Source organism: Oncorhynchus mykiss, chromosome 25, assembly GCF_057628025.1.
Source record: "Oncorhynchus mykiss isolate SJ-2025 chromosome 25, ASM5762802v1, whole genome shotgun sequence".
In the NCBI taxonomy this organism is placed as follows: domain Eukaryota; kingdom Metazoa; phylum Chordata; class Actinopteri; order Salmoniformes; family Salmonidae; genus Oncorhynchus; species Oncorhynchus mykiss.
In genome coordinates, this window is record NC_143046.1 from 73,855,562 (window position 1) to 74,995,523 (window position 1,139,962).

The following is a 1,139,962-nucleotide window of genomic DNA, read 5'->3' on the forward strand; positions in this document are numbered from 1 at the left end:
TCATCAACATTTATTATGAGTATTTCTGTGAATTAATGTGGCTCTCTGCAATATCACTGCATGTTTTGGAACTACTGAACATAACACGCCAATGTAAAATAAGATTTTTGTTGATTTGTATTTGGCGCCCTGCAGTTTCATTGACTGTCCGCTAGCGGAACCCCAGTCCTGGACAGGTTAAGATTTCCTGGGGAAACAATGTAAGAAATAATACATAAAAAAATAAAATACTGCATAGTTTCATAAGGATTTGAAGTGAGGCGACCATCTCTGTCGGCGCCATCTTGTTATGAGTGTAAGATGGAAATAAATTCAAACCACCGTATTTCACATAACCGTCTCCTATCTCATGTCTGAAATCACTCATCCAGCCCTCCAGCCTGCCAGCCTGCCGAAAGGCCTTTCTGTCTTCATGTTCTGCATCTGCGCTCACCACTCTGCTCATAACTCATTGCTACAATTTAGGTGTGTATGTATAGCAACAAAGTGATGTTTGTGCGTGCGGGTGGTGGTGGCCCCCCCAAACCCCCTTGTTCATCCCAAATTACACGCTATTCCCTATATAGAGCACTACCTTTGACCAGAGCTCAGTGGTGCACTATATAGAGAACAGGATGCCATTTGGGACTCGTCACCTGGAGCGTTGCTCCCGTTCCCCCTTCACCCGGCGGTCCGCGCTGCACATGGCCATAATGTAGCCAAATTAGATCTGGCCGTCGCTGTCCCCCTGGTTAAACTCCTACCATGACTTCTCAGCAGCTGATTGGATTTGGAGAGGCTGGAGGAGACGCTATCCAACAGAGCGATCTGCAGATAGACACTAAACCATGTTAACCAGACACTAAAGCGTGTCAGCTCAGCCAGCGAGAGCGGCCAGCAGGCACACACACATAGTCACACTCAAACACACACACACCCTGCATATTTATTTGTTTGTTGTTTGCCCCATCTCCCCTCAGCACACCTCGTAACAGACAGTGACAGGCGTACTGAAGGTTGAAAGCTGAGAATACGTACACACCCTCTGGGTCTTATGGACCAAGGAATTATGAATGAGGGCTGCTGATGTGAAATGTTAAAGGAAAGATGGCTCAAGCAGCAGCTAGCCACTATCTGCTCGGCAATGGATGAGGATTAGATTTTGTGACTGGCTCGGAGGAAAGAATAATAGTTTCCTATTGGTTGAGAGCGGAGGATGAGAACAAGGTGCTATTTTTTTTATTTAACCTTAACTAGGCAAGTCAGATAAGTACAAATCCTTATTTACAATGGTGGCCTGCCAGAAGGAAAAAGCCCTCCTGCGGGCACTGGGGCCGGGATTAAAAAATATAGGACAAAACACACATCACGACAAGAGGGACAACACTACATAAAGAGAGACCTAAGACGACAACATAGCAAGGCAGCAACACAACATGGCAGCAGCACAACATGGTAGCAGCACAAAACATAGTACAAACATTATTGGGCGCAGAGAACAGCACAAAGGGCAAGAAGGTAGAGACAACAATACATCACACGAAGCAGCCACAACTGTCAGTAAAAGTGTTCATGATCGAGTTTTTGGGTGACGAGATGTAGATAAAACGCTCCAGTTTGAGTTTTTTTCTAGCAGCTCGTTCCAGTTGCTAGCTGCAGCGAACTGTAAAGAATAGCAGCACAACATTTCTTAAAATCAAGGGCAATGGTGACATCTTTTAGGACCTTTAAGTTTGCAGTGACACATCCATAACCTGAGCGGAAACCAGATTGCATACCCAAGAGAATACTATAGACATCAAGAAAGCCAGTCCGTTGATTATTGATAAGTTTTTTCAACACTTTTGATAAACAGGGCAAAATAGAAATGGGCCTATAACCCTTTAAATAAAATGCTGCTTTTCAAGCAATGGGAACCTCCCCAGAGAGGAGAGAGAGGTGAAAAAGGTCAGAGCTAGGCTTGGCAATATACAGTATACAGCAACCTGTTGAGTGCAGGGGGCAGTATTTATGTTTGGATGAAAAACGTACCCAAATGAAACTGCCTTTCTCAGGCCCAGAATCTAGAATATGCATATAATATTATAATATTGTCAGATTAGGATAGAAAACACTCTAAAGTTTCCAGAACTGTCAAAATATTGTCTGTGAGTATAACAGAACTGATATTGCAGGCGAAAACCTGAGAAAAATCCAACCCGGAAGTGCTGTTTTTCCTGAAAGCTCTCTGTTCCATAGCCTGCCTTCGCTCCATTTAAAGGGATATCAACCAGATTCCTTTTCCTATGGCTTCCCCATGGTGTGAACAGTCTTTAGACATAGATTCAGGCTTTTATTTTTAAAAATGAGCGAGAAAGATCATGACCAATCTACTTGGCTGCTAGCTGTTTGTAATGTTTTGTCTACTGAGAGAGATGTCCTTACATAAACGCTTGGTATGCTTTCGCCGAAATGCTTTTTTGAAATCTGACACGCCAGGTGGATTAACAACAAGCTACGCTGTGTTTTGCTATATTGCACTTGTGATTTCATGAAAATTTAATATTTTTAGTAATTTAATTTGAATTTGGCGCTCTGCAATTCTGCGGATGTTGACAAAAATTATCCCGGTAACGGGATGGGTGTATCAAGAAGTTAAAGAAGAAAGGGTCTAAACCATCTGAACCAGATGTTTTTTGGGGGGTCAAGTTTAAGGATCTCCTTTAGCACCTCAGACTCAGTGACTACCTGCAGGGAGAAACTTTGTAGCGGGACAGGCGAAAAAGAGGGAGAAGCATTGGGGATAGTTGCATTAGAAGGGGTGGGAGATGAGGAAATGTTGGACGGGGAAGGAGTCATGACTGAGTCAAGTAGGAATCCTGACTGGTGGTGATTAAAGTGGTGATTAAAGAGCTCAGCCATGTGCTCCTTGTCAGTAACAACCACATCATCAACATTAAGGGACAAGGGCAGCTGTGAGGAGGAGAGTTTATTCTCCATGTTTTTAACCGTTTTCCAGAACTTCTTGGGGTTCGACCCACAGAGAGGGAACTGCTTCTAAAGTAACTAACTTTGGCCTTCCGGATAGCCTGAGTGCACTTTTTTCTCATTTGCCTGAACGATAGCCAGTCAGCCTGAGTATGCATGCGCAGAGCGATTTACCAAATGGAATTCTCTATACAGGCAAGGGTCGTGTTCACTATGGCACACAACGGGAAAAGTAAATTAGTTTTTTTTTTTATTAGACAAGTCCAGGTAGTCCCTCCTGTTTTGAGAAAGTTTTCTTCAGTTTTGCACCTAATGAACACGACCCAGGCCAGGACAGTGTGACGTGGCCTTTGTGGGACTGCCTGTGACAGCCTGGCTCTCTGTGGCCCTCGGAGTGATTGAGTGAACATGTGAAGATGGAGAGAACATTAGAAAGATGGAGTGAGTGTGAGAAGATGGATGAGTGCTGTGGTCTGAGGCGGCGTGTTGCGGTGGTGGCTCCTCTCGCCTGTCACTCTTCAAGGTTAATGACACGGTGCTGGATGGCCCTGGATGGAGTAGTCCTAGACAGCCAACTCGTGCTACCTGCCCCACACAGGACACAGTGACAGTGTTAGATGGTTGAATGGAGAAGTCCTAGTTCTGGTATAGGATCGTTTTTCTTTTTAGATCACAATGACAAAGATTATATCAAAGATTATATCAGCACTCCTTCTCTGAGACTTTTTTTTCATACAGGCCTGAGTTTTGACGGCGAATCCAAGCTCAAGGCTCTCACTTAAAGTAACTGCCCAATGAATATCTCACTTTTTAAAAGTTCATATTCTGTTACTTATATCCAAATACATTTGTTATGGACACCCCTTAAAATGAGTGGATTCAGCTATTTCAGTCACACCCGTTGCTGACAGGTGTATAAAATCGAGCACACAACCATGCAATCTCCATAGACAAACATTGGCAGTAGAATGGCTTAACTGAAGAGCTCAGTGACTTTTAAAGTTCCACTGTCATAGGATGCCACTTTTCCAACAAGTCAGTTCATCAAATTTCTTCCCTGCTAGAGCTGCCCCGGTCAACTGTAAGTGCTGTTATTTTGAAGTGGAAACATCTAGGAGCAACAACGGCTCAGCCGAGAAGTTGGCCCGTGGACAAAGCCAGGTCCATACAGAAATGGTTTGCCGAGATCGGTGTGGAAGAACTTGACTGGCCTGCACAGAGCCCTGACCTCAACCCCATCGAACACCTTTGGGATGAATTGGAATGCCGACTGCGAGCCAGGTCTAATCGCCTAACGTCAGTGCCCGACCTCACTAATGCGCTTGTGACTGAATGGAAGCAAGTCCCTGCAGCAATGTTCTAACATCTAGTGGAATGCCTTCCCGGTAGAGTGGAGGCTGTTATAGCAGTAAAGAGGGGGACCAACTCCATATTAATGCCCATGATTTTGGAATGAGGTGTTCAACGAGCAGCTGTCCACATACTCTTGGTCATGTAGATTATTTGTGGCCAAAGCATAAATTGGAGAAGAAACACGTCAAAAACCCCACCTCAAACTTGTATCTCAAATAGACAGTTTCAGAAATGTTTGCTATTTCCTCATAGAACATGTCATGGATGTTGGATGAGGATGAGCTGGCCAATCAGCAGTGTAGAGGAGGATGAGCTGGCTTAATCACTGGTCTACTTACATACTTTTAATGACCACGCCCACACCATTCTGTTGTGGTGTACGCCAACACCATTCCAACACAGAAAATATGCTTTTTAACATGCATAATAAAAAAAATTGGAAGTTGTAGTCAATTGGAATTGCAGTCATATTGTTAGTAATTATGTCATATTTCATAGAAATATGGAAACATTTAATGTGTGACTGTTTAATCATCCTCTGCCATGTGAATGAATAACATGAACTTGAATTTTTAAACACAATAAAAAAATCTATGTTGACTACTGGACAGGGACACTCACCTTCTTGCTCTTTCCTCCTCTCCCCTCCCACCTCCTCTCCTCCCTCACCTCTGTCCCTCTAGCTAAGGCATCTTGGGAATGACGAGGTACACATTGTGTGGTCTGAGCACTCGCGGGACTACAGGAGAGGCATCATCCCTACGGAGTTTGGAGACGTCCTCATCATCATCTACCCCATGAAGAACCACATGTACAGCATCCAGATCCTCAAGAAGCCAGAGGTGGGTTCACACAAAAAAAAACAGTTTTACATCGGTTTTAATCATCAAGTTGACATTAAGGTATCCTAGATTCCATTTCCTACCATTGTTGCCTTCAGCAAGGCACTTAGTCCTAGCTCCTAAACTGCACTAGGGGCACCGCACCATGGCTGACCCTGGCTTCCAATCCCTCGGGATATTTTTGTGAGTTTATTAAAAGCTAAAAAGACACATTTCTGTGATTTGAAAAATTACAATTGACAATATCACAGCTGTCCCTGCTGCAGTGTTATATTTTAATATATAAATAAATCAAAACTAATGTCTCGTTGTACTCCTGCTTCCTGCTCAGTTATGTCCGGCCTAATCAGATCAACAGGATTCTTAGAATTAAATTGCAGTATGGATATGGCTAGAAGATGGGTCTGTCCCTTCAGAGTCTGGGGAAATGTGGAAAGATGGCCAGATAAGGACAGAAAAGAGGTCTGGCTTTTATGAAAGTCAATTATGGCACTGAAACAATAATGTTTTTGTTATTTTATAAAATTAACTAATGTTGCATTGAACATTGCATTCCCTGGGATCTGATAGATGAAAATCACTTGTCACTGTTATAGTTTTATAAAGTTTCTTATTGTTATGGCTTTATCTAATCAATAGTAAATTACAGAGTTGTTTTCGCTCTCCTCCCTCCCTCCCCCCTCTCTCTCCTCTCCTTCACTCTACACCCCTCTCTCCCTCTAGGTACCGTTTTTTGGGCCCCTGTTCGATGGAGCCATAGTGGATGAGAAGATCCTTCCCACCATGGTCCGGGCCACGGCTCTCAACGCCAGCAGGGCTCTTAAATCCCTCATCCTCCTTTACCAGAACTTGTATCCTTCTCCATCTTTCCATCTCCCTGCCAGGGCCTGGCAGCACTCTCCAAACCACAGCCCTATCCAGCCTGTAGGGGGGAGATAAAGCCACAACACACTCGCTAACTGATCTGTTATGCCTCTCCTCACCTATGGCCATGGCTGTCACGTTAATTGTTATTTTGCACTAGCAAGGGAGATTAGTAGAAGTGTATTAATGTGTGTTTGCATGTGCGTGTCACCTTGCTGTGGAGACAGTGGAAGGCATGAAGAATTCATCCGGCTATAGCTCCTGTCGTGTTGACTTGCTCCTTTTCTGTTCTGAGGAGTGCGATAGATTGCCACACAGACCAGCTCCTCACTGCACTGCAGGCTCACAAGGCATAATGGTAGAACGGCGTCCTTCTCGCTCGATAATTATCGATGTCTCATCCCCTCCGGTGCTCATTTTCTCAACATGTAGAGCATCACATTCTGCTCGGTGCAAGAGGTGACCGCATTTTTCTCCAGCAGAGAAACGGTGATCATTGCCCATCGTCTCCTCACAGTGATTCAGAGCGATTTGCTTCAGTAGCGATTAATCTCTCGCCTCATTTGGGTGACTCACACCACCGCCAATAGCATGGCTTTTGAGCTCTGTCTAGCACTAATGTTGATAATTTTGAATAGCAAAATAATTTTGGGGGGGATTTAGTAGCTTTATTTTTGCCAAATTGTTTCAATATTGTCCAATGATAATAATGCCGTTTGTAACGATGTTACAAAATGAACATAATGTTAATATGAATGTTAATGATTCAGTATTTTATGCCTGGAGTCAGTAGAAAAACCATCCATCAGTTTCTATGCCATGTAGAAATCAAATCTGTACAAAAGCACCACTTTTCCCTCTAGTCCAGTTTTCTTCTAGCTAATGATTTGTAATTTCACCTATACTTTTCTCCCCATTTCAGTCATTATTATTTGATATCTTCCTGGAAAGTGTGACACTGGCGACCACTCAAGTTCACATGCTCCAAATCCCCACCTCTAAATTCTCTATCTACCCTTTAAATACTCGATCAACCCTCTAACCCCTGTTTTTAAAAAAATATATATAATAATGCTCGAAAACAAAGCAAAATATAGGGGGGTGAAAAGCGATTCTCATCTGACATGTCCAATCTCGTGTGTGTGTGTGTGCGTGTGTGTGTGCGTGCATGCGCGTGTGTGTGTGTGCGTGCATGCGCGTGTGTGTGTGCGTGCATGCGCGTGTGCGTGCGTGTGTGTGTGTGCGTGCGTGTGTGTGTGTGCGTGCATGCGCGTGTATGTGCGTGCATGCGTGTGTGTGTGTGCGTGCGTGTGTGTGTGTGTGTGCGTGCGTGCGTGTGTGTGTGCGTGCGTGCATGCGTGTGCGTGCGTGCGTGTGTGTGCGTGCATGCGCACAGCGCGGAGCACAGCGTGGTTCGATACCGGACTGAGCTATTGATTGGCATGAGTTGCACCGGTCGATGGACCTGACAGCCAGAATTACAGTAATCTGTCAATATCGACTGATGTCTTTCCAGACTCCATCTTTCTCTATCTGCCTCTCCGTCTCCATCCCCCTCTCCTTTTGTTTGTTTGTTTCTTTTCCTTCTCTTTTCTTTTACTTCAGAAATAGAGAAGTCTTGTCTAGTCTTCCAGCTGGCAGCTAATTGAAGTCTCTTTAAGGAATGATTCATAGAAATGTTTTAAGCCATGCATGGGTCCGTGCGTGTTAAAGGAGAAGATCATTATTTTACAACTTGATGGTAGATGGTTCCTCACCCTGAATACAGTCTATGGGCTGGGATAAACTGTAATTCATGGTTCAGTGTTCTTTAAACAGCCATTACAAACTTAGATTTTTATAAACAAAAAATATTTCACCTTTTTACCTGGCCAAGATAGAGCAAAGCAGTGCGACACAAACAACACAGAGTTACACATGGATAAACAAACGTACCGTCAATAACACAATAGAAAACTCTGTATACAGTGTATGCACATGTAGTAAGATTAGGGAGGGAAGGCAATAAATAGGCCATAGTGGCAAAATAATTACAATTTAGCAATTAAACACTGGAGTGATAGATGTGATGAAGATGAATGTTCAAGTAGAGATACTGGGATGCAAAAATACTGGGGTGCAAAAAAATCAATAACTAGGGGGATGAGGTTGTTGGGTGGCTATTTACAGATGGGCTATGTACAGGTGCAATGATCGGTAAGCTGCTCTGACAGCTGATGCTTCAAGTTAGTGAGGGAGTATTTATGCTGCAGTAGTTTATGTGTCGGGGGGCTAGGGTCAGTTTGTTATATCTAGAGTACTTCTCCTGTCTTATCTGGTGTCCTTTGTGAATTTAAGTATGCTCTTTCTAATTCTCCCTCTCTTTCTCTCTCTCAGGGGACCTGAGCCCTAGGACCATGCCTCAGGACTACCTGGCATGATGACTCCTTGCTGTTCCCAATCCACCTGGCCATGCTGCTGCTCCAGTTTCAACTGTTCTGCCTGTGATTATTATTATTTGACCATGCTGGTCATTTATGAACATTTGAACATCTTGGCCATGTTCTGTTATAATCTCCACCCAGCACAGTTTGAACAGGACTGGCCACCCCTCGTAGCCTGGTTCCTCTCTTGGTTTCTTCCTAGGTTTTGGCCTTTCTAGGGAGTTTTTCCTAGCCACCGTGCTTCTACACCTGCATTGCTTGCTGTTTGGGGTTTTAGGCTGGGTTTCTGTACAGCACTTTGAGATATCAGCTGATGTACGAAGGGCTATATAAATATATTTGATTTGATATAAGTCTCCAGCTTCAGTGATTTTTGCAATTCGTTCCAGTCATTGTCAGCAGAGAACTGTAAGGAAAGGCAGCCAAAGGAGGAATTGGCTTTGGGGGTGACCAGTGAAATATACCTGCTGGAGCGCGTGCTACGGGTGGGTGCTGCTATGGTGACCAGTGAGCTGAGACAAGGCGGGGCTTTACCTAGCAAAGACTTATAGATGACCTGGAGCCAATGGGTATGGCGACGAGCATGAAGCGAGGGCCAGCCAACGAGAGCATACAGGTCGCAGTGGTGGGTAGTATATGGGGCTTTGGTGACAAAACGGATTGCACTGTGTTAGACTGCAACCAAATTGCTGAGTAGAGTGTTGGAGGCTATTTTGTAAATGGCATCGCCGAAGTCAAGGATTGGTAGGATAGTCAGTTTTACGAGGGTATGTTTGGCAGCATGAGTGAAGGATGCTTTGTTGCGAAATGGGAAGCCGATTCTCGATTTAATTTTGTATTGGAGATGCTTAATGTGAGTCTGGAAGGAGAGTTTACAGTCTAACCAGACACCTAGGTATTTGTAGTTGCCCACATATTCTAAGTCAGAACCGTCCAGAGTCGTGATGCTTGACGGGCAGGCGGGTGCAGGCAGCGATCGGTTGAAGAGCATGCATTTAGTTTTGCTTGCATTTAAGAGCAGTTGGAGGACACGGACGGAGTGTTGTATGGCATTGAAGCTCGTCTGGGGGTTTGTTTACACAGTGTCCAAAGAAGGGCCAGAAGTATACAGAATGGTATCGTCTGCGTAGAGGTGGATCAGAGAATCACCAGCAGCGAGAGCGACATCATTGATGTATATATAGAAAAGAGTCGGCCTGAGAATTGACCCTGTGGCACCCCCATAGAGACTGCCAGAGGTCCGGACAACAGGCCCTCTGATTTGACGCACTGAACTCTATCTGAGAAGTAGTTGGCGAACCAGGCGAGGCAGTCATTTGAGAAATCAAGGCTGTTGAGTCTGCCGATAAGAATGCGGTGAGTTGAAAGCCTTGGCCAAGTCGATGAATACGGCTGCACAGTATTAAATAAAATTAATAAAGGTTATTAATAAATTAATAAAGGTAAATAATTGTCTTTTATCGACACTGAGCGGTACCTAACATCAGCTAACTTTAGCCACCGCCAGCTAAAAATCTATGGAAGTGATGGGGACATGTTTAATAAAAATGAATCATCTCCATATTTAGTTTGATGTTACTTAAATGCCTCCATCAGTTCCGTAGATGTTTAGCTAGCGGTGGCTAAAGTTAGCTGAAGTTACCATGTATAAGTTTTTCCTGGCCTATAGACTATTTTCATCTAACATTAAGTTGTAAAAGGAAGCTGTTCTCTAAATGCCTTCGACTCAGGGGCTTTTAGCAAGCGCTGCAGCAGAAGGAATTGAGCTGTCCCAGAGGACCAGCAACACTAAGACACTGAGCGGTACCTAGTTACCTATTGATAACGCGGCAGAGCACAGCCATTCGTGTGTGTGTGTGTGTGTGTGTGTGTGTGTGTGTGTGTGTGTGTGTGTGTGTGTGTGTGTGTGTGTGTGTGTGTGTGTGTGTGTGTGTGTGGTTACGTGTTGATAGAGCACCTCCGACAGCTCGTAATTGTACACAGAACAATGTGAACAAACAGCATTATTGATTATTATAATTGTAATGCATTATTAGTGAAATCCACTGGATGAAACAATTTCCTGTCTTCCTCTAAGGATGATGGGTTATTTCCTATGTTCTGCTGTTTTAGTTCTTGGGAAGCTATTGTACAGTTTACCTATAAAGTATTGAATCCCTATTTATTAAATGTATTGGTCTCTGTGAGTGGACTTATTTCAGGTAGTTCTTGCCTAGAGAGAACTGTAAAATCAGGTCAAACTGCTGGAGTCAGTCAACAGTTACAGCAGCAAACTGGAGCGTGTGGAGAGGGAGTGTGACGTAGGTCAGTACCCTCACAATTCCCCTGGAGCAGCTAATTGAGCCTGATCATAAAGTAGAAGAACACTAGGATCTTTCTCTCTTCCAGAGTCTGCCTGCCTGCCCGCCTACCTGCCTAACTACCTGCCTGCCTACCTAACTACCTGCCTGCCTGCCCACCTAACTACCTGCCTGCCTACCTACCACCACCCCTGTACCTCTCTCTCTTTCCACCCCTGTATCTCTATCCCTCTATCTCCGTCCACCATCCACCATACCTCTCTCTCTCTCTCTCTCTCTCTCTCTCTCCCTCTCTCTTTGTCCACCGACCACCCTGTATCTTTCTCTCTCTCTCTCTGTCTACCATCCACCCTGTACCTCTCTCTTTCTCTCTCTTTGTCCACCATCCATGAGCCTACCAGACAAGCTAAATGCCTTTTTATGCTCACTTCGAGGTAAACAACACTAAAGCATGCTTGAGAGCAGCTGCTATTCCGGACGACTGTGATCACGCTCTCCGTAGCCAATGTGAGCAAGACCTTTAAACACAAGGCCGCGGGGCCGGACTGATTACCAGGAGGTGTACTCACAGCATGCGCGGATCAACTGGCAGGTGTCTTCACTGACATTTTCAACCTCTCCCTGACCGAGTCTGTAATACCTACATGTTTCAAGCAGACCACCATAGTCCCTGTGCCCAAGAAAGCAAAGGTAACCTGCCTAAATGACTACTGCCCCATAACACTCACGCCGGTAGCCATGAAGTGCTTTGAAAGGCTGGTCATGACCCACATCAAAACCCTAGACCCACTCCAATTCGCATACTGCCCAAACAGATGACGCAATCTCAATCACACTCCACACTGCCCTTTTCCACCTGGACAAGAGGCACACTTATGTTAGAATACTGTTCATTGACTACAGCTCAGCGTTCAACACCATAGTGCCCACGAAGCTCATCACTAAGCTAAGGACCCTGGGACTAAACACCACCTTCTGCAACTGGATCCTGGACTTCCTGAAGGGCCGCCCCAGATGGTAAGTGTAGGCAACAACACATGTGCCACGCTGATCCTCAACACTGGGGCCCCTCTGGGGTGCGTGCTTAGTCCCCTCCTGTACTCCCTCTTCCCCCATTACTGCATGGCCAAACAACTCCAACACAATCATTAAGTTTGCTGACAACACAACAGTGGTAGGCTTGATCACCGACAACGATGAGACATCCTATAGGGAGGTCAGAGACCTGGCAGTGTGGTGCCAGGACAACAACCTCTCCCTCAATGTGAGCAAGACAAAGGAGCTGATCGTGGACTACAGGAGGAGGAGGGCCAAACAGGCTCCCATTAACATCTTCGAGGCTGTAGTGGAGCGGGTCGAGAGCTTCAAGTTCATTGGTGTCCACATCACCAACAAACTATCATGGTCCAAACACACCAAGACATTCGTGAAGAGGGCACGACAATACCTTTTCCCCCTCAGGAGACTGAAAAGATTTGACATGGGTCCCCAGATCCTCAAAAAGTTCTACAGCTGCACCATCGAGAGCATCCTGACCGGTTGCATCACCGTCTAGTATGGCAACTGCTCGGCATCCGACCGTAAGGTGTACTACAGAGGGTAGTGTGGACGACCCAGTATATCACTGGGGCCAAGCTTCCTGTCATCCAGGACCTACAGGACAAGAAAAAGTAAGGGAACCCTTTGGATTTACCTGGATTTCTGCTAAATTTGTCATAAAATGTGATCTGATCTTCATCTAAGTCACAACAAAATACAAACAGTCTGCTTAAACTAATAACACACAAACAATTATACATTTTCATGTCGTTATTGAGCACACCGTGTAAATATTCACAGTGTAGGGTGGGAAAAGTATGTGCTGGTTAACCCTCCTTTGGCAGCAATAAACTCCACCAAATGTTTTCTGTAGTTGCAGATCAGACCTGCACAACGGTCAGAAGGAATTTTGGACCATTCATCTTTACAAAGTGGTATCAGTTCAGCAATATTCGTAGAATGTCTGGTGTGAACCGCTCTCGAGGTCATGCCACATCATTTTAAATTGGGTTAAGGTCAGGACTCTGACTAGGCCACTCCAGAAGGCATATTTTCTTCTGTTGAAGCCATTCTATTGTTGATTTCTGTGTTTTTGGTCGTTGTCCTGTTGCATCACCCAACTTCTGATGAGCTTCAATTGGCGGACAGATAGCCTTACATTCTCCTGCAAAATGTCTTGATCAACTTGGTAATTTCTTTTTCTGTCAATGATAGCAGGCTGTCCAGGCCCTAAGGCAGCAAATCATCCCCAAACCATAATGTTCCCTCCACCATTCTTTACAGTTATGAGGTTTTGATGTTGGTGTGTTGTGCCTTTTTTCTCTCCACACACTGTTGTGTGTTCCTTCTAAACAACTAAACTTTAGTTTTATCTGTCCACAGAATATTTTGCCAGAAGCATTGTGGAACATCCAGGTGTTCTTTTGCAAACTTCAGACGTGCAGCAATGTTTTTTTTGGACTACAGTGGCTTCTTCCGTGGTGTCCTCCCATGAACACCATTCTTGTTTAGTGTTTTACATATTGTAGACTCGTCAACAGAGATGTTAGCATGTTCCAGAGATTTCTGTAAGTCTTTAGCTGACACTCTTAACCTCATTGAACGTTCTGCGCTGTACTCTTGCAGTCATCTTTGCAGGACGGCCACTCCTAGGGAGAGTAGCAACCGTGCTGAACTTTCTCCATTTATAGACAATTTGTCTTACCATGGACTGATGAACATCAAGGCTTTTAGAGATACTTTTGTAACCGTTTCCAGCTTTATGCAAGGCAACAATTCTTAGGTCTTCTGAGATCTCTTTTGTTCGAGGCATGGTTCACATCAGGCAATGCTTCTTGTGAATAGCAAACTCACATTTTGTGAGTGTTTTTTATAGAGCAGGGCAGCTCTAACCAACATCTCCAATTTTGTCTTATTGATTGGACTCCAGGTTCTGACTCCTGACTCCAATGAGGTTTTAGAAAAGTCATTAGCCTAGGGGTTCACATACCTTTTCCAACCTACACTGTGAATGTTTAAATGGTGTATTCAATATAGACAAGAAAAATACAATAATTAGTGTGTTATTAGTCTAAGCACACTGTGTTTGTCTACTGTAGTGTCTAAGATGAAGATCAGATAAAATTTTATGACCAATTTATTCAGAAATCCAGGTAATTCCAAAGGGTTCACATAGTTTTTCTTGCCGCTGTATATACTAGGCGGTGTCAGAGGAAGGCCCAAAAAATTGTCAGACTCCACTCACCCAAGTCATAGACTGTTCTCTCTGCTTATAGCACGACAAGCGTTAAGTCTAGGTCCAAAAAGCTCCTTAAAAAAGCTTCGACACCCAAGCCATAAGACTGCTGAACAATTAATCAAATGACCACCCGGACTAGTTACATTGATGTCCCCCCCTTTGTTCTTACACTGCTGCTACTCGTTGTTTTATTACCCCTACCTACCTAAGTTACCTCAACTAACCTGTACCCCCACACATTGACTCAGTAGCCGTAGCCCCTGTATATAGCCTCATTTTATTATTTTCTTACCTCTATTTCTTGAACTGCATTGTTGGTTAAGGTCTACCTGTTGTATTCGGCGCATGTGACAAATCAAATTTGATTTCTTTCTCGCTCTCTGTCCACCATCCAGCCTGTACCTCTCTCTCTGTCCACCATCCACCCTGTACCTCTCTCTCTGTCCACCATCCAGCCTGTAACTCTCTCTCTGTCCACCATCCACCCTGCAAATCTCTCTCTGTCCACCATCCACCCTGTACCTCTCTCTCTGTCCACCGTCCACCCTGTACCTCTCTCTCTGTCCACCATCCACCCTGTACCTCTCTCTCTGTCCACCATCCACCCTGTACCTCTCTCTGTCCACCATCCACCCTGTACCTCTCTCTCTGTCCACCATCCACCCTGTACCTCTCTCTCTGTCCACCATCCACCCTGTAACTCTCTCTCTGTCCACCATTCACCCTGTACCTCTGCGTCGCTCGCTCTCTCACTCTCGCTGTCTGTCCAACATCCACCTTGTACTGACCCCTCTGTCCACGTTCCACCCCTGTACATCTCTCCTCTTCTCCTCTCCTCCTGCACGTGCCTGCCGACCCCTCTCTTCTCCACACTAAGTATATCGTCCTGGTCCAGTGGTTTGACCATCTGCCTCCTTCACTCACCGAATCCTCATTTTCCATGACTGTCAAACCTCTTTCTCTCTCTCTGCCCACCATCCACCCTGTACCTCTTTCCCTCAGTCTACCATCCTCCCTGTACCTCTCTCTCTGCCCACCATCCACCCTGTACCTCTTTCCCTCAGTCTACCATCCACCCTGTACCTCTCTCTCTGCCCACCATCCACCCTGTACCTCTTTCCCTCAGTCTACCATCCACCCTGTATTTCTCTCTCTTTCTGTGTCTCTGTCTATCTCTCTCTTTTCAATGGGCTTTATTGGCATGTGAAAAATGTTTACATTGCCAAAGCAAGTGAAATAGATAATAAACTATATAAAATTAACAGTAAACATTCCAAAGTAACGATGTGCAAATAGTTAAAGTTAAAAAACGTTAAATGAATAAACATAAATATGAGTTGTATTTACAGTGGTGTTTGTTCTTCACTGGTTGCCCTTTTCTTGTGGCAACAGGTCACAAATCTTGCTGCTGTGATGGCACACTGGTATGTCACCCAATAGATATGGGAGTTTATCAAAATTTGATTTGTTTTCGATTCTTTGTGGGTCTGTGTAATCTGAGGAAAATACAGTGTATTTGGAAAGTATTCTGACCCCTTGACTTTTTCCACATGTTACGTTACAGCCTTATTCTAAAATTGATTAAATAGCTTTTTTTCCTCATCAAGCTACACACAATACATCATAATGACAATGCAAAAACAGGTTTTTGAAGTTATATTTTTAAAAAGAACTAACATTTACATACGTTTTCAGACCCTTTACTCAGTACTTTATTGAAGCACCTTTTGGCAGTGATTACAGCCTTGAATCTTTTTAGGTATGATGCTACATGCTTGGCACACCTGTATTTGAGGAGTTTCTCCCATTCTTCTCTGCAGATCATCTCAAGCTGTCAGGTTGGATGGGGAGCGTCGCTGCCCAGCTATTTCCAGGTCTCTGATGGGAGTTTCTCCCATTCTTCTCTGCAGATCATCTCAAGCTCTGTCAGGTTGGATGGGAAGCGTTGCTGCACAGCTATTTCCAGGTCTCTCCACAGCTATTTTCAGGTCTCTCCACGGCTATTTTCAGGTCTCTCCAAAGCTGTTAGATCGGGTTCAAGTCCGGGCTCTGGCTGGCCACTCAAGGACATTCAGAGACTTGTCTCGAAGCCACTCCTGCGTTGTCTTGGCTGTGTGCTTAGGGTCGTTGTCCTGTTGGAAGGTGAACCTTTGCCCCAGTCTGAGGTCCTGAGCGCTCTGGAGTAGTTTTTCATCTTATTCAGTGAAATCTTTGTGTTCCATAAAGTGTCTATGTTTTTAGTTGTGTGGTTTGGCCTCAGACCAGTAAGTGTGAGCAGGGTCCTGGCGAAGGTGGGTACTGCTGCTTTGTATAGGTGGACCTGTATAGGCTGTTCAAGTCCAGGGTGGCGTAGTGGGCCAGGTAAACATTTGGTTTTGAGGCACAGTCACAGGAAATACTCGTGTTTACCCGCAGTATGGTAGCAGGGTTGAAATCTTTGCGTGGTAGCAGTGTGGAGATAAACACTTGTGCGTTGGCGAAAGTAGAAGAAGCTTTTTCAATCACTCCCTTGAGTGCTGTGACCACCCTTTCCTGCTGTGCTCTCAGGTTGTTTGTGCCTGTGTGTATTATTATGTGTCTGGGTGACCCTAGTTGGTCCTCAGACAGAAGGTCTAGGGGCTGGATGTTTGGACACTGTGTGTTTGGGTAAAAATAGTTTTTTCTTGCATACAGTTGAAGTCGGAAGTTTACAAACACCTTAACAAAATACATTTAAACTCAGTTTTTCACAATTCCTGATATTTAATCAGAGTATAAATTCCCTGTCTTAGGTCAGTTAGGATTACCACTTCATTTTAAGAATGTGAAATGTCAGAATAATAGTAGAGAGAATGGTTTATTTCAGCTTTTATTTCTTTCATCACATTCTCAGTGGGTCAGATGTTTACATACACTCAATTAGTATTTGGTAGCATTGCCTTTAAATTGTTTAACTTGAGTCAAACCTTTCGGGTAGCTTTCCACAAGTTGGGTGAAATTTGGCCCATTCCTCCTGACAGACCTGGTGTAACTGAGTCAGGTTTGTAGGCCTCCTTGCTTGCACACACTTTTTCAGTTCTGCCCACAAATTATCTATAGGATTGAGCTCAGGGCTTTGTGATGGCCACTCCAATCCCTTGACTTTGTTGTTCTTAAGCCATTTTGCCACAACTTTGGTAGTATGCTTGGTGCCAATGTCCATTTGGAAGACCCATTTGCGACCAAGCTTTAACTTCCTGACGGATGTCTTGAGATGTTGCTTCAATATATCCATATAATTTTCCTTCTCATGATGCCACCTTGTTTGTGAAGTGGACCAGTCCCTCCTGCAGCAAAGCACCCCCACACATGATGCTGCCACACCCGTGCTTCGCGGTTGGGATGGTGTTCTTCGGCTTGCAAGCCTCCCTTTTTCCTCCAAATATAATGATGGTCATTATGGCCAAACAGTTCTATTTTTGTTTCATCAGACCAGAGGAAATTTCTCCAAAATGTACGATCTTTGTGCAGTTGCAAACCGTAGTCTGGCTTTTTTATGGCGGTTTTGGAGCAGTGGCTTCTTCCTTGTTGAGCTGCCATTCAGGTTATGCCGATATAGGACTTGTTTAACTGTGGATATAGATACTTTTAGTTGAGTTTATTTTATTTTTACAGGGACAGTGCACATTAATCAACATTTCAGTAAAAGTGCCGGTTTTAGCCAGACAGCTAATTTACAACCACAGTCCCTGGGCAGGTTATTAAAAACAATTACAATATAGACAATCATTAAGCAGTGAGCACACGCAGAGCAACATAGGACAAGCAAGACATAGCATACAGACAGAGCAACATAGGACAAGCAAGACGTAGCATACAGACAAGAAAAAGCAGCAAAACAAAATTCATAAAAGCAACAAAGTGTTTCCACACCTCACAAACTACAGACAACAGACAACATGGAAAGCGGCAATATACAGCTAGGGACCATGTTCACAAATCTGATTGACCTTTAGCCATGTCTTCATGCATTTTGTGAAAGTGTGATATGTGGTGCTGTAATGTGTGTCTGATTGTCACGTTCGTCGTAATAATGAGTAGACCAAGGCGCAGCGTGCGTAGAGTTCCACATCATTTTAATAAACCGAAACTCACAGACCAAAAACAAAGAACATCCAAACGAAATGTGAAGCTACCGGTGTGCACACAGGCAACTAGCTGTAGACAAGATCCCACGAATAACCATGGGGAAATGGCTTCCTAAATATGATCCCCAATCAGAGACAACAATAAACAGCTGCCTCTGATTGGGAACCATATCAGGCCACCATAGAAATACAAAACACCTAGATGACCCACCCAAGTCACTATCACACCCCAACCAACACAGAGAATAAACAGCTTACTATGGTCAGGGCGTGACACTGATGGCAGTGTATTTCAGACATGGGAAGCTCTCACAGAGAAAGGGGATTTACTAAAGGTGCTTTTCCTTAAGGGAACCAAACAATCACCTCTCATTGCAGATCTTGTGGATCTGCTGCCACATGTTTGGGTTTTCTGTTTAACAAAAATACTGAGTGGAGGGGGAGCCAGGCCATTTAGGATCTTGAATACAAGACATGCGTTGGTGTATTGCACAAGATTTTCCCAACTCAGGAGCTCATGCTTTCTGAGGATGTAATAGTGATGATGGCTATTGGGCTTCCTATCAAGCACTTTGAGAGCCTGTTTGTAGACAGACTGAATAGGTTTTAATGTTGTACAGAAAGCTTGGGCCCAACTAGTCAAGCAGTATGTTAAATGGGGGAGCATCATAGATTTGAAGTACAGTTTTGCTACCTCTGTAGTCAAACAATTTCGTATAAATCGGAAATTAGCTAGGTTGAATGACCTTTTTCACATGCTTTTTAAAAGAGAGGTAGGAATCAAGTATGATGCCATGGTACTTAAAATCAGATACCACCTGGAGCTTCTCCCTTGACACATAGACATCTGGCTCAGTAGCATCTGTTGCCCTCTTTGTGAAGAACATGCAAACAGTTTTTTTCACATTGAGATGCAAACACGAGTCACTGAGCCACTTTGTAACCTGGACCATTACAGTAGTGAGTTCTTGTGCAGCTTGTTGTTTGCTCTTTGCATGCACATATATCACTGAATCATCTGCATGCATTTGAACTTCAGACCCAGTACAGACAGAAGGCAGATCATTAATGTACAGGCTCAACAGGAGGGGCCCCAGTATTTTGTACCTGTTTCCTCCAGCATCTTCACATGGTCATTTGCTGTTGTTCTGGGATTAGTTTTCACTTTTCACACCAAAGTATGTTCATCTCTAGGAGACAAAACGCGTCTCCTTCCTGAGCGGTATGACGGCTGTGTGGTCCCATGGTGTTATACTTGCGTACTATTGTTTGTACAGATGAACGTGGTACCTTCAGGCATTTGGAAATTGCTCCCAAGCATGAACCAGACTTGTGGAGGTCTACAATTTTTTTTCTGAGGTCTTACCTGATTTTCCTTTGATTTTCCCATGATCTCAAGCAAATAGGTACTGAGTTTGAAGGTAGGCCTTGAAATACATCCACACGTACACCTCCAATTGACTCAAATGATGTCAATTAGCCTTCTAAAGCCATGACATAATTTTCTGGAATTTTCCAAGCTGTTTAAAGGCACAGTCGACCTAGTGTATGTAAACTTCTGACCCACTGGAATTGTGATACAGTGAATTATAAGTGAAATAATCTGTCTGTAAACAATTGTTGGAAAAATTACTTGTCATGCACAAAAGTAGATGTCCTAACCGACTTGCCAAAATTATAGTTTGTTAACAAGAAATTTGTGGAGTGGTTGAAAAACAGGTTTTAATGTCTCCAACCTAAGTGTATGTAAACTTCCGACTTTAACTGTATATTTCCCATTTGAGTCCATAAGAAGTATAATCTGTGGCTTGTGTGTTCTCGTGGGGGGTGTGTTAGGAGGGGGTGGGGTCCTCTGGGCTTGGGTTTCTTCATTCATCTGTCCTGTTGTGGTGTCAAGACTTTGGTCAGGATCTGAGGTGGGCTGTTCTGCTGGCTTCACGGGGGGGGGGGGGGTGGCCAGATGTCTAATGGGTTGTTCTCTGTCAGACGTCACCTTTCTCACCTTCTCCTCCAGCACTCTCACCTTCTCCTTCTGCCGCTCCTGCTCTTTCTCCTATTGAAGTTGTCTCACCATAGTCCAGAATGCAGACATGTCTTTTTCCCCCTCCAGGTCTGGTTGAGGGGGTGTTGTTGTGCTGGACTGTTGTCTGGGTCTGTGCTGACTGGAGTGTGTTTACCTGCTGTTCCATGCTGTTCCAGCTTCACCTGCCTTACCTCCAGCTGTGTTAATTCATTCTTAATTTCAGTAAGGGGGTAGTGCTCTGTGCTGGGAGGTTGACTTTCCGCTTGGGGTTGCTCGTCTGTGGGGTTGTTTAAAGAAGAGTTCTGGTCTAACTCACTCGAGGTGGGGGAGTCTTCCTCAAGAGAGCACTTCTCCTGCTGCGCTCCCTCTTTGATTCTGTGGAAGTCCATCTGAAACTGTATAGGGTTGCCCTGTACTGTTCCAGACTTGTTCAGGTTGACATTAGCCAAAAATGTCTCTGGATTGTCCATGAGGAGCTTATTTTTTTATATATTTCTATGCTTTCTCATTTTTTTTACATCCAAGGGTTACTGTATTGTGATGACCTCTGCACAGAGGGAAGCTATGAAGAAGGGGGCCTCAAAGGCCTCTGCATTTGGGAAGTGGAGGCTGTGAAACTCTCATTGTTGGGCTCAAGGGCTTTGAAACCCTTACTTCACACCTCAGTGATAATTGAAGTTGCAGCCGGATCTGTTTTGTCCTAGCAAGCTTGGTAGCCTTAACTTAGCATTCAGTCCTTACGAAATAAATTACAATAATCTATTTTTGTTTTTTTACTTGGATTTAAAAGTAACTTCAGGCTAAATGTTACTCACTCAGTTCCAGGTTGGATGGCGTTTTCATGTTTCTGTTGTACTTCTTTTGCTGGTCGTTGGTTTGCCCGAGTATTTGCTGTATAGTCCTTGGGAATAAGAATCTAATTCGATCCAAATTCAGGTTGTAGGTTTGGAGTTTTGATTTAGAGTAAAGGTTATGTTGTGGAGGGTAGTATCCTGTATAAGTCCTTGTGAAAAAATCTAAATAAACTCTAAATCTATCTTTTTGTAAAAGCATGCTGAAAAATGTAGCCACTAATCTGCTCATGACATCTCTCTCTGTCTACCATCCACTCTGTCTGTCTGTCTGTCTGTCTGTCTGTCTGTCTGTCTGTCTGTCTGTCTGTCTGTCTGTCTGTCTGTCTGTCTGTCTGTCTGTCTGTCTGTCTGTCTGTCTGTCTGTCTGTCTGTCTGTCTGTCTGTCCGTCTCCGTCTGTCCGTCCGTCCGTCCACTGACACCTTGTACTTCTCTCCTGCACGTGCCCGCCGACCCCTCTCTCTCCTCCACACTAAGTTCCTCCTCTTGGCCCTGGGGCTCGTCCATCTGCCTCCTCCACTCACTGATCCCTCATTTGCCATGACTGTGAAATCAGTGCTTAAAAGGGAGAAAATGGCCCCGTTTTTCTGCTGCTGGTCTTAATGTCTGGTGGACTCAAATGGCAGAAAGCTGCTACAGTACCTGGCATCAGGCAGTGCTAAGAATCATGGCACATCATGGAGCTGCTGGGCGAACACAGCCAGAGAGGAAGAAAGAGAGCAAGAGAGCCTCGGAAGCCACTCCTCAGTAATAGGCAAGACAAGACAAAAAAAAAACAAGATTCTCTGGTCTGATGAAACCAAGATTGAACTATTTTGGCTGAATGCCAAGCGTCACATCTGGAGGAAACCTGGCACCATCCCTACAGTGAAGCATGGTGTTGGCAGCATCATGCTGTGGGGATGTTTTTCAGTGGCAGAGACTGGGAGACAAGTCCGGTTTGGGTGAAAGATGACTGGAGCAAAGTACAGAGACCTGAAAATAGCTGTGCAGCGATGCTCCCCATTCAACCTGAAAGAGCTTGAGAGGATCTGCAGAGAAGAATAGGAGAAGCTCCCCACATACAGGTGTGCCAAGCTTGTAGCGTCATACCCAAGAAGACTCGAGGCTGTAGTCGTTGCCAAAGGTGCTTCAAGAGTGAAGGGTCTGAATAAATGTCATATTTCAGTTGTTTTATATATATATATATATATATATATATATATATATATATATATATATATATATATATATATATATATATATATATATATATATATATATATATATATATATATATATATATATATATATTCACATACATTTGCAAAGATTTCTAAGAAACAGTTTTTTTTTGTTGTCATTATGGGATATTGTGTATTTGTATTTATTAGGGATCCCCATTACAGCTACTCTTCCTGGGGTCCAAACACAGATTGATGAGGGGGAAAAAACTATTTAATCAATTTTAGAATAAGGCTGTAACATAAGGACATTTGGAAAAAGTGAAGGGGTCTGAATACTTTCCGAATGCACTGTTGCTACTTCCCAAAGCCAGTGTGTGTGTCAGAGTTTCCATTAGCCTTCAATTGCCAGCTTTTGGCCGATTTTTAAAATATATATATAATAATGAAAAGCCAATAAATAAAACTGTTGCTGGCCAAAATGAATCAATGTAAATACATTTGACCGTCAAGCTACTATTTTTATTTCTCAACTGGTAATTGAAGTGCGCCGCCCATTCTCACCATTCTACTGCAGGCAACAGGCTATCAGCGGGTCACCCACCATTTTACAATGTGAGCTGGAGGCATTTTGAAAACATACTTGATTGTTTGAAACTTGTATGCTTTATTTCATATTACGATTCATGTCTTACCTTACTCTAAAGTGGCCTATAGGCAAAATCCGTCCATGGGAATTATTATATGAAGACTTAAGTTATCCTAACATTTCTACCGTTCTGCGTGCCAGTTAAGATTTTTCAGATGCGCATTTTCATAGAAAGGTTTCATTTAAATAATAACGTTTTCGTTTCTTAAAATTATTGTCACCTGGTTAATCATAAAAATGTGAATTAAAATGATAAAAATCTCAGTTAAAAGTCAACTAATACGAGATCACCAGCCTCTGCCATATGGACACATTGATGCACCGTGATCCATTGGCGGCTAAAGAAATGAGCACATTGAACTCGTTCACGACGAGGATTGGTGATTAACGAGGGGGAGATTATTGGAGAGATTTTTCACAGTTTACTGTGAGGAACTATAGTTTTTAATATATTATCATTTGCAATTGAAGTTAAAGAATTTTCTACATTTCCGAGCAGGACAGAGAAACCAGACACATGCTAATTGTTCACATGGAGCACTCCAAACAAAAGAAGATGAACAAATGTACAAATCTCGTAAATGATGGTTATGAATTCAACCGAAACTTGTTTCTTACAAGTGTTGCAGGTTGTGAACTCTGCAAACAACGTTTCCACTCAGAGATTGAGAACGGTAAATGCCTGCTCTTTCCATGACATAGACTGACCCGGTGAATCCAGGTGAAAGCTATGATTCCTTAGTGATGTCACTTGTTAAATCCACTTCAATCAGTGCAGATGAAGGGGAGGAGACAGGTTAAAGAAGGATTTTTAAGCCACGAGACAATTGAGACGTGGATTGTGTATGCGTGCCATTCGTATGGTGAATGGGAAAGACAAACGATTGAAGTGCCTTTGAACAGAGTATGGTAGTAGGTGCCAGGCGCACCGGTTTGTCAAGTACTGGAACAGTTTCATTTGGGTTTTTCACGGTCAACAGTTTCCTGTTAAGAATGGTCCACCACCCAAGGCACATCCAGCCAACTTGACAACTGTGAAGCATTGGAGTCAACATGGGCCAGCATCCCTGTGGAATGCTTTCGACGCCTTGAGTCCATTTTCACCACACACCCCTCCCCTTCTTGTCTCAACATTTAAAATTATACTCAAGACACATATTTTAGATGCTTTTCACTGACAGCCGCAACTCAGTAATGAGTTACGCCTATTGCCGCGCGCGCTGCCCAAATTGCGGGATTCCCAAATAGGTTTAGGCCTACGAGCTTGTGATTTGAAACAATACACAGCATTTTTTTTTAAAGAGGCTAATTATCCTCGATTTCATTTACTTCCCTATTGGACCCACCGCTATACCATTTCTCTCCTTTTCTATTGGTTTTCATATCAACTTTCTTTCGTTGTCCAGAAGCCAGAGGCAGATTGTAATCATATTCGCTACCCATTCTAGTTGTTGGATGGTTAGATTGCCCCTCTTTCTAAGTTTGTAGTAGAGATGTTCATCTCTGTCACATATGGAACCGCTATCAGGCGAGCGGTTTAGAATGGTGTTTTCCTGAAAATTGAATTTTGGCACAATTAATTTTTTTTAAATTATGTTTTGTTGGCTGCTTCATTGCATGAGTTGCATGTTCTGATAATATGTATAACCATAATCCAAATGTGATTTTTGTCATTCTGATCATTGTGGGTAGTAGACTCCCTCAAATGGCTGGTAAATTAAAATCTTCCCAGTCACATTGTCATAACAGAAACCTTGTTGTGCGCTTGCATTCACACCAACCAGCCAGTTTGGGGATCTGTTCTGCAGCAGTCACACACAACACACATCCTCTAGATCCTCAGCCCTCCTTCCCACTGCCTCCCAGTGCATTTGGGGGCTGTGTGATTGACATGTTTTTAGTGTAGTGAAGGTCATGGCTGGGGGAAAGATGATCAGCACAGGACAGGTTAGCTGTTACCACACTGTTTAGTTAGTGTTAGAATATTTGGGGGTGATTAAAGCTAGGTTGACCTCTCTGGCCTTGGGGCCAGGGGCTTGACCATCCAGCCCCTCTACAGGACCCCCTCTACAGCTGTTGGACCATGTGGTCCATCCGAGCTGAGGCCCCCTGATAACATTCAACAACCTCCGGTCTCACTCACCCCCCTTCTCACTCACCCCCCTTACACACACACATGTTTCCCTCTATTTTGCCCATCTGATCTGTCTGGCTTGAGGCTGGGGATGAGGGACTGCTCTCAAGCTGTTTGGAAGGCTGAAGGTAGAGTCAAATGTAACTGTGAGCCACAGCCACCTTCCATCTGTCAATGGCCGATTGTGGAGCTGGAGAAACAATGTTGGTTGAGGAGGAGGATGAAGGGGAGAGAGAGAGAGGAGAGTCACTAAGCGATTTCACCATTGGCCCTGCCAGTCCAGTGGTGTGTGAATGTGAGCCAATAAGAGACTGGCAGTAGGGGCAGCCTCTCTCACTCGCTCTCTCACACGCGCTCTGGCTTCTGATTGGCAGCGATAACTGCCCTGCTGCTGGGGTCAGCATATGGTGGAGCATGATAGTGGAGGGGGAGAGGCAGAGGGAGTGTGGGTAGGGGGAGAGAGGGAGGGTGGGTAAAGGGAGAGAGGCAGGGGGGAGGGAGGTGAGGAGAGAGGCAGGGGGAGAGGTGGAAGGGAGGCAGGGGGGGTCAGTGCTTTCATCCCTCCCTAACTGAGCTGATTAAAGGTTTGGGCATGGGCTCCTTTTGTCCCTCCACTCTCCCCCCTCTCACACACACACACACAAACACAGCCAGGCGCAGCCAAATGCCTAACGGGCAGCGCAGCCACACACTGCCAGCTCCCACAATGGGCCCCATTGTGTTCCAGTACCGCAGCAGCCTGGTGTGTGTGTGTGAGAGAGAGACAGCGAAGGGGGGGGGGGGGGGGTGCTTAGCTAATTGTTTCCTGTCAAAGAAGGTGGGAGTAAATAAAGGAAAGAGGAGGCGGGCTCACAACTAATCTTGCTCTCCCACTCTTCTTCTCTCTGTTTGTTCTGATTGGCTCTGACCCTATAGCTGCTCTGTCCTCCTGACCACTGTGATGCTGTTGACTCAGATTTATTTCTTTAGCACAGACATCATCTGTACACTAATTCAGATGTATCACTCTACATCCGTGCTCTCTCATAAAGCAGTCGATTCAATTTAGTTAAGAAATATTAGATCTAGTAATCAATCTAATTGCGTTCTAATGTAAAATGAAATCAAGATACATTGACGAGCACATTCTTTTTCTATGCATAATTATTTTCCTAATGCCGTATTTATGCCTATTTATACAGCTGATAACAGTTTGTGTATACAGTTGAAGTCGGAAGTTTACATACACTTAGGTTAGTGTCATTAACTCGTTTTTCAACCACTCTACAAATTTCTTGTTAACAAACTATAGTTTTGGCAAATCGGTTAGGACATCTACTTGGTGCATGACACAAGTCATTTTTCCAACAATTGTTGACAGACAGTGAATTATAAGGGAAATAATCTATCACAATTCCAGTGGGTCAGAAGTTTACATACACTAAGTTGACTGTGCCTTTAAACAGCTTGGAAAATTCCAGAAAATGACATCATGGCTTTAGAAGCTTCTGATAGGCTAATTGACATCAGTTGAGTCAATTGGAGGTGTATCTGTGGATGTATTTCAAGGCTGACCTTCAAGCTCAGTGCCTCTGCTTGACTTCATGGGGAAATCAACCAAGACCTCAGAAAAAAACTGTAGACCTCCGCAAGTCTGGTTCATCCTTGGGAGCAATTTCCAAATGCCCGAAGGTATCACGTTCATCTGTACAAAATAGTATGTAAGTATAAACACCATGGGACCACGCAGCCGTCATACTGCTCAAGAAGGAGACACGTTCTGTCTCCTAGATATGAACGTACTTTGGTGAGAAAAGTGCAAATCAATCCCAGAACAACAGCAAAGGACCTTATGAAGATGCTGGAGGAAATGGGTACAAAGGTATCTATATCCACAGTAAAACGATTCCTATACCGACATAACCTGAAAGGCCGAGAAGCCACTGCTCCAAAGCCGTAATCAAAAAGCCAGACTACAGTTTGCAACTGCACATGGGGACAAAGATTGCACTTTTTGGAGAAGTGTCCTCTGGTCTGATGAAACAAAAAAATAGAACTGTTTGACCATAAACATCGTTATGTTTGGAGGAAAAGGGGGGAGGCATGCAAGCCGAAGAACATTCCAACCACAAAATAGATGACATCATGAGGAACGAAAATGATGTGGATATATTGAAGCAACATCTCAAGACATCAGTCAGGAAGATAAAAAATTGGTTGCAAATGGGTCTTCCAAATGGACAATGACCCCAAGCATACTTCCAAAGTTGTGGCAAAATGTCTTAAGGAAAACAAAGTCAAGGTATTGGAGTGGCCATCACAAAACCCTGACTATAGAACATTTGTAGGCAGAACTGAAAAAGTGTGTGCGAGAGAGCCAAGCTACAAACCAGACTTAGTTACACCAGCTCTGTCAGGAGTAATGGGCCAAAATTCACCCAACTTATTGTGGGAAGCTTGTGGAAGGCTACCTGAAACTTTTGACCCAAGTTAAACTATTTAAAGGCAATGCTACCAAATACTAATTGAGTTTATGTAAACTTCTCTCTACTATTATTTTGAGGCGGGGGGGTTCGCTGCAGGTCAGCTACAGGCTCTGAGATAAGCTGTGTGTATGTGTTTGTATACCTTCAACTATTGGATGTTCTTATATGCACTTTAGTATTGCCAGTGTAACAGTATAGTTTCCGTCCCTCTCCTCGCCCCTACCTGGGCTCGAACCAGGAACACATTGGCAACAGCCACCCTCGAAGCATCGTTACCCATCGCTCCACAAAATCCGCGGCCCTTGCAGAGCAAGGGGAACAACTACTTCAAGGTCTCAGAGCGAGTGACGTTTGAAACGCTATTAGCGCGCACCCCGCTAACTAGCTATCCATTTCACATCGGTTACACCAGCCTAATCTCGGGAGTTGATAGGTTTGAAGTTATAAACAGCTCAATGCTTGAAGCACAGCGAAGAGCTGCTGGCAAGACGCAGGAAAGTGCTGTTTGAATGAATGCTTACGAGCCTGCTGCTGTCTACCACCGCTCAGTCAGACTGCTCTATCAAATCATAGACTTAATTCTAACATAATAACACACAGAAATACGAGCCTTTGGTCATTAATATGGTCGAATCCGGAAACGATAATTTTGAAAAAATAAAAAGTTTTTTCTTTCAGTGAAATACAGAACCGTTCTGTATTTTATCTAACGGATGGCATCCATAAGTCTAAATATTGCTGTTACATTGCACAACCTTCAATGTTATGTTATAATTACGTAAAATTCTGGAAAATTTGTTCGCAACGAGCCAGGCGGCCCAAACTGTTGCATATACCCCGACTCTGCGTGCAATGAACGCAAGAGAAGTGACACAATTTCACCTGGAAACCTGGATTTATTTGAGCTAAATATGCAGGTTTAAAAATATATACTTCTGTGTATTGATTTTAAGAAAGGCATTAGTGTTTATGGTTAGGTACAGTCGTGCAATGATTGTGCTTTTTTCGCAAATGTGCTTTTGTTAAAACATCCCCCGTTTGGCGAAGTTGGCTGTCTTTGTTAGGAAGAAATAGTCTTCACACAGTTCGCAACAAGCCAGGCGGCCCAAACTGCTGCATATACCCTGACTCTCTTGCAAGAGAAGTGACACAATATACCTAGTTAAAAGAAATTCATGTTAGCAGGCCATATTAACTAAATATGCAGGTTTAAAAATATATACTTGTGTATTGATTTTAAGAAAGGCATTGATGTTTATGGTTAGGTACACGTTGGAGCAACGACAGTCCTTTTTCGCGAATGCACACTGCATCGATTATATGCAACACAGGACACGCTAGATAAACTAGTAATATCATCAACCATGTGTTGACTATAACTAGTACTAACTAGGACTATAACATTGTTATAACTAGTGATTATGATTGATTGATTGATTCTTTTTTATAAGCTAAGTTTAATGCTAGCTAGCAACTTACCTTGGCTTCTTTCTGCATTTGTGTAACAGGCAGGCAGTGCAATGAGAGGCAGGTGGTTAGAGCGTTGGACTAGTTAACCGTAAGGTTGCAAGATTGAATCCCCGAGCTGACAAGGTAAAAATCTGTCGTTCTGCCCCTGAACAAGGCAGTTAACCCACTGTTCCTAGGCCGTCATTGAAAATAAGAATCAGTTCTTAACTGACTTGCCTTGTTAAATAAAGGTGTAAAAAAAAGAAAAATACCAATTTCCGATTGTTATGAAAACTTGAAATCGGCCCTAATTAATCGGCCATTCCGATTAATCGGTCGACCTCTACTGTGGATGTATGGTTAAAATGAATGTATTCTCTGAATACATGTATTGGCTAAATAAACAGATTCTTTATAACAGATTCTCCTACATACAGAGCACAGTTCAGAGAAAAACAATTGACATGCATGTAAACCTCCCTCCTCTAATTCATGAATCATTATTCCCATGTATGTGTTTCCTCCTGCCTGTGAGAACGTTAGCAATCGCTCCGGTTCGCCTTTAAACATGAAGTAAATGTTGAATTTGTGTCAGCAGGCAGTGTGAGCAGTGAGCACCATCTCCCCATCCCCTGGGGAGGGGGGAGGGCAGAATGATCGAGAGATAAATCAGGGCTTCAAGTCCTGGAGCCATTTTTCATAGGCAGCCCTCCAATTCGGTTTGGTAGGAGATTAATAGGAGTGGATCTGACTCCAGAGGGCCCCAGATCTGTGACTGTGTGGCCCCAGGCGGAGGAGCATTAGCTGGGCTATTTCTCCTCCCATCTGGGGGCTGGCGATGGAGGGAGCGAGGGGGACATTGGCTGTAATGACAAGGAGGGCTATGGCAGTCAGCCACAGCTCCCTCCGTCCTCCTAACAGTAATAAAATCACTGTTAGACCCTCTATATCGCAGCCATCAGATGGGGGAATAAACCGATTACCCTGCACTTCAGGGCACACATAGATTTCTGTAATCATAGTCTGTAAAACTCGTCAAATTCAATTATTTATGTGATGTTTTTTCTCCCCCTCTCTTTCTCTCTCTGCTCTGTTCTCTCTCCCATTGCCCTGTGGTGCAGAATAAAGCAGGTAGCTGTATGAACACTGCCAGTTAGAATCACTGATATTGGGTCCGTTTCTGCTGCCCCATATTTTCATCAAAATTCAATTTGATCATTCTTGGGCTGTGAGATGAGCAATGTGGAGCCCTGGGATTCTTGTAGTCGCTGGTCCGTTGACTGATGCTAGTCATGTGTCTGATCTGGGGTTATTTAGTAGAAATGTGTCAAAACCCCTGACCTTCACCTAAAGGCCCACTCTGTGATATGTACAGCTGTTTATGATAATTTTAAATGAACCATATACACATTGATTCTTGAAGAATGTCAGTTATACCTGCATCGGATGCTGCAGTGGATGGACATAATTGTCAGGAGATGTTGAATGTAATGTGTATTCTCCCGTTCTAACTGGGTTAATGATCGTGTCCATATTAACTCTGTCTGGCAGATTGGCTCTCTGTTTGGTAGTGGGGCCTGACTGGCAGATTGGCTCTCTGTTAGGTAGTGGGGCCTGACTGGCAGATTGGCTCTCTGTTTGGTAGTGGGAGATTTGGCAGATTGGCCCTCTGTTTGGTAGTGGGGCCTGATTGCAGAGCTGTGTTGAAGCAGTGTAGAGGGACAGTTACTGAGACTGGGAAACATGTCCCCACTTTTTCTCTCTGTAGTGATGCTCTGCTCTCGTCTCACATTAGAACAGTAGGCTCTTCCGTCCGGGCTCTCCACATTCTTACTGTGTTTTCTTTTTGAAGATGCCAGCAATGCAACACCCCAAGGAGGACTGTTAGGTTCCAATAATATAAATTGATGTGAAGGGGGGGGGGGGGGGGGGGTGACATCCTGAAGGTGTCAGTTTGATCCCCTAGCTAGGTGTACACCTTTCCCCTCTCATTTGCAGTTGTAATTACCAGGGGGCCATACTGTTTTCAATTGTGGCGCATTTAAAGAAGGAAATGCTATTTGACTCACTGGGCACAAAAGCCTGATATGTGCTCTCTGTAGAGTACATTCATATTGTCTGCTTTGTCTCACAGGTCACTTCTCCCTCCTTTCCTGTCATCCTTGTCCTCATCCATGTCATTGTGTGTGAGCTCTGAAGTGTACAGGTTGATGTTGGGCCTGTGTTCTCTGTGAGCTCTGAAGTGTACAGGTTGATGTTGGGCCTGTGTTCTCTGTGAGCTCTGAAGTGTACAGGTTGATGTTGGGCCTGTGTTCTCTGTGAGCTCTGAAGTGTACAGGTTGATGTTGGGCCTGTGTTCTCTCTGTGAGCTCTGAAGTGCACAGGTCGATGTTGGGCCTGTGTTCTCTCTGTGAGCTCTGCTCAGTGGCGAGACGCTCTTGGTCCTGAATCTCCTCCAAATAGAGGAGAGCCATGTCTTGTTTAGAGCAACACAGCGCTCTCTCCCTCCTCCTCTGGGGAGGCCTGGCAGCTCTCTCCTTCTCCTGGCACACTCACTCCTTCAGCACAGGGAAGGATGGAGGTTGGGCACAGGGAAAAGAAAGGAGAAAAGGCATACATTTGGAGGCTATCAGCAGCAGTATGTTCTGTGTGCTGAATTAACACGACGCCAGGGAACTGTTCCTGTAGCCCACCATGGTCCCCTTCACACGGACACACACTATCCAACACACACACACTATCCAACACAGACACACACTATCCAACACACACACAGACAGACACCATCCAACACACACAGACAGACACCATCCAACACACACACACACACATTGAGACACACAGCCTCCATCACACACGCAAACACACACCCTCCACCACCCATAATGTGCTAACAAGCTCGCTTCTGGTGTCTCTTCACTAGCAATTTGTCCTCTTTCCTCCGAGAGCCGGGAGTTGAGCACAGTGACAATGAAAAGCTTGGTGGGGGGGGCAGGAGCATTTTCTCTTTTTTCCTTTCATCCACAGGGAAAATTAGTTTCTGGTAATACACAAAAGACCCCTCTCCTTCCCCCTCACTCCTCTCTCCTCTCCTCTCTACTGCTCCTATCCCCACTCGAGAGGCTGTAAGGCTGGAGAGAAAAACCTAAAGACACTTTTCTTCTTTAACAAGCTGTTAAAAGAAATACACATCAAAAATTCAATTCCCGTATATTAGCAGACGGAGCTGAGGCCAGGGCCTATTTGATGGTTTTTAAAAAAAACATTTTTTTCTTCACCTCGTTTTTTTTTTACAGACGCACAAAAGAACATCTCAAGTCAACAGTGCGAAGGGATTAGTTGTCGTGCTGACAGGGTGGCATTAGCAGCGCATCACGCAGGACAGGGGGAGAACAAGATGGAAGAGAAAGAATAAGGAGGCTGAAATGATGATTACCATTAAATAACACAGCAGTGGAGCTGCTTCTCCTCATTTCTCCTCTCTGCTCCTCTCCAAGTTGATGTCAGGCACAGCTGCCCTGGTCTGACCAGACATGTGTTTGTTTACCTACCTCGAGGCCGCCAGACACAGCACCTCACACAGTGACTTACATGGTTGCCGTGAATAAGGCTGAAAGACAATACTGATACTGTACACCTATCGGTCCATAAGAAACACTGCCAGGCTCTGTTATTGGGTTGGAACCTCACACAGTAACATGGGTGTAGTGAAAGGCTGAAATACTGATATCAAGACTCAATAGACGTATGTTCTTGTGAGATGTTTGAATTAAATGGAGCAGGTAAACAGTAGAAAACCTGTTGGCTTGATGAGGCACTCATTGACTCTAACTCCATCTCCAACATCCATCAAGAGAGGTGATTGGTTTTTGATGTTGTTTTCCTCCCAGTGTTAGTGCCCTGGTGTCAGTGTGACATGTCTCTCTGTGTCAGAGGCGTGTGGGGCATCTTTTTTCTCTGCAAGTGGCATGAAATGGGAGAGGTTTTAAGGAGTCTGATTTGGTGCCTGCTGACAGACATGCATTAACTTGATCATTATTACTGTGACACACACACTCACACATATATACACACACACAGTTACTGTCTCACACAACACACACACTCCCTGCTTCTCACAGCCATCGCCCTGTCTGAGCAGCATTTCTGGTTGCTCTAACAGCGAGCAGGAAGTGGGGTGCTGGGAAACAGGAAAAGGCAGGCGGCAGATCCACTGGAGTGCTGTTCTCCCCCTGCTGTGCAGCCTCTTACACTTCCTTGTGTGTGAGAGAGTCTGTTTGGCAGTTGTTCCTCGTGTCAGCTCACGCCAAGCAGCTCCTCACCCCTAGATACACAGCGCACAGGGCTGCTCCCAAAATATCCTCTCCCCTTCCTCACCCCAGCAGGAGAGGAGTTCCTCACCCTTTCTCTCTCTCCATTGCTTTCTCTCGCTTTCTCCTATACTCTCTGTCTACTTCTCTGTTCCTCTCTCTCTCCGCTTCTCTCTCCTCTCTGCCTGCCGTATTCATGTAGAAAACCCATATGCAACATCCCAACTCTAATCCAATCCAATCCATTAACAGAATACCATCATTTTTACTTAACTGGGTAATAGAGACAGTAAAAAGGCCACTGTTGCCAAATGTCATGATATTCAAAAGCCAATGATAGGTTCCTAATACACTTTTGATATTATGGGTCGGACGGAGATGGTTGTGTCTTTCGTCTCTTTTTACCTAGGAGCGCCTAATGGCAGTGGATAGTTGTCATTATGGCCAGAGAGTCTGATTAGGGAGACTTATTTGGTTGACAGAGAAAAGAGAGAGGCGGGGGGGGTAATAGATGAGAGGCTGAGATTTGATCTAGACTAGAGTAGGTAGGTGGGTACAGTGCTGCACCAGGTAATGCCGTCCCAAAGGGCGTTGTTTTTTCCTCCCAGTCACTAATTTCTATTTGGTTTTTGTTATCTCCCTGAGAGAGGTCTTGTAATCCTTATGTGTTCTGTGTCTCATGCTGAATGACCTTTGACCCTTGACCTTTGGCCCAGCTACGAGGAGAGAGCGCGTTACCTGGAGACCATCGTACAGCACCACCTGGAGCCAACCACCTTCGAGGACTATGCAGCAAGAGTCTTCTGCCCCGCTCCCTACCTCCACCTCCCGTCAGACCCAGGTAAGATCACTGTATACTCAGTCTGTCTGAGTATACTTGCCATAATGACCTTAACCACACTACTTGCCATAATGACCTTAACCACACTACTTGCCATAATGACCTTAACCACACTACTTGCCATAATGACCTTAACCACACTACTTGCCATAATAACCTTAACTACACTACTTGCCATAATGACCTTAACCACACTACTTGCCATAATGACCTTAACCACACTACTTGCCATAATGACCTTAACCACACTACTTGCCATAATGACCTTAACCACACTACTTGCCATAATAACCTTAACTACACTACTTGCCATAATGACCTTAACCACACTACTTGCCATAATAACCTTAACTACACTACTTGCCATAATGACCTTAACCACACTACTTGCCATAATGACCTTAACCACACTACTTGCCATAATGACCTTAACCACACTACTTGTCATAATGACCTTAACCACACTACTTGCCATAATGACCTTAACCACACTACTTGCCATAATGACCTTAACCACGCTACTTGCCATAATGACCTTAACCACGCTACTTGCCATAATGACCTTAACCACGCTACTTGCCATAATGACCTTAACCACGCTACTTGCCATAATGACCTTAACCACGCTACTTGCCATAATGACCTTAACCACGCTACTTGCCATAAACCACACTAGTTGTGTCTTCTATACACCTCCATAGTCTTTTTAAATTATTATAAAATACACACTGAATACAGTGTTTCCCCTAGATAGAACAGTTAGCCACGTGTATCCCCCTCTCTCTCCTGGGGTGATAAGTGCTCTGCCAGGCCCAGGGCATTTTTGGTCTTCCCATGTTCTCATATCACATTGATTCTCTCTCCAGCCTCATTGTCTGGCACTGGGTATATTGTTTTAAGTGTATTTATTTTATTCTCTTACTGTAATTTACTGCTTTATGAGCACACATCATCTTCCATCTGTGACTAACATTAGAAATATGAGAACAGAGCGAGAACAGCTCTGTGTCACAGTATAGTATTCTTCTTGACTAGTTGACTAGTCTTCTGGCTGGGTGACCCTTTCATTTTCTACATGCGTGTACTGTAGCATGTAGCAGTAAAAAGGTCATTCCAGAGTTTTTCTTTATTTTTACTATGTTCTACATTGTATAGTAATAGTGAAGACATCAAAACTATGAAATAACACATATGGAATCATGTAGTAACCAAAAAAGTGTTAAACAAATCAAAATATATTTTAAGTTCATTTGAGGTATTTCTTTCCTTCTTAATGAGTTTGAGCCAATCCGTTGTGTTGTGACAAGGTAGGGGTGGTATACAGAAGGTAGCCCTATTTGGTAAAAGACCAAGTCCATATAATGGCAAGAACAGCTCAAATAAGCAAAGAGAAACAACAGTCCATCATTGCTTTAAGACATGAAGGTCAGTCAATCTGGACATTTTCAAAAAATGTCAAAGTTTCTTCAAGTGCAGTCGCAAAAACCATCAAGCACCTTTATGAAAGTGGCTCTCATGAGGACCGCCACAGGAAAGGAAGACCCAGAGTTACCTCTGCTGCAGAGGATAAGTTCATTAGAGTTACCAGCCTCAGAAATTGCAGCTGAAATAAATGCTTCACAGAGTTCAAGTAACAGACACATCTCAACATCCTATGTTCAGGGGAGACTGCTGGAATCAGGCCTTCATGGTCGAATTGCTGCAAAGAAACCACTACTAAAGGACACCAATGCGAAGGAGATTTGAGATTTTTGGTTCCAACTGCCATGTCTTTGTGAGACACAAAGTAGATGAACAGATGATCTCTGCATGTGTAGTTCCCACCGTGAAGCATGGAGGAGGAGGTGTGATGGTGTGGGGGTGCTTTACTGGTGACACTGTCTGTGATTTATTTATAATTCAAGGCACACTTAACCAGCATGGCTACCACAGCATTCTGCAGCGATACGCCATCCCATCTGGTTGGCGCTTAGTGTGGCTATCATTTGTTTTTCAACTGGACAATGACCCAACACACCTCCGGGCTGTGTAAGGGCTTTTTGACAAAGAAGGAGAGTGATGTAGTGCTGCATCAGATGACCTGTCCTCCAAAATGTATGTAGTTCTGTCCTTGTGCTGTTCTTGTCTATTGGTGTTCTGTATTATGTCATGTTTCCTGTTTTGTGTGGACCCCAGGAAAAGTAGCTGCTGCTTTTGCAACCTGCTAATGGGGATCCTAATCAAATACCAAATACCACAATCACCTGACCTTAACCCAATTGAGATGGTTTGGGACTGCAGAGTGAATGAAAAGCAGGAACAAGTGCCCAGTATATGTGGGAACTCCTTCAAGACTGTTGGAAAAGCATTCCTCATGAAGCTGGTTGAGAGAATGTCAAAAGTGTGCAAAGCTGTCAAGGCAAAGGTTGGTTACTTTGAAGAATCTAAAATATATTTTGATTTGTTTAACATAACTTTTTTGTTACTACATGATCCCATATGTGTTATTTCATAGTTTATTCTACAATGTAGAAAACAGTAGAAGTAAAGAAAAACCCTTGAATGAAAAGGTGTCTTCAAATTTCTGACTGATACTCTATATGTCTACAAATATTTGGAATCTGTACATTTCTTGCACTGTACCCAATGATTTTTGAAAACTTACTTGATATGTTGATGTCCTCTTTGCGGTTTTACAGATGTGTTTAATACATTTTATGTACACACTTTGTTAGAATACTTATGAAATGCGCATTGTTATATTTGGCAACACGTGTTTTATTTTCCCTCGACTCCAACCCCATTCGATGCATTGAACGGATGTGGGTGGAGCAATGTCTACATAAAAGTGCAAATTAAAAATACTCACAATGTCTCTGACGAGGCCGATATGTAAAGCTTAATAAGTGTGTGCGGGTTTCTTATTTTTTCTCATGTTTTCAACTGTTACCATGCACCTGCAACAAAGATTGCTCAGATGTGCGAATTTTGAATCTGTCCATCAGACTTTGCTTTTTGACAGTTTGAATTTGCGACCCTTTCATTTATAAAAAGATGCATGTCTGTGCATGTTCTTTTCTCCACGTAATGAGAAAAATAAACATGTTTTTTGACTGAAAAATACCTGATATAATTATGGTAATGTTGTAATGTAATTATAGTAGCACTGACCTGTGCTTTCCTGAACTTTAGTTCTCCTAGTACAGAATGAAATGATGAGTGTTTTTCAGCTCCAAAACCTTGTCTTGATGAATTATTGCCCGTGTTGATAACACCAGTCCACCACGGACTCTCTGCTCCTCCAAACCGCAAATGATCATATTTCTGTTATGCTTCTTTTTTGTGGTTATTTTCATTTTTATTTCTCTTTCTTTTTTTGGTTTGCCATTTAAATTTTGTTTTTTGTTTTATTTTCCTTTGTCTTATGTTTCCCCCTGTAGATCATAATCTATCACTTGTGTATATCTAAAGGTAAGACTCCAGGAAACCCCACAGCTAACAAACTTACGCTGTCTCTGCTGCCACTTCGTTCTGTTTGACTTGTAACAATGTTATGACCACTCTACTTCTCACGATACCTCTCTGTGTGTCTCTGTATGTCTCTCTCTCCACTGACCAAATCTGCTTCTCTCACTTTTTCCCTGTTTCTTGTATCTGCTCCATCATGTTGTCAGTTGGACGTCTATCTAACATTAACGTGAACCTCAGTCCTTGCACGCTTCCACCATAGCAGGCCAGACAGGCCCAAGCCTTTTCACTAACACTCTAAATGATTTGGTTTGTTCTAACCAGAATCTTCCTCTGTGCGTTCCTGAGCAGTAACTTATTGTAACACGGGTTCTTTGCCGCCTTGGTGTGTTCAGTACATCTGGATTGTTCAGTAGATTTTCTTTGTCTGTTAAGTCTTTTATGAGTCCAGTCAGAGCACAGTACAGTTGCACTCTGTATTCATGGGTGGCATAGACACACACAAGGTATGTAACTATAGATGATAACAATGGCCCTGAAGATCATTATTTAATGTAAGTGTAAATGTCGGTAAGTAAGTGGAATCATTGCATTAATGTGCGTGTGTGTGTGTGTGTGTGTGTGTGTGTGTGTGTCAAATCAAATTTTATTTGTCACATACACATGGTTAGCAGATGTTAATGCGAGTGTAGCGAAATGCTTTGTGTGTGTGTGTGTGTGTGTGTGTGTGTGTGTGTGTGTGTGTGTGTGACCTGACTGTATTGAGTGTGTTTAGATGGTGCTTCTGTCTGTTCTGTGCGCACCTTCTATTGATTCCCTCTTAGCCTTGTCACTGCTCACACCTCTTGTCTCTTCTCTCCTTTTCTCTCTCCTGTTGTCTTTGTCTTCTTTTTGCTTTTTTCCAATCGTTTCCTTGCTCGCTCCACCCCGCTGTACCGCTCCTTCCCTGCCTAATCCTTCATTTCTTCCTCCTCTCCTGTCTCATTTTCCTTCTTCTGTGCTACTGACCTCCTTTATCCTGTTGTATCCTCTTCTTCTTCCTCTCCTCCCCTCCCCTCCCATTTCCTCTACTCCCCTCCATTACCCTCCCCTCTCCCCTCTTCTTCTTCCTCTCCTCTCCTCCCCTCCCATTTCCTCTACTCCCCTCCATTACCCTGCCCTCTACCCTCTTCTTCTTCCTCTCCTCCCCTCCCATTTCCTCTACTCCCCTCCATTACCCTCCCCTCTCCCCTCTTCTTCTTCCTCTCCTCTCCTCCCCTCCCATTTCCTCTACTCCCCTCCATTACCCTCCCCTCTCCCCTCTTCTTCTTCCTCTCCTGCCCTCCCCCCATTTCCTCTACGCCCCTCCATTACCCTCCCCTCTCCTCTCTTCTTCTTCCTCTCCTCTCCTCCCATTTCCTCTACGCCCCTCCATTACCCTCCCCTCTCCTCTCTTCTTCTTCCTCTCCTCTCCTCCCATTTCCTCTACGCCCCTCCATTACCCTCCCCTCTCCCCTCTTCTTCTTCCTCTCCTGCCCTCCCCTCCCATTTCCTCTACGCCCCTCCATTACCCTCCCCTCTCCCCTCTTCTTCTTCCTCTCCTGCCCTCCCCTCCCATTTCCTCTACGCCCCTCCATTACCCTCCCCTCTCCCCTCTTCTTCTTCCTCTCCTCCCTTCCCATTTCCTCTACTCCCCTCTTTTTCTTCTCTCCTCCTCCCCTCTTCTCCCCTTTCCTCTCTTCCCCTCCCCTCCCCTCTTCCTCTCCTCCCCTTTCTCTCACCTGTGGCTTTGTGGCTTGTCTTCACCTTTCCAACCAAAGAGAGCTTGATATTTCAGCTCCTTCCCAAAACTCCACTAGAAAACTTTGGGCTCAGCAAAGTAAAGGGCAAAGACTTGAAACGGAAGGTCTTTCACGCTAGCTGTGAATGGTATGCTAAAACATTAACACGGCAAAGTACCTTTTTTTCTCTCTGTTCCTTCTTACCCTGTTTCCTCCTCCTTTCGTTTCCTGTTTATTATTCTCGGACTTTCTAGATTTCAGTTGTGTTTTATAGTACCACCACCATCATACCTATGGGGATTAGTTGTTTAGATTTATTTCATGAACATTGATGCCTCGATAAGTTTCAGCTAAAGAAAGCTACCCGTAACTATACTCAAATGTGTCAACATTTATTATAATACAATCAACAAATTACTTTCAGAGAGATGCAACACCTTTTCCACTGCATTACAAATCAAAGTGCATGTACTGATCCTCCCCTTCCATAAAGACTAATATGAGCTGGGGACTAACCTCAGGAAGGCAGGTTGTAGACTGGAGGAGTAGGACCCTGTAGTCTGTCTGTCTGTAGAGGGGAGGGGGGGGGGGGCCTGCCTTCTACATTACTGTTTACCATTGACTGTCACAGTAGTGGGTTACAGGCAACGGGGGGGGGTCTAACACCTGTGCTCTCCTTCCACAGGCTCATGCCTCGAGAGTCAGCAGGGAGAAAGTCCAGCAGCAGCGCTTCTAGACGGGGCCGACCAGTTAGCCTTGCCAATGTCCCCTCGTACTAGCAAGAGCCGTATGTCCATGAAGCTCCGACGCTCCTCCGGCTCGGCCAACAAGACCTGATCGGACTTTCCCTCCGCTGACCCTCCTCCACGCCACACCCAGCGAGAGTTCACAGCCTTCAGATGAAGAGACTGACTCTCTCTCTCTGTACCGTACAGCTAGGACTGCACTACACTGCAACTACCAGCCTTTACCTGCTAACAGCGATGCATGGCATGTTATGTACTCCAACTACATGGACATGGACACACCTGCCCTGCATGGTCAGACTCCGCATCTCCCCTACTGTACAACCCTTCCAAGATGCAGGATTAGGCCCTTGAACAGAGCCAGGCCCTTGGGGGCCAGCCCAGGGTCCCCAGGACTGAGCTTGTGCTAGCAAAGCTCCAACAGAATTAACATGTCTTTTGGGAAAGGTTTTCTAACTATGCTCACCACCACAAACTTTGCACTCCAGAGAAATGTGGAAAGAGAGCAAAATATAATATATTTAGATATAGATATATTTAAGAAGCAGCATGGGTCCCGTTGTGTACAGAAAGCGTAAAGGCAACATGACAGATGTGTATTTTCAATGTGATTAGGATTGTTGATGGTTGAAATCACTTGATATTTGACTGAGATGAGGAGCTAGAGTGTTCTCTCTGCTGTGGTTGTAGCTGTTGTTGTCCCTGAGCAGAGTGATCAATATCTAGTATGCCATTCCCCTGGCTCTCTGGGCCTCTGACCCACTAGGAAAGTGATTGTAAGAACTTGAGTTTGTAAGAAAGTACAAAGAAACACAAAGTAAGAAACATCTTATTTTTCATATTTGGTCACTGTGTCCACCATGAGACATTTATATATTTGTACTATACTCTGTATATACAGAAGAGTTGCCACTTTCTTTATGCTTGGACTGAAGCAATGTTGGCTAGTGTTTGATGATAAGGAGATAAACGTTTTGAGGTTGAAATATGTTTGTCTATAGAGTTGTAAAGAAGGAAATTGTTTGGTTAAAGTGAAACATTTCTTGTTACATTTTTTTTTGATTTTCACACTAAACTGTGGAACTGATTGATTTTCTGAATATAATATTCACTACTGTTTGCCTTTTTAGGGGTCACATAACATTTTTATTATGATTGTACATTTGGATTTCACCTGATAAAGAATGTTGCAGATTAGGTTGTTTTGTTCATATACAATGTGTTGTATTGAACCACCCCTTTTTTTTCCACTCATGATGAATATATAATATGTAAGGGATGAACGCAAACGTTCTGTACGTTACCTTGGAAATGATGGACCGCAGGTAAATAATGGATCCAAGGTAATGTACAGAACGTCAGCGTTTATCCCACTCATACCACAGTTGCCAAAGAAAACAATACTAAAGCACACATTTACCTGTAGAAATAAAATGGTTTTGTTTTATATTTTTACAAGTTAATTTATACTTCCTCGTCTTGTGGTTGCCAGAGACGCGACCCAGTCGTTCGTTCGATTAGTACTATATCTCGTTACGTTAGTTCGATCACTATGCAGGCTGGCAACGTTCTTCTCTCGTCATGTAGCATAGCTAGTTTATCCCGTGATTGCACATGTGGGACTATTTGACAGGCTAAGGTTTAGCTATATATTTAATGGCTTAAAAATACATATTTCATCAATATATAGGCAGTGTGCAGATATGTTTCCTTTGAAGTTATTGGATTGTTTCCAACACAAGAAAATAACTCAGATGTGCAAGTGGTTTTTTTCTTCTTCCATTTTTCAATATAATAATGGCATCAAAAAACGAATCAATATGAAACGTTTTTTTAAAGAAACACCAAGACAGCCTAAATTTAAAAAATGTAGATTCAAATAATGCAATAAGTTCTTTTGATGTCAGGGGTTAACCAGCTTGTTAGGTTCTTCGGAGCTAGTTGTCTTGCCAGCTACTTGTTAAAATTTAATTGGATGCTGCCATTAATGGTGAAATGGGACATCTTCAAGCCGCGGGGTAAGTTAAATGACTCACTCGCTTGGTACCATTTCCATCTGTTTGTATTGTTGTTGTTACTGCTGCTTGTGGTGGGGCTTTGTGGGCTCTCTACCTCAGATGAGAGGAGGTGATTCCAGCGCTTCCTCTCTGTCACAGAAGGCGCCCAGTAGCTCCTCAAACTGCTCTCTCACCTGTGCCTGGTTACATTTATAACTTGTATGTACACCAGACCGGCATTTGATAGCAGCTCCACGGCTGTGCTCCGGAGGCTGCGGGTCGTGTAGTGCATTGACAACCCGGCCTATTCGCTGAGACACGGTAACAGGTTGCCGAGGTAGTGTACCACCATCGGCTCTTAGAGTAGCCTACCAAATGTCCTTCTTTGTTCAACTTGTGGGGACCGCAGTGGGTGGCGGTAAAGGGATGTAGCGTCTTGGGGACACTTGGAGAAGTATGTTTTCAAACTTGCCAGTGGGCGGTTTGGGTTGCCTGGCAAAGTAAATATTAACCCTTTGTGGTTCTCATTCGGCTTGTTCGCCTCTTGGTGGTTTTTCGTCTCTGCATTGTGGAAGAGACGGAGGTGGCCGAATCCACTCCATCCTCGTCCGTCTTGACCTGGAAAGAGGAAGGTCTCAGTCTCGATTTCCATCTGGCCCCACGCTTAGCGAGATTCAGCTGGATAACCAGCCTTCCTCACTAGACCCGTAGCTGTGTCGGGGGAAACCGCAGGGGACTCTAGTAGCAGCTGGAGGTCAGCAGTAGATATGGGAAGGGGGTAGTGCTGACGACTTTCCCCGATCTCCTATACCTCTTCACAAGGGACTTGAAGACGTCCTTGCATGTTTTGAAGCTGTCATTGGTCATGATGCTGTGCCGCATTACACGATTTATCCCGGCTACACAAAATTAGGTACCGAATACTCCTGTCCATTTGTTGCGCGGAGGATATTGTTTAGCTCTTCTGGCCGGTAGCTGTCAAATGTCCTTATTCTCCTTGAGCCAATCCCTTTCTGTTTTAACTACGCATTCTATTGTTTTTCTTCATGTCGCTCCACTTCAATTTTGGTGAGCGTCACGTCCACAACTGTCTGCTCTCTGTGCGTTTTCTTTTTATATTGATAAAGGGACTTTATTTCCACCATTCAGGCTTAGGATAACTCTTCGACTTTATAAAAAATAAAATGTCATAATTCCTCCATCTTTTCTTTATGTTTTAGGCTTGTAGCTAGGTGTAGGCTAATCGTTGTAAAGTAGCTACTTTGTTTCACTGTCAGTTGAAAATATGTTGGCTCTTGTTACTTGTCTAGGTCACATGATGTTTTCATTCATAAATAGTTTTCATTCATAAATGTGTAGTGATTTAGAATGTAATAAGGCGCATATTGTGTCATGATTGCAAGGTGTCCGATATCTTTTCCAACTGTCCCGTTATCTGGTTTTAATGGCCATTCTAGAATGCCCTTCTAGCCAATCATATCTGAGTATTCAACAATGCTGTGGTATAGATATAGTGTGGAGGACAATACCTGAACTGTGTACATATTTGAACATAGCTTCCAAAAAATACCAAACCTATATTATCCTCAAGCCAGAGGTCTGCTGCGTTTTACCTCTTTCAAAGCTTTCCTGCTGAAGTTGGCCAATACAAATAACGCGGTAGCTTTATCCACAGCTAGAACAAACTAATGTATGTTACGGTTCAGTGTCTGTCTGTGCAACAACACCAATGAGGATGGAAAGACAAGAGCATCAAGCAGGTCTTCACTCCAGTTCCCAACTCTGTGTCCATCTATAAGACACACTAGCACAGAGCAAACGCTGCATTTACATTTTTTCTATCATTATTTGCTTTCAGCTGTAGGTTCTCTACCAGAGAGGAAAGGGACTGTAAATGCCTGTTTTGGACCTTTCGGTTGAACGGTTATATCTTTTAAAAACTGCTACCATGTCGAAGGTCAAATCCACGTTATTGTTGTGTTATGTTTGAATATATGAGTGAGGTCAGTTCCGATTTATTTTTTAAATTATTTTTTTAAATGGCAGAGGATGAGAACTAAAAACTTGCCAGAGAGAGCGAGAAAATCATGCTGCATCCTTACTTGAGGCTGAGGAGATTGGATGAGATTGGTTAGCTCTCTCCCTGCACTCAGAAGTGACTGAAACCTGTGCATACTGTAAAGTGAGTTTATACTGTATGTTACTATTGACCAAATGCTGCATGATGCCAGTACTAATTGCATGTGTTGCTATAACAGCTACACAACACGCACACACAATTAAAATAGTATTGTCAAACTTGTAGTATCTACACATTTGTAATGGTTGTTCCAGGAGGAGAGTGGCTGTGGAATGGAATTTGACAATAAAACATTCTTACCACAAGCTTGTTCTTTGAACATCTATGCGACAATATTTGGATTGGGGGGTAAACCGGGGTATTTGGAAATAGCCACGGGGGTTGTTTTTCAATACCTTCAATACCTTTGAAACTATTTATTTGAAGTTGTTCAATCAATTTTAATACTGTATTTGTAGCAAATGTTTAAGTAAATACCTGCAGTCAACTTGCGCAATATGTTAGGAGATAAAGCAGAAAGTGTTCTTAATTTCACCGGTCACATTTTACATTATGAAGCTTACAGTAGTTCCCCAGAACCGTTGCGCCAGTAACGTGTTTCTTTGTCAATAGCACAAGGGGAGAAAGCAGGAGCAGGTGAGTCCAGCTGTGTATTTGTTTTAACTTGCTAGTTAGCTAAGTAAGTGACTAAATTAATAAGGAGATGGGGCATCATATAGTGGTAGCTTTTTGCCTTGTTTGAGAAGTCAAAGCACTTTGGATGAGTTATCTGTACAGCTGCCACTGCCATCTTGATGTCCTTGCGTTATTTTCTCCTCTCAGTTAAGGCTTCATTTAGACTGCTCCTCCGCCCTCTTCTCCAAGCAGAGCAGGCAGGCCTGTTGCCCTAGCTTCTTCAGACTCCATACAGACACAGCGTGTACACATGCTGCTCCAGATCCAGTTCTGTTCTTCCTTCAGACAAGCATGCATCCAAACGTTGTTCATTTGCACAATGTCTCTCATTCACATTTTCTTGTAAATATCCAAACTCACCAAAAAGGAAATTCGGTAGCTACTACCTATATATATGTATACGTTTCTGAGCTGGATTGCCTGCCTTTGCAATTAGTTTACTTTCATTTGCGCTCGTAAGCATATTTAGCTAGCAGTCTCTATGGAAGTTTGCTATTACTTGTGCTAATTTTGTTAGCATTCTGGTAATAATGCCCAATGGGCTTTTTTTTCTACTTTTTAGCGCCTCATTGTGTATTAAACCGATAATATCGTAAATCCCGGGATTAGAGAAGAACAGTATGATGCCATGAAAATCTGGATACTGCCCAATCCTAGACAATATCGTAAAATACTGTATAGTGGCCATCACTGGTATGCACATAGACTTGTGTTTATTGACAATCAATGTAAATGTCGTTCACTACATATCAAAACACAACATCATAATTGTAACACAATCATCACCATGAAGGCGTTTTTTTTAGCAAGTACTTTTCAGAGAATAAATATATATATATTTAACTCAAACAGTTTAATACTCTAACAGGTAAACTTGATTTTCTGTATGAAAATACATCTTGATAGCCTTGCCGGTTTAGAAATCAATTCCACAACTATACTGAACAAGCACATTCAATTTCCATAGGAACTACATTAAGATAAAGGCAGTGAGGTCTGATACTCTTGTAATATTCAAAGGGCCACCCTCTTATTTTCATTAAATGCTTAAAATGACAACTCTAAAATATTTGAAACTTTTGATATGCCCAATTTTACTGTTAAATGTTTTAACAAATCATAACACTGTAAATCAATCAATAATGTACATTAGTGAATATAGGCCCAAAAGCAAGTGTTACAATGTGGCTCTATTCAGCTATTAGTGTGCTGTAATCTGTCATTGCAAAAAAACGTTTCTCTTGTCATGAAAATAGAAATGCCATTATTGTTTTTGACCTGATCAGGTAGTATAATAAGTTACAATACAATCACACATGTAGTAAAAAGAACACATTCATACTTTCATATGTATTTAATTAATCCACTTGTTTTTCAGGGGTTTCAGCATTCCAGTAAGTCTAGTTTTTCAAACTCGGTCCTGCCCCCCCCCCCCCCCCCCCCCCCCCCCCCACGCCCTGCACATTTTGTATTTAGCCATAGCACTACACAGCTGATTCAAATAACCAACTCATCATGTTTTGATTATTTGAATCAGCTGTGTAGTGCTAGGACAAAAAAACTAAACGTGACCCCAGGACTGAGTTTGGGAAACCCTGGCCTAGACTTGCCTACATCAGCCTAGACTAGGCTACTAGCAGTCGGGTCTGACTGCCATTGGTAGAAGCATCACCTGCCGGATCTCTGTGGGGTGAGACTTGTTGATATGCCTGGCAAGCCCGGGAGAACTGAAGAAGGTAGATGGGCAGTGCTTACAGGTGAATATCTGTTGGTCTCCCTGTATGAGGTCTGGTCTTATTAATTCTGGTCTTACCAAGTCTGGTCTACCCGCAATCTTCCCTGGATTCATCAGAATGTCATCTCTCATTGCATGCCAAACTCTGTGCTTGTCCCAAATTTCAGTGGATGGGAAATGGGCACCGCACAAGTGACAGGGAAACGTGATTTGCCCACTCTCTATCTGGTTATAGGTCGAGGCTTTGATTGTCTCATGCGCCGCAAGATGTTTCCTCAGATAGGGTTGTCGTCGGAACTTCTTGCTGCAATAGTGACATTCGTAAATCTCCTCTACTGTCCCGGAGGTCTTTAAGAAGGAAGAGGTGGGCAGTGCCACGTCGGTGGTCTCCGGACAATGCATTATGCCTGGGCTGTCACCCGCTCTAATGTGCAGGTCCATAGTTTTATCTGGGTCCCGGTAGCGCGGATCGAAGGGCTGCGGGCTCTCCTGTACCCTCCTGCGCAGCTGCTCTTGTCTGTGGGAGCTGTCCACGGTGACATCCCGCTGACACGCGGAGCTGTCCAGAGAAACGTGGTGCTGATTGTTAACTCTCAACTCGCTCGCGTTCTCTTTCCCTTCCACGAAAGTCCTCTCATGCAGCCGTGCCTCCGGCTGTGACTTTTTGGCGCTCTGTGCCTCTCTGTGATTTACAGGACGAGGCTTATGCCACCTGCGATGAGAGGCCAGGTTGGCAGGACAGCTGAAAACTTTGTCGCACTCCGGACAGCGGTACTCTACGCGCACAATTCTGGAGCACTTGTGTTGTGCGAGGGAGAACGGGTCAGGGTATTCCTCCTTGCAGAGCTGGCAGATGAATTCTCCCAGCGGTTTCTTATTAGCAGAAGATGCGGTAGCTGCTTTAAATTCGGGGGTCTCCTTCTTAATTCTCAGCCCAAGCACGGGTGAGGTGGAGATTTCGTCCTCGAAGCTGAGTTTCCGGATTACTTTAGGCTTCTTGGCTGCTGGCTTGATCTTGCGCTCCTGCTCCATGTACGTGCGTTTCATAGCATGATGGAAAGACTGGTAGAGGTGCACAGGTGGGTCGAATTTCATATCAGAGTGTCCAAAGGGCGCGTGATTTAGAAGAAGTCTCTCTATTGAAGACACCGGCGTGCTCATTGCGTACGGCTCTGTCACTGTTGGTGAACTCATACACCGGTCAAGGGACGATTTTTCCACTACAGCGCCAACTGGTTTTATCGGGCTATAGGAGAGGTCAGCCCGCCCCGGAGATCCGTCGTGGTCCGGCTCAGTGCGGGGATGGTGTGGTGGGTATTTCCCAAAGTCCTCTCTAATCTCCACATTGTCTGCGCTCTCTGGCAGCTGCGCCTGGTCCGCTTCAGCCGGGGCACTGGTCCATGGTTCTTCAAATGTACTGTCCTCGGATAACGGCACAATTGGGCACGCAGTTGGCACACCGGTTGTCCACTCCGGTGCATTCACAGGCAGGTCCGCTTTTGGCATTAAGTTGTCGTCGTTACGCGTTCTGTAAGAAGCCGCTGAGCCGCGTTTGCTCCTCTTCACTAAAAATCCTCTGGGCATCTTTACGCCGGAATGGAACGGTTCCCGTGTCCACTTTGAAGCGAAGGAGCGCTCGCGGTCCCTTTCAGATGAAAGGCGCACGGGCGAGGTGACTGCTGACAGGAGAGAGGGACGGAGGACTCTGTCACATCAATGAGCTTGCATTGTTTTTTATCTTTGGGGTCGCCTTCAGTTTTTTTTGTGAAGTCACAGTTTGTGGCCAAGCCCTGTCCAATCAGCACCGACAGTGGGGAGGTCGGGTGACGCGCGAGCGTTAATGAGGCTATCCAGTAATATTACTAATGTCGAGTTAATTATTATGAGTCGCTCACACACTTTACATGTTCTCCTTTATAGCTGATCGTTAGACTACATCTAGCCTAGTGCTTCAGGATTTGCAAAATCGGATCAGAAAAACACTGACCATGCAATTATGACATGGTTCGTGATTTTTCAATACGTTTTCTCTGTGATACTGAGTTGCGTAAACTCTCGTAGACTGTTTCTGCAAATGAAATGACTGTCATTTAGGAACACGATGTGTTTAATAAACTAGCCAAAAGCACATATACCTCTAGGTTAGGCTACATACCCTTATGGATAGGCTACAGAATTTGATCAAATATTGTTGAGAATGGCAAGATAAGTAATTTCCCATAACACTTTTGCTTAATCCTAATACTGTCATTTAATATGAATATGCTATAAATACAACAGTTATATGTCATTATTCTAATGCATGTTTATTAAGAACAGAGTGACTCCCAGTGCAGGCAAAGTTGCGAAGTGCAACTCGTAATTAATTAATTATTTGTATCCCCACACGCCTAACCTTTCTGAGAATCCCTTATTCGGATTTAAATTATATTTCTGTTGTTAAGCAGGATTCTTTGGGCGTTCTGTTCTGTTGGCATGTCGCGTAATTTAGCATTTATGAGAAGAAAGCTGTTGCCTTAATCTGTCCATTTGATGCACTTTACCTTCTCTCTCATTTGTTTTGTGGGGCTGCAAGCTGTGCGCGCAGTAATGAATGTTAACCACTCGATTAAGCTGTTTAATTTGAGAGGCAGCTCTTCTTCTATTCAACCACCAATTAGTCTCCATGTAACCTGTGTCGACAATGTTTCACCAATATCCAATAGAATAGGCTTACGAAGGCTCCCCTTGAGTATGACGACTCCTTATAAGAAACATTCCTTTTTTACCATTTTTGATTATTTATTTTTTTACCAACTATGTCAATTCAACTGGTTACAGTGACTCGGATGGGTAAAATAAGGACCCATCATCTACCACACATTATCTACAAGAAAACACAAATGTGGTCTCTCCGCACCTCCGATGTGTAGCCTGAATCTAATTTAACTGAATCCTATGAATTCAAAACAATTTGTTTTCATTAGTCCAGGTTTTATTTTTAAAAATATCCCCTTATCCGAATAATATGGCTAGGCAGTGGCGATTTTAGCATGCAAATATTGGTGGGGCAAACTCCCAAAAAAATGTTTTAGATGCATGCCAGCAAAGCCATTACACAACAAAACAATACATGATATGCTACTACACAAAGTCTTCCCAGAGCCACCAGTCATGTCCTACCCTAAATGACAAATTAGTCCACAACTATCTTCCTGGTGACTCTCAAAAGACTTTACCAGACCACAAACCCAAGGGCTCTTTTAAATACAACCACTGCAACCATTGCAGAAATATTGCACAGAAAAAGTATTTTGTTGACAGCGCTTCTAAAATGGAGTATTAAGTCAAGCATTTCATTAACTGCAAATTCACTCATATCATCTACAGATTGGAATGTCCAGAGTGCAAGGTGTTCTACATTGGACGGACAAAGAAACGTCTTCAAGACGCTTAGCGAAACTCAAGATCTCCATTCTAGTAGGCCATGAAGACTACCCCAAAGCAAGGCACTACAAGTCCTTACACCATGGCAACCCTGCCTCCCTACAAGCTATGGCTATTGATCATGTTCCGGCCTCAATTAGAAAATACAGTTAAACCAAAGGGAAAGTTTTTGGATTTACAAACCACAGGCCACTAAGTACCCTGGTTTAAATAAAGATATGGATTTCTCACCCTTCCTGTAGGGTCGTGATAGGTCCATTTGCTGTTGTAACAGTATAGACTTTACGTCCGTCCCTCGCCCCGACCTGGGCGCGAACCAGGGACGCTCTGCACACGTCAACAGTCACACTCGAAGCATCGTTAACCATCGCTCCACAATAGCCGCGGCCCTTGCAGAGCAAGGGGAACCACTACTTCAAGGTCTCAAAGCGAGTGACGTCACCGATTGAAACGCTATTAGTGCGCACCACCGCTAACGTTCATCTGTACAAACAATACTATGCAAGTATATCAATCCCAGAACAACAGTGAATGACCTTGTGAAGATGCTGGAGGAAACAAGTACAAAAGTATCTATATCCACAGTAAAACGAGTCCTATATCGGCATAACCTGAAAGGCCGCTCAGCAAGGAAGAAGCCACTTCTCCAAAACCACCATAAAAAAAGCCAGACTACGGTTTGCAACTGCACATGGGGACAAATATCGTACATTTTGGAGAAATGTCCTCTGGTCTGATGAAACAAAAATAGAACTGTTTGACCATAATGACCATTGTTATGTTTGGAGGAAAAAGGGGGAGGCTTGCAAGCCGAAGAACACCATCCCAACCGTGAAGCACGGGGGTGGCAGCATCATGTTGTGGGGGTGCTTTGCTGCAGGAGGGACTGGTGCACTTCACAAAATAAATGGCATCATGAGGCAGGAAAATAATGTGGATATATTGAAGCAACATCTCAAGACATCACTCAGAAGGTTAAGCTTGGTCGCAAATGGGTCTTCCAAATGGACAATGACCCCAAGCATACTTCCATAGTTGTGGCAAAATAGCTTAAGGACAACAAAGTCAAGGTATTGGAGTGGCCATCACAAAGCCCTGACCTCAATCCTATAGAAAATGTGTGGGCAGAACTGAAAAAAGCGTGTGCGAGCAAGGAGGCCTACAAACCTGACTCAGTTGCACCAGGTCTGTCAGGAGGAATGGGCCAAAATTCACCCAATTTATTGTGGGAAGCTTGTGGAATGCTACTTGAAATGATTGACCCAAATTAAACAATTTAAAGTTCATGCTACCAAATACTAATTGAGTGTGTAAATTCTGACCCACTGGGAATATGATGAACAAAATAAAAGCTGAAATAAATCATTCTCTCTACTATTATTCTGACATTTCACATTCTTAAAATAAAGTGGTGATCCTAACTGACCTAAGACAGGGGATTTTTACTAGGATTAAATGTCAGGAATTGTGAAAAACAGAGTTTAAATGTATTTGGTTAAGGTGTATGAATTCTGTAACCACTCCCTCTTTAAATCAGGGCTGATTGGAAAAGCTGTTCAAAAGAGGACATTGTATTGTAACTTCTTTGTACTCCCTGACGAAGGCCATGCTGCCGAAACGTGTCAGAGTTTTTAAACGTTGTTTCCATTGAACATGCCATACAAATAAAGGCATTTTAATGAATTAAATAAAGAGTGCCTTGGTCCTCCTTTCTTTTTGATGACCAATTTACCCCTTTTACCAAAGAGCACCTTCTATCTACCAAAATCAACTATTGTGTACCTCAGTAGAGCTTCCCTTTCTCCTCTTTTTTTATACAAGTTAGAGGAAGCAGCTCCACACTATAACGATGTCAAATGGTGCCCACAAACTGTTAGGGCCTACATAAAGCTGTCCCAACAGCAGAGCTTTCTTTTCAGCACCATAGAGTGAATCCTTACCACTGCTATACCTGGTCATCAGCGGAGCCTTGTCTGGCAGCGAACAGTTCATTCAGCTTCAGTTACTGCCTTTAAAAAAACATGCTGACATGGCTGACTTGCTTAAACAAATGTGGTTTCTACTGACAATTGAGATGTACAAACTATGGCATAAAGGGACAACAAGCGGATAAGAGGCAATCCATAACTTTGATTAAGACATTATTGAGCGAGCTAGGACAGACATAGTCAATATAACTATTTGAAAAGCACTTTTGACATGTACTGCGACAGAATTCAGGACATGGACGGTTCTTACAGTATTCTCCCTGTACACCAAGTCAGAACAGTAGGATAAATAAAGGGGATATATAACTAGACAATGAAACAATATTTGATTATTAAATTTCTCTAAAACAGGCTATAGGGGGAAAGGGACCACATTATTAGGGCGAGGCACACTAACCGCTTACTACACAACATACACTTATGTATACTGTAGCAAAGAAAGTAATAATATCTCCCTGGCATATTACATCATTTATGCAGCAGCATTCAATACATTTTTGGACTCACCTTGTTGTGCTGTGCTCACTTGAATAGGAAGGTGGCGTGGTGGTCCTTGTGAGCAAAGTGTGTCATCAAGGTCTGGCATTCTCTGGATTTATGGTGCTTTCAAGACAAATGGGAACTCATAAAAAAACAAAGTTGAATCATGACGTCAGTGATCTTCAGGTCGGAGCTCTAGAAAGAGGCCTGAGTTCCTGACTTGGAATTCCGAGTTGGATGACCGTTCAAAAGGTTTTTTTCCCAGTCTGTGCTCGTTTTTTTTCTGAGTTCCCAGTTGTCTTGAACTCACTAAAGTCTGAGATCTTCCAGTTCCCGAATTTCCAGTTGTTTTGGACCTGGCAGAAGTCATGCTTGATTGACATTATGAATGCTTATCCTATTAAGCTTGGAAAAGAGACCCTTAAACCCAGACTAGGACCACACACCCACTCCACTGAATAGCACGCTAGTGACTGCTTCTGTCACCGGTGTGAAATGGCTAGGTAGTTAGCGGGGTGCACGCTAATAGCATTTCAATCTGTGAGGTCACTCGCACTGAGACCTTGAAGTAGTTGTTTCCCTTGTGGAGCGCTAGGTAACAATGCTTAGAAGGTGTCAGTTGTTGATGTATGCAGAGGGTCCCTGGTTTGAGCCCAGGTTGGGGCAAGGAGACGGACTGAAGCAACACTGTTACATTGCTGCTGGGACCGGATCACTGGTTGCTGTGGAAAAGGAGGAGGTCAAAAGGGGGGTGAGTGTAACCGATGTGAAATGGCTAGCTAGTTAGCGGGGTGCATGCTAATAGTGTTTCAATTGGTGACGTCACTCGCTCTGAGACCTTGAAGTAGTTGTTTCCCTTGCTCTGCAATGGCCGTGGATTTTGTGGAGTGATGGGTAAACGATGCTTCGAGGGTGTCAGTTGTTGATGTATACAGAGGGTCTCTGGTTCGAGCCCAGGTTGGGGCGAGGAGAGAGACGGAAGCGACACTGTTACACTTCATAACACTTGCAGTTAACCGCCAATGATTCCTTCCAAACCACTCATTGTTGAACTTGTTTCCAAACTTGTTGTATGATGTTAATGCCCAACGGCTGATCAGCACAAATATGTTTTATCTATAATTTATCTTCACATGACAAGAATTTAAAAGAATCCGCCAATAGATTGTCGATGTGATTCACAATGAGGAATGCTTGTCTAGCTTGCTAGCTAAGATTTTGAACATATGATGTTGACGTGATCAGTCCAATCAAAGCTATGGTAGATGTAACGTGATTTGATGTCATTCTATCTGTGGCCAATGACCTTCAGCCTTCTTGGATGGGCATTTCTAATGTAACTCTATGGCAGCACCCAAGGGGCTTGAATTTCCAAGCAGATATGTGATATGTATTAATGCCAAAATAACATGCAAAACAGGCAACGGGTGGGGTTCAAAATAGTTGGGGCTCTGCCCTACTTGCCCTGAATGACGGGTCGCCACTGTGGCTAGGTGAGGTACGTGTAGGCATTTACCTTCATCAATAGGATCCCTACTGTGCAATTACAAAAGTTCATAATTTATCAACATTTAGAATCAGACCATGTAATCCTGTAGGCTATTTTATCAGTTAAGGTCATGAACTAATGAGAGGGATTCTATTGCTTTTATTTAGGGATGCAGGACACTATCTCCACTGGCGATCTGTTCCTCTCGGTCTTTGTTGCGCAAACGATGGGAATATCTCGGTGTCGGTTTTCCCTGGTGAGACCAACGCCTTATCTCCGCGGCAGAAGGGCGGTGATGCTCACAAAATTGAGAAGAGACGAGAGTTGGTGGCGGAGAACCAACCCGCCCATAGCGGGAAAGAGGGGGGGTCCTCCTGCCCTCCACGGGAAGCTGGGGACGCAGATCAGAGACGCGAATCACTTTTATCCCTGGGGAAGATTATCGCGCTGACCCCAGTGTTTTCCGTCGTGCGGAGTTGGTTCGCGGTTTGGGGAGAGTCCCTGGAAACTAATCAAAGCGTATTAGAGTGAGAACTGGCGCGTCCTTTTTGATGCGCGCTTGACAAGGCCCACCTTGGGAATTAAGAGGTGTCTGTGCAGTGTTAAAAGCCCGAGCCAAATTGAGTCACAGTTATGCTATTTATTAATCAGTAATGTATTAGTAAAACGTCTAAAATATTTTTATTTTAGACCTATGTTTGCATAATTTATTCTAGACTATATAGCCTATTGGTAGGCGCGGCCAAGGGTTTGTTTGAGTAAATTGATCTCTTATCATTACTAGGGTAACAACATTTTTATCATGGGAAAAAAAACACAAAAAAAACATTTTTTTTTATAGTTTTTGTTCATGGAACTCATAGGCATAGGCTACTTGGTTCAGAAATGTAACTTTTGAAATATGTTTTCACTGTGTCCTATTTTAAATATGTGTTCTTGCTAGACGACACTACTGATTTGACAAGATTAGCCTACTCCGAAATCAGATTACCGAGATGTTACAGTTGTGATCAATGCCCTCCTCTAATCCCACAGACTACTGACAATAAATGAATATATATTTATTTTTCATCCATTTTAAAGTATTACGTCAAGAGGCCCAAACAACTTGGACTTTGTAATTCAGACCGTGCCCTAATTGCTTAAGCCTTATAGTATCCTACTTTGCCTGTATTCTGATGCTCCATGTTCTTGCTTAATTGCCGTTGGGGACCTCTGATGATTAAGCATTATATGATAATTAAATGTATTGGATTCAAGGTTGGCTCACTTCTTAGTTTCAGCTCAGCGGACAGCTCTGACGTCTCAGCTCCAGCCATGCGCCCTTCTAGATATGGCAGCTCTGTGGCCGACTGCTTGCTCAATAATTACATTTAGATTGTTGTTACAAATTGTATTTGTCACATACACATGGTTAGCAGATGTTAATGCGAATATAGCGAAATGCTTGTGCTTCTGTTTCCGACAGTGCAGTAATATCTAACAAATAACTACATAATACACACATCTAAAGGGTGAATGAGAATATGTACATATAAATATATGGCCGAGCGGCATAGGCAAAGTGCAATAGATGATATAAAATACAGTATATACATATGATATGAGTAATGTAAGATATGTAAAGATTATTAAAGTGGCATTATTTAAAGTGGCATTGTTTAAAGTGACTAGTGATCCATTTGTTCGTGGCCAGTGATTGGGTATCCATGTAGGCAGCAGCCTCTCTGAGTTAGTGATTGCTGTTTAGCAGTCTGATGGCTTTCAGATAGAAGCTGTTCAGTCTCTCGGTCCCAACTTTGTGCACCTGTACTGACCTCGCCTTCTGGATGGTAGCGGTGTGAACAGGCAGTGGACCGGGTGGTTGCTGTCTTTGATGATCTTTTTTGCCTTCCTGTGACATCGGGTGCTATACAGTGGGGCAAAAAAGTATTTAGTCAGCCACCAATTGTGCAAGTTCTCCCACTTAAAAAAGATGAGAGAGGCCTGTAATTTTCATCATAGGTACACTTCAACTATGACAGACAAAATTAGGAAAAAAATCCAGAAAATCACATTGTAGGATTTTTAATGAATTTATTTGCAAATTATGATGGAAAATAAGTATTTGGTCAATAACAAAGTATACCCTTTGTTGGCAATGACAAGAGGTCAAATGTTTTCTGTGTCTTCCCAAGGTTTTCACACACTGTTGCTGGTATTTTGGCCCATTCCTCCATGCAGATCTCCTGTAGAGCAGTGATGTTTTGGGGCTGTTGCTGGGCAACACAGACTTTCAACTCCCTCCAAAGATTTTCTATGGGGTTGAGATCTGGATACTGGCTAGGCCACTCCAGGACCTTGAAATGCTTCTTACAAAGCCACTCATTCGTTGCTCGGGCGGTGTGTTTGGGATCATTGTCATGCTGAAAGACCCAGCCACGTTTCATCTTCAATGCCCTTGCTGATGGAAGGAGGTTTTCACTCAAATCTCACGATACATGGCCCCATTCATTCTTTCCTTTACACGGATCAGTCGTCCTGATCCCTTCGCAGAAAAACAGCCCCAAAGCATGATGTTTCCACCCCCATGCTTCACAGTAGGTATGGAGTTATTTGGATGCAACTCAGCATTCTTTGTCCTCCAAACACGACGAGTTGAGTTTTTACCAAAAAGTTATATTTTGGTTTCATCTGACCATATGACATTCTCCCAATCTTCTTCTGGATCATCCAAATGCTCTCTAGCAAACTTCAGGCGGGCCTGGACATGTACTGGCTTAAGCAGGGGAACACGTCTGGCACTGCAGGATTTGAGTCCCTGGCGGCGTAGTGTGTTACTGATGGTAGGCTTTGTTACTTTGGTCCCAGCTCTCTGCAGGTCATTCACTAGGTGTGGTTCTGGGATTTTTGCTCACCGTTCTTGTGATCATTTTGACCCCACGGGGTGAGATCTTGCATGGAGCCCCAGATCGAGGGAGATTATCAGTGGTCTTGTATGTCTTCCATTTCCTAATAATTGCTCCCACAGTTGATTTCTTCAAACCAAGCTGCTTACCTATTACAGATTCAGTCTTCCCAGCCTGGTGCAGGTCTACAATTTAGTTTCTGGTGTCCTTTGACAGCTCTTTGGTCTTGGCCATAGTGGAGTTTGGAGTGTGACTGTTTGAGGTTGTGGACAGGTGTCTTTTATACTGATAACAAGTTCAAACAGGTGCCATTAATACAGATAACGAGTGGAGGACAGAGGAGCCTCTTAAAGAACTTGTTACAGGTCTGTGAGAGCCAGAAATCTTGCTTGTTTGTAGGTGACCAAATACTTATTTTCCACCATCACTTGCAAATAAATTCATTAAAAATCCTACAATGTGATTTTCTGGAGAAAAAAATCTCATTTTGTCTGTCATAGTTGAAGTGTACCTATGATGACAATTACATGCCTCTCTCATCTTTTTAAGTGGGAGAACTTGCACAATTGGTGGCTGACTAAATACTTTTTTGCCCACTGTAGGTGTCATGGAGGACAGGTAGTTTGCCCCCGGTGATGCGTTGTGCAGACTGCACCACCCTCTGGAGAGCCTTGCGGTTGATGGGGGAGCAGTTGCCGTATCAGGTTGTGATACAGCCCGTCAGGATGCTCTCGATTATGGATCTGTAGAAGTTAGTCTGGGTTTTGGGGGACAAGACACATTTCTTCAGCCTCCTGGGGTTTAAGAGGCGCTGTTGCGCCTTCTTCACCACACTTTTTGTGTGGGTGGACCATTTCAGATTGTCAGTGATGTGTACACAGAGGAACTTAAAACGTTCCACTTTCTCCAATGCTGTCCCTTCGATGTGGATAGGGGGGTGCTCCCTCTGCTGTTTCCTGAAGTCCACGATCTTTTCCTTTTGTTTTGTTGACTTTAAGAGAGAGGTTGTTTTCCTGACAACACACTCCAAGTGCCCTCACCTCCTCCCTGTAGGCTGTCTCGTTGTTGTTGGTAATCAAGCCCACTACTGTTGTGTCGTCTGCAAACTTGATGATTGAGTTGGAGGCGTGCATGGCCACGCAGTCATGGGTGAACAGGGAGTACAGGAGGGGGCTGAGCACGCACCATTGTGGGGCCCCAGTGTTGAGTGTCAGCGAGGTGGAGACTTTGTTTCAACTTTCATCACATGGGTAGGCTCGTCAGAAAGTCCGGGACCCAATTGCATAGGGCGGGGTTGAGGCCCAGGGCCTCCAGCTTGATGATTAGCTTAGAGGGTACTATGGTGTTGAATGCTGAGCTGTAGTCAATGAACAGCATTCTTACATAGGTATTCCTCTTGTCCAGATGGGATTGTGCAGTGTGATGGTGATTGCATCGTCTGTGGACCTGTTAGGGCAGTATGCAAACTGAATTAGGTCTAGGGTAACCAGTAAGGTGGAGGTGATATGATCCTTGACTTGTCTCTCAAAGCACTTCATGATGACAGAAGTGAGTGCTACGGGGCAGTAGTCATTTAAATTCAGCAAAAAAAGAAAACACCCCTTTTTCAGGACCGTCTTTCAAAGATAATTCATAAAAATCCAAATAACTTCACAGATCTTCATTGTAAAGGGTTTAAACACTGTTTCCCATGCTTGTTCAATGAACCATAAACAATTAATGAACATGCACCTGTGGAACGGTCGTTAAGACACTAACAGCTTACAGACGGTAGGCAATTAAGGTCACAGTTATGAAAACTTAGGGCACTAAAAGAGGCCTTTCTACTGACCGAAAAACACCAAAAGAAAGATTCCCTGCTCATCTGTGTGAACATGCCTTAGGAATGCTGCAATGAGGCATGAGGTCTGCAGATGTGGCCAGGGCAATAAATTGCAATGTCCGTACTGTGAGATGCCTAAGACAGCGCTACGGGGAGACAGGACAGACAGCTGATCGTCCTCGCAGTGGCAGCCCACGTGTAACAACACCTGCACAGGATTGGTATATCCGAACATCACACCTGCGGGACAGGTACAGGATGGCAACAACAACTGCCCGAGTTACACCAGGAATGCACAATCCCTCTATCAGTGCTCAGACTGTCCACAATAGGCTGAGAGAGGCTGGACTGAGGGCTTGTAGGCCTGTAGGCTTGTAAGACATCACCAGCAACAACGTTGCCTATGGGCACAAATCCACTGTCGCTGGACCAGACGGGACTGGCAGAAAGTGCTCTTCACTGACGAGTCACGGTTTGGCACATTTTTTTTAATACAAAATAAATTAATTAACCTTTATTTAGGCAAGTCAGTTAAGAACAAAATCTTATTTTCAATGACGGCCTAGGAACAGTGGGTTAACTGCCTGTTCAGGGGCAGAACGACAGCTCGGGGGTTTGAACTTGCAACCTTCCGGTTACTAGTCCAACACACTAACCACTAGGCTACCCTGCCGCCCGTCTGGTGCAGTCCATGAGGAGGAGATGCACTGCAGATACCGACTGTTACTTTTGACCCCCCCCTCCTCCCCCCTTTTGTTCAGGGACACATTATTCCATTGCTGTTAGTCACATGTCTGTGGAACTTGTTCAGTTTATGTCTCAGTTGTTGAATCTTGTTATGTTCATACAAACATAAGTTTGCTGAAAACAAACACAGTTGACAGTGAAAGGACGTTTCTTTTTTTGCTGAGTTTAGTTCAGTTAGCTTTGCCTTCTTGAGTACAGGAACAATGGTGGCCATCTTGGAGCATGTAGGGACAGCAGACTGGGATAGGGAGCGATTGAATATGTCCGTAAACACACCAGCCAGTTGGTCTGCTCATTCTGCCCATTAGAAAGAAGACATGGACAGTCTTTATGTTTAGGTCTATACAGTTAAATGGAAACTTATCTTTATTTGACATTGTCTTTCTTTCTCCCTGTCTCCATGTATCTAGCTAGACCAGAGAATATAGGCGTACTGCTGTAGGCCGAAAATCCAAGCTGCGTCACATCCGGCCATGATTGGGATTCCCATAGGGCAGCGTACAATTGGCCCAGCGTCGTCTGGGTTTGGCCAGGGTAGGCCGTCATTGTAATAAGAATTTGTTCATAACTGACTTGCCTAGTTAAATAAAGGTCAAATAAATATATATACAGTCGAATAAAAAAGTTTGGGCACCCCTGACAATTTCCATGATTTCCATTTAGAAATAATTGGGTGTTTGGATCAGCAATTTCATTTTGATCTATCAAATAACTGATGGACACAGTAATATTTCAGTAGTGCAATGAGGTTTATTGGATTAACAGGAAATGTGCAATATGCATAAAAATAAAAAATTGACAGGTGCATAAATTTGGGCACCCCAATAGAAAAATCACATCAATATTTAGTAGAGCCTCCTTTTGCTAAAATAACAGCCTCTAGACACTTCCCATAGCCTCTAATGAGTGTCTGGATTCTGGATAAAGGTATTTTGGACCATTCCTTCTTACAAAACATCTCCAGTTCAGTTAGGTTTGATGGTTGCCGAGCATGGACAGCCCGCTTCAAATCATCCCACAGATTCTCAATGATATTCAGGTCTGGGGACTGGGATGGCCATTCCAGAACATTGTACTTGTTCTTCTGCATAAATGCCCGGGTAGATTTTGAGCAGTGTTTTGGGTCGTTGTCTTGTTGAAATATCCAGCCCCGTCGTAACTTGAACTTTGTGACTGATTCTTCAACATTATTCCCATTAATCTGCTGATATTAAGTGGAATCCATGCGACCCTCAACTTTAACAAGATTCCCAGTACCGGCACTGGCCACACAGCCCCACAGCATGATGGAACCCCCACCAAATGTACTGTGGGTAGCAAGTGTTTTTCTTGGAACGCTGTGTTCTTTTGCCGCCATGCATAACGTCCCTTGTTGTGACCAAATAACTCAATCTTTGTTTCATCAGTCCACAGCACCTTATTCCAAAATGAAGCTGGCTTGTCGAAATGTGCGTTTGCATACCTCAAGCGACTCTGTTTGTGGCGTGTGTGCAGAAAAGGCTTCTTCCACATCACTCTCCCATACAGCTTCTCCTTGTGTAAAGTGTGCTGAATTGTTGAACGATGCACAGTGACACCATCTGCAGCAAGATGATGTTGTAGGTCTTTGGAGGTGGTCTGTGGGCTGTTTTTGACCGTTCTCACCATCCTTCGCCTTTTGCCACTCCGATATTTTACTTGGCCTGCCACTTCTGGTCTTAACAAGAACTGTGCCTGTGGTCTTCCATTTCCTCACCATGTTCCTCACAGTGGACACTGACAGCTTAAATCTCTGCGATAGCTTTTCGTAGCCTTCCTCTAAACCATAATGTTGAACAATCTTTGTTTTCAGGTCATTTGAGAATTGTTTTGAGGCCCCCATGTTTCCACTCTTCAGAGGAGAGAGAACAACAACTTTCAATTGCCACCTTAAATACCTTTTCTCATAATTGGATGCACTTGTCTATGAAGTTCAAGGCTTAATGAGCTCACCAAACCAATTGTGTGTTCCAATGAATCAGTGCTAAGTAGTTACAGGTATTCAAATCAACAGAATGACAAGGGTGCCCACATTTTTGCATAGCCTATTTTTCACATCTGATTTAATTTCATACAACTTAATATTGCTACACTAAAAATCTTTGTCTGGACAATACCCCAGTACTCAGCTTTTATTAGAAAATGAATGGCATGCCACTGATCATTTTCTGTGACGACAGAGTAAATTATTATGCAGCCTCAGAGGGGTGCCCAAACTTTTTCATACAACTGTATATACTTTTTTATTTGTTGTCCTCTGTCGCCATCTTCTGGTTTCTTGTGATTAGTGTGTCCATATGCTGTCATATGGGTACTACATACACACTCGATTTTTCACTATATTTCAGAATGTCTGATTCTTACAGAGCTGCCTGCAATTTAACATCACGAGCTGAACCTCTATCATTGTGTTGTCTTACCACAGCACTGTGAACCGCGGCGCATTGAAGCATATGATTAAAGCATATGATTTGTCTAGTTTTGTCCTCTGTAAACTGGTCATCTCTGCATACCCGTTGCAACAATGGTTGATGCGTATTTATAAAACCCACTTAGGCCCCACTCCCCCCTATCTGAGATATCTACTGCAGCCCTCATCCTCCACATACAACACCCGTTCTGCCAGTCACATTCTGTTAAAGGTCCCTAAAGCACACACATCCCTGGGTCGCTTGTCTTTTCAGTTCGCTGCAGGTAGCGACTGGAACTAGCTGCAACAAACAATCAAACTGGACATTTTTATCTCAATCTCTTCATTCAAAGACAAGGCCATGGGGATACTCTTACTGACAGTTGTGGTAGCTTTGCGTGATGTATTGTTGTCTCTACCTTCTTGCCCGTTCTGCTGTTGTCTGTGACCAATAATGTTTGTACCATGTGTTGTGCTGCTACCATGTTGTGTTGCTAACATGTTGTTGTCATGTTGTGTTGCTACCCATGCTGTGTTGTCATGTGTTGCTGCCTTGCTATGTTGTTGTTTTAGGTCTCTATGTAGTGTTGTCTCTCTTGTCGTTGTAAATAAGAATTTGTTCTTAACTGAATAGCTTAGTTAAATAAAGGTTAAATAAAAATAAAATGTAAGGGATTAAGGGGATTGGATGCATATTTTAAATAAACGCCCCACAAGAGAGTGGAGCTGAATGGAGAGTGAGAAGTTCTCAGCTGAGTTTATAAAACTGTAAAAATAGTGTTTAATGTACAATATTTTCAACAAAATTAGGTTGCTTTTACGCCTGTCCCTATTGCAGAATGCAGCCTTTTGACACAGCTTGTACTAATGCCAACTTTCATCCACATTTGCATTGGTCCCCTCGTTTGGTGATTGGCATTTAGGCTGTGACAACGAAAATGCATCAGACAGACCTACAATACGTTTTAGCAGGGAAGTTTGGTTAGGTGACCTTATTGTAATTATGAAAATAATTTTGTCAAACAGATTGTGAACCCAAAATTGTAATTTAGATTCTAGAGTGGGGACAATAAAAATACAAATAATTTGGTTAAGAGTGTAGGGGCAGATTTATGTAATCTTGTCTAGGAGATTTAGTTTCTATTTACTTCGTTTGATTCTTAACAATTGGCTAAAATATAGGGTAATTACTGTGCTTGTCAGCAAGGACACTACTGTTATTCCCCAAACATATTTTATTATTCCACTTCTTCACAATTTTGCCATTGTAATCACATATTTTAAATCTCATGTGCCTACTTGTGTCTTTGAAAATGAATTACATGAGGCAATGTATTTGTGCAGCCATTCGTGGATTGAAAAAAAATAAGTTATACAAATAAAGACAGGGTATGAAATGCTCCAGGAATCAACTATAATTTTGCCATTTTAGTTTTGTGCACATGCTAGGCAGCTCAAAAACGTGTCATATGTTGTCTATGTAGAGTACGGTGATGACAAGGATCTTCAACTAGTAGGCTTAAACCACCTGAATATTGATATTCCTTCGATTTTTCTTGAAGGTTTGAGAAATGAATGGTTATAACAAGAACATTTTCAAACACCCATCACTTGGGAAACATAGATCAGGGGTGGCCAACCCTCCTGGGGAGCAAGCAAGAGTTCCTTCCAGCCCAATTTTAAAGAGATTGTTCACCCAAATTACAAAATACGAAATGTTTGTGTCCTTATCTTGAAAGCAGTCTATGGACAAGGAGACCGCAATGTATGATTTGGTTACCCACTGCCATTAACCATTAATATTTCCTGTGCAGAGCCTTGGTCTTTCTAACTGACAACAGGGATCAATCCCTGCTTCCAACCTTCGCACTGTTTCTGGTATTTGCCTGTCTTCCGATATCATTTCATTACGGTCAGAAAAAACTGTCAAACCACCTAAGAATATGCACAAAAAATATTATTATACTTTAAATTTCATCCCCCAAATATCGCAAAGTAACAAAGTCGTCCAATTTTGAGTATTCATTTAATGTTCAAAGCATACTGAATACACCTGATCTGTGTTTTTATTTTATTTTTTAAATCCACTCTGGTCATAGGCCTAATGTCAAAATGCCTAGGATTGCAGGAAATTGGCTTTGAAACAGTAGGCTACTGCTGTTGTGTAGATAGTGATATCTTCTCATCCCAAGACATGAAATGCATCCAAATCAGGCGTTCTCAGTCTGCCTTTAAATAATAAAATAAAGCATTCCCTTATATTTCCCTACATGTCTGAGTAGGGCTAATGGTGTGAAAATGTTTGGTCACAGTATTAACATGCCACAGCATATCATCAGAGAACAAAGATTGTGTTATTTTCAGCTAGCCTATATGCTAATACTTTGTGGCTTATTTCCATGCATTTACTATAATTCACTTCTCTTTTTGCCCTGCACTGTTAGAGGAATTTTACTGTACCCTGCAATTAAATCTGCAACCTTGTACATGTCACTAATAAACGCCACAATATAACAAGGACAATGTTGAGGAAGTTTAAAGAGGATACTGTAAATTATTTACTTTTTAGATAAATTAGTCATTTTAGCTGAAGGATCTATATATATGCCTGTTATCCTATCTGCCAACCCTTTATCTTCTCTGGACAAGAAACTGAAAGGAAACTGCATTCCCCACATTGTTCAAATGTTCGCTAAACCATGGGGAAGGAGCATGATCTTTCTATTTCCCTCTCTCTTTCTCTATCTCTCTCTCTCACTCACTCACACACACACACACACACACACACCTGACTCACCTGACTCACCTGACTCACCTCACCTGGTATGCTTTACTCATTAACTCACTGGGAAGTCCGGAGGAATCCAAAGAAAGGAGTCATGATTCATAGTCACCTTGCCTGGATAAGATGTCACAACGAAATGCCAACTGTAAAGACAAAGTTGCACACAAAATGCACAATGTCATCAATTCGATTAACACACACTACTGTTTTCCATTGGGTTGGACTGGTTGTTTGACAAGGCAGAACACTCATCACTTACATTTACTTACATTTACATTTTGATTCAGTGATTCACTAGTATTAATTATGAGTCACTATTACTGTAGACATGCCAGAATAAGGCTGTAACATAGACATGTCCATTCTTGTCTGCTCATGCCCATTGCTCAGTGTTTGTGTTTCCAAAACTCCTGCCCTGTGGAGTTTTAGGGATTCCCATACATGCCCTCCCTCCACCCTGTCCTCCTCCCTTCCCCCAGTAAGATACAGATTATGGGCTTTAAAGTTGAGTTTTCCCTGAAACTCCCATCCAGCCAACAGACATAATCTAACTGCAGCACTAGTGTTGTGAAAAAGGTTTATATTCCAATGTTATGAGACATTTTTTTGCAGAATATTGTTAATGGAGATTTGCTGTTCTCTTTGTTGTGAAAATTAAACTATTCTCAGGCTGAAACCTGTATGTGTGTCTTTTCTGCACGCACACTCAATATTACTGTTTATGTGCAGATAACCCAGGGTTGTGTAATAACACGGTCTCCCATCTTTCCATGCACAGACGTTGTTGTTCCTCAAAAAGTACTTCATGTGCCAGGAGTTTCCTACCACGTCCGGTCCACTCAGTCATGTGACTCCATAGAACATCTAAAGAGAACATGTCAAAAAAGGACTATCATAACATGAGATAAAAAAAAGTAATGACCTTACATACCTAGACTTGAATTAAAGTCAGATTAATCATACGGTTTTGTGCCACAGTGGAATAAACATTTATTTTATTGCACTTCAGGTAATACTTGCCATTGACCTTGTCAAATGATTAATTGTCTTGCTATACAGGTTATTGATCAGATCATGGTTCACCCATACAGACAGAGAGACTAAAAATGGCAACAAACTGGTCTTTTTTTCAAGTTCAGCTGGGTAATTTCAGACATGTCAGTCATTAGTCATGTTCTGTCAGTAAGGTCAGATAAACAGTGGTTACCACCACTAGTGTGTATGTTCCTGTCAGTGTGGTCTGGTAACACATGGAGATAGTTGATGTGTATGATTGTGTTTCTTCCCGTGTTGTGCAAATAGAAAGACCCCTGGATTTCACTGTGTTGTTCACACCACACACATTAAACAATAGTCGATTGGCATCAAGGATAAATACAGTGTATTCGGAAACTATTCAGACCCCTTCCCTTCTTCCACATTTTGTTACGTTACAGCCTTATTCTGAAATGGAAGAAAACATTTTTTCCCTCATCAATCTTCACACAATACCCCATAATGACAAAGCGAAAAACATTTGCAAATGTATTAAAAATATTTATTTACATAAGTATTCAGACCCTTTGCTATGAGACTCAAAATTGAGCTCCGGTACATCCTGTTTCCATTGATCAGCCTTGATGTTTCTACAACTTGATTGGAGTCCACATCTGTGGTAAATTAAAATGATTGGACATGATTTGAAAAGGCACACACCTGTCTATTTAAGGTCCCATAGTTGACAGTGCATGTCAGAGCAAAGACGAAGCCATGAGGTCGAAGGAATTGTCCATAGAGCGCAGAGACAGGATTGTGTCGAGGGACAGATCTGGGGAAGGGTACCAAAAAAGGTCTGCAGCAGTGAAGGTCCCCAAGAGCACAGAGGCCTCCATCATTCTTAAATGGAAGAAGTTTGGAATCACCAAGACTCTTCCTAGAGCTGGCCGCCCGGCCAAACTGAGCAATCAGGGGAGAATGGCCTTGGTCAGGGAGGTGACAAAGAACACGATGGTCACTCTGGCAGAGCGCCAGAGTTCCTCTGTGGAGATGGGAGAACCTTCCAGGAGGACAACCATCTCTGCAACACTCCACCAATCAGGCCTTTATGGTAGAGTGCCCAGACGGAAGCCAGTCTTCAGTAAAAGGCACATGACAGCCTCCTTGGAGTTTGCCTAAAGGCACCTAAAGAACTCTCAGATCATGAGAAAGAAGATTCTCTGGTCTGATGAGACCAAGATTAAACTATTTGGCCTGAATGCCAAGTGTCATGTTTGGAGGAAACCTGGCACCATCCCTATGGTGAAGCATGGTGGTGGCAGCATCATGCTGTGGGGATGTTTTTCAGCCTCAGGGACTGGGAGACTTGTCAGGATTGAGGTAAAGATGAACAGAGCCAAGTACAGAGATATCCTTAGAGAGAACCTGCACCAGATCACTCAGTACCTCAGACTGGGGGTGAAGGTTCACCTTCCGACTGGACAATGACCGTAAGCACACAGCCAAGACAAAGCAGGAGTGGCTTCGGGACAAGTCTATGGATGTCCTTGAGTGGCCCAGCCAGAGTCTGGACTGGAACCCGATCGAACATCTCTGGGGAGACCTGAAAATAGCTGTGCAGCGACGCTCCCCATCCAACCTGACGGGGCTTGAGAGGATCTGCAGAGAGGAGGTGCTTCAACAAAGTACTGAGTAAAGGGTCTGGATACTTATGTGAATGGTATTTCAGTTATTTTTTTAATACATGCAAACATTTTTAAAAACCTGTTTTTGCTTTGTCATAATGGGGTATTGTGTGTAGATTTATGAGGAGATAAAAAAAAACAGTAATCCATTTTAGAATAAGGACGTAACATAATAAAATGTGGAAAAAGTCAAGTGGTCTGAATACATTCTGGATGCACTGTAAGTAGACACAAACCTAATCTGTTTTTTTTAAGGGGGTTCGTTTCATGTTGGATAAACGGCCACAATAATGATAATGCAGAATTTAAATATGTGACAGTGCAATCCGCCTGGAAATCCCCCACCCTGTGTTGACTCCTCCCCTCGGGCACCACTATAATTTAATGCTCGTGTATGTAAAGTTCTGAATTACAACCAACACACAAGCCAGTGTCAATGGACCTTCATAGAGCGAGAATCCTCAACCACATGGATTGTAACACTGATGGTCGACATTCTAAGGATGGGAAAGTTAAATCTTTCAATGAAGAGCGGCTGGACAGTGGCCTCGACTCTCTCAAAGATGAGGAATATAAAGTTGTCGCCTGTGAGCTCGAGCGTCTTCGTGTGGATTGTCTCCCACCGCAGAGAGACGAATGCGGCAATGAACCGTGGAAGGAACACATTTCAGAGGATGGAGACACGTACGTTGAGAAACTATAATACCATCTGTGGACATGCAAGTTTTTTTCCATGTCAGAAGATAGTTACACCAAGTCTACTATAAATAATGCATTGTTATTGTTATGTTTAGGCTACATAGGTAAGCTAACGGACAGCTCGTTGGGCAATTCGACTAAGGGTCCTGGTTGAAATAACCGAGCCGACAAAGTGAAAATCAATCGTTGTGCCCTTGAGCAAGGCACTTAACTCTAATTTGCTTCAGGGGCGCCTTACTACTATGGCATACCCTGTAAAACAATACATTTCACTGCACCTATCCGGTGAATGTGACAATATAAAAACAAATGTACGCTTATTTTTTGTAGTTGAGTAATTTTTGCGCAATTGTGGGTGTCTTCCAGTGTGCAACAGTTATTATTAGCATTTGCATGCAAAGCAGCCTCTAAACAATGCACAAGGAAGGTATTGGGGGGAGTTACAGTCAGAGTGATTATTATGGTCATTGTGTACGTAAACAAAAGGCTATCAGAACGGAATGTACTATGGCCGGGGGTCAAATGGGCGGCGCTCACCCTCTGCCCCAGCCGGGAAAGTCCCAGGCCTCGTGCCAGAAACCACGCGCTGCAACGTACGCCAGTGCGTCAAGCCACCACTAGTAGAAATAGCTTGAGGGGGAAAAAGTGTGAAGTCCATGAAGTGCTGCCGTTAAAGTGCTGCTCATTAAACATTTTAAACCCCTACATGTCATATTCATGTTAATTTATTTTGTTTAGTAATCTGAGCAGTTAAATAATACATCCCTTTTTTCTTATTTATTTTTTAAATCTATGCAGGCTTCTCCACCTTGCCATTATCCATGAAGCCAAGGACTGTGCAAGGAAGATGATAGAGCTGTCATGCAATGAGCCTTTCCTCAATCAATATAACCACCAGAGACAGGTAAATACAGCTAAAACCTGCACAAATAGATGCATAGGTAGAATACCAGGTGTATGTGTATGTACGAGAGAGTGAAGTATATGCACACTTACAATAACGTTTTTTTTGTGTGAGACCCATACTTCCAGTTCCTAACCAAATCCCTCCTCCATAGACTCCTCTCCACCTGGCTGTGATCACAGAGCAGGCTGAAATAGTGGAGCGTCTCCTGAAGGCTGGCTGTGACCCCACGCTAGTGGACGACAGTGGCAACACAGCCCTTCACATCGCCTGCAGGAAGGGCTCTCTCACCTGCTTCAGTGTCCTCACCCAGACCCAGGGCTGCTCTACCCAGCTCCCAGCCATTATGGCCACACCAAACTACAGTGGTAAGAAGGGTCTAGTCTATTTTCTGTTACTTGTTTCAGCTGGTAGGGAATCTGTGGCCATACTGAAACGAAGCAATTACTAAATAATGTTTAACAACTGCAGTAATTACAGTTACAACACAGGTATAAGGGCAGCTTAATGTAAAGTGTTATCCTTTTCTCTGACCATTGGTCTTCCTCTGCTCTCTGTTACAGGTCAGAACTGTTTGCATCTGGTCTCTATCCATGGCTTCCTCTCGCTAGTGGAGAGGCTTGTTGATCTCGGAGCTGACATCGATGCACAGGTATGCATGCAACAGCTTAGTCTTTCTTCAACCCTACCCTCACAAAAGTCCACTCATTTGCCTATAATGTCATGCATATTTAATAAAAAGCATCCAGATGATGTGTATTTTCCGTTAACTTATTTGGTACTTGTTTGTCCCTTGGTGTTCCAGGAGCAGTGCAATGGCCGCAGCCCTCTCCACCTGGCTGTTGACCTACAGAACCTGGACTTGGTGCTGCTCCTGGTCAGTAAAGGGGCGAATGTCAACAGCCTGACCTATGGCGGTCACACGCCGTACCACTTGACCTACGGACGCCAGAACACCTCCATCGAAAGGGAACTGTATGAGCTGACAGCTCAGGAGCTGAGAGAACTGCCAGACAGTGAGTCTGAGGACAGTGAGGAAGAGGAGGGACAGTCTGATGATGAAGTGGTGAGTGTGACTTAACTCTGATGTGAGTTTATTTGGACTGTGAGTGTGTGACACATCACTACTGTGTGTGATTGCTTATGTAGGGTATAGGGTTTTGTCATATAGTTGTGTAGTTATACTAAACTGTGAAAATGGTTCAGCATATCTAGCTGTATGTCATGAGTGAACCCAGCAGATTAGACGTTTTAGATAGTCATGAGTGAACTTGGCTCTAATCCACCTTCTCCTTTCCTTTCGCAGGTGACATGTTGGTATGATGACGTTCAATGGAATGGGTGCCATTAGAAAATAGACCACAGAACCTCCAAAGAACAGTAGTACAGGCAGAGACAGAAGCTCATCTGTGCACAGGCTTTAGCTTTGGTACAGTCGCATGCCGAAGTGGTGCCAACCTCAGAGGTAGAGGATGGCAGAAGACTGGTACAGCAGGGGTACAACAGACTGAGAAAGTGATGATGGACAGTGTGAACCACTGAGAAGATGCCAAATAAACAAAATGGATGCCAATAAATAAGTCTTTATGGCTCTGAAAGAGACTCATTATCACAGCATACATCCTACCAACGATGTAATAACGCCTACATGTATTATATTGTAAATGGATGTGAATACAAAGATGTATATTTTTAAATGTGTAAAGTTCGACTATTGTAAATGATTTCCATTGTTTGTGGAAAGGTAAAGCAAGCCACACACTCCAGTAAATTAAAACAATACATATTTAACATTGCCTTGATTTCTGGTGTTTTTCCATCTGTTGGAGATTGATGAAAAATATGGTAATTTTTCAGAACTCAGTCATACCTCTTTGCGAGACTGAATCATGCAATTATTGTTAAATAAATTACACAGATGCTGAAAGGTGCAGATAAATGGCACATCACAAATGCCCGAACAGAATAAGGGACTCAAGTCCCAAGATGCTGGTCTATCAGGCTTGTGAATGAGTTACAGCCATATGATGAGCTGTACCATCTATCCATAGACTTGTATAGGTAATTCGTATTGTTATTATAGCTGAGCACACTGGCATTTCCTGTAAGGGTGGGGCCAAGACTGGCAGCAGCGAAAAATTTCCCTGGGGAGTCAGAGCTTCCAAGACATAAGGAAGTCTCAGATGTTTAATGTGATTAAGGTCATGTGATGAGGGATATACAGTAACTTTGATTACCTGTGTGTGTGTGTACAAACAGTCTGGTAGAACTCCGAGACTATTGTCAGTGTGGTTATTGTCATGCGTATTAGTACAAGCTTAAAAGCTCATGGGAATCTACCACTGAGCTACTGATTTTCATACTACAAAGATGAGTCATTTTGTCTTGTCGGTCTACTTTTCAGTGGTGCCGTCTCAAAGAAACCTCTGCAGGTGAAGGCAAATTATTTAGTCATAGCATGCTCCCTCAAAGCCCGAAGTGATCAGGAAACACAAGAAGGACAGGCAGGCCATTCAGAAAAGAGTCCCGAGGGGGAATAAGAGAAGCTCATATGACTCGGCCTGACAAGGAGAAATGACAAAGCCTTCAGATGGAAAATCCAGACCGTCTTCATGAAGGGGAATATACAGTGCATTTGGAAATTACTCAGACCCCTTGACTTTTTCCACATTTTGTTAGATTACAGACTTATTATAAAATTGTTTAAATAATTTTCTTCATCAACCTACACATAATACCCCATGACAAAGCAAAAACAGTTTTTTAGAATTTTTTAGAATATACAAAACCCCTGAAATATCACATTTACTTCAGTATTCAGACCCTTTACTCAGTACATTGTTAAAGCACCTTTGGCAGCAATTACAACCTTGAGTCTGCTTGGGTATGACGCTACAAGCTTGGCACACCTGTATTTGGGGAGTTTCTCCCATTCTTCTCTACAGATCCTCTTCAAGCTTTGTCAGGTTGGATGGGGAGTGTCACTGCACAGCTATTTTCAGGTCTCTCCAGAGATATTCGATCGGGTTCAAGTCTGGGCTCTGGCTGGGCCACTCAATGACATTGAGACTTTGTCCCGAAGTCACTCCTGCATTGTCTTGGCTATGTGTTTAAGGTCATTGTCCAGTTGGAAGGTGAACCTTTGCCCCAGTCTGAGGTCCTGAACGCTCTGGAGCAGGTTTTCATCAAGGATTTCTCTGTACTTTGCTCTGTTCATCTTTCCCTCAATCCTGACTAGTCTCCCAGCCCTGAAAAACATCCCCACAGCATGATTCTGCCACCATGCTTCACCGTAGGGATGGTGCCAGGTTTCCTCCAGACATGACACTTGGTATTCAGGCCAATGAGTTTAATCTTTGTTTCATCAGACCAGATAATATTGTTTCTCATGGTCTGAGGGTCCTTTAGGCAAACTCCAAGGAGGCTGTCATGTGCCTTTTACTGAAGAGTGGCTTCCGTCTGACCACTCTACCATAAAGGCCTGATTGGTGGAGTACGGCAGATAGTTCCCCTTTTGGAAGTTTCTCCCATCTCCATCAGTGACCATCGGGTTCTTGGTCACCTCCCTGACCAAGCATCGGAGCTCTACGGACAATTCCTTCGACCTCATGTCTTGGTTTTTGCTCTGACATGCACTGTCAACTGTGGGACCTTATATAGACAGGTGTGCCTCTTTCCAAATCATGCCCAATCAATTGAATTGACCACAGGTGGACTCCAATCAAGTTGTAGAAACATCAAGAACAATGAATGGAAACAGGATGCATAAATGTGAACACTTATGTAAATGTAATCATTGAAGATGAGGTAATTCCATTTTAGGTGATTGCTAAAAATCAGAGTTGTCTTTGATAAGACATTTGTGGATGTGAGTATTAAGTTTATAATGCACACATGCTTACAACCACTTCAAGAATGCTGTACATCCAGCAGTCTAGAACAGGGAATAAGGGGATCTTCAACCTCATTGCTCAACTTTCAAATATTATTGTATTGCATCACTAATGTGCTGAGCTGTGTGGACAACTTATTTCAAAAGATCTGAATCCACTTGCCTTTGTTATTTTACTTATTAAGACATTCAGGGATTTCTATAGCACACACACAATCATGGTGTCAAATAACAGTCAGCATAAGGCTTTGGATCTATGCACCATATCTGTATGGGGAAAGAAAACCTACCAGGATTTGAGTTTCTCGAAAACATTCTCTTTAATTGAACAGCGTAAATGTACAGCAAAAAAGAAGTCAGGGCTTTCGTTCTGAAGATCAGTGGTTGTGTTCTCTGTCATATTTCTAGGGTAGTCTCCCCTCTAGACTGGAACACATGGAAACACTCAATCTCGCTCTGACAGGGACACAAGGTGGACATCGATCTCGGTCTCTGTCAGGATCCTGTAAATGGAGAGAGGCAAATAGTGATTCTGACTGGGTCTTTGTACATAACCTATCTGTCCAAAAGATTGAATTTCTATTTACACTCATGACTTCCTATGTTATTTTCTGCACCAAGCTTCAAAAAGTTCCATCACTATTAAACAATTCCCATGGAGACTCACCTGAATTTAGGGTCTTCCGTTGTAATGACTCCGATCTCTAGCTCGGAGGGCTTGAAGTCAATGGACAGTACCGTAGACAAACAAGTTATCGCAGTCTGTAAACAAGAGGATTAAACTTAAACTATTTCAAATCGGGACTAGTTTGCTGATTTAAGTTTTATTATTCTACACGCCAAGGGGTAAGGTGTTTTACCTCGATTGTTTGCGCAAAGGTCCAGTCCAGTTTCTTCTTGACCTTTTTCTCCAGGAAGGTGGTGGCCTCTGTCTGTTTGACCCCAGCAGCAGTGGCCTTGAAGCCACAGTAGTATCCTGCAGGGTCACACTTATACACCTGGGGACCACACTCCTCATCCACACCAATCACTATCATGCCTGCAACAATGGATAAAAAAACAAACAATTAATTAATTGAGACCAAAACTAAAAGCATCTTAGCTAAGAATGCAACTTTCTTACTCTGCACCCCCCCCCCAATTTTTTTTTTTTTTAAAACATTTTAGTCATTTAGCAGATGCTCTTATCCAGAGTGACTTACTCTTAGTGCATTCATCTTAAGATAGCTGGGTGAGAACCACATACCGCAGTCATAGTAAGTACATTTTTCTTCAATAAATACGTTTTCAGCAATGTCAGTGCAAGTAGGAAAAGTGCAGTTTTTTAGGGGGAGGGGGGATAAGACAGATGTCTTATTTAAGATACTCTTTGAAAAGGTAGGGTTTCAGACGTTTTGATAAGATGGGCAGGGACTCTGCTTTCCTGACGTTTTTATTAGTGAGGAACAACAGTCGTACGGTTCATTTTAAACCAGCAGGTTTGGTTCACCTCCAATAATTTGAAACCACTTATAGTCCAAGATTATTACTATTTTTAAACAGAATTGTAACACTTACAGCAACCCAGAGGTCTCATCTCAGCATTCTGTGTGTACACCTGAGAGATGTCAGCCATCCTCTTACACAGCATGTCCACTGGGATCTCATAGCCATACTTGTACTTCCAGTTGGCTGCTTCGTAGCGAGCTCTCTGGACTTGAGACTTGCTGTCAGCTGAACACAAATTAATCGGATATTATTTGTCATTATTACAGAAATGAATTAATACACTCCATGAAGTTCATCTTCAGTCTGTATTGGATATTTCAACCTTAAAATATTTCCCACCCGTCATTCCGGACATGACACAGCCAATGTTTTCTGTGATTTTGAATAGGTGTGTGACTGTGGAGGCATCAAGAAGCTTGTCCTGTGGGAGAGATTGAAGAGTACATCTCATTACTGCCTGTAACATCGCATAGGCAATATGATAACAGAGCAATGAATAAGTCATGAAGGGTGTTCTTACTGGAACTTTCTTCTGTGTGACGACAACTGCACAGTCTTGTCCTCGGATAGCTAATGAGGTAAGGCCACCTTGATTGATAGCCTTGAATGCATATTCTGGGGAAATAAACAACAGGAAAACATTATGCATCACTCCAGACTGTTGTTTATGGAAGAGATAACAGATTCAAAGCGGCAACTGTCAAATAACGTTACACGAGTAGTTCTTAAATTAAAAAATGTCAAGCGCAACAGGAACTGTTGACAGATTTGAATTAGACGTTAGCTAGGATAGCTACTTAGCTGGCTAACTAGCTAATTGATTAGCTACTAGTTAGCAAGCATAATCAATGTCTTATGCGTTAGGATCTGAAAATGTTAACATACATTATCCGTTCACTGACAGAATCAAACAGCTAGCTAGAGATAATATGCCTAACTTAAGTAACATGTTCCTTAACATTACTAGCTAGCTAAATTACTAGCTTACGTTAGTTTGCTACCGGTGATGACTGCGCAAGTTAGTATTTTTTCTTGTCTTCATAACGATCCCATACTAACCGACTTGGTAGAGTCTGCCCTCTGGAGAGAATATGGTAATATGTCGGTCAAATCCTGCACTCGACCCTCGGGACATTGTGTTGGTAAACAAGCAAATATGTATAAAAGTTGAAACTGAAAATAGAACAGCTCAGGGAAAAACGATGCACGGCAATGACCCCCGGAAGTAGTTCTCGGGAACAGTAGATTCATGTTCGGGTCAAGCGAAGAAGGGGCGTGGTTTACTCACACTGGTTTGATGAATGCTTTTTATTTATTTAGGACTCAAAGTGATTGGGTCTTTCTTTTATTATTTTTTCACGTTTTATCGTTTCATTAAGGAACACTGTATTTTACAGTTTGTGAAGATCAAACAGAAGCAGGTGCCTTATTTTGCCCTGGTGAGACAAAGACACTTCTGGGGAACTAAATAAGTATATCTCTCTGCCCCATTCTCATCATAGTGGATGTGACAGGAGCCTCCATTTGTCTGGACAATGGTGTCATAACTTGACATCCTCTGAAAAAAAAGTAACAGAACACCGCAGGAATTATAATAACCTCAAACACACACATGCCATGCATTTATTTCTTTGGGGCTCCAAGTGGCACAGCAATCTAAGGCACTGCATCTCAGCGCTAGAGACATAACTACAGACACCCTGGTTCAAACCCTGGCTGTATCCCTGTGCGATAGGGCGGCTCACAACGTTCATTTTAGGTCCCCATATAGACAACATGCATTTATGCATTGATTTATAATAAATAAGCAAGCTCCATCTCCCTTTTACTTTCACCTGGAATTGTACACTCTTTCCCAGAGTGTAACTGCTCAGCACCAGCTAGTGCCCTCTCTGCCACTTGAAGAAGAGGCGTCGAGTAGCACCATCGGGCAGGCAGGCCTTGTGGTCCCGCATCAGGTCCCAGCTCAAAGTTACAGTGGTTCCCAGAGTGCAGTGTGGCATACAGCAGGAAAGGGTCATCCTCAGAACTGTCAAACAACCAGAGGTGTCAAGAACCAAACAAACCCAAAGAATACACAATGTATTGCACACAAATACACAGAGTGGACAAAACATTAAGAACACCTTTCTAATACTGCGTTGCCTAATATGATCCTCCAGAAAGCTTTGGTTTGTAAAGACATAGGACTGAGTTTGTAAGACAGAGTATACAGCTGAACTCACATGTCAGTGAAGAAGCAGTGGGCCTTCTGCTGGGCCAGGCTCATGTCATGTCTGTCCCAGCTGCGTGAGGGCCGTTGCATGTGCTTCCTCCACAGGACCAGAATGACCAGGCCCTGTCGCTCCAGCTCTGACACCACCACCAGGAGCTGCATGTAAACACAAAGACATTTAGCCATCATCACTTGTCACACTCATTTCTTTGCCAATTTTAACAAAATGTTTGTTGCATGCCAGCCTTAATAAACATTATTTTGCTTTTAGAAGATCAACAAAGGTTAGCCAATATAATGCATTGCATTTAGGGTGAACATTCTATCCGTCAATATAAGATTTTTATGAATGAAAGAACACAATGCATTCGCCCATTGGGATGAATACTCAGTCAGTCATGTGTTACCTTCATTCACTTCCTCTGTAGGGAATTTCCCTGGTTGAGTCTGAGACAAGACACATTCTTTTTTTTTTTTTTTTTTTTAACTATGCAGGTCAGTTAAGAACAAATTCTTATTTACGATGACGGCCTACATCAGCTATAGATAAATTAATTCTCAATGCTTAACCATTGTTTTGGCTTTTTTTGGTATTAACTATTGGTTTACTCAGGTAGGGTTGCAAAAATCCAGTAACTTTCCCAAATTTCCCTGGTTTTCCAGAAAACCCGATTGGAGTTCCTGGACAACCCTACTCAGCGGTGATGATGAGAGTTATTTTCTACAGGATATTGCATATTTTCCACTTTTGACAAAAAAAGGGGATATTAAAAAGCTGATTGCAATCTTTATATTACTTTGCTATCAATTTGCACCTGTTTGACTGAGATAATTACATTTTTTTGTCTCATTCATCTCATCTCCTCTGCAACTTTTTCCTAGGTTCCTTGCTGCAAATGAGAATTGCTGCAAATGAGAATATGTTCAGTCAACATACCTGGTGAAATAAGGGTTAAATAAAGAGGACCTGTGCAAACACCATGCCATTATTTGGCACTTTTTAAAAAGATCACACCTAGGGCCGTGGCAGTCATGACATTTTGTTTGCTGGTTATTGTCATGCAAAAGTAATTAACATAATCGGCATACAAGTGTAAGGTTCTGCTTTTCTTTTCTTAGTCAACCTTGTGTTCTTTGTGTTCTGGAACGTAGTTCTGTCTTTCATTTTTGTTCATTGATTTCACCTGTGTTCGTTTCTCACCTGGTCTCATCAGCTCCCTAATTAGTTCAGTTCTTTCTGTTTGAATGGTTGTGAGGTATTGTTTGTTTTTGACTGCCTACCTGTGTATGACCATTGCCTGCGACCACGTTCCTGCCTTCCGTGAAGGCTTAATAAACATCTGCTGTGCTCTGTGTGTGAATCTACACCTTTTTCTCCCTGAGTATTCATTACAACAAGCTGGTGATGCACGCCTTTGGAACATCTACATTTAAGTCGAATAAATCAATTGAATATACACCATGACAATAAATCCATTATTTATTTTAGGCAGGTCTAAAGAAACATGACATGAATAAAATGTATTTCAGAAGAACAGAATATGTTTTGGCCTACTGTATGTTGTCTGGCTATACGTCATGGCATAGGCTGAAGGCTGGTACATTTAACAATCAGTGGAGGATCCTCATAAGAGGAAAGGGAGGATTTCCTAAAAAATAAAAATAGTCAAGTATTTAAAAAGTTATAATTTTTATACTGAACTAAAATATAAACTCAACATGTAAAGTGTTGGTCCTGTTTTTCATGAGCTGAAATAAGAATTCCCTGAAATTATGCATACACACAAAAAGCTAATTTCTCTAATTTTGAGCACAAATTTCTTTACATTCCTGTTAGTGACAGGTGTGACATATCAAGAAGCTGATTAAACAACATGATCATTACACAGGTGCACTTTGTGCTGGCGATAATAAAAGGCCACTCTAAAATGTGCAGTATTTACTCTAAAATGTCTCAAGATTTGAGGGAGCGTGCAATTAGCATGCTGGCTGCACATTAGCATGCTGTTAGCATGCTGACTGTCCACCAGAACTGTTGCCAGAGAATTTAATGTTAATTCCTCTAACATAAGCCACCTCCAATGTTGTTTTCGAGAATTTGGCCATAGGTCCAACCTGCCTCACAACCGCAGACCACGTGTAACCATGCCAGCCCAGGACCTCCACATCCGGCTTCTTCACATTTGGGATCGTCTGAGACCAGCCACCCAAACAACTGATGAAACTAAGGAGTATTTCTGTCTGTAATGAAGCCTTTTTGAGGGGAAAAACAAATTCTAATTGGCAGGGTCTGGCTCCCCAGTGAGTAGGTAGGCATATGCCTTCCCAGGCAACACCCATGGCTGCGTCCCTGCCCAGTCATGTTAAATTAGGGCCTCATGAATTTATTTAAATTTACTGATTTCCTTATATCAAATCAAATCAAAGTTTATTTGTCACATGCGGCGAATACAACAGGTGTAGGTAGACCTTACAGTGAAATGCTTACTTACAGGCCCTAACCAACAGTGGAATTTTAAAGTAAAAAATAGGTATTAGGTGAACAATAGATTAGTAAAGAAATAAAAAAACAACAGTAAAAAGACAGTGAAAAATAACTGTGGCGAGGCTATAACAGTAGCGAGGCTATATACAGGCACCGGTTAGTCTGGCTAATTGATGTAGTATGTACATGTAGGTATGGTTAAAGTGACTATGCATATATGATAAACAGAGAGTAGCAGTAGCGTAAAAGAGGGGTTGGGGGGTGGTGGGTGGTGGGACACAATGCAAATAGACTGGGTAGCCAATGTGCTGGGGCACTGGTTAGTCGGGCTAATTGAGGTAGTATGTACATTAATGTATTGTTAAAGTAATATGCATATATGCTAAACAGAGTGTAGTGGCAGCGTAAAAGAGGGGTTGGGGGGGGAACAATGCAAATAGACCTGGTAGCCATTTGATGACCAGTTCAGTCTTATGGCTTCGGGGTAAAAGCTGTTGAGAAGCCTTTTGGTCCTAGACTTGGTGCTCTGGTACCGCTTGCAGTGCGGTAGTAGAGAGAACAGTCTATGACTGGGGTGGCTGGGATCTTTGACAATTTTTAGGGCCTTCCTTTGACACCACCTGGTGTAGAGGTCCTGGTTGGCAGGCAGCTTAGCCCCAGTGTAGTATTGGAACGTACGCACTATCCTCTGTAGTGCCTTGCGGTCAGAGGCCGAGCAGTTGCCGTACCAGGCAGTTATGCAACCAGTCAAGATGCTCTCGATGTTGCAGCTGTAGAACCTTTTGAGGATTTGAGGACCCATGCCAAATCTTTTTAGTTTCCTGAGGGGGAAAAGGCTTTGTGGTGCCCTATTCACGACTGTCTTGGTGTGTTTAATGGTTTATTGTCATGGTGACTAATCTAGGTTGTTGGTGATGTGGACACCAAGGAACTTGAAGCTCTCAACCTGCTCCACTACAGCCCCATCGATGAGAATGGGGGCGTACTCGGTCCTCCTTTTCATGTAGTCCTCAATCATCTCCTTAGTCTTGGTTACGTTGAGGGATAGGTTGTTATTCTGGCACCACCTAGCCAGGTCTCTGACCTCCTCCCTATAGGCTGTCTCTTCATTGTCGGTGATCAGGCCTGCCACTGTTGTGTCTTCTACAAACTTAATGATGGCGTTGGAGTCGTGCCTGGCCACGCAGTCGTGGGTGAACAGGGAGTACAGGAGGGGACTGAGCACGCACCCCTGGGGGCTCCAGTGTTGAGGATCAGCGTGGCAGATATGATGCTACCTACCCTCACCAAATGGGGGCAGCCCGTCAGGAAGTCCAGGATCCAGTTGCAGAGGGAGGTGTTTGTCCCAGGGTCCTTAACTTAGTGATGAGCTTTGAGGGTACTATGGTGTTGAACGCTGCGCTGTAGTCAATGAATAGCATTCTCACATAGGTGTTCCTTTTGTCCAGGTGGGAAAGGGCAGTGTGGAGTGCAATAGAGATTGCATCATCTGTGGATCTGTTTGGGCGGTATGCAAATTGGAGTGGGTCTATGGTTTCTGGGATAAGGGTGTTTATGTGAGCCATTACCAGCCTTCGGAAGCACTTTATGGCTACATAAGTGAGTGCTATGTGTCTGTAGTCATTCAGGTAGGCTGCCTTAGTGTTCTTGGGCACAGGGACTATGGTGGTCTGCTTTAAACATGTCGGTATTTCAGACTCAATCAGGGACATGTTGAAAATGTCAGTAAAGACACCTGCCAGTTGGTCCGCACATGACCGGAGCACACATCCTGTTAATCAGTCTATCCCTGCGGCCTTGTGAATGTTGACCTGTTTAAAGGTCTTACTCACATTGGCTACGGAGAGCGGGATCACACAGTCATCCAGAACAGCTGATGCTCTCATGCATGCCTCAGTGTTGCTTGCTTCGAAGCGAGCATATAAGTGATTTAGCTCGTCTGGTAGGCTTGTGTCACTGGGCAGCTCTCGTGGCTGTGCTTCCCTTTGTAGTCTGTAATAGTTTGCAAGCCCTGCCACATAAGACGAGTGTCAGAGCCGGTCTAGTAAGATTCAATCTTCGCCCTGTATTGGTGCTTTGCCTGTTTGATGGTTCGTCGGAGGGCATAGCAGGATTTCTTATAAGCTTCCAAGTTAGAGTCCCGCACCTTGAAAGCGGCAGCTCTACCCTTTCGCTCAGTGTGAATGTTGCCTGTAATCCATGGCTTCTGGTTGGCGTATGTACGTACAGTCACTGTGGGGATGATGTCCTCGATGCACTTATTGATAAAGCCAGTGACTGAAGTGGTGTACTCCTCAATGCAATCAGAGGAATCCCAAAACATGTTCCAGTTTGTGATAGCAAAACAGTCCTGTAGTTTAGCATCTGCTTCATCTGACCACTTTTTTTAGACCGAGTCACTGGTGCTTCCTGCTTTAATATTTGCTTGTAAGCAGAAATCAGGAGGATAGAATTGTGGTCAGATTTTTAAAAATATATTTTTTTATTTTACCCCGTTTTCTCCCCAATTTCGTGGTATCCAATAGTTTTTTTGTAGCTATTATCTTGTCTCATCGCTACAACTCCCAAACGGGCTCGGGAGAGACGAAGGTTGAAAGTCATGCGTCCTCCGATACACAACCCAACCAAGCCGCACTGCTTCTTAACACAGCGCGCACCAATGTGTCGGAGGAAACACCGTGCACCTGGCAACCTTGGTTAGCGGGCACTGTGCCCGGCCCGCCACAGGAGTTGCTGGTGTGCGATGAGACAAGGACATCCATACCGGCAAAGACCTCCCTAACCCGGACGACGCTAGGCCAATTGTGCGTCGCCCCACGGACCTCCCGGTTGCGGCCGGTTACGACAGAGCCTGGGCGCAAACCCAGAGTCTCTGGTGGCACAGCTGGCGCTGCAGTACAGCGCCCTTAACCACTGCGCCACCCGGGAGGCCTAATTGTGGTCAGATTTACCAAATGGAGGGCGAGGGAGAGCTTTGTACACGTCTCTGTGTGTGGAATACAGGTGATCTAGAATTTTTTCCCTTGGGTTGCGCATTTAACATGTTGATAGAGATAAGGTAAAACTGATTTAAGTTTCCCTGCATTAAAGTCGCCGGCCACTAGGAGCGCTGCCTCTGGGTGCTCAATTTCCTGTTTGCTTATTTCCTTATAAGTGCAGTCGAAGTGTGGTCTTAGTGCCAGCATCCATCTGTGGTGGTAAATAAACAGAATATCCATGTCTTCATTCAGTCACGATTCCGTGAAACATAAGATGTTACAGTTTTTGATATCCCATTGGTAGGATATTCGTGATCGTACCTCGTCTAATTTATTGTCCAATGATTGTACATTGACGAGTAATACTGACGGTAATGGCAGCTTTCCCACTCGCCTTCTGCGGATCCTTACGAGGCACCTTGCTCTGTGTCCTCTGTACCTGCATCTCTTTCTCTTGCCAATAACGGGGATGTTGGCCTCGTCGCATGTTAGCAGTATATCCTGTTCGTCCTGCTTGTTGAAGAAAAATCTTTGTCTAATCCGAGGTGAGTGATTGCTGTCCTGATATGCAGAAGCCCTTTTTTGCTGTAAGATACGGTGGCAGAAACATTATGTACAAAATAAGTTACAAATAACCCGAAAACCCCCCACATAATAGTACAGTTGGTTAGGCACCCGTAAAACTGCTGCCATTTCTTCCAAGGACATTTATATGAACTGTAACTCAGTAAAATCGTTTAAATTGTTGCATGTTGTGTTTATATTTTTGTTCAGTATAGATAAAACTATACTAAATATATTGAAGTCACCAAATAATTGATTTAAAAAAACTGTTTTGCAATTGTCTACAGTTGCCTCAGCCATTATTCTGTAGGGGAGCACCATGGTGTTGCCGGAGGACAGCTAGCTTTCGTTCTCCTCTGGTCACATTGACTTCAATACAAAACCTAGGAGGCTTATGGTTCTCAACCCCTTCCATAGACTTACACATAAATTATGACAACTTCCGGAGGACATCCTCCAACCTATCAGAGCTCTTGCAGCATAAACTGACATTTCGTCCACCAAATCAAAGGATCAGAGAATTAATCTAGTACTGAAATCATAAGCTTTGGTCACTGGAACTCTTCCAAGTCAAGGTAAGCATTTGGTTTTATTAATGTATTGCCACCGGGGCCGGCCAGTGTAACTGCTAATCTGATTGCTGACTGTACACTGTACTGCATGATTTTAGCGGGTTTATTAGTAGTTCTAGTTGACTATGATGTGACAACGATGTAGGCTGTGTGTAGCGGTTAGCGGTGATGATATGAAGTTTTGGCTTGGAAAGGTTTTTTCATCTGGTCACAGACAGCTGATGTGTTGTGCAAGTGAAGGGAAAAGGTGAGGAGGAGACTGAATAGATAGTTGCGAGAAGTAATTATATGTAGGTCTACAACGAGCAAAGTAATCATGCTGTTTTTATGTGGCTGCTATGAAAGTGAACTGTTAGCGTGTGATTAGGGGTGTATTCATTCCACCTACTCTGTTGAACCTTCACCTCACTAAAACCCCAGGTTTGATCCCAGGCTGTGTCACAACCGGCTGTGACTGTCCGATAGGGCGGTGCACAATTGGCCCAGCTTCACCTGGGTTAGGGAAGGGTTTGGATGGGCACCTGCAGGCTGGCTTCGGTCGTTAGTTGGACGGTGTCTCCTCCGACACATTGGTGCGGCTGACTACTGGGTTAAGTGGGCAGGTGTTAAGAAGTGCGGTTTGGCAGGTCATGTTTTGGAGGACTCGACCTTCGCTACATCCGAGCCCGTTGGGGAGTTGCAGCGATGAGACAAGATCGTAATTGGATCGCAATTGGATATCACAAAATTGGGGAGAAAAAGGGTGTAAACTAAAAATAATAAATAAAATAATAATGATGTTCAATGCTGCAAAAATGTTTTGATAGCCTTTCCCAGATCTGTGCCTCGACACAATCCTGTCTCGGAGCTCTACGGACAATTCCTTCAACCTTATGGCTTGGTTTTTGCTCTGACATGCACTGTCAACTGTGGGACCTTACATAGACAGGTGTGTGCCTATCCAAATCATGTCGATTCAATTTAATTTACCCCAGGTGGACTCCAATCAAGTTGTAGAAACATCTCAAGGATGATCAATGGAAACAGGATGCGCCTTTGATCAATTTCAAGTCTCATAGCAAATGGTCTGAATACTTATGTAAATAAGGTATTTCAGTTTTTATTTTTAATACATTTGCTAAATGTTCTAAAATCCTGTTTTTGCTTTGTCATTATGGGGTATTGTGTGTAGATTGATGAGGGGAACAAATTATGTAATACATTTTAGAATAAGGCTGTAACGTCACAAAATGTGGAGAAAGTCAAAGGGTATGAAACATTTCTGAATTTACTCAGTCCATCATTACTTTAGGCCTATGTATAAGGTCTAATATGCATATGGGTGTTTGGAAAATCATCACCTCTGAAAGTGATGTCCATTTCATTGCACTCTCTTGGCATTCTCTCAACCAGCTTCACAAGTTAGTCACCTGGAATGCATTTCAGGTGTGCCTCGTTAAAAGTTCATTTGTGGAATTTCTTTCCTTCTTAATGCATTTGAGCCAATCAGTTGTGTTGTGACAAGGTATGGCTGGTATATAGAAGATAACCCTATTTGGTAAAAGACCAAGCTCATATTATGGCAAGAACAGCTCAAATAGACAAAGAGAAATGAGTCAATCATTACTTGAAAGACATAAAGGTCAGTCAATACGGAAAATTTCCAGAATTTCAAAAACCAAGCACTATGCACTATGCACTATCAAGCACTATGATGATGAAACTGGCTCTCGTGAGGACCACCACAGGAAAGGAAGACCCAGAGTTACGTTTGCTCACTAGAGTTACCAGCCCCGGAAATTGCAGCCCAAATAAATGCTTCACAGAGTTCAATTAACAGACACATCTCAACATCAACTGTTCAGAGGAGACTGTGTGAATCAGGCCTTCATGGTCAAATTGCTGCAAAGAAACCACTACTAAAGGACACCAATAAGAAGAAGAGACTTGCTTGGGCCAAGAAACACGAGCAATGGACATTAGTTTGGTGGAAAGCTGTCCTTTGGTCTGATTAGTCCAAACTTGAGATTTTTGGTTCCAATCGCCGTGTCTTTGTGAGATGCAGAGAAGGTGAACAGATGATCTCCGCATGTTTGATTCCCACCATGAAGCTTGGAGGAGGAGGTGTGATGGTGTGATAGAGATACGCCATCCCATCTGGTTTGAGCTTAGTGCGACTATCATTTGTTTTTCAACAGGACAATGACCCAACACACCTCTAGGCTGTGTAAGGGCTATTTGACCAAGAAGGAGAGTGATGGAGTGCTGCATCAGGTGACCCGGCCTCCACAACCACCTGACCTCAACCCAATTGACATGGTTTGGGATGAGTTGGACCGCAGAGTGAAGGACAAGCAGCCAACAAGTGCTCAGAATATGTGGGAACTCCTTCAGAACTGTTGGAAAAGCATTCCAGGTGAAGCTGGTTGAGAGAATGCCAAGAGTGTGCAATGCTGTCATCAAGGCAAAAGGTGGCTACTTTGAAAAATATAAAATATATATAAAATATACTTTTTTGGTTAGTACATGATTCCATATGTGTTATTTCATAGTTTTGGTGTCTTCACTATTATTCTACAATGTAGAAAATAGTAAAAATAAAGAAAAACCCTTGAATGAGTAGGTGTGTCCAAACTTTTGACTGGAACTGGAAGTGTTTGATGTGATTATCGATTGCGTTTGCATTGATGTCAGAGTGGTTAGAGGGACAATAGAGCCCTTAGTACCAGGCCATTAGGACCTGGTGATCGTTAGCGAGTTGAGTACTACTAATGCATGTCCAGAGTGCATAAAAGGAGATTACCATGATTCAACGGTCACTTAGAATTTTTACTGGGGTCATGACTCAGGACTGCAGGTGTTGCAGTAATTTGGTCACCGCAACAGCCCTAATCACACCCTGTTCTCTTTCTGTCCACTCTAGATGAGGAAGTGTTGACCTGGGAACAGCCGGTGGGTGTGGCTGTGTTCTGCTAATTCATCATGGGGGAAGTGAGCTTGGAGTAGCAGGTGTAAGGTTTACCAAGTAAAGCTTGAGACAAGAGCCATGAACCTTTAGCTGTAACCTGAAGTAATTTATATTTCTCACCTCATTGTTGTATCCGTTTTAGTTTCTCATTCTCTCTTCTAGCAAGAAGAGGAAGATGGAAAAAATCAACACAGAATAATTATTTAATTACGCAATGATTTCTATATTAAAAGTCATTGCTTATTGCAAATATCTGTTAATAGTAGAGTCATGGTTTTACACACAAAAAAAACTCTGACGTGTCTAGCTGTCCGATGTGGTTGATGCTGCAGACGTGTGGGTTGGGGAGATGTGGCCTTTAGCTCATAACTGGGATGGAAGTTTACCCCACACACACACTTGAAATACTGATGTTAGTCATGTGAGAACCGGAGAGGAAACCCCCCCAATAAGGCATCAGGGTCTGTAGGTGTGCTGAAACAATACTCTCTGTGCTTCGATTATACAAACACAGAACTCTTATATTTTTAAATATATAAAAAAAATGCATTATTTATTTATTTATTTGAAAGCATTCAGTTATTTGAAAGCAATCAGTGCAGTCAGTGACCTGAGGCCACAGCCCCTCCTGCTCACTTCACCTGTCAGAGAAACAATAATGCCACACAGTTGTGGGGAGTTGGAGGGAGGAAAAGGAATGTCAATATTCACACTGTGTGGTCAGACTGTGGTGACTGAGGGTTCTGCTTACAGATAGAAACCCATACAGAGTATGGTTAGGCTATGAACAAATGTATACCCATCTTTCCCACAGGATCCAATCTAAACAACAGCCTCCCACATCACATTGCAGTTGTGACAATGCCATCTCCACTGTGTCTCAAGTGGGGGAAGACTGGCATTACAACTAAGTCACTTCAATGGAATTCAAGACGTTCCCTTTCAGGATATTTGTATTTGGCTCTATCCGAGGGGTCTATCCGAGGGGGGGGCAGGTAGCCTAATGGTTAGATAGATGATGATGACTGATGCTCGACCACTCAAGTAGTAGGAAATCCAGATTAAGGAAATCCACCCATTGAATTGGGAGATCGCTTTTTGAGTGACACGGACTGTGGTTTGCTTAGTTTGGAAGACAGAGGAAGAGTAACAGTGAGTCAGCATGAACCTAAACACACTAACATGAGCTGTTGCCTTGCCAACTGGAAATGGTAACACCAGCTGTGGGTGTTCATTATGTTCTAATAGCTACTGTAGAGAGGGCAGGGAAGGAGAGAGAAGGGCAGGAGAAGGCATGGAAGGAGAGGGCTGGGCAGGGCACTGCACGGCAGGAGAGGGCAGGGCTGGGACGTGGAGATTCCATCAGGTGCAGTCTAATTGCACTGCAGAAGCCACATCAATAACACATCTCAACCTTATGTGTCAGATCTTATGGTCAGATCAACAGTGCCAACCTAGGCTCGGAACATTTCGTACCATCTTGCTCAGATTGTTGCTCCATTGAGTTTGGCAGGTCGCTGCCTTAAGGCAAGACCTTGTCTATTTTCTTAACTCATGACAATTATATATTCTGGATTCACACCGCCAGATATGAGAGATCTGGCAGAGCACTCACCATCTGCGACTGGTTCCCTTTGATGCCCATGTTGGCAACTTTGAAACCATCTATGACCATGTCAAAGGCCGGCTTCCACTTGACAAAGGTCTTGAAGCTCTCCAGCTCCTAGGAGAGGGAGAAACATTTGGTTACCCAAGCTACTGGTTTAAATATTTGGTGAAATGCTTTGTGCTTCCATTTTAAATGTTTGCGCATGTCAAGTGCATATCATATGTAATATTGACATTTTTATGATGCATTTCACTGTCTCACAGCTATCAAATATCTAAGTGTTAGGTGAAATATAAAGGGGGTGGGGGGGATTCAAATGCTGGAACAATATCACTTCATGACAAAAACAGACTTGAAAGTTACAAGCACCAACTCACGTTGCATGCCTGACTGTAAACAACAAGGATGACTTTTAGTAACAGGGCAAGACTTGTTCAACATTTACTGAACTTGACAGCCAGACCTTCCCTTTTTTTTGTCATGTTTTTCTTTTCTTGTTTCCATTTCAATGGGAACCTGGACTAGCTCCAGATATGAGTCTGGCAGTACACAGTACAGTGGGGGAATTTCTGGCTGGACCACATGCCAACTCCAGGCCACACCTCTACATGTCTGTCTATCATGTACATTGTACACTGTATGTATGCATAGGTCTCTCGTGTTGCTGTCACTGCTGCATTGGAAATAGAGATCCATTTACATTTCATTGGTAGGAGGTTGGTAAATACTGGTCATACATGTCTAAATCTAAAGTATTTTGCTGAACTAAAATGTTTCTTAAAAAAGGATTTCATCACGTATATGCAAATATGTTCCTCATGTTTCCAGAGAATGCAACCAGACTGACCAACTGCAGCCTACACACAGGAGATTACAGTAGGACACTGCAGAGTCCATTCATTGTTCAACAAATCACGTTGTATAAGTGTCTATTATACAATACTGTAGCCATGGGAACAGGCCACTACTTTCACTTCTTTGTCTCCACGATGCAAATAGCCTGAGAAATCCCCCGCCACACCCCAACACAAACCTCAAAGTCCACCAGAACAACAGTACTGTATACCCTTGCAAAATACTAACCATTCTTCAAGTAGGCTCCAACTGCTTGATTGTACTGTACCTTTGAGAATAAAAAATGCAGATAATAATTCTAAAAAGAATTGTAGCTTATTTGACTAAAGCTAGTAACTTGTCCCTTGTAGTGTCAGCTGTGTGAGTTGTGTTAGTTGCTCTGTCTAGTGGTGTCAATTTTTTATTTTTTCCATTTGGTTTACACTTTTTATAGTATGCACTTCGAGATTATTCTGTATAATAAAAAGCACTTTGCAAATGTAATAAATTATTATTATTACTTTTATTATTAACAGCATTGCAGTGAGACATCTGTATAGAATGGTAAGAGGAAGAATATTTGGGGAATCCCACTTTTGTGCAGAAGGGAGAAAGTTCTGAAATAAATTACATTCAGAAGTCAAGAAATGTTCAGGCCCTGTTTCAGGCCATTTTGCACTTTGGGTTTCATCCCGCTTTTATATATGGTGCTTTAATAAATTCAGTAGTTCTAAACCTGCGACTGCCTCCTGCCAGCTCATCTCTACACTTGTGACAGAATGACCGACCCAAGAGAACAGGAAGCAGCAGGACATCCTGACCTCTCCGCTACAGGAACAAAGTTCCACTACCACGACTCGTGCCTGGAGCACCTCAAGACTGCCATGGACGAGGTGCTCCAGACTGTACGCCAGCTGCAGGCTAAACCGCCACCTTCCCAGCTCCCTGCGGTCGTTCCAGCCACCCCACCACCATCTACCCGGTCTGATTAGAAACCTCCAACTGCACCTCCCGGAGCGGTTTCACGGCACCCCAGCTCACTGTAGGGGTTTTAACCTGCAGTGTGACCTCCACAATGGTGATCTCGACAGGCCGGAATCTGGAATCGCACAAGCTGTCTGGGAGAGGGACGGTCCAGAAGTGCAGTCCTATGAGCGCTTTACCCAACTCTTCCGTGCCGTTTTCGACCACCCTACAGAGGTCCGATAGGGAGGTGAGCATCTCCTCCGTCTACTCCAGGGGTTCAGGAGAGCGTCTGAGTACGCTCTGGATTTCCGGACGGTGGTTGCGCCCACTGGCGACCAGGCCCTGTTGACGGTTTCCCGCAGTGGGCTACACGTGGATGTCCAGACCGAGCTGTCCTGTTCCGATGAGGACCTTATGCTGGACCAGCTCATCGCCATTGCCATCCTCCTGGATAATCTCCTGCGTGCCCGTTGTCGCCCATCCCGGGGGTTCCTTCTCTCTGTCCACCCAGCCCGTCCTCCTTCCTGTCACCTTCCCAGACTATCCTGGCCCCCCACTGAGTCCTGCCCTAGTGGACTCATGTTCTGCAAGCAATTTCCTAGACCAGTCAGAGGCCTTATCATTACACATTCCTCTAGTCCCTTTACAACCTCCTATCCCAGTCCTTGCCCTAGACAACTGTCCCCTAGGAACAGGACTGGTGTGCCAGACCATGACTCCCATTTCCCTCACAGTTGCCACAACCACCATGAACCCATCACTTTCCTCATCTTAGACTCTCCTGCACATCCCGTAGTTTTAGGTTTCCCCTGGATACAGTTGCATAACCCCAGGATATCGTGGACAGAGAGGAGGTTGTTGGGTTGGTCGCAGGAGTGTCAGGGGAGGTGTCTATCTGTGCCACCTCTGTGGAAAGTCCGGACCAGGCCACCCACGTCCCTATCCCGGAGGAATACTGGGACCTGCAGGTTGCTTTTTTGAAGACTTCTGCCATGTGCCCCTCTCTCCACCCTCCTGAAGGGAGGTCCTCAACAGCTGCGCTGGACTGAGGCCAACAAAGCCTTCCGTGCGCTCAATAAACGTTTTACGAATGCACCTGTTCTGGCTCATCCTGATCCGTCTGTGCCCTTCATCGTGGAAGCGGACACCTCCGAGGTTGGAGTAGGAACTGCACCCTCCCAATGCACTGGATCGCTGTCTAAATTCCATCTATGCTCCTTCTACTCACGGAAGCTGTCTCCTGCAGAGCGAAATTACGACGTGGGGGATCGTGAGTTGCTGGCCATCAATAAGTCACCGAAAACATGGTAGCACTGGCTGGAGGGTGCTCAAACACATTCCTGATTTGGATGGACCACCGGAACCTAGAGTATATTCGCGCAGTGAAGAGGCTGAACCCGTGTCAGGCCAGATGGGCCCTATTCTTCGCCAGGTTTGACTTTTATTTTTTTATTTCACCTTTATTTAACCAGGTAGGCTAGTTGAGAACAAGTTCTCATTTACAACTATGACCTGGCCAAGATAAAGCAAATCAGTGCGACACAAACAACAACACAGAGTTACACATGGAATAAACAAACATGCAGTCAATAATACAATAGAAAAGCCTATATACAGTGTGTGCAAATGAGGTCGGATAAGGGAGGTAAGGCAATAAATAGGCCATAGTGGCAAAATAATTACAATATACCAATTAAACACAGGAGTGATAGATGTGCAGAAGATGAATGTGCAAGTAGAGATACAGGGGGCAAAGGAGCAAAATAAATAAATAACAGTATGGGGATGAGATAGTTGGATGGGTTATGTACAGGTGCAGTGATCTGTGAGCTGCTCTGACAGCTGGTGCTTAAAGTTAGTGAGGGAGATATGAGTCTCCAGCTTCAGTGATTTTTTTGTTTGATTTGCCATTCGTTCCAGTCATTGGCAGCAGAGAACTGGAAGGAAAGGGGGTCAAACGAGGAATAGGCTTTGGGGGTGACTAGTGAAATATACCTGCTGGAGCGCGTGCTACAGGTGGGTGCTGCTATGGTGACCAGTGAGCTGAGATAACCCGGGGCTTTACCTAGCAAAGACTTATAGATGACCTGGAGCCAGTGGGTTTGACTTTACCCTCTCCTAGCGGCCGGGATCTAAGAACATCAAGGCCAATACGGTGTCCCGAGTGCATGGGACAGAGGATCCGAGGGAGAAAGTGACACCCATTGTTCCCCCGTCCCGCGTTGTGGCTCCTGCTGTGTGGACGCGGACATCCGTTAAGCCCTGCGACAGGAGCCCTCACCTGCCCACTGTCCCGAGAGGAGTACCTACATGCCCTCTGATGTGCGGGACTGTCTCCTCGCCTGGGCACACACTGTGTCATGGCATCTGGGGAAGTGGGCTGCGTTTCTGCCTTGGGCAGATCATGCACAAAACTCCCTCGGTCACTCCTCCACTAACCTCACACCCTTTCAGTGTGTTCTAGGCCATCAGCCGGCCCTGGCACCCTGGCACTGGAGTCAGATAGAGGCTCCTGCGGTGGACGAATTGGTTCCAGCGCGCCGAGGAGGTATGGAACACAGCGCACACCCATCTCCAGCACGTCGTCAATTACCGTATCTCACCCTCATTTCATGTATGTCCCTTGGCAAGTGCTGGACTCCACAACGCACCTCCCCCTCCCTTGGACAGCGAGGGGGCCCCGGCGTACTCTGTCCGCAGCCTGTTTGACTCACGCGTTGTGAGTGGTCTCTCCAGTACCTGGTCGACTGGGAGGGGTACGGTCCCGAAGAGCGGTGCTGGGTTTTTGCGCGGGACGTCCTAGACCGGTCTCTCATTCGGGACTTCCACAGGCGTCGGGCTGATTGATCTCCCCCTCCTGTCCAGCTCAGGGGTTCAGCATCACCGGCTTTCTAGTTGCTGCCAAACCTGCTACAGGCAAACGCCATTCACTCGTCAATCCCGGACTTGTCACGTGATCATTACACACACCTGGTTCCAATTCCCATTCCATCACTGTATATACAGTGCCCTGCGAAAGTATTCGGCCCCCTTAAACTTTGCGACCTTTTGCCACATTTCAGGCTTCAAACATAAAGATATAAAACTGTATTTTTTTGTGAAGAATCAACAACAAGTGGGACACAATCATGAAGTGGAACGACATTTATTGGATATTTCAAACTTTTTTAACAAATCAAAAACTGAAAAATTGGGCGTGCAAAATTATTCAGCCCCTTTACTTTCAGTGCAGCAAACTCTCTCCAGAAGTTCAGTGAGGATCTCTGAATGATCCAATGTTGACCTAAATGACTAATGATGATAAATACAATCCACCTGTGTGTAATCAAGTCTCCGTATAAATGCACCTGCACTGTGATAGTCTCAGAGGTCCGTCAAAAGCGCAGAGAGCATCATGAAGAACAAGGAACACACCAGGCAGGTCCGAGATACTGTTGTGAAGAAGTTTAAAGCCGGATTTGGATACAAAAAGATTTCCCAAGCTTTAAACATCCCAAGGAGCACTGTGCAAGCAATAATATTGAAATGGAAGGAGTATCAGACCACTGCAAATCTATCAAGACCTGGCCGTCCCTCTAAACTTTCAGCTCATACAAGGAGAAGACTGATCAGAGATGCAGCCAAGAGGCCCATGATCACTCTGGATGAACTGCAGAGATCTACAGCTGAGGTGGGAGACTCTGTCCATAGGACAACAATCAGTCGTATATTGCACAAATCTGGCCTTTATGGAAGAGTGGCAAGAAGAAAGCCATTTCTTAAAGATATCCATAAAAAGTGTTGTTTAAAGTTTGCCACAAGCCACCTGGGAGACACACCAAACATGTGGAAGAAGGTGCTCTGGTCAGATGAAACCAAAATTGAACTTTTTGGCAACAATGCAAAACGTTATGTTTGGCGTAAAAGCAACACAGCTCATCACCCTGAACACACCATCCCCACTGTCAAACATGGTGGTGGCAGCATCATGGTTTGGGCCTGCTTTTCTTCAGCAGGGACAGGGAAGATGGTTAAAATTGATGGGAAGCTGGATGGAGCCAAATACAGGACCATTCTGGAAGAAAACCTGATGGAGTCTGCAAAAGACCTGAGACTGGGACGGAGATTTGTCTTCCAACAAGACAATGATCCAAAACATAAAGCAAAATCTACAATGGAATGGTTCAAAAATAAACATATCCAGATGTTAGAATGGCCAAGTCAAAGTTCAGACCTGAATCCAATCGAGAATCTGTGGAAAGAACTGAAAACTGCTGTTCACAAATGTTCTCCATCCAACCTCACTGAGCTCGAGCTGTTTTGCAAGGAGGAATGGGAAAAAATGTCAGTCTCTCGATGTGCAAAACTGATAGAGACATACCCCAAGCGACTTACAGCTGTAATCGCAGCAAAAGGTGGCGCTACAGGCGCAGTGGTTAAGGGCGCTGTACTGCAGCGCCAGCTGTGCCATCAGAGTCCTGGGTTCGCGCCCAGGCTCTGTCGTAACCGGCCGCGACCGGGAGGTCCGTGGGGCGACGCACAATTGGCCTAGCGTCGCCCGGGTTAGGGAGGGCTTGGTCGGTACGGGTGTCCTTGTCTCATCGCGCACCAGCGACTCCTGTGGCGGGCTGGGCGCAGTGTACGCTAGCCAAGGTGGCCAGGTGCACGGTGTTTCCTCCGGCGCATTGGTGCGGCTGGCTTCCGGGTTGGATGTGCGCTGTGTTAAAGAAGCAGCGGCTTGGTTGGTTGTGTATCGGAGGACGCATGACTTTCAACCTTCGTCTCTCCCGAGCCCGTACGGGAGTTGTAGCGATGAGACAAGATAGTAGCTACTACAACAATTGGATACTACGAAATTGGGGAGAAAAAGGGGTAAAAATTCAAAAAAAAAAAAAAAAAAAAAAAAAAAAAAGGTGGCGCTACAAAGTATTAACTTAAGGGGGCTGAATAATTTTGCACGCCCAATTGTTCAGTTTTTGATTTGTTAAAAAAGTTTGAAATATCCAATAAATGTCGTTCCACTTCATGATTGTGTCCCACTTGTTGTTGATTCTTCACAAAAAAATACAGTTTTATATCTTTATGTTTGAAGCCTGAAATGTGGCAAAAGGTCGCAAAGTTCAAGGGGGCCGAATACTTTTGCAAGGCACTGTATATACTCCCTGTCATTTGTCTTTGTCGGTCATTGTAAATGTTGCTTGTTTTCCTGAGAGGAATCTCTTCTACTATTTCCTGAGTACTTTATTATTTTGCACTTTGGGTTATGTCCCGCTTTTATATATGTTGCTTTAATAAATTCAGTAGTTCTAAACCTGTGACTGCCTCCTGCCAGCTCCTCTCTACACTTGTGACAAGTAGGAAGAGATTCTTTCACATTTGATGGCTCTTCATTGTTCTTGCACAATTAAGTTATCAATGTGGAAAAAGGACAGAAGTCTGAGAAACAATTTTATCAACTAGATAAAATGTCTAAAAGCACTGAGGAGCCTACATATTAAATGCATTAGGCTACACAGTGACATTCCACAACTATTCTACAAAAATCCCCCAACCTCCCCAACCTCCCAAAACAAAAGGCGGGCCTGCTGGTAAATAAAGCCCGACCAATAAGCCTAAAATGAACACAGGTGAAACCAATAAACAGAAAGGGGGGAAAGGGATCAGTGGCAGCTAGTAGGCCGGTGACAACGACCGCCGAGCGCCAGGGGAGCCACCTTCGGTAGGAGTCGTGACACCACCCATGTCTGTGATCTAATTACGTCTAGTCTAAAGCAAAATAAACCGTTTGTTTAAGTTCTATGGCTGGGTCTATATTCTAAAAAACCCTGTCAACTTGTTTCAAAATGTTACCAGAAACTATTTCTTGTCAGTGTAAGATTATTTTGTGTTTATGCTATGCCTTTACCTCTAAAAGTATTGATTGGGACAGAAAGAGAAATTGGCTAATACAAAGCTGTATTGTGAATCCTAGACAAAAATTATGCAGATGCTTTTCAATTGGTTCTGAACGCATTGTTCCTCAAATCAAATCAAATCAAATGTATTTATATAGCCCTTCGTACATCAGCTGATATCTCAAAGTGCTGTACAGAAACCCAGCCTAAAACCCCAAACAGCAAGCAATGCAGGTGTTGAAGCACGTTGGCTAGGAAAAACTCCCTAGAAAGGCCAAAACCTAGGAAGAAACCTAGAGAGGAACTAGGCTATGAGGGGTGGCCAGTCCTCTTCTGGCTGTGCCGGGTGGAGATTTTAACAGACCATGGCCAAGATGTTCAAATGTTCATAAATGACCAGCATGGTCAAATAATAGGTCTGGGACAGGTAGCACGTCCGGTGTACAGGTCAGGATTCCATAGCCGCAGGTAGAACAGTTGAAACTGGAGCAGCAGCACGGCCAGGTGGATTGGGGACAGCAAGGAGTCATCAGGCCAGGTAGTCCTGAAGCATGGTCCTAGTGCTCAGGTCCTCCGAGAGAGAGAAAGAAAGAGAGAAAGAGAGAATTAGAGAGAGCATACTTAAATTCCCACAGGACACCGGATAAGACAGGAGAAGTACTCCAGATATAACAAACTGACCCTAGCCCCCCGACACATAAACTACTGCAGCATAAATACTGGAGGCTGAGACAGGAGGGGTCAGGAGACACTGTGGCCCCATCCGATGATACCCCCGGACAGGGCCAAACAGGAAAGATATAACCCCACCCACTTTGCCAAAGCATAGCCCCCACACCACTAGAGGGATATCTTCAACCACCAACTTACCATCCTAAGACAAGGCCGAGTATAGCCCACTGTTTCATGCGACAGACTTAACAAAAGTTGAACCTTGAAAAGAAAACACTGATGCTGCATAGGAGCATACAAGGAGCAACGCTCCAGCGCCAGGACTGAAGGCGTTAGTTTTCAGTGCCCCACAGTGGTTTCACTACATAAACTACTCACTCATGTAGACATGGGGGGTTAGAGTCCACCCACAAACACATGCGCACACACACACACACACACACACACACACACACACACACACACACACACACGCGCACACGCACGGACGCACACACACACACACCCACACACACACACACACACACACACACACACACACACACACACACACACACACACACACACACACACACACACACACACACACACACACACACACACACACACACACAAACAGAGCAGGCAGGGACTTTCCAGGGTCACTCATGTGAGAGCCTATTGAGGGCTGAAATGTGAAACTCTTTTGTGCAGCTTACAACTACAGTGAGCTAAAAACTGTCCAAGCTACGCCCAGAAATAAACATGTCACAAAAAGCTAGTGTTACCTAAAGCAAAAGAGAGGGATTACAGCTCAAAACAGGGATTTAACTGACATGCAGCAGCAGCGAATTGCATTTCCGAATTGCATAATAGCTTATTTATTATACAATATGCATATCTTTATCAATACTGAAGATGCCAATTGCATGCTCGCTCTAAACTTGAGACATACGTGGCATTGTGTTGTGTGACAAAACTGCACATTTTAGAGTGGTGTAGGCCTACCTGCAGGCTCTGTTGCCCCGGCTGTAGGAGGGCACAGAGGAGCTCCTCTGGGAAGCGATGGAAGTGTCTCGCCTGCTTTCCCTGCTCTTGAGGGATGTGGCCCGCGTCAACGGATGGGCCATGGCGCAGGTGGTTACCTCCCAGCACCATCTCTGGCTGGCCCAATCCGGTCTGCCAGTAGCTCTCCAGAGCACATTTGCCACTCTCCCAATCTCCCCAGGGCGGACGTTTGGCCCAGGAGTTGATGACATTCTGGAGCGGACCGATAAGGTTCATAGAGACGCGGAGACGGTTCATGCCGCCTCCTCAGGCCGGGTCCAAGGCAGACGGACCGTCGCCACCCACATGCACCCGAACGATAGTGGGATCCCTCTCCTGCCCCATCGCCTCATGCCGAGGGATGACAGCAGGGAGGGGCACAGCATGCGGTGGAGCAACAACCTGTCAACCGTCACCACCACAGGGACGTACCTGGGGAACCCAGGCGCTCGGGGCACCTGAGGAGAGGTGGGCTACGGCAGGACCTCTGACACACCCTTCCCCGGCCTCGGCCGCTTCTCCCGGTCTCAAAGGGCAAAGTGGGGGGAGGGTGTGGAGTCCCACTGGGTGTTGTCAACAATGCTCGAGGGGTACCGACTCCAATTTCGGTGCCTGCCCTCATCCTTCAGGGGCCTTTGTGTCACCGCGGTGGCTGACCTCCTGAAGAAAACCCTGCTGCTGGAGATCTCCTCACTCCTGGACAAGCGTGCCATCCGCAGGATCGAGACATCAGAACGGCTAGGTGGGTTCTACTCCACCTAATCTGTGCTCCCAAAAAGAGACAGAGGATTTCGACTGATTCTGGACCTCTGAAACCTCAATGCGTACTTCCATGTTCCTGTTCACTCAGCTCATTGGCAGTACCTCCGATTCGCTTTCGAAGGGACAGCTAACAAATTCATGGTTCTTCCCTTCGGCCTCGCCTTGGCACACGCACTTTCACAAAGTGCATGGACGCTGTCCTGGCACCTCTCACGTCCTGAGGGTTGTTTATCCTCAATTACCTGAATGATTAGCTGATTTGTGCCCTGACCAGGACCTAGGTCCTGTCAGACAGAGACATGCTCCTGACCCACATCGCGGGCTGGGTCTGGCGCCCACCCAGAGGATGGCCTTCATTGGAATGGAACTGGACTCAGTTCTCATAAGAGCACGCCTGCCCACCAGAAGGTTCAGGCGATCTTATCTTGTCTCGACCACTTTCGGCAGGAGCGGGTGGTATCCGCCCTGACCTGCCAACTCCTGTTGGGCTTGCTGACGGCGGCCTCGTTGCTGATTCCCTTGGGCCTGCTCCATCTCCGGCCTCTTCAACGGTTGTTCAACTCCCACCAGCCGCACCCGAAGCACCACCGTCACCGCCAGCTGTGGGTGACCGCACTGTGCCTCAAAGCATTGTTGAGGTGGCGCTGTCACTCCTTTCTCTCAGGTGTGTTGGAGATGCTGAGGATATGCCGCCGGGAGCTGGTCAGCACAGACGCCTCCCAGATCAGCTGGGGGGGATGTGACCAAGGGCAGGTAAGCCAGCGGCTGTTGGCTACCCCCTTGGAGCAGCAGGCACATCAATACACTAGAGCTCCGAGATGTACTGCTGGCCCTGCGGTCTTTCCTTCCACATCTGAAGGGAAGACATGTCCTGGTGAAAATGGACAACACCACAGTAGTGGTTTACATCAACCATCAGGGTGGACTGAGGTCCCACCACCTCCATCTTATGTCACGGGAGCTCCTTCTCTGGTCTCAGGGACATCTAGTGTCTCTACGCGCAGCGCACATACCTGGCATCCTGAATGTAGCTGTGGATATGTTCTCGAGGGAGGGCCCGCCACCATGGGACTGGAGTTGCACCTGTGGGACAAGTTCGGGAGGTCGCAGGTGGACCCATTTGCCTCCCTGGACAATGCACACTGCCTCCTGTGGTACTCCATGTTAGAGCTTGGATGCTCTGGCTCATGATTGGCCAGGGATGGAGCTTTACGCATTCCCCCCCTTTTCCCCTGATCCAGGCTGTGCTGGACAGGACCAGGATGGCGGAGCATCGTCTGCTGCTGGTGGCCCCATACTGTCCCAGACGACCCTGGTTCAGCCTTCTCCTTGCCCTGTTGACTGGGACACATTGGCAACTGCCCCTGAGACCCAACCTGCTGTTGCGGCTGGGGGAACTCTGTGGCATTCAAGACTACACTGCTAAACAGCACCAATGGTCTATGTTAGGACTACAGGAGGGCGAAATGAACACCATGCAGAGTACAAGGGCACCGGCTACAACTGCTGCATACCAGTTGCACTGGCGGTTATTATGCTCTTGGTGCAGTGGAATTGAGGTTGTGCCCGAGTCATGCGGGGTGCAGTATGTCCTCCAATACCTGCAGTTTCCCTTGAATGAGGGCTTGGCAACCTCTACACTGAGAGGGTATTTGGCCGCTATATCTGCCTGCCATGTGGGGTGGATGGACAGGCCAGTGGGGCAACATCCCTTGGTCTCCAGGTTTATGAAGGCTGTTCGTCGCCTGCATCCAGCTTTGACCCACTCAATGGCGAGCTGGGATCTGGATGTCTATGCAGCTTTGACAAAGCTGCCATGAACCTTTGGAGTCTGCCTCCCTGAAACATCTCTCTATGAAGGTGGCTTTCTTGGTAGCGATTACTTCCATGTAGAGGGTGGGTGAGCTCCATGCTCTTTCGGTAAGTTCTGAGTGCTACCGGAAGGACCCCGGTGGGAGGAGTATATCTCTCTGCCTCAACCCTTCATTCCTCCCGAAGGTTCTGTCAGACAAACATGTGAACATCCCTTTAATCCTGTCTGCTTACGACCCCCCCCCCCGCAGTGGCGGGGGAGCCTGGGCCTCCCTCCGGCATGCTGTGCCCTGTGCGGGCACTGGCTGCCTATGTGGAGCGGACACGGTCAGTGAGAACAACAGACCAGCTCTTTGTCTGCTATGGTGAGAGAGTCCTGGGGGCTGGGGTATCAAAGCAGAGGCTCTCTCACTGGATCATAGACATGATTATGCCAGCATACCGCCTGGCTGGAAGGCCAGTGCTGGGATCTGAGGTGGCACATTCAACACAAGGTGTGGCTGCGTCCTGGGCTCTACTGAGAGGAGTGCCCCTCGCTGATATCTGTGCTGCGTCCCTTTGCAGAAAAACAGCCCCAAAGCATGATGTTTCCACCCCCATGCTTCACAGTAGGTATGGTGTTCTTTGGATGCAACTCAGCATTCTTTGTCCTCCAAACACGACGAGTTAAGTTTTTACCAAAAAGTTATATTTTGGTTTCATCTGACCATATAACATTCTCCCAATCTTCTTCTGGATCATCCAAATGCTCTCTAGCAAACTTCAGGCCTGGACATGTACTGGCTTAAGCAGGGGGACACGACTGGCACTGCAGGATTTGAGTCCCTGGCGGCGTAGTGTGTTACTGATGGTAGGCTTTGTTACTTTGGTCCCAGCTCTCTGCAGGTCATTCATTAGGTCCCCCCGTGTGGTTCTGGGATTTTTGCTCACCGTTCTTGTGATCATTTTGACCCCACGGGGTGAGATCTTGCGTGGAGGCCCAGATCGAGGGAGATTATCAGTGGTCTTGTATGTCTTCCATTTCCTAATAATTGCTCCCACAGTTGATTTCTTCAAACCAAGCTACTTACCTATTGCAGATTCAGTCTTCCCAGCCTGGTGCAGGTCTACAATTTTGTTTCTGGTGTCCTTTGACAGCTCTTTGGTCTTGGCCATAGTGGAGTTTGGAGTGTTACAGAGGAGCCTCTTAAAGAAGAAGTTACAGGTCTGTGAGAGCCAGAAATCTTGCTTGTTTGTAGGTGACCAAATACTTATTTTCCACCATAATTTGCAAATAAATTCATAAAAAATCCTACAATGTGATTTTCTGGATTTTTTTTCTCATTTTGTTTGTCATAGTTGAAGTGTACCTATGATGAAAATTACAGGCCTCTCTCATCTTTTTAAGTGGGAGAACTTGCACAATTGGTGGCTGACTAAATACTTGTTTGCCCCACTGTAGCTCACATAACCACGGTTATATACGTATCCTTCGTTTTTCATGGTTCGAGGTTAGGCCCCTTAGTTTCAGTGAAGGGTAATCTTAATGCTACAGCATACATTTTAGATGATTCTTTGCTTCCAACCTTGTGGCAACAGTTTGGGGGAAGGCCCTTTCCTATTGCAGCATGACAATGCCCCTGTGCACAAAGCGAAGTCTATACAGAAATGCTTAGTTGAGATCGGTGTGGAAGAACTTGACTTGCCTGCACAGAGCCCTGACCTCAACCCCATCAAACACCTTTGGGATGAATTGGAATTGAAATGGAAGGCTGTTATAGCAGCCAAAGGGGGACCAACTCCATATTAATGACCATGATTTTGGAAGATGTTTGACGAGCAGCTGTCCACATACTTTTGGTAATGTAGTGTATCTGTACAAAAAGGAGTTCCCATTCTTCCATTAGGACAAAACAGAATTAACATGGTGTTTTCCCCACAGTAGTCTGTAGTTTATGTTGTGTATAAAGGCTTTCACACATCGCAATGAATGTGTATATAGCATTCGCCTGCCGATCGTTCAGTGCGCTGTGTTTTAAGTACCACCTGCCGTAGACATCTGGCTGCCAACATTTTCACAAAATTGTATATGTAAAATCGGTGGGCAAATTACGTTCAGAGGTGCTAAGTACTCTCAGACTGTCAATGCTATTGTTGTGTCTGAGCCCTAAGGAGCATTAGGTACATAAGATAAGACTCAGTCTCAAAGAATTGTATGTTTCCTCCCATGCGTCTGAAGATTTCTTATTGATGAAACATAAATGGCCACATATACGAACAGTGATAAATGGAGGTAAGCTAGATACTGTACAAATATGTTGACCTGAGAAGAGCCTACAAGCAGCTATCATCAAACACTGCATTTAGACAGGCGGAAGAATTCTGACATTTTTGACCAATCACATTAGATCTTTCCACATCAGCCCTTTTTCTGAGCTGATCTAATTGGTCAAAAGACCAGATCAGATTTGGGCTGCCTGTCTAACAAAGCCAATGAGGTGCAACAGGTCTTTGCCAGTAAAGGCTGAAATGTATTTTGTCACCTACATATTGACCAGCCTTTGCTAGTGTCTGCAATGTGTGGCTGGACTGAGCTGACTGACTATGAGCGGGCTCAGTGGGGGATGCATAGAGAGACACGGGAGCTAAATGTGCTGCAACTGGAAATCCCCATAATCTCATCTAATTGTGAAACATGCCTGATTCTTTGGAGGACATCTTGCTATTTAATCAGTAGACACCCAGCTCATACAAGAGGCCCCCATGCAGCAAATGATCTTGTCTAATTCAGGAATGAGATAAATCGTTAAACTACAGCAAACTCTAAGACTAAAGCAAGATCAGCCCTGAACAACACTGTATCATGCAATTATGCATTTCTCAGCTGATTAGTTTGACCAATACTTTTAAAATGTTTGCCCAAACATCCATCACCAAAGGAATAGTTCAATGCAAAATCAAAATTGTGCAAATCTCACTGCATGCATCTGGAGAAATGCAGGAGAAATCTGCAGTTGCTTGACAATACAACCCTTTGCCATTAAATTCACATCGTGCAGACTTGATTTAATACGACACTAGCACCATCTACTGGCCATTGTATCTATCTACTTTTACATGATGTGTTTGTTCAACCAAATGTACTCAAAAGGATCAGCTGATAAAAAAACATAAAGCTGACCTGTAGTGCAGACAGTTTGCATAATGTTTTTGGAGACTACCAGTGTGGTGATAGACAAGAGGGAGACAAATAAGAAAGAAAAAGAGGTTCCCAAACCTCTGGAGTGGTCTCATTTAAGACATCTCTGCCTTGGATCACATCCCCCATAACCCTATCCTTGAGCTGGGCGTACTCCTCCTGACTCTGTGTGATGAATTCCAGCTCTGCCTGACAGCTCAGACACAATCCCCTGGTTACAGGGGGTAAAGAGGCCAGAGGTAAAAAATTAATTCAATTTTCCAGCCATCTAGATTTATTTTAGAAGTATAGAAGTAGCCTATGAAGTGCTGATTAAAAATCTGAATTCATTAGGTCTAATGGTTTAATGAAGAGGAGAATGTTTATGTCGTTAACTGGGGTCTACGGTGGACCAGCTTCCACTCCACTTCTGGTCTAGAAGATTGGCAGGAGAGAGGAAGATATCATCATCAAACTAAAATAGGCACAACCCATGCTTTGTCCCAATAATATTGTGTGATTGTAGGCCTATTCAGTAACCTATACTCAGGACTTACCTCTCAAACCAAGCTTTGATATCTTTATCCAGAGTCTCCATGGGATAGGTTGTCTGATAGGTTGTCTGGTTGTCTCTATATGAAGCAGGATGGACTGCAGCCCGTCCCCGTGGCCCTGATGAGAGAGGCCACACTGGAATAGGGCCTGTCATGTCTCCTGGTTGGGAATGAGGCCCTTCTCCATCAGTTCGGCATACAGGGCCCCGGCAGTGGCACCGTCACCATGCAGTACTGCCCCCATGATGGCATCGCCATACTTACGCAGTGATGGCCCTCTTGATGGGTGTGATAGCGCCTCCTTCCAGCGTTCTGATCGGCTGAAGTCCTTTATGAGCAGGCTGGAGGCCCTGGTGTCTAACGTAATGATCTGGCTCCTCATGATGTCATACTTGTTAAACACCTCCAAGTGGTGGCCACTGCTGACACACAGGGTGAGGTATTGAAGAAGCAGCTCGTAAGACAGTGTCCCGGTGTCCATGGCAACATAGGGACTTGGCCACGCTAATGTCTGTCCCATCGGCCAGCATTGATGCCATCATCGTCAAAGCAATGGGGGGTTCGGTGAAGTCAATTTGAGTCTCCCCCATTCTGAGGCAGTGAGAGGGTGGTCTGGGGGTTCCACTCTCTTATTCTTTCTGGGGAAGTCTGGTTCTTCCTCCTACAGGGCCGCCTCAGCCCTCTTCTTTTGGTATTCAGCGGTTATCTTAGCTGTTCCAGCAGCAAACACTGACTTGGAAAAAGGGGGCCTATCTCTGATATTGAAGTCCCTCTGTCTGTCTTCTTTCATGTTGGTACCTTCATGTCTACTCACTCCTTTCATGCATAATAGTATGGTACAACCTGATAGCTTGCTAATTGCATTATTTAGGGCAATAAAGCCAGGAGTGCTGGGATGAAAGTGTGGGCTAATGTATTTGACGTTTTCTTGGTTTGTTTACAGAAAATATTTTGATGATACCAACTACTTTAACAATATTATTTTGTACACACTGTCAGTGTCAACTGTGCGGTCTCATGCCTCTGTTGTTCCAAAAACAGTTAAGTGAAGTTCAAACTAACATTAGCTTGCTAGCTGGAAGGGTCAAGACACATCCGTTGTCATTGTCTACAAGTAACAACCAGTTAACAGCTGATAATAACAGGTTTAATTATTTTATTCTTTATTCTTTGACTAAATAATATAGCTAAAGAAGAATTTACGGAGTATTGAGAATGAATGCCTGTGATCAGAAAGTTGAATTTCATGATGTCATAATCATGTCGATAGCCGACAAACCCATTGCAGGATTAGGCAGATGGGTATACAGAGAAGGTTTACTTGGGTCCCGTTAGAGGTTGGGATGTTGATGTTGTAGTTTCAATGAGCAATGCAGAGGCAAAAGGCCTGATATGGACAGTGATGCTGCAGAGATGGCAGGAGCAGTGGAATAGAGATACTAAGGGCAGGCATTTATTTCAAGTACAGAGGAAAGTCGGGGAGGGGAGGATGGCAGGAAGGGACAGAAGAGAGGAGGCTATTTTTACAAGATTAAGGGTGGGACACAGCCTGTTGAATAAGTCCTTAAATGTGATAGGAAAGCATCCAACAGGAAAGTGTGATTATTGCCAGGAAACAGAGATGGTGGAGCATGTATTGCTACAGTGTGGGCAGATCAAGTATGAGGGAGAATTGTAATAATTTTATTTTATTTTATTTTATTTAACCCTTATTTAACTAGGCAAGTCAGTTAAGAACACATTCTTATTTACAATGACGGCCTTCCCCTGCCAAACCCGGACGACGCTGGGCCAATTGTGCGCCACCCTATGTGACTCCCAATCACGGTTGGTTGTGATACAGCCTGGAATCAAACTAGGGTCTGTAGTGACGCTGGAGAATGGGATACAGGAAATTAGTTGAAAGAGTATATTGATTAGAACGTCATTAGTTATAGTCTCAAATATTTTATATTTTTTAAGAGCAATGGGGCAGGTAGAATTTTGTTTCTCCATCTCTGGTCTACACCCCCAGTACAGTAGGTGGCGGTAATGCACCATAACATTGGATGCCAAGCGCCGATAAACCCCACCGAATAAGAAGAAGTCGCTAGCCGACCAATCCCAAGCGAGCTAACGATTGTTTAGACATTTCAGAGAAGCTGAAAAAATAAGTTATCATAACATTGATTAGCTTGTTTTCATGTTATTAGGAATAAACATAAGTTAAAATGTCAAACGATACGGTAGTACACTGGAAGGAACTTTTGAAAAGAAGATTGGCATCCTCCAAGAAAGGTTTTCTACGTCCATAGCTAGATCTGTTGTGTTTATTTAGATAGCAAGTTAGCTAGCTAACGTTAGGCTCATTTCAGCTAGCTAGTCATATTTATGAATAGCTAGTTAGCTACTTATTTATTTTCGTGTTTAGAAAAACTAGATAACTAGCAATCTACCCACTCAATTATTGAACATTCACAAAGCCTTGTTGTGTCAACGTGTATCCATTTCTGTTCAGATGAGAGGACTGAGGAGGAGAAGAAAGCAGAGGAGACAGCACTCTTCACTAAATACTACACAGAGTGGAGGGGTGGAGGCAACAGAGAGAACTACAGGAACATTCCACGCTTCTACTACAGGGCAATTGAACATTCTGACAAACATTCTAGCTAACTAATCAGATCATTTTTGTCTGGTGTTTTGACATCTTTATAGCAATTGTGATATTCACAACGTGTCAATTTAAAATAAATGTTATGGTCATTTAGCAGACGCTCTTCTTCAGAGCGACTTACAGTATCAGTGCATACATTTCCCCCGTGGGAATGTAATCCACAACCCTGGAGTTGCAAGCACCAAGCTTTACCAACTGAGCCAAACAGGACTGAAGTGCTTTTGTGAGGGGCTGAAATGATCATGGTTTCTGAAGTCTTATATATCTGTGTGATCCCTATAGCTTCCTGCAGAGGATGAAGTTCTCCTGCAGAAGCTGCGAGAGGAGTCCAGAGCCGTCTTTCTGCAGAGGAAGAGCCGGGAGCTTCTGGACAATGAGGAGTTACAGGTGAGACTGACATCTGGTTCGATCAAACAACTATTTAGTGAAATAGAAAGATTTACAAGCACTGGAATCTGGTAAGTCCATGGCACTATTAAAGTAATCAAACATAATTATTTAACCTACACCTTCTTTCTGTTATCTAGAATCTGTGGTTTCTGCTGGACAAACATCAAGTGCCACCCATGACAGGAGAGGAGGCAATGATAAGCTATGACAGTTTTCTGAAGGTTGGAGAAAAAGCCGGAGTTAAGTGCAAGTGAGTACTCGGCATATTATGTTTTGGAGCCACAAATTTTGTGCTAATCACTTGAGCAGAATTAACACCGTTTACATTCATATTAGCCCAAAAGCATGTTTTTAGCTGGTGTGAAAAGGCAACATGAATACCATAATGAGACATACTGTATGTGTAAACTAGGGGAGGATTTATTAGTCGTAGCAAAACGTTTTGCACCGTAGCAATTTTTATTTTGTAAATCTGCTCCAAAGTATTCCCACGAATTATAGAGAGGTACAGGATATGTGATTGTATACAAATGTAAGCAAGGTTTGAAAATATTTTGCTTTAGTCTCTTGTTTCTTGTTGTAAATTTGCAGTCTACAAATGATTTGTAATTATGTTTCTGCCCACTTACCATCTGCTCAAGAAAACATTTGCCTGCAACTGAATCTAGTTGATGATCCCTGGTTTAGAGCAAATGTTTCCGTTGCAAAATGTTGTTTTTTTTGCAGTGTAAAACGTTTTGCATAGGTGAGCAACTAATGAATACACCCCAGGACTATGTGTGTCACAAGCATATGGAACACTAAGCTCATTAACCATTTTTGACGTATCTTGGAATGGAACGTAGAATTCTTCTAACAGTTTTTTTTGTCCTGCCTTTCGCTCCTAGGCAGTTCTTCACTGCCAGGGTGTATGCCAAACTTCTCCACAACGATCCATATGGCAGGATATCAATTATGCAGTTCTTTAACTATGTCATGAGAAAAGGTCAGTTTCTTATCCATGTCTCCTATTGTCTTGCATCCATAACTTTCATCCATAACTTAGGTCCAACAAATTTGTCCAGACAACTTTTTCAGTCAGAGCATCTGGATAATGGAACACCCTGCCAACCAAGAGAGTGCAGTACCTTTACTAGCATTAAAGCAAACATTAAAAAAGTGGCGAAAGACAAACCAGTCATGTGAAAATTAATACATTCCTACACTTAAGATGTCAGATACCTTTAAACAAAATATGATCATTATATTGTCTATTATTGTATATTAGTGTTATATTGCTGTTTTCTGCCTAGGGACTACAGAAGAAAATTATCACATAAAATGTGCTATCTAACTAAGTCTGGTGTAATGGCATGTTATACATCAGGGATGGGCAACTTTGATGGGGTGGGAGCCACAAAAAATCGGAACTCATCATGAGGGCCGCAGTGGCTTGCGGGTCTGCGAACCCACATCCATACTTTTTGAGGGCCCTAAATGAAAATGTGTTGAGTTTCGTGGGAAAGTGAAGTTGGTATTTTGTAACAGTGTTCGATAAGTGCCTTGTCCTGATTTTGATATTGATGTCTCTTCTTCCAGTGTGGCTTCACCAGACGAGGATAGGACTGAGTCTCTATGACGTGGCTGGACAGGGCTACCTCCGTGAGTCTGTAAGCACTCTCACTACTTTACTTTTACACCAAAATCTTATGTTGGTGGCTCCTTAGTGAAATAGGGATATTCCTTCCCTCCCTACTTTCTCATGATTCCTATTGAGGCCCATTTGTGCTTTTCAGAGATGTGAAAGATGATATTTACTATGACCATGATGCAGGAACCACCCTCCTGTGAAGCATCTCTGGTTACAGGGTGTTGTTCTTCTCTGTGACACGTTCTTCTCAGTGACCCTTTTGCCTTTGGTTAACCAACCAATGGTGTTTTTTTGTTAATTTATTTGTGTTTGTAACTGATTTTTTTAAACTTAATTTGTACATAATGTTGCCGCTACCATCTCTTATGACCAAAATGAACTTTTGAACATCAGGACTGCGATTACTCACCACGGACTGACAGAATCTTTTTTTCCTTTTAACGAGTCTGATGAGATCGACACAAACTATATAATGCTTTCTCGGGAACAGGCCCAGATCCCCGTGATTTGCATGAAGAGGAGGCGGCGAAAAAGAGGCTAGAGGCTGGGCTGCCTTCTGAGAATTTGTAGGCGATTGACTAAACCCCCACTTCCTTCCTTTCTGCTAGCAAACGTGCAATCTTTGGTGAATAAAATTGATGATCTACCCGCAGATTTAAACTACCAACAGGACATTCAAAACTGTAAAATCTTATGCTTCATGGAGTCGTGGCTGAACGACGACACTATCAACATACAGTTGTCTGGTTATACGCTTGCTCGCCTTATCTCATGATAAGCTGTAGACCACACTATCTACCTAGAGAGTTTTCATCTGTATTTTTTTGTAGCTGTTTACATACCACCACAGTCAGAAGCTGAGCTGTATTCCACCATAAGCAAACCAGAAAATGCTCACCCAGAGGCAGCGCTCCCAGTAGCCAGGGACATTAATGCAGGGAAACTTAAATCCGTTTTACCAAATTTCTATCAGCATGTTAAATCTGGACCACATTTACTCCACACACAGAGATGCATACCAAGCTCTCTCTCGCCCTCCATTTGGCAAATCTGACCATAATTCTGACCATAATTCTATCCTCCTGATTCCTGCTTACAAGCAAACATTTTAACAGGAAGCACTAGTGACTAGATCAATAAAAAAGTGGTCAGAGGAAGCAGATGCTAAGCTACAGGACTGTTTTGCTGGCACAGACTGGAATATGTTCAGGGATTCCTCCGATGGCATTGAGTAGTACACCACATCAGTCATTGGCTTCATCAATAAGTGCATTGATGACGTCGTCCCAACAGTGACCTTACATACATACCTAATCTAGAAGCCATGGATTACAGGCAACATCCTCACTGAATTAAAGGGTAGAGCTGCCGCTTTCAAGGAGCTCTCTAACCCGGAAGCTTATAAGAAATCCCGCTATGCCCTCCGACGAACCATCAAACTGGCAAAGCGTCAATAAATAATGACCAAGATCGAATCATACTACACCGAAAAACCATTACAGACTACATTACAGCCAAGAGCTGCCCAGTGACACGATCCTACCAGACGAGCTAAACTACTATGCTCACTTCGAGGCAAGCAACACTGAAGCATTTATGAGAGCACCAGCTGTTCCAGAAGACTGTGTGATCATTCTCTCCTCTCTCTTTTAAAAAATATATATTTTAAATTTTACCCCTTTTTCTCACCAATTTCGTGGTATCCAATTGTTTTTAGTAGCTACTATCTTGTTTCATCGCTACAACTCCCATACGGGCTCGGGAGAGACGAAGGTTGAAAGTCATGCGTTCTCCGATACACAACCCAACCAAGCCGCACTGCTTCTTAACACAGCGCGCATCCAACCCGGAAGCCATGCGACGCTAGGCCAATTGTGTGTCGCCCCACGGACCTCCCGGTCGCGGCCGGTTACGACAGAGCCTGGGCGCGAACCCAAGGCCTAGCGTCGTCTGGGTTAGGGAGGGTTTGGCCGGTAGGGATATGCTTGTCTCATCGTGCACCAGCGACTCCTGTGGCGGGCCGGGCGCAGTGCGCGCTAACCAAGGTTGCCAGGTGCACGGTGTTTCCTCCGACACATTGGTGCGGCTGGCTTCCGGGTTGGATGCGCTCTGTGTCAAGTACAGCGCCCTTAACCACTGCGCCACCTGGGAGGCCGTGAGTAAGACCTTTTAACAGGTCAACATTCACAAGGCCGCAGGGCCAGAATGTTTACCAGGACGTGTACTGCGAGCATGCGCTGACCAACTGGCAAGTGTCTTCACTGACATTTTCAACCTCTCCCTGTCTGAGTCTATAATAGCAACATGTTTTAAGCAGACCACCATAGTGCCTGTGCCGAAGAACACTAAGGTAACCTGCCTAAATGACTACCGACCCGTAGCTTTCACGTCTGTACCCTTGAAGTGCTTTGAAAGGCTGGTCATGACTCACATCAACAACATTATCCCAGAAACCCTAGACCCACTCCAATTTACATACCGACACCAACAGATCCACAGATGACGCAATCTCTATTGCACTCCACCCTGCCCTTTCCCACCTGGACAAAAGGAACACCTATGTGAGAATGCTATTCATTGACTACAGCTCAGCGTTCAACACCATAGTGCCCTCAAAGCTCATCAATAAGCTAAGGACCCTGGGACTAAACACCTCTCTCTGCAACTGGATCCTGGACTTCCTGACGGGCCGCCCCCAGGTGGTAAGGGTAAATAACAACACATCCACCACGCTGATCCTCAACACAGGGGCCCCTCAGGTGTGCGTGCTCAGTCCCCTCCTGTACTCATGACTGTGTGGCCAGGCACGACTTCAACACCATCATTAAGTTTGCCAATGATTACCGGCAACGACGAGACAGGCTATAGGGAGGAGGTCAGAGACCTGGCCGTGTGGTGCCAGGACAACAACCTCTCCCTCAATGTGATCAAGACAAAGGAAATGATTGTGGACTACAGGAAAAAGAGGACCAAGCATGCCCCCATTCTCACCGACGGGGTTGCAGTGGAGCAGAGCTTCAAGTTCCTTGGTGTCCACATCACCAACAAACTAACATGGTCTAAGCACACCAAGACAATCGTGAAGAGGTCACGACAAAACCTATTCCCCCTCAGGAAACTGAAAAGATTTGGCATGGGTCCTCAGATCCTCAAAAGGTTCAACAGCTGCACCATCGAGAGCATCCTGACTGCTTGCATCACTGCCTGGTATGGCAACTGCTCTGCCTCCAACCACATGTGACTAATACAATTTTATTTGATTTGTTCTTTCCAGCAAAGCAACAAATATTATGACTTTTGGGGTGTAAATTGTCCAAGTTGCCCCAGATTCACTATAGGTTGAACATCAGACTGTTTAGAATTCAGATTTGACTTATTGTTGAGATGATATGTGTGTGTTTTGTAATGTAATAGGACTTGGAGAACTACATTTTAGAGCTGATTCCCACACTCCCTCAGCTGGATGGCCTGGAGAAGTCCTTCTATTCCTTTTATGTCTGCACCGCTGTCCGCAAGTTTTTCTTCTTCCTGGATCCCCTACGGACTGGTTTGTTACTTATGATAACTAACCAAAAACATATTTGTCAAATGTGCATATTTCTGTAAGATTCCTATAACTTCTTTGTCATGCCTATAACTTGTTTGTCACTGCCTGCTCTGACAAAATAACATCTTGTTCCATTTATTCATGTTTATTCTCAGGGAAAATTAAGATTCAAGACATCTTGGCCTGCAGCTTTTTGGATGATCTACTCGAGCTGAGAGATGAGGAGCTTTCCAAGGAGAGCCAGGAATCCAACTGGTTCTCTGCACCCTCTGCTCTTAGAGTTTATGGTATGCAGCAGCTATTTGATTTAAAAAAATGCCTCATAGACTTTAGGCTAATCTGATGCCGGTAACACCTGAATGTTCAAATAAAAAAGAGATTCTAGATGATCTTTGTCCTTGCCCTCTTGGTAAGATGGTCGATCATGTGTTCCCTTTTGTAGGTCAGTACCTGAATCTTGACAAGGACCACAACGGCATGCTCAGTAAGGAGGAGCTGTCTCGCTACGGCACTGGCACTCTGACCAGCATATTTCTGGACCGCGTGTACCAGGAGTGCCTCACCTACGACGGAGAGATGGTAAGAACCTTGCCTGCTGTTCTGACCTATTTTACTATACATGTGCGCACTTAGAATAGATGATTGATGTCAGAGTGTTGCAAAGACTCTCCTTGCAGGTTTATAGCTCTTTATTTGTCTAAATTTAAAACAGTTTAACCAAATACAATGACTTTGAACTGTACGAAACCATCTAAAACACACTCTTACTCAGAATTGCTCAGATTCCACATGGCATAAGACCATTATCACATAGTCGTTCTAAGATTTTATCAAAGGACACAGTAAGTGCGAAATGTGTTATGACCTGATTTGATGCTTAATCTGGTCTTGACTCTGTGTCTCTCACAGGACTATAAGACGTACCTGGACTTTGTCCTGGCTCTGGAGAACAGGAAGGAGCCTGCAGCGCTGCAGTACATCTTCAAGCTGCTGGACATGGAGAATAAGGGCTACCTCAACGTCTTCGCACTCAACTACTTCTTCAGGGTGAGACATCAGAGGGATAAATAGAGACAGCAGAGTAGACAGTGGGACCTCTCCATCTGAAATCCTGCCCACTGAATAAAAAGTGTTGTAATGGGCCTCCCGAGTGGCGCAGCAGTCTAAGGCACTGCATGGCAGTGCTGAGGCATCACTACAGACTCGGGTTCGATCCCAGGCTGTGTCACAGTCGGCTGTGCCCAGGAGACCCATGAGGCTGCGCACAATTGGCCCAGCGTCATCCGGGTTATGGGAGGGTTTGTCGGGCCGGGATGTCCTTGTCTCATCGTGCTCTAGCAGTGTTTCGGAGGACGCGGTCCATCTCCCAAGTCTATAGAGGAGTTGAAGCGCTGACACAAGACTGTAACTACCAATTGGATACCATGAAATTGGGGAGAAAACAAAAAATATTTATCAATTATCAACTTTTTTTGTGAACAATTATTATTTATCAAAACAATCAATGAGAATAATAATAATAATTGATCTACTTCTGAAAACTGTTGGAATCATGTATTTTTGCTTCATGTATTTTCCACCAGGCCATTCAGGAGCAGATGAAAATCCATGGCCAGGAGTCGGTGTCCTTCCAGGATGTCAAGGTAAATGGACTTTGTCCCCTGTTACCGTATTCACCATGGAGGAAGTAAATCTGAAGTATACTACTGGTTACTTTAAATCAGCTTAAAGTATCCATTTCCTCCAGAAATATTGTGTGGTTACACCATGCCCAAAAGCCATTGGGCGCAAATTGATTTTGTCCCCCCACACCAAATGGGATCACAACTCGCAGGTTGAAATATCACAACAAACTCTGAAGCAATTATATTAATTTGAAGAGAGGTCAAAAAGTATGAAAAATGTATGGCAATTTAGCTAGCTAGCTTGCAGTTGCTAGCAAATTTGTCCAATTTAGCAAGCTTGCTGTTGTTAGCTCATTTGTCCTGGGATATAAACGTGAGTTGTTATTTTACCTGAAATACACAAGGTCATCTATTCCAACAATTAATCCACACATAAAACGGTCAACTGAATCATTTCTAGTCATCTCTCCTCCTTCCAGGGTTTTTCTTCTTTGGACTTTATATGGCGATTGGCATCTAGCTTTCATAATAAGGTGTATTACCACAACTGACCCACCAACCTCAGTTCATCTTTCAATTACCCACATGGGTATAACCAATGAGGAGATGGCACGTGGGTATATGCTTCTATAAACTAATGAGGAGATGGGAGAGGCAGGAATTGCACTACTTTCAGTGTCACAAATAGAACTGACTTCTATTTTAGCGCTTGGCAACGCAGACACTCGTTGGCGTGCACGAGCAGTGTGGGTGAAATGATTGAATAACATGCATGTCCATTTATTTTGGAACGCACATGTGATTGTTCTGGTCAGCATGTTAGTGTGGGCATCAAGCATTTGTAGAAGGTATTGTGCTCAGTAGGTGTTCAGTGTTTCCCCAAGCTCTATTCTAAGTTTGTTTATACAAATTTTACATTGATGCAAATTTGTCATGCCATAAAATCGAAGTTCCCTGACGCTTTTTACAGTCTCAAACTGCATTCTCATTTGTACTAGTAGGGATTTTGTTTTTAATACTGGAATCTTTAATGGTGATACGTCCGTTTGCGATATTACAAGAAGTTACTGCAAAGAACAGTTTTTTCCCTCAGACGTCATTGCATGCGTGATAGAACAGCAGCATATCTTCTGACATTTCTTTTACCATGATGCGTGATGCTCCCCAGCTCTGCTTCAACAAAACAAAAACAACGGCTGTGGGGCAGACAGTGGCGGTTTTCCCCACTGTGGATTACATCTTTAATAATGATTTCAATAATTAACTCAATGATTTTAATAAGTTGTTTTAAAAAAAGTTGCAATGTTGTGCCTTCAGGATGAGATCTTTGACATGGTGAAGCCAAAGGATCCCTACAAGATCACGCTGCAGGATCTAGTGAACAGCAGCCAAGGAGACACAGTAACCAGCATTCTCATTGATCTCAATGGATTCTGGACTTATGAAAACAGGGAAGTTCTGGTTGCTAATGACAACGACAGCAACACAGCTGACCTTGACGATACATGAATCTTCAGTCAAACTGGGGACTACTAGACTCAGCAAGAAGAAGATAAATGTTACGGTAAAGATTCTAGACACACTCACTGGAACTCAGTTGTTTAAAAAATAACTTGTCAAGACTTCGAAATACAACAGTTGTATGACCTGTTTAAATGTTTATTAATTTAGTGTACATAGTATAGAAAATGAAAATACTATGTATTTTACTCTAAAAATGACTATAAAAAGCCTTCAAATGAAACTGTTTTTCCATTAACACATTATAAAATGATTTTACATAATTATGTTGGCCTTTCAGTTTTTCTTTCCTTGGGTAAAGGTGTGTAGTGTGAATACCGTAGGATGGGAAAATATTTTCCTTATACAACCAGCCCTAATAAAGTGGCATTTCATATTATTTGGGGACTGTGAAAGGTAGTTATCTTGACAATACTGCTGTTCAAAAGAAAAGCAGCAGATATTTTTTAAACATGTTTCGCTTTACCTTGGGCTTCCTTCTCAAGCCTTATACACACACTCAGAAGGGATCATGGCAGATTAGATAAACTTCAGCAAAGCTATTTCTAAATGTATGGTTCTGGACAATAGTAATGATTGAAGTGTGAGCACAGATGCCAACAAACAACGTGTGACGTTTTGTTAAAGGAGAACTGGAGGACAGTTCTCAACATCATTTTGATGACCTTTCTGAAAAGTACTGGAGAACTAGTCATAGTAAAACAATAAGATTTTTGTGGGTATTTTAAGGGGAAAATTGTCACGGTTGACAATGAATATAAAAAACAATTTCCAACTGAAATAAATAAACTATTCCAATAACATTATGCACCTCTGGAATGGTTTTAGAAAGGTCACTTATCTCGCTGCTAACTTATTGTATAACAATGTTTTTAAGTACCTGAAAAAATGTATCAGATCTCTTAAACCTGCAAATAGTTAAAATCAGCATCATATCTATAATGTGTGTGCTCATTCACTGACGCACAGCAATGTTCATTGCACACAAAAGTTAATGCATATTGACAACGCAGCAACTAAAAAATATGTATTCTGTCTCATGTCTGACTTACAGTATTAATAGAACATGATCAATATGATACAAAAATAAGAACTACACTATAGCAAAAATGCTGAGGCTACATCGTGAAATGTGAAGATGTCCATTTAATTGAACTGTTAGGTGGGGATGGGGGCAGGGAATCTGTTGGCATCAGATGTGGTATCTTGATCCAGCTCAAAGGTGACGTTGACGAAGGAGGCTTTACCCTCCGGCTGCTCCATGGCTGGCTGCTGCATCTCCTGTTCACGCTCCTCCTCAAAACGACGCTCTGCCTCCTCAGACAGCCGGTTCTCCTCCTCCTCCTCCTCCTCCTGTCAGTCACAACATGAATGAGGAGCAGGGATACTAAACTACACCTTGGAGTAGTAACAAGTAGTGAAAATAGTGGTAACACATTAGTAGTAATTAAGCATTCCAAGGTCTGCCAGTAGATGCTTCCCCATTGACAAGACAACGTACCTCCTTTTTCATTCTGTAGTACTCGTCGATAGCATACTGGTACTTAGGTGACGTAATGCCAAACAATGAGGCCATTCTCTCCCCAAGATAGTCACAAACTGAAAGCACAAGGCAGAGGCACAGTATTACCAAGACACAGAACATTACATTTATATAGGATATATTTTGACACTCATGTGTGTATCTTTAGTCTAGTACACATAATACCACATTTACCTGAAATAGTGGAGGTTGCCACTCTCCACATGTGAAACAAAAAATATGGACCCCAAGTCAACCTGGACTATAACAAAATTATGACACAATAAGAAAAAGTTAACAAAATGCAGGAATATTTCATTCTATTCAAGCTCATGTAATGGAGTAAAGTCCAATTTGAATTTATAAGGACATAGAAACTAACAGGGTCAGCTGAGGTCTTAACAGCTATAGAAGCTTGCACTTCCTCCTCTTCTTCTTCATCTGTGCTGTATTCCTCCATGGTCTCTCCACTGGCAAAGTAAATTGTTCTTCGGGGCACCTTCTGCTTCTTCATCCCTATGTCTCCCAGCTCCACACTCTCAAACTCCTTCACCATATTGGAGCTCTGTCAATCATCATCACCAACAAAAACAGTATATTCTCAAAACATGTTTGGTTACAGCTGGTAGAAACAGGATTTTACTATCATGTTAGCGCTAGAAAACTTAGCAGCTACATTATAGGGCTGTTTACATTTGTCTCACGTTATTTTGAGGTTAGTAAATCACCATTTGAATGAAAACATTCCAACAGGTTTTTCAAGCAGTTTCTGTGAGTGATTGATTCATAGCCAGCTATGTCTGTGTTATAATTGTGAACAAATAACCTACAGAATGCACATATTTATGTTCGAGATAGCTAGATATATAGCTAGCTGCTGATGCTACAAGGAAGTATTAACGTTAGATCGCTAGCTAAAACAACCACAACACACAATGTTTTTTTATTGGCTATACTCATGAGAACAGGTCTAAAATTGTAATTATGACACAATCGCACCTTTTCAGCGTCCATAGTTTTCCCCAAAGAGATGTTGACATTAGTGAGATATAGCGACAGCTCTGCCATCTCACTTCTCTCTCAAATTTCGGAAGTGACGTAGATAGGGGTTTGGTCATAGAGATCCTATTAAATTACAAGACGGATTTTTCATAAACTCTCAAAGATCCAGAATGGAAATGGCAGCCACCTTGGTCAGGGAGAAATCCAAAACCTGTCGAATTGGAATGAATGGCAGTAAAGGCATAGGTGATGGATTTCCTGCTTTTACTTACACAGGACAATAAATGTAACGCATAAGTAAGTTACCAGGGGGCAGGGCTACCGACGTTAAAACGAATCTGAAGAGGGGTCTGGCTAAGGCTAAAACTGGCGAGTGTAGAGAGTATAGGGATATTGTTATCCACGTCGGCACCAACGATGTTCGGATGAAGCAGCCAGAGGTCACCAAGCACAACATAGCTTCAGCGTGTAAATTAGCTAGAAAGATGTCTCGGCATTGAGTAATTGTTTCTGGCCTCCTCCCAGTTAGGGGGAGTGATGAGCTCTACAACAGTCTCACAACTCAATCGCTAGTTGAAAACTGTTTTCTGTGCAACCCAAAATATACAATATGTAGATAACATGCCCTCTTTCTGGGACTCGTCCACAACATGTTGTCTAATCGGGTGTCCACAAACAGGACCAAGCTTGGCTTGCTGAGGAATGACAGGACTCTAACTCCTCTAGCTCCACAATGAGATAAGGTGCAGACCAGGCAGCAGGCTGTCAGCAGCCGCTGTTCACTTTAGCAATCTCACTGGAATAAAGACCTCCTCCATTCCTGTCATTATTGAAAAAGATTATGATATCTCAAAATAGGGCTACTTAATGTTAGATCCCTCACTTCCAAGGCAGTTAAAGTCAATGAACGAATCACTGATCATAATCGTGATGTGATTGGCTTGACTGAAACATGGCTTAAACCTGATGAATTTACTGTGTTATGAAGGAGGCCTCTCCTCCTGGTTACGCTAGTGACCATATCCCCATGCATCCCGCAATGGCGGAGGTGTTGTTAACATTTATGATAGCAAATTTCAATATACCTAAAAAAAATGGCTGTGTTTTTGTGTTTTGAGCTTCTAGTCATGAAATCTATGCAGCCTACTCATTCACTTTTTATGGCTACTGTTTACAGACCTCCAGGACCATATATAGAGTTCCTCACTGAGTTCCCTGAATTCTTATCGGACCTTGTAGTCATGGCAGATAATATTCACATTTATGGTGACTTTAATATTCATGGAAAAGTCCACAGATCCAAAAGGCTTTCGGCGCAATCACCGACTCAGTGGGTTTTGTTTCCGGACCTACTCACTGCCACAGTCATACCCTGGACCTAATTTTGTCCCGTGGAATAAATATTGTGGATCTTAATGTTTTTCCTCATAATCCTGGATCATCGGACCACCATTTTATTATGTTTACAATCGCAACAGGTAATCTGCATAGACCCCAACCAAGGATCATCAAAAGCCATGCTATGAATTCTCAGATAACCCAAAGATTCCTAGATGCCCTCCAGACTCCCTCCACCTACCCAAGGACGTAGGAGTACAAAAATTGGTTAACCACCTAACTGAGGAACTAAATTTAACCTTGCGTAATACCCGAGATGCAGTCACACCCCTAAAAACAAAAAACATTTGTCACAAGAAACTTGCTCCCTGGTATACAGAAAATACCAGAGGCCTGAAGCAAGCTTTCAGAATATTGGAATGGAAATGGAACTCTGCCAACCTGGAAGACTTCCGACTAGCTTGGAAAGACAGTACCGTGCAATATCGAAGGGCCCTCACTGCTGCTCAATCATCCTATTTTTCCAAACGAATTGAGCAGAATAAGAACAATCCAAAATAAATAAAAAATGTATACTGTCGCAAAGCTAACTAAAAAGCAGAAAGAGAGGATGGCTTTCACTCCAGCAGTGATGAATTCATGAACTTCTTCAACGAAAATATCATAATCATTAGAAAGCAAATTACGGACTCCTCTTTGAATCTGCATATTTCTCCAAAGCTCAGTTGTCCTGAGTCTGCACAACACTGCCAGGACCTGGGATCAATGGAAACACTCAAGTTTTTAAAATCCTATATCTTCTTGACACATTTGTGAAAATTATTATGGCTTCTAAACCTTCAAGCTGCATACTGGACCCTATTCAAACTAAACTACTGAAAGAGCTGCTTCTTGTGCTTGGCTCTCCTATGTTGAATATAATTAATGGCTCCCTATCCACCGGATGTGTTCCAAACTCACTAAACGTGGCAGTAATAAAGCCTCTCTTGAAAAAGCCAAACCGTGACCCAGAAAATAAATAAAAACTATATCAAATCTCTCATTCCTCTCAAAAAAATGGGAAAATCTGTTGCGCAGCAAGTCACTGCCTTCCTGAAGACAAACAATGTATACGAAAAGCTTCAGTCTGGTTTTAGACCCCAATCAAATAACTGAGACTGCACTCATGAAGGTGGTAAATTACCTTTTAATGGTGTCAGACCAAGGCTCTCCATCTGTCCTCGTGCTCCTGGACCTTAGTGCTGCTTTTGACACCATCAATCACTACATTGTTTTGGAGAGATTGGAAACCCTAACTGGTCCACACAGACAAGTTTTGGCCTGGTTTAGATCTTATCTGTCGGAAAGATATCAGTTTGTCTCTGTGGATGGTTTGTCCTCTGACAAATCATTTGTACGTTTCAGTGTTCCTCGAGGTTCCGTTTTAGGACCACTATTGTTTTCACAATATATTTTACCTCTTGGTGATGTCATTCGGAAACATAATGTTAACTTTCACTGCTATGCAGACAATACACAGCCCTACATTTCGATAAAATATGGCAAAGCCCCAAAATTGCCCTCCCTGGAAGTGGATGGGGGCACATTTTTTACTTTGAAACTCAGACAAAACAGAGATGCTAGTTCTAGGTCCCAAGAAACAAAGAGACCTTCTGTTGGATCTGACAATTAATCTTGATGGTTGTACAATCATCTCAAATAAAACTGTGAAGGACCTTGGCGTTACTCTTGATCCTGATATCTCTTTTGATGAACATATCAATACTATTTCAAGGACAGCTTTTTTCCATTTTCATAACATTGCAAAACTCTGAAACTTTTTGTCCAAAAATGATGCAGAAAATCGTTACTTCTAGATTAGACTACTGCAATGCTCTACTTCCCGGCTACCTGGATAAAGCACTAAATAAACTTCAGTTAGTGCTGAACATGGCTGCTAGAATCTTGACTAGAACCCAAAAATGTGATCATATTACTCCAGTGCTAGACTCTCTAAACTGGCTTCCTGTGAAGGCTAGGGCTGATTTCAGGGTTTTACTGCTAACCTACAAAGCATTACATGGGCTTGCTCCTACCTATCTCTCTGATTTGGTCCTGCCGTACATACCTACATGTACGCTACGGTCACAAGACGCAGGCCTCCTTATTGTCCCTAGGGCTTTCTATAGAGCTCTATTTTTATGGAATGGTCTGCCTATCCATGTGAGAGACGCAGACTCAACCTTTAAGTCTTTATTGAACACTCATCTCTTCAGTAGGTCCTATGATTGAGTGTAGTCTGGCCCAAGGGTGCGAAGGTGAACTGAAAGGCACTGGAGCGACGCACCGCCCTTGCTGTCTCTGCCTGGCCGGTTCCCCTCTCTCCACTGGGATTCTCTGCCTCTGACCCTATTACGGGTGCTGAGTCACTGGCTTATTAGTGCTCTTCCATGCCGTCCCTAGGAGGGGTGCGTCACTTGAGTGGGTTGAGTCACTGACGTGATCTTCCTGTCCGAGTTGGCGTCCCCTCGGGTTCGTGCCGTGGGTGAGATCTTTGTGGGCTATACTCAGCCTTGCCTCAGGGTAGTAAGTTGGTGGTTTGCGGATATCCCTCTAGTGGTGTGGGGGCTGTGCTTCGGGCAAAGTTGTTGGGGTTATATCCTGCCTGGTTGGCCCTGTCCGGGGGTATCATTGGACGGGGCTGCAGTGTCTCCCGACCCCTCCTGTCTCAGCCTCCAGTATCTATGCTGCAATAGTTTGTGTCAGGGGGCTAGAGTCAGTCTGTTATATCTGGTGTAATTCTCCTGTCTTATCCAGTGTCCTGCGTGAATTTAAGTTTTCTCCTTCTAATTCTCTCTCCCTTCCCTCCCCGGAGGACCTGAGGCCTAGGACCATGCCTCAGGACTACCTGGCCTGATGACTCCTTACTGTCCCCAGTCCACTTAGTCGTGCTGCTGCTCCAGTTTCAACTGCTCTGCCTGCAGCTATGGAACCCTGACCTGTTCACCGGGTGTGCTACCTTGTCCTGGACCTGCTGTTTTCGACTCTCTCTCTCTACCACACCTGCTGTCTCGAGCTCTGAATGCTCGGCTATGAAAAGCCAATTGACATTTACTCCTGAGGTGCTGACCTGTTGCACCCTCTACAACCACTGTGATTATTATTATTTGACCCTGCTCAGCTGCAATGAAAGTGCGGGGCTCAACTGCAATGAAAGTCCTCCACCTTGCGCACTTGAGAGGTATGGCAAAAATAACAGCACTTGGGTCAAACCATTTCTCCAAATGGCTTGATAAAATAATACTACATTTGAAGATGTCGTTAGTACAACGAAATGGACAACATACTATAGGGAAACTAAAAGTGTATCAAACAGATGTATTTTCATAAGGAAAACAAACTATGTCGGCCTGTTTCATAAGTGGGATTTTGCAGAGTATTGTTTTCATCCCCCACATAGTCATAGAAGTGGTATGATCCAATAGTATTGAACGCAAAGCTGCTGAATGTTGTTTGTTTTCCACACAGAGAGTAGCGGAACAGTACCGTTGTCGCACAATCTTACAACGGTTATATTTACACTTTTGTTTGCGAATAATAGTTTAGTGGCCTGCGCCATGGCTCTGTGCGGGGGTGTTGGAGCCATGGCTTTACCAAGCGAGCTTATCGTCCACATATTTTCATTCTTGTCCGACCGTGACAAGCTTCGGGCCTCGTCCGTGTGCTCTCGCTGGAGGGAGTGTCTGTTTTACCCATCGCTTTGGATGGAGCTCAAGTTGCGTGTCGGAGGTGGCTCGAATGGGGGAGGCTATGGCTCCGAACAGACCCCAAGATTAGACTTTCTCATGAGGAAGTTTGGCTCCTTCGTGCGCGAGCTACAGCTCGAGTTTGCCCCAGTTGAAGGATATCTAAGGCCATTGAATGGCGTGGAGGGCAGGATGGAATCTGTCGAAAGCGACCCTCAGTTCCCTGGCCGCTGGAAAGAGGCAATTATCACCTATTTGGACCAGGTGTTGTGTGTCCTCGGATGTATTCGAAACAACAGGTAGTTGGATACATCAACATAATGTTTAATGCGAAGTGCGTCAGCTACGCCATACTCGTCAATTTGAGTGTGTTGGGTCTGCGTAGTCAGTGAGCTAACCTTTAGCTAGCCTAACTATAAACAAACCCACCATGTCATTACGTAATCGGGCCATGTCGTTCACTACGGATTTCTGCTTATACTGCCTGATTGATGTGTCGTTTTTTGCCTATTCAAGCTATAATCTAGCTACTTGGTATATAGGACATGTCAGTCTGAAGTCTGTTTTTCTGCCTGGTATGCAAATGTTGCTAGGGCATGTTTATAATTTGAACTGCATTGCTGCAGCAGTGGTGGTCATGCTCAGGTAATCTATAAACGGAACCACTAAGGTCAGCAATGACATTGGCAGCATGCTTTCATTTGCAAGTCCGGCTTCTCGAACCTGTACTAACAATATGCCAATATCTTTTGGACACGTACTGTCCTGAAAAGTTCCAGTTGCACTGCCACATAGGGAGACTAAAGCTGTCTTGAGGCATTTCTTTGTTTGTAGTCCATTCCAGTACTCATTCAATAACAGCACACTTGTGAAAGATAGCTCTAGAGATGTTGGTTGTACAGTCAAATGAGGAATGCTGGGTTTGTGGTGTACACCAGTGATGTTGAAAGGTGCTGATTGTCACAGGCCTTCTGGAAAATTGGTGAGGACGTGCTTGTTTGCAGTCGTATTTGTTGCAGTGTACAATTAGAACATACTGTCACTGACCTCCACTATGTCTGATTGTGTCTGGTTTTGTCTAAAGCTCACTACTTTCTCGCTCTAGAAATCTCCAGAAGCTGAGTCTGTATGGGGATACCTGCATTCTTCAGGATGAGGGCATTCTGGACAGTGCCTATCTCAACCAGGTTGACCAAGGAGGAGTGAAAATCAAAGAGTGAGTGGCTTTATATCTTGCCCAAGTTGACAAAATCACAGTACAAACTGTCCTCAGTTGAAATTCTGCCTCATAGAATTACATAACTAGGTTATTTATTTATTTAACCTTTATTTGATTAGGCAATTCAGTTAAGAACTCATTCTTATTTACAATGAAGGTGCCTTATGACAGATTTTGACCTTGTCAGCTCGGGGATTTGATCTAGCAATCTAGCAACCTTTTGGTTACTGGGCCAATGCTCTAACCACTAGGCTACCTGCTGCCCCAGGTAACCTAATAGGATTTATGTTCTGCCTAGTTTTTTTTTCCTGTACTCATTTAGAGTAGGCTTTTATTTGCAGATATGAGAGTTAGACGTTATAAAGATTCTAACTTTCTCTCTCCTCTCTCTCTCTCTCTTTCTGTCTTTGTGTTTGTATTCCTCTGGCCTGAAATAGGATCCAGCAGCTGTTAGTGGAAGTTTTGTCTAACAGCAGGCAGATGAAGTGGCTGTCCTCAGCCTTCATGCTGGGTGTGGTGACCCCCTTCTCCCTGGCCTCTCTGTCCAACCCCAGCGCTGCCTCCCTGGAGCACCTCAGCCTGTTGGACAACCAGCTGCCCTGCCTGTCCTCCCCTGTGGAGCTGGAGCGCCTTGTCCACCTGCGTTCCCTGGCCCTCGACTTCTGTGACTTCACGTCTGAGATGTGCCGCCTGCTGGCTGGAGGACACCGTGCTCCACTACACCGCCTCTCCTTGATGGTGAATGGCGCCGCTCTGGAGGCCAAGCCGCTGGATTGCACCGCCAGTGAGGATGACTGGAAGGCCCTGGTCCGACGCTGCGCTAACCTGCGGGTCTACATGATGGCCCTGGATGTGTCCAGCCAGGACCTGCTGAGGGTGCTCAAGCCCAGCCTGCCCCTGGAGAGGATCCACCTGGACAGCTACTCCACCCTGGTCACAGACGGCACTCTGGAGCTCATTTCCCAGCAGTACAACAAGACCCTGAGCCACTTCGTCCTGATGAGGGATGACACCGGCTTCCCTGACCTCAGTGTCAACCGCAACGAGGACCCGCTGGTCCTACTGGCCTGGCGCTGCGTACACCTCTCTGTCCTGGTTATCCATGGTGAGTCAGCCTGGGTCAAAAGCTAGTATTATATAGCTCAACACTTTTAGTGTAGACTAACATTTTAATGGGAGTGATTTACATTTAAAATATCATGGGTTCTAGTTGCGCAGATAAAATAACCAGTTATAGATCTTTTCTATAGGAGTAATGTTATGTCTAGTGTGTGTATAGTGTAGAGGTCATATTGGCAGCATGTTGATTTGTATAGCACAGATCAAATGGAGTTGGTTTACATTCAGTATGCAGTATGTTTTTTCTAAAGTGGTGTTCAATGTGATTCTCCTCTGTCTGAACACCACAGGCTACACTGTGTGGTCCCACAACCTGGTGGCCATCTCCCGTCTACGTGGCTCCAGCCTCAAGGTCCTGGCTGTGTCCGAGGAGAGTATCGACTTCGACCCGGACCAGGGGGTCTTCATGGAGGGTGACCCCGTCCACAACCTGGTGAAGGAGGTGTCCCAGGGCCTGGGGCGCATCTGGCACCCCTCCATGGACTCCAACTTGGTCCTCAGCGAGCCCACCCAGCACTTCCACAGGGAGATGCAGAGCTTCAGCCTGGGCATGTAGACTAGAGCTACAACCGCCAGGCTGGGCCTCCATCTGGGTCGTGTTCATTAGGCACCAAACGGAAGAAAACAAGACAGGGAGGGACTACCCGGACTTGTCCAGTAAGAAACGCTCATCTTCTGTTTTCTGTTGCAAAACGTTTTGAAATGTTTTCTGTTGCGTGCCCTAAAGAACACGACCCTGGTCTGGCCTGCTGCACATGCTCAGTGCTTGTCATGATGATATAATCTAAACCTTATGGGTCCTATCTCATTTGCATACTTTATTTTTAGTTTATATTTTTTTCTTTGTAGAATGAACTAATCCTTTATATGTGCTGTGTTTAATCAGTATTAGCTCTATATTTATATCTATCTATATATATCCTGCTTATGAATAGGAGAGTATAGTTGGGTATTTGATTAGTAGCTAATTGAGCGATTGGTGTATGGAGGGGGCTTTTTTTTACACAGCTAGCTTACTTGTATTGCAAGTTTTCTTTTTTGTTTTGTCTGTTTGTTGTTTTTCTCTTAGCGAGTGCTGAGTTACCGTAAACTAACTTATCAGTTAATCCACCTTGGCTTTTTGCAATGACGGAATCCTTTGTAATTGTTTGTTCACCTTTTTAAGGGGAGATTAGTCCAGTGGTCTTCCGGCAGAGGGAGGGACAGTGCTGGTGGACTGTTAGGCCCCCCCTAACCCCTCCCTTCCTGTCTGCTCTTTACTTTTGTGTTTTGGAGATAATATGATTGCTATGTTACGGGACTAAGATCCTGCTGGTTCTTCTCAGCCTAGAGGTGGGATGTGATACAGTTCTGTTGGTGAAACCAATTGCTGAGGTTTCCACACTGACACACTCATGCTGAGGCCCTTTGAACTGCCTACGTACAGCTGCAGTACTTTAGTCAGGGGTCAGCATTGACAGTTATGTGTTGCAGTTTGCTCTCAGAAAAATCCTCTGTCTGTCTCAGGTAGGCAAAACATGATGATGAAGATGGTGTTGGGGGTGATGATGATGATGTATACTATGAAACAATCAGCTAGTCTGTCAGTTTAATCCAGTTTTTCTTGAGTCACAGTTGCCTTGGAAATCCCCTTGCGTTCTGGATTCAATCGTTTTTGCCATCAAATCTGCCCCTTTTACCACGGGGTAAACAAACTTAGTCGTACATTTGTTTTAAGATTAAGGTGTTGAAAGAGTTTAAAGAATGGCAAACTACTCCTTGCACGTATTTCTCTTGTTCACAGTTTTAGGGCAAAGTACTTGCTGTGTTGACTGACTCCAGGGCCACAGTGTTTCACCTGCTGAGCGTTGGATGGAGGGAGGCATATATTTGCTTGTTCCATATCTCAGGATTTTTGCACTTTCTGTACTTTTTTCCAATGAAGGCTTTATTTTAATGCAAAGCTTTCTGTTGTTCTAAGGACCAGTGTGCGTGGTGGTGGGACTGAATACTGGATACTAATACTGGGGAAAGAAATCTTCCAACACAACGCACACCAGAGGTTGTTGGTTTTATTTTTCTAGCCCCGCCTCGTTCCCTCGATTGAACTTTTAAGAAGGTTAAGATCTGTGATGTCCGTCTGTGAAAAGACTTTTAATGACGTTTTCTATTGTTGTGTACTTGCTGTTTTAGAGCTCAGAGTAGTAGAGGGAATCTGAAGTTGGTTGCTCAGTGGTAGAATGTAAATGTGAAGCTAACAACCTTTTTTAATGTGTAAAGTTGTCTGCTATCCAGAATTCCCCCTACGTACGAATATCTTCTTCTTTATCCTCGCTTGTAAAGCTTAGGGAACCAGTCTTGACTGATAAGGCAGTACAGTGTGTGGGGCCTGGAATAAGTGACCTCTCTGGTAGGCCTCTGCTTGTTCTGTGCTGCTGAGATGTTGTAACATTCCAGAGAGACGAGAGTAGGCTACATCTCTTGACCTTGAGTGGTTATGAAGCCGTCGGTCGGCTATTGCTTCTTGTTGCGTTCCTCCGTGCCCATGACTTTCATTGGTACTACCAAAGCCAGCCATTTCAGTTAAAGAATAGATAAAGTACTGTATATTGAGGAAAAAATGATCTTGCATAGAAACATCTGACATCAGATGGCAAGAAGTGTGTGTGATCCATGTTTCAAACAATGTCACAATCAGCCTGTGGAATCCACTACTAATCTGTTTAGCTGTTGCAGTCAGATATGAGCCTGCATGCAAGGTTCCACTCGGAGTAAACTTAGTCTATCTACGGTTTATGCATGAGAAGCATCATTATGGGGAAAAAGTAATATTGAAACTATATGCATGTTAAGAGGGATTCTAAAAGTGTTCAAGTTTTGTCTATTTTTAGTACCACACCAAAAAGGATAGATAATATTCTATATTTGGAGTTAACTTGTTTGTGCTGAACAGGGGTAGGGTAAGACCTTGTTAGAGGTAGAGGATGACGAATGCCAGTCAATTGTTACAATGTGTAAAACATCCTAATGTTGCATTCATGCTGTGCCTAAATCCAGAGGAGCTTTAATTTCAAATGTTCCATTTGTTCTGCGTTCGTTTCCAGTTCATTGTCTAGTACCGCATTTGACTACCGTTACAGAAGCATAGCTCATTTACGCATTAGTGTTTGTTTTTTTTGGTGTATGTTTTGTTTAAAGTTTCAAAAGTGCATACATCAGAGAAGGGGGTGTATGGTGTGTTTGAAGTAAAACATGGTGTACCACTTTCTCACCCGTGAGCAGGAAACAGCCTTTCTCAGGGTTACTGTCAGTTGCGGGAGAGGAGGAAATGATTTCCATCGCTCAGGCCTCAACATCATAATGAAAGTTAGGATCAATCTTTTTTCCAACAAGTCACTGGATTTTAAAAACGTTGTGTCAGCGCGTCTGCGTCAGCTGCCAAAGATCACGGTGTGAAACAACTCTTAAAGTGCCCACATGCTGGCAGAGGGCAGGGCCCATGGCTGATCAGCCGTGATGTACTACTACGACTACTCCTTTACAACTACTACTATACTTCTAGAAATATGATATACTTACTGAATAGGGGGTGAAGTTGGACCACATGTGGTGCACAGCTGAGCTGTGGTTTGGTCAACAACAGTAGAGCTCTCTCTCTTTACAAATGCACCTGTATCACTGTGAAGAGTGAATGTAATTTAAGTATAGATAAAATCAAGATTGGTTGATTCTATCAGACCAGTACGCTGCTAAGAAACGTGTAAGGAACATTCCACTGGGGAGTTAAAAACAAACAAAATGGCCAAATGTCTGCATGAGATGACTTATTTTTTTTACTGTTTTATTCTTTGTTTTGAAGGGTAACGGGATCCAGTAGGTAGGTCACAACTGGTCTTTTGATGAAAATAATTGTTTGCATAGAGGTTGTTTACCCCAGTCTTTCTGCATGTTTAAAAGGCACAGGAGAGCAGACTAGGGATATTTTGTTACTATGGACAAAAAGACCAGTTGGGTTATTTGTAGGTTACAACTGTGAGGTTGGATCCCCTTTTTTTATTTGCTATTGTTTTATTATTTCTGAACACTTTTTATATGCATTTGCAATCCAAATCTCTCTTGAGTAGGATGAAGCTGTGTAGCTACAGTGAGCTGCTTGGAGGGCAGGTCTAACTGTTGCCTATAGAAGCGTATTGCACTCAGAAAGCTACAGTACCTTACAGCTAAATGAACTCATGCCAGCCTTAAGAGTGTAAATGCTTGAAGTTAAGAGACCTGAGTGAGAAGAACTGATGCTTTCTGTCTTTGGTTTTATTCCATTATTAAAAACCTGAACCACTGTAATACCACAGGTCCACTGTTGTGAGGGTCAGGAGGGAGGCGAGCTTAAAACAAGCCACATCTCTTAATGGCTGGCTTGCATTACAGCAGTCAAACTATGCAAGTGGAATGCATATAATCCTGTGGCTTCTTTTTTTTTTGTCACTTACAAATGGAAATAACTTGCTACGATACTTGGCCTTATTACAATTATTATTGTTTTAAGATCTTGATTCTTCGGAAGCCAAACTGTTTCAAAGGCAACCGTGGGTTACAGACATGGTCTCTATGAGACTGGCCAGCAGGCCCCAGTTAAGTGGTACGAATGTCGTGCATTTGTTTAAAATCAGGACAGTTTGCAATAAAATAAGTCATACATTACAAGTGGCAACCACGGGGGCACGAGCAGTGCGAACACCTGGGCTGCGTCCTTATAAATTTTTGGGGAAGAAAATAACTCGCATTGCATATTTGTATATATCAATACATATACTCTTATGCAACATGTCTGGGTTCTATTTATGAACGCGGTTTGTTACCATCTTAAATGTTTAAATATTTGGACAGGTGTGTTCTGTTTCAAGTGAGCACATAGCATTGGATTTTATATGTACATCTGCTAATGGGAAATCCACTGGCGCATGTGTGAAAATGCCAGGTGTGGAGAGAATTTTATTGATTTAGAAAAGTGATCCAAGGTTTCAAGATAGCTAAAGAAGGAAAATCCTATGAAAAAACCCCATAACTGACAGATTGGGTAAACCAGCTGAATGTTGATTTGAATCAATGTTGAATGCTTCTTTTAATCAGTGAATAAAAGCATTATAAAGACACATGGTCTTTCGTATTATTCATTGTTTCTGATCCTTAGTTTTTATTGCAGTGTTTAATCTTGTGCAACATCTCACCCTTAATATTCATCAGGTGTAATTTGACCTTACAGGAACATGTCAGAGCTAGACGCCGTTGGACATTTGTGACTTGGCACAGCTTATATGGTTCAGATCATGAGGTTACAACTATACCTGAATAGGACCAATGTCATTTTTAATGAAACATTTGATACTATATGAACATTACAACAGCAACAATTGAATTACTTGAGCATAACATTTTACAATAAATCTCTTCATATTCCATGACCTTTAATGATCAAACTATGGACGGTCAAGACCTCAATGCTAAAAAGTTTTTTTTTAGCTCAATTTAGACAATTCCTTCACAATCTCTATATACCCATGTCAAGAATGAAAGGGACTTAAGATTGATTTAAAAGGCCTTTAACAAGACAAGCAAACGCACTCTTCAAGTTAGTCCAAGTCGCCACTCAGAACAAGGCAGATTCACATAGCTATAGAGTCATCATACCCATAACACCTAGTGGTCAGAGAAATTATTTTCCCACTTCCTGTAGGGATTTCAGAAACACTTAAGGGCTGTGTAGGCTTACCCTGGCGTGACATTTTGATAACACTCTTGGACAAAGGAGACATAGTCGGCTCTTTATTCAGATTCAAAAATGCTAATTACTAGACATCATGCAAAATGGCAAATCCCTGCAAGCCCCTGAACATCTTTAGGTGACACCTTTGCCAACAGGTAATGTCAATTTAAAACTTGCTCAAGACAGTTTACAGAAATGTAGCCAATGTATTACTGCACTGAACAAAAATATGAAACGCAGCAAGTGTTGGGCCCATGTTTCACGAGCTGCAATAAGACTCCTGAAATTCTCCAAATGTTTTGCACACATCTGTTAGTGAGCATTTCTCCTCTGCCAAGATAATCCATCCACCTGAGTGGCATATCAAGCAGTTGATTAAACAGCATTGTCATTGGACAATAGAAGGCCACTCTAAAATGTGCAGTTGTCACATGCCACAGATGTCTCCAGTTTTGAGGGAGCGTTCAATTGGAATGCCCACCAAAGCTATTCTCACCAGTAAGCTGCCTCAGCCGTCTTAGAGAATTTGGCATCCGCAGACCACGTGTATGGTGTCATGTGGGTGATCAGTTTGCTGATGTTTATGTTGTGAACTTGGTTTTGGTATGGGCAAGCATAAGCAAAATAGCATTTTATCAATTGCAATTTGAATGCACAGAAATACCATGACATGATCAGGAAGCCCTTTTCTTAAGGTAACTATGTCCAACAGTTGCATATCAATATTCCCAGTCATGTGAAATGCATAGATTAGGGCCTAATGAATTCATTTCAATTGACTGATTTCCTCATCTGAACTTTCAGTGAAATTCTTGCATGTTGTGTTAATATTTTTGTTCAGTATACATTTAGTGAAAATTTGATCTTTAATAGAGATTCTTACCTTTGCCTCGATTCATCCATTTTAAAGTGTTTCTAAAATTCCCTATGAGAAAAATGGTCGGAAAAACAGCTGGAAACAATTCCCTGTTTGACTGCTAGGTTTTATGAGTATTTATGACTCATACAGCTATGTGAAGCTACAAAAAAAAACTGTTACATAAATGATCGCTCAGTACTTCCAGTTGTGTAAAACTCCTAGTGGTACTGTATTGTTCTCTCATTAAGTCCTAAGACACAGTGATCTATGTTTGTGTGTGCAACAGACTGTGGGGGAAATAATTCCACTACCAGTCTCTAGAAAAGGGAGAAAGAGTCATATGAATGTTGAAGTTACACTTCAGGAAACAGTCCCTGAACACACGCTCAGTCGCTCACTACTATCACAACAACAGGAAATTAAGTTTCACACAGGAAGCGGGCCAAGAGAGTTTCTCCCGCACAGAGAGAGATGGCTCAGATGACATCATGTGGAGAGGGAGATTGGTCCGAAGACACTTCACTGCCAGGTGGGGAGGGCCTTGGAGGGGGTCCAGGGGGAAAACTGTCTGGGTGGGGCCTCATGGGAGGGTACCCCATATGCTGCGGTGGTGGAGGGGGGACTCGCCCGAACATTCCCGGGGGAGGTGGTCCTCTCACTACAGGGGAAATAAGGGGGAAAGGATTACATTTAGTCTGTCTACCAGTATGAAGGCAGAGACATTTAATCTGCAAGATGTAGCAAATGATGTATGGAATGACAATCTTCATCTCCCACCCAAAACTTAATTTAATAGAAACAAATGACATAAAAACATGTAATACTATTTAACCTGCAGTTATATTAATATATATATATATATATATTATATTATAAATGTTTATTTTTAATATACCCCTTTTTCTCCCCAATTGGTAGTTACAGTCTTGTCGCTGCAACTGCTGTACGGACTCGGGAGAGATGAAGGTTGAGAGCCGTGAATCATCCAACACACAACACAACCCAACCCAACCAAGCCGCACTGCTTGCATACAATGTCCACTTAACCCGGAAGCCAGCCGCACCAATGTGTCGGAGGAAACACCGTACATCTGGTGACCGTGTCAGTGTGCTCTGCGCCCAGCCCGCCACAAGAGTCGCTAGTGTGTGATGGGACAAGGCCAAACCCTCCCCTAACCCGGACGACACTGGGCCAATTGTGCGCCTCCCGGTTGCGGCCGGCAGCAACAGATCCTGGACTCGAACCCAGAATCTCTAGTGGCACAGCTAGCACTGTGATGCAGTGCCTTAGACCACTGCGCCACTCGGAAGGCCCGTAATGCCTTTATTACAGTGCCTTGCGAAAGTATTCGGCCCCCTTGAACTTTGCGACCTTTTGCCACATTTCAGGCTTCAAACATAAAGATATAAAACTGTTTTTTTTTTGTGAAGAATCAACAACAAGTGGGACACAATCATGAAGTGGAACGACATTTATTGGATATTTCAAACTTTTTTAACCAACAAAAACTGAAAACTTGGGCGTGCAAAATTATTCAGCCCCCTTAAATTAATACTTTGTAGCGCCACCTTTTGCTGCGATTACAGCTGTAAGTCGCTTGGGGTATGTCTCTATCAGTTTTGCACATCGAGAGTGACATTTTTTCCCATTCCTCCTTGCAAAACAGCTCGAGCTCAGTGAGGTTGGATGGAGAGCATTTGTGAACAGCAGTTTTCAGTTCTTTCCACAGATTCTCGATTGGATTCAGGTCTGGACTTTGACTTGGCCATTCTAACACCTGGATATGTTTATTTTTGAACCATTCCATTGTAGATTTTGCTTTATGTTTTGGATCATCGTCTTGTTGGAAGACAAATCTCCGTCCCAGTCTCAGGTCTTTTGCAGACTCCATCAGGTTTTCTTCCAGAATGGTCCTGTATTTGGCTCCATCCATCTTCCAATCAATTTTAACCATCTTCCCTGTCCCTGCTGAAGAAAAGCAGGCCCAAACCATGATGCTGCCACCACCATGTTTGACAGTGGGGATGGTGTATTCAGGGTGATGAGCTGTGTTGCTTTTACGCCAAACATAACATCTTGCATTGTTGCCAAAAAGTTCAATTTTGGTTTCATCTGACCAGAGCACCTTCTTCCACATGTTTGGTGTGTCTCCCAGGTGGCTTGTGGCAAACTTTAAACAACACTTTTTATGGATATCTTTAAGAAATGGCTTTCTTCTTGCCACTCTTCCATAAAGGCCAGATTTGTGCAATATACGACTGATTGTTGTCCTATGGACAGAGACTCCCACCTCAGCTGTAGATCTCTGCAGTTCATCCAGAGTGATCATGGGCCTCTTGGCTGCATCTCTGATCAGTCTTCTCCTTGTATGAGCTGAAAGTTTAGAGGGACGGCCAGGTCTTGGTAGATTTGCAGTGGTCTGATACTCCTTCCATTTCAATATTATCGCTTGCACAGTGCTCCTTGGGATGTTTAAAGCTTGGGAAATCTTTTTGTATCCAAATCCGGCTTTAAACTTCTTCACAACAGTATCTCGGACCTGCCTGGTGTGTTCCTTGTTCTTCATGATGTTCTCTGCGCTTTTAACGGACCTCTGAGACTATCACAGTGCAGGTGCATTTATACGGAGACTTGATTACACACAGGTGGATTGTATTTATCATCATCATCATCATTAGTCATTTAGGTCAACATTGGATCATTCAGAGATCCTCACTGAACTTCTGGAGAGAGTTTGCTGCACTGAAAGTAAAGGGGCTGAATAATTTTGCACGCCCAATTTTTACGTTTTTGATTTGTTAAAAAATTTGAAATATTCAATCAATGTCGTTCCACTTCATGATTGTGTCCCACTTGTTGTTGATTCTTCACAAAAAAATACAGTTTTATATCTTTATGTTTGAAGCCTGAAATGTGGCAAAAGGTCGCAATGTTCAAGGGGGCCGAATACTTTCGCAAGGCACTGTATGTAGGGAAAACAGCATACTTACTGCCCATGGGGGCTGGACCTCGTGGGGAGAAAAAGTCTGGAGGTCCGTAAGGGCCTTTGCGTGCAAAGTAAGGGTCCCTGTGGTCCATGGGTGGGAGGGGACCCATACCAGGGGGTACTAAGAGAGGAGGTCCCATCCTCATGTCTCGCAGATCTCCAGGTGCTGACAGATGGGACTGAGGGAACACATTTCAAATACCCAATAATGATGGAGGGCACTGTAGTGGTACAACACTATTATCCCCATGGGGAAATTAGTTATATATAAATATGAGAACGAGAGACAGTGCATGACTGGACCCCTATTGTTAGTAGAAGGGTGAGAAAACTTACGTCTCTTTCATTTTCACCAGGACCCATACTGTTTCCCATAAATGACGAGTCTGCAAGAACACAAGAGGAAAAACAGTAATAACCTAGCTAAATCCACTTCCGTCTTTGGTGGGTTTATTTGATGAAGAGGGCTCATTCATGCCTCGATAATGCTATTAGCTTAACTCTATTAAACCAAGGGAGTTTCCAGATTAGGCACAATATCCTGCCCATTCTCTAACATTGGATTGTTCTTCAGGGGTATACTAATCATCAACACTCCTACTATTCACTGCTGACGAAGGAGATCGGTCTGAATCACGTAGGCATTAAAGATCCTGTCTTCAAAATATATTTAATCACTTTAGTTACATACTCCTAGCACTAAACACCTTTTTGAAGTTAATTTGACAGAGTGGCTATAGTGCAGACATAGAAATCATCTCAGACATTTTAAAACTAAATCTATGGTGCTGTAATACATGTTAGAAAGGAAGGTTCTCACCAGGTTGGTGGCCAAAGCTGTGGGGCTCAGCAGGACCGGGGCCCCTGGGTGGAAGGGGGCCCATAGGAAGGGCTCCGGGCAGAGGTCTCCTATAGGGAAGGCCTGGGTCTAGATACATATACCCTTTATGAGAAAAAAAAAAGCACTGTTTCATCAGATTTATTTAGACCAGCTGAGCCGAAGGAGGGGATCACACAGTCAGAAGTGTACAAAGCACAGGAGGTTGGTGGCACCTTAATTGGAAAGGCTCATGGTAATGGCTGGAGCAGAATAATATCAAACACATGGTTTCTATGTGTTGAATTTATATATAATTTGTTTACCTTTATTTAACTAGGCAAGTCAGTTAAGAACAAATTATTATTTTCAATGACGGCCTAGGAACAGTGGGTTAACTGCCTGTTCAGGGGCAGAACGACAGATTTGTACCTTGTCAGCTCGGGGATTTGAACTTGCAACCTTCCAGTTGCTAGTCCAACGCTCTAACCACTAGGCTACATTTCATTCGCTTCATTCTAGCCATTATTATGAGCCATCCTCCCCTCAGCAGCCTCCACTGGTCCAAAGGGGATTGGAGCAAAAAGCAAAAGCCTCTCCATCATATCAGAAACAAAAAACAAGCACACATTTAAATCATGATGCATTGAGTTAGTACACATCAAAACAGTGACAGTAGTAGGCAGGGTGGGCATGATGGAATTGTCAATGTATAATCAAAATACAGTGATGCCACATGCTAATTGCTCCCCCATGATAACTCAACTAAATAAATAATAGTTCCTAACTCAAGTGAATATTAGACATCTCAAACCAGGCTGAGGCCAGACTTGGGTTAGAGTAGCTTAGGGGCCCAGGTGACAAAGGCCAAATTGTGGGTGGGGGAAAACTCTGGAACAAACCAGTGGAGGCTCAGGCTCCTCAATGCAGTGGTCTGCAGTCAGTGTGCCCAACCTGCTGACTCTGCCCATCTCTGTGGTCCTGTCACATGACTCAGACAGAGGTGAGGCTGGAACTACGACAACCGACCACATCAGTACTGGACAAATAGTAGTCATACACTCACTGACCTATGCCTCACAGACAGAACCAAAAGAGAGAATCTCAAACCTTTCCCAGGGCCGGCTGACCACACTACAGCACCATAATCAAATCATATAAAAATGTATTTGTCACGTGTCAAATACAACAGATGTAGACTTCACCGTGAAATTTAAATAGTAACCCGACTGAGGGGAAATATTTTGCTGTGAACAAATCTGACAGTTGGTTAACAAACATAATTAGTAATCAGGTTAGAGTGAGTTATCTAAAATCCAAAAGAAAGTCAGGGCCTCTTTACATAGAAAGATGGTAAAACATACTGAAGTAAATAAAGAACACAAACCCTTTAGGTCTGATATTAAAAAACAAATGAATGTGTCAAAGAGTAGACTAGAAGATTTGAATATCAGAAGGATAGAATAACTTCTGTCTATTGTGATTGGAGCGGCTGCTGCCTGAGATCATAGGGCGGGGGGGGCGATAGCGGGTGGTCATCACTGTACCTGGAGGGTGTATAGGTGGGCCCCTGCGATCCCTCTCCCAGGTGGGAGATATCGAGCCGCTGTCAGAGTGAGGACCACCACTACGATCAGAGTCCACCCCACCAGGGGGATCTAACAGGCCTCGGGATACTGGTTATGGGGGAGAGAGAAAGGGGGGGTGGGGAGAAAGAGGGAGGGCAAAAAGAGAGAGCATGACAAAGAGCATATGAGAAAGAGGCGAGATATGTGGGAGTGGTTGGTGAGTGAGAAAGGGAGAGCCAGCAATGTCAATGAGTTCATGAAGCATGGATGATAAGACCAAAACATGTGCAAAGACCACACTCCCCTCACCGTAGGTGATAGGAAATGCTATGCTGCTGCAGTATTTCCATCTTGCTGGTGCATGCTCACTGCCAAGGCAATTTAGACTATAAAGATAAGCATCTTTAACAGATGTTGTGCCAATCTTCCAGCCAATCAAGACTTGGTACGCATTTGTATTATGTGCTAAAGAACAGGTTTTCAGCGTTGTTTTAGTCAATAAGAAGACTATAAAATCAAAACTCTAATATCATTGAATTATTTAAATTATCCTGCAGATCATTTTTCTTAATGTCATTTTTTACAAGGCCATGGCACATAGGAGATTGGTACTAAATACAAAGGTAAAAATATTTATGCTAAATATAAACTCATAACACGCCATTCCTAGGAGTATAACATGGCACTGATGGTAAAAGGGCACACATGTCACAAGACATGTAAATTCAGCTGTGGTGTTATTGTATGACCGGAATGACCCAGGCCTGCAGTGCATTGGCGTGGACTGGAGAGGTCACCTCTGCCTCCTGGTCCCACGGGTGGGAAGTTTGGAGAGAGGCGGAGTGGGCCATCCATCAGGGTAGGCGGAGACAGGAAGGCTCTGTTCTCAGAGGCGGGGCGATGTAGGGGGGAGGGGCCATACGGTGACCTTTCACCTGCAGGACAGGGAGGGACATATGGTTCAACTTACAGAATAATGACATAAATTCTAAATCAACACCCAGAACATGATAGGCAAGCCATAAGACATCTAAATAGTTAACCTGTAGCTACAAGGACTAACTATCTGCTTTGAACCTTTTTGCACTAACTCTTTGACTGCTACTGTCCAACTATCCCGTTGCCTAGTCACTTTACCCCTACCTACATGTACAGTGGGAAAGTACGCAGACCTCTTGACCTTTTCCACATTAAAGCCTTTTTCTAGAATGGATTACATTACAATGTATCATCTACATACAATACCCCATAATGACAGAGTGAAAACAGGTTTAGAATTTTTTTAAATATGTAAATGAGGTATTTCTGTTTATACAAGTACTCAGACCCTTTGCCATGAGCCTCAAAATCGAGCTCAGGTGCATTCTGTTTCCATTGATCATCCTTGGGATGTTTCTACAACTTGATTTGAGTCCACCTGTGGTCAATTCAATTGATTGGACATGATTTGGAAAGGCACAAACCCATATATAAGCTCCCACAGTTGACAGTGCAAGTCAGAGCAAAAACCAAGCCATGAGGTCGAAGGAATTGTCCGTAGAGCTCAGAGACAGGATTGTGTCGAGGCACAGATCTGGGGAAGGGTACCAAAAACATTCTGCAGCAGTGAAGGTCACCAATGACACAGTGGCCTTCATCATTCTTAAAATGGAAGAAGTTTGGCCGCCTCCCCTAACCAATCAATTATAGAATAAGGCTGTAACGTAACAAAATGTGGAAAAAGTCTAGGGGTCTGAAAACTTTCCAGATACACTGTACATACCTACCTCAATTACCTCGTACCCCTGCACATCAACACAGTACTGGTACCCAGTGTATATAGATTTTAAAATTATAGCCAAGTTATCATTACTCATTGTGTATTTGTTATTATTTTTCTCTGCATTGTTGGGAAGGGCCTGTAAGTAAGAATTTCACAGTTAGTCTACACCTGTTTTTATGAAGCATGTGACAAATAACATTTGATTTGATGCACTCCTGTAGATCTGAGAGGATGGAATACAAATAATATTATACAAATAATAATTAGGTGGGTGCTTACATCTGTCCTATTTCACACATGTACAAGTGCATGTGTGAATTGGAAATGTGTATTTTTTGCATATTACACCCGGTCAGAGCCAAGAATCAGCCATTATTGATGGTGACCCTGAAACAATTAGGGTTAAGCGCCTTGCTCAAGGGCACATTGACAGATGTTTCACCTAGTCAGCTTGGGGATTTAGACCAGCGACCTTTCAATTACTGGTCCAACTGTCCTAACCGCTAGGCTACCTGTCGCCCATAACCAGTTTTATGCTATAAGCAGTTGTGTTAACTTCATCTTGCATTTGGATTGTCACCATATTGCTTCCCCCTATCCAACCCTCTCAATGTATGGAGCAGGGGTTACCGGGCGAGCTGAGATTTAGCAGAAGATATTATTCCAGTTAGGGAGGTTTATTAGAGACTCACCTCTGAACAGAGGTCTGTCCATGTTGTCCAGTGTATAGGGGTCTTTCTCCACAACATCCAGCTTGAACTGAGTATCAGTCAATCTGCATGGAGACAAACCACAGCTGGAGAATACTTCTCACTACAGGGAAATACTATTTTGTAGCGACAACTGACATGTCTGGTGAAACTGACAATAGAAAAGTATTCTTTAGTACTTACTTCTGCCTGAGGTGTGCATTCTCTCTTTTAACTTCAGCCAGGTCGCGGTCAGCACCTCGTGCTGCTAGCTACAATGCAGACAACAGAAATGACAGATGAGTTGCCTGAGGTGTGCTCCATAGTGTATGTATGATGCAACTATGTACTTACCCAGTTATTGTGTGCCTTCTTTTCCTGAGAAGTTATCTGAAAGATGGAAAGAGAATATTAAATGAGTTATTGGCCATACATCATCATTGCACATGGTGAATGTTTTTGCCCTCTCCCAGTCTCTTATGATACAACAGTGTCAGATCTCTCACCTGGGTTTTGTAAGCATGGTTAGTCTTCTCCAGCTCATCCTCCAGGTCTTGTGCCCTTTGCCTGTATGTGTGAAAACTGCACTCTGAGACAAGCACTCACAACAAAAACACCCCGCAAAGTAGAGTCTCATAGAACACATTGGATCTATTTGATTGACAGGAACACCCTCTGGGGTGCACGCTTTGGGTTCTTGCCCTAGCACTTCACAGCTGATTCAAATAATCAAAGTTTGATGAGTTACTGGAATCAGCGGTCTAGTGTTAAAGCAAAAACCATGCAGAAACTGACCTGTAGCTGTTGAGCTCCTCCACGGCCAGGGTGATGCTCTTGTCAGCCTTGGTCAGCTTCTCGTCCTTCTGAAGACGCTCCCTCTCCTCCACAGTCAACATCCTGGGGACACCAGGGGAGAACACCCAGTATCAGACAGACATTATCAGGCATAGTACAGTTCAAACTTCAACAGATGCACAATTGAGAGCATTCTGTCGGGCTGTATCACCACCTGCTATGGCAACTGTACTGCCCACAACAGCAAGGCTCTCCAGAGGGTGGTGCGATCTGCCCAACGCATTACCGGGGGCAAACTACCCGACCTCCAGGACACCTACAGCACCCAATGTCATATTTTTTTATATTTATTTCACCTTTATTTAACCAGGTAGGGTAGTTGAGAACCAGTTCTCATTTACAACTGCGACCTGGCCAAGATAAAGCAAAGCAGTGCGGCACAAACGACAGAGTTACACATGGAATAAACAAACATACAGTCAGTAATACAATATAAAAAGTATATATACAGTGTGTGCAAATGAGGTAGGATGAGGGAGGAAAGGCAATAAACAGGCCATAGTGGCAAAATAATTACATTATACCAATTAAACACTGGAGTGATAGATGTGCAGAAGATGAAATGTGCAAGTAGAGATACTGGGGTGCAAAGGAGCAAAATAAATAAAATAACCATATGGGAATGAGGTAGTGAGGATGGGCTATTTACAGATGGGCTGTGTACAGGTGCAGTGTTCTGTGAGCTGCTCTGACAGCTGGTGCTTAAAGTTAGTGAGGGAGATATGAGTCTCCAGCTTCAGTGATTTTTGCAGTTCGTTCTAGTCATTGACAGCAGAGAACTGGAAGGTGGCCAAAGGAGGAATTGCCTTTGGGTGTGACCAGTGAAATATACCTGCTGGAGCGTGTGCTACTGGTGGGTGCTGCTATGGTGACCAGTGAGCTGAGATAAGGCGGTGCTTTACTTAGCAAAGACTTATAGATGACCTAGAGCCAGTGAGTTTGGCGACAAACATGAAGCAAGCGCCAGCCAACGAGAGCATACAGGTCGCAGTGGTGGGTAGTATATGGGGCTTTGGTGACAAAACGGATGGCACTGTGTTAGACTGCATCCAATTTGCTGAGTAGAGTGTTGAAGGCTATTTTGTAAATGACACCGCTGAAGTCAAGAATCGGTAGGATGGTCAGTTTTACGAGGGTATGTTTGGCAGCATGAGTGAAGGATGCTTTGTTGCGAAATTGGAAGCCGAGTCTAAATAACATTTTGGATTGGAGATGCTTAATGTGAGTCTGGAAGGAGAGTTTACAGTCTAACCAGACACCTAGGTATTTGTCCACATATTCTAAGTCAAACGTCCAGACTAGTGATGCTGGACGGGAAGGCAGCGATCGGTTGAAGAGCATGCATTTAGTTTTACTTGCATTTAAGAGCAGTTGGAGGGCACGGAAGGAAAGTTGTATGGCATTGAAGCTCGTCTGGAGGTTAGTTAACACAGTGTCCAAAGAAGGGCCAGAAGTCTGCGTTAGAGATGGATCAGAGAATCACCAGCAGCAAGAGTGACATCATTGATGTATACAGAGAAGAGAGTCGGCCCGAGAATTGAACCCTGTGGCACCCCCATAGAAACTGGCAGAGGTCCAGACAACAGGCCCTCCAATTTGACACACTGAACTCTCAGAGAAGTAGTTGGTGAACCACTCGAGGCAGTCATTTGAGAAACCAAGGCTGCTTTCCATTCTTTGGGGATCTCAGACGATATACGAAAGAGAGGTTGAACAGGCTAGTAATAGGGGTTGCAACAATTTCGGCAGATTATTTTAGAAAGAGAGGGTCCAGATTGTCTAGCCGGCTGATTTGTAGGGGTCCAGATTTTGCAGCTCTTTCAGAACATCAGCTATCTGGATTTGGGTGAAGGAGAAATGTGGGAGGCTTGGGCAAGAGGCTGTGGGGGGTGCAGGGCTGTTTTGACCGGGGTAGGGTAGCCAGGTGGAAAGCATGGCCAGCTGTAGAAAAATGCTTATTGAAATTCTCAATTATTGTGGATTTATCGGTGGTGACAGTGTTTCCTAGCCTCAGTGCAGTGGGCAGCTGGAGGAGGTGCTCTTATTCTCCATGGACTTTACAGTGTCCCAGAACTTTTTATATTGTCCCAGAACTTGTATATTGCTTTCCATACTGCCTGTGTATATTGTTTCCTAACTTCCCTGAAAAGTTGCATATCATGGGGGCTATTCAATGCTAATGCAGTACGCCACAGGATGTTTTTGTGCTGGTCAAGGGCAGTCAGGTCTGGAGTGAACCAAGGGCTATATAGGTTTCTTGGTTCTACATTTTTTGAACGGTGAGTAAGGAAGACCAAAAATATCATCAAGGACATCAAACAACAGAAGCCACTGCCTGTTCACCCCGCTATCATCCAGAGGGCGAGGTCAGTACAGGTGCATCAAAGCTGGGGCCGAGAGACTGAAAAACAGCTTCTAACAGCCATCACTAGCACATTAGAGACTGCTGCCTATAGGTATAGACTAGGAATCACAGGCCACTTTAAGGAATGGAACACTAGTCCTTGAATAATGTTTTACATATCTGGCATTACACATCTCATACAGTGCCTTGTGAAAGTATTCGGCCCCCTTGAACTTTGCGACCTTTTGCCTCATTTCAGGCTTCAAACATAAAGATATAAAACTGTATTTTTTTGTGAAGAATCAACAACAAGTGGGACACAATCATGAAGTGGAACGACATTTATTGGATATTTCAAACTTTTTTAACAAATCAAAAACTGAAAAATTGGGCGTGCAAAATTATTCAGCCCCTTTACTTTCAGTGCAGCAAACTCTCTCCAGAAGTTCAGTGAGGATCTCTGAATGATCCAATGTTGACCTAAATGACTAATGATGATAAATACAATCCACCTGTGTGTAATCAAGTCTCCATATAAATGCACCTGCACTGTGATAGTCTCAGAGGTCCGTTAAAAGCGCAGAGAGCATCATGAAGAACAAGGAACACACCAGGCAGGTCCGAGATACTGTTGTGAAGAAGTTTAAAGCCGGATTTGGATACAAAAAGATTTCCCAAGCTTTAAACATCCCAAGGAGCACTGTGCAAGCGATAATATTGAAATGAAGGAGTATCAGACCACTGCAAATCTACCAAGACCTGGCCGTCCCTCTAAACTTTCAGCTCATACAAGGAGAAGACTGATCAGAGATGCAGCCAAGAGGCCCATGATCACTCTGGATGAACTGCAGAGATCTACAGCTGAGGTGGGAGACTCTGTCCATAGGACAACAATCAGTCGTATATTGCACAAATCTGGCCTTTATGGAAGAGTGGCAAGAAGAAAGCCATTTCTTAAAGATATCCATAAAAAGTGTTGTTTAAAGTTTGCCACAAGCCACCTGGGAGACACACCAAACATGTAGAAGAAGGTGCTCTGGTCAGATGAACTGAAAACTGCTGTTCACAAATGCTCTCCATCCAACCTCACTGAGCTAGAGCTGTTTTGCAAGGAGGAATGGGAAAAAATGTCAGTCTCTCGATGTGCAAAACTGATAGAGACATACGCCAAGCGACTTACAGCTCTAATCGCAGCAAAAGGTGGCGCTACAAAGTATTAACTTAAGGGGGCTGAATAATTTTGCACACCCAATTTTTCAGTTTTTGAATTGTTAAAAAAAGTTTGAAATATCCAATAAATGTCGTTCCACTTCATGATTGTGTCCCACTTGTTGTTGATTCTTCACAAAAAAAATACAGTTTTATATCTTTATGTTTGAAGCCTGAAATGTGGCAAAAGGTCGCAAAGTTCAAGGGGGCCGAATACTTTCACAAGGCACTGTATGTACAGTGGGGCAAAAAAGTATTTAGTCAGCCACCAATTGGGCAAGAACTTGCACAATTGGTGGCTGACAATACTTTTTTGCCCCACTGTATATACTGTATTCTATACTATGGTATCTTAGACACTTAATTCTTATATCTTACATTACTCATCTCATATGTATATATGTACTATTCTACTGTATCCGTTCCGCTCTGACATCGCTCGTCCATATTTATATAGTCTTAATTCCTACTTAGATGTGTGTATATGTTGTGTAATTTCTTATATATTACTTGTTAGATATTACTGCACTGTCAGAGCTAGAAGCACAAGAATTGCGCTACACCCGCAATAACATCTGCCAGTCACGTGTATGTGACCAATAAAATTGTATTTTATTTGAATGTTTCTAGATGAAGCTGTGCATTTGGGTCAGCGTTGGTGTGGCTCCCGTACAGTACCTGTGTAGTTTGAGCTCATTCTCCTGGTACATCTCTGTCATGATCTGCAGTTTCTGCTGGAGTTTCTGCACCTGGCCCGTGTACTTCTCACTGTCTGTCTGCAGAGAGGCCTTCTCATTCTCCAGTTTCTTAATCCCCTCTGCAACACAACAGTAAAGCTGTTAAGTCCAGGTCTAGGCTCAAAGGGATACTTTGGGATTTTGGTAATGAAGTCCTTTAAATCGACTTCCCCAAAGTCAGATGAACATGTGGATACCAGTTATGTAATCTCTGTCCAGTATGAAGGAAGTTAGAGGTAGTTTCACGAACCAATTGCTAACTAGCTTTAGTGCAATAACTGGAAGTCTATGGGTATCTACTAGTAATGCTAAGTATCCCTTTAATCTGTGTCTGGGAAACCGACCATTTGTCTTTACATCTTGATTATTCCCAAAACACCCTCGCTTTTCTTGAACTAACCCTAGTATTTGGCTTTTCTTACTTGCACTGACTTTGCTAATAGCTACTTTATTGAGGAAAACGTTTACTTACTATGACTGCAATATGTGGTTCTCACCTAGCTATCTTAAGATTACTGTAAGTCGCTCTGGATAAGAGCATCTGCTAAATGACCAAAATGTAAAAATGGTCTGTTATCATGAAAACAGCTATTGAAGCGTCTTTCAATAGACCTACATTTATGTACATTATAAAACAAACGTTGTTTGTTACCCACCGCGATCAGAGGAATTACTATTGAACAGCTGACTACTCTGCTTACCTTGGAGGTCCTCCTTGGCCTTGACTTCATCTGCTAGCTTAGCAAACACCCTGTCCTTGTCTTCATCCACCGACTTCAAGTCTGCATTCATCTAAAGAGAGAGAGAGAACAAAAAAAATCTCATATCTTCCATTTATCGCTGATAAGAGTTTTGTTTTTAAGCCATCATATCAGTTGATGAAGAGAAGACATACCTTGGCTGCATGAATGAGTTTCTGTATTCTTCGTCGTTGATGGTTATCTGTGGACCAAAAAATACAAACAAATAAGTTAAATCTGGGAAGACACATTCACATATGTAGAGACACATCCCTCAGTCAATATCTTGACTCATTAAAAATAAATTTTAAAAAAAAGTCCAATGATGGCTGTGCATATCAATCCAAAGAGATGGTGGGCAAAAGCCTGCTGACCATGCCTTTACTCTCCTTTCGTGGCCTCCCAACCGCTCTTAATTAAAGTAAAACTAAATGCATGCTCTTCAACCGATCGCTGCCCGCACCTGCCCAGCATCACTACTCTGGACGGTTCTGACTTAGAATATGTGGACAACTACCTAGGTGTCTGGTTAGACTAAACTCTCCTTCCAGACTCACATTAAGCATCTCCAATCCAAAATTGAATCTAGAATCGGCTTCCAATTTCACAACAAAGCCTCCTTCACTCATGCTGCCAAACATACCCTCGTAAAACATTTACAAAATAGCCTTCAACACTCTACTCAGCAAATTGGATGCAGTCTAACACAGTGCCATCCGTTTTGTCACCAAAGCCCCATATACTACCCACCACTGCGACCTGTATGCTCTCGTTGGCTGGCCCTCGCATCAGATTCGTCACCAAACCCACTGGCTCCAGGTCATCTACAAGTCTTTGCTAGGTAAAGCCCCGTCTTATCTCAGCTCACTGGTCACCATAGCAGCACCCACCTGTAGCACGCGCTCCAGCAGGTATATTTCACTGGTCACCACTGTCCTGATCAGGTCAGGTTACAGGAGTTCACAACCCTACAGATTATCTCTCAACCCCAACAGAGGAGGAGAGATCTAGGGGTCTGAAGATGTGACAAATTCCTTTTGTCCTGTTACTATGGAGAACCTTAAACATGAAATAAAGGGACTTTGGAACAATGGTTTCCGTCAGCCACAATGGTGGTCATGACAATAGATGGAATATGAAAATGTCATTTTTGTTTTGTTTTTAATAGATGACGTTATTACGAAAACATTGTAACGTCAAAAGTTTACCTGGTATATGTTTGATGTTAATACATTGTACGTTGTTTGGAAAATGTCAAAATCAAAGAGAATGTTTTGGTAAGCCTGAACGGTCCACGCAGAGAATCCACGGAGACCTTCCCCACGTAATTACATCATTATATTCTGACCCATAAGAGCGGCAGTTTGGGGCAAGGCTATGGTTAGAATAAGCATAGTTGACAAATTCACCCAAATGTGTATGTCTCTCGTGTACTTTCTTTTTCGCTCTCTTTTAAATCCCCATTTTGGGTAACACGCGCCATAGTGTGTTGGCCCGTTATACTAAGTCCTAATCAATAGCCTAGAATGTGTTTTGGTGTATGTGTATCTTTTATCATCATTTTAGCTTTCTAGTAAATAAATACTCAACTAAGATTGGTGTGGTACGAACTCATTGGTGAGACCCGGGTCCGTGCCGATTCCCGGATTATGCGACGTTCAGAACGAGACTGTAGAGGTAACTGGCTAATTAGCGGCTGTTGTGAAATCGATATTCTTTGAGTTAATTTGGGAAATAGAAACTCAACAAAACAACTTTTCCCATGGTGCCCCAGATTAATAATTGCTTGATTCAGTTAATCACACAATTAGAAACCTTTAATCATTCGATGAGCAACAGTTGTCACATTAACTAATACAATGTCACGACACCCCCAAAGCCAATTCCTCCTTTGGCCGCCTTTCCTTACAGTTCTCTGCTGACAATGACTTGAACGAATTACAAAAATCACTGAAGCTGGGGACTCATATCTCCCTCACTAACTTTAAGCATCAGCTGTCAGAGCAGCTCATTGCACCTGTACATAGCCCATCTGTAAATAGCCCATCCAACTACCTCATCCCCATACTGTCATTTCTTTTGGTCCTTTGCACCCAGTATCTCTACTTGCACATTTATCTTCTGCACATCTATCACTCCAGTGTTTAATTGCTAAATTGTAATTACTTCGTCACGACAGCCTATTTATTGCTTTACCTCATTTGCACACACTGTACATATATTTTTTTATATTGTGTTATTGACTATACGTTTGTTTATTCCATGTGTAACTCTGTTGTTTATGTCGCACTGCTTTAATTTATCTTGGCCAGGTTGCAGTTGTATATGAGAACTTGTTCTCAACTGGCCTACCTGGTTAAATAAAGGTTAAATAAAAATAAAATGGGGTCAGCCTTGTGTACATTAAGAGAATCTCACCATGTCCTTCTCCATTCTCTGTCCCTTGTGTCCCACTCCTCTCCTCTCTGTTGGCGCCGTCCTCCAGCACTGGGTCCCAGTCCTTCATCTTCAACAGGCAGTCTGTCAAGGACTGATGGAGAGAGAAGGCTTTACCATTCAAACTCAAACTTTATTTTAGTCTTGAGAACTTATTGTGTTGTATACATGCAACAGAACACACACTACATGTCCAAAAGTACTTTGACACCTGCTTGTTGAACACCTCATTCCAAAATCATGGCCGTTAACGTGGAGTTGGTCCCCCCCTTTGCTGCTCTAACACTTTGTGCATTATGCTGGACAGGAAAGGGCCTTCCCCAAACTGTTGCCACAAAGATGGAAGCATAGAATTGTCTACAATGTCATTTTATGCTGTAGTATTAAGATTTCCCATCACTGGAACTAAGGGGCCTAACCAGAACCATGAAAAACAGCCCCAAACCCAGATTCATATGTCAGATTGCCAGATGGTGAAGCGTGATTCATCACTCCAGATAACAGGTTTCCACTGTTCCAGAGTCAAATAGCGGCAAGCTTTACACCCTCCAGCCAACGCTTGGCATTGCGCATAGTGATCTTAGGCTTGTGTGTTATTGTGCTGACGTTGAGTCCAGAGGCAGTTTGGAACTCGGTTGCGAGTGTTGAAACCGAGGACAGACGATTTTTACACGCTAAGCAATTCAGTGGTCCCTTTCTGTGAGCTTGTGTGGCCTGCCACTGTTGCTCCTAGACGTTTCCACGTCACAATAACAGAGCTTACCGGGGGAGCTCTAGCAGGGCAGAAATTTGACTTACTGACTTGTTGGAAAGGTGCTATTCTATGACAGTTCCACGTTGGAAGTCACTAAGCTCTTCAGTAAGGCCATTCTACTGCCAATGTTTGTCTATGGAGATTGCATGGCTGTGCGTTCGATTTTATACACCTTTTCAGCAACAGGTGTGGCTGAAATAGCCAAATCCACTCATTCAAAAGGGGTGTCCACATACATTTGCACATATATACATACACATCAAAACACAGTACATACAATTTATAATTAAATAACAAGCAATAAAGGATTTCCATTATGAAGATTATCATAGCCTCAAATAGGTTGAGCCATTTAGGGTGTTTAACTTATGGTCAGTTGAAACCCCAAGTAATCTTCATAGTGGGTGTTGACTGGTTTTTCCAGTACAGGGCACGGTACACAAATATTTGTTTTAGACATCTTACTGCATGTGGTTTTTGCCAGTGCAGTAATATGAATGCAAACCTTGATGCGCTCATCTTTGTTGGTAGCATCCTGCAGCATTCCAGTGTAGGAGCTCTCACACATCCTCATCTCCTCCTCCAGCTCACTCATCCGCTCCCCCCAGCCCTCTGCCTCCTGGACCAGCTGTGGGAAGAGGGGAGAGGGTGAAGACCCCACCAGACTATAGGACTCTTTCTGCTTAGGACAACCCATACAGGTTATTTGTGTAACAAGAAACTTCAAATGCTTTGTTTTGCATTAATGGCAACAAAGGCTGATATGGAACTGGAGTATACACCACTATTAGTGACAGAGCCACCCACATAGATACTGTATCTATGGCTCTGATTTGTGAATAGGCCTAGATATAGATGAAAATTGACATTTTAGATGTCAGGTTACATACCTGGCCATTTTTCTCCTGGAGCAACACCTTCTCTTCTTTTGCTGCCTCCAGATTATTCTGATTCCTTTCACTGTTCATGTCAAATATTTTCAGGGTTGTCTGTGCCTGAAATGATAACAGAATGAGTTACATCTAACCTGGCTCTGACTGTGTCAGATTTAAAATGCATTATGGGAAGGAATTACAATTAACATTTTGTTCATAATATATAACATTGTAATGGGGACATCAGACTGTACCTGTTCTGTCTGGGACTTGAGGTCCCTGGTTTCTTCTTCTAAGGTTTTCAAGGTTTCCTGCATATCTGCAATCTGAAGAATTGCACACAACACCATATCTCAAAAACAAACTGAAATATGAGAGCAAAGAGGAAAATAATAACAATGGCTGAAACATGTCAAAGCATAAACATCAAAACACAGGAAGAGGGGATGAGAAAAAAGTCCTAAGTCAAACTCACTGTCTCCTCCTGCTGCAACCTCCTCGCTCTTTGGATATTCAGGTCCTCCTTTAACTTTTCTATATCATTTCCAAGCTGTGTATTTGACTGTTTCAGCCTCTGGGACATCACCTGAGGAGGACACCATTATAGTTTTACTGGGACTTGAAAGTCACACGCACACCGAGTCCTTTTATACCACTTGGCAGTGTTATTTAGCTGTGATATATGGGAATGTCTCTTCAGTATTGAGAACAATCATACCATGTAGTATCTCTGTCTTACCTCCAGATTCTCTCTCTCTGCAACATGAGCCAAAACACCACTATTCCGCAGGGCAGTTTCCAGTTCTTCATACTTAAAAAGGTACATAAATAAACAAACAGTAGCAAAGGCATTCATAACACACAGTCCATACAAAACATGTCATTTCAAATGGAATTGCATTGAATAGTTTGCAAATCTAGTCTGTCACACACAGGATTACTTGACATAGGCCTCACATTTTGTTGAACCTCACTCAAAGTCTCAAGGACTTTGCACTTTTCATCTAATAGTTCAGCCACCTTCAGGCCCATCCGCCTCTCTTTGCTTGAATACAGTCTGCTCTTTATCTGTGGAAACAATGGAACAGTTTTGTGAGCTTGGTCACTCTCCAATCAAAATAAAGAATGTGGTTGTTCATCCCTATACTTGCATGCTGATAATAATATCAGACAACTTACACATTGGTAGAACCTGCAGCTGAACAATAGGAGGGTGCCCAACCCTAGTAAGGCAGTGACGATGACCGCTTCCCATGGCAGTCCATACAGGTCAGGACCTGGCTTTATGTCATCAGGAAGGGATGACAGGACCTAGGTAGGAAAAAAATAAAATAATAATACTAATTTTGGAAAAGTATCAACTAAATCAAAGAAATGACTTATAATCATTATAGATCTGCTATAGATTTTTGTTTCAGGCCCTGGATTGTGGATACATGACAGTTCAAACGTAAAGTGATTGTCAATGCTTTTAGGAGCCTCAACACGCTAACTAGCTAGCCAGTTACTTAGATAGATAGCTAACTAACTACAACCGTTAGCTAGTTATCTAGCTAAGTATTAAGCTAGCTTACCAGGCAACAGTGCTCTCATAGCCAACAAGACACGAGACATTGGCTAGATAAGCCTTTTCTGACTAATTAAATTATGTAGTAACGTTAGTTGGCTAGCTTGCTTATTAACACCAGTTGATGTTTTTAGCAGTGATGGGTCCAAGTTAACGTAAGATATAATGACACGTGACTCACATCGTTCGCTTTCTCCAAGGCAAGAGTGTAATAGGTCCTTGCTGTCATTTTGAAATCAGTCACTTGAGTAGCGACTGTCTCGCCACTTGTTTGATCTTCCATTTGTCGAATATTTCATTTAAATATTATTTTCAGGATTATGTTAGCTAACATTGAAAACACGAATGCTCAGCTGTTACTTGGACCTGATAGTAGTATCGGGTAACGTCATGACGCTGAAACGTACGGTGGAGGTTGTTGCTATTTTATGCACACCAAATTCACTTAAACGACTCACTTTCGGATATTTTTTCCTAAAACGAATATTTATTGATTTATATAATTGTAAGCCTACACAATAATATATGTTATCTGACTTTTCAATCAAAATATTTATTTGTAATTGTTACAACACTCCCACTTCCTGCCTAACGTCACCAATCGTAGAACGCCACACTGGCAGACTGAGGCGTATTTAAAGTAACACTGAACCTAACGAAACATGCAAATTGTGGGAAAACAACACTTATTAGTCAACCTCCATTCCTATTCTCAAATAGTCAAGGAAAAATTGACCTTTTTCTCCAGCTGAGACAGATTGTCACCAAAGTCCCTCTGCTGTCAACTGCCTTGCCCTATCAGAGTAGGCCAAGTTGTTGTTGTTGGTTGGGTGTTGACCTTTCCTGTAGCTTTTCAGTGCTGTCCCCAGTGTCCAAAACACTACCCTTTACTCACCTGGTCAACATCCTGAACCTCCATTTGTATTCTCAATTTAAAGTCCTCATGTTATTATTGCACTACCATAGTGCGGGGAAAAGCCTTGTCACCGAAGCCAGAGCCAACTACAACTCCTCAAAGTGTTGGATGACTCATAGGGGCAGTGCAGATGACATGTTGCATACCAGAGACACATACCAGAGGTTTTAAAGGACCAGCTTTTCCAGCTATCTAGTCAATGATTATTGTCATGTGTGTATTGTGCTGTTATGTATTTGTCTAAGTCCAATGCCACAACCGAAGTTCCCTATCTTGGAAAAATATTACATTCTATTGAGGATGATGGAGACATCCATAGTGCAGTCCAATCATTTTAAATGCATGGGCTGTTTAGCTAATTTAATCTCAATAGATTACAAGGGGGATATAGTAGTCATATAACTTTCTTACCTGTAAAATGAGCCATTTTAGAAGAGCCTTAACTGTCAGCATATGAGCAACAGCATCACCAGTGACTTGACGTGCAGAAGAAAAAAGATATTCCATCACTGCAGGCTCAGGTTTATCTGTTAAATATATTTAAACGGTATACATAACACAATAGTGAGTGTCATAATAATTGATCATATATTTTTACCAGCCACAGATGGAACTATTTTCATCTATATAATTAGTATGTTATTTTTAAGAATGGACATAAATGCATTACATTTGTCTGTTAGTGTTGGGGTTTGGATGTCTCCCTCCCCAGAGAAATGTTCTCCTTTCAGGTTGGTTAGGTCTTCGTTTTCATTGCGAGTGAAACAATCATCATTGATGCAGTTTGTCTTGTCTGTTCCTGCTGGATAACATATAGACATTATGATACCAAATCATTTAAAAAACATGTAAGACCTTGTCAATAAATGGTTGTCAGATATAACACTTTGACAACTGCTAACCTTTTCAATATTGACATGCAAAAGACACGGAAGAGACATGCAACCAAAATCAATAAATGTTTCTCATACTACTTGAGTAGTACCTTGATTGTCTTTTATACTGACAGGTGCTTTCACTTGGGTGAATCTGTTTTTTATGTTTGACAAGAGTATTTCTAGTTTTCGTAATGACACAAATTTTCTGGATTGGTCTTCATCCTCCAGTACTCCACCAGATGGAGTTTTTGTCTCATCAATGTGATACTGCAGGAGCCTTTCAAAGTCTGATATAATAGCTAGGTCATTATCACCATCATGGCCATCAGTCAAAGTCTCTGAGCTTCCTAGGCTGTAGTCAAGCCACAGGAATTTGTGCTTCCCAAACATGTCCAACAAAGTAGTTATTTCATCTGTGCTGATTTGCTTTTGGATATTCTTGTATTCTTTCAAAAATGCTGTAGCTTTCATCGAGTCTTCTACTGAGGTTGACTGAGACTGTGGTTCTGGTTCATGGAGGTCCAGGTAAGGAAGATCAGGTGGGGGTTCTTGTTCCTCCTCTTCTTGCCCCTTTGGTTCTGGGTCTTCTAAGTCTTTGGAGTCAGTGCTTGGGATCAAAAAGTCCATTGCATTTTCAAAGAAACTCCTAGTACCCTTGTTGACTGATGTGTCTGTAATTTCCTCTTGAGGGGGCCCTACTGAATACTGGTCAGATGGCATGTCTTGATTTTCAAGGGGTTCACTGTGAGAAGTTGATTTGTTCACAATTCCTTCTTGAGTGGGGTCTAGGCCTACTATCTGATCTGATGGCATGTCTTGCTTTTCAGGGGGTTCACTGTGAGAAGTGGAAGTCCCACCCTCTCTTTCAACATTGTGAATAGATTCAATATCCCTATAACTGATTTTCTCAAAATCATCCTGCTCAATCACGTCCACGTTTTCAAAATCCTGCTGCCTATCTTCATCACTAATTGTGCTCTTTACATCTGTTGCTTCTTGATAATTAGACCAACTGTCTGAGAGGAAATTCTCACCTGAATACAATGTATCATGGTCTATTGTTCTCTCTGATTGTGTAATGACATCATAACCTTCATCAGTGGGGGAAAGCTGACTAACTGCATGTGACTGATCAAAGCTATTTCGTCCATCATTGGTTTCCCTATCCTGTAGGCCTAATTCCTGTGCTCTCTCGTTTTCTAGAGTGATCTCATTATACAATCCTTTGGTCCCTTTTGAATGTACTTCCTGGCTACTGACTGATGAGATGTGATTCCTGTCATCTAGCGGCAGATTATTGTCCTCAATTGCTGTCGTCTGGTCACTCGTCATCCCAGATCTATCATTCGGGACGTTTTTCTCATCACTGTCTTTTTGAGATTCATGGGACTCCCTGTGGACATGAATGAAATCTTCTACTGACATGTTTTCTGTGTCTGCCTCCTCAAGGATTTCAGTCTGTCGTTGTTCATTTCCAATTTCTGTCTCAGGGGGAACTAGCTCTGAGCTGTCAGGATACATTTCAATTTTAGCATCAGGTCCGGAACTGCTCTGTGTATTTTCAAAGACATGTGTAGGGAGAGTTGCTTGATCCCCATGGTCTCTCTCAACTTCAACTATTTTCCCTGGTTCTATCCCCTCTGTCTCAGTAACTTGTTTAGTTGAATCTGCTTCCTCTATCTCAGATGCTTTGTCCACAATATAACGTCCCCCATCATCATTACCTTTATCAGATAGAAGATTGTTACTTGTAGTGTCAGCATTTAGTATAGTTGAGTCTAACACTGGGCCAAGGGTAATGTTTATCATCCCTATGTTATCTACAGGATCGGCCTCAACGTGCCACTCCTTGAAATGATCAGAGGAGGAAAATTCCTCTTGATCAACAACTTCCATTACATTGGAATTACTTTCCTCATAGTTAGAAGATAACCAGTCTTTCAGCAAAACTGAATCTATGTCTCCAAAATGAACATTCTTATCTGGTACCTCTAATGTATTCTCATTCTTGTCCTTACTTTCCCCATCCCCACTTGAGGTAATCAAATGATGTCTTTCCTCTCCTGATACATTTTCAATGACTAGATCAACTCTGACAGGTTCAACTAAAGATAAGTTCAGGATAAGTTCAGCTATGTGAGGGTCCTGGGCATCATGCAGATGGGGGTCGGATGTCTGTGTGAACTCCTCCAGCACTGAAGCATCCTCTGTACCTGGCATGCTTGTCTGACTATATAGCATCCCTACTCTGTCCCCATTGTCCTCTTCTGTTGGGCTCTGAGGCACTAGAATACTGTCGTCTCCTTTCTGATTGGAGGATACCACTTCAATACCTGTAGTGTCAATGTCAATGTCCTCCACCTCAGCATGCATTACAGATGTGTCCTCTGATACATTAGGTAGCTCCTCTGTCAGTGTTTCTGCTTTTGTCTGAATAGGAATCGAATCAGAGAGATTTGGAATCCCTGATCCTTCTAAAGCATCCTGACCAACTGAATGATCAGTCTCAACATCATCCAGGCTATTTTCAGCAAGGTCAGCAGCAGGACTCTCTTGATGGTGATTAAGGGCATTCGCATCACTATCATGCAAAAGCGCTTCGGGGAGCACAGTTGATATTTTCACATTCTCTTCATTGTCTGGTTTGGGGTCCGACACTATTTGCTTTGGCTCTACATCTCCTTGGGAACTGACAGGTTCATTAGTAGTGACGTCATCTAGCTCTAATCTACCTGCAGAATCGTGCTCATCATTTTCATTGATCTCAGCTATAGATTTTTCACGATCATCTTCAAGATTCACTATTCCGGTTGTGTCCTGTAATTGAGGGTTGTGGGACAAAGACATATACTTGCTATTTCCAAGTAGCTGTTTGAATGCCTCCAGCATTTCATTACTGTCGTCTGTGTGATTTCTGTCATTTAGCGGCAGATTACTGTCCTCATTTGCTGTCGTCTGGTCATCCGTCATCCCAGATCTATCATTCAGGACGTTTTTCTCGTCACTGTCTTTTTGAGATTCATGGGACACCCAGTGGACATGAATGAAATCTTCCCCTAACATGTTTTCTGTGTCTGCCTCCTCAAGGATTTCTGTCTGTCTTTGTTCATTTCCTGTTACTGTCTCAGGGGGAACTAGATCTGAGCTGTCAGGATACATTTCAATTTTAGCATTGGGTCCGGAATTGCTCTGTGTATATTCAAAGACATGTGTAGAGAAAGTAGCTTCATCCCCGTGGTCTCTCTCAACTTCAACTATTTTCTTTGGTTCTATCCCCTCTGTCTCAGTAACTTCATTAGTTGAATCTGCTTCCTCTATCTCAGATGCTTTGTCCACAATATAACGTCCCCCATCATCATTACCTTTATCAGATAGAAGATTGTTACTTGTAGTGTCAGCATTTAGTATAGTTGAGTCTAACACTGGGTCAAGGATAATGTTTATAAACCCTATGTTATCTATGGGATCGGTCTCAACGTGCCACTTCTTGGAATGATCAGAGGAGGGAAATTCCTCTTGATCAACAACTTCCATCTCAGCTATAGCTTTTTCAGGATCAACTTCAAGATTCACTATTCCGGTTGTGTCTTGTAATTGAGGGTCGTGTGACAAAGACATATACTTGCTAGTTTCAAGTATTTTATTGGCACTCTGAACCTTATCTATATCTAATGGAGGGGGATGTGGAACCTCATTGCTGTCATTACCATCATTATCATCCTTCCTACCCACAGAAGCCTCAGTAGAATCATATGGGATAGCCGTCTGAGAAGTTAGGGAGGTCTCTGTATCTCCATCTGCTTCTGCCGGTTTTATATCTGTTACCTCATCACTTTGGGCATTTTTATAATTGTTAGTTGTATCGGCCTGAAACGGTGATACCAGAGTGTCAAACATGGATGAGAACACAGACTGTGACTCTGTTTCTGACTGAAGGCTGATATCTTTATCCTCTTCATCCTCAGCTATAAGTATATCCTCCTCCTCCTCAACATAACCCTGTTCTCCATAAAGGCCTACAATATTGTTATAGATGCTACCATACCACCCTGCATCTTCCTCTTTTCTTAACTCACCATCTTCTTCCTGACTATGACGGTCCATTTGGTTATAATCCTTAACAGGTTTTGAGGGGTGTGTCTCTGTTCTCTCTGCCTTCTTACCAGTGGTATCTTCTCTCTGGTGCTCTGTTTCTTTTATTTGCTCCACTGTGGCATCATGATGAGACTGACTTGTGCCAAGGTCCTGTGGGTCTATTGTGCCTGTCGATTCATCTCTGCCTGCTGCTTCTATTCTCTCTTCAACCTTATCCTGATTAGATTGACCAAAATGTAAGACATCTCTAATGCCAATATTCAGCCAGGAGTTAGAGGGTGGGGGTTTCTCTTCCACTTCCTTTTCAATGGGCTTCTCCTCTTCTGGAGCTTTTTGACCAAAACCAAAGGCGCTAGTCAGTCCATCTCCAAACCAGCCAGAGTTTTCAGCATTTTTCTTCTCTTCCTTCAATTGGTTCGCATCAATGTCCAAAGCAAGTTTCCTGCTCCTGAAAGACTCTTGTTCTGGGTTGTCTTCTTTGGGATTATCATCAGAGTTTTCACCACCTAAACTAAGCCATCCAGTTACTGTAGAGCCAATCCACTGAGACCCATCTTGTTCGCTAGGTTCAGGTTTGGTATCATCAAGGAAGTCTTCCATTACAACCTGAATGGCATCTTTGTTTCCTGTTTCATCACTGCTCTGTGCAAAACTTTGGGACAGAAAGGCATCTTTTGAAGTTTTAGAATCCTGAGCATCATTGGCTGCGATTTCCTGAAATTCTGAAACTAGATTTTCTTCATTGTCCCACTCACTGGAGTCATTATCAATTAATGAGCCATACTCATCTATGCAGAAGAAGTCTTGTTTCTAAAAAGGAACATAAGAGTACCTTTAATTAACAGAATGTGTTTAACAAAATAATTTAAAGCACTGCTTATTCACCCTTCAATACACATGTATAACCATAGATTAAGTAGGCCTAAAATTCCTAGAGTACTAAACTGGAAAAAATTACCTGTGTGGCCACTTCTGTCTCTGTGCTTGCATAAATTTCATCAACTTTCACAGCGTATTTTGGGAAATAACCAAATCGTCTGTCAATCTGAAATACAGCATAGGGCACAAAACATTATTGCAAAACAAACAAACAACAAAATATATGTTATTCAATGTGATTTCAGTGACAAAAAAAACACTTACACTTCCTGCCCATAAATCATCTCTTTTGCCAGAGAGTTTGTGGTAAACAAATATCACATCCCCTTTTTTGAAGTTCAGGAATCTACAATCCTTTCCTCTGTGATCTCTTGTGGCCCTGACCCGACTCAGCAAGCCTATACACACAAAAGCCAAATAAGGAAATGTATGAATAATTAATTTGTAATATGTGCTGCACATAGCCTAACCATTTATTTTCTTGTTATCTACTTACTTTCACATTCAGAGTCGCCACACATTTTGAAGTCAGACAGCAATCCCCAAGTTAGAGTTGGAAAAAGGAAAATAGTAAATGTCCAAATGTATATCTGTGAAGCAGCCATATTGACCCTGGAAAGTCCAGTCATGTAGAATGGTCCACAGTGAAACTGGGTAGTTAAAAAACTGTGGTGAAATGGTGTTCCAAGTTGAATAGTCATGTCGCGTTGAATTCCATTGTGCCAAATGAACATTGCCTTCAAGTTGTTGCAGTCACATCTCAACAAGTAAACATGTTTCAATGGCTAAATGAGGAGGGAATCAAGATACAAGGTAACTGAGGAGTAATGATTAACGTGGCAACAGTGCTTGCAACAAGAACGATTTAATTTACCAAGGCAAGGGCTGATCTATAAGCAATACAAACAATCAATGTTTATTGGAGAAGTATCTCCCTTCAGGTGATTTCAATTATTTGTACAGTAATTATGGCGTAGTATATTTAGTTGTAAAAACAATATGTTATTGGTCATTATGTTGGAAAGCAACGCGTGGAAAATTATGTTGTAGACCTTGACCTGTGGAATTTGGAATGCCAAAATACACATGTAGCGTTATCTTTAAATCACCATGGCAACGGGCACATTCTAAACGCGTCATGATTCGCACTTGAAACAAAATGGCGTTTTGATTATTTTGATGTGAGACTTGTGTCCTTATCCAACAAAACAACCTTTATAACGTGATAACAGAAGTACAGCAGTAAATACAAGTGTCATTAGTTGCCTGTTAATCTAACAGTATATCAATCCGACACTGAGCAAATAATTTGGAGTTTCAGCATGAAATCCGATGTGGAGGAACTGATGCCCAGGCTTCTGCCTGTGGAAACATGCGACACTGGCGAAGACTTCAATCTAAACGAGCCTCCAAGAAATCCCCAGGAGTATTTGAGACAGGTTCAGTAAGTCCCGCATAGCACTGTATTTTCATAGTTTACACGCATATTCCCAGGAAACACGCATTCATGTATTAAAAAAAATACGCTGCCTTTCTCTTTTTTTTTCAGATTAGAGGCGTCTCTCTGTCCTGATGTTGTGGTGGCGAAGATTGATCCAAAGAAATTGAGAAAGAAACAATCAGTGAACGTGTCGGTAAGTTTCACCATATAGGTAGGCCACTGCCACAAATAAAATGTAACTAGAGAGACAGACAGTCTATCTGACTATGTATGTATAATTTCTTGTCAACTTTTATTTGGTAGCTCACAGGTTGCCAAGCTGCTCCTCAAGGATTTTCACCGAGTTTAAAATGGCAGCGACAGCAAGTCAGCAACTTCTCAGAAATAAGACAGGTAACTATAGATTGTATTATCCCCTATACATTTCAATTTATTTGTCACGTTGGGTTGAAGTGAGTTATTCTGATCATGTTTTACTACTTGCAGAGTATCAGTAAGCATAGACAACACTGGAGTGGTCATGCATTGGATGACAATGTGTTAATGGTGATTATGATTTTTTGTTGTTGTTATTTGTAAAAGTGAATTGTAAAATACAACATACACTCTCTAACTATGTGTTTTGTCTATCTCCAGCCAAAACAGGACTCGGAGGAACAATGGAAAAAGTTCTGCCTGGGTGAAAATGTTTATTTGAACTCCCCTCCCATTGACCCTGGTGTTGAAGATCGAGGCCTTGATTATGTGAAGGTAATCTTTTAGACCAGGTTTCTTAAACTATGGGTCCAGACCCAAAGCGGGCCCTGGGCATCTGAGCAGTGGGTCACAAGTTATGAGAATACATCTATAGTCTCACACTATTTTTTCTTAATTTTGGTCATCGGAGGACGGTCGGTACATTTCTCATTTTGGGCTCGAGCTGAAAAAGTTTAAAGAGTAACTTTAATGAAAAAACATTTATTTAATTGAAAACCAGATGTTTTGGAGTATAAGTCATATGTCATTTATTGTCTTCATTTTTGACAGTTTGTTGCAAAAGTGAAATAGTTTAGCAGTAAATATATCTCTTTCCCCATAGCGGTTCAACTCTACCATTGAAATCGTGATGTAGAGGCACCTTGAGACGGTGCCTCTACGTCATGTCAAGGGAGGGTTTGGTATGAAATACACTCCCTTCAAGATGTGCTGGGTGGTCCCACCTCAAGGGAGGGGTTGGTATGAAATACACTCCCTTCAAGATGTGCTGGGTGGTCCCACCTCAAGGGAGGGGTTGGTATGAAATACACTCCCTTCAAGATGTGCTGGGGGGTTCCACCTCAAGGCTTACTATAAAAGCAGGTGAAAGTTTGCCTAATTTGGCAATGGTCTTGCTAAGTGGAGTGTGCCAATATATTTTGAATGATACTTCCATGACTAAACTACTGACCTTACACCAAATTCAAAATGCAGTAAGGCACATTTCCGCCCATGACCAAATTCTATGTTTTTGCTTACCATTTCACACACTGTGCTTTTACGAGAAAAAAACATGTAGGCTATGAGGACTATACGTTTAAATTCGTGTCTACATCCAGCGTAACAAGAAATAGATGACAGTGGTGGTCATGTCAAAAGTATTTGTTTTTTTCCTCAGTTGTGATGACTGATTGGTGGTGCTCCTATGACACAGTTCAAATCAAATTGTATTTGTCACATGAGCCGAATACAACAGTTCAATAAATAGTTAAGAAAATATTTACTAAATAAACTAAAGTAAAAAATAAAAAGTAACACAATAAAATAACAATACAGAGGCTATATTCGAACCAGGTACTATAGTGTACTATAGTGACGCCTCTTGCACTGCGATGCAGTGCCTTAGACCACTGTGCCACTCGGGAGCCTATATACAGGGGGTACCGGTACTGAGTCAATGTGCAGGAGTACAGGTTAGTCGAGCTAATTTGTACATTTAGGTAGGGGTAAAGTGACTATGCATAGATAATAAACAGTGAGTAGCAGCAGTGTAAAATAATTTGATTAATTGTTCAGCAGTCTTATGGCTTGGGGGTAGAAGCTGTTAAAGAGCCTTTTGGACCTAGACTTGGTGCTCTGGTACCGTTTGCTGTGCGGTAGCAGAGAGAACAGTCTATGGCTTGGGTGACTGGAGTCTTTGACAATTTTTCGGCCTTCCTCTGACACCGCCAAGTAAATAGGTCCTGGATAGCAGGAAGCTTGGCCCCAGTGATGTACTGGGCCGTACGCACTACCTTCTGTAGTTCCTTGCGCTCGGATGCCTAGCAGTTGCCATAGCAGGCGGTTATGCAACCGGTCAGGATGCTCTCAATGTGCAGCTGTAGAACTTTTTGAGGATCTGGAGACCCAAGCCAAAGTCTCCTGAGGGGGACAAGGTGTTGGTGTGTTTGAACCATGATAGTTTGGCTCTTAGTTCAATAGTTGTGAGTTCTAATCCCACATTGGGCAGATATATTTTTTTCTACATATGCTTTATTTACAATATTCATTCCGTGCCCACACTTCTAATTCTGTAAAGTGAACGCCTACCTGTGAGAGGCGTCGCCCTCGTAGTAGTTGTGGTCTTGGGTACTGTATAAAAACCTCATCTGTGAGTTAATTTTACAGTTGGATTAAATACTGCAATGCTGGTTGAATTGAATTGAGCCCCTAATTTTCATTTTCAAAGTGATGATGGCACTTTTCTTCCCAACACAATACTGAAATAAATGTGAGTTCACATTTCAACAAAAAAAATTATGCCCCATGGGGGATTCGAACTGACACCACAAGTGGCAATAGATGTTTGGAATTTAATGCCATAACACTGTAAGCTAACTGTCTAAAGCCATATATGCTTGCATTCACATATCGCAGTTATTATGCTTTCGTGAGAAAGTGTCTGGCTCCGGTACAATAATGTTTACCCACCCCAAAAATGAATATCTATGAGCAACCCCCCCCCCCCTCCCACCCACAACTTCTCATCTGAATGCATTTTATTTTTTATTATTTGAAGGTTTTGGGCAAATGCTGAAATTGGGATTGAGAGTTCCCCTTTAAGAACCCCTGTTATAGTGGAAATATCTGACCATAGATAATATACATCATGTAAGATTTTTGTATAAAGAGTTTGCCATTAATCATGCGTCTGATATTTAACCACTTGTTTCACCAGGTTGGTTTTCCACCTTTCCTTAGTATAGTGAGCAGATTAAATCAGGTGAGTGTTTTCACAGCATTGGCATGGCACTCACTGCAATCCTCCCTCATCAGTTGATGCTTCTAATCATGACTTCAATGACGGTACTTGTGTTTGACACTCAATTATATCTTCCCTACTAGGCCACAATCTCTGCAGTTTTGGAGTACTTGATAAACTGGTTTGAAGAGAGAGAGTTTGTCCCGCAGTTGGTAAGTTCAGTTTATTTAATGTCATCAACACAATTTGGCATTTTTAATACTTTCCATGTTTGGGGTCAATTTCATATCTATTTCAGTAAATTCAGAAAGTAAACCCAATTCCAAATTGCCCTAATTAAAAAGCATTTGAAGAGAATTTGGAATTGACTTTGGAATTTCAGTTTACTTTCTGAATTGACTGGAATTTTAAATGGAATTGACCCCAACCATGATGCTTTCATGGCTAATATGTGTTCAACTTCTCTAGGGAAGATGGCTGTATGCACTGCTGGCTTGCCTTGAGAAACCTCTTCTCCCTGAAGCACATTCCCTAATAAGACAGCTGGCCAGACGGAGTTCTGAAGTGCGGGCCAATCTGGTAGGATGATATAGTGGCTGGTATTAATGGATGTTGAGATGAGAGGTTACAAACCAACTTCCTTATGGGTAAAATTCAAATGTTCAAATACAGCAGATGCTCAAATGTTTGATAAGGATGAACAGGGTATGATAGTCATTCTCAATTTTTTCTTTCTTTACCATTACAGGAAAGCCAGGAAGATGAAAGGTTGTCTCCTCTAAACTTGATGATCTGCCTTGTTGCTAGGTAAGCTATGTTATTTGACTTCACAAAAACTCACAGCCAGGAAAACTTGTTGTTTGATAATCATATATATATATATATATATTTTTTTTTACATAGGTACTTTGATCAGAACGACTTGGCCGATAAGGAGGACTAAATGGGTTAAGGCCGATAAGGAGGACTAAATGGGTTAATGTGGTGAAATCCACGATTTGAGGCTGAAACTGATCACACCATGAACTGTAGCTCTATGAACCCATCATCATGCTCAGATTTGGGATCCATGGGAAGTTGCACTGTGGTGATTTGTGAAGAAAATGTACCCAATAATTTGTGAAATTGGACCGTTTTTAGTTTTTTTTCTATTATAGTTAGTATTCAACTTCTGCTATTGTTGGAATTAAATAAAATGTTTGCTTTCACAATTGTTGTGTTTTCATCCTTACAAGCCCACCACTGCTATGTACCTTAAAGAAAAGCTGTATGCCATACGGACATCAGACATACACATAAATCCATTGTTCTGAAGGAGTGTTTTAGTAACCAGATGTTTTAAATGCCACTTTTCTGTGGTGTAACTTTAGGATCAAAACAACCAAATTGCTAGTATTATTTGTCATCATTAGGGCCCTGTGTTTTGGTTAATAATGTGACATGACCTGAATTATAGCCTTTATTTGAAGTATTTTACAAAAATGAGAATTGGACCAAAAGTAAAAGTAAGTGTCTGAGGATGGTGCTGCTGACCAAAAAAAAAACGTGACAGTTAGATGAAAAAGCGTCAAATCAAGGTCATGTGACCTAATCAAGCAATATATAGGACCGAGTCAGAATCAATGGGCGAGTTCGTTTTGCATGGACCGGTGTCCGGGTGGAGATTTCACTTAAGGACCAATGGAATGGTCCCGGGTCACCGTGCCATGCAAACGATCTCGCCCAAAGAAAATATTTGATTATCGTCAAGAAAATACTGGACATGTGGCGATTGGAGAATGCTCACATCTATGGTCATTGCTTTCTGGAATCCTTGGGACGTCATTACCCCCATTGCAGTAAACATTGCAAATGGTTGGGGTAGGGATGTCCCGAGGATTTCGGAAAACAGTAACCCACAATTTATGGACGTGTGCGTTTAACTACTTTGAGTTGTCAATCAACGTAGTGAAACGCGTTTATCACCCCCCATGATGCATTGCGCCGAGCGACCTGTGAGAGGAAAGCTTGTTAGCTAAGATGGCGGTGGCAGTAGGGTCTTTGCAAGCCCAGCTTGAGAAAGCTAAAGAGAGTTTGAAAAATGTAGACGATAATATCCGTAAATTAACTGGCCGGGATCCTAATGAATTGAGGTAAGACATACTGCATTTTGAAACGCAACATTGTATTCTATGTGTCAGCCTTTATTCGTCTAACGTTATCTAGCAATACGCCAGTCCCAAGAAAAAAATGGCATCTCCCATTCTCGTGCACAACCAGGGTGCGTGCTGTATAATCGAATCGGCCTTGTGGTAGTTGTCTAGTTAAATGGAAGTACATATACTTAAATGGCTAACTGGAGTTTTTACTTACCGGTAGGTGACAGCTGGGTGGTTGCGGTTGCCCATTCATTATTGTTGAACTTGCGAAGTAACGTTAAGTTAGAGAGAGTAGTAATATTATCATATTATTTTCTGCTAGCAAGCTAACTTACTCAGTCCTTGCCAGTTACGTTTTATTCTCCCATTAACGTTAGCTTGCTAATTAATAACTGTACTAGCCACGAGTTGGCTAGTTTCGATTCAGTTTCATGTCCAAACTTATCGGAGTAGAAGTAACGGTAGTTAGACAAATCCGTGTGGAAAAGCTATCTCCATTCCAAATGGATTAACACCCCTATATAACGTTAGCTAGCGATAGATTTGAGAAAACCTAGCTAGCTATGACTACAGCTCTGGTCCATCTATGTATGTTACAGCTAAATGACAAGAAGTAACTAATCTCTCTACCTTCCTTTCAGACCTGGCCAAGCTAGAAGGCCAACCATCCCAGGTGTTGGAGGTAGGGGACGAGGAATCAACTTGTTGAGGTAAAACATTTTGCCTTACTTTCCATCAGTTGGTGTCAATACCTCTGTCAGAGCTTTATGTAACATTCATACTTGTCTACAGACGTGGACTCTCCGACATTGGTGGAGGACCTGGAGGACCCCCAGCTAAACAGAGGGACATTGAAGGGGCCCTTCTGAGGTTAGAATAATCTATAGATCTGGCCCTTTTCCTGCTGCAGCAAAAATGAGTGGTACTCCCTCTGCTCAAATCAAATTACTTGTCACATGGTTAGCAGATGATAATTTGAGTAACGAGATGCTTGTGCTTCTAGTTCCGACAGTGCAGTAATATGCAACAAGTAATCAAACAATCCCCCAACTACCCCATCTAAAGGGGTGAATGAGATTATGTACATGTAAGTATATGGATGAGCAATGGCTGAGAGGCATAGGCAAGGTGCAATAGAGGGTATAAAATAGTGTGATATGAGTAATGTAAGATATTTATACATTTAAGTGCATTGTATGAAGTGACTAATGATCCACTTAATAAAGTGGCCAGTGATTGGTCTCAATGTAGGCAGCAGCCTCTGTTAGTGATTGCTGTTTAGCAGTCTGATGGTCGAGATATATATATTTTTTTAGTCTCTTGGCCCCAGCTTTGATGCACCTGTACTGACTTTGCCTTCTGGGTGATAGTGGGGTGAACAGGCAGTGGCTTGGGTGGTTATTGTTCTTGATGATCTTTTCGGCCTTCCTTTGTCATTGGGCGCTGAAGGTATCATGGAGGGCAGGTAGTTTGCCCCCAGATGATGCGTTGTACAGACCGCACCACTCTCTGGGTAGCCTTGCAGTTTCCGTACCAGGCTGTGATACAGCCTGACAGGATCTGGGGATCTGTAAAAGTTAGTCAGGGTTTTAGGTGATGAGCCAAATTTCTTTAGCCTCCTTAAGTTGAGGCGCTGTTGGGTGGACCATTTCAGTTTGTCTGTGACGTGTACGCCCAGGAACTTAACTTTACACCTTCACCACTGCTGTCCCTTTGATGTGGCTAGGGGGGGGGCTCTCCCTCTGCTGTTTCCTGAAGTCCAGGATCATCTCCTTTTTGTTGACTTTGTGTGAGAGGTTGTTTTCTTGACACCACACTCCGAGTGCCCTCACCTCCTCCCTGTAGGCTGTCGCATTGTTGGTGATCAAGGCCACTACTGTTGTGTCGTCTGCGAACTTGAGGATAATGTTGGATGCGTGCATGGCCACAGTCATGGATGAACAGGGAGTACAGGAGGGGGCTGAGCACGCACCCATGTGGGGCCCCAGTGTTGCAGATCAGTGAAGTGGAGATGTTGTTTCCTACCATCACCACCTGGGGGCGGCCCGTCAGGAAGTCCAGGACTCGATTGCACAGGGAGGGGTGATGGCTCTGCCTGCAACTTCAAAATCATTGTTGCTCTATTGATATGCCTCTAAGTAAATCGGGTGATACATTTACTACTGTTTTGGTTGGTTTCCTGAGCTGAAGACTGCGCTTCAGATCTCACCCTTGACAGAGAATTGCGTCAATGTTTTTCAGGCTTGGATACACCTTCAAAGCAAAAAATCACATGCAATGTAGGGTATATAGCCAGGCCTAATTTGTTTGGTTTTCAGCATGAATCTGCTATCCATTACTGCAGGGGGCTTTCTCCCTGGCCTTAGAGCTTGGTGTTTCTGATTGTGATTTGTTTAGGGAGTGTAGTTCCGTTTCCTTTAGCCAGCCGTTGGCTCATTTTTAAATAATTACAATATGAAGAAATTGTCAGAAAATACACCGAAAATAAATATCCTCAATCACATTTGCTTTGCGTGGAAGTTGGTTCAGGTTGTCTTTCAATTTAGTCATCTTTCTACTCTGCCTGTCCACACTGTCTTGAGTGGTTTGTCAATTGGAACTTTGTATCAACTGGTTCTGGGTGCAAACTTTCCCGTGCCATCAGCTCCGTGACAGCATAAGCTGTATGTGTGCATGGGTGAAGTGTTGTGGTATTTTTGGATGTTATGCTGGGTTAATATCCCTGAAAGAGAATTCTCTCATATTTAAATGAAGTCATTTTTGCTTCTCTCCCTCTAAAGCCTGGTCAAGTAGTTGGCTTTAAAAAAATCAGTGGCAATCAGTTAGCTACTGTACCAAAGATAGATGCACAGACAAGTGAAAAAATAGACATAGAGCCCAAATAGATGGAGATGTGCAAGAAGCCAACTTTCACTTGGTAGGCTGCCATTCCTCCCTACACAATTATTGCAGTCACTTCCATGTGGTGTCAATGAATCGTCACAGTGCTCTCCTACAAAGGCATTACCTACACCTGGTGGTATTCAAACAGATTTCTATTTCATATGGCTGGTAAATCACGTATTTGTCCTCTTGCTTGTCTTTATTGTATAGGCTGGCCGGTGACCAGCGAGCGAGGAGAGATTCACACCATGACAGTGACGCTGAGGATGATGACGATGTCAAGAAGGTAAATCATTGTACACTGAATGTCTTTAATCTTTCCCTCAATGTTTTAACTCCCTGCTTGCCATTCTCCATACATAGCCAGCGTTGCAGTCATCAGTAGTAGCTACCTCCAAGGAGCGTACGCGTCGAGACCTGATTCAGGATCAGACCATGGATGAGAGGGGAAAACAAAGGTAATGCATCATTACGTATGCGTAAGGAATAAGTGGGTGGCAAGTAGTCTAGTGATTAACAGCGCCAGTAACCAAAAGGTCGCTGGTTCGAATCCCTTAGCCGACTAGGTGCTAATCTGTGCCCTTGAGTAAGTCACTTTACCCTAATTCCGCCTCTAAGTTGGTCTGGGTAAGAGCATGTGCTAAATTGAAGTTTTCTATTTCCAATAAATCATCGAACTGTTATCATGCTAGTCATTGCTTTTGCTTCTTTTTCCCTATAGGAATCGACGCATGTTTGGCCTGTTGATGGGAACGTTACAGAAATTTAAGCAGGAATCTAATGTGGCAACAGATAGGGTAGGGATAACACTTTACTCCAATATGTGCATCAATAAAACTAATCACTGCTGTTCGGATACTGTAAATGCATAAAAATTGGCCTTAGCTTTATGCTTGGTGAAAATGATTCCAGCCATTAAGCTATAGTTTGGAATATTTCCCAATGGGAAATTCATTTTTGTTTAATGTTTTATCTCGTCTTAGCAAAAGAAACGCATTGAGATTGAACAGAAATTGGAAGTTCAAGCTGAACAAGAACGCAAGAAAGTAGAGGGTGAAAGACGAGAGCTCTTTGATGAGAGGCGTGCCAAGCAGACAGAGCTAAAACTGTTGGAACAGAAAGTGGAGCTTGCTCACTTGGTAAGGACCTTTCTTGAAAGCAATATTCAATCTTATTGGTTATGGTGTAGCCTTAGAAAAACAAAGGAAATGTTAAACCAGTAGGAACATTGCAGTAAGATGAAATTAAACCCTCATGTGTTTTCCCCACATGTCAATGAGGAGATTCTGTGCTCATTAACTTTTTCATATTCTAGCAAGAGGAGTGGAATGTGCACAATACAAAAATTGTCAAGTACATCCGCACAAAGACCAAGCCACCCATATTCTATCTGCCTGGGAGGATGTGCTCAGCCACTCAGAAGCTCTTTGATGAGTCGCAGAAAAAAATGAATGGTAAGCAATTGTGCCTTTAGCCATTCCTCTGCACCCGACAAGTGGCAATAATACACGTCCTTGGTGTGCGTTGTCTGTCACTGAATCTGTTTTTGTTTTATCCCTATTTCCAGTTATGTTTGAGGAGAGATGCGAGGCGTTTGCCGAGTATCTGAATAAGATGGAGGCTCGGCCTCGACGCCAGTCTCTGAGGGACAACGCTCTGGGTAAGGACCTGAAGAAAGAAGAACAAGAGGAGGGTAAGCCCACGGGTCAGGTAGTCAAAGCGACAGGTAATCGGTTTAATGTGGAGATGGAGGACGAGGCAACACTAGAGGGGGATGTGGGTGTAAAGCGTAAGGAGGACAGAAAGAAAAAGCCAGGAGAGAGAGTCAGGGAGCAGGCACCTAAGAAGGTGGAGAATGAGGAAAATGGTCAAGACATTAGAATAATAGAGTTCAGAGAGGTGGAAGAGCAGATGGAGGTTACTGCAGTGGTGAGGGAGGCTGAATGGCAGGTCGGGGATCAGGATAAGAAGATGGAGGATAGTTTGGTGATAGGTAAGGCAGAGGTAGATAATGAGAAGGAAGCAGAACAGCAGCAACAGGTTAAGGTAGAAAAGGAAAATAAGCCGCTTCAGAATCAGGACCCCACAGCTGTGTCAGACGACCAGGAGAAAAGCTTTGAAATGCAACCAACTGAAGATGAAGAGCCACATACAGAAGTGTCCATACCCCTGCTCTCAGAGCCCAACCCTAGTCTGGAAGTCTCTGATGGAGCATCTATAGCCCCTGAGGTTCAGATCCCCCTGCTGGAGGCTGGAACAGAGCCTCTCACAACAGAGCAGAGCCAAGAGGCTGATCAAGGTGCAATGAAGCAGACTGTTGATGTCCAGCCTGCCCAGTATGATGCTGCCCCCAAGGAGCTGGAGCCTCTGATCGGGGAATCAAGCAGGGGATGTGGAAAGTCCAAGTCAAAGGACAAGAAGGGAGATGGTCGTGGCAGCAGTAGCTCCTCAAGTAGCTCTTCTGGCTCCTCGTCCAGCGGGAGCTCCGGCTCCTCTAGCGGCTCCTCCAGCAGGAGCAGCTCCTCCAGCGGCAGCTCCTCTTCCAGCTCCTCTAGTAGGAGCCGCAGCCGGGGGAGGAAGGACAGGAAGCACAGGAGGAAGTCGTCCGAGAGGAAGTCGTCCGAGAGGAAGAAGGGAGGTGGTGACAAGAGCCAGAAGTCATCCATGGCCAGTGGTCGTGAATCCAAAGGTTCCAAAGAGAAGGGCTCTAAGTCTGACAGGAAGAGGACCAGCTCTGAGGGCTGCCGGTCAGGGAAGATGTCCTCTCGCAGTGACCGGGATCGCAAGTCTGATAGGAAGGAAAAAAGACGTTAAAGTTGGTTCTTCTGTCATGCTTAGTTCTGTTTATCCTTTTGATAAATACATTTTCATAAGTGAAATGTTGTGGATTTCCATAAATGGAGTTCCACAGGGTAGGGAAACTTAACTGCCTTAGTGTATTTCTTGGAACAATGTGGGTTTTTAATCAAATATTTTTCTCTAGTCCCCATTCAGTTGACAGCCCTGCTGCGCCGGGGTCTGGACTTATTCTTCCTAGATTTATTTTATTTGTTTGGTTTTTAATTGTTCCTAAACGGGTGCAATGTGAAGAGGATGTGTTTTCTTTGACTCCAGTGTTAAGGTATAGGGTAGTAGTGTAATGTTGAAGAATTGTAACATGCAGCTTTTTTTATTCATCCAAAGCCACAGTCTGACTGTGCAATGTCTAGCTCTGCATTGTGCATGACACTTGTTTTGGGAAGTAATGTAAAAAAAAAAAAAATCAAATGAAATCTAAGCATCTTCAATTAAAAGAGGAAAAAAACAGGTCATTCTTGTCATTAATGGCTCACATCTGAATGATTTCTTATAGCCTAATGGTCATTAAACGCTACTTGTTGGTTATGATGCAGAACTACTTAAACCGCATGCATATTCAATGTATATGGTTTTAGGTTAACTGATTTAAAAGCATGTTTTTATATAATTGGTGGACACCCTCTGGCAGACCGGTACCCTTTTTAGAATGATGCTCCAGACATAGTGCCTTTGGAAAACTTTTTTCACACTTTGTTACATTACAGCCTTATTCTAAAATGGATACAATTATTTAATCAGCAATCTATACACAATACCCTATGATAAAGCAAAAACAGGTTATGCATTTTTGCAACAATTTTAACTTTATACTTCTATTTCAACAAGGAACACAGACTGAGACCAAGGTCTCTTACAGCTGGTCCCTGCGTATACGTGTTTACACATACAATTTAGGTACAATGATTAAGAAACTACATAAGACAAAAAAAACGATCACAGATAATACAGCAATAGATTACATTTACACATGGGTTATTGCCCTAACAGCACAAGAACTTGCATTATAAAAATCCATTAAATATTTAAAATGGACAAGAGTCTTAAGTTTAGTGGCATGGTCTACAGTGTCACAAGCTTTCGATAAATCTATGAACAAGGCGGCACAGTACTTTCTATCTTGGGCATTAGTAATTTACAACACGTACAGTGGCCGTAGTAGTACTGTGTTTAGGTCTGAAGCCAGATTGATTATTAGAAAGTGTTAACAGTTAAAAGATTTTAGTTGCTTTTTCACCAATGACTAGAATTTTAGCCAAACAGGAGAGCTTAGATGGGCCGATAATTATCCAATTTACTACCATCACCTCCCTTGAGTGGTAAAACAAAAGCTGATTTCCAAGATTTGTCTGTCTTTCTTACGACAAATGTTTGATTTTAAGATATGCGTCAAATTAATCAAACCCTTTGCTATGAGACTCAATTGAGCACGGGTGCATCCTGTTATCATCGATTTATCCCTGACGGTTCTACAACTTGATTGGATTCCACCTGTGGTAAATTCAATTGATTGGACATGATTTGGAAAAGCTCACACACACCTGTCTATTTAAGACGCACAGTTGACTGTGCGTGCCACGAGGTCAAAGGAGTTGTCCGTAGAGCTCCAAGACAGGATTGTGTCCAGGCACAGATATGGAAAAGGGTACCAAAAAATTCCTGCAGTTTGGCTTCAATTCTTAAATGGAAGAAGTTTGGAACCACCAAGACTTCCTTGAGCAGGCTCCCTGGCAAAACTGAGCAATTGGGGGAGAAGGCCCTTAGTCAGGGAGTTGACCAAGAAACCTGATGATCACTCTGACAGAGCTCTTCTGTGGAGATGGGAGAAACTTCCAGAAGGACAACAGTCTGCAGCACTCCACCTTTTAGAATAAGGCTTTAACCTAACAAAATGTGGAAAAAGTCCAGGGGTCTGGATACATTCCGAAGGCACTGTACATTCAACCTGTAATATGTCATTCACTGCCATACTGCCCAGCCCCTATATACTGCGTCCTGCAAAATGACTTGATAAAAGGTAGTCCGGTTTTGAACATGCTGCAGGCAAAGAGTCATGTTGTTGCAAATGGTAATGCTAATTATATTATTCTGCTCAAGTGACTTGGAACGAGTCCGATACTAAATATACAGGTGATGCACAATGAAGCTCATGATAACAGGACAGTTTGACAGTGACTAGATGAAAAAGTAATGAACCTGTACAGCTGATCACATTGGACACAAAAGGTTTCACAGTCTCTCCAATGTCAAATTCAAGAATGCGAAGACTGATGTTTTGGATGTTTTATGCCAGGGGTACTCAACTCTTACCCTGCGAGGTCCGGAGCCTGCTGGTTTTCTGTTCTACCTGATTATTAATTGCACACCTAGTGTCACGGGACAATAAAACAATGCAGTGGAACTGGCTTCGAGGTCCAGAGTTGAGTTTGAGGGTTCTATGCAGTCCTTCGGAACTAGAAGCACAAGCATTTCGCTACACTCGCATTAACATCTGCTAACCATGTGTATGTGACCAATTTGATTTGATTAATTATACCAGAGGTGCAGTAGCTGTAATGTCCACTTGGTGACAGTAGTGCCCCAGGGGTATAAAACCCAAAGACCCATCTGCGTTTGCTCACTAAGCACTCATGGACAAACAATATTATTGCTAGAATCACTAGGCTACACTGTATAACCAACTGCAACATTGTTCATTATCTTTAATAGTATAGAAAATAAATATACTTTTGATTTGGGATCAGTGCAAGGATACAGATGGTTTACTGGGGCTACTAATGGAGAGTGAGGTCTCAGGGTTGGGTAGGTTACTTTCTAAATGTAATCTGTTACTAGTTAACTGTCCAAAATTGTAATCAGTAACAACTTTTGGATTACCCAAACTCAGTAACGTAATCTGATTACATTCCGTTTACTTTTGGATTACTTTCCCTTTAAAAGGCATTCGAGAAAAGAACAATGTATGTTACCAATTGAACGACATCTATTGCAGGAGTTATCAGTGTTCAAGTTTACATGGCCATATATGGATGTTAAATTTTACTTTATGTCGGCTTCTTCTAACCCAACGCTTTCTACTATATATAATACGATTAAATTATATATTTACATTAAAAACGAAAGTCTTTCAGAATTCCAATAAATGTTATACCCCTTGAACTTCAAGAATAGGTCTTGGAAATATGGAAGTACAGTGGGGCAAAAACGTATTTAGTCAGCCACCAATTGTGCAAGTTCTCCCACTTAAAAAGATGAGAGAGGCCTGTAAAACTATGACAGACAAAATGAGAAGAAAAAAATCCAGAAAATCACATTGTAGGATTTTTAATGAATTTATTTGCAAATTATGGTGGAAAATAAGTATTTGATCAATAACAAAAGTTTAGCTCAATGCTTTGTTATTATATACCCTTTGTTGGCAATGACAGATGTCAAATGTTTTCTGTAAGTCTTCCACAAGGTTTTCACACACTGTTGCTGGTATTATGGCCCATTCCTCCATGCAGATCTCCTCTAGAGCAGTGATGTTTTGGGGCTGTTGCTGGGTAACACAGACTTTCAACTCCCTCCAAAGATTTTCTATGGGGTTGAGATCTGGAGACTGGCTAGGCCACCCCAGGACCTTGAAATTATTCTTCTCCTTTGTTGCCCGGGTGGTGTGTTTGGGATCATTGTCATGCTGAAAGACCCAGCCACGTTTCATCTTGCTGATGGAAGGAGGTTTTCACTCAAAATCTCACGATACATGGCCCCATTCATTCTTTCCTTTACACGGATCAGTCGTCCTGATCCTTTTGCAGAAAAACAGCCCCAAAGAATGTTTCCACCCCCATGCTTCACAGTAGGTATGGTGTTCTTTGGATGCAACTCAGCATTCTGTGTCCTCCAAACACGACTAGTTGAGTTTTTACCAAAAAGTTATATTGTGGTTTGATCTGACCATATGACATTCTCCCAATCTTCTTCTGGATCATCCAAATGCTCTCTAGCAAACTTCAGACGGGCCTGCACATGTACTGGCTTAAGCAGGGGGACACGTCTGGCACCGCAGGATTTGAGTCCCTGGCGGCGTAGTGTGTTACTGATGGTAGGCTTTGTTACTTTGGTCCCAGCTCTCTGCAGGTCATTCACTAGGTCCCCCCGTGTGGTTCTGGGATTTTTGCTCACCGTTCTTGTGATAATTTTGACCCCACGGGGTGAGATCTTGCGTGGAGCCCCAGATCGAGGGAGATTATCAGTGATCTTGTATGTCTTCCATTTCCTAATAATTGCTCCCACAGTTGATTTCTTCAAACAAAGCTGCTTACCTATTGCAGATTCAGTCTTCCCAGCCTGGTGCAGGTCTACAATTTTGTTTCTGGTGTCCTTTGACATCTCTCTGGTCTTGGCCATAGTGGAGTTTGGAGTGTGACTGTTTGAGGTTGTGGACAGGTGTCTTTTATACTGATAACAAGTTCAAGCAGGTGCCATTAATACAGGTAACGAGTGGAGGACAGAGGAGCCTCTTAAAGAAGAAGTTACAGGTCTGTGAGAGCCAGAAATCTTGCTTGTTTGTAGGTGACCAAATACTTATTTTCCACCATAATTTGCAAATAAATGTATTAAAAATCCTACAATGTGATTTTCTGGATTTTTTTCTTCTCATTTTGTCTGTCATAGTTGATGAAAATTACCTATGATGAAAATTACAGGCCTCTCATCTTTTTAAGTGGGAGAACTTGCACAATTGGTGGCTGACTAAATACTTTTTTCCCCCACTGTGTATACATTATATATATATATATATATATATATCAGTGGGGAGAACAAGTATTTGATACACTGCCGATTTTGCAGGTTTTCCTACTTACAAAGCATGTAGAGGTCTGTCATTTTTATCATAGGTACACTTCAACTGTGAGAGACAGAATCTAAAACAAGAATACAGAAAATCACATTGTATGATTTTTAAGTAATTAATTTGCGTTTTATTGAATGACATACAGTGCCGAAGACAATAATTTATTTATTTATTTCACCTTTATTTAACCAGGTAGGCTCGTTGAGAACAAGTTCTCATTTACAACTGCGACCTGGCCAAGATAAAGCATAGCAGTGTGAACAGACAACAACACAGAGTTACACATGGAGTAAACAATAACCATGTCAATAACACAGTAGAAAAAAAAGGCATGAGGAGGATCAGTAGATAGTTTTACGAGGGTATGTTAGGCAGCATGACTGAAGGAGGCTTTGTTTCGAAGTAGGAGGCCGATTCTAGATTTCATTTTGGATTGAAGATGCAGTCTAACCAGACACCTAGGTATTTGTAGTTGTCCACATATTCTAAGTCAGAACCATCCAGAGTAGAGATGCTACAGTGCCTTGCGAAAGTATTCGGCCCCCTTAAACTTTGCGACCTTTTGCCACATTTCAGGCTTCAAACATAAAGATATAAAACTGTATTTTTTTGTGAAGAATCAACAACAAGTGGGACACAATCATGAAGTGGAACGACATTTATTGGATATTTCAAACTTTTTTAACAAATCAAAAACTGAAAAATTGGGCGTGCAAAATTATTCAGCCCCTTTACTTTCAGTGCAGCAAACTCTCTCCAGAAGTTCAGTGAGGATCTCTGAATGATCCAATGTTGACCTAAATGACTAATGATGATAAATACAATCCACCTGTGTGTAATCAAGTCTCCGTATAAATGCACCTGCACTGTGATAGTCTCAGAGGTCCTTTAAAAGCGCAGAGAGCATCATGAAGAACAAGGAACACACCAGGCAGGTCCGAGATACTGTTGTGAAGAAGTTTAAAGCCGGATTTGGATACAAAAAGATTTCCCAAGTTTTAAACATCCCAAGGAGCACTGTGCAAGCGATAATATTGAAATGGAAGGAGTATCAGACCATCAGAGTCTGGAGACGCCGTGGAGAACGTTCTGCTGCCTGCAACATCCTCCAGCATGACCGGTTTGGCAGTGGGTCAGTCATGGTGTGGGGTGGCATTTCTTTCGGGGGCCGCACAGCCCTCCATGTGCTCGCCAGAGGTCGCCTGACTGTCATTAAGTACCGAGATGAGATCCTCAGTCCCCTTGTGAGACCATATGCTGGTGCGGTTGGCCTTGGGTTTCTCCTAATGCAAGACAATGCTAGACCTCATGTGGCTGGAGTGTGTCAGCAGTTCCTGCAAGAGGAAGGCATTGATGCTATGGACTGGCCCGCCCGTTCCCAGACCTGAATCCAATTGAGGACATCTGGGACATCATGTCTCGCTCCATCCACCAACGCCACGTTGCACCACAGACTGTCCAGGAGTTGGCGGATGCATTAGTCCAGGTCTGGGAGGAGATCCCTCAGGAGACCATCCTCCACCTCATCAGGAGCATGCCCAGGCATTGTAGGGAGGTCATACAGGCACGTGGAGGCCACACACACACCTCATTTAGACTTGTTTTAAGGACATTACATCAAAGTTGGATCAGCCTGTAGTGTGGTGTTCCACTTTAATTTTGAGTGTGACTCCAAATCCAGACCTCCGTGGGTTGATACATTTGAATTCCATTGATCATTTTTGTGTGATTTTGTTGTCAGCACATTCAACTATGTAAAGAAAAAAGTATTTAATAAGAATATTTCATTCATTCAGATCTAGGATGTGTTATTTTAGTGTTCCCTTTATTTTTTTGAGCAGTGTAGTTTGGTGAATCATGAGTGACTCCATCATTTGTAAGAAGTTTCAATACATTTTTGGGGGTAGCATTTCCATATTGAAGATTAAAAAATTATTTGGTGCATTTTTCCCCATATTCCATCCAGTTCGCTTTATTTTTACTTTAATAAGTTCCTCCATTTATTTTTGCTTTTCCTTTAACTTACTCTGAGCCTCTATGGTACAGTTTTTATTGCTATCTATCTGTACTGTTAGTCCTTCAATATCCTTTGTTAATATGGACTCTTTTGACCTAAATTGCTTTTGTTTTATAGATGAGTACTGAATTGCATGGCCTTTAAAGGCACATTTAAAAGTGTCCCATACAATAAGGGGATCTGCTGTACCTATGTTATGTTGGAAAAGTCAGTTATAAATTATTCTGTCCTAGTTAAAAACAAGTTATCATCCAGTAGGCTTTGATTACATTTCCAATATCCTCGCCCACGTGGAAATTCTGTAAGAGTATTATATATGCCAATTATGTGATGGTCCAACTGCTTTCTGTCCCCTATCAACACTTTTTAAGCTTTTGATGCCAGAGAGAATGACATAAGAAAGTAATCAAGACAACTAGCTTGATTAAGCCTCCTCCATGTATATCTCACTAGGTCAGGGTATTTAAGCCTCCATATATCCACTAATTCCAATATATCCATTACATTTATTTCCTCTACGGTCCATAGAGGTATTTAAAACCATATTATAATCTCCCACCATAATAATAGAGTCTTGTGTTGCTTGTAGAGTTGATCAATTATTATTTGGACCATATAGGTTAATAAGCCATGTCTGTTTATGGTCCAATAACATATTTAAAATCATCCGTCTACCTTGAAGATCTGTTTGGACAATTTGCACATTTGGATCAAAATTACTGTTAATTAATATCATCACCCCTTTTGAATTTCTTTACCCATGGGAGAAATATATTACCCCCCCAGTCCCTTTTCCACAAAACTTCATCTGAAATTGTTGAATGAGTTTCCTGTAAACAATAGATATTATATTCCTTCTCTTTTAGCCAGGTAAATACTTATAGTCTTTTCTTATTATCTGCTATTACAATTATAACTGGCTTTAATTATATCACCAATTACCATACTGAGACACACGTTTCAATTCTATTTATCAACAAGACTCTTACAATAACTGTCTTCTAACTTTGTGCGTGTGTGTGTAAGTCCGAGTCCCCTGTGGTCCGACCGGGGTGTATACGGGACGGAAAGTGAGTAGTCAGCTGTTCTTTCTCTCGGCTCATTAGCGTCCTGCGTCTCGGATGAGACCGGACGAGGAAGCCCTTCTATTGATCCTCATCCTCCCTCTCTCCCACCACCTAACGGCCCACCAACTGACCCACCGGAGGAAAGCTGCTGTATAAACATTACCAGACCTGGGTTCAAATACTTAATATTTTTTCTAATACTTTATCTAAGCTTGATTGAGCTTGCCTGGCACAATGGAACCAATAGAATAGTCCAATAACTGCACCCCGCCACTCCAGGCAGGCTAGAGCAAACGCTTAAAGTTTTTGAAAGATTTGAAATAGTAGTTGAACCCAGGTCTGAATGGTACAGGAGTAGAGTAGTCTAAGGAACGGGTTTGTTCTGGGAGTGCTGCCCACTGGAGGAGATGGGTGTTGCGGAAGAGGGGCAGAGAAATGCTGTGTGAGGGAGGAACAGGAGTGGGTTACGGATAGTTCTTGGAGGGCTGCCCATCTGTGCGGAGAGGTGCTAGGGCCAGGGAGGGAGGGACAGTGATCTTTTTTGTTCCAAGCAACTGCAAGTTATTGGATGTGCGTACACTGCGTTTGAAACTAGAGGCAGTGAGTGACAGGAGAAGCCTGTTACCATCAATTTATGCCAAGTATGTATACATTCCACCACATTAGATACAATATATGTTAGACATACTCTTTTGATGACTTACTTTATGTATTTGGTTCCCGGCCTTCCTACAAAATCAAGTACTTGCCAAAATGTTCAGGTGACTGTGTGAAAGATGTAATCTAATGGCTGTATGCTGCGTATTGGAAAAACTATGTCAACAGTAATTTCAGAGGTTAATAATAAGTTATGATACTTCTCTTCTTGGCCCTTTGTCATATGCAGAGGAACGTAATTATGTAATCCTCCTGACTTGCATTTAGGTGTACTTTTCGCTGCAGTACTTTCTCAGTGGTCAGCGGTTTGCTGTTCTAGGGAGAGTAGTCAGATTTTCAGATCAATAGCGAGATTCTTCCCTTCAAGCTTCAAAGCCAGGGGGGTTGAGCTGGGCTTAATGAAACAACAGGGCTCTTTAGAAGGTGCTGCGTGTCCCTTAAAGCCACCCCGAAGAAGCTGGAACACACTAGATATGCTGCTAGCTATACGGTGCCTTTGGAAAGTATTCAGACCCCTTGACTTTTCCCACATTTTGGGAAATCCTTATTCTAAAATGGATTAAATAAATACAAATCCTCAGCAATCTACACACAATACCCCACAATGACAGTGAAAACAGGTTTTTAGAATTTTTGCAAATGCATAAAAAAAACCCAGATACCTTATTTACATAAGTATTCAGACCCATTGCTATGAGACTCGAAATTGAGCTCAGGTTCATCCTGTTTCCATTGATCATCCTTGAGATGTTTTTACAACTTGAAGTTGTAAACTTGGAGTTGGAGTTCACCTGTGGTAAATTCAATTGATTACACATAATTTGGAAAGGAACATGCCTAACTATATAAGGCCCCACAGTTGACAGTGCATGTCAGAGCAATAACCAAGCCATGAGGTCGAAGGAATTGTCCGTAGATCTCAGAGACAGGATTGTGTCCAGGCACAGAAAAAAAAATCACAGTGGCCTTCATCATTCTTAAATGGAAGAAGTTTGGAACCACCAAGACTCTTCCTAGAGCTTGCCGCCCGACCAAACTGAGCAATCGGGGGAGAAGGGCCTTGGTTAGGGAGGTGACCAAGAACCTGATGGTCACTTTGACAGAGCTCTAGAGTTCTTCTGTGGAAATGGGAGAACCTTCCAGAAGGACAACCATCTCGGCAGCACTCCACAAAACAGGCTTTATGGTAGAGTGGCCAGACGGAAGCCACTCCTCAGTAAAAGGCACATGACAGCTTCCTTGGAGTTTGCCAAAATCCACCAAAAGACTCTCAGACCATGAGAAACAACATTCTCTGGTCTGATGAAAACAAGATTGAACTCTTTGGCCTGAATGTCAAACATCATGTCTGGAGGAAACCTGGCACTAACCCTATGGTGAAGCATGGTGAAGACCTCATCAAACTGTGGGGATGTTTTTCAGCGCCAGGGACTGGGAGACTAGTCAGGATCGAGGGAAAGATGAACGGAGCAAAGTACAGAGATCCTTGATGAAAACCTGCTCCAGATCACTCAGGACCTCAGACTGGGGCGACGCTTCACCTTCCAACAGGACAACAACCCTAAGCACACAGCCAAGACAACACAGGAGTCGCTTCGGTACATGTCTCAATGTCTTTGAGTGGCCCAGCCAGAGCCTGGACTTGAACCCGATCGAACATCTCTGGAGAGACCTGAAAATAGCGACGCTCCCCATCCAACCTGACAGAGCTTGAGAGGATCTGCAGAGAAGAATAGGAGAAACTCCTCAAATACAGGTGTGCCACGCTTGTAGTGTCATACCCAAGAAGACTCGAGGCTGTAATCACTGTCAAAGGTGCTTCAACAAAGTCCTGAGTAAAGGGTGTGAATACTTATGTAAATGTAATATTTCAGTTTTTTTATTTGTAATAAATTTGCCAAAATTTCAAAAGTCCTGTTTTTGTTTTGTTATTACGGGGTATTGTGTGTACAGTTGTGGCCAAAAGTTTTGAGAAAGAGTCAATATTTGCAGTGTTGATCCTTCTTTTTCAAGACCTCTGTAGTCCTCCCGGGCATGCTGTCAATTAACTTCTGGGCCACATCCTAACTGATGGCAGCCCATTCTTGCATAATCAATGCTTGGAGTTTGTCAGAATTTGTGGGGTTTTGTTTGTCCACCCGCCTCTTGAGGATTGACCACAAGTTCTCAATGGGATTAAGGTTTAGGGAGTTTCCTGGCCATGGACACAAAATATTGATGTTTTGTTCCCCGAGCCATTTAGTTATCACTTTTGGCTTATGGCAAGGTGCTCCATCATGCTGGAAAAGGCATTGTTTGTCACCAAACTGTTCCTTGATGGTTGGGAGACGTTGCTCTCGGAGGAGGAGTTGGTACCATTCTTTATTCATGGCTGTGTTCTTAGGCAAAATTGTGAGTGAGCCCACTCCCTTGGCTGAGAAGCAACCCCACACATGAATGGTCTCAGGATGCTTTAATGTTGGCATGACACAGGACTGATGGTAGCGCTCACCTTGTCTTCTCCGGACAAGTTTTTTTCCGGTTGACCCAAACAATTGGAAAGGGGATTCATCAGAGAAAGTGACTTTACCCCAGTCCTCAGCAGTCAAATCCCTGTACCTTTTGCAAAATATCAGTCTGTCCCTGATGCTTTTCCTGTAGAGAAGTGGCTTTTTTGCTGCCCTTCTTAATACCAGGCCATCCTCCAAAAGTCTTCGCCTCACTGTGCATGCAGATGTACTCACACCTGCCTTCTGCCATTCTTGAGCAAGCTCTGTACTGGTGATGCCCCGATCCCGCAGCTGAATCAACTTTAGGAGACATTCATTTTTGTTATGTTCCATATTGTGCCCTATTCCCTTTATAGCATACTCCTTTTGACCAGGGCCCATAGGGTTAGGTCACACTTCAAATTAGGGCTCAGCATGAAAGGATATATCAATATCAATGTGACTTCCCTGGTTAAAAGGATAAAAACAGATTTGCACTACACGCTCCTGGAGACCTTACAGAACGATGAAGATATCACCTGCAGACAGTGCCATGGCAACAGCAGGATTGTGACTATAAAAGGCTACCATTTCCTTGACTTGTACCACCCATTATCCTCCATCCTTACTATACCTAACCGGCTTCCCTTGCGTGCGGAGGCACTCAGATCAGCTCCACTTATAGCTGTTAGCGGGAAAGTGCTACAGCACCAACATGTTAGCAGAGAGAGTGTGGATGTAAGGTATGGAACACTATTATGGTCTTATGTTGCCTGTGAGTATCAAAATGTTTCCAGAAATAATGTTATTTGCCAAGCAAACATTCCAATGAAGTTCACCCATCATATGATGCTGTATTGAAGCTCTGCAGCTATCTGTGTTTAGTAAAATGGATTCCTGGGCCACACGTTTTGGCAGTGAATTTATATAACCCATTAATATTCCAAATGTGCATTTTCCCCATGCATAACTTACACCCAGCAACACACGCACACACACACACACACACACACACACACACACACACACACACACACACACACACACACACCTCCCAATTGTGTCTATTACCTCTCTCTTAGCATTACACATGCATACACACAGCCCTTCAATTACTCAAGAGAGGAAGAGAGACATGAATATCCTATTCCATTTGTAGTGTTGGCCAGCTGAAGTAGGTTGGCAGTACTGTCCCTTTTACACAAAGGGCAGCACCAGACAGGCAGAGTGTAGGAGTTACTCATGTTCCCATTGTCTTTCTGACAGTTCCTACTACAAAGCCTGGGCCTGACTGGTCCCCGCATGCAGCCAGCAGCCTGGATACAAACACACCTACAACCCAGTGGCTGAGCCTGTCTGGTGGGATGTGAATCAAAGCCTGTGGCTGAGCCATGTGATCCGGGGGTACTGTAGCCTATCCTCTGCTCTGACCACTTGGGCTGAGACACCAAGTCAGGAAAGTGGCAGTAGGATAGCAGAGAAAAGTGTGGATAATCTGAGCTACCATTTGATTTACAGTATCAGGGAGGGATGTTAGAATGAAAAACCCTTGTGTACTTTTGTGCTGCTACACTGCTTTTTTTCAGCTCTAGTTGGCAATATCGTTTTTGATAGCTTTTTCATAGAACAATGTCCATTTGATGTCCATCTTGCAATTAGACACAATGGTAAGCATTGGTATTACCATGTTTAAACATAACAGTTGTATGAATAAAGCACTGTGTTCAATGTGAACTGAGGAGGACAGAGAAAGCTACAAATGCTTAACACTATCTGCATGTTTGCATTCAGTGTGCTTTGAAATATTAACAAAATTATTATTATTCTATGTACAATGTGTGATGGATCTACATCATCAGCCAAATAGTAATATCCTATAGTGAGTGATGGAGACAGCTGCGTTGTGCACAGTGCTGTAGCTGGAGAGACATAAAGTGTTAAAAGATGAGCTGTCAGACCAAGTGCTCTTTTCACCTTGGAATAGAGTTTAGCAAGTCTCGTTGGGTCTGTGGGTTCTGTCACAGAGAATATCTACCAGTTGTAAATGACTGAGTTTCTTATTCCTTAACTCATTTTGGGCAAGGATTTTGTGTCGTGGCAGTGGGGGGTTGATCACTTGGGTAATCTACTGCAGGTCTAATGTGTACTGTGTCACAGCCAGTTACAGGATGAATATTAGGATAAGAACAGTAATTTTGTGCGGTTCTAATCTGAATCTTGTGACCATGTCCCTGTCTCATGTCAGGCATCCTCAGAGGGCTGCATGAAGAATCCAAATGGCAACCTATTCCGTATATAGTGCACTACTTTTGACCAGAGTCCATATGGAATAGGGTGTCAAATGGCAACCTATTCCCTATATAGTGCACTACTTTTGGCCAGAGGGAATAGGGTGCCATTTGGGACGTAACCATACTCCCCAGGTTACTCTATCTTAATTTGAGAGTTTTAAGGCTTTCAGGTGAAAAATATGATGAGTGTTTTCTTAACAACTATTGGTCTATTGGCAGTCTATCAGATACTTCCTGCTCATATCAGAACAGTGAGTGGCAAACAAATCCCTGTTATCTTATTGCTGCAAGGTGAGTGTTAGTTCTACATAACTTTTCTATTGTTTTTCGTACAGTACAGCACCTCTCATGACTTTTTCTGTCTAAATTGTGTTTTATATGATATAATACCTACACTTTGTTATTTCTGCCTTTTGGCTTTTGGTCTGAAAAGTAGCACAGCTGCTTGAATAAAGTGACCATTATTTTTTGAGTCATCACCATATTTCTCTAGCTGAGACTCTAGTGTATTGACGTTAACATCTGATAAGGTGTTCTGACTGTGGCGCCGTCAGTTTTTCTTTTCTGAGCGCCTCCCGCCCGCGCGGCAGGTTCTGCATACGGTTTCTAATGGCGTTCTATTTTTAAACATCCGAGAGCCTCAGGTGAGTTTCATTCCTGTACCAAATAGACAGAAGCCAGCCAGCCAGCTCCTATCAAAGAGACAGATAATGCTGGTTGCCTTGGAAACCAATCCACTGTTAAGTTATACATCACACTCCACTCTAGAGATTTTTTAAGTGGTTGAAAATGGATTTTCATTGTTTTTTCTTTCTCCTTGTTTGTTTCGGGCAGGTCACTGATGATCTGTTTGTACAGTTTTGGGGATTGTGTAAATTGTTCAATTGTTCTACCTGCACCCTCCTGCCCGACTAGCATCATTACTCTGGACGGTTCTGACTTAGAATATGTGGTCAACTACAAATACCTAGGTGTGTGGTTAGACTGTAAACTCTCCTTCCAGACTCACAAGCATCTCCAATCCAAAATGTAATCTAGAATCGGCTTCCTATTTCAGTTTTGTGGATTGTGTAAATTGTTCAATCTAGCCCTATAGAGATTGCTGCCTGCACTCTCCCGCCCAACTACAGTGCCTTGCGAAAGTATTCGGCCCCCTTGAACTTTGCGACCTTTTGCCACATTTCAGGCTTCAAACATAAAGATATAAAACTGTATTTTTTTGTGAAGAATCAACAACAAGTGGGACACAATCATGAAGTGGAACGATATTTATTGGATATTTAAAACTTTTTTAACAAATAAAAAAATGAAAAATTGGGCGTGCAAAATTATTCAGCCCCCTTAAGTTAATACTTTGTAGCGCCACCTTTTGCTGCGATTACAGCTGTAAGTCACTTGGGGTATGTCTCTATCAGTTTTGCACATCGAGAGACTGACATTTTTTCCCATTCCTCCTTGCAAAACAGCTCGAGCTCAGTGAGGTTGGATGGAGAGCATTTGTGAACAGCAGTTTTCAGTTCTTTCCACAGATTCTCGATTGGATTCAAGTCTGGACTTTGACTTGGCCATTCTAACACCTGGATATGTTTATTTTTTGAACCATTCCATTGTAGATTTTGCTTTATGTTTTGGATCATTGTCTTGTTGGAAGACAAATCTCCGCCCCAGTCTCAGGTCTTTTGCAGTCTCCATCAGGTTTTCTTCCAGAATGGTACTGTATTTGGCTCCATCCATCTTCCCATCAATTTTAACCATCTTCCCTGTCCCTGCTGAAGAAAAGCAGGCCCAAACCATGATGCTGCCACCACCATGTTTGACAGTGGGGATGGTGTGTTGCTTTTACGCCAAACATAACATTTTGCATTGTTGCCAAAAAGTTCCATTTTGGTTTCATCTGACCAGAGCACCTTCTTCCACATGTTTGGTGTGTCTCCCAGGTGGCTTGCGGCAAACTTTAAACAACACTTTTTATGGATATCTTTAAGAAATGGCTTTCTTCTTGCCACTCTTCCATAAAGGCCAGATTTGTGCAATATACGACTGATTGTTGTCCTATGGACAGAGTCTCCCACCTCAGCTGTAGATCTCTGCAGTTCATCCAGAGTGATCATGGGCCTCTTGGCTGCATCTCTGATCAGTCTTCTCCTTGTATGAGCTGAAAGTTAAGAGGGACGGCCAGGTCTTGGTAGATTTGCAGTGGTCTGATACTCCTTCCATTTCAATATTACCGCTTGCACAGTGCTCCTTGGGATGTTTAAAGCTTGGGAAATATTTTTGTATCCAAATCTGGCTTTAAATTTCTTCACAACAGTATCTCGGACCTGCCTGGTGTGTTCCTTGTTCTTCATGATGCTCTCTGCGCTTTTAACAGACCTCTGAGACTATCACAGTGCAGGTGCATTTATACGGAGACTTGATTACACACAGGTGGATTGTATTTATCATCATTAGTCATTTAGGTCAACATTGGATAATTCAGAGATCCTCACTGAACTTCTGGAGAGAGTTTGCTGCACTGAAAGTAAAGGGGCTGAATAATTTTGCACGCCCAATTTTTCAGTTTTTGATTTGTTAAAAAAGTTTGAAATATCCAATAAATGTCGTTCCACTTCATGATTGTGTCCCACTTGTTGTTGATTCTTCACAAAAAAATACAGTTTTATATCTTTATGTTTGAAGCCTGAAATGTGGCAAAAGGTCGCAAAGTTTAAGGGGGCCGAATACTTTCGCAAGGCACTGTAGCATCTCTACTCTGGATGGTTCTGACTTAGAATATGTGGACAACTACAAATACCTAGGTGTCTGGTTAGACTGCATCTTCAATCCAAAATGAAATCTAGAATCGGCCTCCTACTTCGAAACAAAGCCTCCTTCAGTCATGCTGCCTAACATACCCTCGTAAAACTATCTACTGATCCTCCTCATGCCTTTTTTTTCTACTGTGTTATTGACATGGTTATTGTTTACTCCATGTGTAACTCTGTGTTGTTGTCTGTTCACACTGCTATGCTTTATCTTGGCCAGGTCGCAGTTGTAAATGAGAACTTGTTCTCAACGAGCCTACCTGGTTAAATAAAGGTGAAATAAATAAATAAATCCTTGTCTTCGGCAATGTCATTTACAAAATAGCCTCCAACACTCTACTCAGCAAATTGGATGCAGTCTATCACAGTGCCATCCGTCTTGCCACCAAAGCCCCATATACTACCCACTACTGCGACTTGTATGCTCTCGTTGGCTGGCCATCGCTTCATATTCGTTGCCAAACTCACTGGCTCCAGGTCATCTATAAGTCTTTGCTAGGTAAAGCCCCGCCTTATCTCAGTTCACTGGTCACCATCGCAGCACCTACCCGTAGCACACGCTCCAGCAGGTATATCTCACTGGTCATCCCCAAAGCCAACACTTCCTTTGGCTGCCTTTCCTTCCAGTTCTCTGCTGCCAATGACTGGAACGAATTGCAAAAATCTGGAGTCTTATATCTCCCTCTCTAAAGTTAAGCATCAGCTATCAGAGCAGCTCACCGATCACTGTACCTGTACACAGCCAATCTGTAAATAGCACACCCAACAACCGCATCCCCATAGTATTACTTAATCTCTTGCTCTTTTGCACCCCAGTATCTCTACTTGCACATCATCATCTGCACATCTATCACTCCAGTGTTAATTGTAAATTGTAATTATTTCGCCTCTATGGCCTATTTATTGCCTTACCTCCCTACTCTTCTACATTTGCACACACTGTACATAGATTTTTCTATTGTGTTATTGACTGTATGTTTGTTTATGTGTAACTCTGTGTTGTTGTTTTTGTCGCACTGCTTTGCTTTATCTTGGCCAGGTTTCGCAGTTGTAAATGAAAACTTGTTCTCAACCCGTCTACCTTGTTAAAATAAAGGTGAAATAAAATAGCTTTTGAATGGATCTCCACAAGCAGATTATGTGATTTGGATAGATCTCTGTTCTCTGTACTCTGTTCCCCTATTATAAACTGCGAGGCAATGTGGAGAAATAACTGTGAGGCTGGGAAAATGTTTGTAGGCCACTCTAGTAAAATGTTTGTAGAAAGAGCCAGATAGAAGAATAGACCCAAATTACTATGTTCATGCATTTAGTTAACGTGTGAAAAATCACCACTTGAAAACACCCTGCTCCTCCAGCAACAGCGGTTATTGAATGGAAGTGCCTTTGCTTTCCAAACCTTTAACCTTCACTTTGTTTACCTTGTCCTTTCAGGCCAATTGATCACTCTTCCCCCATAGTCTATGGAGGGAGACTTTGATCTGGTGGTAAGACTCTTGTTGTGGCACTGAATCACATAACTGTTCCTCATCTTCTCTCTACCTTTGTTTGCTGCTCCCAGGCTCTCAGAGCCATTAGGGCCTCAGCCGGGGGTCAACAAGCCAGCCACCTCAAGCACTATCTGGCAGCCAGCCTTAATCGCTCCACTGTCACCTGGTGAAAAATGAACTTCCCTTCCTAATTACAGTCCTATGCTGATTCAGGGGGTTCTGTTCTAGTCTGTTCATTTACCTTAGCCGAAGTAGGGAGATTCAGACACAGTTCGTGTTATGAGTTACTTGATGGATCTGTTGTGTTGTGTGTCCCTCTGGTCTGAGCTGCCAAAATAACAAAAATATGGTCATTTTGACTGTATGAAAATGGTAGTCTAAAATAAAAAAATACGCATTTTTTTCTTTCTTCTAATAATGAAAACAGTCAATCTACAGTTATTTGTAGTGATGGGAATTATGTGCATTGTTGTCTCTACGATATTTAGATATTCACACAGAATGCCAATTGGTTTGGTGTGTTTAATAATGTTTTAATAAACCTGATGTAAAACACTACCGAGTTGAGTTGCTGTCTGGTGCGACTCATTTGTTTGAGTACTGTTGTCTCTCTCTCTCTCTCTCCGTCTCTCTCTCTCTCTCTCTCTGTCTTTTTCTCTCTGTCTCTCTCTCTCCATGTCTCTCGCTCTTTCTCTGTCTCTCTGTTGCTCTCTCTCTCTGTCTCTCAATTTAAATTTAAGGGGCTTCATTAGCATGGGAAACATTGCCAAAGCAAGTGAAATAGATAATAAACAAAAGTTGAATAAACAATAAAAAATGAACAGTAAGCATCACACTCACAAAAGTTCCAAAATAAAGACATTTTAAATGTCATATTATGTCTATATACAGTGTTGTAACAATGTGGATATAGTTGAGGTACAAAAAGGAAAATAAATAAACATAAATATGGGTTGTATTTACAATGGTGTTTGTTCTACACTGGTTGCCTTTTTCTTGTGGCAACAGGTCACAAATCTTGCTGCTGTGATTGCACACTGTATAAGGATCGACACTGGAAGACGAGAAGCAGGTACAGGGAGTGAACATTTAATTACCAACAGACATGGAACAGGACAAAACAGTGTCGACATGAACACATAACAACATTAATGCAGACACAGGGAACAAACGGGGGAGCAGACAGTTATAGACGGGGCAATCAACAAATGAGCGCTGCTGCATGTAATGATGGTGACAGGTGTGCGTAATGAAGGGTAGTCTGGCGCCCTGGAGCGCTGGCGGGAGAGAGCGGAAGCAGGCGTGGCACACTGTGATATTTCACCCAATAGATATTGGAGTTTATCAAAATCGGGTTTGTTTTCTAATTCTTTGTGGATCTGTGTAATCTGAGGGAAATATGTGTATCTAATATGGTCATACATTTGACAGGAGGTTGGGAAGTGCAGCTCAGTTTCCACCTCGTTTTGTGGGCAGTGTGCACATAGCCTGTCTTCTCTTGAGAGCCAGGTCTGCCTACGATGGCCTTTCTCAAGAGCAAGGCTATGCTCACTGAGTCTGTACATAACATAGTCCAAGCTTTCCTTAAGTTTGGGTCCGTCACAGTGGTCAGGTATTCTGCCACTGTGTACTCTCTGTTTAGGGCCAAATAGCATTCTAGTTTGCTCTGTTTTTTTGTTAATTCTTTCCAATGTGTCAAGTAATTATCTTTTTGTTTTCTCATGATTTTGTTGGGGCTAATTGTGTTGCTGTCCTGGGGCTCTGTGAGGTCTGTTTGTGTTTGTGAACAGAGCCCCAGGACCAGCTTGCTTAGGGGACTCTTCTCTACGTTCATCTCTCTGTAGGTGATGGCTTTGTTATGGAAGGTTTGGGAATCGCTTCCTTTTAGGTGGTTGTAGAATTTAACGGCTCTTTTCTGAATTTTGATAATTAGCGGGTATCGGCCTATTTCTGCTCTGCATGCATTATTTGGTGTTTTACGTTGTACACTGAGGATATTTGTACACTGAGTCTCAATTTGGTGTTTGTCCAATTTAGTGAATTCTTGGTTGGTGAGCGGACCCCAGACCTCACAACCATATAGGGCAATGGGTTCTATAACCGATTCAAGTATTTTTAGCCAGATCCTAATTGGGATGTCGAATTTTATGTTCCTTTTGATGGCATAGAATACCCTTCTTGCCTTGTCTCTGAGATCGTTCACAGCTTTGTGGAAGTTACCTGTGGCGCTGATGTTTAGGCCAAGGTATGTATAGTTTTGTGTGTGCTCTATGGCAACGGTGTCTAGATGGAATTTGTATTTGTGGTCCTGGCGTCTGGACCTTTTTTGCAACACCATTATTTTGGTCTTACTGAGATTTACTGTCAGGGCCCAGGTCTGACAGAATCTGTGCAGTAGATCTAGGTGCTGCTGTAGGCCCTCCTTGGTTGGTGACAGAAGCACCAGATCATCAGCAAACAGTAGACATTTGACTTAAGATTCTAGCAGGGTGAGGCCGGGTGCTGCAGACTGTTCTAGTGCCCTCACCAATTTGTTGATATATATGTTGAAGAGGGTGGAGCTTAAGCTGCATCCCTGTCTCACCCCACAGCCCTGTGGAAGGAAATGTGTGTTTTTGCTTATTTTAACTGCACACCGGTGGTTTGTGTATATGAATTTTATAATGTCGTATGTTTTTCCCCCAACACCACTTTCCATCAATTTGTATAGCAGACAAATGCCAAATTGAGTCAAATACTTTTTTGAAATCAACAAAGCATGAGAAGACTTTGCCTTTGTTTCGGTTTGTTTGTTTGTCAATTAGGGTGTGCAGGGTGAATACGTAGTCTGTCGTATGATAATTTGGTAAAAAGTCAATTTGGCATTTGCTCAGTACATTGTTTTCACTGAGGAAATGTACGAGTCTGCAGTTAATGATAATGCAGAGGATTTTCCCAAGGTTGCTGTTGACGCATATCCCACGGCAGTTATTGGGGTCAAATTTGTCTCCACTTTTGCAGATTGGGGTGATCAGTCCTTGGTTCCAAATATTGGGGAAGATGCCAGAGCTAAGGCTGATGCTAAAGAGTTTTAGTATAGCCAATTGGAATTTGTTGTCTGTGTATTTTATAATTTCATTGAGGATACCATCAACACCACAGGCCTTTTTGTTTTTTTATTTATTTTGTCCTGTAGTTCATTCAAGGTAATTGGAGAATCCAATGGGCTCTGGTAGTCTTTAATAGTTGATTCTAAGATTTGTATTTGATCATGTATATGTTTTTGCTGTTTGTTCTTTGTTATAGAGCCAAAAAGATTGGAGAAGTGGTTTACCCATACCTCTCTATTTTGGATAGATAATTCTTTGTGTTGTTGTTTGTTTAGTGTTTTCCAATTTTCCCAGAAGGGGTTAGAGTCTGGATTCTTCAATTACATTGAGCTGATTTCTGATGTGATGTTCTCTATCTCTGTCTTGCTCCTCCCTTTCTCTCCCCACATTCAAACAGCAGATGTTTGGATCCAGAGTGTGTTGTCTGGCCAGGGCTGTGAGTGTTTTGCTTTTAGTAGCACTGCATAAAGAAGTAGTGCCACTTCTATAGAATAAAGGTGGATACAGAGTGCTCTGTGACAGTTTGGCCTAAGCCCTGTTTGTTTAATATATTCCTACTTTAATATACATTCAGCATGAACGGAATTTAAAACAAGGGGGAATTTCATCACCAAGAATCATATGTGTTCTACTTGTACTACTGTTCTACTTGTACCGAAAGGTTGCAAGTTCGAATCCCCGAGCTGACAAGGTACAAATCTGTCATTCTGCCCCTGAACAGGCAGTTAACCCACTGTTCCTCGGCCGTCATTGAAAATAAGAATTTGTTTCCTAACTGACTTGCCTAGTTAAATAAAGGTTAAATAAATAAATAAATAAATAAACTTGTACAATCATCTTCTGCACATCTATCACTCCAGTGTTTAATTGCTAAATTGTAATTATTTCGCCACTATGGCATATTTATTGCCTTACCTCCCTAATCTTACTTCATTTTCACACACTGTATATATATTTTTCTATTGTGTTATTGACTGTACGTTTGTTTATCCTATGTGTAACTCTGTGTTGTTTGTGTCGCACTGCTTTAATTTATCTTGGCCAGGTCGCAGTTGTAAATGAGAACTTGTTCTCAACTGACCTACCTGGTTAAATAAAGGTTAAATATATATATTTTTTAAGTGTTCATATCTGGTGTTTGAAAAATGTATGAACTTTTTCACATTTTCTCATAAATGGTGAGAAAGTCACTGTTTAGTAATGAAGTAAATAACTGAGAAAGTCACTGTGACTAGTAATGGAGTAAATAACAGAGTAATAACTTGTGAGTAATAAATGAGAACATGTCTGTCCAAAATATCTGCTGGCTTCTTGAGCTGCTGTGATGTTTTAGCCACAGTACAGTACTTCATGCCCTCTTTTTAAGATAAAGGTCACCAGACAGTATGTGGTGGTCTGACTCTGACAGAGGAGGAGGGTTGTAATATAAAGTAGTGTGCTGCCTGTTGTAGCGTAGATAATGAATTGTTGCGTAGATAATGAAATGTAGCTCCCCTGTTAAAGACTGTAGGATAATTAGAGCGAATGATCCTCTTTCGTGTTTCTGCATGCACTGTGAAGTTCATGTTGCTGGTCATTTTCCCGTGGTGGTCGTTCTGTCACTTCATAGCCATCATGTTGTCTCACTCCTCCTGCACCGCCACTTGAGACTTCCTTCACCATTATTACTTAAAAAAAATCTAAATAACTCAATAACATGCTAAATAGGACTAATCACTGGGGCTTTACTGCTTAGTTTCATTTTTGTCTGAGAGATTGTCCTTGTTGACATACCAAATATTAGTCAGGCTTACCCTAGCTGTGTGTGAAATTCCGCTAAAATCTGCCTCCGAGCCGCTCTACTATAAATTGTGCTTTACTACTCAATACGGTCTGCAGATGATGCTGTAGTAATAAATATAATCTCTATTGTAACTACTATTGTTTTCGCAGGCAAGACAAAATGCATGTCCTCATTGGAGATGCAATGGAGCACAACAACATGTGGGTTTTATCAAGAGGGAGTTGCTAGTTGATTAGATTATCTAGTTTAGCTCGATCAATTGATCCAATCTCAGTCGCTGATCCTCAGTCAAATGTTTCTTCTTCAATGGCTTTGTTCTGCAGTTGACATTAAGTTGGACGTTGGACCCATTCTAAGAGCACCTCCGAAGGGCTGAAATGAACAACTGGAGCCCCGTGGACAACAGTCAGTCTGTGTGGTGCTCTGAGCTGAGCGCTCTGTTTGGTGGTTTGTGAAAAGACCTTCTCTAAATGTCACACCCTGGCCTTAGTTATCTTTGTTTTCTGTATTATATTGGTTAGGTCAGGGTGTGACATGGGGGATTTATGTGTTTTGTCTGGTCTAGGGATTTTGTATGTTTATGGGGTGTTTTATAGTCTAGGTGATTATGTAAGTCTATGGTTGCCTAGATTGGTTCTCAATTAGAGCCAGGTGTTTATTGTTGTCTCTGATTGGGAACCATATTTAGGCAGCCATGTTCTTTGGGTATTTTGTGGGTGGTTGTCTTCTGTCTTTGTGTCTATGCACCAGATAGGACTGTTTTTTTTTTTTTTTCAAGTGTTGCTTTGTATTTTGTAGTGTTTACGTTTATTGTCCTTATTAAACGTTGAACACTAACCACGCTGCATTTTGGTCCTCCTCTCCTTCAACAGAAGAAAACCGTTACACTAAAGCTACAGTCCCAGATTCGAAAAACAACAAAATGGGGTCCCTGACTTTTTTTTTGGTATACATCTGAAGGATGGGGCTAGGGAAATGTAACCTCTCTCAAATCCATATACAGCACTGTAGGTGCAATGAGGGACAGTTCATGACATCTAAGAGGCTGTTTTGATCATATTTTGAAGCTGTACATTATATACGTTGTTTGTTGACATTCTTGCTGTTTGTAAACAATGGAGTAATAATTTATATTTTGGGTTGTGATAAAGACAGACACTTGTGCTCAGCTCATGAGGAATTTCTAAGTCATGTTCTTCAAGAATCAGTGGGTAAATATCAAGAATTGAAAAGACCCTTGAACAGTTCCCCAAATCCCAGACTGTAGCTTTAAGATCCTGGCTGTCCAGTAACAAGCTGCAGGATGAATTGTGCTCTTATAGATAAACTCCTGGGGGATTGTGGGAAGGAGAGAAGTGATTCTCATTAATGAGGAGAGTACAGAGAGAGGCCTGTAGCAAGCAGAGTGGCCAGTCCTCAGTCTCTACCGCCCACGGATTGGAGGGAGGGATGGAGAGAAAGATTGTGGGCGGGGAGGAAGAGGAAGAGAAGACTAGCAAATGGAGAGGCCAGTCCTCAGTCTCTACAGCCCATGGATTGGAGGGAGGGATGGAGAGAAAGATTGTGGGAGGGGAGAGCGATGGAGAGAAGACTAGCAAATGGAGCGGCCAGTTCTCAGTCTCTACAGCCCACAGATCACAAGGAGATGGAGGGAAGAATGGAGAAAAAAACAGAAGATGGAAATGGAGGGATGGAGAGAAAGAGGGAGATGGGAGATGGACTGCTTGTCAGTTAGCTTTCTTAACACAGTAGTTTATGAGTATCACTGCTGGAGAGCTGGGACCCTGGAGGTTTTTGACTGTGTGTGTGTGTGTGTGTGTGTGTGTGTGTGTGTGTGTGTGTGTGTGTGTGTGTGTGTGTGTGTGTGTGTGTGTGTGTGTGTGTGTGTGTCTGTGTAAATATATGTACATTATGTAAATGTGTGTGTTTTGGAAGGGAAGGGTAAGGAAAGTGACACTGAGTGAGAGAATGTGCTCTCCCCGCTTCCCTCCTGTTCACAGTCATTAAGTTGTGTGTGGAATTCATTTGTCTCTGAGTTTTGATTCCTTCCACCTCAAAAAATACATAATTCATTTCCACAGCTGCAGTGCAGGCCCCCTATGTCTGTTTATGAGTGTGTGTGTGTGTGTGTGTCAGGAATTAATACCGTATCGCATCCTGTTCCAAATAAACCAGCTGAAACAGAGGGGAGGCTTGTTTGGGTTAGCGTGTCCCCGCTAGGCTAGTTGTCGGGCATTAAAACATGCAGATGAATGGATAATTCAGATTTTGGAAGATGTTGTTCACGTCAACAGGAGGGCAGGAGCCAACAAAGTTACCCCCAAGCAAGTGGGACACTGGGTTTGTTTCGATTAGGATGTAATTGGGTTTTGAGTGGAGAGGACACCTGAACCTCATTCATTATTGCACTACTATGCCACAAACTAATTACAGGTAGTCTACACACAGTTTGCACCACTGCAGCATGCTGCCACTGCAGATTTAACTCTGCTTGTTTCATTCTGCATCTGTTATATGAAAACTCAGACCTGATCTGCATCTTGTGAAACTGCTGTGACAGATTTACTGTCACTGATCCAGTTCTACCAAGCTTTTTCAATAGTTCAGGTGGAACTTACATTTTTTCAATGTACTTTACTTTCTAATATCAATATTGTATAAAGGATTGAGGAAAAAACTCCTCTCTCCTCATATCCTCTGACATAGTTTTCCTGCTTGAGATCAACCATTCTCCCATCACTTACTCTGTATGTCTCTCTCTCTCTCTCTCTCTCTCTCTCTCTCTCTCTCTCTCACTCACTCTCTCTCACTCAACTGAATTATAGAATGTTTCAAATTCAATGGACCAGATTAATGGAAGTGTCTGACATAATTGTATTTCTGAAAACGTAATCGCTCTTCTTGGTTTAGATAGGACATGCACGCACACATAGACACACCAGCACATAGCCCAACATAGACACACCAGCACATAGCCCAACATAGACACACTAGCACATAGCCCAACATAGACACACAAGATGTTTGTTACAGTAGCTATGTTTCCATCCGATTGGGGACAGATTTTCATGCCAATATTCTGAAATCCGCATAAAGTCAGTATGTGCATTTTTCCACCAGTGTTTTTTTTTTTTTTTTACAAATTAGACAAATAAAAAATAATATTCAACTCTACCTATAGTTAATAGCAAATGTTACTAAACTCTGGTCTTGACACATGCGCTTTAGCAAACACCTAGCAGATACTCTGCGGGTAGGTTGTGTGAGTACTGGGTAGGCTAGTCTACATGATGAGATTATTATGAATAAGAGCGAGAACATTTTCATTAGTCAAATGGCAGTCAAGCATCGACATTGACAGATTTAGGTATAGGCAACATGGGCAGCCGCCCAGGGAGGCATATTGCTGGGGGCACCTGCACAACAAATATCGGAATGGTGATATTTGTGCATTGGTTTTCTATGCACATTTGCACATCACGTCAATGATATCATGTCACTGTGTGGGACTGTGGGTCAATTAACCTTGTCGGAGTGGGCACCCTCATTCTAGTTTCTGCGCTAGGCAGACTACTGCCTGGGAAGGTCTCCCACTCAGAAGTACGAGATGGGGAGGGGGCAGTGGTAGATTGACCTCAGGTCTCCCCACTGGAAACCGAGGTAGGGTGAGTGGGGGAATCTATCAAATAGCGTACCTCTAACTTTGTACTGTACTCATGCAATTAGTAAAATCAGTCACACTACGCAATGCTACCTAATAACCCATAATTCAGGCGGGAGACTCCGGCAGCACAGGAGTGATGGGCGGCTCTGGCAGCTCCTGGCTGACGGGAGACTCCGGCAGCTCAGGACAGACGGGAGACTCCGGCAGCTCAGAGCAGGAGGGAGACTCTGGCAGCTCAGGGCAGGAGGGAGACTCTGGCAGCTCAGGGCAGGAGGGAGACTCTGGCAGCTCAGGGCAGGAGGGAGACTCTGGCAGCTCAGGGCAGGAGGGAGACTGGCAGCTCAGGGCAGGAGGGAGACTCTGGCAGCTCAGGGCAGGAGGGAGACTCTGGCAGCTCAGGGCAGGAGAGAGACTGGCAGCGCTGGGCAGGAGGGAGACTCTGGCAGCGCTGGGCAGGAGGGAGACTCTGGCAGCTCAGGGCAGGAGAGAGACCGGCAGCGCTGGGCAGGAGGGAGACTCTGGCAGCGCTGGGCAGGAGGGAGACTCTGGCAGCTCAGGACAGACGGGAGACTCTGGCAGCTCAGGACAGGAGGGAGACTCTGGCAGCTCAGGGCAGGAGGGAGACTCTGGCAGCTCAGGGCAGGAGGGAGACTCTGGCAGCGCTGGGCAGGAGGGAGACTCTGGCAGCGCTGGGCAGGACGGAGACTCTGTCTGACAGCGCTGGGCAGGAGGAAGACTCTGCAGCACTGGACAGGCGGGAGCACCTGTAGGGAGGAGACAGCCAGCCTGGTGGGCTGCCACCGGAGGGCTGGTGCATGGAGGTGGCACAGGATAGACCGGACCGTGAAGGCGCACTGGAGGTCTTGAGCACCGAGCCTGCCCAACCTTACCTGGCTGAATGCTCCCCGTAGCCAGGCCAGTGCGGTGAGGTGGAATAGCCCGCACTAGGCAGTGCTGGCGAACCCGGGGACACCATGCATAGGGCTGGTGCCTTGTACCCCGGCCCGAGGAGTCGCACTGGAGACCAGATGCGCTGAGCCGGCTTCATGGCACCTGGCTCGATGCCCACTCTAGCCCGGCCGATACGAGGCGCTGCTATGTACCGCACCGGGCTATGCCTGCGCACCAGGGACAATGTGCACCTCACAGCATAACATGGTGCTAGCCCGGTCCACCTCTCTCCGCGGTAAGCACGGGGAGTTGGCTCAGGTTTCCTACCTGACTTAGCCACACTCCCCGTGTGCCCTCCCCCAATACATTTTTGGGGTTGCCTCTCGTGCTTCCAGCCGCGCTGCCGTGCTGCCTCCTCATACCACCGCCTCTCCGCTTTCGCTGCTTCCAGCTCTGCCTTGGGGCGGCGATATTCCCCAGTCTGTGCCCAGGGTCCTTTGCCATCCAAAATCTCCTCCCATGTCCAGGAGTCTGGAGATCGCTGCTACTGCCCGTTACCACGCTGCTTGGTCCTTGGTTGGTGGGTGATTCTGTAACGCTCGTCTTCTTCCTCTGAGGAGGAGTAGGAGAGATCGGACCAAGGCACAGCGTGGTAAGTGTCCATAACAATCCTTTATTTACATGAACACTAAACTACAAAATAACAACGTGAAATACCGAAAACAAACAAAATAGTCCCGTGTGGCACAAACACTGACACGGAAAATAATCACCCACAACTCAAAAGTGAAACCAGGCTACCTAAGTATGGTTCTCAATCAGGGACAATGATTGACAGCTGCCTCTGATTGAGAACCATACCAGGCCAAACACAGAAATCCCAAAACATAGAAAAAGGAGCATAGACAACCCACAAAACTCACGCCCTGACCATACTAAACAAAGACATAACCAAGGAACTAAGGTCAGAACGTGACACTTTACTCGCATAAAAACTGTGGATGGAAACGTGGTTAATGACAGTAATTGAGTTTTAGAGGGGAATGCACATGCTCAGTGAAGAGCAGAAAGAGCAGTCTAACGTAATAATGCTGGATGTGCATCATGCAGCTCTCAGAGATGGTAAAACTGCCTGAGGATGGAATGAATGGTGTGACACAGTGAACCCAATGGAGGTGAAGTTTGAGCACAAAGTAGCAAATTACTATTGAATAACAGTTAGGTTAGAGCACTAAATAACAGTTAGGTTAGAGCACTAAATAACAGTTACGTTAGAGCACTAAATAACTGTTACGTTAGAGCACTAAATAACAGTTAGGTTAGAGCACTAAATAACAGTTAGGTTAGAGCACTAAATAACAGTTAGGTTAGAGCACTAAATAACAGTTAGGTTAGAGCACTAAATACCAGTTAGGTTAGAGCACTAAATAACAGTTAGGTTAGAGCACTAAATAACTGTTACGTTAGAGCACTAAATAACAGTTAGGTTAGAGCACTAAATAACTGTTACGTTAGAGCACTAAATAACAGGTTAGAGCACTAAATAACAGTTAGGTTAGAGCACTAAATAACAGTTAGGTTAGAGCACTAAATAACAGTTAGGTTAGAGCACTAAATAACAGTTAGGTTAGAGCACTAAATAACAGTTAGGTTAGAGCACTAAATAACAGTTAGGTTAGAGCACTAAATAACAGTTACGTTAGAGCACTAAATAACAGTTAGGTTAGAGCAGTAAATAACTGTTACGTTAGAGCACTAAATAACTGTTAGGTTAGAGCACTAAATAACTGTTACGTTAGAGCACTAAAGTTAGAGCAATCTGAATCACTGACACAAAACCTTGAGAGCCTTGACTTTATTGCCCCATACTAAGCATGGCTTTATGGACTCTTGATGCCTTTATGGACTCTTGATGGCTTAGAGGCTTTACATTTTCAATGTGTCCTCTCTATCTCTCTCTCTCTCTGTTGTGAGGCAGATGACTATATGAGTCATCACTGTGCAGGGCCATTGTTATGGATACAGGTATCCTGTGTGTGTGTGTGTGTCTATCCTGTGTTTTTTTTTCTCTCCTTCTCCGCTCACAGGTGAAAATCATCACTCCCCAATCAGTCACCAATCAATCATCAATCAGAAGACACACCTCCTCCTGTTTCCTACCCAATCACAGTTCCTTTCCCTTGGTTTAAAAACCCTGTCAGTTGTTTGCTCGAGAGCTCAATCTCTCTGTAGATCGCGCTGGTTGACCCTCTCCTACTATGTCTCTCTATCGCTCTTTATGTATTGAGCTGTCTTTTGTTTGAGCACCTCCATATCACTTTGTCCTCACCTGTGAGTATTGTTTTTGGTTATGGTGTTTGTTTGCTACACTACCCGTAGGTAAACTTTGTTAAAAACACTAGTTAGAACTGGGCGGACCACCCACTGTATTTTTGGTTAGTTAGTTAGCTGTTGTTGAACTAGGCTAGTCTAGATTAGGGGTGTTTTGGATGCTTATTGTTTCTTTCTTTGGGTCCAGCTTAGCCCCTTTTCCTGCCCCCCCCCCCCCCCCATTACCATGTGTTTTCTAATAAACCATGTTTGACGGTAATTTAGTTGTCTGTGGTTGTTTCGTTCTCACTTTTACTTTTTCACTATTAGAATTTGCATGAGTTATGTTACGGGTCTCGTTACCATCTCCCCTAGACTGTCGGGCCAAAAGGTATTCGTAACAGCCAAGCACAGACCTTTAATGGAGCAGGCGTTCAAAGTGGAAAAAGCTCCTCAACAAAAAGTGAGGCAACATGTTTGAAGTTTTAAAAGTTGTCTTTATGGAATACACATTGTATTCCGTGCATTTGGAAAGTATTCAAACCCCTTGACTTTTTCCATATTTTGTTATGTTACAGCCTTATTTTAAAATTGATCAAATGGATTTTATCTACACACAATACCCACAATGAGAAAGCAAAAACAGGTTTTTGATTATTTTTTTTTGCTAATTTATATTTAATAAAAAAAAATGAAATATCACATTTACATAACTTTTCAGACCCTTTACTCAGTACTTTGTTGAAACACCTTTGGCAGCGATTACAGCCTAGACTCTTCTTGGGTATGACGCTACAAGATCCTAAGCATTCTGGAGCAGGTTTTCATCAAGGATCTCTCTATACTTCTTTCTGTTCATCTTTCCCTCGATCTTGACTAGTCTCCCATTCCTTACAGCTGAAAACCATCCCCACAGCATGATGCTGCCACCACTATGCTTCACTGTAGGGATGGTGCCAGCTTTCCTCCAGACGTGATGCTTGGCATTCAGGCCAAAGAGTTCAATCTTGGTTTCAACAGACCAGAGAGTCTTGTTTCTCATGGTCTATGAGTCCTTTAAGTTTCTTTTGGCAAACTCCAAGCGGGCTGTCATGGTTATTTTACTGAGGAGGGGCTCCGTCTTGCCACTCTACCATAAAGGCCTACTTGGTGGAGTGCTGCAGAGATGGTTGTCCTTCTAGAAGTTTATCCCATCTCCACAGAGGAACTCTGTCAGAGTGACCAACGGGTTCTTGGTCACCTCCCTGACCAAGGCCCTTCTCCCCCGATCGCTCAGTTTGGCCGGGCGGCAAGCTCCAGGAAGAGTCTTGGTGTTTCCAAACTTCTTCCATTTAAGAATGATGGAGGTCAGTGTTCTTGGGGATCTTCAAGGCTGCAGAAATGTTTTGGTTCCCTTTCCCAGATCTGTGCCTCGACGCAATCCTGTCTCAGAGCTGTACAGACAATTCCTTCAACCTCATGGCTTGGTGATTGCTCTAACATGCACTGTCAACTGTGGGACCTTATATAAATAAATAGGTGTGTGCCTTTCCAAATCAATTGAATTTGCCACAGGTGGACTCCAATTAAGTTGTAGAAACGTCTCACGGATGATCAATGGAAACAGGATGCACCTGAGCTCAATTTCAATTCTCAAGCAGTTTGCTGATGTCAATGTTGTGAACAAAGTTACCCATGGTGGAGGTGGGGCAGTTATCGATGGTAATTTGATGCACAGAGAAAGCGTGACAGGATCCTGAGGTCAATTGTTGTACAATTCATCCACCGCCATCACCTCATGTTTCAGCATGATAATACATCCTAGAAGCATCCTGGAAGCTGAAAATGTCCCAGTTCTTCCATGGCCTGCATACTCACCAGATATGTCACCCATTGAGCATGTTTGGGATACTCTGGGTCGGCATGTACGACAGTGTGTTCCAGTTCCTGCAAATATCCAACTTCGCACAGCCATTGAAGAGGAGTGGGACAACATTACACAGGCCACAAACAACAACCTGATCAACTCTATGTGAAAGAGGAGTGTTGCGCTGCATTAGGCAAATCAAATCAAAGTTTATTTGTCACGTGCGCTGAATACAACAGTGAAATGCTTACTTACAGGCTCTAACCAATAGTACAAAAAAGGTATTAGGTGAACAACAGGTAAAAGACAGGCTATATACAGTAGCGAGGCTACATACAGACACCGGTTAGTCAGGCTGATTGAGGTAGTATGTACATGTAGATATGGTTAAAGTGACTATGCATATATGATGAACAGAGAGTAGCGTAGAAGAGGGGTTGGTGGGTGGTGGGTTGGACACAATGCAGATAGCCCGGTTAGCCAATGTGCGGGTGCACTGGTTGGTCGGCCCAATTGAGGTAGTATGTACATGAATGTATAGCTAAAGTGACTATGCATATGTGATAAACAGAGAGTAGCAGCAGCGTAAAAAGAGGGGTTGGGGGGGCACACAATGCAAATAGTACGGGTAGCCATTCAGGAGTCTTATTGCTTGGGGATAAAAACTGTTGAGAAGTCTTTCTGTCCTAGACTTGGCACTCCGGTACCGCTTGCCATGCGGTAGCAGAGAGAACAGTCTATGACTGGGGTGGCTGGGGTCTTTGACAATTTTTAGGGTCTTCCTCTGACACCACCTGGTGTAGAGGTCCTGGATGGCAGGCAGCTTAGCCCCAGTGATGTACTGGGCTGTACGCACTACCCTCTGTAGTGCCTTGCGGTCAGAGGCCGAGCAATTGCTGTACCAGGCAGTGATGCAACAAGTCAGGATGCTCTCGATGTTGCAGCTGTAGAACCTTTTGAGGATCTCAGGACCCATGCCAAATCTTTTTAGTTTCCTGAGGGGGAATAGGCTTTGTCGTGTCCTCTTCACGACTGTCTTGGTGTGTTTGGACCATTCTAGTTTGCTGTTGATGTGGACACCAAGGGACTTGAAGTGCTCAACCTGCTCCACTACAGCCCCGTCGATGAGAATGTGGGTGTGCTCGGTCCTCCTTTTCCTGTAGTCCACAATCATCTCCTTAGTCTTGGTTACATTGAGGGATAGGTTGTTATTCTGGCACCACCCGGCCAGGTCTCTGACTTCCTCCCTATAGGCTGTCTCGTTGTTGTCAGTGATCAGGCCTACCACTGTTGTGTCATCGTCAAACTTAATGATGGTGTTGGAGTCATGCCAGGCCATGCAGTTGTGGGTGAATAGGGAGTACAGGAGGGGACTGAGCACGCACCCCTGGGGAGCTCCAGTGTTGAGGATCAGCGTGGCAGATGTGTTGCTACCTACCCTCACCACCTGGGGGCGGCCCGTCAGGAAGTCCAATTTGCAGAGGGAGGTGTTTAGTCCTAGGATCCTTAGCTTAGTGATGACCTTTGAGGGTACTATGGTGTTGAACGTTGAACTATAGTCAATGAATAGCATTCTCACATAAGTGTTATTTTTGTCCAGGTGGGAAAGGGCAGTGTGGAGTGCAATAGAGATTGCATCATCTGTGGGTGTTATGCAAATTGGAGTGGGTCTAGGGTTTCTGGAATAATGGTGTTGATATGAGCCATTACCAACCTTTCAAAGCACTTCATGGATAAAGACGTGAGTGCTACGGGTCTGTAGTCATTTAGGCAGGTTGCCTTAGTGTTCTTAGGCACAGGGACTATGGTGGTCTGCTTGAAACGGTGGTCACACCAGATACTGACTGGTTTTCTGATCCACGCCCTACTTTGTTTTTAAAGGTATCTGTGACCAACATATCTATATTTGTATTCCCAGTCATGCGAAATCTATAGATTAGGGCCTAATTAATTTATTTCAATAACTGATTTCCTTGTATGAACTGTATCTCAGTAAAATCTTAGAAACAGTTGCATGTTGCGTTTTATATATTTGTTCAGTGTAGTTGGATGGGCAATTGGATGGACAATTTGTTGCATTTGCAAAAGAGAAACAGACTAAAAATAAAATAGAAAGTAATTAGCAACAAAAAAAAACCCGCACCAATCAGAAGGGCAATTTCTTCATAGTAGAGCAAAACTGCTCTATCTGTGCACTGCTGGTTGCACACACTGGTTGAATCAACGTTGTTTCCACATCATTTCAATGAAATTAAGTTGAACCAACGTGGAATATACGGTGAATTGACATCTGTACCCAGTGGAATGTCTATTCAAAATGAGACATTCTAAAGGAATGGTTCATAAGAATGCTTTCACACTGGGATCTCGTTTATTTCTATGACGGGTGGTTTTTCGACTGGTTTTGACTGATAAGATAAAGACTGAATCTAAAGATAAGAGTCTTTCTGATTTATTAGAATGATACAATATTTATTTGCAAGGATACTTAGGCTGAACCTACTTTCTCTCGGGTGATGTTTTGGCTTCCAGGCCTCTTTAAACACCTTTTGCAAGCTCTGGTCTCGTTCTCCATCTTGCCCAAAACCCTGAGAAATGGAAACGTGAAAGAACACAAATCTTCAAACTGATTCAAAACATCCACGGTCTGGAAACCGTACCAGAGAAATGCTTATCTGAATTTGAACACATTGTAACGCTTTTGACACCAACCCCAGAGAGCGAGTCAGACCGACACACTCACACACAACAGTCCCATGCCAGCTGCAAAGTAGAGAGTGGACGCCTGCTGATGAGTGGAGCGATAAACTCCATTCAGACTCTCACTGCAAACAGCTACGTGCTGCCAAGAGTGACTTATGGAGGGGATTTTTAAAGCAGCGTATCATAACTGAGTAAATATTATTTGTAGCAGATACGGGATAGGGCCAGGCAGCGGGGATGCAATGCATGCATTCAAACAAGCCTCCCAGTTCTCTTCAACTTTGGGAGGAAAGTAACCTGCTGTTTCTGCTCTGTTCTTTAAAAAAAAAATCGGAATTCTGGAACTGGTGCTGTGTTTATCAGTTCTCTTTCAGTGCCTGTGTGAAGGACGTCAAATCTGCCACACTAATTAAAATTAAACAGACTAAAAGCAGGTATGTGTATTTACTAGAAGATACATAATTATAAACCTCTAGTCTACATGACAAATACACCAACATTAATATTTTGAAAGTGTTGACAATGATAGAAACTATGTATCAGAACTGAGTGAAGGATTGTTTTAATGAACTCATTAAATAGTGGTTGGAACATGAGACCCAACTCCCTCAGGTACTGGTTCATAAAACCTGGCAGAGAGACATGTGTGCATCCCAAATAGCACCCTATTCCCTATATAGTGTACTACTTTTGACCAGGGCCCATATATGACTGGTCAAAAGTAGCACACTATGTAGGGAATAGGGTGCCATTTGAGACACAGATATGCTCTTTCAGAGGCCAGTTTTGAATGGAACAGTAGATTGAATCATCTTCAGACGTGATTGAAATTATGTAGAGGTGTATCATTTATCATGAATGTGTGAATAGCATCTCTACGAGTGGAAACAGGTGGATATGGGGAAAGGGGAGAGATGGGGGGGAACGACTGTACAATTAACTAGAGGAGTAGATGGACGGAGGCATTGGGGGAGTGAAGTTGGTAGTATGTGGTAGAGGGGGAGGAAAAGAGGAAGAAAGTTGAAGTACAAAATTCTGCATCTGAGATGACACATGCTTCAGTGATGATGGAGGGAAAATGGAAGAAAGGGAGGCTTCAGACAGATGGATGATGATAATTCCAACCTGTCTGTCTGTCCAACACTTGATCTTGTTCTCTTGTTCTCTCTCTAGGAGAGGAGAGAGTCCGTCACGTATATGACTTCTGATCATTGTGACACACATCAAACACACAGATCATGCTACATCATATCCTGTGTTTTTGACAGCCTTTCCTTCACATAACCTTGTAACTCCCAGTCATAAACTCCGAAGAGATTTTGCCGCTCTCCAATCTCTTTGAGGGGGAGAAACCCTTCACAGGCTCCAGGCAATCTGCGAGACTCTGGAAATACTCTTTGTAGTGCAGTTTGGCTCTAAAAACACACTCTGCTCTGTGGTGGAAAATTTTTAGGAAGAAAAGACTTGAATCCCAGTAGAGAAGGCCCTCCAGAACACTCTACCAGAGCATGGCTTTTAAAACATTCTCTTAGTTGAAACGTTTCGAAAAACTCTATGTAAAACTTTTACTTGTTTGCAAAAACACCCATTGGATTGTGAAATATGTCTTGAGAATCACTCTGTTGGAAAACATACATCTAGAATACAATCATTGCATGTGGCAGAGTTCTTATAAGAGAAACGGTTTCTCTGGGTCAATTGTGGCATTTTGTATTTCCTTTCAATACACAGCAGTGTTCTAGAATATTGGACAGTTGGATTTCATCTGTTTGAATTCTGAGTGCAGCACAAGCATTTTCTCCAACTGTCAACACATTCAAATTAACTGAGAATGCATACCGGAGATGTGTTGGTTGCGAATTTTGGGGAGGTGTGCTTTTGGCTGTTACTATTAACATAATACTCACTTATAGGAATGAGTAATTGTTTACCAGTTGATAGCTATCATTATGGTTTTAAGGAGGTAGCATTGAATTGGGTACAGTCATATCTAACTGACAGGAAACAGTCCACCTATATCAAAGGTTCATTTTCTACCCCTCATGTGTTAAACTGTGGAATACCGCAGGGCAGCTGCCTTGTGCCACTTCTTTATTTAACATATACCAACGACCTTCCCTATGCCTTAGCTGAAACTCAAGCTACAATATTTGCAGATGATACTACAATTTATGAAGCAAGACAATCGGTTCAACAGGTACAGCAAGCTTTACAAGGAGATTTGGAGAATATCAAGGAGTGGGTTTGCCAGAACAAACTTGTTTTAAACACCAAGAAAACCAAAGTTATGTTGGTCTGTTCCACTAGGAAAAGGACAAAACAGCATGGGATACAATTAAGTATGGGTGGAGTACAAATTGAAGAAGTGGGCAGAAACCAAACAATTCTAATCTAATCTATGTAAAACAATTATTAAAACGGCATGCATAATCAGAAGGATAGCTAAATATTTACCAGGAAAAATTGAGTCAGGCGAACTACTGTTCTGTGGTCTGGGGAAATGCATCATCAAGTGAAGTTCGGAGGCTGCAGATTGCACAGAACAAAGCAGCAAGGATTGTTTTAAGGTGGAGATATGGTTCTTCTGTTGCAGTCATGCGCAATGTTCTTGGTTGGTCATCAATCGACAAGATAATTGGAAAAAACATGCTTATTTTATTTCATAATATACATAATTTAAAACGGTATTCAGTTGGTAAGAGACAGACATTATGTAAATACTAGGAATAGATTGTCCACCATCTATGCGTTATCCAGACAGAAAAGAGAAATAGGCAAAGTAACATTTCGATTTAGAGCAATAAAGAAATTGAATAAATTAACTGAGCAAACCAGAAATCTTTCAATATATACATTTAAACATTATTTTAAAACCATTTAAATATAATACAAAGAAATGTTGTGGGACTACAGCAGATGAAGAATCAATATTTTTTAGATTGAGTATTTATTGGGTCATTATGTTTGTATAAGTGTGTTATATGTGAAAATGTGTTCCTATTATAAATTGTATTTGAATGTTTAAGGACTCTTGGAAGATTAGTCCAAATGGGGACTAAAAGAGATCCAAATCCCATAAAGCCATCAATGAAAACCACATATTTTCATCTTCGTCAGTGGTTTGATAACTTCCCGTTCTTCCACGGACTCCGGCTGGACTAAAGGGGATGTTGCGATTCCACTCCATTATGGACGTTCCCATTGAAATGCATGACATCCGGCACAACGTAACTAAGTTCTTATGGGTAATGTGAATGATGCTTCAGAGCTGTGTAGCTATGTCACAATGGTGTAATCCGTTAGGTACATTACTAGCAAAAAAAATATTGTAATCAGATTACTAGATTATTACTTTGAGGATTACTTTTAAATTCAGAATGGATATTTGCTATTTTTTGGGGGGAGACGTTTTTGTGATATTGATATTCAAAGTGATTATGATATGAGGGTTTGGCTTGGAAATATTTTTTTGCCTGGTCACTGACAGCTGATGTGTTGTGTATTTAAATCCACAAGCGAAGGGAAAAGGTGAGAGGAGGAGAGCATGAAGATGGGAGAAGGAATTATAGCAACAACGATCAAAGTGATCATACTGTTCGTACAGTGGCTATTCACCCCCCTTGGCAATTTTCCTATTTTGTTGCCTTACAACCTGGAATTAAAATCTATTTTTTTGGGGAGTTTGTATCATTTGATTTACACGACATGCCTACCACTTTGAAGATGGAAAATATTTTGGGGTTTGAAACTAACAAGAAATAAGACAAAAAAACTGAAAACTTGAGTATGCATAACTATCCCCCCCCCCCCAAAGTCAATACTTTGTAGAGCCACCTTTTGCAGCAATTACAGCTGCAAGTCTCTTGGGGTACGTCTCTATAAGCTTGGCACATCTAGCCACTGGGATTTTTGCCCATTCTTCAAGGCAAAACCGCTCCAGCTCCTTCAAGTTGGATGGGTTCCACTGGTGTACAGCAATCTATAAGTCATACCACAGATTCTCAATTGGATTGAGGTCTGGGCTTTGACTAGGCCATTCCAAGATGTACATTTTCCCTTAAACCACTCAAGTGTTGCTTTAGCAGTATGCTTAGGGTCATTGTCCTGCTGGAAGGTGAACCTCCATCCCAGTCTCAAATCTCTGGAAGACTGAAACAGGTTTTCCAAAATAATTTCCCTGTATTTAGCACCATACATCATTCCTTCAATTCTGACCAGTTTCCCAGTCCCTGCCGATGAAGAACATCCCCACAGCATGATGCTACCACCACCATGTTTCACTGGTGTTCTCAGGGTGATGAGAGGTGTTGGGTTTGCGCCAGACATAGCGTTTGCAGTTGATGGCCAAAAAGCTCAATTTTAGTCTCATCTATCCAGAGTACCTTCTTCCATATGTTTGGGGAGTTTCCCACATACCTTTTGGCGAACACCAAACGTGTTTGTTAGATTTTTACTTTAAGCAATGGCTTTTTTTCTGGCCACACTTCCGTAAAGCCCAACTCTGTGCAGTGTACGGCTTAAAGTGGTCCTATGGACAGATACTCCAATCTCCGCTGTGAAGCTCCTTCGGGGTTATCTTTGGTCTCTTTGTTGCCTCTCTGATTAATGCCCTCCTTGCTTGGTCCATGAGTTTTGGTGGGCGGCCCTCTCTTGGTAGGTTTGTTGTGGCCGGTGACGTAGACCTCTGGAGCTGGCAGTACCGGAGGAATACGTGACAATATAAATGCAACATGTAAAGTGTTGGTCCATGTTTCATGAGCTGAAATAAAATATTTCAGAAATGTTCCATATGCACAAAAAGCGTATTTATCTCAAATTTTGTGCACACATTTGTTTACATCCCTGTTAGTGAGCATTTCTCCCTTGCCAAGATAATCTATCCACCTGACCGGTGTGGCATGTCAAGAAGCTGATTAAACAGCACGATCATTACACAGGTGCACCTTGTGCTGGGGACAATAAAAGGCCACTCTAAACACACAACACAATGCCTCAGATGTCTAAAGTTTTGAAGGAGCGTGCAATTGGCATGCTGACTGCAGAAATGTCCACCAGAGCTGTTGCCAGATAACTGAATGTTCATATCTCTACCATAAGCTGCCTCCAACATTGTTTTAGAGAATTTGGCAGTACGTATAATCGGCCTCACAACCCGCAGACCACGTGTAGCCACGCCAGCCCAGGACCTCCACAGACCAGCCACCCGGACAGCTGATAAAACTGTGGGTTTGCACAACCAAATAATTTCTGCACAAACTGTCAGTAACTGTCAGTCTCAGGGAAGCTCATCTGCATGCTTGTCTTCCTCACCATGACTGCAGTTCGGAGTTGTAACCAACTTCAGTGGGAAAATGCTCACCTTCGATCTGTACCGGGCAGACAGCGCGTATGGCATCATGTGAGCGAGTGGGTTTGCTGATGTCAACGTTGTGAACAGAGTGACCCATGTTGGCGGTGGAGTTATGGTACGGGCAGGCATAAGCTACAGACAACGAACACAATTGCATTTTATCGATGGCAATTTGAATGCACAGAGATACCGTGACAAGATCATGAGTTCCATTGTTGGCAGGTAGCATAGTGGTTAGAGCGTTGGACTAGTAACCGAAAGGTTGCAAGATTGAATCCCCAAGCTGACAAGGAACAAATCTGTCGTTCTGAACAAGGCAGTTAACCCACTGTTCCTAGGCTGTCATTGAAAATCAGATGTTGTTCTTTAACTGACTTGCCTAGTTAAATAAAGGTCAAATAAAAATTGTTGTGCCATTCATCTGCTGCCATAACCTCGTGTTTCAGCATGAAAAAGCACAGCCCCATGTCACAAGGACATGTACACAATTCCTGGAAGCTGAAAAATGTCCCAGTTCTTACTTGGCCTGCATACTCAACAGACATGTCACCCATTGAGCATGTTTGGGATGTGCTGGATTGTCATGTATGACATTGTGTTCCAGTTCCCCTCAATATCTAGCAACTTCACACAGCGATGGAAGAATGGGACAACATTCCATAGGCCACAATCAACAGCCTAATCAACTCTATGTAAAGGAGATGTGTCGTGCTGCATGAGGCAAATGGTGGTAACACCAGATACAGACTATTTTTTTAAAGGTTTCTGTGACCAACAGATGCATTTCTGTCTTCCCAGTCATGTGAAATACATAGATTAGAGCCTAATGAATTGATTTAAATTGACTAATTACCTTATATGAATTGTAACTCAGTAAAATCTTTGAAATTGTTGCATTTATATTTTTGGTCAGTGTAGTTACAGTTGAAGTCGGAAGTTTACATACACCTAAGCCAAATACATTTAAACTCAGTTTTTCACAATTCCTGACATTTAACCCTAATAAAAATGCCCTGTCTTAGGTCAGTTAGGATCAACACTTTATTTTAAGAATGTGAAATGTCAGAATAATAGTTGAGAGAATGATTTATTTCAGCTTCTATTTCTTTCATCACATTCCCAGTGGGTCAGAAGTTTACATACACTCAATTAGTATTTGGTAGCATTGCCTGTAAATTGTTTAACTTTGGTCAAATGTTTTGGGTAGCCTTCCACAAGGTTCCCACAATAAGTTGGGTGAATTTTGGCCCATTCCTCCTGACAGAGCTGGTGGAGTCACGCTCACACACACTTTCTCCAGTTCTGCACACACATTTTCTATAGGATTGAGGTCAGGGTTTTGTGATGGCCACTCCAATACCTTGACTTTGTTGTCCTAATGCCATTTTGACACAAATTTGGAAGTATGCTTGGGGTCATTGTCCATTTGGAAGACGTATTTGCGACCAAGCTTTAACTTCCACAAATACGTACCACACGAAACATAAGATATCATACTAATTAGAGTGTCCTGAATTTCCAATCTCACGTCTACTCCAGAGTCCAAGTTGATTATTGATATCTAGGCTACAGCGCATTGATGTGAATCACACTGCTGCTCTCTCATTTAGCTATTTGTGCCTTACTGATTGTAGTTGTTGTGGATGGCTGGTCACAAATGTAGGTCTATGTGTTTTTTAAACCAGTAATGGTTGAATTGAAGAAGTTAAGGCTGCCATAAATCATTGTTTTTCTGGCCAATGGTGTATTAGTTCTGGAAACCATTTACAATTTAAGAACCAAAGGGATAACAGTAAAATGAGAGTTTATATTGTACAAATTCAGGTAGGTCCCTCACAGATTTATTCAGATTGCTTACGTTTAAAGGGAAATTTTACCCTGGCTGTGCCACGAAATATAGTCATTACTACAGTATATGGCATTAACAACATTGTTTTTGTTATAAACATCAAAATTATCCAAACCACGAGCTAGAACGAGCGCATTTTCATTTCACTGGTAGAATAGGAAAGTTTCGACTTCCTTTGTAATCAGCTGCTCATAGTGAACCACAAAGTCCGGCATTCATAGCGAAGGTAGATGGGGCGTGCCCACAAACTTGGATAATGGCGTTGTTTACTTTGAACAAACAACACAGTCATCTCAGAACTTCTGTGGGCACGATTTAAAAAAAATGTTTGTTTTTCACTAACGTCTGTTGTCATGCCCGTGTGATGTTCTGTGACTGGCTGTGCTAATTACAAATAAGCATGAACATTTGTTATTTCACCGTTCTACCTACCAGAGATTTACCCAGATCCTGCCAGTGACTTGTGGCTATCAAAAATGATGTCCAGAGGGGGCAGAGGAACCTCCCGCACCTCAGACTCCTGGAGCGGGCCAGCCTCCACTGGCCTGAGGAGAGACAAATGGAAGGAGGGGTTAATGCGCTAAGCGGGTGGAAGCTGTAATCTATAACAAACTTCGTTCACTCTCCTCAGGACTTTAAATGGCCCCACAAACCATGGACGCAGCTTCCGGCAGGGCAGGCGGAGGGGCAGGTTTCGGGTCGAGAGCCAGACCCGGTCTCACTGCGGTGGCGATCTGCATTCCTCTTTTGGCACGTCACGGCCTGCTGAAGGTGGACACGGATGACTTACCATGTCTCCTCGGTCTGACCCTGATGCCAAGGCGCCAGAACCGGCTGGTACGCCAGTACGCACTGGAAGGGAGAGAGGTTAGTGGAGGAGTGGCGGAGCGAGTTCTGTGCCATCTCAGCCCAGGGCGCGAACGTCGGCCACTCCCCCGGCTGGTCCTGGAAATAGGACCGCAGAAACCTGCCCACATCCTGGTTCACTCTCTCCACCTGCCCATTACTCTCGAGGTGAAACCCTGAAGTAAGACTGATCGAGACCCCCAGACGTTCCATGAACGCCTTCCAGGCCCTAGACCGGAACTGGGGACCCCGATCAGACACTATATCATCAGGAACGCCATAGTGTCGGAAGACGTGTGTAAACAAGGCCTCCGCAGTCTGTAGGGCTGTAGGGAGCCCGGGCAGAGGGAGGAGATGACAGGACTTAGTGAAATGATCCACAACGACCAGGATCGCGGTGTTACCCTGTGAGAGTGGAAGATAAGACAGGTGCGACCAAGGCCGCTATGGAAAGGGTAAGGGGTGTAGCTTACCTCTGGGTCGGTGACTCGGAGCCTTACACTAGGCGCACACCGAGCAGGAGGAAACATAAACCCTCCCGTCCTTAGCCAAGGTAGGCCACCAGTACCTCCCGCTCAAACAGCAGTACCTCCCGCTCAAACACTGTCCGACTGATCCCAGGATGACCAGCGGAGGGTGACGTGTGGTCCCAATAGATCAACCGGTCACGAACAGCAGACGGAACGTACAGACGCCCAGCGGGACACTGGACAAGAGCGGGCTCTGCACGTAAAGCCTGCTCAATGTCCGTGTCCAGGAGGCGGGAAGTATGGGAGTGGGATCCATGGGCTGCTCCAATGTGTCATACAGCCGGGACAATGCGTCTGCCTTAACGTTCTGGGAGCCTGGTCTGTATGAAAGTGTAAACACAAAACGAGGCCCACCTTGCCTGGCGATGGTTCAGTCTTCTCGCTGCCCAGATTTCAGTGGTCAGTCCAGATGAGAAAAGGGTGTCTAGCCCCCTCAAGCCAATGCCTTCAAGGCCTTGACGACAGCCAACAGCTCCCGGTCCCCCACATCATAGTTTCGGTGGCGTACCCGAGTGCGCACAGCTCCTATCCCAGCCTTGGACGCGTCCACCTCCACTATGAACGCCAAAGAGGGATCCGGATGGGCCAGCACGGGAGCTGAGGTAAACAGAGCCCTCAGCTGACCACTGCAAGCGTACCCAGCCCCCCTTCAGCAGTGACGTAATGGGAGCAGCTACCTGACCAAAACCCGGATAAACCTTCGGTAGTATATGGCAAAACCTAAGATCCGCTCCCAATTACACACAGCTGAAATGCGGTCACTCTCCATCCCCACCCCTGAGGTGGAAATGCAATACCCTAGGAAGGAGACGGACTGTTGGAAGAACAGTCATTTCTCAGCCTTGACGTACAGGTCATGCTCCAACAGGCGACCAAGCACCCTGCGCACCAGGGACTCATGCTCATGCTCCTTCACAAAAAAGAAACTCCAGGAGGCGGGTGAAGTGGAGTACCAAATGTACCCTTGACACAGGGATTCGGAGACATATGTTTCCATAGCCTCCGTTTCCGCCTGTGAGAAGGGATACAAGTGACTCCTGGGAAGTGCAGCGTCTACCAGGAGATTTATTGCACAATCGCCCCGTCGATGAGGTGGTAATTGAGTCGCCTTCTTTTTAGAGAAGGCGAGAGCCAAATCGGCATATTCAGGGGGAATGCGCACGGTGGAGACCTGGTCTGGACTCTCCACCGGAGTAGCACCAACGGAAACCCATAAACACCTACCTGAGCACTCTCGTGACCACCCCGTGAGAGCCCTCTGTGGGCAAGACACAGTGGGGTTATGACAAGCTAACCAGGGTAGGCCCAGCACCAAAGGAAATGCAGGAGAGTCAAAAAGGAAGAGACTAATTCTCTCGTTGTGACCCCCCTTCATCACCATACCCTGACCCTAATGGTCGACTATCTAAGGCGTGAACGGGAAAAGGCGCAGCCACGGGAACAATGGGGATCCCTAAACTATATGCTAACGCTCTATCATTAAAATTCCCAGCCACGCCTGAATCGACGAGCGCCTTACGCTGGGAATGCGGGGAAAACTCAGGGAAAGTGACATACACAAACATATGTGCAACAGAGGGCTCTGGGTGAGAATAGTGCCGGCTTACCTGGGGTGACGCCAGAGCGCCCTGCCTGCTGCCTCGATCCCCAGAGGAACCAACCCAGCACCGACCGGCAGTGTGGCCTCAGATGGCCGCACCTCCTCCGGTCTCCCTGTTCACTGCCCCTCCCAGCTCCATGGGTATCGGAGAGGGGGTGCGGGAGGATGGAACCACCAGACCCCGGTCAGAACGTCCGCGGGTAGCCAGGTTGCCCAGCTGGATGGACAAGTCCACCAGCTGGTCGAATGTGAGGGTGGTGTCTCTGCAGGCCAACTCCCGATGGACAGCCTCGCGCAGACTGCAGCTGTAATGGTCGATCAGGGACCTGTCGCTCCATCCCACGCCGGCAGCCAGGGTCCTAAACTCCAGGGCGATCTCCTGGGTGCTCCTCGTCTCCTGCCTCAGATGGAAGAGGCGCTCAGCCGTCGCTCTACCCTTGGGCGGGTGGTCGATTTCTGCCCGGAAACGGTGGGTGAACTCCTCAAACTGGTCCAACGCCGCATCTCCCTCTCTCTACACGGCGTTGGCCCACTTCAAGGCTTTCAAGGTGAGGCACGAGATGGTGTCGCTGTGTGAGGGAGTGTTTTCTTGCTTGTCCAATTAACTTTATGGGTTAGGTGGTTAACAGTCTAGTTTCTTGCTACATTGAAAGCCAATCCTAACAATAACTTGTTGAAGCTACAGTTGGCAAGTTTAGCGTTCGTTTTTGTCAAGTTGAATGGGAAAAACACGACAGAAAGACTATAGAAGATGGAATATCCAAGCCTCGAAGAAGACTGCAGGCATGCTAGCTAGCTATGACGAGAGCCAGAGCAGCATGGATAAACAAGATGCCGCAAGCTCAAGCAAGAGAAAGAACAAGATGGACCAGGACGAGATCCTTGCAACCTCTTGTGTGAAAGAGGACATTTCCATGTCTGAACTTCTCTCTGCAATCCAGATCCTGACTACTAAACAAGACGACACTTTCTCCAAAGTGTCCATCATAGAGCGGGTAATGGAAGAAACAGATTGATAATTTGTCAGAGACTGTCCGTCAGCTTCACACAGTTGTGAGTGAGAACAAGGAAAATATAATGTTCCTATAGAATGAGCTGAAGAAACTGCAATCCCAAAATAATGAGCTGTGTGAGAATGTAGCTGTACTCCAACGGTACTCTCGAAGGTGGAATCTGAAAATCCAAGGTGTAAGAGAGATAGAGGGAGAGGACATTAGGGAAGCTGACATCAATATCCTGGGAAAGGTGGCTCCGTGCGTCAAAGACAAGCTAAGAGACGTTATCGACGTGGTACATCGACTTGGGAAACGAAGATCTGATGGACCCTTCGCAATGTCATCCTGTGCTTCATTATGTGCCACAATCATCTGGAAAATGGCCAACGGGAATACATTTCTGGATGAGAAGCTCCGCATCAGAGGCTCTGATACCGCAGGATCAGACTGCCAGGGAGGAACTGTGGCCACTTACAAAGAAGGCTCGACAAGAGGTAAAGAAGGCTGGGTTTAAGGGAAGAAAGAAGGATGAAAGATTACTGGTTAACTCTGGTGACATTACATGAACCACACTTGAACTGTGAGTACTGCCAAGAGTAGGTTTACTGTACTGCCACGAGTGAATGTGTCGTTCGAACTACAATTTATGAACACTTGCCAACCAAAAAAAGAAAAGTAATGATTTGTTATACTGTTAACCACCACTACCTCAGCTGAGCGTAGTTTTCCATCGGAGTAACCCTCTCAAGATTTACAGTTTGTTTTATTGTTCACATTACTACATCTGTCTAGTTTGTGTCTTTCTTTTTTAATGCAGGAGTTTGATTACAACTCACACAATATCGTTAGCTGAATGCTAGGGGTTTGAGAGATCTTACAAAAAAGAAAGCCTTATTTGTATATTGTAAATGCAGAAACTAATTTGTGTGAAAGTGACTTGAAATTTTGGATGTCACAGTGGGGAGACATGGCCTATCTCAATCATGGATTAACTTCTCAAGATACTGTAGATTTAACGTGATTTTACATAATTTTATCTGTGGCCAATGAGAGAGCCTTCTTGGATGGGCACTTCTAATGTAACTCTATGCCAACACCCAAGGGGCTTGAGTTTTCGAGCTCTACCCTTAGATTTTGCAGTGACGTAGTGCCCCCATGAGTGACAGAACACTGAGCCAATCACGGCACAACTAGAGAACATTACCCACGCCTACGCTCCGAGCAAGGCTGAAACACCTGCATTTTGGAGCTGCCTTAAGAAAGCAAAAAATAGACCAAGTTTGGATGCAGCTTTATTAACTCCATGATTATATATATTTTTTTACATTGTTTGCAAACTAAAATGTGACACATATTAATGCCAAAATAATATGCAAAACAGGCCCTGAGTGATAGGTCGCCACTGGTTGGTAGCAATGATGAATGTGATAGCTAAAATAACTACATTTACACTAAGTATGGCATAAACATGGATTGGATAGTGTTTGTATGGGTTTGTGTTATGGGGTTACAGGTGGTTAGATTTAGCCATATCTATGACAAAAAAGAAGAGGTTTTATAATGGAGATATAATAGATCTATTATAAAACCTCTTCTATTTATAGCCATAGATATACACCTGTAGTTGTTTAGCTAATTTAGCTAGATTATCTAGCTACCTAGCTACTTAAATTAGCAAACAGAAATTATGTAAACCAGGAATTCACAATATGGGTTTCAATAGATAATCTAAAGTTAGCTAGCTAGGTGGCTTGCAGGAAATAAACTTACTTAGCTAGCCACAGCATTTGTCATCTGCCCTCTTGATGCTGGCATCGGCTGTAGCTGAGCTTCTAGCTAAATCCAACTCTTTGTTTTGAATGCGCTTCACTATATTCTGTTTGAATGTCACCATGTAGCTAATAGAACATAAAAAAATGCTCCATTGTTGAATTCATGTTGATGATATCAATCACTTTAACCCAGTGCTGCCTGGTCAGTTCTTTCAGTTTTGCCCAAAGGATTATGTTAGGGTCCAGAGCATGAATCACCAGCCCAAACAAGTTCTAGTCTTTCAGAGACTGGAAAAAATGTGTCAGCTTATATATTTAGCAATGAATGAATAAGATGTCCAGTGGCTTTATCGAACAAGGAAATTCATATCTACATACACAAAAACGTATAGTACGATTAGTATAACATAGAGCCTTCACGGAATGCCCCAAAGCAGGATTACATTTATTTTCAGATCTCACCCCCCCTATCAATACACTGGAAGCAGTGGAGGCTTCTGAGGGGAGGACGGCTCATAATAATGGCTGGAACGGAGGAAATGGAATGGCTTGTGTTTGATGTATTTGCTACCATTCCATTTATTCCGCTCCAGCCATTACTTCGAACCCGTCCTCCCCAATTAAGGTGCCACCAACCTCCTGTGACCGGAAGTCATCATAGGGTGTATCATTCAGTGTACGAAGCCCAGATCTGCCTTCCTCCTGGGCAATTACATGTGAAGCACATCTCACTGACCTAGAAATGCCTCAGACATTATGAAAACCAGCCCAGATTCCAGAGTGAAATTCCCCTCTATTTTTTTATTTTTATTTTTATTTTACCTTTATTTAACCAGGTAGGCAAGTTGAGAACAAGTTCTCATTTACAATTGCGACCTGGCCAAGATAAAGCAAAGCAGTTCGACAGATACAACGACACAGAGTTACACATGGAGTAAAACAAACATACAGTCAATAATACAGTATAAACAAGTCTATATACAATGTGAGCAAATGAGGTGAGAAGGGAGGTAAAGGCAAAAAAGGCCATGGTGGCAAGGTAAATACAATATAGCAAGTAAAACACTGGAATGGTAGTTTTGCAATGGAAGAATGTGCAAAGTAGAAATACAAATAATGGGGTGCAAAGGAGCAAAATAAATAAATAAATTAAATACAGTTGGGAAAGAGGTAGTTGTTTGGGCTAAATTATAGGTGGGCTATGTACAGGTGCAGTAATCTGTGAGCTGCTCTGACAGTTGGTGCTTAAAGCTAGTGAGGGAGATAAGTGTTTCCAGTTTCAGAGATTTTTGTAGTTCGTTCCAGCAGAGAACTGGAAAGAGAGGCGGCCAAAGAAAGAATTGGTTTTGGGGGTGACTAGAGAGATATACCTGCTGGAGCGTGTGCTACAGGTGGGAGATGCTATGGTGACCAGCGAGCTGAGATAAGGGGGGACTTTACCTAGTAGGGTCTTGTAGATGACATGGAGCCAGTGGGTTTGGCGACGAGTATGAAGCGAGGGCCAGCCAACGAGAGCGTACAGGTCACAATGGTGGGTAGTATATGGGGCTTTGGTGACAAAACGGATTGCACTGTGATAGACTGCATCCAATTTGTTGAGTAGGGTATTGGAGGCTATTTTGTAAATGACATCGCCAAAGTCGAGGATTGGTAGGATGGTCAGTTTTACAAGGGTATGTTTGGCAGCATGAGTGAAGGATGCTTTGTTGCGAAATAGGAAGCCAATTCTAGATTTAACTTTGGATTGGAGATGTTTGATATGGGTCTGGAAGGAGAGTTTACAGTCTAACCAGACACCTAAGTATTTATAGTTGTCCACGTATTCTAAGTCAGAGCCGTCCAGAGTAGTGATGTTGGACAGGCGGGTAGGTGCAGGTAGCGATCGGTTGAAGAGCATGCATTTAGTTTTACTTGTATTTAAGAGCAATTGGAGGCCACGGAAGGAGAGTTGTATGGCATTGAAGCTTGCCTGGAGGGTTGTTAACACAGTGTCCAAAGAAGGGCCGGAAGTATACAGAATGGTGTCGTCTGCGTAGAGGTGGATCAGAGACTCACCAGCAGCAAGAGCGACCTCATTGATGTATACAGAGAAGAGAGTCGGTCCAAGAATTGAACCCTGTGGCACCCCCATAGAGACTGCCAGAGGTCCGGACAACAGACCCTCCGATTTGACACACTGAACTCTATCAGAGAAGTAGTTGGTGAACCAGGCGAGGCAATCATTTGAGAAACCAAGGCTGTTGAGTCTGCCGATGAGGATGTGGTGATTGACAGAGTCGAAAGCCTTGGCCAGATCAATGAATACGGCTGCACAGTAATGTTTCTTATCGATGGCGGTTAAGATATCGTTTAGGACCTTGAGCGTGGCTGAGGTGCACCCATGACCAGCTCTGAAACCAGATTGCATAGCAGAGAAGGTATGGTGAGATTCGAAATGGTCGGTAATCTGTTTGTTGACTTGGCTTTCGAAGACCTTAGAAAGGCATAGTAGGATAGATATAGGTCTGTAGCAGTTTGGGTCAAGAGTGTCCCCCCCTTTGAAGAGGGGGATGACCGCAGCTGCTTTCCAATCTTTGGGAATCTCAGACGACACGAAAGAGAGGTTGAACAGGCTAGTAATAGGGGTGGCAACAATTTCGGCAGATAATTTTAGAAAGAAAGGGTCCAGATTGTCTAGCCCGGCTGATTTGTAGGGGTCCAGATTTTGCAGCTCTTTCAGAACATCAGCTGAATGGATTTGGGAGAAGGAGAAATGGGGAAGGCTTGGGCGAGTTGCTGTTGGGGGTGCAGTGCTGTTGACAGGGGTAGGAGTAGCCAGGTGGAAAGCATGGCCAGCCGTAGAAAAATGCTTATTGAAATTCTCAATTATGGTGGATTTATCAGTGGTGACAGTGTTTCCTATCTTCAGTGCAGTGGGCAGCTGGGAGGAGGTGTTCTTATTCTCCATGGACTTTACAGTGTCCCAGAACTTTTTTGAGTTAGTGTTGCAAGAAGCAAATTTCTGCTTGAAAAAGCTAGCCTTGGCTTTTCTAACTGCCTGTGTATAATGGTTTCTAGCTTCCCTGAACAGCTGCATATCACGGGGGCTGTTCGATGCTAATGCAGAACGCCATAGGATGTTTTTGTGTTGGTTAAGGGCAGTCAGGTCTGGGGAGAACCAAGGGCTATATCTGTTCCTGGTTCTACATTTCTTGAATGGGGCATGTTTATTTAAGATGGTTAGGAAGGCATTTAAAAAAAATATCCAGGCATCCTCTACTGACGGGATGAGGTCAACATCCTTACAGGATACCCCGGCCAGGTCGATTAGAAAGGCCTGCTCGCTGAAGTGTTTCAGGGAGCGTTTTACAGTGATGAGAGGAGGTCGTTTGACCGCTGACCCATTACGGATGCAGGCAATGAGGCAGTGATCGCTGAGATCTTGGTTGAAGACAGCAGAGGTGTATATAGAGGGGAAGTTGGTTAGGATGATATCTATGAGGGTGCCCGTGTTTAAGGCTTTGGGGAGGTACCTGGTAGGTTCATTGATAATTTGTGTGAGATTGAGGGCATCAAGTTTAGATTGTAGGATGGCTGGGGTGTTAAGCATGTTCCAGTTTAGGTCGCCTAGCAGCACGAGCTCTGAAGATAGATGGGGGGCAATCAGTTCACATATGGTGTCCAGAGCACAGCTGGGGGCAGAGGGTGGTCTATAGCAGGCGGCAACGGTGAGAGACTTGTTTTTAGAGAGGTGGATTTTTAAAAGTAGAAGTTCAAATTGTTTGGGTACAGACCTGGATAGTAGGACGGAACTCTGCAGGCTATCTTTGCAGTAGATTGCAACACCGCCCCCTTTGGCAGTTCTATCTTGTCTGAAAATGTTGTAGTTTGGAATTAAAATGTCTGAATTTTTGGTGGTCTTCCTAAGCCAGGATTCAGACACAGCTAGAACATCCGGGTTGGCAGAGTGTGCTAAAGCAGTGAATAGAACAAACTTAGGGAGGAGGCTTCTAATGTTAAACGAAACGTTTTGCAACAGAACCAACATAATGAATACACCCCAGCGGACAGCCAGTGAAAAATGCGCTCTTGCAACAGCTGCATAGTGTGGATCCCAGCCTATGGAATAAAAGTTTGACCGACTTCCTAACTTCTAAACTCCCCTGTGGTATTGTGCTCCATACGGTCAAAAACAAGTTTAATTTAAGAGTCCACAAGAGGGGATTTTATTGCTCAATCTAATTTGTGTTTATAAAACCAAAAAGCCCATAGGCCCAAGGGACACATGCTCACACTCGATCACTTTTGATACTTAAACAGCTATTATCAAGATATCAAAGTGTCACCAACCAAAATGTAAACAAAAGGCCTATAGCAAATGTAGCATAATGGCATTAATTATTAAAATGAAAATAGCACTTTTCGGTAGTGCTCAAAGCATGCCATTCCGAGAACTGCATTAATTTTTCAACTCAAAGCAATGAGCCCAATCAGTCCTCCCTGTCAACAAAATCATAAACAACAGAGTAGGCTAGTAAGTCCTTAGTTTTTAGGTTATGCTCAGGTAAAACAATTTGGCTAATCTATATTTCCAAGTTCTATTCATTAAGATCAAGGATTATTAAATCAATTGGGATGACTGGAAATCAGACATTTTTATTTTTATGTAAAGATTTATCTAATCATATTATCTGTAGTAGAACGTAATATGTTAGAAGAAGCCTACATAACCAACCCATAAATTAAAATGCAACATCCATTTATGGTCAGCTATGTGAACTCTAACATTGATTTATCCTGCAATCCTGCAAGATGTATTGTAAACATTTCTGAGGGTTAGCTGACTGCTAATAGCAGTGTGTTAGCAGGTTAGGGTTTTATGACTTTGTGGCAGTGCCAGCTTGCGACCACTGCAGAGCTGCCTCCAGAATAAGATTCATGACGAAAACGTTAACCTACACCTCTTAAAGGGAAAGTAATCGGATTACGTTACTGAGTTTGGGTAATCCAACATTTTGGACAGGTAACTGTAACAGATTAGATTTAGAAAGTAACCTACCCAACACTGCACACACATGCGCGCACACACACAAAAGTAAAGAGGCAAGCTAACAAAGCACATATTTCATCACTTTACAAGTTTAGATTTGTTGGCATGTTACCATGGATGCTGTCAGAGCTCTACAACCATTCATTGTCCTATAATCTTTCTCAAAGGTCTCCCTTTACATACTGCCATGCTCTCCACTATCCACCCACTGTCACAGGCATATGGTCCTACTGAGGATGGGAAGTTGTAGTTATTCATCTGTTACCACTGCCAGGCCTCTGTGTAGTGTGTGGCGTTCATTAGCCCCATGCATACCCATTTACATTTAACATTTTAGTCATTTAGCAGACACTCTTATCCAGAGCTGCATTCATCTTAAGATAGCGATGTGACAGATTTAGGTATAATCTGTCACATAGCTATAATATGTCACATAGCTATCTTAAGATGAATGCAGTGACTATGTCAGGCACAGGGCGCCTGCACAAAAAAAATCGGAATGGTGACATTTGCGTGATCGGTTTTCTATCGCTCATTTGCACTTCATGTCAATGATATCATGTCAATGATATCATGTCACCGTGTGGGACTCTGGTGGGACAACTGCATATATCAGTCATAGTAAGTACATTTTTCCTCAATAAAGTAGTTATCAGCAAAGTCAAAGTCCTAGCTTGAGGGGGAAGCTGGGTGGGAGGGCCAAGACATCAGAGGTGGCAGAATGGAGTACTCGGGTTGGGATGTAGCATTTGAGCTTAGCCTAACGGTAGGGAGGAACAGTTCTTCTTGCAGGCCCATGACCTGACAAAAGATAGAAAATACAAGTTGACATGGTCCTACAGACAATAAGGTCAAAATCATCATGTCATTCCACTGACCATGACAGTACATCTTCCTATATCCACCATTTACATTCTATAATTATTATATATTCCCCCCCCCCCCCCCCCTTTTTATCCTCAATTTCCATGTCTCATCACGGCAACTTCCCAATGGTCTCGGGAGGCGAATGTCAAGTCATGCGTCCTCTGAAACATGACCCGCCAAACCACACTTCTTAACACCTGCCAAAGGGTCGGAGGAAACACAGTTCAACTGACGACTGAGGTCAGCCTGCAGGCGCATGGCCCGCCACAAGGAGTCGCTAGAGCGCGATGAGCCAAGTAAAGCCCCCCGGCCAAACCCGACCCTAACACGGACAACTGTAAGCCGCACTATGGAACTCCCGATCATGGCCGGTTGTGATACAGCCTGGGATCGAAGCCGGGTCTGTAGTGATGCCTCTAGCACTGCGATACAGTGCCTTAGACCGCTGCGCAACTCGGGAGGCCCCAGCATTTACATGCTGAATACTATCTTCTAATTTCAAACCAATCTAGTCAAGGTGTCCAGTATGCATCACTCATCATAATGATGCAGAATAAAATATCTTGGCCACACTTCACTCCAATGTCCTTTCCTACCACAGCCTTGTTAGGTAAGAATAGAATAGCTGCAGCATTTTAATTTACAGTTCTCATTTCAGTGTCACTCTGGCCCAGATGTCTTTAGAGTAAAGGACACATTAATTAAGATGGGTAATTAAGCTAACAGCGTGATACAGATTCAGGATTCCTACGTCTGATGTCGTTGACGCTGTAATGAGGGAGAGGAGGAACATGTAATTTCCTGTGCCCGACTCAGGATGCATCCCTAATGGCACCCTAATCCCTATGTAATGCACTACTTTTGATCAGTGCCCATACTATACCCATGCCCTTTATAACAACTAAATTGGACTTTTTACTTTTTCATCAAAGACACATCAAATGTTTTCCTGTCAAAGTAGGAAGTTATTTATTTGTATGTGAGGAGGATTACGCATGGATGGACAGTCAGAATAGTCGCATCATATGCAGATGAAAAATGAACTGTTCTCAAAATGGACCAGAAATCCATCTTATCCTGGTAGAACATACTCTGAGCACCTGTATCATACTGGTAATCACTCTTACTGCATGGGTAGAAAATGAACAATTAAACAGACAACTCATCAACCAACATAACAGATTGGATACATGTCTCAGGTGATTAAATTACTCCAAATGGACCTAACGCACCTACTGTCCCTGTATTATCTGATCACTTTTGTGGGTAGAAAATGAACGATTGAACAAACAACTTATCAACTAACCTATAGCAGATTGAATACACGTCTCAGGTGATGCAGAGTCTTCAAAGGACTAGACGCAATGATACAGCACCTACCTGACTGTATATCAGACTAGAAATCACTCTTACAGTATACCAAAGGAGCAATCACACAGACGTCCAACTTATAAACCAACCAACTAAACAGAGTGAATGCATGTCCCAGGGGAAGTGGAGTTATACTTCGCTGTCCTCTTTCTTGAAATGTTTTTTATTGTGTGTTTTCCCCTCTCGTCTCTGGGGCAGATAGGCTAGACTAGTGGGTACATCTCAGGATAAACATTTATATTATATGTCAAAATATATAATATATAATACATTCAATGGCATAATGGTGGTTTATAGACATTCTGTTTATAATATAGACATATTAACTGTATTATCTTGGCAGGTCCTACTATTCAGCTGTATTTAATGTTTTGGTTATGAGAGAGTGGCTCAGAGGGAATAGTTACACAAAAAGGTCTCCTCGGTGCACAGCCGGATATCAATAAATTAAAGTGTCAATTGATGAAAAATCATGTTTTAAACATGTTATTTCAGAAACATATTGGGCAACGGAGAGAAATATAATGATTAAATATTTAAATGCTTGAATCCCGGTGCTATTTTGTACACTATCTCCCACTGACCGACCAAATGCTGGGCTGAAACAGAACCAAGAGCTGAATGACATTCGAGCAGTGGCTCAGACCTCACTTAAATGAGAGAATGTCAGTCCTGTTTCTGGGATGCTGGCGTGTCTCGCTGTTAGAACTCTCAAGGATGATAAGACCTATAGTGATGAGCTTTTCTTTATCCTTTAATTTGCTTTTACACACACTGCCAGAGGAAGGGATGACATCTTGCCTGTACAAAATATTCTTTGTCGCACCAACTGTTCCACTCTCAATCGTGTGGATGCAAAACTCATTACTGCATAGTGATTCTATACATAGAAAATATTGTGGTTGATCTCTGCGGGCGGGCACTATGTGTGTGTCAGTCAAAGCTATAGCTGTGATGATGATACACAGTTTATGGGGGGATATGAAGCATGGCAGGCTTCATAACAGGGTTATAAAAGGGTTATAACAGGGTACTGTCAACTGCCAAAAGTATAAGGCTGATCGCCCCTTAAGTATGCCACAATTGTCTCCTGGTATGACAGCTGCTATGTCAGGTTCTACCTCGTTGAGTCTGCCGTCAGAAATTAGCCTCAACCTCTGAGACAGTAGAACCACCCTTTCCCGATCGACCCCCCCCCCCTTAACTTTTATCCCTTCTTCCCAGATTGAGCTAACATCAACAACATGAGCTGTTCAACATCGATGGTAATCTATAATGACACCTCTTAGGCTGTTGTGAATCAATTTACCCCTGTCTGGTAGCGAGGCAGGGGGGCATCACGGTCACCAAGGGAGCAAGGTTAGAGGTTAGAGGTTAGCAGCAGCTTGAAACACATTCCATCTCCATTCTGTCATTCTCACACTAAAGCCCAGCACCATGTAAACCACCATGGTCCTGTGTGGTTAGTTGGTAAGATGGTGGTGTTAGCAATGCCAAAGGTTATGGGTTCAATTTCCACAGCGATCACATACAGTACAAATACTAAACATGCATGTTCTCACTGCAGTGTCTGTTGGCGCAAATATACCAAGAGGTAGCCCCCCCTCCACTGAGCATCTTCACGGACGTATCACATTACCTCCAGCAGTGTTGTCACAACCTCTACACCAAGCACCCATGCTGCTGACATGTTTACAGAAAGCAATGCTGTTGCTGCTTATTAGAGGAATAGGACTTTACCCTAGAGGCTTATGTTTCAGTGTGCACTTCAGGTTATGTCTATTACATATGAACAACACTGAACTGTGTCTATCTATCCAAGCTGTCACAGGTGAACTAGTAAGGGGTTGTGAGTTGAGGTGTGTCCATGGAGATCACACTTGAAGTCAAAGTGATACATTGTGTTGCTGCTGGATGCCCAATTACCAACTAGTCTTACTGTCCAGATGGTACACAGTCTAAACACAGACTCTTAGAATGTTGGAGTAGGCAAGTCCAGCTTGCTGTAGTCATATTGGGGCCAGACTAACTATCTTATCACAGACAAGGTCACAGAACAGAGACAATGCCCAGATAGGCCTGTAGTGCTTTCTCTCCCTCAGTACATATGTATTCCTCAGTGGTTATTGCATAAATAGTAAGGGTATTGCATTAATCATAAACCACCATTGAGTCATATTGACGATGCATGAAGCAGTACCGCAAAATACACCCAGGGGGCACTATTGCACTTTCTCATCTCACATCCTCAGTACAAACCCAGAGCCTCATGTTACTGACTTCTTCTTCTTCATGACAGAAGTGAATCACTCCAGGATATGATGATTCCTTTCATAATAAATGTCATTTAAATGAAGGATTTTAAGCTTACTTGTATATGCAAAATCTCCTATTGAGAAGCTTGAGGACATCCATTTCAACTGTAAGTTTTAATGGAAGTTTGGAGCTCAGACAATGGCCTTCTCTACCTACCACTGCTCTTTCTCTCTGCCTCTGGCCTCTCTTCAGCAGCCACAGATCTCAATAACAGGAGGAATTCAGATGTAACAGACAATAGCACCGGAGAAGCAGTTATTGTTCTCTAACTGTTAAAAAGACTGCTTTTACCCAATGATTTGATACAATGGCTTAACCCGAAACACGAAGAATTGACTCCCTCTTTTGGGAATTGGGTGGCAAGTGCAACATGTATCTGAGAGATTTCAGTGGTACTTTAAGAGAGAGAGATATATTTAAGTGATAAATAAAGTAAGTGATATGCAAATAGTCACAAGAGGGGATGTTTATTTTCCACTGGATATTTAGCCACATGAATAATGGCTTTCCCTGCTGCTTGGATCTTCACTTTAACTGAGAGGCATTAAGGAACGAACCACAATATAGACACAGTAGCCAGCTATTAGCATCTTCACTGGGTCCCCCATTAAATGTTTCCAACAGGCTACTAGCTAGCTACATCACTGAACATATTAAGAATGTATGCCCCTCTCGTACAGAATACATCTGAAATGAAAAGATAACTACTCTGATAAATGGGCACTCTGTTTCCATTTTGAGTTTAAGTTATATTAGTGTGAATGGTTTGAGTTACAGCACCAAGATCTTAGAATAGTGGAAATATAGGCTATAGTAGGATTCTCCATACTCTCTCTCGGTTTACTACCTTCCATTATTAGCATGTGACATAGCTGAACATTTCATGTACATAGTCTATCAAGTTTATAGTATAATAACACATTTATCGCCATCACACGCAATAACTCTCGAAAGGTATAATATTATCAAAGGCTATATCATAGATATCTTTCATCTTAGTGTATGCTTTAATGAGTACACTTTCAATTCATGACTTTCGAATGGACATTTTCTGTCATCTCCTCTTATCTGTTATGGGAGGGAATGGAACGGTTCACTCTTAGAAAAAGGTGCTATCTAGAATCCAAAAGGGTTCTTTGGCTGTCCCCATTGAAGAACCCTTTTTGGTTCCATGTACAACTTTTTGAACCCTTTTAGCAACTGATAATGTAATAACTGCTAATAATGTAATAACTTTTGCATTTATAATGTAATACATTGCCAATAATGTAGTACATAAAAAAAATTTTAAACCACATTTGTATTTCTTTTGGGGGCTACAGAAACGTATACAATCTTATACTCAGTTCGCATTTTAATGTTGGCTGCCACTCAAAAAAGGTACATAAATATAAAGTATTGATCATTATGATCGTATTTGAGAATAGAAAAGTAACAGTAAACCCAGCATGCAAAAGAAACAAAAATTGAGCCTCCACCCCAACCACCCCCCACCCGGACTGTACCCACTGCTGAATTCCGAGAGAGTCAGGTGATTGCTATCTAAGAGACATCTTTTTTTTGCAGCAGTGTTGCCTGCTAGCAGTAATCATGTGTGATTAATTGAGCGATTCAAGGTGCTATCATCATTAGGTAACATAGTACAGAAAGTATTCACATGCCACCCCTTGACTGTTTTTCTACATTTTGTTGTTACATACTGAATTGAAAATGTATTAAGTTGAGATTTTGTCACTGGCCTACACCCCATAAGGTCAAAGTAGAATTATGTTTTTAGACATTTTTACAAATTCATTTAAAATGAAAATCAATAAGTTCAAAATGTGCTTAACAAGTCACATAAGTTGCATTTAATTTATTTACATTTTTTATTTAACCTTTTAACTAGGCAAGTCAGTTAAGAACAAATCTTATTTACAATGACGGCCTACACCGGCCAAAACCGGACAACGCTGGGCCAATTGTGCGCCGTCCTATGGGACTCCCAATCATGATCGGTTGTGATACAGCCTGGATACAGCACGGACTCACTCTGTGTGCAATAATAGTATTTAACATGATTTTTAAATGACTGCCCCGTCTCTGTACCCCACACATACAATTAGCTGTAAGGTCCCTCAATCGAGCAGTGAATTTCAATTACAGATGCAACCACAAAGACCAGCCAAATGTTCGCAAATAAGGGCACCTATTGGTAGATGGATAAAAAACAAAAGCAGACATTGAATATCCCTTTGAGCATGTTGCAGATATTAATTACACTTTGGATGGTGTATCAATGCACCCAATACCTACAAAGATACAGGAGCTCTTCCAAACTAAGTTGCTGGAGAGATAGGAAACCGCTCAGGGATTTCACCATGAGGCCAGTAGTGATTTTAAAACAGTTACAGAGTTTAATGGCTGTGATAGGAGATAACTGAGGATGGCTAAACAACATTGTTGTCACGAACTTCGTCAGGGAAATGACCGGACCAAGGTGCAGCGTGGTGAGCGTACATTTTCCTTTAATGTTAAAAAATGTTGCCAATAAAACAAGAAACAACAAAAACTAACGTGAAGCTGACTAGGGCTATACAGGCCACTAACACAGACAACTACCCACAACTAAGGTGGCAAAACAGGCTGCCTAAGTATGATTCCCAATCAGAGACAACAATAGACAGCTGCCTCTGATTGGGAACCACACTCGGCCAAACATACAGAAATACAAAACATAGAATGCCCACCCCACATCACACCCTGACCTAACCAAATAGAGAAATAAAATGGCTTTTCAAGGTCAGGGCGTGACAATTGTAGTTACTCCAAAAAAGTAACCTAATTGAAAGAGTGAAAAGAAGGAAGCCTTTACAGAATAAAAATATTCAAAAACATGCGTCCTGTTTGCAATAAGGCAGTAAAGTAAAACTGCAAAAAATCTGGCAAAGAAATTAACTTCTTGTCCTGAAAACAAAGTGTTATGTTTGGGGCAAATCGAAACCATACATCACTGAGTACCACTCTTCATATTTTCAAGCATGGTGGTGGCTGCATCATGTTATAGGTTTGCTTGTCATCGGCAAGGTCCAGGGAGGATTTTTTTTTGGTAATAAAAATAAACGGAATAGAGCTAAGCAAAGGCAAAATCCTAGAGGAAAACGTAGTTCAGTCTGCTTTACACAGACACTGGGAAACCTTTCAGCAGGACAATTACCTAAAACACATTTCCAAATATACAGTGCATTTGGAAAGTATTCAGACTCCTTGACTTTTTCCACATTATGTTACGCTTCAGCCTTATTCTAAAAGGGATTAAATCACATTTTTTTCCTCATCAGTCTATACACAAAACCCCATAATGACAGGTTTTTAGAAAATGTACTAAAAATAAGAAACAGATATACCTTATTTACGTAAGTACTCAGACCCTTTTCTATGAGACTCGAAATTGGGCTCAGGTGCATCCTGTTTCCATTGATAATCCTTGAGATGTTTCTACTACTTTGGAGTCCACCTGTGGTAAATTCAACTGATTGGACATGATTTGAAAAGGTCCCACAGTTGACAATGCATTTCAGAGCAAAAACCAAGCCATGAGGTTGAAGGAATTGTCCATAGAGCTCCGAGACAGGATTGTCTCGTAGCACAGATCTGGGGAAAGGTACCAACACATTTCTGAAGCACTGAATGTCCCCAAGAACACAGTGGCATGGCATCCATAATTCTTAAATAGAAGGAGTTTGGAACCACCAAGACTCTTCCTTGAGCTGGCCGCTCGGCCAAACTGAGCAATGGACAGGCGGGAGACTCTAGCAGCTCTGGACAGGCAGGAGACTCTAGCAGCTCTGGAGAGGAGGAAGGCTCTGGCAGCGCTGAAAAGGCGGGAGCACCCATAGGGATGAGACGGAGAGACAGCCTGGTGCGGGGGGCTGCCACCAGAGGGCTGGTGCGTGGAGGTGGTACTGGATAGACTGGCCCGAGAAGTCGTACTGGAGATCTGGAGCATCGAGCCTGCCCAACCTTACCTGGTTGAATGCTCCCCGTAGCCCACCCAGTGCGGCAAGGTGGAATAGCCCGCACTGGGCTGTGCAGGCTAACCGGGGACACCATGCGTAAGGCTGGTGCCATGTATGCCGGCCCATGGAGACGCACTGGAGATCAACCTAGCCTGGCCTATACGAGGAGCAGGAATGTACCCCACCGGGCTAAGCACGCGTATTGGGGACACCGTGCCCTCTACAGCATAACACGGTGCCTGACCAGTACAATGTCCTCTCTCACTCCGGTAAGCACGGGAAGCTGGCGCAGGACTCCTACCTGCCTTGGCCACACTCCCCGTGTGCTTCCCCCCCAATAAATGTTTGGGGCTGCCTCTCGGGCTTCCTTGCCAGCCGTGTTCCCTCGTATTGCCGGCTCCTCTCTCCGGCTGCTTCTGCTCTCCTAGCTACCTCCACCTGTTCACATGGGAGGCGATCCTTTCCCGCCAGGATCTCCTCCCATGTGTAGCAACCCTTGCCGTCCAAAACGTCCTCCCATATCCATTCCTCCCTATTTCGCTGCTCCTGCTTCCGCTGCCTGTTACCACGCTGCTTGGTAAGTTGGGTGTGGGTGGTTCTGTAACGGTTTTGCTCCGTTGAAGGAGAGGAGGACCAAAATGCAGCGTTGTCAGAGTTCAACATGTTTAATAAAGACCATAAACGTGAACACTACACAATACCAAAACAACAAATGTGAAAAACCGAAACAGTCCTATCTGGTGCATAGACACAAAGACAGAAGACAGGAAACAACCACCCACAAAACCCAACACAAAACAGACTACCTTAATATGGTTCCCAATCAGAGACAGTGACTAATACAGTGCCTTGCGAAAGTATTCGGCCCCCTTGAACTTTGCGACCTTTTGCCACATTTCAGGCTTCAAACATAAAGATATAAAACTGTATTTTTTTGTGAAGAATCAACAACAAGTGGGACACAATCATGAAGTGGAACGACATTTATTGGATATTTCAAACTTTTTTAACAAATCAAAAACTGAAAAATTGGGCGTGCAAAATTATTCAGCCCCTTTACTTTCAGTGCAGCAAACTCTCTCCAGAAGTTCAGTGAGGATCTCTGAATGATCCAATGTTGACCTAAATGACTAATGATGATAAATACAATCCACCTGTGTGTAATCAAGTCTCCGTATAAATGCACCTGCACTGTGATAGTCTCAGAGGTCCGTTAAAAGCGCAGAGAGCATCATGAAGAACAAGGAACACACCAGGCAGGTCCGAGATACTGTTGTGAAGAAGTTTAAAGCCGGATTTGGATACAAAAAGATTTCCCAAGCTTTAAACATCCCAAGGAGCACTGTGCAAGCGATAATATTGAAATGGAAGGAGTATCAGACCACTGCAAATCTACCAAGACCTGGCCGTCCCTCTAAACTTTCAGCTCATACAAGGAGAAGACTGATCAGAGATGCAGCCAAGAGGCCCATGATCACTCTGGATGAACTGCAGAGATCTACAGCTGAGGTGGGAGACTCTGTCCATAGGACAACAATCAGTCGTATATTGCACAAATCTGGCCTTTATGGAAGAGTGGCAAGAAGAAAGCCATTTCTTAAAGATATCCATAAAAAGTGTCGTTTAAAGTTTGCCACAAGCCACCTGGGAGACACACCAAACGTGGAAGAAGGTGCTCTGGTCAGATGAAACCAAAATTGAACTTTTTGGCAACAATGCAAAACGTTATGTTTGGCGTAAAAGCAACACAGCTCATCACCCTGAACACCATCCCAACTGTCAAACATGGTGGTGGCAGCATCATGGTTTGGGCCTGCGTTTCTTCAGCAGGGACAGGGAAGATGGTTAAAATTGATGGGAAGATGGATGGAGCCAAATACAGGACCATTCTGGAAGAAAACCTGATGGAGTCTGCAAAAGACCTGAGACTGGGACGGAGATTTGTTTTCCAACAAGACAATGATCCAAAACATAAAGCAAAATCTACAATGGAATGGTTCAAAAATAAACATATCCAGGTGTTAGAATGGCCAAGTCAAAGTCCAGACCTGAATCCAATCGAGAATCTGTGGAAAGAACTGAAAACTGCTGTTCACAAATGCTCTCCATCCAACCTCACTGAGCTCGAGCTGTTTTGCAAGGAGGAATGGGAAAAAAATTTCAGTCTCTCGATGTGCAAAACTGATAGAGACATACCCCAAGCGACTTACAGCTGTAATCGCAGCAAAAGGTGGCGCTACAAAGTATTAACTTAACGGGACTGAATAATTTTGCACACCCAATTTTTCAGTTTTTGATTTGTTAAAAAAGTTTGAAATATCCAATAAATGTCGTTCCACTTCATGATTGTGTCCCACTTGTTGTAGATTCTTCACAAAAAAATACAGTTTTATATCTTTATGTTTGAAGCCTGAAATGTGTCAAAAGGTCGCAAAGTTCAAGGGGGCCGAATACTTTCGCAAGGCACTGTATTTGTGGAATCTTGTGATTCATAAGTCTCACCCTGATATCTAGCTACATTAACAGCATGACTTTGTGGCAATGTTTCTTGGTAGAGGCTCTGAATAGATGTGTTGTTGTTTGGTTGTTGGTCGATGTTGGTAGGTCATGGCTCATATGACTGGAGGGGAAATGTATTGGTTTTGTGAGGCTGGAGGATATAGGTGTGAGCTCCTGTAGTTTAGGTGTGCTTTGGGCCCTGTCTGTGTGGCTGCAGGTGCATACATCATACGACACACATTACCCTCTGTGGACAGTAGGTAACACACGGAAGGAAGCTATTCCAGAGTCAGGTCCTGCCCTTCGGTGATGGACAGACAGAAAGTGCTGAGAGGAGGGATGGAGGAAACAGAGCGAAGAGACTGAAATACAGCCTCCTGCCTAGGGCTGCGGTCAGAGGTTACTTTCCTCCCTCCACTGTGCTCTGCTTCCACCCCATCAGGCCCAGCATGCTACACCATCTCACTATGTATGTATTTCGGGTGCCATTTTGTTTCATTTCACCTGCGTGAATATCTTTTAAGTAGTGTTGAGGTAGTGTTGAGGATTATCACAATAGAGGTAACCGTTATGTATGTGTGTGTGTGTGCATGTGCCTGTGCATGTGGCTGAAGATCTCTTTTCCCTCCCTAGGCCCAGCAGGTGTTTCAATCTTCAGAGAGATGACAGGATCGATCACCCAGTGGTTCTTCACTGTAACCTTGCTTCCTCCTGAAACACCTACAGGCAGGTACACTCCCCAAGGACAGGACAGCTACAGTGACAGCAGAGAAACACTTTCACCATCACACACATAACTAGACATAATAAGACACCCGCACATAGCGATACAGCAGTACACAAAGCACAATAAATCAAGCTATAGAAGTCATCAAACCAATAATTCCAAGCCAATCAAAGCAATCATAAATGTGTAATGTACAGTACCAGTCAAAAGTTTGGACACCTACTCATTCAAGGGTTTTTCTTTATTTTTACTATTTTCAATATTGTAGAATAACACATATGTAATCATGTGCTAACCAAAAAAGTGTTAAACAAATCAAAATATTTTTAATATTTGAGATTCTTCAAAGCAGCCACACTTGGCCTTGATGACAGCTTTGCACACTCTTGGCATTCTCTCAACCAGCTTCACCTGGAATGCTTTTCCAACAGTCTTGAAGGAGTTCCCACATATGTTGGGCACTTGTTTGATGCTTTATCTTCACTCTGTGGTTCAACTCATCCCAAACCATCTAAATTGGGTTGAGGTCAGGTGATTGTGGAGGCCAGGTCATCTGATGCAGCACTCCATCACTCTCCTTCTTGGTCAAATAGCCCTTACACAGCCTGGAGGTGTGTTGGGTCATTGTCCTGTTGAAAAACAAATTATAGTCCCACTAAGCGCAAACCAGATGGGATGGAGTATCGCTGCAGAATGCTGTGGTAGCCATGCTGGTTAAGTGTGCTTTGAATTCTAAATAAATCACTGACAGTGTCACCAGCAAAGCACCCCTACAACATCACACCTCCTCCTTCATGCTTCATGGTGGAAACCACACATGTGGAGATCCTCCATTCACCTACTTGGCATCTCACAAAGACACGGCAGTTGGAACCAAAAATCTAACATTTGGACTCATCAGACCAAAGGACAGATTTCTATCAGTCTAATGTCCGTTGCTCGTGTTTCTTGGCCCAAGCAAGTCTCTGTTTCTTTTTGGTTTCCTTTAGTAGTGGTTTCTTTGCAGCAAATCGACCGTGAAGGCCTGATTCATACAGTCTTTTCTGAACAGTTGATGTTGAGATGTGTCTGTTACTTGGTCATTGCGAAGCATTTATTTGGTCTAGAAATTCTGTGGCTAGTAACTCTAGTGAACTTACCCTCTACCTCAATAAGCTGGTTGAGAGAATGCCAAGAGTGTGCAAAGCTGTCATAAGGCCAATGGTGGCTACTCTGAAGAATCTCAAATATAACAAATAATACTACATGTTACTACATGATTCCATATGTGTCATTTCATAGTTTTGATGTCTTCACTATTATTCTACAATGTAGAGAATAGTAGAAATAAAGAACAACCATGGAATGAGTAGGTGTGTCCAATCTTTTGACTGGTACTGTATATTGTTAGGTTCCTATTTTTCAGAGTAAATAACCCACGGACAGTAGAGAAGCTTTAACCACGTTTATTCTTCCCAAAGTTTCTGTACAGCTGAAATCAGACAGCAAAACATTTCAGACAGCACAGTTTATATGCATCCTATTTAAGACACTCCTCCTTACAGTTTATGGCCCCACAGGAAAGAAGGGGAACTGACCTCACCCCTCACCTCCTAATCCACAGATATCCATCTGTCTTCCCTATATCAACACATCACACTCCTCTCCTCCATCAAACACATTCCAAAGCCTTCTGGCTTTTTACAAACTCTTTCTTTCCAAGGCTATCATTTATTTAATATCTCAACGTTCAAAGTTTAGCCGATTCCAACAGTATGCATGCATATTTGTTAAACTCAAATGAAATTGTATTTGTCACATGCACCGAATACAGCAGGTGTAGGTAGACCTTACCGTGAAATGCTTACTTACAAGCCCTTAACCAACAATGCAGTTCAAGAAATAGAGTTAAGAAAATATTTACTAAATAAATTAAAGTAAATAAAAATAAAAAAAAACAATCAACAAAATTACATAACAAAACAAGGCTATATACAGGAGGTCCAGGGTACTGAGTCAATGTGCGAGGGTACAGGTTTGTATTACCTCGACAAAGGTAATAGTGACTATGCATAGATAATAAACAGCGAGTAGCAGCAGTTTAAAAACAAAGGGGGGGCTCAATGTAAATAGTCCGGGTGGCCATTTGATTAATTGTTCAGCAGTCTTATGGCTTGGGGGTAGAAGCTATTAAGGAACCTTTTGGAACTAGACTTGGCGCTCTGGCTCAAATTTAATTGGTCACATACACATGGTTAGCAGATGTTACTGTGAGTGTAGCGAAATGCTTATGTTTCTAGATCTGACAGTACAGCAGTATCTAACAGGTAATATCTAACAATTCCACAACAAAATCTAATATCTAACAAATTCCACGACAAAACCTAATACACACAATCTAGTCAAGGAATGGGATAAGAATATATACATATATGGATGAGCAGTGACAGAGCAGCTAAGTTGCAATAGATAGTATAGAATAGATAGTGTAGTATACAGTATACATTATATACAAATTAGATAAGTAATGCGAGATATGTAAACATTCTTGGAATGGATGGATATGGGGTTAACAGGAAGTGGCTCGGGTGGTTATTGTCCTTGATGGAGGGCAGGTAGTTTGCCAACGGTGATGCGTTATGCATGCCGCACCACCCTCTGGAGAGCCCTGCGGCTGTGTGCGGTGCAGTTGCCGTACCAGGCGGTGATACAGTCCGACAGGATGCTCTCAATTGTGCATCTGTAAAAGTTAGTGAGGGTTTTCGGTGACAAGACAGATTTTTTCAGCCACCTGAGGTTGAAGAGGCGCTGTTGTGCCTTCTTCACCACACTGTGCGTGGACCATTTCAGTTTGTCGGTGGTATGTACACAAAATAACTTAAAACTTTCCACCTTCTCCACTGCTTTCCCGTCGATGAGGATAGGGGGGTGCTCCCTTTGCTGTTTCTTGAAGTCCACGATCATCTCTTTTGTTTTGCTGACATTGAGTGAGAGGTTATTTTCCTGACACCACTCTCCGAGGGCCCTCACCTCCTCCCTGTAGGTCGTCTCGTTGTTGTTGGTATTCAAGCGTACCATTGTTGTGTCGTCTGCAAACTTGACGATTGAGTTGGAGGCACCAGCGTTGAGGATCAGCAGAGTGGAGATATTGTTTCCTACCTTCACCACCTGGGGGCGGCCCGTTAGGAAGTCCAGGGCCCAATTGCACAGGGTGGGGTCAAGACCCAGGAACTCAAGCTTAATGAAGAGTTTGGAGGGTACTATGGTGTTGAATGCTGAGCTGTAGTCAATGAACAGCATTCTTACATAGGTATTCCTCTTGTCCAGATGGCATAGGGCAGTGTGTAGTGTGATGGTGATTGCATTGTCTGTGGACCTATTGGGGTGGTAAGCAAATTGAAGTGGTTCTAGGGTGACAGGTGGGGTGGAGGTGATATGATCCTTGACTAGTATCGGAATGCCCTTCATGATGACAGAAGTGAGTGCTACGGGGCGATAGTCATTTAGTTTAGTTACCTTGGCTTTCTTGGGAACAGGAACAATGGTGGCCATCTTGAATCATGTGGGGACAGCAGACTGGGATAGGGATTGATTGAATATGTCCGTAAACACACCAGCCAGCTGGTCTGCGCATGCTCTGAGGACATGGCCAGGGATGCCGTCTGGGCCGGCAGCCTTGCGACGGTTAACATGTTTAAATATTTTACTCACGTCGGCCACGGAGAATGAGAGCCCACAGTCTTTGGTAGCGGTTCGCGTTGGTGGCACTGTATTGTCCTCAAAGTGCCCAAAGAAGTTGATTAATTTGTCTGGAAGTAAGACTTCGATGTCCGCGACGGGGCTGGTTTTCTTTTTGTAATCCGTGACTGTCTGTAGACCCTGCCACATACTTCTCGTGTTTGAGCCATTGAATTGCACCTCCATATTGTCATTAACCTGATGCTTTGATTTTTTTGATTGCCTTACGGAGGGAATAACTACACTGTTTGCATTTGACCATACTCCCAGTTGCCTTGCCACAATTAAATACGGCGGTACATGCTTTCAGTTTTTCAAGAATGCTGCTATCAATCCACGGATTCTGGTTAGGGAAGATTTTAATAGTCACAGTGGGTACAACCTCTCCTATACACTTCCTTATAAACTCGCTCACTGAGTCAGCGTATGTGTCAATGTTGTTATGTGAGGCTACCCGGAACATATCCCAGTCCACGTGATCAAAGCAATCTTGAAGTGTGGAATCCGATTGGTCAGACCAGCGTTGGATAGACCTAACCATGGGCGCTTCCTGTTTTAGTATTTGCTTATAGGAGGGGAGCAACAAGATCGAGTCATGGTCAGATTTGCCAAAAGGAGGGCAGGGGAGGGCCTTGTATGCATCGCGGAAGTTAGAGTAGCAGTGGTCGAGCGTGTTACTTGCTCGTGTACTGCATTCGAAATGCTGAATTTATGTAGCCTTCTTCTCAAATTAGCTTTGTTAAAATCCCCAAATACAATAAATGCGGCCTCAGGATATGTGGTTTCCAGTTTGCATAACCTCTAATGACTCCCCATCCCGCGTGAGGGAGCGTAATCATCGACTGACACTAATTAGCATAACGCAACGGACATAAATATTCATAGAAAATATTCCTATTCATGAAAATCACAAGTGAAATATATTGAGACACAGCTTAGCCTTTTGTTAATCACCCTGTCATCTCAGATTTTCAAAATATGCTTTACAGCCAAAGCTAGACAAGCATTTGTGTAAGTTTATCGATAGTCTAGCATAGCATTTTGTCCAGCTTGCAGCAGGTAACTTGGTCACGGAAATCAGAAAAGCAATCAAATTAAATTGTTTACCTTTGATGAGCTTTGGATGTTTTCACTCACGAGATTCCCAGTTAGATAGCCAATGTTCCTTTTTTCCACAAATAATATTTTTGTAGGCGAAATAGCTCCGTTTGTTCTGAGAAATTGGCTGAGAAATCGCCCGGAAATTGCAGTCACGAAAACGCCGAAAAATATTCCAAATTAGCTCCATAATATCGACAGAAACATGGCAAACGTTGTTTATAATCAATCCTCAAGGTGTTTTTCAAATATATATTCGATAATATATTCACCGGGACAATTGTTTTATCAGTAGGACCGATTGGAATAATGGCTACCTCTGTATTTTACGCGAAAATCACTCTGGGAGCCATCAGGTGACCAGTTGCGCAATGTAGCCGCTTACGGGTATTCTTCAACATAAATGCGTAAACTACGTCACAATGCTGTAGACACCTTGGGGAATACGGAGAAAAAGTAATCTGGTTGATAGCCCATTCACTGCTTAATAGGGACGCATTGGAACGCAGCGCTTTCGAAACATGAGGCACTTCCGGATTGGATTTTTCTTAGGCTTTCACCTGCAATATCAGTTCTGTTATACTCACAGACAATATTTTTACAGTTTTGGAAACATTAGAGTGTTTTCTATCCTAAGCTGTCAATTATATGCATATTCTAGCATCTTGTCCTGACAAAATATCCCGTTTACTACGGGAATGTTATTTTCCCAAAAATGAAAATACTGCCCCCTAGTCACAAAAGGATAAAGTCCAGTGAAGTTCCTTGATGGCCGTCTTGGTATCAGCTTGCGGGGGGATATACACGGCTGTGACAGTAACGGAGGAGAGTTCTCTTGGGAGATAATACGGTCGGCATATCAGTAATTTCCTCAGTATTCTGTGATGACGACAAAGTCCAGAGAGACTGAGGCCATTACTATGGAAATCACAGATGAAACAAAACCCTTCTTTTCAGACAACAATTAAGCAGGCATTTCAAATATTCACAACACAGCAAATACCAACAAGCTACAGTTCCATTGATTTTAAATCCACCTATAGTATTGTTCTACATGCTTAATTCCTCTTGAGTGTCAGAGAAATTGGGTTTTGAAGTAGTGAAGAGGGAAGCAGGGAAATGTGAAAAGGCAGGGAACGAGAGGAGGTACAGGTAGCCATCTTCAAACACTCTGTCACAGTAATACAGTATTTTGATCAAACTGAAATAATAAAAGGAATAAAGAGACTTCAGTTCACAAACACCAATGTACTGTACTACAGCAGTTCCATCATCACTATGACAAGAACAATAAAGTCTGAATCCAAGAGGAACCCAGTTGTTAGCCAAAGTGATCTTATAATTTTAAGGTTAAGCCAGGGCAGTTCAGGACACACAATGGTGAGTCCTCCAATCACTGTGAACTCGATGGGATACAAGCAGCGACCATGTCATCTGGCTCCCTCACGCATGCAGGTGCTGGTGGACATTCTGGAAGGATTTATCAGTTATTTCCTCAGTATTCTGTGATGACGACAACATCCAGAGGGACTGAGCCCATTACTGTGGAAATCACAGATGAAACAAAACCCTTCTTTTTCAGAGAACAATAAACCACACAATACATAATACAGCACTGCCTGCACACAATAAATAGCCCAGAGAATGGAAATGAAGTGGCTAGAGCTCACGGTTGAAAAGCTGTGTAAATCTCCAAGCAGATTGGCTCACTACTCAGTAAACAATAAGAAATCGGAATCGCTAGCCGTCATCGCTGTTTGGGCTGTTGTTCAATCTATTGTGCTGTCGTAGGTTATCTTGGTACCCACTTGCTCATGGTTGTCCTCTGACCACTACTGATTAGTTGGGACATTAAGAAACAACCCATCAGATATCCCAATAATCTCCTGGTAAATATCATGTGAGATGAACACAGTTTAAAGTCTACTTAAGGGACCTCTACATATATGGGCCTCGTTTCTCAGAGCCTTTGTAGCCTTAAGATCATCATTATAACCTTCTTATGCTGTATCTTTAGTATCTTAAGTAGCCGAGGTGTTAGGAACGTAGCTCTTAAAAACCTTTGCACATCTACAAGTTCTATTTTGCTATTAATCTGCTACTTTCTCTAATTTTTGCCTCAATGCGTTTCATGATGTGTGACAACATGTGTGCAATGATGTTCCCAATCTGTGATTCAGTGCATTATTATTGGATAAGCATAATAAGCCAACATCAATAGCCTTTTTGCAGCCATAGGTGGTAATATCTCTCTTGGAGCTGATCCATTAGTATTGTGTAATAAATATAATGTTACGGTAAGATAAGAATCGAAAAAGCTGATCCTAGAGCAGCGCTGCTTTTCTTTCCATCCTACCAGTACTGATACATGATTTAACAACTCACTTAGCAAACGTTCTCTTTACGTGCTTGTTTGGGAAACACTTGTCAAAAGTTGTCTCGTGAATAATGATGCATCTGGTACGATCATTGTAACGCTTAAGTTATATCACAACTGGGAAATGAGGCACTGAACAGTGCCTGTTAATGAAGTCAAAATGACTGAGCATTTCTTGATCTAGGACTTTGATTTAGGAAAATGACAGCACATTTTTTGAAATGTAGGGCTATTACTACAGGAATTGGTCTGTATTCTTAAACATGGAATTCTTAATAAAAAGTGTGCTGTAATAATGTATCCCTCCTTACTTTTGCACTAAACAAATTATTCTTCATAACACTTAGTCAATGAGGACAAATGCTCATTGATGCTTATAATGATGTCCTCCTCAAACCACTGTATGGTTGGAAACGCAGCAGCACAGCCAAATCAGTAGAGTTTCCTAAGGTATGGTGTCTGGAGCTGATTTCTTCCCCAATGCTGTAAAAAGAGTGAATGGCAACGCCTATTCTTATCTGGACGGGAATGCAGAGATAAGGGGTTACTTACTAATGGAACAACTCTGCAGGGAAGAAAATGGGCCTTAACTTTTTTTTGAGGGGGGGGGTTCAAGTTGATTTAATTTGAGGCCTAGGCAGTTCTGTTGTGTGCTGCCAAAAATGGCTCGCTGCTGCAGCACGTTAGTGTTTTTAGTCTTCCCATGTTATAGTGATGCTGCCGTGTTCAATAGTTGCAGAGTTTAATCTGTAATACTAGAAGGAGTATTGATCATTTCAGAAATATGCCTCGTACTTTTGAACTTTAAGTCTTAATTGAAGAACTTGGAAGTCAACATTGAATAATCAAATTTGATTGGTCGTGTACACAGAATTAGCAGATGTTATTGCAGGTGTAGTGAAATGCTTTTGTATCTAATAATTCACAACAATACACACAAATCTAAAAGTAAAAGAATGGAATTAAGAAATATATAAACATTAGGACGAGCAATGTCAGAGTGGCATTGACTAGAATAAGGTAGAATACAGTATATACATATGAAATGAGTAAAACAGTATGTAAACATGATTAAAGTTAAGAGTTTTCCATTATTAAAGTGACCAGTGATTCCATGTCTATATATATATGGCAGCAGCCTCTAAGATGCAGGGTTGAGTAACCGGGTGGTAGCCAGCTAATGATGGCTATTTAACAGTCTGATGGCCTTGAGATAGAAGCTGTTTTCAGTCTCTCAGTCTCAGCTTTGCTGCACCTGTACTGACCTTGCCTTCTGGATGACAGTGGGGTGAACAGGCCTTGGCTCGTGTGATTGATGTCCTTGATGATCTTTTTGGCCTTCCTGTGACGTCGGGTGCTGTAGGTGTCCTGTAGGGCAGGCAGTGTGCCCCCGGTGAAGCGTTGGGCAGACCGCACAACCCTCTGGAGAGCCCTGTGAATGCGGGCTGTGCAGTTGCTATACTAGGTGGTGATACAGCCCGACAGGATGCTCGACAGGATGCTCTCAATTGTACATCTGTAAAGGTTTTTGAGGGAAATTCTTCATCCTCCTGAGGTTGATGAGGCACTGTTGCGCCTTCTTCACCACACTGTCTGTGTGGGTGGACCATTTCAGATTGTCAGTGATGTGTACGCCAAGGAACTTGGAGCTTCCCGTTGATGTGGATGGTGGTGTGCGCACGATGCTGTCTCCTGAAGTCCACGATTAGCTCCTTCATTTTGTTGATGTTGAGGGAGAGGTTATTTTCCTGGCACCACTCCGCTAGGGCACTCGCCTCCTCCCTGTAAGCTGTCTCGTCATTGTTGGTAATCAAGCCTACTGTTGTGGGTTATGAAAAGCAGTTTTGCAGTCATGAAATCAAATGAATCCTTTTGTTGAGTGCAGAGAGGATGAAATCTGAATGGGTTTCTGAATTTCAAAAAGCTATTTATATCCAAATAACAACATAGCACTGATAGCACTTCTCAATCCCAGGTTGTGATTATACGATTATTTGGAAAACAATTGAAGATACATTAAACAATATATAGTCATGTTCTAAATGTTTACTAGTGTTAGAGGAAATGTAACTCTGATACTTCTGTCATTTCTAATGAATATGTATCACCATGATTCCTCCTTGGGTATTGTAGCTACTGTACTCTCATTTGTTTCAAGTACTCTCAAGTGGTATCCTGAGCCTCTGAACTTGTATATCCAAAATGAATAGCGTGAGTTACTATATTTGGACATATTTTTTTTCTTGATTGTTACCCCATTGTCTGTTGTTATGTTCAATGAAAACATCCTATCCAGCCATGTGAAGCGAAACCCTTATCTTCAGCAGCGACACTCCCTGAGGAAGGAAGCCTCCAATGTTGCTCATCATTAAACTCTGACAACATCTCATTTTGAGTGGCTATTGTTTTTATTCATAATTCAGACTACAGCAAAAATCCTCCTTGTAAAATAGTGACCATTGTTTACTAGAAGTGGGTAAATATGAAATAGCTAATGCATTCTCAAAATTATACTGAACAAAAATATAAATGCAACATGCAACAATTTCAAAGATTTTTACTGAATTACAGTTCTTGAAGGAAATCAGTCGATTTAAATAAATAAATTAGGCCCAAACCTATGGATTTCACATGACTGGAAATACAGATATGTATATGTTGGTCACAGATACCTTAAAAAAAGGTAGGGGCGTGGATCAGAAAACTAGTCCGAATCCAGTTTGACCACCATTTGCCTCCTGCAGAGCGACACATCTCATTCGCATAGAGTTGATCATGTTGTTAATTGTGGCCTGTGGAATGTTGTCCCACTCCTCTTCAATCTCTGTGTGAAGTTGCCAGATATTGGTGGAAACTGGAACACACTGTCGTACACATCAATCCAGAGCATCCCAAACATGCTCAATGGGTCTGGTGAGTATGCAGGCCATGGAAGAACTGGGACATTTTCAGCTTCCAGGAATTGTGTAAAGATCCCTGTGACATTGGGCCGTGCATTATCATGCTGAAACATGAGGTTATGGTGGTGGATGAATGGCATGACAATGGATCTCATCAAGGTATCTCTGTGCATTCAAATTGCCATCGATAAAATGCAATTGTGTTTGTAGTCAGTAGCTTATGCCTGCCCATACCATAACTCCACCACCACCATGGGGCACTCTGTTCACAACGTTGACATCAGAAAACCGCTCACCCACATAACACCATACACGTGGTCTGAGGTTGTGAGGACGGACATGCTGCCAAATTCTCTAAAACGACGTTGGAGGCGGCTTATGGTAGAGGAATTAACATTCAATTCTCTGGCAACAGCTCTTGTGGACATTCATGTAGTCAGCATGCCAATTGCTCGCTCCCTCAGAACTTGAGACATCTGTGGCATTGGTTGTGTGGCATTGGTTGTGTGACAAAACTGCACATTTAATAGTGGAATTATTGTTCCCAGTACAAGGTAATTTGTATAATAATGAATCAGCTTGTTATACCACACCTGTCAGGTGGATGGATGATCTTGGCAAAGGAGAAATGCTCACTAACTGGGATGTAAATAAATTTGTGCATATGAGCAAAAAGTATTTCGCTTTATCTGGGACGCTAAACCAGACAAAAAAAACGAGACTATCTATATAATGAATAGGGTGGGTTGAGATTATTAAATATAAAAGCACTAAACCTCTCTCTAAAAGCTTCACTCATTCAAAAGTTTTATTTGAACCCTAAATGGTTCTCAAGTAGATGAATAAGAAAAACTCATCCATTGTTTAAAAATAAATTTTTCGATTAATTGAAAATTATACCTTTTTCAAAATATCTGTATTTTTCAAACAAGCATTGCAGAGCTGGCTACAATTTCAATTTCATCCCCCTGAAAAGACAGAACAAATATTACAACAAATATTATGGCTGAACTCAAATACAGGTATTTTATCAACTATCACATTTATGGGAAAGATGTTTGAAAAGGGTATTTTGTTCTTAAATGATATTGTAATGGTAGAGTTTTGTCCTTCATGGAGTAATCAGAATTGTACGGGAAGGTCTGCTCAATCCAAGAGTACAACCAATTGATTACAGCATTGCCCCAAAAATGGAGAAGGCGGTTGGCAGCGGGAGGAGGTAGGGAAATGGTCTGTCTGCCCAACATAAAGGATCGAAACTGGTGGAGGAATAAAAATAGCATAAATAGGAACGTATACCAGTTTCATTTGAGGACCAGGATGTTGACAACTGTGCCATACACATGGTTAAATAGTCGGGAAAATATGATTTTTTATGTACCGATTCCATGGCACAGGGTGTATGAGTTGATATATAAAACAACGCAAGATTCAAGACTTTTCAGCTAAAATTATTATATAGAATTCTTGCCACCAACAAAATGTTGAATATTTGGGGCATAAAATCATCGAAGCTCTGCAGATTTCGTTGTGAGGTTACAGAATCTATAGACCCTTTGGTATTGCCCTCACATAGCCTGTTTCTGGTCTCAGGTTCAGGAATGGCTGAAAATGAATAGCATTGATCCAACATTTACCCTAGAAATAGTACTGTTAGGAGATCTGGAGAGACCGGGTCAGTCAATTACTAATATACTAATACTCTTAGTAAAACTATTTATCTTTAACACGCAATCTGTAGATTCTATTCGATAAGATAGATTGAAATTGTACGTTAAACATCATAGCATAGTTGAAAGATATGTGTTGCATAGAAACACGAAGTGGGTGACCAGCAGAGATAGATGGGATGGGCTGAGGGAAGCTGAGGTTTGGTATCGTTAGGGGTGTGTACGGGAGGCGAAGTCCGGTGCAGGAGAGCAGAGTGTAGTAAACAGGTGCACTTTAATTCCGGTCCAAAAACGACAGCACATGAAAACATAAACGTGCCAAAAACACGGAATATAACAAAAGTATGGCGCCTGACAATATCCACATAACAATAAACAATTACACAGAAAGACATGGAAGGGAACAGAGGACTAAATACATGTAGTGTGATTATGGAATGAAAACCATTGTGTGTATGGAACAAGACAAAACAAATGGACATATGAGAAATGCGATCCGGCCGGGGAAGGTGAAATTCCCGTAGCAGATCGGGGTCCAAAAAATCCGCAACCGGGACCCAGCACCTCTCCTCCGGACCGTACCCCTCCCACTCCACGAGGTACTGAAGACCCCCTACCCGACGCCTCGAATCCAGGATGGAACTAACGGAGTACGCCGGGGCCTCTTCGATGTCCAGAGGGGCCGGAGGGACCTCCCGCACCTCAGATTCCTGGAGCGGACCAACCACCACCGGCCTGAGGGGTTAATAAGGTAATCAGAGGGAAGCTGTAATCTGTAACACACCTCGTTCACCCTCCTCAGGACTGAATGGCACCACAAACCACGGACCCAGTTTCCGGCAGGGCAGGCTGAGGGGCAGATTTTGGGGCGAGAGCCAGACCCGGTTCTCCGGTGTTCTCACTGCGGTGACGGTCCGTGCTGGTCTTTTGGCGAAGCGCGGCTCCCATGTCTCCTCCGTGCAGTCGTCCACCGCAGGAGCCTCGGTCTGACCCTGATGCCACAGCGCGAGAACCGGCTGGTACCTCATTACGCACTGAAAGGGGGAGAGGTTAGTGGAGGAGTGGCGAAGCGAGTTCTGTGCCATCTCGGCCCAGGGCACGAACTCCGCCCACTCCCCTGGCTGGTCCTGGCAATATGACCGCAGAAACCTGCCCACATTCTGGTTGACTCTCTCTATCTGCCCATTACTCACGGGGTGAAAACCCGAGGTAAGGCTGATCGAGACCCCCAGACGTTCCATGAACGCCTTCCAGACTCTCGACGTGAACTGGGGACCCCGATCAGACACTGTATCCTCAGGCACCCCGTAGTGCTGAAAGACGTGAGTAAACAGGGCTTCCACAGTCTGGGTGACCAGAGGAGGGTGATGTGTGGGCCCAATAGATCAACTGGTCACGGACACGTACATACGCCCGACAGGACACTGAAGGGGAGCGGGCTCTGTATGCAACGCCTGCTCAATGTACGCGTCCAGCCCTCACATGACCGGCGCTACCAGGCAAGAGGCCGGGAGTATGGGAGTCTGATCCATGGGCCGCTCCTCTGTGTCATACAGCCGGGACAGTGCGTCTGCCTTCAAATTCTGGGAACCTGGTCTGTAGGACATGGTAAACACAAAACGGGTAAAGAATATGGCCCACCTTGCCTGACGAGGATTCAGTCTCCTCGCTGCCCGGGTGTACTCCAGGTTGCGGTGGTCAGTCCAGATGAGGAAAGGGTGTTTAGCCCCCTCAAGCCAATGTCTCCACGCCTTCAAAGCTTTAACCACAGCCAACAGCTCCCGGTCCCCCAAATAATAGTTACTGGGCTGAGCTTCTTTGAGAAGAAAGCACAAGGGCAGAGTTTTGGTGGCGTACTAGAGCGGTGTGAGATCACGGCTCCTATCCCAGCGTCGGACGCGTCCACCTCCACTATGAACGCCAAAGAGGGATCCGGATGGGCCAGCATGGGAGCCGAAGTAAACAGAGCCCTGCCCAAAAGCCCTGTCCGCCTCAGCCGACCACTGCAACCGTACGGGACCCCCCTTCAGCAGTGAGGTAATGGGAGAAGCCACCTGGCCAAAACCCCGGAAAAATCTCCGGTAGTAATTGGAAAACCCTAAGAACCACTGCACCTCCTTTTCCGTGGTCGGAGTTGGCCAATTACGCACGGCCTTGACGCGGTCACCCTCCATTACCACCCCCGAGGTGGAAATGCGATAACCCAGGAAGGAAACGGCTCGTTTGGAAAACTCATATTTCTCTGCCTTCACGTACAGGTCATGCTCCAGCAGTTGCCCAAGAACCTGGCGCACTAGAGACACATGCGCGGCGCGTGCAGCGGAGTAGATCAAGATGTCGTCAATGTACACCACTACACCCTGTCTGTGCAGGTCTCTGAGAATCTCATCAACAAAGGATTGAAAGATGCCTGGAGCATTCTTTAACCCGTACGGCATGACGAGGTACTCATAATGGCCAGATGTAGTACTAAACGCGGTTTTCCACTCATCTCCCTCCCGAATACGCACCAGATTATACGCGCTCCTGAGGTCCAGTTTCGTGAAGAATCGCACCCCGTGAAATGATTCCACCACCGTAGAGATGAGAGGTAGTGGGTAACTAAAACCCACAGTGATGGAATTTAGACCTCGATAATCAATACACGGACGCAAACCACCCTCCTTTTTCTTCACGAAAAAGAAACTCGAGGAGACGGGTGACATGGAGGGCCGAATGTACCCCTGTCCCAAGGCTTCCGTGACATATGTCTCCATAGCCAATGTCTCCTCCTTGGACAAAGGATACAAGTGACTCCTGGGTAGTGCAGCGTTTACCTGGAGGTTTATCACGCAATCCCCCTGTCGATAGGGTCGCCTTCTTCTTACTGAGCAGGAATGCGCACGGTGGAAACATGGTCTGGACTCTCCACCGTTGTCGCACCGATGGAAACTCTTAAACACCTGCCTAAACACTCATCAGACCACCCCTGGAGAGCTCCCTGTCTTTACGAAATCCTAGGATTGTGAATAGCCAGCCAGGGAATCCCCAGCACCACTGGAAACGCAGGTGAATCGATAAGGAACAGACTAATTTGCTCCTTATGATTCCCCCGCGTAATCATCTCCAGAGGAATCGTGGCCTCCCTGACCAGCCCTGACCCTAACGGTCGACTATCTAAGGAGTGCACTGGGAAGGGGGAGGTCTAGCTTAACTAACGGAATCCTCAACGTCTGGGCGAGTCCGCGATCTATAAAATTCCCCGCTGCGCCTGAATCGACTAGTGCCTTATGCTGGAGAGAGGGGAAAAACTTCAGGAAACAAATTAACAAAAACATATAAACAGGAAGCTCTGGGAGAGTGTGGTGCTGACTCACCTGGGGTGACCAAGGAGTGTTCTGCCTGCCCTCTCGACTACCAGATGGACTCCTCCAGCACGGACCGGAAGTGTGCCCTCTCCGGCCACAATGGGTACAGGAGGAGCCTCCTCCTCCGGTCTCCCTAGATGCAGCCCCTCCTAGCTCCATCGGGATGGGAGCGGGGGAGCCAGGAGGTGGAACTGACAGGACCCTTTCAGAACGTCCGCGAGCAGCCAGCAGATGGTCTAGCCGGATTGACATGTCGATCAGCTCATCCAAGCTGAGCGTAGTGTCCCGACACGCCAGCTCCCTGCGGACGTCCTCTCTTAGGTTACACCTGTAATGATCTATCAGGGCCCTGTCGTTCCACGCCGCTCCAGTGGCCAAGGTCCGGAATTCCAGCACGAAGTTCTGCGTGCTCCTCGTCCCCTGCCGGAGATGGAACAACCTCTCACCCGCCGCTCGGCCCTTCGGAGGATGATCGAACACGGCCCAGAAACGGCAGGTGAACTCTGGGTAGTGGCCCTTGGCTGAGTCGGGCCCGTTTTCAGACGGTATTGGCCCACTCCAGGGCTCTACCCGTCAAGCAAGAGACGAGGACACTCACGCTCTCCTCGTCCGAGGGAGCCGGCCGGATGGTGGCCAGGTAGAGCTCTAGTTGTAACAGGAATCCCTGGCACCCCGCCGCCGCTCCATCGTACTCCCTCGGAGGCGTGATACGCAGAGCGCTGGCACCGGATCCCGCTGGAGGAGATAATAGAATTGCTGGTGGGACGGTAACTGGGGTAGTAGGGTGACCACTCCTCTCCCAACGGTCCATCCTCTCCATAATTTGATCCATCGCTGATCCGATGCGATGGAGGATGGACGTATGTTGAAGGACTCCTCCATCGTGGGGAGAGGGGTGGTCGCTGCTCCTGCTGACTCCATATAGTGGTGCTTGCTTCTGTAACGTTGGGAGAGTGATGGGTGTGGAGTCAGACGCAGAGAGCAGAAGGTAGACGGAAAAAAACGCTTTAATATCCTCAAGCACAGTAACAGGTACAAACATGGGTGAAGCCCAAAACACAGGCGCAACAAACCCAAAACCACTGTTTCTAAAATACCGGACAGCAAAAACCCAAAAGTACACAAACACCACTAACGTAAAATAACCACAAGCCCACACAAACGCCAGCGGGCTAAACAAACTTAAATTACACCCATCCCAAAACCCAAACAAGGAACAGGTGAAAACAATTAGACAAAAACAAACGAAAAGGAAAAAGGGATCGGTGGCAGCTAGTAGACCGGCGAAGACGACCGCCGAGCGCCACATGAACAGGAAGGAGAGCCACCTTCGGTGGTATTCGTGACAACATGTTTGAGTGTCTTGATGCTGTATTGTTTGTCCTTCATGTTCTAATACTTGAATGTTACCCCTTCCTTGTGTTTTTTGTAATAAATAATAATAAAATAATAATAATAATTTGTGCACACAATTTAGAGAAATAAGCTTTTTGTGCATATGGAACATTTCTGGGATCTTTTCTTTCAGCATATTACATGTTGAGTTTATATTTTAGTTCAGTGTACATTTCGAGTTTATATTTTAGTTCAGTGTACATTTCGAGTTTATTCTCGAAACATTTCAACTTTATTCACAAAATGTTATTAGGACATTATTCCCCAAAAGGTATTTGGAGTAATATCCTCGCATCACTAAGATTTTTTTTACCCTTATTTTACCAGGTAAGTTGACTTAGAACACAATTTCCTTTACAGCAACGATCCCGGGGAATAGTTACAGAGGAGAGGAGGGGGGATGAATGAGCCAATTAAACAAAAACTGTTTAATACAGTATCTTCAGCAGCAACACTCCTTGAGTGACAACCTCTCTTATTCTTTTGAGTGGCTGTTGTTTTTATTCATGAATTGGACTATAGCACAATGCTCCTTTGAAAATAGTGAATGCTGTTTACTAGAATTTGGTCAATATTAAATAGTCAATGCATAGTAATCATTGAATAATGTATCAGGGGATTTTTATTTTGCTATAAGGTTATTCTAAATCAGTCTTATTACTCACTACACAGACTGACATATCTCAATCATTAGAGTTTGTTAATTGTTCATTTCCAGAGAACATATAAGTACCATATAAGTACCATTATTTAATATATTATATTATATTATGCTGCCAGGATATGTGTGTTAATGGGAGCAATCACTGAACAACAACATATACAGAATGGACTATTTACTTCCTAACACAATTACTTCATTCTTTATGGACATTTTATTGCCTGCTTGGAAAGTCAAGATGAAGCTAATTTCATGTGTACAACTAATTATAATGTGTAGCAATGTAGCAGTGGTGGCCGTGTATTCAGAGTAAGTAACTAAAAGGAAACATTACGTTTCCACCATACCATAGCATACAGTACTGCAAGGTCCTCAGGGCCAAATATAGCTTCCTACATTTGATCATTTTCTCAGGAGCAACTTGTATGGAAATGAAACAAAAAACAAACACACCTTCTTCATTCTACAAACAACTTTAGGAGTTGCTAGAAATGTAAAGGTAATTAAAAAAGTATAATACTTTATTTTAGGAGGCATTAAAAAGAACGAGGACAGTCAAAATCATCTGTTTATTCCTCATATGTTTTCTGTCTGCCTCAATGCATTTCTACCCCAAATTTGTACCCTTATGTCAGTAATGTATACTTTGCTGAGTGGTTGATATGACTGATATGCAGTACATGCGTATATACCCTATTCCAGGGTTTGCCTAACTCAGTCCTGGGCCTCTCAGTGGTGCATATTTTAGTTTTTGCCCTAGCACTTCACAGTTTATTCAAATAATTAAAGCTTGATTCTAAGTTTATTATTTGAATCAGCTTTGTACTGCTTGAGCAAAACCAAAATGTGCACCCATGGGAGGCCCCAGGACCGAGTATGGGAAGCCATGGACACTAATCCATACAGAACAGATAAACATGCATTGCTGTTTTCATATAATCTAATTGTCTAAAAATGCTGGATTGCTATTTGACTGTTGCCATGTAGTTGGGGTTTCTATCGTTCCTGATATACTGTATCATCAGTGAATATGAAAGTCTCGCCTTGAGATGTCTTACCCAGAATCTTGACATGGGTATTATGAGTATGACCTGATAAGGCATTAAGCCTACTTTTATCAATACATTCAATCAGAATGATAAAGCCTTTTACATGGGGAGACTAAAGTCAACAATCTCTTACACACTGCTTACGCTCGAGCACACATGATGATGCGAGTATACATGCAAATACATGGGCCCATACTGACCCACACATGGGCACTCCCACCAAACCACACATGCACGCACAAACACACTAAGCACGAAAACACACAGACTTTCTTGAAGGAGCGATATGATCTAAAGAGCTATAAAAAACTAACAGTGTATAATTATAATATCTGAAGGGAGTCTATCAGAAGAATCCTGGTCTCTAATTGAAACCCATGAAGGCCGTCCAGTGATTGGATTTGATTTGGCGTGAGATTGATGATGAAAGCACAAACAAAAGTATGTGATTGGATACGACAGTAAACTCTGTGTAAACAGGCACTGTCTGTTCTTGTAGCATTAACGCTTTGAGTGGGGCTATACTCCTTCATCAGCACTAAAGCGCAAATGCAGTAGTCTCTCTCACTTTCTCTCTCTCTCAAATCAAATCAACATTTTTTGGTCACATGCGCCAAATACAACAGGTGTACTCTTTACAGTGAAATGCTTACTTATGAGTCCATTCCCAAAAATGCAGAGTTATAAAAGTACAACAAATTTTGCTAAATAAAAAGGAAATAGTACACAATAAAAACAATAACGAAGCTATATACAAGGAGATCCAGTACCGAGTCAATGTGCAGAGGTACAAGTTAGTTCAGGTAATTGAGGTAATACAGTCGTGGCCAAACATTTTGAGAATGACACAAATATTAATTTTCACAAAGTCTGCTGCCTCAGTTTGTATGATGGCAATTTGCATATACTCCAGAATGTTATGAAGAGTGATCAGATGAATTACAAAGTCCCTCTTTGCCATGCAAATGAACTGAATCCCCCATAAAATTCCACTGCATTTCAGCCCTGCCACAAAAGGACCAGCTGACATCATGTCAGTGATTCTCTCGTTAACACAGGTGTGAGTGTTGACGAGGACAAGGCTGGAGATCATTCTGTCATGCTGATTGAGTTCGAATAATAGACTGGAAGCCTCAAAAGGAGGGTGGTGCTTGGAATCATTGTTCTTCCGTCAACCATGGTTACCTGCAAGGAAACACGTGCCGTCATCATTGCTTTGCACAAAAAGTGCTTCACAGGCAAGGATATTGCTGCCAGTAAGATTGCACCCAAATCAACCATTTATCGGATCATCAAGAACTTCAAGGAGAGCGGTTCAATTGTTGTGAAGAAGGCTTCAGGGCGCCCAAGAAAGCCCAGCAAGCGCCAGGACCATCTCCTAAAGTTGATTCAGCTGCGGGATCGGGGCACCACCAGTACAGAGCTTGCTCAGGAATGGCAGCAGGCAGGTGTGAGTGCATCTGAACGCACAGTGAGGCGAAGACTTTTGGAGGATGGCCTGGTGTCAAGAAGGGTAGCAAAGAAGCCAGTTCTCTCCAGGAAAAACATCAGGGACAGACTGATATTCTGCAAAAGGTACAGGGATTGGACTGCTGAGGACTGGGGTAAAGTCATTTTCTCTGATGAATCCCCTTTCTGATTGTTTGGGGCATCCGGAAAAAGCTTGTCCAGAGAAGACAAGGTGAGCGCTACCATCAGTCCTGTGTCATGCCAACAGTAAAGCACCCTGAGAACATTCATGTGTGGGGTTGCTTCTCAGCCAAGGGAGTGGGCTCACTCACAATTTTGCCTAAGAACACAGCAAGAATAAAGAATGGTACCAACACATCTTCAGAGAGCAACTTCTCGCAACCATCCAGGAACAGGGCTGCCATCAGTCAGGATGTGGCCCAGATGTTAATTGACAGCATGCCAGGGCGGATTGCAGAGGTCTTGAAAAAGAAGGGTCAACACTGCAAATATTGACACTTTGCATCAACTTCATGTAATTGTCAATAAAAGCATTATGAAATGCTTGTAATTATACTTCAGTATTCCATAGTAACTTCTGACAAAAATATCTAAAGACACTGAAGCAGCAAACTTTGTGGATATTATTAATATGTGTCATTCTCAAAACCTTTGGCTACGACTGTACAGTATGTACATGTGGGTAGGGGTAAAAGTGACTAACCAATCAGGATATATAATAAACAGAGTAACAGCGTATGTGATGAGTCAAAAAAAGTTATGACAAAAAGGGTCAATGCAGATCACAGGAGGCTGCTGTAGGGAGAACGGCTCATAATAATGGCCGTAACGGTGCAAATGGAATGGCATCAAACACCTGGAAACCATGTGTTTCATTTATTTGTTACCTTTCCACTTAATCTGCTACAGCAGCAGCGTATTTGAAGATTGTGAAAGTCAATAGGCATGTATGTGTGAGCGTATGTAGTGTGTGTACATGTGTGTGTTGGAGTGTCAATGGAATATGTGTGAGTTTGTTGGTAGAGTCTAATGAGTGTGCATAGAGGCAGTGCAAAACAAGTAAGATAAATAAATAATAAATGGGATCAATGTATATAGTTTGGGTAGCCATTTTATTAACTCTTCGCCAGTCTTATGGCTTGTGGGTAAAAGCTGTTCAGGTGCATTTTGGTCCCAGACTTGGTGCTCTGGTACCGCTTGCTGTGTGGTAGCAGAGAGAACAGTATATGACAATGGTGATTGGAGTCTTTTATCATTTTTAGGGCCCTCCTCTGACACCGCCTGGTACAGAGGTTCTGAATGGCAGGGAGTTCGGCTCATGGGATGTACTGGGCCGTATGCATAACCCTCTATAGCAGAGGTGGGACCAAGTCATTGTTTTACAAGTCACAAATAAGTCTGAAGCCTTAGTACTCAAGTCCCAAGTCAAGTCCCAAGTCAAGACAGGCAAGTCCGACAAGTATCAAGTCAAGTCTCAAGTCCTAAACTTTGAGTTTCGAGTCCTAAACAAGTCACAATGTGCTCTTCACCAAATCTAAAACCATTTCCTATTCTTAACAAGAGTAATAGTTAGTACATTACATTTACGCAAATCATGAATGCTTTTAAAAATATATTTGTTACTTTCCAATTAAACTTTATATTTCCATGGAAATACATGGGTAGTCATAAGAAAGACCCCCACTCTGTGTGTGTGTTTACAGTAGGCTAACATATGTCAATGGCTTTAGGAACATCAGTAACATCAGGCAGGATTTAGGCTACCAACTGCCTAGCCAGTTGTAGCTCAATCTTGGGTGCAATGATCACGTTCCCGCACTGACTGACTGTGTGGAGGCTCGTTGATTTAACGTTACGTTAGCCAACATGCAAACACTGGAAAAGTTATGAATAATATAGCTATCGTCTATATTAGCCACGACTTACCGTTGTTTGTGCAGCTTCAAATGTCGAACAAAGTTGGAAGTTGTTGTGCCTCCATCTGTCATTTTCTTCCCGCATGTTTTGCAAGTTGCAATCCGTTTTTGTTGTTGTTATATCCGAAAATAATAACTTTGTGTATCATCTTTCCAAGGGCTCCATCTGAATTCACTCGCCAACATTCCTCTGCACTGCCACGCACAACTTTTTCTCAGCTGGCACAATTTGATTGGCTGCTGTCCGATTCAATCTGTAATCCGTTAAATGAAGAGTTGATTTGCTGCACACTTTTTTTAATAGTATCATTTTAAATATTTGGGCTTGGGGAGGGTATCAAGTCAGTTCGAGTCCAAAGGCTCAAGTCCGAGTTAAGTCACAAGTCATTGGTGTTAAAGTCAAAGTCGAGTTGCACGTCATCATATTTGTGCCTCGAGTCTGACTCGAGTCCAAGTCATGTGACCCTAGTCCACACCTCTGCTCTGTAGCACCTTGCGGTCAGATGCCGAGCAGTTGCCAAACCAAGTGGTGATGAAGCCAGTCAAGATGCTCTCAATTGTGCAGCTGTAGAACCTTTTGAGGATCTGTGGGACCATGCCAAGTCTTTTCAGCCTCCTGAGTGGAAAGAGGCATTCTCGTGCCCTTCTCACAACTGTGTTGGTGTGTTTGGACAATGATAGGTCTTTGGTGATGTGGGCATCGAGGTACTTGAAGCTCTCGAGCCGCTCCACTACAGCCCCGTTGATGTGAATGGGCGCGTGTTTGGATCTCTGTTTCATTTAGTCCACGATCAGCTCCTTTGTCTTGCTGTTCGTTGAGGTAGAGGTTGTTGTCCTGGCACAACACTGTCAGGTATCTGACCTCCTCCCTATAGGCTGTCTCATCGTCATCGGTAATCAGGCCTACCACCGTTGTGTCGTCAGCGAACTTATTGATGGTGTTGGTGTCACATCTGCTCCTGCCACGCCCTCTAGTGATCATCCGTTATCTCCTTGACCTGCCGCCTCTCTCCCTCTCCCTCTCTCTCTCTCTGTGTGTGTGTGATTGTGTGGGCGGAGACAGGTTTGCTGGGGTCAGAGCAGATCCCCACTAGCTGCAACCTGTTCCATAATCAAGACCTCCACAAATACTCAGTCCTGCCACTTCCACACTGCCATATCGTAATCTCTGCCTAGTCAGTCCATGTTTCTAGCTGTTTGTTCCTGTTGTCCTGTTGTGCCTGTTTTCTTACCCCCGTGTTTCATTAAATACCTTGGTTACCTCATCCCAGTTTCCTCGTCTGAGTCTGCTCTTTGGTTCCACTAACAGAATGAGCATTTTGTTGTTTGCTTATGGCCCTATCTCTCTCTTTTGTTTCATCTTCTTTGGGTGGACTTTAATTAGCAAACAAAAGGTTACATCCCTAAGCCCCCTACTCACAGAAGTGTAGACCAGGAAACAGAATGTATTAATAATAGAACACACTAGTCTCGAGCTCTTGTATGGCACAAAATGCCATGTTGGTTGATGATAAAAGGCTTGATAAGGTGTTTAAGGCCATAGTCGCGGATCCATGCTGGTGGTTTGCCATCGTAATCCACTGTCCAAATAGTTGCAGTGTTATGATGTCATCACAAGAACACAGAGTCAGTTTTCCAGATACAGAATAAGCGTAAGTCATAGACTAAGCACTTTCAAAAGTGACTCTCCAGGAAACCTGCCTTGAAAGTTCTTCTTAGTCCAAGACTATAGGCTCAATCCGTGTCTGGTGAAACTGGACAATCCTGTCTACTGTAACTAGTAAGTTTTCTCTTTTGTTTTTTGGTATCAAATGTGCAGAAGCCTAATGACAAGAGTGAATCTGAATCATTCCACTCCATCAATTTAGCTGCTGCAAAAATTCACCCCAAAAGAAGCTTCGAAGAGCTTATCAGTACTTTATCAACCTGTATATTTTTCAATGGCAGCTTCAAATAATGTGTCTACTTTAACACATCCCATCTGCAGCACTGAGTAATGTAAGTCTAGAGTGGGACGATATCCAAAGACAGATCAAATGTATTACCCCAAACATTGCTCTTTAATGAGCGCCTAGTTGTTTCAACAAAACATCATTTACTGAGGCTTTGTCTTTCCTGGATAGAACAGCACATCGTCTCCTCACCCATTGCCCGCTCTTGTGTGGGTTTGAGATGCATGACTGTACTCTATCATGGTAGCAAGCAGAGTTGGCAGAGCTGGCACAGGAGTTGTTGTTTTATTACCCTCCAGAGCCAGGGCATGCTGACAGAAGAGGTTCCTAATGAAAACACAGTCATTTACTTCAACTGTAATCTATTTTACTCAGGCCTTGTCCACTTCCAAACACACCAGAAGGTCTTAGAACAGGAAAACATCTTAACAAGTGAAATATCCCATAAGCAAATGGTTGGTGCTGTAAACAAAAACAAGATTTTTTTTATTTTAATGTCCTACCAAAATTAATGAGCAGCCTGCCTGTCGATGTTGTGTGTTAATGTAACCATAGGCAGATTGGTGTCTGATTAGGCTATCTGTCTGTCTTTCTGTTTGACTTTGTTCCATGTACAGCTGTGTGTGGAACTCCTGGAGGTACAACCTGCCATATTTATAGAGTGAAGGGAAGATTATAAGGGATTTTCCCCTCCAAACCTCTGGCAGATAGCTTTACATCTCCAACAGGATAATGTGACATGAGATGACATATTCATTGCTATCTCTTCGCAGGTTCCCCTTATGTACCAGTCAGTGCCTTAGAAAATACATGACAATGTCTCTCCTGACATTTATATGTTCTACTGAGTGCCGAAAAGTCAGTTATCATACACTGAAGGATTTTTTTTAACGTGGTACTTTTTATCCCCTTTTCTTCCCAATTTCGTGATATCCAATTGGTAGTTACAGTCTTGCCACATCGCAATAGGGAGGAAACAGTAAAAGGAATAAAATAGATGACCAAGTAATGTTCATTGATACAATTTTATTTTCTCTTAAGGCTTCTTAAAACTCCCTAGTTTAGGGATGGATTTTATAAGGTCAAGGTCGAGAGCGATGCGGGAGAGGCGAAGGTTCAAGAGCCATGCTTTCTCCTAAACACGACCCTGCCAAGCCGCACTGCTTCTTGACACACTGCTTGCTTAACCCGGAAGCCAGCCGCACCAATGTGTTTGAATAAACACTGTGCATTTCCGCTACGTGCGTTTCCTCTCTAGGACAGGAAATTACATTGAAATAGTGGCAGCACTTCCATTTTGACCTTGAAAACATCCAGTGTCGTAAAAAGGAAATAGAAGACACACCTTGCAGTCATGCGATAAGCCAAATTCTAATGATAACAAAATTATTCAACAAGAGTTTAACTCCTCCTTATCCCAGGATTGACCAGGCGGGAAGTATGTGTGCTTGAGGTGCTTGCAGTACCCCCTGGTGGTGAGATGGTAAAACTGCAAGAATGTGTAATTTCAACAAAAAAACGATTCAACAATTTTTCTGGGCAAATACTTATTTTCCACCATATTTTGCAAATAAATTAATTAAAAATCCTACAATGTGATTTTCTGGATTTTTTTTCTCATTTTGTCTGTCATAGTTGAAGTGTACCTATGATGAAAATTACAGGCCTCTCTCATCTTTTTAAGTGGGAGAACTTGTACAATTGGTGGCTGACTAAATACTTTTTTGCCCCACTGTATATCATTCATAACTTTGCCAGTGTAGCATGTTGGCTAACGTAATGTTAAATCTTATGAGCCTCCACACAGTCAGTCAGTGCGGGAACGTGATCATTGCACCCAAGATTGAGCTACAACTGGCTAGGCAGTTGGTAGCCTAAATCCTGCCTGATGTTACTGATGTTCCTAAAGCCATTGACATATGTTAGCCTACTGTAACCACACACACAGTGTGTGTGTGTGTTAAGGTTGGGCGATTGTGTACAAGCCTACATCGCCCGATTGCGCCCCATAGCGATCCTCGATAGTCAATCGCTATGTATTTCCATGGAAATATAACGTTTATTTGGAAAGTAATAAATAAGATCACTATGCAATGCCAAGTGTTGGCTGGAGTGGTGTAAAGCTTGCCACCATTGGACTCAGTTGCCAGGAGAATACCTGCCCCAATGCATAGTGTCAACTGTAAAGTTTGGTGGAAGAGAAAAAATGGTCTGGGGCAAATCTCCATGGTTCGGGCTAGGCCCCTTAGTTCCAGTGAAGAGAAATGTTAACGCTACAGCATACAATGACATTGTAGACAATTCTGTGCTTCCAACTTTGAGACAACAGTTTGGGGAAGGCCCTTTCCTGTTTTAGCATGACAATGCTAAAAAAAAGTACACAAAGCGAGGTCCATATAGAAATGGTTTGTCGAGATCGCTGTGGAAGAACTTGACTAGCCTGCACAGAGCCCTTATCTCAACCCCATCGAACGTATTTTGGATGAATTGGAACGCTGACTGTGAGCCAGCCCTAACCATGTAACCAATAAAATGTGATTTGATTTGAATCGCCCAACATCAGTGCCCAACCTCATTAATGATTTTGTAGCTGATTGGAAGCAAGTCCCCGCAGCAATGTTCCAACATCTAGTGGAATGCATTCCCAGAAGAGTGGCAGCAAAGGGGGGACCAAGTCCATATGAATGAACGCCCATGATTTTGGACATATTTTAGATGCATTGTTTTTCACTGATAGCCGCATCTCAATAATCAGCTAGGCCTATTGCCATGTGTTGCCCAAATTGCGGGCTTCCCAACTAGGCATATAGGCCTATGTGCTTGTGAGTTGAAACAATCCACAGCTTAAAAAGAAGCTCCTGATCCTCTGTGGTTATGTCATGTTTTGGTGAAGTATTTTAAATATTTATACTTATTTCTGTATAGACAGGAGTTATTATATATTTTTGGCAAATGTATTTCAATTTACTTTAGGCTGCAGTGACTACTGTTACCGAATCGTGTCCTATGCTACTCAACACATTAGGAACTGTATTTTATTGTTAGCCTGCAAATACTTTTACAGAAATTTGTTTTTTTTCTTTGGGCATTCTACATGGTGTCGGAAACACTCCACAGGGATGTTGGTCCAGGCTGACGCGATTGCATCCTGAAGTTTCTGCAGATTGGACAGCGCTAGATTCATGCTGTGAACAGCCCGTTCAATCTCATCCCAAAGATGCTCTGTTGGGTTGAGGTTTGAGGACTGCGCAGGCCACTCAAGTAAACTAAACTCTGTATCACAGAAACAGCAGGGCGGCCGTATCTGTGATATGGATCCGGCACATCTGGCACCGACGATCATATCACGCTCAAAGTCGCTTAGGTCAATCGTTTTGCCCATTCTAACATTCAATCGAACAGTACCTAAATACCTTGATACCTGTCTGCCTGCTTTGTATAATAAGCCACGGCCTCGCGACTCACTGTCTGTTGGAGCAATCCCTTTTTGTGAACTGGGTGGTGTACCTAATAGACTGTCCAGTGAGTTCATCTACAGTTGAAGTCGGAAGTTTACGCACACTTAGTTTGGAGTCATTAAAAATGTATTGTTAACAAACTATAGTTTTGGCAAGTCGGTTAGGACATCTACTTTGTGCATGACACAAGTAATTTTTCCAACAATTCTTTACAGACAGATTATTTCACTTATAATTCACTGTATCACAATTCCAGTGGGTCAGAAGTTTACATTCACTAAGTTGACTGTGTCTTTAAACAGCTTGGAAAATTCCAGAAAATGATGTCATGGCTTTAGAAGCTTCTGATAGGCTAATTGACATAATTTGAGTCAATTGGAGGTGTACCTCTTGATGTATTTCAAGGCCTACCTTCAAACCCAGTGCCTCTTTGCTTGACATCATGGGAAAATCAAAATAAAAAAATTGTAGACCTCCCAAAGTCTGGTTCATCCTTGGGAGCAATTTCCAAATGCCTGAAGGTACCACGTTCATCTGTACAAACAATAGAAGGCAAGTATAAACACCATGGGACCACGCAGCCATCATACCGCTCAGGAAGGAGACTCATTCTGTCTCCTAGAGAAGAACATACTTTGGTGTGAAAAGTGCGAATCAATCCCAGAACAACAGCAAAGGACCTTATGAAGATGCCGGAGGAAATGGGTACAAAGGTATCTATATCGACATAACCTAAAAGGCCGCTCAGCAAGTATGAAGCCACTGCTCCAAAACCGCCATTTAAAAGCCAGACTGCACTTCACAAAATAGATGGCATCATGAGGCAGGAAAATTACGTGGATATATTGAAGCAACATCTGAAAACATCAGTTAAAGCTTGGTCGCAAATGGGTCTTCCAAATGGACAATGACCCCAAGCATACTTCCAAAGTTGTGGCAAAATGGCTTAAGAACAACAAAGTCAAGGTATTGGAGGGGCCATATCAAAGCCCTGACCTGAATCCTATAGAAAATTTCAGGGCAGAACTGAAAAAGTGTGTGAGAGCAAGGAGGCCTAGAAACCTGACTCAGTTACATCAGCTCTGTCAGGAGGAATGGGCCAAAATTCACCCAACTTTTGTGGGAAGCTTGTGGAAGGCTACCTGAATCGTAGGCAATGCTACCAAATACTAATTGAGTGTATGTAAACTTCTGACCCACTGGGAATATGAAGAAAGAAATAAAAGCTGAAATAAATAATTCTCTCTACTATTTTTCTGACATTTCACATTCTTTAAAATAAAGTGGTGATCCTAACTGACCTAAAACAGGGAATTTTTACTTGGATTAAATGTCAGGAATTGTGAAGAACTGAGTTTAAATGTATTTGGCTAAGGTGATTGTAATCTTCCGACTTCAACTGTTCATAAGATATTTTTGGGCAGATCGTGTTGGTCTGGACGACAAAAATTACTCTACCATGAAAATTATTAAGCTATACAGGGGCAGCAGGTATCTAGAGGTTAAGTTTTGGGCCAGTAACTGAAAGGTTGTTGATTTGAATCCCCAATCAGACTCGGTAAAAAATCTTAAGGATGGCACTTAACCTTAATTGAAAAATAAATGTTATAATTTACTGTTTGTGTTTTTCCATTCTAGTTAATGAAAAAGTAACACATGTAATACTTTATATTTTATTTGATACACTGCTGGGATAATAAAAGGTTGAATACCTGATTGTTAAGTGTGGAAGAATGCATACATTTTAGTTTTCCCAAGTGGATAACTTTTTAGTAATTTGAATAATTGTGGAGCACGTTTTGGTTAAGTGTTTTATAAGATTCTTATTTTTTTTCATTAATTCTTATGTATTGAGTAGCTTGGATGAACAAGGTGCCCAGAGTAAACGGCCTGCTCCTCAGTCCCAGTTGCTAATATATGCATATTATTATTAGTATTGGATATAAAACACTCAGACGTTTCTAAAACTGTGTGAATGATGTCTGTGAGTATAACAGAACTCATATGGCAGGCAAAAACCTGAGAAGAAATCCAAACAGGAAGTGAGAAATCTGAGGTTGGCAGATTTTCAACACAGTTCTTATTGAAATCCCATTGAGATATGAATAAAGTTCCTAGGGCTTCCACTAGATGTCAAACGTCTATAGAAATTTAAACGAGGCTTCTACTATGTTGTGGGACTGAATAAGAGCAGAATGAGCCAGGTATCTGGCAGTCAGCCATTTCCTGGTCATGCGCATTCCACATGATATCCACTTGCGTTCCGTTGCTCCTCAAGACACAAGGGAATTCTCCGGTTGGAACTTTATTGAAGATTTATGATAGAAACATCCTAATGATTGATTCTGTACTTAGTTTGAAATTTTTCTTCGACCTGTAATATAACTTTTTGAAGTTTTTGTCCGAAGTAACGCTCGACCAGAACGAGCGTTTGGATATGTATACCAAACGCGCTAACCAAAGGAGGTATTTGGACATAAATAACGGACATTATCGAACAAAACAAACATTTATTGTGGACCTGGGATTCCTGGGAGTGCATCCTGATGAAGATCATCAAAGGTAAGGGAATATTTATCATGTAATTTCTGGTTTCTGTTGACTCCAATGTGGCGGCAATTTTTTTTTCCTTTTCTGAGCACCGTCTCAGATTATTGCATGGTTGGCTTTTTCCTTAAAAAAATGAAATCTGACACAGTGGTTGCATTAAGGAGAGGTATATGTATAATTCCATGTGTATAACTTGTATTATCATCTACATTGATGATGAGTATTTCTGTTGAATCGATGTGGCTATGCAAAATCACCGGATGTTTTTGGAACTAGTGAACGTAATGCGCCAATGTAAACTCAGATTTTGATATGAATATGAACTTTATCAAACAAAACATACATGTATTGTGTAACATGAAGTCCTATGAGTGTCATCCGATGAAGATCATCAAAGGTTAGTGATTAATTTAATCTCTATTTGTACTTTTTGTGACTCTGGCTGGAAAAAATGTCTGTATTTATTGTGGCTTGGTGGTGACCTAACATAATCGTTGTGGTGCTTTTGCTGTAAAGCATATTTGATATTGGGCACTGTGGTGGGATTAACAACAGTATTACCTGTAAAATGGTATATAAGATACATGTATGTTTGAGGAGTTTTTATTATGAGATTTCAGTTGCTTTGAAAATGATGCCCTGCACTTTCACTGGCTGTTGTCATATCATCCCGTTAAGAGACAAGCCATTGAAACAATTCAAGACATTTCAAAAAAGAAAAACATATATATAATATTTAATCAAATATTTTCATCACCTAACAATCACAGTTAGGTCAGGGTGTGACTAGGGTGGGTAGTCTAGTTTTTTATTTTCTATGTTGGTCTGGTATGGTTCCCAATCAGAGGCAGCTGTCTATCATTGTCTCTGATTGGGGATCATATTTAGGCAGCCTTTTCCCACCTGTTGTTTGTGGGATCTTGCTTTTGTATTGTTGCTTTTTAGCCCTACAAAGTTGTGTGTTTCGTTTGTTACTCTTTCTTGTTTTGTGCCGGTTATCATAAATAAAAATCATTAACCTACCCCACGCTGCATCTTGGTCCGACCATCCTTCCAACAATGATTGTTACACTATTTTAATGAACAAAAGTCTTTAAACTTCTTAGGGCTGAAATCCCTTTAGAGTAATAGTAAACAGCAGTTTAGGAGGTGAAGCATTTGTTTGATTAAATTGGCAGAGGGGTGGTGTCGTGGGTGTGTATTGGGGGGTCAACTGTGCCAATTGAAAGTCTTGATATTACTGCTAAAGTTAGGTATAGAGCTACGAATCAGGAATGCGGTTTGGTGTCTATTTCTGAAGCATGACACTTGATATGCATGAAAATAAAGTAAAGAGTAATGTTTGCTTATTTTTTATATTATCAGCATTTATTACATTAGAAATGCAAACATTGTTACATTATTGGCAGTTTTTACATTATCAGTTGCTACAACCTTTTTTTCTAAGAGTGTATGTGCTTAAATAAATAACTTCAAAGCTATTTGTGGAATCTTGTGATTCATAAGCCTCACCCTGATATCTAGCTACATTAACAGCATGACTTTGTGGCAATGATTCTTGGTAAAGGCTTTGAACTGATGTGTTGTTGTTTGGATGTTGGTAGGTCATGGCTCATATGGCTGGAGGGGAAATGTATTGGTTTTGTGAGGCTGGAGTCTGGAGGATATATGTTTTAGCTCCTCTATAGCTGGAGGCTATGTACTGAGTATACCAAACATTAAGAACACCTTCCTAATATTGAGTTGCATGTCAGTACGTTCCACATCAAACATGAGACCCTTTTCCATGTGTTTCCTCTTCAAGTAGTTCACATGTAAACATAAGTGTTTACATGTGAAAGTACTTATTAGGTTCTGACAAACAGAGTGAAAAACTAACGGACAACTAGTTTAAGCTCAAACCAAATTTATTCACCCAATGGGTCAAAGCTGAAAACACAAAGACATGTTTCCACCATCAGGTATTTATACTCTCCTATTAGGCTGAGTCTCCTCCTTGCACATTTAGAAAGCCAATACATCTTTGTTGCTAGTGTTAGGTTCTTATTTTTCAGACTAAATAACTCACGGACACTAGATAAGCTTTAACCAAGTTAAATTCTTCCCAAATGTTCTGTAGAGCTGTAATTCAGACAGCAAAACATTTCTCACCATCACAGTTATATACACTCCTCCTTCTCTCAAATCCTTACATTTTATGGTTCTACAGGAAGAGGGTAACAAGATACTAAACCCTTATTACTCCCTTAATGGGATCTGACCTCACCTCCTGACCTCAACCCCTCCTTCACCTAATCCACAGATGTCCATTTGTCTCCCCTATATCAACACGTTGCTCTTCCCGTCCACCCAACACATTCCAAAGCCATCTGTCTTTCTTCATAGAACCATTAACATCTGACGTAAAACCCAGTCTGTTTCACACCTTTGATTCTATGCTTCTTTCCTATCATTTATTTAATATCTCAATGTACAAAGTTTAGCCGATTCCAACACTAGTCAGGAAGTTAAGTGATGTGTGTAATAAAACTGTTCCTTCTCACTTCATCTGACCTGACATCGGCCCACATTCCTCACTAATCCACAGCTATCCAACCTCATCAGTGACCGCAACTACGTGATTGCCTTTTCCCTCACTTAGTAACTTTCCAGACCCCTACTTCTTATCCAACCTTCACTGACCCCACCATATACATTCCTCATACATGTAATTGTTAACTTCTAGTATAGCAAGTACCTCAAGCTAGAATCCAACATAATGCATTTTCTAATGGACTTTGTTTTCTAAACAAAGCAAGGTGAGATGTTTGAGAGGCCCCCATGAAACATCAATCATATCAAAAGGACTTTCCAAATAATAAGTGGTAGATTTGTCATTCAGGTATAGCAACAAAGCTAGGTAGGCGGGCTTAAAGTAGACCAACTAAGTAATCACAACACAACAAACATCAACAAGCAACAATTCCATTGATTTAACATCCATTGATAGCATCAACGCCCAATAGTATTGTTCTACATGCTTAATTCCTCGAGTGTCAGAGAAATTGGGTTTTGAAGTAGTGAAGAGGGAAGTGAAAAAGCAGGGACAAAGCAGGGAAATGTGAAAAGGCAGGGAACGAGAGGAGGTACGGGTAGCCATCTTCAAACACTCTGTCACAGTAATACAGTATTTTGATCAAACTGAAATAATAAAAGGAATAAAGAGACTTCAGTTCACAAACACCAATGTACTGTAGGCCTCCTGCGGGGACTGCGTCTGGGAGTTAAAAAAATAAATATATAGGACATCCCGACAACACACATACCGACAAGAGAGACACCACAACACTACATAAATTGAGACCTTAGACGACAACATAGCATGGCAGCAACACGTGACAACACAACATGGTAGCAGCACACAACAGGGTACAAACATTATTGGGCACACACAACAGCACAAAGGGCAAGAAGGTAGAGACAACAATACATTATGCAAAGCAACCACAAATGTCAGTAAGAGTGTCCATGATTGAGTCTGAATGAAGAGATTGAGATAAAACAGTCCAATTTGAGTGTTTTTTGCAGCTCGTCCAGTTGCTAGCTGCAGCAAACTGAAAAGAGGAGCGAACCAGGGATGTGTGTGCTTTGGGGACCTTTAACATAATGTGACTGGTAGAACGGGTATTGTATGTAGAGGATGAGGGCTGCAGTAGGTATCTTAGATAGGGGGAGTGAGGCCTAAGAGTGTTTTGTAAATAAGCATCAACCAGTGGTTGTGTTTACAGAGATGATCCGTTTACAGAGGAGTATAGAGTGCAGAGATGTGTCCTATAAGGAGCATTTGTGGCAAATCTGATGGCCGAATGGTAAAGAACATCTAGCCCCTCAAGAGCACCCTTACCTGCAAATCTATAAATTACATTTCCTTAATCTAGAATGGATAGGATGGTCATCTGAATCAGGGTTAGTTTGGCAGCTGGGGTGAAAGAGGAACTATTACTATAGATGAAACCAAGTCTAGATTTAACCTTAGCTTGCAGCTTTGATATGTGTTGAGAGAAGGATAGTGTACCATCTAGCCATACTCCCAAGTACTTGTATAAGGTAACTACTTCAAGCTCTAAACCCTCAGAGGTAGTAATCACACCGGTGGGGAGAGGGACAGTCTTCTATCCAAACCACATATCCTTGTTGTGAACACCTCTGAACAAAGGTTAAGGGCAGAGAAAGTTTTTTGCACTAAGAAAGCTTTGTTGTAGAGCGTTTAACACAAAATCCGGGGAGGGCCCATTTGAGTATAAGACTATCATCTGCATATAAATGGAATGGATGAGAGAGCTTCCTACTGCCTGAGCTATGTTGTTGATGTAAATTGAGAAGAGTGTGGGGCGTAGGATCGAGCCTTGGGGTACTCCCTTGGTGACAGGCAGTGGCTGAGACAGCAGATGTTCGGACTTTATACACTGCACTCTTTGAGAAAGGTAGTTAGCAAACCAGGCCAAAGACCCCTCAGAGACACCAATACTCCTTAGCCGGCCCACAATAATGGAATGGTCTACTGTATCAAAATCATTGGCCAAGTCAATAAAAATAGCAGCACAACATTGCATAGAATCAAGGAAAATGGTGACATCATTGAGGAGCTAAGGTTGCAGTGACAAATCCATAACCTGAACGGATGTGACGTTCGTTATAAGGATTGGACCAAGGCGCAGCATGGTATGCGTACATTCTTATTTATTAAAGAATTAAATACTGAACAAACAAATAATAAAATGAAACATGAAGCTATACAAACGAGTGCTGACAGGCAACTGCACATAGACAAGATCCCACAAACACCAACGGGAAATGGCTACCTAAATATGATCCCCAATCAGAGACAACGATAAACAGCTGCCTCTGATTGGGAACCATATCAGGCCACCATAGACATACAAATCACCTAGACCCTGACCTAACCAAAATATAAAGAAAGTTTTCTTCCAGAATGGTCCTGTATTTGGCTCCATCCATCTTCCCATCTTCCCTGTCCCTGCTGAAGAAAAGCAGGCCCAAACCATGATGCTACCACCACCATGTTTGACAGTGGGCATGGTGTGTTCAGGGTGATGAGCTGTGTTGCTTTTACGCCAAACATAACGTTTTGCATTGTTGCCAAAAAGTTCAATTTTGGTTTCATCTGACCAGAGCACCTTCTTCCACATGTTTGGTGTGTCTCCCAGGTGGCTTGTGGCAAACTTTAAACAACACATTTTATGGATATCTTTAAGAAATGGCTTTCTTCTTGCCACTCTTCCATAAAGGCCAGATTTGTGCAATATACGACTGATTGTTGTCCTATGGACAGAGTCTCCCACCTCAGCAGTAGATCTCTGCAGTTCATCCAGAGTGATCATGGGCCTCTTGTCTGCATCTCTGATCAGTCTTCTCCTTGTATGAGCTGAAAGTTTAGAGGGACGGCCAGGTCTTCATAGATTTGCAGTGGTCTGATACTCCTTCCATTTCAATATTATCGCTTGCACAGTGCTCCTTGGGATGTTTAAAGCTTGGGAAATCTTTTTGTATCCAAATCCGGCTTTAAACTTCTTCACAACAGTATCTCGGACCTGCCTGGTGTGTTCCTTGTTCTTCATGATGCTCTCTGCGCTTTTGACGGACCTCTGAGACTATCACAGTGCAGGTGCATTTATACAGAGACTTGATTACACACAGGTGGATTGTATTTATCATCATTAGTCATTTAGGTCAACATTGGATCATTCAGAGATCCTCACTGAACTCCTGGAGAGAGTTTGCTGCACTGAAAGTAAAGGGGCTGGATAATTTTGCACGCACAATTTTTCAGTTTTTGATTTGTTAAAAAAGTTTGAAATATCCAATGAATGTCGTTCCACTTCATGATTGTGTCCCACTTGTTGTTGATTCTTCACAATTTTTTTTTAATAGTTTTATATCTTTATGTTTTTTATCTTTATGTTTGAAGCCTGAAATGTGGCAAAAGGTCGCAAAGTTCAAGGGGGCCGAATACTTTCGCAAGGCACTGTATAGACATCAAGAAAGCGAGTCAATTGATAATTGACAAGTTTTTCAACACTTTTGATGAACAGGGCAAAATAGAAATTGGCCTATTACAGTTAGGATCAGCTTGATCTCCCCCTTTAAATAAAGAACCCACTGTGGCTGACTCCCAAACAATGGAACCTCCACAGAGAGGAGAGACAGTTAAAAAAATATTGAGATAGGCTTGGCGATGATAGGGGCTGCAACCTTAAAGAAGGGTCTAAACCATCTGACCCAGATCGGGTCAAGTTTACGGAGCTCCTTTAGCACCTCAGACGAAGTGAACCCCTGTAGGGAGAAACTTTGTAATGGGGCAGGGGTAAAATAGGGAGGAGGAGCATCAAGACTAGTCGCATTAGAAGGGGTGGTGGATGAGGACATGTTGGATGGGCAAGGAGGCATGGCTGTGTGAAATAGGAATCCTGACTTAATGAAGTGGTGATTAAAGAGCTCAGCCCTGTGCTCCTTGTCAGTAACAACCACATCATCAACATTAAAGGACAAGGGAAGCTGTGAGGAGGAGGGTTTATTCTCCAGGTCTTTAACCATTTTCCAGAATTTCCTGGGCTTAGACCTGCAGAGAGAGAACTGCTGCTTAAAGTAACTAACTTGGGCCTTCTGGACAGCTTGAGTGCACTTATTTCTCATTTGCCTGAACGAGAGCCAGTCAGCCTGACTATGCGTGTGCCAAGCATTTCGCCAAATGGAATTCTTGAGGTGGAGTAACTCTGTCACGTCACGGTCGAACCAGGGGCTGAACCTGTTTTTCATTTTCTTTATGGGGGTATGTTTGATAACAATACCAATGAAAATATCAAAAAGAAAGGTCCACGCGTCTTTGACATAGGGGATCAAGCTGATTCTATAACCATTTACAGAGGCCAGGTCATTAAGGAAGGCTTGCTCATTAAAGTTTTTTAGCAAACGTCTATAACAAATCAGGACAGGTCCTTTCACTGAGCAGCCACCACGAACACATACTGTAAAACAGTGTTCACTAAGGTCATTACAGAAAACACCAGAGTGATACCTAGCATGATTATTTGTTAGGATAACATCAAGGAGAGTAGCCTTTTCTAGGTGTTTGGAGATAAGGGGGATAAAAGCCTCCTTTCTGAACATAACATTGGAAAAATGTATTCCGCAAAGGGACTCCGCTTCGTCCCGCTGCGTCTACCATTATATCCAAGGCAATGTACAGAACGTTGCCATTTGTCTCTTAACAAACAACCCATCAGATATCCTAATAATAATGTAAGATTAACACAGAGCTTAAAGTCTCCGCAGGGGACCTATACAGACATGAGCAGTGCCTGTCAATGGAATCAAAATTACAGAACAATTCTACAAATTTAGGGCTATTACTTCGGGAATTGGTCTTTATTCTTAAACGGGGTATTCTTAATAAACAGTGTGCTCATTGGCTGTAATAATAATCCCTCTGGCCTTTTACACCCGAAAACATTATTCTTAAATTCTTCAAAACACTTAGTCAATAAGGACATATGCTCATTGATGCTTATAATGATGTCCTCCTCAAACCACCGTATGGTTGGAAACACAGCAGCACAGCCAAATCAGCAGAGCTTCCTATGGCATGGTGTCTGGAAATGATATCTTCTCTGCAATGCTGTAAAAAGAGTGAATGGCAAAACCTATTCTTATCTGGACAGGAATGCAGAGATAAGTGCTTACTTAATAATGCAGCAAATACACAGGGAAGAAAATGGGCCTTAAATTATTATTATTATTTGGTGGAGTCCACTTCAAGTTGATTTAATTTGAGGCCTAGGCAGTTCTGTTGTGTGCTGCCAGAAATGGCTCGCTGCTGCAGCACGTTAGTGTTTTTAGTCTTCCCATGTTATAGTGATGCTGCCGTGTTCAATAGTTGCAGAGTTTAATCTGTAATACTAGAAGGAGCACTCATTAATTAAAAAATATATACACTGCTCAAAAAAAAGAAAGGGAACACTAAAATAACATCCTAGATCTGAATGAATGAAATATTCTTAAATACTTTTTTCTTTACATAGTTGAATGTGCTGACAACAAAATCACACAAAAATTATCAATGGAAATCAAATTGATCAACCCACGGAGGTCTGGATTTGGAGTCACACTCAAAATTAAAGTGGAAACCACACTACAGGCTGATCCAACTTTGATGTAATGTCCTTAAAACAAGTCAAAATGAGGCTCAGTAGTGTGTGTGGCCTCCACGTGCCTGTATGACCTCCCTACAACGCCTGGGCATGCTCCTGATGAGGTGGCGGATGGTCTCCTGAGGGATCTCCTCCCAGACCTGGACTAAAGCATCCGCCAACTCCTGGACAGTCGGTGGTGCAACGTGGCGTTGGTGGATGGAGCAAGACATGATGTCCGAGAAGTGCTCAATTGGATTCAGGTCTGGGGAACGGGCGGGCCAGTCCATAGCATCAATACCTTCCTCTTGCTGGAACTGCTGACACACTCCAGCCACATGAAATAGGAACTGAGACGTGGTCTGTGGTCACCACCTGCAGAACCACTCCTTTATTGGGGGTGTCTTGCTAATTGCCTATAATTTCCACCTGTTGTCTATTCCATTTGCACAACAGCATGTGAAATTTATTGTCAATCAGTGTTGCTTCCTAAGTGGACAGTTTGATTTCACAGAAGTGTGATTGACTTGGAGTTACATTGTGTTGTTTAAGTGTTCCCTTTATTTTTTTGAGCAGTGTATACACAGTATATACACACATCAACATTCTACAGTACAAACACCCTCTGGAGTTGCTAAAAATGTAAAGGTAATTCAAAAGGACAGTAAACATTTATTTGTCACAACTTGTATAATATTGTATTTTAGGCGGCATTAAAGAAAATGAAGACAGTCAAACAATCAGAATTGTCTGTTTGTTCGTTCTGTTTTCTGTCTGCCTCAATGCATTTGTACCCCATATGTGTACCCTTATGTCAATGATGTATACTTTGCTGAGTGGTGTATATGACTAATATACAGTATATGCGTATATACCCCAATCCAGGGTTTGCCTAACTCGGTCCTGGGCCTCTCAGGGGTGCATGTTTTAGTTTTTGCCCTAGCACTACACAGTTTATTCAAATAATTAAAGCTTGATTCTAAGTTTATTATTTGAATCAGCTTTGTATTGCTTAAGCAAAACCAAAATGTGCACCCATGGGAGGCCCCAGGACAGAGTATGGGAAGCCATGGACACTAATCCATACAGAACAGATAAACATGCATTGCTGTTTTCATATAGTCTAATAGTCTAAATATGCTGGATTGGTATTTGACTGTTGCCATGTAGTTGGGGTTTCTATTGTTCCTGATATACTGTATGAATACTGATATACTGTAGTGAATATGAAAGTCTCGCCTTGAGATGTCTTACCCAGAATCTTGACATGGGTATTATGAGTATGACCTGATAAAGCGTTAAGCCTACTTTTACCAATACATTCAATCAGAATGATAAAGCCTTTTACATGGGGAGACTAAAGTCAACAATCTCTTACACACTGCTTACGCTCGAGCACACATGATGATGCGAGTAAAAATGCAAATACATGGGCACATACTGACCCACACATGGGCACACACAAACACACTAAGCACGAAAACACACAGACTTTCTTGAAAGAGCTATAAAAAACAGTGTATAATTATAATATCTGAAGTGAGTCTATCAGAGGAATCCTGTTTCTAATTCAATCCCATGAAGGCCATCCAGTGATTGGGTTTGATTTGGCGTGAGATTGATGATGAAAGCACAAACAAAAGTTTGTGATTGGATACGACAGTAAACTCTGTGTAAACAGGCACTGTCTGTTCTTGTAGCATTAAAGCTTTGAGTGGGACTCTATACTCCCTCATCAGCACTAAAGAGCAAAGACAGTACTCTCTCTCTTTCATTCTCTCTCTCTTTCTTTTGTCTGTTTCATCTTATTTGGATGGACTTTAATTGCCAAACAAAAGGTTACATCCCTAAGCTCCCTTCTCACAGAAGAGCAGACCAGGAAACAGGATGCACTAAAGAGAGAACACCCCAGTCTAGAGTACTTGTATGTCCCCAAATGGACATGTTGGATGATGATAAAAGTCTTGATAAGGGGTTCAATGCCCTCATTGCGGACCAATGCTTGTTGTTTGTCATCGTAATCCACTGTCCAAATTATAACCTAATCATAACAACACAAACGGTCAGTTTTCCAGATACAGAATAGACCATAGACTAAGCACTTTCAACAGAGACTCTCCACTAAACCTGCCTAGAACGTGCTTCTTAGCAGCAGTGGTGTCACGTCCTGACCATAGTTATTGTGTTAATTGTTTGTTTTATTTGGTCAGGACGTGATTTGAGTGGGCATTCTATGTTTTGTGTTTCTAGGTTGTTTTTCTGTATTTGGCCTAGTATGGTTCTCAATCAGAGGCAGGTGTCGTTAGTTGTCTCTGATTGAGAATCATACTTAGGTAGCCTGGGTTTCACTGTTTGTTTGTGGGTGATTGTTTCCGTGTCTGTGTTTTACACTACATGGTGTCGCCGTCCCAAGGTGCAGCAGGAGAAGCAGCAGCAGCAGAAGAAGCAACAGAAGCAGCAGAGGAAGCGGCATGGAATGATGTTTTGGATGGCAAGGGTTGCTACACATGGCAGGAGATCCAGGCTGGTAGGGATCACCTACCATGGGAACAGGTGGAGGCATTGAGGAAAGCAGAGGCAGCCGGAGAGAGGAGCCATCGATACGAGGGAACGCAACTGGCAAGGAAGCCCGAGAGGCAGCCCCAAAAATGTATTGTGGGGGGACACTTGGAGCTGTCGGCGAAGCTGAGGGCTGAGTCTGAGAGGGTCGAGGAGTTATTGGACAGATTGGAGGAGAGTGAACGGATGGGAGATGAGGAGACACTCGAGGAGGTGTTAATAGAATTGGAGGAGAGTGAAGAGAGAGAGCTGTTGATTTGGCGTAGTATGCAAGGCATTCGCCCTGAGGTGCGTGTCCCCAGCCCGGTACCACCAGTGCCGGCACCCCGCACCAGGCTGTCTCCGTCCCATAAATACAGGTGCTCCCGCCTGTCTGGCGCTACCAGAGTTTCCGCCCCTCAGTCCAGAGGCGCCAGAGCCCCTCAGTCCAGAGGCGCCAGAGCTCCTCTGTCCAGCGCTGCCAGAGCCTTCCTCCTCTCCAGCGCTGCCGGAGTCTCCCGCCTGTCCGGCGCTGCCAGAGCTTCCGCCCCTCAGTCCAGAGGCGCCAGAGCCCCTCTGTCCAGCGCTGCTGGAGTCTTCCTCCTCTCCAGCGCTGCCAGAGTCTTCCTCCTCTCCAGCGCTGCCGGAGTCTCCCGCCTGTCCGGCGCTGCCAGAGCTTCCGCCCTTCAGTCCAGAGGCACCAGAGTTCCTCTGTCCAGCGCTGCCAGAGCCTTCCTCCTCTCCAGCGCTGCCAGAGTCTCCAGTCTGCCCAGCGCCGCCTGAACTGTCCGTCTTTCCAGAGCTACAAGAGTCTCCGGTCTGTCCAGAGCTGCTAGAGTCTCCCATCTGTCCAGCGCTGCTAGAGTTTCCCGTCTGTCCAGAGCTGCTAGAGTCTCCCGTCTGTCCAGAGCTGCTAGAGTCTCACGTCTGTCCAGAGCTGCTAGAGTCTCCCGTCTGTCCGGAGCTGCTAGAGTCTCCCGTCTGTCCGGAGCAGCTAGAGTCTCCCGTCTGTCCGGAGCTGCTAGAGTCTCCCGTCTGTCCGGCGCTGCTAGAGTGTCCCATCTGTCAGGAGCTGCTAGAGTCTCCCGTCTGTCATGATCCGCCAGAGCCACCAGTCTGTCATTAGCCGCCAGTCAGCGTGGAGCCGCCAGAGCCGCCAGTCAGCGTGGATCCGCCAGTTCCGCCAGTCAGCGTGGAGCCGCCAGTCAGCGTGAAGCCGCCAGTCAGCGTGGAGCCGCCAGTCAGCGTGGAGCCGCCAGATCCGCCAGTCAGCGTGGAGCCGCCAGAGCCGCCAGTCAGCGTGGAGCCGCCAGTCAGCCAGTCAGCGTGGAGCCGCCAGAGCCGCCAGTCAGCGTGGAGCCGCCAGTCAGCCAGGATCCGCCAGAGCCATCAGTCAGCCAGGAGCTGCCAGAACCGTCAGTCAGCCAGGAGCTGCCAGAGCCGTCAGTCAGCCAGGAGCTGCCAGAGCCGTCAGTCAGCTAGAAGCTGCCAGAGCCGTCAGTCAGCCAGAGCAGTCATTATGGAGCCGCCAGAGCCGCCAGTCAGCCAGGATCCGCCAGAGCCGCCAGTCAGCCAGGAGCTGCCAGAACCGTCAGTCAGCCAGGAGCTGCCAGAACCGTCAGTCAGCTAGAAGCTGCCAGAGCCGTCAGTCAGCCAGAGCAGTCAGCGTGGAGCCGCCAGAGCCGCCAGTCAGCGTGGAGCCGCCAGAGCCGCCAGTCAGCCAGGATCCGCCAGAGCCGCCACCCAGGATCCGCCAGAGCCATCAGTCAGCCAGGAGCTGCCAGAGCTGTCAGTCAGCTAGAAGCTGCCAGAGCCGTCAACCAGCCTGAGCTACCCCTCAGTCCTGAGCTACCCCTCAGTCCTGAGCTACCCCTTAAGTCCAGAGGTGTCCCTCAGTCCAGTGGGCCTGTTGTTTAGGGTTCCCAGGTCAGGGTCGGCGGCAAGGGTCGCCATTCCTAGGAGACCACAGAGGCGGACCAAGACTATGGTGGAGTGGGGTCCATGTCCAGCACCAGAGCCGCCACCGCGGACAGATGCCCTCCCAGACCCTCCCCTATAGGTTCAGGTTTTGCGGCCGGAGTCCGCACCTTGGGAGGGGGGTACTGTCACGTCCTGACCCTAGTTATTGTGTTAATTGTTTGTTTTATTTGGTCAGGACGTGAGTTGGGTGGGCATTCTATGTTTTGTGTTTCTAGGTTGTTTTTCTGTATTCAGCCTAGTATGGTTCTCAATCAGAGGCAGGTGTTGTTAGTTGTCTCTGATTGAGAATCATACTTAGGTAGCCTGGGTTTCACTGTTTGTTTGTGGGTGACTGTTTCCGTGTCTTTGTTTTACACCACACGGTACTGTTTTTGGTTTTCGCTATTCACGGTATGTTTATTGTTTTGTATGGAGTGTTCAGTTTATGTGTTTAAATAAATACCATGGACACTTACCACACCATGTACACTTGGTCCTCCGATCCTTCTCGCCTCTCCTCTTCAGACAAAGAGGAGGAAAACCATTACAGGTGGTACGCCCATTAGGGTGTTATGTGCGGCTCCTCACTTGTGATTGGTTATATAATTCATGGACTGTTTTAAATGCTCATAAAAGTGTGGTAAATTTCTACATTTTCCTCTTTAAAAAATATATTGTTAAAAACAAGCTGTTCAGTTACTCTCCCCCTAAGTGACTGCTGGCAGCAGCAGCTCTGCCTCCCTGAGCGCACAGACCATTTGAACATTGCTTTTGTCAGCTATTTGCTATGAGTGGGAACTGCCCCAATGAAATCGCAGGATTTCATTACATAAATGATTACATCACAAAGTAAATGGACCATCCTGAGGTGCTCAAATGTGCGTCCATTCAGTCAGAATTTCTGGGTCTGCTCTAGACTCCTTCCCAATCAGTCTCTTGTGCCAGATGGCTTACTTCCACATGTGAGACTAGATCTGCTCAGGTACAGATGGCGCTAACGCAAAAAGCCAATTGCAATTAATTTATAACATATAAATCATCATAACAGTCATGGGAGTTGATAAACCGGACAACTACACCCAGCAAGAGTCGAAGGACAGAGGGGTTAGGACCGTGAGATGGCAGAAGCAGAAGTGTCATTATAAGCTGAAAGTACGTAGAGTACACTTAGCGAGAAAGATTAGTGGACAACAGTGAAGTCCAAGAATGATACAAAAAGGGCAAACATTAGGGGCGTTCGTGCAAAACCCGATGCAATGCAAGAAGTGTAAAAAGTTTTGTAATGTGTCAAGTGTATGCGACGGAAGGAATAGGTTATTGAAGAGGCTGCGAATGTAAAATTTTGCAACTGTGGGCCCTAATTTCCTGTACACAGCCCATCTGTAAAGAGCACACCCAACTTCCTCATCCCCATATTGTTATACATTTTTTTTGCTCTTTTGCACATCATTATCTGCACATCCATCACTCCAGTGTTAATGCTAAATTGTAATTATTTCACAACTATGGCCTATTTATTGCCTTACCTCCCTACTCTTCTACATTTGCACACACGGTACATAGATTTTTCTATTGTCTTTTTGACTGTACGTTTGTGTTGTTTTTTTGTTGCACTACTTTGCCTTATATTGGCCAGGTCGCAGTTGTAGATGAGAACTTGTTCTCAACTGACCTACCTGCACAAATAAAGGTGAAATAAAAATAAATTAATAAATTAATAAAACATTTCCTGAATGCCCTGTTAGGGTGAAAAATGTTGAGGTGTCAAGGATCCGGACTGAACAGCAAATCTCCTATGTGGAGGAGCGTTGAAGGGGCAAGAGGCCACAGTTCTAAAGAAGATACCAGTTGTAAATGTTAAACTTCAAACAAGTAATCTGGATATACTTATTGTGAAAAAGGTGGATTTTGTACCATTTACAGTGCATTAGGATAGTATTCAGACCCTTGACTTTGTCCACATTACAACTACAAGCTTGGCACACCTGTATTTGAGAAGTTTCTCCCATTCTTGTCCGCAGATCCTCTCAAGCTCTGTCAGGTTGGATGGGGAGCGTTGAAGCACAGCTATTATCAGGTCTCTCCAGAGATGTTTGATTGGGTTCATGTCTGGGCTCTGGCTGGGCAACTCAGGAACATTCAGAGACTTGTCCCAAAGCCAATTCTGCGTTGTCTTGGCTGTATGCTTAGGGTCGTTGTCCTGTTGGAAGGTGAATCCTTGTCCCAGTCTGAGGTCCTTAGTACCTTGGAGCAGGTTTTCATCAAGGATCTCTCTGTACTTTGCTCCGTTCATCTTTGCCTCGAACCTAACTAGCCTCCCAGTCCCTGCCGTTGAAAAACATCCCCACAGCATGATGCTGCCACCAACATGCTTCACCGTAGGGATGGTGCCAGGTTTCCTCCAGACTTAAAACCTGTTGGGACAAGGTGTTCCCCTCAGGGAACTCCACCCCCGTTCAGCTGAAAAGGTGGCGCATGGAATTCAAAAATATTCTTTAGAAATATTTAACTTCCACACATTAACAAGTCCTATACCTCAAATTGTTTTACAGTGAAAACACAACATATATTTATGTTAGACCACCACCAAACTAAAGAAAAAACGCAGCCATTTTTTCCAGCCAAAGATAAAATCTCAAAAGCAGGATTATAAGTAAAATCAATCAATGGAGGCATTGAGGAAAGCAGAGGCAGCCGGAGAGAGGAGCCATCGATACGAGGGAACGCAACTGGCAAGGAAGCCCGAGAGGCAGCCCCAAAAATGTATTGTGGGGGGACACTTGGAGCTGTCGGCGAAGCTGAGGGCTGAGTCTGAGAGGGTCGAGGAGTTATTGGACAGATTGGAGGAGAGTGAACGGATGGGAGATGAGGAGACACTCGAGGAGGTGTTAATAGAATTGGAGGAGAGTGAAGAGAGAGAGCTGTTGATTTGGCGTAGTATGCAAGGCATTCGCCCTGAGGTGCGTGTCCCCAGCCCGGTACCACCAGTGCCGGCACCCCGCACCAGGCTGTCTCCGTCCCATAAATACAGGTGCTCCCGCCTGTCTGGCGCTACCAGAGTTTCCGCCCCTCAGTCCAGAGGCGCCAGAGCTCCTCTGTCCAGCGCTGCCAGAGCCTTCCTCCTCTCCAGCGCTGCCGGAGTCTCCCGCCTGTCCGGCGCTGCCAGAGCTTCCGCCCCTCAGTCCAGAGGCGCCAGAGCCCCTCTGTCCAGCGCTGCCGGAGTCTTCCTCCTCTCCAGCGCTGCCAGAGTCTTCCTCCTCTCCAGCGCTGCCGGAGTCTCCCGCCTGTCCGGCGCTGCCAGAGCTTCCGCCCTTCAGTCCAGAGGCACCAGAGTTCCTCTGTCCAGCGCTGCCAGAGCCTTCCTCCTCTCCAGCGCTGCCAGAGTCTCCAGTCTGCCCAGCGCCGCCTGAACTGTCCGTCTTTCCAGAGCTACAAGAGTCTCCGGTCTGTCCAGAGCTGCTAGAGTCTCCCATCTGTCCAGCGCTGCTAGAGTTTCCCGTCTGTCCAGAGCTGCTAGAGTCTCCCGTCTGTCCAGAGCTGCTAGAGTCTCACGTCTGTCCAGAGCTGCTAGAGTCTCCCGTCTGTCCAGAGCTGCTAGAGTCTCCCGTCTGTCCGGAGCAGCTAGAGTCTCCCGTCTGTCCGGAGCTGCTAGAGTCTCCCGTCTGTCCGGCGCTGCTAGAGTGTCCCATCTGTCAGGAGCTGCTAGAGTCTCCCGTCTGTCATGATCCGCCAGAGCCACCAGTCTGTCATTAGCCGCCAGTCAGCGTGGAGCCGCCAGAGCCGCCAGTCAGCGTGGATCCGCCAGTTCCGCCAGTCAGCGTGGAGCCGCCAGTCAGCGTGGAGCCGCCAGTCAGCGTGAAGCCGCCAGTCAGCGTGGAGCCGCCAGTCAGCGTGGAGCCGCCAGATCCGCCAGTCAGCGTGGAGCCGCCAGAGCCGCCAGTCAGCGTGGAGCCGCCAGTCAGCCAGGATCCGCCAGAGCCATCAGTCAGCCAGGAGCTGCCAGAACCGTCAGTCAGCCAGGAGCTGCCAGAGCCGTCAGTCAGCCAGGAGCTGCCAGAGCCGTCAGTCAGCTAGAAGCTGCCAGAGCCGTCAGTCAGCCAGAGCAGTCATTATGGAGCCGCCAGAGCCGCCAGTCAGCCAGGATCCGCCAGAGCCGCCAGTCAGCCAGGAGCTGCCAGAACCGTCAGTCAGCCAGGAGCTGCCAGAACCGTCAGTCAGCTAGAAGCTGCCAGAGCCGTCGAGCCGCCAGAGCCGCCAGTCAGCGTGGAGCCGCCAGAGCCGCCAGTCAGCCAGGATCCGCCAGAGCCGCCACCCAGGATCCGCCAGAGCCATCAGTCAACCAGGAGCTGCCAGAGCTGTCAGTCAGCTAGAAGCTGCCAGAGCCGTCAACCAGCCTGAGCTACCCCTCAGTCCTGAGCTACCCCTCAGTCCTGAGCTACCCCTTAAGTCCAGAGGTGTCCCTCAGTCCAGTGGGCCTGTTGTTTAGGGTTCCCAGGTCAGGGTCGGCGGCAAGGGTCGCCATTCCTAGGAGACCACAGAGGCGGACCAAGACTATGGTGGAGTGGGGTCCATGTCCAGCACCAGAGCCGCCACCGCGGACAGATGCCCTCCCAGACCCTCCCCTATAGGTTCAGGTTTTGCGGCCGGAGTCCGCACCTTGGGAGGGGGGTACTGTCACGTCCTGACCCTAGTTATTGTGTTAATTGTTTGTTTTATTTGGTCAGGACGTGAGTTGGGTGGGCATTCTATGTTTTGTGTTTCTAGGTTGTTTTTCTGTATTCAGCCTAGTATGGTTCTCAATCAGAGGCAGGTGTTGTTAGTTGTCTCTGATTGAGAATCATACTTAGGTAGCCTGGGTTTCACTGTTTGTTTGTGGGTGACTGTTTCCGTGTCTGTGTTTTACACCACACGGTACTGTTTTTGGTTTTCGTTATTCACGGTATGTTTATTGTTTTGTATGGAGTGTTCAGTTTATGTGTTTAAATAAATACCATGGACACTTACCACGCCATGTACACTTGGTCCTCCGATCCTTCTCGCCTCTCCTCTTCAGACAAAGAGGAGGAAAACCATTACAGGTGGTACGCCCATTAGGGTGTTATGTGCGGCTCCTCACTTGTGATTGGTTATATAATTCATGGACTGTTTTAAATGCTCATAAAAGTGTGGTAAATTTCTACATTTTCCTCTTTAAAAAATATATTGTTAAAAACAAGCTGTTCAGTTACTCTCCCCCTAAGTGACTGCTGGCAGCAGCAGCTCTGCCTCCCTGAGCGCACAGACCATTTGAACATTGCTTTTGTCAGCTATTTGCTATGAGTGGGAACTGCCCCAATGAAATCGCAGGATTTCATTACATAAATGATTACATCACAAAGTAAATGGACCATCCTGAGGTGCTCAAATGTGCGTCCATTCAGTCAGAATTTCTGGGTCTGCTCTAGACTCCTTCCCAATCAGTCTCTTGTGCCAGATGGCTTACTTCCACATGTGAGACTAGATCTGCTCAGGTACAGATGGCGCTAACGCAAAAAGCCAATTGCAATTAATTTATAACATATAAATCATCATAACAGTCATGGGAGTTGATAAACCGGACAACTACACCCAGCAAGAGTCGAAGGACAGAGGGGTTAGGACCGTGAGATGGCAGAAGCAGAAGTGTCATTATAAGCTGAAAGTACGTAGAGTACACTTAGCGAGAAAGATTAGTGGACAACAGTGAAGTCCAAGAATGATACAAAAAGGGCAAACATTAGGGGCGTTCGTGCAAAACCCGATGCAATGCAAGAAGTGTAAAAAGTTTTGTAATGTGTCAAGTGTATGCGACGGAAGGAATAGGTTATTGAAGAGGCTGCGAATGTAAAATTTTGCAACTGTGGGCCCTAATTTCCTGTACACAGCCCATCTGTAAAGAGCACACCCAACTTCCTCATCCCCATATTGTTATACATTTTTTTTGCTCTTTTGCACATCATTATCTGCACATCCATCACTCCAGTGTTAATGCTAAATTGTAATTATTTCACAACTATGGCCTATTTATTGCCTTACCTCCCTACTCTTCTACATTTGCACACACGGTACATAGATTTTTCTATTGTCTTTTTGACTGTACGTTTGTGTTGTTTTTTTGTTGCACTACTTTGCCTTATATTGGCCAGGTCGCAGTTGTAGATGAGAACTTGTTCTCAACTGACCTACCTGCACAAATAAAGGTGAAATAAAAATAAATTAATAAATTAATAAAACATTTCCTGAATGCCCTGTTAGGGTGAAAAATGTTGAGGTGTCAAGGATCCGGGCTGAACAGCAAATCTCCTATGTGGAGGAGCGTTGAAGGGGCAAGAGGCCACAGTTCTAAAGAAGATACCAGTTGTAAATGTTAAACTTCAAACAAGTAATCTGGATATACTTATTGTGAAAAAGGTGGATTTTGTACCATTTACAGTGCATTAGGATAGTATTCAGACCCTTGACTTTGTCCACATTACAACTACAAGCTTGGCACACCTGTATTTGAGAAGTTTCTCCCATTCTTGTCCGCAGATCCTCTCAAGCTCTGTCAGGTTGGATGGGGAGCGTTGAAGCACAGCTATTATCAGGTCTCTCCAGAGATGTTTGATTGGGTTCATGTCTGGGCTCTGGCTGGGCAACTCAGGAACATTCAGAGACTTGTCCCAAAGCCAATTCTGCGTTGTCTTGGCTGTATGCTTAGGGTCGTTGTCCTGTTGGAAGGTGAATCCTTGTCCCAGTCTGAGGTCCTTAGTACCTTGGAGCAGGTTTTCATCAAGGATCTCTCTGTACTTTGCTCCGTTCATCTTTGCCTCGAACCTAACTAGCCTCCCAGTCCCTGCCGTTGAAAAACATCCCCACAACATGATGCTGCCACCAACATGCTTCACCGTAGGGATGGTGCCAGGTTTCCTCCAGACTTAAAACCTGTTGGGACAAGGTGTTCCCCTCAGGGAACTCCACCCCCGTTCAGCTGAAAAGGTGGCGCATGGAATTCAAAAATATTCTTTAGAAATATTTAACTTCCACACATTAACAAGTCCTATACCTCAAATTGTTTTACAGTGAAAACACAACATATATTTATGTTAGACCACCACCAAACTAAAGAAAAAACGCAGCCATTTTTTCCAGCCAAAGATAAAATCTCAAAAGCAGGATTATAAGTAAAATCAATCACTAACCTCTTGAAAATCTTCATCAGATGACAGTCATATGACATGTTACACAGTACATTTATGTTTTGTTCGATAATATGTATTTTATATCCACAAATCTCGGTTTACATTGACGCCATGTTCAGAAATTCCTCCAAAATATCCGGAGGAATTATAGAAAGCTACGCCAGATAACAGAAATACTCATCATAAACTTTGACTAAAGATACATGTTCTACATATAATTAAAGATACACTGGTTCTTAATGCAACCGCTATGTCAGATTTTTTTTAAACGTTACGGAATAAGCCTAACATTGCAATCTGAGACGCCGCTCAGACGTAACAATTATTCTCCGCCATGTTGGAGTCAACAGAAATACAAAATTACAACATAAATATTCCCTTACCTTTGATGATCTTTCATCAGAATGTAGTGCAAGGAGTCCTAGTTCCACAATAAATCGTTGTTTTGTTCCATAATGTCTAATACTGGTGTCCAAGTAGCAGCATTTGCTATCACTTTCAGCTCACATAACCAAAAACTGACTGCTGGTCCAAGATAACTTGCATGAAAACTTCCAAAAGATATATTCCAGGTCGAATAAACTGGTCAAACTAAGTACAGAATCAATCTTCAGGATGTTATAATCATATCTATCCAATAACGTTCCAACCGGATCATTCGTTTTCATCTGGGGCTGATTGGAACAGCCGTAGCACTCACAGAGAAATGCGCCACAGCTAAATGGCATTCTCTTTCGACACCGACTATTTTCCCTCCCATTAGGTTGAAGTTCACAGCAAATGCTCCATTACACTTTCTACTGAATGAGGACATCTAGTGGAAGGCGTAGGAAGTGTTTCCAGATCCATATCTTGTTGGGAAAGGAGGGGGCGATGACGTCAAAGTTGCCCCAACTTTCAGAATTTCAAAACTTGTTTGGAAGATCGCCTGCCCTACTCACACACATAATTCAAACAGTTTTAGAAACTTCAGAGTGTTTTCTATCCAGTAGTAATAATAATATGCATATATTAGCAATTTAGGACAGAGTTTGATGCAGTTCACTATGGGCACACAATTCATCCAAAGTGAAAATACTGCCCCCTATCCCCAACAAGTTTTAACGCTTGGCATTCAAGCCAAAGAGTTCAATCTTGGTTTCATCAGACCAGAGAATATTGTTTCTCATGGTCTGAGAGTCATTAGGTGCCTTTTGGAAAACTCTAAGTGGGCTGTCATGTGCCTTTTACTGAGGAGTGTCTTCCGTCTGGCCACGTTACCATAAAGGCTTGATTTGTGGAGTACTGCAGAGATTTTTGTCCTTCTGGAAGGTTCTCCCATCTCCACAGAGCAACTCTAGAGCTATGTCAGAGTGACCATTGGGTTGTTGGTCAGCTCCCTAACGAAGGCCCTTCTCCCCCAATTGCTCAGTTTGGCCGGGTGGCCAGCTCTAGGAAGAGTCTTGGTGGTTCGAAACTTCTTCCATTTAAGAATGTTGGAAGCCACTGTGTTCTTGGGGACCTTCATTGCTTCATAAATGTTTTGGTACCCTTCCCCAGATCTGTGCCTCGGCACAATCCTGTCTCTGGACTCTACGGACAATTCCTTCGACCTCTTGGCATGTTTTTTGCTCTGACATGCACTGTCAACTGTGGGACCTTGTATAGACAGGTGTGTGCCTTTCCACATCATGTCCAATCAATTGAATTTACCACAGGTTGTCTCCAATCTTGTTGTAGGAACATCTCAAGGATGATCAATTGATACAGGATGGAGCTGAGCTCAATTTGTCCTTACCATGTGGTAGCAGAGAAAACAGTCTATGGCTTGGGTGGATGGAGTCTTTGACTATCATGGCAAATCATGGTAGCAAGCAGAGTTGGCAGAACTGGAAGAGTGAGAGAGTTTTTGTTTTATTTCCCACAGTGTCCTTCCAGAGCAAGGGCATGCTGACAGAAGAGGTTCCTAATGAAAACACACTAATTTACTTCAACTAATTTATCCCACTGGGGCCTCGTCCACTTCAACACACACCAGAAGGGCTTAGAACATGTAAATATGCCATAAGCAAATGGTTGGTGCTCTATATGAAAAAAAGATTTTGAAGAAGATGAAGTCCACTTTGTTCTTTTTTATTTTAATGTCCGTCCTAAATAAATCAGCAGCTGCCAGTCGATGGGTTGTGTGCTGACCCATAACAGTCTAAGCCCTGTCTAATGGTGGTGGTGGGGGGTTATACTATGCTATATGCAATTGTTTTAAGAAGGTCATACCAAGGATCATTTAGATATTTTGAAATTTAAGACCAATTGAAGTATCAATTTTAAATATATACACTGTGCCTTCAGAAAGTATTCAGACTGACTGACATTTTCCACATTTTGTACCTTTACAGCCTTATAAAATGGAATAAATAATACAAAATCCTCAGCAATCTACACACAATGCCCTATAATGACAAAGCGAAAACAGGTTTTGAGAAATGTATTACATTTAATATACAGAAATACCTTATTTACATAAGTATTCACCCTTTGCTATGAGACAAGAAATTGAGGTCAGGTGCATCCTGTTTCCATTGATCATCTTTGAGATGTTTCTACAACTTGGAGTCAACCTGTGGTACATTCAATTGATTGGACATGATTGGAAAGGCATGCACCTGTCTACACAGTATAAAGGTCCCACAGTTGACAGTGCATGTCAGAGCAAAAACCAAGCCATGAGGTGGAAGGTATTCTCTGTTGAGCTCCAAGACAGGATTGTGTCGAGGCACAGGCACAGATCTGGGGAAGGGTACCAAATAATTTCTGCAGCATTGAAGGTCCCTAAGAACACAGTTGCCTCCATTTTTAAATGGAAGAAGTTAGGAACAACCAAGACTCTTCCTAGAGCTGACTGCCTGGCCAAACTGAACAGATGGGGAGAAGGGCCTTGGTCAGGGATGTGACCAAAAACACTTTTGTCACTCTTTCAGAGCTCTAGAGTTCTTCTGTGGAGATGGGAGAACCTTCCCGAAGGACAACCATCTCTGCAGCACTCCACCAATCAGGCCTTTATGGTAGAGTGGCCAGACGGAAGCCACTCCTCAGTAAAAGGAAGATGACAGCCCGCTTGGAGTTTGCCAGAAGGCACCTAAAGACTATCAAACCATGAGAAACAATATTCTCTGGTCTGATGAAACCAAGATTGAACTCTATGGCCTGAATGCCAAGCGTCACGTCTGGAGAAAACATTGCACCATCCCTGTGGTGAAGCATGGTGGTGGCAGCATCATGCTGTGGGGATGTTTTCTCCCCAATTGCTCAGTTTGGTCGGGCAGCCATCTCTAGACAAAGTGTTCGTGGTTACAAACGTCTTCCATTTAAAAAGTATGGAGGCCACTGTTTTCTTGGGGACCTTCAATGCTGCATAAATGTTGTATTACCCTTCCCCAGATCTTTACCTCGACACAATCCTGTCACAATCTTGTCTCAGAGCTTATGGACAGTTCCTTCGACCTCATGGCTTGGTTTTTGCTCTGACATGCACTGTCAACTGTTGGACCTTATCTAGACAGATGTGTGCCTTTCCAAATCATGTCCAATCAATTGAATTTACCTCCGGTGGACTCCAATCAAGTAGTAGAAACGTCAAGGATGATCAATGGAAACAGGATGCACCTGAACTAAATTTAGAGTCTAATAGCAAAGTGTCTGAACGCTTATGTAAATAAGGTATCTGTTTTTTATTTGTAATTCATTTATATTTGTCTAAAACCTGTTTTCACTTTGTCATTATGGGTTATTGTGTGTAGATTGATGACATTTTAAAAATACATTTTATTATTAGACTATAACATAACAACATGTGGAAAAAGTGAAGGGGCCTGAATACTTTCCGAATGCACTGTATTTTTGGTCTTACCGCTATTAGCCCATGCAAATGCATTGGATGACAGATTCACTACATGGAACAACAGATAGTCCCCCCAAAAATCTAAAATAAGTTTCTTCTGAATCAGGAAACATTTGTTTATTCTTTTGACATGTATTTAACTTCATATATATTGTACTTCCATTATTTTTTTCCAACTGGTACCTGGGGACCTTCAGACGAGTCTTGTGGTGCTTGTGGGCAACTTAGAACACAACAACCAAATCTACGTGTTCGTCTCACCTTTACACAGATGGGTCCTATTAGGTTGTAGCCCAAATGGTTCGGACGCTACAGACAGAAGTTGGCAGATGGGTTGTATCGACTTCAGACGAGTCTTAAGACGCTGTGTGTGGAATTCCTTGAGGTACAACTGTCTGAATTGTCTATTTCTTATCTTGCCATTAAACAACATGCCAAGTTTCAGGTTTTGTTAGTCGTAAGTACAGGACACATGGTATACATTGTCCAATAAAATGCTTACCTGCAGGTTCCTTCGACAATGCAACAACACTAAGAAATAACAAAAGATAAGAATATAAGCAAAGTAGATTGCTCAGTAGAATAGAATAAACATTTTAGCATAAGTCTAATACAAGAAGGCATAATTTATAGTCCAATATTTACACATGTATCAGGGAAGGGGGATCGGGAAGCAAGTGTTTAAATTGTGCAGTATTAGCATTTGCAGTATTAGTGACATTCACATAGTGAGAGGAAGATTATAAGGGATTTTCCCTCGAAACCCATGGCAGATTTACATCTCCACTAGGATCATGTGACATGACATATTCACTGCTATCTCTTGGCAGATGCCCCTTATGTACTAGCGCCTTACAGAATACTTGACATGTCTCTTATGACATTTATATGTTCTACTAGGTCCCGAAAAGTCTGTTATCGTACACTGAAAGATTTTAAGGGATTTCTTGGTGTGAGAAATGATTTCCATAATTCCAACATAGTCAGTTTCACAGCATAGCAAAAGTATTTCACTGGTAAAATCTTTGAGGGTGTTAATTGGAAAACAATATGCTTGAATACAATGTGGCTTCAATCTCCCTATTCACAATTAAATAGAAATGCTGTTATCATTAGATTAGAGTATCTACAGTATCTTTACATAATTGTATTCACTCATAACTAAACAGAAACAACAATTAATACGAAGCATTAATTGTGCAAGGGAGAGGAAAAAGACCAGTGTCCTCGCCCTTACAGTTTGGCTGCAGAGAAAGTCGTTGGAGTGCTCCAAACATCATCACCATCTTGGTGTGTGAAGGAGAGAGAGGAGAATCACACTTGCTGCCTAATTGAGTTAGGTGTTTACTGCAAATTAATTACAAAACAACCTGGTAATTAGATTCTGAATCTTTCCCCTCAAGACCGAGACAAACACACAAGAACATGTGTGACAGTGTCAGAGCAGAGCAGAGACGACAGCTTTGAGAGGAGAGCGCCAGGCAGGCAGGCAGGGAGGGAGGGAGGGAGAAAGAGAGAGGGAGCGAAGGAAAGCTTTGGGAGGTAGGTAGGCAGGAAGGGAAGTAGGGAGGAAAGGAGATGGAGGCTATAGGAAAGACGGAGGAAGGGAGGGAAACTATGGGAGTTGGGTTTGGAAACTGGGAGATGATACTCCATGGATGAGGATCTGGATGAGGAACAAATGAACACATGGAGGGAGAGAGAGAGAGAGATGGGGAGAGAAAGAGAGTCTTGACCTTGGGCAGTGTGTTGTTGTTCACGGGACTATTCATCACTGAACAGGTGGCTCTCCCTCTCTCTCGCTCCATCTCTGTGTTTATTTACCTTGAACATGTCACTGTAGAGAGCCATTGTTTCCTGCCATTATTACCGCTCTCCTCCCACCACACATAGAAGAGGCTCACAATGCCGTGGGTGGAAATATAAAACCCGTTGAAGTATCTCATGGTAGTAAACTAACATACTAATGGCCTGGTAATCATTAACCTCAACTTCCCCATTGATAAAAACAGAAGGCCCAGAGCTCCCTAACTCATTAAAAATAATACAAATTACTTGAGGAAAACATTTGGGTGTATAAGTATAAAGCTAAATCCAGCATACTGTACCTCTTTGTAGAGTGCCAAGTAATACATTAGATAAAAACATCAATATGGTGACAAAAAGTTAGTGTGAAGCACCATGTGTATAAGATCAAAACAAACAGATAAAAAATTGAGTAAGGACTTAAAAATGAGATTTTGCTGGGTGTTTCCTGGCTGCGTACAGTACTTTTGTTATTGAGCATTTCATGGCAGGTAATCCACCTGATTGAAAACCCAAGCAAACAAACCAACCAAAGACCAGACCCAGCTCGTTACAGTCCTTTGTGACCCTCTTCTAGCTGCTAAAGCATGAGACCAATCTTTGAGCTGTCTGTAGCTAAGTGCTCTGAGGGTCAGTCAGCTAGCTAGCATTATCGCTGGCCTGGGATAGGCTCCACAGTGCTCTGTCCATACGGAGCCTGTCTTTAAGTGGACCCCAGTGAGTGCACCCAATAGATCCTTCCCTGGTGATGGCTGTCAATCCAATGATTGACCCGGTCTGTCTCTTATCATCCCTTGGTCCCTGCCAGTGGCTTGGGAAGGTACAATATTAGGGGCCATTTGTGACTTGAAAGCTGTCTTTAAGTGTGGGCTGCAACCTTGACAACACAAGGTCATTGCACATTAAGAGTTGAAAACTTTACACATACTATACATCGGGGCTCTCCAACCCTGTTCCTAGAGAACTACCGTACTGTAGGTTTTCACTCCAACCCTGATCTAGCGCACCTGATAATCATAATTAGCTGGCTGATAAACTGAATTAGGTTAGTTACAACTGGGGTTGAACCTACAGTAGGGTAGCTCTCCAGGAACAACGACTGAGAGCCCTGTTGTACATATAACGCTTCAATATGCAGAACTAGTTCTAAGAATTCACACTGGATGAAAGTGTAGTCATGAAGAAACTCGTCCTTGGGAAACTCCAGCCAACCCCAGAAGATGAGTCTTATCTATCTATCTACAGTGCCTTCAGAATGTATTCAGACCCCTTGACTTTTTCCACATTTTGTTATGTTACAGCCTTATTTTAAAATGTATCAAATAGTTTTCCCCCCTCATCAATCTACACGCAATACCACATAATTACAAAGCAAAAACAGGTTTTTAGAAATGTTTGCTAATTTATGCTAATTTATTTAAAATCTGAAATATAACATTTACATAAGTATTCAGACCCTTTACTCAGTATTTTGTTAAAGCACCATTGGCAGCAATTACAGCATCAAGTCTTCTTGGGTATGACACCACAAGCTTGCACACCTGTATTTGGGGAGTTTCTCCCATTCTTCTCTGCAGATCCTCTCAAGCACTGTCAGGTTGGATGGGGAGCGTTGCTGCACAGCTATTTTCAGGTCTCCCCAGAGATGTTCGATCGGGTTCAAGTCCGGGCTCTGGCTGGGCCACTCAAGGACATTCAGAGACTTGTCCTGAAGCCACTCCTGCGTGGTCTTGGCTGTGTGCTTAGGGTTGTTGTCCTGTTGGAAGATGCATCTTCCCCCCAGTCTGAGGTTCTGAGCGCTCTGAAGCAGGTTTTCATCAACTTTGTACTTTGCTCCGTTTGTCTTTGCCTCAATCCTGACTAGTCTCCCAGTCCCTACCGCTGAAAACATCCCCAAAGCATGATGCTGCTACCACCATGCTTCACCGTAGGGAGGGTGCCAGGATTCCTTCAGACGTGACGCTTGGCATTCAAGCCAAAGAGTTCAATCTTGGTTTCATCAGACCAGAGAATCTTGTTTCTCATGGTCTGAGACTCTTTAGGTGCCTTTTGGCAAACTCCAAGGAGGCTGTCATGCACTTTTTTCCACATAGGAACTCCAAAGCTCTGTCAGAGTAACTATCGGGTTCTTGGTCACTTCCCTGACCAAGGCCCTTCTAACCCCGATTGCTCAGTTTGGCTGGGTAGCCATCTCTAGGAAGAGTCTTGAAGAGAATGATGGAGGCCACTGTGTTCTTGGGGATCTTCAATGCTGCAGAAATGTCTTGGTACCCTTTCCCAGATCTATGCCTCGACACAATCCTGTCTCGGAGCTCCCTGGATGATTCCTTTGACCTCATGGTTTGGTTTTTGCTCTGACATGCACTATCAACTGTGGGACCTTATATAGACAGGTGTGTGCCTTTCCAAATCATGTCTAATCAATTGAATTTACCAGAGGTAAATTTACCCATTTTGCTTTGTCATATGGGGTATTGTGTGTAGATTGCTCAGGACATTTTTAGTTTTGATCCATTTTCGAATAAGACTAATGTAACAAAATGTGGAAAAAGTCATTGGGTCTGAATACTTTCCAAAGGCACTGTCTAATCTATCTACCTAATCTCGTGGTTAGTAAAGCCTAACAGCCAAACCCTGCCTGCCCCACACTTCATGATTTCAGCAGGGGATATCTTTCATGGTTGAAAGGAGCACACTAATATTTTTCAGATGCACAAAGTAGATTTCAATGTACTTCAAAATGTTAAGGCGCTAAAACCTATTTATTTCCGTCATGCTCAGGGAGAAGCAGGCTGCCACTCCGGCTTCCAGCAGAGGATTGTTAACCAAGTGAAAATATTAATTTGACATAATTACCCACTGCAGTCTCCCGCTCTCTGTCTCTCTCTCTGTCTCACCAAAGTTTCTCAACTTCTATTGTTCCTGCTCCTTTTCTCTACAAAATGTAATTTCATTCCCTTTCATCTCTCTCTCTCTCTCTGTGTGTCTCTGTCTCTCTTTCACTCAGATATCTTTGGTAAATCATGGTTAGAGGAAGAAAAACAGAAAGAAAGTATTATGTGAAGACTACTTTAATAATAGAGACCACTTTCTTTATTCCAACATTTTGTATTTGTTATACTTTGTATGCTTTCTGTATTCAGGTCTACTGAAATCATTAGAATATACTTAACTTTCTTCATTCCTCATGAAACTATTTTACCTGCAGAGACATTTTAATTATGCAGATTCTATTTATATTCATGAGGTGTGACCTACTTGGAAAGCTGTGATCACTCAGGGAGTCTTTATTTACTCACAAATGTGATGCTATACTTCCAAAGATAGACTGTACCTCCACTGTGTGTGTGTGTTTCTTATGTCACAAGTGAGACGGTGGGTGGTGCTTTTTCGTCTTCATCCCCCTCACAATCAACACCACATTGTGCCTTGTATCAAGGATGACTCAATCTGTAAAAAGCATGAGCCACAATACACAAAATACACCACATTGTCCTGAGGTAAATTCTGACTTGGCTTCCACAGCCTGTAGGCCAGGGCTGAAGGCTACAGCGATACAGACAGACACACAGTTCCTACAGTACTGCATGGCTTTTTGTCATAAGGCCCCTCTTATACTGTAATGAAGTGAAAAGCATCTCTGGCTCTTCTGACCCCACCCCGCTCCCGTCTATCATTTCAATTAACAGGTCACAAATCTTCCTGCTGTGATTGCACACTGTGGTATTTCATCCAATAGTTATGGGAGTTTATCGAAATTTGGTTTGTTTTCTAATTCTTTGTGGGTCTGTGTAATCTGAAAGAAATATGTGTCTCTAATATGGTCATACATTTGTCAGGAGGTTAGGAAGTGCAGCTCAGTTTCCACCTCATTTTCTGGGCAGTATGCACATAGTCATGTCTTCTCTTGAGAGCCAGGTCTGCCTTCGGTGGCCTTCCTCAATAGCAAGGCTATGCTCACTGAGTCTGTCACGTCTGACCTTAGTTCCTTTGTTTTAGTATGGTCAGGGCGTGAGTTGGGGTGGGCTGTCTATGTTCTTTTTTCTATGTGGTGTTTTTGTGTTTGGCCTGGTATGGTTCTCAATCAGAGGCAGGTGTCGTTAGTTGTCTCTGATTGAGAATCATACTTATGTAGCCTTTTCCCACCTGTGTGTTGTGGGTGATTATTTTCTGTTGAGTGTTTGTATTCTGCACCAGACAGAACTGTTTCGTTCACGGTGTTGTTGTTTTGTATTTCAGTTTGACTCATTAAATATTAACATCATGAACACATAGCACGCTGCGCATTGGTCCTCACCTTCTTCCACCTACGACGAACGTGACAGAGTCTGTACATAGTAAAAGCTTTCCTTAATTTTGGGTCAGTCACAGTGGTCAGGTATTTTGCCACTGTGTACTCTGTTTAGGGCCAAATAGCATTCTAGTTTGCTCTGTTTTTTTGTTAATTCTTTCCAATGTGTCAAGTAATTATATTTTTGTTTTCTCAATATTTGGTTGGGTCTAATTGTGTTGCTATCCTGGTTCTCTGTGGGGACTGTTTGTGTTGTATCTCTTTCCCTACTCGCTTTCTCCTCCCCTGAACAATGCCAACCAATCTTGCAGGGACATGAGAAGTTTTTTGTTCTCCAGTAGACTCACTAGATAGCGAGGTTGAGACATTTTTGTTCAGTGGACTCACTAGATAGCGAGGTTGAGACGTTTTTGTTCAGTGGACTCACTAGATAGCGAGGTTGAGACGTTTTTGTTCAGTGGACTCACTAGATAGCGAGGTTGAGACGTTTTTGTTCAGTAGACTCACTAGATAGCGAGGTTGAGACGTTTTTGTTCAGTGGACTCACTAGATAGCGAGGTTGAGACGTTTTTGTTCAGTGGACTCACTAGATAGCGAGGTTGAGACGTTTTTGTTCAGTGGACTCACTAGATAGCGAGGTTGAGACGTTTTTGTTCAGTGGACTCACTAGATAGCGAGGTTGAGACGTTTTTGTTCAGTGGACTCACTAGATAGCGAGGTTGAGACGTTTTTGTTCAGTGGACTCACTAGATAGCGTGGTTCTATTGAGTTGATTTCATTAATTAGTTTGCTTGTCTGATCCAATACAGTTGATCCAAGGTTCCTGAAGAAGTGTTCATAGGTCCTGTAGGGTTAATACACCTTCTAATATCACCATTCCTCCCTCTTTCTGATTCCACCCATGTCATTTGTTAGGCTCGCTAGATGGTTTTATATGCAAAATCGGTCCGGAATAAGAAAAAGAGGAAAATAGGAAACCGGAAAATAATTAATGTCAGATCCATAGTCCATCTTCAGTTATGGCAAATGTAACTGAGATAAATGACAATGAAGGGAGAGAAACAGGAGGGGAACACTGGGTGACTATTTTATACCTGCTATCAGTGCCTACCATAACATTCGAATTTAACATTTAATAAAAAAAAAATTTTTTAATTATACGGTAAATGTGCAACTAGTGTAACAAGATTTATTCAATTATGCCACATACTGTAATTACTATGTCAACCTATACAATGCAATGAATCATAGGCCTTTACATCATGCATAGCAAGGCTATAGAGATGCTACATTGAATTTGCAACCCCCTTGAGTAGAGTGCAGAATAGTTTGGAGCTTGTTTGGAGCTTGCTGTGCTATGTGGTCTACTACTCAGTTGGTGCCATGTCTTGTGTGACTGAATCAATGTGTGACTGAATCAATGTTATAATGTGAAGAGCAGCAGGATAATCTTGTCCTCTTTATGGTTTCTGTATTTCCTTGTTCTGGGACATTTATGTGATGTGATGCTAGAAGAAATATCTATTTCAGTGTGGTAGCTATATTACCAATACCTCAAGGTCAGAATACTTTTGATGCAGACTATCACTTACTCAACCAAATCACGTACTGATGAGATGTATAAAACATATCCGATGTAACATGGTAACAATTGTCCAAAAGATGATTCATCTTCTAAGAACATGTTCCTTAGGGCATCACATTGATGCCTATTGACAGAGTGGAGACACCAAGGCTCTGTGCAGCTATACTAAGATATAGCAGCGGATACAGAGACAACATGATCAAAGGACAGAAACATTCGCAGGGAATGTGTTCTTGTCTGGCCCTGTCTGCTGCAGGTGCTAATCTCCTCATTTCCATGTGAAGTCAAATATAACAATGGTTGTGTAACTAGGCTACTGTTTCAGTTGATCTGTCTCAGGCTAAGAATAGGGAACTACGTCAAGCTGAATGTGTTTTTCGTAGAGAATCAGTGGTGATTGCAGCTTCAGATTGCCAGAGGTCAAAATGTCTTCCTGGTTGTCATAGAAAGTAGTCCTATCAGCTGGCTAATTAAGGCATGCAGTTTTTCATGGACCGCTACTTTTCATGGACCACTACTCCTGCAGCTCAACAAGTCCCTGAGCAACGCACAGGCACATGCACGCATGCATGCATGCACACACATGCCTCCAACGGAGCCTCGAGCACTTTACACCACTGAGCTGTAAAAGACCGACCTCTAAAGCTAAACGGCCAGAAAAACGAACAAACTAACTTGAAAAGTGCCTGAATCTATTATGTTTCCTCACATTACGTCACATTGAGATCAACCCAGACACAGGGGCCCTTCAGGGCCAGTGGTATTTGGCATAAACCACAAACATAGCCTAGTCAAGACCCTTCAGTCAGTCTGAGACACGCCAGATAAAATGTCAGACCAGCGATCCATATGCAAACGTTCCCATGTTCCAGAAAAAAAGGAGAAAAGGCTAGTCATTAAAACACTTCACTGCAAATTTCTGTCCATCTATTATGGCAACTTCTCACTGTGTGGTATTAGTGGGGGTGTTGGCGTGTACACACGTTTGCAAGCCCGGTCCTGGCCGATATGCCACACTAGGCGAGACAATTTTTTTTTGCCGTCCTTCTCCTATCCCTGCAAAGTAGAATAGTAGCCTAGGCTATACAATGTCGGTGCGCAATGCACTTTTATGAATGCCCATCCATGTTGTAGCCTACCATTTGTAAAACAGGCAGTTTCAGTTGCATTGGCTTTACAGTCATGATATCTGACAAAGACTTAAGACTAATCATTTTGGCTATTCAGGCTATGAATATCAATTAGGCGGTACTAAGCTTCCCCTAAAGTAAATTGAAATAAATCTGCCAAAATTATATAATTACTCCTGTCTATACAGAAATAAATAAAATAATTTGAAATACTTCACCAGAGAGCATGACTCATTAGCTTACTCTAAAAAATAGTTGTGTACTGTTTCCAATCATAAGCGTGTAGGCCTATGCCTATGGGAAGCAGGCAATTTGGGCAGCAAGTGTGTCAATAGGCCTAGCTGATTATTGAGTTACGGCTGTCAGTGAAAAGCATCTAAAATATGTGTGAAGATGATGTGCCTTGAGTATAATCATTTGAAATGTTGAGACAAGAAGAAGGGGAGGGGTGTGTGGGAGAGATATAGGCATGTCTCTCTCCAGAATGCACTCAGCTCTCCAGAATGCACTCCACTGTCTCTTGCCAAATATTGCACATTCATTGTTTCATTGTGTGAATTGTTTGCTCTTAGATTGTTTATTTTGATCAACTCACCATTACATACAGTACCAGTCAAAAGTTTAGACACACCTACTTTTTGAAGGGTTTATCTTTATTTTTTACTATTTTCTACATTGTAGAATAATAGTGAAGACATCAAAACTATGAAATAACACATATGGAATCATGTACAGTCGTGGCCAAAAGTTTTGAGAATAACACAAATATTAATTTTCATAATGTCTGCTGCCTCAGTTTGTGTGATGGTAATTTGCATATACTCCAGAATGTTATGAAGAGTGATCAGATGAATTGCAAATAATTGCAAAGTCCCTCTTTGCCATGCAAATGAACTGAATCCCTCAAACTTTTTTCCACTGCATTTCAGCCCTGCCACAAAAGGACCAGCTGACATCATGTCAGTGATTATATCATTAACACAGGTGTGAGTGTTGATGAGGACAAGGCTGGAGATCACTCTGTCATGCTGATTGAGTTTGAATAAGAGACTGAAAGCTTCAAAACGAGGAGGGTGGTACATGGAATCATTGTTCTTCCTCTGTCAACCATAGTTACCTGCAAGGAAACACGTGCCGTCATCATAGTTTTGCACAAAAAGGACTTCACAGGCAAGGATTTTGCTGCCAGTAGAACTTCAAGGAGAGCGTTTCAATTGTTGTGAAGAAAGCTTCAGGTCGCCCAAGAAAGTCCAGCAAGCGCCAGGACCGTCTCCTAAAGTTGATTCGGCTGCGGGATCGGGGCACCACCAGTACAGAGCTTGCTCAGGAATGGCAGCAGGCAGGTGTGAGTGCATCTGCATGCACAGTGAGGCAAAGACTTTTGGAGGTTGGCCTGGTGTCAAGAAGGGCAGCAAAGAAGCCACTTCTCTCCAGGAAAAACACAAGGGACAGACTGATATTCTGCAAAAGGTACAGGGATTGGAATGCTGAGGACTGGGGTAAAGTTATTTTCTCTGATGAATCCCCTTTCCGATTGTTTGGGTCATCCGGAAAAAAAGCTTGTCCGGAGAAGACAAGGTGAGCACTACCGTCAGTCCTGTGTCATGCCAACAGTAAAGCATCCTGAGACCATTTATGTGTGTGGTTGCTTCTCAGCCAAGGGTGGGCTGACTCACAATTTGGCCTAAGAACACAGCCATGAATAAAGAATGGTACAAGCACATCATCTGAGAGCAACTTCTCCCAACTATCCAGGAACAGTTTGGTGACAAACAATGCCTTTTCCAGCATGATGGAGAACCTTGCCATAAGGCAAAAGTGATAACTAAGTGCCCCGGGGAACAAAACATTGATATTTTCGGTCCATGGCCAGGAAACTCCCCAGACCTTAATCCCATTGAAAACTTGTGGTCAATCCTCAAGAGGCGGATGGACAAACAAAAACCCACAAATTCTGACAAACTCCAAGCATTGATTATGCAAGAATGGGCTGCCATCAGTCAGGATGTGGCCCGGAAGTTAATTGACAGCATGCCAGGGCGGATTGCAGAGGTCCTGAAAAAGAAGGGTCAACACTGCAAATATTGACTCTTTGCATCAACTTCATGAAATTCTCAATAAAAGCCTTATGAAATGCTTGTAATTATACTTCAGTATTCCATAGTAACATCTGACAAAAATATCTAAAGACACTGATGCAGCAAACTTTGTGAAAATTTATATTTGTGTCATTCTCAAAACTTTTTGCCACTACTGTAGTAACCAAAAAAGTGTTAAATAAATCAAAATATTCTCTCAACCAGCTTCATGAGGAATGTTTTTCCAACAGTTTTGAAGGAGTTCCCACATATGCTGAGCTCTTGTTGGCTGAGCATGTGTATCACTGCAGAATGCTGTGGTAGCCATGCTGGTTAAGTGTGCCTTGAATTCTAAATAAATCACAGACAGCATCACCAGCAAAGCACCCCCACACCATTACACCTCCTTCTCCATGCTTCACGGTGGGAACCACACATGCGGAGATCATCCGTTCACCTACTCTGCGTCTCACAAAGACATGGCAGTTGTAACCAAAAATCTCAAATTTGTACTCATCAGACCAAAGGACAGATTTTCACCGGTCTAATGTCCTTTGCTCGTATTTCTTGGCCCAAGGAAGTCTCTTCTCCTTATTGGTGTCCTTTGGTAGTGATTTCTTTGCAGCAACTCAACCATGAAATCCTCATTCACGCAGTCTCCTCTGAACAGTTGATGTTGAGATGTGTCTGTTACTTAAACTCTGTGAGGTGCAGTCTGAGGTGCAGTTAAATTCCAATTTCTGCGTCTGGAACTCTAATGAACTTATCCTCTGCAGCCCCTGGGTCTTCCTGTGGCCACCCTCATGAGAGCCACTTTCATAATAGTGTTTGATGGTTTTTGCACTTGAAGAAACTTTCAAAGTTCTTAAAATTTTACGCATTGACTGATCTTGTCTTAAAGTAATGATGGACTGTCATTTCTCTTTGCTTAGTTGAGCTGTTCTTGCCATAATATGGACTTGGTATTTTACCAAAGAGGGCTATCTTCTGTACATCACCGCTACCTTGTCACAACACAACTGAGCGCATTAAGAAGGAAGTAAATTCCACAAATTAACTTTTAAGACAAACATTCTTACCACCACTTGGACAAAGTAAAATGCTGTGTGTGTGTCTCCAGTGTGTGTGTGTCTGTGTGTGTGTGTGTGTGTTCATGTGTATTCCTCAATGACTTCCTGCTCTTCTGCTTACCGCTACAGTGTGGAACATGGTGGAGAGAACACAATGAAACCTGGGCTTAGAAAATGTGAGTATTGACTGCTGTGAAGAATATGACTAAGAATAAGTCAAACCAGTTCTATTACAGCTCGTAGAAACATGTCAAACGATGTATATCAATCTTTAGGATGTTTTTATAATAAATCTTCAATAATGTTTCAACCGGACAATTCCTTTGTCTTTAGAAATGAAAAGGAACGCAGCTCGCTCTCCCGGCCACTCATGGCCTTCTGCCAGACCTCTTAGTCAAATAGCTCTTATTCGCTCCCCCTTCACAGTAGAAGCCTGAAACAAGGTTCTAAAGACTTGACATCTAGTGGAAGCCTTAGGAAGCGCAATATGACCCCATTTACACTGTATATTAGAAAGGCAATGAGTTGAAAAACTACAAACCTCAGATGTCCCACTTCCTGGTTGGATTTTTCTCAGGTTTTCGCCTGCCAAATCTGTTATACTCACAGACATCATTCAAACAGGTTTAGAAACTTCAGAGTGTTTTCTATCCAAATCTACTAATTACATGCATATCTTAGTTTCTGGGCCTGAGTAGCAGACAGTTTACTCTGGGCACGCTTTTCATCCGAACGTGAAAATACTGCCCCCTATCCCAAACAGGTTAACAAGGCACACCTGCATTCCAGGTGACTACCTCATGAAGCTGGTTGAGAGAATACCAAGAGTGTGCAAGGCAAAGGCTGGCTACTTTTAAAGAATCTCAAATATATTTTTATTTGTTTAACACTTTTTTGGTTACTACATTATTCCATGTGTTATTTCATAGTTTTGATGTCTTCACTATTATTCTACAATGTAGAAAATAGTAAAAAGAAAAACATTTAACAAGTAGGTGTGTCCAAACTTTTGACTGGTACTGTATGTCACCAGTGGTACATTTACTGTTTATCCCCTTCATTTGGTTACATACATTTCTGTTAATGCATGTATTAATTACAGTAATTTACCTTTCTCATTCTTGGAGTGGAGATGTTAGAGTTCACAACTTGCTATACTTGTGAGAAATATTTACGACTATTGTACATTGTTTTGTTTGGAGCCCTTCATCTGAGCAAAAACACGTGTCTGGTTTCTCTGCCCTGTTAATGTTGACCGAGACTGCGCGCCTGAGCATGCATACAAATGTAGGAAAGTGCCCAATTGGGGATGTCTGATTTATGATTGTCTACTCACCACCACTAATAAGATGAGATTCTCAGTCATTTTTTCTTCACCTCATACAGTAATTCTACAAAGTCAATTTTTTCATACATCCATTGCAAATGATAATAGTTCCTCACATTTGATAAACCTTTCCAACACTCTCTCCCTCGATAATCACCAGGCCTCAGTGTTATGAAACAAAATGTCATGCTCTGATGATCCCATATATCCAGTTGAAACGTCATAGTTGATGCAATGTTGCAAGTTCGCCATAGCAATAGCTTTTTCGTGGACACAGTTGATTGATTTTCATGTACATAGATTAATTAATCTTGTGCTACTCAAATAAATAGCATACATTTTTCTAAACTAATCCGATCTGTTATTTGGACCCATAACTAAAATGTTTGGTCCCAGTGTAGATGGTTTAGGTAGTCTCATATCTTAGTCTTCTTAACCCGGCAGTCATTCTGAATGCAGGTTAAAAAAAATAATAATTCTGAATGCAGGTTAAAAAAATAATAATTCTGAATGCAGGTTAAAAAAATAATAATTCTGAATGCAGGTTAAAAAAATAATAATTCTGAATGCAGGTTGCATTTGCATAAAAATTCAAAATGTTGGATATCCCCATTCTGGCTGGATTCCAATAGGAATTACGAGTCCCTTTACAAGCCATCATAATGTGACTTGCAGGCCTGAAAACCACGAGTTTCAGGCCACTTTATTGGGGGAAAACTAGGCCCTTAAAATAAAGCCTAATGAAATACTTGTTGTATTGTGTTGAAGAATTACATTTTAATGATACCATATTCACTTCAGATCTGACTTGGTGATAGCACATGACTGAAAATGGATGAATGTTGTACACAAAAAACTGTCACTAACAACCCCGTGGAGTGAAAGAGGTATGTGATTGCAGGTGCGAGTAAGGATGACAGAGGCAGAGAATATTACTGTTTACTGGGAATTTATTTCCTTACAACGGTAATGTGGGGAAAAGGGGCTGGACGGAACCAAAGCAAAGAAAGTTAAAAGTTAAAGAGTCCCCTTTCCTACCTTACTTGCCTACCCACTACTTACCTACCGTAACGCCACCTGGCACTAACCAAAATACAGGGGGTGGTCTGCCCAGGTCTTACCTAGTGTGCATAGACAGAGTCCATACTATGGGTATATGTAATCCCGCAGGCCTCTTGCCTAAACACTCCCAAGGTGCCTTCCCCCCTGGGAACAAAAACAGAATAATTACTAACGTAAAGTGAATAATTTCAATAATCACAAATGCAGTCCTTTTGACATACACATACATCTGCAGGATCAGCTACTAAATACTTTACAACAATTATATAGACCAACAACAAAACACAGGACATACCAAGAGGCTCTCTCTTTCCTAAAGAAAGGAACACTGGCTTTTATCCAGCTGTATCCCCTAACGAGAGGGCGGGATCAGACCTCCAATCGTCGATGGGGCCGACCAATCAGCTGCTTGGGGGAATTCAGGAAATTCCTGAAATACACACATACATATACACAAACCCACAACATAGAAACTGGGGAACATTATATTTCCATTCTTAGCTGATTATTTACCCTCATCATGTCCTCTGAATGCTAATTCTTGCTTCCCTAAAAACACAACCGTATGTATAAGGCGCTTTCTTCCTGTTGTGCCTGACTTCATCATTGTGAGCAAGTGTCTGATTCTGCCGCTGCTCGTTAAGAAGAAGGTCTACTCTTGTTTCCCCAAATGTTTTTAAACTCACTGTAGCTCGCAGGTGTGAAGTTGAGTTCTGGTGTCGAAGTGCTTACTTTGTCAAACAGGCTAAATCTTTGAAACCAGTTGTCCAGGTTGAGCTATTATCGGTGCTGAAGAATAGGTAATTCCAACAGTAAAGCTTTTTTTGTCAGCTCACAGCCGGTTACCATGGATAGTGCTCATAATTATTAACTTGAAAATGCCTTTCAAAACTCTTTCCTCGTTCCACCAAATCAGACCGGTGTCCCGGTCTGTACAAGATTGAACTTTTCATTAAAAGTTAGTCTTGAAAAGGGCGATGCTAACAATTTAGCCACCACATTGTCCTTGATTACTCTCTCTGCAGTTGCCACCGCCATCATTACATACACTCACTGCAAAAAGCTAGCCAGCTAGCTAGGCTCAAGCGTGAGAAAACAAGATAAGGCTCGCTATTGGCTCTGAATTAGTGACATATATTTAGGCCTCTAGAGGGCCTTGAGGAATCATACAATTGTCCCACCTATTATAAGATGATTTGTGATTGGTTGATTCTACTGTCATTCCAAAATTCTGCTCTAATTGAAGTCAATGTCAATGACGTTGGCTGTTGCCTTTATTCAAAGTCTGAGGGCCTAGCCAATGAGCGTTGAGCCCAGCTAGAATATTTCTAACAAGTCTACCAAAGAAAAATTCTGATTAGATATTTTTCTCTCTTGGATATTACCCCTTCCTCTCCCAACAAAAACTGAAGAAATTCAATAGGAAGATCATTACAATTAATGAAATCAATGAAACATTATGATATATACAGATTTGTATCTATCCTTAGACCCTCTCTGAGGGTGTAGAGGGCCCTGACGGTTCCCCACTAGTCAAGCTTTCCATACATTTGATGTGTTTGAAACCGTTCCATTTATACTACTCTAGTCTTTACAATGAGCACGTCCTCCCACAAGCATCCTATTCATTGTTCCCATACACATTCATCTCAGACAAATGTCTCCCTAGTTTATCACTAGATAGTACTATAGCCGTCAGTATCCTGTAGCCAGTTGAGCTGTATGTATGAGCGTGCTGATTGATCTCTGGAAATTTGGATCATTCGTTTTTTCATAGAAAATGTCCTTGTGGTTTTGTGCTTCTTGAGATTTGGTGTTAAAAAGTATATATATATATATATACTGTATATTTGTTATGTACTCCATATCAGATATCTCCAAAAGCTATAATTTATCCATTTGAAAATTATGGAAGAAGGTTCCATCCAAACAGGCTATATTGAGGCTTATTTTCAACAACAATTTTTTTTACATATCATATGGTGATATAATTGGGTAGACATACGTGCGAGAAGCATGAAGTCAGCGTTTGCTTTGCCTGAGGAACTGACAGTGACGGACAGATATGCCGGAGGAACTAAGGGTCCTGGATTTGATCTAATTTCAAGAAAAAGAGATGAGCCGACAGCCTTCAGCTTTAATGGTCCATTGGATCTCACTGAGAAGAAGTGGCTGAACAGCACACAGCAAATTCTCCACTGACAGTGTGAGATTTAACACTGGTCCAGTTTCCATATCGGTCAACACTTTTCAGTGTTAAATTGACACACTCCATAGTGTAAAGCCTTATTTGCATATTTCCCAGCCTTTTGAGTGAATTGTAAAGTTAACACAAATGACTGTATTTGTTAGTATCTTGGTGGCCTAGCAGCATTTTTCTGAAGATCTGTCAAATGAACAAAACTACTTTGTAAAATATGCCAGCGAAGACTATCCAAAGTGGCACCAACACGATGGAACTCACCCTTAGTTTGCGCTGTGTATGAAAAAAAAGGCAGAACTCATTAAACTCTTTGAATACCTAGTGCACCATCACGATGACTCTGAAGACACCAATCACAGCGCAGATCAATCCATGATGCACCTGACAAGCTTCGAGTTCTGCTTCCTGCTATCTGCATTCTACTCCATATTTGCATACTCCGACGTGCTGTTTGGAAAATAGCAGAAGTTTGACATGAAGTTCATTTGGGACATCATGTCTCGCTCCATCCACCAACGCCATGTTGCACCACAGACTGTCCAGGAGTTGGCGGATGCTTTAGTCCAGGTCTGGGAGGAGATCCCTCAGGAGACCTTCCGTCACCTCATCAGGAGCCTGCCCAGGCGTTGTAGGGAGGTCATACAGGCACATGGAGGCCACACACACTACTGAGCCTCATTTTGACTTGTTTTAAGGACATTATATCAAAGTTGGATCAGCCTGTAGTGTGGTTTTCCACTTTAATTTTGAGTGTGTCTCCAAATCCAGACCTCCGTGGGTTGCTAAATTTGATTTCGTTGTTAGCACATTCAACTATGTAAAGAAAAAGGTATTTAATAAGAACATTTCAGTCATTCAGATCTAGGATGTGTTATTTTAGTGTTCCCTAACAAGTACAAGTATTTGATACACTGCCGATTTTGCAGGTTTTCCTACTTACAAAGCATGTAGTGGTCTGTAATTTTTATCATAGGTACACTTCAACTGTGAGAGACGGAATCTAAAAAAATCCAGAAAATCACTTTGTATGATTTTTAAGTAATTAATTTGCATTTTATTGCATGACATAAGTATTTGATCACCTACCAACCAGTAACAATTCTGTCTCTCACAGAATTAGTGAGAAACCCCCCTGTTCTCCACTCATTACCTGTATTAACTGCACCTGTTTGAACTCGTTACCTGTATAAAAGACACCTGCCCACACACTCAAACAAAAACAGACTCCAACCTCTCCACAATGGCCAAGACCAGAGAGCTGTGTAAGGACATTAGGGATAAAATTGTAGACCTGCACAAGGCTGGGATGAGCTACAGGACAATAGGCAAGCAGCTTGGTGAGAAGGCAACAACTGTTGGCGCAATTATTAGAAAATGGAAGAATTTCAAGATGACGGTCAATCACCGTCGGTCTGGGGCTCCATGCAAGATCTCACCTCGTGGGGCATCAATGATCATGAGGAAGGTGAGGGATCAGCCCAGAACTACACGGCAGGACCTGGTCAATGACCTGAAGAGAGCTGGGACCACAGTCTCAAAGAAAACCATTAGTAACACACTACGCCGTCATGGATTAAAATCCTGCAGCGCCCGCAAGATCCCCCTGCTCAAGCCAGCGCATGTCCAGGCCCGTCTGAAGTTTGCCAATGACCATCTGGATAATCCAGAGGAGGAATGGGAGAAGGTCATGTGGTCTGATGCGACCAAAATATAGCTTTTTGGTCTAAACTCCACTCGCTGTGTTTGGAGGAAAAATAAGGATGAGTACAAGCCCAAGAACACCATCCCAACCGTGAAGCATGGAGGTGGAAACATCATTCTTTGGGGATGCTTTTCTGCAAAGTTGACAGGCCGACTGCACCGTATTGAGGGGAGGATGGATGGGGCCATGTATCGTGAGATCTTGGCCAATAACCTCCTTCCCTCAGTAAGAGCATTGAAGATAGGTCGTGGCTGGGTCTTCCAGCATGACAACGACCCGAAACACACAGCCAGGGCAACTAAGGAGTGGCTCCGTAAGAAGCATCTCAAGGTCCTAGAGTGGCCTAGCCAGTCTCCAGACCCAAACCCAGTAGAAAATATTTGGAGGGAGCTGAAAGTCTGTATTGCCCAGCGATAGCCCTGAAACCTGAAGGATCTGGAGAAGGTCTGTATGGAGGAGTGGGCCAAAATCACTGCTGCAGTGTGTGCAAACCTGGTCAAGAACGTATGATCTCTGTAATTGCAAACAAAGGTTTCTGTACCACATATTAAGTTCTGCTTTTCTGATGTATTAAATACTTATGTCATGCAATAAAATGCAAATTAATTACTTAAAAATCAAACAATGTGATTTTCTGGATTTTTGTTTTAGATTCTCTCACAGTTAAAGTGTACCTATGATAAAAATTCAGACCTCTACATGCTTTGTAAGTAGGAAAACCTGCAAAATTGTCAGTGTATCAAATACTTGTTCTCCACACTGTATATATGGAAACGCCAAACTTTCCAAATGCTGCGTTCTCAAGTCTCGAGGAAAGCTATGGCTCTAATTTTGATTTGCCACGCTTTAAAACAGAACTCACCATTATGTACTCAATGTCTGACTTCGATGGTAAGAGCCCAGCTGATCTGCTCTACTTTCTCCAGCAGAAGAGACAAATTGATGGTATTTACCAATTGCATCTGCTTACCTGTCTAGTTATGACCATTCCAGTGTCCACTGCATCAGAAATATTTTTTTTCTGCTCTAAAAAGGATCAAGACATATTCCAGGAACACCACTGGATTTGTCAGTCCTGCCTTTAATCTCACTCAAAAAATACCTTATTCCGGATTTAAAATCAAAAGACAAGCTATATAAACCTGTCATTGCCCATTTCATAATGAAGGACAGGAGAATGGACTTTGTTTTTAAATTATAATCATAATGGTGAGGGGACTTTTTGTTTTTATCTACAGCTTGCTTTTTGTTGCTATCTCGTTCATATCATTTTGAATATAATGTGTAAAATAATACTTCAACTTTAGATCACTGGTTGTGTGGTAAAAGCAAAGGTAATGACTTTGCAATTGGAAGTACTGGGTACATTACATTTTTTTTATTGTTGCATGCTGGAGATAGAACATCGAATACAGTCCAACTTTTTTTTCTCTCTGACAGCAGCCGTGGTCTTGAAACAATGTGAGTGGTTGTGTGGTGGAATTTATTCCACCTCTATTTGAGGGACTGTTTGTTTTGGCAACCGTATTGTCTTCTAACATGGTTCCTGCTATCGATATTTGCAACCGTTGTGTACGTGTGCTACTTCTGTGAGCCACATCCGAGACGTGGCTTAGGACCGTTTGACTCTGTCATCAAATAATTTATTATCCTACATGGGTATGCAAAAGAAAGGTCTCAAGTCATGCTCTGTATACACAGGCATCTCAGTTCTCAATCTATATGTATGACGTCTTGTTCCGCAACTGAAGGCCTAGTTCCAATAGTCCCGGTTCGCCACTGCATTTGACTCTGTTCCATTTTGTTCCATTCCAGCCATTACAATGAGTCCATCCTCCTATAGCTCTGTCCACCAGCTTCCTCTGGAACAATGCTAAAGAGGGATCCTCTGTCTGAGATGTTGAGGAGGGTATGACTAGCACACTCCCCCAAACAAGGTCCAACAGGGGGTAACAGGGGGTCAGCCAGCAGACAGTATCATGTAATTGACTGACGGCTAGTTTAATCCATACACTAAACTCATCTCTCTAAATCAGAACCTGGAGCCCCTGACCGAACGTCTTCCTATTTTTGCCCCGTGAAATTTCAGGATGAAGACAAGTGAATTCCAACAAGTTCCCTGGGCTCGTGGAGGGAGGAGAGGGCAAGAGGAGAGTAAAGAGCAATCTATTACTAACACCCCAACCTACTATAAATGCATATATCTTCTCTCAGTTCATATAGACTGAGCTATAACAGCCAGACCAACACATCAGGTGAAGGAGCCTACCAGTACTGAGTAATATGCTTCTTAATATGCACACAGTGGTTACCTTCTCTCTGAGGCCATCTCTTTGTGTTGTACACAAGAATGAACTCCACAATATTCCTTTAGTACTTTCAATGGCTATAGAGGCTTCATCCCTTGGAGACATGTGGACCTGAGGGAAATATTTAATATTTTTCCTCGACTCTCCCCAAAGCCCCCCACATGATCGGACTTTTGCCTTCTGCTCTCAGAGACAACACTACGGGAAGATTCGATCCCCCTCACACAGCGTGCCATGAACCATAACAGGGCTTGTCCTGTCTAGTCTGGAATCATCAGATGAAATTACAGTCACAAGCAGATATCCCACTGCTCCTGTGAACCTTCAACTGGACCGTGTAAATATCGCTTCCATTGTCTATCTGCACACTCCTGGAGTACTTCAGAGCTCCTGAGCTAGTCTCTGTCTGCCATTTGCTCTTTCTCTCATTTCAATGGGCTTTATTGGCATGGGAAAAATATATTTACATTGCCAAAGCAAGTGGAATAGACAAACAAAATTTAAAAGCAATCACCAGTAAACATTACATACAAAAGTTTAAAAATAAGAGATTTTTCAAATGTTATATCACTGGCATTGTAACAATGCAGAGTCTCAATTTGCTGTTAGTCCCATTTTGTGAATTATTGATTGGTAAGTGGACCCCAGACCTCACAACTGTAGAGGGCAATGGGTTCTATAACTGATTCTATAACTGAAGTTATTTGGCCAGACCCTAATTGGGTTGTCAAGTGTTATGATCTTTTTGATGGCGTAGAAGGCCCTTCTTGCTTTGACTCTCAGATCGCCTCCAATAGCTCCTACCACCAGCCTCCTCTGAAACAATGCCAATGAGATATGCGTCTAACTCTCACGGGGATCCTGTGTCTGAGATGTTGAGGAAGATATGACTAGCACACTCCTCCAACCAAAGTCCAATTACTGCCCTTCAAACCCTCTAAAGCAGCCAGATAACAGGGGGTCAGCCAGCACCATGCAATTGACCGACGGCTAGTTTAGTTCATACATGAATCTAATCTCTCTAAATCAGAACCTGGAGCCGCTGACTGTACGCCGTCCTTCTTTTGCACTGTGAATTTTCAGGATGAAGACAAGTGGGTTCCAGGTAGTTCCCTGGGCTCGTGGAGGGAGCAGAGGGCAAGAGGAGAGTAAATAGCATTTTATTACTAACACCATTACCTGCCATAAATGCATATCTCTTCTCCCAGTTCATATAGCCTATTGAGCTATAACAGCCAGACCAACACATTAGTTGATGGAGCCAGTAAGTCATAAGACACCAGATATGCTTCTTATTTAATATGCACACAGTGGTTACCTTCTATCTGAGACCGGGCTACCACTTTGTATTTACTTTCTAATTGGCTGTGCCTGAAATGGTACCCTTATTAGTTGTGCACTACATAGGGAATACTGTAGGGAGCCATTTTGATTGCAACCAATATCTCGCTTTTAAAAATAATTGTACAACACTGCCTGTCATTCCCTTATGGTATTCAAAGGGATGGTTTGAGAGTGTTGAATGAGGCAATAAACTGATGATAGAAATCCTGTATACTGAACTAAAATATAAACGCAACATGCAACAATTTCAAAGATGTTACTGTGTTAGAGTTCATACAGTTTGAGGAAACCAGTCGTTTGAAATAAATGCATTAGCCCTTAATCTATGGATTTCACATGACTGGGAATACAGATGTGCATCTGTTGGTCACAGATACCTTAAAAGAAATGAACCTCTCAATGGGCCTCAAGATCTCATCACGGTATTTCTGTGCATTCAAATATCCATCGATAAAATGCAATTGTGTTCATTGTCTGTAGCTTATGCCTGCCCATACCATAGCCCCACCGCCACCATGGGGCACTCTGTTCACAAGGTTGACATCAGAAAACCGCTCGCACACACAACCCCATACACGTGGTCTGCGGTTGTGAGGCTGGTTGGACATACTGCCAAATTCTCTAATACGGCAGCATTGTGGTTAGAGTGTTGGACTAGTAACCCAGTTAACCCACTGTTCCTAGGCCGTCATTGAAAATAAGAATTTGTTCTTAACTGACTTGCCTAGTTAAATAAAGGTAAAATAAGGTGCTCAGACTAATCTGCCTGCTACTCAGGCCCAAAAGCTAAGATATGCTTATTATTAGTAGATTTGGATAGAAAACACAAGTTTCTAAAACTGTTTGAATGATGTCTGTGAGTATAACATAACTCATATGGCAGGCAAAAACCTGAGAAAAAATCCAACCAGGAAGTGGGAAATCTGAGGTTTGTAGTTTTTCAACTCTTTGCCTATCCAAGATAGTGTAAATTTGGTCCGATTGCAATTCCCAAGGCTTCCACTAGATGTCAACAGTCTTTAGAACCTTGTTTGAGGCTTCTACTGGGAAGGAGGAGAGAATGAGAGCTGTTTCAACCAGAGGTATGACTGAAGGCCATGAGCTGATCACGCGCGCTCCCGTGAGAGGTAGCTGCGATCCATTGCATTTCTTAAGACAAAGGACTTCTCCGGTAGGAACATTATTGAAGATTTATGTTAAAAGCATCCTAAAGATTGATTCTATGAACTGTAACGGAACTTTTTGACTTTTCGTCTGGACCTAGTGCTCGCTCCTCATGAATTTGGATTTGTGAACTAAACGCGCAAACAAAAAGGAGGTATTTGGAAATAAATTATGGACTTTAACGAATAAAACAAACATTTATTGTGGAACTGGGATTGTGAATATTTAAAATGCTATTTCTGACTTTTGTTGTGTCTGAGCGCTGTACTCAGATTATTGCATGGTGTGCTTTTTCTTCTTCTTCTTTATATCCTTCCTGTTTGGCCCTGTCCGGCGGTGTCCTCGGATGGGGCCACAGTGTCTCCTGACCCCTCCTGTCTCAGCCTCCAGTATTTATGCTGCAGTAGTTTATGTGTCGGGGGGGCTATGGTCAGTTTGTTATATCTGGAGTACTTCTCCTGTCCTATTCGGTGTCCTGTGTGAATCTAAGTGTGCGTTCTCTAATTATCTCCTTCTCTCTTTCTTTCTCTCTCTCGGAGTACCTGAGCACTAGGACCATGCCCCAGGACTACCTGACATGATAACTCCTTGCTGTCCCCAGTCCACCTGACCGTGCTGCTGCTCCAGTTTCAACTGTTCTGCCTTACTATTATTCGACCATGCTGGTCATTTATGAACATTTGAACATCTTGGCCAGGTTCTGTTATAATCTCCACACGGCACAACCAGAAGAGGACTGGCCACCCCACATAGCCTGGTTCCTCTCTAGGTTTCTTCCTAGGTTTTGGCCTTTCTAGGAAGTTTTTCCTAGCCACCGTGCTTCTACACCTGCATTGCTTGCTGTTTGGGGTTTTAGGCTGGGTTTCTGTACAGCACTTTGAGATATCAGCTGATGTACGAAGGGCTATATAAATAAATTTGATTTGATTTGATTTAAAAAAAGATCTGACAAAGCGGTTGCATTAAGGAGAAGTATGTCTATAATTCCACGCATAACACTTGTATCTTTCATTGATGTTTATTATGAGTATTTCTGTAAATTAATGTGGCTCTCTGCAAAATCACTGGATGTTTTGGAAGCAAAACATTACTGAACATAACGCAGCAATTTGAGATTTTTGGATATAAATATGAACTTTATCGAACAAAGCATACATGTATTGTGTAACATGAAGTCCTATTAGTGTTATCTGATGAAGATCATCAAAGGTTAGTGATTCATTTTATCTCTATTTCTGCTTTTTGTGACTCCTCTCTTTGACAGGAAAAATGGCTGTGTTGTTCTGTGACTAGGTGGTGACCTAACATAATCGTTTGGTGTGCTTTCGCTGTAAAGTCTTTTTGAAATCGGACACTGTGGTGGGATTAACAACAAGTCTATCTTTAAAATGGTGTAAAATACTTGTATGTTTGAGGAATTTTAATTATGAGATTTCTGTTGTTTGAATTTGGCGCCCTGCACTTTCACTGCCTGTTGTCATTTAAGCCGTAAGAAGTTAATCAGCTTCTTGATACGCTACACCTATAAAGTGGAGGGATTATCTTGGCAAAGGAGAAATACTCACTAATAGGGATGTAAATACATTTGTGCACAACATTTTAGAGAAATAAGCTTTTTGTGCGTATGGAACATTTCTGGGATCTTTTATTTCAGCACATGAAACATGGGATCAACTAAAAAGATAGTTATTTGTACACAAATAGACAAACTCCAAAATAGTTGTCTCTAATACGGTCATATATTTGGCAGGAGTTTTGAAAGTGCAGCTCAGTTTCCACCTCATTTGCAATGGGTACATAGCCTGTCTTCTGTCGAGAGCCAGGTCTGCCTAAGGAGGGCTCAGTGTACTCTCTGTTTAGGGACAAATAGCATTCCAGTTTACTTCAGTTTTTGGTTAGTTCTTTCCAATGTGTCAAGCAATTATCTTTTTGTTTTCTCATATTTGTTCGGTCTAATTGTGTTGCTATCTTGGGACCCTGTGTTTGTGAACAGAGCCCCAGGACCAACTTGCTAAGGGGACTCTTATCTAGGTTAATCTCTTTGTAGGTGATGGCTTTGTTATGGAAGGTTTGGAAATCGATTCCTTTAAGGTGGTTGTAGAATTTAATGGCTCTTTTATGGATTTAGATTATTAGCGGATATCGTCCTAATTCTGCTCTGAGTGCATTATGTGGTGTTTTATGTTGAACAAAGAGGATGTTTTTGCAGAATTCTGCATGGAGTCACAATTTGGTGTTTGTCCCATTTTTTTGGGCCAGATTCTAATTGAGATATCGAATTTTATGTTCCTTTTGGTGGCGTAGAGGGCCCTTCTTGCTTTGTCTCTCAGATCGTTCAGAGCTTTGTGGAAATTACCTGTGTTCCTGGGCGGTAGGTCGCCTAGCAGTTAAGAGCGTTGGGCCAGTAACTGAAAGGTTGCTCGTTTTGAATCCCTGAGCCAGCAAGGTGGAAATATTAGCCGTTCTGCCCTTGAGCAATGCAGCTAACCCCCAACAACTGCTACCCTGGCACTGATGACATCGAATTAGGCTTCCCCCCCGCACCTCTTTGATTCAGAGGGGTTGAATTAAATGTGGAAAGACACATTTTGGTTGAATGCATTCAGTTGTGAAACTGACTAGGTATCCCCTATCCCTGATGTTTAAGCAGAGATAAGTATAGGGCAGGGTTCCCCAACTGGCAGCCAGTGGGTGGTTTTATTCCCCCCCCCCAAGTTTCCTGAACAAAAGCATCCAAAACCAATATATACATTTTGGACAGAAAGACTGTAAAAACACCAGGATATCAGCTCCAAGTATTCCCACACATAATAGAAAGACGCGTGATCGTAAACAAATGTAAGCAAGATTTGAAATTATTATTTTATCTGTTGGGCTTCTTGCGGTCTACAAATTATTTGTAATTATGACCCCCGACCAACTGCTCAAGGAAAAAAATCGGTCGTGGCTGAATCTAGTTGATGATCCCTGCTCTTGGGAAACGGTGTCTAAATGGAATTTGTATTTGTGCTCCTGGCAACTGGACCTTTTTTGGAACACCGTTATTTTTGTCTTACTGAGATTCACTGTCAGAGCCCAGGTCTGACCAAATCTCTGCAGAAGATCTAGGTGCTACTGTAGGCCCTCCTTGGTTGGGGACAGAAGCACCAGATCATCAGCAGAGATTTGGTCAGACCTGGGCTCTGACAGTGAATCTCAGTAAGACAAAAATAACGGTGTTCCAAAAAAGGTCCAGTTGCCAGGAGCACAAATACAAATTCCATTTAGACACCGTTTCCCAAGAGCAGGGATCATCAACTAGATTCAGCCACGGCTGATTTTGTGTCTGTGACCGACCACCTCTATTCAGTCTTGTGTTGCAATTTTTTTTTTTATTTTTTTTTTTTACATTGAATAAAAGACTCAGAGCTACAAAATTGTATATAAAATTGTATACAAAATTGTATATTGTATATATATATATACACTGCAATTGAGGAACAATGGGAAAGTAATTCTGTTTTGAGATTTGATAAACTTGTAACCACACTTTTGAGAAAATGGCCCTTGAATGTTTTGGTACACCTACGGGAGTGCTGCTCTTTGTCTACAACTATTCATCATTGTTCACACCCTCTTAAGATTTAGCCCCACCCATCTCTTTAAGAATTCACATGTGATGCCATGTGCTAAACAGAGTATTATAGTAAACGACTAAAAGTGGTGAAAGTAGCAGCCTACAATAAGGAAAAACTCCTGGTAAAAATACACTTATCTAGTCCTTGCCTATATCCTGATCTGACTTTGGGGAAGGTCATGTTGTTCTTCACATTACTGTCTCTGTTAAACACACTCTATATCAAATAAAAAAAAAGTGTATTTGTGACATACTGTCACGACTCCGACCGACGGTGGCTCCCCTTCCCGTTCGGGTGGCGCTCGGCGGTCGTCGTCGCCGGCCTACTAGCTGCCACTGATTATTTCCTCCCCATCCTTATGTGTTTATTGAGTGCACCTGTTTTGAGTTGGGTATAATTAGTGAGGCTTTATTAGTCAGCCGGCCCGCTTGGTTCCTTGTGCGGGATTAATTATTGTGACCTTCTGTTTTGTGTAAACTTGTGTGCACGTCTATGGGTTACGTGTTTTCCCATTTCGTGGGTTTTGCTGGACAGTTTAAGTCCCCCTGTTTGGGGCGTTTGTTGTATTATACGCCCTGTGTTTTCGTGGGGTTGGCTAGTGTTCGCCGTTTTTTGTGCATTAAAGTAGCACTCCCCTGAACTCTCTGCTTCCTGCGCCTGACTTCTCACCCATCACACTCAGAACGTTACACATACACAAGATGCAGAAGGTGTAATGGTTACAGTGAAGTGGGTACTTGCATATTTGCTTAATAGCAATATACAAGTGCCCAGTTAAAAATATTGTATAAATATGTAACAATTATTAGATGATGCTTACCCAGACACACTTTGCTAGATGTGGCTGGGGTGGTTATAGAATTTCTTTCACATGACCCATCATTTAGACAAGTGGATGGGTCACTATTGTCTAGACATGTACACATGCTAGCTAGCTAAACAATGACCCATAATCCCAACCCATACAGTACTAGAAATACAAACAGATTGTCATAGCTAGCCGCCATGTATGAATCTGCAGGTAGCTAAAGCTAACCAATTAGGTTCAATGTTGGCTAGCTAGGCTATAACTAGCAATGAAAATTATTTTCTGAAATACTAGTAATATTACTACACAGATCTTGCTAGTGAACAGTAGGCTTTAACTTTCAATGAAAACAATTTTCTGACAAAATTAGAAATTTATATTATCTGAAAATATAGCTCAACTCTTACCCGTATACATGGATCAGCGCTTCACAGAAGACTGGAACCCATTTAACTATCCTGTGACGTCCTGTGTCATTTCCATTTTGTTTGTACAGCTTGTTTGACTCGTGTCAAGTCACTCAGGTTCACACTGACCATGTGCAGAAAGTAGTCCATAACAACTTTTCCCCACTGATCTTTGTCGATAGCGCCTGCTATCAGCGCAGCAATGTTGTAGAGAGCAGTAGCAACACTTTAGCAGTTCCCCATGGCTAACGTTATATCTTTCAAAAAAGACGCAGTAGCAAGGATTATCTACACATACAGAGCTGCTCATGTTATAGACAGAAGCATGCTACATGGCAAACCAATCCGAACGCATCTCTCGGCATGTCCAACCCATCCATTATCTCAGACAATCATGGCCAGCGGGAAGGTTCCTGTCTTTCCCGTGGCTAAACAAACTAGGCTCGTAATTTAACAATTTTATTCATACTTACAGATGGCATGCAAGTTTTTAACTTAAGGCACATTAACATTCACATATCCCCGAAGGCATTTCTTTCAAATGCCTCTCCAGTGAAGTAGTGATGTGCGACACGCTGAAATGGGTCATATTTGACTTCAGATTCTTGCAGGGTGAGGTCGGGTGCTGCAGACGATTCTAGGGCCCTTGCCAATTTGTTGATAAACTAGACAGTGCCTTCAGAAAGTATTCATACCCGTCACACCTTGATCAGTTTCACCTGTCCTTGTGATTGTCTCCACCACCCTACAGGTGTTGTCCACCTTCCCCATTATCCCCTGTGTTCTCTGTTTGTCCGTTTGTCCTGTTTGTCAAGTCAACCAGCATTTTTGTTATCAGCTCCTGCTTTTCCCAGTCTCTTTTTTTTCTCGCCCTCCTGGTTTTGACCCTTGCCTGTCCTGACTCTGAGCCCGCCTGCCTGACCACTCTGCCTGCCCCTGACACTGAGCCTGCCTGCCGACCTGTACCTTTGCTCAACCTCTGGTTTACTGACGCCTGCCTTGACCTGTCTATTGCCTGCCTCGTTGGAATATTAAACCATTGTCAAATCGACGTGTCTGCATCTGGGTCTTACCTTGATTCCTGATACATACCCCTTAATCCACATTTTGTTGTGTTACAGCCTGAATTCAAAATGGATTAAATATAAATTTTTCCTCACCCATCAAGGCACAATACCCCATAATGACAAAGTGAAAACACGTTTTAATGAATTTTTGCTAATTTATTCAAATTTAAATATCTCATTTACAGATGTATTCATACTCCTAAGGCAATACTTTGCAGAAGCACCGTTGGTAGCGATTACAGCTGTGGGGTCTTTATGGGTAAATCTCTAAGACACCTGAATTGTACAATATTTGCACATAATAATTTGTTTTATTATTCAAGCTCTGTCAAGTTGGTTGTTGCCATAGATTTTCAAGCTGATCTAAGTCAAAACCGAAACTCGACCACTCAGGAATATTCAAAACTGTATATTTAGCCTTGTGTTTTAGGTTATTGTAGTGCTGAAAGGTGAATTTCTCTCCCAGTGTCTGGAAAGCAGACTGAACCAGGTTTTTCTATAGGAGTTTGCCTGGGCTTAGCTCTATTCCGTTTATTTTTATCCTAAAACAACTCCCAGTCCTTGCCAATGACAAGCATATCCATAACACAATGTAGCCACCACAATGCTTGAAAATATGAAGAGTAATGAGCTGGAGTTGCCCAAAAATAACGCTTTGAATTCAGGACATAAAGTTAATTTCTTTGTCACATTTTTTGCAGTTTTAATTTGGTGCCTTATTGCTTATTTTGAAATATTTGTATTCTGTAAAGGCTTCCTTCTTTTCACTCTCATTTAGGTTAGTATTGTGGAATAACTACAATATTGTTGATCCATCCTCCTGTCTCCTATTACAGCTGATCACTGTTATAAAGTCACCATTGGCCTCATGGTAAAATCCCTGAGTGGTTACCTTCCACTCTGGAAACTGAGTTAGGAAGGACGCCTGTAGCTTTGTAGTGACTGGGTGTATTGATACACCATCCACATTGCAATGAATAACTTTACCACACACAATACCCCATCAAATCATGTTCAACACTATTAATGCACACAGTGAGTCCATGCAACGTATGTGGCTTGTTAAGCACATCTTTACTTAATTAGGCTTGGCATAACAAAGGGGTTGAATACTTATTGACTCAAGACATTTCAGCTTTTCATTTTTTATTAATTGCTAAAATTCTAAAAACATGATTCTGCTTTGGTCATTATGGGATATTGTGTGTAGGCCAGTGACACAACTCAATTTAATCCATTTTAAATTCAGGCTTTAACACAACAATGTGTGGAAAAAGTCAAGGGTTATGAATACTTTCTAAAGTTACTGTGTATGTCGAAGAGGGTGGGGCTCAAGCTGCATCCCTGTCTCACCCATGGCTCTCTGAAAAGATATAGGGTGTTTTTGGACAATTTTAACCGCACACATTTTCTTTGTGTACATTAATTTGATACCAATTTCTATAGCAGACACTCATGCCAAATTGAGTCAAAATCTTTTTTGAAATCAGCAAAGCATTATAAGTGTCACGCCCTGACCTTAGTATTCTTTGTTTTCTTTATTATTTTGGTTAGGTCAGGGTGTGACATGGGTGATATGTGTGTTTTTGTCTTATTCTTGGGTGTTTGTAGATTTATGGGGTTGTTTTCATCTAGGTGTTTATGTTAGTCTATGGTTGCCTAGATTGGTTCTCAATTAGAGGCAGGTGTTTATCGTTGTCTCTGATTGGGAACCATATTTAGGCAGCCATCTTCTTTGGGTATTTCGTGGGTTATTGTCATACGTTAGCACATTGTTTATATAGCGGTCACGGTCGTGTTATTCGTTTTGTTGTTTTTGTTTAAGTGTTCTTCATTAATAAAGAATTTGGTCTACTCCATATGACGATCGTGACAATAAGACTGCTTTTGGTTTGTTTGTTTTGGGGCGGCAGGTAGCCTAGTGGTTAAAGCGTTGTAATCGAAAGGTTGCAAGATCAAATCCCCGAGCTGACAAGGTAAAAATCTGTTGTTCTGCCCATGAACAAGGCAGTTAACCCACTGCTCCTAAATCATCATTAAAAATAAGAATTTGTTCTTAACTGACTTGCCGAGTTAAATAAAGATAACAAATTAAAAAGTGCTTGAATGGGATATGGTAGTAGTGTGACAAGAACTACAACGCCACTCAACAGTTTCCCGTGTGCATCAAGAATGGTCCACCAGCCAAAGGACATCCAGCCAACTCGACAACATGGACCACCATCCCTGTGGAATGCTGTCGACACCAGCCCCCGATTCATTGAGGCTCTTCTGAGGGCAAAAGTGTTCAAGTGTGTTCATCGCTAGTTTGCTGCGTAAAAACACAGCAAGTTCTAGAATCAACATCCTCTTAGATTTTTTTCTCATGCATGCCAATATATTGCCAGAACGGAAGAATTTCATAGTTAGTCAAATCAAATGTGAGACCGCTCTTACATCTTTAAAACAGCCTTTGAGCTCATTAACTTCTTGGTTACAGGGGGCAGTATTTTCACTTCCGGATGAAATGCATGCCCAAATTCAACTGCCTGCTACTCATCCGCAGAAGATAAGATATGCATATTATTAGTATATTTGGATAGAAAACACTCTGAAGTTTCTAAAACCGCTTGAATCATGTCTGTGAATATAACATAACTTATTTAGCAGGCGAAACCCTCTCTTTTCAATGTGTTTTCATTGGAAATCCAGGGACCTTCTTCCAATTCCTATCGCTTCCACTGGATATCAACAGTCTATAGAAATTGGTTGAGGTTTTTCCTTTGCGTAATGAAGAAGTAAGGCCATCTTGAACGAGGGTCACTTGAAGTATACTGTTAGTTAGAGGCGCGTGACCAGAAAGCATGCTACAGTTTGTTTTACTTCTGTATTGAACACAGATCATCCCGTCTTCAATTTGATCAATTATTTACGTAAAAAAATACTTAAAGTTGTATTACAAAAGTAGTTTGAAATGTTTTGGCAAAGTTTACAGCTAACTTTTGAGATATTTTGTAGTCACGTTGCTCAAGTTGGAACCGGTGTTTTTCTGGATCAAATGCGCCAAATAAATGGACATTTTGGATATATATTGACGGAATTAATCAAACAAAAGGACCATTTGTGATGTTTATGGGACATATTGGAGTGCCAACAAAAGAAGCTCGTCAAATGTAAGGCATAATATATATTTTTATTTCTGCGTATTGTGTCGCGCCTGCAGGGTTGAAACATACTTTCTCTCTTTGTTTACCGAGGTGCTATCCTCAGATAATAGCATCGTTTGCTTTCGCCGAAAAGCCTTTTTGAAATCTGACATGTTGGCTGGATTCACAACAAGTGTAGCTTTAATTTGCTATCTTGCATGTGTAATTTAATGAAAGTTGGATTTTTATAGTAATTTATTTGAATTTGGCACTCTGCACTTTCCCTGGTTAATACGAAATGATTCCCATAACTGAAAAATATTGGTTGCTTGCATATTCACCATCACGTAAGCTAAGTGTTCTTTATACAGCGCATTCGGAAAGTATTCAGACCCTTTGACATTTTCCACATTTTGTTACTTTGCAACCTTAATTCTAAAATTAATTAAATAAAATATTTCCTCATCAATCTACACACATCTATGACAAAGTTATTATTTTTTTTACATTTATAAGAATTCAGACCTTTCCTATGAGACTCGAAATTGAGCTCGAAATTGATGCACATCCTATTTTCATTGATCATCCTTGAGATGTTTCTACAACTTGATTGGATTCCACCTGTGGTAAATTCAGTTGATTGGACATGATTTGTAAAGGCACACACCTGTCTATATAAGGTCCCACTGTTGACAGTGCATGTCAGAGCAAAAAACCAAGCCATAGGTGCTTCAACAATGTACCGAGTAAAGGGTCTGAATACTTTTTGAAATTTGATATTTCTGTTTTTATTTTTTTTTAAATTAGCAGAAATTATTTAAAAAAAAATCTTAATCACATTTAGAATGAGGCTGTAAGGTAACAAAATGTGGAAAAGGTCAAGGAGTCTGAATGCTTTCCTTAAGGCACTGTATATTGTTGTGGAAATATTAATTCAATAATATTTCTCAAATACCGGAGCTTGTGAGATCAAATAGACTTCATCACAAAGTAACAAAAGCCGAGCTGGTTCATGAAGCAACTCATCTTTCCAGTCTCAGAACTCTCCTATTATACAGTTTTACCCATACATAACATAGTCACTCCACTTTATGTAAATGATTAATACCCTTTAGCCTTGGCCACCCTTATCTTTTTGCCTTGCTTAGTTTCCATTCTCCTATTGGCTCAGACATTAGGGCATAGATTCTATTTGTGGTGTGACCATAGCAATGACACAAAAATAAACAAACATGCACACTCCTACTGCAGGTGTATGTCTAATAGGGCCTACAACTGATTAACTAATGCTCCCGTCCAAAGGCCTTCTTAAGACCAAGCCTGACCCAAAATGACTAGGCCTGTGTTGGTCCAGTTTTGCACAATCACATGGATTCTGCTTAAATTCTGTTTACACATGTATAATGATTAACCCTATATTGATTCTGCTTACTACTTCTAAGAAAACAGTATAGGTACTGGAAAATTCTCAAGGTACTGGTAATTCCCACAATATCAAGTGATATCTCAAAATAACTTTAACAAGGTTATTTTTATTCAATTTAGGTCTTTGTAGTAACTCTAAACTTCAGGTGTCCAATGTGTATGTAAGGCACATTCGTCAACATGGGTCAATCTCCTGAGGAGTTCAACTGTGTGTCAATCCATCTCTTTTGTCATCAATGAAACAAGCAAATGAAAGCGTAGTAAACATAAAATGGCAGTCTATGTCGAAGAGCTTCCTCATTTATTAAATGGAAGTACTTTATTCAACTGAATGGAACTCTAGTTAACTGGCGGGGTCATTAAAAAATGATCACGTCCTTGAGAGGCTTGACAGCTATTACAACCCTGATTGTATTGATTATGCAGACAGAGAGCATCCAACTGACTTCAACAATGTGTCCTCCCTTATACACCCATGACCATGTACGGGCAAGTCCCATAGGAACATAATCTGCTCCCGATGTGGGAACAATAACCACTATGTCCTCGCTGATAAGCACTTTTAATAATGAGCAGCAGGTGGTCATTGTCAGAATCACACCCTCGTCGTTGTGTTTCCATTAGTGAATGGATGCGGCATTACAGTGGAATGACTTATCATAGTGACACTGACTCACATGCACAGCACAGCTGTGGGTTGTTTTTCTTTGTCTATTTTGGCTATATTACATAATGGCAGGTACAGCTATTATTATTGAGAAGTATGACATAATGGCTTTGAGAGTGTATAGTCAGATTTGTATTACCCCAATGAAGAAATGTTGTGAAGAGGCCTAAGGTGAGTTACTTTTAACCTTGTACGTATGTTATTTAACCTCAAATCACCAACGCAATACCTCTCCATTGTTTTTATATCGGTGTGCATAAATTAACATTTGCAATATTTCAAAGAAACTCTACACCTGTCACAGAGAAGTGTTCTGATTGTTGTCACATTTTTTTTCAAGCCAATGGATTTACATTCAACTTATGTGACCGGAGAGGGGTTCTTCTGCAGTAAGGTGAATTCCATTTCCATAAATGTTCATAACCTTTCATGGCAGTAAACCCATATTACATTTTCCTTAAGAGAATTAGATACGGTCTGTCTCTCTCCTTTATGGTGCATCAGCTCTCATCAGTGTTGGGATTTAGGTCAAGGTTTCTTGGCAAGTGATAGAAGGACCAGAGTAATTGCTGTGGACATGTTTCGATTATCCGCAGCAATCTTTATTGCAAGTTTTCCTTTAATCAACAGAGAATATTACATGTTCTGTGGGTTTAGAGAGGCTACCAAAGCATCAGCTGGAACTTCTCCTCTGTGACTTCCCAAAAACTGTGCAACAAATATCTGGCAAAAGACTTTTGGGGATCTTGCCAAAAAGTACTGCAAAAATTAAATAGAGTACATACACTAGAGAAGGGCCCTTGTCCTGAAATGCCTGAGGAACACTTGCTCTTTAAACTCTTATTGCAAAATGAAAATCTTCAGGACAAAAAGTTTAATAATAACATTTCTCAAACTTTTAGCAAGAATGAGAACCTTGTTTAGGGAAATACGCTATGTTGTGAGTATTGCTGACCTAACGCTGCTGCCCTGAGGTGGAGCAAGGGAGGGGTGGCAACCTTCCTTAGACTGGGTTGCTTCCTGCCTGGGTCCTGATCTTTCACTAGTCACTTAAAGCAGTGGTTCCCAACCAGGGGTACAGGACCCCTGGGGGTACATGGCCTCAAGTACCCACTATGGATAGAAGACTGATGAGACCATAGGCCTACTGGTGAAATGCAGATGAGGGGCTACTTCAGTGGTACTCCAGGCAGAGCAAAATTCTGTTGGGAACCACTGATTTAAGGTAACAGTCTCTGTGGAGGTTGCAGCTCTAATGTATGAGACCAGGCAGGTGTGGATTTAACATGGGACTAGACAGGATGGGAAGAAGAGGATTAGGGAAAGATTTGACTCGTTATTGAACTGCTTTTGTGAAGGTGATCCACTGCACTGTGCAGACCACCCCTCTCCGCCCCTCTCCTTGTTATTTTAGTCAACTAGCAGTGTTGTACATTTTACCCTCTCTCAGGGAAACTCCCATCCAACTTGTCATTCAATCATTACAGGAAATCGTCTTCTGAGCTGCTTTCTGCTTGACAGAGATCTTTGGCAGAGACTTGTAAAGGACTTTGAAAACTTGCAACTCATCTCTTTCAATGGAGAAATGATAGTACGACCAGTGACATTATCGACAAGAGATAAGTCTTTCCCTTGACAGGTCCCTTCGGTTTTGTGAAACAGGCTGTCATGAGCTCGTTGGGATCAATTTAATCAATGTTATAATTTTTCCTCCAAAACATCCTCTCCATCTACTCTCCGATTGTTTTCCTTTCTTCTCAGGAGACAAGTGTAGATGTAAATTCTTCAATACAACTAAGTTACTCTGGGTGTGTTCCAATAATATCTCCTTTCTCCTGAAGTATACGATTGTTCACAACAACAAAAAACATTTGGATTGTTGGAGGCATGGGATAAAGGGAGTTTACACCATATTTCCATTCAAATCAGTGAAGGGAAGTGAACAAGTGCACACTTTGGGAGGAAGGAGAGATAATTGGGGTGTAGTCCGTGTTATATATGTTCCACTTTTTCCCATTTGTCTTCTTCTTCTTGCAATATTAGTGAGTTGTAAGGAGCAGCCAGTTGTGGAAGGTTTTGAAATGCAGACCCTTTCACATCCCCAAGAACAGAGGATAATGATGTCTACAGGGAGACACCCACAATATTTCTGACTGCTGTCTGTGGTAAAACATTCATTCTCATTATTTTTGTACTTTCCTTAGAATAAAGACTGAGATCAATGAGACATTAGAACACAGAACATTGAGACTGTTGTATGAGAGACATTCTTTGTACTAGGCTGAAGTTTCTGGCCTTCAATATTGGAAAAACATGACATATTAATCAGTAGTACCTGTCAAGGTGTTCAATATGATAGCTGGTATATAGAGAGCTATATGGTCGAGGCAAATATATGCATTTCCAAAAAATGATGGGCACACTCTTAGACAAAAAGGTACCATCTAGAACCTAAAAGGGTTTGTCGGCTGTTCCCATAGGGAAACACTTCGAAAAAACGCTTTTGGGTTCCATCTTGAACCTTTTCCACAGAGGGTTCTAAACTCAGCAAAAAAAGGAACGTCCCTTTTCAGGACCCTGTCTTTCAAAGATAATACATAAAAACCCAAATAACTTCACAGCTCAAACACTGTTTCCCATGCTTGTTCAATGAAACAAACAATTAATGAACATGCACCCGTGGAACCGTCGTTAAGACACTAACAGCTTACAGATAGTAGGCAATTAAGTTCACAGTTATGAAAACTTAGGACACTAAAGAGGCCATTCTACAGACTCTGAAAAACAACAAAAGAAAGATGCCCAGGGTCCCTGCTCATCTGTGTGAAGATGCCTTAGGCATGCTGCAAGGAGGCATGAGGTCTGCAGATGTGGCCAGGGCAATAAATTGCAATGTCCGTACTGTGAGACGCCTAAGATAGCGCTACGGGGAGACAGGACAGACAGCTGATCCTCCTCGCAGTGGCACACCACGTGTAACAACACCTGCACAGGATCGGTACATCTGGACATCACACCTGCGGGACAGGTACAGGATGGCAACAACAACTGCCCGAGTTACACCAGGAACCCACAATCCCTTTGTCAGGAATAGACTGAGAGAGGCTGGACTGAGGGCTTGTAGGCCTGTTGTAAGGCAGGTCCTCACCAGACATCACCGGCAACAACGTCACCTATGGGCACAAACCCACCATCGCTGGACCAGACAGGACTGGCAAAAAGTGCTCTTCACTGACGAGTCACGGTTTTGTCTCCCCAGGGGTGATGGTCGGATTCGAGTTTTTCGTAGAAGGAATGAGCGTTACACTGAGGCCTATACTCTGGAGTGGGGTCGAGGTGGAGGGTCCTTCATGGTCTGGGTCGGTGTGTCACAGCATCATCGAACTGAGCTTGTTGTCATTGCAGGCAATCTCAACACTGTGCGTTACAGGGAAGACATCCTCCTCCCTAAATGTGGTACCCTTCCTGCAGGCTCATCCTGACATGACCCTCCAGCATGACAATGCCACCAGCCATACTGCTCATTCTGTGCGTGATTTCCTACAAGACAGGAATGTCAGTGTTATGCCATGGCCAGCGAAGAGCCCGGATCTTAGCACGTCTGGGACCTGTTGGATTGGAGGGTGAGGGCTAGGGCCATTCCCCCCAGAAATGTCCGGGAACTTGCAGGGTGGAAGAGTGGGGTAACATCTCACAGCAATAACTGGAAAATCTGGTGCAGTCCATGAGGAGGAGATGCATTGCAGTACTTAATGCAGCTGGTGGCCACACCAGATACTGACTGTTACTTTTGATTGTGTCCCCCCCCCCCCCCCTTTGTTCAGGGACACATTATTCCATTTTTGTTAGTCACATGTCTGTGGAACCTGTTCAGTTCATACAAACATTTATACATGTTAAGTTTGCTGAAAATAAACTCAGTTGACAGTGAGGACATTTCTCTTTTTGCTGAATTTACATGGAACCCAAAAGTTTAAAAAACAAACAAGATACATATATAGTATCAGTCAAGTTTGTACACACACCTACTCATTCAAGGGTTTTTCTTTATTTGAACTATTTTCAACATTGTAAAATAATAGTGAAGACTTCAACTATGAAATAACATGTATGGAATCATGTAGTCACCAAAAAAGTTTTAAACAAATAAATCTATTTTATAGTCTTCAAAGTAGCCACCCTTTGCCTTGATACACAGTTGTGCACACTCTTGGCATTCTCTCAACCAGCTTCACCTGGAATGTTTTTCCAATAGTCTTGATGGAATTCCCACATATGCTGAGCACTTGTTGGTTGCTTTTGCTTCACTCGGTGGTCCAACTCATCCCAAACCATCTCAATTGTGGATTTAACATGGGACTAGACAGGATGGGAAGAAGAGCATTAAGGGAAAGATTTGACTCGTTATTGAACTGCTTTAGTGAAGGTGGTCCACTGCACTGTGCAGAGCACCCCTCTCCTTGTTCTCTTAGTCAACTAGCAGTGTTGTAAATTGTACCCTCTCTCAGGGAAGCACCCATCAAACTTGTCATTACATCATTACAGGAAGTCGTCTTCTGAGCACATTTCTGCTTGACAGACATCTTTGGCAGAGACTTGTAAAGACTTTGAAAACTCACAACTCATCTCTTTCAATGGATATATTATGTTTTTTTGGAGGCCAGATCATCTGGTGCAGCACTCCATTAATCTCATTCTTCGTCAAATAGCTCTTACACAGCCTGGAGGGGTGCTTTGGGTTATTGTCCTGTTGAAAAACAAATGATAGTCCCACTAAGCATAAACCAGATGGGATGGCGTTTCGCTGCAGAATGCTGTGGTAGCCATGCTGGTTAAGTGTGCCTTGAATTCTAAACAAATCACAGACAGTGTCACCAGCAAAGCACCCCCACACCATCACACCTTCTCCTCTGTGCTTCACAGTGGGAACCACACATGCGGAGATCATCTGTTCACCTACAATGTGTTTCACAAAGACATGGAGGTTGGAACCAAACATTTCATTTGTACTCATCAGACCAAAGGATAGATTTCCACCGGTCTAATGTTCATTGCTCTTGTTTTCTTGGCCCAAGCAAGTCTCTTTTTCCTTGTTGGTGTCCTTAAGTAGTGGTTTCTTTTCAGCAATTTGATGATAGAGGCCTCATTCACTGAGTTTCCTCTTAACAGTTGATGTTGAGATGTGTCTGTTACTTGGTAACTCTACGGAATGTATCCTCTGCAGCAGAGGTAACTCTGGGTCTTCCTTTCCCGTGGTGGTCCTCATGAGAGCCAGTTTCATCATAGCTTTTGAGGATTTTTAAGACTGCAATTGAAGAAACGTTTAAAGTTCCTGAAATCTTCTGGATTGAGTGACCTTCATGTCTCAAGGTAATGAGTTCTTTCTCGTTGCTTATTTGAGCTATTCTTGCCATAATATGGACTTGGTCTGACTGGCTCAAACACAAAGAAGGAAATAAATTCCTAAATGTAACTTTTAACAAGGCACACCTGTTGATTGAAATGCATTCCAGGTGACTACCTCATGAAGCTGGTTGAGAGAATGCCAAGAGTCTAAAAAGCTGTCATTAAGGCAACGGGGTGGCTACTTCGAAGAATCTTAAATATAAAATATATTTGGATTTGTTTATCAATCTACATAATACCCCAGAATGACAAAGCGAAAACGGGTTTGGACATTTTGCAAATGTATTACAAATAAAATACAGAAATCCCTTATTTACATAAATATTCAGACCCTTTGCTATGAGACTCTAAATTAAGCTCTGGTGCATGCTGTTTCCATTGTTCATCCTTGAGATGTTTCTTCAACTTGATTGGAGTCCACCTGTGGTAACCTGTATTGATTGGACATGATTTGGAAAGGAACACACCTGTCCCACAGTTGACAGTGCATGTCAGAGCAGAAACCAGGACATGTCTATTGCGCTCCGAGACAGGATTGCATTTAGGCACAGATCTGGGGAAGGGTAATAAAACATTTATGCAGCATTGAAGGTCCCCAAGAGCCTTTCCTAAATTGAAGAAGTGTTACATACAAACTTCACTCTTGCACCCATTTCAGCAAAAAGGTAGCCATCACCCGCTCTATATTTATTTTACCTTCATTGAACTAGGCTAGTTAAGAACAAATTCTTATTTTCAATGACAGCCTAGGAATTGCCTGTTCAGGGTCAGAACGACATATGTGTACCTTGTCAGCTCAGGGATTTGAACTTGCAACCTTCCGGTTACTAGTCCAACGCTCTAACCACTAGGCTAATTCAGTGAATTAGCCCAAGCATCCCTGTGTTGTGCTTACTTAACAGTGACAGCCCATCACATTACCCTGGAGTGCTACAGACACTGGAGTGAACCGTCAACATCAGATCCTTAAAAATAAAAACAGTGGATGGCATGAAAAATGGCAAAAATAATGATAATAATTGAGATACTGGAACGAGTTGCCGACATCTCCATGACCAGGAGGAACAATCTCAGCTGCCGAGAGATGAGATTCAATGACTTCATCATACAGGCAATATATAAAAAATACAAATACTCACAATATAAAGTGACTGGGTAGTGTCGTGTGTTGACTGCGACCTGGTCTTGTTGAAGGCCCGGATGGCAGTGGGCAAAAAGGTTTTAATTCATATTGACATTAATGAATTTGACTCTTTCTCTGCCAAAAACACAAATTGCTTTCTAGCACACACAAACACAACCTATTAAGTCATCATTCTTACCATAGCTGAGTGCTCCATGGTGAAGACCACCTTTGATCCAGCGCTGGTCACCAGATCCATGAGCCTTCACCATCTTACCCTGAAAGAAAAAAACATGTTTCAGTGCTTTATCAGGCTTGTTTACTTGGGTCCACAATAAAGTAATTTGTAATGTAGACCCAAATGTAAAAACACACAAAGATGTAAACTTAAAGATTGCCCTTGATTTATTGATAGACAAAACTATTATGCAGTCAAACAGACTTTTCATGCTGTTACGTGAAACTGAAATGCCTTATTGTTTTGCTTTTATAGGAGAGGTTATGATTTTCTGAGAAAAGTGATCGGACCAGCGAATATACTGTTGGGAGAAACTCCAGTCAATCCATTTCAACTTAAAATATGTTGAAGTGTTCTGTTTGCTGCAAGGCATTGTAAATTAGTTCAGACTATTGTATTCATCACAATACACAAGAGGACATTTTTAGTTTTCCAATCTAAAAACAAGGCTAATAGAATACGTTATTTCTTGAAATGCTTGCATTGCTGGGAAGCAAAAGATATTAAGTTTACTATGCAGTCATAACTTATGCTATGGAGTCACCAGTGGTGGAAAAAGTACCCAATTGTCACACTTGAGTAAAAGTAAAGATAACTTCAAAGAAAATGACTCAAGTAAAAGTGAAATTCACCCAGTAAAACACTTAGAGTGATGGTCTAAAAATATTTAGTTTTAAATATACAAGCATGAACTCCTCACCAACAGCCAATGAAATTGAAGGGCGCCAAAAACAAATCAACAGAAATCTCATAAATTATATTTCTCAAACATACACGTATTAGGCAGCATTTTAAAGATAAAATGCTGTACAGCGAAAGCTCCACAAATGATTATGTTAGGTCACCACCAACTCACAGAAAAACCCAGCCATTTGTCCAGCCAAAGTGAGGAGTCACAAAAAGCACAAATAGAGATAAAATTAATCATTAACCTTTGATGATCTTCATCAGATGACACTCATAGGACTTCATGTTACACAATACATGTATATTTTGTTCAGTAAAGTTAATATTTATATCCAAAAATCTTATTTTACATTGGCGTGATACGTTCAGTAGTTCCAAAACATGCAGTGATATTGCAGAGAGCCACATGAATTCACAGAAATACTCATAATAAACATTGATGAAAATACAACTATTACACTATACATGGAACTTTAGATACACTTCTCCTTAATGCAACCGCTGTGTCATATTTTTTTTAAACTTTACGGAAAAAGCATAATCTGAGAACGGCGCTCAGAGCCCAATGTTGGGTAGTCAACGTTATTCATAAATAGCAATTTAAATATTCACTTACCTTTGATCTTCATCAGAATGCACTCCCAGGAATCGCAGTTCCACAATAAATGTTTGTTTTGTTCGATAATGTCCATTATTTATGTCCATTTATGTCCAATATCTTCTTTTGTTAGGGCGTTTGGTAAACAAAACCTAAAAGCGCGATCTGGTCCATTCGGACGAAACGTTCAAAAAGTTATATTGCAGGTCGAAGAAACTTGTCAAACTAAGTATGGAATCAATCTTTAGGATGTTTTTATCATAAAAGTTCAATAATGTTCCAACCGGAGAATTCCATTGTCTGTAGAAAAGCCACGGAACGCAGGTCGCTCTCATGTGAAAGCGTGTGACAGAGAACAAGGCTGCAGGCAGACCCCTTAGTCAAACAGCTCCCATCTGGCCCCCGTTCACACAAGAAGCCTGAAACAACGTTCTAAATACGGTTGACATCTAGTGGAAGCCCCAGGAAGTGCAACATAACCCATATCCCACTGTGTATTCGATAGGGGTGACTTCAAAAACTACAAACCTCAGATTTCCCACTTCCTGTTTGGATTTTTTCTCTGATTTCTGCCGGCCATATGAGTTATGTTATACTCACAGACATCATTCAAATAGTTTTAGAAACTTCAGAGTGTTTTCTAACAAATACTAATAATAATATGCATATATTAGCATCTGGGACTGAGTAGGAGGCAGTTCACTCTGGGCACACTATTCATCCAAAAGTGAAAATGCTGCCCCCTATCCCAACTAAGAAAACCAGACAGCACCATTTTATTTGTATGTTTTTAATTTTACAGATATCCAGGGACACACTCCAATACTCAGACATAATTTATAAAAAAAAGCGTGTTTAATGTATCCGCCAGATCAGAAGCAGTAAGGATGACCTGAGATGTTCATATGATAAGTGAGAGAATTTGGCAATTTTCCTGTCCATAACCATTCATAATGTAATGTGTACTTTTGGGCGTCAGGGAAAATCTATGAAGTAAAAAGTACATTACTTTCTTTAGGAATGTAGTGAAGTAAAAGTAAATGTTGTTAAAATTATAAATATAAAACAAAGTACAGATACCCCCAAAAAACACCTTAAGAGTACTTTCAAGAATTTTGACACCACTGGGAGCCACTTGAGGAGAGTTAGGAAACACACCAGTGCGTGCATTTTAATGGTTGTAGTGAAATTAAGATTGTTACTTAGGGTTTCTCCAATTGATCAGATGCCCTAAATAAAAGATGTTTCCAATTCACACCTGTTGTACATCGTAGCATCAATGCTACAAGGAATATTTCTGTTAATCAACTGATACATAATATAAACCGTAAATGTACCTTAACCACCTCATCCAGCCATGATTCTAGATTGGAGAATCCTCCTTTACCCTCCGTTCTACTGGAAAACGTGCAAATTCACTGGAGAAAAATGGATGAGCTCCATTCGAGACTATTCTATAAACGGGACATTAAAACTTCTTAGGGCTGCAATCCTGTTAACGGGATTGATATGACAACAGCCAGTGAAAGTGCAGAGCGCCAAATTTAAACAACAGAAATCTCTTAATTAAAATTCCTCAAACATACAGTGGGGAGAACAAGTATTTGATACACTGCAGGTTTTCCTGCTTAAAGCATGTAGAGGTCTGTAATTTTTATCATAGGTACACTTCAACTGTGAGAGACCGAATCTAAAACAAAAATCCAGAAAATCACATTGTATGATTTTTAAGTAATTTATTAGCATTTTATTGCATGACATAAGTATTTGATCACCTACCAACCAGTAACAATTCCGTCTCTCACAGACCTGTTAGTTTTTCTTTAAGAATCCCTCCTGTTCTCCACTCATTACCTGTATTAACTGCACCTGTTTGAACCCGTTACCTGTATAAAAGACACCTGTCCACACACTCAATCAAACAGACTCCAACCTCTCCACAATGGCCAAGACCAGAGAGCTGTGTAAGGACATCAGGGATAAAATTGTAGTCCTGCACAAGGCTGGGATGGGCTACAGGACAATAGGCAAGCAGCTTGGTGAGAAGGCAACAACTGTTGGCGCAATTATTAGAAAATGGAAAAAGTTCAAGATGACGGTCAATCACCCTCGGTCTGGGGCTCCATGCAAGATCTCACCTCGTGGTGCATCAATGATCATGAGGAAGGTGAGGGATCAGCCCAGAACTACACAACAGGACCTGGTCAATGACCTGAAGAGAGCTGGGACCACAGTCTCAAAGAAAACCATTAGTAACACACTACGCCATCATGGATTAAAATCCTGCAGCGCACCCAAGGTCCCCTTGCTCAAGCCAGAGCATGTCCAGGCCCGTCTGAAGTTTGCCAATGACCCCCTGGATGATCCAGAGGAGGAATGGGAGAAGGTCATGTGGTCTGATGAGACAAAAAATAGAGCTTTTTGGTCTAAACTCCACTCACCGTGTTTGGAGGAAGAAGAAGGATGAGTACAACCTCAAGAACACCATCCCAACCGTGAAGCATGGAGGTGGAAACATCATTCTTTGGGGATGCTTTTCTGCAAAGGGGACAGGACGACTGCACCGTATTGAGGAGAGGATGGATGGGGCCATGTATCATGAGATCTTGGCCAACAAACTCCTTCCCTCAGTAAGAGCATTGAAGATGGGTCATGGCTGGGTCTTCCAGCATGACAACGACCTGAAACACACAGCCAGGGCAACTAAGGAATGGCTCCGTAAGAAGCATCTCAAGGTCCTGGAGTGGCCTAGCCAGTCTCCAGACCTGAACCCAGTCGAAAATCTTTGGAGGGAGCTGAAAGTCCGTATTGCCCAGCGATAGCCCCGAAACCTGAAGGATCTGGAGGTCTGTATGGAGGAGTGGCCAAAATCCCTGCTGCAGTGTGTGCAAACCTGGTCAAGAACTACAGGAAACGTATGATCTCTGATTGCAAACAAAGCTTTCTGTACCGAATGTAAAGTTCTGCTTTTCTGATGTATCAAATACTTACTGTATGTCATGCAATAAAATGCAAATTAATTACTTAAAAATCATACAATGTGATTTTCTGGATTCCGTCTCTCACAGTTTATGTGTACCTATGATAAAAATTACAGACCTCTACATGCTTTGTAAGTAGGAAACATTGCCGATTTTGCAGGTTATCAAATACTTGTCCTCCCCACTGTACCTGTTACCTGTATGTGCTTGTGATAAAATATAATCCACAGTTATTTTTTTGAAACTATTGATCCTCTATAGCTAAATTATGCTCTCTGGTATATTTTGCACATTGAGAGTGGGCTCTTGTGGTTGGATAAAAAAACCAAAAAAAACGTCATTTTATTGATTGATTTATTTTGCCTCTTGGGCCCCACATTTATTTAATTAGCTGTTTATTTTCATGTTATTTATTAATCAGTTACCCAATCAAGACAGGTCCCTCCAGTTAACCACTTGGGCCCTGTACCTACTTTCCTCATCTTATGATTAGCAGAGCAGCAGCAGACTGTCTACACTCATTGTGAGCAGGCCCCGTAATCCTCCTGTGGTTGGCAGTTGCAGTAAAAAAAAAAATATATACTGTATATATTTCCTTATAAAGAGACAAATTATTATTATTTATTTATTTTTCAAACATTTGGCCCCCCCCACAGGCCTGGGCCCAGGGACTTCAGCCCCGGTAAGCCCCTGCATTAATCCGGCCCTGAATGAGGTCCTCCAGGGATCCGTTTCAAATCTCTTGCCTACAAAGGGAATGGTGTCCAGCCTAGTCACAGTCGCCAAAGGGTTAACAGACTTCATCATTATATCTAGGCTTGGTGCTATAGGCATCTCCGAAGGGATTAATAAAATACAGTGTGAGTTTATTAGACGCTCTAAACGCATTAAAATTCATAATTAAATCTTGCAATAATCAGGGGCTCTGCATGCTTCCAGTCACTGCCAGTCTTTTTCTCCTCTCCTCTCCTCAAACCACAGAGCTTTGGTGTTGCAATGGAGTGCAGTGCTGGGCGACAGACAGCCACAATGGCTGGAGAAATTTGGTCAATCTTATGGCCGTGACTCAGTTGGGGGGGCCTGTCTTGTGTGTGTGTGTATGTGTGTGTTTGTGAGAGGGGGCATTGCATTGACATGGGCATATGGTTGCTAAGCTGAGAAGTGTTGCACGTCATCTCCACTTGCTGTTCCTGTTCTAATTATGCCTGCATTTCACACATACAACTGAGATCACCGCACAGGTGTTTCTTTCACCCTCTTCCCCAATTAAAAAAGATGAAAACATATACAGTATACCATTCATGTATTACGCACATGTTGCGGAGATCACTGACGGCAAAGTTGTCTTTGTCACTCTCTCCCTTGTTGAACATTAAATGCTCATACAATAGTTGTTTGTTCGTTGAGACGAAGTACAAACACAATTGACCTGAAATCAAACTAAATCAAAAAAGTCCTCTGTCCTCTGTGTTCTACAGTAGCTACAGTTTGTGTCAGAGCTGATGATTATTGTTGGGTGTTGCATACCTACAGACCTCTTTCCCCCTAGACCAGGCTTTATTAAACCACTTGAAATCAGTATATAAGCACTAGCTTCCTTGATTAGCGCAGGTCAGGAGTAACTTTGGTTGTCTAGTTTCTAACCTTTCTCTGCCCAACTCCCATAAATCATTTTCTAATCCCAGCCAGCTAGCACTGCAAAATGCGCAGTTATGATTAAAGGAAGAGAGGCTCATAATGGAACGCTGGCTGTCGCTCATCGGGGGAAAGGGAACGAAGGCCATTGCCGTTGCCATCTACGAACAGGTACAACCTGGCGCTGCCGATCATAAGATAATCATAATATGAGGAGAAATAATGACTTTTCCCACCTTGCCACTTGCTGGCAGGTAATTAGGGGAGATTAACTCAGACCCTGGGAACCATTATCGGGACAGAGGGACAAAGTCTACACACTGAAATGTAGTTAATGAGGGAGTGCTAGCAACATCGGTTAATATTTGTGCAACGCTGATATTGGTGGGGTAGGTTGGGGCGAGGACAGAGCATTCTGGTAAATATTAACAATATATTTTGAAAAATAGCTCCCATGGATACAATGTTTTTATATCTGTTTCTATGTAAATAAACAATTGTAATTAAATATATATATTATTAGCTCCACCCTTAATAATTTAGCAAATGCTCTATATTTTTTTTCCTGTAGATACCATATATCGTATACACAGCCAGTTTGGTATGGTTAACTAAAGAATGGATTAAATCAAAACGACATGAAGCTGCCATGAGGTTGCCACGCTATATCGCAGGTGGTCAATGGTTGTCATTTCCCATCACCTAACACAGCTAAGAAAATAACGTCTCCATGGATGTAGCTATAGTCTCCATGGATATAGCTATAGTCACAGTCGATGACGTTCAGCTCATCCAGCACTGTGAAAGTATCTACCTCACCAGTCTCACACACACAAAGTGGCCAATTTAAATGTCATTACAATCAGTTTACAACTAATTTTAAACCAGAAGTGGATGTTGTCTGGTTGTAGATAATTTTGCCCCACTAGGTATTCTCAGGCAGTCAAACCAGAGGTTCTTCTTACCATACAAAAGATCCATCATTATCATACACCAGTGAATGGAATACATTATGATGATTGATGATGCTATCTATCCCTTACCCTCCAGGAGAACCTGTGAATGTCTCAACTTTTGATGGCCTTACCTAGCTGCTGCTCTCTCACAGAAGCCTTGTGATTGCCTGCTCTCTGATTAATTGTTGTGTTCTCCCAGGCTGATTTCACCTCCCTCTCTCTCTCTCTCTCTTCATCCAGCTCTGTCCTCTCCTTTCCTCTTCCCTGCTGCTTCTCTCCAGACACATAGCATGGCACCGGCACCATCACCTTTGAGAAGGAAGACTCCTTTCCACACCCAAACTGCAGCCTCCATGCTCACCTGCTGACCCCAGAGCCTTTGAAATGGATGAGGCTGGGGCTGGCTGTCAGGCTGGACTGGAGGGAAAGATATAAAGCATCATTCAGTTTACCGAGCCTGTATGGATTACCTTTGAATACAACGTCTATGAGAGGTGTGGAAGCCACAGAGGGGATGAAAACAAACACACAGGATGAATGCTAATAACTTGATGAGTCATAGGTGGTACACCATGGATGATCATTAGATTATTTGTTATTAGCATTTTTGTCCGAGCACTAGTAGTGCAATTTGTTACACATTTGTTTTTAAATTGCATATAAAACCCCAATTATGATAATTGTTTTGTAAAAATGTTGGTCATACACTGGAAATGATTAATGTCATATCATTGTTCGGTAGAGGCCAGGGCCTAAAGGAAGAAGAAGGCCTAACTGGAAAATATTTGATAAGACATGAGACCAGACCATGACTCCCTTGTTGTGCTTGTCCTGCTGTGAGAGGTGGATGGTGGATGGCCTTAGGGTACACCACTCTAGATCTCCTGCTGCGAGGCTGTAAGAGGTGGACAGTCTCCGTCTTCAGTCTTTCTGCTGTTCATAGCTGGCTGCTTGTTTCTTCCCGGCTGTCTCTTTGCCTTTAAATACAGACAGGAGATCTAGAGTGGTTTCTCCATAGGGAGCTTCCCCCATCACCTCGCCTGCCTGCCTACAAGCTGCTTGCTGCAAGTACGTCGCCTGTCCGGCTGTGAAATATCAGAGTCGAACACAAGATCACATCATGGGTAATGAAGGAAAAATGAAAATGGTGAGGAGCGAGGCAGTGCTACAGTTAAGCAGTCGAGGAAATGTTACCCACCACAAAGCCTTAATGAGCTCTGCACCACAAAGTGCGATTTGTAATGGTGGAAATTCTCCATTAGCCTGTCTGAGATGCCTGTGACCCGATAACCCTCACTAAGTGTAAATAAAATGCAGATTCAGCTGTTGCTGGGTATTGCCTGTTCTAGCCTGCCTCATAGCAAGCTACAGTGCCTTCAAAAAGTTATTCCACATTTTGTTGTGTTACAGCCTGAATTCTCACCCATTCTCACACAATACCCATAATGACAAAGTAAAAAAAGGTTTTTAGAAATGTTTGCCAATTTCTTCAAAATTAAATATCTAATTTACAAACAGTAAGTATTCACACCCCTGAATCAAAACATTGTAGAAGCACCTTTGGCAGGGATTAGAGCTGTGCGTCTTTCTGGGTAAGTCTCTAAGAGCTTTCCACACCTGGATTGTGCAACATTTGAACATGATTCTTTTCAAGATTTTTCAAGCGCTGTCAAATGGGTTGTTGATCATTGCTCCGACCTGTACAACTATCATCTGTAGTAAATTGTCATGGCTCACATCAACACCATTATCCCAGAAGCCCACTCCAATTTGCATACTACCCCAATAGATCCACAGATGATGCAATCTCTATTGCACTCCACAATGCCCTTTCACAACTGGACAAATGGAACACCTATGTTAGAATGCTATTCATTGACTACAGCTCAACGTTCAACATCATAGTGCCCTCAAAGCTCATCACTTAGCTATGGACCTTGGGACTAAACACCTCCCTCTGCAACTGGATCCTGGACTTCTTGCTCAGTCCCCTCCTGTACTCCCTGTTCACTCACTCATGACTGCATGGCCAGGCACAACTCCAACACCATCATTAAATTTGCCGATGACACAGTGGTTGGCCTGATCACCGATAACGACGAGACAGCCTATAGGGAGGACGTCAGAGACCTGGCCATGTGGTGCCAGGACAACACCCTCTCCCTCAACATGATCAAGAAAAAAGAGATGATTGTGGACTACAGGAAAAGGAGGACAGAACACGCCCCCATTTTCATCGACGAGGCTGTAGTGGAGCAGGTTGAGAGCTTCAAGTTCCTTTGTGTCCACATCACCAAGAGAGTCGTAAAGAGGGCATGACAAAACCTGTTTCCCCTCAGGAGACTGAAAAGATTTGGCATGGGTCCTCAGATCCTCAAAAGGTTCTACAGTTGCACCATCGAGAGCATGGTTGCATCACTGCTTGGTATGGCAACTGCTCAGACTCCGACCGCAAGGCACTACAGAGGGTAGTGCGTACGGCTCAGTACATCACTACGGCCAAGCTTCCTGCCATCCAGGACCTTTATACCAGGCGGTGTCAGAGGAACGCCCTAAAAATTAGTCATAGACTGTTCTCTCTGCTACCGCAAGGCAAGCGGTACCGGAGCTCCACATCTAGGTCCAAGAGGCTTCTAAACAGCTTCTACCCCAAGGCATAAGACTCCTGAACATCTATTTATTATATATGCATAGTCACTTAAATAACTCTACCTACATGAACATATTACCTCAATTACCTTGACGAACCAGTACCCCCTGTATATAGCCTCGCTATTGTTATTTTACTGCTGCTCTTTAATTATTTGTTACTCAGATTTTTTTTTTGTGTATTTTTTCTTAAAACTGCACTACTGGTTAAGGGCTTGTATGTAAGCATTACACTAAGGTCTATATACCTGTTGTATTCGGCGATTTGATTTAGACAACAATTTTCAGTTCTTCAAATAGATTTTAAGTGTACAACTCCAGTGTACATTTGGCCTTGTGTTTAAGGTTATTGTACTGCTGAAAGGTGAATTAATATTCCAGTTTCTGGTAGAAAGTAGACTGAACCAGGTTTTTCTCTATGATTTTGCCTCTCCTTAGCTCCATTCCGTTTCTTTTTTACCCTGAAAAACTTCCCAGTCCTTAAATGATTACAAGCAGACCCATAACATGATGTAGCCACCACTATACTTGAAAATATGGAAAGTAGTACTTGTTGTATTGGATTTGCCTCAAACATAACACTTTGTATTCAGGACAAAATGTGAATTGCTTTGCCACATTTTTTGCAGTACCACTTTAGTGCCTTGTTGCAAACAGAATAAATGCTTTGGAATATTTTTATTCTGTAAAGGCTTCCTTTTTTCACTCTGTCAATTAGGGTAGTATTTTGGGGTAACGACAATGTTGTTGATCCAGCCTCAGTTTTCTCCTATTACAGCCATTACACCCTGTAACGGTTTTAAAGTCAGCATTGGCCTCATGGTGAAATCCTTGATTGGTTTCCTCTCCGGCAACTGAATTAGGAAGGACCCATGTGTCTTTGTAGTGACTGCGTGTTTTAATACACCATCCAAAGTGTAATTACTAACTTCTCCATGCTCAAAGGGATACTCAATGTCTGCTTTTATTATTTTTACCCATCTACTGTAACGAGTGCACTGAGAGTCAGGAAGCAAGTTCAGGGAGTGAGTGTTTTAAGAAATAATGAACACAAAACACAAACAATGCACCGACATGGAAACAGAGTCAATAACATCTGAGGAGAGAACCAAGGGTAGTCCAGGTATATGTCATGAGGCACAGGTGCGGAAGACAATGCTGACAGGTGTGTGGGATAATCAGCAGCCTGATGACCTAGAGGCCGGAGAGGGAGTATACGTGACATCGACCAATAGGTTCCCTAATTTGCAAGGCATTGGAAAACCTCCCTGATCATTGTGGTTGAATCTGTGTTTGAAACTCACTGCTCAACTTGGGGACCTTACAGATAATTGTATGTGTGGGGTACAGAGATTAAGTAGTCATTCAAAAATCATTTTAAACACTATTATTGCACACAGAGTGAGTCCATACAACTGATGTGCCTTGTTAAGCACAGTTTTACCCCTGAACTTATTTAGGCTTACCATAAAAAAAGGGGTTGAATATGTATTGACTCAAGACATTTAAGCTTTTCTTTAAATCTCAAGAAACATTATTCCACTTCGACATTATGGAGAATTGTGTGTAGACAAGTGACAAAAAAAATCTATATTTAATGCATTTTATTTGCAGACTGAAATAACAAAATGGGGAAAAAGTTATGGCATGTGAATGCTTTCTAAAGTGACTGTATATGGTAAATATGAGCAAATAAATGCATTTGTGTAGTGCTGTTATCTAAAAGGTATGATGTGCCTCATATTCCTTGTATTGTAATTTTTATCATTGGGAGTACAGTGCTCCTTCAATCCAATGTTTATTTTTTGGGAATACAGTATGCCGAAAGCCCAAAAAATAAATGTCTTCTCACTGTCAACTGGGTTTATCTTCAGCAAATGTGTAAATATTTGTATGAACATAACAAGATTCATCAACAGAGACATAAACTGAACAAGTTTCACAGACATGTGACTAACATAAATGGAACAAAGTGTCCCTGAACAAAGGGGGGTCACAATCAAAAGTAACAGTCAGTATCTGGTGTGGCCACCAGCTGCAGTAATTACTGCAGTGCATCTCCTCCTCATGGACTGCACCAGAATTGCCAGCTCTTGCTGTGAGATGTTACCTCACTCTTCCACCAAGGCACCTGCAAGTTCCCAGACATTTCTAGGGGGAATGGCCCTGGCCCCCACCCTCTGAACCAACAGTTTCCTGATGTGCTCAATGGGATTGAGATACGGGCTCTTCGCTGGCCATGGCAGAACACTGACATTCCTGTCTTGCAGGAAATCACACACAGAATGAGCAGTATGGCTGGTGGCATTGTCATGCTGGAGGGTCATGTCAGGATGAGCCTGCAGGAAGGGTACCACATGAGGGAGGAGGATGCCTTCCCTGTAACTCACAGCGTTAAGATGGCCTGCAATGACAACAAGCTCAGTCCGATGATGCTGTGACTCACTGGCCCAGACCATGACGGACCCTCCACCTCCAAATCGATCCCGCTACAGAGTTCAGGCCTCGGTGTAATGCTCATTCCTTCGACAATATATGCGAATCCGACCATCACCCCTGGTGAGACAAAACTGCGACTCGTCAGTGAAGAGCACTTTTTGCCAGTCCTGTCTGGTTAAGCGGACGGTGGGTTTGTGCACATAGGCATCGTTGTTGCCGGTGATGTCTGGTGAGGGCCTTCCTTACAACAGGCCTACAAGCCCTGAGTCCAGCTTCTCTCAGCCTATTGCGCTCAGGCTGAGCACTGATGGAGGGATTGTGCGTTCCTGGTGTAACTTGGGCAGTTGTTGTTGCCATCTTGTACCTGTCCCGCAGGTGTGATGTTCGGATGTACCAATAGGTGTTGTTACACGTGGTCTGCCACTGTGAGGACGATCAGCTGTTCATCCTATCTCCCTGTAGCGCTGTCTTAGGCATCTCACAGTACGGACATTGACATTTATTGCCCTGACCACACCTGCAGACCTCATGCCTCCTTGCAGCATGCCTAAGGCACGTTAACGCGGATGAGCAGGGACCCTGTGCATCTTTCTTTTGGTGTTTTTCAGAGTCTGTAGAATGGCCTCTTTAGTGTCCTAAGTTTTCATAACTGTGACCTTAATTGCCTACCATCTGTAAGCTGTTAGTTTCTTAACAACCGTTCCACAAGTGCATGTTCTATAACTGTTTATCAAATTAAATTGTATTTGTCACATGGTTAGCAGATGTTAATGCGAGTGTAGCGAAATGCTTGTGCTTCTAGTTCCGACAATGCAGGAAAAACCAACGAGTAGTCTAACCTAACAATAACACAACTACTACCTTATACACACAAGTGTAAAGGGATAAAGAATATGTACATAAAGATATATGAATGAGTGATGGTACAGAACGGCATAGGCAAGATGCAGTAGATGGTATAGAGTACAGTATATACATATGAGATGAGTAATGTAGGGTATATAACCATAAGTGGCATAGTTTAAAGTGGCTAGTGATGCATGTATTACATAAAGATGGCAAGATGCAGTAGATGATATAGAGTACAGTATATACATGTACATATGAGATGAGTAATGTAGCGTATGTAAACATTATATTAACTTCCTGAGTGTAGGGGACAGGATTTTCGTTTTTGGCTAAAAAAACATACCTATTTGAAACTAGAATATGCATATAATTGTCAGATTAGGATAGAAAACACTCCAAAGTTTCCAAAATATTGTCTGTGAGTATAACAGAACTGATATTGCACCCGAAAACCTGAGGAAAATCAAACCAGGAAGTGGCTTCTATTTTGAAAGCTCCATGTTTCATAGCCTGCCTTCGCTCCATTTAAAGGGATATCAACCAGATTCCTTTTCCTATCGCTTCCTCAAGGTGTCAACAGTCTTTAGACATAGTTTCAGGCTTTTATTTTGAAAAATGAGCGAGAAAGATAATGTCGCGTCAGTGGATAGCTGGGTGTTTGCATGAGTTTTGCTTGCGCAACAGAGTGGGGCAGGTCTCCTATTGAAAAAGTGACAGTCCCGGTTGATATATTATCAATTATATATTTTAAAAACAACCTGAGGATTGTTTATAAAAAACGTTTGACATGTTTCTGTGGACATTATGGATACTCTTATGAATTTTCGTCTGCGATATCGTGACCGCTCGCGCCTGTGGATTTCTGAATATAAAGTGCCAAACAAATGGAGGTATTTTGGATATAAAAATAATCTTTGTGGAACAAAAGGAACATTTATTGTGTAACTGGGAGTCTCGTGAGTGAAAACATCCGAAGATCATCAAAGGTAAGCAATTTAATCTAATGCTTTTCTGACTTTCGTGACCAATCTACTTGGCTGCTAGGTGTTTGTAATATTTTTTCTACTGAGAGATGTTCTTACATAAACGCCTGCTATGCTTTCACCGAAAAGCTGTATTGAAATCTGACACGCCAGGTGGATTAACAACAAGCTAAACCGTGTTTTGCTGTATTGCACTTGTGATTTCATGAAAATTAAATCTGTTTAGTAATTTAATTTGAATTTGGCGTGCTGCAATTCAGCGGGTGTTGATGAAAATGTAGGTGTCCTGGAGGGCAGGTAGTTTGCCCCCGGTGATGCATTGTGCAGACCTCACTACCCTCTGGAGAGCCTTACGGTTGTGGGCGGAGCAGTTGCCGTACCAGGTGGTGATACACCCGACAGGAAGTGATGTGTACGTCGAGGAACTTCAAACTTACTACCTTCTCCACTACTGTCCCGTCGGTGTGGATAGGGGGGTGCTCCCTCTGCTGTTTCCTGAAGTCCACAATCATCATCTCTGTTTTGTTGACGTTGAGTGTGAGGTTATTTTCCTGACACTACATTCCGAGGGCCCTCACCTCCTCCTTGTAGGCCGTCTCGTCGTTGTTGGTAATCAAGCCTACCACTGTAGTGTCATCCGCAAACTTGATGATTGAGTTGGAGGCATGCATGGCCACGCAGTTGTGGGTGAACAGGGAGTACAGGAGAGGGCTCAGAATACACCCTTGTAGGGCCCCAGTGTTGAGGATCAGCGGGGTGGAGATGTTGTTACCTACCCTCACTACCTGGGGGCGGCCCGTCAGGAAGTCCAGTACCCAGTTGCTCAGGGCGGGGTCGAGACCCAGGGTCTCGAGCTTGATGACGAGTTTGGAGGGTACTATGGTGTTAAATGCTGAGCTGTAGTCGATGAACAGCATTCTCACATAGGTATTCCTCTTGTCCAGATGGGTTAGGGCAGTGTGCAGTGTGGTTGCAATTGCGTCGTCTGTGGACCTATTGGGGCGGTAAGCAAATTGGAGTGGGTCTAGGGTGTCAGGTAGGGTGGAGGTGATATGGTCCTTGACGAGTCTCTCAAAGCACTTCATGATGACGGAAGTGAGTGCTACGGGGGCGCTAGTCATTTAGCTCAGTTACCTTAGCTTTCTTGGAAACAGGAACAATGGTGGCCCTCTTGAAACATGTTGGAACCGCAGACTGGGATAAGGATTGATTGAATATGTCTGTAAACACACCAGCCAGCTGGTCTGAGGACGCGCCTGGGGATGCCATCTGGGCCTGCAGCCTTGCGAGGGTTAACACGTTCAAATGTTTTACTCGCCTCGTCTGCAGTGAAGGAGAGCCTGCAGGTTTTGGTAGCAGGCCGTGTCCTCAAAGCGAGCAAAAAAGTTATTTAGTCTGTCTGGGAGGAAGACATCCTGGTCTGCGACGGGGCTGGTTTTCTTTTTGTAATCCGTGATTGACTATAGACCCTGCCACATACCTCTTGTGTCTGAGCCGTTGAATTGCGACTCTACTTTGTCTCTATACTGACACTTAGCTTGTTTGTTTGCCTTGCGGATGGTAAAGCTACACTGTTTGTATTCGGTCATGTTTCCTGTCACCTTGCCCTGATTAAAAGCAGTGGTTCGTGCGAATGCTGCCATCAATCCACCGTTTCTGGTTTGGGAATGATTTAATTGTTGCTGTGGGTATAACATCGCCGATGCACTTTCTATTGAACTTTCTCACCGAATCAGCGTATTCGTCAATGTTGTTGTTGGACGCAATGTGTAACATATCCTAATCCACATGATCGAAGCAGTCTTGAAGCGTGGAATCAGATTGGTCGGACCAGCGTTGAACAGACCTGAGCGCGGGAGCTTCCTGTTTTAGTCTCTGTCTCTAGGCTGGAAGCACTTTAGTGTCCTAAGTTTTCATAACTGTGACCTTAATTGCCTACCGTCTGTAAGCTGTTAGTGTCTTAACAACCGTTCCACAGGTGCATGTTCACTAACTGTTTATGGTTCATTGAACAAGCATGGGAAACAGTGTTTAAACACTTTACAATGTAGATCTGTGAAGTTATTTTAATTTTACGAATGAGCTTTGACAGACAGGGTCCTGAAAAAGAGACATGTATATGTAAACCCTTCTAATACAAATTGTTAGTATAATCCTAGGTTCAATTTGGATGTATCTTTTAATTTGCGCTAGTGCCTTAATCTTGATCATCCTAATTGGACATTGTGTGCAATAATTTGTTTTCAAATAGAGCGTTCTAAAAGGCAATGGGATAGCTTAATTAATAAGTCACATCGGGAGCTTCCATAGACTGTATAAAAACACTGTTTCTTTAAAAATTCTTGCTCGGGACCATCTGTTTGTACAGTGCTAAATGGTATGGACATTCCCTGATTTAATTAACATCTCGAAAACATGTTACAACCGTCATTTGAATTCCTATTCTACACAGGTCATAATGTTGTTAAGGCGTCTGCATGCTTCCCAGCCGAAACAGTTCGGAAGAGTTTGTGCATATATTATGACCACATTCTAATTTCAAGACAATCTAATCCATTCTTGTTTTCAGATCTGTCTCTCTCGTCTAACTGACTCACTGTTTTAGAATGCCACTCAGTGTCCTGTAGCCTGGCACTTAAAGGGCAACTCCACTGCTTTTCAACCTTATTTTAATTATCTCCAGCACAATACCAGTGTCAACGGCGCATTTCTAAGTTTTGTCGAAAGTAAATAACAAGTTAAAAAGTTCTACCTGATGACATCATCAAAAGTTCAAACATTTTAAAAACAGTGAGATTCGCGGTGATGTGGGGAGCAAGGTTTTTTATTGTACCCTGTGATCTCACAGAGTAGCATTTTTTTAGGACCTTTCTTCTTATCTTTTTAACCCCAGTGTCACGACTTCCACAGAAGTCGGCTCCTCTCCTTGTTCGGGCGGCGTTCGGCGGTCGACGTCACCAGCCTTCTAGCCATCGCTGCTCCAATTTTCATTGTTCCATTTGTTTTGTTTTGTTCCCCGCACACCTGGTTTACATTCCCTAATCACATTGTATATATATATATTCCTCTGTTCCCCCCCCCCCCCCATGTCCTTGTGTGGAATTGTTTTGTTTCATGTTCAGTGCGACGCGCCAGGCTGGTTATTTCCCCCCATGGGGATTCTTGTTTAACCCATAGGAGGTTTGATTATTAACGGTAGTTTTGTGACTGCAGTTTGCACATTTCACAGGTTTGATGCAGTAGCGACCGTTTGTTGTGCTTCTGCCCAAATAAAGAGTGCGCCTGATCACAACTCTCTGCTCTCCTGCACCTGACTTTAACACCAGCAGCGCATACGCTGACACCCAGATCATAGAAACATGCTGTTTTCACATAGGGGAGAATGAGGTAAATTGAGCCAAAGGGGTAAGTTGAGTCACTCTTGTTTCTTGAAAACCAAACACAATTATTAATTTGATCAAATATTGAGAAAGAAACCACACAGAAAAAGTGGGAAGCAAGTTAAGTCAAATTAATGTGAATGTTTTAAAAGCAAAATAGAGAATTGTAAGATAGTTCTATTGTCGTGGAAATTTCCTCTATTTACCAAATCAAGGGAGCAAACCACACACACAAGTCAGAGTTAGTTATAAAAGTCCATCTTTAATTATATGAGCTCTATCACAACCCTGTGACTCTCAGATAAATTCAGTGTCTCTCAGTGAATTCTCTGAGAGCCCCCTTACAATGCAACTGAGTTCCTTTAATAGCAAAGACACACATAGTCAGACAGCATAGACATAACTCATCGTTCAGCTTTGTCTCCTTTCCCAAACCCAGAACCATAAACCAATCCTCCATTACAACAGGCATATATCAAATTGTCATTTAGATACAACCCACTCTAAATACAAACTCCTGGACAAACTCACGGAGAGGAGGGTGAGGCTATAGGTTAAGATAGAAACAACATAAGAGGGAGCATAGAATGATTCCAGACACTGCAACCTTCCTTTCCCCACTATGGGAAAGGTAGAGAGTGAAAGATATGTTTACACATGATGACACTTTGACCTCTCCCCTCTCAGCGGCCCAGGCAACTTAGTTTTGACATAGAACAGATAACTGCAACCTCACCACAGAATTACACAAAAATACCATTCTGATGAGAATTAACTTACACACATTTGATGAATATAAAACATCTTACATATGTTACCAACAAATTCTGAATCTTCCCTAACACTATACATGAGTTGGGGTCTCTATAAGCTTAAATAGGAGGTCATAAATCTAGTATTAAGCGCATGCTTGTAGCTGTGTGGGCTAATATAGTCAAAATGTTTGCCTTGGGGTAAGTTGACCCAATGGCCAAGGAGTAAGATATGGCAAGGTGAGCAAATTGAAGTGTTTTCTTTCCAGGTGTAATGCAAGACATTGGGATAACAATAGGGCCCGGCCTATGATACAAGTGTAAAAGAAAAAGTAAAAAGTTTTTGTCAGGTGTTAAGCCTGTGTTAAAAGATGCTTAAAATTATTAAAAGACAAAAAGTGATTGTGTTTGAGAAATAAAGATAGACATGGTTTTAAAAATGTAGTGGTAATATAATTCAGTACATAATTGTGTAGGCGTCAAAACGTAGAGACAACTTTTTTGGATAAGCTATGTTTACAAAACTGTAATGTTAACATGTATTCTGATTATTTACAGGAATAAACAACATAATATATTAAGATATATTTATTAGAAAGAATAATATATTTCCCTTGACAGAGTGATGTTGATTGTACAAATTTGGCTCAATTTACCCCAGTCTCCCCTATGTAGACACTGGGTTGGTGCTGGAGATTATGAAAATGAGGTTGAAAAGTGGCAGAATTGCCCTTTACGTCTCTGGTCAATAAGGAGGAGTGTCAGCCCCAGCAGCTGCATCAGAGGGTGGGAGTGTGTTGGGGTAACAGAGACATGCCTGACTAGGCATGGATCTGTCATTAGGGACAATGCCAGCAGGCAGTCTCTCATATCCAGCTGTTATGTCCCTCTCCCATTACACTGATTGACTAATGGCACCACATCCTCATTCCTGACAAGCATCACTAATCCCAGAGATGTTGGTGTCTCTCTGTGTGGACGATGGACACTGTGGAGATATCCCCCTCCCGGAGTGCAAAGAACCTTAGCTTGACCCTGGAAAACACCCTGTCCTTTTTCTGCATACATCAAAGCAGTGACTCACTCCTGCAGGTTCATGCTCTACAACATCGGTAGAGTATGACCCTACCTCACACAGGAAGCGGCACAGGTCCTAATCCAGACTCTTGTCTGGACAACTGCAACTCGCTGTTGGCGCGGCTACCTGCTTGTGCCATCAAACCCCTGCAAATTATCCAGAACGCTGCAGCCCGCCTGGTTTTCAACCATTCCAAGTTACCCCATGTCACCCCAGTTCTCTGCACACTCCACTGGCTTCCAGTTTAAGTTCACATCCACTACAAGACCATGGTACTTGCCTACTGGGCAGCAAGAGGAACTGCCCCTCCTACTTTCAGGCTATGCTAGAACCCTACACCCCAACACGAGTACTCCGCCACCTCTGGTCTCCTGGCCCAACCACCCCTTTGGGAGGACAGCTCCCACTCCCAGTGAAAGCTCTTCTCTGTTCTGGCACCACAATGATGGAACCATCTTCTCCCTGAAGCTAGGACAGCAGAGTCCCTGCCCATCTTCCAAAAACATCTGAAACCCTACGTCTTCAAATAGTATCTTAAATAATCCCACACCACTCAGTTCAATCATAACATCAGCTGTGGTCGATTTGACTGGACTAGGCAATGGCCCATCACATAGCTGGTCAAATCCAGGGAGTGTGGAGTATCCAACAGAATCCTAACCCATTACTGCACATGCTTGCCATACGTCAGTTTTGAGTGTGACATTCTGTTTACACCAAGGGACAGGTTTGTTACAAAACCAACGCAAGGACTGTTCACACTGTGCACTAGTGGTGGCTTATACGGGGGTACAAAACACTGCCTTGGTTATATTTGTCATATTCAGATGTACAAAGGGAGACAATACCCAATTTAAAATGACATGTGAATTAGAGAAAGTGGCATTACCTTCTCCAATCCTGCTGAGTTCAAACTCAAACTATTTGTCTTTCACTTCATCGTGTACAATGTAGATTCTAAAAAACATCCAACAGTACATTTTAGTAGCAACTTAATACTCAGTGTCTTGATTGGCTATTCATGAGAATTAACAAGTGTGGGTGTGTGTTCCTTTAATAAATCAAACAAAAAACATTTACTGTTTGGCCACCTCTTTTAACAACGCCCTGCAGGTCATATCTTTCATCTGTTCATAGAAATGACATACAAATTCAAAGTCAAACAACCAAGCAAGATCTTCCCTTGTCTTAAGAATCTGAACAACTTGGTGATAAAAAATCTGTAGTCGAATGTTGCTGCCTGATTGATGTAAAATTAAACAATACATTTTCAGTGAACAGTAGGGAATGGTTTCAATCAAATACATTTCAACAAGAGCAGCTTAACGAGCTCGTCTGGCAAAGATGGCCGCCTGAGGAGAAGCGAGTCAAATTTACCTGAGGAGAAAACCAGGCTAGAGTAATCATGTCCATATTAGGACAGTCACACTTTCTAGCGACACCAACTCCAAACTCTAAGTGACTGACAACTTCCATGGATGTGTGACTCTGTCCTAATATGGATACCGTACTTGTCCATGCAGCAGACAACCTAGCATGCTGTCTTATAGTATGCAGAGAGGGATAATTATGCATTTCTTATTTCTTTTGAATCAAACCTAAAATGAAAGCCAATTCAACACTCTCGGGTCTCTAGATGAAAACTGTGTTAATTTGGCTTTATCGACTACTATGCCCATACATTTCCCCTATTTATCCTACTACCCTCAGGAAATAGTCTCGATTAGTCATATCTACAAGGACAAGCTGTCCTGACAGCTGTAGTATAACTACATGCCAACTCAGCATTTATGAACGACATTATCCTTAAACTGACATAAATGCCTGTTTTCTATAGTCCCGTCAGCGTCATGTGAATTGATGCCAGATCGTTCCTCAACTGGTTAGTGAATAATCCTGGAGCTGAAGCCCCATCCAGGTGGTCTTCAGGGTCCCTCCAACAGGCCTGTTTATAGATCTAACTCAGAATTTCTACAGAGCCTGTAGTAATAGTCAAATAACCAATAATCAAGTCTTAAATTCCACTTGTTTTGGCACTGGAGTGCTAATGATTTTTTGGGGGGAACAAATACATTATTGAAAAGCAGCTTCTGGGTAAAATCCCCTGGAGTGTTGCTTGCATGAGTGACACGCTTTAGTTTCCAGTGTGATGAAAATTGACGAGACCTCTCATGGTTGATGCATCCATTTCCTTATAGGACAGCTTGTAAGGAATGCTTTCCTATAGCTGACATGTTAACGATAATGTATCCCAGTGAATACATCACTGATGATTGGGAGATGGCCTTGTGTTGCTCTGGAACAAAAGTCTTCATCTTTGGTTTTGGGGGCAGTTACCACAGAATTAAAATAAATCATTAGCAGTTAGTGCTTACACCTAGCATTGTATAACCATCCTGACACATTGTAAGCTTGTGAGATAAGGATGGTTATTTGAGGTTAGCTAACACCCACACCTTAGTTTAAAAACTGAGAACAAATGTCCATTGCTGGTCATTATGGATAATTGAAACAGAGATTGAGTGTGATTTTAAGAACAAGCTAACCATAATGACTTAATGTCTGGTATGCATTTATTTGATTGTGAATACCTCAGGATGAATACATTCATGGTACTGTATAGTGAGAGATTTGGAAACAGGTTAAAGAAAAAAAACTATTTGCATTATTATTACACATCTATAAAGCCGTTGACTTTGGGGCGCACATGTTAAACTCTCCTGCTGTTATCTCTCTTATGGAGAGATTTCCTTTACTACCTTGTGTAGGGATGAATAGAAGTTCTCACTCCCATGGAGCTCCTGTATGGTCCTCCCACTTTCTCAGTAAATGGAAATGTACCGTCTGAAAGCCTAATGGCACTCTATTCCCTACAGGGCCTTCAGAAAGTATTCACACTCCTGGATTGTTTCCACATTTTGTTACAGCCTGAATTTAAAATGGATTAAATTGAGATTTTTTTTGTCACTGGCCTACACACAATACCCCATAACCCCCTACAGTCGACCAATGCACCGGTTTGTCAATCTAAGTTACATAACAAGTCAATGTGCCAACTTCTGTTTGGTAGTGTCCGAACCGTTTGGGCTACAATCTAATTGGACCCCACAGTGGAAAGGGGAGATTCTCGACCCCCGTCTGAAGGTAAACAGTACCATTTGAACTCGAGAGAGACAGAGACATTTTTTATATTCATTAGATTTTGAATTCAGGCTGTAACACAACAACATTTTGAAAAAGTCAAGGGGAATAAATACGTTCTTATGGCACTGTATATATTGCCCTGGTGAAAAGTAGTGCACTGTATAGGAAATAGGGGAAATAGGGTGTTATTTATTTATCACTGTACGTTATATGTAAATGAGTGTATTTCACCTTGAGGCAGTGATTCCAGTAGTAAAATTGTAATGATGGGACATTTATTGAATAACATCCTTTTTCTTGCCAGGCCTTTTATGTCAGAGCACGATGTAGTTGCAATGAAGGAGCACGTGCCTGGAATTTCTCCAGTGTATTATAGGTAGTTATAACTAGAGTGAGCCGAGCGGAAACCTCATTATGGAGAAGTTTATATTATGGAGAAGTTTATACCCGACAACGGATTGCTACGGATTATAAAACATTTAGTTCCGGCTGTGCAATTTCATTGGTCAACTTGCATTCAAGCTGTGCTAATAATTGCAGAATACCTAGCCTAATCACTGTGCACTAGACTACATGTATCAATACGCCTTTGTTCATAATGAGACCGTACACCTGCTTTTGAGGCAAAATGGATAGACTCAGGCAACATTAATGGATTTATTTACTAATCCAATGGTGAAAGTGCTATATCATACAATATATTCACTGGCACTAGCCCAAAACAAATATCCTCTGTATCAGGTTTAAAACTTCTTATGGCTTAGATCCCGCTAACAGGAAAATTCTAAAAACATAATTCGACTGTGACATTATGAGGTATTGTGTGTAAGCCAGTTTCACAAAATATCAATTTAATCCATTTTAAATTCAGGCTGTAACACAACCAAATCGATAAAAAGTCAAGGGGTGTGAATACTTTCTGAAGGCAATGTAGCTACAAAGAGAGTGAGCTATTTTGACACAGTGTTTCGGAAATATTTCTATGTGATTTAATCTGTTAGCCTACCTATCTTAAAGGTCACTGCACTAGCTACAAAAATATCTTAAGACTTAACCTCTCAACAGCCAGTGAAAGTGCAGGGCGCCAAATTCAAAACAACATAAATCTCATAATTAAAATTCCTCAAACATACAAGTATTTTACACCATTTTAAAGATAAACTTGTTGTTAATCGGACCACAGTGTCCGATTTCAAAAAGGCTTTACGATGAAAGCACACCAAACGACTATGTTAAGTCAGTACCTAGTCACAGATAAGCACAGCCATTTTTCCAGCCAGAGAGAGGAGTCACAAAAAGCAGAAATAGAGATAAAATGAATCACTAACCTTTGATGATCTTCATCAGATGACACTCATAGGACTTCATGTTACACAATACATATATTTTTTGTTCAATAAAGTTCATATTTATTTCCAAAAATCTCAGTTTACATTGGCGCGTTATGTTCAGTAATGCTTTGCTTCCAAAACATTGGTGATTTTGCAGACAGCCACATCAATTTACAGAAATACTAATCATAAATGTTGATGAAAATACAAGTGTTATGCATGGAACTTTAGATAAACTTCCCCTTAATGCAACCGCTGTGTCAGATTTAAAAAAAGCTTTACCGAAAAAGCACACCATGCAATAATGAGTATGGCGCTCAGATACAAAAACAAGCCTGCCATGTTGTGGAGTCAACAGAAGTCAGAAATAGCATTATAAATATTCACTTACCTTTGATGATCTTCATTAGAATGCACTCCCAGGAATCCCAGTTCCACAATAAATGTTTGATTTGTTCGATAAAGTCCATAATTTATGTCCAAATACCTCCTTTTTGTTCAAGCCTTGAGTTCACAAATCCAAATTCACGACGCGCAGGCCAGACGAAAAGTACAGAAATTCCATTACAGTTCGTAGAAACATGTCAAACGATGTATAGAATAAATCATTAGGATGTTTTTAACATAAATCTTCAATGATGTTTCAACAGGAGAATTCCTTTGTCTTTAGAAATGCGATGGAACTCAGCGACCTCTCACGGGAGCACACCTGAATGAGCTCATGGCACTCTGCCAGACACCTGACTCATTCCCCTCTCCCTCACAGTAGAAGCTTCAAACAAGGTTCTAAAGCCTGTTGACATCTAGTGGAAGGCCGTAGGAAGTGCAATCGGACCAAATTTACACTATCTTGGATAGGCATTGAGTTGAAAAAATAACACAGTAGAAAAAAAGAAGAAAAAGTCTATATACATTGTGTGCAAAAGGCATGAGGAGGTAGGCGAATAATTACAATTTAGCAGATTAACACTGGAGTGATAAATGATCAGATGGTCATGTGCAGGTAGAGATACTGGTGTGCAAAAGAGCAGAAAAGTAAATAAATAAAAACAGTATGGGGATAGGGTAGGTAAATTGGGTGGGCTATTTACCGATGGACTATGTACAACTTCAGCGATCAGTTAGCTGCTCAGACAGCAGATGTTTAAAGTTGGCGAGGGAGATAAACATCATCAGAACATCTGGATTTGGGCAAAGGAGAAGGTGGGGAGACTTGGGCGAGCTGTTGGCCGAGGGGGGGGGGGGGGGGGGAGGGGGGCGGAGCTGTGTGCCGAGGTTGGAGTAGCCAGGTGGAAGGCATGGCCAGCCGTTGAGAAATGCTTGTTGAAGTTTTCGATTATAATGGATTTATCAGTGGTGACCGTGTTACCTAGCCTCAGTGCAGTTTGGCAGCTGGGAGGAGGTGCTCTTGTTCTCCATGGACTTTACAGTGTCCCAGAACTTTTTGGAGGAAGAGCTACAGGATGCAAATTTCTGCTTGAAAAAGCTGGCCTTTGCTTTCCTGACTGACTGGGTGTATTGGTTCCTGACTTCCCTGAACAGTTGCATATCGCTGGGACTATTCGATGCTATTGCAGTCCGCCACAGGATGGTTTTGTGCTGCTCGAGGGCAGTCAGGTCTGGAGTGAACCAAGGGCTATATCTGTTCTTAGTTCTGCATTTTTTGAACGGAGCATGCTTATCTAAGATGGTGAGGAAGTTACTTTTAAAGAATGACCAGGCATCCTCAACTGACGGGATGAGGTCAATATCCTTCCAGGATACCTGGGCCAGGTCGATTAGAAAGGCCTGCTCGCAGAAGTGTTTTAGGGAGCGTTTAACAGTGATGAGGGGTGGTCGTTTGACTGCGGACCCGTAGCGGATACAGGCAATGAGGCAGTGATCGCTGAGATCCTGATTGAAGACAGCGGAGGTGTATTTGGAGGGCCAGTTGGTCAGGATAACGTCTATGAGGGTGCCCTTGTTTACAGATGTAGGGTTGTACCTGGTGGGTTCCTTGATGATTTGTGTGAGATTGAGGGCATCTAGTTTAGATTGTAGGACTGTTGAGCATATCCCAGTTTAGGTCACCTAACAGAAAAAACTCTGAAGCTAGATGGGGGGCGATCAATTCACAAATGGTGTCCAGGGCACAGCTGGGAGCTGAGAGGGGTCGGTAGCAGGCGGCAACAGTGAGAGACTTATTTCTGGGGAGAGTAATTTTAAAAATTAGTAGTTCGAACTGTTTGGGTATGGACCTGGAAAGTATGACATTACTTTGCAGGTTATCTCTGCAGTAGACTGCAACTCCGCCCACTTTGGCAGTTCTATCTTGACGGAAAATGTTATAGTTGGGTATGGAAATCTCAGAATTTTTGGTGGCCTTCCTAAGCCAGGATTCAGACACGGCAAGGACATCAGGGTTGGCAGAGTGTGCTAAAGCAGTGAGTAAAACAAACTTAGGGAGGAGGCTTTGATGTTGACATGCATGAAACCAAGGCTTTTTCGATCACAGAAGTCAACAAATGAGGGTGCTTGGGGACATGCAGGGCCTGGGTTTACCTCCACATCACCCGCGGAACAAAGGAGGAGTAGTATGAGGTTGCGGCTAAAGGCTATCAAAACTGTTTGCCTAGAGCGTTGGGGAGATTTCTGGGCATGGTAGAATATATTTAGGGCATAATGCGCAGACAAGGGTATGGTGGGGTGCGGGTACAGCGGAGGTAAGCCCAGGCACTGGGTGTTGATAAGAGAGGTTGTATCTCTGGACATGCTGGCTGTAATGGGTGAGGTCACCGCATGTGTGGGAGGTGGTACAAAGGAGGTATCAGAGGTATGAAGAGCGAACCTAGGGGCTCCATTGTAAACTAAAACAATGATAACTAACCTCAACAACAGTATACAAGGCATATTGACATTTGAGAGAGACATACAGCGAGGCATAAAGTAATATTAGGTGTTGATTGGGAGAGCTAGCTAAAACAACAGGTGAGACAACAACAGCTAACCAGCTAACACAACAACAGCAGGTAAAATGGTGATGACTAGGCAGAGAGGGTCGGATTAACTACACACAGAGCCTGAGTTCGCGGCTGGGGCCGACAGATAAAAAATAAATTAACATGATTAATGGACAGTCCAGCAGGCATCAGCTATGTAGGCAAGTCATCATAGTGTCCAGAGGGCAGCAGTAGATGGAACAGGGGAGCCGCCACTACGCTAGCACTCGGGCGACACGGCGTTTAAAGTTAGTAGTCCTCCATTGGAGGCCGGTTGAAGGCACAGCGGATGGAGTATTCGTTGGCAGACCAGTCATGGTGGTGTGGCGGGGGGGCGTGTCGACAGAGAATCCAAGCCAGATGGCGAAAGAGGTATTGTAGAATTTAGTTTGCTAGCCAGGAGATGCGCCTGGCTCACGGCTAACTGGTGCTAGCTTAGTGGCAGTGGCATTAGCCACTATAGCCAATCGGTAGCAGCGGTGAACCGGTGCCAAGGTCCAGAGTTTACAGCAAGGATCCGGTGGAGTATTGGGCTCTAGCCATGTATGAGTGGGGTTCGGGTGAACAGCTGAGTAGGCCGGGAGGTGGGCCTCAGGGATAGCTTCGGTACTGGATGCCACAGTGAGTGAGCTAGCTAGCTGCAAGCTAGCTGTGAAGATCAGAAGTAGTGGTCCAGGGATTACGGCAGGAATCTGGCGTTGTTGTGGAGAGACAGTCCGATACTGGTAGACTGGCGAGTATTATCCAGGCTAAGAACAGGGCTGGTATCTGTACAGAAGGTAAAAGCCGCTAGCTAACAATGACTAAATAGCTTGTAGCTAATTAGCTGGTTAGCTTCTGGAGGTTCTTGAATGTGTTCTAAAGTTTAAAAAAATAGCGATACCGTATGAGGCAGGTTACCGGAAGGTGTAATCGAATTAAAAATCGAAAAGAGTTGAAAATAAAAGAGTTGAAAATAAAGTTGAAAAATACAAAAGTACACGAGACACGAACAAAACACATCTTCACTGCTACGCCATCTTATGGAGTGGTGTAAAGTACTACTTTAGTACTTTTTGTGGGTATCTGTACTTTACTACTTACAGTGCCTTGCGAAAGTATTCGGCCCCCTTGAACTTTGCGACCTTTTGCCTCATTTCAGGCTTCAAACATAGAGATATAAAACTGTATTTTTTTGTGAAGAATCAACAACAAGTGGGACACAATCATGAAGTGGAACGACATTTATTGGATATTTCAAACTTTTTTAACAAATCAAAAACTGAAAAATTGGGCGTGCAAAATTATTCAGCCCCTTTACTTTCAGTGCAGCAAACTCTCTCCAGAAGTTCAGTGAGGATCTCTGAATGATCCAATGTTGACCTAAATGACTAATGATGATAAATACAATCCACCTGTGTGTAATCAAGTCTCCGTATAAATGCACCTGCACTGTGATAGTCTCAGAGGTCCGTTAAAAGCGCAGAGAGCATCATGAAGAACAAGGAACACACCAGGCAGGTCCGAGATACTGTTGTGAAGAAGTTTAAAGCCGGATTTGGATACAAAAAGATTTCCCAAGCTTTAAACATCCCAAGGAGCACTGTGCAAGCGATAATATTGAAATGGAAGGAGTATCAGACCACTGCAAATCTACCAAGACCTGGCTGTCCCTCTAAACTTTCAGCTCATACAAGGAGAAGACTGATCAGAGATGCAGCCAAGAGGCCCATGATCACTCTGGATGAACTGCAGAGATCTACAGCTGAGGTGGGAGACTCTGTCCATTGGACAACAATCAGTCGTATATTGCACAAATCTGGCCTTTATGGAAGAGTGGCAAGAAGAAAGCCATTTCTTAAAGATATCCATAAAAAGTGTTGTTTAAAGTTTGCCACAAGCCACCTGGGAGACACACCAAACATGTGGAAGAAGGTGCTCTGGTCAGATGAAACCAAAATTGAACTTTTTGGCAACAATGCAAAACGTTATGTTTGGCGTAAAAGCAACACAGCTGAACACACCATCCCCACTGTCAAACATGGTGGTGGCAGCATCATGGTTTGGGCCTGCGTTTCTTCAGCAGGGACAGGGAAGATGGTTAAAATTGATGGGAAGATGGATGGAGCCAAATACAGGACCATTCTGGAAGAATGATGCAGTCTGCAAAAGACCTGAGACTGGGATGGAGATTTGTCTTCCAACAAGACAATGATCCAAAACATAAAGCAAAATCTACAATGGAATGGTTCAAAAATAAACATATCCAGATGTTAGAATGGCCAAGTCAAAGTCCAGACCTGAATCCAATCGAGAATCTGTGGAAAGAACTGAAAACTGCTGTTCACAAATGCTCTCCATCCAACCTCATTAAGCTCGAGCTGTTTTGCAAGGAGGATTGGGAAAAAATGCAGTCTCTCGATGTGCAAAACTGATAGAGACATACCCCAAGCGACTTACAGCTGTAATTGCAGCAAAAGCCAAAGATGTGTTTGGGATGGACTCTACCTTTCTTAAAAACTACAAAGAGTCACTCATTGGCCCCATTACTAAGGTCACCAACACATATATTGGTCTCGATGTGTTTCCAAGGGTATGGAAGTCGGCCATAATAACGTCCATCTTTAAATCAGGTGACCCTGCTGACGTGAGTAACTACAGGCCCATTAGTATACTACCTGTGGTGTCAAAGGTTGTTGAAAAGTGTGTAGCAGAACAACTGATTGCCCACCTCAACATCAGCCCCTTCACATTACACTCCATGCAGTTTGGCTTCAGAGCGAAACACTCCACAGAAACGGCCAACTGCTTTCTTCTGGAAAATGTGAAGTCCAAGATGGACAAAGGGGGTGCTGTTGGGGCTGTGTTTCTGGACCTAAGGAAGGCTTTTGATACTGTTAACCATGAGATTCTCATCACAAAATTGTCCAAGTTCAACTTTTCCCCTGATGCCTTGAGATGGATGAAATCATACCTTGAAGGCAGAACTCAGTGTGTCAGAGCGAGCAATGAGCTGTCGCCCACTCGTAGCTATGATGTGGGCGTGCCCCAAGGGTCAATACTGGGGCCCCTCCTGTTCAGCCTGTACATTAATGATCTGCCTTCTGTCTGTACTGGGTCTGAAGTTCAAATGTATGCAGATGATACAGTGATATATGTGCATGCAAAGAGCAAACAACAAGCTGCACAAGAACTCACTACTGTAATGGTCCAGGTTACAAAGTGGCTCAGTGACTCGTGTTTGCATCTCAATGAGAAAAAAACTGTTTGCATGTTCTTCACAAAGAGGGCAACAGATGCTACTGAGCCAGATGTCTATGTGTCAGGGGAGAAGCTCCAGGTGGTATCCGATTTGAAGTACCTTGGCATCATACTTGATTCCAACCTCTCTTTTAAAAAGCATGTGAAAAAGGTAATTCAAATAACCAAATTCAACCTAGCTAATTTCCGATTCATACGAAATTGTTTGACTACAGAGGTAGCAAAACTGTACTTCAAATCTATGATACTCCCCCACTTAACATACTGCTTGACTAGTTGGGCCCAAGCTTGCTGTACAACATTAAAACCTATTCAGTCTGTCTACAAACAGGCTCTCAAAGTGCTTGATAGGAAGCCCAATAGCCATCCTCATTGTCACATTCTTAGAAAGCATGAGCTTTAAATAAATCTGCATTCTCTGTGAGAGCTTCCCATGTCTGGAATACACTGCCATCAGACACACATATCACACTTTCACAAAATGTTTGAAGACATGGCTAAAGGTCAATCAGATTTGTGAACATGGTCCCTAGCTGTGTGTTGCCGCTTTCCATGTTGTCTGTTGTCTGTAGCTTGTGAGGTGTGGAAACACTTTGTTGCTTTTATGAATTTTGTCTTGCTGCTTTTTGTTTTATGTTGCTCTGTCTGTATACTACGTCTTGCTTGTCCTATGTTGCTCTGTCTGTATGTTATGTCTTGCTTGTCCTATGTTGCTATGTCTTGCTTGTTCTATGCTGCTATTGTCTATATTGTAATTGTTTTTAATAACCTGCCCAGGGACTGCGGTTGAAAATTAGCCGGCTGGCTAAAACCGGCACTTTTACTGAAACGTTGATTCATGTGCACTGTCCCTGTAAAAATAAAAAATAAACTCAAACTCAAACTCAAAAGGTGGCGCTACAAAGTATTAACTTAAGGGGTCTGAATAATTTTGCACGCCCAATTTTTCAGTGTTTGATTTGTTAAAAAAGTTTGAAATATCCAATAAATGTCGTTCCACTTCATGATTGTGTCCCACTTGTTGTTGATTCTTCACAAAAAAATACAGTTTTATATCTTTATGTTTAAAGCCTGAAATGTGGCAAAAGGTCGCAAAGTTCAAGGGGGCCGAATACTTTCGCAGGCACTGTATATTTGACTACTTTTACTTTTACTACATTCCTAAAGAAAATAATGTATTTTTTACTCCATACATTTTCCCTGACACCCCAAAGTAATCGTGACATTATGAATGGTTAGCAGGACAGGAAAATGGTCCAATTCATGCACTTATCAAGAGAACATCCCTGGTCATCCCTACTGACACTGATCTGGCGGACTCACTAAACACACATGCTTCGTTTTTTAATTATGTCTGAGTATTGGATTGTGCCCCTGGCTTTCCGTAAATTAAAAGAACGAGAAAATTGTGCCGTCTGATTTGCTCGATATAAGGAATCTGAAATTATCTATACTTTTACATTTGATACTTAAGTAAATGTAATGCTAAAATATACTTAAGTATATTTAAAACCAAATACTTTTAGACTTTTACTCAAGTAGTATTTTACTGGGTGACTTTTACTCTTTCTCAAGTATGAAAACTGGGTACTTTTTCCACCACTGCACTTATGCATTTAAACGTGTGAAAGCAACAGCAAACATGTCAACAAGAGAACAAAGCAATATCCACTGGCAGGAGTTGAGAGAGCAAGTGGAGAGTGCGCCAATGGTTCGTCTTCACCAAAGTAATAATTCATTTGAAAAACAAATTCCAAATACAAGCTTTATAGGTAAATTATGAATTTCAAGCTAATTTTGACATATCAAAAGACAAGTATGGCTATGCTTGTAATTGTTGCTTGATGCCCTATTGCTTTGTGAGCTTGCAAAGTAAACAATTCATATTCTTGATAACCAAACAATTTTTGGAGCAGCATATTTATTTATTATGGCAATCCTATCTCCCTGTTATGTTTGCGCTGCAAAGCACATTTAAGATCAGAATTTGAACAACCAAACTGTTAAATTGGGCACTTTCTTAGAAATAATATCTGAGGTTGTAATGGCCGTTGTTGGTGGAAGAAGAGGAGGACCAATGCGCAGCGTGGGAAGTGTCCATATTGATCATTTATTATCATGAAAACAAAATAACGAGAACAAAATGAAAACAGGCTGTCCAAGTATGGTTCTCAATCAGGGACAACGATTGACAGGTGCCTCTGATTGAGAACCATACCAGGCCAAACACAGAAATACCAAATCATAGAAAAAGGTACATAGACAACCCACCCAACTCACGCCCTGACCATAATAAAACAAAGACATAACAAAAGAACTAAGGTCAGAACGTGACAGAGGGATCATTTAGCTATTTCATTTAGGTATAAATAAATATTTACTTAAAAAAAAAATATTGAATTTGGCTTTTACTATTATAGCCCAAGAAAATACAGTCAAAAAATAAATCATAATGAACAAGGTTCTGAATTGTCTGTCCTATAACTAGGATATATAAAAAAGCTCAGGAACTATATATATACTTCCATTCATTTTTAAAAACCGGTACCGGTTTCCTTCAGACAAGTCCTGTGACACTTGTGGGGCCGTAGAGCAAAACTGAGATTTCCACAGTGGGGTCACATTAGTTTGTAGCCCAAATGGTTTGGATGCTACAAACAGAAGTTGGCACATCGATTGTACCGATTTCAGACGAGTCACCTGACACTTGTAGACCACCATCGTCTTCGTGAGAGTCTCATAATAGTTTGTAGGTCAGACGTTTTTGTGAGAAGAGCGATTGTTGGGATGTCTCATGGTCTGACAAACACGATCTAACTCTGCAGAAGTGCAACTATAGGCGGATGCGGTGAATTGAGACGCATCCAATGCAAAAAACAAATATCTCTAGCTTTGACATATTTCTATGGGGATTTTTGCATTATGTTACTCAGATTGACGCACCGGTGCATCAATCGACTCTAGGGAGTTATGAGGTATTGTGTTTAGGTCAGTGACAAAAAATCTCCATTTAAACCATTTTAAATTCAGGATAAAACACAACAAAATGTGGAAAACAAGTGACATCAATAAGGGATCATAGCCTTCACCTGGACTCACCTATGTCATGGAAATAGCAGGTGTTCTTATGTTTTGTACACTCAGTGCATATTATACATTTAAAAAGCCCTTTAGTTATGGCCTAGTTATCCTCAACATTGTGGTCTGAAACTATTGGCTCAAGGATCACATCAAACCTGCAAGTCACAATAAGATATTTTGTGAAGAAATGAGTAATCCTCGGAGACTCTGTGGCACAAAATGAGTGACAAAATGTAAAACAACCTGGCCAGATAATTTCAAGTAATCAGTCTCAAGTCAAAGTTGAGTCCCGAGTCTTGATACTCGAAGTCCAAGTCAAGTCTCAAGTCATCAGATTTGACTCGAGTCCACAACCCTGTTATTTAGTTTGATTTCTTTGGAGGAGTGGGTGAGTACTACAGGCTGATGCTGCCACTGAAACAGATTGAAGAGAGATCAAAAGTAAGAAAATTGGCAAACTTTCCATTCATGCCTCCTTGGAAAATTCAATCAATACAGACAATGAAATACTGCTTACAGACACCACGAAACACATGTTCCAGTCAATACTTTTATCTCATTTTACCCAGCCTATTGTCATCTAATAATACTAATACTGCATCTACTGCCTCATCCACCTATTACTGCCATCCATCACAACCTGCAGCACAATAATCTATTCATCACTCTATTCACTCTGCTATTTTGATCTACTATTTTGATCCATGCTTTTCCATTTCTACCATCTTTATGATGCAGAATCACCCTGGACTCTGGACCTGTATTATTCCTCGACAAACCATCTTTTGTAAATCCTATTTCGTAATGCTCCTATTGTAACAATCAGACTGTTTGTAGCCCACCACTTATCCTCTGTTGTGCTTTTATGTTTTAGGTTATGTAACACATGTACCATTGCTATGGCTGTGCTGCGGTCAAACGCGTATCATGTGTATTATTGACTTAATTAAACAGACCATTTGCTTTAAACAATAATTTCATGTAATCTTCCCAGTGTAACCTTTTATTTAACCTTTATTTTATTAAGGAATCAAACTGAGACAAAGGTAACTTTTACAGATGAGCCCTGAATTACAGAAATACAGTCTCCTACAGTATCACAAGCCTGGAACCTGAGGCTCTCTTCAGCCTCCTCTCATTGATCTTTAAATCATTCTGCCAGAGAGTAATCACACATTTTATTTCTAGCCTAACTCTGATTTGGGCTGCTTGTATCAAGCATCTGTGACATATTACCATAGCCAGATTGCATCTTCGGTCCGAAGTCTGGAAAGATAGCACTTGGCTATTAGCACTAATTAGCCAGCCAGTGCTAGCTCGCTAAACTGCCTACTTCATCAGTGCGGAGGAAAATTCAGAAGCAATGACAGAACCAAGCCACAGACAAAGATATTCTAGGTCATGAAACTGTTAAAGGGCAAGTATTTAGTGTTGTCCTACTCCTACATAGTTTTATTGTAATTTTATGATTTAACGTCTATTGACTTTAGTGATGAGCAAAACCCGGAAATTGCTTCTCCGTGACATTTTCAAGTACGAACCCTGAGATGACTAATACAAAAATTAAGGACAGTCATTTTCAGCTATCTACAGTATATGACTGTAGTTTTCTGATCACATTGGAACTCCCTGCTACATGTTAGACTGGTTGCATTGAAATTAAATGTTATTTGTCAACAGGTGTAGACCTTACCGTGAAATGCTTACTTACAAGCCTTTAAACAACAATACAATTTTAAGAAAATAGAGTTAAGAAAATATTTACCAAATAAACTAAAGTAAAATAAAAAAAGGTTATTTGTACAGTTGAAGTCGGAAGTTTACATATACTTAGGTTGGAGTCATTTAAAGCTCATTTTTCAACCACTCCACAAATTTCTTGTTAACAAACTATACTTTTGTCAAGTTGGTTAGGACATCTACTTTGTGCATGACACAAGTAATTTTTCAACAATTGTTTACAGACAAGTTATTTCACTTATAATTCACTGTATCACAATTCCAGTGGGTCAGAGGTTAACATACACTAAGTTGATTGTGCATTTAAACAGCTTGGAAAATTCCAGAAAATTATGTCATTGCTTTAGAAGCTTCCGATAGGCTAAATGACATCACTTGAGTCATTTGGAGGTGTACCTGTGGATGAAGTTCAAGGCCTATCTTCAAACTCAGTGCCTCTTTGCTTGACATCTTGGGAAAATCAAAATAAATCAGCCAAGACCTCAGAAAATAAATTGTAGACCTCCACAAGTCTGGTTCATCCTTTGGAGCAATGTCCAAACACCTGAAGTTACCACGTTCATCTGTACAAACAATAGTATGCCAGTATAAACACCATGGGACCACGCAGCTGTCATTCCACTCAGGAAGGAGACGCGTTCTGTCTCCTAGAGATGAACGTACTTTGGTGCGAAAAGTGTAAATCAATCCCAGAAAAACAGCAATGGACCTTGTGAAGATTCTGGAGGAAACAGGTACAAAAGTATCTATATCCACAGTAAAACGAGTCCTATATCAACATAACCTGAAAGGCCGCTCAGCAAGGAAGAAGCCACTCCTCCAAAACCTTTTTGGAAAAATGTTCTCTGGTCTGAGGAAACAAAAATAGAACTGTTTGGCCATAATGACCGTCGTTATGTTTGGAGGAAAAAGGGGGAGGCTTGCAAGCCGAAGAACGCTGTCCCAACCGTGAAGCACAGGGGTGACAGCATCATGTTGTGGGGGTGCTTTACTGCAGGAGGGACTGATGCACTTCACAAAATAGATGACATCATGAGGCAGGAAAATTATGTGGATATATTGAAGCAACATCTCAAGACATCCGTCAGGAAGTTAAAGCTTGGACGCAAATGGGTCTTACAAATGAACAATGACCCCAAGCATATTTCCAAAGTTTTGGCAAAATGGCTTAAGGACAGAAAAGTCAAGGTATTGGAGTGGCCATCACAAAGCCCTTACCTCAATCCTATAGAACATTTGTGTGCAGAACTGAAAAAGCGTGTGCGAGCAAGGAGGCCTACAAACCTGACTCAGTTACACCAGCTCTGTCAAGAGGATTTGGCCAAAATTCACCCAACTTATTGTGGGAAGCTTGTGGAAGGCTACCAGAAACGTTTGACCCAAGTTAAACAATTTGTAGGCAATGCTACAAAATACTAATTGAGTGCATGTAAACTTCTGACTGGGAATGTGTTGAAAGAAATAAAAGGCAAAATAAATAATTCTCTCAACTATTATTGTGACGATCCTAACTGACCTAAAACAGAACATTTTTACTGGGATTAAATGTCAGGAATTGTGTATTTGGCTAAGGTGTATGTAAACTCCCGACTTCAACTGTATGAGCCTTTTGGACCGAGACTTGGCGCTCCGGTACCGTGCGGTTAAAGAGAGAACAGTCTACGACTTGGGTGACTGGAGTCTTTGACAGTATTTTCTTTGACCTCGCCTAGTATATAAGTTCTGGATGGCAGGAAGCTTGGCCCCAGTGATGTACTTGGGCAGTACGCACTACCCTCTGTAGCGCCTTATGGTCAGATGCCGAGTAGTTGACATACCAGGCGGTGATGCAACCGGTCAGGATGCTCTTGATGGTGCAGCTGTATAACTTTTTGAGGATCTGGGGACCCATGCCAAATCTTTTCAGTCTCCTGAGGGGAAAAAGGCATTGTCGTGCCCTCTTCACAACTTTCTTGGTGTGTCTGAACCATAATAGTTTGCTCTCATGCAAACTTCAGCATCACTTGCCTCAAAGCAAGCATAAAACCCTTGGCGAATAACATTTGTAAATATTTTAAATAGATATAGAATTATATTTAGTCAGTTAAGGGAGATTTGGTTTTGTAGTAATTTGCCTGTATAGTTCAAAATAAATGCTCTAACAGGCCTAAATGTTGTTTGGACAATTTTCTTAAACATTCACTAAGATTAAACTCTGCTGTTATTGTTGCAAACACTATTATTTTGGATGTAGTAGTCAGGCTATCAAGCATGCTAGCTAACTATCAGATACAGTAACTTATGGTTAGCATTCGTTAGTATCTAAATACTTTTTTTGGTGTAATGCAGTTGATTGGTGACACTAGCTAGGTTTCCATCCAATTTGCGACAGATTTTCATGCTAATATTCAAAAATCTGCATAAAACAATATGCACATTTTCCCACCAGAGCTGTGCTTCCATCAAACATACTTTTTGAGCAGAAAAGGCTGATGTTGTAGTGCACATAAAAATAACTTTCAATTCAAATGTACCAAATGAAAAATACAATTTACCACCTAGAGTCGATGTCCGCACCCCACGAGGAGATCTAATTAGCATAATACAAAAATGTCCATACAAATCTGTAATTTTTTGCTAGACATATCTGTAAATTTGCATTTGATATGTGTCAATCCACCTCATCCACTGTTGTCGCACTTCTGCATCTAGAGTGAAAGGTGATAGAGCTAGAGCAGTGTTTGCCAGACCATTAGACATCCCGAAAATCACTTCTCACATAATCATCTGTAGCGTCTGAACGGTTTGGCATACAAACTATTATACTACCCTTAAAGGAAAGATGAAACTCTCGCGAACACAATGGGTTTCTCCGTTTTGCTCTACAACCCCCACAAGTGTCTTGGGACTAATCTGAAGTCGGTAAAGCCGATCGACCAACTTCTGTAGTGTCCGAACAGTTTGGGCTACACACTAATTTGACCCCTCTGTGGAAAGGTGAGATTTTCACGAATGTGTGCGAAATAAAATAAACCATAATTTACACAACCCAAATGTAAAACATAAAACTTAATACAACAAACACATCTAGCACTTCAATAAGAACACACAGGACATCAATTTGGATGAAAGGGGGTAAGACAGCAGAGTTAAGTACCCTACATGGTATGTCGGTTGTTTTGCTCTAGGACGCCCACTGTCTTCACAAGACTAGTCTGATGGTCCCCCGGTACCATTTACATTTTTATGGAAGTATATACGTATCTGGTTAAATACATGTAAAAGACAACAGCAAATGTTTCCTGATCATTCTTACTGTATATGGGCTAATATCAGTAAGGCCTCCCAAAAATGTTCATCAAATAATTGTTTTATATATTTTCTTTATACTTCAAGGGGTCTTAAACTGTCAAATCAAATAGCAAAATGATCCTTGGTATGACCTTCTTAAAACAATTCCATATAGCTTATTGGAAAGGAGCATCAAGCTGATCACCTTATACATTCACCACCCTGTGAAGTTCATCGTAACTTATTTAATCTATAGCATAATAAATTGCATGCTTTTCCCAGTCGTAGTCGGAGGACCACACAACATAACTCCAAGTTTACTTTGATATGATGGTTATTAAATCAATATTTGCACATAAAGGCGTTTCCACCGTCATTTCTTGGATATTTAGTTTTACAGACTCAAAAAGATTCCACCTTGTCGAACAAACAAATTGTCTGTCGGCAGAATTTATGAAATTCCACTGCCGTTTCTGTCAGCCTGGTCGTGACTGTTTTAATGGGTTAGGTAATTCATCCACATCTAATGGTTTGATGGAAACGTGGTTACGGACATGAGCATATATTCAGCATGATATTCATGCAAGCATTACAAAACGATTAAACCCAAAAGTAAGGTGAAATGCACTCATAATTTATGACACAAGCTTTATCTGGGCTTGCAAGAATGCTAAGCTAACTGCAGACTGGGATGATCATTGCATCCGGGAGGTGAAATGGAACCTGTGGTTTGTAGTCAATCAATCAAATGTATTTATAAAGAAACCCAGCCTAAAACCCCAAACAGCAAGCAATGCAGGTATAGAAGCACGGTGGCTAGGAAAATCTCCCTAGAAAGGCCAGAACCTAGGAAGAAACCATGCTATTTTTTTTACCTTTATTTAACTAGGCAAGTCAGTTAAGAACAAATTCTTATTTTCAATGATGGCCTAGGAACAATGGGTTAACTGCCTGTTCAGGGGCAGAACGACAGATTTGTACCTTGTCAGCTCGGGGGTTTGAACTTGCAACCTTCCGGTTACTAGTCCAACGCTCTAACCACCCTGCCACCCCTATGAGGGATGGCCAGTCCTCTTCTGGCTGTGCTGGGTGGAGATTATAACAGAACATGGCCAAGATGTTCAAATGTTCATAAATGACCAGCAGGGTCAAATAATAATAATCACAGTGGTTGTCGAAGGTGCAACAGGTCAGCACCTCAGGAGTAAATGTCAGTTGGCTTTTCATAGCCGATCATTCAGAATATCTCTACGGTTCCTGCTCTCTCTAGAGAGTTGAAAACAGCAGGTCTGGGACAGGGAGCACGTCCTGTGAATAGGCCAGGGTTCCATAGCCGCAGGCAGAACAGTTGAAACTGGAGCAGCAGCACGGCCAGGTGGACTGGGGACAGCTATGATTCATCACACCAGTTAGTCCTGAGGCATGGTCCTAGAGCTCAGATCCTCCGAGAGAGAGAAAGAAAGAAAGAGAGAAAAACAGAGAAATTAGAGAGAGCATACTTAAATTAACACAGGACACCGGATAAGACAGGAGAAATACTCCAGATATAACAGACTGACCCTAGCCCCCCGACACAAACTACTGCAGCATAAATACTGGAGGCTGAGACAGGAGGGGTCGGGACAATATCCCCGGGCAGGTCCAAACAGGCAGGCTATAACCCCACCCACTTTGCCAAAGCACAGCCACCACACCACTAGAGGGATATCTTCAACCACCAACTTACCATCCTGAGACAAGGCCGAGTATAGCCCACAAAGATCTCCGCCACAGCACAACCCAAGACGTCAAAATGTGTATCAAATCTTACACTAGTGCATATATGCTAACAGCATAATAACTGGTTATAAAATGGTGGAATTGTCCTTTAAATGTATTTTAGAAGAGTGAGTTGATCTCCCATTGATTAACCTATTATATGATTGACATGCTAAGGCAATAAAATGAAAACAGAGTCATGAACAGTAAATGTAAAGCATATGCACATGTTTACATAAATGGTAAGTTCCACTGACATGCATTTCACTGAACATGATTGTAAATAAAGCTTCTCTCTTTGGTGATTGCTGGTGATCATTGAACGCAAGTATTTGAGCCTACTCTTCTATCAAAGGTTTGGTCATTCCTCACAATGGACGTCTTGACAAATAGGAATTCATACTTCCTTCAGTTGAATAAGATGTAAATGAGCAGAATTTATTTGACTACTTACAATAGTCCAGATTGAGCTATTTATCTTGTGTACTTCTTTCTCCACTTTCCATTCTGAATGAAACCTTTCATCACAAAGGGTTGTGGAGGGGAGTCCTTTGTTGGATGTATTCTTTAGGAAGTATTTTCAAGTGTCGATCACGATGAAGACAGGAAGAGCCCTTTACAGCATGTTTCCTTTCAGAGAATAACATTTTCATACATTAAGCATTTAGCAAAAAATCAACTTAATAATTACATGAGGTAATGACGGTAAACAACAGTCCTGTCAAGAAGGAAGCTCTCAGTATCACCCCCCGCTCCTTATTTTATCCTATGAGCAATTAATTCAGATCACTTGCCAAGTGAAAGGACATTATGCAAAAATCTTGCAACTGCTGGTTTCAGGTAAGCAAGACCTCTCCTTGATTGTAACAATTATTCCGCCACATGCTTTGCATGACCTCCGCTGATATACTCATTAATCAGTGAACGGCAGCCAACAGAGGGAGGAGGGAGGGCTATCACGGGCTGGGCACCGACCCCTGGGTGGCAAAATGTGAGTCATACAGCCACAGCATCTCACAGCACAAACAGCCATAGCACAGCACAACCCACACAGCCATAGCACATTTCCATAGATGGATCCTTTCCAAGTTCCGAGTACGCACACACACACACGTACACACATGCTCAAGTACAGCTCCTTTGCAATGAAAGGAGTGTTATAGCATAGCAGCTGTGTCCATAATGACGGAGGGCAGAACAGATGAACTGTGACACACAAATAATATGTAAATGATAATGATCTACTTCTTTATTCAATTACCCACGTCCTACTTCTGAATAGTTGGCTAGTTAGCAAGCAACATTTTCTGTGACAAAAACTAAAGCTAAAACTTGCCTTTTGTGAACTAACACTCGCAGTTGCCCCCTCCCTATTAGCACTGGCTATTGATCACTACACTGAACAAAAATATAAACACAACATGCAACAGTTTCAAAGATATTACTGAGTTACAGTTCATATAAGGAAATCAGTCAATTTAAATACATTCATTAGGCCCTAATCTATGAGATTCACATGACTGGGAATACAGATATGAATCTGTTTCTCAAAAATACCTTTAAAAAAAGGTAGGGGCGTAGCTCAGGAAAGCAGTCAGTATCTGGTGCGACCACCATATGCATCATGCAGCATGACACATATCCTTCGCATAGAGGGGCTAATGCTGTTGATTGTGGCCTGTGAAATAGTGTCCCACTCTTCTTCAATAGCTGTGCGAAAACTCGGTACCAGAGGGACCTAGAGGAACCTCCCCAGCAAGGACCGGCAGTGTGCCTTCTGCGGCCACAGATGGTATATGGATCGGCCCCTCCTCCGGTCGCCCTAATTGCAGCATCTCGCAGCTCCATGGGTGTCGGAGCGGTGGTGTTGGCGGATGGAATCGGCAGACCCCGATCTGCACGTCCGCGGGTAGCCAGCAGGTTATACAACCTTATGGATATGTCCACCAGCTGGTCGAAGGTCAGAGTTGTGTACCTACAGGCCAACTCCTTACGGACGTCCTCATGCAAGCTACAACGGTAGTGATTGATCAGGGCCCTGTCATTCCTGGCCTGCGGCCAGGTTCCGGAAGTCCAATGCGAACTCCTGTGCGCTCCTTGTCCCCTGCCTCAGGTGCACGAGACTTTCCTTGAGTTGGTCCTGCACCTCTCTTCCTTCCTCCCATATGGTGTTGGCCCAATCCAGGGCTTTCCCTGAGAGACAGGAGACGAGGGCGGACACGCTCTCGCGGCCCGAAGGAGCCGGGTGCACGGTCGCCAGGTAGAGCTCCAGTTGGAGTAGCAAACCCTGACATCCCGTTGCCTTCCCATCGTACTCCCTCGGAAGGGTCAGGCTGTGGGTAACTGGTGCATGGAATCAGGCGCAGGAGAGCAGAGATGAGTGTACAAGGTAATTTATTCCACAAACAGCACCAGTATAAAACAAATACTAAAAGGTGCGTGAAATTATCATTCATTTGTAAATAACGGCCGTAATAACGAACCCAGCAAACAATACCAGCCATCAAGTAACGACCTGAACATTATATACAAACACGCACACAAACATGGGGGAAACAGAGGGTTAAATAATGAACATGTAATTGGGGAATAGAAACCAGGTGTGTAGAAAACAAAGACAAAATAAATGGAAAATTAAAAGTGGATCGCGATGGCTAGAAAGCCGGTGAAGTCGACCACCGAACGCCGCCCGAACATGCAGAGGGACCGACTTGACACTATTTCTAGTACTAAGTACACAAAACTTGAAAACCATATTTGGAGCCATGAATGTTATGTGCTAAAACAGAGTTCTGTCATTTTCTCAGTGGAAAATAAAGTTGCTTTGAAATAAGATCAGTAGAGCACGGGAACTCAGACTACCTTTGAGCCATGCTGAGTCATACACTGAGCATATAAAACATTATGAACACCGGCTCTTTCAATTACATAGACTGACAAGGTAAATGATGATAATTTTTCTGTCATTGTTTTTGATGGTGGGCCACTCTGGTAGGCCTATATTATGATCAAATAGCCACAGTAGCCAACTTGGCCACTGTTAAAACTGTAATTTAAAGCGGGTACAGCCTCAGTGTTCACAGTAAATGTATGCCGGAAGTTGCACCGAATTTTCACAATGAATAACATAACATTTGAGGGAACATTGGGTGGAACTCAATATTAGGAAGGTGTTCTGTGAAAGGTTACCAGCGATGGGGGTAAACATTTTGATCAAGAGAGACCTTTAACAGTAAATCTACAAATATGTATGTTACACTTATAAAGAAGGTTGTATTCATACATTGTTGAATAGAAAATATATCATATAAAATATTTAAATATATTGTTCAATATTGTTACTCGCGATTTTGATCAATGTATGCTGACATGTAAGACATGGCAATGGTGGTCTGTTAGATGAATTGATTCAATATCCATTACCTTAAGGTTTACTTATTTAAATGTAACTCAATGTAATTTAAAATGCAATCTATGTAATCCCCATAATACATATTTACAGTAGAAGAAGTCTACCACAGAAGGCTGCTGAGGGGAGAACGGCTCATAATAATGTCCGGAACAGAGCACATGGAAGGGCATCAAACACATGGAAACCATGTATTTGATATATTTGATACCATTCCACTAATTCCACTCCAGCCATTAACACTAGCGTTTGCCACCAACGTCCTGTGAGGTCTACACTATATATACAAAAGTATTTGGACACACCTTCAAATAAGTGGAATTGGCAATATCAGTCGGTTAACATAAAATATACGCTTGTTTTACTCCAATCCTTGTAAACAAAGAAATTGTAAACAAACAGGATATCGCCTCAAAACATGGTTAAAACTATAATTTTATATCATGGATGGTCAATCCTTGCAACCACAGCTCTATGAATTGGATAGTGATTACATTTCTCCTGCTCCATCCCTCAGATTTTTACCGAAACAGGGTTGGGGAGTGTACTCTGTTTTTGTTTCTACTGCTGATTGCTTTAAATACCATTGCTATCGGGAAACCGGGCCCTGGATATTACTTCACAGACATGGGTATTTGCATTCAAGCAAAACATATGGATTCTCCCTTAAAGAGGGGAGAGGGGTGAATATCAACAGCTGCTTTACATTAAGCACATTCCAGTTCCTTTAAGTGACTCTCAAAGCACGTAAATTGGCTAAGTGAGCATTTGGAAATAAATAAAAGTATGGGGAAGTCCCACCAGAACATCTTCCAATTTTTCACTTGGTGATGGCTACTTCCCACTAAGGGGACCTACGCCTACGTCTTTTGGACGTCTTTTTTTGGTCGTGTCTGGACCGGGCGTGTTTTTTTGTGCGGTCTGGACCGGCCTTGATTTCAATGTCCACAGATGGGACTCCTTAAAAACATGCTACTTCAATACAAGTGACTTTTCGTAGCAGACTAGGAGAGCATTTTTGTTAACCCTAAACCTTTTCCTAACCATAACCTAATTATCCTAACCTGCTACGTTAATCCTCCTCACCTGCTGCGTTAGTTATCCTAACCTGCTGAATAAGCTCTCCTAACCTAACCTGCTGAATAACCTAACCTCCTAACCTGCTAACGTCTCATCGGATGTAGGTTTTTGGTCTGGTCCAGACCAAATCTAAACCAATCATAGAAGTCTATGTTTGGTTTAGATTTGGCCCAAACATAGACATCTAAGTTTCACAAGTTTCGATAGCACAATAGAGTAGAGTAGTGGTTCTCAAACCTCTCCCTGGGGACCCAAGGCCGTTCCATGTAATTCCAGAACTAGCACACCTGATTCAAGTTGTCAACTAATCTTTAAGATCTTGAATAACTAGTTCAGAGCTGCATTCAAATTGTGAAACATCTGGGGGTCCCTGAGGAGAGGTTTGAGAACCAGTGGTAGAGCACAGCAGAATCCATTACATTCCAATACAGTAAAAAAAAGTAGACAATATATTTTCAATCTTCTTTCAGAAGCAAAAATTTACCTGATTTCAATGTCTAGAAAATACATATTTTAAACTACCTGAAAGTACGTATTTTCACCTTTCATTCAGAACCTAAAATGAACCTAACTTCAATGTTTGGATTATACATGTTTTAAATGTCATTTTTCTTACTGGGTAAGGGTTCCGATTTTGGAGAGACACTGAAACACACTGAAAAGTAACTTGACACTGTTGATCAGTCAGTGCACATTTGGATTAAAATGTCATGAAGAAAATTGCATTGAGAGAAGAGGGTGTACTGAATTAATGCATCATAAAGCAAGGGCTGGAATTTGTTCTCGGTGCTCGAACAGCGACTTGTCTGTCTCGTGTGTTGATCTAGCATGTGTAACATTACACTCACGACAATGCGCTACTTAGCTAACTGTTTCTTTGCAAGACAGTTCATTTTATCAGCTACAGTTTGTGTTGTGAGAGGCTAGTCTTGGTTATGGAAATGTAGGCTCGCTAGCAGTGTTTGTGCTGAAACTTGACATCTAGCTGCACACGTCCCTAATCTAGCCACGTTCCTAATCTAGCCGTACTAGCTAGATTAGGTAGATTAGCTACCTGTGAACTTTACTTAGTTTTATGGATGAATATAGTTAGCTAGGCTATGTTGTCAACATTGAGTTGTGGTTGGTGGACAATCTATACAACTATGGCACAGTTATTTTGGCTGGTAGCTAAGGGCTAGTTGGCTAGCTAACTGGCTATAATGAAAGCCAAGTACATTAGCTAGCTCATTTGTTTGTGCTCTGATTTAGTTTACTCAGATGACTTCAGCAATATAAAAAACTTACATAGCAAAATATACCTAACTTCCTAGCTTCCTTTGCTTGTAGCTTGCTTCTCATTTGACTGGTGTAAGCTAGCTAGCTACAGATGCTAGCCTACTATTAAGAAGCAGCTAACGGTGCTGTACCTCGAGAAGTCCTATATCTGCTGTTCCTGCTCTTATTCCATGTGGGAGGTAATTAAACAGGAGGACATGGTGGCGAGGAAGTGTCACCCATAGGGCCAGAGGCTGTTTAACCAGCCCAAAAGTCAGCTAGATACCTAAAACCTTATTGACCTCCCTGCTGTGATTCATGCAAGCTGAGTTATTAGCTAGAGAAGCTAAATCATAAAACCAATTGTGTCACTTAATTCAAAGTTGATAGGTATTATACATTATGATGCAGTGATAATGTATTATCATCTCATATTGAACCTAACTACATAACAACCATAGTCAGGATTCTTCAGGTTAACCGAAACCCTTCTGGATTCCAATGGTCTGCCCAAATCTATCATAATCTTAAACAGTGGCTGTGTTTGATTAAATCTGGATTATTCTAGACAAGAGAAAACCTTTGTCCTGATCATGTTCCCTGTGTTTCTCTGAGATCAGTTTGTCAGTGTGCGAGACAGGTTATGTAAGAACAGGACTTCGAATCCTAACTTGCACACATAACTTGAATTATAGCACAAATCTCCAATCTTACAAATCCTACACACGTTATCTCAAGGAAATTGTTCCGTGTCTGTGCGTCAGGTGAATAATATACAGCATATGCATATAGTCAAATAGACCTCCTGTTTCAATTACTGTGGGACCTTTGTTCTGAGAGATCATTGTCTCTCAGCACTCAGGGCTTCATCAGCATGCAGCTCCTCCATGGATCCACAGGGTTAGCTGCTTCTCCGAACATCATTAAAAATAGTTCAGACTGTTGCTTCGCCGACTACATAGACTGATTCAATTAGCTCCGTGGATCTGAGAGACAGAGGCCAACCAGCTGTATGAGAGAGAGAAAAGGGGAAGGTGGTGGTTCTCCACTTTAGTATGGCTCTCTGGCTGGTTCTGGTTCTTTCTGGTCTGGGTTATGCCTGCAGGCTCTGGAAGGTTTCCTCTTCAGCTACCTCTCTGTGGCTCCCAGACAGACAAGACAAGGACCTGACCTGGGGAATTGCAAATAACTGTGTGTGTGTGTGTGTGTGTGTGTGTATGAATAGAAAGATCTGTATGGTTCAAGCCAGGCCTCTGAAGTAAAATATAGTGAAAAATAATAGAAAGTTGTCCAGAGAGAGAGAGAAGGGAAAGACAGAATCACTAAAGAGCTAATTTCAGCCGGCCCAAGTTCACGTGGCCCAGTTTGTTTGGATCATAAGCCTGCTTCCCTAATTAATCACATTTTAATTAATGAGTGTGTAACAGACGAAACAGCAGCAGCACTCCACACTGCAGAGTCATCCAGCTATGAATAATCGCCTGAGCATTTACACACACACTGACACACACACCCACGCACGCACGCACACACAAACATGCAAAGGTGCATACACACCCATACACCCATTGATACTCAGAGATGCACTACATAGCAAAGGTGACAGGTAATTTTACTGTCCCCTGAGAATCTAATTGATTATCTCCCAGTTCGTTGATGAGCACTACATGCATTGAACAAGACTAGTGAAGAGCTGCAATATGCTGTACTTCAGAGGGCTGCTGCACATTCTGATGGAGCTAAGCTACTCTGTCGGTTAATTAATCACACAGACACATTAAGTGTGAAGACAACACTGATACTTAGGAATCAACCAAGAGAAAAAAGAGTGGGGAGTGGCATCCTTTTAAACACAACCCTGAATAATAGATGAATAGGCTCTCCATCTTCTCTTTCCCTCTGTCTATAGTTCAATCACTATCTGTTCAAAGATACAAATAAAATTGTATTCGTCACATGCGCCGAATACAACAGGTATAGATAGATCTTACAGTGAAATGCTTACTTACAAGCCCTTAATCAACAATGCAGTTTTTTTTAAGTGTTAAGAAAGTATTTACTAAAATATTGAAAAATACCAAAACAAAGCAATGTACAATAAGTAGAGGGAATTTTCTTTGGGAGAGGACAAGGTACAGTTTGCTACCACACCAGGGAATAAAGGGAATACTGCAGGACTTAACTTTGTGGTCTGAAATGCATTTAAGTGAAGATACCACTGGAGAGTCCACTGTCCTGCAGTCCTGCGGTGCCCTTACAAACCTTGCTCTTTTCTCTCTTCTCCCTACTGTGACTCTTGAATTAAACATGTGTGGGAAATCACCTGGCAATTTGCTTCTGGTGCTGGAATGTGAGCCGCCACCAACCAAACACTAAATTTCACCCCAAAATGACTCTGGGAGGCAGGTGGCTGCGTTGGTTGCATCGGACACAGCCAGTGAGACACATTATTCAATTATTCATTGGGCCCAGATGAGTTTAGTCTCTTGTTAGGCAGATTGGTGGCGGTGGTATTTGTCCTCATGCTGTACATCCCGCTGATTTGGGATAAGCCACTTTCCCCTCAGTAAAAAACGCTGCTTCAACATCTTTCAACGGTTTTTATTAGTTTCCCCCTGACAGGTACATGGCTCTCTCTCGCTATCTCTTGCTCCAACTTCTGCAGATGACAATCTATCTTGCAAATAAAAATGAGACTACTGTACTGCTAAATGATCTTCCTTCAGTTCAAAGGAAAATTCAAGAATTTTTTTTAAACATTAACGCCTAATGCCACCTGGTGAGATCCATGGCACAATAAATTAGGGAAGTTCTCTTTTCCAGGCACATTGTCGTCATCAGGCAGGAGCCTTTCTACTTCTTTATTGTAGCCTGTGGACACCATGCACAGTCTGAGCAGGGAAAAACGTTGACACTTAACCAGCCTCCAATGTCCTCTCAAGGTGAAATCTCATGTGGTGCTGCAGGAATGCTCTCTGTCTCTCTCTCACATGCACACACACACACACACAATGTGAACTTGGACGGAAGTTCTTATCGTCAGGGAGATTCTATTATCTTTTTGCCTGACAAAATACCAGTTATGAGAATGTCAGGTAGGCTAGTGTTTAAGAGCTTTGGGCCAGTAACCAAAAGGTTGCTGGTTCGCATCCCATAGCCAACTAGGTGAAAAAAAATCTGTCGGTGCCCTTAAGCAAGGTACTTAAACCCTTAACCCTCCAGTGAGTCGCTCTGGATAAGAGTGTCTGCTCAATGACTAAAATGTCAAATCTAATGAAGAAATAAGTGTCTCCTTTGAACTGTTTGGACCAAGAAACGAGGCCTTTTTCAGGGCCGACATGTCAGTCCATTTAACTATATAACAGTAGCTCTGAACTTCAACTACAATGTGATGATTCAAAAGTGATGTGACAGCTTGTTCAAATGAAAATTAATTATTCAGTGAGACGGCAACGCACAATGCAATTCAAATGGAGAAGGTCAACACAGACTAAAATACAACTCCGGGAAAAATGCCAGCTCCATGAAAAATTAAAAAGGCTGCAGATGACGACATTGGAGAAAAAAACAAATTGACGTATTTATGAACCAGTCTGTGTCCAAACCACATTTTTATACATAGAGGTAATTTTGCTGAAGGTTAAACAAAGACGTGGAGCAATATTCACTCAAAATATTAACGTCTGTTTGTGCTTCTCTTGCTAACTGAGCTATAGTATAGATTTTCTATATGATAACCATATCACCGTTAGACTTTAGGCCATCTCAATCAGTGCAATCCCAGCAGAAGCATGCACGCTAAGAGCAAAGCATATGAGAGAAATCTATTTGAAAATGGTTGTTTTCTTTTCTTAGTTGTAAAACTTAGCTAAACGTTTGAGGTTGGATTGAAAAGTCAAAAGAAATGGGAAAATGGTATAATGGCCAACTACTCACTTTTCTCATTGAGCATTACTCCACTTTCCCATGCACATCCAAACATATTTTAAAGCAATGTTTAATGTGCAGTTCCTTTAATCTTATGATAAATTCAAACTAAAAACAGGTGCCGGAAAAACTTGTGTCAGGTAACCTCTTGTCCTACCCCTCTGTCCTATTGTCCTGTCTTCTATCCTCTTACACATGCACACAGACATGTGACAGGCATAACTGTCTCTCACTGACTACATCGTAGTGTGAGTTCAAACGACACGTTTCATTTTGATAATTAAACAAATTAAACTCTAGCCACTGTACCCTACAAACAACAAAGAGACTGATATGTGAACATAAAAAGAAAGTAATGAATTCCAAATAATTGATCAAAGAATGCTTTGAGTGCTCCCTACGCTCCCGAGACACTTGCATGCAGTAGAAGTGGTGGAGCATCACGCACACTCTCAATATTTGATAGCACACAGGCTGTAATGGAAACCCCTGGGTGTGAACAAGTCCCCTTGCAGCGTAATGAAGGAGCCTGAAGAAGATGCTATGTGAAGTTTACCCTCAGAAGTGCTCTAAAGCCAATGGTATGGCACGGAGAGGAGAGGAGCTGCTGCAGTGAAAATACACAGTCATATAGTATTGCATCAGAGGGGGAAAATAAGGGTTTTGTCGTAGAAAACAAGGTATGGCGTTCTTTGAGTGCCTCCTTCCTTTGACAGTAAATCAGTGATATAGGGAGATACTGTATTTCCAAGCCTGTCTATGATGAGATAGAAATTAAAGAGGAAGAGCACGTAACAGGAAAGAAGTTGGCCCCTCAAGTCAAAACAGACACGTTTTGGTAGCATGGTGTCGGTTTGACATGCACACTTGCATCATACAGATGGTGATATCAGATCTGTTTCCCCACTGCAGGTGCTATAACCGATACGCACACTGGATATAACTGTTCATCTGGCCAAGTGGGCTTGATAAATGCGAAGTTAATCAAGAACATCACATTAAGTGCAATCGAAGGCTGACTTAATGGAGATAAATTACATACAGTACCAGTCAAAAGTTTGGACACACCTACTCATTCAAGGGTTTTTCTTTCTTTGACTATTTTCTACATGTAGAATAATAGTGAAGACATCAACACTATGAAATAACACATGGAATCATGTAGTAACCAAAAAAGTGTTAAACAAATCTAAATATATTTTACAGTTGAGATTCTTCAAAGTAGCCAACCCTTGCCTTAATGACAGATTTGCACACTCTTGGCATTCTATCAACCAGCTTCACCTGGAATTGCTTTTCCAAAAGTCTGGAAGGAGTTCCCACACATGCAGACCACTTGTTGGCTGCTTTTCCTTCACTCTGCGGTCCAACTCATCTCAAACCATCTCAATTGGGTTGAGGTCGGGTGATTGTGGAGGCCAGGTCATCTGATGCAGCACTCCATCACTCTCCTTCTTGGTCAAAAAGTCCTTACACAGCCTGGAGGTGTGTTAGGTCATTGTCCTGTTGAAAAACAAATGGTAGTCCTACAAAGCATAAATCAGATGGGATGGCAAATCGCTGCAGAATGCTGGTTAAGTGTGACATGAATTCTAAATAAATCACTGACAGTGTAACAAGCACCCCCACACCATCACACCTCCTCTTCCATGCGTCACTGTGGTAAATACACATGCAGAGATCACCCGTTCACCTACTCTGCGTCTCACAAAGACACGGCGGTAGGAACCAAAAATCTCCCATTTGGACTCATCAGGACAGATTTCCACCAGTCTAATGTCCCTTGCTCGTCTCTTATTATTATTGGTGTCCTTTAGTAGTGGTTTCTTTGCAGCAATTCGACCATGAAGGCCTGATTCACTCTGTCTCCGCTGAACAGTTGACGTTGTGATGTGTCTGTTACTTGAACTATGTGAAGCATTTATTTGGGCTGCAATTTCTGAGGCTGGTAACTCTGGGTCTTCCGTTCCTGTGGCGCTCCTCATGAGATACAGTTTTATCAGGGACCTTGATGGTTTTTCCGACTGCACTTGAAGAAACTTTCAAAGTTCTTGAAGAACTGACCTTCATGTCTTAAATTAATGATGGACTGTTGTTTCTCTTTGCTTATTTGAACGGTTCTTGCCAACATGGACTTGGTCTTTTATCAAATAGGGCTATCTTCTGTATACCAATCCTACCTTGTCACAACACAACTGATTGGCTCAAACGCATTAAGAAGGAAAGAAATTCCACAAATTAACATTGAACAATATGTTAATTGAAATGCATTCCAGGTGACTACATCAAATCAAATTTTATTGGTCACATACACGTGTTTAGCAGATGTTAATGCGAGTGTAGCGAAATGCCTGTGCTTCCAGTTCCGACAATGTAATATCTATCAAGAAATCCAACAAATTCACAACAACTACCTTACACATGCAAATGTAAAGGGATGAATAAGAATTTGTACATATAAATATATGGATGAGCGATGGCTGTGCGGCATAGGCAAGATGCAGTAGATGGTATAGAATACAGCATATACATATGAGAGTAATGTAGGATATGTAAATATTATTAAAGTGGTGTTATTTAAAATGACTAGTGATACCATTATAAAGTCCATTAATTAAAGTGGCCAGAGATTTGAGTCTATATGTTGGCAGCAGCCTCTATGTTAGTGATGGCTTTTTTACAATCTGATGGCCTTGAGATAGAAGCTGTTCTCCAGTCTCGGTCCCAGCTTTGATGCACCTGTACTGACCTTGCCTTCTGGATGATAGCGGGGTGAACAGACAGTGGCTCAGGTGGTTGTTGTCCTTGAGGATCTTTATGGCCTTCCTGTGACATCGGGTGCTCTAGATGTCCTGGAGGGAAGGTAGTTTTCCCCGGTGATGCATTGTGCAGACCGCGCTACCCTCTGGAGAGCCTTGCGGTTGAGGGCAGTGCAGTTGCTGTGCTCGATTGGGCATCTGTAAAGGTTTGTGAGTGTTTTAGGTGACAAGCCAAATGTCTTCAGCCTCCTGAGGTTGAAGAGGCACTATTGCACCTTCTTCACCACACTGTCTGTGTGAGTGGACCATTTCAGTTTAAATGTGATGTGTACACCGAGGAACTTTCCACCTTCTCCGCTGCTGTCCCGTCGATGTGGATAGGGGGCTGCTCCCTCTGCTGTTTCCTGAAGTCCACGATAATGTCCTTTGTTTTGTTGACATTTAGTGAGAGGTTATTTTCCTGACACCACACTCCAAGGGCCCTCACCTCCTCCCTGTAGGCCTTCTTGTCGTTTTTGGTAATCAAGCCTAACACTGTAGTGTCGTCTGCAAACGTGATGATTGAGCTGGAAGCGTGCATGGCCACACAGTCATGGGTGAACAGGGAATACAGGAGAGGGCTGAGAACGCACCCTTGTGGGGCTCCAGTGTTGAGGATCAGCGGGGTGGAGATGTTGTTTCCTACTTTCACGACCTGGGGCCGGCCTGTCAGAAAGTCCAGGACCCAGTTGCACAGGGCGGGGTCGAGAGGGTACTATTTTGTTAAATGCTGAGCTGTAGTCAATGAACAGCATTCTTACATAGCTATTCCTCTTGTCAGATGGGATAGGGCAATGTACAGTGTGATGGCGATTGCATTGTCAGTGGACCTATTGGGGTGGTAAGCATATTGGAGTGGGTCTAGGGTATCAGGTAGGGTGGAGGTAATATGATCCTTGACTAGTCTCTCAAAGCACTTCATGATGTCAGAAGTGAGTGCAATGGAGTGGTAGTCATTTAATTCAGTTCTCTTAGCTTTCTTGGGAACAGAAACAATGGAGGCCATCTTGAAGCATGTGGGGACAGCAGACTGGGATAGGGATTGATTGAATATGTCCGTAAACACACCAGCCAGCTGGTCTGCGCATGCTCTGAGGACACGGCTAGGGATTCCGTCTAAGCCGGCAGCCTTGCAAGGGTTAACAGGTTTAAATGTTTTACTTACGTTGGCCACAGAGAAGGAGAGCCTATAGGCTTTGGTAGTGGGCCGTGTCAGTATTGTCCTCAACGCGAGCAAAGAAGTTGTTTAATTTGTCTGGGTGCAAGACGTCGATGTCCACGACGGGGCTGGTTTTATTTTTGTAATACGTGATTGACTGTAGATCCTGCCACATATCTCTCGTGTTTGAGCCGTTGAATTGCGACTCTACTTTGTATTGACACTTGGATTTTTGATGGCCTTGTGGAGGGAACAGCTGCACTGTTTGTATTCGGTCATGTTTCCAGTCGCCTTGCAATGATTAAAAGTGGTGGTTCACGCTTCAGTTTTGCGCAAATGCTGCCATCAATCCACGGTTTCTGGATAGGAAGGTTTTTATAGTCACAGTGGGTACGACATCTCGGATGCACTTGCAAAGTAACTCGCTCACAGAGTCAGCGTATATGTCAATATTATTGTCTGAGGCTATCCGGGAACATATCCCAGTCCTCATGATCAAAGCAATCTTGAAGCGTGGAATCCGATTGGTCAGACCAGCGTTGGATAGACCTAAGCACAGGAGTTTCCTGTTTTAGTTTCTGTCTATAGGCTGGGAGCAAAAAAATCATGATCAAATAGTCATGGTCAGATTTTCCAAACCTTAGGGCGGGGGGATAGGGCTTTGAATGCATCGCGGAAGTTATAGTAGCAACGATCCAGAAAGCTACCAGTTCCTGTCGCACATTTGATAGTCTGATATAATTTAGGAAGTCTTGTTCTGAGGTTAGCTATGTTTAAATCCCCAGCTACAATAAATGCAGCCACAAGATGTATGGTTTCCAGTTTACATAGAGTCCAGTGAAGTTCTTTCAGGGCCGACAAGGTACCTGCTTGGGGGAGGTAACGGGTGCGGTCAGCATTTGATTGTAAGGAATTCTAGGTCAGGTGAACCAAAGGACTTGAGTTCCTGTATGTTGTTGTGATTACACCATGAGTCGTTAATCATAAGTCATATAACCCCGCCCTTCTTCTTACTAGAGAGATGTTTGTTTCTGTCGGCGCTAATGCATGAAGAAACCGGGTGGCTGTACCAACTCTGACAACATATCTCAAGTGAGCCATGTTTCCGTGAAACAGAGAATGTTACAATCTCTGATGTCTCTCTGGATGGCAACTCGTGCCCTAATTTTGTCCACCTTGTTAACTAGGGATTGGACATTGGCGAGTAATATGCTCGGAAGCGTTGGATGGTGTGCTCACCTTCTGAGTCTGACCAGTAGGCTACTCTATCTACCTCTCCTGCCGCGACCGCTTTGTTTTGGGTCGGCCTCTGGGATAAGATCCCATGTCCAGGGTGGAGGTCCGAACAATGGATCCGCTTCGGGAAAGACGTATTCCTGGTCATAATGTTGGTAAGTTGATAACGCTTTTATATCCAATAGTTTTTCCCGGCTGTATGTAATAACACTTGATATTTTCTGGGCTAACAATGTATGAAATAATATATAAAAAAACAAATAACTGCATAGTTTCCTAAGGACCTGAAGCGAGGCGACCATCTCTGTCGGCGCCATCATGCTGAAGCTGATTGAGAGAATGCAACCAGTGACTACTTTGAATAATCTTTTTTGGTTACTACATGATTCCTTAAGTGTTATTTCATAGTTTTGATGTCTTCACTATTATTCTACAATGTAGAAAATAATATAAATAAAGAAAAACCCTGGAATGAGAAGGTGTCCAAACTTGACTGGTACTGTATGTGTAGAATAAGTTCAACCCATGGAGACAGGGAGTAAAGCAAGCTTTCTGTTTATGACTGAAATTAATGACAAAGGAATCAGGGCCTGGTGATCTCGAAACAAACAACCCAAACGTGTCTCCTTCTCATGGCAAAGCACAGACATCTTTCATGGGGAAAGACAAGAGCAAAGACCGTGATCTAATCATCGTAACTTAAGATCAAAATACATGGCCAATAACCGGAGGGCACTCAGTAACCAATGGAATAATGTAATGTTCATGTACCTTGATGGGTAATGATGGGTAACTCCAAGACCTGAGCGAATGGGAACTCTTAGGAACAACATGGTAACCAATCATAGCTGAGGAAATACAATGAAAAGCTTTAGGCCTGGTGCACATGCAACTGACCCGGTGCACATGACCAAGGTAAGCACTCATTGGTGGATCTCCTCCCCTGTATGTTAAATTAGAAATGGCCCATGAAGGTTTGGGAATAGAAATAGAGGAGGGGTGCGGGCTGTGTTTGGGGATGATGGTGGCAAATTTGGGATGATTATTTGATCTTACTGGATCGTAAACATGCTTTGAAGTCAGCGATCAAGACATTTTGGTATTGTTAAAAAAAGTATATTCCTGCCAGGAATTCATGCAAGTAACTGACAACAACCATACTAAATTTCAACATCTAGGAGAGTAATAATTACTAATGTATAACTACAACGTTGTTACTGAAGTAATTCAAGTTTTATAACAGAAGTATAAGAATAATTAACATATTTGCAGAAAGGTGAATCAAGAGCCAAATTGTTTTTGTACTCTGACCTGGATGGAAGAGAGAACCTAAGCTCAGCTATGTACTATACCACTCTATTGGGCAGCATGTTTCTTCATTCTAACAAAGACACCGGTTGACCTTTCTGTGATGAATTAAGATGTACCTTTCAAGGAGCTCCCTTGTCTCTGATTTGAAGGTAATTGTATTTCACTGGATATTAGGTATGCATGGCTGGAAGATTTCAAAACCGCTGTATTAAATTGCTATGAGTCATTCTGACGAAGATGGCTGTCAGTAGGAATAGTCTCTCTGGGAATGTAAGTGAGAAAACAGCTTCTCAAAACTAAGTATTATCACTGCCAGCTCTACATTGATTACCGGGGCCTTAGTGAACACAGAGGTTGACCTCTACGTCAATCATGGGGTTATTTGTCTATCCAAAGTCACCCTTCATTTAGCCAGTCTTATAGGCGAGAGGAGTACTGTTCATTACAGACATCCTGAGTGAAAGTGGTTCGACATGTCAGATCATTCATGGTTAGAAAGAGAGCCAACCCGTGTTACTAACCCTTCCTCCTATATAGTGTCAAATTGAGATTCCGAATGGGATTATAGGCTGGTATGACGCAGCTGCCATTTAGCTGAATCCCAGATTGTAGCTTTCAATGAGAAAGAAAGGTTCTCAATTGACTTACCTGGTTAAGGAACTGTTTAAATACGTTTTTCTAGAGTCCAACAGCATAATTTCTGAAACATTTTTAGAAACACGGAGCATACAAAACATGGATCTTTCCATGACATAGACTGACAAGGTGAATCCAGGTGAAAGCTATGATCCCTTAGTGATGTCACTTGTTAAATCCACTTCAGTCAGTGTAGATGAAAGGGGAGGAGACAGGTTAAAGAAGTGTTTTTAAGTCTTGAGCCAATTGAGACATGGATTGTGTATGTGTGCCATTCAGGGGATGATTGGGCAAGACATAAAATGTAAGTGCCTTTGAACGGGGTATGGTAGTAGTTGCTAGGCACACCGGTTTGTGTCAAGAACTGCAATGCTGCTGGGTTTTTCACTCTCAACTGATTACCATTTGTATCAAGAATAGTCCACCACCCAAAGGACAACTTGACACAATTGTGAGAAGCATTGGAGTCAACATGGGCCAGCATCCCTGCGGAACGCTTCCAACACCTTGTAGAGGCATATATACTGTAAGTTATATTCTTCAAGAATCAATTGGCATTTATTATTCATCTAAATGTACCAAAAAAAATATTTAGCAATTGCAGATTGCGCCTTTAAATTTAAACTGAAAAATTACTTCAAATTTTTCCCAACATGTTGAGACTGGATAAGTCTGTACAGTCCAGCAGCACAGCTGTGTCTCTTGAAGATGAACAGTGAGGAATGGATGTGAGATGACAGCAGCAGTGAAGGGACTTCAGATATTTGATTGCTGGATGATCATCTTTAAGCGGCTCATCTATTGGAAGGAATCAGTGCTGTCACTTGAGATCTAAAGCCATCGCAGGAAGCAGTGAGGATCTGATAGAAGGGTCTCAGTTAGGAGCAGAATGTGCTCTGAGCAAAAGTAGTGCAAATTATGGAGTATATTTTTCTGAACAATAAGTCTTCAAATGAACAAAATCAAAAAGGGTTGTTTTGAGATATTCATATTAATAGTTTTAGTGTTGAATAAATGGAATGTGAAAATGTGTATTTCAGAATTTAGACATACTCCATATGTTAGAGCACACTGTAAGTGTCAGAGTCGTGTGTGTATAGGTGGCAGGGAAGTCAGGCGCAGGAGAATCAAACTTAGTGGAATGGAGTTGTTTAATAACTTGAAAACAAACATAACTCCAAAACCATGAATACAATAAAACAAAGTGGGTACGAGGACCCCGTCGCGCACCAATACAAACAACATGAATACTGAACAACGACATGAGGGGAAACAGAGGGTTAAATACACAACAGGTAATGAATGGGATTGAAACCAGGTGTGTAGGAAGACAAGACAAAACCAATGGAACATGAAAAATGGATCAACGATGGCTAGAAGACCGGTGGCATCGACCGCCGAGCTCCGCCTGAACAAGGAGAGGCATCGACCTCAGCAGAAGTCGTGACAATAAGGACACCAGGATGTCGTCTGTATCATGTTCGGTTCACAGATCATTGGGTCCTACAGGAGGCATGTATAGGTCTAAAAACACGTGTCATTCAGCAAATGCTCTTATCCAGGGACTTAGGGTTAAGTGCCCAGCTCAAGGGCACATTGGCAGATTTTTCACTTAGTCAGCCCATGGATTTGAACCTGCCGCACCTAAATTTACCTAAAATGGCCACTTTTATCATGATTTTCATGTTTTTTTAATAAAACAGGGGTGGAAACGGGTGGTATACCCTCCAAATTGCATTGTGTTTTGACTAGTAGACAAAGATTTGTGTAGTCGGCGTAATGACAATCACCGAATGTCATTACACTTTTAGTGTTTTTGTAACAGATGTCTCTTTCCACTCATCAAATTGCAGGTACACGTTGGTGTGGAATCACCCCTTTAGTGAATACTGGACATGAAATCAGACATTATGACCACCCAACACACCTTTCCCATACACAATAACAATATTCTGGTTGTGTTTATGTACCAATGCCTTTCACCACTACATACTGGCGTTAAGGAAAATGGACAGTGGATGAGGACAGGTTACTAATGAAGTCATATTATATATTGAAATGCTTCAGATCAATGAGCTATCTGCTAATTAGAGCTCTTCAAATCCTTTGCTACAAAAGCACCGCCAACGCCGTAACCATGGAAATAGAGAGACAGCCATGCTGATACTGGCTAATTAACAGTGAAAGATAACGCTTAATTAAAACCTCATAAAGTCAAACCTTTAAGTGAGACATAATTTCAAGGGCCGTCTCCCCCTTCTCTCCTCTCTCCCTCTCTCCCCCTCTCCTCCTTTCTCTCTCTCTCACACACACACACACACCCACGCTTCCCCCACCACCCCTCTCTATGTTCTCATTCTCCCTCTGTCTCCTTCTCTCTATCTTTGTTCTCTCTGTTACGCAGCTGCTCCAGGAGAATCCCTGGTAATTGTTATGTGATCAGTGTAAGCTGTGTGAGTCTCAGATAAGACATGGCTGGGAATAGGCAGCACAATATTAATAATAACGATGATGGCACTGATGGAACCTGGCTCGAAGAGAGAGACAGAGGGAATGTGAACAATATGTCCTCAGGTAGGAGGGGTGTGTGTGCGCACATTCATGCGTGTACTGACTTTTATCTGGGGTGTCAGGAAGGATAGAGGAGGAGAGACAGGCCACCTGTATCAGTTTAACTTATAACATTATGTGCGTGTGAGAGAGAGAGAGAGAGAGAGAGAGAGGGAGGGAGAGAGGGAGAATCCCCCATTATCCCAGGGGAGGGTTAGTTGATGCCGGAGCAGTGACAGTTTTTTCCTCACAGGATGCAGTCCACCAAGCTGCCATATCACTTCCCTTGCACAGAAAACCACACACAACACGTTATCTTCACAACGCTAAGACCAACAGAGTAGACCTCCACAGGGGCCAAATCTTTTTGATGAAATATGTCTACAACAAATGTCACTTACTTTGCTCATACAGGGACTCAGGTGAAAAGCATGTCACCCACACCTGTGGTGGGTGTAAATATAAAAAGTCAGCATAGATGACTGGAGTGATAATCAACATGCTCCAGTGGGGGTTGAAAGAGACAGGACAAGAGGAGGAGAAGAGAGGGGGTGGAGGGAGATGGAGTAGTGTTGTCGGGCTGACAGGCATGGGACATTCCTGCTGACAAAGCTCTCTCTCTCTCGAATTCAATTCAAAGGGCTTTACTGGCATGGGAAACATGTTTACATTGCAAGTGAAACAGATAATAAACTAAAGTTTATCTTTCTCTACTTGTCCAAGTGAGTTCTGGTCGGTGCAATCGTCCCCCTGCTAGCAATTAAACACAGTAACAAACTGGAATAAGAAAATCGAGCTTGTCAGCTGCCCCACTTCTCTCTCTCTCTCTCTCTCTCTCTCCAGTCTTTGTCATAGCCCACCTCTCCCTCCCCCTATCATCCCTTGCTCCAGAGTGCCACTGAGTGGGACCGGGACTTTCAGGAGCATGAAGGGTGTCCTTAGACACCAGGGGCCTCATTTATAAACTGTGTGTACGTACAAAATAGACCCCAAAACATGCGGCCACCAGGGATAATTTATTTAATTCCTCAACTTTTCTGGCCATGATTGGTTCATATTCCGGAATTAACCATAGCCTACAACAAATTACCATGCACATTTTTCATTTAATTGGTCCTATTAAATATGTAATTTTGTAAAATATTTTGCTCTATGCATCAGAAAGGAATTGTGGTTTATAACATATGACATCTATGACATCCGATACGGAACGCAGTTTATTAGATGAAACAGACGGAATTTTACTTCTGTAGCTTATGTCTGTGTAACGGTTTTCTTCCGCTGAAGGAGAGGAGGACCAAAACGCAGCGTGGTTAGTGTTAAACATCTTTAATAAAGACGATAACCGAGAACACTACAAAAATACAAAACAATAAATGTGAAAACCGAAACAGTCCTGTGTGGTGAAACAAACACAGACACGGAAACAATCACCCACAAAACAACAGTGAAACCCAGGCTACCTAAATATGATTCCCAATCAGAGACAACTAACGACACCTGCCTCTGATTGAGAACCATACTAGGCCGAACACAGAAAAACAACCTAGACACACAAAACATAGAATGCCCACCCAACTCACGTCCTGACCAACTAAAACAAATAATTAACACAATAACTAGGGTCAGAACGTGACAGTCTGAATACTGTAATTTCACATTTCTTGAGTAGACAATATTGCATTTTTACACATAATCCATCTTTTCATAATCATTGCAAAATAAATTCTTCACCTTTTCTGGCCATGATGGATTATGGCCATGAGTTGGGTGGGCATTCTATGTTTTGTGTGTCTAGGTTGTTTTTCACCTCCACCCTACCCGACACCCTAGACCCACTCCAATTTGCTTACCGCCCAAATAGGTCCACAGACGATGCAATCTCAACCGCACTGCACACTGCCCTAACCCATCTGGACAAGAGGAATACCTATGTGAGAATGCTGTTCATCGACTACAGCTCGGCATTCAACACCATAGTACCCTCCAAGCTCGTCATCAAGCTCGAGACCCTGGGTCTCGACCCCGCCCTGTGCAACTGGGTACTGGACTTCCTGACGGGCCGCCCCCAGGTGGTGAGGGTAGGCAACAACATCTCCACCCCGCTGATCCTCAACACTGGGGCACCACAAGGGTGCGTTCTGAGCCCTCTCCTGTACTCCCTGTTCACCCACGACTGCGTGGCCACGCACGCCTCCAACTCAATCATCAAGTTTGCGGACGACACAACAGTGGTAGGCTTGATTACCAACAACGATGAGACGGCCTACAGGGAGGAGGTGAGGGCCCTCGGAGTGTGGTGTCAGGAAAATAACCTCACACTCAACGTCAACAAAACTAAGGAGATGATTGTGGACTTCAGGAAACAGCAGAGGGAACACCCCCCTATCCACATCGATGGAACAGTAGTAAAGCGATCCTATGGACAGCTTTGCAGCTCCTTCAGGGTTATCTTCGGTCTCTTTGTTGCCTCTCTGATTAATGCCCTCCTGGCTTGGTCCATGAGTTTTGGTGGCAGGTTTGTTGTTGTGCCATATTCTTTCCATTTTTTAGTAATGGGTTTAATGGTGCCCTGTGGGATGTTGAAAGTCTCTGATATTTTTTTATAACCCAACCCTGATCTGTACTTCTCCACAACTTTTTCCCTGACCTGTTTGGAGAGCTCCTTGGTCTTCATGATGCCGCTTGTTTGGTGGTGCCTCTTGCATAGTGGTGTTGCAGACTCTAGGACCTTTCAGAACAGGTGTATATCTACTAAGATCATGTGACACTTAGGTTGCACACAGGTGGACTTTATTTAACTAATTATGTGACTTCTGAAGGTAATTGGTTGCACCAGATCTTATTTAGGGGCTTCTTAGCAAAGGGGGTGAATACATATGCACAAGCCACTTTTCCGTTTATACATTTTTAAATGTAATTTTTTCACTTCACCAATTTGGACTATTTTGTGCATGTCCATTACATGAAATCCAAATAAAAATACATTTAAATTACAGGTTGTAATGCATCAAAATATGAAAAATGCCAAGGGGGGTAAATACTTTTGCAAGGCACTGTAGGTTCAAGGAAAATGTAAATGAAAAACATTAGGCCCTATTCAATTCAAACGGTCTGTTTACAGGTCCACAACAATTTACAATTGTTGTTGTCTTTCATAGACTAATTGCCTGTCAGATAGAATTGGCCTACAGGAAATGTCACTACAAAAGTTTAATATTCTGCAATCGCCTACAAAGCCATTTGATCAAGTTTGTTATTGCTATTTCCTTTAGAAAACTGCCCCGGCCTAATACGAATAATTCCAAAATATACAGACAACAAGGGCGTTATCGTAACCATGAAAGGTTAATGATGGGTGTTTTTCAGGCGGAGTTTTAATGCTTGTTTAGTGGGAAATGTACACAACAGTCATAAATGAGGCCTCAGCACCACACAGCCAACACTCAAATTATCTTGCTGGGCTGCAAAACCTGACTTGACCCTGTACCAAATTCAATAAACATTTTTATCCTCCTTTTCCATAGCCCACAACGTTTCGTTTTCAAATCAGCTACCAAATGTCAATGGCATTGCTTGTCAAGAGCAGAAAGGAAGGAGCTATAATATTTTTAATTGGAAAATATAATGACTTTAGTGAAGTTAGAGATACTTAATAGCCAAACTGATCACTGTCCCAACAAATCCAGCAGCAATTAAAAACACATTGTGAGTCCTCAGGGAACGGCTTTGACAAAACAACAACATCAGAAGGCAGTTTATATCATTCTTGTTAGCACACTATTTATGCCATTTACTGTAAAAAAAAAACTGTCATTCAATGACAACAATGCTGAGAATTGTTTAGTAGTGAATCAGCTACTCAATGCCCAAGGAAGATAGGGCAGCCAAACAAACACTGTGTGTCTGGTTTTCACCCTAGAGTAGATTATATAGTTAGATGTGGGAGAGTTGTTGTGATATAACAACATACAATGTTTACTATTACAGAGCCCCCAAAATAGTGTGTTGCAGTACATAATTCTCCTAATGACTTATTCTGGTGTGTAGGCTGTTTAAGAGCCGTGTTTATCATGATTGTAGTGTACAGTACTGTATTGCAGTGGTTCCCAAACCTTTTATAGTCCCGAACCCCTTCAAACATCCAACTGCATGCCCACTCTAGTACCAGGGTCAGCGCACTCTCAAATGTTGTTTTTTTGACATCATTGCCATCATAAGCATGCCACACACACTATACAATACATTTATTAAACTCCTCAATAAAAATGACAGCCCGCTTGGAGTTTGCCAAAACGCACCTAAAGAATCTCAGACCATGAGAAACAAGATTCTCTGGTCTGATGAAACCAAGATGAACTCTTAGACCTGGATGCCGAGCATCACGCCTGGAGGAAATCTGGCACCATTCCTATGGTGACGCATGGTGGTCACGCATGCTCTTTAATTACTTAGTTAGTTTTATTTCTTATTCTTTATCAGTATTTCTAAGTTAAACGTTATTGTTGTTTAGGGGCTCGTAAGTAAGCATGTGACTAATACAATTTGATTTGATTTGCTATAGGTTTTGCAAGGGAGAGGGGAGAGTTGGCCACAAGTTGAATGAATAATACATAATACTCGCTTTTGTGATAACAAAATAAAATTGGCCGGTATAGACCCAGAAATGACTCGACGTTGGCATTGGAAATAAAGAAGAAAAAAATAGAAAGGTAAAAAATATCCCTCTCTTGACAACATCTTGTAATTACGGGCTCTGAAATGAGAACTTTAATATGATCACATTTAGCTCTATTTGCTTTGACAAATGTATGCAGTGTTTCAGTTTTTTTTACTGTCATAACACATTTACCGTATCAGCACATTGAACACTTCCTGTCACAGTTCATTGTATGAATATTAATACCTGTGCACTACAATATACTAAGATGGGATGGTTAAGCATGTGAGAAAACATGATAGTGAGGCTGTTATGTGATACCAAGGCTGCATCTGTTTAGAGGATTCCCAGGATTTCTGGAAAAACCTGGGATTTTTTTCAAAGTTTCCAGAATTGTTCAACCCTATGTCCTACAAGTACATCACATTTCCAGAGTGGGCTCTCTGCTAATTCTGAACTTCTGATGCATTTTTTAAGAGCACCACCAACAAAGTGAATGGTAAATGGATTCATAGGGAATTGCTGCTGGTTATTTGCTGAAAATGCAACCCTAAAGGATGGCTGTGATTGGTTAACGACCAATAATGACAATTTATATCTATAAAATGGGTTATATGATTCTAAGTACCAGTGAGCCCACGCATAGTATAACATTCTGTATACAGTCGAGGACAAAGGTTTTGAGAATCACACAATTATTAATTTTCACAAAGTTTGCTGCTTCAGTGTCTTTAGATATTTTTGTCAGATGTTACTATGGAATGCTGGAGTATAATTACAAGCATTTCATAAGAGTCAAAAGCTTTAATTGACAATTACATGAAGTTGATTCAAAGAGTCAATATTTGCAGTCTTGACCCTTTTTTTTCAAGACCTCTGCAATCCGCCATGGCATGCTGTCAAGTAACTTCTGGGCCACATCCTGACTGATGGCAGCCCATTCTTGCATAATCAATGCCTGGAGTTTGTCAGAATTTGTGGGTTTTTGTTTGTTCACCCTCCTCTTGAGGATTGACCACAAGTTCTCAATGTGATTAAGATCTGGGGAGTTTCCTGGCCATGGACCCAAAATATCAATGTTTTGTTCCCCGAGCTACTTAGTTATCACTTTTGCCTTATGGCAAGGTGCTCCATCATGCTGGAAAAGGCATTGTTCATCACCAAACTGTTCCTGGATGGTTGGGAGAAGTTGCTCTCATAGGATGTGTTGGTACCATGCTGTGTTCTTAGGCAAAATTGTGAGTGAGCCCACTCCCTTGGCTGAGAAGCAACCCCACACATGAATGGTCTCAGGATGCTTTACTGTTGGCATGACACAGGATGGTAGCGCTCACCTTGTCTTCTCCGGACAAGCTTTTTTCCGGATGCCCCAAACAATCGGAAAGGGGATTCATCAGAGAAAATGACTTTACCCCAGTCCTCAGCAGTTCAATCCCTGTACCTTTTTCAGAATATCAGTCTGTCCCTGATGTTTTTCCTGGAGAGAAGTGGCTTCTTTGCTGCCCTTCTTGACACCAGGCCATCCTCAAAGTCTTCGCCTCACTGTGCGTGCAGATGCGCTCACACCTGCCTGCTGCCATTCCTGAGCAAGCTCTGTACTGGTGGTGCCCCGATCCCGCAGCTTAATCAACTTTAGGAGACGATCCTGTTGCTTTCTGGACTTTCTTGGGTGCCCTGAAGCCTTCTTCACAACAATTGAACCGCTCTCCTTGAAGTTCTTGATGATCTAATAAATGGTTGATTTGGGTGCAATCTTACTGGCAGCAATATCCTTGCCTGTGAAGCCCTTTTGTGCAAAGCAATGACGACTGCACGTGTTTCCTTGCAGAGAACCATGGTTGACAGAGGAAGAACAATGATTCCAAGCACCACCCTCCATTTGAAGCTTCCAGTCTGTTATTCAAACTCAATCAGCATGACAGAGTGATCTACAGCCTTGTCCTCGTCAACACTCATACCTGTGTTAACGATAGAATCACTGACATGATGTCAGCTGGTTCTTTTGTGGTAGGGTTGAAATGCAGTGGAAAATCAGGATGTTAATGTTAAGTTAATGTTCCTTGGACTTTGAGTTCCAGGCAGGCAACAACAATGTTGCTTTCCCAGCAGGGTACGGACAATATTTAATTATATTTCTTCACATTTCAATTACACTCAGTACACCTAGAGAGATTTATGGAATCTCTAAAAGATCCATAATGCCAAACAGCACCTCACTACCAATCAGAACATCAACTGATTTGGTCCTGCCATACATACCTACACGTACGCTACGGTCTCAAGATGCAGACCTAGTTATTGTCCCTAGAATTTCAAAGCAAACAGCTCGAGGGCTGCAGGGCTTTCTCCTATAGAGCTACATTTTTATGGAATGGTCTGCCTACACATGTGAGAGACGCAGACTTGGTCTCAAACTTTAAGTCTTTACTGAAGACTCATCTCTTCAGTAGGTCGTATGATTGAGTGTAATCTGGCCCAGGAGTGTGAAGGTGAACGGAAAGGCACGGGAGCAACAAACCGCCCTTGCTGTCTCTGCCTTGCCGGTTCCCCTCTCTCCACTGGGATTCTCTGCCTCTAACCCTGTTACAGGGGCTGAGTCACTGGCTTACTGGTGCTCTTCCATGTCGTCCCTAGGAGGGGTGCGTAACTTGAGTGGGTGGAGTCACTGACGTGATCTTCCTGTCTGTGTTGGCACCCCCCCCCTTTGGGTTGTGCCGTGGCAGAGATCTTTGTGGGCTATACTCGGCCTTGTCTCAGGATGGTAAGTTGGTGGTTGAAGATATCCCTCTAGTGGTGTGGGGGCTGTGCTTGGCAAAGTGGGCGGGGTTATGTCCTGCCTGTTTGGCCCTGTCCCGGGGTATCGTTCGATGAGGCCACAGTGTCTCCCGACCCCTCCTCTCTCAGCCTCCAGTATTTATGCTGCAGTAGTTTGTGTCGGGGGGCTAGGGTCAGTCTGTTATATCTGGAGCATTTCTTCTGTCTTATCCGGTGTCCTGTGTGAATTTAAGTATGCTCTCTCTAATTCTCTTTCCCTCTTTCCCTCTTTCTCTCTTTCTTTCGTTCTTTCTCTCTCGCGGAGGACCTGAGCTCTAGGCCTCAGCACTAACTGGCCTGATGACTCCTTGCCGTCCCCAGTCCACCTGCTGCTGCTCCAGTTTCAACTGTTCTGCCTGCAGCTATGGAACCCTGACCTGTTCACCGGACTTGCTCCCTGTCAAAAACCTGCTGTTTTCAACTCTCTAGAGAGAGCAGGAGCGGTAGAGATATTCTGAATGATCGGCTTGAAAAGCCAACTGATATTTACTCCTGAGGTGCTGACCTGTTGCACCTTCGACAACCACTGTGATTATTATTATTTGACCCTGCTGGTCATTTATGAACATTTTAACATCTTGGCCATGTTCTGTTATAATCTCCAGCCGGCACAGCCAGAAGAGGACTGGCCACCCCTCATAGCCTGGTTCTTTTCTAGGTTTCTTCCTAGGTTCTGGCCTTTCTAGGGAGTTTTTCCTAGCCACTGTGCTTCTACACCTGCATTGCTTGCTGTTTGGGGTTTTAGGCTTGGTTTCTGTACAGTACTTTGTGACATCAGCTGATGTAAGAAGGGCTTTACAAATACATTTGATTGATTGATTGAACTGCCTTTCTCTCCGGAGACAGAAAAAAGAAAACCATTGAGTGGTGAGAGGGCCGGCGCGAACTTCATACTTTTAACAAAATCAGACTTGGCAGACATTGAGTTCTCTGAGGAAATGCTTGCATCTGAGTGGAGGGATATACATGCCTGTTTCTGAGACGAAACAGAAGTGATGAACTTCATAGCAGAGTAGTTTGCTCTGTCTTCTCCGGTCTGTCACTGTGTGTGGTCGGTCAGTCCACTGAGCCTGGAGCCATTCTGTATCACCAACGTGAACATAATCCATCTCTCTCTTTGAGGGCATGACAGCTCGTTCCTCCAAGGGGGGCAGACTGACTGGCTCTGTTCATGAATCGATGAACTGTCAATACCCCAGTCTCAGAGGCTCAGACAATCAGCCCATCTCTAGGAACTCTTTGGCTTAATTGTTTGTAATGTTGACTCTGCTTTTCCGACCTTGCTGACTGACAGAGAGAGAGAGAGAATAGTTGTCAGGCACTGTTTTATCAATCACCAATATCTCAGTCTCCCAGGAGCACAAATGACTAGCCATGCAGACAGATTGAAATGTCTGTCACATAGTTGGGAAGGACGGCTAAACTTTAATTCCTTTTGATGGATGAAGGCCAGTGACAAGTGAGAGTGAACCCCTCCTCTATTGATAAAGTTTGCTTTGCTCAAGCGATTGCATAGCAGAGATGAATGAGGAGACTTCCTATTCTTTAGTCGTCCCTAATGTTACAATGCATTAAAATTAGAAACATCTTTTAAATCAGAACTGATTACTACCACTAAGTCATTTTTGACAAGCATCATCATGATAGATGCTTGGTTTGTTCACTAAAAGTAAGTGTAAAGGACAGCTCCTTGAGTGTGTGGGAGGAGAGGGTGATAAGGGGAAGGGATATGTGTGTGTGTGTCTGAAGGGAGTGTGTGTGTGTGTGTGTGGGGGGGGGGGTGTATTGAAGCAAGTGACATCTGTGGAAGACGCTGAAAACATAAAGGTCAGGGGATGACAGCTCTGGCACCAGGAACAAAGAGAACAACTAGATAGCACTACCATGTTTTGAAATATAGAAATATATGGCCTACTCTTGCTCTGCCATTTTCTTCAAATGCGTGTTCAAGAACTCATATTCTGCTTTCCAGTTACGTACATTAGCTACATTTTTGGTCCCCTGTGTTAGCTTCACTAAAGCAGAGGCCAGTTGTCCAGACAAAGTATTTCAACCATAAGATAACAAAATGTCTCTGAGTTTCTGAAGTAGGTGTTGGGACTCAAACACCGATATACATCCACCCTCAAATACTAGTTCAGCTTGTTACAGAGCGATTTCATGGCTCTGTGGTGAGAGTACAGAGGCGAGTGTCGAGTCCTTTGACCTGCTCATTGAGGATTCTGATGGTGGACCCAGGCAAAAGGCACCGAGATAGGGCTGTCTGAGAGATATATACAGCCAATAAAAATTCATGATTGTGGGTAATATGATGGAGGAACCTGCATGCAGAGCAGCTTCCACAGTCAACACTATGGGAGGAATGACAAAACACACCTGTCTCTTTTCTTTATTTTTGTTATTGTACGTATGCTCAAGGGAATATGCAGTATAAGTCTACATTCACAACTTTAGAGTTATAACATATTCAGAGGCGTTGTTGACATCAAAACATGTACTATTTCAACAGGTGGTCCCGTTTGTACAGCTGAATGTGTTGGCTTATATGTTGGAATGTCACTTACAGTATGTGGAGTGACTGGACTATAGGGCTTCTTTTCTTCCATGAACATCTAGTTCCGATTCAGTAGTTATTCATATAAGAGTGAGCAACATTTTAGCTCAAATTAAGAAACTGTAACACTTTGTGGCTTATTAAAAATGCACACCAGTATTTACCGATACTTTAGACAGGAAGTGTATGAAAAACCCTTATTGTACACTGGAATTGCATGATCCCACATGACAACACTATACTAATTTAGCTCTGCATTATACACAGTATAATGAGAATCAGGACACCAGAATAGGTATTCCAGATTGGATAATGTTGTCTAATTCACTTTAATTTATTCCCCCCCCACCCCTATAACATATCTGGTTGGCTCCATCTACTGTAGGCGATGGGAATTATTTATTCCTGAGTGCTCATACATTTCTGTTAAGATTTTTTATTTTTAGAATAAGGATTCTCCTCAAAATATATTTTTGTTTTAAATATATAAACATCTCAAAGGCTTATTTGCATATGGGTCAAAGTTAGTTAATTCTCATTAATCTTAATAAAGGGAAACCTAGTCAGTTGTACAACTGAATCCATTCAACTGAAATGTGTCTTCCAAAATCTTGGTATTCTATGAATTAATGTGCTTGTTGCTTACACACCATCTTGAAGGTGGTCTTAGCCGTTCTGAATTTTCTGTATATTGTGAGCCGTAGCCAGAAAAATACCTTTCTAAATAAGCAACAAAAAATATATATATTCCAAACTGATCTTTTAGTAAAGTCAAAGAAATGTTTGCCTAAATGTTCTTTCATTTTAGTTTTAGTTTTCTTTAAATGGCTACACAACCTTGATTTTACCTTGACTGAAACATTTTAAAACCTTGTCAGTTTATAAAGGTCTCCGTCCTGTAAATTTTCTGACCTTACTCCTCAAGTCCTTTGTAAAGTGCCAGAGCTAACTCTTTTCCTGCCTACAGTACCTGGGCTTTCTGTGAAGTCAGTGTTGCGTTCAGAGAATGAGAAAGAGGAGTGTTAGTGACCTTAAACTCCCTCTACTGAGGATGAAACGCTTGTTCTTTGGGGTAAGTGTAAGGACCTACACTTTTCTCCCTGGGAATTATAAGCAATGTTTCACCTTTCTCTGGATTATTTCTGCACAGTTTCTTAATTCACACAGCTGTGAAAGTTCTCCAGGTATCGCAGAGGGCTTTCCGTAACGCTATCTTAACATCTATCTTTTCAATAAGACTTGATATATAATTTGTTATTGTAAAGGTATACTGCGCATTCATTTATCAACACTGAGCATTGTCAACTATGGATTCAATAAAACCTAATTAGATTTCATATGTAGAGGAAACGTGCATATTAGAGCACACATAGTGCTCATTCTTGTACTTGTGTGAGTCTCTCAAGTCACAATTACTGTTCAAGTTCTCTCATGAATCCTGTTATAATCACATGCATTCTTGTGTAGGTGGGCCAAACCCGGCCCTGATTCATGGTTGAATGAACACATGGTATCCTATAGTAGCATTCAAAGACCTATCTTCATCCACAGATTTTCCAGTATATGATGTGTGTGGAAAAATACCCTTTGTTGAGCTGTGATGAATGTAGATAAATATGTTTATGTTCAGTAAAGACCCCACAGCAGAGTGGGCAGTCAAGAAAAAGGGTCACATACAAGGACAAACATGGGCTAACCTTTGCCAGCCAGTCACCATCATTAGGATTCTACCATAGTTTCCATGCTAGTATTTCTCCTGCAAGGCAAACAATGTGGTCCAGGAGGACCAGAGGATGTTGCTCTAAGACAGTGATGGATATGGGAGAGGTCAGCAGCCATGCCTCAGTGGTGAGCGCTGTGGAAGCCATGTGGTGTCTAGGACCATAAACCCACGGGGAATGAATTAAGGTAATGATAGAAGTAAGGGTCAAATATTTCTGGGAGGCTTCGGTGCTCGGCCTGGATCCCGTTACAGTCAATTCATAGAACATGTGTACAGTTACCACATTAAAGTACATATTACTAGGCAGCGGGAAGTGTAGGAGTATTCATTGGTTGCACCTCCGTCACTCGGCCGGTCATGCCATTGTTATGAACGCTCCATAGACGTCTTAGCCATAGTTAAATCCAGTCATGCTCAGTCATTCTGAATGGGGGCTAGTGACAGTTGTGTGTAAATTGCAATAAAGTGGCCTGTAAATACAATAAGATTGTTAAAGAAGGCAAGTAGTAAGTAGGAAACAACTTGTCATCCAATTTACTTTAGATGGAAATGTTGCCGGTAGCTAGCAACGTTAGTCAACGTTAGTCAAAAATAGCCTAGTAATCTTGCACTGATTTGTCATCCTGAGGGTCCCAGAGATAAAATGTAGCATAGTTTTGTTTGATAAAATCTATTTTTATATTCAAATGTAGGAACTGAGTTCTACAGTTTGAACCCCTGCTGTCTCTGGCTCCACACCCACCCTGTCCGGCCATCTAGATGTGTGAAAGTTAGTGTGTAAGCTAATGATCCATCATGTAGGTTCCTGGGAGTGTGTAAACTTACATTCTGTATTACCATATAATTTTTGTATGTTATCTATAGTTTTGTACTTGAACATGTATCAATTGACCAATTCGGCACATTTGGGCAGACTTGATACAAAATACTGTGCAGTATTGCAATGTTCCGCTAGATCAATCTGAAACTTTGCACACACACACTGACAAAATACAAATTGCGCCTAAACGGCAATATTATATTATGGCCTTTCCCTTGCAGTTATTTGTTCGTATTATCTTTTACCAGATCTAATGTTTTATATTCTCCTACATTAATTTCACATTTCCACAAACTTCCAGAAACTGAGCTACATGCAGTTAGATTTGGGTATGTAATTTTAAGCGAAAATTGAAAATGAGGGTCAGGATTTATACTGCATCTAGTCAATCTGGCGACATCACAATGATGACAAAAGTTTTCCTACTAATTACTTGTTTCCTTTTGCAATGTCATTATGCTTCCAAGCCACCCATGAACACCTCATGTTCCATATTCCAAGTATCATACTCCATATTTCTTTCAATGAGCTTGACTATGAAGTCGTTTGTAGTAATTCATTTCAAAACAAGGTCATTACTAAAGAAACATTAATGATGTGAAACGCTTGATAACAAGTTGAATACGAATGTCTGCTCTTCCCATATGAAAAAATACTACTGTTTACTAAAGAAAACTGCAGTAAATACTATAGAATTCTGTAGTATACTGTAGAATACCATCGATCACATTTAGTACTTACAATGCAATGTTGTAGAATACTATAATAAATACTACAGTATTATAAAGAAACACTAGTAAATACTACAGTAATGTCTGCAAAAACACTGCAGTTAACTATAGTACTACAGTATTTAATTTGCATATACCCTGCCCATTCCCTTCCCCCATATCCCAATTTGTACCACCCATAAGTGAGACTCCTACATGCCAAATATAGAAGAGAGAAGAAACTCTGATCTATCTGTTAGGACCCTGGTCCTACATACCTATAGGCTGTGTAAACTTTGCTCTTCCAGTATTTGTCTAGTAAATTTCCTCAAGGAGAATGACCCCACTTCTATGTGAAAGATAACAAAGCAAGGATCTTGATTCTTGACCCACCCTAAGATTCTAAGATTTAATTACAGTACCTTCAGAAAGTATTTCACAACCCTTCACTTTTTCCACATTTTGTTGTATTACAGCCTTTGTGTCGCTTACCAACACACAATACCCCATAATGCCAGAGTGGAATTATGTTTTTAGAAATGTTTACAAATGAATTCAAAATTAAAAGCTGAAATGTCTTGAGTCAATAAGTACTCAACTCTTTAAGAAATAACAAGCCTAAAAAAGTTAATGAGTAAAAATTTGCTTAACAAGTCACATAAGTTGCACAGACACACTCTGTGTGCAATAATAGTGTCTAACATGATTTTTGAATGACTACCTCATCTCTGTACCCCACACATACAGTGCATTCGGAAAGTATTCAGACCCCTTGACCTTTCCACATTTTGTTACGTTACAGCCTTATAATTATCTGTAAGGTTCTTCAGTCGAGCAGTGAATTTCAAACACAGATTCAACGACAAAGAGGGAGGTTTTCCAGGACCTAGCAAAGAAGGGCATCTATTGGTAGATGTGTGAAAATAAAAAAAAGCAGACTGAGTATCCCTTTGAATTTGGGGAAGTTATTAATAACACTTTGTATGGGGTATCAATACACACAGTCACAACAAAGATACAGGCGTCCTTCCTAGTTCAGAGGAAGGAAACCGCTCAAGGATTTCAACATGAGGCCAATGGTGACTTTAAATAGGAGAAAACGTACGACGATAGGAAAAAACGGAGGATGGATCAACAACATTGTAGTTACTCCACAATACTAACCTAAATGACAGAGTGAAAAAAGGAAGCCTGTACAGAATACAAATATTCCAAAACATGCATCCTGTTTGCAACAAGGCACTAAAGTAATACTGCAAAAAATGTGGCAAAGCAATTAACTTTTTGTCTTGAATAAAAAATATAATGTTTGGAGCAAATCCAATGCAACACATTACTGAATTCTCTGCATATTTTCAAGCACAGTGGTGGCTGCATCATGTTATGGGTTTGCTTGTAATCGTTAAGGACTAGAGAGTTTTTCAAGATAAAAATAAACTGAATGGAGCTAAGCACAGGAAAAATCGTAGAGGAAAAAAGTCTGCTTTCCACCAGACACTGGGAGGTGAATTCACCTTTCCAGGACAATAACAAGGCCAAACCTACACTGGAGTTGAATACCAAGAAGACAGTGAATGTTCCTGAGTGGGCTAATTACAGTTTTGACTTTAATCTGCTTGAAAATGTATGGCAAGACTTGAAAATTGTTATTTAGCAATGATCAATGACAGAGCTTGACATTATTTTTTGAAATGTTCCTTGAAATGCCTCCTTGCTCGCATACGCTTTTTCAGTTCTGCCAACACATTTTCTATAGGATTGAGGTCAGGGCTTTGTGATGGCCACTCCAATACCTTGACTTTGCTGTCCTTAAGCCATTTTGCCACAACTTTGGAAGTATGCTTGGGGTCATTGTCCATTTAGAAGACCCATTTGCGACCAGGCTTTAACTTCCTGGGTGATGTCTTGAGATGATGCTTCAATATAGCCACATAATTTTTCTCAGTCTTGATATCATCTATTTTGTGAAGTGCACCAGTCCCTCCAGCAGCAAAGCAACCCCACAACATGATGCTGCCACCCACGTGCATCACGGTTGGGATGGTGTTCTTCGGCTTGCAAGCCTCCCCCTTTTCCTTCAAACATAACGATGGTCATTATGTCTAAAAAGTGAGACGAGATGACATTTCTCCAAAAAGTACGATCTGTCACCTTCACTGTCTTCAAACTCCCTGTCATAAATGAGCCAAGGCGCAGCGTGCATGTAATTCCACATCTTTAATGAAGTGAAACCTTCACAAAAAAACAGGTAAACCAAAACCGAACGTGACGCAACCGTGGCGCACACAAACACTCACAGAAAATAAATAATTACCCACAAACACAGGTGGGAAAAAGGCTACCTAGGTATGGTTCCCAATCAGAGACAATGATAGACAGCTGCCTCTGATTGGGAACCATACCCAGCCAAAAACAAAGAAATAGAAAACATAGAATGCCCACCCAAATCCACCATGACATGACACAATCGTTGTTCCCATGTGCAGTTGCAAACCGTAGTCTGGCTTTTTTATGGCGGTTTGGAGCAGTGGCTTCTTCCTTGCTGAGCAGCCTTTCAGGTTATGTCGATAATATAATGCTGAGTGGCATTGTTATGTCAATATTCGACTTGTTTTACTGTGGATATAGATACTTTTGTATCTGTTTCCTCCAGCATCTTCACAAGGTCCTTTGCTGTTGTTCTGGGATTGATTTTCACTTTTCGCACCAAGTACACTCATCTCTAGGAGATAGAACGCGTCTCCTTCCTGAACGGTATGATGGCTGCATGGTCCCATCATGTTTATACTTGCGTACTATTCATTGTACAGATGAACGTGGTACCTTCAGGCATTTGGTAATTGCTCCCAAGGATGAACCAGGTGTTGGTCTTGGCTGAGTTCTTTTGATTTTTTTCCATGATGTCAAGCAAAGTGGCACTGAGTTTGAATGTAGGCCTTGAAATACATCCCTTTTCCAAGATGTTTAAAGACACAGTCAACTTAGTGTATGTACCCTTCTGATCCACTGGAATTGTGATACAGTGAATTATAAGTGAATCAATTTGTCTGTAAACAATTGTTGGAAAATGACTTGTGTCATGCACAAAGTAGATGTCCTAACTGACTTGCCAACTTCTTCGGGATAGCGGACAGCATTTTCACTTTTGGATGAATAGTGTGCCCAAATTCAACTGCCTGCTACTCATCCCCAGAATATAAGATATGCATAGTATTAGTAGATTTGGATAGAAAACACTCTGAAGTTTCTAAAACTTTTTGAATCTTGTCTGAGTATAACATAACTTATTTAGCAGGTGAAATCCCGAGGACAAACCATTCAGTTATTGTTTTTAGAGCTCACTGTCTTTTAATGAGTTTTCATTGGGAATCCAGATTTCTAAGGGACTTGCTTACAGTTACTACCGCTTCCACTGGATGTCACCAGTCTTTAGAAATTGGCTGAGATTATTCCTTTGCGTAATGAAGAAGTACGGCCATCTTGAAAAAGTGTCACTTCATGTGTCCTGTTTGATCGAGGCGCAAGACCAGAAAGAATGCTTGAGTTAGGTTTCTTCCTGTATTGAACACAGATCATCCCGTCTTGAACTTGATCAATTATTTACCTTAATAAATACCTAAAGTTGTATTACAAAAGTCGTTTTAAATGTTTTGGCAAAGTTTACAGGTAACTTTTGAGATATTTTATCGTCACGTTGCTCAAGTTGGAACCGGTGTTTTTCTGGATCAAACGCGCCAAATAAATGGACATTTTGGATATATATGGACGGAATTGAACGAAGAAAAGGACCATTTGTGATGTTTATGGGACATATTGGAGTGCCAACAGAAGAAGCTCGTCAAAGGTAAGGCATGATTTATATTTTTATTTCTGCGTTTTGTGTCGTGCCTGCAGGGTTGAAATGTTTTCCCTCTTTTGTTTACTATGGTGCTATGCTCAGATAACAGCATCGTTTGCTTTCGCCGAAAAGCCTTTTTGAAATCTGACACGTTGGCTGGATTCACAACACGTGTAGCTTTAATTTGGTATCTTACAAGTGTGTTTTCAAGAAATATTGATTTTTACAGGAATTTATTTGAATTCGGCGCTCTGCATTTTCTCTGGCTTTTGGCCAAGTGGGACGCTACCGTTCCACATATCTCAGAGAGGTTTAACAAGACATTTGTGGAGTGGTTGAAAAACACATTTTAAGGACTCTAACCTAAGTATATGTTAACTTCCGACTTCGAATGTATCTAATCAAAATACTGTATATTTGTTTTATTTTTTATTTGACGAAATATTGCATTTTTCTTCCACTTTGACATTAGAGTATTTTTTTATTAGATTGTTCACAGAAAATCACAATGAAATCCATTTGAATCTCAACAAAATGTGGAAAAGGTCAAGGGATGTGAATTCTGAAGGCACTGTATTAATGTAGCTCAGGCAAAACACAAGCTTATTGTTTGGTTTGTGATGGAGTAAGACAGTTGAACTAAGCCCAGAGGTATTTATAAATTAGACTATATTCTTCAAGAATCAATGACTATATTGTTAATTTAAACTACAAAAATAGATGTACACTATCAATCCCAGATTGCCCCTTTAATGTGCCTCAAGCATCCTGGGGGCTATGAATGGATTCTAATCTATTAATGTGGTCTTGCGCTAACCAAAACTGTCCATTCACTACAGGATTTTCCTTCAAACAGTTCCTTGTAAAGATGTTTATAGAGATCATATTTGATCAACATAAGTGGAAAAACATATATTAATTTTTCACTGGCCAAATTTACCAAAGTACACCCAAGTATCTGACAACAATGTCCCCACGTTACAGTAAGCCAAAATTAGAATGTGCCGATGAGATATTGATTAGCTTATCGTAATTTGTTGTGGTCACGCGTATTCCCTTTCACACCCATGAGGTTTTTCTGACATCTAAATGTGCAATGTTATTAATGAATCTTGACAGGAAAATACAAGCATCACGATAGTCAGTCATTGGTGTGGAGAGAAAGTTCTATCCGGTTATTTGAAAGGCATGGACATCAACACATTGTCCTTGTTATAAGCATTACTATAGAGTTAGCAAAAATCACTCATCGATTTAGGACATTTTCTCTAAGCATTTATTGAGAGACCTATTCTCTTAGGATTCACTCCACTGCACAACGAAAAGCCAGCTCTAAATGTTCTATATATTGTTGTCCTTTATAATTCAGGGAGTGACTCATACATAGCCATTAACCTTTCACTTTGTGAATGGACATTAATATCAAATGTGATGAACAACAGAAAAGGAGCACTTCTTGTTGTTTGCAGGTGTTTATTAGTTCAAGCAATCATCACATTTTATACATAAAAAATTGGAACGTAAATTGATATAAACCTGAAATATAAGATACAGTGCCTTCAGAAAGTATTCGCACCGCTTGACTTATTCCACATTTTGTTGTGTTACAAACTGGGATTAAAATTGATTTAATAGTCATTTTATGTCAATGATCTACACAAAATACCCTGTAATGTCAAAGTGGAAGAAACATTCTAACATTTGTAAAAAATGTAACTAATATCTTGATTAGGTAGTTATTCAACCCCCTGAATCAATACATCTTAGAATCACCTTAGGCTGCGATTTTAGCTGTGTCTTTCTGGGTAAATCTTTTAACAGGTTTGCACACCTGGATTGTGCAGCTTGGGGTCATTACTCTTCTCAAAATTCTTTAAGCTCTGTCAAATTTGTTGATGATCATTGCTATACAACCATTTTCAGATATTGATCGAGATTTTCAAGCAGTTTTAAGTCAAAACTGTACCTCGGCTGCTCTGGAACATTAATGTTATAGTTCTGCTGAAAGGTAAATTCATCTCACGTTGTCTGGTGGAAAGAAGACAATCAGGTTTTCCTCTAGTATATTGCCTGTGCATAGTTCCATTCCATTTATTTTTTTGCCTTTGAACTCCCCAGTTCTTAACGATTACAAGAATGCCCATAATATGATGCAGCTACCACTATGTTTGAAAATATGTAGAGTGGTACTCAGTAATGTGTTGTATTGAATTTGCCCCAAACATAATACTTTGTATTCAGGACAAAAAGTTGATTGCTTTGTCACATTTTTTGCAATATTACTTTAGTGCCTTGTTGCAAACAGGATGCATGTTTTGGAATATTTTTTATTCGGTACAGGATTCCTTCTTTTCACTCTTTTCAGCCATTAAACGCTGTAACTGTTTTTAAGTCACCATTGGCCTCATGGTGAAATCCCTGAGTGGTTTATTTTCTCTCCGACAACTGAGTTAGGAAGGATGCCTGTATCTTTGTAGAGACTGGGTGTATTGATACAACATCCAAAGTATATTTAATAATTTCACCATGCTCAAAGGGATATTCAGTATCTGCTTTTAATAATCTACCAATCGGTGCCCTTCTTTGCGAGGCATTGGAAAACCTCCCTGGTCTTTGTAGTTGAATCTGTGTTTGAAATGCACTGCTTGACTGGGTGACCTTACAGATAATGAATGATACAGTGCATTTGGAAAATATTCAGACCCCTTGACTGTTTCCACATTGTTACGTTACAGCCTTATTCTAAAATGGATTTTTCCTCATCAATCTACACACAGTACCCCATAATGATAAAGCAAATACAGGTTTTTAAAAAACAGAAATACCTTTTTTACTTAAGTATTTTTCTGCTATGAGACACAAAATTGAGTTCAGGTGTATTATGTTTCCATTGATCATTCTTAACATGTTTCTACAACTTGATTGGAGTCAACCTATGATACATTCAAATGAATGAACATGATTTGGAAATGTACACATCTGTATATATAAGGTCTCACAGTTTACAGTGCATGTCAGAGCAAACACTAACCCATGAGTTCGAAGGAATTGTCCGTAGAGCTCCGTGACAAGATTGTGTCAAGGTACACCAAGACTCTTCCTAGAGCTGGCCGCCCGGCCAAACTGAGCAATTGGGGGAGAAGGGCCCAGGTCAGGAAGGTGACCAAGAACCCAATGGTCATTCTGACAGAGCTCCAGAATTCCTCTGTGGAGATGGGAGATCCTTCCAGAATGACAATCATCTCTGCAGCACCCCACCAATCAGGCCTTTATGGTAGAGTGGCCACTCCTCAGTAAAAGGCACATGACAGCCTGCTTGGAGTTTGCCAAAAAGCACTTAAAGGACTCTCAGACCCTGATAAACAAGATTCTCTGGTCTGATGAAGCCAAGATTGAACCTGAATGCCAAGTGTCACATCTGGAGGAAACCTGGCACCATCCCAACGGTGAAGCATGGTGGTGGCAGCATCATGCTGTTAGGAAATTATTCAGCACAAGGGACCGAGAGGGCGAAGGTTCACCTTCCAACAGGACAACGACCCTAAGCACACAGCCAAGATAATGCAGGAGTGGCTTCGGGACAAATCTCTGAATGTCCTGGAGTGGCCCAGCTAGAGCCAGGACTTGAACCCGATCGAACATCGCTGGAGAGTCCTGAAAATAGATGCTCCCCACCCATGAGAAGATCTGCCGAGAAGAATGGGAGACACTCCCAAATACAGGTGTGCCAAGCTTGTAGCGTCATACCCAAGAAGACTCAAATCAAATCAAAGTTTATTTGTCACGTGTGCCGAATACAACAGGTGTAGTAGACCTTACAGTGAAATGCTTCCTTACAGGCTCTAACCAATAGTGCAAAAAAAGGTGTTAGGTGAACAATAGCTAAGTAAAGAAATAAAACAACAGTAAAAAGACAGGCTATATACAGTAGCGAGGCTATAAAAGTAGCGAGGGTACATACAGACACCGGTTAGTCAGGCTGATTGAGGTAGTATGTACATGTAGATATGGTTAAAGTGACTATGCATATATGATGAACAGAGAGTAGCAGTAGCGTAAAAGAGAGGTTGGCGGGTGGTGGGTGGCGAGACACAATGCAGATAGCCCGGTTAGCCAATGTGCGGGAGCACTGGTTGGTTGGCCCAATTGAGGTAGTATGTACAAGAATGTATAGTTAAAGTGACTATGCATAGAGAGTAGCAGCAGCGTAAAAAGAGGGTTTGGGGGGGTTGGGGGGGTTGGGGGCGGGGGCACACAATGCAAATAGTCCGGGTAGCTATTTGATTACCTGTTCAGGAGTATTATGACTTGGGGGTAAAAGAAGCCTTTTTGTCCTAGACTTGGCACTCCGGTACCGCTTACCATGCGGTAGTAGAGAGAACAGTCTATGACTGGGGTGGCTGGGGTCTTTGACAATTTTTAGGGCCTTCCTCTGACACCGCCTGGTGTTTAGGTCCTGGATGGCAGGCAGCTTAGTCCCAGTGATGCACTGGGCCATACGCACTACCCTCTGTATTGCCTTGCGGTCAGAGGCAGAGCAATTGCCGTACCAGGCAGTGATGCAACCAGTCACGATGCTCTCGATGTTGCAGCTGTAAAACCATTTGAGCATCTGAGGACCCATGCCAAATCTTTTTAGTTTCCTGAAGGGGAATAGGCTTTGTCGTGCCCTCTTCACGAGTCTCTTGGTGTGTTAGGACCATTCTAGTTTGTTGTTGTGGACTCCAAGGAACTTGAAGCTTTCAACGTGCTCCACTACAGCCCTGTCGATAAGAATGGGGGCGTGCTCGGTCCTCCTTTTCCTGTAGTCCACAATTATCTCCTTAGTCTTGTTTATGTTGAGGGATAGGTTGTTATCCTGGCACCACACGGCCAGGTCTCTGACCTCCTCCTTATAGTCTCATCGTTGTCTGTGATCAGACCTACTACTGTTGTGTCGTCTGCAAACTTAATGATGGTGTTGGAGTCGTGACTGGCCATGCAGTCGTGGGTGAACAGGGAGTACAGGAAGGGACTGAGCACGCACCCCTATGGAGCTCCAGTGTTGAGGATCAGGGTGGCAGGTGTGTTGCTACCTACCCTCACCACCTGGGGGTGGTCCGTCAGGATCCAGTTGCAGAGGGGGTGTTTAGTCCCAGGATCCTTAGCTTAGTGATGAGCTTTGAGGGTACTATGGTGTTGAACGCTGAGCTGTAGTCAATGAATAGCATTCTTACTTGAGGCTGTAATAGCTGCCAAAGGTGCTTCAACAAAGTACTGAGTTAAGGGTCTGCATACTTGTAAAACTGATCTGTTTATTTGTTTTATATAAATTTGCAAACATTTTAAAAACCTGTTTTTGCTTTGTCATTATGTAGATTGATGAGAGGGAAAAACAACTTTATAAATTTGAGAATGAGGCTGTAACGTAACAAAATGTGGAAAACTTGAAGGGGTCTGAATTCTATCCGAATGCACTGGTTGTGTGTGTACAGAGTTGTGGTAGTCATTCAAAAATCATGTTAAAACCTGTTAAGGATATGGCAGACATACGCCCCCTTTGGAGAGATTGGGTACCCCTAGTAAACTGGAAAAAAAATCTGTCAAAAATTGCTAATATATGCAAATAAAAATTATTATTGGATAGAAAACACTCTAAAGATTCTAAAACCGTTGGAATTATGTCTGTAAGTATAGCAGAACTCACAGGGCAGGCATTCTTCCAAACTAGTTTTTGTGGCCATGAAAGTTGGAGCAACTTTGACGTCATGGCCCCCACCCTTCCCAACCAGGACACTTTCTATCTCTTCCGCTAGATGTCCTCTTTCATTAGAGCTTCCAATCGTTCAAATCCCGCGAGAATTGACCCTATGGGAGTGAAATTAGTGCGTGCCACGAGAGAATAGGCTGTGCGTATGGGCGCGAATTGGTCCCAGCCATTCCTTTGTTTCCAGCACTCAAGAGAAGGGCAGACGATGGCCGATTGAATTGAAGTTTGTTTTGCACGTCTAAAACATCATAAAGCTTGCTTCTGCACTTAGTTTGACCTGTTTAGTCGACATATAATGTGTAATTTTGAAGTTTTGATGCGCAACTTATCCGGACCAGAGGACGTTTTGGGTGCATTTCAGCTGATGTTATTAGCAGTAGCTAATACAAAGACGCAAGACTTGAAACCAAACGATGTATTGGGTAAGTATGAAGCCTTCCAGAACATTCTGAACGAAGACCATCGAAGGTAAGGGAATATTTATGCTTAAATCTGTGTTTCTGTTGACTCCAACATTACGTGGAAATGTAGCTTGGAACTGAGCGCTGTCTCAGCATATGGAATAGTGTGCGATTTCTGTAACGTTAAAAATAAATCTAACACAGCGGTTGCATAAAGAAGCAGTGTATCTTTCTAACTATATGTAGAACATGTATATTTAGTCAAAGTTTATGATGTCTATTTACGTTATCTTGCCGCGCTACATAGATTTCCTGCGGGCATTTTTGAGTAATTTCTGAAGGTGAACTCACTGTAAATGGACATTTATGGATATAAATGGCATATTATTGAAAAAAAAAAATATGTACTGTGTAATATGTCATATTACTGTCATCTGATGAAGATTTTCAAAAGGTTAGTGAGCGATTTATTTTTTAATCCTGCGTTTGTTGATTGCATGTTTTGGCTATTGAAATGAGCTGTGTCTGGTGGTGGTTTTACATATATATGTGCTATGTTTTCGCCGTAAAACATTTTAGAAATCTGACTTGCTGGCTAGATGAACAAGATGTTTGTCTTTCATTTGAGCTATTGGACTTGTTAATGTGTGGAGGTTAAATATTTTTAAGAATATTTTTGCGTTCCATGCGCCACCGTTTCAGCTGAACGTGGGAGGGTTGATTCCCAATTGGGAACCAGTATCGTAGACAGGTTAAACACTATTATTGCATACAGAGTGAATCCATGCAACTCGTTATGTGACTTGTTAGGCACATTTTTAACCCTGAACTTATTGAGGCATGCAATAACAAATGGGTTGAATACTTATTGACTCAAGACATTGAAGCTTTTCATTTTTAATTTTTAAAAAAATTAAAAAACATAATTCCACTTTGACATTAGGGGATATTGTGCAGGCCAGTGAAAACAACATCTAAATGTAAGACATTCTTATTTCAGGCTGGAACACAACAACGTGTGGGGAAAAGTCCAGATGTTTGAATACTTTCTGAAGACACTGTATATGATAATGCCAAGAATTCCATTTTCATAATTTAATAATCAAATTATCATAACCCATCACCTTGTTTCTGAGGACAAACCCCTACATTGTATATTAAATGTTTTCCTGAGGATTCCCGATCACATTGCATATTACTTACTTTTATCTGACATCTCCTGCTTTATCCCCCGAGGCTTTTACACCACCATTACCAAGAGCATTTGAGTCTACTTGTCTCATTCGTATGACACATTCCATTATCAAATGGTGTAGGAGTTGATAGTCCTGGATGGAGCCACCTGCCAGTCTGATCAGACAGGTAGCCTCAGTAAACAGGCCAGCATCCAGTTTAACTGCAGGACTATCAATTCTGAGATAGTGCTACATCCGCCCTTCACTCCGGAGCTGCCGGAGTCTCCCGCCTGTCCGGCGCTGCCAGAGTCTCCCGTCCATTCGGACCCGTGGCGTGGGTCCCCAGTCCAAGAACGGCGGCGGGCTAAGAGGCGCACCAAAACTATGGTGAAGTGGGGTTCAAGTCCCGCGCCAGAGTCGCCACCGTGGACAGACGCCCACTGTCACATTCTGACCTTTATTTCCTTGGTTTGTATGGTCAGGGCGTTAGTTGGGGTGGGCAGTCTGTTTGTTTTTTCTATGTTTGGTTTCTGTTTCGGCCTAGTATGGTTCTCAATCAGAGGCAGGTGTCGTTAGTTGTCTCTGAGAATCATACTTAGGTAGCCTGGGTTTGACTGATGGTTTGTGGGTGTTTGTTTTCCGAGTCAGTGTTTGTCACCACACGGAACTGTTTTGTTGATGCACGTTATTTTTGTTTTGTTCGAGTGTTCAGTTGTTTTCGTAATAAATGATTATGGACACTTACCACGCTGCATCTTGGTCCGATCCTTACTCCTCTTCAGACGAAGAGGAAATTTGCCGTTACACCCTGTATCTTTGAGATCCTGCTTGCTTGTGTGTGTGTGTGTGTGTGTGTGTGTGTGTGTGTGTGTGTGTGTATGTAAGAACACAGGCTTAATTACAATGTAAAAAACAAATACTCCATTGTGTTTATTCGTAGGTAGCTCTCAGACCAAGCAGTTACAGTGCATGTGTGGTCAATTATTTCCCTAATTATCCTCAGTGATCTCACAGCGTCATAGTGGACATGTTTACAGTCTGTCTGACTCTGTGTAATACACCTCATGATTTCCTACTTTTGGCTAATGTGCTGCACTCATCATCAGAGGTGAATACAGAAAACAGGGCACCTTTGTCTGACATGGCCGGCTGAACAAGTTAGTTTAAAGAACGTTTTTTACTGCATGTAGTAAGCATGTGCTTGCAATAGGTGTTATTGCTGAATACTTTTGAATAGCATGAGATTATTTAGACATGCAAGCAATGTCAATATATGAAACAAATGACATTACCGTCACATTCTATTCTCATTAAGGGTGAGGTTAAAATGCCATGAATTAAAATGAATCCCTGCAAGTAAGATTATCATGAAACATCCAGAATTAATGTTTTAATACAGAGAAATACTAAGGAAGTCGATACCATTTGACTTGAAGGACACATGCATGGTAGGTAGGTAAATCCTATTTCGAATTCGGGATGGACTGCTGAATAATGTGATGGTGATGCATTTGCCCCAAAGGATTAATTACCCTTGGCTGCGTTGTCTTCGTTTTTTCCCCAAATTGTAATTGAAAGCAATTCAAGCAGTCAGCAACCATTATGATCCCCCTGACATAAACCAATGACAGATGAACCACTCTCTTTTCTGTTGTTTTTGCTTTGCTTTGACGCAGTGAGGAGAATAGGATAAGTGTTTGGTTTTGAGCTTGAAATGAGCTCATCTGGTTTGCAATGTGCTCCAACAAGCACTTATCAGAAACCAGTTGTGTTTAACCCACAGATACAGTTCAAGTCTGAAGTTTGCATACACCTTCGCCAAATACATTTAAACTCAGTTTTTTCCACTATTCCTGACATTTAATCCTTGTAACAATTCCCTGTCTTTGGTCAGTTAGGATCACCACTTTATTTTAAGAATGTGAACTGTCAGAAAAATAGTAGAGAGAATGATTTATTGCAGCTTTTATTTCTTTCATCACATTCCCAGTGGGTCAGAAGTTTACATACACTCAATTAGTATTTGGTAGCATTGTCATTAAATTGTTTAACTTGGGTCAAACGTTTTGGTTAGCCTTCCACAAGCTTCCTACAATAAGATGGGTGAATTTTGGCCAATTCCTCCTGACAGATCTGGTGTATTGGAGTCAGGTCTGTAGGCCTCCTTGCTCGCACACGCTTTTTCAGTTCTGCCAACACATTTTCTATAAGATTGAGGTCAGGGCTTTGTGATGGCCACTCCAATACCTTGACTTTGATGTCCTTAAGCCATTTTGCCACAACTTTGGAAGCATGCTTGGGATCATTGTCCATTTGGAAGACCCATTTGCGACCAAGCTTTAACTTCCTGACTGATGTCTTGAGATGTTGCTTCAATATATCCACCTAATTTTCCTACCTCATAATGCCATCTATTTTGTGAAGTGCACCAGTCCCTCCTGCAGCAAGGAGGGACTGGTGCACCCCCACAACATGATGCTGCCACCCACGTGCTTCACAGTTGGGATGGTGTTCTTCCGCTTGCAAGCCTCCCCTTTTTCCTCCAAACACAAAGATGGTCATTATGGCCAAACAGTTCTATTTTTGTTTCATCAGACCAGAGGACATTTCTCCAAAAAGTACGATCTTTGCCCCCATGTGCAAACCGTAGTCTGGCTTTTATGGCGGTTTTGGAGCAGTGACTTCTTCCTTGCTGAGTGGCATTGTTATGTCGATATTCGACTTGTTTTACTGTGGATATAGATACTTTTGTACCCGTTTCCTCTAGCATCTTCACAAGGTCCTTTGCTGTTGTTCTGGGATTGATTTGCACTTTTCGCACCAAAGTACGCTCATCTCTAGGAGACAGAATACATCTCCTTCCTGAGCAGTATGACAGCTACATGGTCCCATGGTGTTTATATTTTCCTACTATTGTTTCTACAGATGAACGTGGTACCTTCAGGAGTTTGGAAATTGCTCCAAAGGATGAACCAGGTGTTGGTCTTGGCTGATTTCTTTTGATTTTCCCATGATGTCAAGCAAAGAGGCACTGAGTTTCAAGGTAGGCCTTGAAATACATCCACAGGTACACCTCCAATTGACTCAAATTATGTTAATTAGCATATCAGAAGCTTCTAAAGCCATGACATAATTTTCTGGAATTTTACAAGCTGTCTAAAGGCACAGTCAATTTTGTGTATGTAAACTTCTGACCCACTGGAATTGTGAAACAGTGAATTATAAGTGAAATAATCTGTCTGTAAACAATTGTTGGAAAAAATGACTTGTGTCATGCACAAAATAGATGCCCTAACTGACTTGCCAAAACTATACTTTGTTAACAAGAAATTTGTGGAGTGGTTTTAAAACAAGTTTTAATGACTCCAACCTAAGTGTATGTAAACTTACAACTTCAACTGTATCTTGCTGGAGATTGTAATGGCTAATGGTAACATGTTGGCTTATCTAAAGTGTCAGGGAACAGGAGGGAATGCTGGTTGGTTCCTCTTTAGGAACCAAGTCAAACGATTTCTTCTATTTCCAACCTTGGCAGAAAAACACAGACACAGAAAGACAAGGTTTTGAACACCACTAACTCCAATGACTGCTGGATGTTCAAACAGTTTGGGCTTGCATGACACATACTGTATATTTTTTAACATTATATTTTAAGTAATTGCCTAGTGCAGGGGTAGACAACCTTGGAGTGCCATAGTTACTTCATGTTTTCATTTAACTGAACTGGAACACCAGGTGTGTTGAATGTAGACAATCACTGAACTGATAAACTAATATAGTAGCTCAGTGTGGTGCATAGCAGGGACAAAATCCTACAGTACCTGCAACACTCCAGGAACAGGGTTGCCTACCCCTAGCCTAGGGGATAAAGATTAAAATAAGTGAGTTTCTATTTTATTCTCTTCCAGGCCTCCATGTCCCCACAAACTACCAACTATTCCTTTAGAGAAAGCAGTGGCACTGAATCACCCCAGCTTTATTGACCTGCTTAAATATTTTATGGATATCTATGTGGAGTAAATATAGATAGAAGCAGAGATGAGCTCACTGCACATCTATAGATATGGAAACTGACACCAGGAACTGCATGATTCATATTAAAATATTGGCATGGTTTCTCTCTCAACGTCAAAAGGCTTGAATCATACTATTATATTTTGCTCCAGTGCTATATCAGAGTATCGCAATCTGCTTTGAAAAAGGTTACCAATTATCAGAGAAAAATATAATTCAAAATAGTCCTCCTACTCCGCCTCCTCTTTAAGGCACATTGTTGGTAATGATTTATAACTTCATTATGTTAAATTCAGTTTTCCTAAAATGTTATGAAAGCATAAGTTCTATGCAATTCAACATTTCGAAGTAATCCAATTAATAATGCAGCTTTTTGATTATAAGAGCCTGTCTCTATATTTCTCTAATTTCAGTATTTTTTTGTCCCAACTGAATATCTACAATGTGCTATGATATAATTATTTCCAAAGCCAGTTGGTTCCCTATTCATCAAATCCATATTTTAACGTTGTGAGCATAGGCAGATCAGGAATGGGAAATCAATGACACTCTGACTAATCTTGGTTGGTGGCTTTTTGCATCTCTGAATGGAATAAACTGTAAAAATGACACCATGAACATATATATTGAAGAGATGGCAATAAGCAATTAATTATATAATTTGTCAGTATATCTGGGACTCAATTCCCTTGATGAATTGCAAACAGGTAAGCAATGTTTTATTTGAACAGGCCGAGGACTAATGAAGGATCAACTGTGGTTATTCCAAGAGGCAATGGACATTTCTTAAACCTCAATGAAAGGGCATTGAGAGGCATTGACCAATTTTAGTGATATATTATATACTGTATTAGTGATGAAATACTGTAAATGTTTGTGAAAGGGAAACGGTATGAAATTCTGTTACCATAAAGAAATATTCCTGAGAACAAAGCCAGATGCCACAAATAGTTTATACAGAGAAAAATACATGGAATACACATTTTTATCCCCTAGCCTAGACTATAAGATGATCGTAAAATACATCGATTTTTAGACAATAAAATATACTGTATATTTATTCTAAGACCTTCAATTTTAACACTTCCAATCCAATCCTACTTAACCTTTTTGAGTTATTTTTCACAAAAACTGTGAACATTAAATAAACAAGGCCTGCTGAGAGTCAATTACTTAGTGTCCCTGCAAATTGAGCTTCCCCACAACCACCGTCTTCAAGGTTGTTAATTTGCAAAAGAAGTTGAGGGAGCTCAGAGACTGTTAGCCTCAGCAGTTACCAGAGTAGATGAGCTCCCTTCTAATTACCACCAAGCCCACCAATTTGACTTTGCGAAGCACTTCAAAGTACACACCCTACATTCAATACCACTAACTAAATATGGCACTTCAGGACGGTTGAGCTAACGTAGGCTAATGCGATTAGCATGAGGTTGTAAGTAACAAGAACATTTCCCAGGACAAAGACATAACAGATATTGGCAGAAAGCTTAAATTCTTGTTAATCTAACTGCACTGTGCAGTTTACAGTAGCTATTGCAGTGAAAAAAATGCCATTCTATTGTTTGAGGAGAGTGCACAATTTTGAACATGAAAAGTATTAATAAGTGAATTCGGCACATTTTAGGCACTTTTGAACAGAAATGCAATGGGTCATTGGATCAGTCTAAACCTTTGCACATACACTAATTCCATCTAGTGGCCAAAATGTAAATTGCACATTGGCTGGAATAATACATTATGGCCTTTCTCTTGCATTTCAAAGATATTGGTACAAAAAAATGTTTTTTTTTAATTTGTATTATCTTCTATCAGATTTGTGTTATTTTCCTATATTTCTTTCACATTTCCACAAATTGTTTCCTTTCAAATGGAACCAAGAATATGCATATCCTTGCTCCCAGCTCCTGAGCTACAGGCAGTTATGGGCATGTTATGTAGCTATTTTGTGTAGGTATCTTTATTGCTGAATGGATCATATGTAATCAATATTTGTGGCCCGTAGTGATATGTGTCATTCAGGGTAACAAAATATTGTCATACAGTATAACACCAGAATTTTATATTAAAATACAATAACTTTGTTTTGTTGACTCAGAGATACCAAAACAAATCTCAAAGGAAGTGAAAGATATTTTTTAATAGATTTTAGCATTTTTTTCAGTGTAAGGCAAGAAGTTTTTGTAAAAAACATTCAACAAATTTTGAGTTGTACCTGTGACCAATCAAATATGTGCTATTCAAAATGAAAGAATGTCATTTTTTTCCAGGTAGTTGAATTTCTGCCAGTCTAAGCATGAATATATAACCTTGTGATTATGAAAAATGGGCATAACACTTTGTGTTATACTGAATGACATTTTACTAGGGTACATTCATATGAATCACAAAAATTAATTATTGTCTTTATTCTTCAATATAACTAATATAAGGGCATAGGTGACACTCCAATGAACATAAAAAGCCTTTTAGGAAATTGTAATTGCTGTTTTATTTTGCTACTTTGAAAACCTTATACGTCTTTGACCCACGTACTATATACATTTTACGGACACAATCTATTTTAAAAGAATTGTATTTTGTTTTTAGTCCTGTTCTTCCACTACCCTCAACCTCCCCCATCTATTTCTGATGTCCATCCAGTTTGATATCTATTTGCCATATATTTTAACTGTGCTTTTCACAAAAGTTCTGAACCTACATACATTTTACAGACACAGTATATTTTACATTTGTTATCTTGTTATTATTATTCCCACCCTTCAGTTCCATTTAACCTCTCCCATCTATCTCTTAACACCATCCATATTGGATTTCTATTTGCTATATATTTTTCGACTTTGCTGTGATGCTTCACAAACGTTCTGAACCTTTCTATTCTCAGTTTCTACAGATTTTAAATTAAAGATAACATTTTTGCTAAAATAATTATTATATTATTGATAAATTGACTGTCTTTCCAAATCACCAAGTATTGCTATCAGCAGCGTTAGCTCAAGGTAAATGTCGCAATTCTTCAGCCATTCCTGGACATGTGACCAAAAACAAGCTACATATGGACAGTACCAAAATAAATGATCTAATGACTCTCTTCGCAGCAAAACCTGCAGAGCTGGGAAGGTTGTATCCCCCATATGTACTGTATATAACGTTCTATTGGTTACAATAATTTTGGGTCATTTTGCATATCAGTTCATAAACCATGTGCCATGGAATCGAAAATCTCTTCCCAACTATTTGGCAATCTATTTGGCATAGCTGTCATTTTTTGGTCCAAAATGAAACTGGTATATTTTTTTATTTATCACAATTTTGGCCTTTTAAGCAAGGCCGAGAGACAAGTTCCTTACTTTTTCCCCGTTCCACTTGCCTCTTCAAAAGGTTATTTGTATAAACTTTGAGATTGAGAAAGATTCTTTATAGAACCATTCTATATAAAAGGTTATATAGAGAACAATAACAAATTGTTCTATATAGAACCAAAAAGGGTTGTAACAATAGTGGGACCCTTTTCAGTGCTATATAGAACCTTTTGTAACGCTTGTCGTCTGGGGAAGGAGAGGAGGGCCAAGGTGCAGCGTGGTAAGTGTTCATATTTTAAATATTTTAATGAACAATGAAAACAACCAACGAACAGTCCTATAAGGTGCAACACTAAACAGAAAATAACCACCCACAAAACACAATGGAAAACAGGCTACCTAAATATGGTTCTCAATCAGGGACAACGATTGACAGCTGCCTCTGACTGAGAAACATACCAGGCCAAAGACAGAAATAGAAAATCGTAGACAAACTAACAGACAACCCACCCAACTCACCCCCTGACCATACTAAAGCAAAAGACAAAACAAAGGAACTAAGGTCAGAACGTGACAGTATCCCCCCCCCCCACCCCCCCAAAGGTGCGGACTCCGGCCGCAAAACCTGAACCTATAGGGGAGGGTCTGGGTGGGTGTCTGTCGGCAGTGGCGGCTCTGGCGCGGGACGTGGACCACACTCCACCATAGTCTTTCTCCGCCTCCTTAACCACCTCTGTGGCCTCTTAAGAGCGCCGACCTCGGACTGGGGACCCAAGCCACGGGTCCCGAATGGACGGGAGACTCCGGCAGCGCCGGATGGACGGGAGACTCCAGCAGCGCTGGACGGACGGGAGACTCCGGCAGCGCCGGACAGGCGGAAGCACCAGTAGGGAGAAGACGGAGAGACAGCCTGGTGCGGGGGGCTGCCACCGGAGGGCTGGTGCATGGAGGTGGCACTGGATAGAACGGACCGTGAATGCGCACAGGAGGTCTTGAGCACCGAGCCTGCCCAACCCTACCTGGCTGAAAGCTCCCCGTAGCCAGGCCAGTGCGGCGAGGTGGAATAGCCCGCACTGGGCTGTGCTGGCGAACCGGGGACACCATGTGTAGGGCTGGTGCCATGTACACTGGCCCGAGGAGACGCATTGGAGACCAGATGTGCTGAGCCGGCTTCATGGCACCTGGCTCGATGCCCACTCTAGCCCGGCCGATACGAGGCGCTGCAATGTACCGCACCGGGCTCTGCACAGGCACCGGGGACACCGTGCGCCTCACGGCATAACACGGTGCCTGCCCGGTCCCTCTCGCTCTCCGGTAAGCACAGGGAGTTGGTTCAGGTCTCCTACCTGACTTAGCCGTGTGCCCCCCCAAGAAATGTTTGGGGCTGCCTCTCGGGCTTCCAACCACGCCGCCGTGCTGCCTCCTCATACCACCGCCTCCAGCCCAGCCTTGGGGCGGTGATATTCTCCAGCCTGTGCCCATGGTCCCTTGCCATCCAGAATCTCCTCCCATGTCCAGGAGTCCTGCGATTCCGGACGCTGCTGCTGCTGCCCGTTACCACGCTGCTTGGTCCTTTCTTGATGGGTGGTTCTGTAACGCATGTCGTCTGGGGAAGGAGAGGAGGACCAAGGTGCAGCGTGGTAAGTGTGCATATTTTAATGAACACTGAAAACAAAACAACCAACCATCGAACAGTCCTGTAAGGTGCACCACAACACTAAACGGAAAATAACCACCCACAAAACACAATGGAAACAGGCTACCTAAATATGGTTCTCAATAAGGGACAACGATTGACAGCTGCCTCTGATTGAGAACCATACCAGGCCAAACACAGAAATAGAAAATCATAGACAAACTGACAGAGAACCCACCCAACTCACGCCCTGACCATACTAAAACAAAAGACAAAACAAAGGAACGTGACACCTTTTTAAATAATCCTTCATAGAACCACAGGAAATAGGTTTTTACAGCACCATAAAGGTCCATTAAGAAGTGTATGTGTCATGTTGTGTCTTGTCTCTGTCCTTTCCCTTCACCCTGTCTCCCTCTGCTGGTCGTTGTTAGGTTACCTTTTCTCCCCCGCTTTCTCCCAGCTGTTCCTTGTCTCCTCTAACTACCCATTCACCCCGTTTCCCACCTGTTCCCTTTTTCCCTCTGATTAGGTCCCTATATCTCTCTCTGTTTCTGTTCCTGTCCTTGTCGGATTCTTGTTTGTGTTTCATGCCTGAGCCAGACTATCGTCATGTTTGCTGTAACCTTGTCCTGTCCTGTCGGAATCTGCCGGTCTATCTGAGCCTACCTATGTTTGGTTATTAAAGAAGCTCTGTTTAAGTTAGTTCGCTTTTGGGTCCTCATTCACTCACCATAACAGAAGAATCCGACCAAGAATGGACCCAGCGACTTCGGATCCTCTCCACTCAGCCGTCGGGATCCAGGGAGCGATGCTAGGCAGACACGAGCAGGAAGTGTCTGCTGCTCGACATGCCGTTGAGACCCTGGCCACCCAAGTCTCCAACCTCACAGAACAGGTTCACCATCTCCGCCTCGATCCACCGGCCACTTCCAGGGCTTTCGAATCTCCGGAGCCCAGAATCAATAACCCGCCGTGTTACTCTGGGGAGCCCACTGAATGCCGCTCGTTCCTCACCCAGTGTGATATTGTGTTTTCTCTCCAGCCCAACACTTACTCCAGGAGCACTGCTCGTGTCGCCTACGTCATATCTCTCCTTATTGGACGGGCTCGTGAGTGGGGCACGGCAATCTGGGAGGCAAGGGCTGAGTGTACTAACCAGTATCAGGACTTTAAGGAGGAGATGATACGGGTTTTTGATCGATCTGTTTTTGGGGAGGAGGCTTCCAGGGCCCTGTCTTCCCTATGTCAAGGTAATCGATCCATAACAGACTACTCTATTGAGTTTTGCACTCTTGCTGCCTCCAGTGGCTGGAACGAGCCGGCTTTGCTCGCTCGTTTTCTGGAGGGTCTCCGCGCAGAGGTAAAGGATGAGATTCTCTCCCGGGAGGTCCCTTCCAGCGTGGATTCCCTGATTGAACTCGCTATTCGCATTGAGCGACGGGTTGATCTGCGTCACCGAGCTCGTGGAAAGGAGCTCGCGTTCTCCGTTGCCCCCCTCTCCGCATCACTACCATCTTCCTCTGCCGGCTCGGGAGCTGAGCCTATGCAGCTGGGAGGTATCCGCATCTCGACTAAGGAGAGGGAACGGAGAATCACCAACCGCCTCTGTCTCTATTGCGGTTCTGCTGGTCATTTTGTCACTTCATGTCCAGTAAAAGCCAGAGCTCATCAGTAAGCGGAGGGCTACTGGTGAGCGCTACTACTCCTGTCTCTCCTTCAAGATCCTGCACTACCTTGTCGGTCCATCTACGCTGGACCGGTTCGTCAGCTTCCTGCAGTGCCTTAATAGACTCTGGGGCGGAGGGCTGTTTTATGGACGAGACCTGGGCTCGGGAACATGACATTCCTCTCAGACAGTTAAGGGAGTCCACGGCCTTGTTCGCCCTGGATGGTAGTCCTCTCCCCAGGATTCAGCGTGAGACGCTACCTTTAACCCTCACTGTTTCTGGTAATCATAGCGAAACCATTTCTTTTTTGATTTTTCGTTCACCTTTTACACCTGTTGTTTTGGGCCATCCCTGGCTAGTTTGTCATAATCCTTCCATTAATTGGTCTAGTAATTCTATCCTCTCCTGGAACGTCTCTTGTCATGTGAAATGTTTAATGTCTGCTATCCCTCCTGTTTCCTCTGTCTCTTCTTCACAGGAGGAGCCTGGTGATTTGACAGGGGTGCCGGAGGAATATCACGATCTGCGCACGGTGTTCAGTCGGTCCAGGGCCACCTCTCTTCCTCCACACCGGTCGTATGATTGTAGTATTGATCTCCTTCCGGGAACCACTCCCCCCCGGGGTAGACTATACTCTCTGTCGGCTCCCGAACGTAAGGCTCTCGAGGATTATTTGTCTGTAGCTCTTGACGCCGGTACCATAGTCCCCTCCTCCTCTCCCGCCGGAGCGGGGTTTTTTTTTGTCAAGAAGAAGGACGGGTCTCTGCGCCCCTGCATAGATTATCGAGGGCTGAATGACATAACAGTTAAGAATCGTTATCCGCTTCCTCTTATGTCTTCAGCCTTCGAGATCCTGCAGGGAGCCAGGTTTTTCACTAAGTTGGACCTTCGTAACGCTTACCATCTCGTGCGCATCAGGGAGGGGGACGAGTGGAAGACGGCGTTTAACACTCCGTTAGGGCACTTTGAATACCGGTTTCTTCCTTTCGGCCTCGCTAACGCTCCAGCTGTCTTTCAGGCATTAGTCAATGATGTCCTGAGAGACATGCTGAACATCTTTGTTTTCGTTTACCTTGACGATATCCTGATTTTTTCACCGTCACTCCAGATTCATCTTCAGCACGTTCGACGTGTCCTCCAGCGCCTTTTAGAGAATTGTCTTTTTGTGAAGGCTGAGAAGTGCACTTTTCATGCCTCCTCCGTCACATTTCTCGGTTCTGTTATTTCCGCTGAAGGCATTAAGATGGATCCCGCTAAGGTCCAAGCTGTCATTGATTGGCCCGCCCCTAAGTCACGCGTCGAGCTGCAGCGCTTTCTCGGCTTCGCGAACTTCTATCGTCGTTTCATCCGTAATTTCGGTCAGGTGGCAGCTCCTCTCACAGCCCTTACTTCTGTCAAGACGTGCTTTAAGTGGTCCGTTTCCGCCCAGGGAGCTTTTGATCTCCTCAAGAATCGTTTTACATCCGCTCCTATCCTTGTTACACCTGACGTCTCTAGACAGTTCGTTGTCGAGGTTGACGCGTCAGAGGTGGGCGTGGGAGCCATTCTTTCTCAGCGCTCCCTCTCTGACGACAAGGTCCACCCATGCGCGTATTTTTCTCATCGCCTGTCGCCGTCGGAACGTAACTATGATGTGGGAAACCGCGAACTGCTCGCCATCCGGTTAGCCCTAGGCGAATGGCGACAGTGGTTGGAGGGGGCGACCGTTCCTTTTGTCGTTTGGACTGACCATAGGAACCTTGAGTACATCCGTTCTGCCAAACGACTTAATGCGCGTCAGGCGCGTTGGGCGCTGTTTTTCGCTCGTTTCGAGTTCGTGATTTCTTATCGTCCGGGCTCTAAGAACACCAAGCCTGATGCTTTATCTCGTCTCTTCAGTTCTTCAGTAGCCTCCACTGACCCCGAGGGGATTCTCCCTGAGGGGCGTGTTGTCGGGTTGACTGTCTGGGGAATTGAGAGGCAGGTAAAGCAAGCGCTCACTCACACTCCGTCGCCGCGCGCTTGTCCTAGGAACCTTCTTTTCGTTCCCGTTCCTACTCGTCTGGCCGTTCTTCAGTGGGCTCACTCTGCCAAGTTAGCCGGCCACCCTGGCGTTCGGGGTACGCTTGCTTCCATTCGCCAGCGTTTTTGGTGGCCCACCCGGGAGCATGACACGCGTCGTTTCGTGGCTGCTTGTTCGGTCTGCGCGCAGACTAAGTCCGGTAACTCCCCTCCTGCCGGCCGTCTCAGGCCGCTTCCCATTCCCTCTCGACCGTGGTCTCACATCGCCTTAGATTTTGTCACCGGACTGCCTTCGTCAGCGGGGAAGACTGTTATTCTTACGGTTGTCGATAGGTTCTCTAAGGCGGCTCATTTCATTCCCCTTGCTAAGCTTCCTTCTGCTAAAGAGACGGCACAAATCATCATCGAGAATGTTTTCAGAATTCATGGCCTTCCGTCAGACGTCGTTTCGGACAGAGGTCCGCAATTCACGTCTCAATTTTGGAGGGAGTTTTGCCGTTTGATTGGGGCTTCCGTCAGTCTCTCTTCCGGCTTTCACCCCCAGTCTAACGGTCAAGCAGAACGGGCCAATCAGACTTTTGTTCGCATCTTACGCAGTCTTTCTTTTCGCAACCCTGCGTCTTGGTCAGAACAGCTCCCCTGGGCAGAATACGCCCACAACTCGCTTCCTTCGTCTGCGACCGGGCTATCTCCTTTTCAGAGTAGCCTCGGGTACCAGCCTCCGCTGTTCTCATCTCAGTTCGCCGAGTCCAGCGTCCCCTCCGCTCAGGCTTTTGTCCAACGTTGCGAGCGCACCTGGAAGAGGGTCAGGTCTGCACTTTGCCGTTATAGGACGCAGACTGTGAGGGCTGCCAATAAGCGTAGAACTAAGAGTCCTAGATATTGTCGCGGTCAGAGAGTTTGGCTCTCCACTCAGAACCTTCCCCTTAAGACGGCTTCTCGCAAGTTGACCCCGCGGTTCATTGGTCCGTTCCGTATTTCTCGGGTCATTAATCCTGTCGCAGTTCGACTTCTTCTTCCGCGATACCTTCGTCGCGTCCACCCGGTCTTCCATGTCTCCTGTATTAAGCCCGTTCTTCGCGCCCCCGCTCGTCTTCCCCCCCCCCCCCCCCTCCTTGTCGAGGGCGCACCCATCTACAGGGTCCGCAGGATTTTGGACATGCGTCCTCGGGGCCGTGGTCACCAGTACCTTGTCGATTGGGAGGGGTACGGTCCTGAGGAGAGGAGTTGGGTTCCCTCTCGGGACGTGCTGGACCGTGCGCTGATCGAGGATTTCCTCCGTTGCCGCCAGGTTTCCTCCTCGAGTGCGCCAGGAGGCGCTCGGTGAGTGGGGGGGTACTGTCATGTTGTGTCTTGTCTCTGTCCTTTCCCTTCACCCTGTCTCCCTCTGCTGGTCGTTGTTAGGTTACCTTTTCTCCCCCGCTTTCTCCCAGCTGTTCCTTGTCTCCTCTAACTACCCATTCACCCCGTTTCCCACCTGTTCCCTTTTTCCCTCTGATTAGGTCCCTATATCTCTCTCTGTTTCTGTTCCTGTCCTTGTCGGATTCTTGTTTGTGTTTCATGCCTGAGCCAGACTATCGTCATGTTTGCTGTAACCTTGTCCTGTCCTGTCGGAATCTGCCGGTCTATCTGAGCCTACCTATGTTTGGTTATTAAAGAAGCTCTGTTTAAGTTAGTTCGCTTTTGGGTCCTCATTCACTCACCATAACAGTATGATCACGGTTCTATAAAGCCTCAAAAAGGCGTGTACCAAGTAAACCGGGAACATTCTCAGAACATTAGCTAAGATTGCCATTAAGTTCTAGTGAGGGATTTATCTAAAATAAGGATGATAAAACCCAAAAAAATGTTAAAGAATGTTTTTGATAACAAAACGTACATTTTTTCTTCAGAAAAGTTTTTAAATGAAATATCCTTGGAATGTTCCCTAACGTTCACTAAAATGTGGTCCACACCATCTGTAACAACCACCACAGAACATTCCCCAAACTTTCTCATTAGGTTTCCAGGAAATGTAATAAGACAATGCAACGTTATGTTCTGAGAACATACTGCCACAACGAAATGTTAGAGCAATAGAATTGGTTCTGAGGAAACATTACAGGAATGTTCTGCTAATGTTGATGGATATGTTATTCAAAAGACCCATACCAACAAGCAAGGAATATCCCTACTATGCTTTCATAAAGTTATAGTGTGACATCATGACATGATGGTTTAATAACGTTCCCTGAAATACTTTAGCAATAAATTGTTGGAGCAATAGGGTTAGAGTTAGTAGTTCTAAAAAAACATCCCCGGAATATTCAGTTAATGTTAATGGAGCTATTACTTCTAACACCTGTAACAACAAACATAAACATTCCTGTGAGACTCGAATATAAGGTATTCTTTAAAGTGGCATGATGTTGCAGAATTGTTCATAAAACATACTTCAATGATAATGGAGGTGATTATAAAAACATTGCTGCAATGTTCTGCTAATAATATAACATTATTATATGAAGTTGCCAAACTTTTCAATAAATGTTATTTCAATCATCTTACATTAGATTGTATTATGGTATTGTCCAAACACAGCTATAGCTTTTTTTAAAGGATGGTAATCAAGTAGATTTTAACCTGCGATCTGCAATCTTCAAGGCCTGTGGGCTACTTAGTCTGCTTAGCCACCAGGATCTTAATGATTGTAGTGAATTTCCTTTTGTACAGAAATCCTTAAATTATGATCCAAACTATGGCTATATGTCTTAGTACATATTCACATCTATGTATACATCCCTGCAATCTGCCAGGCCATATTTGAACATGTTTTATGAAATCAAGTTTGTAGGGAAATTAAAAGTCAAAGCATCCCAACTTTACAGTATGTAAAGTAGATTGGTAGAGTAAGAACTAATGGAGGATTGAATGTTGAACGTTATAACTACTAGACAGATTGTGTTTTGTGCCTACAAAAAGTATTCATATCCCTTGATCTATTCCAAATTTTGTTGTGTTACAGCCTGAATCATGAATGGATTATTTTTCTCCTCACCCATCTACACAGAATACTCCATAATGACAAAGTGAAAACAGGTTTGAAAATTGAAAATGAATATAATAGAAATATCTGATTTACATAAGTATTCACACCCTTGAGTCCTTTGGCAGCAATTACAGATGTGAGTCTTTTGGGGTAAGTCTCTAAGAGCTTTGCACACCTGGATTGTACAATATTTGCATATTATTCTCATTTAAAATTCTTCAAGTTCTGTCAAGTAGATTGTTGAAAATGATTCAAGCTCTGTCAAGTTGATTGTTGATAAATTCTCGACAGCCAGTTTCAAGACTTGCCATAGATTTTCAAGTTGATTTCAGTCAAAACTGTAACTAGGCCACACAGGAACATTCATTGTCATCCTGGTAAGCAACTCCAGTGTAGTTTGGCCTTGTGTTGTAGGATATTGTCCTGCTGAAAGGTGATTTTTTTTCTCAGTGTTGCAGACTGCAGAGCGTGCTCCCATGAGAAATACAATGTAAGCTACAGTGATGATGTGAGAAAAAAAACATTGAATTAGTAGTTTACCTGCAGAGGGCAAGCGACTCAATGAAATTTCACACATTGATTATTTCTAAATGCTATTTCCTTCTACAGATTCAAAACTAATTAGTATGATTACATATATTTGTTGCATGTTAAAAGCAACAATTTAGCCATTTACTTTAACTAGGGGCTTATTCAAGAGCTAGGTTGCAGGCATTGTCTTTCTGTGTTAGCAAGCTTGATAATTAAACACAGGTCACAGACATGATATGAGTTGAATCCAATTAAAGAAGCAGTCCTCACAAATACATTCATAACAGTCAATGCAGCTACATGCTGTAGTTTCATCAACTCTAACTACAGTATGTAGCCTCACTGGCCTGTAACTTGATAGTTACAATCAATAGGATCTGGCTGCACACTCTCATTCCACAGGACTATCTCAAAATTCAAAAAAAGTTAATGATGTAACCATGATCACTCTGAAAGCATGTAGTCAACAATTCTCAAATGTCCTTTGCAATAAATATAAACACAAAAAAATGCATTCTGCACCATTCTGCATCAGAGAAGGAAATCATTGCTCTCAGATGTTCCATGTGTCATTTCACAAATCCATCAAAATTAGATGTTCCCACATGCATTCCTCCTATAAGGACTTTACATCTCTCTTATTAAATACATCTCTATGGCTGGTACAATACAATAGACAGAGAGAGAAATCAATACACTACCTCTTGCTTCAAACTGTCACTAATTAGTGCCACAACTCAAACAGATAAGAAAAAATAACATCTGACAACAAAAATAAAAAATAACTTCCTGGAAATGATTCATATCACCAAATTTGATGATCTAAATGTGTATTTGCTATGCATGAAAGATGGGAGCAGGCAGGAGAGCAGAAGGGCTGCATGTGGTGTAACCTTTTTAATCTATTGTGATTGCGTTCACGCTTGGCTGAGGAGTCGCAGGAGGCCGCCAGCGTGTTTACAGTAGAGAGGCTGGGCAAGCCTAACTGTGAGGAAGTCATGTGCCTTTTACCGCAAAAAAAGTAAGAAGACTGCCTCTGTGTCCTAAATGGCACCCTATTCCCTAAATAGTGCAGAAGTTTTGACCAGAGCCCTATTGCTCCTGGTCAAAAGTAGGGCCCTATATAGCCATTAGGGTGCCATTTGGGACACATACCTGTCTTCTTCAGGATGCTTCCGCTCATCTCAGCCTATAAGCTGGAGGAGGAAAGCTGCTTGGGGGGCATTAAGCTGGGATATGTTCTGAGGTCAGGAGTCAGATAAGAGGAGGAATCACTCGAGGGGTTTTTAACAAAGCAGATTTGTTTGGCTTACACAAGAAGAAATTCCTGCAATCTGGTAGGGCCCTAATGCAATGAAAATGAGGGAGGGAGAGAATGAATAGGGAGGGAGGGAGAGAAGGAGGGAGAGGAGGCACATGACTAAGTTATCTCCAAGCAGTGTTTACAACAAATCCCTTAATAGATCTTGGCAGTGTCTAACACTCAGCGATAGGGCTGCTTTAGGGGTTTCATTGGCCGTGCACATGTCTTTGGTGTTCAGGCTGAATTTACCTGTTGGGCCTCAGAAGTGAGAAGGAAGATGGTGTCTTTCTTGTATTTTTCGGGGTGTCCTTGTATTATACGCTATGCGTTTTTTTTTAAACATGAGAGGACAAACACTTCGTCAAGCAAGCAGTTCATATCCTTAAAGTTCATTGGTTCCTGACTTCCATGAAAAGTTGCATATCGCGGGACTGTTCGATGCTAGTGCCGTCCGCCACAGGATATTTTTGTGCCTGCCGGTCGAGGGCAGTCAGGTCTGAAGTGAACCAAGGGCCATATCTGTTAGTTCTACATTTTTTTGTAAGGGGCATGCTTATTTAAGATAGTGAGGAAATTACTTAGGCATCCTCTACTGACGGGATGAGGTTGATTAGAAAGGCCTGCTCGCAGAAGTGTTTTAGGGAGCGTTTGACAGTGATGAGGGGTGGTTGTTTGACCACGGACCCAGGCAATGAGGCTGTGATGGCTGAGATCCTGATTGAAAACAGCAGAGGTGTATTTGGAGGGCAAGTTGGTCAGGATAATATCTATGAGGGTGCCGATGTTTACAGATGCAGGGTTGTACCTGGTGGGTTCCTTGATCATTTGTGTGAGATTGAGGGCATCTAGCTTAGATTGTAGGACTGGCGGGGTGAACAAACTCTGAAGATATAAGGGGGGCAATCAATTATCATATGGTGTCCAGGGCACAGCTGGGAGCTCAAGGGGGTCTATAAAAGGTGGCAACAATGAGAGACTTATTTCTGGAGAGATTAATAAAAAAAAAAATTGAAGCTCGAACTGTTTGGGCATAGACCTGGAAAGTATGACAGAACTTTGCAGGCTATCTCTGCAGTAGATTGCAACTCCTCTCCCTTTGGTAGTTCTATCTTGATGGAAAATGTTGTAGTTGGGGGTGGAAATCTCAGAATTTTTGGTGGCCTTCCTAAGCCAGGAATCAGATACAGCAAGGACATCAGGGTTGGCGGAGTGTGCTAAAGCATTGAGTAAAACAAACTTAGGAAGGAGGCTTCTGATGTTGACATGCATGAAACCAAGGCTTTTACAGTTACAGAAGGCAACAAATGAGAGTGCCTAGGGACACGCAGGGCCTGGGTTAACCTCCACATCACCCGAGGAACAGAGGAGGAGTAGGATGACGGTACGGCTAAAGGCTATCAAAACTGGTCGTTTAGTGAGTTGGGGACACAGAATAAAAGGAGCAGATTTATGGGCGTGGTAGGATAGATTCAGGGCATAATGTACAGGCAGGGGTATGGTAGGGTGCGGGTACAGTGGAGGTAAACCTAGGCATTGAGAGTTCGCATCTCTGGATGTACTAGTTATGCTGGGTGAGGTCACCGCATGTGTGGGAGGTGGGACAAAAGAGGTATCTAAGGCATGTTGAGTGGGACTAGGGGCTCCACAGTGAACTAAAACAATGATAACTATCCTAAGCAACGGTATACAAGGCATATTGACATTGGAGAGAGACATAAAGCGAGGCATAAAGCAATCACAGGTGTTGATTGGGAGAGCTAGCGAAGACAACAACGGGGAAGACAACAACAGCTAATCAGCTAACACAACAACAAAAGTTAAAATGGTGATGAAGGGGCAGAGAAGGTCAGGTAACAACAGGGGCCAACAGATAAACAAAATGGAGTACCGTGATTAATGAACAGTCCAGCAGGCATCAGCTATGCAGTCAAGTGATCACAGGGTCCAGTGAACAGCAATAGATGAAACAGGGAAGCCGCTAGGTAGTCGTTACTATGCTAGCAAGCGGGAGACATGAGACGTTAAAAAATAAACAAGTTTGCAGGCCGGGGCTAGAAGAAGCATCTGCTCCGACATCCGGCAAAGGCTGGTTGAGGGCACAACGGATGGAACTACGTTGTCAGACCAGTCGTGATGGAACGGCGCGGCTCTGTGTCGACAAAGAGTCCAGACCAGTTGGCAAAAGTGGTAGTGTAGCTGGATTAATTTTGTTTGCTAGCCGGGAGATGTGCCTGACTCGCGGCTAACTGGTCCTAGCTTCAGGACAAGGGCGTTAGCCACTCGGTAGCAGCTAGCTAGCAGTGATTATCTGATGCAAAGGTCCAGCGCTTTCGGCAAGAATCAGGTGGTGTAGTGGATTCTAGTCGTGTTAGTGAAGAGACTGGGAGGCATCAGCTGTGTACCGGAGTGATCATAGGGTCCACTGAGCAGGCCGGGAGATGGGCGTGGCTCAAGGCTAGCTTCGGGGCTGGGCCACTCGGTGGAAGCTAGCTAGCTGCGATGATCAGGAGTAATGGTCCAGGGCTTACGGCAGGAATCCGGTGTTGTAGTGGAGAAAAACAGTCCGATATGCACAGGGTTGATAACGCGCGGTTGAAAAAATGACTAAATAGCTGGTTAGCTTGTGATGGAGGTTCTGGCTATAAGTTCGAAAAATAGCAGATCCGTATCACATTGGGTGAGGAGGGTTGCAGGAAGGTATATTTAATTTCTGAAATATATACAACAAAGACGAAAAATACCAAATTTACACGGGAGAAGGACAAACAACGTCTGCACTGCTACGCCATCTTGAAATCTCAGAAAGGGAGGGAGAGGTTCTTGAGACCTTGTGGTCCATTAGTCACATCATCCACATGCATAATAAAAACATGGCTAAGAACGCATACAAACTTATAAATATAGTAGACATAAGTGCAGACTATATATCATAGGTTCTTAAACTTTTTGGGTCCAGGACTTCCTTTTCAGATAGCAAATAAATCAGGGACCCCCTCATAATCAGTAGACAACTCGAGTGAGATAAAAATACAAGGAGTTTTAATATGACATCGGCAGTGAATGGCCGGACAAACCAAGTCTGGGCACTGGGGGAAAAAAAACATTTTAAAGGCCTGCCTCTTTGCAGTTGTCATGGGGCAGAGAGATGTTTTGTTGTTGAAGCTATCCTGCAATTTTACATATTTTGCCATTAGGCAGATACTTTTTTTACAAGAAGTATTGAGTTTTATAATTTGTGGAGTACTGTGGATACCAATATCCCTCTGAGACTCCGAGCCCAGGGTTAAGAACATAAATTGGAGGTTTATAATGTACTATTGTATTGTATTATATACCCTCTAAACTTTTTCTATGGATCCCTTGGTCAGAATTAATTTAATCTGTTGTTGTTAGTCATTATCAAAATATTATTTTCATATATATATATATATATATATATATATATATATATATATATATATATATATATATATATATATATATATATATACATACACACTGCTCAAAAAAAGGAAGGGAACACTAAAATAACACATCCTAGATCTGAATGATTATATTCTTATTAAATACTTTTTCTTTACATAGTTGAATGTGCTGACAACAAAATCACAAAAATTATCAATGGAAATCAAATTTATCAACCCATCGAGGTCTGGATTTGGAGTGACACTCAAAATTAAAGTGGAAAACCACACTACAGTCTGTTCCAACTTTGATGTAATGTCCTTAAAACAAGTCAAAATGAGGCTCAGTAGTGTGTGTGGCCTCCACGTGCCTGTATGACCTCCCTACAACGCCTGGGCATGCTCCTGATGAGGTGGCAGATGGTCTCCTGAGGGATCTCCTCCCAGACCTGGACTAAAGCATCCGCCAACTCCTGGACAGTCTGTGGTGGATGGAGCGAGACATGATGTCCCAGATGTGCTCAATTGGATTCAGGTCTGGGGAATGGGCGGGCCAGTCCATAGCATCAAGGTCCTCTTGCAGGAACTGCTGACACACTCCAGCCACATGAGGTCTAGCATTGACTTGCATTAGGAGGAACCCAGGGCCAACCGCACCAGAATATGGTCTCAGAAGGGGTCTGAGGATCTCATCTCGGTACCTAATGGCAGTCAGGCTACCTCTGGTGAGCACCATGACTGACCCACCGCCAAACCGGTCATGCTGGAGGATGTTGCAGGCAGCAGAATGTTCTCCACGGCGTCTCCAGACTGTCACGTCAGTAAAACCTGCTTTCATCTGTGAAGAGCGTGGCGAATTTGCCAATCTTGGTGTTCTCTGGCAAATGCCAAGCGTCCTGCACGGTGTTGGGCTGTAAGCACAACCCCCACCTGTGGACGTCGGGCCCTCATAACACCCTCATGGAGTCTATTTCTGACCGTTTGAGCAGACACATGCACATTTGTGGCCTGGTGGAGGTCATTTTGCAGGGCTCTAGCAGTGCTCCTCCTGTTCCTCCTTGCACAAAGGCGGAGGTAGCGGTCCTGTAGACTCCGTCTCATGCTACCACTAGAGTGAAAGCACCACCAGCATTCAAAAGTGACCAAAACATCAGCCAGGAAGCATAGGAACTGAGAAGTGGTCTGTGGTCACCACCTGCAGAACCACTCCTTTATTGGGGGTGTCTTGCTAATTGCCTATAATTTCCACCTGTTGTCTATTCCATTTGCACAACAGCATGTGACATTTATTGTCAATCAGTGTTGCTTCCTAAGTGGACAGTTTGATTTCACAGAAGTGTGAATGACTTGGAGTTACATTGTGTTGTTTAAGTGTTCCCTTTATTTTTTGGAGCAGTGTATAATACTAACCAAATTGAAGTCTACTAGCTAACCTATAAACCATTTGCAAAGGCATGGTGTATGTTAATACTAGAACCACTGGACCACGAGGGAACCCCCTTCAAGCTAATGAGCAGTCAGAATGACTGCAACATTCTAACAGTGTAAAAAATTAAGACATTTCCTATGCTAGCACAAAAATAATAATTTGGTGGTGTTTTGAAGGCCTTGGATAGCATTAGAATACAATTTGTTGTATTTATGTTACTGAATGTAAAAACTAAATACCACTAACAACACAAAAATGAAAAGTGTTCAATCACAGCTTGCACACTCTTGGCATTCGCACAACCAACTTCACCTGGAATGCTTTTTCAACAGCCTTGAAGAAGTTCCCACATATGCTTAGCACTTGGCTGCTTTTCCATTACTCTGCGGTCCAACTCATCTCAATTGGTTTGAGGTCAGGTGATTGTGGAGGCCAGGTCATCTGATGCAGCACTCTCCTCCTTGGTCAAATAGCCCATACATAGCCTGGAGGTTTGTTGGGTCATTGTCCTGTTGAAAAACAAATGATAGTCCCACGAAGCACAAAACAGATGGGATGGCGTATCGCTGCAGAATGCTGTGGTAGCCATGTGGTTAAGTGTGCCTTGATTCTAAATAAATCACAGACAGCGTCACCAGCAAAGCACCCCCACACTTCTTCCTCCATCCTTCACTGTGGGAACCACACATACGGGTATAATCCGTTCATCTGCTCTGCATCTCACAAAGACAAGGCGGTTGAAACCAAAAATCTAAAATTTGAACTCATCAGACCAAAGGACAAATGTCCACCGGTCAAATGTCCATTGCTCATGTTTCTTTGCCCAAGCAAGTCTCCTCTACTTATTGGTGACCTTTAGTAGTGGTTTCTTTGCAGCAATTCAACCATGAAGGACTGATTCACAGTGTCTCCTCTGAACAGTTGATGTTGAGATGTGTCTGAACTCTGTGAGCCATTTATTTGGGCTGCAATTTCTGAGGCTGAAAACTCTAATGAACGCATCCTCTGCAGTGGAGTTATCTCCGGGTCTTCCTTTCCTGTGGCAGTCCTCATGAGAGCCAGTTTTCTCATAGTGCTTGACGGTTTTTGCGACTGCACTTGAAGAAACTTTCAGGATTGACTGGCCTTCATGCTTTAAAGTAAATGATGGACTGTCGTATCCCTTTGCTTATTTGAGCTGTTCTTGCCATAATATAGACTTGGTCTTTTACGAAATAGGGCTATCTTCTGTATACCACCCCTACCTTGTCACAACATAACTGATTGGCTCAAACGCATTAAGAAGGAAAGAAATTCCACAAATTAACTTTTAACAAGGCACACCTGTTAATTGAAATGCATTCCAGGTGACTACCTCACGAAGCTGGTTGAGACAATGCTAATAGTGTGGAAAGCTGTCATCAAAGCAAAGGGAGGCTACTTTGAAGAATCTCAAATGTAAAATATATTTAGATTTTTTTTAGCACTTTTATGGTTGCTAAATGTGTTATTTCATAGTTTGATGTTTTCACTAACATTAAAAATAGTAAAAAATAAAGAAAAACCTTGGAACGAGTCGTTGTGTCCAAACCTTTGACTGGTACTGTATGTGTGAAATTATTTTTGGTAGTTTAGGTTGTTTCGAGGCAATTGTAGGGGTGATTTTAAGCAGGGCAATAAACTTTCAATTATCGGCAGAAGGAGCAGAGCTGGCCTTACTAACTCCAGTTCTGTTTGTGATATTAAGATTCTAACATTGACAATGTGTTATATATACTTATTTAGGAAAAGTCAAGGACGAAGGGGGTCATTACATACATAATGGCAGAGTATTAAAATAATGATTAGTCAAAAACGACTGCTTTAGTGTGTTTTAGTGTTATACTCATAGCTGAGCATCCTGTTGTGCAGATTGCAGAGATGTTTTTGTCATCTTCTCTGGTCTGGAAGGGTATACCAGGGTTCCCCAACTGGTGGTTGCAAGCCAAATTTGGACTGTGGGTAGTTTTATTCCCCCACCCAAAAAAAGAAATGTATGAGCAATAAAAAATACAAATTATAATACAGTTGAAGTCAGAAGTTTACATACACTTAGGTTGGAGTCATTAAAACTCGTTTTTCAACCACTCCACAAATTTCTTGTTAACAAACTATAGTTTTGGCAAGTCAGTTAGGACATCTACTTTGTGCATGACACGTGATTTTTTTCAACAATTGTTTACAGACAGATTATTTAACTTATAATTCACTGTTTCACAATTCCAGTGGATCAGAAGTTTACATACACTAAGTTGACTGTGCCTTTAAACAGCTTGGGAAATTCCAGAAAATTATGTCATGGCTTTAGAAGCTTCTGATAGGCTAAATTACATCATTTGAGTCAATTGGAGGTGTACCTGTGGATGTATTTCAAAGCCTATCTTCAAACTCGTGCCTCTTTGCTTGACATCACAGAAAAATCTAAAGAAATCAGCCAATATCTCATTTTTAAAAAATTGGACCTCCACAAGTCTGGTTCATCCTTGGGAGTAATTTCCAAACGGCTGTAGGTACCACGTTTATCTGTGCAAACAATAGTGCGCAAGTTTTAAGAACATGGGACCATGCAGCTGTCATACCGCTCAGGAAGGAGACTGGTTCTGTCTCCTAGAGAGGAATGTACTTTGGTGTGAAAAGTGCAAATCAATCCGAGAACAACAGCAAAGGACCTTGTGAAGATGCTGGAGGAAACTGCAGCATCTCTCCCTCTATCATCCAGCTCTCTCTCGCTCGCTGCAGCTGAAGGAGTGGCTTTGAGATTCCTGGCACTCCAGGCCCTTTGCATGCTATGCTGTCTCTGATGTGGATGATTTGTCTGCTAACACTGAGGGATGGCAGGGACTGGGGATGCTTAGCGACCTGGGGTTGAGTGCCAGCCTATGTTCCCCAAGACCACTTCTCTGAATGGAAGTGCATGTGGATGCCATTAATGCTAGTTTGAACTGGTGTGTGTGAACTTTAAATATGCCATTCACTTCTGAGTGTCCCTGATGGCCTATTTATTGCACAACATGAGTCGACAGGATTAATACAATATGCAGATGGATACAGTATGCTGAAGACTATCGAAGAGCGAGATATTTTCTGCCACTTTTTTCTATAAACAAATGAGCATACACAGTGTCTTAGCCTATGTCTAATTCCTGTGCATATTGTCTCTTTTCCATTTTTCCTCTAATCGTTAACTAGAATGATTTTTTTTCTGCGAAATAATGTTCAATGAGGCATGTTCTTTCATTCTCTCAAACCCCTCCGAGATAGACGCACTCCTGGACAGAACAATTATTAAATGAGTGCATGGGTGCATGAATGGCTCCAGGGGTAAGCTCCCTCCCACCAGCCAGCTTCACTGTGTATCACCTCAGGTCTGATGGTAATCTTCACCTTTGGCTTTGAGAAAGCGATAAGATGAGGGGGTGAGAGGGAGGTTCAGAGTTCACATAAGATAAAGAGGCTATGTAATTAGATAAGGCACAACTAGCGCTGTGGTGGTCATGAAATGTTGTCAGCCTGTGATTGTCAAGCAAATTAACATAATAACCTTTAGCATTTCCGGACTTCTATACATAGCCTACAAGCCACTGGTGCAGACATTTGGAACATCAACTGTAATGAATATGAGGGGAGACAGAGAGATGGTTTCTAGCGCAGGGCACAGCAGGTGTTTATTGCAAAGGACCACAGGAAGAGGCAGGTAGCTGGGTCCAGGGGCAGGCAAAAGGGCAACAGTACAGGCAGGGAAAATGCTAGTAACGTAGTCCGGGAGATCAGGCAATGGGTAGATAACAGGAAATCCAATAGGTACAGGCAGGGAATATGCAAAAGGTGTCGTTAGTGAGGCAGAAAAAAACTATCATACACTGGAGGAGTAACTCAAGGGGAACCCAGCGCTCTGACAGACGTGTAGCACAAAACAAACAATACCTCACAGTGATGGGGTGCAAAGAACTGAACTAAATAGCCGTGTGATAATGACATACAGGTGTGTGAACAGGTGATTAGAATTCAGGTGATTGGGATCTGGAGAGTGAGCTGCGTTCAGGGGATATAGGTGTTTGAGAGTGTGAGCTGGAAAGTGGTCTGGAAAGTGAGCTGTGTTTGAGGGTGTGAGTTGGAAGCAGACGTTACATTTACATTGTAAAAACTCTAATAAATCCATATAATTTGCCTACACCAGGGGTACTCAACTCTTACCCAATGAGGTCCGAAGCCTGCTGGTTCTCTTCTACTTGATAATTAATTGCACACACCTGGTGTCCCAGGTCTAAATCAGTCCCTGACTAGAGGGAAAAAATGCAATGGAACTAGCTTTGAGGTCCAGAGAATCATCACAATAAATCCATGATTTATTTATTTGAGACAGGTCTAAAGAAACTGTAGTAGTAATGTAGTCTATTTTTAGAAGAACAGAATAGCATAATCTGAGTTGTCCTTCTGTTATGCACTGATATGGCTATGGCTGTGGGCTACACTAGTTCATTTGGCAGACAAGATTTGCTTAGGCATACATTTTTATTGTTTTATACTATGAAGAACATAGAGTAAAATAGAAAGGACATTTTCTCCAAAAGATTTCCAAGGAAGTGCGCAAAAGCGGCTATTCTGTGTTGAGCGGTTAACAACTTTAGTTGTGATACAAACATTGGCCTATATGTTTAGATTTTTAATACATTCTAAGGCTGCGTGATGCGACTCTAGTGATGATTTGAAAAAAGTCACATGAAAGTAATAAGCTCTGATTTCTTTCTTGTGCAGCTGCACACACTTCATCAGTCTCTAATTCACAATATAACAGAAACTTGATAATATTCTCACCAGGCCTCGAATTTCCCGGCTGCATCCCCCTTGTGTGACCGTAATGCCTCCAAAAAATCCACACCATTTGTGGCCAAAGTGTCCTTTTTGCCCTTGGGCTGAAAATAATAATTATAATTCCTTTCTCCCGGCTGCTGTGCTCCGAAGCACCTCTCACTCAAATGGCTTTCTCAGATATCTCAATTCTTATTAGCCAATGCCTGCCTGTGATCGGGTCCTTCTCACAGGCATCTCAGCTGAGAAGTAGAAGGCTACAAGTGAAGACAGACACATCAGAGACGCAACTGTGCATGTCCCTCTTATCGAAATCCGATATTGAAGATGTTAGAAGAATTGTCCACACAGCCTACTTTTTCGGCAGCCAACAAGATATGTAGGCCTAATGAACAGCTAAAGCAATTGCCTATCTCAATGTACTATCCCTCACAGTACAAAAGCTGACCTATTCTATTAGTCAACTTGTCCTTCTGTGCAAAAAATAAATATTCCAAACATACTCTGGGACAGTTGAGGGATGCGTAGATCCCAAATGAATACATCCACTCGCATTAAACATTTTTTAAAAGCAATGAGGCTGATGCAACTGATCAGAACTTAGCTTAAAATATTGATAAACGATAAACGATTAAACTATTTCTTCACATTATAAGCAAAGCATGGCATGGCATAGGCATGGCATAGTGAACGTGTCAAAATGCAATCAATTAGCAGGAAAACACTGTTCTCAAAAGTGACCGCAAATGCGATTATGCACTTTATTATAAAGGTACATTTTTTTTAGATATATTTTTTTTGTGGTATCCAATTGTTAGTAGTTACTATCTTGTCTCATCGCTAAAACTCCCGTACGGGCTCGGGAGAGACGAAGGTCGAAAGTCCTCTGAAACACAACCCAACTGCTTCTTAACACAGCACGCAAACCGCAACAATGTGTCAGAGGAAACACCATGCACCTGGCGACCTGGTTAGCGTGCACTGCGCCCGGCCCGCCACAGGAGTCGCTGTGAGAGATGAGACAAGGATATCCCTACTGGCCAAACTCTCCCTATGACGCTAGGCCAATTGTCCGTTGCCACATGGACCTCCCAGTTGCGACAGAGCCTGGGTGCGAACCCAGAGTCTCTGGTGGCACAGCTAGCACTGCGATGCAGTGCCCTAGACCACTACCCCACCCGGGAGGCCATTAAGGTATATTTTTATGGTGAAAATGATCTTCTCCAAACTTGAAACTCATGAGCCGCTTATGCATGCCAGTTAGGCTCTACACCGGTTGTAAATTGTATTCATGCGATTTATGGCCACTTTAGTTGTGATATAAACTTTATCAAAACATATATTTACACTGTTTCTTGTCTTACTGCATACAGCTGGGCATCATTCGGCTAATATTATCACCCATCAGACAATTCTTAATTTGATGTTGTCTTTTGATTTAGAATGGACCATTATCATGCACCTGTCTCGGCATGGTTAAACAAAATACATGTCATCTATGCACTTAAATAGCGAATGGAGGACGCTTTCCCCGAGATTCATTTTCATGCCAGCCAGGTAGGCTATACGCCTGTTGTAAAGCGAAGCAATGTGCTTGATATGAGGAAAGTATATAAATAAGTATAGTAGGGCTAGCCTATAGAAAGCTGATGGGATCATCCTCTTTTTAATAGAGGCCATTAAAACTGTTTTTAAAACTGCAATTGCATAGCCTAGAGAAATGTTGCGCAACATGAGCACATGGGCTCTCATGAAGTGTTTGATTTGATTTTCGAAAACATTTGCATTGATGTCAGAGTGATTAGAGGGACAATAGAGTGCTGAGTACCAGGCAGTTAGCAAGTTTGGTAGGCTATTAATTAGCATCAGCAGCATCATAGCTTGGAGAAGCCTAGTTACCATGACTAAACGGTCTTGTGGAATTTAACTGAGTTCCTGACTCGTGACCGCCGGTGTGGCGGTATTATGGTCACCATAACAGCCCTAGGCACAGCTCAACTATACTATCCAGGGCCTTCAGATGAAGAAAAGCATGTTAATGTCGCTTTCCTCCAGAGAGGCTCTGACAGTACTTTAAACAGAGACTGTGAATAGAATAGAATAGACTGACAGAACCCTGGAATCCGAGCACTCATTCTTTGTCTGCTGACTCTTGATAGCACTCCTGGGGGACTCTGGAGCCTGTATAAAGCCAACCCTTTTTACTGCTATGCTCTGCACACAAATACACAAATACTATATAAACATGAAGGAAGCAGAGATGGTCACATGCTCAAAGAAGCTCCACAGAGACATTTCTCCATCTTTCTCTGTGATTTAATTTATCTCTGACAACACCTTACACTTATGGGTGACTAGCTTTATGCCACATCCCCCTCTACTCCCTATAAAGTGCACCTTTAAGGCCAGGCACCAAACCACAATAGGGACATTTTTTTCTTAATCCTATCACAAATGTCACATAGACAAAATTATAATACTTTTTAGCATTACACATTTTCTTAAATAATTTATAAAGTATGCAAATTATACGATATCTCATTAAATATGCACGTGCATTTGGGAAAGTATTCAGACCCATTGACATGTTCCATGTTTTGTTACGTTACAGCTTTATTCTACAATTGATTAAATAGTAGTTTTTTCCTCATCACAGTACCCAATAATGACAAAGCGAAAACAGGTTTTTAGACATTTTTGCAAATGTATTAAAGATAAAAACATAATACCTTATTTACATTAGTATTCCTGACCCTTTGGTCAGTACTTTGTTGAAGTACCTTAACCAGCAATTACAGCCTCAAGTCTTCTTCGGTGTGACTCTACAAGCTTGGTCTGGAGTAGGTTTTCATTAAGGATCTGTACATTTCTCTGTTCATCTTTTCCTCGATCCTGATTAGTCTCCCAGTCCCTGCCACTGAAAAACATCCCCACAACATGATGCTGCCACCACCATGCTTCACAGTAGGGAGGGTGCCATGTTTTCTCCAGACGTGACTCTTGGCATTCAGGCCAAAGAATCTTGTTTCTCATGGTCTGAGAGTCTTTTGGGGAACTCCAAACGGGCTGTCATGTGCTTTTCACTGAGGAGTGGCTTCTGTCTGGCCATGCTACTGTTAAATTGGTTACTGCCTAATTGGTGGAGTGCTGCAGAGATGGTTGTCCTTCTGGAAGGTTCTCCCATCTCCACAGAGGAACTCTCAAGCTTTGTCAGAGTGACCATTGGGTTCTTGGTCAACTCCCTGACAAAGGCCCTTCCCCGATCAGTTTGGCTGGGCGGCAAGCTCTAGGAAGAGTCTTGGTGGTTCCAAACATCTTCCATTTAAGAATAATGGAGGCAACTGTGTTCTTGGGGACCTTCAATGCTGCAGAAATATTTTGGTACCATTCCCCGGATCTGTGCCTTGAGACAATCCTGTCTCAAAGCACTACGGACAATTACTTTGACCGCACGGCTTGGTTTTTCCTCTGACATGCACTGTCAACCAAGGGACGTTATAAAGACAGGTTTGTACCTATCCAAATCATGTCCAATCAATGGAATTCACCATAGGTGGACTCCAATCAAGTTGTAGAAACATCAAGGATGAAAAATGAAAACAGGATGCACCTAAGCTTAATTTTGAGCAAAAGGTCTGAATACTTATGTAAATAAGGTATTTCTGGTTTTCGTTTTCATCATTACAGGGTATTGTGTGCAGATTGATTAAATAAAAACAATGTTTTCCTCATCAATTTTAGAATTAGGCTGTAATGTAACAAAATGTGGAAAAAGTCAAGGGGTCTGAATGCTAATCAGCTTATCCTCTGCAGCAGACTCTGGGTCTTCCTTTCCTGTGGTGGACCTCATGAGATCCAGTTTCATCAACATTTTGTTGTGTTACTGCCTGAATTGGATTAAATTCAGGCTGGGTTTAGGGGCTTCAGCCAATGTAAGTCCCTGCATTACAGTTGTTTTCTTCAATTGCTAACAATCGGTCAATACTGAAGCCACTTTTTCAAAACTCTTCACACAGTCTGCATTACCAACATGCATCTTGGCCAAACATTTAATCTCACCTCCAAAACAAGCTCGTTTCGACCATAACATTGGCAACAATTCTCATTCAGAAAGCATACATTGTCACTCATAACACACTGATCTAAAAAACACTAACAGGGAGCATTACATAAATTATGAACTTTTCTCTTTGAAGTTGAATGATTTTTCACATAAATCAGTATTTCATTACAGACCTTTACATTACAAACACCTTTTCATTTTATTGACTGTACTAAAGTACATGTAACAAGAATGAATCAGAAATGCAGCAATTTCCTTCAATAGCCTTTATTTTTTTCTAGATCTTTGCATATAGTAATTTACTTGTGAAAAATAAAAAGTTGAAATAAAAAACAAATTCCTGAAATTCCAGGGATGCAATAATAATTACAAAAAACAACATGTATAGTCACTCATACTGTACAGTACTGTAAGGGTTCTAGTTCTCCCTCTCTCCTGCATTTGGCCACAAGTTCTCATCAAGATCTCATCTTGGAAAGTATCTTCTGCAATGTCTAATCCAACCCTGACAGTCTTCAGGAGAAGTGTATCCTCACCCCGCATTCATAGCATCCAGTAACGATATCTGGTCATGTGATTGGTGGTCATAAACCTTCCACCTGTCAGGACCCGGTTACGAACTCGGGTCTCTGGTGTGAGAAACAGTCACTTAGCAAACTGAGCCACTAATAGTCGGCAGAACCCAAAAGATGAGGCAGACACAGCAGTACTTGAGACTGTGTTTTAATAAAGTAAAAAGGAAGGTTCTTCAGGCAAAAATATAAATCCACAACATCAAAAGTAATTCCAAGAGAAAAAGGTAATCCTCTAAGTCAAAAGGTAAATCCACAAGGTGGTAGGTACAGCAGGGAAAATGACTCAAAAGATAATCATAAATAAACGAGAACAAAAACAGAGTACCACAAGCGAGTCCAACTGGAGGAACAAATGTTCACAGCATTGCTGGGGCTGGGTGCTAACATTCAAACACAGAGCAAAGAACTGAGGAAAACTAAGGGTTTAAATACATTCAAGGGAAACGAGGCACAGGTGCAAATAATAACTGGAAACAAGGGAAAACAAAAGGGTCAAAAAAGCACAATGGTGGCATATAGTGGCCAAAACCGGAACAATCCTGGCCAAATCCTGACACCACCTCCATGCAGAGAAAAACTCCACTATGGGGTTTAGGAAGGGGGAGTATGGAGGCAGGAATATTAGTGACATCAAATCAAATGTATTTAATTTTTTCAAATCAAATCAAATTTATTTATATAACCCTTCGTACATCAGCTGATATCTCAAAGTGCTGTACAGAAACCCAGCCTAAAACCCCAAACAGCAAGCAATGCAGGTGTAGAAGCACAGTGGCTAGGAAAAACTCCCTAGAAAGGCCAAAACCTAGGAAGAAACCTAGAGAGGAACCAGGCTATGTGGGGTGGCCAGTCCTCTTCTGGCTGTGCCGGGTGGAGATTATAACAGAACATGGCCAAGATGTTTAAATGTTCATAAATGACCAGCATGGTCGAATAATAATAAGGCAGAACAGTTGAAACTGGAGCAGCAGCACAGTCAGGTGGACTGGGGACAGCAAGGAGTCATCATGTCAGGTATTCCTGGGGCATGGTCCTAGAGCTCAGGTCCTCCGAGAGAGAGAAGGAAAGAGAGAATTAGAGAGAGCATATGTGGGATGGCCAGTCCTCTTCTGGCTGTGCCGGGTGGAGATTATAACAGAACATGGCCAAGATGTTCAAATGTTCATAAATGACCAGCATGGTCGAATAATAATAAAGCAGAACAGTTGAAACTGGAGCAGCAGCACGGCCAGGTGGACTGGGGACAGCAAGGAGTCATCATGTCAGGTAGTCCTGGGCTCAGGTCCTCCGAAAGAGAGAAGGAGAGAATTGGAGAACGCACACTTAGATTCACACAGGACACCGAATAGGACAGGAGAAGTACTCCAGATATACAGTGCCTTGCGAAAGTATTCGGCCCCCTTGAACTTTGCGACCTTTTGCCACATTTCAGGCTTCAAACATAAAGATATAAAACTGTATTTTTTTGTGAAGAATCAACAACAAGTGGGACACAATCATGAAGTGAAACGACATTTATTGGATATTTCAAACTTTTTTAACAAATCAAAAACTGAAAAATTGGGCTTGCAAAATGATTCAGCCCCCTTAAGTTAATACTTTGTAGCGCCACCTTTTGCTGCGATTACAGCTGTAAGTCGCTTGGGGTATGTCTCTATCAGTTTTGCACATCGAGAGACTGACATTTTTTCCCATTCCTCCTTGCAAAACAGCTCGAGCTCAGTGAGGTTGGATGGAGAGCATTTGTGAACAGCCGTTTTCAGTTCTTTCCATAGATTCTCGATTGGATTCAGGTCTGGACTTTGACTTGGCCATTCTAACACCTGGATATGTTTATTTTTGAACCATTCCATTGTAGATTTTGCTTTATGTTTTGGATCATTGTCTTGTTGGAAGACAAATCTCCGTCCCAGTCTCAGGTCTTTTGCAGACTCCATCAGGTTTTCTTCCAGAATGGTCCTGTATTTGGCTCCATCCATTTTCCCATCAATTTTAACCATCTTCCCTGTCCCTGCTGAAGAAAAGCAGGCCCAAACCATGATGCTGCCACCACCATGTTTGACAGTGGGGATGGTGTGTTCAGCTGTGTTGCTTTTACGCCAAACATAACGTTTTGCATTGTTGCCAAAAAGTTCAATTTTGGTTTCATCTGACCAGAGCACCTTCTTCCACATGTTTGGTGTGTCTCCCAGGTGAGTTGTGGCAAACTTTAAACGACACTTTTTATGGATATCTTTAAGAAATGGCTTTCTTCTTGCCACTCTTCCATAAAGGCCAGATTTGTGCAATATACGACTGATTGTTGTCCTATGGACAGAGTCTCCCACCTCAGCTGTAGATCTCTGCAGTTCATCCAGAGTGATCATGGGCCTCTTGGCTGCATCTCTGATCAGTCTTCTCCTTGTATGAGCTGAAAGTTTAGAGGGACGGCCAGGTCTTGGTAGATTTGCAGTGGTCTGATACTCCTTCCATTTCAATATTATCACTTGCACAGTGCTCCTTGGGATGTTTAAAGCTTGGGAAATCTTTTTGTATCCAAATCCGGCTTTAAACTTCTTCACAACAGTATCTCGAACCTGCCTGGTGTGTTCCTTGTTCTTCATGATGCTCTCTGCGCTTTTAACGGACCTCTGAGACTATCACAGTGCAGGTGCATTTATACGGAGACTTGATTACACACAGGTGGATTGTATTTATCATCATTAGTCATTTAGGTCAACATTGGATCATTCAGAAATCCTCGCTGAACTTCTGGAGAGAGTTTGCTGCACTGAAAGTAAAGTGGCTGAATAATTTTGCACGCCCAATTTTTCAGTTTTTGATTTGTTAAAAATTTTTGAAATATCCAATAAATGTCGTTCCACTTCATGATTGTGTCCCACTTGTTGTTGATTCTTCACAAAAAATAGTTTTATATCTTTATGTTTGAAGCCTGAAATGTGGCAAAAGGTCGCAAAGTTCAAGGGGGCCGAATACTTTCGCAAGGCACTGTAACAAACTGACCCTAGCCCCCCGACACATAAACTACTGCAGCATAAATACTGGAGGCTGCGACAGGAGGGGTCAGGAGACACTGTGGCCCCATCCGAGGACACCCCCGGACAGGGCCAAACAGGAAGGATTTAACCCCACCCACTTTGCCAAAGCACAGCCCCCACACCACTAGAGGGATATCTTCAACCACCAACTTACCATCCTGAGACAAGGCTGAGTATAGCCCACAAAGATCTCCGCCATGGCACAACCCAAGGGGGGGGCAACAACCCAGACAGGATGACCACATCAGTGAATCAACCCACTCAGGTGACGCACCCCCTCCAGGGACGGCATGAGAGAGCCCCAGTAAGCCAGTGACTCAGCCCCTGTAATAGGGTTAGAGGCAGAGAATCCCAGTGGAAAGAGGGGAACCGGCCAGGCAGAGACAGCAAGGGCGGTTCGTTGCTCCAGAGCCTTTCCGTTCACCCTCCCACTCCTGGGCCAGACTACACTCAATCATATGACACACTGAAGAGATGAGTCTTCAGTAGAGACTTAAAGGTTGAGACCGAGTTTGCGTCTCTGACATGGGTAGGCAGACCGTTCCATAAAAATGGAGCTCTATAGGAGAAAGCCCTGCCTCCAGCTGTTTGCTTAGAAATTCTAGGGACAATTAGGAGGCCTGCGTCTTGTGACCGTAGTGTACGTGTAGGTATGTACGGCAGGACCAAATCAGAGAGATAGGTAGGAGCAAGCCCATGTAATGCTTTGTAGGTTAGCAGTAAAACCTTGAAATCAGCCTTTTCTTTGACAGGAAGCCAGTGTACAGAGGCTAGCACTGGAGTAATATGATAAATTTGTTTGGTTCTAGTCAGGATTCTAGCAGCCGTATTTAGCACTAACTGAAGTTTATTTAGTGCTTTATCCGGGTAGCCGGAAAGTATAGCATTGCAGTAGTCTAACCTAGAAGTGACAAAAGCATGGATACATTTTTCTGCATCATTTTTGGACAGAAAGTTTCTGATTTTTGCAATGTTACGTAGATGGACAAAAGCTGTCCTTGAAATGGTCTTGAGATGTTCTTCAAAAGAGAGATCAGGGTCCAGAGTAACGCCGATGTCCTTCACAGTTTTATTTGAGACGACTGTACAACCATTAAGATTAATTGTCAGATTCAACAGAAGATCTCTTTGTTTCTTGGGACCTAGAACAAGCATCTCTGTTTTGTCCGAGTTTAAAAGTAGAAAGTTTGCAGCCATCCACTTCCTTATGTCTGAAACACATTCTTCTAGCAAGGGCAATTTTGGGGCTTCACCATGTTTAATTGAAATGTACAGCTGTGTGTCATCCGCATAGCAGTGAAAGTTAATATTATGTTTTCGAATAACATCCCCAAGAGGTAAAATATATAGTGAAAACAATAGTGGTCCTAAAACGGAACCTTGAGGAACACCGAAATTTACAGTTGATTTGTCAGAGGACAAACCATTCACAGAGACAGATAAGATCTAAACCAGGCCAGAACTTGTCCGTGTAGACCAATTTGGGTTTCCAATCTCTCCAAAAGAATGTGGTGATCGATGGTATCAAAAGCAGCACTAAGGTCTAGGAGCACGAAGACAGATGCAGAGCCTCTTGTCCGATGCCATTAAAATGTCATTTACCACCTTCACAAGTGCCGTCTCAGTGCTATGATGGGGTCTAAAACCAGACTGAAGCATTTCGTATACATTGTTTGTCTTCAGGAAGGCAGTGAGTTGTTGCGCAACAGCCTTTTCTAAAATTTTTGAGAGGAATGGAAGATTCGATATAGGCCGATAGTTTTTTATATTTTCTGGGTCAAGGTTTGGGTTTTTCAAGAGAGGCTTTATTACTGCCACTTTTAGTGAGTTTGGTACACATCCGGTGGATAGAGAGCCGTTTATTATGTTCAACATAGGAGGGCCAAGCACAGGAAGCAGCTCTTTCAGTAGTTTAGTTGGAATAGGGTCCAGTATGCAGCTTGAAGGTTTAGAGGCCATGATTATTTTCATCATTGTGTCAAGAGATATAGTACTAAAACACTTGAGCGTCTCTCTTGATCCTAGGTCCTGGCAGAGTTGTGCAGACTCAGGACAACTGAGCTTTGAAGGAATACGCAGATTTAAGGAGGAGTCCGTAATTTGCTTTCTAATAATCATAATCTTTTCCTCAAAGAAGTTCATGAATTTATCGCTGCTAAAGTGAAAGTCATCCTCTCTTGGGGAATGCTGCTTTTTAGTTAGCTTTGCGACAGTATCAAAAAGGAATTTCGGATTGTTCTTATTTTCCTCAATTAAGTTAGAAAAATAGGATGATCGAGCAGCAGTAAGGGCTCTTCGGTACTGCACAGTACTGTCTTTCCAAGCTAGTCGGAAGACTTCCAGTTTGGTGTGGCGCCATTTCCGTTCCAATTTTCTGGAAGCTTGCTTCAGAGCTCGGGTATTTTCTGTGTACCAGGGAGCTAGTTTCTTATGAGAAATGTTTTTAGTTTTTAGGGGTGCAACTGCATCTAGGGTATTGCGCAAGGTTAAATTGAGTTCCTCAGTTAGGCGGTTAACTGATTTTTGTCCTCTGGCGTCCTTAGGTAGACAGAGGGAATCTGGAAGGACATCAAGGAATCTTTGTGTTGTCTGTGAATTTATAGCACGACTTTTGATTATTTGTTGCAATTGCAAACGTAATAAAATTGTGGTCCGATAGTCCAGGATTATGAGGAAAAACATTAAGATCCACAACATTTATTCCATGGGACAAAACTAGGTCCAGCGTATGACTGTGACAGTGAGTGGGTCCAGAGACATGTTGGACAAAACCCACTGAGTCGATGATGGCTCCGAAAGCCTTTTGGAGTGGGTCTGTGGACTTTTCCATGTGAATATTAAAGTCACCAAAGATTAGAATATTATCCGCTATGACTACAAGGTCTGATAGGAATTCAGGGAACACAGTGAGGAACGCTGTATATGGCCCAGGAGGCCTGTAAACAGTAGCTGTAAAAAGTGATTGAGTAGGCTGCATAGATTTCATGACTAGAAGCTCAAAAGACGAAAACGTCTTTTTTTTTTTTTGTAAATTGAAATTTGCTATCGTAAATGTTAGCAACACCTCCGCCTTTGCGGGATGCACGGTGGATATGGTCACTAGTGTAGCCAGGAGGTGAGGCCTCATTTAACACAGTAAATTCATCAGGCTTAAGCCATGTTTCAGTCAGGCCAAACACATCAAGATTATGATCAGTGATTAGTTCATTGACTATAATTGCCTTTGAAGTAAGGGATCTAACATTAAGTAGCCCTATTTTGAGATGTGAGGTATCATGATCTCTTTCAATAATGACAGGAATGGAGGTGGTCTTTATCCTAGTGAGATTGCTAAGGCGAACACCGCCATGTTTAGTTTTGCCCAACCTAGGTCGAGGCACAGACAAGGTCTCAATGGTGATAGCTGAGCTGACTACACTGACTGTGCTAGTGGCAGACTCCACTATGCTGGCAGGCTGGCTAACAGCCTGCTGCCTGGCCTGCACCCTATTTCATTGTGGAGCTAGAGGAGTTAGAGCCCTGTCTATGTTGGTAGATAAAATGAGAGCACCCCTCCAGCTAGGATGGAGTCCGTCACTCCTCAGCAGGTCAGGCTTGGTCCTGTTTGTGGGTGAGTCCCAGAAAGAGGGCCAATTATCTACAAATTCTATCTTTTGGGAGAGGCAGAAAACAGTTTTCAACCAGCGATTGAGTTGAGACTCTGCTGTAGAGCTCATCACTCCCCCTAACTGGGAGGGGGCCAGAGACAATTACTCAATGCCGACACATCTTTCTAGCTGATTTACACGCAGAAGCTATGTTGCGCTTGGTGATCTCTGACTGTTTCATCCTAACATCGTTGGTGCCGAAGTGGATAACAATCCTGGGATGTGCAGCAAACAAGTCTGTGACTACAGCAGAGTGGTGAAATGCCACATTATCCCACAGAACAATGAAGGTAGGGGAGTTTCTTGCCCCTCTCTCCTAAGCTGGCACAAGTTGATTAAGCAGGTCATCAAGAAAATAAATTAGCCTCTCTGTATTGTAGGGGCCAATGAGTGGTTTGTGTAACAGCAAACCATCATTTGACACTGCTGCACACATTGTGATGTTAGCTCCTCACTGGCCTGGGACATCCAGGGTTGCTCTCTGTCCAATCACGTCTACCACTGCAGCGATTTTTTGCCAAGTTGAATCCAGCTTCATCCACAAAGATGAATGTCAACTCCCTTTTTCAGGACCCTTTCATTCAAAGATAATTCATAAAAATCCAAATAACATCAGAGATCTTCTTTGTAAAGGGTTTAAACACTGTTTCCCATGCTTGTTCAATGAACCAATAAATGAACATGCACCTGTGGAACTGTCGTTAAGACACTAACAGCTTACAGACGGTAGGCAATTTAAGTCACAGTCATGAAAACGTAGGACACAAGAGGTCTTTCTCCTGACTCTGAAAAACTCCAAAAGAAAGAAGCCCAGTGTCCCTGCTCATTTGCATGAACGTGCCTTAGGCATGCTGCAAGGAGGCATGAGGACTGCAGATGAGGCCAGGGAAATAAATTGCAATGTCCGTATGTGAGACGCCTAAGACAGCAATACAGGGAGACAGGACGGACAGCTGATCGTCCTCGCAGTGGCAGACCATGTGTAACAACACCTACACAGGATCGGTACATCCAGACATCACACCTGCGGGACATGTACAGTTTGGCAACAACAGCCTGAGTTACACCAGGAACGCACAATTCCGGATCTCAATCCCATTGAGCACTTCTGGGACCTGTTGGATTGGATGGTGAGGGCTAGGGCCATTCCCCCCAGAAATGTCTGGGAACTTGCAGGTGCCTTGGTGAAAGAGTGGGGTAACATCTCACAGCAAGAACTGGCAAATCTGGTGCAGTCCATGAGGAGGAGATGCACTGCAGTACTTAATGCAGCTGGTGGCCACACCAGATACTGACTGTTACTTTTGATCCCTTTGTTCTGTTCAGGGACACATTATTCAATTTCTGTTAGTCTGTGGAACTTGTTCAGTTTATGTCTCAGTTGTTGAATCTTGTTGTGTTCATACACATATTTACACATGTTAAGTTTACACATTTCTTTTTTTGTTGAGTTTATATACCGGACAGATGGAGAAGCTTGCATTTTGGAAAATAAACTGCCCAATACCATCAACATGAAGTAGCAGGTCATAATATGGATTTAAAATCTAATAATAAAGTATATTTTAAATGCTATTTAGGTATGACCAATGGCCTGTAACACCTGCATAAATGCAACATGAAATTCAGTAAGCAATTTTTTAAACCATTCTGAATTAATAGAGAAGAAGTAAACATAATTTTAAATGAGCAAAGCTTTAGGATATAATTCTTCCAAATCCTTTATAATTGTACCATTCACTGAACATAGTTGTCCTTTGATGGTAATTTAACCCATATAGTTCTCATTTAGCCTCATTGGCTTTCTCAATTGCCTCTTAAAATAATAAGTGAAGAGTGTAAATATATTTGTTGATTACCATTGAGGACACATTTGCCTTTAACACAGAGTTTATTAACATTTAACATAGATACCTGGATAAATTCTGAAAGTAGTCCAATCAAAGATAATTGCAAAAGGTAAGGGGACGAGAAACCAGTGATGCGAGAGCAAGACAAATGCAACGAAGTGGAAAGTGATGGGAAAAAAGTGATACGTTTCATGAATGTGTCAAAACGAATATGTCAATCTGTGTTGAAAATGTTTTCTATTCCATGGGGTAGTTTAGACTCTTAAAGTATCTGATCTTATCATGATTTTTTGATGTCCCGAGTTAAGTAAATGGGGGTAACATCTTATTGGTTCATGGTCTGTGAAAGGTTCATGAATTCTTATTAAAAATGAACTGTGGTAAATGTCATGTACTTCAACAAAAAGGAAAATGCATCAATCTCTATGTGTGAAGTGTTCAATTGGCCGCATCTTTTATAGCAAGATTAGCTTTTATAGTTGACTGTGATTATTCCTCATGCATTTAAGCATCTTATATATTAACTGGACAAAAAAAGGGCTGCCTGGCCACTGTAAGAATATTGATAAATATATAAGATAAATACACAACACAGTTGAAGTCGGAAGTTTACATACACCTTAGCCAAGTGCATTTAAACTCAGTTTTTCACAATTCCTGACATTTAATCCTAGTAATAAGTCTTAGGTCAGTTAGTATCACCACTTTATTTTAAGAATGTGAAATGTCAGAATAATAGTAGAGAGAATTATTTATTTCAGCTTTTATTTCTTTCATCACATTCCAGTGGGTCAAAAGTTTACATACGCTCAATTAGTATTTGGTAGCACTGTCTTTAATTAAATTGTTTAACTTGGGTCTGTAACGAATGTCCTCCTCGAGATCGCTGCTGCTGCCTGTTACCACGCTGCTTGGTCCTTCTAACGAAGAGGAGTAGTAGGAAGGATCGGAGGACCAATGCGCAGCGTGGTAAGTGTCCATATTGTTTAATAAGACTAATGAACACTGACCAAAACGATAAACGACAACGTGAAATATCAAAACCGAAACAGTTCCGTGTGGAACAAACACTGACACAGAAAATAATCACCCACAACCCAAAAGTGAAACCAGGCTACCTAAGTATGGTTCTCAATCAGGAACAACGGTCGGCAGCTGCTTCTGATTGAGAACCATACCAGGCCAAACACAGAAATCCCAAATCATAGAAAAAGGAACATTGACAACCCACCCAACTCACGCCCTGACCATACTAAAACAAAGACATAACAAAATAACTAAGGTTAGAACGTGACAGTATCCCCCCCCCCCAAAGGTGCGGACTCCGGCCGCAAAACCTGAACCTATAGGTGAGGGTCTGGGTGGGTGTCTGTCTGCGGTGGCGGCTCTGGCGCGGGACGTGGACCCCACTCCACCATAGTCTTTCTCCGCCTCTTTAACCGCCTCCGTGGCCTCTTTGGAGAGGTGACCCTCGCCGCCAACCTCGGACTGGGGACCCAAGCCACGGGTCCCGAATGGACGGGAGATTCCGGCAGCACCAGATGAACGGGAGATTCCGGCAGCACCGGACAGGCAGGAGACTCCGGCTGCTCTGGAGTTAAGGGCGATTCCGGCAGCTCCTGGCTGACTGACGGCTCTGGAAGCTCCTGGCTGACGGGCGGCTCCGGCTCCTGCCACTCCAATAATTTTATTTTGTTGTCCTTAAGCCATTTTTCCACAACTTTGGAAGTATGCTTGGGGTCATTGTCCATTTGGAAGACCCATTTGCGACCAAGCTTTAACTTCCTGACTGATGTCTTGAGATGTTGCTTCAATATAGACATGTAATTTTCTTGCCTCATGATGCCATCTATTTTATGAGGTAGACCAGTCCCTCCAGCAGCAAAGCACCCCCCACAACATGATGCTGCCACCCCCTTGCTTCACAGTTGGGATGGTGTTCTTCGGCTTGCAAGCATCCCCCTTTTTCCTCCAAACATAACGATGGTCATTATGGCCAAACAGTTCTATTTTTGTTTTTTCAGACCAGAGGACAGTTCTCCAAAAAGTACAATGTCCCCATGTGCAGTTGCAAACTGTAGTCTGGCTTTTTTATGGTGGTTTTGGAGCAGTGGCTTCTTCCTTGCTGAGCTGCCTTTCAGGTTATGTCGATATAGGACTAATTTTACTGTGGATATAGATACTTTTGTAGTTGTTTCCTCCAGCATCTTCACAAGGTCCTTGGCTGTTGTTCTGGGATTGATTCACACTTTTCGTACCAAAGTACGTTCATCTCTAGGAGACAGAATGCGTCTCCTTCTGAGCAGTATGATGGCTGCGTGGTCCCATGGTGTTCATACTTGCATACTGTTGTTTGTACAAATTAAAGTGGTACCTTCAGGCATTTGGAAATTGCTCCCAAGGATGAACCAGACTTGTGGTGTTCTACAATTTTTTTTCTGAAGTCTTGGCAGATTTATTTTGATTTTCCCAAGATGTCAAGCAAAGAGGCACTGAGTTTGAAGGTAGTCCTTGACATACATCCACAGGTACACCTCCAATTGATTCAATGATGTCAATTAGCCTATAAGAAGCTTCTAAAGCCATGACATCATTTTCTGGAATTTTCCAAGCTGTTTAAAGGCACAGTCAACTTAGTGTATGTAAACATCTGACCCACTGGAATTGTGATACAGTCAATTATAAGTGAAATAATCTGTCTGTAAACAATTGTTGGAAAAATGACTTGTGTTATGCACAAAGTACATGTCTTAACCGACTTGCCAAAGTTATAGTTTGTTATCAAGAAATTTGTGGAGTGGTTGAAAAACGAGTTAATTACCCCAACATAAGTGTATGTAAACTTTCGACTTCAACTTTATATGTCCTCAGTACACGGGCAAGGAGATGAGAGCAACAGGAGGGAGGGGGTCGGGGGGGGGGGGGGGGGGGGGGCAGATATGAAACAGACCAAACCATTATCAATTTCTATTGGTCCAGGGTGTGGATAGGCTCATTTGAACAATCTATCTTAAGCCTTGATGTTATTATGCAACTTGACTATACATTGAACATCTGAAGGAAAGGTGACGTGGCAAATTAGACAACTGCAGGAATCTACAGATTAGAACCATGCTATTTAGACAACGAAGAAAGATGAGTGTGGAACTTTAGATATGAAACCAGTGTGCTTGACAGGTGTTTCCCCACCTTGCACAAAGCAATATCCCATCAGCAAGGAAGCTATGGACGCTACTTAGTGATAAAGATCTATGGGACATGACTATAGTTGAAAAGACACATTCTGCCGACATGCTGTTCATACGCATTTGACAATGAATCGAGCTGCACAGGGCCACAGCTGCTCGCTGGAACAAATAGTCAATGGTGTTGGAGGCTCCTAACATCATCATACAACATGGCACATCATGTAATTCAGCTACTCTGATGCTTCCTCCAGATACCACATAACTTGAACATTACTGTTGTGAGTTGGTTTTGGATCAGATCTCTGATGGGTCTATTAAGAGTCATCCATTGGAAAACCCTGAGTTTATCATATACACAGACGGTTCAAGCATTGTGGAAGGGGGAGGCAGGCTTGACAGTTACTACAATGGACAATGTGATAGTGACAGGCACATTAGATTTGAGAAAAGCAGACATTCACTTTGATTGACACATTGCTTAACTATTGCATACAACTCTAATGCAGTAGGGGAAGCAGAAAGACAAGTAAACGAGGTGTGGGGAATAACTCCTGAGGGGGGACATGACGTAGTACCAGGACAGTGGGTGATGGTAAAAAAACGTGACCCGATTCAGGAAACTAGGCGTATGTTGCAAATCCCGACTTCACAGGAGAGCTATTTGAACTTTCATGTGCCTTAATATCAAATTTGAATGCCATCTGTAAATACGAATACAATTGTTAGATTACGAGCCTAGTTGGTTTAGCCACAGAAAATGGCAGCAACCGTCCAGCTAGCCATGATTGGCTGAGATAATGAGTGGGCTGGACATGCCGAGAGATGAATTTCGATTGGTCTGCCAAATAGCACTCGTCTGTCTATTGGAGCTGGTCAGTATGTTTAGGTAATCGTTTCGAATGTGACTTTTTAAAAACATGTATCGCGTAGTAAAACTGCGTGGACCTAATGTCAAGTTAAAGTGTACTGTTAGCTAACTAATGTTATGCGTATGCGCTCCAATTTCTGGAGGACCGAGATTTGAAATCAGTGGATTTTGAGTATAATAGCTAAGGAGATGGAAAAAGCACTGGATTACATCGTCAAACTAAGGCAACCATGACGTATACTGGTAAGATAGTTTAGCTAACTACATTGTCAGATATTACACATTTCTAATTTTGATAGAAAGAGGTTTCATTTCAAGTCTACTGTTAGCTAACTAACATTAGCTGGCTGGGTCGCTAGCTAACGGTATGCGCATGATCTTATTCTTCATATCTCAGACACATTTGCTTGACTAGTTATAGCCATAGAACTTGGTTGGTTAGCTACCTGCAGATTTGTGCAGGGTAGTAACGTTATGAGTTGTGATTGTGGTCCATTGTTTAGCTAGCTAGTTACATGCCTTGACAAAAGACTCCACTAATTTAGATAAAGTATTTTCATTTCTAGTTAAAGTGTACTGCTAGATGGCTGGCTCGCAAACTTATGTTACGCCATGCGTTGGGATTCATTGTTTACCTAGCTAGCTATCTAGATACATTTCTTAACAAAAGACTCTCGTCTAAGTGTGCCAGGGCGCAGAATAACTGATATTTTTTTTAAAAGTTCAACACCCTTTGAATATGTCCGGTGTCAGTAAATCGGCAACAAAGCGTAATTCAGTTGTTGCCAGCAGCACAGTTAGTCACCAACACTCTTGATAAACAGAAAAACTGCCTAACCAGCTCTGCTAGGGTGAGTAAAATGGTCAGAGTAGGGTGTTCTCTCATTATGTGTCTGGAAGTAGCTAGCCAATTTTAGTCAGTTAGCTTGGGTGCTTGACTGTTATTGTGAGGTCAGAGCTTTCGGAACAACCCTACTTATTGGCCAGAGTTTCCAGTGTGTATTCTGAACACGAAATGCTCTGAATTTCCGAACAGACAATCTGACAGCACATTTGCAGTCACCAACGCGAGTCATGTTCAGTGAGTTGTTCGCTCTCTCTTAGATGTCTGGAAGTAGCTGACAAGTTAGTACAGAACGGTCAGATCAACCCTTAATGAGATTGGTGGGGCTTAATGAGATGTGAACAATGTTGAATGGGTGTGGACAAGGAAGGGCTCTCCAATAGTAGTACCAAAACATTAGGGGTTCACGGACAGCAGACGGAATGTACAGACGCCCAGCGGGACACTGGAGGGGAGCAGGCTCTGCACTTAACGCCTGCTCAATGTCCGTGTCCAGCTCCTATACTACCGGTGCCACCAGGCAGGAGGCCGGGAGTATGGAGGTAGGATCCATGGGCCACTCCTCTGTGTCATACAGCCGGGACAGTGCGTCTGCCTTCACATTCTGGGAACCTGATCTGTAAGAAAGGGTGAGAACAAAACGGGTGAAAAACATGGCCCACCTTGCTTGATGAGGAATCAGGCTCCGTGCTTCCCGGATGTACTCCAGTCCAGATGAAAAAAGGGTGTTTAACCCCTCAAGCCAATGTCTCCACGTCTTCAACGCCTTGATGACAGCCAACAGCTCCCGGTCCCCCACATTATAGTTTCACTCCACCGGGCTGAGCGCTGAGAGAGCACGGCTCCTATCCCAGCCTAGGACTCGTCCACCTCCACCCTGAACCCCAAAGAGGCATCCGGATGGGCCAGCACAGGCGCCAAGGTAATAGAATCCGCTGCACCTCCTTTACCGTGGTGGGAGTCGGCCAATTACGCGGTCACTCTCCATCTCCACCCCTGAGGTGGAAATGCGGTATCCTAGGAAGGAGACGGACTGCTGGAAGAACAGGCATTTCTCAGCCTTGACATACAGGTCATGCTCCAACAGTTGACCAAGCACCTTGCGCACCAAGGACACATGCTCGGCGCGTGTAGCAGAGTATATCAGAATGTCATTGATATACACCACTACACCCTGCCCGTGCAGGTCCCTGAAAATCTCATCCACAAAGGCTTGGAAGACGGATGGAGCATTCATCAACCCGAATGGCATGACGAGGTACTCATAATGCCCTGAGGTGGTACTGAACGCTGTCTTTCACTCGTCTCCCTCCAGGATACGCACCAGGTTGTGAGCGCTCCAGAGATCTAGTTTCGTGAAGAAGCGCGCCCTATGCATTGACTCAATCGCTGTGGCTATGAGAGGTAGGGGGTAGCTGTACTTCACCCTGGTTTAGGGCTCGATAGTCAATACACGGGCGCAGACCTCACTCCTTCTTCTTCACAAAAAAGAAACTCGAGGAGGTGGGTGAAGTGGAGGACCGAATGTACCCCTGACGCAGAGATTCGGAGACATATGTCTCCATAGCCGCCGTCTCCGCTTGTGACAGGGGATACACGTGACTCCTAGGAAGTGCGGCGTCTACCTGGAGCTTTATCGCACAATCCCCCCGACGATGGGGTGGTAATTGAGTCGCCCCATCGTCGGGTGAGAGCCATCGAAGGTGAGAGCCAAGTCGGAATATTCTGGGGGAATGCACACGGTGGAGACCTGGTTCTGGTCATTCCACCGTAGTAGCACCAACGGAAACCCCTAAACACCTCCCCGAGCACTCTCACGACCACCCCGTGAGAGCCCTCCGGTACCATGAAACAGTCGGGTCATGACAGGCTAAACAGGAAAGGCCTAGCACCACGGGAAATGCAGGAGAGCCAATGAAGAAGAGACTGATTCTCTCCTTGTGACCCCCCTGCGTCACCATGCCCAGGAGAGCGGTGGCCTCCCTAATTAACCTTGACCCTATTGGTCGACTGTCTAAGGCGTGAACGGGGAAGGGCATAGCCACTGGAACATAGCCACTAAACTATTGGTGAACGATCTGTCTATGAAATTCCCAGCCACGCCAAACCAGCCTGGAGTACACAAACACTTACACATAACAATTCCACACACAGACATAGGGGGAAACAGAGGGTTATATGCAAGACGACTAATGAGGGAATGCAAACCAGGTGTGCAGGAAAACAAGACAAAACAAATGGAAAATGAAAGGTGGATTGGCGATGGCTAGACCGCCGAACGCCGCCTGAACAAGGAGAGGGACCGACCTCGGCAGAAGTCGTGACATTTGGGGTGTGTGTTATTGAAGATCATAATAAAATAGCAACTTCAAACCTTGTAAAACATTTATATCCATTTTTTCATTACTACGAGTATTACTACTATATTTCATGACTATTTTAAACTAAATTGCGTTTTGACCTGTATAGTAAAACAGTAATTACACAGTCTTCCCTGAAATATTCTCCATTTTGCTGCAATCAAGATTGAACCTGCATCTAGGGCGTAGTAGGAAAAAAAGTCATAACACTATGGTTATTTCAGCCTATTGAAATTGTTGTAACAGGTGTTCCCCCCAAGACAATATTACCAGCTCAATAACTTTACAAATAAATCATCTGCATTACTGTAGGGTAGAAAAAACTAAAGAAAAAATGTCTGCATGCCTGTGTCAGGCAACAAAGCTGTCCCATTAAATCTACCTGACTTTATGAGCATGCATGTTCTCTGAATCAATGGGAAGCCACCACAGTTCAGTTTTCTTAAAAAAACACTCAAGCTACTAAACTTCAACAATGAAATGTTGAACTTCAGCAAGCAGCTCTTTAGTGTAGAGACCTAAACTGGACTGGCAGCTAACCACTTCCCCGCTTGGAGAAATGTCTGCTAATGCCGCTGTAATGCTGATGAATGATGCTGCTTTGGCTGAGGATGGCATCATCAGCAGTATCCCCAGCTTGCCTTGCTCCCAGTTTATCAAACGCTTTACGCCTTTCCACTGATGCCAACACATTCTGGTGTGTTGGCATAAATTTACGCATGCAGCAGTGACAAGTAAAATTATGCAATTAGACTCATTAAGATGTTAAAATTCACAACAACAACTTTTTACAAAAATAAACCACAAAGTTTGTGATGCACCACTGACCATAGATCATTAATATTTATTTGTGTTCACTATGCGTTATGGTTCTAGGTTTTCTTAATCTAATGAATATCTATCCTCTCTATGTTCCCGATAATGCACAATTTAAGTTATCTTAATTACGCAATATATAGTGCCTTCGGGAAAGTATTCAGACCCTTTGACATTTTCCAAATTTTGTTAGATTGTAGCCTTATTCTAAAATTGAATGAATCGTTTCTTCCCCCTCATCAATGTACACAATACATAATGACAAAGAAAAAACAGGTTTTTAGAAATGTTTGCTAATTTATTAAAAATAAAAAACTGAAATATCAGACTCTTTACTCAGTACTTTGTTGAAGCACCTTTGGCAGTGATTACAGCCTCAAGTCTTCTTGGGAATGACGGTACAAGCTTGGCACACCTGTATTTGGGGAGTTTCTTCCAATCTTCTCTGCAGATCCTCTCAAGCGATGTCAGTTTGGATGTGGTGCGTTGCTGCACAGCTATTTTCTCCACAGATGTTAGATCAGGTTCAAGTCCGGGCTGTAGGAAGTGTTTTGGTAGTTCCAAATTTCTTCCATTTAATAATGATGGAGGCCACTGTGTTCTTGGGGACCTTCAATGCTGCAGAAATGTTTTGGTACCCTTCCCCAGATCTGTGCCTGGACACAATCCTGTCTCGGAGCTCCATGGACAGTTCCTTTGACCTCATGGCTTGGTTTTTGCTCTGACATTCTGTCAACTGTGGGACCTTATATATACACAAGTGTGTGCCTTTCCAAATCATGTCCGATCAATTGAATTTACCACAGGTGGACTCCAATCAAGTTGTAGAAACATCTCAAGGATGTTCAATGGAAACAGGATGCACCTGAGCTCAATTTCGAGTCTCATAGCAAAGGGTCTGAATACTTATGTAAAAAAGGAATATTTTAAACATAAATTAGTAAACATTTCTAAAAACCTGTTTTCACTTCATCATTATGAGGTATTGTGAGTAGATTGCTGAGGATTTATTTTTATTTAATCAGTTTCAGTGTATCGTAACAAAATGTGGAAAAAGTCAATGGGTCTGAATACTTTCCAAAGGCACTGTACTTGTGGCTGTAAGTTGTTTTGTACTTTATCTATATGGTTATGGGTCCAGAAAAATGCATGTTTTGCACTAACAAATAGCTACTAGTAACACAGCTTCTGACACGGCAGATTTCCTCCTCTTCCTCTGAAGAGGTGAAACAAGGATCGGACCAATATGCAGTGTGGTAAGAGTCCATGGTATTTAATAAGAAAACTCAACATAAACACAAATACAAAACAACAAAGTGAACTGGCAATGAAACGTTCCCGTGTTGCACTAACACTGACACAGGAAACAATCACCCACAAAATACCCAAAGAACATGGCTGCCTAAATATGGTTCCCAATCAGAGACAACGATAAGCACCTGCCTCTAATTGAGAACCAATCTAGGCAACCAAAGGCTTACATAAACACCTAGAAAGGAAACAGCCCCATAAACATACAAAACCCCAGGGCCTCCCGGGTGGCGCAGTGGTTAAGGGCGCTGTACTGCAGCGCCAGCTGTGCCATCAGAGTCAGAGTCCTCTGTCGTAACCGTCCGCGACCGGGAGGTCCGTGGGGCGAAGCACAATTGGCCTAGCGTTGTCCGGGTTACGGGGGGATTGGTCGGTAGGGATCTCCTTGTCTCATCGAGCACCAGCGACTCCTGGTTGCCAGGTGCACGGTGTAGCCTCCGACACATTGGTGCGGCTGGCTTCCGGGTTGAATGCGCGCTGTGTTAAGAAGCAGTACGGCTGGTTGGGTTGTGTATCGGAGGACGCATGACATTCAGCCTTTGTCTCTCCCGAGCCCGTACGGGAGTTGTAGCAATGAGACAAGATAGTAGCTACTACAACAATTGGATACCACGAAATTGGGGAGAAAAAGGGGTAAAATTCAAACAAAAAAAACAACATACAAAACAAGTCAAAACACATACGTCACCCATGTCACTCCCTGACCTGACCAAAATAACAAGGAAAACAAAGAACACTAAGGTCAGTGTGTGACAGTACCCCCCCCAAAGGTGCGGACTCCCGGCCGCACACCTAAACCTATAGGGGAGGGTCTGTGTGGGCATCTGTCCATGGTGGCAGCTCTGGCTCGGGACGTGGACCCCACTCCACCATAGTCTTAGTCCGTTTTTGTGGCCTCCTAGGAACGGCGAACCTCGCCGCCAACCTAGGACTGGCAACCCTACTAAAGGGCCCCACTGGACTAAACAAACTCCTCCGGACTGAGGGGTAGCTCAGGACTGAGGGGTAGCTCAGGACTGAGAGGTAGCTCAGGCTGGTTGACGGCTCTGGCAGATCCTGGCTGACTGGCGGCTCTGGCAGATCCTGGCTGACTGGCGGCTTTGGCAGATCCTGGCTGACTGGCGGCTCTGGAGGATCCTGGCTGACTGGCGGCTCTGGAGGATCCTGGCTGACTGGCGGCTCTGGAGGATCCTGGCTGACTGGCGGCTCTGGAGGATCCTGGCTGACTGGCGGCTCTGGCGGATCCTGGCTGACTGGCGGCTCTGGCGGATCCTGGCGGCTCTGGCGGATCCTGGCGGCTCCTGGCAGACTGGCAGCTCCTGGCAGACTGGCGGCTCTGGCGGCTCCTTGCAGACTGGCGGCTCCTTGCAGACTGGCAGCTCTGGCGGTTCCTTGCAGACTGGCAGCTCTGGAGGCTCAGGACAGGAGGAAGGCTCTGGCAGCACTGGACAGACGAGGCGCACTGTAGGCCTGGTGCGTGGTGCCAGCACTGGTGGTCCTGGGCCGAGGACACGCACCTCGGGGCGAGTGCGGGGAGGAGGAATAGGGAGTACTGGCTCTGGACACGCACAGGAGGCCTGGTGCTGGGGGCTGCAACCGGAGGGCTGGTGCATGTAGGTGGCACTGGATAGACCGGATCGTGCATGCGCACTGGCGCTCTTGAGCACGGAGCCTGCCCAACCTTACCTGGTTGAATGCTCCTGGTCGCCCTGCCAGTGCGGCGAGGTGGAATAGCCCGCACTGGGCTGTGCTGGCGAACCGGGGACACCATGCGTAAGGCTGGTACCATGTATGCCAGCCCAGGAGACACACTGGAGACCAGATGCGTAGAGCCGGCTTCATGGCACCTGGCTCGATGCCCACTCTAGCCCGGCCGATACGAGGAGCTGGTATGTACCGCACCGGGCTATGCACCCGCACTGGGGACACCATGCGCTCCACAGCATAACACGGTGCCTACCCGGTCCCTCTCGCTCTCCGGCAAGCACAGGAAGTTGCCCCAGGTCTCCTACCTGGCTTCGCCATACTCCGTGTGCCACCCCCCATTACATTTTTGGAGCTGACTCTCGGGCTTCCATCCGCGCCGCCGTGCTGCCTCTTCATACCAGCGCCTCGCCGCCTTCGCTGCCTCCAGCTCTGCCTTGGGGCGGCGCTGTGCCCAGGGTCCTCTCCCGTCTAGGATTTCCTCCCAAGTACATTTCTCTTCCTCTGAAGAGGTGAAACAAGGATCGAACCAATATGCGGCGTGGTTAGTATCCAATGTATTTAATTTAATAAGAAAACTCAACACACACAAATGCAAAAAAACAAAGTGAACTGGCAAACCAACAGTCCCGTGTGGCGAACAAACACAGACACAGGAAACAATCACCCACAAAATACCCAAAGAACATGGCTGCTTAAATATGGTTCCCAATCAGAGACAACGATAAGCACCTGCCTCTAATTGAGAACCAATCTAGGCAACCATAGACTTACATAAACACCTAGAAAGGAAACAGCCCCATAAACATAGAAAACCCCTAGACAAATTAAAAACACATACATCACCCATGTCATTCCCTGACCTAACCAAAATAACAAGGAAAACAAAGAAGACTAAGGTCAGGGTGTGACAGCTACTTCATGTTGTAGTTGATCAACATGAGATTCTAATAGCCCTACCATTTATGAACTTCACAATAATGTTTTTCCATTCAACTAGGACTGCTGCCTCCCAATTGAAAGTTATTCAGGTGTAAAATGGAAAGATATCACAGCGTTCCACTACACAACGGCACTGGTGCTTAATCTCATCAGATAATCTGAGAGAGAAATCTGATCAGATATGAGGGTACCTAGGTAATGAACTGTCCGCACAACCGACTCCCAGACTCACCATTTGTTTAAACGGTGTTTGAGATGGGTTTCTTTTATAAGGGGAAACATCATTCAATGGTAATATTTTTTTTCATGAATTACAATTGTATAGTTGTCATTAAGACAACTGAAATAATATTTATAGTGCAGAAATAAGACCAGTCTTGACAAAGGCTTTGTGCTGGAATGTTGACAAACAATCTCCTTTACACTACATTGCCCTGTTATTTATTTTCTTCTCCTATTGCCTGGATGTAAACAATCAGGGCAGATGTTTTGAAAATGACTTAAAACTTAAGGTTGACCAAGGTTGAAACACAGAGATAAATACCACTTAATCTCTCTCTCTGGGTTGAAAGATCCAACACAATTACGTATGATCTTATGGAAACTTTAACCTTGAAATTGTTAAACTTCTCTGGGATGACTAGCCCTTAAGTGAAATGGTCTACTGTGAATACAAGGCCTTCAGAAACCCAGCATAAAGATATAACATGGGACATGTCAAAACACATGGAGCTAGAGTAGGTTGAAGAACTGCAGTGGTTCATGGTTCAGCTGCCACCGCTGGTGGGAGGAGCCATAGGAGGATGGGCTCATTGTAATAGCTGGAATATAATTAATGGAACTGTATCAAACACACTAAACATATGGAAACCACAAGTTTAAGTCCGTACCATTAATTCCATTCCAGCAATTACATTGAGCCCGTCCTCCTATAACTCCTCCCATCAGCCTCCAATGGTACAGATGATGGAGACTTGAAGTTGGTGCAGCGTTTAATTGTTAGCCAACCAGCTGCAATAGGATTCTGAGTTTGGGAATATAGCTGAACCAACAAACATTATCAAGTTGAATTGTTCCTGTCACTTAACTTTGAATTTCAGATTGAGCGAACATGCAATTCAACTTGAGAATTAATTATACCTTATTTTCATATTTCCCAGTGTGCCTTGCCTTTTGAGTGAATTTCTTAATGTATTTCTTAGCGACAAACACATGGTTGTTGTATTCAAAGGCTTTCAGCCTTCACCAAGTGAGTGTCTAATGAATGTTATCTTTCATTTTAAACTCTTTATGACAATACATTGCGTATATTATAAGGCCTTTCTTTGAAGACCTAGTTACACCCTAATGCAGTGGTCAAACTCCTGGTTCATAGGCCACATTATGCTGCCTTGCAAAGTGATGTGTAATTCCTATTGGAATCCAGCCATATTGAGTATATCCAACAATTGGACATTTTAATCATCCGCAACCTGCATTGGGAATGACTGTTAGGGTAGGGAAGACTAATCATTGAGACTATCTAAATAATGTAAACTGGAATAGCCATCTCAGTAATAGGTGCAATAAATCCAACTACTAACAGATTGGATTAGTTTAGAAAATGTATGTTATTCATGTTTCTGTAGCATAAGATTTATCAACCAATCATTGTACATGCAAAAACACAGATATTGAAACAAACAATTCTGAAAATCAACATGCAATAGAGCATGCTGGGAAATGATAGTGATGGGTGTGGTTTTGAGCAAACATTAATTTGTAACAAGCTTGCCCAAATTCAGCTCACTTCGAGCAGTTTGTTGCATAAACAAACGTTAACACTTTTTTTTAGTGTTACATCTTTAGAACTAGATTTAGAAGAACATTGTCTCCAGAAAGACATGTCCATAAAATCCACAAACATTTAATATACTGTACATACTGTATTAAAAGTAGTGGCACAATACTTTGATGACTGATTCAGTATGGCCATAAATCTCAATACACTGATAATCATATACAGTACCTCTTTTTCCCCTTTCAAATATCAAATTCTTATGCACTCCGAGTAGCTATAACGTCTTGTTTCACCAGAGAACATCTTACCGGCGCCGACAGAGATGGCCGCCTCGCTTCTCGTTCCTAAGAAACAATGCAGTATTTAGTTTTTTTTAACGTGTTATTTCTTACATTGGTACACCAGGTAATCTTAGGTTTCATTACATACAGTCGGGAGGAACTACTGAATATAAGAGCAACGTCAAATCACCATCATTACGACTAGGAATATGACTTTCCCGAAGCGGATCCTGTGTTTTGCCTTCCACCCAGGACAATGGATCGGATCCAAGCCGGCGACCCAAAACAACGACGCCGTAAAAGGGGCAAACGAAGCGGTCTTCGGGTCAGGCTCCGGAGACGGGCACATCCGGACCACTCCCTAGCATACTACTCGCCAATGTCCAGTCTCTTGACAACAAGGTTAATGAATTCCGAGCAAGGGTAGCATTCCAGAGAGATATCAGAGACTGTAATGTTCTTTGCTTCACGGAAACATGGCTCACTCGAGAGACGCTATCGGAGTCGGTGCAGCCGACTCCGATAGGGGTATGCCTTATGATCAACGAGACGTGGTGTGATCATAACAACATACGGGAACTCAAGTCCTTCTGTTCACCTGACTTAGAATTCCTCACAATCAAATGTCGACCGCATTATCTACCAAGGGAATTCTCTTTGATTATAATCACAGCCGTATATATTCCCCCCCAACCAGACACAGATGGCCCTGAAAAACTTTATTTGACTCTATGTAAACTGGAAACGCCATATCCTGAGGCTGCATTCATTGTAGCTGGGGATTTAAACAAGGCTAATCTGAAAACAAGACTCCCTAAATTCTATCAGCATATCGATTGCGCAACCAGGGCTGGTAAAGCCCTGGGTCATTGTAATACTAACTTCCACAATGCACATAAGACCCTCCCCCGCCCTCCTTTCGGAAAAGCTGACCACGACTCCATTTTGTTGCTTCCAGCCTACAGACAGAGACTAAAACAGGAAGCTCCCGCACTCAGTTCTGTTCAACGCTGGTCCGACCAATCTGATTCCACGCTTCAAGACTGCTTCGATCACGTGGATTGGAATATGTTCCGCATTGCGTCCAACAACAACATTGACGAATACGCTGATTCGGTGAGCAAGTTCATTAGAAAGTGCATCGGTGATGTTATACCCACAGCAACAATTAAAGCATTCCAAAACCAGAAACCGTGGATTGATGGCAGCATTTGCGCGAAACTGCAAGCGCTAACCATTGCTTTTAACCAGGTCAAGGTGACCAGAAACATGACCGAATACAAACAGTGTAGCTATTCTCTCCGCAAGGTAATCAAACAAGCTAAGCGTCAGTGTAGAGACAAAGTAGAGTCGCAATTCAACGGCTCAGACACATTAGGTATGTGGCAGGGTCTACAGTCAATCACGGACTACAAAAAGAAAACCAGCCCCGTCGCAGACCACGATGTCTTGCTCCCAGACAGACAAAATCACTTTTTTGCTTGCTTTGAGGACAATACAGTGCCACTGACATGGCCTGCTACCAAAACCTGCGGACTCTCCTTCACTGCAGAGTAAAACATTTAAACATGTTAACCCTCGCAGGGCTGCAGGCCCAGACGGCATCCCTAGCCGCGTCCTCAGAGCATGCGCAGACCGGCTGGTGTGTTTACGGACATATTCAATCAATCCCTATCCCAGTCTGCTGTTCCCAAGAGGGCCACCATTGTTCCTGTTCCCAAGAAAGCTAAGATAACTGAGCTAAACGACTACCGCCCTGTAGCACTCACTTCCGTCATCATGAAGTGCTTTGAGAGAAGAGTCAAGGACCATATCACCTCCACCCTACCCGACACCCTAGACCCACTCCAATTTGCTTACCGCCCCAATAGGTCCACAGACGAAGCAATCGCAACCACACTGCCCTAACCCATCTGGACAAGAGGAATACCTATGTGAGAATGCTGTTCATTGACTACAGCTCAGCATTTAACACCATAGTACCCTCTAAACTCATCATCAAGCTCAAGACCCTGGGTCTCGACCCCGCCCTGTGCAACTGGGTACTGGACTTCCTGATGGACCGCCCCAGGTAGTGAGGGTAGGTAACAACATCTCCACTCCGCTGATCCTCAACACTGGGGCCCCACAAGGGTACGTTCTAAGCCCTCTCCTGTACTCCCTGTTCACCCACAACTGCGTGGCCATGCACGCCTCCAACTCAATCATCAAGTTTGCGGACGACACTACAGTGGTAGGCTTGATTACCAACAACGATGAGACGGCCTACAGGGAGGAGGTGAGGGCCCTCGGAGTGTGGCATCAGGAAAATAACCTCGCACTCAATGTCAACAAAACAAAGGAGATGATTGTGGACTTCAGGAAACAGCAGAGGGAGCACCCCCCTATCCACTTCGATGGGACAGTAGTGGAGAGGGTAGTAAGTTAAGTTCCTCTGCGTACACATCACGGACAAACTGAATTGGTCCACCCACACAGATAGCGTAGCAGCACCTCTTCAACCTCAGGAGGCTGAAGAAATTCGGCATGTCACCAAAAGCACTCATAAACTTCTACAGATGCACAATCAAAAGCCTCCTGTCGGGCTGTATCACCGCCTGGTACGGCAACTGCTCCGCCCACAACCGTAAGGCTCTCCAGAGAGTAGTGAGGTCTGCACAATGCATCACCGGGGGCAAACTACCTGCCCTCCAGGACACCTACACCACCCGATGTCACAGGAAGGCCATAAAAGATAATCAAGGACAACAACCACACGAGCCACTGTTCACCCCGCTATCATCCAGAAGGCGAGGTCAGTACAGGTGCATCAAAGCAGGGACCAAGAGACTGAAAAACAGCTTCTATCTCAAGGCCATCAGCCTGTTAAACAGCCAACATTAACATTGAGTTGCTGCTGCCAACATACCGACTCAACTCCTGCCACTTTAATAATGGAAATTGATGTAAAAAATGTATCACTAGCCACTTTAAACAATGCCACTTAATATAATGTTTACAAACCCTACATTACTCATCTCATATACTATACTATACTGTACTCTATATCATCTACTGCATCTTTATGTAATACATGTATCACTAGCCACTTTAAACTATGCCACTTTGTTTACATACCCTACATTACTCATCTCATATGTATATACTGTACTCGATACCATCTACTGCATCTTGCCTATGTCGTTCTGTACCATCAATCATTCATATATCTTTATGTACATATTCTTTATCCCTTTACACTTGTGTGTATAAGGTAGTAGTTGTGGAATTGTTAGGTTAGATTACTCGTTGGTTATTACTTAATTGTCGGAACTAGAAGCACAAGCATTTCACTACACTCACATTAACATCTGCTAACCATGTGTATGTGACAAATACAATTTGATTTGATTTGACAGGAGCACAAGATATGGAAACAGTTAACACTTGCCTATATGTTTTGATTAATAATAGAACAGTATGAATCTACTGTAACCTATGGTTTGAATGATAAGGTAGAAACCACCTTAACTTTCAAGTCTTTCATATTTAATGACATGATGTTGCCATAGAGTGAGCATAACATAATTAATTCAACCAACCTAGTATTTCATTCAAAAAACCATGTGATGAAACGGATGCAATTCTGTGGTTAAAATATTTAATACTGTAGATAGATTCCTGAGCTGCCATGCAGGCAGATACCTTTTACAACATGGTACTAAAGAGCCATGGCATGGGCAATTGTAAAGTATGTGGCCATGCAGGCCTCCCTTAAAAACAAGTATGTTATCCTCAATTTGCCTGGCTACCCAAACTCCTTTCTCCGGCCAAACGCTATGCCATGGATGTTAGTTTCTTCTCTGCAATGAGTATGGATCGGAGTACCTCCCCGACAATTTCTAGGATGCAAACACTTTCTAACCGTTGTGATTGGTCCCAGAAACCGATGCGTTGGTCCAGAACCAGAACACACATGGGTAGAGTATCAATGGCTTTGATTGGTTAGAGATGGTTCAATCGCTAATGACTTTGTTTTGTACACGTCACCACATTTAACGATGGCAGTCTCAGACTGAAGTATGTAGCGAACATAGAGCAGCAGAAGAATTCAGTTTGAGTCATCAGGCAGGTTCTCAATGGGACAACCCGGTAAAATAAGGTTTAATAAAAGTAATTCCACATACTCCACAATGAACACTCATCAGGAGATCATTACTGGGTTTCAAGCCAAAGTACCACACAGTCATGTACAGTTATTTGACCTGTTTGCATCAAGTAGCATCCTCACTTCTTCTCCACCCTCTTCTCAGACTGTAAATGAGTCCCTGATACTATTTATGGGTTGAAATAGCTGCCTCTAAGAGCCTGACTCCCTCCCTCGCTCCCTCCCACTTCACCCCACTCCTCCTCTCCCCTTGGGAGAAAGGCTGTATGAACTCTCCACCTGGTCAGAGGTGACTGGAGAGATATGAGTAGTGTCCTGCTGTGCCTGTTCATCTTGCTCATCCTCTGATGTCCTCACCACATCATTGGTGACCCTGACATGATTAATAGGCACTGAGACATCCATAATGGAAAATGACAGTACAGGCAAACCAGTTGGAGCACCTCTCAAACACATCTATTTAACACTACGTGCCCAGAGCAGGTGGTTAAAAGTGCATATGCCTAAATATCTCTATTGTCAAACCAAACCATTCTGCAGTTTTATTCACACATATTAAAGTGGAACTGACAGCCTTTTATCAACATGAAGTCTTATTAAAATCCTGTCATATGCACCCACATGAAGAATGACACGCAATCACTTAGATATGGTCATTTTCACGTTTTCATAGAATGTTTGGCAATGACATAGAGTAAGGGAAAGCAGCCATGTGTTTGGAAAATGAATAGACACTGCAGTAAATAAAACCTAAAGAACATCTGCCTCGTCCAGGACCGTCTACGTAGACCAGTGCGCCATAACCAACGAGAGCTACAGTAGGCCTTTATGCAAATAAACCATTTGCCATAGGGGCCTGCCATCATTCACTTTGAACTGGAATGTGTGTTTACAGGCAGCAGCAACAACGTGACTTTAGATCATTAGAACGAACTCATTCACATATGAAAGAACACCTCACTCTAAACATTTTACTCGTCCTAGCAGAGCTGGTAAGGCTGTTTACATAGAGTGTTGGTGACTAGCTTCTGGCTAACGTTAGGCTCCGTGTTTTTAACTTTCTAAATAAATAGATACATAAACACTGGCCATGTTATGACTGTCTTGTGATCATTGCCCTTGCTAGTTTGATTGTATTGACATTCCCAGCCATTCCATCCAAAATATTAAGTCACTGAAACTGAAACAATGCATCCTGAATGGGTGGAAGCAGAAAATAATGTACCAGGCCAGCTGTGATTTACAATCTGACAACAATATTTTTGGGACTATCAAGAAATGTATTTGTTAATTATTAATCATGCATTGAATCTGCCAACAACACCTTACTGTAGGACATGCAATTTTGAGTCAAATACAACGCTTTTTATCTCTTATGAAGTTGGCTTTGTAGTTTAAACTGGGAATTAGATATTTTTGACTAATATTATGATTCTCTTTTTCATATCTGCAGTGTAATCAAAACGCTGTCAGTTCTACTTTAACAATACAATGGTATTACATTGGATGATAGAAAGTTATAGTTTTAACATCATCCTTTGACAGGCATAGAGTAACTGCTACAGTAGTATCAAACAGTAGAAAACCCTCTTGGTATCGTAACAAAAGCAGGCTGTCCCTGGAAAGTGTTTATGACTGTATACAAGCCTCCGTGTTAAGTGCCACAACATTCATCCATTTGGGGGAATTGCATAGGGCCATTCATGGAGGTATTATTCTGGCTGTTAAACTTAACTCAGAGTACCTAAGGGTAAATCTGAAGGATGCACATTTACAGCCAAAACCACTGAATCAGATAAAATGACAGCCATAAAAAACACAAATAAAACAAAGATGAAGAAAGCAGCTGTTCTCACGTTTATTTTTTTATTACCAACCACATTCAGGCCCCCTCATGTTCCTATTACGAGTCCATTTCACAACCCTGAACAAGAGCGATTGATCAGGTTCCCAGGATTTATCAACCTATTCCTAATTTATGTGGCAACCAATTCCCTTAGGGCTGGTGGTAAGCATGCTCCATTTAAATGTTGCAATCATAATATAAATCTATAAATTTAGCCTGAATATGTCCCCGATATTATTAATGTGATACCTGAGGAGGGGTAGAAACGGAGGAGGGCTGGTAGTCTTACTATTTCTTCTTCAGAGAATAGTAGGCTGTTCAGAATGAAGAAAAACCTCATATGACTGAGTCTCAAAACTGTGTTTTAAATCTTATCATGAGAAAAATAGGAAAAGTTTAAATAGAATCCTTGGGATGTTCCAACTCTTACGTCACCCCATTGAAGTTGAAATTTAACACGGTTAAGGTAAGGGTTAAGGTTAGGGTAAGGGTAGGGGTTAAGATAAGGGTTAGGGATGTCCCAAGGATCCCAAATTGCACAAACTAAGGAAAATATGAGGTCAAATTAAGTCATAATAAAGATAAGTAGCTCTTCATTGTCATTCATAGTTAGACTTCTACACTGTTCTCTGTTGTAGTCTACTGTATTTCACATGAAATACACAGGGTGTTTTTGTGTGAGCCATAAAGTAATGCTATGAAACTCAGAAACTAACTTTGGTGGAAGACACAAGTAAGGAAGATCTGTGCAACAGAGCTCAAACAAAGTCATAACAGATAACTACGTCTTCATTGTCATTAATAGTTAGACACACCATATTGGAGTACAGTGGCCTACTGTATTTCTCAGGAAATACTGTATTGTAAAGGATGCTTACGTGAGCCATAGAGTAATCTTGCGAAACTCAGCCAGCCAGTTTGGCTCCTCTTCCTGGGAAAGACTAGTGACAGCTTGAGAGCCTTCAAAGCCTATTAGATGGTTGAAAATCAATTTGCGATAAGCATAAACAGATGTTCTGTTTGAGAAGGAGGAGAGTCTTTTCCAAATCCACAGGAAACAGTCTGCGGAGTGCTAAAATTATAAATAAGCATGCTTGTCAATTCACAGCTCACCAATGGAAATAATGCTTCTCTCTATCCTTCTAGAGAGAGAGCAGAATGCTTTCCATGGCAACAGCTACTGTCGTAGATACACTAACCTGTGTGAATATTACGATGACAAAAAAATGGGTGCAGAAAAAAAGGCTAAAGAAGAAATGTAGTAATTCAATAACCTATTGAAATACGAACTTCGTTGTTTTGTTGTGGTGAAAAACACTGAAACCATACATGTCTTCTTTGGAATAAGGAGAAAAATGTGTACCATATACCAGACCTCAGCCTGAGTTTGCAACGCACCTTGGAGTTGATATAAAATGTTGCTTACCTCAGCAATTTCTGGGTTTATTTTCCGCTGCAGCAAAACCTTTGTTATGTCTTTTGAACCTGGAGAATAGTACGATAGTTTATTTTAAAGTTCAGGGCCACATTTGCAGGCCCTTGTTGTGACATATAACTTATTAGAAGACTGTTATGTTTACCACTTTGCTGGGGTTAGAACTGGTTGGAGATGGGTTACGCCACTACTTAACCACCCACAGCCACAGCTGTGGATAAGGGCAGTGTTTTTACTGCATGTGTTATCTACGTTAAACGTTTCCCTAGACGAAGATGTGTGAGTGGCTCAGAAGAGCTGAAGCTTATCACACCACCCGCAGGTCCCTCCTGCACTGTACAATGCAGTGTGTGTCTCCTAGTCCCAAAGAGTTTGCTGTTCACTTTAAGAAGTTATGTTAATGATGTTCAACCAAGTTGAAGATTACACAAGCCATGTAAGCTCTTTTGCTAAGGATTATCTTTAGCTACAGTATGCGTTTTTGTTCAACAAGATTCCTCCTGTATATTTCCTAGACCTGGAGGCACCTCCTGTAGATCCAAAATAATTGGATAGGTACAGTGCATTCAGAAAGTTTTCAGACCCCTTGACTTTTGCACATTTTGTTATGTTACAGCCTTATTCAAAAATGTATTAAATATATTTTTTCTCATCAATTTCCACACAATACTGCATAACTACAAAGCGAAAACAGTTTTTAATTACATAAAAAAAATAAAAATAAACTTATTTACATAAGTATTCATACCCTTTGCTAGGAGACAAAACATTTAGCCCAGGTGCATCCTGTTTCCATTGATCAACCTTGATTTGTTTTTACAACTTTTACAACAATAAATTGATTGGACATGATTTGGAAAGGCACACACCCGTCTATATAAGGTCCCACAGTTGACAGTGCATGTCAGAGCATAAACCAAGCCATGAGTTTGAAGGAATTGTCTGTAGAGCTACGAGGCAGGATTGTGTTGGGTCACATATTTGGGGAAGGGTACCAAACTGAGCAGTCGTGTGAGAAGGGCCTAGGTCAGGAAGGTGACCAAAAACCCGATGGTCACTCTGGCAGAGCTCCAGAGTTCCTCTGTGGAGATGGGAGAACCTTCCAGAAGGACAACCATCTCTGCAGCACTCCACCAATCAGGCCTTTGTGGAAGAGTGGACAGACAAGCTATTCCTCAGTAAAAGGCACATGGCAGCCAGCTTGGAAAAGGCACCTAAAGGACTCTCAGACCATGAGAAACAAGATTATCTGGTCTGGTGAAACCAAGACTGAACTCTTTGGCCTGAATGCCAAGCATCACGTCTTGAGGAAACCTGGCACAATGGCGGTGGCAACATCATGCAGTAGGGATGTTTTTCAGCAGCAGGGACTGGGAGACTAGTAAGGATCAAGGGAAAGATGAACGGAGCAAAGCACAGATAGATCCTTGATGAAAACCTGCTCCAGAGCACCCAGGACCTCAGACTAGGCAAAGGTTCACCTTCTAACAGGTCAACAACCATAAATACACAGCAAAGACACCACAGGACTGGCTTCGGGACAAGTCTCTGAATGTCCTTGAGTGGCCCAGCCAGAGCCCGAACTTGAACCTGATCTAACATCTCTGGAGAGACCTGGAAATAGCTGTGCAGCAACGCTCCCCATCCAACCTGCCAGAGCTTTAGAGGATCTGCAGAGAAGTTTGGGAGAAACTCCCAAATTCTGGTGTGCCAAGCTTGCAACATCATTCCCAAGAAGACTCAAGGCTGTAATCGCTGCCAAAGATGTTTCAACAAAGTACTGAGTAAAGTGTCTGAATATTTCTGTAAATGTGATATATATTTTTTTGAATACATTTTCAAAAAAATTCTAAAGTCTTGTTCTTGCTTTGTCATGGGGCATTGTGTATAGATTTATGAGAGGAAAAAACATTTTAATCAATTTTAGAATAAGATAACAAAATGTCAAAAAAGTCAAGGAGTCTGAATACTTTCCGAATGCACTGTATATGCAATATGTTAGTTTTTCCACCTTTCCCTCTGAAGGGCTAGGTGGAATTTATAACATTGTATTGCTTGCACAAATCCCCTCCTTTGTTTCTGGATAGTGCTCTATAGTGCTTAATGGGTAGGTGTTAGTGATGTTTCTGGATAGCGCCCTATGGACTAGTGGTTAGTTGTTTCTGTACAGGGCCCTCGTGTTTAGAGACTAGGGGTTATTTCTGGACAGGGTCCTAGTGTTTAGGGACTAGGATTTGTTTCTGGACAGGTCCCTAGTGTTTAGAGACTAGGGGTTGTTTCTGGACAGGGCCCTAATTTTTATGGATTAAAATGTGTTTCTGGACAGGGCCCTAGTGTATAGAGACTAGGGGTTATTTCTGGACAGGGCCCTAATGCCCTAGTCTCCAGTGTCCCTGCTAGGTGAAGCCATGGGCCAAACATAAGCAGTGTGCCACAGAGAATTTATGTTAATCCCTGGGTTTTTACCCTACTGGTACCCAGTGTTAATGACTCACAGGATATTAAAGAGGAAGGGAGGGAGGGATTGTTGCTCGGAGAGCTCAGGGGAAATCAAATGAGTCATTATCATTTTAATGCAGGCTTACTGTTGGAGCTGTGAAATTCAGAAGACATGCACCTTTTATATCCATTTCTCCCCACTATCAGTCTCCACCACCCGCCTCTCATATTCCCAACACTCATTGCCCCTCATTTAGTAGAAATGTATACAACTTTTAGTAACCTAATAGGCTACAGAGAGCTGACAGTGTGCAATTGCGTCTGAGTGTTTACCCTTATTGCACCTTATTAAGTACATCTGATGATTATGCAGCCCTTACCAAAGCATATTTAAGTCAAGTGTGGACCAATGCTTCCGATCAGCACACTAACACATTAGTTGTTACATCGTATTCAAATGTTTAAGTAAATATAAAAAAAGAACTTGAGAAAATTAAACACAGCTTGATCTCTAGAGGGATGGTCCCAGAGCCAGAACCAACCGTTCATAAATCCCGTCTTTATTTACTACACGTTATCTCATTGGGTTGCCATCCACTCTGCCTTTGCACTGCACCAGCTGAGTGATTGCATTATTTCATAATTTTTCCACATCATTATTTTCCTGCAAGTTTAATTATGCCTTCCTAGATGAGTTTAGCATGAAAACTATCCACAATTATTTTCACATAAATTAGAATATACTTTCTTGATCCAAACTAGCTTTATTTTAGCTTATTTTATGGGTATTACCTGGCGTATTTCATTGTTCAGGGTGAGAGTGGAGGGGCGATGTGGTGTAACGTGTGAAACTCCCATACGTTAAAGGGAACAATGCATAGCCGCATTGATTAACAGTAACTTCTGGCTGTATGGTGTCCATATTAGGACAACCTCAAACTCTTAGGAATTCTTTCGAAGTTGAAGATAATTTTCTGCATTTCTACACAAAAATGGTATTTGGATAACTGCAAAAACAAATGAAAGTGACCCCATCCATTAATTACAACTGCAATATTAGGTTTAAAGGTCTGTAGAACCGCATATACAATGTCAACCACTACTCAACCTAATCCTAAATGGAATCATTTCATTGTGGAATGGTGCATGCAGTGCAACGTGAAATAGATGCATAATACACGCCATCAAGTCTCAACAAGGCCGACATCCATAGGCGGTGAGTTCCAGGGAAGCTATTTTTCGCCATTAAATTACACCTTTATAATAAAGGATTGCATGCTTTGGTCATCGCATTTGCAGACTAATGTAAAATAGGCTAGTATTCCTAATGTGATTAGTAGATTGCATAGTAATAATTTAGGCTAATAATATAACTCAATCACTGTTAGCCAAACAGACCGTTCTGAACAATGCATGCCTGAGCACGTAGCAACAGAGTCCGAGACATTTCTTCATTTGTTTTCTTAACTATTTTTTTTTCTACGATTTGTATTTTGAAATATTGTCAAAGGCCTAGGCCTTATTTAACTGCTTTTCACTGATTGCTGGGTCTCAACAATCAGTTTATTTGGTAGGTTATAAAAACAATCCACATCTCATTTTTAAAAGAAGCTAATCGGGGGCGATCATGTGACCCTTGAACGAGATGGCCACATGAACAGAGTCATTTCCAATTCTTAATCTTACTTGCACTTCAAGTTAAACCCCATTAGCTTTAGTCAAAAAAAGCCATGGCAGCTACAAAAGGCGACATTACATGTGATATTTTTACCTGGCCTCAAACAATAGCCGCGGAAAAAGCCTCCAAGAAACAGCAAGCTTCAGAAAAAGTGCCATTAGCCAAGAGTAAGAGGACCCGTCCCTTCCCGAGGACCAACAACTGCCAACCTCGCCCTCTGTTGAAGACATCCTTTCTGATTTGAGATCCTAACATACAGAACTCAACATCAAAATAAATGGCATTAACTCTCAGCAAAAGGGAGCAAAGTGACAACCCTGGAAAATCCCTTGCCTGACTTCAACAACAAGATAACCATCAATTATCTTGCCTGGATGTGGCAGAGGGGCGAATCCTATCCATGGAAAACTCACTGCCAGACATCATAGAAACAATAGCATCTTCTAAATGGAGCATCTGGAAGAGAAAATAGAGGACCTGGAAAATAGGGGGTGAAGGAATAACTGTGTTCTATTAAACCTGGCCGAAAAGAAGAGGGAAACATGCCACTGATCCGGTACCTGCAAGACAAACTCCCAGAGTGGCTCCACCTGTCCATCGACAGGCACATAGAACTGGAGAGGCCCCCACCAGCAGCCAGACAACCGCCACACTCAATCTCCATACAGCACGTTTCCTGAGATTCAGTGACAAGGAACGAGTCCAACAGGTGGTGAAAATCAACACCATTACAGTGGGAAACACCAAACTCACTTTACACCAGGTCCTGTCAAATGAAATACGTCGAAAGCGGAAAGAGTTTAACAAGGTGAAGAAACACTTCATTGACTGAGGCATCTTTAGGGGATTCAAATACCAAAACAAGCTCAGGATTCTTCACCAAGGAGCCCTGCGACACTTCTAAAATCCCAAAGAGGCAAAACGTTTTTCTAAGGACAATCCTGGTCACTGAGAAATGGACCAATGACTCCAAGTGATTACTGTTATTACTAATGGAGGTAAGACAACATATAGAAGTCATCCAATGACCCACCCGCCCCACTAAATGTCTTTACAGCCATCTATGTTTTATTTATTTTATTTTAGCTGAGAGAGGGACCGGCCCTATTGCCTAACCCTATAGCCTAGCCTACTAACTGTCACTCCCTGATCTGTTTCACCCATCTTTGTGATTGTTCCCCCTACCTCCAGGTGTCACCCGTTTTCCCCATTTGTCCCTGGATATTTATTCCAGTGTTTCCTGTTTGTCTGTTGACAAGACAAGAAGAACTGGCAAGTCAACCAGCGTGTTTTTAATGTACTCCTGCTTTTTCTTATCTCTCTTTTGCCAGTCCTCCCAGTTTTGACCCTTGGCTGCCTTGAGTCTGAACCCGCCTGCCTGACCATATTGCCTGCCCTGACCTCGAGCCTGGCTGCCAGTCTGTACCTCCTGGACTCTGACCTTGTTTATGATCTTTTTGCCTGTCCATGACCATTCTCTTGCCTGCCCTTTGGATTATAATAAATAGAGAGACTAGAACCATCTGCCTCCCATGTATGCATCTATGCCCTTATACTAATGTTTTAGCTTACTTTTATTTCCCCTTTCATGTCAAGTGAGAAAATTAACCATTTTACAGCCTGTTATCTCTGTAGAACATATAGGCTAATTGACAGACAAAGTGATCAGATACTGTAATTTTATATTAGGCCTAGACTACTTTTTTATTTGTATTTATCATTTTCACATAGGCCTTCATACGACACATCTACAGACCTAACGAGAGGCTCAGTGTGTCAATTTTATGCCTCTGGTTATGACCGCCTTATGTTGATATTACATTGTAATAATAACAAACAACTTATCCTACAGATCCCTCTTAGGGATTTGCTCCCTTATTTATGTTTTATTTAGTCATAACAATTAGGCCTATGTCCTTTGGGGGACGTATTTGTCGGCTACACTATTGATTTTATTTACTTAATTTCTCCCTCTTTTTTTACTGTGGTCTGGATGGAGGCTTTGTTGTCACTTACCTAATGCGGGCCGGAGAGGAAAGCTGCGCTGCGAATTGATCCTGTTTTTTGGAACAGAATTGTGATTGTGAGGTTAGCAGATCTGAAAGGATATGTTGAGTATTTTGGGAACTCGGCTGGGGTGTTCGGAGATTGCTATTTTATATACACTGTTTCTTTTTATTTTATGTGATTGCAGCTGTAACTTTTATCCAGAGATGACTTGCACTAGAGTTTGATTATTGTTTGATGACTTTGACTAGTACCTTAAATCTACTGACATGGAACGGCCATGGGCTAGTTCATGCAATAAAACTGAAAAAGATAATATGTGCTATCAAAAAGGAAAAAGCAGACATTGCGCTATTACAAGAGAGATACCTCTGTGATGTTGGACATGCTAACCTCCGCAAACCTTGGGTGGGACAGGTGTATTTCTCATATTTCAAATCAAACAGTGTCCATAAGCATGTTTCATTCATAACCGACAAAAACATATCTGATCTGGAGGGGAGATTTATTCTGATTACTGTGTCACTGTATGGGCAATCAATTACTATCTTAAATATATGTGCCCCTAACACAGACACTCCTGCTTTCATGTCGAAAATGATAACCCTGTTCAATATGAGCATTGTGTTTTCATTCGAGTGCTGCCTGGAGATTTTAATTGTACCCGAGGACAAGAAGCTGGAAATTCAACACTTCCATGCTCCGTATTGTCCTACAGCCAGCCAACAATACGATAAACAGCTGTTGCATTTTAACCGGAATTGGAATGATTTTAGTATTTTTTTTAGCCTACTTTAAAAATGTTGGTCTTGACCCTGGGCAAGTCAATGCCACATTTTCATTTTTGCCTAAATCAGCATAGAAGAAAAGTTATCTTGCAAATTCAGCAGGCTATGCTGTGAAATAGGCTATTAGAAGTGCTGTTTTTCTTGTATTACTTATCGTTAATGCCGTTAAGGCACTTTTTTCCCAACCTATCGCTAAAATGATTATTATAAAGTCTTACAAAAGGTTTTACTGTGCGTGAACTTTCAAATGCATCCTGTCTTTATCAGTAGTCTTCCTCAAATTAAGGGGATGAGGATGCAACTTTTGCTAGAGGATCTGATTTCATTGGTCCTCAACTCGCAGCTCAGTCATTTCATTCAGGGTGAGTGGAGTTAGCTGTGAGTTAGCCTGCCCGGGAACAGGTTAGTTCTGAAGGATTCGTTGCCATAGAAATTTGCTGTGCTAAATGGTGAGCCACTTTCATACGACCAGTTATCCCGAGTCGAACTCAGAGTTGACCAAAGTTACCTCGCTAACTCCTCAAACCTGCTTTGTAGAATAGGGCTCTGCATTAGCCTACATGTACATTGCAGTTTCTGTCTATACAAACCTAAACATCCATGATATTAAAAAGTCCATCTCTGCTTGAGTTCTCCAGTGTATTTCAGTGTAAACGTCCAGTGTTGCAGACATCAGAGATGAAAAGCCCTGTGCTTTCCTGTGTGTGTACCTGCCTCTAGGCCTCTTCCCAGCCCACTCTAGAAAGGCCCAAGGGTATTCATTAAAATATGACAGGCCCGTTGTGTTGTTGGGAAAGGTCAGCATGTGATCTTACTCAGAATCTAAATGAGCCTAGCTATCTTTAACTCATTTATTCCCATAAAAACAAAATGAGAGAGAGGATCTGAACTTGCTGTTTAAAGGAGACTTGTTTGAGAGTGTCTCTCTCTCTGTCTGCCCATTTGTCTCTCTCTCCCTCTGCTGAAAGTGTTTGCTCTGTCTGGCCTAGTTGTCACATTGCGTTAATGCCGCTGAAAGACAGAAGCACTCGTCTCTGCTGACAGAGACCTGGACAGGGAGAAGTGCTGTGTGACTGAGTGTTGGACCCCAGTGGATAGGCATCAAGCCTCCCTAGGATGGAATGGATGGTATTCCTTCTATTTCGCCACATTGCAGATGCCACGTTCTTACCAATTGAAACACTGCAGTACAGTACACACTTCTGGGAAAGCCATACAGACTGGGATTTGATGAGTAAAATTAGTATGGAAACACTTGCTTGCAAAAAGCTTTGGAGAAAATGGAGGGCAAAATAAAAAAATTAAGTAGCCAGAATACACAATCAGAAAGAAAAGTTTCACCCCTCAGTTCACTCCCATGGCATCTGAAGATGCTGACTTCAGCAGCGATAAGTGGAGAGGAGGCAGAGAAAAGGCCGAGCTGGTAATTAGACTGCTAGTGGAGCTAGTGTTTTATTGGATTTGCCATTCTTTCTGACATTTGCAGTCTGTGCTTTTGGTTACAACTTGTTGACAACTGTTACAGGAGGCTTCAGGAGGTGCGTAGCTTCAGGTGATGCTCGTTAGGCGTGGACTAACAAACACGGTTCATTCCTACACTGCGGCAAGCAGGCGTACGTATAATATTTTTCCATATATTTTTGAGGCATCAGAGTGCTAGTCATTATTGTAAACGCTCTTTAGAGAGGATCTCTGCAAATCTAACGAAAATATCAACAATCCAAAGCCAGGAGAACAACAATAAAGAAATTACTGACTTTAAGCCATTTAGGAGAACGTGATAAAAGCCTTGAAGTATTTTCCAGATATTTCTCTGTTTTGATATCCACTCCTCTGGCATTTAGCTTGTCGAAATAGCAAACCTGTTTTTATTTTTCAGAAAAACATTAAACATCTTGATGTTGCCAAGTCTATACACTACATCACCAAAAGTATGTAGACTCCTACTTGTCGAGCATCTCATTCCAAAATCATGGGCATTATTATGGAGTTTGTCCCGCTATAACAGCCTCCACTCTTCTGGGAAGGGTTTCCTCTAGATGGAACATTGCTGCAGGGAATTGCTTCCATTCAGCCACAAGAGCATTAGTGAGGTCGGCACTTATGTTAGGCAATTAGGCCTGGCTCGCAGTCAACATTCCAATTAATTCCAAAGGTGTTCGATGGGGTTAAGGTCAGGGCTCTATGCAGGCCAGTCAAGTTTTATCCTCACTGATCTCGACAAACCATTTCTCTATGGATCTCACTTTGTAGCCGGGGGCATTGTCATGCTGAAGCAGGAAAGGGCCTTCCCCAAACTGTTGCCTCAGTTTGTTGGAAGCACAGAATTGTCTAGAATGTCATTGTATGCTGTAGCTTTAAGATATCCCTTCACTGGAACTAAGGAACTAGCCCCAACCATGAAAAACAGCCCAAGACCATTGTTTCTCCTCTACCAAACTTTACAGTTGGCACTATGCATTGGGACAAGTAGCATTCTCATGGCATCTGCCAAACCCAGATTCATCAATTCGACTGCCAGATGCTGAAGCGTGATTCATCTCTCCAGAGAACACGTTTCCACTGCTCCAGAGTCCAAAGGCGGCGAGCTTTACACCACTCCAGCCGACGCTTGGCATTGGGCATGATGATCTTAGGCTTGTATGTGGCTGCTCAGCCATGGAAACCCATTTCATGAAGATCCTGACGAACAGTTCTTGTGCTGACGTTGATTCCAGAGGCAGTTTGGAACTCAGTAGGGAGTGTTGCGTCCGAGGACAGACAATCAATCCCGTTCTGATTTACAGTAATCCTTGTCTCCATTGGACGAGGAAGATGTTCAAAAGGCAGCATTTTAGCCTGACAATGGCTCTTAATTCCACTCTGCTCTCACACGAGAGAGAGAGAGAGAGAGAGAGAGAGAGAGAGAGAGAGAGAGAGAGAGAGAGAGAGAGAGAGAGAGAGAGAGAGAGAGAGAGAGAGTGAAGACATCAAAACTACAAAATAACACACATGGAATCATGTTGCAACCAAAAAAGTGTTAAACAAATGACATCTTTGCACACTCTTGGCATTCTCTCAACCAGCTTCATGAAGTAGTCACCTGGAGTGCATTTCAATTAATAGGTGTGCCTTGTTAAAAGTTTGGCTCAAACTTTGTGTTTGAGCCAATCAGTTGTGTTGTGACATGGTAGGGATGGTATACAGAAGGTAGCCCTATTTGGTAATAGCTCAAGTCCATATTATGGGAAGAACAGCTCAAATTAGCAAACAGAAACGACAGTCCATCATTACTTTAAGACATGAATGTCAGTCAATATGGAATATGTCAAGAACTTTGAAAGTTTATTAAAGTGAAGTCGCAAAAAACTATCATGAAACTGGCTCTCATGAGGACAGCCACAGGAAAGGAAGACCCAGAGTTACCTCTGCTGCAGAGGATACGTTCTTTAGAGTTTTCAGCCTCAGAAATTGCAGCCCAAATAAATGCTTCACAGAGTTCAAGTAACAGACACATCTCAACATGAACTGTTCAGAGGAGACTCCGTAAATCAGGCCTTCATGGCCGAGTTGCTGCAAAGAAACCACTACTGAAGGACACCAATAAAGAGAAGAGACTTGCTTGGGCCAAGAAATACAGGCAATGGACATTAGACTGGTGGAAACCTGTTCTTTGGTGTGATGAGTCCAAATTTAAGATATTTGGTTCCAACCGCCGTGTCTTTGAGAGACCCAGAGTAGGTGAACGGATGATCTCCACATGTGTGGTTTCCACTGTAAAGCATGGAGGAGGAAGTGTGATGGTGTGGGGATGCTTTGCTGGTGACACTGCCAGTTATTTATTTAGAATTCAAGGCACACTTAATCAGCATGGCTGCCACAGCATTCTGCAGCAATACACTATCCTATCTGGTTTGCGCTTAGTGAGACTATCAATTGTTTTTCAACAGGATAATGACCCAATGCACCCGCGGGCTGTGTAAGGGCTATTTGACCAAGAAGGAGTGTGATGGAGTACTGCATCAGATGACCTAGCCTCCACAATCACCCGACATCAACCCAATTGAGATGGTTTGGGTTGAGTTGGACCTTAGAGTGGAGGAAAAGTAACTAACAAGTGCTCAGCATGTGGGAACTCTTGTGAAAGCATTCCAGGTGAAGCTGGTTGAGAGAATGCCAAGAGGGTGCAATGCTGTCATCAAGGCAAAGGGTGGCTACTTTGAAGAATCTCAAAAATATCAAATATATTTTGATTTAACAGTTATTTGGGTACTGATTCCATGGTTGTAATGTCCTCACTAATATTGTACAATGTAGAAAATAGCGAAAATAAAGAAAAACAATGGAAAGAGTATGTGTCCAAACTATCGGTAGTATCGGTACATCCGAACATCACACCTGCGGGACAGGTACAGGATGGCAACAACAACTGCCCGAGTTAAATCAGCAATGCACAATCACTCCATCAGTGCTCAGACTGTCAGCAATAGGCTGAGAGAGGCTGTGGGCTTGGACTGAGGGCTTGTAGGCCTGTTGTAAGGCAGGTCCTCACCCAACATTACTGGCAACAACGTCTCCTATGGGCTCCTATGGGCACAAACCCACTGTCGCTGGACCAGACAGGCCTGGCGAAAAGTGCTCTTCACTGTCTTGTCTTACAAGGGGTGATGGTCGTATTCACGTTAATCGTCAAAGGAATGAGAGTTACACAGAGGCTGGTACTCTGGAGCGGGATAGATTTGGAGGTGGAGGGTCCGTCATGGTCTGGGGCGGTGTGTCACAGCATTATTGGACTGAGCTTGTTGTCTTTGCAGGCAATCTCAACTCTGTGCGTTACAGGGAGGACATCCTCCTCCCTCATGTGGCACCCTTCCTGCTGGCTCATCCTGGCATGACCCTCCAGCATGACAATGCCACCACCATACTGCTCATTCTGTGCATGATTACCTGCAAGACAGGAATGTCCTGGCCAGCGAAGCCCGAATCTCAATCCCATTGAGCACGTCTGGGACCTGTTGGATCGGATGGTGAGGGCTAGGGCCATTCCCCCCAGAAATGTCCGTCAACTTGCAGGTGCCTTGGTGGATGATTGGGGTAACATCTCACAGCAAGATATGGAAAATCTGGTGCAGTCCATGAGGAGGAGATGCACTGCAGTACTTAACGCAGCTGTTGGCCAGATACTGACTGTTACTTTTGATCCCCCCCTTGTTCAGGGACACATTATTCAATTTATTTTAGTCACATATCGATGGAACTTGTTCAGTTCATGTCTCAATTGTTGAATCATGTTATGTTCATTCAAATATTTACACATGATAAGATTGCTGAAAATAAAAGCAGTGGACGGTGAGATAACGTTTTTTTTCTGAATCTACATACATACATACATACATTTGAAGTCGGAAGTTTACATACACTTATGTTGGCGTCATTAAAATTAGTCTTTCAACCACTCCACACATTTCTTGTTAAACTATACTTTTGGCAAGTTGGTTTGAACATCTACTTTGTGCATGACACAGGTAAATATTTCCAACAATTGTTTACAGACAGATTATTCCACTTCTAATTCACTATATCACAATTCCAGTGGGTCAGAAGTTTACATACACTAAGTTGACTGTGCCATTAAACAGCTTGGAAAATTCCAGAAAATGATTTCATGGTTTTAGATGCTTCTGACAGAACAATTGACATCATTTGAGGTATTTCAAGGCCTACCTTCAAACTCAGTGCCTCTTTGCTTGACATAATTGGAAAATCAAAAGAAATCAGCCAAGACCTCAGACAAAAATTTGTAGACTTCCACAAGTCTGGTTCATCCTTGGGAGCAATTTACAAACGCCTGAAGGTTCCACATTCATCTGTACAAACAATAGCACGCAAGTATAAACACCATGGGACCTCGCAGCCATCATATGGCTCAGAAAGGAAACCCATTCTGTGTCCTAGAAATGAACGTACTTTGGTGTGAAAAGTGCAAATCAATCCCAGAACAACAGCAAAAGGACCATGTGAAGATGCTGGAGGAAACAGGTACAAAAGTATCTATATTCACAGTAAAATTAGTCCTATATCGATATAACCTGAAAGGCCGCTCAGCAAGGAAGAAGACAGTGCTCCAAAACCACCATAAAAAAGCAGGTCTATGGTTTGCAACTGCACATGGGGACGATGATCGTACTTTTTGGAGAAATGTCCTCGGGTCTGATGAAACAAAAATGGAACTGTTTGGCCATAATGACCATCGTTATGTTTGGAGGAAAAAGGGGGAGGTTTTCAATCCAAAGAACCCCATCCCAACTGTGAAGCACGGGGGTGGCAGCATCATGTTGTGGGGGTGCTTTGCTGCAGGAGGGACTGGTGCACTTTACAAAAGAGATGGCATCATGAGGCAGGAAAATTATGTGGACATATTGATGCAACATCTCAAGACATTAGTCGGGAAGTTAAAGCTTGGTCGCAAATGGACAATGACCCCAAGCATACTTCCAAAATTGTGGCAAAATGGCTTAAGGACAACAAAGTCAAGGTAATAGGATTGGCCATCACAAAGCCCTGACCTCAGTCCTATAGAAAGTGTGTGGGCAGAACTGAAAAAGCGTGTGCAAGCAAGGAGGCCTACAAACCTGACTCAGTTACACCAGCTCTGTCAGGATGAATGGGCCAAAATTCACCAAACCTATTGTGGGAAGCTTATGGATGTCTACCCGAAATGTTTGGCCCAAGTTAAACAATTTAAAGGCAATGCTACCAAATACTTATTGAGTGTGTGTAATCTTCTGACCCACTGGGAATGTGATGAAAGAAATAAAAGCTGAAATAAATCATTTCTCTCAAATATTATTCTATTATTTCACGTTCTTAAAATAAAGTGGTGATCCTAACTGACCTTAGACAGGGAAATTTTACTAGGATTAAATGTCAGGAATTGTGAAAAACTGAGTTTAAATGTATTTAGCTAAGGTGTATGTCAACTTCCAACGTAAACTGTGTATGTAATATATATATATATATATATATATATATATATATATATATTATTTTATTTTTTTTGTGGGAAAGAAGGGGGTCGAGTGATAAATGGCAGATATGTGAGAGCAGTGTGGCCATCACTAAAATGGCCACACCGATCAGAACTACAGATCACAAAATGGCCGACTACAATTCCCAGAAGCAAGGTGAACCCTCAGAAGGTGGGGCCAACCCACAGATAAAGGCTGGAAGGATCTGTGAACCATAGAGAAAGAGACAATATATATTGGCTGGATTTACCGTGTATGAGCAAGACTGTTTTGGCGTTTGCACCTGGACCTACCGAGAATCCGATTTGTGTACCGAACCCTGCTATCCTTGACCTTGCCTGCAGCCTGGGTGGACCCGGATGGAGAAACAAACACACAGGTACTGTCCTGTTTGAAAGAACTCTCTTTCTGGGGTGGTTTTGGTGACCGTTCCCACTTAATTTGTGACAAACGCTCCTAACCTTGAAGAGGTTTGTCATATATATATATATATATAAATACAGTGGGGCAAAAAAGTATTTAGTCAGCCACCATTTGTGCAAGTTCTCCCACTTAAAAAGATGAGGCCTTGTCCGTGTTGCCCAGCAACAGCCCCAAAACATCACTGCTCTAGAGGAGATCTGCATGGAGGAATGGGCCAAAATACCAGCAACAGTGTGTGAAAACTTTGAAGACTTACAGAAAATGTTTGACCTCTGTCATTGCCAACAAAGGGTATTTAACAAAGTATTGAAACTTTTGTTATTGACCAAATACCACCATAACTTGCAAATAAATTCATAAAAAATCCTACAATGTGATTTTCTGGATTTTTTTCTCATTTTGTCTGTCATAGTTGAAGTGTACCTATGATGAAAATTATAGGCGTCTCATCTTTTTAAGTGGGAGAACTTGCACAATTGGTGGCTGACTAAATACTTTTTTGCCCCACTGTGTGTGTATATATATATATATATATATATATATATATATATATATATATATATATATATATATATAAATAAAGAGAGAGAGCGATTGAGTCATATAGGTCACAGTATATAAGGTTGTATCCAAGCAATTAAGTCATTCATTAATAATGACTTGATGTTGTGTGTCCATACGCTCCTGGCAATTCAGTTGGCTGAGCTGAGCGGAGCAGAGCCTGCACTGAGGCAACTGCAGTCACTGTGCATTAAAACCCTCTCCACGTTTCTCCCTCAGCAACATTCAGATTCCAGCTGTCGCTGAGATCAAAGAATCCATTCTAACTTGTCGGACTGAAAAATAGAGGCGAGAGCCATTGTAATCAATATTTCTTTTTAATCTGAGAGAGATGGCATGGCACAACACTCATCCATAAAGACACTGCTTCTGCTTCTGAGTTTCACTGTATGGCATTGGTGGGATCAGAGACTGAAACCTGACAAAATTCCTGCCAGTTGAGATTGGGAACCCATCTCATTCCTCTCTGGATCTTTTTACGTGTCAATCATAGCATATTTCACAGACAGTCGTAACCCCAAGACCTCAAATCCTGAGAATTGCTGATTGGATAGCTTGTTTCAAAAACATTGGTTAGCCTCATGCCTGAAACAGTTAAAAGCCAGACACTTTAGTCACAGGTGTTCTTTTAATAAGCCGATATACAGTATTTCAATATATTCATTATCTTCAGGTCTGTGAATTTTTTTGTTAAACAGAGCAGAACTCAGAACTGTTAAACAGTTCAATTAAAATAATATCACCTTATTATTACCAACTCTCATGAATAAATTGCCATTCAAATACACATTGTTACAATGTCATTACTTAATTATTTCCAGGTGGTTATTGCACATTTCCTTACTTGAAAGGTGAAATCTTGGATTGGTAGATGTAAAAAAAATGCGTTTAATATACAGTATATGTAGAGTATCCGGTGTTCAGATCTGTTTGTAGTGTAGTAGACTATTATTTTCTGTCTGTGTTACCTTTACACTGACTCACAACAGGTCAAATTGAATGTCTGAATGGGTATAATTAATGGAAAATGTATTCTCTTGGCAGCCCATACCACAGTGAACTATGTAGCCAACAGCCTAGATATCAAAAAGCTGTTTAAAGCCCCTGATACTGTATGTCTCGCTCGCATGACTCCCTCTTGCTGGCTTCCTCCCCTCCTGGTTCTTTGACAGTGAGATGGTTCCTGATTACTCAAGCATCACTCAGCACTTTCGGTGTTGTAACCTTTTAATGCACGCACTGCATTATGGGAACAGGCATGCTGTACTGTACATCCACTGCTCTGTAATACATGGGTGTTTTCTTTGCAAATGTCCTGTGGTATTGGAGTGGGAAACAGCAGTCCATTCTACTGACTCCTACTGATTTTTTTTCAAAGAAACTACTGGACATTGACAACACACTATACTTAGTGCTAGTACTAGTAGTAGGATGACCAGAGTAGTAGTTGTAGAGTGGTGGAAATGGTATGTGCAGTGATGTCAGTACCTGTGTTTTTTAAGGACATACCCATTTAACCAATTTATGACATCTGGAATGAAGTTAGAGTGACATTTCTGGAGGAAAAACAGATGGCTCAGAATATGTGTTAAATCATGCGCTGTAATTGGTAACTGATTCCTCAGGGGAACATATACTGGATATCTGCTCTACATGTTCTCCTGATGACAATGCAAAAATGCAATGTGTGTATGGTACCTTTTACTTCTTCCATCTCAGTTTCAGTGTAGAAATATGAAAATTGTGTTTTAACAAGCAATCACTCAAGGTAATGTGACATAGTTATGGCTTATTGTAGGAATTGCTGTGGCATTTTAAGTCCTAAGCTAGACTCAATGGACAGTCACCTTGTGGCAGACCACTGATATCTTAGTGGGTTTACTTTGGTGTGTGTGCACAAGAGTGAGCGTGAGTGTGTTTCCATGGGATATGTGAGAGGGGGGTGTCGTGTCTTTGGCTATGCCGGATTTAGTGATATGACCTGCTATTCTATAAAATAAAATAATATAAAATAATTTCACCTGATTGAGCTAATCATGTAAATGTAATTAACTAGAGAGTTGGGGCAACACAAAATAATATTTATAGAGCTTCTTCCGAATAAACTCTTAAAGACCTAGTAATATTTTTCATCAATAGCAGTCAATATTAATCGTCATCTGAAAGTTTCAAATTCTTGGTTACCTGCACGAACCCTGGTTAACAAGTTGAACCAGCAATACAAAATTGGGTTTAATTATTTATTTACTAAATACCTAACTAATCCCACAGGATTACACATACACATAATTAAATCATAACTTGATTACAAATTACATCATAAAGGAAAACGTTCCTGGCGGGCGGAACAGATATTACAGCTTTTTACACAAAATAAAAGGGGCTGGGTTTGAGTGAAAGAGCAGGAAGACTGAGGAACAAAGGGTGAAGCTGTGCTATCGTAAATACAGCATCCTATGCATTCTAAATTACCGCCCATTTGGAAAAGGAAAATGCAATAAATATTTATGGTAGATGGAAGGCCGTGTTGCCCAACCAAGTCCTTCGTCCTTTGAAGAATGTCTCTGCTGGTAAATTGAATACTTTGTAGTATCGTTGTTGTGTGGTAGACGGGATACTCTGTCTGTTCCTTCCTAACCCTCGTTTGCAGGGCTGTTGCTAACTCAACGGCTAGGAGGTATCACTTCTGTAGTGAATAAGAGTTCAAAGTTCATACCATTCGCAACCAAAGCTCACGCTGATGTTGGCTTTGTTCTGTAGTTATTATCTGAACAATTCTGCAATCGGACCGTCGTCCTCACATCTTCGGAACAGGAGGTTATATTGTCGTCAAGGCTTTATATAGGAAGGGAGAGGAGGGCATGTTTGAAAAGTTGTATAGCCCATGTCCCTTCACAGGGGCGGGCCACTGATTGAGCAGAGCCCTATCTTATGAAAACCCAAATCTCACATTTTAGAAGCTAAAATCACATTTCATCCCATCACAAATAATTTCATATTCTAACATTTAAATTGAAAATCAATTCCATGTGAATCTGATAACTCTGATGCGTAGACTTTCCACTGTAGAGTTTGTCATCTTATCATTGATGAGAATGGCTCAGACAACCGAACTGACATCATATTCATTAAGTACCACCGCATATGTTCAATTGGTCGGATTACCAGAATATAGTTCATTTCCCCCCACCTTCTGATGTTCCCAGAATCTCTATGTTAACCAAGGGTTTTACAAATGTAACATCAATAGGGTAGAGAGAGGAAAAAGGGGGAAAGAGGTATTTATGACTGTCATAAACCTACCCCCAGGCCAACGTCATGACAGGGGTGTAGGGATGTGTGTGAGGCAGTGGCAGTTGGTGATGTTTAAGATTAGGGAGGACACATTCTTTTTTTTTGGAGCATGGCCTTATGTCTATAACAGAATATTGGATGACTGGCATTCATATTCTATTCACCTAGTTCAATGTAACAGCGATAGGTTTAAGCTACTACATGGTACTCAAATTTGCCCTATACCCATGATGAGGTTGCTACAACCTAGCCTACAAATGGAAGTTTATAATATGGAGTACCAGTCAAAAGTTTGGACAAACCTACTCATTCAAGGGTTTTAGTATGTTTTTGCTATTTTCTAAATTGTAGAATAATGGTGAAGACATCAGAATTATGAAAAAACATGTATGGAATCAAGTAGTAACAAATCAACAAATTAAAAAACAAATCAAAACGTTATATTTTTATTCTTCAAAGTAGCCACCCTTTGCCTTGACAGCTTTGCACACTCTTGGAATTCTCTTAACCATCTTTACCTAGAATGCTTTTCAGGTAAAGATGGTCTTGAAGTTCTTGAAGGAGTTCCCACATATGCTGAGCACTTGTTGGCTGCTATTCCTTCACTCTGTGGTCCAACTCATCCCAAACCATCTCAATTGGGTTGAGATCAGGTGATTTTGGCCAGTTCATCTTATGCAGCACTCCATCACTCTCCTCCTAGGTCAAAGTGCCCTTACACAGCCTGGAGGTGTGTTGGGTCATTGTCTTGTTGAAAAACAAGTTAAAGTCCCAGTAAGTGCAAACCAGATGAGATGGCGTATCACTGCAGAATACTGGTTAAGTGTGCCTTGAAATCGATGATTTCACAGTGTCACCAACAAAGCACCATCACACCTCCTCCTCCATGCTTTGCAGTGGGAACCACACATACAGAGAACATCCGTTCTCTCAAAGACACAGTGATTGGAACAAAAAATCTCACATTTGGACCCACAAAAGGACAGATTTCCATCAGTCTAATATCCATTGCTCGTGTTTCTTGGCACAAGCAAGTCTCTTTTTCGTATTGGTGTCCTTCAGTAGTTGTTTCTTTGCAGAAATATGACCATGAAGGCCTGATTCAAGCAGTCTCCTCTGAAAAGTTGATGTTGAGATGTGTGTTTTATATGAACTTCGAAATGTTTATTTGTGCTGCAATTTCTAAGATTGGTAACTCTAATGAACTTATCTTCTGCAGCAGCGGTTATGCACGTGCTTTTGCAATATGTTTCAATGGGCATTTACCATCACGAATTTGTCATGCTCAAAAATCATGCAGAATTGCAAAATTGACTGACCTGATGAACACAGGATGGCCGGGCAGTGATAGTTGCTCCTTTCCATCTCTCGTTGTGTTGACTTCATCATGTCCATTTGGTGATGTTTTTTCACTGTTGAATCATATTGCAAGTGCACGTGCATTTGCAATATGTTTCAATGGGCATGTACCATCACGAATTTGGCATGCTCAAAAGTCAAACTATACTTTGCTCAAACTATACTTTTGTCAACTTTTATTATCATATTTTTTTTCCACTTGTGCATAAGGCAGATGTTTTGTCCATTTGCAATATGATTTCATAGGAAGTCAAAAGTCAAAGTCAAAAGTCACTCTTTTTGGGGCCAAATGCCATAAGAAATTTGACATGCTCAAAAATCCTGCAGGAATGCAACGTTGACTGGCCTGATGAACACAGGATGGCCGGGCAGTGATAGTTGTTCCTTTCCATCACTCGTTGTGTTGTTTTCTACTTGTCCATTTGGTGATGTTTTTTCACTATAGAATCATATTGCAAGTGCACATGCATTTGTAATATGTTTCAATGGGCATTTACCATCACGAATTTGGCATGCTCAAAAATCCTGCAGAAATGCAACATTGACTGGCCTGATGAACACAGGATGGCCGGGCATTGATAGTGGGTCTTCTCCATCGCTCGTTGTGTTGATTTCATTATGTCCATTTGTTTATGTTCTCACTTTTTCAAAGTCACTGTGCATTTGCAATATGTTTCAATGGGCATTTACCATCACGAATTTGGCATGCTCAAAAATCCTGCAGAAATGCAACATTGACTGGCCTGATGAACACAGGATGGCCGGGCATTGATAGTGGGTCTTCTCCATCGCTCTTTGTGTTGATTTCATTATGTCACTTTGGTGATGGTACCTCACTGTTTAAACATATTGCAAATGGACAAGAGTCACCAGCAAGTCACCATCCATCAGTCAATTGGATATCATTCTGACACCAAACTGATACAAACTGACACCAAACTGATACAAACTGACACCAAACCCACTTTTTCCAACTCGTTTAGTAGCCAACTATCACATACTTCAGAGCTGGCCCACGTAGTTACGTTCTAGCTGCGGGTCCATTTCTGATGTTCTGTGTAGGACTAGCTGAGGCGACCCCGAATCCCAAGTTTCGGCTCGATAGGTCATTTGGTGCCCGAGCAAGACCCTAATTGGTGCTGAAAATCCACTTTTTTTCCACGACTTGCTACGGGGTCCTTGAATGAGCTATCGGACAGAAACGTTGGGGTCCGTCTATATGGGCCGAGATGGTCGCAATGCACCTAGTCTTGCGACTCTGGGACATTTCTAAATGTCGTCATTTCCGTAATGGTCAAAATGAATTGAAGTCATTGCAAATGTACGAGGCTGTTTCTTGGTCCGAGAACCTTCTAGAGCCTAGTAACTCACCACGCACTATCGACCTGAGGTCTAGAACAGGTTTCTAACGTTTCGGAACTCTAGGTCTGACGGTTCTTTTTTAGCTCGAACAAAGCTAACTATTGCAGGCACTGTCTGTCTCTACGCACCCCAATACCTCCCTCCTTCCAAGCTGTGTGTTTGTGTGATTTGGTTTTTCTTTGAAATTTTATGGGAAAAATGACTGATTTACAGTTCATGAGGGTTGCCTAATCACACATATGAAGTTTTGGAAAGATCTGACTTTTTTAACCTTTCGAAACAGCCAGTGTGACACCAATTATGGCACTTCCGGTTTGCACAGTTTGCATAAGTCAACACATATCGTCATTGGGGTATGCTTTTACAGAATCCTGAGTTTTAAGTCCTTACGTTAAGAACTGACTGATTTACACAGGGTTGAATGCACTATATGTCTATAGTCTGGGAGCAACAAAATGGAGTCGTCGTCAGATTTGTCGAAAGGAGGGCGAGTGAGGGCTTTGGATGCATCGCGGAAGTTGGAGTAACAACGATCCAGGATTTTGCCGGCCTGGGTTGCACATTAGATACGCTGATAAAATGTAGGAAGCCATTCACCAGCTTTTCAAAGATAATAATGTCAAAATAAAAGTTAGTTTCTCAAGAAATATGGAGTTTCGATGAGCAACTATTGTCATGTACTGCTGTCAAGCCCGGTATGTAATTCCAAAAAAGTCTAAATAAAAATATACAAGCAACCGAAAAAAAATATCCTTTCAGAACTATCAACCAGTCATTGCTTATTTTTGCTTTACCTGGCAATCAATACAAATATAACTAATGACTAGACAACACCTAAAATTGCATTTGACTACCAGTAATAGTGAATGTAGCATCACGTTTAGTTGAAAAATGTATAGTTTGGGAAATAATCTTGCATTTCTGTTATGGCTGTGTTGGTCTACACCATTTGGTTTCGCCTCATGGCAATGACCACATCACAGCCATGATAAAAATGTCATAACATATGGATATGAGTATTATTGATTATGTACAGTGTGCAGCAAACAGTTACACCGGTGGGCCCCGGTGGCAATAAATTTATAAAACAGAATGCTCACCTTGACTTGGAAGAGTTGGAGTTTTGGATAGCCTTTGCGAAGTAACTAACATAAATAGCATTCCTTCTCTGTTTGAGTCAGGTTGTTGAGTAAGCTAAGTTAGCTGCATTAGCTATCTAGGTGAATTTTTCTCTCTCTCTCTCTCTCAAAACTGTTCAACTATTGTATTTTCCTCTTTGAGTCAACTACTCACCGCAGTACTAGCTAGCTGTAGATTATGCTTTCAGTACTATATTCATTCTCTGATCCTTTGATTGGATAGACATGTCAGCTCTGATAGGTTGGGGGATGTCCTCTGGAGGCGACTGTAGACCTTCTTAGCAAAACAGTGTGTTTTAATCAGTTATTTGATGACATGAATATATTTAGTATAATTTCATCTAAAAATGATAAACATGCAATAGTGAAACATTTAAAAAAGTTACAAAATTCACTGAGTAGGATGGTCCTCCCTTTCATCCTCTGAGGAGCCTCCACTAGTGCGATGGGAGTGTAGGGGTGTGTGTTAGGTCCGTAAACTAGCAACGCCAATGTAGGATGGTGCTAGAAAGAGAGAAACAGATTTTTGATTTGTCACATGCTTCGTAAAAACACTAGTAGACTAACAGTGAAATGCGTACTTACAGACCCTTCCCAACAATGCAAAAAAAGGAGAAATGGTAGAGAAAAATAATAACACAAGGAAGAAACATAAAAGTAATAACACAATGAAAAAAAGACACATTCCATAGTCCTATATTGTGTATATTACTTTTCCTACATACATTTCTCAATCACATACCTGTAGGTGATACACTGAGTGTTCAAAACATTAAGGACATCATCCTAATATTGAGATGCACCCCTTTTTGCCCTCAGAACAGCCTCAATTTGTTGAGGCATGGACTCTACAAGGTGTCAAAAGCTTTCCACAGTTATGCTGGCCCATGTTGACTCCAATGCTTCCCACAGTTGTGTCAAGTTGGCTGGATATCCTTCTTGATGTACAAGGTAATTCTTGAGCGTGAAAAACCCAGCATTTCAGTTCTTGACACATTTCCCATTCACCCTCTGAATGGCACACGTACCAAATCCATGTCTCAGTAGTCTCAAGGCTTAACATCCTTCTTTAACCTGTCTTCTACCCTTCATCTATACTTATTGAAGTGGATTTACCAACTGACGTCAATAAGGGATCATACTGTAGCTTTCACCTTGATTCACCTGGTCAGTCTGTCATGGAAAGAGCAGGTGTTCCTAATGCTTTGTACACTTAGTGTATATCAAAAGTGGAACATCAGAGTTATTAATGTGGCTATTCTACGGACACTGCACTTACCTGTGATAGGGACACTCTTACATATTGAAAATTGAAAAAAATACATTGAAAATTGTTTTAATACGTCTGTCGTATTCTATTCACACTTTGATTCCACACTAATACCAAAATCAGCCATTCCTTACAGAAAATCACATGAATTTTGTGTGATCACAAGTGATGTGTTCCAAAAACATGTTCATGTCATTACATGTGATCTTATGTGATGACATGTAAAGTAACATCAAACTACATGGTTTTTCTGTAGGGGATGTATATAATTAGTGAACGCATAATCTCCACTGTGGCAGTGGAGCAAAAGGTTAATAAAAGGACTCTCTTGATTCTACATTTTAAATGAACAACTCCTCATAAAATTGTCTGACACACTTCTTATAAATAATTCAAAGTTCTTGTCGTACCTCCAGGGCAGGTTTATAGAAAACTGCAATTAGGAGAGTGTTAGAGTAGCAAATAAGCTTACTAGGATGGGCCGGACAAACACTCAGGAAGGAAGGGGAAGACTCTGAAATTTAGACACCCTTAATCATACTTAATCATACTCCAATGGGGCATTAGTATTATCCAGCATGACCCCTGCGTTATGGTCAACATTATAAACAAACATTACAGACTAATGCTTTACACATTTGCAAAAGGCTACACAGTCAGAATAGTATAGTTGATTTGTGTCTTAACTGACTGTACTGCCGAAGGCCAAAATTCTCTAGACTTGGCCGGCTGGGTATTTTTAAAGTGCATTTAAATAGATTCCTTCGCCAAAACTCTCTTAGCTACACAACATAATGACTTTGATAATAAGCCAAATTGTGTGCTGCTCTTACAATAAGACCACACTAGTTTTACGGTTTAATGAGCTTACAAAATAAACTCTGACCCCACAACCTCATATCATATTAGTTAATGAGGATACAGAAATACATTTTCTCTCCCAAAAAACAATTTATTCTCTAATTTGTTAACAGCACATGATTAGTGACAGCTAGCTAACTAAGCTATGTTTTCCTAACCCTAGTTGTTGTTGTTGATCATGCAGTAGGTCTGCCACACAGATGTTAGTAAGATCTCTTTCTCTAACGTTACCTGGAAACCAATTCGGGACTCTGTTGGAACTTTTCTGGGAAAATGCGGGTTGTTTGATTTCCACGGAGCTCTTGTGTTTTACTCTAAAAGTCATAATGCTGTGATCCTTATCATCTGGAAGCTACAGACGTGCCTTTATTTCCCTTGCTTGAAGGATATATTTTTTGTTATTATATCAGAACGATTTAATTATTTAAAAGAGAGACCAGGTTTAGTTCTACCTGCTGCACTGGGAGAAGAATACACTGAGGTCTAGTAATGTATATATTATTGTGTGGCCTGCAAGGCTTGTGTACAGGCCATTGTGAGAAGAATTATCAAAAGATCCATGAAAGGGCTAGTTGTTCAGTCACCAAACAGAGAGAATTCAAGAGTCAGGGTAACTAGACACAATCTCTTTTGTAGATTCTCTACATTTGGGAACACTTGACACATCTAATAGACTTGTATCAAGACACATGTAATAACAAGGATGGACAAGGTGGGTTAACCCACGGTATAGGAGCGGACCACACAGAAGACAAAGAGTGTTTCAAAAATCATCAGACTATTTTAACCTAAAGCATTTAATAAAGACATGTATAGTGCAATATTATGGGGAAGGGGAATAAAAGGGCTACTTACAGTGTTGAGAAGGGATGGCAGCAGTGATTGAATGAGGGTATGAGACAGGAATTGAGGTGTTTAGAGGCTTGACTTCAGTGCAGGACAGGGGTTTAGGTGCTTATGTGCTTCAGTACAGCACAGTCTCATTATGGATGGATGTCAACGTCAACAAAACTAAGGAGATGATTGTGGACTTCAGGAAACAGCAGAGGGAACACCCCCCTATCCACATCGATGGAACAGTAGTGGAGAGGGTAGCAAGTTTTAAGTTCCTCGGCATACACATCACAGACAAACTGAATTGGTCCACTCACACAGACAGCATTGTGAAGAAGGCGCAGCAGCGCCTCTTCAACCTCAGGAGGCTGAAGAAATTTGGTTTGTCACCAAAAGCACTCACAAACTTCTACAGATGCACAATCGAGAGCATCCTGGCGGGCTGTATCACCGCCTGGTACGGCAACTGCTCCGCCCACAACCGTAAGGCTCTCCAGAGGGTAGTGAGGTATGCACAACGCATCACCGGGGGCAAACTACCTGCCCTCCAGGACACCTACACCACCCGATGTTACAGGAAGGCCATAAAAATCATCAAGGACATCAACCACCCGAGCCACTGCCTGTTCACCCCGCTATCATCCAGAAGGCGAGGTCAGTACAGGTGCATCAAAGCTGGGACCGAGAGACTGAAAAACAGCTTCTATCTCAAGGCCATCAGACTGTTAAACAGCCACCACTAACATTGAGTGGCTGCTGCCAACACACTGACACTGACACTGACTCAACTCCAGCCACTTTAATAATGGGAATTGATGGGAAATGATGTAAATATATCACTAGCCACTTTAAACAATGCTACCTTATATAATGTTACTTACCCTACATTATTCATCTCATATGCATACGTATATACTGTACTCATCGACTGTATCCTTATGTAATACATGTATCACTAGCCACTTTAACTATGCCACTTTGTTTACATACTCACCTCATGTATATACTGTACTCGATACCATCTACTGTATCCTGCCTATGCTGCTCTGTACCATCACTCATTCATATATCCTTATGTACATATTCTTTATCCCCTTACACTGTGTATAAGACAGTAGTTTTGGAATTGTTAGTTAGATTACTTGTTGGTTATTACTGCATTGTCGGAACTAGAAGCACAAGCATTTCGCTACACTCGCATTAACATCTGCTAACCATGTGTATGTGACAAATAAAATTTGATTTGATTTGGTGCTTGAGAACAGCTTGACTGGGAAGACCAAAAACAATAACGCACTACAAAGTTAGACAAAAGAGCTAAGAATGCGTTTGTCCAAGCAAGGAGGAACGTCATTGTGTAATAATATGTATGTGATTGACTCTTCATACAGTAATGAGTGAAAATTGACAGGGCTACTCACTGTGCCTGGAGAGGAAACATTCAATGTGCCAGTGGATGAGTGGGCACATGAGACGTGGCTTCAGTTCATGTCAGGAGAGAGTTGACAATGGTACTAGAGTCATTCCCTCTTAATTGGGGAACAAGAGGGGACTTAGCTGGAAATACAAATAGCATATACATTACAGCAGCGCCATCACAGGTTTGCGGAACAAGTTTCTCCATGAAGTTAAACTCAGACACCTCAGAATTTACTAAGTCAAACACAGACTGCGCATCTCGCCCACTTGACACATCAACTTAGTCCAAGAAATGTTCCTGAATAAATCCCCGATCATCCACATACCTGATGAAAACGGACAACTACGAGCAGACTAGGGGCACCATAGGTCCCAGAGTGGTGGGTCAATTCTTTCCCCCTGGGGCCCAGAGTTGTCCCTTATTTGTCCCAGGAAAACTCTGATTAATCAGATATAAAAAGGTTTCATATGGGCTATTATGGGGCAAATTGTTATAAATCAGGTCACATGGTTCAAAAATCTCCTGAAAAACTCTGGGCCTGGGGAAGTTGAAAACCCTGTCAAACTGAAGCAACCTTATACTTGTTCATATTAATTATATTTAGGCTAAACAGAGGGATTTCCTCTACCCAGACACAGAGACAACAACTGATAGACAATAGAACTCACAGGGCTGAGCTTGCTTTATGCATGTTTGCTTCATGCAGGTCTACAGTATGCAACAAATGTACTCAGTCTGTCATCACTATTATGTTGATTGATTAATTCCAGTTAATAATTTTGGATTGAAATGGTATAGGCAGCAAGCCAGCCCAAGTTTGAATATAAAGCAAATTTGATCGCATTCACATTTTCTTCTATAAATACATAATGTTACCAATTTGTTTACCCTGACCAGATGGACCAGGCGCATAGGCTGTATGCAGCTGCTATTATTAGTAGCCCACAGTTGATCAGACCTCAAAAATCACCTCGTTTTCATCCCATACAGCATGTCAGATCTCTAATGTTTAGGTGTAGCCAAGGCTGCTTCAACATTGATGTAAAGAGTTTTTCATGTGAAATAATTGGCAACATCGAATGGTTTTGTGATGAATAAGCCATCTGATTTGAGGAAAGATGGAGTTGAATAAGTCTTTCTGTCCATAATTTCATTTAAAAGCACTTTTGTTCCATCATTCTTTATATCATATTATAGCTGGATTTGCCTTTGTAGTCTTTGGTAGTCTGTAGTCCTTGCCACATGCAACAAGAGACTGTTTTCGAACAACAATTCAAGTTTGAGTCTGTATTGTCTTTTTGCCTACCTGATATTTAATTGATTTAATTCAACTTTTGTTTATACAGGGTCACCATTGAAACCAAGGTCTCATTTGCAAGGGAGCCCTGTGAACATACAATAAATACAACAAGATTGATCATAACAAAAATTGTTTTTGCTTGTGTCTGTCTGGAGTGATGATGTGTTATCACCTTTGCTAAATACATACCGGAGGAAAGTGGAAAGCCTACTGGAGCGTAGTGGATGATGGGATGGAAGCGATCAAATCATTCTGAATTCATTTTGACATCCCAGAGGAAGACAGTAGAAGAAACTTCCATATGCTCAGCAAGATAAGCATTGTAACGTACAATTGCCTCTGCAGGCTCCTTGTAGTTGCCCTTATTAGCTGAACTTTCCCTCTCATCATGCCCCTAAGATCATCAACCACCCGAGCCACTGCCTGTTCACCCCGCTATCATCCAGAAGGCAAGGTCAGTACAGGTGCATCAAAGCTGGGACCGAGAGACTGAAAAACAGCTTCTATCTCAAGGCCATCAGACTGCTAAACAGCCATCACTAGCACATCAGAGGCGACTGCCTATAGACAGATTATTTAATCACTGGCCACTTTTAGAAATGGATCACTAGCCATTAATAATGTTTCCATGTCTAGCATTACTCGTCATATGTGTAAACTGTACTCTATACTATTCTACGGTATCTTAGTCACTTTGTGTAAATATTGCATCACCCATCTCATATGTATATACTGTATTCTATACTATGCCACTATCTTAGTACAATGCCGCTCTGACATATATTTCTATATTCTTAATCCATTCCTTACTTAAATTTATGTTTATTTTGGGTATATGTTGTGAAACCTAGATATTATTTGTTAGATATTGCTGCACTGTCAGAGCTAGAAACACAAGAATTTCGCTACACCCGCAATAACATCTGCACGTGACCAATAAATTAGATTTTGATTGAAGTAAAAGCCAACTCTTGCCGATAAGCTGCTTGTGACCCTGTTTCTTCTTACCGTCTCGTTGTGTTGCACAGTTTGAATAAGTAGATGTTTGTCCATTTCATGATAGATGCTTTTTCCAAGAAGCTTGAATCTGATGTGGGCAATAAAAAGTTGTTCTTCAACAAAAATCCACTACATTGTTGTTAGCATTAGCTAGCCATTCTGGAGGAGAAAACAAACACTAGCAGGGCAAATTGAAATAAATTGAAATAAACTCCACACAAAAGTAAAGAATACATAATCTAACTCCTTCTGTAGTTTAAAGAAACTCATTTGAATTGAATAATATCACTCTCACTAGCACTGTTCCCTCTTCACAATCTCTATCCAATATGTCACCAAATCACCAAGCTTCTCAACACATACTGTAGAACTCCTATAATGCTCTGTGGTACAACCCAATACACCACACTACGTTCGTTCTCTAATGATTGGATGGACAACATGTCAGTTCATACTGCAAAATCTTTGATTGGTTGGAGGATGTCCTCCGGAAGTTGTCATAATTACCATGTGCGTAGGTCTATGGAAGGGGGTAAGGCCTGCGAGCCTCCTAGGTTTTGTATTGAAGTCAATGTAGCCAGAGGAGGATGGGGAATTTCAGTCCTCCAGCTACACCATGGTGCTAGTCTAGTGTGTTGTTGAGGCTACTGTAGACCTTCATTGTAAAATAGTGTATTTTAATCCATTATTTAGTGACGTGAATATGTTAAGTATAGTTTTATCTAAAATGGATAACTTTTATAATGTTTCATTTTTTATTTTCCTGAAATTCACTGAGTAGGATGGTCCTCCCCTTCCTCATCTGAGGAGCGTCCACTAAAGTATTTGTGTGTCAGGGTACAAGTTCTGCATTTTGCAATTATTACATATTAGTCAAGAGAATGACCAAAACATATAATCCCTAGTATTCCCTATTTTCAGCAGTCTTTCCTTTTGAAGTTCTGCATGGCTGTTGTCTGGTTTAGGAACACTGACTGTCATTGTGCTAAATAAGAAAAGTAAACAACAGTAGGAGTCATGCATTTTTAACACCTGCTATGCCTAATTCACACCCTCCAGGAAGTTTTCTGTAGTTGCAGGTAGATTCTGGAGCTTGGTGGTGGGATTTCAGCTGAGCGTTGTGATGGAGATGCACCTCAGTGGGGGTACTGACTATGTCTTCAGCTGACCTAATTGTTTATAGTGTGCCAAAAGAGGATGACGGTCTGTGTGGATGAAGACACATTAACAATATCTCCATTGAGTATTGTTGTTCAGGGGCCATATGTATGAAGCGTCTAAGAGTAGGAGCGCTGATCTAGAATGATGTCCCCCCTGTTCAATTAATCAAACTCCTTGTGATCTAAAAATGCTTTCCTCAGCACTTGATAGATATGACCCATATTCTCCTCCTCCTCCCTCTCAAAGTCCCTTACATGTCCTTCTTTGTATGACTAAAGGTTGCCTATCTGTAGGGAAAGCTTATTTTAAAGACAAATCATGTCACATGGAATACATAATAGACTGACATTTTCCTGTTATCAGTGAGACACAAGCTAACTGAAGCGTTAGTCTTCAATTGCTCAGTCAGTCAATCTGGGGGTTGGTGCTTTAATGCCATTGTGTATTTAAAAAAAAAACTGTGGCGTACACCCCACACTGCGTCCCTGCCAGTGCAGTGACTCAATCTTCATTAGCACCTTGCAGTGCCTGCCTGTATGCCTCTTCCTTTGTCCCCGGCAGAGGAAGAGGCATACTACTGAAATACCTACAAAAGAAAAGGCCTTGATAAGTGATTGGAGAACTGACACCCTGTTGGCAATCAGAGTTGTCCATTTTCTCCCCAGTCAAATCAGTGCTCAGCATTGTTCTCACTTGTGACTACTACCGTCACTACCGTCCGTCGCTGGGTGATTGCACTCTGATTCAGTCTTCGCATGTATGTATGTATGTATGTATGTATGTATGTATGTATGTATGTATGTATGTATGTATGTATGTATCTATCTCTCTTTCTTGCTCCCTCTCTTTCTTGCTCCCTCTTTCTTGCTCCCTCTCTTTCTTGCTCCCTCTCTTTCTTGCTCCCTCTCTTTCTTGCTCCCTCTCTTTCTTGCTCCCTCTCTTCCTTGCTCCCTCTCTTTCTTGCTCCCTCTCTTTCGTTTAGATTTTCTTCACATTTTTGGGTCCAATGTGTGGCCAAGCTCAGTGTTGGTGTGACATTTGTTTAATGCAAGCTGAAATAACAAGTCAGAAGTGAAGAATAAAGGCTCAAGAGCTTCTTCAAAGTTACTCAGTGGGAGTACAGAAAACAACTTTGCAGCCTGATTAGTATGTACAATAGTCATACCAGTGATAAATCCGGATGTCTGACTGGTAGATAACAGATACTATTGGACAGAGTCACTGCTGGGAATGGTGATGAGTAATATCCTGGCTTTGACAGGGCCTTAGTCTTATTACTCATCCATCCAACAACACTTGAGTTGTCATTAACCTCAAGTAATTTCTTAAAACTAAAAAAGCAGAGTGAATCATTTTGACTCAATATGAATAAAAAAGTATAATATCGTTGCCATTTTTAAACGTGCTCTATTTTTAAAGCTTCCCTTCAAATATACCAGTTACCAATTTGGAGATGTTAAAGAAACTTATTTTGGCTAGGGTCCTTTTTTCTCAATTTCCGCCTGACTGACGTGCCCAAAGTAAACTGCCTGTTGCTCAGGCCCTGCATATAATAAAGGCCCTGCATATCCAGGCCCTGCATTGGTTAAATTGGTACCATTGGAAAGAAAATACTGTGAAGTTTGTAGAAATGTTAAAATAATGTAGGAGAATCTAACAAAATGGATATGGTAGGAGAAAATACAAAGAAAAAACAACCGGAAATATTTTGTTTTTGAGAGCCCATGCTCTTACAATTGAAAGTATGGGGAAATAATTAAATCTAGCTCCCAGTATGCAATTCCTATGTCTTCCACAGGGTGTCAGCACTCTGTTCAAGGTTTCAGTCTTGTTTCTTCCAAAACGAGTAAGAAATATTAGGTTTAGTACTGGGACACACTATTGGAAATTTGTGTTTGGGCGCGCGAGGAAGACAAGACGCACCTGCTAATATCGATTTCCTATTGAACATTCTTCTTTCCGTATGGCATGTTATAGTTTGATTACATTTTAGGGTATCTGAGGAGTCAATAGAAATGTATTTTGACTTGTTTAACCTGTAGTGACACCCCATCCCGTGAACGGGAGCGTTGTCATCATCTGACACTAATTAGCATAACGCAACGGACATAAATCTTCCTAGAAAATGTTCCTATTCATGAAAATCACAAGTGAAATATATTGGAACACAGCTTAGCCTTTTGTTAATCACCCTGTCATCTCAGATTTTCAAAATATGCTTTACAGCCAACGCTAGACAAGCATTTGTGTAAGTTTATCATGGCATAATGCTATGCTAGGCTCTGCTGGCAGCAGGCAACATTTTCACGAAAATAAGAAAAGCAACCAAATTAAATAATTTACCTTTGAAGAACTTCGGATGCTTTCACTCAGGAGACTCCCAGTTAGATAGCAAATGTTCCTTTTTTCCAAAAATATTATTTTTGTAGGCGAAATAGCTCCCGTTTGTTCATCATGCTTGGCTGAGAAATCGACCGGAAAATGCTACCACTACAACACCAAACTTTTTTCAAAATTAACTCCATAATATCAACAGAAACACGGCCAACGTTGTTTAGGATCCATCCTCAAGGTGTTTTTAACATATATATTCGATAATATATCCGTCGAGGTAATTCGTTTCTCATAAGAAGCGGTTGGAAAAATGGCTACCTCAGTATTTTACGCAAGATTTTCTGCGGGAGACACCATGTGACCACTTGCTATATATGGCTATTCTTCAATGGAAATGCGTAAAAAGACGTCACAATGCTGTAGACACCTTGGGGAATACGTGGAAAACGTAAGCTCATTCATAGCTCATTCACAGCCATATAAGGAGTCATTGGCATGAGGCGGTTTAAAAAAATGAGGCACTTCCTGGTTGGATTTTTATCTGGGTTTCGCCTGTAACATCAGTTCTGTGGCACTCACAGACAATATCTTTGCAGTTTTGAAAACGTCAGTGTTTTCTTTCCAAAGCTGTCAATTATATGCATAGTCGAGCATCTTGTCATGACAAAATATCTTTGTTTTTCATCCCAAAATTTTAATAGCGCCCCCTAATGCATAACTGGTTAAAACATAGTGTCCAAAGAAGGGCCAGATGTATATAGAATGGTGTCGTCTGCGTAGAGTTGGATCAAGGAATCACCCGCAGCAAGAGCGACAACGGTTGATATATACAGAGAAAAGAGACTGCCGAGAATTGAACCCTGTGGTACCCCCATAGAGACTGCCAGAGGTCCGGACAAGAGGCCCCCGATTTGATACACTGAACTCTATCTGAGAAGTAGTTGGTGTACCAGGCCAGGCAGTCTTTTAAGAAACCAAGACTATTGAGTCTGCCAATAAGAATGCGGTGATTGACAAAGTTGAAAGCCTTGGCCAGGTTGATGATGGCTGCACAGTACTATCTTTTATCGATGGCGGTTATGATATCGTGTAGTACCTTGACCATGGCTGAGGTGCACCCGTGACCAGCTCGGAAACCGGATTGCACAGCGGAGAAGGTACAGTGGGATTCGAAATGGTCAGTGATCTGTTTGTTAACTTGGCTTTCGAAGACTTTTGAAAGGCAGGGCAGGATAGATATAGGTCTGTAACAGTTTGGGTCTAGAGTGTCACCCCCTTCGAAGAGGGGGATGACCGTGGTAGCTTTCCAATCTTTATGAATCTCGGACGATACGAAAGAGAGGTTGAACAGACTAGTAATAGGGGTTGCAACAATGGCTGTGGATAACTTTAGAAAGAGGGTCCAAATTGTCTAGCCCAGCTGATTTGCACAGGTCCAGGTTTTGCAGTTCTTTCAGAACATCTGCGATCTGGATTTGGATGAAGGAGAAGCTGGGGAGGCTTGGGCAAGTAACTGTGGGGGTGCGGAGCTGTTTGCCGGGTTTGGGGTAGCCAGGAGGAAAGCATGGCCAGCAGTAGAGAAACGCTTTTTGAAATTCTCGATTATCGTGGATTTGTCGGTAGTGACAGTGTTTCCTATCCTCAGTGCAGTGGGCAGCTGGGAGGAAGTGCTCTTATTCTCCATGGACTTGACAGTGTCCCAGAGCTTTTTGGAGCTAGAGTTACTGGATGCAAAGTTCTGTTAGGAAAGCTAAGGCAAGCCTTTTCAAACTGACTCTGTGTATTGGTTCCTGACTTCCCTGAAAAGTTGCATATTGTGGGGACTATTCAATGCTAGTGTAGTACACCACAGGATGTTTTTGTGCCAGTCGAGGGCAGTCAGGTCTGGAGTGAACCAAAGGCTATATCTGTTCTTAGTTCTACATTTCTTTTTAAAGGGGCATGCTTATTTAAAATGGTGAGGAAATTACTTTTAAAAGAACAACCAGGTATCATCAACTGACGGGATACCCAGACTAGGTCGATTAGAAAGGCCTGCTCGCAGAAGTGTTTTAGGGAGCGTTTGACAGTGATGAGGGGTGGTCGTTTGACCGCGGTCCCATAACGGATGCAGGCAATGAGGCAGTGATCGCTGTGATCCTGATTGAAAACAGCAGAGGTATATTTGGAGGGCAAGTTTGTCCGGGATAATATCTATGAGGGTGCCCATGTTAATTGATTTAGGGTTGTACCTGGTGGGTTCCTTGATAATTTGTGTGAGATTGAGGGCATCTAGCTTAGCTTGTAGGACGGCCGGGGTGTTAAAACCTCTCTGGGATATGTGGGACACTGGCTTTCGGCGAAAGCAAACCATGCTATTATTTGAGGATAGCACCATAGAAACCAAGAGAGAGAAGCGTATTTCAACCTTGCAGATGCGACACAAAACGTAGAAATAAAAATAGAATTCATGCCTTTGACGAGCTTCTTTGTTGGCACTCCAATATGTCCCATAAACATCACAAATGGTCCTTTTGTTCGATTAATTCCGTCGATATATATCCAAAATGTCAATTTATTTGGCGCGTTTGATCCAGAAAAACACCGGTTCCAACTCGCGCAACGTGACTCCAAAACATTTCAAACTACTTTTGTAATACAACTTTAGGTATTTTTAAACGGAAATAACATAAAATTGAAGACAGGATGATCTGTGTTCAATACAGGAGGAAAACAAACTGTAGCTAGCTTTCTGGTCACGCGCCTCAATCTAACAGTACTTCTTCATTACACAAAAGGACAAACCTCAACCAATTTCTAAAGACTCTTGACATCCAGTGGAAGCGATAGGAACTTCAAGAAGGTCCCTCAGAAATCTGGATTCCCAATGAAAACATTGAAAAAAGTGACCTCAAAACAAAAAAAATCTGAATGGTTTTTCCTCAGGGTTTCACCTGTTAAATAAGTTATGTTATACTCACAGACATGATTCAAACAGTTTTAGAAACTTCATAGTGTTTTCTATCCAAATCCACAAATAATATGCATATCTTATCTTCTGGGGATGAGTAGCAGCAGGCAGTTGAATTTGGGCATGTATTTCATCCGGACGTGAATATACTGCCCCGTCACCAAGAAGTTAATCATATCCCAGTTTAGGTCACCTAGCCCTTCTTACATCAGCTGATATATCAAAGTGCTGTACAGAAACCCAGCCTAAAACCCCGAACAGCAAGCAGTGCAGGTGTAGAACCACCGTGGTTAGGAAAAACTCCATAGAAAAGCCAAAACCTAGGAAGAAACCTAGAGAGGAACCAGGCTGAGTGGGGTGGCCAGTCCTCTTCTGGCTGTGCCGGGTGAAGATTATAACAGAACATGGCCAAGATGTTCAAATGTTCATAAATGACCAGCAGGGTCAAATAATAATAATCACAGTAGTTGTCGATTAGCTTTTGATGGCTAGCTTCTGATGTAGGTTCTAGCTATAAGGCCTAAAATAGCAGATCCGTATCACATTGGGTGAGGCTGGTTGCCGGTAGGTATATTTAATTTAAAAATGGAAAAAGAGATTGAAAAATATACAACAGAAAATTTCCGCACTGCTACGCCAACTTGGAATGGTGTTGCTGTGCAGTCTGTATGGATTCTGGAGGACATTGTCTCTGACCGCGGGCCCCAGTTTGTCTCCCGGGACTGGGCGTCGCACTCAGCCTCTCCTCCAGTACCATCCCAGACGGAATGCCTGAACCAAGAAATTGGGAAGTACCTCCGCCAACAATGTTCTGCCTCTCAACATGACTGGAGTAGGTATATTTCCAGGGCCGAATACGCTGAGAACTAACTCATGCATTCATCCCTCCTCCTTACTCAGTTTGTGTGTTCTTGGTTACCAACCCCCCCATGTTTCCCTGGGAGGCGGAGCCTGGTACTGTCCCAGCTGTTGACGACTGGAGGTCACAACCACTATTGAGTGGACTGGGAAGGTTATGGGCCTGAAGACCGGTCCTGGGTCTCTGACCAGGACATCCTCGACCCAGAGATTCAGGCATTCCACATTAACCGTCCCGCTCCCCGACCTCGGGGTCGACCCCGGACAGACCCACTGGACCTTGTCGAACCAGCCTGCCAGACCTCGCCCCCAAGGTAGGCGGCCACCTCTGCTCCACCGCCCGCTCCAGCCTCCGGTGCCGTTGGGTCGACAGTATTTATGTTCTTAGTCAGCCTTGTGTTCTTGAATGTAGCCCTGTTTCTTTGTGTTCTTGAACATAGCCCTGTATTTCATTTTTGTTCATTGATTTCACCTGTTAGTTACTCACCTGGTCTCATCAGCTCCTTATTTAGTTTATTTCATTCTGTTTGTGCCATTGAGGTATTGTTTGTTTTGACCCTAAGCCTTTTCCTAGCTCGTTTGTGAGAACCAGTTAAAGCCTTCAGTCCTAATTTTGACCTATGACCACGAATCCTGCCTTCTGTGAAGGCGAAATAAACACCTGCCGCGCCATGCGCGTGAATCTACACCTTTTTATCCCTGAGTATTCATAACACCAGGGGATATCCATAAAATTGGTCTTCTCACAAACATATTCAGCATCCATTCTGTGTAAAAACAAGACTCACAAACACGATGGTGTTTTGCTCTGACCCCACAAGTGTCACGGGACTCGTCTGGAGGTAACCCATACAAATGAATGGAGGTAGTTTTGTGTAAAAATATGGGGTTAAATATGTGTCCAAAAATGTCTTACCCCCAACGGCTTAGACTTTGAGGTTAATGGTAAAATCACACTTGATCCTGTCAAAGATATTTGATAGCCAGGCTCCTGCACATCAGAAGTAAAAGGATAAGTGGCTCTAAGGAGATGGTCAATCAGTTACTTTGAGTATGTTTGTCTGGCTGACAGGCAGGGAGAGGGGGATAGGCAGAGAGAGGGGGAGAATGAGATGCACTCTGCCGTGTGATGTTGTCGGATAAGGCCTGGAAGAGGGTTAAAGAGGTGAACACCATTTACCAGAGAGCTTCACAGGTAATCTGTGCTTAAGCAACATCTGCAGAGTACACACACTGCCTTGGGGATGAGAACAGAGTGTAACTCCTCTCACATACGGTTGTGCGGTGAGTATATAGCAGTTTGCTTGATCGGTGTGTGGTGTCTCAATCTGTTTTATTTGTCAGTTAGGAGCTTTGATTAGGATTAATGATGTAATTCAGAACAGATGTCACCTCTGTTAAAAAGTGTCTTCGGGTCAGGAGTTTTTTTTTTTAAACATAACTCATTCAAGTTTGAAACCATCTTGATTAACAAAGAAAATAACAAACTTACCTTTCTTGAACTAAACACTCTCACTTGTATTTCCTTACTAGCACTGACTTTGTTAGCTACTTTATTGAGCATATTTGATGTTACTGTGGTAGGGAGGAAGCCACATCATCATAAATGCTATTAACAAGTGTAGCCGGTGTGAGTTTTTTATTGTTAGCATCTGTGATCTTAAAGTGGGAGGGTAAATATTCAAAGTCAATCCCCTTTAATTCAGTATAACAATCACAAGGGAAATCAGAAAGAGAGATTCATTGTGTAACATTGACTATAAAATCAAAGGGAATCAACAATCACATGACCAATAAACACACTAATCCTCTTATAAATTCTATAAGTAATTTGAAGCATATGATTTGTCAGATGCTATATTTAGCATGGTTTATAGGGTTTCCTGTCACTGAGACTTCAAGTGTTGTAACTTTGATAGATTAAGGGGAAAACATTGTTTTGCCTAGAAATATGCACTGAAAATGGCATATTAAATATAAGCTACTAACTGTATTTTTAAACAGGATTATGTCATCAAGTTTTTTAGCCAAGAGGGACTGGAGCTTCATTTACTGTTAGCATAACTAGCTGTGTCCTAAGCCAAACACACACACAGGTATTCTAACACACACACATGTGCATATGACTGATCGCTGCAGTGAAACTAGGTTATATTTGAATGTGTGGGTTTTGAGCATGGATGTTCAAAGCTTCTCTAAGCACACTGAAAGCTTTCTAATATTTCAATAATTCATCTAGTTTGCCAGCGTCTTGGCACCCACATCACACAGAAACCTACAATCGGGAAACATACAGTACTGTAGCAGTAATGTTTTGAAGCTAGCTGCTCCTGTTTATTCATCACATTTATTGCAGAGTCATAGCTATATTTGGCTGCACATTGCACAGGAACCTGATCCTTCCTTTCTTGAGAAATGGCTCACATCCTAAGAGAACATTTTACAGATGCTCCTGACCTGCAAACTGACATGTAATTACAGAATTGGTTAAGGTCAGGTTAAAATCAGGGTTACGGATTGGATTAAGGTTAGGGTTAAGGTTAGGGTTAAGGTAAGGGTCAGTTTTAGATTGCGGTTAGTTGTTTTGCATGTCAGCAGTGTCCTTATAGCCTCTCCCATAACACATCATGAGAAATAGCCTCATCTTACATCAGGGAAATCCAAACTTGTTGGTGTTTATGTATGTCTATGGTTGCCTAGATTGGTTCTCGATTAGAGGCAGCTATTTATCATTAGCTCTGATTGGGAACCATATTTAGGCAGCCATCTTCTTTGGGTATTTCGTGGGTTATTGTCTATGTCTATGTCTATTTGCCTGTGTCTGCACTAGTATTATTATAGCTACACGTTTGTTTTGTAGTTTGTTTAGTGTCCGTCTTTATTAAAATATATAACATGTATTCTAATCACGCTGCGCTTTGGTTTCCTTTTTACGACGAACGTGACAGATAAACCCACCATAAAAGGACCAAGCAGCGTGATAAGGAGGAAAAGCGCTTTGTGGAATCGAGGACTTGGGACGAAATACTGGACGGCAAAACATCCTGGTCCTGGGAGGAGGTAATGGCAGGGGACAAGATCCTGCCATGGAAGCAGGTGGAGAGAGCACAGGAGGAACGGCAACGGTATATGGGTACAAGGCTAGCACGGAAGCCCGAGAGGCAGCCCCAATAATTATTTTTTGGGGGGTAACACGAGGAGTTTGGCTAGGTCAGGTAGGAGACCTGAGCCAACTCCTCGTGCTTACCGTGGTGGGCGTAGTACTGGTCAGGCACTGTGTTATGCGGTGGAGCGCACGGTGTCCCCAGTACGCGTGCTTAGCCCGGTGCGCTACATCCCAGCTCCTGGCATCTGCCGGGCTAGGGTGAGGATCCACCCAGGGCAGATGGTGCCAGCCCTGCTCTCCAGACAGCCAGTGTGTCTCCTCGGGCCAGGATATCCTGCGGCGGCGTTGCGCACTGTCTCTCCCGTATGTCTGCACAGCCCAGTGCGTCCTGTGCCTGCGCCCCGCACGTGCCGGGCTAGAGTCACCATCCAGCCAGGACGGTTTGTGCAGGCCATTAGCTCAAGACCTCCAGTGCGTCTAACAGTATAACTTTAGACCGTGCCCTCGCCCATACCCGGGCACGAACCAGGGACCCTCTGCACACATCAACAACACGTCTGCACACTCTGCACACGTCACCCACGAAGCATTGTTACCCATCGCTCCACAAAAGCCGCGGCCCTTGCAGAGCAAGGGGAACCACTACTTCAAGGTCTCAGAGCAAGTGACATCACCGATTGAAACGCTATTTAGCACGCACCACCGCTAACTAGCTAGCCGTTTCACATCCGTTACACTCACCCCCCTTTTGACCCTTTTCCACAGCAACGTAACAGTATAGACTTTACGTCCGTCCCCTCGACCCGGGCGCGAACCAGGGACGCTCTACACACGTCAACAGTTACCCTCGAAGCATTGTTACCCATTTCTCCACAATAGCCACGGCCCTTGCAGAGCAAGGGGAACCACTACTTCAAGGTCTCAGAGCAAGTGACGTCACCGATTGAAACGCTATTTAGCGCGCACCACCGCTAACTTGCTAGCCGTTTTACATCGTTACACATCTTCACGGTCCGGTCTATCCAGTACCACCAGTGCCAAGACCATGCACCAGACCTCCAGTACGCCTCCACAGCCCAGTGCATCCTGTTCCTCCTCTCCGCACTCGCCCTGAGGTGCGTGTCCCCAGCCTGGTCCCATCAGTGCCGGCACCACGCACCAGGCCTATAGTGCGCCTCGCAGTCCAGTACGCCCTGTTCCTCCTCCCCGCACTCGCCCTGAGTTGCGTGTCCTCGGCCCAGTACCGGCACCAGGCCTACAGTGTGCCTCACCAGTCCAAAAAGTCCGACAACAGTACCCAGTCCAGAGCGTCCGGCAACAGTCTACAGACCGGAACCTCTTACGACAGGTCACAGTCCAGAACCTACCACGACGGATCCGCCAGAGTCTCCCTCCAGTCCAGAGGCGCCACCCACTCCAGACTCGACCATCAGTTCAGTGGCGTCCTCTTGTTCGTGGTTGGCGGTGAGGGTTCCCGCTCCAGAGACATTAAGTAAGGGTGAAGGGGAGCGGGGTCCACATCCTGAGCCAGGACCACCACCTCGGAGTCACGCCCACCCACACCCTCCCATATAGGTTTAGGTGTGCGGCCGGGAGTCCACATCCTTTTTTTTTTTTGGGGGGGGGGGGGGGGGGGGGGGGTTAATAGGGTTGTTTACATTCTACGTGTTTATGTATGTCTATGGTCACCTAGATTGGTTCTCAATTAGAGGCAGCTGTTTATCGTTGTCTCTGATTGGGAACCATATTTAGGCAGCCATTTCTTTGGATTTTTCGTGGGTTATTGTCTGTCTATGTGTAGTTGCCTGTGTCTGCACTAGTATTATTATAGCTTCACGTTCGGTTTGTTGTTTTGTAGTTTGTTTAGTGTCCGTCTTTATTAAAATATATAACATGTATTCTAATCACGCTGCGCTTTGGTCTCCTCTTTACGACGAACATGACATCGATACCATCTACTGCATCTAGCCTATGCCGTTCTGTACCATCACTCATTCATATATTTGTATGTACATATTCTTTATCCCTTTACACTTGTAGTAGTTGTGTAATTGTTAAGTTAGATTACTCGTTGGTTATTACTGCATTGTAGGAACTAGAAGCACAAGAATTTCGCTACACTCGCATTAACATTTGCTAACCATGTGTATGTGACAAATACAATGTGATTTGATTCCTGCATGTCAGGGCCACACAATCTCCATAACAGTCTATTTATCCAAAGTACAAGGTCCCTTTTTAGAGATGAGCTTTGGTCTCCTGAGTGACAGGTGGCTGCCATGTTCCTCTCCTTCCCTAGCCTAGCACTCTCCCTCTCTTTCTTTTCTCTTCACACCAGGGCGGCCATGGCTAGCACGGTGTTACTGCACATAACCAGGCTGATAACTGTCTTCTGCCACTGTCCAAGTCCAGGCCCCAATGCAGGCAGAAAAATGGGCAGGCAGCTTTGGTTCAAATACTACTTGATATTTACTTGATTGAGTTTGCCTGGTTTGATGGACCAAAATAATATTCACAAAACTGCAAACCCAGCCCATCTGGCACTCCAGGCAGACTTAAGACAAAGCAATTTTTTGTTGTTGAAAGATTTCAAAAATAGTATTTTAATCCAGGCAGGCAGAAATGCCAGCGGTTGTCCCTATGTGTGATCTGGGGCACAGAAAAATTGCTTATCGTTGCTCAGCATCCAGCAGCTCTTGCTTTTGTCCCCCGATCTAACACTCATTAATGAAATTATGTCTGATTAGATATATAGAGCATTATGATTGGACATGAATGTGATTAATTCCGTCTGTTACAGGCCCTCTAGTCAGTTGTTCCAAGATCCCAGAATTTCTATGCTAAAGAATAGCAGAGGCGATGAATGGGAGATAAAAGCTTCAAAGGATGTCTAAGGCAGTAGTAAAACCTAAGACGGTAGTAGGAGTATAGCTGCATGGCATTCAATGACTGATATGTCTGACTGTTGCTCCAGTCTCCTGTGTTCTATAATGCCCCAGGATACTCTACTCCTCAGTCGCCTGTGTTCTATAATGTCCCAGGATCCTCGACTCCTCAGTCGCCTGTGTTCTATAATGCCCCAGGATCCTCTACTCCTCAGTCGCCTGTGTTCTATAATGCCCCAGGATACTCTACTCCTCATTTTACTTCCTTTGTCTCTTTCCTCTCTCTTTGTCTTTGTCTCTCTCCAATTTTCTTTCACTCTTTCCCTCCCTCTCTTGCTCTCTCTTCTACCAACAAGAGAGAACATTGTTACTAATAGTTAATCTGCATTATATCATCATGACTGTGGACAGGAGGTCGGGAGCATGTTGCATGATCGAGAATGACACATCTGACACTTAGCCAATAGTTGAATGAAGCGGTAGACCTGTGATGAGGTCATAGCCTTTTGATGGCATGTTTACACAATGTCATCTGGCAACTATAGTCTCTATGGAGTCTAGCCAGGGCACGCAGTCTCACTCTCACCAGTCTTTTTAATGACAAAGTATTACCCTCTTTTAGCCTGAGCCCCACTGAAAAAACATCTCCCTTAGAGCCAGATGTGAGCCGGAAGGATGAATAAAACTAATTTCCAAAGCCAAATGCAGGAGAAAGGACCCTGGAGCTCCAGAATAACTGCACTGGAGCCCAGGAGGGAAGGCTCAAACAGATTAAAATATTTCTTCAGAATATCTGTAGCCCCTCCTCTATCCACTTCTCGGCTGAACTCAACAGAAGGTAAGCTTCCTTCCACAGATAGAGGGCTCTCCATATGAAACAGCCACTTGTTTTATTTTACCCCCCCTCCTAGGTAATACCATCCTCCTTTCAGAATTAAACAAATATATCATATTGATAGAGGTAGAAGTGACTCTTATTTGATGCAAGTTTTCATATTTGGATTTGTAAACTCAGCAAAAAAAGAAACGTCCCTTTTTTAGGACCCTGTCTTTACCAAGATAATTACTTCACAGATCTTCATTGTAAAGGGTTTAAACACTGTTTCCCATACTTGATTAATGAACATGCACCCGTGGAACGGTCTTTAAGACACTAACAGCTTACAGACGGTAGGCAATTTAGGTCACAGTCATGAAAACTTAGGACACTAAAGAGGCCATTCTACAGACTCTGAAAAACACCAAAAGAAAGATGACCAGGGTATCTGCTCATCTGAGTGAACGTGCCATAGACATGCTGCAAGGAAGAATGAGGACTGCAGATGTGGCCAGGGCAATAAATTGCAATGTCCGTACAGTGAGACGCCTAAGACGGCACTACAGGGAGACAGGACGGACAGCTGATCGTCCTCGCAGTGACAGACCACGTGTAACAACACCTGCACAGGATCGGCACATCTGGACATCACACCTGCGGGACAGGTACAGGATGGCAACAACAACTGCCCGAGTCACACCAGGAACGTGCAACCCTTCCATCAGTGCTCAGACTGTCTTCAATAGGCTGAGAGAGGCTGGACTGAGGGCTTGTAGACCTGTCCTCACCAGACATCACCGTCAACAACATCGCCTACGGGCACAAACCCACCATCGCTGGACCAGACAGGACTGGCAAAAAGTGCTCTTCACTGACGAGTCACGTTTTTGTCTCACCAGGGGTGAGTGTCCGATTCACGTTTATCGTCGAAGGAATGAGCGTTACACCAAGGCCTGTACTCTGGCTGGAGCGGGATCGATTTGGAGGTGGAGGGTCCGTCATGGCCTGGGGCGGTGTGTCCCTGCATCATCGGACTGCGCTTGTTGTCATTGCAGGCAATCTCAACGCTGTGCGTTACAGGGAAGACATCCTCCTCATATGTACCCTTCCTGCAGACTCATCCTAACATGACCTTCCAGTATGACAATGCCACCAGCCATACTGCTCGTTCTGTGCGTGATTTCCTGCAATACAGGAACGAGAGCCTGGATCTCAATCCCATTGAGCACGTCTGGGACCTGTTGGATCGGAGGGTGAGGGTTAGGGCCATTCCCCCCAGAAATGTCCGTGAACTTGCAGGTGCCTTGGTGGAGGAGTGAGGTAACCTCTCACAGCAAGAACTGGCAAATCTGATGAGGTCCATGAGGAGATGCACTGCAGCTCTTAATGCAGCTGGTGGCCACACCAGATACTGACTGTTACCTTTGATTTTGACCCCCTCCCCCCTTTGTTCAGGGTCACATTAATAAATTTCTGTTAGTCACATATCTGTGGACTTGTTCAGTTTATATCTCAGTGGAGCAACCTGCTCTCTTAAATAGCTTACTTCTTTATGTAAATGATGCCAACCCTGCAAAACATTTTTTACCCCGAAATATCTGCTAAGAGGTACTTTTGAAACCTCGCTTAGGGGAATATTGAAGTTGCTTTTGCCTCTCTGGGTGATATATTTTGTCCAGGCATGCCATGTTGCATTGTAATGCTATTAATAGTGCTAGTGCAGTTAATCTGCAGTGAGAAATGGGTCACACTTAGAGATAAAGAGGCTGCAGAGAGGGACCAAGTCCTGTTCCATCATCGCAGGGCTGGAGGTTCTCTGGTTAGGGTTAATTAGGCCATACCATACAGACGCTAGCTACCGCTATGACCCTCACAGAGCCGCTAGCTAACTGGAGCACTGGGATGACATGTACTGTATTTGACTGCGTCTAAAATGGCTCCCTATTCCTTCTATATAATGCACTACTTTTGACCAGGGCAGATAGGACTGTTCAAAAGTATAGTGCACTATGTAGGGAATAGGGTGTCTAACAGCACATATACTGGAACCAGCACAGTGTATTTGTGACAATGGCCTAGATTCAGACAGATGAAGTGTTACTGGCGCTAGCCAGTAATTTTTTGTGTTGTGTCGGAGTTCTGACTGTGTTGGAGCCATCAAATCGGTGAGCAGCTGCTCTTGATCATTGTCACGAAGCCACACCCATCCCACTCACTTCGCTGGAAAGTACAGGCTATATACAGTGGGGAGAACAAGTATTTGATACACTGCTGATTTTGCAGGTTTTCCTACTTACAAAGCATGTAGAGGTCTGTAATTGTATCATCATAGGTACACTTCAATTGTGAGAGACGGAATCTAAAACAAAAAAATCACATTGTATGATTTTTAACCAATTAATTTGCATTTTATTGAATGACATAAGTATTGTATATTAATATAAAAAAAACTAATACACACATCTAATCAAAGGAATGGAATAAGAATGGAAATACATGGATGAGCCATGTCAGAGTGGCATAGGCTCAGATGCAATAGATAGAATAGAGTATATACATATGAGATGAGGAATGCAAGTTATGCAAACATTATTAAAGTGGCCAATGATTTCAAGTCTGTATATAGGCAGCAGCCTCTGTGCTTGTGATGGCTGTTTAACAGTCTGATGGCCTTGAGATGGAAGCTGTTTTTCAGTCTCTCAGTCCCAGCTTTGATGCACCTGTACTGACCTCGCCTTCTGGATGATAGCGGGGTGAACAGGCAGTGGCTCGGGTGGTTGTTGTCCTTGATGATCTTTTTGGCCTTCCTGTGATATTGGGTACTGTAGGTGTCCTGGAGGGCAAGTAGTTTGCCCCTGATGACGTGTTTTGCAGACTGCACCACCCTCTGCAGTTGTGGGAGGTGCAGTTGCCATACTGTACCGGGCGGTAAAGGTTTGTGAGGGTTTTAGTTGACAAGCAACATTTCTTCAGCCTCCTGAGGTTGAAGAGGCACTGTTGTGCCTTCTTCACCACACTGCCTGTGTGGATGGACTATTTCAATTTGTCAGCAATGTGTACACAGAGGAGCTTAACTTTCCACCTACTCCACTGCTCTCCCGTCGATGTGGATAGGGGTGTTCTGCTGTTTCCTGAAGTCTTCTCCTTTGCTTTGTTGACATTGAGTGAGAGGTTATTTTCCTGACACCACCCTCACCTCCCTGTAGGCTGTCTCGTCATTGTTGGTAATAAAGTCTACTACTGATTTTGTCTGCAAACTTGATCATCGAGTTGGAGGTGTGCATGGCCACGCAGTCATGGGTGAACAGGGAGTACAAGAGGGTCCTGAGCGTGCACCCTTGTGGGGGCCCAGTGTCGAGGATCAGCGAAGTGGAGATGTTACCTACCTTTACCACCTGGGGCTGGCCCGTCAGGAAGTCCAGGACCCAATTGCACAGGGTCGAGACCCAGGGTCTCAAGCTTAATGATGAGCTTGGAGGGTACTATGGTGTTGAATGTTGAACTGTAGTCATTGAACAGCATTCTTACATGGGTATTCCTCTTGTCCAGGTGGGATAGCGCAGTGTGATGATGATTGCATCGTTTTTGGACCTATTGGGGCGGTAAGCAAATTGAAGTTGGTCTTGGGTGATAGGTAAGGTGGAGGTGACATGATCCTTCACTAGTCTCTCAAAGCACTTCGTGATGACAGAAGTGAGTGCTACAGGGTGATAGTCATTTAGTTCAGTTACCATTGCATTCTTGGGTACAAGAACAATGGTGGCCATCTTGAAGCATGTGGGAACAGCAGACTTGGATAGGGAGATATTTTATATATCTGTAAACACACCAGCCAGCTGGTCTGTGCATGCTCTGAGGACGCTGCTAGGGCTGCCGTCTGGCCTGGTAGCTGGCCGCGTCGGTGGCACTGTGTTTATCCTCAAAGCTGGCAAAGAACGTGTTTAGCTAGTCTAGCAACAAGACTGTGTCCGCAACGTGGCTGGTTTTCCTTTTGTAGTCCGTGCTTTACCCTGCCACATACGTCTCATGTCTGAGCTGTTGAATTGAGACTCCACTTTGTCTTGATATTTACGTTTGCCTGTTTGATTGCCTTGCGGAGGGAATGACTACTCTGTTTGTATTCTGACATATTCCCCGTCACCTTGCCTTGCTTAAATGCAGTGGTTCGTGCTTTCAGTTTTGCGCGAATACTGCCATTTATCCCCGGTTTCTGGTTAGGGTTGGTTTTAATAGTCAGAGTGGGTACAACATCTCATATAAACTCTGACTGTTTCAGTGTACAGGTCCATATTATTCTCAGAGGCTACCCAGAATATATCCGATTCCGCATGATCAAAACAACCTTGAAGCATGGATTCCGATTGGTCAGACCAGCGTTGAAGAGTCCTGAGCACAGGTGCTTCCTGTTTGAGTTTCTGCTTATAGGAAGGGAGGAGCAAAATGTAGCCATGGTCAGATTTGTCAAAAGGAGGGTGGGGGAGGGCCTTGTATGCATCCAGGAAGTTGGAGTTACAATGGTCCAGTGTTTTTCCAGAGCGAGTGCTACAGTCAATATGCTGATAGAATTTAGATAACCTTTTCTTCAATTTTGGGTTTGTTAAAATCCCCAGCTACAATAATTGCAGCCTCAGGATATATGGTTTCCAGTTTGCATTAAGTCCAGTGAAGTTCCTTGAGGTGGGATATACATGATATACATAGCAAAAGGCAAAAGGACTCCTGCAGGATGGGGGGCTGGGATTAAAAATAAATTAAATAAAAATGAATGACAGAACACACATCACGACAAGAAAGACAACACAACACTACATAAAGAGACCTAAGACAACAACTTGGTAGGGAAGCAACACATGACAATACAACATGGTAGCAGCAACATGGCAGCAGCACAACATGGTAGTAGCACAAAACAGGGTACAAACATTAAACAGACAACAGCACAAAGGGCAAGAAGGAGAGACAACAATACATCGCACAAAGCAGCCACAACTGTCAGTAAGAGAGTGTCCACGATTGTCTTTGAATGAAGAGATTAAGATAAAACTGTCCAGTTTGAGTGTTTGTTGCAGCTCGTTCCAGTCGCTGGCTGCAGCGAACTGAAACGAGTGACCCAGGGATGTTTGTGCTTTGGGGACCTTTAACAGAATGTGACTGGCAGAACGGGTGTTGAATGTGGATGGCTGCAGTAGATATCTCAGATAGGGTGGAGTGAGGCCTAAGAGGGTTTTATAAATAATCATCTACCAGTGGGTCTTGCGACGGGTATACAAGGATGACCAGTTTACAGAAGATTATAGAGTACAGTGATGTGATGTGTGGCAAATCTGATGGCCGAATGGTGAACATGGTAAATTGAAGTCGCTCTGATATCCAATAGTTTTTCCCGGCTGTATGTAACAACACTTAAGAATATTTTGGCTAACAATGTACTAAATACAGGACAAAAAACTGCAAAGTTTCCTAAGGACTAGAAGTGAGGCAGCCCTCTCTAATCAAGATGTAGATTATAAGTTCGAAAGACTGGAATGTGTGATGTCAACATAACACGGCTGCATGGGATATCTCAATGTAATTCTGTGCAGTTTAGGTATAATGCCAGGAGCCACTTGTAGATTTGCCAATTCTAACGCAGTTCCCACCTCCGACAACGCTAAAAACAACCGCTATGCAGATTTTGGCTACAGCAGACCTGATTGAATAGAGTCCATTTTTGTTGTCACTTATTGACAGATCGCTATGTAACTGCCCTCCGAGCTAAAGAACCTGGTAAGGTCACGACCTCAATCCATCACCAACTCCCTGACCCAGAGCTCTTCCCAGCCTTTGACAACACCCCAAATGGCACCCTATATAGGAGCCCTGAGCTCTGGTCAAAGGTAGTGCACTATATAGGTAATAGGGTGCCATTTGTGATGCAGGCTATGCCAAGGACAAACACAAATACCAACAGAACTCATTGGCAGCTCTTAGTCTGAGAAAAGTATGTGCTAGGCAACTTCTATTATGCTCTCAAAATAATTATAGCACTCATGAACAAAACAAGGGGCTACTTTAAAAAGAAATATTTTGATTAAAGCCTCTGATTGGGGTCAGTGTGTGTTTGGTGTAAAACAACAAGAACCTGGTCTGATACCAAGTCACAAGGACAAGCGACTCTGCTAGCTTGCTGACGTCAGATGATTTAGACCTAGCTGTTTGAAGTGAGTTGAGTGTGGAAAGGATATTGAGAAGAATGCCCAGCCATTGACGACTGTTCAGTCACCTCAAAAAGCTGTTTTTTTAAGGTGGCAAATGGGTAGCTGCTGAATGACAAACTGTACAACCCATACAGTACAGAACATGATGTCTGAAATCTGATGTGATTCCTGTCCAGTAGCTGTAACTCAATGAACACGATGGGAACAGAAAGTTGTATTTCATCTGGAGTTAAAGAACACACAGCACAGGTTAAAACACATCGACAGTACATGATGTTTGAAATCTGCGAGACAAGATGTCTGGGCGATTCACCTCCAGGATAGACTAAACATATTTTTGGTATCTCTGATTGTTTTGTCAATTCTCACATAGAACATTGGGAGCAAGGATGTTTGACATGCTTTTTACATTTGTATCAAAAACTGTGAGAAAATCATGATGAAAGTGGCCATTTTAGACCATTTTTAGACCTACTGTATACATGTCTCCTGTAAGACCCTGTGATCTGTACATGATACAGACATCATCTTGGTGTCATTATAATGCTTGTAGTGTGCTCTAACATATGGAGTATGTCTAGATACAGATTTGTTTTACATACGTTTATTCAACCTTAACAATATTAATATCTCAAAAGTACCCTTTTGGATTTAGTTTATTTTGGAACAATATACCTCAACAAGTTGGCCTCTCTGCTAATTTTGAAGTTATTATACATTCTATGAGCACCACCAACACAGTGAATGGGAAAATGATTTCAAATGGAAATCTCTCTGCTGGTGATTTGCTGAATGTGAATGAATTTGCTGAATTGGTTAATGACCAATGAAGTCATTTTCTATCCATAAAATGGGTTGCATCTTCAAAAATACCAGGGAGACCACTCTGGAAATGTAATGTGTTTGAGGAGTACAATGTTCCAAACAATATGTCTAAAAATGAGCCAAATCTAAAAAGGGAACTTTTGAAATACAGTGGGGCAAAAAAGTATTTAGTCAGCCACCAAATTGTGCAAGATCTCCCACTTAAAAAGAAGGGAGGCCTGTAATTTTCATCATAGGTACACTTCAACTATGACAGACAAAATGGAGAAAAGAAATCCAGAAAATCACATTGTAGGATTTTTAATGAATTTATTTGCAAATTATGGTGGAAAATAAGTATTTGTTCACCAACAAACAAGCAAGATTTCTGGTTCTCACAGACCTGTAACTTCTTTAAGAGATTCCTCTGTCCTCCACTCGTTACCTGTATTAATGGCACCTGTTTGAACTTGCTATCAGTATAAAAAAGACACCTGTCCACAACCTCAAACAGTCACACTCCAAACTCCATTATGGCCAAGACCAAAGAGCTGTCAAAGGACACCAGAACCAAATTGTAGACCTGCACCAGGTTGGGAAGAGTGAATCTGCAATAGGTAAGCAGCTTGGTTTGAAGAAATCAACTGTGGGAGCAATTATTAGGAAATGGAAGACATACAAGACCACTGATATCTCCCTCGATCTGGGGCTCCACGCAACATCTCACACCGTGGGGTCAAAATGATCACAAGAACGGTGAGCAAAAATCCCAGAACCACACGGGGGGACCTAGTGAATGACCTGCAGAGAGCTGGGACCAAAGTAACAAAGCCTACCATCAGTAACACACTACGGCACCAGGGACTCAAATCCTGCAGTGCCAGATGTGTCCCCCTGCTTAAGCCAGTACATGTCCAGGCCCGTCTGAAGTTTGCTATAGAGCATTTTAATGATCCAGAAGAAGATTGGGAGAATGTCATATGGTCAGATGAAACCAAAATATAACTTTTTGGTACAATCTCAACTCGTCGTGTTTGGAGGACAAAGAATGCTGAGTTGCATCCAAAGAACACCATACCTACTGTGAAGCATGGGGGTGGAAACATCATGCTTTGGGGCTGTTTTTCTGCAAAGGGACCAGGATGACTGATCCGTGTAAAGGAAAGAATGAATGGGGCTATGTATCGTGAGATTGAGTGAAAACCTATCAGCAAGGGCATTGAAGACGAAACCTGGCTGGGTCTTTCAGCATGACAATGATCCCAAAAACACCGCTCGGGCAACGAAGGAGTGGCTTCGTAAGAAGCATTTCAAGGGCCTGGAGGGAGTTGAAAGTCTGTGTTGCCCAGCTACAGCCCCAAAACATCACTGCTCTAGAGGAGATCTGCATGGAGGAAAAGGCCAAAATACCAGCGACAGTATGTGAAAACCTTGTGAAGACTTACAGAAAACGTTTGATCTCTGTCATTGCTAACAAAGGGTATATAACAAAGCTGAAACAGGCCAATTCGCTTCTCCAATTAAGTTTCACATAAAACAAATTATATATATATATATATATATATATATATATATATATATATATATATATATATATATATATATATAGCTAGCAAAACTGGCTAGGATTTGCTGACACAATTTGTTTAATTTACTAACTGGACCTTAATGACTCATGCCTGTAGCAGAATGCCAATACTGCACAGTTTAATTTTAGTGTTGCTGCACCAGTAGGCGATCGGCTCTTATGAAGTGTTATTACAGGAAATGCAGAGTGTAGAGAGTCTCAATTACAGGAAGGATTGAGATATTGACCAGCCAGACGGTGTTCCTCTGTCTATATGATATTGAGTCTAGATAGATATATTCATGTGTGTGCTGATTTCTGGTTGCATGTTATGTGAGGAGGTGGGTGTTGTGTAGAGCAGAGGAGTTCATTGCTGTGCTGGCTGGGTACAGTCTATTGAGGCTACCGGTGGTGACTGACTGTGCTGCTGTTTCAGTGGGAGTTTCGAGAGATGCAATATGTGAGCCTGCGTTTACCATGCGGATCACGTCTCCAACGCTCGCTGTTTGGCCAGGGTGGGATAATGAATGCAGAAGTCTGTTAGTAACGGCAGAGCAATAAGTGCCTGTGGATTGATTGTTGCTCAGAATCAGAGAGGACTTTGCTTACTTATCCCACCAGTATAAAATAAGGTGTTTCTCATCAAAGAATAATCTTCCAGTCATCCCCTTTGTGCCTCACAGATTGTCAGTGTTGTCGAGGTGCAATCTCTCTCTGAGCAAAGCAAGGGGAAAAGATAGGGAGGAAGTAGAGATGGAGGGTGGTGGGATGGGAGGTGTTTATCGAAGGAGAATATGGAATATATGGAAGGGGAGAGAAGTGGGCATTACCTGCACATTAAACCAATGATGAGAGGGAGTTTCTTCACTTTCTGTTTGGAACTACTTGTCAAAATATATTTTGAGAGTGGAAGAGCTGAAGGCCTCTGCACTTGTCTGGGAAAAATATTGCAGTAGCCCTATACATTTTTTCCTGAAAGACCTGGTTTGGCCTTGATATATTTGAGCTCTCTATCTCTCTCTGCTGTATTGGTTGAACAGACAGAGATGTGAAATGTGACTTTGATTTGGTTATGCTGTTCTGACAAGCATGGAGAGTCACATCTTATTTATTATATAATCTAAATAAAAACTGTCAGTTTGCAGTGATGCTACACCTTGAATGGTCCTGTTCGAGATGTATTTTCCCTTCCTGAATCAAAGGACCGAGAGACTTCACTCAGCCAGTCTGTTCGCTGGTTACAATCCCATAATCCTATTCATTGCCTGTGTTTAAAATGGAATGGCTTCCAGGGTCATTGTGAAAAGTAACAACTACATAAAGTAAAGTGTAAAAGGGAAATGCAAGTGATTTTATTAATTTCTGTATTAAATTCAGGCGAAGGAGTGGACATGACAAGAGGAAAGAAAAAGTTTGCTTGTTGTTGGCTCCATTCCGCTTGAGGGCAAGCTAAAGAGTGTACTATATAGCTGACTTTATGCCACAAAAAAAAAATTGGCATCTTTCAATTATCTGCCCACCATGCCTAGTACAATTTAAGGCCCTGATTCCAACCCACATTAGGAGCGCGTAAATGAAACGCTAATCCCTTTTTATGCACTCTCTTTGCGTACTCTGATCATGAGAATAGCATGCTATTCACCTGCTATTCATTTTGGATGGAGATCGAATAAATGAAGGTGTGACAGAGGCATTTCTTCAGATTTGCTGTATTCCAACCTTGACTTAATTCCCAAATAATTTCACTACCTTTACGTGTGAGGAAACCATGAATAAAGTCGAGTGAACCTGCTGGTTCCAAGTAGAAAAAGCTTCTACTTGTTCGATTTCACTTAACAGCATGTCAAACAGATTGGGAAGTAGGTCCCGAAGTGCTCTTCCAAGCGTTGGAGGTGAGCAGTCATCACTCCTGTGGGACAAATAAAATAAAATGTTATTTATCACATGCGCCGAATACAAGACCTTATCATGAAATGCAATTATAAGCCCTCAACCAACAATACAGTTCAAGACATCGTACCCAGTCAATGTGTGGGGCTAAAGTGACTATGCATAGATGATTAACAGCGAGTAGCAGCAGTGTAAAAACAAAGGGAGTGGGGGGGAGAGAGTCAATGTAAATAGTCTGGGTGGCCATTTGATTAATTGTTCAGCAGTCTTATTGGGTAGAAGCTGTTAAGGAGCCTTTTGGACCTAGACTTGGCGCTCCAGTACCACTTGCCGTGCGGTAGCAGAGGGGGGAGTCTGATTTGGGTGACACTTACTGATGCCGTTTTCTGTTATAAATATGCACAGCCGAGGGGAGGGGTTATGGTTCGCTTTTGATAGACTCTCTCTCCAATAAGAATTCTTTCCTCTGAATTCACAGATTCGGTCACTCATCTGTAGAATGTTTGTTTTTTTCCCCCTCTATGCTTGCGTTCAGTTGTTCAATATGTCTGTTACATAGGCACGGAGACACATTTTATTTTTATTACAACACAGAAAGTCAACCAAGTCAGTTTTTTAACATACATTGTGAATGACAACAGTTCCTCTCTCAATGTGAAAAATATTTCCAATTCTCCCCCTCGATAACCTCCAAGCCTCGGTGGGAAATTGAACATTGTCATGCACTGATCCCATATCTCCACATGGTTTTGCGAAGAGGCGCGTAAGAAGGGGACATGGTTTGATGTAGTTTACAATCAAAGTTACCTTCTGCAGTATATCTCAGAGTTCTGTGCTCAGCTCTTTTGCCGCCAGTTGCTCTTGGTGTATCATACAATGCATCCATGTGGAGGAGGGAGACACATTCATAACTAGAGTGCAGCGACCTGCCTGCCTTCCCGCCATAGTGTGCAAAAGCCCACCTTTCGATGCTGTAGAATTTGTTTTTCCGTCAAGATGGCCATGCAGCACACTGAACATCCTCTGTGCCGTTTCATGCTCGGGAATCGTGAGACATAACAATATGTCCTCGTGAATAACATCTCCCGACATGTAGCCTACAGTGAACAAAAGTTAATGCATGGGCGTCTCGTCACAGCTAACGTCCATTTGGTGAGCATTGTCAGTTTCCTCTTGATTGCTAGCAATAGCATACATTCTTAGTTGAACAGTGTTATCTGACAAAGGTATTGATGTGAGTTTCTGTGCCTCTGCCTTCCCAGATCCAACACATTGTTTTCACCAAATCAACTGCTCTGGACACTACGCTGACAGACACAGCAAACCTTCTTGCCACAGCTCGCATTGATGTTCCATCCTGGATGAGCTGCACTACCTGAGCCACTTGTGTGGGTTGTAGACTCCGTCTCATGCTACCACTAGAGTGAAAACACCGCCAGCATTCAAAAGTGACCAAAACATCAGCCAGGAAGCATAGGAACTGAGAAGTGGTCTGTGGTTATCACCTGCAGAACCACTCCTTTATTGGGGGTGTCTTGCTAATTGCCTATAATTTCCACATGTTGTCTATTCCATTTGCACAACAGCATGTGAAATTTATTGTCAATCAGTGTTGCTTCCTAAGTGGACAGTTTGATTTCACAGAAGTGTGATTGACTTGGAGTTACATTGTGTTGTTTAAGTGTTCCCTTTATTTTTTTGAGCAGTGTATATATTTTTTGCAATTATATTTTTTCTGCACGATTTTGGAAATTCTCCTCCGACCCCATTTTCATATCAGGCGACCCCATTTTGAACACAACAGGATTATGTTTGAGCCAGGCATCTATTTCCTTAATGCACTCAGCTTTTGTTCATTTGCATAGTTAATTCCAGCATTCACTTCCAGTATTTTAATAAATATATTAATTTCCTGCACTAATGTGTACTGCATCTACTGTACACACTTTGCCACGTTTCTTTTGTCTTAGTTTGTCTGTATTTTTTGTTGTTGTATGGATTAAAAATAATTATCCTCAGTGTAGGTTAGTAGGCCTAGAGGTCATTTGCACACGTTCTTTCTTGTTTCAGTCTATTCATTCATAAAAAGGCAACTTTTTGGTGTCTGGTTACATTTTTACCTCTAAAATTTGATTGAAATAAACCTTTATTCTATTGACAGGATTTTATGAATAAGTTACGAAACAGTAATTTGATGCGAAATTAAAGCATAACAGGCATTGATTACATATAAAAACGAGAAAAAGTAGCTACCATCAGAGAACTTGGGACTATGATTGTAATTTTCCATTTGAACACTAAGGTAGTTTTATTTTTCTGAACTCACTCCTTAATGAGACTTGTTCTCTATCAAGAGTGTTTGTTATTTTACAAATTATTCATTTTCTCCCAATAGGAGTTTAAAAAAATTACAGTTTAGTTTCTTCCCCAATGAGGTTGTGTAGGGGAAAGTAAGGCAGGCACATTATCATTTTGTAAAAGAAACATCCTATGTTGTTCCCTTAAAACACTTTCAAACCTTAATAACCTCAATCAGCAGAGGAATTATTTCCTATAACTCGGAGCAAATCCTAATTTAGTGTATGGCTTGAATTCTAATACAGAAAAGTTACTCTATTGTGTTGGCCTAAAATAGGCCTCCTCACTCTAGCATTACAGCAATGCATCTGTAGGATCTCCTGCAGAGAGAATAGCTGTAGTTTTAACTCAATCCACGTTAAATGCCTCCCACTGTCGCTTCAACACAGTTCTTTAAACTTCGATTTCCTTCTTAAATACACCCAAGCTCTAATGTTCCTTTCCCACAGAAAGTTCTCCTTTGTTGCGGTCTTATGCAATTCCTTTCTCAGCCCTCACAGTTGTCTAACCCTTGAATTATCCACATTTTGGGAGTCGTCTTAGCGTGTTCCTTGCTGGATTTCCTATTGGCTTTGCTGCCTCAGCTCTTTGCTGTACATTTTCTTTTGTGCCCCTTGTCCTTTTTTCCATGTTTGTCTAGTATTGTTTAAAGTTATCTTCAAACAGAATTTACATCGGTTCATTCATTGCTCTTTATTTCCCCAAACTCTGATTTGAAAGAGTGTCAGCTGATCACTTGAGATACCTGGAGACAAAAAGGAGTTAAAGGAGATTGAGTTATTATCCACAGTAGAACCCCCTAAACATATCAGACTGACATGATATTGATCATGCACATATTACTGTACGTACTTTACATAAAATACACTACCAATGTACCTTAATATTTACTTAGTTTCAATATAACCCCACAAATTGCTGCTCCCGAGTGGTGCAGTGGTGTAAGGCACTGCATCTCAGTGCTAGAGGTGTCACTACAGACACCCTGGTTCGAATCCAGGCTGTATCACAACTGGCCTTGATTGGGACAATCAATCATTGGCCCAGCGTCGTCTGGGTTTGGCCGGTGTAGGCTGTCATTGTAAATAAGAATTTGTTCTTAACTGACTTTAACTATTAAAGGTTGAATAAATAAAAATCCACACTTTACCTCACTGTTACAATTCCATTTGAACCATGTTTATTTTTCACCAATAAGGAGATATGAGCTAAAACAACCATATTGTTAATTTGACTTTGAAATTAAGCAACAGAATGTTCAAAATCTCTATGGTTTCCATAAAGTTATTTGGGCCCAAGTAAAGCACCTCAACCTTCAGGTCAAGTTGGCCATGGAATAGGTGTTCAAATCAAAGCCAGAGAAAAATCCTACATGAGCAATCTGTGGAGGAGAATGTTCTGGTCTGAATGTGAATCTTAGGGTCAGAGCACCAATTACCACAAAGCCATTTCAACACATGGCTACAGCATCTCCTACTCCAGTCTCACCCTTTCAGAGTGAGCTGACCTGACCTGACAGCTAACATTTTAGCTCTGTGTTATGGGGTGAGGTGAGACGGACTGTTATATAATTTGTCACAAGGGGAGGAAAACACAAGAGAGTAAGGTCTTAGAGGTTGATGAGAGAGTTACGTAGAGTTGAGTCTGTTCGTATCAGAACAAGATAGTTGTTAACTCAGGGAGTCATTGGACAGAACAGCCTGGTCTCCTAGACGTAACATAATAAATGTAAATCTGGGACACTGAAATTAGTACGATACGTTTTGTTTGGTAAGGTAACTTAATGCAAAAATTAAAGCAAAGTATTTGGTCGGGGTGGATGGGTGGGTGTATAAAGCAAACGTCTAGCAACCCAAATGTTGTGTTTTTGAATCTCATCCTAGACAACTAGTATTTAAGCTCATTAGCAACTACTACAAGCTACTTTGCAACTATTTAGCATGTTAGCTAACCCTTCCCATAACACTAACCCTTTAACCCTAACCCCTAATTGTAACCCCTAATCCTAAACTATGTTACGTCTACCCCGAGCCCAAGTTGGACAGAAATACAAGAATAATAACTCACTGTAGATTGCTAGAGTTACATAGCTTAGTTTGGTTTAGTAGCAAATTCTCTGGCACTTTTCTATAGTTTTTAGCTAGTAGTTCTGAAAGTAGTGATCACGAGCAGATAGTAGTGGTACACAAGCAGATACTTGGTCATGTAGTGTACCACTACTATGTGGACTCCATTAAGGGGCCTAGCCCGAACCATGAAAAACATCCCCAGACCATTATTCCTCCTCCACCAAACTTTACAGCTGGCAAAATGCATTCGGGCAGGTACTGTAGCATCCGTCGGACTGCCAGAGGGTGAAGCGTGATTGATCAAGCCAGAAAACGCATTTCTACTGATCCAGAGTCCAAAGGCTGCAAGCTTTACACCACTCCAGACAACGCTTGGGCATTGCGCATGGTGATCTTGCGCATGGTGGTCTGCTCAGCCATGGAAACCCATTTCATGAAACTCCCGACAAACAGTTCTTGTGCTGACATTGCTTCCATAGGCAGTTTGGAACTCAATAGTGAGAGTGTTGTAACCGAGGACAGAACATTTTTACGCACTGTGCTTTAGTACTTGGCGGTCCCGTTCTGTGAGCTTGTGTGGCCTACCAATTCGCGGTTGAGTCGTTGTTGCTACTAGACGTTTCCACTTCACAATAACCGCACTTAGTTGACCGGGGTAGCTCTAGCAGGGCAAACATTTGATGAACTGACTTGTTGGAAAGTTGGCATCCTATGACGGTGCCAAGTTGAAAGTCAATGAGATCTTCAGTAAGGCCATTCTACTGCCAATGTTTGTCTATGGAGATGTGCTCAATTTTATACACGTGTCAGCAAAGGGTTTGACAAAAATAGCCGAATCCACTAATTTAAAGGGGTTTCCACATACACTATATATACAAAAGTATGTGCATATACTGCATGTGCACCACCTCATTGCTCGCTCTGCTGTGTGAGCATCTTGCTAGCTGCCACTCAAATTGCGAGGGGCTGAAGCTAATTGGCTAGAGCTCGAATTGCTATGGAACTGGCCCTCATGGGGGGAAAAATGTCACCGCACAGCTTCCACTAAACAGTTGCTTTCAAACTAGGTAAAGAGGAACTGAAAACCAGATGAAAGGTTTTTAATGTTAGTAATACTTTGTAGTTTGACATGGCCATATTTGCACTTTACAAATACAAGGGTTAAGCAATGATAGTTCAATTCTTTCTGATCTGGATTCTTGATTTCAAACCCCTCACTTTCCCCTCTCACTTTCCCTCTGTTGTATTAACCTAGGTAAGGTATGTCCATGTGGTATTACTTTGTTATTACATTGCTATGACTTTGTATGTACCTTGAAAAACTGGAACCCCACCCAACCCCCTTTGCAGGCCCTAGGATCAATTTCCCCACTCCTTCCAAACATTTCTCTTCACCGTATGGCAAAATGTGTTGAATTGCAGAAAATTAATTTAGCTTTTCTTTCAAGACTTTGCTTCATGAATTGGATATTGTAGATATTGATATTATCAGTGGTTTCTGTAAAGAGATTAGGTTCTCAGGCAAAATATCTAGTTGTGCATAACGGGAACTTGGTTTTCGAATTAAAATATTCATTAGATGTGGTGGCAGGCTCTATAGAACACCTTGCAGATCATAGTGTCACCTCTTGACTGCCAAGCTGGTTAAATTAAATGGATTTTGAAGAAGAGGTTTAATCTGGAAGTGACTCATATCGTACAGCTGAACGTCTTGAGTTATTAAAAGTAGAACGAAAGCGTGGATTTTTCATCACGGCCTTCAATTAGGATAAACAATAAGTCTAGTTATGGCATATTATTGCTGCATAACCTTTGTCGCTATGCAATAGTTTAACTTGAAACCTTTGAATGTGAAACTTCAATGTAACAGTGTCTTCCCAGAGTGTTTGTATTACTTTTTGCTGAAGAGAAAGTAATCCATGTTGAAATATACTGTCACTCTTAGTTTTTCCTCTCAGTATTGTTTAATGTGGTCTATGATTTTGTGCCATTCAGGGAGCCCAGATAAAACAACATTTACTCAATCGAAATAAAAATGTTGCTATGGCAACCAACGAGCAGGGAGGTGTGAGAGGTGAGCTAGGTTGCATGAGCTGAACCATCCTAGATGTGTGCGCATACATGCTGATAATGATCCCAGAATGTTTTTATTTATTTATTTATATTGAAAACACCTTTGAAACAGCATCATTACTGTTAAAGAGAGCATACATAAAAACACATTGACAGTTTGGGAATGCATTTTTGTCAAAATGTAGTTATTGACCTAGACTTGCTCTGTTCAATGTTCTCTACCTATATAGTACTCTAAATATCACAATTCATGTTAATTTTAAGTTCAAAATAATTGCTGACACCATTAAAACCAATGAGGGTTTGAAACTTTAAAGCCAACTATCTCAAAATCATGTTTTTGCAGATAGAACCTTGGAGTCCCAAGCTCTCGATATCTTGGTTTGAATGTAGGGGAGCCTATAACCTCTTGAAGCTAGGGGGCACTTTTTATGTTTGGAAAAATAACGTTCCCAAAGTAAACAGACTATTTCTCAGGACCAGATGCTAGAATATGCATATATAATTGACAGATTAGGATAGAAACACTAAAGTTTCCAAAACTGTCAAAATATTGTCTGAGTATAACAGAACTGATATTGCAGGCGAAACCCTGAGGAAAATCCAATCAGGAAGTGCCTCTTATGTTGTATTCCTTCTGTTCCTATGCATGCCTATCCTCCATTTTAAAGGGATATAACCCAGATTCCTTTTTCTATGGCTTCCCTAAGGTGTTAGTGTTTAGACAAGGTTTCAGGTGTTTATTTTGAAAAATGAGCGTGAAAGATCACATTGCGTAAGTGGATAGGTGGGGGCTCTGAGTGAGTTTTTGTGCTACAGAGTAAAGCGGCTATTTTTCCTCCCGCTGTTAATGAAATACCTACACACTCGGTTGATATATTATCTAATATATATTTTAAAACTACCTGCGGAATGATTATAAAAAACGTTTGACATGTTTCTGTGGACTGTCGTGGAAATTTCCTCTATTTACCAAATCATGAGAGCAAACCACACACAAGTCAGAGTTAGTTATCACAAAGTCCATTTTTAATTATATGAGCTCTAGCACAACCCTGTGACTCTCAGATCAATTCAGTGTCTATCAATGAATTCTGTGAGAGTCCCTTCCACATTTCAACTGAGATCCTTTATAGCAAAGACACACACAGGATAAGACAGCATCGGCATAATTCATCGTTCAGCTTTGTCTCCTAAACTATGTTATTTTCTCAAACTCAGAACCATAAACAAATCCTCCATATCAACAGCCATATATCAAATCCATCCTATCTTGACAAGATCACAGAGACACACTGACTGGCACACAGACTTTGTGGAGCCAAGAGATACACGCTTGACCTCTCCCCGGCCCAAGCAACTTAGTCTTGACATAGAACAGATACTGCAACCCCGCCACAGTATTATACAAACATAACATTCTGATGAGAAGTAACTTACAAAAATATGATGAATATAAAACATCTTTCCTATGTTACCAACTAATTCTGATTATTCCCCAACAGGACATTATGGAGACTATTTGGATTTTCCGTCTGCGTTGTCATGACCGCTCTTTCCTGTGGATTTCTGAACATAACGCGACAAACAAATGGAGGTATTTTGGGTATAAAAATAATCTTTATGGAACAAAAGGAACATTTATTGTATAACTGGGAGTCTCGTGAGTGAAAACATCCAAAGATCAAAAGGTAAACGGTTAATTTGATTGCTTTGATTTTCGTGCTCCAAGCTTCGTGATGCTAAGTGTACATAATGCTATGCTAGGCTATCGATAAACTTACAACCGCTTGGATTGCTTTCGCTGCAAAGCATAATTTCAAAATCTGAGAAAGGTGGATTAACAAAAGGCTAAGATGTGTTGTGATTTCATGAATATGAATATTTCTTTGTAATATTATTTGACTGTTGCGTTATGCTATTTAGCGGTTGCTAACGAAAATGATCCCGCGACAGGGATGGGTAGCTTCAAGAAGTTTTAATCTGTTTTAAGACAATGACTCAATAGACTGACCATATAATGTAGTAGTCTATGAACAGGACATATTGTCATGGACATGATGCACCACATTGTAGCCATTTCCTGCAGTTAAATTACCAAATCAACTTTAGTGGAATGTTATTTCCTGATGGGCTGCCCCCAGGTGGTAAAGAGTAGGTAACACATTTGCCATGCTGATCCACAACACGGGGGCCCCTCAGGGGTGAGTGCTCAGTCCCCTCCGGTACTCCCTGTTCACCAATAACTGCATGGCCAAGCACGACTCCAACACCATCATTAAGTTTGCAGACAAAACAACAGTGGTAGCTCAGTATTCAACAACTTAGTACCCTCCAAGCTCATTAAGCTCGAGGCCCTGGGTCTCAACCCCGGCCTGTGCAACTGGGCCCTGGACTTCCTGACGGGCCGCACCCAGGTGGAGAAGGTAGGAAACAACACCTCCACTTCGTTGAACCTCAACACTGGGCCCCCACAAGGGTGCGTGCTCAGCCCCCACCCATGACTGCGTGTCCAAGCACACCTCCAACTCAATCATGAAGTTTGCAGACAACAGTAGTAGGCATGATAACCAACAATGACGAGACAGCCTACAGGGAGGAGGTGAGGGCTCTGGGAGTGTGGTGCCAGGAAAATAACCCTAACTCAACTCAACGTCAACAAAAAAAAGATGTTCGACAACTTCAGGAAACAGCAGAGAGAGCACCCACTATCCACATTGATGGGACCATAGGGGAGAAAGTGGATAGCTTCAAGTTCCTCGGCGTACACATCACTGACAAAGTGAAATGGTCCACCCACACAGACAGTGTGGTGAATAAGGCGCAACAGCGCCTCTTCAACCTCAGGATGCTAAAGAAATTTAGCTTGGCACCTAAAACCCACAAACTTTTACATATGCACAATTGAGAGCATCCTGTCGGGCTGTATCACCGCCTGGTACAGCAACTGCACCGCCCGCAACAGCAGGGCTCTCGAGGGTGGTGCGGTCTGCCTAACGCATCCCTGGGGCAAACTACCTGCCCTCCAGGACACCTACAGCCCCCAACGTCACAGGAAGGCCAAAAAGGTCATCAAGGACAATACCACATGAGCCACTGCCTGTTTACCCCGCTGTCATCCAGAAGGAAAGGTCAGTACAGGTGCGTCAAAGCTGGGGCCAAGAGACTAAAAAACAGCTTCTATCTCAAGGCCATCAGACTGTTAAACAGCCATCTCAGGCACTGCTCTGACATTACTCGGCCATATATTTATTTATTTATTCTTAAATCCATTCCATTACTTCGATTTGTGTGTATTGGGTATACAGTTGAAGTCGGACGTTTACATACATCTTAGCCAAATACCTTTAAATTCAGTTTTTCACAATTCCTGACATTTAATTTCAGTAAATATTCCCTGTTTTAGGTCAGATAGGATCACCACTTTTATTTTAAGAATGTGAAATGTCAGAATAATAGAAGAGAGAACTATTTATTTCATTTCCTTCATCACATTCCCAGTGAGTCAGAAGTTTACATTTACCAAATACAGATATAGGACTCGTTTTACTGTGGATCTTCACAAGGTCCTTTGCTGTTCTGGGATTAATTTTCACTTTTCGCACCAAATGTTCATCTCTAGGAGAACGCGTCTCCTTCCTGAGCGGTATGACGGCTGCATTGTCCCATGGTGTTTATACTTGCGTACTATTGTTTGTACAGATGAACGTGGCACCTTTTAGGCGTTTGGAAGTTGCTCCCATGAAGTCAAGCAAAGAGGCACTGAATTTGAAGGTAGGCCTTGACAAACATCCACTGAATTTGAAGGTAGGCCTTGACAAACATCCACAGGTACACCTCCAATTGACTCAATTGTGTCAATTAGCCTATCAGAAGCTACTAAAGCCATGACATAATTTTCTGGAATTTTCCAATCTGTTTAAAGGCACAGTCAACTTAGTGTATGTAAACGTCTGACACACTGGAATTGTGATAGTGAATTAATCTGTCTGTAAACAATTGTTGGAAACATGACTTGTGTCATGTACAAAGTAGATTTCCTAACCGACTTGCAGAAACTATATCATTTGTTAACAAGTGGTATGACAACTGCTCGGCCTCCGACTGCAAGGCACTATAGTGTAATGTGTACGGCCCAGTACATCACTGGGGCCAAGCTTCCTGCCATCCAGGACCTCTATACCAGGCGGTGTCAGAGGAAGGCCCTAAGAATTGCCAAAGGCTCCAACCACCCTAGTCATAGACTGTTCTCTCTGCTACTGCACGGCAAGCAGTACCGAAGCGCCAAGTCTAGGTCCAAAAGGCTTCTTAACAGCTTCTACCCCCAAGCCAGAAGACTCCTGAACAGCTAATCAAATGGCTTCCCGGACTATTTGCATTGACCACCCCAGTAGCTGCTGCTACCCTCGGTTTATGATCTACGCATAGTCACTTTACCTCTACCTACATGCATATATTACCTCAATTACCTCGACTAAACTATGGCCCCGCACATTGACTCTGTATCGGTACTGTCACGACTTCCCCCGAAGGTGGCTCCTCTCCTTGTTCGGGCGGTCGTCGTCGCCGGCCTACTAGCTGCCACCAATCCATTTTTCGTTTGTGTCTGTGTTGTTTACACCTGTGTCCTATTAGTTGATTTCGGTGGGTTTATTTACCTTCGCTGCCCGCTAGTATTTGTGCGGGATTGTTTGCTGTGGTTCCTTTGTTAAGGGTGCGTGTCTGCACCACAGGGTTTTCTTTCACATGGCAGTTGTACCATTTTGGTTTGTGTTTAGGAGTAGAGGTTTCTCCTCTGTGTGTAGCTTTTTTCCCCCTGTGTGTGGCGACCTCGTTTTGGCGTATCCCCCCCCCCCATGTCGTTGTTGAGTTGGGACTTCTGAATAAACTATTGTGCCACTGGGACTTCCTTGCTTTCCTGCTCCTGATTCCTGCACCTCCCTCCTTCTAGGAGACACTTAACAGGTACCCACTGTATATATCATCGCTACTGTTATTTTACTGTTGCTCTTTAAAAAATGCAGTTTTAAGAAGTGTTAAAGTGAAATGCTTACAAGCCCTTAAGGTCTACACCCGTTGTATTCGGCGCATGTGACAATTTGATTTAAATTGATTTCTTAATATTTTTCATAATCAACATTATTACTCAGAAAATACAGTATTTCTATGTCAAACAGTTTAGTTATGTTTCAGTCTTCTGTGAATATTGGGATCCAATCTCAAAATGTATTACATTTCAACTCTATATCTGAAATGTTACAGGTGTATTCTTTTTTAAAAGCCCTTAAGCATGTGTGTGAGGTGTATACTCTTTTTCAAAGTAGATTTGTTTGACTACCAAGAAACACTGATTTCGCCCACTGCATTAAAAATGAACTACTACCATCATGGGAAATCTGACTTTTCCAGTCCTAACAGTATGAAAACACTGGAGATTGGTAAAGAATGATATATAATATATATATATATAATATATATATATATATATATACATACACACTCCCTATAGATGAAGAGATGTCCTATACAGATTAAATGTGTTGTTTTAAAGTGTCATATTTATAGTAAAATGTGTAATAAAGCAGTTAACTAGCAATGAAAACAATGTACCTGAAGTATACATTGTCTTTCGGGCCAGTACTCCATCTTGCAGAATAGAGCTCCTGAGATGTATTGACATTTGTTCCACATGATCTTGTTCAATCACCTTCCAGTAAAGAATCCATACAACCAATGGAGGGTCACTACAGCAGCTGTTAACGGGTCATATACATTAGAAGAGGGAGAGAAACTCCCAAGGCCTTTCCAGCCTCTCACATTAGTTTCTGCTGAACAAGCAAGCAGCATTCTCTGAATATCCATACTGATAAGCCGCTTCAAGCTATGGCCAAAAAAATCAGGGGACACATTTGATATTGAGAGGTTCTGGCTGGCTAGGTCTGTGCTCCTCTGGTCCAGAGGAGTAGTTCTCTGCTGTCAGGAACAATTAGCCATGCTTAAGTGAAAGGGCCACACTTAGGGGAAGCCATCAATGGGTTAGAGGTTAATGGGTCCTAACTGGAGGACTGAAATGCCAAATAAAAAAGGGCAAATAAGACATTCAGTCATTACCTCACAAATGCTAACACAGAAATGGTTTTAGATTAATAATGGGTGTCAAATAATTGTAATTGAGCAGAATTAGAAATGTTTCAACTAGATGGTCTTAATTTTTTAGGAACTATAAAATGTGGGAACTGTTTTATATGATCTGTTAAATTTAACATACTTCCATAACGCCTCCATACCATGAAGTTGGAGCAGGTAAGCAGTACATTAAACAAGCGTCACTATAGTGTACTCCTGCCTCGCTAAGTTTGTTCTAAGACCAAGGACAGGACAGCTTAAGATGACTTGAACACAACCTTCTTTGACCCCTGCTTGATAGATCAAACTGTCAGTCACATGTCTTTCCTGGGAACCAGCTTAGTCTCCTAAGAAACTGTAGATAAAACCCCAGACAATGTACTGTAGAGTTGTCTGTCTACTAAGACACACCGCTACAGAGTTAATGTTCTCCATTGTTACGTTCCTGAGCAATAAAATCAAAAATGGCTGTCAAACAGAAGAGGAAACTAACCAAGTGTCACTGACAACAACCAAAATGAAACAGGTATAGGGATTTTAGGAGGAGTTCTGAAAGACACTCAGGTGTCCACTGAAAGAAGACTAGCAATAGCTGGCACCTAAAACCCACCCACGAGCACCCAAAACCAAATAAAAACCCACACCAAACTCAAGGACAGGAAGCAAACCAAATAGGTGGAGCAACACAAAAATCAGGGAACTCAAATAGGGCACGCCAGCCAACTAAAGGTGTGGACACTCCACATTGCTCAAAAGAATTGGAGTGCTGGGCCAGCCACTCTTAAATAGCACCTGGGCCAGCACAGGTGAAACACCTTCCCACTAACGAGATGGCAACCAGCACAGGTGCAACACATACTGACTAACAAGGTAACACCTATCATTGCACACTACGTGCTAATGAGCTATACATGCAAAAGTCCAACCTCTAAACATAAATGGAAAAACCAAAGCCTGTAACACTATCATGGAGCTATATTCAAAACCATGAGCATATATTGCAAAAACTACACTGCCTCATCTCTGAGAACTTAATTGAAACGTAGATGTGTTGTCTTTTATAGTATTTCCACAATGTTTAAGCCAGGGGTAGGCAAGTAAATTCAGCAGCTGGATATTCTTTATTGGAGCGGATGGTCGGTGGGCCACGTGTCTTTTTTTTATTTGTGGGAATATTTGGGAACAGATTTTATAAAAAAAATAAAAAAATTGTGCTGAATTCCTGGTGACTTTACAGTCTTCTTTTTATACAAAAAAAGAAAAAGTAACTAAAGCAATTCCTTTAAGCAATATAAGGCATTCTCCTCAACACTCCCTACTGGCCATAGCCTAGACTCTCTTTTTAATGTAAGCCTCTTGCTTCATTAAGCCTCTTTAGCTTTTCCAGAACAAGCCGTCCACCCTCTCCTTACTAAACCATCTCACCTTGCCGATAGCCCTCTCACCCTAGGTTTAAATGACCGCCTTTATCTTTGCGTTTCATCCATGCCCATCTATCCATTCATCTGCTATAGGGGTTTGGGATTAGGTCCACAGACTATCTTTAAGGATAAGTAGTGTATGGCTTACTATAGTTGGATGTAGATATGATCATTGATTTAGTGTAGGACCAAGGGTTTTTCTTAGAACCATAGCGCAACTGTCTGCAAGACAAGAATGAAAAGGGGTTTTATGATTTAAAAGTTCACAGAATAACTTTGAATAGAAGTAGTATGGTTTGCTATAGTTGAATGTACTTAAGTTCTTGATCTTTGTGAATGCAGCCGCAGTCAATGCTGAGTGTTCAACTGTACACTCTTATCTAGAACCTAAAAATGTTCTTCAACTGTGGTTCTAGGTAGAATCACTTTGAGTTCTATGTAGAACACTTTACAAAGAAGTTCTACCTGGAAACAAAAATGGTTCTACCCTGAACCAAAAAGAGTTATCTTATGGGGACAGACGAAGAACTGGGGACCCTTTTTACCCACAGTGAAATGCATGGAGAGAGAGAGAGCTCTTGGAGTCTTCCTAGAATAACTCTGTGCTCAGCTCTCTTTTCAAGATCCTTCCAAAGAAAGTGTCATCAATAACCTTAGTTGTAAAGTTTTAAAATCATAATCTCCTAAAATGTTACAACCTTGGTTGTAAGGTCTTGACAATAATCGATTTTCCTAGAATCAATAGTAGACTACACTTGAGGGACATGACCATGAATTTCATATTGTTACTAATGATGACCCTCAGCAACGAAGGAGCTCAATCAGCTTAGATTAGTGACCTTCAGAGTTAAATTAATGGGTCTCCAGAGACTCCAGAGACCTCAGAATATATCCCATAATGCACTCAACGTAGACCAGTGGTTTCCAACCAGGGGTACTTGGCCTATCCACAGGGGGTACTTGAGAAGAATCATGAGACCATAGGCCTACTGGTAAAATGCTCATGAGGGGGTACTTCAGAGGTATTTCGGGCAGAGCAAATTTCAGTCGGTGGTACAGTAACCGAAAAAGGTTGGGAACCACTGACTTAGACTGATGAAAATCTTTCCAGGCAACATTTGAAAATACCATTATGTATGTTGAAAGAAATTGTAGAACCCCCAATACTTCTAACTACACATTATGGGTGTTTGTTGGTATGAGTACGGACATAGCCATAATGTTTTTTTTTTATGTCTTATGTCTCATGTTTATTTTTTATGTCTAACATTGAATCAATGGCTGTTTCCATTAAAATGCCTAAAATATTGATGTATCCCTTGAATATATCCCTTGTGTGGGGGGTTGTCCTGGACCTCCCTCCCTCCCTTCCACCTGCAGTGGGGGTTATCCTGGGTTTCCTTCCCTCCCTTCCTCTGACCTGTTTGTTTTTAAGGAAGAGTCCCTGAAGAATATGGTCAGATCTACAACCTTGAACAACTGATATATGCAGATATGAGGAGCGCCATGGTTAAAATTATTCCTTTATAAGTATTTTTTTAATTCTCAGATACAAAAAAAATCCATAATATATTGTTGACGGCCAGAATTGTTATGCTGAGGTCTTTGCAATACCCATTAACATTATCATTATAGTGGTAGCTCAAATGTCGAACACATCCAGTGATGAGTTGTCTTATGAGTTCCTCTACCTATGCAAGACCTGGGGTAGTCTCGGAAGTTGAGTAGTGTCCAGTCTTATGAGGAAAAACATAAATCATGCAGATGCACTGGTGGAAAAACAAGCCGTAAAACAAGTAACCACTCAATCAATGAGTTGGAATGTAAGACTGCAAGAAGAAAAAACAATGTTTTTTCTGGGTTATTTTGCATAGTTCTTCCTTGAAGGAATGTTATTTATTCTTTTTAGGATGGAATCATTTATACATACTGACTGAGTTACTGTCACGTTCTGACCTTAGTTATTTTATTATGTCTTTGTTTCAGTATGGTCAGGGCGTGAGTTGGGTGCGTTGTCTATGTTCCTTTTCTATGATTGGGATTTCTGTGTTTGGCCTGGTATGGTTCTCAATCAGAGGCAGCTGTTTATCCTTGTCCCTGATTGAGAACCATATTTAGGTAGCCTGGTTTCACTTTTGAGTTGTGGGTGATTATTTTCCGTGTTAGTTACCACACGGGACCGTTTCGTTTGTTTCACTTTGTTATTTTGTATTTTTGGAGTGTTCAGTTTGTCTCATTAAAATGGACACTAAACACGCTGCAAATTGGTCCGACCTCTCTTACTCCTCATCAGAGGAGGCAGCACGGCAGCGCGGCTGGAAGCCCGAGAGGCAGCCCCAAAAATGTATTGGGGGGATGCACACGGGGAGTGTGGCGAAGTCAGGTAGGAGACCTGCGCCAACTCACCCGTGCTTACCGTGGAGAAAGAGGGACTGGGTTATGCCGTGAGGAGCGCGGTGTCCCCGGTGCGTAGGCATAGCCCGGTGCGATACATAGCAGCGCCTCGTATCGGTCGGGCTAGAGTGGGCATGGCACCAGCCTTACGCATGGTGTCCCCGGTTTGCCAGCACAGCCCAGTGCGGGCTATTCCACCTCGCCGCACTGGCCTGGCTACGGGGAGCATTCAACCAGGTAAGGTTGGGCAGGCTCGGTGCTCGAAAGCTCAAGTGCGCCTTCACGGTCCAGTCTATCCGGTGCCACCTCCACGCACCAGCCTTCCGGTGGCAGCCCCCCGCACCAGGCTGTCTCTCCGTCTCCTTCCTACAGGTGCTCCCGTCTGTCCGGAGCTGCCGGAGTCTCCCGTCTGTCCGGAGCTGCCGGAGTCTCCCGTCTGTCCGGAGCTGCCGGAGTCTGCCGCCAGTCAGCCAGGAGCTGCCGGAGTCTGCCGCCAGTCAGCCAGGAGCTGCCGGAGTCTGCCGCCAGTCAGCCAGGGGCTGCCGGAGTCTGCCGCCAGTCAGCCAGGGGCTGCCGGAGTCTGCCGCCAGTCTGCCAGGAGCTGCCGGAATCTCCCGTCCATCCGGTGCTACCGGAATCTCCCGTCCATTCGGAACCCGTGGCTTGGGTCCCCAGTCCTAGGTCGGCGGCGAGGGTTGCCACGTTAAAGAGGCCACGGAGGCGGGTAAAGAGGGGGGAAAGGACTATGGTGCAGTGGGGTCCACGTCCCTCACCAGAGCCGCCACCGTGGACAGACACCCACCCAGACCCTCCCCTATAGGTTTAGGTTTTGCGGCCGGAGTCTGCACCTTTGGGGGGGGGGGGGGGGGGGTACTGTCACGTTCTGACCTTAATTCTTTTATTATGTCTTTGTGTTAGTTGGGTGGGTTGTCTATGTTCTTTTTTATGTTTTGGGATTTCTATGTTTGGCCTGGTATGGTTCTCAATCAGAGGCAGCTGTTTATCTATGTCCCTGATTGAGAACCATATTTAGGTAGCCTGGTTTCACTTTTGAAATGTGGGTGATTATTTTCTGTGTTTGTTACCACACGGGATCATTTTGTTTTTTATTTTGTATTTTTGTAGTGTTCAGTTTGTCTTAAAATGGACACTTCCTACGCTGCAAATTGGTCTGACCTCTCTTACTCCTCATCAGAGGAAGACGACGAATGTCACAGTTACATGTTTTTTTCTTAATGTTCAAGGGGAAAGGGGCAACAAAAAACCTGTTATTTCATACTGTAGTGGACCTGTTTTGCTAAATAAAAACAAAATGGTGGAGGAATAAAATTGGAAAATGGTGCAACCACCATAGTGTTGAGTACTTTCTGCCTCACGGAGTGGAATTGAGAAGGAAAATGGGACAGCCAAATTGGGAAAGTAATAGTATTGTTCAGCATTTGTGGAAATATGAATATAGTCATAGTACTCTGTCCGTCCATCCAAAAATCCATATTAGTTTCTTATCTGATACAGGGCCTTCAGAAAGTATTCAGACACCTTGACTTTTTCCACATCTTGTTGCATTACAGCCTGAATACAAAATTGATTGAATTGAAATATTTTGTCACTGGCATACACCCCATAATGTCAAAGTGGAATTATGTTTTTCAAATGTTTTTAACAAATTAATTAAAAATGAAAAGCTGAAATGTATCCAAGCCCTTTGTTATTGCAAGCCGAAATAAGTTCAGGAGTAAATATTTGCTGAACAAGTCACATAAGTTGCATGGACCCACTCTGCAATAATGGTGTTTAACATGATTGTTGAATGACTACTTCATCTCTTTAACCCTCACATACAATTATCTGCAAGGTACCCCAGTTGAACAGTGAATTTCAACCACAAAGACCAGGGAGGTTTTCCAATGACTTTCAAAGAAGGGCACCTATTGGTAGATTAAATACAATTAAAAAAGCAGACTGAATATCCCTTTGAGCATGGTGAAATTAATGATTACACTTTGGATGGTGTATCAATACACCCAGTCACTACAAAGATACAGCCATCCTTCCTAACATAGTTGCCAGAGAGGAAGGAAACCACTCAGGGATTTTGAGTACATCACTACACATTTTCTAGCTTTGGACATGGCTGCATCATGTTATGGGTATGCTTGTAATTGTTAAGGACTGGTGAGTTTTTCAGGGAAAAAATAAACGGAATGGAGCAATGAACAGGCAAAATCCTCAAGGAAATCCTGGTTCAGCCTGCTTTCCACCCGACACTGGGAGATTAAGTTACCTTTCAGCAGAACAATAACCTAAAACACCAGGCCAAATCTACTGTATACTGGAGTTGCTTACCAAAAAGACAGTAAATGTTCCAAAATGGCCATGTTAGTTTTTACTTAAATCTACTGGAAAGTCTATGGCAAGACCTGAAAATTGTTGTCTAGCAATTATCAACAACAAATTTGAAAGAGCTTGAAGAATTTAGAAAATAATCATGGGAAAATGTTGCACAATCCAGACGTGGAAAGCTCTTAGAGATTTACCCAGAAATAGAAAAAAGAAAAAAGCAATTTAATATATTTTGAATTCAGGCTGTAACTCAAAACATTTTGGAATAAGTTAAGGGGTATGAATACTTTCTGAAGGCATTGCATACATCAGTTTATTAAGTACACCATCCCGTTTACAAAAAATGGATCCTACAGACAGTGAATCATGTGGCCGTGTGGCCGTGACTTGTTATATAAAGCAGACAAACAGGCATCGAGGCATCAGGCATTAGAATGGCCAAAACGAGTGACCTAAGCGACTTTGAGCCTGGTATGGTCATCGGTGCCAGGTGCGCCAGATCCAGTATCTCAGAAACGGCCACCCCCAAAGCTTTTCACGCACGACAGTGTCTAGGGTTTAGCAAAAATGGTGCGACAAACAAAAAAACGTTCACTCAGCGGCAGTCCTGTGAGCAAAAACAGCTTGTTGATGAGAGGTCGAAGGACAATAGTAAGAATAATACAAGCTAACAGACAAATAATGGCGCACTACAACAGTGGTGTGCAGAATGACATCTCAGAATGCACAACTCATCGATCCTTGTCATGGGTGGGCTATTGCAGCAGACGACCACACCGGGTTTCACTCCTATCAGCTAAAACCAAGAAGAAGTGGCTCCAGTGGGCACACGATCACCAACACTGGACAATTGAGGAATGGAAAAACATCACCTGTTCCTGTTGGATCATGCTGATGGCAGAGTAAGGATTTGGCATAAGCAGCATAAGAGCAAAGGGGGTACGAACTGGTACTAGATGGCTGTACCTAATAAATGGCTGGTGAGGTTTTTTGTTTAAAAAAAACATGTTTAATATATCATTAATCTCCAGCACCTACTAAAATCACTGGCTGTGTGTTATGCAATACTTTCCCATGTAAACATGACATAACATATAATATTGACATATGTTTGCCTATCCCCGCTGCCAGTAATCCCCTAGTGACGTTGGTCATAGATAATTTAATCAGTTCAGATGATCCCAGGACTTCTGATCCTCTGGAGAAAACATGAGTAGAGCTGTGGTGGTCATGAAATTCTGCCGGTTATTGTCGTGCAAAAGACTGCCTGTCTCACGGTAATTGAACTTTAAGTAACATAAACACATTTAGGATCTCCATGCCTCCATGCATACAAGCCGCATACGAGCAGCTGATGTGTGCCTTTGGAACATCTACATTTAAAAAAGTTTTTAAGTGTTTGTAACCGTTATGAAATGGCTAGCTAGTTAGCGGGTTGCGTGCTAATTTAAAAATAGATATATTTCACCTTTATTTAACCAGGTAAGCTAATTGAGAACAAGTTCTCATTTACAACTGCGACCTGGCCAAGATAAAGCAAAGCAGTGCGACACAATCAACACATGGAAAAAACAAGCGTACAGTCAATAACACAATAGAAAAAAAGAAAGTCTATATTCAGTGTGTGCAAATGGCGTGAGGAGGTAGGCAATAAATAGGCCATAGTAGCGAGGTAATTACAATTTAGCAGATTAACACTGGAGTGATAAATGAGCAGGTGATGATGTGCAAGTAGAGATACTGGTGTGCAAAAGAGCAGAAAAGTAAACAAAAACAATATGGGGATGAGGTAGGTTGATTGGGTGGGCAATTTACAGATGGGCTATGTAAAGCTGCAGCGATTGGTTAACTGCTCAGATAGCTGATGTTTAAAGTTAGTGAGGGAAATAGTCTCCAGATTCAGCAATTTTTGCAATTCGTTCCAGTCACTGGCAGCAGAGAACTGGAAGGAAAGGCGGCCAAAGGAGGTGTTGGCTTTGGGGCTGACCAGTGAGATATACCTGCTGGAGCGCGTGCTACCGGTGGGTGTTGTTATCGTGACCAGTGAGCTGAGATAAGGCGGAGCTTTACCTTGACTTATAGATGACCTGGAGCCAGTGGGTCTGGCAAGGAATATGTAGCAAGGGCCAACCGACGAGAGCATACAGGTCGCAGTGATGGGTTGTATAAGGGGCTTTGGTAACAAAACGGATGTCACTGTGATAGACTGCATCCAGTTTGCTGAGTAGAGTATTGGAAGCTATTTTGTAGATGACGTCGCCGAAGTTGAGGATAGTCAGTTTTACTAGGGTAAGTTTGACGGCGTTAGTGAAGGAGGCTTTGTTGCGAAATCGAAAGCCTAGACAGAATTGATTTTGGATTGGAGATGATTAACTAGTTGGATATAGGGGGCGCTCTTTTAATTTTTGGATGAAAAACGTTCCTGTTTTAAACAAGATATTTTGTCACGAAAAGATGCTCGACTATGCATATAATTGACAGCTTTGGAAAGAAAACACTCTGACGTTTCCAAAACTGCAAAGATATTGTCTGTGAGTGCCACAGAACTGATGTTACAGTCGAAACCCAGATAAAAATCCAATCAGGAAGTGCCGCATTTTTTTAAACCGCCTCATGCAAATGACTCCTTATATGGCTGTGAAGGACCTAGGTGTCAGCTTACGTTTTCCACGTTTTCCCCAAGGTGTCTACAGCATTGTGACGTATTTGTAGGCATATCATTGGAAGATTGACCATAAGAGACTACATCTACCAGGTGGTCGCTTGGTGTCCTCCGTTGCAATTATTGCGTAATCTCCAGCTGCAGTATTTTTCCGTTTGCTTCTGATGAGAAGCCAACTGCCACCACTGATAGATTATTGAATAGATATGTGAAAAACATCTTGAGGATTGATTCTAAACAACGTTTGCCATGTTTCTGTCGATATTATGGAGCTAATTTGGAAAAAAGTTAGGCGTTGTAAGTGACTGCATTTTCCGGTCTTTTTCTTAGCCAAACGTGATGAACAAAACGGAGCTATTTTGTCTACACAAATAATATTTTTGGAAAAAATGAACATTTGCTATCTAACTAAGAGTCTCGTCATTGAAAACATCCGAAGTTCTTCAAAGGTAAATTATTTTATTTTAATGCTTTTCTTGTTTTTGTGAAAATGTTGCCTGCTGAATGCTAGGCTTAATGCTATGCTAGGCTATCAATACTCTTACACAAATGCTTGCGTAGCTTTGGTTGAAAAGCATATTTTGAAAATCTGAGATGACAGTGTTGTTAACAAAAGGCTAAGCTTGTGTTTGAAAATATTTATTTCATTTCATTTGCGATTTTCATGAATAGGAAACGTTGCGTTATGGTAATGAGCTTGAGGCTATGATTACGCTCCCGGATACGGGATTGCTCGACGCTAGAGGTTAATATGAGTCTGGAAGGAGAGTTTACAGTCTAGCCAGACACCTAGGTATTTGTAGTTGTCCACATATTCTAGGTCAGACCCGTCCAGGGTAGTGATGCTAGTCGGGCGGGCAAGTGCGGGCAGCAAACGGTTGGAAAAGCATGCATTTGGTTTTACTAGAGTTTAATTAAAACTTCTTACAGGCTGAAATCTCGCAAACGGGATCGATATGACAACAGCCAGTATAAGTGCAGGGTGCCAAATTCAACAACAGAAATCTCATAATTAAAATTCCTCAAACATACAAGTATTTTAAACCATTATAAAGATAAACTTTGTTGTTAATCACACCACAGTGTCCGATTTCAAAAAGGCTTTATGACGAAAGCACACCAAACGATTATGTTAGGTCAGCACCTCGTCAAAACACAGCCATTTTTCCAGCCAAAGAGAGGAGACAAATAGCAGAAAGAGATAAAATGAATCACTAACCTTTGATGATCTTCATCAGATGACACTCATAGGACTTCATGTTACACAATACATGTATGTTTTGTTTGATAAAGTTCATATTTATATCCAAAAATCTCAGTTTACATTGGCACGTTATGTTCAGTAATGTTTTGCTTCCAAAATATCCGGTGATTTTGCAGAGAGACACATCAATTTACAGAATTACTCATAATAAACATTGATAAAAGAAACAAGTGTTATGCGTGGAATTATAGCTTCTCCTTAATGCAACCGCTGTGTCAGATAAAAAAAACACGGAAAAAGCACACCATGCAATAATCTGAGTTCAGCGCTCAGACACAAAAACAAGCCATGCAGATACCCGCCATGTTGTGGAGTCAGAAATAGCCTTATAAATATTCACTTACCTTTGATGATCTTCATCAGAATGCACTCCCAGGAATTCCAGTTCCACAATGTCCATAATTTATGTTCAAATACCTCCTTTTTGTTCGCGCTTTTAGTTCACAAATCCACATTCATGAGGCGCGAGCTCTAGGTCCAGACGAAAAGTCAAAAAGTTCCATTACAGTTCATGGAAACATGTCAAACGATGTATAGAATCAATCTTTAGGATGTTTTTAACATAAATCTTAAATAATGTTTCAACCGGAGAATGCCTTTGTCTTTAGAAATGCAATGGAACGCAGCTACCTCTCACAGGCGCACGAGTGATCAGCTCATGGCCTTCTGACAGACCTCTGGTTGAAACAGCTCTCATTCTCTCCTCCTTCACAGTAGAAACCTCAAACAAGGTTCTAAAGACTGTTGACATCTAGTGGAAGCCGTAGGAAGTGTAACCGGACCAAATTTACACTGTATCTTGGATAGGCAAGAGTTGAAAAACTACAAACCTCAGATTTCCCACTTCCTGGATGGATCTTGTCTCTGGTTTTTGCCTGCCATATGAGTTATGTTATACTCACAAACATCATTCAAACTGTTTCAGAAACTTTAGTGTGAAACTTCAGAGTTTTCTATCCAAATCTAGTAGCAGGCAGTTTAATCTGGGCACCTTATTCATCCAAGCTACTCAACACTGCCCCCCAGCCATAAGAAGTTAAGAGCAGTTGGAGGCCACAGAAGGAGTGTTGTATTGCATTGAAGCTTGTTTGGAGGTGAGTTAACACAGTGTCCAAAGAAGGGCCAGATGTATACAGGATGGTGTCGTCTGCGTCGAGGTGGATCTAGGAATCACCCGCAGCAAGAGCGACATCATTGATTTATACAGAGAAAAGAGTCGGCCCGGAATTGAACCCTGTGGTACCCCCATAGAGACTGCCAGAGGTCCGGACAAAAGGCCCTCCGATTTGACACAGTGAACTCTTGTCTGCAAAGTAGTTGGTGAATCAGGCGAGGCAGTCATTTGAGAAACCAAGGCTATTGAGTCTGCCGATAAGAATACGGTTATTGACAGAGTCGAAAGCCTTGGTCAGGTCGATGAAGATGGCTGCACAGTGCTGTTAGCCAAGGTTATGATATCGTTTAGTACCTTGAGCGTGGCTGAGGTGCACCCGTGACCAGCTCGGAAACCGGATTGCACAGCGGAGAAGGTATGGTGTGATTCGATATGGTCAGTGATCTCTTTATTAACTTGGCTAATAGCGTTTCAATCGGTGACGTTACTCGCTCTGAGACCTTGAAGTAGTTGTTTCCCTTGCTTAGCAAGGGCCACAGCTTTTGTGGAGCGACAGGTAACGAGGTTTCGTGGGAGGCAGTTGTTGATGTGTGCAGAGGGTCTCTGGTTTGAGACCAGGAAGGAGCGAGGACAGGGACGGAAGCAATACTGTTACATTGATGCTGTTGACCCGGATCACTGGTTGCTGCAGAATAGGAGGAGGTTATGTTAGTGTTACTTTTTTTTTTTTTTAACATGAGTTTATTTGGTAAATATTTTCTTAACTCTTCTTGAACTGCACAAGGGCTAGTAAGTAAACATTTCACGGTAAGGTCTACAGTTGCTGTATTCGGCACATGTGACAAATAAAGTGATTTGATGTGTATGCATAAGCTCTAATATGGTTGCGGGTGTTTTGAATGAATCATCTCCTTAGAAAGCGCTGTCCATTTCGTTGTGCTAGGCTTTGAAACAACATCCACATCAACCATGTTTTCTACTCAGTTTCAACCTGTTGAACTGCTTTCTTCGAATTGATGGATCACAGTGAGATGAGTTTTAAAAGCATGATACTCTTTTGATTATATATTTTTTTAAATGTGTTTTTTTGATTTCATTTGCATTGACGTCAGAGTGGTTAGAGTACCATGTCATTAGAACCAGATGGAGGGACAATAGAGTTGTGTACTACCAACGCATGTCCAGAGTGCATAAGAAGAGATTACCCGCCACTTAGAATTTTACTGCGGACATGACTGGTGACTGCCGGTGTGGCGTTAATACGGTCACCACAACATTCCTAATCATGAGTGTCTGTCTGTTATGTAATGTTTACTCATCCTTGGTCCCTGTTGTCTCTCTCGTCCCCCTGCAGAATGTGTATTTACCGGCCATCACTTCCTTCCCTCCTTTCTGCCAGTCAGTCATCCTTCAACCCTTAAACAGCTTCTCAGACATCATCATAGCTTCTGATTCCCTGCCGGACTGCATCCTTTCAAAGAAACACGCCCAGTGATAATGACTCCAGGGCTCGGTCACAGGAGCCCATTCCCCCCTTCTCCTCCCCTGTCTCCCAAACCATAAACACCAACCAAGGACAAGCAAGATTAAAAAAAAAAAATCTATGGCATTTACAAAAAATTAAAAACGGATGTGAATACCATCGGGAAGGGAAGGAGTGCTGACATTTCACTTCCTGCACCTGAATCGGTTTTATCTTTTTAATATAAAAATTGTTGCGGAACAGGCTTTGAAGGGGCTGGGCGGGAGGGGAAGGAGGGCACTGAAGACCACAGTAATATCACACATCCACAGACATTTTTAATATAATCACACAGACAGCCACTGCCAGGGCTGGCAGGCCTAGTCTGGATTGATAGAGTACAAAGATCTCATGGCAGCAAAACACAGACTAATAACACACATACGCACACTTTTCTCTCTCTCTCTCTCTTCCAAAATAAACATTTGTGAATACAATAACTTCAGTTGCTAGTTTCCAAAGAAGCAGAAAGCCGAAGAGAAGATAAACCCCACCTCCATTCATCTACCCAAAGGTCATATCTCATGTCCTTTAGCATTTCTGAAAACTCCTACCTCCTTCAAAAACATTAGATTTAGCATACTGGTGATGGAATAAAAACATTTGATTTAGCATGCCAGTTGGTGATGGAATAAAAACATTCGATTCAGCATGCCAGTTGGTGATGGGATAAAAACATTAGATTTAGCATGCGTTGGTGATGGGATAAAAACATTACGTTTAGCATGCCAGTTGGTGATGGGATAAACACCATAGATTTAGCATGCCAGTTGGTGATGGGATAAAAACATTAAATTTAGCCTGCCAGTTGGTGATGGGATAAACACCATAGATTTAGCATGCCAGTTGGTGATGGAATAAAAACATTAGATTTAGCATGCCAGTTGGTGATGGGATAAAAACATTAGATTCAGCATGCCAGTTGGTGATGGAATAAAAACATTAGATTTAGCATGCCAGTTGGTGATGGAATAAAAACATTCGATTTAGCATGCCAGTTGGTGATGGGATAAAAACATTACGTTTAGCATGCCAGTTGGTGATGGGATAAACACCATAGATTTAGCATGCCAGTTGGTGATGGGATAAAAACATTAAATTTAGCCTGCCAGTTGGTGATGGGATAAAAACATTAAATTTAGCCTGCCAGTTGGTGATGGAATAAAAACATTAGATTTAGCATGCCAGTTGGTGATGGAATAAAAACATTAGATTTAGCATGCCAGTTGGTGATGGGATAAAAACATTAGATTCAGCATGCCAGTTGGTGATGGAATAAAAACATTAGATTTAGCATGCCAGTTGGTGATGGGATAAAAACATTAGATTTAGCATGCCAGTTGGTGATGGGATAAAAACATTAGATTTAGCATGCCAGTTGGTGATGGGATAAAAACATTACATTTAGCATGCCAGTTGGTGATGGGATAAACACATTAGATTTAGCATGCCAGTTGGTGATGGGATAAAAACATTAAATCTAGCATGCCAGTTGGTGATGGGATAAAAACATTGTTGGTGTATGTATTACAATCCCCGTAGAGTGTGAGAAATGAAAAATAAAATATATATTTTAGGATACACTGTCTCAGAAGCACATAGGGAGAAAGTAAACATAATAACAAAATCAATCCAGTGCTCTAACAACTCCCCTCTGTCACACCCTGACCATAGTTCGCTTTGTATGTTTCTATGTTTTGGTTGGTCAGGGTGTGATCTGAGTGGGCATTCTATGTTGGATGTCTTGTTTGTCTATTTCTATGTCTGGCCTGATATGGTTCTCAATCAGAGGCAGGTGTCATTAGTTGTCTCTGATTGGGAACCATATTTAGGTAGCCTGGGTTTCACTGTGTGTTTGTGGGTGATTGTTCCTGTCTCTGTGTTTTGCACCAGATAGGGCTGTTTTTCGTTTTCCACGTTTATTGTTTTGTAGTGTTCATGTATCTGTTTTTATTAAACATGAATCAATATAACCACGCTGTAAGGGTTTTCCTGTGGTGAAGGAGAAGCGGACCAAAATGCAGTGTGGTGGTTATTCATGTTTTTAATAAAGACAACTATATATATGAACAGATTAAACAAAACAAGAAAAGTGAAAACCTAAACAGTCCTATCTGGTGCAAACACAGAGACAGGAACAATCACCCACAAACACACAGTGAAACCCAGGCTACCTAAGTATGATTCTCAATCAGAGACAACTAATGACACCTGCCTCTGATTGAGAACCATACTAGGCCGAAACATAGAAATACCCAAATCATAGAAAAACAAACAGACTGCCAACCCAACTCACGCCCTGACCATACTAAATAAATACAAAACAAAGGAAATACAGGTCAGAACGTGACAGTACCCCCCCAAAGGTGCGGACTCCGGCTGCAAAACCTTAACCTATGGGGGAGGGTCTGGGTGGGCGTCTGTCCGCGGTGGCGGCTCTGGTGCTGGACGTGGCCCCCACTTCACCATTGTCTTAGTCTGCTTTATTGTCTGCTTCCGTGGCCTCCTAACCACGGCGACCCTTCTCAATGGACAGAGGGGCGGCAGCTCGGGACAGAGGGGCGGCAGCTCGGGACAGAGGGGCGGCAGCTCGGGACAGAGGGGCGGCTGCTCGGGACAGAGGGGCGGCTGCTCGGGACAGAGGGGCGGCTGCTCGGGACAGAGGGGCTCTGGCGCCTCTGGGCTGAGGGGCTCTGGCGCCTCTGGGCTGAGGGGCTCTGGCGCCTTTGGGCTGAGGGGCTCTGGCGGCCCCTGGCTGACTGGCGGCACTGGCGGCCCCTGGCAGACTGGCGGCACTGGCGGCCCCTGGCAGACTGGCGGCACTGGCGGCCCCTGGCAGACTGGCGGCACTGGCGGCCCCTGGCAGACGGGTGGCACTGGCAGCGCTGGGCAGACAGGCGGCTCAGGCGGCGCTGGGCAGACGGGCGTCTCAGGCTGCGCTGGGCAGACGGGTGGCTCAGATGGCGCTGGGCAGACGGGAGGCTCCGGCAACGCTGGAGAGGAAGGCTCTGGCAGCGCTGGACTAAGGAGCTCTGGCGCCTCTGGAATGAGGGGCTCTTGCGCCTCTGGACTGAGGGGCGGGAGCTCTGGCAGCGCCGAAAAGGCGGGAGACTCCGGCTGCGCTGGAGAGGAGGAAGCCCCTGTAAGGATAAGCCGGAGAGACAGCCTGGTGTGGGGGGCTGCCACCGGAGGGCTGGTGCGTGGAGGTGGTGACGGATAGACCGGACCGTGCAGGCGCACTGGAGCTCTTGTTCACCGAGCCTGCCCAACCTTACTCGGTTGACTGGTCCCGGTCGCCCTGCCAGTGTGGCAAGGGTGGTATAGCCCGCACTGGGCTATGCAGGCGAACCGGGGACACCGTGCTCAAGGCTGGTGCCATGTAAGCCGGCCCAAGGAGACGCACTGGAGACCAGATGCGTAGAGCCGGCTTCATGGCAGTTGGCTCGATGCCCACTCTAGCCCGGCCGATACGCGGAGCTGGAATGTACCGCACCGGGCTATGCACCCGCACTGGGGACACCGCAAAACAGAGCTGCAGGAGTCCCTCTGCCAAGAGCTGCCGGAGTCCCTCTGCCCAGAGCTGCCAGAGCCCCTCAGCCCAGAGGCGCCGGAGCCCCTCAGCCCAGAGGCGCCGGAGCCCCTCAGCCCAGAGGCGCCGGAGCCCCTCAGCCCAGAGGCGCCAGAGACCCTCTGCCCAGAGGCGCCAGAGACCCTCTGTCCCAAGCAGCTGCCCCTCTGTCCCGAGCAGCTGCCCCTCTGTCCCGAGCAGCTGCCCCTCTGACCCGAGCAGCTGCCCCTCCTTCCCGAGCTGCCCCTCTGTCCCGAGCTGCCCCTCAGTCCAGTGTCATTAAGTAGGGTCGCCGTGGCTAGGAGGCCACGGAAGCGGACAAGGTGGGGGACTAAGACTACGTTGAAGTGGGGGCCACGTCCAGCACCAGAGCCGCCACCGCGGACAGATGCCCACCCAGACCCTCCCCAATATGTTCAGGTTTTGCGGCCGGAGTCCGCACCTTGGGGGGGGGGGGGGGGGTACTGTCACAACCTGACCATAGTTTGCTTTGTATGTTTCTATGTTTTGGTTGGTCAGGGTGTGATCTGAGTGGGCATTCTATGTTGAATGTCTTGTTTGTCTATTTCTATGTTTGGCCTGATATGGTTCTCAATCAGAGGCAGGTGTTAGTCATTGTCTCTGATTGGGAACCATATTTAGGTAGCCTGTGTTTCACTGTGTGTTTGTGGGTGATTGTTCCTGTCTCTGTGTTTTGCACCAGATAGGGCTGTTTTTGGTTTTCCACGTTTATTGTTTTGTAGTGTTCATGTTTATCTGTTTTTATTAAACATGAATCAATATAACCACGCTGCGTTTTGGTCCGCCTCTACTTCACCACAGGAAAACCCTTACACCCTCTCCCTCTAGGATTCTCTAGACCCCCAGGGTCCATCTATCAACGATGAATGCACATATGTGGGGAATTAACCAAGCTTACATTCGGGATTTAACACGACTGAATTTAACGACTTTGTCAACTCAGCCTGCAATCTGCTCTACCGTTTGATACAACCAGAAGGAAGTGTCTCTTTGTTTGGCTTCGGCCTCATCTCTTATCTTGGCCCAATCTATACCAAGGCAGGCCCACGGGCTAGATGGTTTTTGAGACTGAACTTGAAGAAACGTTCAAAGTTCTTCATTTTCTGGATTGACTGATCTTCACGTCTTAAACGAATGATGGACTGTCGTTTCTCTTTGCTTATTTGAGCTGTTTTTGCCATAATATGGACTTGGTGTTTTACCAAATAGGGCTATTTTCTCTATACCACCCCTACCTTGACACAACACAAATGATTGGATCAAACGCATTAAGAAGAAAATATATTCCACAAATTCACTTTTAACAAGGCACACCTATCAATTGAAATGCATTCCAGGTGACTACGTCATGATGCTGGTTGAAAGAAAGCCAAGCGTGTGCCAAACTGTCTTCAAGGCAAAGGGTGGCTACTTTGAAGAATCTCAAATATAAGATATGTTTTGATATGTTGAACTCTTTTTTTGTTACAACATGATTCCAAATGTGTTATTTCATAGTGTTGATGTATTCACTATTATACAATGCAGAAAACAGAAAAAAATCAAGATAAACCCTTAAATGAGTACACTACCGTTCAAAGTTTGGGGTCACTTTGAAATATCCTTGTTTTTGAAAGAAAATCTCATTTTCTGCCCATTTAAAATAACATAAAATTGATCAGAAATACCGTGCAGACATTGTAATTTTGTAAATGACTATTGTAGCTGGAAACGGCAGATATTTTTATGGAATATCTACGTAGGTGTACAGAGACCCATTATCAGCAACCATCACTCCTGTGTTCCAATTGCACACTGTGTTAGCTAATCCAAGTTTTGCATTTTAAAAGGCTGATTGATCATTAGAAAACTATTTTGAAATTATGTTAGCACAGCTGAAAACTGTTATCCTGATTAAAGAAGCAATACAACTGGCCTTCTTTAGACTAGTTGAGTATCTGGAGCATCAGCATTTGTGGGTTTGATTACAGACTCAAAATGGCCAGAAACAAATAACCTTCTTCTGAAACTCATCAGTCTATTCTTGTTCTGAGAAATGAAGGCTATTCCATGCGAGAAATTGCCAAGAAACGGAAGATCTCATACAACGTTGTGTACTACTCCCTTCACAGAACAGCGCAAACTGGCTCTAACCAGAATAGAAAGAGGAGTGGGAGGCTCAGATGCACAACTGAGCAAGAGCACAAGTACATTAGTGTCTAGTTTGAGAAGCAGTCTAAAGAAGGCCAGTTTTATTGATTCTTTAATCAGCAAAACAGTTTTCAGTTGTGCTAACATAATTGCAAAATGGTTTTCTAATGATCAATTAGCCTTTTAAAATGATAAACTTGGATTAGCTAACACAACGTGCAATTGGAACACAGGAGTGATGGTTGCTGATAATGGGTGTTATTGATGTTATTCTAATGGACAAAAACATTTGCTTTTCTTTCAGAAAACAAGGGAATTTCTAAGTGACCCAAAACTTTTGAACAGTAGTTTAGGTGTGTCCAAACCTTTGACTGGTACTGTATATAAAATATGGGTGTACCAGCAAAATGTTCTCTCAGCCTCATTGCAAAATGTGTAAAATGCATAAGATTAGCTATTAAACTGCACATCTTTCTCTCTGCCCCATGGCAAAATGTGTTGAATTGCAGGAAATGACCTTTAAAACGGCAACATTTTCTCTCAGCCTCAAGGTAAAATCTGTAAAATAGCTTGAGATTAGTTTCATGACGTTGCCCTCTTTGAGTACAGCAAGCACCATCTCCCGCTCTCTGCTTCTACAACCAGACTTCTGTGGTCAGAGATCGTAAATTCCTGAGAAGACCTCATGGACACACAGTTATAGAGAGTAGTTTTCATGGAGTAAAAGGAAATCCTTCCACCTCACAGAACTTGAGGTATGAACAAATTTCATGTTCCAGAGAAAGTGTAAAAGATCGGTGAAGAATCCAGCTACGAACTGGTCCGTTTGGCACAACTTGGGAAGCTCAAGAGAGACGGTGTAACCACATTACCATAACGTTGTTTAAATAATAGCCTCAGATATGAGGTTTACATTTAATTGTTGTATAAGATGAATGAGTGAGTATGATACTGTTTGTATAATTGTGTGATATGATTGTGGACTGTTAAATGAAGAAAAATATAATTCCCTTTTGATTTGAACTAAATCAGAGGACCGCCCCTGAGCCCAGTTAGGGTCAGACAACCTGGGACAGCCCTCTTCTGCCATTCCGAATAAAACCAAACTTTGAGAAATTATCAGCAGACCATGTTTCTCTCAATCACGGGAGTACAAAGGTTGCAGACCATTGCTGAATCTTTTACCATACCACGTGGTTAAACTATTAGACTATCAATACCGACAGAATAAGAACAAGTCTTTGATACTAATTACTAGTCTGCAGCTAGGAATTCGGTATCATTGAATGAGAAGAACGACAACCGCCGAAACATCCATTCTATAACGAATGTCACTTTGAACTATCCCCTCTAACCAATACAGAGAGAGAGAGGGAGAGAGACGGACAATTCTACAAAAGAAAGACTTTTCACCAGCGATCAAGACGACACACTGAGCGTAAATATATATATTGATTGCAATTGTTCCCGAATGAGTGAGCGTTCATGTGTAAAGGATTAGCATTTTAATTGTTATAATTAACTCTGTAGTGACTTCTTGGCAAAACCCCCACTCCCCTTTTGTCAAACAAGCCGCCATGCCGGGTCAGCCCACTAGGGCACATTCTATCATTTCATGTAACCATATTTATTGTTTGTTTATGCATTTCTGTGAATTACTGTGCCAAATACTCGTACTGTGTTGGGAAAGAACCTTTGACTTGAAAGCACTTTTAACAACATTGTGGTGGAAGCAGGTGTACATTTGAGGGGGAGGATGTGGAGGAGGAGGTGGCGGATCAGGAATGCTATCTACACTGCCCATCTCAGTTTAAAGAAAGACGTGAAAAGTTTGCCCACCTGGGGTCATGTCTGTGGAGTAATAAACATGCTAATCTTCTTTTTCATGCAATGAACACACCCATTCTTAATGTGTTTTTCAAATAGATCTGAAGGAAATTAACAGATGTTTTGATTTCCCTCTGATGAAAATGTATGCTCTTTGAAAATAGAAATTGGTTTGGAAGCCCACAGATGTGAGGGACTCTATGTGCCATACAGCTTGATGAAGAGATCTCCACCACTGTCGGGAAACAGTGTCACACATACGACTCGGCTGTCAGCAATCAAAGAGACGTCAGGAGGAGAAAGGCATTGAAGCTTTCCAGTTTGGAAAATATGTCTTAACTCCATCCCCTATCCCCAACCTTCCTCTCACTTCCACATCGGTGTGGATTTGTGGAATGTGTGGGTAATGAGGTTTAAGTAGATGTTTCACATCTTTATCATCACATTTCATGGTTTTGTAATTCAGGGGGTTTCTTTCTCTTTGCACGCTTCCGTCAGAGAAGGTAATGGTTAGGACATCTGTTATAGACATTTTACCTTCCATTCACAAAATGTAGTTCGGAAATGGTTTTTAGAACCAGAAAATGCGTTTTTTTAAATTGAAGTCTACACTTGAGTAAGGAGGAGATATTTTCTGCAATTCTCGCCTTTCAAATTATTCACAGCACATTTTACAGCATGCTCCAGCCATTTCTCATTGTCAGGAAATGCCAGAGTGTTTTGCTGTTGCTGTGTTGGATGAGGCTTTGATAGTCTGCTAGCTACTAGAATCTGTGAACTATACATAGTAAACACTTTATTGGTATGCTACATCACAATCCCTACACAGGGTTGTCTTAAACTATTAGCAAGAATAAGCACAAATTGTCAAATGCTTACATACAATGCACATACTGCACAGGATTGCCCCAATTCTGTTTTTAAACCTGGGCATTAGAAAATAAAGGCACCCACACCCTTGAACAAGCAGACATGATCTACTCCTCCCTCCCCCTCTCCCACTCTGGCTGAGCAAACACACAAGCCCTGCATAGACAAGACATTAATCCTGAAAACAAACAGTGTGTAGCTACAGCCCTGTTCCTCCTCTAGCCCTTCCCCAACACCTCCCCGTCTCCGCCTGGTTGGCTTTAAATGCTGACCAGCACCAGAGGCTTGGGAGGCAATTTCACAGGCCCAGGAGCTAACTAGCTGCACGTACAGGAACCTGAATCTAGGCAGGCCAAGGTTGTGTCATCATGCTTTAAGGGGATTAGCGGTTAGCCAGCGATTAGAGCTATGGTCCAAGTTATTAATTGCAAAACTAGGGGTGGCAGGTAGCCTAGTGGTTAGAGTGTTGGGCCGGTAACTGAAAGGTTGCTAGGTCGAATCCCTGAGCTGACAAGGTAAAAAGCTGTTTTCTACCCCTGAAGAAGGCCGTCATTGTAAATTAGATTTAGTTCCTAACTAACTTGCCTAGTTAAATTAAAAATGCTGCAGCTAAATTCCTCTCAACTCTGTGTATGACTAACAGACTGTAGTCTTGGTGACTCTCTGGATGGGGAGTAAATAAAAAAAATTTTAGGGGACGTAATTGGGACTTGTGGACAGTCACACTTACAGTGACGTAAATAAGACACTTTAACTCCAGAATATGCCAACAACACACATTATCTCACCCAGTACTAAAGGAGACTATGATGACCTTTGGCAGAAAAAAAATCCAGAAAAGCTAAACACTTCACTGTAGCTATTTCCTCTTTGCCTCAGATCAAATAAAATGTTAATTGTCAGATGCGTCGTGAACAACACGTGTAGACTAGCAGTGAAATGCTTAATTACGGACCCTTCCCAACAATGCAGAATACATGTCTTTTTTTATAATTATTATAATAATAAAGGGGGGAAAAGTAACACAAGTAATAAATACGAAATAAGCAATGATAGGTTGGCTATATACACGGGGTACAAGTACCGAGTCCATGTGCAGGGGTACAAGGTAATTGAGGTAGATATGTGCAGTTGAAGTCGGAAGTTCAAATACACCTTAGCCAAATACAGTTGAGGTCGGAAGTTTACGTACACTTAGGTTGGAGTCATTAAAACTATTTTTTCAACCACTCCACAAATTTCTTGTTAACAAACTATAGTTTTGGCAAGTCGGTTAGGACATGTACTTTGTGCATGGCACAAATACTTTTTCCAACAATTGTTACAGACAGATTATTTCACTTATAATTCATTGTATCACAATTCCAGTCGGTCAGAAGTTTACATACACTAAGTTGACTGTGCCTTTAAACAGCTTGGAAAAATTCAGAAAATGATGTCATGGCTTTAGAAGCTTCTGATAGGCTAATTGACATCATTGAATCAAGTCAGGTGTACCACAGGTGTACCTGTGGATGTATTTCAAGGCCTACCTTCAAACTCAGTGCCTCTTTGCTTGACATAATGGGAAAATGTAAAAAAAATCTGCTAAGACCTCATAAAAAAATTGTAGACCTCCACAAGTCTGGTTCATCCTTGGGAGCAATTTCCAAACACCTGAAGGTACCACGTTCATCTGTACCAACAATAGTACCCAAGTATAAACACCATGGGACCACGCAGCCGTCATACCGTTCAGGAAGGAGACGCATTCTGTCTCTTAGAGATGAACGTACTTTGGAGTGAAAAGTGTGAATCAATCCCAGAACAACAGCAAAGGACCTTGTGAAGATGCTGTAGGAAACAGGTACAAAAGTATCTATATCCACAGTAAAATGAGTCCTATATCGACATAACCTGAAAGGGCGCTCAGCAAGGGAGAACCCACTGCTCCAAAACCACCATAAAAAAAGCCAGACTACGATTTTCAACTGCACATGGGGACAAAGATCGTACTTTTTGGAGAAATGTCCTCTGGTCTGATGAAACAAAAATAGAACTGTTTGGCCATAATGACCATCGTTATGTTTCGAGGAAAAAGGGGGAGGCTTGAAACCCATAGAACACCATCCCAACTGTGAAGCACGGGAGTGGCAGCATAATGTTGTGGAGGTGCTTTGCTGCTGGAGGGACTTGTGCACTTCACAAAATAGATGGGAACATGAGGCAGGAAAATGATGTGGATATATTGAAGCAACATCTCAAGACATCAGTCAGGAAGTTAAAGCTTGGTCGCAAATGCGTCTTCCAAATAGACAACGACCCCAGGCATACTTCCAAAGTTGTGGCAAAATGGCTTAAGGACAACAAAGTCAAGGTATTGAAGTGGCCATCACAAAGCCCCGACCTCAGTCCTATAGACAAATTGTAGACAGAACTGAAAAAGCGTGTGCAAGCAAGGAGGCCTACAAACCTGACTCAGTTACAGTAATGGAAAAAAGTATTTCATCCCCTGCTGATTTTGTATTTTTGCCCACTGATAAAGAAATTATCAGTCTATAATTGTAATGCTAGGTTTATTTGAACAGTGAGAGACAGAATAACAAAATCAGAACAACGCATGTCAAAAATGTTATAAATTGATTTGCATTTTAATGAGGGAAATAAGTACTTGACTCCTCTGCAAAACATGACTTAGTACTTGGTGGCAAAACCCTTGTTGGCAATCACAGAGGTCAGACGTTTCTTATAGTTGGCCACCAGGTTTGCACACATCTCAGGAGGGATTTTGTCCCAATCCTCTTCGCAGATCTTCTCCAAGTCATTAAGGTTTCGAGGCTGACGTTTGGCAACTCGAACCTTCAGCTCCCTCCACAGATTTTCGATGGGATTAAGGTCTGGAGACTGGCCAGGACCTTAATGTGCTTCTTCTTGAGCCACTCCTTTGTTGCCTTGGCCTGTGTGTTTCGGGTCATTGTCGTGCTGGAATATCCATCCACAACCCATTTTCACATCCATGGCTGTGGGAAAGAGGTTCTCACCCAAGATTTGACGGTACATGGCCCCGTCGATCGTCCCTTTGATGCGGTGAAGTTGTCCTGACCTCTTAGCGGAAAAACACCCCCAAAGCATAATGTTTCCACCTCCATGTTTGACGGTGGGGATGGTGTTCTTGGGGTCATAGGCAGCATTCCTCCTCCTCCAAGCACGGCGAGTTGAGTTGACGCCAAAGAGCTCCATTTTGGTCTCATCTGACCACAACACTTTCACCCAGTTGTCCTCTGAATCATTCAGATGTTCATTGGCAAACTTCAGAAGGGCATGTATATGTGCTTTCTTGAGCAGGGGGACCTTGCGGGCGCTGCAGGATTTCGGTCCTTCACGGCGTAATGTGTTACCAATTGTTTTCTTGGTGACTATGGTCCCAGCTGCCTTGAGATCATTGACAAGATCCTCCTGTGTAGTTCTGGGCTGAATCCTCACCGTTCTCATGATCATTGCAACTCCACGAGGTGAGATCTTGCATGGAGCCCCAGGCTGAGGGAGATTGACTTTTCTTTTGGGTTTATTCCATTTGCTAATAATTGCACCAATTGTTCTCACCTTCTCACCAAGCTGCTTGGTGATGGTCTTGTAGCCCATTCCAGCCTTGTGTAGGTCTATGTAAGTGGTGAATGTGTCCCTGTGTGTACTTGCTATGTGTGAGTGTGTGTGTGTGTGGGTAGAATCCAGTGTGTGTGCATGGAGTGAAGAGTTCAATGCAGATAGTCCAGGTAGCTATTTGGTTAACTATTAAGCAGTCTTATGGCTTGAGGGTAGAAACTGTTCAGGAGCCTTTTGGTCCCAGACTTAGCGCTCTGGTACCATTTTCTGTGTGGCAGCAGAGAGAACAGTTTATGATTTTTTGGGGGCTTCCTCTGACACTGCCTACTATAGAGGTCCTGGATGGCAGGGAGTTTGACACCAGTGATGTACTGCCCATACGCTCTAGCCTCTGTAGCGACTTGTGGTCGAATACCGAACAGTTTCCATACCAAGCGGAGACACAGCCAGTCTAGGATGCTCTCAATGTTGCAGCTGCAGAACTTCTTGTGGATCTAAAGGTCCATGACAAATATTTTCAGCCTCCTGAGGGGGAAGAAGCATTGTCATGCCCTCTTCACGACTGTGTTGGTTTGTTTGGACCATGATAGGTCCTTAGCGATGTGGACACCGAGGAACTTGAAGCTCTCTACCTGCTCCGCTACAGCCCTGTCGATGTGACTGGGTCATGATCGGGCCTTTGTTTGCTGTAGTTTTCCTCTAGTTGCACAGGTGACATGCTGGTAGAAATTAGGTAAAACAGATTTCAGTTTTCCTGCATTAAAATCAATTGCCACTTGGAGTGCCACCTCTGGATGATAATTTTCTTGTTTACCCTATACAGCTCTTTGAGTGTATTCTTAGTGCCAGCATCAGTGTGTGGTGGTAAATAGACAGGTTTGAAAAAAATAGATGAAAACGCTCTTGGTAAATAGTATGATCTTCAGCTTATCATGTGGTATTCTAACTTAGGCGAGTAGAACCCCGAGACTTTCTTAACATTAAAGACTATGCACCAGTCTTTGTTGACATAGAGACATAGCCCACCCCACGGATCTTACCGGAAGCTGCGGATCTGTCCTACCAATGCATGGAAAACTCAGCTGACTATACATTATGCATGTCCTTGTTCAGCAAAGAGTCCGAAAAGCATAGTATATTACAGTTCTTAAGGTACAATTGATAGGATAGTCTCGAACGGGGCTCCTCCAGTTTGCTCTCCAGCGATTGCACATTCGCCAATACAACAGAGGGTAATGTCGATTTATTCACTCGTCGCCATAGTCTCATCAATGCGCCCCCACGGCGACATCTATGGTGATGTTTTTTTTCCTCTTCCGAGTGTCGATATTAGGGCCTGGTGAAAGCAGTATGTCCTGTGGCGAAGACTCACTGAAGTAGAAGTCTTCGCCCAGATCGAGGTGAGTGATCGCTGTTCTGATGTCCAGATAAAGTTATGATCAGCGCAAAAAGACACACACAAAATAGCTATGCATCCCTGCACCCTCCTCTGGTTTGAATGGTGTGTTAGAGTCACTGTGAAGAATCACATTTTTTTTCTGATTATGTCTTGTGAAAAAAAGGCACCATCACTGCATTAATGAATAAGTTGGGGAAGATAATACACAAATCCATCATGCATGGTTTCATTTATTCATTCAAATGGAAATACAGTATTTGCCGCAGATGTGATTAATTCACAATATAAGCTTATGAAATCTGAAATGTCAATTATTTGACTCATAGCAACAGCCCATGTCTACTACTGTAACGATATTCGTTGGTGGAAGAAGGTGAGGACCAAGATGCATCGTGGTAAGTGTTCATCATTATTTTCATTAACTGAACACTAAATACAACATGGAACAAAATAAACAACCGAAACAGCATCGTCAGGTGCAAAACACACTAAACAGAAAATAACTACCCGCAACCCATAGTGGGAAAACAGGCTGCCTAAGTATGGTTCTCAATCAGAGACAACGATTGACAGCTGCCTCTGATTGGGAACTATACCAGGCCAAAACCAGAAATACATAGAACAAAAACATAGAAAAAAAGAACATAGAACGCCCACCCTAGTCACACCCTGGCCTAACCAAAATAGAGAATAAAAAGCCTCTCTATGGCCAGGGCGTGACACCTACTAACTTTGTGCCAGTGTATTTCCTAAACACTACAACAGTTCAGTCATCAAACACATGCATCATTACCACATACTCAAAGCATTGATTCTGAACAAAGCTTTCTTACAGCTTAGGATACATTTTGTCTGTTTCTTTGAGGGTTTCTGGTTCTGCCAGACCCCTGAAGGACCCTGACAAACATGAATCATACTGTAATAGGAAGGACTTGGAAATAGATACTAAGTACTGTAGTAGCACTTAGAGAAGGGAGAGAAGCCGTAAACACAGAAACACACTAGGAGTGTATGTCCTAAGGGAGAACACATCCCAGTGTTAATAGTGTTGACAGGATTGCCTCCACAAATGAGAACAACATTGGCAGTTCTATGACTACGTTTTTATCAACTAAATTATAGAAAGTGGACGACAATGGGCTTAGCAATAAGCACTATAAGCATTATCTGTATTTAGCTGAAGCTGTGAGTCAAATGAATGAGAAATTGAATATAATTAATTCTGTAATCATAATAACAACCCTATGAAAGCATAATATTCAAACATCCATAATAGCAGCAGACAGCGCTCTGCTCTGCCTCCCTGTAGGATGGATTATACTGTAGGTTACATACTCCACATAGCAGATGCTTATCACATACCGCCCAAATGTGTCCCCTGTGTACCAGAACATCTATAGTTTCACCCAACCTCGAGTTTTAGAAAGTGACCTCTCTGTCCCTTGCCAGTGGGTCATGTCCTGTCCTGTTCTGTCCAGCCCGGGGCAGGAGGGGCAAGGGGGACGAGGCCAATGTGGTGAAGAGGATTATGATGTTTTGTGACCGGAGCAGATGCTGCTGTGAGACCTCCCCGGTGGCTGTGTGGCTGCAACAGGGGCAGAAACTGGGAGGTCACATATAGCATCCATCACCATGAGGCCAGGACCAAGGCACAGTATTATACTCTTCTCCAACCTCCCCTCATAAGGACAGGGCAAAATATTGAGAGATTTTGTATGTTTCTCTACTCAACTCTGACCTGTCCTTGCAGTAGTTGAGTTGGTGTACAGAAAGCGCTCCTAAATGATTGTTGTGCACACTTGACCTGAACCAGCTCCCTGTGTACTGCACCATTAACCAAAAAAGATTGGCTGACCCCTTTGCTTGCTAAATCCAATTTTAAGAGTAAATTACACTCAACTGATACTAACAGAATGTCTACTTAAAATAATGTCCATTCAGCACGGTACATTGTGAGGAGAACGTGGCTTAATAGAAACAAAATATAGCTACAGCTACACACAAATTCTGTCATAGATTGCCTCTCAAATCTACTTCCTGGAGCTCGCTTCCATACCCTTGTAGATACCCATACACTCGTTTGGGGAAAACAGATGTACAGTATTATATGCCTGATTGACAAGAATCTGTTGAGCCTGTCAGATTGGTGTTATAGTAATCTGTACATCCCCTCTCACTCCCCACTTGCTCCCCACTCGCTCTCCACTCAGTCACCACTCGCTCCCCACTCAATCTTACATCATTAACTCCACAACTGCTCATAAATTTACCAATGTTTTTTCGTTCCACTACTACTGAGGGATTTTCCATGCATCGGCAGGACAGCAAAGCTATGTCTAGTAAGACGAGGGTCGGGGGTGTGTGTCTATTTGTCAATAACAGCTGGTAAATTATGTCTAATATTAATGAAGTCTCGAGGTATTGCTCGCCTGAGGTAGAGTACCTTATGATAAGCTGTAGACCACACTATCTACAAAGATGGTTCTCATCTAATTATATCATTCATAGCCGTCTATTTACCACCACTAACCAATGCTGGCACTAAGACCGCCCTCAACCAGCTGTATAAGGCCATAAGCAAACAAGGAAATGATCATCCAGAAGTGGCGCTCCTAGTGGCCGGGGACTTTAATGCAGGGAAACTTAAATCCATGTTACCTATTTTCTACCAACATGTCACATGTGCAACCAGAGGAAAAAAACTCTAGACCAACTTTACTCCACACACAGAGATGCATACAACGTTCTCCCCTGCCCTCCATTTGGCAAATCTTACCATAATTATATCCTCCTGATTCCTGCAAAAACTAAAGCAGGAAGTTCCAGTGACTCGCTCAGTACGGAGTGGTCATGTGACACAGATGCTATGCTACAGCACAGACTGGAATATGTTCCAGGATTCATCCAATGGCATTGAGGAGTATACCACCTCAGTCATCGGCTTCATCAAAAAGTGCATCAACGATGTCATCCCCACAGTGACCGTACGTACATATCCCAACCAGAAGCCATGAATTACAGGCAACATCCGCATCCAGCTAAAGGCTAGAGCTGCCGCTTTCAAGGAGCAGGACACTAATCCAGATGCTTATAAGAGATCCCGCTATGCCCTCAGACAAACCATCAAACAGGCAAAGCTTCAATACAGGATTAAGACTGAATCCTACTACACCAGCTCTGACGCACATCGGATGTGGCAGAGCTTGAAAACTATTACGGACTGCAAAGGGAAACCCAGCTGTGAGCTGCCCAGTGACGCAAGCCTACCAGACGAGCTAAATGCCTTTTTTGCTTGCTTCGAGCAAGACCATTAAACAGGTCAACATTCACAAAGCCGCAGGGACAGACGGATTACCAGGACGTGTACTCAAAGCATGTGTAGACCAACTGGTATCTCCTCTGACATTTTCAGCCTCTCCCTGACCAAGTCTGTATATCCTACATGTTTCAAGCAGACCACCATAGTCCCTGTGCCCAAGGAAACGAAGGTTACCTGACTAAATGGTTACCGCCCCACAGCACTCATGTCGGTATCCATTAAGTACTTTGAAAGGTTGGTTATGGCTCACATCCCACCTGGACAAAAGGAACACCTATGTGAGAATGCTGTTCATTGAGTACAGCTAATCACTAAGCTAAGGACCCTGGGACTAAAGACCTCCATCTGCAACTGGATCCTGAACTTCCTGATGGACCTCACCCAGGTGGTAAAGGTAGGCAACAACACATCTGCCACACTGATCCTTAACACTGGGGCCCCTCAGGAGTGTGTGTTTAGTCCCCTCCTGTACTCAAACACGACTCCAACACCATCATTAAGTTTTCTAACAACACAACAGTGGTAGGCCTGACCACAGACAAAAATGAGACAGCCTATAGGTAGGAGGTCAGAGACCTGGCAGTGTGGTGCCAGGACAACAACCTCTCACTCAATGTGAGCAAGACAAATGACCTGATCAAGGACGGCAGGAAAAGGCTGGCCAAACAGGCACCCATTAACATTGATGGGGCTGTAGTGGAGCGTGTCGAGAGTTCCAAGTTCCTTGGTGTCGACATCACCAATAAATTATCATGGTCAAAACACACCAAGATAGTCTTGAAGAGGGCACGACAACACATTATCCCTCTCAGGAGACTGAAAAGATTTGGCAAGGGTCCCCGGATCCTCAAACCTTTACAGCTGCACCATCGAGAGCATCCTGACCGGTTGCATCACTGCCTGGTATAGCATCTGCTGAACATCGGACCATAAGGCGCTACAAAGGGTAGTGCGTACTGCCTAGTTTATCACTGGGGCCAAGCTTCCTGCCATCCAGGATCTATATACTTGGTGGTGTCAGAGGAAAGCCCAAAAAATTGTCAAAGACTCCAGTCACCCAAGTCATAGACTGTTCTCTCTGCTTCCGCACATCAAGTGGTACCGGAGCGCCAAGTCAAGGACCAAATGGCTCTTTAACAGCTTCTACCTCAAGCAACTGCCGAACAATTAATCTCATGGCCACCGGACTATTTACATTGACCCTCCTCCCCCCATTTGTTTTCTACAATGCTGCTACTCACTGTTTATTGTCTATGCATAGTCACTTCACCCTTACCTACATGTACAAATTACCTCTACTAACCTGAACCCCCACACATTGACTCGGTACCTGTATAAAGCCTCATTATTGTTATTTTACTGTGTTACTTTTTATTATTTTTTACTTTAGTTTATTTGGTAAATATTTTCTTAACACTTTCTTGAACTGCACTGTTGGTTAAGGGCTTGTAAGTAAGCATTTCACTGTAGTCTACATCAGTTCTATTTGGCGCATGTAATAAATAAAGTTTGATTTCATTTAATTAGATTTTTATCCTGTTCTTTGTCATCACAACAATTATTTGCTGAACAGCTTCAATTACATATGTCAGGCTGCCTAAGACTCAATGACACCAGTTAAAACCAATAATAAACGTTCTGCCAGAGTTTCACCATGGTTAAATGACCACTCACGTGCTAATTTAAGGTAAATGTGGTACTTTAGGCTGAACATAAAAGGCATGCAAACTTCCAGTATTCTGATCTGATGAGAAATTACAATGTTGGTTTAAAAATTAAAGAGCAAACTACTTCTCTACTCTGGTCTCTGAGAACTCCCACAACTCAAATTTGAGTGTTGTTGGTGCCCCAAGTAACAGTGACATGCTCGCATTCCCTGATCTCTGCGAACAGATTTTATGATTCTTTACAGAAAATACATTAAATATTAGATCCCAGATTGACAGTTGGCAAGACCTTGAGGCAACCACTCTGAGATTGTCTACTGCTTCCTTTTGCTCATTTGAGCAAAAATCCTTTGAGTCCCTCCTTGATACTGTAACTCACATGAAGACCTCTTCCTGCCCCTTAGACATGATCCCTACTAAACTACTAAAAGAGGTCATGCCCTCTGTTGGCCCCAATATTCTGTCTATTGTAAATAGAGCTCTGCTTCCCAACTCAAACCCAACATTGGGTTAGGGTCAGGTGGGGCCTGTTTTCTTTCTTTTCATCAATATCTAGGGTACCGACAAGGCTTGGGCATCACTAAATTGATCACTAACATTATGAAGCTGAGCTATTCAGTCATATCTTACTAAGATAATAACATGGTGTCAGAAGTGCTTCAAAATGGTCAAATATAAGACACAAGATTATTTCACAGAAAACAATAATGTCCCTTGAGTTTTGTCGGAGTTTAGATTGGCGAAAAGTAGCTAACTGCTTCTCTCATGTCTCTTCATTCAGTAGAGCAGTCCAAGTGGAGCCGTTGCTGTGGATATTCACAGACTCAGAGCCGCCATAAGCAGAGTGCATACAGAGCAAGCAGGGCGCAGGGAGCGTGTGACAGACAGAGAGAAGCAGTTAATGGATTTCCAAATTGAGAAAGTTATTTCTAATTTCAGGTTTCAGGCAGGGCCTTAAATTTGGCAGAAGCAATCGGGCCTGGGTAGGGTAGGGTCTGAACGTTGCAGGCATGGGTAGGGCTCAGGCTTAAAATTCATGCCCATGCAGGACTTTAATTGTAAATGGCTCACTGACCGGTGGCTCATTTCTTGTCTATTTTAAAACTGCTCTGGTCCAACCTATCCTTACAAAAAGCCAAATCTAGACCCCTCCTCGCTGAGTAATTATAGAACTGTCTCTAAACTTTTTTATCAAAGATTTTAGAAAAAGCCGTTTTCAAGGAATTTATGGATTATTTAAGTATTAACCATTTTAAAAAGAAATTCCAATTGGGCTTCCGTTCAGCACATGAACTGCTTTATCAAAAGTCAGTAATGACCTTTGTTGGCTGCCGATGCCGGTGAATGCTTGATTCTTGTTCGGATTTCAGTCTACTATTGATTACAACATCCTTGCTGACAAGCTGGAGAGGTGGGTGGGAATCTCCGACATTATCCTTGGCTGGTTCAGGTCATATCTATGTGGCAGACTTTTCTCAGTGAGCATGGGTGGTTCAGTATTTTCCCCAGCACCTATTCACTATGGTGTCCCTCAGGGGTAAATTTGTAATATGACACACAGCTTTATTTACCAATCAGACCCACTGTCCAATGTAGCTACCCTTCACAAGTTTATTGCTGTCATCAAATGTATGTCTGACTATTTTCTTCAACTCAATGATAAGAAATCAGATGTTTTTTTTTGTTTTGTTTTGTTTTTTACCATATCACACAATTTTAGCTTGTCTCCACCGGTCACTTTTAGAATAGATTTGAAAATGTTCTTAATCACTTTTAAGGTTTCGTTTAGCCCCATTTAATATCTTGTATCTCCTCTGGTAGGGCACTGTTGACCATTCCAAAGTCTAGGTTGAAAGTGAAAGGAGACTGGGTATTTGCCATTAAGGCTCCTAGACTTTGGAATGGTCTGCCAGAGGAGATCAGGCATGCAGATTCAGTGCCTTTTTAAATCCTTGCTGAAGACACACTTTTATAAAGATGCTTAATGGATGATTTCAAAGAATGATTTTAATTAATATTAACTAATTAATATTTTTTCATTGTCCTTCCTCCTGTCTTTGTTTATTTGTTAGTACTTTAATTTTATGATGTGAAGCACTTTGTAACGTGTATTGAAAAGTGTTATACAAATAAAGTTTATTATTATTATTACACTTTCCTGCACTTACAACTATTTAATGACATGCATCCTTCTGAATCTAAATAATCTCTGAAAGCAATGACAAGCCATGTGCAGTCCATCTTTTCTGGAATCTCTTTAAAAAGCCAATGGACATTCCACGGTTCTTTGCAGCCAATATTGAACCTGGAAAGGGTTACAACGCTATTGTGCAATTAGAGGAGCGTTCCCATCCATGGTAACTCAGTTACCATATGTAAGTCCATTACCTGAGGTGTATTTCTACTGAGAGGCTCGTGCAAATCATTTAATGGCTCTCAGATTGCCTGTAAAACACAAAAAGCTTATTACCACCCTCAATCCTTTATAATCCTGACACCGCAGTTCTAATGTTTTTTAAACTAAACACATGACTCCTCTGAAAATAAAATGTGGGGCCTCCCGGGTGGCGCAGTGGTGAAGGGCGCTGTACTGCAGCACCAGCTGTGCCATCAGAGTCCCTGGGTTCGCGCCCAGGCTCTGTCGTAACCAGCCGCGACCGGGAGGTCCGTGGGGCGACGCACAATTGGCCTAGCGTCGTCCGGGTTAGGGAGGGCTTGGTCGGTAGGGATGTCCTTGTCTCATCGCGCACCAGCGACTCCTGTGGCAGGCCGGACGCAGTGCACGCTAACCAAGGTTGCCAGGTGCACGGTGTAGCCTCCGACACATTGGCTTCCGGGTTGGATGCACGCTGTGTTAAAGAAGCAGTGCGGCTGGTTGGGTTGTGTATCGGAGAACGCATTACTTTCAACCTTCGTCTCTCCCGAGCCTGTACGGGAGTTGTAGCGATGAGACAAGATAGTAGCTACTACAACAATTGGATACCACGAAATTGGGGAGAAAAAAATAAATAAAATGGATTTATGGTTTCTCAGAGGCTCTGTAAAGCATGAAATCTTTATGCCATCTAATGTTTTAATAAATCGACTTTAGTGTTACAGCTTTTAGCCCATACTATAAGTCTGCTGAATAACCTTGCTGTCACGAATATCACCAAAGTGGCTCCCCTTCCCGTTCGTGTGGCGCTCGGCGGTCGTCGTCGCCGGTCTACTAGCTGCCACCGATCCTTTTTCCCTTTTCGTTTGGTTTTGTCTAATTGTTTTCACATGTTCCTTGTTGGGGTTTTTGGGTTGGTGTTATTTAAGTTTGATTAGCCCGCTTGTGTTTGTGCGGGCTTGTTTCTGTTATGTAAAGGTGTTCGGTATTATTGTGGGTATTCCGCTATTCAGTTTGATACCAGTGTGTATTTTAGGTGGAGTGTATTACGCCTGTGTTTCGGCGTCACCTATTTGTACATGTTTCTGGTTGGACATTAAAGCGTGTTTTTTCCCGTATCCTTGGCTCTCTACGCCTGACTCCACACCCATTCACTCTTTGGACGTTACACTTGCTCTGTTTCATTAGCATTTTCATAAAAAATACTTAACCGTTTCTCTCAGGACTTATGGCATATTTTTTTACTAATTAATGGTATGAATTCTGATTGCTTTTTCCCAATATTCCCAATAAAAAAGCAAGCTGAATTTGTACCAATAATTACTTCAAAGACAGTACATTCAGTGCATTCAAAGATACAGTGCATTCGCGAAGTATTCAGACCCTTGACCTTTCCCATATATTTCCACTTTACAGCCTCAATCTGAAATTGCTAAAAAAAAAAACTGAAATATCACATTTGCATAAGTATTCAGACCCTTTACTCAGTACTTTGTTGAAGCAACTTTGGCAGCGATTACAGCCTTGAGTGTTTTGGGGTATGATGCTACAAGCTTGGCACACCTGTATTTTGGGAGTTTCTCCCATTCTTCTCTGCAGATCCTCTCAAGCTCTGTCAGGTTGGATGAGGAGCGTAGCTTCACAGATATTTTGAGGTCGGGTTCAAGTCTGGGCTCTGGCTGGACCACTCAAGGACATTCAGAGACTTGTCCCAAAACCAATCCTGCTTTGTCTTGGCTGTGTGCTTAGAGTCATTGTCCTGTTGGAAGGTGAATCTTCGCCCCAGCCTGAGGTCCTGAGCGCTCTGGAGAAAGTTTTCATCAAGGATCTCTCTGTGCTTGGCTCCCTTTATCTTTTCCTTGATCCTGACTTGTATCCCAGTCCCTGCTGCTGAAAAACATTCCCACAGCATGATGCTGCCACCACCGTGCTTCACCGTAGGGATGGTGCCAGGTTTCTTTCAGATGTTACGCTTGCCATTCAGGCCAAAGAGTTCAATCTTATTTTCATTAGACCAAAGAATCTTGTTTCTCATGGTCTGAGAGTCCTTTAGGTGCCTTTTTGGCAAATCCAAATGGGCTATGTGCCTTTTACTGAGAAGTGGTTTCTGTCTGGCCATGCTACCATAAAGGCCTGATTAGTGGAGTGCTGGAGAGATGGTTGTCCTTCTGGAAAATTCTTCCATCTCCACAGAGGAACTCTGGAGATCTCGGTCTTGATCTCGGATCTCGGTCCTCGGTCACCTCCCTGAACAAGGCCCTTCTCCCCTGTTTGTACAGGTGGCCAGCTCTAGGAAGAGTCTTGGTGGTTCCAAAGTTCTTCCATTTAAGAATGATGGAGGCCACTGTGTTTTTGGGGACCTTCAATGCTGCAGAAATATTTTTTGTACCCTTCCCCAGATCTGTGCCTCCACACAATCATGTCTCAGAGCTCTATGGACAATTCCTTCGACCACATGGCTTGGTTTTTGCACTGTCATGCACTGTCAACTGTGGGACCTTATATAGACAGTTGTGTCCCTTTACAAATCATGTCCAATCAATTGAATTTACCACAGGTGGACTCCAACCAAGTTGTGAAAACAGCTCAAGGATGATCAATGGAAACAGGACCTGAGCTCAATTTCGAGTCTCATAGCAAAGGGTCAGAATACTTATGTAAACATGTTTCTAAAAACCTGTTTTCGCTTTGTCATTATGGGGTATTGTTTGTAGACTGATGAAGAATTTAAAAAAACAATTTTTTTAGAATAAGGCTGCTGTAACGTAACAAAATGTGGAAAAAGTCAAGGGGTCTGAATACTTTCCGGAATCACTGTAGGTCTCACTGGCGAGGAACATTTTGACACATTCTCAACATGTACAATGTAAATATTGGTTATTTCTTTAGACAGAGCATTAACACATGTGTGCATCTCCCTTTGAGTGTTCTGATGTATGTTCCATCTTGTTCATGTAGACAGTCTAGCATCCGCGCCTTTAGGCTCACATATTTCCACAACATCTGCTGTGCAACCTGAGGATCATTAAGCAGTTGTCACGACTTCCGCCGATGTTGGTGCCTCTCCTTGTTTGGGTGGCGTTCGGCGGTCGTCTCCACCGGCTTTCTAGCTGCCACCGATCCACGTTTCTGTTTCCATTTGTTATGTCTTGAGTGTACACACCTGGTTCCCATTACGTTATTATTATTTCCCTATTTAACCCTCTGGTTCTCGTTATGTTTTGTGCGTGATTGTTCCTGGTTTTGTGTTAGTCTTTTGTGTTAGGGTTTGTTTTCCCTGCTTGGATTTATTGGCTGTTTATTTTTCAGAGTAAAGTACGATATTTTACTCAGTTCTGTGTCCTGCGCCTGACTTCGTCCTCACCCCTGCACAACTGACACTTGACAGCAGTATTTATTTATGTATTTAGATGTACAAATAAGTCTGTGTTTCATTCATTCATAACCCTCCAATACTCAAGTGTAAATAATCATGTTACCTTGTTCACAGTTAAGCATCAGAAGCTCTCTGATACGGGAACTGTCTGAATTCTCTTGATTGTTCTCACCAGAAATAAATCTAGCAACACGGGAAAAAAAACTAGATGGATAACCACAGTACAACAGTTTCTCAACTAATGTTCGAGCAGTCATAGATTTTACCTAATAATCAAATGTGGTCTTTTAAAAAGGGATTCAAATTAAACTCACAATACGGTGTAAAGGAATCACAGAAATCAAAAGGTCAGCACTGCCACATCCTCCAAGCTGTCTAAGCTTTCTGACTGGCACAGAGTGGACTGGAAGCTAAAGAGATTGGTTGTGATACCCAGTCGTTGCCAATAGTTCCTTGGCAGAGAGCTTAATCGGTGGCAGGCGGCACTCTCACTTTCCTTTCCTGTTCCATCCTCCACATCTTAGTGTTATTACTCACTGTTTTCCTGAACAAGGGGGTAAGACGTGTGTGGCCTCTCTTTTGGGAGGGAATGAAATTTGTGGAGGACTGAGACTGAGGGGGAAAAATGTACCCCTTTCTTTCTACAATTTACAGTCCCTCAGGTCAGGGGATAGGTCTTAAATCTCAGAGAAATAGTTGTTGGTTTTATACTGCCGCAAAACATCTCTTTCCACTGGCCTTGGTTCTCACAGGAACACTGCTTTTCTTCTCCCATTCCCTAAGGACACCATACTAAATCTTAATAATCACACTGGCTGTGCTGGTTTGCAGTGCTTTTTCAAATAATGGGCTGTCTCAGATTTAAGAGAGATCAACCTAGTTTGGTTGAAATAATATCCATCCTTATACTTCTTATACACGCCTCCCTTTTATGCTCTCTATGCTCTCTCACTCTCTCTATGCACTCTCACTCTCTCTCTCTCTCTCCCCCTCTCTCTCTCTCTCTCTTTCTCTATGCACTCTCTATCTCTCACTCTCTCGCTCTTGTTCTCTCACCCTCTGTCTTTTTAGCTATCATATTTTCTCTCATTGTCACAACAATTTCCATACATTTCCCTATACCTCTGAGAAGAGATGATTAACTGTGAACTGTCAGCTCCAAATGACACTGATACTTTTCCATTTAAGCAATATGTATATTGTGTTGAATGTTAGGGGTCTCAAATTAACATGAGTTTCTTATTAAATTAATATTAATCTAATGTAGGTGCCTTAAATTTACATCAGTTAATTGTCAGTGAAATTGCTGTTTTAGAGTGAGATTCATGCCGGCGTTTGCCAATCACAATTACATTAATCATCTTCATAGATTTAGAAGGCTTTTTGATTTCTCTTGACATGGACTGAAGGTCGGTCATCCAATTTAAATCCGATATCTGGTTGCATGTGTAATATGTTGCACTTAAATTGCCGCCCATCTTGAGTGTCTGGCTGGAACAATGACCGTTACTTACATCTTAAAAAAGGGCTCCCACTTACAGTGCCTTGCGAAAGTATTCGGCCCCCTTGAACTTTGCGACCTTTTGACACATTTCAGGCTTCAAACATAAAGATATAAAACTGTATTTTTTTGTGAAGAATCAACAACAAGTGGGACACAATCATGAAGTGGAACGACATTTATTGGATATTTCAAACTTTTTTAACAGCCCAAAAACTGACAAATTGGGCGTGCAAAATTATTCAGCCCCCTTAAGTTAATACTTTGTAGCGCCACCTTTTGCTGCGATTACAGCTGTAAGTCTCTTGGGGTATATCTCTATCAGTTTTGCACATCGAGAGACTGACATTTTTTCCCATTCCTCCTTGCAAAACAGCTCGAGCTCAGTGAGGTTGGATGGAGAGCATTTGTGAACAGCAGTTTTCAGTTCTTTCCACAGATTCTCGATTGGATTCAGGTCTGGACTTTGACTTGGCCATTCTAACACCTGGATATGTTTATTTTTGAACCATTCCATTGTAGATTTTGCTTTATGTTTTGGATCATTGTCTTGTTGGAAGACAAATCTCCATCCCAGTCTCAGGTCTTTTGCAGACTCCATCAGGTTTTCTTCCAGAATGGTCCTGTATTTGGCTCCATCCATCTTCCCATCAATTTTAACCATCTTCCCTGTCACTGCTGAAGAAAAGCAGGCCCAAACCATGATGCTGCCACCACCATGTTTGACAGTGGGGATGGTGTGTTCAGCTGTGTTGCTTTTACGCCAAACATAACGTTTTGCATTGTTGCCAAAAAGTTCAATTTTGGTTTCATCTGACCAGAGCACCTTCTTCCACATGTTTGGTGTGTCTCCCAGGTGGCTTGTGGCAAACTTTAAACAACACTTTTTATGGATATCTTTAAGAAATGGCTTTCTTCTTGCCACTCTTCCATAAAGGCCAGATTTGTGCAATATACGACTGATTGTTGTCCTATGGACAGAGTCTCCCACTTCAGCTGTAGATCTCTGCAGTTCATCCAGAGTGATCATGGGCCTCTTGGCTGCATCTCTGATCAGTCTTCTCCTTGTATGAGCTGAAAGTTTAGAGGGACGGCCAGGTCTTGGTAGATTTGCAGTGGTCTGATACTCCTTCCATTTCAATATTATCGCTTGCACAGTGCTCCTTGGGATGTTTAAAGCTTGGGAAATCTTTTTGTATCCAAATCCGGCTTTAAACTTCTTCACAACAGTATCTCGGACCTGCCTGGTGTGTTCCTTGTTCTTCATGATGCTCTCTGCGCTTTTAACGGACCTCTGAGACTATCACAGTGCAGGTGCATTTATACGGAGACTTGATTACACACAGGTGGATTGTATTTATCATCATTAGTCATTTAGGTCAACATTGGATCATTCAGAGATCCTCACTGAACTTCTGGAGAGAGTTTGCTGCACTGAAAGTAAAGGGGCTGAATAATTTTGCACGCCCAATTTTTCAGTTTTTGATTTGTTAAAAAAGTTTGAAATATCCAATAAATGTCGTTCCACTTCATGATTGTGTCCCACTTGTTGTTGATTCTTCACAAAAAAATACAGTTTTATATCTTTATGTTTGAAGCCTGAAATGTGGCAAAAGGTCGCAAAGTTCAAGGGGGCCGAATACTTTCGCAAGGCACTGTATCTGCTCGTGATGACATTTTTCTGTCCGCCATGATTTTAGCGCTGCTTGAACAGCACACTCGTTTTCCTCTCTCTCTGCTTGGCTCTCCCCTGGCTGCCTCTTACATGCTCACATAGACAGGAGCCAGGTTTTCCAGTGCAGGTGGAGCTACATCTGCTTCATGCCTCAGGGTGCCAACATCCAGGCTCTAGTTAGAGCTGTCCAAAGTCTACAAAATAGAGAGGTGTAAAACTGGCTATAGACACCTGACATATAGCTGCCCTCCCTGCTGGAACCACTCTGGTCAACATACAGTACCAGCTGGGAAACGTAGACGGAACAAAAAAGTGGCAATGAATTAAAGAAATAAAGAATGGATAAATACCCTTTAGCTGAGGTGATGACTAACGGTACTGGTCAAAAGTAGTGCACTATATAGGGAATAGGGTGCCATTAGGGCAGTAGTCAGTCAGAGAAGAGCGTAGCTGTCCTGATTGTTGAGTGAACCTGGCTCACCGCTGGTCCAGACATCTCATCTCAATAGCAGAGCACGGTGATTAAACAGGAGAAAGGCCTCAACCCTGATTAGGAGAGAAGAACACAGGGCAGAACTGAACTCTGTAAGGGCTCGTTCAAGCAGATCTGCTGTGGACTGGTTGACATTATTTATCATCTCTCTATATGTCTATTTGTATTTATTAGGGATCCCCATTAGCTGTTGCCAAGGCAGCAGCTACTCTTCCTGGTGTCCAAATGCATTAAGGCACTTACATTACATATAAAACAAATTATAAAACAGTGCATCATATAACATTACTGCACCACTACATATCTACAATACAACATGTATTATACCACCATACAACAATATTGCAATGTACATGTGTGTGTGTATGTGTGTGTGTGTGTGTGTGTGTGCTCGTACGCGTGTGTCGGGACGATACCAGGGCCACTCGTTTGTAATGTGGCAAGGAAACAAAACACCAAGTGGATTTAAATTCTTTAGGAAAACAGCCTAACGTTGGCAGCAAATCATTATGTTGTCATCCAGAGTCACATGTATTTATTTTCCAAGCTATAGCACACAATATTTTACATACTGCAGGTTTTTAAAGGACCAAATAGTGTGGTTGCTTTGTGTTTGATTTTTGTCATGGAAAAAATATTGTGATACTGGTATCATCACAGCCGGACTATGGGCTGAAGGAGTGGAGCAATTTAACTTCAAAAACAGGTGGTCCGAGATTAGAATAGAACAGGAGGTCTCTTCCCCTTTCCCCTTTCCCCTTCTCCTCCATACATGACTAACTGATCTATTTCAAGGGTGTGTGTGTGTGTGTGTGTGTGTGTGTGTGTGTGTGTGTGTGTGTGCGTGCGTGTGTGTGTGCGTATGTGTGTGTGGAGGCTTGGAGCGGAGAGTGCAATGTTTCTGTGACACAGGTTTTCAATGAGAGGGGTTCACAGGAGGGCTGTGGCTGTCAGAATGGCTCATTCTCCCTGCTTGTCACCGAGAGGAGCTTTTCGGCCTGCCTGATGACCGACCCACCTAATGTCCATTACAACTCATACCGGGTCCGGGGTGGACTGACAGGTGACAGGGTATGCTGTTGGTGCTCTCCTCTTTTCCGTCTCTCCATCTATATCTCTCTTTCTCAGCCGTTCACTCTCTCTCCATCTACCTCTCCCCATATACCCCCTCCCTCACTCTCTCTCTCGCTCTCTCTCTCCATCCATCTCTATTTCACTCCGTCATCTGCCACCTGAACTGCTCATTAGCAGAAAGTGTATTTTGATCCTCCAAGGGTGAGTGCAATGCCACTGAACCACGGGTGTTTGTTGTGTGTGTGTGTGTGTGTGTGTGTGTGTGTGTGTGTGTGTGTGTGTGTGTGTGTGTGTGTGTGTGTGTGTGTGTGTGTGTGTGTGTGTGTGTGTGTGTGTGTGTGTGTGTGTGTGTGTGTGTGTGTGTAGTCTGGAGAGAGGCTACTGTGGAATTATCCACAGACCATAGGCCACAGGATACCATGCAGGTGACACTTACTGGCAGCTGGACTCTTTCTGATAGGTCATTTGGTGGACTGGCCACCTGTTGAACAAAACTTGATTATAGTAGGCCACTTTGAAATTCCAACACATACTCTAACGTTCCAACAAATAATTTTTGGGGTGAAATATTTCAAGTAAGGGAACTATTTTCTCAAAACGTAAATTGTTTAACATTGCTCAAAAAAGGACTACAGTAAATTGGAACAAGCTTAAAGTAGAGGAGGCTGTGGGTAAGGTTGATGACAGGCATCATTTGACTCTGTCGGGTGGATTATTGTCTAAGTGTGATGGCATGCTGACTTCCTTGTGATAGTCATTTGACTGCATGTCATTCTGACTCCCTTGTGATGGTAATTTGCCTGTCATGCTGTCTGACTGTTGAGTGAGGGTGATGGTCATTTGATTGTCCTGCAGTGTGGTCCCAGTAAGGATGAGCTGATCACTCTATTTCATTAAGATTTATTCTAGGGGTTAGAAAGGGGGAGGGGAGGGGTAGAGGGATATGTTGTGTCAACATACCAGGCGGGTAGCTGATGCAGGTTGACGTTTATTATCATGCTCTTGCCCTGGAGGCAGAACTGAGCGATTTCTGCTAGATTGTCCAGCTGTAATGTCAAATTGGCTATACCACAGCTTTTGGTCTTAATTTACAGTTGGTTTATTACTTTGTGGCTGTGCCAGCTAGTGACCACTCTGTATAGCTGCCTCCAGGGAAAGATTCTTGACAATACATGCCAACCTGCGTAGCTTACAAAGGCAATGCCTGGTCTGATTCTGACCAATGCTGTGTTGTGGTGTTCAGACCCTAGCTGCTTGACATATTGGGACGAGTGTGTGGAGCTATTCTTCAGTGTATCTATTTTTCTGCCCTCACTTTCTTTCTCTTTACACAGTCTCTCTCTCTCTTTCTCTCTCTCTTTCTCTCTATCTCTCTGTTTATCTCCCTCTCCCCTCCCTCCCTTTGTCCCCAGCCAAGCTGACCATGTGTGTCAGAGCTGCCTGGAATGCAAACACCAACTTCTCTCTCTCTCTCTCTCTCTCTCTCTCTCTCTCTCTCTCTCTCTCTCTCTCTCTCTCTCTCTCTCTCTCAATTCAATTCAATTCAATTTCCTTTATTGGCATGATGTAACAATGTACATATTGCCAAAGCTTACTTTGGATATTTACAATATGAAAATAATACGAATCAAAATTGTCAATGGGACAACAGTAACAACAATAACCGAGTGTCAAAATAACCATATGTTGAACAATAACAATAAGCATACAGTAGAGGACATGTGCAGGTTGATTGGTCAGACACTGACCCTCATCGTATGGCAGGCAGCAATGTAGTGTGCTGCCAACCCACAGCTCACTGCGTCCTCCCCCAACAGGACGGGTAGCCTACTCTCATCAGAGAGGTCTTTGAAACCTTGAATAAGGGCTTCAAATTTGGGGAAATGACACTCTCTAATTGTTTCATATTTTTGACATTTTGTCAGGAAATGCAGCTCCATCTCAGGTTCTGCTGTTGTGCAGTGGAGCCAGGTTTTCCTGTGTCTACCCTTCTCGATGGCAAGGCTGTGCTCACTGAGCCTGTACTTTGTCAAGGTTTCTCTAAGGCTTTTTTTCTCTCTCTCTCTCTCTTTCTCTCTCTCTCTCTCTCTCTCTCTCTCTCTCCCTCGCTCTTTCTCTCTCTCTCCCTCGCTCTTTCTCTCTCTCGCTCTTTTTCTCTCTCTCACTCTCTTTCTCTCTTTGTCAATTCAATTCAATTCAAGGGCTTTATTGGCATGGGAAACATGTGTTAACATTGCCAAAGCAAGTGAGGTAGATAATATATAAAGTGAATATATAAAGTGAAAAACAATCAAAATTAACAGTAAACATTACACATACAGAAGTTTCAAAACAATAAAGACATTACAAATGTCATATATATACAGTGTTTTAACAACGTACAAATGGTTAAAGGACACAAGATAAAATAAATAAGCATAAATATGGGTTGTATTTACAATGGTGTTTGTTCTTCACTGGTTGCCCTTTTCTCGTGGCAACAGGTCACAAATCTTGCTGCTGTGATGGCACACTGTCTCTCTCTCACTATCTATCTCAATCTCTGTCTCTGTCTCTCTCTCTTTTGCTCTCTTTCTCTCTTTGTGTCTCTGTCTGTCTGTCTGTCTGTCTGTCTGTCTGTCTGTCTGTCTGTCTGTCTCTCTCTCTCTATTTTACTCTCTGTCTCTCTGTCTGTCTCTCTCTCTCTTTCTCTCTCTCCCTTTCTTTGTCTCTTTCTCTCATGTTTTTTTCAGCTCTCCATGTGGCTCAGGACAGCTGCCCAAGGCGTCTGAATGGGTTTGCTCCTTTTGAATGAGTCTCATTCACTGGCCATGTATTTTTCTTGGTGCACATTTTGTTGAGTATCTGCTTCAACCAGATACATTAAGTGCATAGCAGAGCACTAGCTGAATGAAGTGGCCTTCCTACCAGTGATTACATTAGCAAACATAAACTCAATATCTGCTCCAATTCTTCATGTCTCTGTTCATCCATTCTCCCTTACCATCACCATTTCACCCATGGCTGTATAGAGACAATATCCCCAAATCAACTAACTTTCATCACCCTAGATCCCTATTTAATTAACAAGGGTCTTTGTTGCAAAAAACAATTTAGTGCACATTGTTAGTCTTCAAGGGCAAGGTCTGCAGAGTCTTCAAGGTCTGCAGAGAAGGTCATCGGCTGCCACCTCCCCTCCATTGAGGACATGCGCGACTCCAGGTCAAGGAAGCGTGCAGGAAAGATAATTGCTGACCGGGTACACCCCCTTTTCCAAAAACTCTCCTCTGGCAAACGGTTCAGGTCAATCATGACCAAAACCGTTTGAACGGCTAATAATTATGTCTGGAATGGAGTAAATGGAATGGCATCAAACCATGTATTTTATGTATTTGATTCCATTCCACCTATTCCACTCCAGCCATTACCACGAGCCTGTCCTCCCCAATTAATGTGCCACCAACCTCCTGTGATTTAGATGTATTATTTATCCTGTAGATTATACATTCTTACAGTTTCTCTTTATTGCATATCGTGTATGTAAACATTATGCAAATTCCTCTGTCTGTTTCTGTATCTCTATTTGGTGTCTATTGCTATCAGCAATAGAAAACATTTCTGGGTTTGTGAAAATGCACTTGGTGAATAAAGGTGACTCTGATTCATTCAGAGGGACAGGGCTGGTTAACAGTGCGGCACTGAGCTCCTGTGATCGACCAGGCTGCACCAATACTATTATAATAAAAACATTTCTTCACAGGGAAACAAAATTCTTATTTCCATTGCTGTTATAACTGTACTAGTTGGCCGAGACGCCCATAACAAATATATCCCTGTTTCATCAAGGGTGGATAATCTGAAATGTTTAAAAATCAGTTTCAAGAATAAACTACCAGCCATACTGGTTTAGTCCTAAGAAACAATGATAAAGCCTCATAGGGAAATAAGTGATCTGAAATGAGTGACAGGTGACTATATCTATTGACATCTTATTTAAATGTGACTTGTGATATTATGTATTTTAACACTGCTTGATGAATAGTTAGAACAAACTCTCCTTATCATTCCAATTGAGCTCAGTTCACATTCTTCCTGCCTTCGTTATCTGGCTGCATTTTGTTGAAGACATGGCTTAGGTCTTTTTGCTGCACATTCCTCTGCATTTATTATCTTGTTCAAAATGCAGCATAGGATTCATACAGTATAGTCTGTACTGTTGGCAAGTGAGACTAAAGTTAATTGGCATTGACATCAAAATGGTCTACACAGCCAGTAAACAACAATGGTCAAGCAGATCAAATCAAATCTAATCAAACTTTATTTGTCACCGAATACAACATGTGTAGACCTTACAGTGAAATACTTACTTACAGGCTCTAACCAATAGGGCAAAAAAGGTATTAGGTGAACAATAGGTAGGTAAAGAAATAAAACAACAGTTAAAAGACAGGTTATATACAGTAGCGAGGCTATAAAAGTAGCGAGGCTACATACAGACACCGGTTAGTCAGGCTGATTGAGGTAGTATGTAGATATGGTTAACGTAACTATGCATATATAATGAACAGAGAGTAGCAGCAGCGTAAAAAAGAGGGGGGGCACACAATGCAAATAGTCCGGGTAGCCATTTGATTACCTGTTCAGTAATGGCTTGGGGGTAAAAACTGTTGAGAAGCCTTTTTGTCCTAGACTTGACACTCCGGTACAGGAGATGCACAGTATGGGGCGTATTCACAGTTGTCTTTGAGGAATAAAATGGTCTGGTATATAAGCAAAATCCGGTGGATTTCAGAACAGACACGCTCTCCTGTTTCTATCAATGCATGAAACAAAATAATGGAGAGATTAACCAAATCCAACCAAGACATCAACTTTCCCCTCTAAAATGTCTTAGTCTTCCTAGCATGTCGCTCTCTGATTATCACTTTACAATATCCTTACTAGCACCCAACTCAGAATGCATGCCCAAATACTGTACCTTACATCATTCCAAGTAGTATGCTAGTGGGCTTTGTTGTGTTGGAACCTGTCACGCCCTGACCTTAGAGAGACGTTTTTCTCTATTTGGTTAGGTCAGGGTGTGATTTGGGTGGGCATTCTAGTTTTCTATTTCTTTGTTGGCCGGGTATGGTCCCCAATCAGAGGTAGCTATCTATCCTTGTCTCTGATTGGGAATCATACTTAGGCAGCCTGTTTTCCAACTGAGTTTGTGGGATCTTGTCTTCGTATAGTTGCTGTTTAGCGCTACAGAGCTTTACGTTCATTTATATTTTGGTGTTTTTGGTGTTCATTTAATAAAGTACGATGAACACTTTCCACGCTGCGCTTTGGTCTCATTCAATTGACAACGGACGTAACAGAAGATCCCACCACCAAGTGACCAAGCAGCGTGCCCAGGAGTGGAGGACATGCTGGACCTGGGAGGAGGTAATGGCAGGGGACGAGACCCTGCCATGGAAGCAGGCGGAGGCAGCAAGAGAGGAATCTAGGACACGACGCAAGCACGAGAGTCAGTCCCCAAAAACGTTTTTGGGGAGGCACACGGAGTGGTCGGCGGAGGTGTCATGTGCACCGGTTTCACGCATCTGGCCTCCGGTGCGCCTCCCCAGTGCGTCTCCTTCGTGCACTCGCCCTGGGGTGTGTGTCACAGTTCCGGCACCATGTTATGCGCCTTCACAGCCCAGTGCGTCCTGTGCCAGCGCCCAGCACTTGCCGGGCTAAAGTGAGCATCCAGCCAGAATGGGTTGTGCCAGCTCTATGCTCCAGACCTCCAGTGCACCTCCACAGTCCAGTACGTCCTATGCCTCCTCCTCGCACTCGCCCTGAGGTGCGTGTCATCAGCCCGGTGCCACCTGTACCGGTCCCACGCATCAGGCCTCCAGTGCGCCTCCACAGTCCAGTACGTCCTGTGCCTCCTCCCCGCACTCGCCTTGAGGTGCGTGTCATCAGCCCGGTGCCACCTGTACCAGTCCCACGCATCAGGCCTCCAGTGCACCTCCACAGTCCAGAGCTTCCGGCGACAGTTTCCAGTCCAGAGCTTCCAGCGACAATTCCCAGTACAGAGCTTTCTGCGACAGTTCCCAGTCCAGAGCTTCCGGCGACGTTTCACAGTCTGGAACCTCCGACGATGGTCGATAGTCCGGAACCTCCTGAGACGGTCCACAGTCCGGATCCTCCTAGGACGGTCCACAGTCCGGAACCTCCTGAGACGGTCCACAGTCCGGAACCTCCTGAGACGGTCTACAGCCAGGAACCTCCTGAGACGGTCCACGGTCCGGAACCTCCTGAGCCGTGCCACAGTCCGGAGCCTCTGGCGACGGTCGGCGGTCTGGAGCCTCTGGCGACGGTCCGGAGCCTCAGGCGACGGTCCGGAGCCTTAGGCGACGGTCGGCAGTCCGGAGCCTCCTGAAACGATCTACAGTCCGGTTCCTTTGGCGACTATCTACGGTCCGGTTCCTCCGGCAATGATCTACGGTCCGAAGCCTCCGGCGACGATCCACGGTCCGGTTCCACGGAAGCGGAGGGATCAGCAAGCGGAGCGGGGTCTACGCCCCGAACCGGAGCCCCCACCGAGGCTAGATGCCCACCCGGACCATCCCTCATTGAGTCAGGTTTTGCGGCCAAAGTCCACACCTTTGGGGGGGTACTATCACGCCCTGAACTTAGAGAGCCTTTTTTCTCTATTTGGTTATGTCAGGGTGTGATTTGGGTGGGCATTCTACTTTTCTATTTCTTTATTGGCCGGGTATGGTTCCCAAACAGAGGCAGCTGTCTGTCGTTGTCTCTGATTGGGAATCAAACTTAGGCAGCCTGTTTTCCACCCTATTTTGTGGGATCTTGTCTTTGTGTAGTTGCTGTTTTGCGCTACAGAGCGTTACGTTAATTTATATTTTGGTGTTTATTTAATAAAGTACGATGAACACTTTACACGCTGCGCTTTGGTCTCATTCAATTGACGACGGACGTAACAGAACCTTGGTACAGAGCCACACTCTGCTCAAACAAAGCAAGAGGAACAAAAGCAAGTTCCAAGGCCTTGCTTCGTCCGAAATGGCACCCTACTCCCTATATAGTGGACTACTTTTGACAAGAGCTATGGGCCCTGGTCAAAAGTAGAGCACTGTAAAAAGAATAGGGTGCGATTTCAGACGCAGATCCTGTCTTTGATGGAGGTGGAACAGCTTGCCTTTTCCTCTGAGACTCAGCTGCCTCCCCTTCCCTAAATGCATGGGCCATGTCTGAACAGCACTCATACCACTTTGAATGTGGATGTGGACATTAGGTATTATGCAGTGAAAACAATTAACCGTTTTCTGCGAGTAGCATCATGTTTTTTGTGTTACCACAGATACCTAAGAAGTCATTTAGTTTGAAGGCCTGGCCTTCTAGACTTGGTGTTGGTTTATACAGTGCTCTGTTGTGTCACATTGATCTCTTGCCTAACAGGTAAACTGGTCACATACTTTTTGAAACAACAAAAGAGTCAGAAGTCACACAGGTGAGTAGTCTTCTCTCTGCCTGCTTTCTCTTTGTTCCCTTTATTTCACACCATTACCCACCTTTAATTGGTATTAAATTGAGCACTGTTGGTCTGGTAAATTCATTTTTGTCTAGCTAATCTGAGCATAGCAAAGCCATGTCCCCTTGTGTTTCACTATAGGACTACATCATACAGATTACTGCCGATTTCAATGACCAAATCTTATCTGTCTGCTTGAAATGAACTATACTGAGGAACACAAGCTCAAGGTAAGAGGCTTGAGATTGTATAAACAAGTACAAATGGGATAGTTCCAAAATATGTAAAAATGGTCTGGGTGCTTTTCTTTTAAAGGAGAACACGGTAGTGTGGGCATGATGATCAGCTGTGTTTCTCAGCTGCAATAACAATGTTCCTGGAAAGTGTTGTGCAGTTGGTTTGATTGTAACGCACACTGTACTTGTGATGTGAGTATAGCCTCGCTGTCAGCCACTCTCCTCTCTGCTCTTTAACGGTCTGACGTGATGTTAGCCCCTCTCCAGCCTCTCTCGTGTGTCTGTGCGTGCGTGCGTACGTGCATGCACGACTGCTCATGTGCGGGCGTGCGTGCTTGTGTTAGTCCAGGCCCCGGAATCCTCATCTGCCCTGTAATGAAGACGGACATATCCAATGACTTGTCCTACTGGCAGACAAAACACATGTATCCTGTGTTGCTCAGTTGGTAGAGCATGCCACTTGCAATACCAGGGTTGTGTATTCGATTCCTTAGACTGCTAAATGACTAAAATTGAAAAATGGAGGATTTAATCCAGGACACATACCTCACCTAACAGTAGAACCTTCAAGTCTGGTGAGGAGTTCAGCCTTCTGTGTTGTATGTCTGGGGCAAAGAGTGTTAGGGAACATTGCATTAAAAAAAACACATTGCTATGATCAGTATCTCATTTGTTGCATTCAGTGGAGCTTTGGGCACTACAAGGTTTTAATGATGTACCCATCCTAACTGGCAAAACTTTTAATGAGGGTTTCCCAAAACAAATGTAGAGAGTGAAAACATCCCCAAATGTTCATGGATGGAGTGTGGTGGAACATTGTGAAATAATCAATGTGCTGGAAGTGCTGCTAATTATTGCACCTTATTACACGTTTTTGATTCCAGATATATTTGAATATGAACAAGGCAGCTTCCAGCTTTCAATATGTGTGGATAATGTTTATAACATGTTTTCATTTCCATTAACGTAGGAATTTGGCTTGGTGACAGGTGTCGATGGGGATAATGTTATGCAGAGGATTCTTGTCTTTCGAATCCACTTGGGGATTCTGTTTCCATTGTCTCCAGGAGTGAGCCTGTGTTTCTGGCAGCTGTCTGTGTCACAGATAAGCGTGTGACTATATCACTTGAAGGAGGTTTATGCCGGGCTGCTCTTGCTGCTCTCTCACTCTCTCTCTTTCTCTCTCTCTCTCTCTGCCGGATCAGAAGACTGATGGATTACCAGCAGGTGTGTGTGTGTGCGCGCGGCTGTGTGTGCTTGCATGCCTGCATGTGTGTGTGCATGCACGGAGCATAATGTACTGCAGACTAGAAAAACAGAACAAAATGGCGTCCGTATCACATTGAGCTAAACACCCCCCCCCCCCCCCCCCCCAGAAATTAGACCACACATGACCAGCTGTCTCAAACACTTCATATTCAGTTGCTCAGCGAATGTACACACGCTGAAGTATACACACATGCTTTAATGATGCTGGATTGGTACTGTATAGTCTGCTGGGCAGCTACAATTAAGGCACATCTTGAAAGACCACAGAGACTGCACAGCAGGAGGGCAAATGCAAATGAGTACAGTGTAAAGGTAATCTCATCTTCCTATTCAAATACAGTCAGACTTAAAACCCAGACAGCAGGGGCATGCACAGACCTTTGGGGGGGAAATGCTCAAAATAAAATAGTGCTGCCCCACAACCCACCACCAAAAATAAAATTGACTTTCATAATTCATTACTCGAAAATCATAACATCATAACATACCAACTGCCTCTGCAGCATATCAATATTTACTCATTCATTTACTCACTCATTCAACTCATTCATCACACATTGTAAGCCAGCTAGTGCCAGTGAGTCCTAGGCCTAGAGACAATGAGAGATGATTGACATCAGGAAAAGAGTGGCTATAAGCTGATCAGAGCGAACGATGATATAGGCTAAATATGCTAGCTAGTTAGCTATGCTGTTGAAACAAAATAGTTTTCACTTGATTTGAGTTTGTTCGACTGCTGACATATGCCTCTTACTAGCAAGCAGTTGAATTGCCCTATTCTTTTCCCCTAACAGTGAGAGAGACACATGATCGATCCAACTCAAAAGTAGCCTCCTACCGGTATTCATGTCTCCCTGCCAGGCGCACGCAGTCAGTGGCAACTGCATGCAAGTCAGACCAGTGCACCTTTGGGTCGAGAGAGCGGGGAAGGTTTTTTGAAATTCAAGAGCTCATGAAATTAGCTAGTTTGATGTGGAATTCGTTATATATTTAATAAAAAATAAAAAATAAAACTCAAAATAATTCATAATTCATAAAATAAAATAAAATCCACTGAGCTACTAGGGCACTTTTTCATAGGAGGGCAAAAGGGCAGGTGCTTGGGCACTGGTTGAGCCCTATCTGGGCACGTGCCTGCCAGACAGAGTGTTTTGATATGGGGACCTATGGACTACATGGCTATGTATTGATGGTCCGTGCTTCTTCACCTGCATTGCTTGCTGTTTGGGGTTTTAGGCTGGGTTTCTGTACAGCACTTTGAGATATCAGCTGATGTACGAAGGGCTATATAAAATAAATTTGATTGATTGATTGATTGAGATAGTTGGATACAATGGATATACCAAACTCCAGCTCCAGCTGCATCCCTGGAACATATAAAGAAGCTACTCACCTGCATATAAATTAGTCGTATGGAAGAACAGCTCATGCAGGCACGAGCTCAAGGGCAAAGTAAAAACTATTTTCAAATCAGTAGCTTCATTAACTAGGAAACACACCAAAGGGAGAAAGCATATCTCATATACCCTACCTGTCACTAATGTATTCCTGTTTGGTTGTTGCATAAAATTAAAGCTGGTTAATCTCCATCAGGGTAATTAGCCCTCTTTTCAATGTTCTCCATTAATTTAGACCACCAAATAGAGGAAAAACAACCAATGCAAAAATAACCCAATGTAACATGGAGCCTATCCAAATATGCACCATGAAATAAGTCCCTTGGGGAATATACATTCTCTATTACCATTATCTGGTATTTGGTATTTTATTAAGATTCCAATTAGCTGTTGCGATAGCAGCAGCTACTCTTCCTGGGGTCCACACAAAACATAAACATGACATGATACAGAACATTAATAGACAAGAACAGCTCAAGGACAGAACTGCAGTTGAAGTCGGATGTTTACACATACCTTAATCAAATACATTTTAACTCAGTTTTTCACAATTCCTGACATTTAATCATAGTAAAAATTCCCTGTCTTAGGTCAGATAGGATCACCACTTTATTTTAAGAATGTGAAATGTCAGAATAATAGTATAGAGGATTATTTTTTTCAGATTTTATTTATTTCATCACATTCCCAATGGGTCAGAAGTTTACATATACTCAATTAGTATTTGGTAGCATTGCCTTTAAATTGTTTAACTTGGGTCAAACGTTTTGGGTAGCCTTCCACAAGCTTCAAAAATAAGTAGGCCTCCTTGCTTGCACACGCTTTTTCAGTTCTGCCCACATATTTTCTATAGGTGATGCCACCCCGTGCTTCACGGCTGGAATGGTGTTCTTCGGCTTGCAAGCCTCCCCCTTCTTCCTCCAAACATAACAATGGTCATTATTGCCAAACAGGACTGTTTTTGTATAATCAGACCAGAGGACATTTCTCCAAAAAGTACGATCTTTGTCCCCATGTGCAATTGCAAAACTTATTCTGGCTTTTTTATGGCAGTTTTAGAGCAGTGGCCTCTTCCTTGTCGACTTGTTTTACTGTGGATATAGATACGTTTGTACCTGTTTCCTCCAGCATCTTCACAAGGTTGTTCTGGGATTGATTTGCACTTTTGGCACCAAAGTACGTTCATCTCTAGGTGACAGAACTCGTCTCCTTCCTGAGCGGTATGACGGCTGCGTGGTCCCATGGTGTTTATACTTGCGTACTATTGTTTGTACATATGAACGTGGTACCTTCAGGCATATGGAAATTGCTCCCAAGGATGAACCAGACTTGTGGAGTTCTACATTTTTTTTTCTGAGGTCTTGGCTGATTTCTTTTGATTTTCCCATGATGTCAAGCAAAGAGGCACTGGGTTTGAAGGTAGGCCTTGAAATACATCCACAGGTACACCTCCAATTGACTCAAATGATGACAATTAGTCTATCAGAAGCTTCTAAAGCAATTACATAATTTTCAGGAATTTTCCAAGCTGTTTAAAGGCACAGTCAACTTAGTGTATGTAAACTTCTGACCCACTGGAATTGTGGTACAGTGAATTATAAGTGAAATAATCTGTCTGTAAACAATTGTTGGAAAAAGTACTTGTGTCATGCACAAAGTAGATGTCCTAACTGACTTGCCAAAACTATAGTTTGTTAACAAGAAATTTGTGGAGTGGTTTTAAAATGAGTTTTAATGACTCCAACCTAAGTGTATGTTAACTTCTGACTTCAACTGTACATGCATTTAAAACGTCACGTTTAAATGCCCAGTGCAGTCAAAGATGTGATTTCCTGTGTTTTATATATATATTTCCACACTATGAGATTGGAATAATACTTTGAACTTGTGAAAATTATGATAATGTCATTTTAGTGTAAGAGCTGTTTGAGCTGTCTACCAGGTGGTAAATTAGTTAATAGACCAATAAGAAAGAGAGTTCAAAACCTCTCTGCTAATAACAGCTACGGTAGTTTTCAGTTTTCCCCTCCCTGCTCAGACCACTCTCAGACAGTCCTAGCAAAATTCTTGCTTGAGAAAATGCTCTTTGCTAAGAAGCTATTTTTGTTTGTTTTAGATTCAAATTGTTTTTAAAAATGATCACAATAAGGTACATAGTTGTTACCCAGATATTAATTTATATTGAGATAAAAATATGGCTGCATTGGACCATGAAGGAAATCAGATGAGATGAAGACCACAGGTGTGTGAGTGAAGGCACCATGCAGGTGTGTCTGATTATTAGGACAGGTAAGTGATTTACAGTGTTAGTGGATTATTATTCCAAATCTCCCACCCTCGTTGTGATATGTCTTTCCATGAGGAGCACACATACATGTTAGTGTAAATTCTTGTAATATGGCTTTTATTTCATCATGTGAAGGTATTTCCAAAGCATACACTGCATAAAACGACCTGTTTCCAAGTATGTATAGGTGTATCAAAATGTCTTTAATCATAACCAGTCAGCCTATACTTAGTGGAAGTCGTGATGCGAACAAGTTTCAAGTGTCAGCAATTAGTTATCTCGCTGAATCTCTAACCACGTGATGTAGGGATGTGGTTAGTTATCTAATTGATATAGTTTACTCTAAAATAGCCATGCACTTTGTCTCTACAGCATTGTCTATACAATTAGTCTTTGCAATGTAATTCACCATAAACTTGTGTCAATTGTTTTGAGAAAATCTAATGGGTTATTGTTTACACTGTATCTCCAATGTATAGAATGGGAGAGAATAAAACACAATGATGTACAGTCAATTAACTACTGTGAAACTACCGATAATCTGCTTCTCGCTCAGGATGTGTGACTACAATATATGTAATTTATACTGATACACAGTAGTATCACAATGCTAGTTATGTGATTTCGTTTTTTTCTCTAAAATATGATCAATTGTTCCTCTTCTGTAAATCCCCTGGTGTCAGAGAATGATTGATTGGTTTTTCGTGAACATTACAGTTCCAATGTGTAATCATAATGGGAAGACTTTCAGGTTTCACTGTATCTCTTTCATTGTACACAACATATGAAATACCATAATATTTCATATAATATTTCCTGTGCTGTAAGGAAAGCATGTGTGCTGTCAGCTTCATGAGATCATGTTGATGGCATAGAACCAAGGAACACTGAGAGTGACCATTTTTATTCATCAAACCATCAGGAAAAGGACCTGTAAAATGTGTCTGTAAAATCATAAAGAGGAGACTTTCACATTACTCTTAACAGTAGCACTTTAATTGATTTGCCAGATGTATGTGCACCTTTCCAACATAGCATAACATCATTAACCTCTACAGGATCGTTGCCCCCCCCCCCCCCCCCCCTTCACGGGACGGTTGAGCTAACGTGTGTTAATGTGATTAGCACGGCGTTGTAAATAACAATGACATTTCCCAGGACATAGTGTCACGTAGTGTCTTACTTTAGTTCCTTTGTTATGTCTTTGTTTTAGTATGGTCAGGGTGTGAGTTGGGTGGGTTTTCTATGTTCTGTTTTCTATGTTGTGTTTTGCGTTTGGCCTGGTATGGTTCTCAATCAGAGGCAGGTGTCGTTAGTTGTCTCTGATTGAGAATCATACTTAGGTAGCCTTTTCCCACTTGTGTTTCGTGGGTGTTTATTTTCTGTGTCTGTGTCCACATGGAACTGTTTCGGTTGGTTATTTCACGTGTCGTTTATTGTTTTGTTTCAGTGTTCGATTGTTTTAATAAAGAGCATGAACACGGACCACGCTGCGCATTGGTCCTCCGATCCTTACTACAGCCGTTACGCAGAAAGCTTATATGGGCAGAAAGATTAAATTCATATTAATCTAACTGCACCATCCAATTTACAGTAGCTATTACAGTGAAATAATTCAATTATATTGTTTGAGGAGAGTGCACAGCTATGTACTTGAAAATGTATCAATAAACCAATTAGGGACATTTGGGCAGACTTGATACCACATTTTGAGCAGTAATGCAATAGTTCATTGGATCAGTCTCAAACTTTGCACATACACTACTGCCATCTAGAGGCCAACATCTAAATTGCGTCTAAACTGCAATAACACATTGTGGCCTTTCTCTTGCATTTCAAAGATGATGAGAACGAGAAAAATTTACATTTATTTATTATTATCTTTTACGGCATGTAATGTGTTCTATTCTCCTACATTAATTTCACATTTCCCAAAACTTCAAATTGTTTCCTTTCAAATGGTATCAAGAATATGCATATCCTTGCTTCAGGTACTGAGCTACAGGCAGTTAGATTTGGGTATGTCATTTTAGGCAAAAAAATAAGAAAAAGGGTACGATAAAAAATAGATAAGTAAAAAATAGAAAATAAAAGTTACAAATAATTAAATAGCAGCAATAAAATAACAATAGCGAGGCTATATACAGGGGGTACCGGTACATAGTCAATGTGCGAGGGCACCGGTTAGTCAAGGTGATTGAAGTAATATGTAAATGTACTGTAGGTAGAGTTAAAGTGACTATGCATAGATCATAAACAGAGAGTATCAGCAGTGTAAAAGAGTGGTCTGGGTAGCCCTTTGATTAGCAGTTCAGGAGTCTTATGGCTTGGGGATAGAAGCTGTAAAGAAGCCTTTTGGACCTAGACTTGGCACTCCGGTACCGCTTGCCGTGCGGTAGCAGAGAGAAAAGTCCATGACTAGGGTGGCTGGAGTCTTTTACTATTTTTAGGGCCTTCCTCTGACACCGCCTGGTATAGAGGTCCTGGATGGCAGGAAGCTTCACCACAGTTTTGTACTGGGCCATACGCACTACGCTCTCTTGTACCTTGCAGTCAGAGGCAGAGCAGTTGCCATACCAGGCAGTGATGCAACCTGTCAGGATGCTCTTCGATGGTGCAGCTGTAGAACCTTTTGAGGATCTGAGGACCCATGCCAAATCTCTTCAGTTTCCTGAGGGGAATAGGCTTTGTCCTGCCCTCTTCACGACTTTTGATATTTTAAAAATCTCAAATCTCAAATCTATTTAGATTTGTTTCACACTTTTTGGTTACTACATGATTGCATATGTGTTATATCATAGTGTTGATGTCTTCACTATTATTCTATAATGTAGAAAATAGTAAAAATAAAGAAAAACCCTTGAATGAGTAGGGGTTCTAAAACTTTTGACTGGTAGTGTAGGTGATATATAGGGCATTTGGAAAGTATTCAGACCCCTTCCCTTTTTCCACATTTTGTTACATTACAGCCTTATTCTAAAATGCATTCAATAAAAAAAAATTCTCATCAATCTACACACAATACACATTAATGACAAAGCAAAAACAGGTTTATTAAAAATAAAAAACAGAAATGCCTTATTTACATAAGTATTCAGACCCTTTGCTATGAAACTCAAAAATGAGCTCAGGTGCATTCTGTTTCCATTGACGATCCTTGAGATATTTCTACAACTTGATTGGTCAATTTAATTGTTTGGACATGATTTGGAAATGTCCCTTAAAGCAAAAACTAAGCCATGAGGTCGAAGGTGTCACGCCCTGACCATAGAGAGCCCTTGTTTCTCTATGGTGTAGTAGGTCAGGGCGTGACTAGGGGGTGTTCCAGATTAAAATGTCTATGTTGGTGTTTTGGTATGGTTCCCAATTAGAGGCAGCTGGTAATCATTGCCTCTAATTGGGGATCATATTTAAATAGCTATTTTTCCCACCTGTGTTTGTGGGATATTGTTTTTGTGTTTTGTGCAATGGAACCCTGTTCCATTGTTTGTGTTAGTGTGTTTGGGCACTACGACTTCACGTTCTTTAAGTTTTCTTGTTTTGTTTCTAATTTCACTTTGTATTAAAAAGATGTGGAACTCAATGCACGCTGCGCCTTGGTCCGCTCATTTTGAAGAACGTGACAGAAGGAATTGTCTGTAGAGCTTCAAGACAGAATTGTGTTGAGGCACAGATCTGGGGAAGGGTACTGAAAAATGTCTGCAGCATTGAAGGTCCCCGAGAACACAGTGGCCTATATATTTCTTAAATGGAAGAAGTTTGGAACCACCAAGACTCTTCCTAGAGCTGGCCGCCCGCCAAAACTGAGCAATCTGGGGAGAAGGGCCTTGGCCGATGGTCAATATGACAGAGCTCCAGAGTTCCTCTGTGGAGATGGAAGAACCTTCCAGAAGGAGAACCATCTCTGCAGCTCTCCACCAATCAGGCCTTTGTGGTAGTGGCCAGATAGAAGCTACTCCTTAGTAAAAGGCACATGACATCCTGTTTGGAGTTTGCCAGAAGGCACCTAAAGAACTCTAAGACCATGAGAAATAAGATTCTCTGGTCTGATGAAACCAAGATTGAACTCTTTGGTCTTAATGCCAAGCGTCACGTCTGGAGGATACCTGGCACCATCCCTACGGTGAAGCATGGTGGTGGCAGCATCATGCTGTGGGATGTTTTTCAGCAGCAGGGACTGGGAGACTAGTCAGGATTGAGGGAAAGCTGAACGGAGCAAAGTACAGAGAGATCCTTGATGAAAACCTGCTCCAGAGTGCTCAGGACCTTCAACAAAGTACTGAATAAAGTGTCTGAATACTTATGTAAATGTTATATTTACGTTTTTTATTTGGTATACATTTGCAAGCATTTCTAAAAAACAGTTTTTATTTTGTCATTATTTGGGTATTGTGTGTAAATTGATGAGGGGGAAATAACAACTCAATCCTTTTTAAAATAAGGCTGTAAAGTAACAAAATGTGGAAAAGTCAAGGGGTCTGAATACTTTCCGAATGCACTGTAACATAGCCATGGCCATAATAACTTTACTTCAGATGTCGTTATTGGGTGCTATCATTCCATCTGTGTGGAGCGGTCTTGAGAGCATGTTGTATGGAAACTACACAACTCTGAGAGGTGGTGGTCTGTAATATATGATTATATGCTTGTGGGTAAAGCCCCCTTTCCTCTAATGATTGTCTAAGAATTATAATATAATTTCAGTGAGTCTGTATTTTCTGTAAATGATTGAGTATTTGTGACAGAAGTAATGTGCGTTCTGGTGTACTGCAGAGGGGGCTGGTGGGAGGGGCTATAGGAGAATGGGCTCGTTGTAACGGCTGGAATGGAATAAATGGAACGGTATCAAACATCAAACATATGGAAACCACATTTTATTCCATTGCTTTAATTCCATTCCAGCCATTACAATGAGCATGTCTTTAGCTCATTCCACCAGCCTCCACTGGTGTACTGTTTTCAGACAAAAAATACTAAAGTTTCACAATAGTTTGACAACAGATATAGTATGTCGGTCAAATACATTTGTTTTCTTCCTGGAAGTGTTCTTTGTGAGCCATTGTTCCATATTACAACAGCTCCCCCATCTCACCACATCTGTCAGCGGCAGGCACCGCAGACCGACACTGAGACAGTCCGCAGGGTAACTCATTAGAATAACCATCAATGGGTAATCTTTTGATGGTTTAATGACTTGAGAATCCCCAGTAGAGACCATGTAATCAATACAAATAGAGGCCCTGGAAGCTCATTGACATAGAATGTACACGTATCTGATGTAAAATGTGTTGTATAATAAGCACCAATGAGAGAACAGGGAATAGGGGTATCCACTAGTGTTTAGGGTTTCCCAAATTCGGTCCTGGGGACCACAAGGGGTGCACGTTTTTGTTTTTGCCATAGCACTACACAGCTGATTCAAATAATCAACTAATTATCAAGCTTTGATAATATGAATCAGCTGTGTAGTGTTCAGGCAAAAACCCGAACGTGCACCCCTTGGCGTCCCGAGGGCCGAGTTTGTCAAACACTGTTGCAGAGTTTCCCAAAGTTAGGAGATTACAGAATCTTAAACGTCATCGAACATTAGTTTACACTGGCGTGCTAATGAGGCATGGCAGCTGGGAACTATAGCCCTACATCATTCCAGTATAATTGTAATACAAATGCGACAAGAATTTGCTTCGAAAATGCAGAAACCTTTAAGATGTTAAACAGATATATTGAAGTTCTGTACTCGAGTCCCTTGATGCCATTGAAGAAGTTGGCGCTGTCCCTGGGGCTGAATCGCTCGTGAAACTCCAGTATTGAAAAATAAGTGTAGAGATTAGTTCTGTCCATGGTCCTGAATCGCTCGCTGGAGCAGTGTATATATGTTCGCGCTGTCCGTAGTGCTAAATCCCTCAAGGTAGTAGCTCGAGTATTACAGTAAACTTGCATTGATCAAGTCCATTACAGTAAACATGCGTTGATGAAGTCCTTGTAAACGGAGTAAATGTTAACAGGTAGGTTGTACAAGGTTAAAACAGGTTCGTAGAACATGTCCAGACTCTATTGTCATAATAACTCCACTGTAGATGTATATACCGTCTGCATGTTCCTTCTGAGTGGAGAAGCCCTGTCTTGAAGGCACTGAGTCGCATCCAATGAAATGTATTTATTGTAAGAGTTCAAATTTCTACTGAGAAGCATTGACTTGCGCTATTACAACTGCAGTAACACAACACACACACCGTTTGGAAGTAATCTGAAACCTGTTATCCCACTCAAAAATGATGTCAGACTCCCATGTTATCAGCATTGCTGTGCGAATGAATAGGATATGGCGGGGTATACGTAAACATCAGGTGCGTTGTTAGAGGAGCCAATATCCTACCCTTGCGATATTCCGTGCAGTTACCCAATAGACTTCAGTTGCCGTTGCTAAATTTAAACTACGTAAAGGCATAACGTCTGCGAAGACTATAAACTATATTATAGTCAGTATCCCTCTTAATTGTTAGTGCAAAAATACGACAGATGTATTAATAATTGTCAATTGTAAAAGTTATGCAACAAAAGAGTCGGGTGCGTGCAGTCGGTTTCCTCCAAGATTATGCACGGGATCCTATTGTTTGACATCAGAGCGGTTCTATTGCCCATGTGGCGTCGTTCTTTAGGCCTACCTCTTTTGTTCAATGCAATACTATCCCGTCTTCCCTGCAAAAGCTCTACCACCAGCACTTCTTTAGCAGGTCCCATAGAGTGAAAGGCTGAATCAAGGAGTACGAACGAACGTGCGTATGAGCCAATCCGTGATGACTTCCTCCCATGTTTTTCCAATCGAAAGGAGAAGGAAAATAGCAAACATCACATGTCCCAGTAACTGCTGCTAAAGCTCTTAGTTTGTTAAATCTTCTCGACTGGTAGAACTAAGTATTTGGGGGGAGGGAAGCACAACGATGGCAATAGGGGGATAGCCGCTCATTTGTGCAGTGTAATGTGCGTCCCTTCTTTTTGGTCGAGATTTCAAATCGAAACTCCATTGAGCAGCATATATTTGGATAATAAAGCGCTGTTGCGGGGCTGAATAGCTGAGAATACGCTGAAGAAGGACTGAAGGAGCAAGGATTTTGATAACTTGGATGGAGGGCAAGCAGCACTCAGTCACTGTGGATTAACTCGGCGTAGAGGCACAGCGGGGGAAGTGCGTTTAAGGTGCAGAGGTGCAAAGGTCTCCCTGCTGAGAGTTGATCCGAGTTCCCCATAGCAGCCACTTTATCGCACTCGGCTGCAGAGACGTGCGATCGGCTAAATAGAGCAAGCCGGTGTTACTGCGGAGGAAAGCCTCTACTGTTGTGAGGTGTGTCGACGAGCGGCAGGAGAATGGCAAGGGCTTTAGCGAGTCTGAGGGAAAACCAAACGCCCGTTTTTCAGCAAAGGATTCTGTCGAACCGCGTTGGAATTTGACTCTTTCTGTGTTGGTTTATTTGGATCTTTATTTTAAACTCGGAAGAAAAGCACAAGTGGATTGCATTCTGAGGGGTACAAACCAATGGCAAATTACTCGGGCACTCTGAATAGATGGCTTTGTGCGCTATGAAATCCAGCGCACCTTGTATCGATATAATTTAGCCAAAATCCAATGGAGCAAAACAAAAAGGAACATGGGAAAATATGAAATGTGAGAAAATTCGATTCCCCTGACCCTCTGTGCTCAGATCAGGACTGGCGTTCCTTCTTCAAGGTAAACTTTTACAGTTTAGATGTTAAGAATGTTTGTACATTTTCATCCGTGCTTTTTGTGTTTTTTGGTTCGTCGTTTGTCGACATATATAACAAACCCGTGTTAAGGTGTGGGCTACTCTTGTCAAGGCTGACCCCATTAGGTTCCAAAGCAGAATAACCTGCAGGACGTTGTTGAAAACTAGGTGTGAGCAGTATAACCAGGTATTCAGGTACATCGCAAGGTCAAAAATAAGCCTGAATGAATATGGGTCGTTAAAAGGAATTCAGTCTGTCTGACTGCAATATTATGAATTTGAGGGTATGGGTGTAGATCAAAATTACGCAGTGGTATCATTTGTTTGGCCAGGTCGCTGGTTGAAATGTTATACATAGGCTCAGTTGTGGTGCTGTGTAGGCTATCTATCTATCTATCTATCTATGCCTGTTCTATCATTATCTTGATTTGGGTGAATGTGGTATATTGGCATTTTACTAGGATCCCCATTATTTATTAGGATCACCACTATTCCCGGGGTCCAACATGTGATGGTAATGATGGTGGGTGTGGGTGTGTGTGTGGGTGTGGGTGTGTTAACGCAGGCACCCTCTTTTACTGCCTCACCCTGTCACGAGGAGCTAGATTGAAATCACCTCTATTTATATGCAAGCTGAGTTACCATGCCAATTCAGCTTGATAGATAACTCCGCTAAATGTCCCCCATGAAATGTGTGTACTAAATGTAGGCTACCCATGCATGTTACAATAGTCTTCAACCTTGGCATAGGTTCAAATGATGATAGAGGATTCAGGCGTCGTCATCTTCTTGCCCTATCCTAGGCGATACATCATGCTCACTACCATGGCACCACTGTCTGGCTGCTTGATGCAGCCCACATAACCACCCACATATGCTTGATGCACTGGGATTACATGTATAGAGATCATACGTAAATGAGCAACATTATTCTAAAATAATCCTTTGGTGAGACATGGAGTTAATATTTGCTATGTATAGGTAAAGGCAATGCATGGATGTTATTTAGAATGGCAACAATGTGTCCTAGGAAATTCACAACTTACACAGTGTTCTTGCGCGCGTATTTGTGTTTTGAGTTAGTTAGCGTTCTGTCCTTGTGGTACCATTTGTGCATCAAAACTATGGCATCTAGTGAGCACAATAGACTACGTCAATGCCCATTTGAATTCCATATCACAAGGCGTTTATTTTATTTCAGCAACGCTGGTTATCGGGTAGGCTATCTTTACGCACGTGCGCTTCTATAAATCGAATCTGATAAACACGACATATTTCAATACTTCAGACCCCACGACATGTCATCCTTAACGGGGCAGGGTAGCTGTCATGGTATTGGTGTCAACAATGTGCTTTTGTGCTTTATAGTCAAACGTGTCCTATTTTATGGCGTCATTATGAGGGGACAATGACACGTCTCTGTGTTCTGATGAGGCTTACCTGCGCATGTTTATCCATTGACATGTATCTCACATCTGTCACATGAAAGCATATGGGCAAAGCACTATTATTACCATATATGAAGTTGATTTTCACATTTACTTCTAGACGGCAGGGGAATAGAAAACAAATAGGTAGGCAGTTCAGCAGCCCCTGTCAATTCCTAAACCGCTCTTAGAAATGGTTGAAATATTAATTTGTTTTTGAACGCACATAGTGATATGCTATATAATTAATTTCACTTAATAAACAGTAGTTATGTAATGTACAGTTCCATGTACTGTATGTAAGGGTGTTCTGTACTCCATATCCTCTGACTAAGTATATAGGTAAACTGAGCTGCAGCTCCCCTGCCAGTGGCTGGTGGTGCTATAATTCAATTTATGCTACTGTACCTCCAAGTCCATACTGCTGCCTGCTGGAACTCTGAGGGGCTGGGCAGCACTGAAGACGGACAGCAGCTTTATCCTACAACCTATAGACCTACGGGTGGAGTGGAGAGTGGAATGTATTTTTGATAAACACATTGGCCTGTATTCAAAATAAAATATTGTATAGTGCAATATGCATTCACTTTTAGACCAGTGGACTTCTTCAATTGTTGTGATATCATTTGAAAGATCTGTCTTTTTTTTCAATCTGTGAGGGATTTGGGCTGTTGGAGATGTAGTGGCAGCGGTCCCTGTAGCTCTGAGACGTGTTTTAATTACACTAGCAGTGCTTAAGACCCCGTGATGTCGCGAGCCTGAGCCAAGGAAGTAAAGAGCACGGTGTGTTGATCCTGCTGTTACTGTGATAGGGTAACTGAGGGAATCAAACGCTGAAAAACAACATCCTCCCCCAGGCAGGATTAGCACCACACTCTACCTGGGTGCTCAACAAGTACATACTGTATCCTCTAGTCTACTACAGCATACTGCCTTTGATATGCCCTCTGGGTGCATGTGTGAGGAGTTACCATGACATACAGTATTTGAACACCTTTATGGCCAATATTACTTGTTCTTACAGAGAGCATACGATCAGCAAGTACTTACGGTCCTCTACCACACCATCTTTATGCCTTTGATATGCATGTTCTTTTCCCCTCTGTGTGTGTGAAGACATACCATGACAGGTTTGAACACATTTATTGATACATGAGACATGTATGTCTCAGACAGATAAGTGTTAGCAGATGTGTGACTTGACAGCTCTGGTGGGATGAAAGCTGGATAGAGTCGAACATTAAACTAGACAGCACTCAGCTAAAATTCATGTGACCCATTTATGCTGAGTTAGTGTAACCCAAGATGCCTGTTTCCTTTCTAGAGATGTTATGTTTTACCATGATGTAGTATATGCTCTATGCTGTGTTTACCAAATGTTGCATATCCATGTGTCTTTTTTGCATCATATGCTGTCAAAGAAACTGGTGATGCGGGGACTGTTATAGTTTGGTCAAGAGTTCAGCACCATGGACAGTTACAAGTGAGATTGTGTCAGAAGTTTGGGAGGCTAGAAGTGTTATTGTGTCAGAACCATGGACAGCTCCTCGCTCTTGATCTGGGTTCTGCATGGTAGAGTGCACACAACAGGGTAGGTCAGCTGGTAGAGCATGTTGTTTGTGACGTCAAAGTTATGTGTTCGATTCTTACGGGGGACCAGTACAAAAAAGTAAGAGAATGTATGCAGTAGAGGTCGACCGATTAATTAGGGCCGATTTCAAGTTTTCATAACAATCGGTAATCGGCATTTTTGGACACCTATCATGGCCGATTGCATTGCACTCCACGAGGAGACTGCGTGGCAGGCTGACTACCTGTTATGCGAGTGCAGCAAGGAGCCAAGGTAAGTTGCTAGCTAGCATTAAACATATCTTATAAAAAACAATCAATCTTAACATAATCACTAGTTAACTACACATGGTTGATGATATTACTAGTTTATCTAGCTTGTCCTGCGTTGCATATAATCGATGCGGTGCCTGTTAATTTATCATTGAATCATAGCCTACTTCGCGAAATTGGTGATTTAACAAGCACATTCGTGAAAAAAGCACTGTCGTTGCACCAATGTGTACATAACCATAAACATCAACGCCTTTCTTAAAATCAATACACAAATATAGATTTTTAAACATGCATATTTCGTTAATATTGCCTGATAACATGCATTTCTTTTAACTAGGGGAATTGTGTCACTTCTCTGGCATTCTGTGCAATAGAGTCAGGGTATATGCAGCAGTTTGGTCCACCTGGCTCGTTGCGAACTGTGTGAAGACTATTTATTCCTAACAAAGACAGCCAACTTCGCCAAAAGGGGGATGATTTAACAAAAGCACATTTGCGAAAAAAGCACAATCGTCGCACGAATGTACCTAACCATAAACATCAATGTCTTTCTTAAAATCAATACACAGAAGTATATTTTATTAAGCCTGCATATTTAGTTCAGGGTATATGCAAACCTGCATATGCAGAGTCAGGGTATATGCAACAGTTTGGGCCGCCTGGCTCGTTGCAAACTAATTTGCCAGAATTTGACGCAATTATGACATAACATTGAAGGTTGTGCAATGTAACAGGAATATTTAGACTTATGGATGCCACCGTATTTCACTGAAAGAATAAACGTTTTGTTTTCGAAATGATAGTTTCCGGATTTGACCATATTAATGACCTAAGGCTCGTATTTCTGTGTGTTATTATGTTATAATTAAGTATATGATTTGATATTTGTTAGAGCAGTCTGACTGAGCGGTATTAGGCAGCAGCAGGCTCGTAAGCATTCATTCAAACAGCACTTTCATGCGTTTGCCAGCAGCTCTTCGCTGTGCTTCAAGCATTGAGCTGTTTATGACTTCAAGCCCATCAACTCTGGAGCTAGTTAGCGGGGTGCGCGCTAATAGTGTTTCAATCGGTGACGTCACTTGCTCTGAGACCTTGAAGTAGTTATTCCCCTTGCTCTGCAAGGGCCGCGGCTTTTGTGGAGCGATGGGTAACGATGCTTCGAGGGTAGCTGTTGTTGATGTGTTCCTGGTTCGAGCCCAGGTAGGAGCGAGGAGAGACAGAAGCTACGCTGTTACACTGGCAATACTGAAGTGCCTATAAGAACATCCAATAGTCAAAGGCATATGAAATACACACGTTATAGAGAGAAACAGTCCTATAATAACTACAACCTAAAACTTCTTACCTGGGAATATTGAAGACTCATGTTAAAAGGAACCACCAGCCTTTATATGTTCTCATGTTCTGAGCAAGGAACTTAAAAATGAGCTTTTTTACATATTACATTTTTACTTTCTTCTCCAACACTTTGTTTTTGCATTATTCAAACCAAATTGAACATGTTTGATTATTTATTTGACGCTAAATTGATTTTATTGGTGTATTATATTAAGTTAAACTAAAAGTATTCATTCAGTATTGTTGTAATTGTCATTATTACTAATAAATAAATATGTTTTAAAAAATCATCCCATTAATCGGTATCGGCTTTTATTTGGTCCTCCAAAAATCGGTATCGATGTCAGCATTGAAAAATCATAATCGGTCGACCTCTAGTATGCACTCACTACTGTAGGTTGCTCTGGATATTATGCTAAAATGTAGATGTTTCAAGCTCATTCATTAACTGGGAACCATGGACAGAAACCATATTATCTGTTTGCTCAAATATACTGTACTGTAGGTTTTTCTGCTCCCAAAACAGCTTTGATATGAGGCTTATGAGAGAGATGTATTTATACATCTATCTGACCTTTATGTGATGTTCTCATTGAATTTTGTGGTAATCATTATTCTTAGCATTTAATTACCTACTGTGTTTGTAGTGTTAAACAAGGAGTTAATTGTTGAGTCAATTTTAAAAGTCACCAGGCAACATTGCCTTTAAGCACGAGGTTAATAGAGATTGGGCCAAAGTGGATTGCTGGATATGTACATTTAATTAAGAATAATTGCATGAAATGCGAATCAGAGGACCAGGTCTGCTAGACTCTGTATAAGCTGTATATCCAGATGGGATGTAAATAACATCTTATAGTTTAGATAAACCCTGCTGGTCCGTTTAACACATGACAGACTGGCTAGACACCTAGTATGGCAATGGATCCCTTTACTGATCCTAAATCCATGATCCAGGATTAACTTGAAAGATTACACAATACTTTTACCTTACTGATAGTTAAATTAACCTTTTGTTGTTTTGGATTTCAAATAAAAAAATAAATATTGTTTTGTGATATTTAATGGATGTAAGATTTTAGGAGAGTTTTTACTTATGGTATAGACAAAACCCAGGTATCCAATGTACCTTATTTAAGAGAGCATAGAATCAGACTGACATAGATCGTTGCCAAGGAATCTGTGGAGTCCTAACGCTTCTGGAGGATCCCAAACCAAATCAGGAGTTACAGTTCATTAGCATAGGCGAAAACTTCAGCTGGGAACGACTAATCAAAACCACCAGGTATTTCAATGTTTTAATTTCCTTAATTTGTTGTTCCTCTAGTTGTTTATGTAGGGTGAGCTTTGTGTCAGTGTGTCATTGTAATGTGGTGACTAGAATGGGCTCCTCTGTCTGTCTATGAGTGGGATGGACTTTGAGGGGTGTTTGTCTGTGATAATGAGCTGTCAAGGTGACAGCGGTGGGTTGTTTTGATCTTGCAACCACCCGCTGGTTTAAACAGGAGAAAAGTGGCAGTCAGGAATGGTAATAGTTTCTGTGGTGAAGGCTAGTGAGTCTGTCATGTGGTTACGCATTTGACTGATGAGGCACTGATCCCTAGTTACTAAAATATTGATAGATTGATATGCACTGGGATAAATCCCAAATGAAATGACAGCAGAACTTCATGTTCTGTTATTTTTACATCAGAGACACCAGGGATGTGCGCATACGTATTTGTATATAAATTATTTCTCAGTTTACCTTCAGATAACATGTAAAACCACAGTAAGTGAGTCTATGGGAACAAGACCCATGAAATAATTATGTATTGAGACCCAAAAGGCAATTCATCTCAGAAGACCTGCCAACCACATGAGCAGGGGGATGGGATGGTTGGATGTTCGATTAGCATGGGCTATGTAGAGGAAATGTTAAGTTAGCGAGTTCCACTGCTGATTTTTATTCTTCTGGGATAAGCATAGAAATTCAAAATAAACCCACTAAGAAACATATGTATTCTGTTGATAGGGCAGGAGAGTTCATCTGTCTTAATTAACACTGAGGGAAACAAATGGTTTAGTAATATCCCAGGACTTTGTAAATACAGTATTTACCAAGAAGGGTCCCGAACCAGGCAAGTTATTCACAGTTGATGCAATTTTCTGTTTTCATTCTATTTTTCCATTTCTAGTTTCCAACATCACATTTTGGGGGGGTTATAGCTTTAATTTGATAAAACAGAATCAGCAGAGCTGTCCTGGTGGTGCATTATTGGTCAATTTGCATTTGGGAAAATATTGCCAGAAGTAGATGTATGGATGTGAGAGTGTATTTAGTGAAGCTAGAGTAGAAGGGATAAAACAATACTTTGCTATCAAATAGGTAGATGTATACATTCATAAAAACACCTTCATGACACATACAGTACCAGTCAAAAGTTTGGACACACCTACTCATTCCAGGGTTTTTCTTTATTTGTACTATTTTCTACAATGTAGAATAATAGTGAAGACATCAACACTATGAAATAACACATATGGAATCATGTAGTAACCAAAAAAGTGTTAAACAAATCCATTTTTTAAATTAATATTTTAGATTCTTCAAAGTAGTCACCCTTTACCTTGATCACAGCTTTGCACACTCTTTGCAAGCTAATGCACTATCTTCTTTCATGATGTGTAGTCTAGCCACTTTCAGTTAAAATATAGAATATTCACAATATTCCATTAGCAATATTCTCTTAGCCTATTAGGTGTTTGTAAATACAAACATATCATAATACTATCTATCTATATAATCTTAATGCTTTGTGGGCAGCTATCAGCTTTTTGCGACTGTCAGTTAATGTGTAAGGTGTGTAAGGTTCTGGGCCGACTTCCTGTAGTGTGATGAGATTAGTGTGAATAGGTGGGTATATCCTCTCCTCTGCCTGGCCTTAATCTGCCCAGCAACACACGGACCTGCCGTGCCTTGCTGTACATATGGCTCATTTGACAAGATTACACACACTACTGATGGGAAAAGCCCTTTACGAGGCTTTGGCTGTGACAGAGGCAGAACTACAGACACGAGCTATTCTGTACAGTAACAATAAGTCATTTATTGGATTTATAGAGTGCTTTTCTACCATCTGAGGTACTCAAAGCGCTTTACATAGTAATGGGGAATCTCACCTCATCCACCACCAATGTGTAGCACCCACCTGGGTGAAGAACGGCGACCATTTTTGTGCCAGAACGCTCACCACACATCAGCTTTCAGGTGGAGAGGTGAGGAGTGATATATGCCAATTGGGAATGCCATTTTGGCTCACTACAAGCACCGCCACACAGTGTTCCCAGCAGCCCCACCTCCTCTTCTTAATCATATTACTCTAAAGGGCAGATTATTTAAAAAATAACCTTCTTGTGATTTCAGTTTAAATGCAATTAACCAAACCACACATTGATTTTAATAGCTGTTTTATGTATTGCATTTTCCAAGCAACCAACAAAGAGATCAGTCGTTTAAACCATATAGATCATTGATGATGCTTTGATTTGGTTTGACGACCTGGGGTCTGTTCCCACTACTGTCTTATTGTGATTACACAGCTGATGTATAGCTATATACAGCTGTGTGTGTATATCAGTGTGATAGCCAGACTACTGAATTAATGATACCCAAACTATCTGCACTGACTCTATCTTGCACCAACCCTACGCACTCTCACTATACTTTATATACACACCATATACACACTGACTTGACTTCATTGACACTGACTTGACACAACACAAACAAACAAACATACTTACACACACGCACACACCTTTACACTTGCTAACTTTTGTTATTGACCAAATACTTATTTTCCACCATAATTTGCAAATAAATAAATTAAAAGTCCTACAATGTGATTTTCTGGATTTGTTTTCTTCTCATTTTGTCTGTCATAGTTGAAGTGTACCTATGATGAAAATTACAGGCCTCTCTCATCTTTTTAAGTGGGAGAACTTGCACAACTGGTGGCTGACTAAATACCTTTTTGCCCCACTGTATATAATTATTTATTTATTTTACTCTGCATTGTTGTACAGGTTCGTAAGCAAACATTTCACTGTAAAGTCTACACAAATTGTATTCGGTGCATGTGATGAATACAATGTTATTTGATTTGTTATTAGGGTTTATCATTTGGCACCATACTCAGGATAATGCTAGTGATTGACCACTGTACCAGACCTTCAAATGGGTTTCTTTCTAACACTTCCGCAGGGCTTGATTGAGCTTGCCTGGTGGATATGAATACATGCATGAATAGTGATGTTCCTTTGGCACCATACTCAGGATACTGCTAATGATGCACGTTAAGGTAGCCGGTCGTGCACAGTGTACAGTGTGTATGTCATGCATCACGTTTAGTGAGATGGAGCATGGAACCCTAATCCCCAACTCTTATGAGGTGGCAGCCATCTGTCCTGGCTGGCTTGTGTTCTATTATTAACAACCCTTTAACAACCTAGTGGCCTCATGGGTGGAATGTTATTCCTATTTATCATCATTTCATAGTTGATGTATATATTTATATTTTACTGCCGAAAATCTGGTGTTTCCATGTCAAACAGTTTTGTTATATTTCAGTCTTCTGTGATGTATATAAAGTGTAATACTGGGATGCAAACTCAAAATGTAATACATTTCAACTCTATATCTGACATGGTACAACCATGTGTGTGAGGTGTATAGTTCTGTTTCAAAGTAGATTCTCTATGTGACCCTGTTTTAGCCCGCTGCAATAAAAGGTTGACGAGTGCTGTGGATTGACAGAATGGCTAATTCTGTGGCGATGTGGCCTATAACATACTTGGCCTATTATTGGGAATTGCCATAATTCAGACATGCAGTGTATTTATCAGAGATGAGATCGAATAACAACATCAAGGCAAAATAAGAGTTTTGGTCTGTATTCAATATGTATCGCCGAAGTAAAGGTCATTTCAGATTGAGCCGGCATATGCAACGTTTACATTGAATGCAGTCTGTGACTGTTGGAACATTGTCAACCGCGCTATAAAGTGTATTTTCTGTGCTACGGACTGAATGGGAATCTAAATCTAGATTCCAAGGATATTTAGATATTCCTGACACGTTGTGATAACAGAGGTTGGGTTTCAGGTTCTATGGTGCATCTGATCTGAGTGTTCTCTGAGAGCCACCTCTTATATTGCTCTACACACAGTAATGAATTGGAATAGCTTTGTGCACATCTGTATTCAGCATAGAGGCCACAGTGTGATACTATAATGGTGTCTCTTGCTTCATTGAGGATGGGCTCATACCAGTTATACGCCTGCAGACAGTTGTGCTGAATACAAATGTAGGTTCCTGCATCTCTCTCATTTAATTAAAAAAACGATTGATCAAACACCAACAATTTCTTAAAATCCTCTGAGCATCCACTCAACCAGGTTCATTTCATATCTTCTGTAACCCTAAGTTACAGTTTGATATAATACTTTGTAATGTATCATATTCTTTCCCTGGTGCACTTAAAGACAAACACACGGAAAAGAACAAAGAGTCGCTCGAATATTACAGATGAATAATTAAGGGAGCCGAATATCTCTGGAGAGATAGAGATAACGTTAATGCCTTGGTAGTGGTGGTGAGGATATTTCAAGTATTTATTGCATTAGAGATGAGGAAAGTGTCTGGAGGAGCCCAGCTAGTTAGGGCATTGAGTTGAATAAACCCATGAGGACAGATGAAAGGATGATAGGACAGTCCCCACTCCCCAGTATTTGCTCTGTCAAATAGGAGTCTGGAGACAGTTACATGCAGTGCATGACTGAAACTCTATATAATACATAACGTTAGATTGGGCTTTTGTCAAACCTAATGTCAATGTGCTATTGTGAAGCTATAAACTGGGTAAGAATACATGGAAAGGGGGAGGGAGGGAGGGAGGGAGGGAGGGAGGGAGGGAGGGAGGGAGAGGGCAAGGGAAAGGGAAAGGGAAGAGAGAGGGAAAGGGGAGAGAGAGGGAAAGGAAAAGGGGAGAGAGAGGGAAAGGGAAAGGGGAGAGAGAGGGAAAGGGGAGAGAGAGGGAAAGGGGAGAGAGAGGGAAAGGAAAAGGGGAGAGAGAGGGAAAGGGAAAGGGGAGAGAGAGGGAAAGGGAGAGAGAGAGAGTGAGGGAAAGGGAAAGGGGAGGGAAAGGGAAAGGGGAGAGAGAGGGAAAGGGGAGAGAGAGGGAAAGGGAAAGGGGAGAGAGAGGGAAAGGGAAGGGGGAGAGAGAGGGAAAGGAAAAGGGGAGAGAGAGGGAAAGGGAAAGGGGAGAGAGCGGGAAAGGAAGAGAGATTACAATTGAAATTCTTCTTTACACTTCTTTGCATCATTCCACTGCTGAATTGAGCTTCCTATACCGATCTTCTACAGAGGTGTGCTAGTGCAGGCTACTTATTTGACTCCCATTAAAAGATAAATGTTTAAACCGTAAAGATTCAATTAAACACTTCATAATTTGCACAGCGGGAGATGAAACAGGGCCAGAGTGTCACTATGAGTTTATTTCTAAGCTTATATTCATAAGCAGTGGGGTTGGGAGAGGTGGACAGATGCTGTTCACCATCACACCTTCCAAAGAGGAAGGCAAGGAAATGAGAGGGAGTAGAGGGAAGAGAGGAGAGGATGAGATGAGGTGGTTTAGAAGGAAGAGAGGAGGGAGGAGATGAGAGGGAGTAGAGGGAGGAGAGGAGGGGGAGTGGAGGGAGGGAGGGAGGAGGGAGGAGATGAGAGGGAGGAGAGGAGGGAGGAGGTGAGAGGGAGTAGAGGGAAGAGAGGAGGGAGGAGATGGGAGGAGATGAGAGGAGGGAGGAGATGAGGGGGAGTAGAGGGAAGAGAGGAGGGAGGAGATGGGAGGAGATGAGAGGAGGGAGGAGATGAAGGGGAGTAGAGGTAAGAGAGGAGAGGAGGGAGGAGATGAGGGGGAGTAGAGGGAAGAGAGGAGAGGAGGGAGGAGATGAGGGAGTAGGGGGGGAGGAGGGGGAGTAGAGGGAAGAGAGGAGAGGAGGGAGGAGATGAGGGGGAGTAGAGGAACGAGAGGAGAGAGGAGATGGGAGGAGATGAGAGGAGAGGAGAGGGAAGAGAGGAGAGGAGGGAGGAAAGGGATGAGAGGAGGGAGGAGGGAGGAGAGGAGGGGGAGTAGAGGGAAGAGAGGAGGGAGGAGAGGAGGGGGAGTAGAGGGAGGAGAGGAGGGGGAGTAGAGGGAAGAGAGGAGGGAGGGAGGGAGGAGATGAGGAAACAGAGGTATAGAAAGGGCTGGGAGGAGATCTGTTCATTAGAGGACAGGAGAGAGAGGAGCCTTATGCCACTGAAACAACCATGGACCGAGGTCAGGAGAGACAGAGAAGCATGTGGGACAATGTTAGTCAGAGCCAAGCTGAACTACAGTATATGGTAGAGTTGAGTTGAGTAGTTAGACACATCACAAAATGGTTGCCTTGCTGAGTCCTTGGTTATATTCTCGGTTAGAATGGCTTCATCTGCCATGCTGCAATACCTTTATATATATCTATATACAATGGGCTAATACGACTAAGCGCAATCCATTTTTTACTTCTGTTGGCCATTCTCTGCTCATTTGGTGTGGGATTCCCTTCTGTTCTTAGTGACTAACAGTAGTTCTATCTTTCACAACTAGTTATCCAGGCGTACTGTGAGCGAGTGGCACGGGGAGCAGGGAGGGAGAGATGAGAGACTGCAACCAACCAAGCCGACTCACCCTATACTTGACTAATAGCTGTCGTAGCTAGGTAATTTATCATCAAATATGATTACATAGTACCTGTCTTGGACTGCAGCAAACTGGGAGATGCTACTTAGCTAATGTTAGCTAGCTAGGCTAATTGAGGCTGCAGTACATGTGCTTTCTCATCCTACAGTTAAACATAACAATAACTCCATTCAGAATATTATGTAGCAGCCTACCTGTTAGCTGTTGGTCGTTGTAGCCGATCCTTCTCCTTTAACTTTTAAATACGTCATTTTAGTTCATCTCCTAATTTTTGCCACACAGGCGGATACAGGCGGATACATGAAAAACTTCAAGCCCATTCTTAGTTATTGTGAATTAGCATTGCTTTGATATTAGTTTTTTACAGTAATAATATTAATCCACTCTCTAATTACCTCCCAGAGAGATTTGAAATACGTGAAGAGATAAAATATGTCAATTAATGACAAACATGCAAACTCACACACAGAGAGCGAGCGCGACATGGAGAGGGGGGCTAGGGAGAGAGAGAGAGAAATATATGCCAATGACAAACATACAAACTTGAGAGAGAGATTAAATATACCAACGACAAACATACAAACTTGAGAGAGAGATTAAATATAACAACGACAAACATACAAACTCACAAACACACCCTTCCACAGCTGGCATGCTGATTGGGGTCTCAGACAGATAATATAACCATTCTATAGAGACAGTAGAATTATTAGCTATCTAGCTCAGCCGTTTGGCAAATCACTATCATCCCTCCCTACCTCTCTCCTCTAGCAAGTGTCTCATGAGAGAGAGAGAGAGAGAGAGAGGGAGAGAGAGAGAGTTAGTGACAGTGCCAATACTCCCATAATGACCCTTTAATGAGGCCCTGCATATATTGGATAAGCCCATAGTGCATCCATCTCTATTCTCCTCCTTCACTGTTTTCTATTGCTTTCCATCACCAGTCATTTGCAGGTTGTCTGCTTGACCTTCAGAGGAAGGTAATCATTAGCATGCACCAGTTTTATTGATTAAGAGTGGGAAAGAGAGAGAGCTTTGCTGGGATGTTGTTTCGTAGCGCAGACGGGAGTATGCATTTGAGTTTCATCGAGGCTGGGTGGGATGGGTGGGCAGATCGGCAGATTGATGAGCTAGGTTGGTTGATTGGTGGGTTGGTGTTGGTGGGGGCATGTATAATGGCTTGAGAGGAGAGTCTTTGTGACATGTTGCATGCTGGGATGGGATGGGACGTCAGCATGGCATGGTGTGCTGTAGTTATGCGCCAAGCACGCAGAGGTATATAGAGCTGTGGCTGCCTGTACACGCCAGAACAACCTTTTAGCACATTTAACACTGCTCAGGCCCAAGACTGTGATACGCAAGGACAATATTTCTTAGATTTGAGGAGTTCGAGTTTTATACTCTCCCAACTCTCAGTTAAATACAGAAATATCTCAGTAGCTTTGCCTCTAGCATGGGAATTGACAGAAAGCATATTGTAGTAGGTCTTGTAGACATTGCATGAACACCATCAAGCTAAAAAATCGTCGTGTTTGAAATTCCTAATGGATTTACCTTGCTGCATTTTAATGCATGGTGGACACAATCTAAACAGAACCTTCGTTTTTTCTCTCCTGAATTTATAATAATAGGATGTGTTCGATCTCAGCATGCACAGTATAATATGTTTTATGGGAGTTACACAACTGCAAATTGTATTTTGTCTTGCATTTTCAAAGACAGACTCCAAGGCACAGTACACTGCGGTGGAAATGGGTAATCTGTCATGACATTTTATTGCTTTTCATACATATTCAGGCTGTGTAACCCGAACAGGATGCACATCGTACATCATAAGTGACCAGAGGGCCATTAAAGACAGTCCTTATTAATTATCACGCCTCTCTACTTCACACACAGAGAACCCAACATAGCAGCCAAAAAATATGTCTCAGAAGGTAAAATATTTGTTGAGAACTTAACTCTGAGCTTGAATTAATGTGCCTCTATATTAAAATCAATACAGGTCATGAATTCTGTGTAGTTTGTGTTTATTATTCAGCCTTAGATCACAATGCTTGCCTTGCTCAGCCAGTAGCCTCCGCTGTAGTGCAAAGTGAAATAGGGTGACATCACACACAGATCCAATTAACCCCAGGAATATTGTTTTGAAACAAACCAGCTAGCTATAGCTGACACTGTATGGCTTTTGGTTGATGTTTTCTCATCTTGATAATTAAAAAGAAAACACATAGTATACAGAACCTCGCTATAACATCAAATATTTCTGATTAGAATCGTGTAATACTGTAGCTCTGCCTGTTGTTATCTATCACTATCTTATCTTTCTGTGAGAGCATGGTATCTGCCCACCTCTGTCCTTTGGAGGGCTATGTAGCATAGGCTGTTGTATGGGGGATTCTACACTTTGAATTAAGCCCATGAAGTTTTGAAGATGGCCGGCAGAGATAGCACAGACACAGACTGTAGAATCAGCGGTTGCGCTTGCTTGAGGCAGGTAGAAAGTAATGTATTTTGAGAGGCGAGTGGAATGACCTCTCAATGACTCTGTGTGGTGAGTCAATGACAGCTGCCCTATAACAGTCAGGCATTGCATGCTAGGCTAATATGGGACCTGACCTCAACACTACAACATAAAACTCTGCTGGACTGGGGAAATACTATTGTAGATAGCTAAGTGAGTTAAATATACACAGAGCTGCATGTTGTCCCCAAAATTGAATCCAGGGTTTGTTTAATCATATGATCTCCATGACTGATCTAGACCTTGGCACAAACCCCTACAGCTCTGCTCTGCTAAACAGAGCTCCAACCCTGGCTCCCCTCCTTGTTGGGACATCTCTAGCATTCTGTCTGGGTGCTAAGGTAAAATATATGATGGTCTACATCTCAGCAGAAGAATGGGATGTGTGTCAATGACGTACAAAGTTGAGGTAGCTAGCTAAGAGAAAGCTGAAAGAGCAGCCACACAGTCACTGAATGGACTTCTAGAATCAGAATTCAGAACATAAAGACCACTTCCACCAGCTAGATAGATCACAGAGACCCACCATGTTCTGTTCAATAGCCTGCATCTCTTTAGAGACTCTTTTGAGGCTCCCACCTGGCAGTCTTCCACCTGGCAGCAAAACTTTGTTATGGAGAGAGTTGAGGAGACTAGAGAGAGTAGAGAGATTGATGTCTGAGATGAGATGTCAGACATGGCCTATCGCTGAATGGCTGAAATAGTTTCCAACCAGGAGAGGAGAGTAGAACAGCAGGATTAGATAGGCCCACTTAAATGAGGGGTGTATTCTGCTTCCATCTGCACTGCCCGCGGTCCCCCCCCCCCCCCCCCCCCCCAGGGGCAGCGGCCACACTTAGGACAGTTTTTTTCCCCATTGATAGACGGTTTGCGGATGTATTTAAGGTGCTTCCAGAGCAGACATGTCTGGTCTCAAGGACAGGGCATTGGCTAGTCTGTCTGGATGGATGTATCCGTTAGGCTAGCTAGACAGTCATTGATGTCACTATGGCAAACAGTGAACTGATACATTTCCATATTCTCCTTTGCTTTGAATATACACTGATCAAGAGTATAATTACAGCTAAGCCTAGGGTGTGCCAAAGTAACAGGGGACGATTTTTGTACTGCATTTCTATACACAGGGGAGCTCATTTACTGCATTTCTACACAATTTAAAAAACTCTACATGCAATTTGGAGAACAGCAAAATGGACTCCAGCCATTACCACCTTGTTGCTATAGCTTTATTTACCTCAGTCAATAAGGGACTTAACATTCTACAAACACATGTCATACAAGGATTAGCTGCTACGCATTAGCTCAGCACCGGGATTAAACCTCTAGTTTAGTTTCATGTCAAGTTAAACAGCAGTTACCTAGCCAACGGCATGTACCACAGCCATCTTTACCTCTGCACTGTTTCGAGGAAGAGTTGCACTGTTCCCTGCAGCTAATGTCGACATGCTCGCCAAAAAGCCAGCCAACCATACTAACAGCTTTCCCTCCGGTCCCAGGTGTCCGCATGGTCCTAAAGTCAGCCTTTAATACTGCTAAACTGTATCTTCCTTTTAATCGGGATGATTTTAGCAGCCTGTTTTGAATTGTTTGGTGTTGAGCCCCTGACACTGATTATCACTGTTCACTAAAAACTGCATTCTTAGCATAATATATTCAAACCTGCTTCTATCATTATGAACAAACCATGCCATTCCGTTAGGATTTCTATAAGTAGCTGCTTCTGTTTGGAAATGACATGGTATTATTATGCCTAGCCCTAGCAGCAGTTGCTCAGACAGAAAAACATCTGAGTTGACCTGAAAGCACTGAGATTGAGATTTTAACCAAAACAATATCAGCTGGAAAGGAGAGCTATAGCCTGTAGACAAATTAGACTGATTATAGGTGTGATAGCATTCAATCAACAGGTCAAGGAACAGCCATAGACTGATTATACGTGTGATCACCTTGTATCAGCAGATCCAGGTTCAACTATAGACTGATTGTATGCCTAGGTGTGATACAGATGTTGGAACTTAATTTGAGCCAATCAGAACATGTGAATTATTATGTGGATTATAATTCATGGACATTTTTTCTAGGGGTTGATATATTTGATACAAATCAAGATAGTAGATATGACAAACTTCAGAAGCCTTTTTAAACCTCAAATAAACTACAAGTTTTAAATATCATGCATTGCAGGAAAGTTGTCCTGCAACAGGGCAATCAAATTAAGATTCTATATCTGTATATGATTGCTTTGTATGCCTCCTGCTGCTAGGCAGTGGACACACAGATGGAGGAGGAGAGAGATTTGGAGTGGTTGCCCATTAGGCCCTGCATTAATCCCTAAATGTGGAATCAATACAGGAAGTGAAATGTGAGTGGAATAAAAAGGCAGGGGCATCAGGTAAAGGCTATACAGTATGCCTGCCATTGGATCAAAGAGAAATCAATGACAAATAGAATCGTAATGGTTGCAGTTGCACATCATTATTGAATTATAAAACATGTTGAAAAGCCGTTCGATGCATTTCTGCAAGCCAAAGTCATAGATTAGTAACAACACATCTATGAATATTATGTCTTGACCTAATCTCACTAAGTCAAAAAGCAGTAGGTTTTGTCAGTCAGTGCCATGTAATTGCTTGTAGCTGCCTCATACTGTAGATGCATTCTGCATACAATGTGTGCAAAATAAATAGTGGGGGTAAGCCATACCGGTAAAACGTGAGCCTATCACAATTAATACAACATGCCCCCATGTTGTGGTTTGAGGAGAACACTTACACTTTGTCAAGGTGGAGATGAGTGGCTGAGACGCTCCTGGACAAGGTGGAGATAAGTGGCCTAGACCGAGGTGCATGTGGACAACAGTGGATGCATCAATTCAGGCTACAAGTGCAGGCCTATTGACAATCACAGAATGTCATTACAATACACCTAGGTTTCCTAACAGATGTCTCTTTCCATTCATCAAATTGCGGGATGCACATTGTACTGTTGGGGTTTGGATGCTGAAATTATTTTGCTAGTGCGTAGGTAGTCTACAGGAGCGCCTTTGTTAAGTGATTGTCTGACAATCAGATGAAAACATCACGACTGGTTGTGTTTATGCTACATTAAAAGGATGCATAGTGCGTGTCCATAAGGCTAGGGGAAGCTAAACTTTCCCTAAAGTAGATTTAATTAAATTGCCAAAACAATAATATAAAGCTTAATTAGCTTACTCCTGTCTATACATAGATAAATAAAATCATAAAAAATAGGCTACTACACCAGAAAGCATGATTTGGCCACAGATTAGCTTCCACAAAAAAAAAGCTTTGAATTGTTTTAAATCGCATAGCCTAATGTCAGAAAGGCCCAAAATTTAGACAGCGCACTCTGCAAATACCAAATAGATGATTGTTGAGTTGAGATTGTCAATGAAAAGCAGAGAGGCAGACATATCACAATATTTAAAATACATTCGCGGAAAAACTGTTTGGAAAGCAAATGGCTATTGCTGTAAAGAGATGACAATGAAAAGACGCTAATCTGTATTTTAGCTATACACATTTTTAACTTAATTGAGCAAACAGTAGCCTATCATGTTAGCACTAGCAGAGAACAACAGCCATGTCCCCGGTGAGTGTGCATAATCTTTTGTTTTTGGACAATCATTTCCTCCTCCAGGTTAGACCAAATCATATTGTATTTGTGTCTCCCCTTTTCGTAGGCCTATTATATGTATCAGACAACATAGTTTTATTGATCTGTTTGTCCGTGTCAGCAGAGTAGGCTACCATGTCATTTTTCTAGTATAAACATGTGTGTGCGCACTTTGGTGTCCCGTACCGGTAAGAAATGAAATCTACTTTCACCCCTGCTGTAATCTGTAGAGTAGATCATTCTGTCATCCATATTCATGGGTAACAGACCCTTGGAACTGGCAGTAGTTGTATTTATTCAGGATCCCCATTAGTTCCTGCCAAGGCAGCAGCTACTCTTCCTGGGGTCCAGCAACCTTAAAGCAGTTATATACTGTACAATAAAAAAATATTACATGGCATTATATTTCATAATACTTTACACAATAGATTAAGTGTCCTCCCTCAGGCCACTACTCTACCATCACATACAGTATCTACAATACAAATAAAGGTGAATGTGTGTGTAGGGTGCGTGTCTTATCATGTGTCTGTGTGTCTGTGCCTGTGTGTGTCTCTTCACAGTCCCACTGTTCCATAAGGTGTATTTTTATCAGTTTTTCAAATCTGATCAAAATCAAATCACATTTTATTGGTCACGTACACATGGTTAGCAGATGTTATTGCTAGTGTACTGAAATGCTTGCATCAGTTATCTGATGTGGAACAGAATTCCATGTAGGCATGGCGCTATGTAGTACTGTGTGCCTCCCATAGTCTGTTCTTGACTTGGGGATTGTGAAGAGACCTTTGGTGGCATGTCTTGTGGGGTATGCATGGGTTTCCGAGTTGTGTGCCTGATATACATACAGCTGTAGGCCTATCCACATGTATAGTACAGGAATCCTATACTAAGCAATAAGGCCCAAAGGGGTGTGGTATATGGCCAATATACCACAGATAAGGGCTGTTCTTATGCATGACGCAGTGCCTGGATACAGCTCTTACAAATAAATGTTTTGTCTTACCCATGGTATACAATCTGATATACCATGGCTTTCAGCCAATCAGCATTCAGTGCTCGAACCACCCAGTATAAATGATTAGGCCTAGGCCGAGGCTGCTGCCCCCAGTTGGAAATGAGGCGCCTTTGCAGCTTGGTACAGTACCGTCTTGGAATACGTCTTGGGAAAACAAACAAACAGCACATTCAACAGACATCATGGTCTACCACCTGGCTATAATAACAAATCCTATATTCATGCAACAATCAGTCTGCTTTGTCTCGTCTCATAATGAGGCTACAGGAATTAGGTCATTTTTCTCTTTCTGGATCCCATACAAGTTTCATGAGAGCAGCAGAGCCACAGCCACTATATATGTGCTGCTGCCAGTCTAACTGTAGAAATAACTCTGAACTCTGGACCCGTCCATCTGTAGCACGTTTTATGTTCATATCCCTGGCGTCATGGTAGACAGGCCAGGCTGGGAGGAAGTGGGTGTTTTTGAGAGAGAACAGGACAGGAAGCGTGTGTGTGTGTCTGTGTGCCCTCCTCTCTACACTAGCACCACAAACAGACAGATGGCCTCAGTAGATGGCCCGCTACGTTGAAAGATTTGGGGTTAAGCTCCAAAGTTATTCCCATGACTTTGCCGTGCAGCAAACGCACATCCTATTTTTCTCAGACAAGAGGATTTACAGATTTTACTAGAAAAAATAAACAAATAGAATGACGAAGGGAGAGAGGGAGGGGGGAGGGATGGTGGGAGAGGTGGTTGTAGGGAGGGATGAAGGCAGAGATGGAGGGTTGAAGGGAGGGATGGAGGGAGGGTTGAAGGGATGGCGAGTGGGATGAAGGGATGGAGAGTGGAAGGGATGGAGGGAGGGTTGAAGGGAGGGATGGAGAGTTGAAGGGATGGAGGGAGAGTGGAAGGGATGGAGAGTAGAAGGGATGGAGGGAGGGATGGAGAGTTGAAGGGATGGAGGGAGGGATGGAGAGTTGAAGGGATGGAGAGGAAGGGATGGAGGGAGGGTTGAAGGGATGGAGGGAGGGATGGAGAGTTGAAGGGATGGAGGGAGGGATGGAGAGTTGAAGGGATGGAGGGAGGGAGGGATGGAGAGTTGAAGGGATGGAGAGTGGAAGGGATGGAGGGAGGGTTGAAGGGATGGAGGGAGGGATGGAGAGTTGAAGGGATGGAGGGAGGGATGGAGAGTGGAAGGGATGGAGGGAGGGTTGAAGGGATGGAGGGAGGGATGGAGAGTTGAAGGGATGGAGAGTGGAAGGGATGGAGGGAGGGTTGAAGGGATGGAGGGAGGGATGGAGAGTTGAAGGGATGGAGAGTGGAAGGGATGGAGGGAGGGTTGAAGGGATGGAGGGAGGGTTGAAGGGATGGAGGGAGGGATGGAGAGTTGAAGGGATGGAGAGTGGAAGGGATGGAGGGAGGGTTGAAGGGATGGAGGGAGGGATGGAGTTGAAGGGATGGAGAGTGGAAGGGATGGAGGGAGGGTTGAAGGGATGGTTGGAGGGAGGGAACACAAAGACACACACAATGTGCACTACGGAACATCATTTCAGAGGTGTTCTGCATGCATGGCAGAGTGCACACACATCGTTACATAAGCATAACGTTCTGTCTGCTGCGTCTGTTAAGGGTCATCAGCCTGCCCACCTCATCTATAACAAAAACGAATCCAAAATTAATGGACACATTTAATTGCTTCACGATCCCCACCACCCTTCATGAAAGAGTTTCCATGCATTTCTAAGTGCTTATTTGTTTTTGCATTATTCATGTCTCTTTAATTGCACAGGGCTCCTGATCTTGTATAGAGTGTGCTGTCTTTTCTACACTGTTTGAATTATTCAGTGGTACGACTGGCTGGGCTGTTTTCTCTTTTTAACCAGGTGCTGCACACAGAGAGAGAGGCGATAGTCATACATGTGTAGCAGCTGTGTGTTGTATTACATGCCTATGGTTTCAGGCACATTGAGGATGTATACAGCGTTGGAAAGCACAGCTCTTCACAGTTTCACGTGTGAAGGCTCCACACATACACTACACACAGGCAGACACGCACGCACACACTTATGAAGCGTCTCAGGGGTGTTCCTGTCCGTCTCATGTACGAGGACGTTTTCCCCAATGTAGCCGGAGATGACAAGGGAAAGAATAATAGCCACAGATAGGCAGCACTTCCGTGGTGGAGAAATTATACTTCTGCTAGCATGGGCAGGTGATGAGATTAAGTTTATTGATCACAACATAGCATTTAATCTCCGCTGGGAATCCACATAGAGAAAATGTAAGGGAACATTTACCTGGCAAGGTTTACTCATAGATCATGTAACTTCAGATGTTTTTTACTCTGTAAAGGAGAGTGGCACTTGACCGGATCGGGAGTTTTTGTATTTTCTTCAAATGCCAAAGCCATTACTCATTTCAGAGCATAATGAAAAAGTACTCCCCTTTCTTGGAGCTTTGGGGAGATTAAGTTTAAGTCTGTATAGATAACATGTTGTGTTACATTATTCTCATGCCATTTTATGTTTGTGCTGCAGGACATGCACAGTGTTATAGACAACTCTATCATTGTCCTCCCTAGCACAGTGTGGACTCAAGTCACATGACTTGGACACAAGTCTGACTTGAGTCTTAAATTTGATGACTTGATATAGAGACTTGACTTGGACCACAAGACTCGGGACTCGACTTTGACGTGAGACTGAGAATTTGTCATGTTTTGTCACTCTTTTTGTGGCACAGTCTCCTGCCGATTACTCTCCATGCAGCCAGAGACAATAGCCACAGCATCGCAAAAGATTGGCTAGTGAAACACACACTAGGTCCTCTGATTGGACCAGAAAACTGTCAATCAACCCAGTTCGAGTGAGCTAGCAAACAGGTTGTTGATTTGCTGTACAGCTATAAGATCAGGTGTAGCACAAACATCAAATTGTAGGGAGAGAGAATTACCATAAAGAAATATGCAGCTCCAAAAAAATGAAATAATGCAAAGGGCTGTCTAGTAGCCCCAATAAATAGACACAGATTTGTAGTTGAACAAGTCATTGCATATATGGACTTTTTTTTTACTTGTCTTGAGACTCGTGACTCGACTAGACTTGCTCTTAGAAGGCACGACTTGGACTTTACTTGTCTTGAGACTCGTGACTCGACTAGACTTGCTCTTAGAAGGCACGACTTGGACTTAACATAACAATTATACGTAATGTTTAAGCTCAATTTTAGGGTTCAAATGTTGTAATTTTTCACTAGTGATTGTTATATAATCCAACCATGCTTAGCTAGGTTCGCGGTAGAGTTGTCTGTATGAGGTAATCAAATCAAATTATATTTGTGACATGCGTCAAATACAATAGGTGTAGACATTACAGTGAAATGCTTACTTACAAGCCCAACAATGCAGTTTTAAGAAAAATAAGTGTTAAGAAAGTATTTACTCAAATCAGCTCCAGTTGATGGGTGGTGTGCTGCCGCTGCCTTCTCCACTGTCTTATAAATATCAGAGCCATTCTGCAAAGTTGAAGCTGTTGATCCATATACACTCTAGCCTCTCAGCTGTGTCAGCTCTAAAGGGTATGCTGCTCTGTTCTCTACTGTGTATATATTCAGCAGGCCAGGTTTATTTACAGGGCACTAGAGATGTAAGTTACTGTAGCTTGTGTCAAATGTTTGGTCGGTTGTAGCAGAAAACCGCATTGACAGACTATTAGAAGATGGTGTGGCACATAATGCTGGGGGAGATACAAAGATGGTGAATGCAAATTGTGACTTTGGATCTTTTGTCTGATGGTAGGAGAGGACAGTGATGTAATATGATGTTTGAAAAGGTGTGGCATTAGTCGCATGAGTAGAAACCAAAGGCAAGCAGGCATTTTTTTTATTTTATTAAACCTTTATTTAACTAGGCAAGTCAGTTAAGAACAAATTCTTATTTACAATGAAGGCCTACCCCGGTCAAACCCGGATGTGCGCCGCTCTATGGGACTCCAAATCACAAACGGATGTGATACAGCCTGGATTTGAACCAGATGTGAGACTGTAACAAAATTGAAATTGAAATAATTTATACTTAATTATTGATTTATCATTTGGTAATGAGGCATAGCTACTGTACACATGTCTCCATTGTGGTTTAATATGTGTGATGTCATCATATAAACTGCTAATGGATTTGTTTTAGTAATGATAATGGCGAGCTAAGCTGTTTTCCATGCTAGTCATTACAAATCCAGGGCAATTGATATCACTTCTCTGAAAGCGGGATGTATAAAAAAAAGCTGCTTATACCCTGTTACAAAATGAAATGGATCGCTTTGCAGTCAGACGTACGGTGTCCGTCAGTGGGGGGAAAAAATACCTTAAACATAATCTCACAGTGAATAGCATTCATACTGCATGTGCAACCACAGTGGAATTTGCCAAAAGACCATACTACTTACTGTACTGTAGGCTTCTCACATCCTATTCAGCCAGTCAGTTCCTGGCTTAGTCCCAGGCTCTGGGCATGGATTCTGTCTTGTTTAATTGTCAGGAGATAGGGTTGTGTGATTGGCGATAAGTAGGCCTGGGGCCAGTGGGAAGCTACTCAGCACATTATCGGCCCATCTAAGCAGCCTGCCTGCCTGGAGGCTGGAGGCTGCCTTCCATCTCTATCCGCTCCTCCTCTCATCTCATCTGGGTCTTCATCCAGATCCCCACATCAGATCATCCTATCCATGGATGTTTTCTGCTGGCGACTCAGCTCAGCTTGGTGCCATTATTTCAACTTCACCCAAGAACAGTTCAGGGAGAGTATCTTACAGGCTTACAGTGCATGTAATTAAGCGTAAGGTGCAGAGGTGAAAAGAGACAGGTAGAGGGAAGACGAGGTATTTGAACCCATTACCCTCGCGGCTACCCATCTATGCACCACCTGCTTCTCAGTTGGAGTGTTCTGGACGTGGTCACGACTCAGATCAAAGCTGCCGTTGACCCTCGTTCCCCCAACACTGTTCAAAGCACAGGGGTCACAGAGGCTAGTAGTGATTTGAGGCAGCAGTTTTCTGGAACCCCCTCTCCTCGTCGTTATCACCCACTGAGAGCTCCTTCCTCCCGGGCTAGAACATTTGCAGCGTGGTGTCAGTCTGTTCTGATCAGACCCACCAGACTGAGGGTTTGTAGCAGGGGGGCTGTGCTCTCCTGGGGAGATGAAAGATGGGCTTAGGGAGGCCTGACTGCTCATTGGGCCTGGTGGAGGCCAGCTATACTGTATATACGGAATACTACGCAGCCTGTTACTCTTGCCCTCTCCACGGCTCTCCACCACGCCGGCCTCTTAGCATATGGGCCCGCTGGTGGTTTTTTCCCCAGCAAAGCCTGATGGGATGCTGGGGCCTCCGGCTCCTCCACTGACGCTCGTCTATTGCTGGAGGCCTTGGACTACACAACAGCTACACATCACCCCATGCCCACACACACAGACGCGCATGCACCAACACACTCACACATATTCTCCTTTGTGAAACACAGGCAGGGGGAAGGGGACAGGTTCAACTGTCCTGGATGGTAACCTGCGATTCAGTGACCAGTAAACAACATGTCTAAGGAACCATGGGAAATCAGGTCGGTAGCTCGATAAGCTTTGTCACAGTGTCATGAGCTGCTTCAGCCTGTTTATTAATATGCATCTCATTACATGCAGCGCTGGATTCATGTTCCTTTACAATTAAAAAGGCCTGAGTAAACAGGCAAACAGGTTCACACATGCACCCATGCATGTACACATGTACACACTCGCGCGCACACACACACTCACGCTTGCACATAAACACATGCCTGCACGCCGGCCTGCACACACACACACACACACACACACACACACACACACACACACACACACACACACACACACACACACACACACACACATGCTGTTACTCATGCTGAACAGTGTTGTTCCTCTCTTGTTATTGAAGCTCCCCAAGCATTGCTGCAGAAAAGAGGGAAGTGGTGCAAATGAAATAAGATACGGGTATACTGTCGACAATGTATTTTTTAAAAACTTTTTTACCCCCCAACTTACCATCACAAATAGCTGACAAGACAACAATTGTATGTTTAAACTAGCAAATATGGAAAGAGAGATGGCGAGAGAGAGGTAAAAGAGAGTCTGTGTGACTCAGAGCGCCTTCCTTCCAGAACACTCCATTGTCTCCTTGTGATGAAAGTCTCTGAGGGAGCAGGGCAGGGAGAGGCTGGTCCTGCTTTATACAGCACAGTGGCGGATGCTGCTGCCTGGCTCTTGGGGAGCAGCCTTTGCAGCATGCAGCGCTGGGTTTCAGCTCATGTTTCCTCTTTAAGATGGTGATTTATGTGAGATATTCTGTGGAAATGCTGCCGCCGCCATTTATCGCTGAGAAAAAAAGTATTTTCATCCCTAAAGTCCTCACCTAAGTAAAGCTGCGTCTTCAGCTGTTTGAAAATAGATAAAACATACATTGAGTGTATAAACATTAGGAACACCTTTCTTTATAGTGAGTTGCACCCCATTTTGCCCTAAGAACAGCCTCAATTCGTTGGGGCATGGACTTTACAAAGTGTTCCACAGGGATGCACACCCATGTTGAATCGAATGCTTCCCACAGCTGTGTCAAGTTGGCTGGATGTCCCTTGGATGGTGGGCCATTCTTGATTCTGGTGTACACACTCGGGAGCCATTCTTCGCTCCCGAGTGGCGCAGTGGTCTAAGGCACTGCATCTCAGTGTAAGAAGCATCACTACAGTCCCTGGTTCAAATCTAGGCTGTATCACATCCGGCTGTGATTTGGAGTCCCATAGGGTGGCGCACAATTGGCCCAGTGTTGTCAGGGTTTGGCCGGGGTAGGCCATCATTGTAAATAAGAATTTGTTCTTAACTGGCTTGCCTATTTAAACATTTTTTATATATTTTTTTAAATACAGATCTGAAGATGTTGATCATGAAAAACCCAACAATGTTGCAGTTCTTGTCACACTCAAACCGGTTCACCTGGCACCTACTACCATACCCCGTTCAAAGGCACTTACATCTTTTGTCTTTCCCATTCACCCTCTGATTGGCACACATACACAATCCATGTCTCAATTGTCTCTGTAAGCTGTCTCCTCCCCTTCATCTATACTGATTGAAGTGTAATAAACAGGTGACATCAATAAGGGATCATAGCTTCAACCTGTCCTGGAAAGAGCAGGTGTTCCTAATGTTTTGTACACTCAGTATATACTGTAGCGCTTTAGAAGCCATTAGCTGTGTAGAAGCAGCTTGAAGCTATGTTCACTTTGGAAATATTTTCTTAGCACCTCATACTATTCTACTTTGCAATGCAAGAAGATGTCAAAGCCATGCAGAGAGACAATCAAAAATAGCAAATCCAAATGTTTCTCCAAACGAAACTGAAAGAAATTACTATGTAATTTGTTCGGGGAAAAAATGAATCAGACTTTTCTAGTCTTGCTCAGCAGCTTCATTATGTCTTGCTATGACTACAACAAAAGCCAAAGCCGGGAACAGTGCATATTGGTGAGAAAACATACCACCACAGGGCATGCATACAAATCGTTTAGAATGTATTGTTTTGATAGGTATATTCATATTGGAGACATGGCTACTAGCTACTATCTCAATGTGCATGTGTGTTTTTGTGTATGTTACTATGTGTGCATCTGTATATGTGTATGCTCACATGCACATGTTCTGTTTTGAGGCCCACCACTTTTATTACGATAAAGAAAGCATCCATACACTGTCCACCCCACTCTCTCTCTCTTTCTCTCTCTCTGAGTAGAGGGAAAGAGAGAGAGCGAGAGAGAGAGGGACACAGAGAAAGACAGAGAGAGACTGACAGAGAGAGAGAGACAGACAGACAGGCAGACACATCAATATGCAAGTGGGCTGTTAGTACAGTATGAAGCCACCGTGTTGTCCTGATCCTTGTAACACCCTCCTCTATCACTCTCTCTCTGGGAAAATAACCACCTCTCTTCAGCATCCCTCCCCCCCTCTTTCTTTCTCTTTGTGTCTGTCTGTCTTGCTCTGTCTCTCTATCACTCCCTCTCTTTTTCCTCTTGCTCTCCTTTCTGGGTAGCACTCACTGAGGGTTAATAGTATGACTGCAGTTTAACAGAAGCTACCATGCCAAATGTCAGACCAGAGTAGAGTAGAGCATGTATATGTTGGCCTGCACTCAGAGACTCTAGTCTGTAAACTGCAGGGCTGCCAAGCTGAGAGACTGTAAGAACCCTTTAGCACCCCTTCACCATGTGATTCCCTTCGAGGTATCTATCCTGCTCCAAGGTTTCCAAGAGCATTTATTAGAAAGGTGACTATATTTGCATTGGCTTCTATATTTATTAACGGTTATGATAAGGTTTACGGTTAGGGATTAGTGGATAGGGGTTAGGAGTTATGATAAAGTTTACAGTTAGGGGTTAAGGGTTATGGGTTATGATAAGGTTTACAGTTAGGGGATAGAGGTTAGTGGTTATGGTTTAGGGGTTATGATAAGGTTTAGAGTTTGGGGTTAGGGGTTATGATAAGGTTTACAGTTAGCGGTTATGGGTTAGGATAAGGTTTACAGTTAGTTGTTAGGGGTTAGGGGTTATGATAAGGTTTACAGTTAGTGGTTCGGGGTTATGATAAGGTTTACAGTTAGTGGCTAGTGGATAGGGGTTATGATAAAGTTTACAGTTAGTGGTTAGGGGTTATGATAAGGTTTACAGTTAGTGGTTAGTGGTTAGGGGTTATGATAAGGTTTACAGTTAGTGGTTAGGGGTTATTATAAGGTTTACAGTTAGCGGTTAGTGGTTATGGGTTAAGGGTTATGATACGGTTTACAGTTAGTGGTTAGGGGTTATGATAAGGTTTACAGTTAGGGGTTAGGGGTTAGAGGTTAGTGGTTATGGGTTAGGGGTTAGGATACGGTTTACAGTTAGTGGTTAGGGGTTATGTTAAGGTTTACAGTTAGGGGTTAGGGGTTATGATAAGGTTTACAGTTAGGGGTTAGGGGTTAGGATAAGGTTTACAGTTAGTGGTTAGGGGTTATGATAAGGTTTACAGTTAGGGGTTAGTGGTTAGGGGTTATGATAAGTTTTACAGTTAGTGGTTAGGGGTTATGATAAGGTTTACAGTTAGAGGTTAGGGATTAGGGGTTATGATAAGGTTTACAGTTAGGGGTTAGTGGTTAGGGGTTATGATAAGTTTTACAGTTAGTGGTTAGGGGTTATGATAAGGTTTACAGTTAGAGGTTAGGGATTAGGGGTTATGATAAGGTTTACAGTTAGTGGTTAGTGGTTAGGGGTTATGATAAGGTTTACAGTTAGTGGTTAGGGGTTATGATAAGGTTTACAGTTTGTGGTTAGGGGTTATGATAAGGTTTACAGTTAGCGGTTAGTGGTTATGGGTTAAGGGTTATGATAAGGTTTACAGTTAGTGGTTAGGGGTTATGATAAGGTTTACAGTTAGGGGTTAGGGGTTAGAGGTTAGTGGTTATGGGTTAGGGGTTAGGATAAGGTTTACAGTTAGTGGTTAGGGGTTATGTTAAGGTTTACAGTTAGGGGTTAGGTGTTAGGGGTTATGATAACGTTTACAGTTAGGGGTTAGGGGTTAGGATAAGGTTTACAGTTAGGGGTTAGGGGTTAGGATAAGGTTTACAGTTAGTGGTTAGGGGTTATGATAAGGTGTACAGTTAGGGGTTAGGGGTTAGGGGTTATGATAAGGTTTACAGTTAGGGGTTAGTGGTTAGGGGTTATGATAAGGTTTACAGTTAGTGGTTAGGGGTTATGATAAGGTTTACAGTTAGGGGTTAGGGGTTAGGGGTTAGGGGTTAGGGGTTATGATAAGGTTTACAGTTAGGGGTTAGTGGTTAGGGGTTATGATAAGGTTTACAGTTAGTGGTTAGGGGTTATGATAAGGTTTACAGTTTGGGGTTAGGGGTTATGATAAGGTTTACAGTTAGCGATTAGTGGTTATGGGTTAAGGGTTATGATAAGGTTTACAGGTAGTGGTTAGGGGTTATGATAAGGATTACAGTTAGGGGTTAGGGGTTAGAGGTTAGTGGTTATGGGTTAGGGGTTAGGATAAGGTTTACAGTTAGGGGTTAGGGGTTAGGGGATATGATAAGGTTTACAGTTAGAGGTTAGGGGTTAGGGGTTAGGATAAGGTTTACAGTTAGTGGTTAGGGGTTAGGGGTTATGATAAGGTTTACAGTTAGGGGTTAGTGGTTAGGGGTTATGATAAGGTTTACAGTTAGTGGTTAGTGGTTAGGGGTTAGGGGTTATGATAAGGTTTACAGTTAGGGGTTAGTGGTTAGGGGTTATGATAAGGTTTACAGTTAGTGGTTAGTGGTTAGGAGTTATGATAAGGTTTACAGTTAGGTGTTAGGGGTTAGGGGTTATGATAAGGTTTATATTTAGCGGTTAGGGGTTAGGATAAGGTTTACAGTTAGGGGTTAGGGGTTAGGGGTTAGGGGTTAGGATAAGGTTTACAGTTAGTGGTTAGTGGTTAGGGGTTTTGATAAGGTTTACAGTTAGTGGTTAGTGGTTAGGGGTTATGATAAGGTTTACAGTTAGGGGTTAGTGGTTAGGGGTTATGATAAGGTTTACAGTTAGGGGTTAGGGGTTAGGGGTTATGATAAGGTTTACAGTTAGGGGTTAGGGGTTAGGATAAGGTTTACAGTTAGTGGTTAGGGGTTATGATAAGGTTTACAGTTAGGGGTTAGGGGTTATGATAAGGTTTACAGTTAGGGATTAGGGGTTAGGGGTTATGATAAGGTTTACAGTTAGGGGTTAGGGGTTAGTGGTTATGATAAGGTTTACAGTTAGGGGTTAGGGGTTAGGATAAGGTTTACAGTTAGTGGTTAGGGGTTATGATAAGGTTTACAGTTAGTGGTTAGTGGTTAGGGGTTATGATAAGGTTTACAGTTAGGGGTTAGTGGTTAGGGGTTATGATAAGGTTTACAGTTAGTGGTTAGGGGTTATGATAAGGTTTACAGTTAGCGGTTAGTGGTTATGGGTTAAGGGTTATGATAAGGTTTACAGTTAGGGGTTAGTGGTTATGGGTTAGTGGTTAGGATAAGGTTTACAGTTAGGGGTTAGGGGTTATGATAAGGTTTACAGTTAGGGGTTAGGGGTTAGGATAAGGTTTACAGTTAGCGGTTAGTGGTTATGGTTTAAGGGTTGTGATAAGGTTTACAGTTAGCGGTTAGTGGTTATGGGTTAAGGGTTATGATAAGGTTTACAGTTAGTGGTTAGGGGTTATGATAAGGTTTACAGTTAGCGGTTAGTGGTTATGGGTTAAGGGTTATGATAATGTTTACAGTTAGGGGTTAGAGGTTAGTGGTTATGGGTTAGGGGTTAGGATAAGGTTTACAGTTAGTGGTTAGGGGTTATGTTAAGGTTTACAGTTAGGGGTTAGGTGTTAGGGGTTATGATAACGTTTACAGTTAGGGGTTAGGGGTTAGGATAAGGTTTACAGTTAGGGGTTAGGGGTTAGGATAAGGTTTACAGTTAGTGGTTAGGGGTTATGATAAGGTGTACAGTTAGGGGTTAGGGGTTAGGGGTTATGATAAGGTTTACAGTTAGGGGTTAGTGGTTAGGGGTTATGATAAGGTTTACAGTTAGTGGTTAGGGGTTATGATAAGGTTTACAGTTAGGGGTTAGGGGTTAGGGGTTAGGGGTTAGGGGTTATGATAAGGTTTACAGTTAGGGGTTAGTGGTTAGGGGTTATGATAAGGTTTACAGTTAGTGGTTAGGGGTTATGATAAGGTTTACAGTTTGGGGTTAGGGGTTATGATAAGGTTTACAGTTAGCGATTAGTGGTTATGGGTTAAGGGTTATGATAAGGTTTACAGGTAGTGGTTAGGGGTTATGATAAGGATTACAGTTAGGGGTTAGGGGTTAGAGGTTAGTGGTTATGGGTTAGGGGTTAGGATAAGGTTTACAGTTAGGGGTTAGGGGTTAGGGGATATGATAAGGTTTACAGTTAGAGGTTAGGGGTTAGGGGTTAGGATAAGGTTTACAGTTAGTGGTTAGGGGTTAGGGGTTATGATAAGGTTTACAGTTAGGGGTTAGTGGTTAGGGGTTATGATAAGGTTTACAGTTAGTGGTTAGTGGTTAGGGGTTAGGGGTTATGATAAGGTTTACAGTTAGGGGTTAGTGGTTAGGGGTTATGATAAGGTTTACAGTTAGTGGTTAGTGGTTAGGAGTTATGATAAGGTTTACAGTTAGGTGTTAGGGGTTAGGGGTTATGATAAGGTTTATATTTAGCGGTTAGGGGTTAGGATAAGGTTTACAGTTAGGGGTTAGGGGTTAGGGGTTAGGGGTTAGGATAAGGTTTACAGTTAGTGGTTAGTGGTTAGGGGTTTTGATAAGGTTTACAGTTAGTGGTTAGTGGTTAGGGGTTATGATAAGGTTTACAGTTAGGGGTTAGTGGTTAGGGGTTATGATAAGGTTTACAGTTAGGGGTTAGGGGTTAGGGGTTATGATAAGGTTTACAGTTAGGGGTTAGGGGTTAGGATAAGGTTTACAGTTAGTGGTTAGGGGTTATGATAAGGTTTACAGTTAGGGGTTAGGGGTTATGATAAGGTTTACAGTTAGGGATTAGGGGTTAGGGGTTATGATAAGGTTTACAGTTAGGGGTTAGGGGTTAGTGGTTATGATAAGGTTTACAGTTAGGGGTTAGGGGTTAGGATAAGGTTTACAGTTAGTGGTTAGGGGTTATGATAAGGTTTACAGTTAGTGGTTAGTGGTTAGGGGTTATGATAAGGTTTACAGTTAGGGGTTAGTGGTTAGGGGTTATGATAAGGTTTACAGTTAGTGGTTAGGGGTTATGATAAGGTTTACAGTTAGCGGTTAGTGGTTATGGGTTAAGGGTTATGATAAGGTTTACAGTTAGGGGTTAGTGGTTATGGGTTAGTGGTTAGGATAAGGTTTACAGTTAGGGGTTAGGGGTTATGATAAGGTTTACAGTTAGGGGTTAGGGGTTAGGATAAGGTTTACAGTTAGCGGTTAGTGGTTATGGTTTAAGGGTTGTGATAAGGTTTACAGTTAGCGGTTAGTGGTTATGGGTTAAGGGTTATGATAAGGTTTACAGTTAGTGGTTAGGGGTTATGATAAGGTTTACAGTTAGCGGTTAGTGGTTATGGGTTAAGGGTTATGATAATGTTTACAGTTAGGGGTTAGTGGTTATGGGTTAGTGTTTAGGATAAGGTTTACAGTTAGGGATTATGATAAGGTTTACAGTTAGGGGTTAGGGGTTAGGATAAGGTTTACAGTTAGGGGTTGGGGGTTAGGATAAGGTTTACAGTTAGTGGTTAGGGGTTATGATAAGGTGTACAGTTAGGGGTTAGGGGTTATGATAAGGTTTACAGTTAGGGTTTAGTGGTTAGGGGTTATGATAAGGTTTACTGTTAGTGGTTAGGGGTTATGATAAGGTTTACAGTTAGGGGTTAGGGGTTAGGGGTTATGATCAGGTTTACAGTTAGTGGTTAGTGGTTAGGGGTTATGATAAGGTTTACAGTTAGTGGTTAGTGGTTAGGGGTTATGATAAGGTTTACAGTTAGTGGTTAGGGGTTATGATAAGGTTTATAGTTAGTGGTTATGGGTTAAGGGTTATGATAAGGTTTACAGTTAGTGGTTAGGGGTTATGATAAGGTTTACAGTTAGTGGTTAGGTGTTAGAGGTTAGTGGTTATGGGTTAGGCGTTAGGATAAGGTTTACAGTTTGTGGTTAGGGGTTATGTTAAGGTTTACAGTTAGGGGTTAGGGGTTATGATAAGGTTTACAGTTAGGGGTTAGGGGTTAGGATAAGGTTTACAGTTAGGGGTTAGGGGTTAGGGGTTAGGATAAGGTTTACAGTTAGTGGTTAGGGGTTATGATAAGGTGTACAGTTAGGGGTTAGGGGTTACGATAAGGTTTACAGTTAGGGTTTAGTGGTTAGGGGTTATAATACGGTTTACAGTTAGTGTTAGGGGTTATGATAAGGTTTACAGTTAGGGGTTAGGGGTTAAGGGTTATGATAAGGTTTACAGTTAGTGGTTAGTGGTTAGGGGTTATGATAAGGTTTACAGTTAGTGGTTAGTGGTTAGGGGTTATGATAAGGTTTACAGTTAGGGGTTATGGGTTATGATAAGGTTTACAGTTAGTGGTTAGGGGTTATGATAAGGTTTACAGTTAGTGGTTAGTGGTTAGGGGTTATGATAAGGTTTACAGTTAGTGGTTAGGGGTTATGATAAGGTTTACAGTTAGCGGTTAGTGGTTATGGGTTAAGGGTTATGATAAGGTTTACAGTTAGTGGTTAGGGGTTTTGATAAGGTTTACAGTTAGTGGTTAGGTGTTAGAGGTTAGTGGTTATGGGTTAGGCGTTATGATAAGGTTTACAGTTAGTGGTTAGGGGTTATGTTAAGGTTTACAGTTAGGGGTTAGGGGTTATGATAAGGTTTACAGTTAGGGGTTAGGGGTTAGGGGTTATGATAAGGTTTACAGTTAGGGGTTAGGGGTTAGGGGTTATGATAAGGTTTACAGTTAGGGGTTAGGGGTTAGGATAAGGTTTACAGTTAGTGGTTAGGGGTTATGATAAGGTTTACAGTTAGGGGTTAGGGGTTAGGGGTTATGATAAGGTTTACAGTTAGTTGTTAGGGGTTATGATAAGGTTTACAGTTAGTGGTTAGTGGTTAGGGGTTATGATAAGGTTTACAGTTAGGGGTTAGTGGTTAGGGGTTATGATAAGGTTTACAGTTAGTGGTTAGTGGTTCGGGGTTATGATAAGGTTTACAGTTAGGGGTTAGGGGTTAGGGGTTATGATAAGGTTTACAGTTAGTGGTTAGGGGTTATGATAAGGTTTACAGTTAGTGGTTAGGTTTTATGATAAGGTTTACAGTTAGTGGTTAGGTGTTAGAGGTTAGTGGTTATGGGTTAGGCGTTAGGATAAGGTTTACAGTTACTGGTTAGGGGTTATGTTAAGGTTTACAGTTAGGGGTTAGGGGTTATGATAAGGTTTACAGTTAGGGGTTAGGGGTTAGGATAAGGTTTACAGTTAGGGGTTAGGGGTTAGGGGTTAGGATAAGGTTTACAGTTAGTGGTTAGGGGTTAGGGGTTATGATAAGGTTTACAGTTAGGGTTTAGTGGTTAGGGGTTATAATAAGGTTTACAGTTAGTGGTTAGTGGTTAGGGGTTATGATAAGGTTTACAGTTAGTGGTTAGTGGTTAGGGGTTATGATAAGGTTTACAGTTAGGGGTTAGGGGTTATGATAAGGTTTACAGTTAGTGGTTAGGGGTTATGATAAGGTTTACAGTTAGTGGTTAGTGGTTAGGGGTTATGATAAGGTTTACAGTTAGGGGTTAGGGGTTATGATAAGGTTTACAGTTAGCGGTTAGTGGTTATGGGTTAAGGGTTATGATAAGGTTTACAGTTAGTGGTTAGGGGTTATGATAAGGTTTACAGTTAGTGGTTAGGTGTTAGAGGTTAGTGGTTATGGGTTAGGCGTTAGGATAAGGTTTACAGTTAGTGGTTAGGGGTTATGTTAAGGTTTACAGTTAGGGGTTAGGGGTTATGATAAGGTTTACAGTTAGGGGTTATTGGTTAGGGGTTATGATAAGGTTTACAGTTAGGGGTTAGGGGTTAGTGGTTATGATAAGGTTTACAGTTAGGGGTTAGGGGTTAGGATAAGGTTTACAGTTAGTGGTTAGGGGTTATGATAAGGTTTACAGTTAGGGGTTAGGGGTTAGGGGTTATGATAAGGTTTACAGTTAGTGGTTAGGGGTTATGATAAGGTTTACAGTTAGTGGTTAGTGGTTAGGGGTTATGATAAGGTTTACAGTTAGGGGTTAGTGGTTAGGGGTTATGATAAGGTTTACAGTTAGTGGTTAGTGGTTCGGGGTTATGATAAGGTTTACAGTTAGGGGTTAGGGGTTATGATAAGGTTTACAGTTAGTGGTTAGGGGTTATGATAAGGTTTACAGTTAGTGGTTAGGGGTTATGATAAGGTTTACAGTTAGGGGTTAGTGGTTAGGGGTTATGATAAGGTTTACAGTTAGTGGTTAGGGGTTATGATAAGGTTTACAGTTAGGGGTTAGTGGTTAGGGGTTATGATAAGGTTTACAGTTAGGGGTTAGGGGTTATGATAAGGTTTACAGTTAGTGGTTAAGGGGTTAGGGGTTTAAGGTTATGAGGTTATGAGGTTAGAGGTAAATATCCATAAAACTTTGAAAATAAAGGTATTGAGCAATTGGCGTGTGATGAAAACAATGTGGGTTATTCCAGGTTAAACATCAACATCTTCATGTGATTCGACTATGGTTATTTTAGGGACCGTGACACAATACCAGCCTAATTCCAGTTGACATTCATGTCAATGCTCTCACTGTCCTGAGGGCCAGCTGCCAAGCCACAGGGCTCGTTCATCCTTCTCCTCATCCCCCTTTTCTGTGTACACCAGACCACCTGCACGTGTGTTGACATATCTTAAACATTTAGGATCAGATTTTGAATGTGATGGAAACATCCCCTTTTAGAGGACTTAAAATATTCATGTTTGCGTTGTGTGTTAAATTTGATCAGTGTGAATTATAGAGGAGTGTTCATCTTTTGGCTATATGCATAATTCATCGGGTGGAGTGTCTTCCACACATCGCTTCCCCAATGCTCCCCCTGAAGTTTTGTTTGCCCTCCACTGCACAGTCAGTCAGCCATTTTTTATTGATGAACAGGATACAGAAACAGAACGGTACCTCTTGCACAACTTCACCTTGTCCTTAACATTGAGTGTGACTGTGTAGGCGAATATGATTATTAGTAACTAGCCATTGTTGCTTGTCTTTTGAGTGCTGTGCTGTGCTAGAGTTAATTTCATAAGCCATTGTTATTGTGCTCTTGCAATGTAGAATGCTCTTAATATGAACACTGTAGTTTAGTTAGAAGGCTGAAGTTAGGCATGTTGTAAAACAGAAGAGCATTTTTATTTTACACAGTTATGAAAGGTTATTGTCTGGCTGTGTAATAAATTGGGACTTTACCATTCTGAATACTACTTTTGTTCAGATGTTTCCCTAGTTTAATAGGAGATGGAAGTCATTGAAAGTAGGTAAACCATGCCTTTCAAATCTGCCTCAATCTGTGTTAAATAAAGGACCCTTTCAGACTATAAATTAGCATGAACTTTCTGAACTTTGGTTGAATGTAATAATAATGCAGTAATTGCATTGACACTCTTGTGGTTAATTGCACATTCGGGACAAACACATAATGTTCCATCATGAAAGGAAGGCGATAATGTTATGTTTTCAATTCTCTAGCATTTCCTATTCAGGATTCTGTAACACCCTATAATTTGCTTATATGTAAACAAACAACAAACATCCTGCTAGCAGAGCATTGCATTTGAGTATGTGACTTGCAAACATAAAGAATACCCATCTACGTTGAATAATCCTGCCTCCACTTGCATCAAGGACAAATCATACAATGTCATACTCCTCTCTCTCATATCTCCCTCTCTCTCCCTCTCTCTCTCATCAATACAGTGCCTTGCGAAAGTATTCACCCCCCTTGGCATTTTTCCTATTTTGTTGCCTTACAACCTATTTTGTTGCCTTATTTGATTTACACAACATTCCTACCACTTTGAAGATGCAAAATATTTTTTTTGTGAAACAAACAAGAAATAGACAAATAAACTGAAAACTTGAGCATGCATAACTATTCACCCCCTCAAAGTCAAATATCTGGAAGACAGAAACAGGTTTCCCCCATGATTATCCTTTTATTTAGCGCCATCCAGCATTCCTTCAATTCTGACCAGTGTCCCAGTCCCTGCTGATGAAAAAAATCCCCACAGCATGATGTTGCCACCACCATGCTTCACTGTGGGGATAGTGTTCTCGGGGTGATGAGAGGTGTTGGGTTTGTGCCAGACATAGCTTTTTCCTTGATGGTCAAAAAGCTCAAATTTAGTTTCATCTGACCAGAGTACCTTCTTCCATGTGTTTGGGGAGTCTCCCACATTATTTTTGGCAAACACCAAATATTTTCTTATTTTCTTCATTAAAGAAATGTTTTTTTACTGGCCAGTCTTCTGTAAAGCCCAGTTCTGTGGAGTTTACTACTTAAAGTGGACCCATGGACAGATTCTCCAATCTACGCAGTGGAGCTTTGCAGCTCCTTCAGTGTTATCTTTGGTATCTTTGTTGCCTCTCTGATTAATGTCCTCCTTGCCTGGTCCGTGAGTTTTGGTGGGCGGCCCTCTCTTGGCAGGTTTGTTGTGGTGCCATATTCTTTCCATGTTTTAATAATGGATTTAATGGTGCTTCGTGGGAGTTCAAAGTTTCTGATGTTTTTTTATAACCCAACCCTGATCTGTACTTCTCCACAACTTTGTCCCTGACCTGTTTGGAGAGCTCCTTGGTCTTCATGGTGCCTCTTGCTTGGTGGTAACCCTTGCTTAGTGGTGTTGCAGACTCAGAACAGTTGTGTATATATACTGAGATCATGTGACAGATCATGTGACGCTGTATCTAGTAGATGTCATGAACATGTACCAATACTGTTTGTGTGTCCAAGAATGATCTTGGCATACTCCTCAACGTTGATCAGGGAGTCATAGTGTGCTCAGCTCAACTACCTCATTACAACTGCTATACTAGCAATCATTCCTGGCTGTATCGCTGGCTATATGCCACACAGTCTCCTCAGTTTGAAAATAGTCCTGGTTGGTTTCCAGTGACACAGTTACGAGGCTGTGTCCTAAATGGAACTCTGTTCCTTATATTGTGCACTATTTTTGGCCGGAGCCCTACAAGCCTTGGTCAAAAGTAGTGCCTAAATAGGGAAAATTATGCTATTTGGGACTTACAGAGCAAACAGGAGTGTATGTATCTCTGCAGGGAGTCAGGCCATTAGTCTCAAAGTGCCTACTTTAACTGCTATTCTCATATCTGATTTTATGGGGAATCATCAAACAGTGCTTTTTTAAGGTTCTCTGCAGTCTCTCTGTGTATAAATGCTATCTTTAAACCACCACTCGTGGCTGTCACTGAGAGATTGCATTGAGGTTTTAGCCTCAGTAAAAACAGCTACTAATTTATATGCATGGGTATATTTGCATAGTTGTTGTGACATTCTTTGTTTTCAATCCAAAGCATGTAGAAAATGTGTTGATTGATGGGCCATTCCCCTACTGTACATATTCTCTGTCTTTCTTAGACTTGTGATTTAGCTAGAGGATTTAGATGATATTGTATTGATATTGTAGGTTCTTGTTCATGTATATGGAATTATGAAGGCAAGCTAAACCTTAACCGGCACATTCCGTTTGTCCTGGCATTCCAGCATGGCCAGAGGTGAAATAAGTATTAAATTGTCATACTTGAGTAAAAGTAAAGATACCTTAATATAAAATGACTCAAGTAAAAGTGAAAGTAACCCAGTAAAAAACGACTTGAGTAAAAGTCTAAATGTATCAGATTTGAAATGTACTTAAGTACAGTGGTGGAAAAAGTACTCAATTGTCATAATTGAGTAAAAGTACATTCTACACATCAAATTCCTTATATTTATCAAACAAGATGGCACAATTTCCTTTTTTTTGACAGCCTGGGATGACCAGGGACATTTTCTTGATAAGTATGTGAATTGGACTTTTTCCTTTGCTGCTAAGCATTCAAATGGTAACTAGTTATTTTGGGTGTCAGGGAAAATGTATGGCGCAAAAATTACATAATTTTCTTTAGGAATGTAGTAAAGTAAAAGTAGTCAAAAGTATAAATTCTAAAGTAAAGTACAGATACTACAAAAAACTACTTAAGTAGTAGTACTTTAAAGTATTTTTACTTAAGTACTTTACACCACTGACCATGGCAATTCACTTCCTTAAGCATCACGTGTTAACCATGACGCATCATGTCTTGTATATTGTTGTGAAGCCCTTATCCAGACTTGTGAATCAGATCTACCGAGCTATGAATCAAATATTTAATGTTCCACTGCAGATCTGTATATGCAATACAGACTGCAGAGGGAGAGGGAGAGAGGGAGAGAGAGAGAGCGCACTCTCTCCATTATGATCTCCTATTTCTCTCCTCCTCCTCTTCCCTCCCTCATCCTCGTTCTTTCTAGTCCCTCATGCACACACAAACAACAGTATGTATAGCCTGGAAAGGAAAATCGATGGTAAAGAATTACAGTGTGGTAATGAACATGATCCTGCTGTCTGCTCTGTGAGTGGGCAGCAGTGTTGCTTTCATTACCCTGTGGTGGTATGACCTTCCTGTGTGCTCTGGAGACAAGACTAGAAAATTAGAAAATCACACAGGCTGCCATGCAAGTTCACTGGACATGCATGTCATGTGATTCACTGTGTCCCCTATAGCACCATATTTCCTTTACAGTGCACTATGGACCCTGGTTAAAAGTATTTCACTATATAGGGAATAGGGACAGTAGAGTGCTATTTTGGATGCAGATATTGGCTCTTTACCTACATTTAGTAGCCTGTCATGTGACGAGTACCTCTTCTCCTTCATAAAAATGACATACTGTATCATGCCAGATCATCCTATAGGCTAAATGAGGCTTTTTCCAAATGTGAGGTATGTTCATACATCATACAGGCCTGTGGTTTTGGCATGTGTCAGTGTCAAGTATGGTCTGGCTGACTATGATGATAGACCGTTATGTCGACATGATCCCATTCACTCTATGGCACAAAATTAAATTCTCCTGTCAGAATTTTTCACACCTCATCACATTGACTTTATTTAATTTGCCCATCATTCTTCCTTTGTAGCTAGGAAGACAGGCGGCCAGACAAGCAGACAACCAGGCAGCCAGTCAAGCAGACAACCAGGCAGCCAGTCAGGCAGCCATGCAGTCAGGCAGCCATGCAGTCAGGCAGCCATGCAGTCAGGCAGCCATGCAGGCAGCCAGCCAGGCAGCCAGCCAGGTAGCCAGGCAGGCAGCCAGGTTGCCAGGCAGGCAGCCAGCCAGGTAGCCAGGCAGGCAGCCAGGCTGAGAGTGTAGCGAGACACTTATCTTGTCATTCCATATTTTCCTCAGTGTAATTACGGCGGTGATACCTTCCCGCATGTCAAGGTCATGTGCTAGATGTGTCCGCTGCAGTCCACAGATCAGGCTTAAGCAAGATGAAACAGCTCCTCTGTTCGGCACCCCCACACACTTCTAATGCTGAGTGAGTGACCCCAACACAGGGATAACATTACTCACTCTGGGGGTAGAGAGCAGAGTAGCAGGGGATGTGTTAAAAAGTAAACAGCTCTGTTCGAAACTATAGTGCATGGACAGGCTAGTGATTCATGTAAACACACATTTCTTCTTTCTGTTCGAATATTTAGCCAGTTTATAGTTGTACTGACGTTATTTAGCCAGTTTATAGTTGTACTGACGTTATTTAACTAGTTTATAGTTGTACTGACGTTATTTAGCCAGTTTATAGTTGTACTGACATTATTTAGCCAGTTTATAGTTGTACTGACGTTATTTAACTAGTTTATAGTTGTACTGACGTTATTTAGCCAGTTTATAGTTGTACTGACGTTATTTAGCCAGTTTATAGTTGTACTGACGTTATTTAACCAGTTTATAGTTGTACTGACATTATTTAACCAGTTTATAGTTGTACTGACGTTATTTAACCAGTTTATAGTTGTACTGATGTTATTTAGCCAGTTTATAGTTGTACTGATGTTATTTAGCCAGTTTATAGTTGTACTGACGTTATTTAGCCAGTTTATAGTTGTACTGACGTTATTTAACCAGTTTATAGTTGTACTGACGTTATTTAGCCAGTTTATAGTTGTACTGACGTTATTTAACCAGTTTATAGTTGTACTGACGTTATTTTGCCAGTTTATAGTTGTACTGACGTTATTTAACCAGTTTATAGTTGTACTGACGTTATTTAACCAGTTTATAGTTGTACTGACGTTATTTAACCAGTTTATAGTTGTACTGACGTTATTTAGCCAGTTTATAGTTGTACTGACGTTATTTAACCAGTTTATAGTTGTACTGACGTTATTTAGCCAGTTTATAGTTGTACTGACGTTATTTAACCAGTTTATAGTTGTACTGACGTTATTTAACCAGTTTATAGTTGTACTGACGTTATTTTGCCAGTTTATAGTTGTACTGACGTTATTTAGCCAGTTTATAGTTGTACTGACGTTATTTTGCCAGTTTATAGTTGTACTGACGTTATTTAACCAGTTTATAGTTGTACTGACGTTATTTTGCCAGTTTATAGTTGTACTGACGTTATTTAGCCAGTTTATAGTTGTACTGACGTTTTTTAGCCAGTTTATAGTTGTACTGACGTTATTTAACCAGTTTATAGTTGTACTGACGTTATTTAACCAGTTTATAGTTGTACTGACGTTATTTAGCCAGTTTATAGTTGTACTGACGTTATTTAGCCAGTTTATAGTTGTACTGACGTTATTTAGCCAGTTTATAGTTGTACTGACGTTATTTAGCCAGTTTATAGTTGTACTGACGTTATTTAACCAGTTTATAGTTGTACTGATGTTATTTATCTAGTTTATAGTTGTACTGACATTATTTAACTAGTTTACAGTTGTACTGACGTTATTTTGCCAGTTTATAGTTGTACTGACGTTATTTAGCCAGTTTATAGTTGTACTGACGTTATTTAGCCAGTTTATAGTTGTACTGACGTTATTTAGCCAGTTTATAGTTGTACTGACGTTATTTAGCCAGTTTATAGTTGTACTGACGTTATTTAACCAGTTTATAGTTGTACTGACGTTATTTTGCCAGTTTATAGTTGTACTGACGTTATTTAGCCAGTTTATAGTTGTACTGACGTTATTTAACCAGTTTATAGTTGTACTGATGTTATTCAACTAGTTTATAGTTCTACTGACATTATTTAACTAGTTTATAGTTGTACTGACGTTATTTTGCCAGTTTATAGTTGTACTGACGTTATTTAGCCAGTTTATAGTTGTACTGACGTTATTTAACCAGTTTATAGTTGTACTGACGTTATTTAACCAGTTTCTAGTTGTACTGACATTATTTAACCAGTTTATAGTTGTACTGACGTTATTTAACCAGTTTATAGTTGTACTGACATTATTTAACCAGTTTATAGTTGTACTGACGTTATTTAACCAGTTTATAGTTGTACTGACGTTATTTAACCAGTTTATAGTTGTACTGACGTTATTTAACCAGTTTATAGTTGTACTGACGTTATTTTACCAGTTTATAGTTGTACTGACGTTATTTAACCAGTTTATAGTTGTACTGACGTTATTTAGCCAGTTTATAGTTGTACTGACGTTATTTAGCCAGTTTATAGTTGTACTGACGTTATTTTGCCAGTTTATAGTTGTACTGACGTTATTTAACCAGTTTATAGTTGTACTGACGTTATTTAGCCAGTTTATAGTTGTACTGACGTTATTTAGCCAGTTTATAGTTGTACTGACATTATTTAACCAGTTTATAGTTGTACTGACGTTATTTAGCCAGTTTATAGTTGTACTGACGTTATTTAACCAGTTTATAGTTGTACTGACGTTATTTAGCCAGTTTATAGTTGTACTGACGTTATTTAACTAGTTTATAGTTGTACTGACGTTATTTAACCAGTTTATAGTTGTACTGACGTTATTTAGCCAGTTTATAGTTGTACTGACGTTATTTAGCCAGTTTATAGTTGTACTGACGTTATTTAACCAGTTTATAGTTGTACTGACATTATTTAACCAGTTTATAGTTGTACTGACGTTATTTAACTAGTTTATAGTTGTACTGACGTTATTTAACCAGTTTATAGTTGTACTGACGTTATTTAACCAGTTTATAGTTGTACTGACGTTATTTAACCAGTTTATAGTTGTACTGACATTATTTAACCAGTTTATAGTTGTACTGACGTTATTTAACCAGTTTATAGTAGTACTGACGTTATTTAGCCAGTTTATAGTTGTACTGACGTTATTTAACCAGTTTATAGTTGTACTGACGTTATTTAGCCAGTTTATAGTTGTACTGACGTTATTTAACCAGTTTATAGTTGTACTGACATTATTTAACCAGTTTATAGTTGTACTGACGTTATTTAACCAGTTTATAGTTGTACTGACGTTATTTAACCAATTTTTTTGTTGTACTGACATCATTTCAACCAGTTTATAGATGTACTAATGTCATTTCAACCACTTTCTAGTTGTACTGATGTCATTTCAACCCATTTTTATTTGTACTGACCTCAATCAATTTCTAGTTATACTGGTGTCATTTCAACAAGTTTTGACCCCTGGGTATTGTCCTACTAAATGGACACATTATACAAATGGATGTTCAAGACTGTGGTGAAATATAACTAAGTATCAGAGCATCTTTGACTCAGGCTGTCATGAAATGAATGAAATAATCCAGTTCAGATGATAAATTATCTATTTTTCTCTCCCTCTCTCTGTCTTATGTTGCAGGTGTTTGAACCTGACTTACAATGGAAAAACTGCTGGTCTGTCTGTTGGTTATCGGAATAGCAGTGAAGGCCCAGATCTGTCCGAAGCGCTGTGTCTGTCAAATACTATCTCCCAACCTCGCAACCCTCTGTGCCAAAAAAGGGCTCCTCTTTGCCCCCCCGAACATTGACAGGCACACTGTGGAGCTGCGGCTGGCCGACAACTTCGTCACCAGCATCAAAAGGAAAGACTTTGCCAACATGACCAGGCTGCAGGACCTTACCCTGTCCAGGAATACCATTAGCTTCATCACGCCGCATGCATTCGCTGACCTGGAGAACCTCCGCGCCTTGCACCTGAACAGCAACCGTCTAACCCGGATAGCCAATGACACCTTCAGCGGCATGTCCAAACTGCACCACCTCATCCTCAACAACAACCAGCTGACGTTGATCCACCTGGGGGCCTTCAATGACCTGCTGGCCCTGGAGGAGCTGGACCTGTCCTACAACAACCTGGAGTCCATCCCCTGGGAGGCTATCCAGAGGATGACCAGCCTTGCCACCCTCAGCCTTGACCACAACATGATCGACTACATTCCTGAGGGGACCTTCTCTCTTCTCCAAAAGCTCAACCGCTTGGACGTGACCTCTAATAAGTTACAGAAACTCCCTCCTGATCCTCTGTTCCAGCGGGCCCAGGTTTTGGCCACATCTGGGATCATGAACTCTCCCTCGTTCGCGCTGAGCTTTGGTGGGAACCCATTGCACTGCAACTGTGAGCTGCTGTGGTTGAGGCGCCTGAGCCGAGAGGATGATCTGGAGACATGCGCCTCACCGCAGCATCTCTCCGGACGCTACTTCTGGTCTATACCTGAGGAGGAGTTCCTGTGTGAACCTCCTCTCATCACCCGGCACTCCCATGAGATGCGGGTGCTGGAAGGCCAGAGGGTGGTCTTGAGGTGCAAGGCCCGGGGGGACCCTGAGCCTGCCATACACTGGATCTCCCCAGAGGGGAAGCTGGTGGCAAACTCCTCCCGAACGCTTGTGTACACCAACGGCACCCTGGATATTCTGATCAGCACAGTGAAGGACACAGGATCCTTCACCTGCATCTCGTCCAACCCGGCGGGTGAGGCACATCAGACTGTGGAGCTGCTGATTATCAAACTCCCACACATCTCCAACAGCACCAACAACATCCAGGAGCCTGACCCTGGCTCCTCGGACATCTCCACATCCACCAGGGCTGGGGCCAACGGCAGCAACCACACTGGAGACACCAAAACTAGTACAGATAAACGGGTGGTCATCGCCGAGGCCACATCCTCCACTGCGCTGATCAAGTTCAACTTCCAGAGGAATATACCTGGGATCCGGATGTTCCAGATTCAGTACAATGGCAGTTATGATGACTCTCTCGTTTACAGGTAGGTTCCGTTCAATCACCTCTTGGTGATTTTATTGACCGGATTTGTGTATGAAATTCGTGGTGATTTAATTTCAATCAAGTGCACTTATAGTATTGGTTCAGAGATGTTTTTATGGAGATTCATCTGTGCATAATATATATTTTTTCTCAATCACATTCACACACCATGCAAACCCAAAATTATTTTTTTATAGGCTTTCAACAACTTTAAAATCAACCAATATTCAATTGCTTAGCAAATACCGTAGCCACAATCTGAGATTTAAAGATGTTTAGCTAGTAGCTCATGCTAGATTTGTGGGATTGTAATCTATTACATTTCATGTTAGGCTGTTGTACAGTGAGCGATTGTATTTGCACAACAGAATTGAGTAAACATACAAATATTTTCAAAAAATACATGAGAGTGGAATTACAAAAACCAAATCCCACTGTTATTACATCTGTTTTAGATCCTTTGTAATCCTTGAAAATGAATTAGTAAAACCCCTGCAAAGCAAAACTCACATCCCCACATTGGCTCAGAGCAGGCGGGCTGTGTGGCAGAGGGATCAAAGAAAGACAGCAGTCTCTCAGTCATGATTTCATATAGATTAAGATGAGCTGAACTCTGCATCGTGAAGCAGCACATAACCGGCCTGTTTCCTCTGTGATGTGAATAGGATATTATTGAATTTCGAAGAGGTCCTCAGTAAAATGGCTATTTCAGTCTCAACAACTACAACTAACTGGAATTGCAATGGGCACATGCAGTACATGGATTTACGTAGTTGGAGAACTCCAATGGGCAGGAAGAAACCATCTGCGGTTCATTAACGAATACATCTGTCACTGTTTTATGTTGATCTAATAGGGAAGGATCAATCCCTTTGCTCTCTTTGCCTGTAGAGGCATGAATGGAAACCAGTCCTATATCTTTTGAGCATAGGGCGTGTAATGGCTGGCTGCAGCATCTATCCTCAGAGAGTTGGGAGTGGCGAACACCAGGCTTCTTTTTAAAGGGTTTCTAACATTAGCGTATCTTCAGGTTGTGCAATGAACAGTGTTACTCATTTTCCACTAACATAGTCTTAAAAATAACTTATTTAAAGCTTCACACAACTACAAAATCTAATTTCCCCTCTCACTAGTACTGAGTTTGTGTTCTTGTGTGTATATGAAGGATCACCAATTGTCTCTGGGTTACATTGACCTTTTGAATAGCATGTCTCATGTCTATATATCCCACAAGCACAGGCCATTTCAGTTTTACTATAGTTTTCTCTATAGTTATTTCCAGGGGCACAACTTTCACTGGAGACGGGGAGGACATGTCCGCCCCACATTCTGAAATTGCTTTTTTGTCCCCCCTAGTTTTATAATTGGAATGTGATACAAAATGAGGCAACGGTATGATTTAGGACCATGCGGACACCTCCGAGCGGTCCGGTAGGCTATTTGGAGTGTTTAACTTACTGGATGAAAAAAATAAAAAATAACGTCCCCCCCACTTCTAAAACCAAAGTTGCACCTCTGGTTGTTTCACCTGCACACAGTCATTTTCCTTTCAAGCATATTTATTACTCAATGGGGGGGTGATTAAAAAATGTGGGCATCAAGAAATTGTACAGCAAGCTTTTATGTGCACACAAATCAGGAGAATGAGCCTCTTTTAAAGCACTCTAACTTGGGCCATTTTAGCCAGCAAAATGTCCTGTGGGGCAGGTAATACCTGGCTCATATGTGCTTAAGGCATAAAATAAACAGCTTCATTCAAATTAAATGGCCCCAATTTCCATGTTATTGTCCAATAAACACACCCAGGCTAACATAACAACTTTGTTAAAATTATGTCTCGTCTGTGTCTCATGTGATTTTAAATATTTTCGAACTAAAAGAAGAAAAACTTTCCATTGGCTGTAGATTTCAATGACACGGCTAGATGGAGATGTGCTGTGCACATTGCCCAATGACTGTTGGTTGATTTCAAGGATGTCAACCTGCATGTGAAGTCAGCCTACATTATCTTGGTTTGACAACCTCAGGCTCAGCAAATGTTAATAGTAAATGAATCAGTGGAAGTGTTGTTTACTTTTTGGGCGCTATTGTTTTTATCTTTTTACATTTTAATAGCTGCACAGTAATTTTCTTGACAATGTACAGTACTCTACTGGTAGAGAGCCACGTTACGTGCCTGCCATAAGCTACGTTTTCTGTATGAAAGGATTCAATGAATTGAATTTCTTTGGCAATGCAGTCAGTTCCATGTGGTTTTGAGCATCGCAAAATCATGAACAACAAAGTAAGGGAAAATAAATACAGTATTTACTGGTTATTCTGTGACTGTCACAGTTTGAAAGATCGATAAAGCTAAGCATTTTTAAATGACAATGACAATCTCTGCCAAGTAATGTTGTTGTAACTCCTTTTTGTATAGTGATGAATATGTATACACTCGCTACTGTAAGTCACTCTGGATAAGAGCGTCTGCTAAATGACTCAAATGTAAATGTAAAAATGGATGTCTCTTCACTCGAAAATTACCATGACTGGCTTAGTCTTTCCATTTGTCAGCCATTTCTAGAATGTATCAATGTGATAACTGTTCAGAATTTTATGGCAGTTATTTAAGACCATTAAATTCTCCAAATATTTGTCAGAAAATGGTTAAAAAAGAGGGAAGCAATGGACAGGCCTGGGAGCGTTGTTCATTAAATGAGTCCTTGCTGGTTCTTAGAGTGAACAGTCCTAGGCAGACATAGTGAGGACAACTTTAATAAGAGAGATGATAACACAGCTAGCCACCAATAAATGCTGCTTTCTTGGCCACTTTCTTCCAAATAAAAAAACACCACAATGGCAAAGACAACATTAGAGGTCAAACGATATTCAGGAATATAAATAACATTAGCATTCACCTAGTCAATGTATGCTGTCTAATGTTATACAGGAATATTGCACACACAATGCTGTAACATCTTGAGGTTGTTTATGTTGTCTTTGAACATTTTAGGTTTCATTGCTCTCCAAAAATATATTCATTTTTATTAGCCTTGTAGTTTTGGGATAATGAGATATTATATAACAATATTTATAAAATGCAGCAACTAACATTGTTTTAAGACTATAGGAAATTGCTTGCCAGAAACAGAAGTACATTTTAACAATTGGTAAGAAAAGAGTATGCATTAATGACATGAATTGTCTTTATAGCACATTTCATTTAAATCCACATTGACATATCTTTCCTTTGTCCTTCTCTCCTCTCAGAATGATTCCCCCCACAAGCAAAAACTTCCTAGTCAACAACCTGGCTGCTGGGACGTCGTACGACCTGTGTGTTCTGGCCATCTACGACGACGGTATCACCTCCCTCACCGCCACCCGCGTGGTGGGCTGCGTCCAGTTCACCACAGAGTCTGAGTACCTGCGCTGTCACTTCATGCAGTCCCAGTTCCTGGGAGGCACCATGATCATCATCATCGGTGGCATCATCGTGGCCTCTGTCCTCGTCTTCATCATCATCCTCATGATTCGCTACAAGGTCTGCAACACCACTAACTCGGGCAAAGGCACCCTTGTCACCAACGTCCACTCACAGACCAACGGGGCGCAGTCTCAGGGGTGCACTGTCACACCCTCTGTGTCCAAGCAGGCCATGGGAGGGTCAGACGGAGGGGGTGGAGGATGTCTAAAGGCTGTTGGCCACGTGTCAGACACGCTAACGCACTCATCCGAGACCTCTCTCCCAGACTGCTCTACTGCTACGTCCCAGGTGACCCAAAGCTGGAACACACCTGGATCCTCAGGGTCTCTGAAGCCAAAGCGCAAGCCTGCACCAAAGCCCTACGCTGCTGCTGCCACCCCTGAGCCCAATATAGAGGCCCTCCCCAACGCGGAGACCCAGAATACCAACCGCAACAACTCCACGGCTCTGGAGCAGCCGTGCGCCCCAGTATTCCACTCCCCCCTACCCTTTTCGAGTGTCAAGGACACCCCCATATTGAGACGTGCACACCCCAGACCCTCCTCCAAGTACCTGACCTTACCGGTGGAAGGGGTGAGGGCCAAACGTAGGTACTCTCTAAACGAGGACTCGTCCAAGCACCACTGCTATGTTGGGACAACACAATTTGGGAATATGTGGTCTAAGCGGAGTATGTCCATGAACGGGATTGTACTTCAACAGGAAGATATAGACAGTGTAAAGGCCACCTTTTCCAGTTCAGAGTGGATTCTAGAAAGCACTGTGTGACTGTTCTGTCTGTCTGTCTGTCTGTGTGTGTGTGTGTGTGTGTGTGTGTGTGTGTGTGTGTGTGTGTGTGTGTGTGTGTGTGTGTGTGTGTGTGTGTGTGTGTGTGTGTGTGTGTGTGTGTGTGTGTGTGTGAGAGTTGGGAAATCTGTTTTTGAACCATTTTCTTTTTTTTCTCCTCGGGTTTCAGTTTACTTTTATTTTCAAAGACCAACAATAAAATGGATGCTTGCCTTGTAGGAATCAGAATTGCATCCCTGCTTTCCTCCGATGGAGAAAATCTCCAGGAGGGCTCGGAGCCCAGAGCTCAGCAGTGTTTTCATACCCATACAACAAAGAAACGAAAAAGGAAAACATTGAGAAAAAGAAAACCAACATACCTGTCCACTTATACATTACATAGTCCCACTGTTAAAGTTGTGGCAAGAGAAACGCATTGGTGCCTTACCTTTGCATAACAGTTGTCCTTTTGCCAGGAGCACCAACAGGAATTCAGCTGTCCCTGACACAGGATGTGGGATCGAGAGGAACAAGAACGATTTCACAAAAAGCCTTTCTATTACAAGGAAATAACATTTCCTGCATATAGAGACAATACAAAAAAACTATCAAAGACTTGTTACTTGGCCTCTTATTAAATTGATATTTTTTCAAGACAAATTCAAGCTTTCTTTTCAATGACATTGATATTGCCTTTGTTTAAAGGCACAAAAAAAAACTGTACATAGAAACAACATCTGCTGTGTTGTTATGTTGTGTAAAATAAAAAATATGAAATAAGTATATTTCAATGGTCTTGTGTTGGTAATCTCTTCATCACAGACAGGCATATTCTCAGGCTAGCCCTACCATACACTATATATACAAAAGTATGTGTACACCCCTTCAAATGACCTGATTTGACTATTTCAGCCACACCCGTTGCTGACAGGTGTATAAAATCGAGCACACAGCCATGCAATCTCCATAGACAAACAATGGCAGTAGAATAGCCTTACTAAAGAGCTCAGTGACTTTCAACCTGGCACCGTCATAAGATGCCACCTTTCGAACAAGTCCGTTTGTCAATTTTCTGCTCTGCTAGAGTGCCCCGGTCAACTGTAAGTGCTGTTATTGTGAAGTGGAAATGTGTAGGAGCAACAACGGCTCAACCACAAAGTGGTAGGCCACACCAGCTCACAGAACGTGACAGCAGAGTACTGAAGTGAGCAACCAAACACAAGCTTAATATCACCATGCACAATGCCAAGTGTCAGCTGGAGTGTTGTAAAGCTCGCCGCCATTGGAGTCTGGAGCAGTGGAAACGCGTTCTCTGGAGTGATGAATCACGCTTCACCATATGGTAGTCCGACTGATGAATATGGGTTTGGCAGATGCTAGGAGAATGCTACCTGCCCTAATGCATAGTGCCAACTGTAAAGTTTGGGGGATAATTAATAATGGTCTGGGGCTGTTTTTCATGGTTCTGGCTTGGCCCCTTAGTTCCAGCGAAGAGAAATCTTAATGATACACCATAGAATGACATTCTAGATGATTCTGTGCTTCCAACTTTGTGGCAACAGTTTGTTATAGAGGCTGTTATAGAAGCAAAGGGGAGGGACCAACTCCATATTAATGCCCATGGTTTTAGAATGAGATGTTCGATGAGCAGGTGTCCACAGACTTTTGCTAATGTAGTGTACCTGAGAAACCCTCTCTAAGGTTCAGTCTAACCTCATCCATTAGTCCTGAAATGTTTTTGGGTTCCCATAACTTGTCAAATGTTCCTCTGACCTACCAGTTAAACGAAGTGAGTGTTTCCAGATGCTATTGTAGGCTTTCACTGGCGGGACCTCCATGTAGGAAACACTGACAGAATCCATATGGAATTATCCATACCAAGATAAGATGATTGCAGACGTATATTAGTAACATGCTACCATAGTAGGCCTACTTATTTTACTGGCACATTAATTCAGAGGAATGTATTAAGGCGCGGCAGGTAGCCTAGTGGTTAGAGTGTTGGACCAGTAACCGAAAGGTTGCAAGATCGAATCCCCAAGCTGACAAGGTAAAATATCTGTCTTTCGGCCCCTGAACAAGGCAGTTAACCCACTATTCCTAGGCCATCATTGAAAATAAGAATTTGTTCTTAAGTGACATGCCTAGTTAAAAAACAAAAAAAAGGCTGATAGGAAATAACTACTGATGTATGGGGACTTGTCACAGTAGTAAATCCATTTTATGAGATAAAGCACACATCCGTGTAGCATGGAAACTGACTTGCAGGTTTGATGATTCTCACTCACGCTACCTAAGGACTTCACTTCAGGAGAGTTGGATCAATCTGATGCCAGATGCATGGATCTCTAAGCCTGCTATGTCATGTACCAGTAGAGCGGGATTTACATGTTTTAGTACAATTCCAAAATGGGTTTATCATTTCTTCCACACAAAACACAGATATTTTAACCTGGACAAACAATGCTGCTGAACTAATTCTGTGGGCAGTGACATAGGATAGGACAAATAGGATGAACTTCAATATCCCAGAGGGGAAAATTGTCTAAGACACACACAACTGCTGTATACAAAATAGACACTGTACATTAATAAAGTACGTTGTTGGTTACCCATGTCATACACATTGGTGGTAGATGGAATGACAACTAGTTGAAATGACATCATTACAACCTTTTATACAACGGGTGGCGCTAATCCTGAATGCTGATTGGTTAAAACTGCATTCCATCCGGTGTCTATACCACAAGTTATCAAATCAAATTTTATTTGTCACATGCACTGAATACAACAGGTTTAGACCTTACATTGAAATGCCTACATACAACCCCTTAACCAACAATGCAGTTTTAGCGAGGCTATATACAGGGGGTACCGGTACAGAGTCAATGTGCGAGTGCACCGATTAGTCGAGGTAATTGAGGTAATATGTAAATGTAGGTACAGTTATTAAAGTGACTATGCATAGATAATAACAGAGAGTAGCAGCAGCGTAAAAGAGGGGGGGCAATGCAAATAGTATGGTTAGCCATTTGATTAGATGTTCAGGAGTCTTATAGCTTGGGCGTGGAAGTTGTTTAGAAGGCTCTTGGACCTAGACTAGTCCCGCTTGCAGTGCTGGAGTCTTTGACCATTTTTAGGGCCTTCCTCTGACACCGCCTGCTATAGAAGTCCTGGATGGCAGGAAGCTTGGCCCCAGTGATGTACTTATGCCTTGCAGTCGGAGACCGAGCTTTTGCCATACCAGGCAGTGATGCAACCCGTCAGGATGCTCTCGATGGTGCAGCTGTAGAACCTTTTAAGGATCTGAGGACCCATGCCAAATCTTTTCAGTCTCCTGAGGGGGAATAGGTTTTGTCGTGCCCTCTTTACGACTGCCTTGGTGTGCTTGAACCATGTTAGTTTGTTGGTGATGTGGACACCAAGGAACTTGAAGCTCTCAGGCCTACCGCTGATGATGATGGTGTTGAAGTCGTCCTTGGCCGTGCAGTCAAGAGTGAACAAGGGGTACAGGAGGGGACTGAGCACGCACCCCTGAGGGGCCCCCGTGTTGAGGATCAGCATGGTGGATGTGTTGTTACCTACCCTTATCATCTTGGGGCAGCCCATCAGGAAGTCCAGGATCCAGTTGCAGAGGGAGGTGTTTAGTTCCAGCTTTGAGGGCACTATGGTGTTGAAAGCTGAGCTGTAGTCAATGAATAGCATTCTCACATAGGTGTTCCTTTTGTCCAGGTGGGAAAGGGCAGTGTGGAGTGCAATAGAGATTGCATCATATGTGGATCTGTTGGGGCGGTATGGAAATTGGAGTGGGCCTAGGGTTTCTTGGATAATGGTTTGATGTGAGCTATGACCAGCCTTTCAAAGCACTTCAAGGCTACAGACGTGAGTGCTATTGGTCGGTAGTTATTTAGGCAGGTTCCCTTGGTGTTCTTTGGCACAGGGACTATGGTGGTTTGCTTGAAACATGTTGGTATTACAGACTCAGACAGAGAGAGGTTGAACATATCAGTGAAGACACTTGCCAGTTTGTACACGTCCTGTACACGTTCTGGCCCTGCGGCCTTGTGAATTTTGACCTGTTTATAGGTCTTACTCACATCGGCTGCGGAGAGCGTGATCACACAGTTGTCTGGAACAGCTGATGCTCTCATGCATGTTTCAGTGTTACTTGCCTCGAAACGAGCATAGAAGTATTTTTAGCTTGCCTGGTAGGCTCGCGTCATTGGGCAGCTCTTGGCTGTGCTTCCCTTTGTAGTCTTTAATAGTTTGCAAGCCCTGCCACATTGCACGAGTGTCAGAACCCGTGTAGTACAATTTAATCTTAGTCCTGTATTGACGCTTTGCCTGTTTGATGGTTCGTTGGAGGGCATAGCAGGATTTCTTATAAGCTTCCGTGTTGGAGTCCCGCTCCTTGAAAGCTGCAGCTCTACCCTTTAGCTCACTGCGGATATTGCCTGTAATCCATGACTTCTGGTTGGGGTATGTACATACAGTCACTGTGGGGACGACGTCATCAATGCACTTATTGATGAAGCCAGTGACTGATGTGCATATTCCAGTCTGTGCTAGCAAAATAGTCCTGTAGCTTAGCATCTGCTTCATCTGACCACTTTTTTATTGACTGAGTCACTGTTGCTTCCTGCTTAAATTTTTGCTTGTAAGCAGGAATCAGGAGGATAGAACTATGGTCAGATTTGCCAAATGGAGAGCTTTGTACGCATGCCTGTGTGTGGAGTAAAGGTGGTCTAGAGCTTTTACATGCTGGTAGAAATTAGGTAAAGCAGATGTAAGTTTTCCTGCATTAAAGTCCCCGGACACTAGGAGCGCCGCCTCTGGATGAGGGTTTTTACTGTTTGTTTATGGCCGTATACAGCTCATTGAGTGCGGTCTTAGTGCCAGCATTGGTTTGTGGGGGTAAATAGACAGCTACGAAGAATATAGATGAAAACTCTCTAGGTAGATAATGTGGTCTAGAGCTTACCACCGGCTAAATTGATGACATTAAAATGTCTATTTACTCAGTTCCATCTGACTGTGCAATCCACTGACTCATCAGCCCAGCCAGGCTATCTATGAACTTGACCTCCACCATAAAAAACATGTTGACATTATCTCAGATTTATTTTATACTAACATTTAATTTTCAACAGCAGAGATTTGTATAAACCTTGCTGTCTGTCTCTCTGACATTTGCAACATTGTTTCAATACTGAAATTCGATCTCCAACTGTCGAACATGTCAAGAGTCGAGACGATACGGACAGACAGGCAGCGTTTCTCGGCAGTCAAAAATCATGAATCAACTGGCATAATTTTTATGGATATATTCAAAGACATGTAAATTGAAAAAAGGTCAAACTAAACAAAGTGCAGCTAGTTTAAAATCTTTCCAGCTTCAGTTTGAAGTGATTGTGTTAGCTGTGTTGTTGGCTAGATCAGCTGAACAACAGTGTCCTGACAAGTGAGCACATTTTCTATGCCAGGCAAAATGTCTCCAAATAAATGTCACTAGAAAATGGCTTAGAAAAAAATACAAATGCAGTTACTTTGCTGTTATTCTGGCTGCACTGTTTGCTGTGACTGTAAGCTTATTGTAGTTGACTAGCTACCAAGCAAGGGATAAGAATATTGCCATCCAGTATGGCAATGGATCATTTAAAACGAATGACTGGGTTTTGTCTCTGGCAACCAAACCAATAGAACGAACGACCAGCCGGCTTGGGTAGCAACCCTAGATTTGTGTTGGGACTATATCCTGTGGAAGGATGAAATTGTATGAATAAATTAATCAAAATAACGTTTTTAATGAAAATATTTCAATCATTATTTGAATATGTTGGTAATCTGTTGTATAAAAGTGATAATGACCTTGAAGCCAGTGTTTGAAGGATATATTGACACGGTTTGCCGGCCTTCGACTTTGTCTCGGGCCTTACAACACCGTGCCAATATATCCTCCTAACACCGGCTTCACGGGCATTCTCTCTTAAATAATAACCGACAGGTTGTAATGATGTAATTTCAAGCAGCTTTGCCAGCTGGGATGAGTATACTGTCAGGATTCATACACGCTCCCATTTGTCTCAATCAAATTCCTGGTTTTAGTCTTCGATCTCTCACATCAAAGCACTAGTGTATGACTAGTTGACACATAAAGACTTGAAAGTTGAGTCACCTTTGTTTACATTTTATGGACTATTTGTCATTCTATTGCACTATAGCTCTATAATGCATCTGCAAACCATGCCTATACATGTCAGTAGACACAAAAGTGTCGCCATAATATATTGGAAACAACAGAGTTCAGTTTTTTTGTCATATAGCAAATCCATGACGTAGCTTTGTAAGCCTCACTTGGCAACAAACTGACTTATTGTTTTCCCCCCTGACCTTTGACATTATGAATTCACAATGGATTATAGAATCTGATCAAACATATGGTATTTCTCTTTTTGTTTAGGTGCAACGTTGAAATAATTACAATATCTTAAAATAGAATATCACAATCTCCAGGATTGGGAGTAGCACAACAAACTGCTTATAATTACTACAGCGCTCTCTTTTTCGCATTCGCTATATTTTCCCTCTCTTATTCCATGAAGATTTTCTTTACTGGCATGAGTCCACTAGCCATCCATGTGGAATGATTTAACATGGGACATCTTTCTCTGCACAAGAATGCACAATATTATTTTAATTTTCCCATCAGAGCTCCTCTGAATCAGCCAATGGTGGCAATAACAGTCGTGTTTCACAGCTTTACAGATTTTTTGCCCTAAACACCTAACTGTAAGTAGCTTTGTAAGGACTTCCTCTTCTCTTCCCTCATATGGCACAGTGAGACAGGGCAGAGAATGGACATGTGCAACACCCCCCTCCCGCTTTCTCTGTCTCTTTCGCTCTCTGTTTCTCTCCCTCTCTCGCGATCTGCCTCCCTGTCTCTGTTTCTCTCTCGCTATCTGTCTCTCTGTCTCTGTTTCCCTCTCTCTCTGTATATCTCTCTGTTTCTCTCTCTCTCTCTCTCTCTCTCTCTCCCATTATCTTTTTCTCTCTCTCGCGCTCTCTCTGTCTCTGTTTCTCTCCCTGTCCCTCCCTCCCTCCCTCTCTCTCTCTCTCTCTCTCTCTCTGTATCTCTCTCTGTTTCTCTCCTTCTCTCTCTCTCTATTTCTCTCCCTCCCTCTCTGTCTCTGTCTCTCCCTCTCGATCTGTCTCTTTCTCCTTTTCTTTCTTTGAATCTCTCCACAGGCACAATGGAAGAACCGCACCTCCAGGGCTTGTAAATGTTTTCAGCATCAAAACAGAGCTGAGGGCGATGAGATTTTAACAAGCCACATCCTAATTAATCATTCCCTCCGCTGTTTTTGTCCAGGAGGCCTTCTTAATAAGAGTGTTTCAGCTTGGGAGGAGGAGGGGTCAAAGGGGTACGGAGGGTTAAGGGTGGAGAAACGGGATGATTGCCAATGTGTTCCAAAGGGAAATAAACCACAGCATTCATTCATCTGACACAAACCAGGCATTCAGCTTTTGACTTCAGAACCCAGAGACTTGGACACAGGGCCTTTGAAGTGATGACACATTGGGGGAACCATAAACAAAAATTATATTTGGAGATTTAAGATTATAAGTGGTGGTTAAAAACAAAAAAATGGAAGGGATGATTCATTAAATTATTCCTACAGATGTATACATTTTGTCATTATATTTGTTCAGGCTCAGGGGAATTTGTTCCCCTCTCAGTCACCCATCCCTTTAGGTCCAGCCTTCAGTTAGTCTTCATCTTACTCTTTTTTTTATTGAAATTTTATTTCACCATTATTTAACCAGGTAGGCTAGTTGAGAACAAGTTCTCATTTACAACTGCAACCTGGCCAAGATAAAGCAAAGCAGTGTGACACAGACAACAAAACAGAGTTACACATGGAATAAACAATAAACAAGCCAATTGTCACATTCTGACCTTAGTTCCTTTGTTTTGTCTTTGTTTTAGTATGGTCAGGGCGTGAGTTGGGGTGGGCAGTCTGTTTGTTTTTCTAGGTTGTTATATTTCTATGTGTTGGGCCTAATATGGTTCTCAATGAGAGGCAGGTGTCGTTCGTTGTCTCTGATTGAGAATCATACTTAGGTAGCCTGTTTTCCCCATTTTGTTTGTGGGTGTTTATTTTCTGTTCTGTGTTTTGTTGCACCGTTCAGGACTGTTCGTTTGTCGTGTATTGTGTTTTTGTTTCAGTATTCATTCTCCCGACAACAATCCTTTCAGAAATACCCACCACAAAAGGACCAAGCAGTGTGGTAACGGGCAGCAGCGATGTCAGGACTCCTGGACATGGGAGGACATTTTGGACGGCAAGGCTTGCTACACATGGGAGGAGATCCTGGCTGGAAGGGATCACCTCCCATGGGAACAGGTGGAGGCAGCTAGGAGAGCAGAGACAGCCGGAGAGAGGAGCCAGCGATATGAGGGAACACGGCTGGCAAGGAAGCCCGAGAGGCAGCCCCCAAAATTTATTGGGAGGGGGCACACGGGGAGTGTGGCTAAAGCAGGTAGGAGACCTGCGCCACCTCCCCGTGCTTACCGTGGAGAGAGAGGGCGTCGTACTGGTCAGGCACTGTGTTATGCGGTGGAACGCACGGTGTCCCCGGTGTGTGTGCATAGCCCGGTGCCGTACATTCCAGCTCCTCGTATCGGCCGGGCTAGAGTGGGCATCGAGCCAGGTGCCATGAAGCCGGCTCTACGCATCTGGTCTCCAGTGCGTCTCCTCGGGCCGGCGTACATGGCACCAGCCTTACGCATGGTGTCCCCGGTTCGCCAGCACAGCCCAGTGCGGGCTATTCCACCTCGCCCACTGGCCTGGCTACGGGGAGATTCAACCAGGTAAGGTTGGGCAGGCACGGTGCTCAAGAGCTCGAGTGCGCCTGCACGGTCCGGTCTATCCGGTGCCACCCCCACGCACCAGCCCTCCGGTGGCAGCCCCTCGCACCAGGCTGTCTCTCTGTCATCTCCCTATAGGTGCTCCCGTCTGTCCTGAGCCGCCAGAGTCTCCCGTCTGTCCTGAGCCGCCAGAGTCTCCAGTCTGTCCTGATCCGCCAGTCTGTCCTGAGCCGCCAGTCAGCCAGGAGCCGCCAGTCAGCCAGGAGCCGCCAGAGCCGCCAGTCAGCCAGGAGCCGCCAGAGCCGCCAGTCAGCCAGGAGCCGCCAGAGCCGCCAGTCAGCCAGTAGCCGCCAGAGCCGCCAGTCAGCCAGTAGCCGCCAGAGCCGCCAGTCAGCCAGTAGCCGCCAGAGCCGTCAGTCAGGCAGGAGCCGCCAGAGCCGTCACTCAGCCAGGCGATGCCAGAATCGCCCTTCACACCAGCGCTGCCGGAGCCTCCCGCCTGTCCGGCGCTGCCGGAATCTCCCGTCCATTCGGGACCCATTGCTAGGGTCCCCAGACTGAGGTTGGCGGTGTAGGTCGCCGCTCTTAAGAGGCCACGAGGTGGTTAGAGGCGGAGAAAGACTATGGTGGCGCCAGAGCCGCCACCGCGGACAGACGCCCACCCAGACCCTCCCCTATAGGTTCAGGTTTTGCGGCCGGAGTCCGCACCTTTGGGGGGGGGGGGGGTACTGTCACGTTCTGACCTTAGTTCCTTAGTTTTGTCTTTGTTTTAGTATGGTCAGGGCGTGAGTTGGGGTGGACAGTCTGGTTGTTTTTCTAGGTTGTTATATTTCTATGTGTTGGGCCTAGTATGAATCTCAATCAGAGGCAGGTGTCGTTCGTTGGGTGTTTATTTTCTGTTCTGTGTTTTGATGCACCGTTCAGGACTGTTAGTTTGTTATGTATTGTTTTCTGTTTCAGTATTAATTCTTTATTAAATTACAATGAATACTTACCACGCTGTACCCTGGTCCTCTCTCTCTCCCGACGACAACCCTTACACCAATAACACAATAAATAAGTCAATGACAATGAAAGTGAAAGTCATTGAAAGTCTATATACAGTATGTGCAAAAGGCATGAGGAGGTAGGCAATAAATAGGCAATAGGAACGAATAACTACAATTTAGCAGATGATGTCCAAGTCGATATACTGGTGTGCAAAAGAGCAGAAAAGTAAATAAAAACAGTATGGGGATGAGGTAGGTAGACTGGGTGGGCTATCTAGAGATGGACTATGTACAGCTGCAGTGATCGGCTAGCTGCTCAGATAGCTGATGTTTAAAGATGGTGAGGGAAATAAAAGTCCAACTTCAGCGATTTTTGCAATTCGTTCCAATCACTGGCAGCAGAGAACTGGAAGGAAACGGGGACAAATGAGATGTTGGCTTTGGGGATGATCAGTGAGATATACCTGCTGGAACATGTGCTACGGATGGGTGTTGTTATCGTGACCAGTGAACTGAGATAAGGCGGCGCTTTACCTAGCATAGACTTATAGATGACCTGGAGCCAGTCGTTCTGGTGACGAACATGTAGCGGGGGCCAGCCAACTAGAGCATACAGGTCGCAGTGGTGGGTGGTATAAGGTGATTTGGTAACAAAACGGATGGCACTGTGATAGACTGCATCCAGTTTGCTGAGTAGAGGATCGGTAGGATAGTCAGTTTTACTAGGGTAAGTTTGGCGGCGTGATTGAAGGAGGCTTTGTTTGCGAAATAGAAAGCCGATTCTAGATTTTATTTTGGATTGGAGATGTTTAATATGAGTCTAGAAGGAGAGTTTACCGTCTAACCAGACACCTAGGTATTTATAGTTGTCCACATATTCTAGGTCGGAACCGTCCAGGGTGGTGATGCTGGTTTAACTAGCGTTTAAGAGCAGTTGGAGGCCATGGAAAGAGTGTTGTATGGCATTGAAGCTTGTTAGGAAGTTAGTTAGCACAGTGTACAAGGAAGGGCCAGAAGTATTCAGAATGGTGTTGTCTGCGTAAAGGTGGATCAGGAAATCGCCCACAGCAAGAGCGACATCATTGATATATACAGAGAAAAGAGTCGGCCCGAGAATTGAACCCTGTGGTAGCCCCATAAAGACTCCCAGAGGTCCGGACAGCATGCCCTCCGATTTGACAAACTGAACTCTGTCTGCAAAGTAGTTGGTGAACCAGGCGAGGCAGTCATTAGAAAAACCAAGGCTATTGAGTCTGCCGATAAGAATACAGTGATTGACAGAGTCGAAAGCCTTGGCCAGGTCGATGAAGACGGCTGCACAGTACTGTCTTTTATCGATGGCGGTTATGATATCGTTTAGTACCTTGAGCGTGGCTGAGGTGCACCCGTGACCGGCTCGGAAACAGGATTGCACAGCGGAGAAGGTACGGTTCCGTATCATATTGGGTGAGGCAGGTTACCGGAAGGTATAATTGATTTAAAGTGGAAAAGAGATTGAAAATAAAATTGAAATAAATACAAAAAAAGACGAAAAATACAAAAGTACACGAGAGGAAAAAGAAAACACGTCTGCACTGCTACGCCTCCTTTCAATGTGTTTCATGAAAGGAGGAATCATTATTCCCGAAATATACAACAAACTGTTGCACAGTAATGCCTTTAGCCTGCAGGGTCTACACTGACTGACTGATTTGCCTCCGGAAAGCATTCAGACCACAATTTGTTATGTTACACCTTACTCTAACATAGATTTTTCCTCATCAATTTACACACATTGCCCAATAATGACAAAGCAAAAACAGCTTTTTAGATTTTTTTAAAAACAGAAATAGCTTTTTTGCATAAGACTTCAGACCCCTTGCTATGAGAATTGAAATTGAGCTCAGATTCATCCTGTTTCTATTGATCATCCTTGAGCTGTTTCTACAACTTGATGTTGTAAATTTAATTGTTTGGAGATGATTTGGAAAGGCACACACCTGTCTATATAAGGTCCAGTGTCAGAGCAAAAACCAAGCCATGAGGTCGAAGGAATTGTCTATAGAGCTCCGAGACAGGATTGTGTCCCTAAGAACACAGTGTCCTTCATAATTCTTAGATGGAAGAATTTTGGAACCACCAAGACCCTTCATAGGCCAAACTGAGCAATCCGGGGAGAAGGGCCTTGGTCTGGGAGGTGACCAAAATTTCTCTGTGGAGATGGGAAAAACTTCAGAAGGACAACCATTTCTGTAGCACTCCACCAATCAGGCTTTTATGGTAGAGTGGCCAGACGGAAACCACTCCTCAGTAAAAGGCACATGACAGCCCACTTGGAGTTTGCCAAAAGTCAACTAAAGACTCTAAGACCATGAGAAACAAGATTCTCTGGTCTGATGAAACCAAGATTGAACTCTTTGGCCTGAATGCCAATCGTCACATCTGGAGGAAACCTGGCACCATCCCTACGATGAAGCATGGTGGTGGCAGCATCATGCTGTGGGGATGTTTTTCAGCTGCAGGGACTGGGAGACTAGTCAGGATCGACAGAAAGATGAACGGAGCAAAGTACAGAGAGATCCTTGATGAAAATCTGCTCCAGAGTGCTCAGGACCTCAGACTGGGGTGAAGGTTCATCTTCCAACAGGACAATGGTCCAAAGCACACAGCCAAGACAACGCATGAGTGGCTTTGGGGCAAGTCTCTGAATGTCCTTAAGTGGCCCAGCCAGAACCCGTACTTTAACCAGATCGAACATCTCTGGAGAGACCTGAAAACAGTTGTACAGCATCGCTGCCCATCCAACCTGACAGAGCTTAAGATGAAATGCAGAGAAGAATGGGACAAACTCCCTAAATACAAGTGTGCCAAGCTTGTAGCGTCTTACCCAAGAAGACTTGAGGCTGTAGTTGCTGCCAAATATACTTCAACAAAGTACTGAGTAAAGAGTCCGAATACTTTTGTAAATGTGATATTTGTTTGATTTTATTTGATAAATTAGGACTTTAAAAAAAATATATGTTATTACGGGGTATTGTGTGTAGATTGATGAGAAATTAAAAAATATATATTTTAGAATAAGGCTGTAACTTAACAAAATGTAGAAAAAGTCAAGGGGTCTGAATACCTTCCTATGGCACTGCGTGTGTGTGTGTGTGTGTGTGTGTGTGTGTGTGTGTGTGTGTGTGTGTGTGTGTGTGTGTGTGTGTGTTAGGTGGCCGTGTAGAGTTTTAATGAGGCAACTTGACTTTTAAGCAGACACTAAACAACCAAACTTGTTCAGAAGGAAAAATACTTGTCATACTTTAGTGATACAAACCCACTGACCCTTTCTTCTGGACAGGTACAAAGGTCTCTAACTGTAGAATGTTTAGAATGTCATGTAAGGCAATCATAAGGACCTCTGATCTTTTGATCTTTGCCTTATTATGATGTTAACAGTGGAACACAGACCACTGCGAACACAAGGTGACGCTCCAAGAGGATGTGTCATCCTACTAAGTGGTGTAAAGTAAAACTATTTTCAAGTACTACTTAAGTTCCTTTTGGGGGTATCTGGACTTTACTATTCATATTTTTGCCAACTTTTACTTTCACTTCACTACATTCCTAAAGAAAATAATGTACTTTATTCTCCATACATTTTCCCTGACACCCAAAAGTAGCCGTTACTTTTTGACAGGAAAATGGTCCAATTCACAAACTTAACAAGAAAATATCCCTGGGTCATCCCTACTGCCTCTGATCTGGCGGCCTCACTAAACACAAATGCTTTGTTTGCAGATTATGTCTGATTGTTGGTGTGCCCCTGGCTATTCGCCAATGAAAACATAAAAAGATAATTGTACCGTCTGATTTGCTAAATATGAGGAATTTGAAATGGTTAATACTTTTACTTTTGATACGTAAGTACATTTTAGCAATTCCATTTTCTTTTGATACAAGAACTTTTAGACTTTTACTCAAGTAGTATTTTACTTTTACTTGAGTAATTTTCTATTTAGGTATCTTTACTTTTACTCAAGTATGACAATTGAGTACTTTTTCCACCACTGATCCTACTGACCACTATCATGGATGGAGAAGCTAGGTCCCACCTATGTGCTGTCACGTATACTCCCTCTCCGGCTTTTAGGTCACCCGGCTGCTGATTATTATGCACACCTGTCACTACTGTTCCTTGGCCGTCAATGTAAATAAGAATTTGTTCTTAACGGATTAAAGGTTCAATTTAAAAAATCACACACACCAGCGCTTCATGACACTCACCTGGACTCCATCACCTCCTTGATTACCTTCCCTATATTTGTCACTCCCCTTGGTTCTTTCCTCAGGTGTTATTGACTCTGTTCCATGTCAGTGATTTGTTCGTGTTTCTTGTTTTCTGTTCCTTTTATTATGTTAAACACTCACTCCCTCTACTTGCTTCCCGACTCTCAGCGCATGTGTTAAATGTGCCAAATATAGTAAAACACTGAACATACAAGATATGTGTTTATTTCTACAAAAACCGCTGAAGTAGCTAGCACATTAACTAAATAGCTACAGAAGTTGCCTTGGTAACCAAACAAACATGCTTGTTTAGCTAACCAAACAATCAGTCCTAGCTTGCTATTATGAAAATCTAATTAAACAATGGAAATAATGTTTTCAATTCGACTTCTGCTTTTAAAAGCAGCTAAAATATGCAACATGTAAGAAATAACTTCATAGCCATTGAATTATACTCTGCATTATAGGGAAATAATCCACACTCTATAATGCCCTTCAAGCCAATATCAAATGAGTATTCAACAATCCCATGGTATAAATTGTTTTAAAAACCCAATACTGACTATGTACTGCATGTATATGACAATGACGACAATATCTCTCAGAGAGCAAGAATACATGAAAGAAAAATGACTTTCTTTGTCCATGGTATTTGTAGCAGCACAATTACGATGGTGTTAATTGTCCTCACATAGGGCACCTGTTTTGTAGTGACATATCATTACAACAGTAATAGTATATACAGATCATGGTTGCCTTAAAGTCAATTACAGAGGTGAGTTGTGTAAGGATATATTATGTGGTTCCTGTAAATCCTCGGGGGGCCTTTAATTTCATGTTTACAACAGGCTAGCTAATATCAGTTTTGATTATGTTAACTTGCTTGTCAGTCATCACTCATTACAATTTGTGTTTATAGTGTCAATATAGCTGGCACATCCTAGTCACCTGGCCAGAAGAGAGAGAAGGGTCAGATACTGACACTGAACACCATACATCACTCCTGTAGGTGAACAGTACAGTAACCCGAGGTCTCTCAGCCAGGTCATTTCTGTGACAGCTGCAATCAACCCTGAATAATGAATCACTAAGGAGACATATTGAACGGTAAGGAGGAACAGTCAGATCATTTGTGTCAATAACCACCACTGAGTTTAGGTAAAACTTTACTTAACACCACTAAATCCACTAAAGCAGTCATTTGGACAAAAACAAAAAAAACGACTGCAACTTTTAAAATCATTCCCCCCCTCTGTCCTTGATTTTTCCAATAGAAGTCTAATTAACACACTGTCATTAGAACAGTAATATCACAAACAGAACTGCATGCCATTTTTTTAATGGTTTTCCCCCATTGCCCCTCCTCCCGACAGCAGGGCCTGCTCCCCTCCTTCTCCTGATAGTTGAAGATGCCGTGCCCAGTTGATAATCACCCCGATAATTGCCTCGAAACAGAACTTAAACTATACTGAAACATATATAACAACGGATCAAATAAATTAAGTAACGGGGAGAATGTCAGTTGATGAGCAAGGGGAAGTGGACAATGCATAGCTACAGGTATGTAATCACCAATTGTGAATGAATAATATTATTTTGTATTGATCTATTCTCTTTATAATCTCAAAATGGTATGTACTACACTATATCAATCCACCAAATCCAAGCAGTCTCTACTCTGGCCTACTTTGAGTATAGTGAGAGTGTACATAATTTACAATGGCAAGAAAACCAAGACGAATGGATGCACATGCTGCGTTAGCATTGCTACAAAATCTGAATGAAAATGACTCAGAAAGTGGGGAAAAATGAAGAAAATAATCATGACATCTCTGAGGATTATTCTTCAGATTCTGAGCCTCATCCTGAATCTAAACCTCAGAGGCCAAAACGCGAAATACCCCAGAACGGTGCGCACTGAGCAGGTGCCCATGACACCACCAAATGAAACTGTGAGACAGGGGAGAGAAAGGGATGGCAAAGTTTAGATAGAACAAGCAGGTGACAATGTCATCATTGAGAAAGCAGGGCCTATACATCTCAAGCAAAAAACATCAGCAACGTACTCACCAGCTTTCATTGTTTATGTGACATGGAGATGCTCCAACTGCCATTGCACACCATGTAAGCACTAGCTGACCATTTTTGCTGCTGTCATATCAACACCTATTCATTCACAAGAGGCGGGGAGTATGGGAGTGGGCCACTCCAATCCATGGGCCACTCCTCTGTGTCATACAGCCTGGACAATGCGTCTGCCTTAACGTCCTGGTAATGTAAGAAAGGGTAAACACAAAACGGATGAAAAACATGGCCCACCTTGCCTGGCGAGGGTTCAGTCTCCTCGCCGCCCAGATGTACTCCAGATTGCGGTGGTCAGTCCAGATGAGAAAAGGGTGTCTAGCCCTCTCAAGCCAACGTCTCCACGCCTTCAGGGCCTTGACGACAGCCAACAACTCCCGGTCCCCCAAGTCATAGTTTCGCTCCGCCGGGCTGAGCCTCTTCAAGAAGAAGGCACAAGGACGGAGCTTCAGTGGCGTACCTGAGCGCTGAGAGAGCACAGCTCCTATCCCAGCCTCGGACGCGTCCACCTCCACTATGAATGCCAAAGAGAGATCTGGATGGGCCAGCACGGGAGCTAAGGTAACAAAGCCCTCAGGGGACTGAAAGCCCTGTCTGCCTCAGCTATCCACTGCAAGCGCACCGGGCCCCCCTTCAGAGGTGAAGTAATGGGAGCCGCTACCTGACCAAAACCCCGGATAAACGTCCTGTAGTAGTTGGAAAACCCTCCATCTCCTCTCCTGACGTGGAAATGCGATACCCTAGGAAGGAGACGGACTGTTGGAAGAACTCAGCCCTGTCGTACAGGTCATGCTCCAACAGGCGACCAAGCACCCTGCGCACCAGGGACACATGCTCGGAGCGTGCAGCGGAGTGTATCAAAATGTCATCAATATACACCACTACACCCTTGAAAATCCTTGAAAATCTTGTGTACAAAAGCTTGGAAGACCAATGGAGCTTTCATCAACCCGTACGGCATGACGAGGTACTCATAGTGCCCAGCAGTGGTACTGAAAGCGTTCTTCCACTCGTCTCCCTCTCGGATACGCACAGGATTGTAAGCGCCCCTAACATATAGTTTGGTGAAGAAGCGAGCCCCGTGCATTGACTCTATCGCTGTGGCTATGAGCGGTAACGGGTAACTATACCTCCCTGTGATCTGATTTAGACCCCGGTAATCAATACACGGATGCAGACATCCCTCCTTCTTCACAAAAAAGAAACTTGAGGAGAAGTGGAGGACCGAATATACCCCTGACGCAGGGATTCGGAGACATATGTTTCCATAGCCTCCGTCTCCACCTGTGAGAGGGGATACACGTGACTCCTGGGAAGTGCAGCGTCTACCAGGAGATATATCGCACAATCACCCCGTCCATGAGATGGTAATTGAGTTGCCTACTTTTTAGAGAAGACGAGAGCCAAATCAGCATATTCAGGGGGAATGCGCACGGTGGAGACCTGGTCTGGACTCTTCACCGTAGTAGCACCAACGGAAACCCCTAAACACCTAGCTGAGCACTCTCACGACCACCATGTGAGAGCCCTCCAAGAAACAGTGGGGTTATGACAAGCTAACCAGGGTAGGCCCAGCACCACGGGAAACGCAGGAGTGTCAATAACTTAAATACAAATTTTCTCCATGTGAGCTCCCTGCGTCACCATGCCCAAAGGCGCAGTGACCTCCCTAATTAACCCTGACCCTAATGGTCGACTATCTAAGGCGTGAACGGGGAAGGGCACATCCATGGGAACAATGGGGGTCCCTAAACTATGAGCTAACGCTCTATCAATGAAATTCCCAGTCACGTCTGACTCTACGAGCAACTTATGTTGGGAATGCGGGGAAAACTCAGAAAAAGTGACAGACACAAACATACGTGCAACAGAGGACTCTGGGTGAGAATAGTACCAGCTCACCTGGGGTGACGCCAGAGCGCCCTGCCTACTGCCTCGATTCCCAGAGGAACCAACCCGGCACCAACCAGCAGTGTGACCTCTGCGGCCACAGATGGTGCACGAGCGGAAACCACCTCCGGTCTCAGTGTGCACCACCCCTCCCAGTTCCAAGGGTATCGGAGAGGGGGTGCGGGAGGATGGAACCACCAGACCCCGATCCGGACGTCAGCGAGTCCACCAGCTGGTCGAAAGTGAGTGTGGTGTCTCTGCAGGCCAGCTCCCGACGGACGTCCTTGCGCAGATTGCAGCGGTAGTGGTCGATCAGGGCCCTCTTGTTCCATCCCGTGCCGGCATCCAGGGTTCTAAACTCCAGGGCAAACTCCTGGGCGCTCCTCGTCTCCTGCCTCATATGGTAGAGGCGCTCACCCGGTGCCCTCGGGCTGGTGGTCGAAGACTGCCCGGAAACTGCGGGTGAACTCCTCAAAATGGTCCAATGCCGCATCTCCCTCTCTCCATACGGCGTTGGCCAACTCCAGGGCTTTCCTGGTGAGGCACGATAGTTGAAGGAGGATCCCCTGGCAGTTGGCAGCACTCCCGTCGTACTCCTGTGGCGAGGAGAGACGGATCCCACTGGGATCAGGCGGGAAAGGGGCGCTCAGGAGAGACCCCGGTTGTGCTGGTGGAGGCGCTGGAAGAACTCCCTGTCTCTTCCAGCTTTCCACAGTCTGGATAACGCGATCCATGGCGGCGCCCAGATGGTGAAGAATAACCCCATGCTCCTGGACGCGCTCCTCCACCTCCATGGCTGGGGTATCTTCTCCTGCAGACTCCATAGGTGGTCGGAGATTCTGTAAGGGGTGCGTGTTGTTGGCAGGGAAGTCAGGCGCAGGAGAACGAACTTGGTATAAACGGAGTTGTTCAATAAATGCTGACAAAATTCAAAAACAACCAAAATGTACAAAATAACAAAGTGGGTACAAAACCCGTCACACACCAACACTAAATAGCACCCCACATACAATCAAAACGATATCTGACAAGGACATGAGGGGAAACAGAGGGTTAAATACACAACACGTAATTGATGGGATTGGAACCAGGTGTGAAGGAAGACAAGACAAAACCAATGGAAAATTGAGAACTGAGAATCTGAGATCAATTTAAACGATTTGTCTTGATTCCATCAATGGCCCAGGCCTAGGTGTGTGGAGATACACATTATGCAACATGAGGAGGAAATTGTTATCCTATAAAAGCTTTTTAGTTTCACTGACTCACACAATGATGTGCGGCTTACTTGCCAGAGATGGCCGCAATGCTCTCCTGCCAAAAGCCTACCTCTCTCTTGTTTTACTGTGTAAAACAATGTTCTCTCAATAGGCCTATTTGGAAGTTTATAAAATCTTTTGGTAGCCGACAGCAGACAGATTAGAATCTTCACTTTTCAGCGGGTGCAATTTGCTTTCCAACCTGTGTTTTCCTGCGATTGTATTTGACATATTGCGAAAGGCCTGTTTAGTCTGCATGCTGTTCACTGACAGATTTGCAGCATGTTTCTGACTTGTTAATTGGCTACACACAATCTGCAGCTAGGCTATTTTTTAAAAAAAAGCTATTGATCCCTAGGCCTACTCATGTAGTAGGTTATTCTGAATGATTTCATGTCAACGGACAGCAGTCATTCTATAACTTTTTATTTATAAAATGTATGAGGGTTGCTGCAGCACCTCCATCACCCGCTGCTAAGCTTCTATAAGGAAATCAATTATGAAGGGCTGCTGCTTATAGGCTATCAGCCAACCTGACTGAATATTGATGATGATGTAAATCAAGTGTTATCAAGTGCTAATCAAATATTATGCTGCTGTGGTGGTACTGTTAATATTAAAACTAGGTAGTTTGCTACACACACACCTGACCAGTGACCACATTTCAAGCCATGCATGTGTGCGCAATCTGGCACGGCGTGCGCAATCTGCACATGGGGCATACTGGGGAAAAAGGAACAACTGGGCACATGTGAGCTCCGTACAGGGCGGGGTAGGGGTGGGTGGTGGCAAACTCGATATCAAGATGACTTGGGGGCAGTTGGTTCAGAACAATAACGACAAAAACTGTGTACCCCCCAAAAAAATCATAGCACCACGCAAAAGGGCACTTGTGGGCGAGTGGGAGGGTAAAGATAGAACCCTATCTCCTACTGTTTCTCAGACATGAACTAGCCTTGACTGGTGTGTCAGCACACAGCATTTCATTTTCTCAGAGCCATCTTGTCAACCAATCACTCTCAGCAGCCGTCAGAAACAGCCCTCTCCTCAGCTAATAGCTGCAATGTGTCAAAGCATAAACTCAACATCCACTCCCCCTCAGTGCCATCACTGTGTGCATCAATGTATGGCTGGGGGCGATATGTTTCAGGCATCACTATGGTCAGGCTTGGGTGGAATGCTTATAAATCAGAAAGTAGTACACACATTTGAGGGCGCTATCCATAGTGTTTGTATCAGTGGCGGTCAGTGCGGTTTAAGATGAGTGAGGACACGTTTTTTTCATTAGCATGGCCTTATTTCTATTATAGCATATTGGATGACTGTCATTCATATTCCATTCACCCAGTTCAATGTAACAGCGATAGTTTTAGGCTGCTACATTATACTCAAATTGTCCCTATACCCGACATGAGGTTGCTACAATCTAGCCTATGAATGAAAGTTTACAACGTAGGTGTGCACAGGTCGAGAGACAAATTTGAGGGTACAGATAGTGACATATGTACACACCTTGCACACTCTTGCCTACATTTAGCTGATATAGGATGTAATCATTAGTCCAATAGTTGCAAACGAGAGTTTCTATTGGACAAATTCAATAATGTTTAACCCTGTTTTGTTCCGTTTGCTTCCATTTAAGAAACATTTTTCAACGGAATCTGTGGAATGAATACACCCCTGATCACGCGTAAACACAGCCACGTTGTACTCCTTCTCGCACCCATGCACTCTCCTCCCTTCGCTTGTGGACTTCAATGCACAACACATTAGCTGTATGTGACCAGGTGATAAAACCTTTCCAAGCCAAACCATATAACTGCTACACACAGCCTATATTGTTGTCACCATATTAGCTAAAGTAACATCATAGTCAGCATAGCTAATAGAACTAACACATTAGTAAACCCCCTACAATCATGCAGTAATGTTAGTGTACAGTCAGTAAGCAGTTACACCGGTGGCAATAAATGACTAAAACCAAAAGCTTACCTTGACTTGGAAGAGTTGCAGCGTTGTATTGGAAAGTCACAGCCGACTAGCTAACATAGAATATGTAGTGTTTGAGAGATAAGCAGCATTTATTATGCACACCTGTTTAAAATGGTTATGCACGTGTTCAATGTGTAATATTGGAAATATCTATCAGATTGGATGAGCATAGTTTAATTGGCAGGTCAAGGTATTCAAGTGTGCAGATGAACCGGCTATGTTGTATCTTCTGTCATGTATGAAATAAACCTCTTTGTGATGTCAATGCTTTATACTGTCGAGTTTCTCTTTGCAATAGCTAAAAAGAACCCACTTCCTTTAACCGGGATGCAACAGAATCCTTCTGATTGAGCAGGGTGTTTCAATAGGCTAAACTAGCTCGCTGCAGTTGCTAGCTAAGTAAGTGAAACTGAAAGTGAAAAAAATTATAGTCTCTCTATATTTCTAGTTCTCTCTTTCTTCTCCTTCATTTTTGGATTTTTTTTCAAAACTGTACAACTACTGTCTTTTTCTCTCTTTGAGTCAACTACTCACCATATTTTATGCATTGAAGTGTAGCTTATGATTTCAGTACTATATTAATTATCTGATCCTTTGATTGGGTGGACAACATGTCAGTTCATGCTGCAAGAGCTCTGATAGGTTGGAGGACATCCTCTGAAAGTTGTCATAATTATTGTGTAAGTCTATGGAAGGGGGTGAGAACTATGAGCCTCCTAGGTTTTCTATTGAAGTCAATGTACTCAGAGGAGGACGGAAGATTGCTGTCCTCCGGCTGCACGATGGTGCTACCCTACAGAGTGCTGTTGAGGTTACTGTTGACCTTCTTTACAAAATAGTGTGTTTTAATCAATAATTTGGTGATGTGATTATATATAAATAGTTACATCTAAAAGCATAACTTTTTTAATGTTTTACCATTTACATTTTTATGAAATTCACTGAGGAGGATGGTGTTCCCCTTCCTACTCTGAGGAGCCTTCACTGGTTGGTATCATTGTAAGAACATGGTTATTCTTACCCACAGCGATGAGGCTTTTTAATGAGTGTAATGATTAACTGATTCATGATGTCTTCTTATTATGAATGCTTTGTTGTTTGACTCCCTAAAATAGGATAGACAACTTTGAATCATACTATACGTTATGGCTACTAATTTGCCGGCGCCTTCATATGTGGCTTAATGTGTATTTATTATGTTTGTCATTGTTTGTCTCCCTACTCTTTTATTACCTACCGCATCATGTTTTAGGTGACTAAATTACACAAGCACAAGTATATTGGGAAAGTTTTCTCTCTATCTTTCTATCGTTCTCTCTCTCTCTCTCTCTCTCTCTCTCTCTCTTTCTCTCTCTCTCTGTCACAAACACATGTAAGCACAATCACGTTATTAATAAGTCACTAAATCCCTGCAGTTCAAATCTGTGTAAAATAATTAAAGGCCGATCTAGCTGCATGACATGACACTGCAGTTAATTACGAAGTGATATGGATGCACAACCTATTAAGCAATTTTTTATTTGTGCTTTCTTCGCTCCTGATGCCTAGTCACTTTACCCCTGCCTACATGTACATATCTACCTCAATTACCTCATACCCTCTGCACATTGATATGGTACTAGATCTCCCTTTATAAGGTTTCAGTCTTGTGTATTTTACTCCTTGTGTTTTTATTTTCTTATGTTTATCTCTGCATCTTTCAGAAAGAGCTCGTAAGTAAGCATTTCATGGTAAAGTCTACACCTGTTGTATTTGGCGCATGTGACAAATAATATTTGATTTGATTTAGACTGATTTTGAGCACACAAAGGAGTATTAAAGATGAATCAGGAAAATGTGTTTTGAAGCGATACTTACCTTCACAAAAAGTTGAGACAGGAGAAAAATAATTTGTTGCTTATGTTTGTAATGAAAATGCAGTTCAAACTATATGTCTGTCAGGCCCTGAACGTAGAGAGCTTTTTATGTCTCTATTTTTGGTTTGGTCAGGGTGTGATTTGGGTGGGCATTCTATGTTCATGTTTCTATGTTTTCTATTTCTTTGTGTTTGGCCAGGTATGGTTCTCAATCAGGGACAGCTGTCTATCGTTGTCTCTGATTGGGAATCATACTTAGGTAGCTTTTTTTCCTCTCCCCTCCTTCTGTGTGGGATCTTGTTCTTCGTTTGTGACCAGGTAGTTTGCACTACGACGCTGTTCGGTCGTTGTTTTCGTTATTGTTTTGTTTTGTCTAAGAGTTTCACTTCAACAATACATATTATGTGGAACTCAAGGAACGCTGCGCCTTGGGCTCATCCTTCCGAGGACAGCCGTTACAATGTCTTCAGACCGAGAAGGCTCTAGTCCAAAATACTGCCGGTGGTCCTACATTGACTAATTTGTTTTGGTTCAAACAACAGCTCAGGCTTATGATACACGTATCTCCCACAGGATCAGAAGAATCCATCCTTTCATTTTCTTATATGAGATAAAATGGAGGGTAGCTACTGGTGCCAAGTAAAGTTTACATAACAAGGTCCCTTCAATAGCAATAAAACTAATACATTAATCAGTTATTCACTTAAATTTGTTTTTCAAAATGGTTGGTTGATGTAGTTTTTTGCAGCCTTAGAGGAGCTGTTATTCAACCACTCCTGTAATATAAGTTGGATGAGAAGACAACTATGATGCAAACAAGGTGAATGCTAGAAGTTCAGTGTTTCAGACAATTACACTGACATTGGTACACTACTTGCCCTTGTGTTAAATGTGCACTGAAACTAGACCTGTTAGCATTGTACATGTGACTTAACATATCTGGATTACTGTCAAACTTGATTGACATTGTCAATAACCCCAGGGTTTAACACCCAATAATTGGCCTCATTGTGAGGAGCAGTGGCAGCTACTGTGGGTCCTTGTCTGAGGAATCTCTTCCACTTGACACAGAAAGAGAAGGATGGATGCATGGGGCCCTTTGGCTTGCCTGCTCTTTGACAGCTCTCACACTGCTGCTCATTTATCATGGCAAAGCCTCTTTTCCCTGACAGGACAGAGCTGGCATGGCATGTTGGAAGACTGATGTGGAGTGGTGTGGCAGGGGAGTACACACTGGGAACTGGAACTACAACAAGGTCTTAGGATGAAATCCCAGGCGGGACTCAACGGCATGCAGTATCCCTATAAGCATACTTAACCTGAATTCTTAACCCACCTCAAACATCCAATTATGATGGTTTATATATGACATGTACTGATGAAAAACATTGGCTTGCAAAATAGCTCTGAGCAAGTAAGATTTAGGCTATCTATCCAACATCGATTCTGCACTGTTTCATAATGTTTCCTAATGAAATGTACATTGTGCAATGAATTATTTTCTCATTTGATCAATCAACTGACTATAATAAAGGACCATCAACTATAAACTTAGGAAAAAACTTTGCTGTGAATATCAAAAGGTTTTGTCCAAATTTTACTAAATTGTTTGATAGAAGATAATCTTCTATAAAGCCTCAAGTGTATGCCTGAGTCTAATTGAAGCTTTCTGATTACAGCACCTTACGGTGGAAGTGTAGACAGAAGCACAATGATGGAAGAACATGTTCTGGTCTTGTCCAGCACAGAGAGACTAACAGACAACGAGTCCATACCCTGAACCGTTTCCCCTCGGTGGCTGAAAGGAGGATCAGAGTCTTCATTTCAGAGGATTTTTCACTTTAGATCAGAGCTTACTCTACAGACAGCTCAGTACAGATGGGTGATGGAGAAACAGAACTGGTCATTAGAGCTGCTACAGCTTAACAGCATGAAGGACTGACTCATTCTATCACCATCACTGCTATAGGACAACACCGGTGCTTTATCCAGACACACTGTATCACAGGGCTATACTACAATATTCTTATGGGGGCCAGATTTGAAAAAGGTTATTTACAGGGGAGCCAGACATTTTCTACATGGGATTATTTTTCTTCAAACCAGTACAGACAGACACAATTATAATCTTAGAAAGCACTTGTATTATAATTTAATGTTGCTAAAAGTACATTTTAAGTGCTTTAAGATTAGCCTAATTCAGTGCATCGAATTGTATAAATAATGGAACACATTTATACTTATAACACAGTTGACCTGCATAACATTAATTCATTTGATAATGATTGAATATATATATATATATATATTTGCTCTGTGTAGGGAAATGATGCGTATTGTTTGGGCTCAAATAAGAGAAAATATTTTTTGTTTTTTATTTGTTTTGAAAAGATGTCAGTTTATCAATCATGTCAATAACTGCTTTATCCCTCCCCTGTAGTCCCAAATTAAATCTATTCAATTGATTGAAGATGTCACAAAAAATCATACAACTGATATTAACTCCTCACCAAGCATTTTTCGAAGATACATTATGTCTTGGCTTTCCTGTGACGGAAATTACAGAGAAAAACAACTTTCTCCTTTAAGCTCATATACTGTAGGCTGCTCTCTTGAGAGCATTATTACCCTTGTTTAGCCACCAAACATCATTATGTAAAAGTTGCAGGCTAGATGTTGATCGGATAAAGTTTGTCAGGCATAACTGAGTCCATGGTGTTTTTTTAATTCACGGCTGAGTTAATCTCAAAGCACGCTCTGGTGTTTCAGGCAGTGTAGTGATCTCATCTGTGGTGAAAGAGCTGATAGGTGGGCAGACTGACCCTGTACCCCTGTTGATAGCTCTGATTGGTTGTAACTGGTACCTTAGGTGATATTGATTGACAGCACTTAATGGACGAGACTACAGAAAAACAGATTCTCACATTGGAGAATGTTAAACGACGACCCATTTTTGCACTATAAACATCCGTTTTTTCTGGATTTATTTGATTAATGTTCAGAATTGATAAACGTGCTGAATCTGGACCGTGGACTTCCAGTTGAATAGCCCCTGCTGTATCATATGAGCTATGAGCTAGAGGGACTGATTACCTCAACAAGCCTGCTATTGAATGGATCAATAGTCTTCTCAAACAACCTTTTAGAGCTTATCACAGGGATGTGTAGACTATACAAGCTGTGAATGGGTTTATTGGTGAGCACCAAGATGAGAGGTTGGTTGACGAGTCATATCACAGAGACCCTAGATATGTCATTGATATGAGTCATATGGTGTGAGGTTGTGTGGGTTGCTCTAAATAACTCCAAACTCCTTAAATCAGAATGAATAAAATGACAAAGAGCCCTATTGAAGTTTGTATCCAAACAGTCAACTACTTGTTAGCCTGGTCAAGCAGAGTGACCACTGCATTCACGTTTTGTTTCAAGTGAAGCAGAATGCAAGCTATCATAAGATCAGTTTAGTTTCATGAGGCTACTTAATAACATGTATCTTCAGAATGCCTTTCTGTGCAGGGCTCCCCTGTAGCCTGTAGGTTTGCTTCTCTGAAGTGTATTGGAGTGTAGCTACTACAGGTCACTGTGTAACTGAAGTGCTGAGCGGAGTATGCTTCTCAGCCTGATTGGGTTCAGCTCAGGTCCCACTGCGTCCCTGCTAGGACTGAATGAGCTGTGCTTTCAACTCTGGAGATTAAGTTCTAGAAGGTAGACCCAGGGGTTGGATTTTGTGCTTGGCTTTATCAAATCCCTGCCAACACCAGAAACTCAGAGGAGCTACAGAGGCCCTTGTTCGTTCACTGCCCCCTTCCCTTATTAAGCCGCACAAGTGGAGTAAAATGTTTCATCCTCTCTCTGTAGTCTCCCACAGAGAGCCTGCTACTGATAAAGCATTGAGGAGCAACACTGGATAATATGAAGATCTAAGTAGATCATCAAAACGAGTGGATGTTTGGATATTCTTTTTAGTACGTCTCAGCAATGCATTGAATGCCACACTTATTTAGTCAGATTCCAACCATTTCTAACTGATCATGTTGATCAAAGAGAGACTCTAACAAAATTATGTCATTCAGCCTAATTGAAGAAAATTAGCTGTTGTTCATTATTGTATGAAACTATGGCATAAAGGGAGTAGAGAACTTTCACCGGGCCGTTATTAATAGCTTTTCCTGCGTTTTGAAGTCACCAGATTTTTTGGGGCAGAGAGTAAGCACTTTAGGAATGAATTAGAAAGAACTGCAGGTGTGCATTATGCAAATATCTTTTCATTTTTGACTTCTGGCCATCTTGCTCATTTTCAAAGGAAACCCAAAAGGTGTCATTATATAGAACATAACGGACCTCTCTGCCCGTTTCAAAGCAGAAAGCCTGACTTCTGAAATTGGGTACCTGTCAAAGAGAATTTCAAAGGTCATGTTTAGATGTTCTGCAGAATAGGGAGCTGCGAGACACTTAAATTATGAAACTTTATTGAAAGCTGAAGGAGCTGAGCTTTTCCAACTTTCACAGTAGAAGATCAGTGAAAACAAACATGATTATGAGTTCTGATTAGGATATATGGAGTGTGGTTGCTTACCCTCATTCTGCAATTCCTGCATATATACAGTCAAGGCCAAAAGTGTTGAGAATGACACAAATATTAATTTCCACAAAGTTTGCTGCTTCAGTGTCTTTGGGTATTTTTATCAGATGTTACTATATAATACTGAAGTTTAATTCTAAGCATTTCAAAGGCATTTATTGACAATTACATGAAGTTGATGCAAAGACTCAATATTTGCAGTGTTGACCCTTCTTTTTCAAGACCTCTGCAATCCGCCCTGGCATGCTGTCAATTAACTTCTGGGCCACAACTTATTATGAGGCCACAACTTCTGGGCCTCATAATCCTGGCCCGATAGTCCGTGATTATGAGGAAAAACATTAAGATCCACAACATTTATTCCATGGGACAAAACTAGGTCCAGAGTATGACTGTGGCTGTGAGTAGGTCCAGAGACATGTTGTACAAAACCCACTGAGTCAATGATGGAGTGGGTCTGTGGACTTTTCCATATGAATATTAAAGTCACCAAAAATTAGAATATTATCTGCTATGACTACAAGGTCCGATAGGAATTCAGGGAACTCAGTGAGGAACGCTGGTCTTTTTGTGGCAGGGCTGAAATGCAGTAAAAAAGTTTTTGGGGATTCAGGTCATTTACATGGTAAAGAGGGACTTTGCAATTAATTGCAATTCATCTGATCACTCTTCATAACATGCTGCAGTATATGCAAATTGCCATCATACAAACTGAGGCAGCAGACTTTATGAAAATTAATATTTGTGCCAATCTCAAAACTTTTGGCCACGACTCTACTGTATTAATTGTAGATTTTAAAACAACACTCTCCTGAGCTAGCTGATTTAGAAAGTATGTTTCTAGGCCCCATTTTGTATTTGGTGTTGATTATGACTATGCCACAGTGGTACAGCATCTACAATTATATCCATCTTTCCTGCCATAGAGATTTACAAATTATTTTGTATCATAGGGCAGCAGGGTAGCCTAGTGGTTAGAGCGTTGGACTAGTAACCGGAAGGTTGCAGGTTCAAATCCCCGAGCTGACATGGTACAAATCTGTCGTTCTGCCCCTGAACAGGCAGTTAACCCATTGTTCCTAGGCCGTCATTGAAAGTAAGAATTCGCTCTTAACTGATAAAGGTAAAACTTTTTTTTTTAAATGCAGCCTCTCCAATGATGAAAGCCCAGGCGGAGAAGGAAGCTAATATTTGACAATTATTGTTCTGTCACCGAACAAAATTCAACATTGCAGACCATTTCACTTTCCGAAAGAGGGGGAATTAAGAATTCGACAGTTCATTTAAAACGCTCTCCATTTACCCTGTTTCGAATCCATTTACCCTCTCCATTTACCCTGCTGCGAATCATAATGACGGCCTTCCCTCAGCTGCTGAAAGGTGGTGAGATGCACAGATAGGGTTTAGTATTTCTTCCTCAAACAGAAATTGAATGAAATGGATAACACTCCTACAGGCGAATAGATTAAATATTCCATTGGCTTGATGGCAGACGTCTCTGGCCAGAGACACTGGAGACCAGAGACACATTTAACAGATTTGACAAAAGACATATTGTTTACAAATAGCACAGAGGATGCTACTGATAAATTCAGTGCCTTCGGAAAGTATTCAGACCTCTTCACTTTTTCAAAATGGTGTTACTTTACAGCATTATTCTAAAATGGGTAAAAAAAATACAAAAAATCCTCAGAAACCAACACACAATACCCCATAATGACAAAGCAGAAAACGTTTTTTTTTTTTTTACATTTCTGCAAATATTCAGACCCTTCGCTATGAGCTCAGGTGCATCCTGTTTCCATTGACCATCCTTGATTGGAGTCCATTTGGGGTAAATTCAATTGATTGGACATGATTTGGAAGGCACACACCTGTCTATAAAAGGTCCCACATTTGACAGTGCATGTCAGAGCAAAAACCAAGGCATGAGGTCGAAGGAATTGTCTGTAGAGGTCCGAGACAATATTGTGTCGTGTCACAGATCTGGGGAAGGGTACCAAAACATTTCTGCTGCATTGAAGGTCCCCAAGAACACAGTGGCCTCCAACATTCTTAAATGGAAGAAGTTTGGAACCACCAAGACCTTCCTAGAGCTGGCCGCCCAGCCAAACTGAGCAATCGGGGGAGAAGAGCCTTGGTCAGGGAGGTGACCAAGAACCCGAACGTCACTCTGACAAAGCTCTGGAGTTCCTCTGTGGAGATGGGAGAACCTTCCAGAAGGACAACCATTTCTGCAGTAATCCACCAATCAGGCCATTATGGTAGAGTGGCCAGTAAAAGGCACATGACAGCCCGCTTGAGTTTGCCAAAAGGCACCTAAAGACTCTCAGACCATGAGACCATGGTCTGATGAAACCAATATTGAAATCTTTGGCCTGATTGCCAATCGTCATGTCTGGAGGAACCCTGGCACCATCCCTACGGTGAAGCATGGTGGTGGCAGCATCATGCTATGGGGATGTTTTTCAGCGGCAGGGACTGGGAGACTAGTCAGGCTGAGGCAAAGATGAATGGAGCAAAGTCCAGACGATCCTTGATAAAAACCTGCTTCAGAGCGCCCAGGACCTCAGACTGGGATGAAGGTTCACCTTCCAACAGGACAACAACCCTAAGCACACAGCCAAGACAAGTGGCTTCGGGACAAGTCTCTGAATGTCCTTGATTGGCCCAGCCAGAGCCCGTACTTGAACATCTCTGAATACCAATGTAAATGTGATATTTTTTATATTTTTTATTATAACTTTGAAAACATTTCTTTTAACCTGTTTTTGCTGTGTCATTATGGGGTATTGTGTGTAGATTGATGAGAAAAACAAAACAATTTTAGAATAAGGCTGTAACGTAACAAAATGTGGAAAAAGTCAAGGGGTGTGAATACTTTCCGAAGGCACTGTATGTCACCATTCATTATACATGGTCAACACTGTATACATCACAAAAACATTTACATTGTACCACTGAATGCAATCATGACATACAGCAAATTGTAATTTCCACACTCAATAGTCACTGTAAATATTTATTCCTGATTAAAATGTGTCCATGGCCATGTACTGTATGTTTATCACTCAGAGTTGCATGATGTGAGCTTCATTCAGCAAAGCTGCTCACTGTTGAAATGTTGATCCAGCACAAGGGCTTACCAAGCGTTACGCTCTGCCTAGAGAGATACAGAAAGAGAGACGGAGAGGGAGAGATAAATAGAATAAATCAACCCCATAACCTTTAATTCAGAACGGGGAAACAGAAGAAACACTTGCAATAAGACTTACTCTACAATCAAAATAATGAGTAACAAAACAAAGCTGGGGAGATACGAGAGGAGTCGTTCAATGTAAACCCTCACCCTCCCCCAACCAAACCTGACAAGCAGAGCCGCCCCCTGTGGAGCTGTGTGTGAGATTTCCCCATGTTATTGATGAACATACTCCGATAATCCACATCTACGCCAGCTAATGAATAAAACATACACTCCCTCCTCAACCACAAGTACAGATATGTTCTGAAAGCTATTAGAAACACTATTTCATGCACTCAACATTATTTACTTTAGTACCCAATTAAATCGAAACATGATTTCGACTGTAGCTTTTTTCTAATGTAATGTTTAACCTTTCAATGCAAATTTGAGTTGAACCTTATTGTGCTATTCTGAGTACATGCAAATACTGTATGCATAAGTACATGAATACATTGAAAATTTAAACAGTGATATTTCCAAGACTAGATTTGAATCTTTATGTTAATTAATGGAGGGCATGAAATATTTCCCTACAAATGTCAGTGTACGATATTAGATGTAAACAAAATATTAGTGAGCATTAAAATACGTAATTCTGATTAATGACTAGTAGTTACAGACTGTTGTCTGTGTTCTGAGTTTCTCTCAAGGCAGAGGCGAAGTCAGGCAGTTCTCCTGTGACTGAGAGACCTGATAGATAAGAGGAGTGTTTGTGCTGCGAGGCACTTCTATTCATACGAATCAAAATGAAATAAAAAAAGATATCCTATTTGGTGGGCTAGGCAGGTAGCAGCAGCTCAAACAAACAGCCTGAGAGAGCAAACAAAGCCTCCAGACCATTATTGCTCGACTCTACCCATGTCTGGCATACTGGATCGGGTAGATACCTAGCTAGTGACAATCACATCCACTGTCACGTGGGCTCCCTCTTCGGTCTCTAGGTCACCAGGCTGCTCGTTATGGCGCACACATGTCACCATCGTTACGCACACCTGTGCATCATCAGACTCACCTGGACTACCTTCCCTATACTGTATATGTCACTCTCTTTGGTTCCTTCCCCAAGCGTCATTGTTTCTGTTTCAGTTTCTTGTTCTTGTTTTGTTTAATGTTTAGTTTATTGATTAAATCACTCACTCCCTGAACTTGCTTCCCGAGTCTCAGCTCACATCGTTACATTCACACCCTATCACAATTATTAAATGATATACAGTGGAGTGCAAATTGATTAGATCCCTTGATAAAGATGAGAAAAAAATACAGTATAAAACAAATGCTGAGCTATGCACTCAAAAAAATGTTTTATTTTATACTAATGCAATTGCTCAGAGAAAGAGATTTTCTTTAACAAGTCATTTTTTTTACCAGAACATTTTTAGTTTCAGCCTCCTCTACCAGGAGGCTGAAACTTGGACGCAAGTGGATTTTCCAGGAAAACAATAGCATTTTGCAATGGCCCGTCTCTAGACTTCAACCCCATTAGGGTTGGATGAGGACCAGAAATCGGCCCTGGCATTTCTATCAACGTTCCATTTTTTGGGAAAACCTATTTTTAATTGAAATGGGCGGTCCAGAAGTTCAGACAAAGGATATCAAAGATCTGGAAATATTATGTATGTGGGAATGGTCTAAGATCCCTCCCAATGTGTTCTCCAAACTCATAAAACATTTAAGAAAAAGGTTCAGCGTCATTATCCCCACAGGGGGAGGGTGCTGGAGTATTGAAATCAGGGGATACAATACTTCTGGCCACTACCTTTTAATTTTTTATTTTTTAGTACTTGTTAAACATCTCTTTCTCTGAGCAGTTGTATTAGTATAAAATATGTTTTTCAGCATACAATATAGCCCTGAATTTGTATGCCAGCTCTGAATTTGAATATAGCTCTGAATTTGTACTTTATACAGTATTTTTTACTGACCTTTATCAAGGGATTAAATATTTATGGCCTGTATTTATGCTGCAGGAAATATGTTTAATACTCCGCTCCATTTCCACTGTAAGTTACTGTTTTTGTCAGTATTTACAGTGTGAGCTGATAATGGGGTCGGAATCCTGTAAAGATCACAGTTTACAGAATAATTTCTGCATTCCAAATGGCACCCTATTCCCTATATAGTGCACTACTTTTGACCAGGGCCCATAGCCAGTGTGTCCTGTCCCTATTCTAGGTTCTGGGTTCAATCTGTTTTAATAGCATTTTTATTTCATATGCTATAGTTATCTAAATTACTTGAATGTGTTAATGAAGTATGACTCTTAATTTAAAAAGTGTTAATGTTTAAACAGCTCTTGATAACTAAAGGGTGTCTGTCCTCCACCACTCACTTCTGCTTCAGTGTGTCACACCCTTGGCCTCTGCTATCCCTCTATGCTTGTTGAAGGTCGGTAAGTACACATCATCGTGGACGAGAGCTGGAAACTTTCATAAAAATGTGATTGCTCATTCTGAATGACATTTCTATTTTAATAGGGAACTGACAATACTACTACATGCATTACCAGTTTGATATTGTCTGTACAGACCTCGACAACTCATGTTTATTTTACACACTCAAACCCCCTTTGGGTTAGGGCAGTTTACTCTACTGCGGGAGAGAATGGCACCTGTCAGCACAGAAAAGATAATATGCATGTGTCAGACAAAACCAGGGGAGGAAAATGAGTGGATCTTAAATAATTAAAAGAGGGGAAGACAATGGTAAGTGCTGCTTACTGATATAGCATACATGAATAAGTAATGCATTTGGACCTGAATTAATTAGTGTCCTAGCTGGCCTGCCTGGTCGGTCGACTGTGGAAGCACTTTTGATTAATTAACAAAAACGATGTTTATTTTTGCATTGTTTTCAGGGCAATGCTTTATACATTATTTAGATGAGCGTTTTGATATTTAATGAACTAGACTCAGACTGACTTGTAATTTCATATTAAAAGTAGAATTATCTGCACATTATCAAATTGCTGTTAATAAACTCAGCAAAAAAATATATGTCCTCTCACTGTCTACTGTGTTTATATTCAGCAAACTTAACATGTGTAAATATTTTAACTAGGCAATTCAGTTAAGAACAAATTCTTATTTTCAATGACAGCCTAGGAACAGTGGGTTAACTGCCTGTTCAGGGGCAGAACAACAGATTTGTACCTTGTCAGCTCAGGGGTTTGAACTTGCAACCTTCCGGTTACTAGTTCAACACTATAACCACTAGGCTACCCTACCGCCCCATTTTTGTGGGAACACAATAAGATTCAACAACTTGAGAGATAAACTGAACAAGTTCCACAGACATGTGGCTAACAGAAATGGAACAATGTGTCCCTGAACAAAGGGGGGGTCAAAAATCAAAAGTAACAGTCAGTATCTGGTCTGGCCACCAGCTGCAGTATGTACTGCAGTGCATCTCCTCCTCATGGACTGGATCAGATTTGCCAGTTCTTGCTGTGAGATATTACTCCACTCTTCCACCACTCCACTCTTCCACCTGCAAGTTCCCAGACACTTCTGGGGGGAATGGCCCTAGTCCTCATCCTCCAATCCAACTGGTCCTACACGTGCTCAATGGGATTGAGATCCAGGCTCTTCGCTGGCCATAGCAGAACACTGACAGTCTTGCAGGAAATCATGCACAGAACAAGCAGTATGGCTGGTGGCATTGTCATGCTGGAGGGCCATGTCAGGATGAGCAGGAAGGGTACCACATGAGGGAGGGGGATGTCTGCCCTGCAACGCAAGCTCCGTCCGATGATGCTGTGACACATAGCCCCAGACCATGACAGACCATCCACCTCCAAATCGATCCCGCTCCAGAGTACAGGCCTCAGTGTAACGCTCATTCCTTCGACGATAAACGCGAATCCGACCATCATCCCTGGTGAGACAAAACCATGACTCATCAGTGAAGAGCACTTTTTGCCAGTCCTGTCTGGTCCAGCGACGGTGGGTTTGTGCCCATAGTCTACGTTGTTGCCTGTGATGTCTGGTGAGGACCTGCCTTACAACAGGCCTACAAGCCCTCAGTCCAGCCTCTCTCAGCCTATTGCGGACAGTCTGAGCACTGATGGAGGGATTGTGCGTTCCTGGTGTAACTCGGGAAGTTGTTGTTGCCATCCTGTACCTGTCCCGCAGGTGTGATATTTGGATGTACCAATCCTGTGCAGGTGTTGTTACACGTGGTCTACCACTGTGAGGATGATCAACTGTCCGTCCTGTCTCCCTGTAGCGCTGTCTTAGGCGTCTCACAGTACGGACATTGCAATTTATTTCCCTGGCCACATCTGCAGTCAAATCAAATCAAAGTTTATTTGTCACGTGTGCCGAATACAACAGGTTAGGGTTAGGGTTAGGGTTAGTGAAAACTTACAGTGAAATGCTTACTTACAGGCTCTAACCAATAGTGCGGAGAAAAAATTTAAAATATTGTGTGTGTAGGTAAGTAAAGAAATAAAACAACAGCAAAAAGACATTTGAAAATAAGAGTAGCAAGGCTATATACAGACACCGGTTAGTCAGGCTTATTGAGGTAGTATGTACATGAATGTATAGTTTAAGTGACTATGCATATAAGATAAACAGAGGGTAGCAGCAGCGTAAAAGAGGGGTTGGGGGAGACACACAATGCAAATAGTCCAGGTAAACATTGGTTACCTGTTCAGGAGTCTTATGGCTTTGGGGTAAAAACTGTTGAGAAGCCTTTTTGTCCTACACTTGGCACTCCGGTACTGCTTGCCTTGCGGTAGTAGAGAGAACAGTCTATGATGGGGGTGGCTGGGGTCTTTGACAATTTTCAGGGCCTTCCTCTGACACCGCCAGGTGTAGAGGTCCTGGATGGCAGGCAGCTTTTCCCCAGTGATGTACTGGGCCGTACGCACTACCCTCTGAAGTGCCTTGCGGTCGGAGGCCGAGCAATTTCCGTAACAGGCAGTGATGCAACCGGTCAGGATGCTCTCAATGTTGCAGCTGTAGCCCCTTTTGAGGATCTCAGGACCCATGCCAAATCTTTTTAGTTTCCTGAGTGGGAATAGGCTTTGTCGTGCCCTCTTCACGACTGTCTTGGTGTGTTTGGACCATTCTAGTTTGTTGTTGATGTGGACACCAAGGAATTTGATGCTCTCAACCTGCTCCACTACAGCCCCGTCAATGAGAATGGGGACGTGCTCGGAGCTCCTTTTCCTGTAGTCCACAATCATCTCCTTGGTCTTGGTTACGTTGAGGGATAGGTTGTTATTCTGGCACCACCCGGCCAGGTCTCTGACCTCCTCCCTATAGGCTGTCTCATCATTGTCGGTGATCAGGCCTACTACTATTGTGTCGTCAGCAAACCTAATGATGGTGTTGGAGTCGTGCCTGGCCATGCAGTCATGGGTGAACAAGGAGTACAGGAGGGGACTGAGCACGCACCCCTGGGGAGCTCCAGTGTTGAGGATCAGCGTGGCAGATGTGTTGCTATCTACCCTCAACACCTGGGACGGCCCGTCAGGAAGTCCAGGATCAAGTTGCAGAGGGAGGTGTTTAGTCCCAGGTTCCTTAGCTTAGTAATGAGCTTTGAGGGTACTATGGTGTTGAACGCTGAGCTGTAGTCAATGAATAGCATTCTCACATAGGTGTTCCTTTTGTCAAGGTGGGAAAGGGCAGTGTGGAGTGTAATGGCGATTGCATCATCTGTGGATCTGTTTGGGCGGTGTGCAAATTGGAGTGGGTCTAGGGCTTCTGGGATAATGGTGTTGATGTGAGCCATTACCAGCCTTTCAAAGCACTTCATGGCGACAGATGTGAGTGCCATGGGTCTGTAGTTATTTAGGCAGGTTGCCTTTGTTCTTGGGCACAGGGACTATGGTGGTCTGCTTGAAGCATGTTGGTATTACAGACTCAATCAGGGACATGTTGAAAATGTCAGTGAAGACACCTGTCAGTTGGTCAGCACATGCCCGGAGCACACGTCCTGGTAATCCGTCAGGCCCCGCAGCCTTGTGATTGTTGACCTGTTTAAAAGGTCTTACTCACATCGGCTATGGAGAGCGTGGTCACACAGTCACCCGGAACAGCTGATGCTCTCATGCATCCCTCAGTGTTGCTTTTCTCTGAAGCGAGCATAGAAGTGATTTAGCTCGCATGGTAGGCTCGTGTCACTGGGCAGCTCGTGGCTGTGCTTCCCTTTGTAGTCTGTAATAGTTTGCAGGTCCTGCCACATACGACGAGCGTCAGACACAGTGTAGTATGATTCAATCTTAGCCCTGTATTGACGCTTTGCCTGTTTGATGGTTCGTCGTAGGGCATAGCGGGATTTCTTGTAAGCCTCAGGGTTAGAGTCCCGCACCTTGAAAGCGGCAGCTCTACCCTTTAGCTCAGTGCGAATGTTGCCTGTAATCCATGGCTTCTGATTGGGGTATGTTTATTTTTTTTTATTTCACCTTTATTTAACCAGGTAGGCTAGTTGAGAACAAGTTCTCATTTGCAACTGCGACCTGGCCAAGATAAAGCATAGCAGTGTGAACAGACAAACAACACAGAGTTACACATGGAGTAAACAATAAACAAGTCAATAACATAGTAGAAAAAAATAATCTATATATATTGTGTGCAAAAGGCATGAGGAGGTAGGCAATAAATAGGCCATAGGAGTGAATAATTACAATTTAGCAGATTAACACTGGAGTGATAAATGATCAGATGAACATGTGCAGGTAGAGATACTGGTGTGCAAAAGAGCAGAAAAGTAAATAAAACAAAAACAGTATGGGGATGAGGTAGGTAAATTGGGTGGGCTATATACCGATGGACTATATACAGCTGCAGCGATCGGTTAGCTGCTCAGATAGCAGATGTTTAAAGTTGGTGAGGGAGATAAGTCTCCAACTTCAGAGATTTTTGCAATTCGTTCCAGTCGCAGGCAGCAGAGAACTGGAAGGAAAGGCGGCCAAATTAGGTTTTGTTTTTAGGGATGATCAGTGTGATACACCTGCTGGAGCGCGTGTAAAGGGTGGGTGTTGCCAATGTGACCAGTGAACTGAGATAAGGCGGAGCTTTACCTAGCATAGACTTGCAGATGACCTGGAGCCAGTGGGTCTGGCGACGAACATGTAGTGAGGGCCAGCCAACTAGAGCATACAGGTTGCAGTGGTGGGTGGTATAAGCTGCTTTAGTAACAAAACAGATGGCACTGTTACAAACTGCATCCTGAGTAGAGTATTGGAAGCTATTTTGTCGAAGATCGGTAGGATAGTCAGTTTTACTAGGGTAAGTTTTGCGGCGTGAGTGAAGGAGGCTTTGTTGCGAAATAGAAAGCCGACTGTAGATTTGATTTTGGATTGGAGATGTTCGATATGAGTCTGGAAGGAGAGTTTGCAGTCTAGCCAGACACTTAGATACTTATAGATGTCCACATATTCTAGGTCGGAACCATCCAGGGTGGTGATGCTAGTCGGGCAGGCAGCGAACGGTTGAAAAGCATTCATTTGGTTTTACTAGCGTTTAAGAGCAGTTGGAGGCCACGGAAGGAGTGTTTGTATGGCATTGAAGCTTGTTTGGAGGTGTCCAAGGAAGGGCCAGAAGTATACAGAATGGTGTCGTCTGCGTAGAGGTGGATCAGGGAATCGCCCGCAGCAAGAGCAAAATCATTAATATATACAGAGAAAAGAGTCGGCCCGAGAATTGAACCCTGTGGTACCCCCATAGAGACTGCCAGAAGACCGGACAACATGCCCTCCGATTTGACACACTGAACTCTGTCTGCAAAGTAGTTGGTGAACCAGGCAAGGCAGTCATTAGAAAAACCGGGGCTACTGAGTCTGCTGATAAGAATATGGTGATTGACATAGTCGAAAGCCTTAGCCAGGTCGATGAAGACGGCTGCACAGTACTGTCTTTTATCGATGGCGGTTATGATACCGTTTAGTACCTTGAGCGTGGCTGAGGTGCACCCATGACCGGCTCGGAAACCGGATTGCACAGCGGAGAAGGTATGGTGGGATTCGAGATGGTCAGTGATCTGTTTGTTGACTTGGCTTTCGAAGACCTTAGATAGGCAGGGCAGGATGGATATAGGTCTGTAACAGTTTGGGTCCAGGGAGTCTCCGCCTTTGAGGAGAGGTTGAACAGGCTGGTAATAGGGGTTTTGAAAATGGCGGCGGACAGTTTCAGAAATAGAGGGTCCAGATTGTCAAGCCCAGCTGATTTGTATGGGTCCAGTTTTTGCAGCTCTTTCAGATCATCTGCTATCTGGATTTGGGTAAAGGAGAAGCTGGGGATGCGTGGGCGAGTAGCTGCGGGGGGGGGGGGGGGGGGCGGAGCTGTTGGCCGAGGTTGGAGTAGCCAGGAGGAAGGCATGGCCAGCCGTTAAGAAATGCTTGTTGAAGTTTTCGATTTTCACAGATTTATCGGTGGTGACTGTGTTACCTAGCCACAGTGCAGTGGGCAGCTGGGAGGAGGTGCTCTTGCTCTCCATGGACTTTACAGTGTCCCTGAACTTTTTGGAGTTAGAGCTACAGGATGCAAATTTCTGCTTGAAAAAGCTGGCCTTTGCTTTCCTGACTGACTGCGTGTATTGGTTCCTGACTTCCCTTAACAGTTGCATATCGTGGGGACTATTCAATGCGATTGCAGTCCGCCACAGGATGTTTTTGTGCTGGTCGAGGGCAGTCAGGTCTGGAGTGAAGCAAGTTCTTAGTTCTGCATTTTTTGAACGGAGCATACTTGTCTAAGATGGTGAGGAAGTTACTTTTAAAGAATGACCAGGCATCCTGAACTGAGGTCAATATCCTTCCAGGATACCCGGGCCAGGTCGATTAGAAAGGCCTGCTCGCAGAAGTGTTTTGGGGAGTGTTTGACAGTGATGAGGGGTGGTCGTTTGACCGCAGACCGGTAGCGGACACAGGCAATGAGGCAGTGATCGCTGAGATCCTGATTGACGACAGCAGAGGTGTATTTGGAGGGCAAGTTGGTCAGGATAATGTCAATTAGGGTGCCCATGTTTACGGATTTAGGGTTTTACCTGGTGGGTTTCTTGATGATTTGTGTGAGATTGAGGGCATCTAGCTTAGATTGTAGGACTGCCGGGGTGTTAATCATATCCCAGTTTAGGTCACCTAACAGAACAAACTCTGAAGCTAGATGGGGGGCGATCAATTCACAGATGGTGTCCAGGGCACAGCTGGGAGCTGAGGGGCGTTGGTAGCAGGCGGCAACAGTGAGAGACTAATTTCTGGAGAGATTAATTTATAAAATGGGAAGTTCGAACTGTTTGGGTATAGACCTGGAAAGTATGACAGAACCTTGCAGGCTATCTCTGCAGTATATTGCAACTCCTCCCCCTTTGGCAGTTCTATCTTGACGGAAAGTGTTATAGTTGGGTATGGAAATCTCAGAATTTTTGGTGGCCTTCCTAAGCCAGGATTCAGACACGGCAAGGACATCAGGGTTGGCAGAGTGTGCTAAAGCAGTGAGTAAAACAAACTTAGGGAGGAGGCTTCTGATGTTGACATGCATGAAACCAAGGCTTTTTCGATCCCAGAAGTCAACAAATGAGGGTGCCTGTGGACATGCATTGCCTGGGTTTACCTTCATATCACCCGTGGAACAGAGGAGGAGTAGGATGAGGGTGCAGCTAAAGGCTATCAAAACTGCAGAGCAGATTTATGGGCGTGGTAGAATATATTCAGGGCATAATGCGCAGACAGGAGTATGGTGGGGTGCGGGTACAGCGGAGGTAAGCCCAGGCACTGGGTGATGATAAGAGAGGTTGTATCTCTGGACATGCAGGTTATAATGGGTGAGGTCACCGCATGTGTGGGAGGTGGGACAAAGGAGGTATCAGAGGTGTGAGGAGTGGAACTATGGGCTCCATTGTAAACTAAAACAATGATAACTAACCTGAACAACAGTATACAAGGCATATTGATATTTGAGAGAGACATACAGCAAGGCATAAAGTAATTGCAGGTCTTGATTGGGAGAGCTTGCTAAAACAACAGGTGAGACAACAGCTAGTCAGCTAACACAACAACAGCAGGTAAAACGGCAATGACTAGAAAGAGAGGGTCGGATTAACTACATACAGAGGCTGAGTTCACGGCTGGGGCCGACAGATAAAACATATATATACAGAATGGAGGTCTGTGATTAATGGGCAGTCCAGCAGGCATCAGCTATGTAGCCAAGTGATCATAGTGTCCAGGGGACAGCAGTAGATGGAACAGGGAAGCCGCCACTAAGCTAGCACTCGGGCGGCACTGCGTTTAAAGTTAGTAGCCCGGGGGTGGTAGGGGGTGTCTGCTCAGACGGAGGCCGGTTGAAGGCACAGCGGATGGAGTATTTGTCGGCAGACCAGTCGTGGTGGTGCAGCGGGGGGCCTTGTCGACAGAGAATGCAAGCCAGATGGCGAAAGAGGTATTGTAGAATTTAGTTTGCTAGCAGGGAGAAGTGCCTGGCTCACGGCTAACTGGTGCTAGCTTCGTGGCAGTAGCGGCAGTAGCCAAGGTCCAGAGTTTACAACAAGGATCCGGTGAAGTATTGGGCTCTAGCCGTGTACGAGTGGGGTTCGGGTGAACAGCTGAGTAGGCCGGGAGGTGGGCCTCAGGGATAGCAAGCTAGCTGTGAAGATCAGAAGTAGTGGTCCAGGGATTACGGCAGGAATCCGGCGTTGTTGTGGAGAGACAGTTCGATACTGGTAGACTGGCGAGTATTATCCAGGCTAAAAACAGGGCTGGCTGCGCAGAAGGTAAAAGCTGCTAGCAGTGGCTAACAATGACTAAACAGCTTGTAGCTAATTAGCTGGTTAGCTTCTGGAGGTTCTTGAATGTATTCTAAAATTAAAATCTACGTACAGTCACTCTGGGGACGACGTCCTCAATGCACATATTGATAAAGCCAGGGACTGATGTGGTGTATTCCTCAATGTCATCGGAAGAATCCCGGAACATGTTCCAGTCTGTGATAGCAAAACAGTCCTGTAGTTTAGCATCTGCTTCATCTGACCATTTTTTTATAGACCGAGTCACTGGTGCTTCCTGCTTTAAATTTTGCTTGTAAGCAGGAATCAGGAGGATAGAGTTGTGGTCGGATTTACCAATTGGAGGGCGAGGGAGAGCTCTGTACGCATCTGTGTTTGTGGAGTGCAGGTGATCTAGAATTTTTTTCCCTCTGGTTGCACATTTAACCTGTTGATAGAGATTTGGTAGAACTGATTTAAGTTTCCCTGCATTAAAGGCTCTGGCCACTAGGAACGCCGCCTCTGGGTGAGTGGTTTCCTGTTTGCTTATTTCCTTATACAGCTAGCTGAGTGTGGTCTTAGTGCCGGCATCTGTCTGTGGTGGTAAATAAACAGCCACGAAAAGTATAGCTGAGAACTCTCTAGGCAAGTAGTGTGGCCTGCACTTTATCATAATATACTCTACTTCATGCGAGCAAAATCTAGAGACTTCCTTAGATTTTGTGCACCAGCTGTTGTTTACAAATATGCACAGACCGCCCACCTTCATGCCCTCATGCCTCCTTACAGCATGTCTAAGGTACGTTCACACAGATGAGCAGGGACCCTGGGCATCTTTCTTTTGGTGTTATTTTGTCAGTAGAAAGGCCTCTTTAGTGTCCTAAGTTTTCATAATTGTGACCTTAATTGCCTTCCGCCTGGAAGCTGTTAGTCTTAACAACCGTTCCACAGGTGCATGTTCATTAATAGTTTATTGTTCATTGAACAAGCATGGGAAACAGTGTTAAAACCCTTTACAATGAAGATCTGTGAAGTTATTTGGATGTTTACAAATTATCTTTGAAAGACAGGGTCCTGAAAAAGGGATGTTTCTTTTTTTGCTGAGTTTATATAGGATCTTAATTTGATCACTCTTTTCTTTCTGAGAATTTTCCTGCACTGCAGAAAATGCACGTGAGCTTTGTGGTTTACATACTTTCCCTGAAAATCCATACTAACACATGGTTATATTGCACTTTTCATATAGCCTACTTATGGCCAGCTGATATCCTAGCAGCTTTATAGACTAAATGTTCAAATTCAGTTGCTGAAGGATTATTTTGCTGTGACAATATATTTAAAATTAAGATCCTACATCTGTATGATGACAAAGGAGTAGTTTCCCTTGGTGCATACTGATGGTCCGGGAACTACACAACTGGTCATTAAAACTATTGTCTCATCATGCATATCTGTAACCATGAAGAGCATTGTTAATAAGGATTCTAATAGTTCTCAAGCTATTATGTCACAATGAAATTCTCAGAGCTAACTACAAATGTTTTATTCTACAATCAATCAGAATGCTGAGCATAATCCACAAGGCCTTTTTCAAATGACCTTGCCCTTGCCTTATTGTTCTTAATTTTTTTCTAATAGGAATTCAATTTCAAAAGGAGTTAAAAAAAGAGCCTCTTGACTCATTGAATAGTCAGCGACGTTGCTCCCCTTTTGTGATACTTAATAGCATGAGCGCAAAAGCACATATCAAAAGAGATTGGTGACACCAATCCCACTGCTTAAATGGCTATAATTATAGCCTGTACTTCCTTTACATTGCAAATCAAAGCTTCTCCATTTCCTACTTCCTGTCTCCCCAATCAATTTAAATAATCAGTTATTTGTCACCCACCATGATGAATTGCAGTGTCCAGCATCCGTACCATTGTCCAATATGTCTGACCTATCCTAACTATGATATATTTAACCACTAGTGCTCTAGCTCAGCTGCCAGGCAACCCCATCACTCTTACTGGTGTAAATTAGGCCAATGGCTTGAACAGTGACCAGCCAGAGAAACTGGGCAAATAGCTATCCAATAGACCTCAGCCCTTTGTCACAGAACAAGCCTGTTAATGTCACCTGCTGAGGCCTTTTCACACTTTACTACACTATCACATTTATCAAATCTATCTCTGTGGCAGTCTATTGTCAATGATATTCTACACTCTTAGAAAAAAGGTTTCCAAAAGGGTTCTTCGGCTGTCCCCCATAGCAGAACCCTTTTCAGTTCCAGGTAGAACCCTTTTGGGTTCCATGTAGTTCTCTGTGTAAAGGGTTGTACATGAAACTCAAAAGGGTTCTACCTGAAACAAAGGTTCTACATGGAACCAAAAAGGATTCTTCAAAGGGTTCTCCTATGGGGACAGCCGAAGAACCCTTTTAGGTTCTAGATATCACCTTTTTTTCTAAGAGTGTATTTGGACAACCCACAGCTTAATGTGGGAGTTTGTGGTTTAAGTGTGTAATGCTTCCAAATAAGGCTATTGTCCAGGCACTAACCTATTCCAGGGGTCACTAACGGTGACAGTTAACCTGGCGGTTAGAGTGTTGGGCCAGTAACTGAAAGGTTGCTGGTTCGTTACAATAATTTCCAAGAGAAAATCTGTCAATGTGCCCTTGAGCCAAGCACTTAAAACTAATTTACCCCAGAGCTGCCGTACCACTATGTCTGACCCTGTAAAAGAACACATTTCACTGCACCTTTCCGGTGTATGTGACAATTAAAAATATATATATATGAGAGAGAAAGATATGGAAGCCTTGGTCTAATGTAACACCATTTTTAGGGTAGGTAGCTACTGTATATAGCTCCTGTCTGCTGACATATACTGCTATTAAATGGAGCTTTGCATTAGACCAAGGCTTCCCTATATCTCTCTCTGTTCTTTATACTGTTCTGTCACCAATGGATTTCCTCACGTATGGCTTTGCATTTTCTAGTATTACTATAAGTATGTTGAAAATGAGGGAGGTTATATGGATTTACATGCTGGCGTTCATTTCTCAAATAATGACAGTAAGGTGAGACAGTAATGGCTTAGTGAGAAAATCTTCTTCATGCAATTGTCCTTTAATGAAAGTATATGATCTAGTCATGTTTGCGAAATGTTTTTTTCCCAGCAGTCGTTTTACAGTTGTGTATTTCTACAGATTATGAGTGAAAGGTAGGCCCCCAAACCCAATTTAATTTGAAGGATAAAATGACCCATATTAATATCTCTGTATTTGAACTTCTCTCATCTGCCATGCATGACAAATAACATTGGGCTCCCCAGAGGACAGGACTGTAAAATAGACCTGCCGAACGGCTAACGCTCATCCCAGTCCCAGCCCATCATGTTGGCCAACGCTACAAATCCATTAAAATACAAACAGTTTAAATACGTTGCTTGCCTCCACCATTAAACAAAATGATATGCATGACATTAAAATGACTCACTGCTGTCCTTGATTGTCTTTGCAGCTGGAATTTATCCTGATTTATACTCCACACTAGCTGCTCTCTCTCTTTCTTTATGCCTTACCAACCATGATTAAATATATAAAGATTTTGTGTGTAATCTGAGCCTTGTAAAGATCGAGGCAAGAGGTATTGTGTTTTATTTGTTCATGTTTCACCAGTGAAGGGTCCGGCTACCAATAGAATCAGGTTCACTCTCACTTCCACGGTGTACAGAGTACCCCACCGTGTAGGGATATAGGCAGACACTCAATACAAACGGCAGGAAGAGAAGAGCAGAAATAAATCAATGGTATCCATCATAATCTTTGGCCACGAGGCTACGACTGACTGCAGTCTCAGACAGTCGATATAGTCGTTTCCTGGCAGAGATGCTGCATTGCAGAGAGCAGAGAGAGAAAAGGAGGGAGGGAGGAGGGGTGAGAACAAGGGTGCTGTCTTTAGTGTCTAGGGAGCACCCTCAATACAAAGTCCACATTATTATCTACACACCTTACCTTGTCTAACCTACTTCAGTCAGCTGGGCATAGAAATTGGTAACTTGGTGTCTATTTTTATGGCAGCTTGGATGTCTCATTGAATAGAACGACTTACAGAAAGCCAAATGATATAGGAGCGGAGGAGGGGTGAGAACAAGGTTGCTGTCTCTAGTGTCTAGTGTCCTCCCTCAATGCAAGGCCCACATTATTGTCTACACTCACAGATGATATCAGGATACTCAAGAATCCAATATTATTTTTCAGTGTTACAACTAACACAATGAGGGTAATGAAAAGTGTGAGTTCTACTATAGTGTTTTAGCTTCGACTTCCCAGCAGCGTCCCATCGAGGGATCAATACAGCAACATGGGAGATGGTTATCATGGTCAATCATTTGAAGATGGGGGAAAAGTGCATCACTTCCAGCCCAATGATTGTCATTTTAAAAGAGTGTCCATCTCAAAAGTATTCAAATATTGATCAGTTGCTAATAAAAACGTCTCCCATGGGGCAACTTCTTGCTCTGACTTTTCAATGTGAAATTCGACAGAAAATATATTTATGATGTTGAAATGTACAGTACGCACCAAATGGGGTAGTCATGTATCCCCTGTTGCAAAACAGGCACAGTATTATTACTATAAGGGGTGTCTTGTATTTACCAAGGTGATTATTTGGAGAACTAGCTACAGGCAACATTAAGGCCCCATGCTTCTGCTGCTTTGAAAACCAGGCCAATTTTAATACTGTGGTTATGCAGATAAGACCGTCACATTTGCAATCTAAATAAAGCACACTGGAGTGAAGCAAAGACAAAGCGCCTGTCAATAATTTCCCAGTTGGAAGAACTGAATATGAGCACAAAAAAGGAGAGGAGAAAAAAAAGGTCTAATTTCAAGATGAGATTCGGTCAGAGATATGCATCAGAGAGAAGTTTAATACCGTTTGAGTGGCAGTTTTCTGTATCTGATGGTGATAGACGTGATCCATCTGATGTAGAAATACGGTGAAGGAGACAACCATCGGACATACAGTTGAGATCTGTGAATGTCCATTGTCATCTTCACCATATCACATCTTGGGTTTCACCTTACCTTGTCTAACCTACTTTGGTCAGCTGGGCATAGAAATGGGTAACTTGGCAACTATTTTTACGTCACCTTGGATGTCTCATTGAATAGAATGACTCACAGAAAGCCAAATTATATAGGGATATGTTATAAAGCCTTTCCACATGGTGCAATAAATAAGACAGAGGTTAGGGGTGGACAATGCTGATTCAACTATGTTTGGAGTCAATATTACACACATTGACAAAATTGGCATTCTGTCGGAAGCATCATAGAATTTAATTAAACTTTGGAATGAAGCACTGACTATTCTAACATGGCAATTGACTCAGCTTTAGTTATTAGCCTCTGAAGCATCCATATTTAGGGTAGGACTCTTGGCACATTGAGTTCTGAAAGTGGATTAAATAGAACATCATCAATAAACAATGCTGAAATATTTGCATGTTACAGTACCACTGACAGAAATGAATGTTTCCATCTCCATATGGCAGAGACAAAGCATATCATGAGCCTTTAAATAAACCAGACACATTTTACAGTCCTTTTAGGCAATATACGGCTCAGCATAGGTAACACTGTATTCCAAGCCGGATGAGTTTGACAGTGACACTGACATATGAGGCTGGCACATGCTACATGGGAAGAACTGAAGGCATATCAGACTACCCCTTTGACCTTGAGCAAAACTCTATTGGATAGTCAGTGCATCATATTAGCTATCAGACAATTCATTACTGTTGGCCTTTACAATCCTAACTTGAGAGTCTTGGGTTTGTGGGCACTAGTCATTGTGTGGGCGGATGCCAGGAGAATGCTACTTTCCCCAATGCATAGGGCTAACTGTAAAGTTTGGTGGAGGAGGAATAATTGTCTGGGGCTGTTATTCATGGTTCAGGCTTAGTTCCAGTGAAGGGAACTCTTAATACTACAGCATACAATGACATTCTAGACGATTCTAGACAATGCCCCAGTGCACAAAGTGAGGTCCGAACATAAATGGTTTGTCAAAATCAGTGTAGAAGAACTTGACTGCCCTGCACAGAGCCCTGACCTTAACCCCATCGAACACCTTTGGGATGAATTGGAATGCCGACTGCGAGCCAGGCCTAATCGCCCAACACCAGTGCCCGACCTCACAAATGCTCTTGTTGCTGAATGGAAGCAAGTCCCCACAGCAATGTTCCAACATTTTGTGGAAAGCCTTCCGAGAAGAGTGGAGGCTGTTATAGCAGCAAAGGGGGGACCAATTCCATATTAATGCCCATGATTTTGGAATGAGATGTTCGACGAGCAGATGTCCACATACTTTTGTTGATTATATTTTTTGTATATTTTATTTTAATAACTTCAAATATAATTTTTGCCCAGATATTTGGAGTTCAGAAATTGAATGAACTGACTTGTTGGAAAGGCGGCATCCTATGACGTAGTCACGTTACTGAGTTACTTTACTGAGCTCTTCAGTAAGGCCATTCAACTGCCAATGTTTGGCTATGGAGATTACATGGCTGTGTGCTAAATTTTATACACCTGTCAGCAACGGTTGTGGCTGAATTAGCCAAATCCACTAATTTAAAGTAGTGTCCACATACTTTTGTGTACATAGTGTATGTTATGAATTAGAAGAGTCTGCTGAGATGAGAAAAATAGTCAATTTCGAAAATCATGCATTATATAGTACTAGTAACTTGGAAAGAGCAGGTGTTCATGATGTTTTGTACACTCAGTGTATAAACGGTACCACCATATGATACACTACTAATTGGAATGCAGTGGGACTTACTTTAAAAATTGTTAGGACTGCCAGCTGAAAAACATATTCATTGCTCAATAATTACATATAAGCTGTATTTGCTTTGTAGTTATTATTCCTAACAAGGGTATTGAACAGAATAAACCACAACAGTAGTTAACAAGCTCAACAAAAGCTAACTCTAACAAAGATTTAAATTATATTTAAATTTCAATTTCCAGTGAATATTTCTCTGAGTAACTCAGTAGAAAAGCAGGAACATTCCGGCAGCTGCAATCACTCATTCAGCAACGTTGCAAAACCTCCAGCTATGGGGCTATATTTAGCCTGAGATCACTGCACCTCCTTGCAAAAGATTAATGGCTTATAAAGCCAGGAGGAACCACAGGTAGAGACAGAACTGGAATTGATCGTAGGGCAATGGGAGTTCAATGGGGACCAGTATACTGTAGCTACAGTATACTGTACTTCTGATCATGAACACATCACCCCATAGGCAGGGTATAATGACTAGATTAATCATTGATGTTCAGGGTGGAATAGGAAAGCTATTACATTTTCAGACCAGAGGGACTGTTCTTCAAGAATGATACGTTTTACTTGATGTACTGCATTGTTCACACCCTAGATAATGGCAGCAAGATACAGTTATCACAGGGATAAGGATTACTTGTTCCTTTTATTTCTTATTCTTATTCGTCATTTTTTAAACTGCACTTTTGATTTAAAGGTCCTGACAGGCAATGTGGACATTACAACATTTCAGCATGTTGCATGTGTCTTTCGACTTTTTCCAACTTAGAACATTATAAAGTTCATTCGGAAAGTATTCAGACCCCTTGTCTTTTCCCATATTTTATTACGTTACAGTCTAGTTGTAAAATTGATTAAATTATAGCTTTTCCTCATCAATCTACACACAATACCCCATAATGACTATGCAAAAACAGGTTTTTAGAAATGTGGAATATCACATTTACAGACTCTTTACTCAGTACTTTGTTGAAGCATCTTTGGCAGCAATTACAGCCTTGAGTCTTCTTGGGTATGAGGCTACAGGCACACCTGTATTTGTGGAGTTTCTCCCCTGCAGATCCTCTCAAGCTCTTTCAGGTTGGATGTGGAGCATCGCTGCACAGCTATTTTCAAGACTCTCCAGAGATGTTCGATCGGGTTCAAGTCCGGGCTCTGGCTGAGCAACTCAAGGACATTCAGAGACTTGTCCCGAAGCCACTCCTGCATTGTCTTGGCTGTTGGCTTAGGGTCTTTGTCCTGTTGGAAGGTGAACCAATTTTTCATCAAGGATCTCTCTGTACTTTGCCCCGTTCATCTTTCCCTTGATTCTGACTAGTCTCCCAGTCCCTGCCGCTGAAAAACAACCCCACAGCATGATGCTGCCACCACCATGCTTCAACGTAGAGATGGTGCCAGGTTTCCTCCAGACGCGTTGCTTGGCTCTCAGGTCTAAGAGTTACATCTTGCTTCCATCAGACAAGAAAATCTTGTTTCTCATGGTCTGAGTCCTTTAGGTAACTTTTGGGAAACACCAAGTGGGATGTCATGTGCCTTTTACTGAGGAGTGGCTTCCGTCTGGCCACTCTACCATAAAGGCCTGATTGGTGGAGTGCTGCAGAGATGGTTGTCCTTTTGAAAGGTTCTCCAATCTTCGAAGAGGGACTCAAGAGTTTTGTCAGAGTGACCATCTGGTTCTGACCAAGGCCCTTCTCCCCTGGTTGCTCAGTTTGGCCAAGAGGTCCGCTCTAGGAAGAGCCTTGGTGGTTTCAGACTTCTTCCATTTAAGAATGATGGAGGCCACTGTGTTCTTGGGGACCTTCAATGCTGCAGAAATGTTTTGGTACACTTCCCCAGATCGTTGCCTGCACACAATCCTGTCTCGGAGCTCTACAGACAATTCCTTAGACCTCATGGCTTGGTTTTTGCTCTGACATGCACTGTCAACTGTGGGACCTTATATAAATGGGTGTGTGCCTTTCCAAATCATGTCCAATCAATTGTATTTACCACAGGATGACTTCAATCCAGTTGTAGAAACATCTCAAGGGTGATCAATGGAAACAGGATGCACCTGAGCTCAATTTCGAGTCTCATAGCAATGGGTCTGAATAGAGGTACTTTTTAAACCATGTTTTTGATTTGTCATTATGGGGTATTGTGTGTAGATTGAGGAAGATTTTTATTTAATTTGGTACATTTTAGAATAAGGCTGTAATGTATCAAAATGTGGAAAAAGTCAAGGTGTCTGAATACTCTCCGAATGCACTGTATAACCAGATAACATGGTAATCATCCGAATTTGAGGGGGAACAACCGATGAGTTGAGCAGATTTTGTGGGGTATTTTAACTGATGTGAGCCTAAAGGCACAGTTTGACAACTCTGGTAGAGTTCTTGTCAGCTATGTCCACGCAAACAGCCTTTGTACCTGCTACTTCTGAAGCTCAACTGTGTTCTCACTGGGTAAGGAAGGAGAGACTTGCAGAAAATTATGTGCAGGTCTGCATATAATATAGATGCAGGATCTTAATTTTATCATGCTTTTGTTGCTGACAAACTTTAAACATATTGAAGGTTTAAAAAGGCTTCTAAAGTTTAATTTCCACTTCAAAATGTCAGACTTGATTTGCTGTAATGAAAAATGTATCCACCCCTACAAAAAATGCCATTAATTATAAACCACATAATAATTTACATTTGCTGTTGATGCAAGATTATTTTCCTGCTGTAGCAAACTGGCTCAAATTAAGATCCTAAATCTGTATAGGATTCTTATTGCAGAACAGAAGATGAAACACTCCTACAGACATTATAAAGATCTACAGATGTAGGCTCTTAATTTGAGCCAGTTTGCTACAGTAGGAAAATAATTCTACAGAAACAGGAAATGTGAATTATTATCAACAGGAAATGTGAATTATTATGTGGATTATAATTAATGGACATTTTTGTATGGTTGGTACATTTAAGCGGAAAATACAAACTTCAGAAGACTTTTTAAACTTCAAATACATTATATGTTTTACATTTCCTGCATTACAGGAAAGTTAACCTGCAACAGGGTGATTGTTCTATGCATACTTGCGCACTCTGGCTTAAAGAATGCATGCCTATAAAACAGCCTTCACAGTCAGACTGCTTCAGTTTGTGCACAGGCCTAACAGGAGAAGATAAACGCTAACAAACTAAACAGATTGAGCATTCTTTCTGCCTGTCTACACATTGTGCACACTTGATTATAATGGTGATTGTCACTTTCCTAAACTCACAAAGTTTTGATGGGATCTGTGACAGTGCTGCTTAGATTACTTATTTCCCCCTTCCTCACCGTACTACCTGCCCCATCCCGCCTCATTGCTGGTGTAAATCATAGTAATTAGAGATTCCACAGACCGTAACATTAATTACATTGCTAAATGGGAAACCAAGCAAGCCACGTCTTTAACTACCCATGCACAGCAGTTTTGGATGTTGGGAACAGCTGTCGACCGAGCACAAGCATCAGTATGGCTCTGGAGGGTAGTGGCTTAAAATCTGTCTGTGTTTATCAGATGTTCAGTTGTTTATCAGTGCAGAGAGAGAGGGAGTGGGGAGGGAGAGAAAGAAAGGAAGAGAAAGAGAGGGGAGAGAGTGAGAGGTTAGCGAGATATAGACACAGAGACAGAGAGCAAAAAATAAATAGATGAAAGGGGGAGGGGGGCGTTTAACTGAGTCCACATGATGGATTGACTACTTTCTACCACACATGGCCTCAAACAAGTCAGAATGTTATGAGGTTAACCAGCACTCAGTCAGCAGTGATGTTGATTAGTACACCCCCTCTTTGAGCCCGCCTCAATTAACCTTTCTGATCTCCCCATCCCGGATCCGGGATCGTGAATACAGACTCAAGCTCATTACCATAACGCAACGTTAACTATTCATGAAAATCGCAAATGAAATAAATATGCTAGCTCTCAAGCTTAGCCTTTTGTTAACAACACTGTCATCTCAGATTTTCAAAATATGCTTCTCAACCATTGCAAAACAAGCATTTGTGTAACAGTATTGATGGCTAACGTAGCATTTAGCGTAGCATTTAGCATTAGCATTCAGCTGGCAACATTTACACAAAAAAACAGAAAAGCATTCAAATAAAATCATTTACCTTTGAGGAACTTCAGATGTTTTCAATGAGGAGACTCAGATAGCAAATGTTCAGTTTTTCCTGAAAGATTATTTGTTTAGGACAAATCGCTCCGTTTTCTGCGTCACGTTTAGCTATGAAAAAACCCCTGTATCCAGGATTGTGTAAATCTATCAGCAAGCTCATTAGCATAACACAACGTTAACTATTCATGAAAATCGCAAATGAAATGAAATAAATATGCCATCTCTCAAGCTTAGCCTTTTGTAAACAACACTGTCATCTCAGATTTTCAAAATATGCTTCTCAACCATAGGAAAACAATCATTTGTGTAAAAGTAGCTAGCTAGCATTAGCATTTAGCGTTAGCATTTAGCGTTAGCATTTAGCGTTAGCATTTAGCGTTAGCATTTAGCGTTAGCATTTAGCGTTAGCATCCAGCACGCAACATTTCAACAAAAACATAAAAGCCTTCAAATAAAATAATTTACCTTTGAAGAACTTCAGATGTTTTCAATGAGGAGACTCTCAGTTAGATAGCAGATGCTCAGTTTTTCCAAAAATATTATTTGTGTATTAGAAATAGCTCCGTTTTGTACATCACATTTGGCTACCAAAAAAACCCGAAAATTCAGTCCTCAAAACGCGAACTTTTTTCCAAATTAACTCCATAATATCGACTGAAAACATGGCAAACGTTGTTTAGAATCAATCCACAAGGTGTTTTTCACATATCTCTTCGATGATATATCGTTCGTGGAAGTGTGCTTTCTCTCCTGAATCCCAGGAGAAAATGCCCGCACCTGAAGATTACGCACAAATTTAGACAAAGGACACCGGGCGGACCCCTGGAAAATGTAGTCTCTTATGGCCAATCTTCCAATGATATGCCTACAAATACGTCACAATGCTGCCGACATCTTGGGGAAACGGCAGAAGGTCTAAGCTTATTCCTGTCGCATTCACAGCCATATAAGGAGACATTAGAAAACAGAGCTTCAGAAATTCTGCTCATTTCCTGTTTCACGTATCATCTTGGTTTCGCCTGTAGAATGAGTTCTGGGGCACTTACAGACAAAATCTTTGCAGATTCTGAAACTTCAGAGTGTTTTCTTTCCAAAACTGTCAGAATATGCATAGTCGAGCATCTTTTCGTGACAAAATATCGCGCTTAAAACGGGAACGTTTTTTATCCAAAACTGAAATAGCGCCCCTAGAGATGCAACTGGTTAACAAGCTCTGCAATGCATCCCAAAAAAGACACAAGACAACCAATTGAAACCGATATCGATTTGGTGCTGCTGGAATCACTGCCAAGTCCTGATGACATGCTGATGATGGAGATTGGGGTTTAATGTCCCATATCAAAAAGGGATCATTATATTATCATTCTACCTCTCCGCTCCCTTAGAGTAGATTATGCATGTGTGGGGCATGCTGATGAGGCACCATGTTAATTGAGGGACTTAATCAAGGCCTTGGAATGTTGGCATTGTATAATCCAAGCAGCCGCACCTCGAGAATTAAATCGGATTCCATTTCCTTCTGCGACGCTACCAGGCACGCGTAGCATAGCAGGGTTTATGTGTGGTGACGAGATGGCTCACAACGTAGTCATGACACACTCACACACCAACTGAGGTTTCATACACCACTGAACCCTTGCAGGTCTGATGAAGCACCACAGCTAGACATCCATCCAAACAGACAGTACATTTCTATATATAGATAACCAGCATACTGAAGAAAAGCTTTTGAGAGCCTGAGAACTGATCATGTCAAAACGTTTCTGAATAAAACAGCTGGTGGCTCTTGTATTTTTAATTATGTAAAGTTTGGAGGGAAGATTGAGAGTGACAGACCCATTCCACAGTTAGGATGAAGCATGCAATCCATGTCCTTGGTGTGTGTGTGTGTGTGTGTGTGTGTGTGTGTGTGTGTGTGTGTGTGTGTGTGTGTGTGTGTGTGTGTGCGTGCCTGCACCTTAGTGTGTTGGTGCCTTACAGCTTGTCACGAAATCCACCCACATCGCAGCCTTGAAGATCACAGAATAGTGCATATCTTTCTGTTTGCACTGAAAGGAGCATAACGTAACAAACAATTGTTGTCAACTCACTGTGTAAGTCAATATGTAAGTCAACCTACATTTACACATCTCACTGGCATGGTGATGCTTTTCAATTCTTAAAAACAATATGGCTGTGCTATAATCAAGCATAATGAGATGGATGTGTAGGTATACAAAATTAAACTATTGTTTTTGGTGTATTTCATAGGTACTGTAAGTATCTAACAACAATGTTCGAAATCTGTTTGTTATCTGCAGGCGAACTGGCTCAAGTTGCGGTAGAGTGCACCTAACTATGAAACCCAATTACTAATCTGGCTCAGAAAAGACAAGTAGGCCCCTGATCCATCATGACAAAAGTGCATCCTCCGTCTCCCTTGGAGCCTCCCGACAAGGGAGCGGTGTAATGGGGTGAGAAAACAGGGCTTATTGGGGAGATTTTTCTCCCTTATCCACCCTTTATGTCTTCACGTTAAAGGATTACCGGCACATGCCAGGCTAGACAGCCCCCTTGTTTTATTGGCTGATAAATATCAGAATAACAATTCTGTTAGACCGTTGTGAGAGATATTACAAATGGAGATGGACGTTTTTCATTTTATACTTGTATATGCTGAGGAAGGATTAATCTGTCTCCCTCTTATGTTATGTAAACTGCATAACAGGATTTATATTGTCATTAAGAGGGTGATCTGACAGCAGGGTGGCCAGATAACGGCTCATGATGGAGACCCTCCCAATCACCAGGCTTCCTCTCCTTCCTCTCTCTCTCTCTCTCTCTCTCACTGAGGCCCTTTCTTATGGCATCGTCAGCACACTGATACATCAGCTTGACATGTGGCCTGCTGAAATCCTTCAGAAAGGAGTCACAAGCATTTTCTCTAAAGTGCATCCTGACTGAATCCACCAAACCATGTCGGTTTTCTGAGAAGTAAAAGTCTTTCTGATGCTCCCATGCTTTTACGCCAGTTACATTCAGCCAATGTACACTCAGAATCATTTTCCTTTTGTCACTTGATATCCATGACAACATGACAAGGTAAGTGGGAAGCATAGCGTAGGTGCTCTACCAGAAAAGAACATCCGACTTTTATTGATAGAGTTGTAGCATCCCTTGATATTTGAGCATAACAATTTACATTTAATGGTGCCGTTTAACCTCTGCGCACCGAACCCGGTAGCGGGATGAAATTCAACAACATACGGTGATCGCTACATAAATAGTCATATTAAACATTCATGAAAATACAAGTGTCTCACATGTTTCGAAAGCCTAGAATCTTGCTAATCCAACTGCGTTGTCAGATTTAAAAAATGATTTACTGCGAAATAATACGATTATCTAAGGATAGAGCCCCATAAAAAACAACTATTTCAACCAGCACAGGCGTAACAAAATCACAAACTGCAATAAAATAAATAGTTTACCTTTGACGATCTTCCTGTTTGCAATCCCAATGCTCATTGTTAAACAATGAATGGTCTTTTGTTTGATAAAATCCATTTTTATAGCCTAACACGAAACATTTTGGTCTTGGCCATAGTGGAGTTTGGAGTGTGACTGTTTGAGGTTGTGGACAGGTGTCTTTTATGCTGATAACAAGTTCAAACAGGTGCCATTAATACAGGTAACGAGTGGAGGACAGAGGAGCCTCTTAAAGAAGAAGTTACAGGTCTGTGAGAGACAGAAATCTTGCTTGTTTGTAGGTGACCAAATACTTATTTTCCACCGTAATTTGCAAATAAATAAATTAAAAATCCTACAATGTGATTTTCTGGATTTTTTTTCTCATTTTGTCTGTCACAGTTGAAGTGAAAATTACAGGCCTCTTTCATCTTTTTAAGTGGGAGAACTTGCACAATTGGTGGCTGACTAAATACTTTTTTGCCCCACTGTAACTGTCTATATGACAGCAGTCAAAAATTTTAAATTATTTATACGTCGGATACCATGGCAAATTTGTTTCTTTGTCATCAAAATGGAGGTAACACATGATCTCTCTGAAGCGATCCTGTGATATTGTTTCTCCAAAGACAACTAACTATACCATATACACGCACTTTCCACCGAATGCTCCATGAATATACAGGATTGAAATGAACGCTTCCAGCTCATCAATAGACAGATCCCAGGCAGTGTGTCCTTGACCGTATGCGCCTTAACCACAGTACAGCCCTGAATGCTGTAGCATGTCACATAAACATCGGAAGCTGGTGAGTGTTGTTTTTTGTATGAGATGTAGGGCCTGCTCTCTCATTGGAGACATTTATTGCTGAAAATCAGCCAATAGCATTGTCACCGGCTTGTTCTATCTAAATGGCGCTGTCCCTTCCTCTCTCCTGTCTCCCATTTCATTTGGTGCTGAGGCTCAGAATCAGAAGAACTAATTTCTCCCCATCATACTTTATTTAATCTGTTATATATGTGTGAAATTAGTTTTGGTTTAGTTTAAGTTCAGTTTCGAGGCAATTATTGTGATGATTATCAACTGTGTACGGGAGAAGGAGGAGCATAGGTCCTACTGTCAGATGGAGGAGCAACAGGGAAAACCATAAAAACACATGACAACAACAACTGCATTGTGTTATATAGACTTCTTTAAGAAAGGTCAAGGACAAAGAGGGGCATGAATTAATAAAAAATTGCAAAACAATTAAATTCCTTAGCAGTCAAAATGACTGCATTAGTGGTTAAAGTGTTAAGAATGTATTTGGTGCCCCATATGAGGGCAGTTACTTACATGTTGGTGACCCGTGTGAGGAGGATTTTCTGCTGTACTTTTCTTTGGAGCCTGCAATAATACTACCGAAATGATTATTCATACCCTATTTGTACCATTCATTGAACCAATATTTTCCATAATTGAATACTTTTACAGATTTAGAGTTCACCTTCTGTATCAGAATAGTGTAATAAATGAAATCCCTTACAAAAACAACCATTAAGATGTATTGTGGGCCAGAATAATACGAAGTGCTTGGGTTTGGAGGGCTCATTGAACCTTTGAAATATATTTATTGCAAAGCAAGAGCTTTCCTTGGAGTGCAACATGTTTAAAATAAATAATATTTTTCTGTGCTCCTGGATGATTTATGGTTTTACTTAAACTATCTATTAAAATTAAATTACTGACCATCTTCCAATGGAGCAGTTCCAGCAGCACAGCAATTCATGGTTTCCTTTATCTGTCACAAATAGAGCAGTGTGATCTCACTTGAATTAAATCATTTTTATTTTTATGCATTTCAGGGAAAACTTCACTCATGGGGAAGACAAGTTGTGTTGCAGTCTGGCAAATAAGATAACATGTGAATCTATGGGTGCTCCTAACATAAGCCAAATCTTAGCCCAACACAATAATGACTAATCACATTACTTTCATTAGGACAACATTTTTCATACAGATAGGCTTGGCTGTTTAACTATTACTGTCAGTGCTAAGGCAAAGAAAAGTACAATCTGCAAAATGTACAACTGTCATTTTGTATGTTGTGATGGTAATTAGCTCATCCTATCCTCATATGTGTCAGACTAATGTATTTAAATCACTGGATAAGTTGCGAGAGGAATATGAAGTGGAGTAAATGTCAGTCAGTCAGTGAATGTGAGCAACACGGCGACACTCCTCGCGCTTCAACGTCCTTCGGAGCTGGCCACCTGGGCTGAGTTTCATGATGGAGGTAATGTGGATCACTGGCGAGGCATCATGTATATTTATGACTTGCTAATGAGCCACAGCTGACCCAAGCTGGGTGCTGAGTGACTTCAGCTGAGTGGCAGGCAGCACTTCACCCCCAGCACGCTGCCTTGTGTGTGTGTGTGTGTGTGTGTGTGTGTGTGTGTGTGTATATGAAATGGTTCATATGCTGTAATGTCATTGACTGTATTTGGACACATTTATCAATCGTGTTTAGAACTTTATCATCTAAATGTTTTAGTATTGCATTTACTGTAATGTAATAACACTTACGTCAACTGCATACGTTTTTTTTATATGTATATATTCTGTAAAGTATCTCTATTTACAGATATCTGGCGTTGGTGTTTACCCTTTTCATAAGTGACGTGTGAGTCCAGTAAAACTGGGCCGAACATTTTTTTTCCCTATCAGTTGCCTTAAGACAGTTGAAAATTAAGCTGTGATTCAAAATTAGGGTGGCCAATATTTACAATGCTTTCAGAAAATATTCTTATAACTTGACTTATTAGACATTTTGTTGTGTTACTGTCACGCCCTGGTCTTAGTATTTTGTGTTTTCTTTATTATTTTGGTCAGGCCAGGGTGTGACATGGGTTATTTTATGTGGTGTGTTTTGTCTAGGGGTTTGTTGTAGGTTATGGGATAGTGGTTAGTGCGGTTGTCTAGAATAGTCTATGGCTGCCTGAAGTGGTTCTCAATCAGAGGCAGGCGTTTATCGTTGTCTCTGATTGGGAACCATATTTAGGCAACCATATTCTTTGAGTGTTTCGTGGGTGATTGTTCCTGTCTCTGTTTGCAACAGATAGGCAGGCTGTTTAGGTTTTTTCACGTTTATTGTTTTTGTATACTGTTCGTGTTTTCATCTTTATTAAAGATGTATACAAATAACCACGCTGCATTTTGGTCCTCCTCTCCTTCATCGGAAGAAAACCTTAACAGTTACAGCCTGAATTTAAAATTGATTCAGTAGATTTTTTCCTCACCCAATATAATGACAAAATGAAAACAACATGTTTTTATAAATGTTCGCTAATTTATTGAAAATTAAGTACTGAAATATCTAATTTACATAATACTTCACACCCCTAAGACAATACACAATATAATCACTTTTGCATACGTGGAGTGTACAACATTTGCACATTATTCTTTTTTCAATTCTTCAAGCTCAGTCAAGTTTGTATTTGATCATTGCTAGACAGACATTTTCAAGTCTTTTCAAGCCAACTTAAGTGAACTAGTCCACTCAGGAACATTCAATGTTGTCGCGGTAATAAATTGGTATATTTGGCCTTGTGTTTTAGGTTATTGTCCTGTTGAAAAGTGTCTGTTGGAAAGCAGACTGAACCATGTTTTCATCTAGGATTTTGCCTGTGCTTAGCTCCAGTTTATCCTGAAAAACTTCCCAGTCCTTTATGATTCAAGCATACCCATAACATGATGCAGCAACCACAATGCTTGAAAATATGCAGAGTGGTACCTATTGGATTTGCATAATACTTTGTATTCAGGACAAAAAAGTTTTTGCATTATTACTTTAGTGTCTTGTTGCAAACAGGATGCATGTTTTGAAATATTTTATTCTGTGCAGGCTTCCATCTTTTCACTCTGTCACTTAGGTTAGTATTGTGGAGTAACTACAATGTTGTTGATCCATCCTCAGTTTTCTGCTATCACAGCAATTGAACTATGTAACTGTTTTAAAGTCACCATTGGCCTCATGGTGAACTCCCTGAGTGGTTTCCTTCCTCTCCGGCAACTGTTAGGATACCTGTATCTTTGTAGCACCTGGGTGCATTGATACACCCAGTCACTACAAAGACATTGAGCATGGTTGAATTGAATTAATAAAGGGATATTCAAAGGGATATTCAATGTCTGCGTTTTTACTTTACCAATAGGTGCCCTTCTTATTTGTTAGGCATTGGGAAACCTTTTTTTTTTACCCCTTTCTCTCCCCAATTTCATGGTATCTAATTGTTAGTAGCTACTATCTTGTCTCATCACTACAACTCCCGTGCGGGAGAGACGAAGGTTGAAAGTCATGCGTCCTCCGATACAAACCCAACCAAACCGCACTGCTTCTTAACACAGCGTGCATCCAACCCGGAAGCCAGCCGCACCAATGTGTCGGAGGAAACACCATGCACCTGGCAACCTTGGTTAGCGTGCACTGCGCCCAGCCCGCAACAGGAGTCGCTGGTGCGCGATGAGATATCCCTACTGGCCAAACCCTCCCTAACCCGGACAACGCTAGGCCAATTGTGCGTCACCCCACGGACCTCCCGGTCACGACCGGTTACGACATAGCCTGGGCACGAACCCAGAGTCTCTGGTAGCACAGCTGGCGCCACCCGGGAGGCCATGAAAACCTTTGTGGTTTGTGTGTTTGAAATTCACTGCTCGGCTGAGGGATCTTACAGATAATTGTATGTGTCGGATACAAAGATGAGGTAGTCATTCAAAAATCAAGTTAAACACTATTATTGCACACAGAGTCCATGCAACTAATTATGTGACCTATTAAGCAAATGTTTAATTCTGTACTTATTTAGGCATACCATAACAAATGTGTTGAATACTTTTTGACTCAATACATGTCAGCTTTTCATTTTTAATTAATTTGTAAAAAATTCTAAAATGATAATTCCACTGTGACATTATGAGGTATTGTGTGTGAGCCAGTTACACAAAATATCAATTTAATCAATTTTAAATTCAGGCTGGAACGCAACAAAATGGGTAAAAAGTCAAGGGGTGTGAATACTTTCTGAAGGCAATGTAGCTACAAAGAGAGGGAGCTAATTTGATACACTGTTACGGAAATATTTCTATGTGATTAATCTGTTAGCCTACCTATCTTAGAGGTCACTGCACTAGCTACAAAAATATCTTAAGACTTAACCTCTCAACAGCCAGTGAAACTGCAGGGCGCTAAATTCAAAACAACAGAAATACCATCATTAAAATATTTTACAACATTTTAATGATACAATTCTCATTAATCCAACCACAGTGTCCAATTTCAAAACCGCTTTTTTTTTGACCGTAGCTACCTTTCACATGAGCTTGCGAGACTGAGGCTGTGGCACTCTGCCAGACCAATCACTCAAAAGAGCTCTTATGAGCCCCTCCTTTATAGTAGAACCCTCAAACCAGTTTCTAAATATGGTTGACATCTAGTGGAAGTCGTAGGAAGTGCAACATGACCAATATCCCACTGTGTATTCGATAGGGACTGAGTTGAAAAATTACAAACCTCAGATTTCCCACTTCCTGGTTTGATTTTTTCTCAGGTTTTTGCCTGCCATATGAGTTCTGTTATACTCACAGACATCATTCAAATCGTTTTAGAAACATCAGAGTGTTTTCTATCCAAATCTAATCTACTAATTATATGCATATTCTAGCTTTTATGGCTGAGTAGCAGGCAGCTTAATTTGGGCACGTTTTTCATCCAAAATTCCCAAAATTGCCCCCTACCCCAAAGATTAAGCATCATGTCAAATATCAGCAGCCACAAGATCAAAATCTGCAGAAAAAAGAAAAATGACTTTTAAAGGAGTGCTCAACATAGAGTTAATTCAGTAAAATAATAATTATAGGATTATAAATTCCTTTGAAAGCATAATGCATTGCATTTTTAAAACGTTTCTGAGCTCTATTAGTTTCACACTAGTTATTGTTGTTTGTGTTACTTTGCCTTGCATACAAATAAAAAAAAAACTATAAAATGTCATGCAGCAAGAAAATCAGAATTTGTCTGGGGGGCCAGAGCATTGGGTTAATGGAATCATGACATTTGCATTTGTGAGTCACATTCTTTCATTTTTAGCCCCAACCATAGTTCACATTCATGCATTTTTCCCAATGACTGGAAATAGAACAAACATTGAGTGAAACATAGGTCTGGGTGGACATTCAAATGTAAACCGTTGTTTTGTTCACTCAGTTCTCAGTTAAGTAAAAACTGCATTCCTATCACAGTTTTACAATTGGAACCCTAGAGCTAAAACAAGTCAGTACTGTGAGAATCATTTCATGCTTGCTGTTGCACACAGACACCAGGGTCATAGGGAGGCGATAACATGAAGATCTGGCCATCAATTTGGTAATATGTTTAGGGGCCACTGGAGACCGAACAGAAAATACATTACTCCTTTTGTTCACCTGCAACCATGTTACAGTAGATTCACTCTCAGGATTTACCATAATAAACCACTCATACACACAACGTTTTGCTTCAAAGCAGAAGTGCTCTGAAATCATATTTTCATTATCTTGATTTATAACTTCAACAGGACATTCATATTGTGTGCGTAAACCTACTCCTGTATGCAAACTCCTCGAGTGTTTCTCGTTGCATATATGATTAAAAAAATAAACAAGTCTCCGCAAACAAAAAACATGCCTCCGATATGTCGCTAATATGAAGGCATATTTTCGCCTGAGACATACAGTGCCTTCAGAAAGTATTCACACCCCTTGACTTTTTCCAAATGTTGTTGTGTTGCAGCCTGAATTTAAAATAGATCAAATTGAGAGTTTGTGTCACTGGCCTACACACAATACCCCATAATGTCAAAGTGGAATTATGTATATAATAAAAACCGAAATGTCTTTCAAGCCGTTTGTTATGGCAAGCCTAAAAAGGTTTAGGAGTAACAATTTGTTTAACAAGTCACATAATAAGTTGTATGGACTCACTCTGTGTGCAATAATAGTGTTTAACATGATTTTTGAATGACTACCTTAATTATCTCTGTACTACACACATCTGTAAGGTCCCCCAATCGAACAGTGAATTTTAAACACAGATTCAAACACAAAGACCAGAGAGGTATTCCAATGCCTCGCAAAATAAGGGCACCTATTGGTAGATGGGTAAAAATGAAAAAAGCAGACATTGAATATCCCTTTGACCATGGAAGCCTCCACATAAGAAAAATATTCCAAAGCATGCATCCTGTTTTCAATAAGTCACTAAAGTATAACTGCAATAAATGTGGCAAAGAAATTAACTATGTTCTGAATACAAAGCGTAATATTTGGGGCAAATCCAACACAGCACATCATGGAGTACCACTCTTCATACTTTCAAGCATGTTGGTGGCTGCATATGGGTATGTTGTTGTTTTTTTTTCGGGGGGGTTATAAAATGAAGTGGAATAGAGCTAAGCACAGACAAAATACTAGAGGAAAACTTAGTTCAGTCTGCTTTCCAACAGAGCGGGGAGACAAATACATCTTTCAGTTATTTACAAAGACAACATTGAATGTTACTGAGTGGCATGCTTACAGTTTTGACTTAAAACCGCTTGAAAACCTATGGCTAGACTAACAAATGGCTGTCTAGCAATGATCAACAACCCACTTGACAGAGCTTGAAGAATTTGCAAATATTGTACAATCCAGCTGTACAAAGCTCTTAGAGACTTACCCAGAAAGAATCACATCTGTAATCGCTGCCAAAGGTGATTCTTATTTGTATTTACTCAGGAGTGTGAATGCTTATGTAAATGAGATATTTCAGTAAATCATTTTCATTAAATTAGAAACATTTTCTAAAAACAGATTTTCACTTTGTTATTATGTTGTATTGTGTGTAGTTTAATCGTGCAAAACATTAAGCCTCATTGAGGCATTTTGGATATCTCTCTTCGTTCTCAGTTGGTGGCAGGCAGTCTGCTGATGTTAATTCATACAACTAGTCATCAATTATTTAGAGGAAAGACTAGGGCAATTTTTCTAATAGCAGGTACTGAATAATATATCTAAGCCTGTTTTGCTTTTATCCAAGAATCCTGGCTTGCCTGAATCAGAAAAGCAGAGGGGGCCTCGCACTAGGCCATTGTTATGACATATTTACAGCACCTTACCAAAGTTCATATATAATGCAAATGTTAATAGCCTGTTTATTTACCAATGTGTAACTTTCAATTTTATTGCTTATATGTTGCTATTTTATTTAGGTAGACAAATATCCTTTAACATGGTTTCTGATACAAAAATAAATAAAAAATACATTGAATACATAGACAACAAATAAATAAATAAATATTGGTACTGAGAATGTGGCCCAGGGTTGGAGGACAGTTGAAGGAGGGCAGGAAGAAGGTGCGAGCAGGGTTAGAGGTGGGTAAAGGGGAAAGTTGGAGGAGAGTAGGAGGAGGGTTGGAGAGGGGTTGAAGGAGGGTAGGAGGAAGGTGGGAGGAGAGTAGCATGTTTGGAGGAGGGTAGGAGGAGGGTTGGAGGAAGGTAGGAGTTGGATTGAAGAGCGTTGGATTGAAGAGGGTAAGAGAAGGGTGGGAGGAGGGTAGAAATAATGTAGTGGGAGGTTTGGAGGAGGGTTGAAGTAGAGTAGGATGAAAGTTAGAGGAGGGTAGAAGGCTTGGAGGAAGGTAGGCGGAGGGTCTGAGGACGGTATGAAGCTTGGAGGAGGGTTGGATGGTGGTGGGGGGGGGGGTTTGGAGGAGGGGAAGAAAAGGGGAAGAGGAGGGTTGGAAGAGGTTAGGAGGAGGGTAGGAAGTAGGTAGGGCGAGGGTTGGAGGGTAGAATAAGGGTTGGAGGAGGGTAAGAGGAGGGTTGAAAGGTTGTAGGAGAAGGGTAGATAGAGGGTTAAAGGAGGGTTGAAGGATAGTAGGAAGAGGGTAGGAAGAGGGTTGGCAGAGGGTAGTAGGAGGTTTTCCAAGGGTAGGAGAATGGTTAGAGGAAGATAGGAGGAGGGTAGGATGAGGTGTCGATGAGGGTATGATGAGGGTGAGAAGGGTAGGAGGAAGGTTGGAGGAGGTTAAGAGGAGAGTAGGATGAAGGTAGGAGAAGGGTAGAGAGGGTCACGTGGAGGAGGAGAAGAGGGTAGCAGGACTGTTGAAGGAGGGTAGGAGGTCTGGAGGAGGGTAGGAATAGGGTTAAAGGAGGGTAGGAGGAGGGTTGGAGGAGGGTAGAAATAGGGTGGGAGGAGGGTAGGAGGTTTGGAGGAGGGTGGGAAGAGGGTAAGAGGAAGGTTGAGGAGGCTTGGAGGAGGGCAGTGGAGGAGGTTTGAAGGTAAGTTGGAAGAGAGTAAGAGGAGGGTGGGAGGAGGGTTAGAAGAGGGTAGGGGGAGGGTTGAAGGAGGGTAAAAGGAAGGTAGGAAAAGGATAGGATGTTTGGAGGAGGGTAAGAGAAGGGTAGGAGGAGTGTTGGAAGAGGTTAGGAGGAGGGTAGGAAGGAGGCGGAGGAGGGTTGGAAGAGGTTAGGAGGAGGTTAGAAAGAAGGTAGGAGGAGGTTTGGAGGGGGGTTGGAGGAGGTTAGGAGAAGGGTTTTGATGAGGGTTGGAGGAGGGTAGAGGTAGGGTTAAAGGAGGGTAGTAGGAGGGTTGGAGGAGGCCAGTAGGAGAGTTGAAAAAGGGTAGGAGAAGGATAGGAGGGTTGGTGAAGGGTAGGATGATGGTTAGAGGAGGGTAGCTGTAGTGTAGGAGGGTTGGATATGGGTAGGAAGAGGGTAAGAGGAGGATAGGAAGAGGGTTGGAGAGGAGGGTAGGGGGAAGGTTGGAGGAGGGTAGGAGGAGGTCAGGAGGAGGGTAAGAGGAGGGTGGGAGGAGTGTTGGAAGAGGATAGGAGGAGGGTAGTAGGAAGGTAGGAGGAGGGTTCGAAGTAGTTAGGAGGAGGGTAGGAAGAAGGTAGAGGAGGTTTGGAGAAGAGTTGGAAGAGGGTAGAGGTAGGGTTAAAGGAGGGTTGGAGGAGGCTAGTAGGAGAGTTGGAAGAGGGTAGAAGAGGGATAGGAGGATTGCAGAAGGGTAGGATGAGGGTTGGAGGAAGGTAGGAGGGTAGGAGGAGGGTAGGTGTAGTGGAGGAGGGTTGGAGAAGGGTTGAAGGAGGATAGGAAGAGGGTTGGAGAGGAGGGTAGAAGGAAGGTTGGAGAAGGGTATGAAGAGGGTAAGAGGATGGTTAGAGTAGGAGGGTAGGAGAAGGGTGGGAGGAGGGGTGAAAGAGGTTAGGAGGCGGGTAAGAAGAAGGTTGATGGAGGGTTGGAAGAGGTTAGGAGGAGGGTAGGAAAAAGGTAGAAGGAGGGATGGAGGAGGGTAGGAGGAGGGTTGGAGAGGTGTTGAAGGAGGGTAGGAGGAACGTGGGAAGAGGGTAGGATTTTTGGAGGAGGTTAAGGGTAGGAAGAAGGTAGGAGGAGGGTTGGAAGAAGGCAGGAGGATGGTTGGAAGATGTTAGGAGGAGGGTAGGAAGAAGGTAGTAGGAGGATTGGAGGGGGTTCGGAGGAGGGTAGAAGAAGGTTTTCGATGAGGCTAGGAAGAGGGTTGGAGGACGGTAGAGGTAGGGTTAAAGGAGGGTACAGTGCCTTGCAAAAGTATTCGGCCCCCTTGAACTTTGCGACCTTTTGCCACATTTCAGGCTTCAAACAAAGATATAAAACTGTATTTTTTTGTGAAGAATCAACAACAAGTGGGACACAATCATGAAGTGGAATGACATTTATTGGATATATCAAACTTTTTTAACAAATCAAAAACTGAAAAATTGGGCGTGCAAAATTATTCAGCCCCTTTACTTTCAGTGCAGCAAACTCTCTCCAGAAGTTCAGTGAGGATCTCTGAATGATCCAATGTTGACCTAAATGACTAATGATGATAAATACAATCCACCTGTGTGTAATCAAGTCTCCGTATAAATGCACCTGCACTGTGATAGTCTCAGAGGTCCGTTAAAAGCGCAGAGAGCATCATGAAGAACAAGGAACACACCAGGCAGGTCCGAGATACTGTTGTGAAGAAGTTTAAAGCCGGATTTGGATACAAAAAGATTTCCCAAGCTTTAAACATCCCAAGGAGCACTGTGCAAGCGATAATATTGAAATGGAAGGAGTATCAGACCACTGCAAATCTACCAAGACCTGGCCGTCCCTCTAAACTTTCAGCTCATACAAGGAGAAGACTGATCAGAGATGCAGCCAAGAGGCCCATGATCACTCTGGATGAACTGCAGAGATCTACAGCTGAGGTGGGAGACTCTGTCCATAAGACAACAATCAGTCGTATATTGCACAAATCTGGCCTTTATGGAAGAGTGGCAAGAAGAAAGCCATTTCTTAAAGATATCCATAAAAAGTGTCATTTAAAGTTTGCCACAAGCCACCTGAGACACACCAAACATGTGGAAGAAGGTGCTCTGGTCAGATGAAACCAAAATTGAACTTTTTGGCAACAATGCAAAACGTTATGTTTGGCATAAAAGCAACACAGCCCATCACCCTGAACACCATCCCCACTGTCAAACATGGTGGTGGCAGCATCATGGTTTGGGCCTGCTTTTCTTCAGCAGGGACAGGGAAGATGGTTAAAATTGATGGGAAGATGGATGGAGCCAAATACAGGACCATTCTGGAAGAAAACCTGATGGAGTCTGCAAAAGACCTGAGACTGGGACGGAGATTTGTCTTCCAACAAGACAATGATCCAAAACATAAAGCAAAATCTACAATGGAATGGTTCAAAAATAAACATATCCAGGTGTTAGAATGGCCAAGTCAAAGTCCAGACCTGAATCCAATCGAGAATCTGTGGAAAGAACTGAAAACTGCTGTTCACAAATGCTCTCTATCCAACCTCACTGAGCTCGAGCTGTTTTGCAAGGAGGAATGGGAAAAAATTTCAGTCAGACATACCCCAAGCGATTTACAGCTGTAATCGCAGCAAAAGGTGACTCTACAAAGTATTAACTTAAGGGGGATGAATAATTTTGCACGCCCAATTTTTCAGTTTTTGATTTGTTAAAAACGTTTGAAATATCCAATAAATGTCGTTCCACTTCATGATTGTGTCCCACTTGTTGTTGATTCTTCACAAAAAAATACAGTTTTATATCTTTATGTTTGAAGCCTGAAATGTGGCAAAAGGTCGCAAAGTTCAAGGGGGCCGAATACTTTTGCAAGGCACTGTAGGTGGAGGCTAGTAGGAGAGTTGGAAAAGGGTAGGAGAAGGATAGGAGGGTTGGAGAGGGTAGGATGATGGTTGGAGGAGGGTTGGAAGAGGGTTAGTGGAAGTTTGGAAGAGGGTAGGATGTTTGGATGATGGTAAAAGAATGGTGGGAGGTAGGTTGGAAGAGGTTAGGAGGAGGGTAGGGTGGAGGAAGGAGGAAGGAGGGTTGGAGAAGTAGGGTTAAAGGTGGGTAGGAGGAGGTTTGGAGGAGGCTAGTAGGAGAGTTGGAAGAGGGTAGGAGAGTGATAGGAGGGTTGGAGAAGGGTAGGATGAGGGTAAAAGGAGGGTTTGATTAGTTGGAGGAAGGTAGAAAAGGGGTTGGAGGAGGGTAGGAAGATGGTAGGTGTAGTGTAGGAGGATTGGAGAAGGGTAGGAAGAGAGTAAGAGGAGGATAGAAGGAGGGTTGGAGGAGGGTTAGTGGAAGGTTGGATGAGGGTAGGAAGAGGGTTGGAGAAGGGTAGAAGTAGGGTTAAAGGAGTGTATGTGGGGGGTTTGAGGAGGGTAGGGGAGAGTTGGAAGGGGATAGGATGTTTGGAGAAGAATTGGAGGGTTGGAGGAGGGTAGGATAAGGGTGAGAGGAGGGTTGGAGGAAGGTAGGAGCAGGGTTGGAGGAGGTTAGGAGGAGGGTTAGAGGAGGTAGGAGGGTAGGATAAGGGTGAATGATGGTAGGTGGAGTGTAGGAGGGTTCGAGAAGGGTAGGTAGAGGGTAGGAAGGTTGGAGGAGGGTAGGAAGAGGGTAAGAGGAGGATTGGACAAGGGTTGGAGAGGAAAACGGGAGAAAGGTTGGGGGAGGGTAGGAAGAGGGTAAGAGGAGGTCAGGAAAGGGGTTGGATGAGGGTAGGCGGAGGGTAGGAGGATTATAACATACTGTATGAAGCATGAGGATACTGCATTATGCCACTCTCATGATTCCATTATTTCAGTACTTCATATTGCTATCCTAATCCAGTTCTCTGTCCTTTCTCTGTTGCGTGCCGTTAAATACATTTAGCACACAATAGTGTCTACTTTGTCAGTGTCTAATGACACACATTAAATTCATTGTGAAGTATCATGAAGTGATACAGGCTTAATCCTGTGCACTGCTTGTTGGGCTAATATTGTTGGTTAAAGCCTGGATAATTTATGCAGGGGAGTCGGTGAAGAGGCAATTAAAATGGAAATGTTCATTTCAGAGTCATTTCATTTCTCCCCTCCACAGGTATTTATAAACTGTGAGGGTTGTATGGTGGAGACACAGGGAGGTGTGCTGTTTATCAGTGATGGTGGATAATCAAAAGAGAGAGCTAGCTGCTCCTTTGAGAAATGCTTTACGGCTGCTAGCTAACCGGCAGCAACCACTACTACTAACATGTAAGGAGGGAGGTGTGTGTGAGAGGGAGAGAGAGAGAGAGAATTGCTGCGAGAGACATTAGTGATTCTCAACTGATGGATTAACCAATATTTCTCACTTGGAAGGGGAAGCAGCGTGAGCCTGTATGTTTTCCTCCAGAGGACCCAATTTGGCCAACGATTCAGCATTACTCTAAGCCCGGGGTGGTGTGGACAGACAGACAGGCCAGATGTGGTGCGGACAGACAGACAGGCCAGAGGTGGTGCGGACAGACAGACAGGCCAGAGGTGGTGCGGACAGACAGACAGGCCAGAGGTGGTGGGGACAAACAGATAGGCCAGAGGTGGTGTGGACAGACAGACAAGCTCGAGGTTGTGAGGAGAAACAGACAGGCCAGAGGCCAGAGGCGGTGTGGACAGACAGACATGTTTATGGCTCCTTCTCATATGAAAGCCTCCTCAGTGCCTGATCACACTGCCTCCTCGGATGCTGGGGGTTTGAGGTATAAGAGAGCATGTTGATGTGTAGTCATGTCACCTCAGGCCTGTATAAATCCTACTTACTCCCTACTGCCACATAGTGACACCTCTTCCAAGTCCAGAACAACCATTTGTTTTAATTAACCTCATACCCCATCAACAGGTGATCAATGACATCACACTACAATCTGGTGTTACATTCTTCTCGTGCCAATTGGTACTTAATGGCATTTGCCTTAAGGAATCCCCAAAACCCAAATAGTGTATTTGGTCATTACTATTTACCATGCAAGCTCTAAGAAACTATACTATACAGTACGTGAGAGGACTGAAACTAGCATTTAGGCACATACACTTACAGTGCATTCAGAAAGTATTCACACTGCTTGACTTTATCCACATTTTATTATGTTACAGCCTGAATTTCTAATCAATTAAATTGAGATTTTGTGTCACTAGCCTACACACAATACTCCATAATGTCAAAGTGGAATTGTGTTTTTCAAAATTCTTACAAATTAATCTAATTAAAAGCTAAAATGTATTGAGTCATTAAGTATTCAAACCCTTTGTTATGGTATTGTGTGCTTAACAAGTCACATAAAAGGTTGCATGGACTCACTCTAAGTGCAATAATATTGTTTAACATTATTTTGGAATGACAACCTCACTCAGTTGTCGGGGAGGAAGGAAACCACTCAGGGATTTCACCATGAGGCAGTTACAGAGTTTAATGGCTGTGATAGGAGAAAACTGAAGATTGATCAGCAACATTGTAGTTACGCCACAATACTAACCTAAATGACAGAGCAAAAAGAAGGACGCCTGTACAGAATAAAAAATATTCCAAAACATGCATCCTGTTTGCAATTAGGCACTAAAGTAAAACTGCAAAAAATGTGTCAAAGAAATTAACTCTATATCCTGAATACAATGCGTTATGTTTGGGCAAATCCATCACAACACACCACTCTTCATATTTTCAAGCATGGTGTTGGCTGCATCATGTTATGGGTATGTTTGTCATTGGCAAGGACTAGGGAGTTTTTGGGGATAAAAATAAATGGAATAGATCTAAGCACATGCAAAATCTTAGAGAAAAACCTGGTTCCGTCTGCTTTCCAACAGACACTGGCAGACAAATTCACCTTTCAGCAGGACAATAACCTAAAACACAAGGCCAAATATACACTGGAGTTGCTTACCAAGACGACATCGAATGTTCCTGAGTGGCCTAGTTGTTTTGACTTAAATCGGCTTGAAAATCTATGGCAAGACTTGAAAATGGCTGTCTAGCAATGATCAACAACCAACTTGACAGAGCTTGAAGAATTTTCTAAATAATAATTATTGTACAATCCATTTGTGGTAAGCTCTTAGTGACTTACCCAGAAAGAGTCACAGCTGTAATCACTGCCAAAGGTGATGTAACATGTATTGACTCAGGGGTGTGAATACTCATGGAAATTAGATATTTCTGTATTTAATTTTCAATACATTTGCAGACATCAGGCTGTAAAACAACAAAATGTAGAATAAGTCAAGAGGAATAAATACTTTCTGATGTCACTGTACAAATATAATTGTCCTAAAAATATGTTGCTTACTTACTCCTCAAAAAGGCATAACCTAGATACAACCCTCTTCAAAACATTAGGCTATACATATCCAGTATGTATATGATATGCAGAGGGTCTTGGCTGAGGGTATGATGGATGAGAGAAGGACTTGGCGGTAGAGACGGCTGTCTTATTGGCCGTCTTATTACTGCCGTCTGTTTAATTGAACTGATTAGCACTTCTGAGCAGCAACAGGAATGGTCCTGCTCATCAGCATGCCTGTGGAGAAGACAGTGCCTCAGCTTTAATGTTACATGAGAGGATAAAGAGAGGTCAGCCATGGTGCATCCCAAGGGGATTACAGAGACAAAGAGTGAGGGATAATGGGAAAGAAAGAGATAGAGAAAGAGGGAAAGAACGAGAGAAGGAGAGGGAACGAATAAGAGAGTGAGAGAGAGAGAGCAAGAAAGAGAGAGAGTGTGTAAAATACAGGTTTCATGCAGGATAGGCCACTGAAATCAGAACACAAGAGACCCTCCTTGGAGCCTATGAGGTTTCTAATGCTGATCTAGACTCCCTCGGTGCTATCCTGCAACTAATGTACTGTAGAAGTAACCTCCCTTTACGACTGTGCTAGCTGGGGATACTAATGCCCTAAACATCCTACTTTATGACAGTAGAAGGGCTTCTACAGTAGCTGTAAGCACATAGATGTCTGTCCTGTAAAATGTTGAACCTGACAGTCCTCCCACATATCTGATCATATCTCGTTTTTCTTTGTCATGTGAAGGTATGGGGAAATTATTTCCCACATCCGAAGGTTTAAGTGATATACAATAGAGATCAAGTCAAATGCACATATTTTTTTATGAGTACAGTTATAAATACAGTGTGGTAAAAAAAAGTATTTAGTCAGCCACCAATTGTGCAAGTTCTCCCACTTAAAAAGATGAGAGAGGCCTGTAATTTTCATCATAGGTACACTTCAACTATGACAGACAAAATGGTGAAAAAAATCCAGAAAATCACATTGTAGGATTTTTAATGAATTTATTTGCAAATTATGGTGGAAAATAAGTATTTGGTCAATAACACAAGTTTATCTCAATACTTCGTTATATACCCTTTGTTGGCAATGACAGAGGTCAAACATTTTCTGCAAGTCTTCACAAGGTTTTCACACACTGTTGCTGGTATTTTGGCCCATTCCTCCATGCAGATCTCCTCTAGAGCAGTGATGTTTTGGGGCTGTTGCTGGGCAACACGGACTTTCAACTCCCTCCAAAGATTTCTATGGGGTTGAGATCTGGAAACTGGCTAGGCCACTCCAGGACCTTGAAATGCTTCTTACGGAGCCACTCCATCGTTGCCCGGGCGGTGTGTTTGGGATCATTGTCATGCTGAAAGACCCAGCCACATTTCATCTTCAATGCCCTTGCTGATGGAAAGGGGTTTTCACTCAAAATCTCACGATACATGGCCCAATTCATTCTTTCCTTCACACTGATCAGTCGTCCTGGTCCCTCTGCAGAAAAACAGCCCCAAAGCATGATGTTTCCACCCCCATGCTTCACAGTAGGTATGGTGTTCTTTGGATGCAACTCAGCATTCTTTGTCATCCAAACACGACGAGTTGAGTTTTTACCAAAATGTTCTATTTTGGTTTCCATGTGACATTCTCCCAATCTTTTTCTGGATCATCCAAATGCTCTCTAGCAAACTTCAGACGGGCCTGGACATGTACTGGCTTAAGCAGGGGGACATGTCTGGCACTGCAGGATTTGAGTCCCTGGCGGCGTAGATTCAGTCTTCCCAGCCTGAAGCAGATCTACAATTTTGTTTCTGGTGTCCTTTGACAGTTCTTTGGTCATGTCCATAGTGGAGTTTGGAGTGTGACTGTTTGCGGTTGTGGACAGGTGTCTTTTATACTGATAACAAGTTCAAACAGGTGCCATTAATACAGGTAATAAGTGGAGGACAGAGGAGCCTCTTAAAGAAGAAGTTACAGGTCTGTGAGAGCCAGAAATCTTGCTTGTTTGTAGGTGACTAAATACTTTTTTTCCACCATTATTTGCAAAAAAAATCATTACAAATCCTACAATGTGATTTTCTGGATATTTTTTCTCATTTTGTCTGTCATAGTTGAAGTGTACCTATGATGAAAATTACAGGCCTCTCTCATCTTTTTAAGTGGGAGAACTTGCACAATTGGTGGCTGACTAAATACTTTTTTGCCCCACTGTATATATATAGTGTTTGGATTAAACTCCTGCTGTTCATTATATTGTAGGTTCAATGACAGTCATGCAACCAACTTAGCTTTGTGTTTTTATCATCATTATGGTAAAATAACTGTATAGGTTCACCCTCCCAGCCTGGATTGGAAGTTATATACAGTATATATATATATGTGTGTATACCCTGAAGTTCCATATACCCTACCAAGCAGGTGGGAGGAACAAAACACAGTCAGCAGGGTCTGAAGGAGAGGAACAAACGTTACGATCAGATAAACCTGACATATTTTTTTGTGACGCCAGGAGGCATAGAAAACTGAATTTACATATTTCTGAAAATGTCCACAGGCAGATTGTTTTAAGGCCACATCTCGCTGTTTTGCATAAGCTGCCTTATGGTGCTCGCAGTCTGAGACATAACTTAAAAAATACATCTTCATTATCGCAGGAAGCTATGAGCTCAGTTCAATCCAACCCCCCCACATTGTTTTGTTCTTAAAATTAACTAGTTGAAATGCTGTAATGCTATGTCTTCTATGAGTAATTAATGCTGGTACTGGTACTTTCTGTTCTCTGTGCTTAAGTAAGGACACTTTTGCTTAACTTTGTTACTTCCAGGCATCATTGTTTACTTGGAATGCATCTCCATGGACCATTACGGACAGACCAACTGATCCCCAAAATTGAATTCTGAAGCTTTCTCAGTCAATGTGTTTACTCCAAAGGCACCAGGAACACAGACTACTGAGTGTGTACTTTGGGCTAACAAACAACAAATATATATTTGATTAGAAATGTAATTGTGGACTTAATTTAATTGTGAGTATGGAGAAGAGCACAGCTGCACAGTATGACAGTATAACAGAAGTAATCTCAATGAACCCCTACACAGATTCCCTCTCTATACAGTACACTACCAAACCAAACAACACCCACTATATGTTATTAAGGATGGGCTACGTTGTGTATTAGATACATCACAGCAGTTTTAGCAGTACGCTTCACCTTAATACACCGATAAACAACGGTCAACAATGGTAAAAAGGTCTTGAAGTCCATCAATGGTTATAACATAATATATACTTTTGTATCGTGAGCAGAGGGAATGGCGATACTGTTAACCACTGCATTTCAGTTCTGTGACTTCCATCCTCATATATTTGCCTTTGGGGTTGTGATTGACAAGTGGCAGCCTGTCAGGCAGGCAGGCAGGCAGGCTGAATGTGAGGAACCATCTGTCTTGATCGCACCAGTCTCCCCCCAAGAATGGGCCTGGATAAATGTACAACTTAAATTCATAGACAGAGCTATGGATGCAAGGACTGACATTTCATGATATCAAAACTATAGCATGTTTTTTGAGGCTATGTGGTGTTGTTTACATTTACATTGTTTAAAACATTTGGGTCAATCAAGCTTATATGTTGGGTTCTGATGGGGTGCGACAGTTGAACTAGGTCCTGGAGGCATTTATAAATTATGCTCTTCAAGAATATAAAAACGTATATAGCAACTAAGGATTCTAGTGGTAAAGGCATCACAGGGCCAAATCAATAGTCGATCCTTGCTGTGACTGGGTGATGCTTGCGCAGTCAATCTCTCAAAGGACAGTTGCATAACAACACTTTAACAGTAGAAAGAGATTCTAGAACTGCGAGCCGTTCCTAACATATTCTATTCCTCTGAGTACCAATTCCTTGTCCTTAGGGATGAGGGGAGCCAAGCAATGAGAGATAGGACGTATGAGGATGGTGATGCACTCAGTGAGAGGTTTAAATTATCCCAGAGGTAGAAACAAACCCTGGCCCCTAACCCCTAGATGCTTGTGGAGATCTGAGATGATTGGACAGGTGTAAGCAATACGGCACAACAATGGCCCATCAGAGAGTAAAGCTAATATTGGTGACTTGCCGCCACTTGCAGTGCTGAAGAATTGAACTAAATCTTATGACTCATTCATTTATTGTGGCCACTAGATTGCAGTCATATAACGTTAAACAATTTACAAAGGCAAACCAATTTGAATAAGACGACAATGAACTTCTCATTGACTGATCGCTCCCAACCTACAATATAAGAATCCCTACACAGTTGACTACTTTAAAATGGCGGAAGCCGTCAACGGCACCATCTCTACAGAAGGGATGGATAATGCAGTGACAGAATCCAGATAAAATACAGTGAGGTAAAATACACTGCTCAAAAAAATGAAGGGAACACTAAAATAACACATCCTAGATCTGAATGATCTACCTCTGGCGAGCACATGGAGGGCTGTGCGGCCTCCCAAAGAAATGCCACCCCACACCATGACTGACCCACCGCCAAACCGGTCATGCTGGAGGATGTTGCAGGCAGCAGAACGTTCTCCACAGCGTATCCAAACTGTCACGTGCTCAGTGTGAACCTGCTTTCATCTGTGAAGAGCACAGGGCGCCAGTGGCGAATTTGCCAATCTTGGTGTTCTTTGGCAAATGCCAAACGTCCTGCACGGTGTTGGGCTATAAGCACAACCCCCACCTGTGGACGTCGGTCCCTCATACCACCCTCATGGAGTCTGTTTCTGACCGTTTGAGCAGACACATTCACATTTGTGGCCTGCTGGAGGTCATTTTGCAGGGCTCTGGCAGTGCGCCTCCTTCTCCTACTTGCACAAAGGCGGAGGTAGCGGTCCTGCTGCTGGGTTGTTGCCCTCCTACGGCCTCCTCCACGTCTCCTGATGTACTGGCCTGTCTCCTGGTAGCGCCTCCATGCTCTGGACACTACGCTGACAGACACAGTAAACCTTCTTGCCACATCTCGCATTGATGTGCCATCCTCGATGAGCTGCACTACCTGAGCCAGTTGTGTGGGTTGTAGACTCCGTCTCATGCTACCACTAGAGTGAAAGCACCGCCAGCATTCAAAAGTGACCAAAACATCAGCCAGGAAGCATAGGAACTGAGAAGTGGTCTGTGGTCCCCACCTGCAGAACCACTCCATTATTGGGGGTGTCTTGCTAAATGCCTATAATTTCCACCTGTTGTCTATTCCATTTGCACCACAGCATGTGAAATTTATTGTCAATCAGTGTTGCTTCCTAAGTGGACCGTTTGATTTCACAGAAGTGTGATTGACTTGGAGTTACATTGTGTTGTTTAAGTGTTCCCTTTATTTTTTTGAGCAGTGTACATTGAGGTAATCCTCTCCTTTAATTGTTTAATTAATGCTGTAAATCTCGTTATGGTCCAAAGATCACAGGGGTCTACTTTACTCCACACGAGATGGAATACTCTTTATACCCAACAGCAAATAATGTTTAGAATATTCCAAAACTCATAATTGGTTTGTACTTACAAATCTGTGATGGTTACAGAGGATTACAGGTCATCATAAAGTAGTGAAACCATACTAACAATACATAATACACTATAAGTGTTCCTCACAATGACAATGACCATTTTATTAAGTCGTTTCATTCATTGCAATCATCATTCTGTGAACACAGCCCTACATTAATTAGTGGTCTTTGGATCCCTGTGATCTGTTGACTGGTGCTGATCTAATGAGAAAATAGCTCAGACTCTGGGAACGTAATTGCTGTCTCTTCTGATTAGATGATTACACCTTGATCAATGTGCGTGTCATGATTTGTAGAAAAGGCAAATCATGCGACTCCATTTTGTTTGCACAATAATGAATGCAGAGGCAGTTATGTTGTCACAGTTAGCTTAACACTGTGGAATACCTTTGACCTCTAAATGTATCTCTGTAGTTACAGTAGCCTAATAACAGCTCAGCATATACATGCATTGCAGTGATTGAGTGGCAGTTGATCATTTCAGTGACTTTAATACTGTACGTATACACTGTTTCCTTAAATCCTAGCTATCTCAGCTTTGTAATACTACTCAATTTCACCAAACAAAACAAAGTAGAGAAAAAAACTTAAATTGTCTTTGGTTTTCCTCGCATTCTCTGGCCTCCCATCTATCATGGTGAGATATTGTAAATGGTTTGAGGTGCTTGGTTAAAGGAAGGATGGCGGGGGGCTGTCAGGCAGTATTATTGCTTGTGAATGAAAATGTGTGGGAGAATGGTAAATATCACAGGGAAAATGTTGTCTTGCAGCCACAGGAACACCAGCTGTCTGAGGCACAAAAATAGAGTAAAATAATGAGTGGAATAAATTAAATGAGTATAGAGGAAGGCACTGGCAGAGACACTCTGAGATATTTTCAATTTTTATCCAGAAACTATGGTGTTACCTATGTATGTATGACAAACTTTTGTCATTATCTGGATTGGTCTGAAGATGGGTGTGAGGTTTAAATGGGTATAACAGTCAAATGCAAGCAGATTTGCATACTACCATATCACCTTGATGGTTACCTAAAGCCCCAATGAAGCCGTTTTTAGAAATATATATATATATATATATATGAATATATAAATAATATAAAATCATTTTTGGGGAACAATTAAGATTCTTGCTGCACTAGTTTTACATTTAAATTGTAAAAAATAAACAAATATATTCTTTGCAATTTTTTTTCTCAAGACAGAATTTAGCTTGGGCTATTTGGAAGTGGTCTGAGTGGGAACGAGGGCATGATTTGCTGAAAGGTTTGTAACTTTCTTTAGCCCCGTTTATACTTGGTTCTAACACTCATCTGTTGTCCTGATTTTGTTCACATTCACATTGTGTAGACAATAAAAATATGCATTGTGAACTGATTGTGATTAGATTTTCCTGACCACTTCTGGAAGTAGACGAATACGACGAATCTTGTACCTATATCCTTGAAGTGTAAACAAATCCTGACAACGAAACCGTATAAATTTGGCCAATGTCACAGTTGTCCCGCCCTTTCCAAAAAAATCACACCGGCCAGTTGGGGTAGTGAGTGATTATGGACAACAATACTTTCCTCCAGAATTTAGATCACTGTCTTCATTAGAAACAAAGTGCATATTGGTACTGTGGCCGGATACCATAGTCCAATACAGCGTTCAGCTCTGAATAAAATTGACATATAGAAATAAAGATATTTATGAAGTGATACTGTCCTGAATGAGAGAAAAAGGGTTCTCCGATTCCCATGTCAAATGCCAGGGCAAAATCGAAATTTAAAATGTGCAAACGTTGTAGGCTACAGAAAGGCAAAGGACTGTAATAGCATAATTTAAACTGAACTACACATGTATTGGGGATGCATGGGATGGACTATGATGGAGTCACAGCAGAAGAGAACAGTGCATGACAAGTGTATGGCAAGGTATAACGTGCAGGCCTAATGTTCCACCTGTACCTTTAGATTTAGCCAGAAGGAACAGTGGGCAGGTGATGCGTGGTCTATTTCAGTTGCTGTATCAGATAGGAAAATAAAACAGTGATATTATTATTATCATTATTATAATGCCATTTTTTCAATTGTAATACTTAACATTTACATTTTTGTCATTTAGCATATGTTATTATCCAGAGCGATTTACAGTTGGTGCGTTCATTTTAAGATAGCTAGTTGGGACAAGCACATCTCACAGTCATACAGTAGCAGTAAGTACATTTTTCCTCAATAAAGTAGCTATCACTAAAGTCAGAGCTAATAAGATGGAAAATAATAAAGTAGATGGCCCTAGCTGGCAAAAAGATAGTCATACAAAACAACAGATTATGACAGAATTCATACTTAGTACATTCTATTGCCTTATTCTAATTAATTATATTTTGTAATCTTCAAGCATTTTCCAGCCATTAATAAAGAACAGAAGATGTTTAAAGTTATGCATAAAGGTGAATAGCTTCTGTATGCTTGAGCGAGGCCATTGTCCAATATAATGTACCATACACAGGACTATTTAGACTACTTTCAGATAGACACTTTATTCAATAATAAAGCCATAGTATTTGCTATACATGCTTGGACCTTTTGCACTTCTTTTTAGCGATTGCTGCCTTTATCCGTTTTCAGAATTTGACCACACGGCTTGCTATCGGTTGTCAAATTAGAGGTTCCGTTCGTGAATTATCACTGATCAATTATTTGTTGGAAACCAAACCACGTTCATTCTCCCAGCATGTCACATTTTTGCCATTTGTTACTGTTTAGGCCTATCTTAAAGGTTATATACAACACAAGATGACAATGTATATAAACATCCATGCGTAAAGATCAACTCTGTCCATGCCTGCTTGGATATGGCTGTTTAGAAGGGCAGACCCATTTATTTCACTAAAAAGAGCTGATGTGATTGGGCAAAAGACCAATTAGTGGAAGAAATACCTGAATTGGGCTGCCTGTGTAAACACAACCTTTGTAGCCTACAATGTTAATCAGCCTTTTCTGTAGGCAGTAATGATGAGAGTATAAAACTATTCACAATAGAAGTGTGCTGTTCAGTCGATTTACCCAGCTTGTGTCATAAGGGGATGTCCAAGGCAGGTTTGATTCATTTGCATACAGGGCGGGACCAGAGAATCTGGTCACAATGCGGGCACATGTGTAGATGCAACAAATCTCGATCAGATAGTGATCAGATCATCTTGATCAGATGACGACGACCAATACTAAATGTAACCACGGCTTTAGTTATTGGTCTATATTAACATATACCGCCTGGTGATGTCACCAGACAAACCAAAACTCCACCCATGCAAACCCTGCTGATTAGAAGGTCATGTGGATATTGTATCAGGATATAACGCTGATAAAATGTCTTTGCATTTTTATAGTGTTTAGTTTCATCAGCTGTTTTACATTATGATACTTAACACAGTAAAAACTGAATTGACTGCATTGTGCCTTTAAATCCCCTCCCCCCAACATGCAATTACTATACATGTGAGTCCTCTGAATCTACATCTACACAGCAGAAGCTGATTGAAGCACTATGAGCCTCCAACGGAATTGATCTTCATTTGCAGTAATAATCACTACCCATAGACCATTAGAGATCTCATAGACAAGCCCTGAGAGAAATGTGACAGAGACCCAATAACTTTGACTAAATGTGACCCAATTCAGGAAACTAGGCATATGTCGCAAGTCACAACTTCACAGAAAAGCTGTTTGATTTTTTATTAAAATGCGTTTTTTGGAAGAAATGCCTTCTCGAACATGTGCCATCTGTAAATACAAATAAAATTGTTAAATTACGAGCCTTGTTGGCTCAGAAAAAGTAGCCTGGCCATGAGATAATGAGTGGACTGGAAATGCCGAGAGAGGAGTCTGTCATATTTTATGATTTTTTTTTTTGAATTTTTACCCCTTTTTCTCCCCAATTTCGTGGTATCCAATTGTTGTAGTAGCTACTATCTTGTCTCATAGCTACAACTCCCGTACGGGTTCGGGAGAGACGAAGGTTGAAAGTCATGCGTCCTCCGATACACAACCCAACCAGCCGCACTGCTTCTTAACACAGCGCGCATCCAACCCGGAAGCCAGCCGCACCAATGTAGTAGCAACCTTGGAAAGAGGCTACACCGTGCACCTGGCAACCTTGGTTAGCGCGCACTGCGCCCGGCCCGCTGGTGTGTGATGAGACAAGGATATCCTTACCAACCAAGCCGCACTGCTTCCCGGACGACGCTAGGCCAATTGTGTGTCGCCCCATGGACCTCTCGGTCGCGGCCGGGTTACGACAGAGCCTGGGCGCGAACCCAGGGACTCTGATGACACAGCTGGCGCCAGCGCCCTTAACCACTGCGCCACCCGGGAGGCCAAGGGGAGGCCTTTTAATCCCTAGCCGTATCTTTCAAGTTTTTTTCTTAAAAATAAAACATCAGCCTCAGATTCTTGAAATGTATTGGTCCTAATAGTGGGTTCTTCAGAATATGTTAAATGTATTGGTCCTGAGAGTGTGTTGATCAAAATATGTGAACTGTATTGGTCCTGAGAGTGGGATCTTCAGAATATGTGAAATGTATTGGTCCTGAGAGGGGGTTCTTCAGAATATGTGAAACGTATTGGTCCTGAGAGTGGGTTCTTCAGAATATGTGAAATGTGCGAGCCCAGGGTGCAACCTAATTAGATTACGTCTCCTCAATTATATCGCTGTAATTAATCGTGTGGTGATTAGGAATTGAGGAGGACAGGCATGCTAGTTTTAATCAGCCTTATTGTCAATAACTTGAATCAGGTCAACCATAAGGCTTCCTGTTCTATCAAAACATTGCACCTCCAAAAACACCACACGGATACACCCAAAGAAAAGCATTTTTGGATGCAAATAGTTTAGTATGGATGCATGTAATGAACGTACTGTAGATAGGCCTCCCTTTATCCCTCCATCCCTACACAACTACGACTCGCTCTCTCCCTCCATCCCTCCATAACTAGCCCTCCCTCTCTCTCATCCCTACATAGATAGGCCTCCCTCTCTCCCTCCATCCCAACATAGATAGGCCTCCCTCCCTCTCTCCCTCCATCCCTACATACTTTTCAATATATAGTCCTTTCAAATTAGTGGATTCGGCTATTTCAACCACACCCGTTGCAGACAGGTGTATAAAATTGAGCACACAGCCATGCAATCTCCATAGAACATTACTGAAGAGCTTAGTGACTTTCAACATGGCACCGTCATAGGATTACACTTTTCCAACAAGTCAGTTTCTAAAATGTCTGCCCTGCTAGAGCTGCCTCGTTCAACTGTAAGTGCTTTTATTGTTAAGTGGAAACGTCAAGGAGCAACAAGAGCTCAGCCGCGAAATCACGCTTCACCATCTGGCAATCCGATGGACAAATCTGGGTTTGGCGGATGCAAGGAGAACACCACCTGCTCCAATGCATAGTGCCAACTCTAAAGTTTGGTGGACGAGGAAAAATGGTCTGGGGCTGTTTTTCATGGTTCGGGTTGGGCCCCTTAGTTCCAGTGAAGAGATTTTAACGCTAAAGCATACAATGACATTCTAGACAATTCTGCGTTTCCAACTTTGAGGCAACAGTTTGGGGAAGGCCCTTTCCTGTTTCAGTAGGAGAGCAATACAGCATACAGAAATGGTTTGTCGAAGATCGGTGTGGAAGAACTTGAGTTAACTGCACAGAGCCCTGACCTCAACCCCATCGAACACCTTTGTGATGAATTGGAACGCCAACTGCGTGCCAGGCCTAATCGACCTCACTAATGCTCTTGTGGCTGAATGGACGAAAGTCCCGGCAGAAATGTTCCAACATCTAGTGGAAAGACTTCCTAAAAGAGTGGTGGCAGCTGTAGCAGCAAAGGGGGGACCAACTCCATATTAATGCTTATGATTTTGGAATAAGATGTTTGACGAGAAGGTGTCCACATACCTTTGGTCATATAGTGTATCTCATCACATTTCTGCTGCAAACGATGTCTTTTGATTGAGAAATGGTGGCTTACTCCCATTCTCCTCTGAGAAGATACGATGGCCTATCTGAAATACAAGTGGTCTCCACAGTAATGTGTTTTTCATCACATCAGTCGAAACTGTGACCTCTTCAAAAGGATCTCATGAAATTCAGATGGCCCTTACTATCTATTTGTAATACACAGGCATGCTCTGCTCATCAAAGCATGCTGGTGAGCTGTGTATGTACAATCAGGCGTGTGTGTGTGTCAAAAAACGTGAACGTTTTATTTGACTGACAGAACATTTTGATTCTAGTTTCACAGCTACGGGCCCATTTTCAATGAATTACACTATAGTTTTGCCTATATTGTACAACATCAATAAAAACCAGACAGTGAAAATTGTGATGGTGTTCCAGTGGAAATTACTCTTTTGCACGATTTTCCCTCTGCACACACAAGCAACGCTAATTGAAGATGCTTATAAAAGACAAAAGCAATTAAAGCTTTTATGGAGGTAATCAGCCTTTCTCTGCTTCCTTTACCTCCTCTTCACTGACTGGTTGGCTGGCTGGCTCGCTCGCTGGGTGGCTCAGCCTCGGCTTCTGATCTTAGTGGAGCAAAGAGAGAACAATCATTCAGTCAGAGGAGAATGATCAGAAACCAACATTACGAGTGTAAAGAATCGATCATTCTAATTATCCGTTTAACGCCAAAGCTAATTATAGTAATTAGGTAATGTTGTTAAGTGTCTTCATTCATGCTTTCTCTCTCAATTCTTCTCTATAGAAATACATTGCATGCAGTGCCAGAGTGGATACAGAAGACAAGAGCCATATACTGTCTGGCTCTACAGAAGACACACTGAGGCTTGAGCTGAAAATGTTGTATTCAAGGCCATGTGCAGGCACTGACTGTGTAGGCTTGAGTGTCATACCAACAACACAATACAGCATGAACCCAATTACCTCCATGAACTGCTATATCACTCATCAATTTAACAACTTTTTCACAACTGTTTCGATTACCTTGGTATGAAAATTCAATTAAAAGGACTTTTTTATTTCACTATTTGACCTTCAAAAGAAAATAGTTCACTCACTTTTTATAGCTCTGCGTGCATGGAGGCAAAATTACAGTGGCTTGCAAAAGTATCCCTCCCCACCTTGGCATTTATCCTATTTTTTTGCCTTACAACCTGGAATTAAAATTGATTTTTTGGGGGCTTGTATCATTTGACTTACAGAACATACCTACCACTTTGAAGATGCAAAATATTTTTTGGGGTGAAACAAACAATTTTTTTTTTTTACTTGAGCGTGCAAAGCTATTCAATACTTTGTAGAGCCACCTTTTGCAGCAATTACAGCTGCACGTCTCTTGGGGTATGTCTCTATAAGCTTGGCACATCTATCCACTGGGATTTTTGCCCATTTTTCAAGGCAAAACTGCACCAGCTCCTTCAAGTTGGATGTGTTCCGCTGATGTACAGCAATCTTTAAGTCATACCACAGATTCTCAATTGGATTGAGGTCTGGACTTTGACTAGGCCATTCCACGACATTTAAATGTTTCCCCATAAACCACTTGAGTGTTGCTCCAGCAGTATGCTTAGGGTCATTGTCCTGCTGGAAGGTGAACCTCTGTCCCAGTCTCAAATCTCTTGAAGACTGAAACGGCTTTTCCTCAAGAATTTCCCTGTATTTAGCGCCATCCATCATTCCTTCAATTCTGACCAGTTTCCCAGTCCCTGCCGATGAAAAACATCCCCACAGCATGATGCTGCCACCACCATGGATGGTATTCTTGGGGTGATGAGAGGTGTTGGGTTTGCGCCAGACATAGCATTTTCGTCTCATCTAACCAGAGTACCTTCTTCCATTTATTTGGGGAGTCTCCCACATGCCTTTCGGCGAACACCAGTGTTTGCATATTTTTTCTTTAAGCAATGGCTTTTTTTCTGGCCACTCTTCCGTAAGCCCAACTTTGTGGAGTGTACGGCCTGAAGTGGTCCTTTGGACAGATACTCCAATCTCCGCAGTGGAGCTTTGCAGCTCCTTCAGGGTTTTCTTTGGTCTCTCTGTTGCCTCTCTGATTAATGCCCTACTTGCCTGGTCTGTGAGTTTTGGTGGGTGGCCCTCTCTTGGCAGGTTTGTTGTGGTGCCATATTCTTTCCACGTTTTAATAATGGATTTAATGGTGCTCCGTGGGATGTTCAAAGTTTCAGATATTTTTTTATAACCCAATCCTGATCTGTACTTCTCCACGACTTTGTCCCTGACCAGTTTGGAGAGCTCCTAGGTCTTCATGGTAACGCTTGCTTGGTGGTGCCCCTTGCTTAGTGGTGTTGCAGACTCTGGGGCCTTTCAGAACAGGTGTATATCTACTGAGATCATGTGACAGATCATGTGACACTTAGATTGCACACATTTAACTAATTATGTGACTTCTGAAGGTAATTGGTTGCACCAGATCTTATTTAGGGTCTTCTTAGCAAAGGGGGTGAATACATCTGCACCCAACACTTTTCAATTTTACAATTTTTTTTATTTTTTAAATGAAGTTATTTTTTTCATTTCACTTCACCAATTTGGACTATATTGTGTATGTCCATTACATGAAATCCATTTAAATTACAGGTTGTAATGCAACAAAATAGGAAAAATGCCAAAGGGGAGAATAATTTTGCAAGGCACTGTAAAGGTATTTGAAAAATAAACTTCTAATACCAATCTGCTGGACAAGAAACCTAGCATTATGTTGCAACATCTGTGGCAAAGGTTTTTGATATTTGCCACACTGTTCTTTGTCATTCTATGTCATATTTTGATTTATTTAACCAGGCAAGTCAGTTAAGAACAAATTCTTATTTACAATGATGGCCTACCCCAGCCAATTGTGCATCACCCTATGGTTCTCATACAATCTGGAATTGAACCATGGTCTGTAGTGACATCTCTAGCCCTGAGATGCAGTCTTAGACAGCTGTGCCATTTGGGAGCCATAGCTCCCATCAAATGGCTATGAATCCTCAAAAGGCTTGTGTACTGTAGGTGTACCACAATGACATGGCAAGACAATTAGTAGGGTGAAATTAGTTGTCTTAATATACACAACTGTGATCACATAGGACTGCCATTAATGCAGATATGCCATAGTGCCTTGTCATTCCAGATGTTGGGCGCAGTCTTTTGAACTTTGTGTCAATGACTGACGAATCGCCTTATCAGGATAAAAATGTACAGTACATTCCTTGTATACTGCGTATCACAGCTGAAAGCTTTAACTGAATAATCTATCAGTTTTAACAGACGTTGACTTCCTCTGTCATTCCTGTTTAAAAACTGATTGGTGCGCTGTGCCGTGTAGCTACCACAGGAATTTCTTTTAAAAGCCCATCTGTTTAACAGGGCATGGAACATTAAACCTGCCCTATTTAAGATTCATATTTTGTTTCCTTGTAGTAAACAATATGTGTGTTTTGGAACTAGCTAGGTATGCCATAACCAGTAAAGCAGCAATATTCTTCACAACCCATGTTGGATAATAATAAAAGTGTACCTGCATGGCGGTGTGACATAACAGCGTTACTCTGCTGTTGTGTCTTTGGCTATGCCGGATTAGGGTTGGGGTTGGGTTGGGTTTGAGTGAAAGAGCGGGAAGACTGAGGAACAAAGGGCGAAGCTGTGCTATCGTAAATACAGTATCTTATGCATTCTAAATTACCGCCCATTTGGAAAAGGAAAATGCAATAAATATTTACTCTGAGCTGCGCTTCGGTAGAATGGTGGTAGATGGAAGGCTGTGTTGCCCAACCAAGTCCTTTGTCCTTTAAAGAATGTCTCAGCTGGTAAATTGGATATGTTGTAGTAACGTCGTTGTGTGGTAGACGGGATACTCTGTCTGTTCCTTCCTAACCTGCGTTTGCAGCTGCTGTTGCTAACTCAACGGCTAGGAGGTATCACTTCTGTAGTGAATAAGAGTTCAAAGTTCATACCATTCGCAACCAAAGCTCACGCTGATGTTGGCTTTGTTCTGTAGTTATTATCTGAACCATTCTGCCATCGGACCGTCGTCCTCACATCCTCGGAACAGGAGGTTATATTATCGTCAAGGCTTTATATAGGAAGGGAGAGGAGGGCGTGTTTGAAAAGTTTTATAGCCCATGTCCCTTCACAAGGGCAGGCCACTGATTGAGCAGAGCCCTAACCTTATGAAAACCCAAATCTCACATTTTAGAAGCTAAAATCACATTTTATCCCATCACAAATCATTTCATATTCAAAAATGTAAATTGTACAATAATTCCATGTGAATCCGATAACTCTGGTGTAGACTTTCCACTGTAGAGTTTATGTCATCTTATCATTGATGAGAATGTCTCAGACAACCGGACTGACATCATATTCATTAAGTACCACCGCATATGTTCAATTGGTCGGATTACCAGAATATAGTTAATTTCCCCACACCTTCTGATGTTCCCAGAATCTCTATGCTCCCATCTCTATGTTCCCAGAATCTCTTTACATTTGCAAACCCCAAAGGGTAACATCAGTAGGGTAGAGAGAGGAAAAAGGGGGGAAGAGGTATTTATGACTGTCATAAACCTACCCCCAGGCTAACGTCATGACACTGCTGTCCATTGTGTTCAATGTGCTTTGGACCTGATGTTGAAGTGTATAACAGACAGCAGAATGTTTTTGTCGAAGTCATTTGCACACAGCTTGGTTATTATCACACCGGTCTACGTTATAAATACATTTGTCTTTCTCTCAATTAACATGTGGTGAAGGAGTCTCTCAGAGGTTTGTTATTGGGTTTATTCATGAACACGCATAAACACTGATCATGCTGTCATTGCTAATGGTGTAGAGAGAGAGAGGACTGGAGCTATTCTCTGTGGCATGCACCCAACCCGATTCACAGCGATGCCCCCAAAGGCAGCCTTGCAGATGTTAACACACTGACAACGTCTGGAGGAAATTGTAGAGAGAGAGATGGAAAGAGGTAGAGGGATAGTGGAAAATAAATAGAGGGAGAGGGAAAAACAGGGGGGGAATCATTCCTGGTCCGTTTTTGGTTTCTAGCAGAGCAACCATTTCACTACATTGCAGCATCATAGCCTACCTAGAGACTGAAGACCGTTTTGTATTTATGTTTCAGTGATTACAGAGCAAAAACTAAGTCCCAAAGGCAAAATTGTATGAATTTGGTGTGAATCAGAATTTGTTATGAAGTTTTTTGATATTTTTTTGTTTGCGTCATCATTGGATGTTTTAGTCTAAGGACCCCTTTTAGATATAAAAAAAAATACATATACATATACAGTGGGGCAAAAAAGTATTTAGTCAGCCACCAATTGCGCAAGTTCTCCCACTTAAAAATATGAGAGGCCTGTAATTTTCATCATAGGTACACTTCAACTATGACAGACAAAATGAGAGAAAAAAATCAAGAAAATCACAATGTAGGACTTTTAATTAATTAATTTGCAAATTATAGTGGAAAATAAGTATTTGGTCAATAACAAAAGTTTATCTCAATACTTTGTTATATACCCTATGTTGGCAATGACAGAGGTCAAACATTTTCTGTAAGTCTTAACAAGGTTTTCACACACTGTTGCTGGTATTTTGGCCCATTCCTCCATGCAGATCTCCTCTAGAGCAGTGATGTTTTGGGGCTGTTGCTGGGCAACATAGACTTTCAACTCCCTCCAAAGATTTTCTATGGGGTTGAGATCTGGATACTGGCTAGGCCACTCCAGGACCTTGAAATGCTTCTTACGAAGCCACTCCTTCATTCCCCGGGCGGTGTGTTTGGGATCATTGTCATGCTGAAAGACCCAGCCTCGTTTCATCTGCAATGCCCTTGCTGACGGAAGGAGGTTTTCAATCAAAATCTCACGATACATGGCCCAATTCATTCTTTCCTTTACACGGATCAGTCGTCCTGGTCTCTTTGCAGAAAAACAGCCCCAAAGCATGATGTTTCCACCCCCATGCTTCACAGTAGGTATGGTGTTCTTTGGATGCAACTCAGCATTCTTTGTCCTCCAAACACGACGAGTTGAGTTTTTACCAAAATGTTTTATTTTGGTTTCCATATGACATTCTCCTAATCTTTTTCTGGATCATCCAAATGCTCTCTAGCAAACTTCAGACGGGCCTGGACATGTACTGGCTTAAGCAGGGGAACACATCTGGCACTGCAGGATTTGAGTCCCTGGCGGCGTAGTGTATTACTGATGGTAGGCTTTGTTACTTTGGTCCCAGCTCTCTGCAGGTCCTTCACTAGGTCCGCCCATGTGGTTCTGGGATATTTGCTCACCTTTCTTGTGATCATTTTGACCCCACGAGGTGAGATCTTGCGTGGAGCCCCAAATTGAAGGAGATTATCAGTGGTCTTGTATGTCTTCCATTTCCTAATAATTGCTCCCACAGTTGATTTCTTCAAACCAAGCTGCTTACCTATTGCAGATTCAGTCTTCCCAGTCTGGTGCAGGTCTACAATTTTGTTTCTGGTGTCCTTTGACAGCTCTTTGGCCTTGGCCATAGTGGAGTTTGGAGTTTGACTGTTTGAGGTTGTGGACAGGTGTATTTTATACTGATAACAAGTTCAAACAGGTGCCATTAATACAGGTAACGAGTGGAGGACTGAGGAGCCTCTTAAAGAAGAAGCTACAGGTCTGTGAGAGTCAGATATCTTGCTTGTTTGTAGGTGACCAAATTCTTATTTTCCACCATAATTTGTAAATAAATTCATTAAAATTCCTACAATGTGATTTTCTGGATTTTTTTTCTCATTTTGTCTGTCATAGTTGAAGTGTACCTATGATGAAAATTACAGGCCTCTCTCATCTTTTTAAGTGGGAGAACTTGCACAATTGGTGGCTGACTAAATACTTTTTTGCCCCACTGTATATATTGAATTAAAATATAAACGCAAATGCAACAATTTCAAAGATTTTACTGAGTTATAGTTCATATAAGGAAATCAGTCAATTGAAATAAATTTAGTAGGCCGTAATCTATCAATTATACATGACTGGTAATACAGATATGCTTCTGTTGGTCAAAGATACCTTAAAAAAGGTAGGGAAGTGGATCAGAAAACCAGTCAATACCACCATTTGCCTCATGCAGCATGACACATCTCATTCGCATCGTTGTTGACTGTAGTTGTGGGAATGTTGTCCCAATCCTCTTCAATGGCTGTGCGAAGTGGCTGGATACTGGAACACTCTGTTGTACACGTTGATCCAGAGCATCCCAAACAAGCTTAATAGGTGACATGTGTGGTGAGTATGCAGGCCATGGAAGAACTGGAACATTTTCAGCTTCCAGGAATTGTGTACAGATCCTTGCGACATGGGGCAATGCACTATCATGCTGAAACATGAGGTGATGGCAGCAGATGAATGGCACGACAATGGCCCTCAAGGATCTCATCACCTTATCTCTGTGCATTCAAATTGCTATCAATAAAATGCAATTGTGTTTGTTGTCCGTAGCTCATGCCAGCTCATACCATAACGCCACTGCCACCATAGGTCACTCTGTTTAGAAAGCAAACTGCTCGCCCACACGACGCCATACATGTGGTCTGCGGTTGTGAGGTCAGTAGGATGTACTGCCAAATTTCATAAAATGATATTGGAGATGGCTTATTGTAGAGAAATTAACATTAATTTCTCTGGCAACAGCTCTGCTGGACATTCCTGCCGTCAGCATGCCAATTGCACGCTCCCTTAAAACTCGAGAGATCTGTGGTATTATGTTGTGTGACAAAACTGCACATTTTAGAGTGGCCTTTTGTTGTCCCCAGAAAAAACATGCACCTGTGTAATGATCATGCTGTTTAATCATCTTCATGACATGCTACACCTGTCAGGTGGATGGATTATCTTGGCAAAGGCTCATCAACAAGGATTATAAACACATTTGTGTACACAATTTGAGAGAGATATGGTTTTGTGCATATGGAACATTTCTGGGATTTTGATGATTTAAATTTTATTTAACTAGGCAAGTCAAATTAAGAACAAATTCTTATTTACAATGACTGCCCATACCAACCAAAGCCAGACAACACTAGGCCAATTGTGCCCCACCCTATGGGACTCCAAGTCACAGCCGGTTGTAATACAGCCAGGATCTGAACTAGGGTGTCTGTAGTGCTGCTGCTAGTACTGAGATGCAGTGCCTTAGACAGCTGTACACCTTAGGAGCAGCTCATGAAACATGGGACCAATTCTTTACATGTTGCATTTATAATTTTGTTCAGTATAAACAAAAAATATTTGATGAAACATTTCAATTTGGCCTTACTGCTTTTAGGACATAGAAATGCATTGAATAACAGATTCATACATGGAAAAATATATAGTCCAAAAATATTGTGCCTGTCCCTATATTTGAGAGATATAAGAAAGGTCAGGAACATACACTGCTCAAAATAATAAAGGGAACACTAAAATAACACATCCTAGATCTAAATGAATGAAATATTCTTATTAAATACTTTTTTCTTTACATAGTTGAATGTGCTGACAACAAAATCACATGGAAATCAAATTTATCAACCCATGGAGGTCTGGATTTGGAGTCACACTCAAAATTAAAGTGGAAAACCACACTACAGGCTGATCCAACTTTGATGTAATGTCCTTAAAACAAGTCAAAATGAGGCTCAGTAGTGTGTGTGGCCTCTACGTGCCTGTATGACCTCCCTACAACGCCTGGGCATGCTCCTGAGGGATCTCCTCCCAGACCTGGACTAAAGCATCCGCCAACTCCTGGACAGTCTGTGGTGCAACGTGGCGTTGGTGGATGGAGCGAGACATGATGTCCCAGATGTGCTCAATTGGATTCAGGTCTGGGGAACGGGTGGGCCAGTCCATAGCATCAATGCCTTCTTCTTGCAGGAACTGCTGACACACTCCAGCCACATGAGGTCTTGCATTAGGAGGAACCCAGGGCCAACTGCACCAGCATATGGACTCACAAGGGGTCTGAGGATCTCATCTCGGTACCTAATGGCAGTCAGGCTACCTCTGGCGAGCACGTGGAGGGCGGCCCCCCAAAGAAATGCCACCCAACACCATGACTGACCCACCGCCAAACCGGTCATGCTAGAGGATGTTGCAGGCAGCAGAACGTTCTCCACTGCGTCTCCAGACTCTGTCACGTGCTCAGTGTGAACCTGCTTTCATCTGTGAAGAGCACAGGGCGCCAGTGGCGAATTTGCCATTCTTGGTGTTCTCTGGTAAATGCCAAACGTCCTGCATGGTGTTGGGCTGTAAGCACAACCCCCACCTGTGGACGTAGGGCCCTCATACCACCCTCATGGAGTCTATTTCTGACCGTTTGAGCAGACACATGCACATTTGTGGCCTGCTGGAGGTCATTTTGCAGGGCTCTGGCAGTGCTCCTCCTGCTCCTACTTGCACAAAGGCGGAGGTAGCGGTCCTGCTGCTGGGTTGTTGCCCTCTTATGGCCTCCTCCATGTCTCCTGATGTACTGGCCTTTCTCCTGGTAGCTCCTCCATGCTCCATGCTCACTACGCTGACAGACACAGCAAACCTTCTTGCCACAGCTCGCATTGATGTGCCATCCTGGATGAGCTGCACTGCCTGAGCCACTTGAGTGGGTTGTAGACTCCGTCTCATGCTACCACTAGAGTGAAAGCACTGCCAGCATTCAAAAGTGACCAAAACATCAGCCAGGAAGCATAGGAACTGAGAAGTGGTCTGTGGTCACCACCTGCAGAACCACTCCTTTATTGGGGGTGTCTTGCTAATTGCCTATAATTTCCACCTGTTGTCTATTCCATTTGCACAACAGCATGTGAAATTTATTGATTTCACAGAAGTGTGATTGACTTATATTGTGTTGTTTAAGTTTTCCCTTTATTTTCTTGAGCAGTGTATATTGAACCCCATTTTTTTATGTAAAATGTAAGACTTCCATATAGAGTTGAAGTCGGAAGTTTACATACACCTTAGCCAAATACATTTAAACGCAGTTTTCACAATTCCTGACATTTAATACTACTAAAAAGTCCTTGTCTTAGGTCAGTTAGGATCACCACTTTATTTTAAGAATGAAATGTCAGAATAATAGTACAGGGAATGAATTATTTCAGCTTTCATTTCCTCCATCACATTCCCAGTGTCAGAAGTTTACATACACTCAATTAGTACTTGGTAGCATTGCCTTTAAATTGTTTAACTTGGTTCAAACGTTTTGGGTAGCCTTCCACAATCTTCCCACAATAAGTTGGGTGAATTTTGGCCCATTCCTCCTGACAGAGCTGGTGTAAGTCAGGTTTATAGTTCTCCTTGCTCGCACATGCCTTTTCAGGTCTGTCCACAAATTTTCTATGGGATTGAGGTCAGGGCTTTGTGATAGCCATTCCAATACCTTGACTTTGTTTTCCCATTTGCGACCAATCTTTAACTTTAACTTTTAATCTTTAACTTTAATTGATGTCTTGAGATACTGCTTCAACATATCCACATACTTTTCTTACCTCATGATGCCATATATTTTGTGAAGTTCCCCAGTCCCTTCTGCAGCAAAGCACCCCCACAACATCATGCTGCCACCCCCGTGCTTCACGGTTGGGATGGTGTTCTTCGGCTTGCAAGCCTCCCCCTTTTTCCTCCAAACATAATGTGATGGCAACTATGGCCAAACAGCTCAATTTTTGTTTCATCAGACCAGAGGATATTTCTCCAAAAGGTATGATCTTTGTCCCCATGTGCAGTTGCAAACCATAGTCTGGCTTTTTTTTTACGCCGGTTTTGGAGCAGTGGCTACTTCCCTGCAGAGAAGCCTTTCAGGTTATGTCGATATAGAACTTGTTTTACTATGGATATACATACTTGTGTACCGGTTTCCTCCAGCATCTTCACAAAGTCCTTTGCTGTTATTCTGGGATTGCGTCTCGTTCCTGAGTTGTATGACGGCTACATGGTCCCATGGTGTTTATACTTGCGTAATATCGTTTGTACAGATGAACGTGGTACCTTCAGGCGTCTGGAAATTGCTAACCAAGGATGAACCAGACAGGTCTACCATTTTTTTTCTGACGTCTTGTCTGATTTATTTTGATTTTCCCATGATGTCAAGCAAAGAGGCACTGAGTCTGAAGGTAGGCCTTGAAATACATCCACAGGTACACCTCCAATTGACTCAAATGATGTCAATTAGCCTGTCAGAAGCTTCTAATGCCATGACATCATTTTCTGGAATTTTCCAAGCTGTTTAAAGGCACAGTCAACTTAGTGTATGTAAACTTTATAGTTTATTATTTTTTTAAACTGGTACCAGGTGTCATGACGTTGGCCTGTGGGTGAGGTTTATGACCCCCCATAAAAACCTTTCTTCCTTTCCTCTCTCTTGACTCTACAGAAGGACTCTTGAAAAGCCTTTCCTAATAAACATAGAGAGTCTGGGAACATCAAAAGATGGGGGAAAGGAACCATATTTCGGTAATCCAACCAGTTAAAAATATGCGTTGGTACTTAACTTCTTGGTGACAGGGGGCAGTATTTTCACGTCCGGATGAAATGCATGCCCATATTGGACTTCCCACCACCAATGGACCAAGCAGCGTGGTAAGGAGGAGCAGCGTGTAATGGACTCCTGGACATAGGAGGAAATCCTGGATGGGAAAGGACCCTGGAGGCAGGCTGGGTAGTATCGCCGTCCACGGGAGGAACAGGAAGCAGCTAAAGCTGAGAGGCAGCGTTATGAGAGAACACGGCTGGCAAGGAAGCCCGAGAGGCAGCCTCCAACATTTTTTGGGGAAGGGGGCTCACGGGAGTGTGGCAGAGTCAGGTTGGAGACCTGAGCCAACTCCCCATGCTTATCGTGGCGGCCGTCGTACTGGTCAGGCACTGTGTTATGCGGTGGAGCTCACGGTGTCTCCAGTATGCGTTCTTAGCCCGGTGCGCTACATCCCAGCTCCCCGCATATGCCGGGCTAGGGTGAGCATCCAGCCAGGAAGGATTGTGCCAGCCCTGCTCTCCAGACCTCCAGTACATCTCTACGGCCCAGGATATCCTGCGTCGGCTTTGAGCACTGTGTCTCCAGTGCGTCTGCACAGCCCAGTGCATCCTGTGCCTGCGCCCCGCATGTCCTGGGCCAAAGTCACCATCCAGCGAGGACGGGTTGTGCAGGCTTTTAGCCCGAGACCTCCAGTGCGCCTTCACGGCCCAGTGTATCCGGTATCAAGGACAAGGCCTCCTGCATGTCTCCCCAGCCTGGTGAGTCCTGTGCCTACGCTAAGAAATAATCCTCCTGTATGTCTCCCCAGCCCGGTGACTCCTGTGCCTACTCCCAGAGCCAGGCTTCTTGTGTGTCTCTCCATTCCAGTGATGATCCATGGCAAGAAGCCTCAAATCAAATCAAATCAAATATATTTATATAGCCCTTCGTACATCAGCTGATATCTCAAAGTGCTGTACAGAAACCCAGCCTAAAACCCCAAACAGCAAGCAATGCAGGTGTAGAAGCACGGTGGCTAGGAAAAACTCCCTAGAAAGGCCAAAACCCTAGGAAGAAACCTAGAGAGGAACCAGGCTATGTGGGGTGGCCAGTCCTCTTCTGGCTGTGCCGGGTGGAGATTATAACAGAACATGGCCAAGATGTTCATAAATGACCAGCATGGTCGAATAATAATAAGGCAGAACAGTTGAAACTGGAGCAGCAGCACAGCCAGGTGGACTGGGGACAGCAAGGAGTCATCATGTCAGGTAGTCCTGGGGCATGGTCCTAGGGCTCAGGTCCTCCGAGAGAGAGAAAGAGAGAAGGAGAGAAATAGAGAACGCACACTTAGATTCACACAGGACACCGAATAGGACAGGAGAAGTACTCCAGATATGACAAACTGACCCCAGCCCCCCGACACATGAACTACTGCAGCATAAATACTGGAGGCTGAGACAGGAGGGGTCAGGAGACACTGTGGCCCACTCCGAGGACACCCCCGGACAGGGCCAAACAGGAAGGATATAACCCCACCCACTTTGCCAAAGCACAGCCCCCACACCACTAGAGGGATATCTTCAACCACCAACTTACCATCCTGAGACAAGGCTGAGTATAGCCCACAAAGATCTCCGCCATGGCACAACCCAAAGGGGGGGCGCCAACCCAGACAGGATGACCACATCAGTGAATCAACCCACTCAGGTGACGCACCCCTTCCTGGGACGGCATGAGAGAGCCCCAGTAAGCCAGTGACTCAGCCCCTGTAATAGGGTTAGAGGCAGAGAATCCCAGTGGAAAGAGGGGAACCGGCCAGGCAGAGACAGCAAGGGCGGTTTGTTGCTCCAGAGCCTTTCCGTTCACCTTCCCACTCCTGGGCCAGACTACACTCAATCATATGACCCACTGAAGAGATGAGTCTTCAGTAAGGACTTAAAGGTTGAGACCGAGTTTGCGTCTCTGACATGGGTAGGCAGACCGTTCCATAAAAATTGAGCTCTATAGGAGAAAGCCCTGCCTCCACATGTTTGCTTAGAAATTCTAGGGACAATTAGGAGGCCTGCGTCTTGTGACCGTAGCGTACGTGTAGGTATGTACGGCAGGACCAAATCAGAGAGATAGGTAGGAGCAAGCCCATGTAATGCTTTGTAGGTTAGCAGTAAAACCTTGAAATCAGCCCTTGCTTTGACAGGAAGCCAGTGTAGGAGGCTAGCACTGGAGTAATATGATCACATTTTTTGGTTCTAGTCAGGATTCTAGCAGCCGTATTTAGCACTAACTGAAGTTTATTTAGTGCTTTATCCAGGTAGCCGGAAAGTAGAGCATTGCAGTAGTCTAACCTAGACGTGACAAAAGCATGGATTCATTTTTCTGCATCATTTTTGGACAGAAAGTTTCAGATTTTTGCAATGTTACGTAGATGGAAAAAAGCTGTCCTTGAAATGGTCTTGATATGTTCTTCTAAAGAGAGATCAGGGTCCAGAGTAACGCCGAGGTCCTTCACAGTTTTATTTGAGACGACTGTACAACCATTAAGATTAATTGTCAGATTCAACAGAAGATCTCTTTGTTTTCTGGGACCTAGAACAAGCATCTCTGTTTTGTCCGAGTTTAAAAGTAGAACGTTTGCAGCCATCCACTTCCTTATGTCTGAAACACATGCTTCTAGCAAGGGCAATTTTGGGGCTTCACCATGTTTCATTGAAATGTACAGCTGTGTGTCATCCGCATAGCAGTGAAAGTTAACATTATGTTTTCGAATAACATCCCCAAGAGTTAAAATATATAGTGAAAACAATAGTGGTCCTAAATGGAACCTTGAGGAACACCGACATTTACAGTTGATTTGTCAGAGGACAAACCATTCACAGAGACAAACTGATATCTTTCCGACAGATAAGATCTAAACCAGGCCAGAACTTGAGCCTCCAGTGATGATCCATGGCACGAAGCCTCCAGTAATGATCCATGGCAAGAAGCCTCCAGTGGTGAGACATGGCACGAAGCCTCCAACGAGGGCCTCCAGTCCGGAACATCCAGCGAAGGCCTCCAGTTCGGAGCCTCCAGAGACGGCCTCCAGTCCGGAGCCTCCAGAGACGGCCTCCAGTCCGGAGCCTCCAGCTACGGCCTCCAGTCCGGAGCCTCCAGAGATGGCCTCCAGTCTGGGGCCCGCAGCCACGAGGGTGCCTAGTCCGTGGTCCGCAGCAATGGGGGTGCCCTGTCCGGGGCCCGCAGCAACGAGGGTTCCCAGTCCGTGGTCCACAGCAATGAAAGTGCCCAGTCCGGGGGAGGCGGTGAGGTCCCTCACACCAGAGGCGTCACCAAAGCGGGGTGAGCCAGAGGTGGAGCGGGGTCTGCGTCCCGCACCTGAGCCGCCACCGCGGATGTGTGCCCACCCAGACCCTCCCTTATAGGTTCAGGTTTTGCGGCCGGAGTCCGCACCTTTAGGGGGTACTGTCACGCTCTGACCATAGAGAGTCTTTTAATGTCTCTATTTGGTTTGGTCAGGGTGGGCATTCTATGTTTCGGCCGGGTATGGTTCTCAATCAGGGACAGCTGTCTATCGTTGTCTCTGATTGGGAACCATACTTAGGTAGCCCTTTTTCTCTCCTTTCTTTGTGGGAAGTTGACTTTGTTTAGGGCACATAGTCTTTGAGCTTCACGGTTTGTTTTTGTAGTGTTTATTGTTTTGTTCGGAGTCATTCTGATTAAATAAAATGTACGCTCACCACGCTGCACCTTGGTCCTCTCCTTTCAACAGCCGTGACAACGACATAAACTGTATCTTGGATAGTCTACACATTCTAGTTCAGATTCACATGGAATTCTTGTGCAATTTAACGAAAATGTAACTTTCTGTTCTGAGGACGTTAGGGCGACAGTCCTACGTTAAAAGGGCTCAGATAATAAGCTGCTCCAAGGACATGTGGACTTGAGGTCCCCACGTTGAAAGGACAAAGACCACCTACAGAACTAAGCCAACCTTAGAGAACCTAACGAAATTAGCATCGAATTTCAATGTGAAGGTGACGACCTACATGCCGGAAGGATGAATTTCGATTATACCAGCTAGAATATAGTATGAGCATTTGGTATGAACTTTGAACTCTTATTCACTAAAGAAGTGCTACTCCCTCTGCCCGCTACATGTGGGCTAGGAGAGGACGGACAGAGTATCCATTCTACCATGCTCCAGTTCACCACTAGACGGTCTTCAGAGACCAGAGATCCATGCTGGACAACCCGGCCTACGATCTACGACCAATCTACCGAAGCGCAGCTTAGAGTAAATATTTATTGCATTCTCCTTTTTCAAATGTGCAGTAATTTAGAATGCATAAGATACTGTATTTACGATAGCATAGCTTCTCCCTTTGTTACTCAGTCTTCCCGCTCTTTCACTCAAACCCAACCCCCTTTCCTTTGTGCAACCATCCGTCATGTTGGCTCCGTCCACCAGGTACATTTTCTTTATGACATAATTTGTAATCAATGTATTATCCATTCTGTGTTTAGGTAATTCTGTGTGATTAGTTAGGTATTTAGTAAATAAATCATTAAACCACATTTTGTATTGCTGATTCAACTTGTTAGCCAGGGTTCGTGAAGATAACCAAGAATTTTTAACTTTCAGATGAGACTAAATAAGGTGAGGATTAAATATTGACTGCTACTGATGTAAAAGATTACTAGGTCTTTAAGAGTTTATTTTTAAGACAACAGCTCTGTAAACATTCTTCCGTGGTGCTCAAACTTTCTAGTTAATTATCTACCTGATTAGCTTAACCTTTCTGATCTCCCCATCCCGGGTCCGGGATCGTCAATACAGACTCAAGCTCATTACCATAACGCAACGTTAACTATTCATGAAAATCGCAAATGAAATGAAATAAATATGCTAGCTCTCAAGCTTAGCCTTTTGTTAACAACACTGTCATCTCAGATTTTCAAAATATGCTTCTCAACCATTGCAAAACAAGCATTTGTGTAACAGTATTGATGGCTAACGTAGCATTTAGCGTAGCATTTAGCATTAGCATTCAGCTGGCAACATTTACACAAATAAACAGAAAAGCATTCAAATAAAATAATTTACCTTTGAAGAACTTCAGATGTTTTCAATGAGGAGACTCTCAGATAGCAAATGTTCAGTTTTTCCTGAAAGATTATTTGTTTAGGACAAATCGCTCCGTTTTCTGCGTCACGTTTAGCTACGAAAAAAACCCTGTATCCAGGATTGTGTAAATCTATCCGCAAGCTCATTAGCATAACACAACGTTAACTATTCATGAAAATGGCTAATGAAATGAAATTAATCTATTTGCTCTCAAGCTTAGCCTTTTGTTAACAACACTGTCATCTCAGATTTTCAAAATATGCTTTTGAACCATAGCTTTTGTGTATTATTTGAATTAAGCCTAGCATTCAGCATGCAACATTTTCCACAAAAAAACATAAAAGCATTCAAATAAAATAATTTACCTTTGAAGAACTTCAGATGTTTTCAATGAGGAGACTCTGTTAGATAGCAAATGTTCCGTTTTTACAAAAAATATTATTTGTGTCGACTAATCACTCCGTTTTGTTCATCACGTTTGGGTAAGAAAAAAAAAAAAAAAAAAAAAGTCATTAAAACGCTAACTTTTTTCCAAATTAACTCCATAATATCGACAGAAACATGGCAAACAATGTTTAGAATCAATCCTCAAGGTGTTTTTCACATATCTATCGACGATAAAATCCATCGTGGCAGTTTACTTTCAATTCTGAAGAAATGGAACGCGCATGGACTTACTGATTACGCACACAGGACACCGGGCGGGACACCAGGTAAATGTAGTCTCTTATGGTCAATCTTACAATGATATGCCTACAAACACGTCACAATGCTGCAGACACCTCGGGGAATATACAGAAAGCGCAGGCTCATTCCTGGCGCATGCACAGCCATATAAGGAGACATTGGAACACAGCGCCTTCAGAATCCGGGGCATTTCCTGTATGAAACATCATCTTGGTTTCGCCTGTTGCATTAGTTCTGGGGCACGCACAGATAATATCTTTGCAGTTTTGGAGACGTCAGAGTTGTGTCTTTCCAAGGCTGTCAATTCCATGCATAGTCAAGCATCTTTTCGTGACAAAATATTGCGCTTAAAACGGGCACGTCTTTTTATCCAATAATGACACAGCGCCCCTATAGGTTCAAGTTAATCAGGTAACATTAATTACAGATAAATTATTTTATAGAATAGCATGTCATATCACTTATTCCAACATAGCCAAAGACACGACCAAGGCTACCTGCAGACGATTCTTGTGAGGCATGTTGGCATCCTTGTGAGGGCTTGTAGGCCAAATCGTTTGGACGCTACTGACGTTTTCGTGAGAATAACGTTTTTCGGGATCTCTCGTGGTCTGACGAACACAGCTCTAGCTCTGCCACCTTCCGACGCAGATATGTAAACCTTATGAATGCAGTGGATTGAGACGCAGCCCATGCAAATAAACAGACAGATTTTTGATTGGGATTTGTTTCATTATGCTAATTCGATTTACAGGGGGGTGTGGACATCAATTCCAGGGGGTTAAGGCTGAGCACAAGCATAAAGACACAAACCTGCAACCAAAAAATGTCACTTATCAAAATGACTGGCCATACAGTGTACAAAGTATACAGTTTACAAGACATTGACCACACTGAACTAAAAGTGAGTAAAAATCTAATACGACCAATTGTGACATAGCTGTGCAGGGGATGCATCCAAACAAAAAAACAGCAATGTAATTGTTAAAGCAGCCAAACAACTGCAGCCCTGAATGTTTACAGTCACATGGTGCTTGTTAGACAGTGCAGTCAGAACAACTGAGCATGATACAGTAATTCTGTCTGTCAGGCAAACTAAAATAATGTGGCCTCTGGGGCAGAATCTCACCCACCTACATTTTTGTGTCAATCACCACAAATCTCTTCCTTTTACTTATTTCATGTAGTTTACCATCACAAAGTTGTCAGACTCTCCATAATTACGGAACACATGCTGCTTTTTATGACTGACCTAGCTCAGCAATCAGCTTTCAATAATAAAAACAGGGGTGTTTGCACATAAACATCATCAAATTTTACAACCAAGCCCATAAACAGTTTTATATTCCTCTCTAAAACTTCCAAATGAGGATTATGTGCGATGGAAGTGAGTGGATGTGAAATACTGCTGACGCACTTATGTTTCACATGGCCGACCGACGCATCGTCATCTCTGCGTTGGGTGACAAACACTCTGTGATGTCTCCGGCATGGCTAACAGCTGGTGCCTCTGAGTCATGCCTTGCAGGCTCTTGTTTTTGTGTTGAAATACCTACACAAATCACAGGCATAGAAACTGCTTTCTGCTCTGTCTGATTAATAGATTTTTTACAAGCACACTCTGCCAATGATTCTGTGGGGGGTAATATATCACTGCAGAGCTGTGCCAGGACCACCCACTACTCATATTCAAATGAGGGATTATAACATTTAAAAACACATTGCATTTGGATATAAATATTGCATACTGTGTGGTGATGTTTCAACCTAATTTGTGGGAATCACAATTTTGCAGGTCCTAAGTAAGTCTCAAGTCTTATCCTTCAAGTCTTGAGTCTGGATTTTCCATCTGTAAATGCTCTACAGATGTTCATATAAAAAATGTAAAGCACCACAATATATCTCAGTTTATTGCATAAATCGTACATGCGTTGATTTGCAATGCTGGTGCAGTAAAATAATCCAGTACATTACAGTGTAGGCTAATACAGGTGTAGGTTATGACACAATGTAAATGGAAAATAAATCTAAAACGTGGTCAGCAGCAGATCAAAATAGGGACACAAAGTATGTGTCCATGATGCTGTCATTCAAGGTCCTTTATTTAGTCTATTTGTAATGAGCACTGGACGGTTACATTTTGGCTTCTGCTCAGATGGATGAAGCCAGCGGGGAACACATGCAGTATACAGACACCATGGCTACAGACCTACCAATACTCGGACTATCATGGCTCTCCAACTCTGTTCCTGGAGTGCTACAGTACAGTAGGGTTTCAGTCCAACCCCTGCTGTAACTAACCCGAATAATCTTATATACCAGCTAATTATTAGAATCAGGTGTGCTCAGGTAGCTCTCCAGGAACAAGGTTGGAGAGCCCTGTTAAAAAATATGCATAAAATGCATCCTCCAATTGCAATGTTTGCCTATTCCCACACATATTGTCTCAATAAAATGTTATATTTTGTATACCCTCAAACACCAAGTTCGCCATACCTAATTTCGAAATAGGCCATCATCACTGTCAATCATGAATGATAATTACGCATGCCAATCATTTGATTGATCTCAATCAGTTTCATGGCAATGGCCTATGCATTTCCATCTTGATTTACTGTTTTGTGAGCAAGGTAGAGCAGAAGACGTTAGCAAACTATTAGCCTAGTCTTGTATTTTGTTTCAATCAAAGCATATATCCTGCACAGCGGCTCTGATTTCTGACACATTATGATTTTTGGGGGACTATTCAGCTTCAGCTAACCATCCTAAAATCTCATTAGAAATTAGATGTTTTTGTTGTAACAGTAGTGTTATAGGCCTGCTATGCTCTTCCGTTCTGTTATATAAAATACCAATTCATTGTTATGTGATCTTGCAAGACATAGATTCAGCTTTGATCTAACTTTACTAAATTAGCACCATTGAAAAGCCATAAAACCAAGCATTTGGTGTGGTGTATTCATGCATCTCAATAAACTATAATGGCATTATTACCTCCAACTTGGCCCAATTCCCATTTCCCACCCTTACATAGGGTAGGCTAACAGGCCCTGCGTCTCAACCAATAGTCAATATAGGCTAAAGATCCCAATCAGGGCTACAGCAACTTCAAGAGAGGGTCAGGCTCTTGGGCTGCGGTCCAAACACTTAAAAGACACACGCTATCCCCTCAGCCCTCAAATTAAGTGGACACTTCTGATGACGTATCATGATGTTTGACAAGTGTACACTGGCAGGGCAAGGGGCGAGGGAGGAAGGAATTAGTTTTAAATGGACCACCCATGTCGGTGGAGGTTTATGAAAATCAAGGCAGACAGGTGAATTTATTTTTTTATATTCTGAAGTTGTCAAGCCTCCAATGGGCCTCTGCAGTATGTAGCCTACAGTTCCTCATCATTCACCAGAGAGAAGACATGGAATAAACCACCATTTACCTACCTCTAGGCTGCTGTAGCCTACATATTTATTTGGTTTGTCATTCTATCATTTTTCATGGATTCTCTTTTATTTTTTATTTTTCTTAAGAAGTGAGGGAGAGCTCCCCCTACACGACACATCTCATTACTAAGGCAGCTGCACTGCACTGTTTCATCAATAAAAAAATATATTAGGGGGGATTTATTTGTCACACCCCCAATCTCATACTACTTCCTGCATCAATGAATAATGTGTTACGCCAAGTAATAATGGGCAAGTCTCAAGTTAAGTCTCAAGTTCCACAGCTCAGGTTGAGTCAAGTCAAGTCCACCATTTTGGGTTTTGAGCCCTCAAGTCAATGGTTAAGTGTTGTATGCCAATTAAATGCCAGTTTTTATTTCCATTGCAAGCTAGTAGTTCAAAACATTACCTCAATTTAGCTAACTAGCTCACACAGCAGAGCAATAATTGAATTCTAAACTCTCTTAATGGACTTCAAATGTCTGACAAAGTTTGAGGTTGTTTCAATTGCATCAGTGATTTTTGACCCACATGTTTAACAAACTGCAGATCTTTTTTTCCCCAGCACCACATCTTTGAAACCGAATGCAGCGATGTTTGGGACCGAAACCAGATGATGCCATGATGACAGACTCAATCAGCATAGAGCTGGGCGATATGGACAAAAATTGATATTGAGATAAATGTAACTATTTTTCTCATAACAATAAATACAACGATAAAAACATTTTAATGGACAGTTACTTTCCATTAACGGCAGGGCTCTAGACAATTTTTTCCAATGCCAAGTAAGACAACTGATACGGTAGCAGGTGATTCAAAAAGAAAGCTCTTCCATCTAACATATCAAGGGAATGATTTGATTTATATTTTGATGTGCAACATGTCAAAATAGGATCCAGAATGATCAGATTTTTTGGGGGGGATCTTCAGAGATTATTTTGTTGAAATCTTTATGCATAATAGCCTATGCTGTAGGATATTATTCACCACCTGAGGATGTGGGAAAACACTAAATATTATATTGTTGCAAAATAGCCATTTAAGGTAATGGATTAATCTATTAGTAAATGTAATGTACTATAAAAACATTGGCTACATGATTGAAGCCATTTCACTGCAAATTGAGAGTTGAGCTCTGGAAGCGCATCAACTCCATACTACATAGCCTACTCCGGTTGTAAAATTGTGTCATAAACTAAATATTAAGAGTTGAGAAATGAAGTATATACTCACAGGAAGTTGTGACCCTCCCCTCTGTAACTAATGGTATGTTTCCCCACAATTGCACTTTGAGCAATGGACATATGCTTGTGTTTATCAGAATGCATCTATCCATCCGCCATGTGCACGGTGTGGAGAGGGAGGGAGAGTGGATTGCTCACTCAGCAGCCGACAGCGAAACACAGACAGGTAAATAGCTTCATTGCAGGAATCAACATAACGCATAGGCTATTACTGTTCACCAAATAATCTACAATAATGTTCTGTAAAAATCAACAGGAATGTTGTCTTGCAAAATCACCAAAAGTTACCGACCTAAGCAAACTGCAGCGAAAGGAGAGGAGGTGAAAGGATGAGAGGAAGGTGATGGGGAAATCTTAACAAGTCTGCCGAGTTTCTCGAGTTACACAGCTCAAGTCCAGGTTAAGTCACGAGTCATAGATGCTCAAGTTGAAGTCAAGTGGCAAGCATTTAAACATTTTGGTATGTTACGTGTAAAGACACAAAGTTAGTACTCGAGTCCAAGTCACGGGACTCTAGACCACACCTCTGGTGGGAACACTTAATGTGAATGTTCTTTCATAATGTCTACTGCTGTGGGTGGTAACCATAAGTGGCAGTTCTAATATTTTAAAAGTACATGTTTCATTAAGAGTGCGAAACATAATATACCACCTTTCAAAATGTACGTTAGTACAGTTAATGGAACAATGGGAATAAAATGTCAGTTGGCAGGAGGTGTACTTCTGATGTGAGATCTCTAATCTAAACTGGTCAAGTCTAACCTGCTTTAGAACAAAAATATAAATGCAACATGCAAGATTTGAATGAGTTACAGTTCATATAAGGAAATAAAATCCTAATCTATGGATTTCACATGATTGGGAATACGGATATGATGGTTGTAGATACCTTAACAGAAATAGGGGTGTGGATCAGAAAACCAGTCAGTATCTGGTGTGACCACCATTTGCCTCATGCAGTGTGACACATCTCCTTCACATAGAGTTGATCAGGCTGTTGATTATGGTCTGTGGAATAATGTCACACTCCTTCAATGGCTGTGAGAAGTTGCTGGATATCAGCGGGAACTGGAACATGCTGTTGTACACGTTGATGCAGAACATCCCAAACATGCTCAATGTCTGGTGAATATGGCTTCCAGGAATTGTGTACAAATCCTTGCGACATGGGGCTGTGCATTATCATTGTGAAACATGAGGTTATGGCAGCGGATGAATGGCACGGCAATGGGCCTCAGGATCTCATCACGGTATCTCTGTGCATTCATATTGCCATCAATAAAATGCAATTTTGCTCGTTTTCCGTAGCTTATGCCTGACCATACCATTACCCCACCGGCACCATGAGGCCCTCTGTTCACAGCGGCGACATCAGCAAAGAGCTCGTCCACACGACGCCATACACGCTGTATGCCATCTGCCTGGTACAGTTGAAACTGGGATTCATCCGTGAAGAGCACACTTCTCTAGCATGCCAGTGGCCATCGAATGTGAGCATTTTCCCACTGAAGTCAGGTCAAAACCCTGGTGAGGATGATGAGCAAGCAGATGAGTTTCCCTGAGACGGTTTCTGACAGTTTATGCAGAAATTCTTTGGTTGTGCAAACCCACAGTTTCATCAGCTGTTCGGGTGGTTGATCTCAGATTAACATGCAGGTGAAGAAGCTGTAATGTGGAGGTCCTGGGCTGGCATGGTTACACGTGGTCTGCAGTTGTGAGGCAGGTTGGACATACTGCCAAATTCTCAAAAATTACGTTGAAGGTTGCTTATGGTAGAGAAATTAACATAAAATTCTCTGGCAACAGCTCTGTTGGACATTCCTGCTGCCAGCATGCCAATTGCACTCCCCCTCAAAACTTGAGACATCTGTGGCATTGTGTTGTGTGACAAAACTGCACATTTTAGAGTGGCCTTTTATTTATCACAAAGTGCACCTGTGTAATGATCATGCTGTTTAATCAGATTCTCGACAAGTAAGCTTTTTGTGCGTATGGAAAATTTCAGGGATCTTTTATTATTTTTTTTCATGAAACATGGGACCAACACTTTACATGTTGCGTTTATATTTTTGTTCAGTATAGTTACACTTCACCTACTGATTTGAACATCTGGATACTGTCTCAGATAAGTGTCTAGGAGGCCATTTTCAGCTTACTATCAGCCATCTTTCTCACAGAGTTGCACGCACACACAAACAGTGTCATTTCTCCCCACCAGCCTCCATAGAATACTTTTTTTGCGATCAGATCACACCTTCATTGTCAATTAAAACAAAGCTTTTGGGAACAACTTTTGGAGAACATTGACTGTGGCAAGAAGAGATGCTCACTTATCAGAACCCCTACAACATTCTGCTCAGTTAATGATTTGTTTATAAGCTATGTTAAAACCAAGGCAGGGAAAATCAAACACAATTAGTCATAATTTGGTATTATTTGTTGCACAGTTTATTACCCAAATCTGTTAACTTGGTATTTGTTTAGTAATATAAAAAACATATTAATGCGGCATACATTTCTGCAATAATGTACATAGCCTACAGCACAGTATAAACGTATAAGCTACAAGAACTGTGTAACAATCAAACTGTTGAGAAACCAATTCAATGTCCTATTTCTTTACATATCTTTGGACTTTAGTTTAAAGACGTGCCTGTTTGCCTACACACCAATGACTGACACTTGATTCCTATATCTCCAAACACCACCATGAACCTCTATCCAAAACAACAGCACCACCACCATTTGCACCATATCTTCAAATCCAAATATCTTATTTATGCTCAGACAGGCTCAATGTTGGCTAGGACCGACAGGTGTGTTGCATTTGTGTCATGCAAAGCGTAGACCGTATGGATTAGGAGCCTCCTGCCAGTCCTGTTCCTGTGCTGGGATGTGTGCATGAGGAGGCAAAGGCCTTCAGGCAGATGTACAGTATGTGGACTGGAGGGAGGGTGGGAATAGCCTACTACAATACAGTACACACAACTGTTCTATGGAAATACAGTACTGCAGTCATAGAACGGTCAATCCTTGTCATCTATCTACTGTACATCCGGTACACCACATTCTTTCACAGATTACAGCTCTGCTTATTTATGTTCACATACATGCTTGTTTAGCAGTGAAATAGTATTTTACCAGATTTGCTACTCTGCATAAAACCAGGCAGAAAGATAAAAGGATGAAGCTGAGCATGGATTATTTCTTCTGCTTTCTCCTCACAAAGAAATACTTTGTCATATTGCTGACTATGTATGTACAGTTGCAGCTAAATATATTGGCACCCTTGGATTCTTCTTATGGGAATTATTTAGGGAATTAAATAGGGAATTATTCCCTATTTTTTCTTAAGTAAATGGAAATTAAAAACACTTTTGGTCACCACACCTTGTTATTGAATTTTCAGCATTGCAGAACCAATTTTAATTTAGAAAATAAAGACAATGGTGTAAAAAAATTATTGGCACCCCGGAGCTAGTACTTGGTTGCACAGAGCTAGTTCTTGGTTCCACAGCTTTTGGCCAATACTGCAGACATTCACTTCTTGTAGCCATCAATGATAATTTGCTGATTTCATGAAGGCTTGCGCACGTTCAAGGCCTCCAGTACCAGAGGCAGCAAAGCAACCCCACAGCATTATCAAACCTCCCCCAACTTTGATTGTAGGGAAGGGGTTATTTTGATTGAATGTTTTATTTGGTTGTCAGTAAACAGAGTGCTGATTTGTATTGCCAGAGAGCTCTTATTTTGTTTCATTGGTCCACATAACATTTCCCTCTGGATTTAGGATTGTTTAGGGGGGGGGGTTGTGAAGTTCATTCAGAATTCCTTGTGTCTCCTTCAGCAGTGGGGTCTTCCTATGTTTCCCAATGACCAAATGAATCATTCAAAGAAAATGCACCAGAGTGCAATGTCTCTTTTGAAGTTGGACAACAACCCCAAACACACATAAAAAGTCCCCTGGAACGGTTCAAGAAGAAACACTGGACTGTTCTGGAGTGGCAGGTGAGTCCAGATCTGAATCACATCCATACCCTATGGCGAGAGCTGAAAACAGAAGTTGGTGGAGGGCGCCCATCAAACATTGAAGAATTAGAGCAGAGGGGGCCAAATTGCCAGTAGAACGGTGCAGCAAGCTCATTGATGGCTACAAGAAAGCATTTGTTGGAAGTTATCTTGGCCAATTACTATTTTCTCCATTTAATTTGTAAACTTAAGTTTATAAAAATACAATTGGTTCTCCAATGTTGAAAATCCAACAAGGTGTGGAGACTAAACGTTTTTTTTTTTTTTTTTTACATTTGAGAAGAAATAGGGAATTATTTAAGAAATAATATACCTGGCCAATAATATACCTGTGACAATATACCTGGCCGCAACTGTATGTATGACCGTTTGGTGCTGTAGGAGTATTACTGTGCTTCAACCTAACAGACTGCATCACTGGAGGAGAAGAAAACAGTGCCATCTATTGATCAACTTTGAAACGAAGCACTTTCTCCTGCAGTGCGAAGAATTCAGCACAGTCTTGGACAATTTAAAGACTATACAATGTGCAAACACACTCCATTCAATGTGGAGAGGCTACTACAGTTCTGCACTGAATTTGACCTTTGTGCATACCTCATATCTGTTCTTTCAATGAAAATGTTTTTATAGTGATTCTATATTAAAACTGACCTATGAGCTATGCACGTATGATGAGAAAGAGGCAAGAAGAGGGATGGAAAGAGAGCGAAAACATGACAGCAGGATATATGCCCAGGCCGTGAGCAGAGTAACAGGCCCAACCCCCACAATTACACCCGCCCAAGCCCCATCCTGCGACCTTAGAGGTATGTATCAGATGCTCAACATGCTCTGCTCACACCTACTGTGATGGTCCCGGCCTAAATCACACAAAAACAACACTAGACAATATGGAACACAAAGCTTTTATTGTGTCATACTGGAATATACAAGGTCTGAGGTCATCTGCCTTTGGCCTAAAGAGCAGGAATCCAGACTTTGTCAAAGAAATTGGAAATACAGACATTGTTATCCTAAAATAAACACGGTATAAAGGAGATGGACACACTGGTTGCCCTCTAGGATACAGAGAACAGGTTGTCCCATCCACCAAACTACCAGGTGTGAAACAGTGAAGCGACTCAGGGGGTACGCTAATTTTGTATTGAACAGACATTACCCATTCTATTAAATTAGTTCAAACAGGAGCATTTTACATCTGGCGAGAAATAACAGAAGAATCAACATACTTTAATGATGACAGCTTCTCCATATCCTAGAGGGGTAGATCTACAATTTCCAGGCTCAGGGACATGTACTAGTCTGCGGTGACCTAAATGCCAGACCTGGACAAGAACCCGACACCCTCAGCACACAGCGGGACAAACATCTACCTGGAGGTGACAGCATTCCCTCCCCCATATGCCCCCCTATACACAACTACGACAACATAAACAACAAAATGGTCACAACTCCTGCAGCTCTGTCGGACACAGGGTATGTACATAGTCAATGGTAGGCTTCGAGGGACTTCTATGGCAGGTACATCTATAACTCATCTCTTGGCAATAGTACTGAAGACTAGTTAATCACTGACCTCAACCCAGAGTCTCTTAGAGCATTCACAGTCAATCCACGGACAGCCCTATCAGATCACAGAAAAATCACACCACTTGAACAGAGCTATGCTCTGATGAGGCATCAAAGCCAAAGGAACTGAATAATATTAAGAAGTGCTGTAGACGGAAGGAAAATAGTGTGGAAATCTACCAAAAACAATTAGCCAACAACAAATTTGATCCCTTCTAGACAATTTCCTGGACAAAAGGTTTCGGTGTAAACTTGGCAGTAAAAAAACGAAACAGAATATTTGACCTCTCAGCTTCCCTATCAAATCTAAAAATTTCAATAACCTAAGAACGAAATTGAGAAACCTATCCAACCAAAAACATAGAGACCCAGAAAGCTTTCACTATGTGTCACGTTCTGACCTTAGTTATATTGTTCTGTCTTTGTTTTAGTATGTTCAGGGCGTGAGTTGGGTGGGTTGTCTATATTCCTTTTTCTATGTTGTGTTTTGCGTTTGGCCCTGGTAAGGTTCTCAATCAGAGGCAGGTGTCGTTAGTTGTCTCTGATTGAGAATCATACTTAGGTAGTCTTTTCCCACTTGTGTTTCGTGGGTGATTATTTTCTGTTATGTGTATGTCACCTTTCGGAACTGTTTAGTTTCTCCTTTGTTATTTTGTTTAGTGTTCTCGGTTTAATAAATATATGATGAACACTTACCACGCTGCGCTTTGGTCCTCACCTCATTCCAACGACGATCGTCACACTATGGCGAATAACTAAAACAATACAGAAATATACCACGAAAAAAGAAGGAACAGCACGTCAGAAATCAGCTCAATGTAATTGAAGAATCCATTGAATCTAACCACTTCTGGGAAAATTGGAAAACAAACAACAACACGGAGAGTCATCTAAAACAGAGATGTGTGGATAAACCACTCCAATCTTTTTGGCTCTATAACAACGAACAAACAGCTAAAACATTTAAATGATCAAATTCACATTTTAGACTAAACTATAAAAGACAGAACCCACTGGATTCTCAAATTACATTGAATGAACTACAGGACAAAATACAAACCCTCCAACCCAAAAAGGCCTGTGGGGTTGATGGTATCTTAAATTAAATGATTAAATATACAGACCATAAATTCCAATTGGCTATACTTAAACTCTTTAACGTCCTCCTCAGTTCTGGCATCTTCCCCAATATTTGGAACTGAGGACTGATCATCCCAATCCATAAAACTGGAGACAAATTTGACCCCAATAACTACCGGAGGATATGCGTCAACAGCAACCTTGGGAAAATCCTCTGCATTATCATTAACCGCAGACTCGAACATTTCCTCAGGGAAAACAATGTACTGAGCAAATGTCAAATTGGCTTTTTAACAAATGACCATACGACAGACCACATATTCACCCTGCACTCCCTAATTGACAAACAAACAAACCAAAACAAAGGTTTTTTAAAAATCAATCCATTTTGAGTTGGAGGCGTGCATCGCCATGCAGTCGTGGCTGAACAGGGAGTACAGGAGTGGCTGAGAATTCACCCTTGTGGGGCCCCAGTGTAGAGGATCAGAGGAGTGGAGATCCTACTTTCACCACCTTTGGGCGGCCCGTCAGAAAGTCCAGGACCCAGTTGCACAGGGCAGGGCCGAGACCCATGGTCTCAAGCTTTTTAATGATGAGTTTGGAGGGTACTATGGTGTTGAACAGCATTCGTCCATAGATATTCCTCTTGTCCAGATGTGATAGGGCATTGTGCAGTGTGATGGCAATTGCATCGTTTGTGGACCTATTGGGGTGGTAAGCAAATTGAAGTGGGTCTAGGTTGACAGGTAGGGTGGAGGTGATATGATCCTTGATTAGTCTCTCAAAGCACTCCATGATGACAGAAGTTAGTGCTATCGGTGAAAGTAATTTAGTTCAGTTGCCTTGGCTTTCTTGGGAACAGGAACAATGGTGGCCATCTTGAATCATGTGGGGACAGCAGACTGGGATAGGGAATAACTGAATATGTCCGTAAACACACCAGCAAGCTGTGCTGCACATACTCTGATGAAACGACTAGGGAATGCCGTCTGGGCCGGCAACTTTGCGAGGGTTAACACGTTTAAATGTTTTACTCACATCAGCCACGGAGAAGGAGGGCCCACATTCTTTGGTAGTGGTTCACGTCAGTGTCACTGTAATGTCCTCAAAGTGCCCACAGATATTGTTTATTTTGTCTGGAAGCAAGACATCGATGTCCGTGATGGGGCTGGTTTTATTTTTGTAATCCGTGATTGTCTTTAGACCCTGCCACATACGTCTCGTGTTTGAGCCGTTGATTTGCGTCTCCACTTTGTCTCTATACTGATACTTTGCTTGTTTGATTGCCTTATGGAGGGAATAACTACACTGTTTTTGGTCATATTTCAGTCGTCTTGCCATGATGCGGTGTTACTTGCTTTCAGCTTTGCACGAATGCTGCCATCAATCCACGCTTTCTGGTTAGGGAAGGTTTTAATAGTCACAGTGGGTACAACATCTCCTATACACTTCCTTATAAACTCGCTCACCGAGTCAGTTTATACATCAATGTTATTATCTGAGGCTACCCAGGAACATATCCCAGTCCACATGATCGAAGCAATCTTGAAGCGTGGAATCTGATTGGACAGACCAGTGTTGGATAGACCTAAGCACAGACACTTTCTGTTTTAGTTTCTGCCTATAGGAGGGGAGCAACAAGATGGAGTCATGGTCAGAGTTGCCAAAACGAGGGCGGGGGAGGGCCTTGTATGCAGTGCGGAAGATAGAGTAGCAATGGTCAAGCATGTTACTTGCTCACGTAGACCAATCGATATGCTGATAGAATTTAGGTAGCCTTGTTCTCAAATTAGCTTTGTTAAAATCCCAGCTACAATAAATGAAGCCTCAGGATATATGGTTTCCAGTTTGCATAGGCCGTCTTGGTATGCGCTTGCAGGGTGATATACACGGCTGTGAGGATAACCGAGGAGAGTTTGGCTGTAAGAGTCCAAGAAGATCCTCTGATGCCTGCAAATTGAAAGTAGTTCTGGAATGCCTTGGCTGTGAACAGCATTGCTGAGGATGAGGAGTGATATGGAAGAGCATTGAATAAGTTTTCATTTAAAATTAAATGAAGATGATACTTAGAAATTAAATGTAACTATTCATTATTTTATCAATTATAGCTAAATGTCATGAAGATTATACGCATACTTACTTATTTATATACAATTATTATACAAAAAGTATAATATACAAACAATTTAATTTGCAATCTCATGGTAATTTTTTTAAATTAGTATTATCTTACATCATACTTATATCATGTTCCAATACATCATTATATATTACAAAATAAGTAATAATTGAATGTAATTCAAAAATTACAGTGCTGCTTTTCACATTTATTCTTATAACAAGACATGGGCTACTTGTAAAACACAGTATGTAATGTGACTGACGCAGAACCTACATCTCCATGTAAATTCAACTGGTATCTTAATGGAAGACACACTCTGTTACACTGTCAGTAATTACACTGCTCTTTTATTAATATCATAAATGAGATGTATAGTAAACTACCAAATGGAGGGTAGCCTAGTGTTGGACTAGTAACCGGAAGGTTGTGAGTTCAAACCCCCAAGCTGACAAGGTACAAATCTGCCGTTCTGCCCCTGAACAGGCAGTTAACCCACTGTTCCTAGGCCGTCATTGAAAATAAGAATTTGTTCCTAACTAACTGGTTAAATAAAGGTAAAAAAAAAAAAATAATAAAATATTTAAAAAAAAAAAAAATGGCTGATACTGCTCATGGCTTTGGTATTACCCTGCAATTTGTAACATATCATGCCAAGATAGAAGGCACTAACTGTCGTTTAAGGGTCAAAGGACATGTCAGAGGTCAGGGTCAACATGAGTAACAAATTTACTCATAGTAAGACAACAGATTATTACATCTCGAATGATCTCCCTATATTTTATTTGGCTAAAGAACTTGAAGCAATTTTTTGCAGTTCCATGCTATGAGCAGTTACTGACTTTTACTTGGTAGGGCAGTACTATTTGCTGATGATCTGGTGCTTTGTCCCCAACCAAGGAGGGCCTACAGCAGCACCTAGAACTTCTGCACAGATTCTGTCAGACCTGGGCCTTGACAGTAAATCTCAGTAAAAAAATAAATAATTATGTTACAAAAAAGTTCCAGTTGCCAGGACCACATACAAATTCCATCTAGAAACCGTTGCCCTAGAGCACACAAAAGCCTATACATACCTCGGCATTAAACATCAGCGCCACAGGTAAGTTCCACAAAGCTGTGAACGACCTGATAGACAAGGCAAGAAGAGCCTTCTATGCCAAGTAAAGGAACATCAAATTTGACACACCAATTAGGATCTGGCTAAAAATACTTGAATTGGTTATAGAATCCAATGTACTTATGGTTGTGAGGTCTGGAGTCCGCTCACAATCCAAGAATTCACAAAATTGGACAAACACCAAATTGAGACTCTGCATGCAGAGCAAGTAAAACAGCAAATTGCGCAGAGCAGTATTAGGCCGATGCCCGCTAATTATCAAAATCCAGAAAAGAGCTGTTCAATTCTACAACCACCTAAAGGGAAGTGATCCCCAAACCGTCCATAACAAAGCCATCACCTACAGATAAATTAACCTGGAGAAGAGCCCCCTAAGCAAGCTGGTCCTGGGGTTCTGTTCACAAACACAAATAGACCCCACAGAGCCACAGCATAGCAACACAATTAGACCCAACCAAATCATGAGAAAACAAAAATATAATTACTACAGAGGAAACTAGAATGCTATTTGGCCCAAACAGAGAGTACACAGTGGCAGAATACCTGACCACTGTGACTGACCCAAAATTAAGGAAATCTTTGACTATGTACAGACTCAGTGAGTATAGCCTTGATATTGAGAAAGGCCGCTGAAGGCAAACCTGTCTTTCAAGAGAAGACACTGCCCTCCCAAATATATGACCGTATTAGAGACACACATTTCCCTCACATTACACAGACCCACAAAGAATTTGAAAACAAATCCAATTTCGATAAACTCCCATATCTATTGGGTGAAAAACCACAGTGTGCAATCACAGCAGCAAGATTTGTGAACTGTTGACACAAGAAAAGGGCAACCAGTGAAGGACAAACACCATTGCAAAAACAACCTATATTTATGTTTATTTATTTTCCCTTGTGTACTTTAACTATTTGCACATAATTACAACATTGTAAATAGACATAATATTACATTTGAAATGTCTTTATTATTTTGGAACTTTTGTGAGTGTAATGTTTACTGTACATTTTATATTGTTTATTTCACTTTTGTTTCGGCAATGTAAACATATGTTTCCCATGCCAATAAAGCCCCTTAAATTGAAATTGAATTGAGAGAGAGAGAGAAGCAGTCAGCCCTGATGGCACGGGAATATTGATAAGATCAATCAGTCAGAATGGAGATGAAGAGAGAGCAGAAGTCCTCCATGAGGAGACTATTGAGAATGTGTCATGTCAAGAACAGTTTACATTTTACAATAAGTGGTTCCTACTTTTAAATGGCAGTCACACAGGTAGAAAGTAGGAACACAGTTTTAAATAATGTTACATAGTACTTCCACCTGGTCTTCATAGAGATGAGTGGTTTGGTTAAAGGGAAACATTGGGATTTTGGCAATGAGGTCCTTTCTATACCTCCCCAGAGTTAGATGAACTCAGGGATACAATTTCCTTATCAAAGAATCCTGAAGTATCCTTTCAATATGGCTTGCTTCCTAACTCTATACTACAGTTTAATTTACCCATGTCTCATTTACTGCAATATTGTCTAGACCAGTACATATGATTTGCACATACACAAATTACACATCATCCAAAATACATTTGCAAGACTAGCCACCTCATCTAACTACTTGGCTCCATCTGACACTCAATATCATGTCCATCTACAACATTAATACAATCCAATTATTAACCTTCATCTACAAAACACATACCTCCCAGACATCCTCCTCAAACCCTTCAATTGATTATTCTGGGTTAATTCCCAAATCCATGCATACAACACACTGTGATAACCTTCACCCTCCCAACTGCCGGACCTCACAGTCAATTCTCTATGAGCTACAGACTCTGTAGCTCATACTCTGGAATTCCTATTTTCACATTGCCAAATCATCATCATCATCCCTTAATAACTTTCAGCACAGCTTATAGACTACGGGTCAGCCTGATGAATCAAACTATCCACTAGTCTCCTCCGTGTAGCCTAACACTCAATCACATTTTATTGCATGACATAAGTATTTGATCACCTACCAACCAGTAAGAATTGCGGCTCTATCAGACCTTCTCCACTCATTACCTGTATTAACTGCACCTGTTTGAACTCGTTACCTGTATAAAAACACCTGCCCACAATCAATCTGGGATGGGCTACAGGACAATAGGCAAGCAGCTTGGTGAGAAGGCAACAACTGTTGGCGCAATTATTAGAAAATGGAAGAAGTTCAAGATGACGGTCAATCACCCTCGGTCTGGGGCTCCATGCAAGATCTCATCTCGTGGGGCATCAATGATCATGAGGAAGGTGAGGGATCAGCCCAGAACTACACGGCAGGACCTGGTCAATGACCTGAAGAGGTGGGACCACAGTCTCAAACAAAACCATTAGTAACACACTACGCCGTCATGGATTCAAATCCTGCAGCGCACGCAAGTTCCCCCTGCTCAAGCCAGCACATGTCTAGGCCCGTCTGAAGTTTGCCAATGACCATCTGGATGATCCAGAGGAGGTATGGGAGAAGGTCATGTGGTCTGATGAGACAAAAATAGAGCTTTTTGGTCTAAACTCCACTCGCCGTGTTTGGAGGAAGAAGAATGATGAGTACAACCCCAAGAACACCATCCCAACCGTGAAGCATGGAGGTGGAAACATCATTCTTTGGGGATGCTTTTCTGAAAAGGGGACAGGACGACTGCACCGTATTGAGGGGAGGATGGATGGGACCATGTATCGTGAGATCTTGGCCAACAACCTCCTTCCCTCAGTAAGAGCATTGAAGATGGGTCGTGGCTGGGTCTTCCAGCATGACAACGACCTGAAACACACAGCCAGGGCAACTAAGGAGTGGCTCCGTAAGAAGCATCTCAAGGTCCTGGAGTGGCCTAGCCAGTCTCCAGACCTGAACCCAAAGAAAATCTTTGGAGGGAGCAGAAAGTCCGTATTGCCCAGCGACAGCACCGAAACCTGAAGGATCTGGAGAAGGTCTGTATGGAGGAGTGGGCCAAAATCCCTGTTGCAGTGTGTGCAAACCTGGTCAAGAACTACAAGAAAAGTACGATCTTTGTAATTGCAAACAAAGGTTTCTGTACCAAATATTAAGTTCTGCAATAAAATGCAAATGAATTACTTAAAAATCATAGATTGTGATTTTCTTGATTTTTGTTTTAGATTCTGTCTTTCACAGTTGAAGTGTACCTATGATAAAAAGTTACAGCCCTCTACATGCTTTGTAAGTAGGAAAACCTGCAAAATTGGCAGTGTATCAAATACTTGTTCTCCCGACTGTAGTTCATTTAGCTGTGTTCATATCAGCCCTCTTGGCATTCTTGTCTCACATGCACACCTTTGTCTGCCTTCTTTTTATCTGCACTGTTTTGTCTTCCACCTGTCTTCTTTCAAAAAATAAAACTAAAAACAAAAAAAGATACTGTATGCTGTAAAATGTGGATACACCATTATAGAAAGCATGACTGTCTGGCTTACATGTCAGTGTGGACTTAAATGTCGTCTCTGTCAACAAAATGATTCACTACTGTTTAAATTGGCTACAACCCTGTCCTGTGCTATGGAGATATTATATCATATTGCAAGTAAATCATGAGCAACTGGTGCAAGGACAAAGGCAGAGGTCACATGGCTAGCAGACTGCCCTACTTCGGTGGTGTGGCTGGCACAGCTGGTACATATTGCAGAGAAGGTGGAAAGTACTGTTTAAACAACCAAGCAGAAAATAGGTATGTAACTTCTTCTCCATCTTTTCAAATTAGAGTTGACTTGGGAGTCAGAAGGAAAACGTTCACACACAAAAAAGCATGAAAAAAACCCACAAGAACTAGTAATGTCTAGATTATGCTAAGAAAGATAACACATGATGCAACCCTATAGGATAAAGTACAACCATTCATGTTCAGCAATATATCTCTGGGATACGTCGGATAATGAGGCTTCTGATATGACAACATCTGTGGAGAATATGGGAGCCTGGTTGGAGGAAAAGTATTGGAAAGCATTTTCCAAATCAATTATCACAGAATGTCAACACCTGACATATTCCACTGTTATAACGAATCACCCTGCAGGAAGGACAACATGGCCATGTTACTGGGATCCAGAAAGACCATATACAGAACAAGAGAAAATTAGAATGTCTTTTTGGCAACTGAAAAAAAGACAGGCAAAAAAATATGCATAAAAGATGTAATGATATCAAAACAACACTCAAATAGTATTATTAACAACCTTCCCCTCATAAAACCCCAGTGCTACCTACGTCTCTAATTGGCAAGTAATTTAAAAACCTCCCATCATTATAGAGAAATATGTGTATTAAATCTGGTAATTCAACAAAAAACAAGAATACAACTATTCTCCTTTGATTTGCATTATTACTGGCTAGCTTCCAGAGATGAGCTCTGGTGGTTTCTGCAGTCCTTGGGAATCAATTAAGACTTTGGCCAGCAAAAGTAGAGGGAATGTAAGGAAAGCCATGTCTCTGCTGTGAATATCAATCTGGTCAGCCTTGCATGGCAGACGAGGAAAATTGCTGCTGCACTAAACGCTTGTAAATAACACTGTTAAAAATCATTTAGGCTCAAATTGGACGAGAATTAATTTAGAGGAGCACAATAGGTGATTGGGCTGATGTGTATTTAATGGTAGTGGTGCCATTGTTTTTTAGAAACAAATACATAAGATACTGTGGATGCCTTAAAATAAATTGAGCAGTTTGGTATTTTACTGTGAATTAATGATATTACCCCTGGAACCTACCATAAATATCATATCAAAGCAAGCGATTTTAAATGAAGGTCAAGACAAATTCTTCTAATTATTTCTATAGAATCGCTTGGTGGGGGGGGGGGGGGGGGATACTAAGCTAACATATGGAATTGTTGAAATATGATCACAACATGGATCATCTGGCAAGTTAATTTAGAATTTAATGACTCTTTCGGTATCCAAAATAAATATTTATCAATTATTTGATAAAATATTTAATTTGGCCATTACTACTATAGCCCATAGAAACACATTGAATAACATTCATGAATGTAAAAAAAAATGTTTAAAAAATTATCATAAGGTATAAGGTTTTGAAGGGTCTGTACTATATCTTGAAGCTAAGAAAGCTCACAATATATATATATATATATATATATATATATATATATATATATATATATATATATATATATATATATATATATATACAGTACGTATTAGTTTTTTTTACACATATTTAACCCCATATTTTGGGGGGCAGAAAACTACTTCCATATTTACATTAGTCTGTATGAGTTACCTTCAGACAAGTCTCGTGACACTTTCCATAGAGTGGTCATAATAGTTTGTAGGCCAAACCGTTCGGATGCTACAGAGGTTGTTGTGAGAAAAGCGATTTTCGGGATGTCTCATGGTCTGACAAACACCGCTGTTGTAACGGTCGTGGTAAGTGTTCATGATTTTTATTAACACTGAACACTAGAACAAAATAACAAAGTGAGAAACGAAACAGACACAGTCCTGTCAGGTGCAGAACACTAAACAGAAGACAACTACCCACAAAACACTGGTGGAAATAAGCCTACCTAAGTATGGTTCCCAATCAGAGACAATGATAGACAGCTGTCCCTGATTGAGAACCAAACCCAGCCAAGAAAAAGAAATACAAAACATAGACAAATGAACATAGAATGCCCACCCAAATCACACCCTAACCAAACCAAAATAGAGACATAAAAAGCTCTCTAAGGTCAGGGAATGACAGTACCCCCCCCCCCACCCCCCCAAAGGTGCGGACTTTGGCCGCAAAACCTGAACCTATAGGGGAGGGTCTGGGTGGGCATTTCTCCGTGGTGGCGGCTCTGGTGCGGGACATAGACCCCGCTCCACCTCTGGCTTGGCCCACTTTGGTGGCGCCTCTAGTGCGGGGACCTTCGCCACCAACCCCGGACTGGGGACACTAGAACACTAGAACAAAATAACAAAGTGAGAAACGAAACCGAAACAGTTATGTCAGGTGCAGAACACTAAACAGAAAACAACTACCCACAAAACGCAGGTGGGAAAAGGCTACCTATGTATGGTTCCCAATCAGAGACAACTATAGACAGCTGTCCCTAATTGAGAACCATACCCGGCCAAAACAAAGACAAATTAACATAGAATGCCCACCCAAATCACACCCTGACCAAACCAAAATAGTGACATAAAAATCTCTATAAGGTCAGGGCTTGACAGCTGTTCTGTAGGTCGGCCACCTTCCACCGCAGATGAGGAAGGCCGACATAGGCGGATGTGATGGATTGATTCTGACAGATTTTTTATGTTACTTAGATAGACACATGGGAGGGTCAAAAGACTCTTAAGGATTATAAAATGGATGGGTATAATCCTGGACGCTGATTGGTTAAAGCCGGATTCCAGCAAGTATCTATTCCACAAGTTACCACCTGCTAAAGCTATGACATTGAAATGCCTATTTACTCTGTTCCATCTCACTGCGCACCAAAGCGCAGCGTGGTAAGAGTTCATGATTTTTATTAACACTGAACACTAGAACAAAATAAGAAAGTGAGAAACGAAACCGAAACAGTCCTGTCAGGTGCAGAACACTAAACAGAAAACAACTACCCACAAAACACAGGTGGGAAAAGGCTACCTAAGTATGTCTCATCAGCCGAGCCAGAACATTTATAAACTTAATTTTTATGGATATATACAAATACACCACTGTTCAAAAGCTTGGGTTACTTAGAAGTGTCCTTGTTTTTGAAAGAAAATCACCTTTTTTTGTCAATTAAAATAACATAAAATTGACATACAATGTAGACATGGTTAATGTTGTAAATGACTATTGTAGCTGGAAACGGCTGATTTATTAAACAGAATGTGTAGAAAGGCGTACAGAGGCCCATTATCAGCAACCATCACTCCTGTGTTCCAATAGCATGTTGTGTTAGCTAATCCAAGTTCATCATTTTAAAAGGCTAATTGATCATTAGGAAACCCTTATGCAATTATGTTAGCACAGTTTAAAACTGTTCTGCTGATTAAAGAAGCAATAAAACTGGGCTTCATTAGACTAGTTGAGTATCTGGAGCATCAGCATTTGTGGGTTACACTACAGGCTCAAAATGACCAGAAACAAAGGACTTTCTCCTGAAACTTGTCAGTTTTATCTTGTTCAAAGAAATGAAAGCTATTCCATGCGAGAAATTGCCAAGAAATTGAAGATCTCGTAAAATGCTGTGTACTACTCCCTTCACAGAACAGCACATACGGGCACTAACCAGAATAGAAAGAGGAGTGGGAGGCCCAGGTGCACAACTGAGCAAGAGGACAAGTCCATTAGCGTGTCTAGTTTGAGAAACAGACGCCTCACAAGTCCTTAACTGGCAGCTTCATTAAATAGTACCCACAAAACACAAGTTTCAATGTCAACAGTGAAAAGGCGACTCCGGGATGCTGGCCTTCTAGGCAGAGTTGCAAAGAAAAAGCCATATCTCAGACTAGCCAATAAAAGGAAAATACTAAGATGGGCAAAAGAACACCGACACTGGACAGAGGAACTCTGTCTAAAAGGCCAGCATCCTGGAGTCGCCTCTTCACTGTTGACGTTGAGACTGGTGTTTTGCGTGACTGTGTATAGACTTTTTGGTCTAAATCCAGTCACTGTGTGCGTTTGCAGTATATGATTTGTATTCAGTAGTGATGAGCACATCAGAGTTAAAAACGCTATGTCATCATAGTGGCTTAGTGACCATAACGTTTCCTACAACAAACACGGTGATTCACAATCCTTTTCAGGGACCATAGAATACTATGAATTTTTTGGGGGTTGTTGGAACCACAAACCCACGTCGTAGTCTAGTCGATATACTATAGCTATGAGAGAGATGCTTGTAGACATGGTAAAGCAAAACAACTTTATATGTATCCAAGGCATGGGTGGCAGGCCCACATGACAATACTCCATACTGACATGCTGTCAAGCATAGATACATACCTTTGTATTGCTCAATGCCATCCATTATTATGTTGTCAAAGCACTAGAAATTCAACCATTCTTATCTTAGCACTATATGCTTGAAGGGAACATCACCTCTGAAATCTCCCATGGGGAACCCAGACCCCTGACCCATCTATTTCTGTTTCACTGGAAGAATCCCTGATTACAATGCTGTGAAAAAGTATTTGCCCCATTCCATTTTTTAAAAACGATTTAATATTTTTGATACTACCTGTTATCAGATCTTCAACCAAGACCTAATATTAGATAAAGGGAACCTGAGTGAACAAATAACACAACAATTGCATACTTATTTGATTTATTTAATAAACAAAGTTATGCAACAACCAATGCCCCTGTTTGAAAAAATGATTTCCCTCTTACACTCAATGACTGGTTGTGCCACCGTTAGCTGCAATGACGCTAACCAAACACTTACTCTATTGTATTTGTATTTATTATAGATCCCCATTAGCTGCTGCCAAAGCAGCATCTACTCTTCCTGGGGTCCAGCAAAATAATGGCAGTTTAAAAACATTACAATACATTCACAGACCGTGTGCCCTCGGGCCCCTACTCCACCACTACCACATATATACAGTACAAAATCCTTGTGTATGTGTGTATAGTGCGTATGCTATCGTTTGTGAATGTCACACTGTTCGGTGCCTCCTAAGAAGAGGTAGGTGCAGGAGTCAGGAGCAGGAGAGCAAGGAAGTCCCAGTAGCACAATTGTTTATTGAAAGTCCCAACACAACAACAACAACAGGTGCGGAAACACACCCAACGAAGTCGCCACACACAGGGAAATAACATAACACACGGAGGAGAAACCTATACTCCTAATTACCATTCAAACGGTACGACGACCGTGAGAAAACAAAACCCTGTGGCGCAAACACGCAAACTTTCTTTGACCGAGACCCCCAGATGTTCCATGAATGCCTTCCAAACCCGGGACGTGAACTGGGTACCCCGATCAGAAACTATGTCCTCAGGCACCCCGTAGTGCTGGAAGACATGTTTAAACAGGGCCTCCGCAGTCTGTAGGGCCGTAGGGAGACCGGGCAAAGGGAGGAGACGATCCACAACGACCAGGATCGTGGTGTTGCCCGTCGACGGAGGAAGATCGGTCAGGAAGTCCCCCGAAAGGTGTGACCAAGGCCGTTGTGGAATGATGAGGGGTTGTAACTTCCCTCTGGGCAGGTGCCTAGGAGCCTTACACTGAGCGCACACCAAACAGGAGGAGACAAACTCTCACGTCCTTAGCTAAAGTGGCCCACCAGTACTTCCCCCTAAGGCATCGCACCGTCCTATCGATACCCGGATGACCAGAGGAGGGTAACGTGTTAGCCCACCGAATCAACTTGTTGCGAACACCAAGAGGGACGTACTTCCGTCCAGCTGGACACTGAGGTGGAGTAGGCTCTGACCGAGATGCCTGCTCGATGTCCACGTCCACCTCCCACACCAACGGTGCCACCAGACAAGAGGCCGGAAGTATGGGGGTGGGATCGATGGACCGCTCCTCTGTATCATACAGACGGGACAGTGCATCTGCCTTAGCGTTCTGGGAACCTGGTGAAAAACATAGCCCACCTTGCCTGGCGAGGGTTCAGTCTCCTCGCCGCCCGGATGTACTCCAGATTACGGTGGTCAGTCCAGATGAGGAAAGGGTGTTTAGCCCCTTCAAGCCAATGTCTCCACACCTTCAGAGCTTTTACAACAGTCAGCGCCTCCCGGTTCCCCACGTCATTGTTTCGCTCCGCCGGGCTGAGCTTCCTCGAAACGAAAGCGCAGGGGCGGAGCTTCAGTGGCGCGCCCGAGCACTATGAGAGCACAGCTCCAATCCCAGCCTCGGACGCGTCCACTATGAATGTCAAAGAGGGATCCGGATGAGCCAACATGGGAGCCTCGGTAAATATAGTCCTCAAGCGACAAAACGCTCTGTCCGCCTCGGCCTACCACCGCAGACCAAATTCGCATGGCTGCAATGCGGTCACACTCCATCACCAATGTGGAAATGCGATACCCCAGGAAGGAGATGGACTTTTGGGAGAACAAGCATTTCTCAGGGCGTGTGGCGGAATATATCAGAATGTCATCAATATAAACCACCACACCCTGCCCGTGCAGGTCCCTGTGAATCTCGTCTACAAAGGATTGGAAGACGGCTGGGGCATTCTTCAACCCATACGACATGACGAGGTACTCATAATGGCCGGATGTGGTACTAAACGTTGTCATCCACTCATCTCCCTCCCGGATACGCACCAAGTTATACGCGCTCTTGAGATCCAGTTTTGTGAAAAAGCGTGCTCCGTAAAATGACACAATCGCCATGGCGATGAGAGGTAGCGGGTAACTGTAGCGGGTAACTGTACCCCACCGTAATGGAATTTAGACATCTATAGTCAATGCACGGACGCAGACCTCCCTCCTTCTTCTTCGCAAAAAAGGAACTTGAGTGGAGGGCGGGTGATGTGGAGTGCCGAATGTGCCCCTGCCTCAGAGATTCAGAGACAAATGTTTCCATAGCCACCGTTTCCTCCTGTGACAGGGGATACACGTGACTCCTGGGAAGTGTGGCGTTTACCAGGAGGTTTATCGCACAATCCCCTCGTCGATGAGGTGGTAATTGGGTCACCCTCTTTTTACAGAAGGCGATAGCCAAATCGGCATATTCTGGGGGAATGCGCACGGTGGAGATTTGGTCTGGACTCTCCACCATCGTTGCACTGATGGAAACCCCCACACACCAACCTGAACACTCCTCTGACCACCCCTTTAGAGCCCTCTGTTGCCACGAAACAATGGGGTTGTGAAAGGCCAACGAGGGAATCCTCACCACCACCGGAAACGCAGGAGAATCAATGAGGAAGAGACTAATTCTCTCCTCATGACCCCCCTGCATAACCATGTCCAGTGGAGCCGTGGCCTCCCTGACCACCCCTGACCCTAAAGGTTGACTATCTAGGGAGTGCACGGGGCAGGGTTTGTCCATCTGAACCAGGGGAATCCCTAACCTATGCGCGAATCCGCGGTCCATAATATTCCCCGCTGCGCCTGAATCTACTAGCCCCTTATGCTGGGAATGGGGGGAAAACTCAGGGAAATAAATCAACACATACATGTGACAAACAGGGGGCTCTGGGTGAGCCTGGTGCCGACTCACCTGCGGTGTCCGAACAGTGTGCCGTCTCGACTCCCAGACGAGCCCCTCCAGCACCGGTCGGCAGTGTGCCCTCTCCGACCACACCTAGTGCAGGAAGGGGCTCCTCCTCCGATCGCCCTCGCTGCAGCACCCCATAACTCCATGGGTGTTGGAGCGGAGGCGCTGGGGGATGGAACCAACAGGACCCGATTCGGACGCCCGTGCATAGCAAGCAAGTTGTCCAACCTTATGGACATGTCCACTAGCTGGTCCAGTGTGAGGGTGGCCGCTCTGCATGCTAGGGCCCTGTCGTTCCACCCCGCGCCGGCGACCAAGGTCCTGAACTCCAGAGCGAAGTCTTGTGTGCTCCTCATCTCCTGCCGTAAACGGAACAGACGTTCACCAGCCGCTCGACCCTCAGGTGGATGGTCGGACATGGCCCAGAAGTGGCGGGTGATCCTGACCCCTCCTGTCTCAGCCTCCAGTATTTATGCTGCAGTAGTTTGTGTCAGGGGTTAGGGTCAGTTTGTTATATCTGGAGTACTTCTCCTGTGTGAATTTAAGTGTGCTCTCTCTAATTCTCTCTTTCTCTCTCTCTCTCGGAGGACCTGAGCCCTAGGACCATGCCCCAGGACTACCTGACATGATGACTCCTTGCTGTCCCCAGTCCACCTGGCCGTGCTGCTGCTCCAGTTTCAACTGTTCTGCCTTATTATTATTGGGCCATGCTGGTCATATATGAACATTTGAACATCTTGGCCATGCTCTGTTATAATCTCCAACTGGCACGGCCAGAAGAGGACTGGCCACCCCACATAGCCTGGTTCCTCTCTAGGTTTCTTCCTAGGTTTTGGCCTTTCTAGGGAGTTTTTCCTAGCCACAGTGCTTCTACACCTGCATTGCTTGCTGTTTGGGGTTTTAAGCTGAGTTTCTGTACAGCACTTTGAGATATCAGCTGATGTACGAAGGGCTATATAAATACATGTGATTTGATTTGATTTGATTTGATCTCTGGGTAGTAGTCCCTCGCCAATTCTGGTCCATCCATGACCGCGTTGGCCTTCTCCAGAGCGTTCACGCTCTCACCTCCCGAAGGAGCTGGGTGAACGGTTGCCAGGTAAAGCTCCAGCTGAAGCAGGAACCCCTTGCAGTCGTCCCATCGTACTCCCTCGGGAGCGCGAGCCGGATACCGCTGGGGTTGGACGACGCCGGAGAAGGTGGTGGTGCTGGTTGGAGTGTGGCTTGTGGAGGGGTATAACACATGGAGGAGAAACCTCTAATCCTAATTACCATTCAAACGGTACGACGACCGTGACAAAACAAAACCCTGTGGCGCAAACACGCACCCCTAACAGAGCAACAAACACGCACCCCTAACAGAGCAACAAATACGCACCCCTAACAGAGCAACAAACACGCACCCCTAACAGAGCAACAAATACACACCCCTAACAGAGCAACACCCCTAACAGAGCAGCAAATAATCCCGCACAAATAATTAGCAGGCAGCGGAGGTTAATAAACCCACCGAAATTAACTAATAGGACACAGGTGTAAAAAAAACAGACACAAACTAAAAGGAAAAATGGATCGGTGGCAGCTAGTAGGCCTGCGGCGACGACGACCGCCGAGCACCGCCCGAAAAGGGAGAGGAGCCACCTTCGGTGGAAGTCATGACACACACCCTGATCTGTCTCATCTGTTTTGTGATTGTCTTCACCCCATCCGGGTGTCACCCATCTTCCCCATTATCCCCTCTGTATTTATAACTGTGTTGTCTGTTGCCAGTTTGTTTTGTTTCGTCAAGCCTACCAGCGTCTTTCCCTCTGCTCCTGTCTCTCGATTGTTCCTGTTTTCACGGTTTTGACCATTCTGTCTGCCCTGACCTTGAGCCTGCCTGATGTCCTGTACCTTTTCCCCACCTATCTGAATTACTGACCCCTACCTGCCCTTGACCTGTCTTTTGCCTTCCCCTGTTGGATTAATAAACTGTTGTTACTTCGACATTGTCTGCATCTGGGTCTTACCTGAAATGTGATAGTGTGTGTGTGCATGCATGTGTCTGTGCCTATGTTTGTGTTGCTTCGCAGTCCCAGCTGTTCCATAAGGTGTTTTTTTTATCTGTTTTTTAAAATCTAATTTTACTGCTTGCATGAGTTACTTGATGTGGAATAGAGTTCCATGTAGTTATGGCTCTATTTAGTACTGTGTGACATTCCATAGTCTGTTTTGGATTTGGGGACTGTGAAGAGACGTGGCATGTTTAGTGGGGTATGCATGGGTGTCCAAGCTATGCGCCAGTAGTTGAAACAGACAGCTCGGTGCATTCAACATGTCAATACCTCTCATAACTACAAGCAGTGAGGAAGTCATCCTCTCCTTCACTTTGAGCCAGGAGAGATTGACATGCATATTATCAATATTAGCTCTCTGTGTACATCCAAGGACCAGCCGTGCTGCCCTGTTCTGAACCAATTGCAATTTTCCTCAGTCCTTTTTTTGTTGCACCTGACCACTCGACTGAACAATAGTCCAGGTGCGACAAAACGAGGGCCTGTAGGACCTATATTGTTGACAGTGCTGTTAACCTGCTGCGACTCTAGGGGCAGTATTTTCATTTTTGGAAAAAAAACGTTCTTGTTTTCACCTGGATATTTTGTCAGGACAAGATGCTAGAATATGCATATACTTGACAGCTTAGGGTGGAAAACACTAATGTTTCCAAAACTGTAAAGATATTGTCTGTGAGTATAACAGAACTGATGTTGCAGGCGAAAGCTTGAGAAAAATCCAATCAGGAAGTGCCCCATGTTTTGAAAGCGCTGCGTTCCAATGAGTCCCTATTGAGCTGTGGATGTGCTATCAACCAGCTTACGCTTTCTACGTATTCCCCAAGGTGTCTACAGCATTGTGACGTAGTTTTACGCTTTTATGTTGAAGAATAGCCGTAGGCGGCTACATTGCGTGAGTGGTCACCTGATGACTCCCAGGGTGACTCTCGCATAAAATACAGAGGTAGCCATTACTCCAATCGGTCCTACTGAAAAACGAATTGTCCCGACGGATATTTGAAAAACACCTTGAGGATTGATTATAAACAACGTTTGCCATGTTTCTGTCGATATTATGGAGCTAATTTGGAATATTTTTTGCCGTTTTCATGACTGCAATTTCCGGGAGATTTCTCAGCCAAACGTGAAGGGAAAAAATGAACTTTGGCTATCTACCGGGGAGTGAGTGAAAACATCCAAAGTTCATCAAAGGTAAACAATTTAATTTGATTACTTTTCTGAATTTTGTGACAAGGTTGCCTGATGCTGATATCACATACATTAACAAGCATTTCACACATTTTATCCAGATACTGACTGTTAGCACTTGATGTAATGTATTCCCACCAGAATGGCCTTTAAGTGAGGCAGATGAACCTGTTGCAATATTACTTCAACAGTATTTGACATGAGATCCTCTCTAATCTTTACAGGAATGTGGTTCTGAAAATAAACAGCAACACATCCACCATTGGCATTTCTATATTTTCTACAAATGTTATAACCTTGTAATGCTACCACTGTATCTGTCACGCCCTGATCTGTTTCACCTGTCCTTGTGATTGTCTCTACCCCCTCCAGGTGTCGCTTATTTTCCCCTGTGTATTTATCCCTGTGTTTCCTGTCTCTCTGCGCCAGTTCATCTTGTCAAGTCAACCAGCGTGTTTTTACTGTACTCCTGCTTTTTCTTATCTCTCTTTTGCTAGTCTTCCCAGTTTTTACCCTTGCCTGCCCTGACTCTGAACCCACCTGCCTGACGATACTGCCCTGCACTGACCTCGAGCCTGCCTGCCACTCTGTACCTCCTGGTCTCTGACCTTGTTAAGATCTTTGTGCCTGTCCACGACCATTTTCTTGCCTGCCCCTTGGATACTAATAAATATCAGACACTCGAACCATCTGCCTCCCGTGTCTGCATCTGGGTCTCGCAATGTGCCCTTAGATAATACCTTTGACAATACTCTAAGTCAGTTTCAGAGATAGTCAGAATATTAATGTCATCTGTTACTAGCAAATTATTGATTTCATGAACCTTGTTTCTTCAGCTACATATATTAACGTGGGCTATTTTGAGAACTTTTCTTCTGGGATGCTTACTTGCTTTCATTGCTTTACTGGGAAGCTTAGCAGCAGTAGATGTGCTCATGTTATTCATGTTAGTGCAGGGTGAGCTGCTCACATTGGACTTCCTCCTAGGGCACACCGGCTTAGTGCTAAAAGTATACATCTGGTTCATAGGCACATGATTACTGTGTACAATAGCTGTAGGATCAGGAAAGGCATCCAGGGCAGTTATAGGGACATACATGAGGTTACTTATATTGTGTCTACTGATGTCCTTGGTGTAATGTACATTTGCTGAATTATCATGACAACTCTGCGTCACAATGGTAGGGATGAGCTGAGCTGGGCTGGGTCATTGATGAGTCATTGTCTCAGCGCAGCCTTATAGTGCTGTGAATGGATCCAGGGTCCCAAATGATTTGGCTGGATCCCATCCTCCTTATGAAGCCTGTTTTGTTGCCAAAAGGTTTCGAAATTGTCAACAAAGTTACACCCATTGAGCTGCAATAATCACGTAGCCAGTTGTGAAGAGAAAGAATCCTGCTAAAGCGTTCAATCCCGATTCAGAGATGGCAGAGGGCCAGATACGATGGGTCTTTTGTCAGTGTTTAGCAGAGTCAATCAACTCTTTAAAATTCAGTTTCAACTTTACAGAACTACCCAACATAATGTCATTAAAACCAACATGGACTATGATAGAATCAATTTCCATGTCCTGGCATAGTACATTCGGGAGCAGCTTAGTAATGTCATTTACTCGAGCACCGGGATACAACATTGTTTCTGTCCAGCCACCGGCGTCGAAAATGTGAACATTCCACTCTGCGTTTTCCCCAGTTTCTTACGTAGGCTGGCGACCTGCATGATCAATGAAGCCACCTCAAGCCTATAATCATCGTCAAGTAAACAATTGCCACATTGGAACTCCGAGTGCTCCAGTTAGTCCCGAAACAGTGTGTAATAGATACAGCTCCTACAGCACTGGAACTGTACATTTTTTTCTCCAGACAAAGAGGGCTCCATTGCAAACTCATCTGGTACCAACTTCATTAGCTTGATGGATAGCAGCATGTAGTTGTTGATCAGTCTCTCACGTTGCTGTGGATGAATTTAAGCCCACTCTTCCATGCAGAACTGCTTTAACTCAGCAACATTTCTGAGTTTTCAAGCATGAACTGTTCATTTCAAGTCCTACCACAACATCTCAATTGTGATTAGGTCTGGACTTTGACTAGGCCATTCCAAAACTCAGCACACATATGGATGGCCTGACATTCTCCTGTAGAATTCTCTGATACTGTCACGTTGTTCGTAATAATGATGGTCGGACTAAGGTGCAGCATACGTAGAGTTCCACATATTTACTAGACAGTGAAACTTAGAAAAAACGAAGCAATAAAGAATAAACTAAATGTGATGACAATCCAGTGCTAACAGGCAACTAAACTTCAACAATATCCCATAACCCACAAGTGGAAAAATGCAACTTAAGTATGATCCCCGATTAGAGACAATGATTACCAGATGCCTCTAATTGGGAAGCATACACAAACCCCAACATAGAAAATGAAACCTAGAACCCCACATAGAAATAGTAAACTAGACTAAAACCCCTAGTCACGCCCTGACCTACTCTACCATAGAAAATACAGGCTTTCTATGGTCAGGATGTGACAGATACAGAGCATAATTCAGGGTTCCTTCTTTTAAGACAAGTGGTCCAGAGGCAGCACGGCATCCCCAAACCATCACACTTATACCCTGGTATAAGTTCTTACTGTAGAATGCAGTGTTTTGTTCGCCAGGTATAATGGGACCCATGTCATCCAAAAATGCATTTTCACAGCAATGTGTCTTCTTAATCTATCTGAAAAAAAGACAGAATGAAACAAAAACAGAGTAAAAAGAGTGGTTAGAAACAATGAGATTGCTAGCTAGATGACGGGCTCGTCCATGTTAACAGAAAGGGCATCACTTGGCAATAAAATATAATCAGTTTTAACACGTGCCTCTGCTGTTACTGTTATCATTTTTGGTGTCAAATCCATAATTTCACACAGAGAAAGTAATAGGATTTCAGATTTGATTAGCTGTTCTTAAAGGATCTCCTTCCCTATGAGAGTGAAAGATGTTTTGAGCTCACCGAACCACTCAGTCTGCACAAAGGTTTCTACAACTGACACTGACATACAGGCAATTACTTTATGAGAAATACCACGGAAGGCACTTCTTGAGGAGGTGACAAAAGAGACCATTCTCAGCGGATGTAGGCAGCGTTGCTCTTCACATCTCATAGGCAATGGGACTGTAAGAGGATGGTCATTTGGATTGGAAACTCGTCTCTTCTTTAACTTTACAATGGAGGTTCAAAAATTAAGCCCATTTTCCCCCACGTCCTTCCTGAATAAGTCAGTGGGCGACAAAGGTTCTGTTGCTGTCATTCCCAGGCTGGGCCCAGGGAATGTGTGTTTGCACACTAACCCTAGGCTCTATTGGTTTCAGACTCTCTGCAAGCGAGCGGGTTGACAGAGATGAAGGTTCACACATCATCCCTCCATCGCCTCCTTCCATCCCTCCCTAACAGGCCCCTCTCGAGAGTCCCATCGCAGCACTGGCCTGCTCTCTCTCTCCCCTCATCTCATCAATCCCTCTCCCCATCTCTCCCTTTCTCCCCCCCCCTCTCTCTCCCTCTTTCCCATGCAGAGTCCCATGCAGCTTGCCTGGCTTCCCTCTCTCAAACATAATGCTAATGTGAAACCCCTCTGCCCTTCTTCCTAGCCACTTCATCAAGTCAGGTGCAGGCACGTGTTGAGAGAGAGAGGCGGGAGCTGAGAAGTATCAAGTTAAAGGGTTTACCAAACTCATATTGCCAAACATCCCTTATCTCGGCTCCACACGTGATTATATTTCCACTGCCCATGTTTACATGCCCCTGAAAACATCTTGTTTACTCAGACAGACATGACCCCCATTATTATAATGTATGTTATTACCTGCTTATGCCCAGGCCCCTCTGTACCGTGCGTAGGTGCAGTACTCTGGCATGGCCTGCAGTTTGATGGGTATCCCAGGATTACCCTCATTTTGAAAAAACGGAATAATCTGTGCACTAACAGCGATACAATAATAGTTTGTACGGTCCTCTTGAGTTGAATTTAGGGTGCATTTCATCTAGGATTCTACCTGTTATGAGCTCAGTATCTTTAGTAGTAGTTTTGAGGGTTATTTATTTTATTGTTATGGTTTTGTGTATTTTGTGTACAGATTATTAGAGAGCTAACAATGCAGAGAGACAGGAGGGTGAGGCCCATATCCACAGTACACACATCTCCTGTCATGATGTTCCCCACCCCCCTTCACAGCTGTTCTACAGATTTTATGGAGACAGAAAATTCTAATGGTCTTGTTTTACTTCCCCCTCGCAAGCTACAAAACAAGAAATACTGTGGACAATTTGTTACAGAATAATCCTGTTGTACCAGGCAATGTAAGAGACAACCTAGCAACCCCCTCCAGTGTGGAATGGGGAACGGGGTGAAGAGGAGTGGCATGAGGAGCGCTCTCATTCTCCTCTATCAGTTTGACCTCACATCTCATCTGGGCCTGTAGCACAGGCATAATCCCCTACCCTCAGAGACAGGCTCAACATGCAGGAGTCCATTGTTGCTTAATTAATTACTGAATGGTGTGCAGGTATGGTGCAGTCAGAGAGAGAGATAACGCAGAGACGGGTTCTCCCTGATGGGAACCTCTGAACAATGAGCAGTTGTGTTTACCCACAATTTGGGCTCAGCTTGGATGTACCCTACAAGACAACAAGCAGAAAATTGTCTCGGAGAGTAAGAGTAAGAGCTGCATACAGGCTATGTTCACAAGACACAAAGAGAGTAGAGAAGGTGGAAGAAACCCTGGAACCCTGAGTTCAAAACCAATGTAACATTTTGTAGCCTTGCTAATATCTAGCCATGTCAGCATTATCAAGTGCAATAGTAACTTAACAGAAACATTATGTGTAATAATCACATTTATTGCACTGGAGTCCTAGATTTATGTCATGTGTCAGCTTCATATGACCCTTCGTCTAAGGTTCGAAACACAATGCAAATTATTTGGTCTGAGTTAGTTAAATCAGGGTTCTGAGCACGTTTTTCTCCATGGAACTAGCCCTCCAGATGTGATGACTACGAATTTTGACAAGAAATGAACACAGCACAGGACAAACTTTGTGCTGAGTGATACAACAGGAACACAGAGCAGGTGTGGGTCGGGCGTTTTTGCCATTGTAAGGCTATAGTGAGTTGAGCCCAGTGAAGGGGATGGGATTGCAATGTATGAGCAGAATGCCAATGCTACCAAAGTGCAGTTCTATTCTCCATATCATTTAGATCTGCAGAGCAATTATGAAATACTCAACACCATGGAGAGAGGGGGAAGAGAGAAGATAAATAATATATATATAGAGAGAGAGAGAGAAAAAGAAAGAGAGGGAGGGGAACAGAGAGAGAGAGAGAGAGAGAGGGAGAGAAAGAGAAAGATAGGGAGAGTGAGAGAAGGGTTGTCACAGCCACTAGGCACTGAGCACTACAGTAATGTGATTTCTATTGATGGGGAAATTGTAAATACTGTATGTTGAAGGGTATATTAAATGTAAATTAAAACTAGATTAAAAGAGCAGGGCTGGCGCAGATGTAGTTGACAGTGTGAGGCAGAATGGCAATGTGCGAGATGACAATATAGCACAACACAGCGCGGCACAACACAGCAAAACACAAAATGGCACAACACAGCACAACACGACACAGCACAACACCGAACAACACAACACAGCATGACACGACACAGTACAACTCAGCACAACATAACACAACACAACACAGCATAAAACAACACGATACAACACGACAATACAACTCAGCACAACATAACACAACACAACACAACACGGCTCGACACAACATGGCAAAATAACACGACACAACACGGCACGGCAGTGACTCAATACGGCACGACACGACATGACACAGCACATGCAGACAACAACACGACATGGCACCACACAGCACAGCACAACGCAACACAACACAACACAGTGAACACCTAATGAGGGCCACACCAATAATTTAGACTACTAGAACATCACCATCATGACAAACCGATGCCCTCCACTGTATTCGCTTGACACATTGTGTATTTCACAGTCATTTTGTACAGAGATAATAAAAGAGATGAAGCAAACAAATGTTTTGGTATTGCTATCTAGAGTAAATGGAGACAGGCTTTGCCCATTTCATGAGCCCACCAACAGCACCTATTTAATGTGTCCATTAACAGTGGGATGACACATTCGGATTTACTTGCCATTCTGCAGCTTTATTTCTCTGAATAGTGTAATTAAAACAGATTTTCTCTCAATTCAAATTTCAAGAAGAACAATCTTTTTAATTGTTTTTTATATTATTCTAAAATTGCCTCTAAATTACAGGGTTGTGGGACATTGATAAACGTTCAGAGCACCTGTCTCAAACAACACATGCAGTGCCTTCAGAAAGTATTCTTAACATTTGACTTATTCCACATTTTGTTGTGTTACAGCCTGAATTCAAAATGGATTCCATAGATTTTCTTTCTCACCCATACCCCATAATGACAAAGTGAAAAATATTTTACATTTTTTTTGCAAATGTATTGAAAATTAAAAACAGAAATATCTAATTTACATAAGTATTCACACACCTGAGTCAATACTTTGTAGAAGCACCTTTGGCAGCTATTACAGCTGTGAGTCTTTCTGGCTAAGTCTCTAAGAGCTTTCCTCAATTGAATTCTGCAACATTTGCCCATTTGTATTTTACAGTTTATTCAAGCTCGGGCAAATTGGTTGTTGATCATTGCTAGACAACCGTTTTCAGGTCTTGCCATAGGTTTTCAAGTATACTGAGCAAAACTATAAAATAAATATGTGAAGTGTTTATTTAACCGCACAAAAACCTTATTCCTCTATAATGTTGCGCACAAATTTGTTTACATCCCTGTTATTAAGCATTTCTTATTTGCCAAGGTAATCCATCCATCTGACAGGTGTGGCATATCAAGAAGCTGATTAAACAGCATGGTCATTTCACAGGTACACCTTGCGCTGAGGACAATAAAAGGCCACTTTAAAATGTGCACCTTTGTCAAACAAAACAATCCCACAGATGTCTCAAGTTTTTAGGGAGCGTGTGAGCTGTTGTCAGAGAATTGAATGTTAATTTCTCTACCATGTTGTTTTAGAGAATTGGGCAGTACATCCAGCTGGCCTCACAACCGCAGATGACGTGTAACAACTACTCCTGCCCAGAACCTCCACAATCGGCTTCTACACCTGAGGGATCATCTTAGGCCAGCCACTCGGACAGCTGATGGTCGTAACTGACTTCAGTGGGAAAATGCTCACTCCGATTGTCACTGGCACACTGGAGAGGTGTGCTCTTCACAGATGAATCATGTGAGCGAACGGGTTTGCTCCATGGTGGCGGTGGGGTTGTGGTATGGGCAGGCATAAGCCAAGGACAGTGAACACAATTGCATTTCATTAATGGCAATTTGAATGCACAGAGATACCGTGACGAGATGATGAGCCCCATTGTCATGCCATTCATCCACCGCCATCACCTCATGTATCAGCATGATAATTCACAGATCTGTACACAATTCCCGAAAACTGAAAATGTCACAGTTCTTCCAGGGCCTGCATACTATCCAGACATGTCACCCATTGAGCATGTTTGGGATGAACTTGATCGATGTGTACGGCAGCGTGTTCCAGTTCCTGTTAATATCAAACAATTTCGCACACAGCCATTGAAGAGGAAAGGGACAACATTCCACAGACCACAATCAACAGCCTGATCAACTTTATGCGAAAGGAAATGTGTCACGTTGCATGAGGCAAATGGTGGTCCATGGTCACACCAGATACTGACTGATTTTCTAATCCACTCCCCTAATTTTTTTAAAGGTATCTGTGACCAACACATGCATACCTGTACTCCCAGTCATTTGAAATCCATAGATTAGGGCCTCATACATTCATTTATATTGACTGGTTTTCTTATATGAACTGTACAATCTTTGAAATTGTTGCATATTAAGTTTATATTTTTGTTCAATGTAGATTTAAGTCAAAACTGTAACTTGGAAATTCAGGAATATTCACTGTCTTTTTGTTAAGCAACTCCAGTGTAGATTTGGCCTGAGGTTATTGTCCTGGAAAGGGGAATTCATCTCCCAGTGTCTGGTGGAAAGCAGTCTGAACGTTGAATGTTTTCCTCTAGGATTTTGCCTGTGTTCCAAAACACATTTTATTCTGTACAGGCTTCCTTCCTTTCACTCTATCAATTGGGTTAGTATTGTGGAGGAACAACAATGTTGTTGATCCATCCTCAGTTTTCTCCTATCACAGCGATTACACTCTGTAACTGTTTTAAAGTCACCATTGTTCTCATGGTGAAATCCCTAAGGGGTTTTCTTCCTCCCTGGAAACTGATTTATGAAGTACGCCTGCTTCTTTGTAGTGACTGGGTGTATTGATATACCATCCAATGTGTAATTGATGACTTCACCATGCTCAGAGGAATATTCATTGTCTGCTTTTTTACCCATCTACCAATAGGTGCCCTTCTTTGCAAGCATTGGAAAACCTCCCTGGTCTTTGTGGTTCAATTTGTGTTTGAAATTCAGTGCTCGGCTGTGTGTCTGGGGTATAGAGATTAAAAAGAGTCATTAAAAAATCATGTTAAACACTATTATTGCACACAGAGTGAGTCCATGCAACTTATGTGACTTGTTAAAGTACATTTTTACTTCTGAACTTATTTAGTCTTGCCATTACAAAGAGGTAAAACACTTCAAAAAACACAATTCCACATTGACATTATTTTTTTATTTTTTTATTTCACCTTTATTTAATATTTAACCAGGTAGGCTAGATGAGAACAAGTTCTCATTTACATCTGTGACCTGGCCAAGATAAAACATAGCAGTGTGAACAGACAACAACACAGAGTTACACAAACAAGTCAATAACACGGTAGAAAAAAGAAAAAAAAGACTCTATATACATTGTGTGCAAAAGGCATGAGTAGGTAGGCGAATAATTACAATTTTGCAGATTAACAATGGAGTGATAAATTATCAGATGGTCATGTGCAGGTAGAGATACTGGTGTGCAAAAGAGCAGAAAAGTAAATAAATAAAAACAGTATGGGGATAGGGTAGGTAAATTGGGTGGGCTATTTACCGATGGACTATGTACAACTTCAGCGATCAGTTAGCTGCTCAGACAGCAGATGTTTAAAGTTGGTGAGGGAGATAAAAGTCTCCAACTTAAGCGATTTTTGAAATTCTTTCCAGTCACAGGCAGCAGAGAATTGGAAGGAAAGGCGGCCGAATGAGGTGTTGGCTTTAGGGATGATCAGTGAGATACACCTGCTGGAGCGCGTGCTACGGGTGGGTGTTGCCATCGTGACCAGTGAACTGAGATAAGGCGGAGCTTTACCTAGCATGGACTTGTAGATGACCTGGAGCCAGTGGGTCTGGCGACGAATATGTAGCGAGGGCCTGCCGCCTAGCGCATACAGGTCTCAGTGGTGGGTGATATAGGGTGTTTTAGTAACAAAACTGATGGCACTGTGATAAACTGCATCCAGTTTGCTGAGTAGAGTATTGGAAGCTATTTTGTAGATGACATCGCCGAAGTCGAGGATCGGTAGGATAGTCAGTTTTACTAGAGTAAGTTTGGCGGCGTGAGTGAAGGAGGCTTTGTTGCGGAATAGAAAGCCGACTCTAGATTTGATTTTAGATTGGAGATGTTTGATATGAGTCTGGAAGGAGAGTTTGCAGTCTAGCCAGACACCTAGGTACTTATTGATGTCCACATATTCTAGGTCGGAACCATCCAGGGTGGTGATGCTAGTCGGGCGTGCGGGTTCAGGCAGCGAACGGTTGAAAAGCATGCATTTGGTTTTACTAGCATTTAAGAGCAGTTGGAGGCCACGGAAAAGAGTGTTGTATGGCGTTGAAGCTCGGTTGGAGGTTAGATAGCACAGTGTCCAAGGACGGGCCAGAAGTATACAGAATGGTGTCATCTGCGTAGAGGTGGATCAGGGAATCGCCCGCAGCAAGAGCAACATCATTGATATATACAGAGAAAAGAGTCTGCCCAAGAATTGAACCCTGTGGCACCCCCATAGAGACTGCCAGAGGACCGGACAACATGCCCTCCGATTTGACACACTGAACTCTGTCTGCAAAGTAGTTGGTGAACCAGGCAAAGCAGTCATTAGAAAAACCGAGGCTACTGAGTCTGCCGATAAGAATATGGTGATTGACAGAGTCGAAAGCCTTGGCCAGGTCGATGAAGACGGCTGCACAGTACTGTCTTTTATCGATGGCGGTTATGATATCGTTTAGTACCTTGAGCGTGGCTGAGGAGAAGGTACGGTGGGATTCGAGATGGTCAGTGATCTGTTTGTTGACTTGGCTTTCGAAGACCTTAGATAGGCAGGGCAGGATGGATACAGGTCTGTAACAGTTTGGGTACAGGGTGACTCCCTCTTTGAAGAGGGGGATGACTGCGGCAACTTTCCAATCCTTGGGGATCTCAGACGATATGAAAGAGAGGTTGAACAGGCTGGTAATAGGGGTTGCGACAATGGCGGCGGATAGTTTCAGAAATAGAGGATCCAGATTGTCAAGCCCAGCTGATTTGTGTGGGTCCAGGTTTTGCAGCTCTTTCAGAACATCTGCTATCTGGATTTGGGTAAAGGAGAAGCTGGGGAGGCTTGGGCGAGCAGCTGCGGGTGGGGGGGGGTGAGCTGTTGGCTGAGGTTGGAGTAGCCAGAAGGAAGGCATGGCCAGCCGTTAAGAAATGCTTGTTGAAGTTTTCGAAGCTTTCGATTATCATGGATTTATCGGTGGTGACCGTGTTACCTAGCCTCAGTGTGGACTTTACAGTGTCCCAGAACTTTTTGGAGTTTGAGCTACAGGATGCAAATTTCTGCTTGAAAAAGCTGGTCTTTGCTTTCCTGACTGACTGAGTGTATTGGTTCCTGACTTCCCTGAACAGTTGCATATCGTGGGGACTATTCGATGCTATTGCAGTCCGCCACAGGATGTTTTTGTGCTGGTCGAGGGCAGTCAGGTCTGGAGTGAACCAAGGGCTATATCTGTTCTTAGTTCTGCATTTTTTGAACGGAGCATGCTTATCTAAGATGGTGAGGAAGTTACTTTTAAAGAATGACCAGGCATCCTCAACTGACGGGATGAGGTCAATATCCTTCCAGGATACCCGGGCCATGTCGATTAGAAAGGCCTGCTCACAGAAGTGTTTTAGGGAGCTTTTGACAGTGATGAGTGGTGGTCGTTTGACTGCGTACCCGTAGCGGATACAGGCATTGAGGCAGTGATCGCTGAGATCCTGGTTGAAGACAGCGGAGGTGTATTTGGTGGGCCAGTTGGTCAGGATAATGTCTATGAGGGTGCCCTTGTTTACAGATTTAGAGTTGTACCTGATGGGTTCCTTGATGATTTGTGTGAGAATGAGGGCATCTAGCTTAGATTGTAGGACTGCCGGGGTGTTAAGCATATCCCAGTTTAGGTCACCTAACAGAACGCACTCCGAAGCTAGATGGGGGGCGATCAATTCACAAATGGTGTCCAGGGCACAGCTGGGAGCTGAGGGGGGTCGGTAGCAGGCAGAAACAGTGAGAGACTTATTTCTGGAGAGAGTAATTTTTTTAATTAGTAGTTTGGGTATGGACCTGGAAAGTATGACATTACTTTGCAGGCTATCTCTGCAGTAGACTGCAACTACTCCCCCTTTGGCAGTTCTATCTGGATGGAAAATGTTATAGTTGAGTATGGAAATCTCTGAATTTTTGGTGGCCTTCCTAAGCCAGGATTCAGACACGGCAAAGACATCAGGGTTGGCAGAGTGTGATAAAGCAGTGAGCAAAACAAATTTAGTGAGGAGGCTTCTGATGTTGACATGCATGAAACCAAGGCTTTTTCGATCACAGAAGTTAACAAATGAGGGTGCCTGGGGACATGCAGGGCCTGGGTTTACCTCCACATCACCCGCGGAATAGAGGAGGAGTAGTATGAGGGTGCGGCTAAAGGCTATCAAAACTGGTCGCCTAGAGCGTTGGGGACAAAGAATAAAAGGAGCAGATTTCTGGGTGTGGTAGAATATATTCAGGACATAATGCGCAGACAGGGGTATGGTGGGGTGCTGGTACAGCAGAGGTAAGCCCAGGTACTGGGTGATGATAAGAGAGGTTGTATCTCTGGACATGCTGGTTGTAATGGGTGAGGTCACCGCATGTGTGGGAGGTGGGACAAAGGAGGTATCAAAGGTATGAAGAGTGGAACTAGGGGCTCCATTATAATCTAAAACAATGATGACTAACCTGAATAACAGTATACAAGGCATATTGACATTTGAGAGAGACATACAGCGAGGCATAAAGTAATCGCAGGTGATGATTGGGAGAGCTAGCTAAAACAACATGTGAGACAACAACAGCTAATCAGCTAACACAACAACAGCAGGTAAAATGGCGATGACTAGGCAGAGAGGGTCGGATTAACTACACACAGAGCCTGAGTTCGCGGATGGGGCCAACAGATAAAAAATAAATAAACAGAATGGAGTACCGTGATTAATGGACAGTCCAGCAGGCATCAGCTATGTAGCCAAGTGATCATAGTGTCCAGAGGGCAGCAGTAGATGGAACAGGGAACCCACCTCTACGTTAGCAGGCGACAAGGCGTTTAAAGTTAGTAGCCCTCCGACGGAGGCCAGTTGAAGGCACAGAGGATGGAGTATTCGTCGGCAGACCAGTCGTGGTGGTGCGGCGGGGCGCCGTGTCGACAGAGAATCCAAGCCAGATGGCGAAAGAGGTATTGTAAAATTTAGTTTGCTGGCCGGGAGATGCGCCTGGCTCACGGTTAACTGGTGATAGCTTTGTGGCAGTGGCGTTAGCCACTATAGCCAATTGTTAGCAGCGGTGATCCGGTGCTAAGGTCCAGAGTTTACAGCAAGGATCCAGTGGAGTGTCGGGCTCTATCCATGTATGTGTGGGGTTCGGTTGAACATCTGAGTAGGCCGGGAGGTGGGCCTCAGGGATAGCTTCGGTACTGGGTGCCACGGTGAGCTAGCTAGCTGCAAGCTGTGAGCTATCTAGCTACAAGCTAGCTGTGAAGATCAGAAGTAGTGGTCCAGGGATTACGGCAGGAATCCGGCGTTGTTGTGGAGAGACAGTCCGATACTAGTAGACTGGCGAGTATTATCCAGGCTGAGAACAGGGCTGGTATGGGTGCAGAAGGTAAAAGCTGCTAGCAGTGGCTAACAATGACTGAATAGCTAATTAGCTGGTTAGCTTCTGGAGGTTCTTGAATGTGTTCTAAAATTAGAAATAATAGCGATACCGTATCACAGTGGGCGAGACAGGTTACCGGAAGGTATAATCGGATTAAAAATCGAAAATAGATTTGAAAATAAAATTGAAATATATATATACAAAAAATACAAAAGTACACAAGACAAAAACAAAACACGTGTTCACTGCTACGCCATCTTGGTGGATTTTTAAAAATGTATTATGGGGTATTGTGTGTAAGTCAGTGACAAAATACGTCAATTTATTCATTATTAAATTCAGGTTGTAACACAACAGTCAAGGGTTGTGAATACTTTCGGAACGCATTTCAGTTAGCCCCCTTTCGAGATATTTTATGGACAGAATAGATCACAATGTTGCTGTTTTTGTAGCAGTATCTTTCCCACAGCTGTCAGATGTAGGACACATTAACGTAGTTCTCCTGTAGATGCTGAAATGTTAAAATATATGCCAGTGCGTAAAAAAAAAGCACACAATGGCCCGACCAATATCAAATATTTAACAAAGAGTGAGAGAGGAAGCACGGAAGGTTGTACTGCGTTGACAGCCATGCCATTGTGGAGGCATTTAAAAAAAAATCTTCTTTCCTGGTTTTCCAGAGAAGAAAGCATTAATACACAAGGTTTTCTGGACACTTTACTATTTCATATGAACAGTCTTCATTCTGCACTCCATTCCTCATGGTGTTGGATAGAGGGATAAAGGGGTCACGAGGATCAATTCAAACCAAAGAAACTAACCACTGTAGAAAGCAACTTACTGTGCTTAAACTTTTTTTATTTATGGGCTAATTATGACATGTCAGTAAAGCACTTTAAGATATAAGTAACTGTAGCTAACACAAATACTCAGACACGTAGGTAAAATATATAATGTCCTGGTGGTCTGTATATCTAAAGACTACAGTACATGGATTTGTATTAATTTATTTTTTAACCTTTTGACAGGAAGTCTTCTGAGACCAATATCTCTTTTACAGATGAGCCCTGTAATTACAAATGTATACACATAAACGTACCACGAAAAGCAAAACAGAAATACAAAATACAATCATAGAAAAAAAACACATTCTTCACTAAAAAGGTCCTCAAATTTGCCATAGAGGCACCAAATAATTCCATTTGGAGAATTAATGAAGCAATTGATGAAACACAATAATACTGGTGAATGCTGTCTAGTTAATGTTAACCCAGAGCACTGATCACTGGGGGTTTCCTGTTTCAATGCTGCATACAAGGCACCAGCATAATTGACAACTTCTTTAGAAGTAGCGTTGTCTCAGATCTCAGAGATAACTCACACACTCTCATACACTGACAGGAAAGCACTGACGTTAAAACACCCACAGATTTTTTTTCCACAAGAAAGAAAATAAACACAATATCACACACTGATTAAAAAATACAAATCTAAACCAATAGTGTTGCAAAGCCGAGTTCACATAGGCAGTTAGAAGTGACTAAACATTTTTCTTTGCACATCCGATTCAAATCTTTTATTTTTCTTGCAATTTGACCAACCAAAAGCTACATGGGTCAGATATTTCATGTCACATTTCAAACCACCTACGAAAGTGGTTCAAAGTCAGATGCAAATCTGATTCCTGGCCATGCGACTTGTGTCAGTCAAATCTGATTTATTTGCCCTCAAGTGTTTTTTCAGGCTGCTATTAGTCATATCTTGTTGCTTGCTAGCTAACCTGTTGACAGTTTGAGAAGAACATGACGTGGTAGCTCACTAGCTTGGTAATAGTTTACAAACAAATTAGTGAACGTGCTGGAAAGCTAAACAGTTACATAGTTGACTGCTATGGCTAGATTATAAAATACATGTTTTAAAGGGTGGATCATCTTATCCTTTGAGACTTTAAAAGTGTTCTTACACTATGATTTTGAACATTCAAAGCAAGTGGGAAATGTCTATAGAAGGCATTGTTGTCACTATAGCTTGCTACATAACTTTTGAGTGATAGGAAGCAGGAGCACCACCACCAATCAGCCGATACCACTGCACACACACCTGTCATTACTATGACAACTAGCGTAGCATGTCAGCATATGACTGCTGTCTGAACACAGACAAATCCAATTTGGTCACTTGTAACTGTTTGGACAGTCAGTATTAAAAAAACTAATTTGAAAACCAAACTGATTTGAACATTAAGATCCGCTGTGACGTGTGCTCCCTCTACGACCTCTAGGTCACCAGGCTGCTCGTTACGGCACACACCTGTCACCATTGTTACGCACACCTGCACATCATCAGACTCACCTGGACTCCATCGCTTCCCTGATTACCTTCCCTATATAAACTCAGCAAAAAAAGAAACGTTCTCTCACTGTCCACTGCGTTTATTTTACACAAACTTAACGTGTAAATATTTGTATGAACATAAGATTCAACAACTGAGACATAAACTGAACAAGTCCACAGACATGTGACTGACAGAAATTGAATAATGTGTCCCTGAACAAACAAAGGGGGGGGGGGTCAAAAATAACAGTCAATATCTGGTGTGGCCACCAGCTGCATTAAGTCCTGCAGTGCATCTCCTCCTCATGGACTGCACCAGATTTGCCAGTTCTTGCTGTGAGACCAAGGCACCTGCAAGTTCCCGGACATTTCTGGCGGGAATGGTCCTAGCCCTCACCCTCCGATCCAACAGGTCACAGACGTGCTCAATGGGATTGACATCCAGGCTCTTCACTGGCCATGGCAGAACACTGACATTCCTGTCTTGCAGGAAATCACACACAGAACGAGCAGTATGGATGGTGGCATTGTCATACTGGATGGTCGTGTCAGGATGAGCCTGCAGGAATGTTACCGTATGAGGGAGGAGGATGTCTTCCCTGTTGAGATTGCCTGCAATGACAACAAGCTTAGTTCTATGATGCTGTGAAACACCGCCCCAGACCATGACAGACCCTCCACCTCCAAATCGATCCCGTTCCAGAGTACATGTCTTGGTGTAATGCTCATTCCTTTGACGATAAATGCAAATCTGACCATCACCCCTGGTGAAACAAAACCGCGACTCGTCAGTGAAGAGCACTTTTTGCCAGTCCTGTCTGGTCCAGCGACGATGGGTTTGTGCCCATAGGCGACGTAGTTTCCGGTGATGTCTGGTGAGGATCTGCCTTACAACAGGCCTACAAGCCCTCAGTCCAGCTTCTCTCAGTCTATTGCAGACAGTCTGAGCACTGATGGAGGGATTGTGCGTTCCTGGTGTAACTCAGGCAGTTATTGTTGCCATCCTGTACCTGTTCTGCAGGTGTGATGCTCAGATGTACCGATCCTGTGCAGGTGTTGTTACACGTGGTCTGCCACTGCGAGGACGATCAGCTGTCCATCCTGTCTCCCTGTAGCACTGTATTAGGCGTCTCACAGTACGGACATTGCAATTTATTGCCCTGGCCACAACTGCAGTCCTCATGCCTCCTTGCAGCATGCCTAAGGTATGTTCACACAGATGAGCATGGACACTGGGCAGTTTTCTTTTGATGTTTTTTGCAGAGTCAGTCGAAAGTCCTCTTTAGTGTCCTAAGTTGTTATATCTGTGACCTTAATTGCCTACCGTCTGTAAGCTGTTAGTGTCTTAATGACCGTTCCACAGGTGGATGTTCATTCATTGTTTATGGTTCATTGAACAAGCATGGATAACAGTGTTTAAACCCTTTACAATGAAGATCTGTGAAGTTATTTGGATTTTTACAAATTATCTTTAAAAGACAGGGTCCTGAAAAAGGGCAGTTTCTTTATGTCACTTCCTTTGGATCCTTCCCCAGGCGTTATTGTTTCTGTTTCTGTGTAATGGCTGGGCGTTGTTCGTGTCTCTTATTTTGTATTATGTTGTTTTTCTTTATTAACTATCAAAATAAAGAAAGTTGTACACTCCATGTCTAAACTTCCAGCAATTTAATGGGTATTTACCAACGTTTCGGCATCACTGTGCCTTCCTCAGGGTGCCCTGAGGACTTTCTTTATTTTGATAGTTTATAGTTTATTTGCCGTCAGCACCTCCACGCAAACACATATCTGGGTGTGCGCCAGCTCATGTTTTTTAACCTGTGTTTATTTATTAAAACACTCACTCCCTGAACTTTCTTCCTGACTCTCAACGCACATTATTACACCTTCGATGTGCCCTGGGCCACTTTTGTTAGCATCAAGTTCACTTAACAGTGTGTGTGTGCGGGCACACACACACACACACACACACACACACACACACACACACACACACACACACACACACACACACACACACACACACAAAGCCCTCATATGCAGTTTGGGGAATATTTCCTGGCATTCCCACTGAGCAGGTTTTCCTCTTTCCACTCGTTTTCCCGCCTCTCTTCCCTTTAGATGGAGTCCATTACTTCTCTGTGGGTCAATTTCACCCTTTGGGAGTTCATTGGATTCTCTGAGCCATTCCATTTGACACAGTTTGAATTGCTTTCTTACGACCAGGACAAGGAGCGGAGGAGGGCCCAGGACAGTTTTATGGTGTCCATATTAGGACAGACTCAGTCACAAGGTATTGGGGCAACATGATGTAAAAGCATTGATTCCTAATACAAGGTTAACACTGTGTCCCATGCTAAATTAGCACTCATGACAATGAAGTCCTAATATGGATTGCTACCTTATGGTCGAAGTGAGTCTACTCTCCTCTAAGCTGATGAGAAGTGTTCAGAGGAAAAGAACCAACCTGCTGCTCCCGGAGATGCTAATCCATTTACACTGAACAAAAATATAAACGCAACGTGTTGGTTCCATGTTTCATGAGCTGAAATTAAAGATACCAGATTTTTTCCATAAACACAAAAAGCTTATTTCTCTCAAATTTTGTGCACTCTAAAATGTTTTGTCAAACAACACAATGCCACAGATGTCTCAAGTTGAGGGAGCGTGCAATTGGCATGCTGACTGCAGGAATGTCCACCAGAGCTGTTGACAGATAAGTTAATGTAAATCTTTCTACCATAAGCCACCTCCAACGTCATCTCAGAGAATTTGGCAGTACATCCAACAGGCCTCTCAACTGTAAACGACGTGTATGGCGTTGTGTGGCCGAGCAGTTTGCTGATGTCAACGTGGTGTACAGAGTGCCTCGTGGTGGCGGTGGAGTTATGGTATGGTCAGGCATAAGCTACAGACAACAAACACAATTGCTTTTTATCGATGGCAATTTGAATGTACAGAAATACTGTGATGAGATCCCGAGGCCCATTGTGAGGCTCAGTTTTTAAGGTATCTGCGACCAACAGTTGCATATCTGTATTCCCTGTCACGTGATATCCATAGATTAGGGCCTTATGAATTTAGGTAAATGTACCGATTTCCTCAAATAAACTGTACGTCAGTAAAATCTTTGAAATTGTTTCATGTTGTGTTTATGTTTTTGATCAGTATAGGTCTCTGCCCTCTCTTCCAGCAGTCCTGCCTCTCGCTGCAGCTTCTTTCACCCACTTTGGGATACACTATACTTGGAGTTGGTAGGAGCGAGAACCTGGATTTATTGGCTAGCTGTTTAAAAGGCTCCAAACACATAGCACTGTATTCTGTATCCTCTGTTCTTCTGTAATTATTATTCTAAAGTAAATGGCAACGGCTTTCCCCTCATTTAATGACCGTGTTCATAGTCTTTCTTCTTTAATTCTGCCGTCCATTTAATGCATTACTCCTATCTGTTGTGTAATAAGGGAAGTATCTTGTCAGACGTTATACACTAGATATTTTTATGTGGTATATGTATTAATTTGAGAGTTATAGCATCTTAAAGCAGAACAGAGAGACAGACAGACGGGACAGAGAGTGATAAAGAAAGAGAGCGAGAGACACAGACAGTTGTATTGACTACAGCAGAATGTTAAGTGATGTCTGTGTACACCAGGGCAGTCCTCTCATGCAGGTTGTCGCCAAGACAACATGACAGATATCCCCCAGTTCTGCCACTCACCCTCTCAACTTTCACCCCTGGTGGCAATAACACCTCCATGCCTCAGCACTCTCCCTGTGCCGATCACACGCTCGCTGGCTGACATATGCGCACCGATCTCTGCATCACATCACACTTAATCACACACTTTGAGCATGGCCACTGTTGTTAAACACAATGTATCCAAATGCATTGTCAGAGAAAGAGGAATTCTATATTGTGTAGTTATGGGCTGAAATACTTAACATACATAATGTGAACAAAATCATTATTCTAGGTTAGTAATAAACCGATGTAAACAAACCAGTAAAGATAAGGAAATGGTCAAACAATTTCAAAAGCACAGTTTGTCTTGTCATGATATGGAAAGTCATTTGAATGAACATTAAAATAAAGTAATAATGTATTATTAATTGAACTCATGTTAGTATTCATTGAACATAGTTTACTGTAATGAATTGTAAATTAGACTTATTGGGGAGCTGGGGTCACATTGCCAGCCCCAAATTAAAATCTTCAAAGTATTACGGAAGAAAAAAAGGTATATCCCCTCTCACAGTAGCTAGTTTGTTCACTCCTGAAGTACAATATATTAATGGTGATGAGGCTGTCCAATCCAACACCTCTCTGATGATGTGTGGCGAAATTGATTCAGCAGGGTTCACTTCCCCTTCTTTGGGAAACATGTAGGCATCATAAATACAATCGTTTGGCTACAGAGAGAATCATTTACGCCCGCCTCAGCTCGGAAACCTTTGCCTCCGGGAAATTACTCAATAATCAGGGGAACAATACCTCTAACTGGCCATCAATGGAAAGGCTATGAGGTCATTCATTTGCCCTTGTCCGCCTTTGTTGAGAGGTTGACGAATATCCCTACTTCCCACAGTTTCTGCTCTGGTGTGATATACTGGGGCCGTCTGAGGACTCAGACCAGGGCACAGTCTGTTCCAGAGGAAATGGAAATCCAGGTCCACCTCACCTCACCTAATTTGAAAATAACAAAGCAATAAAACAAAACAGGCGAGGAAAAGTATTTTCAATGGTTTGATTCTTATGAATTGTGAAAATGAACACTTGATACCTTGTTAATTTGGTGAAGGACAAGTTGATTTGATTAAGCTACCACACTTACGGAACACTTAACAGCAAACTGGGACTTCCCTATTGGCGCAGTGGTCTAAGGCATCACTAAAGATCCGGGTGTCGATCCCGGCTGTGTCGCAACCCTATCGGGAGACCCATGAGGCGGCGCACAATTGGCCCAGCATCGTCTGGGTTAGGGGAGGGTTTGGCCCGGCTGGGACGTTCTTATCCCATCGCGCATGCACACTGACTTTGGTCGCCAACTCTACAGTGTTTCCTACGACACATTGGTGTGCTGGCTTCCAGGTTAAGCGAGCAGTGTGTCAAGAAGCAGTGTGGCGTGGTGGAGTCGTGTTTCAGAGGACGGGCGGCTCTCAACTTTCGCCTCTCCCAAGTCGTAAGGGAGTTGCAGCGATGGGACAAGACCGTAAGTACCAATTGGATATCATGAAATTGGGGAGATAACGTAGTAAAAAGTTAAAAAATAACGACATGTGTGCAGGAAGCCATAAAACCACTGTGGTGCACTAACTTCTTGATCGACCTATTTCAACAATGGTCTTAGTCAAGGCACAAGCTTATAACAATAACCTCTGAAGCATCTCTTGGGGTTCTGGCCATTGAATTGGAAAGCACATTCAAATTCTATGGTTCTGACAGTGGGCTGCCATGCATTGTCACATGCACACAGTTCCATGCAGCCTCCAGTCTCCAGTGAACACCCATCAGTCTGTCTTGTGATCATAGTGTACAAATGATTTCTGTAGAATTAGAGACACAGACCAGAACCTGCTCATTTTGGCCTTTTTTCCTGCTTTAATCTTATTGTTATTAAATTATTTCTTAAGTGAATGGCACTATAATATGTCATGTGTCAGCTTTTATGTGGACATATTGTCACGATCGTGTGTAGAGACGGACCAAGGCACAGCGTACGTAGAGTTCCCAAACTTTTTATCAAGTGAAACTTTGAACAAAAACAAATAAAGGACCAACAAAACATGACTACGTGGTGCACAAACACAAAATAATATCCCACAAACACAGGTGGGGAAAACAGCTACTTAAATATGATCCCCAATTAGAGGCAATGATTACCAGCTGCCTCTAATTGGGAACCAAACCAAAACACCAACATAGAAATTTTAAACTAGAACACCCCCTCGTCACGCCCTGACCTACTACACCATAGAGAAACAAGGGCTCTCTATGGTCAGGGCATGACACATATGCTATTTATTCAAATGGGTGATATTACTAGCTTTTACTCTCGCAAAATATTTTAAGGTTCATTAAATGGGTTTTTATAATGTCCTTTTCAAATGAGATTTTTGGGGTGGTGTTGTTCAGGATAGGATTAGGCAGTAACCTTTAGCCTTTTGGTTCTGATTGGTGGTTTATTGCTGAACATCTCATATGATTACGTTTGTGACATAGCCTATTTGCTTGGGAATTCTAACAGAAAGCTGATTTGTAAAGACTGTGGATTTGGCTAAACGGTCAGTTATGACTATTGATTGAAGTCTTTGAAACATATTGTCTCTTGGATAAATTACAGGAGTGCCATGGAAGCCTGTGTAGAAAGTTTTACAGCTATGCAATGAATCACCTAAACTTCTTCAGTGATACTATGTGTGTTTTTTATATTTCTCCTGCCCTGATTTAGCCTCAACATGACAGTTAACATGCATTACATGTTAGTCTTCCATGGACCGGAATATCTAGACAAGGTCATCCACACTGAGTACCTTCTCTGTCATCCCTTCCTATACCAGATACTGTGTGTCCCCATTATTAGGTGACTGACAGACAACAGGGCGGATGATCCTCTTAACTCATCCCGCTTTGTCCTTTGTCATTTGTCAATAACTCAAAGGTGATCATTTACTCCATGACGAATGGCACACGCATAACACCACTACCTCTGTTAAATAGAACGGTACAGAAAAAAATCCATTACAAGCAATTGCTTTCCTTGTGCAGTGGCTGAATGTGATGTTCATCATCACTGTCAGCTGGATGAGATGAGGACCAAAGGGCTTTCGGAGGGGAACGCTCACGCTCCATCTGTTTGTGTCCCAAATGACACCCTATCCCTTATGTACTGCATTACTTTTGACCAGAGCCCTATGGGTCCTGATCAAAAGTAGTGCACTATGTAGGGAATATAATTTCATTTGGGATGTAGCCTCTGAATGACAGTCCCAGGCAGATTGCACTGGATACAGTATAGTCAAAGGATTGAGTGGGAAAATCTATCACCTTCCTTCCTGCTCAGACCATAACAGGTTGACAAGAGAGTTACAGAAAGGCAATCTATTATGTGTGAAGGAGCGGATAATTTCTCAATATAAAGTTTTGTCAAGATTTACTGCTTGTCGTTTTATAGGTTTTCTTTGATGGTGTTTTCCTCATGCAAAGTTCATCCTACTGCAGGTAAGGCAAATTGTCTAACATTTGTATTTAACATTGCTTATACTAATGGACACTTTCCAGGGTAGATGATAAGAACAACTTCTGTGGACTGCTGAGGACAAAACATTAAAAAAATTACTGAAGCTATTATATCCTGAAGGACCAATCACACCCTCACCAGCTTTCCATTGAGCACTTGATCTAAGGAGCCAGACACATTAAAAAGTCAAACAATCCTACAGGCAAAGCAAGTTTCCTTTCTTGTGTTTGGTGCATTTATGTCCATCCCTAAATTACGTTTAACTCCCAGGATGGAGGACAGTTTGAAGTCCAAAGGAGAAGACGGCATCTGTCCAGTCTAATCCACCTCACAGGATTCAACTGCCTATCTGGTTCAGCACTACACCAACCTCAATGTTGTGGGAGAGATTTTCTTCATACATTAATACATCCAGACTCAGAGAATGTTCTGTGGGTCCTTCCACATCTGTCTGTTTTATTTCAGCAAAATATATTTCTAAAAAGGACCCTGAAAGATTATCTTAAAGGATATACTGTGTAGAGTTTGCAATGATTAACAATAGCATCTTGGGGATTGTAATATATATTTTTTATAATGCACTTCATATGTGGAAATACTTTCAGACTTGTTGTGCCGGTACTGCTTGCTGTGCGGAAGCAGAGAGAACAGTCTATGGCTTGGGTGGCTGGGGTATTTCACCATTTTCTGGGCCTTCCTTTCAAACCGCATGATACAGAGGTCTTGGATGAGAGGGAGCTTGGCCCCAGTGATGTACTGGGCTGTCTGCACCATCCTCTGTAGCACCATGCGATCGAGGGGGGTGCAGTTGCTATACCAAGCATTGATGTAGCCAGTCAAGATGTTTTCAGTGGTGCAGCTGTAGTCCATAATCAGCTCCTTGGTCTTACTGACATTGAGGGAGAGGTTGTTGTCCTGGCACCACAATACCAGGTCACTGACCTCCTCCCTGTAGGCTGTCTCATTATAGCTGGTGATCAGGCCTACCACCGTCATGTCGTCAGAGTGTCTGGGATGATGGAATTAATGTATGCCATAACCAGGCTTTCAATGCACTTCATGATTACAGATGTGAGTGCTACAGGGCTGGAGTCATTATGGCAGGTATCCTTGAGAAGCAGTGAACCTTCATTGTGGGGACAAGGTCGTGATTTCCTAATGAAGCCTGGTGACAGAGATGGTTAGCTCATCGATGCTATTGGTGGAGTCCCAGAACATATTCCAGTCAAAGCTAGCAAAGCAGTCTTGTAGCATAGCCTCCGATTTGGAAGACCATTTCTCTACGGAGTGCGTCATGGGTACATCCTGTTTGAGCTTTTTGAGTCATGATCTGATTTGCCAAAGGGGGGACGAGGGAGGGCCTTGTATACTTGCTTGTGGGTATAGTAACAGTGGTCTAGGACTTTAATGTGTCTTAATGATGCAGAATTTAAAATACCGGCAACAAGAAATGCAGCCTCTTGGTGCTTACAATATTCTGTGTTTTGGATTGTTTTTATTATTTTTCTGTTTTTTATATATATTTAGCATCTTGAGTGTAAAATAAAAATGCTTTACAAATTAAAATCATTTTAATTTACAAATTAAAATCATAATAATTAAGGTTAGGTTTAAAATCAGATTGTATGACTTTGTGGCTGTACCAGCTAGTGACCACTCTGCAGAGCTGCCTCCAGAACAAGATCCATGTTGAAATACACTAACCTGCTATTTTTTTTTTACATAGAATTAAGTATAAGGATTAGGGATCTAGTGCAAGAAAAAGCTGTTTAAATGTTTGAACTTCCGGACAAGGGGCATAGCCCCCGTTCACACCATCCCCGAGCCATCCTCATGTACTTTGTGCCGCCTCATATTTTTGGGGTGCATGGTTGGTTGTCAGGAGGAATCTTACACCATATTGAATAGGGATGTATATTCAACATTTGTCAACTGCTGTTATTGAACGGTTGACGTAAAACCGTACAAATTCTGTTTTCTCAATAGACCAACTAAAACACCTGTCATAGGAAATGCAAAAATATATCATGATGTATGAACGTATCCACCTGCATGATTGTCAGAACAAAATTAGCATATTCAAATCCAAAGTCAATAGTTAATGGACATGATGAGTACAGTCTACAACATACTGTAATTAGTTTCCATGTTCTCCTCTCACTCACATTTTGTGAGCACTGAAATTTCAATTTTGAAAGTATGTTTTTCCCTGCTGGCAGAATTCACATCTCTGCCAATGATAAAATATAACTGCAGTGAAAAAGTAGAAGAAACTAACTTGATTGATGCTTTTTGTTATTAGAAAAGCAAACAATTTAAAAAAATATATATTCCGTGAAATTGTTTCCATCTAATGTCCTTGGTGTTCAATCGGCTACCGAAGATTGAAAGAAATGCTGCCTTGGACCCTTGTCATATTGTTTTTTCTATCTGAAGGTGACAAAACAAGTTGTATGATCCATAATGTCCTTGATAATATATTTCCTTTAAACCTTAAATCTTCACCTTCAGGCTTCACACCATGTTTTCTTCCTTGGGTTTATTTCTAGAATTGGCTGTTTGTTGTAAATTTTAAGGTGGAACATACATGATTCTGTTAAGGGACAAGCATTAGTCTAGATTAATCAAAAGGCGAGAGAAAGGTGAATGATGACATTGCAAGGCTGTCTTTGATCTTAAGATTTGCCAGTGTTTTCAGAGGCAAGAGGGAAAATCTATCAAGAGAAGGGTATCTCCTGATAATTCATCTTTGAAGTTATTTTATTTGCCCATATCAAAAAGAAAAGCAAAGTGAATATGCCTTGTGGAAAAGGACAATGTATATAGAAAAGCACTGCAGTATGCTGTACATAGTAAAATGGAGTATGTGGCATACATCATAATAGAGACATTTTAAGAATGTTGAATTATTCAATGCATATATACTTTCCTCAGCAGAAATATGCTGTTTTACCTCCAACTCGACATCGATTCTCTATTTGTCTTCAGAAGGGAATGTAAAACAGTAGGTCATGTTAAAAGTACCCTTACAATCAGAAGTGCTGCTGCTGTTGTTTCAGCAAACCAAATGGCACAGTGATTTACAGCAGACCTCAGCATGACAGCACACTTTGTCTTGTGTCTTTCCCTGCCGTCGGTTGGTTTTACACTCTGATAGGTGTGTCTGCACATGTGCCGATTCCCAATTAGTTTTCCACTGGAAGAGATCCTAGCTGTATCTAAACTCTTAGAAAAAAGGGTTCCAAAAGTGTTCTTCGGCTGTCCCCACAAGATAACCCTTTTTTGTTCCAGGTAAAACCCTTTTGGGTTCCATGTAAAACCCTCTGTGGAAACGGTTCTACTTGGAAACAAAAGGGTTATTCTTGGAACAACTAAGGTTCTTCAAAAGGTCGTTCTATGGAGACAGCCGAAGAACCCTTTCAGGTTTTAGATAGCACCTCTTGGATTACCCTACCCAAATGACTGTGTAACGCACCAGATTGGTTTGCTTTTATTTGGCAAACGTCCCTCAGAAAGTTAGGTGCTGACTTATTAAGCAGCATATAAACTCTGTACATAGTTTTTTCTTCACTGTTTAAAGAGTTGTTTTTAAACTATGTACAGATGCTACAGTGTTGGAAAAGCTAAAAGAACACATTTGACCTGGAAAGTACCTCAGCATAATCTGTTTTGTGTGATTGAATAAGGACACATTTTGATGCGTAATACAATATTATATTGCCTCTGGGAATTTTTATGTACAACGATTAGAAAAATTGCTCATCACTATTATCCACAAGAGAGCAGTAAAACTACAATTTATGGTCAAGCAGAGCATCCATAACACCTTGCCTAGCACAACTCCATCCACACACTGGTTGAATCAACGTGTTTCCACGTCATTTCAATGAAATTACGTTGAGCCAACATGGAATAGACATTGAAAACCCTAAGGTCAGGGTAAGCTTTGTGTTGGGTTTCGAGTTTGCAAGAAAGGCATTTCACTGTATTTATGCATGTGACATTAAACTTTCCAACTTCAAATGATGTCTGTGCCCAGTGGGTACCCTCACATAGAGTAGGCCTACTGTAATGGTGCAAGATGAGGACACTACGATGTATGCTCTCACTCAAGTATTCCCATACACATATGCACTTTCTGTCACATCCATAATGGGGATCAATACTCTCTGTGACTGTATTGATGTATGTCCATTGCATTTACTGTAATTGACCATGGTGGATTACTAAGAGCAAGGAAGATGAGTTTCAGTTTCTTGTTGTCCCCCTGCTAACATGTTAGATGAGGGTTTGATTTAAAGATAAAGGGCTTGTTTCACATGAAATTATTCCCTTAATTTGAGAGTGGTATTGATTTAATTTATCTTGGCTAGGACGAGCTCTTTCGTAGGGAAAATGTAGTTCAATTCCACCAGTACAAGCTGAAAGGTTGTGGTATGAACCACCCCAAGGCTTTGTAGGAAGGATTCCCCATCTGATATAACGGGCAGGCAACTTCTGCAGTCATAATCGCCATACTTTAGTGGCCAAAAGAGATGCCTCACCATCTCCCAAAAGCACAAAGGTGACAAAGTACTATGGTGTTAACAGCAACTATCAAAGAATACAACTCCATGATGTTACACAAGGTTTGGGAAGTATCACCAATGCTCTTGCACGCAACAAAGGCTGTCTACATAGCACCACAGACCGATGCTGGCACTAAGACCTCACTTAATGAGCTGTATACCGCCATAAGCAAACAGGAAAACGCTCATCCAGAGGCGGTGCTCCTAGTGGCCAGGGACGTTAATGCAGGGAAACTTAAATCTGTTTTGCCAAATTCCTATCAGCATGTTAAATGTGCAACCAGAGGGAAAAAAACTCTAGACCACCATAACTCCACACACAGAGATACGTACAAAGCTCTCCCTCAACCTCCATTTGGCAAATCTGACCATAATTCTATCCTCCTGATTCCTGCTTACAAGCTAAAATGAAAGCAGGAAGCAACAGTGATTTGGTCAATTAAAAGTGGTCAGATGAAGAAGATGCTAAGCTACAGGAATGTTTTGCTATGTTTTCCGATGCTTGTCGTATGTGGCAGGGCTTGCAAACTATTACAGACTACAAAGGGAAGCACAGCCGAGAGCTGCCGAGTAACACGAGCCTACCAGACGAGCTAAATTACTTCTGTGCTCGCTTCAAGGCAAGTTACACTGAAACATGCATGAGAGCACCAGCCGCTATGGACGACTGTGATCCGCAGCCGATGTGAGTAAGACCTTTAAACAGGTCAACATTCACAAGGCCGCAGGGCCAGACGGATTAACAGAATGTGCACTCCAAGCATTCGCTGACAAACTGGCAAGTGTATTCACTGACATTTTCAACATTTCCCTGTCTGAGTCTGTAATACCAACATGTTTCAAGCAGACCAACATAGTCCCTTTGCCCAAAAACACTAAGGTAACCTGCCTAAAGGACTACCAATCAATAGCACTCACGTCTGTAGCCATGAAGTGCTTTGAAAGGCTGGTCATGGCTAACATCAATACCATTATCCCAGAAACCCTAGACCCACTCCAAATTGCATACCGCAGATCCACAGATGATGCAATCTCTATTGCACTCCACACTGCCCTTTCACATCTGGAAAAAAGGAACACCTATGTGAGAATGCTATTCATTGACTACAGCTCAGCGTCCAACACCATAGTGCCCTCAAAGCTCATCACTAAGATAAGGTCCCTGTGTTTAAACACTTCCCTCTGCAACTGGATCCTGGACTTCCTGACAGGCGGTAAAGGTAGGTAACAACTATATAAAAGTTTGTGGTCATCCTTAAAAACATACAGTTGAAGTCGGAAGTTTGCATACACCTTAGCCAAATACATTTAAACTCAGTGTTCACAATTCCTGACATTTAATCCGAGTAAAGATTCCCTGTCTTAGGTCAGTGAGGAACACCAGTTTATTTTAAAAGTATGAAATGTCAGAATAATAGAAGAGAGAATTATTTATTTCAGCTTTTATTTCTTTCATTACATTTATATTCACTCAATTAGTAGTGGTAGCATTGCCTTTAAATTGTTTCAATTGTTTAAATTTCGGCCCATTCTTCCTGGCAGAGCTGGTATAACTGAGTCAGGTGTGTAGGCCTCCTTGCACACACACTTTTTCAGTTTTGCCCCAAATCTTCTTTAGGATTGAGGTCAGGGCTTTGTAATGGCCAGTCCAATACCTTTACCTTGTTTTCCTTAAGCCATTTTGCCACAACTTTGGAAGAATGCTAGGGGTCATTGTTCATGTGGAAGACTCAAGCTTTTTCTTCCTGACTGATGTCTTGAGATGTTGTTTCACACCCACAGCATGCTTCACGGTTGGTATGGTGCTCTTCGGCTTGCAATCCTCCCCCTTTTTCCTCCAAACATAACGATGATCATTATGGTCAAACAGTTCTACTTCTGTTTCATCAGACCAGAGGACATTTCTCCAAAAAGTACGATCTTTGTCCCCATGTGCAGTTGCAAAATGTAGTCTGGCTTTTTTATGGCGGTTTTGGAGCAGTGGCTTCTTCCTTTCTGAGCGTCATTTCAGTTTATGTCGATATAAGACTTGTTTAACTGTGGATACTTTTGTATCTGTTTCCTCCAGCATCTTCACAAGGGCCTTTGCTGTTGTTCTGGGATTGATTTGCACTTTTCGCACCAAAGTACGTTCATCTCTAGGAAACAGAACGCGTCTCCTTCCTGAGCGGTATGACGCCTGCATGGTCCCATGTTGTTTATACTTGCGTACTATTGTTTGTACAGAGATCTTGTCTGTTTGATTTTCCCATGATGTCAAGCAAAGGCTACTGAGTTTGAAGGTAGGCCTTGAAATACATACACAGGTACACCTCCAATTGACTCAAATGATGTCAATTAGCCTATCAGAAGCTTCTAAAGCCATGACATCATTTTCTGGAATTTTCCAAGCTGTTTAAAGAAACAGACAACTTAGTGTATGTAAACTTCTGACCCACTGGAATTGTGATACAGTGAAATATAAGTGAAATAATCTCTCTGTAAACAATTGTTGGAAAAATTGCTTGTGTCATGCACAAATTATTTGTCCTAAACGACATGCCAAAACTATAGTTTGTTAACAAGAAATTTGTGAATTGGTTAAAAAACAAGTTTTAATGAAGAAGTGTATGTAAACTTCCGACTTCAACTGTATATCAAATCAGTTCTCTAGGTTTAATCATTACGTGATTAAACAAATCATGTAAACATTAATTAACTAGGAAGGCGGGGCACCACGGAAAATGTTGATTCAAAATGTATAATTTTCTGAATATAATATTAATATCTGATCAATTAGTCTTATATAAATTAATTATTAATCGTTACCTCAATAGTCTCATTCCAAACGTCATAAAATTCTTGGTTATCTGCACAAAGGCGGCTCACCAGGGCACAACTAATAATAATTCATAATTTTGCTCTTTATTTAACCATCTTACAAATATAACCTTATTAGTTCATCGAAAAATGTGAAAATCTCAGCACAGGTTAATGAGAAGGGTGTGCTTGAAAGGATGCACATAATTCTGCAATGTTGGGTTGTATTGGAGAGTCTCGGCATTAAATCATTTTCCACACACAGTCTGTGCCTGTGTTTAGTTTTCATGCTAGTTATGGCCGAGAACCCACTCTCATCTAGGTACGTGGTTGCAAAGGGCATCAGTGTCTTGAGAGCGTGATTTGCCAAGGCAGGATACTCTGAGCGCAGCCCAATCCAGAAATCTGTCATTGGCTTCTGATTAAATTCAATTTTCACAGAACCGCTTGTTGCAATTTCGATGAGGCTCTGTTGTTGGACTGGAGGCAGGGCATGAAAGGGATAACGAATCCAGTTGTTTGTGTCATCTGTTTCGGGAAAGTACCTGCGTAAATGCGCACACAATTCACTCAGGTGCTTCGCTATATCACATTTGACATTGTCTGTAAGCTTGAGCTCATTTGCACACACAAAATCATACAATGATGGAAAGACCTGTGTGTTGTCCTTGTTAATGCAGACAGAGAGGAGCTCCAACTTCTTAATAATTTTGTCCCACACATTGCATATAGTTGCGGAGAGTCCCTGTAATCCTATATTCAGATCATTCAGGCGAGAAAAAACATCACCCAGATGCAGTTGCACCCCTAAAAACTAAAAACATTTATCATAAGAAACTAGCTCCCTGGTATACAGAAAATCCCAGAGCCTTGAAGCAAGCTTCCAGAAAATTGATTAGACTACTGCAATGCTCTACTTTCTGACTGTCACGTTCTGACCATAGTTCTTGTGCGTTTTCCTTGTTTTAGTGTTGGTCAGGACGTGAGCTGGGTGGGCATTCTATGTTGTGTGTCTAGTTTGTCTATTTCTATGTTTGGCCTGATATGGTTCTCAATCAGAGGCAGGTGTTAGTCATTGTCTCTGATTGGGAACAATATTTAGGTAGCCTGTTTTGTGTTGGGATTTGTGGGTGATTGTTTCCTGTCTTTGTGTTCTCTGCACCAGATAGGACTGTTTCGGGTTTCCACGTTTATTGTTTTGTAGTGTGTTCATGTTGAGTTTCTGTCATTACAGAACCATGGACACTTACCACACTCCGCTTTGGTCCTCTCCTTCCCAGGAAGAAAGCCGTTACAGAATCACCCACAAACCAAGGACCAAGCGGCGTGGTAACAGACAACGGCAGCAGAAGCAGCAGCAAAAGCAGCAGCAGCAGTGGGAGAGGCAGCACTATTTGGAAAAATGGACTTTGGAGGAGATCCTAGACGGGAAAGGACTCTGGGCAGAGCCAGGGGAAAATTGCCGCACCAAAGCAGAGCTGGAGGCAGCGAAATCAGAGAGGCGGCATTATGAGGAGCTGGCACGGCAGAGCGGCTGGAAGCCCGAGAGGCAGCCCCAAAAATGTTTTGGGGGGTGGCACAGGGAGAGTGTGGCAGAGTCAGGAGTTAGACCTGAGCCAACTCCCCCTGTTTAACGTAAGGGGCCATGGATGGAATCAGAGCATTGGGATTGTTGAGGAGGTATTGGACAGAGTAGAGAGAGAGCTGTTGGTTTGGCGTAGTATGCACGGCATTCGCCCTGAGGAGCGTGTTTGCTGTCCGATGCAACCTGTGTCAGTTCCTCGTACTCAGCCTGAAACTGGTGTTAGAGTTCCGGAAGATTTGATGCCGGCTATACACACCGGGTCTCCAATACACCATCACAACCCGGTGTGTCCTGTTCCACCAGTGCCACCAGTGCCGGCACCCCGCACCAGGCTGTCTCTCCGTTCTTTGGCTACAGGTGCTCCCGCCTGTCCAGCGCTGCCAGAGCCTTCCTCCTCTGTAGCGCTGCCGGAGTCTCCTGCCTGTCTGGCGCTGCCAAAGCTTCCGCTCCTGAGTCCAGAGGCGCCAGAGCCCCTCAGTCCAGAGGCACCAGAGCTCCTCTGTCCAGTGCTGCCGGAGTCTCCCGCCTGTCCAGCACTGCCGGAGTCTCCCGCCTGTCCGGCGCTGCCAGAGCTTCCACCCCTCAGTCCACCGGTGCCAGAGCCCCTCTGTCCAGAGCTGCCAGAACCTTCCTCCTCTCCAGCGCTGCTGGAGTCTCCCGCCTGTCCGGCGCTGCCAGAGCTTCCGCCCTTCAGTCTAGAGGCGCCAGAGCCCCTCAGTCTAGAGGCGCCAAAGGTTCTCTGTCCAGCGCTGCCAGAGCCTTCCTCCTCTCCAGCACCGCCTGAGCTGCCCGTCTGCCCGGCGCCATCAGAGTCTCCCGTCTGCCCGGCGCCATCAGAGTCTCCCGTCTGCCCGGCGCTGCTAGAGTCTCCCGTCTGCTTGGCACCACCTGAGCTGCCCGTCTGCCCAGCGCCATCAGAGTCTCCCCGGCGCTGCTAGAGTCTCCCGTCTGCCCGGCGCTGCTAGAGTCTCCCGTCTGTCCGGAGCTGCTAGAGTCTCCCGTCTGTCCGGAGCTGCTAGAGTCTCCCGTCTGTCCGGAGCTGCTAGAGTCTCCCGTCTGTCCGGAGCTGCTAGAGTCTCCCGTCTGTCATGAGCCGCCAGAGCCGCCAGTCAGCGCGGAGCCGCCAGAGCCGCCAGTCAGCGCGGAGCCGCCAGAGCCGCCAGTCAGCGCGGAGCCGCCAGAGCCGCCAGTCAGCGCGGAGCCGCCAGAGCAGCCAGTCAGCGCAGAGCCGCCAGAGCTGCCAGTCAGCGCGGAGCCGCCAGAGCCGTCAGTCAGCCAGGAGCCGCCAGAGCCGTCAGTCAGCCAGGAGCCGCCAGGGCCGTCAGTCAGCCAGGAGCCGCCAGAGCCGTCAGTCAGCCAGGAGCCGCTAGAGCCGTCAGTCAGCCAGAAGCTGCCAGAGCCGTCAACCAGCCTGAGCTATCTCAGTCCTGAGCTACCTCTCAGTCCTGAGCTACCTGCTACCTCTCAGTCCTGAGCTACCCCTCAGTCCTGAGCTACCCCCCAGTCTCGAGCTGCCCCTCAGTCCGGAGCTGCCCCTCAGTCCAGTGGAGTCCTTTGTTAGGGTTCCTAGGCCCAGGTCGGCGGCAAGGGTCGCCACTCAAAGGATGCTAAGGAGGTGGACTAAGACAATGATGGAGTGGGGTCCACATCCAGCGCCAGAGCCGCCACCGCGGACAGATGCCCACCCAGACCCTCCCCTATAGGTTTAGGTTGTGCGGTCGGAGTCCGCACCTTGGGGGGGGGGGGGGGGGGGCGACGACCATAGTTCTTGTGTGTTTTCCTTGTTTTAGTGTTGGTCAGGACGTGAGCTGAGTGGGCATTCTATGTTGTGTGTCTAGTTTGTCTATTTCTATGTTTGGCCTGATATGGTTCTCAATCAGAGGCAGGTGTTAGTCATTGTCTCTGATTGGGAACAATATTTAGGTAGCCTGTTTTGTGTTGGGATTTGTGGGTGATTTTTTCCTGTCTTTGTGTTCTCTGCACCAGATAGGACTGTTTCGGGTTTCCACGTTTATTGTTTTGTAGTGTGTTCATGTTGAGTTTCTGTCATTACAGAACCATGGACACTTACCACACTCCGCTTTGGTCCTCTCCTTCCCAGGAAGAAAGCCGTTACAGAATCACCCACAAACCAAGGACCAAGCGGCGTGGTAACAGACAACGGCAGCAGAAGCAGCAGCAAAAGCAGCAGCAGCAGTGGGAGAGGCAGCACTATTTGGAAAAATGGACTTTGGAGGAGATCCTAGACGGGAAAGGACTCTGGGCAGAGCCAGGGGAAAATTGCCGCACCAAAGCAGAGCTGGAGGCAGCGAAATCAGAGAGGCGGCATTATGAGGAGCTGGCACGGCAGAGCGGCTGGAAGCCCGAGAGGCAGCCCCAAAAATGTTTTGGGGGGTGGCACAGGGAGAGTGTGGCAGAGTCAGGAGTTAGACCTGAGCCAACTCCCCCTGTTTAACGTAAGGGCCATGGATGGAATCAGAGCATTGGGATTGTTGAGGAGGTATTGGACAGAGTAGAGAGAGAGCTGTTGGTTTGGCGTAGTATGCACGGCATTCGCCCTGAGGAGCGTGTTTGCTGTCCGATGCAACCTGTGTCAGTTCCTCGCACTCAGCCTGAAACTGGTGTTAGAGTTCCGGAAGATTTGATGCCGGCTATACACACCGGGTCTCCAATACACCATCACAACCCGGTGTGTCCTGTTCCACCAGTGCCACCAGTGCCGGCACCCCGCACCAGGCTGTCTCTCCGTTCTTTGGCTACAGGTGCTCCCGCCTGTCCAGCGCTGCCAGAGCCTTCCTCCTCTGTAGCGCTGCCGGAGTCTCCTGCCTGTCTGGCGCTGCCAAAGCTTCCGCTCCTCAGTCCAGAGGCGCCAGAGCCCCTCAGTCCAGAGGCATCAGAGCTCCTCTGTCCAGTGCTGCCGGAGTCTCCCGCCTGTCCAGCACTGCCGGAGTCTCCCGCCTGTCCGGCGCTGCCAGAGCTTCCACCCCTCAGTCCACCGGTGCCAGAGCCCCTCTGTCCAGCGCTGCCAGAACCTTCCTCCTCTCCAGCGCTGCTGGAGTCTCCCGCCTGTCCGGCGCTGCCAGAGCTTCCGCCCTTCAGTCTAGAGGCGCCAGAGCCCCTCAGTCTAGAGGCGCCAAAGGTTCTCTGTCCAGCGCTGCCAGAGCCTTCCTCCTCTCCAGCACCGCCTGAGCTGCCCGTCTGCCCGGCGCCATCAGAGTCTCCCGTCTGCCCGGCGCCATCAGAGTCTCCCGTCTGCCCGGCGCCATCAGAGTCTCCCGTCTGCCCGGCGCTGCTAGAGTCTCCCGTCTGCTTGGCACCACCTGAGCTGCCCGTCTGCCCAGCGCCATCAGAGTCTCCCCGGCGCTGCTAGAGTCTCCCGTCTGCCCGGTGCTGCTAGAGTCTCCCGTCTGTCCGGAGCTGCTAGAGTCTCCCGTCTGTCCGGAGCTGCTAGAGTCTCCCGTCTGTCCGGAGCTGCTAGAGTCTCCCGTCTGTCCGGAGCTGCTAGAGTCTCCCGTCTGTCATGAGCCGCCAGAGCCGCCAGTCAGCGCGGAGCCGCCAGAGCCGCCAGTCAGCGCGGAGTCGCCAGAGCCGCCAGTCAGCGCGGAGCCGCCAGAGCCGCCGGAGACGCCAGTCAGCGCGGAGCCGCCAGAGCTGCCAGAGCCGCCAGTCAGCGCGGAGCCGCCAGAGCAGCCAGTCAGTGCGGAGCCGCCAGAGCTGCCAGTCAGCGCGGAGCCGCCAGAGCCGTCAGTCAGCCAGGAGCCGCCAGAGCCGTCAGTCAGCCAGGAGCCGCCAGGGCCGTCAGTCAGCCAGGAGCCGCCAGAGCCGTCAGTCAGCCAGGAGCTGCCAGAGCCGTCAGTCAGCCAGAAGCTGCCAGAGCCGTCAACCAGCCTGAGCTATCTCAGTCCTGAGCTACCTCTCAGTCCTGAGCTACCTGCTACCTCTCAGTCCTGAGCTACCCCTCAGTCCTGAGCTACCCCCCAGTCTCGAGCTGCCCCTCAGTCCGGAGCTGCCCCTCAGTCCAGTGGAGTCCTTTGTTAGGGTTCCTAGGCCCAGGTCGGCGGCAAGGGTCGCCACTCAAAGGATGCTAAAGAGGTGGACTAAGACAATGATGGAGTGGGGTCCACATCCAGCGCCAGAGCCGCCACCGCGGACAGATGCCCACCCAGACCCTCCCCTATAGGTTTAGGTTGTGCGGTCGGAGTCCGCACCTTGGGGGGGGGGGGGGGGCGACGACCATAGTTCTTGTGTGTTTTCCTTGTTATAGTGTTGGTCAGGACGTGAGCTAAGTGGGCATTCTATGTTGTGTGTCTAGTTTGTCTATTTCTATGTTTGGCCTGATATGGTTCTCAATCAGAGGCAGGTGTTAGTCATTGTCTCTGATTGGGAACCATATTTAGGTAGCCTGTTTTGTGTTGGGATTTGTGGGTGATGTTTTCCTGTCTTTGTGTTCTCTGCACCAGATAGGACTGTTTCGGGTTTTGCCACGTTTATTGTTTTGTAGTGTGTTCATGTTGAGTTTCTGTCATTAAAGAACCATGGACACTTACCACGCTGCACTTTGGTCCTCTCCTTCCCAGGAAGAAAGCCGTTACACTGACTACCCGGATAAAGCACTAAATAAACTTCAGTTTGTACTAAAGACGGCTGCTAGAATTTTGACTAGAAACAAAAAACGTGATAATATTACTCCAGTGCTAGCCTCTCAACACTGGCTTCCTGTTAAGGCAAGGGCTGATTACAAGGTTTTACTGTTAACCTACAAAGCATGACATGGGCTTGCTCTTACCTATCTTTCCGATTTGGTCCTGCCGTACATACCTACACTTGCGCTACGGTCACAAGACGCAGGCCTCCTTACTGTCCCTAGAATTTCAAAGCAAACAGCTGGAGGCAGGGCTTTGTCCTATTGAGCTCCATTTTTATGCAATGGTCTGCCTATCCATGTGAGTGGCGCAGACTTGGTCTCGACCTTTAAGTCTTAATTTATTTACCTCTTCAATAGGTCCTATGATTGAGTGTAGTCTGGCCCAGTGGTGTGAAGGGGAACGGAAAGGCTCTGGAGCAATGGTCCTTGCTGTCTCTGCCTGGCCGGTTCCTCTCTCTCCACTGGGATTCTCTACCTCTAACCCTATTATGGGGGCTGAGTCACTGGCGCTCTTCCATGCCGTCCCTAGGAAGGGTGCGTTACTGACGTGATCTTCCTGTCCGGGTTGACACCCCCTAGGGTTTGTCTCAGGGTAGTAGGTTGATGGTTGAAGATTTCCCTCTAGCGCTGTGGGGGCTGTGCCTTGACAAAGTGGGTGGGGTTATATCCTGCCTGTCTGGGGGTATCGTCGGACAGGGCCACAGTGTCTCCCGAACCCTCCTGTCCCAGCGTCCAGTATTTATGCTGCAATAGTTTATGTGTCGGGGGGGCTACGTCAGACTGTTATATCTGGAGTATTTCGCATGTCTTTTCCAGTGTGAACTTAATTATGCTCCCTCTAATTCTCTCTCTCCTCGGAGGACCTGAGCCCTAGGACCATTTTTTGTTATCCTTTATTTAACTAGGCAAGTCAGTTAAGAACAAATTCTTATTTACATTGACGGCCTAGGAACAAGGGGTTAACTGCCTTGTTCAGGGACAGAATGGCAGATTTTTACCTTGTCAGCTCAGTGATTCGATCTATCAACCTTTCAGTTACTGGCCCAACGTTCTATCCACTAGGCTACCTGCTGCCCTGCCGACCATGCCTCAGGACTACCTGGCCTGATGACTCCTTGCGGTCCCCAGTCTATCTGGTCATGCTGCTGTTCCAGTTTCAATTGTTCTGCCTGCGGCTATGGAACCCTGACCTGTTCACTGGACGTGATACCTTGGTCCGGACCTGCTGTTTTGGACTCTCTCTAACTCTGAATTAGCGGCTATGAAAAGCCAACTGACATTTACTCCTGAGGTGCTGACCTGTTGCACCCTCTACAACCAATATGATTATTAATATCTGACACTGCTGGTCATCTATGAACGTTTGAAAATCTTCGCCATGTTCTGTCATAATCTCCACCCGGCACAGCCAGAAGAGGACTGGCCACCCATCAGAGCCTGGTTCCTCTCTAGGTTTCTTCCTAGGGAGTTTTTCCTAGCCACCTTGCTTCTACATTGCTTGCTGTTTGTGGTTTTAGGCTAGGTTTCTGTACAGCACTTTGTACAGGTTTTAATGAGCACGTCATCATGCAGCCATGTGTGAATGGTACTAATAATAAGAGTTCCATAGACGCTGGTGTGTCAGTGGCTTCAGATTAGAAGTAAATAGGTGACTCTAGCTAATTGACCTAGTGCTCTATTCAATCTCTATTGCTGAAGTGTTACAGATTGAGCCCTAGAAATGTAAAGATAATTTCCGATTGAGTCAACATATGCAGCATTTACCATTGAAGAGTAAATATTGAATTCAAATTAATAGAGGAGCGATGAGACGACTCAACGAATCTCGAACAGGTTTCAACATCCAATATTATTTTAATACAATGTAGTAGAAGGGTTTGCACTTCAACATACACCTTCCAGAAAGGCAAAATCTACATGGTTTATAAACTGCTAATTTACACACACTTGATGGGCTAAAAACTGCCCATACATTTGGTGTGGTGGTTAGAGCGTTAGACTAGTAACCGGAAGGTTGCAAGTTCAAACCCCCGACAAGGTACAAATCTGTTGTTCTGCCCCTGAACAGGCAGTTTACCCTGGGCCGTCATTGAAAATAAGAATTTGTTCTTAACTGACTTCCCTAGTTAAATAAAGGTAAAATAAATAAATACAAATTTGATTGGACGGCATGGAATGGTTCCTACAACCAATAATTATAGGTGACAGGTGGAAACTACTTATGCCAAATATGTCATAAACATGATGTTTAACATGGTACTAAGAATGCTGACATGGTACTTAAAAATACACTGTTCGATCTAGTCAACAACTCAGGTTTCAGAATATCTTAATCAGCGACTTCACTGGTTTAGATTTAGCAGCTAGAGGATTTCTCTCAGTTTGTCTGTGGCCGTTTTCAGTGTGGATTCTAAATTCTGAACAGAAGTGAGGATTCCAAAACAGTACATACATTCTACAACACAGTACATACATTCTACAGTACAAACATTCTACTACATTAAATATACAGGATAAATATATTGGGTTATAATAATTAAGGATATATTGCTTCAAATCACAGTCTTCATCGTGAATGCAGTCTCCTCTAACTGGACAACTTTGCCTTTAAAATTCAATCACATGGTAACGCAAAATTTTCAAAATAAGGATTGAATAGAGCCCCTAATACATACATCTCTGTTAGAATTAGGCTATAGTTACAATGTGCCTCAAAATATTTGTTGCAAAATATTTTCTAGTCTTTGTATTGGATTAAAGGTGATCAATGTATTTTTTTTACTCAAGGCTCATGCCTTGAAAATATCTAGAGGAGTGAAGTTGACATAGAAACACTACACTTATTGTTTCTGACAGCTGATAAAGGGAAATTTGAGTTACTGCTGGAGGAAGTGTGAACTTTCCCCAACCACGACTTAGTAGTGTGAAGAGCAAGCTTTTGCTAAGTCTGTCTTAACACACACATAGTGCAATGTTTTTTATATAAATGTTTTCCCCTAAGGATTTATTCAGATATTGTATTACAATTGTTAGTGCAGTGTTTTTCCTGACTGCTCGTGGTTAAAGGTCCAATGCAGACATTTTTATTTCAATATCAAATCATTTCTGGGTAACAATTAAGTAAGTACTTGTGTTTCTTTCAATTAAAATGGTCAAAAAGAAACAAAAATAGCTTCTTAGCAAAGAACAATTTCTCAAACAAGAATTTAGCTAGGACTGTCCTGAAGTGGTCTGAGTGGGGAAGGGAAAACTGAAAACGATCTGTAATTGGCAGAAAGGTTTGGAACTCTCTTTCTTGTTTATCTATTACCTAATTTACAGCCTGACGATGTCACCAGGCAGGCCTAAACTGCAATGCTGCTGTGTTTTTCATGCTCAACAGTTTCCCGTGTGTATAAAGAATGGTCCACCACCCAAAGGACATCCAGCCAACTTGACACAACTGTGGGAATCATTGGATTCAACATTTGCCAGCATCCCTGTGAAATGCTTTCGACACCTTGTAGAGTCCATGCCCCGATAAACTGAGGCTGTTCTGAGGGCAAAGGGGCTCAATATTAGGAAGGTATTCTTAAATATACAATGACTTCGCATACCCAATTAAGTGCCTTGAATTAATATTGCCTGGGAACAGTTTAGCATGCTAGAAAAATGGCTTTATTGCCAAAATCTCACACTATCCCTTTAACACCTACAATCAATAACAATGATTTGTTTCCTGCTTAAAGAGGGATTGTAATCAATGTCAGCTCATTCAAGCCACGTATACATTCAGTTCCTGACAAAGTTATTCAGAAAGAAAAAGAATCATCACTTCAGCGAGAATTCAATCTCTGTATTTGCATTCACTTGTTGTGAGAGAGACGGAGAGTGACACCTCTGGATTAATTTCCCCTCATTCACCTGTATCATAAGATCCCTGACCTACCTGTCACTTTGACAAAACACTTAATTGATTGTTAATTTCATGGGACTCTGCCTCCCTCGCTTCAGTCCATTCCACACTTGAGAACTTCATCAAGATCAAGGCAGTGGCTTGGTAATGACAGGCCTCAATGCGTTTTAATTAGCACTCTCTGGCATCACCAGAAAGAATACTTTACTGATGATTTTGTAGTGTTAGAGATGTTACATAGTACCCTTGTCCTGTGTTAACTGGCTCATGTTGGAAGGGAAATTGCAGCTAATGAAACATCACAAAATTGTGCCTAAAAGTTCCAAATGTTGTGATCAAGATCTGGTAATCTGCAGATCACCCATCCATGGCTTTGATCATTGGCATAATAACTTGACTCAACTTGCATATTGTAGCTATGCGTGAACTTGAACACACAGTGCATTCAGAAGGTATTCATATCCCTTTCCCTTTTCCACATTTTGTTAAGTTTCAGCCATATTCTAAAATAGATTGAATAAATACAAATTCTCAAACTACACACAATACCCCATTATGACTAAAAGAAGGATTTTGCTACTAGCATGAACAAGACCAAAGAGGATGGTAATGATGAAATGTGGGGTTTGAGGGTGGATCAGTGGTATAGAAAAAGCACTTAAAGCTTAGCCTGGAAATTCAAATGATGCTCCTTCCTTCCTTCCTTCCTTCCTTCCTTCCTTCCTTTCTTTCTTTCTTTCTTTCTTTCTTCCTTGCTTCCATGGAGCTGAAAGTGCTCAAGTTCTCTCTCGCAGGCATGCAAGTCTATCCACAGCAACAAAGCTGTGGATAAACAATCAAAACAAATAATCTAGCACATGTGATATACCCAACAAGGCAAGTCAATCCCTGATGAACCTAATCCAGTGCTTTCATTCCAGCAAAGTGGGGAAAAATCTATGATTTCTGAACAGTCACTGGTTCCATCACTATACGTAAAATAGAATGCTTTTATTTGTTATTGTTTTGCACTGTAAAGCACGTTTTACAGATACCTATTTACCTTGCCACCCACACATACAGGGGGACATACTGTTATGGGACATTATTCCAAATAGGATATCACTGCAAAGGCTATGAATCGATACAAGCTCAACGAGACACTTCGCTCAGATGAATAATGGAGTGTTTTTTTCATCCCCAATGCCTCATGAGGCCTCTTCATCTCCCCTCCTTCTGGGAAGCAGCCCTAACTGATGTCGAACTTCTCAAGGTTCTGCGATCGCACAATAATTGTTGGAGTGCCAATCATTAGAAAATGGTTTGGGAGCCAGTCCACAGACTTCATTAGGTTTTCATAGCCTGCCAACTGCAGTAGGGCCCCGTGCCCCACAAGGCCAAAAACAGCCCATCTGATGTTATGAAGATGGACTCTGAGAAGAGTTCAGCAGGCCATCACTCTACTCCTGTTACCTTCAAGAATCACTGGCCAGGAGAGGAAAGGAGATGAGGGGGGAGAGAGGAGAAAGGGGGAGGAAATAGGTGGAGAGCAGAGAGACCACTTGGAGAGGATAAATGACAGGCTGATTACAAGACCCTCCTCAGTCTCTCCAGGCTTCTGATTCATTGGGAGGAAATGGGAGAATCTAGTGTACTGCGACTTGAGTTTAAAAACTTTACCCCAATGGTCGATTGGTTAAACCTGAGAATTAAAAAAAAAATATTATTATAAGATTTGCATAAATGGAACAAATCAACAATCACTCAAATAGTTCAGAATTGAAAGACCAATGAACAGAGTTGGCGCTCTGCTTTTATAGAAAGTACAACCTCTTTGTCTACATGGCAGATGTGTGGAAAAGGGGCGGAACAAGGGGCTGAACATAGTATAAAAGTTGATTGGTTTGTCTGTGCAAATTAAGATAGCCTGAGGTTGATAGCACAAGGGCTCAACCTTCTAACTCCGTTTGTCACAGTTCACACTATCAAGTGCTCCTTTCTGCAAGTTTCGATACAACTGACCTCCTATAGAAAAAACCATGGAATGTCTCACATGCTGCGGTCACACTCAAACAGATCTCAGCTATACAGTACACCCAGTCTTATAACTAAGTCACACAAAGACAAGTTTGTATCAGGTTTTAAAAATACACTAACACATTACGAGACAATGCTCTAAGTAGTAAAACATGACTAATTTTGTAATTTTCTCCCCACATTAACACAGAAAGAAAGTATAACTACACAGAGTTCATCATTTTGGAGGGAAACCAGTCAGTGCGCTGAAGCATAAGCTTTCATAAGTTAACACACAAAGTAATCTTTGATGCAATAAACAATATCTATAAAGTGAATGCAACATAATACAATGTAAGACTGACTTATGGAAGAGTATTTATCAGGGCCAAGTGAAGAAAAAGCTAAAACAGGGTTGTGGTGGTGGTGCTTGGATAATTTTTTGGGGGCCCATATAGGACTTTTAAAAAGTGGCAATATTTCGAGAATAATGTGGCAATATTTCAAAATTAAAGTCAATTAAATGTTGTGACCAAAGTGTCAGTATTTTGAGAATAAACTCAACAATTAGTTTTGAGAATAAAGTTCAACATTTTTGAATAAAGTCTCAAGTTATATTTCAAGACTAACATAGGAGATTTGGTTAAGTGCATGTCTCCCTGGCTCCCTGGTGAAACTAAACTTCAGAATTGGCTGAAGTAAGAAGGAAATCCTTGCTCTTTTAGCATATAATAACAACTTAATTGTAAGTATTAGGACCTGGAAAAGGTTGTGCCACAGATTATTTTCATAAGGAGGAACCGTGGTTACATATATAGGTATAGAGGGTTGTGTGTGTATGCAGGTGTGTGTGTAAAGATCTAACACACTCGTTCAAACAGGCGTCACGGCGCACTTATTCTTAACAATATAATTATCTAATAATTCGCACACGCAGGCACACACATACCAAGTTTCCCCCTGGCAAGTTCAGACAATAGGCATACGCTCTTCTAACGGCCATGGTGGGTTATGAGCACAAACAAAACACTTTCTTGGCACTGTCACTTAACGAATTGAAATGCAGTTGAGTCCCTGTTTGTCAATGACTGTGAAGAGAACTGGGGTTGAGTCCCTGCCTGTCACTGATTGTGAAGAGAAAATGGGTTGAATCCCTGTCAGTCTGCTCTCCAAATTCACGACAACACCCCAGTATGTAGCCTTGTTATTTTAATTTTATTGTTTTACTTTTTATTATAATTTTTTATTTTTTATTTAGTTAATATTTTTTAAACTCTTTCTTGAACTGCATTGAACTTGTACCAAGTTCTAATAATAATTTTAGAAAGAGAGGATCCAGATTGTCTCACCCAGCTGATTTGTAATGATCCAGATTTTGCATCTCTTTCGGAACATCAGCTATCTGGATTTGGGTGATGGAGAAGCGGGGGTGGTTTGGGCAAGTTGCTGCAGGGGGTTCTGAGATGTTGGCCGGGGTAGGAGTAGCCAGGTGGAAAGCATGGCCAGCCGTAGAAAAATGCTTATTGAAATGATAAATTATCATATATTTATCAGTGGTGATAATGTTTCCTATCCTCAGTGCAGTGGGCAGCTGGGAGGAGGTGCTCTTATTATCCATGGACATTAGTGTCCCAAAACTTTTGGGAATTAGTGCTACAGGATGCAAATTTCTATATGAAAAAGCAATCCTTAGCTTTTCTAAATGACTGAGTATATTGGTTCCTGGCTTCCCTGAAAAGATGCATATCGCAGGGCTATTGGATATTAATGCAGATCACCACAGTATGTTTTTGAGCTGGTCCATGGCAGTCAAGTCTGGGGTGAACCAAGGGCTATATCTGTTCTTAGTTCTAAATTTTTTGAATTGGGCATGCTTATTTAAGATGGAGAGGAAAGCACTTTTGATGAGCAACCAGGCATCATCTACTGATGGGATGAGGTCAATTTCCTTCCAGGATACCTTGGCCAGGTTGATTAGAAAGGCCTGTTCGCTGTGTCAGGCTTCGAAGAGTGATGGTTGTGGAGTCAGGCGCAGACAGCAGAGGATTCGGAAAAAACACTTTATTCTGTACAATCACAGCGCACAAAGGGGGTGACGCCGAACACAGGCGTAAAACACTCCAAAAATGTACTACACTGGTACATACGCTGTACAGCGGAAAATCCAAAAGACAGGAACACTCATGAACCAAAAAAAGCAAACAAGCCCGCACGAAGACAGGCGGGCTAACTGAACTTAAATAACCCCAACTCAAAACCCCAAACAAGGAACAGGTGAAACCAATTAGACCAAACAAAACGAAACGGGGAAAAGGGATCGGTAGCAGCTAGTAGACCGGCGACGACGACCGCCGAGCGCCAACTTAACGGGAAGGGGAGCTGCCTTCGGTGATATTCGTGACACACTGAAGTGTTTTAGGGAGCATTTGACAGTGATGAGGGGTGGTCGATTGACCGCGGACCCATTACGTATGCAGGCAATGAGGCAGTGATCGCTGAGATCCTGGTTGAAGACAGCAGAGCTGTAATTTAGAGAGAAAGTTGGTCAGGATGATATATAAGAGGGTGCCCATTGTTTTGGATTTAGGGTTGTACTTGATAGGTTCCTTGATAATTTGTGTGAGATTGAGGGCACCTGTGTCCCAGTTTAGGTCACCTAACAGTACGAACTTTGAAGAGAGATGGGGGGCGATCAACTCACATATGGTGTTCAGGGCACAGCTGTGGGCTGAAAAGGGTCTAAAATAAATGGAAAAGGTGAGAGACTTGTTTCTGGAAAGGTGGATTTAGAAAAGTAGAAGCTCAAATTGTTTGGGCACAGACCTGGATAGTATGAGAACTCTTCAGGTTATCTCTACTGTTGATTGCAACTCCGCCCCCTTTGGCAGTTCTACCTTGTCGGAAAATTTTATAGTTAGGGATGGAAATTCCAGGATTTTTGTTGGCCTTCCTAAGCCAGGATTCAGACACGGCTAATACAGCCGGGTTGGCGGAGTGTGCTAAAGCAGCAAATAAATCAAACTCAGGGAGGAGGCTATGAAACAAGGACCTAATATCTCGTAATCAATGTCCAAGGATTAAATGATTGAGTTAACCTTGTCTCATTAGATGCATAGTTAGAGACCAAGCATATATGCTATGTATATTTTGAATAACATTTATAATTAGACATTTCACCAAATAATAATTCAATGATGTTAATCAAAAATGTGAGGACTACGGTTTGTATCCATTGAAAAGTAATCAGATTTATTGCAGTTAAGAAATAAGAATGCAATTACCAAATTGTACACACCAGAAATCTTCACTAAACAAAGAATACAAAAGTCTTAACAGCAAAGAAAAATCATCAATTATGACATACAAATGTACATCAGGAGTTCATTTTCTAATGACTCCATGATTGACATTTATTCTTCCAAGAGGCAAACTCCCAGTGTTTCCTATCGTCTATTTAACTTCACTTTGCATGGCCCAAAACAACACAGGCATGAAAATAATACACACATTTATTGGATCTAATCATCACACCTCAACACTGTATAATAAGAGCACACACCTGTGTTCCTCTTTGAACTATCTGCTGTCCGACAAACAGAATAGCACAGTTTCTCTGTAATAATACATCCATAGCACTTACAGTACAATAAAACACATCAAAATGCATAGCTCGTTATGAACTCATGAAACAATCCAAACATGACATTTTAATTCAGAGTAATTTTAATTTCCTCTATTCAAGTTTTCATCAGTCATCACACCTCAACTGGCGTCAGTGACCCCAGGACTTCGGTGAGAATGTCTCTTGTCATGACAGTCATAAATACCTCTCCCCCCCCTTTTTCCTCTCTCTAACCTACTGATGTGAAATTTGAAAACCCCTTGGTTAACATAGAGATTCTGGGAACATCAGAAGGTAGGGGGAAATTAACTATCTTCTGGTAATCCGACCAGTTGAACATATGCTGTGGTATTTAATGAATATGATGTCAGTTCGGTTGTCATCTTGGACATTCTCATCAATGATACGATGACATAAACTCTACAGTGGAAAGTCTCACATCAGAGGTATCAGATGTTCAATTTAAATGTTTGAATAGAAAATTATTAGTGAAGAGATTCAATTTAATTTTAGATTACAAATGAGAGATTTGGGTTTTCATAAGGTTAGGGCTCTGCTCAATCAGTGGCCCGCCCCTGTGAAGAGACATGGGTTATAAAACTTTCCAGACACACCCTTCTCGCTCCACTATATATAGCCTTGACAAAAATGTAACCTCCTGTTCCAAGTACGTGAGGTCTGCAGCCTCTGTGTTCAAAGGACTAACATGTCAACTACAGAACTAAGCCAACCTCAGTGTGAGCTTTGGTTGTGAATGTTATGAACTTTGAACTCTTATTCACTACAGAAGTGATCCCTCCTAGCCGTTGAGTTAGCAACAGCCTCTGAAAACGCGGGCAAGGAAAGAACAGACAGAGTATCCCGTCTACCACACAACGACGTTACTACAAGGTAAATAATTGACCACCATAGACATTCTTCAAAGGAGAAAGGACTCAGTTTGGCAACACGGCCTTCCATCTACCACCAACCTACCGAAGCGCAGCTCAGAGTAAATATTTATTGCATTTTCCTTTTCCAAATGGGTGGTAAGTTAGAATGCATAAGATACTGTATTTACGATAGCACAGCTTTTCCCTTTGTCCCTCAGTCTTCCCGCTCTTTCACTCAAACCCAGACCCTTTTCTTTTGTGTAACCAGCTGTCATATCTGTTCCGCCCGCTAGGGACGTTTTCCTTTGAGGTAATTTGTAATCAAGGTGTAATTCATTCTGTGTATATGTAATTCTGTGTGATTAGTTAGGTATTTAGTAAATAAATAATTAAACCCAATTTTGTATTGCTGATTCAACTTGTTAGCCAGGGATCGTGAAGAAAACCAAGAATTTACACTTTGATGTGACTGAATTAAGGTGACAATTAATATTGACTGCTATTGATGTAAAATATTGCTAGGTCTTTAAGAGTTTATTTGGAAGATAACAGCTCTATAAATATTTTTTTGTGGTGCCCCGACTCTCGAGTTAATTACATTTACATGATTAGCTCAATCAGGTACTATTTTTTACTGAAAAATTATTTTATAGAATAGCATGTCATTCCACTTATTCCGGCATAGCCAAAGACACGACACAAGATTGCCACAGGTCAGTTGTGTTTTGATCCCTGTGATAGCCCACAGATGGTCTGTCATTTAAACAATGCCATGAATCGTGTTTCAGTCATCGGGCTGTGCTCCCACCAGAGGTGGGACCAAGTCACAAGTAAGTCTCAAGTCTTAGCACTCAAGTCCCAAGTCAAGACAAGCAAGTCCGAGTCAAGTCTGAAGTCAAGACCGTCAAGTCTCAAGTCCTAAACTTTGAGTTTTGAGTTCTCAACAAGTCATAATGTGCTCTTCACCAAATGTAATACAATTTCATATTTATAACAAGGGTAATAGTTAGTATATTACATTTACGCAAATCATGAATGCTTTTAAAAAAGCATAAAACGTTATAAAGCATATAAACGTTATATTTCCATGGAAATACATGGGTAGCCATGAAAAAGACTCCCCACCCCCCCACCCCACCCCCAATAGTGATCGAGGATCACTGACTGACTGTGTGGAGGCTCATTGATTTAACGTTATGTTACCCTACATGATACACTCCTAAAGTAATAAAATATATAGCTGTCGGCTCTATTAGCCACGACATACCGTTCTTTGTGCAGCTTCAAATGTCGAACAAAGTTGGAAATTGTTGCGCCTCCGTCTGTAATTTTCTTCCCGCATGTTTAAGCAAGTTGCTATCCATTTTTTGTTGATACAGCGTCTTTATATCCGAAAATAATAATTTGGGGTATCTTTCCAAGGGCTCCATCTGAATTCATCCGCCGACGTTCCTCTGCACTGCCACGAACAACTTTTTTCTCAGCTGGCACAATTTGATTGCCTGTTGTCCGTCTCAAACTGTATTCGGTTAAATGAAGAGTTGATGCGCTGCACACTTTTTTAATAGCATCATTTTTAATATTTGGGCTTGGAGTGTATCAAGTCAGGTCAAGTCATAATGCTCATGTCCAAGTCAAGTCACGAATCATTGGTGTCAAAGTCGAGTTGCAAGTCATCTTTGTGACTCGAGTCCACACCTCTGCCTCCCACGCCAGCGAGTCGCTAGACCCGAGCATCACCTTCTTTAATTCTTCCACTACAGTTCTGTGCTGCAATAGTAAAGAAAAACATTTCCATGTAATTGGTGTATATTATTCAGCTATGCACAGTAAGTGTTGGAGGGGAAATTGAAAATATCAGTCTACTTCTAGAAACAGCTCTTTTTACAAATTAGCGCCGAAGAACAAATGTTGAAAAACCCTCCCCATGATTCCACTCTGTTTTTCAATTTGTTAGCAAAACATGTCTGCTCACTTTTCTCAACACAACATAGGTGTTGATTGCTTATGTTATTAGTTACTCCTCACAACGTTTCTCCACCTCTGTGCAGCCCAGTACCTCTGACAATTGATTTTCAAAGACAGATTATGGGGATTTGAATGGCTGTCAGTGGTTGCATGACATTATCTCGACAGTCAACTGGTTTGTTGGCAGATATGTTTGAGTGCCCAATGCAAACACCCTCCTGGAATATCTAGCTTACACAGAGGAATGTCGTGACATTGTTTGGACAGAAATGATTGGATCATTACCTGAGATCAGGGTTTATGATGCTGAATAGAATTCAAACCCCACCACTCTCAGGTAAACAACTGGTTATGATGTTTGCTAGTAATTCTCTCTCTCCATCTTTCTCTCTCTCGTTTATCCTCCCTTTGTCTCTTCCCTCTCTTCTCTTTCCCTCCACCCCATCTCTCGCCCCCTCCTTATCACATGCCACATCTCCCCTCAACACTGACAGAGGCCCTGGGGAGGCTCAGTGTGCTGTAAATTACACAGAGCAAACTGGCAATGCACCGTATATGTTTTAGAGAGGGAGTGTTGCCTTCCTCTGAACCAATGGAGATTATTCTCAGGGAGGGTAAACAACACCTGGTGCAGAGTTTCACTGTAACTGGGGAAGATAATTAGTAAATAGTCTGTAATACAGATGCTCCATGCCTCACGGTGTAACTATAACCCTTAAAGGGGAAATCTGCAGCTGCTACATTTATTTTTTTTAACTTATAAATGAATGATATGTACCCACTGATTCTAAAAGACTACAATTTATAAATGGCTCATGAGCTTAGTTCAGCTGTCATACCCATCAGAACTCAAACTATAGCCTTGTTTTACTCCAATGTTTGTTAACGAAGTAAATGGAAACAACACTATTGAGTCTCAAAACATGGTTAAAACTATAGTTTTGATATCATGGATGAAGGGTCCTTGCATCCCATAGCATTTCTCCAGCCCCATCCCTCAGCGTTTTACCGAAACAGGGCCAGTGGAAATTATGTGTTGTTTAAACTGCTGATTTCACCTATAAGGACATTTGTTAACACGGTCACATCTGAGGAATTCACTTATTCTCTTGACTGGTTGATTAGCTATTTTATGGTCTGTGGGTACACAGTTCTAAATGATGAAGGAATTACTGCCTGCCATAGCTAGTTAATTTATGGGCTAAATCTCACGATAATAAAACTTAGTAAATCATTATAATAAACAAACTAATACAGGAAAATACAAGGGTTTTGGTGGCTATTCACTCTGAATAAATATGTAAATCAGGAGAAATATTCTGGATGTTTATTTAGATATCTACTGCTTCCTTCTCCCTGGACAGACATGTCCAGACATAGCTCCCCTGTGAGTGAAATATGCATAGGTTTTTAACTTCGTCCCCAGAGTTTAATATGAACACAGATCCATCTGTTCATCAATCAGGCTTATGGAAATACAAACACGTAAAAAAATACATATATTTATCAGACAGACTCTCTCTCTGCAAATTACCAGATCTAAGAGGGTGTTGTGAACCAGTCATAATAATAATTCCCTTTCTCCTGGTAAATGAATGTCCCTTATTTAGAGGAGGCCTTTAGACCATTTTTTTGCATCCCACTTCAAGGGATTGGTAGATGTTTAATGAAAAAGAAAGGGGCAGACTGCTCTGAAGTATTTTGAACTTTCATTAATTTTACCATATTAGTCAGCACGTAGTTACTTAAGAGGAAGCCTTATTGTAAGTCACTAATAATTCTCAGAGGGAAAGAGATAATGAGATAGCCCGCACCATATGTGTGTGAATGTTGAGGTGTAAGAATCCATTAAATTAAATAAAAACTAGCCAAGCAGTAAATGTACTTTTAAGTTTTGCCCTGATAAACAATCAGTTATTTCCAGTTATTGTATATGAAAAATACATGCCCCATTGCTGTAAGTCAAGAAATGGTCTCGTCAGTAAGCAGCACATTTGCAGCTATGATATGCCCCTGATGCTGTGTCATGTTTGACTAATGGAGTTTGGAGAAATTATTTTCATAATTACGAACTCATCATTAAATGCCAGTAATCTATGAACTGTCTATGGCTGGTTTGTCTGCGTAACAGTATATGCCCCCTCAGTGTAGAACTAACAAGGCTGAACAATATCAAGACACCAGGTGAACAGATTGCGTCTCTCTTCCTGGACACATAGAGTAGTTCGGCCTCACAATTGTGTTGTTAACCTTTGTACTCCGCTCCTCAGGTGTCTGACCCCTAGCTCTCCACTTGATACAGCCATCACTGGCCGGCATCATCAGCCCAGCAGATTATAAATTATGTAAATGGATGAATGTTGTAACAGTAGCGCATACAAACTCTAGAGAATCATCCTCGCACAGGGCACCAAGAATGTAGAGAATCACCCTTACATGGGGCACCAAAATATGTAGAAATATCACACACACACACACACATCAACACACAAACACTGCATTACAATAATGAACACTTGATTTTGCTTTTTGCATTGTCACAGCATACATATTATTAAAGATTACAGTTGGGATTTGTTAGTTTTTTTAACAATAGATTATGCCTTGTTGTGATCCTGCTTTTGTAGAAGTAGAGCCTCTCTGTATGTCAACAGCCTTTGGTCTCCCCATCCACAGTTCATTAAAAGTCTGGCTGGGTTTCATGTAGCCCCTGTGTTCCAATGGAAAGCCCCCAGCAAGCACAGAGGTGGTTATCGGAGAGCCCAGACTCAACTAGTAACCAGGGAAACTGGAAATCAGAACCGGATGTTTTTTCTTCTTCCAGGAAGTTCTTCTTAAATCCATAGAATGCAACTTCTTATGATGGTGTCAATCTCTTTCACCCTCTCTCTTTTTTTCTCTAATAATATCTTAAGGCGATAAAATAAAGAGAAGGTGAAGGAAATGTAAGAAAATAAATAATTTGATAATTTCATGGATATCATTTAGCTGGTTCAGTCTATATGATTCTTCCACATACGTTCCCACATACTCCCACATCATTTCCAATATTAACCAACTCCAGAGCAGTCCAACTGTTCCAGAACACTATAAATAAATGAAGACCACTTATTTACAACTCTAAGATATGCCGTACTCAAATGAACTCACTGATGTTAACAAAGGTAAGTAGTACTATGCATAACAATATTGTGCCAATTTGGTAATTTAGGTCCAGCATTTTAGCCTAATACATATTGCACCTATACATCAGGATCCAACCGAATGTAGAATATTATGAACAATAGAGGCTTCCTTACTCTCAATGTATTCTTTCTCACAGAACCCTAACCCCAAAAAGGAGTCGAACTGCATTTCTGCCAATCATAATATGTGATGTGGAATCAGTGTTTATCATTGAGAAATCCTTTCTTCTCATTACAGTTTTATGATCTTTCTGGAGGAAGGGAAATAGGGGGATTAGAAAGCAATCAACACCTTGATACGAAATGTGAAATGCAGTGCAGCTAGCTCACAGCACAGAGAAGCACAATGCAGGCTTCAGGCTTGTGTGTCTTTGTCCATCTACATTATGTTAAATGGTAAACTGGTTTACTCTGGTTTTATTCTGAACTGAAATGCCTCTTACAAGCCGCATTTTATCAGCAGTGGCTCTCTCTACAGTCAAGATTACCCTTAAATGACTTTCCACTGAAAATCACACTTTTAAAAGTCAATCTGTTAACTCGTGTCCACATAATGTTCTTGACTCATCCTACACTCATATTTGTGGCCTAAGTAAAAACACAACCTCAAACTTGTTTACTATTTTCTTCATAGAGGATGATGAGCTGGCATATCAGCGGTCTACACTGTGCCAAATGCCCTAGTTTTCAGCTCCTAATTATCCTTACACCTCTGAAGACTCTAGCCATTTCAATTCCAGTCAGAAGAACTTGTGTTTTGTCTCTGAACACTCAAAAGTTGGTTTCTCCACCGACTGTAGGATAAGGGAAACTTGGGGTGTTAACAGCGCTCAACATCTCTATTAAAATAAAGTAATTTAAAGAAATGTACAAGATAAAATAAGACATAAAAAAAGATTCCCTTCCAAAAAGACCCCTTCAAAAAAATTAAAAGTAAATAAAAAACAAAGATTAATTAAATACCAAAAAATGCAATTGCACGTGCTTTAGGATACAATATACACAGGCAGGAAAGCTTAGGAAAGCTAAACAGAAATTCGCATCCTGCAGTACAAACTCAAAAAAGTTCTGGGACACTGTAAAGTCCATGGAGAATAATAGCACCTCCTCCCACTGCTCTGAGGCTAGGAAAGACTGTTACAACCGACACATCCACTATATTTGAGAATTTCAATAAGCATTTCTCTACGGCTGGCCATGCTTTCCACCTGGCTACCCCTACCCCGGTCAACTGCCCGGCACCCTCTACAGCAACCCGCCCAAGCCCTCACCATTTCTCCTTCACCCATATCCAGATTGCTGATGTTCTGAAAGCGCTGCAAAATCTGGACCCCTACGAATCAGCCGGGCTAGACAATCTGGACCCTCTCTTTCTAAAATTATCTGCCGAAATTGTTGCAACCCCTATTACTAGCCTGTTCAAACTCTTTCGTATCGTCTGAGATTCCCAAAGATTGAAAAGCTGCCGCGGTCATCCCCCTCTTCAAAGGGGGAGACACTCTAGATCCAAACTGCTACAGACCTATATCTATCCTACCCTGCATCTCTAAGGTCTTTGAAAGCCAAGTTAACAAACAGATTACTGACCATTTTTAATCACATCGTACCTTCTCCGCTATGCAATCTGGTTTCCGAGCTGGTCATGGGTGCACCTCAGCCACGCTCAAGGTCCTTAACCATATCATAACCGCCATCGATAAGAGACATTACTGTGCAGCTGTATTCATCGACCTGGCCAAGGCTTCCGACTATGGCAATCACCACATTCTTATTGGCAGACTCAACAGCCTTGGTTTCTCAAATTATTGCCTCGCCTGGTTGACCAACTACTTCTCTGATAGAGCTCAGTGTGTCAAATCGTAGGGCCTGTTGTCCGGACTTCTGGCAGTCTCTATGGGGGTGCGACAGGGTTCAATTCTCGGGCCGACTCTTCTCTGTACACATCAATAATGTCGCTCTTGCTGCTGGTGATTCTCTGATCCACCTCTACGCAGACGACACCATTCTGTATACTTCTGGCCCTTCTTTGGACACTGTGTTTACTTAAGGTATAGGGGGCAGCATTTTCACTTTTGGATAAATAGTGTGTCCAATTTCAACTTCCTGCTACTCATGCCAAGAATATAGGATATGCATATTATTAGTAGTTTGAATCATGTCTGTGAGTTTAATAGAACGTATGTAGGTAAGCAAAACCCAGAGGACTGACCATTCAGATTTTTTTTGAGGTCTCTGTTCAGTGAGGAAACTATATTTCTTTGGCACTTGTTTTCAGTTCCTACCGCTTCCACTGGATGTCACCAGTCTTTGGAATTTGGTTGACGTTATTCCTTTGTGCAATGAAGAAGTACGGCCATCTAGGAACTGGGTAACACTGTTGAGAGTTGCGCAAGACTTGAAAAGTAGCGTTGGTTTGTTGTCTTCCTGTATTGAACACAGATAGACCCGTCTTCAATTTGACCGATTATTAACGTTTAAAAAAAACTAAAGTTGTATTACAAAAGTAGTTTGAAATGTTTTGGCAAAGTTTACAGGTAACATTTGAGATATTTTGTAGTGACGTTGTGCAAATTGGAAGCAGTTTTTTTCTGGATCAAACGCACCAAATAAATGAACATTTTGGATATATATGGACGGAATTAATCGAACAAAAGGACCAATTGTGATGTTTATGGAACATATTGGAGTGCCAACAAAAGAAGCTCGTCAAAGGTAAGGCATGATTTATATTTTATTTCTGCGTTTTGTATAGCGCCTGCAGGGTTGAAATATGCTACTCTCTTTGTTTACTGTTGTGCTATCATCAGATAATAGCTTCTTATGCTTTCGCCGGAAAGCCATTTTAAAATCTGACTTGTTGGCTGGATTCACAACGAGTGTAGCTTTAATTTAGTAACTTCTATGTGTGATTTAATGAAAGTTTGATTTTTATATCATTTTATTTGCATTTTCCCTGGCTTTTGGCCAAGTGGGACGCTGGCGTCCCCAATCCTAGAGAGGTTAACTAACCTCCAGACGAGCCTCAATGCCATACAACTCTCCTTCCGTGGCCTCCAACTGCTCTTAAACGCAAACAAAACTAAAAGCATGCTATTCAACCAATCATTGCCCGCACCTGCCCGCCCATCCAGCATCACTACTCTGGACGACTCTGACTTAGAATACGTGGATAACTACAAATACCTAGGTGTCTGGCTAGACTGTAAACTCTCCTTCCAGACTCACATTAAGCATCTCCAATCAAAAATTTAATCTAGAATCAGCTTTCTATTTCGCACCATAGCAGCACCCACTCATAGCATGCACTCCAGCAGGTATATCTCACTGGTCCCCCCCAAAGCCAATTCCTCCTTTGGTCGCCTTTCCTTCCAGTTCTCTGCTGCCACTGACTGGAACGAACTGCAAAAATCACTGAAGCTGGAGATTCCCATCTCCCTCACTAGCTTTAAGAACCAGCTGTCAGAGCAGCTCACAGATCACTGCACCTGTTCATAGCCCATCTGTATACAGCCCATCTATATACCTTATCCGCATACTGTATTTATTTATTTTGCTCCTTTTGCACCACAGTATCTCTACTTGCACATACATCTTTTGCACATCTACCATTCCAGTGTTTAATTTCCATATTGTATTTACTTCGCCACCATGGCCTATTTATTGCCTTAACGACCTAATTTGCACTCACTGTATAGAGACTTTGTTTTCTTTTTTTCTACTGTATTATTGACTGTATGTTTTTTTCATTCCATGTGTAACTCTGTGTTGTTGTATGTGTCGAACTGCTATGCTTTATCTTGGCCAGGTCGCAGTTGCAAATGAGAACTTGTTCTCAACTAGCTTACCTGGTTAAATAAATGTAAAATGAAGATAAATTATGTAAACAGAGACTGCTGCCCTATGTACATAGTCATTGAACACTGGCCACTTTAATAATTTTTACATACTGTTTAACCCACTTTATATGTATGTATTGTAATGTATTCTAGTCATTGAACACTGGTCATTTTAATCATGTTTACATACTGTTTTACCTATATTATATGTATATGTATATTCTGTATTCTAGTCATGGCTAATTCTACAGTGCCTTCAGAAAGTATTCACACCCCTTGACTTTTCCACATTTAGTTGTGTTACAACCTGCATTTAGAATTGATTTAAATTGAAATGTTTTGTCACTGGCCACACAATACCCCATAATGTCAAATGATGTAAAAAAGTCACAAAATAAGTTGCCAGTGTGTGCAATAGTAGTGTATAACATTCTTTTTGAATGCCTCTCTCATCTTTGTACCACACATCTGTAAGGTCGCTTAGTCGAACAGTGAATTTCAAACACAGATTCAACCACAAATACCAGGGAGGTTTTCCAATGCCTCGCGAAAAAAGGGCACCTACTGGTAGATGGGTAAAAAGAAAATGTTGAATATCGTTTTGAGCATAGTGAAGATATATACACTGCTCAAAAAAAAGGGGAATACTTAAACAACACAATGTAACTCCAAGTCAATCCCACTTCTGTGAAATCAAACTGTCCACTTAGGAAGCAACACTGATTGACATTACATAAGGAGACGTGGAGGAGGCCATAGGAGGGCAACAACCCAGCAGCAGAACTGCTACCTCCGCCTTTGTGCAAGGAGGAGCAGGAGGAGCACTGCCAGAGCCCTGCAAAATGACCTCCAGCAGGCCACAAATCAAATCAAATCAAATCAAATGTGCATGTGTCTGCTCAAACGGTCAGAAACAGACTCCATGAGGGTGGTATGAGGGCCCGATGTCCACAGGTGGGGGTTGTGCTTACAGCCCAACACCGTGCAGGACGTTTGGCATTTGCCAGAGAACACCAAGATTGGCAAATTCGCCACTGGCGCCCTGTGCTCTTCACAGATGAAAGCAGGTTCACACTGAGCACGTGACAGACGTGACAGTCTGGAGACGCCGTGGAGAACGTTCTGCTGCCTGCAACATCCTCCAGCATGACCGGTTTGGCGGTGGGTCAGTCATGGTGTGGGGTGGCATTTCTTTGGGGGGCCGCACAGCCCTCCATGTGCTCGCCAGAGGTAGCCTGACTGCCATTAGGTACCGAGATGAGATCCTCAGACCCCTTGTGAGACCATATGCTGGTGCGGTTGGCCCTGGGTTCCTCCTAATGCAAGACAATGCTAGACCTCATGTGGCTGGAGTGTGTCAGCTGTTCCTGCAAGAGAAAGGCATTGATGCTATGGACTGGCCCGCCCGTTCCCCAGACCTGAATCCAATTGAGCACATCTGGGGCATCATGTCTCGCTCCATCCACCAACGCCACGTTGCACCACAGACTGTCCAGGAGTTGGCGGATGCTTTAGTCCAGGTCTGGGAGGAGATCTCTCAGGAGACCATCCGCCACCTCATCAGGAGCATGCCCAGGCGTTGTAGGGAGGTCATACAGGCACGTAGAGGCCACACACACTACTGAGCCTCCTTTTGACTTGTTTTAAGGACATTACATCAATGTTGGATCAGCCTGTAGTGTGGCTTTCCACTTTAATTTTGTGTGACTCCAAATCCAGACCTCCATGGGTTGATAAATTTGATTTCCATTGATCATTTTTGTGTGATTTTGTTGTCAGCACATTCAACTATGTAAAGAAAAAAGTATTTAATAAGAATATTTCATTCAGATCTAAGATGTGTTATTTTAGTGTTCCCTTTATTTTTTTTGAGCAGTGTATATATAAAGAGATTACAGAAATTAAATAAATAAATAAAAAATTAAATAAATTAAAATTAAATAAAATAAAATTTAATTAAATTTAATTAAATTTAATTAAATTTAATTAAAATTAAATAAAGAAATTACACTTTTTATTTTTTATTTAACCTTTATTTAACCAGGAAGGGCACATTGAGATTTAAAATCTCTTTCTCAAGAGCGTCCTGGCCAAGATAGGCAGCACCAAGTCATTGCAAAAATTACAGACAGACAACATGAAAAACTACAAGTAATCTAGTAAAAACCATTGAATTCACAAGAGAATAGCATAATCAAGAACAACAAATTAAAAACATTGATAGGTCAGGGAATCAGTCTCAAAATCCTTCATCGGTGATTTAAAAACACCAATCGGGACAAGTTCTTCCAGTTTAAAAGTATTTTGTAAGGCGTTCCAAGACGATGGCTCAGAGGACATAAAAGCCCTTTTACCAAATTCAGTTCGGACATTTGGAACAGTTAGCGGGATAAAGTCCAGCGAACGAAGAGAGTACCACATTTATGAACAATAAAAATGCCCAAATAAAAAGGTAGTAAACCCAAAATGGCTGTTAATAAAAGTATACCAGTGACTGAGCCTATGAGTGACTAGAGAAGGCCAGCCAACCCTGGTATACAAAGTGCAGTGGTGCGTAAGGGTTTTGCAGTTTAAAATAAATCTCAAAGTGCCATGGTAAAGAGTGTCAATTGATCTCAAACACTGAGCAGAAGCATTCATATATAAAATATCTCCATAGTCTAGTAAAGGCATAATTGTAGCGGATACTAGCCTCCTTCTGGCTTCAAAAGAAAGACAGGCCTGATTCCTAAAATAAAATCCCAATTTCAGCTTCAATTTTTTTGTAAGTTGTTGAATATGCAATTTAAAAGACAGGCCGTCATCAATTAAAATTTCAAGATATTTACATGAGGTTACAACCTCAATCTCCTTGCCCTGACAGGTGAAAGGTTCAGAGGTCTATCTCTTGCATTAGAAAACACCATTAGTTTAGTTTTGTCAGTATTGAGGATAAGCTTCAATTGACACAAGGTATGTTGAACAGTATAAAAAGCAGTTTGCAAGTTCTGGAAAGCTTTTGTAAGAGACTTTTGTAAGAGACGAGGCACAACAGTAAATATATCAGCATCTATCAGTATATATCAGCATGTATCAGTATCATCAGCATAAAAATGAAGTTGTGCATTTTGGACATTTTTGTCTCAATCATTTATCAAAATAGTGAGTAAGAGAGGACCAAGTACAGAGCGTTGGGACACACCATTAAAGACAGACAATTTAACAGACATAAGCCCATCAAAATGAGTGCACTGAGTTCTATCAGACAGATAGTTAGCAGGCAGTTGAATGGTTTACTCCGAAAGACCTACACTCGACAATCTCTGCCTTAGTATAGCATGATCTGTATCAAGAGCCTTAGAGAGCCTTAGAGAGATCAATAAAAAGTGAGACACCGTGCTGTTTTTTGTCAAGGGCTTCAGTGATATCATTTAAAACCTTCATGGCTGCTGTAATTGTGCTATGCTTCTTCCTGAAGCCCGATTGGTACATTGATAAAATAGAGTAAGTAAATAAAAACTCTTTTAGCTGTTCACTTACAAGGTTTTAAAGTATTTTCATCAGGGGTGACAGCTTTGAGATTGGCCTATAATTAATAAAATAGTTGGAGCTTCCCCTTTTTAAAGTGGTAGGACAAATGCTGATTTCCAGATCTTTGGAATTTCATTCCATTTCAGGGTGAGATTGAACAGATATGTAAGTGGTTCAGCTATGAAATCAGCTGCCAGATTTAAAAAGCAGGGATCCAAAAGATCCGGACCTGCAGGCTTTCTCTGATCTAAGGATTTCAGGGCTTTATGTACCACCTGCACTGAGAATGGCAAAAAGCTTGACCAGCTCTCACTGGTTCATCCACACAGGGTTGTACAGAGACAGAGGACACTGAATCAAACAGCCTACCAGATGATACAAAGTGCTCATTGAAACAATTCAGCATTTCAGTTTTGTCAAATATAGCAACAGAGTCCTTCAAAACACATGACGGTAATTCATTGACATTACTGTTACCAGACATAGACTTAATAGCCTTCCAAAACTTTCTAGGGTCATTCAGGTTATCATTGGTAACAGACATAAAATATTCAGACTTGGCCTTCCTGAGAAGAAAAGAACACTTGTTTCGTAACTGCCTAAAAATAAGCCAATCAGCATCAGAACATGATTTCCTTGCTTTATCCCCGTTTAGAATACGGTTGTGAATAATACAAGACAGCTCAGAAGAAAACTATTATCCCGCCCTTTAACCCTGAACCTGTTTACTATTTGGAAAATAACACCATGAAAGAATTTCCAGGCAGTTTCAACATCAGGGATAGGCTCAATCTTGCTCCAGTCAAAATAAAACAAATCATGAAAGAAAGCCTGCTCATTAAAACACTTCAAATTTCTCTTACGAATAAGAGAAAGACGAATTGTCTTTGGAACCTTAGTATTTTTAACAGCAACAAAATGGTCACTTAAATCATTACAAAAAACACCAACCGCAGAATATTTATGTGGAACATGTGTCAATATCAAAACAATCAGGGTAGATTTATTTCTTTTTTTTATTATTATTTTTTTAACCCTTTTTCTCCCCAATTGTTGTAGTAGCTACTATCTTGTCTCATCGCTACAACTCCCGTACGGGCTCAGGAGAGACGAAGGTTGAAAGTCATGCGTCCTTCGATACACAACCCAACCAGCCGCACTGCTTCTTAACACAGCGCGCATCCAACCCGGAAGCCAGCCGCACCAATGTGTCGGAGGCTACACCGTGCACCTGGCAACCTTGGTTAGCGCCACTGCGCCCGGCCCGCCACGGGAGTCGCTGGTGCACGATGAGACCCGGACGTCGCCCCACGGACCTCCCAGTCGAGTGGGTGAGTTAATCAACTGGGTAAGATTCATAGAATTACAAAACTTTTTTAAATCATCAGACACCGGCTTTAACCAACACCAGTTGAGATCACCAATCAAGATCATTTCACTGTAAAGAAGGTTAGACATAAGGTGCGTCAAAGAAGAAAATGCCTCACCGAGAGCAGAGGGGGTCCTGTAACAGGCAATCGCAGTTATAGAGAGGCCCATTGAAACCTCACTATTCAAGCAAGAAATTCCAACTGTTTACAAATAGTTTCAGACTTTGCCAAACTTACATGGAATTGAGATTTTACTGTACATATATAGCCACACCCCCACCTTTCTTAACCCGATCAGTGCGATAAACATTGTAACCACTTATACAAATATCCTTATCAAAAACTGACTTGCTGAGCCAGGTTTCAGAAAACACAATTACATCAGCATCAGTTGATTTAGCCCAAATCCTAACCCCAATTTTTGACAACAGGCTGCGTACATTTAAATGAAAAATACCAAAACTAGATCTTGATTTAAAATTAGAGGGGGTTTGGAGACATTGCATATCAGGGCCAGGGTTAGGTTGCACGTTACCTGATATCAACAAAAGAAGAATAACTAGGCACCTCTGTTTAATAACCTTGCAAAGCTTCTCTTTTTTAAGAGACCTACTGCAAGCTAATTCTACAAGTGAGTTTCCAGACAATACAAACCGTCATTGAAAACCATTAGACTTTGGTAGTGACAAATTCATCGGCACTTGGACGAGTGGACCGAGTGAAAAAGAGCGAGTTCCTGCAGACAAAATGTCTAGTAGACGGGAGAGCACATTGTCAGATGTACTCACCCAGCGACAATGTTAGTTAGTTCTCCAGAGTTCAGTAAAGTCAGTGCACAAAGCAATACCACGAAAAATATGAGGCCAACGAATGTAAGGGGAGCGAGAGACAGCGTGTATGTATGAGTCTGAATATAAGTTTTTGTGCGTGTGAGTCAATTGGGTGTTGAGGTCGACAGAGAGAACGTTGAGATTGTTGAGCTGCCACTGACAACCAGGCGAAGATTAAAAAGGAGCAGCTTAGACAAGACACTCCGCAGACTAAGGCGGAACTCAGGCCAGCAAGAGACAGGGTTACTTTGGTAAACTTCAAGTTATGAAGTGCCGAGTTGAGGAGGACCCGTGATCTTATTCTGTCTCACTGTTCAAATAAACCTACCATTAAAATTATAGACTGATCATTTCTTTGTCAGTGGGCAAATTTACAAAATCAGCAGGGGATCAAATACTTTTTTTCCTTACTGTCAGTAGGGGTGAAGTGACTATAATAAACAACTTAGCAGCAGTGTAAAAGACAAATGGAGGGGGGTGTCAATGTAAATAGTCCGATGGCTATTTGATTAATTGTTCAGAGGTCTTACGGCTTGGGGGTAGAAGCTGTTAAGGAGCCTTTTGGTCCTAGACTTTGCGCTTGGGTACTGCTTGCTGTGAGGTAGCAGAGAAAACAGTCTATGACTTGGGTGACTGGGGTCTTTGCCAATTTTTTGGGCTTTCCTCTGACACCACCTATTACAGATCCTGGATGGCAGGAAGCTTGGCCCCACGCACTACCGGTCAGGATACTCTTGATGGTGCAGCTGTAGAACGTTTTGAAGACCTGGGGACCATTGCCAAATATTTTCATATATATTTGTCTCCTGAGGGGAAAAAGGTGTTGTGTGCCCTCTTCACAACTGTCTTGGTTTGTTTGGACCATGATAGTTTGTTGATGTGGACACCAAGGAACTTGAAACTCTCAACCCGCTCCACTACAGCCCTGTCGATGTTAATGGTGGCCTGTTTGGCCCACCTTTTTCTGTAGTCCATGATCAGCTCCTTTGTCTTGCTTACATTGAGGGAGAGGTTGCTAGCCTGGCACCACACTGCCAGGTCTCTGACCTCCCCCCTAAAGGCTGTCTCATCATTGTCGGTGATCAGGCCTACCACTGTTGTGTTGTCAGCCAACTTAATGATGGTGTTGGAGTCGTGTTTGGCCACACAGTCGTGGGTGAACAGGGAGTACAGGAAGGGACTAAGCACACACCCCTGAGGGGCCCCAGTGTTGAAGATCAGCGTTGCAGCGCCTACCCTTACCACCTGGGGGCGGCCCGTCAGGAAGTACAGGATCCAGTTGCAGAGGGAGGTGTTTAGAATAGGCGTTAAAAATCAAAAAACTTTTCACAATGTCGTCGGATTTAGATAAAAATTTGGGTGAAATATATGGAATGCCATAACGTTGATTACTTTTTGCAAATCAAATTAGTTTTTCACGTTTATTCAGTGTCATCCCAATGATTTTTTTGCCAATAGACAATAGACAATGACGAGATTCGATGGGAGCCAAGTTCATTTACAGAAAGACTGAGTGGATTTCACCTTTTTGATTGCCAGGCCGGCCGGTGCCTTGACTTGCTTGGCCACTGGTGTCCTCCAGCTCAGACAGTCCAAACAGGCAGACTGCAAAGCCCGGGGTTTAGTATGTAATTAAAAGGCCTACAGAGACAGCAGAAGGTCCGTCTCAACCCATTTGGCATCAGCCAGACCAACGCCCTGCAAGGAGAACAGTGTGAGGATGGGACTCAGCCAATAACTACCAAAAGGACATTCTGCTGCTCATGTCTTGTCGACTTCCATCATTAACTACCGTTCTACTGATTGGCCATGTGTACGGTATCCATATTAGGACAGCATAAAACGTCTATGGTGATTGAATCAGAGTCACTCATGACTCACAAGGACTTTGTACCTGTGATATATTCAGCAGTGTGTCGAAGAATATGTTTATTCACAAAATGTATAGATATGTATAAAGTTCACCATAAAGAAAGATTTGTTTTAACTTTTGTTTTCTCCATCCATTATTTGGATGTTTTCTTGCAATATTTTTTAAAGTTGAAGACGGTCAACAATAATAATTAAAAGGAACTATGTACCGGTGCCATTTACTATCCATCCCCTGTCACTGCAAAACATGAGGGGGGTCTCCTCAGGCCGGTCTTGGCCCGATATGAGACTCCGCAGAGTGGCAGTCAGTTGTCAAAAGCGCCGATGCATGACCCGGCTTGCCGTATCAGCCACATTGGCTCTTCTTACATTAATCATAACATCTCAAGGATGTATACAAAGTGGATAAACTGCTTTACACTATTTACTTTGATTACTTTTCAGCATTTTTAATGGTAACAGACTGGCGTTCTGGTAGAGAACTAATGCAGGCATGACAGTTATGTATGGTTCATTTGGATCCTAGTTAATCTCCTCAGCATGCAGACATTCCCTAGAAAGAGAGTTAGGAATAATTTAGATATTGGTAAAGTTCTGCTAGTCTGTTCATATAGAGCCAAACACTATTGACCGTGTTTATTAATATCAGTCTTACATTTGACTATGTGTCTGGGGAATTGTCCTCTAGTGTGTCTATTGATTCAATTTAAATAGCTATCTGTGTGATGTCCTAAATTATTTTTGCTTTCATTCATTCTAATAATGTTCTCTCTCAGGCTGAGTGTTGTGGTAAAGCAGAGTTGAAGGCCAGCCACATTGTTAGACTAGTTATCCCATCCTGCCCTAGTGCAAACAAATCAATACTGTGATTCATTATTAAATATCCTATGTTTGCTCTCTTCTCGACTACTGTATTGGTTTCCCTTCTCTTCTTTATCTTGCAGTGCATCTCTTCTGCATCCAGCATCTCCTTCGGCTATTTCTGCTTAAACATTGTTTCGATGTGTTAAAAGTGATGTACTGTTCTTCAGTACATTTTTACATGACACTTTAGTAGACACTCTTATCCAGAGTGACTTACAGGAGCAATTTGGGTTAAGTGTCTTGATCAAGGGCACACAGACAGACCAAGTTTCACCTAGTTGGCTCAGGATTTTCGAACCAGCAACCTTTCAGTTGCGTGAGTATTGTTAGATGCTTCATGCATTTCTGTAAATGTCCTACACATGCAATGTCTTTTTTTTACATCTTTAACACTCAGTAACTACTTTGCTGTGTTTTACCAATGTAACTCTCAGTATATTGACTGACTGTAAAATGCAGGTGACATGCATCCGATCAGTTTCAGGCAGGCCTGTAATTTCTTCCAGCCTCTACAGTATGTATAGCATCTCTATCTCCATGAATGACATTTAGACGGGACTTTGATAATTGATAGAGGCCAGATCTGTGACACATCCATACTGCCTCTGTTGATCAAAGTGGGAGTTTTTCACTTTCCAAAGTTCCTCTGAAAGACCTTGTGGAAGAGGTATTTTTGGTGAAGTTTGATTAGAATGAAATATTTATATAAATTAAACAAAGACTTACCTAGACTAACTAGAGTAGCTCTATATCTCAATATAGTAAAAAATACCATGCAAATACATATGAATTCAAATGGCGTGCCAATATACAGTGAAGGGCTACTGTATATGCTTCTAGCTGTACGTGTCAGGCTACGTTGGCAACAAGGTCGATGGTGGTTGACCTCAAATGTCATTGTTGACCCACGCATTGTTGAATCCATGTTGTTAAATGATCCATTGTTTTTTAAGGATGCCTCGTTAGACGTTCTATTTCAATGACAAATTGTTAGATAAGAACATACATGACAGTGATGTGATTTGGAGGTGATTGTTTCATTAAAGTGTCTCTTAATTAACTGTCTCTGTGAGTGTAGGGCTGTTCATGGCATTAGGTTTGACAAATGTGACCATTTCATTGGTCTTTTTCCAGGGTTCTTATTTCAATTGTATTGGTTGCGATGGGGCCTCCTTTAGGGTGAAGAAGTGTATTTATGGTTCTCATGATAACTCCATACATGCCAAACAATCAGCAGAGGGTCAGCTCATTAGTCAAAGATATGTCACTAAACCCAAAAAGCTTCTCATATACTGCGTAAAACAAATAGAATACAGACTTCATATGTCAAAATATAATCTATTGAATATCATATCATGTCATTTTTTACATGAACACTTCATTTTTATATTCATTGATGTGATGTTTATAGTGTTCGTGTGTCCTTGTTGTGTTTTTATTGTGTATTTAGTGTTGATGTATGTTTTGGCTGGTGCAATCAAATTTGCCCTCTCGGGGATTAATAAAGTACTATCTTATCTTAAACATGAAGTCTTTGTAAGAGTATCTGCATTTTAATAAGAGAGGCAGATTGAGAGAGATAGTGATACACGTGATTTGTTGAGAGGGACAGGAGAAACGTGAAAAGCTATAGAAAACAATTATGACAGAGGTAAAGGGTTTACTGCCTGTGATGACCCTGAGTGATGTGTACATGGGGAGTGGCAGTAAATGCTGAAAGTGATGTGGTGGTGAGTAGGGTTATGGAGAGCAGATATGTAGCCAAGCTAATGGCAGGGAGATGAATCAAACATGTCATCAGCACAAAACGAGCCCTAGGCCTGAAACGCGGATGTAGGAACCATGCAAGGTAGGACAGAATAAAAACTGATGTAAATCACTAGAGACTTGTTCTATTATTGTACAGGCCAATGGGGACTATATAGGAATAATGTTGGTGAGTTATAGCATTGAGATCAGCGAAACAGGCCCTCTAGATTGAACTCGAGCCAATCTGATTATGGTGTAGGTAGGATGACAGTAGGCCCATGAGCCACAAGATTCAACCGGGACTTCTGCTAATGGCTGTAAATTAAAAAGGAATTATTTTATAAACACAGAGTTTCCACCCTTCAACCTAATAGATCCAAACTTATAGATCCAGCCAGATGGATTCCGACTGATGTATGCAGCCTGATAGATCCAGACTGAAAGATGCAACTCAATATTAGGAAGGTGCATCACAGTACCCATAGCCGCGGGAAGTAATTTGGGGTTGCTGCGATTCTTTTTTTCTGGGGTGGATGCAAAAAAATATATCATTTGCCTGCCCTCAAGACTTCTATAAAGGTCTGCAAATACAGGACTTGTAAAGGCCCAGTGCACTACTTTCGTGATTTTTTTAAAACTAAATACATTTGAGTGTTTACCAGAACTTGTAACTTGAGTCTGATAATTATCTATACAAAACAGTTAGACCGCGCTCAGGTCTGTTCAACGCTGGTCCGACCAATCTGATTCCACGCTTCAAGATTGCTTTGATCACGTGGACTGGGATATGTTCCTGGTTTGATTTTTCTCAGGTTTTCGCCTGCAATAACAGTTCTGTTAAACTCACAGACAATATTTTGACAGTTTTGGAAACTTTAGAGTGTTTTCTATCCTAATCTGTCAATTATATGCATATTCTAGCATCTGGTCCTGAGAAATAGGCCGTTTACTTTGGGTATGTTATTTTTCTAAACATAAAAATAGTTCCACTTTTATATGTTTACATACCCTATACCCATACCCATACCCATGTATATACTGTACTCGATACCATCTACTGCATCTTGCCTATGCCGTTCTGTACCATCACTCATTCATATATTTTTATGTACATATTCTTATTCATCCCTTTACACGTGTGTGTATAAGGTAGTTGTGAAATTGTTAGATTAGATAACTCGCTGGTTATTACTGCATTGTCGGAACTAGAAGCACAAACATATCGCTACACTCGCATTAACTTTTTGGAGACATGGGGCAGTATTTTCACGTCCGGATAAAATGCATGCCCAAATTCAACTGCCTTCTACTCATCCCCAGAGGATAAGATATGCATATTATTAGTAGATTTGGATATAAAACACTCTGAAGTTTCTAAAACTGTTTGAATCATGTCTGTGAGTATAACATAATTTATGTCGCAGGCGAAACCCAGAGAAAAAACCATTCAGTTGTTTTTTTTTTTTTGAGGTCACTCTTTTCAATGGGTTTTCATTGGGAATCAAGATTTCTAAGGGACCTTCATGCAGTTCCTACCGCTTCCAATGGATGTCAACAGTCTTTAGAAATTGGTTGAGGTTATTCCTTTGTGTAATGACGAATTATCCCTGTTCAAAACGAGGGTCACTTCAAGTGTACTGTTTGTTAAAGGGGCGTGACCAGAAAGGTAGCGTCAGTTTGTTTTCTTCCTGTATCGAACACAGATCATCCCGTCTTCAATTTTATCGATTATTTACTATAAAAAAATACCTAAAGTTGTATTACAAAAGGAGTTTGAAATGTTTTGGCAAAGTTTACAGGTAACGTTTGAGATATTTTGTAGTCACGTTGCGCAAGTTGGAACCAGTGTTTTTCTGGATCAAACGCACCAAATAAATTGACATTTTGGATATATATGGACGGAATTAATTGAACAAAAGGACCATTTGTGATGTTTATGGGACATTTTGGAGTGCCAACAGAAGAAGCTCGTCAAAGGTAAGGCATGATTTATATTTTTATTTCTGCGTTGTGTCGCGCCTGCAGGGTTGAAATATGCTTCTCTCTCTTTGTTTACGGAGGTGCTATCCTCAGATAATAGCATCTGACACGTTGGCTGGATTCACAACATGTGTAACTTTAATTTGGTGTCTTACATGTGTGATTTCATGAAGGTTTGAATTTTATAGTAATTTATCTGAATTTGGCGCTCTGCATTTTCTCTGTCTTTTGTCCAGGTGGGACGCTAGCGTCCCACATATCCCATTGCTATCTGCTAACCATGTGACAAGTAAAATTTGATTTGTTTTGACATCATCCCAAACCACTTGACGTCTCAATACACCCAATTACTGTATTGTGCATTGTTTTTCTTCATGGTGTAGTCTACAGGTACAAACCTAGGTGACCAGCCTATGCACAATACAGTAATATACTATTACCTTAAGTGTTTTGTAAGGATGGTAAATTAATACTGCACAACAAGTGGTTGTTTTCCATGTAATTTGATGTGGATGTTTTTTGTCTTTTCCCATATCTTTGGACATTTTGATGTAGATGTTTGAGGTCAGAGTTTTGTTCTTTCTGGATTCAATGGCATAGAAAGTGACAGGGCAACAACTTTCTTACATTTCTTACAATTCCAACTATTGAATCTTGAAAGATACTGTACTTAATTATACAACTACCATTTTTGCCAAAGCTGAGGTGCTGCAACAACAAAAAATGCCCGCACTACAGACATCTATATTGGTCGATTGATACAAATAATATATACAGTATACATTTTTCATAAATATATATTTTTAATTCTGATTTTGCAGGGGCTGCTGCTACTTCCCATTGCTATGACAGTACCATAATCAGAATGTTGATGGTTGTTTTAAAGAATCATTGTGCTCTGATGGACACAGAAGAGGACACTCTTGGCAGATTGGTGCCATGATTGGCTCAGTGTCTGAAAAATGGCCACCTCTCTCATGAGACAGCATAACAACTGCATGCACAATCTATGTCATCCACATGAAGGCCAAAGTTTCATGCTCAGCCCGGGAATATATTGAATATTTATGCTCTACAGATAGCTCCCCTAGGGGGACAAACACCATGGCGGAGAGGTTTTTCCCCAGAGGTCACCATCTGACGAATGGCTTGCTGCATTTCCCATAAGTCACTCTTCATGTTCAATGTTAATAGAAATCAGATGGTCTGAGGAGAAACGCGATCAGCATGGCAAGACACACACACACACACAGATGCACACACAACACAAACACACATATGCATGCGCGCGCACACACACACACACACACACACACACAGCTCCAGACCATGTCCTAGCCTGTGTTTAAAGTAGCTGGAGCCTAGCAAAATGACAGCAGCCTTTGCGGTGGTGCTGGAAATGTTGTATTAATACCCACAGCCAGATAACACGTGATAAAAGTCCATTTTCGACATCCTTCCATGTCTGAGGACGTCGGGAGATGACGTGAAAACTTATCTCTAGGCGTAACAATGAACACTTTTACCTTCAAGTAGATTTGGGTTTTGCTAGGATGCTGTGGATGCAAAACAGGGCATCTGCCTCTGATTCAAAAGGTTGTAAGTTTAAATCCAGCGACAGAAAGTTGTTTTTGAGATTTCTGTTTTAAGCCTATCCCAAACCTTAACCCATACATTAACCATTTGAAGTCAATGCCTAACTTTAAGATTTCAGAGTCAATGCCTAAACTTAACCCTAACCTTATACATTTGGACTTAACCTTAACACTGTTAAGGTCAAATGTGACATCTAATTCTGACGCAAGGCTGTGATAGCTAGTTGGATACCCAAGGCAGCATTCCTATGTGTGGGAGATAAAATTAATAAATAAATGCGCTATCTGCCCAATGTTGTAACGTGCATAGGAACACGCTTACTTATAGTGTTAGGCACTAGGTAATGTTAGTTACTAGGTTAATCTGACTTGGACAGGTTTAGGAGGTAAATAATTATGTCAGATATTATATTTGTGTGGGTGTGTACATGGCATGTACACACTCCCTCTGTTTAAGTGCTTAGTTTTTGTGTTTGTGAGGGGGCGTGTTTGTGTAAGTATAATGTGACTGGCTTTCTCCACTACATTAGCTAGGATCAGTCCTGTAATCCCTCTAAAGAGGCTTTCTGCACTGGCTCACTGGGTTCTGAGAGCATCCCTCTTTACAGAGATCAATGAAGAGTTATATATCTTAGTATCAGGGCTTACAAAACTTACAAGAGGCAAGTGTTATTTAGTACGGGCTTACCGACCAGTGAATATGAAAAAGTTATATACAGTTGGTGCAAAAGAGTGCTAAACAGAAAAGCAAATCTGGGCTTGATGGCGAGAGCGCAATGTGCCAAAGTAACAGCCCATGGAATATTTATAATCTAAATGTGTGGCAAAATCCTGGCAGCTATTTTAGTGTTAGGTTAGTGTGTACATATGTGTTTACATCAACCCTGTCTCATAAGGCTTTACATACTTAGGGGTGTCAAACTTATTCCACGGAGGGTGTAGTTTCTGCTCGCTTTTGGTTTTTCCTTTCAATTAACCCATGAGTCTAAGCCCTGTCTAAGTATAAATAAATAAAATAAAAAATTATAATTGATGAAAAAGTATTTTTGGCCCATACAAATGCACTGAATAACAGATTAACTTGATGGAACAACAGATGTGCATGTCGTATAGCTGAGAGACATAAGAAAGAACATATATTTAACCCCTTACTTTTGACACTGAACAGTCTTGGCCCTGTCTAAGCCAGGGGAGGAGGGGGGTTCTACTATGCTTTATGGAATTGTTTTAATAAGGTCATACCAAAGATCATACCAAGGATGGTTTTGTATTTTAAGACACCTTGAAGTATCAATAAAATATATAGAAAATATACGGAAGAACAAGAAATACTGTTCTGGTCTGCCCTATAAGAAATATATATGGCAGGATTTTGCCACACATTTAGATTATAAATATTCCATGGGCTGTTACTTTGGCCCATTGCGCTCTCGCCAGCAAGCCCAGATTTGCTTTTCTGTTTAGCACTCTTATATATATCCTTGTTTTTAAACTAAAGAGTCTCAATATACAGTGCATTCGGAAAGTATTTAGACCCCTTTACTTTTTCCAAATGTTAATACATTACAGCCTTCTTCTAAAATGTATTTTTTTATATTTATTTTTTATATGTCTATGCTAATATGGATCAAATTCACTAGCTAACTAACAACTGTTGGAATCGGCTAAACTTTGAACATTGAGATATTCAATAAATGATAGAGAAGAAGAAGCTATGAATAGGAAGAGTGGAAGAGAATGGGTTTTGTGTCAGAAGTTAAGGGTTCTTTGTAAAAAGCCAAAAGGCTTTGGAATGTGTTTGATGGAGGAGAGCGATGTGTTGAAATAGGGAAGACAGATGGATATCTGTGGATTAGGTGAAGGAGGGGTTGAGGTCAGGAGGTGAGGGGTGAGGTCAGTTCAACTGAAGGGAGTAATCAGGGTTAGTATCTGGTTATCTTCTTTCTCTTGGACATAAACTAAGGATTGGAGAGAGGGAGTGTCTTAGTAGGATGTATATAACCAATGGAGAGAAATGTTTTTCTGTCTGATTACAGCTGTACAGAACCTTTGGGAAGAATTAAACTTGGTTAAAGCTTCTCTAGTGTCAGTGAGTTATTTACTATGAAAAATAAGAACCTAACAGTTGGCGTGGTCGACAGGATTCACCACGATTTTTAATTAAACCAAAGAGTCCAGATCAGTGAACAGGAGCCAGCACAATAAATTAGATAGGCAAGTTCCTACACCTGTTACCAATCATTTTGACATCTTGGGGAGATGAGAATCGTAGGCTGAATAATTACAGAATACGGACTTAGGAAGCCTGAGGTAATTCTATAGGCCCATTGTGTAAACGACAGGTCGTAAATATATAGTGTAGGGTAGGTTCCATAAGGATAGGTCCCGGATGGAGATTTTTCCTCTATGAGATCCAGATAAAAATATAAAGAGCCAAGCTAACATAATTGAAGGGTGGGTTTCTTTTAAACCCATATACTGTCAATAGGCCATTGATAGTTCTGGAGACAAACATCTGAAGTTGACATGTTTTCTAATTGAATTTGTGAAGCATTCCTCATTTTCAATACGGATAGCGAGCTAAACAATAATGTTAAGGCAATAGGGCGCACAGATGCGTTTTTGGAGACATGAGCGGTCCATGCCACTGAGTATGTCATTCCTGAGCATACAATGGGATTGAACTCTAGTGACAATAATGATGTGATCCTCAGCCAGTTTTACAGAAAAGGAATCAATTGTAATAATAAAGATGAATATCAAACTCGTGTTGGCTATTGGACATCTTATCTGTAGAGATGAAGACACTGCACGCTCAGCAGGAGTGGCTCGCAGACATGATGGCTTTAGAAAATCCTCCTATGGAAATACAGTTTCCTTTGAGTTTTTCAAAATCCTAATATTGACTGATGCATGTGTTACTAGTCAATGTTGTTAGCAATTTTATACATTGTTTTTTATTTGAATATTCTTTGAATTTGATTGTTCTCATTTACTTCCTGAACCATAAGGGGTGGAAAAGGTATTTGCTCAACACTATATGGATTGTTTGAGAGTGTTCTCATTTGTTTCCAAACTCATCCCTCTCAAAGGGGAGGAGTAATTGTATAAGGGTGAGACGCAGATGCAGACATGGGAGGCAGATGGTTCGAGTCTCTGATATTTATTAGTATCCAGGGGTAGGCAAGAGCTTCATCAATAAGTGCAATGACGTCATCCCCATATATCTGTTAAGAGAATTTTGTTCTCAATGTTCATAAACTGAACTTTAATTATATGTGGGACTGTAGCGTCCCATTTGGGCAAAAGCCAGAGAAAATGCAGAGCGCCAAATTCAAATAAACTCCTATGTTACGTTCCCCAGTTTCTGTGCTGTTTGTGTATTTGAGTGTGTTTAAGGAGATGGTTTCCTGAAATCCCCCAGCAGCTGATTGGTCGACTCCATGGCTAATTGGAGCTGACCCCGCCCCCTCGTCAGGACGCAGCTGTCTCCAGTTTCCAATGCCTTCTGAAGCTATAAAAGCCAGTGTTCTGTTGTTCAGGGGAGAGATTGTTTTTGATATAGATCATTGCTGAGAAAGGAGGTTGATGGATGAGGGGTATAGCATGTTGTCGTTGGTATGTACTATGTTAGTTGTTGTTGGTAGCAGCTTTGGTATGTTCTGTGTTTGTTGCTTTGTCAGAGCTTCTTTAACTCTTGGAACTACCCATCCTGGATCTGGGAGAATTGTCATCAACTACACTAATTAGCATAGCGCAACGGTCCAAAAATATTACTTAAATATTCATATTCATGAAATCACAAGTAAAATATAGCGAAACACAGCTTAGCATTTTGTTAATCACCCTGTCATCTCAGATTTTGAAATTATGCTTTACAGCCAAAGCAAGACAAGCGTTTGTGTAAGTTTATCGATAGCCTAGCATAGCATTATGTCCAATTAGCAGCAGGAAGCTTTGTCACAAATCAGAAAAGCAATCAAATTAATCGTTTACCTTTGATCTTCGGATGTTTTCACTCACGAGACTCCCAGTTAGACAGCAAATGTTCCTTTTATTCCATAAAGATTATTTTTTTTACCCAAAATACCTCCATTTGTTAGTCACGTTATGTTGAGAAATCCACCGGAAATAGCGTTCACGACAAAGCCAAAAAAAATCGAAATTATATCCATAATATCGACAGAAACATGGCAAACGTTTTTTATAATCAATCCTCAAGGTGTTTTTCAAATATCTATTAGATAATCTTTCAACCGGGACAATTGGCTTTTCAGTAGGAGCGAGAGGAAAAATGACTACCACTGTCTTTTACAAAAGAATCACTCAGAGCCCTCAGCTGGACACTTACGCAATGTAGTCGTTTACGGTCATTCTTCAACATAAAGGCGTGAAACTATGTCTAAAGGCTGTAGACACCTTAGGGAATACGTAGAAAAATGAATCTGGTTGATATCCCTTTCAATGGCCAATAGGGATATATATATATATATATATATATATATATATATATATATATATATATATATATATAAACACAACGGTTTCAAAATAAGAGGCACTTCCTGATTGGATTCTCCTCAGGGTTTCGCCTGCAATATCAGTTCTGTTATACTCACAGACAATGTTTTGACAGTTGGAAACTTTAGAGTGTTTTCTATCCAAAGCTGTCAATTATATGCATATTCTAGCATCTGGTCCTGAGAAATAGGCCGTTTACTATGGGAACATTATTTTAAAAAATAAAAAAAAGTGCCCCCTAGTTTCAAGAGGTTAATGGCCTGAGTTAGTCTTTTCTCAGTTTTGTTGTGAAGTGGATTGTTTGTTTCATTTTCTCCCAGGGGGGAGGGGAAGGCACCTAGGGAGTGCTTATGCAAGAGGCCCGCGGGCATACATATACCCGTAGTATATTCACTGTCTAGGCACACTAGGTAAGACCTGGGCGGACCACCCCCTGTATTTTGGTTAGCGCACCAGGAGGTGCTAAGTTAGATAGGTAGTGGGTAGGCAGGGTAGATGAGGGGGGCTTTGACATTTACTTTCTTTGGTTCTGTCCAGCCCCTTTTCCCCATATTACCGTGTGACGGAATAAATTCCTAGGAAACGGTAAATTCAGACTTTTGTCATCCTTACTCGCACCTACAGTCCATACCTCTTTCACTTCATGGGGAGTTGAGCTGTAGCAGGGTGTTGCGTTCCCTCTTCACAGAGGAGTGCGTAACACTATAAAAATCTAACTTTCATGAAATCACACATGTAAGATACCAAATTAAAGCAACACGTGTTGTGAATCCAGCCAACATGTCAGATTTCAAAAAGGCTTTTTGGCAAAAGCAATAGATGAGGATAGCATCTACGTAAACAAAAGACAGAAAACATATTTCAACCCTGCAGGCGCGACAACGCTGAAATAAAAATATAAATCATGCCTTACCTTTGACGAGCTTCTTCCGTTTGCACTCCATTATGTCCTATAAACATCAAAAATGTTCATTTTGTTCGATTAATTCCGTCCATATATATCCAAAATGTCAATTTATTTGGCGCGTTTGATCCAGAAAAACACTGGTTCAAATTTGCTTCTTCATTAGTAAAGGAATAACCTCAACCAATTTCTAAAGACTGGTGACATCAAGTGGAAGAGGTAGGAACTGCAAACAAGTCCCTTAGAAATCTGGATTCCCAATGAAATCTCGTTGAAAAGAGTGGCCTCAAAAAAAAAAAAAAAAAAGATCTGAATGGTTTGTCCTCAGGGTTTCGCCTGCTACATAAGTTATGTTATACTCATAGACATGATTCAAACAGTTTTAGAAACTTCAGAGTGTTTTCTATCCAAATCTACTAATACTAATATGCATATCTTATCTTCTGGGGATGAGTAGCAGGCAGTTGAATTTGGGCATGCTTTTCATCCAAAATTCCAAATGCTGCCCCCTATCCTAGAGAAGTTAACTACTCAGTCTGCAACCCAGAATTTGTAAGATACTGGTTGAAATTAAAACAGACAGGCCCAGCCTACAATTGTCAAATGTTTATTCACAGGAACGTTCTGAAGTCCACAATGCAAAGACATCCATTTTTTTGCGGCGCACATACGGTCTCCCTACCCAGCCGACATAGATTAGAGGCCGTGAGACCAAATCTCTCAGTGGCCCCTAGACAAGGTCGGCACCGAATTTTGCTCAGACAGTCTGTGTTTAAGATACTGTAGAGACATATTGTTTTACTGACAAATTACACAATTTCATACAATTATATGGTTTCAGGGTGGAGTATTCAAATCATTCATTTAAAACATAAATCCCATTAACAATATCCCAACCAGAAGCCATGGATTACAGGCAACATCCGCATCGTGCTGAAGGCTGGAGCTGCCACTTTCAAAAAGCGGGAGTCTAATCCGGACGCTTATAAGAAATCCCTCTATGCCCTCAGACGAACCATCAAACAAGCAAAGCATCAATACAGGATTAAGATTTGAATCCTACTACACTGGCTCTGACGCTCGTCAAATGTGGCAGGGCTTGAAAACAACTATGGACTACAAAGGAAAACCCAGATGCGAGCTGCCCAGTGACGTGAGCCTACCAGTCGAGCTAAATGCCTTTTATGCTCGCTTCAAGGCAAGTAACACTGAAGCATACACGAGAGTACCAGCTGTTCTGGATGACTGTGTGATAACGCTCTCGGTAGCCGATATGAACAAAACTTTTGAACAGGTCAACATTCACAAAGCTGCAGGGCCAGATGGATTACCAGGATGTGTACTCAAAGCATGCGCGGACCAACTGTCAAGTGTCTTCACTGACATTTTCACCCTCTCCCTGACTGAGTCTGTAATACCCACATGTTTCAAGCAGGTCACCATAGTCCCTGTGCCCAAGGAAGCGAAGGTAACCTGCCTAAATGATTATCGCCCCGTGGCACTCACGTCGGTAGCCAGGAGGTGCTTTAAAAGGCTGGTCATGGCTATCAACAGCATCCTCCCGGACACCCTAGACCCACTTCAATTTGTATACAGTCCCAATGTATCCATAGATGACGCAGTCTCAATCGCACTCCACACCGCCCTTTCTCATCTGGACAAAAGGAACAGACGTCTGCCACGCTGATCCTTAACACTGGGGCCCCTCACGGGTGTGTACTTAGTCTCCTCCTGTATTCCCTGTTCACCCACAACTGCGTGGCCAAACATGACTCCAACACCATCATTAAGTTTGCTGACGACAACAGTGGTAGGCCTGATCACCGACAACGATGAGACGGCCTATAGGGGGGTCAGAGACCTGGCAGTGTAGTACCAAGACAACAACCTCTCCCTCAATGTGAGCAAGACAAAGGAGCTGATCGTGGACAACAGGAAAAGGCGGGCCGAACAGGCCCCCATTAACATCGTACACTGACTTGGTACCGGTGACCCCAGTATATAGCCTCGTTATTGTGTTACTTTTTATTATTACTTTAGCCTACTTGGTAAATATTTTCTTCTTGAACTACACTGTTGGTTAAGGGCTTGTAAGTAACCATTTCACGGTAAAGTCTACACTTGTTGTATTCGTCGCATGTAGCAAATAAAATTTGATTTGAGAATGGCCGTGGACACGCAAAAAGATCATAACAAGGTCAGAGTCTAGGAGGTACAGAGTGGCAGCCAGGCTCGAGGTCAGGGCAGGCAGTATGGTCAGGCAGGCGGGTGCAGAGTCAGGGCAGGCAAGGGTCAAAATCGGGAGGACTAGCGAAAGAGAGAATAGAAAAGCAGGAGCACGGGAAATACACGCTGGTTGACAAGACAAGATGAACTGGCTCAAATACAGGAAACAGGGATAAAGACACCGGGGGAAAAAAGCGACACCTGTAGGGGGTGGAGACAATCACAAGGACAGGTGAAACAGATCAGGGTGTGACAGTACCCCCCTTCTCTAAGGGACGCCACCTGGCATCCTACCTGAGCGCATACCTGGCTGACCGGGGTGTCGGCGGTGGAAATTGACTATGAGGGCCGACCCAGATGCAGACACGGGAGGAAGATGGTTTGAGTCTCTGATATTTATTAGTATTCAAGGGGCAGGCAAGAGTGGTCGTGGACAGGCAAAAAGATCATAACAAGGTCAGAGTCTAGGAGGTACAGAGTGGCAGGCAGGCTCGAGGTCAGGGCAGGCAGTATGGTCAGGCAGGCGGGTTCAGAGTCAGGGCAGGCAAAGGTCAAAACCAGGAGGACTAGCAAAAGACAGTATAGAAAAAGCAGGCACACAAGAAATACACGCTGGTTGACTTGACAAGACAAACTGGCACAGAGAGACAGGAAACAGAGGGATAAATACACCAGGGAAAATAAGCGACACCTGGAAGGGGTGGAGACAATCACAAGGACAGGTGAAACAGATCAGGGCGTGAAATTGTTAATCACCGTGTATTGTTACAATTTTTATTTGCAATGATGCTGGATGGTAAGTGTGTTTGTTTTTCTTTCATCCATTCATGCATTCTCCCTAACTTCCTTGTTTGGATCAAGCAGTTGATGTGATATCTTTATTCACAACTTATGTCATGTGACATTTAGTGTGTAATCTATATTTCTCATACATTGCAGAATGTTATCATGGTGATGTGTGTACATTCAATGTAGTACTATTTCCAATGCTTTACAAGCTTTTCACAAAAAGTGGTGCGTCATAAAATGTGAAATGGACTCCATGATGGGACCTGAACTGACCAACTAAGCCACACTTTCTGATGGAGGTGACGGAACTTCCTGATGGAGGTGATAGAGGATACCACGATGGGACAGCTGAGCATTCTAGGCAGGGCACCCCTGGAGACTGACGTTCCACCTTGGTGAGAAGATACCTTCTATGAGGAGAACACCAGGACTTTAATGATACTGGACAAAAAGTTAATGCAGTCCAAGCAGACAGTGACTATCTTGTTGAGGGTCTCCACTGTGTCCATGCAAGCCTTTGGTGGGTAACTATTACATGGACTTGATGCTGTTGCTTCAAGTTCTAATCACCTCTCTCCACACATTTCTCTGGTTCCTCTGATTGTCTTCTACAGTGCAGAGTATCCACAGGCGGGAAAATGTAGTGGAAGAATTTTTAAAAATGATACTCTTGAGATAGAATTGCCAAAGGGGGAGGAGTTACAATCTACTGCAGAGAGAACCTGCAAAGTTCTGTCATACTTTCCAGGTTTATACCCAAACAGTTTGAACTTCTAATTAAAAGAAATAACCTGTCCAGAAATAAGTCTCTCACTCTTGCCGCCTGCTATCGACCCCCCTCCGCTCCCAGCTGTGCTCTGGACACCATTTGTGAATTGATCGCCCCCCATCTAGCTTCAGAGTTCGTTCTGTGACCTAAACTGGGATATGCTTAACACCCCGGCAGTCCTACAATCTAAGCTAGATGCCCTCTATCTCACACAAATCATCAAGGAACCCACCAGGTACAACCCTAAATCCGTAAACATGGGCACCCTCATGGACATTATCCTGACCAACTTGCCAACACCTCTGCTGTTTTCAATCAGGATCTCAGCGATCACTGCCTCATTGCCTGTATCCGCTATGGGTCAGCGGTCCAACGACCACCACTCATCACTGTCAAAAGCTCCCTAAAACACTTCTACGAGCAGGCCATTCTAATCGACCTGGCCCGGGTATCCTGGAAGGATATTGACCTCATCCCGTCAGTCGAGGATGACTGGTCATTCTTTAAAAGTAATTTCCTCACCATCTTAGATAAGCATGCCCAGTTCAAAAAATGCAGAACTAAGAACAGATATAGCCCTTGGTTCACTCCAGACCTGACTGCCCTTGACCAGCACAAAAACATCCTGTGCCGGACTGCAATAGCATCGAATAGTTCCCACGATATGCGACTGTTCAGGGAAGTCAGGAACCAATACACGCAGTCAATCAGGAAAGCAAAGGCTAGCTTCGCATCCTGTAGCTCTAACTCCAAAAAAGTTTGGGACACTGTAAAGTCCATGGAGAACAAGAGCACCTCCTCCCAGCTGCCCATTGCACTGAGGCTCGGTAACACGGTCACCACTGATAAATCCATGAAAATCTAAAATTACAATAAGCATTTCTCAACAGCTGGCCATGCCTTCCCTCTGGCTACCCCAACCCCGGCCAACACCCCCACAATTGTTGCAACCCCTATTACCAGCCTGTTCAACCTCTCTTTCGTGTCGTTTGAGATCCCTAAAGATTGGAAAGCTGCCGCAGTCATCCCCCTCTACAAAGGAGGTGACACCCTAGACCCAAACTGTTACAATCCTATATCCATCATGCCCTGTCTATCTAACATCTTCGAAAGCCAAGTTAAGAAACAGATCACTGACCATTTCGAATCCCACCGTACCTTCTTGCTGTGCAATCCGGCTTCCGAGTCGGTCGCGGGTGCACCTCAGCCACACTCAAGGTACTAAATGATATTATAACCGCCATCGATAAAAGACAGTACTATGCAGCCGTCTTCATCGACCTGGCCAAGGCCTTCGACTCTGTCAATCACTGTATATTTATCGGCAGACTCAATAGACTTGGTTTTTCTGACTACTGCCTCGCCTGGTTCACCAACTACTTTGCAGACAAAGTTCAGTGTGTCAAATCGGAGGGCATGTTGTCCGGACCTCTGGCAGTCTCTATGGGGGTACCACAGGGTTAAATTCTCGAGCCAACTCTTTTCTCTGTATTTATCAATGATGTCGCTCTTGCTGCGGGCGATTCCCTGATCCACCTCTACGCAGACGACACCATTCTGTATACTTCTGGCCCTTCCTTGGACACTGTGCTAACTAACCTCCAAACGAGCTGCAATGCCATACAACACTCCTTCCGTGGCCTCCAACTGCTCTTAAACGCTAGTAAAACCAAATGCATGCTTTTCAACCGTTCGCTGCCCGCACCCGCCCGCCCGCCCGACTAGCATCACCACCCTGGACAGTTCCGACCTAGAAGATGTGGACATCTATAAATACCTAGGTGTCTGGCAAGACTGTACACTCTCCTTCCAGACTCAAATTAAACATCTCCAATCCAAAATCAAATCTAGAATCAGCTTTCTATTTCGCAACAAAGCTTCCTTCACTCACGCCATCAAACTTAACCTAGTAAAACTGACTATCCTACCGATCCTCAACTTCGGCGATGTCATCTACAAAATAGCTTCCAACACTCTACTCAGCAAACTGGATGCAGTCTATCACAGTGCCATCCGTTTTGTTACCAAATCACCTTATACCACCCTGTACTGCAACCTGTATGCTCTAGTCGGCTGGCCCTCGCTACATATTCGTCGTCAGACCCACTGGCTCCAGGTCATCTATAAGTCTATGCTAGGTAAAGCTCTGCCTTATCTCAGTTCACTGGTCACGATAACAACACCCACCCGTAGCACACGTTCCAGCAGGTCTATCTCACTGATCATCCCCAAAGCAAACATCTAATTTGGCCGCCTTTCCTTCCAGTTCTCTGCTGCCAGAGATCGCTGAAGTTGGAGACTTATTTCCCTCACCAATTTTAAACATCAACTATCTGAGCAGCTAACCAATCACTGCAGTTGTACATAGTCCATCTGTAAATAGCCCACCCTAATCTACCTACCTCATCCCCATACTGTTTTTATTTTATTTACTTTTCTGCTCTTTTACACAACAGTATCTCATCATTTATCACTCCAGTGTTAATTAGCTAAATTATAATTATTCGCTCCTATGGCCTATTTATTGCCTACCTCCTCATGCCTTTTGCACACACTGTATATAGACTTTATTTTCTTTTCTTTTACTGTGTCATTGACTTGTTTGTGTTATTGCCTTGTTTATTGTTTACTCCATGTGTAACTCTGTGTTGTTGTCTGTGTCACACTGCTTTGCTTTATCTTGGCCAGGTCGCAGTTGCATATGAGAACTTGTTCTCAACTAGCCTACCTGGTTAAATAAAGGTGAAATAAAAATAAAAAATAAACAGAGAAACTGTGTTATTCTGTTTGTAGGACAGCGAATAGTTAAAAGAGGAGTGACACAGGTGTGTGCTCTTATCATACAGTGCTGAGGTGTGATGATCCAAGAATGTGTGAGTTATTTTGCATGCCTTTGTTTTAATGTTTAGGGCCATGCAAAGTGAAGTTAATTAGATGATAGGAGACACTGGGGCTCTTGGAAGAATAAAGTTGTGTTTAAACGCTGATCATTCAGTCCTTGGTAAACAGCTCTTCTGGTGTTTATTTGTATGTCATAATTGGTGAATGTTCTGTGCTGTTAAGACTTAGGATATTTTGTATTCTTTGTTTCGTAAAGATTTCTGGTGTGTTCCATTTGTTAATTGCATTCTTGTAATAAATCTGAATACCTTGAGATGGATAGTCTTATTATTTTTGGGTGAAATGTCTAATGCTAAATCTTGTTCACAATATACGTTGCATATATGCTTGGTCTCTAACTATGCATCTCTGAGTCAAGGTTAACTCAATAATTTAATGCTAGGACATTGATTGCAAGATATTAGCTCCTTGTTCCTTTGCCTCTTAATAAATCTATAACGGTAAACCTGTACACGTGCATCTTATACTATTCATAGTGGTGACGCAAGGCTCGCAACTTTGGCTATACCCACAGGATACAATAATGGCCCTATATCATTCACATGATAATGAAGTTTATTATTATGATCAACATAATGTTTGGATCATTTCCATCCAAACACATAATAGTGACCACACACACGCACACACACACACACACACACACACACACACACACACACACACACACACACACACACACACACACACACACACACACACACACAGTTGGTTGCACTTGCTAAAGGGCCTACATATGTGAAGGCAGCTAAGTATTTTGTCCAAACTGTATCTGAGTTGTTTATGTTCTATCAGGATCAATGGGTGATTTGGAGTGGGATGGGGGAGATAGCTCCATAGTCTTAATTTTTATAAATGTATAATTTTAACCTTTATTTAACTAGGGAAATCAGTTTGTTGAGGCACAGCCTACAGTACAAAATACAACAATCAAAGCAGATTGTACTGAACCATCATCTAGAGCCTTGTCATTCCACCTCCCTGCCACTCCCATCCAGCCACAAGGTAAAATATCATTACAATGGATATGTATCATGACCTAGCTAGCTTTTTCATTTAACCAGGCAAGTCAGTTAAGAACAAATTCTTATTTACAATGACGGCCTAGGAACAGTAGGTTAACTGCCTTGTTCATGGCAGACTGACAGATTTTTACCTTGTCAGCTCTGGGATTCAATCTAGCAACCTTTCGGTTACTAACCCAAAGCGCTAACCATTAGTTACCTGCCTCCCCATTAGAAAATATGAAAGATTGATATCTATGATAAGAAATTGACACAGTCATTTACACTGATTGTACAAAACATTAAGAACGACTCTTTCCATGACATAGACTGAGCAGATGACTCGAGGTGTAAGCTATGATCCTTTATTGATGTCACTTGCTAAAACCAATTCAATCAGTGTATATAAAGGGGAGGAGACAGGTTAATAAAGAAGGATTTTAAGCCTTGAGACAATTGAGACATGGATTGGGAATGTGTGCCCTTCAGAGGGTGAATGGGCAAGACAAAATATTTAAGTGCTTTTGAACGGATTTGGTAGTAGACGCCAGGTGCACTGGTTTGTGTCAACAACTGCAACACCACTGGGTTTTTCAAACAACAGTTTACCGTGTGTATCAAGAATGGTCCACCACCCAAAGGACATCCATCCTTTTTGATAGAACTGTGGGAAGCATTGGGGTGCAACTCAACATTAGGAAGGTGGTCTTAATATTTTGTACACTCAGTATAGCTTGGAAAGTTGCAACAGTTAGCTTACACATCGATGTATTGAATGTCGATGTCCTGAACATCAATGTACTGAATTTCAACAATCAAACTTTTATTCAGTATGAAAATAAACTCTTCCATAATCAGAAATCTATAATTAAAATGTTTCTTTCTTCTTTTCTTAAAGAAGTTATGACTCTATGTCTAGAATGTTTTATTGTTAGTATTCAACTGAACAGCCAAGAAAGTGTTTGCAGTCATTGTTATTAAGAGAGAAGGTTGAAAGTGAGTTTGGAAACAAAAGCTCCTTTTCTAATATATTATTCAGGTTAATCGATATTTGTCTGATTGGGGAACAATGGTTTTGATTAAACGGATGTGTTACCATACATTAGTTAAATCATCTATGATAAAGTAAAACATTTTTATTGTGTAAACACTTGTATGAACATAACAAGATTCAACAACTGAGACATAAACTGAACAAGTTCCACAGACATGTGACTAAGAGAAATGGAATAGTGTGTCCCTGAACAAAGGGGGGGGGGCTATCAGTATCTGGTGTGGCCACCAGCTGCATTTAGTACTGCAGTGCATCTCCTCCTCATGGACTGCACCAGATTTGCCAGTTCTTGCTGTGAGATGTTACTCCACTCTTCCACCAAGGCACCTGCAACATTTCTGGGGGGAATGGCCTATAGCCCTCACCCTCCGATCCAACAGGTCCCAAACGTGCTCAATGGGATTGAGATCCAGGCTCTTCGCTGGCCAGATCAGAACACTGACATTCCTGTCTTGCAGGAAATCTCGCACAGAACGAGCAGTATGGCTGGTGGCATTGTCATGCTGGAGGGTCATGTCAGGAAGGGTACCACATGAGGGAGGAGGATGTCTTCCCTGTAACGAACAGAGTTGAGATTGCCTGCAATGACAACAAGCTCAGTCCGATGATGCTGTGACACACAGCTCCAAACCATGACGGACTCTCCACGTCCAAATCAATCCCGCTCCAGAGCACAGGCCTCGGTGTAACGCACATTCCTTCGACGATAAACGCAAATCCGATCATCACCCCTGGTGAGACAAAACCGCGACTCGTCAGTGAAGATAATTTTTTGCCAGCCCTGTCTGGTCCAGCGACGGTGGCTTTGTGCCCATAGGCAACATTGTTGCCGGTGATGTCTGGTGATGACCTGCCTTACAACAGGCCTACAAACCCTCAGTCCAGCCTCTCTCAGCCTATTGCGGACAGTCTGAGCACTGATGGAGGGATTGTGTGTTCCTGGTGTAACTTGGGCAGTTGTGATTGCCATCCTGTACCTGTCCCGCAGGTGTGATTTTTGGATGTATCGATCCTGTGCAGGTATTGTTACACATGGTCTGCCACTGCGAGGATGATCAGCTGTCCGTCCTGTCTCCCTATAGTGCTGTCTTAGGCGTCTCACAGTACGGACATTGCAATTTTTTGCCCTGGTCTCATCTGCAGTCCTCATGCCTTCTTGCAGCATGCATGTGACTCCTCTCTTTGGCTGAAAAATGGCTGTATGTTTTTTGTGACTAGGCTCTGACCTAACATAATGATAAGGTGTGCTTTCTCTGTAAAGCCTTTTTGAAATCGGACATGATGGGCAGATTAACATGAAGTTAAGCTTTAATTTGGGGTATTGCACTTATATGATAGTTAAATATTTCCCAAAAATGTTTTTGAATTTCGTGCTCTGCCTGTTCAGCGGATGTTGTAGAGGGGTTCCGCTAGCAGTTCCAAGAGCATTAGTATTCAGCTAGCCAGACGTTAACATCAATCTGGAAGTACTAACAGGCTAACATGACCATACAAGGACATATGACAATCAATGGTGAAGCAGGGAACAGAGCGGGGTAACAGACAGATTTAGGTGAGGTAATGACAGAGGTGATTGCGTCCAGGTGAGTCCAACAATCTCTGGTGTGCGTAATGATTGTGGCAGGAGTGCGTAATGCTGGGGAGCCTGGCCCCCCTCGAGCGCCAGGGGGGGAAGAGCGGGAGCAGGCTTGACCTCCCCAGGGGCGAGCCTGAAATCCCGACGAACCAGCAGAGGCGTGAGAGCCTGGCGAGCTGGCTGAGCTGTGGGAGACCGATGATCTGGCTGAGGCGATACAGCCTCATGATCCGGCTGGGCATAAAAACCTGACGATCCGGCTGAGGCCTGACGTGGGATGGGGCAAGAAACCTCTCGAACCAGCTATGGCTTGACAGCCCAACTAGCTGGTTTTAGGCACCCCTGGTTCCATCGGTGGCGGCCCCCGGACCCGAAGTCACCACCAAGCGGAAACCATCATTCCCCGATGCTTCGTTTGGTGGCTTCAGCATTCTGTAAAGACCTATGCTGGAGTAGGGAAGCAGGTACGATGATGCAGGGGGTCTTCACTTGATCGACTCTAACTTTGTCAAATAAGCACCAATCGGGGTCAAACAAAGCTAACTAGATAGCCAATCAGCTGGGCTTTACGGAAGTATCCGGAAACCCTGTATCCGTCGCAAAATATAGCTGCTAACCTTGTGTGACAGCATACCTTTTCCTTTTGGACAAAAATTCTACGAATATTCAGAGTTATGAAGTTATGAAAACCAGTCCAAGTTTACAAATTTGATGATATTCTTGCAGAAATGTTTTATATGAATGCAAATGTCTCCTTCGTTTTGCCCAAATGTACCTAGGTGACTTCACACTAAATTGAATGTAGTTTGCTCATACTTCAAGTTATCGGTCTGAAACTTTGCACATACACTGCTGCCATCTTGTAGACACCATCGGAATTACAACCAGAGTGATGGCTAGAAGTGGGACCTTTCAGTTGCATTTCAAAGATGGTGATGGAAAAAAACATGTTTTTTCTTTCTATTTTCTTCTACCAGATCAATTGTGTTATATTATCCTACATTCAATTCACATTTCCACAAACTTCAAAGTGTTTCCTTTCAAATGGTACCAATAATATTAATATCCTTGCATAAGGGCCTGAGCTACAGGCAGTTAGATTTGGGTATGTAATTGTTGGCAAAAAAAATGTGAAAGGGGCTATCCCTAAGACACTCTAGCTAACACTTTAAAAGTATGATGTTGACATAATCAGTCCAATCAAAGCTACTGTAGATATGAAGTGATTTGATGTCATTTTATCTGTGGCCAATGACCTTGAGCCTTCTTGGATGGGCACTTCTAATGTAAGTCTATGACAGCACCCATGAGCTCTCCCTGTAGATTTTGCCGTGATGTTGTGTCCCCATGAGTGACAGAACACAAAACCAATCACAGCGCATCTAGAGAACATTACCAACCCCTACGCTCCGTATTTTCCACTGGCTACCCCACCACCACAGAAAGCACTGACCTAGTCTGAAACACCTGCATTTTGGAGCTGCCTTTTGATGGGACGCCTATCCCTAAGAAGCTCTAGAAAACTAGCAGTCATCAATATTCAATTAAGTCGACAATCTACTGGCAAATCCTTTTCAGTACTTGAGAAATTATTGATAAAATGTATCGGTGCTCATTGGCCATTGGGCATAAAAATTACACAAGAAGTTGAAAATTACAAATTCAACAATGAGTGGTTTGGAAGGAATCAGTGGCTAACACAGTAGCAATCACTAGCCTGCTATTCATTGGAGTGGTTGTGTGGTCCAAGTCTGGTGTTAAGGGTTTCTTTTACAAGCTTAAATGGATAAACTTTCAACATTGGCCATGCTGTCAATCCAGCATGACTTCTGCTGCTTTCAAAACAACTGGAAACTCTGAACTGGGAAATCTCAGACGTCAGTGAGTTCAAGATAACTGAGAACTAGGATAAAAACGAGCTCTTACTGGAAAAAATATGTTTTGAAAGGTTATCCAACTAGGAATTAAAAAGCAGGAACTCGGGCCTCTTTCTAGAGCTCCGACCTGAAGATCGCTGATGTCATGATTCGACCTTGTGTTTTTCCGAGTTCCCCGTTGTCTTGAAAGCACCATAAATCCAGAGAATGCTAGACTTTGATGACAGTTTGATGACAAATATTGCCCACGAAAGACGCCACGCCACCTGGTGGGTGGGTTCAAAAAGGTATTGTATGCTGCTGCATAAATTATGTAATATGCCATGGAGATATGTATACTGTAGCTAAGAAAGTAATACTAAGGGTATGTTGTGACGTGAGCTGTTAGTAGCCCATGTGCCTCACCCTAATCATTTGGTCCCTTTTCCCCTAATAACTTAACATACTGTTCAGACTTGGTGGTGCACATGTAGCCTATAGCCTGTTTTAGAAGAAATGCAATTAGCAAATATTGTAAGAGCTTTCATTGTCTGCTTATATGCCCCTTTATTTATCCTACTGTTCGCACAGGGAGAACACTGTAAGAACGGCACTGTACATTTCAAAATTGCTGAACAAATAGTTATATCGACTACGTCCATCCTAGCCCGCTCATTAAAGTCTTAACCAAAATTACGGATTGCCTCTTATCCACTCGTTGTCCCCTTATGCCATAGTTTGTACATCTCAATCATCAGTAGAAACCACATTTGTTTAAGCAAGCCAGCCATATCAGCCATGTTTTTTGAAAAGGCAGTAAATGAGGCTGAATGAACTGTTTCACTGCCAGACAAGCCTCCGCTGATAGCCAGGTGTAGCAGTGGTAAGGTTTTGGGACTCCTAACAATTTGTGGGCACCGTTATAATGCAAATAATGTATTGTTGTAATGATGGGGCGGTGAGTCGGAAGCAGGTGAAACATTTTAGTAAAACAACAAAACCAAGAACACGACACAAACATAAGGCAGTACATCGATACACAAAAACAATACTAACTGGTGAGTAACATGGGAGAGTGACATATAAAGGGGAATGATGTGTGCCAGGTGTGCGGAATGATGAATCTCAGGACTGTTGTTTAGTACTCTGGTGACGTCGTATGCCGGAGGGGAGGTGCAGGAGCAGATGTGACAATTGTTTAGTGTTGTGCTGTGTAGTGGGTTTGCTAGCATGCATCAAAAATATATATTTTAGTTTGCCCCACCAAGATTTTCATGCTAAAGTTGCCACTGCATATGGAGATGTGTAAATTGGATGCGCATTTTGTACTCATATTATTGTAGCATATGATGCAGCAAATGTAGGGACTACAATGGAAATAAGTCCCCAACTTTACTGTGCATTCCCGGTCACAGATGTTTTTTGTGTGTATGTATATTTTTTTTTTACTAACAAATCAAATCAATCAATCAATCCTAACTGTGCTACTGCAATGTGTTGAATGGCAAGAGACATCAAAAAAATGTAAATACATCTGGTGATTGTCAAGACAAGCTTTTGATACTGGGTAAGCCTACAAGATAAGGAGGAATGTGTTTTATGTTTCTCGAGATTGACATAGTCTGTTTATTGTGGTGTTGAAAATGCAAATATTAAAGTGCCCGAAATCGGTACAGTATATTTTGTTTATGAGTTGTATTGTACATTGGGACAGAAACCTGTTGCTGGAAAGTGCGTTGCATATATTTTATATAACTATAAATATAGCATCAAAATGTTGAAAATCTGATTCCCCAAGCTGATCATTGTCTGCAACCGACTTTGATCGTGAAGTAATGAAACAGGCAGGGAGAGTGAACTCCTCTGTGGTGGTCGCCAAATCACCAACTTTCTGGCCCGTAGCCCTGCGTGGCATCGACTGTGCCACATGCTGAAGTGGCAAAGTCAATATCCCCGGTTATAAAAACAAATGTTATTTGTGGGCGTAAACATTATTTAGAGTTAATTCTATGAGGGGAGAGGGTGTTCAATGTATTTGTCAGTACAAGGGGAGGGTCATGTGAACATATTTTGAAGCTTTTCACCCTCTCTACTGCTACCCGGTCGATGTGGATGGGGCGTGCTCTTTCTGCTGTCTCCAAAAGTCCACGATCATCTTATTCGTTTGTTCACGTTGATGGTTATTTTTCCTGGCACCACTCCGCCAGTTCCCTCACCTTCTCCCTCTAGGCTGTCTCGTTGTTGGTGGTAATCAGATCTACCGCTGTTGTCGTTTGTAAACTTGATGATTGTGTTGAAGACTAGCGTGACCAGGGACTACAGAAGAGGGCAGAGCATGCACCCTTGTTGGGCCCCCATGTTGAGGATCAGCGTAGGTTGGTCCGTCAGGAAGTCCAGGACCCAGTGGCACAGGGCGGCCCAGAGCTTAATGATGAGCATGGAGGGCACTATGGCGTTGAAGGCTGTGCTGTAGTCAGTGAACAACGTTCTTACATAGGTATTCCTCTTGTCTAGATGGGATAAGGCAGTGTGCAGTGCGATGGCTTTTATTTTGTCAAAGACTTTTATTGACAATTACATGAAGTTGATGCAAAGAGTCAATATTTGCAGTGTTGACCCTTTTTTTTCAAGACCTCTGCAATCCACCCTGGCATGCTGTCAATTAACTTATGGGCCACATCCTGACTGATGGCAGCCCATTCTTGCACAATCAATGCTTGGAGTTTGTCAGAATTTGTGGAATTCTTCGACCACAAGTTCTCAGTGGGATTAAGGTCTGGGGAGTTTCCTGGCCATGGACCCAAAACATCGATGTTTTGTTCCCCGAGCCACTTAGTTATCCCTTTTGCCTTATGGCAAGGTGCTCCATCTTGCTGGAAAAGGCATGGTTTGTCATCAAACTGTTCCTGGATGGTTGGGAGAAGTTGCTCTTGGAGGATGTGTTGGTACCATGGCTGTGTTCTTTGGCAAAATTGTGAGTGAGCCCACTCCCTTGGCTGAGAAGCAACCCCACACATGAATGGTCTCAGGATGCTTTACTGTTGGCATGACACAGGACTGATGGAAGCTCTCACCTTGTCTTCTCCGGACAAGTTTTTTCCGGATGCCCCAAACAATCGAAAAGGGGATTCATCAGAGAAAATGACTTTAACCCAGTCCAATCCCTGTACCTTTAGCAAAATATCAGTCTGTCCCTAATGTTTTTCCTGGAGAGAAGTGGCTTCTTTGCTGCCCTTCTTGACACCAGGCCATCCTCCAAAAGTCTTCGCCTCACTGGGGGTGCAGATGAACTCGCACCTGCCTGCTGCCATTCCTGAGCAAGCTCTGTACTGGTGGTGCCCCGATCCCGCAGCTGAATCAACTTCAGGAGATGGTCCTGGGGCTTGCTGGACTTTCTTGGGCACCCTGAAGCCTTCTTCACAACAATTGAACTGCTCTCCTTGAAGTGGTTGATGATCCGATAAGTGGTTGATTTAGGTGCAATCTTACTGGCAGCAATATCCTTGCCCGTGAAGCTCTTTTTGTGCAAAGCAAAGATGACAGCACGTGTTTCCTTGCAGTTAACCATGAGTGACAGAGGAAGAACAATGATTCCAAGCACCACCCTCCTTTTGAAGCTTCCAGTCTGTTATTTGAACTCAATCAGCATGACAGAGTGATCTCCAGCCTTGTCCTCGTCAACACTCATACCTGTGTTAACAAGAGAATCATTGACATGTCAGCTGGTCCTTTTGTGGCAGGGCTGAAATGCAGTGGAAATGTTTTTTGGGGATTCATTTGCATGGCAAAGAGGGACATTGCAATGATTTGCAATAATGTCATACAAACTGAGGCAGCAGACTTTGTGAAAATGTAATATTTGTGTCATTCTCAAAACTTTTGGCCACGACTGTACATGTAATTGTAAGGGAGTGCGTAACTGGCGGCAGGGAAGTCAGGCGCAGGAGGGCACAACTGGGTAATCAACGGAGTAGTTTTATTCATAAAACCACCGGTAACCAGAACCACAAACAAATGGGTACAAAACCCGTTGCGCACCAGAGAAAACGTGCACATGCACTTACAAATAAACAAACAAGACAAAACAAATGGAAAATGAAAAGTGGATCGATGATGGCTAGAAGACCAGTGACGCCGACTGCCGAGCGCCGCCCGAACAAGGAGAGGAACCGACTTTGGCTGAAGACGTGACAGTAGTCATATTGTACATATTGTTACTTCTGACCACAAAAATCCCAAAATAATTCCACTGTATCTCATCCAAATATTTACTTAGTTTAATGTTTAGGATTTATCAAATCTATGAAAACTACATTTTAATACCAGCTACCAACAGGCAGGCTAGCTACTTCACTTACCAGAGTGTTTTATTATTGTGTTTGTTTTCTGTGTATTATTTAAGAAATGGTGATATGAATACAGTCTTATGTCAGTCAGGATGCTTGGCTGACCAAATTTGTAAAGCATTACTTTAATATCATGGCTCTTAGCCACCATGGAAATGTACTTGCCATGAAAAACACCCCTCTACATGTCCTCTCTTTAGGCACAATTTCCCACCATGATTATTTATGTATCTTACTCCTAATAGTGTCGTTATTAGATTAATTTGTTCAGAAATCCACAGGCTCGAGCGATCATGACGGGGCAGACGAAAATTCCAAATAGTATCCGTAAAGTTCGTAGAAACATGTCAAATGTTTTTTATAATCAAGCCTCAGGTTGTTTTTACAATAAAAAACCAACAATATTTCAACCGGGCGGTAGCATTTTCAATAGGAGAGAGAGAAAATGTCTGCTCAGAGCTGCTCGAGCATGCAAAACTCTGCTGGCACCCAGCCATCCACTGACGCAATGTGATCTTTCTCGCTCATTTTTCAGAATAAAAGCCTGAAACTATGTCTGAAGACTGTGAATCTGGTTGATATCCCTTTAATAACACATGTTGTTCTAGCTTGATGTCTCTCCATTAGATCTTGTGGAGAATACTGATCTGAAGATCCTAAGATTTTCATAATGTTATACCCATGGAGATCCTATTAAATTACTAAAGGGGCTATGTCATAAAACCTCAATGTTCTATCTTGATCAGGGAGAAATCCAAAACCAGTCGACTATATCTTATCACAGCACTGGCAAACCCTGATCAACAAAGTTGACCTTAGGACCACCATAAGATGGTTAATGTCCATTCTAGTATTTTAATTCCTAATTATATGGTTATAGTATGAATATACCATGGTAGTAGGAAATTCAAAATATGGGTTATAAAGGTCATTTATGGTAATTCTATTTTTTGAGAAGCTCTCTAGGAGACATCTGAGAATGAATAATGCATTTATAATAATACATATTCAGCCTGTTGATATTCCAAGATTTGGAATCATCTTGTTATATCATCTTGTTATTATACCGTCTGCTTACCATTTTTTCTTCAACTTCAGGAGCAATAAGAAATTTGGTTTGGCCCCTAAGACCCTCAAACTTTAACAGATGCACAATTGAGAGCATCCTGTCGGGCTGTATCAACACCCGGTATGGCAACTGCACCGTCAGCAACCGCAGGGCTCTCCAGAGGGTGGTGTGGACTGCCCAACACATCACCGGGGGCACACTGCCTGCCCTCCAGAACACCTACAGCCCCCGATGTCAAAGGAAGGCCAAAAAGATCATCAAGGACAACAAACCAAGCCACGGCCTGTTCACTCCGCTATCATCCAGAAGGTGAGTTCAGTACAGGTGCATCAAAGCTGGGGCCGCTAGACTGAAAAACAGCTTCTATCTCAAGAACATCACTGTTAAAAAGCCATCACTAGCTGGCTACCCCCTAGTTACTCAACCCTGTACCTTAGAGGCTGCTACATGGAATCACTGGTCCCTTTAATAATGGAATACCAGTCACCTTAATAATGTGAACATACTGCTATACTCATTTCATATGTATATACTGTAGTCTACTGTATTTTAGTCAATGCCACTCCGACATTGCTCATTCTAATATTTATATACGACTTAATTCCATTCTTTTACTTTTAGTTTTGAGTTTATTGTTGTGAATTGTTAGATACGACTGCACTGTTGGAGCAAGGAACACAAGCATTTCGCAACATCTGTTAAATATGTACACTATCGTTCAAAAGTTTGGGGTCACTTGGAAATGTCCTTGTTTTTGTCCATTAAAATAACATCAAATTGCTGTGAAATTCAGTGTAGACATTGTTAATGTTGTAAATGATTGTTGAAGCTGGAAACGGCTGATTTTTAATGGAATATCGACATAGGCGTACAGAGGCCAATTATCAGCAACCATCCCTCCTGTGTTCCATTGGCAATTTGTGTTAGCTAATCAAAGTTTTTCATTTTAAAAAGCTAATTGATCATTACAAAACCCTTTGGCAATTATGTTAGCACAGCTGAAAACTGTTGTTCTAATTAAAGAGGCAATAAAACTGTCCTTCTTTATACTAGTTGAGTGTCGGGAGCATCAGCATTTGTGGGTTCGATTACAGGCTCAAAATGGCCAGAAACAGATTTTCTTCTGAATAGAAATAGAATAGAAAGAGGAGTGGGAGGCCCCGGTGCATAACTGAGCAAGAGGACGAGAACATTATAGTGTCTAGTTTGAGAAACAGAAGCCTCACAAGTCCTCAACTTGCAGCTGCATTAAATAGTACCTGCAAAACACCAGTCTCAACTTCAACAGTAAAGAGGCGACTCCAGGATGCTGGCCTTCGAGGCAGAGTTCCTCTGTCTAGTGTCTGTTGTTTTGCCCATCTTAATCTTTTATTTTTATTGGCCCGTCTAGGATATGGATTTTATTTTGCATCTCTGCCTAGAAGGCCAGCATCCCGGAGTCACCTCTTCACTGTTGACGTTGAGACTGGTATTTTGTGGATACTATTTAATCAAGCTGACAGTTGAGGACTTGTGAGGCGTCTGTTTCTCAAACTAGACACTCTAATGTTCTCGTCCTCTTGCTCAGTTGTGCACCGGGTGCCTCCCTTATCCTCTTTCGATTCTGGTTAGAGACAGTTTGCGATGTTCTGTGAAGTGAGTAGTACACAGCATTGTAAAATATCTTCAGTTTCTTGGCAATTTCTCACATGGAATAGCCTTCAATTCTCAGAATAAGATAAGACTGATGAGTTTCAGAAGAAAGTCTTTGTTTCTGGCCATTTTGAGCCTGTAATTGAACCCACAAATGCTGATGCTCCCGATACTCGACTAGTCTAAAGAAGGCCAGTTTTATTGGTTCTTTTATCAGATCAGCAGTTTTTAGCTGAGCTAACAATTCCAAAAAGTTTTTCTAGTGATCAATTAGCATTTTAAAATGATAAACTTGGATTAGCTAACACAACATGCCATTGGAACACAGGCGGGATGGTTGCTGATAATGGACCTCTGTACTTCTATGTAGATATTCCTTTTAAAAAATCAGCCATTTTCAGCTACAATAGTCATTTACAACATTAACAATGTCTACACTGTACTTCTGATCATTTTGATGTTATTTTAATTGGCAAAAATGTTTTTCTTTCATTAACAAGAACATTTCTAAGCGACTCCAAACTTTTGAACGGTAGTCTGTGTATGTGTGTATAAATATTTGTGTATATATGTATATATATGTATATGTGTATATATATGTATATGTATATATGTATATGTATATATATATATGTGTATATATATATATGTATATATATATATATGTATATATATATATATGTATATATATATGTATATATAGATGTATGTATATATATGTATATGTGTATGTACAGTGGGGCAAAAAAAGTATTTAGTCAGCCACCAATTGTGCAAGTTCTCCCACTTAAAAAGATGAGAGAGGCCTGTAATTTTCATCATAGGTACACTTCAACTATGACAGACAAAATGAGAAAAAAAATTCAGAAAATTACATTGCAGGATTTTTAATGAATTTATTTGCAAATTATGGTGGAAAATAAGTATTTGTTCACCTACAAACAAGCAAGATTTCTGGCTCTCACAGACCTGTAACTTCTTCTTTAAGAGGCTCCTCTGTCCTCCACTAGTTACCTGTATTAATGGCACCTGTTTGAACTTGTTATCCGTATAAAAGACATCTGTCCACAACCACAAACAGTCACACTCCAAACTCCATTATGGCCAAGACCAAAGAGCGGTCAAAGGACCCCAGAAACACAATTGTAGACCTGCACCAGCCTGGGAAGACTGAATCTGCAATAGGTAAGCAGCTTGGTTTGAAGAAATCAACTGTGGGAGCAATTATTAGGAAATGGAAGACATACAATCCTGCAGTGCCAGATGTGTCCCCCTGCTTAAGCCAGTACATGTCCAGGCCTGTCTGAAGTTTGCTAGAGATCATTTGGATGATCCAGAAGAAGATTGGGGGAATGTGATATGGTCAGATTAAACCAAAATATAACTTTTTGGTAAAAACTCAACTCGTCGTGTTTGGAGGACAAAGAATGCTGAGTTGCATCCAAAGAACACCATACATACTGTGAAGCATGGGGGTGGAAACATCATGCTTTGGGGCTGTTTTCTGCAAAGGGACCAGGACGACTGATCCGTGTAAAGGAAAGAATGAATGGGGCCATGTATCATGAGATTTTGAGTGAAAACCTCCTTCCATCAGCAATGGCATTGAAGATGAAACGTGGCTGGGTCTTTCAGCATGACAATGATCCCAAACACACCGCCCGGGCAACGAAGGAGTGGCTTCGTAAGAAACATTTCAAGGTCCTGGAGTGGCCTAGCCAGTCTCCAGATCTCAACCCCATAGAAAATCTTTGGAGGGAGGTTTAAGTCTGTGTTGCCCAGCAACAGCACCAAAACATCACTGCTCTAGAGGAGATCTGCATGGAGGAATGGGCCAAAATACCAGCAACAGTGTGTGAAAACCTTGTGAAGACTTACAGAAAACGTTTGACCTCTGTCATTGCCAACAAAGGGTATACAACAAAGTATTGAGATAAACTTTTGTTATTGACCAAATACTTATTTTCCACCACGATGTGCAAATAAATTAATTAAAAAAATCCTACAATGTGATTGTCTGGAGAAAAAAAATCTAATTTTTGTCTGTCATAGTTGAAGTGTACCTAGGATGAAAATTACAGGCCTCTCTCATATTTTTAAGTGGGAGAACTTGCACAATTGGTGGCTGACTAAATGCTTTTTTGCCCCACTGCATGTATGTATGTATGTATGTATATGTGTGTATGTGTATATATGTATAAGTATATGTGTATATACATATATATATATATGTACAGTATGTGTATATATATATATATATATGCATATGTGTATGTATATGTGTATATATATATGTGTGTACGTATCAATATTTTTTTACACATACAGTATTTAACTCTTTTCTTTAGGTAGGCACAAAACTACTGACATTCTTCCATACATTTTTTAAACCAGAACCGGTTACCTCCATGACACTTGTGAGAGCAATCTCCTCTTTCCATAGAGTGGTCATAGTAGTTTGTAGGTCAAACCGTTCGGACGCTACAGACGTTTTTGTTAGAAGAACCATTTTTGGGATGTCTCATGGTCTGACAAACACCGCTGTAGCTCTACCACCTTTCACCGCAGATGTGAAAGGCCGACATAGGCAGATGTGCTGGATTGAAATGCAGTCCCCGCATATCTATTATCTCTAGCTTGAATTGACAGATTTTGATTGGGATTTTTAAAATGATGTTACTTAGATTGATGCACCCATTTATCAATAGACTCTTGAGGATTAAATCACCAAGACATAGCTGGCAATCCATACATTTCTGATGTTTTGCAACTGTCATTAGAATCTGTACGTGAGACACTGTGTGGGTTTGCAGAATGTGATTTGTTTTCAGAGAGAACTGGCTTCATCACAAAACACTATGTAATCAAAAGCTCAGTTGTGTTACTTACATTGACGCACCTGTGGTTACTCTTCGGGGTTAGTGTTGTTCAGCAAATCTAGGTTATATAATAGATTCAATTAAATGTGCCAATGAGGAAGACTGAGTATGTAGACAGTCTAACACTGTATATTGATTATGATACTTTGTTCATATACAAAAAATATATAGCTTGAAAACCTCTTCTTGTACGGTCTAACAATGTTTTTACTGTTAAATGGACCCAGCTTTCCCAACCATTGAGAGGCTCCGCTCAGCACATTATTATATTTACCTCTCACTGTAAACAGTTTAGAGCGCTTTCTAAAATGTGTGTGAAGGACCAAGGACACCTTGGATTCAGCACCTTGTGTTCCCATGCAGCGATGCCTGTTTATTTACTTCACTCCTTTTTTCCTTGTTAACTAACTCCAAGGCCAACTCCTGGCATAAAGAAGATATTAGCTAGCCCCCAGTCTTGCAGTAACACAGAACAATGTAGTCATCCCATTTGCTATGCTCTTTAAGCCCCTCAGAGACTAACAGAGCCTCCAGCTCCTAACTTGGAAACAAACCTGGCTGTTCTGTCTGGGAAATTCTGTTAAGAGACATTCAGAGCCGGTGTGTTGTGAACCACTGATAGATAAACCTTCAACCTTCCTTCTCAGAGGCAGCTCCGCTTTGAAGAAATCAAAATAGTTTGTCAGGCATTTGAACCAACCAATACAAATGTCCCATATTGACAAGTGCTTTGGTTTTCTCGATGGACCACCCTGAGGATGCCCTTTGTGAACAAGAGAAAGGGGAGAAAGTCCAAATATGGCTAATAGATAATACTTCACTCTACAGAGGCTTAGGGTAGAGAATGACAGGCCTTTAATGTCCTCCACGGAAAGTGTGTGGAGACATCCAGACGCTATTTCCTGTCCCACAAATATTAGAATGCTGTTTGTTTTCTAATGACTCTGGACACTTAGCGAATACCAATGAAGCTGTCCTCTCCCAGCCTCTTCCAGGTGAAGGTTATATGAGTTAAGTACACTAATTAATTTTTTCCATGCCAGAGTTTCAGAGCAAAACAAGTTGATCATTGCTGCTGTTATTTCTGTGTGATTTCATCAATATGTTATTTGAAATAACATATTTGCCAAATGTGAATACAAGGTAAAATCTTGTTAGTTGATAACTGTGTGCATGTCTTAGATGCATGCCCCTGACATTTTTTAAAAATCAAGTAGACATCAAAATGGTTATTTAATGGTTCCCATCACTCAAATATGTATTTACTTCCTATGGACAAAATTTACTTGCTAACTTATTTGAACTCACTGGTCTCCAGCAAAGTCACCAAACTCAAAGTGGTACGTTTGCAAGACTTTCTCATTGAATGTTACAAAATAGATACAGAATCCTACATTCACACTGTGAGTCAGTAGATACAGTTGAGAAGCAAGACCATAATAACATTTCTGAAAATAGTGATAGGTCAAGTTTTGGGAAAGGCCACTTATTGTTCAGGTAGTATGGAAACAGCACCTTTACTAGCACAGTCAGACATATTGCATGACATTAAGCGACATTACATAGGAAAGCTATTGCAAAGGACAGTTGTGTCTGGCCCTACATTGGGCGGCAGGGTAGCGCTCTAAACTGTTTACAGTGAGAGCTAAATATAATAATGTGCTGAGCGGAGCCTCTCAATGGTTGGGAAAGCTGGGTCCATTTAACAGTAAAAACATTGTTAGACCGTACAAGAAGAGGTTTTCAAGCTATATATTTTTTGTATATGAACAAAGTATCATAAGCAGTTAACCTACTGTTCCTTTGTTCTTAACTGACTTGCCTAGTTAAATAAAGGTAAACAAAATAAAATAAAATAAAATTACACAGGAATGGAACAGCTATGGGATAAGAGATGGGACCAGCTATTTCTGCCAATGGATGGGCCCCACATGACTGATCTGTTCACAGCCTAATGTGTGCGTGCAAAGGACCTCACACATGAATGATTGCACATGCACACACACACACACACACACAGACAAGAGAGAAACACAGACAAGAGAAGCACACAAGAGAGAAACATAGACATAGAGAAACACAGACGGATAGATACACAGACAGATAGATACACAGGCAGATAGATACACAGACAGAAACACACACTCACACACACTTCATAGAAACTAAACTCCAGAAACAATGTTACTCTGGTAGTCCTGCTGTCAAGCCAAATGCCAAGTTGCCTGCCTCCAACTGCAGGTTACTGTATGTCACATCATGCTGTGCTCTATACACTCACACCCTTAACATTTAGCAGCATTTGTATAGTGTTCAGTTCAATGGCCCATTAAGTGCAGAATTTACAGCTCAGTCATTGAAGGCATCATAATGTTCTTCTTTCAGGAATGGTATGGGGCTCTGACGGTTAGACATACAAACACAATCAATAGAATAGTCAAAGTAAGTTGCATGATATGTCAGTACTTGTTGACTTTACAATGGCTACAAGAAGATGAGAAAATCCTTATTGAAACATCCACTATCAAGCCCACTACCACTGTCTGGAGAGAATACCCACCACACCACTACACAAGATAAAGATAGTTTAACAACCATTCACTCCCCTCAGCATTGGTTTGCTAAGACACTAAACATTGACAAAATCACACTAATTTGTTTGTGTTCGCTAAATGTGCAAATATTTCTGCATAAATGCACACAATTTATTTGTGTTTACTGTTTACATGTTTGTGTCACAAGCTATGTGTACAAAAGCCCTCAGAGCAGACCAGCACACTGGTGACTGAGATGGACTTGATCAAGCAAGTTGATTTCACCTGTTGACTCTTTCCTTGTGCACATGACATTACATCTTGAAGCTGAAACTTAACACCTTTTACGTTATGCAACCTGCTCATGTTGTCTCTCCTTTGTTGCAGAACCACACACCAACCTTTAGCATGTCCAACCGCCAGTCCTAAATAAATATTTGAGCTTTGGCACTGTCTCTGTCGTCTGCTTGCTCTCTGACTGGAGCAGAGTACCCTGGTGGCATCTATCCAACCAGTTACCTATCTCGGTTCTTAAGCCTATTTTTCACTGTTTTGCTTTCTGCTGTTAACATTCCAGTTAATATGTAGGGAGCATTCCCCTGATGGATAAAGCACTTTATCGACCCTGAACACACCAATTAAAAACAGTACTGTAAATACATGTTTGTGTGTATATTGTACTGCTGATTTGACATGGCTTAACTAAGGATTAGCAGTACTGTGTTGTGCCAGCTCCAGGATGCTAAATTGAATAACATACAAATCATAAAATCTGCACATCCTGTTATCTCATTAGTCAAAAATAGCAGTAGAAAGGCTATTGGGCACTGTATACATTGTATACCCATGATACTCATGGGCTAAACAGCTGTTTATTTCAGAAACAATGGGCTTGTTTAACATTCATTCATTCGTTGGCTTAATACTTTGTGAAAAATAATTTGTATTCAGCATTTTTCTGAAATTCTCTATCTGGTCGAATCAGAAAGTTATGGTTTAAGAATACAATTTTCTGTTTGTATTGAAAACAGACTGGTTTTCATCAATGAGCAACTTTGCTTCACTTAAATGTACGCTTAATGTATTTGTCAAACTGTTGATACCAAAAATACACTAGATTTCTCAACATTTTAATTAGCAGACCGTTATTAGCTCACTAAAAATGTGAATGTTTACTGACATATTCAATCTCTCCCTATCCTAGTCTGCTGTCCCCACTTGCTTCAAGATGTCCACCATTGTTCCTGTACCCACGAAAGCAAAGGTAACTGAACTAGAAGACTATCGCCCTGTAGCACTCACTTCTGTCATCATTAAGTGCTTTGAGAGGCTAGTTAAGGATCATATCACCTCCACCTATACCTGACACCCTAGACCCACTTCAATTTGCATACCCGCCCCAATAGATCCACAGATTATACAATCTCACTGCACACTGCCTTACCCCATTTGGACAAGAGGAATACCTATGTAAGAATGCTGTTCATTGACTATAGCTCAGCCTTTAACACCATAGTGCCCTCCAAGCTCATCATTAAGCTCGAGGCCCTGGGTCTGAACCCCGCCCCCAGGTGGTGAAGGTAGGAAACAACACCTCCACTACGCTGATCTTCAACACAGGGCCCCCACAAGGATACGTGCTCAGCCCCCTCCTGTACTCCTTGTTCACCCATGCCTGCATGGCCACGCATGCGTACAACTCCATAATCAAGTTTGCAGACGACACAAAAGTAGTAGGCCTGATTACCAACAAGGGAGGAGGTGAGGGTCCTGGCAGAGTGGTGCCAGGAAAATAACTTCTCCCTCAACATCAACAAAACAAAGTGATCGTGGACTTCAGGAGACAGCAGAGGGAGCACACCCCTATTCACATCAATGGGACAGCAGTGGAGAAGGTGAAAAGCTTCAAGTTCCTTAGCGTACACATCACTGAAAATCTGAAATGATCCACCCACACAGACAGTGTTGTGAAGAATGCGCAACAGTGCCTCTTCAACCTCAGGAGGCAGAAGAAATTTGACTTGGCCCCTAAGACCCTCACAAACTTTTACAGATGCACAATTGAGACCATCATGTTGGGCTGTATCACCACCTAGTACAGCAACTGCACCATCCACAACCACAGAGCTCTCCAGAGCTCTCCAAATAACGGGGTCACACTGCCTTCCTTCCAGGACACCTACAGCACCCAATGTCACAGAAAGGCCAAGAAGATCATCAAGGACATCAACCACCCGAGCCACAGCCAGGTTCACCTTGCTATCATCCAGAAGGTGAGGTCAGTACAGGTGCATCAAAGCTGGGACCGAGAAACTGAAAAACAGCTTCTATCTCAAGGCCATCTCTAGCCTGCTCCCACCCAATTACTCAACCCTGCACCGTATAGGCTGCTGCCCTATATACATAATAATGGAACACTAGTCACTTTAATAATGTTTACATACTGCAATACTCATTTCATATGTATAGACTGTATTCCACTGTATTTTAGTCAATGCCAATCCGCCTTTGCTCATCCTAATATTTCTTTCTTAATTTCATTATTTTAGTTTTAGATTTGTGTGTATTGTTGTGAATTGTTAGATACTACTGCACTGTTGGAGCTTGGAACACAATCATTTAGTTACATCTGCAATAACATCTGCTAAATATGTTTGTGACCAATACATTTGATTTGTCTCAGTAAATTCACACTCCACTGGGAAGCATTGTGTCTCAACAATTTCACTTACCCAAGATCTGTATTTTCTTTTGCACCGTAAAGCTCATAAACAAAGGCTCATAGAGATACCTAAAATTGGTACTTTATTTTATTTTTAAAACACCAGCAAGCATTCCACCTACAACAGGAGAGTTTCGTCCTATACAGAGCTGATAAATGTTTATCACTCAACACATCTGTCGTATGGTTTGACTGAACTCCAAGCAGTTTACCTGCACGGCCCAATAATCCCTGCTCAATTACTCCAGGCAAGCGATGTCAAAGATCCACGAGGATTACATATGCAAATAAAACAAGAGAGTTTAGTTATAAGAGCTCCATCCCTCAATCTCCTCCCCCCATACCTATTTCCACATTGTGAATCCCATTGTGAGAAAAGCTTTGAACTGTACTCCATTTAGTTCTGTGAAAATGTAGATGTATCTGACTGACTTCAGCTGCAACCACCAGTACCTCATCTAGGTCACAGTGATAAGAGAACATGTTTGTTTAAAACAAGAATAGTAGAGTTATGGGACGAAAGAGAGCGAGGTGGATTGTTTATGCAAATGTAAAGTTACATTTATTTAGTAAGAGACAGGAGGTACATACAATGTAATGGCTGGTAGACAACTACTGTCCATCAAACCATACGTTTCCTGACCTGACTGTCAACCACAGAAAGCAGAACAAAAGTGAAGTGCAAGATAATTGTTATGTTTGGTTAAATGGAGTCAAGATTGTGGACCGTGCAGAGACCCTTGTCGTTTTGGCCCAGTGTGGCACCAAGGGACAGGCTGACAGCAGTGGCAGGTCTTCTGTTTCAGCTCAGTGAGGTAGCCTCTGATGTGAACAGCTCAGAGTGCCTTACAATACTTGGCCCAGTTTTGTGGACCAATGAATTGCTCTGAGTGAAGTGTGTGACTAGTACATAATGAATCCATTTTGGATGTCAGCATGCTTAAAAAAAGATTTTCAAGGAAAAAAGGGTCCATCAATAATAGTCAATAATATGTCCCTGGGATTATGTCTGTATGTTAATTCTACATAATCAACATCTTTACAGAGTATACTTGCAGTGGGGCGTGACTTGTGTGTATCTACTACTTGAATAACTGCTTGTTATTCTTTCCTTTCTGCAGTTTGTGACACAATCACATTCTTGTTATCAGCTTATATGTCGCCTGGTGAAATCAAACCCAGTACAGGATGCAAAACTAATTTGAGGTTGTTTATTCTGTCAAAGCTTACATTTCAAATAGGGTAATGTAGAAGGAAAATCACTGCAAGGTGAAGTCACCATAAAGTAAAGTTCAGTCTGAATCACCATCAAGTGAAATAAACCTGTTAGTAAAGTGCATAAAACAATATTTACAATAAGTTAAAAGTTAAATGCATAAATGGTAGTGGCTCTGTTTTCTATAAAATAAAACAGAAAATACAAAGACCACAATGTTCACAGTTAGAATAGAATTTCTAACATTTCAAACGTCTGAGTGCAAGATCACAATAAACAAAATGACTTCTTGCATTAAGTCTAAATAAATTAAGTCATAAAACACAGCATGAATACTTACAAACACACTGACCAGGTGATACCCTAACCCCACAGGGAACAGTAGATCCTCATCTCACCCTTACAGCACTGAGGGAAATGACATTTCAACAATATAAATATGTTTACATTTTGAAAATGAAACAAAATACTAAACACGGACGGACGCCTGCATGAATAGAATATGTATATAGAATAATTACAAACCCTTCAAATAATGTTATTAACTCAACAATGTGGTTCCGAAAGCACTAGTATTCAGCTAGCAAGAAGGTAACATCCTCATGTCAATCTGAAAGTATTAACATGACCAGCTGGCATAAATATTACAAAACAAACTCTTATACATTGCAGATGATTACAACAGCTCTCCAAGTTAATTGCTTGATCTCACTCTTACACACTGTGCTGGCTCAATCCCATGTACACATTATTTACTGTTCTATTAAAGGGACACTGCCATCCAGTGGATTTAAATGAATACAGCTATGTGCTTTTACCACTTGGCTACATACACTATATTTAAGAAAGTATGTGGACACCCCTTCAAATTAGTGGATTTGGCTATTTCAGCCACACCCGTTGCTGACAAGTGTGTAAAATAAAGTATACAGCCATGCAATCTCCACAAAAAAACATTGGCAGTAGAATGACCTTACTAAAGAGCTCAGTGACTTTCAACATCATAGGAAGTCACCGTTCCAACAAGTCAGTTTGTCAAATGGAAATGTCTAGGAGCTACAACGGCTTGGACGCAGAATGTTAGGCCACACAAGCTCATAGAAAGGGTCCGCTGAAAATTGTCTGTCCTCAGTTGTAACACTCACTACCGAGTTCCAAACTGCCTCTGGAAGCAACGTCAGCACAATAACTGTTTGTCAGAAAGCTTCATGAAATGGGTTTTCATGGCCGAGCAGCCACACACAAGCCTAAGATCACAATGCTCAGTACCATGCATCGGGTGGAGTGGTGTAAAGCTCGCCGCCATTGGACTCTGGAGCAGTGGACAACATTCTCTGGAGTGATGAGAATGTGTTTCACGCTTCACCATCTAGCAGTCCGACGGATGAATCTGGATTTTGCAGATGCCAGGAGAACGCTACCTGCCCCAATGCATAGTGCCAACTGTAAAGTTTGGTGCAGGAGGAATAATGGTCTGGGGCTGTTTTTCATGGTTTGGGCTAGGCCCCTTAGTTCCAGTGAAATGCTAACGCTACAGTATACAATGACATTTTATATGATTCTTTGCTTCCAACCTTGTGGCAACAGTTTGGGGGAAGGCCCTTTCCTGTTTTAGCATGACAATGCCCCAGTGCACAAAGCGAGGTCGATACAGAAATGGTTTGCCGAGATCGGTGTAGAAGAACTTGACTGGCCTGTACAGAGCCCTGACCTCAACCCCATTGAACACATTTGGGATGAATTAGATCTCCGACTGAGATCCAGGCTTAATCGCCCAACATCGTCAGTGCCCGAAATCACTAATGCTCTTGTGGCTGAATGGAAGCAAGTCCAAGCAGCAATGTTCCAACATCTAGTGGAAAGCCTTCCCAGAGGAGTGGAGGCAGTTATAGCAGCAAAGGGGGGACCAAGTCAATATTAATGCCCATGATTTTGCAGTGAGATGTTCATCAAGCAGGTGTCCACATACTTTTGGTAATGTAGTGTATATAACCCTCTGTTTCTTCAAGTTATTAAATATGTATTCTCAGTAGGATGCCTCGCTCTTCCGGAATGCATCTCGATTAATATCAAAACACAGTGAGACCTTTTTCAAATTTCAAACTATATTAAATTATTTTAAGGGAAATCACATTTTTCTTTTGCAGACTGGTGGTATAATTACACTCCAAATTAAATCATGTTTTCTTAATCATGGTCTTAGTGGTGTGGAGGTGTATCATGCATGAGTTATTTCCCTGGACCAAGGAGTCTAGACTCCCTTGGTTCAAGTCAGACAACCAATGCTTATTACTGCTCTTCCCACCCTGTCTTAAAGGATCACTCTCATAAAGCTAAATGAAATGAGAGGAGAATTAGAAGCCTTTAAACAAGATGGATGCTGGCCACAAAAGACCTGAACAGAGCTTGTATAAGAAAACGGTATACAGTAGGTTAGACATCATACCTGTGTTTGTGTGTAAATGAATACAAGAAAGTGACTGATGTGTTTTTGATCCCCGTAGCTGTTAGGAACTGGTACCGTTCCTAGGACCCAATTAAAACAAAATAATATGAATCACACTGTGCATATAACTGGTAAGGCCCTGATTTAAAACTAGCACATGTACCCACAAGACAGGAATGAGGAAATTAACTAATAATGTATGACATTTTGAAAACAGCTATGACAATTTCATGGAATGCACAATAGCCAATCAGCCAGTAGGAAAGGAAATTACCATTTAATGGATTTTTCAATGTCTTAAAATGGGCATAAAAGTGGTGGTAACTACAGGTAAATGCCAAAATAAAGGAAATACCAACATAAAATGGCTTAATAGGGCATTGAAACACCACTAGCCAGACCAGCGTTAATGCACCTAGGCATACAGTGCCTTGCGAAAGTATTCGGCCCCCTTGAACTTTGCGACCTTTTGCCACATTTCAGGCTTCAAACATAAAGATATAAAACTGTATTTTTTTGTGAAGAATCAACAACAAGTGGGACACAATCATGAAGTGGAACAACATTTATTGGATATTTCAAACTTTTTTAACAACTCAAAAACTGAAAAATTAGGCGTGCAAAATTATTCAGCCCCCTTAAGTTAATACTTTGTAGCGCCACCTTTTGCTGCGATTACAGCTGTAAGTCGCTTGGGGTATGTATTTGGACAGTCCCTAATAGATGGTATATAGGGGACTTTCCAAATACAGTGGGACTGAAAACAGGTATTTTGACAGAAGCAAAGACACCCTCTCATCAGAATCAGTGTTTGTTTTCTCTGTCAATTAGAACAGCCAGCACATGGATGCAGACGTGTTAAAACAAAATCTCGTATCAGAATTCTTAGAACCTGTGGATATAGATACCCAGCCATGACTTTGTATCTAGACTCACTGATGTGTGATATCCCCAAGGGGAGAACCAAGCTCTCCATTATGTTTGTGTGATTGTGTGTGCCACTATCACCACCAGTCAAAATGTGACCCGTTTCAGGAAACTAGGCGTATGTCTTGAGTCACTACTTCACAGGAGAGCCGTTTGAAAGTAAACTTTTTTTTATCAAAATGTGTTTTTGGCAGAAATGCCTTCTCGAACATGTGAACTTTCATGTGCCTTAATAACAAACTTGTTTGCCATCTGTAAATACGAATAAAATTGTTAAATTACGAGCCTAGTTGGTTTAGCCACAGAAAAAGTCAGCAACCTTCCTGCTAGCCATGATTAGCTGAGATAATGAGTGGGCTGGACATGCCGAAAGATGAGTTTGGATTGGTCTGTCATATAGCATGGTTCTGTCTATTTGAGCTGGTCAGTATGTGTAAGTTATACTGTCTAACGCAGCTTTTTTTAAATGTATTGCGTAGTAAAACTGCATAAACCTAATGTCAAGTTAAAGTGTACTGTTAGCTAGCTAACGTTGGCTGGCTGCTAGCTAACGTCTCGTGTATGCTCGCCACTTTCTGGAAGATCGAGTTTTGAAATCTGTGGAATTTGAGTATGATAGCTAAGGAGATGGAGAAAACACATGTCTCCGGATTACATCTTCAAGCTAAGGGAAACCATGGTATTTGCCAAGAGGCGCGTCCATCCATGATCTATATGGGTAAGATAGTCTAGCTAGCTAAGTTTCTAATTTTGACAAAAAGTGGTTTCATTTCAAGTTAAAGTTACTGTTAGCTAACTAGTGTTTGCTGGCTGGCTCGCTAGCTAATGTTACGTGTATGATCTTATTATTCTTATCTCAGAGCCATTTGCTGGACTAGTTATAGCCTAATGTTAGCTAGCTATCATTGAACCTGGTTGGTTAGCTACCTGCAGATTCCTTTGGTGTAGTAACATCAAGAGTTGTGAATATGGTTCATTGTTCACGTACCTAGCTAGCTAGTTACAGGTCTTAACAAAAGACTCTGGTCTGAGTGTGCCAGAACGCAGAATAGCTGATGAATTTACGAATGCTCAACACCCATTGATGTAAACATCATAAAAAAACGTAATTAAATTGTTGCCAGCAGCACAGTTAGTCAGCAACGCTCTGGATAACATGAAAACAGCCTAACCAGCTCTGCTAGGGCAAGTAATGTTCAATGAGTTGTTCTCTCATTTGTGTCTGGAAGTAGCTAGCAAGTTAGCTTGGGTGCTTGACTGTTTTTTAATTATTATTATTATGAACAAAACAAATACAAAAGCTGAAATATACAAACAAGAGTACAAAAACCTAACAGGGGTATTAAATATTGAGATATATTTTCAATTTGTCAAAGTTTTATGGTATGTATTGATTTTATGTTTTTACACTTAATGATAATTTCAACATTTTATTTAAATTCTAGGTCACAGTGTGAAGGTTTTTTTTTTCTCCGCCCACTTCATTTTATGGATAAAGAATCTGCCAACTTTTGTTTTTACAATGCAAGATAAATCCAAAATATATAATTTGTATCAAAATAAAAACATTATATCAGTTATATTATATTATATCAGTCTTTCCAATTAACATTAATAGTAGATTCTTGATAAATACAATATTTTAATGTATTTGAGCCAGTCAGTTGTGCTGTGACAAGGTAGGGATGGTATACAGAAGATAGCCCTATTTGGTAAAATACCAAGTCCATATTATGGCAAGAACATCTCAAATAAGCAAAGAGAAACGTCAGTCCATCATTACTTTAAGACATGAAGGTCAGTCAATATGGAACATTTCAAGTGCAGTCGCAAAAACCATTAAGCGCTATGATGAAACTGGCTCTCATGAGGACTGCCACAGGAAAGGAAGACCCAGAGTTACCTCTGCTGCAGAGGATAAGTTAATTGTCCTCAACATCAACTGTTCAGATGAGACTGTGGGAATCAGAACTTCATGGTCAAATTACTGCAAAGAAATCACTTCAAAAGGACACCAGCTTGGGCCAACAAAAACACGAGCAACGGACATTAGATCGGTGGAAATCTGTCCTTTGATCTGATGAGTCCAACTTTGAGATTTTTGGTTCCAACCGCCGTGTCTTAGGTGAACGGATGATCTCCGCATGTGTTGTTCCCACTGTGAAGCATGGAGCCGGAGGTGTGATGGTGTGGGGGTGCTTTGCTGGTGACACTATCAATGATTTATTTAGAATTCAAGGCACACTTAACCAGCATGGATACCACAGCATTCTGCAGCATTATGCCCTCCCATCTGGTTTTCGCTTAGTGTGACCATCATTTGTTTTTCAACAAGATAATGACTCAACACACCTCCAGGATTTGTAAGGGATATTTGACCAAGAAGGAGAGTGATGGAGTGCTGCGTCAGATGACCTGGCCTTCACAATCACCTGACCTCAACCCAATTGAGATGGTTTGGGATGAGTTGGACCACAGAGTGAAGGAAAAGCAGCTAACTAGTGCTCAGCAAATGTGGGAACTCTTTCAAGACTGTTGGAAAGGCATTGCAGGTGAAGCTGGTTGAGAGAATACCAAGAGTCTGCAAAGCTGTCATCAAGACAAAAGGTGGCTACTTTGAAGAATCTAAAATATACATATATTTTGATTTGCTTTACACTTTTTTGATTCCTACATGATTCCATATGTGTTCTTTCATAGTTTGGATGTATTCACAATTTTTCAGCAATGTAAACATAAAGAAAAACCCTTGAATGAGTAGGTGTGTCCAAAATCCTGACTGGTACTGTATGTTATTACTGCATTAAAACATATGTTAGGGGGCATGCAAGCTCTGTGGATAGGTTAGTTTCTATGAGGGTCACCTTCGAAAGGTCGTGAGGAACATTATCTCCCTAGTCCCATGTATGCATGTAATGTCCAGTTAACATGTTCATTCAATGTTACAGCAAAGTGCTTTGAGTGATTTCTGTAGGATTAGTGTTCTAGATCTGCTTCAGGGTTATCTATACCTACAACATTACAACAGTAATGTTGGAACACATATTTTATTTTGTATTTTTATTTGACCTTTATTTAACTAGGCAAGTCAGTTAAGAACAAATTCTTATTTTCAATGACGGCCTAGGAACAGTGGGTTAATTGCCTGTTCAGGGGCATGTCTTATGTAGCAAAATTTGAAATGTGTTCTTAACATTTGATAAAGGTAGAGACGCAGAGCAACAACATGGTATATTATACACCACAGTTGAGAAACAATGGGAAAGAAATGTTGCTTTAAAAGTTGATAAACTTGTAAACTCACTTTTGAGAAAATGGCCTTTGAATATTTTGGTACTACTGCTGGAGAAGCCCTTTGTCTACACCCATTCAGCATTGCTCACACACTCTTAAGCTTTAGCCCCACCCATCTCTTAAGGGTTGATCCGAGCATTCTGTACTAACAACAGCAGTCAAGCATCCCTCTAAAGACCTTTATTATACACAGATTCGAAATAGCTATTGATAACAAATGTGTAGTTTGTGGTTGTGACCCAGAGACTCTTGGCCATTTATTTTGGGAATTCTTATGTCAGAAGATTTTGGAGTGAGTTAAAAACTTCTCTAGGATAGGGGGCAGCATTCGGAATTTTGGATGAAAAGCGTGCCCAAATTGAACTGCCTGCTACTCATGCCCAGAAGCTAAGATATGCATATTATTTGGATAGAAAACACGTATATTTGGATAGAAAACACTCTGAAGTTTCTAAAACTGTTTGAATCATGTCTGTGACTATAACAGAATTTATTTGGCAGGCGAAACACAGAGGACAAACCATTCAGAATATACTTTTTTGGGGGTCACTCTCTTTTCAATGTGTTTTCCTATAACTTCCACTGGATGTCAACAGTCTTTAGAAATTGGTTGAGGTTTTTCCTTTGAGACATGACGTCTCAGAATGAGGCTCGAGGGAAGTATACTCTCTGTTAGAGACGAGTGACCTGAAAGCATGCTACACATTGTTTTCCTCTGGTATTGAACACAGATGATCCCATCTTCAATTTTATTGATTATTTACGTTAAACAATACCTAAAGTTGTATTACAAAAGTAGTTTGAAATGTTTGGAAAAGCTTACAGGTAACTTTTGTAGTTATGTTGTGCGAGTTGGAACCAGTGTTTTTCTGGATCAAACGCGCCAAATAAATTGACATTTTGGATATATATCGACAGAATTAATCGAACAAAAGGACCATTGGTGATGTTTATGGGACATATTGGAGTGCCAACAGAGGAAGCTCATCAAAGGTAAGGCATGAATTATATCTTTATTCCTGCGTTTTGTGTCGCGCCTGGAGGGTTGAAATATGATGGTCTGTGTTTGTTTGCTTGGGTGCTATCCTCAGATAATAGCATCGTTTGCTTTCGCTGTGAAGCATTTTTTAAATCTGACACATTGGCTGGATTCACAACAAGTGTAGCTTTAATTTGGTATATTGAATGTGTGATTTCATGAAAGTTCAATTGTTATAGTATTTTGAATTTGACGCACAGCATTTTCACTGAATGTTGGCCAGTTGGGACGCTACCGTCCCACATATCCCAGAGTGGTTAACCTCTTGGGGATAGTGAGACGCTAGCGTCTCAAGTGGCCAATAGCCTCGGGAAATGCATAGCGCCAAATTAAAATAAAACGCGATAAAACTCAAACTTTCATTAAATCACACATGCAGGGTACTCAATTAAAGCTACACTCGTTGTGAATCCAGCCAACATGTCAGATTTTTTAAATGCTTTTCGGCGAAAGCATGAGAAGCTATTATCTGATAGCATTCACCCCCCTGAACCAGTTGTAAACAAAAGAACTAGCGTAGCAGACGCTAAACAAAACGCTGAAATAAAATATAAAACATGCATTACCTTTGACAAGCTTCTTTGTTGGCACTCCAATGTGTCCCATAAACATCACAATTGGTCCTTTTTTCGATTAATTCCGTCCATGTATACCCAAAATGTCCATTTATAAAGTAGGTTTGATCCGGAAAAAAACTGCTTTCCAAAACACAACGTCACTATAAAACATTTCAAAAGTTGCCTATAAACTTTGCCAAAATATTTCAAACTACTTTTGTAATACAACTTTAGGTATTTTTAAACGTTTAATAATTGATCAAATTGTAGACGGGGCAATCTGTATTCAATAGAGAAAGTAAACAAAACATGCACCATTTTCCCTCTTGCGTAACTATCAACAGTGTAACGTTGTTCCAGGATGTGCCTCTTCTTCGTTGCACCAATGATTAACTCCAACCCAATTCCAAAGACTGGTGACATCCTGTGGAAGTCGTAGGAACTGTAAAAGGGTCGCTATCAAATTTACCTTGGCAACGACAACTGAGGGAACGGTCACAGAATTTTTTTTATAATCATTTGAAAGGTTTTTCCTTGGGGTTTTGCCTGCTACATAAGTTCTGTTGTAGTCACAGACATGATTGAACCAGTTTTAGAAACTTCAGAGTGTTTTCTATCCGCACCTACTAATCATATGCATATAATATATTCCTGGCATGATTAGCAGGAAGTTGAAATTGTGCACGCTATTTATTCAAAAGTGGAAATGCTGCCCCCTATCCTTAAGAAGTTTTAAGAAGGAAAGAAATTCTACAAATTAACTTTTAACAAGGCACACCTGCTAATTTAAATGCATTCCAAGTGACTACCTCATGAGGCTGGTTGAGAGAATGCCGAGCGTGTGAAAAGCTGTCATCAAGGCAAAGGATGGCTACTTTGAAGATTCGCAAATATAAAATATATTTGTTTAACACATTTTTGGTTACTACATGATTCCATATGTGTTATTTTATAGTTTTGATGTCTTCACTATTATTCTACAATGTAGAAAATGGTAAAAACCCTTGAATGAGTAGGTGTGTCCAAACTTTTGACTTGTACTGTACACATACACCTTTTCTCAAGGCTTACCTGCCTTGAGAAAAGGCTCACCTGCCTCTTTCTCCAGGCACTCCAGACATCTCACGTATATATTTATTCCTTACCCTTATAACACAGGGTAGACTCACCTTTCCCTTCCACTGCTGTACCTACAGTATATGTGGCTTCATAACTGTGGGCCTTCATCTCCTCTCACTATGTCCTTCAGTGTGGAAATCTGCTGAAACTCCCATGAAAAATGGTTAATTCTGGTCCTTAACTTCAAAGCTCCATGTGTTCCTAGATAGAGGAGGTCCAAGCCTAATGTTAAACAGCACTCGGTTAAATGTTCACACAGCAGACAGGCAGGCATACTATGTATGCCATATTCACATTGACAGAGCATTGTAAATGTGCTCATTTATTTTTGTCACTGCAGTGTGCTAGTAGGTAAAATATATTTTTTCCCGCTTCAGATGGGCAGAATACATTATGGTGCATCATTCACTATGTTTGGGCGAGCCCCTTGCCTCAATATAGTCTTAAAACTGAGTGGCAATGGTCTTCACATTATGCATTCCTCAATAAAACTCCCCATCAGTCAGGAAAACTGTGGAAGACTTGAGAAATGTGGACCATGATGAGATATTGTTATTTCTAAACATGTATGTCTGCATTCAAAAAGGTATTGGCTAAAATAAAGGCAAGTACTGGAGAAAATCTTTACCTACCTTCAGATTTCTTGGAGCTCTTGGATAGATTTCTTACATTTCATATCTCATACCCAATATTAAAAAATAACTGGAAATGTGAATGTCATTGTTCTAAGTGCAAAAATATGCTGAAGGTGAACAATAAAATATGTATTTCAAATTTGGTTTAAATAAAAGCATTAACTTCCCAAAAGGCACAAAAAGAGCTGTCTCTTCTTTGGTGGGTTAGTAATGAATGTTATCGCTTGGCAGGGGTGTTGTTGATTGAGACGGCATGTACTGTTCCACTGTGAAAATACTATTTACACTTTGATTCTTGATGTAATTTTCACAATGAAAGAAATATATATTGGACCTTGATATAGAGGACATTTTAGACCTCTAACAACAACATTAGGTGTGCTGGTTATGTTCAACATAAGTTTAAAGGGATAATTATGTATTTTGCCAATGAAGCCCTTTATTTTCTTCCCCAGAGTTAGATGAACTCGGATATAATTTTTATGTCTCTGCGTTCAGCTTCAACTCACAAATCTACCTCCAACGTCCTTCATACTGTACACAGTGACATAAACATGGTATCCAAGAGTTCAGGGCTTTATTGCCAATTTCCCGAACTTTCCCTTTAACAAAAACAAGTCCTTCGCTGTAGTAAAACACAAACTCCTTGAGGGCAATGGGACCTTCAGAAACAGTGAGTCATTCTGACAACACCTGGGACACCTCGTTCACTTCACATCAAGCCAGTAAATGTAATTCCTTTATGTGATACTGGGAACTGTACTGTGAGGAAATGCAACAGTCGTGTAGTTGTTAATCTACAGAAGACAATGTGAAAGTTTCTGTATTTCCCTCTGGTGTGCGTGTGCATTTGTGTGTGTACATGCTCACATGCGAGGCCCCCCTGTACCTTGCATTATTCGGTATCATCCCCAGATCCATCAAAGTGTGAAAAGGCACCAGATGGGACCTAACCACCTTAATTGTATCTGAGTTCTTGAAGTTTTAAATTAAACCCTGAGAGTCACACACAGGCTGTTGAGTGATTGTTTAGACGGCCTGCTTAATTTAGCATGGCTGATTAAGTGCATACATCAGGGAAAAGGCAGGAAGGAGCGCAGTGTGAGAGGTGGATGCAGCATTAAACAACGCCTCTGCTCTCTGCTCCCAATGGCACGTCAACACACCAGAGTTTCCCCCGACAACATCTCTCAGAATAGATCCCAATTGATGATGATGACTCTGTAGTCCAGCTTTTCTCAGTGAGAGACTCAGAGCCACGTACAAAGATAGGTGTTATGAGGAAAGATGCATCCTACACCTTGTGTTAACTTTCCATCAAAGTCCTCTCTGTCTACATTCAGAGGTCTACAGGGCTGTGCATATGAAAGATGAGTAACAAATTATTATATACTGCTCTTGAATGTGAGGTGTATATCTTATGAATGTGTTATAAAGTCCCGAGATAGCCTTCAAATGAAGTGTTAACGAAAGCTACACCAGGCATCTTGTATTCAAATCACATACAAATAATCCCTAATGGCAACACTGATATTATCCACATTCACGCCTCTTCTCAGAAAGTGTTGGTGCCATGTTTCATGACCTGAAATAAAAGATCCCAGAAATGTTCCATATGCACAAAAACCTTATTTCTCTCAAATTATGTGCACAAATTTGTTTACATCCCTGTTAGTGAGCATTTCTCATTTGCCAAGATCCACCTGACAGGTGTGGTATATCAAGAACTTGGTTAAACAGCATGATCATTACACAGGTGCACCTTGTGCTTGCGACAATAAAAGGCCATTCTAAAATGTGCAATTTTGACACACAACACAATGCCACAGATGTCTCACGTTTTGAAGGAGTGTACTAACTGTAGGAATGTCCACCAGAGCTGTTGCCAGAGAATTTAATTTAATTTCTCTAACATATTTCTCAAAGTTCTTTTAGAGAATTTGGCAGAACATCCAATCAACCTCACAACCGCAGACCACGTGTAACCACGCCAGCCCCGGACCTCCACACCCAGCTTCTACACCAGCGGGATTGTCTGAGATCAGCCATCCAGACAGCTGATGAAACTGTGGGTTTGCATAACGAAGAATTTCTGCACAAACTGTCAGAAACCATCTTAGTGAAGCACAACTGCGTGCTCGTCGTCCTCACCAGGGTCTTGACCTGACTGTAGTTCGTCGTTGTAACCAACTTCAGTTGGCAAATGCTCACCTTCGATGGCCATCAAGGATGTCATCTGCGCCTGGACCGGGTGTCGTGTGTGCAAGCGGTTTGTTGATTTCAACGTGTGCCCCATGGTGATGGTGGGGCAATGGTATAGGCAAGCATAAGCTACAGACAACGAAAACAATTGCATTTATCAATGGCAATTTGAATTGTCATAGATACTGCGATGAAATCCTGAAGCCCATTGTCGTGCCATTCATCCACCACCATCACCTAATTTTTCAGCATGAATATGCACGGCCCCATGTCGCAAGGATCTGTACACAATTCCTGGAAGCTGAAAATGTCCCAGTTCTTCCATGGCCTACATAATCACCAGACATGTCACCCATTGAGCATGTTTTTGGGATGCTCTGGATTGACGTGTACAACAGCGATTTCCAGTTCCTGTCAATATCCATCAACTTCCCACAGCCATTGAAGAGGAGTGGGAAAACATTCCACAGGCCACAATTAACAGCCTGATCAACTCTATGTGAAGGAGATGTGTTGCGCTGCATGAGGCAAATGGTGGTCACACCAGACACTGACTGGTTTTCTGATCCACGCCCCTACATTTTTTTTAAGGTATCTGTGACCAACAAATGCATATCTGCAGTGGTGGAAAAAGTACCCAATTGTCATAGTTGAGTAAAAGTAAAGATACCTTAATAAAAAATGACTTAAGTAAAAAGTCAACCAGTAAAATCCTACTTGAGTAATTGTCAAAAAGTATTTGGTATTGAATATACTGAAGTATCAAAAGTATATGCAATTGATAAAATATACTTACGTGTCAAAAGTAAAAGTATACATCATTTCAAATTCCTTATATTAAGCAAACCAGACAGTTAGCCAGGGGCACACTCCAACACTCAGACATTGTTTACAAACAAAGAGGCTGTAGGAATGACCAGGGATGTTCTTTGATAAGTGTGTGAATTGGACCATTTTCCTGTCCTGCTAATAAGCATTCAAAATATAACAAGTACTTTTGGGGGTCAGGGAAAAAGTATATTATTATTATATTATTTTCTGTATGAATGTAGTAGAGTAAAACTATAATCTGTCAAAAATATCAATGGTAGAATAAAGTACAGATTAGGGCTGTCACAACTCATGATGGCAGTCAAATTCCATGTGACCGTTTAGTCACAGTAATTAGGCTTCTGCAAGCTCTGATGTTGCTGATGGTCATTAGTAGCCTACCAAACGTGCTAACTGCCTGGTACTCCGCACACTATTGTCCCTCTAATCACACTGACATCAATGCAAATGTATTGAAAATCTAATCAAACACTTCATGAGCTCATGTTTCGCCATGCAATTGAGTGAGAAAAGAGAGTGATGGCCTCTAATAAATATAGGAGGATCCCATCAGCATTCTATAGGCTATGCCTACTATATTTTTTTCTCAGCCTTCCTAATATTAAGCACATCGCTTCTCTTTAAACAGGAGTATAGCCTACCTGGCTTGTATGAAAATTAACCACGGGAAAAATGTCCTCCATTCACTATTTAAGTGTATAGATTACATGTATTTTTTTCAACCCTGGCCCTGCTTCGAGACAGGTGTATGATAATTGTCCATTCTAAATCAAAACAAATTTCACACATATTATTTAGTATATGTAAAGACAAGGTTAAATCAAGAATAGTGTGATGGGTGGCAATATTAGCCTACCACTTGTGAATTATATATTATCACTTATCACCCAGCTTAAGGCAAACAGCGCATTCTAAAGTCGGCGCATTCTAAATTCTAAAGTGGCCAAAAAAATCTTAAAATGAAGCACATTAATCTGCTTTACAATGCGTGTAAAGCCTAACTTGCATATATAAGCAGCGCCTGAGTTTCAAGTTTGGGGAAGATCATTTTCACCATAAAAATGCACCTTTATAATAAAGGCTTTACATGCATAATCACATTTGCGTTTGACTGCTGATGGACCATTCGCACTCATAAACTAGTTCCGTGTGCACATTGCTGTGCGTACAATGTGATAGCCTAATAGTTTATCAACATTTAAAGCTAAACATTCTCATCTGTTGCGTCAGGCTCATTGCTTAAAACAGTTTTTTTGATGCAAGTGGTTGTATTAATTTGGGATCTATCGCATCCCACAACTGTCCTGGACTAGGTTTGAAATATTTATTTCTCACACAGAATAGGTCAACATCAACATTTGTACTCTGGGGGATCATAGATTGACATAGGCTAGTGCTTTTGCTGTTCATTAAGCCTACTTATCTTGTTGGCTTACGAAAAGTAAATGTGGACAGTTCTTCCAATATCTTCAATATGCGCATCAGAATTGTATAAGGACGCGCGCAATTGCGTCAGCAATGTGTCTGTCTTCACTTGTAGCCTGTGAGAAAGATCTGATCATGTGACTGAGAGCCATGTGAGTGAGAGGTGCTCCGGCATGCAGCGGGGAGTTATAAGGGAATTATAATTATATTCAGCCCAAGAGCACAACGGCCACTGACCGCAAAAGGCATGGATTTCTTTATGGCCACACAAAGGGGATACAGCCAGGAAATTTGAGGCATTATAAAGTGCTTGTCAAATTGTGAACAAGAGACTGATGAAGTGTGTACAGCCTGTGCAAAAAAAAAACAAAGCAGAGCTCATGCCTTTCATGCAACTTTTTTCAAGTCATCATTAAAGTTGCATCATGCAGCCTTAGAATGTATTAAAAATCAAACATATATCCCAAAATGTGTATCACAACTAAAGATACATAAATACCTGTTCCTTTGTTAACCGCTTAACACAGAATAGCCGCATGTGCACACTCCCTTAAATCGCTTGGAGAAAATATCCTTTCTATTTTTTTCAGCTATGTTCAAATGTATTCTTCATCCTATAAAATAATACAAAATTATGCCACGGAATTCTAAGCAAACCTTGTCTGCTAAATTAACGAGTGTAGCCCACAGCCATTTGGCATAGCCACATCAAGACCTAACATAAAGACAAGTATGCTATTCTGTTCTTCTGAAATAAGTTAGACTACATTTTCTTCCTATCATGTTTCTTTAGACCTGTCTGAAATAAATGATGGATTTATTGTGATGATCTAGGCTGTATTACATGGATTTATTTGACTTTTTAAAATATAGATGTTCCAAAGGTCTGCGTCAGTGGCTTGTAGGCTATGAGTGTTAGCCATGAGATGCAACATGTGTTTATGTAATTGACTGTAATTTACCTTAAACCGGCAGTTATTTCCTTGAAAATCACCGGCTGACAAAATGTAATGACCGTCACAGCTCTAGTACAGATACCTCAAACAACTATCTAAGTAGTGCATTAAAGTATTTTTACTTAAGTACTTTACACCACTGCATATCTGTATTCCCAGTTATGTGAAATCCAGAATTATTTTATTTCAATTGACTGAACTCCAATTCAGTAAACTCTTCAGTAAAATTGTTGCATGTTGCGTTTATATTTTGTTCAGTGTACTGTATATGATATATGCTACCAAAATAACACTCTTAAAAAAAAGGTGCTATCTAGAACCTAAAAGGGTTCTTCAGCTGTCCCCATAGGAGAACCCTTTGAAGAACCATTTTTCGTTCCAAGTACAACCCTTTTGGTTCCAAGTAGAGCCCTTTTGTGTTCCATGTAAAACCGGAAAACAAAAAAAAAAATTTAAAGGGTGTGTGGACAGTCGAAGAACCCTTTTGGAGCCCTTTTTTTCTATGAGCGTACACAGATATACACTTGTATGCACAGCATCAATGACAATAACTAATCGTTGCTGAATATGGATTATGATGCACCAATCAAACCTGTGGCAGCCTTCTCTGATTATGAGACGTGTTTGTGGATAGTGCTGACAACTATAAAAATCAACTCAGTGTTATTCTCTCTGACGAATGGCATGTGTCATTGAGCAAGGTGAACAGAAAATAATTTGAAAAGAATTATGCATTGTGTAAATTCATACTTGTGTGCAGCGCACTGTGTATTTGTTGGCTTGGCTTTGTTGTTTATGGGATATAGAGAATCGCTGGCTGCATAGCCACAGGTAATAACACCACCATCCCACTGTATTATGATGATTAATGAGCTTCTTTTAAAAGCTCTAACTATTACAGGTAATTTTGTCTTGGCTCGGATGTGCTTTGGTTTGTTTTGTGGAAGGAAGCTGTCCAGTCTGTGCATTGGGCTTGAATTCACTAACAGTTTGCTAGATTGCACCAACTCCTAAGAAAGGAATTTGATCCAGGGGGTTGATTTCCTTGATAATTTTTTTTTTTTTTTTCGTTTGTTTGGAGGCTGCTAACCAGGCATAGCAGGAGTAAAATAAAAATCTGAAAGTAGATCCCCCTACATACTGGTCTTGACGAGAAGAAAACTATCTGGGGAGGTTCTCTTCTGCACTGTTCAACCATCCAGTAAATGTGGAGGAGGAGTTAAGATGGAGTGTTGCCTTGCTAATGTCCAAAAGTGGAAGTTGCGTTGCGTCACAGGCTCTCTTCCCATTTCCCCTGAAAACCGTGACATCCGGTTGTTGGAGACTCAGTATCCAAGACTAAACACATTCTGGTGCCTGGTGATGGAAAGATACAAACCAGTAGTCCTATGAAGTCATAGTTTAAGTTTGTGTGTTATTGAAGTTCAAGCACACCCTCTTCTAAAGTGTTCTTGTAGCGTGCAGTGCAGCCAATCTCAAACACCTTCTCTCTCTGTGAAATGGAAAACAGATAATGCATTGTTCCTCTTCTGCCTGCATTAACATTTTATTCTTATTCCAGAAACGAAAGGGGAATTTATTGTGGATTCTTTCACTTTTTTTAGTCACATCTCTTCATTTTCCAAACGAGAAAAATAATCTTTATGCAAGAGCTGGAACACAACAACAAAGGTAAATTGAAATGTCATTTTTTATTCATGTGAAGCCGCTGTATGAGGATATTGCAGCACAAATGAAGGCTGACAGTACCAGCCATCCCTGGCATCCATGCAAGGTCTTGTGAGGCTTTTTTGTTAGATGAATATATACACTGAGTATATAAAACATTAAGAACACCTGCTCTCCATGACAGACTGACCATGTGAATCGAGGTGAAAGAAGATCCCTTATTGATGACACCTGTTAAATCCACTTCAATTAGTGTAGATGAAGGGGAGGAGACAGGTAAAAGAAGGGTTTTTAAGCCTTGAGACAATTGAGACGTACCTAGATTGTGTGTGTGTGTGTGTGTGTGCCATTCAGAGGGTGAATGGGAAAGACAAAAGATTGAAGTACCTTTGAATGGGGTATGGTGGTAGATGCCAGGCGGACTGGTTTGAGTGTGTCAATAACTGTTCTGAGGACAAAAGGGGGTGCAACTGAATATTAGCAAGGTGTTCCTAATGTTTTGTACACTCAGTGCACACACACACACACACACACACACACACACACACACACACACATATATATATATATATATCTATATATATATATATATATATATATACAGTGCCTTGCGAAAGTATTCGGCCCCCTTGAACTTTGCGACCTTTTGCCACATTTCAGGCTTCAAACATAAAGATATAAAACTGTATTTTTTTGTGAAGAATCAACAACAAATGGGACACAATCATGAAGTGGAACGACATTTATTGGATATTTCAAACTTTTTTAACAAATCAAAAACTGAAAAATTGGGCGTGCAAAATTATTCAGCCCCCTTAAGTTAATACTTTGTAGCGCCACCTTTTGCTGCGATTACAGCTGTAAGTCGCTTGGGGTATGTCTCTATCAGTTTTGCACATCGAGAGACTGACATTTTTTCCCATTCCTCCTTGCAAAACAGCTCGAGCTCAGTGAGGTTGGATGGAGAGCATTTGTGAACAGCAGTTTTCAGTTCTTTCCACAGATTCTCGATTGGATTCAGGTCTGGACTTTGACTTGGCCATTCTAACACCTGGATATGTTTATTTTTGAACCATTCCATTGTAGATTTTGCTTTATGTTTTGGATCATTGTCTTGTTGGAAGACAAATCTCCGTCCCAGTCTCAGGTCTTTTGCAGACTCCATCAGGTTTTCTTCCAGAATGGTCCTGTATTTGGCTCCATCCATCATCCCATCAATTTTAACCATCTCCCCTGTCCCTGCTGAAGAAAAGCAGGCCCAAACCATGATGCTGCCACCACCATGTTTGACAGTGGGGATGTTATGTTCAGGGTGATGAGCTGTGCTGTCCTTGGGATGTTTAAAGCTTGGGAAATCTTTTTGTATCCAAATCCGGCTTTAAACTTCTTCACAACAGTATCTCGGACCTGCCTGGTGTGTTCCTTGTTCTTCATGATGCTCTCTGCGCTTTTAACGGACCTCTGAGACTATCACAGTGCAGGTGCCTTTATACGGAGACTTGATTACACACAGGTGGATTGTATTTATCATCATTAGTCATTTAGGTCAACATTGTATCATTCAGAGATCCTCACTAAACTTCTGGAGAGAGTTTGCTGCACTGAAAGTAAAGGGGCTGAATAATTTTGCACGCCCAATTTTTCAGTTTTTGATTTGTTAAAAAAGTTTGAAATATCCAATAAATGTCGTTCCACTTCATGATTGTGTCCCACTTGTTGTTGATTCTTCACAAAAAAATACAGTTTTATATCTTTATGTTTGAAGCCTGAAATGTGGCAAAAGGTCGCAAAGTTCAAAGGGGCCGAATACTTTCGCAAGGCACTGTATATATATATATATATATATATATATATATATATATATATATATATATATATATATTTATTTATTATCAAATCATGTATGTCTGATTTCCCAAGTCCACAGAATGAGTCACTGAAAGCAAGCAGATATGACTTGACATCTTCTGAGGGTTGGTTGTTCCTCAGGGCATTTTATTCTGCATCTGACCTCACAAAGGGTTGAGTCCAACAGTGTGCAAATGTCAAATGTCAAATGCTTGCAAATCAAATAACATTTTATTGGTCGCATACACATATTTAGCAGATGTTATTGCGGGTGTAGCTAAATGCTTGTCTTCCTAGCTCCAGCAGTGCAGTAATATCTAACAATTCACAACATTACACACAAATCTCAAACTAAAAGAATGGAATTAAGAAATATATACAGTGCCTTGCGAAAGTATTCGGCCCCCTTGAACTTTGCGACCTTTTGCCACATTTCAGGCTTTAAACATAAAGATATAAAACTGTATTTTTTTGTGAAGAATCAACAAGTGGGACAGCGTAGTACTGGTCTGGCACCATGTTATGCGGTGGAGCGCACCGTGTCTCCAGTGCGTGTTCACAGCCCGGTGCGCTACATTGCAGCTCCCCGCATCAGCCGTGCTAGAGTGGGCATCCAGCGAGGTCGGAGGATGCCGGCTCAGTGCATCTGGCCGCCAGTACGTCTCTACGGGCTCTGCGCACTGTGTCTCCGGTGTCTGCACAGCCCAGTGCGTCCTGTGCCTGCGCCCCGCATCTGCAGGGCGAAAGTAACCATCCTGCTAGGACGGGTTGTGCAGGCTCCTAGCTCGAGACCCCCAGTGCGCCTCCACGTTCTAGTGTATCTGGTGCCTCTGCCTAGGACAGGGCCTGCTGTATGTCTCTCCAGCCTGGTGAGTCCTGTGCCTGCGGCTAGAACTAATTCTACCCTATGTCTACCCAGCCTGGTGAGCCCTGTGGCAGCTCAACGTACCAGACTGCCCATACGTCTCCGCCCTCCAGTGATGATCCATGGCAAGAAGCCTCCAGTTAGGATCACCACGTTATTTTAAGAATGTGAAATGTCAGAATAATAGTAGAGAGAATTATTTATTTCAGCTTTTATTTCTTTCATCACATTCCCAGTGAATCAGAAGTTTACATACACTCAATTAGTATTTGGCAGAATTGCCTTTAAATTGTTTACCTTGGGTCAAACGTTTCGGGTAGCTTTCCACAAGCTTCCCACATTAAGCTGGGTGAATTTTGGCCCATTCCTCCTGACAGAGCTGGTGTAACTGAGTCAGGTTTGGAGGCCTCCTTGCTTGCACATGCTTTTTCAGTTCGGCCCACACATTTTCTGTAGAATTGAGGTCAGGGCTTTGTGATGGCCACTCCAATACCTTGACTTTGTTGTCCTTAAGCCATTTGCCACAACTTTGGAAGTATGCTTGGGATCATTGTCCATTTGAAAGAGCCGTTTGTGACCAAGCATTCACTTCCTGACTGATGTCTTGAGATGTTGTTTCAATATATCCACATACTTTTCCTCCCTCATGATGCCATCTATTTTGTGAAGTGCACCAGTCCCTCCTGCAGCAAAGCACCCCCACAACATGGTGCTGCCACCCCTGTGCTTCATGGTTGGGATGGTGTTTTTTGGCTTGCAACCCTCCCCCTTTTTCCTCCAAACATAACGATGGTCATTATGGCCAAACAGTTCTGTTTTTGTTTCATCAAACCAGAGAACATTTCTCCAAAAAAGTATGATCTTCGTCTACGTGTGCAGTTGCAAACCATAGTCTGGCTTTTTTTATGACGGTTTTGGAGTTGTGGCTTCTTCCTTGCTGAGCTGCCTTTCAGGTTATGTCGATATAGGACTCGTTTTACTGTGGATATTTATACTTTTGCACCTGTTTCCTTCAGCATCTTCACAAGGTCCTTTGCTGTTGTTCTGGGATTGATTCGCACTTTTCGCAGCAAAGAACTTTCATCTCAAGGAGACAGAACGCATCTTCTTCCTGAGCAGTATGACGGCTGCGTGGTCCCATGGTGTTTATATTTATGTACAATGCCTTGCGAAAGTATTCGGCCCCCTTGAACTTTGCGACCTTTTGACACATTTCAGGCTTCAAACATAAAGATATAAAACTGTATTTTTTTGTGAAGAATCAACAACAAGTGGGACACAATCATGAAGTGGAACGACATTTATTGGATATTTCAAACTTTTTAACAAATCAAAAACTGAAAAATTGTGCGTGCAAAATTATTAAGTTAATACTTTGTAGCGCCACCTTTTGCTGCGATTACAGCTGTAAGTCGTTTGGGGTATGTCTCTATCAGTTTTGCACATCGAGAGACTGAAATTCTTTCCCATTCCTCCTTGCAAAACAGCTCGAGCTCAGTGAGGTTGGATGGAGAGCATTTGTGAACAGCAGTTTTCAGTTCTTTCCACAGATTCTTGATTGGATTCAGGTCTGGACTTTGACTTGGCCATTCTAACACCTGGATATGTTTATTTTTGAACCATTCCATTGTAGATTTTGCTTTATGTTTTGGATCATTGTCTTGTTGGAAGACAAATCTCCGTCCCAGTCTCAGCTCTTTTGCAGACTCCATCAGGTTTTCTTCCAGAATGGTCCTGTATTTGGCTCCATCCATCTTCCCATCAATTTTAACCATCTTCCCTGTCCCTGCTGAAGAAAAGCAGGCCCAAACCATGATGCTGCCACCACCATGTTTGACAGTGGGGATGGTGTGTTCAGCTGTGTTGCTTTTACGCCAAACATAACGTTTTGCATTGTTGCCAAAAAGTTCAATTTTGGTTTCATCTGACCAGAGCACCTTCTTCCACATGTTTGGTATGTCTCCCAGGTGGCTTGTGGCAAACTTTAAACAACACTTTTTATGGATATCTTTAAGAAATGGCTTTCTTCTTGCCACTCTTCCATAAAGGCCAGATTTCTGCAATATTCGACTGATTGTTGTCCTATGGACAGAGTCTCCCACCTCAGCTGTAGATCTCTGCAGTTCATCCAGAGTGATCATGGGCCTCTTGGCTGCATCTCTGATCAGTCTTCTCCTTGTATGAGCTGAAAGTTTAGAGGGACGGCCAGGTCTTGGTAGATTTGCAGTGGTCTGATACTCCTTCCATTTCAATATTATCGCTTTCACAGTGCTCCTTGGGATGTTTAAAGCTTGGGAAATCTTTTTGTATCCAAATCCGGCTTTAAACTTCTTCACAACAGTATCTCGGACCTGCCTGGAGTGTTCCTTGTTCTTCATGATGCTCTCTGCGCTTTTGACGGACCTCTGAGACTATCACAGTGCAGGTGCATTTATACGGAGACTTGATTACACACAGGTGGATTGTATTTATCATCATTAGTCATTTAGGTCAACATTGGATCATTCAGAGATCCTCACTGAACTTCTGGAGAGAGTTTGCTGCACTGAAAGTAAAGGGGCTGAATAATTTTGCACGCCCAATTTTTCAGTTTTTGATTTGTTAAAAAAGTTTGAAATATCCAATAAATGTCATTCCACTTCATGATTGTGTCCCACTTGTTGTTGATTCTTCACAAAAAAATACAATTTTATATCTTTATGTTTGAAGCCTGAAATGTGGCAAAAGGTCGCAAAGTTCAAGGGGGCCGAATACTTTCGCAAGGCACTGTACTATAGTTTGTACAGATGAACGTGGTACATTCAGGCGTTTGGAAATTGCTCCCAAGGATGACCCAATTTTCTTTCTGAGGTCTTTCTGAGGTCTTGGCTGATACCTCACCACCTGATACCCCAGGTGGTGAGGGTAGGCAACAACATCTCCACCCCGCTGATCCTCAACACTGGGGCCCCACAAGGGTGCGTTCTGAGCCCTCTCCTGTACTCCCTGTTCACCCACGACTGTGTGGCCACGCACGCCTCCAACTCAATCATCAAGTTTGCGGATGACACAACAGTGGTAGGCTTGATTACCAACAACGACGAGACGGCCTACAGGGAGGAGGTGAGGGCCCTCGGAGTTTGGTGTCAGGAAAATAACCTCACACTCAACGTCAACAAAACTAAGGAGATGATTGTGGACTTCAGGAAACAGCAGAGGGAACACCCCCCTATCCACATCGATGGAACAGTAGTGGAGAGGGTAGCATGTTTTAAGTTCCTCGGCATACACATCACAGACACACTGAATTGGTCCACTCACACAGACAGCATCGTGAAGAAGGCGCAGCAGCGCCTCTTCAACCTGAGGAGGCTGAAGAAATTCGGTTTGTCACCAAAAGCACTCACAAACTTCTACAGATGCACAATCGAGAGCATCCTGGCGGGCTGTATCACCGCCTGGTACGGCAACTGCTCCGCCCACAACCGTAAGGCTCTCCAGAGGGTAGTGAGGTCTGCACAACGCATCACCGGGGGCAAACTACCTGCCCTCCAGGACACCTACACCACCCGATGTTACAGGAAGGCCATAAAGATCATCAAGGACATCAACCACCCGAGCCACTGCCTGTTCACCCCGCTATCATCCAGAAGGTGAGGTCAGTACAGGTGCATCAAAGCTGGGACCGAGAGACTGAAAAACAGCTTCTATCTCAAGGCCATCAGACTGTTAAGCAGCCACCACTAACATTGAGTGGCTGCTGCCAACACACTGACACTGACACTGACTCAACTCCAGCCACTTTAATAATGGGAATTGATGGGAAATGATGTAAATATATCACTAGCCACTTTAAACAATGCTACCTTACATAATGTTACTTACCCTACATTATTCATCTCATATGCATACGTATATACTGTACTCTATATCATCGACTGCATCCTTATGTAATACATGTATTACTAGCCACTTTAACTATGCCACTTTGTTTACATACTCACCTCATGCATATACTGTACTCGATACCATCTACTGTATCCTGCCTATGCTGCTCTGTACCATCACTCATTCATATATCCTTATGTACATATTCTTTATCCCCTTACACTGTGTATAAGACAGTAGTTTTGGAATTGTTAGTTAGATTACTTGTTGGTTATTACTGCATTGTCGGAACTAGAAGCACAAGCATTTCGCTACACTCGCATTAACATCTGCTAACCATGTGTATGTGACAAATAAAATTTGATTTGATTTGCTATCTTTTGATTTTCCCATGATGTCAATCAAAGAGGCACTGAGTTTGAAGGTAGGCCTTGAAATACATCCACAGGTACACCTCCAATTGACGCAAATGATGTCAATTAGTCTATCAGAAGCTTCTGAAGTCATGATATAATTTTCTGGAATTTTCCAAGCTGTTTAAAGGCACAGTCAAATTAGGGTATGTAAACTTCTGACCAATTGAAATTGTGATACAGTGAATTTTAAGTGAAATAATCTGTCTGTAAACAATTGTTGGAAAAATGAATTATAAAGTAGATGTCCTAACCGACTTGACAAAACTACAGTTTGTTAACAACAATTTGTGGTGGTTGAAAAACAAGTTTTATTGACTCCAACCTAAGTGTATGTAAACTTCAGACTTCATGTCACGAGATACTAGGAGTGGTGGGTGGAATCAGGCGCAGAGAGCAGGGTTCAGTAGAGTGTCGATTTATTCTCTGGCGCACAAAACGGTCACGCCAACACACAGGGCGCATACAATTGACCAGCCCAAAACACAGGACCAAAATAGTCCGGAGAATACATACACGAAGACCACCATACAACAGAGTAACAAAAACAATCCCACACAAAACAAGGGCGGGACAACCTACTATATATAAGGACGCTAATTAAACTAAAATACACACAGGTGAAACTAATAAGACAAAACCAACAGACAAATGAAAAAGGGATCGGTAGTGGCTAGTAGGACGGTGACGACGACCACCGAGCACCGCCCGAACAGGCAGGGGAGCCAACTTCGGCGGAAGTCGTGACACTTCAACTGTATATAGTCTCGCTATTTTTACTTCACTGCTGCTCTTTACTTGTTACTTTTATCTCTTATTATTATCTGTATTTTTTTTAACTGCATTGTTTGTAAGTAAGCATTTCACTGGAAGTTGTATTCAGTGCATGTGACTAATACATTTTGATTTGATCTGATTTGACTACTACCAGGCATTCCATCTCAGTCTTGGCATGAAGTTCAAAGTATAGAATGCTAAACACAGATAATCCACCAAATGCCAAATATTTCTCAGCAAACTAGCAGACTAATAAAAGAGATGAAATTATCAAATATATTGATAATTCATTCATTCATCCATTCTGATGTGGTAGAATTTCTGTCGTTATGAAGAGGGTAAAGTATTTCACCTCTTTGTAATGTGTTGTCTGAGTCCAGAGACGGCCATGCATCCTGATTAACTGACTACTACTTCTGACAGACCTGAGTAGACAAATCAATGTAAAAACACAGTAACATGGATGGAGAAGTTTTGGAGAGGTCATATCCAAATAGAATAATTTGCAAAGATGTAATTCATTTTTTGGGGAGAATGGTATAATTTGTTTATGGTAAAAAAAAACAAAGAGTTTTAACCTTCATTTGCAAGCATTTTAGTGAGCTGTGATGTTTAGAAAATGTCTGAGGTGACTGTGCCACACTGTGATTCACCAGCAAGGTCTGCCTGACAGCTCATGCCTGGTCAGGACATCAGCTCCAGGAGACCTCAGCACTTCAGCCAACCCCCTGCCAATTACCCATGTAGGAAGCTATCCTGGATCGCCGACAGGCAGAAGGACGGACATCAACTAAAAGGCAGAGAAGATTATGTCTCTAATCCTGTTTATACATGGTGGGAACATGTTTCCTGTGTCCGGGTTATGTCCACATTCTGGAATTTTCCACATTTTCAGTTGTTGATGATGCAGAGTTTACTCAGAGTTTACCCAGACTCATTGTGAACTGATTTTGATCGGATCCTATAAGTGTAAACGCACACGATCAGGACAAGATCAGCGTGAAGGACACATGTTACCAACAGGTATAAACGGGGATTCTGTGAGCGTGTCTGGCTAAACTCAAAAGCATTCAGGCATCAGTCGCACCAGGTGAAGAGAAAGAAACAGCAGGCAGGCGGGTCACAGAGGGAGGGGTCCAGGAAGTGCCAAGTGGCAGGCTGGTCTGACTGACAAACAGTCTGCATCTCACTGATATTCCTTTTTATCTGTGTCAGTTTTGCAGCACAAAAGATACTTAAAAATCTCATACTATTTGAAATAATGATAATTTGCTTTGTCATTGTTGATGGAGGCAGGTTTTATGTGGAATTGATTCTGATCTATCACAGAGCAATAACATTGGAACTTTCAAGAGTACTCAAATTACTGTAGCCCATGCTGTACTGTAAATCCAGGGGAGCCTTTTTAAGGATTATATGTTTGTTGGCATTTCCCTGCGCAGGGTTGGGAGGTTCCCCTCTTACCACCCCTTGCCTTCTTCGATTCAAGTCCAGTCATGCACTCGATATTCACCAATTAAAGCCATCTGATAAAAACTGTTTTTATAATGGCAGCGGCCGCATCAGTGGGGGCTGGAATCAGACTCACAGAGCAAAACCAATAGAGATAAGCCCCGTTAATTAAACAACAATGTTTGCCCAGGCACTGATCTATACACTTCTGACTGCTGACCTTTAAAAGTTTGACGGCAGGAGCTTGCTCTTTATTTATTTTTTGACTGCCTCAAAGCTATTATGCCAGGATAAACCCTCACATCCTCCAGAGGTGTGGAATTATCGCTTGTCACCGCAGCATATGGAGCCCGGTGTGTTTACTGAGAATTCTTACTCAGGGCTGGGCAGCTGCTGTGTATATCCAGGGTTGGTTAGGTTACCTTCTAAATGTAATCTTTTACAGTTACTAGTTACCTATCCAAAACTAAAATCAGTAAAGTAACTTTTGAATTACCCGAACTCTAATGTAATCTGATTACATTGTTACTTTTAAATTACTTTCCCCTTAAGAGGCATTAGAAGAAGACAAATGTGTGTTACCAATTGAACGACATCTATTTCAGGATAAATCAATGTTAAAGTTTACATAGCTGGCCATATATGGACGTTAAATGTTACTTTATTGGTTGGTTATGTTTCTTATAACCCATTGCTTTTTACTACATATAATACCATGATTAAATTATATGTTTACAGATTGCCCATTTAAGTCAATCAAAAGTGTGTGAGTTTGAGCATGTGTCCATTAGGCCTATGGATGAATAAATGTTTTATCAGCATTAATTAGATTGAGCAATAAAAGCCCCACTTTTATTCCATAGGCAGGGATCCACACTATGTAGAGCTCGTTTTTCACTGGCTGTCCACTAGTTTCAAAAAACAATGATTGACAGGCAGCATAAACTTCTTGAATTCTACTGTTATTGGGTTCAAATACACATTTAGATTTGTGAACAGCCATCTACAACAACCACAATCCATAAGGCGCAAATAACAATAATAAATGGTATCCGTATTGCCGCAGACTACACCACTGATGTCATCCTTACCTCCAAGCGTTTATTCAAGCTGGATAATCTTTGGATGCCGACAGCAGTCACACCATTGGAAGACATAGCTTGGACTGTAGCCTACAAAAGCATATTCATGTTCTTTTTCCGCAATCCATCAAACACATTTGGTGTGTCATCATACTGGTCTCGGACTCGCTCAGGTGGAACCACCTTAAACTTGCGCCTTTTTTCAATGCTGATTTGAATGTCATTGAGAAAACAGTGTCAATAATTTTTTTCCCGCAAGCATTCTTTCTGAATTTAAAAGTAATCCTGTAGTTTTTCAAATGCATCTGTAATCTGATTACAATATATTTACTGGTAACATAATGGATTATAGTTACTGTTTTTTTTATCCTTTACATGTAACGGATTATATGTAATCCGTTACTCCACAACCCTGTGTATAACTTAATTCAAAGATGAGGCAAAGCAGAGCATTGAGAGCAAAAAAATAAACGCCTGTTGTCAGCAATTATATACATTTCACTGTTTCTGAACCATCAGTAGCAAAGTGCTAGCCGGCCTGACAACAAATGAGTTCATCAGCGAGCAAAGCATCAAGCAGCGAGCTAGCTCACCAATGATAATTTTGTATTTTGCTTTAATCATGTAATAGTAGTTATTTTCCAACTAGCGAGCAGTTCTAATGAGTTTTTCTTGATTCATTTATTCTGAAGGTAAATGCTGTAATAGGTGGAGAGGTATGAGTGAATGGAGGATGTTTTCTAATGGAGGGAATCATTTGGCTTCACCTGCTGTTTCTCTACAAAAACTGTCAGCCCTTGGCTAGGCAGGATGCTGTTGACTATACAGATGAAACCATTATGGCTTTTGTGGGTAATGATACATAGGTAGTCACAGCTAGTGGCAATTTTAGCATGTACATTTAAGTGGAATGCATGCCAGAAAAGCCACTACACAACACTAAACAATGCATTAATTGCACTATAACAGTGACAAACTGGTGCCCACAAACTGTTAGGGTCTACATAACGCTGTCATTTTATTTGTCATAGTTGAAGTGTACCTATGTTGAAAAATACAGGCCTCTCTCATCTTTTTAAGTGGGAAAACTTGCACAATTGGTGGCTGACTAAACTTTTTTGCCCCACTGTAGCTATTTTTTTAGCACGACAGAATTCAGAACATGGGGTGTTATTACAGTATTCTCCTTGTACACCAAGTCAGAACCGTAGGATAAATAAAGGGGGCATATAAGCAGATAGGGAAATCTCTTACAATAGATCAAGGATTACATTTCAGATGTTTTCTTAGGGATAGGCGTTCCATCAACGGGACAGTTGTAAATATCCTTCCTGTTTGGCCCTGTCCGGGGGGTGTCCTCGGAATGGGCCACAGTGTCTCCTGACCCCTCCTGTCTCAGCCTCCAGTATTTATGCTGCAGTAGTTTATGTGTCGGGGGACTAGGGTCAGTTTGTTATATCTGGAGTACTTCTCCTGTCCTATTGGGTGTCCTGTGTGAATCTAAGTGTGCGTTCTCTAATTCTCTCCTTCTCTCTTTCTCTCTCTCGGAGGACCTGAGTCCTGGGACCATGCCCCAGGACTACCTGACATGATGACTCCTTGCTGTCCCCAGTCCACCTGGCTGTGCTGCTGCTCCAGTTTCAACTGTTCTGCCTTATTATTATTGGACCATGCTGGTCATTTATGAACATTTGAACATCTTGGCCATGTTCTGTTATAATCTCCACCCGGCACAGCCAGAAGAGGACTGGCCATCCCACATATGCTCTCTCTAATTCTCTCTTTCTTTCTCTCTCTCGGAGGACCTGAGCCCTAGGACCATGCCCCAGGAATACCTGACATGATGACTCCTTGCTGTCCCCAGTCCATCTGACTGTGCTGCTGCTCCAGTTTCAACTGTTCTGCCTTATTATTATTCGACCATGCTGGTCATTTATGAACATTTGAACATCTTGACCATGTTTTGTTATAATCTCCACCCAGCACAGCCAGAAGAGGACTGGCCACCCCACATAGCCTGGTTCCTCTCTAGGTTTCTTCCTAGGTTTTGGCCTTTCTAGGGAGTTTTTCCTAGCCACCGTGCTTCTACACCTGCATTGCTTGCTGTTTGGGGTTTTAGGCTGGGTTTCTGTACAGCACTTTGAGATATCAGCTGATGTACGAAGGGCTATATAAATAAAATTGATTTGATTTGATTTGATTTGATTTAAATCAAGCAGCGCCTTGCGTCAAGATCGCATATTTTAGAGAAAAAACAAACGTCAGTACATACAGTTGAATTTAGGAGTTTGCATACACTTAGATTGGAGTCTTTAAAACTTGTTTTTCAACAACTCCACAAATTTCTTGTTAATAAACTTTAGTTTTGGCAAGTCATGACAAGTCATTTTTCCAACAATTGTTTACAGACAGATTATTTCACTTATAATTCACTATCACAATTCCAGTGGGTCAGAAGTTTACATACACTAAGTCGACTGTGCCTTTAAACAGCTTGGAAAATTCCAGAAAATTGTCATAAGTTTAGAAGCTTCTGATAGACTAATTGACATAATTTATGCCAATTGAAGGTGTACCTGTGGATGTATTTCAAGGCCTACCTTCAAACTCAATGCCTCCTTGCTTGACATCATGGGAAAATCAAATGAAATCAGCCAAGACCTCAGAAAAAGAATGGTAGACCTCCACAAGTCTGGTTCATCCTTGGGAGCAATTTCCAAATGCCTTAACCTCTAGCGTCGAGCAATCCCGTATCCGGGAGCGTAATCATAGCCTCAAGCTCATTACCATAACGCAACGTTTCCTATTCATGAAAATCGCAAATTAAATGAAATAAATATATTGAAACACAAGTTTAGCCTTTTGTTAACAACACTGTCATCTCAGATTTTCAAAATATGCTTTAACCAAAGCTACACAAGCATTTGTGTAAGAGTATTGATAGCCTAGCATAGCATTAAGCCTAGCATTCAGCAGGCAACATTTTCACAAAAACAAGAAAAGCATTAAAATAAAATTATTTACCTTTGAAGAACTTCGGATGTTTTCAATGACAAGACTCTCAGTTAGATAGCAAATGTTCATTTTTTCCAAAAAGATTATTTGTGTAAGAGAAATAGCTCCGTTTTGTTCATCACGAAAATGCAGTCACTTACAACGCCAAACTTTTTTCCAAATTAGCTCCATAATATCGACAGAAACATGGCAAACGTTGTTTAGAATCAATCCTCAAGGTATTTTTCACAATTATATTCGATGAAAAATCATTCCTGGCAGTCGGTTTGTCATCAGAGGCAAACGGAAAAATACTGCAGCTGGAGATTACGCAATAATTGCGACGGAGGACACCAAGCGACCACCTTGTAAATGTAGTCTCTTATGGTCAATCTTCCAATGATATGCCTACAAATACGTCACAATGCTGCAGACACCTTGGGGAAAACGTGGAAAAGGTAAGCTGACTCCTAGCTCCTCCACAGCCATATAAGGAGTCATTGCCATGAGGCGGTTTCAAAAAATGCGGCACTTCCTGATTGTATTTTTATCTGGATTTTTCTGTAACATCAGTTCTGTGGCACTCACAGACAATATCTTTGCAGTTTTGGAAACGTCAGAGTGTTTTCTTTCCAAAGCTGTCAATTATATGCATAGTCGAGCATCTTTTCTTGACAAAATGTCTTGTTTAAAACGGGAACGTTTTTCATCCAAAAATTAAAAGAGCGCCCCCTATATCGAAGAAGTTAAGGTACCACGTTCATCTGTGCAAACAATGGTACACAAGTGTAAACACCATGGTACCACACATCCGTCAAACAACTCAAGAGCGAGACGCGTTCTGTCTCCTAGAGATGAACGTACTTTGGAGTGCGAAAAGTGCAAATCAATCCCAGAACATCAGCAAAGGACCTTTGTGGCCATCACAAAGCCCTGACCTCAATCCTATAAAACATTTGTGGGCAGAACTGAAAAAGTGTGTGCGAGCAAGGATGCCTCCAAACCTGACTCAGTTTCACTAGCTCTATCAGGAGGAATGAGTCAAAATTCACCCAACTTATTGTGGGAAGCTTGTGGAAGGCTACCCAAAACGTTTGACCCAAGTTAATAAATTTAAAGGCAATGCTACCAAATACTAATTGAGTGTATGTAAACTTCTGACCCACTGGAAATGTGATGAAAGAAATAAAAGCTGAAATTAATAATTTGCTCTACTATTATTCTGCCATTTCAAATTCTTAAAATAAAGTTGTGATTCTAACTGACCTAAGACAAGTCATTTTTACTAGGATTAAATGTCAAGAATTGTGAAAAACTGAGTTTAAATGTATTTGGCTAAGGTGTATGTAAACTTCCGACTTCAACTGCATACAGTTATACAAAGCTATCTAGATAGCCAATGAGCTGGGCTTTACAGAAATATCTGGAAACCCCATATCTGTCACAATATGTAGCTGCTAACCTTGTGCGACAGCAAGACTTTTCCTTTTGGACAAAAAATATAAGAATATGGAGAGTTATGAAGTTAATGAAACTGGTTGTTTTGCAAATGTCGAACTTACAATATGGCTACTAATACTGGAAAAGCTAAATCAATGTCCAAGTATACAGATTTGACGCTTTTCTTACAAAAAAAATGTAACGTGAATGCAGATGTCTCCTTCACGATGTGTACCAAATCATACCTGGGTGACTTCACCCTAAATGTCATGTAGTTTGCTCATACTTCAAGTTATCCGTCTGAAACTTTGCACATACACTCCTGCCATCTTGTGGGCACCATCGGAATTTCAACCAGAGTGATGGCTAGACGTCGGACCTTTCTGTTGCATTTCAAAGGTGATGGTAGAAAAACAAATGTGTTTCCTTTGTATTTTCTTCTACAAGATCTATTGTGTTATATTTTCCTACATTCATTTCCCATTTCCACAAACTTCAACGTGTTGCCCTTCAAATGGTACCAATAATGTGCATATCCTTTCTTCAGGGCCTGAGCTACAGGCATTTGATTTGGGTATGTCATTTCAGGCAAAACAAAATAGAAAATAAGGGGGCTATCCCTAAGAAGATGGGTATAGGCTGCAGTAGAACAGTCAGAACAGTAGATGAAATGAAGAGGGGTAAATAGACCAAATTATTAGGGTGGCACATGGGCTACTAACATCTTAATTCACAACATACACTTAGTATTACTTTCTTAGCTACAGTATACATATCTCCCTGGCATGTTACTTAATTTATGAAGCATCATACAATACATTTTTGGACTCACATTGTTTATGTTATTCCTCACTTGAACAGGAAGGTGGCTCGGCAGTCCCCTGAGTGAACAGTTGTCTTGGGTGTGGTACAAATCATGCTTTATGACAGTATGGCCAATGTTGAATGTTTATCAGATTTGGGACCACACAGCCACTGTCACTGATTCCTTCCAAACCACTTGTTGAATTTGTGATTTCCAACTTGTTGTGTAATGTTTATGTCCATTTGCCAATGAGCACCGATAAGTTTTATCTATAATTTCTCTACATTATTTCTCTTCATATGACAAGGATTATAAACGATTTGCCAGTAGATTGTCGACTTGATTCATGATGATGACTGCTAGCTAAGATTTTGAAAGTATGATGCTGACATGATCAGTCCAATCAAAGCTACTGTACATATAACGTGATTTGACATCATTATATCTGTGGCCAATGACCTTGAACCTTCTTGGATGGGCATTTCTATTGCAGCAGCCGAAGGGCAAAAATGTTCAAAGTCTCAGCTTACATTTGGCAGTGATGTGAAGTCCCCATGAGTGACAGAACACTGAGCCAATCACAGTGCAATGCTCCATATTTTCTGCTGGCTTGCCCCACCTCCACAAAAGCACTGAGCTAGGCTGAAACACCTGCATTTTGGAGCTGCCTTACTCAAGGAAAAAGAAAAACCGTCAAGCCCAAAATATATATATTTAGATATATATTATTATTATTATTATAAAAATGTAGTTCTTAAAACAGGTTGGGCTCTGCTGTGAATAATGGGTCGCCACTGGTCTCAGCCAAAAACAAATATGCTTTTAAATATTAAATGCTCTATTCTTTCGGATTCACGTGTGCTGTCACCTGGATGAGCCAGGTGTGAGTTATTTGTATAAAAGGTCATCGCATGGGTGATACATGGGTCAGTTACATTTCGAATCATGTGGTGGTGGCAGCATTATGCTGTGGGGATGTTTTTCTGATCAGAATTGAAGGAATGATAGATGGTGCTAAATACAGGGAAATTCTTGAGGGAAACCTGTTTCAGTCTTCCAGAGATTTGAGACTGGGACAGAGGTTCACCTTCCAGCAGGACAATGACCCTAAGCACACTGCTAAAGCAACACTCAAGTGGTTTAATTAAGGGGAAACATTTCAATGTCTTGGAATGCCCTAGTCAAAGCCCAGAACTCAATCAAATTGAGAATCTGTGGTATGACTTAAAGATTGCTGAACACCAGTGGAACCCATCCAACAAGAAGGAGCTGGAGCAGTTTTGCCTTGAAGAATGGGTAAAGATCCCAGTGGCTAGATGTGCCAGGCTAAAAGAGACATATCCCAAGAGACTTGCAGCTGTAATTGCTGCAAAAGGTGGCTCTACAAAGTATTGATTTGGGGGGGGGGGGGTCAATAGTTATGCACCCTCAAGTTCTGTTTTTTTGTCTTATTTCACAAAAAAAAATATTTTGCATCTTCAAAGTGGTAGGCATGTTGTGTAAATCAAATTACACAAACCCCCCAAAAATCTATTTTAATTCCAGGTTGTAAGGCAACAAAATAGGAAACATGCCAAGGGGGTAAATACTTTCGCAAGCCACTGTACATATGGAAGTTGAACACATTATAGCTTCCTCTCAAATTCCTCTGGTGATTATTCTTCTCCTGCAGGTAGGTAGATGCATCTGTATTCCACATACCCCTTCTCTACAGGCATAAGTAATCACAGTAATAACAGTGGTGGTAAAATGACGTGTGTTTGTTCTCAAAGGGAAGAAATAAAACATTCACTGTTCACTTCACGCATCACAGCATCCTCTCTCTCACAGAGGAACCTAAAGTAGGTTCTTTAATCTGAAGATTACGTGTGTGTGCGCGTGCATGGGCATGTGTGGTCAAACAGCCTCATCCAGAGCAGCCGTCCAGTCTAGAAAAGCATGTAACTCATCTCCCAACCCTGGGAACATTACCCGAGTGTATTCTACCTGTTCACAAGGGAGAGGAAAACCAAATATGTGAAACATGTACCTTGACTCTCTGGGGGAGGATCTGACAACCACACGTCATTAGCATATAGCGACAAATGTCAAATAGGCTGTCTTTTAGTTAAGCCCTCACACTGACAGACAGATAGACAGGCCGTCAAGACACACACACAACCAGCCATGACACACACACATGCCAGGGACTGACTGATATTACAGGGATTTCGTGCCAATCCAGAGTTATTACCTTTGGTATGCCCTAAAGGCAGCGTTTGACCCCACAGTAAATTAAATGTTATTTTAACTCCTGGGAGAAAGTTCACCCACACAAATAAATAATAAATTCCATTTAGCAGACGCTTACATTTTAAGTATGGGTGGCCCCGGGATGCAAACCCACAACCCTGGAATTGCTGACGCCATGCTTTACCAACTGAGGCATACAGAACCAGAAATAGTAAGTACATTATCTCGTTATTTCAATGCATTACTTGTCTAATATAACACATTTTTTAGGCTTAGATCCAATAAGATCAAGCGTTAACCTGCGATAGCAGACACCTGCAAAGCGGATGTTTTGCCAGTGTCAGAGCAGAACAGCATTGGAACCATCATGTCATATCAGTGAGAACCTGCTCTTGCAATCATTTGTTACAATCCACACCTGTCCCACTCCTGGTAAAAGTTCAAAATTAGAAAGTGTAGCCTATATAGAAATAACTACGCTCAAATTGAATAATCATCCTAAATGAGGTGTAGATTACATCTTGCATTCCAGTGTTCGAACTTGTAAAAAAGGCAGTATGGGATTTCTTTTAATAGCACTCTGTGCAGCTAATGGCAATGTCCGCTTTAGGTGTAATACCGGGAGGCACTTGTGGATTTGACAGCTCTAACAACACCATCAAACAATCTGTATGTGCATGTTGACTAAAGCGGATCTGATTGTATCTAGCCCTTAGTCTAACTGAGACAAGAATAGAATAGGTAGTTGACTGAAGAGAGTCTGTCTGTTTCCGCAGCTTCCCCCGTCATTTGGTGCATTTCCATACAGGATTTACCCCGTAGTTTTCAGCCAAAAGGCTCAGACTTTACTGTTTCCATCTACGCGGGCCGGCACAAGTTTCTCACTGGGCCATGAGCCCAGTCCATAGATCCGGTGGACCTGCTCTTACTTGGCGCCAAAGCCAAGCCTCTGGTGCTTTTCAGCTGGCATTTACAAAACAATGGCTAACTGTGAACTTCAACACCTTTTCACAAAGCAACTGTTTTGATAATGCAAAGGTTGTTGATTCTGCGCTTCACAAGTCCTCACTGTCAGCCCTAGCTTTGGAAACACAAGTTCCCTAGTATAACATTTATTTTATTTAACCTTTATTTAACCAGGTAGGTCAGTTGAGAACAAGTTCTCATTTACAAATGCGACCTGGCCAAGATAAAGCAAACAATGCCACTTAATATAATGTTTACATACCCTACATAACTCACCTCATATGCATATACTGTACTCGATACCATCTACTGCATCTTGCCTATGCCGTTCTGTACCATCACTCATTCATATATCTTTATGTACATATTCGTCATCCCTTTACACTTGTGTATATAAGGTAATTGTTGTGAAATTGTTAGGTTAGATTACTCTTTGGTTATTTACTGCATTGTCTGAACTAGAAGCACAAGCATTTCGCTACACTCGCATTGACATCTGCTAACCATGTGTATGTGACAAATTAAATTTGATTTGAACTGTTGCAAGAGCACATTTTTCATTTGCCAGCCACTGTTTTCAAAAAATGTATTGAAAGGCAGCTTAAACTTCTTGAATTCATCCATTATTGGGTTCAAATATTTGTGAACAGCCATCCACAATCACAATCCGTAAGGCTTGTAATAGCTAAATTAAATTAATTAAAAAAAGAAACGTCCCTTTTTCAGGAACCTGTCTTTCAAAGATAATTTGTAAAAATCTAAATAATTTCACAGAACTTCATTGTTGTCACACCCTGGTCAAAGTATTTTGTGTTTATCTTTATTTATTTGGTCAGGCCAGGGTGTGGCATGGGTTTTTGTATGTGGTGTGTATGTGTGGGGATTGTAGCTAGTGGGGTGTTCTAGCTAAGTCTATGGCTGTCTGAAGTGGTTCTCAATCAGAGGCAGGTGTTTATCGTTGTCTCTGATTGGGAACCATATTTAGGCAGCCATATTCTTTGAGTTTGTGGTGGGTGATTGTCCTTAGTGTCCTGATGTCATTGGTCTGTGTTAGGATACACAAGTATAGGCTGTTTCGGGTTTTGTTAAGTTTATTGTTTTGGTAGTGTTTGTGTTTAGTGTGTTAATTCATTAAACATGGATTGCAATAGACACGCCGCATTTTGGTCCGACTCTCCTTCTCATAAAGAAAACCGTTACAGAATCACCCACCACAAAGGGACCAAGCAGCGTGTCAACAGGCAAGAACAGCCCAAAGTGGAGTACAGTATGGACTATACTTCTTGGGAGGAGATAGACAGGTGGGCGGTCGACCCAGGGAGAGTGCCGGAGCCCGCCTGGGATTCGATGGAGCAGTGCGCGGAAGGATATAGGAGAATGGAGTTTGCGAAGCAAGCAAGGCGGCGCGGACGGAGGCCCCATAGTCAGCCCCAAAAATTTCTTGGGGGGGGGCTCAGGGAGAGTGTGGCAGAGTCAGGAGCCAGACCTGAGCCAACTCTCCCTGTTTATCGTGAGGAGCCAAGGAGGAGACCAGAGCCGGTGTTGGAGGTGAGCGAAACAGAGACTGTGAAGGAGTTAATGGGGAAATTGGAGGAGAGAGAAATGAGGGAGTTGCTGTGTTGGTGTTTTAAACATGGAATTCGCCCGACGGAGCGTGTCGGGGATTTGATGGCACCTGGGTCAGCGCTCCATACTCGTCCTGAGGTGCGTGTTAGTCGGCTGGTTAAGATGGTGCCAGTCTCACGTACCAGGCCTCCTGTGCACCTCCCTAGCCTTGCACGTCCTGTGCCAGCACCGCTCTCAAGATCTCCAGTACGCCTTCACGGTCTAACCCATCCTGTGCCACCTCCACACCCCAGCCCTCCGGTAGCAGCTCCCCGCACCAGGCTTCCTGTGCGTGTCCTCGGCCCAGTACCACCAGTGCCAGCACCACGCATCAGGCCTATAGTGCGCCTCGCCTGTCCAGCGCTGTCGGAGCCCTCCTTCTCTACAGCGCTGCCGGAGTCTCCCGCCTGTTCAGAGCTGCCAGTTAGCATAGAGCTGCCAGTTAGCATAGAGCTGCCAGTTAGCATAGAGCTGCCAGTTAGCATAGAGCTGCCAGTTAGCATAGAGCTGCCAGTTAGCATAGAGCTGCCAGTCTGCAAGGAGCTGCCAGTCTGCAAGGAGCTGCCAGTCTGCATAGAGCTGCCAGTCTGTAAGGAGCTGCCAGTCTGCAAGGAGCCGCCAGAGCTGCCTGTCTGCAGGATGCCGCCAAAGCTGCCAGTCTGCAAGGAGCCGCCAGAGCTGCCAGTCTGCAAGGAGCCGCCAGAGCTGCCAGTTAGCATGGAGCAGCCAGGGCCGCCAGTCAGCATGGAGCAGCCAGGGCCGCCAGTCAGCATGGAGCAGCCAGGGCCGCCAGTCAGCATGGAGCAGCCAGGGCCGCCAGTCAGCATGGAGCAGCCAGTCAGCATGGAGCAGCCAGTCAGCATGGAGCAGCCAGAGCAGCCAGTCAGCATGGAGCAGCCAGAGCTGCCAGTCAGCATGGAGCAGCCAGTCAGCATGGAGCAGCCAGAGCTGCCAGTCAGCATGGAGCAGCCAGTCAGCATGGAGCAGCCAGAGCTGCCAGTCAGCATGGAGCAGCCAGTCAGCATGGAGCAGCCAGAGCTGCCAGTCAGCATGGAGCAGCCAGTCAGCATGGAGCAGCCAGAGCTGCCAGTCAGCATGGAGCAGCCAGTCAGCATGGAGCAGCCAGAGCTGCCAGTCATCATGGAGCAGCCAGTCAGCATGGAGCAGCCAGATCTGCCAGTCGACCAGACTCTTCCAGATCTGCCAGTCGACCAGACTCTTCCAGATCTGCCAGTCGACCAGACTCTCCCAGATCTGCCAGTCGACCAGACTCTTCCAGATCTGCCAGTCGACCAGACTCTTCCAGATCTGCCAGTCGACCAGAATCTTCCAGATCCGCCAGTCGACCAGAATCTTCCAGATCCGCCAGTCGACCAGAATCTTCCAGATCCGCCAGTCGACCAGACTCTTCCAGATCAGCCAGTCGACCAGACTCTTCCAGATCTGCCAGTCGACCAGACTCTTCCAGATCTGCCAGTCGACCAGACTCTTCCAGATCTGCCAGTCGACCAGACTCTTCAAGATCTGCCAGTCGACCAGACTCTTCCAGATCTGCCAGTCAGCCAGGATCTGCCAGTCAGCCAGGATCTGCCGAAACCACCAGCCAGCCAGGTAGATTCATCAACCTGCCTGAGCTTCCTCTCACTCCTGAGCTTCCTCTCACTCCTGAGCTTCCCCTCAGTCCCGAGCTGCCTCAGTCCCGAGCTGCCCCTCAGTCCCGATCTGCTCCTCAGTCCAGTGGGGTTCTGGGTGAGGACTACTAGGCCATGGTCGGCGGCGAGGGTGGACTATCCAGGGACGCGAGGAGAAGGGACTAAGACATTGATTGAGTGGGGTCCACGTCCCGCACCGGAGCCGCCACCATGGACAGACGCCCACCCGGACCCTCCCTATTGTTTTGAGGTGCGTTCGGGAGTCCGCACCTTAGGGGGGGGGTTCTGTCACACCCTGGTCAAAGTATTTTGTGTTTATCTTTATTTATTTGGTCAGGCCAGGGTGTGGCATGGGTTTTTGTATGTGGTGTGTATGTGTAGGGATTGTAGCTAGTGGGGTGTTCTAGCTAAGTCTATGGCTGTCTGAAGTGGTTCTCAATCAGAGGCAGGTGTTTATCGTTGTCTCTGATTGGGAACCCTATTTAGGCAGCCATATTCTTTGAGTTTGTGGTGGGTGATTGTCCTTAGTGTCCTGATGTCATTGTTCTGTGTTAGGATACACAAGTATAGGCTGTTTCGGGTTTTGTTAAGTTTATTGTTTTGGTAGTGTTTGTGTTTAGTGTGTTAATTCATTAAACATGGATTGCAATAGACACGCCGCATTTTGGTCCGACTCTCCTTCTCATAAAGAAAACCGTTACAATTGTAAAGGGTTTGAGGACTGCAGATGTGGCCAGGGCAATAAATTACAATGTCTGTCCTGTGAGACGCTTAAGACAGCGCTACTGGGAGACAGGAAAAACAGCTGATCATCCTCGCAGTGGCACACCACGTGTAACAACACCTGCACAGGATTGGTACATCCGAACATCACACCTGCGGGACAGGTACAGGATGGCAACAACATCTGCCCGAGTTACACCAGGAACACACAATCCCTCCATCAGTGCTCAAACTGTCTGCAATAGGCTGAGAGAAGCTGGAATAAGGGCTTGTAGGCCTGTTGTAAGGCAGGTCCTCACCAGACATTACTGGCAACAACGTCGCCTATGGGCACAAACCCACCGTCACTGGACCAGACGGGACTTGCAAAAAGTGCTCTTCACTGACGAGTTGCGGTTTTGTCTCACCAGGGGTGATGATCGGATTCGCTTTTATTGTTGAAGGAATGAGTGTTACACCGAGGCCTGTACTCTGGAGCTTGATCGATTTGGAGGTGGAGGGTTTGTCATGGTCTGGGGCGGTGTGTCACAGCATCATCGGACTGAGCTTGTTGTCATTGCAGGCAATCTTAACACTGCGTTACAGGGAAGATATCCTCCTCCCTTATGTGGTACCCTTCCTGCAGTCTTATCCTGACATGACCCTCCAGCATGGCCATGCCACCAGCCATACTGCTCATTCTGTGCGTGATTTCCTGCAAGACAGGAATGTCAGTGGGTTAGGGTTAGGGTTAGTACAGGTGCATCAAAGCTGGGACCGAGAGACTGAAAAACAGCTTCTATCTCAAGGCCATCAGACTGTTAAACAGCCACCACTAACATTGAGTGGCTGCTGCCAACACACTGATTCAACTCCAGCCACTTTAATAATGGGAATTGATGTCAAATATATCTCTAGCCACTTTAAACAATGCTACTTAATATAATGTTTACATACCCTACATTATTAATCTCATTTGTCTACGTATATACTGTACTCTATATCATCTACTGCATCTTTATGTAATACATGTATCACTAGCCACTTTAAACAATGCTACTTAATATAATGTTTACATACCCTACATTATTAATCTCATTTGTCTACGTATATACTGTACTCGATACCATCTACTGCATCTTGCCTATGCCGCTCTGTACCATCACTCATTCATATATCTTTATGTACATATTCGTCATCCCTTTACACTTGTGTGTATAAGGTAGTAGTTTTGGAATTGTTAGTTCGATTACTCGTTGGTTATTACTGCATTGTCGGAACTAGAAGCACAAGCATTTCACTACACTCGCATTAGCACATCTGCTAACCATGTGTATGTGACAAATAAAATTGGATTTGATTTGATTTACTTAATGCTGCTGGTGGCCACACTGTTACTTTTGATTTTGAACCCCCCCCCCCCCCCCCCCCCCCCCAGTTAGAGGACATTTCTTTTTTGCTGAGTTTAGATATCAATAATAAGTGATATCTGTATCACCGTAGACTACACCGCCTGCTGTCATCCTTACCTCCAAGTTTGTATTCAAGTTGGATAATCTTTGGATTCCGACAGCAGTCGCACCTTTGGAAGACATAGCTTGGACTGTAGGCTACAAAAGCCTATTCCTGCTCCTTTCCCACGATCCATCAAACATATTTGGTGTGTCATCATAGTTGTCTCTGACTTGTGGTCAGACTCGCTCAGGTGGAATAAACTTAAACCTGCTTCTTTTTTCAATGCTGATTTAAATGTCATTGAGAAAACAGAGATTTGTTTTTCTCAATCATCCTTTATGAATTTAAAAGCAATCATGTTGTCAAAAGCATCAGTAATCTGATTTTTGAAATCCTTACTTGTAACCCTAACCCTTACTTGTAATTACATGTAATCCATTACTCCCCAACCCTGCCAGTGTCACATCAAGCCCCTCGCCACGATGACTGGGTAACTGACAGCTATCTCTCAACTGATAGGCTATTTGTAGATAGCCACTCCCTGGTTTAGCACTGCATGGCCTGGGCTTTGGAATAGCATTGAGACAGCTAGCTGGCACTGTTCTTCAGTATTGAGGAGTAGTGAACTACATGTAGTTCAACTGGTAATACATTTTGCAAGAGCTTGGTGGTAGTTGAACAAATCTAGGTACTGTTTTCAGTAGTTAAATATTTTTTTGCCAGGTAGAGTTGAAGCTAACTACTGGAACTACACACTCCTTTATTTTGTAAAAAATGTTATTAAATATGAGTGACGTAAGCAATAACTTCCTGACATATTGTTGGCCTTTTTGTCAAGCCCCTGTTGAGACTGGAAGGCATCTTAACTGGCCCTCTGAGCCCTCTGTCACGAATAGAAAATGCAGGCTGCTAACTTACCATGAAATAGGCATTAACAGGGAGCTGAGGGAGGAAGTGGACAAATAAGAGTTTGATCCATGTAAATAGATGCTATACAACCATACACTCTTAGAAAAGAATGGGTTCTAAAAAGGGTTCCTTGGCTGTCCCCATAGGAAAAGCCTTTTTGGTTCCAGGTAAAACTATTTTGGGTTCCATGTAGAACCCTCTGTAAAGGGTTATTCTACATGGAATTCAAATGGTTCTACCTGGAATCAATATAGATAGCACCTTTGTTTTCTGAATGTAGTGTATCGGTCAGAAAATATTGGAGTTCCAGGAACCTGCCTCCCACTGTTTGAATCAAATCAAACTTGATTTGTCACATGCGCTGAATACAACAAGTGTAGACCTTACAGTGAAATGCTTACTTACAAGCCCTTAACCAACAGTTCAGTTCAAGAAGAGTTAAGAAAATATTTACCAAATAAACTAAAGTAAAAAGTAACACAATAACATAACAATAATGAGGCTATATACAGGGGGTACCGGTACCGAGTCTGTGTGCGGGGGTACAGGTTAGAGGTCATTTGTACATGTAGGTAGGGGTAAAGTGACAATGCATAGATAATAAAAAGCAAGTGTACAAAACAAATGGAGGGGGGGGGGGGTCAATGTAATGGTCCGGTGGCCATTTGAGGAATTGTTCAGCAGCCTTATGGCTTTGGGGTAGAAGCTGTTAAGGAGACTTTTAGTCCTGGACATGGCGCTCCGGTACCACTTGCCTGTCACGCCTTGACCTTAGAGAGCTTTTTATGTCTCTATTTTGGTTTGGTCAGGTTGTGATTTGGGTGGGCATTCTATGTTCATTTTCTATGTTTTGTATTTCTTTGTTTTGAACAGGTGTGGTTCTCAATCAGGGACAGCTGTCTATCGTTGTCTCTGATTGGGAACCATACTTAAGTAGCTTTTCCCACCTGTGTTTTGTGGGTAGTTGTTTTCTGTTTAGTGTTCTGCACCTGACAGGACTGTTTCAGTTTCGTTCCTCACTTTGTTATTTTGTTCTGGTGTTCAGTGTTAATAAAAATCATGAACACTTACCATGCGCTTTGGTCCGATCCTTCTTCATCAGACGACCGTTACAGAACTACCCAACCCTCCCAAAGGACCAAGCAGCGTGGTATGGAGGAGCAGAGGGTTCAGGACTCCTGGACATGGGAGGAGATACTGGGCGGAAAGGGACCCTGGAGACAGGCTGGGGAATATCGCCGTCTGAAAGAGGAACTGGAGGCAGTTAAAGATGAGAGGTGGCGATATGAGGCAAGTCAGCGAAGCAGGCAAGAGAGGCAGCCCCCCAAAAAACATTTGGGGGCACACGAGGAGATTGGCGGAGTCAGGCTATAGACCTGAGCCAACTCCCCTTGCTTACCGGAAGCAGCGTGGTACTGGTCAGGCACCATGTTATGCGGTAAAGCGCACAGTGTCTCCAGTGCGTGCTCATAGCCCGGTGCGCTATATGCCAGCCCTCCGCAAGGGCTTGAGAGTGGGCATCCAGCCAGGGCAGATTGTGGCAGCTCAGCTCGCTTGGTCTCCAGTGCACCGTTTCGGCCCAGGGTATCCTGCGCCGGCTCTGTGCACTGTGTCTCCGGTGCACTGGGAATGTTCAGTTCATCCTATGCCTGCACTCCGCCGGTGCCATGCTAAAGTGGGCATTCAGCCAAGTGGAGAGGTACAAGTGTCAAGCACCAAAGCTCCAGTGCTCCCCCACAGCCCGTTCATCCTGTGCCTCCTCTAGGGACCAGGTCTCCTGTAGGTGGGCCCTGTGGCAGCCCCACTCACCAGGCTGTCTCTGCGTCTCCTCCCTCCAGCGACACTTTGGAGAACCGGTCGACTACAGTCAGAATGACAGTGTTGCCATCAGACGGAGGGAGCCCAGTGACAAAGTCTATAGATACTGTATATGAGACCAAGGATGATAAGGAACCGGGAGTGACTGCAGGAGGCCAGAAGGAGCTTGCCGTGGTGTCTTGTTTTGAGCGCACACAGTGCATGCGGTGATGAAGGCAGAGACGTCAGGGACCATTGTGGGCCACCAGAAACGTTGTCAAAGAAAGGCTAGTGTACGACAGGACCCTGGGTGACAGATCAGTCTGCAGGAATGAGCCCATTCCAGGACCCGGGACTGGACTGGATTAGGGACAAACAGCCGGTTGGCCGGGCCCCCTTCAGGTCCAGGCCATGAGCATTGTGCCTCGCGGACCAGGTTCTCAATACCCCAATCCACAGTGGCAGCAAGGCATGAGGTAGGTAGAATGGTTTCAGAGGTCGAGGGTGTGGTAGAGGAACTGTATAGGCGGGAGAGGGAGTCAGGCTTCACATTCTTTGACCCTGGGCGGTAGGAGATGGTGAAGTTAAATCTGGTGAACAGGAGGGCCCACCGGGCCTCCCTGGAGTTGAGGCTCATGGCTGTACGGAGATAATGCTGGTTTTTATGGTCGGTACAGACTGTTCTGCTTCTTCCAGCCAGTGCCTCTACTCTTCCTTCGCCATCTTCACTGCCAGGAGTTCTCGGTTGCCAACATCGTAGTTCCTCTCAGCAGGATTGAGATGATGGGAAAGGAAGGCACAGGGATGAAGCTTCTGATCCTTGGCAGATCGCTGGGACAGGATTGCCTCCACTCCAACATCCGAAGCATCCACTTCCACCACAAATTGACCCGAGGGGTCCAGATGGATGAGGATGGGTGCTGTTGTGAACTGATTCTTCAGGTCCACAAAGGCTTTGTCAACAGCTGGAAACCATTTGAACGGTACCTTGGGAGAGGTGAGTGCCGAGAGGGGGGCCACCAGGGTACTGTAGTCCCGAATGAAACAGTGGTAGAACCAACTTGGAAAATATGGTGGCCCCCTGGAGAGGTTCAAACGCCGAGAAGAGGAGAGGTAGGGGGCAACGATTCTTGACAGAAATGTCATTAAGTCCCCGGTCATCAATGCACAGGGTCTTGTCCTTCTCCACAAAGAAAAACCATGCACCGGCAGGAGATGCAGATGGACGGACGGCCCCAGTGGCGAGAGACTTCTCTATGTACTCCTCCATAGCTTTGGTTTATGGTACAGACAGAGAATACAACCAACACCGAGGTGGTGTAGTGCCTGGGAGAAGATCAATGGCACAATCATAAGGATGGTGCGGGGGAAGGGAAGTAGCATGTGCCTTACTGAACACTTCCAGGAGGTCATGGTATTCTATGGGGATAGCAGAGACATCCACAGTATTGCTAACATCCTGAGGAAGATGACTTGAGGAAGGCTGTGCTGCTTTGTAGGCAGTGGGAATGGCAAAATGGGCTCCAACCCAGGATGGCGCTTGTTGTCCAATCAATCATCAGATTGTCCTTTTGAAGCCAGGAAAATCCCAAAAGAACCCTAACATTGGGAGAGGTAATGAGGAAGAACTGTATTGTCTCACTGTAGTTACCAGAAACCCGTAATTGAACGGGCACAGTACTATGGATGACTTCGTCTATAGAGCGGCCGTCCAGTGCCCTAACATCCATGGTCACAGAGAGAGGCTGAGTGGGAATACCAAGCTCTGAAGCTATTGTGGCATCTGTAAGATTTTCATTAGCCCCAGAGTCAATGAGCAAACGGAGAGACTTAGATTGGTCTACCCACAGCACAATAGCAAAAAGGGGTGTGCGGGTGATGGGAATTAGGGAACTCCCATTCTGACTCACCATAGTACTAGTACCTACTAGAGACAAGGGTTTCCTAATAGGGCAGGTAGCTATAAAATGACCTGCCCCTCCACAGTACAGACAACAGTTATTATTCATCCTCCGTGAGCGCTCCCAAACTGATAGCCTAGTTCTTCCCAACTGCATAGGCTCAGGAGTATCCAACTCGCCTGTCGTAGATTCACGAGAGAGCTCGGGTGGCTTTGACTCCTCTCGGAAGAGCTGCCTTCAGATACTTCCATAGGAGGTGAACGCGCCATATCGGGTGCACGAGTGTGCCCGAGACCAGACCTCCTCTCACTTGTGTTCCCTTAGACGTCCATCAATTTGAATGGTTAAGGCGATAATGGAGTCGAGGTCCACCGGCAGTTCCCGAGCAGCTAGCTCATCCTTAACCTCCTCAAATATTCCGTGCAAAAAAGTATCGAAAAGAGACTCCGGTTTCTAGGCACTCTCGGCTGGCAACGTACGAAAGTCCACCGCACTATGGGAGTTTTGACATAAGTTAAGCAGTTTGCTGGCTGCCTTTTTCCCGGATACCGGTGACTCAAAAACTTCTCACCTCTGCCATGAATTCCTCCAAATTCCCGCAAATGGCAGATTGTTATTCCCAAACTGCCGTAGCCCAGGAGAGCGCCCTTCCCGACATTAGCGTAATTATATACGCTATCTTTGATCGGTCTGAAGAAAACTAATATGGCTGTAGCTCAAAAATAAGCGAGCACTGAAAAAGAAAACCCCTGCAGGCACCAGGATTCCCCGAATATCGAATGTCGCTCTGAAGGAGGTAAGCGGGGTTTACGGGGAGTCGGGATAGGCTGTACCAACTCACCACAGATAGGGAACAAATTACTGGGTGATTGCGTTTTTTCAGAGGTGGCAAACAGTCTGAGCTAATTCCCTGAGTTGCTCCATAATAGCTTTTAACCCATGGTCGTGGCGTTCCGTCAACGAACTGAGCCCTTCCAAAAGGCCCTGTAGCAACTCCCGATGTCTCCCAATAGTGGCTCCCTTGCAGGGAGACAGCGTGGCGGAGCTGGTCTGTCATGGCCAGTTTGTACTATCAAGGCACAAGGCGAGACCCAAATGCAAACACAGGAGGCAGATGGTTGTAGTCTTACAATGTTTATTAATCCAAAGGGGTAGGCAAGAGAATGGTAGTGGACAGGCAAAAAGGTCAAAGCCAGATCAGGAGGAGGTACAGAGTCCAGGAGGTACAGAGTGGCAGACAGGCTCATGGTCAAGACAGGCAGAATGGTCAGGCAGGCGGGTTCAAAGTCCAGAAAACAGGCAAGGGCTAAAACCGGACTAGAAAAGGAGAATGCAAAAAGCAGGAGAATGGGAAACCGCTGGTTGACTTGGAAACATACAAGATTAACTGGCACAGAGAGACAAGAAACAGAGGGATAAATGCACAAGGGAAAACAAGCGACACCGGAGGGGGTGGAGACAATGACCAGGACAGGTGAAACTGATAAGGGTGTGACAAAAGGATTAAGTTTTGAGCTTCATTTAATATTCAAAGCCACACAGTATCTGCCCATCTTTATTGATTAGGGAGCCTGGTTATTGTCAGAGGCATATTCAGTAAAATCAACTGAAACTGTTCAATAAATGGAGCGACATCATAGGAGCCAAACACCTAGATAACGGCTGAGCTAGCTGTTAATGCCACACCTGAAACACAACAAGGGTTTGTGTGTGCGTGCGTGTGTGTGTGTGTACTCATGGTTTGTGTGGGAGAGGAGAGCTCAGTGTATTCAAGGGTCCAGCTGGAGAGGGTGATAGGAACAGTGATGATGCTAACCTCTGACATTATAGTCCATACTGAGCCATCTTGCTCTCTGCCTCCCTGACTGCACGCAACTCCTACTCCCACTCCCTGCATGCCATGGCCGTGACACAGCCCTGTGAGGTTCTAACCTTTAGGAGCATCTGCTTTGACGAACCCTGACTCTGGCATTGCACTCTCAGCCCTAGCACAGCCCACCAGGCTGGTAGAGCAGATGAGAACAAAGGGGGACAGCCTTGAGTGCCTGTGCCTTCTGCACTCTTCTTGAACTTTGACCTGGCACCTTACACTCCACTTGGTTCAGTGCCTCCAGCCTGGCCTTGAACAAACTCCCTGTAAACGAGTCTGCAGCGCTGCACATGATGTGGGTCCGTTTAAGCTGTTCAAAGCATTGTTTAATTGCACCCAGTTAAGGGGCTAGGGAAGGTCTCTGTACTAAAGAAGCCTCCTACAAATAGAATTTGTGTGTGTGTGTGTGTGTGTGTGTGTGTGTGTGTGTGTGTGTGTGTGTGTGTGTGTGTGTGGGTGTGTGTGTGTGTGTGTGTGTGTGTGTGTGTGTGTGTGTGTGTGTGTGTGTGTGTGTGTGTGTGCATATGTGGGAGGCCAGATGTCCAGAGCATCTGAATTAACAGTGGACAGTTAATTCAGCGAGGAGAATAATCTGAGAGATGAGGGGCTGATCGCACGGGGAAGCCTATCGACTGGCTTTGGCTTAGAAGTAGAAAAGGGGATTTACGGTACAGTTCAGTGACTGTGTGCCAAAGCCCTTAGATAGACACGGCACAGTGGAAATATCATTGCATTAAACACCCTGTGTGGAGTGTCCGATCTCTGGTTTTAATGAAATTCTCTGAATTATTTGGCCACATTATAATGGTATAACTGGAAGCTGTTACAACAGCTGTTACTGGTGCACATAACAATGTCAACATGGTGAATTCTATTGACTGCTAGATCACCATGAAGATGCTTTGAAGGACGAGGCAGCCCAGAATATACTAAATGGTTATCTTAAAACTGTTCTTAGAATTGTTTTCTATACGTCAAATGACCTCTCTTGTTAATCAATATGGTACTACTGTTGATGGTCAGACAAAGCTCTTGTTATATAGCCTATTGCCTATTGGCCATATGTCAGATGACTTGAGGCTGGTAATAAACTCAGTAAACCATGCCCTTCATTGTGTCCACACAGGTCTGTTTTAATATTTAGAGACCACCCGTTTATGATGATGCTATGATCAGATGAATGATCTGCCGTGATCTGCTGCATATTTTTCTCAGTGGCGTTCGCAGTGCATCTCAGTGGTGGCTAATGGGCCAACAGGTTACAGTCATTATCACGCTGGGTTCTCAGGGTTTCAGAACTTAGATTCAGAAATTCTGCTCCAGATCATATCTGTCTGACCACAACGGATTCATCACCAAACCACTCGACCGGAAAAGCCAGCGGTGAAGGTTTGTTTCAGATGTACCATCAGTACCGGCTGTTTCAGGCTGTTCCTGGTACTTATCCTCACCCTGAAAAGCATGCGCCAGGCTAGCAGTGCCACAGCAGTGTATCTGCCTGCCTGCCTTCCTTCCAATACATATGCCAGTATGGACCTCAGCAGGCATAGACACACACAGCTTACTGCACAAACCAAATGGCTGGGAGACAGATTGGGATTAAACGCTCCATTAACTCCATAATATTGCATATTTTTCTCTCTCACTGTGAAGGCGGTAGGCGAGGGAGGGCAACATTGTGTTGTGGTGCATATGCAAAGGAGAGAAAATGTTTTTGTCACCATAATCATTCCCCACATTGACAAGCCTATAACATGACCTCAATAGCTATATCCAATTGCATATTTTTTTTATATTTCTACTGAGGGGCCAAATGAGAATGGGGTTAAATCCCATTATGGTAGAGTAAAATCAAAATGGCAGCACTTCATGGCACAGTGACTTGAAACATATTTGTTTTGCTATTTTTCACAAAATGTCCTCAAAGGCTTGTGACTCCGGCGTTCTTTAAACTGTTCCCTTTCAATTATTGTTTCTGATGTTTTCCTTTCTCTCCTATTTTAGAGTCTGCATATACAGAAACAGACAGGGAAGCAACAACTGCCATTTTATCTTTTGAGAAGCCTTGGCTAAAGCCAAGAAGCTGTGCTCCTTGAGAGTCTGAGGGCAAGCCGGTTGTTTTATCTTCCACCCTTAGAGAGACCAGCCCACTAAACAACACTAAGACTAAAATACAGGGAGTCAGTGGAGGGGCTGTGAGATGCCCTCTTCTTTCAGAGGTTTAGGGGCAGTGAACAGGTACACTCCAAAGGAGACAGAACATTTCAGAATTATGAATACTACAGGCTCAGCTCCAGAGGAGAGAAGGGACTTTGCTTGAAATTCTCCATGAGACTAGCTCGGAGCAAAATGGCCCATTCGCCATCCTTAAGTTCAAATGTAATTAGAGGGAATCGAAACATCTCGACAAGAAGAAGATGAGTCGACTGTAGCCCTAAGCAGCAGGCCGCCACTGACCTCGGTTGATTTCTTTGTTTTCAGACAACAATGTTTCCCATTAACCTTAAGTCTTGTTTTTTAACTCAACACACTGAACTATGCAAATGGTTTACACAAGGGTCCATGGTTAAAATAAGCACAATTCATTATGTAAATTATTCATCAGCAAAACAAATGCACTTTCTTTATAATTCATAAGAAACAGTGGCCAGTTTTGAAAAATGCAGAACTATAGGGACAGTGTGTGTCTTTAGTGGGAGCACAGAGCAGTCAGAACCACAAAGACATGAGGAACGCAATTGAGATAATGGATCAATTCTCAGAGGAACTGTAAGATGAACGTGCTTACGACAGAGCCCATTATAAACCCACTTGTACTTTCATGTTTATCCAACAATGCAGTCAGTCGTATATTAGAAGTTTGAAAAGTATCTCTAACTGTCGACATATAGCATGATTTGTAAACATCAATGCTTTTGAAACCAAACTTTTCTGATCAATAAAGCAATTGGTTGCGTGCTATTTTTCCTTCAATTCAATATTTTCCCTTTCAGACAGCAGCGCAATGAATCCTAAAGTACCATGACACCATAATCAGTTATAACTGAACATATAAAGCAAGACTGCATATTTTCTTAGACCTATTCACTTTACGTTGGCAATCACTTTAATGTGTTACAATTAGATCAGCATTTAGAGTTGCCCTGACATAAGAAGTCATTGAAAAAGCCTAAATACTGAGATTGAGGACATTTACTGAACTAATTCCATTAAATTATGTATCTGGATTACAGTGTATTAATTTTGGGCAGACCTTTGAATGTTGGAATTGAATTTAGCATTTTCTCCTCTGAAAAGTTCATGATGTCAGAAGGGGAGGAATTTGTTTTGAGTCTGTGCAAGAAGCCCATAGGGATGAAAGAAGTCTCCTTTCAACAACACGTTTTGTGATAGGCCAGAATACAAACATAGCTATAACAACAATTCAGAAAATACGCTGGAAAGAAAGTATGGTGGCCCTAAGGAGCAAACTAAGAAAGGCCTATGAAGCAGACAAGTCATTACTCATCTTGAAGACAAGATATAACTAGCTGTTTTACTTAGAGAGATAAGTCAAAGTAAAGGGATAATGTAGCCAGTATTATCACTAAGTACATAAATGCCTTGCTTTGAGGCTTATTTAAATAGACAAAACAAACACCACACAGCTAAGCAACACTGTATTATTAATACTACTTATCTTATTATGAGCCGTGAGTCACCCACCACGGCATTACCATCGTTTTGTCTCATTTAGCTAGTAAGAGGGGCACAGCAGTGTTTTCTATTGTTGATAAGGTCACAGCTTTTATAAATCCTTCAGTTTTGGCAGGAACAGAGAGTTGATGAGTGCCAGAGAGAGCTAGCATCGACACGGCATCGACACGGGCCGGCCAGCCAATCGACACAGGACAACCTAAAAACACGCCACTTCGATACAGCTACGACCGAAGGGGACTTTTTCCTAACAGGTTAAGAGAATAAGGTTAAGGTTAAGAAAAGGGTTAGGGTTAGCAAGAATGCTTTGCTAACCTGCAACGAAAATCGCTTTGGGCAAAGCGGCATGTTTTTAGGGTGTCCCCACTCACCACATCATCCTTCACCCCATTTAGAGGGTGGAGAGAGCACAGAGTGACCTGGTGGCTCTGGCTCCCTATGGGGAACCTCACCACCATGGCCACTGTGCCCTCTCCACCCACCTCACAGCAAATTCCAAATGTTCAGCATCCATTGCTTTCCCTAAACACTGATGTTGGCGGCCATTTTGAAAGCCTTATCAAAAGTGTTGTCCCTCCGTTAAATGTGACCCGATTAAGGAAACAAGGCATATGTCGCAAGTTAAGACTTCACAGGAGAGCCTTTTGATCGTACATTTTGTTAAATCAAAATGTGTTTTTTGTCAAAAATGCCTTCTCGAACATGTGAACTTTCATGTGCCTTAATATCAAACGTGTATGTCATCTGTAAATAGGAATAAAATTGTTAAATTACGAGCCTAGCTCGTTTAGCCACAGAAAAAGTTAGCAAACCTTCCTGCTAGTCATGATTGGCTGAGATAATGAGTGGGCTGGACATGCCGAGAGATGAGCTTGGATTGGTCTGCAGTGCTGCATCTTGTGTCTATAAAATGAGCTGCTCATAATGCCTCAATAATCGTTTCTACTGTGGTTTTTTCGAAAGATACTATGTTAGCCATGGAGGACTGCAAATATATTGCTACTGCTCTCAATAACATTGCTGCCTTGAATTTATCAGGCGCTATCGACAAAGGTCAGTGGGAAAAGGTTGTGATGGACTACTTTCTGGACCAAGATCTTGCCATGCAATGCTTACTCTTTCATTTCATTACATGTTTTGAAATCAGTGGAACACAACGGGCCAAACAAGCTGTGCCAACTAAACGGAAACGCCACAGGATGTCTTATAAAAGGGGTTGCAGTCTGCCGTGAAGCTTTCATTCATGTATACGGGTGGGAATCATTTGTGGAACGTTACAACAGGAATCTGTTCCAAAAACTTTGTAAATAACAAGGATGCCAACAAACGCATACAACAGCATGATCAATTCACCTAGATAACTAGCTGCCAAATAGGCATAAACTCACCACGGAGCTTATTCTTAATGTTTGTCCGTAGGCTACCTTGGGTGAGGACAGACATTTTTCAGAATAAATGTGGTGAGTGAAAAAATGTAACAAAATTGCCCACTCCCTACCCAGTATCTTACTCTGATGCTATACAACATTTTATGCATTGTTTGTTGGCAACCTTGTTATATATGAAGTTTTTGGAACAGATTCCTTGTCACGTTCATTATAAGGCTCGGACCAAGGTGCAGCGTGGTATGCGTACATTCTTATTTATTAAAAGAATGAACACTGAACAAACTAACAAAAAAACGAACCGAAACGTGAAGCTAAACAAATAGTGCAGACAGGCAACCTAACATAGAACAAGATCCCACAAACACCAAAGGGAAATGGCTACCTAAATATGATCCCCAATCAGAGACAAAGATAAACAGCTGTCTCTGATTGGGAACCATATCAGACCACCATAGACAGACAAATCACCTAGACCTACAAAAACCCTAGACATACAAAAAACCCTAGACAAATCTAAAACTAGCGTACACTGACCTAACCAAAATATCAAGAAAACAGATATCTCAGGTCAGGGCGTGACATTCCTGTTGGAACGTTCCAGAAATTATGCCCACCCCATGTATACAGCCAGGTAAGAATCTAGGTACAGATTCAGATATTATACGTTTCTAATTGTCAAAGTTTTTTTCATTGCAAGCTAAAGCTTGCTAGCTGGAGTTCGATGGGTGGCTTGCTAACTAACAATGAAGAAACTAACAATTAACCTAATGTGAAGCTTTCATCCATGTATACAGGTAAGAATCTAGCTACAGATTCAGATATTAACTTAAACTCACTCACTTTTGTACATCGCCTTGGTCCATACAATTTACCTTATTTTAGCCCCCCAAAAACGTAATACTTCCAGATCAACTGTAATGTCAATACCATTGTAAAGCAAAATCAAATCAAATCAAATTGATCTGTAAAGCACACTTTCTCCCCTTTCCAACAAAATAAATGACATGACCTAAAAGCTGCCCGTTTCTGCATGCAATGAGCCCCTTCGGGTCTTTTAAAAAATGGCGGGTGGGGAAGCAAACTAATGCATGATAGTAAGAAGGAGAGATGTTGTGTGGGAAAATTACGTTTTTTCACTCGATCTGTCCAACTTATCACCTTATCGCCTCTAAAATGTAAATAAAACACTATAAAGAGTTTATATAATGTGTGATTACATACCTATTTGAAGGTTTGTGTCGAATTTGAATCGGGTTTTTAGGACGGTGCTAAAGTGATCTTCAGAAGTAAACAGTTTTTTTGAGAGTCGTGATCGCTTGCAGTGACGACGCAAAATATGACTAGGTATCCCCCTTACCCTCGTCACTGTCCATTTCTTGTTTTTAAATGATGAGAGAAGTGCTACACCTGGTGGAGAGAGATTGTAATACAGAAATAGTGGCTTTATGCGTGCTGTACGTTAAGGCATGACCCGTCACGATGTGACGGAGGGTCGTTTTTTAAAAACTTTTCTCCAGTACTATAGAGCCATTACCATGTCAATCAACTCTTGAATAGAAACATAGTTCATAGCCCCGATTTTGAAGTCAACACAGTCGCTACAGTCCCATTAGTTTTCTTTGTAGCCTCGTTTGAATGTCGCGGTTGCGCACATTTGTATGGAATGGGGTGAATTTACGTTATAAGTTTCTAATTTTGTCAGAAAGTTGTTTTCATTCCAAGCTAAAGCTTGCAGTTAGCTAGCAAGCTGGAGTTCGATAACCTTATTTGGTTAACTTCAGCTTGCTATGACAATCGGTTTGCATTGCTAGTAAATTTACTCTATGGATTGGGATAGCTAGCTAACAATAACTTGACATGTCTAAACAAAAGATCCCAAGTTAATGCTTGCTGTTAGCTAGCTAACGTTAGGTGAGGTTAGGTGGCTGGCTTGCTAGCTAAAATTAACTTGTGTGTATTAAGTGTGTGTAACATCAGTGAGGTTTTCTCAGAATGCCATTTCGCATTGCTAGTTGTAGCCTAATGTTAGCTAGCTAACACTGACCTTTTTGGTTAACTTTAGCTAGCTATGACAATTGGTTTGTACTGCTCGTTAAAGCTTTCAGTTTGCTAGCCAGCTGATGTTAGATGGCTGGCTAGCTACAGTAGCTAACATTACCTGTATGAACTGTGTGTAGTGATGTGAAATGACATTGAGATAACATCTATTGTATAATAATGCTAAAATATTTGTCTTTCAGCATTAATCAGTAGAACACACCTGACTAATCCGCCAGTCATACAGTCATCAAAAAGAGAACTGGCCCAAACAAGCATAGGCAGCAGCGCAGTTATCAACTACATGCACCATTTCTTCACCAACTACGGAGTTGGGAAAACACGTGTGGACCTGAATTGTGATAACTGCAGTGGCCAAAACAAGAACAAGTTGTGCTCTGGTGTTGTGCCTGAAGGACCATGCACAAACTCCACCACAATCTGGACCTTCACTTCCTGATCACAGGCCACATCAAGTTTGCCCCTGACTTGTGCTTTAGCCTCATCAAGGAGCGCTTCAGAAAGACCAGAGTGAACACGTTGTCTGAGATTGCTGGTGTTCTGAAGGACAGCACTGTGACAGGTCAACATCCTATGGCTGGTTGGACTGGAGGACGGTACGGTTATGATGGAAAGCTATGGCTGGCAGCAACACCTGACTCCTTATTTCAGGCCACCGCCACAGATCAAGCAGTACCAGCTATTCAGGTAAAAAATAATTTTCTTCATGAGGTTATTCTTATCTAAACTCGGGAGGTGAATTGATGTTGTGCAGAGTTGTAATGTTTTCATATTTTTTAGTTATTCCCTGTTTTACAGCTTTGATGCTCTGGAGCCTGGTGTTGTCGCCAAGGAGTGTTCGGACTGTCGGGACCAGGCTTCAGCTGCTGCACAACGCTGACATCCTTCCTCCCATAGATGCTCTGCCTGTAAAGCATCACCTGGACTGGACACAGCTAGACAATATATTTTTGACAAGATCAGAGTTTTGCGACGACCTGCACCAAAGTCAAGGGCAGGACAGAAACAGGCTCTCCGAATATAGATTCCCTTGTTCATGCGTGGTTTGGACAGACCAGTCATCAGCACTATCTTCAGTGTCTCTATTCACATGACTCTCTCCTAACACACATACGCTGCTGCTATTTTTTTTATCCTGCTGCTCAGCCACTTTACCCCTGATTGTATGCATATAACTACCTCGTCTATCACTGATACCGTTATTGATATTGTTCTTGTACATACTGTATATTTTATTTATATTTACACTATCTATTTCTGATATTGCTACTATACAAGTAACCATTTGGCTTTAACGTTTACACCTTCTGTAGATACCATCCATTTAGCAAAATATTGATATCAATATTCATTTTATATATGTGTCTTCGTAACATGATTTTGTTACATACCACAACAATATCATGTGACCGTATCACGTGTCCACCACTTAAATATATGGCTCATGCATCTGTTTATGTACTGTACTTGTGGACCTCACTCGGGTTGCATGGCCTTAACTTATGTATAGAATACTATGTGATAAGTGCATGTGTAATGTGTATATGAAGTATGCTAATTTTTACTCCATACATTTTCCATGACACCAAAAAGTACTTGTTACATTTTGACAGGAAAAAATGTCCAATTCAAACACTTATCAAGAGAACATCCCTGGTCATCCCTACTGCCTCTGATCTGGCAGACTCACTAAACACAAATGCTTCGTTTGTAAATTATGTCTGAGTGTTGGAGTGTGCCCCTGGCTAATCATGAAAAAAATTGTGCTGTCTGTATAAGGTAGTTGAAATGGTTTATATTTTTACTTTTGATACTTAAGTGCATCGTGCCCCTGGCTATTCGTCAACACATTATTATTATTTTTTATATATATACAATTGTGCCGTCTGGTTTAATGTAAGGAATTTGAAATTATTTATACTTTTACTCAAGCATGACAATTTAGTACTTTTCCACAACTGGATGTGGCTGGGGGATATAGCATTTCTTTCACATGACCCATCAATTTAGCCAAGTGTATTTTGTAAGCATCATCTAATATTTATTAAATATTTTTATCTGGACACTATGTTTACCTGGAATTTTTCCTTATTGTAGGCTAGTCTTTAGCATGTGACCTCATGTGAATCCTTAAAGAGATGGGTGGGGCTGGCTTAAGAGTGTGTGAACTATGCTGAAGGGGTGTAGACAAAGGAGAGCTCTCTAGTAGGTACCAAAACATCCAAAGGCCTTTTTCTCAAAAGTGAGTTTACAAATGTATCAACTTTCAAAGTAGATTTACTTTCCCATTGTTCCTTCAAACTGCCTTGAATGGTATACCATTTTGTAGCTCTGAGATTCTACTTTTATCCAATGTAAAAACAGATAAAACATTTGCTACATAAGACTGAATCCAGGTGGTGTGTCATAAATGGATCTGTCCTAAGGACCTGAATTATTTAAAACCTACCCTAACCAGAAACCGTGGATAGATGTCGGCATTCGCGCAAAACTGAAAGTGCGAACCACCGCATTTTCCATGGAAAGATGACTGGAAATACAGTATGGCCGAATACAAACAGTGAAGTTATTCTCTCCATGAGGCAATCAAACAAGTGAAGTGACAGCATAGGGGCAAAGTGGAGTTGCAAATAAATGGCTCAGACATGAGACGTACTGTATGTGGCAGGGTCTACAGACCATCACGGACTTCTAGGCAAACTAAACATCTTCTTTGCCCACTTTGAGGATAACAGTGCAACCAACGCGGCCCACTACCAAGGACTGGGGGCTCTCCTTCCCCATGGCCGACATGAGTAAGACATTTAAACATGTTAACCCTCGCAAGGCTGCCGGCTCAGACGGCATCCCTAGCTGCGTTCTCAGAGCATGTGCAGACCAGCTAGCTGGTGTGTTTACGTACATATTCAATCTCTATCTATCCCAGTCTGCTGTCCCCACATGCTTTAAGATGGCCACCATTGTTCTTGTACCCATGAAGGCAAACATAAATGAACTGAATGACTATCGCCCTGTAGCACTCACTTCTGTCATCATGAAGAGCTTTGAGAGACTAGTCAAGTATCATATCACTTCCACCTTACCTGTCACCCTGGACCCACTGTAATTTACATACCGCCCCCATAGGTCGACAGACGATGCAATCGCCAACACACTGCGCACTGAGCTATCCCATCTGGACAAGAAGAATACCTATGTAAGAATGTTGGTCACTGACTACAGCTCAGCATTCAACACCATAGTACCCTCCAAGCTCATCATTAAGCTTGAGGCCCACTCTGTGCAATTGGGTCCTGGACGTCCTGACCGGCCGCCCCCAGGTGGTGAAGGTCGAAAAAAACATCTCCATTTCACTGTTCCTCAACACTGGGGCCCCACAAGGGTGCGTGCTCAGCCCCCTCCTGTACTCCCTGTTCACCCATGACTGTGTGGCCATGCACGCCTCCAACTCGATCATCAAGTTTGCAGTTGACACAACAGTAGAAGGCTTGATCACCAACAATGACGAGACAGCCAATGGGGAGGAGGTGAGGGTACTCGGAGTGTGGTGTCAGGAAAACAACCTCTCACTCAACATCAGCAAAACAAAGGAGATGATCGTGGACTTCAGGAAACAGCAGAGGGAGCACCCCCATATCCACATCGACGGGACAGCAGTGGAGAAAGTGGAAAGTTTTAAGTTCCTCGATGTACACATCAACGACAAACCGAAATGGTCCACCCACACAGACAGTGTGGTGAAGAAGGCGCAACAGCGCCTCTTCAACATCAGGAGGCTGAAGAAATTTGGCTTGTCACCTAAAACAATCACTCACTTTTACAGATGGACAATTGAGAACAGCCTGTCGGGCTGTATCACCGCCTGGTGGTGCAGTCTACACAACGCACCACCGGGGGCAAACCACCTGCCCTCCAGGACACCTACAGCACCCAATGTCACAGGAAGGCCAAAAAATCATCAAGGACAACCATCACCTGATCCATTGCCTGTTCACCCCGTTACCATACATAAGGCGAGATCAGTACAGGTGCATGAAAGCTGGGACCAAGAGACTGAAAAGTAGCTTTTATCTCAAGACCATCAGACTGCTAAACAGCCATCACTAACACAGAGAGGCTGCTGCCTACATAGAGACTTCAAATCATTGGCCACAAATGGACACTAGTCACTTTATTAATACCACATTAATAATGATGTTTACATATCTTGCATTACTCATCTCATTAGTATATACTGTATTTTATACCGTCTATTGCATCTTGCCTATGACGCTCGGTCATTGCTCATCTATATATTTATATGTATATATTCTTATTCCATCCCTTTACTTAGATTTGTGTGTATTGGGTAGTTGTTTTGGAATTGGTAGATTACCTGTTGATATTACTGCACTGTCGAAACTAGAAGCACAAGCATTTCGCTACACTCGCAATAACGTGCTAACCATGTGTATGTGAACAATAAACTTTGACTTGATTTGCTTTGATATGTTATTGCTGTAAGAGCGAGTTAGCTAGAATGCTCTAATTCTAATGGTCGCACTAGTTCCCTGCTAATTCACAGTTATTTATATGCTAACAGACGACTCACAAACCTACAGCCATCAACATACCATTTTCTTGCACATCTAATGTGCTTCCTTATGTCTATCCTCAGGTACTTACATTTACTGTATTATGTACTATTGCTTTCATTGTTATCATAATTGATTACAAAATACCCAGTCTGATATTGACATACTTAGAAGAATGAATCTACAGCCGTCAACATACTGTTGTCCTGCACATTTAATGTGTTTCCATGTGTCTATGATCAGAAAATAGACTACAGATCAACGTGGACTGCTGGTTGGCATTGGTTGGCTTTCTACAGTTGAAGTCGGGAGTTTACATACACGTTAGCCAAATACATTTAAACTCAGTTTTTCACAATTCCTGACATTTAATCCTAATAAAAATTCCCTGTCTTAGGTCAGTTAGGATCACCACTTTATTTTAAGAATGTGAAATGTCAGAATAATAGTAGAGAGAATGATTTATTTCAGCTTTTATTTCTTTCATCACATTCCCAATGGGTCATAAGTTTACATACACTCAATTCGTTTTTGGTAGCATTGCCTTTAAATTGTTTAACTTGGGTCAAACATTTCGGGTAGCCTTCCACAAGCTTCCCACAACAAGCTGGGTGAATGTTGACCCATTCCTCCTGATAGAGCTGGTGACACTGAGTCAGGTTTGTAGGCCTCCTTGCTCGCACACGCTTTTTCAGTTCTGCCCACAAATGTTCTATAGGATTGAGGTCAGGGCTTTGTGATGACCACTCCAATACCTTGACTTTGTTGTCCATAAGCCATTTTGCCACAACTTTGGAAGTATGCTTTGGGTCATTGTCCATTTGAAAGACCCATTTGCGACCAAGATTTAACTTGAGATGTTGCTTCAATTTATCCACGTAATTTTCCCTTCCCATGAAGCCATCTATTTTGTGAAGTGAACCAGTCCCTCCTGCAGCAAAGCACCGCCACAACATGATGCTGCCACCCCTGTCCGTCACGGTTGGGATGGTGTTCTTCGTCTTGCAAGCATCCCCCTTTTTCCTCCAAACATAATGATTGTCATTATTGCCAAACAGTTCTATTTTTGTTTCATCAGACCAGAGGACATTTATCCTAAAAGTACGATCTTTGTCCCCATGTGCAGTTGCAAACTATAGTCTGGCTTTTTATGGTGGTTTTGGAGTTGTGGCTTCTTCCTTGCTGAGCGGCCTTTCAGGTTATGTCGATATACAACTCGTTTTACTGTAGATATAGATACTTTTGTACCTGTTTCCTCCAGCATCTTCACAAGGTCCTTTACTGTTGTTCTGGGATTGATTTTCACTTTTCGCACAATAGTACTTTCATCTCTAAGAGACAGAACGTGTCTCCTTCCTGAGCGGTATGACGGCTGCGTGTTCCCATGGTGTTTATACTTGTGTGCTATTGTTTGTACAGATGAACGTGGTACCTTCAGGCGTTTGGAAATTGCTCCCAAGGATGAACCAGACTTGTGGTCTAAAATTGTGGTCTTGGCTGATTTCTTTTGATTTTGCCATGATGTCAAGCAAAGAGGCACTGATTTTGAAGGTAGGCCTTGATATAATTCCACAGGTACACCTCCAATTGACTCAAATTATGTAAATTAGCCTATCAGTAGCTTCTACAACCATGACATCATGTTCTGGAATTTTACAAGCTGTTTAAAGGCACAGTCAACTTAGTGTATGTAAACTTCTGACCCACTGGAATTGTGATACAGTGAATTATAAGTTAAATAATCTGTCTGTATTGTTTGAAAAAATACTTGTGTCATGCACAAAGTAGATGTCCTAACCGACTTGAAAAAAATATGTAAACTTCCAACACACAATGCAAGAGAGAGTAAAGATCACATCTGTTACACTGGTGCCCAGACTAGTCTTCTTGTCTTTGCTGTACATCTGTTACACAGGTGCCTAGACCAGTCTTCTTGTCTTTGCTGTACAACTGTTACACTGGTGCCCAGACCAGTCTTCTTGTCTTTGCTGTACAACTATTACACTGGTGCCCAGACCAGTCTTCTTGTCTTTGCTGTACAACTGTTACACTAGTAATGCCAAGGTTGCGGGTTCAATTCCTGTAGGGTTCACAAACGCATACGAAAACGTTGATGCACTCACTGTACTGCAAGTCTCTTTGGATTGAAGTGTCTGCTAAGTGACATACATTAATATGATAGTTTCCCTGCTACGAACCTCAGTTTTGTTGCTAGGTTAACTTTGCCCAACTTTTCTCTTCCTGCCATAGAAGTGGAATGCATACATTGGAGCTTCTCAGTTAGAAACGGGTGCTCCACCTCTGAACCTCTACACAAGGGTGTTATACAGCTTTCAGTTAATTCATTTGTGAATCCTGTGTGTTTATCTGTTCATAAGTATGACCAATCCTCAATCTTCTCAAGGTGACTTTGGCCAATAAAATTAACATGTAGCTCATGGCATAGTTATTAAATAGGTAATAGTGAACTGTTAATAAACTAGCTAATAATGTCTTTCTGTTGCCAAAACCTTGATCAATATTTTTAAAAATGAATATTCTAATGTCCTGGAATTTCCTGTTAAAAGTAATCCTGTGCAATTTTGAAAACAATTCCAAAGCCAACCAATGCATGTCAACACATCACACACTGCCACTGGCAAGATACTGTAAACAACACATTATTAAGCTTCACAAAAGGCAACTGCAACCAACTGTGGTCTTGGGTCAGTGACTCGCAGAAATAATTGATGTGTTACCACTGCTATCACAAAGCAGAGCAGCTGGAAAGGGAGTATAGAGTCGGTGTGTTCATTAGCAGTCATTGTTTGAGGTGTATTAGTGCTTGTGAACTGCTTATTTGTATATCATTGCCCTGAAATCCATCAGAAAGGCTTCCATAACAACCACAGTATAGACCTTTGAAATTAATTTCCATGTGGAAGAGGTATAACTGTGACACATCAATCCCCTGGTGAGATGACGTCATCCATTACAAAAAAAGGAAATAGATTCAACCTGTTCACTCTCTATTAAAAGAGAGCAGGAAGGCCACTCAAACCAACCATAGGGAGAAAGCCAATGACCAGGGGGCAGAGGCTTAAGGAAAATATATTATTTTTTTGAGCTATACAGATGTGGGGTATGAGATGCTCGTTACAAATTTACAGGCTTTATCTCTGATCAGTAGCTAATCATTTACAGTGCCTTGCGAAAGTATTCGGCCCCCTTGAACTTTGCGACCTTTTGCCACATTTCAGGCTTCAAACATAAAGATATAAAACTGTATTTTTTTGTGAAGAATCAACAACAAGTGGGACACAATCATGAAGTGGAACGACATTTATTGGATATTTCAAACTTTTTTAACAAATCAAAAACTGAAAAATTGGGCGTGCAAAATTATTCAGCCCCTTTACTTTCAGTGCAGCAAACTCTCTCCAGAAGTTCAGTGAGGATCTCTGAATGATCCAATGTTGACCTAAATGACTAATGATGATAAATACAATCCACCTGTGTGTAATCAAGTCTCCGTATAAATGCACCTGCACTGTGATAGTCTCAGAGGTCCGTTAAAAGCGCAGAGAGCATCATGAAGAACAAGGAACACACCAGGCAGGTCCGAGATACTGTTGTGAAGAAGTTTAAAGCCGGATTTGGATACCAAAATATTTCCCAAGCTTTAAACATCCCAAGGAGCACTGTGCAAGCGAAAATATTGAAATGGAAGGAGTATCAGACCACTGCAAATCTACCAAGACCTGGCCGTCCCTCTAAACTTTCAGTTCATACAAGGAGAAGACTAATCAGAGATGCAGCCAAGAGGCCCATGATCACTCTGGATGAACTGCAGAGATCTACAGCTGAGGTGGGAGACTCTGTCCATAGGACAACAATCAGTTGTATATTGCACGAATCTGGCCTTTATGGAAGAGTGGCAAGAAGAAAGCCATTTCTTAAAGATATCCATAAAAAGTGTTGTTTAAAGTTTGCCACAAGCCACCTGGGAGACACACTAAACATGTGGAAGAAGGTGCTCTGGTCAGATGAAACCAAAATTGAACTTTTTGGCAACAATGCAAAACGTTATGTTTGGCGTAAAGGCAACACAGCTGAACACACCATCCCCACTGTCAAACATGGTGGTGGCAGCATCATGGTTTGGGCCTGCTTTTCTTCAGCAGGGACAGGGAAGATGGTTAAAATTGATGGGAAGATGGATGGAGCCAAATATAGGACCATTCTGGAAGAAAACCTGATGGAGTCTGCAAAAGACCTGAGACTGGGACGGAGATTTGTCTTCCAACAAGACAATGATCCAAAACATAAAGCAAAATCTACAATGGAATGGTTCAAAAATAAACATATCCAGGTGTTAGAATGGCCAAGTCAAAGTCCAGACCTGAATCCAATCGAGAATCTGTGGAAAGAACTGAAAACTGCTGTTCACAAATGCTCTCCATCCAACCTCACTGAGCTCGAGCTGTTTTGCAAGGAGGAATGGGAAAAAATGTCAGTCTCTCGATGTGCAAAACTGATAGAGACATACCCCAAGCGACTTACAGCTGTAATCGCAGCAAAAGGTGGCGCTACAAAGTATTAACTTAAAGGGGCTGAATAATTTTGCACGCCCAATTTTTCAGTTTTTGATTTGTTAAAAAAGTTTGAAATATCCAATAAATGTCGTTCCACTTCATGATTGTGTCCCACTTGTTGTTGATTCTTCACAAAAAAATACAGTTTTATATCTTTATGTTTGAAGCCTGAAATGTGGCAAAAGGTCGCAAAGTTCAAGGGGGCCGAATACTTTCGCAAGGCACTGTATTTTCCTGTAGCCCTTCTCAAAGGACCAATTAATCATCATAGGTCAAACTCATTCCGAATTCCAGCTGGTCTGATCTTGGCTGGGGCAGGTAACCAAATAAATAACCCAAAGTGGCAGGACTTTCAAGTCTAAGAACGTAATGATCCCATTGCATCTGGATAATGTCCCCTAAACTCATGGCCTCTACCACTGGGTGTAATTACTGTGCATGTACCACTCCTATTGCTTTGAAGTTGTTATTGTCCTTCAATGTGAAACCAACCTCTTCCATTATTGAACTTTTTTCATTAGCAAAAGGCAAGTTTAGGAAGCAATGTTTGAGCAGTATCCAGACAAGCATTATATAGGACTGGGCACACCACATTACCTGTATCCTTTCTCATCTCGCATAGAGTTCCCTGAGGCAAATCCAGGAGATGCTAAGGTACCAGACCTGTAATTGCTTATGGATCAATAAAATAATAATAATAATATGAATCAATAAAAAGCACACTTCTCTTTCTGCTCCAAAACCAGCAATTCAGGCACACAACAACACACAACTGCAAACAGAGATGTGGGTTTCTCAGTCAAGATGGCTCTATCCATTCATACACAATAAGTGCAGTCATTTTAGCATAGATTAGAACTGAGAGTTCAATATCAATTTTTATGGGTAATCTAGCAGTGTGCTTTGTAGCCTAGCATTTAAGTAACCATTTCCATGCTCAAGTGGAGTCTTATTGGCCTATGTTTAACAGCTGAGCGGTCAGGTCAAACTTGAAGCCAGGGAATCAGTATTGCTCAAGGTTGGACCATTAGTCTCTATCCCCATCTAACGCATAAATCACCTGGCCCCAGTTTTTCAAAAGTTATCTATCTGGTTTTCGCCTATCTGATAGCATTAAATGCATAGAAGTAGAATGAATAGAACGGACAAATCATAGACTTGAATGGGGACTCCCGTTCTATTTATTCTGCTTCTATGCATTTAATCCTATCCGATAGGCTAAATCCAGATAGACAACTTTTGCAAAACTGGACCCTGGGCATATGAATAGCCCCAAAATTGTCCAATAATATTTCCATTCCTATATTATCGACTAACACAGGTAGGCCTATTGTATGAACTATGATTTTAGTAGAGCAAATTCGGTCAACTCCTGATAGGAACAGTGACTGTTTTTGTGAATAGCTCTCTGGCTTCCCAGGAAATGTACTTATCTGATTGTACACTTTTCAGGATGTGTGTGTGTGTGCATGCGTGCGTGCGTGCGTATGTTTGCGTGTTTTTAACCTTGGAATCAAGAGAGTGGTCAAACAGTTTGGTAAGAGGAGATACACTGTAACTGCAACAAAAATGACATTATTCTAGATAGGAAAATAAAAAAATTCAGTTGAGATTACATTTAGTTGTTTTCACATATCCTCTCATTCAGTGGTTCATTATGTCAGAAATGCCCTCCCTTTGATCAGTTAATAGATTTCATATAAAACACATTTTGTTCCTAAGGCAAAACATGTTTTACATATTTCTGTTGGGAGAATTATTATGTCTCATTTTCAAAACAATCTAACCGTTTGTACATTCTGGTATTGATAACGTTTCTCCATTTTATATGTTAACAAATTGTTTTATTGTCCAGTTCAGTTGGTTTTGTTCTACTTGAAATGTCAGTTGAAACATTCAAAAGTCTGCATGCACTGAATCACTTTCCTCATTTCTGTTACCATGGCAACATATGTCAGAGAGAAAACAGAGCAGCGCCTACTAAACATTACATTTCTTTCACTAATCAAAATGTCTAAAATGAAATATCATTGAATCAAGTATATTATTTGTGGTTATTAATATTTGCATATCATTGCTTTTTATTAGGGAACAAATACTTTGATTTAATTTGTGACAGATCATGAATGGGACTGTAGAGTATTACGCTGATGGCTCTAGATGTAAAATCAGCTCAGCATTCAAGAATCTAACCAACACAACAGCTAAACATCACAGAGTAAATGTGATCACCAATAGCACAGAGAAAACAGGTCACATAGCCATGGTGTGAGAGGTGAGGAGTGTCCCTGCAGGTCAGGTCAGGGGGTCCCTGGCCTTCCGTGACCCTCTGTGTCTAGCGGAAAATGCATGGTCTGTCCGATAATTACACTCCATCTGTGGACCGTGTGTGTGTGTGTCTGTTGCTCCTTCCCCTCTGCTCCATCCTCTCCTCACCCCGACCCTCACCTCCTCCTCCCTCCACCACTCACCTCCGCCCCCGTCCCACTCCCATGCCACCGCTCTCTGTTCTGCCCTCTGGCTTTCCATTAAATATGGCATTAAAAGCCCTGGTTTCACCTCAGAGACGGCTCCATCATGCCCTGTCTGCACTGTAATAACACAGCACAAAAGAGATTGATGGGTTGCATTAAACCCTGTGTGTTGTGAGCACATTTAACTAGTAGGTGAGAGAAGAGGGGAATGCAGTTTCCCGGTCAAGTCATTTGGCTCCCTGCTGCCGCCAATGGCCGCTGCTGACAACTTTCTCTGTTGGAACTTCAGAATTTAGAAGCCTCAGAACTAAGAACCTTCAGAACTCAGGATTTTTATTTTGTTCGTATTCAAAGGTAACAATGAGTTAGACAGCGTCTGCTGCTTAAGTGCAAAGTGAATGGAAGGGCCACGATTACAACCAGGATACAATGCAGCTTGAGTTAGACATACAGTAGACTGTACAAACTGGTAGATGATGGCTGTACTCTGTGTGTGATGACTGTGTACTGAGAGATCATATTAATATAAGAAAGGTTTTCTTGCAGACTACTGAACTGTACTGTGATGACTGTGTTTCCACAGAGATAATATGAGAGATTGGATACTTGCTAGTTCTGCGCTGTTGTACTTATGAAAGAGGAGCTGTCATGTTGTAATGATGGCTGTGTTTGTATTTCCGGATTCCCTCTAGTGTCCCACATGTCTCCTGGGCTGTATCGACAAACACTTGAATTTGATCTGTACAGCTTGCAGAGAGAATGCAGACAAAGCTGGCAATTACAAGTGCTTAGTTTATCATCAGTACACAAATAAAACAGCAAGTAAGCATTCACCACGCTGCACTCTCGGACTGTGCCTCCGAACACTAATTAACAGGCAAACATGTGTAATAAAAAAGCCCCTCGCTCTTAGCACCATGACAACGGTCCCAGAAGAGAGACTGACAGATAGACAGACAGGCAGCCATTCCTGCAGATCTGTGTAACCTTGGCTTAACACAACAGTGCTAGGCCATTCTGATTCATATGACGTCAATGCATTGAATTCTGAGCCACGGCATGAACGGCACTGCGTGAAGAAACACGGCTTTAATGTTTGCTCTTAAAGGGATTAGCCTGGCTAATACATAAAGCCACTTCTTTCAGACTGAAACGTCTTCCTCCATGTTTTATTCATGCTGCTCATCTAGACAAGGACAGACAGGTGGGGCGGCTGAGGAGGTACTATAGGGGCTGGTAGAAGGAGTGAAGGGAGTGGAGCTGTGACAAGGGCATTCCAGATACAGATGTAGGATCTTAATTTTAACTATATTGAAACAGCAAAATAATCCTGCAGCAACAGGATTTAAATGTTTAGTCCATTATGTTCCTTAGTCAGTGGTTAGGCTATTAGCTGGCCAAAATTAGGCTACATGAGTGCAATGCTGTTAATATGTGTGTGTTAGAGTGGACTTTTAGTGAATCTTTGTAAATCAAAAACATCTTAGATCCTACATCTGTATCATTATTGGATAGGAAGGGCCTTAAAAGTCCATCGTCTGATAGACAGACCTCTGTCAGAATCCTCTCCTTTGTTCTTCTGATACCAGACAGTAGATCTCCCTTTTATCCAGTGCTGTGTTTGTTTTATACCTCTTGCTTACCCAGGGAGTCATGCGTTGGGGTTTGATTAGTTGAACACATGAAAGACATGGTTGCTATGGTGCCTAGTGGCAGACTTAGTAGTTTACTCCAGCAAATGTATCCTTATTTACTTGTTTTATGTGTTTTTTATGTGCATTGTTTTTATCAAAACATTTTAATAGCTTATCAAGTATTGAACACAGATATAATGTTAAGTTAGTTAACATTTTTTACAACTTCTTCAATCAACTAGTTAATTGTTTAGATTCAAAAACCATCCCAAATCCTCATCTCAACCTCATCTTCTCCCATCTCCTGACCAAAGGCTGGACAAAGATTCAGAAATGTTAGGAACCCACATTCACTATTGTTAGGTTCTAATTATCAGAGTAAAAACTCTACGGACACTATGAAAGCTCCAAACCAAGTTTCTTCCCAGAGGGTCAATACAGCCGCATAGAAATCCAAACCTATCACTACAAAGAAGGATTCCTCAGAAGTTTTGAAAGGATTAAAGCCACCCTGTGTGAGGAGCTCAAGAACTGCTTTATTCAAAATGGGATCCTACAGAAAAAAATGCAGACGGCGAGGACAACTAGGGGTTAGGAGATTATTAAACAAACTAGAGTGTTTCGTGTACACTCCCAATGAGAGCACTACACTCTGTAGAGGCTTGACGCAGTTCAAATTTCATCTACCACGCCCTTGCCTATCAGCATGGAACTATTTAATGCCCAGTCTGTAACAAATAACTCCTTCCTGCTGCTCGACCACATACAGTGCATTCAGAAATTATTCAGACCCCTTGACTTTTTCCACATTTTGATACGTCACAGCCTCATTCTATAATTGATTGAATTGATTTTTCCCCATCAATACACACAACCAATAATGACAATGGAAAACAGGTTTTTAGATTTTGTTTTAAATATCACATTTACATAAGTATTCAGATCCTTTGCTATGAGACTCGAAATTGAGCTCAGGTGCATCCTGTGTCCATTCCACAACTTCATTGGAGTCCACCTGTGGTAAATTCAATTGATTGTACATGATTTGGAAAGGCACACACTAAGGTCCCACAGTTGACAGTGTATGTCAGAGTAAAAACCAAGCCATGAGGTCAAAGGAATTGTCAGAGCTTCAAGACAGGTTTGTGTCGAGGCACAGATCTGAGGAAGGGTACAAAAACAATTACGCAGCATTGAAAGTCCCCAAGAACACATTGGCCTCCATCATTCTTAAATGGAAGAAGTTTGGAACCACCAAGACGCTTCCTAGAGCTGTCCGACTGGCCAAATTGAGCAATCGGGGGAGAAGGGCCTTGGTCAGAGAGGTGACCAAGAACCCAATGGTCCCTCTGTCAGAGCTCCAGACTTCCTCTGTGGAGATGGAAGAACCATCCAGAAGGACAATCATCTCTGTAGCACTCCACCAATCAGGCCTTTTACTGAGGAGTGGCCAGACGGAAGCCACTCCTCAGTAAAAGGCACATGACTGCCGCTTGGGATTTTCCAGAAGGCACCTAAAGGACTCTCAGACCATGAGAAACAAGATTCTCGGGTCTGATGAAACCAAGGCCTGAATGCCAAGCGTCACGTCTGGAGGAAACCTGGCACCATCCCTACAGTGAAGCATGGTGGGGGCAGCATCATGCTGTTGGGATGTTTTTCAGCGGCAGGGACTGGCAGTATAGTCCAGATAGAGAGAAAGATCAACGGAGCAAAGTTCATAGATGAAAACATGCTCCAGAGAGCTCAGGACCTCAGATTGGGGCGAAGGTTTACCTTCCAACAGGACAATGACCCTAAGCACACAGCCAAGCAAAACGTAGGAGTGGTTTGGTGACAAGTCTCTATATGTCTTTGAGTGGCCCAGCCACGGACTTGAACCCGATCGAACATCTCTGGAGAGACCTGAAAATAGCTGTGCAGGGAGGCTCCCCATACAACCTGACAGAGCTTGAGAGGATCTGCAGAGAAGAATGGGAGAAACTCCCCAAATACAGGTGTACCAAGCTTATAGCGTCATACCCAAGAAGACTCGAAGCTGTAATCGCTGCCAAAGGTACTTCAACAAAGTACTGAATAAAGGATCTGAATACTTATGTAAATGTGATATTTCAGAAAGTATTCAGATCCCTTGACTTTTCCACATTTTGTTACGCTATGTTCTTATTTGGAAATGGATTCAATTGTTTTTGTCCCTCATCAATGTACACACCATATACTATAATGACAAAGCAATAACAGGTTCTTAGATTTTTTTGCACATTTCTTAAAAATAAAAACTTAAATATCATATTTGCTGGATTGCTGCAGAGATTTTTGTCCTTCTGGAATGTTCTCCCATAGGAACTCTGGAGCTCTGTCACAGTGACCATCGGGTTCTTGGTCACCTCCCTGACCAAGGCCCTTCTCCCCCAATTTCTCAGTTTGGCAGGGCAGCCAGCTCTAGAAAGAGTCTTGGTGATTCCAAATTTCTTCCATTTAAGAATAATTGAGGCCACTGTGTTCTTGGCAACCTTCAAGGCAGAAATGTTTGGCCTCTACACAATCCTGTCTCTGAGCTCTACGGACAATTCCTTTGACCTCGCGGCTTGGTGTTTGCTCTGACATGCACTGTCGATTGTGGGACATTATATAGACAGGTGTGTGCCTTTCCAAATCATGTCCTTTTGAGTCTCATAGCAAAGGGTCCGAATACTTATGTCAATAGGGTATTTCTGTTTTTTTTCAAGGGGTCTGAATACTTTCCAAATACACTACCTCAAGCTGAATGGAACTAAAACTGTCCCCCCTGTCTAATGCCTGAACCATGCTCTTTTGAATGTTTCACCACAAAATCCAAACCCCAATACTTCATGACTGTGCTTCTAGTTTATCGGCCTCCTAAGCCTAACTCATTCTTTATCCCTAAAATCACTGATCTGCTCACATCACTTTGCTCCACCTCAACCAACATTGTGATTCTAGGAGATTTCAATATCCAAGTTGAGTCTCTCTCATGTCAATCTCCTGCTGAGTTTCTGAGTTTGATTGACTGTCTTGACCTGAAGCAAACTTGTTAATGCCCCCACACACACCAGTGGGCACATACTTGACCTGGTCATTGCTGACTCTGCCCCCATCAACAACATGCAGGTCTATGACCTCGGTGTGTCTGACAACAAGGTTGTCACACTAGACTTGAAATTCCTACCCCCTCTGACCAAGTCCAAGCATTGGAACTGGAACCTGTCTCCTCCAGCTTCTTCGTCAGTTGATGAAACTGTGGAGTTTTACAACCAATCCCTGAGCAGTGTGCTTGACCTTCACGCCCCCATAAAAGTACAGGACATCGCATTCATTCGCTCAGCTCACTGGTTTACTCCAGAACTAAGAAACATGAAATCCACTGGACGCATCCTGGAGCGGCGTTTCAGAAACTCAGGCCTCAATGTCCACAAACTGGCCGTTCAAGAGCACCAAAGGGCCTATTCCAAGGCCCTGAAAGAGGCACAGTCGATGTTCTACTCTCATCTCCAGCTCTACTACTCTGACTCCTCCCGCCCTCAACCATCCACCGATGCCACTTCGGCCTCTCTCGTCACCCAGGGAGGTATTGAGAAAACTATCTCCATAATGAAAACCTCCTCCTGTACCATGGATCCTATTCCAACAGCTCTGCTCAAATCATGCACCCCTGCACTCAGTCCTCTGATAACCAAGATTGCTAACCACCCCCTCCAATCTGTCAGTGTCCCACCTGCATTTAAGACCACTGTCATCAGCCCCATTCTGAAGAAGCCCACCATGGACCCAGAAGTTTTGGCCAATTACAGGCCAATATCCAACCTCCCCTTTCTCTCCTAGGTGTTGCAAAACGTGGTTGCTGTACAGCTCCAGGACTATCTAAATCAGAACCACCTATTTGAAAAGTTCCAGTCAAGTTTCCAGCCTGCCCACAGCACTGAAACGGCCCTACTCAGGGTCACCAATGACCTACTGATGGCGGATGATGCAGGCTCTCCCTGTCTTCTGATCCTCCTGGACTTGATCACAGTGTTTGACACTGGTGACCACCCAATCTTCCATGAACACCTCTGGGAAACCATCGGACTGTCTGGACAAGCTCTGAGCTGGTTCCACTCCTACCTTTGAGACAGGACTGAGTATGTGTCGCTAGGTGGGTCCTGGTGCTGGACCCACAATGTCACCTGCGGTGTCCCACAAGGATCTGTTCTTTGACCCATCCTGCGTGTCCTGTACATGCTCACCCTCTGTCGTGTCATTCCGCTGCTATGCTGATGACACCCAAATGAATTGCAAATAGATGCAATAGAATAGTTTTCAGTGAAAATATTTTTAATGATAACTCATTTTAATAAAATGCCTCCCTCTTTCCCGCAATTTTCCGTATCTTTGGTTATGTTACCCTGGCCCTTTTTTTCCAGGTGCAAGTTTCATTCCTGCAACATAGCACCCTAGATCCCACTGCTGGTTTTGTTCTGAAACTGAACAAGGTTGGTCCCTGGTTGGGAGACCAGGTGTAGCTGGAAGTGGTGAAACGTCCCACGTGTCTGACTCATGAACATTTCAACAAATGTTTTTTGTTGTTGTTGAAAAGCACGTTTTTTTCACATGGGACTTTTCATGTTTATTTTTTGTAAGGTAAATAAATATACATACCTGAAAAAGGATACCTACTGTAATCAGTTTTTTTGTATTTAACTAGGCAAGTCAGTTAAGAACAAATTCTTATTTACAATGACAGCCAAGGAACAGTGGGTTAACTGCCTTGTTCAGAGGCAGAACGACAGATTACATATCTTTGTCAGCTCAGGGATTCGATCTAGTGACCTTTCAGTTACTGGCCCAATGATCTAACCACTAGGCTACCTGCTGCCCAAGTTGCACAAGTGAATGCATCAAACCAAAATGTGTCTTCTGCATAGTTTGTGTGCGTGAGTGTGTGTGTGTGTGTTTGTGTGTGTGTGTGTGTGTGTGTGTGTGTGTGTTTATAAGGTGACATGATGGAGAGACTTGAGTTCAGGTGAGCAGATTAGGTGTGCAGAGTCTAAGTAAATACTGTAGTGTAGACCTGGGGTTCCAGGTCATCTGCATCGGTGAATAACCTCCTCTCTCTGTGGGGGATGAAGACATGCTTAATAATACAAATTATAATAATAATGTAAAAAATATATATCGTTATTTTAATTGCAGACAGATTCTCAAAGTGCTTGTTAAGCAAAATATAGGCTACAACAGTAGCTAAATCAGCTAGATCAAGTCTGTTTGATTGCTTCTTGAAGCCTCCAGATGGACAGCTGCGGTCATGAGAGGATCAGGAAGCTCAGCTAGATGGTCAGCGGAGGTCAACAGGTCATCTTTTTGTGCAGTTCTGAACATGTTATCAAATTATGTATTTTACATTCTGACATGTATTTTTTTTCATTTTATATATATATATATATTTTTGCCCATTTTCTCCCCAATTGCTAGTTACGACCTTGTCTCATCACTGCAACTCCTCAATGGGCTCCTCATTCATTTTGCACAGTGTAAAGGAACTCCCGGCGCCTTCTGAACAATACATAAATTATACACATATACATATTTGACAATAAAGTTTTTGCTGCTATAATGAATAGGAATATGCAGTTAATATTTGAAGGGAAAGACCCATGGCAACATCCAAAGAAAACATATATTGTGATTAACAATGCTTGAATAGGTTTCCAGTAAGGATCATTATTTTTGCTGCTTTCATGAATGAAGTGGAATATACAGTGATTATTTCAGACAGAAGAATGTATCTACTTTCTCCCTCGATCTGACTGTTGCAGATGACAAATAGAAAGTGTTCTCTGAGGTGAAACATGGTGAAGGACAAGGTACTGTTTAAGAAGCTTTGAAATACAATTTACAAAAGCAGCGAGCCGCAAAACCGTGGAAAGCCAAATTCACACTTCCCTCTAGAATGTCGATGCCTGTTAGTGTTGTAAGGCCAAGCCAAGCTGCTCTGTAAAAGTATGGCCAAATGTGCACTGAGGTTCACCCCAAAAACATAGGGTTAGCTGTGTGGGATTAGACAATCATCCAGTTGAATTGACAGGTAAATTCCTCAAGCTTCTGCCACCACTAAGCTGTGTGAGTGACAGCCCAGGGAAAACAGACATGTTATTTATGCCAGTAAAGAAGTCTACTCCACAAATGTCATTTTCAGATAGTGTGCATTTATTCAGGTGGGAAGAGTCACGTTTTTGCCACAAGTTGTTCTCTCCATCAGAGGACAGTTGTTATAAGAGGAGGAATATACCGTGTCATTACAAATTAAAGTGGTGAATAGGTGGAAAGAGGTCCTGAGGAAAAATTATTGTTAGATTCCTACTGTCTAGTCAATGTGCCAATCATTTTAAATGCATCCAGTCTGAGTAGGGAGGGAAAAACTACAGGTATTTATAGGAATAAATAGACTCAGGACTGGTGCTCTTTCACCTGGAACTGCACTAGCTATCACATATGTTATATGCAATGCTGTTCATTGGTGTATCTGTATTGATTTGATGAGCATAATGAGGGATAATAATTATTATAATAGCCTATTGTAAAACAATCTTCTCTAAACAATCCATTTCTATAACATTACCAAACATGTTTACCTAAGTAATGTTTTGTCAATATTTCGCCATTGGGAAATTTCCCTCACAACATGACTAATTAATTTGTGAATATTTAGAGTAGACTTATAGAATCAATTAGAACAGCAGGGAGCATGATAGCTTTTACAGATGATATTTTACAACAGCAGGTTGATGTTTGTTGTCACGAGTCTTGTCCTGGAGGCAGAACTGAACTGCTTCCGCTAGATTGTACAGGAGAATGACAGCATTAAAAAAGATCATCAGTAATTCATATATTACCCTGCTAAAACCACCAACACACACTGTCTGAGTAGTGTACCCATTTTATTCACCATTCCAGCCTACCTCTACCCTAAAGCATTGTTATGACTCTTCTCATCTTTGGAGGGAAACACACTCCTAAAAGACAATTTAAACATTTTTGGCAAACGCAAAGAACCAAAGGCCTTGCTCTTTCTCAGCCAGGTCAAGCTGTCCACCTGGGTTTACCTCTCAACCGTAAGCCAAAACAGGAAAACATATCAAAGCGATTAATATGGAGAGAAAGTCGTCTTTGACCTTTACCAGACCAGCAACGTCAAGACACATACACACACACACACAGTTTTGGTGGGGATCTGGACATTTCCTCTGCAGTGTTCTGACAGGGCTGGTATTTAGGTGGAGAACGTACCACTTTGGGCTGACTTGATCTGCTGGGAGCAATAAGAAGAATTCCTGACTGTAGGTTACTATAATCTGCTGGGAGTAATAAGAAGAGTTCCTGACTGTAGGTTACTATGATCTGCTGGGAGTAATAAGAAGAGTTCCTGACTGTAGGTTACTATGATCTGCTGGGAGTAATAAGAAGAGTTCCTGACTGTACGTTACTATGATCTGCTGGGAGTAATAAGAAGAGTTCCTGACTGTAGGTTACTATGATCTGCTGGGAGTAATGAGAAGAGTCCCTGACTGTGCCAGAATGAGCCCACAGGGAAGGTGTTACTAGACATACTACCTCTTCTATTACTTGTTATTTTTTATTTGACTCTTTATTATTGATTATTGTACTGCAATATTGAGGAAGCTAACAGAAGCACTCGCTTTTTTCACTGTACTTTTTAGAATTGCTGTAAACTGTGTACGTGACAAATCAAATTTGATTTGATTTCTTATCTGTGGTACTATCTGTATCTGCACTTGAGGTGGCAATGGAACAGCACTTTGATTACAAGTGGGTTGAGCGAGTTAACACCTGGCGATATGACTGTATTGACTGAATTGTTGTACTTTTTTATGTAACCTTTATTTAACTAGGCAAGTCAGTTTTGAACAAATTCTTATTTACAACGACGGCCTACCCCAGCCAAACCCTAACCAGGACGACGCTGGGACAATTGTGCGCCGCCCTACGGAACTCCTAATCTCTGCCGGATGTAATACAGCCCTGGATCGAACCAGGGTCTGTAGTGAAGCCTCTAGCACTAAGATGCAGTGCCTTAGACCGCTGCACCACTCGGGAACGTTCTGTCAGTTTATCTGCCTGTTTGCCTGTCCGCCTGTCTTTCAGTCCCTCCGTCTCTCAACAAGTCAGGTAAGACTGGTATACAGTGGGTGCAGGATATCACCCCATGTACTAACTTCCCTATTATTTTGTCTTTGTATAATTGGATAATTTCAACTCCTTGAGTTAATGGGTGTTACATAAGTGTGAAAACAGCATGACAAGAACAAGCTGTTTGTCTCCTTGCATTCAAGTACATGATATTTATATCAAGGTTGCTAAACAAACATATGCCATTCTGCCAGATGTGGTGATGAGGTTATGTTTTCATTTTGCTCAAGTGTTTATTCCATCTGTAAGGTCATAATAAAGTCTAATGTATGTGCATTGGGAAGACAAAGCTGTTTTTATGCCCTACAGGAATGTTATACAATTGATTATCTTTCAATACCTCTTCAGCCAGACATACTTCTCTTGGTCTTCTATTCAGTTCTATAATTGCCAAGAAGATATGTAATGTATACTCGGTATGTGTATAATGAGATCAACATTACTCTTACTATTTCAGAGACAGTATTCCTGTTGCTGATGTATTTAGTGCAATTCTTAGAGATGTAAAAATAAGTTGTGTTTGGTCAAGTGGTAAAAAACTGTGACTTTTTGTCATCATAGTTGTACAGCCTACCACCAGTGTCCTTCTACTGGCCACTTACATGGCTTTCACCATGTAGGATTGATCATGTAAAACTTTTTCGTGCAGACTTTTACTTTGCAAAAGTGAAGCATACTGTACCACAGCACATCATAAAGTATTCTCCCCTGGGCAGATTCTGCGTGTAGACCGAATAATCTGCCGGGACTGAATGGGATGCATGAGAGTTTCCTTTTGCGAGGGTGGAGACTTCGCAAACCACAGGAACTCTCCATTTCTAACATGTAAAGTGCCTTCAGAAAGTATTCACACGTCTTGTCTTTTTCCACATTTTGTTATGTTACAGCATGAATAAAAAAATTATTCAATTTTTATTTTGTGTCACTGGCCTACACACAATACCCCATAATGTAAAAGTGGAATGATGTTTTTAGACATTTTTAAAAATGAAAAAAAAAACATGAAACTGAAATGGCTTGTCATGGCAAACCTAAATAACTCCAAGAGTAAAAATGTCCTTAACAAGTCAGATAAAAAGTTGCATGGACTAACTCTGTGTGCAATAATGGAGTTTATCATGATTTTTGAATGATTACCCCAGACATACAATTACAGTGCATTCGGAAAGTATTCAGACCCCTTCCCTTTTTCCACATTTCTGCAGCATTGACGGTCCCCAAGAACACAGTGGCCTCCATCATTCTTAAATGGAAGACGTTTGGAACCACCAAGACTCTCACTAGAGCTGGCCCCTGGCCAAACTGAGCAATCGGCGGAGAAGGGCCTTGGTCAGGAAGGTGACCAAGAACCCGATGGTCACCCTGACAGAGCTCCAGAGTTCCTCTGTGGAGATGGAGAACCTTCCAGAAAGACAACCATCTCTCCAGCACTCCACCAATCAGGCCTTTATGGAAGATTGGCCAGACGGAAGCCACTCGTCAGTAAAAGGCATATGACAGACCTCTTGGAGTTTGCCAAAAGGCACCTAAAGGACTCTCAGAAACAAGATTCTCTGGTCGGATGAAACCAAGATTGAACACTTTGGCCTGAATGCCAAGCGTCACGTCTGGAGGAAACCAGGCACCATCCCTACGGTGAAGCATGGTGGTGGCAGCATCATGCTGTGGGGATGTTTTTCAGTGACAGGGACTGGGAGACTAGTCAGGATCGAGTCACTACAAACATAAGAGGCGTCCTTCCTAACTCCGTTAACGGAGAGGAAGGAAACCGCTCAGGGCGAGATGGCTAGATAAATGGCTGTGATAGGAGATAATTGAGGAAGGGTTAACAACAGAGACTGCATGTCAAGCCTGAATGTAGGATAGAAGAATTATAAGTCCAGTGCCTTCAGAAAATATTCACTCCTAGGGCTGTTATGGTGACCGTATTACCGCCACACCGGCGGTCATGAGTCATGATGGCAGTCAAAATCCACATGACCGTTTAGTCAGGTAATTAGGCTTCTCCAAGCTCTGATGCTGCTGAAGGTCATTAGTAGCCTACCAAACTTGCTAACTGACCAGGCAGGGGCATGATAATGGTCCATTCCAAATCAAAACTAATTTCACACATATATTATCTAGTATATATAAAGACAACATTAAATGAAGAATATGATGGGTGACAATATTAGCCTATGACATGTGAATGATACCCAGCTTGTGCAGTAAGGCAAGGAATAGCGCATGCCTTTTTTTGTGACTTTTTCAAGTCATAGTCGCACACCTCATGTAGCTTAGCCCATAGGCCTATATGTTTTGATAAAGCTGTTATCACAACTAAAGTGGCCAAATGACTCCTTAAAATTAAGCACATTAATCTGCTTTATAACTGGTGTAGAGCCTAACAGGCATACATGAGTGTCAAGTTTGGGGCAGAAGAGTTTTACCATAAATATTCATTACATGCATAATCGCATTTGCATTCACTTTCGAGAAAAGTGTTTTCCCGCTAATGGATTGCATTTTGGAACATTCACGCCTACTGCCGTGTGACTTGAAAAAGTTGCAAAAGGACAGGAAAAATCCTAGAGGAAAACCTGGTTCAGTCTGCATTCCAACAGTCACTGGGAGTCCTTTCAGCAGGACAATAACCTAAAACACAAGGCCAAATCTACGCTGGAGTTTCTTGGCAAGACCTGACAATAGTTGTCTAGCAATGATCAACAACCAATTTGACAGAGCTTGAAGATTGTTTTAAATAAAAATTGGCAAATGTTGCACAATGCAGGTCTGGAAGATTACAAAGGAAGTCTGTATGAAAGCGGGAAAAGGAACTATGCAAGTTGCAAAAATCGCTTAAAGTGGAACTGATAGCGTTTTAACTACTTTGCAGATATGAAACAAACAGACACTCGTAATATATCATTTCATTAAAAAGTGTTATATTTGACTCAAAATTCCATGATGAACAGTAGGTCATTGCTGGCTGAATAGATGGATGCAGTTCAATGCATGATTAATATAATTCACCAATACATTTCTTGGAAGTCCAAAAATCAGGTTGTAAATCACAGATGGGCTGGTACATTGTTTGCTGCCTCCACCCATTCGGGATGCACTGTTTCAGTTTCAATAACTTAATATTTTTACAAAAACGAACGACTGTAGCTAAGACTGGGAATGCCAATACGATCAAACTAGCAAGGATAATTATATGTCAGTCATAATGTAGGCTAGAGCACATGTGTCAAATACAAGGCCTGTTGGCCAAATAGGACACACAAGCAAGTATAAGTGAGTTAACAGTTGAGTCATCTACTTCATGAAATTACAGCCTGATGCACTGCCATTGGTGAATTCAACTTCAATTGCGCTGCTTTTTTGTGTGCCATTTTCAGCACACAACAGAGGGTAAGTGTACAGACAGACACATGCCACAGTCCTAGCAAGGCAAATAAAATGTTACAGTCTTGCTTCGGTTGTTAAAGCTTGAAAATGAATAACCAAAAAACAAAACCTGCAACAAAACACCATGCACAATTTGAAATGTTACAATAACCTATAGATACGTTTTTGTTATTTGGAGTTATTAGATACTTTTTGATTAGGGTCGCAGCATATTATGCACATCTGCAAGCATAACAGCAAAAGCTGGACAAATATTATTTATCTCTTTTGTTTTAAAATGTTAAAATGCTATATACAGCATCTTATGTACATAAGTGGACATTATATCAGGCCATATTTTTTTCTAATAAAACGATGGCCAGTTTGGGTCGCAGTTACACGATTTTTGTCAAATCAAATAGGCTATGTCTGGCCCGCAAAATCTGTTGTGTTTTTTTCAATATGGCCTGTGCGTTGATTGAGTTTGACACCGCTGGGCTAGCATATCTATTTATGTAGCTAGCTATTTATTTAGCAAGCTGAAAATACAGAGCCTACCGTTAGCTAACTAGCTTCTAGGAGAATGTTATGCCATTAGAGGAGTGAGTGATTTACTTTTCCCCCTCATATTGTTTTTCGGTGGCTACAGCAAGTGTCATTCTGTTAGCTAGCAAGAAATGGGAATCAATTTGCTAGCTATCAACTTGAACGACTCTTACCCACAGTTAGCATATCTCTTAGATGTCAATCAAATGTATTTGACATCGATCAAATGGGCGGGCAGGCAGGCAGGCAACTTCCCATTTACTTGTAAAAACATGGGTTGCGACAAGCATGCATTGGCAGGCAAGCTGCAGAAGGATGAGCATCTTTTTCAGTGCAATTTTAACGGCCATCCAGCTGAAAAAAGTTTGAGAGGGTTTATCTAATGTTCCCTCATTAGATTTTAGCTCATCTCACTCTGGCTAGCATTCGTTGTTGATCTTGCTGATGTGCATAGGCAACTGAGGAAGAGAGTTTACCTTTTCAATGTTGTTTGATCAATAGGACTGTGAAGTTCCCAAATGTAAGAGGACTCCTGTGGTATTTACATATTTGCCTAAATCCATTCAGGTGTATTTTGTGGCTTTCGGCAAATGTGTTCTAATGATCTAAAGTCACACTGTTGCTATTGCCTGTAAACACAGTCCAGTTCAAAGTGAATGATGTCAAGCCCCTGTCTTCATTGTCCAAACGCACGTCCGCTTTCCCACTCTATATCGCTTTAGAATTTTCACAAATGTCTTAAGTCATTCCCAAGCAGAATTGACGAAAATGTGAAAATGAACATACAGTATCTAAATGCTCGCTTGTCAGAAAATGTAAAAAGAAAAGTGTAATATTCTTCAAGGAGTATATATGAACAGATTTTAATAAGATTCCATGTTGCTATTGATCTAAAATTGACCCTATATATAGTATTGTTGGAAGATCCGGAGAGAAAGAGTCGGTCAATTACCAATATACTAATACTCTTAGTAAAAGTATTTATCTTCAACTCAATCTGTGGATTCTATTCAATTAGATAGATTCAAACTGTATGTTAAACATCACAGCATAGTTGAAAGATATATGGTGCATAGAAATCCGAAGAGGGTGGCCAGCAGAGATAGGATGAGCTGAGGGAAGCTGAGGGTTGGGATGTGGAATTGGAGGCAAGTGGGAATGGAGTTGCTGGGCGGGGGATAGAATGACGGTCAAAGATAATAGTAAAGAAATAGTCAAAATATAACATAACAAATAGTACGTTTGAATGACTCTGAGGGGCAGTGTTGTCTAAAGCCTGTTTGCCTGCAGGTGTTTATACACATGCATATACATGTACACACACTCTCATTCAAACTGAAAAGAACAATGCAAAAAACTAAAGACATCAAGGACCACAAAAATCATAACAGCAAGGCCAACTGAATACACGGACACACACATGTAAATAGTGCCATACATTCACACAAACATATTCAGTTGGCCTTGCTGTTATGATTTTTGTGGTCCTTGATGTCTTTAGTTTTTTGCATTGTTCTTTTCAGTTTTCCTTTGTCTTTCTCTTTTTTGTCTTTTGTTCATTTTGATGGATGTTGGTGCATTGGGGGACAGGGGCTTGTGGGATGGGCTCTTGGGGTTGTGGAATGGAATTATTAAAAAAATTATTGGGTGGGAAGGTGTGTCTCTCGTGGTTGCGCGGCAGCTCATGGGAAACTGTGGTGGAGGGGATCTTGGAGGGCTGGTGGCCTGGCGGTTGGGAGCTTGTGCCGGTATCTGATGGGTCGCTGGTTTGGGTCCACGTTTTTGACCTTGTGGCAGATCTGTCGACGTGCCCTTGAGCAGGGTGTTGACCCTGATTGCTTCTGTGTGCCGCTCTGGATGGGAATCTGTTAGATGACTAATGTGATGTAGATGTTGAGCGGCGTCACTGGAAGTAGATTGTTTTAAATTTAAAATATATATTTTTTTAATGAATATTTGTCAGTTCCACTTTAAAGGTTCAATCTACCTATTTTATCTCAATATCAAAACATTTCTGGGTAATAACTAAGTGTGATTGTTTTCAATTAAAATTCTTAGCAAAGACCAATTTCTCAAGCAAGAAGGAATGGGCAGGGGAAAACGAAATGCTATTAGCAGAGAGGTTTGGAACTCTGTTTCTTATTGTAAGGCGTGCGTACTGGCGGTAGAGAAGTCAGGCGCAGGAGAGCAAAGACTGTGTTACAATGGCGCAGTTAATGATAAAAATCACAGTCAACAAAACCCATATAAACAATGGGACAAAAACCCCAGACATAAGGTGCACAAGCACTTACAATAAACAATACTGGACAAGGACATGTGGGGAACAGAGGGTTAAATACACAACATGTAATTGATGGAATTGAAACTAGGTGTGTGGGAAGACAAGGCAAAATTGAGAATTAAAGGTGGATCGACCTCCGAACGTCGCCTGAACAAGAAGAGGGACCGACTTCGGAGGAAGTCGTGACAGTACCCCCACTTTGACACCGGCCTCGGGACGACCCGGAGGGCACGGCACAGGGCTATCCGGACGAAGACGGTGGAACTCCTGCAGCATTAAAGGGTCCAACACGTCCTTGACCGGAACCCAGCACCTCTCCTCTGGACCATACCCCTCCCACTTCACGAGATACTGAAGGCCCCCTCGCCCGATGCCTCGAATCCAGTATGGAGTGAACGGAGTACGCCGGGGCCCCCACGATGTCCAGAGGGGGCGGTGGAACCTCCCGCACCTCAGACTCCTGGAGCGAGCCAGCCACCACCGGCCTGAGGAGAGACACATGGAACGAGGGGTTAATATGGTAATCGGGGGGAAGCTGTAACCTATAACAAACCTTGTTCACTTTCCTCAGGACATTAAATGGCCCCACAAACCGTGGACCCAGCTTCCAGCAGGGCAGGCGGAGGGGCAGGTTTCGGGTTGAGAGCCAGACCCGGTGCAAACACAGGGGCCTCACTGCGGTGGCGGTCTGCGTTCTCCTTTTGGCGCAGCACGGCCCGCTGAAGGTGAAAACGTACAGCTTCCCATGTCTCCTCCGCGCACCTGAACCAGTCGTCCACCGCAAGAGCCTCGGTCTGACTCTGATGCCAAGGTGCCAGAACCGGCTGGTACCCACTATGCACTGGAAGGAAGAGAGGTTAGTGAAGGAGTGTCGAAGCGAGTTCTGTGCCATTTTGGCCCAGGGCACGAACGGCAATAGGACAGCAGAAACCTGCCCACATCCTGGTTTACTCTCTCCACCTGCCCATTTCTCTAGGGGTGAAACCCTGAAGTAAGGCTGATCGAAACCCCAGAAGCTCCATAAACGCCTTTCAGACCCTAGACGTGAATTGGGGACCTCGATCAGACACTATATCTTCAGGCACCCCGTAGTGCCGGAAGATGTTCGTAAACAAGGTCTCCACAGTCTGTAGGGCCATAGGGAGAACGGACAGAGGGAGGAGACAACAGGACTTTGAGAAACCGATCCACAACAACCAGGATTACCCTGTGAGGGGGAGATCAGATAGACAATCAGGTGCACCCAAGGCCATTGTGGAACGGGTAAGGGGTGTAGCTTCCCTCTGGGCAGGTGCCTAGGAGCCTTACACTGGGCGCACACAGAGCAGGAGGAACCATAAAAACTCACGTCCTTAACCAAGGTAGGCCACCAGTACCTCCCGCTCAAACAGTCCGACCGATCCCAGGATGACCAGAGGAGGGTGACGTGTGGGCCCAATAGATCAACCGGTCACGAACAGCAGACAGGACGTACAGACGTAACGCCTGCTCAGTGACCGCGTCCAGCTCCCACACTACCGGCACCACCAGGCAGGAGGCAGGAGTATGGGAGTGGGATCCATGGGCCGCTCCTCTGTGTCATACAGCCAGGACAATGCGTCTGCCTTCACGTTCTGGGAGCCTGGTCTGTACCAAAGGGTGAAAACAAAACAGGTGAAAAACATGGCCCACCTTGCCTGGCAAGGGTTCAATCCTCAGGCCACCATCTGCGGCCACAGATGGTGCATGAGCTGGAACCCCCTCCGTTCTCCCTGCGCACTGCCCCTCCCAGCTCCATGGGTATCGGCGAGCCAGGGTCCGAAACTCCAGGGTAAACTCCTGGGCGCTCCTCGTTCCCTGCCTCAGATGGAAAAGACGCTCACCCACCGCAAAACCCTCGGGCGGGTGGTCAAAGACTGCCCGGAAATGGCGGTTGAACTCCTAAAACTGGTCCAATGCCTAATCTCCCTCTCTCCACACGGTGTTGGCCTACTCCAGGGCTTTCCTGGTGAGGCACGAGATGAGGGCGGACACCCTCTCACAGCCCGAAGGAGCTGGGTGGACGGTTGCCAGGTATAGGTCCAGCTGTAACAGGAACCCCTGGCAGTTCTCAGCCTTCCCATCATATTCCTGGGGAAGGGAGAGATGAATCCCACTGGGACCAGGAGAAGGAGGGGCACGTAGTGGAGACCCCTGTTGTGCTGGTGGAGGCGCTCCCTATCTCTCCCAGCGGTCCATTGTCTGGACAACTCAGTCCATGGCGGTGCCAAGATGGTGGAGCATTGCTGCGTGCTCTCGGACGCGCTTCTCCACCCCTATATCTGGGGTAACTGCTCCTGCTGACTCCATAAGTTGGGTCCCGTATTCTGTAAGGCGTGCGTACTGGCGGTAGAGAAGTCAGGCGCAGGAGAGCAAAGACTGTGTTACAACGGCGCAGTTAATGACAAAAATCACCGTGAACAAAACCCATATAAACAATGGGACAAAAACCCCAGATATAACGTGCACAAGCACTTGCAATTAACAATACCGGACAAGGACATGTGGGGAACAGAGGGTTAAATACACAACATGTAATTGATGGAATTGAAACTAGGTGTGTGGGAAGACAAGACAAAACAAATGGAAAATGAAAGGTGAATCGGCGATGGCTAGAAGACCGGAGACGTCGACCGCTGGACGTCTCCCGAACAAGGAGAGGGACCGACTTCAGAGGAAGTCGTGACACTTATTAGATCTATGAACTAATTTCCCACCTGGTGATGTCACCAGGCAGACCAAAACTCCATCATACCAAAACAGGCTGAAATGTCACCCTCCAGGACACCTACACCACCAGATGTCACAGGAAGGCCATAAAGATCATCAAGGACATCAACCACCCGAGCCACTGCCTGTTCACCCCGTTATCATCCAGAAGGCGAGGTCAGTACAGGTGCATCAAAGCTGGGACCGAGAGACTGAAAAACAGCTTCTATCTCAAGGCCATCAGACTGTTAAACAGCCACCACTAACATTGAGTGGCTGCTGCCAACACACTGACACAACTCCAGCCACTTTAATAATGGGAATTGATGGGAAATGATGTAAATATATCACTAGCCACTTTAAACAATGCTACCTTATATAATGTTACTTACCCTACATTATTCATCTCATATGCATACGTATATACTGTACTCTATATCATCGACTGCATCCTTATGTAATACATGTATCACTAGCCACTTTAACTATGCCACTTTGTTTACATACTCATCTCATATGTATATACTGTACTCGATACCATCTACTGTATCTTGCCTATGCTGCTCTGTACCATCACTCATTCATATATCCTTATGTACATATTCTTTATCCCCTCACACTGTGTACAAGACAGTAGTTTTGGAATTGTTAGTTAGATTACTTGTTGGTTATTACTGCATTGTCGGAACTAGAAGCACAAGCATTTCGCTACACTCGCATTAACATCTGCTAACCATGTGTATGTGACAAATAAAATTTGATTTGATTTGATGTCACCCTTTTCAAACAGTTGTTACACTAAAATGGCATAATTATCAGTTTAATTAAAACCTCATAGTGTGGAAATATACAGTTAAAGTCGGAGGTTTACATACACCTTAGCCAAATACATTTAAACTCAGTTTTTCACATATCCTGACATTTAATCCTAGTAAAAATTCCCTGTCTTAGGTCAGTTAGGATCACCAGTTTATTTTATGAATGTGAAATGTCAGAATAATAGTAGAAAGAATGATATATTTCAGCTTTTATTTCTTTCATCACATTCCCAGTGGGTCAGAAGTTTACAAACACTCAATTAGTATTTAGTAGCATTTCCTTTAAATTGTTTAACTTGGATCAAATGTTTTGGGTAGCCTTCCACAAGCTTCGCACAATAAGTTTGGTGAATTTTGGCACATTCCTCCTGACAGAGCTGGAGTAACTGAGTCAGGTTTGGAGGCCTCCTTGCTTGCACACACTTTTTCAGTTCTGCCCACAATTTTTCTATGGGATTGAGGTCAAGGCTTTGTGATGGCCACTCCAATACCTTGACTTTGTTGTCCTTAAGCCATTTTGCCACAACTTTGGAAGTATGCTTGGGGTCATTGTCCATTTGGAAGACCCATTTACGACCAAGCTTAACTTCCTGACTGATGTCTTGAGATGTTGCTTCAATTTATCCACATAATTTTCCTCCCCATGATGCCATCTATTTTGTGAAGTGCACCAGTCCCTCCTGCAGCAAAGCACCCACACAACATGATGCTGCCGCCCCCATGCTACACGGTTGGGATGGTGTTTTTTAGCTTGCAAGCCTCCCGTTTTTCCTCCAAACATATCGATTGTCATTATGACCAAACAGTTCTATTTTTGTTTAATCAGACCAGGGAACATTTCTCCAAAAAGTATGATCTTTGTCTACGTGTGCAGTTGCAAACCGTAGTCTGGCTTTTTATGGTGATTTTGGAGCAGTGGCTTCTTCCTTGCTGAGCAGCCTTTCAGGTTATGTCGATATAGTTCTCATTTTACTGTGGATATAGATACTTTTGTACCGGTTTCCTCCAGCATCTTCACAAGGTCCTTTGCTGTTGTTCTGGGATTGATTTGCACTTTTCGCACCAAAGTACGTTCATTTCTAGGAAACAGATTGCATCTCCTTCCTGAGCGGTCTGACGGCTGCGTGGTCCCATGGTGTTTATACTTGCGTACTATTGTTTGTACAGATGAATGTGGTACCTTCAGGAGTTTGGAAATTGATCCTAAAGATGAACCAGACTTGTGGAGGTTTTTGATTTTCCCATAATGTCAAGCAAAGAGGCACTGAGTTTGAAGGTAGGCCTTGAAATACATCCAGAGGTACACCTCCAATTGACTCAAATTATGTCAATTAGCCTATCAGCCTAAAGCCATGACATCATTTTCTGGAATTTTCCAAGCTGTTTAAAGGCACAGTCAACTTAGTGTATGTAAACTTATGACCCACTGGAATTGTGATACAGTGAATTATAAGAGAAAAAATCTGTCTGTAAACAATTGTTGGAAAAATGACTTGTGTCATGCACAAAGTAGATGTCCTACCCAACTTGCCAAAACTATAGTTTGTTAACAAGAAATTTGTGGTGTGGTTGAAAAACTAGCTTTAATGACTCCAACCTAAGTGTATGTAAACTTTCGACTTCAACTGTATATAAAACACAGGAAAATCATTTTTTTTTTTACTGTACTGGGCCTTTAACCGTTGAGTCAGTCCCTCAAGGAGGGAAATTATTAAGAACCTTTTAAACATCAGCAGTGATATATTAATAAAGTTAATTGAACATCGTCAAGGCCATCCATAGATGAGCTGCACCATCATCGGAGTAAAAGATGAGTGTCTTACCTCTTGTGTGTTCATTCATTTGGTAGGAAGAGAGAAGGAGGGTCTGTTTTGTTGTCAGCCACAGGCAGGCAACTAGCTAACACTCTCAGTCAAAAGGGAGGAGGACAGGACTTATTTCAGACCTGACCTTTTCCTTCCTTACATAAACAACAAACACGTCTTTACTCCACAAGCAGCAACACTTACTCCCTCCCTCCCTCGTCTATCTCCACTCCCTCCTTCTTTGACACAGCTATCAGCTACCCTTTGAAACAAACCAGTCACATTTTAAGGCCCCTAATACCCCTGTGTTATTGCTGTTACATAAGGAAAGCCACCTCAGGTAAGAATAAAAATAAAGATATCAAAAAATGACAGCAGAAACGTCATCCTGTCCTAATTTAAATGTTATGCTTGTCAAGATTATATTTGAATATTTTTATAACCCATTCGCCATGGTGTTAGAATCAGTAGGTAAGCAGCAGACAGTCTATGGGAGACGGTAGAAGCTACAGTAGGAGGTGTGTGGACTGTGTAGTCCTTTTCTTCCTGGATTTAGCTGAGAATGAATGGTGTTTGTCTTTCATATCTTTAATATCCACTAAGTCTCGCCTCCCACTGGATTATGTTGGTGTTGTCAGAGGCAACGGTCATCATCCCGTACTTCCTGTTCCCCTGTATGAGAACGTTTCAGTTCCTGTCAAACTATCCAATCAGGTGAGGCCTTTCAGCACAACATCCTCCAAAGTGTTTCTCCCATTTCTGGTCCAGTCAATCAAGTCCAATACATGTGGTGATTGGCCATTGAGGATGTGACTTCCCCACTGGGCTTGGTGAAAACAGACCTGCGTGGGACTGAGACAGCTAGATATATAAGGAGAGAGGCTGCCTTAAGAGACTGAACAAGGCATGAATAATGCAGAGGGCATTTCCATTTTGCTTTTCAGATGACTTGCAGGGGGACTTGTGTTTTAACTACAATCAGCACACGTCTCTTGCACAGTGCAAAGACACAGCTTTGATACAAACTCTCTCTCTCTCTCTCTCTCTCACACACATATACACACATACACAAACATACACACACACACACATACCAACACACACACTGCTTTGATACAACACCTCTCATAACCCAAATGTCCCCCCTCTGAAGCTGCTGCTTTCATCTTGTACAGAAATAAGCCAGAGACTCTGCTAAGGATACTTCAATGACAGCGAACCCGTCACACACAGACGCATGTTCACACAAAGAAAACTAACACACACACAGGGATTAACACAAGCACACTGTCTCACACACCAACACGCGCACGTGCATACATGCGTGCATGCACACACACACGCGCGCGCCTATTAAGTCATTACATTCCCCTGCATGTTCTTTGTTTGGAGCAGGATCAATTGCTCCTCTTATCAGTCACAGTTAGCTGGCGGAGCATGTAAAGAGGCAGATGTTGGGGGAGGAGTAAAGAGCTGTTTGTCTGCTGAGGCTTTTTTTTCTCCTTTCTGATCACTGCTCAGTGAGGAGGATTCTCACCCGGTCACAGTCACTGTCTGGCTGTCTGTCTGTCTCTCTCTCTCTCCCTCTTTCCCACTCTACCTCTCTCCCTCCCTTCCTTTTACTGGGTGGGAGAGTGAATATGTCCATGCACTGCAATGTCAGAAAAGGGCAGTTAGATACGAGATAGAGATGATTGTCTCGATACGCATGCCAGATCTTCCTGATCTTCATTTTAGTGACACTTTTGGCTCCTTGTTATTGTCCTCTGTCCTCCTGTCTCTGTGTGGCTGTAGTTCCATTCACAGCTCACAACTCACTGGTCGTTGTCTGAATATGTAATGTGTTATTGATGGGGTGCAGCGTGATAAGGGTTATCCAACCAAAGATGCTTGGCTTTGATTATACACCAGGGAGGGGATGGGAGGGGCCAGAAGGACAATTAAAATGTCACCTGTGTAAAAGGGAGGTTTGGGGTTGGATGAGCAGTAGCGTGATTACCAATCAGATGATACGAGGCGAGCTGGCTGGCTAGCCAACAGACATGGACCTTTCTCATCAGACACTATTCTTCTCCAGCTTAGATCTTTCTTCCCGACTTAAACATGACTCAGTAATGAAATCTGGCAGCAGGCCGAGGACTTTGTATGCAGACAGATGTAGGTAGAACCGTAGAACTCCCTAAAATGGATGGCACATCTGGTTGAATGGCAGCATTGCGTCAAAAAGGCACAACCGCTGCCTGACAACTGGGCAAGATATAGTACCACGGCAACCTGTCATTACTCATTACCCAATTAAAACAGGTATTGTTTCAGTCCATACCCTGTCCATCTCTTTCTCTTCATCCTTGTCACGTAGAGTAGGCCAGAAGGCTATACTGGAAAACCTAACCTCTATCAAAATAAAAAAGATGGCGGAGCCGCAAAAGTTATTCTGTGCAAGGGTGTTTATTTACAAAGTGATTCCGGAACAAAAACAGTACTGCCATCAAACATATACCTTATGTGCCAGCTAAAAAATAAAACAATGCAACCCCATCCACAGCTCAATCCAAAATGCCTCTCTATGAACTGAAAGAGAGGCTCCTTTTGTAGGGCTAGCCCCTCCCCTCAGAACAATTTACCCTAATTAATTAAGCAATTACCTAGTCAAACCTACATTTTCCATTAACTAAACATACTAAAGGATATACATTGCAACACATTTTTTAAACAATATCACCACATAACATTTACAAAATTACATCACTACTGACAGTGTCTTTCAATATGCACATTTACATTAATGAGCCATTTGGGACAGGCACAAAAAAATGACAGCCCATTCCCTTAGCTCGGGTCCTTATCCAGCATACCCGGAAGCTACAGAGATAGAGAGAGAGAGGAACAGAACAAACAAACGCACTCATCCATTACATCGATAAGTAAAATACATATTGCTTATATTAAATATGAACATTGACATAAGTGTGAAATGTATGTAATAAGACAGAGAAGTTAACTTGTGTGTCGACCCACATTGTTACCTTGTCTGATAATGGAGCAGGGAGGAGTTATGAATGTGTGCATGCGTTAAAGAACCAGATGCTGCCTGTGGCCAGTGACGGACTTCTACGTCACAATCCTTCTTCTCCTCCTTTTCTTCCTTCTTTTCCTTCTTTCTCGACAATCCCCCCTTCCCTGATACACTTGTAAATATTGTATTTTAAATTGTGCCTTCCAGTATTATACTTATACTAACATGTTTATTCTATTCTACTGAGCCATTTACTTTATGTTTGTATTCTTGTATTATTTATTATTGTTGTTGCATTGTCGAGAAGGAACCTGCAATTAAGACTTTCGTTGGAGAGTGTAAACCATGTGTATCCTGTACATAAAACTTGAATCTTCTCTTTCTCTTTCTCTTGCTTCTCTTTCAGATAGTGTGTGTACTCTGGCTTTAGCTAGCTAACTGGAATCTTGGTGTCAGCCAGAGACACACAGCACACACACTCCCTACCTGGAGCAATCTCCTGTTGAGATGCAAATTCATTGGTTAACAGTGGATTTTCTCTGCATGACCCATCCCTAAATCTGTTCGCTGGCTTTCAATCTTTTTCTCTCTCAAATGTTCAGTTTCCTCCCCCCAAAAAAAAATATTTCTAGTTTTATGAGTAATGATGACAACCCTGTAAAGCCTTTACTGAAATATGGCTTGGAAGTCACCAATTGCACTCATACTTTTTGTAACGGCGGTCCTCTGAGATTTAAATCCTCTAAAACATGAATATGTTAATAGGAGGTTTGGATGGTGTTGTGAATGAAATGCAGGAAGCATTTTTTTATATGTACTAGATGTTAATGTGTATCTATTGTGAACTTGTATATTTGTGCATATGTATTTGCATATGCAGTAGCTGTCTACATTCGTAATGTGTAGGAATCCCCTGATAATACAGTACCTGACTCCTTTCTAGCAAGAGTGGTCAGTGATAGTCAGGTAATTCAGAAGACAGATGAGGGGGAAACAGAAACTCAGTGATGGGGAGAGGGACACCATGGGGAAGCAATGGAGTGTGAGAGGTGAGAGAGAAAGAGATGTGCAAGGAGCAAAATAGAACATCATGAGGGGGTGGAGAGGAAGTGGTGGGAGCTAGAGAGAAAAGGAGATGATTGACAGACAGTGGGTAGTAAAGGATCAACAGATAGTTGAGAGACTGCGACAGGGAGCAGAGTTTGTTAGAAGAGCATAGAGTCAGAGTAGAAAACAGTGAGAAATAAAATAAGTAAAACATTCAAACAGAGAGAAGGATGATAGAATAACGAAAGGGCAAACAAGAGAGAGAGAACTAGATGGGAGGGTAGATGAGAGAGACAGGCAGCAAACGGCAGCAGGTGGAGGAGTGAAATTAAGCGATTAAAGGTTATATTTGAGTGACAGGCGGAGGGACGGACGGACGGACGGACGATAGGGAAGAGATGCAGAAAGTGCAGATGGGAGTTTAACAGATTAACAGGTTAAGGTATGGAGAATGAAGTAATGTAGCATGGGTACCATTTGATTTAGCTAACATTCCTCTATCATGGGTACTGTCTGTTTAGCAATCATTCCACTAGCCTGGACATACAAATCATAAAAATATTTACACAAGAAGCAACCTAATATCACAAGCAACTCTAGTCATTTAGTAAGTTCATCATTCTGCGATTCTCACTGTTAAACTTCGCAAAGTGTTCAACCCAATGGCTCTTTATGTCATCATTTGATCTGATCAGTCAACGCCAATCTTTTCTAAAGTAATCTGGTATCATTTCATTTCAACCCAATAAAGCAAAAATAAAACTCATCTTCATGTTAAACTGATTAGCTAAGATTCCTCTAGCCTGGGTACCATCTGTTTAGCTAATATTCCACTCCTTGTACTCCGTGTCTGTTCAGCATGACAAGGACTGGCAAGGAGTGGAATGATAGCTAAACCGACTGGTACTCAGACTAGAGGTAATGATAGCTAAGCAGACTGGTACCCAGACTAGAGGTAATGATAGCTAAACAGACTGGTACCCAGACTAGAGGTAATGATAGCTAAACAGACTGGTACCCAGACTAGAGGTAATGATAGCTAAACAGACTGGCACCCAGACTAGAGGTGATGATAGCTGAACAGACTGGCACCCAGAGTCGAGGTAATGATAGCTAAACAGTATGGCACCCAGAGTCGAGGTAATCATAGCTAAACAGACTGGGGGGAGAGAAAGAGGAGGGGGGTGGCAGATGAGAAATCATGGCCCATCTAACCCCAGGATTTATTCTCTAACCGACACTACGAAGATGAGATTAATCTCACTGCTACCAGTATGCCTGCCTGTCTGCCCACTAAATGCTAAGCATGATCATAATAGTATTAATAATATGAATTATTACATTATTATACAACCATCAAATAAAGACCAAAGGAAACAATTGCCCTCATTCAGTTCACAAAAGACAGGAACACATGAACCATGACGACTCTGTACAATTATTTGAATGAGTGATCATTTCAGAGGATTGGTACATTATATGACAAGATAAAAAGCAAGGCACCCCATACGGCACTGCATATGACAGAGAGACTTGTTTCTATTCTGCCTGGGAACATATCAGATGATTAACTTAATCTAATTGTTAATAAGGAAAAAAACAGATGTCAAATTGTTGCCTTTGGCTTAGACAGCACTCAAGGGAGTGACTGAAAAAGCTTATTCTACTTTCCCCAACGCACAAGTGGTTATCTCCATCCTGCTACCACAAAAAGACTTCCACCCTGCTACCATACAGCAGGTAAACGCAAGTATTTCCCGTGACTGTGCCTCAAAACCAAATGTTTACTTGGCCCACCACTCCATCCTGGACTTGAACAGCCTTTATGACCAGGTCCACCTATAAAAGGCGGCAGTGCCCACCTTCGCCCGGACCCTAAAGGACATCACCCTCAACCGCAGCATCAACATTTCACACAGAAGCAACAGATCTGCAACAGCAGCGAGACACTCTCCCAGACCTTGCTATTGAGAAAGGCCACCATAGGCAGACCTGACTCCCAAGAGCAGACAGGCACACTGCTCACAAAATGAGGTGGAACTGAGCTGCACTTACTAACCTCCTGCCAAATTTTAATTGATTTTATTTAACTAGACAAGTCAGTTAAGAACAACTTCTTATTTACAATGACGGCCTAGCAACAGTGGGTTAACTGCCTTGTTCGGGGCAGAAAGACAGATTTTTACCTTGTCAGCTTTTACCTCACCAGCCTTTCGGTTACTGGCCCAACGTTCTAACCACTAGGCTACCTGCCACCCCATGTATATTAGAGACACACATTTTCCTCAGATTACACAGACCCACAAAGAATTAGAAAATAAACCCAATTTTCATAATCATGGTGTGCCATCACAGCAACATTTGTGACCTGTCACAAGAAAAGGGCAACCAGTGAAGAACAAACACCATTGTAAATACAACCTATATGTATGTTCATTTTCCTTCCCTTTTGTACTTTAACTATTTGCACATAATATGATATTTGAATTGTCTTTATTCTTTAGGAACTTTTGTGAGTGTAATGTCTACTGTTAATTTGTATTGTTTATTTCACTTTCGTTCATTATCTACTTCACTTGTTTTGGCAATGTTACCATATGTTTGCCATGCCAATAAAGCCCTTCAATTGAATTGAACTGAGAGGAGAGAGAGAGAACACAACTGGAACTTGTATTTGTTTACAAGGCTGCTCAAAGAACCGTGTGTGTGTGTGTGTGTGTGTGTGTGTGTGTGTGTGTGTGTGTGTGTGTGTGTGTGTGTAAAGCATATTTATCGTGTTTTCTGCTTGGGCCAATCTCTAATACACAAGTACACACAGACACTCTAACTACCACACTACAGACTGCATGCATTTCAGCACCATGGACGGCACTGGAACGGCATGCTCTCAATCTGCTGTTGGTGATAGGGGACTAGGTAAAGCCACATAGTAGAGGAATACATGATTTGATTCAGATGTAGAGATTCAGATTCAGTGTTTAATAGTCACAGGTACAGGGTTGCAGGTGTGATTACATGGTACAGAAACATGGATAGGCTTTGAGCTCCAACATGCAGGACTAAATTAAATTAAATAATACAAATGGTAATAAAAAAAACAAAAATACAAATACATACAGTACCAGTCCAAAGTTTGGACTTTCTTTGTTTTTACTCATTTCAACTTTGTAAAATAATAGTGAAGACATCCTATGGCGGTCCTCATGAGAGCCATTTTCATCATAGCTCTTGATGGTTTTTGTGACTGCACTTTTGTTCCATATTGACTGACCTTCATGTCTTGAAGTAATGATGGACTGTCATTTCTCTTTGCTTATTTGAGCTGTTCTTGCCATAATATGGACTTGGTCTTTTACAAAATAGAGCTATCTTCTGTATACCAACCTTGTCACAACACAACTGATTGGCTCAAACGCGTTAAGAAGGAAAGAAATTCCACTATTTAGCTTTTAACAAGGCACTCATGTTAATTGAAATGCATTCCTGGTGACTACCTCATGAAGCTGGGTGAGAGAATGCCAAGAGTGTGCAAAGGTGTCATCAAGTCAAAGGGTGGCTACTTTGAAGAATCTCAGATATAAAATATATTTTAAAAAACTTTTTTGATTCCATATGTTTTATTTCATAGTTTTAATGTCTTCACTATCATTCTACAATGTAGGCCATGGAATGAGTAGGTGTGTCCAAACGTTTGACTGGTACTGTAAAACTGTGGCATTGATGAATAAATAAATGTCCATTGTGTTGGAGGCAGAGTAAAGACGGTTAAGGGGGGGGGGGGGACCATAGGGGGAGCAGCATGACCATTGAAGGGGGAGAGGGGACCCAGTGAAATGGCTCTCGGGCTAGGCAGACATTCACCTGAAGCAGTGCTCTAGAGCTAGCAGGTTTCATCCCACATCTTGGTTAAGATCCATCTAAAGAAATCTGACCAACAAGTAATGCAAAAGGTTGACATTCTCATAAGCAAAATTGAAATATGAGACAAATGACAATACAGTCAGACTTGATAATTATTGAACTGAATGTCCATTCTGATGCTAAGGATGAATTGAGGTGAAATATAAACCCTGCATCAATGTTACAAACCTAATAATAGCTGTGAATGCTGGAACCGAAGAGTACCTCCTCCTCCTACAAATAAGCAGAGACTCAACTAGTGTTATGAATTTATAGTATTTATCTGACTCCATAGGTCAGGCACTATAATATCACTATAATGTAATAATACCAAGCAAACAACACCACAGTCTATGAACTCCTATAGAAAACCATCTTTGAAAAACAGCAGAATTAGTGTAATTTCCTCATCTCTCCACCTATCGAGCCTTAACGTTGACCAAAGTTGGTGTGAATGGCAGAGGGCTGGGCACATGAGAGGTGATGGCAATGGAAACCTTTTGTCCATCGCCTTCAGCTGGAAAATGGTAGAGGAGAGGAGAGTGGTGAAGATTAGCACTGGATGTCTGAGCAGATGGTGAAAGCAGTGGTCAGCTGCCTGATTGTGAACTCACACACTGACACACACAAACACACGCAAGCAGTCACACATCCACACACAAGCACACACTTGCGTGCACACATGCTTAAATACACAATGGGCACACCACACTCCTGTGATATAGTTAATTTCAGGAAATACACTGTGATACACTATATCCAGGGGAAATCTAGGTAGTATTGCACAGTATATAGTGGCTATTTAAGATGCCCTGAAACGCATGGGGAATACAATCTACCTCAACTAGCCTGTACCCCTGCACACTGACTCGGTACCGGTGCGCCCTGTATATAGCCTCATTATTGTTATTCTTATTATGTTACTTTTTATTTTAGCCTACTTGGTAAATATTTTCTTCTTGAACTGCACTGTTGGTTAAGGGCATGTAGTAAGCATTTTACTGTAAAGTCTACACTTGTATTCGGCGCATGTGGCAAATAAAGTTTGATTTGATTTGATCTACACAACAGATTCTACGATACATTGAACCCCACATGGAATACAACCTATCACCTGCTGGATTAAAGTCAAATGCAATAAACAGCCCGCTGCAGTGACACAATATATTATTATCACTACCATTGATAATGGCAGACCCTGGCCATGACCCCACTCTCCGAGGGGGTCAGAGAATTGGGATATGCAAAAACCACATTTCCACTTGCTTATTCATACACACTTGTAATTGTGGGAAATAGGACAAATATAAGCAACCACCAAATTCTTCTTCTTATTATTATTATTCGTATTATTATTGATGTAGACTAGAGTATTATAAACTAAACTCCCCTTTCCTCCAGCTGGGCAGAGATGAAATTAACAGAAAAACAAAAAACACAAAAATGAATCAGAAAAACACAGTCAGTTGCACACCATAGACTCTGCCAGCAAAATGCTCATAGTTCAAGCATAAGCCGTTGCATGGCAGTCACAACAACAACATGACTATATTCTAACTGCAATGCATGTTACATCTTTTTGTTTTTCCTTTGTTTCTAATAGCAATGTCCTGCCCTGCTGTAGTGGAGCTTTACTGACTCCTATAGGAGGGTCCCACCTCACTCTACAGCACTGACCTCAAACACTCGTGCTCTCTCTCTCTCTCTCTCGCTCTCGCTCGCTTGCTCGCTGGTTCTCTCTTTTACTCTCTAATTACTGTCTCTCTCTCTCTCTCTCTCTTTAATTCTCTCTCTCGTTCTCTCTCTTTCTTCGTTCTCACTCTCTCTCACACAATCACACACACACACCATCACTATGATTCTACACTCTTGTTACAAATGAACTTCTCAAAAATTCATTATTTTTGTGGAGCACTTATCTCTGTGCTGATTTTCCATCCAATCTACTGGATACAGATTTGACTTGACTCTATTACAGCACAAATAATGAGAGAAAACACAAATGGAAGATCAATGGAAATGACTCCCAAAAGTGTTATTAAATTACATGTCAGAACTGTTACTGATGCTACATCTGAGTCACTGTACATCGAAAAAGTCACTGGTCTCACTTTGAGGATGCCAAAGTAAAGGGGACTGTTTTTTTTCATTTGTTTCCCACAGTCATCAATCAAGACTTAATTCAGCTCATTATTGTGTGGTTCATGTCCTCATGGATCATCGATGGTTCAGAATTACTGACGGAGTAATGTCCTGTGCTGACCCTGCAGAGTACACAGCTGCTTAAATACAATAATACCAGATCTGTTTAAATACAATAATACCAGAGCTGTTTAAATACGATAATAGCAGAGCTGTTTAAATACAATAATACCAGAGATGTTTAAATACAATAATACCAGAGCTGTTTAAATACAATAATAACAGAGCTGTTTAAATACAATAATACCAGAGCTGTTTAAATACATTAATACCAGAGCTGTTTAAATACAATAACACCAGAGCTGTTTAAATACAATAATACCAGAGCTGTTTAAATACAATAACACCAGAGCTGTTTAAATACAATAATACCCGAGCTGTTTAAATACAACAATACCAGAGCTGTTTAAATACAATAATACCAGAGCTGTTTAAATACAATAATACCAGAGCTGTTTAAATTCATTAATACCAGAGCTGTTTAAATACAATAATACCAGAGCTGTTTAAATACAATAATACCAGAGCTGTTTAAATACAATAATACCAGAGCTGTTTAAATACAATAATACCAGAGCTGTTTAAATTCATTAATACCAGAGCTGTTTAAATACAATAATACCAGAGCTGTTTAAATACAATAATACCAGAGCTGTTTAAATACATTAATACCAGAGCTGTTTAAATACAATAATACCAGAGCTGTTTAAATACAATAATACCAGAGCTGTTTAAATACAATAATACCAGAGCTGTTTAAATACAATAATACCAGAGCTGTTTAAATACATTAATACCAGAGCTGTTTAAATTCATTAATACCAGAGCTGTTTAAATACAATAATACCAGAGCTGTTTAAATACAATAATACCCGAGCTGTTTAAATACAATAATACCAGAGCTGTTTAAATACATTAATACCAGAGCTGTTTAAATTCATTAATACCAGAGCTGTTTAAATACAATAATACCAGAGCTGTTTAAATACAATAATACCCGAGCTGTTTAAATACAATAATACCAGAGCTGTTTAAATACAATAATACCAGAGCTGTTTAAATACAATAATACCAGAGCTGTTTAAATACATTAATACCAGAGCTGTTTAAATACAATAATACCAGAGCTGTTTAAATACAATAATACCAGAGCTGTTTAAACACAATAATACCAGAGCTGTTTAAATACAATAATTCCTGTCACGTTTTGACCTTAGTTCCTTTATTGTGTCTTTGTGTTAGTTTGGTCAGGGCGTGAGTTGGGGTGGGTAGTCTATGTTCTTTTTTCTATGTTGTATTTCTGTGTTTGGCCTGGTATGGTTCTCACTCAGAGGCAGCTGTCGATCGTTGTCTCTGATTGAGAATCATACTTAGGTAGCCTGTTTTCCCCAGTTTGGTTGTGGGTGATTATTTTCTGTGTCTGTGTTTTCCACACGGAACTGTTTCGTTTTCATTTTGTGTTGTGTTCAGTTTTAATTGAAGATATGACGAACACTTACCACGCTGCGTATTGGTCCGATCCTTCCTACTCCTCCTCAGAAGAGGAGGACGAGAATCGTTACAGAATCCCCCACCACAACCGGACCACAGGCTGGGGAATATCGCCGCCCCAGGGAAGAGCTGGAAGCAGCGAAAGCTGAGCGGCGGCATTATGAGGAGTTAGCACGGCAGCGCAACAGGGACGAGAGGCAGCCCCAAAAATGTATTGGGGGGGGCACCGGGCAGGCACCATGTTATGCCGTGAGGCGCACGGTGTCCCCAGTGCGCAGGTATAGCCCGGTGCGCTACATCACAGCTCCTCATAACGGCCGGGCTAGAGTGGGCATCGAGACAGGAGTAGTGAAGCCTGCTCAGCGCATCTGGTCTCTAGTGCGTCTCCTCGGCCCGGGTTATATGGCACCAGCCCCGGTTCGCCAGCACAGCCCAGTGTGGTCTGATCCACCCCGCTGCACTTGCCGGGCTACGCGGAGTGTCCAGCCAGGACAGGTTGTCCAGGCTCGGTGCTCGAGACCTCCAGTGCGCCTCCACGGTCTGGTCCAGCCGGTGCCTCCTCCACGCACCAGGCCTCCGGTGGCAGCCTCACACACCAGGCTGTCTCTCCATCTCCTCCCTCCAGGTGCTGCCTCCTGTCCAGCGCTTCAAGAGTCTCCCTCCTGTCCAGCGCTTCCAGAGTCTCCCTCCTGTCCAGCGCTTCCAGAGTCTCCCTCCTGTCCAACGCTTCCAGAGTCTCCCTCCTGTCCAGCGCTTCCAGAGTCTCCCTCCTGTCCAGCGCTTCCAGAGTCTCCCTCCTGTCCAGCGCTTCCAGAGTCTCCCTCCTGTCCAGCGCTTCCAGAGTCTCCCTCCTGTCCAACGCTTCCAGAGTCTCCCTCCTGTCCAGCAATGACAGAGCCGCCCGTCAGTCAGGAGCTTCCAGAGCCGCCTGTCTGTCCTGAGCTGCCAGAGCCGCCCGACTGTCCTGCGCTGCCTGTCCGGCGCTGCCGGAGTCTCCCATCTATTCAGGGCCCGCTGCAAGGGTCCCCAGTCCGAGGTCGGCGGCGAGGGTCGCCGCTCCAAAGGCGCCACTCAAAACCTCTTAAAGCTAACTCCCTGCTTTTTTCAATTTCTGCCTGAAGACATACCCAAATCTAACTGCCTGGAGCTCAGGCACAGAACCAGGGATATGCATATTCTTGGTACCATTTGAAAGAAAACACTCTGAAGTTTGTGTAAATGTGAATAGCATGTAGGAGAATATAACACAATAGCTCTGGTTTAGATAATACAAAGGAAAAACCATACGTTTTTTTTTATTGTTGTATCATCATCTTTAAAATGAACAAGATAAAACAAACATTCAGATAGGATGATGGGGACAATTTCAGTGAAAAACATAAGAGGGCAACAGTACTTGTGCAACGTTTCAGATGGATAACTTCCAAAATGAGTGTGCTACATGACATTTATCATGAAGTCACCCAGGTGTCCCACACAAGTATCCCAAATGTACCCAAGTGGCCAAATTGGTGAAGGTATACATTTTGAATGGAATAACTATATACAAAATACCAAAATGGTATTCTAACTCACACCCCCAAAAAATGGAGAAAAAACATGGATAAAAATATATACACATTTACAAAATAACACTTTCAATATTTGGAGGACCCTCAGTCCTCTCCACAATATTATGCTGCTGATGCCAGGTGCCATAGCACATCCATGCCTGTAGAAATACATTTGGGCAGATGAACACCACTTGTGGCAGGAGCTGGATGAACCAGCTTCAGTGGTGGATGGAGACCTTGGCACTGGGGGCTCCCATTCAGAGTCAGTGTAAATTAATCGTCCTCGATCAATTTCCTCTAAAATTGTGTGCACATCTGTATATCTAGACTTAGATTTAGCTTTTCCTGACATAGTCGCAATACTGATTGATATATAAACAGCTGAATATGTGCTTTACCAAAACAATGCTGTGCGCAACATGCGTTGCTCCCTCCGGTATGAATCGTCAATGGCGAATGAACCTCTTTACGCCGGAGTTTACTACATGGGTTGGTCTTCCAACACATAAACATTACATATTGCCGTTTACCTCAGCTCATTGGCTATCTACCCAGCTAGATTTCAAGACAAACAGTGGTCATTGGGTTAAAATACAGTCAATCAACGAAACAGCGGGCAAATCATTGGTGCACAATGATGTCATTACTTGTTGCCTTCAAATCGGATTCTTTCAATCAATACGTTCCGCGAAATGACCCATCAGGTTTGGTTGTGTTGCAAACAAGCCAGTTGATTGCAATGAAACCAAACAAGACTGGAAAAGTCACGTTCTGTGTGTGTATTTACCTCGAATGTGTCGTCGAAAATGGAACGAGATGGAATTCACGACACAAGCGGTTCACAAAATGTTTCGTGTTAGGCTATAAAAATGGATTTTATCAAACAAAAAAACATTCATTGTGTAACAATGAGCATTGGGATTGCAAACAGAGGAAGATCGTCAAAGGTAAACTATTTATTTTATAGCAGTTTGTGATTTTGTTGCGCCTGTGCTGGTGGAAATAGTTGTTTTTTATGGGGCTCTATCCTCAGATAATCGCATTGTATTATTTCGCAGTAAATCCTTTTTTAAATCTGACAACGCAGTTGGATTAGCAAGATTCTAGGCTTTCGAAACATGTGAGACACTTGTATTTTCATGAATGTTTATATGACTATTTATGTAGCGATCACCGAATGTTGTTGAATTTCAGCCCGCTTCCAGGTTCCATGCTCAGAGAGGTTAAGTGGGCCAAGACTATGGTGGAGTGGGGTCCAGTCTCGCGCCATAGCCGCCACCGCGGACAGACTCCCACCCAGACCCTCCCCTATAGGTTCAGGTTTTGCGGCCGGAGTCCGCACCTTTGGGGGAGGGAAGTACCGTCACGTTCTGACCTTAGTTCCTTTATTGTGTCTTTGTGTTAGTTTGGTCAGGGCGTGAGTTGTTGTATTTCTGTGTTTGGCCTGGTATGGTTCTCAATCAGAGGCAGCTGTCGATAGTTGTCTCTGATTGAGAATCATGATTATTTTCTGTGTCTGTGTTTTCTACACGGAACTATTTCATTTTCATTTTGTGTTGTGTTCAGTTTTAATTAAAGATATGACGAACACTTACCACGCTGCGTATTGGTCCGATCCTTCCTACTCCTCCTCAGAAGAGGAGAATGAAAATCATTACAATACCAGAGCTGTTTAAATACAATAACACCAGAGCTGTTTAAACACAATAATACCAGAGCTGTTTAAATACAATAATACCAGAGCTGTTTAAATACAATAATACCAGAGCTGTTTAAATACAATAATAGCAAAGCTTTTTAAATACAATAATACTAGAGCTGTTTAAATACAATAATAACAGAGTTGCGTACCAAGCTTGCGTTCATCCATCTACAATTTACGATTATTAGACTGAAACCTTGAGTTGCAGTTTTACAGACAATATTAAGCCCTAATGAAGTATTATGTTCAGATAAATGTTAAATTCCTAAATTAAACCAGCCTGATTGCCCCTACTATTAAACACTAATGAAGGCCAGCATGAATACTGATACAGCTAATCATTTTGTAATATGACGGTTAACGCGGGTGGGTTTTTCCATAAATGCACATGACAGGGTTTCATATTCAAATATGAATATGCGAGAACATTATGAGATAACGGTTAATGGTTGGCCCCTATCACCCAGCCACCCACGCAACTCTGCTGCAGGCAGACAAGTAATGAAGAAATATACACGCACGTACTGACGCATGTACGTATATTCACACACACACACACACACACACACACACACACACACACACACACACACACACACTATTCCGGTATATGTTTGAATATTTCCAGATGACTGCATGTCTTGTTGTATAATCATTGTTCCAGTCCCCCTCCCACAAGCACCACTCCTCTCCTGTCTCCTGACATGTCCACCCATCTGCATTTCCAGATCCCCCATCCCTTTAACAACGCTTGTCATCCCAGCATCACACACATCTCCCAGACTCTAACTCGTTGTGCTGTGTTCCCCTGCTCAACACATCTGTGTGTGTCCCAACTGACTCTTGCTGCTAGAACCTGAATCTCACGGCTAGAGTGCAATGCAACGCAACGGCCATAATGAAGGTATTTGCATTTTAAGTGTTTCTATAGTTAGACAATATTTCCTGTTTTGATGTCTGAGGATCTCATTGCAAATGGCCAGTGGCAGTACAATATTTCATATAAGCCGGAAATGTTACTTTGTAAGACTATTGTAAATTTTCATCAGACATTATCCATGTGGAAGATAAGCCTAAACACATTGCAGCTGTACACTGTGTTACTTAGTTTGTGCAAGGCTGTTGTTTTCTTTTCGATGGCCTCACTGGACAATATATTCACCCGTGGAGCAATAAGCTCCACATTTAATATGCTGGAAAAGGATAATTAAAACATTCTATTTGGGATTCATTGTTATTGTGCCAGAGGAAAGAGCTTTCGATATGAATTCTTCTAAATTAATTTGGGTTTTTAACGAGACAGTGTTTGGCTGTGAGGAGAAGAACGAAGTTCACAGCAGTTTGAGCTTATTGCTTTGTGTCCCCATTAAAACATTGCCTCGGACCACGAAACAAAATGTCACGATTCACTCATCTCTGAGTCACTTCGTTTTGAAGACTTGGGATTTCTCATTTATCCTCTCTCCACATTCGTTCCTCTATCCTACGTACCATTATGCCAATGACTGAGCTATTCTGTAACGCTGTATAGTGACGTTCAGTAACAAACCATGGCTTCATATACACACCAATGTATGAGCTAGTATTCCCACCACAAGTTGTAAGGTTGTTCCACAATTCCCTGTTCCCTTTGTAATGAGTTACAGCAGCAACTGATCACATCGTAGGTGAAAACAAATATTTTTATGTTTGTTGTATCGTCCTCGCATGAATTCAGAAAACAATGCCTCTAGGCCTAAAGTATCAAAAAGAAGCTATTCTCTAGTATTTTGACTCTTCCAAGCAAATAAAAGTCATCTTTAGGGCCCAACAGGTAGTATAGTACATTGGTTCCATGGAGTGCACCATGACACAAGAATCTCTGGAGGATAGCGAGGTCAACCGTTGAGCATCGCCTGTTAGACTTCAGATGGAGGAACACTGTGGGCTAAATACACACCAGGGACCCTGCTGTAGCCTTGGAGACAGCTGCTCTTTTTACACTCTGGTTTTGCCACCGACACCGGTTTGGACTGAGAAGCTCACTGTTAGCCTACCACCATCATCATCATCATCATCATCTGTGTGATCTAACCCAACATGGCTCAACACGGCTCCCTGGCAAGCCCAAATGAAGCCATTACCATCAAGCACGTCTGGACTACATGATTTTGTAGAGCAAAGCAGGGGAATGCCTGTGTGCATGGAGCAGGTTGGCTGCTCTTCAGTCGACTGGCTTCCCTATGACGCTGATGGTCAAATGTTAGCTGAATCACCGCATCAATCTCTCTTACAGTGGCTTGCGAAAGTATTTTTCCTATTTTGTTGCCTTACAACCTGTAATTAAATGGGTTATGGGGGATTTGTATAATTTGATTTACACAACCTGACTACCACTTGAAGATGCAAAATATTTTTTATTGTGAAACAAATAAAAAAATAAGACAAAAAAATGAAAACTTGAGCGTGCATAACTATTCATCCCCCCGAAGTCAATACTTTGAGGAGTCAGCTGTAGCAGCAATTACAGCTGCAAGTCTCTTGGGGTATGTTTCTATAAGCCTGGTACATCAAGCCACTGGGATTTTTGCTCATTCTTCAAGGCAAAACTGCTCCAGCTCCATCAAGTTGGATTGGTTGTACTGGTGTACAGCAAGTCATACCACCGATTAGATTGAGGTCTGGGCTTTGACTAGGCCATTCCAAGACATTTAAATGTTTGCACTTAAAACATTCGAGTGTTGCTTTAGCAGAATGCTTAGGGTCATTGTCCTGCTAGAAGTTGAACCTCTGTCCCAGTCTCAAATCTCTGGAAGGCTGAAACAGGTTACCTTTAAGAATTTCCCTGTATTTAGCGCCATCCATCATTCCTTCAATTCTGACCAGTTTCCCAGTCCATGCCGATGAAAAACATCCATGCGGCATGATGCTGCCACCACCTTGCTTCACTGTGGGGATGGTGTTCTTGGGGTGATGGAAAGGTGTTGGGTTTCCACCAGACATAGCGTTTTCCTTGATGGCCAAAAAGCAAAATTTTTGTCTCATCTGACCAGAGTACCTTCTTCCGTATGTTTGGGGAGTCTCCCACATGCCTTTTGGCGAACACCAAACATGTGTGCTCATTTATTTATTTATTTAAGCAATGGCTTTTTTCTGGCCGTTCTTCCGTAAAGCCCAACTCTGTGGAGTGTACGGCTTAAAGTGGTCCTATGGACAGATTTGAAAAAAGTCTCCGCTGTGGAGCTTTGCAGCTCCATCAGAGTTATCTTTGGTCTCTTTGTTGCCTCTCTGATTAATACCCTCCTTGCCCTGTCTGTTGGCAGGTTTGTTGTGGTGCCATATTCTTTCTATATTTTTGTAATGGATTTAATGGTGCTCCGTGAGATTTTCAAAGTTTTGGATCTGTTTTATAACCCAATCCTGATCTGTACTACTCCACAACTTTGTCCCTGACGTGTTTGGAGAGCTCCTTGGTCTTCATAGTGCCACTTGCTTGGTGGTGCGGCAGACTCTGGGACCTTCCAGAACAGGTGTATATGTACTGAGGTCATGTGACAGATCATGTGACACTTAGATTGCACACAGGTAGACTTTATGTAACCAATTATGTGACTTCTGAAGGTGATTTTTTATTTTTTTATTTTTAGCTTTATTTAACTAGGCAAGTCAGTTAAGAACAAAGTCTTATTTTCAATGACGGCCTAGGAACAGTGGGTTAACTGCCTTGTTCAGGGGCATAACGACAGATTTGTACCTTGTCAGCTCGGGGGTTTGAACTTGCAACCTTCCAGTTACTAGTCCAACGCTCTAACCACTAGGCTACCCTGGTTGCACCAGAACTTATTTAGGGGCTTCATAGCAAAGGGGTGAATACATTTACACACACAATTTTTCAGATTTTTTTTCCATAATTATTTTGAAACAAGTTATTTTTTTCATTTCACTTCACAGATTTGGACTATTTTGTGTATGTCCATTACATGAAATCCAAATAAAAATCAATTTACATTAAAGGTTGTAATGAAACAAAATAGGAAAAAGGCCATGGGGGTGAATACTTTTGCAAGGCACTGTATCCATGGTTACACTTCACAAATGGCTTTTGTTGTTATTCTAGTAAAGAAAATCAACTAGGAAAAATATATCCGTGTTGGTGTCATGAACACTTCAAAATTACTTTTCAGAAAAAAATCTTTAACTATTTCCCAGATTATGCCTAATCATCTAACTACGCATCTGTTACAGTGATATACTGTATATTTCTGGTGTGTAGGATTTATCAGTGGTAGAATTTAAAGAGGATGAGGTAGAATATATCTGAATGTTAGAAGGTTCAACAACAAGTGCCTAGAGGGTATCACTGGAGGCAGATGACTCTCAGTAATAAATTGACACCTGAGTTGAACAATTAAGGCTGCCCCCCGCACCTCTCTTTCAGAGGGGTTGGGTTAAATGTGGAAAACACATTTTGGTTGAATGAATTCAGTTGTACAACTGACTAGGTGCCCTCCTTTCCATTTCCCTCCTTTCCATTTCCCTCCTTCCCCCCCTAACTCTCTGAAATGAGGAAAGCGACATACCAACAAAATATTGTTCTATCCAGAGTACCCCTGAAGTACCCCCTCGTGTGCATTTTACCAGTAAGCCTATGGTCTCACAAGTCTTCTCAAGTAACCCCTATGTAAAGGTCAAGTACCCCCCAGGGGCCCTAGTACCCCTGGTTGAGAACCACTGGGCTAGTGCACAAGAGGCAAGAATTTAATGGGATAAATGTACAATGAGGGTACGAGGTGGTGATGTGTGGCTTAGCTTGTGACACAAGGAGGCCTGAGCCTTTGTCTGTGCATTATCAAGCAGATAAATTACCAGCTAGAGGAATGTGACTCCCAAAGTGGCCAGCTCGATCATACTTAAAGAGTCTGTCCTCTCCTCACCTGGGAAGATTCTCTGTTCTCTTGGTCTCTTGTTCTCTTTACTTTCTTTTTCTCTTTCTCTCTTTCTCTGTCTATCTGTTTCTTTATCTCTCGCTCTCTCTCTCACACACACACACTCTGTATCTCTCTCTCACTCCTCTGTTATTGTCCTGTGGTGAATCTCTTCCCAATTTCACACAAAATATCCATCATTTAGAGACAGGAGTGCAGACAGACAGACACAGCTGGGGCATCCCTCTGTCCACGTGCACAGAACAGCACACACATTAACTCAATCAAACAGTGTCAACACCAACACCACTGAGTCCTACCACCTCCTCATGCACCCACCTCACCCACCCAGGCAACCACAGAGCATTGACCATATTAACACAGCCAAACACCCTTCACCATTAACACCTGCATTGTCTCCAATGGCAGCCATTGTAAAAGTCCTGTTGTTCTGATGTAATGAAGGGTTATTAAATATTGGTTGTGAGGGGAAGCGGAGGGTTTCTCTTAGTGTGGCAAAGCAGTCGTAATCAAATCCAACTACAGTTGAAGTCGGAAGTTCACATACACTTAGGTTGGAGTCATTAAAACTTGTTTTTCAACCACTCCACAAATGTCTTGTTAACAAACTATAGTTTTGGCAAGTCAGTTAGGACATCTACTTTATTTACTTGATCTACTTTGTGCATGACACAAGTAATTTTTCCAACAATTGTTTACAGACAGATTATTTCACTTATAATTCACTGTATCACAATTCCAGTGGGTCAGAAGTTTGCATACACTAAGTTGACTGCCTTTAAACAGCTTGGGAAATTCCTGAAAATGATGTCATTGCTTTAGAAGCTTTTGATAGACTAATTGACATCATTTGAGTCAATTGGAGGTGTACTTGTGGATGTATTTCAAGGCCTACCTTCAAACTCAGTTGCTCTTTGCATGGCCTCATGGGAAAATCAAAAGAAATCAGCCAATACCTCAGAAAAAAATGTGTAGACCTCTACAAGTCTGGTTCATCCTTGGGAGCAATTTCCAAACACCTGAACGTACCACGTTCATTTGTGCGAACAATAGTACGCAAGCATGAACACCATGGGACCACGCAGCCGTCATACCGCTCAGGAAGGAGATGCGTTCTGTCTCCTAGAGATTAATGTACTTTGGTGCGAAAGTGCAAATCAATCCCAGAACAACAGCAAAGGACCTTGTGAAGATGCTGGAAAAAACAGGTACAAAAGTATCTATATCCACAGTAAAACATGTCCTATATCGACATAACCTGAAAGGCCGCTCAGCAAGGAAGAAGACACTGCTCCTAAACTGCCATAAAAAAGCCAGACTACGGTTTGCAACTGCACATAGGGACAAAGATCGTAATTTTTGGAGAAATGTCCTCTGTTCTGATTAAACAAAAATAGAACTGTTTGGCCATAATGACAATCGTATGTTTGGAGGAAAAAGGGGGAGGCTTGCAAGCTGAAGAACGCCATCTCAGCCGTGAATCAAGGGGGTGGCAGCATCATGTTGCGGGGGTGTTTTGCTGCAGGTGGGACTGGTGCACTTCACAAAGTAGATGTCATCATGAGGCAGGAAAATTATGTGAAAATATTGAAGCAACATCTCAAGACATCAGTCAGGAAGTTAAAGCTTGGTCACAAATGGGTCTTCCAAATGGACAATGACCCCAACCATACTTCCAAAGTTGTGGCAAAATGGCTTAAGGTCAACAAAGTCAAGGTATTGGAGTGGCCATCACAAAGCCCTGACCTCTATCCTATAGAAAATGTGTGGGCAGAACTGAAAAAAAGCGTGTGCAAGCAAGGAGGCCTACAAACCTGACTCAGTTATACCAGCTCTGTCAGGAGGAATGGGACAACATTCACCAAACCTATTGTGGGAAGCTTGTGGAAGGCACCTCGAAACGTTTGACCCAATTTCAACAATTTAAAGGCAATGGGACGAAATACTAATTGAGTGTTTGTAAACTTCTGACCCACTGGGAACATTATGAAAGAAATAAAAGCTGAAATACATCATTCTCTCTACTATTATTCTGGCATTTCACGTTCTTAAAATAATGTGGTGATCCTAACTGACCTAAAACAGGGAATTTTTACTAAGATTAAATGTCAGGAATTGTGAAAAACTGAGTTTAAATGTATTTGGCTAAGGTGTATGTAAACGTCCAACTTCAACTGTATGTCTGGATGGATGGAAAGACCATTAGAAAGATGCAGGGACATTTCCATTCCAACAAAATGCTATTGTGCATACTTTGGGTAATTCATGATAAACCATGGGACCTATTGCTGACCTACATTGTGGAAAACCATTTTAAAAAGTTATCAATAGTGTAATTAAAAATATTCTGTTTGAATTCACTGATAGATTAGATTTTGTGATGAATATAAGAAAACTTTTTCATTTCAGCCCTACTCTTGATCGAGACCCTGGACATTTATGCAATGTTCTTGAAGATATTTTCGTAAAAACACAATATAAATTGGGTTGAAGTTCTCTCTATAGTATTGGCTTCATTAAAGGGCCAATCAGAAGATGAAATAATAACAAAGCGCAACTGTTTCGGTAAAAAGCTGCGGGAGAAATGTAATCACTCTCAAATTCACAGACATAGCTATGGATGCATGGACTGACCATCCATTATATTATAATTTTAATGTTTTGAAGTTATATAGTGTTTGCTTAGATTGACTTTGTTTACAAACATTGGTGAACAATACTAGGGGGATGATCCAGGAGGACCATGGATAACGGTCACTAGTAAAGCGCTATTAGGTGCCAGTGGATACGGTTAAGCCACCACAGGTGTCCAGGTCCAAGATATCTTCAGACAGGTTTATTCAGATAATGGGTTTCACCACACAAAACTCCACATCAAACTTCAGTACTGACTGAACATAGAAAGTGAGACTGTATAAAAGTGTTTATTTTATTTTATTTAACTAGGCAAGTCAGTTAAGAACCAAATCTTATTGTCAATGACGGCCTAGGAACAGTGGGTTATTAAGTGCCTTGTTCAGGGGCAGAACAACAGATTTTTACCTTGTCAGCTCGGGGATTCGATCTTGCAAACTTTCAGTTACTAGTCCAACTAGTCTACCTGCCGCGGTTAATTAGATACACAACCTAAACACAGGTCAAATACAATAAACATGAGGAATAGTCCAGAGATTCTGACTGCGATCTAACCCTGAAGACAGGGGCGGGGTAAAGTGAGGTGCACAGGGAATGGGAATTGTGATTGGCTGATACAAGTGGGCGGACTTGTAGGTTCCACTAAAAAACTAACAACTAGATTAGATGTGATGCAACAGCCACCCTCAGATTTACTCTGTAACTCTAAACTAAAGGCTCTAATTTACCAGGGATGACAGAAGGCCGCTGGTGTGTGTTCATCTGCGTGGACAGGGCGGCAGAGCTGTGCAGGAGGCAGACAAGGGAAATCCTTGAGTGTGTCTGGCCACCCCATCAGAATCGTAGGGCATAGGTCTCTGGCCAAACAGGGTTTCTGTTTTTTGTGCATCTGGCCACCCTATCAAGAAGATGCTTGAGATCACCAAACCAGAGTGAGTGATGTGGCGCTGACCAGTGCAGGCTGTGCAGCAGTTCTGGAAGAGGAGAGCCAACCAGACGCAGTGGTGGACCTGATGGCGGCCACCCCCTCTGCCCAGAAAAAGGCAACATGAGGAGCTCGGCAGTGAGGGCAGGTTAGGCCCCCAGCGGATGAGCAGGAGTCATCTTGACCCCCGGCACAGTGTCAGCTGAGAACACCAGGACTGGAGACATCAGGGCCACAGTGGCAAAGCTCGAACAAGGATCTCAGGACTGGGGACCGCAGAGCTGCAGCAGTTCTCAAGATCTCAACAAGGACCCTGGGACTGAACACTCTGGTGGCTGGACCCACGAAGCACCAATGGGCAGTAGCCACCGGAAAGGCCAGATCCAGGCAGGGGGACCAGGTGAGGGCCTTGAATCAGGAGACCAGGCCGTAGCAGGATAACCAGACGAAGGCCCCAGATCAGGAGGCCAGGCCACAGCGGGAGGACTCAGCTGGGCCCCTGCAGCGACGACAGGTGAGGACTCCGAGATCGGAGCTGAGGTCGGCTGGATCTCCACAGAAGCAACGGGATCTTCTGACCGTGGGGTTTTTGGAGGTGCACAGGGAATGGCATACTGTGATTGGCTGATACAACTAACTACTAGTACGGGGTGATGCAACTGCAAAATAAGAGCTGGCCTTTTAGCAATTGGAGCAAAACAAGCTTATATTTTAGGTTTTGATGGGATATGACAGTAAAACTTAGCTCATAAGTCATATACTTCAAGAATCAATGGGTACATATGATTAATTTGTAGGTCTAAAAACAGATGTGGCAACTGCTGATTTCAACTTTAAAGACAGTTTAATATGATGGATTCTAATCAAATGTTTTCCAGTGGAGCCAGAAAATCTACAAAGAACCTTAACACCAACAGGCTTTTTGTCTCAGTGACTTGCTACAGTCATCATTTTCCATTGTTTTCCACCTTCCCACCATTATGGACCAACTTCCAGTCCCTTGAGAAACCAAATGGCTATAGCAATCAATGAAATCATCAGAGCAACAAAAATGATCTCAAGCGATGATATATTATAGTATTTTGTAGTAAGATACATATACAGGAAATTAACATGACTGATGCTACTGTAATTTTAACATTTACATAAACATGTTATATTTACATTAATGGCATCTCAAATCACAACTACTGTTACTCTATCCATACAAAGATCTAATTTACAGTAAAACCTCAACTTCCAGTCGTTTGCCAGGCAACATCTGGGAAATTTCAATATCCCTGCTTCAATGTAACATGTAACAGCTGGTAGGAGAGAATCTGCATTGCTTTGGGGTTACTTTTAGCTGACGACGTGCATGTGTGATTCCCACCATATGGGAAGTTTTTTCTGAACTGTCCCTCCAGCGTTTAGAAACCCAAATGTAATCAAATCAGCGAACATTGAACACTCGCCACTTTATAATTCTGTGTTCTGTGTGACCACAAATATTACATTGTAGGAACAATTTAATGAGAAAAAGAAAGAAAGACAAGTGAATAGATTTTAGAGAGAAAAAAAATCACCAGTGTGCATATGTATTTCCCTAAACAATAGCATGGCTCTTAGACAATGTAAGAGAGACCCCAACAAATCCTGTTCTTCATTTGGAGTCATTAGAATGTTAGTGGAAGTGTTCCCCCTTCTGATTCTTACTCCTTGGTGTATTTGTATAAACTATACTTACATGAAGGTCATTGGGTTTATGTGAAGTTTTATGACAGTAATGTACACTGAGTATACAAAACATTAGGGATACCTTCCTAATATAAAGTTTCATCCCCCACCCCCCTCAAAACAGCCTCAATTCGTCGGGGAATGGACTCTACAAGGTGTCTGAAGCATTCCATAGGGATAGTGGCCCATGTTGACTCCAATGCTTCCCACAGTTGTGTCTGGTTGGCTGGATGTCATTTGGGTGGTGGACCATTCTTGATACACATGGGAAAATGTTGAGTGTGAAAAACCCAGCAGCGTTGCATTTTTTGACACAAACTGGTATGCCTGGCACCTACCCCCAAATTGCCCTCACTAGAAGCAAGTGTTTCAGACATAAGGAAGTGGATGGCTGCAAACTTTCTACTTTTAAACTCGGACAAAACAGAGTTGCTTGTTCTAGGTCCCAAGAAACAAAGAGATCTTCTGTTGAATCTGACAATTAATCTTAATGGTTGTACAGTCGTCTCAAATAAAACTGCGAAGGACCTCGGCATTACTCTGGACCCTGATCTAACTTTTGAAGAACATATCAAGACTGTTTCAAGGACAGCTTTTTTCCATCTATGTAACATTGCAAAAATCAGAAACTTTCTGTCCAAAAATGATGCAGAAAAATGTATCCATGCTTTTGTCACTTCTAGGTTAGACTACTGCAATGCTCTACTTTCCGGCTACCCGGATAAAGCACTAAATAAACTTCAGTTAGTGCTAAATACGGCTGCTAGAATGCTGACTAGAACCAAAAAATTTTTGCATATTACTCCAGTGCTAGCCTCCCTACACTGGCTTCCTGTCAAGGCAAGGGCTGATTTCAAGGTTTTACTGCTGACCTACAAAGCATTACATGGGCTTGCTCCTACCTATCTCTCTGATTTGGTCCTGCTGTACATACCTACACGTACGCTACGGTCACAAGACGCAGGCCTCCTAATTGTCCCTAGAATTTCTAAGCAAACAGCTGGAGGCAGGGCTTTCTCCTATAGAGCTCCATTTTTATGGAATGGTCTGCCTACCCATGTGAGAGACGCAAACTCGATCTCAACCTTTAAGTCTTTAATGAAGACTCTTCTCTTCAGTGGGTCATATGATTGAGTGTAGTCTGGCCCAGGAGTGTGAAGGTGAACGGAAAGGCTCTGGAGCAACGAACCGCCCTTGCTGTCTCTGCCTGGCCGTTTCCCCTCTTTATGCTGGGATTCTCTGCCTCTAACCCTATTACAGGGGCTGAGTCACTGGCTTACTAGGGCTCTTTCATACCGTCCCTAGGAGGGGTGCGTCACTTGAGTGGGTTGAGTCACTGATGTGATCTTCCTGTCTGGGTTGGTGTCTCCCCTTGGGTTGTGCCGTGGCGGAGATCTTTGTGGGCTATACTTGGCCTTGTCTCAGGATGGTAAGTTGGTGGTTGAAGATATCCCTCTAGTGGTGAGGGGGCTGTGCTTTGGCAAAGTGGGTGGGGTTATATCCTTCCTGTTTGGCCCTGTCCGGGGGTGTCATCGGATGGGGCCACAGTGTCTCCTGACCCCTCCTGTCTCAGCCTCCAGTATTTATGCTGCAGTAGTTTATGTGTCGGGGGGCTAGGGTCAGTGTGTTATATCTGGAGTACTTCTCCTGTCCTATCCGGTGTCCTGTGTGAATTTAAGTATGCTCTCTCTAATTCTCTCTTTCTTTCTCTCTCTCGGAGGACCTGAGCCCTAGGACCATGCCTCAGGATTACCTGACATGATGACTCCTTGCTGTCCCCAGTCCAGCTGGCCGTGCTGCTGCTCCAGTTTCAACTGTTCTGTCTGTGATTATTATTATTTGACCATGCTGGTCATTTATGAACATTTGAACATCTTGGCCATGTTCTGTTATAATCTCCACCCGCACAGCCAGAAGAAGACTGGCCACCCCACATAGCCTGGTTCCTCTCTGGGTTTCTTCCTAGGTTTTGGCCTTTCTAAGGAGTTTTTCCTAGCCACCGTGCTTCTACACCTGCATTGCTTGCTGTTTGGCGTTTTAGGCTGGGTTTCTGTACAGCACGAGATATCAGATGATGTACGAAGGGCTATATAAATACATTTGATTTGATACTATTATACCCCATTCAAAGGTACTTAAATCCTTTGTCTTGCCCATTCACCCTCTTAATGGCACACATACAAAATTGTCAATTATCTCAAGACTTCACAGAATTCTTCTTTAACCTGTCTCCTTCCCTTCGTCTACGCTGATTGAAGTGGATTTAATAAGTGACACCAATTAGGGATCATAGCTTTAGTTGTCTCTGTCAAGGAGAGAGCAGGGGTTCTAAATGGTTTGTACACTCAATGTATGTTATATAAATATTAAAGAAAAAATTACAAGAGGATTACTACAGCATTTTTTAAGATTAGCATACAAAATGTAAAAATGTAAATTGTTAGAATCCACAGTCTGGCCTTCTGCTTGAATTTACAAATCATTTAATGTGTCTAACAAGGAGGAGAACATTTGCTGAGCTCCCTTGGGGGGAGTAGGGGGTCTGTCAGTAGGGGTAGAGAAGATTAAGGCTTCTTGAAATAGCTCTCTAGTGATATTGTCTGGTTGCTTCTTGGCATAACCCAAGGCTTTATACCATAGTGATGGCAACGTAAATGAGCCCCACTTAGGGTTGAATAGTTGATGGCATACTGTATCTTTTCTCACTCTGCAGCTACTGTACATGCCATAGTGAAACTCTGTAGCCTGAGATCAAAGGAAGGAAATCATGGTCATGTTCTGCTGCTACTGTGAAAAGAGTTAGATATAAATTAGGCAATTTAAGTAAGTTATGCATGTAAATCAATACACTGTAGAGCGGGATAATGTGTTATCTTTTAGACACAGTGTCCAGCAGTGGTACTGTAGTCTACTGGGGCTGAAGGGCACAGGTTAAGATGAAACTGAATAGGGGTTTGATGATGTTCTTGCTTCTGAGAACTAAGGTAGGAAGACATACCTTTAGTTGTTTCTGGGAAGAAGTCATGACTATCAGTGGAATAAGTTCCTCAGAGGGCTGTGGTGGTACACATCAGGCATTCAGTAAGATCACAGCAAGCCTCCGCCGTGCCACGGCTCATTTACATGGTGACACTGTAAGACTTATAGTTGAGCTCCAGTCCTTTGGACCGCTTCCCCCTGAGGACCTGGCTGCTGTGCCTCACCAGGCAGTGGGGTGTGGAGGGAGGAGTGCTGCCCAGCCATGGCGGACGCTGTTGCCATGGTGCTTCTGGAGCCTGGATCTCTTCTGCTGCACTGACTACCTTGGTCTGCAAACCAAAATGGCACCCTATTCCCTATGTAGGGAATGGGGTGCCATTTGGGACACAGTCTCAGTCTTTGGACCCAGCAGATGTTGATCCTGTATGGCTCAGTTGGCAGAGAATGGTCCTTGCAATGCCATGATTGTGGTTTTGAATCCCAGGGCCACCCATATGTAAAATGTGTGTTAGACTATATGTCGCTTTGAATAAAAGCATCTGCTAATGGCATATTTTATGGTGAACCCTGGTTGGGTTGGTGTGGAGGAATGCTACTGTAGTGGAGGTGAATGGATACCAGGGGCTGTGGCTGTACATGGACAAGCTTTCCGATCTGCTCCCATTAAAAAGGCATATGAAACATTGTATACAAAAGCTGTGATTAAAAGACGACAGAAAACTCTTGGAAAAAAGATGCAGGATTGCATGTAGTGAGTCAGTTCAGCTAAACCTAGGGTATGGCAAATTCCAAGACATTATTGGTAAATTGAAATTAATTTACTGCATTTCTACACAATTTAAAAACTCTCAAATGGAGAAAAAAAAGTGCTTTGCAAAAGTATTCATTCTCCTTGGGGTTTTTCCTATTTTGTTGCATAACAACCTGTAATTTTAAATGGATTATTTGGATTTCATGTAATGGACATTCACAAAATTGTTTAAATTGGTGAAGTGAAATGGAAAAAATAACCTGTTTCTAAAAAATGTAAAACGTAAAAATGGTGCATGCATATGTTTTCATCTCTTTGTTATGAAGCCCCTAAACAAGATCTGGTGCAACCAATTACCTTCAGAAGTCACATAATTAGTTACATAAAGTCCACCTGTGTGCAATCTAAGTGTCACATGATCTGTCACATGATCTCAGTATATATACACCTGTTCTGAAATGCCCCAGAGTCTGCCACACCACTATGCAAGGGGCACCACCAAGCAAGCGGCACCATGAAGACCAAGAATCTCTCCAAACAGGTCAGGGACAAAGTTGTGGAGAAGTACAGATCAGCGTTGGGTTATAAAAGCATATCTGAAACTTTGAACATCCTACGGAGCACCATTAAATCCACTATAAAAAAATAGAAAGAAAATGGCACCACAACAAACCTGCCAATAGAGGGCCACTGTCATGTATTGTCATGTTGTGTCTTGTTTCTGTCCTTTCTCTTCACCCTGTCTCCCTCTGCTGGTCGTACTAGGTTACCTTTTCTTCCCCTCTTTCCCCCAGCTGTCCCTTGTCTTCTCTGACTACCTCGTTCACCCCTTTTCCCACCTGTTCCCTTTTTCCCTCTGATTAGGTCTCTATATCTCTCTCTCTTTCTGCTTCTGTCTTTGTCGGATTCTCGTTTGTGTTATTCATGCCTGAACCAGACTATCGTCGTGTTTGCTGCAACCTTGTCCTGTCCTGTCGGAATCTGCCTGTCCATCTGAGCCTACGTGTGTTTCATCATTAAAGAAACTCTGTTTTGTTAATTCGCTTTTGGGTCCTCATTCACGCACCTGACAGAAGAATCCGACCAAGAATGGACCCAGCGACTTCGGATCCTCTCCACTCTGCCGTCGAGATCCAGGGAGCGATGCTAGGCAGACACGAGCAGGAATTGTCTGCTGCTCGACATGCCGTTGAGACCCTGGCCGCCCAAGTCTCCAACCTCACAGAACAGGTTCACCATCTCCGCCTCGATCCACCGGCCACTTCCAGGGCTTTCGACTCTCCGGAGCCCAGAATCAATAACCCGCCGTGTTACTCTGGGGAGCCCACTGAATGCCGCTCGTTCCTCACCCAGTGTGATATTGTGTTTTCTCTCCAGCCCAACACTTACTCCAGGAGCACAGCTCGTATCGCCTACGTCATATCTCTCCTTACTGGACGGGCTCGTGAGTGGGGCACGGCAATCTGGGAGGCAAGGGCTGAGTGTACTAACCAGTATCAGGACTTTAAGGAGGAGATGATACGGGTTTTTGATCGTTCTGTTTTTGGGGAGGAAGCTTCCAGGGTCCTGTCTTCCCTATGTCAAGGTAATCGATCCATAACAGACTACTCTATTGAGTTTCGCACTCTTGCTGCCTCCAGTGGCTGGAACGAGCCGGCTTTGCTCGCTCGTTTTCTGGAGGGTCTCCGCGCAGAGGTAAAGGATAAGATTCTCTCCCGGGAGGTTCCTTCCAGCGTGGATTCCTTGATTGAACTCGCTATTCGCATTGAGCGACGGGTTGATCTTCGTCACCAAGCTCGTGGAAAGGAGCTCGCGTTCTCCGTTGCCCCCCTCTCCGCATCACTACCATCTTCCTCTGCCGGCTCGGGTGCTGAGCCTATGCAGCTGGGAGGTATCCGCATCTCGACTAAAGAGAGGGAACGGAGAATCACCAACCGCCTCTGTCTCTATTGCGGTTCCGCTGGTCATTTTGTCACTTCATGTCCAGTAAAAGCCAGAGCTCATCAGTAAGCGGAGGGCTACTGGTGAGCGCTACTACTCCTGTCTCTCCTTCAAGATCCTGCACTACCTTGTCGGTCCATCTACGCTGGACCGGTTCGTCAGCTTCCTGCAGTGCTTTGATAGACTCTGGGGCGGAGGGCTGTTTTATGGACGAGACCTGGGCTCGGGAACATGACATTCCTCTCAGACAGTTAAGGGAGCCCACGGCCTTGTTCGCCTTGGATGGTAGTCCTCTCCCCAGGATTCAGCGTGAGACGCTACCTTTAACCCTCACTGTCTCTGGTAATCATAGCGAAACCATTTCTTTTTTAATTTTTCGTTCACCTTTTACACCTGTTGTTTTGGGCAATCCCTGGCTAGTTTGTCATAATCCTTCTATTAATTGGTCTAGTAATTCTATCCTCTCCTGGAACGTCTCTTGTCATGTGAAATGTTTAATGTCTGCTATCCCTCCTGTTTCCTCTGTCTCTTCTTCACAGGAGGAGCCTGGTGATTTGACAGGGGTGCCGGAGGAATATCACGATCTGCGCACGGTGTTCAGTCGGTCCAGGGCCACCTCTCTTCCTCCACACCGGTCGTATGATTGTAGTATTGATCTCCTTCCGGGAACCACTCCCCCCCGGGGTAGACTATACGCTCTGTCGGCTCCCGAACGTAAGGCTCTCGAAGATTATTTGTCTGTAGCTCTTGACGCCGGTACCATAGTCCCCTCCTCCTCTCCCGCCGGAGCGGGGGTTTTTTTTGTCAAGAAGAAGGACGGGTCTCTGCGCCCCTGCATAGATTATCGAGGGCTGAATGACATAACAGTGAAGAATCGTTATCCGCTTCCTCTTATGTCTTCAACCTTCGAGATCCTGCAGGGAGCCAGGTTTTTCACTAAGTTGGACCTTCGTAACGCTTACCATCTCGTGCGCATCAGGGAGGGGGACGAGTGGAAGACGGCGTTTAACACTCCGTTAGGGCACTTTGAATACCGGGTTCTTCCTTTCGGCCTCGCTAACGCTCCAGCTGTCTTTCAGGCATTAGTCAATGATGTCCTGAGAGACATGCTGAACATCTTTGTTTTCGTTTACCTTGACGATATCCTGATTTTTTTCACCGTCACTCCAGATTCATGTTCAGCACGTTCGACGTGTCCTCCAGCGCCTTTTAGAGAATTGTCTTTTTGTGAAGGCTGAGAAGTGCACTTTTCATGCCTCCTCCGTCACATTTCTCAGTTCTGTTATTTCCGCTGAAGGCATTAAGATGGATCCCGCTAAGGTCCAAGCTGTCATTGATTGGCCCGTCCCTAAGTCACGCGTCGAGCTGCAGCGCTTTCTCGGCTTCGCGAACTTCTATCGTCGTTTCATCCGTAATTTCGGTCAGGTGGCAGCTCCTCTCACAGCCCTTACTTCTGTCAAGACGTGCTTTAAGTGGTCCGTTTCTGCCCAGGGAGCTTTTGATCTCCTCAAGAATCGTTTTACATCCGCTCCTATCCTTGTTACACCTGACGTCTCTAGACAGTTCGTTGTCGAGGTTGACGCGTCAGAGGTGGGCGTGGGAGCCATTCTTTCTCAGCGCTCCCTCTCTGACGACAAGGTCCACCCATGCGCGTATTTTTCTCATCGCCTGTCGCCGTCGGAACGTAACTATGATGTGGGAAACCGCGAACTGCTCGCCATCCGCTTAGCCCTAGGCGAATGGCGACAGTGGTTGGAGGGGGCGACCGTTCCTTTTGTCGTTTGGACTGACCATAGGAACCTTGAGTACATCCGTTCTGCCAAACGACTTAATGCGCGTCAGGCGCGTTGGGCGCTGTTTTTCGCTCGTTTCGAGTTCGTGATTTCTTATCGTCCGGGCTCTAAGAACACCAAGCCTGATGCTTTATTTCGTCTCTTCAGTTCTTCAGTAGCCTCCACTGACCCGGAGGGGATTCTCCCTGAGGGGCGTGTTGTCGGGTTGACTGTCTGGGAATTGAGAGGCAGGTAAAGCAAGCACTCACTCACACTCCGTCGCCGCGCGCTTGTCCTAGGAACCTTCTTTTCGTTCCCGTTCCTACTCGTCTGGCCGTTCTTCAGTGGGCTCACTCTGCCAAGTTAGCCGGCCACCCTGGCGTTCGGGGTACGCTTGCTTCCATTCGCCAGCGTTTTTGGTGGCCCACCCGGGAGCATGACACGCGTCGTTTCGTGGCTGCTTGTTCGGTCTGCGCGCAGACTAAGTCCGGTAACTCCCCTCCTGCCGGCCGTCTCAGGCCGCTTCCCATTCCCTCTCGACCGTGGTCTCACATCGCCTTAGATTTTGTCACCGGACTGCCTTCGTCAGCGGGGAAGACTGTTATTCTTACGGTTGTCGATAGGTTCTCTAAGGCGGCTCATTTCATTCCCCTTGCTAAGCTTCCTTCTGCTAAAGAGACGGCACAAATCATCATCGAGAATGTTTTCAGAATTCATGGCCTTCCGTCAGACGTCGTTTCGGACAGAGGTCCGCAATTCACGTCTCAATTTTGGAGGGAGTTTTGCCGTTTGATTGGGGCTTCCGTCAGTCTCTCTTCCGGCTTTCACCCCCAGTCTAACGGTCAAGCAGAACGGGCCAATCAGACTATTGGTCGCATCTTACGCAGTCTTTCTTTTCGTAACCCTGCGTCTTGGTCAGAACAGCTCCCCTGGGCAGAATACGCCCACAACTCGCTTCCTTCGTCTGCGACCGGGCTATCTCCTTTTCAGAGTAGCCTCGGGTACCAGCCTCCGTTGTTCTCATCTCAGTTCGCCGAGTCCAGCGTCCCCTCCGCTCAGGCTTTTGTCCAACGTTGCGAGCGCACCTGGAAGAGGGTCAGGTCTGCACTTTGCCGTTATAGGGCGCAGACTGTGAGAGCTGCTAATAAGCGTAGAACTAAGAGTCCTAGATATTGTCGCGGTCAGAGAGTTTGGCTCTCCACTCAGAACCTTCCCCTTAAGACGGCTTCTCGCAAGTTGACCCCGCGGTTCATTGGTCCGTTCCGTATTTCTCAGGTCATTAATCCTGTCGCAGTGCGACTTCTTCTTCCGCGATATCTTCGTCGCGTCCACCCGGTCTTCCATGTCTCCTGTGTTAAGCCCGTTCTTCGCGCCCCCGCTCGTCTTCCCCCCCCCCCCCCATCCTTGTCGAGGGCGCACCTATCTACAGGGTCCGTAAGATTTTGGACATGCGTCCTCGGGGCCGTGGTCATCAGTACCTAGTGGATTGGGAGGGGTACGGTCCTGAGGAGAGGAGTTGGGTTCCCTCTCGGGACGTGCTGGACCGTTCGCTGATCGATGATTTCCTCCGTTGCCGCCAGGTTTCCTCCTCGAGTGCGCCAGGAGGCGCTCGGTGAGTGGGGGGGTACTGTCATGTATTGTCATGTTGTGTCTTGTTTCTGTCCTTTCTCTTCACCCTGTCTCCCTCTGCTGGTCGTACTAGGTTACCTTTTCTTCCCCTCTTTCCCCCAGCTGTCCCTTGTCTTCTCTGACTACCTCGTTCACCCCTTTTCCCACCTGTTCCCTTTTTCCCTCTGATTAGGTCTCTATATCTCTCTCTCTTTCTGCTTCTGTCTTTGTCGGATTCTCGTTTGTGTTATTCATGCCTGAACCAGACTATCGTCGTGTTTGCTGCAACCTTGTCCTGTCCTGTCGGAATCTGCCTGTCCATCTGAGCCTACGTGTGTTTCATCATTAAAGAAACTCTGTTTTGTTAATTCGCTTTTGGGTCCTCATTCACGCACCTGACAGCCACCCACCAAAAATCACGGACCAGGCAAGGAGGGTATTAATCAGAGAGGCAACAAAGAGACCAAAGATAACCCTGAAGGAGCTGCAAAGCTCCACAGCGGAGATTGGAGTATCTGTCCATAGGACCACTTTAGGCCGTACACTCTACAGAGCTGGGCTTTACAGAAGAGTGGCCAGAAAAAAAAGCCATTGCTTAAAGAAGAAAATAAGCACACACGTTTGGTGTTCGCCAAAAGGCATGTGGGAGCCTCCCCAAACAAATTGAGCTTTTTGGCCATCTAGGAAAATGCTATTTCTGGCACAAACCCAACACATCTCATCACCCAAATAATACCATCTCCACAGTGAAGCATGGTGGTGGCAGCATCATGCTGTGGGGATGTTTTTCATCGGCAGGGACTGAGAAACTGGTCAGAATTGAAGGAATGGTGGATGGCACTAAATACAGGGAAATTCTTGAGGGGAAACCTGTTTCAGTCTTCAAGAGATTTGAGACTGGGTAGGAGGTTCACCTTCCAGCAGGACAATGACCCTAAGCATTCTGCTAAAGCAACACTCGGATGTTTTAAGGGGAAACATTTAAATGTTTTGGAATGGCCTTGTCAAAGCCCAGACCTCAATCCAATTGAGAATCTGTGGTATGACTTAAAGATTTCTGTACACCAGCGGAACCCATCCAACTTGAAGGGGTTAAAGCAGTTTTGCCTTGAAGAATGGGTAAATATCGCAGTGGCTAGATGTGCCAGGCTTATAGAGACATACCCCAAGAGACTTGCAGCTGTAATTGCTGCAAAACGTGGCTCCACAAAGTATGGACTTTGAGGGGGTGAATAGTTATGCACGCTCAAGTTTTCATTTTTCTTGTCTTATTTCTTGTTTGTTTCACAATAAAAAATATTTTGCATCTTCAAAGTGTTGGGCATGTTGTGTAAATCAAATTATACAAACCCCCCAAAATGTATTTGAATTCCAGGTTGTAAGGCAACAAAATAGGAAAAATGCCATGGGGGTGAATACTTCCACAAACCACTTTATCACCACAATATTAGATTCAAAGGTATGAGGAACGGCATGTACAATGTCAACCACAACTCAAACTCATCTCAAATTGACTCATTTACTTGTGGAACGGTGCATACATCCACACAAACAAATACTATAGTATTCACTGTAGTGTTTTTGTAGACTTAAAGCCCTGAAAAACATTACTGTGAACACGGTAATATTTACTGTAGTATTTGCTTTAGTATACTATAGTATTTACAGTTAACTATAGTATAAATGTTGTAGTAAAACAAAACTGTGGTATATACTATCATAATTAATGTAGTGTTTTTGCAGTTTGTAGTATATACTGTAGTGTTTTTGCGGACATTACTGTAGTATATACTATAGTGTTTTTGTTTTTTTACCTTTAACATAGAGGTGGAGTCTTTCTCCTTCAGAAAACCTATTGAAATACTAAAAGAGCACATTCTCCATAACCTGTAGGTAGGCAGGACTGGGGTCTGAATGGATAGTTCAGCACTTCTGCTCGTTTCTATTGCCTGTAGGGAACACAATATATGCTCTATCCTTGGCATGTAGGTTTCTCACTAATGGGTGACACAAATTGCAATATGGTGGAGGACAATGGTTAGGGTATATGAACATTAAATAGTATTTACCAGGTGTGCAACTTTGGTTTTAGAAGTGTGTGGGGGGGGCATATCGTTTTTTTTTTATCCAGTCGGAAAAAACACTCCAAACAGCCTACTCGACCGCTCAGAGGTGTCTGCATGGTCCTAGAGCACACCCCTTCCTAGTTTTGTATCACATTCCAATTATAAAACTAGGGGGGGACAAAAATGCAATTTCAGAATGTGGGGGGGACATGTACAGGTTGTGTAAGGGCTATTTGAGAGTGCTGGAGTGCTGCATCAGATTACCTGGCAATCACCCGACCTCAACCCAATTGAGATGGTTTGGGATGAGTTGAAGTGAAGTGAAGGAAAAGCAGCCAACAAGTACTCAGCATGTGTGGGAACTCCTTCAAGACTGTTGGAAAAGCATTCGAGGTGAAGCTGGTTGAGAGAATGCAAAGCTGTCATCAAGGCAAAGGGTGGCTACTTTGAAGAATCTCAGATATAAAATATATTTTAATTTGTTTAACACTTTTTTGGATACTACATGATTCCGTATGTGATTTCATAGTTTTGATGTCTTCACTAATATTCTACAAAGTAGTAAATAGCACAAATAAAGAAAAACCCTTGAATGAGTAGGTGTGTCCAAACTTTTGACTGATACTGTAATCAAATGACTTACTTAGGCCTACAATCAACAAGGGCGCATGAACAAACTCGAACAAAAAATGACAAAAGTCACAAAATACAAAAATAAAAAATCTCCAAATGTGGGAGCCAAGGCAGTGTCTGTGATTCAGCACCACTGAATGGACAGCACCTCGGTACAGGTAGGCAGCACCTCGGTACAAAATGGAGCTCTGTGGCGTGGTGCTGAATTGTCTCTAACTTGTAGTAAGCTATAGAATTCTTCAGTTTGTAGGCAGCTAGAAATATCTTGGCCGGCCTCCAGAGTGGCGCAGTGGTCTAAGGCACTGCATCGCAGTGCTCGCTATGCCATTAGAGATCCTGGTTCGAGTCCAGGCTCTGTTGCAGCTGGCCGCGACCGGGACACCCATGGGGACACCCATGTAAAGACCATCGGCACACAATTGGCTCAGCGTCTTCCAGGTTAGTGGAGGGTTTGTTCCCGGCCGGGATGTCCTTGTCCCATTGCACTCTAGCGACTCCTGTGGCGGGCCAGGTGCGTGTACACTGACATAGTCGCCAGGTGTAGGGTGTTTCCTCCGACACATTGGTGCAGCTGGCTTCCGGGTTAAGTGGGCATTGTGTCAAGGAGCAGTGCGGCTTGGCTGGGTCATGTTTCGGAGGACGCACAGCTCTCGACCTTCGCCTTTCCCAAGTTCATACAGGAGTTGCAGCAATGGGACAAGATTGTAACTACCAATTGGCATAAAAATAAATAATATTACATAAATACATTTTTTGGGCACAGTAAGGTAGCCCTACAATGCATATATGAAAATCATAACTGGCACGCAGAACATTAGAAATGGTAAGGTCAATTGGAAATTGGAACTTCACATGAAAGTGGTTTCTGACCCCCTGCTATAGGCTATCTATAGGCTATATGAATCCACCCTTGTGGAAGGCCCATACAGTGTACTATGAAAGTGTCATTGTCTCTCATTGCATTTCCAAACAACATTGGCTTCCCACTTCACACTTTGTATAAAGACCATTGGTGGGAAGCTACAGACAGTGCCTTCAACTACATGGGAGGGGAGCACATGGCAGTAGCGCTCTCCTCCCATGTAGCCTAGCTTTATATAATAAAAATAAACAGGACATGTATTTGGGGAAATTCTCTAAATAGCAAGTTGTTCAGTTGTGTTTATTTTCATACCAATACATGAAGCCAAAACTGGCACTGTCTCTGCGCTCTGCTTTCTAAAAGTGAAATAAAAGGCGAGTAGGGTGGCAGCCGCTCTCCAAGCCATGCTCCGCATGGTCCTAAAGCCAATCATTCAACCAATACGCTAAACAGACATTGCATTTTAATCGGGATTGGAATGATTTTAGCAAACTTTACATTTTTGGTCTTGAGCTATGGTATTCCCAACTGACGCCCATAGTGTGGTGATGTGTGATGTGGGAGCAGAGCAGAGTGGAGCAACGGGGCTTGCCAGCACAGACAGCCCTGCCTTCAGGAGCCTTTCTGCAGGTATGCAGACAGTGGCGGTAGGGTGGGGTGGTGGGCAGGAAGTGATGGAGGAGGCAGATTTCCTGGAGGTCCTCTCCAGTGGTGTACAGTACTTAAGTTAAAATACTTTAAAGTACTACTTTAGTTGTTTTTGGGGAATATGAACTATACTATTTATATTTTTGACTTACTTTTACTTCACTACATTCTTAAAGAAAATAATGTACTTAATAGTTAAGTACTGTACATACATTATTGTTATTATTATTTATTTTTGACCTTTATTTAACTAGTGAAGACAGTTAAGAACAAATCATTTTTTTACAATGACGGCCTAGCAAGAGGCAAAAGGCCTCCTACGGGGACAGTAGCTGGGATTAAAAATACAAAAGTAGGACAAAACACACATCACGACAAGAGAGACACCACTACATAAAGAGAGACCTAAGACAACAACACAGCATGGTAGCAACACAACCAGTGGATCCTGTGTTGGGTATACAGAGATGACCAGTTTACAGAGGAGTATAGAGTGCAGTGATGTGTCCTATAAGGAGCATTGGTGGAAAATCTGATGGCAGAATGGTAAAAAACATCCAGCCACTCGAGAGCACCCTTACCTGATGATCTATAAATTACATCTCCTTAATCTAGCATGGGTAGGATGGTCATCTTAATCAGGGTTAGTTTGGCATCTGGGTTGAAAGAGGAGCAATTAACCTTAACCTGCAGCTTGGATATGTGCTGAGAGAATGACAGTGTACCGTCTAGCCCTACTTCCAAGAACGTGTATGAGGTGACTACCTCAAACTCTAAACCCTCAGTGGAAGTAATCACACCGGTAGGGGGAGGGGCATTCTTCTTACCGAACCACATTACCTTTATTGTGAAGGTGTTGAGAACATGGTTAAGGGCAGAGAAAGCTTGTTGGATACTAAGAAAGCTTTGTTGTATAATGTTAACGCAAAATCCGGGGAGTGACCAGCTGAGTATACATTTGATACTTCAGTATATTTAAAACCAAATCCTTTTAGACTTTTACTCAAGTGGTATTTTACTGAGGGACTTTTCATTTCCTATTAAGGTACCTTTCCTCAAGTATGACAATTAGGTACTTTTTCCACTATTGGCCCTCTCTCATTCAGTAGGCTGTAGATCCAGACAGAGACGGTGGTGTGGAGGCTGGGGTTGGGATGGACAGCTGCTGCTGCTACTGCTGTTGCCAGAGGAGTTTGGCAGTACTAATGAGCAGGCCGGCACCATGCCACACACACACACACACACACACACACACACACACACACACACACAGACACATACATACACACACACACACACACTCTGAGAGGAGGCGCTCCAGGGTCAACAATAGTCTGCAGCCAGCCAAACGAGGAGCAAGAAGAGATTCACCCCCATAGCTGGCTGTCAGCGTTGTCTGTTTGAGTTGAGAAACTGCTGTGCTCCCCTCGTCGTGACCCTCAGTGCATTGGATGGGAGGGCAATGTGTTGTGTGTACGATGCTGTGTAATTTGGACAAGCCACATTCCCCTTTAAACAAAGGGCCTCGCTGCATTTTTTGGCTAGAGCGAAGAGACATTTATCTTCTTCTGAGAGGATTTTTTTAAGGCACGAGGATGGATACTATGTTTGCCAGCAATTACTAGACGGAGTGATAGCAAGGAGGAAATGTTGGGAACAGTCAGGAAAGAGAGACAACAGCTGCTAGCTCATGAAAGATGGAAGAGGCACAGATGGTTCATAATGGCTGCATTAAAAAGCACTGTAAGGAATTGATGTCAATTATATTAGTCTCGCTACATACTAAGAAGTGTTTCGGGCAGGCCAGCAGCACATACAATAATAAAGTGCATTCTTACACAGTAGATGGCAGGACCTGTAGTCATACATGTCCTAAATGATTTAGGTTCCCTACAGAGCTGTACAAATTGAATGTCCAATGTCAGCTAGACATAGAGTAGGTTGCATTTTAAAGATTAGAACACATTCTATTATTCCCTGGACCAAGAGTGTGTAAAGGCACAGACTAGTATATACTATAAATAACCAAAGAGATTATAGATACGATAACATGTATTATTTGTACATCCATGCAAGGTGGATGAACTTCAAACACAAGCATTTACGCGGTGGGAATAAACATGGCGTTCAGTTGGCGAAGTGGTTTAAGGCACTGCTTTGCAGTGCAAGAGACATCCCTGGTTCGAATGCAGGCTGCCTCACATTTGCCTGTGATTGGGAGTCCCACAGGGCAGCCCAGCATTGGCCGGGGTAGGCCGTCATTGTAAACCAGAATTTGTTCTTAACCCACTTGCCTAGTTAAATCATAAAAAATCACTTCTATTGCAGCTATTCACACCTATAATGTTGTGCAGACTTGTCCAGTCTCACACTGACATTATTCTGTGCAGTAATAGTTTGCCTAAGGGTCTGAGCTGCCTAGGAGGCAGCATTCAAGCAGAGAGAGAGAGGGCTGGTGTATCTCTCATGATTTAAACACTATGGATGGATAGAGGAAGGAAGGGAGAGAGGACACTAGGGAGGGTGAGGGGAAAATGCTGATCTCCACAGAGCGAGCTGGGGCTGCTGAGGGGAGAGGAACCCTCCGAGGGACAAGGTACTGATGCCTGGCTACAGAGGAGAGAGAAAGAGAGAGAGACAGAGAGAGAGAGAGAATGGAGGGAGGCTCCCTCAGGGCCAGAATTGCCAGAGAAAGAGAGAGAGAGAGACAGAGATAGAGTGGGGAGAGGAGACCTCCCTTAGGGCCAGGATTGCTCTTACCTTTTGCTGAAGGTGAAGAATGGAGTGGAATGGAAACTCCTGCCCAGCTCCTTCTCCTCCATGTTAATCAGTGGTTGGTCTAGCTCCCTCTATCTCATGTTAATCATGGTTGGTCTAGCTCCTTCTCCCCTATGTTAATCAGTGGTTGGTCTAGCTCCTTGTCCTCCATGTTAATCATGGTTGGTCTAGCTCCCTCTATCTCATGTTAATCGGTGGTTGGTCTAGCTCCCTCTATCTCATGTTAATCATGGTTGGTCTAGCTCCTTGTCCTCCATGTTAATCAGTGGTTGGTCTAGCTCCTTGTCCTCCATGTTAATCAGTGGTTGGTCTAGCTCCCTCTATCTCATGTTAATCAGTGGTTGGTCTAGCTCCCTCTATCTCATGTTAATCAGTGGTTGGTCTAGCTCCTTCTCCTCCATGTTAATCAGTGGTTGGTCTAGCTCCTTGTCCTCCATGTTAATCAGTGGTTGGTCTAGCTCCCTCTATCTCATGTTAATCAGTGGTTGGTCTAGCTCCCTCTATCTCATGTTAATCAGTGGTTGGTCTAGCTCCTTCTCCTCCATGTTAATCAGTGGTTGGTCTTGCTCCTTGTCCTCCATGTTAATCAGTGGTTGATCTAGCTCCTTGTCCTCCATGTTAATCAGTGGTTGGTCTAGCTCCCTCTATCTCATGTTAATCAGTGGTTGGTCTAGCTCCCTCTATCTCATGTTAATCAGTGGTTGGTCTAGCTCCCTCTATCTCATGTTAATCAGTGGTTGGTCTAGTTCCTTCTCCTCCATGTTAATCAGTGGTTGGTCTAGCTCCTTCTCCTCCATGTTAATCAGTGGTTGGCTAGCTCCTTCTCCACCAAGTTAATCAGTGGCAGTGGCTTATTATGATACACCATGTACTTAGTATAAACTGAAATACAAAATTCGACTCAAAGGTTAGTCATCTTTCAATAGTAGTTAGTCACCTTAACTTTCTACAGTCCATCACTACCTCTGATGCCGTCCCACAGCAGTAGGGTACAAGGGGTCCCTTAGTCGGATTCCCTGAGTAGAAGAGGTGGAGGCGGACCACTCTCCAATGTGACCCGCTCACTTAAATCTCTAATGAGCCTGGCAGACATTCAATGAATAATAATGTTCTTAAAGGTGCACTTTGCACTCTCACCACCGTAGTGATGGCCATTTTTACAGTATGCTGGTATATTTGCCGTTGCTCATGGCCTTTCATGGGAATGAGTAGAGAGGGTACATAGGGCACAGTGCTACACGTAATGCCCCCTCGTCCCTGGGATGGGTCCATGGATTACATGACCAGGTTTTTTCCAGGACGCCCTCAGAGTAGGACCGCCGCTAAGGACCCCCTCACACCCAAATCCCAGTTCATTCCTATTGGCTCTGGCAGGTCAGGGCTTTGAGCAGGAAGCTCTCTGCTGAGCCCTGAACCTGAACAGGGTGCCTCATTAATATTACTGGTCTGTCCCATAGCTAATGCTATAAAGCATGAGACTGCTACGGGGGGTGGGGTACCAGTGGCGTCCTCATTAAGAACAACCTTCTCCACCCATATTTCCCCTCCACCTACCTACTCTGCCATTCCTACCTCTCCACCTACAGTACCTCCTCTCCTGCTCATTCTCCGCCACCTCCACTCACCCCCTCCCTTCCACCTCCCCTCGCTCCACCATGTTCTCCCTCCTGCCGCCTTTTCCTACAAAGTAAAATCTTGAGTGAATGAAGCAGAATCTGGTTCCAATTCAATTAAGAGACTTGAAAATGGGTCAAGTTCATGTTAATGAATTCCTAAATCATTAGTCGCCCAGCAGGGTGTGACTGAGGTAAGATAGAGAGGAGAGAGGCAGCAGGACCTCCAGGGGTCAATCCCAGACCCAGTGTCCCAGGGGAGCCCGTCACAGCACACACCTCATTTGCCAAGTGTCCTGCATCAATGTTTACATTAGAACACAGCCCCTGTCGTCACAGCGCCACACACACACACACCACACATCTGTAAAACAGGATCTGTGTGCAGGCTCCCAATGCACTGACGTGTGTGTATTGTATGTGTGTGCATGTGTGTAGGGATGGGTATCTCTTGTTATTAGAAATAAATCATCTGGCAGAGGACCCCCTGAAGTACACGGATCCCACTTTGAGGACACCTGCACTACTGGTTTAAATATGGCATCCAGTTCACCCTCTGTCAGAAGCAGTGTATGTAGAGTGTAGAGTTTCCTAGTGAAACAGAGGAGTTGAGGGTAGGTCTAGGGTCTGTCATGTAGACAGTTGTTGCATCGGGCATGTTGCCATGCCAATAATGACAGCTATTTTCCCCATTGCGTTCTAATGCAGCTGACTGGGGAGTGGGGCAAAAGCTGAGGAGGTTGGCCTATATGTGTTCCATAATGCATGAGGAGCTTGAAAGAGATGGTATATGTTTGGCTGTCACAGTTCTGTCTCTCTTTCTTTGTCCCTCTCTCTCTCTCTGTATCTAATTGTCCCCCTCTCTCTAATTCCCTCTGTCTCTCTCAAATAGCCCCAGTGACCTGCTAGCTAGGGGAACCCAGAACCTTGTTCCTGTTGGGAAGATGATTAACCTCCTCCACTGAGCAGAAACCTACTGATGTTCGACCATTAATGCATGAGTAGGTACACATAGTGATGTCTAATCTGTTGGGTTTTTCCCTCTCCCCCTGAAAGTTACTTTAAAAAAAAAAATCCGATACAAATGGATTGTGTAAACAGTGTGTTTTGTTTTCCTCCCACCTCAGCCCAACTCAACACCATCCATAATGACAAAAGGGAACGCAGGGGAAGGAGGGTGGAGAACGAGGGGAGGATGGCTGAGGGGCAATTTTACAGATCCCATTCCCCCGCCTGCTATAGGAGCCGCCTCACTTTTTGATTAAGATCCAATCATTCCCCCTTTGACAGATCTTGAATGTAAAGTACACCAACAGGCCACGATTGATGGGAAGATAAGCGGAGGCTGTGGCGAGAGCCGAACAACAACAGCAGCCACAGTACTAATGGTCCCTCTTAGAGGAGCAGATCATATCAAGACAGAGCCTAGAGTACAGGTTACGGGGTATGCTAGCTTGGACACTAGGCTATTCATTCCTCACATCGAGTATTATCGCAAACAAGGAAGCCACCAAACTGGATCTCCTCCATTTGGAACACGGTTGATTAATTTATGCCAGCAGCTCAGTTTTCTCCGGTTTAAACTTTGACAACTATATATTTTTCACAATAGAGTTCTCTACTCTGGGGAAGTTTGTCTCAGTATACTCATTGATATACCATAGCTCCTTGAATGTGTCTCTTAGGGAGCAGTAACAATGTCAAGAGGCACTTTTTAATAAAAAGCTTTTTTTGGCCATTAATAAAGCTCACCATTATCTTCATCAGTTTCATAGTTTCAACCATCTCAGGGGCCATAGCTGCCATTAATCCCATTCATCAGATCATACGATTGGAACACAGAACACAGAACAAGCCCATAACCAAGCCAACCATGACACAGACCCAAGAACCAAAACACATCCAGGATACATATCCAAATCCAAACCCAAAAACCTGAACTCCAGCCAGAACCAGATGCAGGAGACAAACACAAACACCAGCCCAGAACTCCCAGCCTGGGGAGATGTTGAGTACGTCCCAAATGGTACCCTATTACATATATAGTGCACTGCTTTTAACCTGGGGTCCACAGAGCTTTGGTCAAAAGTAGTGCACTATACAGAGAAGAGGGTGCCATTTGGAACTCACCCTGTCTTCTTCCCTCCATGTCTTTTCCTGCCAATTCCTACCAACAGTGGTCATATTAATCACACATACAGAAAAGATAGGAAACGAATTACCCTATTGGAGTAAAAAATGACCCTGCCCACAATCCCTCAGCCATTCGCTAAAGATATGTTGTAAACATTTCCAAAGCAGAAAAATGGTGATTAAAGATATCCAATTAGCCTACAAATGGCACCCTATTTACCTGCTGCACTAGTTTTGAGCAGAGTCTTATGGGCCCAGGTCAAATGTACAGTACTAAATAGAGAATAAGGTGCCATTTGGGATGAAACCATAATGTTGATTACGTTATGTGAATGCACTGTGCAGCAGTAGAACGCCAGTGGGCAGTTTGTCTTCTCTCTTTCCATCAAATCCACTGGATGCTTAGCATCTGTTCAATATCTCTCCCAGCATCTAACATCCCTTGTTTTCCTTGTGTAGCACCAATGTTTTAGGATACGCTAGCTAGCCTATATCCCTGCCCACATCACATGTATAGGCGGCGTGGTGAGAATGTCAGTTAGAAATGCCTTTTAAGTCCCTTAACAGACCATATGCTGATTCAGGTTCAGTATGCCTGGTAGGTCTGAGGAGAGCTGAACGTGGCGTAACAAAACAGCCTTCAAAGGATTGACAAGAGAGGGATAAAAGAGCCTTTGGGTGAAGGTCTCCAAGAGCACAACATCCCCACTCTTCTCACTTCCTTCCTGGGATCCCAACACACTAGATAAACACTGACATATTACTCTGTTGAATAAAAATGACATATACACACAGATTACAGACAGGCCGCAATTTGCATTCACATTTGCCTCTCTATTTCCACTGCTTTTCTTTACAATTTCTCCTCATGACTAATCTAAATAAAACATCTTTATTTTTGCATTTAAAGGGGCAGTCTGCAGTTGCTACATCTGTTGACTAATAAATCAATTATATGTACCCATTAATTATTGAAGAATATAATATAAGAAATGCCTCATTAGCTATAATGCTTATATCATGGAATGTCAGTCCTTGCATCCAGAACTCTGTCTATGAATTTGAAAGTCGTTACATTTCTCCAGCTTTGTTATTGGTTCAACAGCTCATTGCCCCTTTACGCCTCAGTCTTGGATATATTCCTATTTTTTGACAGTATGCAAATCTCCTTTTCTTCCAGTACTCAAATGTTTATACTTACGCACCTGTAACCGACACTGTTTGGTATAAAGGACAATTAAAGAGTGCAGACGGCCTTCTATAATTCCTAGAACGCTTCCAAAAGGCTAGGTGTGAGTAAGAAGATGTCAGATGGATTCTATGTCAACAAGGAGGGAACGTTTGGAGAGAAGAGAAGAAGACAAGCATACAATAAAAGAGAAAAGTTGGTATGTGTTCCGGTATTATCAACCTAAATCACCTACACGAAGGCATGAAAACAAGTTTACATGTGTAGCCTGGCGAAAGTAAACCCAGCACAGGACACAAACTAATTAGGGGTTGTTTATTCTGTCGAAGCTTAATTTTAAAATGGGATCATGTAGAAGGGAAATCACCACAAGATGACCATAAAGTAAAGTTCAGTCTAAATCACAATCAAGTTAAATAAATCTGTTAGTAAAGTGCATAAAAACAATCTGAGTACAATAAGTACAAAGTGAAACGTATAATCAGTAGTGGCCCTGCTCTGAACACACTGTCCACGTAATACCCTAACCCCACATGGAACAGTAGATCCTCATCTCACCCATAAGGCAGCTCATCAACTCAACACTGGTATTCAGCTAGAAAGAAGCTAACATCCTCATGTCAATCCATCTAAAGTAACGTTGGACCCACGGTGGATTTCAACAGCTCTCCAGTGTAATTGCTAGCTCTCACTCTTACACACTGTGCATGCGCAATCCCATAACCGCGTCACACCTTATTATGGATCTTTAAAGTGACAGTGTCATCTAGTGGATATAAATGAATAAAGGTACGCGCTTTTACCACCTGGTTACATTCTCTCCTGCTACAAAGTCAACGTCCTCTGTGACGTAGCACAACTTCTCTTATAGCTTCTCTGAAGAATACAGTACCCAGACTGGTTTAAACCTGGCACAACACTTCAGAACTGAATGAAACTGAATTATTACAAGCTGATTTAGGAACGTTATATGGGTTAGTGTGTACCCCAGCGTTTGCTCTGGTACTTCTGCATGGAGCAGGAAAAGGCACTTCAATATCTGGTTCATTCACAGAATCATCTGCATTAACTGGCTCAGAACCAACTTGTTCCTCATTAATATCTTCATCTTCCTCTCTACTGGAAAAAATAACTGTCACTATCAGCGTTACCCACAGGTTCTGTGTTTTCCTCTCTAGTTACCTTAGAATCTGAGACTTCCTCTAACACTACAAACTCAGGAGTAGAAGGCTCTGGCAAACAATTAACAGGAGGGGCGATGGGGGTCACTGGCACACTGTTCTTCACTAACCTAGGAGCAGGGACAGGATGGTCACTCACACATGGCCTTAGAATAACCCTATGAACCGTTTTTACAGGCCCAGCCTCTAAAGGCTTGACCTGTAGTACCCTGTACCTCGATCACTCTGTACACAGTAGGACCCCAAACATCCTGAATCTTGTTTCTACCCTTAGGTCTGTGGCGTAAGTAAACCAGCTGGCCTACTGACATTACACTTTGTCTTTGTGAAGTTCAACTCTCTCTGCTGCTTCTTGTTCTGTGTACTCTCTTGCTCTTTCATATGCCTTGTTCAAACGCTCCTGGTGAACAACCAACCAGTCATGTTTCTTGTCGAGCACCTGCTCTTGACCTAACGAAGCATCAACAGGAAGGTGTGGATGGACCCCGAATAGCAGGTAGTACGGCGAGTACCCAGTGGTGGAATGGGGCATCACATTATAGACATACACCAACTAAGGTAATTTCTCAGGCCAACTGCACTTCTTTAATGGAGGTAGTGTGCGCAGGAGATAATGGAGCATTCTATTAAACCTCTCGCACTTAGCATTTCCCCCAGGGTGATGGGAGGATCATGCAGGTTTTCTTGGCTCAATAAAGCTTCCACAACTTGGCGATGACTTCACTCTCAAAATGTCTCCCTCAGTCAGAGTGCAATCCCTTAGGTACCCCATACTTCATGAACCACTCCTTAAGAAGTACCTTAGCTGCAGTATGCACTTTCTGGTCACGAGTTGTGAACGCCTGAGTGAACTTAGTGAAAACATCCGTTACCACAAACACATTCTCACGACCATCAGACGCAGGTTCAAGGATGGTGAAATCCACTACAACAACTTCAAAGGGCCGTGAAGCTAGGGTTTCATTGGTGCCTGTATTTTGGGCTGTGGCATCTTTGTCAGAAAACATATCTGGCATTTCTTCACCCACTGCTCAACATCTTCATACAGCCCAACCCAGAAACATCTCTGTTTCTGTAGGTTCTGTGTGCATTCTATCCCCTGGTGTCCCATCCGATCATGTACACTTTCAAGTACTGGTTCTTTCAAGCAAGCTGGCAACAGGAGCTGGTGACATTCACCTACGTAGGTGTCCTCAATTATACGGTACAACAACCTCTTTTACTCATGAACATAACTGGCTTAGTTAATCCTGACCTCTCCTTGTGAGTAGGTTTTTTCTGTCTGTTCCAAAACTTCCAGAACTCTGAGTGTAGGGTCTATGTCGTGAAACTTGCGTAACTCATCTTTAGAGTAACCTCCACGAAGTGCTGGTGTGTTACCCTGAGACTCACTACTATCAGTAGCCACCCTGGCTAGTATGGTTCCAGAGCTGCCCCTTTTTGAATGACATTGCAAATTGCCACACAATCATCATACTCGGCATCATCATTACCAAGCGCAGGCTCAGGCTCCCTTGCAAACGGCTGCCTAGAGAGGGCATCTGCAGCTGTATTGCAGCGTTCTGGGCGGTACCAACGTTAGCTAGCTAGATCTGCCTAACTTTAATTGTCCATAATCCAGTTATGGAATCTGCACAGTAGCTAGCTAGCTACCTATAGTGATGTCTGTATGAAGAACATTTTTTTTTGCTAGTTTGTAGTTAAAACTGTCAATGCACGATTGACATCATAGGTTGGAGGCTCTGAGAGTTGGCATAGATTAGACAAGTGAACACTTTAGGGGTTGTTAGCTACATAAAAATAAACTGAACCAATCGCGTCTGCTGTCTATTTTTCAGGCTAGAGACCATGTTGCAGAGCCTTCAGTGGGCAAGCGGTCATTTGATTGATGAAGAGATGGCCAGCAATCTAATACTGTTGTAGAGGAGTTCCTGCAGGCAAAGGACATGCAACGGAAACCTTAGCAAGATGGCAAGTTGTAACATTTGTATAATATTTTTGTGTGGCAAAGACTATCATTTTACTTGTCCTGTGTCGTTCCTGATTAATGTATCTTTTTGTGTTATTTTTGTATTTAGTTTTTTACAGCTCTTCAGGTCCTACTCACTATTGTCAGACGCTCAGCTGGATGAGAGGATCAAAGAGCTGATTGGGCAGAATGAAGATCTTGGTGCAGAGTCTGTGAGGGCACGCTTAAGAGGGTCAGACAGAGTCTGATCCGTGTCAACCCCCAAGGAGCTGCGAGGAGAGCCATGCTGCAGTGGCTACACCAGAGGCAGTGCAGAGTTGCAGGCCCAGATTCTTTGTGGCACATCGAAGGACAACCATAAACTAATCCGGTAAGAGCATATGCTTAGGCCTCCGGAACACTACACGTTTATGCAATCTTAACATTGTTAAAAAAAACGTATGATTTATCTGGTTCTATGGTCATGAAAGAATTGTGGCCCTATTCTTGGGTATACAGTCCCTTCAGAAAATATTTACACCTCTTGACTTTTTCCACATTTTGTTTTGGTACAACCTGAATTTAAAATGGATTAAATTGAGACTTTGCCACTGGCCAACACACAATACCCCATAATGTCAAAGTGGAATTATGTTTTTTTTTATTTTTTACTAATTCATTTAAAAATGAACAGCTGAAATGTCTTGAGTCAAAAAGTATTAAACCCCTTTGTTATGGCAAGCCAAAATATTAAGTTCAGGAGTACAATTTTGGAATGACTACCTCATCTCAAGGCACTGTAACTGTATTAATGTTATCGACAATAAAAACAGAATGGCGTCACTATGAGAGAAAAACACGTTTTTGTAAAACAAATGTATCTTGATTTTTAGGTGGAGGATTGTTATCCATGGTGCTGTGGATGGTTACAGCAGACTTGTTGTGTTTCTGACAACAACAGGAGTGCCACAGTCATGGAGTCATTCGAAGCAGCCATCACCAGCTATGGAGTACCATCCCGGGTGAGATGTGACCGGGTGGTGAAAACAACCATATCTGTGCCTTCATGGAGCAGTTCAGGGGTGATGAGAGGAGCACTCACAACCAGAGGATAGAGCGGATGTAGGGGAACATCTGGCATGGAGTCTCCAACATTTACCATGACGTATTCACTTTCTTGGAGACAGAGCAGATCATCGACATCATCAATGAGGAGCACCTGTGGGCACTGCACTTTGTGTCAGTTGAACCACCATGGGCTGAGGATTGAACAATGTCAGTCAGCTCTGCAATTATTCATCTCATGTTCCCCGGCAACGCAGAGGGCCAATCTGACAGCAGAAAGGGATTTGTTCGCCCCAGCTTCAAGCAGCATCACCTCTCAAGCCACCACCTTAGCTCCTCCAACCACCACCACCAACTCAGTTCCTCCAACCAACACCACCTCAGTTCCTCCAACCACCACCACCTCAGCTTCTCCAACCAACACCACCTCATCTCCTCCAACCAACACCATCTCAGCTCCTCCAACCAACACCACCTCCTTCAACAACCACCACCACCTCAACTTCTCCAACCACCACCACCACCACCACCACCACCTCAGCTTCTACAACAAACACCACCTCAGCTCCTCCAACCACCACCACCTCAGCTACTCTAACCAACACCACCTCAGCTCCTCTAACCAACACCACCTCAGCTCCTCTAACCAACACCACCTCAGCTTCTCCAACCACCACCACCTCAACTTCTCCAACCACCACCACCTCAACTTCTCCAACCACCACCACCTCAACTTCTCCAACCACCACCACCACCACCACCTCAGCTTCTACAACAAACACCACCTCAGCTCCTATAACCAACACCACCTCAGCTCCTCTAACCAACACCACCTCAGCTCCTCTAACCAACACCACCTCAGCTCCTCCAACCAACACCACCTCAGCTCCTCTAACCAACACCACCTCAGCTCCTCCAACCAACACCACCTCAGCTCCTCCAACCAACACCACCTCCTTCAACAACCACCACCACCTCAACTTATCCAACCACCACCACCACCACCACCACCTCAGCTTCTACAACAAACACCACCTCAGCTCCTCCAACCACCACCACCTCAGCTACTCTAACCAACACCACCTCAGCTCCTCTAACCAACACCACCTCAGCTCCTCTAACCAACACCACCTCAGCTCCTCCAACCACCACCAACTCAGCTCCTCCAACCAACACCACCTCACCTTCTCCAACCACCACCACCTCAGTTCCTCCAACCACCACCACCTCAGTTCCTCCAACCACCACCACCTCAGCTTCTCCAACCAACACCACCTCATCTCCTCCAACCAACACCATCTCAGCTCCTCCAACCAACACCACCTCCTTCAACAACCACCACCACCTCAACTTCTCCAACCACCACCACCACCACCTCAGCTTCTACAACAAACACCACCTCAGCTCCTCCAACCACCACCACCTCAGCTACTCTAACCAACACCACCTCAGCTCCTCTAACCAACACCACCTCAGCTCCTCTAACCAACAGCACCTCAGCTCCTCTAACCAACACCACCTCAGCTTCTCCAACCACCACCACCTCAACTTCTCCAACCACCACCACCTCAACTTCTCCAACCACCACCACCTCAACTTCTCCAACCACCAACACCACCACCACCTCAGCTTCTACAACAAACACCACCTCAGCTCCTCTAACCAACACCACCTCAGCTCCTCTAACCAACACCACCTCAGCTCCTCTAACCAACACCACCTCAGCTCCTCCAACCAACACCACCTCAGCTCCTCTAACCAACACCACCTCAGCTCCTCCAACCAACACCACCTCACCTCCTCCAACCAACACCACCTCAGCTCCTCTAACCAACACCACCTCAGCTCCTCCAACCAACACCACCTCAGCTCCTCTAACCAACACCACCTCAGCTCCTCTAACCAACACCACCTCAGCTTCTACAACAAACACCACCTCAGCTCCTCCAACCACCACCACCTCAGCTCCTCTAACCAACACCACCTCAGCTCCTCTAACCAACACCACCTCAGCTTCTCCAGCCACCACCACCTCAACTTCTCCAACCACCACCTCAGCTTCTACAACAAACACCACCTCAGCTCCTCCAACCAACACCACCTCCTTCAACAACCACCACCACCTCAACTTCTCCAACCACCACCACCACCACCACCACCTCAGCTTCTACAACAAACACCACCTCAGCTCCTCCAACCACCACCACCTCAGCTACTCTAACCAACACCACCTCAGCTCCTCCAACCACCACCACCTCAGTTCCTCCAACCACCACCACCTCAGCTTCTCCAACCAACACCATCTCAGCTCCTCCAACCAACACCACCTCCTTCAACAACCACCACCACCTCAACTTCTCCAACCACCACCACCACCTCAGCTCCTCCAACCACCACCACCTCAGCTACTCTAACCAACACCACCTCAGCTCCTCTAACCAACACCACCTCAGCTCCTCTAACCAACACCACCTCAGCTTCTCCAACCACCACCACCTCAACTTCTCCAACCACCACCACCTCAACTTCTCCAACCACCACCACCTCAACTTCTCCAACCACCACCACCTCAGCTTCTACAACAAACACCACCTCAGCTCCTCTAACCAACACCACCTCAGCTCCTCTAACCAACACCACCTCAGCTCCTCTAAGCAACACCACCTCAGCTCCTCCAACCAACACCACCTCAGCTCCTCTAACCAACACCACCTCAGCTCCTCTAACCAACACCACCTCAGCTCCTCCAACCAACACCACCTCCTTCAACAACCACCACCACCTCAACTTCTCCAACCACCACCACCACCACCACCACCTCAGCTTCTACAACAAACACCACCTCAGCTCCTCCAACCACCACCACCTCAGCTACTCTAACCAACACCACCTCAGCTCCTCTAACCAACACCACCTCAGCTCCTCTAACCAACACCACCTCAGCTTCTCCAGCCACCACCACCTCAACTTCTCCAACCACCACCACCTCAACTTCTCCAACCACCACCACCTCAACTTCTCCAACCACCACCACCTCAACTTCTCCAACCACCACCACCACCACCACCTCAGCTTCTACAACAAACACCACCTCAGCTCATCTAACCAACACCACCTCAGCTCCTCTAACCAACACCACCTCAGCTCCTCTAACCAACACCACCTCAGCTCCTCCAACCAACACCACCTCAGCTCCTCTAACCAACACCACATCAGCTCCTCTACCCAACACCACCTCAGCTCCTCCAACCAACACCACCTCAGCTCCTCCAACCAACACCACCTCCTTCAACAACCACCACCACCTCAACTTCTCCAACCACCACCACCACCACCACCACCTCAGCTTCTACAACAAACACCACCTCAGCTCCTCCAACCACCACCACCTCAGCTACTCTAACCAACACCACCTCAGCTCCTCTAACCAACACCACCTCAGCTCCTCTAACCAACACCACCTCAGCTCCTCCAACCACCACCACCTCAACTTCTCCAACCACCACCACCTCAGCTTCTACAACAAACACCACCTCAGCTCCTCTAACCAACACCACCTCAGCTCCTCTAACCAACACCACCTCAGCTCCTCTAACCAACACCACCTCAGCTCCTCTAACCAACACCACCTCAGCTCCTCTAACCAACACCACCTCAGCTCCTCTAACCAACACCACCTCAGCTCCTCTAACCAACACCACCTCAGCTCCTCTAACCAACACCACCTCAGCTCCTCTAACCAACACCACCTCAGCTCCTCTAACCAACACCACCTCAGCTCCTCCAACCAACACCACCTCAGCTCCTCTAACCAACACCACCTCAGCTCCTCCAACCACTGCCGCCGCAGCTCTTTATTGGTCGGAAGGGGTGATTGTGCCACAAATCCAGTTCACCATCAGCAACAATCAGATGGAACTGTTGCGGACAATAAATCCATTGGAAGGCCCCAGAGGTAGCCTGGTAGTTGACATTCTGCAGAGGGTTATGGCAGTTATATCTTCAGCTCCACTCGTTCCTACTCAAACCTGACTTACTACACCCCTGATACTCCCCTACTGGGATGAGAAATTGGTCGCTATATCTTCAGCGCCCCTCGTTCCTACTCCAACCTGAATTACTACACCCCTGATACTCCCCTACTGGGACGAGGGATTTGACGTTATATCTTCAGCACCATTCGTTCCTTTGAATCAGTTCATTTTTGAAATACTATTTGAGATGTTAAGGACTCATATTTTTCGGTCCTTGAATCAGTTCACCAATAATAACTCTCAGTGACACACACACACACACACACGCATGCATGTGCACAAACACACACACAAGCACACACACACAATGGAGGTGACCACTGGGGTCCAGTTAGCCATGCCCTGGCTTGCTGCTGCCACCACAGCTATTATATTAATTCAGGAGCTGTAAGGCTGTGTGGGAAGAGGCTTGAACCCACCGTGCCACAGCCACCAAGGTCAGACACATTTAACTACCAGGCCTTTATAAAGGGAGTGCTTTTCCTGCTGCCTGTATGTTTTCACATCGTCACCAGGGCTCAAAATAAATCAAAAATTGTTGGTAGCACTGGTTCTCAAAAAAAAAAAACATTTAGGAGAACCACATAACATTTAGGAGTACCACAAAATACGATTTTTAAATTGATTGAGATACAGTCTTTATTGGCCTATATAAATTCTAGATGTGCCCTAGAAATGAATACGTAACCCTGCATAGACATTTGTTTACAGTATTCACTTTGGCACTAATTTCAGAACCTTGATGTAATTCTTCAAAACTCTAGACACAAAACTCTAACACTTTTTCCAATTGCTTGGATACAATACACATTAAGCTAAGATCATTTGTTCATTAAACTAAAATCTTGAAAATAAAGAGAGCCGCACACTCTAGGAGCTCAGATGCAAAAATGTAATTACCAATGTTTCAACAGCCAAGCTGTCTTCATCAGGGTATAATCACAAACACTGCGGGATGACTCGTTTATATAGTGTCAAAAGACACAGGTGTCTGTAATCATGGCCAAGAGTGGCCTAATATCATTGGTTAATTATCAAATATTAAAATTACATACAAAGAACAGCATACAAACAACAAATGGATAGCAGACGATCATAAATTAATTTTCGACTACACAAGCTTACAAACAATTACAATGGCAAAGTCACAATAATCACAAGAATGGCTTCAGATCAAAGTCTACGTTGAGACCGAAGGGAGCAAGGGTCTTTAAGTTAAAGATCATTAAACTAAAATCACCTGTTCAAAATAACACAACTTAACATCAAAGTATTACCATTTCAAAATGCAATTCACACATTACATCTGAGATGACTGTCTATTCGTTTCATTACAATGATTTAACTATCAATTGATACAGCTGCTCAAAATGATAAGTAACTATGGCATTACTCTTAATGCATAGTTTTATGGAAACTGGCAAACAATATTCCATGTTTAAATCATGAAAGGTTCAGGATAACGAGATCCATTGACACCAATTGTACCGTGGAACATGAACCAATAGGACGACATTATCATTCTTTATCAGACACTGTTTCTATGGTCCCATGGATATCACTTTTCCAGACCATGTTTTCAGATTTGACATTACTGTACTCTCACCGACCACTCCATTAGGTACACCTATCTAGTACTGGGTAGGACCCCCTTTTGCCTCCACAACAGCCTGAATTATTCACGTTGTGTTGTACGTTAAGAGATGCCCTTCAGCACATCATTTGTGTCCTTTCTGTTAGCTTGAATGAGTCTGGACATTCTCCTCTGACCTCTCTCATTAACAAGGTGTTCTTGCCCTCAGATCTGCCGCTCACTGAATGTGTTTTGTTTATCGCACCATTCTCTGTAAACTCTAGAGACTGTAGTGCATAAAAATCCCAGGAGGGCAGCCGTTTCTGAAATGCTGAAATCACCACATGTGGCACCAACAATCATACCACGATCAAAGTTGCTTAGATTACGCATCTTGCCTGTTCTAACAATTAAAGTTCTCTACTCTATATACTCTATATATTAAGTTGCAGGCAGTCACATGATTTGCTGTTCGAAGGAGTAGGCTATTTGCGTTAACACGCAGGTGTACCTAATAAAGTGACCGGTGGGTGTATGTATGCAGGCCTTTGTAATTGTTTTTCTAACACTGCCAACTCCTTACTGATGATTGATTTCACATTGTGGTACGAGTATATAGTGAAATGAGGAGTATCTACCAACAACAACATAGCGATATCATGGAGCCGGCCGGTGATCGAGGTCACAATAGAGGTCAAGTAGTGGGAGGAGGAAGACGAGGAAGACGTGGTGGTCAAAGGAATGGCAAGGGGACAAGCACCCCTTCTGAGAGGTGTGGGGGATCAGGGTAGAGGACAAGGCCACGGACCAAGACAGCGGCAGCAACAGCAAAGAGTGTCCAATGAAATCCGAGCAATAGTTGTAGACCATGTCCTAAATCATGACTGAGGCAGCTGCAATGATTCAACCAAACCTCAGAAGATCAACCGTGGCCTCAATCATCAGAACTTTCCACAATGAGAACAGGTAAGTCTTCAGCATGCACTAAACATTAGGCTACTCTCAATTGTCATATGACTGTATACTGCATGCCAATGTGTACCTCAGAGTAGGTGATGTGACTAAATGTGCTCTTACTGTAATTTTCCCTGCAGAATTGAGACTAGGCCAAATAGGGTAGGCAGAGGCAAAATTCTGACTGACCAACAAGAGCGGGCTGTCGTCAATTTGGTTCAGGCCAGAAATTATATTCGCCTTACAGAAATTTGGCAGCACATCTTGGACAATGACGACATGTTCAACAATGTGGAAGCCATAAGTTTGCCAACTATTGCACACATGCTGAAAAGGCACCAGGTGTCTCTAAAACAGCTATACCATGTGCCTTTTGAAAGAAATGCAGTGAAGCAACTGAGGACTGAGTATGTTCAGGTATGTTTAGTTTCAAAATGCCTGTTGTGAAATATTCCTCCAAAATTCAACATCGTTGTAATCAGTTATTCTCATTCCAAAATGTATTTTTAGAGGGTGATGGAACTGGATGCTGATGAAAACCATCACAAATTCCTCTTTTTGGATGAGGCACGCCTCAAGCTGGCCAAGACAATGAGGAGAGGTCAGAATTTCATTGGCCAGCCGGCAACCATCCAAGTACCTAGACAACGTGGCGCAAACATCACCATGTGTGCGGCTATATCGGAAGATGGTGTGGTGGGAGCTCTCCTTGTAACCTTCCTTGATTAGCTAAATCCGGTCTCTAGAGCTGATGGCGTGACCTATGTCATTGTGTGGGATAATGTCAGGTTCCACCATGCTCAAATGGTGCAAGCATGGTTTCAGGCCCATACTACCCTGAACTTACCCCCATACTCTCCTTTCCTTAACCCGATTGAGGAATTTTTCTCCATATGGAGGTGGATGGTACATGATAGATGCCCTCACGAACAAGCCACCCTTCTCCAGGCCATGGATGTCGCATGCAATGACATCACAGCAGACAAGTGTCAGGCCTGGATTCGTCATGCCCAGAGATTCTTCCCAAGATGTTTGGCTCATGAAAACATCCATTGTGATGTGGATGAGAACCTGTGGCCAAATGCACAAGACAGGGTTGAGGGAAATATAGAAGTACAGTAATCAAACCTTTGTTTTGCTTTTTACAGTAAGCCAGGTGAGGAACACTGCAGTTGACATTTTACATTTTACTGCTAATTATTTTTGCTTTGATTCAAAGAAATATATGTTTTGATTTTATTGTATTTCATCAATACATTTCAGATTTTTGTCACTGATTCCACTGTGTCTGTAGTATTCTCTTTACTAGTCCTTTTTTAAAATTGTATTTTGATTTTATTTCACCTTTATCCTCTTGGTGATCCCTTCACTCGCCAATCCCGTTAGCGGGATAGATTTGACAACATCCAGTGAAATTGCAGAACGCCAAATTCAAACTACAGATATATCAATATTCAACATTCACAAAAATATAAGTGTAATACATCAAAATAAAGGTTAACGTCTTGTTAATCCAGCAGCTGTGTCAGATTTCAAAAAGGCTTTACGGCGAAAGCAGACCATGCGATTATCTGAGGACAGCGCCCCGCATACAAACACATGAAAATCATTTTTCAACCAGGCAGGTGCAACACAAAAGTCAGAAATAACGATATAATAAATGCTTTACCTTTGAAGATCTTCTTCTTTTTGCAATCCCAAATGTCTCAGTGACACAATGAATGGTCGTTTTGTTCGATAAATTCCTTCTTTATATCCCCAAAATGTCAATTTATTTGGCGCATTTGATTCAGAAATACACCGGTTCCAACTCGCCCAACATGACTACAAAGTATCTAATAAATTACCTGTAAACTTGGTCCAAACATTTCAAACAACGCTCGTAATCCAACCACAGGTATCCTAAAATGTAAATAATCTATCAAATTTAAGACAAAACCGAAGGAAAAATAACACGGAGCACGCTCCTGTTCACACACACCAAAATAGTAGGGACCTTCAGAGTGACACATGGAATGAATAGCACTACTTCTTCATTTCTCAAAAGAAAAATATCAAACAATTTCTAAAGACTGTTGACATCTAGTGGAAGCCATAGGAACTGCAACCAGGTTCCTAATAATAAGGGAATCCCAAAGAAACCATTGGAAAATCCTATGACCTGAATTTTATTTTTCCCTGGATGGTTTGTCCTCGGGGTTTCGCCTGCCAAATCAGTTCTGTTATACTCATAGACATTATTCAAACAGTTTTAGAAACTTTAGTGATTTCCATCCAATTATATGCATATCGTAGGTTCTGGGCCTAAGTAACAGGCAGTTTACTTTGGGCACGCTTTTCATTCAGACGTCAAAATACTGCCCCCTAGCTTTAAGAATATGTATTTAACCAGGTAGGCCAGTTGAGAACAAGTTCTCATTTACAACTGCGAAAAATCTAAAAAATCTATGTACAGTACATGCAAATGTAGAAGAGTAGGGAGGTAAGGCAATAAATAGGCCATGGAGATAAAATAACTACAATTTAGCATTAACACTGGAGTGATATATGTGTAGATAGAGCAAGAGGATAAGTAACAATATGGGGATGAGGCAGTTGGGTGTGCTATTTACAGATTGGCTGTGTAATGGTACAGTGATCAGTAAGCTGCTCTGACAGCTGATGCTTAAAGTTAGAGAGGGAGATATAAGACTCCAGCTTCAGTGATTTTTGCAATTCGTTCCAGTCATTGGCAGCAGAGAACTGGATGGAAAGGCAGCCAAAGGAAGTGTTGGCTTTGGGGGTTACCAGTGAAATATACCTGCTGGAGCGTGTGCTACGAGTGGGTGTTGCTATGGTGACCAGTGAATTGAGATAAGGCAGGGCTTATCCTAGCATAGACATATACGTGACCTGGAGCCAGAACATACAGGTTGCAGTGGTGGCTAGTATATGGGGCTTTGGTGACAAACGGATGGCACTGTGATAGACTACATCCAGTTTGCTGAGTAGATTGTTGGGGGCTATTTTGTAAATGACATCGCCGAAGTCAAGGATCGGTAGGATAGTCAGTTTTACGAGGGTATGTTTGACAGCATGAGTGAAGGAGGCTTTGTTGCGAAATAGGAAACCGAATCTAGATTTAATTTTGGATTTGAGATGCTTAATGTGAGTCTGGAAGGAGAGTTTACAGTCTAACCAGACACCTAGGGATTTGTAGTTGTCCACATATTCTAAGTCAGAACCGTCCAAAGTAGTGATGCTAGTCGGGCGGGAGGGTGCGGGAAGCAATCAGTTGAAGAGCATGCACTTAGTTTTACTTGCATTTAAAAGCAGTTGGAGGCCTCGGAAGGAGTGTTGTATGGCATTGAAGCTCGTTTGTTAGCACAGTGTCCAAAGAAGGGCCAGATGTATACAGAATGGTGTAGTCTGCATACAGAGAATCACCAGCAGCAAGCAAGAGCGACATATTTGATATATACAGAGAAAAGAGTCGGCCCGAGAATTAAACTCTGTGGCACCCCCATAGAGACTGCCAGAGGTCCGGAGAACAGATTTGACACACTGAACTTATCTGAGAAGTAGTTGGTGAAGCAGGCAAGGCAGTCAATTTGAGAAGCCAAGGCTATTGAGTCTGCCGATAAGAATGCGGTGATTGACAAATTCGAAAGCCTTGGCCAGGTCGATGAAGACGGCTGCACAGTACTGTCTTGTATAGATGGTGGTTTTGATATCGTTTAGGACCTTGAGCGTGGCTGAGGTGCACCCATGACCAGCTCTGGAAACCAGATTGCATAGTGGAGAAGGTATGGCGGGATTCGAAATGGTTGGTTATCTGTTTGTTAACTTTGCTTTCAAAGATTTTAGAAAGGCAGGGCAGGATGGATATACTGTAGGTCTATAACAGTTTGGGTCTAGAGTGTCTCCCCTTTGAAGAGGGGGATGACCGAGGCAACTTTCCAATCTTTGGGGATTTCAGACGATACGAAAGAGAGGTTGAACAGTCTAGTAATAGGGGTTGCAACAATTGGTGACAATGTTTCCTATCCTCAGTGCAGTGATGTGTCTACATGTAGTACCATAATGAAACATGTATCACATATTTTTTTAGCTAGCTAATGCGGTAACATAACTCACCAGTGTAGGGTCCTCAGAGGAGGAAGGGGTGGACCATCCTCCTCAATGAAAAATAAAAATATATTAAAATGTTTATACTATACTAAATATATACACATGTTTTCCACCCAATCAAAGGGTCAGAGAATGAATCTAGTACTGAAAGCATAAGCTACAGCTAGCTAGCACTGTAGTGCATAAAATGTGGTGAGTATTTCACTCAAAGAGAGAGAAAGGCAATAGAACAATTTTCAACAAATGAATTTCTTCAAAAATGAAGGAGACGCAAGAGAGAGAGAGAGAGAGAGATTTTGTATTTTTTTACTTTCACTTATTTAGCTAGTGATTGCAGCTTGCTAGTTTAGCCTACTCAAACATCTGGCTCAAACAGAGAGGGATGCTATGTTCTCCAGATGGCTATGGCTATCCAACACTGGAACTCTTCCAAGTCAAGGTAAACTTTTGGTTTTATTAATTTATTGCCACCGGGGCCCACCGGTGTAACAGCTAAACTGCTTGCTAACTGTACACTGTACTGCATGACTGTAGTAGGATTAATAATGCATTAGTTCTAGTAGCTATGTTGACTTGAAATTAGCTAATATGGTGACAACGGTGTACTGAAGACTGCGTAGCGGTTAGGGGTTATGATATGAAGGTTTGGTTTGGAATGTTTTTTTGGCCTGGTCACAGACAGCTGATGTGTTGTACACTGCAGTCTACAAGCAAAGGGAAAAGGTGAGAGGTCAAAGCGCTTAGATGTGAGAAGGAATTATCCAACAATCAAAGGGATCATGCATCAATGCGATCAAATCACATTTTATTAGTCACATGTGCCAAATACAACAAATGCTTACTTACAAGCCCCTAACCAACAATGCAGTTCAAAAAATACGAATAAGAATAAGAAATAAAAGTAACAAATTGAAATGTGTTTGTGCGTGATCAGAGGTGTCTTCATTCCACCGATTGTGTTGAAAAAAAATATTTTTCAGAAATAGAGGGTCAAGAGTGTCAAGCCCGGTGATTGACAGAATTGAAAGACTTGATCAGGTCGAATACAGCTGAACAGTAATGTCTCTCATCGATGGCGGTTATGATATCGTTAAGGACCGGATGCAAATTTCTGTTTAAAAAAGCTAGCTTTAGCTTTCCTAACTGGCTGTGTATATTGGTTCCTAACTTCCCTGAAAAGTTGCATATCACGGGGGCTATTCAATGCTAATGCAGAACGCCACAGGGTGTTTTTGTGCTGGTCAAGGGCAGACAGGTCTGGAGTGAACCAAGGGCTATATCTATTCCTGGTTCTAAATTTTTTGAATGGGGCATGCCTATTTAAGATGGTGAGGAAGGCACTTTTAAAGAATAACCAGGCATCCTCTACTGTCAAGATGAGGTCAATGTCGTTCCACAATACCCCGGCCAGGTCGATTAGAAAGGCCTGCTTGCAGAAGTGTTTTGGTGAGCGTTTGACAGTGATGAGGGGTGGTCGTTTGCTCGCAGTCCCATTACGGATGCAGGCAATGAGGCAGTGATCACTGAGATCTTGGTTAAAAACAGCAGAGGTGTATTTGGAGGGTGAGTTAGTTAGGATGATATGTATGAGGGTGCCCGTGTTTACGGATTTGGGGTTATATCTGGTAGGTTCATTGATAATTTGTGTGAGATTGAGGGCATCAAGCTTAGATTGTAGGATGGCCGGGGTGTTAAGCATGTCCCAGTTTAGGTCACCTAGCAGCACAAGCTCAGAAGATAGATGGGGGGCAATGAAATCACATATGGTGTCGAGGGCACAGCTGGGGGCAGAGGGTGGTCTATAGCAAGCGACAACGGTGAGAGACTTGTTTTTGGAAAGGTACATTTTTAGAAGTAGAAGCTCAAATTGTTTGGGTACAGACCTGGATAGTAAGACAGAACTCTACAGGTTATCTTTGCAGTAAATTGCAACACCGCCCCCTTTGGCAGTTCTATCTTGTCGGAAAATGTTATAGTTAGGAGTGGAAATTTCAAGGTTTTTGGTGGTCTTCCTAAGCCAGGATTCAGACACGTCTAGGACATCCGGATTGGTGGAGTGTGCTAGGGCAGTGAATAAAACAAACTTAGAGAGGAGGCTTCTGATGTTAAAATGCATGAAACCAAGGCTTTTACGGTTGCAGAAGTCAACAAATGAGAGAGCCTGGGGGATGGGAGCGGAGGTAGACACTGCAGGGCCTGGATTAACCTCTACATCACCGGAGGAACAGAGGAGGAGTAGAATAAGGGTACGGCTAAAAGCTAACAGAACTGGACACCTAGTACATTCAGAACAGAGAGTAAAAGGAGCAGATTTCTGGGCACGGTAGAATATATTCAAGGCATAATGTACAGACAAAGGTATAGTAGGATGTGAATACAGTGGGGGTAAACCTGTGCATATAGTGATAATGAATGCGATATTGTCTCTAGAAATAGCATTTAAACCAGGTGATGTCACTGCGTGTGTGGGGGGTGGAACTAAATTGTTAGCCGAGGCGTGTTGAGCAGTGCTAGAGGCTCTACGGTGAAATAAAACAATAGTTACAAACCAGAACAGCAATCGACACGGCATGGTGACGTTAGGGAAAGGCATGCGTAGCCAGGTGATCATACAAGTCCAGTGCGTGGCTTCAAGCATCTGGCGGAACGGGGCTAGCAGGCTAACAGAACGGCCTTAGAGGGATGACGCGACGGAGGGAAGTCTGTTGTGCCCCCCTCGTGCAGTTACATCAGCGGACGGATCAGCAGGGCTCCGTGTGGTAAACCAGGACGGACAATTGGCAAAATGTGTATAGTGGCCGAAGAAATATATCCGAAGGGCCTCTTAAGTCAGCAGTCCAATGTACTTAAGATACAGTGCCTTGCGAAAGTATTCGGCCCCCTTGAACTTTGCGACCTTTTGCCACATTTCAGGCTTCAAACATAAAGATATAAAACTTTATTTTTTTGTGAAGAATCAACAACAAGTGGGACACAATCATGAAGTGGAACGACATTTATTGGATATTTCAAACTTTTTTAACAAATCAAAAACTGAAAAATTGGGCGTGCAAAATTATTCAGCCCCCTTAAGTTAATACTTTGTAGCACCACCTTTTGCTGCGATTACAGCTGTAAGTCGCTTGGGGTATGTCTCTATCAGTTTTGCACATCGAGAGACTGAAATTTTCCTCCTTGCAAAAAAGCTTGAGCTCAGTGAGGTTGGATGGAGAGCATTTGTGAACAGCAGTTTTTAGTTCTTTCCACAGATTCTCGATTGGATTCAGGTCTGGACTTTGACTTGGCCATTCTAACACATGGATATGTTTATTTTTGAACCATTCCATTGTAGAATTTGCTTTATGTTTTGGATCATTGTCTTGTTGGAAGAGAAATCTCCGTCCCAGTCTCAGGTCTTTTGCAGACTCCATCAGGTTTTCTTCCAGAATGGTCCTGTATTTGGCTCCATCCATCTTCCCATCAATTTTAACCATCTTCCCTGTCCCTGCTGAAGAAAAGCAGGCCCAAACCATGATGCTGCCACCACCATGTTTGACAGTGGGGATGGTGTGTTCAGGGTGATGAGCTGTGTTGCTTTTACGCCAAACATAACGTTTTGCATTGTTGTCAAAAAGTTCAATTTTGGTTTCATCTGACCAGAGCACCTTCTTCCACATGTTTGGTGTGTCTCCCAGGTGGCTTGTGGCAAACTTTAAACAACACTTTTTATGGATATCTTTAAGAAATGGCTTTCTTCTTGCCACTCTTCCATAAAGGCCAGATTTGTGCAATGTACAACTGATTGTTGTCCTATGGACAGAGTCTCCCACCTCAGCTGTAGATCTCTGCAGTTCATCCAGAGTGATCATGGGCCTCTTGGCTGCATCTCTGATCAGTCTTCTCCTTGTATGAGCTGAAAGTTTAGAGGGACGGCCAGGTCTTGGTAGATTTGCAGTGGTCTGATACTCCTTCCATTTCAATATTATTGCTTGCACAGTGCTCCTTGGGATGTTTAAAGCTTGGGAAATATTTTTGTATCCAAATCCGGCTTTAAACTTCTTCACAACAGTATCTCGGACCTGCCTGGTGTGTTCCTTGTTCTTCATGATGCTCTCTGCGCTTTTAACGGACCTCTGAGACTATCACAGTGCAGGTGCATTTATACAGAGACTTGATTACACACAGGTGGATTGTATTTATCATCATTAGTCATTTAGGTCAACATTGGATCATTCAGAGATCCTCACTGAACTTCTGGAGAGAGTTTGCTGCACTGAAAGTAAAGGGGCTGAATAATTTTGCACGCCCAATTTTTCAGTTTTTGATTTGTTAAAAAAGTTTGAAATATCCAATAAATGTTGTTCCACTTCATGATTGTGTCCCACTTGTTGTTGATTCTTCACAAAAAAATACAGTTTTATAATTTTATGTTTGAAGCCTGAAATGTGGCAAAAGGTCGCAAAGTTCAAGGGGGCCGAATACTTTCGCAAGGCACTGTAGCTAGCAGGCCGCAGATTAGCGGCTGTGCATTCAGGGGTCGTTAGCTGCTATAATTCCAGGTGGAAAAAATATATTAAAAAAATATCATAATAAAAATGTTTTAAAAAATAAAATAAAAAAAAGGTTCAGAGCTTGCGGTAGGAATCCGGAGATATCGAGAAGAATAAGTCCGACTAGCTCTGGTTTGAGTCACGCTGTACAGACTGGCGAGAGTTGTCCGGGATAAAGGTAGCTGATGACCGATAGCAAAGGATAGCTGACTGCTAGCTAGTGGCTTCGGAATGTATTCGATGGGCCTCGTAAGCCAACAGTCCGTTGTGCTCTAGACAGCTAGCATTCATGGGACGTTAGCTGCGAAGGTCGGAAGGTGAGAGGGTTCAGAGCTTGCGATAGGAATCCTGGGATATGGAGAGAAAAAAATAGGTCCGGTATGCTCTGGTTGAATCGCGTTGTACAAACTGGCGAAAGCTTTCAGAGCTAAGGTTAACTGATGACCGTTAGCTGGCTAGTTTATGTTGGAGAGATTCCAATAAGAGGCAAAGAAAAATAAATTAGAGAAGAAGCAGGTCCACACCACATTGGGTTGCAGGAGAGTATTTTGAAATGAGGGTTTAGAAAAATATAAATAGATATGCGAAGAAAAATATATAAAAAAATATATATATGGGTCACGACAAGACGAAGGACAAATATGTCTGACTTCTACGTCATCTTGGATGGCGATATACAAGAGTTTATCAACACAGACGAGAGAATAGACATGTGTGTCTGATGTGCTAGTCTTGTTCAATGCAGATCATGTGCCACCAGTCAAGGAATTTGGAGAGTATAGTGGGGTAATATTTGATATATATGCATATTATGTACACCTCACATGCGGCCCATAATAAGACTAGCTATGCAATTAGTCTTTTGAAATGTTGGATTCACATACAAGGCATAAAGCTTAAGTTACAAAGCATTAACAAGCGGAGAGGGAGAGGGGGAAGGGGAGATAGGGAGAGAGAATCTCACCAGTGCAGGTTAGGAACAAAGAAGAGAAAGGGGACAATGAACTTAAAATCCTTTCATAAGCATCTGACTTGTTTGGATAAACAAATTGAGTTGTTGGCATTACTGTTGAGTTAACTTCCAATCAGACATCAGACCTACAGGATGTAAATACACAAGTGGAGAGATAACACAGAGAAGGCTTTTGTCTTCCTGAGAATACAATAAACCCTCTTGCATAGAGTGTTGATAAGAGTCACTTTGGGGGCTGGGTGGCCCTGCATTCTGTTCAGTATTTTAAGTGTTTGAGTGCTCATATAGGCCTGTGTAGCTCCGCATTCACTATTACAGTATTTGGAGTGCTAAGATACGTAGCTCTGCATTCAGTATTACAGTATTTGGAGTGCTAAGATATGTAGCTCTGCATTCAGTATTACAGTATTTGGAGTGCTAAGATATGTATCTCTGCATTCAGTATTACAGTATTTGGAGTGCTAAGATATATAGCTCTGCATTCGATGTTTGAGCATTTGAGTGCTCAGATAGACCTACAGTATGTGAGACTGCATTGAGTATATGGAGTATTTGAGTGCTGAGATGTGTGGTTGGTTCTTCCAGATCTTGTATTATTCCGCTGTGTGAGTGTTGTTTCCTTGGACTTGGCTTTGGTTCTGTTCTGTCTCTGAGGTCATTACAGCAGAACCTGCTGGTTGAACTACAGTCAGAGCTGCCTCTGAATTAATCACCAACTGATCCCTCTCTTTCTCGATCTCTCACTGTCTCTCGCTCTCTCTTCCTCTCTCTCTCTCTCACACACTTTCTCTCTCTATCTCTCTCTCTCTCTCTCTATCTCTCTCTCTCTACCTACTTATTTTTCTCTCTTCCTCTTCTAACCCCCTCCCTTTGTATCTGTGTCATATGTGAGGATTTCTTTATAGCCTTGTATTCATTATAACTCTCATGGAATCTAAGTCATGATACCCAACTTTGAATAAATATCAATAATTAAACTGTGGTGGAAATAAATGGGTTACAAATCACACAAACATTTAAAGATTATTGGATGACATCAGGGCTTATATTAAACTTTAATCTGTAATAGGAGGAAGTATCTCAGAGTGCCGTGGCATTATGCTTTTAATATTTCATCCTGTTAATATTTCATGTGTTTTCTGTATTCATGAGGCCGAGTATAACTCACTGAATTGTCAAAATATTGAAATGATGTTGCAATAAAGACCAAAATAAAGAGACGTTGCAGTTTGTCGTAATATATGATGCACTCTGTGACACCAACACTGTGTTTACAGTCTGCACATTCATTAATCCATATGGTTTCTCATTATACTGTGGACATTGGGTGTATACTGAATGTCAACGGTTGTTTCGCATGACTCTCCACTATAAAGAAGAATGAATTATGGCCTAGCTGCACTCCATCATAGTAACGAAGCAGCCGTCAAGCAAATATATATATGAGAGAGAGAGAGAGAGAGCACGAGAAGGAGAGAGAGAGAGAGAGAGCGCGAGGAGAGAGAGAGCATGAGAAGGAGAGAGAGCACGAGGAGAGAGAGAGAGAGCGAGGAGAGAGAGAGCACGAGAAGGAGAGAGAGAGAGAGAGAGTGCAAGAAGGAGAGAGAGAGCGAGAGAGAACGCGAGAAGGAGAGAGAGAGCGCGAGGAGAGAGAGAGCCGAGAAGGAGAGAGAGAGCGAGAGACCGCGAGAAGGAGAGAGAGAGCGAGAGAGAGCGCTAGAAGGAGAGAGAGAGTGCGAGAAGGAGAGAGAGAGAGCGAGAAGAAGAGAGAGAGAGCGTGAGAAGGAGAGAGAGAGAGCGGGCGAGAAGAAGCGAGTGAGAGAGCGTGTGAGAAGGAGAGAAACATAGAGGGACAATATGTCACCTCATTGCATCACGTTGTTCTGAATTACACAATCCAGATCTCAGTGTCCAAACTCTTCTCTCCCCTCCCCTATTCTCTCCCCTCCCCTCTGTCTCTCCTCTCCACCCTAGGAACACGTATCTTCCTCAACGAGGACTATCCTGAAGGTGTGCGCCAGAAGAGGAAAAAGCTTATCCCAGCCATGAAAGCTACCAGAGTGCGTTGGGACATTGCTTACATCTGCTATGACAGGCCGCCAGCTGGGGGCCAACTGTGGGGAAAATTCAGGACTGCCCAGTGGGAGGATCCGAACTTGAAAGCAGCCGCAGCCCAAGTGAAAGCGGTGGATGGACAGCTACTTCCGGGGGTGAGTGACTGGCGATACCCCCATTTCCAAATCAAGAAAAACCTTTTTGTATCAGCTGTTGGGGGGCCGCACCCGGGAATGGAGAATACCCGGGAACGGATCGCCGCCCGGTTCCACTGGCCCGGGATGAGGAGGGACATGGAAGACTATTGTCGCAGCTGCCCGGAGTGTCAAATCACTGCCCCAAAAGCACACTTCCGAAACCCACTGGTCCCCTTTCAGGGGCGGCAGGTAGCTTAGTGGATAGAGCATTGGACATGTAACCGAAAGGTTGTAAGATCAAATCCCAGAGCTGACAAGGTACAAATCTGTACATCATAGGAGTTATTCCCCTGCTGACTCCCAACAAACTATCATGGTCCAAACACACCAAGACAGTTCTGAAGAGGGCATTACAAAAGCTTTTCCCTCCTCAGGAGAATGAAAAGATCAAATCAAATCAAATTTTATTTGTCACATATACATGGTTAGCAGATGTTAATGCGAGTGTAGCGAAATGCTTGTGCTTCTAGTTCCGACAATGCAGTAATAACCAACGAGTAATCTAGCTAACAATTCCAAAACTACTACCTTATACACACAAGTGTAAAGGGATAAAGAATATGTACATGAAGATATATGAATGAGTGATGGTACAGAGCGGCATAGGCAAGATGCAGTAGATGGTATCGAGTACAGTATATACATATGAGATGAGTATGTAAACAAAGTGGCATAGTTAAAGTGGCTAGTGATACATGTATTACATAAAGATGCAGAAGATGATATAGAGTACAGTATATACATATACATATGAGATAAATAATGTAGGTTATGTAAACATTATATTAAGTAGCACTGTTTAAAGTGGCTAGTGATATATTTTACATCAATTCCCGTCAATTCCCATTATTAAAGTGGCTGGAGTTGAGTCAGTGTGTTGGCAGCAGCCACTCAATGTTAGTGGTGGCTGTTTAACAGTCTGATGGCCTTGAGATAGAAGCTGTTTTTCAGTCTCTCGGCCCCAGCTTTCATGCACCTGTACTGACCTCGCCTTCTGGACGATAGCGGGGTGAACAGGCAGTGGCTCGGGTGGTTGTTGTCCTTGATGATCTTTATGGCCTTCCTGTGACATTGAGTGGTGTAGGTGTCCTGGAGGGCAGGTAGTTTGCCCCCGGTGATGCGTTGTGCAGACCTCACTACCCTCTGGAGAGCCTTATGGTTGTGGGCGGAGCAGTTGCCGTACCAGGCGGTGATACAGCCCGACAGGATGCTCTCGATTGTGCATCTGTAGAAGTTTGTGAGCGCTTTTGGTGACAAGCCGAATTTCTTCAGCCTCCTGAGGTTGAAGAGGCGCTGCAGCGCCTTCTTCACGATGCTGTCTGTGTGGGTGGACCAATTCAGTTTGTCTGTGATGTGTACGCAGAGGAACTTAAAACTTACTACCCTCTCCACTACTGTTCCATCGATGTGGATAGGGGGGTGTTCCCTCTGCTGTTTCCTGAAGTCCACAATCAGTGGTTGAGTGTGAGGTTATTTTCCTGACACCACACTCCGAGGGCCCTCACCTCCTCCCTGTAGGCCGTCTCGTCGTTGTTGGTAATCAAGCCTACCACTGTTGTGTCATCCGCAAACTTGATGATTGAGTTGGAGGCGTGAGTGGCCACGCAGTCGTGGGTGAACAGGGAGTACAGGAGAGGGCTCAGAACGCACCCTTGTGGGGCCCCAGTGTTGAGGATCAGCGGGGTGGAGATGTTGTTACCTACCCTCACCACCTGGGGGCGGCCCGTCAGGAAGTCCAGTACCCAGTTGCACAGGGCGGGGTCGAGACCCAGGGTCTCGAGCTTGATGACGAGTTTGGAGGGTACTATGGTGTTAAATGCTGAGCGAGCTGTAGTCGATGAACAGCATTCTCACATAGGTATTCCTCTTGTCCAGATGGGTTAGGGCAGTGTGCAGTGTGGTTGAGATTGCATCGTCTGTGGACCTATTTGGGCGGTAAGCAAATTGGAGTGGGTCTAGGGTGTCAGGTAGGGTGGAGGTGATATGGTCCTTGACTAGTCTCTCAAAGCACTTCATGATGACGGAAGTGAGTGCTACGGGGCGGTAGTCGTTTAGCTCAGTTACCTTAGCTTTCTTGGGAACAGGGACAATGGTGGCCCTCTTGAAGCATGTGGGAACAGCAGACTGGGATAGGGATTGATTGAATATGTCCGTAAACACACCAGCCAGCTGGTCTGCGCATGCTCTGAGGGCGCGGCTGGGGATGCCGTCTGGGCCTGCAGCCTTGCGAGGGTTAACACGTTTAAATGTTTTACTCACCTCGGCTGCAGTGAAGGAGAGTCCACATGTTTTGGTTGCGGGCCGTGCCAGTGGCACTGTATTGTCCTCAAAGCGGGCAAAAAAGTTATTTAGTTTGCCTGGGAGCAAGGCATCCTGGTCCGTGACTGGGCTGGTTTTCTTTTTGTAATCCGTGATTGACTGTAGACCCTGCCACATACCTCTTGTGTCTGAGTTGTTGAATTGCGATTCTCCTTTGTCTCTATACTGTCGCTTAGCTTGTTTGATTGCCTTGCGGAGGGAATAGCTACACTGTTTTTATTCAGTCATGTTTCCGGTCACCTTGCCCTGATTAAAAGCAGTGGTTCACGCTTTCAGTTTCACGCGAATGCTGCCATCAATCCACGGTTTCTGGTTTGGGAATGTTTTAATCGTTGCTATGGGAACGACATCTTCAACGCACGTTCTAATGAACTCGCTCACCGAATCAGCGTATTCGTCAATGTTGTTTGACGCAATATGAAACATATCCCAGTCCACGTGATGGAAGCAGTCTTGGAGCGTGGAATCAGATTGGTCGGACCAGCGTTGAACAGACCTCAGCGTGGGAGCTTCTTTGTTTTGCTTCTGTCTGTAGGCAGGGAGCAACAAATTGGAGTCGTGGTCAGCTTTTCCGAAAGGAGGGCAGGGGAGGGCCTTATATGCATCGCGGAAGTTAGAATAGCAATGATCCAAGGTTTTACCAGCCCTGGTTGCGCAATCGATATGCTGATACAATTTAGGGAGTCTTGTTTTCAGATTAGCCTTTTTTAAAAATCCTCAGTTACAATGAATGCAGCCTCGGGATATGTGGATTCCAGTTTGCAAAGAGTCAAATAAAGTTCGTTCAGAGCCATCGATGTGTCTGCTTGGGGGGGAATATATACGGCTGTGATTATAATAGAAGAGAATTCCCTTGGTAGATAATGCGGTCGACATTTGATTGTGAGGAATTCTAAATCAGGTGAACAGAAGGACTTGAGTTCCTGTATGTTGTTGTGACCACACCACGTCTCGTTAACCATAAAGCTTACGCCGCCGCCCCTCTTCTTACCAGAAAGATGTTTGTTTCTGTTGGCGCGATGCGTGGAGAAACCAGCTGGCTGCACCGACTCCGATAGCGTCTCTCCAGTGAGCCATGTTTCCGTGAAGCAAATAACGTTACAGTCCCTGATGTCCAGCTGGAATGCTACCCTTGCTCGGATTTCATCAACCTTGTTGTCAAGAGACTGGACATTGGCGAGTAGTATGCTAGGGAGTGGCTCGCGATGTACCCGTCTCCGGAGCCTGACCAGAAGACCGCTTTGTTTGCCTCTTTTATGACGTCGTTGTTTTGGGTCGCAGGCTGGGATCCATTCTGTTGTCCTGGGTGGAAGGCAGAACACAGGATCCGCTCCGGGAAAGTCATATTCTTGGTCGTACTGATGGTGAGTTGACGCTGCTCTTATATTCAGTAGTTCTTCTCGACTGTATGTAATGAAACCTAAGATGACCTGGGGTACCAACGTAAGAAATAACACGTAAAAAAAACAAAAAACTGCATCGTTTCCTAGGAACGCGAAGCGAGGCGGCCATCTCTGTCGGCGACGGAAATAGAGACCAATCTGGCCAGATCTGGCATGGGTCCTCAGATCCTCAAATCCTCAGCTGCACCATCGAGAGCATCCTGACCGGTTGCATCACCGCCTGGTATGGCAACTGCTCGTCATCTGACTGTAAGTCGCTACTGAGGGTAGTGCGTACGGCCACGTACATCACTGGGTCCCAGCTTTCGGCCATCCTGGACCTATATAATAGACGGTGTCAAAGGAAAGCCCATAAAATTGTCAGAGACTCCAGTCACAGACTGTTTTCTCTGCTACCGCACGGCAAGCAGTACCGGAGTGCCAAGTCTAGGACCAAAAGGCTCCTCAACAGCTTCTACCCCCAAGCCATACGACTGCTGAACAATTAATCAAATGGCCACCGGACAATTTACATTGACCCCCCCCCTTCCCTCTTTTTGTGCAGTGCTGCTACTCGCTGTTTATTATCTATGCATAGTCACTTCACCCCCACCTACTTCACCCCCACCTACGTACATGTACAATTTACCTCAACCTGTAACCCTGACTCGGTACCGCTACCCCTATATACAGCCTCGTTACTGTGTTACTTTTTATAATTTTTTATTTTATTTGTGCACGGGGGCATACAGAAATGGTTTGTTGAGATCAGTGTGGAAGAACTTGACGGACCTGCACAGAGCCCTGATCTCAACCCCAATGAACACCTTTGGCATGAATTGGAATGCAGACTGCGAGCCAGTTCTAATCGCCCAACATCAGTGATCGAACAAAGACTTTCCATGAATAGTGGAGGCTGTTATAGCAGCAAAGGGGGGGACCCACTGCATATTGTTGGGGAATAATCAGAATTAGTTGGTAACATAGGTAAGATGTTTTATATTCATCATATGTTTGTAAGTTACTTCTCATCAGAATGTGTTTGTATAATACTGTGGCGGGGTTGCAGTATCTGTTCTCTGTCAAGACTAAGTTATTTGGGCCGCAGAGAGGGGAGAGGTCAAGCGTGTATCTCTTGGCTCCACAATGTCTGTGTGCCAGTCAATGTGTTTCTGTGATCTTGTCAAGATAGGATGGATTTGATATATGCCTGTTGATATAAGGATTTGTTTATGGTTCTGAGTTTGAGAAAATAACATAGTTTAGGAGACAAAGCTGAACGATAAATTATGCCGATGCTGTCTGGCTATGTGTCTTTGCTATAAAGGATCTCAGTTGCAATGTGTAAGGGACTCTCAGAGAATTCATTTATAGACACTGAATTGATCTGAGAGTCACAGGGTTGTGATGGAGCTCATATAATTAAAGATGGACTTTGTGATAACTAACTCTGACTGGTGTGTGGTTTGCTCTCATGATTTGGTAAATACAGGAAATCTCCACGACAATATTAATGCCCATGATTTTGGAATGAGATGTTTAACGAGTCAGTCAGTGTGTGTGTTTGGGTGTACGACCTGCCAGCCGTGGCACTAGGCCCCAGCCAGCATCACAGAGCAGACACTTTGGTTTGCTGTACTCACTTGAACAGGATGGTGGCGCGGCAGTCCTTTGTGGGCAAATTTTGTCATCAAACTTTGTCATCAAAGTCTGGTATTCTCTGGTATTCTCTGGATTTATTGTGCTTTCAAGACAACTGGTAACTCGAAGAGAAAAAGGTCAAGTTATGATGACGTCACTGATCTTCAGGTCGTAGCTCGAGAAAGAGGCCCGAGTTCCGAATTTACAATTCCGAGGTGGATGCAAGTTCAAAACGTGTTTTTCCGAGTTAACAGTTGTTTTGAGTGCGGCACAAATTATGCTTCATTGAAAGCATGGCCAATGTTCAATGTTTATAATTTTAAACTAGGAAAAGAGACCCTTAATCTTAGACTTGGGACCACATAGCCACTCCCCTGAATAGCAGGCTAATGATTGCTTTGCAATGATTGCAGTTAGCCATGGATTCCTTCTTGTTGTGTAATGTTTATGTCCAATTGCCGATGAGCACCGATATATTTTATCTATAATTATCTATTATTTCTCTTCATATGACAATGATTAAAAAGGATTTGCCAGTAGATTGTCTACTTGATTCATTATGTTGACTGCTAGCTAAGATTATGAAAGTATGATGTTGACATGATCAGTCCAATCAAAGCTCCTGTACATATAATGTGATTTGACATCATTTTATTTGTGGCCAATGACCTTGAACCTTCTTGGATGGGCACTTCCATGGCAACAGCCGAAGGGCAAATATGTTCAAGGTCTCAGTTTACACTTGGCAGTGTAAACCGTCATGAGTGACAGACCACTGAGCCAATCACAGTGCAGCGCTCCATATTTTCTGCTGGCTTGCGCTACCACTAAAGTAGCACTGAGCTAGGCTGAAACACCTGTACTTTGGAGCTGCCTTACTCAAGGAAACAAATAAGAGACAGTGTTTGTATGTGGCTTTATTAACTCAATGATATATATACATTTTACATTGTTTGCAAACTGATATGTGACACGTATTAATGCCAAAATAACATGCAAAACAGGAAAGCCCCATTTTTTGCAAAAAATGTGGGGCTCAAAACAGGGCCCACCTGACTTGAGTGACGGGCCGCCACTGAGTGATTGGTTAAACTCTCGTGGCGCGAAAATTCTAAAATATAGCTATGGTGCATCATTATGTCTGAACCACCTCTCATCACTCATAATTATGGAGGAAGACTGGAAAACATCCCAAATAGTGTCTAACGGGAAGTTTCCCTTTAATGCAAGCAGGCCGGAGCGTAGCCAAGTGGCGGAACAGAGCCTACTGGAAGCCCATTAATCAGTGCCTGCCTGACTGCTGCTGCTACAGTACTACTGAGGAGAGGGGGGAGGGGAAGGGAGTGGAGAGGGTAGGCGAGAGGAGGAGAGGGAGAGGGTATTTTGGTATTTGGTATTTTATTAGTATCCCCATTAGCTGTTGCAAAGGCGGCAGCTACTCTTTCTAGGGTCCACAAAAAACATGAAACAGAACATTAATAGAAATGAACAGCTCAAGGACAGAACTACATCAATAATATATATATTTTTGAAGGCACATGTAGCCTACATATCAATACCAATACATACACACAAACTATCTAGGTCAAATAGAGGAGAGGCGTTGTGCCGTGAGGTGTTGCTTTATCTGTTTTTTTAAACCAGGTTGGCTGTTTATTTTAGCGATATGAGATGGAAGTTCCATGCAATAATGGCTCTATGTAATACTGTACACTTTCTTGAATCTCTTCTGGATTTGGAGACTGTGAAAAGACCCCTGGTGGCATGTCTGGTGGGATAAGTGTGTGAGTCAGAGCGGTGTGTAAGCTGACTATGCAAACAATTTGGGATTTTCAACACATTCATGTTTCTTTTAAAAATAACAAGTGATGCAGTCAGTCTCTTCTCAACTCTTAGCCAAGAGAGACTGGCATGGCATTAATATCAGCCCTAATATATTTTCCCGCTTCCAGCCCCAGGTTGAGATTTGGAGGGCTGGTCTTTATGTTAGATCTTTAATCCAATCATATTCAGCCATCATGTGTTGCCAGGGGTCTAAAATCTGCCCTCAGGCCTTCAGAATCAACAGTGCGGGCGCTTGTAGCTTAAAGTGAATGGAAATTAAAATTTAGTGTCAACCAATCAGCTTTAGAGTTGGCTATTGTATGCCTGCTGGCTGGCTCCAGTGTTACACAGGAGCCAGCTAGCAGGCGTAGTGCGTGCACGTCTTTTGATTGGATTACCAATATTGAGAGGCAGGTCCTATGGGCAGGTCTATGCAGAATCTCAGAACTAGGAAACTGAATTTGATAAACAAATTTATTTGCGTACTACTAAGTTGTTTTTTCAACCCACAATGGCGGAAGGAGGAGAAGATATATCGATTTGGTCGAGGATATAATTATAACGCCATTCTCAAGACAAACTTTTCAAGAAAAGTTAGACATTGTAAGGAGAGGTCGCCCGACGCCGACGCTACAAAGCCTGTCACAGGCGGGAAAGGGGTTTGTTCGCCACTTTCAAAGTTCCAACTACGAGCGCTATCAATGGCTCACAGGCTCCGAGAAGCACTGCAAACTGTACTGCTGGGAATGCCTATTATTACAATTGAGCGGGAGAGGCGCAGGTTCACGCATCTAAAGTTCACCCAGCGCACGCAGAGGCCCAGCACAAGGAGACCCTCGCACATACTAGCAACAACTCCACAGCAATATTCTGGACAATATTCTTTGCCAGATACAAAACAGGTTTCAAGACCACGAAAAATTAATGTTTCTCTCCCTCCTGGACCCCCAGCACTTTCAGACCTACCAGAAAATATTCCTGCAAACAGCCTTCTCCAGCTTAACAGAGAGTCACGGAACACTGTTCGACCTATCCAAGCTAAAAACAGAACTGACTGTAATGTATGCTATGACTGATTTTGAAGGGAAAAGTCCCTCTGATCTCCTTGATTTCCTTAAGCAGAAAAATCTGAATGAGGACGTGGGGCAACTTTACACATTGGCATGTGTGACAGTGACCATCCCTGTGTCCACGGCTTCTGTTGAGCGGTCATTCTCGGCCTTAAAGCGAATCAAAACGTATTCCAGAAATGCTTCCTGGATATAGCCACAATATTGTGATCTCTGCATCCAATGGGCACGGATACAGCTTTAGAACAAAGTTCTACAGTATTAGTCAAAATGTGACCGATACATATGGATAATCTTGTCCCTGTAGTGTTTGTAATCACCCTGGTCTTGAGCGGACAGCTTGATGAATACCCGTCAATATTCAGGTCCTCAAGAAAGTAGACCTCTGTGTTTACATCACATACACTTTCAAACATTTCACACATATTATTTACATACTGACTGTTAGCACTTGGAGGCCTATAGCAACACCCCAAAAGAAAAGGCTTTAGATGTGCCAAGTGAACCTGCAACCACAACACATCAATAACACTTGACATAGGACTAAGCATTTCAGGGATATGGATCTGAATATATATAGCAAAACCTCCCCCATAAGCGTTTGTCTCTTCTATAGATGTGATATCCTTGTATTGCTACTGCTGTATCATCAAATGAATTATCTAAGTAAATCTCAGAAATGGGTAATATATATTCAAATGGACTATTTCCATCCCTTTCCTGGGTAGCTTATTAGAGATAAACATAATATGGAAATGAGCAAACAAAGCAAGAGAATAATATATACATTCAGTATTCCATTAATTGGTGTGTGTGTGTGTGTGTGTGTGTGTGTGCGTGTGTGTGTGTGTGTGTGTGTGTATGTGTGTGTGTGTGTGTGTGTGTGTGTGTGTGTGTGTGTGTGTGTGTGTGTGTGTGTGTGTGTGTGTGTGTGTGTGTGTGTGTGTGTGTGTGTGTGTGTGTGTGTGTGTGTGTGTGTGTGTGTGGTGCGGGTTTGATGCTATGAACTCATAGGCATGGCTCTCTCATCCCTTCCAGGCTTCCCCATGATGAACAAACTCCAAAAATAATCTGTAGGCCACCAAGCGGTATTGTCTGTAGAAACACTATTAGACTTTGATGAGCAATCGTTGTGTGCTGTCTGAATTCCTATTGTAGCAGCACTTTAAAAAAAACAACACAGTAGAAAAAAAGGAGAGTCTATATACATTGTGTGCAAAAGGCATGAGGAGGTAGGCGAATAATTAAAATTTTGCAGATTAACACTGGAGTGATAAATGATCAGATGGTCATGTACAGGTAGAGATATTGGTGTGCAAAAGAGCAGAAAAGTAAATAAATAAAAACAGTATGGGGATGAGGTAGGTAAAAATGGGTGGGCTATTTACCGATAGACTATGTACAGCTGCAGCGATCGGTTAGCTGCTCAGATAGCAGATGTTTGAAGTTGGTGAGGGAGATAAAAGTCTCCAACTTCAGCGATTTTTGCAATTCGTTCCAGTCACAGGCAGCAGAGAACTGGAACGAAAGGCGGCCAAATGAGGTGTTGGCTTTAGGGATGATCAGTGAGATACACCTGCTGGAGCGCGTGTTACGGGTGGGTGTTGCCATCGTGACCAGTGAACTGAGATAAGGCGAAGCTTTACCTAGCATGGACTTGTAGATGACCTGGAGCCAGTGGGTCTGGCGACGAATATGTAGCGAGGGCCTGCCGACTAGAGCATACAGGTCACAGTGGTGGGTGGTATAAGGTGCTTTAGTGACAAAACGGATGGCACTGTGATAAACTGCATCCAGTTTGCTGAGTAGAGTGTTGGAAGCAATTTTGTAGATGACATCGCCGAAGTTGAGGATCGGTAGGATAGTCAGTTTTACTAGGGTAAGTTTGGTGGCGTGAGTGAAGGAGGCTTTGTTGCGGAATAGAAAGCCGACTCTAGATTTGATTTTCGATTGGAGATGCACGATGCAGAATATGGCACATCTTACAGACACACATTAGCTAGCTAACTAGCTACAACACACAGCTATAGTTAATCAAAGACTAATATGAGTTATAAAGCCAAATGAATTCCTTTCCTCTTTGTCATCATCATCAGGGGAGCTAGATAGCTATAACTTTAGGCTACAGTACATTTTGGGTATAGTAAACAAAGCTAACGTAAACTCACCCCATTCCGTACAAATGTGCATAACCGTGACATTCAAACGAGGCTACAAAGAAAACTAATGGGACTGTAGCGACTGTGTTGACTTCAAAATCGGGGGTGTGAACTAGGTTTCTATTCAAGCGTTGATCGACATGGTAATGGCTCTATAGTATTGGAGAAAAGTTGAAAAAACTGACCCTACGTTACATCTTGACGTGTCATGTCGTTATGAATAAAGCTACTATTTATGTCTTACAATCTCTCTCCACCAGGTGTAGCACTTTTCTCATCGTTTAAAAACAAGAAATGGACAGTGACGGGGGTAAGGGGGGATACCTAGACATTGTTTTGTCATCATTGCATGCGATCATCATTCTCAAAGCCGCTGTTTACTTCTAAGATCACTTTAGCACTGCCCTAAAAACCTGATTCAAATTCGACACAAACCTTCAAATAGGTGTGTAATGAGAAATTATATAAACTCTTTATAGTGTTTTATTTACATTTTAGAGGCGATAAGGTGATAAGTTGGATAGATCGAGTGAAAAAAGCTATTTTCCCACGCGACATCTGTCCTTCTCACAACCACGCATTAGTTTCGCTTTCCCACCCGCCATTTTTAAAAAGACCCCACGGGGCTCATTGCCTGCTTGAATTATGCAGAAACGGGCAGTGTTTAGGTCATGTAATTGACTTTGTTGGAAAGGGGAGAAATTGTGCTTTACAATGGTATTGACATTGCAGTTGATCTGGAAGTATTACGTTTTTGGGGCGCTAAAATAAGGGCAATTGCACGGACCAAGGCGATGTACGAGTTTACATGAGTTTACTTTAGCTAGCTCAACTTGGCTAGCTTGGCTTGTAGTCGTACTAGCAAGCCCCGTTACGGCCAAATCAATCACAAAATTCTACTGTACTGAACAACACTGGCTTGTGTAAAAAGAGAGATTATATTGCTAACAAGCTAACGAAAGCACAACAACTCAGTAAAACAACTTATGCCGGGCGTACATTAAACAACTTTAAAAATCCTAACATCGCTGAGCCTCTCACATTAAACGACCGTCTTTCCTGTCGTTTTTTGTCCTTCTGTAATGTGGTAATATTTATCATGTAGCCTAAGCGTATATTATATATGCCTCACATGTGACCCATGATGAGACTATGCAATAAATATGTTCAAAGTCTATTAAATTAATTATCTAACTCCATTTAACATTATTGTAAAACCATGTGCAATCAAGTATTATGCGTTTAGCTGACTAAGATCAAGAACTGGTTATGAGAAGCGAATGAAAATGCAAGTATTATTTAATAATGTTGTAAAATGAATGGATTCACATACAAGGCATAAAACGGATATTAATAAACCATAATTCTAGGCAGAAGGTCCTAGGTTCATTTAAAAGACAAAGCATGAACAAAGAGATGCTTAGGAAATGAGAAAATATCATACAACCATTCTCCAATGAACAGGATACAGGATAAGAGACAGAACAAAGGGATTTCATTTGATTTATAACTTCTGAAGGTGTAACCCTTTCAAACCAAAACCAACCACCATTGACCAATCAAACAATACCAAATTCACAGTAACCTTATCAACCAGGCACAATCTCCACAGGGTGTCACAGCATCTAAAGGCTTGTGTGGGGGATGAGACCAATGAGAGTCATTTAGAGTTCACCCTGTACAAATACAAGTAACCACAGAGGTCATATCCATATAGATGGCATCAGAGTCCTCTTCAGGGAAGAATCATCAGATAGATTTCAGACATGGATGCTGTAAGATTGTTCTATCAAACGTTCCAGTAATCAGTCCTCTAGATACTGTAGAGAGAGATACATTTTGGCCCCTCAGAGGGGGCAAGGACTGACTAGTCCTTGGGCATTGTTTTTTGTGTTTTGTTTAGCCGTTTGCCATGTGGCTGGAGTTGACAGAGAGCACATAAATTGGGGCTGAGCCAATGTAGTGGTGCGCACATTAAATAATGTGGCACAGACAAGAGTTCACACACTACAAGATTCTTCACTTGGTTGAGGATACCACGCTGTCTCACAAAAACAATGATGTAATGATGTGATTAGATTGTTAACCTAGCTAGAATGAGCTGTGACTCAAAGAAGCCTCAAACGTTGTCAGTCAGACATTCACGCCATTCAGAGTAGAAATATCTAGCCAATGCACTTGGAATTGAATAACATTGCTTGCGATCTTCAGAGCTGTAACGATTTGACTTTGGTTAAAGGCAAGTACAAACGCATACTAGTAGTTGTCAACGCTCCTCCACAAGAGTCAACACATTCTGGGGGATGCTAAACAATGTCATCCTCTCACATCTCTGTTGAGCTCTCATTTTCCATTGCTGATCACCGTTCTCAAAACTTGGAGTTGCACATCTTACAGTACAAGACCATTACATTATTTTGTGCCAATAAAATCAAATAGTTGGAAAATATTGTGACGGCTCAAAGAGCTTTTTGTTAAAAATCGCGCAACATTTCAAAGTCCTGCTACTCATGCCAGGAATATAGTATATGCATATGATAAGTATGTGTGGATAGAAAACACTCTGAAGTTTCTAAAACTGGTTAAATCGGGTCTGTGGCTATAACAGAACGTGTTTAGGAGTAAAAATCCCTGGTAAAACTGTTTACCAAAAACAAAACAAAAATATTCGTCCGCCATTCAATGAATTGTTTAAGACGAGAGAAAATATATGCGAAAATATATGCAAATCCCCTGTCACCATTGCTATCAATATCAGAATAATTTATCCTTGGTTACAACACGAATAGACCCCTCCCTTCTTGAGGCGCACCACAGTATGTTGTGAAACTGAAAAAATGGACGATGTTTTCCAGACTTGCTGCTATCGAATACAGATCGCCCCGTGATCAATTTGATACATCATTAACGTTTATTAATACCTAAAGTTGGTTTAGAAACGTCGTATGAAGTGATTTGTAAAAGTTTATAGGCGACTTTTGTAATTTTAAAAAGTGACGTTGCGTCTTGTAAATTGACTTTATGCAGCATCAGACTGGCCTTCAGCAAATGACATTTTGGGTATACAATGACGGATTTAATCGAGAAAAAGACCCAATTGTGATGTTTATGGGACATATAGGAGTGCCAACAAAGAAGCTCGTCCAAGGTAATGAATGTTTTATATTTTATTTCTGCGTTTTGGGTAGCGCCGGCTACCGCAAAATCTGTTGTTTACGTGTCGTGCTGGTATTTTGGGGGGTGCATGCTATCAGATAATAGCTTCTCATGCTTTCGCCGAAAAGCATTTTACAAATCTGACTTGGTGGCTAGATTCACAACGAGTGTAGCTTTAATTCAGTACCTTGCATGTGTATTTTTATGAAAGTTTGAGATTTATCGAGTACTAAGTAAAGTACTATAGGTGGCGCTCTGAAATTTCCGCTGAGCGGTCCCTGTACAGGGACCACCTCCATAAAAGGCTAATTTATAATTTGCCCTTTAGGTTAGGCAGAGAATCCCCTTGCCTGCGTGTGTTGTTGGGGCCATTTGAGCCCCCCCCCCCCCCCCAACATTGCGCTGAAAAGGCAGCGTGGTAAATTCAAAAATATATTTTTTAAATATTTAACTTTCACACATTAACAAGTCCAATAGAGCAGATGAAAGATAAACATCTTGTTAATCTACCCATCGTGTCCGATTTTTAAAATATTTTACAGTGAAAACACAACATATATTTATGTTAGATCACCACCAAATCCAAAAAAACACACAGACATTTTTCCCAGCTAAAGACCATGCGATTATCTGAGGACAGCGTCCCGCATACAAACACATGAAAATAATTTTTCAACCAGGCAGGTGCAACACACAAAGCAGAAATAGAGATACAATTAATCACTAACCTTTGATAATCTTCATCAGATGACACTCATAGGACATCATGTTACACAATACATTTATGTTTTGTTCGATAATATGCATATTTATATCCACAAATCTCGGATTACATTGGCGCCATATTCAGAAATGCCTCCAAAATATCCGGAGTAATTACAGAGAGCCACGTCATATAACAGAAATCCACATCATACACTTTGATGAAAGATACATGTTTTACATATAATTAAAGATACACTTGTTCTTAATGCAACTGCTGTGTCAGATTTTTTTAAAACTTTACGAAAAAAGCATACCATGCAATAATCTGAGACGCACTCAGAAATACACAACATTTCTCCGCAATGTTGGAGTCAACAGAAATACGAAATTACATCATAAATATTTCCTTACCGTTGATGATCTTTCATCAGAATGCAGTGCCAGGAATCCTAGTTCCGCAATAAATCATTGTTTTGTTCGATAATGTCCATTACTAGTGTCCAATTATTTACTTTTGCTAGCACGTTTAGTTCACATGTCCAAAAGCTGGCGCCGGTCCAGGCGAACTCGGACGAAAACTTCAAAAAGTTATATTCCAGGTCGAATAAACTGGTCAAACTAAGTAGAGAATCAATCTTCAGGATGTTATTATCATATATATCCAATAATGTTCCAACCGGAGCATTCGTTTTTGTCTACAGAGTAATGGAACGCATGGCGATATCATGAGAAATGCGCCTGACCAGAAACTGGCATTCTGCCAGACTACTGGCTCAAATATCCGGTCCCACATCACTTTAGAGGCTTCATTCCACGTTCTACTGACTGTTGACATCTAGTGGAAGGCATAGGAAGTGCGAAACAGATCCATATCTTACTGGGATGTGAATAGGCAATGAGTTTCCACTTCCTGTTTGGAGGTTTGCCTGCCATATGAGTTCTGTTATACTCACAGACATAATTCAAACAGTTTTAGAAACTTCAGAGTGTTTGCTATCCAATAGTAATAATAATATGCATGTATTAGCATCTGGGACATAGTAGGAGGCAGTTCACTATGGGCACACAATTCATCCAAAGTGAAAATGCTGCCCCCTATCCCTAAAAAGTTAAACCAATTCACTGCATGGAACAACAGATTATCCCCCCCAAAATCTAAAGGAAGTTTGTTCTGAAGTGTCTGTCCTATATCTGACAAATATAAGAAAGATCAGGAAACACTTTTTTTTATTTTTTATGTTTGACTTGCATTTAATTTGTTATTGTGTGCCTGGCTTAATAGAGCAATTGAATACTATCACAATTGCACACATCACCCATCTGGCAGTCCAGTAGACTAGAGAAAATGCTTGAAGCATTTAAAATTGTGTGTGTGTGTGTGTGTGTGTGTGTGTGTGTGTGTGTGTGTGTGTGTGTGTGTGTGTGTGTGTGTGTGTGTGTGTGTGTGTGTGTGTGCGCGCGTATGTGTGTGCGTGCGTGCGTGTGTAGATGTGCCTACAGTAGCATCACTAAGGGGTAAACTAGCCTGCACAGTTGGCTAGGGACTCTCCTCTATCTAACCTGTCCCCATCGCTCTCATCCAGATGTGTCTGTCCATCTGTTGCCTCTGACGGATTCTCCATCCCTTACTAGTCTGATTGGGAACATGCGGAACACAGTCACGTTAACTAAGTACCACTTTGGAGAAGGAAATCAGATTACATAACTGACATTGGAAGTGATACAAACAGGTTTACAGCAACAAAATGTATAAACTCATTTGAAGTTGCTCATGATCAAGAAAGAAACAACATTAAATACTTCAAAAGGGGAAACAATGATTTTGTGCAAACGGCTTCTGATATAGATTTTAACGTGATTATAGTTCAGCAAAAGAAAGGCCAGAATAAATGCATTATAATTATAGCTTCTATTGTAAGAAAGCAGCATGCAAGAACCCCCACCCCCCTCACCACTTTGAAAACGAGAGAGCCGGAGAAATAAACGGACATTAATAACTTGCCAATGATTGCTCTACACATTTGCCTATAACAATTTTTTTATTTTTCAGCTCAGCACTTGGCAACTTTTTTGTGTTTTATACAAGTCAAATCTTAAATTCTGGCAGATCATGCTCGGGCTATTAGCAGTGGAAAATATAATGTTCCTACTGATTTCTGCTATTGACAAGCCTTCAGCCGAACGTTTATAAGCTAGGGCAGCAATCAGCACCTAATTAAATTAAGAATTGAGTATATGAGGTAATTATTATTCCCGCATTGATGTTCTTTCTCTTTGTGATGCTGAATAAAATTAAAGACTTTCTTTTGTCAGACTTTGTGTAGAGATGCCAGTGCGTCTCAGCTCTTAGACACAGAATCCACAGTGACAGTTGGCCTTTTAACTCGGCTGTGTCCTGTATTTTTTAGATCGCCCAGCCGGAAAAATGTCCAGGGTCCTACTGGGCCCATTATGAAAGGGGCTTTGAAGGCCGTTCTGTCAGAGCGTAGGAAGACTCAGTGTGTGTGTACGCGCGTGTGAGTGAAGGAAGGATCAGAGGCAGGCACAGCTAAGCCCTGAGATCAAAGAGTACTCGCCCCACACACAAATGTACACATTCAGACCCCCTCACCCCCCTTCAACACAAACACACAAGTGCTGCAAAGAAAGACCTAGAAAAGTTGCAGCTGGCTCAGAACAGAGCGGCACGTCTTGCCCTTCAATGCACACAGAGGGCTAATGTCAACAGTATGCATGTCAGTCTCTCAAGGCTCAAAGTAGAAGAGATACTGACTGCATCAATCATTTTTTTGTGAGAAATATTATTGTGTTGTCAAGATTGCCTGTACAATCAACTTACATACAGTATAGCTCTGACAGACATGCTTATCACACCAGACATGCCACCAGGGGTCTCTTCACAGTCCCCAAATCCAGAACAAATTCCATTGCAACATACAATATTATATAGAGCCATGATTGCATGGAACTCTCATCTCAAATTACTCAAGCAAACAGCAAAATTAGCTTTAAAACCTCCAAAATAAAACAACCTCACAGCAGAACGCCTCTCCCCTATCTGACTCTTAGGTACATGTACTGATGTGAGGGTAACATGCTATGTCTCTCTCGTTCTTCCCCACTTATTTTGTGGAAGGTGAGAATGAGGTGAGAATAACAATAATTAGTAATGGAACTGAAATACAGACAGTGAATTTATTTTATTCTCAGTTTCTCACCTTATTTGTTACATTCCCACCTCACATATTCAGCATGTGTATTATTAATGAATGATTAGCTGTAAGATGTTCATACCTGCACATTTTCTGTGTTTTCTCTAAGCTCTGTGTGCACATATTCATGTTAATCTGTATTGAAATGAATATCAACACTGAACACAAATGTGAAAAGGGGACACAGGAATTAATTGATTTTTCACGTGTTTGAAAGTCCTGCCATTTCATTTAACACAGGTCACCTCTTGGTCAAATACCTCATAGATTATAGAAAAAATATGATTCCATAATGCAGACAGTGGATAGTGACAGAGATGGATGCAGGCAGTCAGTATATAGCCTTAGAACATCAAGCGTAGTGGTAAATCAATGTGGATTATCTTCAGTCATGAGGACATGGACCAGCAAGAGAATAAGACAAGGTGACTGGAGGTGCAGTGATGTGAACTTGATAAGCGTACAGATTATTCCTCCTCAGTATAACTGCTCGTTGAAGCAAAAACTTGAAAAGTGTCAAAGTTATCTATAGATTTCAGAGAGTGCAGATGTTATCAGTCTACCATAGAAATGAGCTGTTATTTCTCTGCAGCAGCAAACCTTATTCTACGAGGAATGGTGGAAAACTCTCTCTGTAACGTCTTAACTTGATATGTGTTCCGGATTTAATTTGCAGAGAAAAACCCTCTGAGGTTTGAATCTCCATCACTGTGATTCTGTGGCACTTGTATTAGATTCATTCTGTTTTATGGGGCGATAGGTTCCTCACTCCAACTGTTTGTGTGTTTATGTGTGTGGGTGTATGCAAGAGAAAGAAGAGAGAGAATAAAGAGAGAGAGTGAAAATAAGGAAATAAAGAGAATAAAAGAGAAAGAAGAAAAAAGACAGAAAGGAAGGAGATAAGGACAGAAGGAGAGGAATAGAGAGAGAGACTGACCTCTTGAGTGTTGTGGGGATGCTGGACTGCTACACACCACTAGTGTATGATAAGCATTTCCAATGCAGGTGCTGTCATGGTCTGCTGGATGTGTCAACAAGATAACACACTTGCAGGAGGTAGTTCAGGAAAGAGACCCAGAGGGAGACCAGAGGAGAGACCAGGAGAGAGACCAGAGAATAGACCAGGGGTGAGACCCAGAGGGAGACCAGAGGAGAGACCAGGAGAGAAACCAGAGAATAGACCAGGAGAGAGACCCGTAAAGAGACTCGGCGGGAGACCAGAGGAGAGACCAGGAGAGAGACCAGTAAAGAGATGCAGAGAGACCAGGAGAGAGACCAATAAAGAGACCTGGAGTGAGACCAGAGGAAAGACCATTAGAGAGACCAGTAAAGAGACCCAGAGGGAGACCAGAGGAGAGATCGGGAGAGATACCAGTAAAGAGACCCGGAGGGAGACCAGAGGAGAGACCTAGAGTGAGACCAGTAAAGAGACCTAAAGGTAGACCAGAGGAGAGACCAGAGTAGAGACCAATAAAAAGACCCGGTGGGAGACCAGAGGAGAGACCAGGGGAGAGACCAGGAGGGAGACCAGGAGACCACACTGCAGAGCTACCTCCAAAACAAGGTTCATGGTGGAAAAACACTAACCTGCGCCTCGCAAGGGGAAAGTAATCAGATTACGTTACTGAGTTTGGGCAATCCAAAAGTTACATTACTGATTCCAATTCTGGACAGGTTACTAGAAACTGTAACAGATTATATTTAGAAAGTAACCTACCCAACTTTACTTATACTGCAGGTCTCCCAGACCATAGTGGACAGTTTCTCCTAGTACACACACTACTTCAGTCCCCTCGTCAAAACTCAGCAGAAAACAATACATCCCTCTTCTTCTTTCTTCTTCTAAAGGCTTGGAGATAGCAGGGGGTTGAGCAGCTCTCCGCACACCAGTGTACATTCAAGGGGATGTCACTCAGACTCACATCAAAGACAAGCAGGGGATCAAGAGCTTCACATCACATAGTACAGTAGCATTATGCAACTATTTTAAATATGTGCAACAAGTTTGGAAATGTATTGGGGATCAAAGACCTTTCAATTTGAAGTTGGCCATCTTTTCAACTACATTACACATGCATTACATGTTCAGTACACATGGAGACAGGTTGACAGCAGCTGTTCCTATTGAATAAATATATTATTGTGTTAATGGTTTGGGCATCCCTTTTGGCCATCCCTTCCATAAACCGTATGGAAATATACTGTATGTTTTGTATTCCTATTGTGAACACAGAGATAGAGGATTCTCAGAGCTTGTCAAGCATATAGTGCATAAGAACGTGTGTTTATAGTGAGCTACACAGCAGCAGAGGAGAGTGTTCCGCAGGGGGTATTTAGAACAATGAGCTCATTTATAATGAAGTCTCTGTTTTTCCTCCTGGGCTGTTCATAAAGACTTATAATCTCAGCACTATCCCCTTTAGTTTACCCACTGCTACAGCCATGACAGCACAGTCCCCCGCCAGGGACAGGTGTGGAATTCACTGAGGTGTGATAACGTGTGTGTGTGTGAATATTTTAAACAGGTTCATGTGTGCGTGTATGAGTGTGTACACATGTGTACTGTGTATTTCTGTGTGTATGTACGTGTGCACCTATACTGCATGTGTGTGTGTTCCTACATAGTGAAAAAAATGCTATGCTATGGATCGTAGTCCTGTAGTAGCCATTCATATTTGATATGTGTATATATAGTATATTATATATACATCACATGCGACTCGTAAAAAAAGACTATGCAATTAGCCTATTAAAATGTTTATCTGACTCTATAAGATAAATAGCAATATGCAAGAACACGATAGTTGAGTAACAGTAGTAGAACACTATAGTTACAGTAGTAGAACACTATAGCTGAGTTACAGTAATAGAACACTATAGTTGAGTTACAGTAATAGAACACTATAGTTGAGTTACAGTAATAGAACACTATAGTTGAGTAACAGTAGTAGAACACTATAGTTACAGTAGTAGAACACTATAGCTGAGTTACAGTAATAGAACACTATAGTTGAGTTACAGTAATAGAACACTATAGTTGAGTTACAGTAATAGAACACTATAGTTGAGTTACAGTAATATAACTTTATGGTTGAGTTACAGTAATAGAACACTATAGTTGAGTTACTGTAGTAGAACACTATAGTTACAGTAGTAGAACACTATAGTTGAGTTACAGTAATAGAACACTATAGTTGAGTTACAGTAATAGCACACTATAGTTGAGTTACAGTAATAGAACACTATAGTTGAGTTACAGTAATAGAAAACTATAGTTGAGTTACAGTAATAGAACACTATAGTTGAGTTACAGTAATAGAACTTTATGGTTGAGTTACAGTAATAGAACACTATAGTTGAGTTACAGTAATAGAACACTATAGTTGAGTTACTGTAGTAAAACACTATAGTTACAGTAGTAGAACACTATAGTTGAGTTACAGTAATAGAACACTATAGTTGAGTTACATTAATAGAACACTATAGTTGAGTTACAGTAATAGAACACTATAGTTGAGTTACAGTAATAGAACACTATAGTTGAGTTACAGTAATAGCACACTATAGTTACAGTAATAGAACACTATAGTTGAGTTACAGTAATAGAACACTATTGTTGAGTTACAGTAATAGAACACTATAGTTGAGTTACAGTAATAGAACACTATAATTACAGTAATAGAACACTATGGTTGAGTTACAGTAGTAGAACACTATAGTTGAGTTACAGTAGTAGAACACTATAGTTACAGTAGTAGAACACTATAGCTGAGTTACAGTAATAGAACACTATAGTTGAGTTACAGTAATAGAACACTATAGTTACAGTAATAGAACACTATAGTTACAGTAATAGAACACTATAGTTACAGTAGTAGAACACTATAGTTGAGTTACAGTAGTAGAACACTATAGTTACAGTGGTAGAACCCTATAGCTGAGTTACAGTAATATAACACTATAGTTGAGTTACAGTAATATAACACTATAGTTACAGTAATAACACATTATGGTTGAGTTACATTAATAGAACACTGAGTTTTAGTAATAGAACACTATAGTTGAGTTACAGTAATAGAACACTATAGTTGAGTTACAGTAATAGAACACTATTGTTGAGTTACAGTAATAGAACACTATAGTTGAGTTACAGTCTTGGTAATAGTCTATGGTAATAGTACTATACACTATACACTATAGTTACAGTAATAGAACACCATAGTTGAGTTACAGTAATAGAACACTATTGTTGAGTTACAGTAATAGAACACTATAGTTGAGTTACAGTAATAGAACACTATAGTTGAGTTACAGTAATAGCACACTATAGTTACAGTAATAGAACACTATAGTTGAGTTACAGTTATAGAACACTATTGTTGAGTTACAATAATAGAACACTATAGTTGAGTTACAGTAATAGAACACTATAGTTGAGTTACAGTAATAGAACACTATAGTTGAGTTAAAGTAATAGAACACTATAGTTACAGTAATAGAACACTATAGTTGAGTTACAGTAATAGAACACTATAGTTTAGTTACAGTAATAGAACACTATAGTTGAGTTACAGTAATAGAACACTATAGTAATAGAACACTATAGTTGAGTTACAGTAATAGAACACTATAGTTGAGTTACAGTAATAGCACACTATAGTTACAGTAATAGAACACTATAGTTGAGTTACAGTTATAGAACACTATTGTTGAGTTACAGTAATAGAACACTATAGTTGAGTTACATTAATAGGCAATCAAGAAATGTCTGAGAGATTGAATTCTAAATACAAACATAATGCATTTCTTTGTGAAATGAATGATTCACATACAAGGCACTAAGCTACATAAAGCTAAGTTACAAAGCATTAACAATTATTAGAAGGCATTATTATATGTATGATCAGAGAGAGACAGAGAGACAAAGAAACCATGGTTTGTTCAGGAACAGATAAGAGAAAGAACAATGAATCTAAGAACTTTTATCTGAGTTGTTTGGGTTCAAAAACAGAGTTCTTGACCAATATTATTAATGTAAAGTTAACCTCCAATCAGATATCAGACCTACAGGATGTAACCATAACAGAACCTCTGCTTCTCAGAGGTGTGACAATGGGTGCTGGCAAGATCAACACAGATAATGCTGAATTCCTAAGACAACATAGAGGATCTTCTTGCATACAGTTGATAAGAAGAGTCACTTTGGGGGCTGGACAGCCCTACAGTCCCATTGACAGGCTCCTCTAGCACCAGTGGGTCTGTTGTGACATCTTCATTATGTGGTTATTAATGGTGAGAAGAAGGAAGCGCTATTGTACCTAGCCAAGAGCCTTTACACAGACCACAGCTTCCTGCCTGGCCCTATTTTTAGCTGTGCTGATAAAAAACACCCTAGAAATACAGACATGGCAGGATGTTATTATTTTAAATGAAATTATGTGCTGCAGATAGTGTGATGCCCACAGTTCGTCAACTTGTCATCACGGAGAAAGCAAATAGATACCATGGCTTAACATGTCTGACAGAAACTATTCCCAATAATTTGGGTTTTAATGCGAAAGGAAGCCAGTCACAATTCTTATTGCTGTGTTGCATGGCAGTATTAACAGTATGTGTATCTCTGTACTGTCGGTCACACAGCATCCTCAGTCCTCACTGAGATAGAGAAGGAGAAGGAGAGGAAGAGACAGAGACAGAGAGAGGGGGAGAGAGACAAAGAAAGGGAAGGGATGTGACAAAGGGTGAGAAAGGGAGAAGGAGAAAGAGAGAAAGAAAAATAAAGAACATTTGCTTGACTAGGTGAGATAATTAAAGGGAAATTTCACTGCTGCTATTTCACTGTATATGTCCATTAATATGTTATTAACATGTAATATGTGTCATAAAAATTGAGAATTTACTCTATGCGCAAATGAGTTCTTCTGCATCTCACCAGTAGAAACGGGCCATCTAAATTTCCTAGTTGTAAGCCAACCACAATATCCAGAATTCATAGTGATTTCAGGATGTAGTACCGCCCCTGTCGAGGTGAATCCAGTTGAGAATGGTCATCAACAGGTAGCTAACGTTACTCACTTGACCACTCGTTCACTCGTTTTTGTTGACAACTGTAAAGTTTAGTCATGTGTGATGCTCAATACCTGGATGTACAAACTACAAACAAAAAGGAAGGCATCTGAACAGCCAACATCAGCACAGCAGAAAAGAAGTTGAGCAGAGGTAACTTAGCTAATACCCACAGACATCATTCAAACAGCTTTAGAAACTTCAGAGTGTTTTCTATCCAAATATACTAATAATATGCATATATTAGCAACTGGGACTGAGTAGCAGGAAGTTTACTCTGGGCACCTCTGGGCACCTTATTCAGCCAAGCTTCTCAATACTGCCCCCAGCCATAAGAAGTTAAATAGCACCCGCAAAACACCAGTCTCAATTTAAACAGTGAAGAGGCGACTCCGGGATGCTGGCCTTCGAGGCAGAGTTCCTCTGTCCAGGGTCTGTGTCCTTTTGCCCATCTTTATCTTTTATTTTTATTGGCCAGTCTGAGATATGGCTTTTCTTTGTAACTCAGCCTAGAAGGCCAGCATCCCGGAGTCACCTCTTCACTGTTGACGTTGAGACTGGTGTTTTGCACCAGTCTCAAGCTGCCAATTGTGAGGCGTCTGTTTCTCAAACTAGACACTCTAATGTACCTGTCCTCTTGCTCAGTTGTGCACCGGGGCCTCCCACTCCTCTTTCAATTCTGGTTAGAGACAGTTTGCGGTGTTCTGTGAAGGGAGTAGTACACAGCGCTGTATGAGACCTTCAGTTTCATGGCAATTTCTTACATGGAATAGCCTTCATTTCTCAGAACAAGAATAGACTTACGATATTCAGAAGAAAGTGCTTTGTTTCTGGCCATTTTGAGCCTGTAATCAAACCCACAAATGCTCATGCTCCAGATACTCAACTAGTCTAAAGAAAGCCAGTTGTATTGCTTCTTTAATCAGACAACAGTTTTCAGCTGTGCTAACATAATTGCGAAAGGGTTTTCTAATGATAAATTAGCCTTTTAAAATTATAAACTTGGATTAGATAACACAACGTGCCATTGGAACACAGGAGTGATGGTTGCTGATAATGGGCCTCTGTACGCCTATATAGATATTCCATAATAAATCTGATGTTTCTAGCTACAATAGTCATTTACAACATTAACAATGTCTACACTGTATTTCTGATCAATTTGATGTTATTTTAATCGCCCAAAGATTTGCTTTTCTTTCAAAAACAAGGACATTTCTAAGTGACCCCAAACTTTTGAACGGTAGTGTATACTGTACACACACACACACAACACTACAGTAGCACAGCCTGGGAGAATACATTACTGTCCACTCTGTGATTATGACTCCATCCATCCCTCTATTCCTCTCTTCCTGCTGCAGAGGGTTTCATGTAGCTCCAGGTGCTGATGGGACTGGCGCCCCTTGAAAAGCAGCTCCCGGTTCCTCGGTCCAGCTGGAGCCTCTGGCATGCAAAGGCCCAGGGAAGGGGGCAGCCAGGGCCTGAGGAGGGGAGGGGGTAGAGGGACCAGGGGGGCCCTGACACAAGTAGGGCCTGATGCCCGTGGCTCTTGACTCCCTTTGAAACAATTGGCAGCTCCCTTGACTCCACCGAGTGCCGGTGGCAGGCAACGTTAAGTGTTAACCCATCTATGTTCACCTGTTTCCATCCACCTGCATGTTTTCTCCACCAACCCCATTCCCTGTTGAGCCTCAACTCATCTCAGCATCAGAGATCCAGAGATGGGCGGGATGGCGTCCATGGTGCCTCCTGTCTATTCTGTTAACACCTCATCCACAGTCTCTGTGAACCTGAGCCATGATGACGCAGTGTATAGTGATTACAATGCCATTTACACGTGCACATGTCACACCCTGGCCGAGAGAGGCTGTGACTAAAATGGCTGGAATACCAGACTACAGCAGTTTCTCTTAAATGAGGGGAACACCTCAACCAAGTACATTAGAAACACAGGTTAGTGACAGACCGCCTATTAGGCTGGGTCATGAGCAACACAATGGACCAGACAAGGCTTTATCAAAAATATAAATGTTTATTGCAAAGATATTTTCAGTTACAAGATTAAACCAACCCGGAAATTTCTGTTTAGCTTTACCAGCAACAATCATTGCATACCCAGATGGTGACTTGCGCACTACTCAAGAAAATTATAACACCTAGGACTACAATTGTGTTACTGTCACTTTAATAACAATACATAATTTCACACATAATTTCATCATCATAACAATCTTCCTGGTGAAGCCACCATTACTGAGAGCATGGGGGAGCACGGGGTGTACAAAAAAATAAACGATAGCCGACAACCCTGAACGCAGGGCGAACCATGTTAAGAACTCACAGCACTATGAGCTAGCTCCAACCAGAGCTACGCACCTCAGACCTTTGATCTTTGTAGTTTGGACCGGCAACTTGCATCTTGTACACCAGGGCAACAGACAAGCTCTTGCTCTCGGTGCTTGACCCCAAACACGGTTATAAAGGGGGCTGCAATGAAAGAGAGAGCGTAGTTAGAGAGCTCCAATCACAGGACAGGTGGTTAAAAAGTTAATGCAATTAAGCACAGCAAATCTCGAAGTCACAGGCAATCAATTAAGGGCAATCATTTGTGAGAACATGCAAAGTGAGAATGAAATTCATAAAAGAGCAGAAGTCCACCCTATGACACACACCCCCACCCACACCACAAACAGAACTGTACATACACCCCACCCACACCACAAACAGAACTATGCATTCATACGCACCCACACCAAAAACAGAATTGTGCATACATACGCACCCACACAAAAGCATGCATGCGCACATACACACACACACAAAGACGTGTGCATCCACACTGCACATAAACACATTCACATTCACCACTCACACTCCTTCTTTATCGTGACAAGATCCGATCATGACTTACACCTGCATGACTTCTTACACAACGAGCTCACACAATGATATCCATTCAGCTACTTGTTCATGGCACCATGTGCATGAGTACCATACTGTAAACCCATTTCCTTGTGTTCATTGTTTGCTTACAAAGTTATGTTGAGGATACAGAACACAAAGTGGGCAATATGGACAAGAAGTCAACATCCGGGAGAGCATCTTAGCAATGTTGTGTAACTGAAGCCTTCCATCTGTCCGTCTGTCATGTGGCTGCTGTCTGTCTGTACTGTAGCCAGGAAGAGGAGTCTCAGTCTGAGTTTGGCACGTCTGACTCTTCACCTTCTCAGGGGCAATCAGACAGGTAGGAGAGAGTGATGTTGCCAGAAAGCGATTAACCTCCAAAGTCTGGACAAATTGAAGCTCTGAAGTCTCCTCATTCCACAATCCAGCTGGAACTTCTTCTGATTGCACTCTCTCTCCTTCTCCTTCTCTCTCTTGCCCTCTCTCTCTCTCTCTCTCTCTCTCTCCCTCTCTCCCTCTCTCTCGCCCTCGCTCTCTCCCTCTCTCTATTTCCCATCCCCCTCTCTCCCTATGTGACACTGAGGGTCTGATGACCACAGGATTGATATCCACACACACAGACAGACTGAGACAGTGTCTCCTATTTCGGTTGTCAGTGGCATTGGGCTGCATCAGGGAGTTTGACTGGCTCAGCTATGATATTACAGTAAATTGTCGGGGTCTTGGCCCTGGAGCGATGGCTCTGCCACAGGCTGATATTACAGTAAACACTGCAGGCTGCCCTTGTGACCACAGAAACTGGAGCAGACTCATTGATTCCCACACAGCACAGCATAGCCATTCCTCAGACATCAGACAAGTAATTTGTTTCAACTCACTGCTGAAATCTAAAGGTTAGATATACTGTATGTGGTATGATTAATAGTTTAAATATTAAAACACATTATTGACTTAATCCTTAAAAAACACAAACATAGCTTGAAGTTCTGCATAAATCATTAATTAAGGTTTGCAAAAAAGTTAGAATGCACTGCAAAGTGTATACTGGTGAAAAATCATTACTTATGTGACTCACCACCTGGATTTGGTCTTATGTGGCAAAATTTCAAATTGTGTTTTTTACATTGTCTAAAGGTGGAGACAGAAATACCAAATGGTATATCATACACTGCATTTTTGAGGACAATGGGAAAGTAATTCTGCTATGAAAGTTGATAAACTTGTAAACACACTTTGAGAAAATGGCTGTCTGTTGCCAGTCTATTGCCAGTTCGTGTTGTTTGTCAAGTCAACCAGCGTCCTTGTATCAGCTCCTGCTTTTCCCCAGTCTGTCTTTTCTCGTCTTCCTGGTTTTGACCCTTGCCTGTCCTGACCCTGAGCCCGACCGCCTGATCACTCTGCCTGCCCCTGACCCTGCCTGCCATCCTGTACCTTTGACCCATCTCTGGATAACCAACCTCTGCCGGACCTGACCCTGAGCCCGCCTGCCGTCCTGTACCTTTGCCCCTGTTGCTGTAATTAACATTGTTACTTCAACATGGTCTGCATCTGGGTCTTACCTTATCCTGATAGCCCCACCCATCTCATTTCGCTCTCGGAGTGTTCAGAGCGCACACTTGACACTCTGGCTGATGATTTGTTTACCTCTGGATAACACGAAAACAGTCTAACCAGCTCTGCTGGCAACAATTACGCATTTTGCCGACGTTTACTGACACGGCCATATTCAACAGGTGCTGTACACTTTAGCTTAAACATGTAGCTAGCTAGCTAGGTAAACAATGAACCTAGCTAGGTAAACAGAGTGTAAGATCACTTAACGTTAGCTAATGAGCCAGCCAGCCAACGTTAGCTAATTAAACAACAATGAACATAGTGCCAAATCATGTCATTACTACCCTGCATGAATCTGCTGAATCTGCTGTTAGCTAGCTAACATTAGGCTCTAACTAGCAAAGCAAGCGGTTACGGGATACGAATAATAACATCATACACGTAACATTAGATAGGGAGCCAGCCAGCTAACGCTAGCTTGAAATGAAACCACTTTCTGTCAAAATTTGAAATGTGTAATATCTGAAAAATGTAGCTAGCTAGGCTTTCTTACCTGTATACATCATCATGCATGATGAACGCGTCTCCCTGTCATGGATGCCATTCCACGGTTGCCCTTAGTTTGAACATGTAATCCGGTGTTTTCTCCATTTCTTTAGCTATCATACTCCAATTCCACTGATTTCAAAACGTGATCCTCCAGAAAGTGTAGAGCAACACTTATGCAGCTCCACTACACGATACGATACATTTAAAAAAGCCACATTCGACAAGATTACCAACCAGCTCAAATAGACAGAAGCCTTCTATATGGCAGACCAATCCTTTCTCCTCTCTCGGCATGTCCAGCCCACTCATTATCTCAGCCAATCATGGCTAGTGGGAAGGTTGCTGGCTTTTACTGTGGCTTAACCAACAAGGCTCGTAATTTAACAATTGTATTCATATTTACAGATGGCATACAAGTTTGTTATTAAGGCACATGGAAGTTCACATGTTCCCATGTTCCAGAAGGCATTTCTGCCAAAAAATGCGTTTTGATAAAATGGCTCTCCTGTGAAGTTATGATTTGCAACATACGCCTAGTTTCCTGAAACAGGTCACATATTTCATTGTAACTCAATGTACTGAGTATGAATTAATACATTTTGTAACTACATGACTGTAACAGATTTGTTTTGTGAACATTACGATAATTGTTCACCAGGTTTGCATCACACAAAAAGCAGCATTTTCAATTAATTAAATTAAATGTAACCAAATTAATTCATTCCAAGAAAAATACACATTGAACCTTGCATTTTGGCCGTGTTTCCTGAGCCTTACGGTGTTACAGTTTTACATGATATTAGCTTTCCTGCTCTAATGTATCAACATCTTATTCACTGAAGCTCCAGATTAAAGTCAACTGTGATCAGATCCAAGTCGCTAGCTGCCTCGCTTGCTGAGGAGGAGGAAATCCAATCTGGCCACAAATCTTGGTGTCTGTTAATGTGACTGCACTGCTAAGGATGATGGGAAACGTGGTCCAGGAAATGGGATTCCGGTCTCTGCCTTCTGCTTTCTGCAGGTGCTCAGTCTGTGGTGGCGAGTTACAGCAATGATCTCTGGCCTGGAAATTGACATTTTAATTCCATTAAAGCCAAACTGTCCTGCAGGGTGCATCTGCTGCTCTTACTGATTGTCATTGGCCTTTAAATGATGTGTCAGACCAGCCTGGGCAAACGGTCGCTAGGTCGCAGCCAAAGGCATCAAATCTGATTACAATAAAGGGGACAAGACAACTTCCCTGTATACCTCTTGCCCTTGCTCTTTCTTCGCTTTCAACCTTTTTTTATATACTTTTATCTTCCCTTGTTTGCTGGGTGCTACCGGAAAACACTTGAACTTCAATAAGCTATTTCAATAACCAACCATAAGATATCAAGGTCTTAATTTGCTCTCATTAAACTCTCTGACCCCTTCCAGAGCACCTTGTCTCTGTGTGTGTGTGTGTGTGTGTGTGTGTGTGTGTGTGTGTGTGTGTGTGTGTGTGTGTGTGTGTGTGTGTGTCTCGCTCTGTGTGTGTGTGTGTGTGTGTGTGTGTGTGTGTGTGTCTCGCTCTGTGTGTGTGTGTGTGTGTGTGTGTGTGTGTGTGTGTGTGTGTGTGTGTGTGTGTGTGTGTGTGTGTGTGTGTGTGTGTGTGTGTGTGTGTGTGTGTGTGTTTCTGTGTTCTGTGACATGTTTATAAAACAATAATAAACACCAAAGGAAAGAGACAAGCAAATACAAATAAGAAGGTCAAAAGGCTAATGCGACATGCTATGTCTGACATTTTAACTACATAGATAACAACCCAATGTGATCCTACACACTACGCCGTGTCACCTCCTAAACCAATAGAGTGGCATAGAGCACTGTAGGGGGCTGTAGAGGGTTGCATTAACTACGACATTTGGTCAACAACCACTAATGCTTCAGGGCAAGAAGCATTTATTTTTTCCCGGGTTGTTGATTTGACCAAAACACTTCTGCCCTTTCTCCTCATATTAAAAACATAAACCTGTGTGACAGACTGTGAGACAAACAATAAACAGCTTGGCTTGGAAGTAGTCTGTCCAGAAATGTTTTATATTATGTGGATATTTCAAGCTACATAGAAACACCACTTGACAACTAGCTCTGTCTAACAATGTAATACTATATACTTAACATCCTAGTCCAAATACAGCACATAGGCCAACAAGCCATGATGGATAAACATGAACTGTATGTGTCAGATGGTTTCTAAGATGTGTCTCATTGGCTGTCAAAGGGATTGAACACTATGTGACATTATGACATGCATACATACTGCATGGCCTACTGAGACTGCAGGGATGAGATCACAAGACTGAGAAACAATAACCTCTAACTCAGTCCTAAAGTAAAAAATACACCTCTCTCTCTCTCTGTCTCTATCTGTCTCTCTCTGTCTCTCTCTGTCTCTCTCTCTCTCTCTCTCTCTCTCTCCCATCCCTCTCTCTCCCATCCCACCCCCTCTCCGTCCCTCTCTCTACCCCTCCTCTTCCTTCCTCCCACACTTTCTCTCTCTCTCTCTCTCTCTCTCCCATCCCCCCTCTCCATCCCTCTCTCTCCCCCTCCTCTTCCTTTGTCCCACCGTCTCTCTCTTTTTCCAATCCTCTTATATCTTTCGCTCCTCCCCCCACCCCACCCCTCTCTTTCCCAATGTTTATCCAGTTATCCCATCTAAGCCTGACCTTAGAGGGGATGTGTCCGATCTCTAGGTCCATGCATCATTCAAAGGAAAGGAGAGATTCATGAGCCATGCAAGTTGCATGAATGAATCATGACCATAACAGTGTCCAATCAGGTTATGAGTGACACATCTCAATCCCCAAGGCTAGATAAAAAAACAAGCCTAGTTCCCCTTTGCAGTGTCCAATTGCAACCATACTAATCTAGTATCTTTTCCATACTGAAACCATGTTTTTAGTCAGCCGGATGAAATAGAATGGTGGTATATTCTCTGACTCTCACCTTCAAGTGATGCTACCACAGCTCAGCACTCTCTGTGTTTCATGATGCGTCTACGTTCTAATGCAGTGTTGTTGTAGCCCCGGACTTGTTAATTATCAAGCCCTCAATGAGTTGAATTAGGTGAATTTGTCTGGGGCTACAACAACAATGTGTGCTGTTGAGTGCACTGGAGGAGTTGGGAAATACTTTTCTAATGGAATGTGCAGAGTTTTTTCGCATTCCATTCATCATTAATGTACAGAGAATCACATTATATACCATTTAAGTGCTTGCAATGAGGCTACGCTGACCTATATATTCATATAAGCAGCTACGGTGTCTAAACAGTACATGTTAAGGGCACAAACAGTATCGGGGAAAAACATGTTGTTGTGCCAATGTTGAAACTACATTGGGATTGCCACTTTCCCCTGAGAGCAGGACAGGTTTAACAGTGTCTTTAGAGGTGTGAGACAGAACAGGAGGTATGAGAGGAGAGGCTTGTGGGTAGAAATATGGAGTAGGCAGGCAGAGGGGGGAACGAAGTAAATGATTACTTTAATAGAGCTGGGAGAGAGATTTCTCAGAAAGATGAAGAGATGGAATTCTCCACCAGACATTGATAACTGCAATATGTGTGTGAGAGTCTATGTTCCCAAGTGCCTAAGAGGGAAGGGAAAATCACATTCATTCTTCCATTTCATCCATCTTTAGGCTTCTGTGTGATTTCATAATACGTTTTCCCCACTCTCCTCTCCTGTAGGTAATATGGCCACCCTGGCAGCTGCTGAAACCACATGGTGTGTCTCTGAGGCCTTCATAGTTAGAGAAAGGAGGAAATCTCATTTTCAGGCTATGGTGGAAGTCTGTATAGTGGAAATCCACTGTATCATAAGTTATCAACTGAGATACTATTCTATTTATTCTGGAACTAAAGGAATGATTCTTGTTCATTCTGGAATAAATCATGGGTTCTTTATCCTCTTTCTTTTTCTCGCTCTCATTATTTCTGGTGTCAAGGAGCCATGTGAGGGAGACAAAGAGCTTTTGTTTTCGACAAATTATCAATAACTGAGTCTCATTGTGCCAACATCAGTATGATTCAGCACTTGGACACATGTTAGAATAACCACATTTTGCTGTCAGATAGGAGCTGTATGTTTCACGTTGTACAGTGAATCCTCTCCAAAGCCTAAACAATTATTAGTTCCTTTTTCACTACCTAAAAAGTTAAAGGTAAGGCTTTACTTTTGAAAAGTATTCGTTACTGTGATATTCTGAAGTCTAAATCAATATTCCAGTCATAATTTTCTTCAGCTAGGCAGAATGTTTGAAAGGGTTTTTGGGAGTGGGGCAATTCCTTTTTGAGACTCCATCATAGATAAAAATAAAAAAAATTAAAAGATGAACTCTTGTGCTCAGCTTGGGCTGAAGAGGATTCATTGAGCAGCTCTGTCCAACTGTGACAGTTCATTGACTGGTAAAATGGAATGGGACAGAACTTGAATGCAGGATTAAAACCAAGTTCTTCCTACTTGTGTCACATAAAAATAATTCAACCATGGTATGCCGACTGCCTAGCTTTATGGAGTAGGACTTCTAGAACTGACAAAGTAATGACTGTTCTGATAGAAATGTAGTTCAATCTGCCTCACTCAATCTCTTTGAGTGTCTTAACAATATGATATAGACCTAACTATCCATTGAGTCCCCTTTCACTTTTTGTCTTCCACTAAATCTAGTCAAATATTAATTTAAATCATTTTTAAATGGTACCTTTGGCTGTGCGGTGGCAGACATAAAGAGAGAGCATACAGCTTTATGCTGAAAGTCTCCATCTCCTCTCCATTGGGAAGCCATTTCCACACCACCACAGTGTTGACAACTAAGCCTTCAGCCTTAAAATGGCAGTGTCCCGTCTGGGATGAAAACTAATTGTGCAGGACTTGTGCACACACTCACGCGCACACACATTTGCATTACACGCACTTGCACACACACACACACACACACACACATAAATAACACACACACAGTGATACAACCAAAACATACATTAAATCTAGTTATGCCATACTAGGCCGTCTACTTTTATTTTTTGTTTATTTTATTTATTTCACCTTTATTTAACCAGGTAGGTTAGTTGAGAACAAGTTCTCATTTCAAACTGCGACTTGGCCAAGATAAAGCTAAGCAGTGCAACAAAAACAACAACACAGAGTTACACATGGAATAAACAAACATACAGTCAATAATACAGTGGAAGGGGAAAAAAGTATATGTACAGTGTGTGCAAATGAGGTAAGTTAAGGGAGGTAAGGCAATAAATAGGCCATAGTGGTGAAGTAATTACAATTTAGCAATTAAACACTGGAGTGATAGATGTGCAGAAGATGAATGTGCAAGTAGAGATACTGGGGTGCAAAGGAGCAAAATAAATAAATACTGTATGGGGATGAGGTAGTTGGATAGGCTATTTACAGATGGGCTATGTACAGGTGCAGTGATCTGTGAGCTGCTCTGACAGCTGATGCTTAAAGTTAGTGAAGGAGATATGAGTCTGCAGCTTCAGTGATTTTTGCAGTTCGTTCCAGTCATTGGCAGCAGAGAACTGTAAGGAAAGGCAGCCAAATGAGGAATTGGCTTTGGGGGTGACCAGTGAAATATACCTGCTAGAGCGCGTGCTACGGCTGGGTGCTGCTATGGTGACCAGTGCACTGAGATAAGGCGGCGCTTTACCTAGCAAAGACTTGTAGATGACCTGGAGCCAGTGGGTTTGGATACGAGTATGAAGCGAGGGCCAGCCAACAAGAGCGTACAGGTCGCAGTGGTGGGTAGTATATGGGGTTTTGGTGACAAAACGGATGGCCCTGTGATAGACTGCATCCAATTTGTTGAGTAGAATGTTAGAGGCTATTTTGTTGTCGTGTCTTTACTATCATTAACTGATGACGGATAGTTTTTTTATCAAAGATTCTCTGTAATTAGTTATTACACGATTAGACTGATTAATCATGTAACCCGTAATTACTTGGAAGTCGGGGCACCAAGAAAAAATATTCAGATTACAAAGTTATCATTTCCTAAAATAACTTTTCAGATATTTTATCTGATCAATTAGTCTTCAAATTAATGAATGATTTACTTTACCTCACGTTAGTCTCATTCGAAACATCGTAAATTGTTGGTTATCTGCAGGAACCCAGTCTTCACTATGAGTCATCCATACATCAATTGTCTTAAATATTTATTTATTACTAACTAAGTAATTCACAGAAATGCATAAACAAACAAGGTAAATGTGGTTACATGAAATGATAGGAGAATGTGCCCTAGTGGGCTAAACTGGCATGGCGGCTTGTTAGACAAAAGGGGAGTGGGGATTTTGCCAAGAAGTCACTACAGAGTTAATAATTATAACAATTGAAATGCTAATCCTTTACACATGAACGCTCACTCATTCGGGAACAATTGCAATCAATATATATATATATATATATATATATATATATACTGTATATACGCTCAGTGTGTCGTCTTGATCGCTGGTGAAAAGTTTGTTTCTTTTGTAGAATTGTCCGTCTCTCTCCCTCTCTCTCTCGGTTGCGGTTAGAGGGGATTGTTCAGAGTGACATTCATTATAGAATGGATGTTTCGGCAGTTGTCGTTCTTCGCGTTCAATGATCCCGAATTCCTAGCTGCAGACTAGTAATTAATATCAAAGACTTGTTCTTATTCTGTCGGTATCGATAGTCTAAGAGTTTAACCACGTGGTACGGTTAAAAGATTCAGCAATGGTCTACAATTGAGAAAAACATGGTCTGCAACCTTTAGCCATCTCGGAATTGAGGTAAGCTCGGTCTGCTGATAGAAAACCCGAGTGGGGTATTTATTCGGAATGGCAGAAGAGGGCTGTCCCAGGATGTCTGACCCTAACTGGGCTCAGGGGCGGTCCTCTGATTTAGTTAACTCCAATCCCCTTTTTGAGTTTTCCTTCATTAAACAGTCCAAAATCACATTGTAAAATTGTGCAAACAGTATCATACTCACTCATTCATCTTAAACAACAATTAGATGTAAACCTCATATCTGAGGCTATTATGTAAACAGCGTATGGTAATGTGGCCACACCGTCTCCCATGAGCTTCCCCAAGTTGTGAAAAAACAGATCAGTTCGTAGCTGGATTCTTCACCGATCTTTTATACTTTCTCCGGAACATGAAATTTGTTCGTACCTCAAGTTCTGTGAGGTGAAAGGATTTCCTTTGTTCTCCATGGAAATCTACTCTCTCTATACTGTTTTGCCATGTGGCAGGGTCTTCTCAGGAATTTACGACGTCTCTCTGACCACAGCAACCTAGTTGAAAGAGGCAAGGGGGAGGCAGGGAGAGGGGGATGGGCTTGCTATACCCAAAGAGGCCAACGTCATGACATTGTAAATGACATCGCCGAAGTTGAGGATCGGTAGGATAGTCAGTTTTACGAGGGTATGTATGGCAGCATGAGTGAAGGATGCTTTGTTGCGAAATAGGAAAAAGATTCTAGATTTAATTTTGGATTTGAGATGCTTAGTCTGGAAGGAGATTTTACAGTCTAACCAGACACCTAGGGATTTGTAGTTGTCCACATATTCTAAGTCAGAACCGTCCAGAGTAGTGATGCTAGACGGGCGGGAGGGTGCGGGAAGCAATCAGAGCATGCACTTAGTTTTACTTGCATTTAAAAGCATTTGCAGGCCTTGGAAGGAGTGTTGTATGGCATTGAAGCTCGTTTGGAGGTTAGATAGCACAGTTTCCAAGAATCGGTTGAAGAGCATGCACTTAGTTTTACTTGCATTTAAAAGCAGTTGGAGGCCACGGAAAGAGAGTTGTATGGCATTGAAGCTCGTCTGGAGGTTAGTTAACACAGTGTCCAAAGAAGGGCCAGAAGTATACAGAATGGTGTCGTCTGCGTTGAGGTGGATAAGAGAATCACCAGCAGTAAGAGCGACATCATTGATGTATACAGAGAAGAGAGTCGGCCCGAGAATTGAACCCTGTGGCACCCCCATAGAGACTGCCAGTGATCCGGACAACAGGCCCTCTGAACTCTATCAGAGAAGTAGTTGGTGAACCAGGGGGGGCAGTCATTAGAGAAACCAAGGCTGTTGAGTCTGCCGATAAGAATGTGGTGATTGACAGAGTCAAAAGGCTTGGCCAGGTCGATGAATACGGCTGCACAGTATTGTCTCTTATCGATGGCGGTTATGATATCGTTTAGGACCTTGAGCATGGTTGAGGTGCACCCATGACCAGCTCGGAAACCAAATTGCATAGCGGAGAAGGTACGGTGGGATTCGAAATGGTCGGTGATCTGTTTGTTAACTTGACTTTCGAAAACCATAGAAAGGCAGGGTAGGATAGATATAGGTCTGTAGCAGTTTGGGTCTAGAGTGTCTCCCCCTTTGAGGAGGGAGATGACCGCGGCAGCTTTCCAATCTTTGGGGATCTCAGACGATATAAAAGAGAGGTTGAGCAGGCTAGTAATAGGGTTGCAACAATTGCGGTAGATAATTTTACAAAGAGAGGGTCCAGATTGTCTAGCCCGACTGATTTGTAGGTGTCCAGATTTTGCAGCTCTTTCAGAACATCTGCCATCTGGATTTGGGTGAAGGAGAAATGGGGGAGGCTTGGGCGAGTTGCTGTGGGGGGAGCAGGGTTGTTGACCGGGGTAGGGGTAGCCAAGTAGAAAGCATGCCCATAGAAAAATGCTCATTGAAATTCTCAATTATCGTGGATTTATTGGTGGTGACAGTGCTTCCTATCCTCAGTGCAGTGGGCAGCTGGGAGGAGGGGCTCTTATTCTCCATGGACTTTACTGTGTCCAATAACTTTTTTGAGTTTGTACTACAGGATGCAAATTTTTGCTTGAAGAAGCTAGCGGTAGCTTTCCTAACTGCCTGTGTATATTGGTTCCTAACTTCCCTGAAAAGTTGCATATCAAGGGGGCTATTCAATGCTAATGCAGAACGCCACAGGATGATTTTGTGCTGGTCAAGGGCAGTCAGGTCTGGAGAGAACCATGGGCAATTTCTGTTCCTGGTTCTACATTTTTTGAATGGGGCATGCTTATTTAAGATGGTGAGGAAGGCACTTTTAAAGAATAACCAGGCATCCTCTACTGACGGGATGAGGTCAATATCCTTCCAGGATACCCGAGCCAGGTCGATTAGAAAGGCCTGCTCACTGAAGTGTTTTAGGGAGTGTTTGACAGTGATGAGGGGTGGTCGTTTGACCGCAGACCCATTACGGATGCAGGCAATGAGGCAGCGATCGCTGAGATCTTGGTTGAAGACAGCAGAGGTGTATTTGGAGGGCAAGTTGGTTAGGATGATATCTATGAGGGTGCCAGTGTTTACGGATTTGGGGTTGATCTGGTAGGTTCATTGATAATTTGTGTGAGATTGAAGGCATCAAGTTTAGATTGTAGGATGACCGGCTTAACTAAGGCTTAACTGTGAGAATTCAATCTGTTCTGTGTGTACTATATGTTCAAATGTTATTTTTGTTTTGGATATCTGTATGAATGAAATAGTACATTGAGGGCATTATGATGTAAAGGAATTTGTGGGAGTTAGACACCACTGTGAATGCCCCCTTGCAAAAATTGATTTTCCACTCAGATATACAGTATCTTGTGTATGCAATATGAGAGAGAGAGCGAGAGAGAGGGGGGGCAGACAGAGAGAGGAAGAGGGAGAGCGCGAGAGAAAGAGAGAGAGGGTAACGGAACGAGAGAGAGAAGAGAGGGAAACGGAGCGAGAGAGCGAGGGAGAGAAAGAGAGAGAGAGAGGGGAGAGGGAAAGCGGAGCAAGGGGGAAAAAGAGGGAAGCGGAGTGAGGGAGGGAGGGAAACGGCAGTTTGATTTGATTTTATTGTGTTTATTTGTCTATTTAAAACACAATTCAGCCACACAAGTGGCCACACTGCATTAAAATCATTAAAGATAACACAAAAAGGTTTGACAATTTCCCACAATGGTCCTCTGTGATGTGATTGGCTAAACACAGGAGGACAGGAAGGCTTTGATAATGCAGAAAGAACCCTCCCTCATCCTCCTAGGCTTTCTGTGGTCTGCAGTTTGTATGTGTCGATTTTTCCATTAAGTTTCCTTTCCTTCTGAACACACCCTGTTTCTAAACACTACGTTTTGGTTTTGGGGAAGGCATGATTGTGGAGATTTGAAGCTCTTTGAATTTCAACTTCTATCTCTGAAATACTGTAAGATGAAAAGGAAATAAGAAGAACATTTGTTTTTATGAAAGTACTCTGACTAGCAATTAGTGGGTACTCCGGTGTCAGTAATTGAGTCGTTGGCTTCATAATTGTGCAGAAAAAGGAAATTATACATTTTTGGAGGTGCGTTAACTGGTTCCATAATCCTTTGACCAATTAGACTGATTGATACAAAAGAGGGAGGTCCCAGTAGGTCATGCATATGTTACTGTTCTTCATCCCTCTCTTGTCCTCCTCCCCTCACCTCCTCACAGCGGAACGATTGAAGTGATTGAAAGGGAGAAGAAAGAAAAAAACAAGTGCCACTAAGAACTTAATCAGGAAAATCTAAAAGGGGAGCGTTTGATGTGAACCTGACTTTGTTCTTGATACTTTTATGTTTCCCATAGTTATAAAGACACACAAAGGCGGAGAATCGCTCTGTTCACCAAGGATCTTGGAACGGTTTCCTATGGTGAAAAAAGCAGGCAGCTATGGAACACTGTTTGGGTTATTGCAAGTAAAAAAAGATACACATAAAATAACCTGATTGGTCAACACACAAGTTTGTTGACCAATCAGGACCTGACTATGACTGCATGTCACATAATAATTGAACACATTCATTATTACACATTGATTACACTATCGTTCGTATTTCATTTTTCACAGCGATTCACCAATATGTATGCTATGATGCTGGTAAAATTTTGTCTCGCACACCTGCATCTGGAGTGAGAGACAGACACACATTTCCCCAAGCTTTAGGGAACAACAACTGTGTTGATTAGCTAGCTAACTATTTAGCTAGGTGTCATCATCTAAAATACCCTTAATTTATAAGACAATATTTGTATTTACTTGATGAAGGTAAGACCCGGTCCGGTCAAGCCACACAAGCCAAATGAAGCTAGCTACTAATAGCGTTAGCTTGGGGCAACAGGGGTAGGTAGCTTGTTATTTTCATGAACTAAATAAGAAAACAACAAGTGGCTGTCTAGTTAATACTAATACATGGATTCCTAAATCATTATTAAGAATATTGAAAATAATTTCTGTTCATTGTTTTCAGGCTAGTTGCATTGGTGCTAGTTAGGTACCCAGCTAGTAGGGGAGAATGTTGGACGACCTAGCTAACATTTTTGATCCTGCTCGTTTGATCCTGCTCGTTTGATCCTGCTCGTTTGATCCTGCTCGTTTGACCCTGATCTTATTTCAAATGCTTATGCATTTTTCGGGGTGGACGTTTACCCATTCGGTCGAACAAATAGTGCCAACTCGGTACTGTAGACACATTGTGGCCGGTGTGTGTGCTTGTTTGAATACTTTGTTTTTATACTGCTTTGGCAGTGCTGCTGACTGTAGGGGTGGCCCTTGGCTTGCTCATTCAAATTCAACAAATTCGACAATATTCTAAAGGTCCTGATTCCAACCCAAGTTAAGAGTGTGTACATTGAACATAATTCAATTTTTATGCACTTTTCTCTCTATGTGTATTCTGACCTTGAACTTACATGCGATAATAGCTATTCGTTCGGGGTGGAGATCTAAGAAATGAAGGTGTGGCAGAGGTGTGTCTACAGATAAGCCATATTCTGACCTTGACTTAATTCCCTCATAATTCCACTACCTTGATGCGTGAGAAACCATGAAAAAGGTTGAGCGAACCTGTCACGCATGCTCCCACACTTTCCCCCTGGGGCTCGAGGGCGCCAGGCTCCCCAGTATTGTGCACTCCAGCCATCATCATTATGCACACCTGCCTTCCCCCTGTCACACGCATCAGTGATTATTGGACTCACCTGGACTCAATCACCTCTGTCATTACCTTCCATATATCTGTCTGGTTCCCCACTCTTTTCCCTGCTTCTGCATTGATTGTCTTATGTCCTTGTATACCCATGTGCTGACGCATTCCTGTCTTGTTTTATGTCTGTTCCTGATTAAATGTATCCCTAGAGATGAATGTGAAACCAGCCATAAGGAAATAACCTGAAAATCATATCAACCTGACATGTCTTGTGGCCCCTTTACCATAGTGAAATAGGCTATAAATAGCTGTGCCATTAATCAGAATTCCAAGCTATAGCTACTCTATTTTAAACCTGGACACTGGTGCACTGTTCATGACGACTGGACTGTTGTCATACAGTTCCATGATTAGTGAGAATTTGGGTGGATTTTTGGGACTATTGTTCAACCCCTATTGTACACTTTTTTTCATCTTCCAATATTTAATGGATTGAACTTTCAAGATGGATCAAACCACTGTGTTTTTTATTAATCAATACAATTTGTGAGTAAATGCTCTCCTAACCTATTTTTTAAATGATTCATACATACTTTCCTAATCCTAAAATGTGCCTAAATAATCTACAAAATCCATGTATTTTTAAATCTACCAGTTGGTGCTGAAACAGAGATTAAGATGCATAGATGGCATTCTTTAATTGATCCCTATTTTCGGAATCCATTCTCTCAATGAATGAATGAATGACATTTTATTTTCGTGTCGAAATCGCCTATTGGCAACCCATCTCTAATGGGATTAATTGACACATTAACAAACATTACAATAATTCACTATGGTAATTAAATTATAATTTTCTTCCAGCGTTCTCTGCATTGCGTATCTTGTAGAGTGAAAAATATAATAGTCAATAAGGTTATCCAGACAATAATTACATCCCTAGAGCAGTACAATAATATACACACATAAAGTTGAAGTCGGAAGTTTACATACACTTAGGTTGGAGTCATTAAAACTCAAACCACTCCTAAAATTTCTTGTTAACAATCTATAGTTTTGGCAAGTCGGTTAGGACATCTAAATTGTGCATGACACAAGTCATTTTTTATCTGTACAAACAATAGTACGCAAGTTTAAACACTATGGGACCACGCAGCCATCATACCGCTGTTCTGTCTCCTAGAGATGAACATACTTTGGTGCGAAAAGTGTGAATCAATCCTAGAACAACAGCAAAGGACCTTGTGAAGATGCTGAAGGAAACAAATACAAAAGTATCTATATCCACAGTAAAAAGAGTCCAATATCGACATAACCTGAAAGGCCGCTCAGCAAGGAAGAAGACACTGCTCCAAACTGCCATAAAAAAGCCAGACTACGATTTGCAACTGCTCATGAGGACAAATATCGTACTTTTTGGAGAAATGTCCTCTGGTCTGATGTAACAAAAATAGAACTGTTTGGCCATAATGACCATCGTAATGTTTGGAGGAAAAAGGGGGACGCTTGCAAGCCGAAGAACACCATCCCAGCTGTGAAGCACGGGGGTGGCAGCATCATGTTGTGGGGGTGCTTTGCTGCAGGAGGGACTGGTGCACCTCACAAAATAGATGGCATCATGAGGGAGGAAAATAATGTGGATATATTGAAGCAACATCAAGACATCAGTCAGGAAGTTAAAGCTTGGTCGCAAATGGATCTTCCAAATGGACAACGACCCCAAGCATACTTCCAAAGTTGTGGCAAAATGGTTTAAGGATAACAAAGTCAAGGTATTGGAGTGGCCATCACAAAGCCCTGACCTTAATCCTAGAGAAAGTTTGTGGGCAGAACTGAAAAAGCGTGTGTGAGCAAGGAGGTCTACAAAACCTGATTCAATTACACCAGCTCTGTCAGGAGGAATGGGCCAAAATCCACCCAACTTAATGTGGGAAGCTTGTGGAAGGCTACCCAAAACGTTTGACCCAAGTTAAACAATTTAAAGGCAATGCTACCAAATACTAATTGAGTGTATGTAAACTTCGGACCCAATGGGAATGTGATGAAAGAAATAAAAGCGGAAATAAATAATTCTCTCTACTATTATTCTGGCATTTCACATTCTTAAAATAAGGTGGTGATGTTAACTGAGCTTAGACAGGGAATTTTTACTAGGATTAAATGTCAGGAATTGTGAAAAATTTAGTTGAAATGTATTTGGCTAATGTGTAAGTAAACTTCCGACTTCAACTGTATATACATACATACATACACACTGAATAAATACACATACATTGTACATACTGTACATACTGTACATGTAACGTTCTTCGTCGGGCGAAAGAGAGGAGGACCAAAATGCAGCTTGATGATTATCCTTCTTAATAGAATACTTTAACAATGAACAAAAACAATAAACTGACAAAATGAACGAAGACGAAACAGTCCCGCAACGTGAACACACACACAGGAAACAGGAACAATCACCCACAACCCATAATACAAAACAGGCTACCTAAATATGGTTCCCAATCAGTGACAACGACTAACACCTGCCTCTGATTGAGAACCATATCAGGCCAAACACATTGAAACAGACAAACTAGACATACAACATAGAATGCCCACTCATATCACACCCTGACCAAACAAAACATAGAAAACAAACAACGCAAACTATGGTCAGGGCGTGACAATACATACGTACATAATGCCATAAACAGATAAATAAATACAGGAAAAAAATAAACAGAAGTCACTTGAACACAGTCTGACACAAAGAGAAAATTCATATGGTAGACAAGCCTATACACAATCTAAACACACACACCATTAACCACATAGAAGATAAATATTTGTACAATTTAATTATAGGTAGCCCTTTTTCTTTTATTCCATGCTTCAGTAAATATTCTGAAAACGGAAATACACAATGGACAAAAAAACATTTCAATTTGTCCTCATCACTCAGCCACATAATGCCAGAGTATATCTGGTGGTCTGTCTCCTCATCACTCAGCCACATAATGCCAGGGTATATCTGGTGCTCTGTCTCCTCATCACTCAGCCACATAATGCCAGGGTATATCTGGTGGTCTGTCTCCTCATCACTCAGCCACATAATGCCAGGGTATATCTGGTGGTCTGTCTCCTCATCACTCAGCCACATAATGCCAGGGTATATCTGGTGGTCTGTCTCCTCATCACTCAGCCACATAATGCCAGGGTATATCTGGTGGTCTGTCTCCTCATCACTCAGCCACATAATGCCAGGGTATATCTGGTGGTCTGTCTCCTCATCACTCAGCCACATAATGCCAGGGTATATCTGGTGTGCTTTCTATAATTAAAGTATATCATGGTAGAAAGGGCAATAGAGGATCAAATGAGTTTCATTCTCTATTTCTTCAAGGTCACAATAATTACATGTTTCCTCTTCCATTTCACCACAATACCAACCTGTTTCAATACGCAGAAGCAATATCCCTGATCTTACCTGTTTTAATACGCAGAGGCAATTTCCCTGATCTTTAATACACAGAGGCAATCAAATCAAATCAAATGTATTTATATAGCCCTTCTTACATCAGCTGATATCTCAAAGTGCTGTACAGAAACCCAGCCTAAAACCCCAAACAGTAAGCAATGCAGGTGTAGAAGCACAGTGGCTAGGAAAAACTCCCTAGAAAGGCCAAAACCTAGGAAGAAACATAGAGAGGAACCAGGCTATGAGGGGTGGCCAGTCCACCTCTGGCTGTGCCGGGTGGAGATTATAACAGAACATGACCAAGATGTTCAAATGTTCTTAAATTATCAGCATGGTCAAATAGTAATAATCACAGTAGTTGTCGAGGGTGCTGCAAGTCAGCACCTAGGGAGTAAATGTCAGTTGGCTTTTCATAGCCGATCATTAAGAGTATCTCTACCGCTCCTGTTGTCTCTAGAGAGTTGAAAACAGCAGGTCTGGGACAGGTAGCATGTCCTGTGAACAGGTCAGGGTTCCATAGCCGCAGGCAGAACAGTTGAAACTGGAGCAGCAGCACGGCCAGGTGGACTGGGGGCAGCAAGGAGTCAACATGCCAGGTAGTCCTGAGGCATGGTCCTAGGGCTCAGGTCCTCCGAGGGAGAGAAAGAAAGAGAGAAAGAGAGAGAGAGAGAGAGAATTAGAAAGAGCATACTTAAATTCACACAGGACACCGGATAAGACAGGAGAAGTACTCCAGATATAACACACTGACCCTAGCCCCCCGACACATAAACTACTGCAGCATAAATACTGGAGGCTGAGACAGGAGGGGTCAGGAGACACTGTGGCCCCATCCGATGATATATATCTCTCATACATGAATTCATCCTTAATCAGACAAAAGGTTCTCAATTTGGGTTTATGATTAATCTCCTCCACCCATTTTTTTCATATTGCATCAACAGTTGTTTTTAATCATAACTATGTCTCCCTTAATTTGGTTTTCATAGAGATGTTCACAGTTTGTTTTTAACCCACACTCCTGCTGAATAGTCCAGAACAGGGCACACTCATGTCTTATACAGTTTGGAATAAGTGGCATAGCCAAGATCTTTGAGTGTTTTGTTTCTTCCTATAACTCCCCCAAGAACTCTACTTGCTGAGTCGGCCAGGGCAGATGTTGAGTATAGAAAGGTATTATGTGTAAGGGTTGCGGAACTGGTGTCAGACGCAGGAGAGCAGAGATAGGTAATAGCCAGAGCAGTTTAATTACCAAAACCCCAATACAAAAAGACCTACATGGGTACAAAACCCGACGCGCACCAGTAACAGAGCGTACAAGCACTCACAAATAAACAATTCCACACAAGGACATGTGGGGAACAGAGGGTTAAATACACAACAATTAATGATGGAAATGGAAAACAGGTGTGTAAGAAAACAAGACAAAACAAATGGAGAATGAAAAATGGATCGACGGTGGCTAGAAGACCGGTGACGCCGACCGCCGAACACCACCCGAACAAGGAGAGGAAACGACTTCGGTGGAAGTCGTGACAATATGTTTGTCAATAAATTACCCAAATATTTATCAATGCCAGTAAACTCCAGAATGTCTTCACCAAAACAAAACTGAAAACACTTCTCTTAGTAGCTGGTTTTCTAAAATGCATTATCTGTGTTTTTGTCTGGTTAATCGTGTCTCCATCTTTTACACCAATTGACTGCACATAATAACATGTTCTGCAGGTCTTGTTCAGTTTCTGCCATCAAAGTAATATCATCAGCATGTAAAAAGATTCTTAGCATGTCATCATCATATCTTACTCAAACATTTAACTGTTTCATTTCTTTTGCCAAATCATTTATAAACAAAGCAAACAAAGCCGGTGATAAGGCATCTGATTGGCTAAAAGATCCCTATTTACAAAATCAAAAGCTTTCTGGAAATCAATGAAACATTCAAAAGTAGGCTTATCTTCGTATAATCTATTTCTGATTATTGTACAGACCGAGAATATATGATCTATACAAGCTCTGGATTTACGAAAACCATTTTGTTCTTCCACCAGAATGTTTTGGTCCTCCAAAAAATGTAATAGGCCTATTGCTGAGGATGGATGAATATAATCTATAACCCATACTTAAAAAACTTATGCCTCTATAGTTCAGTGGCACTCTCGGGTCATTTTGTAAAGATTTGGGAATGGGATTCACTATAGACTAATACCAAGTGGATGGCAGTATACTGTACTCAAAACACATTTGGAGCAAATTATATAGGATGTCAAATAATTTAGGGGATTTTCAAATCTCATTAGGCAATTCATCAATACCAAAAGGTTTCCCATTTTTTGCAGCGCCAATCACCTTCTTAACTTCTGCCATAGACAGCTCATAATTTACTGTAAATATGGGCCACATAAAAGAGGGTTCTAACATTGTATTTTCCAGCTTAGTTCTCAGTGAACATACAGTGTATGTCTTTATAAAATTATTGCTCAAAATATGTCACATTTTCGTTACCTGAGAACAAATGAGAAAACTCCTTCCCCCACTCCTTAAGTACCTGTGTAATATCAGAATTCAGCTCCCCCCCTGCTCTTCCATAGCTTCCATTGGAATTGTCTGTTGTTTTGAATGAAAACTCCACCAGAAAATCTGTTAGACAGTAAGGGAGGGGCGCTTTCATTGGTTGAATTACATTTATGTAGCGTGCACAAGGGAACCACTCCTGCAAAGCCTGTTGCACACCTTCATTAGGTAAGTCTGAATACCAACTACTGAGAAGTGCATAGGAAAGGCCTAATTTACTAAATCAGAATCGGCCCTAATAGAATAATGCTGTTTGACCTGTATCTTATTTGACACCAAAGACCCAAATGGCGTTCCATAGGCAGCACCTTCCCTGATACAACACTAGCGTTGATGTTTCTCTTCTCCACCTCCTCTATCTTTCTTATTTATCAATCACTTTGCTCTGCTTTATTATCTGGCTTATTACATCTGGGATGGATGAGGTGGGCCCTCCACCCACTCTCTCTATTGTTGCTGATAGAAGAACTAGGCCTAGTCTTTTTCTGTGAAGAGTGATCACAGCCCAGTTACTGCAATCATCTGTTCAGAGTCAGACAGAACATTGTGTATAGTATACAGACACAACAGACCTGGTACAGAGATGGCCTCTCTGTCTTTCTGGCACAGAGACTAGACTGCCTGTCTGTCCTTCTTCACTGTTACAACCTGAAGTTCTGCAATGTGACACTAAGTCCATGAGTCATGAAAGACGAAGACAGTCTATTCGATTACTTTGCTATGTTGCTAATCTCAATAAAAAAGGATATGGGTAAGGTCCGCACTTAGGTATTTGCAGTGGGAAAAAGTAACGTTTATTATTTTCAGGACAAAGGTTTTGTTTTGCAGGTCTCATCGGTGTCCATTTCACTAAAAACACAGAGTGCATTTTAGATTAACCTATCTATTTAAATAACAAATAATGAATATTAATGCCTCCTTCAATTTAAAATACCCTTGCATATTGAACTGAGGATGTATTTACTAGCAGACCAACATACTATATCCTTAGTCAGAAAAAAAGGAAAGGTTCTCAAGTGCATGGATGTGATGTTCACTAGGCGATTGTCTCATAGAAGAAGATTTTTATCTAGTCATGGAAGATGCATGAGGCCAGACATTCCTACACATGGCAAACACTTGACCGTCATTACAACACTCTTCATGATTTGTTTCCCCTAGAATAGGTTTTCATATAATTATGAATTGCATGTCTATCATGTTTCCCCTGTGGGATTGGCCCATGTGTGCATGTATATCCTGCTACCATGAGATATTATTTACAGCAAATAAAGGGGAGAGCGGGTGAACTGGCTGACACTCCCATTCATTTTCAACTCTGCTGTGAGAGCAGGGTGTCTGCTTGCATAAAGACACATGAGAAACTTAAGACGAATCTGGCCATGCGTTTCGGAGTGAGTTTTCATTTATCAGTGCCTGGCAGATGTTCCCAGGAGCTGCTTTGACTGGCGTGGGCCGGGCACATGCATGCAGCAACTCACTCACTCAATCCTTTTCACAAATCAGAAAACACATCTTACTCTTCGTCGAAAAGGAGGTGACCTGTCTGGCTGTCTGAATACAGGGGGCGTGACAAGTTTCCAGTCTAATCTAGGGATATATCTTTAATACCGTGGGAGAAGCAGCCATTTGGACTAAAAGTGAATATCCAATCATTTGATATTCCCCCGTCTTATAATTATTTGGAATTGTTTTCAGTGTCCCGGCGACCCTCCCTTACCTCTTTGGTCCTCATACTCTACATATCACCATGATACAGGAGTAGCAAAAACAGTTCTCCTATCCAAACGCTATCAATTTGATTGAGTTGGTGAAAGGGAGAAGCTGGAAACTTTGGGGTAGAAAAATATAAGAAAATACATCTGAGGAAGGACACAGACCATTACACAGCTGCAGTCAATACAGCTAGCAGCTAGCTAGAGAAACAATGCAGAATGGTCTGACTTCCCTGCCTGCAGTTACTACTCCACTGTGTTAACACAAGAGAGATAACAACAACAACAACTAAGCCTGAATCTAGTGGTCTGCTCTGCTGAGGATGACAAATCATCTCCCCTATTTCCTCACTGCATGGTCTACATAAGCACAGAAAACCAACGGAGGGTGCCTCAAAACCCCTTCATTTTTCAGGCATAATGAACTTCTGTTTCCCAGGGGACCCAGGCAGAGAAGGGGAGAGAAGGATAGGATCAGAGAGGGGGTAGAGGAGGAGAGATGGAAGAGGAGGAGAGGCCCCACTGAGGAGCTCCTTCGTGTTCATACCAGGTTAATGGTAAAGGTAGGTAAGCAGTGCTAGGTAAAGCCCTGCCTTATCTCAGCTCACTGTTCACCATAGCAGCACACGCTCCAGCAGGTATATTTCACTGGTCACCCCCAAAGCCAATTCCTCCTTTGGCCGCCTTTCCTTCCAGTTCTCTGCTGCCAATGACTGGAACAAATTGCAAAAATCACTGAAGCTGGAGTCTCATATCTCCCTCACTAAATTTAAGCACCAGCTGTCAGAGCAGCTCACAGATCACTGCACCTGTACATAGCCCATCTGTAAATAGCCCATCTGTAAATAGCCCATCCAACTACCTCATCCACATACTGTTCTTTTATTTGCTCCTTTGCACCCCAGTATCTCTACTTGCACATTCATCTTCTGCACATCTATCACTCCGGTGTTTAATTGCTAAATTGTAATTATTTCACCACTATGGCCTATTTATTGCCTTACCCCCTTATCTTACCTCATTTGCACACACTGTATAAAGACTTATTTTTCTTTTGTGTCATTGACTGTATGTTTGTTTATTCAATGTGAAACTACGTGTTGTTGTTTGTGTCACACTGCTTTGCTTTATCTTGGTCAGGTCGCAGTTGTAAATGAGAACTTGTTCTCAACTAGCCTACCTGGATAAATCAAGGCAAAATAAATACAAATATTTAAAAAAATGGATGCCCCAGGCTGGAGGTACCACTGCTTCATACTCACAAACTGGTGCTAGCCCTTTTTCAGCCAGATATTCAGAAGATATTCAGATGTTCTCATCTCTCCACATTATAGTGAAAGTAGTATGTCTCAGACACTCCCATTCAGAATGATGGTGATGAGTATCTATCTATGCGAGTATTGATTGGATGATTACCAAGTCTTTAGGGCATCTATAACTAGGAAAACAGAGGGCTCCGATTGGCAATCAATGGAAAGGGGGAGGAGAGACCTTAGTAAACTTTTGGTTCTACAGCGGAAAAACCTGGCAGAGAGCAAAGGGGATACCTAGTCAGTTGCACAACTGAATGCATTCAACCAAACCCCTGTGAATCAGAGAGGCGCGAGGGTAATCATCGCCCGGGGAACAGTTGTTGGGGGTTAACTACCTTGCTTAAGAGCAGAACGGCAGCTTTTCCCATCTTGCCGGCTCAGGATTTGAACCAGCAATCTTTCGGTTGCTGGCCCAACACTCTTAATCGCTAGGCTAGCATTTGTGTGGATGGAAATGGTGTTAATTGTTTCCATGAGACCCTAGATTGAGTCAACAGATCATGGTAAACCAGATAATGGTGTGTAAACACACACATAAACAGTATTTGAACTGTCGGCTACTTTACATAAGCAAACAATTTGTGTAGCAGGGAGGAAAATAATGGATACACATTAGTGTTTGAGAGTATTCTGTCTATCGCTGAACAACAGAACTGACTGCCCTGTTTTAGTTTTAGTCAGAGAATGTATTGTTCTCTCGCTCTCTCCCTCTCTCTCTCTGAAAGCCTGATGTTTTTTAAAGAGCAAGGTTGCCATCTGTGTATTTTGCCCAACATTATTTTCTGGGTTATTGCCTCTGCCCCCTATCATTCTGTCTCTCTTAGTCTCCTAAAGGAGCTTCTGCAAATCATCTTCTTCAACTGCTGACCCCAAAAACCAGAAACACGCACAAAACATGCTTGTATGTACACGTACTAACTTATACACTCTCCCTTGTGGGGTAGTTATTTAAGCCCCTGTCATCGCCTGAGGTTGAGAAGACACTACTTATATATTAAAAGTGAGCATTGGGTGGAAACTAGAAACCTCTATGCTGTAGAAGTAAAGCTATTTGAATTTGAGTACTTGAAACTTGAGAGGTCTGTTGTCTTAATTAGGGCTGCAATCCCATTAACGGGATTGATATGACAACAGCCAGTGAAAGTGCAGGGCGCCAAATTCAAAACAACAGTAATGTCATAATTCCAATTCCTCAAACATACATGTATCTTATACCGTTTTAAAGGTAATCTTGTCGTTAATCCCACCACAGTGTCCGATTTCAAATATGCTTTACAGCGAAAGCACCACAAACGATTATGTTAGGTCACCACCAACTCACAGAAAAGTTCTGCCGTTTTTCCAGCCAAAGAGAGGAGTCACAAAAAGCAGAAATAGAGATAAAAATTCATCACTAACCTTTGATGATCTTCATCAGATGACAATCATAGGACTTCATGTTACACAATACAAATATGTTTTGTTTGATAAAGTTCATATTTATATATAAGTATAGATTGGCGTGTTACGTTCACTTGTTCCAAAAACATCTGGTAATATTGCAGAGAGCCACATCATTTTACAGAAATACTCATTATAAATGTCGATAAATACAATTGTTAGACATGGAAATATAGCCTCCTTAATATACCTCTCCTTAATGTAACCGCTGTGTCCGATTTTTTATTTTTTTACTTTACAGAAAAAGCAAACCATGCAATAATCTGGGACGGCGATCAGAAAAAAATAATTATCCGCCATGTTGGAGTCAACAGAAATCAGAAATAACATTATAAATATCCCCTTACCTTTGATGATCTTCATCAGAATGCACTCCCAGGAATCCTAGTTCCACAATAAATGTTTAGTTTTTTTGATAATGTCCATTATTTATGTCCAAGTAGCTACTTTTGGTAGAGCGTTTAGTACACAAATCCAAACGCTTGTTCAGGTCCAGCCGAATGTTGGACGAAAACTTAAAAACGTTATATTACAGGTCAAAGAAACTTGTCAAACTAAGTATAGAATCAATCTTTAGGATGTTGTTCTCATAAATCTTCAATAACGTTCCAACCGGAGAATTCCATTGTCTATAGAAATGCCATGAAATGCAGGTCGCTATCATGTGAAATGCGCGTGACCAGGACCTGGCTCTCTGCCAGACCACTGACTCAAAGAGCTCTCATCCGGCCCCACAATACAGTAGAAGCCTAGTTCAAGTTTCTAAAGACGATTGACATCTAGTGGAAGCCCTGGGAAGTGCACCATAACCAATATCCCACTGTGTATTCAATAGGGGCTGGGTTGAAAATCGACCAACCTCAGATTTCCCACTTCCTGTTTGGATTTCTTCTCAGGTTTTTTCCTGCCATATGAGTTCGGTTATACTCACAGACATCATTCAAACTGTTTTAGAAACTTCAGAGTGTGTTCTATCCAATATTAATAATAATATGCATATATTAGCAACTGGGACTGAGGAGAGGGCTGTTTACTCTGGGCACCCCTGGGCACCTTTCATCCAAGCTACTCAATACTGCCCCTGCAGCCATAAGAAGTTAAGAGAAAGTTCTAGAGCTTAGTGTGTCTGTGTGAAGTGTGAACCATTGTAACTCATTTGTATAAACTGTTCTTGTGGTGAGTATTTAGCAGATATACGGATAAACTGCTTTCTGTGGTCTGAGAATATTTAATTGATGAATGAATCCATGAAACGCATTACATTCAATGCTGCAACGAGATCTGTCCTAAATCCATAATGGAGAGTCAGCGTTAGGAAATGCAGACCAAGGCTAAATGTGAGCTATTCTTTACTAGCACAAATCCCTGTACACTATTTCAAAGGAACATTTTATAGCTTCCTCTCTCCTTCACTTGTGTAATCTGTTGTTTTATGTATGAAAAACATGCAGTATTGTTTTTCTGTGATGGATGTAATAGAGACAAACCCTGCAAAGTCTCCAGAGACAAGGTAAGAACGGAAAATTGAAAGCAGAGCTAAGAGTCTTAACTGACAAGCTGTTCAGGGCCGGTTAAGTCACTCAACAAACTCTGTCATATATAAGAAGATCACGTTTCATGGAGAAGTGGAGTTTATTTTTTATCCGTCTGTTTGTTTTGACAGTAACTTGAGCCTGTCTCATAGTAGATAGGAATGACTGTACAGGCAGTACATGTGTTGCTGTGGGGTCGTATGCTACATGAGTGAGTAGCACTTTCTGGTGATAAGGAACAAAATAATATCTCAAATGTGTATTTTCTCAGTTGATGATTTGTCCCTCAATCTTCTCTCACAAAGTGTCAGTTGAAGACTCAACCCAAAGACAAACATTAAACTTTCACTCTATAGACCCCCAATTAAATCCTAAAACCCTCAGAGAAATGACTACAGTCCCTTATGAGGCTATAACTGACTGCAGTCTCTCTATCTCTGTGATTTTCACGTCAGAGAATCACTCTAGTTACACAAGACTGATGTAAGAGAATCCCCAACAGTAATTCTAAAACTGCTTTGAGAGTCGAGGCATTTTAGAAGCATTTGAGACTTGAAGATTACAACCCAAAACGTGCAGTATCAGGGACCCAAAAATGGAGTAAAACACTCCAGGCGCAACACCCTGATTCAGCTGACAATGGCATTCAAATTCAATAACAGAACCTTTAGAGTGAAAATTACTTTAGCAATACAGACTGATCCACAGAAAAGCAAAACCACCAAAGATCAGAGGCACCAAATTATAGGGCAAAAAACGTGTCATTTTTCACCATGGCAAAAGTAATTTACCTCTCCAGGCCCGAGCTCTAAAGATATTAGAATGATCACCAACTAATTTGGGGTAACAAAGTATTCTCAAGTCATTTGGGGTAACAACAAATAATCAAAAAATTGAAAGGAGAGGAGCTCTCTCGCTCTCTGTCTCTCTCTCTGAGTGTAGTGCTTTGCTTTTCCCCTATTTTCATCTTGAATCAATGTTTGCTTTCGCATCGGCATGAATAATGCATGGTTTAGGAAACTAACTTAAAGCCGCTCTGTAAATATTTAGTGGTGCGTTCCGTTAGCTGCAGCCTGACCTGATGCAATCCCTTCACTTCAATTAAATGCAATCGATGTCTCTTGTCTCACGTAAACTACTTCTTCTTCTCATTTCCTCTGAAGGATTATGTCTTAACATGAATAAAAGCTGACAACAAACAGAGTCCTAGTTTGAGGGAGATCCCTTATAGATTCCACTGTCTACACACATGAAATGTTTTGTAGAATAATTAGTGTGCAGCTTTCTTTCTTTTTACAGTTTACTCTCGTTAGTCAGCACCTCTATAAAAATAATCTGGGTGTGCGTCAGTTTATGCCTTTTACTAGACAACACTATCATGTTGAATGTTTTTACGTATTATAATGATACATCTGCATTTCTGTATTCATTTGCACATCCTACTGTATTGTGGTTATGATTCTTCCTAACACTCACAGGCCACTACAGCAAAACCATTGCCGTGCTAGAAATCAGGGTTCTTGCAGATGGACCTGAGGCCCTTATATTGCACTTCACAGCAATAATACTCAACAACACACTCTTTTTTTTCTCTGAACAAATCAAAGGTCAGTGCATTCTATCTTTGTTTCCATCTCTCTCTCTCTCTCTCTCTCTCTCTCTCTCTCTCTCTCTCTCTCTCTCTCTCTCTCTCATTTTATAAAGGACCAGACTCCTCTGGACACAGTATTTACTCCTCTTGTACTGCTGCAGCTTTTATTTGTCCCGCTACAAAGCGAAACACACCAGTCCTATATCACAGGCTCCATGGCTGGGATCAATAGGGTAGTATTGTGTGGACACACAGACAAATCAATGCAGCCACCCCCCCCCCCCCACCCCCCTGGCCTCCAAAGTTCAGTTATTTTTTAGGATAAATTCATAACTAGGCTGAGCAAGTACAGAGCAAGTACAGTAGTTATCCTTCTGAGGTCCAGAGGACAGTGCCATTTGTGCAGGCAGGCTACGGCCCAGTACGGGGCAGGGTTGAGAGGTTGGAGCTGGTGCTAGGCTGGGTGGTGTTGAGGGTTTGGAGCTGGTGCTAGGGCTAGGGCTAGTAGATGTGCTGGATGGGTAGCTGGGCAACATCCTCCACTCCTCTCCACAACACCCTGAAGTGATAGAGAGAAAAAAATATATATCTCTTTCCTTGACCACAATTACCAGCCCACATGAATGTGAGGCAAGTTCTAAAGGTATGTGTCAAAGGCCTCAATGCCAGACAGAGAAAGGAATTGCTTCACTTATTATTCAACCATATCAGAAAGACTATGTTTTGGGATTTGCAAGAAAAGAGAAAATACAAAAGTACTGTAATACTGACGTACCAAGTCTGGAACCAATAGGACACTGAAAAGGTTCTACTCGCAAGCTATAAAACTTTTTAAAAGTTAGTTAAATATTTAGTCACTTTAGTCCTAGTTACAGTTGAAGTCGGAAGTTTACATACACTTAGGTTGGAGTCATTAAAACTCGTTTTGTAAACCACTCCACAAATTTCTTGTTAACAAACTATAGTTTTGGCATGTCAGTAAGGACATCTACTTTGTGCATGACACAAGTCATTTTTCCAACAATTGTTTACAGACAGATTATTTCACTTACAACACACTGTATCACAGTTAGAGTTGGTCGGAAGTATACATACACTAAGTTGACTGTGCCTTTAAACAGCTTGGAAAATTACAGAAAATGATGTCATTGCTTTAGAAGCTTCTGATAGGCTAATTGACATAATTTGAGTCTATTGTATGTGTACCTGTGGATGTATTTCAAGGCCTACCTTCAAACTCAGTGCCTCCTTGCATGACCTCATTGGAAAATCAAAAGAAATCAGTCAATACTTCAGAAAGAAAGTATAGACCTCCACATGTCGGGTTCATTCTTGGGAGCAATTTCCAAACGCCTGAAGGTACCACGTTCATCTCTACAAGCAATAGTACGCAAGCATAAACACCATGGGATCTTCCACAAGCTTCCCACAATAAGTTTGGTGGATTTTGTCCCATTCCTCCTGACAGAGCTGGTGTAACTGAGTCAGGTTTGTTGTCCTCCTTGCTCACACACGCTTTTACAGTTCTGATCACACATTTTCTATAGGATTAAGGTCAGGGATTTGTCATGGCCACTCCAATACCTTGACTTTGTTGTCCTTAAGCCATTTTGCCAAAACATTGGGAGTATGCTTGGGGTCATTGTTGATTTGAAAGACCTATTTACGACCAAGCTTTAACTTCCTGACTGATGTCTTGAGATGTTGCTTCAATACATCCAAATCATTTTCCTGCCTCATGATGCCATCTATTTTGTGAAGTGCACCAGTCCCTCCTGCAGAAAAGCACCCCCACAACATCATGCTGCCACCCCCGTGCTTCACGGCTGGGATGGTGTTCTTCGGCTTGCAAGCGCCCCCCTTTTTCCTCAAAACATAACAATGGCCATTATGGCCAAACAGTTCTATTTTTGTTGAATCAGACCAGAGAACATTTCTCCAAAAAGTATGATCTTTGTCCCCATGTGCAGTTGCCATCCGCAGTCTGGCTTTTTTTATGATGGTTTTGGAGCAGTGGCTTCTTCCTTGCTGAGCGGCCTTTCAGGTTATGTCGATATAGGACTCGTTTTATTGTGGATATGGACACTTTCTACCTGTTTCCCTGAGCACCTTTTCAAGGTCCATTACTGTTGTTCTGGGATTGATTTGCACTTTTCGCACCAAAGTATGTTCATCTCTAGGAGACGGAACGCATCTCCTTCCTGAGCGGTATGATGGCTGCGTGGTCCCACTGTGTTTGTACTTGCGTACTGTTGTTTGTACAGATGAGCGTGGTACCTTCAGGTGTTTGGAAATTGCTCCCAAGGATGAACCCGACTTGTGGAGGTCTACAACTTATTTTTTGAGGTCTTGGCTGATTTCTTTTGTCAAGCATAGAGGCATTGAGTTTGATGGTAGGCCTTGAAATACATCCACAGGTACACCTCCAATTGACTCAAATGATGTCAATTAGCCTATCAGAAGCTTCAAAGCCATGACATAATTTTCTGGAATTTTCCAAGCTGTTAAAGGCACAGTCAACTTAGTGTATGTAAACTTCTGACCCACTGGAATTGTGATACAGTGAATTATAAGTTAAATAATCTGTCTGTAAACAATTGTTGGAAAAATGACTTGTGTCATGCACATAGTAGATGTCTTAAGTGACTTGCTAAAACTTTAGTGTGTTAACAAGAAATGTGTGGAGTGGTTGAAAAACGAGTTTCATTGACTCCAACCTAAGTGTATGTAAACTTCTGACTTCAACTGTACATATCTACCTCAATTACGTCATACCCTTGCACCTCAACTTGGCACTGGTACTCTGTGTATATTACCAAGTTATCGTTACTAATTTTGTATTTGTTATTACTTGTATTATTACTTGTTTAACATTTCTATTATTTCTCTGTTTTCTATTACTCTTCATTGTTGGGAAGGGCCCGTAAGTAAGCATTTCACTTTTACTCTACACCTGTTGTTTACGAAGCTATTTTGATTTGATTTGAATTTGATCAGTGTTTCCCAACTTCGATCCTCGAATACCCTCAACAGTACATAATTTTGTTGTGGCCCCGGACAAGGACACCTTATTCTACCTGTCAACTAATCATTGAGCCCTTGACAAATTGAATCAGCTGTTTTTGTCCAGGAGTTGGGAAACATTGATCATAGTTTAAAAGTAGTGCACAATGTAGGGAATAGGGTGCCATTTGGGACACAGTCTTATTGTATGCACCAGATCATTCTACTTGATTGTGTAACCTTCTGGTAAAGTGGGCGAGATTACCTTAATTCTTGAATGCCGTTTTTAGAAACAAAGGGCCATTTCCCTTTCTGCTTTGTTGTTGTTATTTTTTCTTTCGTGGAAAGATGGATGCACTTCTCTTCTAATACAAGAATGGTATACATTTTTAAAGTCCATGAACTTCCCTTTGAAATTGGGACAATCCACAAAATGGATGAAAGAAAGGGTGCTCTAACCCTGACCGGCAGCTCTCTCTCCTATGGCTCCAGGTGCTGAATTAATAAGCAGTTCAGAGAGTCCTGAAATAGCTGAGGAGCTGAGGAGAGAACAAATGGGCCTAGTCAGAAGTCAGGGGACAACACATTCCTACTGAGTAGTGGAGAAACACCACTATAGCTCCAGACTCATAATGGTTGGCCTGTCAGAATACAAAACAACAGACAGGAAGAAAAGCAAAAGATCATCATCCTCTACTGCCAGCCACCAACTGCAATCTTAAAGAGACACAATATGATCACAATCAGTTGAACTGTAACCAGTAACAGCAGTGGTGTAACGTAAATAAGTCAAATACTTTAAAGTGTTTTGGGGGGTTATCTGTACTTTACTTAAGTATTTACAGTGCCTTCAGAAAGTATTCATACTTAGTCCACATTTTGTGTTACTGCCTACATTCAAAATAAAATGTATTAAAAAAACATTTTCTCACCCATCTACACACAATACCCCACAATGACAAAGGTAAAACATTGTTTTAGAAAATGTTGCACATTTATTTAAAAAGAAATACAGAAGTATCTCATTTACATAAGTATTCACACCCCTAAGTCAATACATGTTAGAATCACCTTTGGCAGCGATTACAGCTGTGAGTCTTTCTGGGTCAATCTCTAAGGATGCAGTGTTTTTAAAGTATATTAAATTATCTTTACTTTTAAGTAAAGGTCCAATGCAGCCGTAATTATCTGAATAATTTCTGAGTAACAATTTAAGTTCCTTACTGTGATTGTTTTCAGTAAAATTGGTCAAAAATAAACAAAAATTGCTTCTTAGCAAAGAGCAATTTCTCAAGCAATAATTTTGCTAGGATTGTCTGGGAGTGGTCTGAGTGGGGAAGAGAAAACTGAAAATTAGCTGTTATTAGCAGAGAGTTTTGAAACTGTCTTTCTTACTGGTCTATTAACTAATGTCACCAACCAAAACAGGCTGATATTACAGGCGGTCTTTTCAAACAGCTCATACAGTAAAAGGCATTATCATAATTTTCAGTTTCACAGTATCATTCCAACTTCATAGTGTGGAAATGTACTGTATATAAAACACAGGAAAATCAACATTTTGACTGCACTGGGCCTTTACGTATGACAATTGAGTACTTTTTCCACCACTGATTAGCCTAACGGTAATATAAGAACAAACAGCTAGTGAACTGGGAGTGCTGCTATGCAAACTTTTTAAGACTGGAATGCTTTCATACAACAGTATCCCTGCAGTGAACAAATCTTGTGAATCTGTGGCATTTAGGATTGTCTCCTTCAGTTCTGTCATACCAATAAATGTTCTGATGTTATTCTACTCTCACAGAGGAGGCTCCTCTGCTCAGACATATTCTCAGCTATTAAAGCTTTTCTTGCACTACAAAATGTTGCCAATGTTGTTGTCTTTCAATGTTTGTACCGTTTTACTTTCCAAAGGGAATAAAGGCATAAAACAAAAACATGAAACTTTCTCTATCTGTGCTTCACTTTGAGATGTTTTCCTTATTTTTTAATTGCAATGCTCCTACCTGTGTGAGTCGTTGAAATCCCAGGACTTTATCTTTTAATTCCATGATCAGATTTTTCATGCTGTGTATAATACTTGAATACTGATATAGTGATACATACAACTAGGCAGTTTTACAGTGTAAGTGACGTTTCTGATTTATATCTGACAAGTTTATAGGGACAAACCATAGATTGTAACTTAACTCGATAAATCTGAGCAAGGAGTACAATAGGATAGGGAAACAAAATATCCATGAGATTTATTGAATGGCAACAAATTAGTATAGATTTTCTAAACCAGAGAACGGGCTGTACTGTGACATTTTACCTTTTTGCAAAAACGTGCCAGGATGGAGTTTTCAGGCTAATATGCCCTATGAATAGAATGAAAATCAATAAAGATATGACCAAACAAAATAAATGACCTAAGGCTCAATGGCCTTTGTAGTTCATGTTCTCTCTTAGAAATTAAAGGTAACATTAAATCAGATATAATTCATAAAGGGTGGCTGGTCGATGGCTAGTTTGTGAGAGCGTTAAATGTTTTTACGCAGTTGTTTCTTCCCTCAACAGACGGATGGTTTAATGATTCCTTCTGTTCTCTCTCTCTCTCTCTCTCTCTCTCTCTCTCTCTCTCTTAATATTGGTGATATCACCCAGCTCTTACAGTTTCCTCTCTCTACTGAGTTTACCTTGATCTACTGTATTTGTGAAAGTTCACAAGCCCACGATTAAAACTTCAATTACGCAGAAAACTGGGCCTTTTTCCTACTTCAATGGAACCCCCTTTATCCATCATCATGACCATCGCCATCAGGGACATGAAAGGGTGAAATGTATTTTCTGTTCCCAATCAGATCACGACAACCTTTAATCTTGTTAAGCATCAGCTCTGAGGCAAGCTATTGCAATGTCCGCTACATTTCTCATCAACAAGCAGTCTGATTCTACTGCAGTTAGTGCCACAATCAGTGCAATGTTGTTCTGTTAGAATCATAACTCTAAAGTTCTATCATGTCCCCAAGCAGCATTTTACAACCCATCCTTTCCTCCAAGACTTCAGTGCCTTCCAACCAGTAGTTAAAAAAGTATCTTTAACTCACTATCGATACACACACAAGCACACACACACTCTGCCCAAGGTTTAGCCCCTAAGCTTCTACTATCTCTGTCAAACAGTCACCAACTGCATGATTGGGCTTCCTGATGGTCATGTTCCTAAGGGCATAGTTGAAGATGAATGCCTTTTTGGCCCCAACTAGCCACTGTAGAAACACAATAGAAACACTCTTCTCATCTCAAAAATGCACAGCTTGACTCCAATTCCTTACACGATGTTTGTTCCTAGAAATACAATTCTTTAAAGGCCCAGTGCAGTCAAAAATGTGATTTCCTGTGTTTTTTTATTTAAGTGATGTTTGAAAAGAATTTCAGCCTGTTTTGGTGTGATGGAGTTTTGGCCTGCTTGGTGATAACACTAGGTGGTATAAGTTAATTAACCAATAATAAAGAGCATTTCAAACCTCTCTGCCAATAACAGCTAGTTTTCAGGTTGCAAATGTATGCTATTAGGCTAGTCCAATTAGGCCCATCACTCAGATCACTCCCAGACAGTCCTAGCAAAAACATTTCTTGAGAAATTGCTCTTTGCTCAGAAGCAATTTTTTGTATCTGTTTTTATATTTTAATTGAAAGCCATCACAATAAGGTACATATTTGTTATCCAGAAATTATTTGATATTGACATGAAAACGGTTGCATTGGACCTTTAAAGACAACTGTTCATGTACTGAAAGAGTGTGAGTCATATCTACTGTACAGTCTAAGGCAGTCGTTTTCGAAGTCGGTGTCACAACCCCAGGGAACAGCAGTGGGGTCACCAAAATATGCAAAAAAAATAATAAAAAATACAAATTTGAGGGGGGTAGTACAGATTATTGTATGGGACAAATGTTTTTGAGAAAGATCATTTAAAAAATACAATTTCATTGAGTAAATGTATTTATTGGTTTCTTTTAATTTTGATAAGAGATGAAATGTACTGCATTTAAAGTGATTTGTTGATATAAATCGAAATGAACCGATTTTAAGGTTGTGTCACAATATTTGGAGTGGGGTGGAGTCATGAGAAATTAATGCAAAAATAATGGGGTCCCCAGAAATCAAATCACATCAAATCAAATGTATTTATAAAGCTCTTCTTACATCAGCTGATATCTCAAAGTGCTGTACATAAACCCAGCCTAAAACCCCAAACAGCAAGTAATGCAGGTGTAGAAGCACGGTGGCTAGGAAAAACGCCCTAGAAAGACCAGAACCTAGGAAGAAACCTAGACAGGAGCCAGGCTATGAGGGGTGGCCAGTCCTCTTCTGGCTGGGCCGGGTGGAGATTATAACAGAACATGTTCATGTTCAAATGTTCATAGAGGAACAGCAGGGTCAAATAATAATAATCACAGTGGTTGTCGAGGGTGCAGCAGGTCAGGACCTCAGGAGTAAATCTCAGCCGATCATTCAGAGTGTCTCTACCGCTCCTGATGTCTCTAGAGAGTTGAAAACAGCAGGTCTGGGACAGGTAGCACGTCCGGTGAACAGGTGTTAAGAGAATTATGTTCTCAATGTTCATAAACTGAACTTCAATTAAACTACTCGGTCTGTTACCAAGATTCTTATTGAAATGAAACAGACAGAGGCCAGTATACAATAGTCAGCAACGTTTATGAGCTCTCCCCATCATATCATATACATTGGTTTATATATCTCCCATTTTGTCATAAATGTCCCCCCTCTTCTCAGACAATGACAATATAGTCTACAAGTTTTCTCCTAAGCATACATTGCTTATCACATCCTACAACATGTGGCACTATGTACTGCAAGCCCAACTGTTCTCCACTCTTTGTGTGGGGAGACTTCCTTCCCTGTTATCAGTTTCACAGAGGTCACAAATTGTCTGCCACAGTTCCTCTTCTCTTATGGACAAACATTCTTCATCATTATACAGAGACAGGGTAGAATTCTGTTAGTTATAGTTCTACATTAAATAATTTAGTCATTATTCATAAAATTCATAACAACAGTTCAGGGTTCCATAGCTGCAGGCAGAACAGTTGAAACTGGAGCAGAAGCATGGCCAGGTGGACTGGGGACATCAAGGAATCATCAGGCCAGGTAGTCCTGAGGCATGGTCCTAGGGATCAGGTCCTCTGAGAGAGAGAAAGAAAGAAAGAATACTTAAATTCACAGAGGACACCGGATAAGACAGGAGAAATACCTCGGATATAACAGACTGACCCTAGCCCCCAACACATAAACTACTGCAGCATAAAAACTGGAGGCTGAGACAGGAGGGGTCGGAAACACTGTGGCCCCATCCAACGATACCCCCGGGCAGGGCCAAACAGGCAGGATATAACCCCACCCACTTTGCCAAAGCACAGCCCCCTCACAACTAGAGGGATATCTTCAACCACCAACTTACCATCCTGAGACAGGGTTGAGTATAGCCCACAAAGGTCTCCGCCACGGCACAACCCAAGGGGGGGGGGGCGCTAACCCAGACAGGAAGATCACGTCAGTGACTCAAACCCACTCAAGAGGGACGGCATGGAAGAGCACCAGTAAGCCAGACTACAGACTACACTCAATCATAGGACCTAGTGAAGAGATGAGTCTTCAATAAAAACTTAAAAGGTTGAGACCGAGTTTGCGTCTCTCACATGCGTAGGCAGACCATTCCATAAAAATGGAGCTCTATAGGAGAAAGCCCCGCTTCCAGCTGTTTGCTTAGAAATTCTAGGGACAATTAGGAGGCCTGCGTCCATAGCATACGTATGTACGGCAGGACCAAATCAGAAAGTTAGGTAGGAGCAAGCCCATGTAATGCTTCATAGGTTAGCAGTAAAACCTTGAAATCAGCCCTTGCCTTAACAGGAAGCCAGTGTAGAGAGGCTAGCACTGGAGTAATATGATAATTGTTTTTGGTTCTAGTCAAGTTTATTTAGTGCTTTATCCAGGTAGCCGGAAAGTAGAGCATTGCAGTAGTCTAAACTAGAAGTGACAAAAGCATGGACTAATTTTTCTGCATCATTTTTAGACAGAAAGTTTCAGATTTTTGCAATGTTACGTAGATGTAAAAAAGCTGTCCTTGAAACAGTCTTGATATGTTCGTCAAAAGAGAGATCAGGGTCCAGAGTAACGCCGAGGTCCTTCATAGTTTTATTTAAGACGACTGTACATCAAGATTAATTGTGTACAATGTGTACGTCAATATTAATTTTCAGATTCAACAGAAGATCTCTTTGATTCTTGGGACCTAGAACAAGCTTCTCTGTTTTGTCCGAGTTTAAAAGTAGAACATTTGCAGCCATCCACTTCCTTATGTCTGAAACATAGGCTTCCAGCGAGGGCAATTTTGGGGCTTCATCATGTTTTTAAAAAAACGTTTTTTTTTATGGAGCCATGCCTCCTCTGAAACACAACCCAACCATGCCGCACTGCTTCTTAACCTCTCTGGGGTAGGCGGGACGCTTGCCTACCCCAAATACAAATACATTTCTATAAAAATCAAACTTTCATTAAATTACACATGCAAGATAGTAACACTCGTTGTGAATCCAGCCAACATGTCAGATTTCAAAAAGGCTTTTCGGCGAAAGCATAAGATGCTATTATCTGATGATAGCACAAACTAAACAATGAGAGTAGCATATTTCAACTCTGCAGGCAAAACGCATAAATAAAATATGAATCATCCCTTACCTTTGACAAACTTCTTTTGTTGGCACTCCTATATGTCCCATGAACATCACAAATGGTCCTTTTGGTCAATTCATTCTGTCAATATATATCCAAAATGTCCATTTATTTGGCGCGTTTGATCCAGAAAAACACTGCAGCGTCGTTACAAAATATCTCAAAAGTTACCTGTAAACTTTGCCAAAACATTTCAAACTACTTTTGTAATACAACTTTAGGTATTTCTAAACGTATATAATCGAACAAATTGAAGACGGGATGATCTGTGTTCAATACAGGAGCAAAACAAACTGACTCTAATTTTCTGGTTACGCGCCTCTATCAAAAGGTACACATGAAGTGGCGTTCGTTCTGAGCTATGGTACTTCTTCATTACACAAAGGAAAAACCTCAACCAATGTCTTCAAACTGGTGAAATCCAGTGGAAGTTGATTAGAATTCTGGATTCCCCATGAAAACATATTAAAAAGACAGTGACTTTAAAAAAGAAATCTGAATGGTTTGTCCTCTGGGTTTTGCCTGCTAAATAAGTTCTGTTATACTCACAGACATGATTCAAACAGTTTTAGAAACCTCAGAGTGTTTTCTATCGAATACTCCTAATAATATGAATATATTAGGATCTGGGACAGAGTAGAAGGCAGTTCAGTTTGGGCACGCTATTTATCCAAAAGTGAAAATGCTGCCCCCTACCCCAAACAGCTTAACACAGCGCGCATCCAACCCGGAAGCCAGCCATACACCTAGCGACCTGGTCAGCGTGCACTGCACCCGGCCCGCCACAGGAGTCACTAGTGCACAATGAGACAAGGATATCAACACCGGCCAAACCCTCCCTAAACCGGAACGACGACGCTAGGCCAAATGTGCGTCGCCCCATGGACGACCCGGTCGCGGCCAGCTGCCTGGGCTCGAACCAAGAGTCTCTGGTGATACAGCTAGCACTACGATGCAGTGTCTTAGACCAAAGCTCCACACTCGTGGAGCCTTGGGGCTTTACCATGTTTCATCGAAATGTACAGCAGTGAAAGTTAACATTATTTTTCTGAATGACTTCACCAAGAGGTAAAATATATAATGAAAACAATAGTGTTCCTAAAACAGAACCTTGAGGAACACCGAAATTTACAGTTGATTTGTCAGAGGACAAACCATCCACAAAGACAAACTGATATCTTTCCGACAGATAAGATCTAAACCAGGCCAGAACTTGTCCAGGTAGACCAATTTGTGTTTCTCTCCAAAAGAATGTGGTGATCGATGGTATCAAAAGCAGCACTAAGGTCTAGGAGCACGAGGACAGATACAGAGCCTCGGTCTGACGCCATTAAAAGGTCATTCACCACCTTATTTAACAAGTGCAGTCTCAGTGCTATAATGGGGTCTAAAACCAGACTGAAGCATTTCGTATACATTGTTTGTCTTCAGGAAGGCAGTGAGTTGCTGTGCAACAGCTTTTTCTAAAATGTTTGAGAGGAATGGAAGATTTGATATAGGCCGATAGTTTTTTATATTTTCTGGTTCAAGGTTTGGCTTTTTCAAGATAGGCTTTATTACTGCAACTTTTAGTGAGTTTGGTACACATCCGGTGGATAAAGAGCTGTTTATTATGTTCAACATAGGAGGGCCAAGCACAGGAAGCAGCTCTTTCAGTAGTTTAGTTGGAATAGAGTCCAGTAATGCAGCTTGAAGGTTTAGAGGCCATTATTATTTTCATCATTGTGTCAAGAGACATAGTACTAAAACACTTGAGTGTTTCTCTTGATCCTAGGTCCTGGCAGAGTTGTGCAGACTCAGGACATCTGAGCTTTGGAGGAATACGCAGATTTAAAGAGGAGTCCGTAATTTGCTTTCTAATGATCATGATATTTTCCTCAAAGAAGTTCATGGCTCCGAAATCCTTTTGGAGTGGGTCTGTGGACTTTTCCATGTGAATATTAAAGTCACCAAAAATGTGAAAGTCACCATGACTACAAGGTCCGATAGGAATTCAGGGAACTCAGTGAGAAATGCTGTATGTGGCCCAGGAGGCCAAAAGTGATTGAGTAGGCTGCATAGATTTCAAGATGAGAACCTCAAAAGACGAAAACGTCTGGGGTTTTTTTGTAAATTGAAATTTGCATTCATAAATGTTAGCAACACCTCCGCCTTTGCGTGATGCGCGGGGGATATGGTCAGTTGTGTAACCAGGAGGTGAGAACTAGTTTAACACAGTAAATTAATCAGGCTTAAGCCATGTTTCAGTCAGGCCAATCACATCAAGATTATGATCAGGGATTAGTTCATTGACTATAACTGCCTTGGAAGTGAGGGATCTAACATTAAGTAGCCCTATTTTGAGATGTGAGGTATCACAATCTCTTTCAATAATGGCAGGTATGGAGGAGGTCTTTATTCTAGTGAGATTGCAAAGGCAAACACAGCTATGTTTAGTTTTGCCCAACCTAGGTCGAGGCATAGACACGGTCTCAATGGGGATAGCTGAGCTGACTACACTGACTGTGCTAGTGGCAGACTCCACTAAGCTGGCAGGCTGGCTAACAGCATTCCTACAGAGTTTCCCTCCAGAAGCCATGAGAAAGTTGTCCGGCTGCGGGGACTGTGCGAGGGGATTTATATCACTATGTGTACTTACTTGTGGCACAGACGCTGTTTCATCCTTTCCTACACTGAAATTACACTTGCCTAACGATTGCGTCTGAAGCTGGGCTTGCAGCACTGCTATCCTCGCTGTGAGGCGATCATTCTCCTGTATATTACGAGTACAGCAACTGCAATTAGAAGGCATCATGTTAATGTTACTACTTAGCTTCGGCTGGTCGAGGTCCTGACGAACCACGTCCAGATAAAGCATCCGGAGTGAAAAAGTTGAATGAAAAAAAGTTGAGCGAGGGAAAAACAAAAAATATAAACGTAATTAAAATGTAAAAACTGTAAAGTTGTCAGGTAGCAAAATAAGGTTAGCAACAAAACGCACAGCAGCATGTAAACAAGTCTACAAGTTGTGACCGGAAATGACGTGAAAGAGGTATCATCGGATATCATTGCTATATTACAGTCGCATACTACAAATAGTTACTACAGATAGTTACTGTGTAAGGGCGGCAGGTAGCCTAGCGGTTAGAGTGTTCTGCTGAAAAAGTTTGAATACCACTGGTATAAGGTGTCTTCAATCCATAGGTGTACAGGACATTCTAATCTAAGCCATCAGTAAACAACAACAATGCTGAGTCTTAAAGTTCTAAGGACACCTTGGTTACACAAGCAAAGCCCCCTTTGATCATGTCATAAGTCTGGCCTGACATTTCTTCAACTCTGCTTGGTCATTTCTCAGCCTCAAGGACCCAGTGTTCATTTGGTCTGTCTGGCTCCGCCTGCTTCTGACAAGACCTGTTTTATGCCCTTCATAACTCCAGATCCTCCCCGTGACCCACCTAGGGTTCTATAACCGTCTGTCTAGTCATAATGTCAGCCATGGAGAAGGGAGGCTTTATCAGGACAAGCAGCCAATCATACTTCAATCGAGGACAGGCTTAACTGAATAAAAAACAAAGACAGAATGCAATATGACATATTATTAAATTGTTTGTGGAATGGCCTTGTCTCAGAGGGAAGATCCTCAGAGCCAGATGATGTGATGGCAGGTAGCCCTATGCGGGGCAGGAAAGGAGTTCCAATGACAGGTCTTAAAGGGGCAATCAGCAGTTGCAGCATCCATTTTTCTACTTATAAATTAATGATACGTACCCATTGATTCCAGAAAAATATAACTTGTAAATGCCTCATGAGCTTAGTTCAACTGTCGCACCCCATCAGAACTCAAAATATAAGCTTATTTTACTCGAATTGTTTGTAAACAAAGCAAATGTAAAGAAACGCCATATAGCCTCAGAACATGGTTAAAGTTATCATTTTGTTATCACGGATGGTCAGTCCTTGCATCCATAGCTCTGTCTATGAATTTGAGAGTGGTTATATTTCTAAAGCCCTATCCCTCAGCCTTTTACTGAAACAGAGCCGGGGAAATGCTTTGTTATTGTTTCTACCGCTCCCTTGCCACTTTAAGGTTGTTATAGCTGGTGGTGGGGAGGTGGATGGTTGTCAGTTGGAAAAGTGAGCCCATAGGTTAAACAGCAAGACTGAGGAATGTGCATTATTGTGCGGTGGTTATAGGTAATAGGTGACATTCCGCACATGGAAAGAGGAGAAGAAACTAGACACTGCTGATGAGGATACGTTTGTATTCATTCCCACTATGCCCGTACAATAGGAAACAAAAGTGAATTATGGTATGCTTACTGGATTAAGTTAAACGAGCATCAGACCAGCCTTCCTGGTTTAACTTTTATAAACTATATAGTTAATGCACCACCAGTCCAGTGTTCTCACACAACAACTATGAGTGTGTCCCAAATAGCACCCTATTCCCTATTTAGTTCATTACTCTTTAACAGTGCCCATAAAAAGTACTGCACTGTATAGAGAATATAGTGCCATTTGGGAGGTATCCTATGAGATGTGCGGCTTTTGGAGCTGTTGAAGCCAGGTCTTGTAAAACCAATATTTTCTGCCGCCTCCATCCGTCAGCTAAAAAACATATTTTACTTTACAGACAGACTGGAGGAGAATACTTTAACATTGCAGGGTTGTTCTATTATTTTCCTTCTGTCTTTTCTCCTCCAGTCTGGCTGCAAGCTACCCTCAGTGTTTAAGCCTGGCCAACCTGATGTCAAGTCGTAATGTGGTACCGAAGAGCAGCAGTTTGATGTGGGGAGGTGGAAAGGGGTCAGTCTATCAGTAATAACCTGAAACAGCTACTTCAACTAAATGACCTAAACACATTCTGAGCTGCTCTGAGAACTGCCCTTGTCAGTGTACATTTGCACTAACTTTTTTTCTCCTCCTCGGGATAAATTGGCAGCCACTAAACTAAAGGTCATCCACAAAACCGCCTCCGTCTCTCTCTGCAATACGGTTCTCTCCCTCTCTCATTCAGTGCACTTATCCCCACAGTGTCTGTGTTTGGATGTAAGTCCTGGTCCTGTTGTGTAGGATCACTGAGAGGGATACGGCAGGCTGAGGACCCTCTGCATAACGCTGCTTCTGCTCTCTCTTTTTCTTTCTCTCTCTCTCACTCGCTCTTGCTCTAACTCTCCATCTCAGTTACCCTGGCCCGCAGTAAAAAAGCAGAGACAGGTTGTTTATGCCGACACAAATCCTAAATGATGGCTTTACGACAGACTTCATAAAGGGAATGAGAGGATAATTTAATCTATTTATGCATTTGCTTATTCATCATCTATATGCATCAGATGCTGCTTTCGCCCTCCCCTTCTCCTCTCCTTTCCTCCTCACCTCCCCTGCCCTTTACCTTTCCTCCTCTCCTTCCCTTCTCCTTTCCCCCCACCCCTTCTCCTTTCCTCCTCTCCTCCCCTCCTCCTCTCCTCCCCCTCCCCTCCTCTCCTTTCCTCCTCTCCTCCCCTCCCTTTCTCCTCTCCTTTCCTCCAATCCTCCCCTTCTCCTCTCCTTTCCTCCTCTCCTTTCCTCCTCTCCTCCCATCCCCTTCTCCTCTCCTTTCCTCCACTCCTATCCTCCCCTCCCCTACTTCTCTCCTTTCCTCCTCTCCCCTCCCCCAACACCCACATCAGTCAAATGGGTTCGGCCTCCAGGTAAAATTTTAAATCATGTTTTGCTCTTTCTCCTCTTTCTGTTGACTTGATTTGCAAATGAATTCAGGGGGATCTGGCAGGCAGTAGCTAGGTAATGTAGCAGTAGATTGGCACTGTGAATGCCTATTATCTACTACTTTTGACCAGTACCTACATGGCTCTGGTGAAAAGCAGTGCACTATATAGGGAATAGTGTGTCATTTGGGACGAAACCCTTGACTCAATTTCTCTCTCTTATAGCTCCCATAATGATAGCTCCAATAATGGTGATGAGCAGCTTAGTCAATCAATGGATAAAGGGCTATGTAGATGAGCAAAGTGATAGAGGTTGCCCTAATAGGTATGTGCGGCTGCATACTAAACAGACAAGTCTTTATAACCCTTCTTAGAGGTGAAAATGTTAACATATACACTGCCACAATAACATATACATACTGTATAGATGCCAAGGTAATTTGAGGATTTTACACATTGTTGAAACACAATTGGCAATAGGGACAAAGCGTGGCTTGCTATTTGTATTGAAGGGTACTGTTGTTGTTTGTAAATGTCTCTCTCAGGAGGAGTGGATGGATGCTGTTCTGCTCTGGCAAGAGAGAGATTTCTGAACGAGCCAACTTTCACATATTTATTCCTACCATAACTTCATTAGGCCAATTAGCACATTAGGTTCAACATGTCCCCATTACAATGTGTGTTTGTCCCCATCGTCTCCCTCACAGTCTTCTTCACAAGAAGTTGCAGAGGTGTTTCTCAAAGCACTAAGTAGAGCCAGTCCCAGCCCAGCGTGAATCTAATCTCAGCTTTGTTCACTATGGCGTGTGGACAATGGGTTTTGTTCCACATAGTATGTGCCATAAGATTGTTCTATGTGGTTTCGGCATTGGTGCTGTACCGAAACCCACATTGACAAATATCAGTCATTGTATATCGTGGCTCAAAAGACATGCTGCCCACACGCAGCATACAGAGACACCTGGAAGGCTATGGGATAAACATGTTTTACCTTAACAGCACATACTGTAGAGTAGACTAAGAATCAGTGGAGGCTGCTGAGGGGAGAAGGGCTCATAATAAATCAAATCTTATCTTATTTGTCACATGCTCCTGTCACGACTTCCACCGAAGTTGGTCCCTCTCCTTGTTCGGGCGGAGTTCGGCGGTCGACGTCACCAACCTTCTAGCCATCGCCGATCCACTTTTCATTTTCCATAGGTTTTGTCTTGTCTTCCATCACACCTGGTTCCAATTCCATCAATTACATGTTGTGTATTTAACCCTCTGTTCCCCCCTATGTCCTTGTCCGTAATTGTTTGTTGTAGTGCTTGTGCACGATATGCTGGTATATACCGGGTTTTGTTTGACCCATTTATTATATTATTCTGTAGACGGTGGTTTATGGTTATTAAACACAACCGTTGTAAATCAGTTTCCGCTCTCCCTTGCCTGACTTCTCTGCCACCAGTAGCATCGCATTACAGATCTAAATACAACAGGTGTAAACCTTACAGTGAAATGCTTAATACCTTAATACCTAAAATACCTCAAAATAAAGTAAGAGAAGAATAACAAAAAATAAAAGAGCAGCAGTAAATAACAATAGCGGGGGAATATATACAGGGGGTACCGGTACAGAGTCAATGTGCGGGGGCACCGGTGTCGAGGTAATTGAGGTAATATGTACATGTAGATAGAGTTATTAAAGTGACAATGCATAGACAATAACAGAGAGTAGCAGCATGCTAGAGTCTTTGACATTTTTTAAGGCCTTCCTCTGACACCGCCTGGTATAGAGGTCCTGGATGGCAGGAAGCTTGGCCCAGTGATGTACTGGGCCGTACGCACTACCCTCTGTAGTGCCTTGCGGTCGGAGGTCGAGCAGTTGCCATACCAGGCAGCGATGCAACCAGTCAGGATGCTCTCGATGGTGCAACTGTAAAACCTTTTGAGGATCTGAGGACCCATGCCAAATCCTTTCAGTCTCCTGAGGGGGAATAGGTTTTGTCGACTGTCTTGGTGTGCTTGGACCATGTTAGTTTGTTGTTGATGTGGATGCCAAGGAACTTGAAGCTATCAACTTGCTCCACTTCAGCCCTGTCGATGAGAATGAGGGAGTGCTCGGTCCTCCTTTTCCTGTAGTCCACAATCATCTCCTTTGTCTTGATCACATTGAGGGAGAGGTTGTTGTCCTTGCACCACACAGTCAAGTCTCTGACCTCCTCCCTATAGGCTGTCTCATCATCGTGGGTGATCAGGCCTCCTACTGTTGTGTCAGCAACAAACTTAATGATGGTGTTGGAGTTGGGCATCCAGTCATGAGTGAACATGGAGTACAGGAGGGGACTGAGCACGCACCCCTGAGGGTCCCCCGTGTTGAGGATCAGCGTGGCGGATGTGTTGTTACGTACCCTTACCACCTGGGGGTGGCCTGTCAGGAAGGTTGTAAATGTCAGTGACGACACTTGCCAGTTGGTCAGCTCATGCTCGGAGTACACGTTCTGGTAATCCGTCTGGCCCAGCGGCCTTGTGAATGTTGACCTGTTTAAAGGTCTTACTCACATCGGCAGCGGAGAGCGTGATCACACAGTCGTCCGGAACAGCTGATGCTCTCATGCACGTTTCAGATTTACTTGCCTTGAAGTGAACTTAGAAGTTATTTAGCTCATCTGGTAGGCTCGTGTCCGCTCTCGGATGTGCTTCCCTTTGTAGTCTATAATAGTTTGCAAGCCCTGCCACTTCCAAGGAGTGTCGGAGCCGGTGTAGTATGATTCGATCTTAGTCCTGTATTGATGCTTTGCCTGTTTGATAGTTTGTCAGAGGGCATAGGATTTATTATAAGATTCCAGGTTAGAGTACTGCTTCTTGAAAGCGGCAGTTCTACCCTTTAGCTCAGTGTGAATGTTATATGTAATCCATGGCTTCTGGTTTGGGTATGTACGTGTATGTGGTGTACTCCTCAATGCCATCAGAAGAATCCCGGAACATATTCCAGTCTGTGCTAGCAAAACAGTCCTGTAGTTTAGCATCTGCTTTATCTGACCACTTTTTTATAGACTGAGTCACTGGTGCTTCCTGCTTACATTTTTGCTTGTAAGCAGGAATCAGGAGGATAGAGCTACGGTCAGATTTGCCAAATGAAGGGTGGTCTACAGCTTATAATGAGATACTCTACCTCCGGCGAGCAAAACCTTGAGACTTCCTTAGATATCGTGCACCAGCTATGGTTTAAAAATGTGCAAAGGCCCCTCAACCTGTGTCTTACCAGAGGCTAATGTTCTGTCCTGCCAATAGAGTGTATAACCCACCAGCTGTATGTTCTTAACATCGTCTTTCAGCCACGACTCGGTGAAACATAAGATATTACAGTTTTTAAAGTTCTATTCGTAGGATATACAGTGGAAGTCGGAAGTTTACATACACCTTAGCCAATTACATTTAAACTCAGTTTTTCAAAACTCCTGACATTTAATCCTAGTAACAATTCCCTGTCTAAGGTCAGTTAGGATCACCACTTTATTTGATGAACGTGAAATGTCAGAATAATAGTAGAGAGAATTATTTACTTAAGCCTTTAATTCTTTCATCACATTCCCAATGGGTCAGAAGTTTACATACACACAATTAGTGTTTGGTAGCATTGCCTTTACATTGTTTAATTTGGGTCTAACATTTCGGGTAGCCTCCCACAAGCTTTCCACAATAAGTTGGGTGAATTTTGGCCCATTCCTCCTGACAGAGCCGGTGTAACTGAGTCAGGTTTGTAGGCCTCCTTGCTCGCACACACTTTTCAGTTCTGCCCACACATTTTCTATAGGATTGAGGTCAGGGCTTTGTGATTGCCACTCCAATACCCTGACTTTGTTGTCCTTAAGCCATTTTGCCACAACTTTGGAAGTATGCTTGCGGTCATTGTCCATTTGGAAGATCCATTTGCAACCAAGCTTTAACTTCCTGACTGATGTCTTGAGATGTTGCTTCAATATATCCACATAATTTTCCTCCCTCATGCCGCCATCTATTTTGTGAAGTGCACCAGTCCCTCCTGCAGCAAAGCACCCCCACAACATGATGCTGCCACCCAATTGCTTCACAGTTGGAAAGGTGTTTTTCATCTTGCAAGCCTCCCCCTTTTTCCTCCAAACATAATGATGGTCATTATGGTCAAAGAGTTCTATTTTTGTTTCATCAGACCAGAGGACATTTCTCCAAAAAGTACGATCTTTGTCCCCATGTGCAGTTCCAAACCGTAGTCTGTCTTTTTTATGGCGGTTTTGGAGCAGTGGCTTCTTCCTTGCTGAGCGGCCTTTCAGGTTGTGTCGATATAGGACTCGTTTCACTGGATATAGATACTTTTGCACCTGTTTCCTCCAGCATCTTCACAAGGTCATTTGCTGTTGTTCTTTAATTGATTTTCAATTTACGCACCAAAGTACGTTCATCTCTAGGCGACAGAACGTGTCTTCTTCCTGAGCGGTATGAGGGCTGCGTGGTCCCATAGTGTTTATACTTGCATACTATTGCTTGTACAGATGAACGTGGTACCTTCAGGAATTTGGAAATTCTTCCCAAAGATGAACCTGTGGAGGTCTAGAATGTATTTTCTGAGGTCTTGGCTGATTTCTTTTGATTTCCCCATGATGTCAAGCAAAGAGGCACAGGTTTTGAAGGTAAGCCTCCAATTTGAGGTGAGTAATCTCAGTTCTGATGTCCAGAAGGTCTTTTCGGTCATAAGAGACGGTAGCAGCAACATTATGTACAAAACAAGTTACGAACAACTAAAAAAATGTTTTAAAAAATTGCATGGTTGGTTAAAAGTTGATAAAACGGCAGCCCTCCACTCCAGTGCCATTTTCCCAAAAATAATGGCTGGAATGGAGTCAGTGGAGTGGTATCAACCACATGGAAACCACATCTTTGATGTATTTGATACCATTCCATTGGCTCCATTCCAGCCATTATTGTGAGCCATACTCCTCTTATCTGCCTCCACAGCTAAGCATTCACCAATGGTGATTTCAAGAATTCCAAATATCATCTAGAGATATACTGTATGTGTGAGTCATAACTGTCCTGTAAGAACTGTAAATATCACCTCTGTCTATATAATAGTAAATAGGATATATATTAGTATATTTCTGCTGATTACTGAAGACTGGTTCAATGCTAAGCGGGAATTTAAATGTCTATGGTGACAGCTAGTCTTACTGGGGTCCGACTTATAACGAAAAAGACATTACAGACAAAAGACTTTACAATTTACACACATTTAAAAACATTAACATCTTGTGTGTGTATGCATCTATCAGTTACACATACATGTCAGTACATGCACACAACAAGTAGGCCACATGGGGTAGAGGTGTTGTTTTATTTGTTTTTGAATCCAGGTTTGCAGTTCACTTGCGCTATATGAGATGGAAGGGAGTTCCATGCACTCATGGCTCTGTATAATATTGTACGTTTCCTTGAATTTGATCTGTACCTGGGAACAGTGAAAAGACCCCTTTTGGCATGTCTCGAGGGGTAAGTGTGTGCCAGTGCTGTGTGTAAGTTGACTATGCAAACAATTTGGAATTTCCAAAACATTAATGTTTCTTATAAAAACAAGAGGTGACACAGTCAGTTTTCACTCAACTATTAGCCAAGAGAGACTGGCAAGCATAGTATTATTACTAGCCCTCTGATTACAATGAAGAGTAAGACGTGTCGCTTTGTTCTGGACCAGCTTCAGCTGAACTAGGTCTTTCTTTGCAGCATTTGACCATATAACTGGAAAATAATCCAGATAAGATAAAACTAGAGCCTTGCTTTGTGCAGTGTGGTGCAAAGCATCTCTTTATTACGAACAGATCTCTCCCCATCTTTACAACTATTGAATCTAAACTGTCATGGTCAATTTATTTTGACCACAACAGCTTAAATCTAAGTTAACACCAAGTAATTTAGTCTCCTCAACTTGTTCAACAGCCACACCATTCATTACCAGATTTATCTGAGGTCTAGAACTTAGGGAATGATTTGTACCAAATACAATGCTCTTAGTTTTAGTGATGTTCAGGACCAGTTTATTACTGGCCACCCATTCCAAAACAGACTGCAACTCTTTGTTAAGGGTTTCATTGACTTCATTAGATATGGTTGAATCATCAGCATACATGGACACACATGCTTTGTTTAATGTCAGTGGCAATTCATTGGTAAAAATAGAAAAGAGTAGAGGGCATAGAGAGCTGCCCTGAGGTAAACCACACTTTACATGTTTGACATTAGAGAATCTTCCATTAAAGAAAACAAATTAATAGAGACAGTGATTACTCAGAAGAATTACAAAGAACTTCATTCCAGAACCTAGGAATACAGCTTTTACTATAAAGCCATAAGGTACGTAAGGTGTGTGGGTGTAAAGTGATAACATATAGTTATGTTTACGCATGAGTAACGTATCAATCATTAATCAGCCAGGAAGGAAGGGAGCAGGAAGTTGCACTAACAAATAATGCAACATGCTGTAACGGGCCTGATAATGGTAACATTGTAGTGAAGAAGCATTAACGTTAGTTTTAACGTGCATTATAGGCATTGATATTTACCAGTTATTTATGCTTACTAAATATTGGTGGGTCAAGTTGTCTGTCGTCATCATAGGAGTTATGGAGAGGGGCAAACTGCTGGGGAATAGTCTCACATATCTTCTGGGTGACAGGATCTATTCCCTTGGATGGAGCCCCCCCCCCTCCAGCTCCGGTCTGAAATAGCCCCTGCCGCTCTAACGTTTTCCTCCTCTTCTGAGGAGGAGTAGGAAAAATCGGACCAATGCGCAGAGTGGTAAGTGTCCATATTTTAATGAAATACTGTATAACCGAACACAGAATACAAAAGAACAAGATAAATAAATGAAAACCGAAACAGTTCTGTATGGTAAAACACAGACACAGAAAACAACTACCCACAACCCATAGTGGGAAAACAGGCTGCCTAAGTATGGTTCTCAAACAACGATTGGGAACCATACACAGAAACACAGAAATACAAAACCTAGAAGACACAACATAGAATGCCCACCCCAACTCACACCCTGACCAAACTAAAACAGAGACATAAAAAAGGAACTAAGGTCAGGACATGACAGCCGCATCCTTTTTGGCTTTCGCTTCTTTTTTTTTATTCCAGCAAGCTTTCATCCATTCATCCCTCTTCTCTTTAATCTGTGTCGATCCATTACATTTGTCGCATAAATGGCCCAGGTGTCTTCCTTCTTTTTGACAGTCGTGTTGTCTGTCATTTTATCCTTCAGTACGTTACTAAATTCCTCCATCAGCTCTGACAATAGTTTTTTTTCATGAGCAGAGAAATGTGAACTTCTTTGACATGCCATGATCAGGTGGCTAGCGGACAAATAATAAAATGGCTAAATAATGTTAAGTAATGACAATAATAAATAATATTATATCCGAGCTAGCTTTGCTTATAAACTAGCTAGCTACAGAAGCTAACGTTAGCTAACAAATTAGTTTTCTGTCTAGTACTGTCACATGAATTAACGCTGGAGAGACGAAGCAGGTCAAACATTTAATAAGGAACGGACATGGAACGAGACAGGAACAGCGTCAGCACAATTAACAAAGACAAAAACAATGAATGCATCAGCAGTGTACAGAGCAGGGGAACTGACAAATATAGGGGAGGTAATAAACAGGTGATGAGTGAGTCCAGGTGAATCCGATATCGCTGATGTGCGTGACGAGGGAAGGCAGGTGTGCGTAATTGATGATGGTAGGAGTGTGTGATGCAGGGCAGCCTGGCGCCCTTGAGCGCCAGGGGGGAAGAGCGGGAGCAGACGGGACAAGTACTGGAAAATAACAGATTTTATTTCAAATCAGCCAACCTATGAGAACCTTTCACGATGGAGTTGAAGTAGTTCTGAGGTTACATTGTTATTATTTTAGCAAGGAACAGCAACTTTGTGGCCTAATTTGTCAAGTAGGCTAACTACTTTGTTTCAACTCACAAAAAATGTCACTAATCATAGTTTAAAACCGTTAATCATAGATTTACTGATCCAGATTTCAAATTAAGTGGTGCAGCACATCTCTGATTAATTATAAACCTAGATTTACAAAACCTAGATTTGCTCTAATCCTAGATTAATTTAAACCATATTAGTGCAACCCACCCTAAATCTACAATTAGTCAGCCGTTAAAAAACGTACAAGTTTAACACACATATATAACTAGGGGTGTTAAAGGAACACTCAACACTACTGCTTCAGTCTCTTGACAAAGTGGTTAATGTTAGGAGAAGGAAGACATTTTGGGGCATGAAGTGTGAGTTTCCTGTTCCCTGTGCTGAGATGCCTGGAGGACTAAAAGGCTTTGATTCTGAGTTGGCTCTGTGCTGTGTTGTCCAGGAGTACTGCACTGTAATGGCACTGAGGGGATTAGACTCTGGGAACAGCAGGGGCAGAACGACATGGCACAGCCCCTTACACAATGAGCCATCCTGGATCTATATTGTGCTATATGTCCCCAGGAGGTTTCCCTTGAAAAAGACATCCATCAAAAGGCAATCAGATAAGGTTATCAATTACTGCATGGCTGGGGAGCCCGAGACATTCTCCCATTGTAACTCCAGATGAAAAACAATAGTTAGCCTTTCTTCTGACTTGGTCTCCAGAGAACTCGTTATTTAATTAACTAGCAGCCCAGTGCACTTTACTATAAGGACAGTTTTCTCCCTTTAGGGAAGTAGGGCTATCAGGGAAACTAAAGGAAATGTTGGGAGTTCTAAAGTCTAAGGAAGCATTTTTTATTTTGAAAACCAACTGAAGCTGTTGGACAGAGATTATGGTACGAAAGTTGGGGATTCGGGAGGAAGAGGGCACTTCAAGAAGAGGAGGATATGATTTCAGCACTGAATCCAAAAGTGTTGTCATTTTTTAAAGGTCACCCCTCTTCTCCCTGTGAGTTGACTAAAGTTTCTTCCTCCTCACTGTGAGGCGGGTTTTCATCCTTCTCTGCATCCCTCCCCTCCTCCCTCTTATCCCCTTGTCCTAGCTGTTGGCATCCACATAATTCCCTCAACATTGCTTCAAGTATCCTTCTCATCAAACAGCAACACCACAAACGTAATTCTTCCAGGTCAACTGTAATATGAATACTATTATACAGCACAACTTCTCCCCTTTCCAGCAAAATCAATGACGAGACCTTCATGCTGCCTGTTTCTGCATGACTGAAGATGGCAATGAGCTCCGTCAGGTTGTTTTTTTTAAATGGCAGGTGGGGAAGTGAAACCTACTGCGTGATAGTGAAAGGGGGAGATAAGCCGTGTGGGGAAACATATTTTTTTCACCCGATCTGTCCAACTTATCACCTCTAAAATGTAAATAAAACACTATAAAGAATTTATATCATGTGTTATTACATACCTATGTTAAGGATTGGGTCGAATTTGAATTGGGTTTTTAGGGTGGTTATCTTTAAAGATTAAAGTTAAAAGAAGTTTAAAGTTATCTTCGGAAGTAAACAGCGGCTGTCACGGCTTTTGAGAGTCATGGTGACTTACAGTGATGACAAAAAATGAATGCATTCAGTTGTACAATTGACTAGGTATTCCCCCCTTACCCTGTTCCTGCCCTTTTCTTGTTTATACTCTGCGAGAGAAGTGCTCTTTCCACCTGGTGGAAAGAGGCTGTATGACACAGAATGAGTTGCACAATGCGTGCTTTACGTTACGTCATGACACGTCACAATTTAATTTACAGTGTCAGAGGGGTCCGTTTTTTTCAACTTTTCTCCAATACTATCCAGTACTAACTGTTGATAGACATAGCTGGTAAATTTGCTCAGAATAACAGACACATTTACAATCGTTCAACACCCATTGAATATGGTCTTTGTAAGTAAACGTTGGCAAAAAAGCGCAAATTGTTGCCAGCAGCACAGATGCAGTCACCAACGCTCAGAATAACTTAAAAACAGCCTAACCAGCTCGGCTAGGGCGAGGAAAATGGTCAGTGAGCTGTTCTCTCATTTGTGTCTGGAAGTAGCTAGCCAACGTTAGCCAGTTAGCTTGGGTGCTTGACTGCTGTTGTTAGTGTAGAACCCTCGGATCAACCCTTAAAGAGATGGGTGGGGAAAAAGTTTAAGAGGGTGTGAACAATGCTGAATGGGTGTAGACAAAGAAGAGCTCTCGAGTAGGTGCCAAAACATTCAAAGACCATTTTCTCAAAAGTGTAAGGGTCCTGTGTGTAGCTGGTGTAGACAGTCAGGCGCAGGACAGCAGATATGAGTAATCAACGTATTTCACTCAAAAAGACAAATATACAAAGTAACATCACGAGCACACAAAGACGGACCGAATTACAATAAACAATCACTCACAAACACAACACGGGGAACAGATGGTTAAATAATAAACAAGTCATTGGTTGAGTGAAGCCAGGTGTGTAAGACAAAACAAATGGAAAATGAAGTGCATCGGCGGTGACAAATATACAAAGTCGGTGACGTCGACAGCCGAACGCTGCCCGAACAAGGAAAGGGACCGACTTCGGCGGAAGTCGTGACAAAAAGTGAGGTTACAAGTACTTTCCCATTGTTCCTCAAATGCAGTGTATGGTATACCTTTGTCTCTGCTTTTATCCAATGTAAAAGAAAACACCATTTCAAATATTGCTACATATAAGACAGAATCAAGGCAACCACAGCTAATGAAGTCACTGAATCCCTTAACAAAGAGTTGCAGTCTGTTTCGGAATGGGTGGCCCGTAATAAACTGGTCCTGAACATCTCTAAAACTAAGAGCATTTTGTTTGATACAAATCATTCCTTAAGTTCTAGACCTCAGCTGAATCTGATAATGAATGGTGTGGCTGTTAAACAAGTTGAGGAGACTAAATTACTTGGTGTTACCTTAGAATGTAAACTGTCACGGTCAAAACATATAGATTCAATGGTTGTAAAGATGGGGAGAGGACTCTCCATAATAAAGATATGCTCTGCTTTTTTGACACCACACCAAAAAGCAAGTCCTGGAGGCTCTAGTTTTGTCTTCTCTTGATTATTGTCCAGTCGTGTAGTCGAGTGCTGCAAGGAAACACCTAAGCTGCAGCTGGCCCAGAAGAGAGCGATACATCTTGCTCTTCATTGTCATCAGAGGGCTAATAATAATAATAATATGCATGCCAGTCTCTCTTGGCTAAGAGTTGAGGAGAGACTGACTACATCACTACTTTTTATAAGAAACATTGTGCTGAAAATTCCAATTTGTTTGCATAGTCAATGTACACACAGCTCTGACACACACACACTTACCCCACCAGACATGCCACCAGGGGTCTTTTCACAGTCCCCAAATCCAGAACAAATTCAAGACAGCGTACAGTATTGTATAGAGCCATGTATAGAACTCCTATCCATCTCATATTGCTCAAATGAACAGCAAACCGGTTTAAAAACCAGATAAAGCAACACCTCAAGGCACAACGCCTCTCCCCTATTTGACATAGATATGTTTTGTGTATGTATTGATAAGTATGTGCCTTTTTTAAATTGATGCAGTTCTGTCCTTGAGTTGTTCTTGTCTATTAATGTCCTGTAACGGTTGTTGGTGGAAGAAGGTGAGGACCAAAGCGCAGCGTGGTACGTGTTCATGTTATTTATTAAACTGAACACTAAATACAACAAGTAACAAAAGAACAACCGAAACAGCTCCGTCGGGTGCAAAACACACTAAACAGAAAAGAACTACCCACAGCACAGAGGTGGGAAAAGGCTACCTAAGTATGGTTCTCAATCAGAGACAACGATAGACAGCTGCCTCTGATTGAGAACCACACCCGGCCAAACAACACAGAAATCCAAAACATAGAAAATGAACATAGAATGCCCACCCTAGTCACACCCTGGCCTAACCAAAATAGAGAATAAAAGCCTCAGCTAAAGCTGCTTTCTCAAGAGCTAATGGGGATCCTAATAAAATCCCCAAAATATCAAAAATTACAACACCGCTCTCTTCCACAGACTCAGCCTTTAAGTGGTTATAAAATCTCCTTAAGTAGAGAGGCGCTACCATCGTACGGGAACACATAAACCCCATTCATTGTGGGCGTTTACTTTCAGATGAAAATATGTTACATTTTATTAGAGACAGTAAATATCCAGCGAGGAGTGTGAATCTATGCTTCTTGTCATCACCTAAATTCACTGATCATAAACAGTAAGAAAAAAACAGTCAGCAGACAACTTCTATCAGGCCCATTTGGATTGTAATCAATTCATAGGTATTACCATAAGCTCCTGTTTGTTCCCAGTGGTTACAATCATGTCATAATGATTGTAAAATTGTTTGTGATGACATCTGGGATGCTATAAGCATCTGTCTGTCTGTGTTTCTCGAGAAAAGCAGACCATTGTGAGGCAATAGACTGAATACTCAAATATGTGATATTATTCAGAGAGGACATTAGCAAGCCCTTAAATGGATGCTTCATGATTTTGACAATAAAGGGTCAGCTCTTTATCTACTTCCTCAGAGTCAGATGAACTCGTGGATACCATTTTTATGTCTCTGCGTGCAGTTTGAAGCAAGTTGCTAACTAGCGTTAGCACAATAACTGGAAGTCTACCATAGACTTCGAGTCATTGCGCTAACGTTAGTTAGCATTGGCTGGCGAAACTACCTCTAACTTCCTTCGTATTGGACACAGAGAAAAAAAATCCTGTATCCCTTTAATAATTTCTGAACATCTTAATTCATCATGGGGAGCAGCGCAGAAATGAGTGACATTTTGTCAGCAGGCTGCATTGTTAAAAACCCAAACCGCTGCAGGAGAGGAACCCCTCCACTTGAAAAGAGTGGTAATTTGAGACATGGTTGGTCAGGAGAAATCCATTAAGTGTTATCAAGCTAACTGGCTCACCGTGTTGTCTAGAGACACCATAGTCCTCGCACACTGCTTCTCTATTACTATATAACTTTGTTGTTTGTTTCTCTGGGCGTGGATGGAGGAATGCAACAATTAAAACACCAACAAAAAGACTACACAATAGCCTACTATTTATTCATTGTGCAAGTGCAGCACATTGCATCAAATACTATATTCTATGTGAATTCAAATGTATTACAATCAGAATGCAAAATACAGTGTTGGCAGGACTAAAAAGCTGTCAAAGCCTGAGTAAAGATTACTGTTATCCCTTCATTCTACTGAGTAGTGACAGACTTGCTGCACACACACACACACACCAACACACACGTATGCATGCAATTCAGGCACACACACATCCCGCCACCCAGCCAGACCCATCGGATGCCTCTTTTACCCCCTCCTGACCACAGTAAGAGCTGATCAGAGAGGGAGCCAGTATCTATCTCTCTCAGAGTGACAGTGCCATCACAGAACACAGACAGCACACAGGTGTTCAGTGACAGGGAGCACAGCTGATCTACCATTCATTATTCATCTTAGCCGGCTGATGCTTTCATCCAAGGTGACGTGGCCAACAACACAAGACACAGCTGGAGAACCCTGCCAGGTGAGGAGGAGGAAGAACAGGGTCACTGAATGGTTTCTGATAGATTGTATAATCTAACAACCAACCTCTCCCAAATGGTGTCGGCACAAACCACAAACTCTCCAGCTATACACGTCAAAATGCAGAGAATAAGATAAGAATCGGATAAGATAGTACTTCATTAATTTGCAATGGGGAAATACATACACAACAATGAACATACAGACACATACTAACACAATAATTATACCACGGACCACTGATAAAAGCAATGAATGAATAAGGCAATATTGTGATACAGATCTGCACTTTCATTGGGCAGCAATGAAACATCAGCTAGAATATCGCTCTATGATAAATAAATATAAAGTGTAATAAACTGCCGACTTGATGGGCAGAGAAACCCACTTTCTTTACAGTAGTTGTAAAAGAAATGATGCCACGGCAAAGTAGTGCAGACATTACGACGACAGCTCTGCTGCTGGCTCCTATGTCTTAACGATTGTATTCATACTCTGTTCACATCGGGACATAATCCGTTATGGTACATTGTTGAACATAATCAAACTATTATGGTTAGGATAATGCCTGGCTGTGCTATGTCTCTAGCGTTATGTAATACGTTTGTTTACCTCTTTCCCATTCAGCGGGAAAGTGAACAGTATTTGGAAAATGTTTGTCTCTCTGTGGAGAGGTCTTGTCTGAGTTATAGACACCTTGCAAGGTAGGCACTTCTATTTCCGAGTTTGCAGGCAGCTTCTTCTGAAGCCTATTTTTCAGACAAGGGGTGTTTGCTAAATGGAGCATGGAGAAAAGATGTGGCAGCAAGTACAAAAGAGCAAGTTGCTCTTTGTCTCACATACAGTATATTACAACAGAAATCAGACTATTCATTCAAGTAATTTAGGGTTCAGTTGAGCTTGTAATGACTTAATGTATGCATGCAAACAGCATTGTGTACAAAATGGATGCATTATGCATTAGGGTAAAGTACTATGGGATAATGTTTTTTAATTAGTATTATTTGTGGAATAATACATATTTACAAAACATTAATCTGAATTAAGCAAGGACTTGTTTGGTGTGGTGATCCGATGCTGTATGTACATTACACAGAATGCAACATGCTAATACCACTGGGTTGTAATTTCACGGGTCAAGGAATCTTTGCATGTGTCAAAGCCTGAATCCACTAGCTAGCATGAGGATCCATTCCAATAGCAATTATAGTTTGAACTCCATTTTGTGATAGTCAGACTCACTGTGGCGGCAGGTAGCCTAGCATTTATAATTTATAAGGGGTTTACATGGTATTTATAATTTATAATGCGTTATAATGCATTTATAATGCGTTTACATGGTACGAGGTAGACGGTAGACGGCAAACCGGATGTCTTTGAGCATGAAGGTAAATGCTATTGAGGCTGGCGGTGAGTGCCGACAGATGCCAAGGTAGACGGGTCTTGCCTCCAAAGTTCCAATATTTTTTACTTTTGCCATCTGCCGTAGTGTTGCTTCTAACAGATGTTGATTTGCACTGCTTGTAAACTAAAATCTCCATAGCAACCCATAACATCGTGCTGGCTTGCTTTTGCCATCACCTTCTGTCTTGCTTTCTTATCCCGCTATGCCGACAGGTATGACGTTTTTTGCGTCCCTCGTCTAAACGCAGCACTAGAGTGTTTGGCCAGTAGGTAACCAAAAGGTTTTTGGTTCGAATACCCAAGCCCACAAGGTAAAAAAATCTGTTGATGTGCCCTTGAGCTTAACCCTAATTTGCCATACTACTAAGGCTGACCCTGTAAAATAACACATTTCCCTCTACCTATCCAATGCATGTGAAAATTAAACATAAATTTATCAAACTCTACACAGGCTTAAGTTGGAAAGAACACAATGTTTCTCCACAAAAGTATATTTGGAAAATATGGTGTAAATAAATAAATAAAAATGTCAGATGCAGTGCAGCTTCAATCAACCAACTACACATCCTACAAAGGAACCCCAAAAGAAACAGACACAGACTGTTCTCCATGCTCCCGTCCGGCAGGCTGTACCGGTGCATCAAGGCTCAGACCAACAGACTCCTAAACAGCTTCTATCCCCTGGCCATAAGACTGTTAAATGGCTAACAACTACTGCTCTCCCTCTCCCGCAGACTATCCACAGACTATGACCATCCACAGGTCTCTACCCTCTCAGGCACAACCTACGCAACCTTTACAAAACATATTATTGATTAGATGTTTTACTCCATTACGCTGCTGTCCATTGATTATTGATTGCCATTACAATTAGTATTTATCCTGCTACTGGTCAATATTGCTCCTGTTTTCATGTCTATATTACCATTAGTATATTACCATAAATATTTATACATTTCAGCCCTGTTTACATGTATATCCTACTATCACTTTTTAATTATAAACCCACCTCAACCACTCCAGTACTCCTGCACATTGAATAAGGTTCTGGCAGACCCATGCCAGGTTCTGCATATAGGCCCTACTTGTGTTCTTGTGTTTCTTTCATTCACATCGTAGTTCTTGTGTGGCATTTTTTAAATTCAATGTTCTATTATTATCTAAATTGTTGAGAAAGAGCTCTCAAGGTAAAATAAATCAACTTTGAAACTTGAATCATCCACATTCCAAGGAGAATACCATGACAGAGAGATGCTTTTCGTATAATATAAGCCAACACCACCTGTTCTTCCAGTATCAAGCTAGTCCTGAATGGTCTCCATCACCTCTATCTCTACTAGCATGGTCTCTTCTGCCCCATGCATTGACCAGACTATTCTTTCAATCTTTTTCTGCCACCTGGTGGTATAAATCAGAATGTTTTCCCCCTCAACATTCTGTTTAGAAAGTTATTTTCAGAATATTATATTCATTCTAATGGTCCTGAAATGGGAAGGTATATGTATATGGCTTCTTTGACATCATTGTTATTCTTACACTATAGCTATAAATGCCATGTGTATTGATGCTGATGATTGTTCTTTTTGCTCACATGGATTTGTGACTCCTGTTAAGTCTGGACACATTAGACAGCAATCACAACAATACTGTTTGTATGTGCCTTTCTGCCAAACAAAATGCAAATGCTTCCGTCTTACTGCAACAATACATAAGAAATACAGTCAAAGGAGACTATTTTCCAAGACAGACTTTTCTTATCGTAAATTAGACCATTTTCATTCCCGGCTTGGTTTCTGAGTGGCATTTATCCGTTCACAGTGAAATGTAAGGCATTTTCAAAACAGCAGGAGTATTCTCTCGTTTTTCGGCACTGAGATGAAAAAAATATTTTAATTTAAGTGTTTTAAATCCAATTGAGAAAGTGGAGCGTTAGCTTGCCAGTTAGTACCCAGGGCACCATTGTAAATAAGATTGTTATCTCTGGGTAAACAGAGGAGCGCATATTTTTCTGGGAGAAATGGATCTCTGTAGAGCGCCTGACTTTTTTGTTAGCGCAAGATGGTGCCACCGACCAGGGTAGCTTGAAACAAATTAAGGCCCTGTGGCATAGAGACTAGAAGCACGTTGGTTCTCAACTACTTTAGATTTGGCTGAACGATTTGAAAGCTAGAAGCTGCAGCCAGGCTTCTGATCAGTAGTCCTCAATGTCTATCAGAGACAATGTCAGGACGTGTCACAAATGTACGTGGATAGAAATGGACTCAGACTTCAGATTACTTCAGCAGATAGGCAGTAAATAGAAAGGATGTTTTGGTTCATTTAAAGAGAGCATGTCCCGACCCTCATTACTTATTACTGTCACACAAGCATGTGTGTGCGTAACCACAGCATCGACAACAAAAATACCATGGCACTAATGGTATCATGTGAGAAATGGTAACTCATAAAGATGTGTGTTCTATTTAACTCAGTTGAAAGGTAATAGGTATGTTTCCTGGTCTAGATTCCTGGTAGCATTCTGTCTGCTATGTTGTTATCTCTGTCAAGGACCACATCAAGTGCAGGTTGGGATTTATTGGGTTGAGTCATGTACTAGAGGCAGCTCTTCAGGGTAGTCACTAGCTGGCACAGCCAGAAAGTCATACAATCTGTCAGACCTAACAAGATCTACAGCCTGACAGACATCTGTCAGTGAATGGTTTACATAAAAGGCAATGTAATACAAGCAGTAACAACAAAATTATGACACAACTGCAAACACTACGTGTCCTGAATGCATGAAGAGATTATATTTATCACAGGTATATAACATGTACGAAAATATTAATAATTTAGATGAATCCAGTGAACACAGAATACATTGGATGTTTCTCAAATGGTGCCCTATTCCCATTATAGTGCACCATATGGCTCTGGTCAAAAGTAGTGAACTATAGAGAATACGGTGCCATTTGGGACGTATCCATTGCTTACCAGAGACTCATCTTTCTTGAAGTGCACTGCAGGGGATTTATGAGTGGAAATCTCAAAAAGTCTTATTATATAATCAGTATATTTAAGAAATAAGGCCCGGGGGGGTGTGGTATATGGCCAATATACCACCGCTAAGGGCTGTTCCTAGGCACGATGCATAGCGGAGCGCTTAGCCGTGTTATATTGGCCATATACCACAAACCCCCGAGGTGCCTTATTGCTATTATAAACTGGTTACCAATGTAATTAGAGGAGTAAAAATCAATATTTTCGAACAAAATGGAACAAAAGCTTCAAAAATTCCATGTGTCGAAACATATTTATACTCAACCTCAAAGAAGTCCATTGATCTAAGATGTTTAACTAGAGATGTGCTCCAACCTATGCTAAGGGATGTGTTCTGGACAACAGTATCTATGCTCAATGTGATCTGTCTGATAGGATTCAGACTAAGAGGTTGTTCTCTAAACAGTAATATTCCCATTTACTTTTTGTTACCAAATAATATTTCAGGTATCGTTGCTATCAAAGGTGGTGTTGTGATGAGTGATGGGTAAACGATATATTCATTTTTATGGTCAAACCCAAAATGTTATATACATTCTCCATATCCTTCAATGTAAACATGTCCATTCAATATCTATGGTGTTTCTTGATTGGGATTCCTAACCAATCAATCTCTGCATATAAATTGTTTAAGATAAAAGTGATCCAACTGTTTTTAAAACAAAAACAGGCCAACTCCAAAGTATTATGCTGAGAATGTACAATACCTACAAGGAAGTTTAGTATTTCAGAAACATACAATGCCTAGTATTTCAAAAACACAGCCTAGTGGAAACATTTAATCTACTGTTGTTCTGTATTCAGACCGTTTTTTAGAGAGCAGGGAATGATAAATAACATAGTGTGGAGACTATAGACTGTTTTCAATGATAATTGAATAGCGAGTGGAGGCTCGCATCAGAACCGAGACATCTGGCAACATGCTACAGGAAGGACACTTCACACACCCTGCTGTTCTACCGACTCCTGTTCTGTTGTCTCTCTCACGTCCTCTCTCAGCCAACTGTGACGTTCAGAGTCTATTAGTTAGCTAGTACAACCAATAAGCAGTGTCCAGGTTTGCATTAAAGCCACAATCCTTTATCATTTTTTTAACAAACAGTAGCCAATATCAATGTACACTGAGAATACCAAACATTAAGAACAGCCTCAATTTGTCGGGGCATGGACTCTACAACGTTTCAAAAGCGTTCCACAGGGATGCTGGCCCATATTGACTCCAATGCTTTCCACAGTTGTGTCAAGTTGGCTGGATGTCTTTTGGGTGGTGGACCATTCTTGATACACACAGGAAACTGTTGAGCGTGAATTACCCAGCAACGTCGCAGTTCTTGACACAAACCGGTGCACCTGGCACCTACTACCATACCCTGTTCAAAGGCACTTAAATCTTTTGTCTTTCCCATTCACCCTCTGAATGGCACATATACACAATCCATGTCTCAATTGAAATCAGCTCCAAATGATTATAATTCTGGAAGTATTCCCACACATAATAGAGAGACGTGATCGTATTCAAATAATAATAATAATGAATAATAATCTATTGGATTTATAAAGCACTTTTCTACCAACTGAGGTACTCAAAGCACTTTACATAGTAGGGGGAAATGTGTAGCACCCACCTGGGTGAAGAACGGCGACCATTTATGTGACAGAACGCTCACCACACATCAGCTATCAGGTGGAGAGGTGAGGAGTGATATTTGCCAATTGGGAATGAGGGGGATGATTAGGTGTCCATGATGGAATGTGGCCATGTTGGGAATTTAGCCATGACACAGGGGTGAACACTCCTACCATAAGCGCCATGGGATTTGAATGACCACAGAGAGTCAGGACACCGTTTTAACGTCTCATCCGATAGACTGCACCCTACGCAGGACAATGTTCCCAAATGTAATCAAGGTTTGAAATTATTATTTTTTAGTCAAATATTCTTTCTGCTTAGGCTTCTTGCTGTCAATTTGCAGAAATATTTTGTTCATTGTTCCAGCCCCTGACCATCTGCTCAAGAAAAAATTGGCCCTTGGCTGAATCTAGTTGATGGTCCACAACATAGTCTGTACCCAGGCTATAAGCTAGTATATTGCAATCAGGTTTACATGAAAGACACAATCTGTCATTTGTTTTCTAATTTGCATTTATTTGCAAGATATTATTAAAGTATCAATTGGTATGTTATGTATCATTAATTGAATTGACCATGAACAGCCGTAAATATTACAGATTGTACCATTACTGTACACTGCCGATTTCGCAGGTTTTCCTACTTACAAAGCATGTAGAGGTCTGTCATTTTTATCATAGGTACACTTCAACTGTGAGAGACGGAATCTAAAACAAAAATCCAGAAAATCACATTGTTTGATTTTTAAGTAGTTAATTTGCATTTTATTGCATGACATAAGTATTTCATACATCAGAAAAGCAGAACTTAATATTTGGTACAGAAACCTTTGTTTGCAATTACAGAGATCATACGTTTCCTGTAATTCTTGACCAGGTTTGCACACACTGCAGCAGGGATTTTGGCCCACTCCTCCATACAGACCTTCTCCAGATCCTTCAGGTTTCGGGGCTGTCGCTGGGCAATACGGAATTTCAGCTCCCTCCAAAGATTTTCTGTTGGGTTCAGGTCTGGAGACTGGCTAGGTCACTCCAGGACCTTGAGATGCTTCTTACGGAGCCACTCCTTAGTTGCCCTAGCTGTGTGTTTTGGGTCGTTGTCATGCTGGAAGACCCAGCCACGACCCATCTTCAATGCTCTTACTGAGGGAAGGAGGTTGTTGGCCAAGATCTCGCGATACATGGCCCCATCCATCCGCTCCTCAATACGGTGCAGTCATCCTGTCCCCTTTGCAGAAAAGCATCCCCAAAGAATGATGTTTCCACCTCCATGCTTCACGGTTGGGATGGTGTTCTTGGGGTTGTACTCATCCATCTTCTTCCTCCAAACACGGTGAGTGGATTTTAGACCAAAAAACTATATTTTTGTCTCATCAGACCACATGACCTTCTCGCATTCCTCCTCTGGATCATCCAGATGGTCAATGGCAAACTTCAGACTGCCCTGGACATGCGCTGGCTTGAGCAGGGGGACCTTGCGTGCGCTGCAGGATTTTAATCCATGACCGTGTGTGTTACTAATGGTTTTCTTTGAGACTGTGGTCCCAGCACTCTTCAGCTCATTGACCAGGTCCTGCCGTGTAGTTCTGGGCTGATCCCTCACCTTCCTCATGATCATTGATGCCCCACGAGGTGATATCTTGCATGGAGCCCCAGACCGAGGGTGATTGACCGTCATCTTCATCCATTTTCAAATAATTGCGCCAACAGTTGTTGCCTTCTCACCAAGCTGCTTGCCTATTGTCCTGTAGCCCATCCGAGCCTTGTGCAGGTCTACAATTTCATCCATGATGTCCGTTACACAGCTCTCTGGTCTTGGCCATTGTGGAGAGGTTGGAGTCTGTTTGATTGAGGGTGTGGACAGGTGTCTTTTATACAGGTAACGAGTTCAAGCAGGTGCAGTTAATACAGGTAATGAGTGGAGAACAGGAGGGCTTCTTAAAGAAAAACTAACAGGTCTGTGAGAGCCGGAATTCTTACTGGTTGGCAGGTGATCAAATACTTATGTCACGCAATAAAATGCTAATTAATTACTGAAAAGTCATACGATGTGATTTTCTGGATTTGTGTTTTAGATTCCGTCTCTCACAGTTGTGTACCCATGATAAAAAATTACAGACCTCTACATGCTTTGTAAGTAGGAAAACCTGCAAAATCGGCAGTGTATCAAATACTTGTTCTCCCCACTGTATGCAGGTAAACCCAAACAGGATTAAAGATGGATGACACGGCTGCTGAGGCCTCCTATCCTCCTGAGGGCAGGGCATTCTGACAGTTCACTTCTGACAGGCCAGCCTCTCGGTTGGAGAGTGCTTTTGTTTGCTTTTAACAGGCTTTCAGTCCTGCTGGTAAGACATCCATTATGGCCTGTGAGCCCTCTCTCTCCAATCATTCACCCATTGTCAGTTCACAGCTGACAAGCTGCCTTATTCTCTCTGTCTACTATCTCTCAGAAAAATCGATGCGATCTGATTTTGTGCCATCCTTGTCAGAGTTTTTTTATGAGTAATTAGAGTGGGTCTTTTCTGAAAGGTCATCGGTCAACAGACATGAACTGTTCCATTTCGGATGTGTTTAAGTGCTGCTCTACATCCACCAACACCCAAGGCCATAACAAGGGAATTTAATGAAAGAAATAAACCAAGGTGCAGGTTATCTAAAGACCATCAGAGGGTTTGTAGAGGTTTGTAGATCACTGAGCCTGCCAGCCATGCAGACAAGCCTCCTAAGGATGCCAGAGCCTGAGAGATGGATCTGAATGGACATGAGTAATGGAGATGGCAGACAGGGTGCAAAGTCGATCCTCATTGTGATGAATCTCTCACTAGACAACCGTACCCTCTGAGTCAGCGAATCAGTTTGGGAACTGTGAGCGGTCAAGGAAAGGCAGACAGGCAGCATGGCAGGCAGGAGAGATGGCATGATCAGAGGCACCTGCACACAAAGTTCAAAAGGGAGAAGGAGAACGAGGAGGAGGGGGCGAGAGCACCCAAGAACTTAGAGCCAGTCATTTATAATGCCAAGAATTATGACAGGATGTCGTGATAGAAAAAAAGCTCTTAAACACTGAGAAATGTAGGCCCCTGCTGCCTGCCAGAGTACAGGGGGGACCCCCAAACCTCTGTGTCAGCACTCCTACCTACCGAAAGCTGCTCCATAAATCTCAGCCCTGTTCTCTCTCAACCCTGAAAAGTGCCTTCAAACAAACTCGTTAAACAGGGAATTGAGTTGTGATTTTGTGGTATATATCACAACCCTCTGGGGGGGGGGGGGGGGGGGGGGGGGTTGCAATGGAGAGAGTGAGACAGTACTTAAATGTGTATTATAGCTGAGTCAACTGTGGGGAAGCGGCCGGGATCATTGTGTTACTGGTCAGAGGAGCTGTCGGATGAGAGCCCTTACCCACATAAGCTCTGCCGCTCTGGCCAAGCAGGAGACATTCTGATACAGTACCACGGCTTCTCGCCTGGAGTTCATTGGCTGAAGCCATCTAAAGCCTCTCTCTACACACACTCACACACCACCTCCACCACCTATTACAGTACAGCTTAGATATAGTTCTCAGATGGCTCCCGCGGGGGGGCTGCCATTTACTACCTCAATATTACAGGTAATTGAAATGCCTCAAAGTTTGCAAACAGGCACATACGTACGTACATACAGTACACACACAAACACAGTGATTCCCTAGCAAGGAAATTGTCATTTATCTGTTCTGCAGTATTTATCACCCCCTGTCATGTATTATTCAAGGTCCACTCCTGGTAAGAGGTTCAATAATGTATCAGATGTACAGGATATCTGATGTTAAGCACAGGGCCCATATCCAGTGACCAGGCTTAAGTTGGATCACTTTATGAGCAGAGCACTGTGGTGGCTAGGAGCAGGGGAAGGAAAGCCACACAGTTATCTGGGCCGGCGCTCACACAAAACAGAAGAAAGGTCTCCATATACAGTACACGTATTAATTTAAAGAGAGGGGAGGAAAGGAGAGGAGAATGTTGTGATGTGTTAGCATTTATTAATTCTCTCTATACTGTACGGAAGTGGAACTCAATCCAATAGGAAGAGAGGGGGACAGCTTTTGAAGGGACCAACTCCAACTCCAATTGGATGTAACATCTTCTAACATTTTAAGGTTGTTTTTAATCCACCTATGGATGTATCAACCCACTAAACTACACACAACCATGAGAACCATAATATCAATCACCAGAGGTATAACTATTACACACAGAATTAGATGTCATGACAGGATATAAAATGAACATCACTGTAGTTTGGTTGCTGCCTCTTCCTCGTCTTATCTTGCTTGATTTAAAACATGCATCACTCTGACATTCTATTACCTAGCTTGGATCAACATAGCCAATAAGATTAAATAGAAAAGTTTTAATATCCTTAAAATAGAGCATCCTGTCCCTATTGTTCATCAAGAATGTGGCGGCATCAGACTACCTGTTGTGTTTATTGCTAGATGATAAGCAATCAAGCACCTCCACACCCTTCAATTAAATGTGTTTAAGGTGAGATACCAATAAACACATTTTGTGGCAACAAACAACAGACTCATGCTCCAGCACCCTTAACTTTTTAGAAATTATTGTGGACGTTTAAAAGCCAGAAGTAATGATTTCTTTCTGAGAAAGCTATATGATAATAACATTCATTGTTCGATAGGTATTTATCATTGCTGAAAAAAAATAATCAGAATTGTAAAGGATCAGGCAAAAGGCAAATATTACAATAAGAGATGATATTACCGGTTTAATATTTTTTCTTCCTAAACTGACCTTTTCCTTCATGGCGTTATGATAATATAAATCCTCGCGACCATGCTCATTAGCTCATTCTTAATGTTTTCATAATCAATGTTTCCAACTCAGCCTTGCTTCAATTGATCTCATTAACTGGGAGCTCTGTGACGAGGAGAAAGACTTAAAGGTTTCAGTCGCTCAAGTGATCAGTATAGCTACAGAGAGAGAGAGAGAGAGATCTATATACAGAGAGAGAGAGAGACAGACAGAGAGAGAGAGAGAGATCTATATACTGAGAGAGAGAGAGACAGACAGAGAGAGAGAGAGAGAGAGAGAGAGAGAGAGAGAGATCTATATACAGAGAGAGAGGCTTGAATTTCCAAATATGATTGTAGACTGTGGTGGTGGTGTGGTGTAGTCGCTAGTCTAGAGCTTATTTTATTGCGTACGAAAGCAGATGGGGAACAGTACATCTTGGGCTCCAGGCACGTCACACTGACTGTGGCTCCGCTGTACTGTCTAACTGGTTGCCACTGCCTGCCTCACAGATGCTCCTTTAAAAAAAATATTTTCTTCAGACCTAGCGACCTGGGTTCAAATGCTATTTGGAATCATTTCAAATATTTTAGATGTCATTGATTATTAACCTTGCCTGCTGCAAGGAACTAACACAAAAGTCCCGCAAGCCCAAACCTCGCTCACCTGGCACTCCAGACAGGCTAAAGCCAAATGCTTAAAATGTCTGAAAGATTTCAAATAGTACACTGATCCCAGGTCGATCACACAGAAACCCATAGAATGTCAGCTGCAATGCACACTGGAAATGAATGACTAGAGGGATCGATGGTGCGACACCGTGCACATTCACAACACAGTAGAGTACATCAAACGGGGCTGTTAGACATACAGGCAGGAAGTACAGGTGCCAAATGTTGGAATACAGAATCTATTATCTTCTGTGAGTTTATTTCAAAAGGTTCCTCTCCAGTGGACCATATATTCAAGACTTGGGCATTGATAGCAGCATAGTAACAGCTTATGTTCCCTCAGATAAGCTGTTGAAGTCAATCACAAGGCTGCAGGAACCTATCACAAAGTTATAAAATGTACAATGCCAACTTTCGTCCTTTATTCAAAGTCAGTTGCGTAAAAGTAACAGCATGGCCGTTTTAAAGCTACAATGTTGTCAACACCAACCAGTGAGGCTTTCAACCTTACAATTCTGACGCATACTCTACAACAACAAAAAATGTTTATATACTGTAACACATCAGTCTCCTAAGTGATATTTAAAGGTTAAAAAAAAGTGGTAATTTATCATGTTTTTCAAGAAATTATGAAATAGTTTGACAACCCTGTTTCAAATCAAATCCCCAAAAATGTGTCACATGCGCCGAATACAACAGGTAATGCTTACTTACAAGCCCTTAATTAACCAACAATGCAGTTAAGAAAATATTTACTAAATAAACAAAATACAAGAGCAACAATCAAATAACAATAACGAGGCTATATACAGTGGGTACCGGTACAGAGTCAATGTGCGGGGGTTCAGATTAGTCGAGGTAATTGAGGTAATATGTACATGTAGGTAGGGGTAAAGTGACTATGCGTAGATAATAGATAATAAACAGCGAGTAGCAGCAGCGTATAAAAAGGGGGGGGGGGGGGGTCAGCAGTCTTATGGCTTGGGGGGTAGAAGCTGTTTAGAAGCCTCTTGGATATAGACTTGGCACTCCGGTATCACTTGCCGTGCAGTAGCAGAGAGAACAGTCTATGACTAGAGTGGCTGGAGTCTTTGGCAATTTTTAGGGCCTTCCTCTGACACTGCCTGGTATAGAGGTCCTGGATGGCAGGAAACTTGGCTCTAGTGATGTACTGTGCCGTACGCACTACCCTCTGTAGCGCCTTGGAATGACCCGAGTACATTATGCATTTTTAACAGAGATCATTCCTGTATGGCCAATCCAGAATTCCATCTCACATTCACTTCATAGTTAATATACTTCAGACTTCTGGGCTAATCCCTGGCCTACCAGTACTCATGGCTGTGAGAGGGGGACACTACTTCAGGTCTCAGGGCAGGTGACACTGTACGATGACTACTTGCGTTCACTAGCTAGTGAAGCTAGTTCACATCAGGTAAGCTCACCCCCTTTGATCTCTTCTTGCAACCCCTAACAGCCTACAGTACCAGACACACATAGTGAGAAGCACATTTACATCTTATTGCTGATGTGAGTTCCGCTTTCTTACAGAGCAAATGTTATATTTGGTTTACACTCCTTTGGTGTCTACAGAGTTAGGTAAATCAGCCTTTAACTTCCTTGCACCGTACGTTTGGGATAATCTCCAAAAGACGAATCAATTGGATGCTTTGGTGTCCATAGCGCAATTCTGACAGCTGACAGAGGATTTTTCTAATGAAGAATGTGTTTGTTTGAATTGACAGTGTTCTGAATCTTAATGTGTATTTAATGTGTATCTATACTTGCCTATTGATGGGTTCATTTTTGTATTGTGCAGCGCTCATTTGCAAGAAACTTTAGTCTTAATATGACTTCCCTGTTGAAATCACATTTATAGTACAACGTAACAGCATAAAAGTTATTTTGGATATTACTCTGAATCCATACCACTGGAGCTGACCTTCAGAAGACTATTTATTTGTCTACAGAGGGTAGTTAGCCTTTTAAAGCAGTGATAAAATAGGCTAGTAGCCACTCCCCACTAGAGATCTGGGCTAAGCACCAGGCACCAGCACAGTGGAGAGAAAGAGAGGGGTGGTTGTATTCTAGTTGAGGTTGTGAAGAAGCTATTATTTCCTGGCCCCTTATACTCACAGTTCTCTCTGAGGGCAAAGACTTTCTCAAAGACATATTTTCTCTGGGATCACTGAAGGCTAAGCACAACTCACAAAAACAGGCCAAGACCCCAAATCATAGCTCTTATCTAGAGATGGAGAGATGGAGACCTGAGCGATACACCTGAGAAATAGATGTCAGGATGATGTCTCAAACCCATGATTTCTCACAGAACAACTATACAATCATGTTGTGTGTGTGTGTGTGTGTGTGTGTGTGTGTGTGTGTGTGTGTGTGTGTGTGTGTGTGTGTGTGTGTGTGTGTGTGTGTGTGTGTGTGTGTGTGTGTGTGTGTGTGTGTGTGTGTGTTGATGTGTATGTCTGTGTGTGTGTTCTTCCCCTGGCCCTGCAGCTCTCACTGACTCCCTGACCGTCTGAAATTACAGTAGGTGTTTAGCACTAGTAGAGCAGATGCCTGTCCGTCACCGGCCCGTGTTCCTCTGACCCCTCACTGTCATGAAAAGACAGGCAGTATTGTCCTCCTTTGTTTACAGGAACCTGGATACAACCCACCACTTAGGTCTGGAGGACCGGGGGTGTCCGGTGTCAAGCATGGCATGGCTGTGGCAGCTATCCTGTGTCATTTGCGGTGTGTGTATGTGCCGCGTGCGTGTTGTTTGCAGTACAGGTCAGACAGGTTCATTATGGGGCTTGATCATTGTGCATAATGAAACAGCCAGGTGGAAGGAGGTTTAAGCACATGGCAGGCAGGTCGTAGGATCACTCTTGTGTTCTGTTACGGCTCATGTGCATAATTTATCCCTAATTCAAGGTCAAGTACAACAGGACCGGGGGTTAAGTATGAGATTCCAACTCAGCGACGCCTCAATGTCAAACAGCTCCAGTGTTGCCTGTACTCTAGCTTGCTACAGTGCATTCAGAAAGTATTCATACCCCTTGACCCATCTACACACAGTACCCCATAATGATGAAGTGAAAATATGTTTTTAAAATGCTTAGCAAATGTATTGAAAATGAAATACAGAAATATCTCATTTACATATATAAGTATTCACACCCCATTCTTATGACACTCCAAATTGAGCTCTGGTGCATCCAATGTACTTTGACCATCCTTGAGATGTCACTACGACTTGAAGTCCACCTGTGGCCAATTCAATTGTTTGGACATGATTTAGAAAGAAACACACCTGTCCATATAAGGTCCCACAGTTGACAGTGCATGTCAGAGCAGAAACTATACCATGAAGTCCAAGGAACTGTCCGTTGATCTCAGAGAGAGAATTGTGATGAGGCATACAGTACCAGTTAAAAGTTTGGACACACCTACTCATTCCGGGGTTTTTCTTTATTTTTACTGTTTTCTACATTGTAGAATCAAAACTATGAAATAACACATATGGAATCATGTCATCAAGGCAAAGGGTGGTTAATTTGTATAATCTCAAATATAAATAATATTTGGTTTTGTTTAACACTTTTTTGTTTACTACATGATTCCATACGTGTTATTTCATAGTTTTGATGTCTTCACTATTATTCTACAATGTAGAAAATAGTAAAAATAAAGAAAAACCCTTGAATGAGTAGGTGTGTCCAACATTTTGTCTGGTGTGGAATAAGGGTAGGAATACTTTCTGAAGGCACTGTATGTTGTTTCGACAAGAAGTTGCTCTATGTATCCTTAAGATAATTTAACTAAAAACCTGTAAACTCACGTAAAAGCTTACACCCTATTTGACATAATCTGAGGTGTTTATGTTGTACACACCATCGGTTGAGAGAACCGGCATACTCTAGAATGCAAGGTGGGTGTCATATTTACTCAAATATACTCAAATGAGAATATGGAAACTTTTAAATGGTACCACAAAGATGGTTTGAAGTCCACACATGAGACATATTTAACTTGAGTGGGAATATGCACTGAGAGACTGACACTGAGAAGACGCTGCTCTCCACTCTCATTGGCTATAAGCTATCGTGTCTGCAGTTGTAGAATTTAACTAACTATAACAAATATTTCCTCCTAGGCTCTGTGGTAAGGAAATCAATGCCAACAATGCAGCTCAAATCCATCTAATTTTGGATCTGAGTCATTGATCATAGTGGTGCAGAGAGATCAACAGTGCCCCCTGCTGGTAAATATACATATGGAAATTGAATAGGGGTGTTGCTGCTGCTAGACATAAAGTTCTATAATCAAATCACTTTTTTTCTCACATGCACCGAATACAACCTTAACATGAAATGCTTACTTACAAGCGCTTAACCAACAATACAGTTCAAGAAATAGAGTTAAGAAAATATTTACTAAATACAATGTAAAATAAAATACAAATTAACACAATAAAATAACAAAATAATATACAGGGTGCACCGGTACCGAGTTAATGTGCGGGAGTACAGGTTAGTCGAGGAAATTTGTACATGTAGGTAGGGGTAAAGTGACTATGCATAGATAATAAACAGCGAGTAGCAGCAGTATAAATAGTCCGGGTGGCCATTTGATTAATTGTTCAGCTGTCTTATGGCTTGGGGGTAGAAGCTGTTTGGACCTAGACTTGGCACTCCGGTACCGCTTGCCATGCAGTAGCAGAGAGAACAGTCTCTGACTTGAGTGACTGGAGTCCTGACAATGTTTTGGACCTTCCTCTGACACCGCCTAGTATAGAGGTCCTGGATGGCAGGAAGCTTGGCCCCAGTGATGTACTGAGCCATACGCACTACCCTCTGTAGCGCCTTACAGTCGGAGACCGAGCAATGCGATGGTGTATAACTTTTTGAGGATCTGGGGACCCAAGCCAAATCTTTTCAGTCTCCTGAGGGGGAAAAGGTGTTGTCGTGCCCTCTTCACAACTTTCTTGGTCTGTTTGGACCATGATACTTTGTTGGTGATGTGGACCCCAAAGAACTTGAAACTCTCGACCCGCTCCACTACAGCTCCGTCTAAGTGAATGTGGGTGTGTTCGGACCTCCTTTTCCTTAAGTGCACGATATTCGCCTTAGTCTTGCTCACGTTGAGAGAGAGGTTGTTGTCTCTGACCTCCTCCCTATAGGGTGTCTCATCATTGT

The 1,139,962-nt window shown here is 42.6% G+C and overlaps 11 protein-coding genes, 2 long non-coding RNA genes and 3 pseudogenes across 39 annotated transcripts in view; 9 read left to right on the top strand and 7 right to left on the bottom strand.

Annotated features, from left to right (window-relative positions):
- LOC110505733 (ral GTPase-activating protein subunit alpha-1) overlaps nt 1–44,332 on the top strand; it is a 117,034-nt gene extending 72,702 nt beyond the window's left edge. For 5 of the 9 annotated variants that reach the window (XM_090221035.1, XM_090221034.1, XM_090221039.1 and 2 more), the window contains 4 exons: nt 4,983–5,141; nt 5,865–5,992; nt 33,873–33,997; nt 39,890–44,332. In XM_090221035.1, coding sequence (XP_090077161.1) covers nt 4,983–5,141; nt 5,865–5,992; nt 33,873–33,997; nt 39,890–40,041 — 564 coding nt within the window. In that variant the 3' untranslated portion in view covers nt 40,042–44,332. Of the gene's footprint in view, nt 1–4,982; nt 5,142–5,864; nt 5,993–33,872; nt 33,998–37,416; nt 37,448–39,243; nt 39,353–39,889 lie in introns of all 9 variants that reach the window. The other 4 variants (XM_090221042.1, XM_090221037.1, XM_090221040.1 and 1 more) reach the window with 2 other exon arrangements.
- Nucleotides 44,333–45,393: 1,061 nt separating this feature from the next.
- On the bottom strand, nt 45,394–48,138 carry LOC110505734 (insulinoma-associated protein 2-like). The gene has a single exon (XM_021585137.3). The coding sequence runs from the start codon at nt 48,019–48,021 to the stop codon at nt 46,336–46,338; it is 1,686 nt and encodes a 561-aa protein (XP_021440812.3). The 5' UTR covers nt 48,022–48,138; the 3' UTR covers nt 45,394–46,335.
- A 9,982-nt stretch (nt 48,139–58,120) lies between these two features.
- LOC149972127 (uncharacterized) lies at nt 58,121–703,696 on the bottom strand. The gene is made up of 3 exons (XR_016492027.1): nt 703,571–703,696; nt 703,101–703,160; nt 58,121–58,154 (listed from the first exon to the last, which is right to left on the bottom strand). It is a non-coding gene; the product is annotated as an uncharacterized LOC149972127 (long non-coding RNA).
- Nucleotides 67,499–70,549, top strand: nfkbiab (nuclear factor of kappa light polypeptide gene enhancer in B-cells inhibitor, alpha b). The gene is made up of 6 exons (XM_021585138.3): nt 67,499–67,834; nt 68,648–68,753; nt 68,908–69,121; nt 69,317–69,405; nt 69,559–69,819; nt 70,060–70,549. Exons 1-6 carry the CDS (start codon nt 67,587–67,589, stop codon nt 70,102–70,104), a joined length of 963 nt encoding a protein of 320 aa, XP_021440813.2. The 5' UTR covers nt 67,499–67,586; the 3' UTR covers nt 70,105–70,549.
- LOC110505736 (proteasome subunit alpha type-6) lies at nt 72,941–75,517 on the bottom strand. The gene is made up of 7 exons (XM_021585139.3): nt 75,193–75,517; nt 74,654–74,748; nt 74,473–74,554; nt 74,203–74,358; nt 73,506–73,684; nt 73,313–73,407; nt 72,941–73,148 (listed from the first exon to the last, which is right to left on the bottom strand). Exons 1-7 carry the CDS (start codon nt 75,266–75,268, stop codon nt 73,091–73,093), a joined length of 741 nt encoding a protein of 246 aa, XP_021440814.1. The 5' UTR covers nt 75,269–75,517; the 3' UTR covers nt 72,941–73,090.
- LOC110504219 (mitochondrial ribonuclease P catalytic subunit-like) lies at nt 75,903–76,833 on the bottom strand (annotated as a pseudogene). Its single transcript, XR_016492025.1, has 3 exons — nt 76,756–76,833; nt 76,359–76,504; nt 75,903–76,162 (listed from the first exon to the last, which is right to left on the bottom strand). The product of XR_016492025.1 is annotated as a mitochondrial ribonuclease P catalytic subunit-like (transcript).
- LOC149972128 (mitochondrial ribonuclease P catalytic subunit-like) lies at nt 102,997–103,949 on the bottom strand (annotated as a pseudogene).
- Nucleotides 105,220–114,788, top strand: ppp2r3c (protein phosphatase 2, regulatory subunit B'', gamma). Its single transcript, XM_021585141.3, has 12 exons — nt 105,220–105,436; nt 105,657–105,778; nt 106,095–106,199; nt 106,340–106,452; nt 107,090–107,187; nt 107,781–107,851; nt 111,247–111,379; nt 111,535–111,666; nt 111,822–111,958; nt 112,289–112,426; nt 112,963–113,022; nt 114,322–114,788. The coding sequence occupies exons 1-12, from the start codon at nt 105,370–105,372 to the stop codon at nt 114,511–114,513; spliced, it is 1,368 nt and encodes a 455-aa protein (XP_021440816.2). The 5' UTR covers nt 105,220–105,369; the 3' UTR covers nt 114,514–114,788.
- fam177a1a (family with sequence similarity 177 member A1a) lies at nt 114,646–117,321 on the bottom strand. The gene is made up of 5 exons (XM_021585143.3): nt 117,047–117,321; nt 116,430–116,612; nt 116,243–116,309; nt 116,027–116,124; nt 114,646–115,878 (listed from the first exon to the last, which is right to left on the bottom strand). Exons 1-5 carry the CDS (start codon nt 117,113–117,115, stop codon nt 115,684–115,686), a joined length of 612 nt encoding a protein of 203 aa, XP_021440818.2. The 5' UTR covers nt 117,116–117,321; the 3' UTR covers nt 114,646–115,683.
- LOC110505741 (F-box only protein 33) lies at nt 121,831–129,579 on the top strand. The gene is made up of 4 exons (XM_021585155.3): nt 121,831–122,411; nt 123,218–123,328; nt 123,769–124,436; nt 124,741–129,579. The coding sequence occupies exons 1-4, from the start codon at nt 121,873–121,875 to the stop codon at nt 125,004–125,006; spliced, it is 1,584 nt and encodes a 527-aa protein (XP_021440830.1). The 5' UTR covers nt 121,831–121,872; the 3' UTR covers nt 125,007–129,579.
- On the bottom strand, nt 129,592–158,261 carry mia2 (MIA SH3 domain ER export factor 2). 17 transcript variants are annotated; one of them, XM_090221052.1, is made up of 28 exons: nt 157,654–158,261; nt 157,422–157,555; nt 157,237–157,323; nt 156,347–157,088; nt 151,976–152,107; nt 151,717–151,781; nt 150,002–150,133; nt 149,780–149,890; nt 149,562–149,633; nt 149,298–149,408; nt 149,077–149,148; nt 148,838–148,942; nt 148,453–148,575; nt 147,176–147,287; nt 144,913–144,959; nt 144,719–144,809; nt 143,959–144,097; nt 139,668–139,769; nt 139,379–139,439; nt 139,227–139,262; nt 139,077–139,144; nt 138,876–138,958; nt 137,219–137,356; nt 136,401–136,529; nt 134,857–134,979; nt 134,373–134,422; nt 134,041–134,215; nt 129,592–131,707 (listed from the first exon to the last, which is right to left on the bottom strand). In XM_090221052.1, the coding sequence occupies exons 1-28, from the start codon at nt 157,889–157,891 to the stop codon at nt 131,526–131,528; spliced, it is 3,660 nt and encodes a 1,219-aa protein (XP_090077178.1). In that variant the 5' UTR covers nt 157,892–158,261; the 3' UTR covers nt 129,592–131,525. The 17 variants fall into 17 exon arrangements, with proteins under 17 accessions (XP_090077178.1, XP_036819029.2, XP_090077177.1 ...); XM_036963134.2 differs by having other exon boundaries at nt 151,717–151,832; XM_090221051.1 differs by having other exon boundaries at nt 151,976–152,104; nt 156,260–157,088.
- On the top strand, nt 158,319–163,005 carry gemin2 (gem nuclear organelle associated protein 2). Of its 2 annotated transcripts, NM_001160644.2 has the most exon segments (10): nt 158,319–158,601; nt 158,707–158,791; nt 158,902–158,991; nt 159,085–159,144; nt 159,235–159,348; nt 161,771–161,815; nt 161,938–162,006; nt 162,263–162,373; nt 162,543–162,601; nt 162,698–163,001. In NM_001160644.2, coding segments are annotated over 10 exon segments (795 nt in total). In that variant the 5' UTR covers nt 158,319–158,479; the 3' UTR covers nt 162,738–163,001.
- pnn (pinin, desmosome associated protein) lies at nt 163,372–170,210 on the top strand. The gene is made up of 9 exons (XM_021585154.3): nt 163,372–163,926; nt 164,574–164,642; nt 164,725–164,802; nt 167,026–167,101; nt 167,179–167,273; nt 167,537–167,612; nt 167,799–167,954; nt 168,131–168,269; nt 168,383–170,210. Exons 1-9 carry the CDS (start codon nt 163,814–163,816, stop codon nt 169,627–169,629), a joined length of 2,049 nt encoding a protein of 682 aa, XP_021440829.3. The 5' UTR covers nt 163,372–163,813; the 3' UTR covers nt 169,630–170,210.
- lrfn5a (leucine rich repeat and fibronectin type III domain containing 5a) lies at nt 599,727–651,190 on the top strand. The gene is made up of 3 exons (XM_021585156.3): nt 599,727–600,731; nt 644,770–646,177; nt 649,429–651,190. The coding sequence occupies exons 2-3, from the start codon at nt 644,790–644,792 to the stop codon at nt 650,411–650,413; spliced, it is 2,373 nt and encodes a 790-aa protein (XP_021440831.1). The 5' UTR covers nt 599,727–600,731; nt 644,770–644,789; the 3' UTR covers nt 650,414–651,190.
- A 76,070-nt stretch (nt 703,697–779,766) lies between the features above and the next one.
- LOC149972129 (uncharacterized) lies at nt 779,767–788,679 on the top strand. Its single transcript, XR_016491558.1, has 2 exons — nt 779,767–780,040; nt 787,166–788,679. It is a non-coding gene; the product is annotated as an uncharacterized LOC149972129 (long non-coding RNA).
- A 239,241-nt stretch (nt 788,680–1,027,920) lies between these two features.
- Nucleotides 1,027,921–1,029,015, top strand: LOC149972130 (uncharacterized; annotated as a pseudogene).
- Nucleotides 1,029,016–1,139,962: the final 110,947 nt, after the last annotated feature.

What these genes read in the sequence shown, in the direction of transcription:
- LOC110505734 (XM_021585137.3), bottom strand. Translation starts at nt 48,021, where the DNA reads ATGCCCAGAGGATTTTTAGTGAAGAGGAGCAAACGCGGCTCAGCGGCT.
- nfkbiab (XM_021585138.3), top strand. Translation starts at nt 67,587, where the DNA reads ATGGACCTTCATAGAGCGAGAATCCTCAACCACATGGATTGTAACACT. An exon ending in ATTTCAGAGGATGGAGACAC is followed by an intron (nt 67,835 to 68,647) that starts GTACGTTGAGAA and finishes AAATCTATGCAG; the next exon opens with GCTTCTCCACCTTGCCATTA. An exon ending in GACAGTCTGATGATGAAGTG is followed by an intron (nt 69,820 to 70,059) that starts GTGAGTGTGACT and finishes TTCCTTTCGCAG; the next exon opens with GTGACATGTTGGTATGATGA.
- LOC110505736 (XM_021585139.3), bottom strand. Translation starts at nt 75,268, where the DNA reads ATGTCCCGAGGGTCGAGTGCAGGATTTGACCGACATATTACCATATTC. An exon ending in TCACACAGAAGAAAGTTCCA is followed by an intron (nt 74,555 to 74,653) that starts GTAAGAACACCC and finishes TCTCTCCCACAG; the next exon opens with GACAAGCTTCTTGATGCCTC. An exon ending in GATGAGACCTCTGGGTTGCT is followed by an intron (nt 73,685 to 74,202) that starts GTAAGTGTTACA and finishes CCATTGTTGCAG; the next exon opens with GCATGATAGTGATTGGTGTG.
- ppp2r3c (XM_021585141.3), top strand. Translation starts at nt 105,370, where the DNA reads ATGTCAAACGATACGGTAGTACACTGGAAGGAACTTTTGAAAAGAAGA. An exon ending in CTCTGCTCTTAGAGTTTATG is followed by an intron (nt 111,667 to 111,821) that starts GTATGCAGCAGC and finishes TCCCTTTTGTAG; the next exon opens with GTCAGTACCTGAATCTTGAC. An exon ending in TGTCCTTCCAGGATGTCAAG is followed by an intron (nt 113,023 to 114,321) that starts GTAAATGGACTT and finishes TTGTGCCTTCAG; the next exon opens with GATGAGATCTTTGACATGGT.
- fam177a1a (XM_021585143.3), bottom strand. Translation starts at nt 117,115, where the DNA reads ATGGCAGAGCTGTCGCTATATCTCACTAATGTCAACATCTCTTTGGGG. An exon ending in AAACTATGGACGCTGAAAAG is followed by an intron (nt 116,613 to 117,046) that starts GTGCGATTGTGT and finishes GATGATTGACAG; the next exon opens with AGCTCCAATATGGTGAAGGA. An exon ending in TTAAGACCTCAGCTGACCCT is followed by an intron (nt 116,310 to 116,429) that starts GTTAGTTTCTAT and finishes ATTTTGTTATAG; the next exon opens with TCCAGGTTGACTTGGGGTCC.
- LOC110505741 (XM_021585155.3), top strand. Translation starts at nt 121,873, where the DNA reads ATGTTGTTTGTTTTCCACACAGAGAGTAGCGGAACAGTACCGTTGTCG. An exon ending in GGATGTATTCGAAACAACAG is followed by an intron (nt 122,412 to 123,217) that starts GTAGTTGGATAC and finishes TTCTCGCTCTAG; the next exon opens with AAATCTCCAGAAGCTGAGTC. An exon ending in CTCTGTCCTGGTTATCCATG is followed by an intron (nt 124,437 to 124,740) that starts GTGAGTCAGCCT and finishes TGAACACCACAG; the next exon opens with GCTACACTGTGTGGTCCCAC.
- mia2 (XM_036963130.2), bottom strand. Translation starts at nt 157,891, where the DNA reads ATGTTCATTTGGCACAATGGAATTCAACGCGACATGACTATTCAACTT. An exon ending in ATGATTTATGGGCAGGAAGT is followed by an intron (nt 157,324 to 157,421) that starts GTAAGTGTTTTT and finishes GCTGTATTTCAG; the next exon opens with ATTGACAGACGATTTGGTTA. An exon ending in GGTTGCAGCAGGAGGAGACA is followed by an intron (nt 149,149 to 149,297) that starts GTGAGTTTGACT and finishes GCAATTCTTCAG; the next exon opens with ATTGCAGATATGCAGGAAAC.
- gemin2 (XM_021582987.3), top strand. Translation starts at nt 158,480, where the DNA reads ATGAAATCCGATGTGGAGGAACTGATGCCCAGGCTTCTGCCTGTGGAA. An exon ending in AACAATCAGTGAACGTGTCG is followed by an intron (nt 158,792 to 158,901) that starts GTAAGTTTCACC and finishes TTTATTTGGTAG; the next exon opens with CTCACAGGTTGCCAAGCTGC. An exon ending in GAGGCCTTGATTATGTGAAG is followed by an intron (nt 159,349 to 161,770) that starts GTAATCTTTTAG and finishes TTGTTTCACCAG; the next exon opens with GTTGGTTTTCCACCTTTCCT.
- pnn (XM_021585154.3), top strand. Translation starts at nt 163,814, where the DNA reads ATGGCGGTGGCAGTAGGGTCTTTGCAAGCCCAGCTTGAGAAAGCTAAA. An exon ending in CGGGATCCTAATGAATTGAG is followed by an intron (nt 163,927 to 164,573) that starts GTAAGACATACT and finishes CCTTCCTTTCAG; the next exon opens with ACCTGGCCAAGCTAGAAGGC. An exon ending in CTAATGTGGCAACAGATAGG is followed by an intron (nt 167,613 to 167,798) that starts GTAGGGATAACA and finishes ATCTCGTCTTAG; the next exon opens with CAAAAGAAACGCATTGAGAT.
- lrfn5a (XM_021585156.3), top strand. Translation starts at nt 644,790, where the DNA reads ATGGAAAAACTGCTGGTCTGTCTGTTGGTTATCGGAATAGCAGTGAAG. An exon ending in GATGACTCTCTCGTTTACAG is followed by an intron (nt 646,178 to 649,428) that starts GTAGGTTCCGTT and finishes CTCTCCTCTCAG; the next exon opens with AATGATTCCCCCCACAAGCA.